Genomic DNA, 1,153,433 nt, shown 5'->3' on the forward strand with positions numbered 1-1,153,433 from the left:
ACGGTGTAACTTTTTTCTGAGTTTTTAATTAGTACAAACATTAAGAACACAACCACAAAGAAAAAATTAGAAATTTATTCCACCAAAAAAGTATGGATTTGATTTTAATTTTTCTATGAAGTGGTTACGCTTCAGTAAACATTGTTGTTATTTATCAGTTAAAACATTTAAATGTCTCATTTTTTCTTAAATAACATAATTATATATCAAAAACATCATAAACAAGTTTTGAAAAGAAAAATGTTAATTTATTTAGGTGGTGCGTTAGCAATTTTGTCTAGTGTACATGTTTATTACACATATATTCAAGTAAATATTTTAATAAGAATTCATTAAAAATATTTGAATCCATTGAAGTTGATTGCAGTAGATATAATGTGAATTATGAGCCTAAGACACAACAAGCAAATTTAAAGAATAGTGGTCTCATTCTGTCATTTGTCAACTGAAAAAGTTTGATGATAATAGGCCTGAAACTGTTCAAAATATGCCTCTAAATCATTTTGAAAAAGAATGGCTGCAAAATTTAAAAAGTAGGTTACCATGAACTACTTTTGAGTCAACATGATACGAGGTCCTTAGATGCATCAACTGACAAGATTTGATGATCCTAGTCCTTATAGTAAGCAAAATATCAACATTTTAATAAATGTAATTTTTGGTCAACTTTGAAGTGACCTTGAGACCAAGCCCTTTGTCCCAGAGCAATTCCCTGTGCAAATTTTAATCTACAATATATCCTCATCCTTTTGTGAAAGTTTGGTGATAATCTGCCCAGTGGTTCTTGAGAAGACGATTTTTTAGCAACCAGTACTTTTGGTTTTATTTACCTAATTATCTCCCCTTGTTAAAGGGTCACAACCCTAAGTTTACTATAAACGGGAGCCCTTGAGCCATGGATACACTGTGACAAATTTGACAATAATTGGCCAAGGGGTTCTTGAGTTATGGCCCATATTCTAACAAGAGGCCCATGGGCCACAATGCTCACCTGAGTTACTTTGGCCCTGCTGTTCTTCACTAGACCCTCCCTCCCTTATTATACTTATTGCGGCCCCACCCTACCCCCGGGGGCCATGATTTGAAAAATTAGAATCTACACTATACCAGGATGATTCCACATATGTTTCATTTTTTCTGGCCCAGTGGTTCTTGAGAAGATTTTTGAAGATTTTGCCTATATATTTTAAACTTTGATTCCCTATTGTGGCCCCGCCCTACCCCCGGGGGCCATGATTTGAAGAATTTAGAATCTACACTATGCCAGGATGCTTCCAGATAAGATTCAGCTTTTCTGGCCCAGTGGTTCTTGAGAAGAAGATTTTTAAAGATTTTGCCAAAATATTTCAATGTAAAACTTTGATTCCCTATTGTGGCCCCGCCCTACCCCTGGGGGCCATGATTTGAAGAATTTAGAATCTACACTACCCCAGGATGCTTCCACATAACTTTCAGCTTTTCTGGCCCTGTGGTTCTTGAGAAGATTTTTTAATGACCCCACCCTATTTTTGTCTTCTCTTGATTATCTCCCCTTGTAAAGGGGGTTGGTCCTTCATTTTAACAAACTCCCCTTCACCCAAGGATGCTGTGTACCAACTTTGCTTAAATTTGGCTCAGTGGTTCTTGAGAAGAAGATGAAAATATGAAAAAATTACAGACGGACGGACAGACAGCTAGACAGACGACGGACAACTGGTGAAAAGCTCACTTAAGCTTTCAGCTCAGGTGAGCTAAAAAGTTTACGTACACCACACAAATGGCCATAGCATTAGCTCTTTGAGCCTTTGGCTCACAAGAGCTAAAAAGATAAAAAGAATTATGTATCTAAGAGTTGTCTATTTGTAATCAAAGCTATATTAAAATCAGACCAATTTCTTGAAATAACAAATTGCACTGTTGTAGTGCAAAAAAATTAATGATATTTTACATGTTGCTACAATATTCAAAGAGGGCATGTTGCAAAATTTTGTATTAAATTAGAAGGGTTATGACTGTTTCATCGCTAATTATAGATGATCAATGGGAAAACACAAAGTTGAGAATTGCAATGTCATTGAAAGTCTTGGAGAGCACCGAGCTTTTAAAAAATTATTTCTTCAGACAGGTCATTTTTCAAAGTGCACAGTAAATTTTCCTTAAATCAATGTGTCCGCAACCTTTTCTAACAATCCTCGTTCATGTACATGCCCTTAGCACTGAAGTCATTTGAAATATGCACATATGTTAACATTTGTTGTTGTATATGCCAAAATAGCAGTTCTCTCTAAATTTTTTTGTAAAAATATATATATTACAAGTTCTTAATGTATTAAGGCCTGATGTATCCATAATCCTAGATGGAAGGACTTTTATCCTTGTGAGACTGTTTAAATTTCACTATGCTGCTTATTCTTCGTCATCTCCAAACAGATGCTCTTCTGGCAAATATGGTCATGCTTGGTATCAAATTTCAGTTATCAGATGGCAGTCACACCTATCCAAAAGAAATTGAAATTTCTCATTTAAAATTAAAAAAAAACTTTACAACTTATAAATGATAAATAGCAATGTTAATTTCACTTGGACAGCTAAGTCGCACAGTCAGAGGCTTTAGTCAAATGAAAGTCGAGTACTCGTTGAAATTTAAATTAATTTTTCATGTCATTTTCCTTTTTGTCTTTAAGAGACTGCTAGCCTGTACAATATTTAAGCTACGTTATAACCATTATACAACAAATTATTGAATCATTAACATTTTCATAGTAATAAATATATGTATCAAATGTATTTGATTTCAAATATAATATTTACTGCCAGTGTTTTTTTTCAGTACTTTGGGACTGGGGGCTGGGGCCCTCAGAATTGGGAATTTCAGCATCAATTAGGCTAAATGGGGAATCTCCCAGAAAGCCCAATCAATTAAAAAGCATTGTCAAAAAGCTTTGTTTTTGTCTTTGTATTACTTTAACAAACAATTGTTATAACTAATCAAGACTATTCTTGGTATGGATTATCTAATTACTTGCATCAAGAACAATAGTGGTATGAATTATCTAATTATGAAGAAATCCAACTTGGCTGAGGTGGCAGAGGATAGTTTTTTTTAATGCCAAACATGTGCCGAGGGGGTACACATATACATGCGATCCATAAAAACATGTACATGGGGACAGTTTTCCAGGGCTAATTAATTACACTTCATATGCCCATGGCTCACAAATTATGTCAACAAATTACATGTAATCTGCCTAGTAGAGTGCACATGTACCAAAAATGCACCTGGGGTCTCCCCAAATTTTGGCTTGTTTTTCCAAGATTTGGGCCTCAGTCGCACCCATACAACCCATCCCCAGGCCCGAGCGAGCAGGATAAAACACCCAGTAGTCTGTAAATCAATGCATGCCCTAATGAAAATTCACCAATTGATATGGGGCCATTCATCTTCCCTCTGAGATACACACCTTCTTCTATGGCCTACAGCTTTTCAGCTGAATTTCCTCTGCAACTGACCACGTGTCTTAGGTTCGCATTTACAACTCTGTATATGGTAAGCGTCATAGTGACACCTACAAGTTGCACATCATTTTTTTCAGCAAGCACTTTGCGACACTGCAAATGTGTCCCATAATTATTCTAATCATTTTTCTACATAAAATATCACATCAAACAGGGGATATCTCAATTTTTTTAAGAAATTTGACCGGGTCTTTAGTACGAAACTATCCCCTGCCACCTTTAACTTTCCAAGTTTGCTTTTTAATTAAAATAACTTTCCATAATTAGAAAGTGCAATCAATTCTGAGTAAAAATATACTAAATATGTCTTATTTCAATGAAAAATAAAAAAGTTAGAGGCAAATAAGTGACCCCACCAATTGTCAGTCAACCACCTTAACCCCATATTCTTTGTGTTACTTCAAAAATGACCAACTCCTACAATCCAAAAGAATCTATTTCTTATCAAAACAGTGTTTAATGGTAACTTTGATCAATTTCAAATGCAGCTACATATAAAAAATTCAATAAGAATTGCATGCCTTCATGAAATGTACTCACATGAAACACATACTCTCCTATTTTTGATGTTTTGAGAAATCCCATTTTACCTCTTAACTGCTTGAATTTATACATCTATAGCTTGTTTGCAAAAAGAAAACCTAATCTATTTTTCAGGATATTTATTGTAATATACAAAAACCCCTCTTGCATCAAAGGTTCAAGAAGTGTCCTGAAAATTGCAGTTATCTACCCTACCCCTCCAACCATTACCTGATTCTATAGAAAATATACTGTGGAAATCTGATTTTACTGACTGTCCTTTTTCTGAGTATATTTCCATTCAATTTCCATGTATCTGAGTGATCAAATACATGCATTTGATTCCCCTGAATAATTAAAGTGATCATCCTGTCCTTACTTGGCATTTGTGAGTAAATTTCAGGTGTTTAGTAGAATCCAATAATTACATGAAAATGTACATATTTCTCATATTTTGTTCATTAAATATGCAAAAAGACCATCTGTTTTGTTATAATTTAAAGAAAAATATATAATCCAGGGCTAGACAAATAGCATTGCCCGACGCCCGAGACAATCAATTTTGTTTGGCGGGCAAGTTATTTGATAAGTGGTACCTGCCCGCGGACAAGTGCTTCTCCAGTTAACAAAAAATCAAATGTTGTTTGTTTTATCGCTGTTGAAATGTAATGAATCACAGTAGAGCACCTGTTTTTCGCTGCTGTTCATCACTACATCGAATACTCAGTCGGAACTCCTCTAGATTTTACCCATTTATGTGTAGTTAAAATACACACAGGACGTAAAACATCGCAGCTATCGATTCCATGTCAAAAAAGTTGAAGAGGATTTTAGACCTTTTTAGGTATTGCAAAAAATAATGTAAAAATTCATGCCGTGAGTACAAACGTGTTATACTGATATTAAAATTGGAGCTGTTGACTGGCGATCACTGAAAGTCACAATCGACATGCAGTGGTGGTTTTCATAATCAAATACTTTATAATATTCAAAAAAAAATTTTTTTTCTCTTTCAGTATTTTTGGGATGTTAAAGTAATACAGAGAAAAGTTTAAATTATGCACACTGCACAAGCTAAGAAATCTCCCTGGAACAAGACTTACCCCTAAATTTTTCCGTGCAAAAAATTAAGCTATTTTATTTCTAGTTTCGTCCCCATGTAGTGTACGTATCAGTTGAGAAATAATTTAATGTTTAACGATAATGCTTTAATTTTATGTTAATTAAGAAAAAAGTGGGACAAGCATATTTTTTGGTAGGACAAGTAATTTTACGATGGTAACCTGTCCGAGGGCAAGTACTGAAAAATTCTATTTGTCTACCCCTGTATAATCTATATGAAAATAATGAAAAGTTTAAGTTCTATCACATTATAGAAGACAAATGAGGGGGAAAATGATGGGGAGGGGGGTATTTTTTTTTTATGTAATTATCAATAGTAAGATGGGTCTAATTTGAAAAAAAAATAAAGCACAGCAATTCTTTGAATAAATGTGGTTCTGTGAACTGATATTTTTGCATACTGACTCATTCTTTTCTCAAAATAATGATATTTAGTGAAAATACATGTAAAAAAGAGTAAGTTTATAATTTGTAATTTCAGCGATATCGCAATAACTGAGCCCCTTTAATTTTAATTAATACTAAGTGATTGCATCAAAATTTGATAAAATATATGTGACAGTGCCCAAACTATTATTTTCAAACAAATAAATTTTTCTCAGACAAAAATTGCCTTACTCTGTTAAGGTTTGTTATGCTGATGCTTCAAACTCTTTGAAAATGTGTACTGGGAAAGGTTTACCCCCCTTGTGTTTAGGTCTCTCTACCTAAATGAATAAGAGTCAAATAAAAGAAATATGGTGAGTTTTGAAAATGGCATACATCAATAAATTTATTTAGAGAAGAATTAGACTAAATTACATATTTCTGAAAATTGGTGTTTTCTTGAAGGTGGCAGAGGATAGTTTTTTTAAATGCCAAACATGTGCTGAGGGGGTACACATATACATGCGATCCATAAAACATGTACATGGGGACAGTTTTCCAGGGGCTAATTAATTACACTTCATATGCCCATGGCTCACAAATTATGTCAACAAATTAGATGTAATTTGCCTAGTAGAGTGCACATGTACCAAAAATACACCTGGGGTCTCCCCAAATTTTGGCTTGTTTTTCCAAGATTTGGGCCTCAGTCGTACCCATACAACCCACCCCCAGGCCCGAGCGAGCAGGATAAAACACCCAGTAGTCTGTAAATCAATGCATGCCCTAATGAAAATTCACCAATTGATAGGGGGCCATTCACCTTCCCTCTGAGATACACACCTTCCTCTAAGGCCTACTGCTTTTCAGTGAATTTCCTCTGCAACTGACCATGTGTCTTAGGTTCGCATTTACAACTCTGTATATAAGCGTCATAGTGACACCTATATGTTGCACATCATTTATTTCAACAAGCAGTTAGCACTCTGCTACACTGCAAATGTGTCCCATAATTATTCTAATCATTTTTCTACATAAAATATCACATCAAACGGGATATCTCAATTCTTTAAGAAATTTGACCGGGTCTTTAGTACGAAACTATCCCCTGCCACCTGAACAACAAAACCTGCTTGAAAAACATGCAATAAACAAGTTAAATTTGATCACATATTTTGTAAGTTTTTCTTTGGGAAAACTTCCATTACATTTTGGGAAAATACAGGCATATTTTCAATTGGGACTGGGGCCGAAATTCGGCCCCAAGTCGGCTCTAAAAAAATCACTGACTGCACATTTTATCTATATACAGAACATCAAATGCTCGTATTTATCCTTTCTTTTCCTGCTGCTGTACATGTACCCGTTATAGATTTCTTACCTGAAGCCATTTGAATGTGCCTTGTCAGTGACCCGTGATTGTTAAACAATTAAAGTGTAACTCTTATAAAAACAAAATTTTAATTATGAGATTTTTTGCATTCAATCAATACAATTTAAAAATGATTGATATTAATATCAGAGAGAAACACCTTTGAATTATGCTCATAACCATTCCCCAATTTACATGTATTTATAAAGTTTTATTAATTCTTCATTAATTGGTAGTTGCATTATATGAGATCTAAGATCTTACGAAATTGCAGGTTGAAACGTTACAATTTGGATCCGACATCTTTTAAAGTATGCCAATGCATGTTTGTCGAACAACAAAATTCCTTTGAACAATTAACAAAGACTGGTTAAGCCTTTCCGAGTTTGAACACTGATACTTTAATAAATGAACTGAGCAGATCCAATTTTTTTTTTACATTGAATTTAAGAGTAGCAAATTTTAAACGAACAACCGACTTAACAAATTTTAGTTGATAGTCAATATGATTGAATGATAGTCGAGTACTCGAATATTCATTGACACCCCTAATGAAACCATCAAACAGAGTTCAAAGATACCGTCACATTTTCCGTGTATTATTTGTAAAAAGTACTCTATTAAATAGATGTTTACATGCAGTCAATTTTGAGGATGTAATTACAAAATATAATATAAATAGGGATTAATTAGGAGGTTTTTTTTCATGATTTCACAAAGGAAATGCACATAACTTATACATGTAAAAAATTTATTAGGGATGGCAATGGTCAACTGGGTAACCATCTAATCAGTCAGAAATATAGTAACCGGTTTAGTATGGGATGACGAGTTATGATTTTCATAACCGGTTAGTCGGTATTTTTTGTATAATATGTACTTTTTAAATAATATACCAGTATACATATTTTTTTTTTAAAAATTACCACTTAGATCATGTAGATAGCATGTGTAAAACTAGTCTCATTCAAGCAGATGCTCGACTGTCTCCATAAACTCCTGCTCATTGGAGTTTATGGAGACAGACAAGCATCTGCTTGAACGAGATTAGTTTAAAACTGAAAAGTTGCTATCGACGTATTAAATTATTCACAATATACAGCCACTGTGAAAACAAATCCCCATTATTTTGTCATTACAGTAAAACATGCTTATAAGTGCCAGGGACAAATAATTTTGATTCATTATAAATGTATTCATTTTTCAGTTTAGTTTTCAGTATGTTTTAAAACCACAGGGAATGAAAATCACTTCACTATACGCTTCAATTCCTTATTTAAGTCTGTTCGCAGTAAGCGTGTTTTACTGTATAACCCAAATACCACTCTAAGTTTACATACCCCAATCATAAAAAAATCTATTTTCTAATTTCAAGAACTAATTTTTTACTAAGGCCAAACAAAAAAATATGTGTGGTTCCGGTTACACTTCCAAAAAAATTAGGGTAAGTAGGTAGGGAATTTTTTTTTTTTTTTAACAAAATGATTTTCTTAATTTTTTCTAAATAATACCTATCACTGCTTTGCAAATTGCATTTAGATGTGGTGTGATAATATACTAGTCAATATTGGTAGGGGACACCTAAATGCCAGCTTGCTTTGGATTTAACACTATTAAACACTTGCACTACGTTTTGCAAGGAGGCCATCATTGCTGAAGCTAAAACTTAAACTGGAGCCATTGATGGAAATCGGGGAAAATTGCAGAAAAAATATGAAAATTGCCAAAAAAAGTTTAGGGTCGGGGGTATAAAATAGGGAAGGTCGGGTAACCGGAACCACACATATTTTTTTATTTGGCCTAAGCAATGTTTTACATGGTAATTAATCTAGTTCATTATCTGTAATGGTAGCCTAGTTGTAGGGCATTCATTTTGTAATCAGGAGGCCTGGGCTTGATTCTCATTTGCTGTGTCAAACCTAAGACATAAACATACAGGTAATGAAGGTTCCTTCACCAAGCGCCAAGCATTAGAATGAAAGTCAAAGGTTTTTCAGATGAGACCTTAAAAACCTCTCAGTAGATGTTGGGACAATAAAGAACCCTCACTGCTCAATGGGCCTTAGTGCCAAGTATTAAGGTCTATGTTTGAAGCCCTTCACCAGTATGTGGTAATGTCTCTATACAAGAGAAAAATTCTCAAGTAAGATGTAAAACAACATACAATCAATCAAAGTGTCAGTAAGAAGCTGATCCTTACATCGCAGGTTCGAATCCCACAGCTGGATGTGGAGATAGGTTCCTCGGATGAAACCGTATGAACCGAGGTTCTGTGTCACAGAAGGTGCTGGCACGAAAAAGATCCCTCACTTCCCAAAGGCCATAAGTGTCAAGTACAGGACTATATTTGCAGGCCTCCACCAGCAAGTGGTGGCATAATAATATGACTAAAAAAAATTTGAAGGGGCAATAAACAAAACACAAATCAATCCTGCCGTCTTATAACAGAAATAATTCAAACTTTTATGTATAAATATATTTCCAAATTTCTTTTGCAATTTAACTGAGTGACATTTTTGAGATTTTCCAATAATAATACACATTTACTTACTGGGTTCGAGGGCAACATGTGTTTTGTCGGACCCGAGAACCAAACTGTTTGCCTGAGGCCATTAGGCCGAAGGGAAACAGTTTGGTTCAAGGGGTCAGCAAATTGCATTTTACCCCGAGAACACGGTCAATAAATGTTTTGTTATATCTTTTACTTTCTTATTTTGTTTGACATACATGTATTTTGTAGTGGCTTCCGTGATGTAAATTTCCTTTACCAGCACTGAGGTAAAACTCTGTCAATTCCGTAACTTTCGAACACCAACAAATGCAAATGGGATTTAACTAATCCTGCGCATACTGTAATATGTAAGCAGTCCAATGATCTCATCGACAGGTTCAATATCTCACTTTGCAGTTCAACATAGATTTTTTTATGTTTGTTCATAAAACCTTGGAAATGTTAGACATTTTGAGTGTACACTGGTATAGATTTATATAAGAACAAATTTTTAAAGGTATAACAAATTATAATATTAATTAAGGCCCTAGTTATAACAGCTATTCATACTTGTTGAAGAATATATAACAATAATTATCATTTTTATACATGTAGTATGTTAGATAGTGCATTGTTGAATTTTTGCATTTTTTTGTTTCAATAAAAAAATAAGTCTTGGTGAAATTACATGCTCTCATGCATTTAAGGTAAAGCAATGGGGATTTGACAATGTCATGTCAGGGCTAACAGACAGAGACTGAACCATAAAATAGATAACATACATCAGTGTTTGTGCGTTCATTTCTACATTTGCTGGCATATACATGTAAACATCAGTGCTGTAAGCAGCTGTTAAATTTTAGATAAGAAAAATTCTAACCTTCACTTCTATGGTCCACACCAATCATATATTACAATGTCACCGTGAACTCTTTCATCACTCGCTACATTTATCACAGAAAACTCCGACACAAGACTGTTCATCGCTGTTAATGTGATCGTCAGAATTTCCTCGTAAACAATTTGCGCAAGAATATATATATCCCTTTAAAACTAATGCTCCCTGTACGCAACCAAGGATTTTATGTGCTTCGTAGATGTGGATTAAACGTGCATGTCTACATACGGCCGTACGTTAAGAAAATGTACAACTGTCAACTTCACATATTTTCTTCTCATTTTCTGTCTGTAATTCCGACTTGCATGGCTACTTCCGGGGACGTACTAAAGACTTGATATACTAAAGAACCTGATATTCGACCTGATGATTTTTCAAAAAATAAAATAATCAGATTGAGTGTTATACATGATTTATTTTTAAAAATTATTGATTATGAAGCATTATGCTATACTAAACTACACTTTTTTTAAAAATATTTGCCAACAAAGCATCAGATCAAATCACGTTTTTCGTATATCGGGTCTTTAGTGTCTTCTTCCCACAATGCCGCTCGTGATTGTTTACATCCAGGTTACAAACAAGAGGCCCCGATTAAGACTCTTTCTATACGGATGCATTTGTAAATGTTGATTTACCTTTACTTGTGTAAATAACTTGCATTTATAAACGATTTAAATAACAGAAAACAGAGAAATCGAATCAAAACAATTTATTTAAAACACAACAACTATCTAAAACCGTACAAGCATGTGTTACGATGCCCTAAAAGGCGTGGATGGTTTGTAGACAACTTGTTCCTGTACGATTCTCGAATAATTATTATATAAAATAGAATAAAATATAGCACGGAGCTTGTTTCTCTTTATACCACATGACAAGATTTAATATGTTAGAAATTATGTCATTCAAACTTTTTCATAATATTTTAATATTTTTAGCTATCCAAAAAATACTTTTATGACCTGCTGTCCCCTGAATATAGGGGCCAGCCCCTTTTTCTTGATGTTATCTGAAAGCTCTCGTAATTACACACAACTTTTATTCTATACGTCTTACCAAATTTTTATCAGTTTAAAAGGTATTAAACAAAAAGCAGCAAAATTTCATGGAAAAATAATCCTTAAAACTTGCCGTCACATAGCTTTCGAACTTAAAAAAATTAGCCTACAATTTTAATGTTCTGCGCATCTGCAATGTATTAGTTACAAGTTCTCCAGTTTTCATGCAAATATCTTGTGTCGTTATTGAGAATTCTACTGGACAAGAGACCCTCCAAATATCGATTAAAGGGCAATAACTCATGAACGGGGGTATATATCAAAAAATTGAAAAAACCGTTTTTAGGCAATAATACATTGTATCTACCCTGAAAGTTTCATAGCAATCGGACAAAAGGTCTCCGAGAAATCGCCTGCTGAAAATCGGCGGGAAAAAAAAAATAAAATAATAATAAGAAACAGTAGAATAACAGTAGGGTCTTCCGAAGGAAGCTCGGAAGACCCTAACTAGATGCGTTTCTTGTTGCTAGGGCAACAAGTGGTCTTCCGACCGAACTTTTCTCCAGATCGCTGTGCTACCTCACTTCATTTAATACTTTATTGAAGGTATTTTTTGTTTGCGTTTATGTAACACAGTCTTTCAACATAGATCATGATTATTAAAGGATTTCTGTAGAATCTCTGTTAAAAAAGCTTTAAAAAATAAGCAAAAACTATCTTACATGTCTTCACAGAGAAAAATATCATTTACAACTGAAAAAAGAGAGAAACAATCTCCCGCCCCAGCAGGATTCGAACCCGCAACAATACAAGAAAGTTTGGATCGGTCATATCTTAGCAATAAATGCGGTCATATGAAAGATATGGAGATAACGAACAGTATTCAAGCTCAAAAGTCCATTAAACAATACAAAATAGGAGCAGAGCAAACACGGACCTCCAAACATCAGAGGTGGGATCAGGTGCCATGGAGGAGTGAGCATCCGCCGTGTGCTCCTTGTCATGATCGGGAAATCACGGAAAAATCCGTCGACAATTCAGTGTGTAAATAATGGCCTAACAATTAGTATGAAAAACATCAGTCAGCATTTGACTCAATGATAAATTGTATTTGCTGACAAGGTCATTGTATCGACCATAGAACTTACGAAATGATGACTTTAAAACGAGACAGCTGATATTCTTGTTTCATCAACTTATTTGTCAATAATTTACCTTGTTTTAGAAATTGTACATACGTAGAGCATGCTCTTGCGTATCGAATCAACTGAGAGATAAATAACCCGTATGCAGGTGATGAAGGTATATTGCTGCATAAGTAAGGGAAGTTGACGATTGAAAAGTTAAAGTCATCACGTTTATCATAAAGCTTGGTTGTTAGATTACCATTAACATCTTTTTCAAGTAAAATATCCAAATATGAAACAGAGATGTCAGACTCTGTGGTATCTTTTATCTCAAGTTCACCAGGATATATCGTATCGACATAAGAATGGAAATAGTCATTGTTAATTGACAATGCGTCGTCGATATATCTAAATGTCGAGTTGAAGACCACAGCAAGTGTTTTCTTCTTTTCATGTACAAGATTTTGGACAAATTCTACTTCATATGAATACAAAAAAAGGTCTGCTAATAACGGGGCGCAATTGGTACCCATGGGAATTCCAATAGATTTTTGGAAGACCTGGTCTCCAAAAACCACATAGATATTGTCAATCAGAAACTCAAGCATCTTTTTAATGTCAACTTCAGAGTACTTGTGTGTACAATCAGAATGTTTTTTAACAAAATAATTTTGCAAATGACCAATGACAAGGTAAGTATATTTACGAGTTCCATTTTTAATGAAAAAGCAGCTGTCAATGATATCAAAAAGCCTGGACTTTAATTTATCGTGGGGAATGGTTGTGTATAAAGTTGAAAAGTCGTTAAGTAAGTTTTAAAGCTGATTTTGGTAAAATCTTGTGATTTCAAATTTTCCAAAAGTTCCTTGGAATTTTTAAGTATCCACATCTGATTTACACCACTTCTCGAATATATTGTTGCACAGTACTCTTGAAGTTTCTCCTTCACCACTGTTAATATCTTAGTTAGGAGTAAAGATAGAGGCTTGGTTGAACATATACTGGAACCCGCTATGTATCTTTGTTTGTAAGGATTTTTATGAAGTTTCGGAATCCAATATAAATATGGTAATTCGAATTCATTTTGGTTGTTTGGAATATTAAAAATATTCAAAACTGACATATGATTTTGAAGAAGTTCTTCCTTAGAAAGGGAACTATGAGTATAAGTTGGATTACCACTTGTAGAATTAAATTCAAGTTCCTCTAAAATACATTTAATATAATGAGTCTTACAAACAAAGACAATGTTGTTACCTGCTTTGTCAGCAGGGACCAGTACGTACTGATCATGTAATCTATCTTTGTATTACATATCTTTGCAACAAATGCATCAATCAAAATGATAAAAACATACATGTACTTAGAACTCTTAGAAGACTCTCTATTAACCCTGTAAATCCCAGAGAAAAATATTGAAAAACAAAAAAGTTACAAATTTAACATTTTTTAATTCACTTCCGCTTGCGACCGGAAGTACGAACGACGGAAAATAATGGTCGATCAACATATCTACATTTGATGCTCTATCACCTCAGCAAGTTTCATATTCATATCTTATCATATATATCGAAAGACCTTAATAATAACAAGTAAACTAATTGTTCAGAGAACAATTAGAGACCTTTCCACCTTTTTAAGTGTTTTTGTGTCGTTTAGGCCGAAAAAAAAGAAAAATGCCAAAAAAGCAAAAAAAAAAAAAAAAAAAAAAAATCCTCCTCCAGCTGGGATCGAACTCAAAACCTTTGGTTTGAAAGGCAGGTGCTCTAACCACTGCTCTACACATTCCGATAAAATTGAGTAAGTTAATTGTTTAAGACTATAGAATAAATACAAGGGTATTTTTAGAATCGGTAGGGGAAGAAAGAAGTTCCGTAAAAGGAAATAGTTCCTGTACTTGCAAGCAGTATATAAAATAACAAGGGACGGGTGTGCGTGAGAAAACGTTAACACTGTTCCCTAATGAAAATGTATTAATGGACTGTAGCCCAATTCATCGATATTGTGAGCATGCTGAATTTTTTGAAAATAGCTTAGTTGTAAGCTTAAAAGATCGGGTTCGGATTTTAACATTTCTAACTGAATATCCTGAAATAAATATGAAACATTTAAATAAGCATTTCTTTGGGTTAAATTAAATATGTGTAGCACAAATTAAACTCCCAACATGCATTTTTAGAAGGGAAACACGACAATGAAAGCGAGAACTGTTTTTAATATACCGAAAATCGCTATTTCTGGAAACTGATTAATTCTAAATAAAAATCAAATAAATTCCAAATGTAAAAGAAAGAGAGAATGCTTGGTATTAAAATGTCGTATCATATCAGGAAAATCGAATGCTACTAACGACATCTGAGGAAATAGCCGATGAAAGGTTTAGATCATTTCTTCGTTTACCTGCACTTTAATTTCAAACACAACAGAACTTGTAGTTCTTGCCGTGAAACTTCATGACTTCTATAAACTTATAAGACTCACCGTAAAACTCTCAAGAAAGTTTCTCTGAGGTCTATACTACATATGTACCAAATATGTTGTCGATCCGAGGTCTGGTTTGAATTTTACAGAAATATTCTACGTTGTTGTTGATGTGATTTTTTTTTAAGAAGGGGGGGGGGGAATGAATTATTTATTTTATGCCTCTTTTAAACTAAGAATTGTAACTACTTTCACATCTTTAAGCCTGATTGTGACCTTTGGGTCAAGATCAAAGGTCAAGGTCATTTAAAAAAAAAAACAAAACAAAAAACAAAACAAAACAAAACAAGGAAATCTTTACTTTCTATGTTTTTACCTGATACTGGAGCTGGATGCATGTCCTTACTTTTCATTTGACCCAATGTCAAGGCCAAAGGTCAAGGTCAAAGTTCAAGGTCATTTGGTGAATTGCTATATTTTACACATATATAAGGAATTTCTTATGTTTTTAAATGACTTTGACCTTGACGTATATTTCAAGGTCAAAGTCAAACATGCCGATGCAGTTGGTCCCATGTCTCTAGGATACACCGTTTTAAAAAAAAGTTCATTAAATGTAAGCAGCATAAACTTTTAGGGGTAGTAACTCATACAAGGGACCAAAGAATGCTTTTGCAATGATAGAATGAAGAGAGTATTAAATGAGTCGAAGACACTGCTGCTGAAGGCTTGGAATCTCTACGTTTTACGGTTTCGGAGGAGTAGCGATAACAAGGTTTTATTGCAAAAGGGGTGACAACTTTTGAATGGGTCAAGCTTTGGGAACAAGAATGAAATCCTTAAAATAGTTTTAGAAGGGCATATTATAGATGCAAAGATATTCAGTATATGTCGAAAGGTTTTCTACAGAATCTCTGACAAAAAAAGCTTTTAAAAATCAGCAAAAACTACCATACATGTTTTTAAAGAGAGAGAAGTCATTAGCAACTGAAAAAAAGAGAAAAACAAAGAAAAAAAAATTAACTACCTCCAGCAGGATTCGAACCCCAGACAGTGGGACAAAGTTTAGATCGGTCATATCTTTGCAATAAATGCACGCATCAAAATATTGAATACATATTTAGAATTCTTGTAAAACACTCTATAAACCTTGTAAATCCTAAAGAAAAATATTGAAAAACAAAAAAGTTGAAAAATTGAACTTTTTGAATTCACTTCCGTTTGCGACCGGAAGTGCCGACGACGAAAAATAAAGGTCGTTCCCCATATTGGAATTTGATGTTCTATTTATTCATTGAGTTTCAATTTCATATCTTTAGCCGTTGTCGAGAAAAATTCTGGACAAAATGCCATTTGAAAAATACAAATTTCCCCAAAAATCGCGAACAGAAGTGAATTTTGAAAAAATGAAAAACACGTCTGGAGATATTTACATGATGCATCTTCCGCGAAAAAATCTCTGAAATCTGCTCACTCACAGCTGAGATATCGCCATAACTATGAAAAAAAGAATAATAATAATAATAATAATAGAAAACAGACGGAAAACAATAAGGTCTTCCGAAGGAAGTCGGAAGACCTTAATAATAATAATAATAATAATAAGAAACAGAGTAAAAACAATATGTTCCCAAACTTCGTTTGGGGAACATAATTAAGAGTTTGTAAGAGAAAACCAAATTAATCTTTGATGAAATTTTGTGTATGCTATCTTTGGAGTTGATACAGGGTGTCCCAAAATATGTGATACCATTTGAAATACCTGCAACAAACGCATCCATTGGCCAAATTCCTTGATATATTTCTCAAAAAATATTTGAGTAAGTACAATTTTTTAGCAACAAAATATTCCCCAAAAAATCTCACGCTTATGAAATTGCAATGTAACAAATTTATATCAAACTTTTGCTAAAAACTGCAATTTCAAACAAAATGGATTATCAAAAGAGCCAGCTACACTCATTTTTAAACTGTAATCATTAATCCTAGTCTTAGGTTACTGTTGCTAAACCTAAACCAGAATCCTTAACATATATAAAAGGTTTACCTCTGATGAAAATCCAGAAGTTAACACCGAGACAGGCAGTGTTGTCTCAAGTTAAGGAATTTTGTGGAATGTCTAGACATTATCATTACACAGATAGAACGTCATTTAGAGGACATCACTTAAAAACCATAGCATTTTTCAAAGTGAACTCATTTTGTTGTTTTCTTTTTAATGGCTGTCAAATTATGTGAATAAAATTGGACAGTATATGCAATGCTTACAATGCATTTGTTGTAATTCAATATTCATTACATAAGGTTTTACAGAATCTTGAAATGGTATCATATATTCTGAGACACCCTGCCATGACCTTTGACCTATAAATTAGTTGTTGATGCCATTTAATCATGTAATGAGTTTGGTGATATAATGATTGTGAAATTTTGCAATTCTTTCATATTTTATTATATATTTTCATATTTATACCACTAAGTTATAATGTAGTGTTTTAGTTTGTAGAATTGATTTTATATAAAGGCTATAAAAGCATTGTCTGTGAATATACACATATTATTCCAGGTTGTCTGTGGACAAGATCACTCTTTTTTCTTGACCAGCAGTGGACAGGTGTACAGCTGTGGTCTGGGAGCTGATGGTCAAACAGGTATATATGGTAACATTTACCTATACATCTGGAGTTAGTCAGGGTCTGCAGTTTCCTCCTTGTTTGTCTTGTTTAAATGTTTTTTTCATCATGATATCCACACCAACTGCTATAAATTAATGTTCATGAATTAGGACACTTAAAATTTAATTACCACATTCTTCTGTGTCAATTGATTAGCATGATCATAATTTTTTGCATATATAACTAAGTTTCTTAATATATTTATTTTAAACATACAATTTATTTAGCATTTTCTTTAATTATGAGTGTTGAGATGCTAAAATATGATTATTAGTTTATTACCATTATATTAAGTCTTTTTACTGTAGTTTTACTTGTAGTTAAAAATTAAGGCTTAATTTTGAAAAAAATACATGTAGTTTTTGTATAAGTATACAAAATGCAGGAAACTGAGTTTATTATCATTTATTTGCATATTAGCATGCTGTGAGTGAGTTTTTACTCTGCCTAACTCATGCCGCCATACTTAAATTGGGGACAAAAATATTGTAAATGACTTTCTCTGACAGGTTTAGAACATTACCACTGTGAATGGAGACCATCTTTGGTTGGTGGAGACATAGATGGAGAGAAGATAGTACAGTTGTCTAGTAAGGCGGACTGTGTGCTGGCGGTGTCTGAACGAGGCGATCTGTTTGGGTGGGGGAACTCGGAGTACGGACAGTTGTCAATGATTACCGAGGAGACACAGGTGTCTGTGCCCAGACATATCCCCCTCCACCATTCTGTCACCAAGGCAGCAGCAGCGGGGTCAAAGTGTGCCGTGTTAACAGGTAAATCTACACATACCCTGAATCATGCTAAATTTTTAAAGAGTTTTTTAAAAGAAATAAATCGTTAAAAATTTCCTTTTCAAGAAGAATAGCACAAAAATACAGTATCAGGGCAATTTTTGCATAATTGTGTACGTTGTCATGTCAGCTAATCAAAAATTTTGTTCCTTTTTGGACATCCAAGTGACTCAGGACCTGATATTACCTTAATTATTTGTCCTTTGTGAGTTAATTGTGCCTCATTCAGCAGTTCTAAACTTCAGAACATTTTCAGGACCCCTAAAATAGTTTTGATAATTAAATTTTGCAAAAAAGAATTTCACTGGGAAAAGGAACAAAAATTATAAATTTCGTATGTCTATGCCCTTTGCCTAAGAAGTGAGGGGCCAAAACCAACAAATTTAATATATTCTTTGAAAATCTTTGTAAACTTTTTTGTAGATAGTTTGCTTTTATTTGCTCTTGCTTATTTGCCTTTCTCTTTAGAGTTACATATTTATACATATTCATCGTATATTGCAGATAAGAATGAAGTACTTGTATGGGGTTTTGGATCATTAGGACTGGGACCTAATGTCCAGTCAGCCAGCACTCCTCAGACCATACCCCCCACATTGTTTGGTCAGAATGAATTAGCACCTGACAAACTTGTCAGTGACATTGCTTGTGGCATCAACCACTTTGCAGCCAGAACAAGTGTGTATACATTTAATCTACATAGATCTTCTAGATCTGCATTCTTTGGAATCATTATTGTTCATGGGGGATCAATGTTTGTGGATTTTGTGGGTCAACCTTACCCACAATTTTACATCCCTATGAATGATTTTTTTTTTATCAACGTAACACCTCAATAAATTTTTTGCATAAAAATGTTACCCATGAAATTACATCCAACAAACAGGAAAAATTTTGGTAACCCATGAACATTGATCCCCATGAATTAAAGGGGTCTGGACACAGATTTGAAGTTAATATTTTCTCAAATTTTCTGTATAATATGATGGCATATATGTTGCTATAGATTTCACATGGAAATATAACAAAAGTGTGTTCAGAAACTTCTTTAATTTGGAAATTATTGAAACTATGAATTTCGGGATGTATGTATTCCTTTGTAAAACTTTGCTTAATATAGCCCCAACCAAGACTCAAGAGTCATGATTTGAACAAACTTGAATCTGTACTACCTGAGGATGCTAAGCCATGATTGGTCGTATTTATTTGGGGGGAGGGGGGGGAGGTAGGGAGGGACCACAATTGGTTATCAAAATTTTACTAAGGAATAAAAGGAAAAATCTTTCAAAAGCTTCTTCTCAAGAACAGCAAAGCCATGATTGGTCATATTAATTCAGAAGCATCCTTAGGTAGTGTAGATTCAAGTTTGTTCAATTCACCCCCCCTTTTATATTTAAACTTTTCAATACTGTACTTCCTTTTCCTAGCCAAAGTGCTCAGGAGAGCGATGTGGCCCATGGGCCTCTTGTATAGTAAAAATGCATTAATTCTTTGAAAATTTTCTTCTTTGCTCCTGGGTGTTAAACAAACTAACTAAGTACATAGTTATGAAGAGCAAGGGTGTCTCTTCCAAAATTGTGAATTTCATGGTCCCTGGGTCAGGGGCTATGGTGTTAGGGCGGGGCTCTATGGATTATATAGTGAGTGTTCTTCTCTGCTCCTGGGTTTTATTTAAACAAACTAAGTGCATGGTTATGTTAAGCAAGTATGCTTCTTCCAAAATTATGAAATTCATGGGCCCAGGGTTGGGGTTCTGGTGAAAGGGGGTGCTCTATAGACTATATAGTGAAAATATTCTTTTCTGCTCCTGGCTATAAAACATAACTAGGTGCATAGTTAGGGTGAGCAAGAGTGCTTCTTCCGGAATTGTGAGTTTCATGGCCCCGGGTCAGACGTTCTGGTGTAAGGGTGGGGCTCTATTGATAATGTAGTGAAAATGCATGGATTCTATCTAATTATTCTGTCTGCCCCTTAGTGTTGAACAGATAAAAAAAGTGCATGCATTTGATAAACAAGTTGTTACTGAATACTAGATTAATTATTTTGTTGATCCTGATCATCCTATATTTCTATTGCTTTAGGCAACAAAGTTTCATCTTTCAGTTTATTTTATACTCTATAGATCCTCTAAATTGTTGTATTATACTCAGGTGACCGTTAAGGCCTTTGGGCTTCTTGTTGTAATAAAGACTTAGATTTAAGATACATGTATAACAATATAGAAATGTTAGCATTTCTATCTATGAAACAGTTAAATGCCTGAAATAATAATTCAACAATTATAATTGCAATTGTTTGAAATTTAATTTACTAGATGAAATCCCGCGCAAGCGCGGGGAATTGAATTTATACCACTACCGACAGAATATATATTGTAGTTAATTTCTACTGACAGCCTACAGGGTTATAGCAGGAAGAAATACTTTGTTCAAAATCCCGCATGTGCTCCCCCCCCCCTTTCGTAAAAGCTTGAAAAAAATAACAATTTCATTAATTGATGTTTATTTTGAAACCTGTTATACTATGTTCATGATGTTATGGATATTGTACTTCAGATGCTCTTATATCATTTCCGTCAAGGATAAAAGCAGTGAATATTCACATTTTACTGATAAATTGATTTGGGGGGGGGGGGGGGGAGATTCACAGGTACTTGGGTCTTGGGTTATGTATATGTATGTACCTTATTGATATGTAAAAAATGTACTTTACTTTTTTTTTTTTTTTACATATCAATAAGGTACATACATATATATAATCCAAGACGCAAGTACCTGTGTAAAAATTAGCTTTTAACGCCCTATGAATAGGCTGAGTATTTGATACAAAAGACTGTATTCAGAAAAAAAAACTGAAATGTATTGATTAAAGCACAAAATTTTACAGCTTTGATTGTATTTGAACAATGTCTTATTCATTAATTTTCTCTTTTCATGTAAGCAAGTTTATTACGAAGTAGAAATTGTACTTCGGGTTCGTCGCCACGATGCTCTCGGTGAGGCATTTTACTGATAAATTTATTAGGAAAACCTACTACATATATGTAACAGTCTTTCGATATATAAATTTATTCACAACTTATAGTGTTATCAACGATTTACCATTATTTCAATGACCATTCACACATAAGCTTTTTTTATGTTCGTCTCGTTTTTCTTTTTAACATCGGGCTCGATGCTATATGATGTTCTAGAAGCTTCCGTCAATATTAAGATCGGTGAATGACAAAAATAATTTGCACATTTCCCTTTTTTATCGGTTATCACAACTTATTTCTTTTATGTCTTTTAAATCAAGTTTTGATTGAATAATTCAGTGTTGACGTTTTATGAAATAAATAAACGATTGCTTGTTGTCAGTTTAATTGAAAATTGCCAGAAACTTAGATCCGCCAACCGGAAACGCCACCATACTCACGTTTTTGCTATTTCATGGCTCTTTATAGAAAATAAAAGTAGACTTTTAATTTAATGTACGATACTTACAATGCGAGTGAAATCTAAATATAGTTTACGGACACCATATTGTATCTAGTGTATTCTTAAAGGAGTAAGTAAAAACTCTGGTGCATCCGTTTCGGAGTTTATTTGCAAAATTTATTAATTTATAAGTATAGATATTCATTATAAACTGTTCCTTTGTTATTAATCTATTTTCACCCAACAATTGATCACTATGATGCCATGCTTTAATATGATGATGTCACATTACATTTTACTGAGACAGGAAATGTGCAACTATATATATATATAATATATATATATATATATATATATATATATATATATATATATATATATATATATATATATATATATATATGAAAATTAAAAATAACAAGGCAACAATGTTAGTAAAACGTAAGCGCTTTCATTACTTCTTCAGACTTTTTACAATTCAAAACAATTCAAACATGTGACGTTATAACGCTACCTGATGATAACGTCAACAACAATGCAATTCAAAACAATTCAAACATGTGTATATATATATATATATATTTATATACTGTAAACCAACTATCATTCGTGTGCAAAAAATATCCACGAGTTTTGGCCATACTTTAACTTGGGAATATTAATGGCCGGGAACCATTTATTTTGCTTTATATTGGTAGAGAATGTGCCCTCAGTCGCAAAATTAAACGTCGTGGACTGATTTCAAACTGACGAATCGTGAATAAAAGATGACACGAATAATAGTTGGTTTGCAGTATTCAAGACATTGAGATATTAATGCATATATAGTCCTTGATGTTTGAAAGTAGAAGAAAATGCCATTTTCATTGTATTTTTAACTTTCAGATGATTTTGAAATGTTTGTATGGGGGAAGAATCAAAAAGGCTGCTTGGGGATTTATATCGCTGAGAGAATGGACCAGACGTACCCATTCAGGGTAGGGAACAGCTCCTACCACTCATCTCTCAAATAAGAACATGTTTTAATTAAGGAAGTCTTAAGCTATTTTATATATGCTTCCTGTGGGTATTACATGATCTAAGTCTCGTTTACTTAAAAGATCATGACTATGCAATCTGGTGTAAAAGTATTTTTCCATAGTTTTTAACTTAGATATTTTATGTGTTTTTAAGATGAAGGTCATGAATGCACAAGTCAATTGTAAAAAATATGTTGTTTTGATTTCAGGTGTCTGTTCCAGCTGAGGTCCTGCGAGTATTTTGTGGGGTGGATCACACGGTGGTGATGTGCAGATCATTTTCTTGATGAAGAGTACTGAAGTAACCACATGTTATTGATTGTTGACTTTTTATTTTGCATGTTTTTACCTGGCATCCTAAATGAAGAGTATAAACTTTGCTTTGACATTTTTTTGATTTCAAAACAACAATGTTAACATTAACTTTGGTAGCAAATTGGTGAGGGTTTCCCAGTTACTTCACTTCAATTAAAAAGAAATGCCAAGTGTGATTTTAGTGTATTCAAAATTTCACATTTTAATTAAAATTAGCAGATTTTATGTAAAGTTTTGCTCCACATTTGTGACGTCACAATGTGAAAATGACGTCAATATGTAGATGACTTGTGACAAAAAATGGTTGACTCAGTCGTACTAGAGCAACAAACAGCTGTGAAGTTTAATGTATATCTTGGAAATTCCTTTGCAGTAGCACATAATAATTTGTACAAGGTTTATGAAGACAAAAGACTTGCCAGAAGTTCAATCATTAATTAGATTGATTGTTTTAGTGAAGGAAGGGAGATGGAAAAAAATTATGTGTGTTCTGGTGCCCAGTGAAAGTAAGCTGGGGAAGAGATGTGTCCTTAGTTGAGCAGTTTAATTGTTATGAAAGATCGCCAAGTTACAGTTAGAAAAATAGTTGAATATCTTAACAATAATATAATTATTAAATCCCTAAAATATTGTTTACTTTAGACTTTAAACAGATATGATAAAAAGAAAGCGCCCATACTTTATTCACATTGGATAAACGACACTTCTAAGTCAAAGAAGTCAGGTTGTTATGGTCACCATGCTCATTCTGGGGAAGGACATCCTTATCCATCCATCCTATTGCCGAGATTTTGCCATTTCTGACATATGGACTGTTCTTGTTATAAAAAATAACTTGCATGGTAAGAAATATAAGACTTGAAAAAATCTTTAGCTTTCGTGAACAGAACGCTATGGAGCATGTCACTTGACCGCCTGGATCATGTAATTCGCGCATAGGCAGAACGGTGGCAGATGTGCATTAAAATCAGAGAAGACTTCTTTTGAAAATAATGAACACTGAAACCTAATTTTATTTATTATATGGAAGTAATTCAATTAATTTGCGAACTTTTTAATCACCTCTCATATATTGAATGGAAATGCTAGGCATTGAATACAAAAAATGGTTAACCCCTCTCCCCCAACTCCATTTTTATAAGAGTTTCAGAGGATTTGCACTGTCATACTTTTTCAGTAGCATTTTGGTCAAACGCTTAAGTTAAAAGGGGGCATATCTCCCAGAAAAAAATTGAATCAGAATTTCAGGGGAGATGTCCATGATCTCCATTTATGCCAGATTTTGAGTACACTATAGTAAGAACAAATTGTGAATTTTAAAGAAGTTGAGCATGCACAATAATCACACACATATTAATTAGTTTTTATGGAAATTACAGGCATATTTCATTTTCTCAAATTTTGAAAAATTTTATTATGCCCCCGGATCGAAAGATCCCAGGGGTATATTGTTTTTGGCCTGTCTGTCTGTTTGTCTGTTTATCTGTTTGTCTGTTTAGCTGTTTTTCTGTTTGTCTGTTTGTCTGTCTGTCTGTTGTCAACTTTAACCTTGCCCATAACTTTTGATTGGTTGGAGCTATGACTTTCATATTTCACATGTGTATTCCTTGTGACAAGACCTTTCTTTGGATACCATCATATTTGACCTTTTGACCTTGACCTTGGAGTTTGACCCACTGCAAAATTTTATGAGACTTTAACCTTGGCCATAACTTCTGAACAATTGGTGCTTGGGGTTTCAAACTTCACATATGTATTCTTTGTGACAAGGCCTTCCTTTGGATACCAACAACTTTAACCTTTTGACCTTTGACCTTGGAGTTTGACCTACTTTTGAAAAACTTTAACCTTGGCCATAACTTTTGAATGGTTGATGCTAGGGCTTTCATACTTCACATATGTTATTCTTGTGACAAGGCCTTCCTTTGGATACCAACCATTTTGACCCTTTGACCTTGACATAGGAGTTTGACCTACTTTTGAAAAACTTTAACCTTGGCCATAACTTTTGAATGGTTGGTGCTAGGGCTTTCATTCTTCACATTTGTAATCCTTGTGACAAGACTTTTCTTTGGATACCAACCACTTTGACCCTTTGACCTTGACATAGGAGTTTGACTTACTTTTGAAAAACTTTAACCTTGGTCATAACTTTGGAATGGTTGGTGCTGGGGCTTTCATACTTCACATATGTAATCCTTGTGACAAGATCTTCCTTTGGATACCAACCACTTTGACCTTGACCTTGACGTTTGACTATTATTTAAAAAACTTTAACCTTCGCCATAACTTTTGAACAGTTGCATCTAGGTATTTCAAATTTCACAGGTATATTCCTCGGGACAAGACCTTTCTTTGAGTATCAACATTTTTTATCTTTTGGCCTGGATTTTGACTTGCATTTGAGAAACTTTAACCTTCGCCATAAGCTGCCATACGGGGGCATCAGTGTTTCACAAACACATCTTGTTTTTAGCTCTACTGGTCAGAGACCAGAAGAGCTTATGCGATAGTAAGGTGTCCGTCGTCCGTCCGTCTGTCTGTCTGTCTGTCTGTCTGTCCGTCTGTAAACAATTTTTCAAAATGCTACTCCTCCTACAGTTTTGGTCTGATTTCAGTATAACTTGGCACACAAGTAGACTATACTAAGATACATAATTCTGTGTATCGGTTTTTGATTTCGATGAACGGTGTTGCCATGGTTACTAAAAATAGAAATTTCTGTGAAAAATATTCAAAATGCTACTCCTCCTACAGTTTTGATCTGATTTCAATATAACTTGGCATACAAGTAGACTATACTAAGATACATAATTCTGTGTATCGGTTTTTGATTTCGATGAACGGTGTTGCCATGGTTACAAAAAATAGAAATTTCTGTGAAATACTTTCAAAATGCTACTCCTCCTACAGTTTTGATCTGATTTCAATATAACTTGGCACACAAGTAGACTATACTAAGATACATAATTCTGTGTATCGGTTTTTGATTTCGATGAACGGTGTTGCCATGGTTACTAAAAATAGAAATTTCTGTGAAAAACATTCAAAATGCTACTCCTCCTACATTTTTGATCTGATTTCAATATAACTTGGCACACAAGTAGACTATACTAAGATACATAATTCTGTGTATTGGTTTTTGATTTCGATGAACGGTGTTGCCATGGTTACTAAAAATAGAAATTTCTGTGAAATACTTTCAAAATGCTACTCCTCCTACATTTTTGATCTGATTTCAATATAACTTGGCACACAAGTAGACTATACTAAGATGCATAATTCTGTGTATCGGTTTTTAATTTCGATGAACGGTGTTGCTATGGTTACTAAAAATAGAAATTTCTGTGAAATACTTTCAAAATGCTACTCCTCCTACAGTTTTGATCTGATTTCAGTATAACTTGGCAAACAAGTAGACTACACTAAGATACATAATTCTTTATATTGATTTTCTGATTTCGATGAACATTGTTGCCATGGTTACTAAAAATAGAAATTTCCTTGAAATACCTTCAAAATGCTACCCCTACAGTTCTGGTCTGATTTTAGTATTACTCAGCACACAAGTAAACTACACTGAGATACATAATTCTCTGTACCAGTTTCGGATTTCGATGAACAGTGTTGCCATGGTTACTAGAAATAGAAATTTTCTTTAAATACTTTCAAAACGCTACTCCTCCTACACTTTTTGTCTGATTTCAGTATAATGTGGCATACAAGTAGACTACAGAGATACATAATTGGTGTTATTGTTTTTTGATTTTGTTGAATGATGTTGCCATGGTAACTTAAATCAAAATTTCTGTAAAATTGTTTTAAAAGGCTACTCCTCCTACAGTTTTAGTCTGATATTATAATAAATCTTGCCACAAAAGAGACTAAACCAAGGATCATTATTCTGTTTATTGCTGTTGCAATTAGTTTCAAGTCCAAGTGCTACTTTTATCTTCCTTTATAAATACAACCAGTAGAGCTACAGTCTCGTCAGAGACTTCTGGTTATTTTTACATTTCTGCAAAAAATTTTGTCCTGTTTCAACAAAATGATATATATCTATTATTGTATCTGTATAATCACTGCATTTCTGCAAATAACCTGACAGCATCAGTACCTTATACATAAGTATTATGCAAGAAAGGCAAAGACAAACTTGACCTGAATATCTAAGAGACTGTGTAGAACAAATTAGGTGTCTGAACAGACATGTAAGATGTTCTGGCACCGAATTTATATGCAATTATGGCTTTGATTTTAACATAGAACATTTTTAAGTTACATGTATGTATTGTGGCAACTAAAGTGTCATTTTGAGAAATAAAATCTATCATAGTAACTTTTTATATCAATTTGTGGAAATGTGTTGCACTGTAAATTATCAGTCCACCACTCTTTAAGACAGTTCAAATTCTTGGACACTTTTGAGAAAGTGGAATTTTTTTATTTATTGGTCATCATGTGGCCTCAGTTTGTAAAGTTTCACTATAAACATGGTCAGAGTATTTTTTAATTTTATGACTTGGCAATTTGATTTTTCTAGAATTCATTACCTATGACTTTATCTCCTATGTGTGTTGTAATAATGTTCAAAGTATAACTTAGCAAAGAGAGGTTGAAAAGATTTTCCCAGGGTTACCATTTGACAGATCAATATGCTAGCTATATCATCCTCATGTAGATTTGAATTGTTCCGTCCTTGACCTCTGAATGGCTACAATATTTATCTTGTCCTACTACAGTATGTAATAAATTAAAGTTTAAATGTCAACATTTTTAAGTAGAACAGCAAAGTGGAAAGGCATTCAGCTAAAGAATCAAGGATCAAGCATTTGAATCCTCTCATAAATCTTTTTTTTTTTTTGGATGAATTGAAAAACCTTCCTGTGAAAGAAGTAGGTATAATAAGCATTGGTGTTTGTCCAAAAATTTCAATATTTTACTAAGATGAGCTTAAGCAATGGTTAAACGGCTCTGCCTGTCATTCCACCTGTCTGTCTGTAAGCAATTTTTCAATTTACAAAATTCTATGTATGTACTTATTTTGATGGACAAGTCGTCATGGTTGCTTAAAATAGAAAACTTTTCAAGACATAATATAAATTCTAAATTGTTCTAAATCATGTCCCCTGGGGAGTAGAGTAGGGTAGGGACAAACTGAGGATCAGTTTTACATTAGAATAAACAGGACATTTTTTTAGTATCTTCTTGAGAACAACTGGACATGAAAAGATGAAAGCTTCCCAGACATATAATTTAGATTATAAATTGAAGCAAATCATGGCTCTCAGGGGCCACAATAGGGGGATCTACCAGTTTTACATGGGAAGATATTGGAACAAGAACAACTGGATCTGGAAAGATGACAACTTATGTTGAAGCTTCATGACATAATGCAAATTCTGAATTCTTTAAATCATAACACAACCCCCTCCCACCCCACAGGTGGGTTGGGGGGGAGGGCTTAGATTTTGTGGGGTTACAAAAGTGGATCAAAGTTTAACATTGAACTAAATTAAAAAAAATAATCTTCTCAAGAACTATAATGGAACCATAATTTTCAAACATTCCCAATTTAATGTGTAGATTCAATTTTTCTGTTTTACAAATTATGGACCCTGGGTTAGAGTTGGCTTAAATTAGGATGGAACTTTACATAATCTATGTATATAGGAAAAGAATATTTTCTCCATAACTGCAAGTCTATGTTATACATGTAGTCATATTGATATTGACCCCTTGTGAAGATTCAGAAATCCCATAGTCTAAGAGTTGTGATGGAGCCACAGTTTTTATGGGAATTTATTAAAGGGGAAACTTTTGTAAAAAATCTTATAAAAGAACTTAAGGGCTTTATTAGTTACTCAGGTGAAGATTGTGGTCCATGGGGCTGTTGTCATAGCAAACTGAAAATAGAAATTTCTCTGTTCCTCGTTAATAATGCTATTTCTCCCAAATTTCTTGTTTGATTTCAAATAAAACTTGGTATAAAAATAGACTACACCACTATAGAGAATACCTTAGATCAGGTTTAGATTTCCTGGGACTTTGTTTTGTTGCCATGCTTACTTAAAATAACAGAAAGTATGAAATTCTTTCAAAATGCTTCTCTTACAGTTTTGGCCCGATTTTATTGAAACTTTGGAACAGAAGCAGATTATATAGAGCTTTGTTAATCAATTTTTAATTTCTATGAGTAATGTTGCAACATGATCAATAAATATATGTGAAATTCTCTTAAAATACTGCCTCCTTCTGGCTTCAATTTTGGTTTGATTTAGTAGAACTTGGTTCAAGTTTAGAAAGTGTGAAGATATATAATTTTGTTAATTTAAATGATTAAAGTGTACATGTAGCTTTTTTCTTCCACTATTATAAGTCCAAACCAATAAAGCTACATTCTCATCAGAGATTTCTGGTTTAAGAAAACAGATTAATAAGATAATTCTTCGATCTATGTAGAGTAGTCTTATTGATTAAACAACTACTGTTCTCCATGTCCTGGATAAGAATTTTCTGTGTGGATTAATAAGAACACACTGAGGGTGATTTGCATATTTTTATTACACCATTTAATACACGTAATCACTGACAATTAATGATAAGAAGTATAGACTAACCCTATAATAAACATCAAATAACTTATACAAGATGATCTTAAAAGTAGATTGGCAGTTCAAGTACTACTGTCATTTTAAACTATCACCTGTTATTGGAAAACAAAGAAAAAAAATCAAATATTCATTTCTTACAGTTACATTAAACTATTACAAATCATTGGTAAATATTGGAATAATTGAAATAAAAAATATCTTTTTTTTTACATGCTCTCTTTCTGAGCAAAATGATGTTTAATATATCCCTGCCGATAAAGGAGTCCCAATTGAGTGATGGCAAGAAGTCTTGGAATGTGGATATCATTCAGTCTCTGAGCAATTCCTTAAAATAATGGTGGGAGGGTAAAATATATTTTTGAGGAGATAAAATTATGATTTAATTATGGAATATTATAGCATGATTTCTAAATAATGATCTGGTGTTGGTTATGACCTGTCTCTATATACATGCTTCTCTCTCTCTGGGCAGGCATGTAATGATGCTGAACAATTGTGAATTAAAATGTATAATTAAAGATTAAATGAACAGAATAAATAAATGACACAATGAAAATGTTTGGATGAGTAAAATAAATAACACTTAAGACTCTGCATAAAACACTATATATTTTTCATGGTAAAAGGTGCGATTAAAAAATAAAAATATTTATAATTTTATTCCTTTTTAAAAATATTTAATTTTGAAATTCTAGACATAAACTGCAAAATTTGTCTGCACAGCTGTCATAAAGAACAGCTGAGTTTGTGAAAATTATACACTTCAAAAATCTCTTGTTAGGTGGACTTTAAAATGTTCCTCAATTTAAAATATCATTGAAGTTTCAATAAAATGCATGTCAAATATGAATTGTCTCTGGCAATGATCTGCTAAAAGAGGTAGCCATTATAAAGAAGAGTCAGTCTTAAGGGAGATAACTCTATTTGCTATAATACATTTATTAACCTCTGCTTAAGTCATGTAATTGAAGATGTACATCTGTACATGTAATTATATCAAGGTGATTGAAAAACGCTACTGATAATTAACTACTGAGGTAGACATTGGCTAATATAGTATAAAATGTGATTGACTATCAATGCCCACATACTGTAACTTATATGTACACAGTTATTGCTGTATTACACAAAAATTCCTCCACTGAAGATCATGATGAAATACATATACACACACTATAGGACTATAAATAACACACAACTGGATTTCAAAAAATACTTTACACATTTAATAACTAGTAGTATTGCTGGATTACATAGAAAAATTATATTTACAATAAAAATTACAGAAATAGAATTTACAGTGGACATTGTATAAATAAATATGTAAATCTGAATCGACATTAAAACTACACTGATTTAAAACATTTACAGAAAAAAGTGGATACACTTGCAAACATGGAAAATTCTCAATTACAGATACAGTACACTATACGTAGACAATAAAGGGGTGGGGGTGGGGTGTGGGGTGTGGAAGGTAGGGTGAATGTTTAGGATACCTCACGGAATACTGTGGACAATAAAGGGTAGGTTGGGGTAGGGGAAGGGGGCATGTGTAGGATACCTCATGGCAAGAGCATCTTAAATCAAAGCACAAAATATTTATCCCTGAGTTTGGTTTATGAAACTTTAATTACAAAAGGTTACATGATCATTATTGCACAGTGAAGTGGCGATTCCAGTATGAAGTTATGGTGATGTTGTAAAAAAAAAAAAGTCCATCAGAACTAGGCAGAAATATCAAAGGTTTTAACAGACAACATATAGATTAAAAATTCAATAAGACCTAGTAATATTACCTGTATATACTAAAAACATATAACAATAAACAAGAAAGAGCACAGTTTGTGCAGATTTATATTAAGCACATTTTTTATTGAGCACCTTCCTGTTAAAATATAAAAAAGATAAAACTTGCAAACAATTTATTTTAACAGGCTTGTAAACTTTAATGAACAATGGTGATGTAAAGCTATCAATTAGCAATGCTCTTGTCTTTTATTTTAAAAAGGAATGTATTTAAAAAAGTTTTTATATGAAAAAAATTATTTGTAAAAATACTGACCTAAACATGAATATGACCCATGCATTGTTCTAAAGGCGAAAAGTATACAGGTGTGATCTTTTTTTGTTTCTTTTCGTCAGAAGATTCTCCTTTTAAGTGGTAGTTAATAAAATGACTAGCTTTTCTTATGGAAAACCGGGATCGATATCTCTCTTTATAAAAAATAGCAATTTTAGACAAACATCATGCAAAGCACTAGAAGTCAGCAGCACCTGCTGAACAGAATAGTACTACCAAGGTGCATCTGGTCCCTAAACCAAGGTCAAATAATGGTAAAAAAGCATCATTAACAAATTCATGAAAATGAAAAAAAAAAACATTTGCAGAAATAGCACTAATGATTATAGTCCATATGCTGTTTCTACTTAACTCGTCCTTGAGTCAGTCCATTATTATTGCTTTGATAAGGTGGAGAATATTTCAGTTATGTGCTTCCCTGGCGATGTGGAGAAAAAATTCCACCTTATCATGTCCATGGTAACCACACATGTTACATTTGAATGGATTCTTGTAACCATGGTAACCCATGTGCATTGTGTACATGACACAATCTCTAAATGCAATCTCACAGTAAGGACATTCGTACTTGGCACTTTTGTGTCCATTCTTGTCCCTTGGTGTACTGGTTGTAAAGAGATGCATATCTTGTGAGACAGGGAATTGTTTATTGTCTTCACTCCTGTAGTGACCATTAGAGGTCCCTGTGGTGATGGGTGGGGGAACAGGTGCCCCGGTGGTGTCTTGGATGATCTTCCAGGCCAGCTCTGTCCCTCTTCTGACAGCTTGAGGAACATTTTCAGACAAATTACTCATCTCCTCAATGAACTCTTTTGGATCGATTTGTTCTTCACTTGCATCCATTCTATCTTTTGACTCGTTGGCAAAAGTTGGTTCATTAAGTGGAGCAGAAGAGCTTCTCTCATGCTGATCAGTGGGACTCGCAGCAGTGGCAAGTTTCCTCATCTGTTCAAACCTCTGAAGGTCTGTCATTGACTCCATCTCTCCAAGTCTTGGTTCTTTGCTTTTCGGTTCTTCATCATCTCCCTCTTCATTGGTTTCCATATTGTCATACTCATTCATTTCATCAATCTGCAGTTCATCTTCCATATCTTCCATTCCTGAGTTACTTTCTTCCTCCTCCTCTGCATTGTCTGTCTGTTTCTCTTGCAGTTTCAGACAGAGCGTGTCCAGTTTGAAAGCTTTTCCTTTGCGAGATCTTTTTCTGTTCACCACATTTTCAGCAGTGTTCGAGTTTTCACCACTAGACAGGTTTCCACCATCATTAGTTGGATCATCCAAGTCATCTGAAGGTGATCTGGATGATTTTGTGAGGTCAAGTGGACTTTCACGGAATGGCCTTTCTAGATGCAGTCTTGGAGCAGATTGGGACTTTTCAATAGGAACACCTGATCCAAACTTGTTCATCATTTGTTTGATGATGTCTTCACCTTCTGGTGCGTCTGCTTCTTTGGGACTAGCTTTGCCATTTAGGTAGGAACTGTAGTTCATTTCTGGCATGCTGTAATGACTAGTTGGTCTGCTTTCAGGGTTAGGCTTATTGTTTGGTGGTGAATGATGAGGCCATGAGTGGGGACTTGTTTTGGAACTCTCTAGAGTAGGTTGTTCTGTTTTGATATGAAGAGCTGCAGAGGTTGGAATGGATTTCTCAGGTGTAGTTAATTCTCTAAGTGGAGTTACCTGCTGTTGGGAAAGGAAATTCATCTTTCTGTTTTGTTCCTCAAGCAAAGCTTCTGATGAAATACCAAAAATGGAAAATAAGTCTGAGTTTTCTGATGCATGTACTTTCATGACATGACGAAGCAAGTCTTGCTGAATATCTGTGGCAAATGAGCAGAGACTGCACTTAAAAGGTGCACCCATGTTTCCTGGCATGAGGGGTCTGAAACCAAATGGTGAGGATGGCATCATTTTGTTTTGACCAAGATGTGAAGGCAACTTAGCACTGAGTGGTGTTGGTATCATTGGGTGATGGGGTGGAGGCAAACCATTTGGTACCTGGTTGAGCAAAGGCCAAAATGGGGACATCATTCCAGGACTCATTGTTGGAGCCATTCCTGGCAGTGAGTGAGGCATCATAAACTGTCCTACAAATGGGTCAAATTTATCTTTTCTTGGACCCCTTGGTCCCCGTGGTGGTCCTCTCTTCTGTAATAGAGACAATCCTGATGACTCTGCATCAATTCCCTGTGGCAGGCTTCCATCTGTATTCAGAACTGTTGCTGGCTTGTGGTTGTATTTACGCAGATGCAGCTTAAGACTGTGGCAGTACTTAGTGGCATACGTGCAGTCTGCACAGCGATATTGGTACACATTGGTGTGGGATTTCATGTGTGAATTAAGCATGGATTTGTTTACACAGGAGTAATTGCACTTGTTGCACTTGAAAGGTTTGGATCCAAAATGATTTCGGAGATGGTACTCTAGGTGATGTTTGTACTCGGTGACAAACTCACAGCGAGGACATTGCAAGAGTTTTTCCTCCTTGATATGAGATCTAGCATGCTGCCAAAAGTCATTCTACAAAAGGAAATGAAATTTTTGTTAATCATTTTGCTGATAAGGATTATGAATTGTTTTTCATTTTTTTCTCTTCAAGTACACCTCTCACTTCTAAAAGGCTCTTTTTTTTTCTAAAATCCCTTTTCTCAACAAGAAGTTAAAGGAATTTATCCTTTATGAAGAACTTGGCAAGTATATGTATACGACTCTTTTCATTTACCTTATCAGTGGCAACAAAGTCACACTGCTTGCAGCGGAAAATTTTGGGTCTTCCCATGTTGCGTTTGGAACCAAAACCGTCAGGTGACTCCTCCGTGTGAAAGTCCTTGATGTGTCGCTTTAGTCGGCCTTCAGTCCTAGACTTATAATCACAATGGGGACAGATGTGTTCAAAGTGGCATGTCATATGATCCTCAAACTCGGAACGAGTAGTTCCTAAAAAAGAAATTTGGTGAAAATGCATTTTAAGTTATTGATCAACATTGCCTCACCCTAAGGCCTGAATGCTGGACAAATAAACATGAATTTTACAACTTTGCTAGTGGGCACTCGTGTTATCATGAATATATACAGTTTGTCTCTACAATAAGAGGTCAAAGTTATGTGGCACATTTGGTACATATAAATTTGTTCTAATCATAGTTTCTGCAGCTAGGCTGGAGCCACATTGAGAATTCCGAAAGCCAAGAACTCAATTTAAGGTTCATTTATTAAACAGATTTAGAGTAAGGTACATTTAAACATCCATGTATTGTAGATTGGAGTTTCTTTTTTGAATAACCTCCATGTGGACAAAGGTTTCAACCACAATAAGGTTACAAAGTTTACATAAGGTTTTATAGATCTCCTGAACACAAGACTATAATATGTAAATTTGGTATAAAGCAACAATAAAACTGGTGAAATAACAACAGTATCAGAGATTTGTTTGTCAGCAAGAAAAATTAATTCAGGTATGCTTTGTAGCCCATAGGCCTCTCATAATTAAAACTTAGTTTTTTTTGTATCAAACTTTTCTTTTCCTTTTTATAACTGATTCATTGTAAAGTTGATCATATGCAGAGAAATTTTTTTAAATATAAACTGCTCAAACACTTGATAATTTGCTCCATGTGCTGATAATATAATCTTTTTGGAGAACTAACATTGAACCTTTGATCTTAGTTTATCTACCTACATCAGGTAGACTATAAATATATACACAAGTGTTCAATTTGTCTTTTACAAGAAGAAAATTAAGCAGAAAATGAACTCCTTTGACACTTAAATGATCTTTTTCAAGGATTGGTCAGATAATTCTTAAATCATATTATTTTGAAATAAAATACACATTTTTTAAATAAAAAATCCACATAATGTATATTAAATGTCAAATTACTATTCATGTTTTTCCAATTTGACATTTAGAATTGTACTATTAAATAATGTACAATAGTAAAACAAAAAACTCTTTGCCTTACATTAATATACACATAATATCTTGTACATGCATAATATTTACTGCAAGAAAATAGATCATTTATAATTACATATTTGATAAAATATCGGTCAGCCCTGGGCACCACTTATCTTCAATATTTGATTTTAGATAAACTGTGTCTTAAGTCAACATGAGTGAAGTTTTGTACAGGCAGGTTTTTACAGTAACAAAACACTTGATAATGGATGTGGTCACAAAACAACAGGGCCATAAAAGGTTACTACAGCATATATACACCCCTTTTTTGTGTCAACAAAAGACAAGGGGTCAACACAGATATGTAGCACTCTGCTAACCATTTTTAACCTCGCTCAAACACTAAACCTGTAAATCATGCCATCATTAGAAAAAGTTTAAACTCAATAAAAATGAAATCCATTTATCTGGGGACGCTTAAAAACTATTTTATAAACCTGCTTGAAATTCTTGTTAATGGATTTTTTTTCCTCGGTGCTTCAAGATAGTTGTTTATCACTTTCAGAATATCTTGATATCTGTGGAACTGGACAAAGGATTACATATTAGAAACATGGACCTTTTTTATTTAAGCTTTACAAAGAGCAAACATTTTATAATCATTTGTTTATTTTTGTCTCAGTTGAAAAATTTGATCAGCACAGACAAGTATCCTGGAATCATCAAGTTATTTCCATCAAATGTCATACTTCTGTGTTGTCAAAAAATCTATGTTAAATAATTATTTTATATGGCTAACATATCACTGCTGAAAGTGAATTGATCCATTGATACTTTTAAGTTTTTAATGGGGAAAAAAAAAAAAAAAAGCCTAAGTACAGTGTACAAGTACTAATTAAGATAATAGGTTTTTCAGTTTAAATTGGAAAAGTCGGGGAAAAAAAATGCACCCATTTTTAATAATAAGTTTGTAAAAAAAAATGTAAATGTGGGACAGTTTCTGGTTCAAAGGTTGGGCCATTAATTAAGACCATGTTTATTTAAGAATATTGAATACCAACCAGAAAAGCTGCAGAGGTGACAGAAGAAGATGCCCTCCTTGTTTGGCTGGTAGGTGATCTGTCCAGTATTGGGATCCCGTGTGTAATTAGGCTGACCAGTGTTTGGATTTAGGAAGGATGACTCCGATGAATTTGAGTTATCGTCATGGAAACTGTCTGATAGACTGAAGCTCCTCTGCAGGGAGAGATGACCTCGAGGGTTGTCTCCGTCCTGACTTGTTGGGGTTTTGGGAAATCCCACACCAGGGCTAGGATAGCTCCCTCCAAAAGACGACTTAAATTCCTGAAGGTTTGGAGTTGAGTAGCTAGAATAAAATGGCTGTTTAAGATCCGAGGGACTTGGATTTCTGTTAGGATGGTTCTCGTGCCCCTGGGGTGGAGTGGATCTGTCCAATTTCTCAGGAGTGTGAGGTTGCGATTTTAGGGAAGAGTCATGTGATTTAGGAAGGAAATTGTCGGAGCTGATTGTTCCCGGGCTGCTACTTGGTATTTTTTCACCTGTGTCTGCAGCCTGTGGAGACACAATGTCTTTCCTGTAAAGAAAGAATGGAAAGGCTTTTTTATATCAGCTTTTTCTTTATTCATTAAGAACTTCCTACACAACCTTTCTGTAAAATGTTCATCAGAATTTCTATTGGATGATGAATTCAGGAGTCTGTACATTTTTATAAGTGCTAATAAATTACGGGTAAACAAGTTGTAATATATAAAAATCATGAATGAACAATATGTTAGGAAAGTTGTGACATTTTATATGATTTAATTCCTAACTGAAAATACAGAAATATTGTAGCAAGATTCTCACACTCATTACAAGTAAATGTTTAACCTTATCATATTAATACTAGTGTAAATGTAGTAGAGCTATAAAAATTACTGCAAGAGCTACATTAGGACATTTCTCTCGCAGCATTTTCATGCTACAGTAAAACATGCTTTAGCAAAGTGCCTGGAACCTATAATTATGATTTGTTTTTAAGTGTAATTTATAATGTATAACAAGTTCTTAATTCATTTTAAATTTATAGGGAAAGAAAATCACTTTGCTGTAAGTGTGAATTCATTATATGCATATTCCCCATAACCCTAATTTACTGTACTTTCAACTTACCCCACTTTTAAAATTGCACACACTATTTAAAGTGGCATAAAAAGAACTGTCTCTTTAAATAGCAGCATTTTGACCTCAGGACAGATATATCCCTCAAATAAAACTGTCCAAAAGTGCTATTTACAAAGATTATATATAGTTCAAATAAATTGAAAAAAATCATCTAGTGAAATGACTAAAAACATAGGAAGAGTTATGTCCCCTACCTGACCACATCCATCATTGATTATTGGACATTAATTATATTAACTCAGCCCCTAAACTCATCTTGGAGACAGCCTGCATTGTCTCACACACTAACAAAGATATAGATAATACACCAATAATGTCATATATTGTTAACTTTGAACCTGTGGCAGGCATTTTTGCCCTTATGACCATTTTTATCAGGCATTATCATGTTTTTTTCGTGCAGAGAGGACACTCCTCCATCAAAATATGGCGTTTTTCACAGGAGGTCCCGAGTTTCACCATTGTTTTTATCTGATGTGTTATTATCTCTCAAGTATTCAGTGTATACACATTGATAGTGTATCTTATAGTACATCTTTAAATTGAAGAGAAAAAAATCAGACTGTTGAAAATGTGACAAGAGAGGGAGGGGTTATAAAGAGAATCGGTCTGTTGCTAGTTAGACTGGCTGCTGTGTTTCTGGCATGATGCAGACTTTTTTCATCCTTTCAATTTTTTAGTGTTACATAATGCTGAAAATTCAATTCGTTGGAATTTCAATAACTTGACATAAAGGTTAATGTAAATATATATAACTAGATGTTATTAACATAACAAAAATAGATCCTGTTCTCAATTCCTCCTCTGTAACCCCACGACCTGGCATAATTTCATGATCTCATTGCCTATAGTGACCTTGACCTTTGAGACTTGATCTTGAGTCTTGTAAGTCACAGGCAACAATACAGTTTGAATTCCATTCAATCGATGACCTATGCGTTATGGCCTGGTCAGGATTTTGTGTCACCAGATATCTAGACAGACAGACAGACAGACAATCATAGTAAAACCAATATGGCTACTCCCATTGGGAGATACATGAGCTGAATGATACTTGTTTATTGAATTCTTTGTGTGGTAAAGCTGTTTATGGTGTATTTTAATTGTTAACAATCTTAATTGAAAAAGTTCTCAGCAAATCAATTTATATCCACTCTAATCTTTTACTATTATATTATACATTTTATGTACAAACTGTAAACTACAGTAGTTTGTTAGTTTTCCAGTCATGATATCAAAGAGATAAACATTTTGCAAATAAAACCAAACAATTTTAAATTTATTGCTGAAGTGATTTTCATTTCTACTGATGATGTTTATAGCACCCAGGAGGTCAGGTTTGTCTGTCTGCAAGATTTATAAAAAAAAAAAATAAAATAAAAAAATAAATAAATAAAAAAAAAATTTAATTTAAAAAAAAAAAGAGGACAAATTTTAAACAAATCTGGGGAAAGATAAACTCTGATGCAAAGAGAAAATTAAGGATTAAGAAGGTGTGGATGCTAGGCTAGCTGATTTTATTTTTGCATCTTTTGCATAAGGGTACCAATATCTTTCTTCGGAACAGGAAAAAAAAAAGGTTTTATGATATGGAAGTTTGGACCCATGCAAGTCAATATTACCTTAAGTTAGTGACCAGGGTCAATTCTGGTTGCAGAATGGTATTTCTTAAATTTTGTTTTGGTGTAAAATAAATCACCTCATTAAAGTTGGGTTAACAGGGCAGTGAGGTGTTGGGGTCCCCCTAGTTTTTAGTCCCCCCCTTTCTGCTTTGTTTTTATAAAATCAGAATATAATTTCCCAATTTTTCCCTTGCCTATGGTAGCAGATGATAAAGTTGCCATAATTTTAAATGTAGAATCAGGTGTTAATGTTTACCCCCTAAAAGATCACATTAATGATCGACCAGATTAAAATTCAGAATCATTCATAAGTGGTCAACCGGAATTCTTCATATATACACAGTTTTTCTTTAATTTTGTTTATATACAGTATGTATGCAGACAAATAGAAGATGTGTGGAGGTGGGTATTTCCGGAATTCATTATTTTTCAACCAACTGTGATGATTGTCTCCAATAAAATTATTAAATTCTCCAGGAGAGAATCCTCCCAAACAAAACACTGTCAAAACACCAAGTGTTAATCATCTGTTATTTTCTCATTAGATAAGGATTACAAAAAGAAGGAAAAAAGGAATATTAAATTTTAAAATGTCATTGCGTAATGGAGATTGGAAAAAAAAACCTCCCCAACTTACCTTTTTTTCTGTATACAGCTTGCAATTTTTCATACAAGTATTATTTTTTAAAGCCTTTCCAAACAGGAATTAAACAATTCATCTCAAAGGTTGCACGCGTATGTCAAATCCCACACTATGTAACTCCTTAGGAAGGTCACATTGTTTTTAAAAAAAAAAAGTGCAATTTTTTTTCCTCACTCTCGATTTTTATCACTACGATTGTACACCACAGGTGAATTGTTTTAAAGAGTTTTATAGCACAGGTCAGAGCAAAAAGTCAGGTGTCCAAAGTGCTTGTCACAACGTGAAACTTATCTTCCGAGAGCCTCACCTTTTTTTATGACATTTTACCTCTCTCTTACAAAACATTTTATTTGGGTTCACCCAACCCCAGATAAAAAAAATCCTTTTCTATTTTTCTCCATGTCAATATGTTATTGAAACTGTTTTTTCAATTGACAAATCTTTTTTTCAATATTTGTGGAAAAGATTTCAGTGGGGACATTCAAAAATTAATGATGTATTTATATTCAATCAGGTTTTTTAATCAATGTACAACAACTGAAAAGCAACTTCACAAAAAATCCAATATAACACACTTTTGTTATAAAAACATTTGGATTTGGTAAATTGAATAAACTCTTTTGTCACTGCGCTACTTTTTAGGGTTTTGCAAGAGTTGGAATGTAACGTAAACTAACAGGCAATTTCTTTTATAATTGAATTTGAGATCTAAAATAAATTACATTGATGTTCATATTGAACAGAGTTTGAATGAAGGCTCACACTTTCAATGTATGCCATTAACTCAGGTTTTTTTTTTCTGTTGACCTTTTGGATACAATGCATGAAAAAGACAGTTTACATTCACACTCTACATGTGTGGATTTAGTGATTTAAGGTCCTATGATTTATGACTGACAATATAGAGTTAAAGTACTTTAAACTGAACTCCAGCCTTAAAATATAGATACCAACAAAAAAAATGCAACAAGGGAGATAACTCCATCTGTCTCAGTGCCCTACCAACCCTGAGGTTTTCTGTAAAAAAGCTTCACTCTTAAGTTTGATGGCTACAAGTTATTTTTGTAGTGTATATTACTATCATGTTTTAAAATTTGAATTAACAGGGTGGAGGTAAATGCTACAATTACAACATGATAAATAAACTTTGCATTTACTACTACCCAGTAAATTCAAAACTTACAATATTATAATATATTCTATTTTTTTTTTTTGTTGTTATTTTTTTTTTACTTTGGGAGCTACACACTTAAATATGTGGTTTAATCTTAAAAGAAAAAGTACAAATAAACTTTCCTAAAAACCACAAGCCCTGGTACACTGCTCTAAATTTACTCTTTATTATGAACACAAGTGGACAGCTCAGAGCCGAGTTTTTCATTCCCCAAAAATTTCCGCTCCAGGGTTCCTTTACCGGAAAGCAACAACTAAGACACACACTATTTTTCTCTTCATCACACATTCAATTTTTTTTTTCATTGGTACGTAATAAAATAAGGATGAGATGTAGAAAAATTCACCCTCTTCCTGTCCGGAGCCAAAACACTTCAGGGGAACATCCTACTTGTATGAAAGAAACATTGTTACAGTTTTATATTTCACATGAAATAATTTGTTGGGCTTGCGGGATTGTCTGTTAAATACAGAATAACTATGTTCAGTTGTTAGCATTTATAGGTACATGTATGCACACTGCTTTAATTGTCAAATTAAATTTTTTGTATAAGTCTACTTAATGAATTTGAAGATAAAAAAAAATGCTGACAGCAGTTTCACAGAAACTTTTTTTGATTGAAATATAAAAAGAATCTTTCCTCCTTTTAAAGAAGACTGACATTAAGACTCTCTCTCATGAAACAAAAAGATTAATTCAATTTTTAAGGAGACAATCTTGTCTTTTTTTACACTCATTTAATTTTGCTGTGGAAGAAAACAGGGCAGCAAAAAAAATTCACTTACTTAAGAAGAGAGAAATGATTGCAATCCAAACCCAAAAATAAAGGGGGAGTTTCGATAAGGCCGCTTATCGGCCCACTTATTTCCATAAAAATAAATTTCTTTTTATTTTTTCAAAATTGGTTTAGAATTCAAGATATATATGTTAATTTTTGTTATTTATATTTCAAGAGTTTATATGAGATGAATTCACGCCGTAGTTGGCACATTCTTAGATGTACCCTCAAATGCTTTAACATTAGGCTAATGGGAAAATATAAGAGGGTGACATTTATAAATCGATGGTTAGAATATGAAGTGCATGAGGGACACTCACCTAGTTTTCTTCAGTAATTAGATATACTCTGCACACTAATGTCTTAAAATACAATGAGTGTCGCGTGTGCACTTCATATCTAAAAATTGAAAATTGTCTAAAATTTGCATATCTAAAATTAGAAGCTCCTGGTTACTTGATCTGACGCCGTGTTAAATACAAAGCCAAAAGTAGCATATTTTTTCTAAACCAAAGAGAACTCTCGAAAATATTAACATAAGAAAACATAATCGTATCCTATCGTTATTTCCATACTTATTTCGTCGCCCGCGTATAACTATAACGTCACATATTTAGCTCACCTACACGAAGCTGGGGGAGCTTTTGTAATATCATCGTTATAGGCGTTCCAGGTTATTAAAAGTATTTAGACATTTTCTTCATATCATCAGAGTCGCCTGATCTAGTGTGTTTTCTTGTCATCTGTCGGGTTTCAGATGTTGCATTTTCAGTTAAAGAATGTCCAGGTTAATGTTCTTAAAGCAGGTTAATCTTTATGAAGCAGTGCAGCTATAAGCACTTGTTGAGAAGACGTGCTTTATGATGCATCTTCGGATGCACACTGTCAGACTTGCTTCAGATGCTAGATCTGACTTACATTTTCTTGATGAATGCTCAGGGTATATATTTTGGAGCATGTCTCATTTTCATGTAACTATAATCCCTATCTTGAAGAAATATGCACCGATGATGCTACAGATGCCGGATCTTACATTTTCCGAATGACTGACTGAACTAGAGAAGTTTGAGGATTAGTCCATTCATTAACCTTCTTTATCAAGGATATGTTTATAGGCATTCCTTTGAATAGAAACTCTCCTCGCTTCAATCTGTTAGAGAAGGTTCACATATAATTCCATGTGGTCTACATGTAGGGAACGTAGATTACTTTTAAGACTGGATGTTGATTTGTACGTTTCTGAAGGATATGATTTAACACATACATCTGGTATTTACAAAAAATATTTTAAATTGCAGCTATGGTCTAAAAAATCAAATAGTGACTAGAGTTGGTGAAACAACATAAGCATCAAAAAGAAGTTGGGAAGCGCGAGGAATTACATGTTGGTCCTCGCTTGCCTGAATTGTCTCATTTTTGCTGAAAACATAATGCACCTCTTTATGTGCGTGAATACTCTGAAGTTTAAGAATGAATAGAATTCGAAGACATGCACTCAATGTATTTTAGTTTTTTTTATCATTTGGCTATTTATTCACGCATTCTGTAAGCATTAGCAATAATAGTCCACTATCGGCACACCAAGTATAACCTGGTTTCCATTAAAAATTGAAAATGCCCTATTTGAAAAATCATTGAAGCGGAAGAAAATGCAAACTTGATCTATAACTCAAGTTTAACACATATACCAAAACAAAAATCAGCTCAATATATGCGATTTTTTTTTTAGAAAAAACAAAACAAAACAAAAAACGCCGAACCCCTCCCCCCTTTTTTTTTTAAAATCTGTAATATTCCGTCAAAAATCAATGAAGCAGAATTTCAAACTCGAATTCTCTGTTTCTCATCAGGATACACTATAAATACCAAAGCCAGCTCAATATCTGCAAGCGTTTAGAGAAAAGTGCGAAAAACTAAGTGGAACAGACTGACAGATAGACAGAGGGACGGACGGACAAACAGGTGGACAGACGATGAGGAAACCTATAGAATCCTCTGGCTTCACAGGTATGGCACTAATAATAAGTGTCTTGATAAAATATTTTGACTGGTAGTACATGTAGTACGCTTGGTATTATTAAATACAATGTACATTGCAGACTATGATTCTTTTAAATATACTTTAAAAATATAAATAGCTGCATTTTTTAATCGTACCGAATTCCTAAATCTTTTAATTTCAAGAATTTTTTCAAAATTCAATTTAATGATATTACGGTACATTTTTAATACTTTATTTAGCACAATAACTTTAGTTGACAAAAATGTGTTGCAAACAGTGTCAAACACCTGTCAATGACAGTTTAAGATTATCTATCTCTTGTCTATATATCTTTACATTTGCTTTTCTACGTACGGGAAAATGTTATATATTGATTATTAAGTCTAAGTATAAACTGTCGATTAATTCATTTTTTGAAAATTCCTGTCTTTATTATTCATATACGTTTTATATGTTACATTCATCCTCTTTGAAAGAAGAGTTACAATTAAAACACGAGAAAAATCTTGCACCTTAAAACGCACTCAAATAAAATAAATATCATCAATTTTCTGTAAAGAAAAATATTGAAATTGGTTATTTGATGCCTTTATTCACATTTGTAATATTTCATTTATGATTTTGAAGTTAAAAAAACTCCATTACCCCCTTTAAATATGACCCCTCCAAATATATAGGGAAGAGGGTATACTTAAATTTTTAATTATCACGTGACCAAAAAATGTGCAGTATAAATTTTTTTCATATTTTTAGGAAAATAACACTTTTATCTACAACATATCACAATATCATTGCATTTCTTGAGGGGCCGAAAAACAGCCTTATCGAAACTCCCCCTTTGGTCAAAGCTTTAAATTCACTCATGAACTAATAATGCTTATTTATAATTATTATTTTTTTTCTTTTCTTTTTTTTCCTTTTTTTTTTTTTGTAATACTCCCTACAAGGACCTATTCTTTAAAATTTGCTGTGACAGAGAGATCAAAGGCAAAAAAAAAAAAAAAAAATTAGAGGATCATTATTCATTGATATTTGTTTTAACTATAATGTACCAAAATAATTATACATAAAAAAAATTCTTAAACAGAAGTAAAATATTTTTTTAACTCACCAAAAAGTTGAAGTAGAAACCTTATCATATGGTGAATCATAAAAAATTCTGGTTGGAATCAATTTTTTTTTTTTTTGAAATTTCAATGAAAAAATCCTAAAATAACACTTGTTTAGGTCAAAGATCAAAGTTCTAACATTTGTTAATTTTTTCGTCTTTCTCACGCTTATATCAGGAACAATAATACATGTACCATGTAAAGTCCTGGTAGTTAATACCTTCAAAATTTTATTTTTTTAATGGGAAGAAATTAAAAATAATTTTGACTATATTTCAGGACCCACCCATTTTTTGAGTGTGAGACAGACATAATTCTATTGACTCTGATAGTTCCATTTCCTGTTACTTATATCAAGTGTATGATTGAATCTGTGTGAAAAAAAACAATCTTTTGATGCTTCAATGTTTGCTGTCGAGAAACAGGAAACAGAAGATAGAGAGAACTCAAATTAATTTTTGTAATATTTGTACCTTCCTGGTGTTGAACCCTTACACAGGGACAAAACAGCAATGGTTTTATTCCCTTCCCTGAAAAATTGGATAAATAATCTTGCTCTTTGTTACTTTGGACTCTGATAAAGAACCCAGCAATTGTGAGAGAAAAAAATAGAAATGGTACCAGCCTCGAGAGATCTCCTAGAGTTACTTCCCTTAGATCATTGGCTTTATTATCAGCTGTGCGTGCAAAATATATATACAGACATCTCTACTGTTTTAGAAACTCTCCACCAAATTTCAGTTGTTTAATCAGTGTTTTAAAATCAAAATCTCTCTCTCTCTCTCTCTGTAAATGTCTGATCTCAGTACTGAGTTTTTGTTCAGTTAAGCTTTGAATGTCATATAAGTGTGCAAGTAATAAATTAAATTATGCACATTTGAGTTAGCACATTTATTATTTATAGAACTTTTTTTCTAAAGCACAGTGAAGTACGTGTGCTAAATGGTCATTTATTGCTTGTATTTATATTTTTCTAAAATGTTTTTCCTCTCAATGTGTCACATTGAAGGGGGGTTGAAACAGTTTTCTATGAAATAATAAGAAAACCAAGAGTTGTTAGTCCAATTTATGAGTTCAGATTTTGATGATACAGTTCCTCAGCAATCACCTCAATGTCAGAGCTTACACTGTCATCTCTTAAGGGGGTTGACCCTCTGATAAGAGAAATAACTTCCCAAGTATGAATAATCCTGAAATGTCCAATAGTTTGTGTAATGGAGACCTTAATTATAGTCAGTTCAATCAAAGCCAACATAAGACACAAACACTGACTTTTATTTTCCTTTGCCAATATTTTTGATTAGTTATTGGTAACATTTGACCTAAAACATTTTTATCTCAAACAAATTGATTAGTTCTACCCTTTTATAAACAATTTTAAAACAGCAATAATGTATCTAGTCTCATATTTAGAATTTTTAGCACTAGTACATTATTTTTCTTTAAAAAAATATTTTTTAAAGAAAGATAACTCTTGCTGATAGGTGCATTTTTTTTTTTTACAAGAACAGGTAACAGTGTGATATTTTGAGTTAAAAAGCAGCACTTTATCATGTACAAATTTAAATATGTATGGCATTAAATAATACTTTCATATATACCTCATATTTTTATTTTTATGTTATTATTTTATGATGATACATTATTTTGCTCTTCTTATATTCATATCATAGTCAGACATAAAATTCATTTCTGAAAAACTAAGTACTGCTTCATACTTCATACTATTTGCCATTTGAAAATTTGAATCTAATGCTATATTGCAAATCAGTTTAGGGAAGTTTAAAAAAAAATGTTTGAGAAATTTAAGAGGGTCATTACTCCCTTCCATAGTTGTCTCCCTTTTAAACTACTTGCATTTTATGTGGCAATGAATGCAACACTATGATATCACATGCCATAATAATTAGCTGTGAAAACAATTTAAAAAAAAAAAGCTTATAAAAAGCAAAGAGGTCAGAGAACACAAATACAATCCCTAATGTCTTAATAAATTTCTACTCAATAAAAATTCCTTATCCTTTAAAGTCAGAACTAGCTTTGAACATTTATGAAGAGGGAGAAAAAAAACTTACATATTTTTTCTTCCTTTTTGGTGAGTTGTGTGGGCAGTGGTGTGTGGGTCAGTTAGAGGATTTTTTTTATGGTTGTGTATTGTAGCATGTGTCACAGTGACTGTATTATTTTATCAAACAGAGGAAATGGTCATTTAGCAGGAAGACAGAAATGACGTATTGAGAGCTAATCCATAAAACCCATAACAAGTACCTGTAAAAATTTAACTCCACTTTGTTTTGAGCTACTCTGCATACCTTCAAATGTTTTTACTGGACTTCATTGAAATTTCTCTTTTTATATATCAGTAACTTTATATCTTAATGCAAAAGAAAAGTGTGACAACTCTTGAAAGCTTATCTATATGTACATTACAAGTCAACCGCTATATTTTATATCAAGTGGAAAAAAGGGGGCGGGGTCTGTTACATGAAATCCTGAGGTTTTACAAACTTGGAAAAAAATTGGCAAACGATGTAATTTGAAAATTAAAGAAAGGGAAAAGCAATTTAAACTTTTTATGGAATGGCAGCATTGAGGATTTAAGCATAATGATTCATTTAAGGTATTGACGAAGCAGGCTACAGCTGATATCTGGGGAAATAAACATTTTTTTTTAAAAAAGGGGTGGGGTGGGTGGGGGTGGGGGTTAGAGGAGTGTTTCAGATATCTAGGATCCTAATACTTTTCCTACCTAAATCAGGGGTAGGCAGATTAACTTGAATAAATCTTATGCAGTTTTGTGCAGAGTTCTTTTCGGTTATGTTTTCTGTTTGCAATACAATATAATAAAAATCTCCAGGTTTTGTCATATTAGGGAACATTGAGGTATAAAGACCCAATCATGGTCACTTAACACAGAAATCATTAGAAACAGGAAACAGCATTTGTTCAATATAGGATGCTGTGGTTAAAAATCAGCAGATCCTGTTTTCTAATGGATTTCATCTCTTAATCAGCTGTCTTGTTTTAGAGTGAAAAATTCAAGGTTCTTAGGAACACTGTCTTCCATTGCATGCATCAATGCATACATTCTACATTTACTGAAAATTAAAACTTGACTGATTCAGGACTAGTGATAAATTAATGTCTGATTTTTTCCCAATGAAATTAAGGTATTTTCTTTAAAGCATATCATGTCAGCTACATTGGAACATGCTGCATGGTAACAAACACATTAATGTCATGTGATTCTTTTTTCTTTGAAAAAAAAAATGATAGAATGATTTTCACTTTTAAGAAAATAATCATTTTTGAAGTTAAATATCATTCTTTAAAATTAGAATCAAAATTAAGAATTCAAACCTGTATGAATTGAAGAGAAATTCACTGGGGCCATTCATGTTTATAAAGAAAACTAGGATATTTCTACATCTAAATCTGGTGTACGGAGAGCCTGTTAAAAACATCCATTGGTTCTCATTGAGAAAAACACATTCGGTAAACAATCTAACGGGTCACTCTCTGTACTTTATAACTCAGTTTTATCTTATCTCAAAACTGACCAGAGGGAATATACTACAGCTCGGATCTTTGAGAAAAAACCATCATGTTGTTTCAGTCATTCTAGCTGACCCATAGCTCCAGAATTTTATGTCATTTTCCTCAAAGACGCGAACAGAATGATCGTCTTCTGTGAGAAATTAATGGTACATGTATTTAGAAATTCAAAGAAACTTTTAAATTCATTATATCCAAACAAGCAGAAAAATGAAATTAACTCCTAGAAAAAATGGAATTAATATTCATTTACAATGTAAATAACTTATTATTTTGCAATAACTTTACTAATTTTTATTTTTTAAAAAAATTAATATGAGCTAAACTTGAATTTTATGCTTAATTTCTGCTGGTGATTTTTTCATTTTTTTTTTTTAAAGAAGATCGTCACTTCAGTATCTTTTTGTAATACCTAAAATTGAGAAAAAAAATTAAAGGAAACCAATTCTCTTCTCAATTTACTTTGTTGCTTTACTCAAGAGTACATTGTACTATAATAAGTTTCCAGGTACTAATAGCTTTATGAAGGGAGAGCAAAAGCTAGAGATTAAATCTTATCTGCTTTATTGTTTCGGAATATCAAATAAATGTTATTTAAGAATTGTTGACTTAAATGGGTCCTTCTATCTTGTGTAAATTGTTTTATGACACAATGCTTGTTGTTTAGGCTTAATCTGGTTTACAGCTTTTGACCAAATACTTTTGGTCCATCATTAACACACTATTTACTTGGACTGAGTTAATTCAATCTAACAAGATCCAGCACCCCTGTAAATTCAATCATAATACTAATATATACAAAGTTTTAATTTTGACACACAAATATATATATGTATTTTTTTTTTTTTGCTGTATCTAGGGGGTCAAAAAAAAAATGTAATTTACATTCTTAATTTCTTACCAAACTTTAAATGAAAAGTTGATTTGTAATTAAACAGGTGAAAAAATAAAAAAAAAAACCTTTTTTTTTTTAAAAAAAAAATCTGTTTCAGAAATATGCTAAAGAAGAACTTCACTTTTTAAGATGGTCCTTTTTATTTTTATTAATTATTAAAAGACTATTTCCATAAATCTACATAAATATTAGTAAAATTCATTAAATGTACAGAAATGTATAGATGCTTTTGTAATTAAGGTACCTGCCCTACTTTTTGGAACCAGGTTTGTATTTTGACTCACGGGCTGGTCATTGACCTTGAAGAACCAAAACTGACCAGTGGTAGGGCATTGGCTAGAGTTCTATTTACATAGAGAGATCTATGCTCAGGCTATTACCTGAACATCTGAGAAATAAAAAGAGTACCAAAGATAAACGGTCAGTGTGTAGGATCCCACACACACACAGAGGGTTTGGCCATTTACAGGAAGTGGTCAAATCTAATACACCTCAAATAAGTTTTTATCCCTTTATTGTTTTTTAACTGTTTGAATAAGTTTTTTTCCTTGATTTGTAAACTTAAATAAAGTATGATGTTCTCAAGTGGTCACATTTCATTAACAAGTGGTATTTTAAAATGAAGAAAAAATGTTAATATGTGCAAATGATTTCCTTAATTGTTTTTTCTTTCCCTTTAAAGATCAAGTAAAATTTACGTTTCTTGGATTTACCCCGACTAAATTGTAGATTGTAGATAGATAGAGAAGAATATTTAAAGAAATAATGTGAAGTTGTAATTGCAGGGTAAATTACTAAACAGCACTACATTTAAGTTTCTTCATGGACATTTTATTTCCTATTTTAGGCAAGAAAAGCCAGTTTATTTTAAATTCCTCCCTCATAAAACATTTGTTTGGTCAGTGAGAGATCTTAGACTGAAAGGGTCAAATTAACTTTTGATAGAGATTACAACATGGCCGAGTGTTTGACTGTGTGACTCAGATTGTCCACTCCTCCTCTTAGTGGACAAGTTAAAACAGCTTACTCTGGGGAAGATAAGACAGGTACTAAAATATTACAGCCCCCTCTCTTACGCAACTTCACAGATAGCACACTGAAAAATTTACTAATTAAACAAATCCTTTGAAAACCTTCTGAAATCATTAATCAGTTCTTCTAATCTCCCAAGGATTTTTGCCCCGTAATCATGGCTCTAGTTATGTAATGAAAGAAATTAATTTTCCAAAATGTTAGATTTACAGGGAATAAAATGTTATAACATTTTGTTAATTAGAAAATTTAATCTAAGAGATTAAGTATATAGAGGGGTATTTTTATCTCTTTTGCAGTCACTCTGGGACTTTTGGATTCCCAAAGAAGGATAAAATCAAATTTGCCAATTATATAAAATTTAATTGGGGTTACCAAAAGAAATTATACTTTAAAATGATTGTCATATTTGCTTGTACATTTGTTAATTTGAACATACACCAGTAATTGTCACATTTTAATTTAGAACATCAGGAAAAAAAAATAAGAATGGTGGAGAGAAATTGAGATAAATTTGTGAAATACAATCAAATCTCTGATGTGCTTGTTAAATAAGAGTACTTACATATCAATTGTATAGTGAGGTAGCTGAACCTTTTCTACAACCATCTTTAGATTTCAGACTTACCTAAAACAAATGGAAAAACAGAGATAATGGCCTGCTTTGTACAAATAGGAAAACAGACAGAGATAGATGAAACATATGATTTATATTAATTACTTATAAATGTGCAACAGCTGAAAAATGACCTACAACACCCAGTATAATTGATGCCATTAAAACCAAATATTTCCTAAATGTTCCCTTCTTAAGGAAATGATAAATTAATGTTTTTAAGGGAATTGATTCCAAAAGTGACATGCATTTTGATCTTCATATGCATGTTTGAACCCACAAATAAAAACAGATGCCTATAGATACTATTTCTTGTTGTTGAACGGTGTCATTGAAAACAAAGATCAAATTTTAACCACAGAAAATCAACTTTTACCATCCTTACATTTTTACAACCTAAAAAAGGAGTTTATTTTAAGCAAAACAGTAAATACAAAATTCATTGGATGATTAGTTTATATGCTGTATATATCAGTCATCTCATTCAAACAATAGGAAACAAACAATTAATACTTATATCTAAATCATTATGTCTGTTATCTAAGGCCAAAGTTTTTTTTTCAATTGGTTTACGATTCCGCCGACCCTAATTTTCACCAATCATGAAAATAAAAATAATGTCTTTTTCCGAAATATTTTTCCGGATTTTTCTCAGCTGAACTGGTGGGTTTTAAACTTTAGAATGCATCTTAGTCAAATAAGCGCTTATAAATATATGAGCCCTTTACAAACATTTAGGTGACCGTAAATAAACACATGTGCAAACCAAAAATGGCGGTTCTGTCATGTAACAAGGTAATTCCTCACTGAAAGCAATGACACACACTTAAAGAACTTTTTCTGCATGGAAAAGTGAATAAAATCTTGGATGCATGATCCCTTTCTCTAATTGCGATGTCTCAATTGGCTAAATTCATACCGTAATATTGGAGAGTGTATGCCCAACCCTGATCGACCTAGCAGACACGGATACACCTATAGATAACAGGGATTTATCAGTGCCTTCTCATGGGCCGAAATTCGGCCTCATTCCCAATTGAAAATGAGTTCAGTTTTTCCAATTTGGCAGTATTTTTTCCCAATTGGTGAACAATGCTTTTATTTTTAATTATCTTTGGAAAAAAGTAAAATTGTCAGATTGTCTGTAATTTTCATCTATTTGACTCATTTAGCAAAGCTACAGTCATAACACATGTTTAAAAACACTGAAAAAACATCGCCAACTTTTAATCCGAATTTCCTCCGTTTTTCTAAAAATGATGATATTGTGTAATTATATAGATTTATTAAGTTATTTCCACCTACTCTATTGATCTGCAGGTGAAGAGGACTTTTAGAAAATGTGTACTTAGTATAATTTTTACAGGAGGTTTATAATCTCCAGAAACAGATACTATAATGACCTAAATTGAAATCTCATACACACATGTACATGTACTACCCTAATTTGTAAAAATACTTTATACTCATTGAAGTCCATTTTACCTTTATTAGTCTATTATTCATAATTGATCTTGTATCATTGTATGATGAAGATGGATCATATTTAATTGTCGTTTGGTTGCCCAAATTAGAGTTCATGCTGAAATGTTAAATGAATTACCCCTGAATACATGATTTAAGCAACATTTTAAAAAATTTTCCAATTTCATCAAATAGCCGATAATTTTTTCCCAATTCCCCAAAAATGGTGTTTCCCAAAATCATAGGCTGATAAATCCATGGATAATAGTGAAGCCAATTTAGTGTTGAGAGATACATCTTAGTTGAAGTAAAGCTGACTGGTATTTCACTGGATAAATTCAAATGTGTATAAAACATTTTGTTAATTTATAGAAGAAATTTTAATATACAAATCTTTGAGATCAGAGCCCTCTGAATTACTATAAAGTAAATAATGAGCATTGCCTACTGTGCAGGTACATGACAAAATTTAAAGAAGGACTTGATTGAGAAATTATTGGAACATTAAATTTGATAGCTGCATTATCAAATTATTATAACTTTTATTTCAACGTTAATTACTTTGAATATTGTTAAACAATTAAATTGTATTTTTCTTCAATCTAAATTTAACTTAAATTTGGATCCTTATTTTTAGTTTGTGGGGATACTGAGGTTTATAACACATCACATATCACTGAAGAGCACAAAAAGAATTTGAACATCATGAACCAAGCACTGATTGATAAACAAAAATCAGAACTAAATGAAAATGACATTCAGTCTAAAGTTAGAAATGAATTAAAATTAAATAAAAAGAGTTATGTGATCTAGACAATAAAACTTAAAAGTACTATTGACGTGTATTATTTTCATTAAAATAAACATTGCTGGTATTTTAAAATGAAATTGTTGAATCCTAAATTATTTTTATTTTTATTTTTCGACCACCCAATGCATTTTTTGGAGACAGAAAATCGTAAACCAAAAAAAATAAAAACTTTGGCCTAAAAGCCAATGTTTATCAGCTTACTGAGTGACCCTGTCAATTACACGTCCCTCAAAGAACTAGAACAAAGTTTCATCTGTCGTGATATGATAATAAGCTAACTGTTTCTCAAAACAAGAAAGAAAAAAGGATAATAATTAAAATACAGGAATTTAAAGAAATACCATCAGTGCAAGAAAAAATTATAAAACTTTTTCAGCATCCCGAAACAACTTTTCTCAAAATTCAGAATGTCTTGAAGCTTAAATTATTTCTTTACCTTATATTAGAAAAAACACTGACGATGACGTCCTGTGATTTCATGTTGACACCCTCTCATGTAATGTCCACAAACAAACGGACATGTTTTATTTTAATAGAGATGCCTCTACATGCTCTGACTGTGCATATATTGGCCGAGAGTAAATGAAGGGTCATCTTGTGGACAAAAGTACCACGGAAAAACAGTTTGCATCTCATTTCTGTCAAACCCTTTCAGTTTTACACTAAATCATCATAATTTATTGAAAGTTATGCGACCAGATTTTCTTATTTTAAATCCCTCTTGACCAAACATAGATAACAACACAAAAAGTTGGAGTGACCACGAATATTGATCAATTGCTTGTTGAATACAAATTAGAACCATATCATTTAAAAAAAAAAAAAACTTTTTTAAACAAATCCATAAAGACTTAAAAATGAATATAAATTCAATTTTACCTGAGAGTATGTAAATTGAAACTTACATGTATCCCACGAAACCATCAGAAATGTTATGACCATTTACATTTTTTATCAGCCAAGAACCTATTGATCTTTTGGACACTAAACAACAACTCGTATTGTTTGCTTAGTTTTTCGATGGGGAGCGGTCAAAACATCCCATGAAGTGCAAATCATTTTTATTGATAACCCCGTAGATAAAAACAAGCCTAAACCCTACCTCATTTGAAATCTACGTACCCACTAAAGGATTTCTGAGTATGTGATTCATTGTGATCTACAGAATTTCTTAATTAACCAATGGCAAAAACATATCCTAATTAACAGCTGGTCCAGTCAGAGGTTCCACTAGCAAAAACTTATCTTATATATGAATATTCAGGAGGACCCTAATAAAATGGCTTTTAATCTCCATAATTTATCAGCTTGGTTTTGGTATCAGGCCCCATCTTTTTATCTGGGATGTCCATTTTTGTATTAAATGACCATGGAACACGGAAATCAATATCCCGGTCAAACTGACCCATGGCCACAAAAATGCATATCACATACTATTTTACCCAATATATTGACCAGAGCAAGAAATCCATTTCATGTCAAATTACTGTACCGCTTTTGCCTTTGGCCATTTAATGAAGCTGATAAAAAAAGGTATTTATTCTTTTTAGTGAAAGCTAGTAAAAAGCCCAACTCAAGGACAAATAAGCCTGAAAAAGAGTATTTTTTCTGCCATTGAAGGACATATTTTTGTACTATAATGACCAAGTTGCCTGTGTTTGAACTCTCTACTTCCTATTTCAACACTTTTCAGATTTGTCATCTCTCAAAACACATTTCCTCCCCACATCAATAAAACAGTCACAAAAATCTATTGGATTAGATGACCCACCCACTGCTTTTATTTTGCAATAAACAGCTTTAGAGTTTTTTTTATCACTTTGCTTTCTTGGGTCCTTAGTAATTTTTGCATCATGCAACGGTTCCTAGTTAAGTCTCAAACCGCTACAAGATGGAATGTAAGCAAAAACACATTACTCATTTAATCACCTGTCAAAGCTTCATATTGAGGTCCCATTGCTTACTCTGGCACATGACTTGTGTATGTCCAATCCAAATGACAGGTTTTAATTTCTAGCTGTGGAATTTGAACCCAGGACCCATTTATCAGCTGTTTACATTATTTTCAGTGAATCTGGACATGTTGCACAATTAAGCCCTGAATAATTTATGTTTTGTTATGTTTTTTTTTTAATTTATCTTCTTTTTTTTGTTTTTGTAGATAGCCCAAAAATGAATTACTTATGCATAAAATAATATAAGACTGCTATACTTACTTTCTCCTTTTAAAATTGTTTTTGAATGAAACAATTTCAATGTGACTGAGAGATTTTATATATATATCTTGAGAATAAATTATTTCATAAATCTCAGCAAATCATCTCATTATCACATCTTAATTAAAGCAATGCTTTTTTGTTTAATTCCGAGGACGTGTTCTGTTGCAGAGCATCTCTATCACCCACACTTTCTGTATTTGACTGAGAACCGTGTAGTTTTCAGTACAAAACAACAGTTTCAGGAACTGGTCATCCTAAGTGACCATTGTCTTGCCCTGCATCTGAACCGCAAGGTCAGAAAAAATTATCCTCCACATTTGTTTGTGTGACAGTCAATCAATAACTGTTTTGACAGATTTTCCTTCAGATACATTTTTATCCCAATAACGAAGAAAGACTGACCACTTATAAGAGAGCTCTTTGGTCATTAGAAGGGCAGGGCTTCAGTAGTCACTCTTACAAAAGGGATGTTGTCATCTATCATGAATCAATTCAAGCTTTTTTCCATTCTAGATAGCCATGTCTCGATGAAAAATCTCTATTTTATAAGCTTATTAAATAAAGAGTTCACACTTTCTAGTTTGGTAAGGTTCTTTCTTCACTTTCCTATATTTCTGTTTCAATGTGATATCAAATGTATTCTGTAAACAAAAGCATAATTTCTTATGCAATCAACATCCACTTTGGGATAATTTTTCTATCATATATGATAATATCTTTGATTAAGCGATAAAACGATCATGTAATGATACACTCAGCTCTCCATTCCACACTAAAAACAGAATTAGCAGGTCCCCATTGTGCTTTTGAACTAATGTAACCAGTCCGACTGCCTTTTTGATTTATCATGATCTTGTCTGCTCTTCTACTTCATTGGTGATTTTGGATTCACTGAACATTTTTCCACTTCCTAATGAAATATATTTTTCCATCATGAGACTACATTTGACAATCAACTTATGAACTCTCATAACAGACTGTGACTTGGGAACACTTTTCACTTTCAACAAAATAAAGTAAGGAAATTCCCTGATCCACTGGGAAATAAAAACTTCAAACTGACCAGGTCAAAGGGCAAATGAAATCCCAGGCCAAATTTTTACTCATAACTCCCAATTTCTCAATAAGACAAAAAAATTAAGTAATCTTTATTCTCTAAGAATTTAAATGACCTCTTTTTCTCTCTCTCTTTCTCTCTCTCCTTTTAGATTTGCAATATATGTATATTAATTGTATTCATAAAAAAATAAAATAAAGCATATTTTGAAGTACATGTATAAATTTTGAAAAAAAAAAAAATATATACATGTATATATAATTGACTTGCATCATATAAGGTAGATTTATTTTTTTAAAAGCACTCAGATCTTGAGGTCTCCTTGCCTGACTTCCATCTTTGTTGAGTAAATATAAACCATTTATTTTTGTTAGAATCAATAAAAAATAAAGATCCTATAACCTATACCCATACTATTAAAAACATCAAAGTGTTATAACTATATCAATGACAGTGTAGTACCATCCCACACACACCATTTTTCATTGGTCATCTGGATTGGAAAACCCCCCAAGGCCTGGCCTCAGTTTTGTTATTTGCCATTTTCTCGTTATCATTTTACCAGATAAGAAAAATATATCATTACTTCATTTTCTGTTTGGTTTAGGGTCAATATGACCTGTTGTGGCATTTCTGGGGGTTGCTGACCAGTGTATTGGATAACCATTGCTTCTGTGGAAATTTTAATATTAACCAAATGTGCTTCCATTCTTGTCAGCCAGCTTAGATCTGATCAAATTATTGTAGTCATTTTATCCGTGGTCCTGAGAAATTTGCAATCCTTATTTTAGTTTGCATTTTTTTTTTTCCAAAAAAGAAATTATTATCATGATTAAGAATTCCAGTACAGTTGAATCTGAATATTATTTTTGTTTAGAAGATAACTTTAATAGTCACCTTGAAGGCTTAGTCATAATGCTTGGAAAAGTAAACCTGTGTCCATGGCAGGAATTTTAATGGTCAGTGTTTTTTATCATGGTCAAACAAGAACATATGTCGGTGTTTTAGAATCGATTTCCACTTGTTTGCATTTCAGGCAGTAAAAAGAACAAAAAACATCACTCAAGGCTGAACAAACCAAACACGTGTCCATGACAATGAAAAAAGCCCCCGGAACAATTACGGCAATTTCATACAGCATGTAAAGATAGAGACTAACTTGTTAATGCACTTCAAATTGTCATATCAGTATTACTAATTGGTTTGCAATGAGCTCTTTCAAGTAGTTATCAATCAAATCAATGTGCTTCTTTTTTAATTTTTGTAAATTTATTCTCAAAACTGACAGCTTATAATTTATTTGTAATAAAATTCCTCTTGTACCTTTTTCTAGTCTTGCAGGAACAAACACCACTATAAGAAATAATTTCAGAAGGATTGATTGTCAGTATCAATTATTTTTTTTTTCTTTTTACCAATTGTTTTACTTTTTTAATTTTTAAAAATTGATTTCTGCAGAAATCTATAAAAACTCTTCATGATAAAAAAAAAATCAAAAAAAAAAAATTCAAATATTTATTTAGAAATTTCAAAAATTGGTTGAGGACCATAACCTTCCTAGGTATATTTCAAAACTTGTTTATATAATTAAAAGTTTTTAAAGCTTTTGTCAAGATAAGAAAAAGAGCACCTTTAGCATATTACATACTTACTCACACTGACCACAACAAAATGAAGGGGAATAAAGTGTATCCTACTATAGATCCAAACAATCTACATGTTGTGAAATGCCTTGTTTAATGTTCTTTAATGTTAGGTCAAGAGTTTAACAAACAAAATATTTATAATTGTGATGGTACAACCATACAAAGTGGTCGCTATTACGGCCTTCAACTGATTGACATCATCTCTAATGTTGACACCAAGTGATTTTTTCCTGCGAGGCATAAAGGACAAAAACCACTAATCCAAGTGTCCAGAACTTGGTCAAATTTGGAGCCGATTTGAGCCACGAAACAAGGATACAGAAGGGTAGAGGGGCACTTGATACCAAACAAGATGTTTATAGTGGTGGTTTCAGGGGGAAAAAGTTTGGTCCGGGTGTGCAGGAAATTGGCATTACCTGCTGCCTTAGCAATTGTTACTCTGTTCCCTAATGCATGATTTAGGGTTGCACATTTACAAGTTCTATAAACAATAACTTCCTAGGTCCTGGTAGAAATCCTGCTCTTCTTATTTAATATCTGACTGCAAGGATCAGCAAGCAAAGTCTTAAATTTTTTTCATGAAATTAAAATTAAAAAGAAATTTCAAATCAAATTAGTGCACTATTTTTTCTTAGTCTTTTACTGATCTTTTTAAGGACAGGACATTCTAAAATATTATTATTATATTTTTTTAATAGACTTTTAAAATGAATTTCACCCCAAAATAAGGATAATTGTTTTTCATGGATTAAAGTAAGTTGTATAAAGATACACAAATTTACATTGTACTAAAATTAGAAATCAAAGTCTTTGATTAACATTGTAATACCTGGGGAGTGAAAATTTATTTATTTATTTTTTCTGCATGCTTTCTAGATCAAGATTATTTTGTTAGTATAGTAGGATGTTTAGATTAAACTGAATCCAAAATATTTTATTTGGAAAGATAAATTGAGATCGAAATGTTGGTCTTGGAATTTCACTCCCACACCCCATCCCCCCCCCCCCCCACATACACCCCCCCCCCCCACATCCATCCATCAAAGAATAAGAAAAAAAAAATCATTCATCAAGATTCACAAGGAAAGTCTTCAACTTGCAAGGGAATTAATTGGAAGGTTTTAAAGAACACTTCATTATCTTAAGTTGGTCCTTACATTTCAAATTTGTTCAAAAATTAACTTTTTTTGGTACTTAAGTAAATATATTCTCTTTCAAACAAATGTTTTTGTATGTCCCATTGATGTTCCAAGACCTCCTCAATTACTCAACTCTTTTTTTTTTTTTTGTAAATATTTTTTTATTCCAGTCAGGTATGACTACACGTTATCACCTATTTATCACCTGTACATACCTGGATTCTGTGTACAAACCAGGAACTTGTTCCACTTCAGCATGCATCGTCTAATCTTTGGGTCCAAAGATCAGGGATTTTTTTCTTAGTTATCAAAGAACAGAAATGTTGTTTTGGACAACGATTGACCTTGCTGCCTGGCCAGATGATAATAAAATGTGTTATAGGAATGAAAGTGCGAGTGTCCACCTCTCCTAGTGCTTAGTTCCTGTTGCACATATTTGCCACTCCAATGTAGTAACTTACATGTCAGTTTGTATATTTCCTAGAATGTCAGTACAAATGACACACTTTTTTTTCCAAATGTCCAGACTAATCTGATATGATCCTTATACTCTTGATTTCAATCAAAGATGCATTTTCCCATGACAATTTTTAGACATATATCCAGCAATTATCTATCTCTGAACTGTATGTTATGAAAAAAAAATCCCTCCTTATTAGTTCTTCGTAAGCTCCTGCTGAAGCACTGAGCTCACCACTGTGCAGTGGTCAACAAGAAAAAAAATCTGCAAGGGATGACCAGAACTGACCAGTGCACGAGTGGTCATTTTTACAACAAAAGATATGGGGAAAGGTTGACCCAGGGGCTATTCAATCTACTTTTATTTTTATTTCATCAATGTTGAGCCACCTGCCCTTTAACCTGGTCTGTTCAAACCATCTGACCCTTGGTGACATGAGCCTTTGTCCAGCCTGACATATGTTACAAAAATTAAATGGTCAGTTTCACTAATACTAACAACCAGCCCTGCACTATCTGTCATTTCATCCAATTACCCAACATTTTTCCAACCTGATTCATGCAGAATTTCACTTCATTAGTTTCATAGGAAGTGTAAAGATTTTTTTCTAATGTGTCAATTTTTAAAGATTTTTATGTATTGAAATTTCATGAATCATGCATTCTAAATTGAAATAATATAACTTCCAAAATCCAAGCATCTTATCTTCACAATGATGAATTGATTTTTTTTTTTTTAACTCAGGGCAGAGAAAACAAGATTTTCTCCTTCAGGAAAATATCTCCCTCTGCATAAAAAAACCCTCCCTACAACCAATGAAACAGATATTGAATTGCATTTTCAATGCAAAGAACAATCCATTTCTTTTATGAGGCCACACATTGGCGGACAATTACCACTCCTTCAACCAATCAAATGCAGCACTAATACCTTTTTATGATGGGCATCATGGGGCTTCTGTGACTGACAGCATCATTTAAATGTTTTTGATGGTGGTCATCTTCTCTTTGTGCTGGGTGACTCTTGCCCTCAAAAAAAGCTCTGTCTTGCACCTGATTATCTTGTCCTGGGTCAGCACGACCCATGGAGGTCAATGCATCCTCTGAAAATAAAAATGATGTGCTACAATTAGAAGATGTAGCTTTTAAGATTTGAGGTTCTCCAAAGGGTTTTTTTTGAAATCAGTAGTTTCACTTTGTAAAGAGGGAAAATAATTCCACAGAAGTTTGTTTGCACAGCCCAGCTAAATTTACCTTCAATTCTGCTGTATATTTCTTTTTAAATATACTTTGTTTTGATTTTGTTTTATATTTCTTTTTTTGCTTTAAAATGCCTTTTTACAATAATATAAACTCTTGATTAAATTAATTGTTTATATCAAAAGTAAAAATTTCAAGTGTCCTTTCATATTCTACTCGTACACAAATAAATATCGCTTGATTCCAAAAATTCACTCGCATAACATTTCAATGGCCACTTTCTATAAATAATTTGAAAAAAGAAATTGACCTGTGTGCCAAAGTACTTTAAACAGGGAAATAAGTCTGAAGTATCTTTTTTTTCTCAGGAAAAAAAATTGTTTAAAAGAGACACATTGACCAGAGAAATGTTTAGGTGGTTGTTATAAATAGGCCTTGGGGGAAGAATCATTTCCGGACATTGATTTTGTCGATTATATTGATGAGGCATCTGATCAGGGCCTCACACTTTAATGGTCTAGGTCTCCTTTGTGTTTCAGCTAGTATTTTATTTCCATTATCTATGCTTAAAAATCCCATTTGGGCCTAATGAAGGTTGACAGTGTCCCTCTGCCACACATGTTTTTGTATCATTAAACGAACATCAGGGGAATGATGTAACACAAATACCACCCTCAGGGACCACAAACAAAAACTCACAGGCCACTGAGTGATAAAAATCAAATCTTTATTGAAAAAGGAAACAGCAAATGGGCAGAAGTGGACAAAAAGACTGGAACAATGGCCAGACGCATTGTGTCACAATAAGCAACACATTAACTGGCTTAGTCTTGTGCTCTTAGGCTTTTCACACTCACTTATTTAAAAAGAACTTTTCAATACACTTAATGAACTTTAAAAGGCAAATGGCTGTCTTTTTTTATGATGAAGCTTAATTCAGGAAATTAAGCAGCAATCAAGACTTTTTTTCCATGTAAATTAAATTTGCTGGAAATGTTGATTTCTATTTATATATATATTGAACTGAAGATATGAAAATTTTATGATTTTTGCTTTAATTGTGCTGATCTAGAGAATCTGTCTTTTTGTAAAAGAATATTTTGAATCATTTCACAACTCTTTCCCTTGGGGTGAGTGTCATTACACTCCAGAGAGAAGACCAAGAACAAAATTCCCCAATCATCACTGCTTTCTGGCCTTGATATCAAATTGAATGATTAAAATAGCAGATCTCCCCCTAAATAAGAAAACAGTGAGAAAAGCAATATTTCTGCCGGGTCCCCAGAGGACAGGAGAAGTTGATTAAAACTGACCACTGGATCACAACTTTAGCCCTGTCATACTGGCATCATTTTATTGATGGTCAGCCTGCCACAGTTCTGACAATATGTACACTAATGTTTTCAATGAATCCAATTATACATCCATTTATCCCATTCTCACTTCCTCTATACTCTTGTGTACTCCTGATAGTTCCCACACTAACACATTTAAAAAGTGGCAAAATATTTGACATTCCTTTATTTTTTATTGATTTTTTTTTAACATTTAAAAAAAAATTTAAAGGGTCCTCCCCCCCCCCCCCCCCAATATACTTTTGTAAAATATGAATGTATATATTTAAGTTATTAGCATATGCTAAAATTTGGACCTTTTTCAAGGCAACGTAAAAGAGATATACTGGTATTTCAAATTGTCTCTTACTCTCGTTTGATTATAAAGTAATTTTACAAATTACTTTATACATTTTATCCTGTAATTTAACATTCTTCATCAAATATGACCTTGGATCTATACAAAGCAACGAAGCAAGAAAATTGCAAAATAGCCATTCATTTGATTCAATCAGTGTCATTATTTTATATTAGAAGTAATTTTCTATTTTTCCATGTGGGCTAGTGAAAGGTCACTTGAAAGCTGGTCATTAATAATAAAATAGCCATTTTATTCCACTGACCATTTCATTTCAAGAACTGTTCCATGTACTCTATTAATTATGCAAGATATTTTCATCCAAATGTTAAGGTCAATATTGCATTGAAAATGAAATATAAAGATAAATTTGCCCATTACAGTAGAGTGTTGGGCCGGGGCAATCAATGATGGGAGTAATTAGGAGGAGAAATGAATGAGATGTTGTGTAACACTGCACAGATGGGGGATTTACCATACTGACCACTTTCACCAGTGAACATTTTATAATACCTACGTATACAACACATAAAGTTTTCCAGAGTTTGTTATTGACACTAGTTTAAAAGAACTTTTAAAAAAAATGAATTTAAAAAAAATAAATTACAAACAACTAACAAAAAAAAAAAATGAAACAAAACAACACATAGCAAAATAGATTAAAAAAAAATGCAAAAAAAAAAGCAAAACAAAAAACTAAACATAAGAAAGAAAAAGGGGGTGTATAAAAATGATAAGTAATTTGAAAAAAAAATTAAATGCAATTTTTTTTTTAAAATATTCCCTATCAATCCAACATATTTTGACAAGTATATGATATCAACACTGGTAAAAGTTTTTTTTCTTTATAAAGTATTCTGTTGTTGGTTTAATTTCTCTTATTCTCTTCTCAATATCTCTGAATTTTTTAATAAAGATATCTTTTAAACAGTCTTGTGAGAAAATTCCTTTTAGTATAATATATTTCAATTATTTATATCCTGTTTGATTTTCATAACAAAGTAGTACAAGTTGATGGAGTACCAAAAAACAGGTGCTTTCACTCAGAAAAAGAAGGCAGTTCCCAGATCCCACGAGTGCTTGTTGGATAAGAAAATACTTGGGTAACTGGCATACATCTTTCCAATATGTCAAAAATTGCATAAGACGGCACTGGTGGCCATTAGCTGGCCAGTTCTTTTAACCCAGCCTGGTCACTTTTATCTGGCAGTTATGTAACATGGTTTTCTGTTGATTATATTTTTCCTCTTGGTGGAGATCAACATTTTTGTATTGCTATCAGGGGTTTCCAATATAGTAAATGAGGGGGCTCACCATGGGAGGTTATTATCACTTCCATAGATATTTAAACTTATTTTTTTTTAGTTCCTTTTATCCCCCCCCCCTAAAATTGTCACTTAGAATGTTGTTTTAAAGAACTTTTGATATATGATAAAAGAATACCCCCCCCCCCTTGTCAAATTTTGAAAATCTCTTTAAATTTGCACAATTGTATGTATTGTTCAAAAAATCTTATTTATCAAAATACGTTATGGATTGGAAACAAACAGTTGGCATTTATTGTTTTTGTGATGTCAAATTTTGTTTAAATTGTTAAATTTTGACTATAATATTTACAGAGTGGCAAACTATATCATACATACATACATTGTATTTATTGATATTTATACTGGTATTTATCATCCAACACATTATATATTATCAATTAAGATAAACTCTGAGCAGTCCAGGGCTCTATGTCTTCTATTTTACATTGATGAAAATATCAATGCAAAAATGACAATATTTCTTTCAAAACCATTAACATTTTTAATTTTCATCATTTTCTTGATGTCATGTCTAACTTTTGACTCATGGTTGATGAAAATATTTTATACTTTGAAGTCTGTAAATTTCTTTCTTTTTTAGAAATATAATTAAAGATTTCTCCATCAAAATTTTATTTTTGGGACAGATATTGACCATTACAGAATATAGTCCTTTAAAAGGTGCAGTGTAACACCTATCTCCTTAAAATGCAATACACAGAAAATATTTAGATGTCTTTTGAAAATGCATCCGTTCAAATTTCAAGAAATTTATCTTTTTAATTGAAAAGAAAACAAATGAAAATTCTTTAATTTGCAACTGTATTTAATATTACTTTTTATTATAAACATTAAAAAGGTAACCATTATAAATCTACCTAGGTAGTAATTGATTTGTAAACTTCGATGCTTAATTGTTAATCTATAAGATAAAACATATATTATAGTTAATAAGACCTTACAGGTTGTTTTTTTTTTTTGCCTTCATCATATTAGCATAATTGATTTATTTTATTTTTCAAGATTTCTATTTTATGATTAAAAAAAGTTCCAGTTTATGTCAAGAAATTCAAACGTACTCTTTGACTCTCTTTATTGTAGTATAGGAATGTGGGAATAGAATCATAATAATTGTACAAATAAGATGTAGAGTATTCGTACAAAACTGATTGAAAAAAGGGGGAATGGATACACTATTGACTGGGGGTAGATGACAAATTATGTAGCTGGTGTTGGGTGTAAGACCAGTTGGTTTGATTGGATTACAATGCCAACCACCTGATCTCCTAACACCTTGTTGAATATGTTTTTTCTTGGAGCAGATAATCAGATCAGCACCCAGCTGTGTCCAATAATAAGTATCCCAGAGGCAAATTCTGACCATTACCCCATAATCCCCCCTCCTGGCCTCATCCTATACCGAACATTGACTTTTGTACTGGCTTGCTTGACCACTGATAAATTTTCGGGCGTATTTTATTCTTTTTTTTTTTAAGTTTTTTTTTTCATTTATATGTTTAAAAAGTAAAAAAAAAAATATCATTCCTTTAAAACAGAATTCAATTTCAACGAATTTTAAATTACTTTCATGAATTAAAAAAAAAAAAAAAAGAAAAAAAGGAAAAGAAAAAGAAAAAGAGAAAAACAGAGAAAAAAATCATCATACTTCGGTACAATTTTAAAATATAGAAAGATAATCTGGAAATGTATTTTTAATTTTTTTTATTGTAAGTTTGATATTTATTTAGGGGAAAAAAAATCACCTACCGATCATCATTGCACGTCTCCAGATCTGTTCATTCATTCTTCAGTGCCATGGCAAATGTCCATCATGTTTGCTTTTTAGAAAAAAAAATTGTATGCAAAAAAGTTCGACTTAAAATTCACCGTGTCCTAGTTTAGAAAACGGCTAATTGACTAAGGAACTGGTCAATCACTGAGGAAAACTTCTTCCCTCTCCATAAAATTATGCAATTGGTCACTTCACTTCGTGTGCTTAAGAGCTCATTTTTTATGACTAGGGCAAGTTGGCGATAAAACTTCAAAACGATTACGGCATAGTTGTTTACACTTTGGCCGAAATAAACTGAGTAAACATTGAGCCAGAGTGCAGGGCAGCAAAAATTAGATGACCAGTGAGATTACGTAATGGCTAGGAGGCAAGTCCATTTTTATCCAATAAGAGGGAGGCGCCTAAGTGAATTAGTTGTAGTAGGTTATCAGAGAGGCGCACGGTGAAAAAGAGAGTTTTTCTAAATTAGATTAAGCTTGACCAATATAGTTTTACGATCTGATGTGTAAAATCACATTGCATATATATTGTTAGTGTTATAATATTTATTGTAATTGACCCAAGCAATTGCGTTGTCTTGTGTTGCAATCAAGTTACGCAATAATGTGAAATGGAAAGTGATTGTGATTTTTAACGTAACCGAAACGAGATACTGACCACTGTATATTTTTCTGTTAATGCATAAATAAACTCGGTGAAAAGAAATCACGATGTTGGTCAGGATACACATTTACTAAAAGAACTAGAGCAAATCAATATCGCCAAAGGAAAACTGTACTTAACTACTACAAAAGTGAAAGCATTGTTTTTTTTTAGATAAACATTTTTCTTCTTATCCATTTCTTTTTTAACGTGAATTGAAAAAAAAAACGCATACTTTTTAGCAAAGAAATGATTTTTTTTTTAAATTTGCAATTGCCATTAAAACGGAAAAATATAAAGTCTTTTTCTGTCACATGTAATTTTCTAATAACGCAAACACACACGCAAAAAAGTCCAGCTCTTTTTAGGTTAAGGTGGTTAAAACATTTCGGACAGATTGATCAATAGATTATGTCAAAAACGATGTGGACTTTCTCTACGAAAGCAAACACCAGGACTGAATGACCATACTTGTTTTTTCCTCTAATGACACGGGTCCGAGAATTGAATAGCTTCGTCAATTACTAGGTAAACACAAACGCCATTGATTACAAACCACCTAAGTTGCGTCATTTTATTTTTCAATACATTTTGATTGTATTTTACTAAAAACAACCCCAGATTTCAAAAGACTAGTCGACCCAGATTGACAAATATTTGATGATTGATTGGCTCGCTTTGTCCGAGTATGTAGTGTTGTTAAACAACACGTTAAAGATTATATAGACTTACGACACCACCTATATATTTTAGGTGAAAAATACAAATATATATACTGAAGGGGGACGTGTATGGCCTGACCAACTTCTCGTACTGGACTAGAAAATAAAATGACATTTAAAAAGTTCTTTTAGGTCTTCGCTTTTAAGAGAAAAAAGAATTTTTAAAAGTTCAGAAATCGGAATGTTTTCTGCATAACTTTCTTTTTTGAAGAAATTTTAAATATTTTTTCGGACAGTCATACCAAGAAAAAAATCAAATAATAAAATTTTTAGAAGCAAAATTTGATTTTTATTTTAAATTTAAAACAAACAACAATGAAGTGCCTAAAATGCAAGAAAATTTACAGTTCTATCCTGCAAGTAAACCTATTTCGAGCCCCTTGAATAAAATGATTTTCGAGTTACACTTCGGCCTTTGATGTTATTACCCATGGCCAATATTTTCTATCTAGGTTATTTAGATAAAAACTGACCAAGTCCTGATATCGGACCATTATGTAATGCTAAGCACTTCCCCACACAACACTGGACTCAAGTACACTTAAAATGCCAAAATTGAGTTTTATTACCGGGGAAATATATTTATGATTGGCTTTCTTTCGTTTTATGGGTTTATTCTGGATGACGTAACCCCACATAGCATTTGGTACTACAAAGACGACAAAAGTCCAATAGGAATTTCATCGGAAATCTGTCCTCTTATGCACTTATATCTTTAAAAGCAACACGAAAGTGCGTGTATTAAACACAAAAACTGGGTATATTTTTTCCTTTAGCTTTTTTATGACAAAAGAAAATCATGTTTAAGAGGGGGAAAAAAAACAACCAACAAACAAAAAAGTAGGGCAGATTTTTTTTAAAACTCAATGTTTTTTTTTTAATTTAAGTGTTCACTCATATTTTCAATTTTTTAAAGAAACTTTATATATATATATATATATATATATATATATATATATATATATATATATATATATATATATATATATATATATATATATATATATATATATATTTTATTATGTTTTCTACATGGGTCATCACATTCTGTGTGATGGTCAGCGCCATTTTGACCTACATACGGAGTGCTCATCTCTGAATAATTTATCAGTAAAATACAACAGCTGGCCGATGACCAGTGACTTCGTGATCATTATAATAATCCCCTCAGCGGGCTTCCCTCCAAAACAACTCTTCATCAATAAAATGCACTGTTTTATAGACACCAGCGTCCAGGCGAACTTGTTATGTCACAGTGTGATAAGACCAGAGGCACCCGAAGGGATTCTCCTGATTCCCGAGCTCAGTTTCAGAATCGACAGAAATTACCACCATATAACTTTTTGAAAAATTATACAAATGTAGAAACAACACATATTATATATCAACCTATTTTCAGGTTATGAACTAGATCAATTTTGCTTTTTTGTAAGGGTTACTTGGCGTTGTAAGTTAAAATAAAGCAATGGTGTTGCGCAACAATTTACAATTAAGTATGATGAATATGTTCTTAAGGACACGGTCTTAATCTATAAAAACACATCCGGTCACTTACTTAAACCCCTACTTGAATTTAAGAAACATTTGTCTTCGTTTCACGTTTAAGGACGTTCTATGCACTGATGAAAAATGTTTTTTGGACTATGAGAAAATTATATAGCGTAAAGGAGGATATTTTGAAATTAACTGATTCATTTTTAATATAGGGAGCATGCCTTTTTTTATCCATGAAAAATCGAAATAATGAAAAAAAAAATTGCTTTTGCTTACTCAAATGGAGGAAACACATGCAAATAATGTTTTCAACTACTCTATCTTGGTCTAATATAATATTTAAATTACTTGGATTTATTTTAAATTATGTCATACAGTGCAGATTACAATTTATTCTATTTTATGTCAAATGGTGGGTCATTCTAACTACACAAAAGTACCCTGAAATAAGGTTGCAGTGTAGAGAGGGTCCTTAATGCAGTGTTTAGTGGAAAACTATTCACACTACCGTGGTTTAAAATGTGAACTTTTAATATTGATTGTCGCAACAGCAAGATGATGTAATTTTAAAACAGATTTTCACACACATAAGGATGTTTTTTTTTACTTAAATTGTTATTGACATCAATACTTCTATCATTACGTCAAAGTTTTTTTGTTTTTGTTTTTTTTCTTTATTCCAGCGAATCAATGTAAATGATGTACAATTAATAGGGTAAATGAAATGTTATCATAATATAGATATAGATAACAAACACCATTTGTTGCCTTTAGGTTGCTGACGATTGCTTGTTTTTATATATATACTGTGTTATTGGTGTTGTCATCGGTTCCGTTCAGCTGTTACTAGTGGTCACTTATTCCCTCGGGATCTCTCTGTCGCTTACCCATTTTCATAAAATGATTAAGGCATCACTTTTCAAACCTATTCATCACATTTGATCCCTCATTTAATAATTGATATTTTTGTCCAGAAAATTGCCTGTAGCAAACATTCGTCCAATGTAGGAATTCTCAGCGGCCGTTGATTAGGAGGTAGATAGGAACAGTTTAAAGGGAGATTTTCCTATGAACTATACAATATGCATGATTTTTGCTTCAGATACGACATTGAAAAGCTTTACCAATAAAATAATGACCAATGGTTTGCAGGGATCAGATGACACAACTCCATAATTAATGAGAATCCAAAGTAGTTTACCATGTTTTATGGCAGTTTCATTGATTTTTCAAATCTATCGCTACCCGTTGTTGTTTTTATAGATAAGTGGACATCGCATAGATACGAATAGTCGGTCTAACATTTTGAAAAATCATGTTTATTTTCACCTCGCAAAATGTTAACAAATTTTTATTACTTATTTAAATGTGAAAAAAAAGTGCGTTCCAAAATGCTGTGTAGGTTAAGCTAGGACTCCTAATTTGAATTCATAATAGTTTCTGTAGATTTATATGATTACTGATTAAAACGTCACAATGTGCATCTCCGCACAGACTCTGCAATGTTGTTATTATTTACCTGAGTGAAAACAAGCGAGTTTAATTCTTGAAAAAGAAGTAAGACATTGGTCAGCAGGTTGTGTAAGCTATGGGAAAGGCCTACTTTTCACTTCTTCAAAGACTAGGGTGCCTGCAATCAACACATTAACGCAATATCGGTAATGACTGGACTGTAATATCTTTTCTGGACGCAGGATATTATTTGGCAGTTGGACCATTAGTGTCCATTATTTATTTGTAATGACACATGATACATTTTCCTGAACCATTTATTACCCGAGTCAGGAGTTCATACGTATAGTAATTCAGAAATTATTTATACCGATTGTCAATCAACAATAAATTACACCACCACATTGTTTTATATGAAAACTTGTAGAATTTCGTTACCCGCAAAGAAGTGTTTGAAAAATCTTATTTGAAAGCTACTCACCCTTCTGATAAACCTTGAAGCATTTCGTAGGTTGATGAGAGAACACAACCCTTGGAATCTTTAAAAAATAAAGAATCTTATAATTTTTTGGCTTTTTACTATTATATAGTTGGTTCATACTAAAGTAGTATCTAATTGTAAAAAAAAAAAATGATAATGTTTTCCGTTTCCATAGTTAAATCCAGTATCGGAATTAATGAAGGAATAATTATAAACACAAAATCATGTTTTTCTGTAGGATAAGAAGATTACATACCAGATGGTCAGCTCTTCACAAAATATTAATGCACTGAAATATAACATTAATTATATATAAAGATATATATCAGATTCCAGTGTTAGAAGGAGAGGTATATAGAAGCTTGTTTTTTTTCCCGGTCATTTATTGCAATAGACATCTGATTTAGAGAGAAATACATGTACACCAAATTCTTAAAATTCCTGTTGGTCGTCACACACCACCATTTAAGATGAAAATAAAAACGGTAAATTACACATGTATTGTTTGTGTAAATGTCTTTATTTTGAATTGTAATTAAGAGGACAAAAAGGAAATATATTTTCCGAATAATGGTCCTTACGTGCTATTCGAATCATCATTCACCACATTATTTGCAAAACATTTTCAATATGATCTGGATGTTTAAGAAATACTCTGCAACAAATCACATATGACTGGATTGACATATAAGAAATTATTTCTTTTTGGATTTGTGGGCGGGAATCGTTTGTCTTTCACACATACATTAATTAATACAGTTTTAATTTAATAAAATGACAAATTAAATGTCCGTTATGATGCGTGTTTATTTTCGTGAATCTATTTAAGCTCACATTAATCACTAAACATTACAACAAGATCATATCTGGAAATGACCTCATATATATACCTTATATTGTTTTCAACATAGAACTTGCATGAAATATGGAGACAAGCTCACCATTGAAACAATACAAATCGGGAGAAGAGCTAACAGACCTCTAAAATATCAGAGGTGGCGCCAGCATCTCCACATTACATGTTTAAGTTAGGGTAGTAGCCAACTTTTTAAAATCAGGACTTTATAAAGTGTAAATAAGTACTTAATCAGTACTAAACAAGCTTCATAGTATAACACTTTATTCCGAATTGATGGCATTTTTAAGTGTATTAAAATTTAATTTAAAAAGGTTTATAGCAAACAATGATTGAATGTTAAATCAATAATATATTTGATGCAAGAGTTTATATTAGTAATGCTCGTGTGTTTCACATGTAAGTTTCATGCTTGAAAATAGTAAAATGGAGGAAACTTTGCTAAAAGCCGGAATATTCCAGCTAAATTTTATTTGAGGAGGATTTGTCACATTAAATATCTTGAATTATAAGAAATGTGGGAGATTTTGTTGTGTGTAAAAAAAAATTCTCGTTATAATTGTGTAATACATGTACATGTATATGAAGGGAGAAAGTGACAGGCAATTTGGATGAAAAATCAAATGCAATAAACTTATCCTATCTCCAATGATTAAGATTTTTACCTATAATTTTTTTTCTGTAAAAAAAAAATTAGAAGGGGTCAATAGTATTCCTCTTTACTGTTAATCGAGGCACTAAACGGAAGTCGGGCGTATAGCACCTCACTCGAATCTACGAGTATATACGCGAGAGAAAAGAGTGCAGAAAATACACACACACTTTATTAAACAAAAAAAAAAGGAATAGGAAGATTTTCTTCACAAATAAAAATATCAATGAAGCATTTTGAAACTTTCTTTGGAATATCATAGATTTATAAAATACTACATAATATGTAGCTAGGATGCGTAATGTTTGACTTCGTCAGTGTTTGTTTATTTTGAACAACAAAGTGTCACATTAATTCGGACCTTGTTAAATTCGGACATTGTTAAATACAGAGTGAATCTAATTACTTTTGATAATTCTTATTTTTAATTTATTTTTAAATTTTTTAAAGTTAGTATCACAACCCTATGAAAATCTTCAATAGTTGTGAAGTTCATAAAAATCATGAACTTTATTAATTTGACCCCGTATTGCATTGTATTATATAACCATCTTCACATATATATCTCCAAAATGATCTACAGTCACATCTCTTTATCTCGAACTCGATGGGACCGAGAAAATCTTCAAGATATACGAGTATTCGAGATATCAAGGGTTAAGTACTTAAAGAATAAGTGGTTGGGAATTCCAGTTGACTTCGACATATCCATGGTATTTGAGATATCTGTGTTCAAGATACCGAAATTCAACTGTATTTGATATTGTGTGAATTTAAAAACTTGGTAATAATTAAACAAATACGATTTTGTGTGTGTGTGTGAAAACTCTCGTGAAAACAGTATTGATGGATAAATTCATATTTATATTCATATTACTTCTCCAGACAATAAAATGTAATTCAAGAGCCAGTGGGATTTTTTCGGAAAAGAATTTCATCAATATGATTCCTTGAGACCCGCTACTCTTTGTCCTATTGGTCAGCTGAGGACTGGGCGTTACGTAATTGGTCCTCGCAGATCTTATCCGGTGCCAATATTGACCAAATACAACTCACTCATTTTTCATCCCCATTTTAATAATAGCTTTGGTAATTTGATAGAAGAAATGATTACGGCAAAGTCCATTTAAAAGGATATAATACATTATTGATGAGAGATGTTTAGCCTTTAGTCAATGCCACGAGTGAAAAGTTTATTAGGGCTTGTTTTAATCAGACTGATACTTATACTATTATATATACATTTGTTGTTGAAGCGATCACAAAATACCGTTTTTTAAGTACCTTATAGTTTTTCAATAAAAGTATGTTTAGAAAATTTTGTAACAATTTTGCATTAAAACATCTTAATATTATCAAAACATTTTACATATGATAAAGTAGGTACTTTTCAGCGATAATATGTATATTTAAATAAGTAATATTGGAGTCACACCTGCAAAAATATAAATAAGATTTTTTTCCCAACAAATGGTATATAGAGCCTCCGTCTAAAGCATGGATCTATGAGGATTAAAAAAAATATGACCATCATAATTGAATGGTGATGGTTTCTGAATTCAAACACAATTTGTAAAATTTGCATGCTGTTTAAAAAATGTTTTGTTTTGTTTGTTGTTTTGTTTTTATTTCATTGTATTATTCTTTAAAAAAATCTCTTTGTAGAAGTATTATCGTTTCTTTAAATTAGGATCATTAATGACAGACCGATAATGAAAAATTACCATCAAATAATAATCAGACTATAACCGTGCTGAAAATGAGATTCCGGATATAAAATATTAATTGATCGTCGTGATGCAAGGACCCGCGGGCAGCGAAACAAACACAAGGCTGACAGGAACAGAATTCTTGACACCTGTTGATGTCCTGGGCGGCAGTACAGGTGTGTTATGATGTTAAAGAACAAGAAAAAAGCTGTAGATCATATTTTTATTGTACAAGGACGAATACTTTTTTAATGTCTGTCATTTCTAGCCTTTTTGATTTCATTTCATTTTTGAAAAAGATAAATAATGAGAAATAATGCGCCATTTACATAGAAAATTAATTTGACTTGTATGGTACATGAGAATTTTTATTCCATATAATGGCAGGCAATGGTTACCGAAGATTGATTGATTGATTGTATGTTGTTTTACGTCCCGTTCAAGAATTTTCACTCATATAGAGAGGTCACCATAAACCGGTGAAGGGCTTCAAATTTAGACCTTTACTCGGCACATAGGGCTATTGAGCAGTGAGGGTTCTTTATCGTGCCAACGCCTACCGTGCTACAGGGCCTCGGTCGGTTTTTTAAGGTCTCATCCGAAAGACCCGCAACTTTAACTTCAAAGTGCCGAGCGCTTGAGGTAGGAACAACTGCTACCTATTTTTTTTATCGACTTAGGCCAGTCGCGGCCGTGATTCGAACACAGGACCTTCCGATCACGGAGTGAGAGCTGTACCGACTGCGCGGTTGCCGAAGAATTTCTGCGGTTAAGCAGTTCAACGTCAGAAGTTGTAAGGGTTCTATATAATTAACATTTAAAGGAATTTATTGCTAATAGATGTATTTTGGACCCTTTTTATTCCTTGAATGATGATTAAAATACCAAATGAATATATTCTTACTATAAATTCTGATGTAAGTAATGTAATTTCATTTGCTAATTTTGCTCTTATGACGTCATAAAGATGCCATTGTTTTTCATTCACCAATTTTTCTCTAAAATGGCAAATATTTCAAATTGGTTAGAATGTTCATCAACTCATATCTGTAATTAAATTGATGAGTGTTCTGGCATTAAAATTCTTTGTGGAAGACCCCCCCCCCCCCAATCCCACCTCCATCAGATCCTAAACACCTTTACAATTTCAGGATCCCAGCTCTCTCAGATCTGATCTCGAGAGTAAAAATCCTATGTAGGTTGTATAAGACTGAAGCTAGGTTAAAAACTGAGAATAGAAATTAACGATAAGTTAATGTGTAAATGAAAAATATGGACTTTATTTTTTTCCCCCCAAATTGAACTTTCTTCTTCATATCGCTTGCTGTGTTTTGACAAAAAGCTATGACTACATTTGTGGGTTCTTGGAAAGTACGTACTATGGCACAAGGATTGTTTTGAAATACCGTGGTTGTTATGTAGAATCGGCATGTGTTTTATATAGATGACACTAGTTATGCATTCGTGATTAAGATAATACTTCATTTATAGGTCAGAAGCATCAATCACTCAAGAAAAATAAATTGTAGAATCGTAAAACCTAGATCAGATGACCGTATCCCAAGGGTAGTCATTCAGTAATCGGCTCTCAATGAATACACAACCATGTCGTAAAAGATCTGCTGCTGTTGTAAGCTTATGTTTGGGGTATTACTAAAGAGATGTAATATTATAAATGTACATCAATCACAAAGAAGGTCAAGTGCCAAATAGCAAAATATAAAGGAAAACAGTTTGACCTATTACAGAGAATGGGAACAGTGTCCGGTACAGAGTATGTACTTCTTAAGGAGGCTGGGGGGTCAACAAATTAACCATCAAATATAACTTAATTTTTTAGATATGATATCTTAATAATGAAATGGATTTCTCATGAACATTGTTTGATGTCCGACAATGACTTTCAGCGGCTTAGCTACAATTTTTCAGTTGACACCCATTCCTCAGTTGTTTATATTGAATATTTATTAATAAAAGCTCAGTGTATAACTGTTTGATGATTGACACTTGCTTCACACATTAATTAACAATAACTACGTGTTGCAGTACACGGGATGACACATGTTTCCTTTTCCCCACGTCCATTACGGGGGTCATCCTTATTTATGTTCTTCTGAAATTCTGACAAAGTATATGACATAATGGACAGAATTTTCCTCGTTAAGAAATAATTTACCTTTGTATTAGCCAGGTAAATGAAACTTACATGAGAGAAGCTTTCTCGCCTACTTCCGGTCATGTATTCTTTGACACCCAACTTCCCATTTTCCTGTATTGGGAATTAATGGTTAATTTGTGAAGATAAACAGATGGAAACAGTATTGAAAAGAAAGACAAAAACAATAACTCTATATTATATTATATTATATTATATTATTATATTATCTTATATTATATTATATTATATTATATTATATTATATTATATTATATTATATTATATTATATTATATTATATTATATTATATTATATTATATTAAACAATGTATTATGATAATATTATATTATACTATTTTATTATATGACTTGTTACATATATAAGTTAAAGTGATTTTGCATTAGAGAATTTTAGACAAAAGAGTTGTTTTGTTAGGGATTTGTCTATTGCCCGAAATGTCCCAGTCTGTTTTTATTTGAACATATTCTATTGAGTTAATCAAAATGATTGGAAAAAAAGTTCTCGCAACTTTCTGGTTCCTCTTCGTAAATATTACAAAATGCCATGCAAAATAATCAATAGAAATATGAAATTTTATAAGTGATGTAAGTGAAAAATCTGTTCAATAACAGCTATTTAAAATCTATAGGTTTCATCAATAAATTATTTATGGACAGCAGCAAAAATATGCTTATTAATTTGTAAAGGCAATTTTACCTCACCCTATAATAACACCCCCCCCCCCCATTTTTTCAACATAAACATGCGTTTAAAAAGATCATTACTAGTATGTGGATAATTTCTACTAGCAAAAAAGACAAATGATATACATTTACCACCTGAACAAAAAAGGATTACATAGATATAGATATTCTCATTGCTATAGACATAGTCTTTCTATGCATGTTCTTTACATGGGGAACTCAAAGCATTCAACCAAACATTAACTTTCTTTTTTATTAAAATTTCTAGTGGGCCGGTAGATTTTTTACTCATAATTTGAAGAGAATTAGGTATACAGTTTTGGCTTTGTTAATATTGTGCCTTGAAAATTTTGTGTTTTCAAAAAGTTTTGAAATTGGCTTAAATATGAGTTGAATATATGTGATGAAATCATTAAGGAATATGGCATAAAGGCGGACTATTCTTGAAATTTGGCATCATAAATTAAATTTGTTACGTTACTAAGTTTCGAATAGAAAAAGCATCGAAATGACTCATTTCAGGGATTATTTTCCTTAAAAAATAGTGTCCACAGCCATCACCTACTTCAAGTTGCGGATATGTTTTGTAAAATTCTTTGAAAAAATCACATTTCTTAAAATCTTTGTCACAATTAGCATTTAGGAGGTCATATTAAAAAAAATTGTATTATCTTACTGTATGGAATTTGAACAATCTAGAAAGCATGAGTTCAAATTTCTTAAATAATTTTCATTTTTTAGAAAAGTACATGGCACCTTGTCCTTTATCAGCGCATTGGTCATCTTTCATTTCTAGTATTTTTTTAAATCATGAAAACGATATTTTTGATTATCTATTTCAAGAGATGTAGTGAATCCATCAGTTTTTTCCAAAGATAAACCTTTCATTATACAAACATGAAAATAAAAATAATATATTAAATATTGGTTGTTAATTTAAACTTAAAATTATTTAAGCACACACACATACAAAAGAATGACAAAAACGATACAAAAACAAAATTTTAAAAACACAAACGCACAAAAAATCGAACACAACAAGCCACAGACAGAGAAAACGAGCATTACCTTGAAGTTAATCTTTCAGTCTGGATTTTGAATTTCATGACATTGTTGGGGGTACAGCAGTTTACAAGTATGTGAGTATAAATTTTCCCAGACCATTACAAGCCCGTTCTGAGTAAGAACGGCGCCCATGCACCCACGACATCGTACTTAATTTGCGAAATAAAAGAAATTATCGAATTCATCAAAATTTTCATACTTTTTTCCTCGTTTTACAAATATCAAACTTGTTTGGGCTAATTGTTGGTATTTTACCGTAATTTGGCTTTGTACTGCAAGTTCATTTTTTGTGATCAACGAGCATTTCGAAATGCTGCCAAATTGATATACAAAATTAGTCACAAATGTACAAACAAATATTAGTAGTCCTACATATTGTCCTTCCTGACAAAAATCTATTTTAAGAAACATAAATCTGTACATGGTACGAACTAAGGCCGTGAGAAGGGGAGGGGGCGGTAGAGTTTTCGATACGATTGCACGCCTTTAAAAAAGAAAATCAATAATATCATTTTTAAAACAAAGTAAATTCATTATTCATCTGTTTTTTAAGTAATGCTGCTAGATTTTGTTTATTCAAAATTTGAAAAAAGTGACTTCTAAAATGCATAACAACCCAACAAAATTGTTCCCATTTATAATTTTTTTTTTCTTAGGGGAAAGGGTACCTCTCATAGACCTCCTCTGCATCCCGTTTCTAGATACCTGGAAACACAATATCTGACCAATTCATGATGCCCCGATATATCTACAATTGTACCTACATGCATTTTGTTGTTAGATGGAGAAGCAAAGGCAGGAAAGAAGTCATATTCTCGACGGCTCTTTTTTTTTTTTTCAATTTCAAAACTTTGAGTGCAAATTATGAAAAGAAAACAAGTTGGCAATTTATGTGCAGCCTAAGGGGCTGAAATTGAATTTTCAGTTTTTTAGATTAATTTTTTTAATAATCAAAGTTCATTTCACTTTTGTTGTTTTTTTTAACTATAAATAACATTTTGGACTTCCTCTGTTTGATCTTTCAAAATCTCTTTGTTCTTTTGAGTTTTGACGTCATAATGTGCTCACTTTTCACTTATCAAACACAGAAGAGCACTCTTTCACTATTTCTCGTGTTAAAGACAAGGACAAAACCACATATTCTTTGATTAAAAACTAGGGGATAAAATACCTCATAAATACTCTGCGCCAAGAACACATTAAGCGCGGGGACGTGCAAGTTTTCGGCCACCCCCTGGGTCGGCTGACACGCGCGACGCTCTGCGCCTGACATGATACATGTAATGTTTTGTTGAGTTTCGTTATTCTGTCACTGTTTCTGACAACTACAAAATTTATTTTACACCTGTAAAACACAGCAACTGAACTCGGCTTCATCTTTTCACATAAATCTCTTCTTTCTCTTCTAATAGGACATATTTTCTTGACACAGCGCCACTAACAAAGTTGACAGCTAGTCAGGTTGTGTACGAGTTATTGTTCTTTGAAAAAAAAATAATGACTACATTAACGATAAAGACCCAACTTAAAGAAAAGCTCCATTTATTCGAAGTTTGGAGAATTGTAAATCCTGCAAAAGGATAAACATTAATTCTTAAGAGAAATTTCGTTCGCTTTGACAATAATTTAAAACAATTGTAAACGAGGATTACCATATTAGATAGAAATCATTTTAAAGAACGCATTCTTATTTATGTCCGTCTATAAATTACTAATGCCATTTTTCAATTTGTCTATGTACCATGTGAATCAATACAGCAGCTGTCGAATAGCCAATGGTCATTTTATAATTTATAGCATTAATTCCTGTTTTATGTGAAACATATTTTATATACCAGACTATGTCCTAGGTCGGAAGTTCATAAACAGATTAAATGAATTTGTCATTTTTGGCTTTGTCTGTTTTTGAGATAGCCCATGAATTATGAACATTATCTACGATTTTCAGGTCCTTTTGAATATTTAAAATCTGGATCATTATAACCGCGTACTCTTTTGAATATTTAAAATCTGGATCATTAAAACTCCGTACTTGTTTCGTGTTTATTTCTTTCATTACGGTGTATCTATATTCACATCTTTTATGTACAAGTACGATTTTATTTCTTTGCTCATGTTTTAAAACAATCAACAAAGAATAGTTGAATCCTCTCGAACATTTGTCATGACAGCAGTATTATGATTATACTAAATTGTCCATAAAAAGCACATAGCCAGATCAGAAATGAGAAAATATTTATATTACATATAATGCACGGAGAATTCAAATTCTCTCATACTTTTTGTCAGTTTAAACTTACACAGGCAGAGTAAAAAAAATACGAATATCATTATGGGTAATTCTTATTTATAAATGTTTGGAATGTGCCATGCAGTTAACAAAGAACCAATGTTACATGTAGTATACAGTCGACAGTATTTGAATTGTCTTAGTACCAACTTATCGATCTAATTGCAAAGGTGGTGTCTAAATTGAGTAACAGGAAGATAAAGAAATTAAATTAAAATATAAATAAAGGGATAAAAACATAGAAACCAGAAAAAAGTTTGTGAACTAAGACATCCGTGTGTTGTCTGAAGGAAACAGATGTGGATTTATTCAGTCCAGCTGTTGTGGATAAAGTGAAAAATACCATCCTATTGTTTACTTAAAGAAGATGAGTCTCCGGGCTTATAAATCTAACTTTACTTTTGTTAAAAATGTCTAAAAAGGTCAAAACACAATCCTTTCACGGCTTAGCAGCGGACGCAAAGAAGCGGGCCCGGGTCAAAACGGCAGGTCAGATGTCAACTGACCAATCGCCAAAGAGAAGTTTCATCTTGTCTGTCCATTGTTCACAAAATATCGACGGGCTTTTCAAATCTTTTGTGATGTGTTATAAATTAGTGTTTAATTTTTCTCTCTCTTGTCAATGGCCACACTTGCGATAAAAATAGCCCTGTCCGGAGAGAGGGATGACCAAAATGACCAGTGTCCAGTGCTAGCTAATTTCATTTCCTCCAATATCTCTTTTCTTTCAATGGGGACTAAAAGCTGGTGTAAAACAGATGCATATTCAGAGAGAGTAATGAAATTAGAGGTGTTTTTAATGAAAATGGACAAGAATGCCAGGCCGTGTTCGCCCCTTTTGTTATCCATACCAATTCGTACACATGTCATTATGACTTCGAATGACAATTAAACCCTGACATTTTCACCTTTTATTGCATTTTTGAAAAGGACTGATTGCGACAGCTGATTCTTGTAAATTTTTGAAACACATAAGTGTTTATGGAACGCCAAATTAACATATATTCCATATTTGAAACTATCTTCTATTAATAATACCTATCTTCAAATCAATTGTACCTATCTCCAAATGATTTAAAGATGGGTTTAATTCATTTATACCTATCTTTAATTGATTTGAAGATAGGCACAATTGATTTGAAGATAGGTACAAATGCCATGAATTAAAGATAGGTATAATTGATTTAAAGATAGGTGCAATTGAATTGAACCTATCTTTAATTATAAAGACTACTGACAATAACAACTACTCCCCATAAAAATGCTTTGTCACTGTCTGTGCGGTTCCCTCCATGTTCAAGTTGCTGTTAGAGGGAGCTTTCATTTTTTTTCCATAACACAAAACGAATTGAACCGAGGTATAATTGAATTGTACCTATCTTCAAATTCTTTGTGGATATGTTTCAATTGTACCTATCTTCAAATCATTTGCATCTACTTTAAATCATTTGTACCTATATATCTTCAAATGAATTGAAGATAGGTATAATTCAGTTGAACCTATCTTTAATTGAATTGGAGATAGGTGTAATTCCATTAAAGATAGATGTAATTTATTTAGAGATAGGTTTAATTATTTACACCTATCTTTAATTCATTTAGACCTATCTTTAATTCAATTGTACCTATCTTTAATTCAATTGTACCTATTTTCAATTCATTTGGAGAAAGGTTCAATTATTTGAAGATAGGTACAATTATTTGAAGATAGGTTCAAACATTTGAATATATGTCAATTTGGCGTTCCATAACTGTTAGCCTTATTTCTTTTTATACGACGTTAAAGAAGTTTAACCAATTAAGCCAGAAACTGAAATAATAATAAAAAAAACTGTGCTTTTGAAGACTTTATGAAGATACATGTAGCATTGTTTTTTTTAGTTTAAAACCAAAGAGAAAAGTAAATTAAAACATGCTTGGAACTCATAGTCAATTTTGATAAGTAGATTAAACAATAAAATTAGCATTTAATTCTGTGTTTGGAGAGTTAATAAGTCAGTTTTGCTTGGAATAACCAATCTCCCATGCAGAGTTGTCGTTCATTACTCTTTCAGACACCTCTGCAAAGGGCTGGCGTCAAGATTTTGACATAAAGTAAAAAAAAAATGATATTCCAAGGATTTTTTTTTCAAATTCAACTAACAGTTTTAAATCCATTGAGTGTATATTAACCTCAAAGGACAAACATTAGCGTACGAATTTAATTATAATGAATTAAAATAAACGCATTATTGTAGTGCTTTATATCACTGATATACACGATCCAACGACACAGAGGTGAATGTATGAGCCGTTGGTCGAGAGTATTTTTAAGGCCCCGTATCGAAGATTCGGGGGTATATAGTTTTTGCCCTGTCTGTCCGTCTGTCTAGCTGTCTGTCTGTCCGCAAAAACTTTAACATTGCTCATAACTTTTGATTGGTTTGAGCTTTGGAATTCATATTTCACATGTGTATTTCGGCAAGGCCTTTCTTTGGTTACCATCATATTTGACCTTGACCTTGGAGTTTGACCCAGTTTTACAAAAAAATTTTCCAACTTTAACCTTGGCCATAACTTTTGAACGGTTGGTGCTAGGGCTTTCATACTTCACATGTGTAATCCTTGTGACAAGACCTTCTTTTGGATACCAACAACTTTGACCCTTTGACCTTGGAGTTTGACCTACTTTTGAAAATTTTTTAACATTGGCTATAACTTTTGAACGGTTGATGCTAGGGCTTTCATACTTCACATGTGTAATCCTTGTGACAAGACCTTCATTCGGATACCAACAACTTTGACCCTTTGACCATGATCCACGAGTTTGACCTACTTTTGAAAAACTTTTATTATTGGCCATATCTTTTGAATGGTTCGTGCTAGAGCTTTCATTCTTCAGAAAAGCCATTCTTGTGACAAGACCTTCCTTTGGATACAAACAACTTTGACCTTGACCTTGGAGTTTGACCTACTTTTGGAAAACTTTAACCTTGGCCATAACTTTTGAAGTCAGAATTGATGTTTAGTTCTGGGTGTAGAAGATTGAGACACCCGGAATCTTATCTATCAATAGGAACCTAGGGGAGAACGCGGTGCAAGAAGTACCTTACCCAGTCCCCGTCTCTAGATAAGTGATGTGTTATTTACCCTCAGACAGAGCTGTCTTAATAATCATTTCAATCATTAACTCAGACAGAGTAAAAGGAAAACCTATATATCCCTTATAAGAACCTGATCACACGTTACAAAGGAAATACTTGTATCTTTAAAATCTTCTTCTCAAGAACAACTAAGCCATTACTAGTCATATTAATACAGAAGCAACCTTAGGTATTGTAGAATCAAGTTTGTTCAAATTACGACCCCCAGGGATTTGGGGGCACAACAGAGGGTCAAAGTTTTGAATAAGAATATCTAGGAATCATCTTGAAACAAGAGGCCCAGGGGCCACATCACTCACCTGAACACTCTGGCTAGGAAAAAGCAGAAATCAGTTTATTCTTGAAACGTTTAACTATAAAATGTGGTTCAAGGGGATTTGAACTAACTTGAATCTATACTTCATAGTGAAGCCTTTGTATTCCTTTGTATAACTATGATCCCCTGTAATGACCCCTCTATTTTCCTGTGGGGGGGGGGTCATGATTTGAACAAACTTGAATCTGCACTACCTGAGGATGCTTCCATTTGAATATGACTAATCATGGCTTAACTTTGATCGCTCATTGTGGCCCCACCCTACCCCTGGGGGTCATGATTTGAACGAACTTGAATCTACACCTCCTGAGGATGCTTCCATATAAATACGACAAATCATGGCTTTGCTGTTCTTGAGAAGAATATTTTTAAATATTTTTCCTGTTTATTCCTATGTAAAACTTTGATCGGCCATTTTGGCCCCACCCTGCCCCTGGGGGTCATGATTTGAATAAATTTGAATCTACACTACCTGATTATGCTTCCATATAAGTTTCATATTTTCAAGCACAGTGGCTCTTGAGAAGAAGATTTTTAAATGATGCCATTAATTTTTCACGAATTCATAATTTTTTCCCCTTGGAAGAAGGCGTGGCCCTTCATTTGAAAAAACTTGAATCCCCTTTACCCAAGAATACTTTGTGGCAAATTTGGTTGAAATTTGCCCAGTTGTTCTTGAGAAGGAGATGAAAATATTAAAAGTTAACGACGACAACCAAGACAGACAACGGACAAATTTCCGTTCGCCTTCGGCTCAGGTGAGCTTAAAATCTGCTCAAAAATAGCAAAGCCCCGATTAGTCATATTATTATGGAAGCATCCTCAGTGTAGATTCAAATTCGTACAAATTTAGGGTGGTGCCACAACGAGGCATGAGAGTTTTACATATAAATACATAGGGGAAAAATCGTTAAAATTCTTCTGTTTAAGAACAGCAAAGCCATGATTTAGTAATGTTGATATGGAAGCATAGTGTCATTTTAAGCACCCTCCCCCTCCCTGTAAATTCAATGCTGAATTGATTTCCGCTTCTTCCGAGCCAATGTGCTCAGGTGAGCGATGTGGCACATGGGCATCTTGCTTTCTAAGATGTTGAGATACAAAAGCAATAGAAGCAAAATATTATTTGTGTATTGTATCACCTCTTCCAGCAATCCGCCCCTGAGCCAAAATAATTAACACTTTTTAAACAACGTTTAATTTTGGAAAGTAGAAAGAAAAGAAATTTTAAAAAAAAGATAGTGGAATTCAACGGAAAATTTTAGTAATGTAGTAATTTTTCTCTTCCCTTCTGAAGTCTGCTGTGGTTTCGGCTCCAATACTTTAAAGAAATGGATTGTCACACACACCCGTCACACCATCACTACAAGTGTAAGACCTCGATATACTTATGACAGAAAACGGCACGAAGCAGAACTACGAGGGGTTATCAAAAAGTTCGTGGACTGACGCGATAAAATTAATAATATGTAGTCTTTGCTTACAAAATTTATGCGGAACATAAAACAACAAAAGTTTAAGAAATGTTGAAAATTTTAGCTTGATAAGTTGATAATTTGCCAAATTATTCTAAAATTAAAAAGACTTTATGTGATCACCCGGCGCTGTCGCCGTTTAGTGTCATGACGTCCGCTTAACGTCATTGTTTCTTAATGTCCGCTCTCTCTACCTCATACACTTATCTTGATGAGATTACCTGGAGTTAAGTTAGGACTTAAACCCGTCTTATTTATATGAATTTACAATGTCATGAGCAGCTGTTTTCAATGCATATAATATTGTAAATGGATCTTTATATAGGGAAAGATCCTCACTTGATTATGCCAGAATACTTAGCTTGTTGGAGTTCAATTTCTACCACACATGATCAACGTCACTTTTCGACGTGACTGACTTTTGACACCCTGACTACAAATCGACACTAGCTGTGCATATTTCATCTCTCTGAATCTTTTTAGGCATTAAAAAACAAGTACTCTGGATGCATTTTATTTTTCTGTAGCCAGTTTAAACATTCCTTAGGTCAATACCAGTTTTTCCAGGACCGAAACTCTATAGAGTGTTTGAAAAAGAAACCCCTCCCCCCTTTTGACGTTATTTTCAAGCCCATAATTGTTTGGACACTCCATATAAAATTTACGATAAAATTTCATAGAAATTACAGAATGGGGTAAAAATTCCAAATTTTACTGAACAAATGTGTCATACCACATGCCTGAATTAACGAGATTTTCTGATGACAAATACTCATATCTAAAGAGTTTTTCTCAGTTACACTCAGGTAGGAAAAAACGTCATATTAGAGGTTGCGCCGCCTGGACATACCTTTGCTTACAAAAACACTAACATTTTATTAAAAAAATAAAAATTATGATTTATGGTTTATTCTATAGATAGAAAGGATGATGCTAACTAAATGTGTAAAAATTCATTGATGTACCTAAAGCGGTTTTAATTTTATCACGCTAGTCCACGAACTTTTTGATAACCCCTCGTATACTGATAGTCGAATAAGAACTGAATACTAGTACCGGGTATATTATTGGGGTAACAGAAAAGATATTCTTTAATATGACAATTACATTGTACTTACTAAAAGTATACAGTGAAAAAACTAAATGTTCCCTTATAAATTCACTATTAAGCAGTTAAACAAACAATGCAACATGTATTACGTGTGTTAACAGTACAATAATGAGAACCATTATTTAAGATGCTTATCGGAAAAACCCATACTTTACCTTTGACTATATTTCAGCTGGGAATCGTTTGCATGTGGATTATTTTCTTTCAAATAGATTCACAGAGCTTATAAAATTACGTATAATTCGTCAGAATTAGTTTAAAAAACAACACAAATTCTGTGTTCTAATGTTTGATAAACATATAATAAATAGATAAATGACCAAATCTGCATAGATTCCTGCCTCGAAGGATATACATGTATAATATAATGACTTTAACCTACAATCAGACACAGGAATCTGCATGGTGTCTACAATGGCCTCGCTCTATAGTCAAACAGCGGAATTACTGCTATCCTAGCATCCATGGGTAGTTTCTAGTTAGAAAAGGGACAAAATTCATATACAGTGATGTCACTGTTACTTAAAAAGAGAGATATAATTCATATACAGTGATGTCACTGTTACTTAAAAAGAGAGATATAATTCATATACAGTGATGTCACTGTTATTTAAAAAGAGAGATATAATTCATATACAGTGATGTCACTGTTACTTAAAAAGAGAGATATAATTCATATACAGTGATGTCACTGTTATTTAAAAAGAGAGATATAATTCATATACAGTGATGTCACTGTTATTTAAAATCATGATATTTCTTGCTATTGCACTAGTATACGTAATGGGAAAAAAATCTTAACTTTTCAAAGAAAGTTCAGTAGAAAATTTAATACATATTACTTGCACCGATTTTCTTTATACTTTTTTTGAAAGTCTGAACCGATTTATGTGTAGTCAAGATCTCAACAGTGACTTTTGTTTCGAAAAGCTTTTCTGTTGTTTCTTGTTGAGGGTGAATTAAAAAAATAATGACCAGAAAATTTGAAATGTTTGGAAAAAAAAATCAGAAATTTTATTTGTAGAACATCATTTAAAAAAAAGAAAATATGACTACATTCTAAAAGACTTTCTCAAATACATAATCAAAAGAAATTACTGGATTTTTTATCACTCTGGCTTGTTTTAGGGATATGAATAGATCTAAACCTATTTTATCTTTTTTTGTTGCACACCTGACATCTGGTATTTTTTTTATCAAACATTTTTTTAAAATTAACACAAAATTTCTCATTCTAATTTTGTAAAGCAGTTCTTTGTTGATTATTTGCAGATAGTTTTTATTTTTTTTGTACTTCAAATATCCTTATTTGCTTATGTAATATGTATTTTTAAAAAAAAATATGAGTTTGATGATGAAAACTTTACTGTCAATTTGCCTTAAATGTCCAAAAATGTCTGTGATTTGTTGATATACATAATGATTTTAACTACAAAAAATATCAAGCATTTTCTATAATTTATTTAGTAGTGAAGAGAGATGAACTCAACTGTAATTATAAAAAAGTTTTGATGCACTCCTCACTGCAGTAAGATTTAGAATTAAAACCACAAAACACAAAATTTCATAAATTTTTGGCAACATCAAGTTGTGATAAAACTGTGCAATATCTATAGTCCATGACTTCATGATTAAAAAACAAAATTGTTTAATTATTCCCTATTTATGTCGTAAAACTAACGTAAAATATATTAGAAAGGTAAAGGTATATTTTATAGGGCATTTTACTTCATAGAACAAACACTGTTAGCAACTGTCAACCAGAAACATTCTACTCATCAATTTTTGTCTATATACTCGTATATATTTATTCAAATGTAATCATTTTTGTTGCACTTCTGACCAAGAATACGTAAGATTTTAATTAAAGTAGAATTGTGAAGCATGAATTACATCAAACATGGTTCCTTTGTTTTAGTAAAGCCGTAGTTCAATTATCTGAATTTTATCACATTTTTTCAGTATTATTTAAAAATTTCTTTAAAAATTCAAAGAAAAGATAAAAACACATCTGCATTGATGAAATTGAAAAAAAGGACAGATTTCTATAATAAACTGTAATTAATTTAGTACTTAATTATTCAAATAGATACTTATTGATCAAATAATACTTAATAGTATAAATAGGAGCCCGTTCATCTTGAACGTGTTAATATGATATGGATCTAAAACACAGACAGATCCTGTAAATAATAGATTTATTTGATAAAAATTGTACTCTGTCTTTATTTTCCAAAAAAAGGAAAGCAAAACATTGTATACTGATTTAAGTTTTTTTTTCAAGTTGGAGAGCAAAACCTCAAATGTTGCACCCCTGACATAAATGGATATCCACAGATATTTGACTTTAATTAATGCTTGTGATTCATATAACATTTTAAGCCTTTAAATGGTATATCGGTTATTGTTATACACTTTTAAAATTCCCTTTTTGACTTTGTCATACAGATTTTTAAATTCAGTATTCTTTGGCATAATTACATTTTATCTGCTGCACTCCTGAAATAACATTTTTTCAGCATCATCCATGACCATAACTAGGTCAAGCAAAAGTAACTACAGTCTAAATTTAAAGAATTTACTTAGAAAAATTTCCAACTTAAGCCATTATTATTTATTTAACAGTTATTAAAAAAATACAGAATTTTCAAAATGTCACAAAAAGGTGTTGCACTCCTGACATTTTAGCATCATTTTTGGACCTAACGTTTTTGCCACTTAAGGTAAAAATGAGATATTTGGCGGGGATTTAGCCAGTATCAATAGACAAATACTGAGCTAAAGATATTTATTCACATTGTCTGTATTTTGAGTGCAGGTTAATAATTATATGTCAGGACATTTTTTTAAAAAAAAAAAATCACCTTTATGCTTTATTTTATATCAATTCTACAGGGGTGTAAATGGTATAATTCATTTATGTCCCCTTCCAACAGGGAGGGGTTACCATGCACATTGTTTATTCCACATAAATTTTCCCCAGTAGTTTTCCCCTCGTTTATTCCAGGTTTCTTCCTCGTTTATTCCAGATTTCGTCCTATTTTAGTCCAGCTTTCCTATTCTCGTGTATTTGAGTGAATCCACACTATTGTAGGACTAAGAGGTATTAGATCTTGTGTCAAGGTCATATTAAATGGTTAAGGTCACTGAGCAACTCAAATGATAATTTTTGGGATCATTACTTTGGAACTCTTAAAACACGTCAAGCTTGTACATTTTTGACAATTTCTAATTATAGCTTTCAAAAAAAAAATGTGACTCTTGACAATAAAGGGTAAAAATAGTGTCTCTTTTAACCTTCAAAATTTCTTGTAGAATTTCATGACTTACACATATTGCAAGATGTTTCAGATCGATATATTACGAAAACCTGTTTAATTTTTTTTTTAGATGATAATAATGAAAACTACAAATTTTTAGCACGTCTGACTGTCATACATCTTTGATGGTCCAAAATTTTATATTAATAATGAATATTTTACGAAAGCGGGAAATCCGAGGTTACAAACACAGGCGTTTGGTGTAAGGTTATGACGAATGCCATTGTCATTATAAAGAATTTTCATGAAAAATTAAGCTATTTTTCAAATGAAAATTGTAAAGATGTAAAGAAACAGCAATGCAAATACATACATACATACATACATACATACATACATATATATATATATATATATATATATATATATATATATATATATATATATATATATATATATATATATATATACATATATATATATATATATATATATATATATATATATATATATATATATATATATATATATATATATATATATATTAGGGTTGTGTATTGATCAAAATATTTCGATTCGATACGATATTTTATAAAACGATATGCGATACATTGGATTCTTTAACAATTCTATCAAAAAGGTCGTGTAAATCATTTAATGCAAAAATTTGATATAAACTGGATGTTTTATTACCAAATTGGAAGTTCATGTCTGACTGTCTTTACAAAGTACACTTCAGTTTCAAACTTTTAATGACTGTAAAACTAACATGTTAAAATATAGTTGTCTATGTATTTTGCAATAGTTATTTAAGATGTGCTATCTCCTTAATGTTCATTTCATTATTGACCAGTTTTAATTAAAAAAAAAGTTAAAAATCATCTATATAGGGAGAGAGATTCTATTCAGAAGTTAATTTGTGTTGTTTCTTTCCAAGATATTCAATAACATTTTTTTTACGAGTTACAGTTCTTTCCTTATGGTTGTTTTCAAAAACGGTGCATTATATTCCAAGTTCGAATTTATACCTTGGACTTAAACAAGATCTTTTAAAAAAAAAATTAACATAATGAAAAAAACCCCAAGTTTTATACATGTAATATGAAACAAAGGTACAACTTGTAGAAAGTAACAAACAGAATTGAACGAAATAGGAAATACTAGTACATCATGTAAACTTGCTTGTATAATATTTTGACCTAAAATCCTAGCATAAAAGTATTAACAGACACAATAGAGAAGTCGGAAAATCAGAAACTGGTTAATGTTCATAAAATGCTTGCTCAATTTCTTTAGAAAGTATTCATATAAATTTACAGAGGCAAAATAAATGGTGTCTTTATGAGTTATTAATAGACTGACAAGGTTGCCGATGTTACCGTGATTTCTATTTCTCGGGTTTCTTTACTGAGTTTATTATGAGTAAGATGGTTGTAATAACATCAAGGATTAGGGCAGCCATACACAGGCCAAACGCCCACCCAGGATTTATCGTTTCCTTGGACAAACTGGAACTGAATAATTTTCTTGCCCAATTGGCTGCAAGAGACCCTTCTTTGACTAAACCAAAATTCATTTTTGGAGAAGATGGCCTTCTGGTATTATTTTGATGATAACCGTAAATTGCGATGGCAACCAACACTGCCACACCTAAAAAATAATATCAATCTGTAAGTGAGAAATTGACTACCTCATAACAATAGTGATCAAACTACAGACTGTATGGTGAATTTTTCAGATTTGGGAAAAGGGGCTCATGTGCCAAATTTACCTGTTTCACAGTGCTCTCTCTTAAACATAAAAAAGAATCTGAATAGAAATTAATTGTGTGTTAATTTTATTTCAAAAGACGTCAATTTCATAGGAAATCGCTCGCCTTACTTTTAAGTTGATATTCTTCTATTCCGATGTTCATTTTGATCGAGGTACACAAACAGAAGGGTACATGCATGCATGGATGTTTTATTCTAAACAAGCAGAGTAGATTTCAACGCTGAGAATATGGAATTAATTTTCCTTTTCAAATTTTGAAATTAATAATATCCAAAACACATACCCGTTCCTGCAGCAATTACAGTTGTCAATATATGAAGAAGTCGCTTCTGAGACAATGACGTCACAAGCAGACATACGAACACTCCTATGGTGATCAGCAGAAACCCAACCAGACCAATCGCTGCTAAGACTCTTGTCAACTGGAACCAATCTGTTACGAGAGAGGGAACTGCATAATATGGCGACGCTTACGCAAAAACATACTATATTAGAACACTAGTGTTCATATTGTTTCAGCTTATTTTCTTAGCTTACATTTATTGCAAATCTCTTTATTATATAATGCTTTGGAAAAGGGACAAATCCATTTTATTTTATCGAATACTTTCATTTCAAGACAAAATAAAATGTATATTTTGATAAAACAAATGAACATGATATTATTGAGAAGATGTCGATCTCAATTTTTCAGTTGGGCATTTAGATGGAAGAGACTTATAAAAGACTGTATTTGGATTGTAACCATGGCCTTCTAATACTTTTACCCATGGACAATCTTTGAGTGATGTATGAGCCAGCTTTGTCCGAAGGACATTAAAGTATGTGCATGATAAGGAATTCACACAGAGATCAACTTTGTTCCTAACTTCAGACCTAGAAATTATGTTCAAGGTCATTGCACATCCTTAACCCACGAGCATTCTACAGCCAAATACATGTAGAACAAAGGGAAGGAAAAAAATTTGCTACGAACATGAATTTAAAAAGATTTTTAACTCTGATCTTTGGTCAAGAAAGTTGGTTCAATTTAACAGCACTTTGTCTACCAACAGACACTGAGAGCGAGGCGTGCGTGTAACTAGGCCACAGGGAAAGAATGTATGCCCCGGACAAGGATTGCACACAGAGATCGGATTTGATCATGACCTTTGAGCTAGAAAATTGGTTCAGGGTCAATGACCACATTTTATCCACAGAAGCCAGAGGGAGGAAAAATATACATGTGCTCTGAAAAAAGATTCTAGGCAGAGATGTTTACCTTGACTTTTTATTAAGGAAAGTAGATCAAGGTCACGCACTCCCTCTATTGACAAGCACTCAATGTGTTAAGTATAAACCAAATAAGGCCAGGGAAAAGTAAAATATGCTCATTACAAAGATTTCACACAAAGATCTGTTTTGACCTTGACTTCTAACCTAGAAACTTCAAGCTCAAGGTAATTGCACGCGCTCTACTAACAAGCACTCAATGGTTAAGATTTAAGCCAGCATCGAGCCAAGGGAAAAGAAAATATACTCGAAAAAGAATTTCACATATGCATTAACCTTGATCTCTAATGTAGAAACTTGGAAAAAGGTTACTGCAAACTGGTTGTTTGAGCAGAATAGAGGCAAAGGGAGGGAAAATATGCTCGCTCTGGACAAGGATGTTACAAATATTTGCATTGTCTTTGACCTTTTTTCTAGAAAATTGGCCCAAAGTCACTGCACTTCCTTTATCCACAAACATTCTATGGGTGAAGATTGAACAAGGGGTCAATAGGATATCAAATATGCTCCCGACAAAGAATTTTACACGGTAGTGTTTTTGTAGAGTAGGCTTTCCCTTCTAATTTTTTCTAAATATATATACATATGTTTAAAAAAAAATCAATGAAATTCAGTGTTTTCCTCGCAGTCCGCTTAATATTGCGTCGTTAATTGACCTGTGTAAAATGTAAATGTGTACTGGACAAGCATGTTTTGTCATCCATTCATCAGATGAGGACGTTTGGTCTACGTAAGCACCTCTGTGAATAATAAAAACAATAGACAGTTAAGGTCGATTTCTGGGACAGGTATATATCACGTTTTTGTACGTCTTTATTCATAAAATAACAAAGGTTTACAAACCAGGACGAATTTTGTTGTTATGGGGTCTAGAAAATCAACAATATATGCGGTATTTTCTATAAGTATGCACGATCCGAACTATTTTTCATACTATTTGTCAGGAGTTTTTTAACTCCTTTTTGAAATTTATCATAATGTCTGTAAATTTATTATAATTCATCGAGGAAAAGGAGTCGCTGACAATGGAACAAAGGGATTCAAAAGAAACCTCAACTGACTTTACCGAGCTATTTTTCCCTCTCTTAAAATTGGTAAATTCAAAATCCCTATAAGTATGGTTCTGCAAAGTTTTGAGATACATTGGATATTATAAAATTACAAACTGGTCACATAATTGCTTTAGTTCCCACTGAAAAACTTTATAGTCTTTTCGAGGAAGGATTTTTCACTTATTTTAGGAAGGACTTCCTATACTACTGATATCAATTTTTCATTTTCGTTTGAAAAATCTAGCATGAATTTTATGTTATCTAGAGCATACAGTGTTTATTTTGTAAATCCTTGTACTGTTGATATATTTATTGTTCCAATACCTTTTGATTTTTTTCCAATTTTTTTTTTTTAAAAATGAATTTCATGATCTAGTATACATACATGTATATTCATATGGTGTAATACTAGAATCGTGTGTTTACATCTTCTCGGACAGTTACTTACAACATTAACGGATAGACCCAGGACTTTATAGGGAGAGTTCATTAGAATTCACTGCTGTTTGGTTGTGTCCGATATTTCTGAAGATGCTTGTTGGGGATTTCATTCGATGACATGTACAATAACTATATTTCTCGTAAGAAGTAGTACACATAATAGTTAATTACAAAGCCATCTGATAGATAGTTACAAAGTTCTCTGACACAGAAAAGTCAAAAAAGTCAGAAAAAGTTATTTTCAGAACCATTTTAAGTTCACTTGAAACGAAAACTGCATCATAAATTCACTTGTCTATTTACCCTGTTTACTGAATTATTTAGTTCAGTATACTTGTATATGTATAAAGTAATGAAACACGTACAGAAGCTTATATTCTATGACAACGTAGAAATTTTGACTTTTCTCAATAGATTTTGTTCAGTTTCTTTTCTCCAGCTTCACCAACTACAACCTTTATCCTTTACATTGTGACATCTTGGTGTACACGATATCTGCTAGGCCAATATTAGACGTCTCAGATTTGTTTCTGTACCATTTGGTTCCTTCTGCATCTTCTTATGAGTTATAATTTAATTTCTTACCTGGCACTGAATCCAATTCTTCGGTCTTACAGAATTTCAAAAAGCAGACTGACTTTTCCCATAATCCTGCGTTTGCTTTAATTTCGTTTCCTAAGAATTGTCGCTTTCAGTAATGTACACTATAGTCTGCAAAGGAGCCAGCACCATGCAGATCTTCAGAAAGATTGTCGACGAAGAAAAAGTCTCTGCGACAAACATTTTTGCTACAATAAACTGGCAACTATCTTTTTTGTGTTCTTTCGTAAATTCTCCGAGGTAGGCGATTCATCGCATCTTTTTATGATGGTTCCCTGACAGGCCACGTGATGAGACACGGTATATATATATATCAATCCATCCAATAAAAAAAATAGTGAATAAAAGAGAGATTGTAAAATAGCTCGGCCAAAAAGGAATTTATTTTTTATATCTTTTTTATCGTTATATATTATTTGGTGTTAGATTTATGCACTTACATGCTGTGGTTTCAACACTCCTCAGCAATGTTCCAATTTTTTCCATATTAATTATGCATTTATCAATTGAAATTATGATACATTATGATAATTCTTTACAATGCATATATTGATGCAGCAACATTAGAAATCTTTTCAATATTGTGTTCATATCTTCAGTATAATGAAATATGGAGGTAACGAACAGTAATCAAACTCAAAAGTCCATTGCAACAATACAAATTTGGAGCAGAGCAAAGACAGACCTCTTAAAACAGCAGAGGTGGGATCAGGTTCCATGGAGGAGTATGCGTCCCCCGTTGACCGGTCACACCTGTCGTGTGCTCCTTGTCACGATCGGGGAGACAGAAAATTTAGTGTAAATAATGGCCAAACAATTAGTATGAAAAACGTCAGTCAGCATTTGACTTAATGATAGATTGTATTTGCTAACAAGGTGATTGTGTCGACCATAGAACTGGCGAAATATTGACAATTCTGAAAATTATGTAATTTTCAAACAGAAACTGTAAATGAAGTGGTTAGAGATTAGAATTTAAATTTTAAAAATGAATAAAAAAAATAATGATGATGGGAGGGGGTAAAGATAAAGACAATCCTGTCGAATAGAATCTGTGACATTTGTATGCTGAATCCCATGCCCGACATAAAGGTGTTGACGTCCTGATAGTCAAGGTAACTAGGCAATAAGGTTACGTTGCAAAATTATGACCTTCGATCGAAGTACATTAAAAAAACAACGAAAAAAAAACTATAACTTGGATAACTAGATTATTCCTCTTTTATTAAAAGATTTATAACATGTTTTGAATATTAACATATTAGATATACTTTTCAAAATCTTGCGTTTTGAAATTTGCATTCTTTAAAAAAAATACAAGATATAACATTTAGAAGCAATACTTTTAACGTTTCAAGATATAAATTTTAATGATATTTTAACGAGATTAAGAATGTACATCTTTTGAAAACAAAATGATTCGAAATACAACATTAATGAGACAGTGCAGGTTCGGAGTAATAAGTTGAAATTTTTCAAGACAAACAGAAAACTAGCAATTAGCAAGTGGAGTAAAGCCAAAATCATAACAATGCAAGCAACAAGAGATACAAAGAAGTCAAAGGGCTAGGAACTGGTTACAAGTACACAATATCTTTGCACAGGGTCTTAAAAAAGATACATGCAATTTAGAGAGGCTGCATTACATGTCTATATTATCTACAAGTCAGACAAAAGACGTGGGGTCTATTAACAGACCGATTGTTTTTAGCTATTTATAGACTGACAAGGTTGTCCTGGTCATTGGTCGAAGTTATCGTTATTTGTGTTTATGGGTACTGATAAACAGTACAGTACAGTACCGATTCCGATTATGTCTAGATCTTTGGTTTTTTTACTGAGTTTATTATGAGTAAGATGGTTGTAATGACGTCAAGGATTAGGGCAGCCACACAGAGGCCATAGGCCCACCCAGGGTCCATGGTTTCCTTGCCGGAATCAAGTAATTTTCCAGCCCAATTGGTTGCAGCAGATCCCCTACGAGAAAGACCGAGGTCCGTATTTCTTGTGGAGGAACCAAGATTCATATTTTGAGAAGAAAAGCTTCTAGGGTTATTGTAATGAGAACCATATAATGCTATGGCCACCAACACTGCCACACCTGAAAAATAATGTTTATGTTAGAGCGAGAAATTGACAAAGGATTAAAATTCTAATACTTTAAATTATTTAAGTATAATGTTTAAAGAAATTCAGACTATACAAAAATTAAGAACTGCATGTACTTCTGTGGTGTCATAGCGCATTGATAAAGTTTTCCGTCCAATTTTTTTTATGATACCTCGATCAACTTGATAAAAAATTACAAGATTTGTTTTTAAATAAAACTGTGCTCCCTAATTTTATGTTGATAGTCGTCTATTCCGTGTACATTTTGAACGGAGTGAACATAAAGAGGCACATGCACACTGTGTATTTTTCTTAATACTTAGTTTGCAAAGTAGATTTCAGTTGGTGCATGGTTTATGGAATTTAGCAATTTATTTATTTATTTTTTAAAATCTTAATTGAAATTACTAATATCTATAATTCATACCAGTTCCTGCAGCAATTACAGTTGTCAAAATGTGAAGTATTCGCCTCTGAGACAATGGCGTCACAAGCAGACAGACGAACACCCCTACGGTGATCAACAGAAACCCAATCACACCAATCGCTGCAAAGAACCTTGTCACGTGGAGCCAGTCTGTTAATAGAGAGATTATTGCATAGAGTGGATGACAATGTTACCCGATTGTACATGTATACTACTATTATATATAATTATATAAACGTAGATTACCTTTGCTTACATTAATTGTAATTTCATATCTCTTTATGCAATGATACAAAAAAGTTGACATATTCCGATATGCACATGTTGAATAAAGTTGAAGACAGAAATACTAGTAAATAAAAACATAAATATATTGTTTATACAAAAATATTCATACATGCATTCATATGCACTGCTAATGATGCCAGACTTATAAAGGGGGAGTTTCGATAAGACCGCTTAGCGGCCCACTTTTTTTCATAAAAATAAATTTCAATTTATTTTTTCAAAACTAGTTTAGAATTCAAGATAAATATGTTAACTTTTGTTATTTATATTTCAAAAGTTAATATGAGATGAATTCACACCGTAGCTGATACATACTTAGATGTACCCTCAAATCCGTTAACATTAGGCTTATGGGAAAATATAAGAGGGTGGCATTTAGAAATCAATGTTTAGAATATGAAGTGCATGAGGGACACTCACCTAAATTTGTTCAGTAATTAAATATACAGTGCACACTAATTTCTTGAAATATGATGAGTGTCGCGTGTGCACTTCATATCTAAAAATTGAAAATTGCATAAAATTTGCATATCTAAAATTAGAAGCTCCTGGTTTCTTGATCTGACTCTGTGTTAAAATACTAAGCCAAAAGTAGCATATTGTTTTAAATCAAAGAAGACTATCGATCATATTAACAGTAGAAAACATTATCGTATCCTATCTTCATTTCGATACTTTTTTGTCGCCAACGTATAACGTTAACGTCACATTTTAGCTCACCTCCTCGAAGCTGGGGGAGCTTTTGTAATACCGTAGGCACTGGTGTTCCAGGAAAAAAGTTTTTGAAGCAGATTTTTTTTTTCAAGTATACCTATGCCCTATATTAATAAAAGTCACCTGATCTAGCATGTTTACTTGCCATCAGTCAGGTTTCAGATGCTGGATTTTTAGCCAAAGAATGTCCAGGTAAATGTTTTAAGAGAAGGTTTAAGTTTTTGGAGCAGAGCAGCTGTAAGCACTTGTTGACCAGACTTGATTCATAATACATCCACGGATGCACACTACTAGAATGCTTCAGATGCTGGATATGACCCACATTTCCTTAATGAGTGAGCAGATTAAAGATTTTGAAGCGGGTCTCATTCTTATGTAACTATAAGCCTTATCGTGACCAAACTTACACTGATGTTGCATATAGGATTGCACACTACCAGGCATGGTTCAGATGCTGGATCTTTCTTACATTTTCCGACTGACTGAACAAAAAATGTTTTAGAGCAAGTCCATTCCTTAACGTTTTTTATCATGCATAGTTACAAAAAGTCAAAATATAAATATTTTTGACTTTCTTGTATAGAAATCCACGCTCCAACATGCTAGAGAAGCGCCCATATATTTCCGTGTGGTTGACATAGGGAACGTGGATTGTTTTAAGTCTGGATGTCTAGGCGCATATTATGTTTGCCTGATTAAGGATTAAACACACATCTTTGGCGTTTACACATATATTTCGAACTGCACTCTGGTCTAGCAAATCATATATAATGAATTCTAAAACTCTCTAAATGAGAAGTGACTAGAGTTGGTGAAGCAACTTAAGCATCTGTGGAGAGTTGGGAAGTGAGATGAACTTAGTCCTGGCTGGGATTCTCTCAGTTATGCTAAAAACATAATGCAGATCTATGTGGGCAAATATACTTCTAAGTTTCATAATGAAAAGGAAACACTCAATGTATTATAGATTTTTCCATCATTTGGCTATTCACATATTATGTATCATGATAAAATATTTTTGAGTGTAATTAATATTATTCATATTATCAAATTCATTGCAATATACTGAAGCCGGTAGGTGCTAAGTTAAAAAAAAATATTTTATCTGGCGGCTACCAGATAAGTTTCTAGCGCCTGCCATTGAAATATCTGGCGGCCTCCAGATAAAGTTGTAGTGTTTTTGCCAATCAAGTTGTAGCACCCAATGATGTACATGTACGTTAATGCACTTGACTGACAGAGGTACACAGATTAGGTATTTTTGAAGGCGGTGCTTATAATCTCTGCCTTTAAGGACATCTACAACTTCTGTTTGTAGTCAAATCTGGGAGTTCCATGCCTTATTAGCAAAGATCTAATCTACACTTTATACAAAAATTCACTTCATATGGTCTTCACCTCATAACTTTAAATTTATGTTTTATTAGATTACATGTCTACACCGCAAGAAACTTATTTTTCGGCTTCTAGTTATTTATGTGGCGGCCGCCAGATAAGTTTCTGGTCGCCGCCAGTTATTTATGTGGTGACCACAGGAAAACTATTTGGCAGCCGCCAGATATATTTTTCTAGCGGCCGCCGAATAATTATGTGGCGGCCGGCAGATAAAATATTTTTCTTACCTTGCATCTACAATGTACTGGCTTACGTAGCAATATGATGCTTTTAAATAATTTTTTTTATTTATGTATGTATATAAAGTTGCATTTATTTTTTAGTCATTTTTATTTCAAAACATTTTATTTAGTTTCAATTTTATGATATTAAGGTATATTTTTATAAAACATGTAGTTGTATAACCTCATTGATGAAAATATATTGCATATATACCTGTATATGACGTTTTTACGTTTACCTATCTCATGTCTACATATCTTTTCATTTGCATTTTTCGTATGGGAAAATGATAAACATTGATTATAATGTTTATGTATAAACTGTTGATTAATTATGATGTTAAACTTTCTATATATGTTCACGTTTAATAAGTTCAATTCATCCTCTTTTAAAGAAAAGTAACATTTAACACACCAGAAAAATATCGCACTTTAATAAAACGTTCGCATAAGATAAATACCATTTTCCGTAAAAAAAATTGCTGAAATTGGTTAATTTATGTCTTTATTCATATCTATCCTATTTCATTTCCGATTCTGACGGTTAAAAAAATCCACTTTCCCCTATCAAAATGTCTACTCCAAAAATATACGAAAGGGGGTATACTTAAATATTCAATTATCAAGTGACCGGAAAATGCGTAACATAAATTATTTTCATATTTTTAGGAAGATAAGGAGTTTTTCTACAAAATATCAAAATTTCATAAAATTTCGTGAGGGGTCGAAAAACTGTCTTATCGAAACTCCCCCTTTAGAAAGCCTGCATTATATTAAAGAGAGGATCTTTTTTATTTTTAAATAAACATCAATGCTTCAACAAATATCATACAACAAAAAGTTTTCCTTAAAATTACGATTGAAAAAAAAAAAAACAGGCCTGACAATTAATACATGAAAAGCGTCAGTCAGCATTCGACTATATGATAGATTGTATTTGCTGACAAGGTCATTGTATCGACCTTAGAATTTGCAAATAGTTTGTCTATTAGGTTTTTACAAGTTAAGAAGCATTTTATACAATGCATTTTTAAAATACATGTAATATTAATATTTATTCATCAACTTATTCACACCTGGGGGACCTAAATCGTATTAAGAAACACAATTTCGATAACGAGTCCATTGCTCATTATACATGTAAGAGGAATTATCAAGACGTTCAGTGCTGCAATTAAAGTTTTTTTAATTAATGGTTACTCGTATTACAGGTGTGGGTTCCAACCCTAAGACTCTATAAAACAAGGACCTCCCAATTCTACTTTTGTCTTCAATCACCATAATTCCATAACTCAGTTCCATTTTTGGTCAAGTTCATAGAAAACTAATTAAATTATTCCAAATAAAAAATAGTAGGAATTACACGCTGAATAATCAGATTTATCCCTAAAAGATAAATACAGTTATTGAGAATGACGCTTATTGCTTTCTATTTTGAAATTACGTATTGCTTACAAAGAGCAACCCGTTTTCCGGAATTATATGGTCCTATCATGACGATTCTATGGTTAATAATACATCAGCATTAATGAGCATGCGCTAGGTCTTTTCAACTCCCCATCTTGTTCAGAGCAGACGAAATCTAATATACTATATATTATGGCTAATATACCATTGACAACACAGGAAAAAATTTGGAATAATGAGTATATAGATCTTGCTAGGTTATTGCATTTAGATCCAGCTGCTGAAATTCAGCAACTGCTTGTGTTTGAAGATGGAGAAATTAAAATAAAAAATAAATCTAAGGATAGAAAAATTGCAAACATTTCGGAATGGACTGATTCCTTTTTGATTTATGCTGCCATCTACTTAAAAAAGTTTCCACAGCACATTCAGGGCATAATAAAGTATATCAGTTCAATAAGGCTAGGGGCTTCTCGGTCTACTACACTAGGGTGGAGGGATTATGACATTCAGTTTAGACTTAGGCGCTCAAAAAATAGTATGATCAGTTGGGAAAACATTGATGCAGAATTATGGTTGATTTACATGGGTCAGGCAGCAGTCGCTGAACGCAAGCCTACTTCTAATTTGCACCAGCACAAGCGTTGTTATGATTTCAACTTGAAGGGTTCATGTCTTAAAAAAGATTGTAGATTTTCACACTCTTGTCTTAAGTGCGGCAAAAACCATCCCTCCATCAACTGTTACAGTAATCAAACCAGCCATAGTACATCAAAAGGGGCTACTCACAATGTCGGTCGTCAAAACATCAATCCCAATGTGACCCAATCAAGATTTTCAAGGCCATTTCGGCAATAAAGATCCATGCCTTTGGGATCTAGGTTTTACACCAATCAATGTTACCACTTTAAACATTTTGTTACAAGATTATCCAGAAAAAACTGAGGCAAATCAACTTTTACATGGGTTTACATTTGGTTTCTCATTGAACTATGAGGGTCCGCGGGATCCAGTATCTTGTAAAAATATGGTTTCAGCATTAGAGCATAAAGATGAATTGTTAGCTAAACTGAACAAAGAAATTGACCTAGGTCGCATAATGGGTCCATTTGATGCCCCCCCATTTCAAAATTTTCATTGCAACCCAATAGGAGTTTTACCTAAAAAACAGGGTGGTTGGAGGTTAATCACCAATTTATCTGCTCCACATGGAAAGAGTATTAACGAATTCATTAATCCTGAAATTTGTTCAGTTAATTATTCATCTTTTGATCAAGCTGTTAGCATGGTACAAAAACTGGGGACAAATGCACAATTAGGGAAAATGGATATTTCAAATGCATTTAGGTTGTTACCAATTAGACCCGAAGATTTTAGTCTGCTTGGTTTTAAGTTTCTTGATAAATATTATGTAGACAAATGTTTACCTATGGGTTGTGCCATATCGTGTGCTTTGTTTGAAAAATTTTCCAGTTTTTTACAATGGGTGGTAGAGTATAACACCAACTTGAAAAATATTGTTCATTACTTAGATGATTTTTTATTTGCTGGAGCTCATGGTACAAACAATTGTAAATATATGATGGATTCTTTTCAAAATATCTGTAAAAGATTAGGTGTTCCTCTTTCAGAGGAAAAAACTGAAGGTCCAACAACATATATAGTGTTCTTAGGTTTAGGTATAGACTCAGTTAATCAGTCAATTTTCATTCCAAAGGATAAAGTAGAATCTTTACAAAAAGAAATACTTGAAATTCAAGGGAAATCTAAGATTACATTAAGGCAGCTTCAGTCTTTAGCTGGCTCATTAGCTTTTATTACAAAGGCCTTGCCAGCAGGTAGAGCATTTACATGCCGCTTATATGGTTTAATGTCTGGTGTTTCTAAGCCACATCACTTTGTACGACTTTCCAAAGAAATACATAGTGACCTCCAAATGTGGTTAACATTTCTTGATGAATTTAATGGAACAACAAAATTTCCAGAATTGGAATGGGAATCTGACAAAAATGTACAATTTTATTCAGATAGCTCAGGTTCAGTGGGTTGTGGTGTGGTTTTTGGTACTTCCTGGTCTTATCTCTGTTGGCCACAGGAGTGGAATGTTGATATAAGAAAAGACATCACTTTTTTAGAGTTTGTTCCTATAGTTTTAGGATTTTACTTGTGGTCAGACAAATTACAAAATAAGAAATTAATTTTGCATGTTGACAATATAGCTTTGGTTGAAATCTTGAATCGGAAAACATCTAAGAATAAACGGGTAATGATTTTGATGAGAGAATTAGTATTGCTTTCTTTGAAGTTTAATATTCAGTTTAAAGCAGTTCATGTAAGAGGTTGTATAAATGAGATAGCAGATTCAATTTCTCGATTGCAGTGGAACAGATTCAGGCAGTTAGCACCATGGGCAGATTGCCATCCTTATCAAGTACCTATTCAATTTTGGAACCTTTTGAAGGGCATGTCAATCATTTAATAGAAGCTAGCCTCTCCAACAACACAAAAATTGCATATGACAAAGCCATGGTTGTATTTAATGACTTCAGATTACAATTTAATTTGCCTCTATCTTGGCCACCTCCAGTAGATCATGTAATCAATTTTGAGGCTTTTCTAGCATCAAAAAATCTTTCTCATTCTACAGCTAATGTATATTTATCAGCCCTGAGTCACAGTTTGCAAGTGCACGGATTGGACAATCCAGTCAAATCTTTCATTGTGCAAAAAATGTTAACAGGTTTAAGAAGATCTAAGCCTACAAAGGACATCAGAAGTCCTGTAACATATCAGCTTTTACTAAAAATTTTGGATGTTTTACCTATGGTTACACATTCAAAATATGAGCACTTCTTATTTGGGTCTACATTTGCAACTGCATTTTTTGGTCTTCTTAGAATAAGTGAAATGGCAGTAGCATTAAATAAGAGTCGAAGAAATGTACTTCACCTTTCAGATTTACAGTTAAGTAATGAAAATATCAAATTAAAGTTGCGTTTTTCTAAAACAGATCAGAGTGGAAAAGGTTTAGTCATTACTATCAGCAAATCAGTAGAGTCAACAGTGTGTTTTAATTTGTTAGAAACTTTCTTGCAATTCAGATCTCTGGTGGATGGCCCTCTATTTTGTCATATCAATGGTACACCATTATCGGCATACCAGTTTTCAAGTGTATTACACAAAGCATTGAGATTTTTAGGTATTGAAACAAAAACTTTCAAAACGCACTCTTTTAGAATAGGAGCTGCTACTCACATGTATTTGTCGGGCATATCTGAACAAGAAATTCAAAGAAAGGGAAGATGGGTGTCAGATGCATATAAGCATTATCTCAGACCTGAGTTGATTACATTTTAGATGCAAATAATGCTATTATGATGGTTACATCATTGTCATATTGTTGTTAACCTGATATCAAAATTATAATTGGAGTTGGATTCATTTGATTGCTGTTTTCAAGTGCATAATTATGTAGATTGTAATCATTGCTTATGTATTGTTCATAAATCTTGTAGATTCAATCTGGATTGTGGGATCATCCCTTATTAAAAGAGCAGAACAATTTTCTTTGAGTTCTCCGGAATTTGGCACAGACCTTTCTTTACCAGGGGTAAAAGTGTTATGGAAGGGAATACCAGGGTTGAGTTTTGCCAAATTCTCTGAGGTCATTTCTGACCTGTCCTCTACAAAGCCACATCCGAGGTTTCTTGTTATCCATGTAGGTGGTAATGACATTGCCAAACTTAATAACCCATTACGAAGACAACAAAAATTTATGAAAACTGTTATCAACAAGTTGAGTTTGGTTATGCCTTTGACATGCATTGTCTGGTCACATATTTTGCCCAGGGTATATTGGCGTCATTCAATTTCAAATGTTGCTGCAGAGAAATCAAGATCTAGGATTAAAAGTTCTATTGCTAGCTTTGTTTTAAAGTCAGGTGGTGCTTCAATTAAGTACCCTGACATCAGTATTGTTCAAAGTAAACTCTTTCTTAATGATGGAGTTCACTTATCTCCCTTAGGTAATTATGTCTTTTTGTCAACAATGCAGGCTGCTCTTAGGCAATTTTGCTCTGGTAATGGTTTTGTTTATCCATCAAAGTGAACAGTGCATAATTTTGGAATTGGAACTGTTGTGGCTTTATGAAGATGTTATGAAATAATTTGTGTGTAATTTGTGAATGGTATATTTTACCTGTGGTCAAAATTCAGCCGCTTTGATGGCGGTTGGATTTCATTATGCTTGAAATCCAATTGGCGCAATTTTGACAAGTAACCATTTGCTGAGGGATACTGTTGTCTCCAGGTCCCCCAGCTCTGATATGGTTTGTTTAATATTTGTGAATGCTATGCTGCCAAAAGCTTACAAGTGGTAAGATCGGCGCATAGGGCATGAACATGCGAGTGGCATGTTAACTGTGAATGTAATTTGTAATAAAAAGCCATGACAGTTCCGCCAATATGAGTTGTATTATTCTTCCAAATTCTACAAGGTACATTTATGAAGTGTCTTGCATAAGAAAAATTCAAAAGCTGAGGTTATCAACCTTTAATAAAGTGTTCTTATTAGTGTTAGGAATTTCGAAATAATCAGATTTATCCCTAAAAGATAAATACAGTTATTGAGAATGACGCTTATTGCTTTCTATTTTGAAATTACGTATTGCTTACAAAGAGCAACCCGTTTTCCGGAATTATATGGTCCTATCATGACGATTCTATGGTTAATAATACATCAGCATTAATGAGCATGCGCTAGGTCTTTTCAACTCCCCATCTTGTTCAGAGCAGACGAAATCCCCTCCCTTCCCTCCCTTAAATATTATGGTTGGTTTGAGTTTTTAAATTTATTAAATAAATGTTTTTGGTTCCTTTTCTGCTGTGTGCTTTCTTTCAATTTCAGAAATCGTCTTGGCTTATATACTGATGAAGAATACTGTGGACTTCGCTGTGAATGTGATAATCCTGACTGTTTTGTGTTAGCGCAATTTTGACAAGTAACCATTTGCTGAGGGATACTGTTGTCTCCAGGTCCCCCAGCTCTGATATGGTTTGTTTAATATTTGTGAATGCTATGCTGCCAAAAGCTTACAAGTGGTAAGATCGGCGCATAGGGCATGAACATGCGAGTGGCATGTTAACTGTGAATGTAATTTGTAATAAAAAGCCATGACAGTTCCGCCAATATGAGTTGTATTATTCTTCCAAATTCTACAAGGTACATTTATGAAGTGTCTTGCATAAGAAAAATTCAAAAGCTGAGGTTATCAACCTTTAATAAAGTGTTCTTATTAGTGTTAGGAATTTCGAAATAATAAAGTATAGTTTTTTCATACAATTTATTTTAGCCGAATACGATTCATTCGTTTATACATGTAATTTGTAACCTTTAACGCTAATGTTAACTTGACAGTCATCCCAAAGAACGTACGTAGAATAAAACCTGTCTTTGTATGGTGCCAGAATTCGGTCTTTGTACATGTAACACTACTTTCGCTGGCCTCTGATTCACATGATTCAGGTATACATATTGAAACTATCAGAAGCAGGAGTTCTCGACTTTCAATTTTTTAATCTATGAATGAAAACGTTGTTTAAGAAATGATGCAAAACACTATTGAGCAACTGAAAGCAAGTGTACAGTACTCGCAAGAGGTTTTAATGTTGCTCAAAGCACCATTTCTCGCCAGAAAACAAACACCACCAGCATGGTACAACAATTAATGAGCAAAAATCTGGCAGACCACCCGTGACATCATGCGCAGCAGCACAGGGTTGCGTCATCTTCATCAACGTTCCTCGTCTACAGTATTATCAGTTCATGTTCAAATGCCTACAGACATTACACGACTCATAATAACAGACAAGAATAATGAAGCGAGTGACTCAGATGACCTAAAATGGTTGATTTGTATAATTTTGCGTTGGTGTCCTCATTTATTCAGGACACACAGACAAGGCAGTTACAATATGCCATAAATAATTGCACTACTATACCGAAAGCGAGAAACCGCAATTGTTTTGATTTTGCTAAAAATGGTCTTTTTTAGTTTTTACATTCATTTTCATTTCTTTTAAACTTAATATGTATTTTTTTAATTTTAATTTTTTAATTTTTAATTTCAAATAATTAATAGGGATCCTGGGGGCTGAAACTTCTTGAGTAACATTCTATTTTAGCAGAAGTGTAAGCTCTCCAGGATTTTGGTTTCTTTTAATTAATATATTTTTGTTTTATTTATGTTGCCCTCACCCAATAACAATTACAATACAATTTCAATAACAATTCTGTAACAACACAGATCTTTCAATGTAAGTAGGGACTGGCGCAATCACATGCAAGGCTTTTCTTAAACTTCCATTATTACTACAATAAGTGCTTTTTAATAAGACTTCTTTGGTTGAAAGTAGTGCTTAATCTTTTTTTCAAATATTTTTTTTTTCTTTTTTCAAAGCAAAAACTTTTTGTTGCAAATTTTCCTTTTCTTTATTAATCATTGGACTTTTTATATGTTTTTTTTTATTTACTATGTTTGTGTTATATATGTGTATGTGTGTTTATCATGCTGGACATTTGTAATATATTTGTTTCCTGTGATCTTTTATCCGTGATCGGTTTAAGAACTTTACAGAGCCCACGATATTTGTTACTGTATTTATGTACAAAATGCCGACTTTAGATAAAATTTACTTTCTTGCTTACTGACTTACTTATGGTAACTCTACACATATTTTGAATATAACAGAAAAATGAAGGAAATTTGGATTCAGAACGAAGACGATCGTTTTAAGGCATTATGATGATGAAAAAGGTGGTGATAATGAACAGTGATCGATCTTTAAAAAAAAATAAAAACCTACAAACAATAAAATCTGTCAACAGGGCATTAAACAACGACCCCCAGAAATTCTAGAGGTGGGATCAGGTGTCTAGGAGGAGTAAGCATCCACTGTCGACAGGTCACATCCGTCGTGAGTCCTAGGTATTGATCAGGTAGACGGAATATTCCGTAGTCAAATATGGTATAAAACAAAGACCCAACATTTGGTATGAAATATGTAAGTCAAAATACGATCCAATGATAGATTGTATATGCTATTATAGTCATTATAACGACCATAGAATTTACTAAACGCTTATTTAAACAAAGTTATTGAAATCCCTGTAACTTGTTTATCAGAAGTTTAAAAATTGATAGAACTCAGTGTATGTTCTTGAGCATCAAATAAACACCATATGCAGGTGACAGCAGAATTTTATTGCACAAATTCTGAAAGTTGACGATGGAAAAGCTGGTCATCTCGTTTGTCAAACAATTTACAGTATGTAGTTGTTAGTAGGCCCTTATCGTCTATAGTCAGTAAAACGTCCAAATATGAAGAAGATGTAACATACTAAATCATGCAGTACTGCCAAATGGACTAGATGAAGGAAATTTACAAATAAAAACATCTGCTTTTTTCATTTGTTGGGATTATTAAGGATACCGGGTATCCGATCCTCAGATAGGAACGATAACTCTTAAATCTATTATTTAGTTTAAAAAGTCTTCAAATGTTCGTTGAAGTCTTAGAAATGATATTATAAAAAGTTGACATTGTATCCCACAAAAGTACAAAAATAATTTATTTTCAGAGAAATCAAATTTCCTCTAATCTAGCCTTAGATCCCAAGTCTTATAAAAATGATATGAAATTAGAAGCGATCTGGGATGTCTTGCAATGATAACACAAAATTTTTACACTATGTATTTTTTAACAATTGAAGTAAACAGAAGAACTTAAATACTGTATAAGTGTGCAAAACATGCAATTTTTTCCAAATGCCCTGATACCTATAATTTTGAATCCAAAAATATATTTGTTGATCAGTTTTCAATAAGAAAATCCATAGCTGGTGGTTTAATTCACATTTACTGAAAATATATTTGAGATTTGATAATTTTTCCTATATAATATGATTAACTTTACTGAGGAAATTTGAAGAAATACCATGGATAAATACACGTTATTCTGTGAAATTCCAGACATTTTTGTGAGCTTTTTCAATTACTGAAAAGCTGATTTTCAGAACTTAAGGATCGGACTACCTTAAAGCAAAAACTTGGGGAAAATACCTGCTTTTTAGCATTGGGAATGGGGTATGTAAAAAATTCACTGCAGGCCTCTCGGCCTCTTTTGATTTACCTTACTGGTCACCCCCAAATTTTACTGGCCTTGGGCCTCGGATCTGTGGCTTATGGTAAAGTATTTATTTATTTATTCAAAATTTACATTCCACTGTAATAATACTTCAAGCCCCAGGTTATTCCAAGTTTTGAAATTAATGCAACGGATATTTTCAAAAATCTTCTTCCTTACTTCTGAATATTTATCAGATAAACTCTGGTCGAATGATTACCATAGTTTCCCACTGAAAAATGATCAATCGTAAAGAGACGGGGCTTTTCCCTGGAAGAATTTTTACATCCGTTTTTTTAAAACTGTTATTGAGCTCATCATTTAGGACATTCTACTTGCAAATTAAGATTTTTTAGTCTTTAAGGTATTTATTTTGTACGTATATACATGTACTTAGAATATTTGTTGTTCCAGTACTTTTTTTCTTTTTTCAGGAGTGGCATCTTCTTTGCTTGAACTTTTTTTTATACTCAGGTGTCAAATTTTCATTATCAAGGACACAGGGTGTTAATCAATACGTCTTTCTTGGACAGAAATTTCCAACAATAAAGGATAAATATTCGATCAGGAATTTATAGGGGATCCATTGGGAACTAAAATCGCAAGGCTGAGTCCAATATTTCTGTCAATATAAATGCCTGTGGGTGTTTTAGCATTAATTTATTTCAATGTAGTTAGTTTTAGCAGTAGTAAATAATTATGTAAATTATTTTAAAATCTCTGATACAGAAAAGTAAATTTTCAAATCCCCTTTACACAAATGTTTATCACTTGCCTGCATGTTTACCGAGAGTTGAGACACAATCAATACCTTATGTTCTAAGACAATTCAAAATAATTGTTACTTTTCAAATACGTTCGTACTCTATTCAGTTTAATTCATACAACCTGACAAACTTTTTTTTTCACATTGTAACATTATGAACATCTTTTTGTATATATAATTGACGTCCCAAGGTCACTTGTCCATACGCCAGTATTTGTGCATCATTTTATAAATTGTAATTACATTTTCTTACCTGGCACTGAATTCATTTCTCCAGTCTGACAGAATTTCAACAAACAATATGACATCTCCCATAATCCTGCGTTTGATTTTATTTCGTTATTTAGAAATTGCTGCTTCTGAGTAACCCAGTAATTACTGGAGAACCCAATGATATACAGTAAAGTCTGCAGAGGGACCAGCACCATGCAGATCTTCAGAAAGATGGTCGACGAGGAAAAAGTCTCTGCGACAGACATTTTTGCTACAAGCAATCGGCAACTACCTTTGTTGTGTGCTTTCGTTAATTCGCCTAGGCAATTCATCACAATTTTTTATATAGAATTATGCAAATGTTCCCTAGAAAGCACACACATGATGAATTGTATTAATCAATCCCATAAAATAAATAAGCGATAAACAACAGATTGCAAAACAGCAAATTAAGAATTAAGGAATTTATATTTCGTTATACATGTATATAATTAATGTTCGTTGTTAGTTTTACGCGCTTGCATGTTATGGTTTCAGCACTCCTTATCGATGCATAGTTTTCTTCATATTAAGAATGCATCTATGTTGAAATTATGATAATTCTTTGCAACACCCACAGTGATGTAATACTGATTTTTTTTAAAAATACTTCTTTATGAAATACCAGAAATATATCTGAACGCACCTATAAGAAAACTGAGGAAAAAATTGAAGATAACGAACAGCAACAATGCCCAAAAATCCATTTAAACAATACAAATTTTGAGCGGAGTCAACACGGATATGAGGTGGGATCAGGTGCCATGGAGGAGTAAGCAACCCCTGACTACCTGCCCATGCACCTGCCGTGTGTCCTTGTCATGATCCGGTTAATGGAAAATTCCGTAGATAATTTAGTTTGAAAATAATGACCTAACAATGTATGAAATACATCAGTCAATATTCAACCTAATCAAATGGTATTTGCAGTAAACTTGATGATTATCGCTTCTATAAAGTTTCAAAGATTGTGAAAGACATCTGCAAGAACTCTTGAGGACAGAATTACGTGGAAGAAAAAGAAATAAAGCGCTGAACAATGACATTGTATTCATTCAACTTCGTTCTGGGTGACATAAAACAGCCATTCTATAAAAACATGCCCAATTAAGAATTTTTTTATGTCGCTTACAAATTTACCTTTGTAATATCTTGACTATAATTTTAAAGATCGATTTCAACTTAAAGACTTCACATACACACATGATGTTGTAAATATTTACCGATACATGTATATATGCAGTTAAAGTTTTGATATGAACACAATGTAATGCTGAAAAACGTATTCCACTGTAAATCTAAATGTCGCTCCATTCATTTACAAATTTCAAGATGAAATTTTCAGCTGTATAAGCGTTTCGAATAGATTGCAATGAATTTTGAAAAACTTTTTTTTTCCTACATAAAAAGAAAACAAACCACTTCTTGCAAAGAAATGCATGGATCTTATTTCATACGAAATCATGACGTCGCTGAAAATCATTTAACTTCCGTAACGATTTTGTTTTAAATTGCACGCCTAGAATGCAGATTTCAAAAAGAACTGAAACTTATCTAAAAGTGACCGTGGGACTTACTATTATCGATTCTAGTTGCGAGTCAGTAGCCTTTTTCACAAAAATTCTTACGAGTAAGATTAAAATTTTACAACTCTGTAATTTCTTTGTTTAATAAAGAAAATTATTTTTTCAGAAGAATAATTCTCAATATACTGTAATGTAATAGAAATATAAGATTTTTTGTAACATACTTCAATTTAGGTACATGCAGAAGAATTGGAAAATTTTAATCTTAGTCCTAAGATTTTTTGTGAAAAGGGCTACAGCTATTTTAGACCATTACATTTTCAACATAACAAATAAATTAGACAAAAACAGTTGTCTCTCTTAAAAATTTAACTTCCGTAACGGTAATTCAGGAATTTTAATGCAGGTATAATTTTTTTTATTATTTTGGAAGCGAAATGCTTCATACTTTTGATTAACATCTTAAAACAAACGTTAATTTTAAATATTGCCGAGAATTTTAACTTTCATTGCTGGAAATTAACTTCTGTAACGATATAATTTCCCGAAATTTTAATTTAATTTCGGATTCATGCAAGACTTCATGAATCAAACTTTAGTGTTCTATACTGAACATCAGAAAATAAAAAATTGGTCGAATTAACTTTATTTTAAAAAAAATAATAAGACTTGTTCAAGCATGTACTTCCGTAACATTACCTTAAAATCAATGGTATATTGAAATTGTTGTAAAAAGTTAATGATTGCAGTTTTGTGGACAATTTTTTTTAAGTTCACTGATATGTCCTTTAGAGAATTATAATGTTGATTTTGCTACTTGAAACAACTATATTTTTTTTATGTTTTATACCCTGAATTGGTCCTTTTATCGTAGAATGACTGAAAAGCAATTTGAAATCAAATCAGGTTTGGCAGTCATCCCGGATGCTATATACGACTATTCCCGATAGGTATTAGATTGATGATCTTTGACATTGTAAATGTGATGCATGTAAATTAAAGGTGGGTTTGATTTCTCTAGGAAGAATAATCTGTGCCTCGGGAGAGGCCCTCACCGGATCCGTAGGACATTTATCTTTTTCACGAACATTCCATCTATTTCTGTACAAGGAAAAATGGATCTCGTAGATTTACGTACCTTTCCATTGGTCATCTGCAAAATTATTTTGTTAAAAACATTCTGATTGTACACACAAATACTCAGAAGTTGAATGATATTACAAAAATGCTTGAGTTTCTCGTTGACAATATCTATGTGTGTGTGTGTGTGTGTGTGTGTGTGTGTGTGTGTGTGTGTGGATCAAGCCTTCTAACAATCTGATGGAATTCCCATAGGTTCTAATTGCACCCGTTATAAGTAGACATACGAAGCAGAATTTATTATTATTTTTTTTAACTTTAACATAAAAAGAAGTCTCTTGCTTGTGGCCTTCAATTCGACATTTAGATATATCGACGACGTTTTATCAATTAATTAACAATACATGCATTCATCTTCATTCATATTTTGATTCGAAATATCCCTTTGAACTCGAAATAAAAGACACCACAGAGTCTGACACATCTGTTTTATATCTGGATGTTTTACTAGAAAAAGACATTAATTGCAAACTAACAACTAAACTTTATGATAAAAGTGATGACCTCAACCTCAACTTTTCTATCATGAACAATTTCTAAAACGAGGCAGGCTACTGATAAATAAGTGTGGTATAAGGATATCAACAGTCTCGTTTAAAGTCAACATTTTGCATATTCTATGATCGATATATACAATGACCTTGTTAACAAATTACAATCTGCCGTTAAACTGCCGTTTTTTATACAAATTGTTGGGTCATTATATTCACACTGATTTATCTAAAGATTTTTCCGTTTGCCCTGTAATGACAATGAGCACACGGCGTGTGTGACGTACCGGTCGACAGGGGATGCTTTTTCCTTTATGGCACCTGATTCCACCTCTGATGTCTTTAGAGGTCCGTGATTGCTCTGCTGCCTATCTGTTTTTGTTCCAACGGACTTTTGAGCTTGATTACTGTTCGTTATCTTCATATTTATTGGAAAAAATTTGAAATATTTTTTCTGTATCTGACACACACACACAAAAAATGTATTTTTAAAACGATGATAAAAATTTTACAATTTATAGAGAGAAACAGGGCTGCGTAACACTTCCACATGTTTCTGTAATAAATTTTTGACCCATATTATACTATGGGTCAAAAATTTATTACAGAAACAAGTGCCTGTGTTGCGTAATAATAAAATTTCAATTGTATCCTATTATCCTTTTTTTCTCTACATCAATGATTTTGCTTCTTCTTTTTTTTGTGCAGATAAACATGATAAAGTTTAAAAAATACATTTATTAAATAAATAAATAAATAAATAAAATAAGATAAAATCAAATAAATAAATAAAGAAAGAAAGAAAAGAAAGAAATGTTTTTTTCCGGATTGGATTAGATCTGTACCGTAGTGCAGTTTGTGTATTACAAATTCAATATGGTGGCGTTTGGGGTGTAAACAAAAACTGAAAATAGGAAACGACAACATCAGATGATTTCCATGAATGTTAGTTATCCATATATGCAGAGTATGACAGTAAAAAGAGTTCATATAAAGCACTGATTGATCATGAGTTCATTGAAATCCATTTATGTTTAAAAAAAAAAAAAGAAGCCCTATACATCCTTGGTGAAACAGGACTTGTAATAGATTTTTTGTTTGGAAAATAATTACAAATAATTTACTTCCTGCGATCAGAGGGTTACGTAAATAAAGCTGAATAATTGTGTATTTTTACTCAATATTTGCAATCACTTTTTAAATGCGTATAAATCGGATATTTTACCGTGAAACAGTTAAAATATTGCAATTAATTAGCATATTTTTATTTGTAATTCTATCGTGTCTATTAAACAATATTTTTACAGTATATTCATAAATTGTCCCTCTAATCATGCAAATGATTGTCCAATGTGCATTAAATATGTTCACATACAAAAGTAAATTGAAGTGCATAAATGTTTTGCAAATCCTAAGGTTGTAAATTAAACATGGTAAAGAACAAAGATCTAAAGAAAAACTCTGAACCAATCCATAGCTTTTTTTCTTCATGTTCAGTATATCAAAGATAGAAATTGCAACTCTGTCATTAGCATATATATGAACCAGATCCAGCATTATTCTTAAAACTACTCTTTATTCAATACTTTATACTTCAATCTCATTTGATATTTACATACGGTCCTACTAAACAGAGTACGCTAGAGTACGATAGAGTACGCTGGTAAAATTTTATAATTCAATGCAAATAAACTGCTTTTTGTATGTGTTTCTACTTTAAATTAGTTTAATATATTAAATATATATCTTGAATAATATGTGTATGTTTTCATTATTTTAGTAGTTATTTCGATTTATCATTTCAGTTTGATCCCGATCTAATAATAGAACATTTTACTTCTATGTGCACCAAAATAATGGCTCATTCTCTTGTCTTTTTTAAGTTTAAATTTGTTTGAGGGTACACTTTACATAGGTATTTTTCATTGAAGTAACTTACATGTACATTATTATTTATTTGATATTGAAATTAAATTCATTTATAAATTATTAGTAAAACTATTTTTTGAGTTAACTTGTATTATTATTATTTTTTTGTGATACTGATTTCGAGAATATTTATGTAAAAAACAAGTAAATCTCTGAATAAATTGAATTATATTCAGAGAAAGTAGTCATCGATGTAATATGTCGCTCAATATTTTATCGAAAACAAATAATAATTGGGATCAGGATGCCATCTTCAATTTTTTGGTGAAAATATCACTAAAAAACAAAATTTTGAGACAAATATTGCAATATTATTTTATAGTAATGTTTAGTTAAGCTGTATGCATGTATATAAATAAACAATCTAATTGCATTAAATTATTAAATTTTACCAGCGTACTCTAAAGTACTCTGTTGTACTCTACCGTACTCTGTTTAGTAGTACCCATTTACTTATGTTAAAGTTCAATTTTAGGTTTAATTTAAATCAATTCTTTTACATATGAATGCTAGATTCATATTATTCATAAACAAAAGCAAAATAGGCAAACTAATCAAAACCTGGCAAATTCTTGGGCTAAAAATGGCTGCCCTGATGGGTCTACTGTTGCCTTTAACACCTCCTTTGCTATTGTAAATGAAGACTATGAAAATATAACAATCTAAATAATTTATTGATCTAAGGCTTTTAAAGGTTTTATTTTGTTGATCTTGATATTTTTTTGATGTACATGATTTAAACTTTTCAAAAATACTAAACGGTAAACAATAGGGCCCACAAGATACGGCAACATTTTGAGCAGTTGAAAATCTTTTTTTTATATACATGTATATATGTACTACATGTTGTTTTATATACATAATTGTAAACATTTAATTTAAAATATAGTTTGAAATTAATATTTTTATATAATCAATCATGATAAAGCTCTGATTCTTTTTTTAGTTTTAAATCATATATACTGCTGAGCTGTTTGATAATCAGAATGGACTCTGGTGGAATAGTAATGGCAGGGGCAAATAAGCCATACCAGTGTAATGTTTGTTTCAAGAGATTTACCCAGAAAGCTCATTTGACAACGCACCGACGTACCCATACAGGGGAGAAACCTTACGCCTGTCACATCTGCCAGAAAAGGTTAGTGCACCAATTCTTTTGTACACAACAATCATGTTTTCACCTGTCATTTTTAAAAATATATAAGTATCTTTGTTAAAATCATTTATAATTTTGAATTTAATATAGTAAGTTTAAGCACAAGAAATATGTAACATCTCTGATTTGATCTCTGTGGATGATGGATGATTTTTGTAAAAAATATATATTATCATTATCAATACAGTTTATTTTTTGAGTCATAAGCTTTCATTATTATTTATTATTTTTTTGCTGTCCTTTTAGATTTGCACAGTCCTCCCATCTGAACTCGCACAAACGAACACACACAGGAGAAAAACCGTATTACTGTGTCATATGTAGCCTGGGATTCTGTCGAAAACAACGCCTCGAACAACATCTCCGGGAAGTTCACAACGAACAACAGAACTCCCTCCCAGATCTGTCAGCCGCTGAGTTCCATGAAGGTTTCTCTGGACTGAATTTTACTGAGTATAAAACAGATATAAGCAACCAGGCAAATCTGGTGACTTCCAGCCACAGGAGAAAACCAAATATCGTAAACCACTTCAGCATTGAAGACTTTAGTTCAGTGGGATCCTCCGACAATGCTGAAGATGGCACAGATAAAGTGGGCAAAAGTTGTCACGTGAAGCTAGAGGACGCTGGATCACTGGACATGGATGGGATCAGTCTACCACCAGACAGTGCATCATTTCCCGAACCCAGCAGCTCCACTGAACCAAAACCAAAAAGACCAAGGAAAAAGACATTAAAACAAGAGAAGATCAATGTCAAAGACCTTAATTTCACTGAGGCACAAAGAGATTCAGGAGATGAGGCAGATATGGGGGATGGAGCCAGTGTTACAAGTGAGAGCAACATGTCAGGCTCAGAAATCAGTCTGTCTTCATCTCCACAAAAATGTCAGCTGTTCCCTACCATGAGTAAGAATTCTAAATCAATAGCCCGCTATAACAGCCTGAGTAGTAAACCTTCACCTAGTCTTTATAACTCTTCCATTGGCACCAACTCCAGAGTCTGCCTTGTTAATTTCACCAATGAGGATCTGTTTACACATATGATGTCTAGGGATGATGTGTACAAATGTGAATATTGTTGTGTTATATTCCAAGATGCAGCCATGTATCACCTTCATCGCAGTATGCATGATAAAATGGACATCCGTTGTTGTAACATGTGTGGGAAATTAGCCAGTGACAAGTACGACTTTATAGCACACTATCTCAGTGAGCATAAATAAAATTATCTCATATAAAACTTAGTATACTATGTACATGCTCTATCTCAGTGAGCATGGATATAGCATTATCTCAAACAAAACAGTATTCTTATAGAATAATATTTTAAGCTTTTTAAGGTCTGTTGAAACAAAGCTTTGTTAGAGTATGCTTGACCATAGTAAAGTGTATCTGAAGACTTTCCTTGTATTAAGATAAATATCTTAATATTAAGATAAATTTGTGTTCTAAATGAAGGACATATTATAGTATTGGTATAAGACATTCCACACTTCTGTTTGTGTTCATATTCCGCCATGATTGTCAATTTTTTTTAAAGACATTTGTGTTCATTAATAGGTATGGACTATCAATTCCATCCCTTTTAGTCAATCTTTATTTTGAAAAGGCAAAGCATTTCATCTCTGTAACATTTACCAGTTTAATTGAGTCATTTTGAAATATACAATGACAATCATGTAGAAATGTAAATGTTTAAGGTTCATTGATACTCTGATAAGAGAGATAACTCTTAATGACATAAATGTCTATTATTCCTTTGTAAATTTTTCCAGTTGAAATGTCTTTATTGCCCAAATTTGCCCTGCAAGCTATGCTATAATTGTTTGTATTTTACTTAACAAATACATTTCTTTTGGAAAATCATAAGCGTTAAAGCAATATTTTATATGAGTGAGCAGAGGGTTTATGAACCTTAAAATGTTTACATGTAAATGTAAATGTCTGATTATCCCACAAATTTTTGCGTTGTAAATGTCTTTATTTCAATAAAGTATTATATACTCGATAGGGAATGGAGATTGTTTATTTGATACATACATAATACATAGACATTTGTTTCATTGATTTTAAAACATATTTACCTGAATTATTACCATCAGCTTAAACAATATGCAGTGTATTCCTTTCCTGCTAATTATACATGTAACACTGATTTAACTGGATCTATGATGTTGAGATGCCCAGCTTTGTTGACATGCATCATACGTGTAACATGTAATGAACTGTTGAAGTTGCTTAGAGAATTAAAATATATGTATATAATTATCTAATGAATGAATTTTGAGTGGATCATTATAATGTATGGGAAAGACTGTATTAGTTTTCTGATATTCTTAATTAACAGTAATTAATTAATTGTAACAGTCAATGAGGATGAAGAATAGATTGAGCACAAATTCCTCTCAGCCCCCCACCTCCCCTTCCATTTTTGTCGTAGGCAAGGTTAAAATTGTTGAAAATACAAAATTTTAAGAGTCCCTCCCCTCTATTCTTGAGAATCTTTCTGTTGTAAAGATGGTATCGTTTAATTCACTCATATGGAGAAATGGTGTAGTTTTTCATGAGATTGATACCATCTGATTTATTTCTCATTAAAATTCAAAGGATTCTAGTTAAGTCAAAACTATTTTTTAAATTTTAAATTCTGAAATTAAAAGGTGAACTCCGTTCATTTTATACTTTCTTTAAACCTTTGTCAGAGTTATACAAGAGTCATTTTCTATGAACATTTGCAAATTTTTGTAGTTTTTTTCTCCAAAACCCATTACAGTTCCAGCAGGTGGCGTGGCAATGCGAATGAGCAAAATGGGCACCATTTAAATTTTTTTCAATATGTTGAACTACGATTGAAATGCTTTTAACACCGAGATATACTGTATATATCTGCACTGTAAACTTGTCTCCTTTTCCTTGTACCCAGCATGTGTCAGTACGAAATGGCAGTCTGAGACATCTCTGATCAGTACACAATTTAATGGAAGAAGAAGATATATATTACAATAAGTCATATAATGGACTTCTATATGATAGGTTTATGGGTAATCCAAAGGCAAAATTGGGAAATCTGAGGCTAAAATCGAAGGAACTTTCTTATTCAAGATTTACAAAAAATATAATTGTTTGATTTGAATATTTTTGGCAAAATTTTATGCACACAGGTATATACCGGTAATACTTATGATACTAGTAATATACAGCTTAGCCTCGGGAAATGGACTTGCTTTTGGGGAACTGGAATCTTTCTGACTCCCTCAGTGATATACTGTAACTGATTTATTATATCTATACAAAACTCTTAACTGCAATTCTATTTTATACGCGTAAATATTAGAGCAATGACTTGACTTCGGCAAAAAGTTGTATCGACTTATAAACGGGTTAATGGCAAAACTTAAAAAATATAACCGACTTAACAGGCGGACCGACGCTCGATAGAAGTATTAAAACTTCGAGTGCTTATTGGACTTTTGCGAGAAGCACTGACTTTTACACTCGACGACTTACTTTGACATTAAAACATGTGTCATGTACGGAGGTACGAAATTGATATTAGATTAGAAAACCTTAATAGTGGTCATAGGTATGGTGTGAGATATAGTATTTCTATTTAATCTCATTTTATGAAGGAATCAAATAAGGAAGAAAAAAAAACATTCCAGAATGAAAACTTGGCAGTAGTTGGTGAAATGGGAAAGGAGGGAGGTAAGTACAGGGTGTTTATCCTTCCCCTCTCTAGAAAACGTAATATGTGCTTTGAAATGCCCAATTAATATCATTTAATTAACTGTTAAGCTAAATATTTATATCGCAAGAAAGCTGCCGTATATTGTCCCAGTGTAAAAGTAAGCCGTCGATTGTAAAAGTCAGCGCTTCTCGCAAAAGTCCACTACTTTCTCGAAAGACTGGTAAATTTTTAACATCCTGCATACTGTAGAAGACCAATTAAAATTTTGAATTTTATTCAAGAAATTCCAAGTCCTTAACGTTACTGAAAAAAAAGATATAAAAAAAGATATACTTAGTTAAATAAATAAAACTCCGTCGTTCTTCAGAGGGCGCTAATACAATTGGAATATATTCAGCGTTCATCTATGGCTGATCATAACATAGGTGAGTATTGACGGCAACATATATACAGATATATGGTATAAATATATATATGTCTGGTATTGATGACTCTCTGATATATATAACTAGGCGTCGGATTGAAAGTGGGTGGGGACTAAACCAACAAAAACAAGAGGCCAGTGGGTCACATCGCTCACCTAAGCACACATTGGCTAGGAAAAAGAGCACAAATCAGTTCAGTTTTGAAAAGTTTACATGGGTGGGGTGGGGTGGGGGTGGGGGGGGGGGCTTGAATTTAAAACTATCTGAGGATCGATGCTTCCATATCAATATAACAAATGACTTTGCTGTTCTTGAGCAGAAAATTTTAAGGACTTTTTTCATATACATTCCTTTGTAAAACATTGATCCCCCATTGTGGTCCCACCCCATGGCTCATCATTTGAACAAACTTGAATCTACACTATGTAAAGGTTTCCTACAAGTTTCGACCTTTTGGCCCAGTGAATTTTCAAAAACATGTCACCAAATTTTCACTATTTCTGAATTATCTCCCCTTGAAGGAGAAGGTTGAAATTGAAGTAGTTCTGGAGAAGAAGATGAAATTGTGAAAAGTTTACAACGACAACGACAGACAACGGACATATTTTGATCAGAAAAGCTCACTTGAGCCTTCGGCTCATGTGAGCTAAAAATGTCTGGGGACTATATCAGCCCCGATTTTTTTAAGCCCCCCATTCAAGTTCAGGCAAGTGGTAAATCTAGTACTCCCGATTCCCGACTCTCTTGGATTAGATTTTTGGTTGATATTCTCCACATCGCTGAAAAGATTCGGTTAAAATTTTTTAGGCTTATTAACTATGTTGAACTTAATTCGCATAAACATAAAAATATAAAAAAAAATTATGAATGGTGGTATTTATGAACCAAATTGAGCAGTTTAATGAATCGGTATCCGTTTTTTGGTTTCAACTTCTATAACTTAGTACTAGACTTTACCGTTTTGGACAGATGTCACCACCATACAATATATTGTTGATATATCTATGTATGTGGAACTAACTTTAACGTAGCAATTATGTTCAAGTAGCTGGAAACGAATTTTTGGTGAAATTAAGAATATTAATAAAAAAATCGTAATCAGGAACAATCAGGAGTCGGAAATCAAATTAGAATATTATACGTAACATTGTTGACATATTTATGTATGCGTCAGTGTATTCCAAAGCAGAAGTATGAAGCGATTCTGCACAGAAGAATGAAGAATATCAGAAGAAAACCGAGAGAGTACGGCGTTAAGTAGATTTATATACCGCTTTCCGCTAGTTCATGCGAAAAATATCTGTACGTCCTAATGTTAACATAATATGCTGATTCTATTTCCGGTTTTACTTTCGTTTTTTAAAGATCTTCATCATTCTGTCTAAAACCTGTGTAAAAAGATGAACTGGTTTAATGGAAGTATACCTGAAGCCATACAGAGATCTAAGCAACAGAAAGTTCTGTTTATTGTTTACATTTATGGTTAGTTCATTATTTTTTATTGAGCCTAACGCTATCAGTATAGGGGGATTCTGAGTATGCTTTTTATTGCATTTTCAGAAAGTGACAGTTACATCATGTATCATTGTATGTTGTCAGTTATCCAATATCTCATTCTGCAATCAGAAATTTAATTAAAAAAAAAATGAAACAAGTAAAAATATTTTACAAGACCCTTCTAAGACAGATCACAGGGGCTTGCTCCCGGCGTGTAATAATTATTTATTTAAAAAAAATCATATACGTTAATACTAAAACTACACAAGGGAGGATGCCATTTTGGACCCCTTCCTCGCTTCAACCTCTGTTTTCGTTATATTTTCCTGTATTTTACTGAATCACCGCCTCAGATCTGTCAAGTAATGATTCTTCTAGGACATAATGCTTAAATTTTCCCCTTGGAGCTCTTTAGGACAGTTGATAGGGACAGAAAACGAAAACACATTCGAAAATTTCGGGGTTTTTCTACTAGTTAGCACAGCTGCTAATTATAAATTTGAAAAAAAAAAACGCGTTCTAATTCCGTATTCGAATGTAAAACACCGAGGTTACTTTCGTTTTCTGTCCCTATCAACTGTCCTAAAGAGCGAGTTTGGATTATTATTAGTCTGAAATGTGTATTGTAGAGGCTCCAAGGGGAAAATTTAAGCATTATGTCCTAGAAGAATCATTACTTGACAGACCCGAGGCGGTGATTCAGTAAAATACAGGAAAATATAACGAAAACAGAGGTTGAAGCGAGGAAGGGGTCCAAAGTGGCGTCCTCCCTTGTGTAGTTTTAGTATTAACGTATATGATTTTTTTTTAAATAAATAATTATTACACGCCGGGAGCAAGCCCCTGTGGACAGACCGTTCTATCGTTGAAATATGTCCCGAGACACAGATTATTCTAACTAGACCATGTAGACCCTCTTATCTACTTCAAAAAATTGAATTTCTGACATGGTAATAATCTTTTAATGTTCCTTTTATAATTTAAAGCAAATGAATAAGAAATTATTTTACAGGACAAAATGACATGTCAACAGAGATGGATAAAGTGTGGAATGATCCAGAAGTTCTGACATTGTGCAATAGTAGTGGAAGTGTTGCTATAAAACTGGCAGCAAACAGGTGAAAGAAAATTTAGTACAGAAAGGGAATCTTTGTCTTTTTATGTATAGAGACTAATCTGAGAAAATTAAAATAGATTGTGATTGTATGTACTGAAGTTACATCACAATTTAATGGTCTGAAATATAAAGTTCATTGATTATTCATGTTATTTATGCTTATTATGATAAGCAAAATTGGCAAATCAAATAAATTTGAATAAGATGATAAAGTTCTAAAGGCATGAAATTCTTCTTATGAGTTAAAATATATCACTAACTAGTGCATGTACAGCAAAATTCCAGAGGACTATTACATAACTGTCTTCTATTTCAGTGAGGCTTGTGGACATTTTTCACAGATCTGTATCTTTTTTGATTTTTATATTAAGTTATTTTTCTGTATGATATAATATAGTAGACACCGGAGCACAGGCAAAGTAAAGGCCCTCAAACTTTAAACAGGTTATTTTATGTCCTTTAACTCCACCAGTAATTAAGTGAATGCCCCAATGAACAAACAAACAGCCCTCCTGATTTAATTTGTCACACATAAAATTCAGTTTATTTAACATGAAGAAGGTAGATTATTGTTTTAATGGAATCAAAATCCCAATTTAAATATATATTTTTATGTTCTTAAATGTGAAAATGATCATTTTATGCAAATCAGAATAACTTAGAATTAGATATTGAATTATTTTCCACATGCCTAAATTCTGTTTCCCTAGAAGTCAGAAAAACCACACTTCCTATAAATAAGAAGGGGGAAATATTTCTTTCGGCATATAGACATACATATAAATATAGTTCCTGTCACTGGCATTAATTATATTGCTAGTTAAAATTTCAAGCCTTAACTAAACAAGTTCCTGTTGTGGTTGTGCCCTCTACATATTTCATTGGGGTCAATGGGGCTCCTATTGAGGTGGCCGCAGGACACAAAGAGAAGGGGGAGTTCATTCAAGTCATTCAGAATGTGATCAAGGTATGTCGAGTTGTAAGGGAACACCATGAATTGTCTTGATCAATTTCATTGAACAAAAAATGTGTAAAATAATTTACTGTAAAATCACTTAATTTTGTGTTGTCAAATTTTTGTGGTTTGGGGAAAAAATATGGGTTCGTAGGGATTTGATTTCATGGCTGAAAACATGAAAAGGATAGTCTTCTTCAAAATTCAAAATTCTACGGAGGTAATAAATTCTTGGGTTATTATACCACAAAAGCAAGGAAAATTAAACCCTGTTGAAAATAAGTGATTTTACAGTAATCTCTATCCATTAAAATTTGACTAAATATGTGTCTACAAACATGTTGAAGAAAGATGCCATTTATCTTTTGTAGTTACACAATGATCAGTTGGCTGAAACCCAGCCTGGCCCCCCAACTGCAGTGGTACAGCCCAACACATCTGCAGCACAAAGCACAGCACCAAACACAGCACCAAGCACAGCACCAAACACATCAACACAGTCAGCACAGATAGAAAAACCACCTCTGGAGGAAAGAGTGCAAAAGTAAGATTAATGTTATGTTATGTAATGTAATTCTGTTTTCAAAAGCATGTAAACATACTTATTATAGACACATAGGAGAAAAACTTGCCAATAAAGAATTGGAATAGATGAAAGAATGTGTCAGTGTGAACACATGTGATTAGTGAGCAATCAGTAATCATTAGGACATTTATTACTGTAGAGACTGGAGATGAAATAAGTTTCAGTGAAAGAAATAAGTTATAATTATAAAATTGAAAGATATTTATTTAAACCAGGGCTCCCCAACCTTGGCACCATTTCATGTTTCTGGGACAATTTAAAAAATAGTGGAAGAAAACAAAAATGTTCAATTAAAAAAATTTTTTTTTTGAAAGTTCATCAGAACAAAAAGGTTGTAGAAGTACATACAAATATAAAAAGAACTGAACAGCTATTATAATATGTATTAAATTAAACCTATAGTAGAGGAAAAGACCCTGTGAACACTAATTAATCAAGCTCTGTCTCCTCTCAAGTCAAATTAAATAGCGTCTATATGTACATTTCAAAAATATCTAACATTGCAACTGCTTAAATCAACACATCGCTATAAATTCATGTTACCTACCTATTTTATGAATACCAATGAGAAAAATGATACAGTTAAACTTGTCTAATCCAGACCTCACTGATTCCATAGAAATTGGCTGGATAAGACACCATTCCGGATTATACAAGATACAGATTAGACAGGTTCCACTGTAACTAGATTGGGGCTATTACACAGATGATTATTCATGATGATACATGTATATTGCAGAGCTAAAGAGAAGATGGAAATGAAGAGAGAGGAAAAAGAGAAACTTGAAAAAGAGGTAGAGAAAATCTACAGGTGTAACAGTACATATAATATTTATGTGTATCAGTAATATGTATATGTATCAGTGATATACATGTCTATGTTTCAGTAATACTTATATATATCAGTAATATTTATGTAACAGAAAATTGAATTTGATGTCAAAAGATTAGGAAAGCTGTATATTATTATGATATGTATAAATTATTAACTGGACAAGAGGAAGTATTGTTTGATCACCTGTGAGAGTTTATTTTAACATGTATACATGTAATATGATTGATATCAGAAAGAGAAAGAAGAGGAAAAAGAAAGACGGAAGCTTGGAAAAGATTTACAGAAACTAAAGGAATTTCAGAAGGAGAGGGAATTGAAGGATTCTGTGGAGCAGATGAGGAAAGAAAAAGCTGAAGAGAAGCGTCAAAGAGACAAAATCAGGGAGCAGATAGCTAGAGACAGGTACGGAATTGCGGAACGGGCAACTGAGGATAGGTTCAAATAACAGAATAAGTAGAGATAGGTAGGGAATAAAAAAAGTTAAACAAGGATAGGGTAAAATGAAAGTTAGAGACAGGTACGGAATTAAGGAACAGGCAACTGATGATAGGTTAAAATAACAGAATGGGTAGCTTGAGAATAAAAAAACAGTTAACCATGGATAGGGAAAATTAAAAAAAAAAAAACAGATAGCTAGAGGTAGGTAGAGAATCACTGAAAAGATAACCAAGGATGGGTTATAATAAAAGAACAGGTACTTGTCTGTTCTGGGCTCTCAATTAGAAATAAAATGTTCTGTTCTGGTACTAGGGATAGGTAGAGAATCATTGAAAAGATAGCCAAGGATGGATTATAATAAAAGAACAAGTAGCTAGAGATAAGTAGAAAATCACAGAACTAGTAAACAGGGAACAAAGCTTGGAATAGGTAGGGAATCAAAGAACAGAAAGTTGATAATAAATATAGACTCAATTAACAAATAGCTAGGAATAGGTAGTGATAAGAGAAAAAGATGGCAAGGAACAGAGAAACAAATAGCTTGTAATATGTTGGTAATCAAGGAACATACAGCTAGGAATAGCTTGGGGATCAAGGAAAAGGTAGCTAAAAGAATTAGGGAATTAGGGAACATGTGCTTTACCCAAATAGGTAGCTAAGAGAATTTGGGAAATAAGGAACAGGTACCTGTTGTTGAGGATTGTAGGTATCGGGTAACAAATGTACTAAATCTTATTTTGGCATCAATAGAATTGTAAATTCAATCTGAATTGTCATTACATGTTTTTGTGAGGCTATTTATTTCATAAGAATTAGTCCAGGGTTATAAGGATTGTAGTAAATGACTTTTATTGGATCCCAGTGTACATGTACTTAATTATTGTCAAGACTATTTTAAATATCTGCTATGTTGAACAGCCTCTAAGAGCTTGTAGCATAGCAAAATAAATTCATGACTTCAGAAAAGGATATTATTCTTTATTTGAAAAAAAAAATTGTTTATCACAATTCCTATGTTTACAGATCCTTTTATGTCTTTGCAATAACTGTAAATCACTTTTTATTCAGAGAACTTTATTTCTATGTAATTACTTGAGATGGTCTGCTTGCAAAAATTTCATTCTCACTTCTATTTTCAATAACAGTATATATACAGCAATAACAAGCATTCACAAAAATTTTTTCTCGCTTATAAATACCAAATACGTACCTTGTGAAAATAAGGTGTTGCGAAAATTTGGGGATCTACAGTATTTTATGAGTGTAGAATTTCTTGTTTTCTCAGGGAGGAGAGGGCAGCTCGCTTCAGAAAGGAGACACAGGAACAGAAACTGGCGGCAGAAGAGAAAAAACAGGCACAAATATCGGCCCGACAAAAACTCACACAGGAAGAGGAGGCCAAGAAAATGTGAGCTCCAAAGGATTAATTAAAAAATAGAAACAAAAATCCCTGAGTGAAAGTTTACATTTACTAACATAATGTTGTAAGATCATATAAACATTTTGAAGAAAGAAGTTTTCTATTAATTTGTTGATATATTTGTTTCCTTGTAGGGAGACAGCTCGGATCCAGGTGCGGCTTCCTGATGGAACATCTTTATCCAACACATTCCCGTCCTCTGATATACTGCAGAGTGTTTATTCTGTAGTCTCAGGAGTAAGTTCACTGGTACAGGATTTAAAGAAGACATGTCATAGATTGAAGAAAAAAGAGAGCTGTGTTTTGTCAGTGGACATATTTGTGTAGTTGTGTTATATTTTGTGATTTCTGTTTTGCAGCATATTGGTGCTGATGTTACCCTTTCTACTGTCTATCCAAAGAGAATCTTTACACAAGATGACATGTCACAGACACTGCTCTCTCTTAATCTGGTTCCCTCCTCAGTGTTAATAGCTGTGCCGGTAAGTATATTTCACAGACACTGTTCTCTCTTAACCTGGTTCTCTCCTCAGTGTTAATAGCTTTGCTGGTAAGTATATTTCACAGACATTGCTCTCTTTTAATCTGGTTCCCTCCTCAGTGTTAATAGCTGTGCCGGTAAGTATTTTTCACAGACACTGCTTTCTCTTAATCTGGTTCCCTCCTCAGTGTTAATAGCTGTGCCAGTAAGTATATTTCACAGACACTGTTCTCTCTTAACCTGGTTCCCTCCTCAGTGTTAATAGCTGTGCCGGTAAGTATATTTCACAGACACTGCTCTCTCTTAACCTGGTTCCCTCCTCAGTGTTAATAGCTGTGCCAGTAAGTACATTGCCAGTAAGTACATGTCACAGACACTGCTCTCTCTTAATTTGGTTCTTTCTGTGAGTTAATAGCCATGCCAGAAAGTATTCTCAAGCCATTTCAATTCCCATGACTCTTACATATGTGCAGGCAATGCATTAATTGTTACACTCTTGGGTATCAAAGTTAATTTTTTTTGCAAAATCCAGTATTTACAAATAACTATTCAAAGCATCTTTGAAATATCTTTATAGCGAAAATCCAATGTGATATCCAGTCCAGGCAACCCAGGTGGTGGAATTCTGGCTCTTATTTTGGCTCCATTTTTATTTTTGTGGAACATGATTCGAGTTTTTCTGTTTGGTGGACCATCACAAGCAAAATCAGAGGATGCTCCTCCAGCCACAGAGGAATCTCAGCCCTCATCTCAAAGAAGGCCCAGACCACAGACGTAAGTAATTCAAAATATACTACCCTTCCCACTGAGTATCTCAGCCCTCATCTTAAAGAAGCGCCAGACCACAAACATAAATAAGAGATACTACCCCCCTCCCCCAAGGGAATCTCATTTCTAATCTAAAAGAAGGACCAGATCACAAATACATGTATACATTAGTATGAATTGGGTCAAATGCATCTTTCCTAAATTTTTAAGAATGTTTTCTCAGACCATAGGAAGTTTAGAATGCGAATGGAAGTCAAATAAAGCCCTCTAAAAAGTGATAAGGAGTTTATGTTAATGTCTGAAAAAATTTGCCCCAATTTTATTAAACCACGTATGTAATGTTGAATCAATTCAGGCCTGTGTACATGTAATGTGATAACCCTCTCTTGTAGGGCCTACCAGAGGAGACCAATCCGTGCAGATGGAAATGTCCGAAGGTTGACAGACATGAGAGATGATGATGATGAAAATGCCACATGGAATGGGAACTCAACCCAACAAATGTAGGAACCAATCAGAAAAATTCTTAACAGCTCTAACAACCAATCAGAAAGAAAAACAAAAACTATTATGTTCATTTGAATCAGCCAGGTGTTGGTGTTGTAGACCAGAATCTTATACTGATGTGTAATAATGACCAAGCCAAGTATATAGTGTTTAAAATAGTATTTCTATCACAGAACACTTTAGATTCTAGTACTTTGTACGTTTTGAAATGTCTTCTTTTAAAACAAAAAAAAATGAAATCAGAGAGATTCCGTTGCATGAGGATGTCCTGGAAGGACCTCATTATGTTTATGTATAAATCATGTCTGTCAGTTAATTTATTATGGTGCATCTTCCTTATCCAAGGGAATCCAGTTCGCTCTGCTCCCTACAAAGTTAATGTCAGCAGAGCAGATCGTAAATCCTTGGATAGCGAAGATTATTGTGGTGTTAGAAGAGGAAATGTAGTAATTGTTTTTTGGTATTTTTTGTTTTCTTTCAAATAAACTTTTGAAAACAATTAGTTTTTGTCCTAAATAATTTACCGTAATAAATTTGTTTTCCAGACATTAAAAAGCCTAACAATATAATTATGTCGTCACTGTATGCAAGTGGGATAAGTTATATTTGATTTTTCTTAAAAGAAAGCACAGTGAAAAATGGTTTTTTTGATATTTAGTGTAAACTAATTACTGTAACGGTAAACATAAAATAGGATCATGTTAGTGGTATTACCATAGTAATGAAACAATTAACCCATGGTAACCTGATGGAAAGTTTATAAGTGACACAAAGAATTGCCCAGCCATAGAGATAAAACACATAATGGATATCATAATTAAGATGTATCTGACTTTTCGTGTACATTTGGAGTACCAAGAAAGGAGATGGGTGAACAAGGCGTGCAGAATGCCTATATAAAATCATATTCAGTTTGTGAATTTTAGTATTTAGAGTAAAGTTCTCATTACTGAAAATTATGAAATTATGATAAGTTTTCTGGGGAAAATTTTCTAGGCAAAAATTCTGGTATTAAAAAAATAATGTGGTATTCATGGTATTTGTGAGGTTCAAACCCTAGCAATAAAAATCCTGAGTATCATTTTTCCTTTGAGACTAACACGCTTACCACTACGCTACACAGCTCTTGATGAATTGTGGCATTTGAATCATGTTTGTGATATGACCCTGGACCAGGGACCTATATACTCACTTCAAGTATATTTAAAGGGTTTTTATCACGTATCTAAATATTTAAAAAATGAAACACTATTATATTCTTGAAACATATAATTATCGTTTAAATATGAAATAACTTTGAAAACAGTCATAATTAGGCGATAAAACGCCCGTAATATGGAGTTCTTGAAGTAAAAATCTCCACTAATTAGATAGGGGTCACGTGGTACTGAAACGTCATAGGTGTCAATGGTCAATTAGAACTCGTAAAGCTTATCGTAAGAAAAATGTATCAAATAGATTTTGACGTTAAATAATATACACTACACAATAAGGTCGGTGGAAATTTTGACATCGACGATATTCTTTCAGTTATAGACGGTCAATCTTTTATGATTGAACGTCTAGCAGAGAGAAATAACCAAGAAAATATGCTGACTATAGGAGAGAACATCAAAGACGAAGCCGTTGACACCTCAGGACTTCCGACTAAATAGAGCGAGTAACTAAAGTTGGACTTCTTAAATATTTATTAATATTAGAATTTTAAATTCAACTTTTTCATTATTTTAATAAACTGTATATAAATATTCTATCTGTTCCAGTGAATCTCATGTACAAGAAATGACATTTCTTCAACACTGTTCGGTGGCGCCGTACGCCATTACGAAGTTCACAACATTCCTACTAAGCATGTACTAGATTGCGTGTTGTGTATTTTTTTTTCCATTTTAAAAAGGTACCATGTCCTTAAGATATTTTATAGTACAGAAAAAAAATCGTGATCGGGCATATATGATTGTTCTGAATGGAGACAAAGCCCTCGCGTTTGCAGAAAAAAGGGCCCCTTTCACCATACTTGCCAACCTCCAACATGTAAAAATCTGGTCATTACGCGTAACGACATATCTAACATGATTAAATAATATATATATATATATATATATATATATATATATATATATATATATATATATATATATATATATATATATATATATATATATATATATATATATATATATATATATATATATAAGTATTTGTGTATTGAGAATTCTTTTATTAAACAGAGGCTTTAACTTACAATGACAAAAAATTAATATATATTGATTAAATTTACATGTTAAAAAAGAGCATTGAAGGTTTCATTATTCAGTATTGACCTGGATTAAGTGTGCATTTTTCTTAAAATGAAAGCTTTTTCAGAATCTGCATTGTTATTTTGAAGCACATGTTTGTGCTAAATTTGAAAGTATTCCAATTTTGGTCTTGAAGTTATTTTTCCTCTCCCGAATTAATTAACAAGTGCAATATGTATTAAATGTACAGTTAGACCTACCCTATCTTCGATCACAAACATGTTTTAAATGCCACAATTCATCAAGAGCTGTGTAGCGTAGTGGTTAGCATGTTAGTTTCAAAGGAAAATGATACTCAGGATTTTTATTGCTGATTAAGATGATTCCTTAGGGTTTCAAATACAGTTAAAGAACCATCCTACAACAAGAAGAGGCATACTTTCTGTGACAAGTTCCATTTATGACCCACTCGGCATTGTAGCGCCATTTGTTTTGACAGCTAAATCCATACTCCAACAGTTGTGTAAAGATGGTGTAAGATGGGATGATGAAATTGATGGAACCATGTTAAAGAAATGGAACAGCTGGCTCATGCAAGTGAAACATCTGGAAGATGTAAAAATTGAAAGATGTTACAAGCCAGGGAATATTGGACATTCTGTGTTATACCAGTTACATTGTTTTGCGGACGCAAGCACACTTGGCATGGGAGTTGTCATATATTTGCGCATGTCTGATGATCATGGAAATGTACATTGTTCCTGCGTCATGGGCAAATCAAGAGTGGCACCATTGAAAACAATGACAATACCTAGGATGGAACTCACCGCTGCAACATTAGCCGTCAAGTTAAGTAAACTGGTGGACGAGCAATTAGACTTTCCTAAGAGAAAATACATTTCTGGACAGACAGTACAACAGTACTTCGCTACATCGCTAACACCAAGACTAGATTCCAAACCTTTGTCACCAATCGACTTGCCATCATCAACGCCCATACAACTTTTGATCAATGGCATTATGTGAACACAAAAGAAAATCCTGCTGACTGTGCATCTAGAGGAATATCTGTGATTCATAAATTCATAGATCATCAGTTGTGGTTTCATGGACCTGAATTCCTCCTGAAATCAGAATCTACTTGGCTTTTGAACTGTGACACTGATACTACTATTGGGGTTAACGACGTGGAAGTGAAAAAATGCATCAACACTACCCTTATACAGTCTTCCTTCAATGGTGTTGAAAAAATTCTTCAGCATTTCTCAGATTGGAAAAGACTTAAAGTCACGGTTGGATGGTTCTTGAAAGCCAAGGATAACTTGAGAAAAATAGTCAAGCAGAAAATAGAAAGAAGAGAAAAAATGATAGACTCTGGAGCTTCAAAGGAGAGAATCATGCAGATTGAAAGAGTGGAAAGTGAAACAAGAGTAAAGGAGTCCAAGAAGGCAAAAGCGATTCCTTTTCTCAGTACTGATATCCTCGACAGAGCTGAAAGAGAACTTGTGGCATATGAGCAAAGGCAGTATTATGCAAATGAATTGAAAATTCTTGGAGACAAACATGGATATGTCAAAAAATCGTCACAGCTTTCTAGATTAGATCCTACCGGTATTTTACATAAAGGAGTCATCAAAGTCGGGGGCAGACTAGAAAAGCTAAACGCATCTTTTACCACTAAGCATCAGATGATCATTCCAAAAAATTCCACACTGACTAGGATGATTGCTATAGATGCCCACAGATCTGCAGGACACATGGGCAAGAATGCTACTTTAGCAGTCATTCGAGAGAAGTTTTGGATACCCGGTATTTCATCTGTATTAAAATCGCTTATCTCAAAATGTGTTATATGCAGACGATACCAGTCTCCTCCAATGCACCAAAAAATGGCCAATCTACCTTCTGAAAGATTGGAAACAGATGATCCCCCATTCACCCGTGTAGATATGGACTACTTTGGACCATTTGAATTGAAGAGAGGAAGGAGTATGGTGAAACGATATGGTGTAATATTTACCTGTCTTAATACACGAGCAGTCCATCTTGAAGTGTCATTCTCTTTGGATACAGATTCATGTATTGATGCTATTCGCAGATTCATCGCAAGGAGAGGAAAACCTAAATTTATCCGATCAGACAATGGTACAAATTTAGTGGGTGCAGAAAAGGAATTAAGAGAAGCTATCAAGACATGGAACGTTAACCAAATTCATTCTCATTTGTTGCAGTCAGGGATAGATTGGATGTTTAACCCACCATCAGCATCACATTTCGGAGGTGTCTGGGAACGACTTATCAGATCCGTAAGAAATGTGATATTTTCCGTTTTACATGAACAAACTATTTATCTGAACGATGAAGGACTCACAACTTTGTTCTGTGAAGTTGAAGCAATTCTCAATGGAAGACCTTTGACGCCCACATCAGATAACCCTAGTGATCTAAGCGCTTTGACACCAAACCATTTGCTACTTCTTAGATCTGGAGAAACTTGCCCACCTGGAACTTTTTCACAGATGGACAACTACGTTCGACGTAGATGGCGCCAGATCCAATATCTCGCAGACATCTTCTGGAGAAGATGGATTAAAGAGTATCTACCCCTTCTTCAGAGCAGGCAGATGTGGTTAAAGGAGGGACGCAATGTTAAAGAAGGTGATTTGGTTCTTATTCTTATTTTGACCTCTTCACTTAAAATTAGATAAATTGAAAGAAAAATTTACCTCGAGGCGCTCGAAAAGTCCGCCATTGAAAACTTAAGCGATAACCCTATATGACGTAGTTTCTCCGCCCTGTTATTGTTGAAAATGGCCCAAGGAATTATTGGAATCTTGGACGATTTCTGGAGGTTCAAAAAGACAGACATAATATTGTGCGTGTTATGAAAGTGAAAACTGTGTCCAATATTCTTACACGTCCAATAACGAAACTGTGTCTTGTGTTGGAGTCGGATGACAGAGACTAAATTGTTTCACATGTTTAAAGATGTTAATTGCTCATTGGAAAATTGTAAAATATGTTCTGTGTAGGACCATATTTTAGGGGCCGGTGTAAGATTGATATTATATTATTGTCCAAATTTATCCGGATCAATTTATTTATCCAATTTTGTCAGAATATGAATTTTCAATCTTGACGTGTGAACCCGCCATTTTTGCACGATTTTTCGATGTTTACCCAAAGCTGTAGTGAGTTTGAGCTGTTTTACCTTAGATTTTTGGATGAGTTGGAAAATAATCACGGTAATTACCTTTTTTATGGTTGTATAAATGCAGTGTTAACTTCATATCTTTTTGCATACTGTATTTTTGGAGTAAACAAGGTTAATATTCAGTTTGAGTATATGATGTAAATTAGCGTTCTCACACGTTAGATGTTAACGTCATTTATACATTTCTATTCACTTAAATTATTCAACACCATCATGCATTACTAGTTTATTACATAAAGTATTCATATTTATTGTATTCAGTATTATCAGTCAGTCGTATGGTGCATCATTTCGGTCATATTTATATAATGTACAGCATTGTAAGTTCTGTTTATTTTTTTTTGCTGTAGTCAATCTTTTCCCTTTCCTTTACCATTTCCTTTACCTATGTTGATGGAAATAAATGATGGAAATAAATGATGGGAAATGAATGTGACAGTTTGAGAAATATGAAAGGAAAACAGTGTCATAGCACTACATATGTTAAAATCTCGCATTAAGCGATTGAGGGCCAAAAATGACAACCAACTATCCTTCTGTGTTCAATAATTCAGAAGTGAAAAAAGAATAAGATAGATTACACGATCAGTATATACTGGTCCCTGCTGACAAAGCAGGTAACAACATTGTCTTTGTTTGTAAGGCTCATTATTTAAATTGAATTTTAGAGGAACTGGGATTTAATTCTACAAGTGGTAATCCAACTTATACCCATATATCCCTTTCTAAGGAAGAAATTCTTCAAAATCATATGTCAGTTTTGAATATTTTCAATATTCCCAACAACCAAAATGAATTTGAATTACCATATTTATACTGGACTCCGAAACTTCATAAAAATCCTTACAGAGATACATGGCGGGTCCCTGTAAATGGTCTACCAAGCCTCTTTCTTTACTCCTCGCTGAAATATTAACAGTAGTGAAGGAGAAACTTCAGGAGTACTGTGCAACAATATATTCGAGAATTGGTGTAAATCAGATATGGATACTTAAAAATTCCAAGGAACTTTTGGAAAATTTGAAAACACAAAATTTTACCAAAATCAACAACATAAAAACTTACAATTTTTCAACTTTATATACAATTATTAACTAAAGTACAAGCTTTTTGACATCATTGACAGCTGCTTTTTCACTAAAAATGAAACTCGTAAATTTGCTTACCTTGTCATTGATTATTTGCAAAATGATTTTGTTAAAAAACATTCTGATTGTACACACAAGTACTCTGAAGTTGATATTAAAAAGATGCTTGGTTGAGTTTCTGATTGACAATATCTATGTGGTTTTTGGAGACCAGGTGTTTCAACAATCTATTGGAATTCCCATGGGTATCAATTGCACCCCGTTATAAGCAGACTTATTTTTGTATCATATGAAGCAGAATTTGTTCAAAATCTTAAGCGTGAAAAGAAGAAAACACTTGCTGTGGCCTTTAACTCGACATGTAGATATATCAACGACGTATGTCAATTAACAATGGTTATTTCCATTCTTATGTCGATATGATATATCCCGGTGAGCTAGAAATAAAAAAATACCACAGAGTCTGACACATCTGTTTCATATTTGGAAATTTTACTAGAAAAAGACGTTAATGGTGATTAAAAAAACAAAGCTTTATGAAAAACGTGATGACTTTAACTTTTCAATCGTCAACTTCCCTTACTTATGCAGCAATATACCTTTATCACCTGCATACTGGGTTTATATCTCTCAGTTGATTCGATACGCAAGAGCATGCTCTAGGTATGACCAATTTCTAAAACGAGGTAGGTTATTGACAAACAAGTTGATGAAACAAGAATATCAGCAGTCTCGTTTAAAGTCATCATTTGGTAAGTTCTATGGTCGATACAATGACCTTGTTAGCACAATACAATCTATCATTAAGGCAAATGTTAGGCCATTATTTACACACTGAATTGTCGGCGAATTTTTTCGTTATTTCCCCATCATTACAAGGAGCACACGGCGTATGTGACCGGTCGGCACGGGATGCTCACTCCTCCATGGCACCTAATCCCACCTCTCTGATGTTTTAGAGGTCCGTGTTTACTCTGCTCCTGATTTGTATTGTTTAATGGACTTTTGAGCTTGAATACTGTTCGTTATTTCCATATATTTCCATAAGCTCAAAAGCTTATCAAGCTACTGTGAATATTTTAACTGATTTGTGAAAAGAAAAGGACTGACTTGAAAAAAAAGTCATGAGAAAAAAGAGACCTTTTGTAGCTTACCACTCCTGAGGCTTTACATTTTGCTATACTTCTCGACATATTATCACACTGTTGCAGAACGTTCAAAGACATTGAATATTTCATATGTGCCCATAAAAAAAACCCCGACCCTCATTTTGATGTACTGAAACATAGTCCTCACTGGAAGAGGGATGAACTTTATACATTCATGATTTCCCCCGTTTTTCACCAGCCAAGTGTCCGATTCGTGTCCCCTCATAATACAAATCGGACTCTTGGCTAGCGAAGATGGAATTCCAACTTCTCATCAATTGATTCGTCTTTTAATTTATTAGTTTTATTTTTTGTTTCCTTTTTGATCGTCAGAATGAGTCTCCACCTTTAGGCTTTACTGTCCATTCCGGAGATAGTTTTTGATTTTATGTCGAAATATTTAAGTAAGAAATCTCAATCATTGAACTGTACCCTTAGAGCTCAATATGAGCAAACAATGTGCCTGGCGTTGGTCATTATGGAATCGTCCGGACATTAGAAGAAATCATACAGTAGAAACATGGTGAGTCTCCAGAGCACTTATTCCAAAGTGTATAAACTACGTAATCTTAAACTCTTGTCAGTATTTTTCAGATCCTCCTCGTCATTAACCTTTCTGAAACCAAGTAGATTAAGCACATCTTTACACTCGTCTTCAATCAGTCGAACATCCCTTAATTTCAATCTTTTTCTCCATGATTGAGATGTTAGAGTGGAGTTCGAGCGAATTGTTCCGTAAAAAGAATCGTTTGGGTTTCCGGCGGAAGTGTGATTAAAAATCCATTCATCAAAGCTATCACTGAACTCTAAATTCAAATTTCTGTATAATTTATTTGACATATCTATTGGATTCTCAGCTAATTCCTCATACAGCACTGTAATGATGCGGTTAGGAAACCGTCTTTGCAGAACTTTTGAATATTCTACGTCTGTCTGGATTCGTTCACACAACCATTTAGCACTCGAACTAATTTTTATTTTTCGTAAATATCCGCCCCGTTTCCTGGAGTCCATGGTTCCACGAGGATCTCTCAGTAAGTGAATAATACGAAGATCCGGGAACTTCAACAAAAGGCGAGGAACAAATTCCATAGACAACCGGATAGTTTTGACAATTATTGCATTAGAATGGTGACAAATTGCCTGTACCATCTTCATACACGTGTCGAAACCTGGTCTTGACTTGCAGTAAGGAATCGCACTCATTACCGCCAAACTGTGCTTTCGCGGACCAAGAATATTTCGCTTATGTTCTTGCAGACGACAGCGGAAGAGATCGCCAAAAACCTCTAAAATTTCACTGGTGTTAAATTGCCTGCAATAAGCATTATATTTTATTACTTTTAATTTTATTCGATTTGTTTTAAAATGTAAAGGTTTCAACATAGTTGTGTTCCAAATCAATTACTCAGAGCCTTTTGGTTGGACATTGAATTCAATACTTGTAGTTGATTTTATCATAAATACCTACGAACAGTTCATCACGGCTGTTTCGCAAGCTTGGCCATCCAGGAATATTTTGGACTTATACAATTTCAAGGGCTCGTACAAGTAAAAAGCTTGCGGAGATTGCTGAAGAATATCGCCGGTCAAGGTAGATCCACTGCGAAGGTAGGTTAGCACCAGAACCAGCCGTTTCCCTGGGCGACGACGAAAAACAGGATACGCTAACAAAAAAGTTACCCCACTTAATGTAAACCGATTTTCATTTGCAAACTTACAAGGATAAGCTAAATTCCCAATTATCAAGACTCAATTCAGACATACTGTAAATGACAAGACGATCGAGACTCGGGTAATTTTGCTTGAACAAGCTTATCTTGTATTGAAAAGATAGGTGAGCTAGTGTTGTAGCCATCGTAAAACACAGAAGTAGATATCTGAAACATTGATTTAATTTTCTATATTGATTAATTACTAACAGGAAGACACAGTGGTGTACTGGGGGTTGTGTTGGGGGACTGGGGATCTCAATTTAGAATGGATTGGGCTTTAAGTCGGCAATGACATAAGTCATTAACTGTGTTTTAAGCATTCTGTAGTTACTATAATTTCAATTTAAGGTGAAAAATAAATTTATTCAAGAGATCAGTAGAACTAATGAGCGAACTGTACTGCATTCTGAGGCATGTGCAATCTTAGTTTCCCCCATAGCATCCAGTTTATCATCCTCGCTTAACATGTTTTCTTCGTGGACCTCAGGGTCCAGACAATCAAGAATTTCAAATGATCGAGGCTTGAGCAAATCAAAATGAGAGTCACCTGAACACAAGTATATCGTCTATCATCAAAATAATCATCAACTTGTCATGTAATTATTATGCTGCCGTATTTAAAATTTTAGTAAAAGAAAAAATAATTAACCGATAAACTTTCTTTGGGAATTCAGCGAAACATTTCAAACATCTATTTAGAAAGTTATGGGACGCTAGCTTACCAAAGCATAATAAAATACTAGCACAAACTTGTTATTTTTCTGTCTTGTATTTATTCCTTCTAGAGCGTCTATTGAATTTGTACCCTGTAATATACATGAAAATATATTTTATACTGTTAAAAAATAGTATAAAAAGTATAGAGAGTGAATCATAGCTATAAGAAGTCATTGTTGTGCGCTGCACATAGAATGAGGAGGGGGAGAGGTCGTTGGCTAGTCAACCTCTTTCTCTTTGCTTAAAAACAAACAAACAAACAAAACGACTTGCCTTAGTTACCTTATTATGATGAATTTAAGTATGTTTCTTAAAATAAATGAGATTCAGATTTTAAAAAATAAGAGAAAGTTGTTTATAAAAGATGCGGATATATCTTATTAAAAAAAAGCTTTATACGTGTTCAGGTTCAGGTGGATTTTGGGTAAACGATTTAAGCAAAAACATACAATATACCGTATACTCTGGTTTTGTGACCTCGATTAAGACGCACACTGTACTGGTAGAAGGACAATACATACTGAAAACGTTATCTTACAGGTGTTAATGGTGCACAAAACAACGACAAAGCATTGATAAATCCACACAGTCAAAACACTTACGGTCAAAAGGCAGTTGTAGAAGTACTTCCAGAAATAGAAGAACTACCAATATTACTGTACAGAGTGGGAGAAGGAATCTCTTTGACCTCTGAAAGTAAAAAAAACAAACATTTCTTGTCATTTCCAGATGGTGTCATGTACAAATTTTGAAATGAAAATTCTGATCTAAATGCAATATCGTTGACTCGTAATGATTTCCCTAGAAATCAACTGGGGGAGTTTTGAAATATTAAACCGAATCTACATATCCTTAATATCCGTAATGTGACGAAAAAAAGTCAAAATTCTGAAATCAATTTTAATTACTCGAAATCAATAATAAATATTCTTTTTATTCTTTTGAATTTTATATAAAAGACAAATTCATACTATAGTAAAATATTAAGTACTTACCAACATGGTGCACAGTACAGTACGATAAGGACTTTGTAGTCAATACAGACAGGGCAGCATGTTACAGAAACTACCTTCCTAAGCCGATTTCACGAGCAGCGTACCTTTGTCATCGTTGAAAATCAATTTATCCGATTTTGCAGATTGTATGAGCATGCGCATATCTATATGCAATATGCTTTAATTTCTACCAAGATAATCCAAAACAAAATTTATCTCTTCCCTTTGAGACAAATATACTAGTATGAGAGTGGATATCAAAAATAGGGAGTTTCTTTGTAACACGTGGTTCTGTGGATCTGAAGCGTTATTGTCGATAAACCTTCGTATTTTATGGATTTAGAAAATGTTATTGGGATTATTAAAATGAACGATTTTATACATGGTGTTCTCCTTATCAGTGGAATAATTCAAATATCACAAAGACACAGGGATAAAAAATGTCACGTCACTCTGGAATATTCAAAATTGTGGAGACAATTAAATATAAAGATATCGTTGCCTCAAATTTTACTGAAAATGTTCCAATGAAGCAAATTTACTGAAGTTTTCATAGGAAAGTTGGTTGCGTTAATTTGGTGCGTCTCTTGTGTTAAGGTCATGCATGTCTTTCTCTCTTTTGCCGTGACATACCCATTTTGAGGAGATTGGATATCAACTGAGACAAAACTCTTTATGTTGGATATCAAAATAACTGTTGATATCTATATCAACTGAAATCAGACTCCTTCCATTTGCCACTTTGTCAGAATGGATTAAATGTACTAGTATCAGGTGATTGTTGAAATGGCGCATTGAGCGATTAAGGGGCAATATGAAAGCGATCTATCCCTCTGTCTTTGACAATGAAAAAGTGAAATAAGATCTAGAATTAGATAGATTACACGATCAGTATGTACTGGTCCCCGCTGACAAAGCAGGTAACAACATTGTCTTTGCTTGTAAGGCTCATTATTTGAATTTTATTTTAGAGGAACTAGGATTTAACTCTTCAAGTGGCAATCCAGTTTTTGGAGACCAGGTCTTCCAACAAACTGTACCAATTGCGCCCCCCCCCCCCCAGCCATTAGCAGACCTATTTTTTGTATTCATATGAATCAAAATTTATTCTACATGAGAAGAAAACACTTGCTGTGCTCTTCAACTCGACATTTAGATGTATCGACGACGTAGCAATTAACAATAGTTACTTCCATTCATATGTCTACTCGATATATCACAGTGAGCTTGAAATAAAAGATTCCACAGTCAGACATATCTGTTTCATATTTGGATATTTTACTAGAAAAAGACTTTAATGGTAACCTAACAACCACGCTTTATGATAGATGTGATGTCTTCAATTTTTCTATCGTCAACATCCCTTACTTATTATGTAGAAATATACCTTTGTCTCCCAGTTGATTCGATACGCAGGAGCGTGCTTTACGTATGAACAATTTCTAAAATGGAACAAGCTATTGACAAACAAGTTGATGAAACAAGGATATCAACAGTCTCGTTTGAAGTCATCATCTCGTAAGTTCTATGATCGATACAATGACCTTGCCAGCAAATACAATCTATCATTAAGTCAAATGCTGACTGACATTTTTCCAACTAATTGTTAGGCCATTATTACACACTGAATTATTTACAGATTTTTCCCGATTATGACAAGGAGCACACGACGGGTGTGACCGGTCCGCAGGTTATGCTCACTCCCCTATGGCACCGCCTCTGAGGTTTTTAGAGATCCGTGTTTGCTCTGCTCTCGATTTGTATTGTTTTAATGGACTTTGAGCTTGGATACTGTTCGTTATCTCCATAATTCTATTTAGTATTGATTGTAGTATATACTAGTAATCAAAAAGAACCAGTCCCCTTATTTGAAGTATTAACTGTTGATATCAGCTAGAACTAGACTCCTCTCTATAGTAATAGCTGGATGTCAAGAAGAACAAGATTTCTTATCCCTAGTATTAATTGTAGATATCAACTAGAACGAGCCCTTTTATCTTTAGGATTAAATGTTGATATCAACTAAGACGAAGTTCATAATCCCTTGCATTAACTTGGGATATCAACCAAAAAGAGTTTCTTTTCGTTAGTATTATTTATATTAAAAAAGAACTACACGTGGAACTAGTCAACTTGTAAGAAATTTCATACATTTAAAAATCTCTTGAATCAAATTTCATGATAAATATGCAGTGTTTGATTTACAACTCAGTTGAAAATAATATAGTTCCGGAGAAAGACGAATACATATAACCATGGAGAAAGGATGCTCTTTGGAGTATGCGCAGCCAGACTTGTTGTCCTCGGCGCAGTCTCAAGATGGCGGTGTTGGTTGCTGTTGACCACAGTGGTAGACTCTCCGCCCAAACTCTCATAACCATTTGTTCGTGGGGAGGTTCTATCGAGTCTTTCCCTAGTTTCAACACTTGTGGCACTGGCTGTGTTCTGTTTAGTTGTAATAATAGAGGATGTGACGTCATCAGATCCACAGCTGCCTATAAGATTTTAAAAAAATTTCCTTTGTAAAATGTTAACCAGTTTGTAAACAAAAAAACCAATAACATAATAATTTTTATATAAAATAATTAGTTTTATTTCAAAAAGTTTTAAAAGATTAATAACGCATTAATTATGAATGAGAATGGAGAAGTGGTACCCTTTCCCTCTCATCATCTCTTCTTCCTCTTAGTATACCACCAATCCTTCTACATTTGTATCTCCCTTACTCCCTCTCTCTCTTTCACCTTTTCGCCCAGCCTCTTCAACCTCCGAATTACCTGTCCCTCCACCAAGTATTTCATGAGCATGAATCAAGTAAACTGAACAGACAAATTATATAACATTCCAAATAATAGGATGTAAAGCCCTTTCCTTTCCGTTCTGATACAGGCATTACCTTGTGTTTTCCCTGCGCTGCTACTGCGATATTAAACTGGTACGCTCCGTCAACTGGTGCCCGGAATCGACCAGTTTCTGAGTTATAGCAACCACCAATGTTTGTAATGACATTTTCAAACTTGGCATCTTCGTCTGCTTGTAGCCCATTTATATTATCATTAAGACCGGTATAAAATGCCACCCTCTCCAAACGTTCTCTCGTTTCCAACATGACATTACCTGAAATTGAAATAGCTGTAAGCAACATGTCAGAATTCTCCAGTTCTTTTAAAAGACAAAAATGATTACATTGAACTAAATAGAATAGATTAACGTAACATTGTCATATAAATGGAAGTGATATAGTGTATATCAAGTATATTAAGATCTCCGTGAAATAAGTTTTGTTTTCAATGTCTGTTTCCTTTTTTAATGTCTGTTAATCTGCCTCCAGAATGCAGTTTTAGACAGGTCAAAATTTACGTCATTCATTTAATGAATATTCATTATAAACTGACATTTCAAAGTGAATTTAACAACATTAAAGGAAAGCAATTGTGAATAACGTTTCAAATTTTTTGTTTTTTTATTGTAAAACTTCGACGACAATGTACAAATTCTGACTTTTAAAGTGTAAAGCTCCTTTTGAAATTTTTTCAAATTTGTCAACTTTTGGCCACACCAGTGAGATTAATTAAGGAACACATTTTCGGAGAGATCTTGAGTCGATAAGGGGCTTGGGAATTTAGATGGACTGCGAATTAACATAGAATAATGTTAATGATAAACAATAAAATAAGTCTGAAAGGATGTACTAAGTGTCCATCATGACTCGACCGCTGTAGATGCTTCTTTGAAAGAATACATTTACCAAACACAATGAAGAAATAAGAACACGTTTTGTTAAGGAAAGGGAACCCTTAATTTGAGAATTAATTCTCCCAGCCATTTGGCAATATCGGAAAATCAAACGGAAAGTCAGAATTTATATCCTTGTATAAAAAAACCTACCGAGAATGTTAGTACAAATTTTGAAATATCTGATCGGATATACCTCTAAATCAAAGTCATGAACAGTTTGCATTACATGAACTAATAAATTTATTATTATTTTACCTGACTCACCGGGCACCCCTGGTTCACCCCTTTCTCCTTTCTCGCCCCTGTCCCCTTTTACTCCTGGGGAACCAGGGGGGCCACGGGGGCCTCTCAGTGGAAGTCGAAGTGGAAGAGACACGCCCCCATCACAAGTAACCTCCAACTGACATGAACCTTGATTTCTTAAACGTGATTTTTGTCCATTTCTAATTTTTGCTTCAGCAAAGATAGCATACACAAGTCCAAAAAGGAGTATTCGAAATTCCTCCCTCATCACTGAAACCTAAAATAAAAAGGAAATGATGTGTTTAACGAAAATTATTACAAAAGATGTTGAAAGGATTGATTAAAATTGTAGCAAATAACTTGTGTTCTTGTTGATGTACCGTTGACGGAACCATTGGAGAGTGATTGTACATAAGACTTATAAATCTTTACGTGATGACGGCTGTGTTTTTTCTCTGATTTGGTCCTAATGGAGAAAACCAAATTGTCGCATCATAGAAGATAAAGTACACCATCGAGTTTATTTAATGTAACCCAAATTTATTTACCATTCCTTTCAATTACTTGTGAGAAATACTTGTTCTCAAGAAAGGCTTGATATGACAATTAACTCTCAGAAATAAATCCAAAGGATGGAGTGAAGATTAAAATGGATTGGAACGGATAATATAGATTTTGATATATACAGAAAAATAAAACTAAAAAGATAATCAATCAAAGTATCTAACTCTCAATAGACTTTCAGGGGAATTTATTTAAAATAAATAAATAAATAAATAAAAATAAATTGCGCTTACAAATTTTTTTAAAAGGGTATATAAATATTCTTACCTGTTCCCAAACTCCCAGGGCTTTTTGCAAACTTTGCTGCTCTGATAAAAGTCAATTAGACAAACTCAAAATGATTATTTATTGCCTCAAACACTTACAGAAAAATCTATGTAACATCGTTAACTCACTAACTATCGACAAAATTTTCTGACGTTTATTCAGAAATTGCAGAGAACCACTTTATCGTGGGATCGATCCGCATCATTCCATTTCAGAGCTTGAAAGCAGATCAAAGTTAGCTAAATAGCCATATTAAGTTTAACAAGTTGACACTATAAATCAGTTCCCTCAGAAATGTGGTAAAATCGGAGAAAATACCCTGGTCATTAAAGGATTCGAGACTTTATGTTCTTCGATTAAATGATTTCATACAAACTTGCCTATAAACGTCTAAATTGGCTATGAATACTAAACCTTTTGATAAAACAGCAAACTAAAGGCAAAAAAAAAATATTCCAGCAGTTCACTTATTGTAATATAAATTGATGTTTATTGAATAATAATTATTCGTATGATCAAGATATTCTCGCTCACATATAGTGTATAGAGAACTTGTTTTTCTACACAGCATTATATAATCACAAATACAAAAGTCGGTTGTGTTATGTGTTATACATTAATACATCTAGTAACATTTGCGAAAAACTTGGAAAATTAAACTATGATCGACTGCACTCAATCACACAATATATCAATCATAAAAATAGAAAAACTTTTGAAGAAGGACTTTGTGACATGGACTAAATTTTGAAGTGCACGTGAATGAGTATACTATATATTTGAATTTCCTGGAATAGTAAAACGAACAGTAAAAGGGTTCACTTACACACTCATTTGTAAGGAGAAATGAGACTTAGCTGAGTCAGGCAATCATTGTCTTTCACATTACCAATATTATTGCATTTGCATCATATTCTTGATAAATAAAACTTCTGCATCTAATTAAACAAAAAAGTCTGTCCTTATCAGATTCTCAGGTTTCTATTTAGATATACATGTATGTAATATTGCTATCGTCATGCATTGCATGATCGACTTTTCTTTAAAGAACATATATCACCAATTTTCTTTGAAATAAAAAAATAAGAATTTAACAATTCATCACATCTTTAGTTTGCTTAATGGGGTGGTGTTAAATCCATTAAATGAATCACATTATAATGTCAACAACAAAAAACTTCCATATTTCCCATATCTTTGCACAGTACCAGCACTCAATTATGGTCTATTCCTGTAACATGGCTCTAAGAGAGTTCCAAAATTCTGCTTTATTCCCCTCATCATTCGGATATTCAATATAAGCATTCTTTTCCACCAATGACATAAAGCGTATGGATGATCTGATTTTGGAGTTCTCAGTTGGCAGCCCCCCGTACATTATGAGGAGCACTGACTGTTTATCACGTGAATACCTGTTGTCTGTTAATGCCATTTCTAGTTCATACATACACCAATGCGAGGACAAAAAATTTTCTGTCACAACACACAGAATATATCTGCTGTTACAGATTGACTTAGTTATATTTTCACCGATTGATTTCCCCGGAGTGAAATCCCTCTCATGAAGACATAAAACCAGTTGTGACGTAATTTCTAACTCTGATATCATTTCCTGTGTGACGAAGTCCCTTTCTTCGTCAGCATGAGAAACGAAAGCATCGTAATCGTATTTTTTATCCTCAGTTTTTCGTGACGCGGGAAGACTCCATTTTGACATGTAGTAGATGTATCGAAGTTTCCAACGATAACGATAAAGAATTCCCCCAACTATGAATATCGTAAAGACGACATAGAAAGCAGAGAGAACGCCGATTAGCTCCTCGTAATTATCACAATTTTTCACAAGCGTCTTGACGATTAATTCTAGGTCGCTTAAATTCTTATGAGGGCAGGTGTATGAATCTCTGTCCACAAATCTTATTTTCGATTTCAATATCCACTTGAGTAGATCCAGAGAATCACAGGAACATCGGAGATCATTACCTTTCAAGCTGATGTTCACAGGATGATTTATCTGCATTGATTCCAGCGCCATTTTTGCCGTGTCGGAAAATGATGACAATTCATTGTTGGACAGATCTAAGACTTTTAGAGAGCCAAGTTGGCCTTCATTGAGAGAAAATTCTCTCAATAAGTTAGAACTTAGATTCAATATTTCCAGAGAAATGAGTCCATCAAAAGTCTGCGTGGGCAGGTGCCTTATCATATTTTGGGAAAGATCCAATTGTTTTAGATTCGTTGAATTTCGAAAATAAGCTGAGTTGTTAGTATTTATACACTTCCCAAGTAAGTTTTTTCTTAGAGTAAGTGATTTCAAATTAGGGAATTTTTCAAAGAAGTAAGTGGACAATGTTGATATGAAATTATAAGAGAAATCAATCTTTTCAACTTTGTCTAGTCCAAAGATCGGTCCTGTAAGATTCTCAAAAAAATTCCTGTTTAAGGAGATCTCTTTCACCGAGTTATTTCTGTTGACTACAATTTTACCAATCGCCCAATGCAGAGAGGCCCTACTATAATCCACACTTTCTAACTGTGGAGGGAGAGACCATTCCCCTGACTGAGACTTCCAATAACTTATTCTGGGAATGGAGTAAGGACATAATGGCTTGTTTTTGCATTCCTGAAAATCAGTCGGCGCTCCGGTAAAATGTGTGGCATGCTGTTTACTCAAATCAATTCTCTGCACGTTTTTCATGGCTTTCATTTGATAAACATACTTTCCAAATGTTAGTTTGTTATCGGAGAGATTTAAGAACTCGAGATTTGGTGGCAGATAGAGGGGAGTGTTGTACTCTGCCATCTCCAACCTATTGCTTGCTATGGCGAGATTTTTAATCGAGCTATTAGCTAAGTTTTTTACGATGTCTACAGTTAAATATGTTCCCATCCCGAAAGTGCAATGTATTTTGTCTAATTTTAATGTCTTTAAATGACGCATGTTTATGAAATGTTCAGAGATGTTTGGGAGTGAATGGAAGGACAGTTTGTCGTTGTAGGATAGGTCCAGATAGTTTAAGTTTACCAAAGTAGAAAACGTTTTTTTGCTGACTGACCTTATGGAACATCCAGAGAGGTCTATGTATTCAAGGCTAGGAAAACTTTCGAAGAAGTCATCAGTCAGGTGCTCGATGAGACAGTATTTAGCATTTTCTCTCCCAGAGACAATTAATCTCGTGATACTTACATTTATTTTTTTCAATTTACCACCTTTACATATTTGGGGGTTTTCAAATTCAAATTCCTTGCAAACTTTGAAACTGAAGTTTCCTTCTTTAACACCATCAATTGCCAACGTTTTAAGAGATGGACTATGTCGAAAAAGTTCTGCGTTATAGTTTTTTGCTGTATCAAAATTGTTGTGTGAAAGATTTAATTCCTGAAGATTCCACAGATATTGAAACACGTTTCTTGGAAGGCTCTTCTTGTCAAAACTCAATCTGTTGTTGGATAAATCCAACGTCTCCAAGTAAGGAATTGACTTGAACGATTGATTCCCAAGCTCGCTTATGTTATTGTAAGATAAATTGAGATGTTTTAAAGTAATAGAATAGTATTCAGGTATCGAGACATTTTGTAATTGGTTTTGTGATAAATCAATGCTGTACAGCGTACCGTTGTTTATAAGGTTAGAAGGTAACTCTGTTAACCCTTTATTCGAACAGTCTACGTCAAAGAGTATCTTGTTTAACGATTTATAAGTGCAGTTATCTTTATTCTCGCAGGGGTTCTGAGGCAGCAACTCGACAATGGATAGGAGAATTATAAAATACAAAACCTCAATCATTCTTTACTTTTGTTGGTTACCCAGTAACCTGAGATGAGGTATTGCTGAATTGGGCTTGTATCTAAATGTTATGACTCGGGCCTCTGATCCAAAGTAAAGTCCTAATTCAATTCAGTTGATCTGGAAAGAACAATAAGAGTATTTATACTTAGGAAATTTCTTGATAAATGTTTTCGTGAGGATAAAAGCTGTATATTTTTAAATGGTTATTGTATGTGACCACGATTTCAGTTTCAACATGGTAAAAACGCATGCGTTCCTATGATACACACACATATATATTAAACATTTATTTCAGAATCGTGAGGGGAAAATATGATTTATTCTGCATGAACTATCTTGCTAGAAGTAAATAAATAGCTAACTACACTTAGATTTATTTACATCTTTAATGAAGATACAAAGCAGGCGACACATGCGTTCTTTGGAACATTCTAGTGTAAAATTATGTGCGGCATAGTTATATGTAGTGTGTTCGAAAAGTTCTTTTGCAAAGTCACGTGGTTTGATGGTTATACGGTATAAATAGTAAGGCCATGCGGTAGCACGGCACTCTAAGCTCGCTCGCTAGGATTTATAGAGACTAATTATGGCTGATAGTGATGCAATGAATTTGGGCAAAACAGTTGTATTATATATAAATGGTTATGTGTACTAGTATATAATTGAATAAAAGCACTAGCGAGCAGCGTTCCTATTAACAATGTGTGTTGACATTTATTCATTTAGCATTTTATCGATTTATATTCGGACGAACAAAGTGAGGGAAAATATAACTCTTTTTATCTCTACGACGGAGGAAGGGATACTTTCATCATAAACTAGGTTATATATTAATGTATCGACCGTCTTCGTGGTTATTCATCAAAAAGCATCGGTCCTCACAACGTCAAGGGTCCTGTGTCTCCTCGTGGTCGTGGGATTCCTGACAAACTTCATTTGACTTTTTGCGGGCTTGCTTCCCTCTTTGAGAAGCACCAATCAAGTTGGGCCTTTCATAATTGGACAGAAAACGTTAACAGAAAGTAAGCAGTTTGACACCTCAGTGCACGTGTTAAATGTTAGTTGTCATCAAGAGGCTTAATGTGATTGGTCGAGCGATAAGAAAAACAATCAGTATTTGTAATTTTCTCCGAGAGACGTCGCTCCAGTCAGCCCGTTAAAAATCGAATGAAGTTTGCCAGCTTTTCCACTACCACGAGTAGGCTCAGGACCCCTGACGTTGTGAGAATGACATTGGTCAAGAATAATCTCTCTTGCCTCTATAAGAATAATTTCATTTTTAAATATGTGAGGTATCTTCCTGTATGTTATGTGTCATCTGTAAACTTTTCATATTCCCACTTTCATCTTTTGAACCGCTGGCTCAATATCAACTCAAAACCAAGAAACATCAATGGGTGGTCAAGTTTGTTCAAATGAAGAGCAACATCCTCTTTCGAGGGGAAAAATCGTTGACTCGATTGGTGTCCTTAGAAAGATTTAAAATAATAAAGTAATAATCATAAGTGGATCCATCAAAAGGGAGTTCAATGGGTAGTTATCATAAAACTAAGAAGACGAAGAAAAGTAAGTCCTGAAAATATTTTACTCTTTATAATCAAAGAAAGCGGATGGGCAGTAAACGGAATATGGGTTTCTTTGGATTGATTAACAAGACTGCTACAGAAGAATCTATTCACTTGCATGTATACTATCTGTCGCATTGAAACTGTCACAATTATTGACAAACAAGTTGATGAAACAAGAATATATACATTCTCGTTTGAAGTCATCATTTCATAAGTTCTATGGTCGATACAATGACCTTTTCAGCAAAAAAATCTGTCATTAAGTCATAGGCTGACTATTGATTTTCATACTAATTGTTAGGCGATTATTTACACACGGATTTTTCTGTTATTTACAGATCATAACAGGGCGCACACGGCGGATGTGACTGGTCGGCAGGGGATGCTCACTCCTCCATGGCACTTGATCCCACTTCTGATGTTTTTGGAGGTCCGTGTGTGCTTTGCTCCCGATTTGTATTGTTTGAATGGACTTTGAGCTTGAATACTGTTCGTTATCTCAATATTTCATTTATCCTCAGACCTCTTAATCTTTTTAAATACGTGGTACTCGTGTGCATTTTGGGATTATAAAGGGTAAGGTGTTGGTAAGGGCCAATCTGGGCGGTCTTAAACAGATATGCATCAATAAGGATATTGTGCTATTACTAGTATGTTGATATGTTATGTATAATAATATCGTTTTTTTTAAATGCACGATACTGCCTGTTCTTTATAACGGTTTAAAGGAAGAATTCTGTTACATATAAGTATGCGAGGCGAAATGGGATGGCCAAAGTTTATGATATTGAGGCATTATTTGTTTTTTAAAAAATATCTCCAATTGATTATTTTCGGGAAATAAACTTGTTTTTAATAATTAAATTGCAGAAATCTCCAACATCGCTTGTCATGTGTGCTTGACTCTTGTGCCAGAGCGACCCGGTGTAGTTGAAAATGCGGAACATATGAAATTGTTTCCTGTTTATTATTGTTGATTGGCTGTATTGTTTACGTTGAGATGGTATACGGAAGTATTAGGCAGTGACATAGTTTGATGACATTTTCAACTATAAGCAATTATTACGGATCATGATGAGGGAAATAAAAATAAGGGGCTTCATAAAACATCAAACGATTTTTTTTGTAGAGAACTTTGTACGAATTCATACAGATTTAGTAATAAAACATAAATTTTGAAATTGGAGTTTAAAAATAAAGCTATACATGTACATGTATATGTTTCAATCAATGGGTAAATCAGATTCAAAATACAAGGTTCAAGCCCACATGAAGTCAAAAACCGTATATATATCAAAGATAGGGCGAATCTTACAAGTAATCCAAAAGAAAGAAATTTAACGTCTTCAAAACCGTATAAGGTATGAAAATTGTTATCCAATGAAATTGAATATATGCAATGAAAAAAGTTGAAATGTTATATTACAACTGCAAAAAGAAGTGCCCTCTGATATAGACTTTTGCCGATAGATATACATTAGTATATTAGTATTAGTATATATTAGTAAAAAAAAAAAATCAGGATTGGAATTTCTTACCTGGAACAAAAGCACATAACTGAAAATATTCAAAGTTTATGGGATCGAACTCAGGTTGCCATGTAATAAACTAGCACGTTGTACTAAGACGAGCTAACTTCCGTTTGGTAAAGTTTCGATATTTTTATCAATCACCTATAATTATCTAGCCAAACCAGGAAACCTAGGTAATAAACACAAATAATAGCTCACCTGGGAGGTACCTCATCTTGTTTTACAAAAGAAGCTCATCTTGGAGATACCTCGCAGCGTGTTTACAGTAAAAAATGGAACTAATCATGATAAATTTGATTTCAATGAAAAAAGTAAAGATAAGGAACAACTAACCTTGTAATTTCCGGGTACTCTTTTATACTCCGCCAACAAAAGAGCTATTGCAGTTACATAATTGAAGTCCTTATAAAAATTACCAACATTGCATGGATAAGGAAGTGTGGGAACGTGATGCTTTTGTTTCATTGTGTAAATCATATATAATGGGCAGTAATTCATGTAATGCAACCATTATTTGTTATAATCATTATTATTAATAGACTAAGATTACTACTAAATAGAAGGAAACACAGTGTGTATTTCAGAAATTTCACGTGACGATCTCGAGGATTCAACTTGTATTGTCATATACATGTATCTTTAAATTCTATTGAGTTTGCGAAGTTTAAGTTTATTTGAGACTTTCCTACTTTTAGTTTAAGAACTGCAAATGGTAATAGTTTTAAATATTTTTTTTAATATTCCAAACGATCAAAATGAATGTGAATTACCATACCTATACTGGATTCCACAATTTCATAAAAATCCTTACAAACAAAGATACATAGCAGGTTCATGTAAATGTTCTACCAAGCCTCAGCAGTGAAGGAGAAAGTTCAGGAGTACGGTACAACAGTATGTTCGAGAAGTAACTCCAAGAAACTTCTAAGTAAATTTGAAATCACAAAATTTTACGAAATCAGTTACATCAAAACGTTTTCAACACTTTATACAACCATTCCCCAGGATAAATTAAACTCCAGACTTTTTGATATCACAGGCAGCTGCTTTTTAAATAAAAATGGAACTCGTGAATATACTTACCTTGCCAATGGTCATTTGCAAAATCATTTTATTAAAAACATTCGAATTCAGACCTATTTTAGGATTCATATGAAGCAGAATTCATTCAAAAACGTCTACATGAGAAGAAGAAAACACTTGCTGTGGCCTTAACTCGACATTTAGATATAACGACCACGTATTATCAATTGACAATAGTTAATTCCATTCATATGTCGACGCAATATATTCCAGTGATCTTGAAATAAAAGATACTACAGAGTCTGACACATCTGTTTCATATCTGGATATTTTACTAGAAAAAAACTTTATAATAGTAACCTAACAACAAAGCTTTATGGTAAATATGATGACTTCAATTTTTCAATCGTCAACTCCCCTTACTTATGTAGCAATATATTAGTATCACCTGCTTATGGGGTTTTTGTCTCCCAGTTGATTGGATACGAAAGAGCGTGCTCTACGTATAAACAATTTCCAAATCGAGGCAAGCTATCAACAAACAAGTTGATGAAACAAAGATATCAATAGTCTCGTTTGAATTGACCATTTCGCAAGATTTATGGTCGATACAACGACCTTGTCAGCAAATACAACCTATCATTAAGTCATATGCTGACTGACGTTTTTCATACTAATTGTTAGGCGATTATTTACACACTGAATTGTCGACGGATTTTTCCTTTTTTCCCAATCATGACAAGGAGCACACGGCGGGTATGACCGGTCGGCAGGGGATTCTTACTCCTCCATGGCACCTGATCCAACCTCTGATGTTTTTGGAGATCCGGTTTGCTCTGCTAAATATTGGTATTATTTAAATGGAGCTTGAATACTGTTCGTTATCTCCATATTTCATCTAAAAGCATCGTAGAACGTAAAAAATTGCCTAGATTAGAAGATAGATTAATGAATTAATTTCTGTTGAGCTGGCAAAGTTTAAGATTTATTTGAAACTGTGCTATTTCTAGATTTCATTAATTGAATTTATCTTTATTTTGAGCCGACAAAGCTTAAGATTTATGTGAAACTTTCCTACTTCTAGATAATTAGTTAATAAATTAATGAATTCATTACTATTGAGCTGGCAAAGTTTAAAATATAATTGAAACTTCCCTACTTCTAGTAAGGTAATAAACTAATGAATTCATTATACTCCCCTGCTTGAAAAACAGCATCTCCCACCAATATCACTGAGTTCAATTTTATGAGACAATCATAGAGTGTTCATTGAGCACCTCCTATTTTACCTTTTAATCAAACAGATATTTGGGGTTTAGAAAAACATGAACACAGACATTTTTTCTATAATGTTTGGGGGTAACTCCTCCTATACTCATCCTTTAACGACACTTTCACAGATTCTTCATTACATAGTGCCATTGTGCATATTCTATTTTATATTCTGACTGGACAAATATTTGGGATTTTTCATCACAAAACACGGACACTGCTAATATTTCTATGATAATGGGTGTACCAATCTCTTATCTATCCACAACTCCTCCTATACCAGTGAATAAAGTTTAATGAAACTTTCCCAGAATTTTTATTACATACATGTAGTGTCATTATGCAGATCCTACAAGTATTTTTGTTTTGATCGGACAGTTAATGGAATAATGGACTTTGTCATTATACTCATATGGGATCCCAAGATATCATTTTGTCTACGTCTTACCCTGAGGACATAGAGGGGATTTTTAAGAACTGTAGAGTTGAAATAATAAAGTAAACCACATAATTTCCTGTCTGAAAACAGCATGAAAATTGAAACAAAGAGCATTCGCTGAGACTAAAATTTCCGTCTCAGTGATATCTACACAAAAGTCTTGAAACGAACAACATTACCAATAGGGATGTCTAATCGATCAAAGAATCTGGGGGGATAAGACGAGCCATGGGCCCATGCCCATTTTTCGGCTATGCAAGAACATTTATTGGAAAAAATCTCTCAATTGTTCGAATTTACTTAAGCATTTTAATGTTTACCGTAGTTTTCAAAATGATAGTTATATTCTAAACAAGCTAAACAGTTGACTCTCATTTACTGTCACAAATGTCTAACATGGGTAAGGACTTTTATCAATTAATCTGCATATTGAGTGTTAACACTTATTGTGGGGATATTATAAAAATGTTAACATCGTGTATAATAATAATGGTGATCTAGAAGCGCTTTTATTTAAAATAAATAAAAACGGGAATAAAAGTATTCAAATATCTATTATAATTTTTATCCGGCATTTTAAATAATTTACTGTAAATAAGTTCATTACTACATGTATATATTTTTTTTCCAGTGAAAAATATGTTATTCCTATAGACATTTTTTATAAAGTAAAACAAAATTAAAACCAAAAAAAAAAAAAAAATTATAAAATCAAAAAATCAGAGCATGACTCGAACACTTTCCTCAATAGAGCTCCTCGCTAACCACTAGACCACGTAGTCACATTTACATGTCTATTTAAAGAGCATACAGTTCTCTATATTTAGCAAGCGTTTTTGGACTTAAAATTTTTTAAGACCACGGTGAAAATTTAAGTAAGTTAACTTAATTTTTTTATGTAGAGTGGGTCTTCATACCAAATTTTTGCAAGTGTAAAAAGCAACATCTTTCCATTGCCTTTCATTAATCGTTCTCAAAAAAATGGTACGATGACCCCTCTATTTAAAAAATGTAGTTATATCATCCAATTTATGTCAGTTTCTGTGAAAATTGAGCGTGATGCCATTTTGTTGTGTTAATCAGAATCATTTTCGCTGTTACAGTATTCAGGTTTTGTCAAATTTGTATGCAAATGGTAATAAGCATTACATTCATTCAACAAAAAGTGAAATTTTTGTAAAATGAATTTAATGATTTTTTTATCGATCGTTATGTAGGCATATGGCTCGGCTTATCCCCCCAGTTTCTTTAGCAACCGGTTACTCGCCTGACTTTCCGATCGAATACTCGGTCATTATTCAAGAAAAAAAAAAAGAAAATCTCCACGGTCATATATCTTTCTCATTGATAGAATGTACTTTAAGTACCTAAATGCCGACGACTATTCGGCAATAGATGGAAAACTGAAAAGAAGCAAACGTTCTAACCACTGCGCCACACAAGCGAATGGGTCCTTGGTATAAACAAGGAAATTCACTGTCACTGACAGAAGTGCTGTTACTTTAATTGTAACAGTTGATAAAACATGTTAGAGTGTTAAATCTACGCTGGGTATGTGACATAACGGTACATGTACAATGATCTCTGAAATAGGAATGGGCTTGACAAATAATGATAACAACGCAGAAGATTTGCTTGTTGTTTTTTTCATTTCTTTCCAAGTAATCGAATATACTGAGTTGAGTATTCGATATTAGAACCTACAGACGAGTACTCGGTTGCTCGTTGACAACCCTACTTACACGTACCACAAAGAAAACCAGAATCTCCATTATCGGAGGTAAAATGAGGAAATAACATCAGTTTACTAAATGAAAGGGGGTAATTAACAACATGTATCAAAACAAACACTGATCGATAAAATTAAGATATGAATGATAAACATATATTTAATAAATACGTATTCTAGATTTATAGTATTACTTTTTACATTATCCAAAAAATTCCTTCATGCTACTCACCTACAAATATATAAATCACTCATGGGAAAGTTTAATACGTAACATCGACATCACTATTTTTAAACTTTTGAGTTTTAATCAAGTATAAACGTTTTGTCCATTGTCGGTAATAGGGAAGTTTTAATTAATAAGCTAAAGTACTTCAGGTTCCTGTTCCAATTATGCTGTTAAAACATGGTAAAAAGGCAACAACATTAAAACAAGAGTTGGTGACGTGGCTGATTCCCCCCCCCCCCTTTCGGAGCAAAAATCACAGTATTCGTCTCTTAAAGTGTACCCTTTGAGATAAACTGGGAAGAGATTTGTCCTATACAAAGGCATGATAAAACTTTAAATATGCACAAACATATTAGCATATACATTGCAAACACGAATAAACTACTAGAAAAACAAGATGTGCTTGTGAAACACTGATACCCCCGTATGGCAGCTTATGACGTTTCAAAAATGCAATTCAAACTCAAGGTCAAGAGATCACAAATGTTGTACCAAAGTAAGGACCTGTGTCAATGGATATACCTGGTAAATATGAAAGCCAATGCAATATCCATTCAAAAGTTATGGTCAAGGTTAATATTTACTAAAAGTGGGTCAAACTCCAAGGTCAAGATCAAGGGTCAAAATCAATGGTATGCAGGTGAAGACCTCGTCATTAGAGATATACTTGCAAAATATTAATGCCCTAGCACCAACTGTTCAAAAGTTATGGCCAAGGTTAGAGTTTTTCTAAAGCAGGCCAAACTCCAAGGTCAAAGGGTCAAAATTGTTGGTATTCCAAGGAAGGTCGTTTCACAAGAAATATATCTGTGAAATTAGAAAATCCTAGTACTAACTGTTCAAAAATTATGGCCAAGGTTAAAGTTTTTTAAAAGGGAGTCAAACTCTAAGGTCAAGGTCAAAAGGTAAAAAATATTTACACCCATGGAAAGGTCTTGTCACACTGAATACACTTGTGAAATATGTGAGCCAAAGCACCAAATATTCAAAAGTTATGGCCAAGGTTAAAGTTGGATAAATGTTTGTAAAAGTGTTAAACTCCAAGGTCAAGGTCAGGAAGTCAATATAATATGGTGAAACCAAAAGGAAGGCCTTGTCACAAGGAATACACATGTGAAATATGAAAGCCATTGCTCCAACCAATCAAAAGTTATGGGCAATGTTAAAGTTTTTGCGGACAAACAGAAAAAAAACCCAAACAGACAGGCGGATAGGGCAAAAACTATACACCCCCGAATCTTGGATTAAGGAGGTATAAAAATGAAAATTGTTTAAATATAATTTACGTGAAGTTCAAAATAGTTTATATAATAATATATATGATAATATACATAGCAACAAGAGGCCCAAGAACTTTAACGGTCACCTGAGTATAATACGCCATGTCAATTATTGTAGATGAATAATCAAAGGGAAATAACTTCTCTCAAAGTATAATGAAAATTTCCCTACACCTTCAAAAGAGCCCTGCCTTAACATCAGAATCCCTAACCCAGTGATCATAATTTCACAAAACACCTTTGGTACTTAAAACTAGTGGTACACAAGCGAGCTCACCAAATAACACCCCTAATGCAATTTGCAATTTTGTAAATGTGATCTTGAATTTGCTGAGATTGCCTTGGTAAAAAATATCCTCTTGTCATAGGTAATTTTTTGAGTGAAATATAGACATCAATGTTTCTCCATTAGGAAACTATAGACCTGTCATGAATTTCACGGTTTTTCTGCCAGTGACCCTGAAGTGTTCGTAATGACCTTGAGTGAAGGCCATGGCACATTCTTATGTCATAAACAATCTTTGTATTAAGTTTGAGCTTCCAATGATTCTCCATTAAAAAAATTTAGACTGGGCAATAATTTTATACTTTTTTCAGTGACCTTGAACATGCCGGAATGACATTGGGTCGAGGTCAATCCAAACCCGCAGGTCATAGACAAATCTTTGTACCATTTCTTAGCTTCCAATATTATGATTCTCCATTACATAGTTATAGCCCGTACAATGTTTTTATACTTTTTTCTGCCAGTGACTTTGAACATTCCGGAATGAGCTTGGATAAATGTCAGGACAAAACTTCAGGTCATACACAATCTTTGTCCTAATAATGAGCTTTCAATGATTTCCCATTACAAAGTTATGGCCAGGACAAGACTGCATGGACAGGCGGTCTGCTAGACAGACAGAAATATGGACAAGGTGATTCCTGTATACCCCTCCCCCCCACACAAACTTCGTTTGTGGCGGTATAGCTATGTACCTGATTAGCCAACTATTTTTTTCTTTGAGATATGCATTTTCACAATATCATAAATAGAGCCCTGCCCTAACAAAAAATCCATTTCCCAGGGGTCATTTTCATTTAGGTAAAGGCATCCTTGCTCAACATAACCAAACACTTAGTTTGTCTACTAAATATGCAGAAGCCGAGAAAAAGATTTTTAAAGAATTGATGCATTTTCATTACATGATCAATAGAGCCCCGCCCTAGCATCAGAACCCATGACCTCGGGGCCATGAAATTCATAATTCAAGTAGAGGCACTCATGCTCATAATATCCATCCACTTCATCTGTCTTATTATTCAGGGGGACAGAAGAAGAATTTTGTAAAGAATTAATGCATTTTCATTACATCGTCAACCAGACACCAGAACCCCTGACACCATGGGGCCTTGAATTTCACAATTAAGGTAGAGGCACCTTTGCTCATCATGAAAATACACTTGGTTTGTCTACAAAATACTCAGGAGCAGAGAAGATTTTCAAAGAATTAATGCATTTTCAATATATGATCAGTAGACCCCCGCCCTATCACCGGAACCCCTGATCCAGGGTCCATGGTTTTCACACTTTTTGGCGGAGGGCACGATGCTCATTATAATCATGATGCCAATTAGTCTGCTTAATTTCCAGGAGTAAGGAAGAAGATTTTTGAAGATTGCATTAATTTGGATGGTTTTAGCCCCGTCCTTCAGGCCTCAGGGGAGCAGTGACCATGAAATTCGCAGTTTTTGCACCCCCCCCCCGTTTGCCCAAAGATGCTACATACTAAAATTTGAAATTGGTTCAGCGGTTTCAGAGATTAAACAATGTTAACAAACGTCTGTCGACGTACGATGGCGGACAAAAACAGATAGCAATGGGTCACCTGACCCGGATGACCCTAATTTTTTTAAATAGAGAGGATTAGATCAACATCTCATATCAATAGGACACGTTATGCTATATTAACTTTTGTACCGAGACCTTATCCGCAAATATAACGATTTCATTCACACACCACATTTTTTAAACTTAGAAGTCAGAATATTCTTGTACTAGTTAAGTTTATACTGTCGAGTAGCTTAGAAATATGAAGCCTGCATGTAGAGTTATTACAGCTGGAATTTAATTCGAGGAAGGAAATCATAAAGAACGTTCTACACCTCTCATCCGTACCACATAAAAACTCCTTCTGACTTTTATCTTTGTTTAATTCTTCTTGTTAAACGCGATAGCTTCTCATCCCGGAGGACGATATAGATACTAGAGGGTATTAATGCGAGTTAACTCGGAGGATACATGTCATATACCAGGTGATACATATATCTTTAAACAAGGAGCTTTATACGTTGGGTTCAATCTGGTTTTCAAAAATCTCAAAAGATAGTTTTAAGTTCGATCCGTAAGTGAGGACACTTTAATCAAACAAGGAAATTCATTAATTAACATGTTACTGTTTTCATAATAAAAATTAGAAATGCTTCGAATTTTGTTGAGCAAATTTAAAAAAAGAAAGGAGAAATTGTTCACACAGCTATTAAAAATACATATAAAAATACATATGAACATGGCAAATCAAGCGAATTTTAATTATTTCTGTGTGAAAAAAACAATGTAAATAGAAATAAAACACCACTTATAAGACAGCGAACGAACGAACAAAAAATAATAAAAATAATAGAAACAAAAATGGTAAAAAAAAACAAAAACAAAAACAACTGATACAAATCTAAAACCAACTTAAGGACATACGCAACGTACCTTACCTACTGATAATTTTTCGAGATATTCTTAATTTAAGATTATAGTGCCATCAGATGTTTGTAGACAAAAAATCAGCATGGGTTACCAGGGGTTTTGAAAAGATATCAATTGATGGAAATTCTTGTATAATTCAAAGAAAAATATACAAAAATTACTAAACATATATTCTAGATATTTTGTTTATCCAAACTTGTTTTAGAAGAAGTGTACAATATCATATATAGACATTAAAATGTAGCACACAGTTCCTTTAAGTATTGGAACTCTTCAACTCCAGGGAAAAAGACAATAAAGTTCAAACTACGTTGCGTATGTCCTTAAACCGGAATAATTCTGCAAAGGTGTTTCTACATAAATATCAACCCTCAAACTTTATTACTGTAAACGTATGTGTCAATCAAAAATTAACTAAGCGCAATCGCTCTTTTCAACTGACTAGCGCAATCATAAATAAGCGCACTTGAGGTTTAACAATTTTACGGCATGTATTAGTTATAACCATACTTTAGCTTTATATGGAAGCGGTGCCAAAATAGGATTACCGCTAAAATCGAAACGTTTTCAGTGTTTGATTTTTTTTAGCCGATGTATACATCACAGTATAACAAAACAAGGGATACAGTGTACCTGCATGATTTGGGACAACTGACAATTGCTTACATAGCCTTTAAACGCGCCTTTTGTGCAAGCTGTCTTTAAAAAGCGTACGTTTAGTAACATATAGCTGCTTAGCTTAAAAACATTTTAGCTTTACTGTATGTGTACTTTAAAAAGCAGACTTTATATTTTAGCGGCTTTGGCGCAAACAACAATGCACTAATTCATGAATACCGTTAATAAATCATTTATGAATACAATACACTGCGCAGTCGCGCCAACCGCTCAATTCCAAGTGATTGCGCTAAATTCTGAATACGCCAATTTATTTACACGTATAGTATCTCAGGCTTTCCCTCCTTGAATCAAATCATAATGTTTTTTCAATGATTCCCAAAAATGTTTCATTGGAAGTCTTCAAGACATTTTTTAAAGGTAACTTAATTTTTTTTTCAAATTTAAATTGATAGGACTTTACAACTTGTCAGATTGTGTTTGCAGTTTTCTTGTATTATCATTCTAATTAGAACAAATTATACAACTATGATTATTCAACAACAAACAAGAGTTAAGAAAGATAGATTTAACAAATTCTTTTCATCTTAACATTCTTTGTTTGAATAGTACATTAAAGGTGCTTAGACACAGATTTGAAGTTAATATTTTCTCAAATTTTCTGTATAATATTTCGACTTATATATTGCAATAGCATTTCACACGAAAATGTAATTAAAAACTTATTTTATCTGGAAATTATTTGAACTACGAATTCCTGGACGCGTTTGATTAACACATCCTTGCACTTTCACAAATTTTATCTTTATCCTTAATATTTAAGAAAAGAAGCGATTTTGTTGTGTATTAATGAAAAACATTACATCTATAATCCAGAAAATTCAGAGTAGAAATGTGCGAAAGCAAACCCCCTCACTAATATCGTCAGCCCGTGCTCAGTGTTGTGTACAGAGTTTAACAAATTGAATACACCCGTGAAACGTAAACTGTTTTTGTAAACAGGGCACGAGCTCTGTTATTGTTAAGTTTACGATTCACCAGGTGTGTTCAATTGTTAAAGTCTGCACACACCACTGAGCAGGGACTGACAATACTGTGAGTGGGGTTTGCTTTCGAACATTTCTACTCTGAATTTTCTGGATTATAGTTTTAATATTTTTCATTAATACACAACAAAATTGCCACTTTTCTTAAGTATTAAGAATAAAATTAAAATTTGTGAAAGTGCAAGGATGTGTCAATCAAACGCGTCCAGAAATTTGAAGTTTCAATAACTTCGAGATGAAATAAGATTTTTATTATATTTTAGTATGAAATGCTATAGCAACATATAAGTCATGAAATTATACAGAAAATTTGAGAAAATATTAACATCAAATCTGTGTCCAAGCACCTTTAAGTATTTTAGATGTTACTCCATGATAGTATCAACAAGCTTCTGCCAGAACGCGGAATGATCTGTCTCGTTCTGGGGATAGAGTGCGTAGGAATTCTTCTCAATGAACGGCATCACTAACAAAGATTGCTGAATTCCTCCGAGATCCTCAAAAGAGGGTCCTTTAAGAAGGACGAAGATGATGCAGTCTTCATCTTGTCTGTAAACTCTATCCTCCAGAGCCATCTGTAGCTGATACATACACCAGGAATCCCTCAGGAAATCACCTGTCACTATACAGAGGATCTTTTTGCTGTTGTGAATAGCGTAAGTTACACTGGCATATGTTTTCAAATTTGGACTAAAATCTCGATTTGGTAGACAAAGTTTCAACCCCCCTATTTCTTCTAAATGATGAACCAAATCCCGTTCGACGAAGGAATCTTTTTCAGTATAAGCCACAAAAGCTGAATATTTGTAATCTCTTTTATATTGATTTGTAGGGTTGACAATATCTTGAATTTTCCACTTCGTGAGATAGTAGAAGTAACGGACCGTCCACCGAAATTTGAATAGCGTACCCACAATTCCAACTGTTAAGATGGCGACTACAAAAACTGTTATACCAATTGTTCTTGGGATATTAGAACGACACTCCTGTTTGAGATCCTTTAATATATTATCTAGCTCATTAAAATTCCGTACTCTGGAGTGAGATGTTTTACATTTGTACTGGTATTTCTTGATAAAATGGATTTTCGAATCCTTAATCCATTGTAAAAAGTTTAGTGCTTCACATGTGCAATCGAACAAATTTCCTAAAAGAGAAACATTTAAGTTATTACGTTCATGAATGCTTTGCAAATGCTGCATTGTTTCACGAGACAGTATATGCAATCGATTTGCTGCTAAGTCGAGATATTTTAACGGAGTACTGTCGTTTAATGTGATAGTGAAATTTGTAATAAGATTATGACTCAAATCAATTCTCTGAAGAGACCAAGCACTTGCGAGGAAATTCGATGGTAAGGATGCAATTTCATTGTAGGACAACTTAATTTCTTTTAGCTTTTTTAGTGCTTGAAAGTGGTCAAACCCAACATTTTCATGGATGCAGCTCCCTAATATATTTTTCGATAAGTCCAAGTAAGTAATGTTCGGAAATGTTTCAAAGAAAAATTGAGATATATTGTGCATAAGGTTTCCGGAGAAATCTAAATATTCTGCATATTCCATACCATACATTGGTCCGGTCAAACTATTGAAAATACTGTTCTGTAGATGATACTCTTTGCAATGATTGTTCCGCAAATGGATTTTACGTATGGTAAATATAAAATTTGTGTCATGAAAAAAAAGTTTTTCAAGACTAGGTGGTACATTAAAAGTTATATTACGGTTTGACGAACCCAAAACTGACTGAGAGGGGAATGGGGTACTAATATCACTCCAGAGACCACTTTGAATGTCCAAATTTCTGTCATTTATATAAGTACAATCAATAGAATTTTCACAAATCCACCAAGGAAGATTCTCGGATTTGTCCGAATTTTGCTTACTGAAATCTGCAACTTTAAGATGTGTGAGGAATTGATATGTTAGCATGTACATTCCCCATGTAAGGTGATTGTCGGAGATATTCAGGAAGGTCATGTTCGGAGGAAAATACTTGGGAACATCTGTGTCCATCATCTCCATACGATTACTTGATAAGTCAAGATGTTTGATTGATGTGTTTTGAAAGTGAAAAATCTGCTTAACGGATAGGTACGTTCCAAGCCCAAACCTGCAGTGTATTTTCTTAGCGTGTAAGTTTTGAACATTTGTAAATTGTAGATCGTATGATACATTTTCTAGTACAGCAAATGTCATGAATTCATTGTTTGACAGATCAAGGGTGTGTAGCCAATGAAGAGAACTAAACACACCCCTGTCTATTGTACGAATCGGACATCCGGTTACAACTAAATATTTTAAGTTTGGTAAACCTCCAAAGAAACCTTCTTCAAGTTTTTCGAAATAACATTTTCCTATTTTCCCTGAGACGGAGAGTCTTGTCAAACTGGTTAAGTTCCATTCTCTTTGCTTAAAATCTCCCTGTAAAAGACCATCTATCTTTAAAGACTCTAGTTTCTCCAGGTTTTTAAATGATTGGAAAGGATATGATACATTACTTTTGGAGTAAGTATTGCTTAGAATATTCAGACTTCTCAGGTTTGACAAGTTATTAATAAATGACAGTTTTGGTGAATCGTCCCACCACAAGTTATTCTCAGCTAAATTCAGATCTTCCATGTAGGTGAGATTCTGGAAAACGGTGGCGGATATTGATGTCAGATTATTTTTGTATATATTCAATTCCTTAAGAAGCAAAGGCAATGGGGGAGTAATACCAACTTCCTCTAAATTGTTGTGGCTTAGGTCTATTTTTGAAACATTCATCTGAAATATTGGCATGGAATTTAAATTTCTTTTGGAGCAGTCTGCAGCCCACGTTCCATCTCCAATATCGGTACAATAACAATCAACAGAGGAACAGTTGTTGGAAGCTGAGGTGCTAACGACTGTCAGCAATAAAACACAAGCAATGAAAAATGGAAATCCCATTCTTCGTTAACAATATGAATATTTTTCCTCAGAGGAACTTACACCTGTCGATGAAGATGGAATACTTTACCAAGATAAGCAGATTCTATAAATGAAGATAAAGGGTTATATTTTAGAATGCTATATCAGATGCCAGAATCAAAATGAACAATTTTAACTAAATATTTACCTCAGTAATATCCCAGGGTAAGGTGATATTTCCGATTGAAATACTAGTGTTATCCAAATATCAGATTATGGTTGCAGAGAAGGAAGTTTCTCCAATTCATTTAAAACGGCATGAAAAGGAAACTACTCAACCTCAACGAAAAAAAAACACAAAGCCGTAACTTAAACAAATTAACATGTTTCTATTCCGAGTATGGTTAGGTAAGCATTTGAAAAACCCATGAAAAATTTGATATACAATTAAGATTTATTTCCTTGCAAAGGCATATAAAAGAACACAGTGAATAAAGTTAATTTTCTTTTATTGCTAAAAATAGAAACAATGATACATTTCCGGAAGTTGTTTGGAATCTAATTACGAATACTTGCACCATTGCTCACAATGAAAGAGTGATGCATGGCACTCAACACACACTTATTTTAACAACATGCATAAATTTATAAACCATTCTTTTAACTAGCAGGTTTAGGGTAAAAGAATTTTTTTTTAAATTCTTCCGGAAATACAAAAATTATTTTCCAGATCTCTTTCTCTCTTTCGCTTCTCCACAAGATGTCAAAATTTATTTTTAAAAAAAAAAAAAAAAAAAAAAAAAAAAAAAAAAAAGAATTTTCAACCTCATTTGAAAATGTATTTGATTGCAGCCTATGTGTTGACAGCTAATATGAAAGCTATAATAGAGTATTAAAATTAGTGTTTCAGGCCAGAAAAAATAATAACTTTTTATTATGTAGCTCTTGAAGCAATTCTTAACTATTCAACAGAAAAATTGTTTATTTTACCAATAAAGGGGATACGTCGATAAAATTAAATATTACGTTGCACCTTCCTTGAAAGACAAATGTTAAGGTATAAAAATAAGTTCAGTAAAATTATTTGATGTAAGTATTTGAATCATCTTTGTTGGGTTAATGCAGATAAAACAATATTAATAATAAGAATGAAATTATAGTCATTTTGTGAACGATGATGTTTTGAATTTCCAATTATGAAATCATTTAGTATTTTGTAATCAAAATGAAATCATTTTCTTCTATGGCGGGACTTGACGGACGTGTTTGAAGTCAAAATCGGTGAGTGATATTTGAGATGGAAGGAATTTCTTTGTAGCCGATTCCTTGCTTATCAATTGATTGCAAATTAAAAAAAATGTTTAAACTTTCCAGATCTACGCATTATTACAAAGAATATTGTTAGTTACTAGTCGCAGTAGCCTAGTGGAAGAAAGGGCGCTTCGTGACAGGTCGGTACCGGGTTCGATTCTCATTATGGGCGTCGCCTCAAACGTAAGACGTGAACTTTTTTAGTGACTGTTTCTTCGCCAAGCGCTCGGTACTAGAGGTCTTTCGGATAAAAGCTAAAAAAATCGAGGTCCCGTGTCATGGTGGGCGTTGGCACGATAAAGTACCTATACTCCTAAATGACCCTGAGTGCCAAGTATAGCCCTTCACCGCTATATGGCGACTTTCCATATAAGTGAAAAAATCTCGCAATGGACATAAAACAATCAAACAAACAATACTCTAAAGGCATATTTTGTAAATGGACATCCATAAAGTCTAACAAATATTTGACATGATAAGGAGTTTGTTAATTTATGACTTCTATATGTTTGTTTTCCTCATATCACGATTATCTGAATTCTAATAACAGAGGGACATCTTTTTGTTGGTATGTCCATCTGTTTTCAACTGTAACAGCAAATAACCGTAAACTTGTGTGTAACAGTCAGGATCGAAGTCATATGAACAAGGTCAGGGCGATTGTAAAGTTCATAATCTTTAACTTTATTGTATAAACATAGGTAATCAGAGATTACAGAGCTCACCTCAACGAATGTTGTCTTTAAGTAAGGCAAAGTCCCACACTAAACTAATAATCTAGTAGTGTGCATCCCTAGATGCAACACTTTATTGTATAAACATAGGTAATCAGAGATTACAGAGCTCACCTCAACGAATGTTGTCTTTAAGTAAGGCAAAATCCCACACTAAACTAATAATCTAGTAGTGTGCATCCCTAGATGCAACATTTATGCAATTTTGGTCTGATAGGGCTTGCACATACTTGGGAATGGACTTATCTAAAAAACTTTAAACTAGTCACTCATCCAGAAAATGTAAGTCAAATCCAGCGTTTGAGAGCGTTCGTCCCTTGATGCATCATCCATGCAAGTTTGGTTCAGATAGGCCATATAGTTACTTGGAAATGAGATATGCTCCAAAAACATTAACCTGGTCACTCATCCGGTAAATGTAGGTCAAATCAAGCATCCGAAGCAAGTCCAGTAGTGTGTATCCTTAGATGTATCATCCATGCATGTTTGGTCAATATAGGGTTTATAGTTACTTGGAAATGACTTCTGCTCCAAACACTTTAACCTGGTCACTCATCCGGAAAATGTAGGTCAGATCCAGCATTCGAAGCAAGTCTAGTAGTGTGCATCCTTAGATGCATCATCCATGCAAGTTTGGTCAATATAGGACCTATAGTCACTTGGAAATGAGACCTGCTCCAAAAACTTTAACCTGCTCCAAAAACATTAACCTGGTCATTCTTTAGCTGAAATTGCAGCATCTGAAACCTGGGACGCCGACGCCGAGGGTATTACATAAGCTCCCCCAACTTCGTAGAGGTGAGCTAAAAACTCAGTCAGTAAGCTTGTATCTGACACTAAGTCTTCTTCCCGATTACCTTCCTGTGACATAGTTCTGAGTCATCGACTTGTGATTTTGTGGGGCGAATGTGTTTTCTATTTCTGTGGAATTTTCTTCCACTGTTGCATGACGGTATTCGACTTTTCGTCCTGGGATAAGTCCCTGAGTGGTGTTTTCTAACATACATGTACTTGTGAAGTTGATTTACCCCTGCCATTTCCGGGTTTTGAGTCTCATTCTTTGTATATTGGCAATGAGCGGAAATATTTCCGCTGTTAGTTTGTCTGTCAATGCTTTATATGAGTCCTTACACTTTTAGGAAGATTATTTTACATTTTAAACGCTGCTTTCTCCTTCTCCATTATTCTGTGCTAATTGTAGACTGCTGGTCTTGTGAAGAAATCTATCTAGTTTCTTGCAAAGTTGATGAATCCTTTACTTCTTAACTGTGGTCAGCGTTTGTACTGTTACAATTTTATAAATAATAGTTTGTTTTATCGAAAATGGTACAGAAATCAGAGGATTTGGCATTTAAATCTTAGTTTGTAGAGAATAAACATCTTTTAAAATAAAAGCATAAATCGGGACTTGTATGGAAAAACCATATTTGATGAATTGGCTCTGTGTGTGAGTTATAGGGTCGGCTCTGGAAGTATTTTCGAGTCTATCTTCAGGCATTCAGAGTACTGATAAATAATGATGACATGGTATCCTTTTCTGTATTCAAACAGGTTTCTAGATACAATGGACCATGGTCTCCCTGGTGTATCTGAGACAATTATGGATTTCTTCAGATTCTGCTTGCTGTTCAAATCACAGATACTAAGTCTTAAAATAAAATATGGAGATAACGAACAGTGTTCAAACTCGTGTTTGCTCTGCTCCAAATGTTATCGTTTCATTGGACTTTGGAGATTGAATACTGTTTGTTATCTTCATATTTCATGAATATTCTAAGAATTCAATGACAGCGGCATTCTTCATAACATCACGTCAAACCCCTGTGTTTGTAAACAGGGCACGAGCTCTGTTGTTGTTAGTGTTTACGTTATATCGGGTGTGTTCAATTTGTTTAGTTTGCACACATCACTGACCACGGACTGACAATACTGGTGAGTTGGTTTTGCTTTCTCGCAATTCTACTCTGAACTTGGATTACAGTTTTCATATATATCTTTCATCAATATACAACAAAATTTCTACTTTTCTCAATTATTATGGATAAAGTTTACTTTGTGAAAGTGCAAGGATATGTGTCAATCAAACGGGTCCCGAAAATCGTGGTTTAAATAATTTCCAGATAAAAGAATTTTTTAACACACTTTGAATATATTTCGGTGTAAAATGCTCTAGCACATATAAGTAATGATATTGTTTAGAAAAATTAAGAAAATATGAGCTTCAAATCTGTGTCCCAGCCCCTTTATATGTTATAAATAAGTTTGTATAGGCAAAGAGAAACAGTTGAAATCTATTAAAAACATTAACTTTATTTGAAACATGTCTAAAGCCTTTGTACTAATTTGATTTGTACTTCGCACTAAGATTTGTAGATCCCTCCAATTCTTTAAATTACATGATGGTCAAATATTTTCAAACGACGCTGATCATATTTTGAAGAGTAATAATTACGTACAATAGTCCAACCATTACCGGTGTTGAAGAGTAGGATTTCCCCAATACCTCGGAATCTGTACTCTAGAGTAGGATTTCCCTCCGAGGGAAAATCTCACTCTAAAGCCAGATTTCCCCCTCTTTCTTTCTTTCTCAGAGTACGATTTCCCCTTTTTTTATCAATGAGCCGTCACGGTAGCTCAATCAGTAGAGAGCTCGCTCCATGATCGGAAGATCGTGTGTTCGAATCACGGCCGCGACTGACCTAAGTCGATAAAAAAAATTAAATAGCAAGAGTTTTAAAATTTTCTCACACATCTTTGTAAAAAGGATCGATCCATAGACGAAATACCGGGCCTTTAGAGGGCAAACAAATTATCAAATCACTAAAGGTGTCCTGATATACATTTTAAAATTCGTGAATTAAAACAGGTACCACTGCGCTAAGAAGGATAGTCGAAACATCGAGTTTTACTGTTTTTTGAGTGACTAATTTGACAGCTTCCTATGAGTTAAAAGATTGGGTTGAGACTCGATGATTTGAATTATGTAAATCATACGGTACCAATCTTGATGCACCCAGATGCGCATTGCGACAAATTATGTCTCTTCAGTGATGCTCAAGCCGAAACATTGGAAATTCAAAATATTTAAATTAAAAAAAATCGGAAGAACTGAAAAAAGGTACCAAAGACTGGAGCAAAATACGTTAAAGGATCAGAGCTATGCATGAGGGAGATAATCCATAATTTTGAAATAATTTCTAAATTTTACCGCAGCAATTTAATATATATCCGTATTTTCAAACTAGTGCCGACGTAATAGATTACTCGGCTGTAGAGACCCTCAGGGACTAACAGTCCACCAGCAGAGGCCTCGACCCAGGGGTCATAATGTAAATCATATACGGTACCAATTTTGATGCACCAGATGCGCATTTCGACAAATTATGTCTCTTCAGTGACGCTCAAGCCGAAACGTTGGAAGAGCTGGAAAAAAGGGAGTTTTAAGATTTTATATAAAATTCCTAAAGAAAAACTCATATTTCCAATATTAAATAAGTTGACTTTCATACAAATTTTTAGCCATACTATTGTCGATATGATTAAAGCATTGATAAAAGATTGATTGATTGTATGTTACTCTACACCCAGTATTTTTCATTCATATAAATACGTCATCATATACCGGTGAAGGGCTTCAAATTTAGATTTTTCTTGGCACTCAGTGCCATTGAGCAGTAAGGGTTCTATATCGTGCCAACGCTTACCGTGACACGGGACCTCGGTTTTTAAGGTCTCATCCGAAGGACCTGAGACTTTCACTTCAAAGTTCCGAGCGCTTGGTAAAGGAACAGTTGCTACTTATTTTTTATCGACTTAGGTCAGTTGCGGTCGTGATTCAAACACACGACCTTCCATCACGGACCGAGCGCTCTACCGACTGAGCTACCGCTCTCATTGAAGATATTTCCTAATAAATTATTTGATAGTGGGAATGTGTTGAAGAAAGAAGGAGATAACATATTGACGAAATTTCCCTATAAATCTATGTACTCTGCATATTCCATGTCATACAGCGGTCCTATGATATCAATTCTGGATAATATTGTGTTGTAAATGATAAGCTTTGAAGCGATTTTCAGAGAATGAAATTCGCCTACGACGGCATTGATCTGACAATCATTGAAAAAGACTTTTTAAACATGACGTGGTTCAAAAACTAGATAATATTACGTTAAGAAAAGAGCCAAAAGCCGTCGAAGAAGAAACGGGAAGACCATATCAGTACTTTACCAACAATCTGTGTTATCAATGCGTTCCTCTTTGCAGTCTACAGGATTACATTCTGACGACGGAAATCCTCGGAATGGTTGCGATACTGTTGACTGCGATCAATGACATGACTAAGTTTTGTGAGAAATTGATATACAAACGTGTACATTCTCTATGTTAAAGGACTTATCGCATGTGTCCAAACTACTCAAAATTATGCACAAATTACCTTCCTTATGTATACATTAATTAATTCCAGTAGTTAGTCTGCAAAAAAATTAGCGATAATTAGCTATATTATCGATAAAAAATTATGCCCCGATTTCAAAATTGTCCAGTTAATTAGATAGGGAGTCACGTGGTACTGTGACGTCATATACGACCTTCTTCGATCAGCTGATTGTAAAGACAGTGTGATTGTCAGAGATATCAAGGGAGGTCATATTTGTTTTTATTTTTGTTGTTGTTGTTGTTGTTTAACGTCCCTCTCGAGAATTTTTTACTCATATGGAGACGCCACCACTTGCCGGTGGAGAGCTGCAAATTTTGACCTTTACTCGACACTTGAGCAGTAAGGGATCTTTTTCGTGCCAGCACCTACTGCGACACGGGACCTCGCTTTATAGGGTCTCATCCGAAGGACCGGTCTCCTCGTCCCACAGTGGGATTCGAACCCGCGACGTAAGGATCAACTCATTACTCGGTGACTCTGGAGCAAACGCTCTAACCACTGCGCCACGCGGGCGACGAAGATCATATTTGGAGGGAAATACTTGGAAACATCTGTGCCCATCATCTCCATACGATTACTCGGTAAGTCAAGGTGTTTGATTGATTTGTTTTGAAAGTGAAAAATTTCCTTAACGGATAGGTACGTCTCAAGCCCAAATCTGCAGTGCATTTTTAGCGTGTAAGTTTTGAACATTTGTAAATTGAAGATCGTACAATACGTTTGCTAGTGCAACAAACTTTAAGATTTGATTGTGTGATAAACCAAGGGTGTATATATAGGAATTGTAGAGAGCTCTGCAGCAGCCGCTAATGATGAAACGCCGCTTAATGATAGAAATATCATTAAGTGTTGCAATTGCAACGCTTAATGTCATAACTTATTGCATTAATCGTTGACATTCATAACCGCTAATGCAAAATCGCCGCTTAATGAAAGAATTATATCATTAAGGGGTTGAGAATGTCAACTATTAATGCAATAATTTATTACATCATGACAAGCAGCACACGGCGGGTGTGACCGGTCGGCAGGGGATGCTCACTCCTCCATGGCACCTGATCCCACCTCTGATGTTTAGAGGTCCGTGTTTGCTCTGCTCCTATTTTGTATTGTTTAATGGACTTTTGAGCTTGAATACTGTTCGTTATCTCCATATATTTCATTAAGTGTTGCATTGCAACGCTTAATGATATCTCCATCATTAAGCGGCGTTTTATCATTAGCGGTTGCTACAGAGCTAAATACTCCCTTGTCTATAGAACGAATTGGAAACCATGTCAGGTCTAGAATCTTTAAGTTTGGTAAACCTCCAAAGAAACCCTTGTAAAGTTTTTTGAAGTAATATTTTCCTGTTTTTTGCCGAAACGATGAGATTAGTCAAACTGGTCAAAAGACCATCTATTTTCAATGACTCTAGCTTCCTCAGATCTCTGTATATACCGATGGGATAAGATGCGTTACGTTTAAAGTCAACATAACTTAAAATGTCCAATCCTTTAGGTTTGTGGGGTATTTAGTGAATTTAGCTTTGGTGAATAGTCCCACCTCAACTCATTTTTAGCCAAATTCAGAAACTCTACTTGGGTGAGATTATGAAAAGCATGCATAGAAACTGATTTAATCGTATTTTTATATAAGTTTAGTTCCTTAAGAACTGTTGGCAACGGGGGAGAAATTTAAGTTGTTGTGGCTAAGGTCTACTCTGGAATCATTTAAATTCGTGGGGGTCAATGTTCGTGGGCAAGCAAAATTTTATTGGTTTGTAGGGATGTAATTTCGTGGGCAGCTCGTTTATTTGGTAGATTTAATTAATCAGTTGACAAAAAAATTGTTCGTGGGGATGTAAATTCGTGGGTAAGGGTGACCCACGAACATTGATCCCCCACGAACAATGATGATTCCACAGTATCTTTGAAACATTCTCCTGAAATATTGGCATGGAATTTATATTTCGTTTAGAGCAGTTTGCAGCCCACGTTTGATCTCCAAGATCAGTACAGTTACAAAGTACCGATGAATAATTGTTGATGGATAAAGTACTAGAGACCAAAAAATAAAAAAAAAATATAAATTTATAAGCATTTGTCTCTCTTATTCGTGAAAAAGATTTTCTCTGTAAATGTATATGTGCAAAGGATTGACGCAGCTCCTTTTGAAGCCCACTTTATCTTTGGAAATGAAGAGGTAATTGGAAAACATGGCGTAAAAAGGAATAAGACTGAATTGAGGCTGACAGAAGAGTGAACCTGTAGCAAAAACATGGCATAAAAAGGAATAAGACTGAGTTGGGACTGACAGAAGAGTGAGCCTGTAACAAAATGTTATATGTGGTATGATGTTTCCACACAGACATAAACAAAGCAACATGGGTAAGACCATAAATCAGAAAATAAAATAGACCGTGTGTGCATAGCTAAAATTCATACCTCGAGTAAGGAGAGGGGCATACACAGCTTCTAATCACCATCTAGTCGCAGCCCTGTGGGAACTAAAATTTACAAAAAAAATGGTTAGGTTCAAACAAGTGGAGTATAAGATCACAGTTAAGAACATACCTCAAATTCTCCAGCATCAAGAAGAAGAGGAAACACGGCTGACAACACCTGAAAGAGAGTGAAACAGATCATCCTTTCAATATATCAGGAAGTGATTGGTCTCAAGAAATACCATATCACGGATTGGGTATCAAAAGATACACTTCACACAATAATCAAATAAAAGGAAATAAAGCATCTGGGAATTCCAGCAGATCAAGAGTTGAAAAATTGAAAACTAAAGAGAAATACTCTAATAGGCTAAGTGGGGGTCTGTGAGAATTATTCGTGTAGTTAGAAGGGAGTATGTAGATTCACCTGGCAGAAGAAGGAGAAGATCACAAAGAGCAGGGCACATCGAAGTAGACTCTAGAAAGGAAAGTGGTGACACACCACTCAATATTTTCATTTGCAAATACAGCATATGTCTCATTGGCCCGAGTAAATCTAAATTGCCTACTACAGTCGAATTTACTGATGTCTTCATTTCAACACAACACTTACAAATGGCCTTCTTGCAGGCAAACTTATTTTTTGAAGCCGATTATGGGATTTTGTGCGCTGATAGGTTACCGCTGGTGGTCAAAGAAGTTGCAACAGCGATAGTGACCCCTCTCAAGTAATATCAAGCAATATGTCTGACATGTCGCCAAGTACTCATCTAGTGTTTTTGCATCCGTACGTTGTCCAGCACACTTCCGGTTGCCACAATTTTACGTTACAATCTTGCAAAAGTCGCGTGGTGTCCATTGTCATGTTTATCCACATATGCCAGTTTAACATTCCATAATCCAGTTGAAGTTCTTTACAATCAATAGAAACAAATTTTAATCTTTTTTTATATTTGAAAAAAAACTCTCCAAAGGGAATCGCTGAAGAACTATACGCTCTTTTATGGTCCAACGCTGCATGCTCAATCTCGTTTTTTCTGAGTGTTTAATGAATGCAAACCTTAACAACACATTTTAAAAAAGAAAATGGAAATTCATTCCTCTAAAACGTGTGGGCACGATTTTTATGAATTTCTATAAAATAGTTAACCTTCACTTAACATTATTAAAGCATCTATTACTTGCTCGAATTTTCTTCATCAAAACTGGTTCTGACTTACAATATTTTAACGGTTCAAGCGAGACTACGTGCACTGAACTAAATTATAATTATATTGCAGGGTTGTCCTTCATGCCTCATTTCTTGATTGGTATAGTGTTACAAATTTGAAAATCAAAATCACCGAAGATTAGCAACTCTATGAATGTTAAAATTGTAGCCAGGTAGCACACCTTCCTCAGTGAGAAATGCATTTGCATTGAATACATTTGATGGAAACGGTGGTGTCTGTAGCATTGAGTCCTTTTGATGGAGACGGTGGTGTCTGTAGCATTGAGGCCATTTGATGGAGACGGTGGTGTCTGTAGCATTGAGGCCATTTGAAGCAGCCGGTGGTGTCTGTCTGTAGCATTGAGGCCATTAAATGGAGATGGTGGTGTCTGTAGCATTGAGTCCATTTGATGGAGACGGTGGTGTCTGTAGCATTGAGCCCATTTGATGGAGAGGTGGTGTCTGCAGCAGTGAGGCCACTTCATGGAGACGGTGGTGTCTGTAGCATTGAGGCCCTTTGATGGAGACGGTGGTGTCTGTAGCATTTAGGCCATTTAATGGAGACGGTGTTGCCTGTAGCATCGAGCCCATTTAATGGAGACAGTGGTTTCTGTAGCATTGAGGCCACTTCATGGAGACGGTGGTGTCTGTAGCATTTAGGCCATTTGATGGAGACGGTAGTGTCTGTAATATTGAGGCTATTTGATGGAGACGGTGGTGTCTGAAGTATTGAGGCTATTTGATGGAGCTGGTGGAGCTGCTGCAGCAGTGAGGCCACTTCATGGAGACGGTGGTGTCTGTAGCATTGAGGCCATTTGAGGGAGACGGTGGTGTCTGTAGCATTGAGTCCATTTAATGGAGACGGTGGTGTCTGTAGCACTGAGTCCATTTGATGGAGACGTTGGCGTCTGTAACATTGAGGCCATTTGAAGGAGACGGTGGTGTCTGTAGCATTGAGGTTATTTGATGGAGATAGTGGTGTCTGTAGCATTTAGGCCGTTTGATGGAGACGGTGGTGTCTGTAACATTGATGCCATTTGATGGAGACGGTGATGTCTGTAGCATTGATGCCATTTGATGGAGACGATGGTGTCTGTAGCATTGAGCCCATTTGATGGAGAAGGTGGTGTCTGTAGCATTGAGGCCATTTAAGTTCAAAACGGGCATAAAATCTTAATTGGAATTTCCTGCCAATATGCACAGCTAGACACATCAAGTCCCTTCGAAAAATTCTGTCAGGCGGTTTCAGAGATGTTGCAATGACAAGAACAGGACTGACGGATGGGTGAAAAATATTCCCTGCGCAACTTGTTGCATGGGGTTGATACCCTCCGCAACTTGTTGTGTGGGGTATAATAAAGCTGCAAGATGAGCACTTGGATAGTGTTGTGGACCGACAAAATAAGCGTGTCATCTTTATCAACACTTTTTGATAGAATCCGCAAAATACCCCGGCTGAAAACCACCAGCTGCACAAGACAAAACAGCAAAATGTAGAGGTTGAAATTGCTGAGACTTCGGTGATAGCTGGAACAGCCCTCAATCAACATCACGAACCAGGCACTTACCTAGAAGCCCCAAGGCAAAAGGGAGGCTGACAAAAGATCACCTGGATGAGGGAATTGGAGACAGTTAACAACTGGAGTTCACTTGGAAAGCGCTCAGTAAGAAAGCCAAGGATGACTAGGAAAATATTGTCTTTCTTCATGCTTGATAACATAAACCTGCTCTTCTTAATTACCTTCTCGGTCCTTTCCGACAAGCTGGGGATGTGTTACACTAGCATCCGTGACAACAACCTTTTCACAAACACTGAAATAAATGTAGAAGGGGGTGGAGGGGGGGGGGTGGGGGTCTTATATGTATCTGTTTAGAGACCCAAGCTAAACTTCATTGAATGCAATATAGATGTATGATATAAACTTTTATAACAGGAGAGACAACTCTGTCTAGCCATTACTGAAATTGATGGGAAGCTACTCCCATTCTGTACAAAATTTTAACATCCAGTTGCTACAAACAGTACCACACATTTAAATCTAGGTTTCCATTCTAAATGCACACCCCCTCTCCCAATGGCTGAGTGCAGCATTGTCTTCCTCAAAACCAGAATTGATTCAGCAAAATATACAATCCACTTCAGTGTTTTATAGTGGCTTAAGTGCTAGCTCAACTAATTTTTTTTATTGAATTTGTTGAACTTGTGAACATTATGAACAAAAGTTCCCCTTTTTAACCCTCTTGTCCTAGAGAACGTTTTTTAAAAGTGAGAGAAATATCAAGAGGTCAAAACAAACAGTAGCCTTATGATAAATACAAAAAAAAATCATTTTCTGAAGTTTTTAATTATTTTTAACATAAAACACATTTTAAAAATAGACTCTAACAGATCACTTTAGACAAAATGAAGGCTGATAAAAATAAAATTTGTCTCCTTTTAATCTCTTACTCACCAAACTAATAATGGTATGCAGAGATTTCTTGTATGTTATGAATACTAGCTAAAAAATATTTATATATGATTTGGTGATGGATACAGAAACTTACTTTTTTCTACAGTTAAATATAATTCTAAGAAAATTTTTCAAAATATCAAACATCTAGGATGAGATCATATGAAAGACTGTTTTAATAAAACTATGCACCATCTGAAATACTTTTACCCTGCCCCACATGGCAAACAACTGATTGGTTAAAATAGACAAACAAGTATATTCTACGTAATATAACTATGGTAACCAACTATTATTCACGATTCGTCAGTTTGAAATCAATCCCCGCTGATTAATTTTCGCGACTTAGGAAACATTCTCTATAAATACAAAGCAAAAAAAATGGTTCGGGACAATTAATATTCGCGAGTTGAAGTAGGTTGCGAAACAAGCGGATATTTCTCGCAAGCGAATACAAGTTGGTTTACAGTATAGGAATTTGATATTCATTATCACATATACACAAATCACACCAACATAGACAGAAAATACTGTAGATGTACTTTTTTCCACAGGGTCATAATTACACGGAGTTCTTGGATTGCCTTTGTTTCACAGGCGCTTGACGTTTTTAACCTTTCTTTTCATAAATAAAAAATCCCCCATACTATAATAATAACAAGGTTCGTCACGGTCGCCATCTTGAATTTTTCAGTTCAGCTACTTCGCCTCGATTTTTAGTCTACAATGTGTTTGAAATTAACGGATACAATCATTTCCCTCAAGTACTTACTTTAACTATGCCTCCACTTTCGGGCAATTCAACTCAAATCATATTAAATCCTCTCTAATTCTTAAAATGTCGCTTCAATCCCAGTCTACTGCTACCGATTCCGTAAAACTTGGAAAAGGGAGGCCGGAAGTTGATGTTAGAACGTCACAATTCGGGAAAGCCCTTTTCTGATTGGTGGATATCTTGAGAGTTATATTAATATTAAGATCTGTTTAAATATGGAGCTTGAGCAGTTCTAGATTTTATAAATAACTTAGTAATATATATTAATACATCTATAGTCCCCAACTGTTTGCAAATAAATATATATTTAGCCTAAAACTGTGTACTTTTTTTCAACTACTATTTAAGAAACACTGAAATATTTAGGCTGAATAGTATACACTGTTACAGTATTTTACATACAGAGGCGTAGTTACACATCTGAAAGTAAAGGGGGGCTTAAATCCAAAAAAATAAAAAATCAATTATATTGTCAAAACATAAAAGCGTTAACAATTTAATTCTGAATTTTTTTTTTTTGGGGGGGGGGGGGGGTCTGGCAGATTTTGAAAATCAATTTAATTGTCCTTCACCGACATGGAAATAAAGCTGGGGAAAAATTGCCAGCCCAGCCCCCCCCCCCCCCCCCAGCTTTCCAGAATCAATTGGTCCTCCCTTAAAAATAAATGAATGGCAATATAATCTGTGAGGCCATCCATAGGTTTTAGGCGAAGCCTTGATTGGGGCGGGGGGGGGGGGGGGAGCTCATGGCTTGTACAAATATTTCAATCACATTCCTGCAGGGAATAGCATGGTATTTGGCTTTTCTTATGAAAGACAAGACAGTAATATTGTTTTTAACACGAAGTTTAACTTTCTCGGTAACTTATTGTAAATGTACTTGAGGCATGCAGAATCTTTTACCACTACATTTGTATCGTCTGCTCTCTGTTATGATAATGTATTAATAATGTTCAGCAGCAAGTATTTTAAATGTTGGTAGCAAAAATAATTTTAAAATCATATACTACAGTGGCGGATCCAGGAATCTTGAAAAAAGGAGGGGGGGGGGCGACCAGTTTGGGGTCAGGGTAGGGGCTCACAGCCACACACAAAAAAAATTGCTTTATTAAATCTTATGCATATTTTGGACACAAAGGGGGGGGGGGGCGGGTTCCCCTGCCCCCCTCTAAATCCGCCAGTATACTATTTGATCAAGCCATTTGACGATAATTAATTTCTCAAAGGTCTTATAGAATTATTAATGTGTTATAGAACACTTACTATAGATTAATGATTTATTTGGATTTGGCAATGATTCAATAAAAGATTTCAAATAGACGTAATGATATAAAATTTGATTCGAAATAATTACAATTAATAATTTGAAACAAAAATATTTGCCGGATGATGCTAATATTTTTTTTCTCAACAATCTCTCTCTCTCTCTCTCTCAGACCTAGTTTTTTTTTTTTTAAACGATGTGTAGTAACGCACTTGCGTACTTGCAAATACAGCTTCGCGCCTGTAGAAAGAGGGGACATGGAGGTTCAGTGATCTGGGCCAGCTCACCACTGTGATGAAAAATAAAACATACACATATCTATCCTTCTTTTTTATAATTTTCATCGCTTCCAAACACTGAAAATAGTACCATTATAGGGAAGAAATATTTATGCTAGAATGCAAGGGGTCTGGTTTACACGAGAAATTAGTAACCAGAATTCCAGGACCAAGCATAATTTTTATTTCCTCATGATTTTTTCTTCAACAAAATAAAAGAAAAAAATATTTCACATATTATTTCTGATCAGATGATTATGGAAAGCATCGGCCTGCTCAGCATTCAACATGTCGAAAAAGTTTGTTACTGTCTTTGCATGATTTTTCCCGCGAAACGTCATATTTCTTTTAACCAATGAAATTTAAGTAGGGGGAATTCCTATTTACATAACAACATCAACTTCCGGCCTCCCTTTTCTAAGTTTTACGGAATCGGTAGCAGTAGACTGAGTTTGAAGCGACATTTTAAGAATGAGAGAGGATTTAATGTGATTTGAGTTGAATTGCCCGAAAGTGGAGGCATAGTTAAAGTAAGTACTTGAGGGAAACGGTTGTATCCGTTAATTTCAAACACATTGTAGACTAAAAATCGAGGCAAAGTAGCTGAACTGAAAAATTCAAGATGGCGACCGTGACGAACCTTGTTATTATTATAGAATGGGGGATTTTTTATTTATGGAAAGAAAGGTTAAAAACGTCAAGCGCCTGTGCTTTGTTTGTATTAAATGCACTTTAAGTATGCTGTGACAGATGTCCGCAGGAAAATTGTGACCATGTACATATCGTAAATTAATCTCACATGGAAGAAAGTACATCTGCAGTATATGAACATTGGATTATCAAAAAATCTGTCTATTACATGTACTATTAATAACTTAAACATTTATAAATATCTGATACAGAAAATACACCAGTACTTCTGGACAAGGAACAGTAGGTTATAAGGTACACATTCCTGTACCTACAACTCTTGACATTATAAGCTTTCAGCAATACACACATCATATTTTGTCCAAGACTCTAAAACAACATAAAATATTTGCGTGGATTTTAAACTACTTATTTTGATTTAAGAACCATGTACATTCTTTCCTATACTAGTTATATTCGCTAGGAATAATTTGCCTTGGACTATATCAATTGTTTAACATAAATGGAAAAATGACACAAAAATTGACTTGTTTTTTAAGTGATTGTCTTCAACATTACCTATCAGACTGGCTGGCAAGACAAGTTAAAGAGACATTTAATAAAATATTGCTTTAAATGAAAAGCAAATCTCTTTTGACAGAAAAAACAAGAAAATTCTCAAGTCTTACATTTCAAACATATAAATGGAAAGTGATGCAATGATTCACAACATAAAAGTTACAGTCTCACAGACAACAACATTGATTAACAAAAAGACTCCGTTCTAAATTAACACAAGGTTGTAGGAGGGATTAATCTGCAGAAGCTTTGGACAGACTTTTTACTGTTTTCTGATACATCTGGTGGCTTTCTTACAAATGTGCAGTAAGTCCTCATTGATTGGCTCCAGTTTGTATTGCTGGACCAATCAGACACAACCTTTTCTGCTTCATACATTCTAGAGGTAGTTGTGTTGTAAATGGGTAAACACTCATTGGCCTCTGAAGAATTCACCTGTCAAAATATATATTATTATATGATTGAATGTTGTGAAGCTAATTGAATGACAGATATATTCTATCCCAGGCATTTTCAATATATCTTCTAAACAGAGACATGGAAAGTAAAAAAATTTGACTTTATTGAAGCATTTACCTATGTCATCAGACTAAGCACATTTAACAAACCCTGCACCTAACAGGCATTTTAAAACAAGTTTGAATTCAATGCATTGGAACCATGCATCCATTTAACAACCATGATTATTGCAAAAAGCAACTTTCACATATTAATTCCTTTTATATCTCCAGTTTTGTAATTACCTTCCCATAAGACAAATATCATGTGCTATAAATGCAACCTCCCTTTCTCTTTTCCTATAATTTTTGTTTTCTAACTTGCTCTTTTTCAATGTCTTACCTTAAGGTATAGGTAGACGTCCGTACCATACCCCTCCATGGAGTTGACCACCAAGTCACCTTGGAAATACCTGGCATAGAGCCGAGACAACGGGAGCCCATAACCATATCCAGCCTTCAATGAAAGAGGTCAAGGTCAGAAAACTAGACATTAATGCATCATTAGTTTTAAGGAGTACATGTATTAAAATGATTGTATATACATAAACTCATATACCAGTAAAGTATAAAAACTTCTCTCTATTCCTCATTTAGGCTTAAGTTTATCTTAGTAATTATTTACTACTAAATTATACTTGATCTCTAGATTAATAATGAACAAGAGGCCAATAGGCCACATTGCTCACCTTAGGACATTGGTTAGAAAAAAAGCAGAAATCAGTTCAGTATTGATAACTGATCCCTCAACCCCCCCCCCCCCCTCCTTGCAGGGGCAGAGGAGAGTGCATACATGTAATTTGAACAAACTTGAATCTACACTAAATGAAGATGCTTTCATATATATTAATGTGATTAATCATGGCTTTAAAAGATTTTTAAAGATTTTTCCTATGTATTCCTATGTAAAAGTTTGATCTTCTAATGTGGCCCCATCCTACCCCAGTAGTCATAATATTAACAAGCTTGAATCTACACTAACTGAGGATGCTTCCATATCAATATGATTGATCATGGCTTTGCTGCTCTTGAGGAGATTTTTAAAGACTCTTCCTATATATTCCTAAGTAACCTTTGAATTGAATTGCCAAATGTGGCCCTAACCTCCCCCGCCCCCAGGTCATTATTTGAAAAAAACTTGAAAATACACTACATGAGGATGTTTTCAATTTAAATATATATGAATGATCATGGCTTTGCTGTTCATGATTTGAACAAACTTGAATCTACACTACCTGAGAATGCTTCTGTATTAATAAGACTAATCCTGGCTTTACCGGTCCTGAGAAGATCATTTTTAAAGATATTTCCTATATATTCCTATGTATAACTTTAATCCCCTGTTGTGGCCTGCCCTACACCTACGGGTCATGATTTGAACTTGAACCTACACTATGTAATGAAGCTTTTATATTAGGTTCATTTTTTTCTGGCCCAGTGGTTCTTGAGATTTTTAAAAGATGCCATAAATTTACACCAATTAATCATCTCCCCTTTAAAGAGGGTGTGACCCTTCATGTAAACAAACTTGAATCCATTTCACTCAAGGATGCTTTGTGGCAAGTTTGGTTGAAATTGGCATAGTGGTTCTGGAGAAGAGTATGAAATTGTGAAAAAAGTTAACACTGCCACCGACAATGACAGATAATGGACAAATTTTGATCAGAAAAGCACACTCAAGTCTTTGGCTCAGGTGAGCTAAAAAAAAGGTCTCCAACTTCCCATGCCCTCATTGTGCTAGTCATATTAATGCATGTTAAGTAAAATTTCAATGATGGCAAAAGAAAATTTGATATCCGACCTTTAAGCATTGACCTTGAACGAACATGAATTCTTGGCCTTATCTAGACAAAACATGGTACTACGTCATTATCTCCCATATATTCTAATCAAGGTTTAAGTTCAATTGATAGATACTCAAAATATATACACTGTAGACCAAAATTGATTTCTAAATCATAATAATCTAAATGGCACAAGGTTTCAAAATTGGTGATTAGGGCCTAATTTGACTGATTTGCTCCAAAAATGATGCATTACAATGAGAAGATTTTCAAGTTGAATTCTGCATACAATATATCATATAAAATGAGTTATCAAAGCCAATAAATCAAAATTCACATCTAAATTGGTTAATACTTGATTACAAGACAATAGTGCAATGATGTTTAAAATATATTGGACAAAATGTTTGTTTTTTGTTAGAAATAAACAAGATACTAGAGAGAAAACATTCTTTGTCAAGTTCAAGTTTCTTTGCCAATATATACATGTAGGAAGCTGATGATCAGATAGGTGGAAAATAAAATCCTCAATTAAAAAAAAAGCAAAAACAAGTGGTCAATTTGCAACTAAATAATTATCTACACAAGTTTAGACTCTGCACCAAATCCACCCTCACAATGTCAAGGCTTTGTGATTACACGCCCTCACAAAACCCCTGACAAAACTCTATAAGTTGGGCTTAAATAGTGAGAAAATGTCAATTAAAAACAAGGGGTATTCAGGCTAGTATTTTGGGGGGTCTGATAATGTTAACTCATTTACAGCTGATTAAGGCAGGCCATAAAAAAAGTAAGATTTAGTTTCTCAGGCACTGCAAAATGATTGAATTGGGAAAAATTACTAACACACTGATCAATTCTATTGACATATTGAAATGGAGAGTATCAATTTTAGGATTGACTTCGTTTATACAGGTAAATGAACTCACACTTTATGTAAGTCAGACACATTATCATTATCAAATGTCGTGACAAGATAAATTATCTTTTTGTTACAAAAACCCTGCTTGTTGCATTATTTTTCAAAATTTTTGGCTTGAAGAACTTTTTTTTTTATTTCTAATTAAACCTTGAGGTTTTGTATAGAGATGATTCCATCTTTGACAGCTTGACAGATTATCAAACCGAGTTCAATGTTCAAAATAGTTTTAGATAACTGCATGAGTCATTTTGTTTTCACTAAATCTAGACTGCACTGCCAGTGCAATTCTTTGAAGATAAATAAATCATAGCCAGCACAACTCTTCTAAATGCTAAATTTTATCAGAGATAAGAATGAAATATAGTCACAGAGCCTTGATATAGTGAATATACAACAAAGCATGTGTGTTTACCACTACGTCAATTGGTCCTTTATCATGCGAAACTCTGTCTATATCCACATAACCTGCCTATATCAACACAGACAAAAAAAAAATCTCATCAGATCAGTAAAATTATGACAAAGGTCTACTGAAATGGTAGAATATTATTTAACTTGATTCCAGTAAGCAATATTAGTGAGATTTTTTAAACATGCCCATTAAAAAAATTCTTTTGTCTTGAAATTTCGAGTTAACATGCAAATGATATTATGAGCTTGACATAAAAAAAATTATATATTGTAATCATATCAAGCAGAAGTTAATATGCAAAATAACATTCAACAAAATTATGTCTCCAGATCATAATTCTATGTCTTTGAGCCAAAAAATCTACTGTAGTATTTTTGTAATTTGCTTTCAAATTGAAGTGTGAAAATAACATTCCCCCATACACTCCTGTAGTAAATAAAACTGTATTCTGAGATGGTCCCTAAAAATAACCAAAATAGATTTTCCTGAATCTTTGCATGTTGGTACTTTGAAGTCAGTGTAGGATACACATGGTATAAAAGTAAAGAGCAGGGTTAGAAACTCCCTAAAATTACAACTCGCAAATAATTGCGAGTACCAAGAAAGTGAACTCGCAATTTATAAGACTACTCGCAATATTCATAGAAAGTTAAATTTATATAAATTAAATACATGTAACTTAAGGAAAAAGTAACTACTGTACAATACACAAAATACAGCTTCAGGGTGACTTTTATTTAAATTACTGATTTAAATCAAAAGCATTGTGTTCTGTCATATTATATAATTTTGCTACAGTTTCAATGCAAAAAAATCAACTCGCAAGTTTTTGCGAGTTACCTAATTTTTAACTCGCAATTTTGAAATTCTAACTCGCGTTTTGCGAGTTGTATATAGTGAATTTCGAACCCTGAAAGAGTTTCTATATTGTAGGTTTTACACAATAAAACCTCAGTAGGCTCCTTTTAATGCTTTTCATTATTGTTTTTCTATATATGATACAGGCATATTTCAAATGAATAATTCTAAAATTTAAATAATTTGTCCTGGTAGCATAGTGTAGAGAGCAACCGGCCTGAATGATGAAGGAACCGGGTTCGATTCCCATTACTGCCATACTTTTTCAAATGAAATATTTCTCTATCTTTAACATTTTTGTAAGTCACTACAAACTTAGCACCAACAGATATGGGAAGGAGATCTTGTACATATAAATACAAAAAAATATGTTCTTCATTTGATTTACAAATCTCCATTCCTGAAAAATAATGGAGCACTCAAACAAAAGAGTGACATCACAAGTGGATTTTAATCTAGTTTATTGACCTAGTTTTGCCTTACTAGTCAGGACCCTTTGTCTTTGTACTGAATTATTTTTGTTTATGGGCCTAGTTTTGTCTTACCAGTCGAGTCGTTGTTTGTATGATGGGGATCTGTAAAATAGATGAACCTAATATGGGAAACACTTTGACAAAGTTTTGAATCATCACTGGGGAGGCCTTGTAACCTGCTTATATATAGAATGACGGAGTTACTTATGACCTAGTTTTTAACCCATCAGTGGGGATTCCTGGTGTTCATATATAAGGGCATAATTCTTCCTTATTGACCTAACTATGACTCACCAATGAGCATTCTTTAAACATGTCTATAGTGAAGGATACATGTATATATTTGTTTACTGAACCAGTTTTAACCCACAGGTGGGGATTCTTGGCCTATGTATATAGCAAGAGAATTGACCTATTTTTAACTCACCAGTGGGGATTCCTGGCCTGTGTACTGAGGGCGAGGAGCTGTAGAATACATGTACTGGAACAGTTTATCTGTGTCTTTATGCGGGACTCCACCACCCTGATCTGACAACTACCAAAAAAAAAATATATACACTTGCTTATTACAGAGTATGTCATTTACCATTTATCTCTTACTGAATTTCTATCTTTTTCAAAAATTTCTTTTAAAAATATTAACATACATTTGTTGTCTATTACATGCCATGGAGCTGTTATTATGACAAGATAATAAGGCTATGTGGGTACATCATTTGTAAACCACTTAAAATTTTCAAAGCACATTGTACACGAAAAGTCTTCCTTGTTCGTGTCCTTATATGTAACAGAAATTTTCTGAAAATTTTCCTCTAATGTCACATTTTCATTGTTCCTTGTTTGGTTTTTCCTATTAAAGCACTATTACCAGTTATATATAATAGAAATAATTTTCCATGCCTTACCTTTATCGTCATATCTGACTTCCCTTTAGACACAATAATTTTTAATTTTGGCAAATCAATTTTGTCTGGATGGAACTCCACAACAGCTCTCATGGCATTCTGCAAATATTATGTTAAATCAGATGTGCACAATTCAAAATGTTCCCATAAAAGTCAGAAAAAGTTACTGTTAGTATGAACATCCTGGTTATGAATATATGCATCAATATAGACCTACCTTAAAAATCTCAAATAATATATGCTCTATATGTCCTGGTACATACACAAAATGAACTGCATTTGAACCTAAAATTGAACAAGATTTTGAGATTATTGAATGTTTTCTTTTACCAATACATGTATTTCAAGCTGTTTATGAAATATTTATGGAATACAAAGAAAAAAATGTAGAAAAATGATTAAGAGCTGACCATCTGCAGTGATAATCTCCAGATCTGGGGACTGCATGTGATAATGTTCACAAATATGTCTGGCAGATAAGAAAGCATCTAGAAAAAAAAAAAAATCATTAATTTATAATACATGTATCTAACGACTCACATAGATTACAGATTCTGTAGTTTTATTAATTTGTTAACACATATGAGTTATATATTTCTCTATTGTTTCATTAGATTTTATAAAGTAAAACACCATTTCTTTTTAATTCTTTTTATTCTACAAATTTTGGAGGATGAATCATGATTGAGCCTGAAAGGCAGTTTGCACTATAAATTTGTCTTCATTTATGACAAGATTAAACTTACTTTTAACACATTCTATAACATCACAGTTGGGGTCTATATGTCCAATACGTCTGGGATGGTTTGTTATATTTCCAAACAGTGCGGCTAAAATAGAATAAATGGTACACAATACACACTCGATTCAACGAAAATCATTTTACTTCAGTACAACTAAAACCCACAGGCATTACCTGAAAACTGCCTACATACAAAATCTCACCAAATGTCTTTATGATTTACAGATTTAAAAAAGGAAACCCATTCAAGATATGAATCTGGATTAATTAGGCCAACTTTAAAATAATGTTTGATTGCCCTCTCCTGACTCAGGATGAAAAAAATTTGGTCGGTAGGTAGGTGTGAAAATTTTTTTTCCAGAAAATTTCAACATCAATGCTGAATTTTCAAAATCTATTTTCCATATGCATAAAAAAAATTATTGTTTTCTGCAGGTTATAAAAGTTTTGAGTCAGGCCATTTGTAGCCAGTCAGTCAGGAAAGGGCAACCAAACAATATTTTAAAGTTGGCATTACTGTAAATTGAAAAAAAGAGAAAAAGACAAATGCAATGATACTGTAATTAAATTATTGTTAAACTGATCGATACAATGTATACATAACACACCATGTTGAGTCAGAAGCATGCGTATACTGATGCGATTCATGTAAAATCTGTCGAGGAAATACTGAATTCTTTCGTTGATTCTGCCATCCAATCCATATGTGTCCTCCATTTCTATAACACCCTAAGAACAAAGGCAAGCTTATAGAGCATTCTCATTCTTAATGGGTAGTCAATACCTTTACCCCACGATCAGTATATCTAATTAAAAATTTTAATTTTTCAGAACAGTTAACATTATAAAGTTTCAATAAAGTATTCAAAAACTCTAATAGTAATCCCTAAAAAAAAATCCCTGTTAACTTCCCCAAGATGACAGACTGATAGCATGTCATCATCCATGTCAGTTTGCTTAATGGAAGAATTATAAATACTTGGCAACCAGATTTTTTTCTGGATTTGGGGATACATACAACTTATCATGTTTTGGATGTTGTAATGATTTACACAAAATACCTGCATATGACTTAACCTGTATTTTCTGGTAAAATAACTGCATATGACTTAACCTGTATTTTCTGGTAAAATAACTGCATATGCAATTTCAACCTTATACATACATTTTACAGTGGGGGCATAAAAATGGCCTTAATCCTAAGACTCAAACAGCGGAGTGAAGATATTAAGTCATTTGAACTTCTAGTTCATAAGTGCAGTCATGATTTAAATTGCAAATTTGAAATTTTATACCCTTCTATATGTATAAATAAAAAAAAAATTATCGGTTAGTTGAAAAAAAAATGTGATGGCAAAAAATGAAATGCATTTACAGTAAAGTACATGTATTAAAATCCAATCTGATGAGAAATACATATGTCTAGAACGAGATAAAATGTAAAATGAAAAGTTGTATCCTGTAACTTAAATAAAATACATCTGAGGAAGTTAATTTTTTCAAAATTATTTTTCGTTGTATATGCACTGGTACTAAATTAGTTGTGTAATTTTATGATCAAAGTGCTTCCTTCCCGCTACCACCCTATGTGTCATGTTTTACGAGTTGAACAAAGGGAAATTTAACTTAAATCTATATTGCTCTGTTTTCATAAACTATGAGTACTACATATTAATGGTTCTGCTTTTTTTAGTTGACGTCAACATACATGTATGGATGACAAGTATACCTACATGTACACAAAAGGCAATGCATCACATATATGGGCCTGTACTACACAGAAATGAACAAGCAGGATATTAGTCACACCCTGTATAAGTACTGATATCAATGGGCTCTTGCACAGTTTTTACACCTTTTTTCCCCTTCTGGTTTGAGAATGAAGATATATTTATTGCTCAGACACCTTATTCAAAGTTCAAACCCAAATCAGGCAAAATGTTTTCTCAGAAATATGAACTAGGAAGGATACAGGGCATTCCATAAAACAAATATCATAGACATAGTATGCTATCTTTAGCAATCATAGCATTCTTTGTAGCCAATAGTAAAACTTTTGAAATTTTAATGCAACATCATATTCATTCTGCAGAAATTTTGTTTTATAAACATATTAAAACTCATTCATGTAATCTCGAAGTTGAGTCTATTGTCTGACAACAGGGTCTGTCAGAGAGTTGGTCTTTATAGCCAGTATTGTGAAGGCCTACACTGTTAAGCTATGTTATTGACATAAGGGACCGCCTGACCTTCACTGTTCTGTTTATGTCCTACTTTGATATCAATCTTACCTGTGCCATTGTTTATGTCGTACATTGATTTCAATCTTACCTGTGCCATTGTTTATGTCGTACTTTGATTTCAATCTTACACTGTGCCATTGTTTATATCCTACGTTGATTTCAATCTTACCTGTGCCATTGTTTATGTCCTACTTTGATTTCAATCTTACCTGTGCCATCGTTTCCACTACATAAGAATGACGATTGAGTATATTCTGTATTGCTGTTGAGAACCTGAAAGACAATGTCCATTAGTTTTAATCTTCTCTTCATCAGTGTACCATGAATTTTTACTTCAGAGGTATATTCTACTGATAATATTAAATTAACAACATTAAATTGTTGCACTTTTATGTAATACTATGCAGATACACATTAGCAATGAGGATACAAGATAATGGTATCTTTAAATATCTGTCTTACTCCTGTAAAACCTTTTCATCATCCGGATCTCTGTCTCTGAATGCTTGCACTTCCTGGAAACTTATGTCATACCTGTAAAACAAAAAAAAAAAAAAAAGAACTTATTAAATAATCCCAAAACCAATGGTAAACAAAAACTGGAATTTGACTATAGCCTTGAACTTTGACCTAGCGTAGCATAAAGATCTTCACTATCACCATGACCAAACACGAAATTTCTCAGTAGAAAAGGCAAAAATTGAAGTTCTGAATAATGAAAGGGCAATACTAACTGACATGTTTCACACCGAAAAAAAAAATGTTCTGGTAGTGTGCTTAGGTAGTTGTTTGGTAGAATTTATATTTACTTGGGAATGGACCTGCTCCAAAAACATCAACTTTAATCACCCAGAAAATGTAGGGCAAACCCAGCAACTGTACATAGCATATCTGGTAGTGTGCATCCTTAAATGAATCATCAACTGAAGCAAGTTCCTTAACAGTGAGATAGTAACTTTGGAATGGACCCTCTGTAAAATATTTAACCTGTTCGATCAATCTGATCCAACATCCAAAGCAAGTCTGTTAGTGTACATCCCTAGATGCATCATCCATGCAAGTTTGGTCACCATAAGGCTTATAGTTACATGAGAATAAACCTCCTCCAAAACCACAAACATGGTCATTCATTAAAAAAAAATGTTGGTAAGATTCAGCATCTGAAGACACACTGGTGGTGTGCATCCCTAGATGCATAATCAATTAAGTTTAATCAGCACAGGGCTTATATTTATACTTGGGAATAAACCATCTCCAAAATCTTCAACCTGTTCAATTATCCAGAATATATAGGTCAGATCCAGCATCCAATGTTAGTGTGCACCCTAGTGGCATCACCCATGCAAAATTGGTCACCATAAAGCTAAAGTTACTTGCAAATCATGAAATGGACCTGCTCCAAAAATGCTAATGCGGGGGTATACTGTAAACTCATCGCGACTGTGTAGAGGTGACCTAAAAATGTTCACAGTCATACAGAAATCTTGACCTATAGTCCTCTCCTTTGGTTGAGTGACCTCATAATCTACAGGTGTCCACCTCAACCTGTGCTTGTTAGCTACAAACATGATATATGCTGAAAGGAATTTGGGTACCTCACATCACATAAACTGAAGATGGATGAAAAGTGACAATGTGAGATAACTTAGAAGCACAAGAATTTCCATGTCAGCCTCAGACACTGAACAAGAGAACTGCCAAGTGCAATGTATACTGTTGATGGATTGTTAAGAGATAAAGCTAAATTTTCTTCCAAAGTAAAACAGAAAACAGAATGTATAATTCAGTGTTGTGTTAATCTGCCAGAACATGTCTAAAAGATAAGAATAGCTTGTTCTCAGGTCATTGCTGCTAGGAAAAATTTATATCTCCATGAGTTACAAGTACACAGATTAAACCACAGGTACATTCTAGGAATTAGCTGTCAACAACAATAAACAGGGAAGTCTTGTACTCCAAAAAACATTTCTAAAATTCTCAGATGTGTGTGAGTTGTATTTACTATTTTTGACATTTTGAGATATTATAAATAAACTCTTATTGGAACAATTCATGCATCAGAGATTATTAAGCATCGCATATATTCCTTCACATCAAGGGTTATCATATATTACATATCACAGTTTGTATTATACATTGTACTCCAAAAAATGAAATCACACACAAGTCTGTTACATGCAAGTGCACCAAATTCTTTTTTTTCTCCATATCATATTCTGAACTGAGGTGTCAGATACAAACTAAACTACTGAAAACTGTCAAAAAACTACCCCTGAAAAACTGTCAAAAATTATATAGGGTCCTCCATTTTGTGTAATACTAAATCTTTGCACAGGTTATATCCTCAATTTAATTAAGAAACATGTTTATTTAAATCTTTCACTTATGCATGTAAAAAAAGTAAAATATAGCTGAGCTCCTGCATCACTTAAAAATATGTTCATTGGAGATAAATATTATTACTATATAGTTATTAACAGTCCTATACAATCTATACAAATGCTTAATAACACTAAATATTCACTGGATTTGATGCTGTATTCACCGTAGGGTCAGTGCCCGTGAAGCGACCATTGGGACATCACAAACAACACCTCAGATATTCTTGTACATGTAAACATAGGTGGCAAAAGCTGGGCTCGCCTGTGTATCTAAGCAGGAAAAATTCAGGCAAGCCTATTGCTGGATTATTATTCAAATATATCGTTGTGAAATGATGTCTTTCACACTATGAACATGATGAAAGGAAATCACAGAAGTTAATTATAACTCGTAATCTGGACATTTTTTAATCTCTCCAATACAGTTCGTTTATGAAAATGGAGAGGTCATTTTGGATGGGTATCGATTTCGTATTGCGATATATCATGATTTTCCCCTAAAATATCATGATATTTCTATAAGCAGCTTTTACTATGATTTTAAATAAATATTCATAATTTTTCCTAAAAATATGCTGGAAAAACATATTTTCACTTTTTTCATTTTTTTTTAATTACATTGTAAAGCATGTCTGGATGCTAGGATGCCATTCTTTTACAGTTTTCAATATTTTTTACACATCTTGTAATTGTAATTTAAATATTTGAACAAATAAATGAATAATTTCTGGAATTCACTATTATGTTCCTAAATACCAGTATGTTAGTTTCTATATCACGATACGTATCATGCAATCAAAATCACGATATACAGATAAAATCGCACATCCCTTAGTCGTCATGCAGCCTCAGCGTCTTATTCATTCAAGTCCAGACTAGACAATAAAACAATTATGGACTCCTTTGATATTAAATATGGTAATTATGGACTCTTGGTGGTGAATATGGTTTGGTATTCACCAGAAAAATATCAGTATTGACCTTGGCTTTGCCTCCGTCAATAATGAGATTTTTTTCTGGTGAATAACAAACCACATTCAACACCAAAAGAGTATAATACCATTTGTAAATTTAAGATATAAATCGGGATTGACCTCAAATTTCAAAATGCCAACCACATTGGAGGGAAGATGTAAATGTTTACATACTTAGTTACCACTTAGCATCACATGTAATTATGCTAGCTTAATATTTACATAATCTGATGGTGTTTTCTCCATACCTGGAAATTACTTGTAGTATTTACATACACATTTTTTGTATGATTTTGCCCTTGTGACTATTTTAGTGGAACTCTCAAAGAGCTGGATACACAACTAACATTATAAGGAATACACTACCAAGCATCTCTTGTTGTTTTTTTGTTGTTGTATTTTCCTCCCTACCAATAATGAATATTTTCATGTGCATGTGGTTATCATTTACTTCAAATCATATTCTGTAAATCTAGATTTTTTCTTATGCATTAAATAGTGGCTGTTGCGAGATAAACCTGTAAATATTTATTTCTAGACAGCTATCTGATAATGCTATATATGTCCTATTATCTGAACCTAGTTCAACCTACAGACATAAAAAGTAAATACCCTCAGGGTATACAAACACTACAAATGTGGCCCACTTTATTCAAGATCATTGATGACACATTAATCAACATTCTTTTGACCAAATTCTCACTCACCAACTGCGTACAAGTTTCACCGATTTCATGGTCAGTAGTTCTTTGGGAAGGTCTTCAAACTCCCGCATGATGTGGGCAAGACGAATAGGGATTTCATCGTTAAGAAACTGGAAAGATTTCTTCTCACACTTCTTTTGACCTTAAAAAATACAACATAATGTCTTTATATTACAAGATATTTTGCTGCCTTTGTGTCACCTTTCTTCAATCTTTTGAGTACACATGTGGGCACATATGGAAACAGTTCATGCAATGCTAGAATTAATTCATGTTCTAAATAAACAAAAGATAACATGACTGTTGATATTCTCTTTTGTGAGAGAGATTATTTAGGACAGCTTGACCATGACCTGAAAAAAATCATGTCAACTCACCAAACTTCAGCAGTTCTGCTAAGGACATAGGGGAGGGTCTGTACAGATGCTTTGGTGACACTACATGGCCCAACCTCTTGGAATGCCCCAATATATTTGAAATAAGTCCTATTCTTAACATCTTGTTTTTTGTCTTAGAAACATTGAATCATAAAACTGTGTAAGACTACAACAACCAGCCAAACTGACAGACTCTCCGCTCGAGGGAGAATCAAAACAAATGTGGTGGAGGCTAATGACAGGCAAGGCGGGAACTGTACGCTTCATTTGACTGTTGAAGCGAAATACACATTTTCTACAACTACTTATACAATATTACCATCTCGCTTCTCTTCTATGATTCGATTATACTATTGATTTCAACCATTTTGTATTTTCTCCAGTTTTTAACATTTCGAACTGATATTAAATTATAATAAATTTTCCGAGAATAGAAATATAACGTAAGACGTCTTCAGGGTACAACAAGGGATACTCTACATAAATTGTTTCATACATATAATTATAATCTTTAAACTCCACAATATTGATCTGTGGTGATAATATAAACATTCAGTAATAACACACCAGCAATATTCTACGGTTTTCTTATACAGATCTTTTTTCCTCGATAATCATAAGATTGTGGAGACTAGTATTTCAAGTCGGCTGTGATAAAATTTATAACATATGAGCCCTAATAAAAAAATAATAATAAATAAAATAGAAAAGAGACCCATGAGCTTTACCCCTCTGACGTCATGGAGAAAATATACGTCTAATTTAAATATGTACATGTATAACGATTGGTTGTTTACACCACACCTCTTCACGTGTAAACAAAGCCAATTTAATGAATTTATAGCAATTATTTGTCCTTAATCAAAACTTAATTTTCCTTCACATAAAAATCTCCCCCCGTTATATTTCAAGTAAATGTTCATTCATAAATCTCTTCGAATTTACAACTGAACAAACGAAGAAACAGCTGTGAATTTATAATGAGCCATATTTCATCATCGATGTGCACTTACCAAATTCCAAATATTGTTGCATTGATAACGGAACAGGAACATATTTAGAATGAAGACGCCGTGCATTGAACACACATTGAAAAGTCCACTTGCGTAGCTTCATCATCCTCACAATTTCTCTTGCTTCCCCCTGCAAGCTGAAAACACCGACTCGATCCCAACAAAAAACGTGACCCGATATCGAGTAGTCATGTGACCAAACATTCTTTACTCAATCGAGGCCTCAATCTCGAGAAGTGGAAAATTCCAGTTTACAACTGCAAAAAACCGGAGTTGAAGCGTCATTCCAACAATAGACAAATAATTTTAAAGAGCGTTAACCGAAGATTATTAAAGACCATAAGAACTAAGGGTATGCATGTAGGCTAATTACCTTCACCATGTTCTGAACTTCACCCCGAATTCTTCCAAAATCTGAGCTGGAGAAAATATTAATTAAGGTCCACACTAAAGAGGTTATATGTTAGTAATTTACCGAGAGGAAAAAAAAATAACAAAAAGAAGAAGCAAAAATAACACTAATAATAAAAAAAAAAAATAAATAATAAAAAATAAAACCAAGCACAGCATTATGATATAAATATAATATTAATGAAACAAATACATATTAAACATAAATATATAATAATGTAATACAATGTATTTTTTTTCCTCTTATTAAAATATATGGAGGATATTCAATGTTTTGTAGTTGGATATGGAATTTATTTCACTAGTGGGACAGGATGTTTATTTTCACGAGTGCTTCCCAAGTACGAGTGAAATAAATTCCATATCCAACTTGTTCAAAACGTTAAATTTTCTGTTTATGACCTTTCTTTGATTGACCTCATAGTAGAACGGCTGAGACGTCATAACTTACGAGATCATGGATTTTAGCAACATAATTATTTGAGAAGAAATTGACAATTTATCAAGACGGTTTAGTTACTTATCTCTATCTTATGACAGGCCAGACATTAATTTTACTTACTTTGATATCTTTTCACACTGTGAGAGAATATCACTTTGGTATCCTTTCACACTGTGACAGAATATCACTTTTATTCAATAGATAAATCACAGTATTTTACTGTTGAAAATGTAATACTGTGATCTATCTATTGAATAAAAGTGATATTCTGTCACAGTGTGAAATGATAAGTGAAAACAAATTTAAATTACTGAATTGTCGTAACAAAAAAAGTATCACAAATGCAAATGTTTTATTTATTTTTTTTTACTTCAATTGCCTCATCGAAACAATTCAAAAATACACATGATTATAATAAGTAAATTAAGTTTAAGTACACATAGAACAGAAGTAGTAAAAAAACCCATTAACATTAACAGGATGCATGTTCATGGACCACAACGCTAATCTGATTCCAGTAAAATGTGGATAATTGAAATCCCTTATTGTAGCCATCAACATGATTTAGATAATTATAATTCACAGTACAATGAGGTAATACCGGTTGTAACAGTGTTGCTCTTGCAGAAGTTATATACAGTGTTGTATATTTCTGTGTAAAACTTTAAATCCTCATTAGGACCTAAAGAAACTGGTTTCTGAATTGACGACAAATTGAAATGAATTATTATGTCTCTTATGTTCTTAAAAAGAAATTCTGAAAAAAATTCTACTGTAACCTCTGATCCCTATTCTCACACTGGAGACCAGTATTCAATGAAATTTAAATAAACTATACGTTGAATGACCTAGATAGTTTTGCTGTTCTTAAGGTTATAAAAAATCCTAGACATTTATATGAGAAACCTTTATCGATCCCCTACTTTTGCCCCTGCTAAAACAGAGAGATGCTGTAAACTTTGAATTTGCAATAAATGGGTATGCATGATTATCTTGCTATTCAATAGAACTAAATTTGTTCCTGCTGTCCTTTAGAAGAATTTTTTTTAAAGGGATAGTCTCTAAGGTTTATTTAAACAAAATAATATACTTTTTTCTGCATTTGGTTTAACAGACCTTGTCAAATAATGCTGATCTGCCAAGCTTTGCACTCAACAGAGTGCCTCACCTATCACTTATTTAATAAACAAACTGCCGGATTGAATTTTTATCATCCACACAAAAATTCGGCTTTTATCTTTGGTCCATTCACGAAGACCCCTGCTGACCCTGCTCGTAAAACAAACTGCGCATCCCTGACCGAGGTCAGAGTAGCCGAAGATGTCGGAGGAGAAGAGATCAACACGTGGGAGAAAACGATCTTTAACAGATTCAGCAAGAAAACGAAACAGAAGTTTGGTTGTGTCAAAATATAATCAAGGAAGAATAGCTATAGGTGGTCAGTATGATCGTTGGATGGAATTAAAAGAGACGCTGCAGCTTAAAACTCATGCTGATGTAGCAGAGTACCTGCTTGATCGGTAAGTAATGTTCATTTCCACAAAAACTGCTAAATAGATCTTGATTTCAGTACAAGTATTTAGTAAAAGAAATGAGTTTTATCTGTTATTTTTATCTAAAACTGCAATATTTTAGAGAGAAAATGGGGATTAAGCTGATTAACAAATGTAAACAATATGTAAACAAATTGGGAAAGCTGATAGGGGCCCTCAGGGGGTACACTTTCATTGTGAAGCAAATGCGATGGGGTAAATAAAAGACAGATAAAACTTGCTGCTTTATTAATTTTGTTTGTGTAATATAATGCTATATATGCAGGATTTTAGATAATAGTACTGATATTTTATTGAAATTAAAATAAGTAAATCAATATTTCAAATGAACTAATGTTACAATGTATATGAACATACATTTTGTTTATATAGGAATGAAACCTTGACATTTGAAAGTTCTCCCAAGAAGGTGAAAACTGCATTAAGTGCAGTAACACCAACACCGGGACATGCAGCTACAATTTTCCCACCCAAATTTTCAGATGTTTCTGAAATATCTTCAGATCTGGACAAGGGGGACAGGTACAGAAACAAGATTGGCAATTAAATTAAAATGTTCTTTAAAATCTGAGTTATATCTCATCATCATTCTTGAAAGATATATTAATATACATGTATAGGTGTTTTGTTTCTACTTTTAGAAATTCAAATTTATCTGGTATAGAGCAGTTTGTAAAAACTGATATGAAAACAAAAACTCCAAGCAGTTTCTTGAATCCTTCAGAGTAAGTACAATTATTTAACTCATAGATATCATATAAAAATTGGTTCCTTGGTTATAAGATTTGATATGCATCAAAATACCTTTAAATAATATTTGTTATTACTGATATATGTCATTGTATTCATATTGGAATAATTATCATAATCCATGTTCATCTTAATATGTAAATTTTATTTTGTAGTCTCTCAATCTGCTTATCAGAAAACTACACCAACGAGGACTCGGAGGATTCATCAGATGAAGATTATGAGCCTAGTTACATAATGACGATTAGGTATGTTTTGCAAGGGCACCTTGTCATTAAGCCAGTATAATTTGTAATTTATCTTCATATTTCAATACTTTCAATATACTGCCTAACATTACAATTATTAAAAAAAAATTTTAATCACTGTCATAAGAGAGGACACTCAGACTGAAGCCATGGTTGAGGACTCAGAGAACGAGGATAGCTGTGATGAGGAATCAAATGATAATCTACGCCCGGGGATTGCCAAAATTTTAACTCAAGAGGAAATTGAGGGCTGTAAGGAAGATCATCCTTTCATTGTTTACCTCTCTCAGTTACTAACATTAGCTGAATTATGTGTCCTGCCAAACTGTCAGCTTAAAGGATGCAAAAAACCAGTGCATTTGGAGAAAGCTGTTGTTGGGTCAGCACTCTATTTAAAATGGGTATGTAAAAAAAAAATTACCTTGTAATCTCATGTTTTAATTAAGCATCATTAATTGGAAACAAATTATTATCATATGGTTTATTTGTAGAATTGTTCTGATGGACATCAAGCACAGCAGTGGTGCTCACAGCCTATCTTAAACAGAGGAATGCATTTAGGGGATTTGACACTCTCCTCTTCCATCTTACTCTCTGGAAGCAATTTTCAGAAAGTGTCAATGATGGCCAAATTTATGAAATTACCGATTGTGAGCAAAAACTCATTTTATAAAATGCAAAGAACGTACTTGATTCCAGCAGTGGATGAATTTTGGACAGAACATCAGGAAACTGTGTTTAACCAGTTTCAAGGAAGAGATATAACAATACTTGGTAGATATCTTTTAAGTTACACCAAAGAAATTATGGGCAAAAAGTTCATGAAAAAATGCCAATAGCATTAATGTTTTAATTTATCACATAGATGTATTCATCATTATTTTTTTCATACATGTTTAATTTTTTTAATAAAAGGAGATGGCAGAATGGATAGCCCCGGTCACACTGCTCAATATTGCTCCTATACATTCATGGAGTATGACACCAAGACCATTTTGCACATAATTACTATGGACAAGCGAGTGACAGAGAAAAAAAGCACAAATCTTGAGAAAGCTTGTTAGTGAAGTTGTTACAGATGCTCATGTTCAAGTTGCCTCAGTAATGAGTAAGTTTAAACAAAACAACCAATATATACTACTACATGTTTAAGTAAATCATCTGTTTAAAAATTTAACAGAGGCATACATGTACATATAGATTTTTGTGGTAAATGAAAATGGTCAAGGGACTTCATATTAGTGAAGTTGTTACAGATGTTCATGTGTAAGTTGCCTCAGTAATGAGTAAGTTTAAACAAAACAACCAATATATACTACTACATGTATAAGTAAATCATCTGTTTAAAAATTTAACAGAGGCATACATGTACATGTAGATTAATGAGGTAAATGAAAATGGTCTTTATTTGTTAATTTTGCAGAAAAAGACTTCCCAGACATAAGACATTCTTTTGATATTTGGCATGGGACGAAAAACTTAGGCAAGAAAATCATCAAGGTAACTTTTAATCAAGCATATTTGTATACTGTTATTTATATTTAAATATTAAATCTTCAAACAACATAATTGAAAATCTTTTGAAATACATGTATTTTTGTGCAGTGCGTTTATTCATATCTTTTAGGCAGGTCAGCAGAAAAACCAAAAAGATATCCTATCATGGACAAAAGATGTTGTCAACCATTACTGGTACACAGCTACCATCTCAAACACAAAGGAGGAGTTTATTGTAAGTTTCCAAATGATATATATATATATATATATATATATATATATATATATATATATATATATATATATATATATATATATATACACCTTGCAAAAGCATTGCATATAATTATGAAAATTGGTCTAAAATAGATTTTACTTTTCAAGGGGAATTGGATAGGAATCCTCCATCACACAGTTAATGTTCACACATGGGTTTTGCCCTATAGTGACATTAACGAATGCAACCATGGACCACTGACTGAAGAACGAACAAAAGGGTGGTTAGAAAAGGATTCTCCAGCTCATGTGGCTCTTCGGGAAATTGTGTTAGACAAACGTCTCCAGAACAATGTGACCTACTATCTTAACTGCAGGTCAGTTTTATACAGGAAATAATTAAGGCCAAAATAAAAAATACTTTTGTTTCCCCTAACGACCTAATTAAATCCCGCCGACTGAAAAGTGTTTTAAAGAAGATTATTCAAATATTTTTTTTAATGTTTATCAACTTTTATAAAATACAATTTCATGAAAACCCGTTCTTATCAGAAATTCAGAATGTATTTTCAAAGCTGCTGTCAGAAAAAAATTATTTACCTACCTACCTATCCAACTTCAAATTTTAGGGTCGGGTTAGGGGAAACAAAGATATTTTTAATGATGGCCTAATGTAAGTTCTTTTTATTATATTGCTAAAGAACTATGTTAAAAAAATTATTAACACATTCTTGTCTTTTATAGGAGCACAGCAGAACTTGAGAATTTCCAGAACGTAGTGAATGCATATGCATCCAAGCGTCACTCCTACAACCCACCTTCATATAGGTGCAGGAATCGACTTGCTGCCTTGGACCATAACCACCATATAAATAGAAACGTTCTTGTCAAGAAAGATGGAGCAACACAGTAAGCAATATATGAACACTGGCCCGTATTTATTGTTGACTGTAACAGTTAAACAAAAACAACATGAACAATAAGACAAAATTTACAAAATACACTCATTTCAGATATCAGAGGAGCTATAACAAAAAAAGTGGAAGATGGGCAGTTCATCCTGTGAAAGAGAAGAAAGCATTTTCATATATCCCATCTCTGCAAGAGAAGATTCTATTGTCAAGAGTGTCGGATGAAGTAGGGATGAACCAACCCGTGGTGCTGGAGGCAGATGATCCAAGAAGGTTGTCATCCCATCTGGATCCACTCCCACCCCCTCCAACTGAACAGCTTGTTGTAGAGCAGAAGTCAAGGTTTCTAAAACAAGAAAGAGACAATTGACGTTTTTATTAACAATTACTTCTACATGTAAAATAAAACTATTTAAGATTTAAAATTTGTTGAGTCATTTTATACTGATTACATATAGTTAGGATAATGTTGTTAACTCACTTTATCCTAGTCGCCCTCCAATGAAACCTCTATACTGGCCAAACGCATCCGGGAACTTGTCCCTTATTCTCCAGACACAACAACTAGGTATCACCCTTCGGTTTCTTGCACCTAGGTGACCATGATGCCAAAGGATAAATTGTCTGTAAGCTGCATGCCTGTTCCCTCTGTTAATATCTGCATCAGGGGCAGCAGCAAATATGTCCTCGCGGTAACGCCTTGCAACAATTAGTACAAGGTCATCAAGGACAACCCTTTGGAAAGCCTGGAAAGATAATTAATACTAGATGAGTTAATCTATACACTTAAATTTGTAAAATTTAAACTTCATTCATCTGTATATCAGTAAATTGAATTTCTTACTGGAACAATTGAAAAGCAATTTGTTGGAGTTTGTCCACAATAGAGTTTCTCAATTTCGGATGGCATCTCTCTGCAGTGGTCACAAGTGCACCAGCTAGGAATGCCATCTGATGGTTGTGGGTGGTACCCTTGTCTTCTTTCATTTTGAGATGCCTCATTCAAAATATCAAAAACAAATGTTGGGTCCCTGTTGCATATTGTTTGAACAAGGTTCCTCAAGTTTTGCTCCTCAAGGTTAGATATGGTTTCCTAGAATAATTATACTTTTCTGATAAATTACATATATATAATTATATATATATATATATATATATATATATATATATATATATATATATATATATATATATCTTAACAAGCTATAAATGAGTTGTATACATTGTATGTATGAATGAAGGTTATTTTGACTTATCAACTTATCAAAATTTACCCTAAGATGAGCATCTCTCTGCTCCCTTTCAGCTGCAAGTCTTTCAGCAACAGTTTCTTGGGTGATTCTTCTGCGGGCACCTACACCTCTTCCACCTCTCCCACCTCTTGTCCTTACTCCCCTTGGGCGTCTTCCTCTCCCACGTCCTCTGCCACGTCCCCTTCCCCTTACCGAATCTGAAGAGGATGAGGATTCTGGGGAGGAAGACCTCTGTCTCGATAGATTGAAATTCTAAAATAAACATAATATTATTCATAAAAATAAAATACATGTTGATTAAAGTAATATCATTCATAAACATAAAATACATATTGATATATATATATCCTCAATTGCTCAATATTTCAAATGTGAAAAAAATTATAATGGCAAAATCTCAACAATTTTAATTAAATTAATTTACATTTAAATTGGCATTTGTTAAAATCTATATATTAAATTCCATTATTTTAATCGTTTTGTTAGCATTATAGGTATACAGTTAATTAGGAGCAGGCTAGTTTTTTTTAATAGATATATAAATGCATGTCTGTAGTTGTTCACATGTTTTGTAAAATGTACATAAATTAACATTTTAAATTCAAGACTTAAAAGCTCAACTTCTATTTCAAATTTGAGATTTGGAAGTCTTTGAAATTTTAATTCAAGAATTACTTATGGTGTGTAATTCCAATTATTAAGTGTTAATTATTATACCCCCCGCAAACGAAGTTTAGGGGGGGGTATATTGGAATCACCATGTCCGTCTGTCTGTCCGTCTGTCTGTCCGTCTGTCTGTAGACAAGATTTTGTCCTGAGCGTTTCTCGGATACTATTGCATAGATTTGTCTGAAAATTTGTACACTTATTATTCACCATATGAAGGTGTGCACCTGGTATTTTCATCATGATTGAATAATTTTTCTGCATTTTACAGGTGTTTTTTTTCATTTTTATTATGTGGTTTTGTCCTGACCTTTACTCAAAGACTATTTCATAGAATTGTATGAAAATTTGTACACTCATTATTTACCATATGAAGATGTGCACCTGGTATTTTCAAAATTATTTGATAATTTTTCTGCATTTTACAGATTTTTTTTTTTTTCATTTTGATTGACTTAGTCATTTTGGGTTTATTTCTAAGGTTTGAGACACAGAATCTAGAACATCTGTACAAAAATGTGAACTACAGCTTAAAACTATTCATTAAAACAAAAACAAAAAAAAAATCACCAAGTATTAAAAACAATTTTTACATTACACAGCAGATAGTGTAAATCCATTTGTCCCTTGGGACTAATGAGTGGACATCATCCAGTTAGAGATAAATTAATGAGTTCAGTGTGGGAAGTTGTTAGGGAATCTCTGATCAAGCGTGTGTTATCTATATCTCCTGGGAATTTAAAGATCTCTGTTCTTTAATTCTCTTAATTGTAATTTATTGTCTGTCATATACTGGATGCCCAGCCTTTCATTTTTAAAATAAATTTGATATAAAGTTATCAAGATTAATTTGATTTTGTAATTAATTGATTTTTTTTTCAACAATCAATGCAGAATATCATGTCTAAAAAAGATGACAGATAGTTGCAATTTATTTTTTCAATGTATTAAAAAACAATGTAACTACAATGTATTGGTATTGATGTTTTATTAGGTTGTTCCTTGGTTTCATTCATTAAAAAAAATATAATGAGCAATTATTTTTTCCCTCTAAATGTAAATAAGAAAACACTTCTTAGATCCATAAAATATTAGTGATTTGGCACCTCTGAAAAACCCAGCGGGGGGTATTTGTCCGTTTTGGACAGTTCTAGTTTAAAATTTTCCACTCTTATTATTTTATTTTTGTAAATTTATGATAGAAAGGGGGATTTTGTTAGTTTAACATGATTTTCTATGTCTTTTTTCAATCAGAAACAGAAAACCATCAACATAACTATACTAACTTTAGTGTTGTTCATTGATTAGTAAACCCTTATTAGGCCCCTCACATATTATAACCTGCTGGAGGTCACTGTTCAAATGAGGTGTGTTTATTAAGAGAAATATAAATGTAAATAAAACTTTTTCAGTATAATTTTAAGATTCTTCAAGCTTTAAATGTAAAAACTTACCTCTTCTGTCTCCATTCTCTGCTACTTTAAGCATCCAAAGTGAAAATGATAAGATGGTCAGCATCTTCCTGCTGAGTCGGCTATCTTCGGAAATCATGCCGAGCAATAATGAGGGCAGTAAACAGACTTCACAGATGGGTGATAATATTTATTGATTCTGTTAATCAGCACACTTCTTTTAAGCTTGCAATTATGAGGGATTGTCCTAATAATGTATTTCACACATGTGCATGCTAATTTATTGCTTATAAAAATAGTGTTCAGACCTTAGAGACTATTCCTTTAAAAAGTCATAAATATATGCGATATTTGGCCAATCCTGGAACCATGAGCTATGCTTTCACATGAGATTCGTCTCTTTTGACTCAGTGGTTCCTGATTGAGATGAAAAATTTTATTTAATGATCCCAGTTACTATTTCTTAATGACAACTTTGTTCCTGTAGTTCCTGAGATGACATCAACAAAGAATCCTACACTGTATAGAAAAGCTTAGTTTACTAGTGCCGAAAATTCCGCTTACCCAGTAATGAAATACTTTACTATTGTGAATTAAGTCTATGGAACTTTGATTTACTATAGTAATAACTTGTATGCTTTGTTTTTAATAGCTGGAGTAAAATCTTTTGTTAATTTCGTTGATAAAAAATAAAAATAATAAACAGTAATCATGCTCAAATGTCCAAATAAACAATACAGATCACGGACTCCTGAAAACTTCACTGACCAGTAGGATGTCACTGAGGAGTAAGCAATCCACATCTGCCGTGAGCCCTCCGTCATGATCGGGTAAACAGTTAAATTCATTAAATCCATAGTCAATTCGGTATCGAAATAATGGCTTAACAATTTGTCTCAAAAACGTCAGCCAACATTAGACCTGACGACGTGTTGTATTTGCACAAGGTAATTGCAAACAAAGTTAGTTATTGTATCGACCATGGAATTTGCGAAATGTTGACTTTCAACGAAATTGTTGATACCCCTTATTTATTTCTGGTTATAACGCGATATTTGATTGGATAAAAAATTACTTTATATCGTATAAATTGGGTTGCCTACGTCACAATGACTTGCGTCAAAAACGTATCGATCCGCCTGACGTTACATTTAAATGTCACAGGTGGTGAAAAATCAAGTCTCAACCGGGACTCGAACCCAGGGCCTCTGGCGTACGTGCCAGCGCTCTAACCACTGAGCTATTGAGACCCGATATATTGACTGACTTTCACGCACCTGTGAACCCGGTGACATATTCCTCCTCTTTGTAGAAATTCGTCCTCGAATTCTAGGAGTTAAGGAAATGCTTACTCCTACAAGTAGTAAGGCATGTTCCAAGGGAATAGTGGGTATTTGTACGTTGGGCGCCAAATGTCACAGGTGGTGAATAATCAAGTCTCAACCGGGACTCGAACCCAGGGCCTCTGGCGTACCGTGCCAGCGCTCTAACCACTGAGCTATTGAGACCCGATATATTGACTGACTTTCACGCACCTGTGAACCCGGTGACATAAATTTTGTACAATTTTAAGTCATTTTTTGAGGACTATCATCTTTTTTCTTACACTAAATGAATGAAAATTAAATTATAAGGAATGAAATTAATAGCTACCCAGTTTATACGGTATAAGGTGGGTTGGAACAGTTTACACTTTTTTATAAACCGCTTCGGGCTTCACAGGATTTGATCACGTGACCAACCAAGTTCATTTCCCAGAGAACTTTTTAACATTGTTGTTTATTACTTTTATTTACATTTGAGACGAAAATTCTGAAAAGAACTGCATTTATTACACGAACGGCCCGCCGTATTGCTATGTTGTGACGCGCACATCCGGAACACCTCGGCCTTTCACAGAAAAACAGTGTTTTTCTGTGAAAGGCCCGAGGTGTTCCGGATGGTGACGCGCAATGACCTAGAAGCTGTTTGGTCGTTAGAGTTCGCCTCGCTCCAAGATTTGAATACTTACATTGATGTTCAGCAGTCCAGTTCAGGAAATATCTGTTCATAATGAAAAAAACCATGATCGCTACTGAGAATGATCTTATTTTTATTGTATGAGTTCTAAATATATGAAGTCAAAAGCGGTGGTATCGTCTATAGTTTACATACCTTCAAAGGAATTTCGGGTTAAAAAGGTAAGTGTGATTTTAGGCTAATTAAACACATTCTTCACACCGAAGAAAGAACTAATGATCATTTGTTGAACGAAAAAAACATATAATAATATGTTTCAATAATTATATCTTTTTCATCGCTTTAACGGCTTAGAAGTTCCGAAACCAGTGTCACCGTGACAGAAATATGTAAACAAGATATCATCTCGCTGTGTGATTCGGTCACGCCATGACCTCTGACCCCCTAATAAGTTCATACAGAATTGTACATATTTTCTTTTCAATAGGTTCATCTAAGAAAAATATTTGCAAATGTAAATAATCCTTAATTAACACCAAAGCAGAAGTGGGATCACATGCGTAGGAGGAATAAGCATCCCTGTCGATCAGTCACACCCGCCGTGAGCCTTACGTATTGATCAAATAGACAAAATAATCCGAAGGCAAATTTAGTATAAAAACAAAGGACTAACAATAGGTATGAATTATGTCATTCAAATACGACCCAAAGATAGATTGTATAATTGCTAACAAGGCCATTATAAAGGACATGGAATTTACGACATACTGACTATTTACGAGGTTATTGGAATCCCTGTAACATCAAATTATTTGTCAGAGGCCTGTCTAGGTTAAGAAATTGATGCTCTTGCGTAACGAATCAACTGGGAGACATAAAACCAGTATGCAGGTGATAATGGTATATTGCTACACAAGTAAGGGAAGTTGACGATAGGAAAGTTGAAGTCTTAACGTTTATCATAAAGATTAGTTGTTAGTTTGCCATCAATTTTTCTATATAAAACATCCAAGTATGCGGCAGATGTATCAGACTCTGTGGTGTCATATATGGATATATCAGACGTATGAAGGAAAATGAATATTAATTGATGAAACGTTTTCAATATATCTAAATGTCAAATTGAAGGTCAGAGCAAGAGACTTCTTTTTTTTTTTATAGAAGTTTCTGAATAAATACTGCTTCATTAGAATACAGAAACAGGTCTGTTAATAAACGGCACAATTAGCACCCATGGGATTTTCAGCAGATTGTTGGAAGCCTAAGGCTCCAAAATTACATAGATATTGTCAAAGAGAAACGCCAGCATCCTTTTGATATCAGCATAAGAGTGCTTCTCTGTAGAATCAGAATGGTTTTTGATAGAGTATTTTTGTAGATGACCAATTACAAAATATGAAAGTTACGAGTTCCGCCTTCATTGAAAAAGCAAGTTGTCTTAAAGTCTGCTTAACTGTCCTACACTCTGTCTGCCTTCACTTCTGTCCATCCTACCCTCTGACTCACTGTCCTTCATTCTCCCTGCACTACTCTTTGACTACCATACCCTATCCCTGCCGTACTCTCTGACTATCAAACCCCCTCTTGCACTATTCTTTGACTGTCATACCCTATCCATGTGGTACTCTCTGACTGTCAAACCCCCTCTTGCCCTATTCGCTGACTGCCATACACTTTACCTGCCCTACTTTCTGACTGCCTTTCAATCTCCCTGCAGTATTCTTTGATTGCCATACCCTCTCCCTGCCCTACTCTCTGACTGCCCTTCAATCTCCCTGCACTATTCTTTGACTGCCATACCTTATCCCTGCCGTACTCTCTGACTGCCCTTCAATCTCCCTGCGCTATTCTTTGACTGCCATATCCTCTCCCTGCCCTACTCTCTGACTGCCCTTCAATCTCCCTGCACTATTCTTTGACTGCCATACTCTCTCCCTGCCCTACTTCCTGACTGCCTCACTATTTCCCTGCTTTACCTCTGTCATACTTTGTTCATACCCTACTCCCTTACATACCTTTACCTGCCTTTATCTCTGATAATCCTTCACTTTTCCTGTCCTACACACTTCCTGCTCTATACTCTGTCCAACTTTGTGACTTCCAGACTTTTACCTTGTTCTACTCTCTGACTGCCAAAAGAATATCTCCATCACTTATTCTACGAATGCCCTGTACTCTCCCCACTCTTTTCTCTTACTGCCAAACTTTCACCTTCCTACTTTCTAATTGACCTACACTCTCCCGACCATACTCTCCTTCTGACATACCTTCTCTCTGTCCTACTCTCTGCCATGCTCTCAAAATTCCCTATACTTCCCATCCTCTACTCTCTGATTGCTATAATATCTTCCTTAATTGTTCTAATATCTGTCCCACACCATCGATATCCTTACTATATTCTTTGAATGTTTTACACTTCCACTGACAAACGCTCTGGTTGCCCTTCACTCTCTCTCCCCTCCTACACTCTCCCTACCCCACTATATGACTGTGCTACACTCCCTCCCCTAATCTGTTTGTCCTTTACTCTCTCTTCCATACCCTTTAACTGTCATACTCTTTTCCTGGTCTTCTCTCTGACTGACCGCCCTACATTCTTCCTTTCCTACTCTCTAACGGGCATAATCTCTCCCCGCCCTACTCTCCTACTGCCATACCTTTTCTGTGAAATATGAAGATAACGAACAGTATTCAATCTCGAAAGTCCAATGAAACGATATAAATTTGGAACAGAGCAAAAACGGACCTCAAAATATACAGGTGGGATCAGGTGCCATGGAGGAGTGAGCATCCCCTGCCGACCGGTCACACCCGCCGTGTGCTCCCTGTCATGATCGGAAAAAAGCGGAAAATTCCGTAGACAGTTCAGTGTATAAATAATGGCCTAACAATTGGTATGAAAATCATCAATCAGCATTTCACTCAATGATAGGTTGTATGTTGTATGTGCTAACAAGATCATTGTATCGAAATTGGTACCGTATATGATTTGTATTATGACCCCTGGGTCGAGGCCTCTGCTGGTGGACTGTTAGTCCCCGAGGGTCTCTACAGCCCAGTAACCTAGTACTTCGGTACTAGATTGAAAATACGGATATATATTTAATTGCTGTGGTAAAATTTAGAAATTTATTTCAAAATTAAGGATTATCTCCCTCAAGCATAGCTCTGATCCTTCGACGTATTTGGCTCCAATCTTTGGCATCTTTTTTCAGCTCTTCCAAGTCTTCTTTATATAAATATTTTGGATTTCCAACGTTTCGGCTTGAGCATCACTTAAGAGACATAACTTTTCGAAATGCGCATCTGGTGCATCAAAATTGGTACCGTATATGATTTATATTAATTCATAAATCTGATTAAAGAACAGATTATAGTTTTAACTGTTGACTATAGATCTGCGCTATAAACTATACATTTTAAAAACCGTATTCTATGAAAAAAGATGAAGATAACAGACAGAGATTGATCTCATAAATCCTTTAAACAATATTGTGAACAGGGCCAAACAGGGCCCCTGGAAACATTAGAGGTGGGATCAGGTGCCTTAGAGGAGTAGGTATCCCCTGTCGATCGATCACACTCGCCGTGAGTCCTCTGCATTTGTTAGATAAGTAATCCGTAATCAAAATTAGTATAAACCAATTCAGTGGCCTAACAATAGGTATGAAAGAATTGTCAAAATACAATGTTACTATGAGTTGTATTTGCAAATAAGGTTATCATATCGACCATGAATTTGCTGATTGCTGACTTTACACAAGATGGTTGAGAGCCTTATAACATCAACTTATTTGTAAGTAACCTGCTTGATTTGAAAATTGAACTTGTTAGGATAAAATATATGGAGATAACGAACAGTATTCAAACTCAAAAATCCATTAAACAATACATATTTTGGAGCAGAGCAAAGACGGGCCTCTAAAACATCATAGGTGGGATCAGGTGCCATGAACGAGTAAGCATGATCTTGCGTACTAAGTCGGCTGAAACACCATATGCAAGTGATAGTGAAAAAATTACAAATACTAGTAAATAGGGAATTCAAAGCTGACGATGGAAAGGTCTCGTTTGTCATATACTATGTACTTTAGATGTTAATTGGCCATTAACGACTATAGTCACTAAAAATATCCACATATAAAAGATATGGTAGAGTCTGTGGTGTTTTTTTTTTATTTTAAATTCACCAAGATATATCGGGTCGACGTAGGATTTTTTAAAAAATAAATTCTGCTTCATATGGATATAAACGCAGGTTCACGGTGTAGTACCTAAACGGTTGCTATCAGAAAAAATGCGCGTACATTACTGCTATCTGAAAATTGTGCGGTTGCTATTGGAAAAAAAATGGACGAAATGGTAAGTATTTTTCTTTGCTGGCTCAATAAAATGGTCAATAATTCAATTATCAAAGTTTAGCTGCTTATTATTTCAACCTTACGGAACGTAAGATACCTTTTAAAACTAACATGTATCTCTAATTTTTTTTATAAATAAAAGGATTGTTGATGTATTGAACGAAAACTGTCGTAAGTCTCGGACACTCTTACATGCACATAAGACATATATTTAATAAGCGTCAAAATGTTTAGATATTTGATAAAAATGAATCGATAAATCGGTGTATTTTTGTAAAACGTATTGATTATTTCATAGAATTACCCATTTCAAACGGTTTCTTAAAAACAAAAGCGTTTCATGCACTGACCCTCCGGTGAATACGACCTCAAATCCAGTGAATATGTAGTGTTATGAACCGTTTGCGTTTGTATAGATTATATAGGAACTATTTATAGACTATATAATAAAAACTTTTATCCGATGAGTTGTGGTTTCTTTAGAATGGACTTGTCCTAAACACTTTTCAAAAATTGAAGGCCAGATCAGCAGCATCGGATCCTATGTGTAAGCAAGGCAACCATAGATACACCATCCTTACAAGTTTCATCCAAGTGAGCGGCTCGCTCGAATAACAGACCTTATTATAGATGCTACTATATTATACATCCAGTTCAATAAACTACCTTTTTTAAATTCAATTTTTGATGTACGAGTACAGTATGGTCAAACACTCCTAATGTCCAAAAAATATGTACATGTATTGAAAATACGAAAGTGGAATTGCACACAATAACCCCCCCCCCCCCTATCTGTTTTGAAAAGACTACATTTGTCTGTAAATAATTGGAATGCCCTCTCCTTTAAATATACATAATTATATATTACTTACTTGATAGAATATTAGCCTTTTTCATGTTCGGATCTCCACCTTTTTTAAGGGGGGGGGGGGTCAAAGCCCACGCAAAAGAGACAGAGAGAGAAATAGAAGTAAATATAAGAAAATTGAAAAGCAAACAAGTAGCTCAGTCTTCTCCATCTGAAAGATCTTCTTCTTTCGAGCCCCCCGGGGGGGGGGGGGGGGGTGATTGTCTCTTCTATCTGCACAAATTTAATAATCCAGAAAAATCATCCAAAAGGGGGAATCGGACATCCTCTCCATTCAAGATCCGATGGTTTGAATAATGCGTGTTAATTGTATTTTCTGATGCAACAGCGTACCAAAGCACTACCGTCAAAGGTTATACTGAAAATTTACTAGATATTATTTAGGTCTAAGTATACATATAGGCTACAAAAATTTAAAAAGAAATAGTTTTCGAAAGCTTTCCAAAGCTTTTGAAGTACTGATGGAAAAGTTCTTTCATTTAATTTAAACTTACGTTTCCTTCGTATAGCTTTCTTTTTGATTTTGTATAGTGATGTTTTTCGAAGATCAGCTCTACTTGGCAGAACACAACAAATTCGAGCTAAGTTGATAAATGTCAATTGTGCATGTAGACATTGTGTTCCATATGCTCTTTGGATGTTTTAAATATATTTACTATGCCTGTGCAGCCATAAGAGTTTAAATTTGCTCTTTCTTGATTGAAAAACAAATTATATTTCAAATAGCAGCCGGTGCATTGTATTCAGTTTATAGACGGTGCCTACATACCAACATTTCTGATAGTAACCGTAACTTAAGAAGATCGTGTTTTGTCAAAAAATCTCTTTCAAAATACTCTTTTTTATAAAAAATTATGATATCTACGAATCATTATAGATTGACACATCTTTACATACCAAAATAAACTCAAACTAACCTATAAATGATGAAAAAAGGCATGGAAACTTTGAATATATTGACTTGCGAATGGGTACATGCTTCGGAAATTTTACTATATTTAAATTTTTAGAAGGTTGTTCTACAAAATACATCTAGCATCATTTAAAGAAATCCCTTACTTGTTCCGTGCACAAGGATTTTTCTGAGACTAAATCGATTTGGGGTCACTTTCTGACAATTTTACCTCTTGTTCCAAGTTTTTCCGACATATTTATTTCAGCTAGTAGCCGTAAAATTTACGAATAGAAACATTGAACGCTTTTTTGTTCTGATAGCAACCGTTTAGGTACTACACCGTGAGGTTGGCTAATCAATTAATGCAGATCGAAATTCAAACAGATCACTGTTCGTTTTCTTCATCTTTTTCATCATTGGAAAACGTGGTCTTTAAAATAATACATAGTATTGTCAATGAGGAATGTATTATACGTATACATATGAATATGAACAAGGGCTTTCAATGTCTGCAATATTTTCGTCCTGCATTCTATATAAAACTATTCATAGAAGGCTCTTTTCTGCATCCCATCCCTCCATTCAGAGTCGGGACAGTCTACTATCACTATCTTTCAAATTTTCTGACCCTGACCATATACTAGTAGGCCATTATTTTCACACTGAATTGTCTAGGGATTTTTCCGTTTGTCTGATCATGACAAGGAGCACACTGCGGATTTACTCCTTTATTAGCTGACCTGCTTTTATATTTTCTTATGACGCAGAATTTATTCAAAATCTTCTTCTTGAGAAGAAAAAAAAAACATTTGCTGTGGTCTTCAACTCGAAATTCAGATATATCGACGTTTTATCAATTAATAATAGTTACTTCCATTCAGTTGTCGACTCGATATATCCTAAAGAACTCGAAATTAAAGACATCTCAGGGTCTACCACATTTTCATATTTGAATTATTTACTGACCATAGATGATAAGGACCAACTAGCAACTGAATTTAATGACAAACTAGATGACTTCAACTTTTCCATCCTCAACTTTATTTCTGTAGTAATATTCCGCTATCAACTGTATATGGTGATTTTCGATACTCAAGAGCTTGCTCTGAACAAGTTAAATTTCTAAGGACAGATGATACAAACAAACTCTATCAAAAATCTTAAAAAATAACAACTTTATTCATGTTTATATTTATAAAATGAGTGAATTTAGTATAGTTTTTTTTAAATTTTTCATTCAAAGTTTCACAATAACGGGATTTAAAGTAACAAAAAATTGCATAGATTAATAAGGATGGTTGCAGAAAGGCAGAATATTGAACATTATAGAAAGTTTACAATTTCTTAATATTTTAGAAATTTATTACTAGTATTTGCATCATTAATAACTAAAATAGGTCCAAAATATATATATAAACAATCTAGACATCCACTTTTGTTTGTAATATCTGTCCTTAAAGGCAGGCAACACAGATAAATTGATGTTACAAGGATTACAACAACTTCGTTAACAGACAGCATTTCTTAATTAATTCTATGATCGTTATATATTGACTTTGTCGGCAAATATAAGTTATCATTGAGTCGTATTTTGACATATTTCATACCAATTGTTAGGCCTATGTTTTTACACTTAGTTTGACTACAGAAAATTCCGTCTACCTGATCAATATATAGGGCTCACGGCGGTTTTGACCTGTCGAAAGGGGATACTTAACTACACCTCCTAGGCACCTCATCCCACCTCTGGAATTTCCAGTAGGCTGTTTTTTATGCCCTGTTCACAAATTTTATTGTTTGTAGGTAGGATTTTTGGAATCAATACCTGTTCGCTATCTTCACCTTTTTTCATTTAATTTCTGCCTTGAATGACAGTTTGTGTCTCAATGTTACTCGTACATCATTTTTGGCCCGTGTTCTTTGCAGGGCTATGAGCACGATACTAGATCCTATCACAAAGTCAATATGTTAGCTACATGTATCTATTCATTTTTATTTCTTTATTATCAATTTTTCTGATGAGGGTACAGCAGTGTACTAAGGTTTTAAAAAGAAATGACAGCTAAACAGGATGATATTTATAAATACCAGGACTTGGGCTCGTTTTACAAAAAAAGAACTTACGACTAAGACCAAAATTTAATTCTGCTTATTACTTTTTGTTTTATATTGATTTGAAAATGGTTTTTAAAATATTTTCAAAAAGAATCGAATAAGATATTTATATGCTAGCAATTTAAAAAAAGAAAAATTAATATTACAAAATTTTATAATCAATTACTTGTTAATCAACTTGTTTTTGGCCTTAGTCGTAAGTCCTTTTGTAAAACGAGCACCTGTTCTCTTCTTTATTCTCTCTCTCCCATCTAGAATAGAAGAATAGAGCGTCTCTAACTCGGTGTTTTTCTTCCATTTTCTTCAATTTTTTTTTATCCGAAAGGGTCATTAACCGTGATTTTCGGCTGGCTGCATGATTCCAGTTCTTGTCGTCCTTGGCAACAAATCTCAATAATTTTCATGTGATAAAGCCAACACTGGGCTTCTGGTATAAATTTCCCTTCCTATCAATTCCTCTACCCCTCTCTTTCGAGTCATTAAGGTCATAACCAGCCTATGTATGTTTTCGCCATTGTGTAATGTGACCTCGGTTTATATGGTTTCATCCGAAAGACCGATCTCCAAGTCTGCAGTGGAATTCGAACCCGCGACGTATGGATCAACTCTAAACCACACGTTCTAACCACTGATCCGCGCGGGCGATGATATAGATTGATTGATTGTATGTTGTTTTACGTCCCGTTAGAGAATTTTTCATTCATTTAGAGACGTCACCATATACAATGTACCGGTGAAGGGCTTCAAATTTAGACCTTTATTCGGCACTCAGGGCCATTGAGCAGTGAGGGTTTTTTATTGTGCCAACGCCTACCATGACACGGGGCCTCGGTTTTTAAGGTCTCATTCGAAGGACCCGCAACTTTCACTCCAAAGTGCCGAGCGCTTGGCGATGGAACAGTTGCTACCTATTTTCTATCAACTTAGGTCAGTCGCGGCCGTTATTCGAACACACGACCTTCTGATCACGGAGCGAGCGCTCTACCGACTGAGCTACCGTGACGGCTGATAGAGTTGAGGAAGATTGTAGAGGATTGTAACACTGTGTCATCTCATTATTAGATTGATCACTAGAGCTAGTGGCGGATCCAGGAATTTTATAACGGGGGGGGGGGCGCAATAGAAGACAGGGGGTCTGGGGGCTGCATCGAAGCCCCTAGCGGTTCCAGGGCAAAGCCCTGGTGGGGGGCCCCCGGAAACTGACGAATTCTAACAAATAAGAGGTGTTTTTTCCCCTTGATTTTAGGATAATACAAACAAAATATCAAAAAAAGGGGGGGTGCACGCCCGGCGCTGGATCCGCCTTTGAGAGCTGCACTTAAGACAAAGGTCTTGCATATCGGACGGTTCATCGCCGAGACTTCCAAAAATGCTTTGCAAATTCAAACAGGTGCCAGCGACTTCTGAAGGAATAGGTGAATTTTATACCAAGATGACCCAAGTGTAAATTGACTAATTAAAGTATAGTATTAAATAAGGTGGAGTTATCTGCGATTTACTGTAACGTGAATAAGAAATGTTATTTCTTCAAAAGAGGATAATGAAATGCTTTGGGAAGTGGATTGCTGACTTACTCAAAACATCAATGTAAAACACGTGCAGGTAGAAATCCAACACTAATTAACAATGGGAGAAAGGAAAACCTAAAACGTGCAAGAACACATAATGCTGCTAGGATTTACTTAACTTCTAAAATAAAGTGACGGCGTCAGTTGGAAAAAAAGATTGTAGAGTTTCAATTTGGTGAGTTTACTTCTATCAGTCTCTATAGCAACGTCAGGAGAACTGCAACTCATGTTTTCAGCATCAAAATAATTCAGAAGTACGTAGTGCCGGTTTGTGATGCAACTTCTATGAAATGTAGCGCAGCTAGAACTGCCTGGAAGAAATGAATTCCTATAAATGGAGTTTCTTACGAAAATATTTGCACTCTGAGACTAGAGAACTAGCCATATGGGACAGAATTCTACTCGACAAAAATGTCTTATTCACAGTTAAATATCAATATATTGACATTTTTACATTAAAAAGTGTAAAGGTAAAAATAATGCACCATTTTGAACTTCATTTGTTATTGACTTTATTTACGAGTGTGAACGGTTAACAAATATATGACGCCACAGGTGTACCTGTGACAATGGAAATGAAAAAGGAGACCAGCTTCAGACACAGAATTTCAAACATAAGAAAAAAATGCGACTATACTGGTATCTGTTGTTTCAGAATGTCAAAAAATAAATTCTACCTAACAAGACGATCGATTTTCTGAAGTATTTAATACTAATATAAGCTTCGTAAAAACAACTAATAAAATCTCTACCCTGAGTTATCGATCTTGCACGTCAACGCGAAACAGAAAACGAAAAAAAGTTCTGTATGTATCTTGGATAACTTGATCTAACTTATAAAAAAAATCAAAACATATGTTGGACCACTTTTCATGAAAAATATTTGAAAAATGACAACGGCGAAAAGCAAGGGAAAAAATAACGACGAAGCCAATCATCTCATAGTAGACACGTGAATGCCAGGCACAAAATTGTTAATTATATCACAGATAATCTGTTCATAATAAGTTCTCTTCAATTTTCAGGATGTCAATCTTCTAAATTCTGATGTTGAACACACTATATAATAAATATGTCTTCAGTTGATGCAAATATTGAGATTTATCTTCTAAACGTTTCGGGGGAAATGAAATAACTTTTACTCAACACACGACTTAAAAATGTGACAGAAATATCAATATTTTTCTCATGTAAGTTATTTAACATAAGCACTGTTTTAATATGAACACGCCGATCTCTCAGTTAGCCTTCTGAGCCTGGTCATTATTCAGTCCCTTGACACATTCATTGATTGCTTTCTTAGAACCAGGTGTATTTTGAAGGTATGCAAAATAGGCTTTGCGCATGTGCGGCCGGTTGATGGGATGGACTTCATCAAGTCGATCCAGATCCATTCGATAAAAATCGTCCCTTGTTCGGCTGTAATCTGAATTCAACTTTTTGGGTGCATCATGTTTGTAGCGCCCCATTACCTCTTGTCTGAAATAGAAACAGAAAAAAAACGATCAAAACTATTTTGATTAATTTCCTGCCTTTTATTTTAGTGATTTAATTTCCATGAAATGCATGAACTAATACATTTTGATAGTGAGAGTAACAGTTACGCACAAGAAGCTTTTTTCCCGCTCATGACAAGGAGCACATGGCGGATGTGACCGGTCGGCAGGGGATGCTTACTCCTCCATGGCACCTGATCCCACCTCTAAATTTTGAGGTCTGTGTTTGCTTTGCTCCAAATTTGTATCGTTTCATTGGACTTTCGAGAATGAATACTTTTCGTTATCTCCATATTTCAAGCTTAAATCAGAGTTAACTCTGATTTATTTGAAATTAGATTACCTTTGCTTTGCTTACCTGAACTTTGGCACTTCACTGTATGGGAAGCGTTTGGTCGCATTCTCTTTGCTGGAAGAGAAATCCACCACCGGAAATTTTGGCAGTCTGGTACTACCTTGTTTGGGGGGTTTTTCTTTCTTTTTCGGTTTTTGTCTAACAAAGAAGTCGTTTAAATTTAATATTTGAACAAGTGACAAAAAGTAACTTTATAAATAAAATCAATCAATCAATCAGTCTGCTTATATATTAAACATTTTTCTAATCCAATATTTAGAAACATTTTTAAGATCCATTTTATAAAACTTTTTATAATTTCGACGCTCTATAATACTTGAAATAATGTTAAAATGAACTTCTTTTTTATACTGACTCTTTCTGCATTGCTCTTGTCCTGGACTTTTTGGTGGGGGTCTCTAGCCTGGGTAAGAGTTCACGGTCCATTCTGAGGTCGGTCCATGGGTCACACAGTCCAATGGCTGTGTTTCTACTGACGTACCCGGGCGTAGGATCCTCAGCCTGGAATTGTATCAATTAATATTACTCTGTATTATAATACCGTATTAACCGATATGTTTGACGTCTCACATATCTGTCGATTCAAGTATTCTGGTTACACTGTAGAAAACCTGTAAATTTACAAGGTATTCCAGAACACGGGACATTAACTTAAGATATCTCTTTCATTTATCTTATAAAATTAATTATACTTATATGACAGGTAATATTTATTACAAGAACAAGGTTTTTAAAATAATCAAATTATGCAGAGAAACTAACTATTTGATAAAAACTATATCTATAGCCCAGTTACTCCTAACACACAACAAAACAAGGTAAAGGATATGTTATTCCTTTGAATGGTTCTTGGAAAGACAGTTACATTATGGTAATACTGACTTTTAATGGAAAGGCGTGCTTTAAAAGTGAGTATTTAATGACATGTGACTAAATGTACAAAACAAAGAAAATGTATCCAGATTAAAAAAAAAAGCTTAGTAAATTAAAACAAAAGTGCCAAAATCTTTATTTTTATATCCTTTGAAATTTAAAGAACATATTATAACAAATAAAGACGAAGAAGACCCCAAAAAGATCCCCATGGGTTTTTCCCAGTATTATAGTTCATGGTGTGACATCTTGATAATTGCAAAATCTTATCTTGATGCTGCACCAATGACCTAATTATAAATTTCTGATTAATTAATAAAAGGAATATATTGTATATGAGTATATATGTTAATTCAGTTGTGTAATTTTTTGGTTACAGATACATATATATTAACTTTTAGCAATATATTACTATAAAATTCTTGTTTAATTCAGTAGGCAATGAATTTCTTCCATATACACTTGTATGCTTAAGTAAAGAGAATTAAAAATGTCCCTTCGTCCAAACTATGGTATAAACCATATCCATCTATGTGATATCACCTTCAACAATTATTTAAACGATTACGTGCTACAATGTGTCAAAACTGTTAAGGATAAAAAAACTAAATATGGCAGGTGCTTTGATTTGTGGGTAAGAAATCTTACATAGAGTTTCCCGCGACTGACCGGACGACCACGTGTTTGTGGTCGCTCTGTCTCAGGCTGTAAAAGCAAAGAAAACGTCACACTAAGTACTAAAACGAAAATAGTTTTTTTCAATTCTCTATGAGATCTATACCCTGCTAGAAAAAAGGAATGGTCATCAAAGACCAAATCAAGACAGTAAATATAACCAGAAAATCAATCTAAGGTGCCCCACACCGACTGCTGATCATACCATTTCACGCCATGTTTTCTATGTACAGTGTTGAGCTAGTTCACACTCCTATAGGATATAACATTATTGTCAACAAAGAGTCAAGGGACAGAAGAATGGGTATATGAGAAGAAGCGCCCTACAGCATCGTCCCGTGGGACGCAGGTACATGAAATAAAATCAAGCCTCTATATATTTGCTTACAAAGCTCCTCCTTGCTTTGGGATGGAAAATGGCTTCTTCTTGCTAAAATGTACAAGTTCAAGTATGCTACAAACTGGAATAAGTGCAAACTCTGAAAAGCTATAAAGTTTACATTAGAAATAAAAATCTATAGATTCTATAGAAACTAAACTAATTCAAAGTTTATTGCTATTCTAAAAAAATAAAATGAAAACAAGATACGGAAAGATGATTTTTGCTTTTAATACAAAGAATGCCAAATGTAGATGAACCGATTGTTAAGCTAGAGAGATTGTAGATCCGGATGTAGTTGTGTTTTCCTTGATGCGACCGAATGATATGTTACTGTATGTAAGCTACGTGACCGAGATATGTATACTTACGGCGTCAATGAGGAATCGTGCCACGTATGTATTATAGTAAGGTTCCAGACTAGTCCATACAAATGGGTAGTGTTCTCTTCTGCAAAATGTAAACGGCATATTAACTTATAAGATCAACGAAAAAATCCTCACAGGGTACTCTTACAAAGCACCAATAACATGCAAAGCTCACCACTAAGTTTTTTTTTGGATTGAACAAATCAGTTTGTATAGTGTAAGTGACGTCATTTTCAAAGAATTTGACCAGACTTTTACAGATTTTTACTGAAATAATTACAATGTACTTCTATTCGACATCCAAATTAGAACTATTGTTAATTAAGAACTCACTGTTTGGGTTTGTGGATTTTGGACGATTCGTCTTTTAGACTCTTCTGTAGCCTAGACAACTCTGCGCGGAAGAATTCCTTCTGTCTTTTTTGACCGTCTTCTGACGCTATTAATAGGAAAATATTGTGATATATTAACTGCATAGGTGCAGTCTCTGCCTATTGTAAAAGGACAAGAAATGGTGTTATTATTAAAATGACTGTTATTATGGTCAATATAAAAGTGAAGAAAACTCATTTCAGGTTCCATTAATGTGAACTCGAGAAAAAGAAATCAAATCTCAATTGACATGATGGACAATTTGAAAATGTGCCTTTTAATGGTGTGCATTCCACATGCAAGTTAGACAACTCCGACTAGCTAGGGTCATGCTTTGATAGAGGATTACGTAAAGGAAGGGTGGATACATGTAACTCGAGATTTTCCAGATGTGTGAACATTTCTGCTTTCCTCTGAGTGTTCTTAACGGACAATTTATTAGTATAATTAGGTCACACATACAGCATTAAAACTAATTCCAATTAGTTTCACAATATAATTATACTATAGAAATTTACTAGTATTGTGAAAATAGTGATAGACTGTGTTACTATATACGTTAAACTGAATAGCCTGTTTATACAAGAAGCAAAGTACATAAAAACATAAAACAGTACATGAATACATTCAGCTTTGCATAATACGACCTTTCAATAACGAGCGAGCATGACGCATGCGTAGCTTTTCACACAATATAATGAACCTACCTGTTTTCTTTCCCGTCTTAAATTTTACTTTCTTTTTTGTAAAATTGATTCCTAAATTTGGGGGAAGGGACAACGTATTAGTTTTAACTTATAATATTAATGAAAAATTCGCCATGCAACCTGAAAAATAAACAACTCATAACTTAAGAACAGAAGATGAGTTTAGACATGCAAAAGGGACTAGTCCGACAAAAGTAAATAACGATAATTAAGAAAAGGAAGGAAGCTGTTTTAAGACAGTTAAAATTATGTGAAAAAAAGTGAATACGAACAAATGAGACACCTAAGGCTACAAGGCAACAGAAGCAAATTAGCTGTTTCTATTGTTTTACTTACATAACCATCAATCGTGACGTCACTGACAACGCGTAGAAAGAATTGTATATCGACAATGGTGAGTAAACGCCAAAAAATTAAGTATTAAAATATGTTTGAAATGTGAGCACAGTTAGTCGGAAGGTGTTCGAGTGGGTATTTTTGGTCTACCAGAAATGCATCACACACCTGTTGTACTGAATTCAGATACGTCACTGTTGCTTTCTATGCCTCTAGATGGTACTTTTACCCTTGAATTGCTAGCTAATTTAGCAAGAACATTGAGCTAGCTATACGCTACATGTAAGATCTGAGAGCGAGTAAAGTCTGGCTGTCTAAATTGCATGCATGAATGGTTATGGTTTGCTTTGTCACCTATTCTGGATTGCCGCCGAGGTGCTCCTGGTGTTGTCTGAGGCCTTTGTTTTGACCTTGGAGTATTTGTCTGCGATCTCGGAGTCCTCATCTGAGCGGGAGACAAAGCTCGTCGACCATCGGAAGGTCGACTTGTTACTTGAGCACTTTTAGCGACCGGTCTCTGTAGATTCCTGTTTGGTTGCGAAGAAGGTCTGGGCGAGGGAGACGGTTGGGGTCTTTTCTTTGGTTGCTCTTTTGTTTTCTTTGCTGGTCCTCCTTTGGACTGCTTTGCTGGTTCTTTCTTTGATTCACTCTTTGGTTCTTCTTTGGGTTCTTCCTTGTAGGGTGTTGTGTCTTCCACTGATATATTATCATCGGATTCAGATTCAAACTTTTCTTCTTCATAATCGTCCTCTTTGTCAGCTTTTGGTATTGTTATTTCTTCTTCATTTCTGTTATCATCATGTTTTATATGTTCGTCGTCAGATCGTGCTTCCTCTGATCCCCCATCTGAAGATTTTCTGTCATCGAATCGCCAGTCGTCTTGATCATCTTCCTCCTTTTCAAATTTCGGTTCATCTTTACGTTCTAAGTCTTCTTCTTTTTGCGATGATTTTGTTGACTCTGATTGAATCTCTTGTTTTGGAGATGGTTCTGTTTGATACTCACCGTGCACAGGCTTCCTAGATTCATCAGATGTCTTCTTTGGACTTTCATTATCACTTTTCACAATTTCTTCTTTAATTTCATTTTTATCACTTGCGTTGAGCGATTCCGTTGTAGAATCACTTTTATCTTTGTCACTAATGTACTTATCACTAGAATCAGTTGGGGAATCCTTATTGTTACTAATCTGTATTGAATCAACCTTATTTTCTGTTTGACCTCCCTCTACATCTGTTTTTGCTTTGTCGGATTCACTTCCTTTTACATCTGTTTTCAGTTTGTCGGATTCACTCTTTTTTTCTGATTGGTCTTCTTCTTCTTGTTTCTGTGCAGTGTAAGAGGAAGTTGATGTTGATCTTCTGTATTCAAAACTATATTCACGCTGTACACCTTTAAATTCTCTTTTTGGACTTGACCATAATTTGTCTAAGGGGACATAACCACTGTCCCTCGTTTCTGACTTCTCAGCTTCCTCCGACTTTTCACTTGTGACTTTATCTCCAGATGTAGGTTCTAACTTTTCATCTTTTTGACTTGGTTCTGAATCGTTCCTAGTTTTCTTTTCTTGTTCTACACTAACATTTGAGTCTAGTGCGTTATCCTCAGGAGTACCGGATTCTAGCTTCCCCTTATTTTGATCGGGTTCTAAACCATTTGTACTTGATTTTTGTGCGACCTCAGGATTTGTATTCGAGTCTAACTTATCTTTGTCAGTCGTCTGCTTTTCTGAATCTGAATCACTGTATACATCCTCCAAGTTCATAGTGTCATTTTTTTCAGGTGTAGTTTGTTCTGGAAGATTTTTACGATTTGTTTCTGTTTCTGTATCGTCGTCGTTCCTAGCACCATTTTCTGCACCATTTGCGTCACTTCCGATATGTGTGTCTTTGGCAGAGTTTATGTCACGAGAATCGAAAGTTACTTTACGCGTACCTGTTTTCAATCAAATTTTTTGAATAAAAAACAATGACTGAATGTGCACAAAGCTATGAAAGTGTTAGCGACAAATTCATGAACATCTTAACCATGTACTAGTATTTTAAATGAGTCAGTATACATATTTCTCTATAAACTTTATTAGCTGTGATATGAAATGAAAGGATGTATAATTGCGATATTTATAAAATTGTGATATTTATCTTAATTGCTTAAGTATCATACAATGAAAGCCAAGAAAATATATAATTACCTTGCCACATGTCATATATTTATCTGAAAGTATTGCTAGAAATCAAGTGACCAGTACGCATGCGTGATGCATTTCTCTTAGACATGATAGCAAATACTTTTTTCATATCACAAGAAAGACGGCCATGAATTTCACCGAATTAATACAGTTATATTTCACCAGTCATGGTTGTACTACATGTATTTGTATTTGCAATGACAAAAGGAGTGTTAATAATTATGGACAGACCAGGGTTGTTCATTAGGTGTCGAAATGAGTATTTTTCGTACATTATTCATTACTGATTACTTACTTAATTGAAAGTCAATATAAAGGTCAGTCTTTACCACCTATTTTTCAATACAAGAAAAAAGTCCCGGGATTTAAAAGTACATATATGAATTTTCTCTCAATGATCTGTTAGTATGAAGCCGACTATATACACGGGCTGTCCCTATACAGATTTGTATTTTACTTTCGTTATAAGTTAGAGTCACTCTTATGTTACGGATTATTGACGACATCCCTTTTAGTAAAGAGATAGTAAGCGTGGAATCACAATTACAAATTAATTATGCAGAGACAGTTTTGGTCCACTGATGTCACGTGACATATTTACCCGTGTCGTCATCTTTTTTGTCGTCGTCATTCTCTTGTTTCTGTTCCTCTACTGGCTCTTCTTTTGACTTCTGTTGCTCCCGCTTCTCGTCTTTCTCTTTCTATTAAAAAATCCAAATTTTTTACGTGCAATATTTTTTAAAGATCTGAATGTTCGTCTTCTTTGTTCTCCTGGTAGCATGGCGTTATGGCGTGAATATGTGTACTGAGCATTTCTTCAATAACAGGACAAAATTAATAATTAGTGATAAATAATTCATCAAAATGCATGTATCTTAACAAATTCGAGGTTATTTGTGAATTAAATCAGTCATGTTTCTTTGCTTCTATAAACTCTTTAAGCCGATTGAATACAAGCACGGAGAATTAAATACGTGTACATGTACGAGGAAATAAAGCGAGCATTGAATATCGGGTATTTAACAGGCGTTAGAGTTTTGAAGTCTTTATCAAATATTTTTTTCATAGATTTGACAGCTGCTACCATTTTATCAATTACCAATTTTGCAAAACTTCAATGACTTTGACGTCGAAATAAATAATTAAAGAGAGAGAGAGAGAGAGAGCAAATTTTTCTACATTTTAATAAAGTTAAAATTTTTTGTTGACAAAGTATCTATTTTTTCTCGATTCTTTTAAATAGAAATAAAAAATGTAATGCCCATTTGAAAAAAAAAATATCAAACATTCCAAAAATATGATTTTATTTGATTCATTCTTCAAGAAATTCATTTATTGAAACTTACAATTTACTTTGAAAAACAATTAATTCTTTTTTCATTGTGAACTGAAGCAACCAGCTTTAGGATTTTTCGTTACATTTACAAATATGTACGTTTATAGTTAATAGTTTCTCTTTGTCATATTGCTTGGGGATAAACATAAGATTTCATCTTCAGATGTTGTGCATAGCAAGAGATTTTTGGAACTATTTCGGACAATTAATATGCCACAAGGTTTACATAATGCTTTTTTTAAACACGTAAGTTAAAAACGTCCTATAATTTGCCTGGAAATCCATGGACGGTGCTAATTAAATAGTAATAACAACAACAATCAAAAAATCATATACACTGTATAACCAATTAGAATGATTTCTCTTTTGCTTTTACCGAAACCTATAAAAACAGAGTCTCTCTTCAGGTTAGGATATTGTAGAGTGGGGCACATTTTACCTAAAACTATAAAAACAAAGTCTCTCTTCAGGTTAGGATGTTGTAGAGTGGGGCAGACATTTTCATGCAATTTGCTTTTTGTTGTGATTGGAAATAGAATTTCTCGTTGAGAATTTTGATAGAGATCTAGTAACTAATTTCTCGTTCTCTAGTTCCCAGTATAAATGAGCTGGTAATTGTAAGAATGTAATCTTCTCGGCAAACGTTTTTCGTCCATTCTTTTTCTTTTTAAAGATCAATATAAAGAATACAAGTTATTTCATCTGGATAATTAAAAGCAAATTAGTAAGTCTGCATGAGGTACTGAGATTAGGAATGACTTGCAGCTTTTCAAGAATCGAAAGAAACTCGGATCGATTTGAAAACAAGAGACCCATGGGCCACAACGCTCACCTGAATTACTAAGCCCTGCTTTCTTCATTAGCAGTTTTCCCCCTATCTATTCCCATTAAAACTTTGATCGCATATTGTGGCGACATCCAATTATTTTTTAACCAATGGGGGTTTTGATTTGAGCAAACTTGAATCTACACTTTCTAATAAAGCTTTCACTTAAGTTTCATCTATTTTGGACAAGTGGTTCTTGAGAAGGAGATTTTTAAAAGATGTCACCAAATTTTCACGAATTTTTAATTATCTCCCTTTAAAAGAGAGCATGGCTCTGAAGTTAAACAAACATCCAAAGATACTTTGTGGCAAGAGAGTGGCTGAAATTGGTCCAGTGGTTCTGGAGAAATTTACAAACAACACACAACGCATGACAGACGGACAGCCCGACGCTGGATACTATTCAATCAGAAAAGCTGACTTGAGCTTACAGCTCAGGTGAGATGATAAAAATGAGAGATTAAATGTGCCGCACACGAAGTTTTATGAAATCAATTATTCAGTAGTGTTCATCATTACATGCACTCAACTGTACATGTAGATATAACAAAAATTATTTGGACATACATTTACTGCCATAGTGAATTACAAAAAAACACATGTATCACAATAAAGATTCTAAAACCGTTGGTAACGAAAATAAATTGTGACAAAAATTAACTGTGATCGATGCACATTATTTAATCATTAGTAGTCTTCAACCTCTTAAATTATTGACTAAACCTGTGCGACAGATAAATATTTACACGGCTAACCATTCTTCATCACTTGTTAAAACAGAGAAAACACTTCTGCTTTGTAATTCTGTCAAACATTTCAAACGTGACTGTGCTCAAAATATTCTAATTAACATAAAACAGTTTACTTACGTTTAAAGAACCTTTAGTGCTATGTAAACTAGCTGCTTCAACGAATTTATCCACAAAGAGTAATTGTTTGAAATTGAGGGACACGTACCTTTTTGGATTTTTTTTTCGATTTCTTCCCGGTGTTTTTCCGTAGCAAAACAAAAATTTTAATGCACCAAATATTTACTCAAAGAATCAATTATGTTACATGCTGTGCATGAAACTTTTGGTTAAATACATTAACAGTCCAATAATTGACACCTTTATTCAAGGTAAATTCAATGTACGATTGGTTAAAGGTAATACAGTCCCGACAATATTTTAACAACAGTCATTTCTTGTCATTAACTGCTGAAAATATTAGTGCTAATTAGTCGATAATGCTTATGTTAATATTAGAATGCAAGCTGAATGCGATTTTATTGGAAAATATTTTCCCTGTCCTTGTCTGAAATGTGATGCAAATGATACGCCGAGTGCCCCACCACGTGATATTAAGATGTTTATTACTTTCAAACTTTTACATGTATATACCGTTTTCTCTGGTTTCACTGCGGGTGCTTCCGTTACAGACTTTCGAGGAGTTGTCTCCTCTTTTTTAGGAGGACTCTCTTCATTTTTTATGTCTGATTCATTTTTAGAATCAGTTGTCTCCTCTTGGGGAATTTTCTCCTCCTTATCCATCTTTAAAGTAAAATGACAGGTAACTCGAATTTGTCAGATATAACCGCGTGGAAATTGGTTCATAGATAATAAATATGAACGATACCTTTTAGTACAGACAGAAAATGAAAGAGACAAGATAAGATTGACATACAGATGTGTGCAAAAGTGAAGATAATTTTATTTTTTCTTTATATATTTCATTGAAAACAACATTTTGTAAAATAACTGGAATGACAACATTTCTTGACAGATTTTACCACAAATTTCTCGATAATCCAAGAAATTGTCATATTTGATAAAAAGAATAGTTTTTATCTGATCAGCATCTGAGCACCGATATTTAAAAATATTATAATTTAAGTGCGACATGAAAATTTAAAGTCATATACGTACAATGAATTATATAGTCAACATTGATCTTGAATTTTAGAACTGATGTAAATGAACTTTTTCTATAAACTAAATAGGTAATGATCTTTTAGAAAAAGATAACTACACATTTTCTGGTTTAAGTACTGAAATAAATAATGAAATTAGACAAAAATTAATCATTTCCCAGCGATTTAACTACATGTAGTTTTCAATAAAATATATAGAGAAAAAATAAAATTATCTTCACTTTTGGCACAGATCCGTAGCATAGATAAAAAATAAAAGATTAGAAAGAGAAGATTTCAAAATTTAACCACCAAACACAACTTCACAAAAGACTGTTATTTATAATTATTCTTTCTAGAGAACACATTCTTTTTAAATATCTCGTAAATCTTATTCGAGTTAATAACAACCTTACCAAACGATTTAAATGTCTTTATTCTTGTTCCAATAAAACTACGAATCCATGATATAATTGCCCACTTTGATTGATACAAGTGTTAAAATACATTTATTGCACTTTTCAAAAATAGAAATCCTGAAGAGGAAAATATTGTACTTTAATCATTGATGCTGAAGCTTACCTTTCTTCATTATCTATCTTACCTGTCGAAGATTTTAATAAATCAATCATCAGGATATTTGAAAGTAACTTTACTAAAGATAACAAGATCTCAACATTAAGAACCACTATCACGCTCCAAGTTCAGGAGAATCTCTAAGGTGGTCAGTTTTTAATGAATCTGGGTCGTTGAAGTAAATGCAGTGTCGCTTTCCTGAGTTTTACCCTTTTGTTTAATTAAGAGCAAACGTAGATAAGCAAATGTCTAACTGCCTTGTTTTATTGCATGAACTTTGTTTATCTGAGTAAGTACTATGTTTATTAGAAACACTTACCTCGGTGTCCGACATGATGGCAGTTTCACAGTTTTTCTTATATCCTCTTCAAAGTTCTTTTATTTTTTTACTTCTTAGTGTGTCACAAATACCATGATCGAGCAGGTAGCGTCACGTCGCCTTGGTGACATCGGGAACGGAACACTCAAGAAACAGTACAGTTGATTGGTTTAGATTTATATTTAAAAGCCACCACTGTTTGATTTTTATTTTTAACCGTGTAGAATCTATATGGCCATTTGAATGTATTTAAATATTACAGGACTTTTAAATGAACAAAGACCGTCAAGTTCAGATTGGTGTAATTAGAGATTTAATAGTTAACGTAAAATAAATTTGATCGAGCACACTGATCAGTTGTTCCATGTACAGGACCTGCTTTTATGCATATAACTTTTTTTAAATTCAATACGTAATTTTTTATTCGATTGAAGTGAATGAATCTCTGAGGAAAACATAAGAATGTGTTGTAGAAATCAATATTTAACTTGATCTCCTGTGAATTTGATCGCATATTCTTTGATATTTCATTGATTTTACCTTGTTCACTAAACCACAACACTTCTAGCTGTTTGTTCCTTTCAAGCTGTCTTTGTACCAATAAGATTTAACTGTATACATTCAATATATAATATACAATTTTTTAACTGTCTGGAGTCAATCCCTTTTCATTGAAAATACTTTGTCATGTACGTTGTTGTTTTACAAAGATGTATTGGTTTAGATAGACTCTCGGATCTCAGAGGCTGATGACATTGGTAAATAAATCTGGAAGCATTTTGATTTAATAATTTATCATTTAAATTGCTCTATTAACTGGCACGAATCCGATTAAATTTTATAACCCTACATAACATTAGTGTACAGATTTACTCTTAATGTTCCAGCTTTTAACATGATATTGAAAACTGTTATCAATATCTAGAAGCAGATAATGAATGTTAAAATTCTATTTGCATCTTTATTAAGCTTTCCTCAGAGACGTGGAACATTATGAGAAATTTATACAATTTATGTAATTACATTTCACCCCGCAATATACCTCACATTTAGACCTTTGTACCTGTATTTCCAGTGTTACTACACAATCCTATTGTATGAATATTTAAATTTTTTAAAATCTGATGACGACTTCATGTTTTAAGCATCCTGTCTGGATAGTATCGATATTAAAAAAACAAATGATTAAAAATTAGTTCTTCAAGACATTAAATATATATCAACTACAGTGCTCTGTTAGCAGAAGAAATGGAGATACATATGTATTGGATGAAAGTCGATTTTCGCTATTAGTACAGCTAAATGTTTCATCACTCTCCCAGAGTGACTCTTTTACTCTCTTTATTGTGTTATGGAAACTCTACAAAGCATTTGTTGAAAATGTTTGGAGCTAACTACAACTTTATATTTTTATGAAATATGAAGATAACGAAACGTGATCTGAAGTCCATTTAAACAATACAAATTTTGAGCAGAGCCAACACGGATATCCGAAAACAGAGGCCATTTGGGAGTAAGGATCCATTTCGACCGGTCACACCCTCCGTGTGCTCCTTGTCATGATCGGGTGAACGGAAAAATCCATAGACAATTTAGAGTGAAATTATGGCTAACAATTTGAATGAATTAAAGACGTCATCGACCTAACCAGATTATATTTGCAAACAAGGTCATTGTATCGACCATAGCTAGAATTTGCGAAATGTTGACTATAAATGAGATTGTTGATATCCTTGTATCATCAAATTGTTTGTCAATAGCCTGCCTCGTTTTAGAAACCATTCGTATGTAGAACACGCCATTGCGTGTCGAAACATAAACTCTATCTAATAGAAACAACATTGTTTCGAAAGTTTATATAGATCAGTGTCTCATTCTAACTTATATTGGATATAAATATATTACTGTCCACTCGTCAGTCGGGCTGTTGGTCAGTCGATCCGTAGAACAATGTATTCCGACCTGTATCTTTAGAATCTTTTCTTGGCGGTCATCAAACATTATACACAATTTGGTAATAAAGAGCAGATATATGATCTCTTTAATTTTCCTGCTTATATTCATAGATTTCCATCATCTTTAAGTTGTTAAAACCCAGGTTTCGGGAACTCTCCCCTCCTCCGAGAATCCCGATCAGGACACTACCCTGGATCCGCCTGGGACTCAGGTGGCCCCCAGATCCCTTGCCTCACTAAAAATTTAGCCTAGTTACGGCCTTGGTTTCCATTTATTATTCTATCATTACACTGGAAACCAATTGCTTTGTACACGGATATACAATTATCAAACGTCATAAAGCGGATAACCGTGGTGACAAGTAGATATTGAATCCTTACATAAGGGATGGCTAAAGGAGGCAACCTGTTGGAGAAACATTCCTTGTTAATTTGAATGTTTGGTTTCAGAGGTGGTAGTATATATCATAGAGAAGACTTTAATAGGAGGGAACTTTCACAGATAAGGCAAACTATAGTAACATAGCGGTGTTACAAGTCAGAGCCGTTCAATGTTTTGGCTAAATCAACCAATTATTAATGTAGATCTGAATACTTCCCTATAAAATGAAACGGAAAGCTCTCTTTTACAACTTTCATGGACTAAAAACAACTGTTTGTCTACTTTTCAAGATATTTCTAGAAAATATTTATCTACATGAACTTGAACTACCCCTGGTTACAAGCAAATAGGTTTCTCTTCACAATCAATGGCAGAATGATTGACACTTGAGAGTAAAGTTTAAACGTATTTTTTATTTCACCAATCAATGGGTTAAACATTTTCAATATAACAACTGCAGGCTAAAATTAGCTGACAGTGACCTGAAAGAGAGTTTTTAGCAAGTATGTATTCACTGAATAATATTTACAGTGTTTATTGCAATAAATCTCCAGAAAAGGCCACTGTTTGCTAAAACGAAAATTAGTTAGGTAGGAAACTAGAAACCAAATTAAATACTATTGTGTTTATTCATCAAAGCAGAAATCATTGAACATTACAACGTATTTAAAATGAAAATTTATCAAATCTAAATATTTACAAACTTTAAATGGTTCAATTAAAAATGCAGCTCTTCATTATATCATTTTCTCCTTACTTCCTAAAGTGCAAAATTGGTTCCTATTTGTTTTTTTTTTTTAAATATTATATACCTGATATTTTTAAAAGGTATTTTCAGATTTAGTGCATACTTGGAGTAGTGAATGGATCTTTGTTAATGTGGTATAATTTAGCGTTCTCTATCATATATATCTAATATATATCAATGGGGACCATTCTTTCTGAATTTTTTTCTGTCAGCAGTCAAATGTAATCGTACATAGATTTTATTTTTTTCTGTATTGCTGATACCTCACATCGTCAGTGTCTGTGTATTTGATCTTTGTTGGTACCTCACATCATCAGTGTCTGTGTATTTGATCTTTGTTGGTGCCTCGCATCGTCAGTGTCTGTGTATTTGATCTTTGCTGTTTCCTCACATCGTCAGTGTCTGTGTATTTGATCTTTGCTGTTTCCTCACATCGTCAGTGTTTGTGTATTTGATCTTTGCTGTTTCCTCACATCGTCAGTGTCTGTGTATTTGATCTTTGCTACTACCTCACATCGTCAGCGTTTGTGTATTTGATCTTTGCTGCTACCTCACATCGTCAGTGTCTGTGTATTTGATCTTTGCTACTACCTCACATCGTCAGCGTTTGTGTATTTGATCTTTGCTGCTACCTCACATCGTCAGTGTCTGTGTATTTGATCTTCACTGCTATCCACATCATCAGTGTCTGTGTATTTGATCTTTGCGGTTTCCTCACATCGTCAGTGTCTGAGTATTTGATCTTTGCTGCTACCTCGCATCGTCAGTGTCTGTATATTTGATCTTTGCTGTTTCCTCACATTGTCAATGTCTGTGTAATCGAACGAAAGAATAGCTCACTTTTTCTGTCTCGTCCCTTATTGGTCATGGACCTCCAGGACATGTCGCTTTCCTCATTATATTCTGGTATTGCTCAGAACATATTTTGTTTCTCATTTTTAGATTTTACTTTTACGATGTTTCATAGGATACACAACGTTTACTATTGTTTATTCTAATGATACTTCACAAGTTGCTAAAACTGCTGGCCCAATTGCTACCAATAGTTTGACAGTTTTCCCTTTTCCCCTTCTTCCTGGAGTGTCATTTAACATTTATTAATTTTCTGATTGGAGTTTTCGAAAGGTGTGAACAATGTGCACTGCTTACCATTAATATTGATTAGTACTGAATTACAATCCTAATCTGTTGTTAAATTTAAGTTTCTCTGCAAGACACATTTTGTATTCCCCCGGTTCTCTTAAACAAGCAAAACCGGACATCTGTTTTCGTCAGGAGGTACCAAAATAACAAGAAACCTCGTCTTCTGTGGGAAAATGCTTCCATCAATGAGGATTGTGGCTAGAATTATTTAATTTTACAACTTTTTTCATTCTGGTCCATTTCTGTCTAACTTAGGCGAACAAGTCTACATGCCCATAGCTTCAAATGTATAAAGTCATATTCGTGAATTTAGTATTTAGAGTATAGTTCCTATCATTGAATGGTATGGAATTATGATAAATAAAACATTTCTGCGGAAATTTCTTTCAAAAAAAATCTTTCTGTGATTTAAAAAAAATATGGCAATAAAAATCCTGAAAATCAATTTTCCCTTCCAGATTTACACGGTAATCATTACGCTATACCGCTCATAACAATTATCGACATTTAAGTCAGTTTATGATTTGACCCTTAAACAAATGAACTTAAATATTCTCTGAAAGATACAAATGTTGTGTCATAAAAGTGTATTTTTAAGGTATAGTGGGTCTTTGCTTCATGTTTTTCCTAACCGAAAAATGTATATTTTTAAGCATACTCTGGATAAAATCTTTCAGAAAAATAGAGCGAAGACCCATTTATATGAAAAATTGTGTTTTTGCATTAAGAATTGATCTTTTTTTGCCGTCTTTGGTGTATGTTATTCCATAGACGAATAATTTCAATCTTTGTAAGATTGTTGCGATTTGTGAACATTTTACATGAAATACATGTATACGTTAATGTTAAATGAAATATCAAAGAAAATTTTTCCACAATTGAGATTTAATTTTTCACTTTGTTATTTGTTTGTTTGGTCATCTTCTTGGCATTCATATTTTCCTTTAAGAATTGAAAAAAATTTAAGATAAGGAATGATTAATTTCACAAACCCTACAGACAAGAGAGATGGGATCAGGTGCCTAGGAGGAAAAAGTATCCTATGTCGACTGGTCACACTCGCCTTGAGCCCTCTATATTGATCGGGTAAAAAAGTAACCCTATTTAAAATGATCATAAAAATGGCATAACAAGGGTATGAAAGAGAGTAGTGAAACCTAAAAATTAGTTAAAGATAGGTTTGCTTTGCAAACAAAGTAATTTTGAAGACCATTGAATTTTCAAAATGCTGAATTTAAACGAAATTGTAAAAAAAAAAAACTTTTGTAACATCAACTTATTTGTTATTAGCCTGTCTCAGTTTAAAAATTTGATTGCACTCTGAAAATGCTCTTGGGTACCGAATTAGTTGAGAGCATTAACATCATATGCAGGAGATAGTGGGATATTACTATATTAATAGGGGTTGACGACAGAAAAGCTTAAGTCATCCCTTTTGTCAAATAGTTAAGTTGTTAGTTTCCATTAGTGTGTATAGTCAGTCAATCATCCAAATATGAAACAAATCTGACAGACTCTGTGATATTCTTTTTTTTTATTTCGAGTCACTGTAATATGTTGAGTTGACATATGAAAGAAAGTTACTATTGTTAACTGATCTTTCTTATGTTTCTAAAGTCGAATTAAAGGTCACGGTAAGAGCTTCCTTCTTTTTGTTAATTTTTTCTCCATATGAATATAAAAAATAGGTTAATAAAAGATCATAATTAGTACCAATCGGAAATCCAGAGGATTTTGGGAAGCACTGTTTCCAAAGATTACATACATATATATTAACAATAAGTAACTCCATCAACTTTTTAATATCAACTTCAGAGTACATAGTGTAGAATCAGAATGACTTTTAATAAAGTATCTATATGGCGTCTAATCATAAGATATGAACATTTCCGAGTTCCATTTTTATCGAGAAAGGAGTTGTCTATGATTTCCAAAACCTTCATCTTTAATTTATCATTAGGAGAAGTTGTATAAAATGTTGAAAAGTACATAATACATTTTGATGTTACTGATTTGGTTTAAAAAAATATTATTTCGTTTTCTAAAAATTCTTTGGAGATTTTGTCAATCCACATTTGATTTGCACCACTTCTTGATTAAGTATGTTGAATATATAGCAAAGTGCACCTGCTCCTTCACAGCATTTTACTATTAGATAAGGGCTTGGTAGAGCATTTACTTGACTCCCAGTGTTTCTATGTTTTCAGGATTTTTTTAAAAAAGTTTTCATATGCATTAAAGGTAGTGTAAATCAAATTCACTTCGGTAGACTGGAATGTTGAAAGTATTTAAAATTGAAAGATTTTCAGTTTAAAATACTAAATTTGAAAGTTTTTTCAGTTAACTAAATTACCCATTGCTTATTAAAGTTAACAATAGTAGGGTCATTCTCAAATTTTGTCCAGATTCCATCAACAGAATTTAGAGAAAATAAATTCTGAGAACTAAATATTTTAAAGTTTTATGTTAGTAATGAAACATCAGAGATGCGTAAATAATGTTGAAACACTAAGAATTCTATCAACATTTATTATAAAATCTATTATAAGTACATGCATTCAACAATAAATGTCCATGGTGTTACTTACTTAGAAGTTCGCAATAAAATAATAATTTACAAAAATTTAAGGTTTCTAGAATCATAATCTAAACATCATAATAAAAAATATTCTATCAAAACAAATTGAGGGTTCTTAAGAGAGAAATTTCAGATGACATAAAGCTGAAAGTTGTTAAAATTATAAAATTTGATTATTCTAACAAATATACCTTAAGCATATGTCATTTTACCTCAGCATGAACTACTGGCTTTGCGGATATACTTTGTATTAGAAGACAACAGGATTGTGTAGCAAGTTTTGATAAAATTGTGGAAAGATTTAGAGTATAAATTTAGGAAAAATGGTTTAGTAACACCAATGATATTTTCATAACACAAAGGACATAAAAGTAACACAAAAGACATTTTGTTGAAACCTTAAGAAGAAATAATAAATTTGCCCCCCTTCCCCCGCAAAAAGCACAACAATGGCATTATCTTATAGATGTTAATGAAAATATATTGTTTTAAGAAAAAATATTTCTTGGGATTTCATTTCTTTTTACATTTGGAGTCTGACAAGTAACACCAATGATAAAAAAGTAACAACATAGACATAATTGTCTAATTATAAAGATACGTGAACATCAACAAAATATAAAAATAAGTTATGCATGAATAATGAAGGATTACTATCATAGGACCTAGAATCACTGATCAGTACATGTACAAGTATTTGTATATCCAAAAAGAAGTTGTAACACCAAAGACAAAAGATAACACAAAGGACATCTCATTTTGTTTGTTGTTTTACATACAGCCTCCTTCCACACTGGGCTATCTATCTGATACTTTCTTCCTACAGGATGTGGAGGACGAATTATAACCAAAACATCACCTATGTTGTACTAATATTCATCTTTTACAGTTTTTGGTTGTATTTAGTTTTTTATTTTCATTACTGCTTTGATCACACATGTATGTATTCTGAAGTTCAGATGTCTCTGTGTTTCAGCATTTTTATCTAAGTTTCTTTTCTGGGGTCTCAGTTTTTCAGTATTTTTATTCGAATTTTTCTCCATTCTGGAACTCTGGTTGCTCTGGTTTCTCTTAATATGAACTCTTTTGTCCACTAAAACCCTGACTATCTGCCTTTCCTATTCATAAATTAATATTATTTGATTTTATGTTATAGGTGTTGATCAGCTGTATGTATACTCACCAGAATAAAAAGAATATACCTTTGCCCAATGCCTATTTGTTGTTTGATATAAATTTCAAGATATGCTTGGTTCAAAAGATAGAGATCCATATAAAGTACTGCCTCTACTGTAATGTCCACTCTTACTTCAGCTGCTCTAACTTCATTTCCAAAAGCTTTAATATACTTCTATAGTGCAAGGTTTACAAACAATTTTCAACCTTTATGGGGAAAATTAATTAGACAAATCTGCATGAAGAGTATCTTCATCTACATTCAAACATAAATTCATGATTGGTGACTGATGCATTGTTCCTCGGAAAGATAATCTTTTGATATCGCTTTTGATATAGTGAAGAAAAATCCGAAACTATTTCATTGTCGGACATTGTCACATTAAAATCTACATGTTCCTATTCGAACACGCAAGCAATTTATATTTACCTGTGGGGAGCCTCCATTTTTCACCGGGTTTATGTTACCCTGTTTTATACCTCAAATCACCGGGCCTTTAAAATATTTATAAGCCCGTGCTTCAGTTTGGACACGGCAGTCCTGGGAGAAGGACGTTTTCAAAACTTCTCAAGATCTGTTTGATTTATCTTATACACATGGCAGACCACTGAGGGTTTTACTTGTTTAGAATTTAGTTGTATGGTCCTGCTTCTCTGAGGTAAGCCTTATTTGTGTTTGTTTTTAATATTTTATAAAGTTGTAAATATCTTAAAACACCCAGATACGGAATTTCTAAAATATGCAACTTTAAGCTATTCTATTTGATATTTTTAAGTTGTGTTATTTATAGTTACTCGAAAATGTTTGAGTCTTAATTGTACGGTGGATTGTTTGTGTCTTTATTTGTCGGTTCTACGTTCTGTAATAACTATTGTATAGTAAAGCATTTATTGCGTTGTACATATTGTACTCACGGAGTAAGTTGTATGTCTATATTATTCTGTGTATGATAGTTAACAGGTCTCATTCCTGTATAGTAGTGTAGAGATGGCGGCCGGTACCAGTCACATCTCATAGTCTTGAACGCAAGACGGATGTGTAACCTCCTCGGCACTGGAGAGGGGGAAGTGTAAACCTTTCTCGGCACTGGAGAGGGGTGTCTGAGCCTCATTAGCGGCAAGAGACTGTAGTGTAGCCTAAACACCGTGTGGAACAAAACCATAGACGTAGTAGACATTCTAGGGACACGGACGACCACACACCAAACCAGTTTATTTTGTTGTATAATATTATTTTGTTAATTAAAATGTAAAGTTAAAATGTAGAAAAGATTTTCTGTTATTTATTTAGGGGAGTTTGGATCACTATTCTCTACGCAAGGTCATTATTCGACAGACATACACATTCCAAAAAAGTCAAATGTTCTCTATCTGACGTTACTTTGAAGGTTCCTTGGATCTAGATTTCACTTGTCTGGCCCTCTTTTTTACAACTTTTGAAATGTTTCGTCCTTCCAATATTTTCATCGAGAGAACATGACATAGAATCAACAGGCTTCAGAGTAAAAAACATGTCATCTGTCATAAAATCGTGGTTTCTTACTTCACATTCCCTTGTGTTCCTAACCTTCCCTGGAGTTACCACTTTTATCATCTCATTTTTAAGGCCTTCATTATTTTTAATGTAACTTAAATTGTACCATCTCTCCACAATTATTTTCTTTTATACATTGAACACAATTACGACTTCATATGTGATATTTTTATTTCATTTTTCTATCTTAAATGCTTGCCGTGTCCCTTGAGTAACTGAATTTGTCTATAATGTTACCACAGCTAAGTATTGCAAGGTTAAAAGGGCGTAAAGATGTATTTCATAAGACATTTTGATGTTTCATTTTACTCGAAATAAATAAAGACTCTCTACTCTACTGCTGAAACAAGTGTAAATACAAGAGTATATTTATAATGTAAATGTTTCATCACTTTGATGTCCATGGAGTTACCAAATTTGTCCTTTGTGTTACTTGTATCGATTATTGAATTAATTTATAGCATGTATGAAACATTATATGTAAAACATATGATCAGATGATACAAATATTATTGATATATTATTTTTGATAAACTTGACACATTATATTTTATTTTCAAAATGTAAATTTCAAAGTTAGTTTAAATAAGTCATTGGTGTTACCCAATTTTGTCCCGTGCATTACCAAGACTGCACAATCATCGAATTGTCAAATTGTAAAAAGCATTTAGGAAATAATTTGGTATTTAAGTCAATTACACTACAAGTCAGTATTTAAAAATAGGAGGGAGATAAAACAGATGAATCGAAATTGCATTCTTTTTAATTAAATTCTGTATAGATTGTCCATAGAGTAATTAAAAACGTCCTTGGAGTAACTTTTCCTAAAGTAACAAAATGGACAGTAACGCCAGGGAATTACTACATCAAAAGTTACAAGTATAAAAGCTATAGCTGACTTAAAAAGATAGAGCACAGCTCCTACATCATGTGTATTTCACTACAAAGTTACTCAATGCATCACAAACATTATAGATTAATTTATCTTCACATTATTTAAGTAACTCCAAGGACTTAAAAATAAATTACTCTTTCAACCAAACTCAACTGAAACTAGATATTGTGTCTACGGGGTGAAACACACGTATTTTGTGTCTTTTTATATTTTGGCGGGTAGAAGATGTTTAGAAGGCAGCTGATGCTGAAGAGTTCCTTCAGGAAAAATAACTGTTACAGATAACTTTTATGTCTTGGTTACTCCAAGGACACGGCGAAAATCACAAAGTTTTTTTTAACGTTTATTGTTTAAAAAATTATATTCTTACTTTTTTCAGTCACCTTTTAGCATGTTTTTAAACAATGTTAAGTATTTACAATACATTAAAGGTATTTTATACACCCAAATTATATTTACTGTCTCAATAAGGAGGGTTGAAAATACACCATCGGCGAAATCACAAGCAATTTTCTTAAATTTAACTCATATGTTGAAGGATTTTTTTCAGTGTTTATATCAATTTTTAATCCTACTTATATTTGTCCTCCCAATTTTAGACCATTGTTAAGTTCATGAGCACAAAAAAGTTTTTATTATTATTTATTTATTATTTATTATTATTTTATTAAAATATTTACCAGAAAACTTGTTTCACTGAAATCTGGACATTTTTTGAGAATGACCCAGTAACAATCCTTAAATATGAGGGTGGATCCAGAAGAAATAACACAATTGCTATAACATCTTTAATAATCAAAAGTTTTAACTTTATATACCAATACCTCTAACTATTTCAATGTTTGCCATAAATTTTCATTCAGATGTATACAATACTTCATAAAATATTTTTAATAATCAAAAGTTTTAACTTTATATACCAATACCTCTAACTATTTCAATTTTTGCCCTAAAATTTCATTCAGATGTATACAATACTTCATAAAATATTAAAATAAACACAACCTTGGGTCTCGTCTATGCACCGACGTCGTTATGACGTTTATCTGCGACACTTATTTTGAATCTGATGAAACATAAGATTTCCGAATTTAGAAATAACATTTGGACAAAGTTCAAATACTCTTTACACTACAACTCAAAGCAAGACAGTTCATAGAAAAATTATTTTAAAAAAAATCACATAAGAGGTTAAAGATATGATGATTATCATTATAATGATAACTTTGCTGCAGAGGAGTTGTCTTTCTTTATTTGATTATAGTTTTCACAATCGTCTATATTCGGTGATTTTATTTTACTATTTAACTCTCGACCGGGAGTTTCATTGAAAATATTTAAATTGCCATTAGAAAAATACAATGATTTTTTATGTAGTAATTTCTTTTTTAGAAGACCTAACAAGGCACGATAACTTGGTTCTTTGTTAATCTTATCCAAATTGGATGTAAACACTGAATGTAAATAGAACTTATAAAACTGGATTCAATCCTTATTAGAGTGTAAAAATTATTGTATTATAATGTAAACCTTATTGCACATCTACAGGACGCCCCTATCTTATTAAAAATTAATTGGTTACTGCTTAAATTGTAAGAGGAATTACAGGAAGAAAGTTTGATGGACAGACAGACGGACCAGGATGGCACAATATACTAGAACTTTCTTTAGAAAGTGTGGGTATAAAAACGTCATTTTTCGACCCCGAATTGACTCCAAGGTGAAAATGTCCATTCTGAAACCTTATGGCAAATCTGCAGACACCCTAATGATCTCTCAAAAGATGAATTGGGTAAAATGTGAGAGGAGTTTTTGGGAAGTATGTTTTTGCAAAATAAGAAAAACATCGTTTTTCGAACTCCATTTGGCCCCCAGGTGAAAATGAAAATTCCGAAACCTTACTGCTTATTTTCAAGGCACCACCAAAAGCCTTCCAAAAGATAAATGGCTACTGCGTAAAATATATGAGGGGTTCTGGGAACCAAGTTTCTATTTAAAAAAAAAAAAAAAACGTTTTTCGACCCCGATTTAGCCCCCCAAAATTAAAATGAAAACTCTGAAACCTTATTGCGTATCTACAGAACACCACCTTGTTCTACCTACACTCCACCCAACCCAATTTCCAGACACAGGTGTTTCGTGTTGGGACTAGTTTTTTTTTTTTTTTTTTGACTTGTCAACAAACATGGACTCACACCGAACAGAATTAAAATAAGAATGATCAAGCAGTAGATGTATGATTGATCATTATAAGAATGTGGCTAGACCTGAAATAGATGTATGTGACTTCCAAGTAGTCATTTAAATTACATAATTGATAAATCAATTTTAAAAATGAGAAAAAGGAGTAAGGTTTATTTTTGCAAAATCAATCATGAAATAGCAGTTTTTCGAAGACTCTTTTAGTGGTATACCTCACCATTGTCAGATGTGAACAAGACAGTATTCATTTTACTTCGATGTTTATCTTAAGAAAACCACTGATGGCAAACAAAGGACTGAACTTTATGATAATCGTGATGACCAAGTTTTCTGTCGTCAAATTGCCATATTTATATAGCAAAATACCCTTATATGGTGTTTATTCCTCCCAGTTGGTTCGATGGAAAAGAGCATCTTCTGCATACGATCAATCCGGACCCAAAACGTTGATGTTACTAGGTTTTAAAAATTCTCTCTTAGAGACATTAACTCTATGATCGATTTAATAGCGTTGTATGCCAATACGATGTTTTTGGTCAAATGGTGACCGGCAATGTTTTTCAAATTCACACTATCTTGACTGCAAATTACTCCGTGTATCCAATCAAAACAGAAGGCTCACTGCAAGTAATCGCCTGAGAATTACAATGTTCTCTCTGAATTTTGCCAAATTTGGGGATACTGATATTACAGTTCAGTGATCATCTATCTTGCGTTTTGGACATAGAGGAAAGGCATAAATACGTATAATATTTGCTAATCATTGGCAAAATAAAGTTAACTTTTTGTAAAGTTGAGCAGATACATGAAAACATTGACACTGAAAATGGAGACAGAACATTCTTTCTCATATTTTTGTGCATTTTATTTAGAATTAAAATGTTACTGAAGAAAGAACTTATTTATGCATGGAAATAAACTTCTGACATGTTTCTCTTGGTGAACTTAGCATCTATGTGGAAATAGTAAAAAAAGAGGGGGACGTCCCTGTATCCTCTTTAAAACCTATTAATTATTTTAAAACTAATATGTTGTCTCTATGTTCAATGGAAAAAACCTCATCTTAATCTCTCAGGTGCGTCGTACTTTTTCCATTGTTCCTCAAACATAAATTGTTTAAAAAATTTTAAGGTTCTTATCGAGAACAGCTATACCAATTTCAACTCCTTTTGGCATCTTAGTACGTCATCAATGGATAAGAAGAAACCTAAATTGCCAATTTTCATGGTCTCTCCCTCCCTGTGGCCTGATGGGAGCTGTCTAACATAACTGAGTAAAGAAGTTTTTGTTTTTTTAAAAGAAGAATTTTAAAAACTTTTCTTTTTTCACTCATGAACATCTACCAGACAAAGGATTTGCTTAATTTAGTAAGAACTAAATCTTTCGTCAAAACTGAAAAACATGTCCCTGGGTCCATGTTTTGGGGTCTTATGGAAGGCATAGTAGGTCTTAACTTTATTTTTGCGTAATTAAGCGAGACCATATGTTCGTGAAAATTTCATCATAAAGATGATATACGAAAATAACCAAATTTCATAGTCAATAAAACATCAAAATGTGAAACCGATGTGGCAGACTCTTTGGTGTCTTTTATTTCGAGTACATTGGTATATATTGAGACGACATAAGAGTGTAACAATTGTTAATTGATCAAACTTCGTCGATGCCACAGTAGTGTTTTTTTCTTCTCATGTAGAAGTTTTAATAAATTCTGCTTCATAGGAATATAACAAGAGGCCTATGGGTAACATCGCTAATCTGAGCACTTTGACTAGGAAAAAGTTTTAATATATATATGGTCGGAACCTAACATCCCCCCGGGGGCATAATTTAAACAAACTTACATCTACACTGAGGATGTTTCCGTATTTCTTTGACTAATCATGGCATTAGTAGATTTTTAAGGTTGTTTTCCTATGTTTGATCTTCTATTGTGCCCCCCCCCCCCCCGAGAAAATGATTTAGACAAATTTAAATCTACATTACTCAAGGATGCTTCTATATAAATGTGTCAAATCATAGCTTTGTTGTTCCTGAGAAAAAAATTCTTAAATATTTTTCCTATATATTTCCATATATAACTTTGATCCCCTGTTGTGGCCTACCCTCGGGGAACATGATTTGAACAAGCTTGAACAAACTTGAATCTACACTATCTGAGAATGCTTTTGTTTTAATATGACTAACCATGGCTTTGCAGTTCTTGAGAAGTGAGTTTTGTAGCCTAAAGTTTGATCGCCTACAATGACCCAACCCTAATCCCGGGGGGGTCATGATTTGAAGAAATTTGAATTTTCACTACATCAGGAGGCCGAGTGGTTCTTAAGAAGGTTTTTAAATGACCCAACCCAATTTCACTATATCTTAATTATATCTCTTTGGAAGAGGGTCTGGAGCTTCATTTGAACAATCCTGAATGCCCCTTTGCCAAGGATATTCTGTGCTAAGTTTGGTTGAAATTGGTCCAGAGGTGAAGAAGGTGATGAAATTGTAAAAAAATGTTTTAGGACAACAACGACATTGACGACCTCAGAATACTTGTGTTTAGAATCAGATTGAATTTTTACAGAGTATTAATGTGGTGACCAGTCACAAGATATGAACATTTCCGAGTTCCATTTTTATTGTACAAGCAGTTGTCATTGATATAAAAAAAACTCGTTTTTAATTTATCGCGAAGAATGGTTGTATAATGTGTTGAACAGTCACATGTTTTGATGTTACTGACGTTTGAAAACTTTGCTGGTGATTTTAAATTTTCGAAATGTTCTTTTTGAGTTTTTGAGAACGAACCCACATCTGATTTAATCCACTTCTCGAATATGCTGTAGTACAATGCGTCTGAAGTTTCTCCTTTACAGTAGTTAATGTTTTTTTTTATGAGGAGTAAAGATAGGGGCATGGTAGAGCATTTGCTGAACCCAGGAATGTTTCTTTGTTGTTAAGGATGTTTATGAAGTTCAGGAATGCAATATAGGTAGGGTAACTAGAAGATACCCTCGAAGACTAAATGTTAAGAGCATTAAAGACTTAAATGTGATTTTGAAGAATTTGTTTCCCAACAAGGCACATAATCCCATCTCTGGTCCATGACTTTTGCCACGATTCATTTCCTTTACTGGATATATGAAAGTGATCAATGTTCAATGTGTTCACCTTTTACAGCAAATAAACAGGAAGTGGTGATAAGAAAATGCACTTTCCAAGATAAAATATCTTACAAACCAAGGAAGTGTGTTCTAGCTCCTAGTCTATATTAAGTACACGTGTACTGGATAATAGTCGTCAGTCTTTGGTATTGTCTCTCAAGCAGAAATGAAAAGTGAAATAATTAATCAAGTAATGTATGGAAAGTAGATTTAACAATACTGAAAGAGAACGTGATATTCAATTTTTCCTTTTTTTAAATGTAGAAGAGACATTTGACCTTGTACAGCACAACTGTTCTTCCGCGTTCCCTGTTCGTATGACACTGATGAGCAATCATGTCTTATTCAGCTATTAATTATGGGTTAGTTTGGTTTCATGAGACACACGAGTTAGGAAAAAAAATCTCCAGATCTTTTGTTAATTTTGTAAAGAACCAGTATTACCTAGGATTGTTCTACCGAACAATCTCTCAGTTATCAGGAATTTGGTCAATTTGTGGTCAGTGACTAGGCTAAGTAAGTGATTACAAGCATGTTAACGTGATCACGGTAAACTTGGGTTTGTTATCAATTAAAATGATGATTAATCGAAAGTCTTGAAAATACGGTTCTAAATTTATTTCTTTTTTGGAAAACTTTGCTTATTTCTAATTGTTTACTACCATTATATAAGTTTAATATATGAATATTAGAATTCATGCAAAATTATGCACTTCTTAGATATATATTTAGAACAATCTAGGCTTATATTGAAACTGGTCGACAGAAAAGATGTCATACAGACCGACAATATGGAAATTATAACCTGTTTTGCTCCTCCAGACAGCTTGTCTTATTTTAACATCTGAATGAGTCTATGCATTTTCTTCATCATAATTCTGAATTTAATTTATAATAAAGGTCATTCTTTACCGGCGAGGAATAAAACTATATGTGTTTTAGCAAAACACGTGATATTGTTTGTTGTGATAATCTTTTTAAAAAATTCATAGAATCCCATTGTATTAATTAACATACATGCTTATATGCATGCTCTATGACTTGTTGGTAGAAATATCTTTATATTTGTATATATATTTTCCACAAATTTGTATAGTCGATCACTGTTCGTTCCTCACCTTTTCATTTCTTGTATATGTAGATAAGTGACTAGGTTATATTGTTTGTAAAACAATTGTGACACTTTAGAACATTTTCCCTAGCCCTTACTTTTCTTGCTTGATGCATGAATTTTCAAATTTGTTTCATTTATGCACTCTTACCATTATAAACGGTTTAAACAGTTTGAGCAATGGTTTACACCAGAATACAAGGTGAATGGTGTGGCATGAGTCTTAATCAAACATAGAGTCTTAATCAGACATAGATTTATCTTAAAGTTAAAGAATTGACCAAGAACATGTGTACTAGCTGCACCAACATGCTACTGATAAGCCATACTTAATTGTAAGACATTTATTTTTACATTAATATCATGAAAATAATTAAATGATACAAACTTTAATAAGTAAAGGTAAATTAATAACAAATCATATGGTTTTGACATTGTCAATGAATTTATTATATCTTTGTTATATTTATAATATATATGAAATAATACATATTTCTGAGATTGAGCACTGTTCATTTTTTTCATTTTACATGCATGAGTGTTGTGATTGAGAAAAGTTACTCATATTGAAAATCAAAGGAAAATATAGTTAAGTGAAGTTATATATCACTGGGACTCTGCAACATGTACTAATTAAGATAGAGTTTTTGAATTTTTAAGAAGAGCAGTTTATTTTAACACAGTTATTTGGTATACAGTGTGAATTCTCCACAATATAAGGAATTAGTTTTGTCTGTGCAATAAAATTATACGGCAGGCTTAATTAACTTATAAAATCTAAGCTCGACATCTATTTTGGTAATTATACCTTCAGCATTTAATTTTATTGTTCTGCATCTAGTAACAAGTTTTTGAACAATAAAACCAGGGAAACGAGCAAAAAATATATAAGGTAACGTATTTAACTAGTAATAAATGTTAATAAAACTGCCCTTCAAGCATTTATTATATAATATACGTAAAGTACAAAAAACAACTTTCAAATCTTGATGTTCACTTGAACAATATCCGCTTCCCATGAGTCGGACAGGTCAAGTCTTAACCTTTTTAATTAGAAAAGGGCTATAGCAGAGGCAGAATTTAGGGGGCACACCCAGCGTGCGCCCGCCCGATAGGTCTCACCTCAAACTAAATCTCTTAGTCAGGAGAAATGAATTTAATGACAAAATGAGGATTCTTTCTTAATTTTCACCTACAGATGATTAAGGGAGAAAAAAAATTTCTTAAATATATAATGAACTCGGTCACACTCTGGGACTTCGGCGTTTTGGGCTCAAATTTCACAATTTGATAAAGGGGTGTATATAGCTTACTGCAATCATGTTAACTTTTCATGCCAAAAGTTTAAAAAAAGAAAAAGAAAAAAAGGTTTCTATGCGTGCACTTGTAATATCCATTCACTTGGACTTGATTCTCTTCTAGCTGTCTATGAAATAAAATATGAAGATAACGGACAATAATCAATCCCAAAAGTCCTTTAAAACAATACAAAGTTAGAGCAGAGCAAAAAAAAAAAAAAAAAAAAAAAAAAAAAAAAAAAAAAAAAGATCAGAGGTGGGATCAGGAATTATGGAGGAGTAAGCATCTCCTGTCGACCGGTTACAACCACCGTGTGCTCCTTGTCATGATCGGGAAAACGGAAAAATCTGAAGACAATTCAGTTTGAAAATAATGGCCTATATTACAATTTGTATGAAAAACGTCATTCAACATTCCACTTAATGATCAAATTATCGAATCAACTGGGAGGCATAAACTCCATATGCAGGTGATAATGGTATATTGCTATATAAATAAGGGAAGATGACGATAGAAAAGTAGATTTCATCACATTTATCATAAAGTTTTGTTGTTAGTTTACCATTAACGCCTTTCTAGTAATATATCCAAATATGAATAGATGTACAGTGGTATATATGATATTTCATTTGATTTACATGTTTATATGTGAGGAGAAACAGATATGAGTGAGGTGTATTTTCAATATATGCACCCTAGCAGAAGGAATTTTGAAGGTTGCATTGATTTGATGGTTCTATTCCCAATCTACAGACACCAACCATGGAATTCATATTTTTGTGCTCCGTTCATAGATATCAACATGAAATTGATTGAGCTATTTCAAAAAGCTGAAAATGTTTTGAAATTTACGGACGACGGACAACGACGGAAGGGAACTGATAGCAATAGGTCATCAAAGCGACTCAGGTGACACAAAAATGGTCGTTAAACTAAATGATGAAGCCACGTGTCAAATAATATGACGATGAATTTTTAATTTTTCTTGCCATCAGGTAGATTTGTTCTAAATTATATCATTATTAACAGCTGCTCAAGTTCATGTTCCCCTATGTACAGAACTGTAATATCATTAATTTGCTGGTGAAATTTATTGTATACATGTACGTAAATCAAGTTTATTCATCTGTCAATATTTGATACCATTCAACAGTGCACTAAGACCAGCTGTTGTGATTGACTCGCTATGTGAACTGACTAAAAAGACCTTACAGGAATATATAACTAGACCAGCTTCATTAGAAAAACAATAACAAAAATCAAATACAACATGACAAAATAAAGTGTTAAATGGTACTGGTATATATGATATTTGATTTAAATACAAATGAACTGGTAAGTAGATAATGCATAAATAAGTCTCCTTTCTATAAAGAAGACGAGGCACTGTGGATCTTTTTACAAAACATCTCAGAGAAAGAATTCCATTCAAAAGTATATAATGTAGTAGGTTACAAAAAATCCTATATTTGTATTACATTAGAAAATATTGTGATTAATACTGTAAATGAAAGTAACTATTTTTATATCTTTGTAATGCAAAGAAATAACAGAGCTGTCTTTTTTCGTAGTAGTAAATTTTTTTTGAGAAAAGGGGCTATAGTTGACACTTAAAAATCTCATGTTTATAATGTATATGAAAAAATACAAATAAGAAATTCAATTTTTTATGTTTACTGGTTTAAACCATACATAGAAGATCCGTATATCGTTTTATGAATACTCAAGCCCTTATCTACCTTTTGTTATCTAAAATGATGCTAGGTCATCATATTACTTGATTCTTGAAAACGAAACAATATTTAATGCGTAAATAATGAGATATGTAGAAAGAAATATGTAGTTTATTTTGAATATGTCCGTATATTCAAATACTGTCTTATGACGAAACAACAATGATCTTCACAACGACTGGCGTATAAACATTTCGTAGTCTCCCCATGAAAATAAGACATTGTCAATTGTTACGTCAATCGGCTTCATAAAGGAACAGTGGTCATATTTAGAATTATTTTCTTTTTAAATAATTTTCTAATTACACGACATCTTTAAAAAAAAAAATTAAAGATTTTTTTTTTTATTTCTAATGCAATGTTTAAGTATTTGCACCTCTATATTTTTAACGACACAAATCAATTTTCCATTTTTGTTTTGTTTTTGTTTGTTTGTTTTTGTTTTGTTGTTGTTGTTGTTTTTTACTTTTGTTTTTGTCGTTTTTTGCTACATTGGTGACCTTTGATTTCTTTAAACTACTTTAGTGTAGAGAGTGTAGGAAACGAAATGTGATTAATCTCAATAAATCCAATAAACAATATGAAATGCAAACACGGCAAAACCACAGACCTCTACAACAGGATCGGGTGCCTAGGATGAGTAAGCATCCTCTGTTGACTGGTCTCTACCTCCGTGAGCACTCTGTACCTCTGTAAGGTAAACGTAGTAATGTGTAGTCAACAATGGCTTAATAATTAAAACGAAACATGTCAGCCAAATTATGATCCAAGGATAGATTGTATTTGCAAATAATGCCATTATAAGGACCATAGATTTTGCGAAATGCTGACTTTAACCGAAATAGTAGAAAACCCTGCAACATTCAACTTATTTGATAGTAGCCTGAACCGGTTTAAAAATTGATCGTACACAGAATATGCTCTTGTGTACCGAATTTGTTGAGAGATATAAACACCATAATATGCAGGTGATCGTGTAATATTATTACATTAAAAGGGAAAGTTAACGATGGAAAAGTTGCAGTCATCAGGTTTGATATATAGTTTAGTAGTTAGTTTGGCTTTAACGTCTATAGTCAATCAAACATCCAGATATGAAACAGATGTGGCAGACTTTGGTGTCGTTCATTTAAATTTTATCGTTCACGGTAGCTCAGTCGGTAGAACACTCGCTCCGTGATCGGGAGGTCGTGAGTTCGAATCTCGGCTGCGACTGACCTAAGTCGATAAAAAATGGGTAGCAACTGTTCTTTCGCCATGCGCTGGGCACTTTGAAGTGAAAGTTGCGGGTCCTTCGGATGAGACCTTAAAAACCGAGGCCCCGTGTCACTGCAGGCGTCGGCACGATAAAGATCCCTCACTGCTCAATTACCCTGAGTGCCGAGTAAAGGTCAAAATTTGAAACCCTTCACCGGTATATACTGACTCTATATGAGTGGAAGATTCTCGAATAGGACGTAAAACAGCATACATCAATCAATCATTTAAATTTTCGGGTTAACGTTTTGGTTTTTCATGATCTAGAACAAAAAGTTCACATACAACATTTCTCTAAACAAATATTTCCACACATCAAGCTTTATAGAAGCTGGTTAAATACATGGAGCTTACAATCCTATGGCCACTATGTTTCATATTTCTAGACATGCTTTGTCGGTATTAATTATCATAAGAAGATAATATCTAGTATTCATTGCTTTAGTAATAGTAGTAGTGTAATTACATTAATGATGAATGATATATTCTTTAGTTAATCTAACACAAGTAGGAAACTGCAAGATAAGGGTACTTAAAATTGTCAGTTTATCAGCATTTTATATTTTAATTCAAGGTGTTGCAACACAATAGTGTAAATCTGTCAACGTAAATTTGTTATGACAGTTCTCTGTCGATTTTCTACAGCTTTAATATCCATACAAATTCTAAATTTGCTTCATGATCTTGAGGTCAGGAAGACCTGAAAACCAAAATAACCGTTCATTTGTCTGTCATAATCGCCGAAAAACACAAATCTCAGAAAATATAACAACAATATGCTAATTGACTGACAAAAGTAGTATTCGCATAAAATGTGCTAAAAGTTTTAGATGCTCTAAATAAAAATGTAAAGATATACATTTTGAAAAACTATTTTATATTCCATAGGTGACATTCCCATTGAAATGTTAGTATATTAATGTAATTATTACGCATTCTTGTGAAGATATTTTGATAATGAATTTCTCAACATATAAATTTATAATTTTATTTCTGAAAAAAAATCAACACATCATGATTAATCGAAATATTTTTTTTTTTTAAATTTTAAATGTCATCTACTTTCATTCATTTATTATATTGCAGATATATTTAGATGGAAAAAAAGTTTGCTTAAGACATGGTTTAATAAATATAAAAAAATTTCTTGCACTATGTATAATGTATAGCTTAAGGATATTTTAAAAAGATACAAATACTAGGAAATACATGTTCTTCATGCATATGACAGTGACAGAGTACTTTTGAAACTTTTAGATTTTTTTCTCTCTTGATGAATTGCTGTTGATACTAGATAAACTTATTTTTCATATGTTGATAATTCATTATTATTCTACAAAAATATCTCCTTTTTTAAACATTGACAAGATAATGTATTCTTCATACTATTATAATATTATCATTCTGGATTTTCCTTCTTAGTGAAAAAAAAAACACTAACTATTTGCATGTATTCATCACTCACCGTACTTAAATTCAAAAAATGTATACAATTATCGATATACATGACAACATGCTCAAATACATAATACATAATTCTTTACTTACAATTTCTAAGAAATTCTTTTTTCATTACCCCCCCCCCCCCCCATCTGTCGAAGTATTCTGCAATTTCGACAAGTCCGAATCAATGGAAGTGTTGGAGGAACACTGACCCATCTTACCTGTGAATTACATGAAATAAAAACTAATATTTACAAAGTTCGGAAATATGTCAATCACTTTGTAAATGCTTCTTTTCAAAATACTTGAAATTATTATATAACATCCAAGGATAAGACCTTAGAACAAATTAAGCAATAAACTTGCCCGTATTTTTATACTTTGAACAAAAAACTCGTTCAACATGCTGTGAAAAAAATCAGAAATCAAAATTACAACACTAACTTAAATATTAAACAATATTAACATTATTTACAATACACGCCTGTCACTGTAGCCTAGTGGTAGGGCGTTCGCTTCGTGATCGGTAGGCCCAAGTTTGATTCCAGTTTGCCGCGCCGCGTCAAACCTAAGAGGTAAACATAGGTAGTGATCGTTCCTTCACCAAGCGCCCGGCATTAAATGTGAAAGACAGGGTCTTTCGGATGAGACCTTAAAAACCGAGATCCCGTGTCACGGTAGGCGTTGGCACGATAAAGAACCTCACTGCTCAATAGCCATGAGTGCCGAGTAAAGGTCTAAATTTGAAGCTCTTCACCGGTATATGGTGACGTCTCTATATGAGTGGAAAATTCTCGAATAGGACATAAAAAACATGCCTTTAATTTTTCAATCGTCAACTTCCCTTATTTATGCAGCAATATGCACTTATCACCTGCATACGGGGTTTATATATCTCAGTTGATTCGATACGCCAAAGCATGCTCCACGTATGAACAATTTCTAAAACAAGGTAAGGTATTGACAAACAAGTTGATGAAACAAGAATATCAGCTGTCTCGTTTAAAGTCATCATTTCCTATGGTCGATATAATGACCTTGTCAGCAAATACAATGTTCCATTAAGTCAAATGCTGACTGACTTTTTTCATACTAGTTGTTAGGCCATTATTTACAAACAGAATTGTCGACGGAATTTTCCGTTATTTCTTAATCATGACAAGGAGCACACGGCGGGTGTGACCGGCGGCAGGGATGCTCACTCCTTCATGGTACCTGATCCCACCTCTGATGTCGAAGAGGTCCGTGTTTGCTCTGCTCCTATTTTGTAATGTTTAATGGACTTCTGAGCTCGAATACTGTTCGTTATCTCCACATATTCTTTGCAACAAATCAGACAATCATATTTACGATACAGAAAATCAGAATCAAATAGTCATAGTGTAGAAGTTGAGGGAAATCTAAATGCAAAGCAAACTATTGTTAACGTGTCATGTTTTCTTCAAACCACAATATTTATCTTGGAATAAGTTGGTTAAATTCCAGAAAATAATATATTTACGATAGATTACGAGGGTCCTTCAATAAATAATGCAACAAACAGTATATCATAGTAAATGTAGATCTATATAATTTTATTTTTTCATAGTTGAAACGTTAAATTAACACATCACAGAAAACCCCATAATTTTTCCAGAGAAATTCACTTTTAAAGTATGCACGGTCACTACACTGATCTGAAAACTGTTTAAAATGATCTCTGCCAAGAAGTTGAAAATGAGAGCGTATGTGAAAACTGTGCTTCTTTACATAAATCGTCGAAGAACTCTTTAACGTTGTATAGTTTTCAGATTGATTCAGAAATTGAAAAGTAAAAAAGGAGAGAGTTAAAATATAAAAGTCAAACTGGTCGATTAAAATTTGTAGGGACACCATAAATTATCGATTGAATGTGCAACATGATCTCTGAAAATGTCAGATTTATATACAAGGACATTGCTAGAACACTAAACATTTCATCGTAATAACATTTTATAGAATTCTGACAACGGAAATGAATATGATAACATTTCTATCAGATATGTGCCTTATTTTCTTAAAATTACCTAAGAGAAAAATACGCATTAAATGTGCCAACGGTCTACTTTAAAAAATATTTTAACAAAATAGAAGATTTGTTGAATTTGCGTGATGGATGACGAAGCATGGGTGCACTTTTTATAGCCAAAGATGAAGAGCAATATAAAATGTGGAATCAAAGAAAAAACTGTCATTCTTATCATTGTAAAGAGAAACAAGGGCTCCAAGCATGTTTTATTAGTTGTCGTTATTTTCAAGAGGTCCAGTTAAACATGTAGATACACCCAATGGAAGGACCATCAATGGTAACTTATATGTTCAAATTGCACTAAGGAAAGATAAACAGATTTCCTGCAAAGGAAGTCCAAATACCACCCCAAGGGTAATTTTTTTGCACCCAGCAACGCTGCTGCAACTAAGCACTCAGAAATAAAAGACATTCTGAAGAAAAGAAAGTTTACAGAGGTTTGCCATCCCCCATATTCGCTAGATATCAGCCATTGTGAGATCTTTGTATTCTAAAAATGCATGAAAATAATCAAAGGAAGATTGTACAATATTAGATATGTCATGGGAAGTGATATTCATCAGTGTCTTTGGGACATTCCGGAAGATGGATATGCTGAGGTTTTCTGATCATGGTTACAAAGACTTGAGACATGTGTAAATGATAACAGGGAATGCTTTGAGGGATTATAAATGTTTAGAATATGTATTACGTACTTTTCTTACTTTTAGATGCCCTATGGCATTATTTATTGAACGACCCTCGTACCTCAAATTTCTCTGTTTCAGATAGATATGAAATGAATTCCTCTCTTTCAAACAATAAACTTTTTCATACCTATTACCAGAAGACATATATTATTATTGTATCAAACATTAGGGATTTTGAAGAGATTATTAACTTTTGTCTCTGATTTATATTTCAGATAAAGTACTAATTAATTAAGCAACGATTTTCTTTTTTTATAAAAAAAATATGCTTTTACTTAACTTTTTAGAAAAAATATTGAAGTTCACGAACAGTTATCAATCTAATAAATTCTATAGTTAGGATCAGGTACCTAAGAGGAGTACACATCCCCTTCTGATCAGTCGCACGCGCCGTGCGCGCTCCTTGTCATGATCGCGTAGACGGGAAAATCCGTAGGTAATATAATTCAGTGTGAAAATAACGCCCTAACAATTTATATGAAAGACGTCAGTCAACATTCGACCTAACGACTGATTGTATTTGTAATTAAAGTCATTATGATCACATGATCATAGAATTTGCGAATTTTTTTTCTTTAAACGTGGTTGTTGATCCCCTTGATTACATAATCAACTTATTTGTCAACGATAGGTTTCTTCTACTTGATCAATACATTGGGCTCACGGCGGGTGTGACCTCTCGACAGGGGATGCTTACTCCTAAGAATCTGATCCCACCTCTGGAATTTCCGGGGGTCAGTGATTTATCACAATGGAAAATTCACTGTGCCAGAAAAAAAACTTTATTTTGGACTTTAATTTTCAATTTCTAATTTTTGTCATATTTTATTTCTCTTACGATATTTTTCGAATCCAATTGTTTAATTGACCATTGACACTTTTTGGACTTTTGATCTGTTATAACAAAGAGACAGAGTGCTATGTCTCAAGAACTGCTAATCTCTTATAACAACATTGTGTAATTATCTGTTATTCATTTCCAAACATCAAAGAGTCATTATGTATATCCATACCCGAGAATCTTTTACTCATTTCACTTAATGGCAACACCTGTCATCTATTTACTCATTATGTACATTCTTATAAATAGTCATGTATAATTTCAATCTTTAGTCTGGAATATACGAAGGCCAGTCTCGGCCACGTCCGACTCGTCAGGACTCTGAGTCCGGGGCCACTTCGGCCAGATCCGACTCGATCATTTATAATATGTCTGTTTGTTGATTCATGTAAACTGTTGCCATCGTTGAGACTCATCTAATAAATACGGAATCCTTCATCATTTGTTTTATCTCTGGAATTGCATATTGGTGGACCTTCGGGAATACGGCACACCTATACTTTGTTTTACCTCACGGCCACACAGCGCCTCTACCTATACCTCGTACCCCCTTACGCCAACGTTCCCTCACCCCGTTCGTTCTGCAAACAACGGATGCTGTTCCAGACGAATTCCTAAGTACCGTCCAAATCTACACGGTCACAGATTTATGCCCTGTCCACGGATTTGTATTGCTTGTAGATTTTTTGAGATCGATCACTGTTTCGTTATCGTCACCTTTTTTATTGTATTTGCAAACAAGGTACATAAGTATAATCATAGAAATTGCGAAATGCTGCGTACTAAATCAGTTGGGTGACATAGACACCATATATATTCAACAATAGAAATACTATTATATAAATACATGTAAGAAAAAGTTGAAGATGGAAATACATGTAGGAAAAAGTTGAAGATGGAGAAGCTAAAGTCAACCCGTTTGCTATACATTTTAGTTGTTAATTTGCCATTAACATCTACGTATATCTACGTTAATTTGCTATTAACATCTCGTATATACACCAAAACATCTAGATATGAAACAGGTGTGGCAGACTCCGCAGTGTCTTTTATTCCGCTTTCATATATCGAGTTAACATGTGAATAAAAAGGAATATTGTTAATGTATATAATTAAATGTCGAATTAAAGACCATAGCACCTATGTACATGTAATTTTTTTTTGAAAACATTCTGCTTCATAAGAATACAAACCAGGTTTGGCTAATAAAGGATCACAGGGAGAGGGCTTAATAAGATTTTAGAACTTGTGCCCAATCCCTTTGTAATTAAAAACTACAATAAAATATGTTCAAACCAAAGGATCACAATTTTTGTCATGGGAATTTAAATATATTGTTGGAAGACCTAGATATTTGGCAACTGGTGATTTAATGTCAACTTGATAATTCTTATGTAGAGAATGATTTTAACAAAATAATTTTGTAAATGACTTATCACAAGATGTATAAATTTCTGAGTTCCATTTTTATTGAAGAAGCTGTTTTCTTTCTTGTGAGAAAGCCAGATCTATAATTTTTTCGTGAGGAATGATTGTATAAAGAAATTGAAATTTCATGTTTTTATGCCTCAATTTTAGGTCGGAAATTGTTTTTTTCAAATTTTTAAAAAGTTTTTGGAGGTTTTGAGAATCAATATTTACACCACATTTTGGACGTGTAGTAGGACAATACATCTTAAGTTTCTCTTTGATAGTAGTTAATATTTTTGTTAGAATAAAGATAGGGTTTTAAATACACTGAAACTTGGTGGAACATTTACTAAATCCTCAATGTAGATTTTGATGAAGTTTGAATCCAGCATTCAAATCCAGTCTTATTGTCTAGAATATTAAAAGCATAATTAAAACGTGATTTGACAAATTTCATTTTTTTTGAAAAGGAACTTTATGAAGTGGGTGATCGTTTTTTGTAGACAAAAATTCTTAATGCAATTTTGCTTCATTGTTAATTTGTGTGCGTGTGTTCTTTCAAATCACAGGTAACAATATTTGATTATTGGTACATCATGTTTCAAGACAGATTTTGTTATTCAAACCAATTTTAAAACAAAATAAAAAAAAAATATATTGTAATCAGATATTCACATTCATTTTAAATTGATCTTAAAATTATCGATAGAAAGAGAACAGGGAATGACTCCCTGTTAGAAGATAGGACTGGAGTGGGAGGGAGATGGTTTGTTCTTTTTAGACACCTGCAATTCCATTTACATAGGTCATGACACTTACATGACAACATGGAAATGAATTTCAGAATATTCTCAAAATCATTCAAGACGTTAATCAAAAAAATAAAATTGCTTGACACATTTCATATTTTTGTTTTCAAAAATGTCCAATCAAATCCCTACTTTTCCATATTTCGCTAGAAGATAAGATTCGAAGTACAAATATGGTAATAGACTTGACACTTTTTCTGCCCTGTAACGTTTATAGAAAATGATAATTCATTAAAATTGGTCCGACCTCATACGTCATGTGTGAAATGAAATGAAGTCTGTTTTGAATACATCACTGTAAAGCCGGAGGAACGCCCTTCAAAATTTGCGTGGCGGCACTGGTATATATATAAAAGTCTACTGCACAGCGAGTTCAGACAATTGTCAACATACATTAATTAACGTTAATCAGCGGTACGATTTCCATTAAAAGACATTTCTATTTTGTGCGGGGATAATTATAACATGGCGTACTACAAAATAACATGCATCGTCCTTGTGGTCATTTTCACCTTTTCTCAAACAGGTAAGCGACTTGTTTCTTATTCTATCTTAAACGATTTACTTGTACTTATTCTATCCTAAACAATTTACTTGTACAGATAAAACATATCATTGTAACTTTTCTTTCATGCATTCAGGGAAACTGCTATACACACTGAAGTGTAATTAATGTTTTGCCTGCAGCTAAATGTCTATTTGAATTAGCACAAATATGTCCACTATTGCCAACATCTAAATTAACTCAATTTAGACACACGTACATCAGATGATACAAACAAAAAGAAAAAAATATATATCACTGATTATGTCAAAATGATTTTATATTTTTAATGTAGTTGTTACATGTGATCATAATTAATATTTTCAGGTAAAACCTCACCACTTCGAAGAATAAGGAGCGATTATATATCACCTATGCAAAATTTCTTGTTGATGACCGATAAATACAGAGTTCATAACACAGAAGTTAAATCAGCCGATAACTCGACAACGGACCAGACAGGAAACCCCGAAATACCTGTTTCCGGAAATATTACTCTCCAAAGTCTCGAGGCGAACAACACGAAAAGTGATGACATCACAAATACCCAAGCAAAAAGTAGTTCCACAACAGCGCCATCTGCAGGTCTCTCTACAACTATCAATGCAAACCAGAGTTCTACTAATCTGAAAACAGATCAACTGTCTGGAGTTACGTCGTGATTTGTAGAGCAAATTTACAAAATTAATTAGAGTATGGGGAAATCTAAAGAATTCCGGAATACAAAGCACCCAAGTATCCTTTGAATTCTACTCCGGTACCAGTATAGGAGCAAAGGGGAATGGTGTCATGTTAAATTCCAAACTGAAGAACACGAAATCCATACATCATTGTATTTATCATTTACCCTCATTAGCTATGTTTGCTGGCGAACAATAACTAATGATTGATGTCAAGTTTGACAATGCAGCTTTTCTTTATTCTTTTTTTTATCATACATTTATATTCATACGATTTCATCATTAAATTATTTATTTCTTTTTTGTGTGTCTTGATGGTTTTTTTTTTTTTGTCATAAATTTTGAGAATTCATATGCTAGACATTTAAATTGAAATATTTAAAACAAACACTCATACCCAGCAATAGAATTGAACTTTGTGATCATTATGAAATTTCACCAATTTTCACACTGCACTGCATGAAAAAAAGTATGTTTGACCTTGAAGTAGTTCTCGGTCAAAATTAGGTCCCGATTTAAACTATTTAAAAAAAACTGAAAACAAAACGGGATATGAGATTTTCCGCATGTAACAGAAATTTAATCAGGATGTGAGCTATGCTGATTGTGTCAATTATTAAAAAAACAAGTTGAAAAGTATGCATAACTATGTGTTACTGTTAAATGCATCTTAAAAGTGTGTCATCCTACTCATTGATATCAGCATTCATATCAAGCCTTGTAGATTTTAAATCCATAGAACTGGTTAATGTTAATTAATTGGGGGAGGAGAAGGCATAAATAAAATGAAAATCTGATTAACCTTGTTGTCTAGCAGGGCATTATGATATGCCTGTGAAACAAGGCAGGTCAACCATCTTTGAATTCCATTGTCCAAAGAATTGTCAATTTTTTATAATCCATCATATTTTTATATTCCATATTTGTCTTGAAATAACTATGCACAGGGTAATTGTCTGTATGAGTAAACTATGGATAAATCTGTCCATCAAAGGTTAGAGTTGTTAACTTTGAGTTATCTCACCATAGCATCATTCTAGGGCTGTGGAAATATTTCAATCGAATGTAATGAAGAAGTCGAAGTATAGACGAAAAAGAATAGGGAAAGTTGACGCCGAACGAGGACAGGGAGCAAAAAATGAATGTCCAGCAGTACATCCATTTACACTGATCAGAAAAATGTCAATCTATGCATTCAAACAATTAAATAAGATAATTGAAATTGAAGGATTTTACATCCATAAAACATATAGGGATTAGGAGGGAAAAAACTTGCATGAATCTAATCATAAAAACATAAAGCCCATAACTTTATCAGTACTCAGTATAATTCAAAACAAATCGTTTAGTCCAGAAGTGCAATGTGTTTTTCTTTTCATTAAAAACAAGCCTACAAGAGGGAATAAATAAACTACATTATAAATTCGTGTACTTATAAACACAAGGCGTTAACTTTGTAACAAATTTTGACAGATTTAATCTTAATGTTTATGTATTAATTATCCAATATTTTGATCAAAGGTTAATAACATACAAACCCTCTCTCACGCTTCTGTCGATAAAGTCAACATGTTTAATGGTCTCTCTGAAGAGAGGCATTCGTGGCCATGTTCCGTGTAGGAGAAGAAATTACAATTACATGTATTAGTCATTCGTCATATTTACGTGACTAAAGGTAGGAATGCTAAAAAAAAATTCTTGATCTGTTTCTAATTGATCATAGTGTCATGTACTAATTGAATACCCAATCATATAAAATTAACTTGTAATTTCTTTGTTTGGTGACGCCCAGTAAGGACAAGGTCTGGTTAAGGCCAAGCTTGGCCCCCTATTTTGAAATATATGGAGATAAAGAGCAGTATTCAAGCTGAAAAGTCCATTTAACAATACAAATCATGGAGCAGAGCAAACACGGACCTCCAAACATCAGAGGTGGGCTCAGGTGCCATGGAGGAGTGAGCATCCCTGCCGACCGGTCACACACCCCGTGTGCTCCTTGTCATGATCGGGAAATAACGGGAAAATCCGTCGACAATTCAGTGTGTAAATAATGGCCTAACAATGAGTATGAAAAACGTCAGCGTCAGTAAAATATTACATTGTTTTGAATATGGGACAAAAAGGGCACTTAAACTACCCAACTAATAAAAAAACTAAAAAAAAAAAACTAAAAAAAAAAAAAAAACAAAAAAACAAAAAAACTAAAAAAAAAAAAAAAAGAAAAAGAAAGAAAAAAGAAAGAAACAACACACCTAAACAATCTTTAAAAACCAAAAACAAAGTAAAAACGACAAAGGAAAATGGAAAAAAGGATTTAGAGGTCAAAAACAAACGAGACAAAAATATTTCAAAGTTTAAGAAAAGAGAATTTGAAATGTTGGTTGTCTTGTCTTTTTTATTAGAATTTGCCTTTTCTGATACGCTAGGTATCCAGAATGAGAGTGTTACAAATTAAAAAAAAAAACTTATTAGATATTATTAGTCTTCACGTTTATAAATGTACAGTGTAATTGATTTTTTCTTCTTTTTTAAGCAATCTGATATTTTATATTTTGCCGTTTTCAACATCACTGAAGTATTTTTCTTGATGGATAAATACCGGTACATAAAGTTGCTGCATCGCTTTTTAAAAACTTCAATATCTAGAGGGTACAACAGTGTGTAAATTAGAAAAAAGGAATCTTCTTTGGTGCTTTTGGATAAATTGTCACTTTTTCTTTCTTCTTTAAAGCCCATTTTGTGTTTTTGTTGCTGCATCTACACAGCATTTGAGAAAAAGCTAAGATTAAAAAGTTCAAGTTTGATTCAGTCATTACTAATGAAGACGTAAATATAGTATAAACAAAAAATGTAGTATTTTCTGTGCATACTTTAGCTATGTGCATTCAAAAGATTATTGTTTGCAAGGGTGTTTAAAATGGATTTATTGGTTAGGTTCAACATCAGATTAAATTTATTCACCAAAATCAAAAATTACTACATGGGTACATTAACATTTATTGGTGCATGGATACATTAATAACATATATACATTTAATATATTCTGGTCAGAGGTACACATAAAAAACATAACAGAAAATGAATAAAATTAAAAAAAAAAAAAAAAAAAAAAAAAAAAAAAAGAGGAGGTGGAAGAGCTATATTAAGGAGGACAGACAGCATCATAAATTTTTAGGATAAACATACATAACTTTTTCAGGATTTTGTCATTTTGAGTTGATATTAATTCTAAAAATCTAATAGCATTCGGTCTGTGAGAATATTTATTGCCCAGATAAGAAGAAGGGCGAACAAGGCGAGCAAAAATAGTGCGAAAAACATGAAATCTCAGTTATAATAAAATTTTCTTTGATATTTCATCTAATATTAAAGTATACGTACTTATGTAAAATCTCCACAATTTGCAAAAATTTCACAAAGATTGAAATATTTGGCTATGAAATAGCATACACGCAATAAGGGGGGCAAAAAGGATCATTTTCTTATACTATGACACAATTTTTCGTTATGAGATGGTCTTTGCTCCATTTTTTTTTTCAAAATATATCCTCAAAGTTTGCGTGAAATATATGAAGATAACGAACAGTATTCAAGCTCAAAAGCCTATTCAAACAATATGTGTTTGTGAAACACTGATGTCACCGTATAGCAGCTTAAGGTTTAAGTTTCTTAAATGCATGTCAAACTCCAGGTCAAGAAATTAAAAATGTTGGTACCCAAAGAAGGTCTTGTCTCGAGGAATATACCTGTGAAATATGAAAGCCCTAGTACAAACCGTTGAAAAGTTATGGCGAAGATTAAAGTTTTTTTCAATGTGAGTAAAACGGCAAGGTCAAGGTCAAATGGTGCCAAGGGAAGTTCTTGTCACAAGTGTTACACATCATCGTGAAATGTGAAAGCCCTAGAACCAAACGTTCAAATGTTATGACCAATGTTAAATTTTTTTAAAAGTAAGTCAAACCTCAAGGTCAAGGTCAATGCCAAAACTGTTGAAATCCAAAGGAAGGTCTTGTCACAGGGAATATACATGTGAAGTATGAAAGCCATAACACCAACTGTTCAAAACTTATGGCCAAGGTTAAAGTTTTTCAAAAGTAGGTCAAACTTCAAGGTCAAAGGGTCAGGGTTGTTGGTATCTTAAGGAAGGTATGCATATGTGAAGTATGAAAGCCCTAACACCAACTGTTCAAAAATTATGACCAAGGTTAAAGTTTTTCAAAAGTAGGTAAAACTCCAAGGTCAAAGGGTCAAAGTTGTTGGTATCTAAAGAAAAGTCTTCTCACAAGGAATGCATATGTGAAGTATGAAAACCCTAGTACTAACTGTTCAAAAGTTATGGATGGCCAAGGTTATATTTTTCAAAATTGAAGTAGGTCAAACTCCAAGGTCAAGGTCAAAAGGTCAAAGCTGTTGGTATGTAAAGAAAGGTCTTGTCACAAGGAATACACATGCGAAGTATGAAAGACCTAGCTCAAATTGTTCAAAAGTTATGGCCAAGGTTAACGTTTTTTCAACAGTAGGTCCAACTCCAAGTTTAAGGTGAAAGGGTCAAAGATGTTGGTATCCAAAGGAAGGACTTGTCACAAGAAATACACATGTGAAGTTTAAAAGCCCAAGCTATAAGTTTTCAAAAGTTATGGCCAAGGTTAAAGTCTCAAAATTTTCTGCAAAAGTGGGTCAAACTCCAAGGTCAAGGTCAAAAGATCAAATATGATGGTATCCAAAGAAAGGTCTTGTCACAAGGAATACACATGTGAAATATGAAAGCCATAGCTCCAACCAATCAAAAGTTATGGGCAAGGTTAAAGTTTTTGCGGACAAGCAGACAGACAGACAGACGGATGGACAGGGCAAAAACTATATACCCTGAATCTTCGATTACGGGGGCTTAACAATACAAATCAAGAGCAGAGCAAACACGGACCTCTAAAACATCAGACGTGGGATCAGGTGCATGGAGGAGTGAGCATCTCCTGTCGACCAGTCACACTCGCCGTGTGCTCTTTATTAAATTTGTCATGATCGGAAAATAACGGAAGAATCCGTAGACAATTTATTGTGTAAATAATAGCATAACAAATAGTATGAAAGACGTCAATCAGTATTTGACTTAATGATAGATTGTTTTTGTCATTGTATTGACCATAGAACTTACGGAATAATGATTTTAAACAAGACTGTTGATATTATTTTGATATCATAAACAAATGAAGCAATTTTAATTTCAGACCTTGTTGTCAAATCGAGAAACTCTCTTAAATTATGTGGGTTTTTTTTCTACATGTGGGAGAAAATACAACAGCAGATATCTTCAATCATTTTAATCATTTGCATCATATGTGATCTACGCAAGGTATTTCGTTACTTATGTATATGCAAATGCGTAAACAAAACGTGTAACGTATACAAAAATTTATGTATAAAGGTGTTTTTTAAAAGGCATTTGTAATGTTCTGCGCAGAAATCGCAGTTTTGTTTCGCTTACAGACATTTATAATGTTATGGGCAGGGATTGCAGTCTTGTGGTGGTTAAGGACATTAATTTATAATGTTCCGCGCAGGAATTGCAGTTTTGAGTCAATTTTAGACATTTCTAATGTTAATATGTAAAGGAATTATTGTCTTGTTTTGTTAGTAGACTACAGAAACCAAACCAACGTAAAATATAAGTAAACGCAAATTTAGTGGGTCTCCTGTAACCCAATCTCCAACCCTACCGCACCCCGGAAATCCCAAGATGACGTGTTGCAATACATAATAAATTCTTACTAGATTTGTGATCGTAGAAACGGTTAGGAACATTATAAAACATTTCATCTCTGTTATTTTGTTCAAATGTTATTTATTGAAAAATTAATCTCTATGTAACTTTATATTTACTGGGGATAGCACGTGTCATACCATTCCATTTAACAACATGCTAGTACATTAGAAATGCTACATGTACTTCCTTTAATACTACGGTTTAATGGCCTGGTTAAATACACTGACTTCGTTTTGCGTGTACTTAGATTCAAAGGTTTGCAATTATAAGAATCAGGAAGTAAAAGATAAAAAAATCCGTTTTTTCCAGGTAAAGTATGGATAGTTAATATTTATCGTTTCTCACATTTACCAGCTCTGACAGATATCAGTATCTGTGTAAGAAGTGACTATTTCTGTAATTCTGTTTTCACTTTCTTAACGTTGAAACAGATACACTGCATTTTAGCAGATGATTTGAACTTTGGTATCTTTTTTTCTTGTAGAAAACGCTTTATCACATCATAAGCCCTGTTTCCAATGGACGTCACTCAATGTTTTTTTTTAATTTCACACGTCTGTCATACAAGGGCTCATGCAACAAACTAAGACTAAACGGTATACATGTACAATGCACTGGAGATTGAAATGGAATACGTTGGCATTAAAAACAAGATGTATTTGTGAAACACCGATGTCCCCGTATGGCAACTTATAGCAAAGATTAAACTTTCTCAATAGCAAATCAAATATGTTGGTACCCAAAGTAAGGTCTTGTCTCGAGGAATATATCTGTGAAATATGAAAGCCCTAGCAGCAGCCATTGAATACATATGGAAAAGGTTAATTTTTTTTTCGAAAGTATTTCAAACATCAAGGTCATATGGTCCAAATTAATGGTGGCCAAGAAAAGGCCTTCTCAAAAAAAAAAAAAAAAAAAAAAAAAAACCACACATACACAGGTGAAATATGAAAGCCGAAACACCAGTCGTTCAAAAGTTATGACCAAGGTTAAAGTTTTTCAAAAGTAGGTCAAACTCCAAAGTCAAAGTCAATGGATTACAATTGTAGGTATCCAAAGTAAGGTCTTGTCACAAGGATTACATATGTCAAGTATGAAAGCCCTAGCACCAACCGTTGAAATGTTATGGCCAAAGTCAAAGTTTTCCAAAAAGTAAATCAAACTCCAAGGTCAAGGTCAAAGGGTCAAAGTTGTTGGTATCCAAAAAAAGGTCTTGTCACAAGGATAACAAATGTATAGTATGAAAGCCCTAGCACCAACCGTTCAAAAATTATGGCCAAGGTTAAAGTTTTCCAAAAGTAGGTAAAACTCTAAGGTCAATTCAAAGGAACAAAGTTGTTGGTATCCAAACAAAGGGCTTGTCACAAGAATTACACATGTGAAGCATGAAAGCCCTAGCACAAACCGGTCTTATACCAAGGATTACACATGTGAAGTATGAAAGCCCTAGCTCCAATTGTTCAAAAATTATGGCCAAGGTTAAAGTTCGGTAAAATTTTGCAAAACTGGGTCAAATATGATGGTACCTGAAGAAAGGTCTTGTCACAAGGAATACACATGTGAAATATGAAAATCGTAGCTCCAACCAAGTAAAAGTTATGGGCAAGGTTAAAGTTTTGAAGACAGACAGACAGACAGCTAGAAAGACAGACGGACGGACAGGGCAAAAACTATATACCCCCGAATCTTCGATACGGGGGCATAAAACAATCTTTAAACGTCGCATTACTCTGCCAAAACGAATATGAATACAGGCCGAGGACAAGTAAGTTATGTGCCGCCATGTTCATTGTCACCTGACGAGCTGTGTGTAGACGAGAAAGGGGAAAAGATAAAAATCATCAAAATGGGGAACTAGGTTAGAACATGTTACCAAAAAGAGTCTGCCAACTCCCAACTCCCCCCCCCCCCCCAAAAAAAAAAAAACCCAAGTTTTTAAAAACTGCTTCACAAAAATAAGCAAGACATATATGTTGATTTCACCTGCATTATTTTAATCAAAAAAATTGTAAAAGCAAACACTGTCCTTAGTGTAACGGTTACTGAGCTCCAGTTAAAATCATTTCCTTGTTTACAGTGTAAATTTTATTTAAACATATCCTTTTTCGGCCCTTGATAAAGTACATCACATCTATAGATAATTCAAATCTCCTACTTATGGATGACGTTTACTCAGGGTTTTAGTTGACAGAAACGGATTGCTTCATTGCTCAAATATTATGTTTGTTTAAGCTCATGCATTACTTCATATAATCGGAAGCATACAAGGAAGAAAATATGAAATATGAACAAAAGCTATATTTCCAGACAAAATATTTTGAATGGTCATTGACCTCATACTATAATCATACTAGCAGAATAGGGAAAAAACAAGTGAAATGTAGCTTTAAATAGTTCAGAGTTCTCAATGTTCATTTTTTGTAATATTAGATTAAATAGAAAATTGATGGAGAATTTAGCTTGCCCAAACTCTAAATGTTTAAATAATTGTACAGCGTTATACTTATTTTCATTATATTTCATTAACAAAAGAATTTTAATACTTGTTAAATTTTAGGACTTGAGTTGGAGGAACTGCATGTCTGCATGCAAGACAGAAGACAGTGTCAGATCGTTGTAGCTCGAGTTGTAGGAACTGCATGTCAGCATGCAAGACAGAAGACGGTGTCAGACCGCTAGCTCGAGTAAGCTCGAAATAATTGAAGCAAGACCTTAGAGGAATCAAAGTACCCATAGTATTCCTGGGGGTTAAAGTGCTTCCAGGTCAAAAACACATGGTAAAAGTTTTCATTTTTTTTCCAAAGGACTTTGGCTCTACTGATATGAAAACTTACCCTTGGACCTGTAACGTTTCCTTTTTGAGCTTCAACGTCAACCCAATTCTGCATATTGATGTTTTCTACACTTGAACCAAGTTATGTAGGAATCGTGGACAAAAACTGTAGTGTGGCATTTCGTTTTATTTTTGACAATCAGGACAAAACCGTATATCGAAATGAAAACCATAAGGGAAATTCATTATCTTAATGTAATCTAGTTGTTTACCAAATCATATTGAAAGCAAAAATACTGTAAGAGTAGTTAGTGTTTTTAAAAAAATGTTTAAAGACAGATCTGTGTGGATTCGTCCAATATACCGTCACTCGTCGCCAGACCCCAATCATCAAATATTTCATCGTACAAGAGATGAGAAATATGCATGTAATATACATAATATTCAACATAAATTTGTATGTTGACTTGTTTGATGAAAAGAGCAAACAATGTTCACTAATTTTTACTTGCATATGTTGAAATATCGGAAGTAATTGGGTCCAAATCCAAGTCCCAAAATCAATAAAATACTTTTATAAGAGTTCAGAAGGGTGGTTTTAGAAAAAGAAAGGTTCAACAGAATGGGGAAATGTAAGACATAACTGGAAGTCCAGATGAGAGCTGTGATAGAGAGGGTTGATGTTGCGTGAACTCTTACTGGAAAATTACAATAATTTCCTTCTTTACCCCGAAGTGTGTAAAACGAAACAGGAATTTCTGCATCACAATAGGTCTATCTTTTTCTATCTAAGATTTCCGAGAAAACAAATGCAAATTATTAAAGAAAGGGACTTTTTGAACGAAGCGAAATAATATTTTGAACTAAAATTTATTCATGTACCTTTGCCTTTTGCTTTCTTGTCAGCTAAGAATTTTGTCAAAAAAGTAGTAGTATTAAGATTTTATTGCCTCGATACTGTATCTGAGTGGTATGTTATTTTTTATTAATATCAAAATACCGTGTCTTAATGGTATGGGTTTTTTTTAATTCTAATAATCCCTGATCATAGTGTCTAGTTCTAATTTGAATGAAAAAAAAGATGAAGATAACGAACAATGATCGATCTCAAAAAATCTACAAACAATACAAATATGTGAACAGGGCATAAAACACGGACCCCTGGAAATTCCAGAGGTGGAAACAGGTACTAAGGAGGAGTAAGCATCCCTTGTTGACCGGTCACACCCGCCGTGAGCCCTATGTATTGATCAGGTAGACGGAACATTCCGTAGCCAAATTTAATATAAAAACAAAGACTTAGCAACTGGTAATACGACCCAATGATAGGTTGTGTTTGCTTACAAGGTAATTATAATAACCATAGAATTGATAAAATCTGACTTTAAACAGGTTGTTGAATTCCCTGTAACATTAACTTACCTGCCAGGAGCCTGTCTTGATTAAAATTTGATCGTACTCTTGAGTATCGAATAAGTTGGAAGACGTAAACACCATATGCAGGTGAGAGGAATATTACTATATAAATAAGGTAAATTGACGATGAAAAAGCTGAAGTCATCTCTTTTGTCATACAATTTAGTTTTTAGTTGATCCATACCGTGTATAGTCAGTAAAAAATCAGTATATGAAACAGATGCAGCAGACTATAGTGTCTTTTATTTCGAGTTCACTGAGATATATCGAGTCGAATATTAATGGAAGTAACTATTTTTAATTGATAAAACGTCGTCGATGTATCTGAATATCGAGTTGAAAGCCACATTAAATTCTGCTTCATAGGAATATGAAAAAGTCGGCTAATAAAGGAGCACAATTAGTGCCCATCAATATTCCAATAGTTTGTTGGAAAACCTGGTCTCCGAAAACTACATAAATATTGTCAATGAGGAATTCTAGCATCCTTTTAATATCAACTTCTGAGTACTTGTGTTTAGAATTAGGGTGATTTATAATAAAGTAATTTCAATCACAAGATACGAAATTTCCGAGTTCCATTTTTATTGAAGAAGCAGTTCGATGTCTATGATATCAAATAGCCTAGTTTTTAATTTATCGTGAGGAATGGTTGTACATGTATAAATTGTCGAAAAGTCGTGCGTTTAGAGGTTATTGACTTTTGAAAACTAGGCCAATTTAAATTTTCTAAATGTTCCTTGGAGTTTTCTGATTTATACCACTTCTAGAATATGCTGTAACACACTACGCCTGAAGTTTCTCTTTACACTTATTTATATTTTTGTAAGGAGTAAAGAAATTGGCTTGGTATTTGAGCAGTACTCGAAATTTACATTTACACCGGTAGATTCAAAAGGGGGCATGAAATTGAACTGGACAACGATTCAGTGGGTTTTGACAAAAAGACAACTGACTATACAGACAAGATTCAGATACTGATTTAATTGAGTTGGCAGACAATTTAATCATTCACACTATTGTCATCAGTATTGGAGAGGGGGATATGAAGCTATGTACAAATCCAGGTTTATCTAAGAAAAATGGATAAAATTCAATAGAGATATTTCTTCTATACATGTACTTACTTTGATAAGACATTTTGATGATTTCCATTAAACATTCTCGGTGATTCAAACTATGCAACATTCTAAATAAGGTATCTTTATTCTATTCTTCTTAAAAATGTATAAATATATACTTTTATTCAATGCAAGACGTTTACGATTCAACACATTTGGGACTACGCATTTCATCTATTTCGCATTTTCAAGTGCAGGCCCCAATAAATTTCACTACATGTTGTGGTACAGAGATTTATAGTATCTCAACTCTTCAGGAAGTGCAAAATTACGTAAATCAGATGCAAACATGATTTGTTAAATGCAGGGTATTGAAGAGATATATCCTGAGAAACAACTGTTCAGCTGTTTGTTAAATCCTTTATCACAGTATACTAGTCACTGGCGAAAACGGATGCCGGTTCAATTTATTTTTTGGTTTTTCGACAGAAACTTTATTGTAGTAGTCGAGATTTCAAGATAAGAAGGTTTGATGTTACATGTGCTCTTACTGGAAAATCACATTAATTTCCTTATTAACCCTGAAGTATGTAGAACGAAACAGAGAAAACGAAGACTTTCTGATCCCCACTAGATGCATCTTTTTTTCTATCTACTTAAAATTTCCGAGAAAATCAGATACAAACTATAATAGAAAGGGACTTTCTGAACGAAGCGGAAAAAAAATAATTTGAACTACAATGTATTCATACATCTTTGCCGTTTTCTTTATAGCCTGTTCAGAATTTTGTCGAATATTTACATTTCCAATGTCTTTGCCCGAGATAAAATTTCAAATAGTAAATATACTTTATTTCTACATAAATCTACTGGTTCATCGATAGGCGTGGTGAAAAAAAAATCACGGGCGGGGCGGGACAAATAGAGACAGAAGCGAGGCTTGAAGCACGTGAATTTGCAGAATAAAAAGCATGTGAATATAAGGAATAACTGTCAGATTTTTTTGGTTTCATGACGCCTTCGGCGTTTATGCAAATTATCACGCAAGCCAATCGATTAATCACATCATGAAACCAAAAAATTAGACAGTTATACCTTTAAAAAAGTCGTAGTGTTCAGATTTGATCGCATCGATTTTATAATACTGTTTGTTTTTATTACTATCTACTCTGATCAAACTGTTCATTTCTATTCAAAATTGCCTGGGCGGAAGGTCATGTGTTCGAATCACATCCGCGACTGACCTAAAAAAAAAAGGTAGCAATTATTCCTTCGCCAAGCGCTCGGCAGTTTAGAGTGAAAGTCTGGGGTCTTTCGGAAGAGACCTTAAAAACCGAGGCCCCGTGTCACGGTAGGTGTTGGCACAATAAAGAACCCTCACTGCTCAATGGCCCTGAAGTGTTGCATGAGCAAAGGTCTAAATTTGAAGCTCTTCACCAATATATGGTGACGTCTCTATATCAGTGAAAAATTCTCGAACGGAGACAACACACAACCAATCAATCTCGTATAATTGAAATTTATATAGGTTTAAGGGAGGAGCACGAAAATTAGACAACTCAGCAAGTTTGATTACAAGACAGCTGCCTATACAAGCAAGATTCAGCTACTTATGAACTTTATTTTAATTGAGTTGACAGACAATTTAATCATCACACACTGTGTTTGTTTGTTTATTGTTTAACGTCCCTCTCGAGAATTTTTCTTCATATGGAGACGCCACCACTTGCCAGTGGAGAGCTGCAAATTTTGACCTATGCTCGGCACTTAGGGCCATTGAGCAGTGAGGGATCTTTTTCGTGCCAGCACCTAATGCGACACGGGACCTCGGTTTATACGGTTTCCACGTCTACCAATTACCGTCCATCGTTTTTACCGATCTCCATGTCTCACAGTGGGATTCGAACCCGCGACGTAAGGATCTTCTCCTTACTCCGCGACTCTAGAACAAACGCTCCAAACCACTGCGCCACGCGGGCTACTCACACACTGTGTATTGTCATCAGTATTGGAGAGGGGATATGAAGTTATGTATACATCCAGGCTTATTTAAGAAAAATTGATAAAATTCAATTCAATAGAGATATTTCTTCGATATTTATTTTGATAAGACATTTTGATGTCTTCAACTTAACATTCTCGGTGTTCAAACTCATGCAACATTCTTAATAAAGTATCTTTATTCAATTCTTTTTAAAAAATGAATGCATACAATTTTATTTCAATGTAAGACGTTTACATTGCAACACATTTGGGTCAACGCATTTCATATATTTCGCATTTTTAAGTGCAGGCCAAGTAAATTTCACTAATTGTGGTGGTGATTACAGAGATCCATAGTGTCTAACCTCTTCAGGAAGTGCAAAATTACGTCAGTCAGATGCAAACCTGATTTGTTAAATGTAGGGTATTAAACAAGTCAAAAAAAGAGATATATCCGGAGTTAACTTTGTCAAATCCTTATCATCACAAAATACTAGTCACTGACAAAAACGGATACTGGTCCAATTTAATTTTGGTTTATCTACAGAAACCTTTTTGTCGAAGTCGAGATTCTAAGATCTCATTCCATACAAACACGCTTTGGTAAAAATAATTGATATCTTATTACATCTTGTGTAAATGTTGTCATAAAAAACAAAAAAAACAAAAAAAAAAAAACAAAGGAAAGCCATCGGTCAGAACAAGTGCTTTATGCAGTTATATCCGATAATACTTCAAATCTACTAATGTTACTCAAATTTGTCATTACTTGAAGACGATAATGGATTGTTCTGTTAGTAATTATGGTACCATGTGTATATAATGAGTATAATAAAAAAAACAATAAAATCTTAATGAGTGAAATGATCTAGTTCTCAAAAAGGGAGCCATGTAGAATAGAAATTTTGTTACATATATCTCCATATTTTATTACAATTGGGGGGATAAGTTAAAAAGTATATCTATTTTTTCTCTCTCTCTCTCCTCTCTTTGTCTCGTCATGATCTGAGTCAAGTGATATTTTTAGTTGAAGATGATCATGACTAATTAATGGCTTCCTCCTCTGGCCATTGCCCCCCACTGTATCATCACTACCACTAAAATATAACACTACCGAGAGGCTGTAAAACTGTACCAGTCTCCAAAGCAAACCTTAACTTTTTCAAATGTCTTGCCATTACTTTCAGTTGCTTCCACTACCATTCATTATATACTGTTGAGAACGGTTTTCACAGATAGCCATTTTAAGTTGTTTACGGAATGTTTTATCCATTAATCCGTATATAACCGGGTTAGTGATGTGACTGAGTATATACAGATAGCGCAGTATCAGTAGACGCTGATTCAGCTCCGTCCATGGAGATTTATCGTTACTTTTCACAATGACTAGAATCCACGGGATCACGTACGACAGAATGGCTTTGATGGTAATGATCATAAAGATATAGGAGTACCTGTAGAGAGAGAAGTGTCCCTTCCGTTTATGACAGCTCTTCCGCCGGAGTTGTAAAGTGTCGTACGTGTCCGTGATGTTTGGCGCCTTTATCAGCTGCTGTACCTGTTGTTCCTTTGACATGGCTTCGCCGCCATTTGTTTTCGCACATCCGTCCATTCGAACTATCACGGTGCTGTTGAGTGTTTGGGAACTATGGATTTCTTTCCGCTTTCTAGAGGCTTTTATTCTCACCCGCAAAGTCTTAGCCACATAGAAATACATGATAGCCATAGAAATTATTGATATTAAATAAATACAAATCAGAATACCTTGAAAGACAAACATAGCTTGTTTTGACGTCCCCTTGGATGGCGCAGAGCATGTGAAATAGGTAATATTTGTCTCTGGGTTTTGGATTTCTTTAATCCCATAAACGTAGAAAACAGGCGTGAATAGTATGTATGATATGGTTCCAACAATGAGAATGGTGTATTGTTTAACTCGGAGACTCATTTGGTATCCAAAAGGTCGAACGATCTTCTGGAATCTATGATACGCTATGATGGCTAGCATAAATAAAGCCATCGAAGACGTAGAAAATCCAAAATATGTCAAGGTGCTGCATGCATAATGGTCCTGAAACTTAACAGGATAAAAAGATTTAGCTAGCATTACACTGGACACCATCACGCATGCTAAGAGATCAAGGAAGGCCAATATAGGAATAAAGAACCGTTCTTCTATCTGGGACTTTAACTTGGTATGGTACACAAGGATCACTATCGAATTCCCGATAATCCCAAAAATTAGACATAGTAAACAAAAGGCTATGTTCCACCAGAACCTCTTGACCAAAGTAAAGTTTACGTCATCAATGGTCAGGTGGTCAAGAGATGACGTCAAATTCCAAGACATGTTCAAAAATCAAACTCACGAACGAACATTCCTGTATTTCCTTCCCATTATAAGAAACACTCTCGAGTTCTAGATCATTTTACTGCGAGATGTGCCTCGCGTGTCAGTGTTGAATACTTATACAAAATACTGAATCAGACCGGAAGTGGTCCAAGTGACGCTCACTTTACCAACATCCTGCCCTCACAATCAGCTCTGGAAATATTGGTAGGTTCTATATAAAAAAAAATATAAAATATTATAAATATGGCTTTCGTACTCCACGATTTTTTAAGGAAGTTCACTTTTTCTTATCTCGACCTTTAAAACGATTCTTTATCAGAACGCCATACTTCAGTGTAACAGCACGTACACCACACTGATTAAATCGACTTTCAAGCTTTAAAAAAACAAATGAGGAATCTATTACTTAAATATCCAAAATTATATACAAAAACACTTAACACATCCAATTATATCAATTTTTAATTGTTTCTCACTATGAGAAAAATGTCAAGTTTCTATACCATTATTAAATCTTCATAAACAGAAAAAACAGTGAGCAATAGTATCCGACATAAGCACTGTAGGAATGTAGACAGTATCACTGGAATATACAGAAAACTCTAAATAATTAACTATATAATCATATCACACTCTGGTCCTCAGCGTATATCAAAACCCTTAAAAATTAGAAAACCGGAAACAGCACACAAATATCAAACATCTAATTATACTCACAGAGTCTATTTTACGCATACATGAAAAACACAAATGTACAAAATGCCTAAAAAAGGTAAAAATTAGAGATCTACATATATTTAAAGTATCAACTTCACTAAAGCTCTTTTTTAAAACGAATTTAAGTTTGGTCTTTATCATCGGGGGCGTGGTCAGGTGTCGTCTGCCTCTCTACTACCGACTCGGCGACAGAGGCTCGAGCTAACAACAATAATCTGTCCGATTCCTGACCCGCCTCCTCGACAGAAGGTCGTCTGACTCTATCCCTGTATTGGTCAATAATGTCTGCTTCTTCCGAAAACTCGGTTGATAAGTCTTCCGATTTCTCGATAAAGCTTGGTATATTGTAAGGTACTTCTTGTCGTTCTGACGAGAATAGTTTTGCGTCACTACCAGACGGTGCGTCATAAATAGGGTCACGTGACCCAAGTTCTAAAGGTTTGCCACCAAAACGATGTTTATCTGAGAACATTCCTGACACAACACGTTCACGATCAACAGACTTTCTGCTGGTTTTCTGATACAGTTTTTGGGGTTTGTTTTCACTCGTTCTCCTCAAAAAACCGCTGGATTTCTCTTGGATAGACTCGTTGGTTCGTTTCTCTGTAGATCTTCGTTTACTTTCGGTCTTTGGCTTAAGGACAAGGTTCAGGGGGCTCTCCATGTTTGGAAACGGTAACCAATGATGAGCCTTCGGTCCAAACTTAAAGCAAAGTTTCTTTGGATAACCCGCTCCTTTTGGCAGCTCTGCGAAATAACCCATCGTCTTGCTGTATCTGTAGGAAAAATTAAAAATTCAGATAATACAATTCAAATCTGAAACAATATGATATATAAAATGAGAACTGTCAAAAAGAAGAAATTGTAAGGTAAGTTTTAATTCTTACAACAAAAATGTCTATAATTATGTTTTACCTAAACGCTCTTCCCATGTGGTCATATGTCATTTTAGTAAATTTCTTGGTTTTGCCCCACAGTCTGGCGACCTCTGCTGAGTCCACTATCCGGAATACTCCGTCCAGAATATTCTCCCATTGGATAATAGAGGGGTTATACTTAGGGTCATGAAGAAGGTCCCGGATGAACTCCCACAGCTGGTATTTATCATGCGAAAACTGGGCTACAAAGAGAAAGACCATTTGAAATTATTTTAAACCACGACAGGGTAGGCATAAAGAACTGCGAACGATACCATTGCTCTGCAGTCTACTTTCAAGACAGTTTTTGAAAGTTAACATACATGTATTTGAATGATTTTTTCATATTTATATAAAAAATTAACGAATTCATACCACAGCTTTTGTTGTTTCACGGGGGGGGGGGGGGGGGTTACAATAATACAGCAAAAATGTTCATTTTATTATCAATTTCAAATTTAAATGAGATTACAACTAAAAATATGTACTTTATCAATCTTATATGTTAAATTTACATAAGTCACCCACACGGAAAGAATCCATATCCAGGAGTATTTTGAAATTAATTTGACAATGGTAATAAAGTTACGAATGAAATTTGCTTTGCATTAAAAGTTTGAATGGCCAAATTGCCATTAATGTTGAATTAAATGTGTATTAAATGTAGGCAGGAATCTAGAGTTAGCGTGCGTAGTTCTTAAAACAGAGGAGAAAGCTCTGCCTTCGGGGGCCATAAAACTTAGACGAAAAAAGTTATAAATAGTGGAAAAGTGAGACCGAGATCAAAATGAGCTCGTCAGTTTAAGTTTTATGGTCCCGGGGGCCTGATCAAAGATGCTTATTACATGTATTATATGACGTCATCAACAAACATTGAGACCTGTAATTTACTACGCTAGGGGATTTTTTTGAGGAAAGTTCACCAAGCGGAAACATCTCTCCACCATGGGGGGATGTTGACTAGATTAAAGATTTTTCCAGAGATAGTGATGTGATGTTTCTGTCATTAGTTCCGATGTGTTCAAAGACACCATTTTTTGGTACCATTCTACGATTACAGAAACACAATACAAACATTAATTAATTACAAAAACTATGACATAATTTAAGGAAACAACTTTCGTTTCCTGTATGAAATATCCTCGTTTTTAACCCGGTCATTGTAAAACGAAGGCCATATTTTGTACTTCAATTAGCCGATTATATCAATAAATAGAAACGGAACTCTTCCAATTCATTCTACACAGATCAATTGTTTTTGATGAAACAACACTCATGAATTTGTAATTATATTACTTTCAGTGACCTGGTCAGACAGCATTGCCTGTACATCAGTTTGAAATAGTGAAGACGGTGAGGCCCCATTTCTAGCAAGAAGGAAAACAAATAAATGAAATGGGTTGGCCTTTTGATTACATCTACAAAAATTTTCAATCATTCTATATGCGAATTAAAAGGGGGGATATAAAAGCAGAAAGCCCTACCATGTACTTTTGATGTTCATAATTATAAAATATTTTGGGTATTCCCCTACTTGTATGTCTTTTCTATCAATCAAGCAATTCTTTCCCTCTTATGTATATGTATATTGTATTTCGTGTGTATGATCATAATCATTATATACAATTTAACAATGTACTTTATTTTTGCCCCATGAGAGCCCTTAATTGGTCAATAAACGAATTGAATATATAATGTAATGATTTGATGTGAGCAATTTTTTACCTTGGTAGCATAAGATATTCAGAGTTGTACTCTACTGGTATGTAAGTATTATAGTGGAAGAAAAAAAACTGCATTTTGACTTCATTTTTTGTAGTTTGGCATTTATACAAAATTACGTACGTGTATATTAATTTTTTTCTCTGAAATTGTACCAATTTTTATTGAATCTTTAGGATTAGTGTTTGGGAGGAATTTCACGGATGTTTCCATTTTGGGTGACCCTGAAGTGGCATTAAGCATTTCACATATATACATGTATCAATTTTTGATGATCTCGAATACACCATTGGTCGAAACCAGGAAAAAAATTCCACAGAATTTGCATCTTTGTGTATTCTTCTTGTGTGTTTAGTTTTACTGAAAGAGTTTTGAAAATATTTTATAGAAATTTCTGTTTCGAGTACTTTCGAGTAAACTTAGATTCAACAGTCTGAAATTGTTTTTTTAAAAAAAAAAATAAATAAAATATAGTTAATCAGATCTAAGGGCTCAATGCATCCTGAAACGCAAAATTTCACTGTTTACAGTCGATCATCTGTCCTGGGCCTAGGGCCATAAAACTTAGATGAGCTCACTTCTGATCTCAGTCTTACTTTTCACAATAAATTCCTTTTGTAAAAGTGAGACTTAGATTTTAAAATAAAGTGAGCTTGTCTAGGTCTTATGGTCCCCGAGCCAGTGCTTTATTTCTTATATAGTCTCTATATTAGGTGAGACAGTAAGTTTTACAGCAGAATTATCTCAGTCCTTCTTCCGACATCAAACATGACCTTGTTCTTAAAAATAGACTTTATTTGTAATCAAGCACTAGATAAAATCACATAAACAAATTATTATAAGATATTTAGTGTACCATCCATCCAAATAAATGAAACAGTTATAAAACAGGAACCTGTAAATAGGTCCCAATACAAAACAACAAACTCTGTTATCAAAAACTACACTTTGTTATCAACATCACTTTGATATTACATTGTATTATTATTATTAAAAGCAGGTCAAGAATTAAAGATTTTAAACAGGCGTTAGATATTTGTTATTAATATTCTATGTGAAAAACACCTCTTTCCTATAAGAAATGGAAAAATTTATAGTATCCAAGATAAAACAAACAAACAAATTCTATTTTGAAATTCATTCTGACAAGACTTCAGAAATACATAAAAAATGTAAAATGTGTCCAACATTTTACAATTCAAACATTACGAATAAAGTAATGCCCATTACATCAATAAATCTCTGTATACTATATCTATACAATAAATAGAGGCAGCATCTGGTTAGTCAAAAAATGCCCCTTTTTTAAAAAATACATAATTAAAAAACAAACATGCAAAAAAAAAATGCAGGTGGGAAACTGAGAGTGAAATCCTTCTTATTTTTCTAATATACTACCAGTAGCATATTTCTTCAAGGTACATTCCTTTTAATAAATTGATATTTAAGAGGGGGTGCAATTACTCTACAAACCACAAGACTTTTCCTTGCATCTTTAAAATTCAATAATTAGGTCAATTTAATGGATTACACTTTCACCACACAAACAAAATTATTAAAATCTGTTCTAGGAGTCCCAAAAATAAAGGGTAAGAATAAAGGAAAATATAAAATGGTGTACGAAAGCAAGTTAAAGATGCAATTAAATGATATTTTTTTTCTTTGAGATTAAATTTCAATCTGATCAATCTATGGAATGTTATTTATAAATCTTATATATTGTTATTCACAACAATCTTTAAAGTACCTTCATGTTCATGTAAAATACAACTTTAGGAATAATTCTATGAATATATATTTAAAAACAACAACTAAGTTCAGTAAAGCGTTTACAATATATGTACATATGTAATACATTTCCTTTTTTTTTTACCCTAACTAACAATGCACAGTTTTGACATTTAAAGCTTTAAGAAAATGGCAAATAAATTCTCATTGTTGTTTTTATTTGGTGATCTCAAGAAAAGCTGTAAGACCTTAAATCAGACATGATTCTTCAATGATTTTTACAAGAACAACCATACACATGATTTTGCTATATATTACACAATAGGATAGAAACATGTACAAAGGTAGATAATTCAATTTTCCCAAAAATCTGTAAAGTGATATGGTCCACTTTTGACTTGATTGAAAACTAAAATATGATAGATGTTTGTTAAAAAAAAATTTTTTTTTTTTTTTTAAAAATTCATTTTAATTTGGAGACATACACTGAGATATCATTTTATAAACATGTTTATAAACAAAAATTCTATGAATATCTATCATTGAAGGATTTCAAAAGACCATGTGACATCCACCACCTGATGAAGTGAAGCTTGCTGTGTGACTATACTTTCGTATCACATGAAACCTGTTATAAATTCTATTCATACACAAATTCATTTTCTCTAAATGGCGTTCTGCTGATGCCATCATTTTGCTCCAATAAATAGCTAGAGTTGTCAGCTTCACCAAACTCCAGCTATTCTAATAAACTTATTTTCAATTTTTTATGAGTTCTTCAAAAGGTTCTGAATTTGAATCTCTATAACTTAAACTCATTAGAAAAAATATGCAGATGCTTTAAGTGTTTTCCTATTGAAATCTATGCAAAGTCCCATATCACATATATGTATAAAAAAAGAATAGAAATATTGGAATGCTTTCAGCTGCAAAATTGTATAACATATTACAACCACACCACAACAAAATTCAATTTGTGAATTGTTAAATGTACCAACAAAATGACTAAACAAAGAATATGGCTTCTTTAAGCTCAGCAACAACCTTAAAGTTACCCCAATAAGTGTGTGTATTATACTTTAAATGTGTAAAATTATAACACTTTGGCATAAGGAAATTTCTTTGAAACGTGGCTTTCAGATACTGTTAAATTTAATATATGCATAAACAAAATTAACATTCAAGTAAATACTTTTTTGGTCAGCAAAAATATGTCCCTGAACTTTATAAAATATGTAAAAGCAAGATGAGCTGCAATTTTAATGCATGAATTTTTTTTCTCAAAAAAAAAAAAAAAAGGAATTCACTATTTCATTGACAAAAAATATGAACATTATTGTCTTCCTGTACAAAAATTAAACTCTTACATGAAATTGTACTCTACTTTAAAAGCAGAAATTTGTGTACAGATAAAATTTTCTTGATTTGTGATCTAATTAATTTCATGGGGACTTATTTCTGACATTCTAGATATTATATAAACTAATTAAAATTTTGTCATGGATTTAATTTCACTGATAGAAATAAATAAAATTTAATCCCCAATGACTATTTCCACTTTAACAGAACCTGTCATAGTACAAAAATCTTTCCTCTGCTAAAATTTGCTGCTTAAGGATTTTAATTACATACAGAATTATCAATATAGCAAATTTTTACAACAAATTAAAATAGAGCTCATATTGCCTTAAAATAAAGGTTCATATAACTTAATCATGAATACACATTCACACATGATGTCAAATAAATACAATATAAACAACATTTATATTGACTCTCTCTAAGACCTTTACTACTATAAAACCTATAAACCTGTTCTAATAGAACTTCATTTAATGAATGATATATTAAAGGAATACTTGTTAAAGATATATATCTGATGAGGTATTAAATAAGTGTATAATAAAATATAGTATAATTGTTTTTGCTTTTCAATTTTGCTAGTAATTAGGAGCTTTAAATATATATGTACACAAGTATGTGTATTTAAATTAGAAATTTAAGCAACACACTTTTGTAAAACATAAGTACATTCATTAATTAGAGCTTACCTTAACTTCTGTGTGTTGTCTAATTTTTTACCCAATACTGTGCTATTCGTGGCATATTCTGATATACTTGTCCATAAGAGACCAATATATGAAACAGGGTGATAAATATCTGATATAAATATACAATGAATAAGTTCTGGATCCTCCCCACGTCTCTAGCCAGGATCAAGTTTGACTGGGATCTGAATCGTCTGAAGACTTTTGCTGTTCTTTCATTCTCTGTTCTATAGAGGCTGCTGCAGCAGCAAAATGTTCCCCCACAATCCTGGAATGTTCACTTACTGTGTGGGAATATATATTCTCACCAGACGTAGATCTGCTCATAGACTCACTCTGATCACTAGCTTTACGCGTGACAAGGTTCATTGGTTCATCATCCTTTTGGGAAGTTTTCATGGTGATCCAGCTAGGTGGTGCTGGTGGCTCAACTTCCTGTTCCTTATGCTCTGTCTTGGGGTGCCATCCATGGGCTTTCGGGCCGAATTTGAAGCACAGTTTCTTGGGATAGCCTGCATTTTTTGGCAGATCAGCGAAATAGCCCAAAGTCCTACAGTACCTAGAGATTTAATTGTTTCTATTAAAGATACATAAAACCCATACAAAAACTCTCTGATTGCATATTCTATCATAAACAAGAATGTCCAGAGAGTGGGATTAATTACAAAACTACATAATTCAAAAGTTTAATATGAAAAAGTATTTATAAAAGTACTTCTTTATGATAAGTCTGGCCTTGTTCTTACCTAAGTGAACGACTCATATATTCATAAGTCATTTTGGTCGATTTCTTCGTTTTGCCCCAGAGACTCGCTACCTCTGCTGAGTCGACGACTCGGAACACTCCATCATCAGCATTCTCCCAGCGAATTAGCCGAGGGCAGTACTTAGGGTCGTGTAAAAGGTCCCGAATGAACTCCCAGAGATGATACACATCGTGAACAGCATGGGCTGAAAACCACGGCAGAGGATTATTTGTAATGGCATGCAGGGGATCAGTTTGTCTGTTCACTACATGTATCTATACAAAATAAACTCGGCTCTTCTAAATTTATGATGCTCTATACTGCATTTGATGTTAAAAAAAAGAAGAGTGTTCTTTTCATACATCGTAGCTAGAACCATGAACCCCAGAAAACATTACACCTCATTGTATGTACGGTAACCTGTGTATTCTTACACACACACACAAATGTACTGTGTATTGAATAGAGATTGAGGCTGTGGCATTAATCAACATATTACGTGTAAAACCATAAGTATTAAGAATGTAATTTTTAATCACTGGCTTTAATCACTGTACTAAATTGTAGCCTTTCCAAAGACTTTACAAAGTTATATTTATAGACTAAGAGGGTGTAAAGTTACAACATTTCATCATATTCACTGAAATCAAACAAAACGAAAAATAAAACACACACTTTATAGTAAATGATATATTCTCTTGTAAAATCCAGCAAGTAAATGCCAAGTATATACGTAATTTGACAGATTCTCAAATGTTTATTCAAATGAAGAAAGAAACTGACAGAGTACTATAATTAAAGATTTCAACCAAAATAATAATTTTATTGACTACTGGCTTTATACATGTATATTTTTTCTGATCTTAAAAAAAACTTGGAATGGCTTAATTCCGAAATGAATAAAGTTTAACATACATTTTCATAAATCATGAACAAGACGTGAAGTTTAGACTAGGTAAAGTAATATCCTTTGACAAAAAAGCCTTGAATTTATTTAAATCAATGAGAATAGCCAATGGGATGCTCTGTGTTTGATAACACATGCAGCCAGATGTCCCACTATGATAGAATTGAATTGCATGAATTAACATTGATAACCTGAAATAACATTTAAATAAAACTGACAGATCAAATTCTGTTTACATCTCCAGGAAAAAAATAAACAAATAAATTAAAGATATTAACCTATTTTGAATAGGATTCTTTTACAAAGATTTTAAATTGATCCAACAGGATACAGTAGACTGATACAGAGTGCTGACAAAATGGCTAATTATGACTAATGTTCTGCAGAGGGCCTATATGTACAGGACAACTACCTGCCCAGCTAGAGATTTCTCTGCATGCCAAAAAAATACTAAGAAACACTCCCTATACACTCCTGCACCTTAAAAAATTGCTAGATTTCCTCTTGAAGTAAACAATTCAGTTCTGAATTGAAAAGCTTATGCTGGTTGACGTGAACCGTGTCCTTTAAATGCCACTTTCCTTGATGAGTCTTCTCCTTTACTTCCCTTAATAGTTTCCTGGTTGTTTACAGCGAGTTAAAACCCAACAAGAGTTACTGACCTAGAAACTCACCAAGACAACTGAACTAGTTATTCATTAGTCTTGACTTTAGAGAATGCAAATCAGGCATATTTTAACAGTATTCTGACAGTGCCTAAATATTTTCATGCATTAAATGTTTTCTTTTAATTATAATGTTATGATACACAGAATATTGTACAGTACCGGTATATCTGGTACATAGATGTAAATCTGACATACGATAAAGAAATGTTCTCTGTGTTCTTCTCATTTAAATCTTGCAACATTAATATAACACTTAGAGCTGTTCAGACTGTGTATGAATTATAAATCATGTATAAAAGTCCTGATTTCATCGTTTGGACATTAACACCACCTGACAAGTTAACATATGTCTCTTGAGATGGTACTGGTTTTTGAAGCCCTTTCTACACTTGTAACAGTGGAAGGGTCGCACTGCAGAGTGTGTCCGTCGATGTGCAATAAGATTACTAAGAGCAGGAAATCGTTTTCCACAAATGTCACAAGACGGGCAGTCGGCAGCGTCAGTGTGCTGCATTTTCTGGTGGTTTCGGTAACCTTTGCTAGATTTGAATCCTTTGTAGCACTGGGGACAGATTTTACAGAATTCATGATTTTTGACAGAAGAGAAATGTGCCATGATGGCGGAATGGTCTGGGAATTGGACATTACAGTAACGACAAGCTAACTCGCTCGAGTCCACTCCACAGAGGTCAACTACGCCCACTGACTCATCATCATCTAAAACAAAAACAAAACGGCCTTAAGACACCTGCAGGCACAAATCAACTATTCCAAGAAACTGCATGCAGGGATTTTTATTTTTACCTCCTAGATTAAATGTCAGATTAGGAAAAAGACAGACACAACTACATTTTAGTTACAATCATTAGCTCTTGTCTCCAGAATCAGAATGGAATATGTGACACTGGAATTTAATTCTCAAAAGACAGCTCTGTGGAGTGGTCGACATGCCATGACCTTGAACATCAGAAATGTTATACAATCTAAAAACTGGTTATAACAAATGTATGACAAGGAAAACGTGGCACACTTTTCTGTTACCAAGCATGCATGAATGAAACTATTCTACCAGCATTACTAACTTGGGTATTTATATTTTATAATACACAGGTATTGCATACTAGTTACTGTGCATTTTCATAACTGATATTTTTTGAAGTCATCTAATATGGGCGTAGTCTCGATTCACTGTATAAAAATATTCTACAGCACTCATTGTAAGGGGCATAAGATTTCTGAAATTTAAAGATTAAATTGCGGATCTTGGTATAATGAACACACGGAAGGTGCGTGGGCAGGACTAACAAAAGAACTTTAAAGCACTTTACAAATACAGCCACGATATTTATATAACTCTTTCTTATGTTGTATCATTCAAGATCACTGAGTTCAACCTGTGTCTCAAAACACACCATGTATAGTACAACCAGCACACAATTACGAAATATAGTCCACTCATCTTCTAGAGTCTTTCAATAGATTTCTTTTTCAAGTTTGTTAAATAACACTTTTTAACTTCTTCTGTTTGGTTGATTTCCATACTAAATCTATTAAATTTATCCATGTTAAGTCAATATTTTTTGTTGTAATCTCAGTGTTTACTTATATAAAACTAACATCTTGAAACACACTGATGAAGAATTTACTACACATATGTAATTTAAATGAGTTAAAATGACATCTTTGTATTCAATGTACATGCAAACTCAAAGTCCAAGGGTATAGCATGAATGTTGCTTAGAAAATTACAAAATTACTAGTTTACAGAAGATTTTCACATAGATAAATGTCTTTCTGAAAAATAAGCATTAAAATATCATGTAAATTCTATCCAGTATATCTGCATTAGAATAGTAAGGCCAAAAAAAAATAATAGTCTTGTTTCCTGCTACCCGACCTACCCTATTTTTTTTGCACCCAACCCTAAAGTTTTTTTTTAGTTTTGGAAAAAAAAAATCAGGAATTTCATGTTCCAAAACTGAAAAAAATGTATATTCAAGTGGTATTTCATGAAATTCTTTGTTTTAAATATGGACTTTCATAAAATACCACTTGAGTTGTGCATCGAAAGACATGAAATTTAATTTTAAAAGATAATATTGACCTGACATATTTAATTTGGTTTTGTATTAGTTCATATCCAAAAAATACTGTTGGAAAAAAATAAAATAAAATAAAAAAATAAAATAATTTTCCTACCTACCTACCTTATTTTTTTCAGGCTGGTAGCAGGAAACAAGACTATTATTTCTTTTGGCCTAAGAAAAACTCTCTGATTAAAAAGATAATTCTTGCAGCTATGCTAAGGACAATGGAAGAATGCATTCAAAGAATTTAAGTTTTTTCCTCTTTGCTTTTCAGATAATGCTCAAACACTATCTATAATAATTACATATGTTGTTCTCTAGATTGTACAAGATATAGATCCCATAGCAAGAACAATGCTTTTAATTCTCCATGCACGTGTGTGCAATTGTTTTCTTTTCACATACACACAATGACATATCATTTATATACAGATATAGGTGCCTTGCAACTTCAAAATTTCTCACTTGTACGACCCAGTGTCTATCAAGTCACATAAAAAATACATGTTTAGAGGAAGACCAGATATTCTTTCAATTGTGTCTGCATGTTATATTTCTTACAATCTTCAACACATTCTAGATGTCATTTCCCCTTGGTTTCTGATGAAAGTTAGAATTGAAGGGGGGGGGGGTCCATAATGCCGACAAAAAATTGATTACACGTTGCAGAGAAAAGGTATGTTATGGCTATAAAATAAACACATCTAAGAGGAATAAATAATGTTGCTAAAACAAATACTTTTTTTAATGAGAATAAAAGTCTCAAATTCTAGGAAGGAAAATAGCATACATGCGTGTAAATTATAAGGCAGTTTAAGTGAAGGAAATGTTTACCTTTGACAGAGTTGTCTTGCCAGAGTGATCCCCCTTCACTCCCTGCATTACTGCTGTCATCACCAGGGGGCTCTTCTTCAGTATTATTATAAGGAGTTGTGGTTCCTGATGTGCTCTCCTCTGGAATGTCTATATGTAGTTCCTCATTTTCCTGTGGTTCTTCACTTTTAATTACAGAAAGATCAGGGGCACTAACAAACAAAAAAAAAAATTACACAACTTTTGAAATTTCATCTGGCATTTAATCTCAAAATCTGTTAGAGTACGTACTCTGAATTCATTTTTGAGCTTGAAATATTTTCAGATTGAGTTCTATAAGCAGCATTCTGCCTACCTTGAGGTACAAGGAGAACTGGGTACAGATGAGGTACTACCAAGGTCCTTGCTGGGGTCCTCTGTATGGTATGACATATGAAGAGGAGGGCCTAGAGAAGTGGGCAGCATCCCTCCCGTCATTTGACGTAAAGGAATTGGAATGCCTGCAAATGGTCGCCCATCAAAAAGACCCGGCCTGAAAATGGGTTGCATGAAAGATTTTTGCATTTGGGCTGCAGTGGGCTGTCGATGGGGAATCGGTGGTCTGTATGAGGATGAAGGCTGAGGGGAGGATAACGATGGTGAGGATACCGACTTGGAGCTCAGGTCATGTAAACTCGTCCCTAGTATCTCGCTGGAGGGTAGATTAGATGGGTAGGAATCCTGTTTTCTATGAGGCATCTCATGGGAATTCTGTCGATGATGATGATGATATCTGGAATGTGTCTCCCCTGTCAGAAGGTGTCGTCGATCGTGAGTTTTGTGAGTTTCTGGGGTCCTGGGTGCAGAGTCCATGGAATGAGCTGCCTCTTGTTTACGTGAGGAGGAATGCGGTGAGCCTACATTATGAAAATTTTGTGAGGAGGATGCCCTGGAATGAGGTAGAATATTTGTCATATTAACAACTTGTGTATCATGATCACTTGAAATTCTACTGGCCACTGAAAGAGCCATTGTCTGTTGTATGGGAGGCTCTGATTGGTTGATATTATTAGGATCGGGAGGTTCACGATGCACAATTTCAATACTATCCTTCATGATTTCTACTTCACTTGTAGATGACCTGGGGGTTTGAATAGCCTGAGGAGAATATTGAGCCTCCATTACTCCTAATGACCTGTCTGTCTCCAAATTCCTGGCCATATCCATTGCATGAGACAGCCTCTCGTTGCTTGCTATGTTTTGCATCGGTAGGAGCAGAGGAGGTGGAGGTGTTGGTCTGTTCATCTTCTGTCGTTTACTTTCTCCCTCAGGTGACACTGTTTCGCCTTCTGAATGCCGTTTCACAGTTTCCTGTACTTTTAAAAGATCTGATGACCGAACATAAACAGATTCTGGACTCTCTTTTATTCTAAACCTTTTCTCACAGGGTAAACCTGTTTTTTCACCAAGGCACTTGCTAAAATCGGCACAGCAGCGTACAACACTTTCTACCTGTAGAATTTTTGCTATTTTTTCTATATCTTTGTAATTGTCTCCTGTCAGCATCATAAAACCTTCGTACAAATATTTCAGAAAAGTTTGGACTGACTCCTGTTTGATGTCTGCTGATAGTCTGACTTCCAGATGGGAACCAATAGCAGCATTCTCCATTGTTTGTAACATGGGACAAGCAGCAACCAACACTAATCTATGGGCCTAGAAAATTAGAATTAGATGTTATAATGATATACAGTCCAATCAAATACTGTAGATTCCTTATTTCACATGAGTATTTAAAATCGTGAAAAGGCTCTCAAACGTCAAATCACAAGAACAATAATTCACAAGTGGACTATTGATCTAGAGCTTTTAAGTGGATTTCGGTACCAAAAAAATGAAAACGAGTAATTTTATTTCACAAGTGCTGCTTCTTGCGAATTTTTGTGATATTAAATTCCTCATGTATATTTAGGAATCTACAGTATTCTGGATTTATATGCAACATAAATAGCTGTTAGCCAGTGTTTATTGATCCATCTCATTCTTCACTGATAAGATTCTGGTTTAATTCTGACTTCCTTCAGAAAACAAACTGTCTGAAATCTCATTGGATCCTTATCAAAAGCTTCCCATGTGTCCATTTAAATCTGACGGACATATACGACAAGACTACCTGGCAAACAACTTTATTGATCAGACATATATATATGTTTCTAAAGCATATGAAAGTCAATTTGGGGAACAAGATTTTCAAAGATAAATTTTCAGTTTTTTTTCAAGCAGACTTCCCTTTTCTTTTATCAAATCAAGATTTCAAATACTTTAATACACCTAGTCAATCAATGCATATACATGTACATATACATAAAGAAATTATCAAACATCTATCTATTAGTCCTAGTATTGTAAATAATTTTTCAATGCATTTTCAGGGTATGACATTACGGTACCATAATTTTAACAAGTACAAGACCAGTCAAGCTACTTCCCATAATTTTTACTAGCCCTGCATGACCATAAAACTACTAGCCCTGACCTAATTAAGTAATCATGGTAATTAGTTGCAAATGAGCTTCTTACATCCTGCTAATTTACTTCTTATAATCTGCTGATTTGAATGAGATAACTTTTGTTCTTTTATAATATTTATATTAAATCAATTATAATATTCACATTCATGTGTCAACATCAACTACCATGGCTCTTGACCATTCATTAAGTCGCTGCAGGGTTGATCTGGACATGCGAATATATTATATTTTTAAAGAACATTCCAACAAACTCTAGTAAAATTAAATTATTGAAATTCTAAATATTATTGAACTTATCAAAGAATACATTATTCCTTTACTATTTATACAAATTAATGCTGAACGAAGATAGTTTCAACATCACCTCTTTCTACCACAACTTGTCTATTACAACCCTGGCTAAAATTAGCAACAGTGACCGTGTCATGCTGGGAAAGCAATGGCAGGTGTTTAGAATTGAAAAATAAGAAAATTTTGAATATTTGAAGTGAAATTGGGGTTTACATTTATTTTACAAATCTGTCTTACATTTTACACGACTGGACCACTCATTTACTAGATTGGGTCAGTCGACATGATTTCAAATTGGTGTCAAACCCTGTTTTTCACAAGGCAACTGACCATACAGCTGGACATATTATCAAATTAACAAGCCTTATCTTAATATGCCCAATGGATTGTCTTGAGCACTAACTCGTCCACTAATCCTCGTTGATGATTGTTACTGTACCTTGGTGTCTTTACTCCCTGTTTTAATGATGGCATCACACAGGAGTTGGCTCCTCCACATTTCAGCCACCTGCCCCATTAAGGAGCTGGAGAAGATTTGGTTCATATAAGCTTTCTGGTAGTTCATGGCTATGGTCAATTTACAAAAGGTCAAGGTCAGCAAAGCTGCAAAAGGAGTGATTGTCTTTACATCTAATTCTGCACAGGTATTTCATCTGATTATTTCAATTCAGAATTAAAGATATGATCATTCAAAAATTTATTTATTTTGTTATAAAAAACAAGGGACAATCAATGCTTTGAGTACTTACATAAAACACACTTTTACCAGAATGCTATTTCGGCTAACTTTCATTTAAACAAACTTTTACATCTTATCGTGATTTTTTTATTCAGTTTTTTTAATAGTTCAACAAAGGACATACTCAAAATGATTTTTTGGAATTTAAAAACGTTTTTCTCCTTGTCACATTGCATTTGTTTGTACGTATCCTGCAATGTGTTTATCTACATAACTTTGAGCTGAATGTTAGCCATACTGGACTACCATTATAAAAATTAATAAGTTTTGACGACTTCAAACACAGAGCGCTATTGAAGGTTAACACAGTTAACAAATCTACTTGCAACACAAAATAAGAGGAATAAGAGGGTTAGGATTTTTCACTTTGCGCTATATAATGATATAGTAAGTAAACAATTATACAAAATACGCAGGCAAAAATCAGTTAATTAAATTAACAATCAAGCAACGGTTAAATGCTGACGTATTCCAACTCAGGTTGTACAACAGTCATGCACCAATACACGAAAACTGGACCATGAAAAAAAAACATGGTGCCTGTTCTTGATATGAATGAATAACTTAGCTACAAAATGCTCCGTCGAACAATTAAGATTGATCTTACGATTTTTACACATAAAATAAAACAGATTTAGAATAAACAAAATAGACGAGCTTACGTTTTCTTTATCTTGTTTTCTTGACATATTTCCGAAGTGGGGCAAACATGTTTTGTTGTGACGCGTTTTTTTTTCGATCAACTATTATCTGAACCGAGACGATATGGGTAATTCCGGTTGCATACGAGGAAGGTGACATTCCATTGCCGCAGAGTGGACCCAGCTAAAAGCAGATACTTCCTGCATGTACAACTCTATATACTTAGGCACCGTAAAACAAACACTTGATTTTACCGCTTTGATTTCATCTTCTGAGGATGTTTTACAATTACTGTGCCTTCATTTTGAATAATTTAGAGGGCAGCTCGTTAGGGACAGATGTACAAGTTCTTGTAAATAGGTTCTTGGTGACATGAATATGAATTACAAATCATGATTCATCAACACAAAAATTTAGAATGAGTAATCCATCAAACATTTAAAAAAAAAAGGAAAGTCTACATTATCACTTAACTAGAAAAGTGGCGGATCCAGAATTTTTTTTTTTTTAAAAAGGAGAGGCTATAAAAATGTTAATATAAACCTAAAATAATTATATCCCGATAGAGAGCATATACATCCCTCTTTTCTTCTGCTCATACTCTGCATATTTTGACATACAAACAACTGGAATGCTAAAAAATGAAATGAATCAACTACAGGGTCGTCACCAATGTGGGTTTGTGGGAGAAGCTCTGGCAGGTATCCACCAAGCCATTTTTTTATGAATGGGTTCCACTTTGATAGGTTCTGGGTTTTTTTGTTTTTGTTTTATTGAACAAAATCTTGCAGCATTATATTTAAACGAGGAACGGATTTGATGGATAGTTAACTTATTATTTAAAAAAAAATGAAAAATGGGTTGCGATCAAACTAAAGACCCCCCCCCCCCTTTCCAACAACTTTGAAAAAAAAAATTGCCATCCGAGAATGCCTTATTATGACTGGATAATTCAATTCTATATAGTTATATATATTAGTTTCACCAAAAAAAGTTCAGTTTTTTTTAGAAGTAATTTCATATAATCCTAATGTAAGGTCTCACACACATCGCACAAATGATTTCGGCTGGCCCCGCTCCGTCTTGTAGATCGTAAATTGGGAGATGGCGGGGTTATGATCGACTGATTATTTTTCCTATTTCAATAACTCCAAGTCAATTTAAGTTAAAATATTTTTAATGTTTTTTTTTATATCAATATAAAATTAAATGATTTTTCACAGAACATGACTAATTTGGGGAAGCGAAGAGAAGTAACTCTATATAATATACATGTAGGTAAAACTTGTTTTTCACAATAGAAAAAAAATCTCTTTAAATGTTGAATTTAATGGATGTTAAAATGTAGGAGGGAATAGAGAGTTAGCGTGCGTAGTTCATATTTTTGTGTGTGTGTGTATATATATATATATATATATATATATATATATATATATATATATATATATATATATATATATATATATATATATATATATATATATATATTAAACAAATATAAAAAGAAAACACAAGAATCCTCCGTAAAGCTTTAGCGCTTTCATTAAAAATCTTCAGAAGCTTTACATTACAAAAATGTATACAACGGTAACATAGTAACAATGATTATGACGTTAAACTAAGCGGAACGTTTAATGTCTATATTGTGACGTCATAGATAAAATACTGCAATGATGATGAAAAAGTTCGGGAAAATCATAGGTAGTTTATAAGAGACTATTAAGTTTTGGCTTTAGAATACAAATAAAATGTTTTTCTTTTTCCCGTCTCTGGATATCACTGGCACATCTGAGTTTATAAAAAGGGAAAATGTTATATATATATATATATATATATATATATATATATATATATATATATATATATATATATATATATATATATATATATATATATATATATAAAATATAAAATATAAAAAACAAAGGGAAATTTGGATTATGGATACGTGAAAATGCTTAGAGATAGGAAACAATAAAAATCAAACAGTTATAAACATTGCATTCTTTAAATATAATTTTACAAACATAAACTGTTTATTTTATAAGTGATGTAAATAACATAATGTATCCGCAGATATGTCTTAGGGTTTTTGATGAATGAGTGTACACCTGTATAAGCAAACTAATTTTGGAATTATTGTTATCAAATACGGCATTGTTGTCAATTTTTGTTCCCCACAAATAACTGCAAAGAGTTAAAGATTGTAGAAAGTTTTACAGATATATCAAACATGCAGTAGAAAACATAAAACAGTAACAAGTTCTCGTCCAAATACATGTATACGTGTGTACGAGCCGGATTCCATTTTATTTTTCGACGGACCTTGCTGAACTTAATTTCTTTTTTTTTCCTTTGGAATTATAATTCCGCCCCCAACATGTACCCCTGCAAGCATCCTGTAGGCCAAATTATATTAAATCAAACTAAAACTGTAGGAGGAGTAGCATTTTGAAAGAATTCCACAAAATTTTCTATTTTTAGTAATCATGGCAATACTGTTCATTGAAATCAAACTGATACACAGAATTATTTATTTTAGTGTAGTCTACTTGTGTATCAACTTATATAGAAAATTGGACCAAAACTGTAGGAGAAGTAGCATTTAGAAAAATTGTTTACAGACAGACGGACATCTTACAGATCAGTAGAGCTAAAAAAAGAAAAACAACAAAAGAAACAGGAAAACATTGAAAATGTTGTGATGCCCCTCTGACAAAACAAGACGGTATAATTGTGTGTTTCTTACAAGTAATGCACAATATAGTATTACTCATAACATATTATAATTTGAGTAAAAAGTGTTTTGTTCTGTTCTTATAATTTGCTTTGAAGTGAAAAAAAAAAATAAAAAATAAAAAATAAAAAAAATAAACCAGAAGTCTCTGACGAGACTGTAGCTCTACTGGTTGTATTTACAAAGGAAGATATAAGTAGCACTTGGACTTGAAACTTTGCAACAGCAATAAATAGAATAATGATCCTTGGTTTAGTCTCTTTTGTGGCAAGATTTATTATTATATCAGACTAAAACTGTGGAGTAGCCTTTTAAAACAATTTTACAGAAATTTTGATTTAAGTAACCATGGCAACATCATTCAACAAAATCAAAAAACAATAACACCAATTATGTATCTCTGTAGTCTAATTGTATGCCACATTATACTGAAATCAGACAAAAAAGTGTAGGCGGAGTAGCGTTTTGAAAGTATTTCAAGAAAATTTCTATTTTTAGTTACCATAGCAACACTGTTCATCGAAATCCGAAACTGGTACAGAGAATTATGTATCTAGGTGTAGTTTACTTGTGTGCTAAGTAATACTAAAATCAGACCAAAACTGTAGGGGTAGCATTTTAAAGGTATTTCAAGGAAATTTCTATTTTTAGTAACCATGGCAACAATGTTCATGGAAATCAGAAAATCAATATTAAGAATTATGTATCTTACTAGTTAGTGTAGTCTACTTGTTTGCCAAGTAATACTGAAATCAGACCAAAACTGTAAGAGGAGTAGCATTTTGAAAGTATTTCACAGAAATTTCTATTTTTAGTAACCATGGCAACACCGTTCATTGAAATCAAAAACCGATAAACAGAATTATGTATCTTATTATAGTCTACTTGTGTGCCAAGTTATATTGAAATCAGATAAAAACTGTAGGAGGAGTAGCATTTTGAAAGTATTTCACAGAAATTTCTATTTTTAGTAACCATGGCAACACCGTTCATTGAAATCAAAAACCGATATACAGAATTATGTATCTTAGTGTAATCTACTTGTGTGCCAAGTAATATTGAAACAGACCAAAACTGTACGAGGAGTAGCATTTTGAAAGTATTTCACAGAAATTTCTATTTTTAGTAACCATGGCAACACCATTCATCGAAATCAAAAACCGATAAATAGAATTATGTATCTTAGTATAGTCTACTTGTGTGCCAAGTTATATTGAAATCAGATCAAAACTATAGGAGGAGTAGCATTTTGAATGTTTTTCACAGAAATTTCTATTTTTAGTAGCCATGGCAACACCGTTCATTGAAATCAAAAACCGATAAACAGAATTATGTATCTTAGTGTAGTCTACCTGTGTGCCAAGTTATATTGAAACAGACCAAAACTGTACGAGGAGTAGCATTTTGAAAGTATTTCACAGAAATTTCTATTTTTAGTAACCATGGCAACACCGTTCATCGAAATCAAAAACCGATATACAGAATTATGCATCATAGTATAGTCTACTTGTATGCCAAGTTATATTGAAATCAGATCAAAACTGTAGGAGGAGTAGCATTTTGAATGTTTTTCACAGAAATTTCTATTTTTAGTAACCATGGCAACACTGTTCATTGAAATCAAAAACCGATATACAGAATTATGTATCTTAGTGTAGTCTACTTGTGTGCGAAGTAATATTGAAATCAGACCAAAACTGTAGGAAGAGTAGCATTTTGAAAAATTGTTTACAGATGGACGGACGAGGGACACCTTACTATCGCATAAGCTCTTCTGGTCTCTGACCAGTAGAGCTAAAAATCCCCCTATATTTGTACATGTATAGTATAAACACTATTATGAGATGGTCCCAAAAAACTGTGCATGTACACTGAATTCAGTGTAAGCAACACATGATATAAAAGTAAAGAGTTTGACTTTCAACCCTGTCCCTTAATTGAACTTGAATCCACACAGTCAATGACTAAGGTGACCTAAAATTAGAATTGTGGAGAGACAAACAGTGTAAGAGCACGGCACCAGTAAATCCTATTGGAGTCTTACATTTTTACCAAATAAGAACTGCAGTAGTACTTGTAATGTTCTCTTTGAAAGTGTATTCTTCCCTCAAGCTCCTTAAGTCAGACATCTTGAGCATGTTTGACTGCATACATATTAACATTGAATTGTTCTTAGCATTCTCTTTGGATACACGAAAACATGTTTAAAACAAGAATGTTAATTTATGGACCCCCCCCCCCCCCCAAATATTTTGCATAAATATTTCATTCAATTTTAGTGGGCATGAAAGTATATTTTGTATTGCTTTTTAAAGGGTATCTATAAAATTTAAAGATGAAATAATTTCTATTCTTTCACTGATATTAACAAACTAAAATCCAATTCATAATTTTATTGTCTTTAACTACATGATTTGACATTTTTATGACTTATGAAGCACTTAATTTACAGGTTTTGAGTTCTAGTCTTGAGTCTCACTGCTCTTGTCTTCAGATTTTAGCTTATTTCTAGGCCTGGGCCTGAGACTGGGCCATCATATCAAGTGACTGTAGACTGTTCTGAACTCTTGTGAGATTTTCGCGCCACTGGGTAAGTGTCTGTCTTAGGATCTGCCATTGCTGTCGTCCGAATGTCCGGTGGATAGTGGACATTATAATGACCTTCTTTTGAAGCTGGTCTATCTTGGCTCTTACAGATTTAGTCCTGAGCACTGAAAAAAAGAGAAGCTTACCATTAACACTGAATCTCTGGTAAAGAGCATGTCACCCAGGGAGATAACTTGTGACATCTCCCTCTCATGCAGGGTGACAACTGTGTTGTTTTTCTTTTAATAAAAATAAAATATTGCAAGGGAGGTAACTCTGAAATCTAAAATATTATTTAATGATCCTACTTATTATTAAATATAAATTCTAATGGTGATGTCAAAATTTTCAGAGTATTAAATTAGAGCAGTGGACAGGGAAACACAAAATGTTTGTCTGAAATTTATTCACTCTATTTGATCAAATTTGGATTTTCAAGGAAAAAAAATGGACTGTTAGTAGCGAGACATCAGACATTATTGGTTTGAGAAGAGTTGTTGCATGAGAGTAGGGGTGTCACACTCGAGCACAAATTCCCTTGGGTGAAAATCTACTCAAACCTGAAAAATTGTGATATTTACATGCTGTTTTCTTCCTCTATTCTCAGCAACGACAATCATATCACTATAAACGCAACTGCTCTCAGTATGAAAGCAGTTCATAATTTCTCACACGTGCATGGATGAAACTTCTACATAAATGTACATAATACATGCTAAAGAACATACATATAGGAAAGATTGTTTGAAAAAATAAATGTAGGTTTTCATGCAAATCTCCACTACAAGAAATGAAAACTAGTACTGTTCAAAATGGACAAATACCCCCACTGGTTTTTTTTTTTTTTTTTAGAAAAGGTACCTAAGTCATTAAAGGTATTTTATGGATCTAACAGGTATTCACAGTTTGTTTAAACGTTGGGCATGAAAATTTAATAGCTCATTGTATTTTTTAATGACTGATGAACTCAGCTGCAGCCTACTAAAACATCAAACTACTAATAATTATATTGTTTTTTTTTATTAGACTAAAAAATTCAATTACAAGTATCTGTCATCTTTGTGAGACTAGACACTCTGCAATTTGTTTGCCAAGATTTAAAAAAAAAAAAATAAAATAAAAATATCACATACAATATCAAATTAGTCTTGATAACTTTATACAAAATTAATTTTGAAAATAAAAGACTGGCCAGCCAGTGACTATGCATTTTAATTTGACAGTCTATCAATTGCAATTAAGAGAGTTAAAGAGCTCATCTTTAATTCTTGTGCCCAATATCCAGAAGATATAGATAACATCTGTTTAGGCCTTAGGCATTCACTATCCTATCTCAATACGATAATTTAATGAATTTTGTACGTTTTGATACATAGTACCTTATGTAGGAATTTCTATAAAACGGTAAATAAGGTCTCGTCCAATCTTCAAATACACCCTATCTGAAGAATATTTTTTTTTAAATTTGGGATAAAAATGTGCCTTTCATCCATTTTAGAGCATCTGTATACTGTAAATTATGGTATACTGTAATAGAAACAAGGTTGATTAATAAGGTATGCTGATTTTATTGTCATTATTTTTTTTAATGATGACAAAGACCCATTCAAATATCCCAGTACACATTCCTTCTTATATTCTTACAACATCATGGCATGCAAATATAAGTAATAAACAATGTTATTCGGTGAACATGGTTTTATGAAAAACATTTGCTCTGTGGACATATTTACCATGAAGCCCTAACAGGCATCATGGAACATGTCTGCAGACAATTTTTCATAACACCATGTTAACTGAAAACATTAATTATTTCTCAAATGTCTCCCTACTAAACAGTCCATAATTGCATATCATTATATCCATGTAGCTTGTCTCCTCAATGTTCAGGAGTACAAAAGATAGGTACATTGATCATTAATTTTAATGAACAACTCGCTCAACTGAGACCTAATTCTTGGAGCTCTGGGACATGAATAAGCTAGCTGCTTATTATAATCATGCAAACAATTTGCCTGCTAGATACTCATGATTAATGACAGGAGCCATTAATTCAATTTTGGTAAAGGATTCATTGCTTATAATATACAGTCAAACCTCGTTATCTTGAACTCGATGGGACCAAGAAAAAATTTTGAGATATCTGAGGATTCGAGATATCGAGGGTAAAATACATATTAAAGAAATACATGGTTAGGACTTCCACATCCCTCAGACCAAAGGGAGGTAGAGATCCTGAAATTGAATGAAATTGAAAACTTTTTGTTCCCCTCAACCCATAGATGCTATTGTTTGAAATTGGTTGAAATTGTTTCAGCAGTTCCATAGAAGAAGCCGAAAATATTCAGGACCGCAAGACACACAAAAGATGAAAACAGATAGTACTAAGTAACCCGAGTGGCTCATGTGACCTAACTGGCTATAAAATAATTAGAATTCTATTGTACCATCAATGATGAAGTCTTCAATGTCCACTTCCTCCAGCTGCATCTCCTTCTGAATGACGGCAAACTCGATCTCCTTCTTGTCTTCCGCTAGCTGCACAAATGACAGATACCGCATCTTCCGTAAATTCTGTTCATGGGACAATCCTGTAGTGTGAATCAGATAGAAGTCAAATAGGCAACAACATTACCTAAATTTAAGACTGAAAACACATCCTTTCTTTCTTTTTATACGAGACTGAAGTAAATTTTGGAAAAGAGCTGCAATATTTTCATTAATAAGTGATGCGATACTGTCTGCATCTTTTAATACTACGTGTATAGTATAAAAAAAAAAGGAACACACCTAGAGACTTGACAAAGTCCATGTTAGTCTTGTAGTACTGCTGATATTGTGAAATCTTTCCTGACACAAAAATTGTCAGTAGCTGAAAATGAATATGAAGGAGTGTAGCTCAATTTAAATACTCAAACATGTCAGAAGAGAAATTCAAAGATTTTCTTGTACATGGGGTGAAATGATGGACTGCCATTAAAAACAGTACATCTTGGAATCCATGATTTTCTATAGCATCACTGATTTTTCACATGGCTCTGAAACAGCAATATGAAATTTCCACAATGCATAATGGTTGAAGGTTTACTACAAATTTGTTGCACATTTTGCATTTCTATTTTCTAGAATATCTAAATAAGTTCCGATTGCACACATTTTCAGTAATGAATTTTATTTTTAAAGAAACACTGCTATCTTACGTAGACTTCCGTCTGCTGTTTCATTCCAAACAACTTCAAAATTTAGAAATATATGAGATGTTCATTATTTTTGTATCCCCCACCCTTCAATTCAACTTGTTTTCTTGTTAAAACAGTTAAGATATCAATAGGTATACCAATTCACATGCTTTTTTTTCTTTTTCATTTCATAAAGCTGCAAAACTGAGGTACGAAAGAAAGATTTAAAAACCCAATTTTTTTACCGTACGGTTACCTGCAGAAGGGGGGTTTGGGGGGTTGGGGTTGGTAGTACTTCTGCTATTTACCTGGAGACCACCAATACTCAAAGTGTCAAAATCCCTATACACGTTGCATTACATAGGAAGTCTGTCTTTGGTAATCAAAGTCAACGTTACGCATTTTGTCTCTAATTTTGAGCAAAAAAAAAAAACTTTAATAAATATAAAATTTATTAAATAGGTATGAACATTGAAATTAAAAAATCCCACTTATCAAAATTATCCGGTGTGTGGATTTTTACCACAATTGGAATGTATTCGGTGCCAACAATGTTGTCCAAAATATTCAGCATTTCCAAAGATCCATGTTCACAGATTTGTATTGTTTGTAAGATTTTAATTAAGATCGATCACTATTCGTATTCATATATATGCAAAGATAAAGCATGTGATAATGGAATCTTTCGTTATTCATGCTGTCAATGCTAAATATTTTTCTTATACATTCTATTTTATTTTGTCATGATTTTAATTGGCGGGCTTTGCATTGAGTTTCTGTGCACCCAAATGCAGGATTGACAGGGGCATTACGGTGATTACTAAAATCTAGGCAAAGGCTGAAGAAGGGGCTCAGAAGAATTATTGGTCTTAGCTGCTACCATGGCTATGGGAACTTCGTTCCTCTCCGGATCCAAGTCCCAGGCAGTAATTGAAAAAGATCGAGCCGCTAGATTTTCTTCAAAAAAAGAGTTATATTTATTTTGGACATGGACATCATATCGCTTTAAAATAGTACCAAACAGCAGTGGAGACTGAAAAACAAAATGTCACGAAGTCAAGGTTTAATTTCCTACTCTTAAATATATCAATAAAATGACCAACCAGTATAACAGTGACTTGATTTTTGTTTTAAACCTGAGTCTATATACAAAGCGACTTTTCACATGGTACATGAAAGTATTTGACACGTGACCAGACAATCATTTTCAAAACCTGCAAATTCTGATTATCAGGTAGCACGGGTAGCTGGCCTGTCAATCAAATCAGTAGCTATTGTATTTTCTATGACTGACAAGCGGTATATTATTGATCTTGAATCAGGTAGATTTTAAGGGCGTTAACGTAAAATTGGATGTTTAATTTACAGTATTTGTTCTTGGGGTGAAATGATAACCTCTCATAGATGAAAGGTCATCTTGGAATCCAAGGTTTTTATAGCACCATGATTTTTCAGAAAACCTCATCAAAGTATACTGAAATTTTCTGGGTGCTTAAAAAACAACAAAACATCACTCACATCATGAATGAGTTCCCCCTCCAAGAATTTGACAGGCTTAAGTGAAAGAAGATGATCCATCAGAAATGTGTTGGGGTCACCTAAATGAGTAACGATGCATCTGCAACAAAACAGCATAATAGTAAGTCTCTAGTGTTTATAAAGGCTACAAGAAAAACTCATTGAACAATTCATCACTGATGTATCATCAATTAGCTGTGTGTGTACATACATAACAGGTGTATCATTACTTACCTTTGTGAAGGTACAAAACAGGTGTATCATCACTTACCTGTGTGCATCATCCCTGGCCTGAGATGCATTGTCTTCTGTATAGGTACCTAACAGGTCTATCATCACTTTCGTGGCTTTATCACTGTTATAAAGAGTAAAACATGTTTAATGGTACTTAAATCCCCTAAACTCTATTAACCTCATATATCAATCACATTTTGATTGGATGTTTCTGACATTTTGTATAATGTGCACTAAATGATTATTCAGTAAACATTGATGATTCTGTGAATTGGCCAAAATATCTGAAATAGTTAGGGAGTCGAGGGGCTGACGAAATAAGGGCTTTAGCAAGCCTGAAGTAAGTTTAAATGAACGACGAAAATTGAAGCGCGACAGTTTGTTCAGCAACTTTTACATCCTGACCTGGCTGAATGAACTGCTGCGCCATTGAAAGGAAGTCTGAATCATCCCTACGTTTGTGTTTACCTTACTTGGAGATAAACGCAAACGTTTGGATGATGCAGACTACATGAAACACGGACGAAACAATTTGAATTTTTTACCGAACAAAAATGGAAACCGATGGCTGCAAAAATAGGAAGTACTGAAATATCGGAAAACGCTCATAAATATCGAATTCTTGGATTCAAATTAGCGGAATTCCATTTAATATCAGAACAGAATCATCACTGAGTAAATCATATGATTTACTGAATGATAACGATAAAAAAATACATATGTAAATCTATTTGCTATCCCTTATCATTCAGTAAATCTTATGTATTTGCCTTATCCTACCAACCTCATTCCCGCTTCTATCAAGGCATCATGAACAGATCGCAGCAGGTTCTGTAGCTTTGTGGTGCTTATGTCCCACTGTGACACCCATTTCTTTATCTATGAAAAAATATTAATTTTCTAATCTTCTTTATTTCATAAATTTGACCAAAGTACAAGCAATGATGCAGAATTTCTGTGCTTTTAAATGTAGAATTTACATATAAATACAATCATACTTGCAGTAAATATATAACTCAATACAAAACCACAGTAGGTTGAAACACGTCTATTTCTTTAACAATTACCTGTTCTAAGTCAATAGCTAGTTGTTGTGTCAGATCTGCTTGCTGTGCTAATTTTACCATGGAAACATACAGATCAGCTCTCAACGGAGACCTCTCATCGAGTCCATAAAATAAGTTAGACAACCTGTAATGTGACAAAATACTTATTATTTCATATTTGCATATTTCTCTTAGCTCAGCAAAATGTTCCACAAACGTATAATAGTACTTTATTTATAGAAGGTGACCCGATTAGTGCAAGCACAAGTTTTCCTTGGGGCCTTCTTTATAACACATATACAATGAATACATATACATATATATATATATATATATATATATATATATACAATATATATCACAGCATGAGTCAAGGAAATATAAACACTATAATACAACAAAATAAATAAAATATCAGCTTGTTTTAAAGGCCCATAATCTGTGTGAGAATTGCTATGAAGTATTTAGTTGTTTATTCTTTTAATTACTTTAGACACAGATAATTAAAAATATTTTTTTCTCAAAACCAGTTATCGCATTCTGCTAGAATAACTGTATTTACAATTTTAATCGTAGAGCACCCCTTCTGTCTCCTTGTGGACATTTGACGACTTTCTCACAGAAATGTGTCACAGGTTCAAGCATTTCCTCTGGCGGCAGAACAAGGATCAGCGATATTACACTGTTGAACACCATTTCAATATCTGCAATGAAAATGCTTCATTGTCAATACAAACAACTAGAAATGTATATCATTCCATTTTATATATATAAAGGTATACATATATACAGTTTTACCAAGTTGCATTTATAATACAGTTTCTTTTTTCAATGGTTCAACAGCATAAAGTATCAAGCATGCACATTACTCTTATTGTAAGAAATGATGGGATTTTTAAACTACTACGTGCTATACCAGCATCTGATACATCTTTGGAATTCCAGCATATGTTGCTTGCTTCAATGATGTGTCTTAAATCTGTAAGAATGCCTGCTTCTGCTTTTTCTTCTGAGATGTCAGCACTCAATGATTTGAGGTAGCTTCTTAATTCCTGGGCCTTAAATAATAATTTCACAAATCAAATTATCATAAAATAATCACTCTTACAAGTCTGCTCAAAGATTATTCAATAATAACATTTTTACTAAATTCAAAATAGTTAAATCATGAATGGATTTCAAATTCCATTCTTCACACAAAACAAATGCCTTCAATACTCGTCTATATCATAGGCGCTTGGTTTCAGGATGGTGTATTTTGTGTATTCTAGGCATGTCTGAACACCCTCATTAAAATAAAAATAAAAAATTGCTGAAATTAGCATGTTTTAAAAATATTACATCTATTGAATATAAAAAGAGCCAAGGTACAACAGTTGCCATCTTCGATTTCAGGGGGGTCTTGGTTCACAGATTTTAATCAATATCTACACTTTTCCTACAGGCGACAGGTGAGATCTAGCTTGAAAAATTATTGAAAAATGCTTCAAATGTCTGCCTATTTGAACTTGCTGTATAAGACATGCAGTAAACCAAAAACTTCCTCGATACCTGGCACTGAAACTTAAAGCAACAGAAGAGGTGATTTCTACGTATGTAATACATGTATGTATAGGCATCCCAAAATTAAACAGAAAATCTAGAGAGAACAAGTTTGGTGCAATTTCTGACCTGGTCTATATTACTCCACTCGCTTGTTTTGAATTTTCTGCCATCGGACAAAAATTCAAAACAAGTGACTTTATTAGTCACTCATCTGGGAAATAGGTCAGATCCAGCATCCGAAGTGGCCATCCCTAGGTGCATCATCGATAAAGTTTGGTCAAGGTAGGGCTTATGTTTACTTGGGAATGGACTTGCTCCAAAAACTTTAATCGAGACGCCGACCCTGGGGGTATAGCATAAGCTCATTTCGACTTTGTAGACAAGTCTAGCAAAATTCTAAGACACTTGGAGGTGTAAAAACGTCTATTTCTTCAAGTAAAATGCATTGGATTGGAACGAAACAAGATATTTGTAAGTAAAGTATATACAAATGATTTATCACGTCAGGCTGTTTTAAAAACATCCACAATACCCCAAACCCGAATTTGCCTCAAAAAGATTATCCTACCCTTCCTTTTTTATACATGCACACACTCAATATTTAGGCAGTGTCTATATGCATGACCGTCGTACACTTACTTTTTCATCGGCTATTCGCATGACCGTTGTGTATATAATTTTTCAATGACTATTTGCACAACCATCGTGTATATAATTTTTCATTGACTATTTGCACAACCGTCGTGTATTGTATAAATTTATTAATCAGCTTTTCAGACGACCATTATCTTTTACATAACACCAACTTATTATGTCACACGTTGTTTCGTCCCCAGTTAAGTTCGGCACGCAGTGATTTAACTGATTTAAGCCTCAAGGCATTTTAGTAAGAAAACATTAGAAAAACTTTTTCATAATGTTAATTTATATACTAAAGTGATTATAGATCCAATGGGCCGATTGGTGTAATGTAAGTCTGTTTCTATTAGAACTACCCTTGTATTTGTATATATACTCGTCACTATCATATAAATAGTGCACATTTTTGAGGGTAACAGTTGAAATTGACACCCCAAGGAAAACCATTGTCAACCCACGCGTAAGCGGAGGTTGACAATAGTTTTCAGAGGGGTGTCGATTTCAACTGTTACCCTCAAAAATGTGCACTATTTATTTTATTATACTGAATGTCTTATTGATTTCGGATGTCATAAGAAAAATTCGGAGATCGTCGTTAAGTTCACGCTTAGAAAGCTTTCAAACTCGCTGCTTCTATTTTTCTCAATAAGAAAGCTTCGGAAAAGATTTACCAACCTCTTTATTGTTTGTTTACTACTCAAAAAGTCCTTTATCATCTAAAGTTTGCACTCGCAAGGATGTTTCGTCTGTCGTTTGTTGTTTTCAAGTAAGCTACATCGGACGCAAGCTTTTATTGACGTCGTTTATTCGGCTTCTTTCAAACGCACAACTGATGTTTAGAGAATTCTACGGTGAACCGTACGCGCATGATTTGAACGCATGTGACATTTTCGCAATGTTACCCGTTGTCAAGTGTGTTGCTAATGCTGAGGGTAACATTATGGATTGTTAAATGCGTCTAAACCAATCAGATTTTAGTATTTAACATGAAAGTATAATAAAGCAAAATGTTTACCTACTATTTTGGTAGGCTTGTGGTTTACCCCCTCCACCTCAATCTAGTCCGAAATATCTGACATTTTCCAGGCTCTTTTTTTTTTTTTAAAGCGATTTTGATATTTGATGTTCCTGGAAAAGCACGTCAAACTAAATCCCACCAATTAAAAAGAGCCATAGAACATTGGATAAGGATTTTTCCTACTCTAGTAGTGATTTCTTAAATACACTTTTTAACCAAAATTTTGTCATACAACCTTAGTTATTACACACGCGTGTAATCACAAATTAAACAATAATGATATTCATATGTTAATACATATTGTAGTTCCCTTATATAATAATTATAAAAATCATCAAGTTTGTATGGAGTATGTAGTAAATATTGAGGTATATCTACCTAAATGATGACAAACTGTTGACAAAGACCACTCCTAACCAGAAAAACAACATTTGAATAATTTTGTGTATGACGGCACTTTATTTTGGTTAAGGTGAACATCTTCTCACATTATTTTAAGATTTGGCAATCTGTCTTAAATTTATCATTCATTATCAATGACTTCGTGGTGCAGTGGTATGATTGCTGAAATGTAAATTTTATGTGGTGATTTGAGTTCGACCTCAAGATTTTTCCAGTTGTGCTCTTTTAATTTTTTTTCTTTCATGTGTATTTTTTTTAATACGTTTTATTTAATACTTTTATAATAAACATAGTTTCAGAGAGTCATAATATACACATTACACTTTGAAAGTTTCTTGGGAAAAGACAGTTCTAAACTATTTCATTAAATTTTGCATAACTTGTTTTATTTTTATTTGAGTTCCTAAATCTTTTGTCCCAAAATTAGAGTAATTTGAACATGTAAAATGACTGTTATATGACATACTTGCAACTATGAAAATATAACACTCGTCCGCAAATGACACTACAAATTGGTTGAAAGTACTGATCACGTTCAATTATTTATGTCATCAATTTGGTCATCAATATATCATCGAAATTCCATGGCAGACACTGTGTGGTTAAGGGCCGAAAGGGTATATAGGAGGATATAACCCAGTAACCCCCCCCCCCCCCCCATCATTGCTAGCCATGTGTGAAAGTTAGTTTCTACCCCAGGTGATCTGCACATCTTCCCTTTCCAATTTTATTTTCGTTTCTAATCTTCATTATTATTTTTTTTATAGATTTGTTTTCTTTTTGTAGCTAATACATTGCTTCATCTACATTTTTATGGAACTGATAGAAATTATATTACGATTCGGTTGCATTCTTCGGCACACTTGAATAGCTCATAATATACCCATCCTCTAGCTGGTGCGTCCATATATTTTATACAGTCATGTATGTAAAATAATCAAAATTATCCACAAAATCTGTACCGTAAAAAGAGAGGGGTGTGAAAGGAAATGGTTGTGGGCCTTAATATTTAATTCAGTTTCAAATAGAACTATGTAAATGAAGTAGTTTGTAAATTTCAAGTATGAAAAGAATAGAAATAGAAAGACTTTAAAGAAATGAGAGAGAACCATAAAGGGGGCAACAGGTTTGAACTTAACTAAAATTTCCACTAGCCATGTGGGCTCCTAAAGAAGATGGGTGAACAAGGCGTGCAGAATGCCTATAGGTTCAGATATTAATAAAATCATATTCAATTTGTGAATTAAGTATTTAAAATAAAGTTCTCATTATTGAAATTTATGAAATTATGATCAACAAAACTTTTCTGAGAAAAAAGATCTCGGAAAAAATTATTCTTTTATTAAAAAAATAAAATGGTATTTGTGGGATTCGAACCCCTATCAATAAAAATCCGGAGTATCATATTGTTTTGAGACTAACACTCTAACCACTATGCCACGCAGCTCCTGACAAATAGTGGCATTTAAATTATGTTTGTGATATTGACCCTTGACTTAATGAACTTCAAGTATTTCTCGGAAAGATGCGAATGCTTTGTCATAAAAGTGTACTTTTAAGGTATAGTGGGTCTTTGCTCTATGTTTTTGTAAACCAAAAAATGTATATTTTTATGCAAACTTTTAGGATCAACTTTCAAAAAATGGAGTGAAGACCCACTCATATCGAAAAATTTTGTTAAAGTGTGAGAAAATGATCCTTTTTGTCCTCTTTAGTGTGTGTATGCTATTTCGTAGGCAAATAATTTCAGTCTTTGTGAGATTTTTGTAAATTGTAGAGATTTAGCATAAAATATACTTTAATGTTAGATGAAATATTAAAGAAAATTTTTATATAATTGAGATTTTATTTTTCACTTCATGTTTGTCGCACTATAGGCACTTCGCCCGCCTTGTTCACCCATCTTCTTTCAAATTTAGGAGCCCACAGCTAAATTTGTTAGCCCACAAACTTTGTAATTATTTTTTAACCCTCTGAATACACTTGGACAAAAGTAGATACTAATTGAATATAAATACCTTTGTATAAAATGAAAATTGAAGTTCTTACTTTTTAAAATCAAATATCATATAAATATTTAATCATAGGAAATGAAATTGAATTCAATAAACTATTTTACTACCCATGTTTACAAGGTAATATACGTAGTCCCCTTTTCTGGTCATTGGACTATATAGCCTACTGATGAAGTGACACTGACACATGAATAAAATTTTTTTTCTTACTTTAAATATTTTTGAAACGTATCTGAAATAAGTAGGCACCTAATAACACTTCCTATTCATATGATTGAGTAATTGGAAATAATTTAATTGGATATCTACCACGTATCAACCATACACAGAGGAATGGAGGAAATTCAGATTACCCCCCCCCCCCCCAAAAAAAACAATTGTTTTAGGGATTTAACAAATTATGTATTGCTGGTAAATGGATTAGATGAAGGATATGTACAAACAATTGGACCATGCTACTTTGATTTATTTAATTGATTGGGCGTTTTAAAGCAAAAACCTGAGAAAAACGTCTGTTTTTCGGCAAGGGGACTGCATGGGAATGAATTCTGGTCCTGCAGTTTTTTAATTCGCCACTTGGGCGAACAAGTTATAAATTTTATGAGCCCACACCAAATTTTACTCGCAATTAGCGAGTGGGCAAGTGCTAATTTAAGACCCTGGGCAAGATCATGTGTCCCAGTCTATAGCCAGACTAAAACTGATGCAGTGTGGTATTTATGTCCCCATCCTGTTTCTGAACTTTTGTATTTTACAATTCAGATAGGGGATTGCCTACAAAAGTTTTCTTTTTTTTTTTCATCTGAAGTTGGAGTATGGATCTTACACAGGTGTCAATCCCTCATATATTTTACATTTTTTTTAACATGAGATAAAATTGAAAAAAAAGTTGAGGTAATTAACTATCAACATAAATGTAATACATGTATTTACTATCGTGTGAAACAATCAATTACTTGCATTTCTATTAAAAAAAACTCAATGAAAAAAAAAAAGATTAAAAGATTAAATGTACACATAAAGCCAGAAACGGACTCATCTCATTCTCACAATGTCAAAGTTTAGTGATTTTGGAACTCCACACAAATCTGATCGGGATCGGATCTCTTTAAATTATCAATTAGTTTTATTTTTATTTTACCAAATTCTTGCTAATTTAATGTGTGTAAAAGAAAAGAAATGTCCGTTCACAAAAACATTCATTTAGTAATAGTATTTAAATGTCAAAAAAATGTTGACATGAATGTTCATACTGGGGTCAAATTCTATAACAAACAACGTCATGTCTTCGAGCACAGGTCGGTCGTGTATATATGCATAATAGTCCAATCCACACTTTGCAAAAGTTGTGTCCCTTTGCAGGGTCAACCAAAAGGTCAAAAGGGAAAGAAATGACATTTCTCCTCTTTATGCTACCAAACATTTGGGCGTGCTCCGATAAATCCACTGTGTTTAAATTTTTTTCTTTCGATATGGGTAGCCCCATCTTGGGGCAATCAATATACAAGATGCACACATTTTTTTTCCAGTCAAATGACAAAGTTACAAACTAGAAAACTACAAAGGCTACTGTGAGGATTCTATAGGTTTTCCCCCAAAGATGGTGGCCAAGGGACATAACTTGAAAAGTGTGGATTCAACTATAGCTATTACCGTCGTGTGCATATCTCTGGCAATGTGCAATTGCTATTTGCACGACCGTCGTGTAAATAGATTTTTTTCTTACCTATGTGCATGACGGTCGTTAGTTAGAATAATCTAACTGTGTCTCGGGACAAGCCCTCACCACAGTTAGAATACGTTCCATATACTTGCAATGTAGCAAATCGGAGTGGATCCACTCCGAAATGATTTTGAAGAATACAAAAGGAATTGCATTGAAAATAACTACAGTGCGGACTCGTTATTACGGTGACGGTTTTATAAGATAGAACGCTTATTACGTTGTAAATTCAAAGCACAAAACCATTTCTTAGCAAATCTATACAAAATAGAACCGTTTATTACGATGTCCTAAAATGCCGGGACTCGGTATTACGATGTAAAAATTCTGTCCAAATTTTTTTTTCACTCCGTGTTTATTCAGTGTTGATCGACGGTAGCCACTTAAGGAGAGGCTAAATAAACATTGAAACACCTGTGCTCTGACAGAGTGTTAACTTGCAGCGCCGTTAGGTGATTAGTGACGCTTGACTGCACACACCTTGACTGTTCTAGCGAGGTCAGCAGAACTGGAGACATCGTGTCAAAGCCATTGTTAAACAATTAAATTTAAACTGTTTATTTATAAACGTAGTCTCTAGTTTATCTATGTCTGTAAAGTTTATTTTATCTTTTATACTTTGGTTAATGAATAAAATTAATTTATTAAATAAAAGGTTACATTCAATCTTGTGCATGTATGTTAAACACGTATTGTGTAATTTCGTTTGCAATTAAATTGCGGTAATGGACAGCTTGGGTATCAAACATAATTTTGGCCAAATTTGAACTTCACTTACGTTTTAACAGCTTTGATTGTGGCTTGGACTACCTCACAGGTGTCAGCAGAAATACAAATCGATAATTGCTGAACTGCTAATTGAGCTCTGTTCAGTAATTTAAGAAATTAAATTTATTTTGACATATAGCTTGTACGTCAAATTCCATCCTTAAATATTCCAGTCACACTCTTTCATCAGTTGTTCACTGCTGCTCTAAGCTCATTGAACACCCAAAAGCTCACTAAAAATTGTTGTTGCTATGTAGTAAACGACTATAAATTGAATACGAAGAAGGCTTGTTGAATTTTTTACGAACGCATTATCTACAGAGTCAGAAACGAAAGTAAAAGTAAGGAAATGGCGGTAGATAAATGAAGATCTGATAGATCGCGGAAGTTTTTATAAGAAATATACGTATTTCTTTTAAAATGAAAGAAATAGAAGAAATATCACCATGAAGATATCTATTCAAGATAAGTTGTTAATAAATTATATATGTATTAGTGTTTTGATTAGGAATTAGAACAGAAGAAGGGAACAAAAGGGCAAAAATACACCTTCCACAAAAATAACAAACTTTCAAAACGATGTTTTAATGGATTTTATTGGGAACTTTTATTACGTTGCCCTCGGTATATTTTCCCGTGACAAAATGAACATCGTAATAACGAGACCGCACTGTACCAAATTAATAATAACAAACCTTTTTGAGATAATCTTTGTCTTTTAACCTAAAAAATAAGCCATATAAATATGAAAATTCAACTAATTTTCTCAACGTTTTTTCCTCGCTTCAAATTTAACGCCATGTTGACATTCGAAACTCTCTGGATTCTTCATAGAAAATGCACAGAGTACGAGTTATCGCCCGTGTTTATTTTGCAACATTGCCAATACATGGAACGAATTCTATTGTTAAACCGGGTCCATAGGACAATATCATTTTAACGATAGAACGTTCCATCTAGATGGTCGTATATATATCTCAGCAATTTGCAATAGCTATTCACACGACGGTCGTGTAAATAGACTTTCTTTTCTATGCGCACGACGGTCGTGTATATATCATCGGCCCAATATTTACATTAACTTCCAGTGCCAGTGTCTATTGGCAAGCAAAATAAAAAGATAATGTGCAATTTACAATAAAGTCAGATTAAATTTTAAAAATAATAGTTGAAACAACTCTTAGTGCAGCTTAACAAAGACAAATAATTCATAAATGAAACTGTTATGCAGTTTGTATAATAAAGCTTAATTAGAGGACCACATAAATATTCAAGACCGAGGAAATTCGAGTTCCGTACAGCCAGCTGTTTTTGATTTTAAGTTATGTTCATAGGGAAATACTGTAAAATCTTGGCGTAAAAAAAATTATCCATATGTGCCACGAACATAAAAAATAGAACAGTATGGTGAAAATCCTTTGATACCTGTTCAGGAATAGGCAAATCTATGAACACCGGCGTACTCATGCCTTCTCGTGGTTCCAGCGAGACTCAAAACGAGGGTTGTCTACTTCCGCCAACAACCTTGTCAGTGTTCTGAATAAAAACAACTAAAACTTCATCATCTTATTAAATGTTTTTAAATCAAATTATATACTACAATTAAAAATATGACTAGTATGTTGTATGAAGAGACGTGATAATTAAAAAGAATCGGAACATAGCTTAATACACGCGTCAAACAAACCGGAAGTCGTTGGTCCATGTGTTTTATCACATTTTCTTGCATCACCATACCAAATCAAATACATGAAGCGGTAAGGCTTTTGTCCCAAACACGATCTTCAATCACACTTATGTTCGTTTCAGTTGAAGGGTTGATTGTTTTGTCAAATTATGAAGTCTGTTTATGTCTAAATATAGGTCCTTTTTGAGTGAAGACATTAGCAGAATAGTTTCACTTTCTGTTCCCACAAAGACTCACTTATTAGTGATTTTCTTTCAGAATATTTAATAGTGTATAATATTTATAATGTCGGTCATCTCAAGGAAAAGTTGTTAAAGTCCATCTCTTACTTGGTGACATATTAGTGTTGTTAAAACACTTGATTGAATAGTTTATGTCTGAAATATGGCAAGTGTTAAAGTAACAGTGTCTATGCATTAATTTATAGTCCAAGTTCTTAATATAGGATGTTTAATAAATGCACATATTGAATGTATTGTAAGGTATGGTATAAGTTGTCCTTTTTAAAAGCTTTAGTCTAATGGTTATAACTTTTAAACTTGCTAATTAATTGAAGGAATACAGACTATATCATAAAATAACATATATTTTGTAAAGCCATGTAGATTAAGATATATATTTAGGACAGCAGCATTTATATTTGTGAAAAATTATTTATTTCTTATTAGTATATTTTTTCACTCAAAAGAAAAAGAATCCTGAAGATATATATTTGGTGAACTTATTATATATAGTCCATAGATCTCCAGTACTGGGGTTAAAACAAAACAACATTAGACACTTGATCCTTAATTTAAATGCCCTTGTTTTTAAGTACAACTAATTAAATGCACTTTACTTTCTGTTTACCATATCTAGCATTGGTTATGGAATTAAAGCCAAATCAGCTCCTTTTCCCATGACTTGTGTGTTTTCCATGTTTTACTTTCATTTTCTATGTACGTGTATTATGATACATTGTTGCATCATGTCTACAGTCTTCCTAGAAATATATTGATGTCAGTCACAATTATATTCTTTAAGTATAAATTGGAACTCCCTAAGCCATTTAAATCAGTAGTTCTCTTAACAGATCTTGGTGGGTTTTACTTGGAAAGGGAAACATTATTGTAGAATTTTTTCTGTATACTGCTGTTTTAAGTGCTGGAGGAAATTTTTAATATATTCAGGTAGATTATAATTCTTTTATTTATTTTAAACAAGATTTTTTTCTGTACACTACTCTTTCTTGAGAAAATTTTAATATTCATGTAGGTTGTGATTCTTTATATTTATTTTAAACAAGAAAGAGCTGCAAATTTAAGTGATTGTATCAATTTATACACTAAATGTATATAGTATTTCAGGAATAAAGAAATTAAAAAAAAAAAGATGTATATAATATTTAGCAATATATATGGTCAATCAACAAAAGGATGTTAAGTTTTACAAGTACCATTAAAATATTTTTTTATAAATACATTCTGATTGAAATCAAATGTCATTCATATGCCTTGCTAATTCACTTAGAAATTGTGATAAATTTAATTTAATATTCAATACAGATTGTTAAAAAAATTCTTTTTAAATAATGTGCTAGCTGACATTGACATAATTTATGATTGCAGAGTGCATGGTTATGTATTTTCATTCAATTTTGACTGGAGGTAATGCTTCCATTTTAATGTGCCAAAGAGCTGATGCTTCAGGTGTCCATTAGTCCCCTCCCCCTCCCCAATAAACAAATTAAAAGTAGAGACTTCAGATGTATATGTACTGTAGTTCTGAGAGTAGGTAGAATTTGATTATCACAGAGTTAAGGTCATAGAATACTCTATTCCTGTATATAATATGTTTTGGTATACTGTAAAGAAGATATATAGATGATTGTACATATAATCATTGTTTTTCTTTCCAGAATGGCACTGAATGGCCATTATTAGATCATTGTTTGGTGTATTATTAAGAACATCAGTTGTTACTGAGGACGTCCTGACTTATTCGCGATTGACCCACCATACAGTTTCTTACTTTACTTCAACCAATCGGAGAGGAAAACAGAATAATATGACTTGTGAGTATACATGATTCAAAAGATGGAACAAAAACTGCAGTTTGGAAATTTTATCAATCAGAAATGATAGGGAAAAAAGATAAAAATATCAGTCTTTGTTATTTTTCTTTGTCAAAATCTGTACTAGTTTTATTAAACACTGTATTTACCGGGGGTATATTATATGTACTTTAATCACCTGAAGATTTGTTAATCTTGTGGTAATTTCAAGTGTTTTTTTTTCTCCATATTTTTAAGCTTTTTTCAGCAAATGTAATACATGTATTATGCACAGTTCTATATGCAATATCCTTAAAAATGCTTCAATCTATTTTTTCAGCCAAATCTAAGAAAGTTCAGCCCCCATGGAAGGTACCTGAGGGAACTGAGGTCCCCAGACTGAAGCTTTATAACAGTCTGACAAGACAGAAGGTTTGTACGCTATACCAACACTAAAGACAATCTTAACATTGATCAACAGCAGGGTCACACATGGGCTGAACCAGACTTCTGACTGAAGATATGTTTATTTATTTTTTTCTAGCATGAATTCATGCTTTAGTTAATAAGTCTCAAAAAAGGAAAAAAAGAAAAAGGGTTGAGACATGTTGTTGAGCCATTTCTGTCGTGGCACACAGAACTGGACAACCAACATGTTGAGACTGAGGAAATTAAAAGTGTATACGCCCATGCTGTGACAGTTTACTCTGTACTTTTTATTTTCTGTACCTGTACATGTATAACTAGATCCAGGTTAATAAGCAGGTGGAGACAGGTAAGTAATTTGTGTTTAGATTCCCTGAAGACATCAGACTTTGAGGAAGCTGTACATGTATTCTGGTTCTAAAGGAGTTGCTTGGATCCCTCCATTATGTCAGCAATACCAAAAGGAAATTATGACTATTGTATCAAGACAAAGAAAAGATTCCAAGCCATTGAGGAGTATCCAAGTTTTCCATCAGCCAGGTATGAAATTATTACTGTGTAATGTGTACACCTAGGAGTTTGTTAACATGCTATTTATGAAACAAGCTTTACCACAAAAAAGGTACATGTATCTTTTAACTATATAAGATTATTTTCACTCTGATCAACTCTTTTATAAATCAGGATTGACCATATTTAAACTACTGAAGTGAAAAAGTTTAGTTTTTAACTACATGAATAATGATGTTTTGCATGTACATTGTATTCAACTGCTGTATGGGGTTTGAGGAATTTGTTTTACAACTTAGTATTTACATGTACATTTAACTATTTTAACATCAAGTGAAATTTAGCTCACCTAGACAAAGTGCAAATGAGCTTATGCTATAGCCCCCACTATGGTGTTCCAGTTACAATTTTGGCAGAAAGTCCTTCCCAAGTAACTCAAGCCTTAACTGAACCAAACTTTCATGGATAATGCATCCAGGGATGCACTCTACCAGACATGCTTCAGATGCTGCATCTGACGTACTTTTTTTTTTATGGATGATTGACAGGTACAAGTTTTTGTTGCAGTCCATTCCAAAGTAATTATAAGCCTACCTGGACAAAGCTTGCTTAGGTGTTGCATCTGGGTGCATACTAGGGGTGTAACAATACCAATATACTGATATACTGTGCAAAGCACAAAAAAATTATACTGTATCACGGAACAAAAACTGCATACCTATGTATCAGGATAAATAACATTTTAAGATAATAAATTTAACATTTTAATTTATGCTATTTCTTTTTAGTTTTACTTAATAAAAGTGATTTTCCTTATTTATTTATTTTACGCTGTTTTTATTGTGGTCAGAGCTTATTAAACATTATATAATGTTTTTAATGTGAACTAAAGAAATAATCTACAATTTTTATCCTTTCACATTGTGTTAAAGAATTTCTCATTTCAGAATAAAGACACACAAATTAAAAATTTTATTAAGTGGTATTGTTACACTCCTACTACACTCCTCTAACTATTTTTAGAATTGGTAATGAAAGAAAGAAGTGCAATAAAACAAAATAGTTCCTAGACTTGCAAGCACCAACTTGCTATCAGTATATAAAATAAGTAGGCCAGCTTACATATAGAAGCTTGATATTTATGAAAGAAGAGAAAATTCCATTTTGAAAACCATTTTTGGTTTTGAGATCGCTTTGAAAGGAAAGGAATGGAGTTGGTTGAGGTGTACCCAAATTCCCTACTTTTACTTTCATTTTCAGATGTTTTTGCAAACATGTTTTGCCGGAAAACAGATCTGATGTGCCCTCAAGATTTTAACCATGCAATGAGAGGAAATTGATGAGCTTTCATTTGAGGGATGCCTCATTGTTCAACGAAATTTAGGGATGAAGTTATATGAGAAAATGTTAACACTCTTGCCTATGTTGCCTATAATTAGTGGACTGTATCCATGGATCTAGGTATGCTACCAGAACATTCATTTGGTCAGACTTTGATTTTCTACTCTGCTTGTGCTAGGGTTCATTGTCTATCTGTTAAAGCATCCATGTGGCTTTAATTGGTTCCTGCTACCTCTGCATGTATATTTTTTGATGAGATATATTTGTATAAATTTTATAATGTAGTTCAAGGGGTAAATTTTTGCAGAAAATACTGGTAAATAGCATAAATGTATATCATTACACTGGTTTCCCACATTTTGAAGTTTGTGTGACCCCTTACCTTTGTTCCTTATCAATATTTAGGTTTCTTCACTCAGTTATTTTTTCACTCCTTTGACTGAAAAAGTTCTAGTTTCAACTAAAACCAACCAGCCACGCAGCAATAAGTATACAGTAAAGCATCTTGAGAGAGTTTATCTTGAATTAGCTTTTAAACCAATGTCGATATGGTAAGAGTCAACTAACATCATTCAAGTAGTCAATGTGTGTCTTTATATATGACGTTGAACTCCTCTAAGCTGAGCAGTTAATCAGTACAACCTTCCCTTTTTTGCTTACTTCCACCCACCAAATTCTTGATCCACCATAGATTTTCCCCCAAATTAATCTCGAGGTCCATCAGAGTTTACCTTATTCTTGTTTACATTTAGAGAGATGAACAACAGCAACAAAAATAGATTTCACCTTTTTCCTCTCAGATTGAAGCCAAGAACACAACATCTTGTTAGCGTAAATTTTTTTAATGTTTTTTTTAAGTTAAAATGAACAAAATCTTACATACTTGTAGGATTTCATGTAAGCTTTACTCGTTGAAACACCCATTCAAGTTCAAAATTAATTTACAGGTGATTAAAAAAAGAGGCAATCATTGACGTATCTGATCACATCAGTTTATATCAACAATGTTTGTCTATAATCTCTTGCAATTCAGTAGAAACTCAAAGCACAAGTCACACACACCAATGTTTTTCACCATCTGAATGTCACACACATTTACACGTTATGAGATTCAATAATGTTATCACAAAACATATAAACATTTAGTCTGAGTGGTATATGAGCATATAATGACCTCCTCACTATGTTCAAATGAAGACACACGTGTACTCACTGTAAAGTATTTAACATCTCAACAAATCTCACACACACACACACAAAAACAGACAATATGTACAGGTACATATATAAGGCTTAAGTCTGGGTCTAGGAATTTGCAGAAAGGTGCATTTAAAAGTGAAAGTAAGCACATCAAGATCGTATTTGCATTTACAAATTACATGTAAACAAAAAAATATATATATTACTAAAGTTTGAAAATGAAGTATATGGAATGAAGTTAAAGATAGGAGACAGGGAATTTAAACAAAGGGAATGAAATTTAAAGTAGAGACTAATGATTTTGTTATAGAATCATGATGATTGTTTAAGAATGCACCAAATTAAATTCCCTCTTATCAAAGAAATCGTACTTTGAATTAAATCTTCATATTTTTACAACTGTACAGGAACATTATAGAAAAGAACAACAGACATTAAAGGAGAATCAGACATTTGAGATAAACTTTATATGTGCTGCAAGGCAGAACATCACTAATGGTAAGTAAAAATGTACTCATATATTGAGGATATTGTCTGGGCACCTGCTTCTATTAAGTTTCCCTAGAAAAAATAAAATACATGCAGTAGGAAAGAATGACCCCAGAAAATATATCTAAAGTTATATTTTCTAAATTAAAAAATTAAAAAAAGAAAATGAAAAAAGCTTGTACAAAATTTGCTGTGAAGTTTTTGCAGAGCTTGCAGTGCTGTTTGTGGAGGTAAGGGTTATTCCCCTTAGCTCAGTAAAGTTCTATGAAAATCTACAAACTAATATCACAGTATTATCATTCATGATATTCTCATGTCATCATTTACATAAAGATGTTACACAGGTTTACAAAAAATTAGAAAAAAACCTCTCACAAATGTAGTAAACATAGAGTAAAATGTACAGCTATGTATGATTTTCTGCCAGTATCGACACCTAAGTTGACCATCCCTATAATAGAAGATTAGTTATCTCATAAATTTTAGTTTCAAGTCAGACACCACTTTTATGGAGATTTAACATTGTCTTAGATTATATTATAATTTAATATATTAGTCAATGTTAGACACTAAACAGCCAAGTGAAAAATTGTGTAAAACTCAAGTTTAAATGAAACAACATAGCTGACAAGTTCCAAGTAAGATTTTCTTCCCGAAAGTTAACGATTTTGAATTATACAAAAGAGCTATATTTAATAGAAAGTCTTTTTTTCTCTAATGTTCAGATAAACTGCCAGTACTTGATCCTTAGTGCATACTTATCAGCCAATAAAGCATTTTACTGTTTATTTTTTAACTTCAGAATCTATATCAGTGATTTAATTGTTCATATTATTAGTCTAAGTTAAATAATATATATTCCTAATGTGTTAAACTGTACTGCTTATTTTTAATTGATTTTGAATGCAAACCTCTGGTTTGGTAAGAATATAAATACAGCTGTAATTAATACCCGGTACACATGAAAATAAGTGAAAAACAATGAATTCAGTTGCTTTATATTCTACCCAGGTTATTCCAAATAGAAATTACAACCTTATAAATATACAAGGGAAATATATTAAGTTCTTCAATAAGAAATCAGATTTGACCCCCAGCAGGTATTTAGCAAATTCTGTGTAACACATTTATATTGAGCAGATTTTATTTTGTGTTTTAAAAATTGGATTGAAAAATAAAATATAAACTCAGATTAAATGTAAATACTTATGCTATACATTTAATACAATAAAATTTGATAAAACTGTCCATAAAATACAAACAAATAAAAACAAGCACACGCTACATGTGTCTTTAGTTGCAGAGTTTATCCCCGAATTCTTTTTGGGCTGAGGAGGTTGAATAATATTGGAGCCTGGATTTTTGCCAAAGTTGACTTTATTGTCAGGATTATCACCACCATTTCTTCTCCTTTCCTCGTATGTTACTGTGGTGGTTTTTTGTGGCACTGGTGTGGCTGACGGGGTACACCGCATGGTAGTCTTGTTGTGGCTCTGAAGCCAAATGTGGATTCCAAACACTCGGAAATTTGGGTTGAGCATGCAAGGTGGTAGTTGATTCACATCAAATATAAACTGTAATAAAACACACATGTATATTCAGTTTGTAGATATTAACATTTACAAAGTGACAATAAAATACTTGATTTGAATCAGTTTGCATTACAATACACTTTTATTTGTTGACTTACATAAAAAGTTTTAGGTTGGAGCTGATACCAGTCCAATATAGAATTAGGGCCTTCATATGGCTGACCCTGGAACGTCCATCCAAACGCTCCCAATTTCCCCTCACTATCGTACATCAGAAATACGGGGTATAGTCTCTCACACTGCATGTCTCGTGAAATATTAAAAAAATAATGGGTACCTGGGGAAAAAAAATATCAACATGAAATAGAATCTCTGTTGCGAATGGTTACATTATTGAATGAGACAAGAGTAGCTTCTGATTAAAGGAATGAGGACACTTTGATTACAGTTTATAGCTGCTGAAAATCTTTTAGACATTGCGTTATCTATTGAAATTTTTAAAAAGAAATTCCTGTTGGATCATTACTAGACGGACATTTCAAATTCCATGAGTAGATGTGATACATCGTATTCTAGGAAGTCTGCTTATAGTAATAAATTTGATGTCAATCTTAATTAATATTAAATTTTTAATTTGATTACAGGTAAAAATGCAGAAAGGAATGATCAAAGCTAAATCTCCTTCTGAAAAAGAGACAAGGTAATTCTCATGCATATTAATTAACCCTCTTCCTTTGATCAGAGTTTTATGCAGGTAGCATGGCATACAAATCTGGAGATAAATGGAATCCCAGAAATTCCAAGGTTCTCCTTCAATAGATACTTTACACTGACAAGATTAGTAGGTAGATAAAACTGATGAGCTTGTGTATCTCATTTGATATATTCATCTACAGAATAGTCTTGTTAAAACTTTAATTTGAGACCTTTTGAAGTTACGAGAATGGATTTGGAATAACACGTATTTAACATGTTTTCCTTTTATGTTGATTTGCATTTACATAAAAAATAAAATCTACACTTGTATCCTTAAACAGACCCGAGTTATTCTCTTTCATTTAATGACAGCAGTCTCCATAAAAATTTCATTTACTGTTACATTAAGCACTAAAACAAAATAAAAGTGCTCTGTAATGTGAATATTAAAAATTAATTGTGCATTTGTTTGAGCCTGCACATGTTACTGGTGGATATCAATATTATTACGAATGTGTCATTATGAGTCAAATCTAAGGTCATTAGTGTATCATGATGGAGAAACAAGGTGAAATCTCCTCTCCTTTGTCATCAGATCTGATCTCTAATCGAGTGGAGACCCTGATCTGCTGGTCCTAACAACTTGTAAACTATAGCGTAAACTCAATCATCATTACTACCGTTTGCTTTGGTTTTATTAAAAGATAATCATCAATAGAAGAATGGGGAATCAATAGCAGACTCCATTGTGAGTTCACTCTAATGAACCCCTGACATTGGATAACTCAGGATTTCTATCAATTAAAATTATCTGCAGTGTGGCTCAAGTATTTCTCTTGAAAATTTAAAAATCAATTTAAAGCTTCTTTAAAAAGTTACCTGCAATTTACTGAGTTACAGAAGTGTGCTTTGGATTTATTATAATCCAATATTATAAAATAAATAAAGCTATAATTTATATTCATTCTCAAAATTTAGTTGAAAAAATTGAATTAATGGGAAGTCTTATTTTTTTACTTGCAGCTTCTTTGATTTCTATCCGAGTCATCGAGAGAGAAGATGACAATTGTCATAGCAACGGTTTCATCTCTCAGAAAGAATACGGTTGATAGCGTTGATGTCATATCTCGGCGTTGATGTCATATCTCGGAAGAAGAAGGATGATTAGAAGATGATCTCAGGTAGCTGCTCACATATTTACCCAAATTATTAATGAGATATACTAATTACTGTAGCACCTCCAGAGACAAAAACAAAAATATTATTCCATACCACCTTAAGCTTACAGTACTTATCTTCTTGGTTTCATTTTTTTTTTTCACTGCATGTTCTACCCAATACTCATAAAATGTTCACAAGCACACATAAAGTTAGATTTATGATGATATGTTGTCGTGCCTGTATTACATACATCGTGCGAGGTGGAAATTATGGGGGATATACGCTGATTATAGCAAGGAGTTGTCTGACAATTAAAAGGGTGACTGTTGATAATGCTCCGAAGAAGGAAAGCTCTGTTACAAGACATCAGCTGGAGTTCAGTAAATAATAAATGAAAAGAAAAACATAAAAATAACCTTGTTTTTTTTTTTGTTTTAAGAATAAGAACCCCCATGCTAGCCTATTTTCGTGACTGGTGAAAGTTCTTTTTTTTCTCATGCTTTACTTAGCAGTTTCTTCTGAGTCCTTTTGAGGAAAGAAAGGAACGCTATTCTTTATTTAGAAGTTGATGATATAGCATTAGGCTATGAGAATTCATAAAATTCTCAAAAGAAAGCAGGTTTATCAGAATGGGAGAATAATTACCCATTGTTGGCAAACAAATGGCTTTCTTCCATAATGAAGAAAGGTTCTTTGCTTCCATCGGAATTTGTTCGTAGTTGCGGATTGGGTCATATCCTGTCTGTAGATACAGTCCCTTTCCTGCAGGCACGTTGCTATGGTGAATGGGACTGCAGAGATGTTGGGGATGCTTGAAGTAAGCTAAAAACAAAGATACAAAATAATGAATATCAAAGAATGGCCTTTGAGAAAAACTTTTGATTGTGTAGGTTTGAATGTTGATTTTCAATTCGTGTACTTGTGATATTATAGGTTTGGTAGATTGTTTACCTGTGATAAAAGGTTTAGTAGATTGTTTACCTGTGATATTGAAGGTTTAGATATCAGGTTGTTTACCTGTGATATTGAAGGTTTAGATATCAGGTTGTTTACCTGTGATATTGAAGGTTTAGATATCAGATTGCTTACCTGTGATATTGAAGGTTTAGATATCATTGTTTACCTATGATATTGATGGTTTAGATATCAGGTTGTTTACCTGTGATAATGAAGGTTTAGATATCAGGTTGTTTACCTGTGATATTGAAGGTTTAGATATCAGATTGTTCACCTGTGATTTTGATGGTTTAGACATCAGGTTGTTTACCTGTGATAATGAAGGTTTAGATATCAGATTGCTTACATGTGATATTGAAGGTTTAGATATCAGATTGTGTACCTTTGATGATGTAATTGTTTACGAGTGTTAGTTTAAGTTTCACAGTATATCCAAATGTAAGTTTGGATGTTAGATTGTGTACCTTTGATGGTGTGATTTTGGATGTTGGATTGTTTACCTGTGATAGTGTAGGTTTGGATGTTGGATTATTTACCTATGATAGTGTAGGTTTGGATGTTGATTGTTTACCTGGAATCGTGTAGGTTTAAATGTTGGATTGTTTACCTGTAATTGTGTAGGTTTGGATGTTGGATTGTTTACCTATGATAGTGTAGGTTTGGATGTTGGATAGTGTAGGTTTGGGTGTTGGTTTGTTTACCTGTAATCGTGTAGGTTTGGATGATGGATTGTTTACCTGTAATCGTGTAGGTTTGGATGTCAGATTTTCCCACTAAAACTGGAGGCATGATTTCGTGAGGTGGTAAATCAATGGTTTTATTCAGGGAGTCGTAGCCTTTCATGTCTGATTGAATCTGTAACAAATTATATCACATTATTGTCAGATTTACCAAGGAGAAATCAAATATTTTATGTCAGTCATCAAATTACACAGCATGCTGAGAAGGCTGTAGGATTTTCAAATTATTTTCTGAAATCATTATTCTGTAGATAAATGTTTTTTTTAGTGGAATTTGATTTGAAGCAAACTGAAAATTAGCTTTGTTATTTTCTACTGAATGAATATAATGTTATTACAACATTTTTATGAGAGCAATAAAAAGAAATGAAGTTATCATAAAATTCTGATAAGCTTTACTCATTTTTTTAAACTTGGAGAGATTCTTTTATGAAAAAAAGTTCTGTATTTAGAGAATGTTTCTTGCATTCTAGGACGGGGGGAGCAAGAATCTTTTCGCCCCAAGAAATTATAAATCTTTGTGGCAGGATTCTATTATATAAATTCATGTTGGTTAAAAAAAAAAAAAAAAAAAGAAACACAATTGTTTAATTTAGTTATGAAAATTCAATCCTAATTATGCTACCACTCAATAATTTGACCTGAAAAAAAAAATCCTGTCTAGATTGAGTTGCCTGGAAGAAAGTTTTTACCTGTCACCTAAGTCTTTGATTTTTCTATAAGTGAAGTTAAAATGACAGATTTTGCATTCTCAGGAGATTTTTTTGTCATCCTCTATGACTGTCATCACATTTATTTGTTTCTGCTTGATATAGATGTGGAGATTAACTTATTTCTATTATACTATGGGGATACAATCTGTGAAGAAGTGATGACAAAACACAGCAGGGCCTAAATCTAAGATAAGACTGGGGACAAAACTTTTTTTCCAACAGAAGAGGTGTTTCATTATCACCTTAAAATATAGGAGAATGAAAAATAGATGAAGTGTCCTTTTGCTGAGATTTTTTGCCAATCATTGTAAGTGGTTTCTAGGTTAATTAGATTGTAAAACTGTTCCTCAGGAATAACAGTAGTACAAACATTTTTCTGAAAATGAAAAAAAGAAACCAGCAAATTTCTCTGAAGACACCAATAGCATCTAAGATGATAGAGGCCATTACTGATAACTGAGTGGAATGCTGCAGTGTCCCTGATTTGTAGCTGGTTGGTGATATATGGAGTACGGCATGTCTCTGGGTCCACACATTACTTACCAGTCCTTGGGTGGTAGAAAAGATAAATGATCATATCAATATAGATGTGTGAGATTTCCAAGCACCTGCTGCCTCAGTGCGTATGCACACAGAAATCTGAACTTTTTTGTTAATAAATAGGCCTTCAATGTCAAGAGATGGTCAAGTGCTATATGCTTCTGGGTAAAACTGATACAGTTATTATGGGTTTATCACAAGCATTCTCCATATCAAATTTACCATTAAAAATCTGCCTAATTCCAGCAACAATAATGAAAGAAGGATTGGTTTTCTTTGTTTTTTCCTCCTGGGTATCAGTGGAAGAATGAGAAATGGTATGACAGAATATTTGTTGGAGATAAAAAATAAAACCTGATGGATGAACTTTGAAATATGGCTGGAGTAAAGGGAGATAATTATGATGTGATAATGGGTGGATTATGAGCTTTCTGGCCCCTTATGTCCATTAGTAGCATTAACCTAGCATTGAGAATTGCCAAATTTGGTGCATATCCACAACTTAAATGAGGCATTCACAGAGCTGATCCATTTTAAGAAGTGTTAATTTGCCATTAAGACGTGTTAATTTTACCCAAGTGTGAGCTTCTTAAAGAGTAAGACGTTTGCTCAGGGTCTCCGAGTAAGACAGAAATGAGAGGAAACAGCAGCTCGACAAATGGCTAATGGTATATTGTAATGGAGACCTTCTCACTAGGCTCCAATAAAAAGTGCCCAGGAGCTGTATAATATCAGGCCATACTGGGAAGTCATCTTTCTAATTAGGGTAATGGATTTGGTAATCATATAGATGATTAGAAGTTCTGCTCCATGTATTTCTATTGTCTGATCACAGGGTGATAGTGTGAGGTCATGTTTGGTCTAAAGACAGGCTGAGGCACAAATTGTGAAAGTGTTTGTTATATATATATATATATATTGTAGTTTTAATTTAAGTATTGGGCAGTGACATAGGAGGTAAACTGAAACTCTGCTGTAGAGAAGTCATTGCTTGAAGTAAATTGCTCAATTTTTTTTATTTATTTATGCAATATTACTAATTAATCCATTTCCAAAGTATATCCAAAATTTACTTCTTTAATAAGGTTAGCATATTTAAATATGCGACAACGAGGTGGAAATACTTCTTGTAAGGAAAAGTGATGATTCTCAAGCCTAAGTTACTTGACACTTAAAAACTAGAATACAGGGTGTTTCTGAAAACATGCAACCATTTACTTTTCTTACTTTGTTGATATGCAAACAGAAACATACAAAAGTTTCATACCAAATTATACTAAAAAGGCATAAGATTTTATTGATAACAAAAATATGGGGAATAAACATCAATTAAATTAGTTATGATGTCATATCTGACATCATTAAAAACAAACAATTACCTAAGAATTTACAAGAAACAATTAGCAGATGTCGAAACTGTTGTATCAAAGCACATCTCAGGTTCTTGCGATTGTGAAGAAAAGGAATGCAGAACTCAAATATACTAATAAATGGGAGTTATAAAGAATTAAACAAAAATGGAATCTAATGGAATGAAAGACTTAGGTTAAGGACTAACATCAAAGGTGGTTCCTAGCACAATGAGAATTATTGGCCCGGCCCATTTTTCTTTCAAAACTCGAAATGGAATGTGTAAATTCCGAAATATACCTGAAATTGTTACACAAGAAATTTCTACCCTTTGCAGAAGAAAACCAATAATGTAGAAATTTCAGCAAAATGAGGCACCCAACATACCTCATAATGTGTTCTGGACTGGATGCCAGTGGATGGCACAAAACTTTTCAAATCCAAAATGTTTGCCTTGACACTCACTTAATGACTTTAACCCCTTAACTTTTATTTCCGAGGAGATTTGGAGCATACAGTTTATAAAATAGGACTACCTCAAAATGGGCATAAATTAAAGGCTGATTATACAGAAATAGTGTGGTATAGTTTTGAGATATTTCTTGCATCAGATAATTAGATTTAATTATACATCAGAAGGAACACCATTTAAAGTATAGTTAGTAACTAAATATTTTACAACTTCTCTTAATTCTTTTGTATCTCATTATTTATTTGAGGGATTCTTTTCATTTTCTTAAAAATAAATCTTGAAGTTATACTTTCAAAATGATAGGCTGTTGGCTGGTATTGATTGAAATCATAGAGAAATACAATAGTTTGAAATGGTTGCATGTTTTCTGAAACACCCTGTACATGAAGATGTTATAACTCCTGACTTTGTAGATTTATAATTGTTCACTTCAGTATACTTAAAGAGACATTGAACAACAACCAGTTTAGCAGTTCCAGTTAGTGTATTCTTCTGACTTTAACTCAGTGGAAACAGCTAGCCCTAAACCCAAAATATTTGTCTCATCAGTTCTTCACCCAGACTTCGTAAATAATCATCTCTGTCTACGAAACGTGTTCATAAATCAGACTAAACTGGTCCTCTAATAATATGCTGTGGTGGCTTAGTTATGGTTAATTACTGATTGCATGTCTGCTGATCATTTAAGGGTCACATTAGAAATATCTGTTAATATAATTAAATTATGACCAGTGTTACATAAAGCTTCTGGAGATATTGCTAAGCTCGGATGTGACATCATTGCCATTGCATGTTTGCGATGTGCCCCTGCTTTTTCCTTTTTCCATTAACTGACTATTCCTTACCATTGATGTATCATTAAGAGACGATCAATGGAAATCTAATCGAACGTGCAGCCATTGTCAACTAATGATCAGAAAAAAAGTTTTTTGGCGTGGTTCTTGAATGTGTGAGAAGTTTATTTTTGGAATCTCTCAGAAGTATAAATGTGCATTATTTCTTTGTAATGTTATGCCTTCTGAAAGGGAAAGGTGTGAACGCAGCATGTAGAAGTACTTACGATTGCTTGTATTCCTGCCAGATAACCATTTAAATCGTAAATAGGTAACAACTTGGAGTCGTCTTCTAGTCTATACAGAAAGCCATGATAATTATCAGCTGAAAAGGAAAATATAATCAGCATTAAAACCTGTAATGTAATGTCACTTCTAAAATATTACCATCCCATTCAGTGCATTAGCCTTCTGAGCAATGCATAAAGGACATCTTGGTTATCAATAAGCATTATCATCTCTTCTTCTAGCATTGCATAATACTGGCACATGTATTTCTGTTCACTGCGGCCCAATACTTTTACACAATTAAGTCTAGTTTCTCAACATGGTTCATTTTTATGCTAAATCTAAGAAAACAATTTACCCCCTTTCCATTTTCACCCATTTTTGTCCTCTCCTAGATCATTGGTCGATTTTTTGAAACTGGTTTTCAAACAGTTCATCTAGGATGTGTCAAATTTATTATTTTTGAGGGGGGGGGGGGGGGCAGGGATAATCTGAGGAATAGAATTAAGAAATAGTGTTAAAGACATTTGGTTCTTCAACATTAATTCTGTACATTTACATATTTTTGTACACTCTTTCTCTTTGGTACCCTTTTGTAATTTCATTGAATGAAATTGATGATTTTCTGTTATATTATTGCAAAAGCTAGAGGTCAAATGAGAGATTAAATTGAGAGAAGTTGTAACAATGTTGCCCCCCCCCCCCCAATTCAGAGTTAAGGTTCAATTGAGGTGTGAAACGATGAATTGAAGAGCCCATGTACAATTTAATTAACAGGAAATTCAGAGGAAAAATATCAATAGTGGGAGCGATTTGGTCTTGAAGAGTTTTAACTAGGAGAAATTGTGCTTCACAAGTTTAATTTGAATATGAATGCAAATAGTATGTAAATATCAATTGGCCTAATTCAGGTGGGAAAATTTTCTATTATTTATGGTGAAGGTTGCCAGCTTACATATAATCTTAGCTTCTGATTCATTTAGATACTTTACAAAAATGGATGAGATAGAGTTAGCAATATTGATTAATTTGGATAAGTTTGTCCACCACTCTTTATTAGGGAGATGTACATAGGAAGATGATAAGAAGATGTCTCTGGTCATATTTCCATTCTTTGACGTATTGAGGATGTAGATATATTCATACTTCAGACAATGAATTGCCACTTCTCTGGAGCGTCATCTCAGCTCTGATATGTATAGACAAATTGATCTCTGAGGAAATTAGAGTTTTTGTTACTTGTCAGTATTTGATGCAGAATTTGTCTGGTTGAATGCTAATATTTGTTGTGCAAACCTCACAAATGCAATACACATTCCTGGTTTTACTCATTAAGTTTGCAGTATGATATATGACTTAGAAGGTCTGCTTTGAAAGATGATTCTTTAATTATGAAAAACTGCATCATATGAATAGTAAAGAGATTTGTTTCTTCCCATAAACTACAGTTAGTTGTGGAAAATTTAAATAAAATGGATGGAACTCTTACAAAAAATAAAAGTTCTATGGAAATTTCTGCTTTGAAGAGCTGCAATTCATTTCCCAGATATTACAGTAGCAGTCCCTAATACATTTAATTAAAAAGGATATTTTTTCAAACACACTTTTTCTGCAATTTATTTTTGAGATATTGCAGTAACATTCCCTGATACATCTAATCAAAAAAGGATATCTTTTGAAACACATTTCTTTGCACTTTATATACTCATCTGTTTTTAGAAAAAAATATTAGTGAAATGATATACTGAGTAAATTATAATATTATACTTTCATGTAAATTAGTTGAATCTGATTCGTCGAGAAACATTTGTTAAAAAACACTATTACCCCCTGAATGATGAAGCCACGCCCTCCAGGGTAGCAACAGTCAACATTGCTTGACGACGAGTGATATTCCAAAATATAGTGACTGCACAGAATTTATGCGCGCAAGGTTCACTTTTATATGTATTTGTATAAAACATTCAGCATAATAAATTAAATATTGCATGTAGTTGAGTGTAACGTTGAAAATTTTCACCCCTCGAAAACCACTGTCAACCTCGGCTGCGCCTCGGTTGACAATGGTTTTCTTGGGGTGAAAATTTTCAATGTTACACTCAACTACATGCAATATTTATATAATAATTTTATTTTGTTTGTATTCTAGCCTCTGATTGGTTAATATCCAAAAAGGAACAAATTATTTCTGTATAACCTGGTTTGGTATGGGGACACATCCCCCTGACAACCAGCTGAATCATCCGTATCCATACAATCCTCTCATTTCCAATCCTCGGGATTCATGGAAAATTCCAGATTTAATAAATGTACCTTTAATTTCAAACAATAATTCGATCTCACCACATGTAACCAAACAACATGGCTGCTAGGCCTATGTATCAGTTTTTACCTCCCCTCGATTCCCATCACTTCCGTTACTTCCGTTACTATGGTTGTATTATTGAGCGGCAAATTTGAACTAATAAAAAGTAACAAAATTTTACACCCATAGTTATTTAATGATTTTAAAATTAAATTATAAGGAATGACTCTAATTCTTGGCCAAATTATTCGAGTATAACCTGGTTTGGGTCAGTTTACGCTGTTTTATAATCCGCTTCGCGGATTATAAAGCGTAAACTGACCCAAACCAGGTTATACACGAATAATTTGGCCAAGAATTAGAGTCATTCCTAAAATAGAGCACTTTGAATACTCCATATTGAGTTTTGTAGATGTTTAATATTAATTGGCTACCAGTATTCCTAGAATCTCAGTAACAATTTCTTCCCTCATTTTCTGTAAAATGACCTGGAAAAAACATGCACAGATGAACAGACAGACAGTTGTCATTGGTAACATATAGGATCATCTGATCTAAATTTGATTGGCTGGAATCCATTACTGTGAGGCAGGATTGGTTCTTCAATCCATCATCTACAAACACAACGTCCCTTATTTGTATCTTCCTCTGTCTCCTTCAGACATCTTCAGGAGCTTCGACATCAATAAGTCCTTCACGTTCATCCTCAGCAAACCCAGGACATTTGGACTGATTCCATATATCTTATGATCTGAAGTGCTCAGATAAAATTGATATGGAAAAATATGATCAAAGAAATTCTAATGCTTACTTTGTCCAAAGCCAAAGATCAAATTGTTGCTATTTCAGTGTAATTATGTCAAACAGTTTCATGATCATGGATAAATGGGACTTGGGGAAGAAAAAAAAAAGAATTCTTCTGGTGATCATAGACATCAGAGATTGAAGAATGGTTTCTATTTTATTTCACACAAAAAGATGTATATAGATTGGCTAATTAACACAATGTTAACCCCTTCAGTTGTCCTATTCTGATCTAAGTTATCCTCTTGATGTGGCCTAATAGACAGACAGAACATCATCAGTCACACGAATAATTGTCACAGCTAGGGAAGAGGGAAGGAGATTTTCTTGTAAGCAGTGTCATCATTATACTGTAACTATAACAAATGGGAACCAATAAATTACATATTGAGAAAATGTCAACAAAACAACAATTAGTGGAACTCTCTTATGTGAGGAGGAAGAGAGAGACTGGTCAATAAGACTGGGATGGAACATGATTTTTACATGAAATTTATTTGTCTTTTGAAATGAAAATCGAGTTTTTTGATGAGATTTTTGTTTGTATACACTTACTAACAGTTTTAAATCTGAGACTGAGTAGGCTCAGCCTCTACTGTTTCTAATTAGCAAATGTTTAATTGATAGGAAGGAACAAATTCTATTTTGTGAAAAAAATCAAATTCTCCTTCAAAGTGTAGGCTTTGAAGATAAAAGAGCAAATAGATTGCATGAGCATCAAATTAATTAATCCAATAGTTCACGTTCACTTGGTAAATGAACTAGACTGAAAATAAAGAATAAAGAAATTAGTTCAAGACAAAAGTGGAAAATCAGAAAAGAAATTAAGCAACCAGGATATGGCAGATAATGTGCGACATTCCAATCAGAGATGAATCCTTTGTCATTATGAGGCAGAAATTCGATTAGAGGTGATCACTTGTCCAGAGTGTGTGAAGCACCATCAATTAAAAACATGATCTGGTTTGATGGAGAGTGAAAGAACAAAAGATGTTGCCTTCTAAAGATTAGTAATTGATAAATTATGTCCCCAGCATCTCAAGCCAACTCTAGTGATGGCTACAAAGAGAGATTGACCTCTGTGAACTCTGTCATCTGGAGAAAGGTTAAACTGGAAAAAAATAACGGAAAGAAGGAGGGGTTGTTGTCAAATGGAGGAGCTGTGATCATTTTTGAGGTTTCTATTGTGTCTAGTGCCTGGAAGCAGAGATGGGTTGAATCTCGGAGGCATGATGTCATGAACAGGAATTGTAAGGATATCAAATGTCAGAAACATGGAAAAATATCAGACTAGGAAAAAAAAGTGTAACAAGTTTAAATAGTTTTCTCTGAACTAGATTACATAAACTTTTATATTTCTAAGCATCTTATAAAAATTTTAAAAAAGTGTTGAACTTCAGAGAACATATGCACTATTGTGAATGACAATGTTAATTAAAGACTTCAGAGAAGAATAACAATAGCTGATTTTTTGTATTCTGAAATGGTACAGTTGCCTAGCAGAAGCACGTCTCAAAGTGTAATTTCTAATTCATATTCTGACACTTCGCTTTCAAGTTATTTTTCAAAATGAGAATATAAATGACTTGTTAAGACAAGTGGATGAAGCAGCAGCCGGGGTATTGATTTCTTCTTGTTGAGTGAAATTATTGTGAACTACCCCTGCAGCACCACTGCACCTTTTAATGCTTTTGACAGATGCAGCTAAACACCCTAACAACTCTGCTGAGACCAGAAACAAATTATAGGTCAATATAATTTCTTATCATTTCTACATTCTTCATAAACATTTCACATTAAAGTGATTAATTCTAAGCTGATCAGTAGATTATACTCTTTATCTTAAAGCAGGTTCGGAACAGAATGGCCTGCTTAATATCAACTACCACCATTGATGATGGATTACCTCCCTTTGCCAGGGCTAAAGTGACTTGTGATGAATTATCTCCCTTTGCTGTTTCAAATGACCAGGGATGTTCTTATCAGATTTTACTTCTGTTTAAGTTGAAACAGGTTCTCTTACTAGGAGTTATATGGCTATGAATGCTAACTTCATAGAGAATTGAGCAACATGCTATACAGAGTTTATGAACTGTTGGTCATCAAAATAAAGTGGTAGCTTGGGTTGGGGAGATTTAATGAGCAAATTAAGCTGCCATGATACTTATTTGATAATGCTGCTTGTGTGTGCAAGTGCCAGAAATATGAAATGATGGATGGGTTATTGATGGTCAGTAGCTTACACTGTAAATTCTGTGTGGGAAATGTGATGTATCCATAACATGACTGATGTGGGGGACCATTATCATTGTGTACATAACAAGATGGGGGGTTAATGAGGGGGAGCTCTTAACATCAGAAGGGGGTGATAAAAGAAGAAAAGGGGCATAACCGAGTCAGTCTGACACACAATACATGTGCAGGAACATTATCAGGGAAACTAATATAGTATTGCTACAAGTGACCTGAAGAATCGGCATCAGCTGTTTCTCTCATCAGCTGGAGATGTATATATCAGCTTGTATTCAGACATTCCCTCACTCTATTAAGATCCTGGGTACAGATATTTTATAAAGGACAGTCACTTATTTTTTATTAATAGCAGCTGATAAAGTGATAAGAATTGCTGAAGGCAAATGTAAGGGGTTGAGTGGGGGGTCAAGGGTCACTAGGGGTCAGGATATCCAGATAAAATGTAGATATTTGGGGTAATTTATATTCTGTGGAATCTTATGGAATAACTAGTAAAATAAGCTTCTGAATCAATAATTTTGTTTCAAATTTTATTGAAACTGTCAAATATGTTTCAATCTGTATCTACACTGAATGACAACAAGAACATATTTTTAAACTAGTACCTATAGAAATTGACCTTTTACAATATTGTTTTTACAAACTGCCATGAAGTCCTTTGTATACCTATTTCTTTGGTTTTAGACCGTTGAACTTTTATTAATTTGATACTTTAATCTGTCCCCTATGTCATTATGCTAAGTGAATTGAATTACTGCTAACTGAAAGGTTCTGTCTACAGTTTACATATAATGAGGATACATGGTAGTGATAATTTGATATTTCATGACTTGATTAAGATGATCAAGCAACTGGGAGTTTATATAACTGTAATCATGACCACTGAAAATTACAAAAAAATTTACAATCCTGTGGAAAAGCTATACAATGTTGCATGTCATTAGGAAATTCAGATAATTAATTCTCTTGATCAAAAGCATTAGATATATTTTTCCCCGGAGAACTATTGATCCAATATTTTCTGGATGGAACATAGATATACATAAAATCGGATTCCTCTCCTAGGTTAATTGGTGCTGTCATAATTCACTTGATCGCAAAATTTTTTTCATGCAGAAAATTGGAGAAAGGTCTTGGATGAATGAGAAGTATATATTCCATTTATCTAATGCTATCTTTGTTCGGATAGTTTACAAGATAAAGTCCAATAAGGCAAACCTGATTGCTGCAGATGAAGTGAAGTTTAGAGAGATTTGGTATCTTAGACAGGAAATCATTTGGAATATGGCATATCATTCCAGCAGAATGGACATGATATAGGCTTGTATACATCGTACTACCCTGTATTTCACTAATAACTCTTTCTTTTTCTTGTGACATCCTCTCGTGACAAAGGAACATCAGACAGTCTCATTCTAAGTCAAGTTGTATCTCACTCTTCAGTTATGGAGGTGAATTTACTCAATGTGAATTAATGGATGAAACACCATCCATAAGAAAATGGACAAAATATGCCCAGAGCTACATGCATAATGACCTCTTTTAAGTTTCCAAATCATTCATTTCATTTCTGAGCTGCTAATTCACATTTCCAGATCAAACAAAGCAGCTTTTACCATTAAATATTTTCTGTTTTCTATGTATTTCCAGCAGCCATTGTTTTGAGGGTATTTTGTTCTGAAGTCTGAGATCTTTAGATAAGACTTTTGATACATTATCTGAGAATATCAAAGATGCACAAGAAAATCAGATAATCATCTCATTTTCCTTTAGTTTCAAGGAAGACTAAAGAACAAAATTAGATAGAAATACATAGTTAGTGTGTATAATTTATAAGGTTCTGATGAGTTTCAATGACAAATGACATAGAAACATTTAAATGTGACAGGAGTTTCTTATTTCAAAGGATATCTGGGGGAAGATGGTCATGAAAAATTAATGAATTGATAATAAAGTCAATATAGTTGATGGAGTATTTTTTATTACATGGTTTAATTCTGCTGCTTGATTTCTGGCAAGAATATTTTAATTAAAACAAAGATTAGTTTTCACACATAACTGATATAATTTTGATACTTTCGAAAAGATGAAAAAATTAAAAAAAAAAAAAAAATTCTACATCCCTCTTATTTTTTGTTGTTGTCAGATCTGCATAGTTATATGAATAAAGTAGCTGTTATGTTTAAAATACTGTATTGTTATTCATGTTCTTGTGTGCAATAGAATATGTAGAATTTAATTCATTTAGATATTTTATTTATAAAAAAAAAAAAAAATGTGAAATTGAAGATTTTAAGAAATTTGTCACTTATTGCTTTTCAGTATTTGATATGAAATTAATAGCCATAGAAGGTTAACTTTTTTCCTGGCAATCCATCATCTTTGTTCATGGTTTAAAATTTCTGAGAATCTTTTGAGAGAAGTTATTTTATCAGTGTTGATGCTATTAAAATGGCTGTGACTATCCTAAAAGCTTCATTTGGTCAGGAAGCCTTATTTACATAATCAGGTATTAGTATTCTAACAATCCTGACAGCCAAAGATTCAGTCTTACAACACAAACTGTTTTATGATCCTATCATCTGTCCCAGACAAAGGAGTTTTTTCTTCGGAACTTGCTTATGATGGCATCTTTACGAGTCCCTTGAATATTTACAAATACATCCGTGAAAAATGAGATTTCATTAGATGACATGATTTTTTTCCCTCACAGATTAAAGCCTGTTATGCACTATAGGATTGAGGGTTTGGAGTGAAGACACAGATGCTTGAGATTATTATTTTATTGACCTTACACATGGACCCAAACTGTCTGGGGACAATTTCACCCCATTTTTCATATCTGTGGTCTTTTATCATAGTTTTTATTCTATGTGGAATCCTCCATATTTAGTTGCTCTGCCTCATTAGCATTTCTGTGTAATCCTTTGTTTGATAGATTAATCCATTGTGGGAAAAATAAAACAAGAGGCCCATGGGAGATAATGCTCACCTGAGTTACTTTAGCCCTACTGTTCTTTGAAGATTTTAAATTAAAAAGATTTTTATATTCCCATGAAAATTGTGATCCCATACTATGGCCCCACTCAAAGGGCTCTCCACACAACGTTGGGATGCTTCAGTAGCAATACATGTATCGCTAACATGGATTGCAGTTTTGGAGACGAAAAATTCTTTTTATGTATGCATGCATCATTGCATTCACACAACTGGGGAATTTTTGAAAATTAATAGATTATTGTGGTTCTTGAAAAGATTTTTATCATGTTTTCTTAGATAGTCCAAAGTAAAACTTTGATCCCCTATTGTGGACCCAGCCTACCCCTGGGGCCATGATTAACAATCTCCATTATATTATGAAGCTTTCACGTAAGTTTCATCTTTTCTGGCTCAGTTGTTCTTGAGCAGAAAGTTTTTAAATGACCCCACTCCAATTTGCCTTTTCTTATTTATCTCCCCTTGGAAGGGGACTAATATTGCTTTTCATTTGAAGTATTTAGAATCTCCGTTAACCAAAGATGCTTTGTGCCAGCTTTGGTTTAAACTGGCCCAGTGATTCTTGAGAAGATGTAAAAAATATTAAAAGTTTACAGAAAGAGGGACGGCGGACAATGGTCGATGAGAAAAACTCACTTCAGCTTTTAGCTTAGGTGAGCTTAAACTTATTAAATGTACGTGTAATAGGAAAACTCAAAAATATTATGTAAAAAAAAAAACACTCAAAAATTTTCGTCCTTTTTTTTTCAAGGAGCAAGAATTTTTTTCTCAAATTTTTCCAACAAGAACAACAACAATAAAAAAGAAGTGTCCTTTGTTTCTAAAAAATATGTATTTTTTTTTTCAAAAAAAAAAGAAGAAGAAATTTGGTCAGTACAACAACTCATTATATACCTTTTTTTTTTCAAATACTAGACAATCCCTTTGATAATACTGTTCTCTTTTTGGCTTCAGGGCTTTAGAGAAGATTGATTTTATGTGTTTACTGGTAAAACTGACACATAAAAAAGACACCTCAGTAGAAACGTGGACAAAGAAAAAAGATAAAAAACTTTACATATAGCTTGGTTTCTTAGGGCCAGATCAATATAAAATGGATGAAATATTCATGGAAGAAGGATTCCTCACTCATCTAATACCGGTTATATGTATGGAAGAAAGTGGTGAACTACCTACTAGTATTATGGGATGGTTTAAATAGGAAATTAGATTTTGGTTTGGCATTGAGGATTGTAAAAGACTGCATGGGATCTGAGACTGGTGGCCTAGCAGGACTGCAGAGAAAACCAGTAAATAAAACACTGTGCTGGTTTTGATTAATTTTAGTTTAGAAGCTGTCCTGTCAAACACAAGATTAGACCTCACAAACTTTGTCCTCACAGACAGACAGACATACACACTCCTGTAGGCTTTCAAAGTCTGATAGTTGTTTTACTTGTTAGTAAATGAGATGAGGATATGTGCATTTTTACTACGTTTCCTATTCATTAAATTTTCACAGCTGATACTGAAGCATTGTAAGAATTATAAATAGTTCATACTTACTTTTACATATATCATTTTGCCTTTTATAATTTTCTCTTTCTGCCTCCTCTCTCCGTCTTGGTAACGGTTTGTGTGTTCCAAATTTCACTAAAATAAAAAAAAAAGACAGATATTTCACGATTTACTTGGTAACGGTTCGTGTGTTCCAAATTTCACTAAAATACAAAAAAAGGATATAGATGTCTCAATATATGCTTAGTTTTATTAAATGTTATCGATTCCCAGATTATTTTCATACAAGGAAAAGGACATCTAGACTAAATTGAATTACACAGAAATATAACCGATTGTATGTTGATTATCTTATAGATCTAAAATAGGGCTTATATGCATCACTTTGTGAATGATAAACAATTGAATTGGTGATTACGGTTTCTCTTGATGTATTTCCATATTTATGATCAGGCCTGATAGCTATTGACACTTTCTATTCACTCAGCTTAAGCCAAGGAAAAACACTTTCCCCGCATCGCAATACATTCCTGTGTCGGAACTGCCATCGGAGTTATTATTTTAAGACTTGGTGGGAACATGAATCATTATTTTTCATGGATTTTAACAGGTCTAATTTATATTTTATTGATTGCCAATCTTTATTGTGGCACGAAACACTTTGTAATGAAGCATCAAGTCATATTAACCATTGTAGAACCAGAGAAAACATGCTGTAACAATCTTCCTGAGAATGGCATGATCATAATTGTTACACTTTACATGCCAAAATACTTGTACATTAATTTACTGAAAAATAATTAATAAAAAGATTGTATGCACTTCTAGATGATATACGAGTCTTTACATGTCTGCTGTCGTTTGGCAGCATTTTTGTCATGATTAAAGCATACCAAAGTGAGCAATAAACCAAGATGTGCATTAATGATAAAAGTGGGATTTTGTCAGCAGATGGTTTTATTTTCATCTCCAATTTGCCATAACCTAAGTATTCCACACCTTTAATCCAGACTTGCTGGTGCGTTCAGTTTGGAACACCTGTGTGTGTGCACATGGGGAGCATATGTAAGATCTGATACGAATCTGACATTCTACATCAATACTTTCTTTCTGATACAAATAGAAAAGTTTCCTCTCTCATATTGAAATGCATTGATTTAATTCTGATAAAGGTATAATACAGAATTTGTGTGCCATGTGAATGGGGGGAGAACTTTTCAAGGGTTGGTATCAGAAAAAAAACCTTTGACCTTGTAAAAATTGATCCCAGATTTTCTGCAATGTGCATATGCTTCTAGTTTCTCCATATTTTCTCTTTATCATATAGTGCGGTCTAATATTACCCTGTAATCATAGGGCTCTCTCAGACCAGGCAGCTGGTCGCTTTTTTCCCACTCTAATTTTGTGATTGTAATCTAGAAGTCCTCATTTGTAAATGTCCATTTGTGTTTTATCTGGACCATTTTAGACCGTCCACCCTTGATTATCTGACCACCTGTCCACATTCATCAGTGGACCATAGCCAGACAGAATTCATTAATGTGAGAATGATAAACTAGGAAAATTTCCAACAGAACATACAGTGCTATGGTCCATTAACATTAAATCTTTAAAAATAACATTTAATGAATGCACTTTTCTTTTAGTTTGAGCTGTGTTTGCAAACTGATGAGCACTTTGCATGGTATTTCACAGAACCCTGGTTTCTGCTCCTACATTTATTATGCTGTTTACTGCTCTTTAGAGATGGTGTCTGTCTGAAGAGAAAATTCCAAGGATCAAAGAGCTGGACATTACAAAGGGAACATTGTGCGCGTCATTTCTAATCGGCCATTTGTTCTCAGGTTTGAGGATGTAATGTTGATTGTAATGGCTGGAACCGCTTTCTGTTTTATATTTTTTCCAATAGTCTGAAGCTGTAAAAATCACATTCACATACAAGGAGGTTGTCTGATAGAACTCGCTGTTGTCTGATGTGTGACCACTCAAACCCCCTACACTATTGGTTAGGATCACAGCATTTATTCCTTCTACAGTTTTGGAATATGTAGCGATGTGGTAAACTTTGACATAAAACAACATTTAAAATGGTCATCTATACTAATTAGTTGGTGTAGAAAAGCCTGTAACTTCCGTGCAATGACCTTTCTCTTAATGATTAAGATATAAACTGTGTTTGTATAGCAGATAAGATGTGAAATTATATTAGTAAGTTAAATAACAGTTCACAATGGCCTTAGCCCTGAAACTCTCCAACCCACCCGCTGTTCTATAACTAATGTCGGCTGATGAAGCATATTCCCAGTAAATTATTTGTCTGTAATGTCTGCCCACCTGCGCCGTGTCCTTCCTTCCTACTGTAATGACGACAGGGTTTTGTTTTGTAATTGTTCTATATTACCTGTATACTGTTATTATCTTTTGAAGCTGCTGTTTGAAATGTAAACTCTGCGTCCTTGGTTTTCCCTGCAGTTGACTGTAATTCCATTGCTCTTTGCCAGTTCCGTCTTTCCTATTGACAACCTGTGTATGGTTACAAAGCTAGACATAATCGGGGACTGTCAATTCCTGCTGCCCCGAGATGTAATTATGGAAATATCTCAAGTATTCGGCCATTTTAAGAAGTGATCACTAAACATCTAGATGGGTATTCTGTGAACAAAATCAATTAGAAATTCCCTCAAGTTGAGTTAAACTCTGATTTTTCTTCTTCATCTGATGCATAATTCATGTGATCTCTATGCGAACTGTTAATGCATGTCTCCAAGATGATGGAACATCTAACTGTCAGCTCTCGAAGGAATGACTTCATCATAAAATCTGCCCCCCTGAATCAGGAATGACCGTGTTGGGAGCAGCACCAACAAGTGTGATCATCATTTTCTGAGTGGCATGAGGCTTTTTTTTGTATAAATGGCACCAAGTCCTCTCTGTTTTGTCTGGTTCATTCTTCAAGAGACTTAAGTATACGAGAAAAAGGGGTTTGCCAATTCTGACTGTGATGATTTCTTAACAGACACTGAATTCTAGTAAATACATTTGTCAAAAAAAAGTTTTTGCCATAGATGAACCTATGTGATTTGTACATTGTATATGTGTTCATATATGCTTATACTGTACTATGCATATCTCATATTATTTGTTTATTTATTCTCTGTGATCACAAGTTTTGACCATTTTCACTTTATATGCATGTCAGTTGAGTCCAGCTGTCCACTATGTAAAGATTTTGTGATTGTCAGTTGAGTCCAGTTGACTGCTATGTGAAGACTTTGTGAGAGTCAGTTGAGTCCAGCAATATGCCCCCCCCCCCCCCCCCCCCCCCCCGTGAATGTCTCAGACCTTTGGTCAGAATAACCTGTCCACACAAAATGACTTTGACTCAGCAGGTGCCCTTTAGTCTGCAGATGCTGCTCACCACTAGAAATAATCAGTTTCCGTAAATGTCATTTCCCTTTTTTTGTGAGTGTTAATGTCTAACTATAAAGTGCTTTGTAGAGATATTACCAGTTTAGCCTTTGGGTGTTCCAAGAACTAATTCATGGCCTAATTAAGTTCTGATGGTAGGAGGTTTCACACACCGTAAAAGGAAATGCCTCCAATATGGCTTTCTTTGAATTCTTGCAGCTATTGAAACCACTTAAGTTTATTTGTATGTGGAACCTTACACCACATAAATGTTAAATTATAGAAGAAAAAAACCCACTTACGGGGGTTGTTTTAACTCGGTGTAAATGTATATTTAGTCATAAATTACACATCCAACTTGAAGATTGTTTTTGACAGGCATTAGGGACTGTTGCTAGAGATTTTCATGACAGAAGGTGTTACCGTGTTTTTAAGAAAAGTTTTAAATAGAGAAAACATAGCTAGCTAGACAATTTGGAGACCCATCTAGAATCAAACTCTTTTATCTTTTTGTTAAGTTTTCGAAAGAATTTTGTAAACATGTTCTAAATGTGCATTATAAGCCATTTTGATCTGTTTATTACATCAGATCCATTACACAGTTGGATAAAACAAAATGAGTTAGATGTTAGGGGTGTTGTACAAAAAAAATGAAAATGTCAGGTGAGCTTTGGGGACTGGAACCCTTCCATTGACCATGTATGCAATCTATACTTATAGATCTAAAGTAACGGATAAATTATGATCCAATCTATGCATTTGACAATGTAAAATTGACCATATAGTACCCTTGCAGTTCAATGGATGCCCTGAGTAGGGACATGGTGTGTCAGTTTTTGTATTTCAGTTTTTGCAACTAAAGATTAAGATCTGCCTAGTAATCAAGAAATGCTTATCCTTTAAGATAAAATACATCGCACATTGGTCACAACTTGAAGCGGACATATAAATCTTGATTATCAGATGTTTTTAAGGATGTGTGTGGACTTGACAGTGATACATGTACTGAAATAGCCCGGGATAAGGGTGATCTATATATTCTGTCAGACTTAAACTACATAGCCAATATTGCTTTTATCAATTTCACAAATAGCCTACAGTAAATTTTTTTGAGCGATCTTTCTAGACTAATCATTATACGATTCATCATGGTATAGGCTTTCCTAGGAATCCCCAGGTGATGGAAACCAATATCTTATCTTTTTACATCATTTGGAAGACAGCGAAAGGCAAATACCCGGGTATAAATCAGTGGATTTTTAATAACTAGAACAGGTATTAATCCTCAAGGGCTCGGAAGAGAAAGTCGCAAATAAATTACGGGAAAAAAAGCAACAATGATGCTCAGTTATTGAGTGTTTGAAATGATCAAAACCAGAATCAAATTTGTGACACGAGATTGTTTTAGGAATAGTCTACAGTACCACAGGGAAATCAGCTTCAAAGACAAAAGTAAAATACAAAGATGAAAATTGTATGTTTTATGAAAAAAAAAAAAAAGATTGATGTTGGTAATATATATGAAGTATATTGGATGAAAAAACATTTTTTTACTCAATTTTCCAATGTATTTCCAAATGTAAAAGTTTTCTCAAGTGGTAAGAAAACTTGGGTAACTATTATTATAATTATATACAGTTGAACTTCGATATCTCGAACACTGATATCTCAAATACCATGGATATATTAAAGTGATTTGGAAATCCCAACCCCTTATTCTTTAAGTATTTTACCCCTGATATCTCGAATCCTCGGATATCTTGAAGTTTTCCCTCCATCCCATCGAGTTCGAGATAACAAGGTTTGACTGTAATTTATATTATATTAGTTATATTATAATTAGACTAACAGAAGAGCCTTATAAAACCTTCCATCAAGTGAATTTCTATAATTACACCCCCTTGGTTGGTGTGAGTGAATATGCCATTTAAGCCATTTTGCTCTCCTAAAAGAAACTTACCCTATACCTTTTTTTAATCCCAATATTGTATGCTTCTGTAAGTGGGTATACAGAGTGTATATTTAAGTAGGAAAGTCTGATTGGGAATAATGAATTTATTGGAAATGGTTGTAATTACTTAGTGTTCCACTTTGGAGGTACAAAATCAATACTGGAGAAGTTGTGAGATATTGGAGGGGAGCGAGATGTAACTTCTGACAGATCGTGGAGAAGAACAGTCAGGCATAAGGACATCTATCAGTGCCCCTTCAGGATCCGGGGAGATCAAGCTATATGTCCTGATACTTAATGAGGGGCCTGGTAAATTTACAGAGGGAGGTTTCTGATTAATACAGATGACAGGGGTAATTAGGAGTATAGGTACAATCTGTTAGGCCTCATACAGACTGGTCAGTGAATCATGGCTAAAACTAGAGTGTCCGAAACTTATCAGGGAAGAGTTGTGGGTAATTTGAAACATACCAAATGACTAAGATTACCCTGCCCATTTTGTGCTTTTATACTAGTGTATCACAGCTGATCTGATTTCAGTATGCCACAGCTCCAAATATAAGGCATCACTTTGTCCATCTGTCTCCTAAAGCTTCATTTAACATTTTTTTTTTCCCTTGAATAATAACTACAGATTACTTTGCAGTGAAGAACAGTATTAACAAAATACAGTCAAACCTCGAACTTGATGGGACCAAAAAAAACTTCAAGATATCTGAGGATTCGAGATATCAAAGGTAAAATACTTAAGCAATAAGTAGTAGGGACCTCCAAGTCCATGGTATTCAAGATATCATTGTTCGAGATACCGAAGTTTAATTATATAATGATGTACCCAGTAACGAAAAATGTTTATTTTTTCCTCCCCTATATGTAGAGTTCTACTAATGGCATAATGGCATAAATTCCTACTGTATGTACTATACAGAAAGTTTGTTTAGATATTACATACTACATACTATCTTGAAAATAAGCTACATTGCATTGACTGAGAGACATGCTGGGCTGACACATTTCTGGTATACACTGGAGAAGTTCCAGACCCTTCAGCCAGATTTACAGATGGAGGCATTTTTTTTTCAGAGGTTTATGGACCTCATTTCAATTTTCTTGAATGGCTCTAGTACAAATGATTGTTTTATTATTTGAGTTTTATTACACTTTCAGCACTGTAAAACAAATGTCAAAAAGCTAAAACCAAGCAACTGCGACTCTAAACGTCAGAGAATAGGCCATCAAAATTGTTTTGCAGAAAAGGAGAAAAATTAACTTTTCATTATTTTGTATCGGAGAGAGTTTCCGTGGGCTGTTTAATAATGGGTACAGACATTGAATTGTAATTTTATCAGCAACACCTTATGATGTAACTTTGTTATAAACAATTTAAGAAAATAATCTTGGCTGCAAGGATTACCTAAATGCTCAAAATAAAAAAAACCCTTGAAATCTTAAGATAAGTGCTGTAACCATAGGCTTTAAGGAAGGCAATAAGGAATAACTCTGATTGTTGTATTTTTTTCATCAACATTGAAAGTTATTAAGTAAAATAGACAAACTGGTGATGTTAACGGCACTGAATGCATCAGCTTTTGCATGTAGGAAAGCATCTCTACAACACATGATCTCCGTACTGTATTGATAAGTGGCAGAAAACTAAAGAGCAGGAGACAGCAGCAGACTTGTAAAAGATGTGATCTCTCTTCCATTTCACCCTGACAAGCTGGAGACATGAAATATTTATATGCCTCGTATAACATCAAAGCTCTAATGATTATGTTTACGCTTTCAATGGAGAAGAGAAAACACAAGTTTTAATCTGACGGCATTAGTTTTGGTTGGTTACTTGCTAACTAGACAGAACACAAACATTTACTGTCCCTGAAACCATACTGGGTTTCAAAATAGGTATGATGTAATATCGTAATGGTCCAGTCCCAACAACTCTATCAAACAGAAACAGGAAAGGGGGCAGGAAGGTTGGAACCAATTTATTAAGGCCACCAAGTCAATAATCCTCCATTTTAACTCATACATTGTGAACCAGTACATTTTATTGTTATTTAACTGCATCATTTTCATGCTTCAGCTAATCTGCTAATTTCATAGCTAAAAAAGTGTTGACCCAATCTAACAAGCGTAAATTATGTAACAGAATGCTTTCAGGTCTGCAGCACACAATATTTTTGAAGTGCTCTATCATAAATAGTGTTAATGATGAGGTACTTGTGAAAATTTTATGAAGTGGAATAATGTTTTCCCAAGAGGAAACAGCCAGTGAAGCATGTGTTTGGCGACTTCCCCCATCTTGTCAGAAATTGTCAGAAAAGTGAGACAGAAATTGTTGACTGTGACAGCCGCATCTCTCTGACGTCTGGTCTTTTTCTGATGTCTGATGGTACTCGGCAATCTGCTATCCATGCAGCACCAAAGGATACCAAGTCTGTGTGTATTCTGTATTGTATGCTCCAGAAGTAGGTTTACAGGAATCACCTGGGTTCATAATCCCTATAATGACAGCTCCTGTTATTTGACATTCTTGAGACCTCTCTGTTTCTCTCTGTCTCTGTAGATACTGGTGTATCTTTTAACCTGGGTTATTTAGTGCCATGTTTTCTCTGACAGCTTCAGATGTTATTCCTTCATGTTATAACCACATCTGGCTCTGCTGTTCAGAGATAAAGTATCGGAACAGATCACCTAGTTCTTTCTTTTGTCACCAGATGATGTAACACACATGGTGCTGCCCCCTTGTGCAATTCCGCGATACAGATAATGACATTGACATATATTATGTGTATTTTTATGTCTTTTTGTTTTTTTTTTTTATCTACCTCACAGATGTTTTTTTAGTCCAAAATGCCATTTAGTCAGCAATAATTTCACTTCATCTCTAGCATATTTTGATGTAATTTTCTTTGTCTTTGCCAAAAATTATTTTATGCTGACAATTTTACATATGTGTGTAACAATTCTTAGTTTCTGGAAGAAGGGAAACATTTGTGAATAGTTTTTTTCTGCCTGAAATTCTGAAATTTCCAAGCTGTTGTGAAGATTTAGAGTGCACTTATAAGAGGCATGTGGATGATATGACTGGGTTTATACCTAGTACATCTAATCTATGATTAAATCATTAAGAATCAATAATCTATGACTGACAGGATATTTTATATGTAATAAATATTTCATGGAATACCTGTCCCAGCTGTCACATTTCATGCACATAGCCTTCTATGATTGCAGCAATTGATTTTGAGATTATGACATTGACTAGAAATCCCACACATTACCATCACTTCTGGGGAGTTCTTCAGACGTGTCACACAACGACATGGTTCTGCTGTGACAGAGTCATTGACCAGGGAGATACTCAGCAGGTCCCTGTTATTACTAGTCTGTCTCCATTGTCAGGAACCAGACAGTTTACAGGCAATGAGCCATGTAATGTTGCCAATTTGTAGCCCTTTCTATTCACAACAGCTTTTTCTCACCTGTCTCAGTGTAACTGGAGAATTTCAGGGCTACATTGAACAAATATTTTTCAAATCTTGCCAAGAGCAGGTCTTCCCATCACATTCCATTCGTGTCCTTTTTGTCTTTAAGAATTAACATTTCTCTATTGTTTCCATCTTATTAGATATTATTCATAGGCAAGAGCCCATCTTTACAGTATTTGGTTTTTCTTGTCCACAGGGTTTCGTGCTGTTTCTGTTACAGAGAAACGAAATGCCATGTGTTTTTTCAAGTACGGCATTGACAGATGATTTTGACATTCTGTATCTTGAGAAACAAAGAACACTGCAGGTTTCTCCTTTTTTACGCTATTGTATTTCTCATTAAAGGTGGCTTAAAACATATTTTGTAATATTGTTTATGGGAGTTTTTATAACCTGGCAGACCATGTGATTGATATTGCAGGCCATTGTTTCTTACATGAAGTGCTGTATGACTCTGTTTCTGGTGTTTGAATCTATCATATGGAAGCCCCCGTTCTGCATTCTGTTTTTAGAAACATAGATTGTCCTTGGTAAAAGCTAAGACAAGAATTTGTAATGTCAGGAATGGACTCTCGAAAAGTTAGAATTGGAACAAAACTCAAAGGCAAGGTTTGCTTTGAGAGTGTTCTAATTTAGAATTAGGTTTACATCTCTTGATTATTACCCCTTTTTTCGTAATTTGTTGGTTTGGAGATTATAGTAATGGAGGAATGTAGGAAGGACATCAAAAAGTGGTAAGGCACCAGATCACAGTTGCCAGAGCAACCAAAAACAAGAATGCCTCAGATGTAATTTCAGCAAATTGAAATCTAGATAAATAATTCTGTTCTCAGATAAAATAAAGAAATATGATTACAGAGCCTTGCATAACCTCAAAGCCTTGACAGAAATAACTGCTAATCACACATAACACTCACATCTGCTTCATATTCACTCATAAACTTCATTTACATTTATCTATTTACCAGTCATATCCTGGCAATTTTCTGCAGATTTTAAAGATTTCTGTAGATCATTTCATTGGTTAAAATTTTACCTGCTCATTCACAAAAAGAAAAAAAAACTTGAGCAAATGATGTCCTATTTTTCTTCATTTAAAACATCTTTTAAAAAAACCCACCTATTCTTTTGTTTAAGAATAATTTATTTTTCTAATTTGTTTATGTGTAAGCTAGGATTCTTATTAAGATGCAACCCGTTAGAGTGGGATTGACATTTCATTTATAATAAAAGGATGAACAGTGAATCCGAGTTGTTTCAGTTTTCAAGACCCATTGTCAGATGATAAACCCTTTGCTGTGCTTAATTGGATAACGTTGTATTAAAAACATACATTACCGGGTTAAATTGAGCTACAAATCACTTTGAACAAGGAATAGATATATTATAATTGGTATAATTTGTCAAGATTCATCCACGCACATTGAAAAATATCAAATTTAAAATGGATGAGTTATATAATAGGAGCATTGCCGTATTGACTTACATAATAATTGTGCAGGCTGAGCCAGGCTCACAAAGTCTGAGCTTCTCTGATTACATCCTAAAGCAATTTACTGATTTAAAATCTAATTTCCAATATTTTTCTTGTAATTTAAAGCACTTTAGTGAAGAGCAAATTCTCTTTTTTGGGTAACTGGAATAGAAAAGTAGATTTTTTTGCAATTTGTTTTGTTTTGTTTTTTTTGGAGGGATAAAACTGTGAATATTTGATCACTTTCATTATAGCATTATAAGAAGAAGTTTTACCAAGTTTTGTGGAAGAGCTTTTGTGTGTGACAGTAGAAATATTAAGTTATTTAACATTAGTCATTTGCTGCATCTGGTAAATCTTAAGCAAATGACAAGAAACAATGTATTCTTTGATTAAGTTATGTAACAATATGCAGTCGTACCTAAAACTTGCCTCTTTAGCTGATTTGAAAATTGGTTCTAGACATGAAGTGGAACATGATGTAAAAATAGTCTTCTGTATATACTCTTAAAACACTGGCCCGTGTAACAGTAATATTACAATATAATTGAGAAAGCTGTGCTTTGTATAGAGTGGCACCTACTTCACCTAATAATATAAATGTAGAAAATATTATCAATTTATTGTGTAACTGAGTGGGAAGTTCTTTTCGAGGCAAATCGTAAATGAATTGATAAATAAAATGGCAAGGGATATTAGTAGCATATAAAGGGATTAAGTCAAATTGTATTTTTCATTATTTCTTCAATAATGTTTGACATTGCTGGTTTTTTCCTGAATTGAGGAATGTTGTTCATATCATCCCAGACCCTTTGTGATAAGCTCTACAATTCAAAATTCTTTCTTTTTTAATAGATACATCCTCAAATTAGATTCTGTAATGGACTGGCAGTTTTCTACTTTTCTGCTGAAGCTCTGAGCAGCATCGGCTGTAATTGGTGATGACATTTATATGAGTAAGTGAAGATCTTAACTGACTTATACTGATTAGTTCAACCACAATTTAATTGTATCTACTTTGTTTGATCTATGGCATCATTTGTTTTTCATGAAAACTTAATTTCTTCAATAATCTCCAACATAAACGTCTTCAATCTCTTACAAAAAATGATGACAGATACATTGGAATGCACTCAGCGACTGAGACACAGAGCAGAATTCCATCAGAAATTGTTATATATTAATCAATATTTCCGGCTCTACATGTAATCTGCTTTTCATGAAATCCTGATAATAAAGTTCTTACAAAGATGAAATGAGGTCCTACATGTTTATAGGCAAAATTATATCATTTAGAACAATTGAATGTTCCTATAGAAACCAGACATGGTTTAGAAGAATTTGTGTTACAAACAGTCAGACATGGTTTAGAAGAATTTGTGTTACAGTCAGAGGAAAACAGTTTTTTAATTTTATTTAAATCATTTGCAAGTAATCAGGTTTAAAATGAGAATCTTGTGTCTAGGTTTTTACAGAAGTTTGTCGGTGTATTTAGCATGCACATCAAAGTGTTCAGCTTTAACATATAAGACAGCAACCCTTTCAATCTGTGGCTGTTTTAGTTGATATTATCGTAACCATTGCAGGATTTTTTAAGTTATTTGTTCATAGAGTTTTTATGTAAAGTAATGTCAAACCTGTAAAAGCTCTTGGTACGCCATTGTAATGCAAAGTTAGGTTAGATATGTAAGTTAGATAATGTTTTTTTTAATCATATTAATCTGATGAGAATTTCATTAATGATTCTTTTGATTTGACATTGGAGGTGTCTGTTTTTTACATTCAGTATTGATCCCCCCTCAATATTACTGTCAATTAGATTAATCCTTCCCATTTTTTATCACTGCATGTTAAATTTACTATTGCCGTTAGCTGATTAAGTTGGTGGCTGTGAGTAAGAATCAAGCCAAATTAAGCATAGCATGACTATTTTATTGAAAACATGATCAACATTATATGGTTTTTGTGTCCTGGTAGGCTAGGTATGGAAGCTATAGAAAATAGCAACCACTGCTGCCCCAAACTGCTTAATCAGCTTTCATTGTGTAGGGAGTTATGACACAATAAAATGTAATGACTGTAAATCTAAAAGATGGATGTATAAACAGGCATGCAAGGTTCTCATTTATAAGCAGACCACTGCAAGATTTCATATGCCAGAATTTTTACTAACTGAAGACTTTGCATGAACTGGGTTTACAAATTGATTTTTCTCTCTTTTGAACATTTAAGCATATTTCAAATACCATCCCGTATAAGTGGAATTTTTAGCAAGACGCAAATTTAGCGATTTATCCAAAAAATTGGTATATATTATTAGCAAGAAGTAATTTTAGCAATTCTATAATGGCAACAAAGATAACTTTAACAACTGCTGCGGAGTAAAATTGTTAGTGATATTTAATTTTATCAATCTCAGAACCCTTGCTAATAATGCCAAAATTAAATTCTCGCTAAAAATTCTGCTTATACAGTATTAATTAAAATCTTAAGGCAAACTCATTTAGCTGTCAATGCTGTACCATTTGACACATTCCAAATCAAGTTCTTGTCAAATAATCATTATTGTAGCAAGTCTGTTAGATGACCAATGCACCCCTATAAACTTGACTGATTCCTTCAAGTACTTAGACATTGAAGATCTCTCTGGGTGTTCCACAGTTGTCTGTCCCTCATCACTAACCAAGTGTCACTCCCTTCATTGAATTTATCTCCTACCCTCATCTTTATTTGTCCCCTAATGTTACTTAGCCATCATTACAAACTCATCAGTTTAGATTTTCTAAAGAGGTCTATACACCCATATGCTGAGATGGCCAATTCATACAATGGGATTCTGTTAATCAGGCCCACTCTGCTGATGGTGTGTCTTGTGGTCTTTTTGTTATTAGAAATAAAAAATCTGTGATTTCTCTCCCTCTTGGCATGACTGTCTGGTAAAAGCACAAGATGAAACACTTCCTTTAAGTTTGGCTTAATGGTGGCTTATATGTCCTTAATGATGGTTTAATGGTTGTCTTTAAGTCACCATTAAGCACCTTTAAGCTACATTTAAGTAATAAATACACCACCATTAAGTTACCATTAAGCCATCTCAAAGTCCTTAATGGATGCTTAAAGGTAGCTTAATGGTGGCTTATAGGTGCTTAATGGTAGCTTCTAGACAATCATTAAGTCACCATTAAGCCCCCATTAAGCGAGACTTATAGGTGCTTAATGTCCAAACTCCATTAAGTTACCATTAAACCACCTTTAAGTCACCATTACGCAGTCGATAAAACTGCTTTTACGGGTTAAATATTATTTTCATAATGATTTTTTCACAAAAATTATAAATGTCAAGTTTATACATTTGTAAATTCGGTGAAAATAATGTAAAGGAAAGAAAAATTAAAAAAAAATGACTAAAAGAAACATTTCTAACAGGATTCGATCCCACGACCTTTAGATTGGAGGGCGAACGCTTTATCCACTGAGCTATCGAGGCTGTTGAAATTGAAGCGAAATATAAAACCTTTATTTTTAACAAAACTTGTTTGGAATGGTTACAGGTACTTGTACATGTATTTTTTTTTCCTGATGTTTATATTTATTAATCAATAATACGAATAATTATATTTATATATATATATACATATATTTAAAAAAAAGAAATTTTGATAAAGTTTTATATTACGTTAATATTTCTTAACCGTGGACCGGAGTTCGGTGTGATGGTGTGAAACAACTTTTTGATTTTAAGTAACTGAATTCCTCGTTCTGTTATTCGCAGATTTATAAGCATAAAAAGATTGAAATTCAACAGATATAAGAAAATTTTGTTATTAAAAAGGAATATATCATCGAAAGAGAACGAATGGGAAAAAACAGATTATAGTTCTTATAAATATGCTGCGGATATTTACGATTTTTGACAATCTTTGCGTAACAATTAAATTAAAATATTTTTGTAACATATCATCTTCAGTTTTAATTCTTTTTATATCATTATGGGTATCAAAGTAATTGTCTTTTTGTGTACAATCATAATTTCTAATTTGTTATATGCTTGCGTAAATTTTAAGTTTAATTTGTAAAAAAATAGATCATCAAAATCTGTCACTGTACGTTCCCGTGTATAGTTTCCTGTTAATTGACCGGGGACTGGTGGGGACACCTAATTAAGGTCTATTGTCTAACTAGGCGATATACTGTACACTGATTATTTACCCCGCTTCTCAATGTGTATAAATCTGGCCGGATACCCTGTTTAATCTGATCGGCTGTTCTTCTGAAAATTGATTTTGAAATAACAATCATTGAAGACCGACTATATTTTGATCAGTTCTTACTTCTGCATTATTTTAAATAAATACTTACTTCTGCATTATTTTAAATAAATTCTTACTTCTGCATTATTTTAAATAAATTCTTACTTCTGCAGTATTTTAAAAAAAAGGAAAAAATAATGGCACTTAACCACGAATTAATTCAAATTATTCATGAATTAATTCAATGATTGGCAATATAATCTATACCTATATATTTTTTTTATATCTTAAACATTTCTCTACCCAAAGAAAAATTAAGAGACTAAGAGATATTCCAGAAGAAAATGACACCAATTACATTTCCTATGAATTCGGCAGTGGAATGTGGCTCTCCAAACACGAAAGAAAAATATGTGATTATTTTAAGATATATATTATGTATTTATGGATAAAAATAATTTTAAAACAAGTAATCAAACAAACTGATTTTAGGGAGCGAAAATTTTAAGGCATTTGGTGAAGCTGTTCTCAGTTCTCGAGATTATACACATTGACAAAGATGTTAGAAATAGCGAGAAAAAAATTATGAATTGGATTATGAATTGAATAAGTATTTGCGTAAATGATACTGAAACAACTTCAAACTTAACAAGTTAGTTTAAAGACTTGATACTGGATGCGGTAAGGTGGTTTAATTAAGTTTGGACATTAAGTCACCATTAAGCTGCAGCTTAAAGGTGGCTTAATGGTAGCTTAATGAAGTTTGGACATTAAGCACCTAGAAGCTGCAGCTTAATGGTGGCTTAAAGGAATTAACTTCTATAAGCCACCATTAAGCTACCATTAAGCCACCATTAAGCGATTGCTTAAAGATGGTCTTTCGTCCTGTGAAGGTTACATTTAGTAACAGCACCCCTTTCAGCATCCAGACTTGACTGCAGACTACATTAGAAGATCTCTAGGGAAATCCCAACAGCTGAGGATCTTGTAGCCTGACAACATTGCTTTATCAATTTTTTTGCAAATTTGGATTATTTCTTGACAGTTCATTTCTCATAATTGAGATTAAACTTATGAGGGGATCCCTTAAGGATGGCTGAAATATGAAAATTAGAAATTGTTTCTCATAAATTCACTTCTACTACAGTTCCAATAGCTTCACAAAGGTTTTGTTTTTAAAACCCATAGTTTATATATTTATGACTTTCAGATAAAATCTTTTTCATTTTGTAGAAACTGCAGCATATATGTATAAAGTGTAATTTCATTTCAAAAGTTAATATATATAGCCATCAAGAACATGAATACGTCTCAAGGGTATGTTTTCTGTTAAAAGATATCAATTCCAGACAAGAAATTATCAGAAAGCTGCTGTTTTCATGATTTCAGACTCTTAAATCAATCTAAATTGAATGTGCATTCAAATCCTTGTATTGTTACAAGTAGACGAGCTCGTCCCTTGATGTTTAGAGGATTCCGGGAATGTTATTGAACTTCCTGTCACTTCACATCACAATAGGTATTCACCCGGGGAGAAATTGTATGTAAACCTCGGCCCCAGACATGTATTAGATATATCCCATACTTGTGACATATATTGTTCTGAACAGAAGCTGGCTTAGACAAAAAAAAAAAAAAGCACTGTTTGTGTATCCTCTGAATAAGTAAACAAAGTCTGGGGAGATTAAGGTTGTGATTAGATAGATTACTGCATACAACTTGTGACGTTCAATCTTCCAAATGTATGTAAAGTTCATCTTTGTCTTTTCCAGAAGAATAAAAATTTTGCATTTCTATGTACATGTAAGCTTCTTTTCTAGAAGGGTAAAATCAATTTTTGTAGAGCACGCGGAGAGCTGAATTCTCTCTCATTCCTTTGTATTTGAACCAATGGACTTTGTTTACTGTCTCAGGCAAAAACATGGGCTAGAAAGTCTCTTGTCTGGGGGCATTGAATTGGTTTCCAATGGGAAACAGAATTATGAGGAGATTTTCTCAATGTCTAATTTTGTCTCTTTTTAGATGGTCACGTTTTTAATAATAGTGCAGAATTCTTTCTTTTGTCTGGGGTATTCAGAACCATTCCCTGTATTTGACTTGCATCATGCACTGATGTGATTGCCATAAAGGAACCTTTAAACTGTGTCAACACAATGAGAGATTCACAAATTTACATTATTTTCTCAGTAGGACAGTTTTGAATTTACAGGGGTGAGAAGTTGAATAGGAAATGCAGTTTGAATAAGAAGAGAACAAATATTGGTCAAGTTGATTTTCTCTCAATCAGAAACCTGGTATTTTAAAAACTGAGTGAAACTGATTGCTCTTCCATTGACTTTCGAAGGCTGTGAAATATTACCCTGTGGGAACAGATGGTCAATATTTAGATGGAGTTACTTTTTTCTGGATGGCATTATATCATCTGTGTTTTTATGATAGAGTTGTTGAAATTTGATGAAGTATAAATCTGTAATTTACAAACAGAAACAGAAGTGAAAGGAGTGTTTGATTAAGTTTTCTGCAGGTCCTCAAATGACCTCACACAAATCAGTAAATTAGTGTCTCGTTCCTGCTGGGTCTCTGCGCAGACAGCAGGAGCTCTTTGACATTCTGTGCATGGCTCCTTGTACTGTTAGAACATAAGACTGAAGTCATCCGAAGCCTCTTTGTTGTCTGTTTACAGAAGGTTGACATTCACACAGCCTTGAATGACCTCATCTGACTCTGAAATTGCTTCTCTATACATTTCCTGCTGTTACTGAAGAACAACATTGGTTTTCTTTTGTTGTTATGTAAACAGAAGTCTAAGATTTTTTAATGAAACTCAAGTTTCTTGTATATTTTAGTAAGGATTTATTGGCTATACATTAACGGTGTTGACTTGAGGCAACAAACAGATGCCATTGGAAACTGAACAGAAGTGTGTTGGCTAAGGTTTTCTATAAAGTCTAGTGTTTTGATCTTGCTGCAATGCTTAGAAAATAATCTAAAGAAGTATGTAAGATGCAGCATATTGTTAATTGACTTATCACAAAAAGATTTCTTATGCTGCTGTTTTGTATTGAAAGCTTGATAATTTTTGACCTGCAGGGAGAAATGTCTGTATGTGCTGGCATCCTGCAATAAACACTCCCTGACAGAGAAACAGCATCCTGCAATAACCACTCCCTGACAGTGTAACAAGAGGAGACCTTTAATTCCTACAGTACATCACAGGGTCAATCTCCCTCTCATATATTTAGGCTGATATTTACCAAATTGTTAGCCTCAAAATAATGTAGACATGTATGTGATCTTTATAGCTATTTATGTTAGAATGCAGCTTTTGTAAATTAAGCTAATTTTCTCCTTATCAAAGCCCTGATAAGGTATCTTATTCAATAGCAAATTTTTAACTGCTTGGGGGGTAATTTAATTTAAGAAAAATTTTTAAGCTAATTCTATTGCATTGTAGTACACAGTAACTATATGACCTATTTTCTTTATTTTATTTGCGTGTACTAGAGTTAAAGTTAGTTCAAATTCAGTGAACTATATAAATTTTTTGACATTTTAATTGAAATGATGAAAAATGTTTTGTCTTTGTTGAAAAGGTCTGAGAAGGGACAGGTTTGGTGCAGTATCCTCTAGGGTTTTAAGTAACTTGTGTAGAATTCTTATTGAAGTGATAAAATTTAGTTAACAAAGGCATTAAAGAGTTGCAAAAGAGGGTTCAAGACCTCTGTTACTTTCCAATTATAGAAATATAGTATTCTCAAGATTTCTTAATGGATTTTTTTTCTTTTGGATGCCATGGAAAAAGAAACATATCTGAGGCCAAAGTTTTTTTTTCAATTGGTTTACGATTCCGCCGACCCTAATTTTCACCAATCATGAAAATAAAAATAATGTCTTTTTCCGAAATATTTTTCCAGATTTTTCTCAGCTGAACTGGTGGGTTTTAAATTTTAGAATACATCTTAGTCAAATAGATGTATATAAATATATGAACCCTTTACAAACATTTAGGTGACCGTAAATAAACACATGTGCAAACCAAAAATGGCGGTTCTGTCATGTAACAAGGTAATTCCTCACTGAAAGCAATGAAGGTAATTCCTCACTGAAAGCAATGACACACACTTAAAAGAACTGCATGGAAAAGTGAATAAAATCTTGGATGCAGGATCCCTTTCTCTAATTGCGATGTCTCAATTGGCTAAATTCATACCGTAATATTGGAGAGTGTATGCCCAACCCTGATCGACCTAGCAGACACGGATACACCTATAGATAACAGGGATTTATCAGTGCCTTCTCATGGGCCGAAATTCGGCCTCATTCCCAATTGAAAATGAGTTCAGTTTTTCCAATTTGGCAGTATTTTTTCCCAATTGGTGAACAATGCTTTTATTTTTAATTATCTTTGGAAAAAAGTAAAATTGTCAGATTGTCTGTAATTTTCATCTATTTAACTCATTTAGCAAAGCTACAGTCATAACACATGTTTAAAAACACTGAAAAAACATCGCCAACTTTTAATCCGAATTTCCTCCGTTTTTCTAAAAATGATGATATTGTGTAATTATATAGATTTATTAAGTTATTTCCACCTACTCTATTGATCTGCAAGTGAATAGGACTTTTAGAAAATGTGTACTTAGTATAATTTTTGCAGGAGGTTTATAATCTCCAGAAACAGATACTTTAATGACCTAAATTGAAATCTCATACACACATGTACATGTACTACCCTAAGTTGTAAAAATACTTTATACTCATTGAAGTCCATTTTACCTTTATTAGTCTATTATTCATAATTGATCTTGTATCATTGTATGATGAAGATGGATCATATTTAATTGTCGTTTGGTTGCCCAAATTAGAGTTCATGCTGAAATGTTAAATGAATTACCCCTGAATACGTGATTTAACCAACATTTTAAAAAAAATTTCCAATTTCATCAAATAGCCGATAATTTTTTCCCAATTCCCCAAAAATGGTGTTTCCCAAAATCATAGACTGATAAATCCATGGATAATAGTGAAGCCAATTTAGTGTTGAGAGATACATCTTAGTTGAAGTAAAGCTGACTGGTATTTCACTGGATAAATTCAAATGTGTATAAAACATTTTGTTAATTTATAGAAGTAATTTTAATATACAAATCTTTGCAAATTTGATACTCAATTGAGATCAGAGCCCTCTGAATTACTATAATAAAAGTAAATAATGAGCATTGCCTACTGTGCAGGTACATAACAAAATTTAAAGAAGGACTTGATTGAGAAATTATTGGAACATTAAATTTGATAGCTGCATGATCAAATTATTATAACTTTTATTTCAACGTTAATTACTTTCAATATTGTTAAACAATTAAATTGTATTTTTCTTCAATCTAAATTTAACTTAAATTTGGATCCTTATTTTTAGTTTGTGGGAATACTGAGGTTTATAACACATCACATATCACTGAAGAGCACAAAAAGAAGTTGAACATCATGAACCAAGCACTGACTGATAAACAAAAATCAGAACTAAATGAAAATGACATTCAGTCTAAAGTTAGAAATGAATTAAAATTAAATAAAAAGAGTTATGTGATCTAGACAATAAAACTTAAAAGTACTATTGACGTGTATTATTTTCATTAAAATAAACATTGCTGGTATTTTAAAATGAAATTGTTGAATCCTAAATTATTTTTATTTTTATTTTTCGACCACCCAATGCATTTTTTGGAGACAGAAAATCGTAAACCAAAAAAAATAAAAACTTTGGCCTGAGGGACTGTATATTCTTCAAAATACACATCTATCAAAGTTTTTGCTTTATGAAGTAAAAATGACAACAATAAATTGAATGCAGAGAGATAGCCTACTGTCAATTACATTGACCGAAACTGGGAGAAAGAAAAAAAACAGCTTCACTGAAAGACTCCTCCATATCTCCCTCAGAACTTAGTATTTTGATCAAGGTGATGAAATTTCACTGAAATCCATGGGTCAAGTAAAAGTTGTATCTGGTAAACAATCAAACAGACATGATTGAACACATGATCACCTCTCCTCCTCGTTAGCAGAAACAATCATTCACCTGTTTTTAAACAAATGGTTTTACAGCATCTCACTATCCCCCTCAGGTACCTGGATTGTGCATTATGGAAGTTTAACCTCATTTTTGTTGCTCATAAGGTATTGAACCAGTTTAGAATTCTGGGTAAGTTTAGCATGTATGAACTACTGGAAATACTGCTAAATGATTTTAAGAGTTGTGTATGTACTAGCTATATGTCTAGCCAGCAAGCATGGAATGACAGTGCTGTTTATCTTGCTAGATTTATAGGAAATCCCAGAAGGATTCATCGAAGAAAACCTTTATTAATGGACTGAGAAATAAATTACTGATTGTGTTATTGTCAGATCATTATTTCTTTTCAGTGTTTATTCACAAGATTCCAAGATGGATGACTATTTTAATTTCCAAATACTGCTGCATGCATGCACAGCATCAAGAAAAACAAATATTTTGCGCTAACTTAATATTAAGACATAATGTTGGTTTGAATTTACCCATTTTTAGCTGTATTAACTTTCACATACCTTTGTACGTTGAAATAGCATTAAATAGCATTTTCTTGAGATGAGTGATGGGGAGTGTTTAGCAAGTGAGAGGTGTACATAATGGTAATTTGTTTGGTCAAGTCAATAGAAAGGAGATGAAGTGATGAAGAAAGTGTAATGCTCTCTTGCTTCAATGGCCAGCGTAATCTCTCCCCATTTAAAAATCAATTTATTCAGCATGAGAAGACTGCTAAATGTACAAACTTGTGTAAAATGAATTGTTTGGGGATGGGATTAAGGGTATAAGAAATGAATTAGATGGGAATCACAGAGGGATTATTTACCTTCTTTAAATCAATTACTGTATCAAAAATTAGCATTGACTTCTTAAAAGGGTTTTGAAATGCCTTTGCCTTTGGGTTATATATTTTTATGGAAAATAGTCCACTTTTCAAAGGCAATATCTTTTTCCCATGGGTTGAACATTTATCCATGGCTTTTAATTCTTGTTAAAAGAGAACATTTAAGTCTTACAAAATGTCATGATTTGTGTAAGATTATATGATTTTCATGTTGTAGGTAAAGATTAAAACAAAGACCCTTTGTAGGAGGGCAGGTCCAGCCTTTAAAGGTACATGTTCTTAGGAGAGAAGGGACAAATGATATCCTTCCAATTACAAAAATTAAACCCCCCACCCTCCTTCAAATTTTTAAGTTTCAACTGAGAGTAAAGTGAGTCCAGATGTGGTATTAAAGCATGCTCATTAATCTTCACTGTGGAAGCTGTGCTGACAGATTTTGCCAACCCATACTCTTTGAAAATTTGACATTGTAAATAAACCACGGGGCTTTTTTGTCTGGGGTCCCACCAGAAGCTCTCAATCACGCATGCAGATTTAATACTTTTTTGCAAATTAAGAGCAGGGGTTAAGTTACACCTGTCACTTAAATAAAATGTCAATTGCTACCACATTTTTGTTATGCAATCTACAGGTTCTGTGCCAATAGCTAACATATATTGATTGCACACCTTTGTTAGAGTTCTGTTACCTAGTATTTTATAGAACCCCTAGTGAATTGATACTTAGCATGAAAGTTTATATATACTCAGATAAGGAGGGATTTATAATCTCTTACATTTAACTATAATTAAAATTCTTAAGATTTCTGACTTTATTAAGTCACATCTCAATCTGTACAGTGCATAATCAGTTGGAATGATTGAAGGAGGAGTTGGTCCAGAACTTGGCCTGAGATGACTTGTGTATAAGGAGTTTTGTGTTGTGTCGGAACTACTCTTGAGTCTTATCAGTTAACGAGAAAAACAAACTCCTTGTCTTGTTAACTTCACAACTCCAACAAACAATCAATAAACTAGTGAAATTGATCTTGATCATCAGCTAAAATAAGGTTATTTAATCAGCACTATATCTAGTGATACACTCAGACAGATGTAGATTAATATGTATAGCCACCACTGCAGTAGTTAATAGAATAACATTAAGTATCAGCTAGTATTATAATAACTTAAAAATCCTTGAGCTTAATTTTAGTATCTAGTGTTGTGAATATAGCTTGTAGAGAATAGCGGTGTGTAAATAGCCTGGTAAATAAATGATAAACTGTCAAAAAGCTATAAATAGCTATAGTGCAGCTCACGAGTATCTGCCGAAAAACACCAACCTTAGTGGACCCCCGGTCCATGCTTTTGAGTGGACTTTGAAAAATGTCGGTGTCTTTGATGTTTTGTTTTCAGCACTAAGCTGGCACATTGTGTGATACGATGTGTACACACTGGGAGACAGTGAGTTTGCTTATATATCAGTGGATAGCATTACACTGTAGCTAGAAGTGATAAACAAAATTGCTGATACATGTATAAACAGCTTCAAATTGCTGATACATGTATATTAGTTGCCCTGATAGGATAGCAATGCAATAAAGTTACATACTAGTGACAGAGAGCTTTAAATTACTAATTATAGCAGGATTAGCAGAGGATTATAATACATAATTGCTAAAGATAATACACATAATACACTGTCAAACAACTATAGATACTACCAACTAGAGCAGCATTAAGCACAAGTTATAGAAGTTTTCCTTGTGTCAGTAATGACTACCAAAAGACAATTTCAGTGGTAAAGAAAACAAAATTGCACATGTCCAGTTGGTAAAATTGATGAAATGTTCATAAGCTACAGAATGCTAGATAATCTAGTAGCAGTTGCTACAGCAGTAATTGCTAGAGTTAGCAGTTTTTTTTCAGCATAGTGTTGCTCTGTGAAATTCTAAGTATTAACTGTAATACTATTGGAAATTAGAATGAAAAACATTGAAGACACAATAGTTTTAGGTTGAAAATCTGCTGTAAAACGAAAAAGTAATTCGTCCAGAAAGCCATTATTATATAATCTTTCACTGATAACAGACTGGGTATCATTTTGTTTTTTTTAAGGATACATCATTTGATACAGCTAAAAAGTCTGTATGCTTGCTTGCATAGTTAGGGAAGGATGAACAACTGATGAATGCAGAGATTTCTCGTATTCAGAATAAATGACAAACATGCTTTGATACACACATTAGTTGCTGGTTTCGATTTTAGTCAATGCTGGAATGCATTACTCCATCAGATGAGCAGAATTGATAAGGAGGATTCAGTTATAAATCACCTCATATTGTAATTCTTTTGTCATCGTACAACTAGTAGAATGCTCATGCATGTGCAGCAGTTAAACAATGCATTCTATCTTTATAAACCTCCACATCTAAGGGCTGCGTAATTATGGTATACCAGCAGGGTGTACCGCTGAGCACACTACGAATGTAAGCAATTCTGATGTTTAACTTTGGGCGTAGTTTGACATATTTTCTGTCATAACCATTCTTTGTGTTTACAAAATGGCAATTTATTGTAAGAACAAATCTGTTTTCAGAGTTATTACATGGCTCTCTGAGCCGCAGGTGAAGAAATCAGAAATCATTTATCCCCAAAATACCCAATCTGGACTCATCCATATTTTATATCGGCTTTGTAATCGGGATGTTGTTTGATTTCGATTAAATGCTTGGTGAATCCCCAAATGATGGGTCTCCTTTGAGCCCTGTGGGGCTGATCTGTTTTTATCGGGCCACTATAATACCTGTACAATTTAATGTCTCCATTAGTCATACATGACTGGTAGAACATGACACAGTCCCCCAATGTGGCAACTGTTTTTTTTTTCATGCAAACACCAAGTGAATCAGCTAGGCAGTCTATTGCACCAGCTGCAGTGATGAAAATGACTTAGAAAATTTCTAATTAAGCCCTGTGGAGATGTGGCCAGGAATTATATAGCTTTGATCAAATAATTATACAAAAGAAATGTATTGATCTCTACCAAAAAATTCTTAGGCTCCGGGGCATGATCAGGTGTAGTGCATCATATAAAAGGCGGAACATTCATTATGGCTGATTGTAGGGTAGAGAAAGTAAAAATTCCCAAGGACTACAATTATCTGTAAAGGCCCTAAATATTCAGAAAACTGTCTCCACTGAGAGATGACCCATTAACGTGAATTATCTCCCTTTGAAATTCTTTATCTGCCTTTCAGTTTAATCAATGTTGACCTATGACTAATTGATGTAACCTTGCAATTTGGAGGAAATAAGAAGGGTGAGATGATGATTAGAATGATGATGATTATGATGATGATGATATTGATGATGATCATAGTGATGATGAAGATGATAATAATGAAGGGAAAAGAGAACAATTAAAGAGATTAAATGGGTGGAGGCAATGGCCACTAAGTTGCTGTTGTTGTTGACATTGCCAAAAAAGGAAAGAAGAGTTCAAACTTGACAGTAAAATAAAATGTCCAAGAAGTGCTGAGCTGTGACCAAGGTTTGAACCTTCATCATTTGATCTGAGACATGATTATTCAGATCAAAGATGAAATAGTTATTGCAGCTATCTTCTGAGAGATGTAAGCTGCATATAAACTGGCTGGCCCCATCAAATATAGATAGAGAGTCCTGAATAAAGACCAGGGTTTTATGTCTGTCTGTCAAGAAGTCTTACAGTAATTTGTGTTTTATGTCTCTGTTAGCTTGCCTTTTTGATACATCAGAGAATTGTTTTAATGTCCTATCTTCATTTAACATGCAAGGCATATTGGGCAAACTTTCTTCCATTGGTAATGAAGTATGTGCCTGTTAGATGTTTGTGCTTACACGTCCAATAATTGAATGTGTAAGACATGAAGTATTTGTGGTCATTTTGTGATAATCTCTCCCAGTAAGAACCATTCATTTAATTGGCTACTATTTTCTTTTTTCTGATGATGCACTGCAAGAATTACGCTTTGTATAAAAATTGTGTTATTGTTCTATCAGATATGTTTTCATTGGATAACTGCTATTTCTGGTCTTTGTTTTTGCTGGAAATTGCACAGAATTGACTTAATCAAAGTATGGTGTACTCTAGCTGCTTTGATATCCTGGAATTCCTAGACATTGCTTTATGGTGGCCATTTCCTGATGCCTATAAATATTTAATTTTCACTTTTTGTAGGGTGCCCTGGAGAGCGGGCAGTGATTGACACTTAGTGGTCAGATCTGTGTATTGATTCCTCCAGTTGTTCCCTCTAATATTCTATTGCTCTTTGTAGATAATCACAGTAGCTATTCTGTAGTTATACAGTTGTATTATCCATCTTCAAAGTCCCTCACAAGGACTAATTAGACAATTGTAATTACCCACAATCCATTGTAGGTAAAGGTCATTGTCAGTTCATTGCAGGACACTGGCAGGCAGTTATAGGTAATAAGCTTATAGATATCTGTATGTATGCTATAAAATAAGGATATTGTTTTACTCAGATTTCCTTCTTCATTTTCAGTTAATTAGCTTCTCTACCTGTATCAAAAAATGGTAATACAATCATAGTTCTAATCATACTAAAATTTTTCTTTGGTATATGTCTAATTAAGCTGATAGCCATTCTCAGATTTTCTTGTCTTCCTGTTACCTGAGCATGTTTGTCAAAACTCTATAATTTTCTCTTCATTTTAAGCCAGTTGTCATAGAAACCCTTTTGTTCATGCATCTTTGATAGTAGTGGACAGATTGACCCTGGTCTAGGTGATAGCCCTGTGTCATGTCTAGTGTCATGTGTCCAGCAGCTAGCCAGGAACTCATTTCCATATTGACTTTCCATCTGTTGTGGAAGATTTTCCTCTACAACTTCTGCTACTTTGAGCCTGGTTTATGTACTGCTGGCAGTGATAACCCACTACTGATGTTGACCTGAGATGACCCTCCTGTCTGTCATAGTCTTGGAGGCCCGCTTCCTGTAGAGCTTCTCCAGGGAATGGTGCTCTAATGGACAGTGCTTGTCCATCAATGGGAGTGTTGTACAATACTGCTGTCTGTCCAGGTCACCATGGGGAGGGATAATTGACAGACAGGAAAGGGAGATTTGGGGAATTCACACAGATGGTATGTCTGTGTGTATTTAGAGGGAGATTTGGGGAGTTCACACAGATGGTATGTCTGTGTGTATTTAAAGTGAGAGATGGGGGATCCACACAGATGGTATGTCTGTCTGTATTTAGAAGGAGATGGGGGGATCCACACAGATGGTATGTCTCTCTGTATTTAGAGGAAGATAGGGGGAATTCACACAGATGGTATGTCTGTGTGTATTTAGAGGGAGATAGGGGGGATCCACACAGATGGTATGTCTGTGTGTATTTCTGCCTTCAAGGACATTAATTAACCAGATAAAGGAAGGCTTTCCTTGATACATAGTTCAGTTTTCATGAATGATTTTTTTTTCTTTCATGATTTTCAGACGCAATTAGGATATACATGTATTCATGTATTTGAGAGATTTAAGAGCTCTACAAAATTTGTATTAAAGCTGAGAGAATTGGGACACATTTATGTAACTGTGGTTACCCAATAGTCCATAAGGTACTGCTTCATTCTTTAAAGGAAAAAATAAATACAGTATATTTGATAACCACTTAGGGGCACTCTGGTTTAAAATGTGTGAAACCAACCACTTAAGGGATTAATGAGGGAGTTATGGGTGTACTTAAGATCTTAGAATAACAAAATTTTGGAAGGTTTATCTAGTATTATTGTTCCCTATGCTTGCAAATTGACGTCAAAATAAAACATGGCTGGTAATTTTTATTGTCAACTTCTCTTCTTTATTTAGTCCTCACTTACTTGTCAAAAGTTAAAGAAAGGGTTCATTTTTTATTCTCCCGTATCACAATAATGTAAAATTACATGTGTGTATTTATTTTTTTTACACCTATTTTTAAAAACGTATTACATAGCTGTAATGATAAGGATTAAAGGTTTTTTATAAAGTGATCCTATTATGTCAACATTGTTACACATCTGAGAGACTTCCAGTTCTCATAGTCCGTGGATTGATCTGGATTAGAAGACAAGTATGGATACACAGGAAGTGCTTCAATAATTGGCACTTTTCTTTCAAGCTGAGATAGAAGGGATTATCTAGAAAAAGTGCTGTTCGCTTGGTGTGCGGCTTCACATCACAGATCAATTGAACTGCCATTGTTTTTTCTGTTATCTGCCCAATCAGCCAGCAAATAAAAACTCTTCTTGCTCTCTCTTGTGAAAACTGAAACTAAGGCTCAATACTAAATACAACTGCGAAAAATAATGCTCCATTAATTTTTACGAGTCAGTTTGGTGACATTACAAAGTCATGAAAAATTCTATCTCCAACTTTATGTTCAACTGTTCCTCACTTAACCCAAATATTGCCCCAGAATTATTTTTTTTTTTTTGGTATTCCATGAGAGGGAACTATCAATATTTCTCAAGTGGTCCACACATACATTAGGAGAGGGAATCTGTAGCAACCAGAAAGTCTGATTCAACTCTGAAGAGCACCCTGGGAAGAAATCAAGATGAAGGAATATTTAGCTACAAACGTACATGTACTTCAAAATTAATTATACTAGAGACAGTTGCATCATGAACTGAGACATGCTTCATAACTAAGTGATGAGGTTTTCACATTATACCGCCAGGTATCTGAGAATGCTGATGATATCCAGGTAGTCCTTTGAATACATGTAAAATTTATAGCCAAGTGGTAAAATTTCTCAACCAAATAAACAGAATGATTTTGATAGAGCCTATTATCTCCCCTGACTTGACTTGTGTAGAAAACATACAAAGATAAATTCAGACAATGATTATATGCCCCGAGTTGGATTTAGCTCACTGCAGTCATGTAAGAAACATCTGTGCCTTGCATTATGACTAATGTCTTCCTCTTCAATATCTAATAAATAGTATACAGATTAGTATTATTTGAAGCCTCTTCTTCAAATAGAAACATAATTGAGAAATTTTATAGTAGCTGTTCAGTGACCAGTTATTAATATTTTTGTTAATCTGCACAATTTTTTTTGTTATGGGTTCTCCAGCCCAATTAATGTGCACGCGGGGCTAGTTCATGGTGTGTTATGAGTATGCGAGCAAGCTCATATCTGGGGATATCATGATTTACAATTTTGAATGGCAGGGTTCATCTTGATACAGTCTACCTGTACAATTCTAACAAAGCTCGATCTGTCATCCTACTGCACGGGGACAAATTATATAATGACATCGTCACGAGAATGAATTAATAGAGAAGACAGGTATATAAAAGATACAATCAAATGATGTTTTAGTCCTATCATTTTTTTTTTTGAATGTTTAAACTCTAGGTTGATCTGGTAACATTATGAATACTTCCGTGACTTGAGAGCTGTAATTGACTAGGTTTTGGCGCCTGTAGATGTTCGACATATACAATGAACCATAGAATGTTTGGAGCATAAAAACCTAAGATTTATATAATGACCAAATCTGTATGTCTACTTAATTAATGTCCTTATTTTACAATCATTAATTGTAGGTGCGGTTACACTTCCAATCAGTATTTTCAAAATTGCTTTTTAAAATCCTGTAGATCGATCTTAAACTTTTTTTTTCATGATAAATTATTTTAGCAGTTGCATGGATAGTAAACATATTTTGAAATCCTCGCATTGAATAAAAAAAAACTGATAAGAAAAAATGTAACAAAGCGGCACACAGGTGTTTGATTTAGGCAATTTTACACCTGTATCTGCTGCGTCAGTATTGTTTCACCTGCCAGACCCAGAACAAACTTTCTTGAGCCATTTTTTTCAGGTAATTAATGCAGTCAGAGAGAATTTTGATTAGAGACTGTAGTTTCATTAAATACTGCCTGCAGGCATCTGGAAATTTGTCTATGAACACAGAGAAAATTGGTCTATGTTGAAATTTTTTAGCAATTGATAGTGTTTATCTCTTAACAATTAGCCTCCCCGACACCTTCTTGGCTTATTGTCTTGGTCTGTTAACGGGATTCTGTGTAATCGATTTTCAAACCTCCAGATTCAATATCACACAAAAGAACAGGCCTTTTAATTTCATTTTCTAATGGGGTTTATGTCTTGGGGACATTGAAAGTTTTGATGAAAAAACTTGTATTAATTGGATTGTGGAACATGTTTGGATTAAGGTATTATTTTAATTTCTGAAGTTAATGTCTGTTTGTACACAACTGAAATGGGAGGTGGAATTTTTATCAATGATTTCAATTGATCATTTAATTGTCATCAGATTTCTCTTTAGGTTTACATGTATATACAAAAAATTTATGTATGTATATTCTATATATGGAAGATACAAAATATATTGTCAGCCCTCATTTCTCTTTATCAAAGTATTGCTTTCCTTGAAAAGTCTGTTTTCATGTTTGACCTTAAAAGTCAATATTTTTTAAATTCTGATAATTTATGAAGATAGTTTTTATGCTATTTTGAGATAAAACAATAGAGTACAAGCAAATGATGAAGATATTTAATTATAGATAAGTATACTTTTAATGACATTTCCTTGGGGAATTGGAGGTAAACTGAACCTCGCTCTGTTTGTCTTTGACCAGGTGACTGTCTTTGATCTTGAAGCTTTTTTTAATTGGATTGGTTTGTGTATTGATTTCCAGTAGCTGCTGTCTTTGACTGACAGAGAAGACACTAAATAATTAACGACCTTTACTTTCGCATATTGTCCCTCAAATCCAGCATCTTTCTTTGTGTTCTTAAAGATTTTCTCCAAGTCTTGTCCTTAGAAAAGGGTCACGGCCCCGAGAAAACTCGGATCATTACCTAGCAGATAAATGCAGTTAAATTATTGCTCATTTACCTGGGTATTTATCGCGTGGAGTAATGATTCGTTATTCTCCAGAGGAGATTAATTTTCTCTTAAGTAAATGTACAGCCAGATTCATGTTTAATGAAAAATGTATTAAAAACTTGATAATATTAAGTGCATATTTAGATAGCATTTTTGTGGAGTGGAGGTCCCTCAGTTGGTATCCCAGTGACTGTTTACAGATAACATTTGAGTGGGAACCCTCCGAGGACCACGTTGATAGCTTTAGGGTAATTCCTCACTGATTAGGAACCCAGCAGTCCTTTTATATTAATGGCAAAAAACATTGTTCAAATGTATGACTAAGAAATTTGAAAGTGGCCTGAGCCTTTGTGAGTTGTGATCTATGTTTATGTTTTCTGTTAGTAATAAAATGGGCAAACACCATCCATTATGTATAGGGACATTACAAAAATCGACAGGAAAGAAAAGCGTTGTAAAGCCTCTCTAAGGTTTACGTGTAAAACTGATGGTGGCGATTTCCATGTGATTTCCTGTCAAGTTCTCTGTGCGTTTGAGAGATCACAATTTCCCACACTTGGTCTCGAAGACTGAAAATTCCAGAGGGAAATTCGGAATCCAGCATTTTAGAGTTCGGCAGTTTTATTTGAATTTATTGATCTCTTAGCTGACCATTTTTTCCTCATTTCTCATGATCTTTGTCTCCCCAGTATTGAAGGGAAAAAATATAAAAAGTTCTATTTTACAGATAATTCCAGTAATGAAGAATCTATAACCACTTTGTAATACAATCACTGATTTCTATCTTAAGTCATTTCTTTGTGTTTTTCACTCAAAAGACTTCAGTTTGAATTATCAGTATTGTTAACATTTTTTTTTCTCTCAAATTGTTATGCGTCTGTTTTATGCATTCTTATGAAAGGGAGATCTTGTCATGCCTTAGTCTTTTAATTACCAAAAATGCTTTGAAGTTGTTAAGTTTCAAAAGGGCTTAAAGATTACGAAAGAATGAAGGTTCATTTAAGAAAATTGTCAGATTAAACCACCTTTTAAATTGCTTAATCTTCATAGTATTATTGAAACTGAATAAGATTATCATGCTGAAATAACCTAGTGGAGACTTCTGAGAGGACATTGTTTTTTTAATAAACCAGGTGAAAATTTAAAAAAAGAGCTTAATGTGAAAAAAATGTACTCACAATTAAGGCCATCCCACATGTCATCTGGCCCACCATTAACCAGTGAAGTCCAAAATTGTAACAAAAACAGAAATACTGGGGCCATGCTTAGATCCATTGACAAAGTGATATAACTTAGAATTTAATCCACAAACATTGTCAAATCAAGCAAGGTGTGTCTAATGGGACAGTTATAAATGTTCACATGCTTTACTCCATGTTAAAATGACTGTCTGGTCCTAATCTTATAGATGTTTGTATCTACTGATTTACAGCAGTCCATTGTAAGCACATGTGTTCAGTGTTGTGTTTATAATAGCTACTGTCATTTTTTCTTCCAGCCATTTCATCAACCAATGGAATCGCAGAAAAGAATGGGGTGGTCTTAGACCGTGCCAGAGTTATCTTCCTTTTGGAGAGTGGAGTAGAACTGAGAGATTAAACATAGATTCACTCTCTGTTGTACAAGGAGTGGACATTATAATTGTTACAGGTAAGTTGTTAAGACTGGACATAATAATTGTCACAGGTAAGTTGTTAAGACTGGACATGATAATCATGACAGGTAAACTGTTAATCTGATTAATTTGTGTCAAGGAGAACTCTCAGTACTCCGTTGTCAGTAATTTAATTATTTGAGTCTAGTCAATGAACAAATAATTTTAATGACTGAGCATACATTAAATAATGAATGATGATAAAAAAGTAAATATGATTTTTTCAAAGCACTGCATTGTTCTGAATCATAGTGATATCTTCATTTTTTTTTTTTTTTGGAAAGCAATCTGTCAAGCAAAAATTTTAAATATGTTTCACAGAAAAATTGTTCATAAACTTTACTTTTTTTTAAATTCGCTAGCACGCTTCATGAAATATGCCCACGTGACAAGTCTGTGTGATTTACACACCAATAACTCACACAAAACTTAAAAACATTCCCTAATTATGAAAAAAGGAATGGGCAATACTGAAGACATCACTGTGCAGTATTGCTTGTTCACTATGAAATGAAGTGTTAAGAACTAAGGAGTTCTCTCCCTTATTATTGGTTCTGAATGCTAGCTATATATAAGCCTACAGTAATAAATACCCTCTAAGGCATTGTATACTTTCTGTATGTATTTCATCATTTTAATTTTCACTTTCATTTTCAGAACTACTTGTGTTCTCCAAATTGAAATACACATCACACAAAAGGAGTGAAACTGAAAAACATGGGTAGGCCTATAGTCACCAGGTTTTTCTACATTTCCAGGAATCAGAGATATAGATCAGATCAGAATGAGCATGGCCATTGTCTTTATATTCTGTAAAACAGCAGGACATATTTCTGTTCTAACAGTAAGTTTATGAAATAGCTTAAAATGATATTTTTTTTCTTCAAAGTTTATTTACAAAGTCTTATAAATTCAAAAAAATGTACTATACGTAATCTATAATGTTACACTATTTGCTGTGTTTGAAAGAGAAAAAGAAATCTGAATACACATGCACGGTAGGGTTTTAAAGTTATGAAGGAACTGAAATAGTTTTATTTTTATGATATATGTTAATGTAATATTTTGAAATGTAAGACTTTATTTTGTCTTTTTTATAAATGCCTTGTCCACCTGTTTTTTTGTGACTCTCAAGAAGAATCGAGAATCTGTTTCATTATCAAGTTGTAATCGCTGTTAAAAAAATAAGTGTTTTCACTTGAAAAGAAAACTAAGTAAATAACACATCCTATAGTTTAGAACTTCCAGATACAAATCCTTCAAATATACAGCACCACTTAAGTGTTCTCTGAAATATCTCATCCTTTCCTTTGCCCTATAAAATGTTTGTAAGTACATTGTACCAATGTTCTTCAGAATTATTCTTTGTATCCATCCTGTAGGACTCTATTTTACAGACATTATTGTCATACTGGTGTTTCTTGTTGAGTTGAGGTAGAATTAGGATCTTCCAGGGTTGGATTTGGAGCGGTTTCCTGTGTTGGAGAGGTGTCACTTGGATTTGTAGTGGATTTCTGTGTTTGAGAAGTGTGACTTGGATTTGGAGTGGATTCCTGTGTTGGAGAGGTGTGAGTCCTCCTGTCCATGGATTGGCCATCAGGAGGGGGCCCTGATGGTAATAAGCCTGTCTTGGTAAGAGACTCTAGAGCCAGAGATACACCACGAGTAAGATCAGAGGGGGGTCCTGAGGGTAAGCCAGTCTGGGTAAGAGACTCTAGATCCAGAGGCACAATAGAAGTAAGATCAGGTATTTTCTTTAGATCTGAAACTGATTCCTCTAGCGAAGAAACTGGGGAACCTTTCATAATTCCAAACATGCCTGATCCTTTAGGATTTTCTCCAGTCTCTAAAGCATCAGAGAAGGCTGGATTGTCTTGTCCTTCAATACTTGGTTCTTTGTGCTTGTCTAGTGTTTCATCGCTAGGTTCTTTGACCTGTCCCTTGCCACTCTCTTCTCTATGATCATCTTGCAGTAGTGGATGTGTGTCTGTAGGGTGTGTCGCTACCCAGGAATGATCTACTTCTCCTTCAGATGATCCTTCCCATGAGGGTTGGTCATCTCTCTGGGAGCACAGCAGACATTTTCTCCCCATCTCATTGAAACAATCTTCACAATAATCAGCATAACAACTTGTTCTTGAACAAGTGTAAAAATGCTGAACATCTTTGTCGGAGATTCCACAGTGCAAACAGGAACGTTCAGGGCTGTTACCTCCAAAAATTCCACCAATCAGAGGAAGCTTTGCCAGTGCGTGCTGAGCATCTCTTGCCTGGTTGGAATCTTTTAAGCGTGATCGCATTTGTTGAAGTTTGAATTTTCTCTGATGCAGAATCTTGTTATGTAAATAAACAATCCTCTCTTCCTCTCGTTTCTGGTAGAAGAAGCCACACAAGGCCCGTTTGATTCGATAACAGTAACTCTGTAATATTATAGTCACCAGTACCCCTCCATTGAGGCCCAGGAGTAAGTAGAGGTTGTTGTTATCTGGATAGGAAGGGTAGGGCAGGCACTCAGTGACGTTATACGTAGTGTAATAGCTATCCTGTAATGTTATTCCTTGTACCATGCTTCTGAGAAACCGGGCCAACATACCATCTCCGGTTATTTGAAAGTTGATGTACATTGAACCTGAATAATCGATCTGGATATTTGCATAGGTGTGAACCAGGTAAACAGCATAGTATAGAGCGTAATCAATAAAAACAACCACAGCATAAAATATAATGTTCAGCAACAACTGAAGTATGGCCAGAATACTTTTCTTGATCTCAGAACCACTCAGTGCAAGAGAACTTGTTAATATATACTGAGTAGCCTCATTCTTTTTGAAAGGCAGGACAGATGGTTTTCCAAGTTGTCGACAGTCTCGATCATACCTTCTGAAGTTAAGGGAGATGTAGTTGTTGTCGTAGTCTATCTGGGTGAGGTAATGTTGGAGGTACAGGGCACTCTGTAGAAGCATGAGTAAGAGGAGGAGAGAAGTCCACTGGGTGAGAATAGACAGGCTGGTGTGGATAATGTAGGCATGGAAACTGAACCAGGAAGCAATCTCCACCACCAGCGCTGCCGCTGTCTTGCTTACATCACTGAGTCCTATGAGTTGCCACTCTTTAATGATGTTAAAGTAAAAAGCATTTTTTATAATTTCATAAAGGGCATAAACTCCCTTTCCTATGAATTCTAAGGCATCAGAGACAGTTTCTAAGGGAGTACAGATACCGGAGGTGATTTTCAGTGGTGCGCATAATGCCCCTCCTATGTTTACAACTTCACATATTCCAGAAACAATACCTCGTCGAAATCTGTGAAAAGATGAACAACATGAACCCTTATATTTTTTTTACACTACTGTTAAAGTGGAAATGTTGATGACATGGAAAAATTGATGAAATTAACAATTGCCTGATTATTGTCAAAGTTTCCACTTTTCAACTTTCACTTTTTTGTTTAAAAGCACTGTTAAAAACTAGTAGACTGTCAAAGTTTCCACTCGCCATATTTCTAATGTACAGAAATCATCAAACTTTGACCCCTTCAATGTAACCACTATTACAGTATTTAAAAACATTATTTCATATTGACACATCATATAGTCACAGTAAATGAAACATGTACATTGTACAAGAACATTATAAAAACTGACAGGGTATTTGACAAAAGAAATTCTCACCTACGAATTGTCAAATTGTAATATTTCTCTTTTATAACAGCATGGTCAAATAATCTGTGTTTTGGATGCAAGTTGGCCTCTTGTAAGGTTTCCTCCAGGATTTCCTCTGCTCTAGTTTCCCAAAATTTTCTGTGTTTTTCCTCGTCTTTGTCATTCCACTGAACAAAAACTTCCTCTGTTATAACCTCCCCTGAAACACAGTCATCTCCTCAAAACTATATTACACGAGACAATCTAACGGAATGAAGGTCTAGACCTATAAGAGCGTGTTAGCTGGTACCCTTACCCTGTGCACCTCTCTTTCTTCTTAGACTCCCAATAACTGGAATCTTGTCAATAGTAGATTTACACTTTTTGTAGGCATTATTGAAAAACTTAGTGCAGGAGCTATAGGCACTATTGAACATGGACTTGCATTCCTGAAATCAATAAGAATTGACACTGTTCTTTTTAATACAATTCACATTTCATATTGCCAAGAAAGCACATCAAATGATGTATAAAATGTAATTGGTCCATTTTTGTTTGCTCTTTTTGGTTTTTTCCTTAATTTGTTTCATGTAGTTAAATAAGAATGGTAGAATATAAAATTACAGAATGTCCAAAGTGCCATGCTTTAATTAATTAATAAAAAAGGAAAAGACTGACATCTGCTGCCTTTTTGAGGTAGTTGGCAGCCGAGGACAATCCGGAGGCGGTGGCCTTGATTGCATCGGTGATGGGCTTCATTGCCACCTCAATGTAACCAGCATATTGTCTGACCTTTTCTTCAATCTGAACCATTTGATTCTGAAATCAATGTAGGAAGAATCAGAGTATTCCAGATCTAGTTTACAGACCAATTGAATATGAACGATGCCTTACCAAGAGGAAACAATTTACACAAATTAAGTGACTAAGTGTCCTAGGGTGTCTTAGCAGACATAACCAGCAAATAAAAAAAATATGGCCTTTCGCAGTTTATAAATCTTGGATCATAAGCTTCTTTAACATGCCTAACTTCATTAAGTTTTACCTTAATGCTATTAAAAGGATCTAGGAACTGTTGTTTTAGGTCCCTGGTCTGGTTTTTGATCATCTCTGCACTGCAGCCCATGCTGTTAGACATGCGTTCCATATTGGTGGAGATGTTAGCTACTGGACCACTGACCAATACAGCCAGCAGGAGAGTGTACAGGACCCACCGGCCGTACTTTCCCAGGATCTCCGGCACAAGGATACAGACAATGCATCGACAGGCCACAGAGAGACTCATCGCAATCAACAATACAACAGTGATCGGCCCAGCAATGTACACGGACAGGAAGAAGGCGATGCCATAAAAATACCAGAGAATTCCAAGCAAGGCACCTCCAGCTAGGATACCCCCCACTGCTCCATACACACCACTCAGGTAGGGGTTCTCGTAGAACTGGAATGTGTGCCAATCTGATCTTACCTTTGGTTCCTCAGGGGGAGGGAGGCCCTCAAGGGGTAGAATTGGCTCCTGGGAGGGGGATCGCTTATGGACTATGAAAATTGATTATTTTAAAGAGTTTTTGTAAAATTTTGTTTAAATCAAAACAGGATAAACTTTTAAGTAAAAATAAAGGATTAGCATTCAGTGATGAAATATATACTTTTAAAAAGGACTACACGTATAAAATATGTAAATACATATTTACCCATTGTGATGCACTAGAGGTTGTAGGCTTATCCAGTGTGCTATAAACTTTTGTTTACATGTTTCTTGTTTTTTCAGTTTCCTGCCGAGGGAAGTAAGAGGATGAAGATGTATTACAATAGGATATGTCTGTCTTGTTAATATGGGAATGTTTTAATTTTAACCTTTTTTTGTAGGAAGATCACATGACATTGACATTTCATTATAACTTTGTAATATTGTATTAATTACATGTAGTTAATTAAGATTTGATCATTGTTGACTTTGATTGTTAACATTTTACTGGTCATTACTGTGCCACTTTGATCAGTGAAATGATAATAGTCAGCATGTATCTCTGTTTTATATATTGAGATGTGAATGATGCATTAATCTACAAGTAAATTTATAATTATAGTACTGAGTATATTTTCCAATTCAGTATTCAAAGTGATTTGCCTTCGTTAGTATTTATACTTTTATATATTTTCATTACAAAAATGCCATTTGATATGAATGAGAATTTTCATATGGTATGCAAATATTTTAATTTATATAAAAGATGATGTACAGCTGTATGTCATATTTGTAGGAGGAGTTTGTCCCTCAGAAAGGTCGACGTGTCCTCTGGTACAGCTGCGGCCCCACAGTGTACGATTACTCCCACATGGGGCACGCCCGGTCATATATTTCTATAGACATTCTCAGGAGAGTCCTCCAGAATTACTTCAAGTACGATGTCTTCTACTGCATGAACATCACAGATATTGATGACAAGGTAGGTATTGTGTAAACATCACAGATATTGATGACAAGAACATCACAGATGTTGATGACAAGGTAGGTATCATGTGAACATCACAGATATTGATGACAAGAACATCTCAGAATTGATGACCAGGTAGGTACCCTGTGAACATCACAGATATTGATGACAAAACATCACAGATATTGATGACAAGGTAGGTATCCAGTGAACATCACAGATATTGATGACAAAACATCACAGATATTGATGACAAGGTAGGTATCATGTAAACAGCACAGATATTCATGACAAGGTAGGTATCATGTAAACATCACAGATATTGATGACAAGGTATCTCATGAACATCACAGATATTGATGACAAGATATTGATGACAAGGTATCTCATGAACATCACAGATATTGATGACAAGGTAGGTGTCATGTGAGCATCGCAGATATTGATGACAAGGTAGGTATCGTGTAAACATCACAGATATTGATGACAAGGCAGATATCAATGGTCATTATTATTTATGGCATTAACATCACAGTTAAGTATCAATTGTTAATATGGTGTAAACATCACAGAAACAATCTTAATATGGTGAATTTAAATTAATCATGAATGGAAAGAATAAAGGAGAGCATTTTTTTAAAAGGTTAAAATCTTAAATATTTGATCACTTAAGTGGAATAAAAGGACACAAGTTGATGAGAGCTGTATTGTCGTTCTCAGATCATTAAGAGAGCTCGACAGAACTACTTGTATGAGGAATACCAGAAGAAGGACATGGCTGTGTCTAAGATACTGGAAGATGTGGATGCTGCAATGAAGGTAGAGTTACTGACCATAGATTGTTTTACTTTATTCATGTATACATTTCTGCTTGATTATTTTGATATGAACTTATATATTTAAGTAATAGTTATTTTTTGATAGGTGTGAGCTTTCTACTTTTTTACAGCCCTTCTTGGTCAAACTAGAACAAGAACTTGTATATTTTAGTAATAGTTATGATAGGTGTGAGCTTTCTACTTTTTTACAGCCCTTCTTGGTCAAACTAGAACAAGAACTTGTATATTTTAGTAATAGTTATGATAGGTGTGAGCTATCTACTTTTTTACAGCCCTTCTTGGTCAAACTAGAACAAGAACTTGTATATTTTATTAATAGTTATGATAGGTGTGAGCTTTCTACTTTTTTACAGCCCTTCTTAGTCAAACTAGAACAAGAACAGGACCCAGATAAGAAAGCCATGTATGTCAGGATAAAGACCAAGGTCGAAACAGCTGTGTCAGAGGTCAAGGCCAGTCAAGATGGAGTCAAGGCCAAAGAGGTTGTTGACAATATACAATTTCTCTGTAAGAACTAATACTTGTTCATAGCTACATGTACATTCAAAAATTCTTGTAAATTTGACATGTAGAGATACAAGTACCAATAAATTGAATTAGAAAGATTATGATTTTTGTAAGTTGTACATTTAATTTTTACATCTGGTGTGCCAAAATAGAAATTACACAACTTAGAATACTTAATGTTTTAAAAATATGCACCAGAAAATTATATAAAAAAAAAATCAAGAGTGAATACATATCCTTAATGAATCATCATTATCATTTTTTTTTGGTATACAGAGGCTATATGTAGATGGCAGAGACATCCTTTGTGATTGGCTGGATAAGTTACATGGGTCAGAGGTTACAGACAACTCCATATTTGCCAATTTGCCACGGTTTTTTGAAGAAGACTACCATAAAGACATGGAATCTTTAAATGTGAGTGGAAGAAAAGTCATTAATGTAGCTGATATACTTTCAGTTAAAAACAGTACTAGTTTAAATGTCAGAAGTGTTGCTTGGCTGTGTCCAAGATTGGATCGGCTAGCCTAGCTGCTAGATACAGTGTGGTATCTGGGTCTATTGAACACACTTAATGAATGAAGCTGCTACGCATTGAGTCCTTATTGTTTACAAATTTTGATGAATGTTTAATGAAGCCTTTGATTTCTTATGAACAGGTTCTGCCTGCTGATGTCCTCACTCGAGTCAGTGACTACGTCCCAGAAATTGTTGACTACATCAAGAAAATCATTACAAATGGCTTTGGGTAAGAAATGTGCTATTGGAAAAATATCACATTTGATTCTAAAAATCTGAGTTTAAATTGTTCAAACTGAGGATGTACTTATGCTAGGTAATTCTCATTTTTTCCTCAGGTTGACAAGAACACATTTTTTTTCCTTTAATTTATCATGTATTGATTTGCTCATTTTTGTGGTATTTGTGTTTTTAGTACTTCTGAACTATATGTTTTTTCTCTCTACAGTTACGAGTCCAATGGCTCCGTGTACTTTGACACTGCGGCCTTTGATGCTGCTGAAGGTCACACTTACGCCAAGATTGTCCCAGAGGCTTACGGAGACAAGGCAGCCCTCAATGAAGGAGAAGGTCAGTACCTTACTCAGGTCTCAACCTTAATAAGTGCCCCGCTCTGCGGGCACCATATAGTGATCAGTCTGTCTGTCCGTCCGAGATCTCTTGTCCGGAACATATCTTCTCTCTCTTTGACCCAATCTGGCTCATACTTCACCCGCAGAGTGTCTTTTGGTAAAGGGTGTGCAGTGACCTTGAACCATGTTTCTAGGTCTAAGGTTAAGGTCATAGCAGAATTATGTGAAAAATCCTTGTCTGGAGCATATCTTCTCTCCCTTTGGTCCAGTGTGGCTCATACTTCACTCACAGAGTGCCACTGGTCAATGGATGTACAGTGACCTTGAACAAAGTTTCTAGGTCAAGGTCAAAAATAGACTCTCTGTTTAAATTCTTGTCCGGAGCATATTTTCTCTCTCCTTGGCCCAATCTGGCTCATACTTCACCCACAGAGTGCCTTTGGGTAAAGGGTGTGCAGTGACCTGGAAATTAAAGATTTCTCTCATTTTGTATTATTTATTTTTGTTGATTTAAGGTGAACTTAGTTTGTCGGTAATTAAAGATTTCTCTTGTTTTATATTATTTATTTTCATTGATTTAAGGTGAACTGAGTGTGTCGGTAGAGAGACAGGAAGAAAAAAAGAACTCTACAGACTTTGCCCTGTGGAAGGCCTCCAAACCGGGAGAGCCCTCCTGGGACTCCCCCTGGGGAAAGGTACCAGAGATTACTGTTTTATTTCCTGACAATTTACAAAAACCTTTACTGAAAGACATTAATACTTAAGGTCCCCCTTTACTGAACACTGTGAAAATATAAGGCTTCATTCAGAATTTTAGGATTTTTTTGGGTAATTTTTTTTCATAAACATACTTCACAGTTGACAGCTGGGTGTTAATCATATAATGGAATTTCAAACTTTGATTTCCTTTTGTAGGGACGTCCAGGTTGGCACATTGAGTGCTCAGTGATGGCCAGCAGCATACAGGGAGAATCTCTAGACATACACACAGGAGGGTTTGATCTCAGATTTCCACATCACGACAATGAGCTTGCTCAAGCAGAGGTAAGTCAAAGCTCACAACAGCAAGTGAGATAGATATCCATGCAGGAGGACTCAATCTTAGATTTCAACACCAATGACTCACTCAATTAGAGGTAAGTCAAAGCTCAAAGAAGGTGAGATAGATATCCACACAATAGGGTTCAAACTCAGATTTCTCAATCCTGACAGTGAGCTCCTTATTCAGAGGTAAATAGAACCTCAAGATAGACACAGACACAGGGGGGGCTGGTACTCAGTTTACCTCCTCAAGGCATCTTTAATAGATAGTCAGTTATAGTTCAATGTTTCTTAAATGACAATACAGTCAAACCTCGTTATCTCGAACTCCAATGGGACAGAGAAAAAACCTCAAGATATCCGAGGATTGGAGATATCCGGGGTAAAACACTTAAGGAATAAGGGGTTGGGACTTCAAAATCACTTTGACATATCCATGGTATTCGAGGTATCTGTGTTCGAGATACCGAAGTTCAACTGTATATTATTATTGAAAAATAAGAGGGAACTTTAGCATGGAGCAATGCAGTCCTGACAATTTGTTGTAATTTGTGTTGTCATATTTTTTAAGGCATATTTCAACAATGATCACTGGGTGCGGTACTTCCTCCATGCTGGTCACCTGACCATTGAAGGCTGCAAGATGTCTAAATCCTTAAAGAACTTCATCTCCATCAAGGAGGCCCTGAAAAAGCACACAGCACGACAGTTACGTCTGCTCTTCTTACTTCATCAATGGAAGGATACGCTGGACTACGGGGAAAACAGTATGGAGATAGCCATCAGATACGAGAAGATGGTCAATGTAAGTTTTCTGCATTAAACATTTGTAAATAGCCATTATATATAGAAATGATACATTTTCCCATACATTAATGATATCATTATAGATCAGGTAGAATAATTCTACCTTGTAAAAGCTTGGTTGAGCTTTTTATGTTGGGTCTGTATGGATTTCTTACAGGGAGAATGTTGTATATGTTTTGTTTTGCATTTGCAATAGGAATTTTTCCTGAATGTGAAGAACTTGTTAAGGACCACTCCTGGCACAGGTATAGAAGCATTTGAAAAGTGGTCCTCAGAAGAAATGGAGCTTAACAACAGGTAAATTTGATCAAAGACATGTATATCAGGACTTTAAATATAGATTTGTTGTCTTTAAATACGTAGTAATTCATAAAACTCCACATACTAACTAGTAATTTCCAGACTTTTCATATTTATCCATGGTTATGTTTTTATCAGGTACTTTGCTACAAGAGATTCTGTGCATGAAGCACTCTGTGGTAAGTTAGAGTCATTAAGTAAATACTTTAAACAATATTTATTAAGAAATGGATTGGATAAAAGGCAAGGCCTATAAGTACAGTAACACTTGGTTATAAAGAACTCGCTTATAACGAAATCTGGGTTATAAGAAACTTTTTACGAATCACTTAGATGAATTTTCTCAGTGTATGATCCTGATACAGATATAAAGAAATCTGTTATAAGGAAGCAAAATTCATGGTCCCAGTTACTGCCTTAAAACCTAGTTTTACTGTACCCTCTCCATAATCATTTATTTCATATTACATCATTTTTCCAATGCCATCTTGAACAAAAAATTCTGATGTGACTTTGTTTTCAGATAATGTCAACACAAGGGCCGCCTTGGACCAGCTGAGAGAGTTGATTGGAATAGCCAATGTCTACATGGCCAACTCCAGGGCTGTTAACAAGACACCCAACAGAATGATCCTCAAAAACATAGCAGCCTACATCACCGAACTTTTCAAGGTGAGTTTTCCTCAGGAGCAACTCAGCTACATCAGTCACTTGTTTGATATTCACTTTCATGGGAAAAGAAAAGCTATAGATTCTATCACCTAAGCAACCAAATATATTAAGTTTTTTTAAAAATTGTTTTTGCAGAAAAGATTGCCATTTAAGTAAATTATTTAAATTTTTAAGGGTGATGTTTTATTTACAAGAAATAATTAAAATTGCATTTTTTTTCTTCAGATATTTGGAGCCATTGAAACAGATGAAGAGATAGGGTTCCCTCAGTCCAGCACACAAAATGTCAATGTAAGATACATAATAAACAGTATAAACAAAATAAAGCAATTACAGTACATAGAATAACATCACTGAAAGTAAATGGCCTTTGAGATGTTTATACATGAATACTTATTGCTTGTTTTTGTCTAAGGTCGAAGAAACGGTGATGCCTTTCCTAACAGCCTTCGCTCAGTTCAGAGAGGATGTAAGGACCATATCCAGAGAGCAGAAAGGTTGGACTCCTATACTTGCCATGGAGTTATGTCCCTTTATTCAAAATTTATGATAAATGTTTCCCTTGTATGCATATACATTTTTGTCTTTATGCTTGTCATGGAGTTATATCCCTTTTTCATGTTTCTCTTGTTCTGCTATGTGACAGCCACAGAAATCCTGAAGCTGTGTGACAATCTGAGAGATGATGTCTTACCAAACCTCGGGGTAAGGCTGGAGGATGGAATATCCCCTCCCACCATCAAACTGGTAGACCGGGAAACCCTGATGAAAGAAAGGGAGGAGAAACTTAAGGTAGTATTTAACATCATTCTTTTGGAGTTAAGTAAAGTCTGATTATAAAATTCAGATGGAAAATATACTTGATTATAACAACCTAGACAGTCAAAATGGCTTCATTTTCTGAATTCATTAAGTCCAGATATTTCTTTCTCCAAATAATTGGTACCAGTATACGACTTTGTTACAGGCAGGCATTCACCATAAGCTTTTTTGTTACTGTGTATGGTTTTATTTAATCAGAGAAGATGTTTTTATTCATAATTATCTGTAACAACTAATATTTTGAGACATTTCAATAAAATATTTATTACCTTTATGTGTTAAATATTTGCTTCATTCTTTTGATCAGCAAGAGGAGTTGAAGAGACAAGAAAAAGAGAAAAGGAAACAAGAAATGGTTTGTTCTGTCTCTCTTAACATTAATGTTAGATGTGTGTGTGTGTTTAGACGAAAGTTGAAATTTTATCTTTGATTTCAAATCTTGTTTTTTTTTGGAAGGAGGCAAAGCTTGCCCAAGAGAAGATACCTCCTTGGGAGCTGTTCAAGAAAGAGACTGATAAATATTCACAGTTTGATGACAAGGTTTGTACCACTAATTTATTCTAGGCTTAGACATTCTGAGGGAAATGATCAATACTATTTTTAAACTTACAAAAAAATTGTATTTAAACTTTGTTTTGATTAAAAATGAGAAAATAAAGAGGAAAAGATCTTAGTTTATTTACATGTACTACATACAAAGTATATATATATAATGTTTTGTGGCCATCTATTTCAAAGTTTGAATGATGCTTGGTAAAAGATTTCAATTGCATCATTATCTTCCTGCGATTTGTAGGGAATTCCTACACATGATGCAGAGGGAAAAGAATTATCCAAGGGACAGATTAAGAAGTTAGCCAAACTGTATGAAAAGCAAGAAAAGACGTACAATAAACACATGGCTAATGCAGAAAATAAAAGTGGATCTTAACCAGTACTACACTCATCTAGACTTTGGCTGTTGACTTTAATTTATTGTTTTCTACCTTCAAAACACAACATAGACTTGACTTTTGAGAATTTTTTAGCAGAACTAGAGCACCAATTGTTAGTATCTCTTAAGTGACTCTCTATAGTGTAATTTTAACAGTAAATGCATGTCATATTTTGCATTAATGGTATATTTTAAAGATTAAAATGCAAAGTGATATACAGTTATCTTTCCAATAGCCATGTTGTTTTGAATCAGAGCTCATCGTTAACTGTTGTGAAATAAACACACTGCTATAATATACACATATTTGTATGGTCAAAGTGATAAAAACTGCCAACCTAAATACTATGTCAGGTATACAGAGTTGTATTTTATTTCTGCAGTTTGATCTAGTTTATATTTATGTGGTATTTTTGTGAAGTTTACATTTTTTATTTGTCATGCTTTTCTGTGCTTTACATATAATTGATGTTCAAAATGATATGAATAATAAGTTAACTTAATTCATTTTCAATGTGCTGTCAGAAGCTGTTTTCATATGTGATAAATATTTAAGATCATCTAATAAAAGGGATGAGGTATAAATTTTGTACTTCTTAATATCTAGGTAATTTAAGGACAAATGATACAAACAAACTTTTATGAAAAATCTTGAAAAAACAACTTAAATCATGTTTATTTAAGTAAAATAAATAAGTTTAACCGCATAGATTTTTATTTTTCATTCAAAGTTTCACAATAACTGGATTTTAAGTGACTAAAAGTTGTATAGATTAATAAGGGTGGTTGCAAAAAGGTGGAATTTTAAGCATCGTAGAAAGTTTACAATTTCGTGATGTTTTAAAAATTTATTATTCCAATCATTGACAACCAAAATAAGTCAAAAAATATATACCTATCCAGACATCCATTTTTGTTTGTATCATCTGTCCTTAATATTGTTGACAACATTTAACATTCTGTGTCAGGTAATGAAAGGTAGGTGTGTGTCACATTTCTTAAGTACTAGTAATGGAAATTTTAGCACATGGATAATTTCCGCTAGTTTTAAATGGGTATACATAGGAAAAATCTTTAAAAATCTTCTTCTCAAGAACAGCAAAGCAATAATTGGTCATATCCTCAGGTAATGTTCAACTTCTGATACTCAGAGGTAGGATGGGGCCAAATTGAGCTGTCAAAGCTTAACATAGGAATACGTACATAGGGAAAATCTTTAAAAAAATTCTCAAGATCAGCAAAGCAATGATTAGTCATATCCTAACTGTAGTCGTCTCTACAGACCAATAAACTCTCGTTTTGAATTTTTTTGTCGGATGGCAGAAAATTCAGAACAAGCGAGTTTATTGGTCTGTAGAGACAACTGTGAAGGGTTAGGAGGTGGATGAAACATGCAGGTTGGTAATACAATATGGCTAGAATTAGGGAATGAAAGGTAGTTGATTGACCAATGCTGGAAAGTGGCGAAATACATCCCCAACCGTGCACAGAAAATCTTGCTCCGTAAATTGTACCATATTTGCATTACGGGATCTGTAGCGTTATAACATATAAAATATAAATATAGACTATAAAACTTCTGCAGCTAGACATGAATAATAAGTTAACGCAATACATTTCTAATGTACGCTCAGAAGCTGTCTAGCTGTTTTCCGTGTGTGATAAAAGGTGTGAAAATCAAGGTTAAAAACTTCATGGAGGTTTTGTTTGTTTGTTTATTGTTGAACGTCCCTCTCGAGAATTTTTCACTCATATGGAGACCACAGGCACCAAACTCGCTTGAATTTTTGACCCCCTAGTATATTATATTATCTTTATTATATACTAAGGGGTCAAAAATTCAAGCGAGTTTGGTGCCTGTGGTTAGCTTGCACTTATTTATCAATTCAAGGAAACTCTTACAATCTTGTATTCTTCCGGGGTAATTTACCCAGTATTAGTTATTTCACAAGTTTGGCTTTCCAGAAAGCCTGAAATGTCATCTCTTTGGCTTCATCTCTTTGGTCACAGAATAAACAGTGGAATGTAACATTTTTTCCTCAGCGATTACAAGCAGAAGAACTTTTTTTCAAAAAGGGGGGGGGGGAGGGCACAGAATAAACAGTGGAATGTAACATTTTTTCCTCAGCGATTACAAGCAGAAGAACTTTTTTCAAAAGGGGGAGGGGGTGAAAGAATAAACAGTGGAATGTAACATTTTTTCCTCAGCTATTACAGACAGAAGAACTTTTTTTTTTCAAAAAAAAGGGGGGGTCAGTCAGAAAAAAAAATACAACTTACTTGAATAATCTTTCAATAGGAAAAAAAGGGGGTGTTAAAACTCGAAATTCTTATTTCGTGGATGGGAGGGAAGATTTAAACTTTTTGACTCTCTCGAAAACACATTGGGGGGGGGGGGGGGTTATGAATATGCTGCAACAAAAAAATGTGGGGAAGGTAGAGGCAAGCTGCCTTTCAGTAAACATTTGCAACAGTTATTTCAAATATTTTTTGTATTTGTGTTTAAAAAATGTAACCACTGAGCAGTATTCGTAAAATTTGTAAACAATTGTTATGTGACCGTGTAGATTTAGACGGCACTTGGGAATTCGTCTGGAACAGCATCCGTTGTTTGCAGAACGAACGAGGTGAGGGAACGTTGGCGTAGGGGGGTACGAGGTATATGTAGAGGCGCTGTGTAGCCGTGAGGCAAAAACAAAGTATAGGTGTGCCGTATTCCCGAAGGTCCACCAATATGCAATTCCAGAGATAAAACAAATGATGAAGGATTCCGTATTTATTAGATGAGTCTCAACGATGGCAACAGTTTACATGAATCAACAAACAGACATATTATAAATGATCGAGTCGGATCTGGCCGAAGTGGCCCCGGACTCAGAGTCCTGACGAGTCGGACGTGGCCGAGACTGGCCTTCGTATATTCCAGACTAATGATTGAAATTATACATGACTATTTATAAGAATGTACATAATGAATAAATAAATGACAGGTGTTGACATTTAGTAAAATGAGTGAAAGATTCACAGGTATGGATTAATTAAATAAACTCAATGACGCTTTGATGTTTGGACATAAAAAAAAAAAAAAACAGATAATTACACAGTGTTGTTTTTAGAGATTAACGGTTCTTGAGACATAGCACTCTGTCTCTTTTTAACAATAGATCAAGAGTCCGAAAAGTGTCACTGGTCAATTAAACAATTAGATTCGCAAAACATATCGCGGGAAATAAAATATGACACAACTTAAAAATTGAAAAGTAAAGTTCAAAATAAAGTTCTTTCTTAAACAGTGAATTTTTCACTGTGATAGTTATACAAGAGGATGGGTAAAACCTTAACGTCCCTATTGACTTTACATCACAGCAGCTTACTCGGACAACAGCCAAGAAGTTTAAAGCGCTAGCTTGAATTAGTCCAGTGTCATATAGTGAGACTCCCACCCCCATAGTGAGACTTCCCCCCGGAAATATGGCTATATATAGCGGTAAGACTCCCCGGTGGGGGGGGGGGAATTACTATATAGTGAGTCTTCCCCCCTAAACGACCATAGTGAGGCTTCCCCCTTCCATGTTCAGTAGTATTTTATTTACATCGACGATGTATATATATTTGCATTTTGATAATGATCTTATAAAATAGATACATGTATGAATAAATATAGAAGTGCGCATTAAAAATTTATCGTGCATAGTAAATAATTGAATTGTTCCAAAATGATTCTTGTCAAAAGAAATACATTTAACATTTAATAGATCATTACTCGTGGACTCTTGGAATTTGCTTATGTTAACCTTCTTTGGGGATGCAATAAATACAATATAATAAAGAAAGATGTAACTTGTAACAATAACATACATTTTTCATTCAGCTATCTCACATCAATATACATGTACATGTCATCCTATAATTATTTTTGGCTACAAACTGTTAAAAGGCTATTAAGATGTTTTAATTATTAATTAACGGAGAACTTTTATTCATATACTGAAAAATATTGTTTTACAATGAAATAAAATATTCCGGAAACTACATTTGAGGGGAAGTCTCACTATGAAAGGGGGGAGAGACTGGCTATATAGTGAGACTTCCCCGGGAGAAGTCTCACTCTATTGCCAGTCGATCTTCCGGGGGGAAGTCTCACTATACATCCAGTCTTCCCGGGGTACATGTATATCTCACTATATAGCCAGTCTTCCGGGGAAATCTCACTATGGGGAAGTCTCACTATACGACACTGACCCTCAATTGATTTCGAAAGATTTTCCACTTTTATATATATGGTTTATTCAAAGAAATAACCCTCACATGCATTTAAATATAGGTCAGTAATAAAATTTACACGGTGTAAGCTAAAATTAGGCATTTACAAATTATCTGAAAGAGTACCAATTTACCAACCCTGATATTTAGGCTGTTCAAGGAAACAATCATTTTATATAATAATATTTCAAGAATAAGAGAAGTGATTTGATAGCTTTTTTGCCACTAACCAATAATGCAATTTAAAATTACACAAAGAAAATGATTGCAGATGCTTTAATTATAAATTCTCAAAATACGAGTCGGGTAAAGAAATTGCGTCTTTTATACAAAGGTAACAATATTGTATTTCTGACATTTATTGTTTACAGAACAAAAAACAAAGAATAGTGCAGACATGCGTAAAAATTCACAATGATTATATAATCTTTCTTCCAATGCCTGTAGTTTTAACATTAACTATTTGTTTAAAAAAAAAATTTCAAAAATGGCATCAAGTTATTGAATGACTAAGATACACATAAAGGTAAAATTTTCGACATCAATTCACATCAGTCGTATTTAAACTTTTAATGCGAGCATTTACTTTGATTTTGTTTTTCTGTAAATTCTTAGATCCACGCCTTGGCTGATCTAATCGATGCCATGTAAAGCACACGCACTGGTCATCATTTACGTAACAGCCTAGATAACTGCATGTTATTTGAAGACCCGCCACTTTGTTTTTCTGTAAATACTTTGATACACGCCTTGGCCGTTAATCGATGCCATGTTTAGTGCATTCTGATACACACGCGCTGACCATGATTAGATAAATGCATGTATTTTGAAGACCCACCACTACCCAAGCGATATTGTCTCTGTGTCCCTCTATGATTTATGTGTAGTTTTTCTTTTTTAAGATGGCCTGTTTGACAGATCGCCCATTCTTTGTCATTGAGCAGTTTTGTTTACATCTCTATATTTAGAAATCGTGTCATTTGCCAGACCACCAGCTTATCAATGGCAGCTTACACTGGGGCTTCATATCCGGGGTTACAAACTTAATGTGTCATCTCTCTCGAGAGATGACAATTAGGACAAAGTCTTTTCTTCGGTATTTCACAATAATGTTCTCCGTGAGCAAGGTTTGTTTTTTTTTTTTTAGTTTGTTAAACAAATCATTGGTTGAATGTTTTCTTTCTTTAATCAAAAAAAAAAAACAAAAAAAAAAAAAACAACAACAACAACAAACAAACAAACAAACAAAAAACAAAAAACAAAACAAAACAAAACAAAAACAAAGAAAAATTACGGAATCGGCTATTTTGCGTCCAATGACTTGTGCATAGAGAACCTAACACACATAACACAGTACACACCTCGACATATGATGTTCATTATCATGAATAAATAACAGTCAGTGTCATGTAACCCTGTAACTTTCTACCATCTGCTTGTCTAGGAGAGTACACATATTGCATGCTTCAGCTAGGAAGACCTGTAGATGTGAGGTGTAGTAATTCGCAATGCATTTAAAATAGTTTTTCTAGGTTATAAATCTTGTACGCAATGGAAAGAAATTTGGAGACATATATCAAGGAAACTAAGAATTTGGTGGAAACGCAAAATTTTCAAAAAGCATACGAGGTTTTTACGGAGGCTCTTAAAATATACCCATCTTGTTCAGAGTTAAAAGATGGGCTCCGTAAAATGCAGGAAGGTGTTCTTGAACGAATTACTCGAAAGCCTGTCTCTCCTTTGTCAACAAATTTAAAACCTTTACCAGGAGATGATATTCTTCTTCGTCACGAGGAGGAATTTGTGAAACTTTGGATAGAAGACACGGATATTGAGACCATTGACAGTTCTCTGGAATTAAAGGACAACCTAGCCACCACTACAGAAATTGTAGATCTTTTCACAAACGGAGAAACACAGAAAGGAATGCACAAACTGAGATCTTGGTTTGCTTCCTCCGAGTGTGATGTTGCCGTTTTGATGAAATCTGTATATGATGCGGATTTGTACAAGGAGTGTGTATACATATGTACAAAGGTTCAACCTCAGCTAAAATCATCGTCTATCTGGATTCTAGGAGGTACAGGAACGTAGTATTTCTTTACCATAAAGTTTTACTATTAGTTTACTATGAAAATCCCCCTATTTTGTAGTGCAGTAAGATCCAGTCATGTTAATATTTTTGTCTGGTGAAAAAAGTCTGAATCTACATCCCTCTCCCTTGTCACTTTGGGAAATTTTCCTCTTTTTTTAATTTTTAATTTTTTTTTATTTTTGCTTGTTAAACATTTTCAGGTGAATTGAAATTTTTGCCCCCCCGTCAAAAAGGACACTTTGTGCCTTGGTATGCCTATATTTTTAAAACTTATTGATAAAAAAGATTTGTAAAAATATTAATATGATTTATTTTTTTGATTTAAAATGAAATGCATTATAAGTAATAGTGAACTGCATTGCAACCAAATTAATCAAATTCAATTTTTAGTCAATGTTTCGAGTTCAGATTAATCTTGTACCTCATGAAACACTGAAATTTTCTCCGTTCTTCACAGCAAAAGCAGCACAAAAGCTAGGCCTCCCCGTCACAGCGGAACACTGGTTGAGGACGATTTTCGAATCTGATGATAATGAAAGTGAGTCATGTCAAGAAGCGATACAGTTATTCCTGGATATCCGGACAACAAGACTCTTCCATAACCGGAACACAGACATTGCAATGAATCTCACAGGGAGAGGTCGAGCCGTGACGGCAAGATCAGACAAAGACGATCAGTCCATTGTTTTTGTAGAAAGACCAGTTCTCTGTGCCCCAGTTATTGATTCCAGTTATGGGGACATTCCAGCCTGTAGTCTTTGTGCAAAGTGTATTGCATCTCCAGAACAATTTTTTGGTTTAAAAATTCTAAAAAAGAATAAATCATTAAAGGAAGCCGTGGACCAATTCTGGACAATTCGGAAACCAGTAAAGTGTGAACACTGTTCACTTGAAGTCTACTGTTCTGACGAATGCAGATGTCAATCATGGGAGAAGTACCACAAAGTTATATGTCCATCTCAGAACGAGCACTCAGCCAAACTGTACAAAATTTGTACAGAGTACAAGAATGCTTTACTCCAAGGTTTAGAGAATCTTGAGGGCTGGTGGTATGAGAGCTTCAGTCCCCTCCTGCTGGCTAGACTATGGGCAACAATCCTCTGTGATGCTTTCACTGAAGCCGAAAAAAGCGATAGAACTCAAATCACTGATGTGGACATCATCACAGCTAAAAGAAAGTTTGACAGGTATGAGGAAGCTAAAATACGTTTCTCAAAATAACCTTATCGGTTGATTATCTCATTTAATAATGTAGTCCTATATATGCAGAATGTTCATACATGTATGTAGATTTGATAAAATATAAATGGTATCCCATAAATCACATTAAAAAAAGACAATGTTTATAACAAAATGTATTTACATTGCTAGTTTCCAAGTCCAAGGACGAGGAGGGATAACGAAAAGGATTCCAAAAATGTATGACCTTATGGTCAAGATTTTCTCGAACAAAGATAAAAACAGTCATTACAATATAACGCCAGAGGAATTCAACTTTCGCTATGGCCAGATCTATAGAAACGTCCAGGCGTTTTCCGATGCCAATCATCCCTATTTCGAGTTCCGGAAGTACGTGGATACGATTCCTGAAATGCAGAGTTTGAAGATTTTACAGAACAGTATCAGAGAGGCTGTATTCGCAGGACTGTTTACTTTACAATCAAGTTTAAACCATTCTTGTTCTGGTAACGTGGAAATCATTTCAGGAATCGTAAACGAGACTCCTGGTATACATGTGATCTCCAGAAAACCAATCAGAGAAGGAGAAGAGTTGTTTGTGTCGTATGTGGATACGTCATTTACCCGACAACAGAGACGAGGTTTTCTGTATCGTCTGTATCATTTCTGGTGCGAGTGCCCTCGCTGTATGTTTGAGGGTGACGATTCGGATGTCTGTACTCAGTGTGGGAAAGAAGCAGATGACGAGAAAGGTTTTCCGTCGTGTGGAAGATGCCACAAAGCTTGGTACTGCTCCAAAACGTGTCAGAAAACGGCATGGAAAAAAGGGCATAAAGAGATATGCGTCTATAGATAGTAATTATTAAAGGTCTAAAAAGAACAGACCTTCGGTTATTAATTAGTTCTGTTACGTAACAAGATTTCTGCCAATGTAGCAGAACATCTTTATTCCATCTGTTGTTTTATTGAAAGCTTGAACACACTTACTCAGGACTCTAAATCTAGCTATGCAACTTTGAATTTATTTATTTATCCACTCTTAACTGCTACAGAACCAAATGTTACCCCTTGACAGTGTGTGGTGGTATTATAAAATTGTACGATACGTAACTGCGTACCAGGATTTGAATTCACTATGTGGTAAAGTAATTAATTAAGTAAAATTTGCTGACTTTGGGCAGCTTTAATATGATAGCCTAATAAATACCTTAATAAAAGTATATGTTCAAGATATCAATTCATGAACATGTTGGTATACAAAGATTTCATGAATATTTATTATAATGGACCGCACTTGCCATTGAACTGTTGAATACACGAAACATGCTAGACTTTATATAAGTTTATATTTCTATTAATACCCATATCTATTTCAGCATTCCTTATATAGTTATGTCCATATGTCTTTTTGTGGTGGCAAACTGCTCTCTAACCGTATTCCCCATTGACACATCGGAGTTGAGACTTTTGCAATTAACTGATTGAGAAGAAAAGAGAATTCTCATGACACAGTGTGTTATAGCAAATTTAAAGAAATATCGAAGAAGTTATTTTTTTTAAAGGTTCATTTTTTGCAACTAATTAAAACCAAGATTTTTAAGAGATAGCTAATCTATAAACCAACAAGTGTGAATAAGGCATTCCTCAAAGAGAACTGCTGCAAATTTGGAAAATATCTGAAAAGCAGTCAAAAAATTGTTTAAAATAGAACAGAAAAATGGACGAAGACAATTCGGAATGGGCCGGGCTTTCATTGGGGGGTGTTGGGTTATCAAAATGAGAAGAATACATGTGGATTATTCTATAAACCTAGCAATATCAATTCTTTGAAACTACAAATAATGTACGTGTATAATTAATATTGACAGTGAATTGAAGAAGTCTTACTTTTATTAGTGACTCTGTTTGTTTTTCAGATTTGTTTGTTTGTATCACAATCATGTAATTTTTGTGCAGGTTGAACATTCCAAAAGTAACAATAGTTGTTATAGCCATAATATCTGAATGTTTTGGCAAACAATCTACGCAAGACTTCCTCAACAGGTACAACAAATACAACACCGTCTGTAGAGGAATGGGGTATGAAACGGAAAACTGTAAGGAAGGTAAAAAACGAGAAAAAGTTAACAATTAGAGCAAAATGTGTAGAGGGAATAGTGTATGAAAAGGTAAACTACAAAGAACGGGGAAAAGTTAACAATTAGAGCAAAATGTGTAGAGAGAATAGTGTATGAAAAGGTAAACTACAAAGAACGGGAAAAAGTTAACAATTAGAGCAAAATGTGTAGGGGAATAGTGTATGAAAAGGTAAACTAGAAAGAACGAGAAAAAGTTAACAATTAGAGAAAAATGTGTAGAGAGAATAGTGTATGAAAAGGTAAACTACAAAGAACTGGAAAAAGATAACAGAGTAAAATGTGTAGAGGGAATAGTGTATGAAAAGGTAAACTACAAAGAACGGGAAAAAGATAACAATTAGAGTAAAATGTGGAGAGGGAATAGTGTATGAAAAGGTAAACTACAAAGAACGGGGAAAAGTTAACAATTAGAGCAAAATGTGTAGAGAGAATAGTGTATGAAAAGGTAAACTAGAAAGAACAAGAAAAAGATAACTATTAGAGCAAAATGTGTAGAGAGAATAGTGTATGAAAAGGTAAACTACAAAGAACAAGAAAACGTTAACAATTAGAGCAAAATATGTAGAGAGAATAGTGTATGAAAAGGTAAACTACAAAGAACAGGAAAAAGTTAACAATTAGAGAAAAATGTGTAGAGAGAATAGTGTATGAAAAGGTAAACTACAAAGAACGGGAAAAAGTTAACAATTAGAGTAAAATGTGTAGGGGAATAGTGTATGAAAAGGTAAACTACAAAGAACAGGAAAAAGTTAACAATTAGAGCAAAATGTGTAGAGAGAATAGTGTATGAAAAGGTAAACTACAAAGAACAGGAAAAAGTTAACAATTAGAGAAAAATGTGTAGAGAGAATAGTGTATGAAAAGGTAAACTAGAAAGAACAAGAAAAAGTTAACAATTAGAGCAAAATGTGTAGAGAGAATAGTGTATGAAAAGGTAAACTAGAAAGAACGAACTGAAAAAAGGTAACAATTAGAGCAAAATGTGTAGAGGGAATAGCGTATGAAAAGGTAAACTACAAAGAACGGGAAAAAGTTAACAATTAGAGCAAATTGTGTAGGGGAATAGCGTATGAAAAGGTAAACTACAAAGAACGGGAAAAAGTTAACAATTAGAGCAAAATGTGTAGAGAGAATAGTGTATGAAAAGGTAAACTACAAAGAACAGGAAAAAGTTAACAATTAGAGCAAAATGTGGAGAGGGAATAGTGTATGAAAAGGTAAACTAGAAAGAACAAGAAAAAGATACCAATTAGAGTAAAATGTGTAGAGAGAATAGTGTATGAAAAGGTAAACTACAAAGAACAGGAAAAAGTTAACAATTAGAGCAAAATGTGTAGAGGGAATAGTGTATGAAAAGGTAAACTACAAAGAACAGGAAAAAGTTAACAATTTGAGCAAAATGTGGAGAGGGAATAGTGTATGAAAAGGTAAACTACAAAGAACAAGAAAAAGTTAACAATTTGAGCAAAATGTGTAGAGAGAATAGTGTATGAAAAGGTAAACTACAAAGAACGGGAAAAAGTTAACAATTAGAGCAAATTGTGTAGAGGGAATAGTGTATGAAAAGGTAAACTAGAAAGAAAGGGAAAAAGTAATAATTATTGCATCGTCTCTAGAGGAATGGGGTTCTATAAGGGAAACTTTAAAGAACGGGGAAAAGGTAACAATTAATCTGTAGAGGAAAGGGGTGTAAAAAAGAAAACTTTAAAGAACGATAATGGCAAATGCGTATTATAGTATGTTGATGTAACAACGGTTTCAACAATCTTGTTTAAAGTCAAGATTTCGCAAATTATTGGTCGGTACACAGAGATTGTTTGAAAATACAAGCTGTCGTTACGTCAAGTGTTGACTGATGTTTTTAATACAAATTGTTAAGCCATTATTTCCATACTAAACTCAATAGGGATTTATCTGTTAACCAAACGGTTCATGGCGGGTGTGATCGGTCGACAGAGAATGCTTACTCCTCCATGGCATCTGATCCCACCTCTGAAGTTTTCAGGGATCATTGATTTCATTGCTTTTGTATACATGTAGTTTATTTGGACTTTTGAGCATGATCACTGTTCGTTGTCATCCTATTTCACTTGCTCTACATGCTTTTTATTTGTTGTTAGACGTACGTGTACTTATTCATGTTAGCTGTTCATACTTTAATATTTTAGAATGATGATTTAAATCTTTTAAGCAAAATTATTGGTTATTTAACTTTGGCATTTCATCAACAAATTTGAGTGAAAGTTTTTTTAAAGTATTGTCGTTCTTGAAGCTAAAATGTTTTGAAAGGCTATAAAAGGCAAGATAGGGCAAATCCCTCAATGGCCCCTAGTTTGGAATGTTTCTAAAAAAAACTTCGCATTATAAAAAGTATGTTGCCATGCCTGTTACAAAATGAGTACATTTAATTTGATATATAGAGGTCACAGTAAGGTCACAAAATGTCACTTTCTAAATTTTCTCATTTTTATTCCCATCAATTTAAAGCACATTTTGTTTTGGAAAACATAGAGCACAATCTTGCATATCTTTCAAATTTATATGTTTGACTTTCGTGCACCAGTATTAGATATGAACTATGATTGGGTCATATTTGGCTGACGAGTTTCGTACCAACTGGTTAGGCTTTTTAAAAAAAACAACAACAAAATTTGACTACGGAATGTTCTGTCTTCCTAATCAATATACTATAGTATAGGGCTCACGACTGGTGTAACCTGTCTTCAGGGGATGCTTACTCCTCTTGGGCACTAGATCCCAATCTGGAATTTCCGGAGGTACGGAATTTTTATGCTGAATGGTTTAAGTCCTGTTCACAGATTTGTATTGCATGCAGTTTTTTTTTAAAAAATCGATCACTGTTCGTTATCTTCAGCATTTTCTTCTGTATGGAAATCTCAAATAAGTAGACTTGTGCGATATGTTTTCTGAGGTAAAAGGTATCAACAATTTTAAAATTTAGGAAATTCGATGAAATGTTGTAGTTTGTCACATTGCTGTGGCCTCCCTTAATGATTTAAATCAAAGTCAATGTTGGTTATAAAAACGAGTATCATTTCAAGTTTTTAATTGCAAATTATCATAATTTTAACTGTGTTTTGAATTTTTAGATCATTCGGCCGTTACCATGCCTTTTCCTTTATATTGAAATATATACATACCAAGGATTGTATTGTATCTATAGTCCAGATTAGTTCCTTATTTTGCTCCTTCCTAAAAATACGAAATCTCTTTTTTATATGGAATTTCTTTATCGTGATGTAAGGAGAAACTTCCTCGATAAAACATGAAAATAAGCTCATTAAATGCAATGTAAACCCTGACTTCAGAGTGTTAAATTGATTAAGGGATTGACAGAATGACCTTACACCAAAATGTAGGTAGTTTGTATCCACATCTTTTGTCATTTGTGATACAGTGCAAAATATGATCATACTTAAACGTAGATATAACAGAAAAAAGATCTTCTTTAGATTTAGCAATAAAATTGCCATTGCTTAATGTACCATTAAGCCTTGAATTCTAATTTTGTTCCTGATTATTTTTTCTACATCAAGGTATCATCGCTTTTCACGCACAGTTATCGGCTACTCAGCAGAACCTAGGCAAGTTTGCCACAGTTGTGTTTGGAAAAGTTACCCTGAACTCTGGGAATGCCTATGACCCTACCACTGGTAAATTTACAGCACCTAAAGATGGAATCTATTTCTTCTCGTGGACTGTTCTGACATCGCAAAAGAAAGTATTTCATTCAGAGATTGTCTTAAACGGTATTATTTATGGTTACAATCACGCCGACGGCAAAAGTGGCAGCTCTACCTACGAGTCTGCATCCTCATCGGCTATAATAAAAATGACGAAGAGAGACAAGGTCTGGATAAGAGCACACGGCGTATACGGAGAATATGCGTTTGCCAGCTGGTCGGCTTTCTCAGGATTTAAACTTACATGAACTTGCATGAAAAGGAAAAGAATTTTTCTCATAATTTTATTTGTGATTTTGATCGGATAAAAAAAGAGTTGAAGGGATTATAGTTCGGTAATTTAAGCCAGTTGCTTTTTTGAAATTAAAGAAATCTCAACTGTATAAGCCTTTTTGAAAAGCAAGGATTCTAGAACGCTTGTGTAATCAACTAGCGTGTTCCAAGGAACGCATGTGTTGCATGCTATAGCATCACTAAAGATGTAACTAATTCTTTGAATGGTCTATGAATGGTTAGTTGGATATTACGACTGCGATAGAATTGCATTTATAAAAAGTATTGGAATTAAATAGAAATATGATTTCTCAACCTAAAATGAATAATGAAATAGAAATTATTTATATATTTCATTCAAGCATAGATAGGTCTATGATTCAAGCAATTTAAGCAAAGACCTTATGCTTTAGGTCTATGATTTAAGTATGTCTTTACAAGCCATTTGTTTATAGTAATCCCGATATATTTTTAGAGTTTGTATGGTAACTGTATCACCGTATACAACGGGTAACACGGGGGAGTCACTAAAAAGTATGGGGTAGACGTTTTGGGGGAGTATACAGTGCTTCGGAGACAGAAGGAATGTAGGCCACGTCTTTTTTCGGTATTTGTAACATGTTTTTACAAATATTAATATCGTACAGAAGACAGCGATAGTTAAGCTTTGTCCAAGTCTTTGATCCGGATACATGTTACATATACACATATACGTTTAGTATTCTCAAACACTTCGAAACTATTTGACAGATTTCATATTCACGGCGATCGAGTAGTCAAAACATGAATGTTTTGCACAATCTACGTCTTTCACCGGGGTTCAGAAAGTTGAAACAAAGAAAGAAAACGTTAATCTTTTAAATGCAGCAATTAAAACTTTACCAGTCTTTGGGGAAATTAATAATCGGATCCGTGGCTTGTATTTGTCTTCGCTATATATGTGTCCGCAAAAACGTCTTCTCGATAAAATTGAAATTAAGATGGTGACTTGTGTTAATGAATTGATTTTGAAAATGACTTTGCAAAGAGGTGATGCGATTACAAGATGCCAAATACTGTAGTACTTAGTAAACTGAGACATAACTTTAAAAGAACAGGTTTATGTCGATGACCCAAGGGTTCACTAAATAAAAAAAAATCTAAATATAGATTTCAAATTAACAACAGAAATCAGCAGCTTCTTTACAAGCATTTTAATTCTCGATTTTGTCAATGAAAGTTGGAATTCTAAGAAAAGTATATTATCATACTAATAGCCCATAGTTAAGTACTGGATTAGGAAACTGGGCACTGCTTTTCCATATGGTGGCAAATAAAACGTTGTGAGTGTGGGAAATCTTTTAAGTCCACAGTGTATCAACGTGAATGACGTTTACAAAAGCGTAGTCATGGAGAGTGGTCTTACAGTAAATCTAATATACATGATATCTCTTTTTGAATAACTTCTGTCCTCAGCACGTAGCATAGTATTTTAATGTTAGGGGGAAGGGTAGGAAAATCTTTTAAAAAACTTACCTGATACATCTTTTACAAGCAAAAAAGGGCTTAATTGTCCGAAGCTCGATAAGCCCATTTCAGGGGGGGGGGGTGCCCGAATTTATTGACATACAACTTTATTAATACTATACTGCAACAAAAAGTAAAAAGTGGGGGAGGAGGGGGCAACCACCGCCTTTTCAATGAACATCTTCAACAGGGCATTGAGTTTCTGATTGACAATATCTATGTAGTTTTTGGAGATCAGGTCTTCCAACAATCTTTTGGAATTCTCATGGGCACCAATTGCGTTCCCTTATTAGTAAACCTATTTTTGTAATCATATTCAAAAACTTTTACATGAGAAAAAAAAAACAAACACTTGGCTTGACATTTAGATATATCAACGACGTATTATCAATTAACAATAGTTACTTCCATTCATATGTCGACTCGATATATCTCAGTAAGCTTGAAATAAAAGATACCACAGAGTCTGACCATCTGTTTCATATTTGGATATTTTACTAGAAAAAGACGTTAATGGTAATCTCACGTGCATATGGGGTTTTTGTCTCCCTGTTCCCTAACAAAAATGCAAAAGTAAACTATAGTTAACTTATAATATACAATTAGTTACCCTTTATGAGGTCAACATGGTGAAATAAGGACCCGAGACCTGGCCCACGAGGTGACCTGACCTGACCAAGGCCGCGTAGCGGCCTTGGTCAGGTCAGGTCACCTCGTGGGCCAGGTCTCGGGTCCTTATTTCACCATGTTGATCTCATAAGGGGTAATCAATTGTTTTATTATACCGATATAAGTTAAGACAATTTTTGTAGGCTTAATTACTAAAAGAATCAATATTGTGTATTAGACCTTCATGTACGAACTGTTATTATCAGTGTTCCATCGGGATCGGGATTCGCTAGTGAAGTTGTTTCCTTTTCGCCTGCAAGTCTTGTAAGTTTTTGCACCGCCGATTTATTAAAACACTCTGTGATTGTCAGTAACATGCATTTTTATAAATTCATAAATACCACTCCCAAGTACAATGACAATCTGGTGCAGACTTTTACTGTACAAAAGAGCCGGGTCTGCATTCGTTGAATTTGACCATAGACATATAAGAGATATGTCTATGATGAAAACGATAAATTTTTATAACGCATCTAAAGGTCATTCGTATTCCTTATCATAAAAAAAGATTACACATATTTTTAAAACGGCATTTTTTGTAATGAACAATCATTACTGTATGCATGAATTTTCAATCTAGATTAACAGGGCATCTTTAGCGGTCATTATTTATCCTCGAGGAACCTATTTCGGTGGTATTAGCAAACTACGTGATAAAATAATCTTAACGAGATCGATTAAAATAAAATAAATGTGACTTACCTCTGAAGGACTCTTTATTTGATCAAATTATATCCATATTATCTAATTAAAAAAATGATTTTTTTTCTCGAGATTTCTTTATTCGTTTACGTAAGCACAAATGTTGAGGTACCTAAATCGGTGGTATGGTACTTGTCAAAAGTTTTTACCCTAATAACACCAACCACAGGCATAAATTTATGTATAACGAATATTAATTTGTATAAATGAACAAAGGGATAAATTACAATTTGTAAAGTTTTATTTATTATTATGGCAGGGACAGATAAATTCGTCACCCCGTCTAATTACTTTAGTTGCGCAGCAAAACTGCAAGTGGGTCCAGTGGTCGCATTTTTCAACGCTACACTGAGCCCACTTTACAAAAACAACTAAGTCGCAGTCCTTAATCTCCTCTGGCCAAAAGTGTTTACAAACACAGCATTTCTCTTTTTCATCTTCTGTGTCATCGGCATCAGAGGATTCAGGCTGTTCAGACACACCGTGTTTTCTTTTCTTCCTGCATAATTCCTTACATGTAGAAGTCGTTTTTTCTTTTCTTTTTGATGTTTGTTTTGTTGTAGAATAATTTTTTATTTCTTGCAAACACTGTCCTCTGTAATTGGTTTGCCACTTACAATTTTGCTAATATTTCTTTTTTCAGTTAGAACAGATTTTGTTTTGTTGAAAATTGGGTTTGTATGTAGTTTAAAGAAGGATTTGGGATCAGAGGTGCTTGGAATTGCTTGAGTTGAAGAAATTGCATCTTGGTCTGGACATTGTTCTGCTGCGGAAAAAACTATAGAAGGAGCAAAATTCAAAGGGTCCACTGCATTTTTATCGAATGGGAAAATTCCAGCGCGTCGAAATGAGGATTGCAAATTTCCTTGTGAAAGAGCATGTGCATACGCTTTACAAGCTAATGAGCAAATATTATATCTTGTAAATTTTTGAAGATGGATTTTCACGTAAAAATTTATGGCACTCAGCATTATAGATTTTTTGAAATGTGCCAAAACATCCAAGGTCTAGAGGTTGAAGAACATGGCTTGTATGGGCAGGCAGAACAAATAAAACAATATTATGTTGCTTTGCCCAGTCAACAAGCGTGAGGTTAATGTGTGATTTGTGTCCGTCGTAAAGAATTATGATAGGTTGGTTTTCATTCGGTCTTTGGACATATTTAAGAAAATGTTCAGATAAATAAGTCTGAAAGACTTCAGAGTTCGACCAACCACTGTCTGTTACTGTGCGTTGAGCACCCTCCGATGCACCTTCCATCAATTCCTGTCTCATTCGAGCCCCTTGGAAAACGAAATACGGAGGCATCTGTGTACCTAACCCATTGCCACAACCTATGACAGTTACTGTAGAAGATCTCGCAGATGTTATAGCAGGTGTTGTTGACATCTTAGAATCCACAATGCAGGGTGGTCTGTGTTCTGTTTGTAGCCCCTTTTCATCAATGTTGTATATGCACTGAGGTTTATCGACTAGGTCGTACTTCTTAAGAATGGTGTCTAATTCTCGATAGTAATTTGACACTACTTCTTCAGAGGTTGACTTTGCCCTGGCAGCTGATAAGGCGCGAGGCTTTGAAACATTCAGTTCTGGCCACCGCATCATAAAGCCTTTGAACCACTTCATTGAAAATGGATGATTTCTGTCACGTTTCTGCAAACTGCAGGCATATTCTGAGGCCATGGTAACTACTTCTGATCTAGTGTAGCCGTAGCCACAACTAGCCATAACCTTTAAATGGTCAACAAATGCAGCTTCTTCCTCTAGCGAAAGAACAGGAGAAACTCCAGACGTTAGTTTCTCAGGGTCAACTCTCCCCAATGCTCTTTGTCGAAGTGTGGTTTCCGGAACACAGTAAGCCCTAGCTGCTTTCCATACAGACATCCGATGCTCCTTAATAGCATGATAAGCATTTGTCATAGACGTAGGGGAGTATGGTCTGTACTTTTTTGTTATTTTATCTGATGCAATCTATAAAAAAGAATTATTAGGGTCTTCCGTCTTCTGCGGAAGACCCTTCTATTATTCTATTGTTGATTTTTCACTTTTCTTATTATTATTAAGGTCTTCCGACTTCAGCGGAAGACCTTACTGTTATTCTTAGGTTTCTTTTCCACTATTTTTATTATTGTTTTTTTTTCCTACCGATTTTGTGCACGCGAATTCTCGGAAACGGCTCGCCCGATTTTCATGAAACTTTCAGGTCTGATAGAGAATTAAAAAATCTAGATATATATTTTTTTATTCGGATGACGTCACTTCCGGTCCGGAGATTTTCGAGATTTGGTGATTTTCGAGGGTTAGTTTGTCCGGGCATTTTCAAGAAAAGCACTTAACACAGGAACGTGAGATTTTCAGTGATGATAGAGCAACGTATGTAGATTTGTACTTGGATGTTCATTTTTACCCAAAATACCAAACATCAACGTCCGCTACAGCCCAAATTTTTAGCTTCTTTTTCCTACTTGTTAACTTTGATGCCTCATATCTTGCTTATTTCTCAAGGGATTTTAATCAAAATTTCAGAGTTTATAGACGTTACAAAACTCTATCAGAATAATATAATATTTTTCCAAAATCCACTTCCGCTTTCGAGTTATTTCCCTTTATGTGAAAATTTGGGGTCTTTAATTTCCAGACAAATATTCAGAGACTACAAAAGTTGGAACATAAATACTACTGAATATAAGAAACAGAAGCAATGAGGTTGTGAACATTGCTTTTTGTTTTTTGATTTCTGCGTTCAAACTGCCGCTAGATAGGGGTAAAAAATTAGGACGTATGAAAGAGCAAAAATTGACACATGTTTTCCTTTGTATCTTTTAAATAAGAAATATTTTATTAAAACATGTAGAATAAAAGTTGCGTACAATTTAATTACCTTTTATTTGACACCACTAAAAAGGAGCTGGCCCCTAAAATTAGGGATCTAGGGCCCTTGAAAGTTTTTGCTTTTTATCTCAAAAACGAGAAATTATTTCGATATGGCTGTCGATAAAAAGTTGTTCCTTTATACCTTCTTTGTCTCATGAAAATATTATTTTGTTCGAGTCTTGTGTATGGTAGGGAAAAAAGCTAGACCCGTAAACAAGGACCCGTTTTCATTTGGCTAGTGAAGAAGAACTCTTTATGCGTATAACTGAAATAAACTTGCCATAAATAATATATCTTTCAACGCTGTATCCTAATTTTTTTAAATTGGGTTTTAAACGTGCTCTTTGGTTCCTATTCAGATTATTCGGTGACAACTTTCTCTTTTTATTGTGTTTTAAAATAAAGAACCTTCCAAGAGAGAAAGAGAGAGAAACAGAAAAAAGTACAAGTATCTTTTCTTTGTTTAAATATGAAAGCAAACATTATAAACGCGAAAAAACTTTTAAGAGTCAAATAATTCACAGTCATTAACTGCGTGATTCTTACATTCACCTGAACCCCAAATTCTATTCTGTTTACCGTTACGTAACCCATCCCTCGATCACGCGCGGTCGAGAAGATCTAAAGCGATCCACCGCGTGTGAACCATTGACCCACAGTCGTAAACAAAATAAAAATCAGCGTATTAAGTCTATTTTGTAAACACGACAATTAATGGACAATTATTAATATCGAATATTTGAGATTATGTTGGTTTATCTTTGTTTTAAATTTGATTATGATACATGTAGCCTTAATCCAAAACGTCTAGCCAGGTTTTGTGTTTGTTTATAATTACGCAACCATTAACCATTCCTTCGATCACTTGTGGTCAAAGCAGTCCATCGTGTGCATGTTTACCAGTGCGCAGTCATCAAACATTGTTGTTCTAAATCTAATTAACAAACACAATGACTTACGGGAAAATATTATTTTCTTTAAGTAAATCGAATCTTTCAAATAAATTATCTTAATATCTTAGATTTGATTTAAGTACAAAACGCTAAGCATTTATAATCAGTCTTAAAAAATTTTAAATGTTCGTTATCTCCATATTTAAATTGTTTTAATGTTACCAACAATTTATTTCCCAACCGTGTGTAATTTTACTTTTAAATTGGTGAGTGATTGCGTATGGACTAGCGATCTGCGGTTACTTTAATTTAACCATTAAACGCACAAGCTTTGCGCTTTCTCTACGTTTTGAAACAGTAAATTAATCCGTTTTCAACACAAATATTTCCAGTCATATTTTTTTCATCACAGGCTATTATCATGATTATACCAACTTTAAACTTTTAAAGAGAATCTTCCGAATCATAAGGGTGACCAGTCTTACTTTAAAAATGATTCGTTATTTTATTGAAAAGTAAACAATGAAATGGATCAGAGACATATAAATATGTCTCTGAATGGATTAAACATTGATAGGTAACTCCGTCACGTGGCAAAGGTCTGAACTTCATAAGCGACTTCTGTGTTGCACTATGCCTATTTATATTACAGGGTTGATATTAAAGTTTTAATAAAATTCCTCAAGATTTTAAAGCAATGAATTTTGTTTTTATAATTAATTCAAAACCCGTAAATGATCTTTTTTAAGTATAGTATGCTAACATCATAATTTTGTTGTGGGATTAAATATCGGTAGCGGGTTATAAATGTAGATAACAACAAACCTATATCGTATGTCCAGAACTGTAAATTTCAGAATGCATATAACATATATTTTTAAAATATCAATTGGGACGGAAAAGGTACACACTGGGAAAATTTTAGTATCACTTGAATATCTAACTGCAGAACTGTACATGTAGCTTTCCGAAAAAAAAAATAATTTATTGACGGGCCGGAGTCTCTGGTAATCCATCCCATTTTTTTTCAGACCAGTGAACTTCAGTGCAGCTATTGAATATCACACATTTATCATTCTTAATTAATACACTTTGACAAATTTATTTCAATTATCAAAATCATAATCGGCAGCCTTTGTATCATAAACTATTAAACTATTTGTTTCGTTTACCGTATAGAATTGAGTATTTTCTTTCAAATAATTGATTTGTAACTCACGTACATTACTTTTCTGGGTAAGTTTTAAGAAATACGAGAGAGAGAGAGAGAGAGATTTGCTCATGTACATATATACCAGGTAGTTCCTGTATCAAATATTGTTCAATTTTCGTAATTTAATTTACAATATCAATCATAATCTCTCTATTCTGTAAATCTATTTGTTGATTATCTTCAACTTCAATCACAATATGTAATACACGTACTTAAATTAAAGCCATGCACGGGTGCTTTTGTACACATGGAAATATTTTTTATTTAATCTTTCGTCCATGCTTTCCTCCTTCACAGAAAAAAAGATTAGTTAATAAATTAACCGAACGAGGTTGAAAAAATGCGGGACTATTTTTTTTTCTCAAATTAACTGGATGGAATATACTTTTTTCATTTCACTGTACACGTGTCCTGAATAACTGAATAAAACTGCGTGGTTTGGGTTTGTCAAAGTGTTTTTAGACCACGATAAGTCAGTCGCAACTTCTCGGGCCTTTCCAACTAACTGAAAAAAACTTCGAATGTATTACGTAGACCCCCCCCCCCTTCCCAAACTTTGAAATAAATGACTATAAAAGATCTTCCCTCAATGAGGGAAGACATTTCATCTGTTGAGTATTGAGTTTAAGTTTATTGAATGTAAAGATATTACCTAAAATATACTAATTAGCTAGAAGGGACTTTCAACTCCCTCTATCCTTAATAAATAGGAAGCTACTCCATCTTGTATAAAATTTTAACATCCGGTAATGTTAAAACATTCGGGGTTGTTTTTCCGACCTCTGACGGAAACGCCCGAGATGATGCGATTGCGGAATCAGGATTTTTAAACATCTTCATTGGCCAGTTTCGCTTATTTTGCACTCTGGGGTTTTTGAAAAAATGTGTTGATCGACATCCAAATAAAATGATAATTAAATAGAGTGCCAAATATATCATGGGCGAAAATTTGTTTTATAAAAAGTGGTTCTTACAAATAGATCTATATATGTAGATAACCCTAAATAGCTAAATATTTATTGGTTTTGTCTATAGCAGATGTTAATTTAGTTCTTAGCCGACATTAACTTACGTGTATAAATAAATATAAAAGCCATGTAATTGTAACCAAATATTCCGAAGCAATCATTCATATTTATTGGACTGATAGTTGATTAAATTTCCTCTCATCAGTAAACGTATATCCCCCCCCCCCCCCGAAAATAGATAAAATGCTTCCCTTCAGAGGCGAAGTTTTCAATCATTTTTTTTTTTTGGGGGGGGGGGGGGGGGAGTCAAAACGTCGATCATAAAAAAAATTGACTATATAAAAATAATTTCAATTTTTAATCAGTACCCCATCTCTCATGCCAAAGGCTAGGTAAGGTTTTCTGCTCACAATTTGTTTGTTCTCTGACTTCGATGTTGGCTTTCTCGGTGTAAGCGTAATCGACGTTGTCGCTGTAAACCTGGTACTTGTAATTTTTTTTCTCATTCTTATCTTTTCAATAATCACTGGGTCAGTATCAACCAAACGTTGTTGATCAAATGAATGACCACATTCTCTTCCAACAGAAGATAATTAAGAAATACAAGTAGTAAAAATTGGAAAGGTCATTTGAAAAAATTATTCTCTAGAAACCTGTGGGCCGGAATGAGAAAACATACTTATGATATCTCCCTGAAATAGTAAAGATTTATTTTTTTTTTTTCAAATCAGAATGGGTGTTCAAAATTTAACATGGGAATTTATATCCCCCGCAAACGAAGTGTCTGGGCCGGGGGGGGGGGATTAGGAATCATATTGTCCGTCTGTCTGTCCGCTTGTCTAGCTGCCCGTCTGTCCCTCCAAGTTTGCCCAGGCTATGACTTTTTGGATTAACTGGAAGCTCATACTTGGTACAAAGATAGCCAATGATCCTAGGGTGTGTCATTCTCTTGATCCAAGGTCATTCCAGCAAATTCAAGGTCAGTGGAGAAAGAATAAATCTTTTGTCCGAGCCATTTATTTGTAATATTGAGAATCACTGGAAGCTCATACTTGATACAGAGATTGCTTGTGACAAAAAGGTTTGCTTCGACTTTGACAAAGAAAATTGTATTATTACGATCTAGGCTGTAATTTTTTATGTTCGCACTTGGTACAAAGATTGCTTATGGTCCGCCGGATTTAGATGACTTAAAATAAGGTTATTTCAGCAAATTCAGGGTCACTGGCAGAAAAAGTTGTAAAATGCCTATCTGGGATATGAATTTCTAAGGGGGAATCACTAGAACCTCTTTCTTAAAACAGAGGTGGTTTGAGGTTGAGGGTTTGTCTTGACACCGACCCAAGGTTATTCCGTCAAGTTCAAGGATACTGACAGAAAAAAATTAATTTCTATTTCATGCTATGATTTAGTAATAGAAAATCACTGGAAGCTCTTACTTGAAACAGAGATTGCTTATGAACGGAGGCTGTTTAATGACCTTGATCAAAGGTCTTTCTGGCAAGTTCAAGGTCACTTGCAGAGAAATAAAAAAAAACATGTCCAGGCATAATTCTATTATTGTTTTTTTCCTACCGATTTTGTGCACGCGAGTTCTCGGAAACGGGTTGTTTGATTTTCAGGAAACTTTCAGGTCTGGTAGAAAATAAAAAAAATCTAGATATCTTTTTTTTTTATTTTGATGACCTCACTTCCGGTCCGGAGATTTCTGCGATTAGGTGATTTTTAGAGGGTCACTTTGTCCGCTCGTTTTCTAAAAAAAACCGCTTAACACAGGAACTTGATATTTTCAACAATGATAGAGCAATGTTCATAAATATGTACTAGGTTCATTTTTCCCGGAAGTGCCGCACTTTGACGCTTGGTATGCTCCGAAAATACTCTTATTGAGAATATCAAAATTTTTAGCATTTATTCAAGAATATCTCTTTAATTGTAAATATTTTGTAAAAACATACATAACAAAAGTTGTGCAGAATGGCAAGCTCTTTCATTTGATATCAACAATTAGGGGCTGACCCATAAAATAAGGGATCTACAGGGGCTGAAAGTGTTTTCTCAATATCTCCAAAACTATTGAGAATTTGTGATACATCAAAGAAGCAAAATTGTTTAAAATGACAAGTAGAAGTGAATAAGATTGTCGAAAGTCGTCAAATAACGTCACTTCCGGCCAAAACGGAGGTAATCAGAAATGCATATTTTTGCCGTTTTCGACATGTTATTAGTAAATCTATGTAACCAGAAGCGTCCAACCACAAATTTATCATCCCTCAACATCACTTCCGGTCAAACCGGAAGTGCCAGAAATAGCTTATTTTGCAGGTTTTGATGCAAAATTGTAATTTTAAAGTCACTGGAGACGTCTAAACTCATTCCTTTCTCTTGTTGACGTCACTTCCGGTCAAAACAGGTCGGAAGACCTACTCGTTGCTTTGCAACGAGCTTTGCTCTAGTTATTATTATTATTCTTTTTTTTTTTCCTTACCGATTTTGTGCAGAAGATTTCTCGGAGATCGCTCGATCGATTTGCTTCAAATTTTCAGGGTTAATGCGTTGGTATCTGAAGTTTATAACGCCCTGTCAGTTTTTGAAAAATCACTTCCGGTCAGAAGTTATCGCCCTTTGATCGATTTTTAGATAGACCTTGTGTCTGCACAAAAACTCAGGAACGACAAATGCTAGAGTGTTGAAACTTTCAGTGGTGATAGAGGACATGTTCTAGATGTGCACCTTGGTTTTCATATTTTCCGGAAGTGCAAAGTATGGAAGCTCGGTAGGGGTCAAAATTTAGGACGTGATTTATGAGTGAATTTTAGAGACATTTCTGATAATAACATTTTAAATAGAAGTATTTTGTTAAAACATATTGAACAAAAAGTCTTCAAAATCACAAGACGTTTCATTTGATATCAAGAAAAAGGGGCTGGCCCCTCAACTTAGGGGCTCAGAAGGGCCAAAAGTCTTTCATCTATAACTTTTTAATGATCAATATTATGTTATAAATTACTGAAGCAAAAATGTTTATCTTAACATTCTGTAGCTATATATTATAAAATTTTGATCATATGTTGCGTAATAAGGGGCCATAAGGGGCCAGAATGCTAAATCTTTGACACTTTGTATCTCGAAAAGGAGAAATATTTTGATAAGCAATATTGAACAAAAGATGTTCAGAATAATGTTCTAAACAATATGCACCCTTTTAATTTTTTGCAAGACATCCCCATTAAGGACTTGGAGGGCTGGCCCCTAAATATTGCTATTCTAGATATCTCTTAAACGAAAGGAAATTTCTGAATAGTTGTTGAACAAAAAGTCTTCAAAATCACAAGACCTTTTATTTGATATCAAGAAAAAGGGGCTGACCCCTCAAACTAGGGGCTCAGAAGGGCCAAAAGTCTTTTATCTATAACTCTTTAATGATCAATATTTTGTTATAAATTACTGAGGCAAAAATGTTCATCTTAACATTCTACAACTATATATTATAAAGTTTGATCATATGTTACGTAATAAGGGGCCATAAGGGCCAGAATAATAAATCTTTGACACTTTGTATCTCGAAAAGGAGAAATATTTTGATAAGCAATATTGAACAAAAGATGTTCAGAATAATGTTCTAAACAATATACACCCTTTTAATTTTTGCAAGACATCCCCATTAAGGACTTGGAGGGCTGGCCCCTAAATATTGCTATTCTAGATATCTCTTAAACGAAAGGAAATTTCTGAATAGTTGTTGAACAAAAAGTCCTCAAAATCACAAGACCTTTCATTTGATATCAAGAAAAAGGGGCTGACCCCTCAAACTAGGGGTTCAGAAGGGCCAAAATCTTTAATCTATAACTCTTTAATGATCAATATTTTGTTATAAATTACTGAAGCAAAAATGTTCATCTTAACATTCTGCAACTATATATTATAAAATTTTGATCATATGTTACGTAATAAGGGGCCCTAAGGGGCCAGAATGCTAAATCTTTGACACTTTGTATCTCAAAAAGGAGAAATATTTTGATAAGCAATATTGAACAAAAGATGTTCAGAATAATGTTCTAAACAATATACACCCTTTTAATTTTTGCAAGACATCCCCATTAAGGACTTGGAGGGCTGGCCCCTAAATATTGTTATTCTATATATCTCTTAAACGAAAGGAAATTTCTGAATAGTTGTTGAACAAAAAGTCTTCAAAATCACAAGACCTTTCATTTGATATCAAGAAATAGGGGCTGACCCCTCAAATTAGGGGCTCAGAAGGGCCAAAAGTCTTTTATCTATAACTCTTTAATGATCAATATTTTGTTATAAATTACTGAAGCAAAAATGTTCATCTTAATATTCTGCAACTATATATTACAAAATTTTGATCATATGTTACGTAATAAGGGGCCATAAGGGGCCAGAATGCTAAATCTCTGACACCTCAAAAAAGGGGAAATATTTTGATAAGCAATAATGAACAAAAGAAGCTCAGAATAATGTTTTAAACAATATGCATCCTTTCACTTTTTACAGACAAATATCTCAGTCAAGATCTTGACTAATCTTATCCAAAATCAGACGGAAGACCCACTCGTTGCTCGCAACGAGAACCATCTAGTTTATTTACTGTTCTTTTTTTTTATTATTATTTATTTATTTACTAGTATTTATTTATTTTATTTTATTTTTTTATCTACGTGATACTATATACTTTTAATAGTTTTCTTTAGATTTCAGAACTAATTTCTATGTAATTGTTTAATTACTAACTATTTACCAACAACATAATATAAACCATATCTTTGTCAAAACACTCAAAAATATATAACAGACACTGACTTTTGGACGTCCCCTGTATTTCTACATAATTATGATAACCACATGACAGTCACGTGACTTGAAAGTGCAGACGGTAAGCTGCGTCTAGAGTTCGTATTTCAATAAAATATTTCTTAAAAGTCTATATTTAGAAGGCAATTACATTTGGATATTTTTAGCATTAAGAAAATATGGTATTTTATGTAGATATGACAATAACAGCTCTTTACTTACACTTTTCTCTGACATTTCGAGTTTTTTTCACTGAGTCATACGCTTCCGTGTTTACAAACACTACGCAAAAATCGATGACGTCAGATCTCGCACTATAAGAAAACGCGCGTGCCCAACGGGAAATACCACCGATTTAGGAACCCCACCGATTTAGGACCCTCGACGATATAATGACCGGGTCATTATACCCCACGTGCAATGATTCCTAGGTCATAATTGCTGTAAACAGTACCTTTTGGAGTCATTATTGAGTTTAAAAGTCTTCTAACAAGCCAATCAAATTTGAGTATTCTAATAGAGGTATAATATAATAGTGTTAACTTTGAAAACTTTGATTTACTACAGTGATCTCTATGACGCTATAGTGATTACTATGAAAACTTTAAAAACTATAGTGATCACAATGAAAACTTTGATTAACTATGATGATTACTTTGAAAATTTTGATTTACTATAGTGATAACTTTGAAAACTTTAATTTAATACTATAGTGGTCACTATGACACTATGTTGATAACGTTGAACTTTTGATTTACTATATTTACCTATAATTAGCTATAGTTTACTGTAGTATATTTTGTTTGGGTTCATTCGATATGCAAGAACATTCTCTCTGTGTGAACAATTTCTAAAATGAGGCAAGCTATTGGCAAACAAGTTTACGAAACAAGGATATCAAAAGTCTCGTTTGAAGTCATCATTTTGGCAAGTTTTGTGGTCGATACAATGGCGCTGCCAGCAAATACAATCTTTCATTAAGTCATGCTGACTGACGTTTTTCATAATACATGTAATTGTTAGGCCATTATTTACACACTGAATTGTCTGGATTTTTTCCCCACTTTTCCCATTTCCCACTTTTTTGAATTCCCATGACAAGGAGCACACGGCAGGTATGACCGGTCGGCAGGGGATGTTCACTTCTCCATGACACCTGATCCTACCTCTGATGTTTTTGGAAGTTCCTGTTTGCTCTGCTTCTGATTTGTATTGTTTTAATGGCCTATGAGCTTGAGTACTATTCGTTATCTCCATATTTCATGGAGAAAAAGACTGATGGCAAACTAACAATTAAACTTAGTGTATCACAGTTGATTCGATACGCAAGAGCAAACAATTTCTAAAACGAGGCAGAGTATTGAGAATTAAGTTGATGATGCAACGATATAAACAAACTCGTTTAAAGTCAACATTTTGCAAATTCTATGGTCGAAACAATGACCTTGTATGCAAATACAATCTATCGCTAAGTCAAATGTTGACTGACATCTTTCATACAAATTGATAGGCTATTATTTTCACACTGAATAATCTAAGGATTTTTTTTTCCGTTCACTCCATCATAACAATTACACACACATGGCCAGTGTGACCTCATTCCTCCATGGCACCTGATCCCTCTTTTGAAGATTTTAGGGGACCTTGGTAGTTCTGCTCTCTTGTATTGTTTATAAATGGACTTTTGAGAATGATCACTTTTCTTTTCCTTTACATTTCATTTTCAGCATAAAAAATCAAACTTTTACAACGCGTGCTTTGAAGACCTAATTTTGAATATCTTTTGAGTTGATGATTTTCACATTTATATAAACAATGTTGTTTTTGAAATTCTAGGATGAGGGTAAACTTTTGGCCATATTGAAAAATGTATTACATCTTTACTCGTGGACATTAAGCGACCTGTCGAATTCAGGGTATGTTTTTATAATTATATTTTTTCTGATTTTAAAAAATAACAGATGTCCATATTATCTCTGTCGATTATATCAATTTCATGTATTGCAATGTAATCCCATTCCAGAAAACTAATCATTCCTGGACTGTGTTCGACAAAATATTCCGTATAAATCTGACGGTTCCTTGATAAGTGGTGTTTATAGCAAACGGCAACTTGACAAAATTGACAATTTATAGAAATTTGTATTGATCGAACATATACTAAAAAAGATTTATTTAAAAATACAATCTTAGAAAACACGCTTTCACTTTTGAAAAAAAGTTTGAATAAAAGTTTAGCGAATTTATAATTCAGTTGCAAAAGCATATGGGTCTAACAGGTTTGGCACAATCTCTTGATCAGCTACATAGCTTGAACCAGCTGTATAGCTTGATTTAGCTACTTCATCATACTTTTTTCTTAAATGTATTATTTTTTCAGCAAGTAAATAAGTTGCACTTCGTTGCAGAGAACGTTTTCAACCTAAAACTCTTCTGAAAGCTATGTATATTAAATAATTTATCAAATTGCGTCTTCTTGAGAGACTTTGTCATCAAAGTTCTAAAAGTTTCGGGGCTAAAGAAAGCAATTGATTCGTGGTCACAGTTACTTCTTGAAAGGAATTATAAAGGATGTCAATTCTGGTCAACAAGAAAATTGAACTGTAAGAATTCAGAAATCATACTTAACCACGCCTCGCAACACACAAGAGGTGATGAACAGTTACCCAAACAGTGGAAAAAATCTTTTCCTTAAAAGTGTTCAAAAAGAGAATGTTTAAACGATGTTTGATTAAGATTTGCTTTTTATAATAGACCATGGTACAAATACGAGTGGTCACATACTGGCGACTTTTTGTCCATTTCTTATTTAAAACCAATTACCCCGGTATGAAAGACTGTATTGAAATAGCTTTATCAAGCTATTTTGAATAGCGTTATAAAGCTATGTAGGTAATTCAAGCTATATAGCTAATTCAAGCTATATAGCTAATTCAAGAGATTGTACTGTTTAATTAATTATTTCTAGATTGAATGTGTTAAAAATATCGACCTTCGGATACTCTAAAATCAAGTAGCCACTTAATACAGGATAAAAAGTAAATAAGTAATCTACAAGATTATGTGCGCAGAAAATTGATTTTAGATCATTTTCTACAGGCGTGTTGAGAAAACGAATAACGGATTGTACAATAAGAGTTTATTTTTGTATAAAGTATTTCAGTGGTAAAAATGAAGACTTTGGAAATTGAAAGAAGAGGTACTCCAATGCATGATGTACAATGTCTATTTATTCATACTAACATTATTTTGTTACTTCGAAAACTAATCCATGCCCTGATCTATTCCATGAATTAATTTCGGTTCACTATTTTTTAATTAAACAACGTAGAAAATCCCATTTACGTTCACTGTTGGATTGAATTTGATTTTCTTCCAACTTTACGGTACATTTCATGTTTTGATGGTGAACGTTGACCATTGCATTCAGTAACTGATGGCAAAGTTTGTTATCCACAGACCTACATTGATCGCCTAACATCACGTGGAAAAGAACATCCGGGTCGGCTGAATGTCTCCACTAAAAATATCGTCGTCTAAAGTAAAAGAAAAGTAACGAAAAAAACTAATCAAATGTGTCTCTTTAATTTAATCTAGGGATGTCAAAATATTTATTTTCTTTAGTCGAATATTCGATTGCATTATTCGAACGATAGTCGAATATATTCGAAACTTTTACGGAAACTAAAATTTTATTTTAAACTTCACTGGTACATGACATATTTAACCCCAGATCCCCTTTTCTTAAATTTTACAAGTATTAAAAAGTAACATCAAATGTTACACACAGATGTTCACTTGGACTTAAAATGTGGATATCGTGTTTATATTTATCAAATATAGACCGCTAATTTCTCCAAAATGTATGATTTCCCCGTCAATCATGTTCATAAATGGTCTGTAAAGTCGGTTTTTAGGAAGCATAAAAAATGACAATACGATATATTTTTTAAAGCTTATTAAAATGATTTGGGAAGGGGGAGGGGGGAGCACACGATGTCTGTGATAATGTTAAATATTTGAATATACTTTTTGTACCAACATCAAAATGTCTTTGAAATATGTAAAAGAATATTAATTTTATAATAATTATGGTAGTGTCCAAAGATGTCACGGCTATAATGGGTACAAGGTATGAGATAAGTTCAATTAATGATTTTACAAAGAAAGCGCAGTATAGCGAGATAAATCTATTACAAAAACAACACCTTAATTGACAAATGATTCTCGCGGAAGTGAAGCATTTCTAATTACTGTATTTTCTACATGTAAAGTCAGCAGTTTTTAATGAGGAAAATTATCCTATCGACTGTGTCTGAGGAAAGACGGTTTCTCAATTTTAGAATGAGAATTCCATCTCTTTAACACTCTTGTATTGAATTTATTTATTCGAATGTCGTTTCGTTATTCGATCGTCGGTCCATTCGACTGATAGTCGAATAGTCGACTATTCGTTTACATCCCTAATATTTTAATCTTAATTAAATTATTGGATAATTTGCGAATTTGTGTAACACTGCTTACTTTAACAGTAGAATTTTGTCAAATAAGATGAATATAGGGTTGTAAAAACGGGAGGGGGCACGAAGGTCCATACTATGGCATTGATTTTGTCGTCTACACTTTTCAATAGAAAACAAAGCTAATTCATGGTAGGGCCCCCCTAAAAAAGCGTCTGATGAAACCCACCTTTTTATGCTTTTCAATAATTTTTGTTAACCCCCCCCCCCCACTCCCCTCAACTGAAATTGCTTCTTAAGAGCATGGAAAATAATGCATTTTCAGATACTAAAATAAAACTCGGTATGTTACTAAACATGTTAGGATGTAAATCAGTATTCTATACTTCTGGGGGTGGGGGACACTGAAATTACAATAATAAAACGGTTTATCGAGGTTACTTATTTTTAATTAATTAAATATATTCTCAAAATAATATTTCTTCTAAATACAAAGAACACGATCCTAAAGCCTGCTTCAGAACATTTTAGTGTGAAAATGCGACATATGCCATAAATGCGACCAAATCGTGATACAGCTTAAGCTTAAGTCAAAATCTATATATTGCACTGAAAAGTTCAAATGAAATAGATGAAGATAGTGAACAGTGATTGATCTCCAAACAAACCTACAAATACAAATCTGTGAACAGAGCATAAAAAGAAACCCTGGAAATTCCAGAGATGGGATCAGGTGCCTAGGAGGAGTAAGCATCCCCCAGTCGATCTGTCACAGCCACTGTCAGCCCCATGTGTTGGTCAGGTAGACGGAACCCGTAGTCAAGTTCAGCATGAAAACAAATGCCTAAAAATTGGTTTGAAATATGTTATGAAATGCTGACTTTAAAAGAGGTTGTTGAAATCCCTGTAACATCAACCTATTCATCAAAAGCATGCCTCGCTTTAAAAATTGATCGTACTGAGAGCATGCTTTTAAGTATCGAATTAATTTGGAGACATTAACACCATATGCATGTGATAATGGAATATTACTACATAAATAACGAAAGTTGATGATGGAAAAGCTGAAGTTATCTCGTTTGTCGTACAGTTTAGTTGTTAATTAGTCCGTAGTCAGTAAAACATCCAAATAGGAAATAAATGTTGCACGCACATTGTGTAGAGTCTTTTATTTCGAGTTAACTGTGATAACGAGATGTTAATTTTCTCTCAATGTGAACTTTAATTCATGTTATTTTTTTTTCAAAGTCTTAATTTCGAAAATTGAACTAATACGTTTCCCCCCAAATATTTCAATTTTGGAAGTTTTTATTGTAATTTAATGGCAATACGTAAGAGCAGTCTTAAAAGGAAAGGTCCAAATATAATTGTTCGGGTAGTTTTCCAGTTTAAAATTTTTCTCTTCTTTTCCTTTGGATTAGTTAAATTGTACAGAGGAAAGTTGAATTATTCATCAACATCATTACATTTTACGGCTTACATTTTATGAACATGTCAACATTTAGGTACACAAGGGTTTCAGGTATTATAATCAGACTTATCCATTGATATTCAATGTCACAGCAAGATTAATCAAATTTCAGAAAAGTGCATGATAACGGTAGAGAACCGCTGGAAGACTTATTCCATAAGCCTTAGTAGGCCATAGCTTAGACATGATAAATCAGTAGCGAGTTCAATTTCTACATGTTTAACCTATAGAGAAGAAATGTTATTTAGCTGAGAATGCGGATTTTAATTGACGAGTCTCAGAGTCCACTTTTTGTCCACGTACGTTTGATGACACTGCACGTTCTGTCTTGTATATTGGATGCTCTCTCCAGTTGTAAATTTCACATGCTGATCTGAAATGTTGACCAATAGCATGCAGTAAATGTGGCAAAGTTTCTTTTCAAGAAATTGGACATTGATCGAACACAGCAGACATCATGCTGAACAGGCTTTCCGCCGGAAAGGCAAATTGCCTCCTCATGAAGACAATCTGGTGCATGAAATTAACAATAATTTTTTAAACACCATGTAAAACATGTGCGTATCTTCCCCGACGGAAGTAAATGAGGTATTTGCATAACAGTGTACTTAATGTAAATATCATTTCTTTTTCTTATGTTTGGTAAACTTACCGGGGTAGATACAAACATTAATATTTTCTAATATTTGTTTATTTAAAATACATACCCGTTTAAAATCCGGGGTCATATATCTTCATAACCGCGTCGCATCTAGAGTGAACTCTGCAGTAGATGTATTACTTTGTTTTCTTACATATCACCTCATACACAAAAAAAAATAATCAAGATAATGATGGAAAATCAACAAAATTTAAAAAAAAAATACATATAAAACAAAAACACGTTTTCCTGAAATATTTCCTGGATCTTACAACAGAAAGTTAATACGAAAATAACATTCATTGAATATTTTTTTATATTGAACATTGTAATTAATTACTGGTGCCTTTGAAACGCGGTTAAAGATCACGATTCTAAACTAAAAAATATTGCCAACGAGACATGTGACCCATTTACAAAATCATAGCCCTTTTGACTATGCCATCTTGAATCTATATATTTTTTTTTCAAAGTTCTTATATTCAAACAAGAAGCTGTTCTGTTTTAAGTTTTGAGGGAAAAAGAAAGAAAGAACACGCACACACACTCAGAAAAATAATACATTGACTTAATTTATAGATAATAAGCAACAGTTGATGTGAGTACGTTTTCTGAAAAGACAAAATAATAGAAAAGACGAAATAACATACCAGAATAAATAATACATTTAAGACCGAGAAATTACTATGCAAGAAAACAAAAATTCAATTCAAGCTCATGCTTAACTTTCTTTTAAATCCGAGCCATAGCTTCCGTCTTTTTGTTGTCTCCAAACCAATATTTCTAAATCGGAAATAATTGGAAACGATCCTCCAGTGTAAAGAACTCTTATCTGTTGGAGACCAGTTTGTAGAATGAATGTCTATTTGTTGAATATTTATGTTGTAGCAGAAAATCTCAATCGACTTTTTTTTTTATATAGGTGTTTTCTTCTGGGAGTTTTTAAGAACGGGCTGGATGTCATAAACGATTCAAAACAAGTCACCGAAATTAATAAAACAGAATGAGAGGGAGGTCGCACAGCGTCGTTTTTAACGATTGTCAGAAAATTAGCTTTTTATGTATTAAAAAAAAAACTAACTCTACTTCATTATTTTTTGAAATTAAATTAAATGATATAATATTGGAAAATACGTCAAATGATTTAATATTTGTTTCTCATTTGATTCATACTTTCCTCTAAATGTTATTAATCGAAAAAGGCGGACAACTGAATTCTATACATTTAATACATATAAACACAATTTTTCGACATGCTTCTATTTCAAAATGCAAGTTGAAAATGAACACTTTGGATTCTTTGTTTTTCCTTAAACCACATGGCATGCTCTTGCAAATTATTATTTTTTTTCTTCAATTTTCTCGTATGAACATTGGTGAAAATACCACATTTCCCCTGCACAGGACAACCCACTTAAAGGCATTTTTAACACTCTCAATAATATTTTATATTACTGAAATTCTTTTCATTGGAATTACCGGTATCTAAGCATTGATGTCACTTTCAGATTTTTGGCAAGATATGCTACGAATATTCAAATCGTATATCTCCAACGGGACTCTGTCTAAGCAAATTGGTCTTTAAGAAATAACCATTATAATACTCTGTGGATCATATTGTTACTTGTCTTAGATTCCGTTTTCAGGCTTGCATAGAAAAGACATTACACATTAAGCGTCACAGCCATTAGACTTTGTGTATAATTATGGTACCAGTCTTCCATCTGTCAATTTCCTCCGACCAGTTGTTAAAATTCTAGGTTATGGTGACGTCAAAATTCACGATTTATTCCTGTACTATAGATATAAACTATAAAAAAGAGAGAGGGGTTATTCAATTTTTAGGTGAAATTCAATTTATTTCTAGAATACGACAAATTGAATCATTTACGTGCTCAATCAGAGTTTTGATTGACGTATATTAAATTATAAAAGAGAAAAAAAGTGGAATAAATATTTCTAAAGGTTTATTGGTGACTGGAAATGTGTGGTCATTTAAAGCTAGATGGAACCATTTTTAAAGAACAATTATATGAGGAAGTTTGTGGCGATGTTGTAAAATCTTTATTTATTTATCAATTTTCCTGAATTTTGACATAATGTCTCCACATTGTCTTTAGCATGAAGTAGTATGTAAAAAGTTCCGAAATTCAGAAAACATTTGTTTTTCATATTGGTTTCCCTCCTCCAATTACTATTAGAATCTGAAGGGGAAAATTTAGTGGTCAACTTAAATAAAATAGTTCCAAACATACTAGCAGTATATAAAATAACACTGTAGTGGGCTACTTTAACTTAAGATACTTAATATATATGAAAGGAGAGAAATTTCCACTTTGAAAGCTGTTTTCAGTTTTGAGATAGGAATTGAATTGTTTCATGTATGCATATGCCAAAATTAGGAAACTCCCTTATTTGACAAAAACATGTTTTTTTGCATTTTGCCGAAAATCGAATCGACCTGCCACCTCGAGATTTTAACCAGTGAGAGAAAATTTGACGAGCTTTCACTTAAGGAGTGCTTCATGTATTAACAATACAGTGAGTTCGCTAATAATGATTTGGTAGATATTTTGGAAGATACATGTATATTAAAAAAAAAAAAATAAAATCAGAGTTATCTGTCTCGATAGCTATATCATCATCATATACTTTTGGTTTGAAATTGCACAGAAAATTTCAAACAAAAAAGTTTAGTATTGATTGATTGTAGTTTTACGACCCTTGAGCTTTTTTTTACCCATATAGAGACGTCACCATATATGTCGGTGAACAGCTCCAAATTCAGACCTTTACTCGGCACTTATAATTACGGCCATTGAGGAGTGAGGGTTCTTTATCGTGCCAACACCTACCGTGACACGGGACCACCGTTTTAAGGTCTCATCCGAAGGAGCTGCAAGGTTCACTTCAAAGTGCCAAGCACTTGGAAGAAATATTCTATGGTAAGTTCTATGGTCGATACAATGACCTTGTCAGCAAATGCAATCTTTCATTAAGTCAAATGCTGACTGACTTTTTTCATACTAATTGTTCTAGGTCATTATTTACACACTGAATTGTCGACGGATTTTTCCGTTATTTCCCGATCATGACAAGGAACACACGGCGGGTGTGACCGGTCGGCAGGGGATGCTCACTCCTCCTTGGCACCTGATCCCATCTCTGATGTCTTAGAGGTCCGTGTTTGCTCTGCTCCTATTTTGTAATCTTTAATGGACTTTTGAGCTCGAATACTGTTCATTATACCACATATTTCGTTGCTACCCTATTTTTTTTTTTTATCTAAGTTTGGCACACACACACAACCTTCCGATCACGAAGCAAGAGTTCTTCCGACTGAGCTACCGCGACGATCACAAAGACAGATGGACATCAAACTAACTTTCAGGAAGAAAACACAGCTACGTGTGAAGCTTAACATCCTTAGCTCACTTGAATAATTAAATAAAAGTTTGTCAATTCAACCATCACTTCCAGCTTGAATCGAGAAACTTAATTCAGAAAATGTAAATGGCTTCATGTATTACATAGATGAAACTAAATCGTTACAACATTATAAAAATAATTTTGGAAGAAATATAATATTGTAAAATGTTAAAATAATGAAAAGTAATCAATGTCAAAAATGTAGTAAATAATACAAATCGTAAACAGGACAAAAACACTGACCTCTGAAAACACTACAGGTGGGATCAGGTGTCAAGGAGAAATAAGCATCCCCAGTCGACCATTCACCTCTGCATTGATCAGGTAAACGGATTAATCCGTAGTAAAAATGGTATAAAAGCAATGGCCGAATAATTGGTGAGAAACACGTCAGTTAAAATAGGACCAAGCGATAGGTTGTATTTGCAAACAAGTTCATTATAACAACCAAAGAATTTGCGAAATGCTAACTTTAAACACGACAGTTAAAATCCCTGTAGCATCAATTTATTTGTCAGTCTGTCACAGTTTAAAAAAAGATGGTTCTCAGAAGATGCTCTTGAGTATTGAATCACTTTGGAGACATAGACACCATAGCTATTGATTGTAGAATATTCTACATTAGTAGGAAAATTTGACGATGGAAAAAAGGCTGAAGTCATCTAGTTTGTCGTATAATTTAGTTAAAGAAAGCAAAAAGCGTGTCAAAGACTTAATATCATAATAAGCCTGATGAAAAACGTACGTTTTTTTTCTGTGAAACCACAGGCACTTGACGTTAAAAATATATAATCCTTTACCCATTAAATCACCGTGATTAAATCGGTAGGGAGTTATTATTCTTTGTGATAAGAAAAATATATAACACCAAATGCGTGTGTTTGAGTAGCTAAGAAGAAACGAAAGGTTTTGCATCATTTATGCAAGTCGCGGTATACTTGAATTCTTTTTAAGCTATTTTATTCATTGTAACACTACTAAGATTGAAAAACCTATCATCTTTCCCTCCGCAGATGAAGGTACATTTAAAGTATTAATACCAGAAATTAAAAAAAATCACGAGAGAGAGAGAGAGAGAGAGAGAGAGAGAGAGAGAGGGGGGGATGTATGTAGATTCACGTATGGGAAAATTCATTTACATATAGTATTACTAAAGATAAAATAGCATTCTTCCAATATTAAACGAATTTTTCTCCTTGAAAATGTCATCGAGTTTCTTATAAAGGTATGTGCATGATATAAAAAAAATGTCATCCAGATATAGTGATTCCATACATTACCTATCTTTATTATTATTGTTTGCAAGCCTATAATAGGGTCAAATTATAGAAATATGTCAGAAAACAAAGTTTTTGCAAGATATAAAAGTCATTTTAACGACTTAGGAAACTCTTTATTTTTATTTTATATACCTTTAACTATATTTTTTTTTAAAGGGAAGCTTCAGAATCCATTTCAACATATGTCAAGATCGATCATTGATAAGCAGGGCAAATGTTCAGAAATCAGCTGTTTTTTATTACCATTGATTTAGAGATTCAGAATTAATTAAACCACCTAAGGAATTTTGTGTCTCAACTGAGTAATTTATTTCGAAAGAAGTAAATGTACTTAAAACAGAAGTCTTCGCAATTATCATTAAAATTAATTAAATCAAAATTTCTCAAAATAAGATTAAGATAAAAGTGTGAAGCTATTAGTAAGTTTTAAAACATTTGAATTTTAAACATTTTATTGCAGGCACAGCGTTGATGATAATAATAGAAAGAATTTGAACCCAATGCACTGATGCAGATAATTTTATCGATAGCAAACATAACACCAATAGCGGTTACTCTCTTTATCCCATTATTATTATTACCTGGAATTTCCCTTCATTTCATTCATACAAAACTGCTAGTGCTATTTGTGAGAAAATTATTCTAGTAAAATTTTAAGTATTTTTTTTTTCATAATGATAAAAAAGTATGCATTTTTGACAACATCAGGGTGAATTATATTGTGAAAGGAGAAGACTATTCCATACACTGCTACAAGTTTTGATTTTTTTTTTGTTTTGTTTTTTGTTTTTTTGATTTTCTAGAGTAGTTTTATGATTGTTATACGTGGTTTCATAATATTTATAATTTACTGATAATCAACGGTTGGTGGTCACTTAAAACATCTAATTTGTTATGTGTTTTATATACAATGTATTAAATGTTTCCTCATATCGCCAGTAACGTAAATTAGTAAGTAAAATTTTGAATACATATATTCTAATTTATCAGTATTTCAAAACTATTACGTGTATTCGTTCTGAATTTATAGTTAATTGGTATTTAAATGAAAGAAAAATTCAAAATCAAAATATAATTAAAAAGATATACATCTTTTTTCAAGAACAGGAAATTTTAAACCCTTACTTACATATATGTCCATGTCCATGTAATAATTTGAGTAAGTGTCTTATAAAATTAAAAAAAATGAGGATATGTTATCCTCACGAGCCCAAACCAACTTCTCAGTTTCACTGAATACAATTTGGGATGAAAAATTACATACGATCATAAATATTTTGAAATGCTTTCAATATTTTGAACATGCATTTCAAACATGAAATATATGCCAGTAACTCTCCGTTCCCTTACTTGTTGTTTGTTACAGATCAGTTCTGGCAGATTTATGAATTCCAGTCCGGTGATTGGGAACAGAGGTAATTTCTTTTCATTATTTTTCTCTGGGTGGTAAAATCAGTCTCAAAAATGCCTGTTCCGCATGCACAGACGGTTAATTAAATACTTAGAGCCCCAGTCACACTGTCCCGATTTAGCATCGCGACCAGTAACGTACTTCATCGTGGGAAAACGTAAAAGTGAAACCTGATGAATCGAAGGCTTACCCTGACTGATCGGCAAAAGCCGATCAAATTCGGCAACCTTCAAGATTGTGTTGATGCTGCTCAACAACATAGAAAAAACTCGTAGTTCTACCGTAGTTTATTCATTGCTAAATCGTGCTTTGTCGTAATATGTAATACCGTTGTGTTAGAAGTAGGTGAACGTCAGTGAACGTGCTTTCAAGTTTCAAGAAGTCTTTTCACAGTATCTTTATGTATCTTTATAATCCCTTGATCCTAAAGGAAAGGCGATACTTCACCAATCCGCCTTGTCTTTTATTTTTGTTCTTTATACAATCAGCAATATAACTCTCAATATTTTTTAGGTTACTTCATTGCACAGCTGAAGACGTAATAGATAGTATTCAGATCTTCTTCTGATGAGGAACAGAAATGGAAAAATAAGACCTAAATATTATCTACTACGTCTTCATCCCCGTGGTTTTCATTGAGATTCATTTTGCTTTGACTCTCCTTGGGCCGGGATGATGGGGTTCGGTGAGATCTTTTCTTGGCATGTCTGCAACTTTGTAATGAAATCTGGATATAACGAACAGTATTCAAGCTCAACGTCCATTAAAACAATACAAATCGGGAGCAGAGCAAACACGGACCTCCAAAAACAGAGGTGGGATCAGGTGCCATGGAGGAGTGAGCATCCCCTACCGACCGGTCACACCCGCCGTGTGCTCCTTGTCATGATCGGTAAATAACGGAAAAATCCATCGATAATTCAGTATGTAAATAATCGCCTAACAATTAGTATAAAAAACGTAAAACATGTGTGAACTCGGCGAGCAAGGATCAGTTAACTGATTCCTTTGCCGTCTTCGATTGGTGAACAAATATATTAAAGTCTAAATAAACTTTGTAAGATTGTCATAGTCCGTAGTACAATCTCCCTAAATCATAAATGAACTTTAATAATTGTACTCTGTCCCATGAAGAACGTCATGTTACCGAATAAGTTTGTACGGAAGTCGATATGAAACGTGATATTACACGATTCCGTCAAACCGCAACGGTGCCTAGGACGTTTGTAGCGTCACCGTAAGAAAAGTTTGCCATGCACGACTTTTACCGTGAACTTACCCAAATTATTTGACGGCACTTAGCCGTGGATGATCTTGGCTTGAATCGGAATGTGTGACTGGGGCTTAATCAAGATGTTATGCCACCAAAACTTTCGTTTTATTAGGCCATCTATTTATACAATCTGAGATACCCGCAATCTAAAATCGCGGATTTTCTACATTATAATCCACGCACTTACTCGCTATGCATCTTTTTATAATACCAGTCACATTGGTTTTTAGCATTATTAACTCTCTCTCTCCCTCTTTCCCTTTCTTTCCGTGCATGTCATGGATCAGCAAAACGCGATAGAAAATTCGCATATATATACTGTCATGTTCTAAATTTTGAATTTACCGGGTGTCATGTTCTTAATTTTGTACGTATTTACTCCCACCCGGTAAATTCAAAATTTAGAACATGACAATACCAAACAATTTAGAAAAGCATGTAGTCAGTGTAGTTTGTTGTCCAAATTTCGTGTTAATCACTGCTTTAGACAAATTTGATATGATTCTTCACAATTATAAGCCGATAAAGAGGTGCTGAAATCACAGTAGAGGTTCTCACATATAAGAGTCATTTTCTACCAAGTCCCAATAAAGCGGTTAGCAGGTGCACTTGTCTTCGCGGATTATAGCTTTATCACGACCCTGCTGACGACAGTTAAATTCTACATTTGTTTTAATATGCTTATATTTTTAAGAACTGATGCCTTTTGGTGTAAGGAATAAATCATGCGGTAGTAAACGAGGATATATTAATGTTATGTTAAGGACACTTACTACAGACATGGATTGATTTATTTTTGGACTTAACTGTTTGTAAATGATGCAGATGTCAAATTCCTAAAATAATAATAAAAAAAATTGTGGATTTTCTATGATGTTCAAAATTCTCAATTTTTATTGTTCCCCTCATATATATGTACATGTATCTATATATATACATATTTTAAAAATCACTTTTAAAGGGCAAAAAAATCTTGAAAAAATAAAATGAAATTTTATGTGGTCGGTTAGTCTTATTGACTCTATTTAAATGAAAATATATTAAGTATATATTTTCAGATTTCATGGCCGTAGGAACGGGGGGGGGGGGCACCCCCAATAATTTTGCCGATATATAGATTACTATAGTAAACATAGTTACTATAAGCATGTGCCCCCTCAATAAAACCGCCTGATGACCTTTTTTTTTTTTTTTTTTTTTTTTTTTTTTTTTTTTGCTTGTCAAGGAATATTTGGTAGTTGACGACCTTTTTTTTTTTTTTTTTTTTTTTTTTTGCTTGTCAGAAAATTTTTGGTAGTGCCCCCTCAACTGTCAACTGAAAAATGTTTGGCTGTGCCCCCCCCCCCCCCCCCCCAAAGTGAAATTGCTTTCTACGGGCCTGGATTTTGAAGAAAATTAATGTTTTCATTTTGTAGCAAGTGAAAAAATAAATCCCAAAATGTTTAAGATTATCATCTTATGTTTAAATATATTTTTAAAAAGTACTACAAATAAGAAAACATTTACAATGTACAATAAACGAGTGAATAATAATCTTTACCTACTTTTGAACACAGAGTTATGAAAAACACAAGTGAAATCGGCTCCAGTGTCTATTCTGAGGTTTGGACATTAAGAAATAAATGACTGGGTTGATACTGTTTCCGACACTGAGCATGAGATGGACGATCAAGTCCGTGACGTCAGAGGTGTCTGGTGCGAATCCTTTAAACAACAAAACTATCACTTTAACGGTGACGGGAACCATAGTGATGATTTGGACTAATATAACAATCCCTGATATTAGTGTCATCCTTTTAGTAATCAGCGTGCACTCGTGTGTCCGTGATTTCTTCAAGCGATAAATCTTGAGTAAATGTAGAATAGCAATGGGAATCATCGTTGCTGCTATTAAATACGAAATGTAAACGATTTCGAGGACGAGTATGTCGAATTCTTCAGTGATGTAAAGTCCAAACAAGCCATAGAGAACTCCCAAAAAGAAACTTAATGCCCAGACAGCTAAGGAGGCATACACCACTCGCACAGAGGTAATGGCAAAGCGACTCCATAATGGATGTACCAAAAGAGCATACCGCACATACGCGAATAATACTACGTGTAAACATGAACTTTGGACCACCACCATACCAACTGCAGCGGAAATCAACGAAAACTCGACCGGATTCGGCAGCACATCCGGTAAGAAAACGTTCCAAGTCAAAATGATGAAGCGTACAATGATGGCGCTGAGATCAGATACTGCCATACAGGCGATTAAAATATAAGTAGGTGTTTTCAAATTTTTGTCCCTAAATATAGAGAAAATTGTAAGTATATTACCTATACAGCCAGTGACCAAAATTATAGAGGATATTAATTTCCAGGTAAAGGGTACCCCAGCGGGAGGGACACGAGGGCTGGCAAAATTTCGTGTCACATTTAAAGATAAATTCAGAGCCGCTCTTCCTAATGTGTAGTTCTCCATTACCGCTCTGTTTATGAATAGGTCTCGACGAATTCAGATATCATCAGAGGGTATTATTGCTCTGTAAAGAAATAAGAATAAAGTCCATTTGGATTTTCCATCAAGAAAAAGTGATGCACATGTCAAGTAAATTAATAGGGCCATCTTAAATGTTTCCCATCAACTCCGTAATTGGATTTTTCTCGCTGCAGCAGTTTGATGAAGATGTTCTATTGAGAATGAATCTGTCACGTGGTTGGACTTCTAATGACGTACATGTTTTGCTTTATCCTGTGGTACCGATCAAATGACTTCCGAGTGAGTGAACACTTTTTCTGTGGATGGTATTTTATGATGAGACATAATTGATAGTCATCTTTTTGCAATTACCCGGCTATTGATTCCTATTGATTTCAGAATTTCCCTTCCGAAGGAGAGTTATCAAAGTCTATGAAGTAGACATAACTTAAGATCTTCACCGTATGTTGAAGGATCATTTATTCATGTAAAGTAACAAATATTATCCTACTTGGCGTAATAGAATTAACAAATGTCGGAAGTAATGCATAAATTTCCCTTACCTGATTAAACTGAGAAAATTCACAGATACATGTAATGCCATACATAGTTTGCACAATGTGTTTCCTATCCCATGTTGATTTCCGAAAATGTAGAAAAGTTCCCTGATATTCCGCTTCCAAAATGGAAATTGTTAATTCTTATCGGTTTAAAATTTTGCTTTTTTTAAAAGTTATTACTCGATAGTCAATATCTCGGTATTGGAACTGAAGCCTCTCGTTGGCAGTTCTCTACTGAAGTGGTGTGGCCTCTAATCGTTGACGGTTTAATAAGTCTGTCAGACGCACAGGAAGGTAAAACTCTCACCAATGGATGCTTCAAATATAAAAAAAATAAGTATAGAAAAGCCTTATGATAAATACTTAAAAGAGAAGATCGAACGCTTCTACTGCGCATAAGGTAAAAGCATGACTATATACTAGAATATGACGAACAGTTTATTCTATACTAAAATTGTCTTTCTGGACTCTATTTTAATTGGATATTCTTAATTAAAGAGAATTAACTTTTTTCAGTGAAGAGAAATTGGTTTTAGTGCTAAAATTTATAAAGAGCAATTACAAACTTAAACAAATAAGTCGGAATACCCCAGGACTAAATCACGTGGTTCAGGAGAGGTTCTACACTATCGTCATTCTGTCCTGGTTACGATTTTGTTGTTTGACAAACAGCTTTTCTAGAAAATAATAAGCATGATTAATTTATATTCATATAAAAGTATTTTAAAATTCTGGCATATTTGGCATGTATGAAGTTATAATTTTAAATGTAAAGTATAGATGCAATCATTTTCCGGATCGTTGATTATTGTTTACCATATCGATATTTTTTTAATTCACAAGAACACAGACTTTTATTTTGCAATCATAGAAAAATCGTCACAATCCCACGTAAACCGCAACCGTAATTTCATGAAAACACGTGTTTAGACCTCCTTGTCCAATAAGTAGGATTAAGGGTTGAAGCAATTGATGGACCCGGCCAAGATTACTTGCGCCTAATCTTCATTGTCACTATCCATCTCTGTCATCTGTCGCCAAGGCCCTGTTGTCTGTTCATTCGGAGTGTTATGTAAAACGGATATAGTTAGGAGAACGCTATTAATGACGAACAGAAGAGTGCAAAAACAAGGTCTGGTGAAAGGATTGTTTGAACCGTCATAAATATTGCCGGACATTCGCTGTTTGATATATCGACTCCAGGCTAGTTGTAATCGCGGATTGTTGATTTTCGCTTTTTTAATCGGCATCGAAGCGGTTTATGAAAAATGATGAAAAGAAGGACTTCTGGGTGATAACATTTCCACGACTAGCATTCAGACATCGTATCATTTAAATAAAATGCCCTGAAATATGGATTCTTATTTTTCACCCTCTTTGACTTTCCATGAAAGATCCATTAGTTTGCCAAGAACCTCTACCAATACGATATCTTTCAAAGGATTAGGTATGATTTTTTCCAAAATTTTATTTAATGTTTTAATAGTTACAGGTATATACCTTCCATTCATCATCTAGTTTCTTCTTCTGACCATACATTTTCTTGATTGCAGTGAAAAAACATGCATTCACTATGTTGTCTGTAAACATTTTTTTACTTACTGCTAAAACTCACCTTTGTGCGTTCAGTAACCTTTTTCCACCCATGTACTACGCTACTTCAGCAGAAACATGTGTAAATGATAAATACATGTACAACCCCGACTTTATGTACCCCAAACCTGTCAGGTTTGTCGATTTTTCATGACGATATGTTCCAATTTTCCTTGCAAGTAAAAAAAAAAAATAAAATAAAAACACAGTCTGTCCATTTCTAAAGAGGTTTGGAGTTTGGCATTAAATTAATACCCTCTTTCTTAAAATTCAAAGAACATTACCTTCATAATGAGTTAATTTAAAATTATATAAAACTATTTAAGGAGAATCATTTTACTGCAGTTAGCAGTATTTGAAATGGACGAAATCAGTTTGTGTAAAACACATGGAACTAGTATTAATTGTAACGGGGACCGTTACAGATGTTCCCCAAACGCTCCCCAATTCCCTTTTGGTGTCTTATTTCCTGTAAGCTTCATTAAATAAGGCAATGAAGTATATTGGTCATTTCACGCGCGCGCACGTGTATGCATGTGCAGTATGACCATATCATCCCATCTATACTATAAATGCATCTTTATATTCTCAGTATCAAAACATTTCATAAAAAATATATAAGTTCCGGCTATATCAAGTATATTGGTCATCTTAGCATTGCGCGCACGCGCACCTGTATGCATGTTCATAATGACCATGCCATTTTGTCTACACTTATAATATGTCTGTTTATTCTTAGTATCAAAGCTTTTCATCAAAAATATAAAAGTTACGGCTATATTAAGTATATTGGTCATTAAACGCATTGCACGCGCGCGCATGTGCATGATGGCCATATCATCTTGTCTACACTTTTAATATATCTGTATATTCTTAATATCAAAGCTTTTCATCAAAAAATATAAAAATTACGGCTATATTAAGTGAATTGGTCATTTAACACATTGCACGCGCGCGCACGTGCATGCATATGCATGCATGTGCATGATGATCATGTCGTCTTGTCTACACTTTAAATACATATAAATATTTTGAGTATCAAAGGATTTCATCAAAAAGTTTCAAAGTTACGACTATATCAAGTAAATTGGTCATTTTACGCTTTGCGCGTGCGCGCACGTGCATGCATGTGCATGTTGACCATGTCATCTTGTTCACACTTTTAATATATCCTTATATTCTGAGCATCAAAGCATTTTATCAAAAAATATAAAAGTTACAGCTATATCAAGTATATTGGTCATTTTACGCATTGCACGCGCACGCACGTGCATGTGCGTGCGCGCAAAATGACCTTCGTTCCGCAAATCTACATAACATGCCTAGTAACCCTAAAAAGGTTTCACCTCAATCGGATGTGTAGTTTCGGATATCACTCACGGACAAAAAAGTACCCAGGAAGAAAAATAATAATAACTAGAGCAAAGCTCGTTGCAAAGCAACGAGTGGGTCTTCCTTCTTAGCTTGTAAGTTGACGTCGTAATAAAAGGATAAATATTTGTTTAATTTCCACCTAAAGGTTACATGTTTCTGTTTAGATTGTCAACTTTGCTAACATTCTCTTTCTTCTTTGACCCAAATATCAAGAGACCTCATCTCCGGAACTCTGAATCTGGAGTGTACTCTCTCCAACAGTACTCCTGAAATTGTATCCAAAACACTAATACTCCCAGACCCTCATTTCTTGAACTTTGACTTTTGATTTTTAATTTCTAGACTTTTCTATTCACCTAACATCTTTGATGCAATCATGTTAGTAACACGTGTCATACTACAGAATCATCAGTGTTTTGCTACATCACTGTCATAATAATTGCTTGACAAAACATTTACACAGCATAACTACATAGTAAGTAATCCAAATGTGTTACTGATTGAGGATATCCATTCTTTGACAATCAGTAAGTAGAAAAATACTCTTACAAGAAATGCACAGGGATGATTTCAGTAAGACACGGTGTCACTTGTGGAAAATTTTAACATAACATCTTTTTTAGCCTTTAACTTAAAAGTTAAACTTCATTATCTCAAAAACCGATATCTAAATACATGTACCATTTATATGGTGAAGTGAGTTGGTACTCCCAACCCCTTATTCTTTAAGTTTTTTACCCTGCATGGTTATCTGGAGTCATTGGATATCTTGATGTTTAATCTTGGTCCAGTTGAAATTGAGAAAAAATGGTTTTACTGTACTTCTTGGGTTCATTTATTCAAATGTTTTACAAGGGGGGAAAAAGACACATATATTTAAATTTTTGAACATGTTAAAATAATCTTTTACATGTACATGTATATTACACATATATTCAAGTAATTTTTTTAATAAGAATTCATTAAAAATATTTGAATCCATTGAAGTTGATTGCAGTAGATATAATGTGAATTATGAGCCTAAGACACAACAAGCAAATTTAAAGAATAGTGGTCTCATTCTGTCATTTGTCAACTGAAAAAGTTTGATGATAATAGGCCTGAAACTGTTCAAAATATGCTTCTGAATCATTTTGAAAAAGAATAGCTGCAAAATTTAAAAAGTAGGTAACCATGAACTACTTTTGAGTCAACATGATACGAGGTCCTTAGATGCATCAACTGACAAGATTTGATGATCCTAGTCCTTATAGTAAGCAAAATATCAACATTTTAATAAATGTAATTTTTGGTCAAATTTGAAGTGACTTTGAGACCAAGCCCTTTGTCCCAGAGCGATTCCCTGTGCAAATTTCAATCTACAATATATCCTCATCCTTTTGTGAAAGTTTGGTGATAATCTGCCCAGTGGTTCTCGAGAAGATGATTTTTTAGCAACCAGTACTTTTGGTTTTATTTACCTAATTATCTCCCCTTGTTTAAGGGTCACAACCCTAAGTTTACTATAAACGGGAGCCCTTGGGCCATGGATACACTGTGACAAATTTGACAATAATTGGCCAAGGGGTTCTTGAGTTATGGCCCATATTCTAACAAGAGGCCCATGGGCCACAACGCTCACCTGAGTTACTTTGGCCCTGCTGTTCTTCACCAGACCCTCCCTCCCTTGTAATACTTATTGCGGCCCCACCCTACCCCTGGGGGCCACGATTTGAAAAATTAGAATCCACACTACCCCAGGATGATTCCACATATGTTTCAGTTTTTCTGGCCCAGTGGTTCTTGAGAAGAAGATTTTTAAAGATTTTGCCTATATATTTCAATGTAAAACTTTGATTCCCTATTGTGGCCCCGCCCTACCCCTGGGGGCCATGATTTGAAGAATTTAGAATCTACACTACCCCAGGATGCTTCCACATAACTTTCAGCTTTTCTGGCCCTGTGGTTCTTGAGAAGATTTTTTAATGACCCCACCCTATTTTTTTCTTCTCTTGATTATCTCCCCTTGTAAAGGGGGTTGGTCCTTCATTTTAACAAACTCCCCTTCACCCAAGGATGCTGTGTACCAACTTTGGTTAAATTTGGCTCAGTGGTTCTTGAGAAGAAGACAAAAATATGAAAAGTTTACAGACGGACAGACGACGGACAACTGGTGATCAGAAAAGCTCACTTAAGCTTTCAGCTCAGGTGAGCTAAAAAGTTTACGTACACCGCACAAATGGCCATAGCATTAGCTCTTTGAGCCTTTGGCTCACAAGAGCTAAAAAGATAAAAAGAATTATGTATCTTAGAGTTGTCTATTTGTAATCAAAGCTATATTGAAATCAGACCAATTTCTTGAAATAAAAAATTGCACTGTTGTAGTGCAAAAAAATTAATGATATTTTACATGTCGCTACAATATTCAAAGAGGGTGTGTTGCAAAATTTTGAATTAAATTAGAGGGGTTATGACTGTTTCATCGCTAATTATAGATGATAAATGCGAAAACACAAAGTTGAGAATTGCAATGTCATTGAAAGTCTTGGAGAGCACCGAGCTATTAAAAAATTATTTCTTCAGACAGGTCATTTTTTCAAAGTGCACAGTAAATTTTCCTTAAATCAATGTGTCCGCAAACTTTTCTAACAATCCTCGTTCATGTACATGCCCTTAGCACTGAAGTCATTTGAAATATGCACATATGTTAACATTTGTTGCTGTATATGCCAAAATAGCAGTTCTCTCTAAATTTTTTTGTAAAAATACATATATTACAAGTTCTTAATGTATTAAGGCCTGATGTGTCCATAATCCTAGATGGAAGGACTTTTATCCTTGTGTGACTGTTTAAATTTCACTATGCTGCTTATTCTTCGTCATCTCCAAACAGATGCTCTTCTGGCAAATATGGTCATGCTTGGTATCAAATTTCAGTTATCAGATGGCAGTCACACCTATCCAAAAGAAATTGAAATTTCTCATTTAAAATAAAAAAAAAAAACTGTACAACTTATAAATGATAAATAGCGATGTTAATTTTACTCGAACAGCTAAGTCACACAGTCAGAGGCTTTAGTCAAATGAAAGTCGAGTACTCGTTGAAATTTAAATTAATTTTTCATGTCATTTTCCTTTTTGCCTTTAAGAGACTGCTAGCCTGTACAATATTTAAACTACATTATAACCATTATACAACAAATTATTGAATCATTAACATTTTCGTAGTAATAAATATATGTATCAAATGTATTTGATTTCAAATATAATATTTACTGCCAGTGTTTTTTTTTTCAGTACTTTGGGGCTGGGGGCTGGGGCCCTCAGAATTGGGAATTTCAGCATCAAGTAGGCTAAATTGGAAATCTCCCAGAAAGCCCAATCACTTAAAAAGCATTGTCAAAAAGCTTTGTTTTTGTCTTTGTATTACTTTAACAAACAATTGTTATAACTAATCAAGACTATTCTTGGTATGGATTATCTAATTACTTGCATCAAGCACAACAGTGGTATGAATTATCTAATTATGAAGAAATCGAACTTGGCTGAGGTGGCAGAGGATAGTTTTTTTTAATGCCAAACATGTGCCGAGGGGGTACACATATACATGCGATCCATAAAAACATGTAGATGGGGACAGTTTTCCACGGGCTAATTAATTACACTTCATATGCCCATGGCTCACAAATTATGTCAACAAATTACATGTAATCTGCCTAGTAGAGTGCACATGTACCAAAAATACACATGGGGTCTCCCCAAATTTTGGCTTGTTTTTCCAAGATTTGGGCCTCAGTCGCACCCATACAACCCATCCCCAGGCCCGAGCGAGCAGGATAAAACACCCAGTAGTCTGTAAATCAATGCATGCCCTAATGAAAATTCACCAACTGATATGGGGCCATTCATCTTCCCTCTGAGATACACACCTTCTTCTAAGGCCTACTGCTTTTCAGCTGAATTTCCTAGATGCAACTGACCACGTGTCTTAGGTTCGCATTTACAACTCTGTATATGATAAGCGTCATAGTGACACCTACAAGTTGCACATCATTTTTTTCAGCAAGCACTTTGCTACACTGCAAATGTGTCCCATAATTATTCTAATCATTTTTCTACATAAAATATCACATCAAACAGGGGATATCTCAATTTTTTAAGAAATTTGACCGGGTCTTTAGTACGAAACTATCCCCTGCCACCTTTAACTTTCAAAGTTTGCTTTTTAATTAAAATAACTTTCCATATTTAGAAAGTGCAATCAATTCTGAGTAAAAATATACTAAATATGTCTTATTTCAATGAAAAATAAAAAAGTTAGAGGCAAATAAGTGACCCCACCAATTGTCGGTCAACCACCTTAACCCCATATTCTTTGTGTTACTTCAAAAATGACCAACTCCTACAATCCAAAAGAATCTATTTCTTATCAAAACAGTGTTTAATGGTAACTTTGATCAATTTCAAATGCAGCTACATATAAAAAATTCAATAAGAATTGCATGCCTTCATGAAATGTACTCACATGAAACACATACTCTCCTATTTTTAATGTTTTGAGAAATCCCATTTTACCTCTTAATTGCTTGAATTTATACATCTATAGCTTGTTTGCAAAAAGAAAACCTAATCTATTTTTCAGGATATTTATTGTAATATACAAAAACCCCTCTTGCATCAAAGGTTCAAGAAGAAGTGTCCTGAAAATTGCAGTTATCTACCCTACCCCTCCAACCATTACCTGATTCTATAGAAAATATACTGTGGAAATCTGATTTTACTGACTGTCCTTTTTCTGAGTATATTTCCATTCAATTTCAATGTATCTGAGTGATCAAATACATGGATTTGATTCCCCTGAATAATTAAAGTGATCATCCTGTCCTTACTTGGCATTTGTGAGTAAATTTCAGGTGTTTAGTAGAATCCAATAATTACATGAAAATGTACATATTTCTGATATTTTGTTCATTAAATATGCAAAAAGACCATCTGTTTTGTTATAATTTAAAGAAAAATATATAATCTATATGAAAATATCTATCACATTATAGAAGACAAATGAGGGGGAATATGGAAGCATCCTCAGGTAGTGTAGATTCAAGTTTGTTCAAATCATGACCCCTGGGGGTAGGGTGGGGCCACAATGGGGGATCCAAGTTTTACATAAAAATATATAGGAAAATATCTTTAAAAATCTTCTTCTTAAGAACAGCAAAGCCATGATTGGTCATATTTATATGGAAGCATCCTCAGGTAGTGAAGATTCAGGTTTGTTCAAATCATGACCCCCGGGGGTAGGGTGGGGCCACAATGGGGGATCAAAGTTTTATATAGATATATATATATAGGAAAATATCTTTAAAAATCTTTTTCTTAAGAACAGCAAAGGCATGATTGGTCATATTTATATGGAAGCATCCTCAGGTAGTGTAGATTCAAGTTTGTTCAAATCATGACCCCCGGGGGTAGGGTGGGGCCACAATGGAGGATCCAAGTTTTACATAGAAATATATAGGAAAATATCTTTAAAAATCTTCTTCTTAAGATCAGCAAAGCCATGTTTGGTCATATTTATATGGAAGCATCCTCAGATAGTGAAGATTCAAGTTTGTTCAAATCATGACCCCCGGGGGTAGGGTGGGGCCACAATGGGGGATCCAAGTTTTACATAGAAATATATAGGAAAATATCTCTAAAAATTTTCTTCTTAAAAACAGTAAAGCCATGATTGGTCATATTTATATGGAAGCATCCTCAGGTAGTGAAGATTCAAATTTGTTCAAATCATAACCCCCGGGGGTAGGGTGGGGCCACAAAGAGGGATCAAAGTTTTACATAGAAATATATAGGAAAATATCTCTAAAATCTTCTTCTTAAAAACAGTAAAGCCATGATTGGTCATATTTATATGGAAGCATCCTCAGGTAGTGAAGATTCAAATTTGTTCAAATAATAACCCCCGGAGGTAGGGTGGGGCCACAATTGGGGATCCAAGTTTTACATAGAAATATATAGGAAAATATCGTTAAAAATCTTCTTCTTAAGAACAGTAAAGCCATGATTGGTCATATTTATATGGAAGCATCCTCAGATAGTGAAGATTCAAGTTTGTTCAAATCATTACCCCAGGGATAGGTTGGGGCCACAATGGGTGATCAAAGTTTACAGAGGAATATATAAGTCTTTTTCTCAAGAACAGAAAAGCCATGATTAGTCAAATTGATATGGAGGCATCTTTGGGTAGTGTAGAATGAAATTTGTTCAAATGAGGGCCCCCGGGGGTAGGGTGGGGCCACAATGGGGGATCAAATTTTTACAAATGAATATATGGGAAAAAAATCTGCTGCTCAAGAACAACAAAGCCATTTGTTATATTGATATGAAAGCATCATCAAGTAGTTTAAAATTCAACACCCCCCTCCTTGTAAACTTTTAAATACTGTACTGATTTTTGCTTTTTTTTCCTAGCCAATGTGCTCAGGTGAGCGATGTGGCCCATGGGCCTCTTGTTTTACATTGAATTTAAGAGTAGCAAATTTTAAACGAACAACCAACTTAACAAATTTTAGTCGATAGTCAATATGATTGAATGATAGTCGAGTACTCGAATATTCATTGACACCCCTAATGAAACCATCAAACAGAGTTCAAAGATACTGTCACATTTTCCGTGTATTATTTGTAAAAAGTACTCTATTAAATAGATGTTTACATGCAGTCAATTTTGAGGATGAAATTACAAAATATAATATAAATAGGGATTAATTAGGAGTTTTTTTTTCATGATTTCACAAAGGAAATGCACATAACTTATACATGTAAAAAATTTATTAGGGATGGCAATGGTCAACTGGGTAACCATCTAATCAGTCAGAAATATAGTAACCGGTTTAGTATGGGATGACGGGTTATGATTTTCATAACTGGTTAGTCGGTATTTTTTGTATAATATGTACTTTTTAAATAATATACCAGTATACATATTTTTTTTTAAAAATTACCACTTAGATCATGTAGATAGCATGTGTAAAACTAGTCTCATTCAAGCAGATGCTCGACTGTCTCCATAAACTCCTGCTCGTTGGAGTTTACGGAGACAGACAAGCATCTGCTTGAACGAGATTAGTTTAAAACTGAAAAGTTGCTATCGACTTATTAAATTATTCACAATATACAGCCACTGTGAAAACAAATCCCCATTATTTTGTCATTACAGTAAAACATGCTTGTAAGTGCCAGGGACAAATAATTTTGATTCATTATAAATGTATTCATTTTTCAGTTTAGTTTTCAGTATGTTTTAAAACCACAGGGAATGAAAATCACTTCACTATATGCTTCAATTCCTTATTTAAGTCTGTTCGCAGTAAGCGTGTTTTACTGTATAACCCATATACCACTCTAAGTTTACATACCCAAATCATAAATAATTCTATATTCTAATTTCAAGAACTAATTTTTTACTAAACAATGTTTTACGTGGTAATTAATCTAGTTCATTATCTGTAGTGGTAGCCTAGTTGTAGGGCATTCATTTTGTAATCAGGAGGCCTGGGCTTGATTCTCATTTGCTGTGTCAAACCTAAGACATAAACATACAGGTAATGAAGGTTCCTTCACCAAGCGCCAAGCATTAGAATGAAAGTCAAAGGTTTTTCAGATGAGACCTTAAAAACCTCACAGTAGATGTTGGGACAATAAAGAACCCTCACTGCTCAATGGGCCTTAGTGCCAAGTATTAACGTCTATGTTTGAAGCCCTTCACCAGTATTTGGCAATGTCTCTATACAAGAGAAAAATTCTCAAGTAAGATGTAAAACAACATACAATCAATCAAAGTGTCAGTAAGAAGCTGATCCTTACGTCGCAGGTTCAAATCCCACAGCTGGATGTGGAGATAGGGTCCTTGGATGAAACCTTATGAACCGAGGTTCTGTGTCATAGAAGGTGCTGGCACGAAAAAGATCCCTCACTTCCCAAAGGCCATAAGTGTCAAGTACAGGTCTATATTTGCAGGCCTCCACCAGCAAGTGGTGGCATAATAATATGACTAAAAAAAATTTGAAGGGGCAATAAACAAAACACAAATCAATCCTGCAGTCTTATCACAGAAATAATTCAAACTTTTATGTATAAATATATTTCCAAATTTCTTTTGCAATTTAACTGAGTGACATTTTTGAGATTTTCCAATAATAATACACATCTACTAACTGGGTTTGAGGGCAACATGTGTTTTGTCAGACCCAAGAACCAAACTGTTGCCTGAGGCCATTAGGCCGAAGGGAAACAGTTTGGTTCAAGGGGTCAGCAAATTGCATTTTACCCCGAGAACACGGTCAATAAATGTTTTGTTATATCTTTTACTTTCTTTTTTTGTTTGACATACAAGTATTTTGTAGTGGCTTCCGTGATGTAAATTTCCTTTACCAGCACTGAGGTAAAACTCTGTCAATTCCGTAACTTTCGAACACCAACGAATGCAAATGAGATTTAACTAATCCCGCGCATACTGTAATATGTAAGCAGTCCAATTATCTCATCGACAGGTTCAATATCTCACTTTGCGGTTCAACATAGATTTTTTTATGATTGCTCATAAAACCTTGGAAATGTTAGACATTTTGTCAATGAGTGTACACTAGTATAGATTTATATAAGAACAAATTTTTAAAGGTATAACAAATTATAATATTAATTAAGGCCCTAGTTATAACAGCTATTCATACTTGTTGAAGAATATATAACAATAATTATCATGTTTATACATGTAGTATGTTAGATAGTGTGTTGTTGAATTTTTGCAGTTTTTTTGTTTCAATAAAAAAAAATAAGTCTTGGTGAAATTACATGCTCTCATGCATTTAAATATAAGGTAAAGCAATGGGGATTTGACAATGTCATGTCAGGGCTAACAGACAGAGACTGAACCATAAAATAGATAACATACATCAGTGTTTGTGCGTACATTTATACATTTGCTGGCATATACATGTAAACATCAGTGCTGTAAGCAGCTGTTAAATTTTAGATAAGAAAAATTCTAACCTTCATTTCCATGGTCCACGCCAATCATATATTAAAATGTCACCGTGAACTCTTTCATCACTCGCTACATTTATCACAGAAAACTCCGACACAAGACTGTTCATCGCTGTTAATGTGATCGTCAGAATTTCCTCGTAAACAATTTGCGCAAGAATATATATATCCCTTTAAAACTAATGCTCCCTGTACGCAACCAAGGATTTTATGTGCTTCGTAGATGTGGATTAAACGTGCATGTCTACATACGGCTCGTATGTTAAGAAAATGTACAACTGTCAACTTCACATATTTTCTTCTCATTTTCTGTCTGTAATTCCGACTTGCATGGCTACTTCCGGGGACGTACTAAAGACTTGATATACTAAAGACCTAATATTCGACCTGATGATTTTTTCAAAAAATAAAATAATCAGATTGAGTGTTATACATGATTTATTTTAAAAAAATTATTGATTATGAAGCATTATGCTATACTAAACTACACTTTTTTTTTTAAATATTTGCCAACAAAGCATCAGATCAAATCACGTTTTTCGTATATCGGGTCTTTAGTGTCTTCTTCCCACAATGTCGCTCGTGATTGTTTACATCCAGGTTACAAACAAGACTCTTTATATACGGATGCATTTGTAAATGTTGATTTACCTTTACTTCTGTACATAACTTGCATTTATAAACGATTTAAATAACAGAAAACAGAGAAATCGAATCAAAACAATTTATTTAAAACACAACAACTATCTAAAACCGTACAAGCATGTGTTACGATGCCCTAAAAGGCGTGGCTGGTTTGTAGACAACTTGTTCCTGTACGATTCTCGAATAATTATTATATAAAATAGAATAAAATATAGCACGGAGCTTGTTTCTCTTTATACCACATGACAAGATTTAATATGTTAGAAATTATGTCATTCAAACTTTTTCATAATATTTTAATATTTTTAGCTATCCAAAAAATACTTTTATGACCTGCTGTCCCCTGAATATAGGGGCCAGCCCCTTTTTCTTGATGTTATCTGAAAGCTCTCGTAATTACACACAACTTTTATTCTATATGTCTTACCAAATTTTTATCAATTTAAAAGTTATTAAACAAAAAGCAGTAAAATTTCATGGAAAAATAATTCTTAAAACTTGCCGTCACATATCTTCTGAACTTAAAAAAAATTAGCCTACAATTTTTATGTTCTGCGCATCTGCAATGTATTAGTTAAAAGTTCTCCAGTTTTCATGCAAATATCATGTGTCGTTATTGAGAATTCTACTGGACAAGAGACCCTCCAAATATCGATTAAAGGGCAATAACTCATGAACGGGGGTATATATAAAAAATTTGAAGAAACCGTTTTTAGGCAATAATACATTGTATCTACCCTGAAAGTTTCATAGCAATCGGACAAAAGGTCTTCGAGAAATCGCCTGCTGAAAATCGGCGGGAAAAAAAAAATAATAATAAGAAACAGTAGAATAACAGTAGGGTCTTCCGAAGGAAGCTCGGAAGACCCTAACTAGATACTTATTGCCTAGGCAATAACAGGTCTTCCGTTTTCTTGACTTCTTCCAAAAAAAAAAACAAAAACAAAAAAAACAACAAAAAAAAAAAAACAAACACAATCTTGCCAATAAGATTACTCTAAATAATTAACAAAAGTCATCTCAAGGCTTCCAAAGATATATAAATACAAATAAAAACAAACGGAATTACTTTCCTGTTTTCTTTATGTACTTCGTCATGTAAGAAAGTGCTCCAAACGAATAAAATGTTCATTCTACACCTTAATTATTCACAACTGATCCTCCCTAAAAGTTTCCATGAAAAACTACTCATGTTTGAGACAACTTCCGGTTTTTCGGTTTGCACTTCCGGTGATAATAAATTGCATGGTTATGGTTTATCTAACATGCGCATAAGCCAAACATTTTTGTAAAAAGAAAAAAACTGTAACAATTCACTTTTCTGCATCGCTTCCTGTCACGACCGGAAGTGACGGCAACGTACGATTTTTACATGATGTAGATAAACTGAGGACTGACTATCAGTTCTGAAAGTTTTAGACTTCAGCAATGTACTGTTTCTGAGCAATTTGGTAAACAAAATCTCAATTTGAGGACGGAAAAACACGCGACCGGAAGTGCATTTTCCTAAGATGATTAACGTCACACTAGACAATTGCAATCTCAATAACATATATAAAAATCTTTTCAAAAAACTTTATCTATAAGCGATACTTTTGGGAAAGATAAAAATCCCAATTACATAGTTTTCTCTTATAACCGGAAGTTGTCGTTTTTTGTTTCCAATGAGACCAACACATATAGAAACTGTGAAAGAGATTCAATTATATGATGCAAGTTTTATTTCAAAAGAGAAAAGTTGAAATTTTTTATTTCTTTGATCACTTCCTGTGACGACCGGAAGTGACGGCTGACGCTATTTACCCAAATGGTTTTGCCTACTCCTTAAGTTCTATTACTCCTATAAGTTTGGTGTCTTAATCTCTTCCTGTTTTTGAGATCTCACCTGCACAAATTCTTATTTTGCGGACAGTAAAACACGCGACCGGAAGTGAATTTTACCAAGATATTTGACGTTACTCTAGACATTTGCAGTCTAAATAATATATTAAAAAACCATTTCAAACACTTAATCTATAAGAGATATTTATGGGAAAGTAAAATGCTCAAATTATGTAGTTTTTCGCTTATAACCGGAAGTTGACGTTTTTGTTTCCGGTGGGACCAACATATTTCAAAACTGCGAAACAGATACAATAATGCCATGCAAGATTAAATCCAAAAAAGAAAAGTTGAAATTTTTGATTTCTTTGATCACTTCCTGTGACGACCAGAAGTGACGGCTGACAAATTTAAACATATTCTGCAAACATACTTGTTATGATCTATAATCCCTGAAAGTTTGAGGTCTTAATCTTTTACCGTTTCTGAGATATCGTCCGGACATGATCTCTTTTGAAAAAACGAAAATTGGACATATCTGACGACCGGAAGTGAATTTTGCAAAATCCTTAAAAATGTTTTTAGTTTATTTTATTTATCATAACTCCTGAAAGTTTCAAGAAAATCCATCGAGCCATCTCTGAGAAATCGCTTGGACAAAAAACGGGAAAAAAATAATAATAATAATAAACAGTAGAATCACTATAAGGTCTTCCGTCTGAAACGGAAGACCTTAATAATAATAATAATAACTAGAAACTCATTGCGAGCAATGAGAGGTCTTCCGTCCGATTCTGAAAAAAAAAAAAAGAAAACTCAAGCTGAAAAGCGATAAAAGAAATTCAAACACTCATGAGATTTAACCCTGGTCGTCAGCCTGAAAATCCAACGTGCTAACCATTAACCATTCCCTTTTTTGCATCACTTCCTGTCACGATCGGAAGTAACGGCGATACAAGATTTTGTCACGATTTAAATAAACTGATGACTGACTATCAGTCCTGAAAGTTTTAGACTTCAGTCGTTTACTGTTGCCGAGCAATAGATCGGAAGTTGACGATTATTTCCGGTGGAATCTAACATATTTTAAAACAGCGAAAGAGATGCAATAAAGTGATGCAAGTTTTAGTTTAAAAAAAGGTAAAAAAAAAAAAAATAAAACAGGTTTTGTAATCCTCAGAAATAGTTCTATCATTTAATTGTTGCATATTTAAGATCAGAGGTTACGTCCTAAATTAAATATTGAAAAATAGCTTTAAAAATTGGCTGTTTTGTAGAAATTTTCAGGATACGAGGAAAATGATGCATTTCATGACGTCTAAATGCATAGACTAGCCAGAAAATTACGTCATTTTTGATAGATACGCAGTCATCAAAGGTCTAAATGATATTTAATGCTTTGTCAACTAAAAACAAGTAGTTTCAGTTTTTCTGAAATTCACAGGGCCAAAAAAGGTCCTTAGTGAACCTTGTTCTTTAATATTGAAACCACTACACTAGCGCAATGTACCAGCCATCATCGATGTTTACCTTGCACTCATTCCCTGAAGTAACGAGTGTCAGGCAGGTTAATTTTTTTTTCTTATAGTGCCGAATTATAGGATGAAAACTAGCCAGCTAAATTTTGTGCAAGTGCTAGTAGATTTACATCGGATTTGTTACTTGATTTTTAACAATAACTGATAGCAGAGAAAATAATCTGTTACTGATAAAAACTAAAAAAAAAAAAAACTATTGTGTTTACTTCCTTTATTCTTTATGCATTCAGTTTTCTATTCTATGCAATTCCAAATACAGACATGTCCGTGTAATCTTTTTCTGTACTTCTACACTACTGCATCAGACCATTTGTGAAAGGCGGGTCAAGATACATTATTTCGCGCCAAACGTCACGAGTAAATCTTCGCGCCTTTTCTTTGAAATGTGTCTTCAATTGAATAAGTGTACGTGATAGATTCAATGAAATTTTAAAAAAGATATGTTGCTATAGCCTGATTTTCGAGCCTAAGAATGTTTATTTATCACACTGTACATAAACATATCGTATAAGGGCAAGTAACATAAAGGCAGCGCTAAGTTTTCTTACACATTTCATATTCCTCTTAACCCTCAAAGTGGACTATTCCATTTAGTAACACATTAATGAAAAGTCTTGAATGTTTTGCAACAAAACACGTCTCGCCATATGACGCTCAAGGAATCTGATACCTATTATGTTCGGTAACTTGCATCTGTAAAGGAATATAACCCTACTAAGATCAAAGAAAAATATTGAAAAACGTAAAAGTTGAAAAAATGGACTTTTTTAATTCGCTTCCGGTAGCGACCGGAAGTACTCACGACGCACGAAAAGGCAAACCCGCATATCTAGAAGTCATGTTCTATGCTCTCCAACAATTCTCCAAATCATATCTTTAGCCGTTCTTTAGATCTCGCGCGGATAAAATTTCATTTCAAAATCAGAAAATGTCCATAACTTGGAACCGGAAACGAATTTTTACAAAATTCTTTCAAATGTAACAATGGCATTTCATAGCGCATTATCCCTGAAAGTTTGATGGAAAACCATTGAATACTTCTCGAGATATTGCGTGCACAAGATTTGTCTAAAAAATCTATTTTTAAAATGTATTCTGGTAGACAATTTTAAAAACAAATTATATATTAAGCATTACAATAAAAGTCTCTATTAACCCTATTAAAATCAAAGAAAAATATTGAAAAACGTAAAAGTTGAAAAAATGGACTTTTTTAATTCGCTTCCGGTAGCGACCGGAAGTACTCACGACGCACGAAAAGGCAAACCCGCATATCTAGAAGTCATGTTCTATGCTCTCCAACAAGTCTCCAGTTCATATCTTTAGCCGTTCTTTAGATCTCGCGCGGATAAAATGTCATTTCAAAATCAGAAAAATGTCCATAACTTGGAACCGGAAACAAATTTCTCCAAAATTCTTTCAAATGTAACAATGGCATTTCATAGCGCATTATCCCTGAAAGTTTGATGAAAAACCACTGAATAGTTCTCGAGATAATGCGTGCACAAAATTTGTCTAAAAAATAAGAATAATAATAATAATAATAACTAGATGAGATCTCGTTGCGAGCAACGAGTGGGTCTTCCGTCCAATTTTTGATAAGATGAGATACGAATTTAACTCAGATTTTTGTTCATAAATATATAAATAGTGAAAACGCACAATTTGCTTCAGTTATGTTTAACAAAATTTTGATCATTATGGCACCAAAAAACGCAATATTTGATGAAGATTTTAACATATTTATAGCAGCAGATCGTGATGATGAACATTACTGTAAAAGGGTTATAGATGAAAGACTTTTAGCCCCTTTGAGCCCCTAATTCGAGGGGTCTTGATATCACATGAAAAGTCTTGTAATTCTGAAGACTTTTTGTTCAACAACTATTCAGTTTTCGAGATATGCAGACTTGAAATATTTAGGGGCCGTCCCTTTAAGTCCTTATAGGGGCTGTTTAGGAAAAAACCAAAGGATGCACATTGTTCAGATCATCATTCTAAACAACTTTTGTTCAATATTGCTTTTCAAAATGTTTCCCCTTTTCGAGATATAAAGCGTCAAAGATTAAGCATTCTGGCCCCTTATGGCCCCTAATGACGTAATATTTGAAGAAAATTTTAAGATATATAGTTGCAGATTGTGAAGATGAACATTTTTACTTCAGTAATTAATATCAAAATATTTAACGTTAAGGAGTTATAGATGAAAGAATTTTGGCCCCTCTGAGCCCCTAATTTCAGGGGTCAGCCCCTTTTTCGTGATATCACTTGAAAGGTCTTATAATTCTGAAGACTTTTTGTTTAACAACTATTCAGAAGTTTCGTTTCGTTTTCGAGATATGTAGACTTGAAATATTTAGGGGCCGTCCCTTAAAGTCCTTATAGGGGCTGTTTAGGAAAAAATCAAAGGATGCACATTGTTCAGATCATCATTCTAAACAACTTTTGTTCAATATTGCTTTTCAAAATGTTTCCCCTTTTCGAGATATAAAGCGTCAAAGATTAAGTTTTCTGGCCCCTTATGGCCCCTAATGACGTAATATTTGAAGAAAATTTTAAGATATATAGTTGCAGATTGTGAAGATGAACATGTTTGCTTCAATAATCAATATCAAAATATTTAACGTTAAGGAGTTATAGATGAAAGAATTTTGGCCCCTCTGAGCCCCTAATTTCAGGGGTCAGCCCCTTTTTCTTGATATCACTTGAAAGGTCTTATAATTCTGAAGACTTTTTGTTTAACAACTATTCAGAAGTTTCGTTTCGTTTTCGAGATATGTAGACTTGAAATATTTAGGGGCCGTCCCTTTAAGTCCTTATAGGGGCTGTTTAGGAAAAATTCAAAGGATGCACATTGTTCAGATCATCATTCTAAACAACTTTTGTTCAATATTGCTTTTCAAAATGTTTCCCCTTTTCGAGATATAAAGCGTCAAAGATTAAGCATTCTGGCCCCTTATGGCCCCTAATGACGTAATATTTGAAGAAAATTTTAAGATATATAGTTGCAGATTGTGAAGATGAACATGTTTGCTTCAATAATCAATATCAAAATATTTAACGTTAAGGAGTTATAGATGAAAGACTTTTGGCCCCTCTGAGCCCCTAATTTCAGGGGTCAGCCCCTTTTTCTTGATATCACTTGATAGGTCTTATAATTCTGAAGACTTTTTGTTCAACAACTATTCAGAAGTTTCGTTTCGTGTTCGAGATATGTAGACTTGAAATATTTAGGGGCCGTCCCTTTAAGTCCTTATAGGGGCTGTTTAGGAAAAATTCAAAGGATGCACATTGTTCAGATGATCATTCTAAACAACTTTTGTTCAATATTGATTTTCAAAATGTTTCCCCTTTTCGAGATATAAAGCTTCAAAGATTAAGCATTCTGGCCCCTTGTGGCCCTTATTTATGTAACATATGACGTAAAAATCATAATATATAGTTGTAGTTTATTAAGATAAATAATTTTGTCTCAGTAATGTATACAAAGATATTGCTTGTTTAAGAGTTATCGATTTAAGACTTTCGGCCCCTATCAGCCCCTAATGTGATAAGTCAGCCCTTTTTTCTTGATATCATGTTACAGATCTTGCCATTCTGCACAAATATTGTTCAATATGTTTTAACAAAATAATTTTAATTTAAAAGATATGATACAAAATGTCTCAAAAATTCACTCATGATTCGTGTCCTAAATTTCGACCCCTACCGAGCTTCCATACTAGGCACTTCCGGAAAATATCTAAACCCAGGTGCAATGTGGCAACATGTCCTCTATCATCACTGAAAATTTCAGCGCTCTAGCTCAAGCCGTTTTTGAGTTCCATCGCAGACAAGGAGGTCCTCTGAATTTTAATAAAAGGGCGATAACTTCCGACCGGAAGTGATTTTTCAAATTTTGAAATGCCGGTACAAACTTCAGATGATAAGACATAAACTCTGAAAATTTGAAGTAAATCGATCAATTCATCTCCGAGAAATCTTCTGCACAAAATCGGTAAGGAGAAAAAAAAGAAGAATAATAATAAAAGTGAAAAAGAAACATAAGAATAATAGAAGGGTCTTCCGCTGAAGACGGAAGACCCTAATAATAATAATAATAATAAGAAACAGTAGAATCACTATAAGGTCTTCCGTGAAGACGGAAGACCTTAATAAGAAACAGAGTAAAAACAATATGTTCCCAAACTTCGTTTGGGGAACATAATAAGTCTATTTAAATGACAAAGAGCAATATATGATAAGTGTCTCAAAATGGCCCCTTAAAATGAATATCTTAATTTTACTTTATATATAGCTTTACTTTGCACAGCTATACACGTGATCTTTATTCGTAATTCTTAATTTTATTAAAATGCCATTAATTTAGAAATATGACATCATAAAGTTAACCTTTTCCCACCATTTAAACATATTTTGTATAAAACTGCTTATTTTCAATCAGTTTTTCTTCCAGAAAATATTGAGCGTAGACTTGAACAAACTTTATATTTTTTGCGAAAGATGTATCTATACAAGACTAATTACTGACAGAAAAATTTGCATGTTCAAAGCTGTGCTCTATGTTTCCATAAGAAAAAACATCAAGAAAAAGGCACATTTGTGTCTTATTTTGATTAGATTGCAAAATTAGCATCATTTCTGACGTCATTTACAGACTGTGAGTGCATTTAAATGTAAAAATGTATTGGAAATATCTCTATTATAATCTCTTCTACAAAATAATAAAAAAAAACAATTTTACATATCTGAATCACATTCTAAAATATTGATTTTGGAGGGCCAAAATTGACTCTTATCATATATAGTCCTTTCAAACTAAATTTTAGACATAAAACTCTCTTAAAACTGTGTTGACGTTTCCAATAATTGATTACTAAAATCAATAGCGTCAAAACGTGTGATTTAGCTTAGCTTAATACAACTATTTTCACCATAAACTAAAGACCAGACTTTTTGTCATCATAGACAACAACTTCTTCACTAATAATGGAAGTCGGAAATTGTCATACATTGTGAATTGGTCATTTACAAAGTAACTGTTAAAAGAAATCGGATTCTACATACAAGTACTCTGAAATTGATCTAAAAAATGCCGTTCCTCATCGACAATATCTAGACAAAGTCCAACAATCTGTTTGAATTCCGATGGACAACAATGGTATTCCTTTGTTAGCCTATCTGTTTTTATATTTCATGAAGCAGGATTTATTCAAAAACTACTATAAGAAAACTCTTGCTGTGGCCTTCATTATCAACGATGTTTTATGAATTAACAATAGTTACTTCCATGCAGATGTCGATACAAAACATCCCTGTGAACTTGAAATAAAAGACACCACAGAGCGTGCCACTCTGTTTCATATTAGGATGTTTTACTGGCTATAGATGGCCAACTAACAACTATACAATATGATAAACGTGATTACTCCAGCTTTTCCATCGTCAACTCCCCCTATTTATGCGGTATTAAGACCGTCACGGTAGCTCAGTCGGTAGAGCGCTCGCACCGTGATCGGAAGGTCGTATGTTCGAATCACGGCCGCGACTGACCTAAGTCGATAAAAAATAGGTAGCAACTGTTCCTTCGCCAAGCGCTCAGCACTTTGAAGTGGAAGTTGCGGGTCTTTCGGATGAGACCTCAAAAACCGAGGCACCGTGTCACGGTAGGCGTTGGCACGATAAAGAACCCCCACTGGTCAAAGGCCCTGACTTCCGAGTAAAGGTCTAAATTTGAAGCCCTTCACCGGTACATGGTGACGTCTATATACGAGTGAAAAATTCTCGAACGGGACGTAAAACAACACACAATCAATCAATTATGCCGTTATGGTGTTTGAACAATTTTTAAACCGATACAGGTTAATGACAAATATATTAATGTTTAAGGGTTTTCCGCAATCTCATCTAAATTCAATTGTCGATGTTATGACCATGTCATGTTTACGAATACAACCCCCTTCACACCAGTTATTTGGCCATTGTTTTACAGCTAATTTGGATTACGGGTTCCTCCGTTTACCTGATCAGAACTCACGGTGGTTGTGAACCGTCGACAGGGGATGCTGATTCCTCCTAGGTACCTGATCTTACCTCTGGTATTATCAGGGGTCCGTCTTGTTTGCCCCGCTCATGATTCGTACTGTTGACAGGATCCATGAGACCAACGTATGTCATGTTCACCCTTCTCATTATACACAGAAAGTTAAAAATTACAACACATGAAAGCGAAAGCACAAATTCTACAAAAGTACTTTGTATTTAACATTATTTATTGCTTTAATAAAGATTTATTTACATATTTTATGTTTAGTAACCTGTTGAATGAGATATATTCTAATATCTAAATAAATAGTCGTAGAGTGAAGTCATAGTGGAATTTTAAAAGATGAATCTTTTGACAACAAGTAGGAACAGAAAGTTATGTAATTGCTATAATAGCCCGCTAAGTGGCAACCCATTCTCTATCACGAATACTATTAAACTTGCAAGCAAAGATGCCCATATAGTAGAATATATGTAACCTACCAACATGTGGCATTCATACACCCAATAAAGTTGAATAGCACCGTAATGGAACATATCGCCAGTAAAATTGTACTCACATCGTCAAGATGATGTGAATACCCTCATTTGTTACTCTATTGATTACATGCAGTCTCCTAATGTTTTACCTTTCGTATGGAGATTGCTTGACCTGTTCATCGGTGGATATGAGGTACATCTATAGAGATAACATATTAAATATTACTGTTACATCTAGTATGAAGTTGATGGCAAGTTTATGGCCCCCTGAAAGATTATCTGATCCACTGCCGATCCAGAGATTCAGAATCTAGGTATAAGTTGGCATAAACTAGCTAATGCCCATATTATCAAGTAAAATATTTTGTGCATCTTTTCATATAACAGGAAATGAAATACATATCTGCTGTAAAATTATTAAACAAATTAATTTTTCATGTTGCTTGTATTGTCTCTTTATGTTATGATGAATTGCTACTCTCTGGTCCAATGAAAATCTCCGTAATATTATTTATCATTGATGTTCAAATTAGCGTAAACCTAAGATACAAGTTTTTATCTTAGATCTATGACTTTCTTGGAGTAAAATAATTAGATTATTTGACTGAATTCTTGTCGGACCAGCAAGCGTATGTTCAGCGTGTCCACTATCGTTTTGTCATCTTGTAAATATCGTATATACCGCTAAGCAGTAAACAGAAAAGAAAAGAGAGAAAAAATTGTGAGTATATATGGGCGAAACACAAATTTGCATTTGATTAATTGATAAATTCAGAATGGAATGCAATATTTTGTTTTGATTTTTTTTACTTCGTGCCATACCTACCCACCAATAAAATATTTGACATAGTTTTAGCATACTCCTTTGTCTACACAAGCAAAAAATCAGAAACAGACCTTTTTTTTTAAATTTTGAATTTTGACTTGCATAGAGAAAATATCATAGATACAAAGACTTAACATATTTGTCAAGGCGCTGTCAATTCTTTCTTATAAAGTTAATAACATCATAGTGTCAATGTTTTTTTTTTTTTTTTTTTTTTGTTTTGTTTTGTTTTGTTTTGTTTTGTTTTTTTTTTTGGTCAGAAGTTTAGAAATATTTAGAATATTGCTCAAAATTGAATTCAACTAATTAAAGTAAATTGACGTATGACGTAGTAAGGAATACCTTTCCTTTTAGGTTTGTTTTGCAGGTTAGAAGAATTTAATCGTGACTTCTTAAATACATAAGAAAAAAGCTTATCCAAATCAATTTTGTACATAACAAAAAAAATCTCAAGCTTATCTGACAACCATTAAGGCAGATATATTTCAATTATATTTTTTATGCAAAGCATACGCTTTAATGTTTTTAGCGATATTTTGGTGAATGTCGAGGCATGAAATTCTACGAACTATAACAGAACGCTTTATTAACGACATTCGTGATAGCATTATAAGCGATGTATTTGTAAATTACAGTAATGGTAGACAGTTTTTATTCTCATGTACATGCTGTTTATTGGGATGACCATTGTCCTCACGAGATGCCATTTTTATCGACTAAATGGACTGTTTACCATAGACAGAATCCTATCAAGTGGTCGACCCTTGGAAATGATGACGGTATTAGTCAATGGCTGACATATTCAAAACAATCCAAAAGGACAAAAAATGTGATTTATATTTCTCTCTAGCATGACAGCAGAAAAGTGGTTCTAACTTTTGGAATAAAAATTAAATATTCTGATGACATTTAAACAAGTTCCACTACGCGGCCATAAAGAGAAACAAAATAATAATTTAATAATCACCACCATGAGAAAACTAATCAAATAAAAAAATCATAAGGCATTTCTGTTGTTTTCTCAACAGTTGTAGAATATCTGAAACCCCACGTGGTAGCCTAAACCCTTGAAGACATTTCTTGAGAAGAGTAATTTTGGATAATCAGTAAAGTTTCTATGAAAGACTTGTCCTAGAGGCATTCATTAGTCAGTAGATGTGGACGTAACTAGTGGCTTTCATCTTTTGAACAGCTGGTGGATCACTCTGCTTTGATGAAAAATGATTTCATTCCATTTTACAAATTGGATAGGTGAATTGATTTTAATCTATATTTTTCAAATGCCTATGTTAAGCAAACAGCATGGTAATTACACATATAAACTATTCAAAGGCAAATATCCTTCCTTGACATTAAAAATAACAAATTTCAATTAGATTTCAATTAAAATAAAACTATTGTCTTACTTTGCTTTATCGTATATTTTTTTTAATTTCTATTGAACACATACCAAATGTTTTATAAACAGGTAAAATTGCGGCATATATTTGAAAATTTGAAATCCAAAAAAATTCAAGAAATCAATAACATAAAAACTTACGACTTTTCAACTCTGTATACAACCATTTCCCACGATAAATTAAAGTCCAGGCATTTTGACATCATAGACAGCTGCTTTTTCAATAAAAAATGGAACTCGTTAATTTACTCACCTTGTCAATGGTCATTTTCTAATTACAAAATTACTTTGTTAAGAACATTCTGATTGTACACACAAGTACTCTGAAGTTGATATTGAAAAGGTGCTTTAGTTTCTGATTGACAATATCTTAGTGTTTTTGGAGACCAGGTCTTCCAACAATTTGTTGGAATTCCCATGGTACCAATTGCGCTCCGTTGTTAGCAGACCTATTTTTGTATTCATATGAAGCAGACTTTATTCAAAATCTTATACATGAGAAAAAGAAATCTCTTGTTGTGGCCTTCAACTCGACGTTTAGATATATCGACGACGTATTATCAGTAGTTATTTCCATTCATATGTCGACGCGATATATCCCAGTGAGCTTGAAATAAAAGATACCGCAGAGTTTGACACATCTGTTTCATATTTGGATATTTTACTAGCAAAAGACTTATGATAATCTAACAACAAAGCTTTATGAATAACGTGATGACTTTAACTTTTCAATCGTCAACTTCCCTTACTTATGCAGCAATATACCCTTATCACCTGCATATGGGGTGTATATCTCTCAGTTGATTCGATACGCAAGAGCATGCTATACGTAAGAACAATGTCTAAAACGAGGTAAGTTATTGACAAACAAGTTGATGAAACAAGACTATCAGCAGTCTCGTTTAAAGTCATCATTTCGTAAGTTCTATGGTCGATACAATGACCTTGTCAGCAAATAAATCTATCATTAAGTCATACACTGACTGATGTTTTTCATACTAATTGTTAGGCCATTATTTACACACTGAATACTCGACGGATTTTTCCGTTATTACCCGATCAAGACAAGGAGTACATGGCGGGTGTGACCGGTCGACAGGGGGTGCTCACTCCTCCATGGCACCTGACATCACCTCTGATGTTTTGGAGGTCCGTGTTTGCTCTGCTCCTGATTTGTATTCTTTTATTAAACTTTGAGCTTGAATAATGTTCGTTATCTCCATATTTCATATTCAACATATGTCTTAAACTAAAATCAAGCGTGTATAATGTATGTGTCACAGGGTGAATTATAATTAATTAATTAATATTACTAATTATCATTCATATCATATTCATACATTTGTCTAAGGCATTATATTATTATAGTAACTAGTGAATTCCGTTCTCACTACGGAATTTACTATGTTCATTCATTGCCTTATTCATTCATTCATTCATTTATACGAGTGAGTGGTCAGTGAGAGTACGGGTGTGTGAGTGGTCAAACTGGTTTTATTCTGTCCCCTGCGCAATTGCGCCAATACTAATTCTCAAGCACTCCAACCTAAGACTTTGGGGAGAGAAGACGCTCTCCTAGATTAAAGCGTAAATTATTTCTAAGGATTTAATTATTATTCAATATCTCTTTGATCATTTTATTCAAATCGAGTATTTTCTAAATTATCCAAATTTATAAAATTTAAATTATGATCCGCGTAAAAATGTGAGTGAGGCGAAAGATATTTAATACCTGTTGTTATATTTCAGGTCACCCTTCCTTCTATGTTATAAATTCCATAATCGTAGAATATATATTATATATAAACATCGAACCCAGCAGCCGCGTTGTGTTGTATTTTACCACATTTATAAGGCTGTGACATATGTTTAAGCATAGATGTGTTCAACATGTGAAATTTGACATAAATTCAACATGTTTCAACCATATGATGAACATATGCTTTACACATATAGCAAGCATGGCACAAATTTAATATCCGACATAATTATGATTACCCTACTTTTATCGTACGTTGTTCCATGAATATAATAAACATTTGCTACTTCTTTGTATAATGCAGTATCTCAGAACATAGAACTGAAATGAAATTCCTAAAGCAGTACAAGATGAGGTCAACGTACGGCGTGAAGGAGAGCAAAAATACAGAATTTTCTTATTCATTGAATCTGGTCGAAGAATTCAATACCATTATTCAGCACTGGTGCTTAAGTTTGTTAAATGACAGATAATTGAAATCTCGGTGTATTTTTCCCTCCTTTACTTGAAATATAAGGCTTCATATGATGTTGTCAGCTGTAAATTAGTCGTGTTGTTAAATATACATACAGAACGACAGAATCTTGTTCAAACATCACAATTTCATGATATGAGTATATGAATTCGGCTTAAGGATATCCGCTTCTCAGCCAGGAAGGATAACTCTTAAATTTATTATTTAATTTAAAAGTGTCAAAATGAAGCTTGAAATTGAAATCTTTTAGTGCAAGTTTTATTTTATGCATCTCAATATGATTCAAGGTTCTTTGAAGTCTTAGAAACTCTATTGTAAAATGTTGACATTATATTTTACCACATAAAAGAAAAAAAAATATTTTTAGAGAAATCGCATTTCCATTAATCTAGCATTAGATACCAATGGTTATTAGCATGGTATGATATTAGACGTGATATGTGATGTCTAGCAATGATAACACAAGCTTTTTTAAACTATGCATTTTACAACAATTGAAGTAAATAGAAGAACTACAATACTGTATAAGCTTAAAAAAGATGCAATTTTCTCCGAATGCCTGGATACCTTTATTTTTTATCCTATAACATATTTATTGCATGATCAATTTTCAACTAGAAAATGCATAGCTGGTGCTTTTATTTGTGTTTCCTGAAAATATATTTGAGATTTGATAATTTTCCCTGTATAATATGATTAACTATAATGATGAACTTTGAAGAAATACCATAGGTAAATTCACGTTACTCCGTGAAATCAGAGACATTTTTGTAAGCATTTTTAATTACTTAAACGCTGATTTTCAGAGCCTGAGGATCGAACTACCTTAAGCGTTTTGTCAGTTTGCAAACCTAACTGCACAGGCGACCTATAAGCCCATAACCACTAAAGTGGCAACATGGTTTTTTCCTACGTCACCAACGCCAGCAGCAGGTCTAGTTATCATACAACTCCGTCAGTCAGTCCGTCACACTAGAAGAAGTACTTTATTGTGTAATCTATTCTCCAATAGATTTAATTCAAAATTTTTAAAACTTTGGACATTTACTGTACACAAATTGAGGATGTGCTTTTTCTACTTTGGTTTGATTGAAAAAAATTAAAGAAAATGAGAATGCTGTTTTATTTTTGAAATTGTAACTTTTTCTACCTTTTTTATTATGAATAGATTAGTTTGTGAAATTGAATTCTGTAACTTCATCAGCTTTCTATTGTTGTTATTAAAATTTGATACATATTAAAGTTGTTTACGTCCTATTTTTGAACTAATATAGTAGACAAAAGGGTTTTTCTGTTGTTGAACTTCGTCAGTTTTCATTCTATTATAGTTTTTTAATTTTTTTCAAACTGCTACATTAACTCCTTTTTTGGTATGATTTCAATAAGACTTTAACTTGAAAGACAAAAAATATTTAACCAAGAAATATTGTTCCATACGTTAGTATTCCAACTTATTCGATACTCAAGAATCTTGATTCTGAAGACGATCAATTTTTAAATAAGCCGGCTACTGAGAAATAAGTACTCGTTTAAAGTCATCATTTCGTAAGTTCTATGGTCGATACAATGACCTTGTCAGCAAATACAATCTTTCATTAAAGCAAATGCTGACTGACTTTTATCATACTAATTGTTAGGCCAAATGAATTGTCGACGGATTTTTCCGTTATTTCCTGATCATGACAAGGAGCACACGGCGGGTGTGACCGATCGGCAGGGGATGCTCACTCTTCCATGGCACCTGATTCCACCTCTGATGTCTTAGAGGTCCGTGTTTTCTCTGCTCCTATTTTGTAATGTTTAATGGACATTTGAGCTCGAACACTGTTCATTATTTCCACATATTTGATGTTACAGGGATTTCAACAACCTCGTATAAAGTCAGCTAGCGTTTCGTAAGTAATAATGACTTTGTTTGCAAACACAACCTGTGATTGGGTCGTATTTTGACTGATATGATTCATAGCAATCTTTAGCCTTTGTTTTTATACTTAGTTTCACTACTGATTATTGTGTCTACCTGATCAATACATAAGGCTCAAGGCAGGCATGACCGGTCGACATGGGATGATTTCAACACCTCTGGAATTAAGTGGTCCGTGTTTTATGCCCTGTTCACAGGTTTTTATTTTTGGTATGTTTTTGTTTAGACCGATCACTGTTCGTTTTCTTCGCCTTTTTCATTTTTGACTTCTACAATGGTGTTTCCTTTTAATAAAAATAGAAAATTAATCAGAAATGCCTTCAGAACACTTCTCCTTCTACACATTTGTTCTAATTTCAATAAATGGTCTTTTAATCACCACAACACATATCCGTCACTTTGTTCTGTTCTTCTACATCAAAAGAATTTCAAAATATTTCCCCTCCTTATTATGAAAAATTAAAACCCCATATTGAGAGCCAGCCCAGCCCCAAGGGGTCATAATGTACCCGAACCTGAATACATACAACATCTGAGCGCTCGCTTCGTGATCGGAAGTCCTGTGTTCGAATCCGAGGCTGCGACTGACCTAAGTCGATAAAAAATAGGTAGCAACTGTTCCTTCGCCAAGCGTTCGGCACTTTGAAGTGAAAGTTGCGGGTCATTCGGATGAGACCTAAAAAACCGAGGCCCTGTGTCACGGTAGGCGTTGTCACGATAAAGAACTCTCACTGCTCAATGACCGTGAGTGCCGAGTAAAGGTCTAAATTTGAAGCCCTTCACCGGCATATGCTGACGTCTCTATATGAGTGAAAAATTCTCGAACGGGACTTTTTTGTTTGTTTGTATGTTGTTTAATGTCCCTCTCGAAAATTTTTCACTCATATGGAGACGCCACCACTTGCCGGTGGAGAGCTGCAAATTTTGTCCTATGCTCGGCATTTACGGCCATTGAGCAGTGGGGGATCTTTATCGTGCCAGCACCTACTGCGACACGGGACCTCGGTTTATACGGTCTCATCCGAAGGACCGGTCTCCACGTCCCACAGTAGGATTCGAACCCGCGACGTAAGAATCAACTCCTTACTTCGCGACTCTAGAGCAGACGCTCTAACCACTGCGACACGCGGGCGTTTCGAACGGGACCTAAAACAACATACAATCAATCAAACAATCAATAATTCAACATCGGGAAGCTTAGATATCGATAGGACCATTTATTATATCCTTGCCATTCTTGAGAAGAAAATATTTTGAGGATATTTTTCTTGTTTACATGCATTATGCAAAATTTGAACCCCGTTTTAAAGCCCCATCTTAACCATAATTTGAAATCTGCACAACTTTGAAATGTTTGTATTGATATGAATAAGTGTGGTCCTTTGTGAAACTTTTAAACTCGTATTTATCCCCACCCTAGCCCCAGGGGTCCTGATTTGAACAAATTTGAACCGCACTATTTAGGAATACATGTGTTACATATTAATATGACTAAATGTAATCAATACCTTATGGAATCAAATTTCTTTTCCTCTTAAAAAATGATTTTTCAACAATTTTTTAACAATAAAATTTGGTTCAAATGAAAATGCCAGGACGCATTATTCTGTAATGTGTTAAACTATAGATAATTAAAATGAATAATAAGCGAAATTATACACACACAACAATTATGTTCCCAAAGCCCAATTATACACATACAATATGTTCATCAAGCCAAAGTCTCAAAATTATCAAGGGACATGACACAATTTGTTTCGTGTATACGAAAACACATTTTGAAACTAGACATCAACATGGGAAACACCGCTCAAACAATTACTGAAATAAACGTTCACCTGCCATGTCAGGAATTTCCGATATGATGAAGCCCCCCTGGCGAAAGATATCACTTTTGACAAGTTTTAGATATGAAGAGAGATCGTTCCTTTTTTTTTTTTTTTTTTAGAATATACCATGTCTTTTTCACAATGTGAATTTAAAATTTAGGTAAAATAAAGTTGTTCCGAATAAGAAATAAATGAAGAATAATTATGCACGGATCACATTCGTTAAATTGAGTTCTTCATAGTATTTTGTTAACAGAACAAGTCGAAGTTTGAAGATCGTACTTGAGACAAATGTATCAGGTTTGTTTACTGTATTATAATGGGTTGTAGTTATTTCAGCGATGAAATGAATCAAAAAGGATCGTATGATTCAGACACAAAAACAAATGCTTAAGAAAACGCATTTCGCCTGGGATTTCTATTTAATTCAGTGTCTACCTTCAGAACTTGGAAACTGACTTTGAAAGAATAGAATAAAGTATCACATGACCCTGACAAAGGAGCATCGCTGATCTGATTTACACCACCAGGGGGCGATGGAATCAATATCTCGTTTTCATTAATGGCGGATATAAATCACTTTTGTGAATGAATCCGAGAATGATTTCCTATGCGTTGTTTCGGTGCCAATGATTCTGTTTTTAACCTTTATTATATGCTATGTTAAATGTCAGGGCACTATAAGCCAATGAGTAATTTTTTTTTCAATTATAAATATGTGCCGTAAATTTACTTACCTTGTTATTGGTCATTTGCAAAATTATTTTGTTAAAAAATATTCTGATTGTACACACAAGTACTCTAAAATTGATATGCAAAGGATGCCTGAGTTTTTGATTGACAATATCTATGTGGTTTTTTTGGAGACCAGGTTTTCAAGCAATCTGTTGGAAATCCCATTGGTACAAATTGCGCCCCCTTATTAGCAGACCTATTTTTGTATTCATATGCAGCAGATTTATTCAAAAATTTCCACATCAGAAGAGTCGCCCGCGTGGCGCAGTGTTAGAGCGTCTGGTCTAGATTCGCGGAGTAAGGAGTTGATTCTTACGTCGGGGGTTCAAATCCCACTGTGGGACGTGGAGACCGGTCCTTCGGATGAGACCGTATAAAGCGAGGTCCTGTGTCACAGTAGGTGCTGGCACGAAAAAGATCCCTCACTGCTCAATGGCCGTAAGTGCCGAGAATAGGTCAAAAATTTGCAGCTCACCACCGGCAAGTGGTGGCGTCTCCATATTAGTGAAAAATTCTCGAGAGGGACGTTAAACAACAAACAAAACAAACATGAAAAGAAAAAAAACACTAGCTGTGGCCTTCAACTCGACATTTAGATATATCAACGACGTATTATCAATAAACAATAGTTATTTCCATTCATATGTCTGAATTGTCGACGGATTTTCCCGTTATTTACCGATCATGACAAGGAGCATACGGTGGGTGTGAGCGGTCGGCAGAGGATGCTCACTCCACCATGGCACCTGATCCCACCTCTGATGTTTTTGGAGGTCCGTGTTTGCTTTGTTATGCTATATCCTCATTCGTATCTATTACAGCTTATGAAAATGATTTTCATATTGAAAAAAGAAAACAATTACTTAACATCAACAGCATCAAAACGAACATTTTCAAGCTTTAAACAATAATTTCTCACGATGAATTAAAGACCAGGCTTTTTACCGTGATAGACAAATACTTCTTCATTAAAACTTTCATATCTTGAGATAATCGTGTCTATACATGTAATTACTTTGTTAAAAATTATTCGGATTCCTCACACAATTACTCTAAAGTTGATATTAAAAAGATGTTTGAGTTTCTCATTGACAATATATATGAACTATGAAGATAATGAACAGTATTCAAGCTCAAAGTACATTTAAACAATACAAATCGGGAGCGGAGCAAACACGAACCTCCACAAACATAAGAGGCGGGATCAGGTGCCAAGGTGGAGTGAGCATCTCCCTCCGATCGGTCACACCCCCCGTGTTAAAATTTTGTGATTTCAAATTTTCTAAAAGTTCTAAGGAGTTTTTAGGTATCCACATCTGATTTGGACCACTTCTCGAATATACTGTTCTACAGTACTCCTGAAGTTTCTCCTTCAGTACTGTAAATATTTTAGCGAGGAGTAAAGAAAGAGGCTTGGTAGAACACTTACTGGAACCGCTATGGATCTTTGTTTGTAATGATTTTTATGAAGTTTTGAATTCCAGTTTAGATATGGTAATTCAAATTAATTTTGATTTATGGAAATACTAAAAATATTTTAAACTGACATATAGTTTTGAAGAATTTCCTCCTTAGAGAGGGAGATATGGGTATAAGTTCGATTACCATTTGCAGAATTAAATCCTAGTTCCTCTAAAAAACAATTCAAATAGCCTTACAAGCAAGGACAATGTTGTTACCTGCTGCTTTGTCAGTGGGACAAGTACATACTGATCGTGTAATCTATCTAATTTTTGTTTCAGCTCAGCATTGTCGAAGACAGAAGGATATATGGTTTTCATATTACCCCTCAATCGATTAATGCAAGATTTTAACACACGACTGATACATTTAATCCATTCTGACAAAGTGTCAAGGTCTTCTCTTACATGTATGGCCCTTCGCTTGGCATAATCTTCCACAGAATTCATAATATTTATAAAATTATGAGGCCAGTTGAAAGATCGGGGTTCCGTAAACTTTGGCCCTCATAAAACAAGTGATTTAAGGTCTTCATTATTAATTACATTTACATCACCAATAATGACGTGTCCAGCAGGATTATAGTTATAAGGTGAAGAACATGAACACGTTGGAAGATTATGTTATACAGTTTTTGTAGACTACAGCCCTGGATAATAAAACATCTTAAGCTTCAGTAAAAATCTATATGTTGTGCTGAATTGTGGTCGAATTCAAAGGCTTGAAAATAAATACTGCCCTTACAAAAAGTAAATACTGCCCTTACAAAAAGTACTATATCAAACTATAGTAAAATAAAGGTAACCATAGTGATAACTTTGACACTATGAAAACGTGATTTAATATGGCGATAACTATGAAAACTTTGATTTACTATAGTAATAACTTTGGAAACTTTGATTTACTATGGTAATCAAAATGACAAAATATTGATAACTATGAATTATTATGGAGATAACTCTGAAAACTTTTATTTACTATAGTAATCAATATGACACTATAGTGATAACTATGAAAACTTTGATTTACTATAATGATAACTATGGAAACTTTGATTTGTTATAGTAATCAATATGACACTATAGTGATCACTTTGAATACTGTTCGTTATCTCCATATTTGATTAGAAACCTTTGACTTACTATAATGATAACTTTGAAAACTTTGATTTAATATAGTGATAACTATGAAACTTTGATTTATCACAATTACAGATAATAAACTATAGTAATATAGTTTACTTAAGCATTTTTGTTACAGTTTATTCAACATTGCGTCATCAAACTGCTGTTGTATTCCTGTTGACAGTTTCAGTTCACAAGCAACAACTAGAAAAACTATTGATTGAAAATTTGACTTATGTCTAAGCCAGTTTCCCAATCCAAAGGCAAGTTCCTCTAACAATCTGTTGTAATTCCAATGGACATAAATTAAGCTCCTTTATTAGCAAACATGTTTTTGCATTCTCTGTGAAGCAAAATTTATTTGAAAACTTTTACATGAAAAGAGAGTCTTCCAGATGAGGCCTTGGCACGTTAATGAACCCTCACTGCTTAATGAACATGAGTGCCGAGTAAAGATCTACATTCTACATTTGAAACTCTTCACTGGCCATAATAATGTCTCATATGATTAAAATAATCTTGCAAGAGTATTGTAAAATATAGCAAATATCAGAAGAAAACCGTGGACTTTAATTCGACATTGAAATACGTTTTTCAGCGTGGAAATAACTAACGTTATGTACGTGGTCAACAACTTTCTGCGGAACTTTGTCACAGCGTACATAAAGTGCATTTAAGACATGCAATGGCAATTCAAGAAAACTACGTAATATTTTTACCCGCGGATCGAATATAAATTGTGATTCTTCGAAATCATTACTCCGTTGTACGTTTATAGTATGTCAACAAAATTAACAATATTCATTTTCTTCATATGTGGACTCTATATCCAAGTGAACTCAAAATATAAGTCACAACAGAGTTAACCACTTCAGTTTCATACTGGATACCCTATAGTGAAAAAAGATGGTAATGACGAATTCACATCTGAATTATTTGACGAACGGGATGACAAACTTTTCCATCGTGAACTTCCCATATTTATGTAGCAATATACCATTATATCCTTTATATGGTTTTTATGTGTCCAAACTGATTAGGTATACAAAAGCGTCTCCTGTAACCTAACAATTTTTATCCAAGGCAAGCTACTAACGAATAAGTTAATGTTACAGAGGTTTCACCAACTTAGTTTAAAGTCAGCATTTCCTGAATTTTATGGTCATTAAAATGACATTGCAGATGCTGAGCATTGTTGAGTCGAATTTCCACTGACATGTTTCGTACCATTAGTTAAGCCATAGTTTTCATACTTATTTTGACCACGGATTATTTTGTTTACTTTACCGCACAGAACGCTCACACGGAAGGTGTGATAGTCTTCATTGTATGTTTATTCTCATAGACACCAAATTCCACTCTGGTTTTCCAGAAGTTTGATTTTTGACCCTGTTCACATTTGCATTGTAGTCGTCCGCGTGGTGCAATGATTAGAGCGTTTGCTCTAGAGTCGCGTAGTAAGGAGTTTAATCCTGACGTTGCGGGTTCGAATCCCAATGCGGGACTTGGAGACCGGTCCTTCGGATGAGACCGTATAAACTGGGATCCCGTGTAGGTGCATGCACGAAAAATATCCCTCAATGCTCAATGGCCCTGAGTGCCGAGTTTCGGTCTAAAATTTGCAGCCCTCCACTGGCAATTGGTGGCGTCTCCACATGAGTGAAAAATTCTCGAGAGGGACGTTAAGCAAAAACAAGCATTTGTATTGTATAGAGGAATTGTGAGATTGATTACTGTTTATTCCAATCAAAAATTAACTTTAAAAAATTCTAATGGACAATCATAGCAGAGTTTCACATTTAAAAATTAAAACCTTATTCTTAGTAAACCACGATTTTAGGAATACAGACACTTTTGTATCGATTTAGTTCTACTCTGAAAATCCGATTTCTGAAATGACAGTGACACTGAAATATGAATATTTGCATTGTTGAGGATTCTGCCCATCCTAGATTCCAATTAGGATCGGAATGGAGAACTCACAATTAATGAACAATGAACATATGTCTACTCACTGCGACGTACATTTCTGTTTACCAACTTTCTTGTTTACAAATATTGTCACATCAACAACCTTAATGCATATGGTATCTGTTAGCTGAGCTTTATGAAATATCCGGCTTTACATTCCTCAAGCAAATCCCCAAAATAACTTTTTTCAAAGTTCCTTCAAGATTTAGAATGCAATTTATTTCTTAAATGACCTTTATTTTGTAAAAACTAGAACTTTAAAGGATGTCTTTGGTAAGCAATAAGCTACATGTAAGACCTAGAAAAAAAATGACAGCATAGACCCCCTAAAATCAAATTAATCCTCTCTTAAAATGTTAAAGAATATCAAAATTTGTGATTATTTCTTTTTTAAAATCTTATTTCTATATCATATATTACTTACATTGTAACACATTAGGACCATTAGATTTTGTTTAATTAAAGCTCACTCTCTGAAGTGTTTTTTCTTGTCAAAAAGTTATCATGGGTAAGTATGCTCTAGAAAAGATTGGTACCTTCTTTATTCTATGATTTGAGAGTGTAAATCATGTTTTATCATGACTTTAAAAAACTTTAAAAAAAAATATTTATACTCTTTTATGAAAGGGCAAATATATTTTTTTCTTAATAATGTTAAGATGCAATTATTCTACATAACACTACTACATTGTTACACAAGTGAATGGGAAATTGCTACAAACTGTATGCAAGTATAAAATTCTCTAATTCAATACTAGAAAAAGAAGCACTCTTTTGGCAAATCACACTGAGTATTGTGTAATCAGTGTAAAGATTTTCAGATTTCTGTAGTATTTTGACGAAGAAAATTGTTCACATCACTTAAATATATAATGATAATTATCAATGATCAATATATCTTCTTTATTATTCATTTTCTTTTTTTTTTATTTCTTGAATCAATGTTTTTCATCACAAAAGTATTTTAAATTACCATTGTATCTCATTTATATGAAATATTAGATCTCCACATCCTGCTCTACAAGAGCTGAACGTCAAGACGAAGCCTTTCGAAAGTGTCCTCATGCTGTATAACGTGACCCATAAGACAGCCTGGTGTATATTGCTATAGTTAAAGTATTTTAGTGGAAACAATAATAGACTCCGTTATAGGTTCATTATGGGGCTCCAAAGACACAAGTCAAGTGATATCGATCAGATATACATTGTAGCACCAACGGAGAAAAAAAACGAGTGTATAATCTTGGATATTTGTGTCTTGAATTAGACATAGGGTTAACGTCAAGTACTAAAATGTAAATCTCTGTTCCCTAATTGACCCTTGTGTTTAGTCTTGATCGAATGTAAAACACATAGAGTCAATGATCCATCACACGAAACAGTGTCACTATAATAGTACGGGAAATTCTTTCTCTTTTTCTCTTTATATAAATGTACAATTTTTACTTGTTTAATTTGGATGTTAAAAACCAGTTGATATGAAATCATTCCTGACCTGAAATACGCCCGGTCTGTCCAAAGGTATATTGTACTCAAGGTAAAATCTAAAGGCGTATTGTACTCAGGTAAAGTTTAAAGTTACGAGGGTTATTGGAAAAGTTCACAGACACATTGATTTAAGAAAAATTTAAAATATGTTGTACTCAGCTATAATCTAAAGGTATGTTATATTCAGATAAAGTCTTAAGGTATGTTGTACTCAGATAACGTCTAAAGGTATGTTTTATTCAGATAAAGTCTAAAGGTATGTTGTACTCAGATAAAGTCTAAAACTATGTTGTACTCAGGTAAAGTCTAAAACTATGTTGTTCTCAGGTAAAGTCTATAAGTATGTACTCAGATAAAGTCTTAAGGTATGTTGTTTTCAGGTAATTTCTAATGGTATGTTGTACTCAAATAAAGTCTAAAGGTATGTTTTATTCAGATAAAATCTAAAACTATGTTGTACTCAGGTAAAGTCTAAAACTATGTTGCACTTAGGCAAAGTCTAATGGTATGTTGTACTCAGATAAAGTTTTAAAGTATGTTGTATTCCGGTAAAGTATAAAGGTATGTTTTATTCAGATAAAGTCTAAAGGTATGTTGTACTTAGATAAAATCTAAAGGTATGTTGTACTCAGGAAAGTCTAAAGGTATGTTGTACTCAGATAAAATCTAAAACTATGTACTAAGGTAAAGTCTAAAGGTATGTTGTACTTAAGCAAAGTTTAAAGGTATGTTGTACTCAGGTATAAACGTGAAGACTTTACCTGAGTTCACCAGACAGACTGAACATTTCAATTTTTTTTTAATTTATCACAGAAGCAAAATGCTTTACAATTCTTCACCACTGATATGTATCCAATTCATGTATAAAATTATTCACACTTAAAAGCTATAAGATTGTAAAGTTTTTGTTAACGTGAATTACTCAGAAATATTTATGAAGGGAACCACCTTTTCAAAAAAAAAAAAAAAAAAAAAAAAAAAAAGACATGTAAGATAAATGTATGTATCTAGCAAGCTGGTGTCAATTTATTAATGTGTTTAATCTCATAAAATGAAACTTTTATCAAAGATAGATAAATTAGGTTCTACAGAATGAACTGTTTAGATTTACATGAACCCGAGAAAAAGTGAGAGCACTTTTTTTTTTTTTCTTAAAGTCATTACGTTGGCAAGCATCTTTCAAGCACCTGCCTCCTCCTTTCCTTTTGTTAGAGGGGAAGTGTTCACGAAACATTCATTACCACGCATAATAAAATTTTGCTCTTGCGTGATATCGAAAATAAATGTTTGCATGTGTTTTATATGAAATATTTCAATAATTTGATGGTTAAATTAGAAAAACAATACGGGTGCATTTGCTAAACATATTGTTTCTGAAAGAGTCGCAAATCTGGTTTTCAAATATACAAGATATGATTAGCGTCCATAAATCTTAACAGGCGTATTTGGCAACGGAATAAATGGTTTCGAATGCTTTGGGATTTAAGACAATCTACAGCTTTTTAAGACGTTATAATTTTTATTTCTAGTATTCGAATGAAAGATGCAGGGAATATAATTAATACAAAATATAACCATGTGTAAATTACCTTAAACCAGTCCTTGATATAACATGTTGATTATCAATATAATAGCTTTTTAAATGCAAAATGTGACCTTTAGTTACTTAACCTGTCTTTCATTATGCCAAGGCGAAATATATAACAAAATAAGGCGAAACTTAAATCCTTTTTGTAACACAAAATTGAGGCAAAATGCTAAACACTTATTCAATTTTAACAAAAAATGTCTTAGGTATTAAATATTTCTGGTTTCAATTTAAGAAATCAAAGTTTTATTAATGATTCACAGAAACCCTTTTGTACTGCATTATTTAGAATTATACTTGCCATGTTGTCCAAGTATATTCCATTAATTGGTTATACTTGTGTTATTTCTGTCGATATAATATTTTCTACATTCCTCTTTTTAACACCATAGACAAATGCTTCTTGAATATAAATGGAAGTCGGTTTTCATACTCTGTGATTAGTCACTTCAAATCATTTTGATTCTCTACATCTTCAGCTTTATCATCGTCAATTTTCCCTGTTTTTGTAGTATTATTGCACAATCACAGTTTATGATTCGATAATTAAGAAAACATTGGAGTACCACCAATTTTTGAACCGAGACAGGCTTTTAACAAATAAGCTTACGTCCATGGCTTTCAACAATCTTTTTTAGTCGGCATTTCGCTAATTCTGGTAAGAAGGCATTGGGTGCTCATCCCAAGAAATTTTGGTGATGTGTAAAAATTTTGGAAGTTATAACTTACTTAAACAATGACTTTTTACAATTCATTTTACAATATTGGAAAATAAATTTATTTATTTCAATTAAATGGACGACATTTATAACAGACTAGGGTTTATCACAGCATTATAGATAAAATATATTTCATTTTTCTTTTTTATATCTCTATATAAAATGTCAGAACAAAATATAAATCGTGTAATTAATCGTCATAGGAATTTACCTTGTTCACAGCTCTCAGTTGTTACAGTCTCACTGGTATGCATGTTTTATTTCGTTTAAATTAACAGAGGTAAACTATGGATTGGTAATAATGCTATTTTAAATCAAAAAGAAAAACCCAACAAAACCAACTTTTCATATCAATATCCAAAACATCAATTATTGCAGATGTGGGTATTACCAAGCACATAATGCTTGGGGTTATTTCGGCTACATACATGTAAGAATTATGCATTGATTAAACTGAATAAAACATAAATAAACTGGGATGCATTTAGTCTAAATAACCCCCACGCGTTATCACACGTTGTAAATCTCACATTTACAATGTAACTGAAATAGGTTGACAGATTATTTGTGAAGACAAAAATTCAAACAGATCACGGGTCAAACAGTTCTCTGGGAGAAGATTAATCTCTAAAAATAAATAAGTAAATAAATAAATGAATGAATAAATAAATAAATAATAAAGCATAATCAGTAGTTCTAGTCAGACCTTAAAAAGAGCATTTTTGTCAATTTGTGTTAAATTACAAATTTCTTTTCACATTTTAAGAGGTCGTTAAAAATTAAATGATAGATGATAAATTATAATGATTTTAAAAATCAAAACTAAGGATTACCTCCCTCATGCATTCAAGACCAAAAACTTTAGTTGATTGTAAAATTCTGCACAACAAATGATTCTATTGCAAATTGCCAGCATAAATAAATATTTCTAAACCCATTTTTATATTAAGAAAAAAAGGAAAGTTATTAGAAAATTACATTTTGGTCTAAGTCGTAAGTTTTGTTTTGTTTTGTTTTTTGTTTTTTTTTTTTGGTAAAACGGGGCACTGATCCTTCGACGTATATGGCTCGTCTTTGGCACCTTTTTCAGCTCTTCAAAGGTTTTTTTTATTTAAATATTTTGGATTTCAAACGTTTTGGCGTGAGCATCACTGAAGAGACACAATTTGTCGAAATGCACATCTTGTGCATCAAAATTGGTACCGTATATGATTTAACTTGTAATGCAGTTATATTTTAGTCTTCATGAAATATGAAAATATGGAACAGCAATCAAGCTAAAAGGTCCATTGCAACAATTCAGATTTGGAGCACAGGAAAGACGAACCTCTAAAAACATCAGAAGTTGGATCAGGTGCCATGGAAGAGTAAGAAACACCTGTCTACAAGTAACACCCGCGGTGTGCTCATTGTCATGATCGGGTATACAGAAAAAAAAAATCTGTAGAAAATTCATTGTGAAATAATGGTCTAACACTTTGTATGAAAAAGTCAGTCAACATTTGACATAATGATAGATTGTATTTGCTGACAAGGTCATTATATATTGTAATGACCTTAGAATTTGCTAAATGTTGACTTTAAACAAAAGTGTTGATATTCTTGTTTCATCGACTTACTTGTCAATAGCATGTCTCGTTTTAGAAATTGTTCGTAAGTAGATCATGCTCTTGCTTATCGAACCAACTGGGAAACAAACTCCACATGCAGGTAATCTTTCCTTCATGATTTGTTTCTGACCAACAGAAATTGAAGTTTTCTTGAATTTATGTACTTTGAACATTGATGTTTTATTCTAATTCAGTACAATACAATAATAATTTAGATCAAAAATTTATTTGCTATAAAATCATTGTTAAAATAATAAAATGAACAACGCGAAGCAGTAAAAAGCACCCCAAATTAGCTGAAAATTTTTCCGCTTCGGAACTCACAGAACGTTTGCCTTTCGGACCTCCAACACTCGTTGTAAAACCTAGCGATGTTGCAGCCCTAGTAGTGGATTTCGTTGTCGTAAAAACGGATATGTCGTCATCGGGATGACGTATATGACACGTGAAGTCTGCGTCTCTGAATGACAATGATATTGATTGGTTAAGAATATTAAAGTACGCATCTGCAGCCTCCATAGAACACTGTAAAGCTGTAACAAGGTAAACACACTTCATATATTGGTTAGTTATTCTGAAAAAGAAAACAAGATTAATTTCACTTTGCATACAAAAATACAAAATACATATGGGAAAGAAGAAAGCTGTTATTGCGAGCCGAATTGAAATATTTCTTGAAACTGTTCAATGGTAAAAAAAACATTGCTAAGGTAACGTATGTAAAGGGGATGATATTGACATAGTATGTGTGCATCCTCTAAAAGATAATAAAATCTTATTGACACTATAATATGGTAATTTTTTTTTTTAAAAAGTGTCATTTAAAAGCTGTAATAATATTGTTCATATTTTACTGGCATATCTGTAAATTGTAATGTTCCTCCCGTCGTATTTGGTGAATTTCGTCTTGTCTTCTCTGATGACATGACTTGTACATAAACATTTGTCGACTATAACAGTCACGGTGGTATACGTAATCTGTCAATTAAAACATATCATAACAATAAACAATAAGTTATATTTTCATAAACCGAACCTTAATACTGAGTAAAAGTTAGACAATCGTGAAATACTCCTATACGAATTATGATGATGGTTATCTTTCTTGAACCTGAAGAAATATTGTCTATTCTTGTGTATAGCAATGCTAATTTATAACTGTGCAATAAATACCTTGTTTATATTTTCCACAAAGAGGAAGAAAGGCACGATATAACAGATGCATATTTTGGGTAGTGATTCTATCACAACCTTTTGTGATTGTCTGAGAACAAGTCGGATATTCACCAACCAATCTAAAATCCAATACTTTATATGTAGAACTAGCTTCTTTTTTTTACAAATATTTTATGATTGTTTTCTTATGCCCGTTAAAGTCAAGAATACGATATAAAAATTGAAGAATTAATGATGAAGATATTTTTTAAAGAGTTTATATTAAATATTAAGTCTGAATTTAATTTCTGTGGCTTCGCTTCAACAAATTAAGATCCTTATTCATTTTTGTTTCCTTTCTGCTATTTTTCTCCTTGTTTGGTAACTGTTGATCTATTCGTACTATTTACAGATAATTAGATGAATTGCATACCTGCATATGTCTACTAGTACTGTTTTGTTGTATGTCGTGTAAAATCCACCCAATGGGAGTATGTCGCTGACGTAATGTTGTAGACGGGAGACGGGAATGAGACAGGTCCCAGAGGAGGATACCGGGCAATCACTCAGTACACACTTCATCATATAAACTGAAAAAAGAGAAAGAGAATCAAAGGTATTTAATAAAACCAAACAATCAAACGAAACAAAATTAAAAAAAAAACATAGGAAAGAAACTCTCCTTAGTACCTTGTTATCTAGAGAAGAAGCCACAAAGTTATTCTTTAATTTACAAAAATATACTTGCATAAAATTGAGATTTAAAAAGCTCTGATAAGCAGATAATGTGACATAAACTAAACAAGCTGCTTGAGTGTTGTTTTATGTCCCATTCGAGAATTTTTCAAATATTTGAAATATTTTTTATGCTAACCTCCCCCCCACCACCACCACCACCCCTCGAAAATGAATCAGGGTGTAAAAGTAACTGCATTATTATATCTTTATTAAATATGTATGACATCCCTACAGTTCATTAGGGGGGTTTAGCAAAATAAAAAAAAAAAAATTCCAAATATTGAAGCACCTGTAATTTTTTTTTATGTTCGCCTTATATATATATATATATATATATATATATATATATATATATATATATATATATATATATATATATATATATATATATATATATTAGGGATGGCAATTTGTAACCGGTTAACCGGTTACTCGGTCGGAACGATGGTAATCGGTTAGAAAATCTGTAATCGGTTAGTCGGAAAAAAAAATTAAAATGGGTTTAAATTTCCTTAAAACACGATTTACAATGTTAAAAAACCCTGAATATTGATTAGTTATAACGTTTCCGCATTTAATTCGGCGGATTTGGAGGTAAATAATTTAATTAAGACTCTATTGAATTTGTTTGGGGTAATTGGTCACTTTGCGAAGTGTTAATTGCTGTTTAAATACCATGTTGTTACCCTGCCTGTCCTAATTATGATATTAATTAAATCTTTGTTGAGTTCTTTTTAATGATTGAAATGATTGCAATGTGTATCTTACCCCGTCTATCCTTCGCAGTTATCTATCAAATTATATTTTCAAACATTGTAAATTATTTCAGACTCGGTTTCTGTTTATGGTGACAATGCACAATGACCTTGTGTTGTAACAATATCAATTTCTGCGATATTTAAGAAATGTTTTATGGTCTCCTTTTTTTCTTGCCATTCGAAATTGAAATAATGTATAATATATAGCGTACTAATAAACATTAACGCCCTTTTCAGTTTTCCTGTGTATACAACTAAGAGTTTACTTGAAAAATAAAATATATGGAAAATGTGTATTTTGATACGATTAACCGATTAATAGGTCGGAACGTGTTTCGGTTAACCGATTAGCAATTCTGTATTCGATTGCCATCCCTAATACACACACACACACACCCTCACACACACACACACACACACACACACACACACACATATATATATATATATATATATATATATATATATATATATATATATATATATATATATATATATATATATATATATATATATATATATATATACACATGTGTATATATATGTAAGAAATGACAGGTTCTTCCACATATCGACCTTCCGTTCTGTCCTTTTGTCAGTATATATATTAATTAATGTCAGAGTAAGAAATGTAATTCGTATTATCCTACTTGCAGAAATGAAATTTTGTAAGGAGTACCTTAAGGGTGTTTGTATTAAGTTCATGTCGATTTAACTTGAGAGTAACATACTAGTTTTTTTTTGCTACTAAAACACTTAACAACGATCATCCTTTTAATGACAGATAACTTGTTTGTGAATAAATTAGACAAGCACAATGAATATGTTGTTTTATTTTTGACATTTATGCTAAGATAGACATTTACTATCAAATGACAAAAAAAAGTTTAACTTTGTGGCTGAGAGATGGCAACCCACAGAAAAATTACACATTATAATACTAAACTCAAATTTAAGCAACATCAGCATTGTTTAAAGGAGATTTTTTTGTCTTTCTAAGTCACACATCAAGCATACAATATAACATAAATTTCTGAGGAGCTGAGAAGAAAACAAGTTAACAATAAACTCAATAGTCGAAATCTATCCTTTCCAAAGAAGAAAGTGTCAATCACAGAAATTGAAAGGTTTGTATTCTGTGATATTTTAATGCCAAAGGACAGGAATAAAAAATCTTCTGTTTTAAGAATTTATGAGCTCTTTAATTATGGTGTCGACATGAGTGCAATTTTGATAGAGCAAAATAATTTATCACAGTGCATGTCTTATAACTAGTGCTATGAGAAAATCTTATCAAAATATTTAAATCTGCCCAATTTTACAGTACTGAATTATAATTTTTTTAAAGCTTTCAAAGAGAGGCAAATAAAAAGATGCTTATCTAAAACATTAAAAGGTATTTTCATTTTTCAACATTCAAGAACTTAATAATTTTTTTAATGGAAAAAATATATGAAATTGCCATTTATTATATATATATATATATATATATATATATATATATATATATATATATATATATATATATATATATATATACATATGATATTCAGATACATGTATATATTGTAATTGAACAAATCTGTTGATGTTTTCTCACAGATCCTATTTCCCGAATTGCCAACCCCTAGCAAAAGAGAAGTTGTCTATAACTTTGAAGCTTTTTACTTTTCAAAATTCTGTCATGAAAGACTGCAAGTTTAAAGATAATTTTATACAATGACCTTTTTGGCAAATATAGTCTATCGTAAGTCGAATGTTCAAACATATTGTTAGGCCATTATTTACACACTGAATTGTCGACGGATTTTTCCATTATTACCCGATCATGACAAGGAGCACACGACGGGTGTGACCGGCCGGCAGGGAATGCTCACTCCTCCATGGCACCTGATCCCACCTCTGGTGTTTTAGAGGTCCGAGTTTGCTCTGCTCCAAAATTTACATTGTTTAATGGACTTTTTGAGCTTGAATACTATTCGTTATCTCCATACATTCCGTTTTAGAGATCTCTGTTTGCTCCGCTCCGAATTTGCTTTGTTCCAGTGGACTTTTGAGCTTGTTTTCTGTGCGTTATCTTCATGTTTCATAGATCAGATATGATTCAGATGGAGCATATACATACAGTTATAAAACGAGGGGGTGTAAAAGACTTACAATCAATACATGCATGAGAATATTTATTTTTACTTGCATTTCTAGTATCTTATTGGATATAGAATTATACAGCCAATGCCTACAGTTTTTATCCAGATAACACTAATGACAAGAAAGTCGGGACAAATTAGTATGTAGAAAAATGTGAAGTGTGAAATAGCTATTGATTCATAAGAAATAACAGTATGTTCGCTGCTCGCTGAAATGACCTCTGAGAAATGAGAAGAAAGCATAAGTGAACCTGGACTGTTTTGTTTCATGTCAGTTTAAACACAAAGTGACGTCTGACTGTATTCATTTCTGTAATTATCCAATATCACGTTTCCTTTATAACATATTGGTATTGAGTTCTGTCTACTGAAATTATACCAAAGAAAAGAGTGTAAGAAAAGGTGAAGACCCAAACTAGTATAATACATGTACAATAAAGGAGCAAATAAGTATAGTACATGTATAGTGAAGGGGCAAATAAGTATAGTACATGTATAGTGAAGGGGTAAATAAATATACAAACTACTATACAAAAGAGGAAAAGAAAAATTGAGAAGAGAAATCCAGATAAAAATTTAAGGAGTCAATGGGGTTCTTAATTGCATTTAATTATCAATACAAAAAAAAAATTACATTATATGATTCTCAAAGCAAAAAATCATGTTTAGCCGTGAATGTCATTTGAAGTAAAAGAACGGGGGGTTGATTGGAATGAAATAGGTAAAGATAATGATCATTGATCGATCTCTAAAATCTTAGTACAAAGCGAAACAAATCTGTGAACAGGGCATAAAACATGGACTCCTGGAAATTCCAGAGGTGGGATCAGGTGCGTAGTAGGAGTAAGAATCCCTGTAGTACAATGGTATGTTATATTAGACTACATTGTCCGGAAATAAGACATCGGAAGTAGCAGTCCTTAGGCTATCTAAAATCCGATGAAATTAGATAATATATTAGAGTTAATGGAGGTAATTTTAAAAATAAGAACACATATGTTGAGTATGAAGAGTTTATGTAAGTATACTTTACAGTTCTTTGTGTCTTATACTGAGGCTCTTACCTGGGTTATGTTCAGAAAACATGATATACGTAGCAGTCAGCATCTAATTAAATATGCATCATATAAGTTAAGAAAATGTGCAATAAAACATTAAAAAAATCTTATACATTCATAGTGACAACTACACGGGGGGGGGGGGGGGGATCAAAAAGTTCGCGAACTATCTCTATGAAACATATGGAGATAACGAACAGTATACAAGCTCAAAAGTCCATTAAACAATACAAAATAGGAGCAGAGCAAACACGGACCTCTAAACATCAGAGGTGGGATCAGGTGCCATGGAGGAGTGAGCATCCCCTGCCGACCGGTCACACCCGCCGTGTGCTATATATACAATACCACAATTCTGATCAGAATGAAATTTGGCACACATACAGTCATACACATGTTCTATAAATAACAGATGTTATGTAATGTTTTTCACCATGTGTGACGTTGCAATGTGAAAATGACGTCAATATGTAGGTGACCTGTCACAAAAATGATTGACTCAGTCGTACTCGAGCAACGAACGACTGTAAAGTTTAACTTGTATGTTGGAGATTCCTTTGCAGTAGCATATAATAATTTGTACAAGGTTTATGAAGACAAAAGACTTACCAGAAGTTCAATCATTAATTGGATTGATTGTTTGAAGGAGGGGAGATGGTTAAAAATGATGTTTGTTCTGTTGCCCAGTGAAAGCAAGCTGGGGAAGAGATGTGTCCTTAGTTGAGCAATTTGCAAATGAAAGATCGCCAAGTTACAGTTAGAAAAATAGTTGAATAACATAATTATTAAATCCTTACAATATCGTTTACTTTAGACTTTAAACATATCAGATATGATAAAAAGAAGGCGCCCATACTTTATCCACATTGGATAAACGACGCTCACAAGACAGAGGACTCGAGTTGTGATGGTCATCATGCTCATTCTGGGAAAGGATAGCCTTATCCACCCATCCTATTGCCGAGATTTGACCATTTCTGAAAAATGGGCTGTTCTTGTTATAAAAAATAACTTGCTTGGTAAGATATAAAAAAAACTCAGATCTGTGAACAGCAGGCTACGGAGCATTTCACGTGACTGCCTGTATCATATGATTCGCGCATGGGCAGAACGGTGGCAGGTGTGCATTTTAATCGGAGAGGACTAATTTAAAAATGAACCCTGAAACCTTATTTCATTTCTGTTATGGAAGTAATTCAATTAGTTGGCGAACTTTTTGATCACCCCTCGTGAATACATGGTGAAAACTACATAATTTTACCACTCTCATTCCTTTGATTGTATTGCGCCAAATTCTACATGTGGGCTTATACCTCTAATAACATTGTTTTAAAATACAGTGTATAATAAAGATTTAAATATATTTTTAATCAATTACTACTTGTTAAATAAGCAACAGCATAAAATAAAACGTTCAATATATATTTTGGATTTTTTTAAAGATATAAAATTGATTTTAATCTGAGATTTGAGGTTACAACTTTTCAAAAAATTATTACGTTAAGCCTGTCTGAATGTCAAAAAAGAAATCCACAAACCGCAGAATTTCTCATTTACACCATTGTAAACTGAAAATTGTAAAACCGTGGTAATTACTCTAAAGAAAAACCACAAACCGTCACCTTCATAATCACTCCTAAAACCCCCAAAAATGTAAATAATAAGATTTTCTGTCGTAAAAGCACTTAGATTTCTATGTTATTTTATTTTGATCGTTGTTCCGTTTTACAGACAACATTTAGAATTCACACTTCATTGAGGACCAGGTTGTTTTTGACATCACTATGATCTTTTTTGTTCATTTCTTTAGATATTCGGGGATCCCTGGAATATTGGCTGGTTCTCACAAATGATATACTCCAGATTGCTATTTGGAAGCAATAAATAGGAAAATGTGTGAAAAATGAGGGTTTATTTCTTCCAGGCGCCTTCTATTGATAATTCTGGTGTTTCTTTTGTATAAAACAATGAGGTAAATTAACAGATCGAACGCACTGAATGCAAATACTCCAACGCTCCGCTCATCTCCATCTCGCGTGCAAATCACCGCACTTCATGGGATTGAATGATAAATTGAATTGAAAAGGCGAACAATTTTATTAGCATGCAGTGGACCAGATATAATCTTTAATTTGGTACCGCCTTGTGTTGTCTTTCTGATTTACTGAAGAAAACTCATGAAAGATTAAGATTACATGAAGAAATATAAAAAAATCTATAATAGTTAATATTTCCTAAAAAAAAAAGAACATTATGTAACACGAACGCCACATTACTGAAGTAGAAACGTCCTTGCCTATTTACTCTGTGATCACTATAAATTAAGTATATTTGCTTCAAATTAATAATTTGCTTTGATCTTATACGATGATTTAGCTATCATCAAAGTACAAGATATTCACCCCGACCTTCGGGATCGGTGAATATTGCAATCATTATGTATTTAAATCACCATATTAACATTAAAAAGACCGTTAATATTATTTGATATATCATAGATCACAAACAATGTTTCATAGCTGCTTTCAGCATAATGGTACACACTTACTAGTACTTCTTTTTCAAATAACATGTATACATATTTGTAAGATTCATAGCCCAGTCAATACATATACATGAATTTGTATGGAAATTTTTATTTGGAACTGATTTTTTAAATAGTTCTCATAACCATCTCTTGGACTTTTTCAAACCAATATTTAGAGTCGCCCGCGTGACGCAGTGATTGGAGAGTCTGCTCTAGAGTCGCGAGGTAAGGAGCCGATCACTTACGTCGCGGGTTCGAATCCACTGCGGGACGTGGAGACCGGCCCTTCAGATGAGACCGTATAAACCGAGGTCCCTTGTCGCAGTAGGTGTTGGCACGAAAAAGACCCCTCACTGCTCAATGGCCCAAAGTGCTGTGTAAAGGTATAAATTTGCAGCCCTCCACCGGAAAGTGGTGGTGTTTCCGTATGAGTGAAAAATTCTCGAGAGGGACGTTAAACAATAAACAACAACAAAATCAAACCAATATTTGACTATGATTGAACCAATTCCTATAAATCATTGAACCTTTAATTTGTTTTCCAAGTATGCCTTCAAACATTTGCCATAAAAGGAACAAGAGTCTCGTGAACCTTGACAATAACCTGGGTATCTTGAGTTTCTTAGACACACTTTGTCCCACCTGGGACTCTTTGAGTATTTTAATAGTTTACTCTATGTTCACGATCACATTGTATACGTTTTAAACATATGATCAGTTTAGACCCAACCTGTTGCCTGAACCAAGGAAACATGGATATGAATTTATTCTAGAAGGATGTCTGCTCAATTTCCTTACGCAAATGATCTGCCTGATAGGCATCTATGATTAAAGAGGTACAATTTTAAAAAGAATGACGTTTTCAAGAACCACTTGGCCTAACGATGCAGGGACCAGAATCATTCACCCGGGGGCATGAAATTCATAATTTTGGATGAGGAATAACTGAACATCATAATCATAATAAGATATATCAGTTTTGCCACTACTTGTCCGTGAGTAAAGACAAAGTGAATCAAAGATACAAAATACATGTACCAGGAGCATTTTGGAAACCAACTTTGACTTGAACCTGAGTCCAGGTAACGTAAAGTTTTCAATTTCATCATAATTACGCAAACAGTTTGCCTACTATGTTTGTCCATGTTCCATGATTTAATAAGGATGTTTTAAAAAGATGTAATGTGTTTAAAATATGTGGCCAACTGAACCCGATGGTTTTGAATTTCAATCTTGTCAGACGATTAACTGTTTATTATAATCATACAAACAGTTTGTCTGCAAAATATCCGGATGTACATGTATAAAAGACTTTTGAAGTTGACATGAATTGGTCCAGTCACTACATGCTACTATTATAGTTCTATAGAAATCAACATCGAAAAATTATAGATGAAGAACAAGTAAATGATTTTTTGGCATTACAATTTGCTAGATTTTTATATACTCGCTTAGACAAACTGAAATATTAACAACAGTTTACAGTTTTATTTATTCATATATCTCAATTCTCGGATAGGATAGGAATTTTACATTTTGACATATATTCCTTCTAGTAACAAATAGATGCTGACACATTCTACCATCTTGTCTATGAAGGACATCCACATTTCAGACTTGCTTGTAATCATTCTGGTTTTATTTGATCAAATTATCCACACTCCTTTTCTATCAATGACAAATCTTAAGATGATTTTCGATCGTAAATTCACACCACGTATTTCTGGCAGCTGATGCTTGTCTTACTGTTCTGTTATACATTCAGCGAATGTTGTCTTTCTGGAATTTTTTCCCGATAAAAGACTGAAGATACATTTTGATACTTATTTAAATGATATAATGTTTCATCTTTCACAGTGAAAAAAACTTTGGAGGCTCCATTCTTTCACACGACAACTATATAAAAGATTCACGATAAATGACTGAAAATTACTATATATCTGGGTTTACCTGTCTTTTTTGTCACTTAAGAAAGTAGTAAGGAAAAGACTAAAAAAAAAAAAAAAAAATTGAAGAAACTAGAAAGCATGTCAAGGAATGTGGCCATCTAATTAGCGAAACCATCTTATAGATTTTTTTCATTTAAATCAAAAAAAAACTTTAAAAAAAAAAATAAATAGCATTTATAATTCTTCATGCATAGATGGTGACCTGGACCATGATCTTTCAAAAATTAAGTCTTGCAACAATTGAACTTCCAAAAGACTCGATTCAGAACAAGATATTATTCTCATTGAAGCTGTACACTATAATCAATACAACGTACACAGTAATGATATCAAGCTTTTAGACTATCCTGTACGTGCAGTTACCTAGTTAGAATGACTAACATCGATTGTAAATGGTAGGTAAGAAATCATTAATAAAAATTTACTTAATGCTGTGATGTCACATGCCTTTTTCCCCAATATGCGAGATTCTCTTACGCATTGATTTGAATGTGCTTGATAATCAATCGGTATATTACGGCACATTGGTACTTATTTGATGTCAAAAGATTTAATGGACAATACAGAGGACATGTTTCTTTGCCATTTTTGTCAACCTGAATGCCATCATTCATAACAGCCATTATTTTCAAACTGAATTTACTAAGGATTTTTCGGTTTACCCGATCATACATATGACAAAGAGCACTTGACGGGTGTGACCTGTCGACTGGGGAAGATTGCCCTCAATGGCACCCGATCCCACTTCTGTTTTCAGAGGTACTTGTTAGCTCTGCTCATCATTTGTATTGTCAAAATGGACTTTAAATAATGCATGATTATTGTTCGTCATATTCACATTTCTTTCTGTCTTTAGATATCCAAACTTTATGTTATTATGTATTTTAAGCAAGTGTCTTACTGAGTGGTTCTGTGTGCCATTTTTATGAATCGTAAGTACGAGATCCCTTATTGTAGTTAGGTATCGCCCACATTTGAGTTTTCATTTATTCACATCCATAAAGGGGGTTCACAATAATGCTAGAATTCACAAATCAAATATGCTATTGCTGTAATGTTGTGACATTGTGATAGACTTTTTTCTAAAATATTTCATGAGCTTTTCATTTATTATCCCTTCGAATATTACAATAATTTTTATAGGACCATTTTTTTTTTAAATTCATGTAATAAACACCAAAATTAAAATTTTGCATCGACTCATATTAAGATGATGATATGTTAGAAATGTCTCAAATATTTTCTTTGTGCAAATGGATAGACTTTAACATATATGAAATCATAAGAAGTACATGTTTATGTGAGTAATCAATGAAATGCCTCAAGTTTGGTAATTTGTTTCATTATAAACCATAGCGTATTTTTTTTAAAATCTTGTTTGTAATATTGTACAAAATATTTATCCAAATAAAAAGAAAAGAAAGCATTGATTAAAATCCCAAAATAGACTCATTTTACGTTATTGCACCCTTAGCTGATATTTTTATTTATAAGAAAATAATTTATATTGATTCCGAGTAAGGAATACATATATATCTATAGAAAATTCAGACAAAGGAATATTCTGTTAGGGTTGATCGTGCTTATATAAAATGAACTGTTCTCTGAAGACTTCGCTACACGCATAAAAGAACCCCCTTCTTTGTTCACTTTATATATAGAAGGTGTAACATCAATTGAATCTAAATACCTTATCAGCTCCAACTCGTTTTCAATCACACATAAAATAATACTGTATATTTGATTATCAGTAATATCATTAAAACCTCATATTTCACTAAAATTGTCTTCACAGAGAAAAAGAAAACAATGCGTGGGATCCTCAAAACACAACGCTTACATGTAAATTAATAATATTCCATATTTTAGGATTTCTAATTACCTACATTGAAGCTAGAGAACAAACTTGCAAATAATAAGCTTGCTCTTGTTGCAGAAGCGTCTACAATTTTGTGAAAAATTTGCCATTTTTTGGGCACCATCTCTAGCTTAGAAACCATGATTTGAACAAATTCAGATTTAACTAAATGGAGACATCTGAAGTTTAATACCTGTAATACTTTGTGTTGCCCTACTTTTCTACACAGGAAAGTTCTAAAAGATTTTTAAATTTCCGAATATATAACATGTATTGTTATTATTACTACATCTACTTCCTTTCTCTTTCTATTATGGCCCCAACCTTCTTATCCTGGAGACCATGATTCTGAATTGTTTATAGAAATGGTTTCTGTACACTTCATATTTCTATATTTCATTCCATTCAAGGGGATCCAAATTATACAGTTTAGCACGAACATGAATTAAATATTCAAACTTGTGTATTTTTGTATTATCTTTTTAAAACTTTATATACATACACAGACTCTGTAAAAATATGATTATCAAGAAGCTTTGACAAAACGTGACTATTACAATGTACTTCTCACTTATTATCAAATGGATTCTAAAAGAATCAGAAAAATCTATTTTGTCCAAGCTTCTTGTATGAAAGAACTGATAAGCTGCATGAAAAAGTGCCAAACATCACATTTTTTATGCAGATATCTGCAGCTGATGCATTTTCTTTACAAAGTAGAAACTGGTGCAAAATTATGAACATTTTAGGCAATTATTTAAAATAAAACTTATCAAAAGAAGAATATGAATAGTTTGCCGAATACCTAATTACTTCACCAGGGGTATTTCATTAATTCATTCAATTACTACCAAGCAGAAGGTCCATCAAAGCAATGAGAAGGAGATAAAAAGTTGAAGGGACACTGTTCAAATAATGGCGACCAAATGTGTCCTGATGATCACGGATCAATTACCAGATCCATCTCCCAAACATTAAAAATTGATTCCATTATAAGCTCTCAAAGATCAGCGCCCTGTGTGTTAACTAACTCTATGTAACCTAATAAAACTCTATATTAGGCACCAATGGTCGGATTTTTTCCTGCAATAACTGTCTTCTACTCATTTTGTCTAAATTAGATAAAGATTAGCAACAGATTGATTTACATCAAGCTATAATTCCCGACTTTGTAATTGTCAGTGCCCATCGATTGGGACCCAGTAGATCCCTAAATCTTCATTTGTAGACAGCGTGAGTCCAGTTCGACACCCAGAAATCTGAAAAATAATTAGGACTCACAAAGAAATCACGGTTGAATTTTCTTACCGCTGTCCAACGTGCGTGGTTATCAATTATAAGTAAGGCACAGATTATTTTCGGTAGTTACTAGACTTATTTTTCTTTCTTTATTTGCTATGCTAGGTAAAATATGAAAGATAAGTTATGTAACTCAACGCCAATTGATATTCTATCCATGTCGTTATAAAGTAAATAATCCATGTAATAAACAGATAAACCTTTTGAATTTCAGAATGACCATTATTAGACGTTACAGCTGCGCTTTGGTGCTTCGGAAGCATATGATTTTTATAGCATTATGATTTTGCTATTGTTCATCAATTCATTGTAAATAAAGAGATGTCAGTGTTGAGTTATTTCAAAAGTGCGTCTAGAAACAAGCAAAATAAAAACTATTCTCGGTACCCCTTAGCTTATTTGTTTTTCTTGATTTCTGAATTTCTAATGTGCAAGCTTTAAAATGAATTCATTGTTCCAAATTAATCTTCAATTTTTATCTGCGTAAGTATAAGCGCATAAATGTCCAAGTTGTACCTACAAAGACAAGAATTCTAACAAAATTTCTTCTCACTCATCCAAAAATAGCAAATACAGAATTAAACTCTCATTATTGTGTTCCATTTGCCCTGTACAAAAATTCAATGAACAATCTTTAGATGTGATTACTGTTTCTAATGTGCAAAAATGCAAACTTTCAAATCCCCTCTCTCCCCCCCCCCCCCCCACCCAATTCAGGTCAACACACTCTTTTGTCTACTGAAGTCCAAAACCCTCAATTATATATTTTAAGTATATTCTTCAAAAAAACATCAATACAAAATTAATCACATTAGAGAATATAGAGAAAGCTTTATTGATTTTTAATCGACGTGTGAAATCTTTGTGAATCTTCACATAAATCCTTAAGCTAATTTGGAAGCATAAACCTTATCACAGTTTCCAGTCAGGTTCCGTTTGTGACTCGAATTTCAGACAAACTTGGATTATTGGAGGGTTGCAAAAAGCTGAAACCGCCTTGTTAAAGTTGTCATAAGATTATGAAATACCTACAGACCTACGTGATACATAATTAGAGTGTATCAATTTGTGTATATTATTAGTTTGTTGATCTTTTTGTTGCTCTGGTCAGCACATTTTTTTACCTTGACAGTGGATCTCTTCTTAAAAATTTGATAGACACCTTCAAACTCCTTTTTCAAACAATATTAGAAGACACATCCAAATTTTTTTAGTCTCTCAAGGTAATAAATCGAAGCATTAAGACATAAAAGCTATTAGATATTACGTACTTTGGCAATTCACAGCTTTAACCATCATGGTTATCATAATTTAATAAGTTGATTTAATAACGCTTGAAATGTGCATTTATGTCTAGGAAATCTTGAAAAGTGCGCGAAAAATTAAATTTAAAAAATAATTAAAAAAAGAAATACGGCCAAAAATTTTCATCTTAAATAAAGAGAAAATATGTATATATATATATACATACACACACATATAAATTTATATATATAGATACTTACCCGACAGAGAGAGTAAAACGGTGTAGAGAACGGAGGACCAATGTCCCTCCATCAGCCCAGCGTCCCCCCACAGGAATTTACCGCACCAGAAATCAGATAGCGAATCTCCAGACAGTCCAACAACCAGCAAATTATTGCTGGGCGAGATATTAACAGGGCCCGTCGACTGAGCTCATGCCATGTTAAATGAAAATATGATCTACCATTCAATTCCCAAACAGCTTATATCAATAGATTTTTTTTGTTTCGAACTTGTTCTCTAAAATGATGAAGGCAAGTGTTCAAACATTGAATATCATTCTATTTACGGCATACAGGAACCAAAAACCTGTGAAAATGGATCAAGATTCACGAACTTTTATAATGGAAATAATGCACTGAATTAATTATCCACGCACGAAAATTTAAGTATTCACCGAACTTCTAAAGTAGAATTGACATGACGGCCCAAGACTGCCATTATAACAGTTTATGAACGTTACAACATTCACACATAACGAACCTCCAAAGTGTCGAATCGCAGAGCAATAAAGGCTTCAGATCCTTGCACTTATAATACATCACATCTCCAGTGTAGCGTCCACTCCGCTCTTCATCCATTTACCGGACCGCGGGCAGGGAGTAGGTATCATTTATTGGATTCTCAGACATCTGGCTTGTCGGGAAAGTCCCTAGGAAATAGTTTGTATGTTTAACTTGTCAATAGCTATTATTAGAAAAGTACCCAACCAAACAAATTAAACTACGGCTATGTCTTTGTAGGATCGAAAGTATAACAGCAAGATGTAGAATTTATTGACTTAAATAATGGGAAAGTTAAGAGGTTTTCTTTTTTCTCTTGAAGACATAAGGCATTAATTCAATACATTTTGTATAATATAAGAACAGTATGAGCAAAGGATATTTTTATGTTTGAGGGCATCTACTTTCCTTGGAAAAAAAACAAAGCAATTTATCATTTTTATTTTACAGTCTTTTTTGAAATGTTGGATGTATTTCTCGCTAGAAAGAGAGTGCCTTGAAAATGCGAATTGAAGTATGATTCAGAGATTTATTATATTTTCATAAAATGCACGTACTTTAGAGGGATAACGTCAACACGCCTGGCAATGGTATAATTGAAGAAGATTTTATTGGCCCAAAGCTTTTAAAACTATTTCAATGTGGACATTTAAGTAAAAAATATGCAAAATTATTCTAACAGAGGCAAAAGTAAGAATATTGAACACTGCACACCCAATGTGTTTAGCTTTCAAACGTCATCTCTTAGCAAATGCTTTAGCATTATCTTTCTTATGGACGACAAGATGTCTGTAGCTTGGATTCCTAATTAAGAAAAAAATATGTACCTCCCAGTTTAGTAGTTTTCTTCTTAAAGTGCCGACGAATAATAATTCTTAAAATCTTCTTGCTGTCAAGTTTTTTCCACAACAATATAGTTTGATCTGTTAGAATTATCAGGTTTATTTTTAACCAATAATTAACTGTGTACTTTAACAAGATGACGCTAACAAGTACATTAAGAGACAGTTCTGAGATTAATACACGTAAATAAGAATTCGAACAAGCTAAGCTTGGACGATAATATATTTTAATTTTTTTTTATTTCTGTGTGTGTGTGTGATAATGTTTCAATCTTCTATTTTTCCTCTTTGAAGAAAGTTGATGAAACAAGGATATCAACAGTCTCGTTTGAAGTCATTTAGAGTCGAAACAATGACCTTGTCAGCAACTACAACCTATCATTAAGTCAAAATCTGACTGACATTTTCATACTAATTGTTAGGCCATTACATGTATTTACACACTGAAGTGTCTGCAGATCCCCCCCCCCCCCCCCCGTGACAAGGAGCACACGGTGGGTGTGACTAAGTCAAATTCTGACTGATTGTTAGGCCATTATTTACACACGGAAGTGTCTGCAGATGTTTTTCACCCACCCCCCACCCCCAGTGACAAGGAGCACACGATGGGTGTGACTGGTCGGCAGGGTATGCTCACTCCTCCATGGCATCTGATTCCACCTCTGATGTTTTTATAGGTCCGTGTTTGCTCTGCTCCCGATTTGTATTGTTTTCATGGACTTTGAGCTTGAATACTATTGTTATCTCCATATTTCATTTAAACATATTTGTAAGGCATATAATATACTGAGGTAGAATGAATCAAGATTGATTGGGATTTGTACTTTTTATTAATCGTCTGTTGACAGTTAGCATGAAAACCAGTTTTACGCAGTTTTACGCATGCTTTGTTTGCTTCAAATTCTATTTTTCATTTCGTTTAATATGAATAATATTTTTCTGTATTTTTTTTTCAATATGCCATTTTTGTGATGTATTTACTCTAGTATGAGTTCCATATTTCTTTTTAAATTTTGTACCCGTCAGAAAGGGGGGGGGATAGATATAGGATCTCCCATGATTTGTAGTTGGATATGATTTTTATCCAACGAGTTGTATATTTTTATCCCCGAGCCTTGGTAGGGGTCAGAGATAGTGGAGGCAATGAAAATAAAGTGTTTCAATATAGTTTACGTGAAGCATGCATACCTATATATATATGAATCAGACCAGAGGTGGACCAGAGGTAGAGCAATAGTAATTACATAATGAGAAAACATGAACCTAAGTAATAACTGACTATTGACTATTCTTCGGAGTCTATTATATTGTAAGGGGTGTTAAGAAATTTCATATCCATAATGAAATATTTTTGAAAATTTTCAAAGTAGTGTTTAACTGAAGGAATTAATTTCCAGTCTGACAAAATCATAGGATTGTACTTTCGATTTATAGCAATTAATTTCTAACAGGAAGTTATACGATTTCTTGCCATATGAAAAAATATATAAACATCTTTAATACTCCCAAATGACAGAACTACTGGCAATTTTGTGTGAAAATGTAGGATTATTTACTTTTGTTTCTTCACAGCTAATCTTGCATCATATAAAAATTATGAGCTTTGGTAAAAGAAAGATCAGTCACTTTTCAAATGAATAGGTTTGTCATATTGGAATTCTATTCTGACTTAATTTTGCATAGGTATTTGAAAGGATATATTGACTTGTGTGCTTAAGATATTTCACAAATACGCTGCATGTAACATGAAAGTCGAATAACGACCAGACAATAGGTTGTATTTGCAAACAAGGTCATTATTACGACAGAAAATTTTGCAAAAAAGCTAATATATTTAACAAAACATATCAACTGAACTGCAAAAACAATATCCCTGAGGAATGTCATTTATCTACGTAATGTCTACGTAACTAAGGAGAGGTATATGAGTTTAAGGTTAGTGTAGATTTTATGATTTCAGTACAAGGGTTATAAAGTGTATAGATTTTAGATTTCAGTATTAGGGTGAATGTAGATTCATGATTTCAGTATAAGGGTTAGTGTAGATTAATGATTTCAGTATTAGGGTTAGTGTAGATCTAGAACTTTGGTTTCAGTGGTAGGGTAAGGGGTAGATCTTTAATATTGACATAAGGGTAAAGGTTAGTGTAAGTATTAGTGTTAGTGTAGATCTATGATATCATATTTAGGGTTAGGACTTTTAGGGTTAGTGCAGATCTAAGAGATCAGTATTATATTTAGGATTAGTGTAGATCTATGATATCAGTATTAGGGTAAGGGTTAGTGTAGATCTATGATATCAATTTTATGGTTAAGGCTAGAGTAGATTCATGATATCAGTATTAGGGTTAGGATAAGTGTAAATCTATGATATGAGTATTAGGGTTAGGGTTAGTGTAGATCTATGATATCAGTATTATATTTAGGATTAGTGTAGATCTATGATACCAGTTTTAGAGTTAGGATTAGTGTAGATCTATGCATGCTATCAGTATTATGGTAGGGGTTAGTGTAGATCTATGATATCAGTATTATATTTAGGATTAGTGTAGATCTATGATACCAGTTTTAGAGTTAGGATTAGTGTAGATCTGTGCATGCTATCAGTATTATGGTAGGGGTTAGTGTAGATCTATGATATCAGTATTATATTTAGGATTAGTGTAGATCTATGATATCAGTTTTAGAGTTAGGATTAATGTGTAGATCTATGATATCAGTATTAGGGTTACACTTAGTGTAGATCTATGATATCAGTATTAGGTTCAGGGCTAATGTAGATTTATGAGATCAGTATTAGGGTTAGGGTTAGTGTAGATAAAACATAATACTTCAAGAGTTAAGGTACATTTTTAATATCAATACATTTATAAGGGTAAAAGTTAAGATAGAGCTGTTATATTAGTATAAGTGTTAATGTATATTTATAATATCAGTACATGTATTAGGGTTAAAATGAAGGTCGATCTATGAAATTAGTATAAGGGTTAGTGTAGATCTATGATATCAGTACAAGGATTAAGATACATTTAATTTATCGTGGGGAATGGTTGTATATAAAGTTGAAAAGGTGTAAGTTTTTATGTTGTTGATTTTGGAAAAAAATTTGCGATTTCAAGTTTTCCAAAGTTCTTTGGAATTTTTAAGTATCCACATTTGATTTACACCACTGCTCGAATATATTGTTGCACAGTATTCCTGAAGACTTTCCTTCACCATTGTTATAATATCTTAATGAGGAGTAAAAAATGAGGCTTGGTAGAACATTTATTGGAACCCGCTATGTATCTTTGTTTTGTTTTTTTTTTTAAAGATTTTTACGGAGTTTTGGAATCCGATATGGTAATTCAAATTCATGTTGGTTGTTGGGAATATCAAAAATATTCAAAATTGACATATGATTTTGAAGAATTTCTTCATTAGAAAGGAGCTATGGGTATACGTTGGATTAAAACTTGTTGAATTAAATCCCAGTTCCTCTAAAATACAATTTAAATAATGAGCCTTACAAACAAAGACAATGTTGTTACCTGCTTTGTCAGTGGAGACTAGTACATACTGATCGTGTAATCTATCTTATTCTTTTTTCACTTCTGAATTATTGAACACAGAAGAATAGCTGATCTATGATATTAGCATAAGGGTTAAGATACATTTATAATATCAGTATATGTATAAGGGTTAAAGTTAGGGTATATCTATGATATCAGTATAAGGGTTAAGGTACATTTATAATATCAGTACATGTATTAGGGTTAAAGTTAGGGTATATCTATGATATCAGTATAAGGGTTAAGGTACATTTATAATATCAGTACATGTATTAGGGTTAAAGTTAGGGTATATCCATGATATCAGTATAAGGGTTAAGGTACATTTATAATATCAGTACATGTATTAGGGTTAAAGTTAAGGTAGATTAATGATATTAGTATAAGGGTTAAGGTACATTTATAATATCTGTACATATTAGGGTTAACGTTAAGGTAGATCCATGATATCAGTATTAAGATTAGAAATCAATTTTCAGGTTGAAGTTTTATCTCACCATGCTTACTTTTACAAATTGTTTTAAGTGCTGATGCGGATGAAGAAGTTGTTATACTTGCATATACATGCATATTTTTATTATGGTTGATATTTTCTTTAATCACTGCATGCCTTTAAGACGGAGATACATTAAAACTCAATGAATCTACATTTCCAATTTACTAGACCTGCGTTGTAAGAGAGAGACGTCTCTTTTATCACAGTTTATTTTGAAGTCTTGTCTATTATGCTTGATAAATCATTGTTAAATTCAGAATTAGACCCCCTTATGGCCACCTTTTGACTTCTCATAGATTCAGCACATTAAAACTTGACCCTTGTCACTTTCTCTACAGATTGGGGATGGTGAGGGTGAAGTTTTAATTTCAGAACGAATATTATAAAGCTGATGTTCAAAGGAGCTACAAGTTCTTTAACAGATGTTTCCATAGCCTTTTCATTTGATATGAAATTGATATCTATGTAGGGTAAAATAAAAATTGCACACTCATTATGTAATTCAATTATTGAAGGCAAGTGATTGTCCCGAGTCGATAAACCGAGTATAAGTTGTAATAAAGAACTACAAATGCACGACATGCAATCTGCACGAATAAGAACACGCGTAACAGTTGGTCATATCCCTACACCTATCGTGTGTTCGTGATTGGTGGTTTAAACATAGTCGAACAAATACAAAACACCATCATCATAAAAAAATATCAAACATAAAGAGAGAGAGAGAGAGAGAGAGAGAGAGAGAGAGAGAGATTATTCCATCATTGATAAATGTAAATTTTGTCCCTGGATTACCAACATAGATATACGTTAATGATTATTATTTTTTTTAAATATCCAAAACTATGCATATAAAGCAATGCACTGTGAATTATAAACAATTTATTTTCATATTGAATTAAAGATGATTTTTTTTTCATGCAGTATTAATCTTAAATAAACAAGATTTTTTTTTTCTGTAAAAAGGTTAATTAACAGTATCAAACACAAAGCGACATTTATATACGCTCTTTATTGCTCATTTTACGTTGTAGTCATAAGAAATCATCAGAAAGTAAGCCCTCTACAAGAAAGCCAATCAGATGTGTATATTCAAAATAAGTGAATTCAAAACTAGATGTTACAATACGACGGTAATACCTGCATGTAATTGCACTTTCCTTCACACCTGGGTAACTAGCGAAGAAGCCACAATATATAGTCATTCTATAATTTACATAAATATAAATGAATCGAATTGAGAATAAAATATTCAGATGAACATGTTGCAAATGGGTCTCATGTTAGTATTTCATATAATATATTCATCAATTACCAGATTGAAATTAAAGAATATATTGAAGCCCCAAATTACCTTCCTGGATGATTATAATTTATAAAAGATCAGTTTATTGTATATGAAAAGGATGCCACCATCATATATCAGGTGATTTTGTTATACTGCGTAAAATGTAAGAAGCGTTCTGGGAATATTGATTTTCATTTTCATCCTGTGGAAGCCGAAAACAAAATCTAAAGAATTTTGTTTTCGGCTTCCACAGGATGAAAATGAAAAATCCGAAACCATACTGCATATCTACAGGACACCACCAATCATATTCCAAAAGCTGATACATGGCTACTGCATAAAATGTAGGAGAAGATCAGGAAACCAGACTTTTGTAGAAAAAAGTTGTTTTCGACCCAAATTAATGAATTTGCTAATGTTTAAAGCCCCAAGTTTATGTTAACTCCACTATTACCTACCTAAATCAAGATCAATGGTTTACCGCCCTTTTCAGTCTTATAGAAATAATGACTACTGATTTGATCGACAGACAAGCTACCTGTGCTTCCTGATAGTTTTGATAACAATTATCTGACTATTCGTCAGGCTCTTCATTTGCATCTGTCTCTTACTCTGTCTTGTCATGGACAGTATGGACATTTTTCTAGAATATTGGAGCTATATTATTTTTTTTTTCAAATTCTCACTGTGGTACAGTATAGACTGAAACGAAAATTGTCTTTGGTATACAGGGTTGAGATCTTTGTTTGAAATTGTACATTTTTGTTCCATTTTAGCATGGCAAAGAAACCTCAAGATCATAGTTCGAATTTCCTCTATAGTTTTTATTCGTAAATGAACATCATAGCCTCCCCCCCCCCCCCCATGGGAAATAAATAATTTTCGGATTGTAAATGTCCTCAAGAAAAATAGAACTTTTTCTCAAGACTACACCTTATACATGTAATTATGTTTCTTGATAACAGCAATATATATTACACAATACTCCAACTTTGTTTAGAAAGTGCGGGTATAACAATTTGATATGACTTTGTATGATATTTATTGACGGACATAATTATTTTTTGCCCTCATTTGAAGTCTGGTCATGACACAATGACTGCGGTCTCAGGAGGGAGCCTAAGTGATTTATTATCCATTATTTCGTGGTCGCCAAATGTCGAATTATGGCAAGCTTGTGTTTGATATTTCAGAAGCAATGAAAACAATGGTTGACAAATAAAACGTGTCTTTTTACAGGTAACGTTTTCAATTCTTGAAGGAAAGAAGTATCCTTTTTTAAAAAAGAAATTTGCATATTAATTCATAATTCTAAAATGTATCGCAGTACAACAGGAAACGGATTTATTTTTTTCTTTATACTTTTTCCAGGAACACATTTCTTCAAAAATTGTAGATGTTATATATTATTTTATTATTCTCGTCACGTTTAGAGTAAAGTTGTGTCTTTTTGTATGGAAATCTTGCTAGATCTACTGTGACCTTTGACACGGTCCTACTTTCCTTCTTTTCCTTTCCGATAAAATATCTTGAAACATTAATTCGTTGTTTAATAGGGCTTTGTAGTTGTGGCCCTTTGTAGTTTAGACTATTCAAAACTCTTAGAAAAGAAGACATGGCCATTTCTACTTTTTCTTTCCATAAGAAACCTAACACAATTTCAGACTATCCCGTTTTAAACTCGAATTTTATTCATTTATTAATCGTTAATTACTTTAACAATACATAGCTCGCTTTGAGATACTTTTTTCTTTTCTAACGAATCGCTCCAGACGTCCTTCGTCGAGCCTCTTTGTTGTCAACTACTCATTTTTTCCCTCGAACATTGTATCAACACATTTTAAGACTTTACAAGGGATACATCTTCCGTTAGGCTTATAGTGTAGGATAAAACCAGATATCTAGTTTTGTTTTGCAAGAGGTTTGGAAGTCACTGATATTTGTTTGGTGTATAAAGCTTTATATTTTCCCTTGATATCATGGGAATTCCAAGATCGATTAGACTGTCATGCTCAGAAAACCAGGGCTATATTCAAACTTTTGATACTTTTGTAATTTATTCCCCAATTACCATGTTTATGGTCAAGTGTAAAAAAGATAATCGTAACCTTGTGTATATTTCCTCACCACCCCCCAAAACACTTCCTGTACTGGAGAAAACATATGTTCTTCGAAAAATAAATTTATTTTTAACTCTCCGTCCATATGTGGTACATGTTTGTCATTCAGGTTTAGCTTACCTTTGTACATGTGTACATATTTTTCTAAAAGTTGTTTTTAAATTGATTATGTTCGAATTATTGCACTGGAACACACATCTTAAAATGCTGTTGAAACCTATTTGATCATTGTAATTTCAACAGCAAGTAAAAAATGTTGTATTGTACCTTAATTGCATTTTGTTTGTTTATAAATTGCACCTCCCTAGCTAACTTCTTCCTAGAATCCAACAAAGTCCAGATTTAGTACGACAAAAAAAAAAAAATAAATTCCATATTGATAATGCAACGTCGTATTTCACAGCTGTGCTATAGGAGAAAGTATAATTCTTAAAATTATTATCTTTTTGTCTATATTACTATATTTCATAAACCCTGTCATATTGCAGACACCGGCTGACACATATAAAAGCGATCATTTTAAATGTTACAAATGACTTCTTATCCGCATTGAAAATAAAGATGGTATCTCACAAATGACCTCATATCAGCATTGAAAATAAAGATTGTATCTCAACCTTGCTTTTCTCTCATTGCCTATTTTCTGCTTAATACTGAAGTGATACAGGTTGAGTGCATTTAAATAAGCAAACTGCACGGCGTTCATTGTAAGAGGAAAATAAGGTATCTTTCGGTTCTTAATTGGGCTTACTTACAACGGAATTTATCACTTGCAATTTCATTGACATAACTTTTCATGAATCGAAGTGAGATAAGTCCTGAATATGATTTCAGTCAAATCAGTGTTCAAATTTAGAATTATTTTCATTCAAATGAGGTTCAGGGGTGGCTTGCTCTGAAAAAAAAAAACTTAGTACAATTTGAAATGGAAAAGAGTGTCATAGGCTCTTTAAACTCCAAATGTAAAGTTTAGTAACGTAAAGCTAAAAGCCTAAAGATAGTTTAGTTGATAACATGCTGGGATTTTTTTTCGGGGGGGGGGGGGGGGCTGAGTAAAGATTAGAAATTATGTTTTCCAGTAAACAATTCATCAGCAATTAACAAATTACCTAGAACTTAGAAGACAACCAATTTTTGCCTTAGATTTTGGGTGCAGGCATTGTCATCTACATGACTAAGCTAAAAGTGACAGCTGTATAAACAAATGAGGTTTTATTCTAGACAGTTGTTCCAACAGCACCAAATAGAAACTGGGGTTTATAGTGAGTTTGGACTATAATTATAATCGCTATCCATATTCCTTGAAACAATGAGTCATAATCAATTACATTTATTCACAAAATAACAAAATAAACAAAAGTAAATGATTGAAAAAAAGGTTGAGAATCTCCCATGGTATGCAATTTTACCGTGCTTTTTGAAGCACTGAAAGCAAAGTCCTTAGAGAAAAGTTATATATATATATATATAACTGGGTGCCTGCTTATAACCAGGTACTCAATTTATCTGCAAAATGTACAAGAGTGAGCAGATTTTTAAAGAATTTATCCATTTTTACTATATGATCATTAGAGTCCCGCCCTAACCCTAGAACCCCCGACCCTTTGCCATGAATTTCAAAATTTTGGTAGAGGACTCAATGCCTATTATTTGTCTATTGATTGATTGTATATTGTTTAACGTCCCATTCGAGAATTTTTCACTCATATGGAGACGTCACCGTATGCGGGTGAAGTGCTTCAAATTTAGACCTATACTCAGCACTCAGGGCCATTGAGCAGTGAGGGTTCTTTATCGTGCTAACTCCTACCGTGACACAGGACCTCGGTTTTTAAGGTCTCATCCGAAAGACTCGTGACTTTTTCTTCTAGAAAACCAATCATTAGATAGATGTTATTTCTATCGTTTCTGAAAAGCTTTTAATTTATATGAACATGAAGCATCAGTATCATTATAGATTCTTTCATGAAATATGCCTATGTAAGAAGGCTAAGTTAATACCTCATAATTTTTTTTTATCCGAAATGAGATCTTAGCTTTTGAGTAATACTTCGAATTCTGCAGATGACATTGTGAGGTAATCATGAACACCACTCGAAACACAGAATTCTTTCCTGACAAGATTTTTGGACAGACATGGCCACCAAGAAAAAAAACAATATTCCTCTCTTTTTGTCTTCTCTATTTCTTTGAAATCAAAGAATATCATTAACAGGGGGATGTTTTCTCCTCCTACGCACCTAATCCATCTCTGGAATTTCCGGGGGTCCGTGTTTTATGCCCTGTTTACAGATTTGTATGATTTTTTAAAAGATCGATCACTTTTCGTTTTCTTCACTTTTTTTTTTTTTTTACATCAGTTACATTATCCTTATTTTACAAATCAATATTTTATGGTATTTTTAATAACAAAATACCTTTAAAATATTAAAATGACTCTTTGCTTTATTTTATTTTTGTCATTCTAACATTCAAGGTTGACAATTAAGAAAAGACAATGCAATCGTGTCATTAGATTGAAAAGTATTCGTGAAAGAGTGTGTCTAAATTAGCTTTGTGTCATATCTATGTTACTTTGAATAAAAAGATCATTTTACTAAATAACATTCTCAATATTATTACAGTGTATATATATTCAATTTTTATGGTGCTTGGAGAAACACAATTCAAGATATAACCAAATTTTCTTTTTTATTGTAGCATTCAAGGTTAATACGTGAGAATAGGTTGTGTAATCAGGTCTTCAAATGGTATTTATTTTTGGTGTGGAAATATCTCTCCAAAATTTGGCTTTATTTACCCAGAATTGAAACAACATTAAAATGAAGGTTTTTTGTGAAATTTTGACACCATCAAACATTTGGTATTCAGAAATTACTAGCTTGTGACTGCAATTTTATTTCAACTTTTGCAAGGTTACCTTGCTGAGTTCAGATAACGTCAGCCAAGTGTGATGTTCTTTCAGGAACATTTATTTTTTCAAAAAAAATAATTGAATTTATACTACATGTACATAACATGTGTATCGTTATTTATATACAGAACAATTACACAAACAAAGAAAAGGTAAAATCGGTAATAAGCACTTGAGATATGTGTTCATAAGATGCAATAAATTAGAACTTAACGACTTTATATAATCAGGTTTCTCTAATTATCCAATGGATAATTACATGATATCTTCCGCACACAGCATGTGCAGGCATGTGATAACTGGTGCCCTTTCCCTTCACATCTGAAATTTCATACTTTTATCAATTATACATCATCATAAGATAATCTTCCATAATCAATTCCTATTAAAAAGATTCCAGGAAAAATATTTTTGAATACGTTTTCAGTTGAAACATTGTTAAACAAATACTAGCATTACCTAACTTGTAAATAAGTAGTGAATTGTGATAGAGTGTATCTTTATCAGAATACGTTATTTCTATACGTCCGGCACACAGAGAAGCAGTCGGATCTAATTTCACTACTTTTGTTCATACACCTGTTGTTTAACTGTATAAATATAAAAAAAATAAATAAAATTCTTCCAATGGAATTCTTATGAAAATAGATTGTTAATATGAATGAACAATATTGCAGAACAGAGCCACACACAGGGATCACTTTACCCGGCGTCTGTCTCTCTGTATGTCTATCACACCTTATATCGTGAGAACTGTCGATATGGATTAGTTATGGCACTATGGCTTTTGGAAATTATCATGGTTACCAACCTCGTGACTCTTGAACTTGACCTTTGATCTACTTTTCAAAATAGTTAATAGCGCCAATAAAGAGCGTATTTTTGTAATTTTTGGGGTATTTTTATGCTATTTAGCATGTGCCACAGTTTGTCATAAAATACTATGAAAGAATAACAGCGTCACACTTGACCTTCTTTGCAAAATACTCCGGACGGTTAATATAATGAAATCTGAAGATAACGAACAGTATTCAAGCTCAAAGTCCATTTAAGCAATACAAATAGGGAGCAGAGCAAACACGGACCTCCAAACATCAGAGGAATATGGGTTCATGCAAAATACTCCGGACGGTTAATATAATGAAATCTGAAGATAACGAACAGTATTCAAGCTCAAAGTCCATTTAAGCAATACAAAATAGGAGCAGAGCAAACACGGACATCCAAAAACATCAGAGATGGGATCAGGTACATAAAGGAGTGAGCATCCTCTTCCGACTGGTCACACCCGCCTTGTGCTCCTTGTCATGATCAGAAAAAACGGGAAAATCCACAGACAATTCAGTTGTAAATAACAGCCTAACAATAAGGATGAAAAAGTCAGTCAGCATATGACTTAATGATAAGTTGTATTTGCTGACAAGTTATTGTGTCGACCATAAAACTTGCAAAATGATGACTTCAAACAAGACTGTTGATATCCTTGTTTCGACAACTTGTTTGTCAACAGCTTGCCTTGTTTTACAAAGTGTTCATATGTAGAGCATGCTCTTGCGTATTGAGTCAACCTTTTATTTCAAGCTCACTGGGATATATCGAGTCGACATATGAATGGAAGTAACTATTGTTAATTGATAATACGTCGTCGATATATCTAAATGTCGAGTTGAAGGCAACAACAAGTGTTTTTTCTTCTCGTGTAGAAGATCTGCAATTAATGTTGAATAAATGCTGCTTCATATGGATACAAAGATAGGTATGCTTATAAGAGGGCGCAATTGGCACCCATGGGAACTTCAACATATTATTGGAAAACCTGATCTCCAAAAACTACATACACATGTAGATATTATCAATCAGAAACTCAAACATCTTTTTACACCTTCAGAGTACTTATGTGTACAATCGGAATGATTTTTAGCAAAATTATTTTGCAAATAACCAATGGCAAGGTAAGTATATTTACGAGTTCCATTTTTATTTTTAAAAAAGAAGCTGTCTATAATGTCAAAAAGTCTGAATATTAATTTATCTGGGAAATGGTTGTATAAAGTGATGAAAAGTCGTACGTTTTGGTGTTATTGATTTTGTTAACATTATGTGATTTCAAATTTTCTAAAAGTTCCTTAGAGTTTTTAAGTATCCAAATCTGATTTACACCACTTCTCGAATATACTATTGTACAGTACTCCTGAAGTTTCTCCTTCACTGCTGTAAATACTTTAGTGATGAGTAAAGAACATTCACTGGAACTTGCTATGTATTTTTGTTTGTAAGGATTTTTATGAAGTTTTGGAATCTAATATAAATATGGTAATTCAGATTCATTTTGATAGTTGGGGATATTAAAAATATTTAAAACTGATAAATGGTTTTGAAGAATTTCCTCATTAGAAAGGGAGGTATGGGTATAAGTTGGAATACCACTTGCAGAATTAAATCCTAGTTCCGCTAAAATACAATTCAAATAATGAGCCTTACAAACAAAGACAATGTTGTTACCTGCTTTGTCAGCGGGGACAAGTACATACTGATCGTGTAATCTATCTAATTCTTGTTTCACTTCTGCATTGTCAAAGACAGAAGAATAGATGGTGTTCATATTGCCCTCAATCGCTTAATGTGCGATTTCAATATCCATTTGATACATTTAATCCATTCTGACAAAGTGTCAAAGTCTTCTTCTTTATATTTGGCCCATATAATCTGTCGTAATCTTCTACCGAATTCATAATATTGATGAAATTATGATGCCAGTTTAAAGGAAGGGGTTCCCTAGACTATGGCCCTCTTATAATAAATGATTTAAGGTCCTCATTTTTTTACTATATTTATGTCACCAATAATGACGTGTCCAGCAGTGCTATAGTTGTAGAAAATAAAGAACATGAACACGTTGCAGGATTATGATTCAGATGCTCAATATCTAGGCTCTGTAGAGTTTTTTTTTTTTTTACAATTAAGAAGTTTGGAAGCAATTGTCAAAGATATATATTTGTTAGAAATACAAGGTGTGGACTTCAACTTGAAATATGGTGGAATACAAGACTGGACCTTTTTGTGATTAAGAATATTACTTAAATTAGCAGCGTCAATTTCTTTGTTGGTATATCGAAGTTTAAGGAACAAACGGGTTGCTTGAGCGGTTTTTTCTTCCGCGAAACGTGGCGGTTTAAACTTTAAAGAGCCTATGATTTGCAATATCCATAATCACAGATCCGAGCATGTATTCTGGTGTCGAAGAATCAAAATATAGACTTTTCTTGACCTTTCCTTGACTTTTACAAATAGACTATTCAAAACTTTCAAAGGGACAAAGTAACGTTTGATGCGAATGTGATGAAGGCCTAACTGTTTATTTACCTAAGGTAATAGTGAATCAAAGGAGACATCGTATATAATAGATTTATTGTAAGACCGATGTCCATGATTACGCTTACGTCTTTGTGTACTGTTAAAAAGTCTCATCACATTCACATTGCTACACTGTTGGCTTGAAAGATTCCCAACACTAGCGACATTCTTATTGCTACCATACGGCAAGGCGGTGCCTAGTTTTCTAATCAGCATTCGTCTCGTTGTCTACGGAAAGGTGTACTCAATGATGGACTGCTAGTATGATGGTAAATCTTTTCTAGAATTCTAACTTTCATTGACAAAATAGAAAGATCAGGTAAATTAAAATGCTTGTATAGAAGCTGCTGGCCCCAGTTGTGATTTTGAAATTTATGTCCCGAATTTTTTTTTATTAAGTGAACCCTTGGTTTCACTAACATAAATAACCCAATAATGGGTACATTCTATTCCGTAGACAACATTAGAAGGTTTGCAATTAAGATTTTCCCGAGTTTTGGTATAGAAGCTCTGTCCAGTAAGATTACTAGTAAACGAAGAGTTAATAATCAAATTATCACAGGTTTTTTTTAGTTTTTGACAGAACATTTTGAAATATAACACATGGGATCGGAAAAGGAATCGTCAAAATATATCTCTAATAGAAACTTTACATTCCTTCAATTTTTTTTATGAACTGTTGGTTCTATACCAAAACTGGGAATCTGAAGACAGCACATACAACATATGTTTAATATCCTTGATGATATTCCGAGGGGCACTGATTGAACTCTTAGCTTCTGTGTCCCTTAAAGAGTCAAAAGAGTTACACCTTTGTAACTTACGAGTTTTGTATTGTTCTGATAATAAACATTTATATCACATGTACGCGCTTACGACACTATACTTTGAAACTGTATGATATACAGTTACCACACAAATTGAAATTTAAATATTTTTGAAAAATAAATCGTGATCGGTATACCAAAATGGATTGTTGGAGACTGACAATTGCAGTAAAGACAGTCTGAAATCTCTTTTGTGATTGTGGGATTAAACACATAGTAAATTTATAATAATAATAATAAATTTAATCATTTTAAAATGATAAATAGTTAATTCTAATTATTTTAATTTCATTATTTATTTTAGCTTTGAGGGTGGGGGAATTTCTGATTTCTCTTACCATCCGTGATTTTTTTAGGCAAATACATGAACTATAATGCTAGTAAGAAATAGCTGACCACTAGAAGACCTCTTTGCATCTTTGATGATGCTATAAAGCAGGCGACACAAGCGTTCCTTGGAACACTCTAGTTTCTATATTTTTTTCTTATACAAGCCTCAGAAAAATCCTAAAGATATACGTGGTAGTGAAAGGCAGGGTTCGTCACCATGAAATATGCGAAGATAACGAATGGTTATTGACCTCAAAACCCTACAAACAATACAACTCTGTGATCAGGGCATAAAACACAGACTCTTGGCAATTCCTGAGGTGGGATTAGCTATAGGTGCCTAGGAGAAGTAAGCATACCCTGTTGACCGGTCACAAACGCCCTAAACCCTATGTATTGATCAGATACACGGAGTAATCCATAGCCTTTAAGATAAAAACAAAGGCCTTACAACATTAAAATGAAGGCTTTTTAGTATGAAATATATCACGCAAAATGCGACCTTGCTAGTATAAAATATATCATGCAAAATACGACCTTGCTAGTATGAAATATATCATGCAAAATGCGACCTTGCTAGTATGAAATATATCATGCAAAATACGACCTTGCTAGTATGAAATATATCATGCAAAATGCGACCTTGCTAGTTTGAAATATATCATGCAAAATACGACCTTGCTAGTATGAAATATATCATGCAAAATACGACCTTGCTAGTATGAAATATATCATGCAAAATGCGACCTTGCTAGTTTGAATTATTATACTTTCATGTTAAATACTAAAATCTGATTGGTTTAGACGCATTTAACAATCCGTAATGTTACCCTCAGCGTTAGCAACACACTTGACAACGGGTAACATTACGAAAATATCACATGCGTTCAAATCATGCGCGTACGGTTCACCGTAGAATTCTCAAAACGTCGGTTGTGTGTTTGAAAGAAGCCGAATAAACGACGTCAATAAAAGCTTGCGTCCGATGTAGCTTACTTGAAAACAACAAACGACAGACGAAACATCCTTGCGAGTGCAAACTTTAGATGATAAAGGACTTTTTGAGTAGCAAACAAACAATAGAGAGGTTGGTAAATCTTTCCCGAAGTTTTCTTATTGAGAAAAATAGAAGCGGGGAGTTTGAAAGCTTTCTAAGCGTGAACTTAACGACGATCTCCGAATTTTTTTCATGACATCCGAAATCAATAAGACATTCAGTATAATAAAATAAATAGTGCACGTTTTTGAGGATAACAGTTGAAATTGACACCCCTCGGAAAACCATTGTTAACCTCCGCTGACGCGTCGGTTGACAATGGTTTTCCTTGGGTGTCAATTTCAACTGTTACCCTCAAAAACGTGCACTATTTATATAATATATCATGCAAAATACGACCTTGCTAGTATGAAATATATCATGCAAAATACGACCTTGCTAGTATGAAATATATCATGCAAAATACGGCCTTGTTAACAAGGTCATTATAACGACCGAAGAATTCATGAAATGCTGACTTAAAACGAGGTTGTTGAAATCCCAGTAACATCAACTTATATTATCTGTCAATAGCTTGAATCGGTTTGAAAAATTGATCGCACTCGGAACATGCTCTTAAGTATCTAATTAGTCATGTAATTTGTACAGGTTGATCAATTCAAGTGATTTAATTGTTTGTGGTTTTTGTTTACGCAGAAAAAAAATATTTTTTCTGTAAATTGCTAAATGTTATAACAAAGTTTTATATGTAGAAATAGCCAGATAAACTTGAACTGAAATTGAATTGTTAGACTGACACTTTGAATAGGAAACAAAAGATTATTTTTTATTAAAGTGTTGATATGAATCGTTATTAAATACATCTTCTAATACCTTTATTGGATAAACAAATCAGAACAAAAATGAGTTATGAAAAAAAAAAACACGAAAGAAGACCTCTGTTGTTGTTGTTTTTTTTTTTTTTAAAAAGAAGAAGAAGAAGAAATATCTAGAAGAAATTACACGTTTATTGTCTGTTGCTTTCTCTGAACGTCAGGAAGTGGTATTTCCGGGAAAATAACTTGAAACAATAGTGTTAGATATTGAGCGTAAAAGAAATACATGTCTTACAGATAATACTCGTAGGAAAGACTAAAATATTAATAAGAATTGTTGGCAGTGCCATCATGGACAACAAAAAATGTACACAGAATAGAATAAGAGGTTATTATTATTGCAATGGTCATTCACGGAAAAGACAGTAAAACTGGAAAGAATAATGTAGAACAATAAAATAAAAAAATGAAGACTTGATTATTTTCAAAATCAAATTATAGTTGAAACTTAAAGGATTTGAACAATGATGTTAATTTAGTTGAATTGTTTTTAGAGATTTGATACTGAATTTCTCTTGCTTTAAGTCGGATTTTAAGCTGAAAATGTGCCAGCAACCTTTCCTTTTTGTAAAGGCCTATGAAACATGGATTTCACAATAAAGTCATTTGACTAGAATTTAATGAGGAAATTTGTTGCATATAATTATATTTGTTGAAATCTTTGAAAAATCTTAAAAAGCTATTGGTATTTGTCTTACTTTTCATATATTATTCCTCCGAAAATACGTTTAGGGGATTATTTAGAAGTTATTAACTTTTTATATAAATTAAAAATACAAGAAATGCAATTTTAGATTAAGGTTGTAATTTAAGATGATGCTTACAGTACATGACGGATGCTTGGCTCTCACATCTGTTCAGAGAGATAAAGAGATGGAATTTTATGATTTGAACATATTTTATTGCAATAAATATATACAATGGGATTGGGCACAAGTTCTAAAAACTTAATTCGCCCTCTCCCTACATGTTATATCACAAAAATTCAATCAGACGTGTCCAACAGCATGTACAAAGTAAGTTAACTCACAACATAGAAACATATACTGCTAAATTATTATCTATACACATTTTTAGAAAAATCAATTAAATCTGCCTGAATGCTGAATATAAGATTGAACAATAGAGAAGAGATATTCATTTTCAGCAATACTGAGTGAGGTATCCCCCCAGAGTAAAGTATGAGTGTCAACAATATGAACTTTATTAAATCTCAAAAACTTATCGAAGAAATCTTTCCTGGCCTCAGTGTAATTAGGACATGAGAAAAAATAATGATGTGTGTCTTCTATCTTACCACAAGAGCATAATGGACTAGATATTATGTTACACCTATAAAGATCAATGTTTAGCACACAATTGTGTCGGAGTCTAGTGTGCAGTATATTGTAGCGTCTTTTTCCAAAACTGAAATAAGGCGGGGCTATTGTTATTTTTTGTGTGATTTTACTTTTAAAAGCAGATAAGGAGCTCGAGAGTCTGGTGTCTAGCGATAAAGAATTCCACTCGTTTACTACAGTTGGTACAAATGATGATTTGTATATTTGCAGTCTACAGACGGGTATATTATAATTTTGAGTTTCTTGTTGTATACGCGGAAGCATTACATCGCATTTCAGGTATAATTTCACGTAGATAATCAGGAATTAAATTATTATGAATTTTATACATGGTATTCAATCTCTGAATCTTGCGTCTATCAATGAGCGGTTCCCAGCCTGTTTCAAAGTACAAAGAGTCTCTAGATGCAATTAAGGTCAAGCCAGTAACAATCCGTGCTGCGTGTAGTTGCAATTTCTCTAATTTTTCAGAGTCGATAGCTAGACAACCACCCCATACAACTGAAGCGTATTCGAGCTGAGGGCGGATAAATGAAGTATACATGAGTGAAAGAGTCTTTCGATTTATTTTAAATTTAAGTTTTTTTAATAGACCAATTTTTTTGTATGCATTAGACAGTAAGATTTCAATGTGAGTTGACCAACTTAAGTTATATGAAAAAGTTACCCCTAAATGTTTATGAGTTTGAACATATTCTAATTGGCTATCTTGGAATAGGAGTTTGGGAGGTTCTATGTTTTTTCTTGTGCTAAAAAATACAACCTTAGTTTTGGATGGATTAAATTTTAGTAACCATTTGTTTGACCACTCTTCAAGAGATAAAAGATCATTATTCAGATTACTTTCTATAGATTTAACACATTTAGATGCGTACTGCAAACTGTTATCATCAGCGAATAATCTACAAAAGCTTGACATTTGAATTTTATATAGAAATAATGTCAAGAGTTGTTTCTCTTGGAACAAGGTACACCTTTGTCGGATTGCACTTTAGCTGTAATTCTTTTTTAATCATTACACAAACTTTTCCAGTTTCGAATATTATCTTTAAAGCTCTTTTAAAGCTCTTTTTAAGCCCTTTTAAAGATGATTTGCCATTTTTATACAGTTTGAAGATATGAATCTCGCAAGTCAACCATCTGTCAAGTGTTAAAAAGTGACGGTATAAGAATAGATTTCTATTTATTGTATTTTTCACTGGTTTATGTGAAACTATATGTATATCAACAAAAAGAAAAAAATCAGATGAAGAATATTTTTTTTAATATTATTTCACTTATTGCATTCGTTATACATAAAATAACATTCTATTCATTCATCAACATTATAAAAACTTTTGACTAAATACAAATATGTACGTACGTAAGCATATGAGAGAGAGAGAGAGAGAGAGAGAGAGAGAGAGAGAGAGAGAGAGAGATTGGTATACTTTTAAACAATACATTTTTGACATGTATCATATTATGTTTGGCACAAAAAATCATAATTAAAATATCTGAGTCAGTCAGTTTTAGAAAACATAAATGTTAGGTGTACGAGTACTCACACGTTCGTATAGCAAGGGTAACCATTAGAAGCCGAAGACTTGTTTCCAGTGGGGTCCTTATAGTTATGGACTAGAGGTTAGTAAAATATATATTCTTAAAGAACTGGGATCAAGTTTACAAAACAGTGTTTATAAAAATTTAATTGCTGTATGTATATACCAAGTCTTTTCATGAATAATAATACTAGTAACTTAGAGCAAAGTTAAGACTAATAAAGCTTGACTTGTAAGCTGGACAATTCCCATGTCTAAAAAGAATTTATTGACATATCTTTGAAAATCAAACTTATTTCCATTATTAAGATAGCTTTAATTTCTCGTGATATCAGTCTTTGACTCCGTCATAATAAAATCTTTCAGACTCTTTTTGCTTAACGGCTGGTACAACGAAATATGCATTTTAGACTGGCCTAGTTTGATAACTTCAAATTAAGAAGACATATAATACAAGTACAGTAGCAAAAGTATTAGAATAAAAAAAAAAATTGAAGAAGAAGTGTTTCAATTTAAAGATTGTCTTTTTTAAAAATACCGAGTGTGGAGCTGTGATGGCTTCTTCCAGACCTCGTGTGACTCTTGACGATGCATAGTCTCCCAGGAAAGACCATTGTAATTGGAATTCCTTTGTCATTTTCATTTATATAATTGATAATTAACCACTACTTTTTATGCGTTATTGTTATTTACGGTTGTATTATCATGCATGCTCAGAATCTCACATTCATGTTTATGCAAGGGAAAAAAAATTGTCAAATTCATTATGCTTTCATACGTCAAAAAGGAGGACATTTTCAGGCATTAATTTTCTTTCCTATGTAACACTTTCCTGAAGAACTTCCATTTTTAACATTTGTACCTCCTATAAAACTGACAATGTCACATTTATTCGTACGTGTATCTATGTGACACGTTCTTTCATCGCCTCCAAACAAGCCAAAATTGTTAAAGCTTGCATAACTTGTCTTGTATTTGGCTCAAAACTGTTGAAGATCCTTACTAAAAGTCAGAGGTAAAGAGGTTGAATTTGGGCTGGTTATACAAGCCTTGTTTACTAATGGCCTTGGAAGCGTGTTTTCCCTGCCTCTGTGATGCTCTATATAATTATTTGTACCTTCTTTGCTCAGTTTACTTAATAATGATTCTAATCTTATGACTAAACAGAATTTTATAGTTTTTGTTTTAATCTTTTAATTAAATTAATTTTATTTTGAGTGAAAAAGAAAATAAGAGAAAGCGTTTCAAAGTTTATTTTACAAGAAATAAATACTAACAAGCATGTCCTGCTGCAACCGCCGCTGTGTTATTTTACAGAAGCGGAAATTGACTATCATATATATATAAATAACGTACAAAAATAATTTACAACAACAAAAAGCACAGCTATGAGATTCAATAGAGACATATAAAAATACTTTATCTTGTACACATAAATATTGCTGCAAAAGGACACTTCTTTGTACAAAGGAATGTTGGTTTTTATATACATAAATAATTGTTTGAATTCAATGAAATCCATTACCAGTATCAAGGATAATATTTCCTTTTGAAAATGTATAACTTTGTCAACATATAAATTTTCATATTCTTTTCTTTTCCTAATTTTTGATCGTATTAGGTTTTATAATTAGCATTCGTTATCTTTAGCCGTGAGCTTAGAGCTACTGCACTATGTACAGCGTTTTGTAAAGTTGTACCAATAATAAGGACATGATTAGAATTCATTTATATACATCCGTAAATTAACAAAACATGGTCCTTCATTTCTTTAAAAAAAAAAAAAGGTTATGAAACATGGCATTATAAAACAAGTAGAAAAAAATCATAGGTAATGTATGTTTCCGTCCTAACAGTTTATGGAATGAAAAATTACATATATAAATTAAATTTATTTAGCACACTATTGCATAATGTACAAAAATATTAAAACGTTGCAAACTTTCTCTCCATTACATGGACATTAAATACAATAAATAAACATACCACTCGTATCAATAAAACATTTTCATTCGGTCATAAAAAGGAAAAAAATTTCCTTAGCCATATTTATGCTGTTATTCTGGTTTTAAAACATATCATGACAATTCATACGTTATGGGTTGCTTGACGCTTTGATAACGCATGCGCATTTGAACCCGAACATACTTCATGGGACTAGAGCACAAACGAATGACTAGAAATGGCTAGCCAAGTGTGGTCATTCGGTAGAATCTGCTCACCAGTGGAAACTTGGTGGAATTATCCACATAAGCCTCTCTATGGCTTGTTTGTTAGTGAAAAAGTTCACAGATATTTGCAAACATTAACGCGATACTCAATTGAGGTCAATCAGATGGAGTGTCGCTTCTCCCTCACTCTCTCCATCGCTACCCTAGAGAATTTGTACACCAGTCTCCGTCCTTCTACTCTTTCCAGAATTCCCCTTTTGTAATAATGTCTACAACATAAAAAATAAGATCATTATTTAAACGATTACAACATGGATTTGGTATTGATTCGACTCATTATACATGTACTATTATCTTGAGCTCTTCTTATAATGACCAAAGGCTTTTCAGGCATAACGATTGTTCGCCCAATAAATCCAGGACTGATTCTGTTTTTCTGTACGTCATTCTTCCAAATCAGCAAATGTCATTGGTTGGATTGTTAGAATTTATAACAAACAAAAATCAAGTGTTTCTCTGTTAAAACCGGACCTCGTGACGGAGAAGCGGTGTTTATACGACAAACAGTCTTCTACGTCAAACAGTTCACCTGATTTTATATTGACCATCTTGAGCTCAATTTCTGACCTAGACCTTATTTTCTAAATGGAGAAAAACTATGAATTTATTTGTGCATTGGGAGGACGACTGAGATTTTTTGATAAAAATGCGTGGGGGGACGAGCAAGATATTGACATAAATGTGAGTCACCTGAACGCCCATTCATAGATGATAATCGTTCAATGGATTGATTTTATAATCTTTTTTATATCGAAATAACAATCTATCCTGCGACAGACAGAGAAACCAGGAAATGGTCAACGAGGCTTGTGATGAATCAGGTCTAATCAAGCATGTCTAGTAAACTTGTGAATGGGCAAAATAACCGCATGTCTAAAAATAAGTCTCTTGCTTGATTAGTAATAGTGGGGGCATGAACAATCAACTCACCTCATGGCTCGGCTAAGTTTTTCGTAGGTCATATTTTCGTTGTTTTTTAGCCCTCCCCATAGTTGGGCAACGGCTTCTGATTGGACAAACCGGAACACGCCCTCTCTCTGATTTTCCCATCTCAGGAACTGAGGGTTATACATTGGGTTCATCAGAATTTCGTAGATGAATTCCCATAGATGTTGATTCTTAGCTGAAAATCATAATTTTAATCGTTTCAATACTTTTTGAAAGCCAATAAACTGTATCATGAAGCATATGTGTCGTGCTGGTTGTTCTACTATATACACACACACATGAAAATTAAAAGAAAAAAAAACCCATTTGATTGCAGCTACCTTTCTTTTCTCTGGCGTTCTCGTCATCAGTGGGTTGGCTTTTGATCCTGGGTCGGCCTGGTCGGCGTCGGATGGGTTGGTGAAGATGATCCTCGGGCAGACCGTATGGAAGGCGCCTGGCCATGCCGAAGTTTGAGTACATGATCTGTGAAGGAATGTGTCCGTAGGGGGGCAAGGGATGGTGCTTCAAATGTGACGCTGTGAAAAAAGATTGCTAATCAGATTTTGTCTTTGATAATTCAGGGGCAAAATATGAAAAGAACCATCGCCAATTTACGATTATTTTGATTTTTTAACATTTAGAGATTGACTTTCATTACTCCCCATTTTTTAAGTGTCTTACCTTGAAATGGATTTGGCATCGTTGGCATGTTTTGGCATTTATACGGGGTCATTCCCGGAATTTCATACATGTATTGTGATGGGGCTGTCTCCATTTTTGCCATGTCTGTTAATAAAACATATTACCAAATTTATTGAATGAACAATAACCAATAGTTTTACCATACTTGACAATAAATTGAACTAGAATTGTGTAGAGAAAAATAAAATATTTTACATATAAATTCAGCATAAAATATTGACCTTGGACGGTATAATATGACGGTGCCAGGGGAGTAGATTCGGAATTCATGACTATATGTTCCCTGGCTTTGTTTGGGGGGTAACTCAGATCTCCTGCCTTGGGACTGTGGTGAGCGGGGGTGTCGTTCCTGGGTTGAAAGTACACTGAAATCATAATCAAACTCTATAATGGAAGTAGTTATAAAGGTTATATTTTTAATTTCATAATGAAACAAGAATTTAAATGTTAAATTGCGAAGAGGGTATACTTAATCTGCCACCCAGCTATCATATAAAATACTCACTTCCGTCACACAGTTCCCGGAACATTTTGAAAAACAGTCGGCCATAGTTAGGCTCGAGCCTCAAAAAGCCGTCAAGGCCTATCTTGCAAAGCTCGATCCCGGCAATATTTCGGAAGTTCTCGGCGTACAAATGTTCACAGTCGATTCCATTTTTCTCAGCGGCATAGAAGACCCAGTCCAGAACTTCCTGTGGGGACCAGTTTTCTGGATGCTTGTTTGACCAACGACCACCAAATTCATTGGAATCTGTAGAAAAAGCATGAATAAAATTCAATAGTGGTCATTAAGTACAATCTTTTATCTTTCTTTTCAATCCAATCAAATTAAATGATGACTGTTTATGAAAATAAAATCTAATCTTTTATGGATAAAATCTCGGATAAAACAAGCTACGATCGGACTAAAATGAAGACAGAATATTTCGTTCAACGCGTTTTGGTCTTGTTGGACATGGCTAGAAGCCGTGTTTACAACCCCCCGACACGCTATTGTTCTTCAGTGAACTTTTTGATCCTTTATTTTAGTGCCACGGTTCTCCATGGGGTGAAGGCGGTACATTTGAGATCTAAAGCAAACTAGAGTCAGGTCGTATCAATCTAATCATTGATCAAATATTTGCAATTAAAATTTGTTTTCTATGTATTCATAAATCGGAAGGATTTTTTTTCTATTTTTTTTTCTCCCATATGAATTAATATTGGAGAAAAAAGTGAAATTATTTATAATTTAATAATCACTATTTAAAGTTCAGGGATGTTGTGAATGTCGTTGAGTATTGGAAGGCATCCTCACCAAAGTTAATTCCGCTTTTAGTTGTTTTTAAAGTTGTAAGTTTATTTACGGGACACATCACAGTATTTCAATGTCTCTAAATGTAATATATACTCTAATAACCATTCGGTATAAAAATGCTGATGTTCTACATGAAGAATTTTTTTTCTTTACTCCCAGGTGATTATTTGTTATATGAAATTTACACGGAGAGGTCTCTTTTTCAACCAATCTTCAAAAAATTAGTAGTATTGTGTTTTAAAATACGAATATGATACTAAAAGCTGTGATTCGTCAACCATTCATTAAAAGTCATTCATAATTAAATATTTCAGTGAAATGATACTTAAATTCAAAAGACTTTAATTTTGAGCATTTTTACTTTGGTTCCGTGTCAGGAAACATTTCTATTGTTGCAGTTGAAATAAAAGACAGAAAATGAGCTTATTTAGTCAGATTCATAGAAAAATGATAAAGAATTCATGATAATTTCAGATCATCGATCCCGCAATTATTTGTTATACATCGTCAATTATTTGTTATTTCTCCATAAGTTGTTATGACATACTTATAAATATTTGGTAAAAGCAATCAAAAGAATCAATTGAAATATAATAAACCAACTCTACCTGGAAACTTGGTTCTTTTACTTTGTGGATATTGTCTGTCGTATACAGAGGGGGTTCTTTCCTCACACACAGGGTTATTGTCAATCATTTTTGCACAATAAGGTACTTCATAATTTCCCTGGTGAGATAGCCTTTCCTGGGACTCGGGGTATTCCGTGGGGTAAGATTGAGCTTGGTACCCCTGGTAAAAGTCCGCAGAATCTGTAACTTTACAGGCTGTGTCTGGGGATTCCCCTCTCATTTTAGCCGAGTCTGTCGTATTGTAATTATTATTATTGTTAGAACAAAATAAAGGATCCACAATATTTTCAAAATGATTCTGTTGTTGTTGGCCAGTGTATTCGGTTCCTTCTATAAGTGGCTCCTCGAGAAATGGATCAAGCATATCGCAAATCTGCAAATGCAAAATGATAAGAAAAAATTATTTTCCTAGTATTTAATATATTTTCACAAAAGCGCTTAATTTTTGGAAAATAATATTCCAGTTTTAACTAATGCAAAAGACAAATGCACTTCCGTATCACCTTTACACATTGTGGTGCAGAAATAATCATTTTGATTCAGCAAAGAAAAAAATGTGTGCATCTAGTTTCTTGGATACATACATATTGAGATGGGCTAACAGACGGCATTGTCAAATTGGTAGTCACATGGCCAACAGGGAAAACTACGTCACTTCCTGTAGAAAAGAACAATACAATTGGATAATCATACACGTGTAGCTAGATATAAATAAACACCTAGCTGTGCCAATGAAGTCAGCCAGGTAATTTGATTGGCTGCCTGCATAGCCACCGAACTATTTCATTCACAAATGTATGTCACAACTACGCTCTTTTAGCTTTGACAATACAGGTAAAAAGCGAACAGCCAATGAAAACCCCGAGACAGCTGTAGAACACTTGACCTGTTTAATGCAATAAATGTAAATACACACAGACAGGTGACAAGTCATGCAGGGGGAACAGGTATACTAAAATTAATACAAACGTTTACGGAAAACGAGCATGATCGTAGCAAATGTTTCAAAGTTACAAAGTCGATCGATTTTTTAACGTAGCTTAACAGGTGCTCCCAACGAATTAGATTATCAGGTATAATAAATAATGTTGATGCACAATCAATTACTGTGTTGATTTAGATACATTGCGTTCTCCTCCGCAACATATGAACAGCGACAGTAGATACCGAGGTATGGTAATGATGTTTAAATAAGCCAGGGCGTTTTAGCGGTCTTTATGAATATTGATAAACAGTTTTGCAATTAACAACGCATCATTTGTATAGTTATTATATTTACAACAGTCACACTTTTATATGATGCTTCTGTGCTCATCTGTGATTAAATAAACTTAATCTTCAAATCAATTAGAGAAACTTCTGATATTTAACAAATTTATTTCAAAATTAGTATTTACAGTGATTAATGTTTTAAATGCCCTTTTTAATTCCATGAAATGCTAGAGTCGTCATGACTCTAAACTAAATTAATTGAAGCTTCATACCTATCAAATGTTCTCTTTTTATGATTTAGAAGGAAAAGTCATATGTGTTGCGAAAATGTGTCGTTTTCTTTCGCTTAGCAACTTGGTCACATGACAATGCGGATATACATATCTAGATTGATGAACTTTTGCTGTCAAGGTTTTACGTGCACATGTCGGAAGACTTTTGATTTCGAAATAATTATTGATGTCATGTAATTACTTTAGATTAACAATGCAATTTTCTACTTAAATACACAGAGTGAATGAATGAATTTTATTCTCGTAACTGAAAACAGTATAGAGAAAATACAAACATATAAGGTGTTCACAATATAGTAAAGAACGAATAAGAAGAATATTTCAGAATTAATTTCTGTGTCTACGCTATGCACTTTGTTTCCACCAGTATCTAGGTATATAATATACCAAGTAGTGTATGTGTGTTCTGGACTTTCTGAGACAGCCACATGCATGCAAGGCTGTCTCGCCTTCAGGGCTTAGATTTTTTGTCTAGGCCTGAAATTTATTGTTCTTAAGTTAACGTTTAGATGTATCCGCGTTATCTAGTTTTCTCCGATGTAGTTTTAAAATTCTTAAACAAAAATTTATCATTTTAATACCCTTCTAAAAAAAAATCTAGTATTTATGTCTGTCAATTATTAAATGGTTATTTCTAGTGGTGAAATATTTAAAAATATAAGCCAATAAGACACGAGGACCGATTAACCATAACAACACTGAGTGCACAATATATATTTAGAAAAGAGTTTGGTCTAACATCACAGTCAAACTCAGTCAACTGTTACAAAAAAAAAAAAAAAAAAAATAATTTAGAAAATCGTTTATATCTGTTATTTGCAGATGATAAACGGCGTTAGACATCTAAAGGTAGCCTCGTTGCCACATCCTGTGTACATTCTGAATTGCCTCCCACACTATGTGGAATATCAGAAATAATAGATATACCCAGAATTTCATTGTCACACAAAAATAAACTCCGGATCGTCTTCATCAAGTAAGTTACACTTGGCTCCTGGAAGCTAGTTCGTCCTTCAGGTGTCTTTTTAGCGGGGGAGGTTGAAGGCACCGACATCAAAAGTAATTATAAACATGGCCCTAGCTCTCTCTGCGGGGAGCTTTCTGACATTTATTCTTTATTGACTTTGATGTTCTGAGTTATAGTGTTATTAATATTTGATATTCTTAATGGTTAGATTTGCCTTCCTGTTAATTTTTTTTTGTTTTAAAGTTGTTTCAGATATTTGTTGCATGCTCCTAATAACACACTTGAGTTGTTTGCTGAGACTTATCAAGTAATTCACAGTGTTTGGGGGGGGGGGGGATTATTCCACCCAGTATAAATCGTCCTGATTCATTACCAACCGCCGCACACTCTAGGGTGGAAATATCCCCCAACTGTACACAATCTTGCGAGCATACCGGCCGAGGTATTCAAAATGGAAAATCTGCCCGGTATTTCTCCTTTCACATTCAACACAGTGGATCTCACGTTGCTGACATTGAAAAATGATTAGGAATTTTGTTTTATGCAAATTATTCCTTAAAGTTAATTTGAAAATGGGTGGTAGTGAATTTTTATTCAAGCAAGTTTTAAAACCTTTAAAATGATTGCAAGAATGAATAAGCTTTAAAGCTGTCAAATTGCTGCGTCATTCCATTAATGTGTAGGTTTATGTGAACGTGAATTCCTGACCAGTGTTAACTGAATAAGCAGATTGGTGTTTGGTTGTGGTTTCATTTAAGATTTTTATTTTTAACGATTATACCGATTTCCATGCTATTAAGTCGTCAATTTGTTTCTAGACCAACCTCCTCCCTGCCACCCCGAAACTTGAAATATTTCATTTTTTGACAATTAATGCAACAACACCTTTTTTCATAGATAAAAGTCAGTCAATGTCAACCGTGTATTGATTGTACAATAGTTTCAATATCTGACCTAAAGCAAATATTTCTTTATCATTTCATCACACTGACGATAGCATCTATTTAAACCTTATACGTTTATAAAAGGGTCTGTGAAGTCGACATTTTACAAAACAGATCAAAAATCACTTAAAGAAGAAACATTTGTTATGAGTTTATTACTCCGTAGTGCACCTGTAATTTTTCAATTGAACTTTTTGTAATAACATATTATTAACAATATATTGATGTAGGCAAATATGATAATAACTGGTTTACCTTGAGGATTCTGTGGTTCGGCGGGAGTAAAGGCATCTGAAAGAAGAGGAAGGTATTTATAATTTGTTCAAATGATAAATAGCCTTAAACAAGTAATTAACCTTACACGAAGATAATAAACTGTCATATCAAGGTACGACTCTGTTTTTCTGGTAAAGAACATACGGGAAATAAAGAAGAGAGTAGAAAGATAGATATATGAGAACCTTTCCAAGAAAACAAAGTTCTGGCAAACTTGCAAATCTAACTCGAATAAGACAAAACCGAAAATAAGTATCGTAAAACTGTCCTTTCAAAAGACACCTTCCTATTTAAAAGATATTTTTGAGTTCAAACTAATTGATTTCTTTGTTTAAGAAGGAAGAAAATAATGATGTTCCGACATTTCAAGAAAGCCGTACTCGACAGAACCTCACTCTACTCCCAGGATAGAGATTCCGTGTTCTCTAGCTTACTTTGCTGCATTTATGCAGTTTTCAAAGTAATAAAAATGTGAAAGTTTTAAGGTTCGGGCAAATTGTCAGATAACATAACAAGTGTTATCCTAAATTGAATATCAATACCTTTACCCTCTTTTGCATTTTATATAAATGTGTTTTAAAATTTGTTTTAGTGGATAAAAGTTTAAATAGATAATGGAGCGAAATCCTGTTTTTATAGGAGAAAATTCCATTATTGTGAAAACTGGTTTTCATGCTGAATGTGCATTCTTTTTTTTTCTTTGAATGTATAATTATGTTATATTGAACAAAGAAATATTCTTTTTAATTGTAATCTAGTATGGATCGGCAACAACCAGTATTTTTAAATCTTCTATTATTTGGTGACATTAATAATACTTGTACAAAAAAATATTGCCTTGTTTGATTGTTTTCATGAATATATTTCACAAACTTTCATAGATGACGTGAACTCGTGTAATAGAATGAATCAAAAACACATACATCGTATTTTATTATTTATCCCACTTATTACTTTTATCTGTTTTTTTCCCCTCATGAAACCGGTAATTATTCAAAGTCTTTTTTCCTGTTGAATTCATTTTTGTGTTAATTAAATACAACTCATTGATGATTTGTACCTGTAAAACATATGTAGTATTATACATACTTCAAATAGACCTTGTACCTTTGCAGAGGGCTTATATTAGCAAAGCCTGCTGCCCAATCCATTTATGTTATATTACATGTATATGATGAAATATGTTCAAATCAAATCCTGGGAGCTAAGGGTGCAGCCCATTGTTACTCATATACTATTTTCAAATATTTTTATATAATCATATAATTTATATATTATATATATCCGTACTCTGCTCACCGACTGGAAATTTCATCTCGCACCATGGATTTGTATACATGTAAATGTATACTATTCTCGAGCAAAGAACAAAATTTTAAAATTCTAGATTTAGCGGGTTTAAAAATTCAATTCAAATGTTTAATTATTGCAATGAATAAATACAATTTGATTAATTTTTATTTTCCATAAAAACTTTACGATATTTTTTCGATGTAATTTTAGAAACAGTTTTATTGAATAATGAAATATGAAGATAACGAACAGTATTCAATCTCGAAAGTCCAATGAAACGATACAAATTTGTAGCAGAGCAAACACGGACCTCAAAATTTAGAGGTGAGATTAGGTGCCATGGAGGAGTGAGCATCTCCTGCCGACCGGTCACACCCGCCGTGTGCTCTTTTTCATGATCGAAAAAAAAACCCCGGAAAAAAATCCGTAGACATGTCAGTGTATAAGTAATGACCTAACAATTAGTATGAAAAACATCAGTCAGCATTTGACTTAATGATAGGTTGAATGTGCTGACAAGGTCATCGTATCGACCGTAAAACTTGCGAAATAATGACTTCAAATGGGACTGTTGATATCCTTGTTTCATCAACTTGTTTGTCAATAGTTTGCCTCGTTTTAGAAATTGTTAATACGTAGAGCATGCTCTTGCGTATCGAATCAACTGGGAGACATAAACCCCATATGTATGTTTGTATGTTGTTTAACGTCCCTCTCGAGAATTTTTCACTCATATGGAGACGCCACCACTTGCCGGTGGAGAGCTACAAATTTTGACCTATACTCGGCACTTACGGCCATTGAGCAGTGAGGGATCTTTTTCGTGCCAACACCTACTGCGACACGGGACCTTGGTTTATACGGTCTCATCCGAAGGACCGGTCTCCACGTCCCACAGTGGGATTCGAACCCGCGACGTAAGGATCAACTCCTTACTTCGCGACTCTAGAGCAGACGCTCTAACCACTGAGCCACGCGGGCGACCCCATATGTATGTGATAAGGGTATATTGCTACATAAATAAAGTTGCAGATTGAAAAGTTGAAGTCATCACATTTATCACAAAGCTTTGTTGTTAGGTTGCCATTAACGTCTTTTTCTAGTAAAATATCTATATATGAATCAGATGTGTCAGAATCTGTGGTATCTTTTATTTCAAGCTCACTGGGATATATCGAGTCGACATATGAATGAAAGAAACTATTGTTAATTGATAATACGTCGTCGATATAACGAAATGTCGAGTTGAAGGTGTTTTTTTCTTCTCTTGTAGAAGTTTTTGAATAAATTCTGCTTCATATGAAAACAAAAATGGGTCTGCTTATATGGGGGCGTAATTGGTACCCATGGGAATTCCAACATATAGTTGGAAGACCTGATCTCCAAAGACTACATACATGTAGATATTTTCAATCAGAAACTCAAGCATCTTTTTAATATCAACTTCAGAGTACTTGTGTGTACAATCAGAATGCTTTTTAAAAAAAAATAATTTTGCAAATGACCAATGACAAGGTAAGTTATGTTTACGAGTTCCATTTTTATTGAAAAAGCAGCTGTCAATGATGTCAAATAGCCTGGACTTCAATTTATATTGAATTTATTTTATTTAAGAACATAGTCTTCCAGAGGTTACAAAGTGGTTAATGTTAGAGGAATTTTCCAGTCGGCGAGCAGAGTTTTGACGCTATTTATGGGGATAAAAGAAAATAAAGACAAGCTGGCAAAATATGGTTGTGTAGATAAATTCTCGTAGAAGAGAATGGTAATAAGCAGCTTGCCAGTGCATTTTCTGTGAAAGCGTAAATGACTGCGAGGGGAATTATTATACTTATGGGTTAAAAATTTATGAAAGAAACACGTGTCTGTGGTACAACTCCGGTTGTATGTCGGTGGGTAAAAGAACAAGTAAAATGTATGGTAACAGACAATTTTTGTCCTTCTTAAAAGCTGAGTTTGTATTAGCACATGCAGTACATACTGGATAAAAGATTAATATCTAATATGTACCCTATCTAAGTTTGTATACCGAGCAAGACTGCGAATACCCAATGTATATGGTATACTTAGTAATCAAATCGCTCCTTTTTTTTTGGCTTTCAACAAACCGAATGTTTACCTCACACAGGTAAGACAATCAATCTTATCGTAAACCTAATCGTAATGTCAACAATTTATGTGTCGATTTTGTATCAGTATTTTCATGCAAAACATAAAAGTGAAAGGGCATAAACATGTTATCTAAAAATTGAGGATTTGGGGATAAACGTTTAACATGTGAAGTTGGAGCTTTTTTTTGTTCGAACAAAATGTATTTCCTTTTAAATAATTGCAAAGGGATTGGGCACAAGTTCTGAAAACTTATTACGCCCTCTCCCTACATGTACATTACGAATTTTTAAAATTGTCACAGTTAAACGTGTATCTTTAAAGTATACAGTATCTATAAAATTTACAAATCAATGCATTTTGTAGATAGATACATGTTATTTTCTATACATACGTACTTATACTGGTTTATTTATTAATAAGAACAAGGAAATTTACCAGAATGTTAAATATATGTTGAACTTAAGAGAAGAGAGATTCATTCTCTGCAGCACTCAATGGAGCCTTTACTGCAGATTAGAATTTATTAATTTTTTTATTGCTTATTTAGTAATACATGTACTTACTTGCAAATTGTAAAATGATGGAAAAACGGTTTGCTTTTATAAATTTTATCTTTTATAAAAGATATGAATTTTAATATAATTTTATTAAAGAAACATTCTATGAAAAGTGTGGAAAATTGCTGGAAACCATTTTTATGAGGATTGTAAATAGTGGTGATCATTTAGCAGTTAGAATGACACCAGCTTGCCTACACTGTATAACGGGACGAGCTTTGAATGTAATATTACCAGGTCAAGGCACAGCTCATGTAATGGCGTAAATATATGTATAAAAACAAATTATGAAAACCTGTACTCATTTTCCAGGAAAAGATAATTATTCAGTGACAAGATTTAAAATTAATTGAGAATTTAAAACAGAGAATGAGCGTTTGTGGTGCTCTAAAGGTTAGTAGACAATTCTAAACTTTATTCAATTTCAAATTTAAGAAAAAAATCGTGTTTAAAGATTTGGTAGATAAATAGATTAACCAGATGGTGATGTAAAATATAAATGTTTTTTTTTATCTCGGGAATGCGTCAGTTTCAGAAGTTGAAATTGACAGTTTTTTGATAAAATGACCTAAAATAGATATGATAGATCATGCTTAACGATTAACAAAAGACAGCGCTACAATGGGGATTTTAGGAAATGTTTTTGATGGTTGATATTTACAAAAGGGGGGGGGGGCTTAAAGCGAGAAATTTGTACAATTTTAAGTGACCAAATATTTAAATTGCTTTCGTGGAGCAGTTTTCCTAGGAACAATAGTAGATTAGAAATGCTACAATGGAGATTTTATGATAATGTACAATTGTAAGTGACCAAATATATATACTTCAATTGCTTTCATGGAGCAGTTTCTTAGGATTATTGTAGATGAAAAAATTCTTACACTTACAGTTGCATAAAAGTTAACATTATTTGATTACAGATAGAAAAAAAAATAAAGATAGTTTTATTTATTATTGCATTGCACTATAAAATCAGAGTCGATAAAATTACACACATGCATTGCAAATTCAAATTCAGAAAAAAAGTTCTATAAGTTTTACCTAAGTTTTAAAGAAAAAAAAATTACTTAGAAATAAGTGAAAGTTCTACTTCAGAATATGAACAAACTTGCAATTAGTTATAGTAATAATGAATAAGTCTTAGACATAACCAAAAAAAAAAATGCATTTACAAAGAAAAACCTTTACTAAAATTAATATCAAACAGTTAATATAGACAAAATAATCTTACCAGACGTTAACGGGTAGAGAATTTATGTCTACACAACAGCAGAAGAGAGTGTGATGTAAGACAGGTTATGTAGAAGTATTAATATACTATGATTGATTACTCTGAAGATTTCACCCCAGGGCCCAGAGAGCTTTCATGGGTAGGTTTCCTAATGACGAGAGATACACCATAACGAATGAACATACCATCGCGTCTACCGGAGCAGAAACTGATTTCAATTCATATACCAAGATCAATTAAACAAATGGTGAAACGGATTTATTAACTTTAAATAAATAAAAATAAATGAATTAGATTCTATTCGCCTGCATTAAAATTTCAATGTGCTGATCGATTATATAATTTCCACTAATTGTTCTTCCAAAATAATCAAAGATTTAATGAGATATCAAGATAACGAACAGTAAAAAAAAAGTTTCCAAATAGTAAGATTTATGCTGTTCAGAAAAAAATGAAATACTATATTTAAAATAGAAACAAATACAAGATCTTCGAAATTTTGTTAGAAAATAATTTTATTTGATCACGGTGACGTTGTCTAAAACAAACTCTCAATTCTTTGAATGTTCTCATATTGCCTACTGATAAGTCATGATATATTATACAAATATTGACTGGGGTTGAGGGCAACATTGAATTATGCTACCAACTGAACTGAGCTGAACATGTGATGTACTGTTTTCTATATTGTTTGATCTGATTAATTGTTTAATTTGAAGACCAAGTTCTTCAAATTGGTACAATTGCTTAGTACACAGAATGTGAAAGAATTATGTAATCATTGAATTTTTTTTGCAATTAGAGAGTGCAACTACAACAGTGTCTTTAACTAATTTATAAATTACTGAAATATCATTATATTATATATTGTACATGTTGGATGATAATCTCATCATCATATATACTAAAATGTATGATTGTAAATATTGTTTATGAGATGTATGTCTCTTGACTTTAATAAACTGAACTAATTATGTTAGTTATGAAATATTGCCTGACGCGGAGCGGAGGGTAATGTTTTCGTCCCGAAGGGGCTAACATAATCAATGTTGCCCGGAAATTTTTTGACAAAATCTTTTATATATACCCGATAGTACAAAAAAGAAATGGAATTTATATGATTTAAATATCAGGAGCGTATAACACAGCTAGCAGCCGGTATTTAGAAAATTGAAACACACAATTCATAATCATTGTTTGCTATGCTAAAAATGTTTCTCAATTAGTGTCTTTTATAATTTATCTTTCTTTCAAAAAAAATACAAAAATGCATACATATGTGCACAAAAAGCCTCTGTGTTAAACAAAAGTCTGACTTGACAAAAAGTAGTTAAGATTATCTCGTAAAAACGAGTAAAGTTTCTTTTTTTTTGTAAGTTGTTTTTAAACGAAAAGACTTCGTTATAACTAGAAAAGTCTTTTTAACCCCCCCCCCCCCAAAAAAAAAACAAAAACAAAAACAAAACAAAACAAAAAACAAAACAAAACAAAACAACAACAACAAAAAACAAAACAAAACAAAAAACAAAGCAAAACGAAATAAAAGAGGAAGGATCTCGTGATTACGAGAGAATTATTTCGCTATGGCGATAAAATATCTCATGTAATAACAAATAAAATATCTCATGTAATAACAAATAAAATATCTCATGTAATAACAAATAAAATATCTCATGTAATAACAAATAAAATATCTCATGTAATAACAAATAAAATATCTCTTTAATACAAAAAAAAAAAATCTCGTGATAATACTGCATATTTGAGTTCGTCTCACAATATGCGTCGTTGTCAAAGCTCTATTCTGTTATTAATGTCTTCATTCGCCTCTTATTTTGTGAGAAACTGATGATTGAGTAAAGTCGGAATTTAGTTATCCACCCATACAGTGTCGGTACTTAGTCACTATGTTTCCGGGTTATCTCCCATTTTCTATGCACCAATAAAAGTGAAAGGTGGGTGATGAAGGTATGTGATTTAATTTTTTTTTTTGAAATAGTCTATCATAATTTATGTTTATTAAAGTTAACTTTCAGTCGAAATAAGTGGCATTGATTATTTTGTTGACATTTATATTGCTCAATGGCGAATATTTGATTGGATTGAAACAGATCTATTTGCCACCCCGTCCTTCCAAGAGATATTCGTAAAACGAGAAAAGATCTGCTTTAAATGAAATAATCTTGTCGTCATAAGGAGGAGTTTTCTCGTTATTATGAAATTGTCTCTTTATAACGATATCTTTTCTCCCAATAAAGAGACAATTTTCTCGTAATTTTGAGATAATTTAATCTTTTTTACTTTTATAAGTAAGAGTCCTATGCTTTATAGTCTCTAATTACAAATAAGCTAAACTACAAAAAAGTTTAAAATTTCAAAATGATACTACAAAACATTCACAATATGTTACCAGCTGATTGAGGGCCTATACATACATTAATACTGTGAATTCAGGAAGAGATTCCCCCTCCTCGTCATCACAAACAGCATGAGGTGAGAAACAGGTTTGTTTTGACCCACTTCCGTTATCCCCTCAAACACAAATCAAATTATATTACATAAATTGATGTTCAAATCTGATTGTATCTCATTTATGCATACATATACATAGCAGATTTTTTTTCTAAAACTTGATTTTAAAAAGGAATTCTCTTTATTTTAAGAATTAGAAGACCAATTAAATGCTCCGTCTTTTTTTCATTAGAACTTTGAACCTGATTAAAAGCACACCAAAGACCACTCAAAAATAATGCTTGATTATCATAGGGATCTCAAAATCCATGAGACTACAACCCATGACCTACCCCCAATCTGTAAGGACCTAATCCCCCCCCCCCCTTACCATGATTGAAAAACACTCAAGAAGAAACTTTAAAAAATGACATCCTGGACTGAAGCCAATTTGGACCACGATTTGTAAGAGTATGCATTATGTAAAGGCCATCAGTGAGTTCATTAACATTTAAGAACAGCTATCATGACACTGGGGTTAAGGCACAGTTTTTTTTTACAGTTAATCTTAAAACATAATTCTTATGAACTGCCATTTGACAGATAACATTTCATTGAATCATACATGTACATTAGGACTTTATTACGTTTGTTAAAACATGTATTTAATTAATTTCAAGGACAAATTTAAAGTTTCCAGGTGTAATAAACATTTTTATGACGTTGCAGGTAACATGGTTAATTAATATATTCTTAGCAGTTTATTTAGTTTCCAGATTATGAAAATTGTCTTTTATTTGACATCTGTGGTAAAAATTTATTGAACTGGTACTATCCAGAGACGAATTTTAAAATGTATTGATTTTTTAAAATGAAAAAAAAAAAACAACTGTTCATCGTCTTGGATTTTACATGTACAACGATGTAAACGATCAAGACGACATGCGCAACTTCAAAGTTCATTTGACTTTAGACGACTAGTTACGTTGTAGCTGGGAAACTACCGCGTCATTTAAAGTTATACGACATTAAACTGAAAAGGATATATGGGTTTACAATATTTTTTGAAAATTATTTTATGTAAACTAAAGGATGTTTTTATTTTAAAAATATTAACTTAGCTACAGGAGAATGGAAAATTCATTCAGGTGTCACAGACTGAAGTAAAATTTATGAAAGTTGAATTTGAAAGAAAAAAAATGATTTTGTTGACCAGATATGTATTGCCTGTCAGTAAGCCAAGCTACGAGAACAGGATAAAACTCCACCTTTCAGTCAATTGAATGGTCACTGAAAGGTCCGAAAAGTGACTGAATGGCAGAGCTATGTCATTCAGTCACCTTTCAATCAAATGAATGGTAGTTTCATACTGTGAAGATTAATTCTTAATTAAGTTCATAGCTTAGGCATCTAAAAAGATTCTTTTTCACTTTTTCTTCGAATACTTAATGAATAGATTTTTATTGTTGGCAATTAATTCTCATATTCTTTTTCTCTTTGCTTTGAGTATGTGACAGACAAATATGAGGGTAACAACTTTTCTGATAAATAATGATTTATTTGTGGCAAATGTTATTAAACATGGATTTTTTTCTGTCATTGTTTTCAAGGTAACGATTTTCTTTCAATGGGCACTCATCATATTTAGACGTACCTAAATATTCTAGTAAATTAACATAGCATATCTGACAGTTTCAAGACCTTGATCATGCGGTAAAAGTCAAATGGTTAATTAATTGTCATGGTAATTTTCATACACATTACGGGTATAGTACTATAATTCTCCAACACTCTGAACTGCTTCTTAATTTTCAGATGATATATACAGTTTTCAGCAATATTTAATTCAATTTGTTCATTTAAATTGAAAAGAGCGATACAAAGAAATATTTTCCGGAACATTTCTATTAATACTTGATTGCGGTTGATTGACACATGGCATAACATGACATAAATTGCTTTCGTAAGCTTTAAAATTATCTGTAAGCATTTCAGAGCTATTATGTACTGAAAATTGCTGAAACTTACTTTGGTTCTTGAATATGTACTTGAAATATTCGCAAAAAAAGAAACTGTATTGAAGATTTGCAAAGACTAATGTCTGATCGAGAATTAGTCGCCAGCCAGAAGATGCAACTGAGTGATTATACATGAAATTTTTAGATATTTTAATTTTTTTTTATCAACTGACTGACGATGATATTTTAATGAGGATGTTAAAGTTACTGATATACATTATATTCGCAACCTGAAATTATCGAAACCATTTATCTCTTTTTAAATTTTTATAATTTTTAGATTAAAAGTACAAATTTTAAAGTATCAATGTAAACAAGAAAAGAATTAAGTTGCTGAGAAGACATAAAAAGATGGAAACATACCAGTATACCGAAAAATCCTTTTCGTATTTTTTGAAATGCAATGTTTGATAGCTACATGTAAGTATTTGTGACTACAACAAAGTAAGTTATTGTAGATAGATCGTTGATAATATTCAAATGTACTGGTCAGTTGCCGCCCACACAAAGTTATGTTATAGTTCTAATGTTTATCAATAAAATCGTCATCAGCATAACCTTTTCCTTATCAATTATCAGAAAATTTTCACTTCATTTTGGTTGGTCTTTGCTCGTGAAATCAGTTATTTGTAATTAACATGTAAATTTTATTAAATATATATTATTGGTTAAAGGGGATGGGTTACCTGGTAATTGATACTTCTTGGATTAGGTGATAATCAAATATTATTTATTTTCTGTAAATTATTGGATTTGATATCCCGATTTTTATTTCTAAAAATCTTTTAAGGTTCCAAACAAATTTATTTCAAAACAGACCACATTTTGAGACAAATATTTTATACTTTTTAAGTTTAAACATTCTCATTGAAATATTTCAAAATTTTACAAGATGTACCTCTCTGATTTTTTTTATATTGTTCTTTTAATGATAGAGATGGCAACTTTGTCCAAAACAGACAGTGTATAGGTTATTTTAAGACCAATTTTATTAATCATATTCCATATGCAAGACAATTGAGAAATCGATACATAGAAGTAAGAGTATGGATATGATTTGCTGGTGTTCGAATATTAATTAAAATCAACAAATCTCTAATAGGAGTACTTTTTTTTTAAAGAGAATACCAGAGATTATTTTATTTTTATGTTTTTGCCATTGGATTTGAATTTCTAAGCCTTAAGCCATACTTTTTTAAAAGAAAATTTATTTTCCCCATAGGATGTTGTAATGTTGTAAGGTAAGCAAGTAAAATGACGTTCCGAATAGCACATTAAACTATTTTAGCTTTTAAGTGTGTATCATTCGACCAACCGATATTTGATGAACATTTAACAAGAACCACTCAAGAATTGTTGGTTGTTAAAATCATACACAGACAGCAGAACCATGTAAAAAAGTATTTTAACACGCAGAGACTGGGTTTGCTATGCATTGTCATGGTGAAGATGAAAATTTACATTTGTGAGACAGACGTATATTTTAAAACAAATACGAAGCTGTCACTTTGTGCGTTGCTCTGAGTAAAATATGGTAGTGTAATTATTTAATGCTGATGAAATATGACTCACTTTTTCTGAACAAAAGATTGCTAATATGCTAAGGGAAAAAAATGAAGACATACCCAGTAAATGGAGGGTTGGGTCGAAATACCTTTGGAGTGATACCGTATGGACAGTATAAGGGATCTCTCGTTTTTTTTAATATTACAGTCATAATTCATACCCTTAATAAATTATAAAACAAGTTCGTCCTTAGGATATCCACGGAACAATGCAACACGTGGGTTTGTTTGCTAAAGACGGCTAATGAAGTTATCTATAGTAAACATGTGTTACAAACCGTAACGTAACATCTTTTTAAAGCTTCTCGAATACAGAAAAATGGTTATCCAGGTATGGCTTTTGCTTATCATTCCATTAGCTCTTACGGAAGTGTTTTCAGAGCTCATGCGCATGCGCGTTTTGTAGCACTCACATTTATAACACGATAAGTCCCGTATGAATCTTATCAGCGCTGTCATATCAAAAGAGAATTTAAAATATGAAATGAATAGAAAGCCTTAGTTACAGAATAAAGTTAAAAAATCCAATTGAAATCCTATTTTCTTTTTCTAAAAATGTACATACTCCCTCTCACTCCCTAGATTGAAAACAGTAGAGCTAGAGCAAGGAGTCACATTGTCATTAGCACGTGACACATTTGGTCAATTTTTGAATTAATATTATCAAACAATAATTTATTCTCATGTTTTATGCAAGTTTGAAAGGAGTTTTATATTTGTCCATTACAGCAGATGTTTCAAGAGAATCTAACGTCCACTCAACACCATGATACTTAGTACAGCATAACAATTTATATGTATTACATTTTATTTGAACTTGCATGATATTTTAATTGTACTCGGAAAACGGATTGCATCAAAAAGTATCATAAAAGCGAGAGAGTAATCACTAGAACTTGAATACACTTTATTATAATTGTAAGTATTACGTCACTGACACTTTTTGTAATGGTTTGTATTACGACACTAATACCTTTTTGTAATGCTAAGTATTACGACACTGACGCTTTTTGTAATGGTTAGTATTACGACACTAATACTTTTTGTAATGCTAAGTTTTACGACATTGATAGGTCTTTGTAATAGTAAGTATTACAATACTGCCATTTTGTGCCTTAAAACTTTTACTCTCCTCTGATTTAACAAACAACGAAATATACGTACTTACCACTCTTCGGTCTTCTAGGTCTAAATTTTGCTATGAGTTTTTCAGTACGGTTGTCAATTAATAATGAAATACTAAGAGACATAAATTCTAGATAAAAGACCTAAAAGTTTATTGAATTAAAAAAAAGTGCATGGAAAAAGAACCCAGCGACACAGTGGATCAATATCTCTGTTGTGACACACGGATCTGGCCTCTTACTTCCCTCTCTGTTGATTGGCAGAAACTGACCAATCAGACGGTAGTCCTGAATACCCATGTACAGCATCAATAAGTTAGAAGTAAGTAAGCCTTGATATATAGACTAGCTTATATGTTTGTATCATCGATTGAAATTCCAATGAAAGGAGTTTTATCATATATCAGAGAATGCGTGGATAAAGAAATTTAAGAATGTTGTTCAAATTGCTAGAAAATGTTTATGATGTTTAATCTTCTCCAAAAGGTATTAATGGATAAAATAAACTCTGTATAAAGTTTAATGATTTCACATTCCATGGCCCATTAAATCCATTGCACTTTGAAGATGTTCATGAAAATAACAACAATCACCCAAAGGATACTATAAATAATAAGTGTTTCTCCTTACATACTGAAAGCTTGATTCCAAATAATTTTGCTAAATAAAGTACACAAAAAGGATATGGGCTCAAGGGACAAATAATTCTTACTTTGATTAATATTTAATGCGGTTTTATACAGGAATTTAATATACATTTCCTTATTAATATCCATGACATTGCACAAAGCTGTAAGTTTATTACATCAAACGTATCAATTCAATAACAGAAATGCACTATGATGTCATTTTCATGGTCTAAATTTCAAAGGGAACTTTACTCGAAAACGACATAGCAATACGGAAATGAAAAATTATCTTACAAAAATTCAGAGAAGAACACCCGAGGTATTAAATATAAGCATGTCATAAAAATATAATAATGAAAAATCATTTATATGGCGATATCTTCTGTTGATTCACCGCATCAATGCTTTTCATGTTCCGAAAACATTAATCGATTACAATGTGTACTTGAAGATTTATAAACCATTATGCTTCTAAAGATAGTAAAACAGATAACTTCTTTTATATCAAGTCGGGGAAATGGGTCTGTAAGATGAATGAAAGTTGACGCTCATAAGAGCACTTGTCTATAAAATTGTTCTGAGGGGAATACTAAGATGAGACAATTCAGTTAAGGACTTGGTGTCTACCGCTACTACTTGTGACACTGAAAGTTCGATTCACACAAAAAGACCCTCTTTCACTCATTATCTTCCTATTTAGATACTACATGTAAATTCAGACGTATATCTACATCACATCTTAAATCGGTCATTTTTTTTTCATTCAGTAAAATGTACTAAAGACTGCGTGTCTTGCATGACCGAATTATTAAGGATGTGTGAGAATTTACTCAGATTTGTTTAGCGTTTATACAAAAAGGATTCTCGGGACCATTAAAACGCAGAAAGAGGCTTTGTTCATAATCACAAACTTAACATTATGCTTCCAAATCAAAGACATGCATTTTTTTTTATTTTAATTGCACAATATAAACCAAAGATGAGCTTTTGAGTAATTACTTGTATTACTTAACAGAATTTTCTGCAAAGAAATGTTCCAAATTTCACCCTCTTTTAACTATATGCAACCATGCGAAGGTACTGTCATCAAAAAATATACGGAGAACATGCTCTGAGTACAATCAATTTTAAAACCCACCGAGACAGGCTACTGACAAATAAGTTGATATTTCAGGGCTTTAATCAATCAATCAAATCATACGGTCGTTATAATGATCTTGCCAAATAATGAATACAACCAATGCAACGAAGAATCTCTCTCTGAAATGCAAATGTCTGTAGCACACATTGTCACAGACGTCAATATGTGTCGAAATACGTGTACATTTTATATATTCCCAATCTGAAGGAAGACAAAAAAGTCTCTCTCGACACATACTGTGGCCGATGTCAATAAGTACAGATGGACCACAGTATATGCAGTGAGGTTAAATACCTTTTGTTGAGAGTATGTATATGTATATAGGGCGACAAAAAGCACCGTCACAAACCCTGTATCTGGTTTAATTAACTATTTTAGTTCTTTCTTGGGAGAAGGTTCCTTCCCAGAAGAAATGTTTGATTTAGAAAGTTATAATCCCAGCACATTCATCTACTCAAGGTTGTCTGATAACCTTTCGCCCATCACCTTGAATTCTTCTTGAATTAGATACTGATAACTTTACAAATGGAAAACGGCAGTAAGTTCCTGTTCTCTTAATCTGGATCTAGGTTGAAAAATTCATAATTAGAACAAGGAACAAATACTAACTTTACCTATGCTATAAAATATCCCGTGTGATATAAGGGGAAAAAAGTTCGAAAATCCAATGTTCCGAAATGGTTATGAAATAATTGACTGTACATGAATTAAATACTTAGTGTCATGTAGTAACTTCCTATGATGAAAAAATAACTAAAAAATTTTCATTTTAAAAAATGATTAAGGAATGAATCTCAAAACTGATATGTTCGGGCCTTAGATTTGGCTATGATTTATTTTCAACGTATCTCTTTCAAATATGAGAAATTGCGATCGATCCTCATAAGGTAAAGTACTAAATTGGATTGTGAAATACTATAGATAGAAATGTTATCAATTATCTAACCGCCCTCACTTTTATTCTCTACTTCCTTGATTATTTTCATATTATCATTATCTAAGTTTACAGCGGTCGTTATTTGTAATTGGGTCGCTTCCTGGAGGATGGACTTAAAAAAATGCACAAAAACAAAATCAAAGGCTTTCTTTAATGTAACTAACATTTTGATCAATTTGTAAGAACAAAAACTTTTACTATAAAATTATCCTTAAATTGATTCAATCAAAAAGAAAACACGTAGGGTTCACAGCAGATGTGACCGGTCAACAGGGGATGCTTACTTCTCCTAGGCTCCAGATCCCATCTCTGGAATGTCCAGGGACCCTTGTTTTATGTACTGTTTACAGATTTGTATTTTATATATATATATATTTTTTTTTTAGATCGATCACTGGTCATTAACTTTACCTTTTTATGCAGAAAATTGATTCATCCTCAAAAATAAATAACCAAACAAACTTTTTTTTCAGAAATCAGCAATATAGTACATAAATTTATATTCATATATGTAACTTGAATAATGTTTTCAAGGGTAAGTAGGAAATTTGTAAGATTTTGTAATAATGTTAAAAGATGTATGTAAATGTTTGGATAGATAAACATAGAAAAAGTTGCATATTTAAGCACCAAATGAAATTTCCGATTTCTTTATATTAAAGGGATTTATTATTTATGTCATTTCAATTCAAAATCAGTCAATTTATAAATCAATCCATGCATAAATTTTTTGTCTTATGTATCCTTAAGTTATTTATGCCGACATAACAGAATATACGTATATGAAATATGAAGATAATTAACAATCTCGAAAGTCCAATGAAATGATACAAATTTGGAGCAGAGCAAACACGGACCTCAAAAATTAGAGGTGGGATCAGGTGCCATGGAGGAGTGAGCATCCCCTGCCGACCGGTCACACCCGCTGTGTGCTCTTTGTCATATTCGGAAAAAAAAAACCCGAAAAAATCCGTCGACAGTTCAGTGTATAAATAATGGCCTAACAATTAGTATGAAAAACGTCAGTCGTATTTTGCTTTTACTTTCTCTAAAACACAAAAAATATTACCACCTTTTTTCATACTTGTTTTGACTACGGATTACACAATTTACCTGTTTAATCAGCGGGTACACGACGGACGTGACCGGAAGACAGGGAATGCTTACTCCCATCAGACACATGATCCCACCTCATGTGTTTCAAGGGTCTGTGTGTTTTGCCTGGTCGCAAATTGCATCGATTATTAATTGTATGTTGTTTAACGTCCCATTCTAGAATTTTTCACTCATATAGAGACGTTATTTATTGAAGTAAAGGGATTGGTCACTTCTCGTTATCTTCAACTTTTTTCATTCAGATAAATTGAAAACACATTTGATGTATATCATTAATTTTTTGGTATTCTTTTATATTCCTTTAACAAACGAAATCTTGAATATCAATTGATACATTAATAATGAGAGCATACAGTCCATGTTATTTTAGATAATACTATTATCAACATACTAGTACTACTAGTGAATATATTTCCGGTTACAACATAAAACTCATTGATCCACACGAATGAGAAAAATTATGCTTACTTTTTAAAGGCTGAAAAATAAGAAAACTTGAAAATAAAAAGGTAAAATACTGGATCAAACCCATCAACCAGACCCTTTCTAGTTCAATCTATTTCAAATCTTGTAGTTATCAATATAATACAGGTCTCTTTCATAATGCCGAATGAATGTTCCTACTCGTGGAATATGAAGATAGCAAACTGTAATGATGCTCAAAAGACTAAATAAACAATACAAATTGAGAGGAGAGCAATCGCAGAACCTTAAAAACTGCAGAGATGGAATCGGGTGCCATTAAAGAGAAAGCATCCCCTGACGACCTATGGCACGCGCTGTGAACTCTTTGTCTTGACTGAGTTAACGGTTAAATCCGTAGTCAGTTCAATATGAAAGTAATGACCTTAAAATTCGTATTAAACACGTTATTCAACATTCGATCTAGCGACAAGTTGTAATTGCAAACAAGGTTATTATATCGACCATAAATTTGCGAAATGTTACTTTAAACAAAATTATTAGTACCCTTGTAACTCAATTTTTAGTCAGTAGTCTTCGATATTTTCGAGGAAGAAAAAGAACTATCTCAGTCAGAGTATATATTTAATTACAAATCAATTGTATTCAGTAAATGATATTAAATCGCTTATCTCAGTAATTTTTAGTGCTATGTCTACATGAGTATACGTCATTAGTTCATCTACACTCAAGTCTCGTTAGTCATTGCTCAAGAACTTTACTATTATCAACGTTTCTTACGAATAGTATCTTCTTGAATTATCTCTTAAACCAGTCAGGTATAAAACAGACTTAAAAAGTGCTTTTCCTCTTAGTATTTTGTTTGAATTATCTCTTAAACCAGTCAGGTATAAAACAGACTTAAAAAGTGCTTTCAATTATCGATCTTTTGCCCTGTTAAATTGCAAATGATAAAGTCCAAACTGGTTTTAGTGACCAGTTCAAAATATTAACCTCTTTATACACTAAAAGGAACTTAAAATGCATCTCAGTCTGCAATTGTTTTGAAAAGTTATATCATTTATTTAAAGGTAAAAATTAAGTTTACACCTTTGATAGATAACTCTTGCAGTTTATTACACCAAGATAGGTGAACTAAGAGGTATGGTCAAAAGACAACAGCGATCCTAAGATCTATATGTTTCTATATTCAAATACGCAAAAAGAAATCTAGCCAAGCATTCCATGATAAATTATCATGAAACGACTAGACTTCTTTTAAAAAGATTTCACTGTTATATACATGCAGTATGTTTCAATAGCGTTACAATTTGTCGAACACACATTCTCTAGGGCAAACAATTAAAGCGTCGAAATGTTAACAAATGCACACGTGTACCACTAAACCGAGAAGTGATACGTGCACTTGCACATTTCCTGCTTTAAATACCGTGCTCCCTATAATGAGGCTTTTTTTTTTATTTTCGACTAAATCAAAAATTAGCAAAAAAGACGAAAATATCCCAGTTTCTTTGAAGTAGAATTTTAGTCGAGGTGCCATTCTGTACCACTCGCTGTAACCGGGGAATATGACCAGACAAGACCACCTGTTTACATGGCCAGCATAAAAGAGCTATCTTTAAAACACAAGTTAAACCGTTCAGAACACCATGTTAACGTGTCGAAAGTATTTATAAAATATCTATAAAATGTCTTTTATTCATAGTTTCACCATGTACTTTCTCCACAAATATTTGCAAAATTCATTACGTAATTTATGACGATTTTAAACTGGTTTAGAAGAAAGGAAAATTCTCTCCTTTAATTTATATAGTTTGAGAATCGCATCTTCACGAAAAGATGAGGATGTCTTAATCAATGAATTGTTTTTAGGAATTATTTTGCAGGTTCTCCAGAATTTCTGAAATCATTTCTGGAAACATGAAATTTCAAGATTTAAAATAAATGAAATAAAACCTACCGAATGATGAGTCCAACAAAACCATCTTTAGTCGGTTTATGAGATAGGTGGACTTTGTATATCTATATAAGATAGCCCCGTGTTCTTTTTAGTTTGAGAGGACGAACTCTGTATTCTCTTCCGTATTCAGGGTTTTTGTGTGTAAAGTGTCTGTATTGCCCCTAGTTAACCCACATCTTAAACATTTACAGGGGGATTTTGCTCAACGAGACAAAAATTTGTTTTTATCTAGAAGTTTTTCTTCCTTTCTCCTTCTTAATGCTATCATGACGTCATTATTTGTTACAAACAGGCCCACGATTCTTCAGCAAAACTGGAAGAGAAATTCAAAATTCTAATACAAGAAGACAATATTGATTGATATTCAGGAGTAAGGATTAAAGTGTGTCATTTTCAAGCAAACAAATACAAAATAAAACATTTTTAAAAAAATATTAGAAATTCATTATTTCGTGCATATGATTTTACGCTTTCTTTTGAAACTTTGATCTCTTTTAGATATTTCACCATAGAAATATAACGGCAAGAGGGGTTTAGCGTAATTCGCATACACTGAAGTAAAGGAAACTCCTATGTAATGCGTTTTCTTCTATTCCTTCCTTGTACGATGGTTTGATAAACATAGGCTTTAATCTTCAAACCGAAGCAAACCTATTTGTATTCTTTAATCATTACTTACTTTCAAAGGGCAAACAATCCAGTTGAAAGATTCGAGCTGACTCAAAATATGACTGATAAAAAAACCAAGAAAGCAGTGGAGCCCAATTTGCACCCATCCTTTTTCACTGGAGCATCATATCTTTATACCTTGCTACCCTTTTCTCAGGCATAAATAATATGAGTAAAGTAAAGATTCAAATGACCAAACAAAATGCTCTCTTTCCGAAAAAAGTAATTAACAAAAAGAGCTTACCATCCATTTATCTCATATCTTTTGATGTTTTCTCAATTTATGGTTGAGAAATTTTATCAATATTTCATCAAATGTTTGATTTTGAGTTTCTTGATACACAAGAATTCTTTTTTAAAAATATGCATGTCCAACAAGCATTCATAGAAATTACAAAACGAAAGGACGTCTTAAGTGAATAAAAAGAAACCTCCCTGTACACGAAAATACATATAATGCATCTGTAGTACCTGGGGATAAACGTGCTTATCTATGCACTGTCAATTAGACAACAATTACCCAATCCAAACTTAAGTAGACACTCATCAATCGATGAGGAAGCATCTTAACAATGAAATGGCAAGCTCGTCATTACGGAAGATTAGTATGTAAGTGTATTCACCAAATTAACAAATTATGTTTAATTTAGATTGTAATACTGATTTCAAGTACATTGCATAATTTGTCAAAGTTACCAGTTTTGTAGGAGAGAATTACACAGGGGTAATTCAAATTCTTTTTAAGATATTATTCAAATTCAACATGGTTAGCAAACACATCATACCTAAACCATGTATGTTTAACTTTTCGACCAATATTAGTCTTTATAAACGCAATGTTATATATTCTGAGATACAAATAAATATTAATAATATATACCTTATATACCCTTGACTCACTGAGTAAAGGTTCTAGTCTGTTCAAACATTAAAGAGTTTTCATTAATTAAATGGACATTTTTGGAGCAAAAAAAAAAAATAATAATAAAAACTTCAGAAACTGAATCAAGATTGAATTATTTGATAACGCCTAGGGAGACCTACGGGAAAATGAAAACAGAAACCAGTAATAGGCGTAAACTTATCACATAAACGACTTATAAATACACGACGACGATCAGCTGAAATCATAGCCTATTATTTCAGATTAGTACTCAGATTTTGTCAAAAAAAAGTTCTACATCAATATCTTAGCTTATTATTTTAGGTAATTAGTACAAAAAAAATTAGCCTGTTATTTTAGATTAGTACAAAAATATCTTAGACTATTATCTTAGGTTAGTACAAAAATATCTCAGACTATTATCTTAGTTTAGTACAAAAATATCTTAGACTATTATCTTAGTTTAGTACATAAATATCTTAGACTATTATTTTTGGTTTATACTAAGATTTCGTTAGGTAACTAGTTCTCAATATTTAAGCAAGTTTATTCAAATTCAATTTCTACTTTGATATTTATGAACGTAGAAGATGAGTATACACACAGAAATGATCAGTGGTAAAACCCAATTTGTATATCCACCCATTTAATTACAAATATGAATATGAACTTAGCTTTTCCCACGTTTTGCTAATTAAGATTCAATATTCTTAATCGTGACCCTTTGTCCTTTGTTTAGACATATTTAACTACTTAAATGGAATTGATGAAGTTTGTTCAAAGTGCGTATGATTTCTACTTCCTAGAGTTCCCCGTGATATTGGAACTTATCAAAGATTTGTATAATTTTCATTTCCCCTTTTCCGTGAAATATTTACCATTTTTCCGCCAAGGTGTTGTCACCCCATAGTTTTTTCTCCATATTTCCTTCATATAGTTAATATATATAACTGTTTGGATGGCTTTTTTGTAAATACTTTCAGAGCTATTACTTCAATTTTTAAAATTTCTATAGTTTCATAATTTCGATACTTGAATTAAAAAAACTTTTTCGAGTGTCTGAAATTCCAAATTTATTTCTATGCATTGCCAGACCATTTTGAATTCACAAATAATAAAAAAAAAATCATAAATATATGCAAACAAAACTTAAATTTTCTATTAAGATTACATCAAAATTAAGTTATTGAGGTAAATAAAAAAAAAAAAAACGTTACCACAGAGATAGTATTTGGAAATAGGAATTTAATAAAAAAGAAAACACCACACACTTCAAATATATTTAATAGAAAATTCACTTCATTTTGATTGGTTGGTAATCAATATAATTGTTATTGTATCTTCTATGATATTTAATTAAATTTTTATATCTCTTTCGTATTTCAAAACCAGATTTCTCTTAAAATAAAATTTCTTACGAATTCAAAGCTGAAAGTGCACTTTTATCGGTAAAAATGCCTAAGTAATGTGATACATTCATCTCAAAAAAAAAAAAAAAAAAAAAAAAAATTAAATTTAATCGCACATCAAGACACTAATTTTGTAGATCACAGTTCTTACAGAATATTGCTGATATATCATTTGTTAATAAAGTAATAAAATAGTTTACAACTGTTTTTAAGAATGGTTTGAAAACTATCAGCATAACGCTGTTCATGAAACAAGTACAGAACACGAATAGGTGATAAAGATGTCAATTAAGGCATATTTTACCGACTATCATTAAGTCTTCAACTGCATACGTAATTTAAGGAAGCGACTGGTATTTCACTGAAATGAGCAAGTGATTCATTGCCAAAACGATTCGTTCAATTTTTTTTCATATACATGCATCATTTTTTTAAAAAGATGATTCTCAGATACGTCACATTTAAATGAATAATTTTATAATATTTAAAAAATCAAGCTGTTTTAATTAAACATCCGTTCATTTTCAAATTGCGAATAAAACATTATATGCTGTTTTAACTAAGAGGTAAATATTCAAAACTCAATTGCACAGCAAATTTAAGAAGTTAAATTAGGATTATGCACAATATATTCAAGAAATCATTGATTCGTTGGCAAAATAGAGAGGGTTTCCGATAAAGGAAAAGAACAGAAAAATATTTCTGTTTAATTTTTTTTCTTTTAAAATTGCATTTTTAATTGAATTAACAACATTTCCTAATTGCGATAGTATTATGACATTCTATTAATTGCATTCAAACTTAAACAAACAGCAACAAAAAACTTGTCTAAACAAAAAAAAATGTAATTTGAATGTATTAAGAGAAAGCACAATTGTACACTTCCATTCATAAAAAAGTAGTCCTTAAGGGAGGTCACTTAATTTGGCAGGTGTTGTAATATTATAGGCGCCCTTAGTCTGAGTAGTCACATGTTAGAATGAAGTGGACGTAAAAAAATCATTCAAGATGAAAAAACGAAATTACAGGTTTTAGGGTACAAATGACGATAAGTCGACTGGGAATTTATTTATTCTTTTTATCAAATATGTTGATAAAATTAAACTTTGAAATCACGGATACAGATTCATAATCTCTTCTTGTGTAGCATGATAAAACATAAATTGAAAATAACATGTTCGTTATTTCAGTTATTTCTTGTCATTTCTCATTAGATCAGATATGCTTTATTTAAAAATAAACGCTATTCGGATATCCAAAAAGATCAAGGAAGGTACATAAATGCTTGTTAACGAAAAAACGAAGGTCAATGTAAATGTATTGCTTGAGAAGTACATTCAAAACGTGACATTTATTCTAATTCTGATAATTAAGAATCATCAAAACTTGACTTCAATTAAATAAATCAAAATGACAAATCGATACATTTACTTACATTTAATTTTGGGTCACATAAAGTGTACTTCTATAACTATTCATCATTCAATGTGCATATTGCAGGCATTACCTACTGACTTCATTTCAGCATATTCATACAAATTAAAGCACTAAACTTTTTATAAAAGAATTATTTCCCGATATTCTATACATTACTGTAAGAATGTAACAGGTAAAGATAACGAACAGTGATCGATCTCAAAAAATCCTCAAACAATACAAATATGTGAAGAGGGCATAAAACGCGGACCCCTGGAAATTCTAGAGGTGGGATCAGGTGCCTAGGAGGAGTAAGCATCCCCTATTGACCGGTCACACCCCCAAAAATCCTACGTATTGATCAGACTACAACTTTACACTGAAATATTACAGCTTCCAAAACCTTTTATAACTAAAGATGGATGAAACTTATTAGGAAATAAATAACACATTCAAACCGCTGTAAATTCATTCTAAATGTTTAATTCTATTTTCATAAATCGTAATTTTGAATGTAATATGCCCCAGAAAATCAATGATCGGGGAGCGTTATGTTTTCTCCTGTCTGTATTTCAACAGGCAGGGGAAATTTCTAAGTGTTAACATGTTTTCTCACTGTACACGGCATGAGACAGTAAACAACATCGGTGTTTAAAATTTGTGCTAAAATTTGGAAGTTTTGGCTAAAATTAGGATTGACTGTGTAAAAGCACCGGACAATTTATTAAATCACAGGGAAACTACAGCGATGATACAACTTTAAAAAAAAAACTTCCCACCCACTTTTATCAAAATTTTTTTTTAAAAAAAATTGGTGTTATGACTTCTTATTAAATAGTCATGTCACCAAACTTTATATTCTAATACAAATTTGTGGGAAGATAATACCATCAATGATTAGTATTCATCATATTGAAGTTGCAATGAATTTTAAGTTCATTTTTGTCATTATTGTCAATATTATCATCTTCCAAATAATAATTGCAGAACAAAATAGAATCTAAAGAGTAAAATTATAGAGGTCACAGGGAAATGGGTTTGACTAAACATTTCAAGACCATTTTTAATTTAATTTAAAACCTCATCTCCCAGACACACTTATTGTTGATCATATAATACATGTCAGATGATTTTTTCCCCTTCCATTTAGATACTGTTAATGTTTATCAGTGAGTTAATGTTAAAAGAGAAAATGAAACTGAGTCATACAGATGTTGTCAAATAGTAAGTTTTAGTTAACGTAAGATAATGGTATATAAAGTAGTTTAAAAAACAAAACACCTTAAGATAAATGGTTGAGTAGTGTCTTTATTTGAACACTTGTTAAAGTGTTACTGGCCTGGACAAAGTTACATTAATTGTAGGCTAGCAAATTTAAACAATGTATGACTTTAGCTCACGAAAACAACTATGCTTCATTTATTATTATTCTTTATAATTTGAAGTTAATAATTTCATCGTTTTAACTGACAAATTTATGCCAAAGTTTTTACGCCCTTTAATTTATGCTTATCTTTATTAAAGTTACTCGTCAGGAATTGACTTCACTTTCTCCATCACAAATTAGATCGCTTTAATTCATTTTTATATGCTGTATCAAAAGTAAGCAATTAAGCATAGCTTGGGTTGGCTTACCGTTAGCCTCGGAGGCTGATGTTACTCCACGATAAGGGTAGGAATAATGCATCGTGCTACACACTTAGACTGGTATCCCAAACAAATAAAGAATAAAGCTTTTGTTTCATTTTATTTACTATTAAGTATCAAAACAATTAATCGGCATTTCTTTTTCTTTAACCCAAAATTTCCCCTGATTAAACGTATTCTAAACTATTTTTAGCACCATTCACTTTTAGTATTTTGGGCAAGGGCAAGATCATTGTTACGTCACAGATCACTCATGAATACACATTTTTAATCAGCTTCCTTCACGTAGAAAACTTTGCAATTCCATTAAGTGCAATATATATTACTTTGACAGGCTAGGTAATTAAGATTTTAAAATCATTAAAATTTCTGATTTCAAGCTGATGACATTTGCAGTGTAATATTAATAGTTATCAGCAAAAAGTCTGATGCACTTCTTATATAAATATATCATTAGTTAATAAATCAAGACTATATGTGAAATTGAACATATCTAAATTAACATAGCGACCTTTACCGCTGAAGGAAATATACAAAGCACTATTACTACAACAAGGAATTCATCTAGATAAATGTCATGCTACAAGGCCAGAAAAATGTTTGATTTTATAAATCCATAATTCCAAGACGAAAAGTATTAAGATTAAATTAAGCCAGTACGTCTTTACAATTTTACATGAAAGTGTTTTGAATGATTTGTTTCGAATGAAATTTTATCAAAAGATTAATAAACATTTTAATTCATTTTTTATTTAGATTTTGTTTTTGATTATATTTTTGCTTAAAAGCTTTTCACTCTAATAGAAGTAAGATCATCAAATAATAAACGTTAATTTTCATGAAAATTTCTCATAATAACTCTTTAAAAAATAAAACCCACTCACGTCCAGCTTTGTCTGTGCAGGCCATTTTAACCCGAGTGCCCTCAGATAAATAACCGAGAAGTATTACAGAAACAATAGATAAAACGCAAGTTTTAAGGAAATCCGGCGAGCTCCAATGATATTTGATCTCGCCAAATTGGCTTCAATCAAATCAGTTTTAAAATAGTTATGAAATAACTGTTTGTCATAACGATTTGGGAAATATGAATTTGATTCACTGTCTTTCAAAAAGAAAAATAAAAAAATAAATATATAAATTAATTAATTAATTAAAAGCTTACCTAAAAAAAAGTTATCTGTTACTTTTTAATTTTCATTGTTATTATATTATTTTTCATAACTGCGGATAATGTATATGTAAGCTAGGCTTTCCAAACCCTGTAATTGTTTGACGTGAACTTGCGGAGGAAAACGCTAAAATGCACTTTCTTTAGTTATGGATTAAATGTTTATTCGTCGAATAAATGTAAACCAAAGAAGAAAACAACCATGGATTCGTGCAAGAAACATTACTTTTGCAAATTAATATTCTATATGCTATAAGTAAGGCTTTGGAGTGATATGAAAAAAGGTGAAGGTAATGTAATGAACAGTGATCAATCTTAAGAAAAACTACAAACAGTATTAATCTGTGAACAGGGCATAAAGCACGAACCTCCGGTAATTCTAGATGTGGAATCTTTACCTACGAGGATAAAGCATTCCCTGTCGACCAGATGCACCCTCTGTGAGCCCTATGTATTAATTATGTAGATGGAATATTCCATTGTCAAAACTATAAAATCAAAGGCCTAACAATTGGTATGAAACAGGTCCTCCAAAATATGATCCAGTAATGGGATATATATAATAACAAGGTCATTAAACGACCATAAAATTTAGGAAATGCTGACTTTAAACAAGGTTGTTGAAATCCCTGTAACATTAACATTTCTGTCAGTAGCCTGTCTCGGTTTAAAATTTAGCGTACTCAGAGCATGCTCTTTAGTTTCGAATAAGTTATGTGATGTAAACACCATATGTAGATGATGATAAAATATTACTATATATATATAAGGAAAAAAAAACTGAAGTCATCTTGTTTGTCACAGAATTTAGTTGTTAGTTGGCTTTTATCTTATATAATCAGTAAAACATCCAAATATGAAATAGATGTGTCAAACTCTGTGGTAACTTTCATTTCAAGTCAACATATGAATGGAAATATCTATTGTTAATTGATTAAATGTCGTTTATATATCTGAATGTCGAGTTAAAGACCACAGAAAGTAAGTATGTTCTTCTTCTAGTGTAGAGTTTTTTTGTGTGTAAATTCTGCTTCATTGGAATATAAAGATAGGTCGGCTAATTAAGGAGCACACTTAGTGCTAATCGTAATTCCAACAATTGTTAGAAGACATGATCTCCAAAGCCTACATAAATGTTGTCAATGAGGATATTCAGCATCATTTTAATATCAACTTTAGAGTACTTGTTTGTAGAATCAGAGTAATTTAAGTAATTTTGTTGATGACCAATTTCAAGATATGAAAATTTCCAAGTTCCAATTTTATTGAAGAAACAGTTGTCTATGATATCAAAAAAAAATTTAATTTATCATGAGGAATGCTTGTTTAAAGTGTAGGAAAGTTTTACGTTTTGAAGTAACTGAATTTTATTAACGTCACATTTTAACAATTTGAAAGTATTATCAAACAAAATCAATAAGTCATTAAAAGAATGGCATAGAGAGGGGAGAAAGAAAAGAATATATATATAATTAATAATCTACAGAAAACAAATCAATTAAGTTTTGAAATGAATTCTAAAAAGCTGATTCTTCTTTAATCTGTGTCCAAAGCATTCCAGATTTTACACCCCCCCCCATCTATAAAAATATTTTACAATGCAGTGAATTTAATCTTTGCACATTTAGTGTAAAAGTATTAACATATCCTTCGAAAAATGTTCAATTATTTTCGAGATGACCATAATAAAAAAAAAAAAAAAAAAAAACATTTCTTCAATTTCTGAACATACACCAAAGAATATTTTCTTTAATGCAAACACAGTAAATTGACACAATATCAATTTCTAAAGTAAAAGACAACGGAAATCAATTTGTATGGAAATTTCTCTGTCGAGGAATATTTAAGAATAGTTTTTTTTTTCTGATAAAGCATATGTCAAATCTAGAGTACTTAGGAATGGCACCAAATCAACCGGGAAACCAAATCCCCAAAGACAACACTGTTTTGTTATACATGTATATGCTTCAAGAAATCACTTGAATTTACAAACACTAACAAACGTTCTACTATCCAATCAAAAATAATTTAGGAAAACAGTGGTACCTTTCATAAAAAAAAATTATCTTTGTTCAGAAATTGCAGTTGTGAATTCATAATCATTTATGTGTGAACTTGTGTACTAGATAAATAGTTTTATCAATGATTCTCGAACTGCAGTCACACGCTTACTCTTTTTTGACCCACTTTATATTATATGTAACCGAGAAAAGGTGAACATTTTTTGTTGTAGAACAAAGAAGTGATGGAAACCATATCCATTAATTCGTTTGAAATTGAACGTTCAACCAGTTGAAAATAGAACAGTAATTCATTTTAGTACTTAAAGACTCGTGGTGATGTCCCGGGTACCTGATGTATGATGACAAACAAAGCTTTGTCTTGTTATGGGTTAATTGGTTAATTGTTTTCATAGGAAGTTATTAACTGTTTTTGAGAGTTTATAACAGTCACCCAAAATTCTGAATTTCCATTTTTTGCGCATTTACTACGTCATCAATAATTCTTCCAAGGAATGAAATGTAAGGAGATAACGAACAGTATTCAAGCTCAAAAGGCCTTTAAACAGTACAAATTTTGGAGCAGTGCAAACATCAGAGGTGGGATCAGGTGCCATGGAGGAGTGAGCATCCCCTGCCGACCGGTTCATACGCCGTGTTCTCCTTGTCATGATCAGAAAATAACGGGAAAATCCGTCGACAATTCAGTGTGTAAATATTCCATTTGCAAATAAATTCCATCTAATGCAAAAATTGAGAATTGTTAATTGTAGAGACGAGGGGTAGGTGAAAATACTGCATGTTATGCCAGTTGAAATGAAAAAGTTGAAGAAAATCAACAATCATCCATCTCATAACCTTATCAACCAAGCAAAATCGATAGCTGGCAAAAACATCCCTGGAAAGATCAGAGGTGGAATAAGGTAACTTGGAGGAGTAAGCACCCACTGTTGTTTGACAACATCAGCCGTGACCCTTTAGGGTACTCAAAAGTACTATGAAATGAAATATGCAGATATAGAACAGTATTCAAGCTCAAAAGTCTATTAAACAATACAAATCAGGAGCAGAGGAAACACAGACCTCTAAAACATCAGCTGTGAAATCAGGTGCCAAGGAGGAGTGAGAATCTCCTGCCAACCGGTCACACCCGCCGTGTGCTCCTTGTCATGGTCGGGAAAAACGGGAAAATCTGTAGACAATTCAGTGTCTAAATAATGTCCTAACAATAAGTATGAAAAAACGTCAGTCAGTGATAGATTGTATTTGCTGACAAGGCCATTGTATCGACCATAGAACTTGCGAAATGATGACTTAAAAGGACACTCTTGATATTCTTGTTTCATCAACTTGTTTTTCAATAGCTTGTCCCGGTTTAGAAATGTTCTTGCGTGTCGAATCATTTGAGATATAAAATAAAATGAAAAAAAATGCGAAAAAGGGTGAAGATAACGAAAAGTGATCGATTTCATAAAAACTACAAAAATTACAAATATGTGAGCAGGGCATAAACACGGACCTCCGGAAATTTCAGAGGTGGGATTAGGTGCCTAGGAGGAGTAAGCATCCCCTGTTGACCGGTCACACCCGCCTTTAGTCCTATGTATTGATCAAGTATACGGAACATTACGTAGTCAAATTTAGTACAGAAACATAGGCCTAACAATTGGTATGAAACAAGTCAGCCAAAATACGACTCAGTGATATGTTATATTTGTTTATGGGTCATTATAACGACCATAGCATTTACGGAATGCAGACATTAAACGAGGTTGTTGAAATCCCTCCAACATCTACATATGGATCAGCAGCTTGTCTGGGTTTAAAAATTGACCGTACTCAGAGCATGCTATTGAGTAGCGAATAAGTTTGTAGACACAAAAACCATATGCAGGTGATAGCGGAATATTACTACATAGATAAGGAATGTTGAAGATGAAAAAGCTGAAGTAATCTCGTTTGTAATACAATTTACTTGTTAGTTGGCCTTCGTTGTCCATAGTCAGTAAAAAATCCAAATATGAAACAGATGAAGCAGACTCTGTAATGTCTTTTTTCAGGTTCACTGGGATATATCGAGTCGACATATGAGTGTAAATTGATGAAATGTCGTCGATGTATTTGAATATCGAATTGATTGATTGATTGATTGATTGTTGTTTTAACGTCCCTCTCGAGAATTTTTCACTCATATGGAGACGCCACCACTTGCCGGTGGAGAGCTGCAAATTTTGTCCTATACTCGGCACTTAGGGCCATTGAGCAGTGAGGGATCTTTTTCATGCCAGCACCTACTGCGAAACGGGACCTCGGTTTATACGGTCTCATCCGAAGGACCGGTCTCCACGTCGCACAGTGGGATTCGAACCCGCGACGTAAGGATCAACTCCTTACTTCGCGACTCTAGAGCAGACGCTCTAACCACTGCGCCACGCGGGCGACAATATCGAATTGAAGGCCACGGCCTAATTATTGAAATGAATATGCCAGTCAGGATAAGTGAACAATATCGTAATAATGTCAATAGAATTTTCAAAAGTATAGACATTCAACGAGATTATTGAAGGGCCTGTAAAATCAACTTATTCACCTTTAGTCTGCCTCGGTTTAAAAATTGATTAGAATAAATATACTAAAATTATTTTACATACTAAATGAGAACAGCAAATGTGCATATATTCGGAAGACTAATTAAAAACTATGATTAGGTTCATTTCGTTTGATCACTTCATTTATAACTGAATCTTGATAAATTTGTACATTAGAAACTCATATCTTATACTTTAAATGTCTACAGAAATTCGGTCTGAGAAAAACAGAACAAAAGAATAAAGGTGTCAATCACAGTCAATAACCCTTATAACCGGCATTAGTATCGATGCATGTTTCAGTATAACGTCTCATTCATGGATTCAGATTGTTCATTAAAGCTTTTGGAAAGTTGTTCGAATTCTCAGACAGTTCTGACCCAGTTCAGTCCACTTCGGCAGTTGATTTGGTCGGTAAGGTAGATGGGGTTCCGTTCCAATCCAATAGGTCTAAAAAATGGAAGATTAGGGGAAAGAGAACGCAAGAGGTATTTCATTCACATTTTTAATTTTAAGAAAGGCAATCACAACTCTTGCATAATGAATGTTTTATATGTTATGAACGATCCCAACCAATATTACTCTCAGTTCCGAAATTACACTGATATTAAGGACTAGAAGATAACTAACAGTGATCAATGTCATAAATCCAGTAAAGATACAAATCGTGAACAGGGCAAAAACACGGACCTATGGAAACAACAGAGGCGCCGTCTAGTCTATTTCTAATTTGATTGTAGCGCCACAAGAATGATTGTACAGAGTGCTTTTCAATTATTGCATGGACAATTTCAGCCTTGAAAACAAAGCTGAGTAGCTTCATCAAAGCAAAGCATTATGATAATGTAAAAGGTGACGATAACGAACAATTATCAATCTCATAAGTCGAGTAAAGCATTCGAATCTTGAACAGGAAAAAAGAACTCGAACCTCTGGAAACACCAGAGGTGGAATCAGGTGCTTAGGAGGAGTAAGTATCCCCCTGTCGGCCGGTCACATTCACCATCAGCCCTCTGTGATGATACGGTAAACGGAATACTCTGTAGTCAAAATCGACGAAAAACAATGTCCTAACAATAAGTGGGGGAAATGTCAGTCAGAATTCGACCCAATGATATGTGAAACATTTAAGAGTTTAGAAATGTCTGTTTTACTGAAGGACGATAACACAGATAAATTTTGAATTGCTTGATATTTTTGATATTGTTTATATTATTAATCGATATATCAAGATATCTCAAAGTATTAGCTATTGTTAATCATTCATGTTCCATTTGATCTTCTGGTAATTTTCTCTCAAGAAAAGTGGAAATTTACTTATCCGCATGAGTATATATACAAAAAGTCGAAGGAGCTATTTTAGTGGTATTTTTAATCTGGAATTATTCTGTGTGTGTAGTTCTTTGTCCAAGAATGACTCTTTTAAAAAAAATATCCAAAAGGCTCTATTTGCAAAATCTCCAGCAAAACACTACAGAAGAACGATAAGGTGAATATTATTTTATCTGGTCTTTTCGTTGCTTTCAATAATAGCAATGCTAATATCCATATTGGTTTCTTTGTTAAATTGCATTTCTTGATATTAGAGGCCATTTTGAAAAAAAGATGCTAGGATGTCCTAAAAACGATGGTCTGTGTAGGGACCTTTTAACAGCAAAAATAAAAAAAAAACCTCCAAGGATCGATCTCCTTTAAAGCTTATTTGGTGACCTTAAACATTTATATCATGTTAGGATCTTCAAAAAATGTACCAGTTTGCAAGACAATCTACCGCAGAACCCTTTAAGGGGTTAAAAGGTTTAATTGTTGAAAAATGCAAATTGTTTATTCAGGTTAGTGTATACTTACATACTTCATTTGTAAATATCTAAAAGTAATTTTCATCTCGGATACATTTGTTTTTACTATAAGCATTTGTTCTCTTAAACATACAAAATTAATATCTAATTTATATCATAATTAATATCTGTTACAATACTGAATGATTTATCATGATAAGGCATATTGTTAAAACATGCACTCTGCAATTATTCATTAAAGTTTTAATCTTTAAAATCACTTAATAGTTCCCATCTTATGAACTACATTGTTTGAAAAATAAAGCTCTTGGTTGTGTGATAATAGCATTACGCTTTAAAAAAAACCCCAAAAAACTTTGATATAAAAAAAAATAATCGTGTCAAGATAAGATTCTTTAAGTACATTACGTAGTATTTTTTCTTATTTTCATGTAATCTTTATTCAAATTCTCACACAATACAAGCCGTGTTGAAAAATCAACACTAATGTTCATTACCCAGATAAGACTGGGTCTGAGTGTTTCTGGTAGAACAATTTCCAATGTGCTAATTATCAATGGGAAGCATCTCATTCAGGAAGATGTCACTCATGTCCCAATTTATCTTTAGGAAACGATATCTCAATGTTATCTAAATATGAAACTACTAAAATAAAATCAGGACAAACGGATAGGGTAAATAATTACAAAGTACTTGTGTAGAACAATAGGAACTCTTTTTTTCAATTAAATACTAGAATATGGTGCATTCGTTATGCCATATAATGATAAATCGCACAAAAATATTATTTCTCAAATTTTGATGAAAATGCTTCAAAGCATTGCAGAGTGCATGGTATTAAAAATAATTTACCTTTCTATTAAACCTAAAAACCGAGCACGTGTAGACCTCTGAACAAGTGCTCGCTACGTTTACTTCAAGGAAAGTTGTTCTTTTCCCGCTTTCCCTTTCCTCTATTTTACAATCTTATATCACCCTGTACTTTATTGGACACTATATAAACATGCTACAAAAACTAATGGGCAAATCTAATTACTGAACTTAAGATAAACTTTTTTTCAGTATTTTTACTTTAAGAAGGGAGCTGCTTATTCATGTCAACATTGGTTTTAAATATGTTCGAGCCAGATCTCACATGTTTGAAGAAATTTACAAAGACGAGTTTCTTTTTAATAGAGGATTTTATACATTTTTTACATTTCATATATTCAGAGGGAGTTGAAACAAGATTAAGCATGCAACTGGATATTATTTAATCAAAGACAAATGTGAGTAGTTTTCTTTCGAATTATAAAACGAAGTCATTCGGTAGGTGTTAGTTTTGCAGCTCTGAAATCAAAAGGAATTGTTAAGGACAAATTCCTCTTAAGCTTTTGCACTTCATGTATGGAAAAATACATTTTTACGTTAAAAAAATTCTCCGTGATGTTTGTATTACACTCTTTTTTTGTCTTCCTATTACCTAATTAGATCAAAACAGGAAATTTAAACAGAAATTTGCAATGAGATGAGAATAAAGTATTGCAGATTTTCATTCTTGCATGTTTCTACTTTACTATATGTATTTATTTTGAGTAGTGTTCTTTGGCAATTAAATAAAACTTGTTTTAAATTAATTTTCATCAAGTGAAAAATAACTTTAATCTGCAATAAATACGTTTGCTTGGATAGCTCTGATTATTGTAAAGTTGTTAAGGTTTTTTATCATGCAGTTTTAAGTCCATTTTATGATATTGATTTTTATCCAACTGTACGAAGGCACTTTTGGATATCATGTCATCTAATTCATTATTCTATAAAAGTAGTAAAGAACATTGCCAGTGTTAATTCTATCTATGCTGTTCTTGGTAAAATGTTTACAAAAAGACATAATTGCAAAATTAGAAAAGTAAACATTTCGAAAATTTACAAAACACCTTATTTTACCTTAATTATTTTTTTCTACAAACTAAGGGGAAAAAATCATTTTTTTTATTCAGCAATATTATTGTGAATAGCAAAATCTTTCAAAACATATGTCAATACAAAATAATAAAAAATACCAGCCTATTTCAATTCAAAAAAATTATAATCATATTTCTGTACAACTGCAGACCAAACGAGTAATATCTTTACATGGAATTCACAAGTAGGGTATTTGTATTATAACTCTTTTAATTACAATGAAATTTGGCCGGTATATCTTTGATATTTCCTCTTTGAATGTGTTGAATATTATTTTAATTGATTGACTTATTGATTGCTTGTCTTTGCTTTACGTCTCTTACAAGAATTTTTTTACTCAGTTGAGACAACACCTGTGAAGGGCTAACATTTAGACCTATGCTCGGCACTCAGGGCCATTGATCAGTGAGGGTTCTTTATCGTGTCAATGCCTACCGTAACACGTGACATCAGTTTTTAAGGTCTCATCCAAAAGACCCATGACTTTCACTTCTAATGTCGGGTGCTTGATGAAGGAACAGTGACTACCTATGTTTACGTCTTAGGTTTGTTGCGGCGCCAAGAACGAGAATCAAACTTGATACCTCCCAATCACAAAGCGAGCGCCTTACCACTAGGCTGCCTCGACCGGATATAAAATTTTAAAGAGAGGAGAAAGTGGAGTTTTATTTTGAACGTTATTGACAAATTTCTTAAAGATAATTATTTCAAAATTAGGAATCGATATATTTTGCACAATGCTCATTTTAAAGCCACTTCTGAGTAAAACAGTAAAACATGAAGTCGTGTTTATATCAATGCATGTATATTTTTAATCCTTGCTATGTCACAAAATTAAAGCATTTTTTCAATATATATTTTCTATAATAAAAACTTCTTTGACACTTTGTTTTTCTAATATTAGGATTGATAAGTATTTTCAAAAGCAACATTACTTATATAATAAGAGTGAAAGAGTGAAAGAATTTCAATTTTCTTTTAAAGGTGTATGTGGTCGGTTTATTGTTTTTTTCTTTATTTTGTTTTGTTTTTTTCTTCTTTATTTTGTTTTGTTTTGTTTGTTTGTTTTGCTTGGCATAAATAATGGCTTGATTATCTCTAGTATCTGTAAATGGTGCCTGTGCTCCAGGCACACTTCAAGACTGATTCAACAGTTTTAAAGTTAATAATTTTAAGCTAAATGCAGTTATACAATTATTTACTCTCTAGAATCCCTTTTGCAAATATTTGAATATTCGTATGTTCTTAATATTTATCTTCGATTGTGTGAAATAAAACTGTACATTGCCAATTAAAAATGAAATAGAATGTATACTATTTTATAACTTGGAGAATCTAGAGGTTTAAAAAATGATTATTTTAAAATCATATGAGGTGATAATGAACAGTACCCATGCTCAAAATTCCTATAAAACAATGCAAATTGAGAGAAGAGCAGACGGGCATCCTAAAAACATAAGATATGGAATCAGGTGCCACAGAAGAGTTAACATCTCCTGTCGATAGGTCACCCCTGCAGTGAATTTTTTTCTTGATCTAGAATAATCTATAGACAATAAGATATTAAAATAAAAACAATTTCTTTATAAAAAAAAAAAACATTTCACATTCGACCTAACTACAGGTTGTATTTGTTTGCTGAAAAGTCATTGTATTGACCAAAGAATTTACGAAATATTGACTTTAAATGAAATTGTTGATACATGTTATCTTGACGTCGGTTTATTTCCCAGTAGCCTTTCTCAGTTTAGAATTGTTTGTATGCAGAACATACTCTTTTGTATAGAATCAGCTGGGCGATTTAAACACGATATGCAGGTTAAAATGGTTTATTAATATATTGCTTCAGAAGGAAAAAAACAGTGCATATTTATGTTAAGCTGCAAGGATATATTAAATTATGTACATACCCATCTCATCAGTGAGTTGTTTCATTTTACAATCCTTCTGGAAGGTGAAGCAAGCACATCTTAGCAAAGTAAATTACCAAACCTCCAATACAGGCGTTAGATATAACCATATGATTTTAAGCAAAATTTAGCAAAATAAGATAATGTTTATTCATAGAATATTGTATAAATACTGTCTTTGTTTTCTGAATTTAGGTTTTACAATTCATTACAAATTTCAATTATTATGAAGAAAAAGTAATCAATAGGAATTTTACTGTTGTTCCATTTTAAACTTTATTTTCAAAAATGCTATGTTATTTTCAAATGCTGTGCTATTTCCTATATTGAAGCGTTTCCGAGTACACCAAACCGAAAATGATTATTTCCTTTTAAGGATAGCCAAGGACTGTTGAGATTTAGTGTCACTTCCCCTTCTTAGACCCAGGAGACATATTACGTAAAGAAACCATTGATGTCAGTCACTACAAGACTTGTTTTTAATATATATGTACAATGTATTTGGGATTTCGAAATGCAGTGTATATAATAATTCAAGACTGACATTTTTGAAGACTTACAAATTCTATTGTATATGAAATTATTTCTGAGGAAATGTACTCTGTTAAGTATATCCTTCCATATGATAGCTGTACCTCCAATGAGCAAATCATGAATTACTTAATGAATTCCTTGATTATAAATAGACACAATAAAAAATGGCATGTAATTCTAATACATATTCTGTCATATTTTAACTTACTTTTGATTTTTTTTAAATGCATTGGCATTTGGTTTAAGCAGCGATAATTTTTAAAAAGTCCTTTTGGTGAATTAGAAAGACTTAGAATAACAATTGCGCTGGTCAAACAGTAGTTTTAATCCTCTCTGTTAGTAATTTTATAATTTTGAATGGGTATGGCAGGTTGGAAAAACTAAATATATGACAGATTTAAAAAAAAACAATACAAAATCTCTCAACAAAATATACAGATTTTAAGAAACAAAATAGGAAACTTTTCTTTATTAATATTCTTAAGAAAATTGTAATAAATAAAACTCATTATTTAATATAATACATTGTACAGTTTACAAACTATTGAAATATATCGTTTATTACATGTAGGTACCCTGTTAACCTGAACAAATATTATTTTATTTAAAATTGTCCAGTAACGACGTACTTCCATTCGAAAAAAAAGTTACTACATTATATTCTTTGGGCCCATTATCGTACAGCTGTTTGTACAAACTCCTATGTACATACTTTTGCACCGGTACTAAGATGCCATATTATAAATATCTATATTCCAGACCTCAGGCCCTTAATTTTCAAATGAAACTAATTCGTGGGTTTGAAATTAGATGTATGCTTTCTCGTGAGAAAATCATAGAGTGTTTCCAAATTTGTCTTTGTCTTTGCGGATTTTCGAGAGTGTAGCTCAAAGTTTTATAAAAGTCTCCCTGTCTTATGTTCAACTTCTGTAAAACCGAAGATCTGATATCGACCATCAAAAGACATATTATATTCTTTATAGATCTTTTGCAAATAAAAATCTTTAATTAATCGATCTTAGTTTACTTATTTGTATCACAATCTTGAAAGCACTGGTCTGACAAATAAAATTTTCTACATAAATTTTAATATCAGAGTGAAAGGCATATTGGTTAGTTAGTGAGTAGTGAAAATTTAAACATCTATAACTTACCAGAAATGCGTTTGTGAGTCAGTACCATTTTCTTCAAGTTCAAAACGGACATGAAATGCCTTCTTACAGTGAAAAGATAGGGGTGTTGAACCGTAAATTATTATGAAAAATGGGATGACAACCACTCTACAACACATTCTTGTGATTTACATCGTATTAAAAGAAAATTTTGATATAAAAGAGAGGGTATTTGCATATGGATTTTCTGAAACAGTTTAACGGTTGCTTCATGCAATGTACATATCGAGTGGCATTTTGATTGCATGTTATATATTTATCAATGCTTAAAGGCAAAATGAGCTGTTATTTTCGTGAAAAACTTTTTGTTGTAAAACTATAACTTACTATTTTGTTGACAACAAAACGAAAGCTCAAAAACTTTTTTTTATTCATATACCACTGTGGATTTATTTAAATTCGTGGGGGTCAATGTTCGTGGGCAAGCAAAATTATACTTGTTCGTGGAGGCGTAACTTCGTGAGTTACTCGTTTATATACTGTAGATTCAATAAATCAATGTTTTTACAAAATAAGCGTTCTTAGGGATGTAAATTTATGGGCAAGGGTGATCCACGAAATTCACGAACATTGATCTCCAATGAAAAATGATTATTTCACGTCGTTTAGTTGCTTTGGTTTTAGCAAAATAATCTTACAATTGTCCTTTAAACAATAATTTCATATATGATACTATACATGCCAAAATATAGAACTCTTTATTCTAATAAAATTTAAAGCTTTTTTTTTTAGTCTAATTGACAAAGATGGTTTTAATTATATGCAGAATTTTCATAATAGCGCATTCGTACTGCAAATGAATTTGAATGAAATGAAATTGAAGATACATGTTACTTTCTATAAACAATGGTTTTTCTGTATTTTACTCAAGTTATGAAAACCTTTGCGCCAAAAATTAAAAGCATTCTCGTTTTTGTAAAGATGTATTCATTATTTGATGTTAACTTCAGGATCATTTCAATTAAAGCTTCTTTTTTTGAAAAGTAATATCGGAAGAAATGGTAAAAGAAATGGAAGAAATCTTATAATTCTAGTAAACACAAAATTCTTGAACAGCGCAAAACACGGACCCCTGGAAACCCCAGAAGTGGAATCAGGTGCCTAGGAGGACTAAGCATCATCCGTCTGCCGGTCACACCTGCCGTGAGCCCTATGTATTGATCAGATAGACGGAGCAATCTGTGGTCTAAAAATAAGTATAAAAGCAGAGACCTAACAAATGGTATGAAACATATCAGACAAAACCTAGAAGCTAAATAAAATAGATCTAACGACCCTGTTTTTGTTTTCAAAACATGTATTTCAAAAATAATGTTCAGATGAAATTCTAATCAAGTCGGATATCAGATCAGATAATTGAAAATTATTTATTACAATGTATTATTATTAAAAATATATTGATAATGCAGTGTATCAATAACATTATATGATCAATCCCAGAGCTACTCTTTTTTATATATAATTTTAGTAGATTTATATAATGTCGAAAATCTATAATAATTACGTTCAAATTAAATAATATTCACTTGAAGTGCGACACTATTTCATTTACAACTTGATAAAACATAAAGTGGTTTGATGAAAAGAGTTTTCGATATTTAAACGATCGAAAGTGTTCCCTTTGGAGTTACTAGAATAGAAATATTGCCAAAAATATTTTTCAAAATCATTTACTCATAAATGAAAGAAATCTTTTTTTGCAAAATGGAAAAAATAATTTTAGAGACCAAATATATGCGTTGAATACAGTTGGAGCAAGGGTCTAATTCTTGGTATAATATTGTTTTTTCTCACTATCTCGACATATCAACCAGAAAAAAATTGAAAGGAAGGCTACATGGAACATTAAGTGTTAAAAGTATAAGTGTCATATCCGACGACATCCGGTCTGCCAAGATTCTCCCAACGATCATTTCCCTGTTTCATTGAGCAAATAATGGTAATGTGTTTGTAGAGATCTTTCTGGAAATACGTGTATATTTACATGTTAATGTAGAAGGTTCATAAACCCAATACTTTTATAACATTCAGGATATATTGCAGAAGAGTAACATATGGATAATATATAGAGTAATATATTGCACAATCTCTTGTGAAAAGCTTAGAAAGGGTTGAGTTTAAATGTATTTGTTTTTGTTCTACGATATATATATATATATATATATATATATATATATATATATATATATATATATATATATATATATATATATATATATATATATATATATATATATATATATATATATATATAATTTTTAATAAATGCATTTAAGTTTGTCTAGTTGAGTAAATTATTATTTGTGCATATAGTAAATGCAGGGATTTAAAGTTTATGTTGTGTACCTCACAAGTACAATTGCAATGATACTACGACCAACAAGAATGCAACAATTGATATTTATGTAAACTTTTCAATAAATTTTGAACCGATGTTTGGAGATACGTAAATTTATCAAATGTGTATTTGATCAAATGGAAAAAAAAACTGATTTATTTTTTTTTTATATAAAAAAGTAAATGCAAATGTTTCAGAAAGTTTTTACTTTTTTATATTTCATTATACCATTATACTGCTTGTAGTAAAAAAATTCTACTCCATTATAAGGTTTTTTTCCAAATGTCTGACACAATCATATGTTGAATTTTTAACTTGAACCAATTCCACTGAACATTGTAACAATTTTTCGTTAATTTTTTTTTATGTTGGTTGGTATGGTTTTCCTTTTTAATTTCTATTTTTAAATTAAATTTTTTGCTTTTTTTGAGAAGTGAGAAAATTTCTACAGTCCTATAAATCTGTCCCCTAATACCATTCAATTATTAGTGTGACAATTAGAAAAGCTGAATATTATTTATTTGCATTGAATAGATAGAAAATATAACAACTTGAGAAGATTACTTCTCTCCAAATCTTTTTACCAATTCTACACATATTTGATAGTGTAGACTAGGGTTATGCAAGATCTGTTTTGCATTTGTCCGTTAGATCGATATTTTATTTCCTACTTGGAACTGAATTCTTTATTGTCAGTGGTAGAATGACAGCTTGAGTAACGACGATTTCGCGTTATGTACTCTTAATGACCACCCACAATCTGCACTGGATTAACCTCATATATTTCAGCAAAATACTTAGGCCCCAGTTTTGTTTGTAATTGTAATGTATACACTTTGTAATTCTTCAAAATGCTCTCTTTATCAGGGATAATAATTTTATTAATATTAATGATTAAAAATTAATTAGTAAAAAAAAGCTTCTTCAATTTCTATCATTATATAATAGCAATGTTAAATTAACCCCAGGGGATTGTTTATCGTTACCAGGGCATTAAACCTGGAGATCATTACGCATATGCCTAAACTGTAATGAGTTCAATTGCCATGAATTATACATCACTTTTGTATTCATGTCTAGAATAGAATCTGTCCAGTAAAAAGGCAGGTGCGATTTCATTAGTCACTGCGCTATCAGCCAATCAAATTAAAGAATTCAGGTTCAAATTGTTAGTTTTAGAAAAAAAAAGAAGTCGCAAAATATCTGTTACTTATTTTTAGAAGGAGATTAATTAGTACATCAGGAAAGGAACCATTTTATTAAAGTACTTCTGTTGCGACCTTCTTGCCATAAATAATATTTTTATCAACTTTTTTGTTTTGTTTTACAAAAAGTAATAGCAATAAAGAGCATGACTACTCTATTAATAAATTATGAATGGTTATAGGGAATTTTACTTTCCTAATAATGCGAACAGATGCTGGCACAATTTTTATTGAAATGCTAACGGAGAAGAATAAAAAGTAATATTGTATTAACTTTTAACATAAAATAGATAAAGAGATTAAAAATGGTTTATAACTCCTCAAATAAGATCAAAAGATATCCCGATCAACATAAATTGTTACTACAGAATAACATTAATTTGAACCAAATAAATTTGCCTTTGATCAATCCCATTATTCTTTTCATGCACAGGAGTTTTTACCGGTATGTTGTAATTTTTTTTCTAGTGTACAGGGATAATATATCATTCTATCAGCACAAGTTTATCCCTAAATATCTCCCTTGCTACTTGTGTACTGTATTGCCAGCTATTTTGTATCCTGTCCGTAAATATCTCCCTTGCTACTTTTGTACTGTATTGCCAGCCATTTTGTATCCTGTTGGTAATGTTTATCTGTATTTCTTTATTATGTTAGCATTTTATTTTTCTACTTTTGCCCATTATATTTTCTATAAATTTATGAATTTCTATGAATTTACTCTGAATTAATTCTTTCGCTTTGCATGTTGTTAGCTTTATTATGAAAGTGGTCATATGTTGAAGAGTTGAAAGTTTGATGATTTCGGTGTATAAGAATAATGGCGAGTGGAAACCTCGACGATCTACGAGTATTTTACAATGCCTTTTCACAGGGATGTCAATGTTGACTAGTGAAAACTTTGAAGATTATTACTTAGTCGTCAATTTTGTCAAAGTTTCCAAATCTTCAATGTTTGTTATTTTTATTTCACTTATATCTGTATTTTATCGGTTGGTCTAGATTCCTAACTTTCTGTTGTAGGTACTAGTAGATCCATATTCTCAGTTGTTTGTAAATCCCTATCCTCTGGTTTTGGTAGATCCCTATCCTGTGCCGTTTGTAGTATCCATATCCAATGTTACTGATTGATCCCTCTGTTGTTGGCAGTATCTAATGTTGTTGGTAAATCAATCTGTTGCAGATAAATCTCTATCCTCTGTTGTTAGTAGATGCCTATCGTCTGTTAATGCATTGTGAATGATATCCTCTTTTATTGCAGGGTATATCCCTATCCTTCATTGAAGGTAGATCTCACTATTTTTTGTAGATCCCTATTATGTTTTGTTATTCCTATCCCATGTTGCTGGTAGATCTCTTTCCTCTGTTATTGGTAGATCCCTCTCCTATGTTATTGGTAGATCCCTCTCCTATGTTGTTGGTAGATCCCTATCCTATGTTGTTGGTAGATCCCTATCCGATGTCAATCTTATGTTGTTGGTAGATTCCTATCCTATGTTGTTGGTAGATCCCTTTATCCAGCATTTCATATTTTCATAAATTTCATTATTCAATCATAAATAATTTGACATTCATTAAAGAGCAATTAGTATTCCAATACTTATGTTCCTTGTATTTTATTTCTCATTCTAGATTGATATCATTTTTTTAAATGGGTACATTTTACATAAATTACAAGATATATTTTTTTTTTCAAAGGTACTCGTAAGAAAGCATTTACATATAAATTATGTACTGCGCATCCAAAATATAGATTTTTCACATATACGCATGATATTAAATTTTTGCGTAAGAACACATTGAGGAATGAGTAAACCCTCAAAAATTGGCATAAATCCAGAGCTGAGAATTAAAAAAAAATCATTCGTATCTTGAATTTTGTAAAACTACTGAAAAAATGAAAAAGACATATAGATTAAATACAATTAATATAATACATATTTTATTTAACTAGCGATAATTCGTTCGATCGTTTAGGTAAATCACAAATCGCCACAGGAGACCAGATTGACCGGACGTGCCTCACTATTGTCCGAATTCATTTCAAATTAATTAGATATCAACTTCAAAATGTAAAACTGTAAATAAATAGGGTTTAGTGCTAGGTTTTTTGTTTTCATCTGTTTTGCTGCAAAATAATATCACAGGAAAACAGACTCAGATACGTAGATAAAGAAAGTTGTGTGGAGAAAGAAAATAGGCTTAGAAAAATTTAGTATCTATTCAAGTGTTTGGTTAACAACGGATTTTGCAACCTAGGTATCTTTTTTTAATTTAGATCAATCATTGTTAATGAACACAGTACGAATTAAATTTAAAATTTGACAAGCGAAATATTCTAAATGAATTCGTGTCCTATCTATCAAAGAGGTTTGGGAGATTTCCTTGGCACTGTCTGCAGATATTATTTTTAGGAAACACCGATTTAACATGCTAGACCTACATTGCAGTGTGATGAATCTGTTAGCTGTAATAAATAAGATTAACATAAGATATCCTTCAGCATATTTAAATATTTCTCACGGTAGTGTCGTCTGATTGGTTGAACCTCTTCGCCACCGAAAAGCATGTCTGCGCTCGCTCTAGAAGTCCCCAGACGACCTGTGTTTACTCATGCGTAAAAATGTCTGTCTCTGGTGGTGTTTTATTACACACACCATAAATCATTTCTCATGTTTCATGTCTATGTAAGGCAACGCAATTATTTCCAAAGCGGATTAATGCTTTTATTATTTAAATGCTCGCTGAGACTTTTTTCTTTGCATTCTATCATATTTAACTTCGCACTAAAACCTTGATATTCCTTGAAAATAAATTGTTACTTTAAGATTTATTATTTCCTTTTACTTGTTTGCAGGATTGAAATGCAAAAATAAAAAGGACAAGGTCAAATATGACCCTATTTTGTTCCCCTCTCCCCACATACAGAAAAGATGAGAGTAAACATTTTCATAAATTTAAATTAATTACATAAGGATAATAACATAATAACTAGTGTCCAATTTATACCCAACCCTTTTTTTGCATAGTGTGCAAACGATTTATCTATGATAAGCATACCATGGCGAAACCGTGCATGAATATCTTTTTCTACGGAAAATATTTCAGCATCCACTCTTGGGATCGTATTCACCGAGACCATCAGTCAAACACTCTACCGATTACTCCACAGAAACCGTTATTTTCATAAAAGATAAAAAAAAAAATATAAATATGACTTCCATAAAACCATTGAAAAAGTTCATAAAAATCTCTTACAAATATTCAGATTAATCTAATAAAAAAAAGTTACATGAATTGATACTTTGGAGTCATTAAAACGATTTTTGATATAACGCTTAAAAAAGGAATGTTCAAAAATATTTTTTATTTAGATTAAGCGTCTGCAAAACAGGTTTGTTGTAAATTTAATTGAATTGTTGAACACATACAATTGTCAGCCTCCAGCTCGTGCACAATGTGTAAATTAAAATATGGAGATAACGAACAGTATTCAAGCTCAAAGTCCATTAAAACTATACAAATCGAGAGCAAAGCAAACACGGACCTCCAAAAACATCAAAGGTGGGATCAGGTGCCATGGAGGAGTGAGCATCCCCTGCCGACCGGTCACACCATGTGTGCTCCTTGTCATGATCGGGAAATAACGGAAATATCCATCGATAATTCAGTGTGTAAATAATGGCCTAACAATTAATATGAAAAAAGTCAGGCAGCATATGACTTAATGATAGATTATATTTGCTGACAAGGTTATTACATCGACCATAGAACTTATGAAATGATTACTTCAAACTAGACTGTTGATATTCTTGTTTCATCAACTTGTTTGTCAATAACTTACCTCGTTTTAGAAATTGTTCGTACCTAGAGCATCCTCATGTGTATTGAATCAACTGAGGGATACACACCCCATATGCAGGTGATATGGGTATATTGCTGCATAAGTAAGAGAGGTTGACGACTATAAAGTTAAAGTCATCACGTTTATCATAAAGCTTTGTTGTAATATTACCATTAGCGTCTTTTTCTAGTTATATATCCAAATATGAAACAGATGTGTCAGACTCTATGGTATCTTTTATTTCAAGCTCACTGGCATATATCGTGTCAAAATATGAATGGAAATAAGTATTGTTAATTGACAACACGTCGTCGATACATCTAAATATCGAGTTGAAGGCCACAGCAAGAGATTTCTTTTTCTCATGTAAATTCTGCTTCATATGAATACAAAAATAGGTTTGCTAATCCTGTTTATTATTTTGACGTAGTACATAGAAATTATGTTTTACGGTGCAACCATTGGAGCGAGCGCAGTAACTTTTGCATACGCCATTTTCACAGTACTGGTGATTTTTCATACTCACTTATGTTATAATGCACTCTGCATCAAGATATATGATTAAACCCTCTGCAATTATGACCAAATTATGACCAAATGGTACCCTTAACAAGTTAATCTATATATAATACTCCCATTTTCTCTATGATAAAAATATTAAAGATTTTCTACTGAAAAAATTGGAGTATAGCGTTTTGCTGTTGCAGCTGACAAATTGCTTTATTATTCAATTATTGACCCGGGAGATTTACGATAGAAAATCTTTGTAATAGATGTTAAATCATTGTGAAATTATCCTTTTATATGCAATTTACTGAAATGTATAATCAAGAAAATGACACATTATCGTCTTACTGGCCAAAAAATGTCCCAAAATTCTGTGGTGTCCGCAACATGTGCTTTATGGTATGAATTATAAATTATATTTCTTTTATTTTACATGTAGGTAGCAATACAGCCTACTAATCTATCTACAAAAAAAAAAATATCTGACTTTAGCTCAGTGTTGCTTGGATATTGTGTTTTGTAGAGTCTGCAACCCTGTAGAAACCACAACAGTTTTTTTTTTTTAATTTACATTTTTTTTTTCAAGGAAATGTAATATGATTTCAACTGATCATTTTTATAATTATCCAAATATTTATTTCAAACTTGCAAGGCTACAAAACTTAGTGAAACTTATAACTTCAGAATTAGAATAACACCCATAACGACTAGTTTATACATATTATTCAAAATCTTTTAATTTTCAGTGTTATATTATATATTGTACGTCAATGTTTATTTGGTATTTAAAACTGAATAAGCGGATACTTAAGAATATATCAAGATGTTAATTGTCAGTTAACAAGTCTAGTTCTAACTAATGCAGTTGTTTGCGGATACTACATTAATAACTACATACCACATTCATTTATTATTTTCACTTTTTATTTCATTAAATATTTCTGAAATGTGGAATACTTCTCTGATATTTAGCTCATTTGATAATAAAGTTGGTTAACTGAATTAAGATAACAAACTATGATTTTAATTTTATACAAGATAACACTTCAAACTTACTGGTTATTCTATGGGTTTTATTTTCCTGGAATGCCATTCTTTTTTGATTTCCCTTTAATATAATACCATTCACTGTACATAGAGAACTAGATTGATTAGGATGATCAGTTTACACCATTTTAACCAAATATTGTGTCACTTATCAATATTTTGATATATTGTAGTATCAATCTAAATACTGAAAAAATGATAGATTCTTCAGTAATTTTTTTTATTTTGTGAAATTTATCTATAAACCTATTTCTTTTAACTTTTTTAATTTCTGTATTAGCACCTGTGAAACCATACATATTTATTTAACTGCATAGCAACTAAACATCGAGAAATAACTAATGGTTCTTGTTATGTGGTTATTTTCACCTCAATAAACCACATTCTACATCTTTTAATATAATCCATTTTCAAGATTTGATCCTGTGGTATATAATCCAGCCTAGAAATGAACATTTATTAACAATTATGTTTAATAAAAATGACTAAAGATTATACTTATGGTTACTTGTAGTAACCGCAACAAAAATCCTAGGCATTTTCAAAGCTAGATAAGATGCAAACGAAGATATCCAGGATATTATGACAAATGTATTTTAAATGTAGAAGAATTCAATTTAAATTTCAGATGATTATTTTATAGGTCTTGTATGTAATTGTAAAGGTAGAGATATGGATGGGAGATAAATTAGGCAAAAAATTATCAAGTCATTAATGTGTTCAAAATTTTTGTTTTCAAAGAGAACCATAACATTTTTCCTTTAATTCACTGCAATCAGTACATTGTCGAAACCTGCAAGAAGTTTAGAATTAATAAATATCTTTTAATATACTGTTAGATAATAACAGGTGTAATTTAGTGTCCGCAACACAAAATCTCACCCAAAATTTGACTAAGTATAACTTTTTTTTTATAAGTGATTAGGAATGCTTATATAAAAAAAAATTGGGACTGGTATGCAGGGGTATTGTACTTTCTAGAAAACATGTCAATAACGTATTGTATGACTGTTTACTTTTGGTCCAAGTGTAACACAATTAGCACAAATAATGTGAAAATGAGGATAACTTTCACTTTTAACTTTGATAATGATCCGCCTCTTTGAACTTCAAACCGCATGGGACACAGTCTAGACTGTGGCGTCACATGACGTTGTATGCTAGCTGTGCTTCCATAACGGAATCCAAAAAGTGCAGCTTTTTAAAGAAAGGAATATTGGAGAAGATGGCTTTATTTTTATTTCTTTTGAGCTCTCTGAACTAAATTTTCACGGTGAAAGTGAACCTGCTTTATTCACAATTATCGCATGGAATTGTGTGAGCGAAAGGACTCTAGGAAGGTTTCACTCATGTAACAGAATGAAGTTCGAATTTCCTCTGTTCTTACACTTTAGTCTATAGAGCTCGCTGCACTCGCTATATTTGAGAGGATTGTTTTCTTATACAATATACCTTATAGGAAAGGGTCTTTGCTTTACAATATATCAATACTACTCTTTTCAGGAGCTTTTTGGATCGTTTAAGAAAGATGAATAAGTACCTTTTCATGTAGGCTTTTTTGTCAGTAAAACATTTGAAATTAAATAGGATCAAGACCGCCCCTAGTTTCTGATACCCTTTCAACTGTTGATTGTAGATTACTTTTCAATTTTTCCAAAGTATTTCTTGTGTACATTTGCCTTTCTGAGTCAGGTTTTCACTTAGGAACATGAAGAGTCACCATCTGATTCGATGGTTCTAAGCCATTGATAATTTATAGTGATTAAAAATTCAAAAACATTCATGATGTTCGCCCACTTTGAAATGTCGTAAATATCATTTAGTGTTCTAATACCTTGTTTGATTTTTCGAAGAATTCCCATGATTGAAAGTAAAACATATCAATTTATTAACAGTCTGTGTAATATGATTCAAATGATTTCACAAACGGCACGTTTGAGAGCTAAAAAAAAAAAAAAAAAAAAAAAAAAATACAGATACAGATACAGTAAAACTTTGTACTGTAGAGCTAGATTATTTGTTTAAAACTTTGTGGTTAAAGAAATTATTCTTTTTTGCATTTAGTCACCACCAATCGTGAAAGAACATTAATTAGAAAACGCCCAAATGTTTAAAAATCAGTATCAGAAACACATAAAAAGTATATTCTTTCTTGTCTGTAGTTGAAGTGTTTCTAGTATGTCAGATTGATTAGAAATTCACGCCCATAGACTCTAATTATCAGATCTATGCTGATATTTATGCTGTTGTTTAAATTTGTATTTGAAAAAGAAAACAACAAAAATATGTTTTCGAAAAGGAAAATTCTAAAAGCAAGCCCTAAACAAATCGCAGAACAACATTTTACTGAAATTGGCCTATAAGATATCATGGGCAGGTATGATATATATGACACTATTTTATGCCATCTTCCGTCGAGAAATATGACAAAACTTAGAACTTATTTTAATATGTATTTACTATGATTTACAGGTCCTCTACAAATGATGAAATTAATTGTTATCAATGTAGCAGTGTAAATAAATTTTTACGTTTTAAATACAAAGTAAATGATCTTCAAATTATTATACGGCAAAGTACTGCACTAATGAACGTGACAAAATATTCGGAAAAAAATATTCTTCGGAAATGCAAATAGCTGGGTACTGTAATGTAATTATTTTTCAAGTTGCCTTTTAAATAGTCTATTTTCATCAAAAAGAAACTTCTAATCGAACTTCAGTGAGCTGACTGCTAGACTCATTCAAATTCCTAAGGAGAAATGTTGAACTATTATATTTCAGGGCGATCAGAAGAATAAAATTTAATTTTAAAAAAGATACTCTGAGTTTTTATGTTAAACCAAAGTTCAATATTTTGTTAAGGGAATGAAATTCATCTTTTTAAAAACTTGTTTTAAAGCAGTTTTTGGTAAAAGATAGGACAATGTTGTTTCTATCAATAAAAAATATAAGATATAATTTTATTAAATTGAAAATATGAATTTTTTCATTAATCTGCTAGATTGAGAATCAAGAATTCAAGGACAATATACTTAATACATGTAAATGCATGGGCGCTAATAACACACACACACACACACACACACACACACACACACACACACATCAATTTAGTTAATTAGCGGATACTTCTGTTTCAATTGCTTTCCTGTAAATTGACATTAACTTTAATTTATAAGCACATAATTTATACATGGTGAAAAAAATAAAGAAATTCGTTATAAGTGTTTGTGCACTTCTCTGTGATGTAAATACACTCTATATGGAAGGAAAATTTTATTATGTAACATTTTGTATACCAATTCTAGTGATAAAGGGTAATAAACATCAGTTATAAAAATAGAAGCTGCAAGCATGACCCAACACTATCTGTTTGCTGGGTTTTTTGATGTGTGGGTATGTTTAAAGGAAGGTATGTGGGTGTGTGTTTTACAATATTCAATTATTTTCAAAAATGTTTTTCCCTAGAGGAACCATTTTTTTCTCTCAAATTCTATTTTATTTTATTTATTCAGGAGAATCAATAGCCAGAAACATCTTGGTCGGCAGAAAAAGTCCTACTTCATCATTGAACACAACAGGATTTTTTTTTTCAAAAGTTAATACCTGAACTAATAACACGAAACATGAGGACCTCTTATGGAACATGTTATAGACAATGAAAATGAATCAGTACCCTTATTCTTTTTTTTATCTGACTAAGCTGATAGAAAAATATGAATCAAGCAGAACAAGCAAATTCAGGGTATTACTGGAGCTTAATAGTTGACAATGATTTTTGGACTATCGTAACTACCTCGCCTGTCCAGTCTTGTTTGTCTATCATACTTAAAATTTCCGAGGAACTTTTGGAAAATTTGAAATCACGAAATTTTACCAAAATCAACAACATTAAAACTTTTCAACCATTCCCCGCGATAAATTAAAGTCCAGGCTTTTTGATATCATTGACAGCTGCTTTTTCAATAAAAATGGAACTCGTTAATTTACTTACCTTGTTCATAGTCATTTGCAAAATTATTTTGTTAAAAAAACATTCTGATTGTACACACAGGTACTCTGAAGTTGATATTAAAAAGATGCTTTAGATTCTTATTGACATATATATGTGGTTTTTGGAGACCAGGTCTTTCAACAACCTTTTGCAATTCCCATTGGTACCAATTGCTCCCCGTTATTAGCAGACCTATTTTTGTATTCATATGAAGCAGAATTTGTTCAAATTCTTATGCGTGAAAAGAAGGAAACACTTGCTGTGGCCTTCAACTCGAAATTTAGATATATCGACGACGTATTGTCAATTTACAATGGTTATTTCTATTCTTACCTGTATGTCAATTGGATCTATCTTAGTGAGCTTAAAATAAAAGATACCATAGAGTCTTACACATCTGTTTCGTATTTGGATATTTTACTAGAAAAAGACGTTAATGGTAATCTAACAACCAAGCTTTATGATAATTAAACGTGATGACTTTAACTTTCCCATCGTTAACTTCCCTTACTTATGCAGCAATATACCTTCATCACCTGCATACGGGGTTTATATTTCTTAGTTGATTCGATACGCAAGAGCATGATCTAAGTATGAACAATTTCTAAAACGAGGTAAGTTATTGACAAACAAGTTGATGAAACAAGAATATCAGCAGTCTCGTTTAAAGTCGTCATTTCGTAAGTTCTATGGTCGATAGAATAACCCTGTCAGCAATCCATCATTAAGTCAAATGCTGACTGACGTTTTTCATACTGAAATTGTTCATACGTAGAGCATGCTCATGCGTATCAAATCAACTGAGACATATAAACCCCGTATGCAGGTGATGAGGGTATATTGCTGCATAAGTAAGGGAAGTTAACGATTGAAAAGTTATAGTCATCATTTTATCATAAAGCTTTGTTGTTAGGTTACCATTAAAGTCTTTTTCTAGTTAAATATCCAAATATGAAACGGATGTGTCAGACTCTGTGGTATCTTTTATTTCAAGCTTACTGGGGTTTATCGAGTCGACATACAGGTGACTCTCGATCTCTCGAAGTTCAAGGGACCGTAACAAAAGTTCGAGAGATCTAGTCGTTCGAGAGAAAGAAAGTGAATAAAATCCGGAATTTTCAGTTCCAATCATCGTCGTTCGACTATTATAGATACCGGAAGTATATGTTGATAATGTCATTGCACGTTTTCATTCGCATTTTACAATAACTCTATTTTTTTTTAAATTACTTTGGAAATCTTTTTGATCTTTTTAAAGAGAAGTTTGGAAGATATTTTTTTGAATACAATTTTAAAACAGAATTATTTATTTTATAGAGGTATATTATAAGATTTTACAAACAAATAAAGTTGTTGGTCTTAGTCGTAAGTTCTTATGTAAAAAGGGCCCCAGGTCTTCATTGTATACATAGATATTATCAATAAGGAACTCCAGCATCTTCTTTATTTTTAACCCAAAAGTATGTAGAATCTAAGTGTTGTTTTGTAGATGACCAATCAGAAAATACGAAAATTTCCGTGTTCCAGGTTAAGCAAAGATGTCTATGATATCAAAATGCTAACTCTTTAACTTATCTTATCCTGAGCAATAGTTGTATAAAGGGTTAAAAAGTCATACGATTTCAAGCTCCGAGTTTGGAAAAAAATGTGATTTAAAATTTTCTTAAGGATCTTTGGATTTTTGAGAATACTCAATTAATTTACAACACTTCTTGGATATAAAGTAGCACATCATGTCTGAAGTTTTACCTTCACAGCAGTTAATATTTATCGAAGGTAGGAAAATTGGGACTTGGTAGACTATTTGCTGGAACCTATGATGTATATTTCTTTGAAAGGATTTGTATGCCGTTTAGTAATCCTGTATAGATAGAGTATATCGAATTCACTTTCTTTGACCTGAATTTTAAAAGTATTAAAAAAGACTGAAACGTGATTTTATATATATATATATCCAATATCTAGACAGTGTAAGGCTTGATTTTAACTGAAAAGTTTGGAAGCAACAGCTGGTTATATCTGAAGGAAATGCAGGGTGTTCACTTCAACTTAAAATGGAATGCATTTCTGAACTGTTTTATGAAACTAAACACAATAAGAGGAATTGTTGTCAGGTTATGCAGAGGGACAAGGTAAGAAAATTGTTTACATGGTTGAATTGCCTTCATCAATATTTATCAAAAGAATATTTTTTACATTTTATATACATAGGTGATTTCATTGTACAGATTTATCAATTTATGAAGTTTAAAGAAAATATTTTAAACAATTTCTTTGAATTAAAGCTTATGGGAAAAGTGAAGAACAGTTATGTTAGTTTAACGAGTTGTTTGTAAAATGTTTATTTGTTTGTTTGTTTGATTGATTGTTGTTTAACGTCCCTCTCGAGAATTTTTCACTCATATGGAGACACCACTTGCCGGTGGAGATCTGCAAATTTTGTCCTATACTCGGCACTTTTGGCCATTGAGCAGTGAGGGATCTTTTTCGTGCCAGCACCTACTGCGACACGGGACCTCGGTTTATAGGTCTCATCCGAAGGACCGGTCTCCATGTCCCACAGTGGGATTCTAACCCGCGACGTAAGGATCAACTCCTTACTTCGCGACTCTAGAGCAGACGCTCTAACCACTGCGCCACGCGGGCGACGTTTGTAAAATGTGCTTTATAAATAAAATTAATTTCATTACAATGTGTATCGGTAACCATCCTCTAATAAAACTTATGTCCAAATAACTGTAACTCTAACTTCCATTCTCAATGACCGTGTAGTGTAGGGCGGCGCCGCGATAATTCCAGCGGCTATCAGACGGAAGAAGAAAATAAAAACTGTATTTCTTGGGTGTAAATATACATGTATATTACTGGTAAAGATAGATAAGTCTAATGCATTCGATATAAATTTCAAGTGTCATTTAATAAAGTAAAACAATCTTCGACAATTTAAGATAAATTGTATTAAAATCTGAAGAAACAAAATACTTTACCATTATTTTTTGAGGGCATGAATAAAATATTACCTTGAAATATTGTACTTTAATAGAAAAGCACGTTTATCGTATGATAATTAAATCATATGCAGAAATAAGGTCACACATTTATCTGAAAGTTTATTTACAACAATTAGAAAAGTGACATCCACATTAAACTAAAAGTCTACATGAAGTGTCACATTCATGCGATAAGCAAGCAGCAGAGATAACCAATCATGAACAAGGATTTCAAAAAATAAAGTACATAAGTGTGTTGAATGTGAAGATAACAAACAGTGACCATTTTCAAAAGTCCACTTAAAAAATATGAATTATGACCAGAACCAAAAGGGACCTCTGAAAAACTGAGGTTGGATCAAGTGCCATGGAGGAGTATGCATCCTATGTCGATCGGTAACATCCGCCATGTGTTCCTTATCATGATCGAGTAAACAGAAAAAAATTGTAGAAGATTAAATGTGAAGATAATGGCCTTACAGTTTGTGTATACATAGAACATGCTCTTGCATATCAAATCAACCGGGAGACATAAACTCCGTCTGCAGGTGATAACAGTTTATTGTTACATATGTAAGGGAAGTTGACGATAAAAAAGTTGAATTCATAAACTTTCTCGTAACGATAAGTTGTCAGTTTGCCATCAATGTCTTTCTCTGGAAAAATATTCAAATATAGAATAGATGTATCGAGTTCAGTGGGATATATCCTATCAACATATAAATGAAACTGAATATTGTTAATTGATAAAAATCGTTGATAGGTCTAAATGTAGAACTGAAGCCACATCAAGAGACATCTTTTATGAAGTTTTGTATAAATTCTGCTTCATATGAATACATTAAAGACTGCTAATCACGGGCAAAATTACTACCCATGGGAATTCCAATAAATTGTAGGAAGACCTGGTCTCTAAACACTACATAGGTATTGTCAATCAGACACTCAAGCATCTTTTTAATATCAACTTCAGAGCACTTGTGTGTACAATCAGAATTTTCTTTTCTTTTTCTAAAATTAATCCGAATTTAAATTTGTTTTTAACGTGTTAATTTAAAAGGAAAGAGGTTTTCATGTAAAATTATTAATCGAATTTAACAATGGAATTTTTATAACTAATTAGTCATATCTTATTTCCTTAAGTGGAGATATATCTACTTAGAAATGCAATGCAATCCATCCTTTTCTATGATTTAAAGAATGTACCATTTTTCATCCTGCGTCACCTAACCCAGTGACCTCAATATCATGGAAACTATCATGTTGAATGTCAACATTGTTCAAGGCTGCTCATGTGGTTTATTTTTTTTATTATTATATAACAAATAGTTAACTGTTTGATAAGACCAACCTTTGTGGCAGTTGACACAAATTATGTAATAATTCTATTACCTTTTGCATTTAAAATATCACTTTTTAGAGCTTAACTTAAGTCCGACATTTCGTAAGAATACCCAAGAATTTTCTTTGCGTTTGTTTTCTGAAATTACTAGAACAAATTTTATTCATTAAATTGTTGTGTATTATGATTAATAAAACTTCTCTATTTCTATAAATGACAAGTCATTCGTAATGAAATCTTCAAGGAGAGCAAGGCTTATTGAAAAAAAATGTAAAGAAATCCATCCGAACACACACTAGATGCAACCGTCCACTGCCAGCTAGACATTGATGTTACTATGTAAGATATAAATATATACACTGGATCTGCATTCTTAAAACAAACATAAGGATATGATTAATTTCTATACATTTCGAATTTACTGTAAATTCCTATGTTCTTATTGGTGTTAACGGAATAAATAATTCAGTGATGCTAAAAGGCTGCTCGGCAGAGAGAGAACATGCTTCCTTATTTGTGTGTCACTGGTAATTCTATCATGAATAATGCTTTTTTCTGTATAATAAATTTCTATGTATAGTGAGCAATCAAATATCAAATAAAACCATTAATAGAACTGTCAAATCAATTTTTGGGTAAAAAAAAGTAAATATGTCATGCCATTCTGTTAATATTTTATGATAAAATTACACCATTGGAAAGAAATTCAGTTTCAAGGCCAAAAAATATCTGATTAATTACTTTACTCCGAATAGCATTTAAAACGTGCTATCAGATGCAATTTTTGATTATTCATTAATAAAATAGTGGCATGTAGTGCGAGGTATTTCGCTTTTTTTTTTTAATTGTTGTTTGTTTTTGCTTTTATTTAATTTGATATTTATTTTTTATATCTTAATTAAAAGAAATATTATTAACATTTCTATAACTTTGATTATCGGTTGCAAAACATTTTAGATAAATTATAAAATGTTAAACATAACTATTAAAATATTTTATTCTTCGGACAAACTCCAAATATGTTATTAGAAAAAATTTTAAAAGAATGATTTTTTTTTTAAGAAATAATTTTTTTTTCTTCAAAATTAAAGAGAAAAAAACATACAATTAAAAAGCAACAACAATTCTAAACAAAAAAAAGTGCAAAATGCTTTGGACTGCACGTCAGTATTTAAATCGAAATAACGATGATAAAAAACCGATATAGATATATATATATATATATATATATATATATATATATATATATATATATATATATATATATATATATATATATATATATATATATATATATATATATATATATATATACGACAGTATTTTTCAGTGAAGAATTGGTGGTAATGGATACAGTATTTTTCATACTTGAAAAATCTCTTTAAAAATCGTAACGTAATAATTATCCAAAGATTCTGACAGGAATGAATTAAGGGGAATTTACTGAAATTTGGTAAAATGTTAAATCGAGCATCCATAACGACAAAAGTATTTTAGTAATATGTGATTTATTTATTTCATTGCAATATGTGGACTATCGACAACCATTAACACCCTCTCAATGAACAACCAAATACTATTTTTGAAATTAATGATATAAGAAAACATTTTTATGTAACTTGTGTAAGTATTTATACTAATTTGTTCAAATTATGCCCTTACCAAAACTAACAACTGTCAGACGTTTTTCAACGGAATATGTAATACAGATACAAGGGGAAAATCTGAAGAAGAACATTCAAGCTATGATCTGTCAAAGTATTTAATAAGGATGCTTGCAATTTAGATGCACTTTTTCATACTTTCATACTTTCTAGAAACGTTAAGGCAGTTAAAGCTCAGTTTATAAAACGCCTTTCTCTGCTTCAATGAGGACAGGATTCAGTTTTTTTCCTATTTATTTGTTATTATTTTTTGTAGTTGTTTTTGTTAGATATGAATATGTCCAAAACGTAGGACATGCTTAATTTGTAAAATTCTTGTAAAGGATTTTGTTCATGTATCAAATATTACATCCCTGTAGAGAGAATATGTCATATGTCATGTATCAAATATGACATCCCCTTAGACTAAATATTCAGATGGAATCTAGACTAAAATTAAAGAGAAAAGAATTCACACACGGTCTATTTGTGTTGATTAAGTGTTTAAATAATTAAAAGCAGACATCGTGCGTTTGGCATAAGTCAGTGTGTGTGTGTGTGTGTGTGGGGGGGGGGGGGGTGAATTTCATAGGCTTATCTAAAGTATGTTAAATATAAAAGTCATATAAAAATTTAAGTAGAAAGCAAAATGCACCTTAAATTTTACGGGATTGTTTTGTGAATTTTTTTGCAGCGCGAATAACAAATTGTACTTCTATCATTTTGTACTAGATCCCATCTCTGATGTTTATAGAGTTCCGTGTTTGCCTTGCTCCCGATTTGTATTGCTCAAATGGACTTTTGAACTTGATTTCTGTTCGTTATCTCCATATTTCATGTTTAAAAATACAGGAAATTCTCTTTTTTTCAAATATACTATACGCAGATGAAATAGAAATAATAGGTATTAAGACGATCAAATTTTCGTTAAGTACATTTTCCCACTTTTAGTTTAAACATATTTTATTGTAATTTATGAATACAATGGGATTGGGCACAAGTTCTGAAAACTTATTACGCCCTCTCCCTACATGTAAATTACATATTTAAATCGTCACAGTTAAACATGAAGTTTTAAAGTATACAATATTTGCAAAAGCTTACAAATTTTCCCACTTTTAAAAATTCTAAACTAAAAAACTAATATACACATGTATTATAAGTCATGACTTTTAAACACTTTTATCATTTTCTTTTCTTAACTAACATTAAAACTGTGATGAGCAATTCTGAAAAAAATATTTATTTATCCAGGCAGATATGTATCATGTATTCCTGGCTTCGAGGTATTCTTTATACATTATATGCACCTAAAATAAATAATGGCAGCCGAACCTTGCTTTGTTTCGTAGCGGTTTTTAACACGCCTGATATTTCTTTAACAATGTTTTCATTATCTTGATTTCTATCCTTAAAAATTAAAAGCATTTTATATGTAGTTGTGAATAGTTAGCATTGATAAATTGGTTAAATTTGGTATATTGCTGCATAGGTAAGGGAAGATGACTATCGAAAAGTTAAAGTCATTACGTTTATCATAAAGCTTAGTTGTTAGGTTAAAATTAACGTCTTAACGTAAATCTTAAAGAATCAGACAGATTACATATATGACAGAAAATGGGAATCAAGAAATCAAAGACTTTTCTCAAGGAAAAAAGGAACACCCTTAAATGAAAAGCACTCTATTTATTAACAAGTCATCAGCACCATGCATAACGGAATAGTGATCTTCAAACATTTTCCTAACCAGACAGGATTTCATATTGTCAGTTTCTTTCTAAGACACTCTCATCTCAAGCTCAAGGTGAATTAACCTTTTTAGCTGTATGTAGAATAATGCAGTAGAATATGGAGGACCGATAGAAACAAGTTGTTTTCAAATTTATGAATTCCTTTCAGACATTTAATTCTGCCAGCTTGTTTTTGAAATGACCTCTGTCATCGAGAGGGCAAAGCAATAGCACACAGTATGAAAATGTCATTTAAGGGATTTTTTTTAAAGAATGATATATTCATGTTTTTGTTTTTAATATTTTTAGCAGTGTTCAAAAATTAAATACGTGAAAATTTTAATATTTAAAATATGATACCCAGCACTGAAAATAATACATTTCATTAAATGCATATTTTTACGTCCAAAGGGAGCTAAATCCTATATATATTTTTGTTTACATTTACTTTATGAATACTTCTCTTTGGAACTTACATTATCAAATTTGATAGACACTGTTGTTGCTCTTAAGTACTTTTACATTTGAATAAGTTATTACTTATACATAATGAGAGTATTGCTTTTAAACTTATTTTTTTTATTTGAATTATTTCTTGGCTGTAGAAAATAACAATTATTTCGATTCTCCATACCCTTTTCATGAAGCTTTAAAATCAAGGTGAAGGACGAAATAATTAACCTTATATAATTAACAAGTTATGATGTATTATTTGGAATTAATGCAGACTGAATGTAAATGAGTAAAAGTAAATGCTTGGTGTTTCTGCTTTAAGAAAAAGAATATTGTTTTACTTACTCTGGACTTTAATTAGTTTAACCGGTTAAGGAAAAATATTAACATAGTTTCAGGAATTTAGTTAAGCTACATGTATAAAGTCTTGCTTGTTAATAAAGATTAAATTAATAATGAATTTGAAAAGATAATAAAGAAAAATTACAAATTAGAATCAGGATCATTCATTAAATGATATGGAAATAACGAACAGTATTCAAGCTCAAAGACCTTTTAACAATACAAATCGGGAGCAAAGCAAACACGGACCTTTAAAACATCAGAGGTAGGAGCGGGTGCCATGGAAACGTGAGCATCCACTGCCGACCGGTCACACCCGCCGTGTGCTCCTTGTCATGATCGGGAAAAACGTAAAAAAATCCGTAGACAATTAAAAAAATTCTACATAATTCCTTTAAGAGAAGCTGATATTTACAAGTTTTTACAAGAAATTTCTTTGTTCATCACTTTTAAAGCGGATTCTCTGTAATTTTTTTCATCTGAAGTGCTGATCAATCAATAATGTTAATCTCGAAAGGTCATCCTTTCACAGGAACCTAGAAATAGCTTCAGGAGACCCGACAGTCATATTTAGATTAAATATTGACTTAACGTCATTGTTGAATATTTGTTTTATTTTGTCTCTTTGTTTTGTTTAGAAAGTGATACAGGTAGAAAATCAATCATGGAATACATTTTTACATATTGTGGAACAATGTACAGATCCAACAGAGACTTTAAGAATAAGAATGGTATCGTGTCACTACTATATAATTATTATATGTCAAGAAGCTTAGGAGGACACAAATGCATTTTTGTTTGTTGTTTTAATAAGTATCGATAATCATACATTATAGGAGTATGTTTTTCTTTTACATATTCGAGTGTAATAATGACATTGGAAATGACAATGTGAATAAAATATGGACACTATTATAATATTTTTCCTTTGATTGATTACGTAAAAAAATATAACATTTTTAACTACAAAAGTATTAATTTTTATCTTGTATGATTTCTTTAGTCAGCGACTGCTATGTTAGAAATAGAAAGTTCATGTAACGACCACGTGCTTTTTACATGTTCATTTCTATTATTTTTCCGTCGGCCATTTAGATGCCCTATCCTTCTACTAGTTTATGATGAAAAATTGCGTAATTTGTGATAAATTTCTTAAATGCCTGATTACGCCTACTTAATTATATGACAAAATTTATCTAAAGACAGAAACTTAAATTGTTAGAATTGTGATGTATTTGGCTATAAACTAGTACAACATTTTATTGTTCAAAAAAATTATTTAAATTTTTCGGAAAAAGTTCAAGCGGAATATTGCAAACGTAAATTTTACTTATTTGTAAAAATCAAATATTTTTAATACAAATGATAAATGAATAAATCTTTTAAAAAATTTCTTTTTTTAAGAAAAAAATAAATTTATTTTTTAACCAGATACAATCAATTCACGTGAAATACATCAAAATTGCAGTGACGAAGATAAGTAAAATTTAGTAACCTTGAAGTGACCTTGAAAACTAATCGAGGCTGGTGACATTCATGATACTGAAGAAGATAAAAATTGTTGAAAATTACGGACTTTACTAAAGTAATGGTCACTACAGCAGTTTCATTTATTTACATAAATGTCCAAGGATTCATAAACTTATGGGAAAAAATTATACTGTAACACAAATTTTGGATATATTTAAGTAGTAGAGAACAAATTGATAAATATTACTCGAATTATATTTTATAATAAGAAATAGCCATGCAGATCTACCAATCAAGACAAAACCTTTTTATAAACACACAGATAAAATTAAAGTAAAACATTAGTCAATACTCGGTGTTTCAGGAGGAGGTTCTTGTGGCATGAATTCACAAAAGAGTTTTCCAACAAGAAAAGAGATTAGTATGTTCACATTCTGTATATCAAAATAATTTGTAAATTAAAATTAAACAGTTACAACCTCTGCTTATTTTGACAATTTCAATTTGATAAATACAATGCATTTTATGCCTTTTTTCATGCAAATTCATCCAAATTAGCACATGCCATGCTTAGTGAAGAAACATAATAACAGGCAGGTATTTCATTTAGGAATAAATAAAAGACAAATTTGAAAACATTTTTAACAACAGCAAGATTATAAATGAACAAATATTATGCACGATATACTAACAGATCTGAAGCAATTTATTAAATTATTGCTCTTTAAAATTAAGTTCAACTCACTATGAGGAAATAAAAGTTTATCAAGCCTCTACTGAGTGAGGTGAAGACTTTTTTCAACATTTTTTTTTGTTAATTTGTAGTTGCTGCCAAATGCGATTAAATGAAAAGTGAAAATACCAAAAAAGTCCCCATCCAGGACTCAATTAGTAAAACTGTTGTAAATGTCTTTTTCATGTATCAAATATGACATCCCGGAAAAATTAATATTCAGTTGGATTCTAGAAGAAAATTAAAGAGAGAAGATATTCTCACTTACTGCTATGATTAAGTATCTAAATAAATTAAAACAGGCTTTAGGAGTGAGGGATCTATCTTGTATTTCATTTCAAAGACATACAATTAAGAATCCAAAGAACGAAAGGCATGGTAAAGTATACAAGATGTTCTTTGAGTTTATTTAACGCAACACATGCAACAACCATGAGTCGATCTTTTTAATATTGATTTAAATTATTAAAGATTACTTGTTCAGATTAGACAATATGAAAACAATGGTGATCCTGAGTTTAGTATTAATAATGGTACATATGTGTATATAGTAAAATATTCGTAGCGCTTCAAAATAAGAACAAAAAAATCAAGTGCTGAAATTGGAGTAGAAAATCAATACCTTTAATTTTTTTTTACAAACATAGAAAAAAGTAATAATGTACCTTCCAAACTTACATTTGCCATAATTATCGATCTAAGAAAAGTCACTCTAGTACAATTAATAAAATTCTGAGCCGATCCTACCTTTGTTTTATAGAAACGGATTTTAACACGTCTGCTTTATTTTCTAACAGTGTGTTCATTATCCTGCTTTCCATCCCTCCAAATGATTAAAAGATCGGATGTTTAATTATGATTCATTTATGAGTTTCATCATTAGGCCATCTTTAAAAAAATGTTTGGTTGCCCTCTCCCTACCAACTTGCTAAAAATGACCCAACTCAAAACTTTTTTTCTAACCTCCAGGAAACAATTATTTTATTCAATGCATTCCGGAAAATAAATTTTGAAAATTAAGCATCGATCTTGAAATTTTCTGAGAAAAAAAATCCCTACTAAACTACCGACCCAATTTGTTTCATTTCGAGTTGGGAGAGGGAAAACAAACATAATTTTAAAGTTGGCCTTATGCACACTTGTCTTTAATGTATCTATTTCATTGAATTAAGGTTTGATTGTGCATTTTAGACATTATCTTTATGCCATGAAGCTTCATGAAGTAACCCAAATATAAAACTGGTGGAGAAGAGAAAGAAACACAGGATGAACTTGTCATCGACATCGTCTATAGACAATTCCTTGCAAACGTACAGTTCCTGAAACCTTCTAAGTTCCCATTATTTTAGTTCACTCACTGCTTGTTCACCATGCGATGAATGCGAGTTCAATGTGCGCTCATTTTGCCTTCACCGTTCACAGTTTACAGTTCTGCGTTCAACAGATTAACAAAGTAAGACTTTTGCTGTAAAGAAAATTTAATGGATGATGAATTCCTGGTTATGTTTCTGAAAGATTTATTCGGTTTAGAAAAAAATTAAAATTGATAAACTCTAATATTTATGTAAATTATATCAAGCACTTATTTCTTCGTTATGACTTAAACATTCTCATTAGTTTCATATTTTGATATTCGAAAGGAGATAATTTCTTTTTATCAAATGCGAATGTTTTACTTACTAACGGTTCGAGATTTTACTCTTGTGATACTTCCATACCTGTGCATGTATACGTGTTAATTATATATATTTTTATTATATTGCAATTTTTTCCTTAATAACCCATTTTAAAATCTGTAAATTTTAGATGCCAAATAACAATATCCATTCAAAATATTTTAATTCAAAACACGCTTGTTTAGAATTACGGCGTGGATGAGCATAATCGCATCATTTATTTTTTATGCTCACAGACAATTTGTCATTGTTATGGATATGGCAAACATCAAGGTCTATTTCTGAACATTGAAAAGGGCGAATCATATGGAAAAAGTTGTAGTTGAAATAATTCAAGATGAATACAATAACACAAATTTAAATTTATATTTTTTTTTTACTTTATTTAATTAGGTTTATTAAAACGGAAAGAAAAGAGATAAAGTATTTTGGAACAGTGGTATTATAGTAACTGTGATTGTGATGAGTCACACAAAGAAGAAACTATATACTGTACTCTCAGAAATTCATACCGCCACGGTAGCTCAGTCGGTAGAGAGCTCGCTCCGTGATAGGAAGGTGTTCGAATCAAGGCCTCGACTGGCCTAAATCGATAAAAAAAAAATATAGGGAGCAACTGTTCCTTATCAAAGCAATCGGCACTTTGAAACAAAAGTTGCGGGTCCTTCGGATGAGACCTTAAAAATCGAGGCACGATAAACAACCCTCACTGCTCCAAGGCCCTGAGTGCCGAGTAAAGGTGTGAATTTGAAGTCTTTCAACGGTATATGGTGACGTCTGTATATGAGTGAAAAAATCTCGAACGGAAATATATATATATATATATATATATATATATATATATATATATATATATATATATATATATATATATATATATATATATATATATATATATATATATATATATATATATATTAATTTTATTATTTGTATGTTATGTTTCATATTCATGTTTGCTCGAGTTTACTGTTATTTAATAATATATGTTATTTTTTACTTATTCTTTCTTACACAAACTAAAACTTAGAATTTACCACAGAAATGATACAAAAAAGAATAATTTTGCAGAATTTTGAGAAATATCCCAGGGGTGGGGTGGTATTTTCATTTCACCTTCTTCATGACATTGCTTCTACTTTATAAGTGATAAGGGATTAGTGTATTTTACTGCTGTAAATTTTAAGAATGAATAGAATATTAAACATACAATAAAAAATCTTTGATTTTAATGCGTGAAAATAATATAATTGTTTAAATTGCTTAAAACGAAAAATACATGTTAGAGATTTTTTTAATTCATTGCTTTTATTGAAGCTTTCGTATACACGCATTTGATAAATTAACTGTCTTATAAAAAAAATTTTACATTGTAGATTTTCCCTTTATAGATATTTATTGCTTTTGATACAAAGAATGCATCCTAGCATTGTTATGACTACCCTGCTGTGAAAGTTGTATTAATTTACTGGAATTATAATGGGGTATAAAAGGGTATGGAGTACGGAAACCGTATTTATTTAATGCTTAAACACGTGTTTTCTGACATGCTATTTTTTAAAGCTTTATATTATTCATTGAAACCTATCAAAAAAGTGTTTGCCAAAGGCCTTTCAAATTTTAAAATATAAATGTACTTTTATTATAATATTAATTTTTCAATTATTTTAAAAATCTTTAATAGTTTTCTTGCAAAAATAGTTACTTTTTGAACATTTTTTTTAAATTTACTAGCAAAATCAAAATTGTTTTACTGTAAGAATAAATATGTTTTGTAGGCTTTAAATGTTTAATTTGTTCAATTTCCATAGGAACAAAAACTTATATTAAAGACTAAATATTATATTAAAGGTATCTTAATATTGACATCTTAATTTTTTTTAATATGGACTGTAATTGGCGTCTTCTGTTCACAGAATATTTTGTACTATAATTACCTCAAATTTTTTTCTATACTATATTTTTTTTTTATTTTACATCACCAATAGTTTAATATGGATTATGCATATAGTTTCCTTGTTTTGTGTGATAAATCAAAAAATCAAGAAAACACTTACAGGTTAACATATGAATGTTGGTTCATGCTGTATTTCTATTTCTGGAAACAACACCTTTCGTTGCTTTTTTCCCATAAGTATCAAACACCAACACACTTTAAAGCATTTTGTTCGTGTAAATGTATATATAATAATGATGCTAGTTAACAAATTTTTTTAAATTTTATTGTTCAACTTTTTAGTGCCTTGCATATCAGGCATGCTCTTTACTCCTTTTCAATATGGAAACCAGTGATCATGTTAAAATTTGATTTCTCCTCATTAAGTGATATGTGTAGTGGTAATGCATTCGACGATAAAAAAAAAGGAAGAAAGAAATCTAAATTTCCGAATTTCAAATTTGTTAATTTATACGCTTTAAATCATTCTATTTTTCTAACATATTTTTAAAACTTCATTATCTATCATTGAAACCTTTTAGACGTATGTGTACCGTGTGGATTGACTTAAGCAGGACTCAAAACCTGCCCTAAAAGCTTTAACTATAATTGCATTTTTTTTAAAAAAAGATGACTAAGGTTATATGATAGAGTGCATGTTTGAGTGCTTTTAACAATCATCGTATACATTAACAATTCTAAGCATTTTCATATCAAAACTATATCATACGAAATTACGATAGTATAATAGTTTTGTAGTTTTATTTGAGAAAGGATTCAAGGCTGAGGCATTCAACATGTTCTGATAATTCTGATACTTAAATCAGCATTAGTATAGGCAAATTAGCATCAATATCAAGCTAGCATCAGCATATAAAACATTGTATTGAGCATAAAATAGCAAGGTATCAATATGTATGCCTCAGACAATATTTATTTATCCCCAAGAATCACTTAGGAAGTGGCAAAGATAAAAATTGAATTTATGAGCAAAATATACCTACCTTAGGAGATGGACTATCTGATATAGACTCCAAGTAATTCTCGTTGTGGTAACTACATATGACACATGAAGTAATTCAGAAAACACGTTATAATATCCCATTATTGAACAAATTAAATTATTCTCTGAAAGTCTGTCGCAGGAAATTATTGTTTTTCCATCACAATATAAGTCATAATCTTCAAGCCTTATTCATTTCTAGTGTTGGGTTAAAGTAAAGGTATAATTGATGTTTGTGGTTTTGAAGTTTGTTTTCAGTCTTACGAATGAGATATATAAGACTATCATATGGAGAAATGGTGTTCATTCTGCTGATTTGCATATCGGCCATTTTGGAACTATAATGGCGGCCGAATTTATAAAGGTTTATATAGAGAAAATACAAATAATCGCGAATTCTTATATCCTAACTATTTCGGATAAAGTTCTTCCGCCGATGGTTTAATTCTTAATATCTTCTACAGGAAATGACAAGATTGTTAATACCAAAGTGAAAGTTGCGACCGCCTTTCTGATTTGAAAATTCGAAGCGAGAGTATATTGTTTTAATGAAGGAAAGAGCACAGAATTGGTGTTTTATCATTTTTTATGAGGAAATGTAAGCGTTTGTTACAAGTTGACAGAGTTCTTCCGCTGATTAAGAGGTGCAGGAGAGAGCCTATTTTTATAAAATACATTAGTTAGAATAATCTAACTGTGGCTCGGGACAGGCCCTCACCACAGTTAGAATGCCTCCCATATACCCGTAATGTAGCAGAAAATTGCAGAATTGCTCCGAAACGATTTTGGAGAAAATTAATGAAGTTGCATTGAAAATAACAGTCAAATTAATTATAACAAACCTTTTTGAGACTGTAAATACCTTTCATCTAAAAATTTAATCCATAATGGAAGAATTCAATACTTTTTCACCAAAGTTTTTTACTCGTTTCAAATTTACACGCCATGTTGACATTCGAAACTCTCGGGATTTTTCATCGTAAATGCACTGAGTTGGAGTTATCTCCCGTATTTTCTTTGCTACATTGACAATACACGGAACGCATTCTATCGTTGAACCGGGTCCGTAGGACATTTCTCATTTTAACGATAGAACATTCTATCTAAAAATACATATGTTTTACCATTCCATGAGGAGTTACGACCGACTTTTTAATTTGAAAACGGCAATTTTTTGCATCAGTGTAACCTACTTTATATCGGAAAGACGGTGTCCTGAGTCGTCAACTGTTATTCACACAAATTTCTACCCATATAACTATAACGGGGCCTTGAAGAAAAAACAAAACGAAACAGGCTTGCTGATTTTAACATAAAAATTTAAAGAAATGGAATTTAGAGTTTATTCAGTATCTTACGAATATTAATGAGAAATAAATCACGTGGATTCAATCTCATGAATAAATTGCACACAATTTCTCCATATGTTCTGGGAAGTAAGTAGATTTTATCTAAATTATCTGAATTACAAAGTTCATGTTTCTTTGGCCCCACAAACAATACATTGTTGCAGATAATTAACTGAAGTTTTGTAGCTTTGTCTTTTTTCATGTTTTAAACATTGCATTGCGTATGAAATAATTCACATTTGAATTTAAGACACAAATTACGAAAGAAAGTAAGACTCACTAAGTGTTACATATATTTATTAACAACTTGATTAAGCACATACCATAATTCTGGTATCTATATTGGAGAATATGAGAATATGCTTTGAAAACCTCCTTTTACAAAAACTAACAAATGTTTTTTTTGTAATTCAGTGGAAGCAATGAAAAGACGACTTACCCCCTAAATATACAACCTTTGGAGAAGGTCTAACGGTCTTTTAGAACAAACTTCTTCAGAAAATGCTTATTTTATACAGACTGTGGACAAAAGTATCGGAACGATTTACGTTACTTTAGATATGAATGCAAATGATCGCGTTATTTATAGCTGGCATTTTCGGTGCAGAGACGATTAAATGCTACACCTCGGATATTTTTAGAATGATGACTGCTTCCTGTTACACTAACGACGTCGTTATTTGTCGTCTGCAATCTAAAAGTAAGTAAATCCATCCCAAACATCATGGCTCCAAATCGCCATATGCATCAGATGGTCTTAAAAAATCAGTTGTTACGTAAGTTCACAATGAAAATTCTTTTCAGAAAGTTGCATATATGTTGACAATGTCTAAAACAAGTGTGCACCGAATCTATAGAAATATTTGTGAACGAGGAACTGTAAAAACTGCCCCGAAAACAGGTCAAAAGAAAAGTCTGAGCGATCATGACGGACGAAAAATTTTGCGCCACGCGAAAACTAACAGAAAAACTCCTCTGGCTGATTTGACGAATAGTTTCAACACCAATGAAAACAGAAATGTGTCCAAAAAGACAGTGTGGCGTTTTCTGAAGAATCCGAAATATCATCGCTGTGTCTGTAAGAAAAAAATAAGGATATCCCCTGTTAACGGACCGAGGAGAGTAGTATGGTGTCGAGCAAAATCAACATGGACTGACGATGACTGGAAAAGGGTTTTTTTTTTTTCAGACGAGAGTCTAGTTGTTATTGGCAGTGACAATAAAGTGTATGTCTGGAGAAAAAGTGTTGAAGCATTTAGACCAGAATGCATTTCACCAATTAAAAACGTAAATTCAGATAAATATATTCGAATTATAGACGACAATCTATGGCCAGTTACTGCAAGACACTTTCCAGACAATAATTATATATTTCGAGATGATAATGCGCCAGTCCATCGTTCTAGGGCAACGAAAGCTTTTGTAGAAAACAACCATATCAATGTAATGGAGTGGCCGGCACAGAGCCTTCATATAAAAACTGTAGAAAATTTATGGTTAAAGAATTAAAGAAGAATAGAAAAATCAGTGTATGAAATTACTTCTTTGGATCAATTATGTAATAAAATATTTTCAATTTGGACTCGTTTTGATTGTGTAACAATTCAGAATTTATATCGATCCCTTCCTTCAAGAATCGCTGCGGTACGCAGAACCAAAGGATATATCACAAAATATTAAGGTAAGTTTTAAAATATAAGCTTTGTTTTAGCCAGAGAGATGTAAAATTGTTTTTTCGTCAGATAATGTAATTTATTTTTAGTAGCGTTTACGTAATGTGGCTATTTTAAGCGTCGAATCAAATTCAATTTTTTTCCAAAAATAGAACGACGTCGTAAATTGTTCCGATACTTTCGTCCACAGTCTGTACTTCTAAAGAATTTTTCAGAAGTATTAAAATCATTAAGCTGTTCAAAACACCAATCAAATTAAAATATATATAAAAATTCTGGAAAGCAATGAATTGCAGCCTTGAAAAATATATTAAACTGTAAACTTTTAAAACATTTTTACGCTTAAATACTGTAATTTATTAATAGAATGAATATGAATTTTTTCGATCTGTAAAAAATATCAATTGTGAGATTTATCTTCCCTTCGCTAAGAGTGAAAATACCCCCTAGCTTGTTATACAATGGCGAGATTAAGCCATCCCGACAGAAACTAAAACTGCCCAAGTTTCTCCTAATTGTTGTTAATTAAAGTCCATGTGTACAAATTTCAATCTCACAATTCCGTAGCTATGATGTCAAAGCATACGATGCTGCGTTACGAATAGACAGAGGCAAATCAAAGAAAATGTAATAAACAGAAGATTCAATGTCTTTTGTTGGGTATGGAATTATTTCACTCGTGAGACGGGCTTTTTACTATTTTTAAGAGAGCCATGCTCGAGTAAAAGTATTGAAATATCCCATCTCAGTCGTAAAATAAATTCTTTATCCACATAAAGAATTGATATCCACTTTATATCATCTTATTGTTGTAGCTCAGCCGGTAGAGCGTTCGCTCCGTGATCGGAAGGCTCCAGTAGCAAGTGTTCTTCTTCAAGAGTTCGGAACTTTAAAGTGAAGGTTTTTTTTCGGATGAGATCTCAAAAATCTAGGCCCCTGTCAAGGCAGGCGTTGGCACGATAAAGATTCCTCACTGCTCAATGCCCAGATTGACGAGTAAATATCTAAATTTGAAGCCCTTCACCGCGGTATATGGTGAAGTCTCTGTCTAAGTGAAAAGTCTCGAATGGGACGTAAAACAATAAACAATCAATCAATCCAACTCATTGTATGTTTTCTATCCCCTGGCTAAGGCTAGGGCATAGAAAATTTACATGTCGTTGGATAAAAATTACATCCAACATCAAACCATGGGGGATACTATAATTATATATCAATGATTATTTCCCTTTAAAAAAGATTGGATTCTATATTCGGAGGAAGGGGAGATCTGCTCTCACGCATATATGCCACGATTTTCTTGGATTGGTTTAGTAAATATATACCTTAGAAAATAATTCAAGGAAATTCTTTCTATTGTATGGGATGCATTGAATATATCCATGTACATTTCTCTCTCTCATTGAATATATCCATGTAAATCTCTCTCTTTCTCTCTCTCTATCTCTTTCCAATATTTAAATATCAATCAAATCAATAAAATACTTTGCTCTATAGAATATTCTAACCAGTGCTCAAAACAGGCTTGGGGCGAATTACTTTGTACAATAATGCATTATACATTACCATATCTTCTAAAATTTAGGCATTTCATTACCATTACCATTACTCTAATTTCTGAAAGTAATGCATTTCATTACCATTACTTTAGTAAAGTAATGCATTACCATTACCATGTTACTTTTTATGGGGTTTTAAAACTAGAAATACCAAATTTGTGCAACTATTTTCATAAACACCTATCTCTTCAAAATTTAACATGATGTATTTTTAATTGATATAAATTTCATTATCCAGTATTTGTATTTATTATACTGTAAATAACCTAAACAACTTTTGTTATTCAGAAGAAAAAATTCTCAATTACCAAGAAGATAAAATCATGTACAAAATACGCTTAAATTTCTGTGTAACTATGGATGTTCATCAGACAACAAAAACTTTTGGCGCACTTAACCCCCTCTCATAAACTTCTGAATTCATCAGACAGTCTGAGATTGTTTTGATTTAGTTACTTTTAAAAAAGGAAACATACTTTAAAGTAAACAGGGGTTGGACAGTATATGCATTTTAGTCAAAAAATAAAAATAAATAGAATGCCAGTTTTGTATTTACTTTTGGTCCAGTAGATTTGTCATGGTCAGCCCCACCTAGATCAGCTCAATTCATGTTCATAAACACAACCGGGAGAAAGAGGCTGGTTTTTGGAGCACCTGACTTATCAAAACAATACACTGTTTGAATTGTTACATAATTCTACAGACACTGTGTGTTTTGTTGACACTCAATTATTCATAAGGTAGCAATTAGCAGTTTATATTGTACCTTAATTGGTGTACCTCTTACTGAAATTAATTTTTAAAGGAATTCTAAACTCAGTTGAATATTCTTTGACATATAAGATGATTATCTAAATTAATTTAGTAAGAATATTTAAATGTGTAGTAACTGAATTTTAGACAGAATATCATTAAAGGTAAAGTAAATTTATCAGAAAGTTTATTTCAATAGCTTAAATTGTTCAATTCATTTTCATGTTTGAAATTTATTTAATCTAAATAATAATTTTCATGTCCATTAGTAATTTAAATAATGGGTATACACAAAATAATGCATGGTAAAGCTATGTAATACCAGAATTACTCTAGATTTGAGGAAGGTTTCCAAAAATAAAAACACAAAACTTTGCAACTATTTTCTTAAACATATGCATCCCACCCCTTGAAATCTAAACATGATGAATGATAATTCAATTGTATTTCAAGTACTTGTATTCATTACAATAAAGTGTATTTAAATAAATACGGAGAGTTTATTTAAATACGGTAGGTTAATTTTTTTCGTTCATTTCCATTATTCAAAACAAAATATTTAAACAATAATGTCCCTGTCAATTTTTAATTTAAAAAAAGGTATATACATAATAATGCTTTGTAATGCTATGTAATGCCAGCAGTACTCTGGATTTGAGAAAGTAATGCATTACATTACCATTACATGTAAGACAGATTTGTTGGCATTACACATTACTAGCATTACTCCGAGTTCAAGTAATGCATTGCAATGCATTACCATTACATTTAGCATTACCCCAAGCCTGGTTCAAACAGCAATTGCAGGAAAGATTAAGTTAGTTAGTTTGAGTAAATACTTCGATTTGATTATACAGAAGCTTTCATTAATCTTTAATAAATGCAGCATTAAATTAATGATCACCTAAAATAATAAACGCAAAATGAGATGATGTTCTTAAGAACTGTACCTATTTAAGTAATACATACAATATACAGATACTGAAATGGATGTGTTTACCTCCCTAACATAAAATTTCTGTGTTGTTCTGTTATACATGTACTGAAATTTTTCCACAGCATCCAATGTCATATAATCTAATTGAAGGGACGAACTTGATTTGAACAAACTTGAATGTACACTGTCCTGCAATGCTTGCATGTTTTATGACATTATGGTATTATGAGGTCCTAGGATGATTTTTAAAAAAATATTATAATATGTTACCACATCAAACATTAATTCTATATTGCGGCCTTATTGCAACGAGGGCTATAATATGAACAAACTAGAAGCTAATGTACATTGAGATGTTCTATATTTTTATGTGAATCTTTTTCCACTATTGTTTTCCTACTCCTACACCAAAATCGTTGATTAATGTAACATAGCACCGGACTTTTAAAAAAATGAAATCAGCATGGACAAAATAAGCTTCAGTAATGCCACTAAAAATGTATCAGTATCAGCATCAACATTGTCAGCACCATAAAATTAAACTACAGTCGGATTTCGTTATCTCAAAAAAGATGGGACCAAGATTAAAATTTTGAGAGATCCGAGGATTCAAGATGACGCATTATTAGGTCCTGACATGATTTTAAAACTGCTATAATATATATTAGCACCAGGCCCGTAGAAAGGAATTTCAGTTCGGGGGCTCATACATGTACCATACATTTTCAGTTTGGGGGCACTATAAACTACCAAGAATTCCTTGACAAGCCAAAAAAAAGGTCATCAGACGTTATTATTGAGGGGGCACAAGCATATGGTAGCTTTGTTTTTTATAGTATTCTATATAGGGTGAATTCACCATGCATCGGACACCCTTGCACTTCAACAAGTTCTAGGGATATCGCTACCGACCGAATATTATCAAAATGGAACTTAACATGTAGTATGTGGTTAAAATATAAATTTTTGACACAATCATGTCCTATTTATTGAGGAAATATAATTAAAAACCGATTTTTTCGAAATAATTCAGAATTCACCATGGATCGGACAATATTCACCATGCATCACACATACGATATTTAAACCAGAAAAACATCATACCTTGATCTCGGTGATTTAAAATTAGTGATATCGAAACATTTTTATCTTTCATTTAAAAATTAACCTTCTAATTAAATTTGAATGACTATTTCGATCCACAAATATGAAGACATTTTAGTTGCATCACATCGCCTTAGAAAGGCTTTACAATGCTAGTAATATGGCAACTCGCGCCTTTGTCTCGTGGGTTATAATCATCTAGTTTAAAGAAATAATTTGGGTCCACTTCTAGTCGTCATATATCGATAATTTGTATTTTCACTGAAAATTTAGAGTTTCTATTTTCTATTTCCGTAAAAAAAAAAAAAAAAAAATGTTGTCATTTGGGTTTTATATGAAAATGGAAGTGATTACCCATGCATCGGAAAGTGTCCGATGCATGGTTAATTTGTGTCCGATGAACGGTGAAATAAACATACTAGTTAAAAACAACTCTAAAATATATTATACAAACATTGAAGAAAAAATTTTGAAAAATTTCTGTAATATTATCAATCATTGGCAAATTTTACCAAGGTCCGACCCGTTCCTTTGACGTATATTTAAAAGAACGACAACTCTAAAAATTGCAAAATCGTAAAATTCTGGTTACTCCCCTTTGATGATGCAAAATATGACGTAATTTCAAGGCCATTCTTGTGGTATTTTTAACACAACATGAAAATAAAAATCGACATCATTAAAAATTTTAATTCTTCATCTTTAAGACAGAAACAAGTAAAAACACGGGGAGACTCAGGTTCAATGAAAGTTTATTGGTTGTCCGAGCAAAGGTATGTGTCCGACGCATGGTTAACTCACCCTTTCGGTAAATTATTTGGGGGGGGGGCACGGCCCCCGTGCTCCCCCGGTTCCTATGGCCATGACCACGTAAAGAATGAATCCTTTATTGCAACCTAATTGCAACAAGGGTCATAAACTTAACATACTTGAATCTCCTGTACATTAAATATCTATCTTTTTTGAGTTAATGTCAATATTAATTAGTAGAACGTTGACCCACTTAAAAACAGCATTATCCAGTGTAGCATCTGATTCAAAAAATTCCCGAGTTAAGTTACAGCAAAACAAAAAATGAAAATTCTCAAAAAAGAAAAGTTTATCGATGCAATAAACAAATCATTTTATATCAAATAATAATCGTGAACTTTAATAACTATGAAATCACAAATTTTCGTCGGGGTTCAATTTTTCTTGTTTTCAAGGTATAAAGAGATACATGAATTTTTGTCCACCACAGAATGTAAAATATCATAGACATAACTACCCAACAATTCATCATCCACGAAATCAAATCCCCACAAAATAATAGTTTTCCTCAAGCCACAGGAAAATATGTGAATTTGCAGTATTTATTTCCGATATATACAATGTATACATGTAATTGACCTACTTGGTAACATCTGAATAAATAAGGATATTTAACATTACTAGCATTACAGAAGCAGACAACTGATTAAATAAACTCAGCATCAATGTTGTAACATAGTTACTAGTAGTTCCCTTCACTGTAGCCATGAACCCGCTTCAGAGAATACTTATTATCTTGTTTTCCTAGAATCACTCAGAAAGCTGCATAAACAGAAATTCAATTTGAGGAAAAAACTGTACTTGCCCGTGGAGATACACATTCCGATAAAGACTCCGAGTAATTAAATTTTGTTATGATTATTTCCCATGAAGTGATGCAGATAACAAAAATCTTATTATTTGTCTAATTGACTTATCCTCTGAGAATCCAATAGCAGTGAAGTTTTACTTTTGCTTTTAGTGAATGTATAATTGATGTAAATGGTTTGTTTTCAGTTCTACAATGTGTTGTTTTTAGACTTTTCTGGGAAGTGAGTAAATTTTTTTAATTTTCTAAATTGGAAGGTTTATTTTTCATGAGCCGCACAAACAGTACACTGCCACAAATAAATATTTAATGTCTCGTAACTTTGTGTAATTTTTTTTTTTTCATTTTTCAAACATGACATCCCGGATGAAATAATATGCAATGGGATTTGAGACACACATTACAAAGAACTTAAAATGCACTCACTGTTATATATGATTATAATGCCATTTTTAATACAAAAAATATCCAAAAAGCATCTTCTTTTAAAAACACCATACAGATTCTTTAAGTAATTCAACGGAAACAATGAGGAATTGACTATTTACCCAAATTCGAAACCATTTTTTAAAAAGTCTAAAACGATCTCTCTGAAAAACATAAATAATAATGATATTTATTATATAGCTAATAAATATTCTATAATAAATATAAACTACTTAAAGTCAAGAGAATAATGGATGTTATTAATAAAGTCAAGAGAATAATGGATGTTATTAATTAATGATTTAATACGCATTAATCTCAATTAAATCTCAATAAGTATATTATAACACTTGGTAGGGTCATTGGAATGAAGCGATATTGAACACTTACAGGACAGACGTTTGTTTACATACCGATACTAAAAATTCCTATTCATCTAGGTAACTTAGTCTTTTTCACAAGATAAGACACCGAGGTGATAAGACGTGTTTAAAATTGGCTCCTGATTTTACCTGAGCTAACAGCTTAGCTAATGTGTAATTGCTTTTGTTTTGGATTACAAATTAAGTCCTGTTTTCAACAATCACTATGTAGTAGATCAAATGATGGATGTCAGCTCAAGTTCCAGCCTATTTAGATCAATTTTGGATTCTTTTACTGGATTCACAAATCCATTAAATGACAGTCATGATAACCTGCATATTGATGTGGACTTACCAAGCTTCCTAAAAGTTATCACCAATAAGAGGAGCATTACTGTGAATTTTGACCAGGAAAAATATGACAGCATTTTTTCATATCTGCAACAGGAGTTGTTATGTGAGAAAACTACTAAAGGAGATGGCCATATTTTTAAGACTAGTTGTAGATCTGTTACGGCTACAATTTACAGAAACACCTCGGTACTCCATATTCAGGGGAGTTCAGCATCATCATGGTGTGAGAAATTCATTGAGGAAATAAGTGTATACGCATGTGAGCTTAATGAATCAAATATTATTTCCCAACCACCGCCACAAATGGCATCCACACCCAGGAGGGACCCATCAAGATTTGTTCCATGTGATGAATCTAAAGAATGCAGCAGGTGCGGTGATTCTGCTTTACGTGTGGAGGAACTTTCATTAATAGTTCATCGCCTAACACAGGAGATCGAGTTGTTAAAAAAGAAACTGGATGAAAATGTAAATAAAAGTTTAACCAGTTCAGGTACTCAGACAACTTCTACAGTCCTCAAACATAAGGGCAATTGTACAACTGATCTACCTAAGGTATTTAACAACGTCAATTCCAGACATGTACAGTGTAACTATGTTCCCTCTGATATATCTAAGAAAGAATGTTCTACAAACACAGAACCACAACCTGTGCATCGAGAACTAGGAAACAATTCCTTTCAGAAACGTAATGCCCCTTCTAAAAACCTGCAGAAATCTACACTCCTGATCGGCAGTTCAATTCTGCAACGAATTAAAACCCGTGGGTTACATTCAAATGTTAGTGTAAGTACAAACAGAGGAGCCAGTATTTCCTATATTCGTAAGAAACTACAGCAATACGATGTGTCTTCTCTGGAAAACATCATCATTCAGGCTGGAGGAAATGATGTTTCAAACCAACGCGATATGGAAGCAATAGAAAATGACTTTTCTGAAATAATAACGGACCTAAAGAAGAGGAATTCAAATATTCATGTTTTCATTTGTGAAGTCATGCCAAGAAAAGACGCATTGATCACTGATGTGAATGAAACTATCCGTTTTGTGTGCGAGGAGTATGGTGCAACAGTGATTAAATCAAGTCATATCTTCAAAGACTGGAATTCCCCTTTATACTGGAAGGACGGTATACATTTATCCGACCTAGGAACTGCTTCCCTGCTTAAACTTTACAATAAACATGTCCAAATTCTGAAGCAACATCAAGTGCAGGCTCCCTCCACGTTCATGAAATATACGTGTTGTTACTACTGTGGAGAACAAGGCCATTCATCCCGAAATTGTAGACATGGAAGCAAAGTAGACTGTTGGTATTGTGGGGAACCTGGACATAAACAAAAGTTCTGTCCATACTAGAATGAGGGCAATGAATGTCATGCCGAATATACAGAGAGTATTTCCTTAAGTCTACAAAACAATTTTTTACCTCTCCAAACTCTATGTTCAGAATGTAACAAATATTTATGTATATGTATCATAAAAAATTCTCAGATAGATTATTCATATGCCAAAAATACACATTCTCTAAAAACTAAGCAAATATCTAGTTCTAAACAGAAGATAAACAAAAGTCCTAGTTCTGGAAGTCGCAATTCAAACAAAGCAGTAAACATATCAAATAAATGTGCCCCGGTTAATTCTGGTTTTGGCCTAGTTAAAAAAGGTTTGCGTTTTGGAAATTTTAATGTGTGTCATCTTCTACCAAAATTAGACGAACTGAAACTAATTTTACAAAATGAACGAACTATGGATGTGTTGGGACTTTGTGAGTCTTTCTTAAATGATCAAATTAGTGATTCAGATTTGAATATAGATGGTTATGTATTTGAAAGAAAAGATCGACAAAATAAGACAGGCGGTGGAGTAGTTATTTATGTCTCAAATAATCTATCCTATAAACGTCGAAAGGATTTAGAAATTAGTAACATTGAGACAGTATGGTTAGAAATCAATTTAAAAAATACAAAGCCTATTTTTTATTGTTCTGCATATCGCCCACCATCTGCACCCACCTGCTGGGTGGAGGACCTAGCTAGGGAGATACACCGTGCCTCCTGCTGTGATGACCAAGAAATCATACTTACAGGTGACTTTAATGTTGATCTGCTAAAAGACCCCCCTCTATCCTGGACAACTGCACTAGAAGAATTTGGACTAACTCAATTAATTACCACACCTACTAGAATTACTAACACCTCATGTACCCTTATTGATCATTTCTACACTACCCAACCTGACCTTATCTGTGAAATCCAAGTACCACCCATAGCTATGTCTGACCATTATCCTGTTTGCGCAACACGCAGATCTAACAGCATGCAGCGTAAGGGAAAACATACTGAAATTCAATACCGCGACTTTAAGAATTTTATTGAAGAAGACTTTCTCTCTGATTTACGAAGTGTCAATTTTGATGTCCTTATGAATTTGCACAATCCTGATGATATATTAGAAAACTTTTACAATATGTTTAATACTATTCTAAAGAGGCATGCTAAGGTAAAAACTAAACGTGTGAAAACTGAGTCTCGTCCAAAATGGTTAACACAAGAGATTAATGATGCTAGACAATTACGCGATTACTATCATCAACACAAAGACTTTGAAAATTTTCGACATTGGAGGAATAAAGTTACGCTTTTGATTAATAATGCCAAGTGTACTTACTACAAATCAGCAATTGAGGAGAGCTCTAACCCTAAAGAAATGTGGAGCTATCTCAACCATTTAGCCTCAAAGCCAAAGTATTTTTTCCCCACTCATATTAAGGACAATGGATCGGAAATTGACGATATACAAGGCATTGTAAACGTTTTTAATGAGCACTTCACAAAAATTTCTAGCAATTTATTAAATAAATTACCAAAACACAGCTTTAAACCAGAAAAATTAAAAGAATTCACAAAGTCAAAACTTGGTGATGAAAATGTATTTAGCTTACTTCCTATAAGCCGAGACGAGGTCTTATCAATGCTACGCGCACTTGACATTAATAAATCGGCAGGTATAGATTTCATTGGTCCGCGTCTCTTAAGACTTTCTGCGGATATAATTTCTAAGCCTGTAACTCATTTAATTAATACTAGCATTACTAATGGCATCTTTCCTTTACATCTGAAACAAGCTAAAGTCACCCCTATATATAAGAAGGGCGATAAAAATGATCCAAGTAACTACAGACCAATATCTATCTTACCGACTCTGTCAAAAATTTTTGAAAAGCATATTGCTAAACAAGTACGTGAATTCACCAGAGCTTTTGACCTCATTATGAGCTCACAGTCTGGTTTTAGGGAATTCCATTCTTGCCAAACGGCACTAACCAAACTTACTGACAACTGGTTGCATGCAATGGACCAAGGAAATTTCATTGGAATAGCATTTCTAGATTTCAGTAAAGCATTTGATTTAGTCAGCCATGATATCTTAATTGAGAAATTAAGACACTATAACTTTGATCCACTTGCAATTAAGTGGTTTCAGTCTTATTTAGATGAAAGGACGCAGGGTGTTAAAATTGGCGCATGTTCTTCCGATATTTTACCTATCACAGCAGGGGTGCCCCAGGGATCTATTTTAGGTCCATTACTATTTTTATTGTATATAAATGACCTTCCTTTATGTGTTAATCACTGTAATATTGATATGTTTGCAGATGATGCAACTCTGCATTTATCTGACAGCAATGTACATAATATTGAAACATATTTAAATTATGATTTATGCGAAATTGAAAATTGGTGTATACAGAACCAAATGACTTTGAACACGAACAAATCAAAATCTATGCTTATGTGTACACAACAAAAGAGGTCAAAATTAGATATTCCAGAACTTCATACAGAAATTTCTGGAGAAAAACTGGAAAATGTTAAAGTTGAAAAACTCTTAGGTTTTCAGATAGATCAAACTCTTCAGTATAATTATCATGTAGATACAGTTTGTAAATCCTTATCATACAAGTTATTTACACTTCGTAAAATTAAGAAATTTCTTCCATTAAGTACCAGAAAACTTTTCTATAATGCATACATTTTGCCTTCAATAAACTATTGTCTTACGGTTTGGGGTAATGCATCTAAAACTAACATTGAAAGAGTCCTTAAACTTCAGAAACAGGCTGCTAGAATTATTCTTGATGCAGCACCTGACGAACCATCAAAACCATTGTTTGAAAAACTGGGATGGCTAAATGTGTTTGAATTAGTCACGTTACATAAGTGTATTTTATTGTACAAAACTTTTTATGGTATGAGCCCTGAATACCTCCAGGACCTTTTTGTTTTTCATAGCCATGACTCATATTCCCTGCGTTCAGAATTAAATTATAATCTTCGTTTACCAAAACATCGAACAATTCTATTTACAAATTCGATTCAATATTCAGGTGTACATTTATGGAATAACCTACCATTAAATGTAAAATTGTCACCATCTTTACATATTTTTAGAAGAAATGTGGAAAAAATTATTATTAGCCAACGTCTGTAAATATATGTTTGTATATTTCCTTTGTACATATTGTATGATTATTACTATTGTTTTTAAACTATGTCTCCTGAACTATAAATATTGACTTATCTATTTTGAGCCTATATTTCATTAAGTTGAATATTACATTTAATTATTCATGAATTAATGAACTTATCATTACATGTTTTATCTTTGATTGTATCATTTTATGTAATATATTGTTTGTTATTTAGAAGGCCCCGGGGAAGAATAGTACCTTGTACTAATCGGGTTACCTTCTCTAAATAAAGCATTATTATTATTATTATTATTAGTTGAAAAAAATTAATATCAATCAATGGGAGATGTTTTAGTAATATAATAAAAGAGTTCCTGAACTTAAATTGGTTAATATTGGCACTCGCAAGCTCGTGCATTTGTACAGCCAACTCGTGCCAATATCCACAAATACATGTATGAGTTTATAGCCCTATATCTGTATATTATAATCTTTTACAATCCGTTATAGACGAATTGACGCGTATTATCAATTAACTCTAGTTACTTCCATGCATATGTAATTTCCGGTCATGACAAGGAGCAAACGGTGGGTGTGATCGGTCGGCAGGGGGTGCTTACTCCTCCATGCCACCTGATCTCACCTCTCTTTATGGAGGTCCGTGTTTGCTCTGCTCCAGATTTGTATTGCTTTAATGGACTTTGAGCTTGAATACTGTTCGTTATCTTCATATTTCATGTCGACTTGATATATCCCAGTGAACTTGAAATAAAAGATACCAGATTCTGAAACATCTGTTTAATATCTGGATATTTTACTAGAAAAAAGACGTTATGACAAAAGTGGTGACTTCAACTTTTCAATCGTCAACCTCCCTTACTTATGTAGCAACATACACTTATCACCTGCATATGGAATTTATGTCTATCAGTTGATTCGATGCGAAAGGGCAGATTCTAAAAGGAAACAAGCTATTGACAAACAAGTTGATTAAACAAGGATATCAACAGTTTCGTTTAAAGTCATCATTTCGCAAGTTCTATGGTCGATACAATTACTATGTCAGCAAATGCAATCTATTATTAAGTCAAATGCTGACTGACTTTTTTCATACTAATTGTTAGGCCATTATTAACACACTGAATTGTCTATGGATCTTCCCATTTTTCCCGATCAAGACTAGGAGCACAGGGCGGATATGACCGGTCAGCAGGGAATGCTCTCTCCTTCTTGGCACCTGATCCCGCATTTTATATTTTAGTGGTCCGTGTTTGCTCTGCTCCTGATTTGTATTGCTTGATGGGACTTTCGAGCTTGAATACTGTTCGTTATCTCCAAATTTCATTTAAAGAATAGAGTTGTTCAAAAACACTAACAAATTAAAATACATGTTATAATTTTAAGTCACGATTTGCATCTTTTAAATATTTTTAACAAAATGATTAAATAGATAAATATTTATTTTTCCTCCAAATCGCAGGGGGTCAATAAATGGAAGAAGGGAGGAGGAACCTGACCTCTGGCGGAATGGTTCTAATAAAAGTACCACAGAATTTGGAATGAAATGTATAATTCGAGAACATTTATTTCATTATATGGGATATTTGGAATATTAACCTGCAAAACTCCCATCTCTCTCTCTCTCTCTCTCTCTCTCTCTCTCTCTCTCTCTTTATGGGGAAGACAAGCATAACATATTTATAAAATATAAATTAGTAATTATGAATGTCTTACTGATTTCTGCAAAAAAGGACGTACAGACTTTTCACGTGCTGATACCCTGGATTATGAGATACTGCGGAAGTTTTCCTTGTGAAAGACAGGTATCAACATAAATGCAAAATGCAGGCAAAACATCATCATGTCATTTGCAACTGCAGTGTATTCAAAATAAAATTAACTTCTAAAAATTATTCAATATTTACAAATCATTTTGGCTCTGCATTTAATATCCGGAAACTTATTTCGTTTTTGAGTTACTATCTTACACACTCCCGTGTTAGGGGGCAGTTCATGTAACAACGTTTTATAAAATTATAAATTAATAAACATCTGATAAGAAATGAAAAACAAATTGAAACTTAATTACAACCATTTAGACTCAGTATAAACAAATTTTAGAAACAATTATTAATTTTTATGCAAGTTATCAAAAAGAAATTATTCCATCAAACTAATGAAAACATAACGTCTCATTTCCCCATGTGCACATTCTAACACAACCACAAATAGATCGGCCGCTCCTGCAGCCGATAATTATCGGTAAATACTTCGATTTTAATATACAGAAGGGTTTATAAATCCTTAATCAATTCGGCATTTATTTAGTGATTACCTAAAACTTGAAAGTACCTTACCCTATAATGCATGCATATTATATGTCGGTTTTAAATATTTATAAGATTCCCAGTAACAAAATGAATTTGAATTGCTTTCTGTATACTCGATTTTTAAACTACAGAAAATCCCTACGATCTAAGATACATAGGGGTTCTTATAAATGTTCTTCCAAGTCTCTTTCTTTAGTCCTCGTAAAAATACAGCAGTGGAGAAATATGGTGTACAACATATTTGAGAAGTGTTGTTTATCAAATTTGGATACTTAAAATCTCCAAGGAATATTTAAAATCACATTTTTTTTTCCAAAATCAATAGCATCAAAACGTAAGACTTTTCAATATATTACAGTCGCCCGCGTGGCGCCAGTGGTTAGAGCGTGTGCTCTAGTCATGAAGTAACAAGTTGATCCTTACGTCGCGGGTTCGAATCCCACTGAGGGACTGGGGGGACTGGTCCATCGGCTGAGACTATATTAACTGAGGTCCCGTGTCGCGGTAGATGCTGGCACAAAAAAAAGATCCCTCGCTGCTCAAAGTTCGTAAGTGCCGAGTACAGGTCTAAATTTGCAGCTTTTCACCGGCAATTTGTGGCGTCTCAATATGAGGGAAAAATTCTCGAAGTAAAGTTAAACAAACAAACAATATTTATACCATACATTATACAACCATTCTCCACTAAAAATTAAAGACCAAACTTTCTGATCTCATGGACAACTGCTTTTTCAATAAAAATGGTATTCGTAAATACATACCTTGCCATCGGTCATCTATACACTTATTTAAAAATAAATCTATTTCACACACAGGTACATAGAAGTTTATATTAAAAAGATGCTTGAGTTTCTGATTGACAATATTTTTGTAGATTTTGGAGACAAGGCCCCAGGATCATGAAACAGACTTAGACTTAAGTCAAATTTTTTATCGCCTGTAAAATAGTTATTAAGTATTGAATTAATATCAAAATTTGCAAATAACAACACTTTTGTGAATCAATATTAAAACATATTTTAATTTTGATTTGCTTGTCTTCTACAACATTTAAGTATAATATAAATTTGTTGACTTAAGATTACGATATTTCATGATTTAGGGGCCAGGTCTTCCAAAAATCTGTTGGAATTCCCATGAGTACTAATTGAGCCCATTTATTAGCAGACCTGTTCTGTATTTATATGAAGAGATTTTCTTTTCGAAATATCCTACATAAAAAAGAGGTCTTTTGCTTTAGCTGCGTCCTTTAATTCGACATTAAGATATATCGAAGGTGTTTTATCAATTAACAATAATTCATTTTTATTCCTACGTTGTTGCCCTCGTGGCGCATGAATTAAAGCGTTTTGCTCTAGAGTCTCAGAGTGAGTAGTTGATCCTTATGTCGCGGGTTCGAATCCTACTGCGAGAAGTAGGCGCTGGTACGAAAAAAATCCCTCACTTATCAATGGCCCTAAGTGCCGAGTATTGGTCTAAAATTTGTAGCATTCCACCGGTAAGTGGTGGCAACTCCATATAAGTGAAAAGTTTTCAAGGGGGACTTAAACAAAAAACAAACATTCCAAAGTTGATTCGTAAAATTTCTTTGAGCTCGAAATGAAAGACACCATAGAATCTTACTCCTCTGTTTCATCTTTGGATTTTTACAAGGAAAAGGCATTAATGGGAAACTAAAAATTAAACTTTATGATACCGTTATGATATTTTTTTTCTATGGTCAACTTCCCTTGTTTATGTAGCAATATACCATTATCACATTCAGATGGAATTTCGGTTGGTTCGATATGCAAGAGCATGTTCTACGAACGTCAATTTAAAAAAAATGAGACAGGCTATGGGCAAAAATGTTTAAGATACCTGAAAATAAAAAAATGTCGATTAAAGTCAACATTTCTATGGTCGATATAGAAGGAATCACGGTCTAGTTTGTTGGGTATGCCAACGCATTAACGACAGTTAGAAACGTTGGATAATTATTCCACATTTTCAACTGTCGTTAATATTTCTGGCATACCGAACAAACTATACAGTTATCCCTTATATTTACATTTATTTGTGAAATAAAAATATAGCTATAAATTAAAAAAATGCCGTTTAATTAAATTGAAATACATGGAACATTCTATATTAATTTCCATAGTCCTCGCCTATTGATTTCAGACACAGCATTGGAAATTAGCATGCATATTAGGGGCTTGACCTTCACTTAGCGAAATTTACATTCAGTTGTAAATATCGAAAAATTAACACACTTAGCTTTCAAAGAGTTATCACAGAGAAAACGGTTGGAAATGTAAATATAATGACCTTATTTGCAAATAAAAACCTTCTTTTGGTGGAATCTTGACTGGTGTCTATCATACAATTTGTTAGGCCATTATATATAATTATTTTCACACTGAATTGTCTGCAGATTTTTTTCCGTTTACCCTATTATGATGAGGAGCACAGGCAGGTTTGACTGATCGTCGGGGATGCTTTTTCCTCCATGTCACCTGATCCATGTCTCTGTTTTCTGTGTTGGCTTTGCTCTTAATTTGTATTGTTTAAATGAACTTTTGCGCATCGGCACCGTTCGCTATCTTCAAATTTCATTGATAGAAATTGTCATCCTGAAAAAATAAACAACCCTTTCAATATAATATACCCCACTTTGTTTTTGAAAGATTAGTAAAAAAGAGAATAAAAAGTAGTTTTCAAGTCTAATTGATCACTTTTTTTCTGCAAAAAAAGAAAATCTGCAATGATCTTTAAGTCAATAATTATACAGAGCAATAGCTTTATGAGTTGAAACGAACTGTTCAAATTCATGAAGAGGTTAATTTTTTAAGGGGGAGCCCTCTCCATGTGTTTTAATAATATTTAATTCATTTTTTTTTTTGAGTAGCGTTCCTCGCTAATAGAGTTCTAATATACAAAGAAAGATAAATCTTTTTCATTATACACTTATATTCTCATTACACAATTCATTTTAAAAATGCCATGAGGCTGTTTTATGGATGAATTTCTTGTCTTTTGTTTATCTCTTTACGTCTGTACTGAAAAGGAACGTAGGGACCAGGACTAAGGGAAACGGGGCATGACCCCAATAGTTTTTTCTCATGTATGATATTAAAAAAACCAATGCTGACTTACAGTTGCGTCTACTTAATAAATTTGTTTTATATTTTCCCTCATCCCTTTTTTCTGTCTTCATTTTTGTGCTTGTCAGATACTGTAAGATTTATATTTTTAAGGGCGTGTTGAAAATGGATGGAACAATTGTTACAGGTGAATAAAATAAATTTTTTCAGATAAAGTATAGGCCTACAGGTAAATGGATTGAGAATCGCAACAATGACAATTATTTGTACAAATACCTTTTTGTATTGATGGATTAAAAGAAAAACTAAAAAGGCCAAAGGCAGAAAAAGGCACATTTGGGAATGTTGCGACTGATGATCTTTCTGTAGAATCATAATTACCACATTTACGATCTTTTGTTTTTTCAAAAATAAATTAAATATATATTACATTCACAATTCTGTGTACTGTTTGCTGAAAAAACAGTAAATTCGCAGTAAGATGAAAATTAAAATGGAAAGAAAAATTCCCTTCAAATAAATATTTATTTTTGCTTTAACTCAAGAACAGTCTTATTCATCTTTGTTTCAGTTAAAATTACGTATATTCCTCTAAGGGCACATGTAGTTACACTGAGGTTAATCAGTGTGTTTACTCTTTATAAATACTGACTTCGATAGATACAGGGATGGAATGGTCTTGTTTGTTCTGTACATAGACGATAGAAGTTACATCAAATGACTGAGCATACAAGTATCATTGTTGGGGTGGTTCAAGGCAATTTTTACGTATTACATCATATTGATTCCTTTGTCTTTTCGATATGAGTGAAAATTCTCCCTGTGTCGAAAAACTTTATACTATTGATCAATCACTCATATGGAAAGACAAGGCCGGTATCTATCTACAAGAAATTACAAGAACAATATTTAAATATTCCTCATAATTACATATGTACATAGACAGCATATTATTTGTTTGTTGAAAGCAATTGTACCATCGCAGATTCAGACATCGATAATTATAGATAAACTCATATTACCCGTTCGCTCAAGTCAAAACAAAGCTTTGTCACCCTAGCAAACTGGCGACCACAGGATACTCCGCTATGAAGGCGTTGATAACTACTAGAATTATTGGTATTTTCCTGGGAATTTTTACTTACTTTACTGCCATCGAAGGTATAGTAAGTTAATCTTTAACTTATTAGCATGCATAAATTGTCATAAGAACAAAGTCATTCCATCAGGGGAGATCGGGATGTTTTATTTCCATTTAAACATTCTTTCTTATTTATAAGAATCAGGTAAATGAACAATTTATACAAATGGAATGTTTCAATTTTCAATACATGTATCTAAAACTGAAGACTTCCATCGTGATCTGAAACTTACCATTTGGAAGAACTATACATGTTTACATATTTTAAGTTTACGTGGGAAAGGTGATTTTTGTATAGAATATTAACTTTTAACGATTTTTAAGATTTCTGATTGCCACTCCAGGAAGGCAGATCTATACACTAAACGACAGACAAATTTGATCATAAAGTCAATCAACTTTTATTTTTTCAGAATGTTCTTCCCAATTAACTCTTGTTCAATTCAGTAAAAAATAAGTTTTATTCTTTCTTGATCAGAAGAGAAATTCTCCAATAAGGCTACATTGAAGAGCTGTTTTGTTAGATAAAAAAAAATACACCAGCATATATCTGCTATTTTTTATGTTTGAATTTGAATTTTCTTTCTTTCAGAAAACATATTGTAATTTCTATCGATATTCTATCGATATAGGTGATTAAAGATTTGTTTTGTAGAGAATGAAATATGGCGATAACGAACAGTAATAAAGCTCAAAAGTCCACTGAAACAATACAAATCGGGAGCAAAGCAAACAGGACATCTAAAGCACCAGAGGTGGGATCAGGTGCCATGGAAGAGCAAGCATCCCCTGTCGACCGCTCACACCCGCTAACAGAATGATCCGAAGACAGTGTGTAAAAAATCGTCTTACGATTAGTATGAAATACTTCAATCAGGAAAATAATCATCCCTTTCTTTTACATGATGTTTAACCTAAATGGTGAGATTAAATTATAAATACAGATGAACGTATTTTGATAGCAGTTGTAAGATGTAAAGTTTAGGAGGAATATTAATTGTTATTGTAATTTTTTTCATTTTCATATCTTTTATTGCTAAAGACATACATCTTATAGTATTGAATTAATATAACAAACATACAAAAGAGAAATTAACAATATATCTTAAATTGAATAAACTACTAACCAAAGCTTTAAAAAATAAAATTTAAACTATAAAGAGCTGAAAAAATATGGGAACAATAATTAGATAAATTCCATTACTACAGTGTACCGTGATCATTCACGATTGATTTTTATCCATATCTCTGCACTGAGGAAAATATATTTCCAGAAGTAAATGTATTTTTTTGTTTGTTTCAAAATACATGTAAACAACAAATATCATGTGAAAGTACTAGTGTATCATAAAATAAATAGATGTAAACACAGTTTCATGCGGCATTTGAGATAAAATTTTACTAGGGAATGAAACTTTTGAGGAATATTATTCAGGGCACTACAAAGTCGACATCCGATTTTCTCCTATAGACCGTTACCAATTGCCGTCACGGGGTGTGATATTAGCCTATAGAAATGTGATAGCTTGTTTATCAAACTAAACTTCAAAGCAAAAATGAATGCTTTCATTAGTACGAGTGGTGTTCTGGTTTTGTCATACTATACTCTCATTTGAGCGAATATCGTTTCAATATCAGCATGTAATCCCTTGATACATTTTATGAATTCAAGGTAAAGGCGAGATATTTCCTTATATTAGGGATGTCAACGAGTACCCGGTTCACCGGGTACTCAGTCGAACATCCGAGTTACGAATACTAAAAATGGTACTCAGTTACTTGGATGTGCATTTTTTCTTATTTCAAAGTACATATTTTTATCAAAAACTTGTCAAAAAATAACATAATATTGAATATGCATATTGTAGTTAGCGTGTCATCATCTACACCTGTAAAACACCCATTATCTATGTGTATATACAGTAATTAATGACCAAACACTTGGTACACAGATGTTATCATCTATTGTGACCCTTAATTTTTGGATGGCTTCAATAATTGTTTTCACTGAACATCGATGGTCTATAGTCTTCAAATCATTTTTTAAATTATTTAGTTAATATACGGCAGCGATATCGGACATACATAAAATGCCGCTACCCACTTCAAAAGTGAAGAAATATTCAGAAATAATTAAAGTCACTAAAACTGAATGTCAGTTTGTATAGTAAGTTTAGTGAATACGGGGGAAACAATCAACATATGAAATAATATAAGACTAGCGATCCCAACAACGTCCGTTCCTTCTCTTTCGCTAGTCTAATCATCCCAAACCTGCGTAACAGATTGTCCTCCTTTTGATGAAATAGATCCTAAACAAGAAGTGTAAACAATTTGTAATTTTTGATTATTAATTGTGTCTTGTGTGTTTATTTGATAAATAAATATAGTACCAAAAATCACTGTAATCGTTGTTTATATACTTTTATAAACGTGATAATAAAAAGCTTTGGGGTTTAACATAGCTTAACGGGCTCAAGAAAATTAACACGCTTGTATTTACATTTGTTTTTTACCGAGTACCCATGTTGAAAAAATTGACCGATTTGCCATCCTTATATATATATATATTAGGGATGTAAGATCGGTCAATTTTTGATAATCGGTTACTCGGACGTTTTTCCGATCGAGTACCCGGGTACTCGGTAAAAATGTAAATACAAGTTTGTTATTTTTTAATTATTAATTTGTTTAACCCCAAAGCTGTTTTTATCACATTTTATGAATGTATATAAACATGGAGTCCAACGGAAATGATTTTTGGTATCAAATTTATTTATTAAATAAACACAAATGACGCAATTAATACGTCAAAATTTACAAATGGTTTACAATTCTTGTTTAGGATCTATTTCATTAAATGCAAAAGGAGGACAATCTGTTACGCAGGTTTTCGATGATTAGACTAGCGAAAGAGAAGGAACGGACGTTGTCTGGATCGCTTGTCTAAATTAAATATTTTTTCATATGTTGGTTGTTTCCCCCGTATACACTAAACTTACTATGGAAACTGACTTTAAACATTTTTTTAGAATCTTTACTTATTTTGAAATGGGTAGCGGCATTTCTATGCAAGTCCGATTTAGCTGCCGTATATTAACTATATAATGTAAAAATGGACCATATTAAACGGTGTTCACTGAAAAACAATCATTGAAGCCATCAAAAAATTAAGGACCGCAATAGGTGAGAGAACAGCTGTGTACCAGGTGATTGGTCACTAATTACTGAATATACACAGCCATAGGCGATAACGGGTGTTTACATATGTAGATGGCGACAGGCTAATTACCCGTATGCATATTTAAGTTATTTTTGATAAGTTTTTGATAAAAATATGTACTATGAAATAAGAAAAAATACACATCCGAGTAACCGAGTACCATTTTTAGTATTCGATACTCGGACGTTCGATCGAGTACCCGGTTAACCGGGTACTCGTTGACATCCCTAATATATATATAGAACACCGTATATATATATATATATATATATATATATATATATATATATATATATATATATATATATATATATATATATATATATATATATATATATAGGAAGGAGCATAAATACATTATACATACAATTCCGAATATAAACAATATTCACTTCATGCTTGAATCAGTCAAAAGAGAAAAAATAAAATAAAAAAATATTTTTCCAGAAAACGCTCAATAATGGAAAAAAAACACTATTACGACCATCCGTTACTTTCAACAATATTAATGAGAATGGTGAGAACACGTTACTTTTCACGTTGCACTAAATTTTCTAATGAGCCGGGCAGAATTCCTTATAAGGATAAAATACTGGGGTAAAATGTAGAGGAAGTCTTTCAAAAGAATTTACCCGAATTGAATGTATTTACATTTTATTGTTTTTAGTAAGCAAGGTTATGGCCTTGCACCTGCATTTTGTAACCTTGACTTGTGTATATCGTGTTATTACGGAATATAAATGCAAAAAAGAGTAGCATTTTAGAGGAACTTCATATTTAGGTGTACATGTATAATTCCTTTTAAGAACCATGACAAATTTATCAAAATAAAGTGATATTCAGAATTATGCAGTTTGGTATTAACTGGGTTTTTTTTCAAGTTTCATAGAATTAATATTTCTTTTTAAAAAATACAAAAAAGAATTGCTATTTTAAATTTTTTTTTTACAGGGAAACAAACAAAAAAGCAGTACTTCGTGAACAAAAAATTAACAACATATGCATTGTTTTGTTGATACCTCCTTTTAAATTCCAGGTAACTTTTGTAATGGCATCTTTGCCAGTAAGCTGCACGTTTTTTTAAATTCCAGGTAACTTATGTGATGGCATCTTTGCCAGTAAGCTGCACGTCTTTTTAAATTCCAGGTAACTTATGCGATGGCATCTTTGCCAGTAAGCTGCACGTCTTTTTAAATTCCAGGTAACTTATGCGATGGCATATTTGCCAGTAAGCTGCACGTCTTTTTAAATTCCAGGTAACTTATGCGATGGCATATTTGCCAGTAAGCTGCACGTCTTTTTAAATTCCAGGTAACTTATGCGATGGCATCTTTGCCAGTAAGCTGCACGTCTTTTTAAATTCCAGGTAACTTATGTGATGGCATATTTGCCAGTAAGCTGCACGTCTTTCCGGACAATTCTACAGCCTGCTATTGGTTAAACTTAATGGCGATGAATTTAACAGACAATGAAGCACAATGCCAGAAAGATCAGGGATATTTGGCATATGTTCCAGATGCTTCCGTGTATTACACTGTGCAATATATAATACAGGAATACGGGTAGGTGTATATATATCTACGTTATTGCTCGTGTTTCAATAAATTGTAGAATTTGCTACTTGCAACTACTGCTACTATAGTGAGTACCTTATAGTTTTATCTGCTTATAAGCTGGAAGTCTTCATACAATGTTAACAGACCTATCCCGGCTTGATGGATGTTTTGCTGCATTATACGAAGGTCTTTTGGGGATGTTCATTAACATTTTGGGACTGATATATGTTGGGAAATTACAGATCAAAATCATAGGGTGTGTACAGAGCTATTTCTTTTTCTAAAGAAATGTATGATGGGACAAATGTAATTGATTCTTGCTAAACACTCCGTTAGTACGCATTGGGAGGGGGGGGGTGTTACTTTTTCAGAAAAGTCTTTTGTTGTAGTTTTATTACTGTAATTTTTGATTCGTATGATGCTTGCCCACGCCCTTTCCCCTCCCCCACTTTTTTTGCTGGTCAGTTAAACATTCGCAAATTCCAGCATTTGAGAGAAAAAATGTACCAAAAAGAAAGGTCCATACACCCCATACCCCTACCCCATCCCCGTTATGTAGGATTTTTAGAGTTTTGACCTTTTATTAGCTGTCAACTTTTCTGAAAGGTGCCCCCCAATACTTTTAAAACCGTTGCTATGGGCCTGACAAAATCGAAATTTACTAATGGAGAGTTTTCTCTAAATAAAAAAAAGTGACAGGAATCCCCTTGGCAGAATAAAAGCGTTCCAGTCAATGAAAACTTTTTAAGTCTTTAAAAATCTCTAACTTCATATTATACATATTAATGGTGTGGGAATCTGATTTCCTTCTGGTATTCTAAATAAAATGTGTTTGTAATAAAGTTTCTAATTTTGTCAAATAATTTTTCCCACAATATAAGGTGCACCATGAATGTAATAAGTTCTGGTGAAAACCACTGCACACATAGACGGTTCATACATGATTCGTAGCTTACTAGAAGTTCAAAGTATGTCAATCTCACTTACATGCAGATAAGTGTATGTTCCACCGAAATCTTGTTGATTTTTGTTCAGAAATCTTGATGGCCAGCATTAAAATAAAAAAGCACTTTCTACTGTTTGTCATTAGAAATCATACAATTGAAATTGGGACACGAAAATCACAGGTTCATAAGAATATTTAACTAAATTTGAAAATGAAGGCTACAAAGTTGATCACAGCATAACAGCATACAGTAAATAAATCATAAAAACATAATTTTACGACTGAATGGAACTTTCCTTGAATCTGTACTTGGAAGTCTAGTGGAAAATTTTATTATTATAGAAAATGTTTATTTAGAAGGACCATTTAGAAAAGAAACGCGTTTACATTCAGGTTAATTGTGATGTCAAACCTTTGATTTATTTCAATATTCGTGTAATAGAAATATGGTCTTTCAGGACTATATTGAATAAATTAATATAGAATTTATTGTAGACTTAATTCAATGGAGTATATAGTGTGTAACTGTTTTCGTACATTTTCAGAGATACCAGTACGACGGCATATTATTTTCTAGGATATACGGAATGGGTTGGATACTTGTACACATTGTCTGGCAATTTAATTCAATACAGTAATTTTCCGACTGCAGAACCTAACAAAGAATCGGAGACTTGCATTGTAGTGTCTGGATCTACCAGCTATTACTATGACGTACTTTGCAGCGTCAAATACTATGGCGTTTGTTCTTCACTCTTCAACTCTGAAAATAGCCCAGGAACAACCGCAGGAGGTATCTTCTTCTTCATACAAAGGGATAATTGCAAATTAAAATTGGAGGGGGGGGCATAGGGATCATTAAATTGTGAGCCAAAGATAATTAAGCAGTTTTAATGACTTTTTTTTACAAAGAAAACCTAACATTTATTTCGCGTACAAAATTTATATATTTTAGCTGTAATAACCACAGAGTTCTCAACGTCATTATCCCTCAGTCAAGATTGTCTTTGTTCCTGTTCTGTGACCTATGACCTTAACCCAACTGTCAATCTGACTGCTGAGCAGGAAGCTGAGATTTTGGAAATAAAGCAAAATCTTACTGTCGAGAAGTCCGTTTTATCGAGTTCAGTGCGCAGGCGCACCAGTGCTCCAGATGATCGGAAATCGTCACAAGCTATGGGATTTTTAGGAGTCTGCGTTTTGACATTCACTTTTGGTTTAGTCGTTTTGGCTGATTGCTCTCGAATTATAAATTTGATGAAATGTGAGCGGAAATAGCATACCATTCATTATGTTAAATACCTTGCAGAAAAAAGCATTAGAAAAATTTCAATCACATAATATTATTCAAATTTGATTAATACACGGCTTTTTCCATTTCAGTATAATGAAAGGATCTAATTAAAATTGAATAATCTGCTTTTTGTTTATCTTAATCTCTACTCATATTATAACTATAAATCAACACAACTGTTTTCTCCTTAATTGCCTATCTTAAGATTCACATTTTAGCGATTTTGATACAACCTATCATTGAGTCAAATGCTGACTGACATTTTTCATACTATTTGTTAGGCCATTATTTATACACGGAACTGTCTACGGATTTTTCCAGGGTTTTTTCGATCATGACAAAGAGCACACGTCGGGTGTGACTTGTCGGCAGGGGATGCTCATTCCTTCATGGCACCTGATCCCACCTCTAAATTTTGAGGACCGCGTTTTTTCTGCTCCAAATTTGTATCATTTCATAGGACTTTGAAGATTGAATACTGTTCATTATTTTGATATTTCATGCAATCTGCTTACTCGTGGCTACCGCCAAAATATGACTTTTATTAGTTTTAGTACAAAATACTGACGTATTAAATTAATTAATATTGTGCCATATCGACCCTGATGAAAGACAAGTACGGCAAACAGAGATCAAACTACAACAAATCCAATAAATCATAAGAAATAAGAAAAGAGCAAACACAGAACCCAAGCTGGAACAGTAGAGGTGGGATCAGGTACGATTGAGGAGTAACCATTCCCTGTCAATCGATCACATTGATGTGATTATTTTGTCTTAATCTTGTAAACGAAGTATTCCGTAGAAAAAAATAGTAGACAAAGTGAAAATAATGGCCTATCAATTTGTAGAAAAATCGTCTCTCAACATCCGACCTAATTTCAGTTTTTTTCGGAAACAAAGTCATTGTATCGACTACAAATTTTGTTCAATGTTGATTTTAAACGAATGTGTTGATACCTAAGTAACTATCATGCATAGCTCTGATCCTTCCACGTATTTGGCACCCCGTTTATTCAGCTTTTCAAAGTGTTTTTTTTTTATAAATATATTTTAGATTTCCAACGTTTCGGTTTGAGCATCACTGAAGAGACATAATATGGTTCATCACAATTAGTACCGTATAATATTTACATTATGACCCCTGGGTCGAGGCCTCTGCTGGTGGACTGTTAGTCCCCGAGGGTCTCTTCAGCCCGGTAATTAAGTACTAGCTTGAAAGTTCGGATGTATATTTAATTGTCGTGGTAACATTTAGAAATTTATTTCAAAATTAAGGATTATCTTCTTCATGCATCACTCTGATCCTTCGACGTATTTGGCTCCAATCCTTGGCATCCCCTTTATTCAGCTCTTTAAAGTTTTTTTAAATTTAAATATTTCGGATTTCCAACGTTTTGGCTTCATCTCTTCATCACTGAAGAGTCATACTAGTAATCTGTCGAAATGCGCATCTGGCGCATCAAAAATGCACCTCAGTAAATAACTAATAATCATACAGCATTTGAAATTTTCCTATCATATTATTTAAAGACAAATGTTTAATGACAAATGTTTAGTGACAGAATACTTTAAAATAGCAATGAAGGATAAAAAGTAGTAATTTAGCCTCCTATGTTTATAAAAACATACATCTATTCTAACATTATTATGAGATCACATTAGAGAGTAACATGCAACCTAATAGACTTCACAAATCTATATTTTATATTTGAAGCATTACTCAATCAGTTTTAACGTAGAACCTACGTCGTATGACATCATATCGAGTAAATGAGTTATTGGTGCTAGATCCATTATGACGTCATAATCATGTTAATTTAATATTACTTTTTCCCGTACTTTACGGCTTTAATCCAAGACTGCCTCATGTAATGAAGTTGCACAATTGTGATAATTTGAATGGCATGCAACTATTTTGAAGGAATGCAAAAATACTAAGAAATCTAAATAGTACAACATCTTGATGAAATGAGTATGAGTTAAAGATCTGTTAAAGATTGTGTGTAAATTTTGTAATGTCTATCATGAAAAATACGTGCATTCCTTTTCATAATTATTTGTTAATTATTCATAATGGTTGATGTATAATAATAATGTTTCCCTTAAATATTATCTTTTTAAATAAAAAAAATTACATTTTTTGATAAATATTCACATTGTAAATCTGAACGTAACCCCAAAACAGTCATTTAATAATTAAATCATGTTTACCGGTAAGTGCAAAAAGGTCAACAAAAGAAGTATTGATAAATAAAGTGTCTCTCATTAGTTTGAGGGGAAAGGTGTATATTTTAATCACTTTTTCTAATTATTTGGGTATGTTCTTCATCATATCATAGATTGAAAACATTCTGACAAAGACTTTTGATAAATGTTTACAAATTTAGGTTGTAAATTGACACAAAAAATATTGAGCACATTTCCCTATATTCGTAGAAATGTGGACTTAATCTTGTATGTCAATTGAATAAAAAAGAATTTATTCTTGAATAATATTGCTTAATACGGTTCAGTTAATAAAGTCTATAAATGACGACGTTTGAAGAAGTATTTTTGTGATTTTCTATATTCTCTTTATGACCAGTACCCCTAAAAATGGCTGAAAATATGTAGTCGCAGTGTAAAATTATCATTCCAAGTTGCACAGGCTGCACTACATTTGATAACAAGGAAACATACCAAATATTTTTACTGACTGCTAAGCCAGTGTTAATTTATCATTTTGAAAAGTTTGAAAATCTTGTGACAAAGACTTTTCCGACATAGGTTCTACCTTAATAGATGTACCCAAATCATCACAGATCAGTAATTACATTCGGATATTCAAAAGATTAGCATTCATTTAAAGAACAGTAAAAGGTTTTGTTTACAAACCAGAAATACTTCTCTCAGTGTATTTGATTTTAATCAAAGCTTTTATAACATATCAGATTCATTGTCATTTTATTTTCCAATAATTGAACTTTTAAAGTTTAATGTTTAATCACCTTTCGAAAGAATGTGATATCAGAATACGTGACATCAAATAGAACTAGAGATCTAGATTAAATCATTGCTTTTTATAAAAAAAAAAAAAAGATTGAAAGAAAGAAAAAACAATCTTTTTAAAATACATTTTAGTGGACTAAATGCAATCTGTTGGAATTTGATTCTAACATAAAAGAAAATTTAAACATCTTGGTTTCGGGTATCATAATATTTATCGACATTTTCAGCTGTATAAAGTTATGGCAAAGAGAAATTAAAGTATTTGCCCTAACTGATTGAAATTCACTGATAAATACGGCAAAAGGGTTATCTGGAATTCAGACTTTTTCCTCAATTGAACTCTTTTGCTCTTTGTACGATCAACATATAAACCAGGTGGGCTACTAACAAATATGTTTATGTTACAGTGGAGTCAATAGTCTTTAAAGCAAAACAATATCTATGGTCTTAATGATGAAAATTATTTCCAAATGTAACTTATCGATGGGGAAAAGGTTTACTGACAACTCTCATATCAACTTTAAGACCATTGTGTTAATTTTACCACTGTTTATTGCCTATCAATACAGAGGGTTGATGTGACTGGTCATTATTTGATATTTATATTTCCTAACTATAAGCAATTGATCCCATTTCTGGTATTTCCAGGGGTCCATGATTTGCCTTGCTTTCAATATGCATGTAAGCAATTATTTTAGTTTTATGATTGTAATTGGTGTGTAAATCACAGACTTTTCAAGTAGGAATATTTTCCGAAGTGCACTACTGCTTCTCAAGAAAAACTGCTTACGTGTTTTTACACACCAATAAAGTTCACAAACTAAAAAGTATTCCATATTTTAACATGTTTCAACCAACCTAAAATGCACTCAGAATGCATTCCCTCCTGCCCTTTATCATTCTATCTTCGTAACCATCTCAATAACCTCATTAATATTTACGTCGCGGGTTTGAATCCACTTCGGGACGTGGAGACCAGTCCTTCGGATGAGACTGTATAAACCGAGGTCCCATGTCGCAGTAGGTGTTGGCACGCAAAAGATCCCTCGCTGCTCAATGGCACTGAGTGCCGAGCATAGGTTAAAATTTGCAGCCCTCCAAATAATTTTCCAGTGCTTTTTATCTTCTGAAAATTTGAATTTCTTAATAGTATAGCTTTTTCTGTTAATATTTTATCTACAATGTTTTTTCTAGCATTGATATGCTTAGGTTAGGCACCTTTTTAAACCTACCAGCAAAAATAAATTTTTTTAACTGTAAGTATTAATATATTCTGTAGTCTAAACATGTTTTTATTGTTGAATTTGCCAAAAAGTATATCTTTTCTATCAAAATTCATGGGGAAATGATATTAATTAATAAACCGCTCCTCAAGGTAGCACCATAATTTTTTTTTAATAGAAACATTCGAAAAATAAATGGTCAATTGTTCCTACATGAAATATGTGGAGATAACGAACAGTATTCGAGCGCGAGCTCAAATGTCCATTAAACATTACAAAATAGGAGCAGAGCAAACACGGACCTCTAAGACATCAGAGGTGGGATCAGGTGCCATGGAGGAGTGAGCATCTTGTTTGCAAAAGGAACATGGAACATGACTCAATTACACATGAGTTTGAGTTTATAGAGGTATTAATTTGTTGAAATAATCCTATGCAAAATCTGAAACTGTAACCAGTGAATCTTTGCCTCTTTAGTGATTTTAAAAGAAAGATCAAATATTTTGTTCCATTCTAAATCCTGAAAAAATATTCTATTATTTTCCCATTTTTCCATTGCATTAGTTGTTTCTTTTTTCCTAATGAGAATGCTGTACATATATAAAGCCTTTTGTGCTTTTGTAAAAATACAGAGAGAATTAGGGATAAATGGTACATTTATTTCTCTTTTTTTCAATTTCTATACTCTTCAATATTTTTAAAACAACTACTTTTAAATCTGTATGTTCTACAAAATTTGTTTTTACATTTAGCTTACAAATTTTCCATCAGAGTCAAGCAAATCTCTTATTAAAACAAAGCCTGCATCAAAATAACTTTTCAGGAATATAAATCAGTTGTTCATTTTAATTCCTGGATTATCTCATATGTTCATTAAGAATTTGCATATTATTTTGGCTACCAGAATCAATGATTCTGACCCAATCAAGTAAAACCTCTTTCCAAAATCTGTTACTTATTTTATTACACCAGTGAACAAGTCTAAACCCCTTACCCATAGAGATTTTATTTTCTTTCCTAATTCTAATTCAAGGAGTTTTAGCCAATTTTTGTCTGAAGGAATCAATTTTTGGATCCATGTTGATTTTAATGCACATAAAAAAGCCATATTTTCAATCATTTTCAACTGGGCAATCTTAATAAAACTTCAAAGAAATGATGATCACTAACTCTAGTAGTATTTACCACATTTTAAAGTGGCCTCCTTTGCCATGTAAACAGACAATAGATGCAAATTTTTCAATTTCTTTTTTCTTGATAATAGCCCAACATATCTATTTGAAACTTTAAATTAATGTTCATCGTATCATATATGTCAAAGTGGATTCTACAAAAAAAAAAAAAATAAATAAATAAAAAATAAAAAAAAATTAAAAAAATTAAAAAAAAAAAAATAGAATCGTTCACATATTTTTTTCACTCTACTATTTAAAAGAATAAAGAATTTAAGAAAAGTTATTGTTCACGTGACTATTGTTTACTGACATTGTTCAAGTACATGGTCTGATGAAATATTGTGCTCATTTTATGCATATTTGCTCACCCTGCTTTCAACTCCAGGGATTAGGTGGGGGATATATCTTAGTAGTGGGGGCAAGGAAAAAATCAGATGTAAATTAACAACTAATTTTACATGTGGCATGCCACGCAAAATCATAAACCAACAACACATAAAAAGAGAGACAACTCTGTTGTATAGATTGATTCCCATGGATATGATCTCCGAGCTCTGGTATCCATTTTACAATCATTACATATTACTTTTTCCTTCAAATTGAACGTTAAATCGCTCTGTACAGTACAATTCGTGACAGAAAAAAATCCATTCTCACTCATAATGTTAGATATTATCGACAGAATGCTTTTTAAGTTTCTATAAGCACAAGTCACACACAATTCTGTAACTATTCCTTGCCTGCTCTGTCGGTGTCTCTGCTGTGAAGGATTTTTCACAGCTTTAATCGGTACAAACAAGGTCGGGTTATCATTACGTTATCTCGATATTTGTCAGAAACATCGGAAGTGCAAACTTTAGGTAAGAGTGAGGTAAGAGTGACCGTACGTCCTCCTTTTTGGAAAAAAATTTAATTAAATTCCATGTACTCAACCATAAAGTGTTCCTTAATAGAGTTCATGAATTTTATTTACATGAATACACAAAAGTTATGGTTTAAATCTGAGAGCAAAGGCCAGAATCGCTAACATTTTATTGATCTTTTAAAACCTAACGTTATTGGAACCGAAAGATAATACGTATGGAACCTCAGTTATTTTAAGGGTAGAGATAAACCTAGCAAGTAAATTATCTGTTACTTTTGTTAACCTAATAATAATTTACTTATTTGTCATGATCAGTAGCCTGTCTCGATTCAGATAAGGATACATGTATATTGGTACATAAATACGGGAAGTTGAAGATAGAAAATTTGAAGTCTTCACGTTCATCATGAAGTTTAGTTTGTAGTTTGCTATCAATGTCTTTTTCTAGTAAAATATCGAAATATGAAACAGATGTGTATCTGAGAAAATAATGGAAGCAACAATTTTAATTACATTACTATACTAGTGTATATCAAATAAGGCTCTCAAAAGTGATGTTCAACATTTTTGCTTCACGTTCAGCATTTAAAAACACAGAAGGAACTTAACTCATCGCCGACTTTTGTTTTTCATTTCAGATAAATGTATCCCGTTTTTAACGATACCATTACCTCATCTATTTACTTGGACTGGATTAATTTCTTATATAAAAAGATCCAAGATTGAGAGCAACTAAAAGTTATAATACGTAGAACAGCCATTTATTGATGTTCTTATATGTAGTCCTTGCATCAATAACATGCATCCGTTTTTGAACAAATCAATTTCCAACTTTACAAATATAAATATTGGCTTTACTAAGTGATAATTGATTAAAAGATTACATCAAATTGATATGTCCAGTTTTTAGATCTTTGCGTTAAGAACTTTAACAGTTAAGATTGATACTTAGGATTCAGGGCACATCATCATGATATTAACAAGAAGATTTCTTGGATTTATTCTAGGAATTTTTCAGTGTGCCTATCTCATAAGTGGTATATTTTTTCTTACATTACTCCTGATAATTTATAAGATAAAAAGTAATTGAATAATGTGTAAATTTAATTATTTCCCATTAAGAGTTCAATGAATAGAATTGTTTTACAGAGATGAAGGATATTTCACAGTATAACTAACAAAACTTTGTACATACGTTGCCCTGAGTTTTATTAAAATAAGTATATGTTTTATGTATATTTTGTGTGTATTTTTGAATTTTGAACTGTGTTTAAAACGTCAAGTTTTCATGGGGAAAAAATCTTGCTTATGTCGACGTGTATGACGAGATGTGTTCAATGCACAAGCAAATGGTGAACATAGACTGATTTTTAATGGACGAAAATCTCAAATATCCACATGTATGTAGCAACATTAAGAAAAATAGCTGAATCATACTGTCTGCGACCACGCTTGTTAAATCCGTTCTTAATCTGATTCATACCTGACTGAAGTTTTATCAACGGTGTAGTCTTAGTTCTTACGCATTTTATCGCCTCCATTTATGGCTAGGCCCAATTCGGGTCTAAAAATTTTTATTCTAAATAAACTTTGTTTCCATTTTTTCTTTGAGATTTGAAGTTTTAAATTATTTTATTTTCATAAAATTCATTCAGTTACGTAATAACTCTAGCTGAGAAGGAAAATTCACTTGTTTCAGACAAACTTTGTCAAGTGTTTTTCTTTGTTGAAATATATGAAAATCTACTACGCGTTTCATTTTAAGATAAAAATTTACGTATATATATATATATATATATATATATATATATATATATATATATATATATATATATATATATATATATATATATATATATATATATATATATATATATAAAGATGTTATGTCTTTAGCACACTTTTCTTAATCACTGACCATAGGTCCTACAATATGCAATGACAACTCGCCCAGTAAAGCACATGTCTTTCCTGACGATTCTACAGCCTGCTTTTGGCTGAACTCTAGAGCAATGAACTTCACTGAAAATGAGAAATTTTGTCAATCCACAAATGGATTCTTGGCAATTATTCCAGATAACGACGTATTCGATACAGTACAATCTTTGAGAACATCATACGGGTTGGTGATTGTTTACGTCTACTTTTCATATTATGATTAAAAAGTGAAGTAAAGACACAAATTTTAACACAAAAGAATCAAAAGTGTAAAATTAGATCTGATCCTTTGTTTTCAGGACCACGATGGCAGATTATTATTTAGGATTAACAGAATTTGACGGAGACCTATACACATTGGACGGAAATCTCGTTACCTTCAGTCATTTCGCCAGCTCACAACCTGACAGTGATTCTGAAAATTGTGTTACAATCTACGGGTCGAGTGGGATTTACTATGACGTGTCGTGTAGCGAAAAACACTTCGGAGTTTGTTCTTCAATAGCCAACTCTGCAAAAACTCAACAAGCAACAACAGATGGTATTTATTATCTAGTTATCTAATAAACGCCTTTCATTTTTCAAAATTTCAAGAGGAGAGGAAATTTCAGTCTTCACTAAAATATGTCTTTCTGAGAAGTATCTATGAATTTTGCAACAACAAAAAAATAAAAACAAATAAAACATTACATATACTTAAAGTTTTAAATCTTTTATTTACATTTCCTGAAAAAAAAATAAGAAAATATGTTTGAGATTTGGTAATGTTGATTACTGACTGACGTTTTTTCATACTTATTTTTAGGCCATTATTTAAATACTGAATTGTCTACGGACTTTTCCGTTTACCCGATCATAACAATGAGCACACGGGGGTGTTATTTATCGACAAAGAATGATTACTCCTCCATGGCACCTGATCCCACCACTGAAAGTTTTTTAGAGGTCCGTGATTGCTATGCTCACGATCTGTATTGTTTTAATTGAGTTTTGAGCTTAATTATATTTTTCGATAACTCCATATTTCATGAGTAAATACTAGGGATGTCAAATCGGTCAATTTTTGATAATCGGTTACTCGGACGTTTTTCCGATCGAGTACCCGGGTACTCGGTAAAAATGTAAATACAAGAATGTTAATTTTCTTCAACCCCGTTAAATTCCGTTAAACCACAAAGCTGTTTTTATCACGTTTATAAATGTATATAAACATCGATTTCAGCATAAATGATTTTTGGTACTAAATTTATTTATCAAATAAACACAAAAGACACAATTAATACATCAAAAATTACAAATGGTTTACAGTTCTTGTTTAGGATCTCTTTCATCAAAAGGAGGACAATCTGTTACGCAGGTTTGTTATTATTAGACTAGCCAAAGAGAAGTAACGGACGTTGTTGGGATTGCTAGTCTAATTTTATAGTAAGTTTAGTGTATTTCATATGTTGATTGTTTCCCCCGTAGACACTGAACTTACAACGCAAACAGACTTTCAACATTTATTTTGAATCTTTAGTTATTTCTAAATATTTCTTCACTTCTTTTGAAGTGGGTAGGGCATTTCTATGCATGTGCAATATCGCTGCCGTATATTAACTAAATAATTTAAAACCGATTTAAAGATAATAGATCATCGATGTTCACTGAAAACAATCATTGAAGCCATCCAAAAATTAAGGACCACAATAGGTGAGAACAGCTGGGTGATTGGTCACTAATTACTGTATATACACAGCCACAGGCGATAATGGGTGTTTTACAGGTATAGAAAACTACACGCTGTAATTACCGTATGCATATTTAAGTTAGTTTTTGATAAGTTTTTGATAAAAATGAGTACTTTGAAAAAAGAAAAAAATACGTAGCCGAGTACCATTTTTAGTATTCGATACTCGGATGTTCGATCGAGTACCCCGGAGAGGGCTACAACTCCTTAGGATCTCCGTAATGCTGCAAGTGCGGGAGTGATTCACTACCGCACAGATTTCGGCTCAAATTATCAGTAAGTGAGTATTTTATTAACATATCTTACCTGAACTCATAAAATGTAGTTATGCAAGAAATGAATAGATCCAAAAATATACAGAACAATCCGTAAATCGGTTATTTTTCGTGTTTGTCAACATCACAACTTAAATTTATCCGCCATGTTAACTGACCTTGATCGATTTTATTTTGGGACAACCAATGAAAATTCGGGATCTAGGGGAGCGGATCATTTAGGATTTCCTTTATTTTAAGCATAAATATCACTGTTTATGAAAAAATATCCCATGGAATGCTTTTATTTATCGATGTTTAGTGATATCATACAACACAAACATTTATCAACACCGACACTTACTTTATCAAGTGATTCTAAATTTCAAGCGCAAGTCTCAGTACATCACGCGAGAACTGTCATGGCTGCTATAGAGAACGACTGGTAAACACGCAGATTTATTTTATTTGGTTTTCGCGTATTAAGGGCCATGATGTTGATAGGGAATAAAAATTCCGTTTTATTGGAAGTAAGTTGAATGCAAAAACAATTTATTTTGCCTGCCGTCGCCCGTATCTAAAAAATATATTTGCACCATTACGGAGATGCAGTGGAATTGTAGCCCTCTCCTGAAAATATCAGATTAAAAAAATCGGAGAGGGCTACATTATTGCATCTAGGAGATTTATTGTTGCTGCTTTTCTTACTGATTAATTTCTTGACCAAGTTTGAATTGAAGAGACAGACCTTAACAAGATAAACATAATAGATATTGACTAATAAGATAACAATACACAAATCTTCTTAAACTGCATATTGATCATATGAATGATCCCATTAATGCATACGAATTTGTAGGAAGAAAGAAAAACTTAACTTTTGTTTTCCACAGGTTCACTTTCAGAATCAACAGTTTAAAGACATTGAGAAAATTTGATAATCAGGGAAGAATAACCTCACAGAATACATAAAATTTAAACTCTTCCCGATGCATAAAAAATGATTTATTTTTTAATCTCAATTTCAAACTTTAAAAGTGATTCTTTTTATCCCTTTGAATACTCCTACAGAAGTTCCAATTCTCTGAAAAGTGACTGAGGAAAAAATTTATATAAATCATTAGATAAAAAAATAGACCAACATTAACTACGAAAGGACAAAGGCCTCCTGATAACTATAACAGTCTACAACAACCTCTGTTTTCTAAGCACTCATATATTGTTTAGAGATCTTCTTACGAACAATTCTACAAACATGGAACAACTGAATCAGACGTCTATTCTCATATTAATGCTACATTTTCAAGAATACTCATAGATGAACTCGATATTAAAATAACAGACAATAATAATCTCTATATAACTTATTATATCCTACCTTTGAGATATTTTGCCATTATTTATCAAAAGAAATCAATTTACATTTTTTCTGATCAAAGAGTTCGGCGTCTGTCAGTCCTCTGTAAACTTTTCACCTTTTCGACTTCTTCTCAAGAACCACTGGGCCGATTTCAACCAAATTTGCCACAAAACATCCTTGGTTGAAGGGGATTTAAGTTTGTTCACAGTAAGTGCTGCGTCCTCTTTCAAGGGGAGATAATTAAGAATTCTTGAAAATTTGGTTGGATTTATAACAAACCTTCTTTTCAAGAACCAATGGGCAAGAAAAGATGAAACTTATGTGAAAGCTTCATAACATACCGTAGATTCAAGTTTGTTCATATCATGACCCCCTGGGGTAGGGCAGGGTCACAACAGGGGAATCGAGATTTTATAAAGGAATATATAGGAAATGTCTTTAAAAATCTTCTTCTCGAGAACAGCCAAGCCATGATTAGTCATATTATAATAGAAGAATCCTCGGGTAGTGTTGTTCAAGTTTGTTTCAATCCTGACCTCCGGGGCTAGGGCGGGGCCAAAACAGTGGGTCAAAGTGTTTACATAGGAATATATAGGTGTAATGGTTAAGGGGCATTTGAGTAAAACGCATTGAAGACTTCAAAATAGTGGAATGACCTGACAGCCCTTGGAATTGACTGGCGAAACCAAAGGGTATACTGTGTATGTAAGGCAAAGCTTTGGAAAAGACAGAGTAAAAGGAAAACCTATATATCCCTTGTAAGAACCTGGTCATACACGTTACTTAGGAAATATCTTTAAAATCTTCTTCTCGAGAACAACTAAGCCATTATTAGTCATCTTCACACAGAAGCAACCTTAGGTATTTTAGAATCAAGTTTTTGTTCAAATTATGACCCCCAGGTATTGGGGGAACACAACAGAGGGTCAAAGTTTTGCATAAGAATATATTTTATCTGAAAAAATTTTCTGCTCAAAAACATCAAAGCCATGAATAGTCATTTTATCACAGAAGCATCCTCAGGTAGTATAACGTAGATTCAAATTTGTTCAAATTTAGGGTGGGTAAGGTGGGACCACAATGAAAGATAAGATTTTTACTTAGAAAAAAATAGGGAAAAATCTTCAAAATTCTTCTGTTTAAGAACAGAAAAGCCATGATTAGTAATACTGATATAAAAGCATCCTGAGGTAGTGTAAATTAAAATTTGCCTCCCCCATCCCCTTTCAATATTGAACTGTTTCTGCTTCTTCCTAGCCAATGTGCTCAGGTGAGTGATGTGGTCCATGGGCTTCTTGTCTTATATACAGTCATCATTTAATAGTTTCTGTCCACCAGTGAATGACCATTGAAGAGTTTAATGCTGTATGAACATTACTTACCTCTATCCTTTCAAAACATATATCATGGCTTTTCTAGAGTATAATTAAACTTTTTATTCATTCTGACGATGGTTACTGCATTTTCGTATTCTACTTATTGTCCATCTTGAACTGTTCCTCGAGGCTCTGTCTACTGATATTTGAGCTGGAATACTGTTTGTTATCTTCATATTTCATTGTACAAAATGATATTCCATGGTCTAGATCGAATGAATGATTTAAAGAAATCAAAGATGAAATTAAATCTTATTGCATTTTATACTGGTGCCTTCCATATTTATAATAAACAGTGGTCAATCTCATAAATCCAGTAAACAAAACAAATCGTGAACAGGGAAAAACACGGACCCCTGGAAACACCAGCTATGGGATCAGGTACCTAGGAGGAGTAAGCATCCCCTGTCGACAGGTTACACCCTCCAAGAGCCCTATGTATTGATCAGATAGATGGAGTACTTTGTAGTCAAATTTAATATAAAAGCAATGACCTAACCAATGGTATGCAATTTTGCGGATCTCATTGATAGACATCCTTTGTGTATTAATTTAGCATTTTAAATAAAAAAATTGCATGGTGAAAAAGTACATATATCATATGTTTGTTTGTATTCTTTTACATATTGTTTTTGTAGCAATAACAACAACAGATTTCCCTTCAACAGCCATCTTCGAGAGATATTGTATTTGTTCTTGTTCTATGACGTATGATCTGAACCCAAAGGTTAACCTCACTGCTGAGCAAGAAGCTGAAATCTTAGAAATAAAACAAAACCTTACAGTCGAGAAGTCCACGCTATCGAGGTCAGTGCGCAGGCGCACTAGTGCTCCAGATGATCGCAGATCCTCAAGAACTATTGGGATATTTGGCATTTGCTTTCTAACCATCACTTTCGGCTTTGTCATAATGGCCGATTGCATCCGGGTAATAGACTTTTTGAACTGTCAGAGGAAATAGTGCTATTCCATCTTTACTTTCTTGTAACATTTTATTCATTGATCAGTACAGTATCAGTCCAAGTGTATTTCTTGCCGTTTCGTGTCTATACCTGTACTTTTCTTTATAAACTTTACAGATTCGTGAAGTTTAAGTCCAAAGATATTGATATAGATAATATGATGCTTTATTGACATGTAAATTAATGCATAATTAGAATTTGTTTTGTTTTTGTATCTCTATTCATCAATAATTTTACAAATTACAAGCTTAAATGAAAATTGCATATATATACATTATTATAACAGTAACTTGATCCGAAGAGTCGTATCAAGTCGAGTTGACAGGCGCGGATCATCAGATCAAACGAGACGCGAAGCGTCGAGTTTGATCTGATGATCCGCGCCTGTCAACGAGACGTGATACGGCTCTTCGGATCAAGTTACTGTTATAATGATAAATTTATTATATACCCCCTTACAACTAGCAAAATATAGTTTTAAAAAACTTTTGAGATCAATTATATAAGATTTTTCCATTAAACAAAGCATTTTGTCTAGGAACTTTTTGATACGCATGAAAAATAACGTCATGTTTCTGTGTACTACGTCATCAATTTCAGAGAGGGGTGATATGGATTCAGAAAACCACAGTGTGGTGATCCGGAAAGTCGGATCACACCGTCACGTGATTGTACGAAATCTACAGTAAAATTGAGTGATACACTCTTGGGTATATAATAAAACTATATATCTGTTTCAAATGAAGCTTATTTGTCTAATCCAATCTTTCCAAATTTAGATCAACTCCGTTGAACATTTCTTGTCTGACATAAATTGTAGATGGGCAATTATTGGCCATTCCTGTTTTGAAAATGAGTCAAGATTACAAAAAGGGACTACAGCGACAATGTTCGAATTTGTTTTCATAAACTAGTCGGTAAAAGAAATTTGAAGCTCATGTTTCCATAAAATTAATATAGTCCGGCTATAAACAGTGTTTGAAACTCACGATAGAATTAGCTAGACGCTGACTACTAGTGAAAGTTGTCAGCCCTGCAAAAAATTAACTAGCCGGAGTCTTTTATAAATATGTTTTATCGATAATGTGAATGGGGCACGATCACCATAACTTCCATCCCGAATCCATAGGCTTGTGAATTCTACCCCTTTGCTTGTTACACTTTGCTACCGATACTATCAGTTGATTTGAGAGATATTTATCAAATATATGGATTTTAATTCATTGCAAATTTAGCACGTCCAGACGGGCGTCGATACATGTAAATCTGTTCGTCCGCGGCAAAATTTGTGCGTCTCGGGCGGTCGGGCGCACGGTAATTTCAAACACTGCTATAAATAAAATTTACTTACCCTCATCCACAATGTGATAATGCACCACATGCATATGATTGTTTGCTAACCGTCTATAATCAAATGTGTGAAGCATAGTCTTTAAAATACATGTATGTCTCTTTCAATTAAAGATTTCTGGAAATACTAAGTTTAAACCTGGTAGTACATCAGACAGTATCACACATTTTATACATGCTATTGCAGCTAAAATATTTATTTACACATTTTATACATGCTCTGACAGCTAAGATATTTTATTATATTTTCAACAGTGAAATACTGAATTTATTCACTGAATAAAAATATATAAAAAGTGATATTCTGACACAGTGTGAAAGGGTATCGAACTGGTATTCTCACAGTGTGAGAATATCATAAGTGCAGCAAAACTTACGATTTTGCTATTACAGCTAAGATATTTAATTAATAAATAAAATCAAAAATATAAAGTTTAACAGTAATGTAAAAGTTTACGTTTATGATACATGTTTCAAAGTTAGTATAATTATAATGACTGTAAAGGTTCGACATTAAGAGGAAGACATGTTCTGGTATTTAGTTTGCTAAAATTCAAAATGTTTTCAACATCGAGTGGTATCGAAATTGGGCGATATTTATAGTCCAATACTTCATAATTAAAACGCATGAAAGTATTCAAACCTGGCTTTATATCTTGAACTATTCCCTATTTATGTAAAAAAAAAAAAAAAAGCTAAAATACTTAGAAGATAAAATATATTTTATAGTATATTTTCCTTTACATGGCAAACACTGTAAGCAACTGAAGTCAGCCAGAAACATTCTACTCACTAATTGTTTCTTTATATTTATTCATATTTGATCAGCAATACTTCTAACATATTTGTTGCAATCCTGACCAAGAGCATGGGAGTCTCTAAAGAAGAATTGAGAAGCGAAAATCACATCAGAATTTGTTCTGTTGTTTCAGTGAGGTTGAGGTGGAATTTCTTGAATTTTATAACACTTTTTCAGTGTGTTTATTTTGTACATTCATTAAAAAAGTCAAAGAAAAGATAAAAACACATTTAATTGATAAAATTGAAAAAGAGAGGGGTTTTAATAATAAAACTGTCAATAATTTAGAACTAAATTATTCAAATAGATCATTATTAATTAAAGAATATCCCTTAGCATTACATTTTATTCTGTTCCACTCCTGACATGGTATAATTTTTTTTTTTTCAACATCAGCCATGACCACAACTTGGTCAAACAAAAGTTGCTACAGTCTACATTTAAAGCTAAATACTTTGAGTATTATCAGGAAAGTCTTTAATTCCAACATAAACCATTATTACTTATTTCATAGATCTTCAAAAAATATTGAATTTTCAAAATGTCACAAAAAAGTGTTGCACTCGTGACATTTTTAGCATAATTTTTGGGATTACCATTTTTGTGAAATGAGATATCAATGAGATACTTGGGAGGTATTGAGACAATATCTAAAGACATATGCTGAGATGACATATGCTGAGATATGGAGATTTATCCTCATTGCCTGTATTTGTAGTGCAGGTTGATAAATATATTTGGTATTTTTTTTAATTCACCCATTTATGAGTTGTGTTTGAATGCATAACAGTTGTTTAATCATAGATAAAGTTTTGCAGACATTATTTTCCACAGAGAAGAGTTGATTGTCATAATTCCATACCCATCTATTAATGATCAGAACTTTTGTTTGCAAATTAAATTTGATTGGCTTCAATTCGTTTAATCATAGGATTAGTTTTGCAGAGAACATTTTCCACAGAGAAGAGTTACTTGTCATAATTCTATACCCGTCTTTGAATGATGGGGATCTCATTCGCAAATTAAATTTGATTGGCCTCTATAAGGTATTTCTCAAGCTTATCCTCAAATTTCGTTATCTATTATTACAAAAGGATATCTTGTAGCTTTGTTCACCATTGGACATCTGGCAGAAAACCTTTGTATGAACATGTATGCAAACAACATATGTATATAAGTTTCAAATCTGTTGAGAATTAGTTGAGAAAAATTATACGTGACCTTCGAGACCCATGGGCCTCTTGTTAGTAGATGGTATATATGAAGGAAAATAAGATTTATCATTAATCATTTATTTCAATGTACAATATCTAAATTAGTTCAGTGGATACTTATAGCTATTTAAGTCTTTGGAGACCAGGTTTTCTATTAATTTGTTGGAATTCCCATCATACTAAAGGTATCCCTTCATTACCAGTCCTGCTTTTATATTCTTATGAAGCAGAATTTTTCAAAAACTTCTACATGAAAAGAAGTATCTTGCTGTGACCTTCAATTCGACATTCGACATTTTATCAGTTAACAATACACATTTTCATTTATGCGTTGATTCGTTATAACCCAACTGAACTCGAAATGAAAGTCACCACAGAGTCTGACACATCTGCTTCATATTTGCATGTTTTACTAGAGAAAAACATAAACGACAAACTAACATGTAAACTTTGTGGTAAGCGTGGTAATTAATTTTGCTATCGTCAACGTCCTATGAATGTATACACTAGACAAAATTGCTAACGCACCAGTTGTTATTCTTTTTTGTGAATTGAACATTTACCTAATCGGTATTAGTATATTAATTACACCATCTTTTCCAATTTTGAAAAATGTCTTGGTGTCATGACGAAACCCTTAAATGACCTTCTTGCCCGAAAACCAATTTCCCAACTTGCATTGGGCATCCTTTTTGCCCAGATATGAAGTTGGTGATTACGATATTGGTCCTTGAGGTTACACCAGAAGCAGTCTCCCAGTTAAAAAATCAAATAATATGCAGCAATTGACTATCATATCGCCTGCTAGTCATCCAGTGCCTTGGTATCCATACCCAGTCCATCCAACTTCCGACTGCCCCAACTTTGTGGAACAATCATTGTGGTGTGGTGTTTACTTAATGGCTTAGCTATCTATAGCAAACATTTTTATGTTTGTTAATCTATTTGCAACAATTTTTCACCAGAAGAATAAATAATTTTTTCATTGTTTTATTTTTTTATAAATTCTTTTAAAGGAACCTCCTGCAGACACCATATTGACTGTTTAAGCACGGTCTTCTAGGATCAAATGCCGCATGCAGTGTAAATTTTTTCTGATTTTTTAATTAGTACAAACATAAAGAACACTAACACAAAGAAAAAAAAATAGAAATTTATTCCTCCAAAAAAGTATGGATACAATTTTTATTTTTTCTATGAAATTGTCATGTTTCAGTTAATATTGTAGTTATTTATCAGTTAAGACATTTAAATGCTTCATTTATCGCTAACGTAACATTATTATTTATCAAATACATCATTAACAAATTTTGAAAAGTAAAATATTATTTTCATTTGGTGGTGCGTTGGCAATTTTGTCTAGTGTATATGTAGCAATATATCATTATCACCTGCATAGCAGTATATGTTTCCAATTTGATTTGATCAATAAGAGTATGTTCTTGGTACAAAAATTTCTAAGCAGAGGAAGGCTACTGACAAAAACTTTGATAAAACAAGGGTATCAACAATCTCGTTTAAAGTCAATATTCATCATTTAATGGTCGATACAATAACTTTTTTGCAAAAACTACCTGTCGTTAGGTTGAATTTTGAAGTTTTACAACCAAATTGTGAAGCTATTATTTTTATACTGAATTGTCTTGATCAAGACGAAGAGATCACGCTGGGTGTGACCGGTGAATAGAGGACGATTACTCCTGTACATGTTTCTACCTCTTCTTTTTTTAAGGGTCCATGTTTGCTCTACTCTCAATTTTTATTGTTGAATCTTTCTTAGCATGATAACTGTTTGTTATATTCAAATCTCATTATTGAATATGCACCTTCAAGCTCAAAGTAGAGAATTTATTACGGCAATCAAAATTTAACGTTTCAGAAAAGATAAAACATAAGGCAAAAGATGATGATTTTAACAGGAATCAAAAGAGACGAAAGCTCTTGCCCAGAGGTGTACGCAATATTGCGTCAAACTGAGGAATTTTCCTTTATTGTTACGAAGCACTAAATGTATCTATGCTGAAAGAGGGGCAGGACGTCTTATTCATATTTATGTCTATCACTAGCTGATATTAATTGTATTTCAACGAGTACCCGTCAACCAGTTAACTGTCATTAGTTGCGAGTAACGGTTAGTAAAACTGTTACTTGGTTAATCGGGTTTTTATATACCGGTATATTAGAGAAAAATAATAATATAGACTTATTGTTTTCTTTATTACGGACCTCTGTAATTGTCCCTGGTTTTGTTTATCGTTAGACAGGATCTACCATTTCACGGATACAGTTGAATTAATTTGATTAGTTTTCATTGTTTACATAATTGTTGGTTTTGATTGACAAGCACTTGCAATACGAACATGGAAGATTACCTCAGTTATTGTTAAAGCAATACCTATACAAGTACAGTCAACTCTGCAAGATGAAACAAAATGCCGCCTGGGGACATCCAAAGAGTGCATTTTCAAAGCGTTATTTTTAACAACAAAAATTGTTAGTGAGAATAAAAGAACGAAAGAATATGGAACGCCGGGTCTGTCTTATATGAGGATTAAACATTATATGCAGTGTTCTCTTCATTATATGTGGTAATATTTTAATTATATAAAGTAGTTTTTACATAATATCATGCGCAACTTCTATTATATACAGTACCTCTTTCATTATATGATGTAGTTATGTCATTATATTACACACATCTATCATTATATGAGGTGTTTTTTTTTCATTATATGAAGTGCTTTTAACATTATATGCAGTGAACACAACAATATGTAATGTACTTCTCACATTACATACAGTATATTCATCATTATATATAGTATTTCTGTTATTATGATGATGCTGATCGTTAAATATTATGTCCGGTCCTGTTAGCATTCCGTGCGGTAGATTTTGCATTTCGTTATGATGTAGACACAGTGTTATATGCGATGCTTTCTTCTTTATGTGTATGACCTTTCGGAAGCTACCTTTCGGAACACCCCTTGTTAAATTTAGAAAGTTCTACCCCTTTTCGTTCTTATATATGAAAATGCTTTTAAATGATTTTGGGTTATCTTTAATAATTGGTAAAAAACCACACGTCGGATCGCGGAAAAATCACATACCACACAATATTCAGCCTTAAAGGAATTTCGAAGTCATAACAGGCGCGGATCCAGGAATTTTTTCTAGGGGTCCACCCCCGTCAAAAAAATTTCCAACCAAAAGATTTCTTGATAAGCAAAAAAAAAAAAATCCTTTCCCAAATGTTGAGGCCACTTCAGAGACAGAAATTTTTTTTAATTGTGTTTAAACGTAAAATTGCGTTGTGACCGCAACGGGATAGTTTTTTAATCATTTTTTCTTCTTTGGTCTTTTATTTAACCCTTTAACTACCAGAGATTTTTGTATTTTTTCTGCAAAACTGCCTAAAAATTTCAAATTGAAATTTAAACGTTTTATAGTCACATTTACATAAAGCAACCTATACATTTTCTGAAAGGTAAAATGACGTTGTGGTTGCCATGGCAACGAATGAGACCCATAATTGCCAAAATATGTGCCCCCCCCCCCCTTTTATCTCAGAAATACAAACAAATTTACAAATAATGTTTCCATAAACAGAGGATTTAGTGATACTATTAAAACAAAGCATGCAAACAATTAGTTTTTAGTTATACTTGTCAATTTTATTTGATGGAAAGAGTTTATACAATTACACAATGTCCGTGTATTAGACTTTGGCTTTATACAGCTATCTGATTGTCGTAATTATAAGCAATTTACAAATCGCTTTCCCTCCTACAGTTTTTTACCTGACTTCAATAAAATTTGGTACATTTTTAGAGTGTACTAAGATACACAATTCTTTATTTTAGTTTTTTTTTTATTTCAATGAACAGTGTTGCCATGGTTACAAAATAGCAATTTTGAGAACGGGACTTCCTAACAAAACACGGGTATACTATATTCAGCAATTTTCAAATCGCTTTCCCTCCTTCAGTTTTTGCCTGACTTCAATAACATTTTATAGACATGTAAAGAACACTAAGATACAAAATTCAATATTTTAGTATTTTTATTTCAATGAACAGTGTTGCCATGGTTACAAAAATAGCAATTTTGAGAAGGGAACTTTCTGACAAAACATGGGTATACTATATTCAACGCCATCGTACACATTAAAATTACAAAAATTGACATGTATTATACGTTGGTCGAAGGGAGATGAGGAGGGATATTGCTGAACATTGTCTCTAGTTTGTTTGTTAAATGTTGATTTGATTTCCGCGGAATCATGCGAGAAATGATCTAGCCTTAAATATCCAATTTTTTTTTCTTCTTGGAAAACCGATGTATTCTAGAGGGATCAATATTAATGCCCAGTCGTTTTTGATATCAAATGGTACTCTATTTACTTTAAGTAGAATTTTATCACTGAATAAAATTACTTGCCTAGTTCCAGAGACCTGTATCTGAGAATTCACAATACCCTGATATGTACTCGAACATACAATATTACTAGTTCATCATTAAGTTTTAAAAGAAGGTCATGGGGAGAGTATGGCAAAGAACTACGCACACTAACTCTTGATTCCAGCCTATATTTTACACCCCTTTATTCAATAAAAATGACAATTTTGCCATTATTTTTTTTATATTGCAAAAAAGAGTTCACTGGTGATTGAATTATATTACTGTCATATTGTAATTTTTGAATTTACCGGATGGAAGTAAATACAAAATTAGAATATTACAACTTTTCATATTGTAATTTTTAGCTCACCTGAGCTGAAGGCTCAAGTGAGCTTTTCTAATCAAAGAGTGTCCGGAGTCCGTCTGTCTCTGTAGTCCGTAAACTTTTCACCTTTTCGACTTCTTCTCAAGAACCACTGGGTCAATTTCAACCAAACTTGCCATAAAACATCCTTGGGTGCATTTAAGTTTGTTCACAGGAAGTGTCGTGCCCTCTTTCAAGGGGAGATAATTAACAATTCGTTAAAATTTGGTGGCTTCTTTTAAATATCTTCTTCTCAAGAACAACTGGGCAAGAAAAGATGTAACTTGTGTGAAAGCTTCATGACATACTGTAGATTCAAATTTGTTCATATCATGACCCCCGGGGGTAGGGCAGGGCCGCGAGAGGGGCTCGAAGTTTTACATAGGAATAAATAGGAAATGTCTTTAAAAATCTTTTTCTTTAGAACAGCAAAGCCATGATTGGTCATGTTATAATAGAAGTATCCTCAGGTAGTGTAGATTCAAGTTTGTTCCAATCATGACCCCTGGGAGTAGGGCAGGGCCACAACAGGGGGTCAAAGTTCACCATAGGAATATATTGGAAATATATTTAAAAATCTTCTTCTCAAGAACAGCTAAGCCATTATTAGTTATATTAATATAGAAGTATCCTCAAGTAGTGTAGATTCAAGTTTGTACAAGTCAAGATCCCCACGGATAGGGCAGGGCCACAACAGTGGGTCAGAGTTTTACATAGAAATATATAGGTGTAATGGTTAAGGGGCATTCAAGTAAAATGCATTGAAGACCTGAAATAATGGAATGACCTGGCAACCCTTGGAATGGACTAGCCAAACCAAAGGGTATATAAGCCAAAGCTTTGGGAAAGTCAGGCATTCAGAAGCTAGCAGAAGTTGGATGCTGAATCAGCAATAAAGAAGTTAAGGTATTCCATCCCTAATATCAACAGATTCAATGAAATGTAATACATGACAGATATGTAGGTGTTTAATACTCAGTATATTTAGACATAATTTCCATTTATTACTATTAGCATGTAAGGGTGGGGTGTGTCCTATTTATGACCTTGAATTTTTGTAAGGGTTATCTCCATCTGTTTTTATTTGAAAAATTCAATCATAAAAAAAAAAAACTTATCTGGTAAAAAAATCGTTTTCATTTGTCATTCTATTTCTAATGTTTTATGCATCTTTCCACCACAGTATTTATTAATATTCTTTTTATTTGAATAATTATTTTTAAAAGAAAAATCGCTTGTCCCCTTAGATTTCAATGCAATCTTTGTTAATTAATTACTGCTTAGTTAATTACATTTTTGAAACTTTCTCTTGATAAATCCTTTTCTACTATAAAAGCTTTTACATAAAAAATATCTTTAAAATCTTCCTCTCAAGAACACTTAGCTATTATTAGACATATTTATATAGAAGCAACCTTAGGTATTGTAGAATCAAGTTTGTTCAAATCATGGGGGTACAACAGAGGGTCAATTAAGTTTTGCATAAGAAAAAATATAGGAATCATCTTGAAAAAATCTGCTCAAGAACAGCAAAGCCATGATTAGTCATATTATTATAGAAGCATCCTTTGGTAGTGTAGATTCAAATTTGTTCACATTTGGGGTGGGAAGTGTGGGGCCACAATGAGAGATCAGAGTTTTACATAAGAAAACATAGGATTGATTGATTGTATGTTGTTTTACGTTCCGTACAAGAATTTTTCACTCATGTAGAGACTTCACCATACACCGGTGAAGGGCTTCAAATTTAGACCTTCACTCGACACTCAGGGCCATTGAGCAGTGGGGGATCTTTATCGTGGGCCTCTGTCATTAAGGTCTCATCTAAAGAACCCACAACTGTCACTTCAAAGTGCCGAGCGCTTGGCGAAGGAACAGTTGCTACCTATTTTTCATCGAATTAGGTCAGTCGCAGCCGGGGCTCGAACCCCTTACCTTCCGATCACGGAGCGAGAGCTCTACAGAATGAGCTACCATGACAGTGGAAAACATAGGAAAAAATCTTTAAAATTCTTCTGTTTAAGAACAGCAAAGCCATGATAAATGATATTAATATATCAGCTGTCTCGTTTAAAGTCATCATTTCGTAAGTTCTATGGTCGATACAATGACCTTGTCAATTCATCATTGAGTCAAATGCTGACTGACGTTTTTCACACTAATTGTTAGGCCATTATTTACACACTGAATTGTCGACGGATTTTTCCGTTATTTCCCGAACATGACAAGGAGCACACGGCGGGTGTGACCGGTCGGCAGGGGATGCTCACTCCTCCATGGCACCTGATCCTACCTCTGATGTTTGGAGGTCCGTGTTTGCTCTGCTCCTATTTTGTATTGATAATGGACTTTTGAGCTTGAATACTGTTCGTTATCTCCATATATTTCATGGACGCATCCTGAGGTAGTTTAAATTAAAGTTTGTCCCCCTCCCCCTTCAATACTGAACTGCTTACTGCTTCTTCCTAGCCAATGAGTTCAGGTGAGCGATGTGGCCCAGCCTCTTGTTGTTACACGCGGTAATTTCAAAAATTACAATATGACATTATTAGTACAAGTTTTAAATTGTTCATTGCTCTTAATCACAACTCTTTTATAAGGGGTCTAGAAGATGTATATCCATTGAAATCAGGCTTTAAAACATCAAGAGATTTTCAAATAATACTCAGATTTTAAAGTACTCATAGACATGGATAAAAGATCCTTCATTTTTTTCCATATGTTTAACTCATGTAATTTATCTGTAAACATACCCCCACCCCCATCCTCAGGAAAAACAAGAGCTTTGGTATGAATTTCTTAAATAATAATTCAAAATTGCTGTAAAAAGGAAAGGGATATGGTTTGAAAATATTTTCGTTGAAGTGAAAAACACAAGTTTTTCCAAAATTATAGAGCGTAGGCATAGTTTCCGAATACTTCTGATTGTACTTTCATTAACATTTCTCCACAGCTTTTAGAAAATAGTAAAATGGCTGTTTTTATATTCAAAAGCACATTTTGCTATTTTCGCGCGATGTTTTGGCAAATATTTTACATATTCGCTCCGCTTAATTTTTGTTGTAGCAGTAGATTCAAGTTTTCAGTTTCTTCAATGCACATACTTGTAATCCCGGCTAATCTGTAAAGGATTAGGCAATGAGGGAGAATTTGTTAGTTTATCCCAAGTTTTCCATTTTTATCCAGTTTGATATAGACATATAGACTTGTTCTTAACTCTGTGAAGACTGAAAAAAGAATTTAACACGAACAAAGAAACCTTAGTTTCCTGTGTGTTTATTCAGAAATTAAATTATTTCTATATATATATAACAATCTGATTAAAATCAACTGTTTGTTTGGCTATGTTTACAATGTACATCATAGTACTTTTGATATATTTTTTGTGACAGTTTTTTTCATCTATTAATCATTAAAAAGGATAACTGCGTTATCTATCCTGTCGCTTTAATAAAAATGCACCTCTCCTTTCAAAGTACACCAAGTACTAAAAAAAGATTTTTTTTTTTTCATTTTTCAATAATAAATCTGAAGATTACAAAAATAGTAAGGATCATATTTAATTATTTGATTATCGGTAATTATTCCTACTACATGGATGACTGACACAAAATTCGACAGGGATTTCTGATACAATGGGTGCACGCAATCGGGGCGTTGGGTGAAATATCTCCCAAAGCTATGGAAAATTCCTTTTATTACATGTTTATGGCTCAAAACATGTCGTACACTTACTCTTCTTTTCAAGTAATTCATTTTTTGAAAAAATAAATCTGTTCCATATATCAAAAGAGCCAGTTTGTTTTGCACTGAGCTCATGAACGATTTCATTGTGCATGTAAAACGTCAAATGACGTCATAGGCCTAGTGCATTTTCAATTTTTGTGTATTTTACTCGTAAAAGTTCCAATATTCAAAAACAAATATCTCTGTAACGGGTGCATGTACCTTATAATGTCCAGAATAAAAAATGTAGGGCATATTCCTAGCTTTCAAGTTATGGCATTTCATTTTTTATTTTATTGTGTTTGTAATTAGATAAAGCCAACAGAAGATAGCACAAAATCAGTCATTTATGCGTAGTTTTATCAACTTCCTGCAATGATATGCAATATTCAATTCAAGTTTATGATAATTTCTCAACATCGCACAGAAAATTTTTAACTAGCAAAAATGTTAAGTTTCTTCTCTAGTTTCAGAAAATATCAATTGTTTTGTTGTAACCCGAATATTTAGAAAGCGCCAACAGTTAAATATCAGTGATGCTGAAAATGCGTCCAAACCCATTCTAATTGTTTGCAGAAATTGTTTCAAAGTAGAAAAAAATAAGAAAATAGAAAAGTGATTTGTGATTGTACTTAATTTACCAAATCTTCATTAAGAATAAAGCGATCTAATAAGTTAAAGACATGTCTCGTTCTTAGGTTGCCTTTGTTTTTACAATCCGACATATTTTTTTTCTCCTTTATAAATTCACATCAGTGATTTATCCTTTCAGAGAGCGTTTGCTCGGAGGAATCTGATTCTATAAAGCTAGACAAAAGTATTGTCTTTTTCTTGTTTTACTTATTACACAATTTCCTAGTAAGTAAAAAAGAGAAAAAATATGATATATCAGTTTGCGTGGGTCTGTTGTATTCTGCAAGGTTTGATACAAATGATTGCCTTTAATCACATTATTGCGTTTAAACGCAAAATTATCGCGTTTTAACGCAAAATTATCGCGTTTAAACGCAAAAATTATTGTATATAATCGCAAAAGTATTGCGTTTAATCGCAATATTATTGCGGTTAAACGCAAAAAATATTGCGTTTAAACGCAAAAATTATTGCGTTTAAACGCAAAAATATTATTGCGTTTAAACGCAAAAAGTTTTGCGTTTAATCGCAAAAGTATTGCGTTTAAACTCAAAAGATTGCGTTTAATCGCAATATTTTGCGTTTAAACGCAAAGTGTTTTGCGTTTAAACGCAATATGCATTGCGATTAATCGCAATGATTATTGCGATTAAACGCAATGATTATTGCGATTAAACGCAATGTTTTGCGCTTAAACGCAATAATTATTGCGTTTAAACGCAATAAAAAATATTTCTTTCTCTGAACTAGCCTCAACTGGCTTCCATAGGCATTATTGTAGCAAAAAATATCTTCTTAAAAATATTAATTATATTTCCAAGACTAATTATTATCTTATAAGGACTGTTAAATATATGGTAAACGAACGTTGTTCAACAATATTCTTTTATTATGGGCTAAATGACGTTCAGGCAAGTCTGTGCAAGTGGCATGGGCTATTTAGAATTCCATTTATTCTAATATGGCTAATATGCGGGTTATTTCTGAAGTGTTCAGTTAAAAGCTTATCTTTAAATTAACCTTTATTCTTCCTTTTCCAATTACTACAGCAGAATTGAATTCCCCCATGGGTTCATAATTATCAGAAAATTGTCGGGGTCATTGCGGTGTCATTAGTGAATTCTCATTTTATAGCTTTAAAATTAATTTTTCTCAAGTGTCTGGGATTATTGAAAATAAATTTTCTAGAAATGCAGAAAAATCAATAACAAGGATACAAATTGAATAGAGACAATTTCCATAGAAGTGAGTTGCTTCTTCAATATGACATGGGTGAAGTACTGTAAATCTGAAACATCACTATTGACAGACTATTGATCTAATGGAACATCATTACCTATTTATAGAGACCCACATCTAAACTATAGCTGCTTCAGGTATATCTTGTGAGATATAGTTTAGGAAAATCGTATATGTTTTAAAAGGATTTGAAATGACGTTGGTACTCTTCTTTTTTTTCATTGCAAGGAGTGTTGAAGGTGTGATTTGACTGCACCTTATGTTGAAGTATTAACACAGTCTGGATATAAAAATCAAAACCAACCGAGAACCAGGAACGTATCAATCAAACCATTAGAAATATGAATAATTCGACAGTTGAGCTGATTCCGAGGTCAGGAGATACATGTCAGGAATGTAACTTTGATTTGTCAAAAGCCGAGCTCCCAATAGTCCTATTACTGACTCTCGTTCTCAACGGTGCTGCCATATATATCTTAATCAAAATCCGCCCCACGTGTACTAGTGTGGACCATACTTGTGTGTTAGTCCTAGCTTGCAATGACTTTGTGACTGCGGCCCTGTACTCTGTAATGTGGATCGGGGGGTGGATCAAATGTGGATGTCTGATGGGGCGTCACCTATGTAACATTCTGGGTTGGTTCGCTACTGCTATGGTGATTTGGTCTGCTTGGGTTGTGATTATCATGGCAGGTTGTAGGTACCTCGCTACTGTCAAACCTTTGTATTACAGAACCCATGTTTCTGTATCAACAGTTCATGTTTCCATGGCCTCCACTCTTTGCTTAATCTTGCTGCAACTGATTTTCCCATTCTTTGGCGTCGCTGCCCAGTACAAGTTCTACCCAGGGAACAGAATTTGTGCTTATGAATTCTCACCAGGGGCCGGTGGAGTGGGTCACAGATTGTTGCTGGGGATTTTGTCCGCGGAGGGACTGGTGGCTTCCATTGTGGTGCTGTATTTTAATATTTGTATTATCTGGAAGGTAAGGTACCTTTCTTCAAGATTAAAATCAAGTTACTGTGTAATTACTTGAGACTTAACCATTTGTTGTGAAGTTCCTGTATTTTCGTCTTCATCTGGCTACTGCCCACCCACCCTTGTCTTTTTGTTGCCTTACGGTAGAACACTGGGAAATTCCACATTTAAAAAGTTATTTATTTATTTATTTGTTTGAATAGATATATTTTATTTGATATTATTTTTGCTTGTTAAATATTTCGGACGTTGCCCCACCTAGCCACTTGGAAAAACATTGCTACGGGCCTGCTAATGTGGAGGTTTAAGATGATAAAATGGCACTTCTTTCATCTTGAGACGAGAAATAATATTAATCTAGACGTCACGTTATTTTTAACTATCATTGCAGGATAGCTTTTCCAATTTAGGAAATGAGAAATAAATGAAGCAAATATTACACCTTTTATGTTAAGAAAAACATGATAAAAAAAAATATCAATGTAAATGCAAAGAACTGAAACATTAGGAATATTTCCGTTTTTCATGGGTACTAAAGCAGACCACCATTCTGCTGAGGAATATATATTTTCTTCATAATAGAAATAATTTACATTACAATAATTCTCATACGTTACAGAGTCTCCTTTTACAAAAGAGATATTTCCCTCATCATTCATAAAAAAGCCCGTGATTTATAGTATAATATTGGGAAGTGTATTTATCAAATATAATGAATACGGAGCGTACAGTTTTTATAGATTGTTTGAATTTCAGAGTCTGACCTTGTTATTGTTGCTTTGATATGTAAACTATTGAATGTTTTCATACGTTTGACTTGGGACTAATGAAAAACACAAACCAAAAAGTTAATGTATTATGAATTTTAACTTAATTTAACTAATTTTCAAAGTCGACTACAGAGGCACTTTAAAATATAATAGTATAACCTTGTAATGATGAAATATCGACAATCCCGTTGTATTAAGATTGACTTCCTGAGGCTTAATGAGCCAGCTTCCGGTATGCACTCTATAAATCTTTGACCAAAATCCTTTATAGGACTAATTGTATCAAACCTAACATACAACAAAATTTAAAAGAACCTACTTAATACCATTAGTGTTCTGTCACAATGGAACATAATCAATATGACCTGCCCCTCTCCACTATAAAGAAACCTCTCTCATCGATTTTGTACAAATCTATGTAACATTTATGTTCAGTAATTCTAGGTACATATACATTTATTCATTAATTAATAAAATTGGTAGCTGCATATAATAGTTCAAATTTTATTTGGTCTGGGAAGAACAATTCATTCAGTGTATGTGTATGTAACAAAGTATGGAGTAAAATATGGGAAATATTAAAACGTACACAGTCATAAAAGTAACATTTTCCAACTTTTTCGGTGTTTCATATTTGAGACAAACTTTCCCTATATCTATCAATATCTTGATTTATTTTGTACCTTTAAAGCAATTTTTTCTTTCCATTTCTGAGTTAAAAGTTTATTTTCAAAACTCGTTTCATTGTTTATTACATACTGAGCATACTCTAAACAGTTACCAATTACGCCCCCTTATAAGAAGACCTATTTTTGTATCCATATATAAAGCACAATTTATTCAAAAACTTCTGCATGAGAAGAAAACACTTGCTGTGGCCTTCAACTCGACATTTCGATATATAGAAGACGTATTATCAATTAACAATAATTCCTTCGAATTCCATTCATATATGCCGACTCAATATATCCCAGTGAGATTGAAATAAAAGATAACACAGAGTCTGGCATATTTGGATATTTTACTAGGGAAAAAAACGTTAACCTAACAACCAAGCTTTATGATAAACATGATGACTTCAACTTTTCAATCGTCAACTTTTCTCACTTATTTAGCAATATACCCTTATCACCTGCATATGGGGTTTATTTCTCTCGGTTAATTCGATACGCAAGAGGATGCTCTACAATCAATTGACAAACAAGTTGATGAATCAAGGATATCAACAGTCTCACTGAAGACATCATTTTGCAAGTTCTATGGTCGATCACCATGTCAGCAAATACAATCTATCAATACGTCAAATACTGACTGACATTTTTCATATTCATTGTTAGGCCGCTATTTACACACTGAATTTTTCGTTTTTCTCGATCATGACAAGGAGCACACGGCGGCTGTGATCGGTTGGTAGGAGATCCTCACTCTTCCATGGCACCCTATCCCACCTCTGATGTTTTAGAGTTCCGTGTTTGCTCTGCTTCCGATTTGTATTGTTTAAATGGACTTTGAGCTTGAATACTGAAATTATCTCGATATGTCATCAAAGAACATCGCCATTGTACTTGAAGAATGAAGGAAATATATCGAGTTTTTGATATCGAAACAAGGTAGATGATATAATTTTATCAAAATAATCGTTCAAACCTGGCAAAGAATAACATAAAATTATATTAAAAGAATATATGCGATATTCTTTTGCATGTAGATTTTTTTCGATATCTATAGGATACAGTGTAGAAGTATTTAAATATTTCTTAGTCAGGGGTTACTAAGCGTTAGAAAGAGTTCGGCAAACAAAAATTATTCCTGAAGGACTCACCGATGTATACATGTACCTGGTAGAAAGAACTGAAACTAGAATCTTTGCTTTTGCAAACAATAGCGTGAAATATATGGAGATAACGAACAGTATTCAAGCTCAAAAGTTCATTAAACAATACAAAATAGGAGCAGAGCAAACACGGACCTCCAAAACATCAGAGGTGGGATCAGGTGCCATGGAGGAGTGAGCATCTTCTGCCAACCGGTCACACCCGCCGTGTGCTCCTTGTCATGATCGTATGTTACCAAGAATTGACACCAACCGTTGCAATATTATTGCCTCAAGTTTTATGAATAACATGGCATTGTATACGCATAAAGTTACCGTAGCATAGTATTTTACAAAAACAGTAAGCGGAGTGTCAATACACAAGGATCATGTGACCTCGACTTACTCCTGAACGAAAAAGCGGTGTCTTACTTAAACTAATTCGTTATATTCATGGCATAAGCAACAAACTCTGTGTAACTAACTCCATCTTTTGTGACAGAAACCACTATGACATGATGCAAAAAGAAAACCTTTAAAGTTTTAGAAAGCTTGGTTATGCAGATATTGTGAATAATAAAATGAGAATTGTGTATATTGTCTGCTTCCATGGTAACTTTGATCATTTGGAAAATTTAAAATGTGGAAAGCACTACTACTGTTGGTGATTATAAGTTCTGTGAAGTTTCATTAAGATTGTCAAAGCCATCTGAAAGAACATTCGCATACAAAGTTATAGGTCTAGCAATAACAATATGTCGCCCGATTTCGTTCGAGTGACATAAATAATTAGTGTACAGTTCAAACATAGGTCATCTTTATTGAAGCAGACTTTGGTTATATTTTTAGAAATAACCCATTCATATTAATGTATTGTTCGTTCCTCGTCTCGGTTAAAAAAGGTTACATTGAACTTCCACGTATAATACTGTGACCAACTTGTGATCACGAAGTCTCTCTAACGAGTGCTGCATTTATTCTTAGTATCCTTATTAAAAGTGGTATACAGAAGTACACTGTATACATGTATATGAGCAGGCTTAAAAGTGATTGAAATCACGTAATATCTATAATTACGGTAAATTTACGTGCACAAATTGATGAGCAAGCGACAACAAATCAATTCTCGGACATTTTTGGAAAAGCAGAAATATTTCTTATTAGTTGGTTAGTACTTGGTTATTTCTCTGTTTTATATGAATGAAAATGAAATGATTTAAAGATAATATGCCAGTATAAAATTTTCCGGACATTCTAAACCGAATTATATTATGTTCAAGCCCAGCACCAAAAAAAAAAATCATTGACCTAAGTTGGTATCTATTCAGTATGAGCATTTTCTCCCCTAATAAGGCAAAATTAACTGTGAAAAAACAACTACGAAGTCTTGTTTCGATATATTCTTTTTGCAGAATGAAAATATTTCTGAAAACTATGGCATACTTCGTTTCCTGTCCTATAATTGGTTTGTAATTCCCAAACCAGTGTAATTTGTTTTTCTGTATTTATAATAATGTAAAAATAATCAATCGAACATCAGCAACAAGAACACTTTAAAAAACACGGTTTCCTTACCCTACAGAATTCTGACTTATTTAATTTACTGGGTGGGTGTAAATACAAATACTAGATTGTGAGATCTAAAGCAGAACATAATTCATCATCAACACTGTAATTAAAGTCGGGCAAACCATTAATCAGTGACCTTTAATATTCATTAAGAGTAAATGATAATTTGTATTGGAAATATCCTTAATGAATTGGTTTCGTATTTGTCATCGACTTTAATTATTGTCTTTTTAATCAACAAAAGTAAAAAAAAAATCAGATTTCAACAAAGCTTAATTAAAAATAGGAATTCGGTCCTCCTGTTTGATTAAGATTGCTACAAACATTTATTTTTTTTTTCATTTCGAGGTAATTATTGGGGGAAACACTATTACAAATAACGTCACACTGATGAACACAAAGCAAAACAGTTACAACTTTTTAACACGAAGATACGTCATGGGAAAATTAAGACTACATTTCAGACTAATCATTTTATTTTTGTATCATTTTGACAAAAAAATAATTCTCAGAAGCAAAGTATACTGTAATTCAAAACAATGAATCGCTTCAAAGCATCACGGGAAATACATCAGTACTCTATGTACATATGTATATTTATTTATTTTATTGATTGATTGTTCATGTATAAGAGATATGTACAGGTCTCAGACTGATATTGTAATGAAGATTTACAACGAAGAATACCGTACGTGTACATAAACTGGCGTTTTCAAAATTTAGCGCAGTCACTGGGTATGGAGTTGTTGGCGAAATCATGAATTGGCCATATACATGTCTGTGCTGTATATTGTATTTATAAATGATTTCTTAGCGGTATTCATGAGTTAGCGCATCCTTGTCTGCGCCAAAGCCGCTAAAATATGAAGCTCACTTTTTTAAGTACATATACAGTACATTCCTAAGTCTATTCTTATCTCATCTTTTGTCTTGTCATCTTCGGGCTTTTTATTTTTCATACTGATATGACCTCTATCTTGGTAGCATGAAGAAATGATTAAAATAAAAACATTCCAAATATCCACGTTGTGTTGTTAATCAGGGAATGTGTCCAGTTTTTGTTGTGTATAAGGTAAATCATCCTCATACACTCAAAAATTAAACATTCATTCATAGTACTTTTATCTACATTTTTATTCACATGAAAATTTAATGGTACACCTACTTGGTCATACTTTATACATATGTAGATTTATCACACTTTCAACAATGAAATACTGTAATTTATTTATTGAATAAAAGTGGTATTCTGTCACAGTTTGAAAGGATACCAAAGTGATTTTCTGTCACAGTGTGAAAGGCGATCAAAGTAAACAAGCATTCTGAGAGTATTGCATTAGCAATACTAGTCCCCTACCGGCAAGTGTAATCTGGTTCCCGTTAAGAATTGAAAATGTCATAATTCTGTCAAAAATTAATGAAACGGGACGAAATGCAAACTTGTTCTATAACTAATCAAGGTAAAGCCACATACCAAAAATCAGCTCAATATCTACAAGCGTTTAGAAGAAAATTGCGGAAAACCCGTAAAAATTGAAAAGACCGTAATTCCGTCAAAAATCAATGAAGCGGAACAAAATGCAAACTTGGTATGTAACTCATCAAGATACACTCACATACCAAAAATCAGCTCAATATCTGCAAGCGTTTAGGAAAAAAGTGCGGAAAACCAAGTGGGACAGACTGACAGACAGACAGAGGGACAGACAGACGGACAGACGGACGGACAGACTCAGAGGAAACCTATAGTCCCCTCCGGTAGGGGACTAATAAGTTATACCTTCTGGTATAGATGAGATAGTAACAAAACCAACTTGATAGAGACTAAATTAGTTGGGTTTTCTTATTTTTTATTGTCTACTGAAATTGAAAGAAAATGTATAAATATACATTGGTTTTTCCTAATCAGGGTATACAGAATATTTGTAACTTCATTCTAACGTCTGTTTTAGTCTCTTTGACAATGCGTTTACATGTATAACACTACTTGAAAAAATATGTCTAGAAAATGTGTATTTTGATACGATTAACCGGTTAATCGGTCGGAACGTCTTGCGATTAACCGATTAGCAATTCTGTATTGAATTGCCAACCCTAATATATATATATATATATATATATATATATATATATATATATATATATATATATATATATATATATATATATATATATATATATATATATATATATATATATATTTCCAATTGTCTTCTCTTTGATAAACACTTTGAAAGCCAAGCTTGTTGATTTCTTGATCATTCTAAAGGAATGTAAATTTCTCTTAAGTGAAAGGTCAAATGTCAATTTGCATGTATATGAAAGGTGTATGAATACACCCAAGAAAAATAGTTATTTTGTTAAATTGTTTACAAAGTAAGTAGATGTGCTTTATCTTTTTACAAACAAAATAAACAAAGATTTATACAATAAAATTCATGAATTTTAATAAGATTACTGGTTTCATTCAAATACATTAAGTAACTCTGTTGAACGTCTGCTAAAATCTGAAAATCTTCTGCAACTCCCCATCATTACCAAATACACTCTCAATAGGCATGGAGTTTGACAGTTCTTATGGGAATTTTAGTGTTTATCCCCCAATCACTGATCACCCAGAACTGAATGAAGTTACTGATGATGATGCTAAATTACTGCTTGCATTAATTATTGGTAATAAATCCGAAGTAATTCCAACTGAACCTAAACAGGAGCCCGCAGATCCTAGTTTGCCTGGTTTTGATCCTTTTCTTGATGATGACGTTGACTTTCTCCTTGCATCCATGAATGCCTCGGACCTTGTTCCACATAGATCTCAATCTTCACTTCAAATGGATCTTCAGCAGCTAGCAGATCCAGGTTTGCCTCCCCCTGAAATGCCATGTGCAAGTTCTCGATTTAGAAAAGTTACTGAGAAGCAGATACAAACATATCAGGAAATGACTCAATCCAAGAACACCAAAAAACACACCAAATGGGGCATTAAAATATTACATGGTAAGTTATTTATACTGCAAACAAAATTTTATACATGTAACAAATGATACATGTCCAGGTTATAGTATACATGTAAAAATGATTACAGATAAAACATGAATTTAATTTTAAAGCATTAAAATTAAACAATAATACGCCAATAAAGCAATAATATACAAAAAATAGAATAACAATAATATAGAAAAATAAAACAAAAGCTAAAAAGTAAGTAACATAACACATGTATTGTAGATTGGCATTTGGAAACTTTTCATCACAACATTGAACTGTCATCAGTAAGTGCTGAAGAATTAGCTTCCAAACTTCAACAATTCTACTGCGAAGCTAGACCGTCCAAAACACATGAAGAGTACCATAAAAATACTTTGAAAGGCATACGTGCTGCAATCAACCGACGGTTGTCAGACCTTGGAAGAGATATTGATATTGTCAATGATAAAACATTCAAAATGGCAAACAAATGCCTGACAGGTATCCTAAAACAAAGGATGACAGAAGGAACATCTCGCCCCACAAAACACAAGGAAATAATTTCAAAACCTGATCTTCAAAAAATTTCATCCTTTCTAGAAACTGCATATTCCTCACCAATCAATCTGCGTTTGGCAGTGTGGTATACCATAGCAATTCACTTTGTATCGCGAGGACTTGAGTTTCACTACCAACTTAAAACAGACTCGTTCGAATTCAAAACTGACAAAAATGGCACATGACCTACGCCTGTCTCACTCACGAAACTAAGCAAAAAAACTACCAAGGTGGACTCGACAAAAACGAGGCGATGGCCGACAAACGAATGTACGCAACACATTTAAAAATTTGCCCAGTTAAAATGCTGAAGTTCTTCCTATCAAAAACCCCCAATAGTGCTACAAATCTGTTTAACAAATGTGTGCCAGAGGCAATCTCAAATCAAGATGAAGAACTTTGGTATACAACTAAATCACTGGCCAAGAAAACATTGGTAAATTTCTTACCTGATATTTGCAAAATGGCAGGATGTCAACGCTACATAGCACACAGTCTCAGAGCAACAGCAATCCAAACTATGAATGACGCTGGGTTCGAAGCGCGTCATATTATGTATTTGTCCGGACATAGGAATGAGGCATCCATCCGAAGTTACAGCAGAGAGTTATCTTCAAATCAAAAGAAGGTCGGAAGCGCGACTTTGTCCTCCATCACCAAGAGTGAAAACTCCTCTCCCGTCAACAAAAGCCAATCTGAATCACGCCGAGAAATCGCCACATACACTCCACTGTCATCATCTGACACAGACATCGTCCCATGTACTCAACCATTACCATCCGATTTCGTAAACAACGAATACCCAACTTCCTCTGCTGTTTTGTCATCTATACAAACAGGTTTCTTGACCAACTCTCGATTCATCAATTGCAAGCTTACTTTCAATATGGCGGCGGAGAAGTGAACCGTATCAGTGTTTGTACTTCCGACAACCTAAATCTAGGTCACATATATCATTAAAGATATTGAAATTACTTTGATCACATTTTCAAATATTTTTGTTGTTTATTTTATAAATGTTGAAAATTAACCACAGTAATAAACAATCATTAAATTTGTTTCCATGTTTTTTATGGGACTATTTTTTATAAAATTTGACGTCAGAGGGCGGGGCTATTGAAATTAACATGGAATGCCTCGTGTATTTCAATTAGACTATTAAATTAAACGGATTTTCGATTTATATTTAGACTTTAATTCATAAATAAATGAAAATATAAGGAATCACTGTCTAGTTGGAAGGGATGCCAGGGACATCAACGATCGATGGAAACGTGGGATAATTTATGCAAAACGGGCTTCGCCCGTTATGCAAATTACCCCACGTTTCCAACGATCGTTGATGCCCTGGCATACCCTTCCAACTAGACAGTGATTCCTTAAAAAAAAAAATTAAAAAAAATAAAAAAAAAAATTATATATATATATATATATATATATATATATATATATATATATATATATATATATATATATATATATATATATATATATATATATATATATATATATATATATATATATATAATTTAAAATAAAACAATGCAACTGTGTCCAGGACCCTTTAAAAAGGCCAACATCAGAATTTATGAAGCAAATGCAAATAAATGCACAAAGTGGTATGACGAGAACATTTTGTATCTACATTGCATAGGGATACTTTTCCTTTTGATTTGCCTTGTTCTTGTGAGGAATTGTGCTTCAAATTTTTTTATACTATATACTGCTATATCAATGGAGACCAAGAATTGAACAAAACTGATTCTTTTATCATTTCTGATGCTATAGCAAACTATTGACTTGTTGATATTGAAGATTTTTAAATTCTAATCCCTTACATTCCAACTAAAAACTTTTAAAATCTAACGTTACCTCATTTAGCCTTGAGAACCATGATTTACTATGATTAAACATACAATACTTGGAGATGCAGGCATATTAAATTGACAGATTGTGATACTGTTCTTCCTAAAACTGATAATCACTAATATTTCAATGTTTTTTATTTTTTTTTTTTAGCTCAAACGTAGTTATAGAAATGTGTTGTTTTTTTTTAATATCACGAAACTTTTTCATCATTATTTCTTACTTTTGTCACTCGATAAAGGACGTGTCCATTAATGAGAACGAAGATGAATTACATCAACTCAAGGTTGCATTTAGGAAAGTTTCATGTTTACATTGGAATACTCCGAAAATAGAGTAGAATAGTGAAATATTAACAGACAGACGACATACAAAAGTTTAATAAACTTTTAGCAGAAACATTTGCTTCAACACAGAGTTTAGTTTATTTTTAAAAAGAACAAAACTTTGACCAAAACAAATATTTGTGATACTCAGTATTTGTGACGTCAGACTTTACCTTATATATTCGTTTATTTCAGATTTTTGATTGAGACTTTCCTATTTATGTACCCCGAATATCTAAAAAAAGAAATAACACGGCCTAACGTACACCAAGGACAAACTATAACTCCTGTTCTAGATTTTTATATCATAATAGTTTGAGGACATTTTTATTTCGACATGGTATGTTTTTCTTTGATCTTCGAATCAATTGCCCTACAGTGAAAAATACAAATGTTTGCCTGTAAAATAAAACCTTCAACAACTATAATAAAGTATAATTGCATAAATCAATTAATGAATTTTATTATGAAGTGAAGAAGAAACTGTAAGCATTGAACGTTACCCGTGATTCCAATCATAGAGGATAAAAGCTGACAGTCTCATCTGTTTCAAGAATATAAACCAAGACATCCTTTCCTCACGATAAATTAAAAACTAGGATTTTTGATATCATAGACAACTGGGGTTTTTTTTCAATCAAAATGGAAGTCGAAAATTTTCGTATCTTGTGACTGGTCATCAACAAAATTACTTTGTTAAAAATCACTCTGCTTCTAAACACAAGCAATTTTAAGTTGATATTAATAGGATGCTGGACTTTTTCTTTGACAACATTCATAGGATGAAGCTTTGCCTTTCAGTCAACTGAATGGTCACTAAAAGATCAGGAAAGGTCTGAACGACAGAGCTTAGTCATTCAGTCAATTTTCAGCAAACTTTCAGTCACATTTCAGTTAGCTGATTGGCAGAGTTTCATCCGGTGATTTAAGTAGTCTTCGGATACCAGGTCTTCCAATAAACTGTTGGAATTCCAATGGGCTTTAGCTGTGCTCCTTTATTAACAGACCTGTTTTTCTAATCCTACGAAGCAGAATTTAACCAAATCTTCTACAAGAGAAGGAAAACACTTGATGTGGCCTTCCACTCGACATTCAGATATATCGACGACGTATTATCAATTAATAAGTTACTTCCATTCATATGTCGAAGCGATATATCCCACTTCTGTTTCATATTTGGATGTTTTATGTCCTCTTCACATACTTGTACTGTTTATAATTTTTGTTTGATCGATCTCTGTTTGTTATGTTCCTTTTTCATTACTTATTGCTTTGGATTCATATTTTTCAGATGCGACAAAAGAACACAATTCACACCGAGTGTTCGACTGCAAATTCTGATCATCACCGGAATAAGAAAACTGCATTGGCAAATGTTACTAAGGTTGTTTCTGCCGTGTTCATACTTTGTTACACCCCTTTTTTGGTAAGTCAACAATATTTAAGTTTTATCATATCGAGTTCACAGATTTGAATTGTTTGTAGGTTTTTTTGAGATCGATCACTGTTCGTTGTCTTCACCATTTTCATTGCATGCTTAAAAGGTCATATCACTGTAGAAAGATATTTCTCATTTTGTAAAATATTTTTTAGAGCAGTAATTACTTGACTCGGTATAAATGTCTTTTTCAATCTTTAAAGATAGTGTGCCATTGCAAAAGTTATACATGATACTTCTGTGATCTTTAGAATTTACAGACTTAATAAAATTAATGGTACACAAATTTATATTGCCTAGTGTTCTTCTTAACGTATTACTTTTTGGCTTAATTCTATCATTTAAGAGCTTTTCAAATGTTTAAATAGGTATAGTCTCTGTACAGCACAGCGTTATTTAGTGCTTCAGTTCTATTGGCAATTGCTACATGGGGCTTGATAGATCATGAGTTGACAGTAGGATAGTCTAAGTCATTCGTTTTTCCAGTATCAACCCGTCGACTAAAAGATAAAGAAGATTGTCTAAGCTTTGTATACCGATATGAAATCCAACCGGATCAAATTCTAACTCTACAAATTATTATCCAATTATAACATTCTAGCATTTGCAGGGACTCTTTCTTAGGGGAAGAGGGTGGTCCATACCCGCTAAAAATCATTTAAATATGAAATACATATTAATTATATGGAAGAGGGGGGGGGGTGTTCGACATTTCCGTTGATAAGCTGTTTTCTTTCAAATTTACATCGCACTTTTTACTTCCGAGGGGTCCATATTTCCTAAGGAGAGAGGCACAACTGTCATAATTTCTTCGTTATTTTAAATTTCATAACAGAAAAAACGTATAACATAACTAATCATAAACCATGCTTATTAACGAATTGAAATATGGAATCGCTGATTTCATGAACCATTTTTACTGTCTTATTCTAGCGCTATGCAAATGTTCTGTAAAAAATCTTTTTAAAGAAGCTTTTTATAACCCCTTTCCAATGCTTTCATGTGAACAAGATATGAAACATTCCAATATTATAAACACACCGAATTCCGACGTCATTTTTTTTTAAATTATTACGTTAAAAAAAAAATAACGCCATAAGATGTGCAATTTTGCTGCTCTTCTGTTAAACTTTTCTAAATCTTTTTCACAAGTACAAAATTGTGACAACTTATAATTTACAATTTTACAAATTAAAGTTTACATGTATATATTTAAATTTAGAATTATTTAATATTTTAGAATTACGTAGTTGAAATTGTGAATCATTTAGCGTTCCATGTTGAATTTTTTTCACGTTTTGTTCATAACATCGTCAACCGTTAACCTATCTATATTTAAAATGTGCGTAAGTCAATAAGGATACTGAGCTGAAGACTTTTGACCTGTTAATCATTGAGTTGATCAAAGAGGGTTTGGCCATAAGACGGAAATTTTCCCTAAGGAGAATTCCAGTTGTTTCATTTTACCGTAAATATCTATAATTAGTGGTAGTTTTTCCTTTACTTCCTCCTCATGTAGAGTTCTACACGGGAAAAAAAATCTATTGTGTTTTAAAGCTCTTAGAGTCAAGGACCGTAAGTCCAAATAACAAAATTAAATAAATATAAATAAAATTAGGTTTCAGTGTTCATTATTTTTTAAAGTAGTCCTCTCCGATTTTAATGCGTATCTGCTATCGTTCTGCCCATGCGCAAATCACATGATCCAGGCGGTCACGTGACATGCTCCGTAGCGTTCTGTTCAGAGAAGCTTAAAGATTTTCCGTGTCTTATATTTCTTTCCATAAAAATTATTTTTATAACAAGAACTGTCTGTCAGAAATGGCTAAATCTCGGCAATAGGATGGGTGGATAAGGATATTCTTTCCCAGAATGAGCATGGTGACCATCAAAACCCGAGCCCTCTGTCTTGGGAGCGTCGTTTATCCAATGCGGATAAAGCTTGGGCGCCTTCTTTTTATCATATCTAATACGTTTAAAGTCTAAAGTAAACAATATTTTAGGGATTTGATAATATGATTGTTAAGATATTCAACTATTTTTCTAACTGTAACTTGGCGATCTTTCATTACAAATTGCTCAACTAAGGACACATCTCTTCCCCAGCTTGCTTTCAGTGGGCAATAGAACAAACATCATATTTTTAAGCATCTCCCTTCCTTCACTAAAACAAGCAATCCAATTAATTATTGAATTACTTGCAAGTTTTTGTCTTCATGAACCTTGTAAAAATTATTATATGTTACTGCAAAGGAATTTCCAAGATATACGAAAAACTTTACAGCCGTTCGTTGCACCAGTACGACTAAGTCAACCATTTTTTGTCACAAGTCATCTACATTTAGACGTCATTTTCACATTGTGACGTCACAAACATCGAGCAAAACATCACATAACAGCTGCTATTTATAGAACATTTGTATGACTATATGTGTGCCAAATTTCATTCTGATCTGAGCTGTGGTTTTGTAAATATAGAGATAGTTCGCGAACTTTAGAGTCTGACACATCTGTTTCATATTTGGATATTTTAATAGAAAAAAAAATTAATGGTAACTGATAAGCTTTCTGATAAACTTGAGGACTTTAATTTTTCAATCTTCAACTTCCCTTATTTATGAAGCAATATACCCTTATCACCTGCATATGGAGTTTTTGACTCCCATTTGATTCGATACGCAAATATATGCTCTACGTATGAACAATCTTTAAAACGAGACAAGCTATTGACAAACACGTTGATGAAACAAGGATATCAACACTCTCGTTTGAAGTCTTCATTTTGCAAGTTTTATGGTCGATACAATGACCATGTCAGCAAATAAAACCTATCATTAAGTTAAATGCTGACTGACGTTTTCCATACTAATTGTTAGGCCATTAATTATTTACACACTGAATTGTCTAGGGATTTTTTCCGTTTTTCCCGATCATGACAAGGAGCACACGGTGGTTGTGACTGGTTGACATGGGCTGTTCACTATTCCATGGCACCTAACCCCACCTTTGATGTTTTTGGAGGTCCGTATTTGCTCTGCTCCCGATTTGTATAGTTAAAAGGACTTTGAATACTGTTCGTTATCTCCATATTTCATGTTTTTGATATTGGCGAAACTAGAGAGTGTATATATGCACCATCAGCTGTGTATGGACATACAATAAATATTTTTTTTAAATTTATTATAACCTTTCCTAAAGGTTATAATTATAATCTTTCCTCAAACTTTAAGGTTTATGTTAAGTCCAATTAGAACCTAGAAATGATTCTTCAAGATACAATATTATGGAATTGAAAATGAAATGTTAAGATAACGAACACTGGCCGTTCTCAAAAGTCAATTTAAACAATACACGTTATGAGCAGAGCCAACACGGACCTCCATGGAGGAGTAAGCATTCCCTGTCGTGTGCTCATTGTCATGATCAGGTGAACGGACTAATCCGTAGACAATTTAGTGTGAAAACAATAGCCTTACAATTTGTATGAACGACGTCAGTCAAGATTCGACATAAGGTCAGATTGTTTTAGCAAGCAAGGTCATTGTACGTATCTATAATAGCATTTACAAAATGTTGACTTTAAAGGAGATTGATGATATCCTTGTATCATCAACGTTTTTGTAAATAGTCTGACTCGTTTAATAAATTGTTCGTACGTAGAACATGCTCTTGTGTATCGAATCAAATTGGAGAAATAAACTTCATATAGTATAAACTTCATATACAGCTGACAATTGTAAGACAAGACGTCTATCATAAAGTTTAATAGTCAGTATGCCATTAATGTATCTCTACAAAACATCTAAATATGAAACCGAAGTGTCAGACTCTGTGATGTCTTTTTTTTCGAGTTTGACGAGATGAACGAATCAACGTACGAATGAAACTGAATGATTCTAATTGCTAAAATATCGTTAATGTATCTAAATGTCGAATGGAAGGCCACAGCAAGAGACTTCTTTCCATATAGAAGTTTTTTAATAAATTCTACTTAATCTACAATACAAAAAGAAGTCCGCTTCACTGTAATAACGGGACGCAGTAAGAAATTTATGCAATAACATAAGATATCTTATTCATCATTTGAGTTAAATAAAGTATTTAGCACAAATGAAAAAAAAAAAAAAGAATAATTGAAAAGTGTTTTATTGTGAAAGTAGAATATATATCAGAAAGAAAATAAAATGTGTACTAAATTACAAAAAACGTCAATTCAGCCTATTTAAAAACAAGGAAGAACAGAATTACACTAATAAGGAGAAGGCGATGAGAGTCACCGCAGAATACCCGGGGTAACCTGAAAAAATCCGTTCAAAATTCGACAACAAAAGTCAAGTTGGATATTTTTTCAAATACTTTTTCTGAGCTTAATATGATGTGTTTTTACACCATTTGTCATGAATATCCTGATTTATAATCACCTATTCCTTGAAAAGTGTCTTGAAAGTATTTTTACAATTTTTTTTTTCAGATGCGTGTGATGTATGACGTCAGTATAAATTCCCCGGATCAGAACGAAACCTATCACTTCATTACCATGGTGTTGCTGTTCCTTAGTCCCTTACTGAATCCTCTAATTTATGTAGGCTGTAACAGACGCTACAGAGAATATCTTCTGGGAAGCTTTCGAAAATTTTTGTCGAAGATTAAACCACAGTTACCTAATGACTACTCTGTAGAGGGAGACACCGTGGTAACTGTCGAAAACAGTTTACCAGTGGGGCAATCCAATAGGAACACTTCAAGTGTTTGACAATTCAACGAATGCCAAATTATTTGCCCACAACAACCAATATTACAGTTTGCTCTTGTTCTATTTTGAAATGATTTACAATTAAATGTGTTATTTATAAATGATTAATCCTTTCTTTAAATTCTCGGTGTTAAACAAAATGTTTTAAGTGAAATTCAGCAACATCTAAACAGGGTTCAAAGCAAATTAGGGAACAACTGTACGTCCAAATTTGGAAGATCGTGACTCCCTGTATTAAGGTCCTTTTACAACGAGTCTCTTGCTGTAGCTTCAATTCGACATTCGGATATATCGATATATAAACATTTTATCAACTAACAATATTTTTTTCATTGAATTCGTTAATTCAGTATATTTACCTTTGAACTTGAAATTAAAGACACCACAGAGTTTAACACATCTTTTTCATATCTGGATATTTCACTAATGGCAAACTAAGAAAACGTGTATGTAAACGTGTTAACTTCCCTTATTTATGTAGCAATGTACCATAATCACCTGCATATGGAGATACTGCGTCTTAGTTGATTCGATACGCAAGAGCATATTCTGCATACAAAGAATATCAACAGTCTTGTTTTAAGTCAACATTTCGCAAATTCTATGATCCATACAATGACCTTGTTTGCAAATACAATCTATCGTTAAGTCGAACGTTGACTGACGTTTTTCATTCAAATTGTAAAGCCATTATTTTTACACTGAATTATCTACAATTTTTCAATTTGCCGATCATGACAAGGAGCACATGTCGGGTGTGACTGGTCGACAGGGAATGCTTAGTCCTCCGTGGCACCCGATCCCACTTCTTATGTTTTAGAAGTCCAGTTTGTTTTGTTCCCATGGACTTTTGAGCTTGAGTACTGTTCGTTGCCTTCAAATTTCCTTTTAAGGTCGTCATTTTCAACTACTGTAGATCACTATATTTTCGCAACACCTTATTTTCGAGAGATATCTATTTGGTAATTATCAACAATTCCTTAACAATACCAATATACGAGAGAATGAAATTTTCGCTTGCAAACAGTTTCCTTTAATTATACGAAAATAGTTATCGCGAATAAAAATTATTTACAGTATATTAACATTATCAGTAATGACGTGTCCGTTGAAAAAGAGGAAGAGCAAGAACGTAAGAGTATTTTGATTTTGATGTTCAATATCAAGACACTGTAAGGTTTGTTAATACCCAGGTAACTGAAAATTTTAGAGGCAACAGTTTGAGAATATCTGTAGAAAATGCAGGTGTAGACTTCAATTCGAAATATGGTGCAAGATTAAACTTTTTTATGATTAAGAATGTTACAAATGTTCACAGGATTAATTCATTGTATAACATCAACTTATTTGTCAATGGGCTGACACAGAAGTTTAGAAATTGGTCGTTCAAGGAACCAAATCAGTTGGGAGACATGGACACATACACCAGTTAAAATGGTAAGTTTACGATGGACATCCCGTTCGTTTAAAGTTTAGTTGTTGGTTTTCTATATTTAGTAAAACATCTAGGTGTGAAAAAATGGCAGATTCTGTGGTGACCATGTCTTTTATTTTAAGTTAACTAGGATAAATTCGAGTCGACATGTGATTGGAAGTAATAATTGGTTAAACGCCGTCGATATATTTTTATGCAAATTGAAAGTCAAAGCAGAATTAATTTTTTTATATTTGTAGAATTTGGTAATATATTCGCTTTCATAAGAATACTAAAACGTGTTGACTTAAACAGATCTAGACTGATAAATAAAAAAAAAGATATCGTATGTAGACTTGGTCTTCAAAGTCTACATAGATATAATCAATGGAAATATCCAGGATCTTTTTAATATCAACTTCACAGTACTTGGTTTTTATTATCAGAATAATTTTTACCTAGTAATTTTGTAGGTGACAATTCATAAGATATACATACTAGTTTCCGAGAATAATTTTTATTAAAGAAACAGTTGTCTATGATGTGAAAATCCTGCTCCTTGAATGGAATGGTTGTACATATATCCTGCCTTTTATTTATGTTTGTTTGGGGGAAAATGTTATTTCAATTTTTTTAAAGTTTTTGAGAATCCACTTTTGATTTATACCACTTTTTGAATATTTTAAACGAACATAAATTAGCGCACTCAAAGTTTAGTGTAATCTTTTTATCTACAGATTAGCATATTCATAATTAAGTGCGTTTGAACCAAGATTCTATATGTATATTCAATTATATATTACCGTTCACGGTAGCTCAGTCGGTAGAGCGCTCGCTGCGTGATCGGGAGGTCGTGAGTTCGAATCTCGGCCAGGACTGACCTAAGTCGATAAAAAATGGGTAGCAACTGTTCCTTCGCCATGCGCTCGGCACTTTGAAGTGAAAGTTGCGGGTCCTTCGGATAAGACCTTAAAAACCGAGGCCCCGTGTCACGGGAGGCGTTGGCACGATAAAGATCCCTCACTGCTCAATTGCCCTGAGTGCCGAATAAAGGTCAAAATTTGAAGCCCTTCACCGGTATATGGTGACGTCTCTATATGAGTGAAAATTCTCGAATGGGCCGTTAAACAACATATATACAATCAATCAATCAATTATATATTAGTCGCCCGCGTGGCGCAGTGGTTGGAGCGTTTGCTCTAGAGTCGCGGAGTAAGGAGTTGATCCTTACATCGCGGGTTCGATTCCCACTGTGGGAAGTGGAGACCGGTCCTTCGGATGAGACCGTATAAACCGAGGTCCCGTGTCGCAGTAGGTGCTGGCACGAAAAAGATCTCTCACTGCTCATGATCAATGGCCCTGAGTGCCGAGTATAGGTCAAAATTTGCAACTCTCCACCGGCAAGTGCGTCTCCAAATGAGTGAAAAATACGTTAAACAATAAACAAACAAACTAAACAATCATATATTAGTATGTACTTGAATAACCAGACAAGAGGTGGTGCTTAAATGCGCTAAAATATGATAACCGCCAAATTACAGTTGTAATAATGAGCCATATATAGCAAAACTATGTTGATGTAAGTCTTTTTGAAAAAACTATTACATATTCATATATTCTATCCAAATCTAATTCTTCTAGACCGTCACGGTAGTTCAGTCGGTAGATCTGTAGCTCCGTGATCAAAAGTTTGTGGATTCAAGCCCCAGTCGCGATAGATCTGAGTCAATAAAAATAGGTAGTAACTGTTCCTTCGCCAAGCGATAGACGCTTTGAAGTAAAAGTTGCGATTCTTTCAGATGAGACCTTAAAAACCAAAGCTCCGTGTCACGGTAGGCGTTGGCACAATAAAGATCCCTCATTGCTCAATGGTCCTGAGCGCCGAGTAAAGGTATAAATTTGAAGCCCTTCATCGGTATATGGTGACGTTTCTATATGAGTAAAAATTCTCAATTGGGACGTAAAGCAACAATTAATCAATCAAATTCTTTTGTTACTTCCAATCTACTGAAGACAGTACGATAGGCAGTACATGTACACATTTTCTACTGAAGACAGTAGGATAGGTGGTAAACATGTTCTACTGAAAACAGTAGGATACGTGGTAAACATTTTCTGCTGAAGAAAGTAGGATAGGTGGTACACATTTTCCTCAATTGCACTAGTAATTTGAGACCCTCATATGCATTTATTACTCTTTTTCCATTCTGACAACTGTTGAGGTCTTCCTCTTCATACTAGTATTTAGCCTATCGTCCAGCATACTCTTCACTGGAAGCCGTTATAGAAATGTTCTGTCGCTAATTTTGTAAGATAGGGGCAATCTGAAGTTTGGATCTTTCAAAGAGTGCTTTCAAGCCGTCTTTTCAGCTATATTTACATCACCAGTAATGATGTGTCCGGCAGGACTAATGTAAAGAAGAAATTTCGTTTAAAATGGTCGTCAATGTCTAGGCACAACAGGGTTTCCTTAAAATTCAAAGGTTCGAATGAAACAGCTGGGAATATTTCTAGGAGATAAATGATGTAGACTTCAACTTAAATTATGGTTGAATGCAAGACTGAACTTTTTAAAGATTAAAATTTTTCTATAGTTTACAGCATCTTTACCTTTGTTGGAAGATTTCAGCTTCGGCAACCGACGAAATGATTCGAATTATTATTTACCTTAACATGTAGCGAATTAATAAATCTGTAATGGGCAACATCCATAATCACAAAAACTAGAATGTATTTCTTTGTATTTGATTAATTGTATGATCGATGCACATGGCATTAGCATAAAAAATCTTTTATTTCCCTAAGAATTATCCGAAGGGCCGAGGAACACCAACCGTTCTGTTGAGTCTGTGCCCATTTCAGACTCAACAGAATGAACACTTTTTAAATGCTGCACTACATGCCAGCCATTTTAGAATTGTTCTTCCTGTGAATAGCAGAATATATTACTAGCAACAAGTATGCTCAGTGACATACTATCCACCAGCAGATATGCTTGCTCGGTGGTTAAAATGAAAAAGATGAAGCTAACGAACCATGATCAATCTCATGAAATATATGGAGATAACGAACAATATTCAAGCTCAAAAGTCCATTAAACAATACAAAATAGGAGCAGAGCAAACACGGACCTCCAAAACATCAGAGGTGGGATCAGGTGCCATGGAGGATTGAGCATCCCCTGCCGACCGGTCACACCCGCCGTGTGCTCCTTGTCATGATCGGGATAAAACGGAAAAATCCGTCGACAATTCAGTGTGTATAATGGCCTAATAATTAGTATGAAAAACGTCAGTCAGCATATAACTCAATGATAAATTGTATTTGCTGACAAGGTCATTGTATCGATCATAGAACTTACGAAATGATGACTTTAAACGAGACAGCTGATATTCTTGTTTCATCAACTTGTTTGTCAATAATTTACCTCGTTTTAGAAATTGTGCATACGTAGAGCATACGTAGAGCATGCTCTTGCGTATCGAATCAACTGAGAGATATAAACCCCGTATACAGGTGATGAAGGTATATTGCTGCATAAGTAAGGGAAGTTGACGCTTGAAAAGTTAAAGTCATTACGTTTATCATAAAGCTTGGTTGTTAGATTATCATTAACGTTTTTTTTTCAAGTAAAATATCCAAATATGAAACAGATGTGTCAGACTCTGTGGTATCTTTTATCTCAAGCTCGCCGAAATATATCGTATCGACATAAGAATAGAAATAAACATTGTTAATTGACAATACGTCGTCGATATATCTAAATGTCGAGTTGAAGGCCACAGCAAGTGTTTTCTTCATAAATCTTATAAAGAACAGGACAATTACACTAGAGGTGGGATCTGGTGTTTGGGAGGAGAAACACCTTCTGCCGAAATGTCCCATCCCACGGTGAGGCCTCTCTATTGATCAGGTAAACGAAGTATTCTGTAGTCAAAATCAGTATGAAAACAAGACAAAATGGATTCACATGTTTCGGGAAATCTGATCCAAGCAGTAAAAGACACAGAAAGAGAACATAGCCACAATAGCATATCTGGATCCGAAGATCGGACAACTTGATATCATTCAAATGCTCTGATCAAGAAAATGTAGGATGAACCGTCTTCTTACTGTGACCAAAGCTATATTAACAGATCGCACCCCGACCCATGACTTCCTGCAGAGATATACATGTCATTGTCCTGGCAAAGGAACAACCGTATTAGCGGCCAACACAAAAAAATAACATTTATATGCTGCTGAATATTTCAATTCAAGATCATGGAAGATCTAGGTCGAGATTTCATAACAATTACAATGGAGGACGCTGTAGTGGATACAATAACAAACTATGACATGTTTAATGGTAATTTGCATAACATTGTGTAGCATTGTACACTGACAATACTTGTATCTATGAAGTCATTAGAGACCAGGATTTCTTACAATTGTTGGTTCCCATGGACCATTTGTGTCCCATTATATGTAGACCTGTTTTTGTATTCTTATGAAGAAGATTTTATTCAAAAACCTGTACATGAAAAGAAGTTTCTTTCTGTCACCTTCAATTACGGTAGACATTTAGATATATTGATGACATTTTATCAATTAACAATTATATTCATTTTCATTCAAACGTTGATTTGATATATCCCACTGAACTCGCAATAAAAAACACCACAGCGTCTGACACATCTACTTTATATTTAGATGTTTAACTAATATTTAACTGTTTTACTAGGGAAGACATTGATGGCAAACTAAGTTTGTGATTAACGTGATTCATGTGGCTTCAACTTTTCTATCGTCAACTTCCCTTACTTATGTATCAATGTTCCATTATCAACTGCATATGGAGTATATGTCTCCCATTTAATTCGAACGCAAGGAAATGTTCCACGTAGGAACAATATCTATAACGAGGCAAGCTACTGACAAATAATTTGATGATCAATAACCTGGTTAAAAGTCAACATTTTGCAAATTCTTTGTAAGATACAATGACTTTGTTTGCAAATACAGTCTGTCGTTGGCTAACGTCTTTCATCCAAATTGTTGGCTGTTGTTTTCATTCTAAATTATCCACGGATTACTCCGATCATGACAAGGTCACACTGTGGGCGTGACCGGTCGATCTTACTCCTCCATGGCACCTGATCCCACCTCTTTTTATAGCTCCGTGTTTGCTCTGTTTAATTGTACTTTTGGGCCTGAATACTGTTTGTTATCTTCCTATTTCATTGTTTAAACCCGACTTTAAATAAAGATCTTATCTTATACAGCTCTTGGTTGAAGCATTCAACGTGAAAAGAAAACAAACAATCTCAGATAAGAGATGGTCAAATTTTTAGTTTATTTTTACTGTCAGTGCATTTTGAGTTTAAAGCTATCATGTGTGTAATGTGAACTGTTTTTAATTGTCCATACCATAGTTATCAACGTCTGCATTTTTTGTTTTAGCACACGCCATCTATTGTTACGTATATAAAGCAAAGCAAAACTTTTTTTTTAGTATTTCATTCATTAATTAAAATGAGCTCTTAGAATATAGGTGGTAAAAGACCCCATTATCCTTTGAGTACGTCGCACGATAAATTGAATGATTCAATTTTCCTCAAACAAACTGTAAAGTTTGATACTATTTTTGCAAAAAAAAAAAAAAAAAAAAAAAAAAAAAACATGTAGGTCATGATAATTATTTTTCGTAAGACATGAAACTACTACATGTACCGTCATTTTATTTGTGGATCTGCATCAAATATAATGATAGAACATTGGCTGGTTAAGTCATGCTATGCAGAAGTAAATTCAAACAAAAATTCTAGAGAACACAAAACCTGGCTTTCAGTGGATATAGGTAACGACAGAATCTTTGTCAATTTAGATAATTAAGATACATTCGTCTGTGTGATGTATAATCTTCCAGAAATTCATCTTATATCGAAATTAGTGACTATGATATTCTTGATTGAATTGAAAAAAGATACAGCTTGTTACAAATTACAAGGAAACATTATAGGGAGATTGCAATACTAGTCTCTATTATTACGACAATTCCATTCCTATTCATCCAATATACATTACAAATTAGCGGTCAGCATTATTGAACTCTAAATAAGATGTTTATTAAACCTCTGTATATTAAATCAATTGAGAATACTAAGTAATACTACCTTTGGAGATATGATTAGTAACTATAGGTTTTACGATACATATCAATATAAAAATTCCGAAGACTCCGTAGTCAAAAATTACCATAACAAACTACACAGAAAATATCGAATAACGAGAAAATGATGCGGTGATGGAGGTGTCCGTCCGTACTTTCGAATCACTTGGGTATAGCCATCGCTTATCTGCAACCCCTCCTATACCACTGAATAAAATGTAATGAGACATGTACAGAATCTTTACTACACGATGCTTTTGTAAACCTCCTATTTTATGTACTGATAGGACAGATATTTAGGATTTTCCATTGCAAAACAATGACTTTGTCATAATACTTATATAAGAGCAGAGGTATCAGTTTGTGAGCTCAGTGCTCACAGTACCTCTAGATTTTTCTCATATTTCGTAGAACAAAGAGTTAAATGGCTAAATTCCATCATTTGAAGGTTTTTATATCAGGTGAGTCCTACCACGAATGATGAGAAGTGTTCTTATATTCATGAAATACAGATTGAAATATAGAGTGTTATCAGTGATTCAAGGGCGGATCCAAGATTCTTTCAGAAGGGAAAATGGGGTCCATACCAATGAAAATAAAATACGTATTACGTTAGGGAAGGGATATGGGGTTCGGCACAGCCTTATATATATATATATATATATATATATATATATATATATATATATATATATATATATATATATATATATATATATATATGACTCCTCCAATCAACTTAGAAAGGGCCATTCTTTCACAAGTTACAAAAGTGTAAAGTGTACTTTAATAAACAAGTTTAATACAACTGAAAACCCTTGATGGGGAGGGGGTCCGGGTCCCCTGACCGCCCTTCCCCCCTGAACCCGTTGTGCTACAATTTACTAGTATTTTTATCATTATTGATTACATTTTCTTTAATGCTAAACTCATCACATTTCTACTTCTGCAAAAATTCATTTTGCTCGTCTGCGATTTAATTGGTAAATTTTCAATATTTTCACAACAGTATGTCAATATTTCGAAACATTCATAAAAGCCTACAATTCCCCTGGTTAATACCCTCGGTCACAGCAGACACTCGACATATAACATAGTCAGAATTTTTTGTCCTTTTTCTTATGTAATACTGGGAGTCTGCATGCATCTCCACTAAATGCAGTAGGAACATTCTTCCAAAGGCTTGAAAGGAATGTTTGTTAGAAAGTGTATTTACAACAGGTCATTTATTAAAGAACAATGTCAATAATCGAACGATGGATATATCATTTAAGGACTAATTACCCTCTGCTCTATTTCAATTTTTTTAACTTCCAAACATTGATTTTCATCAAGAGCTCTAGCATTATATTCAAATGAAAAATCGTATGAGGTATTAAGCGCTGCTTATTTTTTTTTTTTTTTTTTTTTTTTTTTCAGAAGTGATTTTTATATCATACCATGATATGAAGAAATTTTAACTCAGAGAATAGGATGAGTAATAATTTATTTTCACAACCTAAAAATATGAGGTGTGTATGAAAATAATATTTAGTGTAATACCTATTAAATTCATACTAAAAAGAACATAATAAAGGGCTGCTTCCTTAGAATACCACAATGTTTTATGCGCTTGTAAAAAAAAAAAAAGGAATTACGCCCATTAGCAAGAGTTTAAAAAAAATTTCAATAGACAAAATAAAAAATACTAATAAACATTCTACATATGATACTTGATACATTAAAGCATTTTTAAAATGGTCCATTAAAACGTAGAACTTATCCAAATTGTATATAAGGCTTTTAAAACAGGATTTAAATGTTTTTTGTCAAATATAAAAAAAAACAGTTTGAAAAGTATAGGCAAAAGAAAATAGATGGGTTTTTTTCATCTGAATACAAACATATACAGTATCAAGAACAAATGTTTTTTTTTTTCTTTCTTTTTTACATATAAAGAATCTTATAAGAACGCTTACTCCTCTGATAAGAGAGATAACTCTCTGGGATAAATTAACACGATTGTAGATCTATCAAATGCTCCACAAGGTATGCTGAAATCATATAAATAATAAATACTTTTTTTTGGAAAAATCATTATCATTCAAGTAATGAGTAAAATAGTTCTTTCTATTTATACTAAAACCTACTCCACATTTCCAGTCCATGGATTACATGGTGCCTTTTTATACGTCTGAACAAAGCATGATTCTCGAATGTTGAATGAAAACAAATCATCTGATTTTGCTTGAAGGTTTTTAACGTGTCCTTTTCTCAGAGCTAGTTTCCAAAGGAGAGTTACCTGAATTACACACCTTCTTTCTCCGGATTTAAACAAAGGATCTATAGTTATTGGGAATTTAAGCCACCAGTGCAGGTGTGTTGCATGCTTGCTTGCTTGCTTATTTTATATTTAGATTAAGCAGCTGTTGAGGTCATTGTCCAGTGGCATATGGCTATTGTAAAAAAAATTATTTTAAGATTTTAGGGTTTGTATTCAAAGTCACTCAATGGAATAACTCTTCTGCTCTTACATACCTGCATGTAAAAGAATATCAGTCTTTAAATCTTTGTCGTTATACAAAACATTTTAATGGATTCCTTCTTAAATAGTGTCTTTAATTGCTTTATTTAATATTCACCTTGGAGTTAAATACAATTTATTTTTCGGCATAATATAATTATTATGGAAAGGAAATACCTAGATTTGTTGCGTTTATTGATTTTTATCCAACCCCAGACCTTCGACCATACACCCTTTTTGCTTGTTTGTCTTATAATTGAAAGGCCCTCCAAAAATAAAACATACCACTGACCCAATTTTGCTTCATCTACTTTGTATTTGGTTTTCTTTTTTCTAAATCCTTGAGTACCATTCCAGAAAGAATGTATAGGCAACTCGAGTTCAAATTTGAGTAAACAAACCTTTGAAACTTAATGCAAAATAAAGATACGTTTGGTCAGACTAAAGGTCTCCAACTTAAGGACAGGTGGACTTCACTAACTCGAACAGGGGTATCTGTATAAGTAATAGTATTAAAAATTCACTTCCAGGTTTTCACATTATAAACACAAAATAGGTCAAAGTTACAAGGTAAACATTAAAAATCATGCAGAAGAACGTACTGCTCTATAGCTCATACACAAATGAATTATTGTCATGTTTGCATGATTTTCAAACAGTGATCTGCGGTCAACAAGCTTGCTACAAAGATTGGGGGTGTAGGGCTAAAATCTTGTGATTGGTTGTTTTTAATTTGACTTCAGTGGATGACCAGACACTCTGGAATTTTGTTTAGCTAAGCAGACACCACGTGGACTAAATTAGAATTGTTGCTGGTAAAATTAGCACCGAGAAAATACTGGTGTCGGACACTCGCTTTACTGACACCTGTGTGAGGTCTGGGGGGTTTTTTAAGTTACATATTTCGAAATAACAAAATAAAAATCAATTTTCGTAGAGCAAATTGACCAAAAAATTAAAGTTGAATAGGCATACGCCATATTAGTTTCCCTATCTCCTATATCAGCACTTGGGAATATAAACCCTTCGCATTCGTTACACCTGTTTGCTTTTAGCTGGCCGCTGCGGCGTGTACTATATTATATCTCACCTTGTCCTTTTTGTTTAAGTTTTATTTCATTAAAGGTGCATTTGTGTTTATTTCACTTTTTGATGCATTGATCCTTGCAGTTGATATCTATCATGTCCGGATAGGTCCATTTGCAAAAGTTCAACAGCGCGTTCAGAAAAACACGCCGTCGCGCTAACACACAACACGCCGTAGCGTTAACACACAACTCGTTGTGTTAGCGAGTTGTGTGTCAGCGCGACAGCGTGTTGTGTAAAGTTGAGTTAGCGCGACGGCGTATTGTGTGACAGCGCGACGGCGTGTTGTGTAAAGTTGTGTTAGCGCGAGTGTTGTGTATAAGCGCGATGACGTGTTTTGTATAATTGTGTTAGCATGATGGCGCGTTGTGTGTTAGCTCGATGACGTGTTGTTGAGCTTTTGCAAATGGCCCTATCCGGACACCATATATCGAATATCTTATTATTTTTTCCTGGCGTGACAGAGGCATACAGAAATCATTTTTATCGCGCCAAGTATATCACAATGACATTGACGGAGACGATCCTTGAATCAAAATAAACTGAACCGTAAACAAAGCTTAGGCTCATACATTGTATAGCGGTTGGAAAACAACATGCCTTGAGAAAAAAATTTAAAATGGCGGAAAAAATAAAAAATAACTCTTCATTTTACGAATCGTGTTCAGCTTTAAGCGAGTGAATTGCTTTCATAATCAAAAGGTGCTCCACATCGAAACATTGCTTGTAAATAGTTGTTTACATCGCGTTTTTCATTTCTCGCATTTCAACATCGCTGGTCAAAGGTTTCTGATTCGCTACTCTCTTCATTGTGAAGAAGTAAGTAAGCAAATTTTAAATAAAGTCGGCATTTTGTACACAGTATAACAATAAACATGAGCTCTGAAGACCTCTTAAATCGCCTAGAAGAAAGTAGTGAATCAGAAACCCTTGGCTAGCGAAGATGGTATTTGAATGACTATTTATCATGTTGTAAAGAAGACGGGCGAACAAGGCTAGCGCAATGCCTATAGTGCATGCGACAAACATGAAGGTGAAAAATTAAATCTCAATCATAACAAAATTTCATTTGATATTTCATCTAAAATTAAAGAATACTTTATGTAAAATCCCCACAATTTGCAAAAATTTCACAAAGATGGAAATTATTTGCCCATGAAAAAGCATACACACACTAAAGAGGGCAAACGTGATCATTTTCTCATACTGTAACACAATTTTTCGATATGAGTGGGTCTTTACTCAAAGTTTGCGTAAATACATGTATATACATTTTTTGGCTAACAAAAACATGGAGCAAAGACCCACTATACCTTGAAAATACGTACATTTAATTATCATTTGAAGGTACGTTGGGGAACCATATTTTCTGTGAATGTCATATTCTATTGCAGTCTTATACCATCAATGGATGCTCTTTTTCCTTTACAGGCAAATGCATGAACTATCATACTAATAGTAAACAAGCATTCTGAGAGTATTGCATTAGCAATACTAGTCCCCTACCGGCAAGTATAATCTGGTTCCGTTCCCGTTAAGAATTGAAAATGCCATAATTCCGTCAAAAATTAATGAAGCGGGACGAAATTCAAACTTAATCTATAACTAATCAAGGTAAAGCCACATACCAAAAATCAGCTCAATATCTACAAGCGTTTAGAAGAAAATTGCGGAAAACCCGTAAAAATTGAAAAGGCCGTAATTCTGTCAAAAATCAATGAAGCGGAATGAAATGCAAACTTGATCTGTAACTCATCAAGATACACTCACATACCAAAAATCAGCTCAATATCTGCAAGCGTTTAGGAAAAAAGTGCGGAAAACCAAGTGGGACAGACTGACAGACAGACAGAGTGACAGACAGACAGACAGACAGACGGACAGACAGACAGCTAGACAGACAGACGGACGGACAGACTCAGAGGAAACCTATAGTCCCCTCCGGTTTCACCGGTAGGGGACTAATAAAAAGCTGACCACTCGTATTTATTAGTCCCCTACCGGTGAAACCGGAGGGGACTATAGGTTTCCTCTGAGTCTGTCCGTCCGTCTGTTCGTTCCGCTTCATTGATTTTTGACGAAATTACGGCCTTTTCAATTTTTACGGGTTTTCCGCAATTTTCTTCTAAACGCTTGTAGATATTGAGCTGATTTTTGGTATTTGGCTTTACCTTGATTAGTTATAGATCAAGTTCGCATTTCGTCCCGCTTCATTAATTTTTGACAGAATTATGGCATTTTCAATTCTTAACGGGAACCAGATTACATGCACTTGCCGGTAGGGGTCTAGTATTGCTAATGCAATACTCTCAGAATGCTTGTTTAATTTGTAATAAAGCTACAAAGCAGGCGACACATGCGTTCCTTGGAACACTCTTGTTACTATTGCTTTATGTATTCTTGCATAATGCACATACTGGGAAATTTTCGCCCTCATCGCAAGTGGGCGAATTTAAAATTTAAAAAAATGTACATTTAGTTCTATTCCGATACATATGACTACCTCCGTGAGAAAAGGCTACTCTTGACATTACCGTAGTTTACAAACTGAAATTTTTGTAAATTTGGATAGCAGACAAGTTAGGTCTAAATATTAATGTTTTTTTTTTTATTTTGAGAAAATTATATATCAAATAAAGGTGTACATACTGAGTTTTTCTAACTCGTTTTCAACATAAGTAATCTAGCTGCCATATTTTTCCAGGAATATTTACTAATATAATGTCAAGAATACTCTGATATAATTCAAATTGTGTTATATTCTGTAGATTTCCTTACATCAAAGGGCAGATCAATTTCACTGCATAAAAACTAACATCAGAATTAGAACTCTTCAGTAAGCATGTCTAGAGCTCTCCGAATATTCTGAGTTATTGTCGGCCGCAGCAGTGGCCGATCTATTTGTGGTTGTGTTAGAAAGTGCACATGGAGAAATGAGACGTTATTTCTTTATTATTTCAGTAAAATAAATCTTTAATGATAGCATGTAGAAAATCATGAGTAAATTATTTCAAAAAAACTTGCTTTAAACTAAGTCTTAATTGTTGTTATTATGTTTCAATTTCAATTTCATTTTTCATAAGATAATTATTAATTTATGATTACATTAAAAGAGTTTACAATAGGTACTTCCCAACCTGAAAGTGTGTAAGATATGAACGCAAATCGTTAAGATTTTCCGGATATTAATTAAGTGGTAAAAGGGTAAAAGTGCATGATGAATAAAAATTGAAAAAGTTGTTCAACTAGTAAAAGTTTTTTTTGAATATGCCACAGCTGCGAATGACACAAGGATAATTTTTCTACATTTTACATCGCGCCACGTGCAGCATAGCCCCATTCTCTATCCAGAGTTGTCTTCCGCTGCGCTCCCAACACTCTGTCAACACTCGTTGTACAAGATTCTTGTACAAATTTTAAATAGTGAAAAATTATAGTTAAAATCGTACTGAATTAATGTAATTATCAATAAAAATGATATTTTATCAATAATTTTAAAACCATCATCCCTTAAAATGATTTATTTTCTCGATTATTAAGGAACTGTTTTGCGTGGTAAAAATTTAAAACTTGGATAAAAAATTCTTTAAGGGTATGCCAGATTAAAAATAAGTCCTTTTTACCGATAAATAAAAAGATTAAAGATAATTTTTAAGATAATTTTTACCATATACATTTTTTTTTCAAGAATCTTGTATAACAAGCGTTGACAGAGGAGTATGTGGGAGCGCAGCGGGAACGACAACTCTTGATAGAGAATGGCATAGCCCGTGGTTCATCTTGACACCTGAACATCTTCATTTTGATGACAATAAATTTTTATCATTTATCACTGACTTTATAACATCGATGAATCGATTTAATTAACAAATGCACTAAAATTTCTATTTATTTATTTATTTATTTATTTTATTTATTTTTTTTTTTTTTGCCTTGAAGACAGTCTGAAATAAAAATGATAATTCTTCCAGCTTTGACTAGCTTGTGCTTTCCTTGGAAGCTTAAATTCTTTTTAAATTTTGTTTGCTGCCGATTTGATGCTTTGCATCAATTTTACTTGTATTTTATGCATTTAGCCTGGTTCCCTGTTTCTGTTATGCTTCGTATACTCCGCAACACTAGCATTGCCTTGGCAAGGATGAACCAGGAAACCGGGCTATTTATGCATTTAATAATACACGTGTGTTATCAGTGCATGACGGCAATTACCTACACGTAAAAATTTAGTAAATTCTGTAAAGTGTACAAAGTTTTCTTATATTCAGTACACTAAGATCAATTTTTCCAAGATACAGTAATCCATATATACTTTACAGATATGCCATTTGAGGATTTGGTTCATGTTGATGACTGCTGTTTCCCGCCTTTTCCGCCTCTAGCAAAAGATGCTAGGAAACACTTGGAGGCTCTACGAGACATGAAAACACGCGAAGATGATGTAGTTATGATAACGTTTCCCAAGTGTGGTACGTCATCTAGCAGTTACTGGACTATATAAATTACAGGGGCGTAGCTTGACTTTAAATTCTAGTGAGGCAAAACCATACATGTAGCAGCAAGAGGTCTGAGGCGCCTTAAGCCCCCAGCAGGTTCCGGGTGGTGTCATGGGGAGGGGGGCACTCCGACACAAAATGGAGTTGGGGGTTTTAAAATGCAATAAAATTTCTTTTGCTGTACTGGTTTCTTTATTTAAGACTTCAGCATGATACTACATGTTGTAAAATATGTTTACTAAAACTTTTGAAACATTTAAAGGTGAAAGCGCATCTTATTAAACTTTGCTTTTATTATGCTCCCGGATCGAAAGATCCCGGGGGTATATTTTTTTTGTCCTGTCTATCTGTCTGTCTGTTGTCAACTTTAACCTTGCCCATAACTTTTGATTGGTTGGAGCTATGACTTTCGTATTTCACATGTGTATTCCTTTTGACAAGACCTTTTTTTTGTACCATCATATTTGACCTTTTGACCTTGACCTTGGAGTTTGACCCACTACTTTAACAAAATTTTATCAGACTTTATAACCTTGGCCATAACTTCTGAACAGTTGGTGCTTGGGGTTTCAAACTTCACATGTGTATTCTTTTAGGCAAGGCCTTCCTTTGGATACCAACAACTTTGACCTTTTGACCTTGACCTTGGAGTTTGACCTACTTTTGAAGAACTATAACCTTGGCCATAACTTTTGAACAGTTGGTGCCTGGGGTTTCAAACTTCACATTTGTATTCCTTATGACAAGACCTTCCGCTGGATATCAACCTCTTTGACCCTTTGACTTTGACCTAGGAGTTTGACCTACTTTTGAAAAACTTTAACTTTGGCCATAACTTTTGAACGGTTGGAGCTAGAGCTTTCATTCTTCACAGATGTAATCCTTGTGACAAGACCTTCCTTTGGATACCATCCACTTTGACCTTTTGACCTTGACCTAGGAGTTTGACCTACTTTTGAAAAACTTTAACCTTGGCCGTAACGTTTTAACAGTTGCAGCTAGGGCTTTCAAATTTCACAGGTATATTCCTCGAGACAAGACCTTTCTTTGGGTACCAACATTTTTCATCTTTTAGCATCGATTTTGACTTGCAATTGAGAAACTTTACATTAATCTTCGCCATAAGCTGCCATACGGGGGCATCAGTGTTTCACAAACACATCTTGTTTCTTTAAAACTTCAATTCAACATTATAGAACTGCCTAAAATGTTAAAAGAAATGCTATTAATTTTACGTATTATCTGCAATGTATTGTTGATTATGGGAAAGGGTGGTGGTGGTGAAAAATCTAGTGAGGCAGTTGCCTCATTGCCACAATGGAAGCTACGCCCCTTAATATAATAACTTAATTTCTTTATGTGTGTGTATTGAGGGGGGGGGGGTATTAAAATAATCAAATATGTAAAGAACTTCGCTATACTTATAAATATTAAAATTTTACTCAATCCTGGCTTATGTTTTAATATACATGTATCTAAAAATAAAGCTAAATTGTAGGTTAACGCTTATTTACTTTGTAACCAGTAGTAAATGAAAAATTACGAGAAAGTTATAATTCCGTAATTTCGAGATAATGTATACATAACGGTAACATGGTATTTCTCTACCTAAAAGTTTTTCTCCGTTCTTTTTAATGCTGTTTTAAATTATATATGTATTTTCACTCAGCAAAACGAACTTTCTCGTAATTTTTCTGAAAGTTTATCCTCAGAGTATACCTGTGGAAGTCATATTTAGAAAAATTATTCTAGCAATTTTTCTAATATGACTTCCACTGGCGTGTATATTATAATTAATTGAGTTGATTGATTGATTGATTTTTAGTCAAAATTTATATCGACCACTTTGACATTAATCCTTTTAATGGAAATAATATAATCAAGACGTTAGCTATGTTTCAACAGGAACACACTGGGTATGGGAGATTATCGTCATGCTTCTCCAAGGAAAAGCAGAGTATCACCCTCTCACCAGAGAACACGTCTTCCTTGATTTGATAAGTGACCTGTCTGCTTTGGACAAGCTGCCCTCCCCCAGGGTATTTAATTCTCACATGCCGGTACGGTGGTTACCACAGGAGCACTTCCGGTCAGGACGAAAAGTTGTTAACGTCATCAGAAATCCCAAAGATGTAGCAGTGTCGTGGTACTGCCATTGGCATTCGTCCAACGAACTTGGGTGTGGATCTGTCTCTTGGCCCGAATTTTTCGAAGAAGTAGTGGTAGGACAATGTAAGATATAGCCAAGGTGTTTGAGGACACCTTCGACTCCATTTAAAAACCCCAGGCTTTTCAACTTTTTTTTTTACAAGTTATCTTTTTCATATACTACAGTATTTAGTCTATATACATATGTATCCTGTTAATTAAAATGTCCAAGAAAAATAACCATGAAAAGTAATAAGGACCCTGTCCTTAAGCATGAATTAAAGCTTTCATTTGTCACTCTATATATTTTTATCCCATTTAATTTTAGACAAGAATGCATTTGGTGGATATTTCAATTTCCAAAAAGAACTGTACCGAGCTGTAAAGGCCAACAAAGAATACTCACTCCACACACTCTATTACGAAAAATTGAAAAAAGTAAGACCCGCCTCACGGTTATTCAGTCTTACAACGTTGTTTGATGGGTGTGTTTAGTTGTTTCGTTAATCGTAGATGGAAAGGGACTTTATCTCTCTTCCGTCTAGAGGTGGAGAGAAATATTGAATTTACCATTTAATTATCTGTCGCAAAACGAATGCAATTAGAAAATAAAATCATGCTTGAAACATAACTTTGGCATCTTGGAGTGGAATGAATGCAAACTCGAACTACAGGTAAATATGTATATGTCTTTCCCATCCCTTGCTATCAGTGTACTAGATGATATTACGTTGATCCTTGAGGTACGACTTTTCATCAAGTGCACGACCCACCTTTTGCCCATCAGCTGCAATATATATACTCCCGTTTTAATTTTTTTTTTTCAATCAAGGGTTATAAATTGGTGAAGGCTTCTAAGATAAGATTTCACTATTTTATTATCCAGCGACTTTAGAATTTAAAGAATCGGTTGTGTACACGTTGATTTCTACATCCACAATTATCCACCAAAGGATAAAAAGCACGGGTAATTGAGGACAGGAACCCCCTCCCCCCTCCATGTAGACTTCCGAGCCGTTTGGACTTTTTTCTTATTTATCCATCAGTGTCATATGCGTGATAAAATTCATACCGTCAATTCAAAAAATTACCTTAAAGAAACATTTTATGAAATTTTCTATATCTAGAGTGGATAATTTTTTAACAATTATTTTAGGTAATTTTTTCGAATTCATTGATCACAAATATGACATGGAAACTAAGATAATTCATGATACAAAAAAAATTCGAAACGGCCCGGGGGTCTTTATCGGGGGGGGCTCTCCTCAAGCACTTGACAGGTACATGTAATAAATTGAGGACATCTCTCATCTGGAAAAAGGAAGGAACAACCTTTTATATTGTTTGATGTGTGTTTTCAGGATCCTGTGTCGGAGATTCTAAAATTAGCTGGCTATCTGGGAGTCGCTTGTTCTGGTGAATTAGCAAGTAATATAGCTGACAAGTGCAGTTTTCGAAACCTAAAGGACGCCTCCGATAACACGAAGGACCACGGGGAAATAGCCAAAGCAATGAAGGAAATGGGCAGAGAACTCCCGAAGTTTTACCGCAAAGGTAAATTTTGTTTAACCAGGCAGATTTTCTTCACATTCACGAACAGTATGTTGATTATTACTTTTAGAAAAAAAAATGGAATGAAAAGTGCAGAAGTTGATTGGGTTGTCTAATCTGGCATACGTGACGTATGCATTTCTACAGTGCGTTGTTACATGATTTCCTATGTTTACATTGAATTTTCTTCAATCATCTAATTAAAAAACATCCCCCTGTCTCCTTCGTTACGGTGATAATTACACACCAAGCCCTTGTCAGCTATTTTGCAGTTGTTGATGGAGCCCAAGGTTGCACTGCATGCAATTTCTAATTGCAGTTGCCTAATCTGAAGTGCATTAATACATGTAACGGGGACTTGAAGCAGCGTATGTATTTTCAAGGCTATAAGAATGCCATTTTTGATCAGACCCAAACTATCACTTTGAAACAAAGTTAGCCGATGATACATGCACATGATAAATGATACATGAACATGTATATTCCTTCTTCATCAAGGCATTTTAAACAATAAAATGCTTTCTTTTGTTGTTAGTACGGGAATTAATGTCGCAGCTGTTGCAGAAAAAATACATAACCCGCGTAAGCGGGTTATGTAAAATTTTTTCTGCAATAGCTGCGACATTAATTCCCGTACTAACAAACAAAGAAAGTCATTTTATTGTTTATATTTATATCTGTATAAAAAAAACATTCAAAGTATTATTAAACATGATAAATATTGTATTATAGAAGAGTATGTCATTGTATGCATAATTGATGGAACAGCCGTTGCTGAAGAAACTTATGCAGGTGGCTTGCCTAGTGTTGTTTACTCAATGATAAACGGCAATGAGTTTCTTAAGAAATAAAGGAAATAATATTCAGTGGATGTAAATATTTCAGTGACATTGTTTATCTTGTATGTATTTGGCTTTACCAAAAAAAAAAAAGAATATCAAATGTACCATTTAAAAAAAATAAAAAAACTAGAAATTACAGTATCATCAATAGTTTGTAGTCGTTATTTATTTCTCAATATATGTTGGGTTTATTTTATTAGGAGAGGTCGGCGACTGGAAAAACTGGTACACGATTTCACAAAATGACCGACACGACGCCATGATTAAACAAGGAATGGAGGATATTGACTTTGATCTACAACTTATCTACGAGATTTAACATCATGCCTGTTTATGTTTGACGTAACATTCTTTGATGATTTAAAGAACACATGTATATCAACTTAGTATCATAATACTGCTACAATTCACAGAAGCAAAAGACACTGTTCTGTGTGTGTGTGTGTGTTTCACAGGAGTTCGCGTACCTATATATAAATTTTATCGAAATTTTCAATAAATACGAAAGAAAAACGTTATTATTATAGGTACTACATGTGTACGTATTTTTTTATTTACTAGAAATTTCAGTAAAATTGATAGGCAAGCGAACTCCTGTGGGTTTTTTTACTGTGAGATATAAGTATTGAGTATATATATATATATATATATATATATATATATATATATATATATATATATATTAGGGATGTCAATTTTACTCGGACAACTTAGTCGAATTGTCGGAGGCTTTAGTCGAACGATTGTCGAGTACTCGTTGAAATTTAATTTTTCATGTCATTTTTCCTATTTATCTTTAACAGACTGCTAGCCTGTATAATATTTAATCTATACGCTATTACCATTATACAACCATTAACCATTATACAACGAATTATTGAATCGTTAACATTTACGTATATCCAATGTATTGGATTTCAAATATAATATTTACTGCAAGTTTTATCTATATACAGAATGTCAAACGCTCGCATTTATCCTTTCTTTTCATGCTGCTAGTACATGTACCCGTTAATATTTGCATTTCCAATGTCTTTGTCCGAGATAAAATTACAAATTGTAAAAATACTTTATTTCTACATAAATCTACTGGTTCATCGATAGGCGCGGTTAAAAAAAAATCACGTGCGGGGCGGGACAAATAGAGACAGAAGCGGGGCTGTTAGCACGGGAATTTGCAGAATCAGGAGCATGTAAATATAAGGAATAACTGTCTTATTTTTTGGATTCATGACGATGATCAATCGATTGGCTTGCGTGATAATTTTATGCATAAACGCCGAAGGCGTTTATGCAAATTATCACGCAAGCCACTCGATTGATCACATCATGAATCCAAAAAATTAGACAGTTATTCCTTAATTGATTTCTTATCTGAAGCCATTTGAATGTGTCTTAATTGTCAGTGACCCGTGATATTAAAGCGTAACGCTTATAAAAACAACGACAGCATGTGATAAATTTTAATTATGAGATTTTTGCAAACAATCAATACAATTTTAAAATGATTGATATGAATATCAGAAAGAAACATCTTTAAATTATGCTCATAACTGTCCCCCAATTCACAAATACGTATTTAACAGTTGTTTAATTATTATTCATTAATTGATAGTTGCATTATACGAGATCTTACGGAATTGCAGGTTGAAACTTTACAATCTGGATCTTTTAGAGTATGTCAATGCATGTTTGCCGAACAAAAAAAAAATCCTTTTCTGTTCCTTAGTTCTCCTGCTAAACGACTGAGCTTGTTTTTTGTTAAAAGCAGGCAAAAACAAATAACATCATGTAGAATTGAATTATGTCATTTATTGAGTAAATGACGAAAAGAAGTAAAAACCAGTTAACAAAATAGGGGACAGAGAGGGGGACTCAAAAATAGAGTATCTTAGGCAAAATATTGCACAATCTGACCCCCAGCACCATAACGACAATGTAACATGGGGTACATAGGCAAAAGGGGGGTAAATTCCTTTGAACAATAAACGAACACCGGTTCAGCCTTTCCCTGAGTTTTACTCACGAGAACACTGATACGTTAATAAATGAACTGAGCAGATCCAATTTTTTAACCTTGAATTTAAGAAAACTATTAAGTGGAAAATTTTTAACGCATAACCGACTAAAAAAATTTTAGTCGATAGTCGGTATGATCGAACGATAGTCGAGTACTCGAATATTCGTTGACATCCCAAATATATATATATATATATATATATATATATATATATATATATATATATATATATATATATATATATATATATATATATATATATATATACTAGTAGTATACCTGTATATACAAATTAATAATTTTGTTGGAAATGTACAAATTTAAGTATATATATATAATGTGTTGTACCATGTATGTCATTACAAGAACGTATTGTTTTTTTATTGAAAAATTTGAATCTTTTCTAATTTTCAGTACATTTAGTAAAAGTAATACTTGTAATTAATTACATTTTATGTTGTTTTATCAGTAACAATTCCTACAAAGGTTCCCATCTTGCCTTACTGAGTTAAGTGTAATTAAGCGCTAAGCGCAGCGCAAAGCGCTTACTGTCATCTTAATACTACTTCCGTTCGCGATCCAGCGCCACTAAGCAAGTTAGATAACTCCACCGAGTCTTCTGAAAATATGCAACTGGAAATCCCCGGCTATTTTGATCTAATACTGCGTTACGTGCAGTTCTAATTATAGGTGTCAATTAGTAAGGTAGAGGAGATTACGAAATTCCGCTGTTAGTGGATATGGGCGGTTCTTATCCCTATACATTATAGTTCATTTAAAAATCATGTCGGTACACACTACTTGTGTAACATACAGCTTACAGTTGCTGCAGTGGTAATTCGAAGAAGTAAAAAAAAAACATCTATGGTGCAAATACCTTTAAAGGGTGCATTATATATTATGTAATTTAGTGATTGAATATGTACATATTTTTAAAACTCAGATGAGATTTCAATATTTTTTTTTTTTAAAAAAAAAGCTCAAACTGGAATTAAAAAATTTTTATTCACTTTTTAATACTGTACTAGACAAACATGCAAAAATAAAAACAAAAAGAGTGAAGTATGATGCAAGACCAAAATGGTTAACCCAAGAAATTCTCGAAGCACAGCCGCGGTTAAGAAGAATTTACTTGGCTTTGGATTGTGTCTTATATAGTCAAATATCTGGATTTCAAATCTGCGTTCGCATGGATAATGCTTACAAGTGAAATGGCAAGCTGTTAAATAAGGAGCTCTCCGTTTTTCACGAATTTCACTCAATCCGAAACATAGGAGAAAATATGCATATTTTTAAAAATCAATTCAAGAAAAAAAACTGAAAAAGGGGGGGGGGGGCTTTTCGATCTTGTTACTGACATGCACAATAACTTCCATAAAAATAAAGACTTTGAAAACTATAGAATATGGCGAAATAAGGTAACATCACTTATCGAAATTGCAAAAATAAAATATTATAAATCAACTATAGAGCAAAACAAAAATCCACGCCAGATGTGGGACGCATTAAATAAATTAGCTTCTACTCCACAAAATTATATTCCGACCGCACTGGCACAAAATAATAATGTTACAGAGGATACACAAGAAATTGTAGAGATGTTTAATTCTCATTTTTCAAATATCTCTACTAAACTCATTGAAGGTGTAAATAAAGAGGAGTGTGACATTAACGGCCTTTTGAATTTTGTACAATCTAAAATGGGTACAGAAATAGTTGGTATTCCGCTTATAAGTCCCGATGTAGTGCTTTACTCACTTAATAAGCTAGACGTTAGTAAATCATCAGGTGTAGATACCATTGGTCCACGTCTATTAAAACTTACTGCACAAATAATACATAAACCTGTGACCCATATAATAAATACTAGTATTACAACTGGTATTTTTCCTAAGAGTTTTAAACTTGCCAAAGTTACACCAGTTTTTAAGAAGGGAAACAAACTAGATCCAAATAACTACAGACCCATTTCTATTTTACCGACACTATCAAAAATTATAGAAAAACATGTGGCAAAATATATCCGATCTCTATTTTCAAACTTTGATCTTTTAATAGAATCTCAATCAGGTTTCAGAGAACTGCACTCATGTCAAACAGCCCTAACAAAAATTACAGATGAATGGTTATATGAAATGGATCAAGGCAAGCTTGTTGGTACTGTCTTTCTTGACTTCAGTAAGGCATTTGACCTAGTAAATCATGAAATTCTTCTTAAAAAGCTACAGTGTTATAATTTTAATGAAATAACTTTACAGTGGTTTCGATCATATTTAAGTGACAGACTTCAAAGTGTCCATCTGTCTAACAAACAATCATCTTATCAGCAAGTCACAGCGGGAGTTCCACAGGGATCTATACTAGGGCCTCTTCTGTTTTTACTTTACATTAACGATCTTTCACTTAATATTAAAAATTCAAACATAGATTTGTTTGCAGATGATGCCACACTACATGTCCCCGGCAAAGATTCCCAATCTATTGTAAATGCATTATCAATGGACATTGCTTGTATAGAAAAATGGTGCTCTCAGAATCAAATGGTACTTAATGCTTCAAAAACTAAATGCATGTTAATAGGAACACATCAGAAGAGATCAAAATTCTCAGAGCATGATTTTTCTTTATACATATCAAATCAGAAGCTAGACAACGTAACACATGAGAAGATTCTTGGAGTATATTTAGATAACTCTCTACAGTACAATGTACATATCGACCATGTGTGTAAGTCCCTGTCACATAGAATTTCTACCCTCCGAAAAATTAAAAAATATCTTCCCACTCAAACACGCAAGCTGTTTTATAATGCATATATCATGCCTACTATTGATTACTGCCTTACAATTTGGGGCAATACATCCCGATCAAATCTTGACAGAGTCCATAAGCTTCAAAAACGTGCTGCAAGGTTTATTTTAGATGCTCCCCCTGATGCACCCTCACGACCTCTTTTTGATGAACTTGATTGGCTAACTGTCTATGAACAACTTACTGTAAATAAATATGTATTACTATATAAATCCCTCTTTAATTCTTGCCCTACTTATTTTAATGACATGTTCCAATTTCAAAGTAATAACCAATACAATCTCCGATCTGAATTTAATGTTGACTTGTGTGTGCCAATTCAAAATGTAAACTTTTTGAAAATTCCTTCCAGTACTCTGGTGCCATGTTATGGAATGATTTACCTGTACATATAAAAATGTCACCAACTCTCAATGCTTTCAAGAAAAAAGTAAAACATTATGTAAAACAATGTCAGAATAATTTGTGATTCATATTTGTCTTTGTATATTTATGTATATATTTATTATATGTTTGTATGTGTATAACTATGTTAACTTTATAATGTTTATTGACAGAAGGCCCTGGGGAAGAAAAGTGCTTGCACTAATCAGGTTACCTTCTTTAAATAAAGTATTATTATTATTATTATTATTTAAGTTATTTAGTAGAAAATTTCTCATAAAATTGATTTGCAATGTACTAACGTTCTATATAATTTATATACATTAGATTATATTTCTTCCTCTAGCCCCTTACTTCAGACAATATAACTAAAAAGAAATCTTTCTATTGTCACCCTTGCACCATGCAGAGAGCTATCAATGATGTTGATTTTCGCATCTCAGTATCAATTAGTAACTGGAATGCATTCATGGACTTCTATACTGGTGTTGTAATCTATACTTGTAACATGGATAAAAAAATATTATGTAAATAATTCGCAAGGAAAGTCAGATTGCGGCTGTACATACGTGTAGGGAACGTAGTGACTGTGTTTTCAACTAATCCACTTAGAGAGGAAAACTAATTTCTCGAAAATATTGATGACAAATATAGTGCTTTGTGTGTGCAGTGCGCAAGATATGGCCAAAATGCAAAACCTTAATTAAACGCTCTAGATCAGCAAAAGGACAGGAATAGTTATACATACTTGTGTCAGGAACCTAGGAAGAAATAGTTCATGTAAAGTTGTGCGTGCATTACCGATTTGTCTGCTTAGCAACTTTCAGATGACTGAATAAATACAGAATGAAACAATGTTGTATATACCTTCATGAAGATTAGAAGATGGAGTTTCATTTGTTCATATATCATCTTTTCTTTTATTTATGGATTGTTGAATTATTTATCATGCATGAAACTAGCAGAAAAATTACGGGTCAATTATTTTCAGTATTCCTTTTCACCGAACATACCGGTGCTTTAGATATTTTATTCCTATCGGACTCAATCCATTGAATGTACTTCTTATAAAATCCTTTCTATAAAATCGTATGTTTATAAATCGCTTATGAATACGAAAAAATTGAAATATACTAAAAACAATTAAGACCAAATATTTAGTTATTTTTAAGATCTTTTATTCATAACTGAAATAAATACGTTATCAAAAAGGAATTATTTATAGAAGCAATAAAAAATAACGTCTTATTTTTTTCGAGTGTACTTTAATTTTTAACTAATAAAATCATAGTCAACAACAGCCAATCTTCAATCTGAAACACTCGTGAACACGTAATGAATTTATTGATAAAAATTATCACCAGAACAGTTTTAGCTGTCAATGTTGCACATTAAGGATATCAGCGACATTTTCAAGTGTTCAAAATTGAACAAAATATACATTTTCAAGCAAACGTCCATTTGCTTGCAATTTATACGCAAAGCTACCTCTTATAGACTCCTAATGCGATGGAGAAGTGTAGATATTGAATAAAATCAAGTGTAAACCGAGGCATCAAAGGAATCCAAGATGACGAGTGTCGAACCTTTGGTCTTTTTATATACAGAAATATTATATATAATTTTAAAAGTCCTAATTTCAGCGATTTTTTATTAATAAATGTATTCAGACATACTTAGAAAAACACATAACACTCAATCCTGAAATTAAACACCTATGGTTGAATACACCGCGACATCCATCACCGTGGGCTTTTTAAAGGCTTCTTATAGGCTTTTTAAAGACACAAGAGAAAGAAGTGCTGGTAAAATATTTTGTCTAACATTTGGTGAACCACGTTAACAAAATTTAAGAGAAACTATATGTTATTGTCTTATTATATTTTTATTGATACTTTACTGATACGAAGTATTGTGACTAAGCCATTTTAATTTGAAGTTTAGCAAATTAGGATTTCCACTTGAATTTTTTATACATGTAAACATACATAATTGTTTTTATGTCTGTGAGGGGGTGTGTGTAACGTTTTTTCGAGAATTTTGACTCATATTCAGATACCACCACTTGACTGAAGAGGGCTGCAAATTAAGATTTGTGCTCGGCTCTTATGGTCTTTGAGCAGCGAGGGATCTTTTTTGTACCAGCACCTAGTGCGACACGGAACCTCGGTTTAAACGATCTTATCCAAAGGACCGGCCTCTACGTCCCACAGTGGGATAAATTAGCATAATTGTAATGATGTTAAAGAAAACTAGAAGCGAGTGCTGCTTATAACTGCAAACTAATTCTTAAAGGAACGCCGGAGCGAAGAGTAAATTCGGATTGTGCACATTGCTCCAAATGAACGTTTTTCCATAATAACTTCCGGAAATGCAATTTAACACAAACAGACTGTTTTTCCCATAACCGCAGTATTGCTCTTTCGTACGATAAACAAAGTAATCTTCAAAACTAAAAAAGTAACTGGCTTGCTTTAATGAAATTGTTGAGAGATAATACATTTGACGCTTTTTGTTCAACAACGACGTCATGTGATGTCACAGACTCGAACCTTCAAATGTATCCTCGTGCAGTTTGAAGAGGCGGATGCAAGTTTTATTTTAAAGTGAATATTTATCAAACAGCTGTGCTCGCCCCAGTGGTCGCAGTGTCAACATATTACTTATTCCAATGCAACAGGCAATTTAAATTCAAAATAAATTTGATGAGTTTCAAATTGCAAACATGCTTAGCGCTTCCCAGTACTTTCAGTACTTTGATTTTTAAGCTGTATTCAACCAGAATGTCCAAGTGAAAGCAAAATAAGAACACCGTAAAACAAAATGTGTTTGTGAAACACTGATGCTCTTTCATTGGCAACTCATTGCTAAGCTTTAAAGTCAAAGTCTTTCAAAAGAAGGTCAGGCTCAAAGGTTATGAGGTCAAAAATTAATGTTGGTATCCAAAGAAAGGTCTTGCCACAAGGAATGCACGCGTGAAATATGAAAGCCCTAGCACCAACCGATCAGAAGTTACGGCCAAAGTTAATGTTTGGTAAAAGTTTTTTTAAAAGATAGATAAAACTAAGGTCCAAGTCATGAAGTCAAAAATTGTGGTAACCAGAGAAAGGTCTTGTCACAAGGAATACGTATGCGAAATATTCGCACCAACCGTTCAAAAGTTATGGCCAAGGTTAAAGTTTTTGCGGACAGACAAACATGCAAACAACTATACCCCCCCCCCCCCAATCTCCAATTACGGGGACATAACAATAGGCAAGTCCTGAACATATTTTGATGTTAAATATTTTTTTTTTTTTTAAAAAAGCGAAATACTATTAGAATGCATGTTTAGCAAATTGACACTATCTACGGATACTATATAACTGACTAAATTTCTTGAAAATGGAGAACCCGATATGTAAATGAATCTATACCTTCAGTGAAAATATTTCAAATTCAATATTTATATGGTCATTAAGTTTATATGCTAGACTTTGTTGTAATATATGTGCTTACATTTTAAGTACGTCGATTTCGCAAAGATGTATAAATAAATTCTACGGTTATTAATGCATCACATGAACTTGGCTGGACATAAAAGAAGTAATTGCTATGGTGGCTCAATTCGGCCCATTACAAAGAAACTATAGTCCTTTTGTTTAAATTCTAGGTCGGATCAATATATCGATACGTATCGATATTCAAGAATGGTTTGTATCGAAAAATTACATGATCTTCCATACCATCGGTTAGGCAGTTTTTCTTGTAATTCTTTGAAAAAAATTGGGAATTTCAATTACAAAGATTGTGCTTAGCTGTTTTGAATTAAAACTGATCAATAATGAATTAAACATTATAAGGAGATGGCACATCCCAAATAATAATAATATATATATAACATATAGACAATCTAATTGAAGATGAAGAACATTTCCTTATTCACTGTAGCAAATTCACAAAGGAAAGAGAAGACCTATTTAACCTGATCTCATCTAAAGTAAAACATTTTACAAAATTGCCTGATAAACAAAAATTATTCTGGATTCTAAATTGTGAGGAATTAGATATATTAAATTCACTCGGAAGATTTTTACAAAAAGCATTAAGTCAAGTCTCAGGCATGTGAACTGTTTTGTGATAAATTATGCAAAAGTATGTACTTTCATATGTGTATGATATAAATATATTTGCATATATATGATATATATAAAAAACAAAATATTTTATAAATTTGCGCAGAATTTATGTACATGTACTTGAATAAAAACTATCTGGTTTATTCCTCCTTTTTTATGTCCTTCTCCTATCAATCATGCAACTCGTTCTCTCTTGTGTGTATGTATATTGTATTGCATGCAAGTGTTTACAATGTACTTTCTTTTTGGGCCGTGAGGACCCTTAATTGATAAATAAAAATTGAATTATAGACAACTGTACTACAAATAACACATTGGATTTACAGATGTTAAAAGTATGAATTTGAAGTGTAATGAAAGTGGGACAAGAACTACGAAATAGGTTCTAAAACACCCAGTTCTTATAAAATTTATGCAATAGAAAGAATTGTTAAGGACCGTATCGTAAGAAAACGCAGCCCTACTAAATCGGGATCGAGATTCAACATTCTTTGTAAACAAATAAACAAAGCAGTGAAAGCTTGGACTTGGAGAAAGCTTAGAAGAATTTTTAAATCAGATGTAACACAAGATTAGCAATCAAAATGAACGGTATTTTCATTAAATGTATTACATGTAGTAATTTTTCATATCTATACATTGTTTCTTTGGATCTTTGCAAATATTTATGGGTCGCGTGACCAGGTGACAGGAAGTATCTGGCGGTTTTCCAGCTTTTCGATATACTTTTGTTTTGTTTTGGTTTTTTTTCCACATGATTTTAATTTAAAAATTGTAAATGTAAATTGAAGAATATCAGTATTCAGTACAAGTCGTGTATTCCAGAAATATAGCGTGGTTGTCTTTGAAAATCTTGCTACATTTTCAATTCTGTTGCAGCCTCTGAGTCTTGCCATGGAAAAATCCACTGAAACATCGACAGTAAGAAGAGCCTCAGATCTCCCAGTAAGTCCCAAAAGTACGGTCTCTGGTGGCCTTGTACATCATATAGAGTCAAGTACAGCTAGTGTTAAGTTAACAGGACATAATGTAAGGAAACTCTCAGACACTGATTCAGATTTCACCTCATCAGAAGACGAAGAGAAAGATTACACAATTACAGAGATTGACCTGAATAAGAAAGTAGGACCTCCATCAGGGCTTGAAGACACTGAACCACTCAGTGAAGAAGATAGTGTGACAGTAAACGTGAAAAGTACAAGTAACAGGGAACTGTTAGATTCACTGCAGACATTAGAACCCAAAGTCAAAGTCGTTGTAGAAGAGTCCCAACAAAAGTCAGAGCTGAAGAAAATATTCTCTGTTGACAGATTCAATCCTTTTGACAGAGATTTACACATGGAGGAAGACCACTTTACAGAAGAAATCATACCAGCTGTTAGTGAACAGGAATTCAGATTCAAATCCAGTAACGGTGTGTGTAAATTCTGGAGAATTATTTTTTTTTAAATATTGCTATATAATTGTTTATTTTTTGAATCACAGTTAATTAAAATGTAAAGTGCAGATAAAGGAACATTCCTTTATAAATTGGGTCACTATAAATATGTAATTAATGTGGGAGATGATCTGATGCTTGTACCTTTCTTTAAGTCAGGTTCTAATGGCAGCTCTTGGACAGACATTTCTGATGACAATCCAGATGTCACAAATGCTGATCTGGGACTCGCAGAGGATCACTTCTCTCATCCTGAGGTGTCAAACATTTTATTAATTTTTTCACATTTTCTAGAAAAATTCTTACAATAGGTAGATATTTTTACCTCTGAATGACAGTTGATAAAACTTTTTTTGGGGAGGTAGCTGATCCAAGTCATAAGCTAAATGAACAAAAGTACAAGGTCTAGCATGGATACAAAATTCTTTTGATGTTCATAAAAAATGTATGTGAAATTATGTGAATTATTTTGTATCTGACAACCTTGTATTGATATTCACACGCAGGGACATTTTGGACTGAGTAGCACAGAAGAGATGGAGATGGCTATAGAGAATTGTAAAGATTTGATTGGTCGAGCTCAGCCTCATTCTGATCGTCACAAAAATCTTGTCCAAAAACTGGTTCAGCTGAGACTGAAGCTCCAGGAGTTAAAGGTAAACATACCAAATGCATAATGAAAAGGCATCAAGGGCCAAAGATAGTTGTACCCTTAAATAAAACCGAACAGGTGAGAGATCTGATTCAAGTATTTTACCGAGATTAAGACTGAGTGATGTATGTACCTAGACAGATATTTTACATCAACAGGATGGTCCAGAACCTGTCCCTCAGGATGTAAAACTGGTGGTGGGACACAAATTCCAGATTCAGGAGAGTCGAAGTACCAAGTACTATTGTGAAAAGTGTAATGCTATGATTCTGGGTGTCATACAAAAATGGTTCAGGTGTTCAGGTATTTATGTAACTTGATAAAGCATTTTGTTTAGTAATTACAGTGTGAATGTTTTCATGGGCTTTAAAACATTGCATTTTTTTCAGAATGTGGATATAGTTGTCATGAAAAGTGTCTTAATACAATTACTAGGATGTGTGCAAGTCAGAAGGTAAGAAATTAGACAATAAATTGTCATAAGTAATTTGACATTTTTTCTGTCATTATATTTAAAATGAATCCTTTTGTAGGTGCTTGAGTTCCCTGAATTCTGTCTTTCAATTTGTCCAAACAGAGGTTTATCTGCCCAGAATTACAGGTGTGCTGAATGCAGGAAAGCCATTTCATTCCGTAAGATATTCTTTATACTTGATACATTTACCTTACACATTCAATTCAATAACATCAGTAAAATAAGCAGATTTGTGCTCCCTGTGCACATTTTTTTGTTTGTGTATATTAAATTTTTCATACATGTACATCTTTTCTCCTTCAGTGTGAATTTCTTGTACATTTAATGGTTGAGACTTTTTTTTCAGAGTCTGGTTTCAGTGAGCCTCGACTTTGTGATTACTCTGGAAATTATTTTTGTGAACTTTGTCACTGGAACAATATCATGGTCATCCCTGCAAGAGTTCTGCATAATTGGGATTTTGAACCTAGAAAGGTCAGTGTTCTTTCTTATTTATCAATATTATATTAGAAAGCTCTCTCTTGCTACATATTGAACAGTTTAACTGATTATAGAATAAATATTTCCATTTGCATACAAAATTCATATGCATACACTTGTAAAATTAACTTGCATTTCTAGAACTAAGAAAAGTGTCAATTAAATATTAGATTTCTTAAGATATGTGAAGAAAAAAAATCAGAGCAAAATTTTATTTTATCACTGAAGATTTGTAGAATATATATTGTTTTTTTTTATGCCTCCACCATAAAATGGCTGGGGCATATAGCATGACCCTGTTCTGTCATTCTTTTACATTCAGTTTCCGTTCATTATCTCTGCAACAGTTGCACACATTCAACTCAAATTTGACTTATGGATAAGTCATAGGAATACGCAGGTTTAGTTCGAATTTGGTCATGGTCCGATGATTTTTGACAGAGATTTCCCTCTTGAAGTTTGAAAAAAAAAAGATATTTTCAGTTTCCACTCTCTAACTTTTGTAGGGATCTATGTATAAGGTTGAAATTGCATATGCAGGTATTTTACTAGAAAATACAGGTCAAGTTCAAATACAAATTTAAAACTAAATATGGCATTTGAAATTTTGCCTACCTGCAGGGGTATTCTTGGCGTTACGACAAATCTAGTTACTATTGAAACTTTTAATTAAAAAAATGACAAATTTGATACAGGTAAGCCGAGCCTCTAAGCAGTTCCTGAAGCTGATGACCTCTAAGGCTGTGATGAGAATCCAGGATGTCAATCCAATGTTGTTCAACTTCGTAGAGGAGCTCAATGATGTCAAGGTCAGTTTGTAAATCAGGACTGTATTTTACAAAATATCTTACAACAGACCCAAAACTCTAACTGGTTGTTGGATCTTGCATGATTAATTATACTATTAAAAATTGCTTCCATAAAAATGTCTTTCAATTTTCATTTTAAAATAGATTAATATTATTTTCAAATTAATGTTAAAATAACATAATGAGTCAAAATCATATGGTATTTATAAAAAAAAAATAAAATATGAGGAAAGGGAAGTTTTGACAAACTCAAGTGCACTGAACAGCAAGAAAGATTGTGAATACATGTCAATGTCAAGGTCACACAACTTTTATTTTTAGCATAAAACTTGTAAACAGCATTGCATTGGAGCATGCAAAGGTGAGGAATATGTTCTGAAAATCTTTTTTAAAGATTGTATCAAAATCCTTGGTCTATGGACGTTCATTTCTAGGGACTGGAGACCATAATAACTTCTACTTTGTGCAGATGTACAATAAGGAGTAAGATTTGAAGCAAAATTTTTGTCTTGGGGCAAACAATTTTTTTTCCACAAAAGTAAAGGGTTTAGGTTCAGAAACCTGTAATTTTCTGAAACCTAATACTTTCAAGAATTGAAAAAAAAATTTACATGTCTCTTATAATTTTGGGTAATGGTACATTTTATCATTAGAAACTGAGAGAGGAGTTATTGATAATGAAGAAGTACCTGTTGGTGTGCAGTGAGGCAATGGAAAAGAAGTTCTTGCTTTTACTGAAGGAAAGACAACACTTTGTAGAGACTTCAGATAAATACTCCATGCAGGATCTACTAGACATAACATCTGATACACTACTCCCAGAGCTGGCTAGTATACACACAACATGGGCCCAACATATCAAAACGGATTGTCAGGTATATAGTGAAGAAACGTGTCTATGCTTAATCCTCTATGGAGAAATTTTTTAAAAGTTGTTTACTATAAGAATGTAACTAGCATGAGTTACTTAATTTAAAACGTTGCTAAAAATAAATATATGTTGGTAAAACATTCTAGCTATTGTGTACCTGTATATAATACAGACATTTTCCTCTAATTACAGAAGTGTCAGGCCAAAGGTTTTATCTGTGAGCTGTGTGATGATGATGAGACATTATTTCCATTTGACAGCATTGCTGTGGTGTGCTCCCAGTGCTCCTATGTACTACACAGGTAACATGTGTCTGTACTACACAGATAACACACATCTGTACTACTAACACACATCTGTACTACACAGGTAACACATGCTGTACTACAAAGGAAACACATATCTGTACTACACAGGTAACACATATCTGTTCTACACAGGTAACACACATCTGTACAATACAGGTAACACACGTCTGTACTACACAGGTAACACATGTCTGTGTGACTGTGTCACTGATTTGTTCCTTGATATTTATGCAAAAGCAAATATAATTTTGAACTTAAACTTGTTTCAAAATGTAATTTACTTGAAATCAAGGTAAGTTGCTTTTAATTACAAACATACCGGTATATTTTTTTTATATGCAGACATTGTTTTGCCAAGAGAGGAGCTCAGTGTCCCCGATGTGAGAGAAGAAACAGAAGAAATGTCAACTGAAGAAGATATTATCTTCAACTCTGTGCAATAAACAATGGCATTTATCATTGAAAATTATTTATTTATGCATGTTCTTGTTTCCGGCCTGTTTGAATATTAAACATTCCAATGAAACCTGAGAAGTTTATTTAACATTTGAACAAAATCATTTTTGAGAATTTTAAATGTTAAAGCTAATACATGCCATAAGGGTAGGATCTTAGTATTTTCAAAGAAAATACTTTTTCCAAGTTGTTGAAAAAAAATCTGCATAATCTTTAACTTTAAAAAAGTGTGTTTATATTTCTTTCTGTAATTTTTATCTCCAGCAGCTATATTTCACATTATTGAGAGTGCGTAGTAATTATACACTCAGTGAAGAAATTTGCATCTCTTATTTTGACTTCAACAGCTTTCTATTGATAACTTTAAACTTTGCACAGTGATTTAAAACACATCTCCTATTCTGGATTAAAATTAAAAAAGTATTATCCAGATGTTTCAAGTGTTGAACTTTTTCATTTATTAATTATGACCCCCGCAAATGAAGTTTGGGGGTATATTGGAATAAGCATGTATGTCTGTCAGTCCCACTGTCTGTAGATGGGATTTTGTCCGAACCTGATCTCAGAGACTATTGCATGGATTTGTTTTTAAATTTGTACACTCATTATTCACCATATGAAGGTGTGCACCTGGTATTTTCATAATGATTGGATAATTTTTCTGCATTTTACAGGTGTTTTTTTTTTCATTTTTATTGACTTTGTCATTTCTGGTTCACTATGTTTGATACATAGTATCTAGATACTGCCAGTTGGTACATCTTGTAACAGATGCGAATTGCAGCTCAAAACTACTCATTAAAATTCAAAAAAATCACCAAGTATTAAAAAAAGTTTTTAGGTAAATTGTCTCTATAAATCTAAGAGTCATGCAGCAACCTTATTAAAAAAATGTTGCATCAAGATTACACAGTTCTTTATTTATCATTATATAAAGCTTTGTAACAAAATTTTTTTTAAAAAAAATCTTTGTTTTTAACAGAATGACATAGATAACTAGTGCTAATTGTAACGGGAACCGTTACAGATGTTCCCCAAACGGCTCCCCAATCCCTTATGATGCCCCATTCCCTACAAGCTTCAATAAATTAGACAATACTTTTGTAATACAGAGGGACACTTTATTTTTAAAGGTATTTCATTGGAAAACTACTCCGATATAGCCATATGGGTATTAGCCAATCAAATTTCAGCGCATGTGGTTGCACATGTTTTCTATATTTTTCACAATAATTTTCTTATAGTGTGTCACAATACATACATTTGTGTTAAATATTAAAGAATTTCATTGAAAAATAAGAGAGATGTAACCCTTTAAGTATTAGCCAATCAGAATTCAGCATACGCACATGCATGGCCTTGCATTCAATTTTGATAGTATCATAATGTAGGAGCTCTATGTGCCTATCCATGTCGTAAATTTCATCTTGTTTTGTTGAAAACCAAGGGAGTTATGGACATTGAAAGTTTCAACCAATCAGATTGCAGCACACCTGCATGCGCGTGTTTTCAAGAAATTTCCTATATAACATGTTGTAGCACCTTATAATATATACTTATATTCTAAATTTCAAAGTATTTTGTCAAAAAAACAAGGAAATTATTGAGATTTTTGTATCAGCCAATCAGAGAAGAGCGCACGTGCATGCGCGTGAGTTCACGCTAATTTGACCGTGTTATCTTGTCTAGACTACTAATATATCTTTATATTTTGAGTTTCAAAGCAATTTGTCAAGAAATATAAAAGTTACGGCTTCATGAAGTATATCAGTCATTTCACTCATTGCACGCGCGCACACGTGCATGCATGTGCGCGCAAAATGACCTTCGTTCCGAACACCTACACAACATGCCTATTAACCCTAAAAAGGTTTCATGTCAATCGGATGAGTGGTTCTATGAGAACACTCCCGGACAAAAAAGTACCGGAGAAGAAAGTAGAAAAAAAGAATAATAACTAGAAACTCATTGCGAGCAATGAGAGGTCTTCCGTCCAATTTTGAAAATAAAAACGTAAATTCAAGCTGAAAAGTTGATAAAAGAAATTCAGACACTCTGGAAATTTAACCCTGGTTGTCAGCGTGAAAATCCAACGTGCTAACCATTAACCATTCACTTTTTTGCATCACTTCCTGTCACGACCGGAAGTAACGGCGATACAAGATTTCCTCGCGATTCAAATAAACTGATGTCTGACTATCAGTTCTGAAAGTTTTAGACTTCAGTCATTTACTGTTGCAGAGCAATATTGTGAGAACAAATTCTAATTCTGAGGACAGGTAAACACGTGACTGGAAGTGAATTTTATTAAAAAAAAAAAAAAAAAAATCTCTGACGTTTCGCTATACATTTGCAGTATCTACAAAATGCATAAAAACATTTCAAGTACTTTATCGATAAGCATAATTTATGAGAAAGTTAAATATCGAAAAAACGTAGTTTATCACCTAAAACCGGAAGTTGCCGTTTTTGTTTCCGGTGGAATCTAACATATTTCAAAACAGCGAAAGAGATGCAATAAAGTGATGCAAACTTTAATTTAAAAAAGAAAAGTTAAATTTTTTGGTTTCTTTGATCACTTCCTGTGACGACCGGAAGTTACGATGGACGCGTTTCACCAAAATGGTTTTGCGTACTCCTCAAGGTCTGCTACTCATAAAAATTTGGTGTTTTAATCTTTTACCTGTTTTGGAGATCTCGCTCAGACAATTTTTCATTTTGAGGACAGAAAAACACGTGACCGGAAGTGAATTTTTGAAAGATATTTGAAGTTACTCTAGACCTTTGCAGTCTGAATAACATATTTAAAATTCATTTCAAATACATTATCTATGAAGAATATTTATAAAGTAAAATACTCAAATTTTGTAGTTTTTCCTCTTATAACCGGATGTTGTCGTTTTCGTTTCCGGTGGGACCAACATCTTCCGAATCTGCGAAAAAGATGCAATAAAGTGATGCATATTTTAATTAAAAAAAGAAAAGTTGAAATTTTCAATTTCTTTGATCACTTCCTGTGACGACCGGAAGTGACGGCTGACGCTCTGAACCCAAGTGGTTTTGCCTACATCTTAAGGTTTGTTGCTCATATAAGTCTGGTGTCTGAATCTCTTATCGTTTCCGAGATCTTGCTTAGACAACTTCTCATTTTTAGGACAGAAAAACACGCGACCGGAAGTGAATTTTTGAAAGATATTTGAAGTTACTCTAGACCTTTGCAGTCTGAATAACATATTTAAAATTCATTTCAAATACGTTATCTATGAAGAATATTTATAAAGTAAAATACTCAAATTATGTAGTTTTTCTCTTATAACCGGAAGTTGTCGTTTTCGTTTCCGGTGGGACCAACATCTTTCGAATCTGCGAAAAAGATGCAATAAAGTGATGCATATTTTAATTCAAAAAAGAAAAGTTGAAATTTAATGATTTCTTTGATCACTTCCTGTGACGACCGGAAGTGACGGCTGACGCTCTGAACCCAAGTGGTTTTGCCTACATCTTAAGGTCTGTTGCTCATATAAGTTTGATGTCTTAATCTCTTATCGTTTCCGAGATCTTGCTTAGACAACTTCTCATTTTTAGGACAGAAAAACACGCGACCGGAAGTGAATTTTTGAAAGATATTTGAAGTTACTCTAGACCTTTGCAGTCTGAATAACATATTTAAAATTCATTCCAAATACTTTATCTACAAAAGATATTAATGGGAAAGAAAAATACTCAAATTATGTAGTTTTTCTCTTATAACCGGAAGTTGACGTTTTTGTTTCCGGTGGGACCAACATATTTCAAAACTACAAAAGAGATGCAATATTGTGATGTAAGAATTGATTTAAAAAAAGAAAGTTGAAATTTAATGATTTCTTTGATCACTTCTGTAAGCGACCGGAAGTGCCGACGACGAACGAAAAGGTGCCCTCTCCAATCTAGAAATCATGTTCTATCATCTCTAACAAGTCTCCAGTTAATATCTTAAGCCATTCTTGAGAACACTCAAGGACAAAATTGCATTTTAAAATCAGAAAATTGTCCATAACTTGGCACTGGAACCGAATTTACCAAAAAACGGAATTTTATATAAAATTCATATAAAGACCTTTTATCCCTGAAAATTTCAAGGAAATTCATTGAATAGTTTTCGAGAAATCGCGTGCACAAAATTTTGTCTAAAAAAAAAGAATAATAATAATAATAACTAGACTCTTGTTGCCATGGCAACAAAAAGGTCTTCCGTTCATATATGATACCGTTTACATTGTTTTGTTTTGTTTGTTTGTTTTTGTTTTTTTTTTTTCGTAGAGAAACGTGTACAGTCTGTAATAATTAAGTTGTAAAGAATCTAAAATTTGTCCTTTCGGTACTTGCAGTCCATTGATTTTTACTGCAAAAATGAATGTATCTGTTGTCCTTATATATGATATTGTATGCATGGTTTTTTTTTTCATTAGTAGAAGCATATCTAAACTATTTTTAAATTTAAAAGTTAAATGGGGGGATATCGAGAAAACAACCTGTCACTTCTTATAGTACTTTGATTTTCACTACAAAAATGATAGTATCCACCGTCCTTATATATAAACATGACAAATTATAATACATGCAGTGTTTGAACTGAATTTTGCTTTTAGAGAAACATCTATATATAAGTCAAAGTAAATAAGAATAGTAAATATATTTCAGTAATTACGGTACTTTGATTTTTTTTGGCTAATGAAAATAGCTTCCATAGGTAGCTTATTGTACGCATTGATTTTTATGTACAGAAAACACGCCTGTAGTTAGAAAAAGGTGGGTATCTAAAACAGTCCTCTCAGTACTTCAGGTACTTTGATTTTTATTGCAATTAAATGTAGTCTTCATTCTTTATAAATGATACTATATGCATTGGTTTTTGCATGCAGAGAAACGTAAACATAACCTTCATGTAAGTTTAAGTAAGAAATGCCCTTTCAGTACTTTCAGTACTTTGATTTTTTTAAGCAAAACGAAAGTAGCTGAAATCTACAAAACGGGTGATCTGATTTCAAAACAAATTATATATTTGGCACTTATGGACCTATCTCTGTTATGTCTAACAATATCTTGAAAAAATATTAAAAAACAAAAAAGTCAAAAATTGACCGAAACACAAATTCACTTCCGGTTTGGACAGGAAGTGCCGGAAACAAACAAAAAACACGTAGAAACAAAGAGAATGTCATGATCTAATATTCCTGTGAATTTCACATCTTTACATCAAACCGCTTCTGAGAAAAACACCGGACAAAAGTGCATTTTAAAATTTGAAATACGGCCGTAACTTCGGACCGGAAGTGAATTTTTCAAAAAACGGAATTTTATATAAACTTCACATATCAACCTATTATCCAGTGAAAAATTGTTAAAATCTATTGAAAAAATCTCTGAGTAATCGCGCTCACAAAATTTGGGAGGAATAATAATAATAATAACTAGACTCTTGTTGCCATGGCAACAAAAAAGTCTACTAAATCTGTAAGAATTTGCTTTTTTCTGTGTAAAAAACATACATATCATATTTACTGTGAAAGAAATAAATAACTGGAGGAAAGTCCTTTCAGTACTTAAGGTACTTTGATTTTCATGATCAATCTTGTATAATGCATTTGGCACCTATGAGATATTTACGTATATCATAGAGCAAGGATAATTAGCATTTAAAAAAAAAATGTTTGCAATCAATTCTAAGACAAACAAACAGACGAATGAACACCGTACTATCATAAACTTTACTGTGTATATGTTCTGGCATAATTGTGATGGTGTTATAAAAAAAATTATAATGAATTAAGTTAGTATCAAATTAAACGTAAAGTCACTGAGTTTTGAATATAATATAATATTAAGATTTGACAGCATACCTATAAGAAAGATTATTCAATTACAGTAATTATTCAGCAATCAATTGATTGATTGATTGATTGATTGACTATTCATCTTCTTCTCTTAGAATCATTTGGCCCATTTATCACACTGGTCAAATCCTCACATTATATGACAAGAAAAACATTTAGCGTATTAGATAATCAAACTCTCTCGTGTTATGATCAATCCATTCTATTCATGTAAATGATATGTAGAATTCAAACGTATGCTGGAGATGCCCGTTTTCATACTTGTATTAAATGTTTAGTCAGTAACACGTCTTCCCGATGATGGCAAATTCACAGCTAATTAATTACCTTTTTAAAATTCTAATATAAGCCTCGTATTGCACCACCGAAACACTAAATCTGTGTCAGAGTCAAGTGATTTTAGTGCGTTACTGTTGGGACCCACTTTATTTGAAACAGGTCAAAGTATTAACAATGAGTAGGTTGTTTGCTTAGTTCATTAAAATTTCTAATTAAATTTTTCTTGGTCATCCTTCCAAAGTTTAAATAAAAGTGATGCACCAACTACGGGTGTATATATGATAAATTCTCAAAGAAGAAGGTATGGTTTTAGCTTTATTGTGCCCTAAAAAATTAATGTTTTCAAAAAGTTTTGAAACTGGCTTAAATATTACTTGAGTATATGACTGTAATAAATCAGGAAAGAATATAGCATGATGGAGTACCATTCTGCATATATGACGTCATTAATTTGATGCATTTCTTTATTTTAAACAGAAAAAGCCTCAAAATGACCCATTTCAAGGGTTATTTTCCTTAAGAAAATAGTGTCCACAGCCGTCGCCCACGTTAAGTTTTATATATGTTGTGTAAAATTCTTCGAAAAATCACATATCTCAAAATCTTTGTGGGCGATGCCTGTGGACAATATTATCTGAAAGAAAATTCCATTGAAAATTGATGTCTTCTGCAACTTTTTAAGAAAATACGGGAAAATGCACAAGTTTATGACGTCACAATTAGCATTTGGAAGGTCATGTGAGAAATAAGATTTGTATGATCTTTCTGCATGGAATTTCAATAATTCAAAAAGCATGAGTTTTAATTTTTTTACATCACTTTTATTTTTAAGAAAAACACAGGGCAAGATTTGTATTGAAACCGTACCTTGTTCTTTGCTTTGTTTGTTTGTTTGTTTGTTCTTTAACGTCCCTCTCGAGAATTTATCACTCACATGGAGACGCCAGCACTCGCCGGTGGAGACTGCAAATTTTTGTCCTATACTTTGGCACTTATCGCCATTGATCAGTGAGGAATCTTTTTTGTGCCAGCACCTTCTGCGACACGGGACCTCGATTTATACGATCTCATCCAAAGGACCGGTCTCCACGTCCCACAATCGAAGTTTATAATACCGAGATATTTTATTTTTTTATTTTATTTTATTTTTTCACAAGTTTGTTGCATTGGATTTACTTAAAGATCATACTTCAAGATCATTTCGAACTCAGGCTATTTTATTACAGTGCATACAGCGTCGGGTGATTTTGATTGACAGATCAACACACGTGCACTTCGTGTGATACTTTTTAAGCAGAAAAATATACAGGATGTGACCATGACTGACTATAAATCAGAAACATTTAATAAAGAATGGGTGTGACTGATATAGAACTAATTTTTGGTCTATGTAAATGGATAGGAGGATCGGGATTAAGAGGGAATCTCTCTCTCTCTCTCTCTCTCTCTCTCTCTCTCTCTCTCTCTCTCTCTCTCTCAGGCATGTAAATTGAACATTTCAGTATCTTAATGACAAATCTACTCTTATAGAATATGAAATTCTGTATACATGTAAATGGTAATTATAACCACAGGTTCCAGATTTAAATCTAAAACGAATACATAATTCAAATGCCTAGCTGCACGAACGTCTCCAAATATTAATCAAGACGGGGGGGGGGGGGCTTCAAAGGAATTAGATAGTTGCATTATAAATTTATGAATTATAAGGGAAAGTACGGACGTCAGTTGCATGTACATAATTATATATCATTACATAAAATTGTGTTCATTCAGGTACATGTATATACTTATCCCACATATCAACAGGACCTGTGCAATGTTTTTATCATGTTTTTTTTTTTCTCAGAAGAAACATACAGAGTAGCATTATTTCACACAGAATCGCATTTTCACATATTTTTTTTTTTTAACTCTGGAATATTTGACAAGAATCCAAGAATCGCCTTTTCACATCTTTTATAACTCCTTGGGTATATAGAATATAGATCATGTGACATAAATAATTTAACTTTTTATCAAAAATACATGTAATAACCAAATCTAATCTATATACTGATTTTCTTTCTTTTAAGTGACAGATATCAATTTATTTACAAAGGCTTTAATACAGTCTGTATTACAAATTTCTATCGCTCAGATCCTTTTTGAGTGTACGTAATATTTTTCAATATCGAAAATAAAACTTGGAAATCGGGATAATTTCGCATTCAAATCATAGAGAATAATAAATCGTCTGCATTATAGAAGGCTTAGTAACTATCTTATTCCAAACTTACTATACGAGATAGATAAATTGCATGCCTGTCCATCACTATAAATTTATATTCAGTGCTTATAATATATTTACTTGAATTAGATACCTAGCAGATATAGTAATTTTCTTGTTTACATATATTCATGTGTAAATCAATTAACTGTCAATACAGACTTACACTACACTGGCAACTTCAAACTTCACATGCACTGGAAGCGGTAACCAACGTACTCTTAAATTTTGAAGAGTGAATATAGAACGTCTAAATATTTTGATATGGAAAGTGTATATGTCCCTGACGTCATCGATACTATTTTCGCCTTTATCTCGAAAGTTCTATTCTCACTTACAAGTCAGAGTTATCTTTCTTTGCCCATTGTATACACACTAGGTAAATGGGGAAAATGACGGTACCTAAAATCTAGAAGATGCGCAATCCAATTTTAAAACAAATTATATATTAAGTATTTGTAGAAGAACCTCTGTTATACATAATAATATCTTGAAAAAATATTAAAAAACAAAAAAGTTGAAAATTGACCAAACAGAAGTTCACTTCCGGTTCGGACAGGAAGTACCGGAAACACACGAAAATAACTTCGAAACAAAGAGAATGTCATGATCTAATACCCCTGTAAATTTCACATCTTTACCTCAAACCGTTTCCGAGAAAAATTCCGGACAAAAGTCCATTTAAAAATTGGAAACTCGGCCGTAACTTCGGACCGGAAGTGAATTTTTCAAAAAACGGAATTTTATATAAACTTCATATATCTGCCTACTATCATGTGAAAAATTGTGAAAATCTATCCAACCATCTCTGAGTAATCGCGCTCACAAAATTTGGGAGGAATAATAATAATAACTAGACTCTTGTTGCCATGGCAACAAAAAAGTCTTCCGTTCTTCTAAATCTGTAAGAATTTGCTTTTTTCTGTGTAAAAAACATACATATCATATTTACTATGAAAGAAAAAAATAACTGGAAAAAAGTCCTTTCAGTACTTAAGGTACTTTGATTTTCATTATCAATCTTGTATAATACATTTGGCACCTATAAGAGATATACGTATATCATTAGCAATTTAAAAAAAAATGTTTGCAATCATTTCTAAGACAAACAAACAGACGAACGAACACCGTACTATCATAAACTTCACTGTGTGTATCTTTTGGCATAATTGTGATGGTGTTATAAAAAAATATAATGAATTAAGTTAGTATCACATTAAACGTAAAGTCACTGAGTATTGTAAAGTTATAATATCAAGATTTGACAACATACCTATAAGACAAATTATTCAATTACAGTAATTCTTTAGCAATCGATTGATTGATTGATTGATTGATTGATTGATTATACGTATGTTGTTTAACGTCCCTCTCCAGAATTTTTCACTCACATGGAGACGCCACCACTCGCCGGTGGAGACTGTAAATTTTTGTCCTATACTTTGGCATTTATCGCAATTGAGCAGTGGGGAATCTTTTTTATGCCAGCATCTTCTGCGACAAGGGACCTCGATTTATACGATCTCATCCAAAGGACCGGTCTCCACGTCCCACAGTCGAAGTTCATAATACCGAGATATTTTATTTTTTATTTTATTCTATTTTTTTCACAAGTTTGTTGCAGCAGATTTACTTAAAGATCATACTTCAAGATCATTTCGAACTCAGGCTACTTAATTGCAGTGCATGCAGCGTCAAGTGATTTTGATTGACAGGTCAACACACGTGCACTTCGTGTGATACTTTTTAAGCTGAAAAATATACAGGATGTGACCATGACTGACTATGAAATCAGAAAACATCTAATAAAGAATGGGTGTGACCGATAAAGAACTAATTTTTGGTCTGGATCGGGATTAAGAGGGAATCTCTCCTCTCTCTCTCTCTCTTTCTCTCAGACATGTAAATTGAACATTTCATAATTATAAAATATGAAATTCTGTATACATGTAAATGGTAATGTTATTCACATGTTCCAGATTTAAATCTAAAACGAATATATAATTCAAATTCAAGACGGGGGGGGGGGGGCTTCAAAGGAATTAGATAATTTTATGAATTACAAGGAAAAGTACGGACGTCAGTTGCATGTACATGATTATATATCATTGCATAAAATTGTGTTCATTCAGATATACTTATCCCACATATCAACAGACTTGTACAATTTTTTTATCATGTTTTTTTTTTTTCAAAAGAAACATATAGCGTATCATTATTTCACACACTCTTTAACTCTTTGAGTATTTCACAAGAATCCAAGAATCGCCTTTTCACATCTTTTATAATTCCTTGGGTATATAGAGTATAGATCATGTGTCATAAATAATTTAACCTTTTATCAAATATATATGTAATAACCAAATCTAATCTATAGATTGATTTTCTTTAAGTGGCAGATATCAATTTATTTATAAAGGCTTTAAAACAGTACTGTATTACAATTTTCTATCGCTTAATTCCTTTTTTGAGTGTATGTAATATTTTTTAATATCGAAAGTAAAACTCGGAAATCGGGATAATTTCGCATTCAGATCATAGAGAATAATAAATCGTCTGCATTATAGAAGGCTTATAACTATCGTATTCTGAACTTAATATACGAAATAGATAAAACTGCATGCCTGTCCATCACTATAAATGTATATTCAGTGCTTATAATATATTTACTTGAATTAGCTACCTAGCAGATATATATTAATTTTTTTTTTTAGATATATTCATGTGTAAATTAACTAACTGTCAATACAGACTTACACTACACTGGCAACTTCAAACTTTACATGCACTGGAAGCAGTAACCAACATCCTCTTAAATTTTGAAGAGTGAATATAGAACGTCTAAATATTTTGATATGGAGAGTGTATATGTCTCTAACGTCATCGATACTATTTCCGCCTTTATCTCGAAAGTTCTATTCTCACTTACAAGTCAGAGTTATCTTTCTTTGCCCATTGTCTACACACTAGGTAAATAGGGAAAATGAGGGTACCGAAAATCTGCAAAATGTGGAATCTGATTTCAAAAGAAATTATATATTTAGTATTTGTAGAGTAACCTCTGTTATACATAATAATATCTTGAAAAAATATTAAAAAACAAAAAAGTTGAAAATTGACCAAACACAAATTCACTTCCGGTTCGGACAGGAAGTACCGAAAACACACGAAAACAACTTCGAAACAAAGAGAATGTCATGATCTAATACCCCTGTAAATTTCACATCTTTACCTCAAACCGTTTCCGAGAAAAATTCCGGACAAAAGTCCATTTAAAAATTGGAAAGTCGGCCGTAACTTCGGACCGGAAGTGAATTTTTCAAAAAACGGAATTTTATATAAACTTCATATATTAGCCTACTATCATGTGAAAAATTGTGAAAATCTATCCAACCATCTCTGAGTAATCGCGCTCACAAAATTTGGGAGGAATAATAATAATAATAATAATAACTAGACTCTTGTTGCCATGGCAACAAAAAAGTCTTCCGTTCTTCTAAATCTGTAAGAATTTGCCTTTTTCTGTGTAAAAAACATACATATCATATTTACTGTGAAAGAAAAAAATAACTGGAAAAAAGTCCTTTCATTACTTAAGGTACTTTGATTTTCATTATCAATCTTGTATAATACATTTTGCACCTATAAGAGATATACGTATATCATTTGCAATTTTTGAAAAAAATTGTTTGCAATCATTTCTAAGACAAACAAACAGACGAACGAACACCGTACTATCATAAACTTCACTATGTATATGTTTTGGCATAATTGTGATGATGTTATAAAAAAAATATAATGAATTAAGTTAGTATCACATTAAACGTAAAGTCACTGAGTTTTGTAAAGTTATAATATCAAGATTTGACAGCATACTTATAAGACAGATTATTCAATTACAGTAATTCTTCAGTAATCGACTGATTGATTGATTATACGTATGTTGTTTAACGTCTCTCTCCAGAATTTTTCACTCACATGGAGATGCCACCACTCGCCGGTGGAGACTGCAAATTTTTGTCCTATACTTTGGCACTTATCGCAATTGAGCAGTGAGGAATCTTTTTTAGGCCAGCACCTTCTGCAAAAAGGGACCTCGATTTATACGATCTCATCCAAAGGACCGGTCTCCACGTCCCACAATCGAAGTTCATAATACCGAGATATTTTATTTTTTTATTTTATTCTATTCTTTCACAAGTTTATTGCATCAAATTTACTTAAAGATCATACTTCAAGATCATTTCGAACTCAGGCTACTTAATTGCAGTGCATACAGCGTCAAATGATTTTGATTGACAGGTCAACACACGTGCACTTCGTGTGATACTTTTTAAGCTGAAAAATATACAGAATGTGACCATGACTGACTATGAAATCAGAAAACATCTAATAAAGAATGGGTGTGACCGATATAGAACTACTTTTGGGTCTGGATCGGGATTAAGAGGGAATCTCTCCTCTCTCTCTCTCAGACATGTAAATTGAACATTCCATAATTATAGAATATGAAATTCTGTATACATGTAAATGGTAATGTTATTCACATGTTCCAGATTTAAATCTAAAACGAATATATAATTCAAATGCCTAGCTGCACGAACGTCTCCAAATATTAATCAAGACGGGGGGGGGGGGGGGGGCTTCAAAGGAATTAGATAATTTTATGTTTTATGAATTATAAGGAAAAGTACGGACGTCAGTTGCATGTACATGATTATATATCATTGCATAAAATTGTGTTCATTCAGATATACTTATCCCACATATCAACAGACCTGTACAATTTTTTTTATCATGTTTTTTTTTTCAAAAGAAACATATAGCGTACCATTATTTCACACACTCTTTAACTCTTTGAGTATTTCACAAGAATCCAAGAATCGCCTTTTCACATCTTTTATAATTCCTTGGGTATATAGAGTATAGATCATGTGTCATAAATAATTTAACCTTTTATCAAATATACATGTAATAACCAAATCTAATCTATAGATTGATTTTCTTTCTTTTCAGTGGCAGATATCAATTTATTTATAAAGGCTTTAAAACAGTACTGTATTACAATTTTCTATCGCTTAATTCCTTTTTTGAGTGTACGTAATATTTTTTAATATCGAAAGTAAAACTCGGAAATCGGGATAATTTCGCATTCAAATCATAGAGAATAATAAATCGTCTGCATTATAGAAGGCTTAAAACTATCGTATTCTGAACTTAATATACGAAATAGATAAAACTGCATGCCTGTCCATCACTATAAATGTATATTCAGTGCTTATAATATATTTACTTGAATTAGCTACCTAGCATATATATTAATTTTTTTAGATATATTCATGTGTAAATCAATTAACTGTCAATACAGACTTACACTACACTGGCAACTTCAAACTTTACATGCACTGGAAGCGGTAACCAACTTACTCTTAAATTTTGAAGATTGAATATAGAACGTCTAAATATTTTGATATGGAGAGTGTATATGTCTCTGACGTCATCGATACTATTTCCGCCTTTATCTCGAAAGTTCTATTCTCACTTACAAGTCAGAGTTATCTTTCTTTGCCCATTGTCTACACACTAGGTAAATAGGGAAAATGAGGGTACCGAAAATCTACAAAATGTGGAATCTGATTTCAAAACAAATTATATATTTAGTATTTGTAGAAGAACCTCTGTTATACATAATAATATCTTGAAAAAATATTAAAAAACAAAAAAGTTGAAAATTGACCAAACACAAGTTCACTTCCGGTTCGGACAGGAAGTACCGGAAACACACGAAAACAACTTCGAAACAAAGAGAATGTCATGATCTTATACCCCTGTAAATTTCACATTTTTACCTCAAACCGTTTCCGAGGAAAATTCCGGACAAAAGTCCATTTAAAAATTGGAAATTCGGCCGTAACTTCGGACCGGAAGTGAATTTTTCAAAAAACGGAATTTTATATAAACTTCATATATCAGCCTACTATCATGTGAAAAATTGTGAAAATCTATCCAACCATCTCTGAGTAATCGCGCTCACAAAATTTGGGAGGAATAATAATAATAATAATAATAATAATAAAAAGAAACAATACAATCACTATAAGTCTTCCGTTGTGAACGGAAGACTTAATAATAAAAAGAAACAATACAATCACTATAAGTCTTCCGTTGTGAACGGAAGACTTAATAATAAAAAGAAACAATACAATCACTATAAGTCTTCCGTTGTGAACGGAAGACTTAACTAGAAACTCATTACTAGTAATGAGAAAGTCTTCCGTTATACTACTTCCTCTTTGCATCAACATGTCTTTTCCAACGTCGGTATTAGCCTAAAACTTATGTAGAAACAAAATAACTCAAAAAATTACTTTTTTGCTTCGTTTCCTGTCACGACCGGAAGTAATGACGACACACGATTTTTACACGATGCAAATGAACTGATGACTGACTATAAGTCCAGAAAGATTTAGACTTCAGTCTATTATTGTTGCCGAACAATTGTGAGAACAAATTCTAATTTTGAGTACAGGAAAACACACGACCGGAAGTGAAATGAATAAAAATCTCTGAATTTTCTCTTGACTTTTGCAATATCTACAACATATGTAAAAAACATTTCAAATACTGATATATAAGTGATATTTATGAGAAAGTTAAACCACGAAATAACGTAGTTTATCTCTTAAAACCGGAATGTTAAAGTTTTTGTTTCCAGTAGAATCTAACATATTTCAAAACAGCGAAAGAGAAACAATAAAGTGATGCAAGTTTTAATTTTAAGAATAAAAGTTAAATTTTTGATTTCTTTGATCGCTTCCTGTGACGACCGGAAGTGACGGCTTACGTGTTTAACCCTATATGTTTTGCCTACTCACCAAGGTTTATTACTCCTATAAGTTTAGTGTCTTAATCTCATGCTGTTTCCGAGATCTCTCTGAAATAAGTTTTCATTTTGAGGACAAGAAAACACGCGACCGGAAGTGAATTTTACTAAGATATTTCACGTCACTCTAGACATCTGCAGTCTCAATAACATATATTAAAATCATTTAAACACCTCTATGTATAGGCGATATGTATGGGAAAATTTAAAACTCTATTATGTAGTTTTCTCTTATAACCGGAAGTTGTCGTTTTTTGGTTCTGGTGAGACCAACACATATCGTAACTGTGAAAAAGATACAATTATATGATGCAAGTCTTATTCCAAAAGAGAAAAGTTGAAATTTTTGATTTCTTTGATCACTTCCTGTGACGACCGGAAGTGACGGCTGACGCTCTTAACCCAAATGGTTTTGTCTACTCCTCAACGTCTATTACTCCTACAAGTTTGGTGTCTAAATCTCTTACCGTTTCTGAAATATCACTGGGACAAGTTCTCAATTTGCGGACATTTAAACGCGCGACCGGAAGTGAATTTTACAAAGATATTTGACGTTACTCTAGACATTTGCAGTCTTGATAACATATTTAAAAATCAGTTCAAATACTTTATCTATAAAAAATATTTATGGGAAAGTAAAATACTCAAATTATGCAGTTTTTCGCTTATAGCCGGAAGTTGACGTTTTTGTTTCCGGTGGGACCAACATATTTCGAATCTACAAATAAGATGCAACAATGTGATGAAAGAAAAAAATCAAAAAAGAAAAGTTGAAAATTTCGATTTCTTTAATCACTTCCGGTGACGACCGGAAGTGACGGCTGACGTTCTTAACTCAAATGGATTTGCCTACTCCTCAAGATCTATTATTCATATAAGTTTGGTGTCTAAATCTCTTAAAGTTTCTGAGATATGACTCGGACAAAATATTTCTGAAAAAAACGGAAATCGGACATATCTGACGACCGGAAGTGAATCTTGATAAAAATGAAAGATACTTTTGTAGGTATTTTCATTTTCTATTATCCCTGAAAATTTCAAGAAAATCCGTCCAGCCATCTCTGAGAAATCGTGAAAACAAGAAAGGGAACAAAAATAATAATAATAAAAAGAACTAGATGCGATCTCGTTGCGAGCAACGAGTAGGTCTTCCGTCTGATTTTTGATAAGATGAGATACGAATTTGACTGAGATTTTCGTTCATAAATATATAAATAGTGAAAACGTACAATTTGCTTCAGTTATGTTTAACAAAATTTTCATCATTATGACACCTAAAAACGCAATGTTTGATGTAGACTTTAAAATATTTACAGTAGCAGATCGTGAAGATGAACATTACTGTAAAAGGGTTATAGATAAAAGACTTTTGGCCCCTCTGAGCCCCTAATTCGAGGGGTCAGCTCCTTTCTTTTAAAATTACATGAAAGGTCTAGTAATTCTCAAGACTTTTTGTTCAACAACTATTCAGAAGTTTCGTTTCGTTTTCGAGATATGTGGACTTGAAACATTTAGGGGCCGTCCCTTAAAGTCCTTATAGGGGCTGTTTAGGAAAAATTCAAAGGATGCACATTGTTGAGAACATCATTCTAAACAACTTTTGTTCAATATTGCTTTTAAAAATGTTTCCCCTTTTCGAGATATAAAGCTTCAAAGATTAAGCATTCTGGCCCCTTATGGTCCCTAATTACGTAATATTTGAAGAAAACTTTCAGATATATAGTTGCAGATTGTGAAGATGAACACTTTTGCTTCAATAATTAATATCAAAATATTTAACGTTAAAGAGTTAAAAATGAAAGACTTTCGGCCCCTTTGAGCCCCTAATTTGAGGGGTCAGCCCCTTTTTCTTGATATCACATGAAAGGTCTTGTAATTCTGAAGACTTTTTGTTCAACAGCTATTCAGAAGTTTCATTTCGTTTTCGAGATATGTGGACTTGAAATATTTAGGGGCCGTCCCTTTAAGTCCTTATAGGGAAAATTCAGAGATTTTTATTCAGTTCACTTCCGGTCGTGTGTTTTCCTGTCCTCAAAATTAGAATTTGTTCTTACAATTGTTCGGCAACAGTAATAGACTGAAGTCTAAAACTTTCAGGACTTATAGTCAGTCATCAGTTCATTTGCATCGTGTAAAAATCGTGTGTCGTCATTACTTCCGGTCGTGACAGGAAACGAAGCAAAAAAGTAATTTTTAAGTTACTTTGTTTCTACACAAGTTTTAGACTAATACCGACGTTGGAGAAGACATGTTTATGCAAACAGGAAGTAGTATAACGGAAGACCTTCTCATTACTAGTAATGAGTTTCTAGTATTCTTAATATTATTGCATAGACGAAATTTTGTAAAGGACCTTTGTCCGCTCCATTTCTCCAGAACAGCTTAAGATATGAAAGTTAACGCTGTCAGATATCATAGATATTGACTTGTAGATGTCACCATGAATATTCTTTCCGTCGTCAATACTTCCGGTCGTCACAGAAAGTGGATTTAAAAGTCGACTTTTTCAATTTCTTCGTCTTTCTAACTTCTTTTTTCTGTAATATTCACAGGGTATGTAAAGGCCCCTCTTTGAAGATTTTACGTATTGCCAGTTTCTTGATTTGATTAAGAAGAAATTAAATATCTTTAAATATCTTAGAATTTCTGAAAACGTAGGACCAACGTTCCTTAAACACTACAAAATATTGATTTTTTTGTCGTATATATAGTTTACGGGGACTGCTCAGGCCTCATTCGCTTAGGATGAAGTGTAGAGGTAACACTTCTCTGGTGATTGAGTTAGGCCAGAAAAATCTTCCTGTTGCCATGGAAACAAGTTTATATTAAATAAAAATGATTGACTATGATATATATCATGTGTGCGCATTTTATTCACCCCTCTTTTATTTTGTCAACTGTAGAAGACATTGTCATCTTTACAGACCCCCCCCCCCTCTTTTATTGTAATGAATGCAAATGTCGCTTTTATGTTTTGGATTATAAATAAAATGACCTTGACCTTCATATCACAAGCAACTCTTCTCGAAGTTTTGCAAAATAATAAGGCTTAATTCTTTCTACAAAATAATGGTAATTTACATGTTCATGTTCAAGCCCCCCCCCCCCCCCTCGAAGCAGCCAGGTGGTATAAGCAGATATAAAATATACAACTGTTAAGGAACTTCTTAAGAGTGTCATTAATAAAATTTAGTTCCCCTGATGTGATTTGATATTTTGCTACCATTCAATCTTCTTCTGTTTCGTCTAAAGAATTTATAATTATTTTATTTAGAATTAATTTATCTTTAGAAAGTAGCGATTGTCAGCTGCATTCCTTAGCATTTTCTTGTATATCTATTACTTGCATATTAATAATTTCATTAAATAATATATATAAGTATTAGAAGTTCATTTTCATTGTTTTTATTAAATTCGTAAATCCTTGGATCCGCTCCTGCAGGTGCGCGAAAGCCTCATCACTACTGTAAACAAATTATTCATCACGCCGAAAATGTTCATGATTCCGCTAAACTAAGAAAGCTTACACATAGTTTATCATCTCATAAACAAACACCACCCTATCCAATACAGAAATGCTCGAATTGAAGGGGAAAATTCAGGAATTGTTTTGCGTCAGCCATGTTTTGACGTGAACCTTACACGCCATTCTCTTATTAGGGTCTTCCGTCTCCAACGGAAGACCCTTCTATTATTCTATTGTTTCCTTTTCACTTTTATTATTAGGGTCTTCCGTCTTCAACGGAAGACCCTTCTATTATTCTTCGGTTTCTTTTTTACCTTTATTAGGGTCTTCCGTCTTCAGCGGAAGACCCTTCTATTATTCTTATGTTTCTTTTTCAAGCTTCTTATTAGGGTCTTCCGTCTTCAGCGGAAGACCCTTCTATTATTCTTCGGTTTCTTTTTTACCTTTATTAGGGTCTTCCGTCTTCAGCGGAAGACCCTTCTATTATTCTTCGGTTTCTTTTTTACCTTTATTAGGGTCTTCCGTCTTCTGCGGAAGACCCTTCTATTATTCTATTGTTGATTTTTCACTTTTCTTTTTATTATTAGGGTCTTCCGTCTTCAGCGGAAGACCCTTCTATTATTCTTCGGTTTCTTTTTTACCTTTATTATTAGGGTCTTCCGTCTCCAACGGAAGACCCTTCTATTATTCTATTCTTTCTTTTTCACTTTTATTATTATTATTATTATTCTTTTTTTTTCTTTACAATTTTTGTGCAGAAGATTTCTCGGAGTTGGCTGGATCGATTTACTTGAAAATTTCAGGGAAGATGTATCTTTGTCTGAACCTTATACATTTTTCTCATTTTTTTGAAATTCACTTCCGGTCGGAAGTTATCGCCCTTTAGTCAAAATTCAGAGGACCTCCTTGTCTGCAATGGAACTCAAAAACGATTAAAGCTAGAGTGCTGAAATTTTCAGCAATGATAGAGGACATGTTGCCGTTGATCACCTGGGTTTTCAAATTTTCCGGAAGTGCTTAGTATGGAAGCTCGGTAGGGGTCGAAATTTAGGACACGAATCATGAGTGAATTTTAGAGACATTTCTTACGATAACTTTTTAACTATGAGTATTTTGTTAAAACATATTGAACAGAAATTGTGTAGAATTACAAGATCTTTTATATGATATCAAAGAAAAAGGGCTGACTCATCACATTAGGGGCCGAGAAGGGCCGAAAGTCTTTAATCAATAACTCTTTAACGATCAATATTTTGTAATGCATTACTGAAGCAAAAATGTTCACCTCAACAATTTACAACTATATATTATGATATTCACATCATATGTTACATAATTAGGGGCCATAAGGGGCCAGAATGCTAAATCTTTGACGCTTTATATCTCAAAAGCGGGAAATATTTCGATAAGCAATATTGAATAAAAGATGTTCAAAATAATGTTCTAAACAATATGCAACCTTTCATTTTTTTCTAAACGTCCCCATTAAGGAGTTGAAGGGCCGGCCCCTAAATACTTCCTTTGCAAATATCTCAGAAACGAAAAATAATTTCTGAGTAGTTGTTGAACAAAAGGTGTTCAAAATCATGAGAGCTTTAAAGTGATATGAAGAAAAAAGGGCTGGACCCTCCAAATAGGGGCTGAGAGGGGCCGAAAGTCTTTGAACAATAACTCTTTAACGATCAATATTTTGTAATGCATTACTAAAGCAAAGATGTTCATCTCAACAATTTACAACTATATATTATGATATTCACATCATATGTTACATAATTAGGGGCCATAAGGGGCCAGAATGCTAAATCTTTGACGCTTTATATCTCAAAAGTGGGAAATAATTTGATAAGCAATATTGAACAAAAGATGTTCAAAATAATGTTCTTAACAATATGCAACCTTTCATTTTTTGCTTAACGTCCCCCTTAAGGAGTTGAAGGGCTGGCCCCTAAATACTTCTTTTGCAAGTATATCAGAAACGAAAAAGAATTTCTGACTAGTTGTTGAACAAAAAGTGTTCAAAATCATGAGAGCTTTAAAGTGATGTGAAGAAAAAGGGGCTGGCCCCTGAAAATAGGGGTTGAGAGGGGCCGAAAGTCTTTGAACAATAACTCTTTAACGATCAATATTTTGTAATGCATTACTGAAGCAAAAATGTTTATCTCAACAATTTACAACTATATATTATGATACTCACATCATATGTTATATAATTAGGGGCTATAAGGGGCCAGAATGCTCAATCTTTGACGCTTTATATCTCAAAAGTGGGAAATATTTTGATAAGCAATATTGAACAAAAGATGTTCAAAATAATGTTCTAAACAATATGCAACCTTTCATTTTTTGCTGAACGTCCCCTTTAAGGAGTTGAAGGGCCGGCCCCTAAATACTTCTTTTGCAAATATCTCAGAAACGAAAAAGAATTTCTGACTAGTTGTTGAACAAAAAGTGTTCAAAATTATGAAAGCTTTAAAGTGATATGAAGAAAAAGGGCTTGGCCCCTCAAAATAGGGACTGAGAGGGGCCGAAAGTCTTTGATCAATAACTCTTTAACGATCAATATTTTGTAATGCATTACTAAAGCAAAAATGTTTATCTCAACAATTTACAACTATATATTATGATATTCACATCATATGTTACATAATTAGGGGCCATAAGGGGCCAGAATGCTAAATCTTTGACGCTTTATATCTCGAAAAGGGGGAATATTTTGATAAGCAATACTGAACAAAAGATGGTCAGAATAATGTCTTTAACAATATGCACCCTTTCAATTTTTGTCAAACGCCCCCATTAAGGACTTGAAGGGTTGGCCCCTAAATATTTCTATTCTACATATCTCGAAAACGAAAAGAAATCTCTGAGTAGTTGTTGAACAAAATGTGTTCAAAATCACAAGACCTTTCATTTGATACCAAGAAATAGCGCTGACCCCTCAAATTAGGGGCTCAGAGGGGCCAAAAGTCTTTCATCTATAACTCTTTAAATGTCAATATTTTGTTATCAGTTACTGAAGCAAAAATGTTCATCTTAATGATTTGTAACTATATATTATAATATAAAGATTATATGTTGCATAATAAGGGGCCAAAAGGGGCCAGAATGCTAAATATTTGACGCTTTATATCTCAACAAGGGGAAATATTTTGATATGCAATATTGAACAACAGATGTTCAGAATAATGTTCTAAACAATATACACCCTTTTAATTGTTGCAAGACATCCCCATTAAGGAGTTGAAGGGCTGGCCCCTAAATATTGTTATTCTATATATCTCTTAAACGAAAGGAAATTTCATTTGATATCAAGAAAAAGGGGCTGACCCCTCAAATTAGGGGCTGAAAAGGGTCAAAGGTCTTTCATTTATAACTCTTTAATGATGAATATTTTGTTATAAGTTATTGAAGCAAAAATGTTCATCTTAACATTCTGCAACTATATATTATAAAATTTTGATCATATGTTATGCAATAAGGGGCCATAAGGGGCCAGAATGCTAAATCTTTGACACATTATATCTCGAAAAGGGGAAATATTTTGATAAGCAATATTGAAGAAAAGATGTTCAGAATAATGCTCTAAACAATATACACCCTTTTAATTTTTACAAGACATCCCCATTAAGGAGTTGGAGGGCTGGCCCCTAAATATTGTTATTCTATATATCTCTTAAACGAAAGGAAATTTCTGGATAGTTGTTGAACAAAAAGTCTTCAAAATCACAAAACCTTTCATTTGATATCAAGAAAAAGGGGCTGACCCCTCAAATTAGGAGCTCAGAAGGGCCAAAAGACTTTCGTCTATAACTCTTTAATGATGAATATTTCGTTATAAATTACTGAAGCAAAAATGTTTTTCTTAAAGTTCTGCACTATATATTACAGAATTTTGATCATATGTTACGTAATAAGGGGCCATAAGGGGCCAGAATGCTAAATCTTTGACACCTCGAACAAGGGGAAATGTTTTGATAAGCAATAATGAACAAAAGAAGCTCAGAATAATGTTTGAAACAATATGCATCCTTTCACATTTTACAGACGAATATCTCAGTCAAGATCTTGACTTGTCTTATCCAAAATCAGACGGAAGACCCACTCGTTGCTCGCAACGAGAACCATCTAGTTATTATTATTATTCTTTTTTTTCTTTACAAAATTTGTGCAGAAGATTTCTCAGAGATGGCTCGTTCGATTTTCTTCAAATTTTCATGGTAGATGCCTTGACATCTGAAGTTAATTCCGGCAATTTCGTTAAGGGATATTTACTTCCGGTCAGAAGTTATCGCCCTTTTTTCAAAATTTAGAGGACCTCCTTGTCTGCGATGGAACTCAAAAACGGCTTAAGCTAGAGCGCTGAAATTTTCAGTGATGATAGAGGACATGTTGCCATTTTGCACCTGGGTTTGGATATTTTCCGGAAGTGCGTAGTATGGAAGCTCGGTAGGGGTCGAAATTTAGGACACGAATCATGAGTGAATTTTTGAGACATTTTGTATCATATCTTTTAAAGTATAATTATTTTGTTAAAACATACTGAACAATATTTGTGCAGAATGACAAGATCTTTAATATGATATCAAGAAAAAAGGGCTGACTCATCATATTAGGGGCCAAGAGGGGCCAAAAGTATTAAATCAATAACTCTTTAACGATCAATATTTTGGTATACATTACTGAAGCAAAAATGTTTATCTTAACAATTTACAACCATATATTATGATATTTACATCATATGTTACATAATTAGGGGCCATAAGGGGCCAGAATGCTAAATCTTTGACACTTTATATCTCGAAGAGGGGAAATATTTTGATAAGCAATATTGAACAAAAGATGTTCAGAATAATGTTCTTAACAGTGTACACCCTTTTAATTTTTGCTAAACTTCCCCATTTAGGAGTTTAAGGGCTGGCCCCTAAATATATCTTTTGTATATAGCTCGGAAACGAAAAAGAATTTCTGAATAGTTGTTGAACAAAAAGTGTTCAAAATCATGAGAGCTTTAAAGTGATATGAAGAAAAAGGGGCTGGCCCTTCAAAATAGGGGCTGAGATGGGCCGACGGTCTTTGAACAATAACTCTTTAACGATCAATATTTTGTAATGCATTACTGAAGCAAAAATGTTCATCTCAACAATTTACAACTATATATTATGATATTCACATCATATGTTACATAATTAGGGGCCATAAGGGGCCAGAATGCTAAATCTTTGACGCTTTATATCTCAAAAATGATAAATATTTTGATAAGCAATATTGAACAAAAGATGTTCAGAATAATGTTCTAAACAATATGCAACCTTTGATATTCTGTTAAACGCCCCCATTAAGGAGTTGAAGGGCCGGCCCCTAAATACTTCCTTTGTAAATATCTTAGAAACGAAGAAAAATTTCTGAGTAGTTGTTGAACAAAAAGTGTTCAAAATCATGAGAGCGTTAAAGTGATATGAAGAAAAAGGGGCTGACCCCTCAAAATAGGGGCCGAGAGGGGCCGAAAGTCTTTGAACAATAGCTCTTTAACGATTAATATTTTGTAATGCATTACTGAAGCAAAAATGTTCATCTCAACAATTTACAACTATATATTATGATATTCACATCATATGTTACATAATTAGGGGCCATAAGGGGCCAGAATGCTAAATCTTTGAAGCTTTATATCTCAAAAGTGGGAAATATTTTGATAAGCAATATTGAACAAAAGATGTTCAAAATAATGTTCTAAACAATATGCAACCTTTGATATTCTCTTAAACGCCCCCATTAAGGAGTTAAAGGGCTGGCCCCTAAATACTTCCTTTGCAAATATCTCAGAAACGAAAAAGAATTTCTGAGTAGTTGTTGAACAGAAGTGTTCAAAATCATGAGAAATCTTTGACGCTTTATATCTCAAAAGTGGGAAATATTTTGAAAAGCAATATTGAACAAAAGTTATTCAAAATAATGTTCTAAACAATATGCAACCTTTTGATTTTTGCTAAACGTCCCCATTAAGGAGTTGAATGGCCGGCCCCTAAATATATCCTTCGGATATATCTCGGAAACGAAAAAGAATTTTTGAATAATTCTTGAACAAAAAGTGTTCAAAATCATGAGAACTTTAAGGTGATATCAAGGAAAAGGGTCTGACCCATTAAATAAGGAGCTGAGAGGGGCCGAAAGTATACAATCAATAACTCTTTAATAATCAATATTTTGTAATATATAACTGAAGCGAAATAGTACATCTTCACACACTTTATCTAAATAACATGATGTTGATATCATATATTACGCAGTAAGGGGTCTTTAGGGGGCCAGATTGCACAATCTATGGCGCAATATATCTCGAAAAGGAAGAATATTTTGATAAACAGTATTGAACAAAAGACGATCAAAATAATATTCTGAACAATATGCACTCTTTCAATTTTTGCTAGACGTCCCCATTTAGGACTTGAAGGGCCGGCCTTTAATATTTCTTTAGCATATATCCCGAAAACAAAAAAGAATTTCTGACTAGTTGTTGAACAAAAAGTGTTCAAAATCATGAGAGCTTTAAAATGATATCAAGAAAAAGGGGCTGACCTCTCACATTAGGGGCCAAGAAGGGGCGAAAGTCTTTAATCTATATTCCTTTAATGATCAATATTTTGTAAAACATTATTTAAGCAAAATTGTTCGTCTTAACAATTTATTTATATCATTATATTTGAACGAAAATCTCAATCAAATTCTTATCTCATCTTATCAAAACTCGGACGGAAGACCCACTCGTTGCTCGCAACGAGATCTCATCTAGTTATTATTCTTTTTTTTTTCCTTACCGATTTTGTGCAGAAGATTTCTCGGAGATCGCTCGATCGATTTGCTTCAAATTTTCAGGGTTAATGCGTTGCTATCTGAAGTTTATAACGACATTTCAGTTTTTGAAAAATCACTTCTGGTCAGAAGTTATCGCCCTTTGATCGATTTTTAGATAGACCTTGTGTCTGCACAAAAACTCAAGAACGACAAATGCTAGAGTGTTGAAAGTTTCAGTGGTGATAGAGGACATGTTCTAGATGTGCACCTTGGTTTTCAAATTTTCCGGAAGTGCGAAGTATGGAGGCTCGGTAGGGGTCGAAATTAAGGACGAAATTTTTGAGTGAATTTTAAAGACATTTCTTATAATAACATTTTAAATAAAAGTATTTTGTTAAAATATATTGAACAAAAAGTCTTCAAAATCAAAAGACCTTTCATTTGATATCAAGAAAAAGGGGCTGACCCCTCAAATTAGGGGCTCAGAAGGGCCAAAAGTCTTTTATCTATAACTCTTTAATGATCAATATTTTGTTATAAATTACTGAAGCAAAAATGTTCATCTTAACATTCTGCAACTATATATTATAAAATTTTGATCATATGTTACGTAACAAGGGGCCATAAGGGGCCAGAATGCTAAATCTTTGACACTTTGTATCTCGAAAAGGAGAAATATTTTGATAAGCAATATTGAACAAAAGATGTTCAGAATAATGTTCTAAACAATATACACCCTTTTAATTTTTGCAAGACATCCCCATTAAGGACTTGGAGGGCTGGCCCCTAAATATTGTTATTCTATATATCTCTTAAATGAAAGGAAATTTCTGAATAGTTGTTGAACAAAAAGTCTTCAAAATCACAAGACCTTTCATTTGGTATCAAGAAAAAGGGGCTGACCCCTCAAATAAGGGGCTCAGAAGGGCCAAAAGTCTTTTATCTATAACTCATTAATGTTCAATATTTTGTTATAAATTACTGAAGCAAAAATGTTCATCTTAACATTCTGCAACTATATATTATAAAATTTTGATCATATGTTACGTAACAAGGGGCCATAAGGGGCCAGAATGCTAAATCTTTGACACTTTGTATCTCGAAAAGGAGAAATATTTTGATAAGCAATATTGAACAAAAGATGTTCAGAATAATGTTCTAAACAATATACACCCTTTTAATTTTTGCAAGACATCCCCATTAAGGACTTGGAGGGCTGGCCCCTAAATATTGTTATTCTATATATCTCTTAAACGAAAGGAAATTTCTGAATAGTTGTTGAACAAAAAGTCTTCAAAATTACAAGACCTTTCATTTGATATCAAGAAAAAGGGGCCGACCCTCAAATTAGGGGCTCAGAAGGGCCGAAAGTCTTTTATCTATAACTTTTTTATGATCAATATTTTGCTATAAATTACTGAAGCAAAAATGTTCATATTAATATTTTGCAGCTATATATTGTAAAGTTTTGATCATATGTTGCGTAATAAGGGACCGTAATTGGCCAGAATGCTAAATCTTTGACACTTTATATCTCGAAAAGGGGAAATATTTTGATAAGCAATATTGAACAAAAGATGATCAGAATAATGTTTAAAACAATATGCATCCTTTCACTTTTATAGACAAATATCTCAGTCAAGATCTTGATTAATCTCATCCAAAATCAGACGGAAGACCCACTCGTTGCTCGCAACGAGAACCATCTAGTTATTATTTTTATTTTTATTCTTTTTTCTTCTTACAAAATTTGTGCAGACGATTTCTTGGAGATGGCTCGTTCGATTTTATTCAAATTTTCGTGGTAGATGCATTGATATCTGAAGTTAATTCCGGCAATTCCGTTAAGGGATATTTACTTCCGGTCGGAAGTTATCGCCCTTTTATCAAAATTTAGAGGACCTCCTTGTCTGCGATGGAACTCAAAAACGGCTTAAGCTAGAGCGCTGAAATTTTCAGTGATGATAGTGGACATGTTGCCATTATGCACCTGGGTTTAGATATTTTCCGGAAGTGCCTAGTATGGAAGCTCGGTAGGGGTCAAAATTTAGGACACGAATCATGAGTGAATTTTGAGACATTTTGTATCGTATCTTTTAAAGAATAATTATTTTGTTAAAACATATTGAACAATATTTGTGCGGAATGACAAGATCTTTAATATGATATCAAGGAAAAAGGGCTGACTCATCATATTAGGGGCCGAGAGGGGCCAAGAGTATTAAATCAATAACTCTTTAACGATCAATATTTTGGTATACATTACTGAAGCAAAAATGTTTATCGTAACAATTTACAACCACATATTATGATATATACATCATATGTTACATAATTAAGGGCCATAAAGGGCCAGAATGCCAAATCTTTGGCACTCTATATTTCGAAAGTGGGAAATATTTTGATAAGCAATATTGAATAAAAGATGTTCAAAATGATGTTCTAAACAATATTTAAACTTTCAATTTTTGCTAAACTTCCCCATTAAGGAGTTGAAGGGCTGGCCCCTAAATATATCTTTTGCATATAGCTTGGAAACGAAAAAGAATTTCTGAATAGTTGTTGAACAAAAAGTGTTCAAAATCATGAGAGCTTTAAAGTGATATGAAGAAAAAGGGGCTGGCCCTTCAAAATAGGGGCTGAGAAGGGCCGAAAGTCTTTGAACAATAACTCTTTAACGATCAATATTTTGTAATGCATTACTGAAGCAAAAATGTTCATCTCAACAATTTACAACTATATATTATGATGTTCACATCATATGTTGCATAATTAGGGGCCATAAGGGGCCAGAATGCTAAATCTTTGACGCTTTATATCTCAAAAGTGGGAAATATTTTGATAAGCAATATTGAACAAAAGTTATTCAAAATTATGTTCTAAACAATATGCAACCTTTTGATTTTTGCTAAACGTCCCCATTAAGGAGTTGAAGGGCCGGTCCCTAAATACTTCCTTTGCAAATATCTCAGAAACGAAGAAAAATTTCTTAGTAGTTGTTGAACAAATAGTGTTCAAAATCATGAGAGCTTTAAGGTGATATCAAGGAAAAGGGTCTGACCCATTAAATAAGGGGCTGAGAGGGGCCGAAAGTATACAATCAATAACTCTTTAATGATCAATATTTTGTAATATATTACTGAAGCGAAATAGTACATCTTCACACACTTTATCTAAATAACATGATGTTGATATCATATATTACGCAGTAAGAGGTCTTTAAGGGGCCAGATTGCATAATCTTTGGCGCAATATATCTCGAAAAGGAAGAATATTTTGATAAACAGTATTGAACAAAAGACGATCTAAATAATATTCTGAACAATATGCACTCTTTCAATTTTTGCTGCATAATGGCAACATGTCCACTATCATCACTGAAAATTTCAGCGCTCTAGCTTAAGCCGTTTTTGAGTTCCATCGCAGACAAGGAGGTCCTCTAAATTTTGATAAAAGGGCGATAACTTCCGACCGGAAGTAAATATCCCTTAACGGAATTGCCGGAATTAACTTCAGATATCAATGCATCTACCACGAAAATTTGAATAAAATCGAACGAGCCATCTCCAAGAAATCGTCTGCACAAATTTTGTAAGAAGAAAAAAGAATAAAAATAAAAATAATAATAAAGGTAAAAAAGAAACCGAAGAATAATAGAAGGGTCTTCCGCTGAAGACGGAAGACCCTAATAAAGGTAAAAAAGAAACCGAAGAATAATAGAAGGGTCTTCCGCTGAAGACGGAAGACCCTAATAAGAAGCTTGAAAAAGAAACATAAGAATAATAGAAGGGTCTTCCGCTGAAGACGGAAGACCCTAATAAAGGTAAAAAAGAAACCGAAGAATAATAGAAGGGTCTTCCGCTGAAGACGGAAGACCCTAATAATAAAAGTGAAAAGGAAACAATAGAATAATAGAAGGGTCTTCCGTTGGAGACGGAAGACCCTAATAAGAGAATGGCGTGTAAGGTTCACGTCAAAACATGGCTGACGCAAAACAATTCCTGAATTTTCCCCTTCAATTCGAGCATTTCTGTATTGGATAGGGTGGTGTTTGTTTATGAGATGATAAACTATGTGTAAGCTTTCTTAGTTTAGCGGAATCATGAACATTTTCGGCGTGATGAATAATTTGTTTACAGTAGTGATGAGGCTTTCGCGCACCTGCAGGAGCGGATCCAAGGATTTACGAATTTAATAAAAACAATGAAAATGAACTTCTAATACTTATATATATTATTTAATGAAATTATTAATATGCAAGTAATAGATATACAAGAAAATGCAAAGGAATGCAGCTGACAATCGCTACTTTCTAAAGATGAATTAATTCTAAATAAAATAATTATAAATTCTTTAGACGAAACAGAAGAAGATTGAATGGTAGCAAAATATCAAATCACATCAGGGGAACTGAATTTTATTAATGACACTCTTAAGAAGTTCCTTAATAGTTGTATATTTTATATCTGCTTATACCACCTGGCTGCTTCGAGGGGGGGGGGGGGGCTTGAACATGAACATGTAAATTACCATTATTTTGTAGAAAGAATTAAGCCTTATTATTTTGCAAAACTTCGAGAAGAGTTGCTTGTGATATGAAGGTCAAGGTCATTTTATTTATAATCCAAAACATAAAAGCGACATTTGCATTCATTACAATAAAAGAGGGGGGGGGGGGTCTGTAAAGATGACAATGTCTTCTACAGTTGACAAAATAAAAGAGGGGTGAATAAAATGCGCACACATGATATATATCATAGTCAATCATTTTTATTTAATATAAACTTGTTTCCATGGCAACAGGAAGATTTTTTCTGGCCTAACTCAATCACCAGAGAAGTGTTACCTCTACACTTCATCCTAAGCGAATGAGGCCTGAGCAGTCCCCGTAAACTATATATACGACAAAAAAATCAATATTTTGTAGTGTTTAAGAAACGTTGGTCCTACGTTTTCAGAAATTCTAAGATATTTAAAGATATTTAATTTCTTCTTAATCAAATCAAGAAACTGGCAATACGTAAAATCTTCAAAGAGGGGCCTTTACATACCCTGTGAATATTACAGAAAAAAGAAGTTAGAAAGACGAAGAAATTGAAAAAGTCGACTTTTAAATCCACTTTCTGTGACGACCGGAAGTATTGACGACGGAAAAAATATTCATGGTGACATCTACAAGTCAATATCTATGATATCTGACAGAGTTAACTTTCATATCTTAAGCTGTTCTGGAGAAATGGAGCGGACAAAGGTCCTTTACAAAATTTCGTCTATGCAATAATATTAAGAATACTAGAAACTCATTACTAGTAATGAGAAGGTCTTCCGTTATACTACTTCCTGTTTGCATAAACATGTCTTCTCCAACGTCGGTATTAGTCTAAAACTTGTATAGAAACAAAGTAACTTAAAAATTACTTTTTTGCTTCGTTTCCTGTCACGACCGGAAGTAATGACGACACACGATTTTTACACGATGCAAATGAACTGATGACTGACTATAAGTCCTGAAAGTTTTAGACTTCAGTCTATTACTGTTGCCGAACAATTGTAAGAACAAATTCTAATTTTGAGGACAGGAAAACACACGACCGGAAGTGAACTGAATAAAAATCTCTGAATTTTCTCTTGACTTTTGCAGTATCTACAGCATATGTAAAAAACATTTCAAATACTTAAATATAAGTGATATTTATGAGAAAGTTAAACATCGAAATAACGTAGTTTATCTCTTAAAACCGGAAGTTTAAAGTTTTTCTTTCCAGTGAAATCTAACATATTTAAAAACAACAAAAGAGAAGCAATAAAGTGATGCAAGTTTTTATTCTAAAAAGAAAAATTGAAATTTTCGATTTCTTTGATCACTTACTGTTACGACCGGAAGTGACGGCTGACGCTTTTAACCCTATGTTTTTTGCCTTCTCACCGAGTTTTATTACTCCTATAAGTTTGGTGTCTTACTCTCATGCCGTTTCCGAGATCTCGCTGAAATAACTTCTCATTTTGAGGACAAGAAAACAAGCGACCGGAAGTGAATTTTAGTAGGATATTTCACGTCACTCTAGACATCTGCAGTCTCAATAACATATATAAAAATCATTTAAAGAACTCTTTCTATAAGCGATATGTTGGGGAAAATCCAAAACCCCTATTATGTAGTTTTTCTCTTATAACCGGAAGTTGTTGCTTTTTGTTTCCGGTGGGACCAACACATATCGTAACTGTGAAAAAGATACAATTATGTGATGCAAGTCTTATTCCAAAAGAGAAAAGTTGAAATTTTTGATTTATTTGATCACTTCCTGTGACGACCGGAAGTGACGACTGACGATCTTAACCCAAATGGTTTTGTCTACTCCTCAAGGTCTAATACTCCTATCAGTTTGGTGTCTAAATCTCTTACAGTTTCTGAGATCTCACTCGGACAAGTTCTCATTTTGCGGACATTTATACACGCGACCGGAAGTGAATTTTACAAAGATATTTGACGTTACTCTAGACATTTGCAGTTTTGATAACATATTCAAAAATCAGTTCATATACGTTATCTATAAAAAATATTTATGGGAAAGTAAAATACTCAAATTATGCAGTATTTCGCTTATAGCCGGAAGTCGACGTTTTTGTTTCCGGTGGGACCAACATATTTCGAATCTACAAATAAGATGCAACAATGTGATGAAAGAAAAAATCAAAAAAGAAAAGTTTAAAATTTCGACTTCTTTGATCACTTCCTGTGACGAGCGGAAGTGACGGCTGACGCTCTTAACCCAAATGGTTTTGCCTACTCCTCAAGATCTATTAACCGTATAATTTTGGTGTCTTAATCTCTTACCGTTTTTGAGATATGACTGGGACAAAATATTTTTGAAAAAAACGGAAATCGGACATATCTGACGACCGGAAGTGAATTTTGAAAAAATGAAAAAAAAAAAGCCTGGGGATATTTTCATTCTCGATCATCCCTGAAAATTTCAAGAAAATCCGTTCAGCCATCTCTGAGAAATCGCCCGGAAAAGAAAAGGGGGAAAAAAATAATAATAATAAAAAGAAACAGTAGAATCACTATAAGGTCTTCCGTCTGAAACGGAAGACCTTAATAAGAAACAATAGAATCACTATAAGGTCTTCCGTGGAGACGGAAGACCTTAACTAGAAACTCATTGCGAGCAATGAGAGGTCTTCCGTCCGATTCTGAAAATAAAACGAAAATTCAAGCTGAAAAAGTGATAAAAGAAATTCAGACACTCTGGAGATTTAACCCTAGTCGTCAGAGTGAAAATCCAACGTGTTAACCATTAACCATTCACTATTTTACTTCACTTCCTGTCACGACCGGAAGTAACGGCGATACAAGATTTTCTCACGATTCAAATAAACTGATGACTGACTATCAGTCCTGAAAGTTTTAGACTTCAGTCGTTTACTGTTGCCGAGCAATATTGTGGAAACAAATTCTAATTTTGAGGACAGGTAAACACGCGACCGGAAGTGAATTTTATAAAAATCTCTGACTTTTCTCTAGACATTTGCATTATCTACAAAATGCATAAAAACATTTCAAGTACTTTATCGTTTAGCAATATTTATGAAAAAGTTAAATATCGAAATAAAGTAGTTTATCACCTAAAACCGGAAGTTGACGTTTTTGTTTCTGGTGGGATCTAACATATTTCAAAACAGCGAGAGAGATGCAATGAAGTGATGCAAACTTTGCTTTAAAAAAGAAAATTTATTTTTTAAAATTTCTTTGATCACTTCCTGTGACAACCGGAAGTTACGACTGACGCGTTTCACCAAAATGTTTTTGTCTACTCCTCAAGGTCTGTTACTTATAAAAGTTTGGTGTCTTAATCTCTTACCTGTTTTTGAGATCTGGCTCAGACAATTTCTCATTTTGAGGACAGAAAAACACGTGACCGGAAGTTAATTTTTGAAAGATACTTGAGGTTTCTCTAGACATTTGCAATCTGAATAACATATTTCAAATTCATTTCAAATACTTTATCTTCAAAAGATATTAATGGGAAAGAAAAATACTCAAATAATGTAGTTTTTCTCTTATAACCGGAAGTTGTCGTTTTTGTTTCCGGTAGGACCAAATCTTTCGAATCTACGAAGAAAATGCAATAAAGTGATGCAATTTTTGATTAAAAAAAGAAAAGTTGAATTTTTTTATTTATTTTATCACTTCCTGTGACGACCGGAAATGACGACTGACGCTCTGAACCCAAATGTTTTTGCCTAGATCTTAAGGTATGTTGCTCATATAAGTTTGGTGTCTTAGTCTCTAACCGTTTCCGAGATCTTGCTCAGACAACTTCTCATTTTGAGGACAGAAAAACACGCGACCGGAAGTGAATTTTACAAAGATATTTGACCTTACTCTAGACATTTGCAGTCTGAATAACATATTTAAAATTCATTTCAAATACTTTATCAACAAAAGACATTAATGGGAAAGAAAAAGTACTCAAATTATGTAGTTTTTCTCTTATAACCGGAAGTTGACGTTTTTGTTTCCGGTGGGACCAACATATTTCGAAACTACACAAAAGATGCAATAATGTGATATAGGAATTAATTCAAAAAAGGAAAGTTGAAATTTTACGATTTCTTTGATTACTTCCGTACACGACCGGAAGTGCCGACGACGAACGAAAAGGCGATTTCACAAATTAAAATGTCACGTTCTATGCTCTCCAATAAGTCTCCAGTTCATATCTTTAACCGTTCTTGAGAACATTCGCGGACAACATTCCATTTAAAAATCAGGAAATTGCCCGTAACTTGGAACCAGAATGGAATTTTCCAAATTTTCCTTGTGATGAACAAACTTCATACAATGACTAATTTTTCCTGAAAGTTTCACGTAAAACCACTGAATAGTTTTCGAGAAAACGCCTGCACAAAATTTGGTCAAAAAAATAATAATAATAACTAGAAACTCATTGCGAGCAATGAGAGGTCTTCCGTCCGATTCTGAAAATAAAAACGAAAATTCAAGATGAAAAAGTGATAAAAGAAATTCAGACACTCTGAAGATTTAACACTGGTCGTCAGCGTGAAAATCCAACGTGCTAAACATTAACCATTCACTTTTTGCATCACCTCCTGTTACCACCGGAAGTAACGGTGACACACGATTTTCATACGATGCAAATAAACTGATGAAGGACTATCATTCCTGAAAGTTTCACACTTCAGTCGTATATTGTTGCCGAGCAATTGTGAGAACAAATTCTAATTTTGAGGACAGGAAAACACGCGACCGGAAGTGAATTTTATAAACAATCTCTAACGTGTCTCTAGACATTTGCAGTATCTACAACATGTATTAAAACATTTCAATTCTTTTTCTATAAGCGATATTTATAAGAAATATCAAAATAACGTATTTTTTCTCCTAAAACCGGAAGTTGACGTTTTTGTTTCCGGAGGAGTCTAACATATTTCAAAACAGCGAAAGAGATGCAATAAGGTGATGCAAGTTTTAATTTAAACAAAAAAAGTTGATTTTTTTTATTTCTTTGATTACTTCCTGTGACGACCGGAAGTGACGACTGACAGTTTAACCCAAAGGATTTTGCCTACTCTTCAAGGTCTATTGTTCATATAAGTTTGTTGTCTTAATCTCTTACCATTTCTGAGATCTCGCTCAGATATTTTCTCATTTTGAGGAGAGAAAAACACGCGACCGGAAGTGAATTTTGCAAAGGTATTTGACGTTACTCTGGACATTTGCAATCTGAATAACACATCTAAAAATCATTTCAAATACTTTACCTATAAAAGATATTTATGGGAAAGTAAAATACTTAAATTATGTAGTTTTTCTCTTATAACCGGAAGTTGTCGTTTTTGTTTCCGGTGGGACCAACATATTTCGAAACTGCGAAAGAGTTGCAACGATGTGATGCAAGATTTGATTTAAAAAAAGAAAAGTTGAAATTTTCGATTTCTTTGAACACTTCCGGTGACGACCGGAAGTACTGACGACGAAAACCAAGGTAATTTCGAACATCTAGAAGTCATGGTCTATCATCTCTAACAAGTCTCCAGTTCATATCTTTAGCCGTTTCTTAGATCCTTCGAGGACAAAATTTCATTTTAAAATCAGGAAATTGTCCATAACTTGGCACTGGAACCGAATTTACCAAAAAACGGAATTTTTATAAAATTCATATAAAGACCTTTTATCCCTGAAAATTTCAAAGAAATTCATTGAATAGTTTTCGAGAAATCGCGTGCACAAAATTTTGTCTAAAAAAAAAAAAAGAATAATAATAATAATAATAATAAGAAACAATAGAATCACTATAAGGTCTTCCGTGGAGACGGAAGACCTTAATAATAACTAGACTCTTGTTGCCATGGCAACAAAAAAGTCTTCCGTTCTTCTAAATCTGTGAGAATTTGCTTTTTTTTCTGTGTAAAAAACATACATATCATATTTACTGTGAAAGAAAAAAAAACTGGAAAAAATGTCCTTTCAGTACTTAAGGTACTTTGATTTTCATTATCAATCTTGTATAATACATTTGGCACCTATAAGAAATATACGTATATCATTACCAATTTAAAAAAAAAATTGTTTGCAATCATTTCCAAGACAAACAAACAGACGAACGAACACCGTACTATCATTAATTTCACTGTGTATATGTTTTGGCATAATTGTGATGGTGTTATAAAAAAATATAATGAATTAAGTTAGTATCACATTAAACGTAAAGTCACTGAGTTTTGTAAAGTTATAATATCAAGATTTGACAGCATACCTATAAGACAGATTATTCTTTAGCAATCGATTGATTGATTGATTATACGTATGTTGTTTAACATCCCTCTCCAGAATTTTTCATTCACATGGAGATGCCACCACTCGCCGGTGGAGACTGCAAATTTTTGTCCTATACTTTGGCACTTATATTATCGCCATTGAGCAGTGAGGAATCTTTTTTATGCCAGCACCTTCTGCGACAAGGGACCTCGATTTATACGATCTCATCCAAAGGACCGGTCTCCACGTCCCACAATCGAAGTCCATAATACCGAGATATTTTATTTTTTATTTTATTCTATTCTTTCACAAGTTTGTTGCATCAAATTTATGCAAAGATCATACTTCAAGATCATTTCGAACTCAGGCTACTTAATTGCAGTGCATACAGCGTCAAGTGATTTTGATTGACAGGTCAACACACGTGCACTTCGTGTGACACTTTTTAAGCTGAAAAATATACAGGATGTGACCATGACTGACTATGAAATCAGAAAACATCTAATAAAGAATGGGTGTGACCGATATAGAACTAATTTTTGGTCTATGTAAATGGATAGGAGGATCGGGATTAAGAGGGAATCTCTCTCTCTCCCTCTCTCTCTCTTTCTCTCTCTCAGACGAAAATTGAACATTTCATAATGACAAATCTACCATTATAGAATATGAAATTCTGTATACATGTAAATGGTAATTATATTCACATGTTCCAGATTTAAATCTACAACGAATATATAATTCAAATGCCTAGCTGCACGAACGTCTCCAAATATTAATCAAGACGGGGGGGGGGGGGGAGGCTTCAAAGAAATTAGATAGTTTTTATGTTTTATGAATTATAAGGAAAAGGACGGACGTCAGTTGCATGTACATAATTATATATTGTGTTCATTCAGGTATACTTATCCCACATATCAAGAGACCTGTGCAATTTTTTTATCATGGTTTTTTTTCAAAAGAAAAATATAGCGTACTATTATTTCACACAGAATCGCGTTTTCACATATTTTTTTTTAACTCTTTGAGTATTTCACAAGAATCCAAGAATCGTCTTTTCACATCTTTTATAATTCCTTGGGTATATAGAGTATAGATCATGTGTCATAAATAATTTAACTTTTTATCAAATATACATGTAATAACCAAATCTAATCTATAGATTGATTTTCTTTCTTTTAAGTGGCAGATATCAATTTATTTATAAAGGCTTTAAAACAGTACTGTATTACAATTTTCTATCGCTCAATTCCTTTTTGAGTGTATGTAATATTTTTTTAATATCGAAAATAAAACTCGGAAATCGGGATAATTTCGCATTCAAATCATAGAGAATACTAGAAACTCATTGCGAGCAATGAGAGGTCTTCCGTCCGATTCTGAAAATAAAAACGAAAATTCAAGCTGAAAAAGAGATAAAAGAAATTCAGACACTCTGTAAATTTAACCCTTGTCGTCAGCGTGAAAATCCAACTTGCTAACGTTAACCATTCATTTTTTATATCACTATCGGTCACGACCGGAAGTACCAGAAGTAACGGCTATACAAGATTTTCTCACGATTCATATAACTGATGACTGACCATCAGTCTTGAAAGTTTTAGACTTCAGTCGTTTACTGTTGCCGAGCAATATTGTGAGATCAAATTCTAATTTTGAGGACAGGTAAACAAGAGACCGGAAGTGAATTTTATAAAAATCTTTGACTTTTCTCTAGACATTTGCAATATATACAACATACATAAAGTCATTTCAAGTACTTTATCGATGAGCAATATTTATGAGAAAGTTAAATATCAAAGTAAAGTAGTTTATCTCCTAAAACCGGAAGTTGACGTTTTTGTTTCCGGTGGAATCTAACATATTTCTAAACAGCGAAAGAGATGCAATAAAGTGATGCAAGCATTAATTTAAAAAAGAAAAGTTAATTTTTTTTTAGATTTCTTTGATCACTTACTGTGACAAGCGGAAGTGACGACTGACGCGTTTAACCCAAATGGTTTTGCCTACTCCTCAAGGTCTATTACTTATAAAAGTTTGGTGTTTTAATCTTTTACCTAGTTTTGAGATCTCGCTCAGACAACTTCACATTTTGAGGACAGGAAAACATGCGACCGGAAGTGAATTTTTGAAAGATATTTACGATTACTCTAGACATTTGCAGTCTGAATAACATATTTAAAATTCATTTCAAATACTTTTTCTAGAAAAAAATATTGATGGAAAAGTAAAATACTCAAATTATGTAGTTTTTCTCTTATAACCGGAAGTTGTCGCTTTTGTTTCCGGTGAGACCAAGATCTTTCGAATCTGCAAAAAAGATGCAATAAAGTGATGCAATTTTTAATTAAAAAAAGAAAAGTTGAAATTTTCGATTTCTTTGATCACTTCCTGTGACGACCGGAAGTGACGGCTGACGCTCTGAACCCAAATGGTTTCGCCTACATCTTAAGGTCTGTTGCTCATATAAGTTTGGTGTCTTAATCTCTCACCGTTTCCGAGATCTTGCTCAGACAACTTCTCATTTTGAGGACAGAAAAACACGCGACCGGAAGTGAATTTTACAAAGATATTTGATGTTACTCTAGATATCTGCAGTTTGAATAACATATTTAAAATTCATTTCAAAAACTTTATCTACAAAGGATGTTAATGGGAAAGAAAAATACTAAAATTATGTAGTTTTTCTCTTATAACCGGAAGTTGTCGTTTTTGTTTCCGGTGGGACCAACATATTTCGAAACTACAAAAGAGATGCAATAATGTGATGTAAGTATTGATTTAAAAAAAGAAAGTTGAAATTTTATGATTTCTTTGATCACTTCCGTAAACGACCGGAAGTGCCGACGACGAACGAAAATGTGATTCCACAAATTTAGAAGTCACGTTCTATGCTCTCCAATAAGTCTCCAGTTCATATCTTTAGTCATTCTTGAGAACATTCGAGGACAAAATTTCGTTTTAAAATCAGGAAATTGCCCGTAACTTGGAACCAAAATGGAATTTTCCAAATTTTCCTTGTGATGAAACAAGTTCATACAATGACTAATTTTTCCTGAAAGTTTCACGAAAAACCACTGAATAGTTTTCGAGAAAACGCCTGCACAAAATTTGGTCAAAAAAAAAATAATAATAATAATAATAATAATAATAATAATAAGAAACAGTAGAATCACTATAAGGTCTTCCGTGAAAACGAAAGACCTTAATAATAAGAAACAGTAGAATCACTATAAGGTCTTCCGTGAAAACGGAAGACCTTAATAATTATAAGAAGAAGACTAGAAACCTTGTTGCCATGGCAACAAGAAGGTCTTCCGTCCCTTCTCTGTCTTCAAAGAAGTTGATTCCTCTTTAAACAACATGTTATGTTGTGCATTCCCTGTCACACCTTCATACAAAAAATAGTTCCTTCGCCATGCGCTCAGCACTTTGAAGTGAAAGTTGAGGATATTTTGGATGAGACCTTAAAAACCGAGGCCCCGTGTCACGGCAGGTGTTGGCACGATAAAGATCCCTCACTGCTCAATGGCCCTAAGTGCCGAGTAAAAGTCTAAAGGACAAGATAGGCTACCCCTTTTTGGCCCATGGTTTGGGGTGTCTTTTAGAATTATACAACAGGTTATCAATGAAAACCTCTTGTCACCCTTGCCATAAAATGAGTATTTGTTCTAAGTTATGGGTTACACAGAGGTCACAGGAAGGTCAGAAAATACGTTAATTTCCGAATTTTCTCATTTTTGTGCAAATTTTCATCGATTTTACAGCACATTTTGTTTCAGAAAACATAGAGCACAAGCTTGCCTATCTACCAAATTGATATATTTCATACACTAGTATCAGATGCATCTTATGTATAAAAATCTCAGATAGGCAAGCTTGTGCTCTATGTTTCCCGAAGTGAAAAGTATCTCAAATTTGACGAAATTTAACCAGAATTGAGGAAATTCAGGAAAATGTCCTACTTCTGCAACCTCTTGTGGCCTCCGTGTAAGCTTTGAATCAAAATTAGTGCTGGTTTTAAAACAAGCATCATTTTAAGTTCTTAACTACAAACTATCACAATTTTAACTGTGTTCTGATTTTTACACCAAATAAGGGGCTAGAATGGGCCTTTACCATACCTTGTCCTTTGATGCCCTTCACCGGTGGTCACGTCTCTATATAAGTGAAAAATTCTCGAATGGGACTTAAACAACATACAATCAATCAATCAATCATACATAAAATATGATTAAACGTTTATATTTTGAAAATATTGCAAGACTGGAACGAAAAAAATACGAGATATCATTTTAAGGAGGGGGAGGACCTATGTTCCAAAACATCTTTGTGTGAATTTTTTTAAACTTTGAGATTCTCACACTTAATTGTACAAAATATAAAATTATTTTAAATATTTTTTTTTTAATTTAAGACCTACATGTATCTACACTATTTTGTTTTATTTTACCCGATTTCATGCATTTCAGGTTACCCCCCCCCCCCCTCCCTGAGTCAGCACCACACACGCATAACAAAATGATTGAACACTTTACGTGAAAACATATTTTTTCACATACTGTTTCAAGTATACAGATTTTTATGTGTTTCATTGTGTTAATACACTGTATACCATTAATTAACCATACCTTTATCCTCTAAGTCGCTTTGAGCTCTTAATTATGGCGGATCTTGCTCTAAACTAAATGTCATTGAAGTTCCCTCTCATTTGAAATTGCTATTTTTATTCAATCAAGATGAGAAAATAATAAATTCTACTTTCAAAATATAATTTGACAAATCTCCGATTTGTGATTCAATTGCATAGGTACCTAGCTACATTAACATTTTTACCTTATTTTGTCATATCACACACATATGCACATTAATTAGTGCAAAATTCAACTGCAAACTCTTTATGAAGGAGGAAAAAGACACAGTACCATTGTGAAGTCAAACACCATTGCTCTGACGTTGAACGACATACCCCCCCCCCCCTTAAAGATAAAATATTTCATTTGAGCCCAAACAACAGTGTAAAAAAAATCGGACATTCTGGGGATTGAATAGTGCAAAATTTAACTGCAAACTCTTTATGAAGGAGTAAAAAGACACAGTGCCATTGTGAAGTCAAACACCATTGATCTGACGTTGAACGACATAGCACCCCCCCCCCTTTAAATATAAATAAAGTATTACATTTGAGCCCAAACAATAGTGTGAAAAAATTTGGACATTCTGGGGATTGAATACGAGTTGTCCGCGTGAAAATTCAACATGCTTACCATTATGCTATCAAAGACCATCGTATCAAAGTAGCAAGCAATAAATATCTAGAGTACGGGTTAATCCATTTTTGAATAAATTACATATTTAGCATTCTGATAAAATTCTCTATTTAACCTATAAATATCATAAAAAAATAATGAAAAACAAAAAAGTTTTAAAAATTACCCTTTTTAAATCACTTCCTGTGACGACCGGAAGTGGCGACGACACACGAAATGTTTCCATCACACATCTACAAATCACCTTCTATCATACCTGAAAGTTTCAGACTCCTACCTTTAACAGTTACCGAGAACATTCACGGACTAGATTTTTAGTGGAAAAAGTGAAAAATCGTAATAATTCCTGACCGGAAGTGAATTTTTCCAAACTTTTTCAATATTTCAAAATGGCATGAGATAACACATCACTCCTGAAAATTTGGCTGAAAATGATTGAGTAGTTTTTGAGATATCGCGATTTGAAAAGGTCAGAAAAATAAAAATGAAAAATAATAAGAATAATAAGAATAATAACTAGAGCAAAGCTCGTTGCAAAGCAACGAGTAGGTCTTCCGTCCGATTTTCAGAAGCACTGCTTGTAAGATGGATAAATGAAAGTAAAGTATTCGTTAAAAAGAAGGCCTCCAGACCAAAAATTATGTTGATCTGTATTTAGTTTTTTTATGATTTTTATGCTGATTTTTGTTAAATAAGGCAAATCAAGACTACTTCCGGTTTGACCGGAAGTGACCCCAATCGACAGAAAATTGGGTCAAAAGTCTTGTTTGAATTCCATCATTTGATTTTATGTTGATATCTGCAGAAATACGTCATTTATAGTTACTTCCGGTTTAGCCGAAGTTGACAAAAGAGACGATACTCGACAGGAAATACAATCAGACGTCCTCTGTGACATGCATAATTCAAATCAATACAGTGCTGCTATCCAATAAGATGACAATCTCATCCTATCCTATCGTGAATCCTGCATCCACAATCCTATCCTGTGATTTCAGTCTAATCCTATCCTATCCTATTGCTCTCAGTTTTTTTTTTTAAATATTAAAGAGTTAATTTGACAAAATGAAAAAAAAATATAAAATGACCATCAAATAAAAATCAGTTATAGCTATGTAATTAATTTAAATGTAATAAATTTTAATGGAGAAAAAATAATCGAGATCGACATCCATTAATTTCCGACACCTCTCACGAATTAATTTGCGAGTAACCAGTTAAAATGTAAACAAAAGGATTGTAATAAAACGTAAGCAAGTATTGATCTAGCAATGAAGAAATTGGAACTTCGGAAGAATTAAAGAAAAAAATATAGTTAAACTTTATTTGTGTTTAATTTTACATACTAACAATGATTGGGAGACGTCAAGGTATTTGTGATTTCTTTTTGAATTTGTTCTCTACGAAAAGTAAATGGAGTTAAAATTAGAGAGAGAAAAAGGGGGAAACAATAAAGATTGCAGATACTTTTCTAATGTTATGATAAAGTAGACAAAAGGAACAAAATTTAAACTCTTTATAAGAATCAGACCACGAATACCAAATCTTTCATGCGGGGCAGGTACACTGAATTATAACCATACCCATTGAAGAAACAATTTCTCTATCATGTCTATACATACTAAATAATGACAAAAGTATGATTTGTTTTATGTTTTAACAAGTGTATGTTTCATCTGTTCATGTAAAATTTATGCAAAACTTTATTTTTCCCTTAACTGGGCATCACAAAAATAACATATAGATCTAACTGCACCTATATCAGCTGTATATTAGATTTTACTTTAGACGTAAATCTTTATAAGAACTTCAAGATATGACAAGACCATAAACCGAAAACAGACAAGTCAAAATTTAGATCTAGAATATGTTGACTTTCATTTATTAAATAAGTTAAAATTGTCTTATTATATTCAATTTTAAATGTATGATAAAAATTTGTTTTATATTTATTATTAAAGTTATTTTTGTTTGAAATGTTCAGTTCATCATTTGTTTGTATGTGAATATTTTACAAACATGCAACATTTTCATCATGTTTGCTATTAAATAAAATCAAGATATTCAAAATGTTAAAATTTCTTATTTCACTTCAGTTTGTTCTCAATTTATGGTCAGTTCAGTGCCATACAAGTGTATCTTAATTAAAAAAAAATATTTATGTGTGACAATTTAATCAATTTATGTTTAACAGAAAACATTTTCCTAAATCTTCATAGTCAGACAGGTTGACAGCAATAATTTTTGTAGTCAGCTCACACATATTCCTTAGATCTTATAAAACATGCATAAGAGTCCACAGTTGTTACAGTATTTATAACCCAAATTTAAGTAAATCTTGTTTTTGACCTTGACATTTGATCTTGAATGTTATTCAGTGTCTAAATGAGGAATAAAAATAATTGACCAAGTTCACAATATTTATTCAGGGTAATTCCTTTTTTTCAGTGAATATAAATATAATTATATATATTGGACCAAATACATATTATCTACAATTTATATTTACAATGTATAACAACTGAATGTTCATTATCATGAGACAAATTCATTAAAAGTGTCCATGTAAAGTATACATGTATTTCAATGCCAAGCTCAAAGATACATGTACATCTAGTTTGTTTAAATTGAAGTTTATCAATGACTTATTACAATTGTATAATGTTTTACATGCATATTATTTGGTCTGCTTTTCCGTCGCTCAAATTGAATTTCAAATGTCAAAGTAGTTGTCAGAGAGATGGTCATAAAGTAACCGAACAGTTTCACAAATGTCATCAATGCACAGAAAACAAATACATCACATACTGATCTCCTTAATAAAGAACACCTTCATTTCAGACTCTAGGGGGCTCTTGGACACTGATTTGAAAATCTTTCATTATTTATTCCAGCAGCAGATGAGATGAAGTGCAATTTGTACAGCTGCAAATTTGCAGGATTGTCCTGAAGAAAAAAACACACACCATTATATGCATGTAGATTGTAAATTTTGTCATATACATTAAAACTGTATTTGATTGTGATTATCTTTCTCATTTCATGTACAATTGTCTTAATTTCACCTTTTTCTCTCCCAGAGTATTATAAATGCATTAATTTTAAAGAAATCAAGCAAAATCAAATCTTATACTGCAACTTCATAGTCATAACTCATATCTTAATTAAACAATCATAATTTACATAATTTACTTGTAGATTATAATTCATTTCATCTTGTCGACTTGCTAACTAACTAGTATGAGTACATGTTTGGATGTTTTTTTCTCTCTATTTTCTGCTTTTATTAATCTATTTAATATGTTTGTTAATTTCTTTTCATTTATTGCTCGAAATTTGAATATAAAAAAAATGAAGATACATATAACATGACCATGATGACCAGAACAATTATATATTAATTTCAGTTTTACTGTCAACATTTTAAAAAGAAGAAAAATCACTTATTCATAAAATCTGCAGACACTTCATCTCAACTTAGATAATGATTTTTACGTATTTTAATGATACATGTAAACAAAAAAAAAATCTAATCATACCTACTTCTAAAGGTTAAATCCTTTATATTGTGATGACTGATGAGGGCAGGCAAAATTGGGTACCATTCTCTAGAATGAAGAAGAATAATAAATGATTAATTTATTTACATGTTTTATGTTTAACTCACAATAGGTCATACATACAATGTACATGCAAGTGCTGAGTGAGCTTATTATACGCAGTCAGTACATTTAGCTACGTAGCTAAAATTACCTACCATAGCTTTATTTACTTACCTCAGGCAGCTTTATTTAGCTATTTCAAGGCGACTTTTCACAATTTTGCTTTTTATTTTAAAAAGACAAAAAGTCGCCATAAAATATCTACTAATATTTATTCTAGGTATCATTTAAAAAGCAATCCGAGGCAGAGATAGTTTTAACATTGCTGCGTTTGATCACTTTTAAAATATGTATTCCCATTGTTTGAGTAACTGTACACACCTTGTGTGCGATGAGGCTGGATAAGTATGATTACTTCACATTGTGCTCATGTTAACCAAAACTGGTTTTCTTTGTTATTACACTCAAGAAGTAACTGTTAGGTCACAAATTAACTGTTGTATATAGCCCCAAAACTTTTAGAACTTTGATTGCAATTGCGCAAAAAAAAAAAGACACATCTCCAAGATTGATTTTTTCATGAATTGTTTTCAGATGATTTCAAAGTTGAAAATTATCACTGCATCAAAGTGCAGTTTTCTGCACTTTCTGGGAAAAATTCTTATTTAAGAAATAAGTTTGATTTTGTAGCTAAATAAAGCTACTTCAGGTAGGTAAATAAAGCTATGTAGGTAATTCAAGCTATGTAGCTAAATCTAGTGATTGTACCAGACCTGACAGTAGCATAAGAAATGATCATGAGGATTCTGCATTTAATTATTTTAAATTGCAATTAGATAAGAAAAAATATTATTTAACCACAGTAGGGAAATGATTATATAGCAATAACAAAGTGAAAAAGGTGTAATACATCTGATCATGTGACAAAGTATTTAACCCCCCTACCCGTCTCCTTTCTACACAACCTCTTTTTTCCGCATCCGATTTCTGTGTATATTACAATAGAATAAAATTTTAATAGTTCAAGTCATTAAAACATTGCTTAAAGGGAGAGATATGTATAAACATGCACACATTTACAGTGTGTAGTATACTTACATGGTCTTGCACCTAACAACTGCGATTATGATCTGTTATAGTCCGCCGCTGACGGTTCAAGTGGAATTATCAAGACATACAGAGCACATTTAACAGAGAAACATGTTACTGAACTGTAACACAAGTAGGAATCGAGTTAATCATCCAAACATGCTGAAGAAATACGATCTTTTGATGTCCGATCTCTTCTTTGTTTACATGCGAAACTTCTTCCGGTGATCGTTCACGGTTAGATCGTACGCCATATTACTCGAAGGTAACAGAATAAATGTGTGTTAAGAAAAAAAAAATGTTTATTTTCTTTTGTGATTTTATAAATATTTCTTTTGTAAACGTTCTATGTCCTTTTGCGTTTCTGTAATTTATTTTGAAATATGAATTAACCTTTACTCCAATCTGAAGGCTGTAGGATACAGGATAGGATAGGGTTGGATTAACTACTATATGTTTCTATCGTGAATCCTCAATCCTGAATCCTATCCAATCCAATCCCATGTCAACTTGTGGGATAGCAGCACTGTACCAATATCTGTGAAAATAAGCTATTCTCTACTACTTCCTGTTTGGCCGGAAGTGACGTCATTTGACGCATTTTGATGATCTCGCAAGCTGCTACTTGTCATGTTGAACAACTTTGCTTCTTTGAAGTATTACAAATTCTAAATACTTTTTGAGATATCAGGAAAAATATTTTGGCCCCTTTAGATTCCTTATTTTAGGGGCCAGCCCTTTTTTCGAGATATCATTTAAAAGATCTTATAATTCTGCACAAATTTTGTTATATATGTTTTAACAAAATATTTCCGAGTAAAAAGATATAGTACAGAAAGTGTTCGAAATTTTGAAACTTTCGATACTACTTTTTTCAGGCCATAGCGAGCGTCGACGTGTGGCACTTCCGGTGAAAGTTAACTACGTATTACAGATCTACAAATATTGCTCTGTCTTCCCTAAAAGTTTCACGTTCCTGTGATGAGCGGTTTCTTAGAAAACCTGCGGACAAACTGACCCTCCAAAAATCACTAAATCGCAAAAATCTTGGGACCGGAAGTGACGTCATCAAAATAAAAAAATATGTATCAAGATTTTTTAATGTTCTATCAGACCTGAGAGTTTCATGAAAATCGAGCGAACCGTTTTCGAGAAATTGCGTGCACAAAATCGGTAAGAAAAAAAATAATAAGAAAAACAGTGGAAAAGAAACCGAAGAATAACAAGAAGGTCTTCCGCTGAAGACGGAAGACCTTAATAATAATAAGAAACAGTAGAATCACTATAAGGTCTTCCGTGAAGACGGAAGACCTTAAAGAAGAAGAAACAGAGTAAAAACAATATGTTCCCAAACTTCGTTTGGGGAACATAAATATCATTTTCTATTGTACTCAAGGTGCATTACACAGCAGACTATGTAAATCCATTTGTCCCTTTAGAGTAATGAGTAGACATGCATCGAGTTAAAGATTAATTGATGAGTTCAGTGTGGGAAGCTGTTAGAGCATCTCTGATCTAGCAGGTGTTATTATATACTAGAATCTCCTAAGAATTGGGCAGAAGAATTAAATATCTCTGTTCTCTAACTCTCTTAATTGTAATTTATTAATTATAGTCTTCATATTAAAATACATAGTTACTGGATGACCAGCCTTTTATCTTTAAAATGAATTAAATGTAAAGTAATCAAGATTAATTTGATATAGTATAAATAATAATATTATGTTTTTTTTTTTCAACAAAAAATTGCAGAGTGTCATGTATCACAAAGATGACAAAGTGTTGCAGTTTATTTTTTCAATCTAATAAAATACAATATAATTATTAGTATTGATGTTTTATTAGGCTGCACCTTGGTATAATGAGCAAATAAATTTTCATTCTAAAAGTTAAAAAAAAATGTGAACACCTCTTAGATCCATAAAATATGTTTAATGACTTGGCACCTATTCTGAAAAACCCAGCAGGGGGTATTTGTCCATTTTGGACAGTTCTAGTTATATTTTGTACAGACAGTTCAAGTTTGTTCAGAACAATTCCTGTGATTAAACCTTTAAAAGTTTTTGACCCTACAAAAGATATACAGTCTTTAAGGGTATTGATAGAGAAATAGATCACAATACTCCTATCAACTGATTCAACTTGCTTGACAGGATGTGTATAAAATCAGTTTTAAGTGCGTTTTTATGCCCCCGTAATCGAAGATTCGGGGGCATATAGTTTTTGCCCTGTCCGTCTGTCTATCTGTCTGTCTCTCCGTAAAAACTTTAACCTTGCCCATAACTTTTGATTAATTGGAGCTATGGCTTTCATATTTCACATGTATATTCTTTGTGACAAGACCTTTCTCTAGGTACCATAAAATATTACCTTTTGACCTTGACCTTGGAGTTTGACCCACTTTTGCAATATTTTTTCAGGCTTTAATCTTGGCCATAACTTTTGAATAGTTGGTGCTAGGGCATTCAAACTTCACAGGTGTATACCTTGTGACGAGACCTTCCCTCGGATATCAGCAACTTTGACCTTGGAGTTTGGCGTACTTTTGGAAACGTTTACCTTGGCCATAACTTTTAAACCGTTGATGCCATGGCTTTCATATTTCACCTGTGTATACATGTACCTTGTGACAAGACCTTTCTTTGGATACCAAAAACTTTGACACTTTGCCCTTGACTTTGGAGTTTGACCCTGTTATGAAAATATTTTACCTTGGCCATAACTTTTGAACGGTTAGTACTAGGGCTTTCATTTTTCATATATGTAATTCTTGTGACAAGGTCTTCCTTTGGATACCAACAACTTTGACCCTTTGACCTTGGAGTTTGACCTACTTTTGCAAAACTTTAACCTTGGCCATAACTTTTGAACAGTTGATGCTTGGGCTTGCATACTTCACATATGTAATCTTTGTGACAAGACCTTCCTTTGAATACCAACAACTTTGACCTTGGAGTTTGACCTACTTTTACAAAACTTTAACCTTGGCCATAACTTTTGAACGGTTGGTGCTAGGGCTTTCTTACTTAACATATGTAATCGTTGTGACAAGACCTTCCTTGCATACAAACAACTTAACCCCTTTCACCTTGGAGTTTGACCTACTTTTGAAAGACTCGTACTTTGTTCATAACTTTTGAACAGTTGGTGTCAGGGCTTTCATATTTCACGTGTATTTCTTGTTAGAAGGCCTTTCCTTGGGCACCATTAATTTTGACCATTTGAACTTGATGTTTGACTTACTCTTGAAAAACTTTAACCTTTTTCATATCTATTCAATGGTTGCTGGTAGGGTTTTCGTATTTCAAAGGTATATTCCTCGAGACAAGACCTTACTTTGGGTACCAACATATTTGATTTGCATTTGAGAAAGTTTAGCCTTTGATATGAGTTGCCATACGGGGGCATCAGTGTTTTACAAACACATCTTGTTTATCGATATAAAATGATTTATTACATTTTCTCAATGAAATATTGTGATTTATTTATTGAATAAAAGCGATATTCTCTCACAGTGTGAAAGGATACCGAAGTGATATTCTCTCACAGTTTGAAAGGATATCAAAGTAAGTAAAAAATAATTTCTGGCCTGTAATAAGATAGAGATTGTAACTAAACCATCTTGATAGAGACTTAAACTGCCAAATATGTTGCTAAAATCCATGTTATGTTAGAACTACTAAGCAATGACGTCTCAGCTGCTCAACTATGATGTCACAGCCTATGACACTGTGTTAAGAAAAGACAGAGGCAAAGGGAAAACCAAAGAAAATGTGATAAACAGAAAATTCAATGTTTTGTAGTTGGATATGGAATTTATTTCACTCGTGAGACAGGATTTTTTGATATTTTCACTCGTGTTTCGCACTCGTGAAAATATCAAAAAATCCTGTCCCACTCGTGAAATAAATTCCATATCCAACTACAAAACATTGAATATCCTCTATATCTTATATTCCATGACTGCTTTATTGATTTTCCTTAATTTCACAACTTCCTCTTTTATTTGAAATGTTTAAATTTAAAACTGCAAGAATTAAGTACCTTATTTATACGAAGAAGAGTTGTTACTTTAAAGCATACTGTTTGATTTAAGGGTACTGTGTCATGACGATCGCACCTGGTTAATAACAGGACGACTGGCTCTAAAGTCAAGATAAATCTTTTACATGAAAATAGAATTATCAGTGCATAATCTAAGAATCCTTTGACATTATGAATTCAAATTTGGAGAATGGATAGAAGACACTGACACATGATTTGCTGCATCAATTTTTTTTTACCCTGACTCTTTCTTCATTCAAGGTCAAATTCAGAAAAAAGACAACCAGACCATAACTCATGAAATCTTTGACATTAAGACTTTAAACGCCATTGTTTGCCCCCCCCCTCCCATTTGACCCCCAGGGTGAAAATGAAAATTCCGAAACCCTATTGTCCATCTACAGGACACCACTAACCATCTTCCAAAAGATAATTAGGCTACTGCATAAAATGCAAGAGGAGTTCCGGGAAGCAGGGTCTTTTTGTTCAAAAAATGTCATTTTTCGACCCCTATATGACCCTTACGGTGAAATGAAAATCCCGAAATCTTATTACACATCTACATGACACCATCAACCATCTCCCAAAAGATGATTAGGTTACTGCATAAAATGTAAGAGGAGTTCTGGGAACCAGGGCATTTTTGTGTTAAAAAAAAAAAAAAAAAAAAAAAAAAAAAAAAAAAAAAAAAAAAAAACGTCATTTTTCAACCCACATTTGCATGACCCCCAGGGTGAAAATGAAAATTCCAAAACCTTATTGCACATCTACAGGACACCACCAATCATCTTCCAAAAGATGATTAGGCCACTGCGTAAAATGTAGGAGGAGTTCTTGGACTTTTGTAGAAAAAACGTCATTTTTTGACCCCTGTTTTGCCCCCAGGGTTAAATTGAAAATTCTAAAATTTTATTTCATATCTATAGGACACCACTTATCATATTCCAAAAGATTAATTGAATTCTGCTTAAAATGTAAGATTAGTAAGATTAAGAAAAAAGTGTGACAGACGGACGGACGGACACGCGTAGCAACAATATACCCGAACTTTCTTTAGGAAGTGCGGGTATATCATGATATGAAGACCACTTAACAAAACTTAGAACTCTTAACTTATTCTTGTAGTATGCTTAGAAAATATGGAAACTTCCTTACTGAATAATCCAAATACAAACAATACGTTTAATTTCCTACTAGCCAAAAATATTTCCAGTTATCAATTACATTTCCTGCACTAATCATGACCTCCTGTTGCTGTCGATGGTTTTGAACTTGTCTAATACAGACTTAATATAACACTTGAATTTCGGCTTTAAAAAATTCCAGCTATAGGAATAGTTTTGCCATTAAATATGTAGAGGATATTCAATGTTTTGTAGATGAATAAGGAATTTATTTCACGAGTGGGACAGGATTTTTTTATATTTTCACGAGAGCCAAGCACGAGTGAAAGTATCAAAAAATCCTGACCCACGAGAGAAATAAATTCCATATTCATCTACAAAACATTGAATTTTCTGTTTATTACATTTTCTTTGGTTTTCCCTTTGCCTCTGTCTTTTCTTAACACAGTGTCATAGGCTTGACGTCATAGTTGAGCGGTTGAGACGTCATAGTTTAGCAGTTGTGAGATTGAAAACATTACATAGCATGAATTTTAGCAACATATTTGGGGAGAAATTTGCAGTTTTAGCTTTATCAAGATGGTTAGTTACTATCTCTATCTTATGACAGGCCAGAAATTATATTTTATTTACTTTGATATTCTTTCACACTGTGAGAGAATACCATTTTGGTATCCTTTAACACTGTGAGAGAATATCACTTTTATTCAATAAATAAATCACAGTATTTCACACTCGGCACACCTCGGCCGATTAGTACCTCATCAAGGTGACGGAATCAGCCGAGGTTTGCCGAATGAGTATTTCACTGTTGAAAATGTAATAAAAAGCGAAACTGTAAACATTGGATAGGTATAAATGAGTGGATTGCTAAGAATGCTTTCTTTTGGCATTTGCAACCAAAAAAAATTAATAGATAAGAATTATCATCATCTTTACTCCCCTTTTTTCAACCAAATTTTTATCCCTGAGAAAATGATGGGTGGGCCACAGCCTTTTTTTTGCCTTTATGGAATATACGCCACTGGGCCAGATATCAATATAGTAAATGCAAAACAAGTACTAAATACACATAGGTATGCACGCAAAATCAAGTACAGGGCCCTGGGAGGGGAGATGCATACCCACCAAATTAATTAACCCTCTCCCTAACGTTTTTGTCTTCATTCTTTGCTTGCTTTTCCTTCTGTAAGACTATTACCCTGTATCTTAGTTTCACTCGTTTAATTAAATATAGTCCCGTAGGCAGACTTGCAAATTCTAAACACAGAGTTAGACAAATGATCGTTACAGAAGGATACTAGTATAGGAATCGAACACAATCTTAAGGAAGCTTTAATCACTGCACACTGAAGAGTTCTAATTGTAGAGTGGTTTTATGCAGTTAGAGGATCTACCCTTAGATGTAAGATAGAATAAATGGGAAATAACAGTTGACCCAATTTGTAACATATTTAAGTATTCTAAGCATTATATTAGACGAAGCTAAAGTAATTAAATGTATAAATATATAATGTATATATGTATTTTACCAATGTTAGGAAACAACAGTGATTTCTGTTTACTAATACTTCACTGTCTTTTGCGATTTCCTGGGGAAATATATTGCATGCAAGTATTCAATGTTAAAAATCAACTAGACAGACTCAATATTTACACCTTTATAATTATGATATAATTTTCTCAAAGTAAAAAAAAAAATATATTAGTGTTAAGATCTTCTTAAAACAATCTTTCCATTGTTAGCATTCAAACTTGTCTAAGCCGTCAATACAAGCTAATTCATGATGTAACATGAAGGAAGTATTTTCATTGCTAATTTTGTTCACAGTCATAAAGAGTACATATGAGTGTGGTAAGTATTTTCAACGTACTTTGGATTTATAACTGTCTGGGTTTAGTAAGTTGACTTTTTTTTTTGTAGATACGTATTAGTAAACATTCTTGTAAATTAGTCTGACTGGCAAATAGGAAAAATGCGTAAAAACAACTCGGAATCCTTGTCATGTTAATTTTGTTAAATCTAGTTACTGTGTTTTATTGAAAATTTCATAAGGTTGTATCTTAACCTGATTAATATCAAACAGTTAAAGGAGATTGGTCTCTACTGATGATGAGAGAGAAAAATATAAGAGAAAACACCAAATTGTGTATATTTTTTTTAAGGTTCAATGTAATGTATTGTTTGTTCTCAAGAATGACAATTTCTAGAATTTGAATAATATTTACAATATAGATGTGCATTTGATGTTAAGGGGGGAGGCATTCTCAGATCAACAAAATGTAGAACTTACTAAAAAACATTCTATATCACACCCTTCAGATTGCCCTGGATGATTTTTAAATTTTATTGCAGTTATCATTCCTAAAACGCTTGATTCATCCAAATCATTGACAGGTCATTGATTGCCTTGTTTGCTTTTTAGGTCACCTGAGTTTACTCAGGTGGCCTATTGCTATCTGTTTCCGTCCGTTGTCGTTAACATTTAAACATTTTCAGCTTCTTGTCTGAAACCACTGAACCAATTTCAACCAATTTTGGCATATATATGTAGCATCTGTGGGTGAAGGGTAGTAAAAATTGTGAAATTCAGGGCCCCTGCCCCCTTTGGCTTGAGGAATGGGGCTAAAACCATCAAAATAAATCCAATCTTTAAAATCTTCTTTATTCCTGGACATAATGCAGCCAAACTGCTGGCATGATTGTAATGAGCATTGAGCCCTCTATCAAATTTGTGAAATTTGTGGTCCCAGGGTCATGGATTCAGGTGCTAGGATGGGGCTCTGTTGAATATATAGTGAAAATGCATTATTTCTTGAAAAATCTCCTCTTCCCCTCTGCTATGTACATAGTTATGACGAGGAAGGGTGCCACTTCCAAAATTGTGAATTTCATGGCCCCTGTGTTAGGAGTTCTGATGTTGGGGGGGGGGGGGGGCTCTATTGATTAAATAGTGAAAAATGCATTGATTCTTTGAGAATCTTCTCCTCTGCTCCTGGGTATTAAACAAATGAACTTTGTACATAGTTATGATGAGGTAGGGTGTCACTTCTAATGATTATATACTGAAAATGAATTAATGCTCTGAAATCTGCTCTTTGGTATTAATCAAACATATATGATGAGCAAGGGTGCCTTATTGAAATGTGTGGTCCCAGGGTCAGGGGTTCCTGTGGGGTGGGGGCACTACTGATTATGTATTTTTATCATCATAATGATAATGCATTTTTTCTTTGTTCCTCTGCTGGGTATTAAGTAGTCAAAGTGAGCATGCTAAATGTATAGTAATGATGAGCAAAATTATGAATTTTATGGCCTCTGGTTCAAAACACTAACCAAATTGAATTGTGGGAATGTTGTTACATGATACTCAGGTGACCTATAAGGCCCGTGGGCATCTTGTTTTATCTTTCTTTCTTTTATAATTTTAAAACGAAACAGGTAAAATGGTTAATGTTGTCTAAAATAAATTCTATCTATTACATGTAAGTGTAAACATGGATTTTATTTTTATGACAAATGGCCACAGCCACATTAATAAGTGTACATTCCCTCGAATATTTTATATTTCATTTGAAAGTATGATATACCTTAATGTCTAAAAGAACATACAAATGTATCTTTCCACATACATTTGAAACAAATGAACATCTTAACCTCCCCCCCCCCCCTTACAAAAAATTATTGCATAAATTTTTACAACATTTTAAATGATTTGGGTACGATCAAGCAATTTTTGACGGAGTTATGCCCCTTGGACTTAAGAAAAATTCCAGTTAATGGGGGGAGGCATATAAGTGTTTCATAAACATCTCTTGTTAAGAAAAATTTGTAAAGCAGTATTTTATGTCCTAGAGTTAGAACACTTTTCATTCAATGCTTGTGAAGGTGCATATTCTACAAAAAGAAAGAAGGGTTTGATCTATAAAAGAATATACTATAAAATCAATAGACAGTCACAAAAACACATTCAACTAGGATAGCCTTCAATTTTATGCAAATATCAAATGGACAAGGCCAGGTCAGAATGGTGAATATGACAGATCAAAATATTCCTCCTGTCAATGCTATAGCATTTGTTGATTTGTTTATTAATCAAACATCAAATACAAGTGTATAGAAAATTGTGAAGCACCTGTCAATTTTAATATGTAGTGTATAACGATTTTATTTTATATATTGATTTTTTTATTTAATTACAACGCTGAGGAAATGAAATCAAAGTACTGAAAGTACTGATACGAGTTGATGGTTGTCAAAGCTTAGCTAATGTATTGCTTTAGTGATGAAAAATTGAAATTTCTATTTAGAAACAGAAATTTAAATTTTCATTTGATATCTTATGTTAATTTCATGACATGATGCAATGTATTTTAAAAACCAATTAACAAATAATAAGAAATAATACTTTGTGATATCATAAGAAATATTTCTTTCTTTTTACAGTTTAATTATACAAGTTATACATTTATTGAGCATTGCCGCCTTATTTTGACAAATGAAATGCACTTGCACAACTATCATAAAAGTATACTAAAACCACACTTTTTGACATTCCTTAGTGTGTATGCAGCGAGTATTCCTTTCAAAATTTTATGATCAATTGCTAGTATTATACCTTGTATAAAAATGTCAATTTTTAAAACATTATTCTGGTCTTCCAGTTTGAAGTGTAGTAAGCCAATAAACAGTACAAGAGAATGAATTTTTAGCCAGACAATGTCAAATTTTTTGGTCCGTAAATATTTCATAATTGACACAACCATTTCAAATATAGAAAGCAAAAACAAAAACCAGAAGTTTTATACAGCATCAAGGTTTCAGATTTACAAATAAAATGCTACACTAATGAAAGTAATGATACAATCATGAAACACAGGGTCAAACTAATATAATCAACACAACTGTTGCAGATTTTAAAGTCCTGTGACATAGACACATTAAGAGAGTTATTTTCTTCAAAAGAAAATATCAAATATTTTTTTACCGAAGAATATAAGGGAAAAGTCCTTATTATAAAGATGGACATTCTTCACTTCACATTTGAAATCAAGGGGTGGTTGTCCTCCAACATACAAAAAATTGACAGCTGAATTCTTCAATACTTCTATTTTCCTAAACACTTGCAGATATTGAGCTGATTTTTGGTATGTGAGTGTATCTTGATGAGTTACAGATCAAGTTTGCATTTCATTCCGCTTCATTGATTTTTGACGGAATTACGGCCTTTTCAATTTTTAGGGGTTTTCCGCAATTTTCTTCTAAAAGCTTGTAGATATTGAGCTGATTTTTGGTATGTGGCTTTACCTTGATTAGTTACAGATCAAGTTTGCATTTCGTCCCGCTTCATTAATTTTTGACGGAATTATGGCATTTTCAATTCTTAACGGGAACGGAACCAGATTACACTTGCCAGTAGGGGACTAGTATTGCTAATGCAATACTTTCAGAATGCTTGTGTAACCTGTAATGTATAATGTGATAATAATGACACCAGCTCTAATGCTCTGGTTTGTTTGGGTGTAAAGCATGTTTCTTTTACTCCTCATGCTCTTCAGTTGATAGTTAAGATAGTATGAAGTTTCCGTGATCAAGCTATCAGAAAAATTCTATTGAACGACTTGACCAACAAGCTTTGGCTAAATCTAGTACTGTCTGACGCCATGACGTCAGACAATAACATTTAATACTGTGGTATAGACCATGTGGCAGTGTCTCTGTGTGTGTAAGTGATAAGATTAATTAATGTTGCTATTTAGAAAATAAATAAATAAAATGTTTCTTTTTCAGTATATACTTTGTTGTATTAAATTATATTTTTAACAATGTTCTCCAAAGTAAAAGTGTTAAGACGATAATATAAAACTGCAAGTATCTTTTTATGAGATTTACATTAATGATTTTTTTATGTTTGAGAATCTTGTCTTGTGATTAATGTACATGTGTATATACAGCAGATCGAATTGTTTCAAAATTAAATGATCAATTAATGATATAGATTCAAAGAGTGCGCAAGTTTCAGTTGTATAATATGTTTATTTAATGACGTACAAAACAAATGCAAAATGGATTGGAATATTACTATGGGTAATTTAATTTAATTGTAAACAGAGCTGACTTTGCTCAGTGCAGTAACTGTTCTTATCAGCTACACTGACAGTGATGGAGATAAGATTCGCCTATTTTAACCCCAGCCTTAATACATGTAGTAAGAGTCGTGCTCTTTAAATAAACAAATAGCTTTTTGAATTAATAGACTCTGTATCGTCTTGAAGAGAAAATTTTGTACAAAGCCGAGCCATTATCAGTGAGGAGAAGATGGCGCTATTATTAACATGCACTCGATCAGTATGACTATCGATAAACTCACAGACTTAGCTTAATTATCTATTAGAATTACATATAACTATGCATAAATGTAATTACCTTGATGTGTCTCCTTTACCTCTCCAAGTATGCTTCAATTTAATTCTTTTTCTTTTGAAGTATCGCTGTCGATTGCTTTCATTGTTGTTTATAAACAAAACAGCATGGTGCGTAGGAAAATGAAAAGTAGTTCAGTCTGTTTGTAGTCTGGTTCCCGCCCCCGCCACTCCGTTTTCACTTCGTTAAACGAAGTGAAAACGGAGTGGCGGGGGCGGGAACCAGACTAGTCTGTTTGCAGATTTTAATCTCAAACCTTTTTCTTCAGCATTTTTTAAAGTGATTCATTTAATAAATCATATGTTTGGAAAAAATGAAATTAAGAGAAAAAAAAATTGACTCCGCACATATGCATATACAGGAATATCGAAGTGATGAGATACACTTTTGTTTCTTCAGCGGTTTAAAGTGCACTATATTTTTGTCTGACCGATACAATAAAGAAATTTGATAAAAATGATATTGTTTATAACTAATATGAATTTGCTTTTTTGAAAAGAAACGGTATAATGTAGAAAGTTATATGTTCGTTTTCATTCATGTTGAATTTTTCAAATTCAAAGATAAATTATTCTAGAAGGAACTAAATAAATGAGCTGTGTTCTTTGGTTGTAATGCAGGAAAACCTGAGTAAGAGCGTAATTAACTGAGTTGATGTTCCATCAACTCTTAAAAATGAAACATTTAATAGTTGGTGATTTGGTCATAAATGATACGGTATAATCTGCTCTTACTTAACGACGGATATCCAATCTTAGGTAAAACCTTTCAAAAATTTAAAACATTTTGTCCCGATGGTGTTATCCTCGTATAAGTAAACTGTTTAAAATATTTTTTTTCAAGTCAACTTTTTTTTTAGCATACCAGCCCTTAAAAGGATCAAAAGGATCTTTATAACTGAAAATTTTGTCTACATTGTAAGTTTATTTTTTTCCCACGGTATATACTGGAACGTTTTATTTAAATTGACCTCTTCCTGTTTAAATTGTAACGTGACGTGTAAGGAAAAATACAAACATTACATGACTCTGTTTACTAAATTTAAGGGAGAATACAATAAAACTTTTTGATAATTCTATCTGTATGTCATTCTGTGCAATTGGTTTATACGTTTGTTAAAGTTTAAAAGTTTAATAAAAATACAGTAAAGTAAGAAACAGAAAATTTTAACAAACGGGGGGTTCCCAGCTTCGAGGCTAATTTCCAAGGTAGCCTTGCAGGAGGTATGATATGTTACGCTTTACCTGATTGGTCGATGGATCACAGTTTAGATCATTGCCTGTGGTGTGTCCGGTCGACAGGGGATTTTTATACATCCATTGCACCGGATTCCACCTCTGATGTTTTTAGGTCTGTGTTTGCGCTGCTCCCAATCTGCATTGTTCCAATGGACTTTTGAGCTTGATTACTGTTCGTTATCATATTTCATTAGTATAGACAGAATATGCCCCAACGATAGATTGTATTTGCAAATAAGGTCATTAATTATGTTCCCCAAACGGAGTTTGGGAACATACTGTTTTTACTCTGTTTCTTATTATTATTATTATTAGGTCTTCCGTTCACAACGGAAGACCTATAGTGATTGTATTGTTTCTTTTTATTATTAGGTCTTCCGTTTTCAACGGAAGACCTATAGTGATTCTACTGTTTCTTATTAAGGTCTACCGTTTCAGACGGAAGACCTTATAGTGATTCTACTGTTTCTTCTTTTTAAGGTCTTCCGTTTCAGACGGAAGACCTTATAGTGATTCTACTGTTTCTTCTTTATTATTATTTTTTTTTTCCCCTTTTCTTTTCCGGGCGATTTCTCAGAGATGGCTGGACGGATTTTCTTGAAATTTTCAGGGATGATAGAAAATAAAAATACGCCCAGGCGTTTTTTTCATTTTTTCAACATTCACTTCCGGTCGTCAGATATGTCCAATTTCCGTTTTTTTCAAAAATATTTTGTCCCAGTCATATCTCAGAAACGGTAAGAGATTAAGACACCAAACTTATGTGGTTAATAGATCTTGAGGAGTAAGCAAAACCATTTGGGTTAAGAGCGTCAGCCGTCACTTCCGGTCGTCACAGGAAGTGATAATAGAAATCGAAAATTTCAACTTTTCTTTTTTGAATCTTTTTTTGCATCACATTATTAAATCTCATTTGTAGTTTCGAAATATGTCAGTCCCACCGGAAACAAAAACGTCAACTTCCGGCTATAAGCAAAAAACTGCATAATTTTAGTATTTTACTTTCCCATAAATATTTTTTATAGGTAATGTATTTGAACTGATTTTTGAATATGTTATCAAGACTGCAAATGTCTAGAGTAACGTCAAATATCTTTGTAAAATTAACTTCCGGTCGCACGTTTAAATGTCCCCAAATTGAAAACTTGTCCGAGTAAGATCTCAGAAACTGTAAGAGATTTAGACACCAAACTTATAGAGATATTAGACCTTGAGGAGTGGACAAAACCATTTGGGTTAAGAGCGTCAGTCGTCACTTCCGGTCGTCACAGGAAGTGATCAAAGAAATCAAAAATTTCAACTTTTCTCTTTTGGAATAAGACTTACATCATATAATTGTATCCTTTTCACAGTTACGATATGTGTTGGTCCCACCGGAAACAAAAAACGACAACTTCCGGTTATAAGAGAAAAACTACATAATAGGGGTTTTTAATTTTCCCATACATTTCCCCTATAGATAGAGTTCTTGAAATGATTTATATATATGTTATTGAGACTTCACATGTCTAGAGTGACGTGAAAAATCTTAGTAAAATTCACTTCCGGTCGCGTGTTTTCTTGTCCTCAATATGAAAAATTATTTCAGCGAGATCTCGGAAACAGCATGAGATTAAGACACCAAACTTATAGGAGTAAAAAACCTGGGTAAGAAGGCAAAATACATAGGGTTAAACGCGTCAGCTGTCACTTCCGGTCGTAACAGGAAGTGATCGAAGAAATCGAAAATTTCAACTTTTCTTTTTAAAATTAAAACTTTCATCACTTTATTGCTTCTCTTCCGCTGTTTTGAAATATGTAAGATTGCACTGGAAACAGAAACTTTAAACTTCCGGTTTTAAGAGATAAACGACGTTATTTCGTGGTTTAACTTTCTCATAAGTATCACTTATAGATAAGTATTTGAAATATTTTTTACATATGCCGTAGATACTGCAAAAGTCAAGAGAAAATTCAGAGATTTTTATTCAGTTCACTTCCGGTCGTGTGTTTTCCTGTCCTCAAAATTAGAATTTGTTCTCACAATTGTTCGGCAACAGTAAAAGACTGTAGTCTTAAACTTTCAGGACTTATAGTCAGTAATCAGTTCATTTGTATCGTGTAGATATCGTGTGTCGTCATTACTTCCGGTCGTGACAGGAATCGAAGCAAAAAAGTAATTTATTTTAAGTTATTTTGTTTCTACATAAGTTTTAGGCTAATTCCGACGCTGGAAAAGACCTGTTCATGCAAACAGGAAGTCGTATAACGGAAGACCTTCTCATTACTAGTAATGAGTTTCTAGTTCTTTTTATTATTATTTTTGTTCCCTTTCTTGTTTTCACGATTTCTCAGAGATGGCTGGACGGATTTTCTTGAAATTTTCAGGGATAATAGAGAATGAAAATACCTACAAATGTATCTTTCATTTTTATCAAGATTCACTTCCGGTCGTCAGATATGTCCGATTTCCTTTTTTTTCAGAAATATTTTGTCCGAGTCATATCTCAGAAACGGTAAGAGATTTAGACACCAAACTTATATGAATAATAGATCTTGAGGAGTAGGCAAATCCATTTGGGTTAAGAGCGTCAGCCGTCACTTCCGGTCGTCACAGGAAGTGATAATAGAAATCGAAATTTTCAACTTTTCTTTTTTGATTTTTTTCTTTCATCACATTGTTGCATCTTATTTGTAGATTCGAAATATGTTGGTCCCACCGGAAACAAAAACGTCAACTTCCGGCTATAAGCGAAAAACTGCATAATTTGAGTATTTTACTTTCCCATAAATATTTTTTATAGATAAAGTATTTGAACTGATTTTTAAATATGTTATCAAGACTGCAAATGTCTAGAGTAACGTCAAATATCTTTGTAAAATTCACTTCCGGTCGCGCGTTTAAATGTCCGCAAATTGAGAACTTGTCCCAGTGATATTTCAGAAACGGTAAGAGATTTAGACACCAAACTTGTAGGAGTAATAGACGTTGAGGAGTAGACAAAACCATTTGGGTTAAGAGCGTCAGCCGTCACTTCCGGTCGTCACAGGAAGTGATCAAAGAAATCAAAAATTTCAACTTTTCTCTTTTGGAATAAGACTTGCATCATATAATTGTATCTTTTTCACAGTTACGATATGTGTTGGTCTCACCAGAACCAAAAAACGACAACTTCCGGTTATAAGAGAAAACTACATAATAGGGTTTTTAATTTTCCCATACATATCGCCTATACATAGAGGTGTTTAAATGATTTTAATATATGTTATTGAGACTGCAGATGTCTAGAGTGACGTGAAATATCTTAGTAAAATTCACTTCCGGTCGCGTGTTTTCTTGTCCTCAAAATGAAAACTTATTTCAGAGAGATCTCGGAAACAGCATGAGATTAAGACACTAAACTTATAGGAGTAATAAACCTTGGTGAGTAGGTAAAACATATAGGGTTAAGAGCGTAAGCCGTCACTTCCGGTCGTCACAGGAAGTGATCAAAGAAATCAAAAATTTAACTTTTATTCTTAAAATTAAAACTTGCATCACTTTATTGTTTCTCTTTTGCTGTTTTGAAATATGTTAGATTCTACTGGAAACAAAAACTTTAACATTCCAGTTTTAAGAGATAAACTACGTTATTTCGTGGTTTAACTTTCTCATAAATATCACTTATATATCAGTATTTGAAATGTTTTTTACATATGTTGTAGATATTGCAAAAGTCAAGAGAAAATTCAGAGATTTTTATTCATTTCACTTCCGGTCGTGTGTTTTCCTGTACTCAAAATTAGAATTTGTTCTCACAATTGTTCGGCAACAATAATAGACTGAAGTCTAAATCTTTCTGGACTTATAGTCAGTCATCAGTTCATTTGCATCGTGTAAAAATCGTGTGTCGTCATTACTTCCGGTCGTGACAGGAAACGAAGCAAAAAAGTAATTTTTTGAGTTATTTTGTTTCTACATAAGTTTTAGGCTAATACCGACGTTGGAAAAGACATGTTGATGCAAAGAGGAAGTAGTATAATGGAAGACCTTCTCATTACTAGTAATGAGTTTCTAGTTATTATTATTTTTGTTCCCTTTCTTGTTTTCACGATTTCTCAGAGATGGCTGGACGGATTTTCTTGAAATTTTCAGGGATAATAGAGAATGAAAATACCTACAAATGTATCTTTCATTTTTATCAAGATTCACTTCCGGTCGTCAGATATGTCCGATTTCCGTTTTTTTCAGAAATATTTTGTCCGAGTCATATCTCAGAAACGGTAAGAGATTTAGACACCAAACTTATATGAATAATAGATCTTGAGTAGGCAAATCCATTTGGGTTAAGAGCGTCAGCCGTCACTTCCGGTCGTTACAGGAAGTGATTAAAGAAATCGAAATTTTCAACTTTTCTTTTTTGATTTTTTTCTTTCATCACATTGTTGCATCTTATTTGTAGATTCGAAATATGTTGGTCCCACCGGAAACAAAAACGTCAACTTCCGGCTATAAGCGAAAAACTGCATAATTTGAGTATTTTACTTTCCCATAAATATTTTTTATAGATAAAGTATTTGAACTGATTTTTAAATATGTTATCAAGACTGCAAATGTCTAGAGTAACGTCAAATATCTTTGTAAAATTCACTTCCGGTCGCGCGTTTAAATGTCCGCAAATTGAGAACTTGTCCCAGTGATATTTCAGAAACGGTAAGAGATTTAGACACCAAACTTGTAGGAGTAATAGACGTTGAGGAGTAGACAAAACCATTTGGGTTAAGAGCGTCAGCCGTCACTTCCGGTCGTCACAGGAAGTGATCAAAGAAATCAAAAATTTCAACTTTTCTCTTTTGGAATAAGACTTGCATCATATAATTGTATCTTTTTCACAGTTACGATATGTGTTGGTCTCACCAGAACCAAAAAACGACAACTTCCGGTTATAAGAGAAAACTACATAATAGGGTTTTTAATTTTCCCATACATATCGCCTATACATAGAGGTGTTTAAATGATTTTAATATATGTTATTGAGACTGCAGATGTCTAGAGTGACGTGAAATATCTTAGTAAAATTCACTTCCGGTCGCGTGTTTTCTTGTCCTCAAAATGAAAACTTATTTCAGAGAGATCTCGGAAACAGCATGAGATTAAGACACTAAACTTATAGGAGTAATAAACCTTGGTGAGTAGGCAAAACATATAGGGTTAAACGCGTAAGCCGTCACTTCCGGTCGTCACAGGAAGTGATCAAAGAAATCAAAAATTTAACTTTTCTTAAAATTAAAACTTGCATCACTTTATTGTTTCTCTTTCGCTGTTTTGAAATATGTTAGATTCTACTGGAAACAAAAACTTTAACATTCCGGTTTTAAGAGATAAACTACGTTATTTCGTGGTTTAACTTTCTCATAAATATCACTTATATATCAGTATTTGAAATGTTTTTTACATATGTTGTAGATATTGCAAAAGTCAAGAGAAAATTCAGAGATTTTTATTCATTTCACTTCCGGTCGTGTGTTTTCCTGTACTCAAAATTAGAATTTGTTCTCACAATTGTTCGGCAACAATAATAGACTGAAGTCTAAATCTTTCTGGGCTTATAGTCAGTCATCAGTTCATTTGCATCGTGTAAAAATCGTGTGTCGTCATTACTTCCGGTCGTGACAGGAAACGAAGCAAAAAAGTAATTTTTTGAGTTATTTTGTTTCTACATAATTTTTAGGCTAATACCGACGTTGGAAAAGACATGTTGATGCAAAGAGGAAGTAGTATAACGGAAGACCTTCTCATTACTAGTAATGAGTTTCTAGTTCTTTTTATTATTATTATTATTATTATTATTATTTTCCCTTTCTTGTTTTCACGATTTCTCAGAGATGACTGGACGGATTTTCTTGAATTTTTCAGGGATAATAGAGATTAAAAATACCTACAAAACTGTATTTCATTTTTTTCAAAATTCACTTCCGGTCGTCAGATATGTCCGATTTCCGTTTTTTTCAGAAATATTTTGTCCGAGTCATATCTCAAAAACGGTAAGATATTAAGACACTAAACTTATATGAGTAATAGATCTTGAGGAGTAGGCAAATTCGTTTGGGTTAAGAGCGTCAGCCGTCACTTCCGGTCGTCACAGGAAGTGATCAAAGAAATCAAAATTTTCAACTTTTCTTTTTTGAATCTTTTTTTGCATCACGTTATTGCATCTCATTTGTAGTTTCGAAATATGTCAGTCCCACCGGAAACAAAAAGGACAACTTCCGGTTATAAGAGAAAAACTACATAATTTGGGTATTTTTCTTTCCCATAAATATCTTTTATAGATAAAGTATTTGAAATGATTTTTAGATATGTTATTCAAACTGCAAATATTTAGAGTAACGTCAAACATCTTAGTAAAATTCACTTCCGGTCGCGTGTTTTAATGTCCGCAAAATGAAAACTTGTCTTAGTGATATCTCAGAAACAGTAAGAGATTAAGACACCAAACTTATATGAGTAATAGACCTTCAGTAGTATGTGAAACCATTTGGGTTAATCGCGTCAGTCGTCACTTCCGGTCGTCACAGGAAGTGATCAAAGAAATCAAAAATTTCAACTTTTCTCTTTTGAAATGACACTTGCATCATATAATTGTACCTTTTACACAGTTTCGATATGTGTTGATCCAACCCGAAACAAAAAAATGACAACTTCCGGTTATAAGAGAAAAACTACGTAATAGAGGTTTTTAATTCCCCATAAATATTGCTTATAGATAAAGTTCTTTAAATGATTTATAGATATGTTATTGAGATTGCAGATGTCTAGAGTGACGTCAAACATCTCAGTAAAATTCACTTCCGGTCGCGTATTTTCTTGCCCTCAAAATGAAATTTTATTCACCTAATTGCTCAGCACCAGTACACTACTGAAGTCTAAAACTTTCAGGACTGATAGTCAGTCACCAGTTTTTCTACATCATGTGAAAATCCTACCTTGCTGTCACTTTCGGTCGTGACAGGAAGCGATGCAAAAATGTGAATTTTCCAAGTTTTTCATTTTCCAGAAATCTTTGGCTAATGCAGATGTTAGATAGACTATAACTATGCAAATTATTTTCACTGGAAGTGCCGGCCGAAATACCGGAAGTTGTCTCAAACATGAGTAGTTTTTCATGGAAACATTTAGGGATGATCAGTTGTGAATAATTTAGGTGTACAATGAACATTTTATTGATTTGGAGTAATTTCGATCATGATAAAAAGAAAAAAAACATATGAAGTAAGGAGTTATTTCCAGATTTCCCCATGATCTTGACCTTTGACCTTGACCTTTGACATTGACCTTTGATGACCTTGATCTTTGATCAAAAGGTTTACTGCTTTACTCAAACTAGTTTACTCCTTTTTTCAAAAAAAAAAAAAATCAAACCAGTAGCAACCTAAAATATTACTCTACAACTTATTTGACACCTCGGATCGACATAAGATTTCGGTTAACTGTAGAAGAGACCTAAAAGAATGTTTCCTGAAAGTTTAACGGCGAATCTCCTAAGTATGTAGAAATGATGAATGTTAACGGCAAACAATACATTTTTTTTTCGTATCTGAAATTTAGGTGCGATGAACATAAAAATTAATTAAAGCTTTTCTCGGTTATTTCTTCAGTTGTTATGAATAGCAGTCGATTCTCTTGATATGATATGATATTTTAATACCAAGTATTCTTGCTTTCTCTAGTATGTGGAATTTATTTCAATTTTAGGTAGAATTAATATTAATGGAATGAATGTCGAAAACAGCGATTTCTCCTAGCAAATAAATTTTCACGCTCTCATTGACACCTTTTTCTTCCTAAAATATGTTATCTGAAATTTTAATTTATGCTACTTACATTTAATTCCATCCACACAGAGATGCTTATTTTAATCTTACCTATTATTTCAGGATATTCGGTCACATCCGAACCCGATCCGAATTTTCATATATTTGTAAACAAAGTCTCGACACTGCAGTTCTAATGCATCAAAGGCTCTGAATGATTAACTCAATGCATTCCAAATATAGACCAGCTCAAATATTTTTTTTAGACCGAAAATCTGAATTTGCGTTATACACCAATCGGGTTTCTCAATCTATTCAATACTGATTACTACATTCCATAACAAACAAAAGAACACGTGCTTTTATTCCTATTTATTCCTAAACAATTAATTTACTACCTCCATTTTCATCGGTATACTTGGTCTAGTGGTTAGCGCGCCTGCCTTACAAACCAAAGGTTTTGATTTCGATCCCTGCTGGGAGAACATTTTGTTTTTGGCATTTTCAGCTTTTTTTTCAAACCAATTGATAAAAGAATCAAGAAAACGGAAGACCTGTTATTGCCTGGGCAATAAGTATCTAGTTATCATTATTATTCTTATTTTTTTGATTTTCTAATTTTGTGCACGCGATTTCTCGAAGACTATTGGATGGATTTACATGAAATTTTCAGGAAAAGTTTGTTGTTACATGAACTTGATCTATCTGAGAGATTTTTTGGAAATTCCCTTCCGGTGCCAAGTTACAGACCATTTTCTGATTTCAAAATGACATTTTGTCCGCGGATAATCTCAAGAACGACAAGAGATATGAATGTCAAACTTTCATGGATTATAGTTCGTGATAGGTACTAGCCGGGTCGCCACTTTTCGTTCGTCGTCGGCACTTCCGGTCGCTTACGGAAGTGATCAAAGAAATCGTAAAATTTCAACTTTCCTTTTTTAAATTAATACTTACATCACATTATTGCATCTCTTTTGTAGTTTCGAAATATGTTAGTCCCACCGGAAACAAAAACGTCAACTTCCGGTTATAAGAGAAAAACTACATAATTTGAATATTTTTCTTTCCCATTAATATCTTTTGTAGATAAAGTATTTGAAATGAATTTTAAATATGTTATTCAGACTAAAAATGTCTAGAGTATTGTCAAATATCTTTGTAAAATTCACTTCCGGTCGCGTGTTTTCCTGTCCTCAAAATGAGAAGTTGTCTGAGCGAGATCTCAAAAGAAGGCAAAATATTAAAACACCAAACTATTATGAGTGGAATAGACCTTGAGGAGTAGGCGAAACCATTTGGGTTAAACACGTCAGTCATCACTTCCGCTTGTCACAGAAAGTGATGAAATAAATAAAAAAAATTTAACTTTTCTTTTTTAAATTTAAACTTGCATCACTTTATTGAATCTCTTTCGCTGTTTTGAAATAAGATAGATTCCACAAGAAATAAAAACTTCAACTTCCGGTTTTAGGAGATATATATGTAACTTTCTCATAAATATTGCTTATCAATAAAGTACTTGAAATAATTCTATGTATGTTGTAGATACTGCAAATGTCTAGAGAACAGTCAGAGATTTTTTTTTATAAAATTCACTTCCGGTCGCGTGTTTTCCTGTCTTCAAAATTAGAATTTGTTCTCACAATATTGCTCGGCAACAGTAAACGACTGAAGTCAAAAACTTTCAGGACTGATAGTTATTCATCAGTTTATTGGAATCATGAGAAAATCTTGTATCGCCGTTACTTCCGGCCGTGACAGGAAGTGATGCATAAAAGTGAATGGTTAATGGTAAGCACGTTGGATTTTCACGCTGATGAGCAGGTTTATATCTCCAGAGTGTCTGAATTTCTTTTATCACTTTTTCAGCTTGATTTTTTTTTTTCAGAATCGGACGGAAGACCTCTCATTGCTCGCAATGAGTTTCTAGTATTATTATTCTTATTTTTTAGACAAATTTTGTCCAATCAATATCTCGAGAACTATTCAGTGGTTTTTCATTATTCTTTCAGGTATAACGCGCCAGTTAATGGCATTGTTACATTTAAAAGGATTTTGGAAAAATTCGCTTCCGGTTCCAAGTTATGGACATTTTTCTGATTTTAAAATGAAATAGTTTCCGCGGGATATCTAAAGAACAACTAAAGATATGAACTGGAGACTTGTTAGAGATTATAGAACATGACTTCTAGATGTGCAAATCGACCTTGATTTTCGTCATCAGTACTTCCGGTCGCTACAGGAAGCGAATTAAAAAAGTCGAATTTTTCAACTTTTCTGCTTTTAAATATTTTTCTATGATATTTATAGGGTTAATAGAGACTCTTTTAAGAATGATAAATATATAACTTGTTTTAAAATTGATAAATCCAAACTCTAGAAAATTTTTATTATTCTCTTCTGTACGCAAATTCTCGAGAACTATTCAATGAATTTCTTTGAAATTTTCAGAGATAAAAGATCTTTATATGAGTTTTATATGAAATTCCGTTTTTTGGTAAATTCGGTTCCAGTGCCGAGTTATGGACATTTTTTTGATTTTAAAATGAAACTTTGTCTGTGAGTGTTCTCAAGAATGGCTAAAGATATGAACTGGAGACTTGTTAGAGATGACAGAACATGATGTCTAGATCGGAGTGGGGACCTTTTCATGCGTCGTCGTTACTTCCGGTCGGTACCGGGAGCGAATTTAAAAAATCGATTTTTTCTACTTCAATATTTTTCCGTAATATTTGTAGGGTTAAGAAAGCCTCTTTTCAAAATACTAAATATATAATTTGTTTTCGAAATGATAAATCCAAACTCTAGATATTCGTCATTTCCACTTTGATGCGGGAGTCCAAATGGCGTAATGGTTAGCGCATTGGATTTTCATGCTGACGACCAGGATTAAATCTCCAGAGTGTCTGATTTTTTTTTATCACTTTTTCAGCTTGAATTTACATTTTTATTTTCAAAATCGGACGGAAGACCTCTCATTGCTCGCAATGAGTTTCTAGTTATTATTATTATTATTATTCCTCCCAAATTTTGTGAGCGCGATTACTCAGAGATGTTTCGATAGATTTCCACAATATTTCACTGGATAATAGGTTGATATATGAAGTTTATATAAAATTCCGTTTTTTGAAAAATTCACTTCCGGTCCGAAGTTATGGCCGTATTTCAAATTTTAAATTGCATTTTTGTCCGGTGTTTTTCTCAGAAAGGGTTTGAGGTAAAGATGTGAAATTTACAGGAATGATAGACCATGACATTCTTTTTGTTTCTACGTGATTTTCGTTTGTGTCTGGAACTTCCTGTCTAAACCGGAAGTGAATTTGTGTTTTGGTCAATTTTCGACTTTTTTGTTTTTAAACATATTTTCAAGATATTTTTAGGCGTAATAGAGATAGGTCTATAAGTGCCAAATATATAATTTGTTTTGAAATCAGGTCACCCGTTTTATAGATTTCAGCTACTTTCTTTTTCCTTTCAAAAATCAAAGTACTAAAAGTACTGATAGCGCATTTCTTACTTTAACTTACATGAAGGTTATGTTTACATGTTTCTCTGCATACAAAAATCAATACATACAGTATCATATATAAGAATGAAGACTACATTTAATTGCAGTAAATATCAAAGTACCTGAAGTACTGAGATGACTGTTTTAGATACCCAATTTTTTCAAACTACAGTGTAGTATAAACAGGCATGTTTTTCTATACATAAAAATCAATGCATAGAATAAGTTACCTATGGAAGGTATTTTCATTAGCCAATAAAAATCAATGTACCGCAAGGACTGAAAGGATATTTACTATTCTTTTTTACTTGGACTTATATATAGATGTTTCTCTAAATGCAAAATTCAATTCATACACTACATGTATTAAATTTGTCATGTTTATATATAAGGACGGTGGATAATTTCATTTTTGTAGTGAAATCAAAGTATTGTAAGAACTGACAAGTTGTTTTCTAGATAAAACCCCCTCCCCCATTTTAACTTTTAAATTTAAAATAGTTTAAATATACTTCTACTAATGAAAAAAAAACATGCATACAATATCTTATATAAGGACAACAGATACATTCATTTTTGCAGTAAAAATCAATGGACTGCAAGTACCGAAGGGACAAATTTTAGATTCTCTACAACTTAATTATTACATACTGTACACGTTTCTCTACAAAAAAAAAAAATCAATGCAAACGGTATCATATAGGAACGGAAGACCTTTTTGTTGCCATAGCAACAAGAGTCTAGTTATGTTCCCCAAACGAAGTTTGGGAACATATTGTTTTTACTCTGTTTCTTATTATTATTATTATTATTATTATTATTTTTCTTCCTGGGTACTTTTTTGTCCGTGAGTGATCTCCGAAACTATACATCCGATTGAGTTGAAACCTTTTTAGGGTTAATAGGAATGTTATGTAGATTTGCGGAACGAAGGTCATTTTGCGCGCACGTGCATGCACGTGCGTGCGCGTGCAATGAGTAAAATGACAAATATACTTGATATAGCTGTAATTTTTATATTTTTTGGTGAAATGCTTTGATACTCAGAATATAAGGATATATTAAAAGTGTGAACAAGATGACATGGTCAACATGCACATGCATGCGCGTGCGCGCACGCGCAAAGCGTAAAATGACCAATTTACTTGATAATATCGTAACTTTTATACTTTTTGATGAAATGCTTTGATACTCAAAATATTTATATATATAGAAAGAGTAGACAAGATGACATGGTCATCATGCACATGCATGCATATGCATGCACGTGCGCGCGCGTGCAATGTGTTAAATGACTTATATAATTAATATAGCCGTAATTTTTATATTTTTTGATGAAAAGCTTTGATATTAAGAATATATATATATATATATATTAAAAGTGTAGACAAGATGATTTGGCCATGATGCACATGCATGCACATGCGCGCGCGTGCAATGTGTTAAATGACCAATATACTTAATATAGCCGCAACTTTTATATTTTTTGATGAAAAGCTTTGATACTATGAATTAACAGACATATTATAAGTGTACACAAAATGGCATGGTCATTATGAACATGCATGCATGTGCGCGTGCGCGCAATGCTAAGATGACCAATATGCTTGATTTAGCCGGAACTTATATATTTTTTGATGAAATGTTTTGATACTGAGAATATAAAGATGCATATATAGTATAGACGGGATGACTTGGTCATCCTGCACATGCATGCACGTGCGCGCGCGTGAAATGCAAAAAATGACCAATATACTTCATTGCCTTATTTAATGAAGCTTACAGTAAAAAAAATCACCAAAAGGGAGTTGGGGAGCGTTTGGGGAACATCTGTAACGGTCCCCGTTACAATTATAACTAGTTATAACGATGGTGGAATTTACCAAAATCCGACTTTACTAAGCGAGGTTGTTAAAATCTTTTTATACCATCAACTTGTTTTTCAGTAGTTGCATTGGTTTTAAAATTGATCGTACTTTGAGTGTGGATTTATTTTGAATTCCATATTAACTATCCTATATCCTGGTATTCCTCATTTCAACCCCAAGAGAAAGCTAGTAAAAACATCTCATACATACGAATTAACATTTTTGTCATTTTCTGATCATTTTAGATACTTTATAAAACCATTGGAATCTTTTTAGTCTTATTAGGTAAGCTGATGTTTTCATACAGATTGAAGAACAACAAGAATATGAACCTATACGAGTATTTTATCCTTCTTTTTCTTTTCTGCGTAATTAGAGGTAAGGAATTTTTTTTTCATTAAATATTGATGATGATTCTTAAAGAAAGTTAAGTTCCTTTTTTAAAGTAATAAAGTAATAAATGTTCCTGTAACATGAAGTTTTGACTGATATTCAAGGCTTGATTTTCTTTACATATATACCAGTTACTTCAAAGAATTTGACATCAACCGATTCAATGAAATGGATAGATGCTCAATTTTTTTGTCGTGATAAAGAAATGGTTTCAAGGGATGGGAAGCTTTCCCTTGATGAAGAGGAATCAAGAAGATACTGGACAAGGCATTATACAAAAAGAAGTGACTGGATTCATTTTCTTGGTGTGTTTTTTAAGCTATAAATAGAAGAAAGAAATCTGAGTTTTCTGACTTCAGATTGATCGACATGCATGTACATTACACAACCATTTATTATGTTCATAACGCAAATATGCATCATCAAATGTTGAAGAGTTATTAATAGCTCTGTATCGAAACAGATTGTCCAGACTTAAATTGTTAAACTATTTAAAATAGTTATTTTAAAACTATTTAAAGATGAGAGGTGTATTACTTAATTCTCTATTTTCTTTGCCGTATTGTATACCTATACTCGGAGTATCTTTACTCGGACACATTCAGCTTTCTAATTCCAGGATGTTATGACCACGACAAAGTCCTTCGGCATCAGAAAATCGTCCAAACAATTCTAGATATAACAGTATGTAAATGTCAGGAATTCTGTTTGACTGCTTCAGAGATATTCGGAATGCGGGTTTGTCCTCTGGTGTTCTTATCTTAAATATAATTTTTACTTTAAAGTTACCTTTTTTCTATTTTTATCATAAAAATGTAGGCATTGCTAGCATTTTTTTTAGTTTATTCTTGTTTATCAATTGATTTTTACGAGGGGTGTTCGGAAAGTTCGCGGACTACTCTCATAACTTTTTAACGTCATATTATATCTAAATTTGGTAGAAGTTTTTTAACAATAAATTCGAAAGATGTGTATTAAAAATTTGTAAGATATCTTAATTTATTTAAAACTAATTCAGATTTAAAAACTGCGAAAATCGGCCCGCGGAGCAGGTCAAATCTTAGTAATTTACAAACAATACACTATATAATGTCTGTAGTCATATCCTCTGTAAAATGGCGCAAAAACGAAAAAAAAAATCATAGATGTCCAAAATATGACCAAATATTTTGCTTCGTTGAAAAGAAATAAAATGTTGGAGGAAGCAGGAAATGTTAAAAGCGAGTCGTGCATGTGTGTGTAAATGGGAAATGCAGATACGGAAATGGAATGAAAAGGTTCTGTATTAGACCAGGACAATCTGTGGAGAAGTGAATTATTTTTAAAAGTCTGATCAAAATCTTTAAAAAGTCAGTAAGGTCATGGAAAGAGATGAGCGTTTCACAGTTGCTGATCTTGTGAAAGCAGTTACGCGTTTAAAGAAATGAAAACAATCTGCTACTGGAACAATTGTTATTAAGACAAATTCTTTCAAGTAATACAGAAAATTTTTAAATGAGTGGGTATTTTTTTCGGGGGTGATTTTCCAAGTACCAAGTTTTATTTGTTTGGGGAAACAGTTGTGTCTGTTTGTCCGAACATCAATTCCAGGTTGAACGGTTACACATTAGTAAGTGTAACTGGTTTGTCGAAGGTATCCTTCAAGGTGGAAAGAACTCCAACGCTTACCGCACTACTGGTGATGAAACCTCATTCGCTTGGAAATAACACAGGCTTTCCTGGGGTAATGTGTAATGGTAATGCATTGTAATCATTACCGATCTACTCTCTTTGTCAACTGTAGATTGGTTAACCACAAGAACATGATAATGAATTCATAATCCAAATACCACTCTGATCGACTTAAAAACCTGCATGAGGGAAAGCATATTAACTGAGCACTAAATGTGAAAAAGTTAATTTATAGATAAAATTGTGTTGTCATAAAATTTTTGTTTTTCTCTTATAAAATGTAATGTGTAATTTAATTCATTACTTTAACAGAGTAATTGTAATTAAATTAATTACTTTTCTGAATTAGAGTAATGGTAATTGTAATGGTAAAAATTCCAAAGTAATTGTAATTTAATGCATTACATTTCAAAGTAATTAACCCCAGGTCTGAACACAGCTGACCAGGGATCATCGCAGCACCTAACGAATGCAGATAACTGATATTTAATCTCTTTTTAGGCCTGTAGAAAGCAAGACGTCAGACGTTATTATTGAGGGGGCACAAACATATACATTGTAGTACATGTAGCTCTATAATTTCTATAGTATTCTATATATTGGCAAAATTATTGGGAACACGTCTCCGTGCCCCCCCCCCCCTCCCGATGTTATATTGCAGAAAAATGAACAAGCACTTGACGTTACATATTTTTCTTCCAATAAAAAAATTATATATATATATACCCCCTATACCTTATAATGGACTCACAAGGGTGAATAAAGTAACGTTAGGTGCCTGTGGAAATAAAAGTGCAAAATTTACAGATTAAAGTGTAAAATTTACAGTGTAAAATTTACACATTAAAGTGTAAATTTTACACATTAAAGTGTAAATCTTACACATTAAAGTGTAGAAATCAAAAAATAAAAAGTGTCAAAATGGCACTAATACGCTTCCGTATGGAAAAATGTTTTAGGAAAATTTATTTTATGTATTGTTTTATAAGTTCACAACAGGATCAGAACTGTCACAGGTGAAAACGTATATAATTCTTATTTTTATATATGATAATTTGATCATTTTAAATTTCCTGAAAATAGTACATGTATATAATAACGACGATTGACATGGTCCGCGCACTTTCGGAACAACCCTCGTAGTTCTAAGATTTTTCAAGTACCAAGTTTTATTTGTTTAGGGAAACAGTTGTGTCTGTTTGTCCGAACATCAATTCCAGATTGAACGGTTACACATTAGTAAGTGTAACTGGTTTGTCGAAGGTATCCTTCAAGGTGGAAATAACTCCTTCAACGTTTACCGGACTACTGGTGATGAACCTCTTTAGCTTTATAAAAATTTTCTTGCAATTAAAGTAAATCTATATTTTTTTTTTTAAATTTTGCATAAAAGTGACTTTTTTATAATCACAGACTTCAGCAAAGTGCATTCAAGTAAGTATAAGTATTTTTAATTTGAACATTTACTCACGATGTAGTATCCTGTTCAGAATAAACAATGAACGTAGCAACTGATTAGAACCCTTATATGATTATTCCTGCAGATATTGCGAAAAGCCAGAAATTGTGTGTACAACTACACTGTGACAAAAACAAACGAGGGAAATTTATATCGGCTGGCTGTGATTCTTTTGGATTTGCATTTTGCACAAACGGAGGTAATATCAATATTTTTTTTATGAAGTAAGTTCCTGTACCCATAAACCCAAAATACTTTTGTACAACAAAAATTACAGGTTGCAGAGGGATGAACAGAAAGACTGAAATTATATTATATTATATGAGATATCACTTCCCCCTCCCACTCCCCCGGTTTCAATGATAGATAGAAAATATATATTTTTATGCCCCCGCCATGAAATGGGCGGGGCACATTGTGTTACCCTGTTCCGTCATTCTGTCATTCCGTCATCATTCACTGTCCGTTCATTATCTCTGCAACATTTGCACACATTCAACTCAAATTTTACATATTGATACGTCATGCAGGTCAAGTTCGAATTTGGTCATGGTTCGATGATGTTTGACAGAGCTTTCCTTCTTGAACTTAAAAGAAAATCAGTAATTTTCAGTTTCCGCTTTCCAACATTTGTAGGGATGATTGAAATTGCATGTGCAGGTATTTAACCCGAAAATATGAATACAAAAGTATGAATACAAATTTAAAACTAAATATTGCATTTGAAATTTTGGCTGCTTGCGGGGGCATTCGTGGCGTTAACAACACATCTAGTTTATATAACAATGAGAAAAACAAAATTATAGAAAAAAAATAGTTGCAAATGTTTCTTTTAAATCAACTTATCGATATTTAGTTATTAATATTCATTCAGGTCAGTGGTAGCCAGTAACCTTTAAATTCTATTCTATTTTTACAAAGTTCTCGAAGATAACTTCACATGGGAACAAGCTTTGCAGAACTGTGTTCAACAATCAAATGAAACACATCCCGACGCTGAGTACTTACTGGCTGATATAAACCTAAATTCAGATTCTTCAAATCTTTGCTCCAAGTATAGCATCTTAAATGATAGCCCTCTGTGGCTTGGAATTCAGTCTTTTCCGTGTGATGCTGAATACAATGGTGATTATGACTGATTAAAATACCTTTTTCTGATTTTGTCGACTTTGTGCATCATCGAAACGGCAATATGTTACACATGTACATTTACAAAATTATTCTTTGAATTCAGATGCAAAAGATATTGAAAGGGCAATAAGATGTCGAAGTTGTGAAGTAGATTGCAAATATGAACATTGCAATGAATCAAGACTAGCATTCTGTGAGCCAGTATGTCTTCTAAATTACTGTGAAATGTCAAAACGTTACAGTTGAAAAGTTGTAAATCCTATTTACTATTTTATTTTTCTACTGAGCTGATAACAGAATTTAAAAAATCCTATATTTTCAATATACTTTAGCCTTTTTTGTTTTTTTTCTTTATTAAAGCTACCAGAACCAGTGACAAAACATAAACTTACCAGCCAATCATACACTGGTACAGTGACAAGTATTCAAAAGGATTATTCAAACGCATCAAACATGACCATAGCATACTGGAAAATTAGCGCTGTGTCCACTGATGCATTCGTCTGTAACTCGGAAGGATATACAGGTATATATTTTCCATCCATACTCAAGTCTAGAATTCTCTAGAATGATTTCTATCTTAAGGACATACGCAACTTACCTTACCTACAGATAATTTTTCAAGATATTCTTAATTTAAGATTATAGTGCCATCAGATGTTCGTAGACAAAATATCAGCATGCATTACCAGGGGTTTTGAAAAGATATCAATTGATGAAAATCCTTGTATAATTTAAAGAAAAATATATAAAAATTACTAAACATATATTCTAGATGTTTCTTTATCAAAACTTGGTTTAGAAGAAGTGTACAACAGCATATATAGACATTAAAATGTAGCACACAGTTCCTTAAAGTATTGGAACTCTTCAACTCCAGGGGAAAAGACAATAAAGTTCAAACTATGTTGCGTATGTCCTTAAACTAATTTAGCTTCTACAGTCTGACGTTTCGTTGTGAGACAGGCTATAATAGAAAAAATGATTTCCCTGTCCACACAGAATAAAGTTATCGGTGGAAATTACTCCCCTAGAATCCTCCACTTGTATTAGTAGGCTATTGAACTATGTGCACTTATTTCTTGTAGTTTGCTTTGGCAATAGCACAATAGATGATTAATTATTTACATATCTCTGTTACAATTGATCAAAATTTTAGTTAAAGGCCAAGTCTGGTTGGAAATTGCGATAACGGACCGGCAAATAGTTTTGATTTTAAATATGTATTTGTATGTACCATGCTTAGAAAAATGAGATTAAAATTTTGTTACCGTGCGTAGATTGTAGTGGAATGGGGGCAATTTCAAAATTTGGACAATTTTTTGTGATTTTAAACATAATTAAATGCTAAAACTACCTTATAAACAATGGAATTGACAAATTTAAAAAAAAACACTAAATGTTGAAAATTTTGGCTTTTTCATACATAGTATGCAATATCTATTCCTCATTTTAATAAATGAAAAGAAAATAGGGGGTAGTCTTAACTGTAGAGAAAAGGGGGCATATCAAAACACAAAAATAGGACTTAAAATAATATCTAAGATACTTTGTAAGTCGCAGTAGCTTTACATAATATCAACAAATGATTGTTGTATTGTATATGTTTCTCAAAACTAAATACCTCATACATTATGAAAGCATTTTCTCTCCTTTCTTTATCTTGTTTAACACAAAATGTTGTTTTGTGGGAAAAGAAGAAAGGGGGGGGGGGGGTAAAAAGGCAACAAAACTACAAAGTTTATTAATATGCAGGAAACTAAAATATTTCTTCTTGGCTGCATTTAAATGACACATAGAATTTTTTAGTCATTCTACTGCATGCATATTTAAGTTATCAACAAAATTGGAAAATAAACATTTTCAAGGAGAAAGACTAAATGTCTTTACTTTGGTTACAGTAGTTTTCAAGCTCAACATTAAAATAAAATTGGACAAAACTTATAACTTAGAAATTGAGAATATCTAAAAAAAAATAATTGATGTTACAAAGTTGCTGATTAATTAAAACATTTTTATTAGAAACATTTTTATTAAAACACAAAAATAAATAGAAATGCTAGAATTCGATCCAGCTTTCAACATGCACAATCAGAGAGTTTTGAAAGTTTTTGACCAATTTCCTGTCAGTATTTTGTAATTTCCTCCAATTTACAATTTTTTACAAAACGAACTTTTCAATTCTTATTCTATCAGTAATTACATGTTTTAAAACCTCAACTCTTAATTTTCTGACATTTTTTTAACAAAGTACGCTGATTTGTCAATCTATTATTAATGATTACAAAACTGTGTTTTTACCATGAATATACCATTACCTAATTGTAGTGGGCTCAAACAAAAGTGTACATACAGCGGTCGTTTACAGTGTTCCTTTAGCAGTGGTAATCATTATACTAGTCGTTTGCTTATTATACTGCAGGTAAGACTTTTTTCTCTTACGTGCTAACCTTTATTGTATTGCTAAAATATGGCCTTGCAAATAAGTGTAATTTATATCACTATTGAATAAAAACAGAAAGAAACATAATAAAAAACAAAAGATGGAGGTTGAATCAACAGCTGGAATCAGACAGTCTTCCTTTCAACTTGTTGCCAAGACTGATTTTTATGAACTGGTCGACAATTCAAATGTTAGTAAGCTGAATCCTGAAACAGAAGCACTAGACACAGTAAACACATCAGAGACTGGCATATCCGAGAAAGGGATAGAGACTAGCATACCCGAGAAGGGGATATACGATAAGGCCAAAAATTTAAATGTATCAGAATTAACGGAGAGTGTATACAATCATCTTAGAGAGGGAGATACTTCTGTTGAACAAAAAGAAAATATTTATGATCGTTCAACTATGTTACATGATGGAAGAAATTCCTTATATGACTTTACAACAAACAAAACAAATCAAAAAGTATCATGGGACCCGACATACGACCATGCTGTTCCGTTAGATAGATTGAAAAACTGAAAAAACCAATCGGAACTTTGAAATTAAATGATGAGACCTTTAGGCTGTGAAATGCCTGAAACTGAGTTGAACTGTTGAAAGTTTAAACACAATTAATCTACAACTGTTTTGTTATGTAGCAATTGACTCATAGTCTACTTACATTTACATAATTTGACACATGGAATCGTTTCTATACAAAGATATATTCATTAATATTTTATTATATTGTTTGATTGCATTGTTTTTTAATTCTTTGTTTGAATTTGAAACTTTTCCTTGAAAATAGTTCAATGACTGAGAATCTTAGCATCTGAAAAAGCAATGGTTTTGAATATCAAAAGGATATATTTCAATTCAAACTTAAACTATATTTCCGTATCATGCATTCATAATTATCCTAAATTAATATTAATGTTAGATATATTTATTATATAAATATTGCATGTAGTTGAGTGTAACATTGAAAATTTTCACCCCAAGAAAACCATTGTCAACCGAGGCGCAGCCGAGGTTGACAATGGTTTTCGAGGGGTGAAAATTTTCAATGTTACACTCAACATCATGCAGTATTTATTATATTATACTGAATGTTTTATACAAATACATGTAACAGTGAACCTTGCGCGCATAAATTCTGCGCAGTCACTAGTTTTTGGAATATCACCCGTCGTCAAGCAGTGTTGAATGTTGCTACGCTGGAGGGCGTGGCTTCATTATTCAGCGGGTAATAGTGTTTTTAACAAATGTTTCTCGACGAATCAGTTTCAACTAATTTACATGAAAGTGTAATATAATAAAATATTAAAGGATGACTGCACTTTACGCCTGTTTCTGGGTCTTTTTCGGTTGCTTCTGTTGCTTTTATATCTAAACCTTATCTCACTTTTGTATGTTTCTGAAAGAATACTGTCAATTTGAAACCAAATTTAAATCTTAAAATGATTTCAGACTGTGATACAATAAAATGATTCAATGTTTTTTGTCCTTACTGCTTTCCAAATATTGTGAATTTACACTTACCTGCCCTTGACTGAACATTAGATACATATGTATGCATGAGAGGTGGAGCTAACATTGTAAGAATGGGTCTAAAATTAGACTTGATAAATAACAATAACATGTTTGGAAAAGCGAACGAAATCACTCTTTCCAATCTCCCTCTCCATTCTGTATGGCACAAATACACTTCTGACGAAGGTTTCAAAACAAAATTAACAATATGAGCACGTCAATGTAATTAAAGGAGATTTTATATCAATACCAGATGACATAACGTGTTCGAACATAGTGTCCTAGTTAGAACAAAACATGCTAACTTACAAGTCACGTGACGGAATTTAGTATTCACAAAGTTACCTGAGGTAGGAAATCACGTGGTGAATTATAATATTCAACATGTCGCAATCCTTGGTTACAACACAGAGAGCAAATGTAAGAAGAAGCAGTTTTTTTCTCTTTTTAACCACGAGCGCATGTTTGTCTATTAATCTCCTTTTGACACATTATTATTTATGCAAATATACAACTAATGTTAAACGTAGAACAATAGACAAACATGCGCTGACTATATATAAAGTCAGTAAAAAAGTGGGCGTGCCAATATCGAACGGAGATTCAAGAAATTGTGATGACACCTGCCTTTGAAAACAGATTCGAACTTCGTAAATAAACACTTTTATTAAACGTAATTACATAAAGTTGTAGATTGGATGTTGACCATTCTTCCAATGAAAAGAAAAATGCTTGTTTTGAAAGTTTATTTTGTCGCAAATTCCGCATGTCCTTAAGTGCAGTCATCCTTTTGACCTGATACCATGGGAACAAAACTATCTTAATATAGAAAACATCGTCCAAAAAAACCCAATACAGAAACAAAGATTCGTTCTGTAACGGCTTAAACGTATAATGTTACTTGGTGGTTTCACAATCACTTTGAAATATCGTCTACTAGGTTAAGGCTCTGGAATATAAGCAACTGAATTAATTTTACCTCAAGGTTCTGTTTTAGGTCCACTTTTATTTCTGATATATGTAAATGATGTTGCTGTAAATAAGTTATCATTGTGTAGACTTTTTGCTGATCATAATTCGCTTCAACAATCTTCATACAATATATTTGACATTGAATATACTTTAAATCATGATTTACATATTCTGGAACTTTGGTCAAATCAGTGGCTTCTAAAATTCAACCCTTCCAAAACAAAAATTATTTTTTCAACAAGAAAAATATATCTGTTATGCCTAAATTATTTTTTAAAGACTGAAGTGTGTCCCAGTTCATCTTCACTTAGGTCTATTGTTGTCACAAAACCTTAGCTGGTCAGAATACATTGATAGTACTGTAAACAATGATTATAAGAAACTTGGGCTTTTGAAAAAAAACTTAAGTTTAAAATTGGTAGGACACACCTTTCAGAATTGTATGTCACATTTATCAGACCTTCGCTCGAATACGCTTCTATTGTTTGGGATGGCTGCTCTAGCCAAGATGCCGAAAAGCTTGAAAAAATTCAACTATCTGCAGCTAGGATTATTAGAGGACTTCCAATTTTTGTGTCAAGAGAAATACTTTACTCTGAAACTGGCTGGGAAACGTTGAAAATTAGACGCTATGTCGCAAAAATGACTACCATGTACAAAATTCATAATGGCTATGTACCTGAATACTTGAAAGATATTGTTTCATACAAATGTGAAAAAATATCAAAATATAATACCCGTAATAAAGAACAATTCACTGCTCCAAGATGCAGATTAGAATTATATTAAAGGTCTTTTATACCCGACGCTGTGATACAGTGGAATTTATTAAAGATAGAAACGAGAGAAGCCATCTCACTCAATGCATTTCGTAAAAACTTAACTACAGAAGTAAAAAATTCCCCAATCTATTTTTCATTTGGCAAACGTTATACAAACATAATCCATACTAAACTCAGACACAACTGTATATTTAACTATGATCTACACAAACTAAATATTATTAATAGTCCTTTATGTTCATGTGGAAAGTATGAGGACGTTTATCATTTCTTTTTTGCCTTTAGTAATTATCCAAACGCTAGGAATAATCTTTTTAACCGCCTATTTTTACTCGACGAATTGGTCACTATTGACACACATTTGTTAGTATAGGATGATCTAAATTTGCCTTTACAAACTAATACAAATATTTTTGCTGCTGTGCATAAATTTATCGATGAAACCTGTAGATTTCAAATTGCTATATTATTGAACAGAGTTTTCACTTGTATCACTTTTTAAATTTATATTTCTGTACTATTTCAATTGCATGACATATAGTTATATTTAAGGAGAGGAACTAAAAAGTTGTAAGAACTTGTTTCCAATCCTTTTGATTTATTCAATAAAATATGTTCAAAACGATTGCTCTCAGTTTCTGCAAATAAAAAAAAATCAGTTAAATTGGTAAAACTTCATGATAATTTAAAAAAAGCTATGATTTGTGAAGCACTTTTCCTTACATTTCATGGACAATTTGAATTCTATAAGTGGTAATCCAACTTATACTCATAGGTCCCTTTCAATGAATGAAATTCTTCAAAACCATATAGCAGTTTTGAATATTTTAATATTCCCAACAACCAAATTGAATTTAAATTTTCATACCTATTCTGGATTCCAAAACTTCATAAAAATCCTTACAAAGATACATTGCAGGTTCTAGTAAATGCAATACCAATCCTCAGGAAAATATTTACACAGTAAGGAGAAAATTCAAGAGTACTCTACAACAACATATTCGAGAATTGCATGGTGTTAATCAGATGTGGATACTTTAAAACCCAAAGGAACTTTTAGAAAATTACAAAGAAAGAGAGCGTACAAGGTGTGGACAATCCCCAGGTCTGGGACAATATATTTCTCAATTCCAAAGTTCACGGAAAAGTATATTTTTCTATAATGTTTCCTGTAATGTCATCTTCAACAAATTTGATTCAATTATTTTATTGAATGACTTTTTAATTGATAATTTGTTTTTAAAGTTGACAGTAAAGCATATTTAGTGGAAAATAGGTTTACTAGAGCCATAAAAAATGATTTTTGAATATGAATGGGTCAAGTCTCCATTCTTCATTAACGTTTAAACGACGGAAAAGTAAATGTAAAATCTATTTCATATTTCAAAAAAATGGAATCTGAACCCATCCTATATGAAAATCTAACATTTCTCAAAAAAAATTTATGCTTCAACAAACTCGTTTATTAAAATCACACTGACACACAAAAATACAAGCAGACTTCGTAGCGCAGTGATTAACGCCTTCAGTCTTACGCCTAACCGTGAGCTTTTGAGAGTTTTCGAATCTTATGTGAAGCTTTTTTTTCTTTTTCACATACCTTAAAAACATTAGTGAAAAATAAATTATTTGACAATAATTTTTAAACAAAATATAGGAAGCAAATGTAAAAGGTTATATTAACAATATAATTTTTGAAAAATATAATTTTTCGTTAACTCTTAGAATTGAAAAATGACTTCTCTCAGAGCGGGGATAGTCCGCGTCTTGCACGCCTTCATTCTTTTTCTAAAATCAATAGCATTAAAAGGTACAACTTTTTATACAACCATTCCCCACGACAAATGAAAGACTAGACTTTTTGACATCAAAGACATCTGCTTTTTCAATAAAAATAGAACACGAATTTGCATTGTCATTGGTCATTTGCAAACAGCAGAATTCATTCAGAACCTTCTACATGAAAAGAAGTCTCTCAATGTGGCCATCAATTCGATATTTAAATATCGACTACGTTTTATCATTAAGCAATACTCATCATTCCTACTTTGTTTGATTCAATATAATCCACAGAACTCGAAATAAAAAAAATATATAAAACACATCTGTTTTATATTTGGATGTTTTTATTGGAAAAAAAATGCTTTTAAAATAAGCAAAGATGATGACTTTATTTTATTTGATTTTAAAATGAGACAGGCTATTGAAAATTAAGTTGACAATACAAGGATATAAACAATCTCGATAAAAGTGAATATCACGCAAATTCTATGGTCGATACGATGACATTGTTTGCAAATACAACCCGTCGATAGGTCGAATATTGATTGACAACTTTCATACAAATTGTTAGGCCATTTTTCACACTGAAATTATTTTTTTTCTGTTTCCCAAATCATGACAAGGGGCACGTTGCGGGACTGACCGGACAACAGATCTCAGCTCTGTTTTCAGAGGTATATGTTTGCTTTGTTCACAATTTATATTGTTTAATTGGATTTGGAGCATGCTTAGTGTTCCTTATCCTCACATTTTATTAACTTTGTTGTTGCATTTGTCATTTTCTCTGGTTTGGTAATTTGATGAAATATATTATGATGATCTAAAGTGTTACTTTATGTGAAATAGTAAGATGTGTATGATCAAAGTATTGTAAAAACTGGTGAAACAAGAGAAATAGGATGATCAGGGATCAACGAAATATTAGTCTAGTACTCTATAACAACTGTATTAATGGATGCGAGCGACAAAAAGCGGCGGCTTAAATCGAAGGTTTTTACAATGCTTGGATCTGTAGCTCTCTGGTTTATCTGTCCGAATTTTCTCAACCAGAGAGCTACGTACAGTTCTGTAGCTAGTCGAAAGGAGGAGGGCGTTATTGTTCTTTAATGAAAATTTAACTTGATATATTTTATATTTATGCAATTTTTTTAAATTACATATTCAAAAAATTCTTAACAATTTCTGGAAACATTGTATATACTGTACCTTATATTAAAAAAGGAATCGGATTGGGGTTTTTTTAATTTTTTTTTTTTTTTTTTTTTTTTTTTTAATACTTTTTTATTTGGATGTTGGCTTTCTGTAGTTCTATATTTTGCATCTTGCCTATATATACTGATATAAATAAGCTAGGGATATAATATTATACATATACTATTGATCATCAACAGGACGTATATTTCCAGGATTTTAATTTTTAAACTTCAGACATCCCTTGCAAATTGAACCTTACATTGGTTAAAGTTGGGATATGAGATTGAATTTTCGTATACTTTCTGAATAAAAATGTTGCAGATTCAGTTAATGTTTCAAGGACTATTTTCTTTTAAATTGCATCACTATATATTTTCGTTTTCCAAGTCCTTCTGGGTAACTACACATGGAATGAAGCTGTGCAAAAATGTGTGCAACAATCAAAGACTGCCGACTATCTAAAAGCTGACATAGACTTAGATTCTTTGCACTAATTATAGCATTTCACCTGGTGGATCTTTGTGGCTTGGAATTTGGTCTTATACATCTGATTTAGAATACCAAGATGATAAAGGTTATTAAGTATACTTAATTTTTATCAATTTATATGAAGCTGGTCTTTTTTATCTGTCTTATGTAGTAGTTGCAATTTTACAAGGTACAATACACAATACAAAATAGTGATCTGAATTGATTTTCAGATTTAACAAATCTTACAATGGATATGAAATGTCAAAGTTGTGCTGATGCTTCCAAATTAGAAGATTGCAGTGAATTAAGACTGGCATTTTGTGAGCCGTATGTTTTCATCCTGCTCTCTACGACTTAATGTGCCATTGTGCTTTTAAAATCTACATTAAAATATTTAAATCATTTTAAACTAAGAAGCCTATACGGAAAATTATAACACAACATATCTATTTTCTGAATATTCATTATATATATTATTTCAATAATTATTCCATTATAAATTAGCCCTCCTGCATTATTATTCTATCATTGTAGGTATATATATCAGAACGAGGGAAAATTGGTAAACATGACCTTACCAGCCGATATAACACAGATTCAATGACAAGTGATTAAAAGATTTATTCCTACACATCGACCATAGCATATGAGAGAAGTAGCAGTGTACCCACTGATGACTTCTATTCGTCTGTATCACACAAGGATAAATATGCTTCAAGATATACTCCAAGTACATGTAAGCTCTGTAATTTATTTCTTAACTCAATACTTAAAGAGATTTTAAGTTACGTGAAACGATGCTAGATCATGGATTGAATTAATCATATCGTCTTTTGGAAATCCCTATATAAGATTCACCTTCTAACAGAATAAAATAATTTGTATATCCTTTCAAAAAAGACGTATCGATGAAATTTACAACGCAAGGATTATCCACGATTCAGGAAATATCAAACGGTAAAGAAAACATTTGCAGCTTTTCTTGTAATTTGCTTTAGTACATGTAAATGATTATTCATTGACAAAATTCTTTGACTAAAATAAGAAGGATCACATAAAAATTATTTTCTGTACAATTTTTTCTGACAATTTTAATAATTTTACTTCACATAAGTATCTATTACGTTTTGTAAGCCTATTCCTGTTGATTACAAGACTGTAATTACAATGATTGTATGTTTCATCAGTATTGCAATCATCCGTTACATAATTAAAGGCTCAGACAATATACCACATACAGCCGTCGTTTACTGTGTGTTCAATTAGCCTTGGTAATCATTATACAATTACTTGTTTTGTTGTTTTGAACATATTTTTTGTATACCAAATACAAAGGAATTGGTCACAAGTTCTAACAACTTAGAAAAACCTTTTTTCTGTAATATATCCAATGATTATAATGATTGTCGAACGAATTAATTACAGATGTACATAATGAGAAGTGAAGTTATACGTGTTATATACATAATATTTCAAAGAGACTTATTATAAATTCAGAATCAACAAGTCTCTAAAGTAAATTACATGTAAATAATTATACCATCACAACAGTGCTTTCCAAATAAACGTCAACATCATCATATGAAATAAATAAATAAACTTCACATGTAAAAAATTTAAAGTTATATCTAAGATAAATATAGAGAAAAAATGGGTATCCATGTTGTAGATCAAAATCTACCCAAATCTCGAATAAATTTTTGCATACTACAAAATATATGAGTATTTACATCAGTAGACAAGGAATTATTTCCCATAATAAAAGATGAGTATTTTTGACTATTATCAAATGGTTATATTGAAGAATATTGTTTCCTATGTCATTTCTTGGCCGTTCATATTTCTTACATGCAAAGGAGAAATGATTTACAATTTCAGTTTGATCGCATGAATCTATTATATTCATCCGATATTAATCATAATTAAGTAAACAACTTTGAATTATATTCAAATAACGTTTCCCGTATGAAAAGAACTACGGCGGTTTAGAGGGAGGTGAACGTATTCTTTTAAAATGATTCATAGAAGTTGCTTCTCTTGCCTCCTGTGTGAAGAAGTTCCATTATACATGTCGTTTTTCTTACTGCAGGTGAGAGAAATGTTGTTTTTTTTCTGAAGTAGGCTCACTGTTATTTATGATTTAAAAAAAAATAAATTACTCATTAGCATAATTTATATTGCTTTTAACAAAACAGGAGGAAACATTCAAAAAAAAAAAAAAAAGAAAGAAAAGAAAGAAAGGATGAGCGCGCATTTGTTTGGCGATCGACAGGAATCTGGGCGCACTTCAAAAGTGAAAATTTCATTGATCTTTCATATGAAATTTTAGCATTCCTTCATGTATTTAGTTCCTGTGAAATTGGAAAGGGAAAAGTTTTTCCTGATATTGTGTTTAGATTGGAAAATTGGGTAGATGAGTCATTTGGTAAAAAATGTTACATTTTTAAACACACAAAACATTTTCTATCTCTGGGTCATCCCTCCATGATTTTGAAACGTTATTTGTGTGCATTTTAATTCTAAGAAACGAGCAAACATTTATAAACAATGGAGAGAAAACCCAGAGACCATAAAAACGAACTTTTTCCAACAATTCCAATTGTGTGAATTTCATTATCGTTTTAAAATTCATATTGTGTGTTAAGCGATGATAGTTCAGTAGTGTTCGTTACCCGTCCAGTGCGCTGGAATCGAAAAGGTTTTGGTTTAATCCTCGCATGGAGCGTTAATTATTTTTCCGCAAAGATCAATTCTTTTGTCAGTTTAATTCCATGTACTATTTTATTGAAATTTTGGAATAGATAGGCCATTATTTACACACTGAATTGTCAACGGATTTTCCCCCTTATTTCCCGATCATGACAAGGAGCAGACGGCGGGTGTGACCGGTAGGCAGAGAATGCTCACTCCTCCATGGCACCTGATCCCACCTCTGATGTTTTTGAGGTCCGTGTTTGCTTTGATCCAAAATTTGTATTGTTTAATGGTCTTTTTAGCTTGAATACTGTTCGTTATTTCAATATATTTCATTCTCCATTTATAACACACCCAATACCTATTTAAAATAGCTATCTGATTTTAAATTGTACGCAGTTCATATAAGGCGATTTTGACAACAAAGTGAGACGAAAACTGTTTGTTTCCTGCTGTTGATACAATATCCAAAGAAGATGGGCGAACTTGCCATGTGATCTGCAGGAATCATGTGTACGACACATTTTTAGTTTAAATGTCCACGATTTCGTCGGTTGACCACAGCTGGACAGACTTTACAAGGTTACGCACGTAGGAAAATGTTACATTTAGTTTGACATTGCTTGTCAAATTGTAATGCTTAAGTCCGCTTATCTTAAAGTTACGTTAACAAAGTAACGCTACATGATTAATTACATAGAAAAAATGCCAGCCTGTAAGATCTTTTGATTTATTTTATCATTTGGTCATTGCTTGTTTTCCTTTTGTTATTTAATTTAAATATACAAAATAGCTGCAACATTTACGACATCCATTCCTCTAAGCAGGTCCTGAAGCTGATGACCTCTAAGGCTGTGATGAGAATACAGGATGTCAATCCGATGTTGTTCAACTTTGTAGAGGAGCTTAATGATGTCACGGTCAGTTTGTAAATTAGGACTGTATTTTACAAAATATATTACAACAGACCAAAAACACTATAATCAACTTTTTTCCTTCGTCAATTTGTCATGCTTGGAGTTTATTTTTCTTTCAGTAATTTTTATCTCCAACACCTTTATTTCACCTCATTGAGAGTGCTTAGTAATTATACACCCATTGAAGACTGGTAATCTAACAACAAAGCTTTAAGATAAACGTGATGACTTTAACTTTCCAATCGTCAACTTCCAGTATACCTTTATAACCTGCATTTGGAGTTTTTATCTCTCAGTTGATTCGATACGCAAGAACATGCTCCACGTATGATCTTTTTCTAAAGCGAGGTAGGCTATTGAAAAACAAGTTCCTTGGTCGATAACATGACCTTGTCAGCAAATGCAATCTATCATCAAGTCAAATGCTGACTGACGTTTTTCATACTAATTGTTTGGCCATTATTTACACACTGAAATGTCGACGGAATTTTCCATTATTTCCCGATCATGACAAGGAGCACAGGGCGGGTGTGACAGGTCTGCTCACTTCTTCACGACACCTGATCTCACCCATGATTTTTAGAGGTCCGTGTTTGCTCTTCTCCTGATTTGTATTGTTTAATGGAATTTTGAGCTTGAATACTGTTCGTTATTTCCATATATTCCATTGCACCTCTTATTTTGACTTAACAGCTTTCTATTGATAACTTTAAACTTTGCACAGTGATTTAAAACACATCTTCTATTCTGGATTAAAATTAAAAGAGCATTATCTAGATTTTTCAGTTGTTGAATTTTGTCATTTATTAAATATTTACATTTCCAAATATTTTTCTCTTAAGATTCTTTGCAAATTAGAAGGCTGTTCATTTAAGAAATAAATAACAAGTTTAAAAACTTCTCTGGGAAATGAAGTGGGTCGGTCACGTGATCAAATCTTGTGAAGGCCGAAGGCCTTCTCAGAAGATTTGATCACGTACCGACCCACTTCATTTCCCAGTGAAGTTTTTAAACTTGTTATTTATTACTTATATATACATTTGAGACGGACAATCGAATATAATCGAATATAAATATTGCACTAACTGTTCGTCGTAGATTTTGACAAATTGCGCAAGGTGTAAATCGGCTTGAAAAGCGGCTACGCTTCAAATTCATCCGGCAAAGGATTCTGTTTTGAAGGGAATATTCTGTGAAAGGCTACTTGTGATCAATTATAGTGAGCATATTGGTGTCTCGGAATTTTTGTATTCGTGAGAACCCATATTCGATGTTAAAAAAACACAAGAAACACGTCCGATGTTTGATAATAAAAAGTTGGAGGAATTTCGGTCGGAAAGGAATGGATGGAGACACTTGTCCGGACCAGTTAACTTGGAATCAAGTTTAAAATTTGATCAGAAACATAAAATCTACGATTTCAATTAGGCATATTTATTATGATGTTGACACGGAGACACAGGCGACAGCTTACAATGTTAAGACAACGATCTCGATGATGGAGGTGTACCTACCGAACTTCCGAAGTGCAGTGTTTGTCAGCTGTTTGTAGCGTGATTGCATTACATTTATATTTTCCATCAGATTTTCAAATTTATTGTGAGTAAAGTTTAATGAAAAAAAATATAGCATTCAGAGGTCTACAAGAAAAATAAGGGTAAACGTTGAGACTATGCAGCTCAGACATGCAATTTATAACACGTAGTTTTCTACTCTCTATGTAAAATCGATCAAGAACTGTATTAATTACTCGTTTACATTGTAAATAAAATGATTATTATTTAACTTGGGTATTTTGTATATTTTTATGCATGAAAAACATGCTATATTGCTAAGTAGAGCAAGTCTTTTTATGTAGTTATTACTGCGCTGTGTGATTAGGTCACGTAATGACCTATGACCTTCGAAAAACTTCATACAGGTATGAAGATATTTGCCCTCTGTATGTTTATATAATAGAGAGATACCACAAATGTATATATTTTCTCATGAACTACCATGGATGAGCATGAATATATCCATTGTTACGTCATAATACCGTACATAACGTCAAAACTATAGTGCAAACTGTTTTGCTTCAAAAATGACAGTTGAATGGTAAAACGTCAGAAAATAATGTAAATATAAGAAATGAATTTAATTTTTGAAAATTCATGAGGTACATGAACTACAACGCTTCACGCCGGCATAATTATCATGAAGCGCTAACGCGCTTTATGAAATATGCCGGCGTGAAGCGTCGTAGTTCATGTCCTCATGAATCTTCAAAAATTAAATTCATTTCTTAATTATATTTTGTATAGACAGTTCAATTTTGTTCACAACAATTTCTGTTATTAAACCCTCAAAAGTTTCTGATCCTACAAAAGATATTCGGTCTTGTTAATGATTTTCCTGCTTTAGGATACATAACACAGAACAAACTTTTTTTCAGAAATCAGCAATATTTCATTTAGATTAATATTCAAATAGGTAACCTGAATGATATTTTCAAGGTAAAGTGGGGGAAATTTGTAAGATTTTGTCAGAATGTCAAAAATATGTGAAAAATTTTGTATGAACTACATAGAAAACAAAACAAAGTCGCATATCTAAGTACGAAAGAAAACTTACGATTTCTTTATATTATAGGGATTGATTATTTAAGTCATTTCCATTCAATATCAGTCAAAAAATATATTTCAATCCATGCATCAATTGTTTGTTTGTGTTATGTATCCTAAAGAGGATTGATAGACAGATAAAGTACAATACTCCTAATAACTGATTCAACATGCTTGACAGGATGTGTATAAAACCAGTTTTAAGTGCGTTTTTATCGATATAAAATGATTTCGTACATTCCATGACTGCTTTATTGATTTTCTTTCATTTCACAACTTCTTTATTTATTTGAAATGTTTAAATTTAAAACTGCAAGAATTCGTTTGTACCTTATTTGTATTCTTTAGTGCAAAGAAAAATTGTTACTCAAAGCAGACTGTTTGATTTAAGGAGGCTGCGTCATGACGATCGCACCTGGTTAATAACAGGATGACTGGCTCTAAATATATATACATATATTATACTTTTATGTAATTTACTTGACATTTGATTCTTCTCAAAACATTTGTTAAAAATCACTGCAAATTACCCTCTTAATGATGAAACCACGCCCTCCAGCGCGATAGAACATAGAGTCATTTAGGGTATTCTGAATCACCTTTTACATTTTAACTGCAAACGATTTTATTAACAAGTTTGTAAATGGTTGTTTGGTATTAAAGGAAAGCCAATTCTATCAAAAATCAGACCTACATTACACGGCGAGTCTATCTTCGATACAGTGGCCTTGACACGGGTTATATTTACATCACCTTTTTAGTGTATTGAGGGTCACTTCCGCGTATTTCGAATTAACAGGGACGTCTCTATATGAGTGAAAAATTCTAGAATGGGACATAAAACACCATACAATCAATCAATCAGTCCATCGAATCACCAGGTAAATGGCTGTAATTAAACGGCCAGATAACAACATCATAATTAATGAATTAGTTGGTATTGTTTACCAGAAGCCTGAAAAAAAAAAATTAAAAAAATTATTTTCTTGTTGATTGTTCTTGTTTATTTATTGTTATGAAAGCCCCCCTCTTTAGATGCACTATAAAACAGCGTTCTCAGGGGCGGATCCTGCAGAAAACCAAATACCAACAAAATATAATACTTTCAGAAATTACTTGACTGTAAATTGTTGTCCTGTAGACATAATTATGTCATATGTTTTTTTACCCATGTGATTTTTTTTCAATGCAAACCAATTAACATTGAACATGTTATGTAATACTCATAAATAAGTTAGTCATCATTCTAAGAGTAGGCTACGAAAAAAATGATATAATAATGATTAAAAAATTATAAAAAGGAATTAAGATATCAAGATTATCAAGTATCACGTATATCACTGCATAACTTGCACGTACTCGTACATATATGTGTACACATGCATATGTCCGTAAGGATCAACACTGATCAAGTGTATACCGGGACCCGGAATAGTCTTATTAGCTCTTGCTTTGTCAAATCATTACTTTTATACCCCTTGCATTTAAGAAAAACAATGTTATAAAAATATCTGACATATAACGAGTGTGTAACGTGTGCAATATATTCGGCTGCGGTCATGTACACATGTGGTTCGAAATACCCCAAACTGTAGGGGGCTACAAATGCGGCCATAAGTAATATATTTCTGAGGTATTATCAAAAACAATTAATGCTCACAGAAGCTTATAAAACTGCAGTTCTATCAATACCTAATATGCCATGTTTCATCCACCAACAAAGCCACGATGTCCATGAGAAATATCATGTAACGCTTCTACACGGGCATTTTCTTTCGAAAGGATATCAAGTTAATGAATTAAATTATTAATTTTTTAATTAACGCATTATGTTTAACGTTTTATTTTTTGTTTGTAATAAGTATAGACCTTACTAATAATGATTGTCACACGTATGCATGTGTCCTGCGAGGTACAGCGGTAAGGTAAATTACCGAGAGTCGCGATATGCCTGGTGATTCGGAATACCCTAAATGGCTGTAGCAACGGTCATCATTGCTTGACGACGGATGCAATTCGAATAACAATAGGCTACTGCGCCTCGGTTGACAATTTTTTTTTTGGGGGGGGGGGGTGAAATTTTTCAATGTTACCCTCAGCTACATGCAGCATTTATATATATGACCCCCTTACACTTAAAAGATTGAGGGGCAATATGAGAACCATCTATCCTTCTGTATTCAATAATCCAGAAGTGAAAAAAGAATTCAATAGATTACAGGATCAGTACGTACTGGTCCCTGCTGACAAAGCAGGTAACAACATTGTCTTTGTTTGTAAGGCTAATTATATTAAATGTACTTTAGAGGAACTTGGATTTAATTTTACAAGTGGTAATCCAACTTATACTCATAGTTCTCTTTCTAAGGTAGAAATTCTTCAAATTCATATGTCAGTTTTGAATATTTTTAATATTCCAAACAACAAAAATGAATTTGAATTAACATATCTTTATTGCATTCCGAATCTTCATAAAAATCCTTACAAACAAAGATACATAGCGGGTTCCAGTAAATATTCAACCAAGCCTCTTTCTGTACTCCTCACTAAGATATTAACAGTAGTGAAGGGGAAAGTTCAAGAATACTGTGCAACAATATATTCGAGAAGTGGTGTAAATCAGATGTGGATACTTAAAAATTCCAAGGAACTTTTGGAAAATTTGAATTCACAAGATTTTACCAAAATCAACAGCTTAAAAACTTACGACTTTTCAACTTTATACACAACCATTCCCCACAATAAATTAAAATCCAGGCTTTTTGATATCATTGACAGGTGTTTTTTCAATAAAAATGGAACTCGTAAATTTACTTACCTTGTCATTGGTCATTTGCCAAATTATTTTGTTAAAAAACATTCTGATTGTACACACAAGTACTCTGAAGTCAACATTAAAAAGATGCTTGAGTTTCTGATTGACAATATCTATGTGGTTCTTGGAGACCAGGTCTTCCAACAATCTATTGGAATTCCCATGGGAACCAATTACGCTCCGTTATTAGCAGACCTTTTTTTGTATTCATATGAAGCAGAATGTGTCCAAAATCTTATACGTGAAGAGAAGAAAACACTTGCTGTGGCGTTCAACTCGACATTTAGATACTAGTATATCGATAAAGTATTGTCAATTAACAATGGTTATTTCCATTCTTATGTCGATACGATATATCACGGTGAGCTTGAGATAAAAGGTACCACAGAGACTGACACATCTGTTTCATATTTGGATATTTTACTTGAAAAAGACGTTAATGGTAATCTAACAACCAAGCTTTATGATAAACGCGATGACTTTAACTTTTCAATTGTCAACTTCCCTTACTTATGTAGCAATATACCTTCATCAGCTGCATACGGGGTTTATATCTCTCAGTGATTCGATACGCAAGAGCATGCTCTATGTATGTATAATTTCTAAAACGATGTAAATTATTGACAAACAAGTTGATGAAACAAGAACATGGTCGATACAACAACCTTGTCAGCAAATACAATTTATCATTGAGTCAAATGCTGACTGGCGTTTTTCATACTAATTGTTAGGCCATTATTTACACACTGAATTGTCGACGGATTTTCCTGTTATTTCCCGATCATGACAAGGAGCACACGGCGGATGTGACCGGTCGGAAGGGGATGCTTACTCCTCCATGGCACCTGATCCCACCTCTGATGTTTTGGAGGTCCGTGTTTGCTCTGCACCTATTTTGTAATGTTTAATAGACTTTTGAGCTTGATTACTGTTCGTTATCTCCATATATTTCACTTAAGAAAAAATCACAAATGAGAGTCGGCCTTACATTCACAAAGAAATTGTAAATGGTTCACAAATGTCACCAAACAGACACTATTTTAGGCCTTATTCAGGTGTGTTGGCAAGCCCTGACTTCCCGGTGGTCAGCCTCTAACAACAGTAGATACTATGTTGTCCTAGCAACGATTATTCATTCACTGCTACCAATGCTCACACCTTGTCCTTGAAGGTAAAACAAAGCAATCCTCTGATAGGTAGAACGGTTTTACCATCAGATTTGTAATACTAATAATGCAATACATTTTATTCGCAATGCAGAGCCCGTAGCAACGGTTTCAAAAGTGGGGGAGGGGGAGGGGGGCAACTTCATCAGACAAGCAAAAAAACCTAAACTGACCAAAGGGGTGGGGGGAGGCAAATTCCCAAAATTTTCTGACACGGAAAACTTATTTACTGTCCAAATCCCAGAATTTGCCAGTGCTCGACCTTACACAACAAAAAGTGTGTGTTGGGGGGGGGGGGGTCATCTGAAAGAAAATATTCTACAGAAAATACTATACTCAGAAAAAAGTGGGGGCGGGCCTCCTGCCCCCCCCCCCCGCGTTTTACGGGCCTGCAATAACAGTGTCGGCCGATCCACCTAGTATGTCTAAATCTGACGTGGTAAGCCACCCACCCAGTTACCCCCTCATACAGAAGTTCCCTTCCTCTTTCCTCGTTTTCTGTAAGACCATATACACTGTATCTTAGCCGCGATCGTCTATACGCCCTATAGTCTAGATTTCCATGAACCGGCATGTGCATGTTATAAGGGCAGATGAAGGAAGTATTTTTATTACTAAAGTCAAAAGTCCATGTAAGTATGGTAAGTAATAATGTTTTTAAAAGTGTTTAGAATTTTTAGTTGTCTAAGTTTAGTAAATTGATATTTTTGTTGCTATACATTGTACATACATCCATCATTTTGTTTGGCAAATAGGAAGAATGCAAAAATGACATAAAACAACTGGAATGTCAAGCAGATCTTGTTAAATTTAGTTACTGTACCGAATTGAAAACTTCATAAGGTAGTATCTTTACCTGGTGAATGTCCTTGAATAGCTAATGGTTATTGAAGGTTTTTGCCAATGATGATGGAAGAGGAATATATATATATATATGTGGACTGATGCGATAAAATTAAGACTATGTAGTCTATGCTTATAAAATTTTTAATGAACATAAAACAACAAAAGTTAAAGAAATATTGAAAATTTAAGCTTGATACCTTGAATATTTACCAAATCATCATAAAATAAAAAAGACTTATATGATCACCCGGCGCTGTCGCCATTTAGTTTCATGACGTCATTGTTTTTCAATGTCCGCATTCTCTACCTCATACACTTATCTTGATGAGCTTCCTTGGAGTTAAATAAAGGTTTAAACCCGTCTTGTTTATATGATTTTACAATGTCATAAACAACTAATTTCAATGCATATAATATTGTAAATAGATCTAAAAGATCCTCACTTGATTATAACAGCATATTTGCTTGTCGGAGTTTAACATCTATCACACATGATCAACATCACTTTTCGACGTGACAAACTTTGAACACTCTTACTAAAACTCGACGTTAACTTTTACATCTCTCGTCTCTTATCTTTTTCTTCGTTTAAAAACAAGTACTCTAAATGCATTTTATTTTTCAGTAGCCCATTTAAGTATTTCCTAGGTCTATGCCAGTTTTTCCAGAGAGTGAAACTTTATAGAATGTTGGAAAAAGGAACCCACCCCCCTTTCTGACGTCATTACAACCCCATAATTGTTCGGACATTTCATATAAAATTTACGATAAAATTTCATAGAACTTACAGAATGGGGTAAAAATTGTAAATTTTACGGTACAATTGTGTCATACCACATGAGTGAATTAACGGGATTTTTGAATGACAAATGCTCATATCAAAAAAAGTTTTTTTCTCAGTTACACTTAGGTAGAAAAAACGTAATTTCGAGGTTGCGCCGCCTGGACATACCATTGCTTTCAAAAACATCAACAATTTATTAAAAAATAAAACTAATGATGTATAATTTATTATATAAATCAAAAAGATTATGCTAATTAAACATTAAAAAATTCACCGGTGTATCTTAAGCAGTTTTAATTTTATGGCGCTAGTCCACGAACTTTCCGAACAACCCTCGTATATATATATATATATATATATATATATATATATATATATATATATATATATATATATATATATATATATATATATATATATATATATATATATATATATATATATATATATATATATAGCTCACCTGAGGTAAATTGAAAATATAGCGATGATCTGTTGTTCTCATTAAATCTTTCAAATGTATTTTATGATGAATTTACAATTTTAATTGACATAAATATATGCATGTATTGGAAAGCACATTTGAAAACACACATATCAAAAACAGATGGTTTGACGATTTAATATGAAATGATCATTCTTAAAAGGTTTTCTTTCAAGCCATTATAAGAGGGGCTTGACTCATCTTAATCAATCATAGGTCATTTAAATCAATCATAGGTCATCTAAATCAGTCATAGGTCATCTAAGTCAATCAAAGGTCATCTAATTCAATCATATGTCATCTAAATCAATCAAAGATCATAAAAATCAATCATAGGTCATCTAAATCAATCATAGGTCATTAAAATCAATCATAAGTCATCTAAATCAATCTTAGGTCATCGATAGCCTTGTGCACGAAACAAGTGAAATTTTAGAAAGCAAATTCAGGATTTTGTATCGTAAATAACATTTGAATTAATTATTTTTGTGAATAACAAGCAAATAGTTTTGTATCAAATCCATATTGATAAGGTTATATGTATGAATATCCCGTAAATATATACAATGTGGTAATATTCCACAATCACCTGCAAATGTCGCCTATGTTTCCTAACTGATTCGATACTCGGGAGCAAGTTTTGAATATGACAATTATTAAACAGAAGCAAACAACTAATACACAAGTTGATTTTACAGTGATGTTTTCAACTACCGTTATCTTGTTTAAAGTCAACATTTGCAAATTCTATGGACTACCTTTTTACCTATCGTTTGGTCGTATATTGAAGTAAACAATTTCGTCGACATGTTCATGTAGTTGTTTTTGTACCATTTTGACTACAGGTTATTTTGTTTACCTGATCAATACAGAGGGCTCACGGCGTGTGTGATCAGTAAACAGAGGTTGTTTACTCTTCCTCGGCTTCGGATCCTCACGCTGGTGTTTCCAGATTTCGTGATTTGCCCTCTTCAGGATACTTATTCGTCACGGGATTTATAAGTTCGGAAACTGAAAGTTATTTTCACCTTTTTCATTAATTAAGAAATAAGACATGCCAAATCGATGGTCTTTCTCCAGAGAAGACCAATGATCACTGTTAGAATTTTTTCTTTCATACTATTTAGTATTTAACTAAATATTTCTGTTGAAAATAGTATAAACTTGTTGTTTTTTTTAAAGAATCTATGAATTTGTCATTTGAAACCCACTAGATTTCACAAGGTCAATTCATTGACATATCGACTTCACAGAAAAGCATACCGACCTCGCACTTCTTGCTCTTTGTGATTGTAAAATTTTGGACGTACAATATGTTATAAATATATACGTTATATCCATAAAGAATGGAGAAAAAGAAATTCAGTACTTGATGGAACAATCTGAAGAAAAAAACCCATTTCAAATGAATTACGTATTGCCTGATTTAGAAAAAACGCTGGCTATATGCCACAAAACTCTCGTTATGTCATTCCTTATTTTTGTGAAATAATTTTTTTTGAGTTAAGAAGGAGTACAAGTAGGATATCAAACAATCTTTCAAGTGTGGGCATTCGAGTGTTTGAGCCGTTGATAAATATGTAACAGCAACACACTTGTATAAAAGTAGATGAAGTATTTTCATCGTCAAATTTTCCCAGTCAATAGTATATAAGGTTATTGTAAGTAATAAAATATGCAAACGTCTCGGGGTCTACGATCAAATTTAAACAAAAACAAAGCAGCAACTGTGTTGGTACAATAGTTTGAAAATTTGAAGCCACACATTATACATTATTTTATAAATGTCATTTGGATTGATAAAAAGGGGAAAAAAACGATATCATAAAAACAAATCCTTGTCATCTTTATTTCTTTTAATTGAATTAACAAAATTAAATATGTTAAAGATTTGTTATTATGATATATCTTAATTTAATTAGTGAGTATTATTGAAAATTTCATGATTTGATATTCTTAACTGATGTACGTGACGAAATCCTTACCTGATATCCTTAATGTACAACTGTCAAGGGTGATTGATATTGTTTTTAAATTATGATGGTGAAGAGAGAGTTTGAATCATGATATTTATATCATATCATTTATATCATATCTATTTATATGGTCGATACAATAACCTTGTCAGCAAATACAATCTTTTTTCATACTAAATGTTAAGCCATTATTTACACACTGAATTATTGACGGATTTTCCCGTTATTTCCCACAGCGCAAGGCAGGTGTGACCGGTTAGCAAGGGATGCTCACTCCTCCATTGCACCTGATTCCACCTCTGATGTTTTTTGAGGTCCGTGTTTGCTCTTCTCCCGATTTGTATTGTTTTAATGGACTTTGAACTTGAATGTTGTTCGTTATCCCCATACTTCATCCATATTAGATACTTTATAAGTCAGCAGACGACAATCCTCATTCTGTCTTTTCACTTAAAAGACAAATGTGAACATGAACAATTTTAAAATATTTTGTTTTCTAGAATGAAAATGTCTAGAATAGAACAGATGTGTTTAACTATTCAGATACAAAGAGAATTGCTGCAGTTGTTATTAGGTACACCACCCAAAAGCTTCGCTTAGAAATACATTTGGAAGAACGCTTGAAAACATATGTGTTAAAGCTATATCATTTGACGATTAATATACATGTATCATTCCTATAAGCTTAATTTCATTGAAACTCGTATAAGTGGTGCTTGAGACATAAAAAATACCAAATGTTAGTTCATCGATTGCCTTGGTTTATTTCAATTAATATAAATGAATATTAAAAATAAACTTGGATTTTTTACTTCCATGACAAAAGAATACACTGTGATGAACTGCAGTTGCTTTGATTGGTATACATGTATGAATATTCCGAAGTGTATGTGTATTTGAGACATCCCTCGTCTTTCTTCGGTAAAGGGGAGTGATCAGAGTAAGGTTGTACAGGTAATTTTTTTGATCATCAAATTTTATAGCCTCAAATATTTTATCAAATATTTCTGATATATATCTAAAAGTAGTCAAATATTTTTTTTTCACTCTACAGTCATTAGAGACATAAATGAATTTCATATATAATATTTTTTGTACAACTTTTAATGTTACACTTTGGTTGTATGAAATATGGGGGTGGAATATTTCATTTAAAAAAAAAAGATAATTGAATTGTAACTTTTTTAGTACAAGTGATTTTTTCCTGCTGTGAATACTGAGTACTACTGAGTACATGGTTTAGATCACTATGTAAATAGCTTGTGTTGTACTGTAGTGTGCAGACAAGGAAGCAGCCATTTTTGTAGATAAATATGTACACAGGAAAAGATGTGTTCACGTCTAAAAATTGTGAAATTGAGTCCCTTTACAGCCAAATAAATCAGCAGTTTGCCGCGTGATTTTTAATCATTTATTTTCTGTACCTTCTCAAGCATAAATTAATTTAAATGTACTCAATCTTACGTTATTCTAGATACATATAAAATCATGGATGTCAATTTCACTCGGATAGTTTAGTCGAGTAGTAAGTAAATGATTTATTATAGTGACATGTGTAATGTACAATCACAACAGTAGATATACATGGGAATTTAAGGAGTTTCGATCCTGGGCTTTTGAGCAGATTTTTGTCTGGATGTTTATTTCTAAAATTTGCATCATTTTTAAGTTCTTACTTTACATTTTCATTCTACAAAGCAAATTAAACTTATTCAATTAAAAACCCACAATTAAATTCCATTCAAAAAGCATTAAGTGCGGAACTATATTTTGTGGCAGAAGTTTTTTTTTAAAGAAAATGATCAATTTTTCTCTTTCGAAGTATTGCAGTACTGTTCAGTTTAGATTCCTATTTTTCCATGCAGGCTACACAGTTATTTTGAGCAGTGAAATGTTTTATGTTAGTCCTGAAATATTTAGTAAATTAACTTTTATTAATTCTATTATCAAATTTTGACAAATATAGCAAATATATTCTGAAAGTCCAGGAAAAAAGAGCCCAATTTAACTTAAAATTAACACTTTTTAGTAATATCTAAAACTTATCATAAACACCACTTTTGATTGTCTTTTCTGAATATATATGATAACTTTGATCATTTTGCCTAAATTAAACAAAAGTTTAAGACTTGAAGATAATTTTGTTGCTTGTTAAATTTTTTATGCCAGGAATATGACATGTTGTGAGTGCAGAGAGGCCAAATAATTGATTATGCGAAGTGATTTGAAGCTTTTTCTTTTTCACAATTTTAATTTTTTTTAAAGATAGAATAAGAGTATATGTGGGGGGGGGGGGGGTTATTTGGATAAAAAATATTGGAGGAAAGCTTCGAAGACGTGATTTTATGTTTTAGGCACAATTTCAGTGCAAAAAGGTTATATTAAATCTACCGAAGGGATAAAAGAAGCATATTAACCCCCATGTTTTGTTTGGATTTTTAATTAAGCTATGTGTGTACATACTAAAAATATACTTGACAAAAAATTCTTAAGACTTTTGAAATCAGGATCCAACCTCTTTATGCACCCTGGCCAAACGGGCCTATATTTCACTTTTAACAATATAGCATTCAATAAAAATACAGTGGTATTAAGTGTTGAGTTTACTATATATAATACACTGCCTGTTAATACATGCTGAGTACAAGAATTTTGCGGTTTGTCTGGGTGAGTTTATTTTAAGAAATTTGGGGCTTTAGTCGAAAACTCGTTAATATAATTTTTCTCACTAAAATAATATTAAAATCAAGCTAACGCCGGATAAAACGAATTTTTCATTACAGGTATTAATATCTTTTACAGCGTATTTTATCAAAACACACTTTCTAAAATACTTTGTTTATCCAGATTCTAATACATGTAGTTGGTCATTTGAAGGTGTCTCGTTTGCATTTAATTACTTACCCGTGACGAGTTAACAGCTAAAGTGTTATAGTTATCAAAATATAGAAAGGCTTGCGATTAATCTTAATTATGCAATTTTAAACCAAAAAAACCTAATTAAATCGATTTATGAAATTAATTGATTTTAAACATCAAAAGAAATATCAAAGTGCGGACACATCTTTCTCCCCAATTCCATGAAGACAACGAACTGTGATCATTCTTAAAAGTCCATATAAACAATACAATTTATGAGCAGAGTCAACACGGATCTCTAAAAACAAATATGGGATCAGGGGCCATGGAGAAGAAAGAATCCCCTGCCGACCGGTCACACCCGCCTTGTCCGTAGATAATTCATTTGTATCATCAACTTATCTGTCATTAACTTACCTCATTTTAGTATGTAATTATTCTTGTTTTAAAAACATTAAAAAAATGATCCTATCAGAGTTCGGTCTAATCTTTTACACCACTAGACCAACTGAAGAAAAATTCTATCAATTTTTTACTTTGAATTTAGAATTACTATTAAAAAGCACTTAAGTAATCAAGTAAAAATTATTTGGTCAATAATCAGTATCACCAAGCGATTGTGAAGCAGTCGAATACTGGTCTTTTCAGAAAGAAAATTTCAATTTTTTCAAATTTTTTCCAAGTATTCTTCTCTTCAGATCAGGCCATCCATGTATCATCTCTAAAATAAACACATTGTCTGTTTAACCTGTTTCAACAGTATTCAAAAGTTTGAATCGTGAAGATATATTTTCTGAATTTTTTACTGAATTTTGTTGACTGTTTAAATTGTACTGAAAATGAGGGTACAATCGACGACGGATGTGTATTTCATTCGCTTTGATAATTTATAATGTTTTAAGCTGATAACCCCAAAAAAAGAAAAGATTTTTATGATTTTTACATGAAGTCGCTGTATTCAAAGTAAAATCTTAATTAATTTTAATTAATAATTTCAAAAAAGCTCTCTATATAGGCAAAAGCAACTAAAATCTCAAAACGGTTTGGTCATTTCAAAACTTCTGTATAAATCAATGATTACGCTACATCTTTGAAATTCTGATGTTTTTCCACTTAAATTACTGTTTACCTTTCTTTGAAAACAACATCGACATTTGATACTCTAAAAAATTGAAATTATATCATTTTGAGTGGTTAATGAATTGTTCATTTCGACTCGATACCGGTATATCCCAGTGAGTTTGAAATAAAAGATACCATAGAGTCTGACACATCTGTTTCATATTTGGATATTTTACTAGAACGTTAATGGTAATCTAACAACAAATCTTTATGATAAACGTGATGACTTCAACTTTTCAATCGTCAACTTCCCTTACTTATGTAGCAATATACCGTTATCAAATGCATATGGGGTTTATGTCTCTCAGTTGATTCAATATATAGTAAGAGCATGCTTTACGTGTGAACAATTTGTAAAACGGGGTAAGCTATTGACAAACAAGTTGATGAAACAAGAAAATAAACAGTCTCGTTTAAAGTCATCATTTTGCAAGTTTTATTGTCGATACAATGACCTTGTCAGCAAATACAATCTATTATTAAGACAAATGCTGAATGATGTTTTTCATACTAATTGTTGGGCCCTTATTTACACAGTGAATTGTCTACGGATTTTTCCGTTTTCCCCATCATGACGAGGAGCACACGGCGGGTATGACCGGTCGGAAGGGGATGCTCACTCCTCCATGGCACCTGATTCCACCTCTGATGTTTCAGAGGTCATTGTTTCCTTTGCTCCTGATTTGTGTTGTTTTAATGGACTTATGAGCTTTAATACTGTTCGTTATCTCCTTTTTGCATTCTATTTATTATAAACAAACTTTTTAATTGTTATTATCATTTCAACTTGCGGGAAAAGCTACTAAAATCAAATCGCTTTTTTATGTTACTCTCTTTTAATATGTGCACCTTTTTTAAAACAATTTACATCATTTTGACTTAATTTCAGTTGTTGGTGTTCCTCTTGACAGATAGAGAGAAGAGATTAATTTAAAAAATGAACATATCCTTTATCGTCCTTTTTCTTTTCTTTGTAAATAAAGGTAGGTAAAGTTTAAAATATTGTGATATATTTAATATGTTTTTTCAGGAAAGATTTTTTAAAAAGTTTTTAAGTATTAAATACATATTATTTCTTCATAATTTAGCTTTGTCCAATAACTAAGCTTATTTTAAGGATTAAGTACAAGTTCAAAACTTAGCTTTGGCCAATATCTAAGCTTACCCTTATTGTTCTTATACTAGTTACTTCAGAGAAATCAAAATATAATTTGACATGGTTAGCTGCTCAAAACTATTGTCGAACACGTGGAATGGTTTCAAGATTTGGGAAAAGTTCACTTGCTGAACAGTCCTCAGAAAGATACTGGACACGTCGTTATACAAAGAGAAGTGACTGGATTCATATTCTTGGTTTGTTTGCTATTTTTAAATGAATTTCTGTTTGGTAACTCCTCATAGAAACAACTTTGAAGTCTCTGAAATCTTACTGATCAAGTATTACACGAGCAATTATTACGTTTATAAAGCAAATTATGAAGCATAAAATGTTGAATTATGAACTGTGTATCGAAAGATAATAACTAGACATTCTGTAAGCTAATAGTTTCTATTTTTTTTTTAAATCTAGGTTTTTTACTTGCGTATATCTTGACTTTACTACTTTGTATCCATACTCAGTCATATACACCTGTTCAATTTCTAGGATGTTACGATCAAGACACAGTTCTTCATTATGTTAAGTCAAATTTAACAATTCTAGATACAACAATTGTTAAATGTCATGGTTTCTGCTTGAAGGATTGGGAGATATTTGGAATACAGGCATGTTTACATCTTTTTTGTAATTGTCTAATTAACCAAACAAACATAAACATAATTAGGCTTCTGTCTTTGTATCAAATATTATTTGTTTAGGGGAACAGTTGCTTCTGTTTGTCTAAACTGGATGCCAAAATTCAACGGTTACACAAAAATAAGTGTAACTGGCCTGGCGATAAATTTAGAGGTGACAGTAACTCCCTTGCTATTTTCCGGACTACTGGTAAAGAGCCTATTTTGTTATAAATTACCTTCCATTGAAATACATTCATCAAATGACTTTTTATGCTCCTTAATCAAAGTTTCAGGGGCATATAGTTTTGGGTTTGTCCGTCTGTCTGTCTGTTAATCTGTTTCTCCCCAAAAACATGTCCATAACTTTTGAATTATTGATACCAGAGCTTTCATATTTTACATGTATATTTCTTGTGACAAGACCTGTCTTTGGGTACCAATATATTTGATCTCTTGATCTTGGCTTTGGAGTTTGACCTACCTATGCAAAAATTTACCGAACTTTAACCTTGGCCATAACTTTGAACGGTTGCTGCTATGGCTTTCATATTTCACTTATGTATTCCTTGTGACAAGACCTTTCCTTTGGTGCTATTATCTTTTTTTACCTCATGACACTGACCTTGGAAGATGGCCTACTCTTGGGAAACTTTAAACTTGGCCATATTTCCTTCATTCCTTTTGACAAGGCCTTTTTATGGTATCAACATTTGTAAACTCTTGTCCTTGACTTTGTAGTTTGACCTACATTTGAATAGCTTGAACCTTGATCTTAAGCTGCCATACGAAAGCATTAGTGTTTCACAAACGTATCTTGTTATTTATTGAAATCAAATTTTAACCTTAACATACCAATTCTTTGATACAATTTACAGACTTCAACGCTATTCAGCCTCGTAAAAGTAAGTTGTGTTTTTTTTTTTAATTTCAAGTTTGAACGTTTACTTTGTTGTCTATCCTTCTGTGTACCGCTGGTGGCAAACTATAATATGGTTATTCTTACTGAATAAAGTATTACAATATTCAAACAGATGATGCAACAAATCATGAAAATCTGTGTGTGCAAATTATTTGTGACAACCAAGAGAAATTTACAATGACTGGGTGCAAGTCTTTTGGGAATGCATTATGTTCAAAAACAGGTAATATGAAGAAATAACTGACACGTTGAGCGATCATATTATAGGCTTACTTCTCAATGGGAATCATTCAATTTAATAGAAACACGATAGACTTTACTAAAGGTTATGAAATCACAAAACAGACTATGAAAATTTCTTTTCTGTTAATATTTATCAAAATCCAGCAAAAAGGGTCAAAATGAAAATCAAACTATTTGTAAATCTTATCTGTTAATCTTAAATTTAAATCTCTGTTAAATATGAGTTTCGAGTATTCAATCTATCAGATATTTTAAAGTATTATCTTTAAAATTTCGGAAAACATAGTTTTTATCTATTAAAATTTTAATGTGAATAAAAATTCATGATTCCGACAAAAATGTTCGAAATTCCACGAAACAACTGAATCCTAAACATTTTCATTCATAAAGCATACGAAAATTCAGTCTAATATCCCAACTTTAACCCAACAGACTGTTTAAAATAAAATCCAAAAACTCTTTTTTCGTGGTTTCTTCCTGAGACTAAAAAATATGGAACATTATTCTCATCAATTCTTTCTTTAATACCGTAATTTGACAAATGATAGACAGAAAATAAGCGGTAGACGCATTTCATTTAACCAAACAATATATTAAAACAACAATTTATATTTCATTCAGAGCAGATTTATTCTCATTAGGGTCGGTAAAATGTGATTTAGCATTATTGTTTGATACAAACACTGGTAAAAGAGTATTTGTTTTAAATTCTTTCACTATGTATTTTCGTTTTCCAAGTTCTTGAGGGTAACTACACATGGGAAAAAGCTATGCAAGAATGTGTGCAACAATCAACGTCTGCCGACTATCTAAAAGCTGACATAGACTTAGATTCAACGTCTTCAAATATTTGCACTAATTATAGCATTTCACCTGGTGGATCTTTGTGGCTTGGAATTTGGTCTTTTTCATCTGAATTAGAATACCAGGATGATAACGGTTATTAAGTATACTTAATTTATCAATTTTTATAAATTTTGTCGTTTCTTTTTTTATCTGTCTTAAATCGTAGCTGCAGTTTTACACAGGTACAATACACAATACAAAATAATGATAGATCTGAATTGATTTTCAGATTTAACAAATCTTACAATGGATATGAAATGTCAAAGTTGTGTTGATGTTTGCATATTAGAAGATTGCAATGAATTAAGACTCGCATTTTGTGAGCCCGTAAGTCGTTTTTCATCCTGCTCTCTACGATTTAAATGTGCCAATGTACTTTTAAAATCTACATTAAACTATTTAAATTATATTAAACTAAGAAGCCTATACGAAGAATTATGATACAAAATATTTATTTTCTGAATATTCATTATAATTATTGTTTCGATAATTATTCCATTATAAATAAGCACCATTGCATTATTCCTATTATTGTAGGTATCAGAACTGGAGACAACTGGTAAACATGACCGTACCAGCCAATATAACACAGATTCAATGACAAGTGATCAAAAGATTTATTCATACATATCGACCATAGCCTACGAGAGAAGTAGCAGTATGTCCACTAATGCCTTCTATTCGTCTGTATCACATAAGGATAAATACGCTTCAAGATATACTCCAAGTACATGTAAGCTCTGTAATTTATTTCTTTATTACATTTTCAACAGTGAAATACTGTGATTTATTTATTGCATAAAAGTGATATTCTCTCACAGTGTGAAAGGATACCAAAGTGATATTCTCTAACAGTGTGAGAGGATATGAAAGTAAGTAAAAAATACTTTCTGGCCGGTCATAAGATGGAGATAGTAATTAAGTAAACCGCCTTGATAAAGACTAAAATTGCCAATTTCATCCCAAAAATGTTGCTAGAATCTATGTACAATGTTTTCAATCCCACAATTGCTAAGCTTTGACGTCTCAACCGCTCAACTATGACGTCACAGCCTATGACATTGTGTTAAGAAAAGACAAAAGCAATGGGAAAATCAAAGAAAATGTAATAAACAAAAAATTCAATGTTTTGTAGTTGGATATGTAATTTATTTCACTCGTGAGAAAGGATTTTTTGATATTTTCACTCGTGCTTCGCACTCGTGAAAATATAAAAAAAAATTCCAGTCCCACTTGTGAAATAAATTCCATATTCAACTACAAAACATTGAATATCCTCTATTTACTCAATACTTAAAGAGGCTTTAAGTTACGTGAAACGATGCTAGATCATGGATTGAATTAATCATATCGTCTTTTGGAAATCCCTATATAAGATTCACCTTCTAACAGAATAAAATAATTTGTATGTCCTTTCAAAATAGACGTATCGATGAAAATTACAACGCAAGGATTTTCCACGATCCAGGAAATATCAAACGGTAAAGAAAACATTTGCAGTAATTTGCTTTAGTACATGTAAATGATTATTCATTGACAATTTCTTTAATTTAAATAAGAAGGATCACTTAAAAATTATTTTCTGTACAATATTTCTGACAATTTTAATAATTTTACTTAACATAACATATCTATTACGTTTTACGTTTTTTTTTTTAAAGTCTATTCCTATTGATTACAAGACTGTAATTACAATGAATATATATTTTATCAGTATTGCAATCATCCTTTACATAATTTTAGGTTCAGACAATATAACACACACAGCCGTCGTTTACGGTGTTCCATTAGCATTGGCAATCATTATACTTGTCGTTTGTTTATTATACTGCAGGTGAGAGAAATGTTTTTCTTATGTGTGTACTTTATTTATGATTTTTTAAAATAATAAATTACACATTAGTATAATTTATATTGCTTTCGGACAAAAAACAGGAGAAAACATCATAAGAAAAGAAATTTGGATGCTGTATCACCAGCGGAATGCAAACAGTCATCGTCTCATGCTCAAGTCAAAATCACCTTATATGAGCTGGCGGACAATTCAAAATTAGAAAAGCCCACTTCTGACTCAGATACACCGGAAACAGAAAACCAACCAAACACTGGCGAAAGCGAAATGTATGAAAAAGTGAACAGTATAAATGTATCGGAAACAGAGGATGTATACAATCATCTCAGAGAGAGGAGTGATTCGACTGAACAGAGTGAAAACATTTATGATCGTTCAACCAAAACATACGATATAGAAAATCCCTTATATGACATTACAACAAATAGTGCACATCAAAAAGCCTCGCTAGATCCAAAATACGACCATGCTGTTTCGTTAGATAAGCTGAAAGAGTGAGAAACTTTCTACATTTTGATATGCTAAAGTGACTGTAAGGAAAGCTTTAGGCCGTGAAATGCATGAACTTTAATTCTTAGTCCGAAAATAACTTCATGTATAATGTACAGTATTATTTATTCTTCTTGGATTACATTTGACTTATGATTATTAAATTGTCATAAAGGATTGTTTCTGTACAATACATGTTTTTACTTGAGAATGATTGTATTTATTTTTTTCTCTTCCTTGTTTTGGCTTTGACTCAACTGAGTAAAAACAGAAAAAGAAATTACATTTTAGTTAATTATTTTAATCACCTTGATGTTATCTTTATCTATGATTTATCTTATGTGTTTGATATAAAATATTAGAATTTGAGCCGAAAAATATATAAAGTTTTGGAGGGAATTACACAGGAATACAAGTTATGCTGAGCTGTGTGGAACAATAAATTAAAACATATGCCGAATATCTTAAGTCTAACATTACTATTTTCAAATCTTTGCATCGACTATAGCATTTCTTCAAGTGGCAGTCCTATGTGGCTTGTAATTCCATCTATTTTACTGTTTATGATGCTGAATACATGGCTTATACAGAAAATTCAGCAAACTTTATATATTGAGAATGTACTTTTTTTTCATCTAAGGGATAATTGTACACTAGTTACAAAATAATATATAAAGATTTGAGATCATTTTAGATCTTATAAGAAAGGTGGGGATAAATAACATTAAACAGTCTCGTAAACCCTATTAACAATTTGAATCATAAACAAAGTAAAAACTGGAACCCCTGGAAACTCCACGGGTGGGTTCTAGTAGGAGTAAGCATCCCCTGTCAACTGGTCATCCCCGCTGTGAGCCCTTTGTATTAACCAGGAAAACAGAGTAACCAGGTAAACAGAGTAACCAAGTAAATAGAGTAAGCAGGTAAACAGAGTAACCAGGTATACAGAGTAACCAGGTAAACAGAGTAACCAAGTAAATACAGTAACCAAGTAAACAGAGTAACCAGGTAAACAGAGTAACCAAGTAAATAGAGTAACAAGGTAAACAGAGTAACCAAGAAATAGAGTAACCAAGTATACAGAGTAACCAAGTAAACAGAGTAACCAGGTAAACAGAGTAACCAGGTATACAGAGTAACCAAGTAAACAGAGTAACCAAGTAAATAGAGTAATCAGGTAAACAGAGAAACCAAGTAAATAGAGTAATCAGGTAAACAGAGAAACCAAGTAAACAGAGTAACCAGGTATACAGAGTAACCAAGTAAATAGAGTAATCAGGTAAACAGAGAAACCAAGTAAATAGAGTAACCAGGTAAACAGAGTAACCAAGTAAATAGAGTAATCAGGTAAACAGAGAAACCAAGTAAACAGAGTAACCAGGTAAACAGAGTAACCAAGTAAATGGAGTAATCAGGTAAACAGAGAAACCAAGTAAACAGAGTAACCAGGTAAACAGAGTAACCAAGTAAATAGAGTAATCAGGTATACAGAGTAACCAAGTAAATAGAGTAATCAGGTAAACAGAGAAACCAAGTAAATAGAGTAACCAGGTAAACAGAGTAACCAAGTAAATAGAGTAATCAGGTAAACAGAGAAACCAAGTAAACAGAGTAACCAGGTAAACAGAGTAACCAAGTAAATAGAGTAATCAGGTAAACAGAGAAACCAAGTAAACAGAGTAACCAGGTAAACAGAGTAACCAAGTAAATAGAGTAATCAGGTAAACAGAGAAACCAAGTAAACAGAGTAACCAGGTAAACAGAGTAACCAAGTAAAAAGAGTAATCAGGTAAACAGAGTAACCAAGTAAATAGAGTAACCAAGTATACAGAGTAACCAGGTAAACAGAGTAACCAGGTAAACAGAGTAACCAGGTATACAGAGTAACCAGGTATACAGAGTAACCAAGTAAATAGAGTAACCAAGTAAATAGAGTAACCAGGTAAACAGAGTAACCAAGTAAATAGAGTAACCAGGTAAACAGAGTAACCAAGTAAACAGAGTAACCAGGTAAACAGAGTAACCAAGTAAATAGAGTAACCAAGTAAATAGAGTAACCAGGTAAACAGAGTAACCAAGTAAATAGAGTAATCAGGTAAACAGAGTAATCTGTAGTCAGAATTAGCATAGAGATACTGGTTTATCACTCGGTATCAATTAAAACCAAACGATTGGTTGTATTTTATTTAACGTCCCTCTCGAGAATTTCTCAATCATATGGAGACCCCACCATTTGCCGTTGGAGGTCTGCAAATTTTGTCCTGTACTCGGCACTCAGTGCCATTGAGCAGTGAGGGATCTTTTTCGTGCCAGCACCTACTGCTACACAGAACCTCGGTTTATACGGTCTCATCCGAAGGACAGGTCTCCACGTCCCGTAGTGGATTCGAACCCGTAAGGATCAACTCCTTACACCGCAAATCTAGAGCAAACGCTCTAACCACTGCGCCACGCGGACGACGGTTGTATTTGAAAAGAAAGTCATTATAACGACCATAAAGGTTGCTAAATGCTGACTTTAAACGAGAATGTCGAAAACTCTGTAACGTCAACTTATTTGTTAGTAGCCTGTTTCGTTTTAGCGTTTTAAAAATTTATGGCGTACTCTGAACATTCTCTTGCGTACTAAATCAGTATCAAGACATTAACACCATATGCTGGTGATAATGGAACATTACTGCAAAAATAGAGGAAATTTACGATGGAAAAAGTGAAGTCGTGTGTCATGTAGTTTAGTTGTTAGTTCCCTCTAAACGTTAATTAGTCTGTTAAACATCTTTAAATTTAAATTAGATGTGGTAGAATTTGTAGTTCTTATTTCGATTCGATAAATATCGTTTATCGTCATCAATATACCTAAATGTCAAAATGAAGGTCACAGCAAGAGTTTTTTTCTTTGCATGTAGAAGTTTTTGAATATAAAATATCGGCTAATGGTGTACAATTTATGTCCATCGAAATTAATTCCAACCGATTGTTAGAATGCTTGGGGGTGGGGGTCTACTTTTGAATGTTGAAGATATGTCTTGGTTGCTAACTCGATTGATTTATAGAATTGAAATAGACATACAGCGGAAATCGGTTCATAATGATTAAAGTGGTTGAATAAAATATTTTAATTACAATTTATTTACTTTCACATACAGCTGTGATTTCAGAGAGACTGAACGATATCTTGAAGAAGACATTATTCACAAACCTTAGCAGGGGATTCCGGTTCAGCACTAGTATCATCTGCATTGGTTTTGAAGGCATTAGGTGCTTATTTGGAATGGTTCATTGACCAATGTGTAGTTCCAGCTAACAGTTTTGCCACTTTCATTTAATTCCAACATAAAGGTTGTTTGCATGTACCTGATTGTTTGTATGCAAGATATATACAACAATTGTAATATGGTTTCAGTTTTAATAAATTTTTGTGTCAGGTGAAAAAAAAATTGTTCAGATTTTTACGAGAGCCAAACAAGGTTAAAAAAATTTAATTCGTTATAACGAGTTTAAAAAAAAAAAAAAAAAAAAACACAACTCGTTATAATGTGTTAGTATATCTCTCTATAACGAGATAATGATCTCATTGAAACAAGTAAATTATCTCGTTTTAATGAGTAGTTATCTCGTTTTAACGAGAAGTTGTCTCGTTTGAATGAGTAGTTATCTCGTTACAAAGAATTAGTACTTTGTTATTTTGGTGAAAGTTATCTCGTAAATTTCAATACTAGAATATTCAATCATTTTCTGTTTTCAACTGGAAAGATGTATACCACACACTTCACACTTCAATATAGCCTCTAGACTGAAACTAGATTGACCAGGAAGGATAACTCTTGTATGCTATAAAGTTTAGGTTTAGCGGAGGTATACTCTCCTAAATGCCCTCTTGTTATACTCCTACAAACGAAGTCTGTCTGTTTTTCCGGAGATTATGTCAAACTTTCTAATTTTCTTCAAGCTTTGAAGAAATAATACACACCATTTGGACAAATACTCGTGGTATTTTCATATCAATTTGTAAAAATACGCATAATTTTTTTATGCCAGGATATAGAAGAGTATAATTCTTGTCTGAATATTACTTTGAAAACTGAAAAACTTTATAGGATTATATTTGATTCTTGACCCCACAAAAAGTCATTTTGGACAAAGTCACAGTTTACAAATGTCCCAACCACAAAATATTCGATATGGCGTGTAAAACGCTGCATTATTATACATTTTTGTTATTCCTACTCAAAAAAATTTGTTATTCTTATTCTAAATCACGTCATTCCTATTCGATAAAATTGATTCCTATTCGATAATTTGTTATTCTTATGCGAAAAAAATGTTATTCTGATTCGATAATTTATCATTCCTATTTGTTATGTTGTTTTTCCTATTCTAAAACGTGATCCCTATTCGATAATTTGTTATTCCTATTCGAAAACATGCGATTCTTATTTGATAATTTTGTCATTCCTATTTGATAAATTTGTCATTCTCATTTGAATAGGGATGACAAAATTATCAAATAGGAATAACATGCTTTCGAACATGAATGACATGTTATCGAATAGGAAACACATCTTTTCAAATATAAATGATAAACATGTATTCTGGAATAGGAATCATATTCCTTCCAATAGGAATAACAGTTTATCGAATAGAAATGAAAATAATCGAATAGGAATCACATTTTTTCACATAGGAATAACAACTTATCAAATAGGAATCACATTTTATCGAATAGGAATGATATGTTTTAGAATAAGAATAATAAATTCTTTGAATAAGAATAACCAAAAAAATATAATAATGCAACGCTTCACACGCTATAATTCGAAACAGGTACACGGAGTAATGCGTAGTCAAAATTAGTATAAAAACAATGACCTCACAATTAATTGATATAATACATGTGAGTCTAAATACGACCCAACGATTGTTTGTATTTTTTAAACAAGGTTCAATATAACTATCATGATAGCATTTACAAAATGCTGACTTGAAACCAGATTGTAGAAAGCCTGTAACATCAATTTATTTGTCGGTAGCATACCTAGGTTTTAAAATTTATCTTAATCAGAACATGTTCTTTTGTTTCTTAAAAAAGTCATTTTAAAGACATAACCACCACATGCAGAAGATACTGGAATATCACTACATAAATAGGAAGTTGGCGATGAAAAAACTTAAAGGCCGAGGTTTTCAACCGGTCGGTTTTCCTCAGGTAAGTTTGGTGTGGGGTGGAGCTTAGTCGAAGCGGATGAAAAGCCCCGAGAGAACGACGCTGGCTTGTGTATACCTTCCTTTATACACAGGATGTTACCTGAATGTATTACCTGTATACGTTTTCCTACGACATGCTAAAACGAATTAATTGTTTTTCTTGTGTAGGTCAATTGAAATGTTGGCCGTAACATTCTGAAATAAAGCATGCGAAATGTTTTTGTTGCGGACAGAATCCTACTCAAATTCTTTCTTTTAAAATTAATCTTTTGTAATGATTTGTCAATTTCAATTATTACTGTGTGTTTGTTAATTAATTTCACATGTTATAACGAATATTATAGGACCAAAATTTGTCGTTGTAAGTTGGCGACACAAAGGGAAGTAATTCAAATTGCACGTCGTGTACGCAATACAAAAGAAGAAAGTGGGTCATAAATAAGTCTCTCCGTAATAATAATAAAACTCAGAAACGCTGTTTGGAGGCTAAATTGTGTAGAAATATAATAAACTAAATAAATACTTATAGAAGATAATTCCTATGTGATTTTTCCATGACGCATTGTCTGTAAAAATGGCCAGGGCTTTGGACCGAGGGTGATTCCCCCGACAGCTATAAGTGAAACGGGGATTGAATCACCTGCATTGTACTTTTTTCCTTCGGGATTCATAATTTCAAATATTACATGCAAAGCAAGATGTTATAATCCGAATAATTTCTCTTCTAAATCTGGTTAATATTATACTGTAACTTCGTCACCATGTCTTGAAGAAAAGCGACACGTATTTGTCTTAATTATAAAGTTTCACTTTAGCAATATTACAATGTTGTCATACTTGTTTTAAAAAAAAATAATTTTATTTAATTCCATGATATTTCAAACGCGGGTCGGTATATTTTGTTAAGGTAGAACAAATGTACGTTAGTTAAATTATGTTTTGACAAATTATAATTATCGATTGTAATCGTGAAATGAAATCACCCTTTTTAAATTACAATTTTAGTATATAAGCATGATTTTTCTTATCATTTATTTAATTGTTTGACAAAATGATTATATTTATGGCATATTCTTATGAATTAAAAGAAAATGCCTTGATTGCTTCTTGGCATTTGCGGTTGGCATCAAAAGCCTGAATGTAAATTCGATGGTCGGTACAAGCTCCAGACAAGGTACACAAGATATACACAACGGCAGAAAACTAAATGTCAATCAAATCCAAGTATCCAATCCCAGGCTTAATTTCAGATGATTGACAGGGGTTCAAAGACCAGGTAAATTTGAAGGAGGTGCTTATTTCCTCCCCCTTTAAGTCATCTACTTTATCATATAGTTTAGTACTTATATTGTCATTAATTTCTATAGTAAGTAAAATATCCAAATCTGAAACAGATGTGTTATCGCTAGACACTTGACTTTCGTGCTCCTTGTCTGCTTTTTAAAAGTAAAATCACGCAAAAAATAACAGTAGCCCCGCCTTATTACAGTTTTGGAGAAGGACGCTACAATATACTGCACACTAGACTATGACACAATTGTGTGTTAAACGTTGATCTTTATAGGTGTAACATAATATCTAGTCCATTATGCTCTTGTGGTAAGGTAGAAGACACATTACTTTTTCTCATGTCCTAATTACACTGAGGCCAGGAAAGATTTATTCGATAAGTTCTTGAGATTTTAATAATTAAGTTTATATTGTTGACACACATACTTTACTGTGGGGGTATACTACACTCAGTATTGCTGAAAATGAATATCTCTTTTCTATTGTACATTCTTATTGTCATCATTCTGGTAGATTTAATTGATTGTTCTTATACTTAAAAATGTGTATAGACAATAATTTAGCAGTATATATTTATATGTTGTGAGTTAATTTATTCTGTACAAACTGATGGACACGTCTAATTCATTTTTTGTGATATTACATGGAGGGAGAGGCAGAATTAAGTTTTTAGAATTTGTGCCTAATCCCATTGCATATATTTATTGCAATAAAATAAGTTCAAACCATATGTCAGTTTTGAATAATTTTAATATTCCCAACAACCAAAATGAATTTTAATTACCATATATATATTGGATTCAGAAACTTCATAAAAATCCTTACAAACAAAGGTACATAGCGAGTTCCAGTAAATGTTCTTCCAAGCCTCTTTCTTTACTCCTCACTAAAATGTTAACAGTAGTGAAGGAGAAAATTCAGGAGTATTGTGCAACAATATATTCGAGAGGTGGTGTAAATTAGATGTGGATACTTAAAAATTACAAGGAACCTTTGAAAAATTTGAACTCACAAAATTTTACCAAAATCAATAGCATAAAAACTTACGACTTTTCAACTATATACAACTATTACCCACGATAAATTAAAGTCCAGGCGTTTTTGACATCGATCACAGCTGCTATTTTAATAAAAATGAAACTCGTAAATTTACTTACCCTCTCATTAGTCATTTGCAAAATGATTTTATTAAAAAAAACAATCTGATTGTACAAACAAGTACTCTGAAGTTGATATTAAAAAGATGCTTGTGTTTCTGATTGACAATATCTATGTGTTTTTTGGAGATCAGGTCTTCCAACAATCTGTTGGAATTCCCATGGGTACCAATTGCGCCCCGTTATTAGCGGACCTATTTTTGTACTCATATGAAGCAGAATTTATTCAATATCTTATACATGAGAAAAAGAAATCTCTTGCTATGGCCTTCAATTCGACATATAGATATATCGATGACGTATTGTCAACAATAGATATTTCCATTCATATGTCGACACGATATATCTCAGTGAGTTTGAAATAAAAGATACCACAGAGTCGGACACATCTGTTTCATATTTGGATATTTTCCTAGAAAAAGACGATAATGGTAATCTAACAACCAAGCTTTATGATAAACGTGATGACTTTAACTTTTCAATCGTCAACTTCCCTTACTTTGTTGCTAATTAATTATTTGACAGCAATATACCCTTATCACCTACATACAGGGTGTGTATCTCTCAGTTGATTCGATATGCAAGAGCATGCTCTACGTATGAACAATTTCTAAAACGAGTTAAGTTATTGACAAACAAGTTGATGAAACAAGAATATCAACAATCTCGGTTTAAGTCATCATTTCGTAAGTTCTATGGTCAATACAATGACCTTGTCAGCAAATGCAATTTATCCTTGAGTCGTATGTTGACTAAGGTTTATTTTACACTAATTGTTAGGCTATTATGTATACCTGAATTATCGACGGATTTTTCCGTTATTTCCCGATCATGACAAGGAGCACACGGCGGGTGTGACCGGTCGGTAGGGGATACTCACTCCTTCATGGCACCTGATCCCGATATTTTTGTAGGTCCGTGTTTGCTCTGAACCCGATTTGTATTGTTTTAATTGACCTTGAACTTGAATACTGTTCGTTATCTCCATATTTCACGAAACCAAAGGTTCTTGACTCAGAAGTTAAATGTTCCTTGGGTCTTGACTCTTTTAAGGTCATATATAGATTTTATACTCAAAATAAAGTTGTTCACGACCAGAAGTATTACAACCTTCATCCACTAACATCTCTACAAGAAACAGCCCATGGGATTTGGCAGCACAAGTTTTTAGCAAGATGGCTGAGAGAAAATCGTCCCCTTTCTTTGTCAGGAGGGGAGGGGTCCTATTATTCTGTCTTCTGGCTGGTTGTTTGGAAAATATTTTCTATGTAGCAAACTAAGTAAATTCTTTATTTCTTACCTACTTCACAGAAGATGGAAGCTCAAGTAAACTTTTCAGATAAAATTTTAATTATGCGTCGTCCGTTGTCTTTCAAGTTTACATTTTCCACAAAGCACTTTAGGTAACCGGGTATTCATTTTTGTTTCAAATATTTAGTTCCATCCCATCAGAGGGGAGATGAGTCATTATATACACTGGAAAAGAAATGGTTATGATGTGTACATATATATGAATTCTGTCCGTCCATCTGTCCGTGATTAGTCATAACTTTCTAAAAGAAAAACACTTTGAGAGCTTAAACTTGGTTAGTTATGATCGGAGGATGTGATTTTAATCGGGTCATTTAGCAAGTTCAGAGTCACTGAGAAAATTATCTTTATAAAATATTGCGACGTTATTTGTGGATCTTTGTATGGATGTAGCATCATAAAATACAGATTTTATGTGTAAACGTAGCGATATCCCGTCAAATTGAAATAGAAATTTTACAGAACAAATTTGTCAAGAATTTATCAGAATCTGCTCAAGGTTTAATATTTTATTTGCCTTGATTATTTTATAAATTATCCTCAATGATCTGGATAGCACAATTTGCTTTGCATCTTAGGAAAAGAAAGCTGAACAATTCTACATAATTAATTAAGTGATTTTGTTTTTTTAATACACTATGTTTTTATAAAAATAATTGGTTTTTCAATGAAATATACAGTGAAAAAATAAAATGATGACTCACTTATGGCCGTATATACCTGATATGCGGTGCAGATTCAGATCTATTCAAACTAAGCTTCGGTACTGGGATCACATGAATAGCAGCAAACCTTATAAATCTTCTACTCAATATCAGCAAAGTTGAAATTAAATCGTCACGTGAAAAATCCACCATGGATTTAGATTCAAGATTTTAGTTTCTGAATGGAAGCTTCATGAGTAGATGATGTTATTACAGTTGGGAGCATTCTTACTTTGGCGTGCAAATTTCTTTCTTTCTTTTTTTTTTTAAAGGGGGGGGGGGTACGGATATTGTTTATTAAAGTACCATTCTAGTGTTGAGAAAAAATACATATTTCAGTGTACTTTCAGTGAATATTTATCATTTCCTAGAACCAATGATTTTTTTAAAAAAATTAGTCTTGGTGTTATTAAATACATGCACTTGTGTAAGTTCTTCTCAAGATTGGTCGTGGACTTCCGCAGAAGTTGTTAGCAATGCCGTAGAAAGTGGTACATGTAAGGTGATATTGGGTGTGCTTGCACCCCTTATTTAAAAGAACCAACAAAATAATTTTGAATCGTATTAAATTCAATATTCATTTGTTTAAATTGATACTGCTATAATTTGTTTATTCCACGAGGATGAATTATTATCGCAGGTTTCTGACAACCTAAAATATTCAAAGAACATTTGCATAAATGTCCTTTATATTGAAATGTTTTATAAGAATTGAACAAGATATTTTTTTTTTCTTTCCTTTATATAATTCAACAACTTGACTTAGAAATACACGTGGTATTTAAACTGGGTTTTAAATCGGCAAGATGTGATTGAGTAACCTAGCGATGTAAAAAAAAATGTCACTTGATTTGCTTTTCAAATTTACAACCAAAAATAAATTAATTAAGTTAACATTTTTAAACAATCAGTCTTAAAAGATTTTCTGTACTAAATTAACTTTTAAAAAAAATAGGGACTTGAGATTTAGAATATATTAATTGATATTATTTCCCTATCAAATTAAAATCTTGTCAGTAATTGTATTTAGTTTTAAACTACATGGATAAGTATATTCATATTTTAAAAAATCAGTTTTAAAATTCTTGTTTATCATTTTGTACTTTATCCTCATTATATGTAAATAGGAGAAAAATATCAATTATTTCAGTTATGTGATTATCTTTGTATGTGAAAAGGAAAACATTTATTTTTAAAATAGAAATACATGTACTTGAATCAAGAAATAGAATAGGCTAACTAAAAAGCTTTATTTGAAATTTTCGTATAATCCTCCAACTCAACCCCAATCTCTCTTGTATCGGGTTCACTTTTATTAACACGGGCTCGATGTTCAAAATATTAAACTTTCATTGAACTCTCTGACGATGACTTGATCGTTGATGTTGACACAAGATTTAAGATTATTTATGTTTGGGGCTTTTTGTGGATTTATTAGGATTTGATAATTGGTAAGTATATTGATGGTTTGCGCCCCCTTTCTCTCGTTTTGCTATTTATACTTTACAAATGCGAAACGGTAGGCAAGTGAATTTATGAATCTGAGCTACGCTCGTTTTTTCACCGACATGAATAGAAAGAAAACGTTTCTTCAGACCCAGTCCTTATATAAGAGGATAGAGAAATTTGAGACTTTCATGCAGGCAAGTATATGGTATATCCTTATAATTAACATCTATTGTTCTTTACATTTTTCAGTATTTGAAATATCAATCATTCAATGTCTTCTAGTAGATCATTTAGCAGAAATGATAATCAGAAATTATACTAGAATAAAAGTTATTTCAACACAAATTTTGAAAGTGACCTTTTCCTTTCTATGTGAAAAATTAAAATACATAGTCATAGTAAATTGATGGGGGAAAAAATTAAAATGTAGGAAACAGTCCATACATTTCAGGCTTTAAAAATGGGAGGTGTTATACCAATTTAGAAATTGAAATTTGGTTTGACTGTTTTGATATACATATATATTATTTAGTAGCAACTGTAGAAAAGGATTGATTGAGCAGAGATGTGTATTCACCGGTATAAAGGTTTACCTAACAGAAGTCATTGAGCACTTCCCTGTAATCCCTTGTTGTGACCTGTTTTTATACCAGTCCCCTTCTCTGCAGATCTGACGTAACAGTTCATTGACATGTTTTCCTCTTTAAAATCTTCATTGTTTGTTGGGGGGTTCATAGTGCACAGTAAACTGCAGGCTATCTCAGGGTCAACGTTGGTATTCCTCTGAAATGACTCGGCATTTTAGATAATTGATCCACAAGAAAAAATAAGATTGTTTGGTCGAGGGCTGGTGCAGGACTTTGATCCTAGTTACAATTTTTGTTTTACAGAGAGATTGGCTGCACTTAAAATAAATACATACAATGTGTTATGTTATCTTGCACCCTGGTGCAGTGAAGGGTATCATTTGATGAGAACTTTAATGTTGGACGCCACCTTTGTGGCGGACTGGGGCTCTCACACCGTGTATATCAATATTTGTCTAGCACTTTTCCTGTAGTGTTGTCAGCGGAATCAAAAGATCGCTTGCTTTCCTGTTGTATTTTGTTACAAAGATCAAAAATTTAATGAATAGATAAAGCAAACAACAGATGACCCTTTTATTTGCCAATAATGTTATAATCATATAATATTATCATAGAGACTGATACTGTGTTTAACTATTATATACTCATAGTGTACTGATCAGATATATCTTCATACAGCTATGAAGTATATTTATCAGGTTGATATAACAATCTGTTAATCATTAAAAAAAATTCTGAATCTGCACATCCAGGTTAGTAATCCATGTCATGTGTAGTTTCATGCAGGAAAGTGTTTGCATAATTTGGATTTAAAGTGATTTAACAATATAGAAGAATACATAGAAAATTCTAATGGAAAAGAGTGAAATTCATGTGCATGTAAAATTTTTGGCTTTGACATGACAAATATTTCTTTCAAGATGTCAGTGCATATGGTATTCATATTGTAGCTTTAATACGTGAGAGCAAAGCAGCGTATCGGTTAAATATTGTATTGTAATTATTCAGGTAAAAAGAAATTTTTGGCATTAATGCTCAGTGGGTGATTTTTTAAGAAGTGTCACACTAGTACATATATCTGAAGTATGTGGGTGTATATAGAAAACATACAGAAAATCAGAGGGTAGGAATGTGGTCAGAAATTATTTACCGTAAACAGAGTTTTTTTTTTCTGATTGAGTTATCAGATGCCCTTATCATGCTTGTCATGCACTTTTGCCTCAGCTGTATTTTGGGTCATACCACATTTTGTACTTGCAACAAATGTTCAGAGCAGTGTGACATTCCGTTCCTTTGTGTGTTGACTTGTAGCAGACAGATAGAAGCCTATAGACAGACGGTGGAAACAAAGTCAAGTTTATGATATATATCTACTGTCCACACTTAAAGCAGATCAAATTTACAGTTTTTTCTTAATGTACAATGTCATGGAAGCATGCTACATGAGAATGATGCAGATCAAATGTACCCTGGTATCACAACAGATATGGGGGTAGGTCTGCTATTTGGCAGAGCATTATGTTCATATACACATTAAATTAAAATTTTAAGGATACATATTATAAACTACAGTACTGTACGGTATCTGGATCAGGTCAGGTTTCTATGGTTAACCTGATTTTCTGCTTTAGTGTTTTTTTTTTTATTTTTTTTTTTTTTAAGAAAAAAAGGCTAAATGGTGTTTTTGTAGGCATTGTTAAGAACAAATAAAAATTAAGGCACCACGCAGTGGTTTTTTTTTTTTTTTTTTTGCTGAGAAATTTAAGGTATTTATAAAGAGGTTAAGTTTATTTTAGGGTTTTGGATAAATTTTTGAAAGAATGTACTGCTTTTGTGTGAACTTTTGTTTTGATTATGAAATGTTACTTTTATGTTATAGTTTAGTTTCAGTACTTTTCTCCTAGTTATCAGGGAAGGATTTCTCCTATACACATGATATATATTGGCGTTTTTATGACTGATACTCAATGTGATGAAGATGGTTTGGAGTGAGTGAACCATACAAAAGTGCATTTAATTTTCCCAGTGTGTGATCAATTAATTATACATCAAGGATTGTGCCTTATTTATTTCATCAAGTGGGATAGATACCTGAAATAATTTCCAATCAAAATTTAATATTTATAGCCTCCCAGTTTGTACTCCTTGACCGAAGACATTCCTGTAGGAAATCATCACGAATCTTAAAGTATATATACGCTGATACCTGAGTGAAACACCCAATGAAAGAAAAAAGAATGTTGGTGTCCTATGCGGCGATGTCACACCCAGGGTAGAATTACTCTGAAATGACTGATCGACAGCTAGATTTTCCTCAGCTTTAATCTGCTTTTCTTCAGTTGATCTATTCTTAATGTAGAAGTGGTTGGTGATTAGGCGTTAATGAGGGGGATTAATTACACCTCCCTTAAATGTTAATGAGGGGGATTAATTACACCTCCCTGATAGAATGGAGACAGTAGAGACACTATAACTGTTGTCTATAGTCGGGGTAACCTACATACATAATAGGACCATGCGGAACTGGGCCACTTCTGCATAAATTGTGAAATGTCATGCATGTACCCGCACATAATGACAGGCAGATGTATTTTGATAATGACATGCCTTTGATGTAACGGCAGTCCAATAATTCTGCTTGATGCCTTGGTGAGTTTATTTTTCTATTGCTGCAGATTACATTCCCTGTGCACAGACAGCAGTATGTTATGAAGATTGATGGATATCAAGAGAAATTGCTGATTAATCAAATATTTCACAATCAAGGTAAGCGGTCCTGTTTAGACATCACTTTACATTAGACATCACTTTGTTAGTTTAAAGAAGCAAAAAATATTTTTTCAAACATTACAATTTAGGACTTATATAGAATTTCAAGAAGAAAATCATGATTTGCCCTTGAGATGCAAATTTATTCTTAATCTAAAACTAAATTTGACTTCACATTTTAATTTGGTGCTAGAAATTTTCCAGATTTCTTGGTTGGCTAGTTTCATTATTTCAAGATGTGAAAAATTTATTTCATTTTAAAATGATGTAACACAGTATTTGTTTATGTGTGTTTTTAATGATGAAGCACTCTTTGTGCTTATAAATGTTTGTATAAGTAGAATAAAAAGCAGGCCTTTAACACATTTGCCCTTAATTACTTTAAGATTTTGATGAATGATAGGTATAAAAACACAGATGTTAATGTAGAGGATATCAATAAATCTGGCAAAGAAACAGTTTGAAATACTTTGAAGACATTGTGTGTCAAGTAGACCCAGAGAACTGCATTCACAAAATGCAGTCTGATGTCGGAGAATCATCAATCAGAATTTTGTGATTAAACTACTACAATTTGTATTCAGTCAATACATCGTTAATTTTGATGGGTGTCTCCTGTCCTGTTCTTTTTTTTCATTATGATAAATGTTTATGCAACTTTTTCAAAGAGAAAATTGCAAATTGATGTAAATATATTTAGAAAGTGCAGATTCAATGATGTTGTTTGGGGTGTAGTCACTATTGTATGCAGTGTTTGGAAAACCACATCTTTTCAAGTGTTCAATTGACAAAGACACACTTGTACTTAACATGCTTAAACGACACAAATAACTTATTGTTATCATCGTACTCTTCCATATTATATATTGGAAAAAAAAAGATAAATTGAAAAGTGCTGTTTTTAATGGCTCAGATGACCCTTTTTAGTGTGTTTTTCTTATATTTAGGGCTTAGTAATGTGTACTGACAAAATAAATATAATTTTCTTGCTCAATTTACTTTTTTTTTCAATGAGATAGTCTTTTGACAGATTTTCTCTGTCATATTTTAAAATGCTGTTAACAACACTTTTGTATGTCTGTCTACTACGTGTACACACTGTAACTTAAATATTTCTCAATCTACAAACTTTTTTACATTGTTGGTAGTGAGGGATTTAAGGTTATAGATTCTAAGATCAAAAAGTAAAGATAAATAGGTAAGAATTAATATTATGATTGACTGTTCTTGAGCCATAGGATGATATAAGTACTGTAGATGTATTTTTCTTCCAACCAAACTTTGTGATCACTTACAGAGGTGTAGGATTGGAGAGAGAGAGAGAAAGAGAAAAGTTGAGGACTGGTCAAGGACAGAGATACAGTCCCTGAAACGTTCTACTTTCCCATTTTTCCGTTCGCTCACCGTTCGTTCACCGTTCGTTCAGCGTGCGTTCACCGTTCGCTCACCGTGCGTTCACCGTTCGCTCTCCGTTCACAGTTTTGCGTTCACCGTTCACTGTGCGCTCGCGTTCACCGTTCACAAAGCGTTCAGCGTTCGCTCTTCGTTCCGTTCACTTTGCGTTCACCTTGCGTTCAGCGTTCACCTATCGTTCAGTTGTCATTGCCATTCGGAACTCCCAAGTGAAAGGACTTATCTTTTTGTAGGTAAGGAGTTACAGATTGTTTAATTTAATACTAACATATCGTGTTTGAAGAATCATTATTTCATGGGGGAAAATATCTAAGATATATATTTTTATTATTCTAACTTAGCTATTAGGTTATTTATTAAATTACTCTGGAAAAAAATGTTGTTATAAGCACATCCTGTACCTATGTAGAACGATGCTGAAATATTAAATTTAACTAAGGCCAATGTGCAAATACTTCAAGCACTGCAACATTTTGATGTTTTGTTAAAGACGACAAATCGTTAATGGAAATATAATTATCCAAGTCAAATAATTACGCAGCAAAATTACGAAAATATTTATTTCTAACGTGTTTTTTTATTCAATTACTACAGAAAATATGATAGAACTAGTTCTGAGAGTTATACATAGTACTGCGGATATCCTGTTAATTTATTATCTTTGAAGCGAATTAAATTGATAGTGTGTTTAAAGGAAATATTTATTTAAAATGTAATGCACTACAGAATATTCGCTACTATAATACATGTATGTAAAGTCTATAGTTATAGAGAAAAAAATCTTTCTTCACCGTAACTTTATATGTTTGCTATTCGATATGATTAATACCCCCCCCCCCTTTTCCCCTAAATCGGTTACTTAGTCAGTACTGTATTTCCAGAAAATTTTAATTAACCTGTAAAAAAAAAGTTAAGGTCTTTTTTAGAACAAAAATTTCAGTCTCAAAACAAACATGCATCTAAAAAAAAGTCACAAAACAATAGTAGTTCAAAATGTACACGTGTTGGCGGTGGTATTTGAAATTGGCAGAGAGTATGTTTCAAATTCAAGTGTTAATGCCCAATATATTTTATTCACTAATTATTCAAATGTTGGTATCAAATCTAGAAATTATAAAAATAAATGTTATAACTTGTTGGAAATACTCGCACTTCGTCTTCGATGTGACGAAACTTTCACCTGCACAGTGTCGAATGATTTTGATTGACAGGACAAGCACGTGGACTTCGTGTGAACTTGAAGCAGGAAAATAAAAACGAGTAATACTGTCAAACAGATGGATATGATTTGTTGATAATAAAAAAAAAAGTTACTTTCACTGTCTAATATATTTAGAAAAAAATATCAGAGTTATTGTTTGATATAGGTGCAAACATTTAGTGAAGCCTGAAAGGAAGGGGGGGCTAAAACGGAATCTCTCTCTCTTTTCTCTCTCTCTCTCTCTCTCTCTCTCTCTCTCTCTCTCTCTCTCATTTGTCTGTTTGATAAAAATTATAACAGCATATTACTTAAATATCAAGTTCGGAAAATAGAATTTATAACAAATAATATGAATATGTATCTTTGTATTATCTTGTCTGAGTATAATCACGGCCATCTACAGATACATGTAGAAGTCTGCTCAATAAATCATCATAAAAAATAGAAATGACACATAATACATTTTTGTATTAAAAATTTAAAATACGAGCGTATAAATGCAAAACGTCCACTGACCTTTGTAATTAATTTTTTTATTACTTTACATGAAATCGCCTTGACACGGAGATACATATATGAATGGATGTTACAATCGCTTTAATTCATTCTATAAGTCAGAAGTTTTCTCTGATTTGTTATCAAATAAGAATAAACATTTTTATTTTCCAACTAAAAAAATATCTTTTACACTTTAGCGTTCGGCAACAATTGCAATGTTTTAATGCGTTAAAAATCGTGTGATTAAAAACTTATGTGCATGAATCGTCTTTCTTAGGACAATTTTGGAGAATTTATTTTATTTACTTATTTATTCATTCATTTATTGGTTTACTTGTTTTTATATTATTTTTTTTTTTTTGGCACCTGACATTATAATACAATAAAATAGTTTCAATGCAAGGAAAAGATCAGAGGCATTCCGAATATATCGTTCATCTTGCGTTCACCGTTCGTTCACCGTTCACTTTGCGTTCGCGTTTGCGCTCCGTTCGCGTTCTGCGTTCGCTCACCGTTCACCGTTCACACATCGTTCACCAAGTTGCGTTCAGCGTTCACACATCGTTCACTCACCGTTCGCTCTGCGTTCGTTCAGCGTTCGTTCACCGTTCGTTCAGCGTTCGCTCACCGTTCAAGTGGGAAAGTAGAACGTTTCAGGGACTGTATGTCCAGTAAGTATATCTCAACTTAAAACACAGATGGAGGGTGCATGGTTAAAAATTGTTTAATCAAAACTGGAGATTTGAGTCCTTCAAGGAAAGATCAAGATTAAAAGGTGCAGATTATTGAAATGAACATTTAGATAGATTTTTTTCTGATACAGTTTAATATGAAATTAAATTTTATGTATTTGTCTGGGTACTTATTCTGCCCAGTCAATGGTTTTGTTACAGTCTGACGTGAGGGTATAACCTTCTAACAGAAACCTGTATCAGACTCATGAAGCTACAATAGAAAGGAATGTGTCAGAACTCTGTAGCCATCATAGTCAAATAATCCAAGAAAAATAGACATGGCATTAAAAGAGTTAATAACCTCCAGTAAGATGCCAGGTAGTGCACAGGCTGTTCTATAGTGTGGTCTGCCATAGCTAGGATCAAAGCTGTGTTTTATGTAACCACAGTTTTAATGCCAAACACATTGTTAAATCAAGCTATGTGAATTTTTTGTTGATGTTGGAGATTTCCTTAAACAGTGTAGATGTTAGACAGCTTCAATATAACTTGAGAGTACTGGGGATAATTCAGAATTTGGCAGTTCAGTTGTGTTCAGTAATTTTCGTTGTGTGTGAGACTGTACCGTATGAGAGGATGTTCATAAGATATTGATCATCATTCTGAACAGATGATATCATCGTCTTCTTGTGAAACAAGGAAGTCTACACTTTAAAACTTGACATGTAAAATGCCTGAGATATACCAGTAATTTGTAATTTAACTGTGACATTATTACCAGGTGTTTGGTTGAAGGAGTTTGAATATACTTACTGGTAGGTACATGTATATATCAGTTTCACAATTTTTGATGGTATATTTGCTTGGAAGCTTCAGTGTCAATTATTGTGATATCAAAACCAAAAAAAGACAGAAACCTACTTTTATACTTTTATTACTGTGATGGATGCACAAATATAATCCAAGGATAACATATGTAATTTTTATTTTAATTTGATACATGATCCAGTGTTTTTCTAGAACCTGATATTTTGATGTAAGACATCGTGCCATGATCTACCATCACAAAGTAACATTACAAACATCTGTATGATTGTAATATATGATTTTTGCTCTCATTCAAGCAAAGCATAAATATTTTTGGATTACACATTTTTTTATGTAAAGATCTTTGGGAAACCACCTGAAAAAGTGAGCAAATTTAAGAAGTAGTTTATGAATGCTTGAACTGTAATTTTCTGTGGGGTCTGGTGTGGTGTGTTGCCTTAGATCTGATCAGGAGTAATGCCATATCTTTTCTCTTTTTTGCAACTGTTAGAACAATTGAATTTTTTTCTGGTTCAAAGCCACTCAAATGTATCGCATTACAAAGAAAATGTGTGATGCTTTTGCCACTGTGACATAGGCTTTAAATAATAATGCAGCGTTTTGCTAAAACTGGATTTACAGGATTAACTTGAGTGTTTGTTTTTCACAAATCAATGTAAAGCGTAAACCTCTTGAAATATTTCAGAATCTATTTGAATTCAGTGTTTCTCTTTTTGTAGAGGCCATTCACCAGTTCGTTAAAAAGAAGAAAAATAAAAAAGTCTGCTCTTGTCAAAAGAAAATGAAATCTCGAACCTAAGTGGGGGGAAAACTTCAAATATTTGGTTATAATTCACACAATGAAGGCTTTTTTGCATCAATTATCTGTGGAGTTCAGCAATCTCATAACCCAGGCCAAAAATAACAATCTGAAGCCTCTCCTAGTAAGTGCCATGGTTTATTTGAGGTCAAGGGTCAAATAAGGTCATTAGGTGTATGTAATGTGGTTACCATTATAATGTGGAGTTTGATACCATCCTGTGTGGTTTTACCTTGGTCTAATTAGTGATGTAATGTCTTCTATACCTGCGCTTCATATTGTTTTGGATGACATTTAAATTAATTACCAGGCATTGCATAATGAAGTTTTCTTGTTTAATTATCATTTTAAGCAGCAAGGTAAGGTCAGTGATGTGGCTTTTGGATTATTTAAAACAAGAATTTTTATTTTCAATATGTAGTAGGAATTTAGAAATTTGTATTTTGAATTACAGATTTATATACCCCGGTACATGTGAGATATACACATATTTAGTCAATTGTTCAATTCTTAATAGAGTGAGATAATTTCGTTTTAATGATGTTAACATATGTTTTTTTTCTCCTCTGGTAAATATGAAATAATTTTTGCGATTTCATTAATAGACAGCGAGAGAAAAAGACCAAGTCATACATTCAATATTGATTTAGTAGAAATATGAAAATTATTTTATGGACATGTTCAACTCTTCTTTTGACGATCTGACTTTAATAGATGAGGAAATACATACATGCAAAGGTTTCATTAATTATACACCTTTATTTCCAATAAATGCACCTCTGACTTGATACAGTATTGATGAATAATTTCCCAGTGACTTTAATAGGTTTCTGTCAATACAGACAAATGCTAAATTAGCTTTATTATATTTGATGAAAATGACTATTATATGATAATTTGGTCTTATAAATATTCCAGTAGGGAAAAAAACCTATTTCTGTATTAGTGCCAGCTAATGAATACAGACCTCTGGTGATTGTCTCCAGTAAACCAGACAGAAATTAATGTGGGCCGCTGTCATTGATGGAGGTTTTTTGTCAGTGGGTAATAGGTTTGTTATGTAAGACTTAATCTCCCTGGTTGTTAAACATGATGAAGGGAGAACTCTACTGCTCCAGCTATCCCCCGTAACAAGTGTGTTCTCTGTGTTTGTTTATCATGTTTATTATCTTAAAATGTTTTCTTTAATTTATTGAGATGGGTATCTTTTAGTTCAGTCTGATATTCCCCGGTGCAATCAAAGTAAAGCAATCTTAGAGCAAAAATCACATGTAATTGTTATCATATATTTTATCTTATTGCTAATAATTACATATGTATTAGTTATTTGTGTACTATTAAAAGCAATTCATTTATTTATAATGTGCGGTCTTAGTTTTCAGTGTATATATTATATAAAGAGCTTTTATAAACAATGATAATTAGACTTAGTATACACCTCACCCATTGCCCAATTACTTTTATTTTTATAAGAATTTTTTGCAGGAGATTTTAAGAAAAAAAAGATGTTTTATCAATGCTCACCTATAAATTAAATCTGTTTGAAGGAGAAATATTTTTCTTACATATTAAGGGATGCACACTGTTTGATTGATCATCATCTTTTGCAATAGAATTCATGGTTTTGTTGTACTTCTTATACTGTACATGTATATCATTTGATAATTGATTCTGTTATTTGTGCTATATGTTACACTATAATATCCCGATCTGTAATCAACAGGGTTCCCTAATGATGTCTACCAGCCCAGTAGCCACCCACAAATATTTACATGAGAGCTAGACAGGACACCTCATCTAATAAACCCACCCCACACACAGAATGAGGAGTCTACTTATTTTCACTGTGTGGCTGATCCTGGGATGGACCTTTGCATCATGGTCTAGTTCTCATAACCATGGACAGGGAACCAACCTGCGTTATGGCAGCCGTCGGGCTAAAAGTCAGAAACCAAACATTGTACTGATTCTTACAGATGACCAGGATGAATTGCTGGGTAAGTGTGATGTGTTTTAATGTGTTTAATTAATATTACCAGAGACATTTGTTATGATCTTTCAATATTTAGTTTCTTATAAATTGCAGGGAAAGGTCTACTAGAGTGCTTTTCATTGTTAGCTCACCTGAGCCGAAGGCTCAAGTGAGCTTTTCTGATCACATTTTGTCCGGCGTCCGTCTGTCTGTCTGTCTGTCTGTCCGTCTGTCTTTCTGTAAACTTTTCACATTTTCGACTTCTTCTCCAGAACTGCTGGGCCAATTTCAACCAAACTTGCCACAAAGCATCCTTGGGTGAAGGGGATTCAAGTTTGTTCAAATGAAGGGCCATGCCCTCATTCAAGGGGAGATAATTAAGAATTAAGGAAAATTTGGTGGGATGTTTTAAAAATCTTCTTCTCAAGAACCACTGTGCCAGGAAAGATGAAACTTATGGGAAAACATCCTCAGGTAGTGTAGATTCAAGTTTGTTCAAATCATGACCTCCGGGGGTAGGGCGGGGCCAAAATGGCCGACCAAAGTTTTACATAGAAATATAGAGGAAAATTCTTTAAAAATCTTCTTCTCAAGAATGACCAAGCCATAATTCATCATATTTATATGGAAGCATCCTCAGGTAGTGTAAATTCAAGTTTGTTCAAATCATGACCCCCGGGGGTAGGGCGGGGCCAAAATGGGCGACCAAAGTTTTACATAGAAATATATTGGAAAATTCTTTAAAAATCTTCTTCTCAAGAATGACAAAGCCATAATTCATCATATTTATATGGAAGCATCCTCAGGTAGTGTAGATTCAAATTTGTTCAAATCATGACCCCTGGGGGTAGGGAGGGGCCACAATGGCCGACCAAAGTTTTACATAGAAATATATTGGAAAATTCTTTAAAAATCTTCTTCTCAAGAATGACAAAGCCATAATTCATCATATTTATATGGAAGCATCCTCAGGGTGTGTAGATTCAAGTTTGTTCAAATCATGACCTCCAGGGGTAGGGCGGGGCCAAAATGGCCGACCAAAGTTTTACATAGAAATATAGAGGAAAATTCTTTAAAAATCTTCTTCTCAAGAATAGCAAAGCCATAATTGATCATATTCATATGGAAGCATCCTCAGATTGTGTAGATTCAAGTTTGTTCAAATCATGACCCCCGGGGATAGGGCAGAGCCACAATGGCCGACCAAAGTTTTACATAGAATTATATAGTAAAATTCTTTAAAAATCTTCTCAAGAATAGCAAAGCCATGATTGGTCATGGGACTATACTTTTGGGTTTAAACTTTTCAATAATTAACCAATTTCTACTTTTTCCTAGCCACAGTGCTCAGGTGAGCGATGTGGCCCATCGGCCTCTTGTTAATAAATACATGAATTGATCTAGCATGCCTATTTGTACATCTGTCCCATATTTAAAATTGCAAGGTGGGGGTTCTTAGTGACAGGAGGTGCATTTTGACCTAATGTCATGATAAAAGGTTTAGATAATATTGCTTTATAAAAGAACATCACTGTAAATTATTTATAAAGTAGGAAACTCCTTCTGACACGAAACAATTTGATATGTGTAAGATGTTCAAAAGCTTAATAATCGGTAATGATAATTGATTAATCTGATCCTTGTTAATATCATTTAAGTAGTTTTTGAATGGAATCTTTGGTCCAATTCTATAGCCTTAAATCATTCAAGTATGGGCCATGAAATTTAAAACCATCCACATTTTTGTTGTTTATGAATAACCAAGCACTTTTGAAAAGGTTGTAAATCAATTTTACCAAATCAATTCCAACAATAACTTCACTTATATAACTGGGAAAGTCACGAAAACTTCAAATGAATGTAAATCTTATATTGTAGGGTCTATGGAGGTGATGCCAAAAACATTACGCATTATGAGAGACCAGGGTGTTCATTTCAACAACTCGTTTGTTTCCACGCCCATGTGCTGTCCATCACGCAGCTCAATCCTGACTGGACTGTACACACACAATCATAACGTACACACAAATAATGACAATTGTTCTTCTCCATTTTGGCAGAGGACTCATGAAACTCGAACTTTTGCTACCTACCTCAATAACGCTGGCTACAGAACAGGGTACTTTGGAAAGTACCTAAACGAGTATAACGGGACGTATATTCCTCCGGGGTGGAGGGAGTGGGTGGGGCTTATCAAAAATGCCCGATTCTACAACTACACTGTGAATTTTAATGGCAATAAAATGAAGCACGAGGATAATTATTACAATGACTACTTTACTGACCTAATTGCCAATGATAGTGTTACTTTTCTAAAGAACAGTAAACAGTATTTTCCTAAAAGGTAATTCTGCCTTAGTTTGTACTGGTAATGTAGCTGTAGGCTATTCTGAAGCATTGCATTTTGTATTATAATCTTTTATGACCATGCAGTGTATTGTGTATATGGTGATTTCTATAATTATCCAATACAGGCCAGTACTAATGGTGCTGAGAGTCCCCGCCCCTCATGGTCCTGTATTATAAACTTTTATGACCATGCAGTGTATTGTGTTTGTGATGATTTCTATAATTATCCAATACAGGCCAGTATTAATGGTGCTGAGCGTCCCCGCCCCTCATGGCCCTGAGGATGCAGCTCCGCAGTACCAGCATCTCTTCTTTAATAACACACTACACAGGTATTGGTAATTAAAAAATCATAGTTGTATCATCAATAAATAAAAATCCCAAATATTTCATAATTAATTAAAAATCATAGTTATTGCATCATTATTTTCAAATCAAAGATATCTCTTCATTAATGAAAAAAAGTCACAATCTTTTATCAAACCTTTGTCTTTATATTTTGTTACAGTAACTGTTTTTTTTTCACACAGAACTCCTACCTGGAATGTGGCCCCTAACCCAGACAAACAGCATTTGTTAAAAATGACGGGAAAGATGGAGCCAATTGAACAGAGATTTACCGACATCCTTCAACAGAAAAGACTCCAGACTTTGCAGTCAGTGGATGAACTTGTAGAGAAGGTAAGATCTCAAACAGAAAATATGAACAAGTGGAAAAGGTAAGATCTCAAACAGAAAACATGAACAAGTGGAAAAGGTAAGATCTAAAACAGAAAACATGAACAAGTGGAGAAGGTAAGATCTCAAACAGAAAACATGAACAAGTGGAGAAGGTAAGATCTCAAACAGAAAACATGAACTGATGGAAAAGGTAAGATCTCAAACAGAATACATGAACAAGTGGAGAAGGTAAGATCTCAAACAGAAAACATGAACAAGTGGAGAAGGTAAGATCTCAAACAGAAAGCATGAACAAGTGGAAAAGGTAAGATCTCAAACAGAAAACATGAACAAGTGGAGAAGGTAAGATCTCAAACAGAAAACATGAACAAGTGGAGAAGGTAAGATCTCAAACAGAATACATGAACTGATGGAAAAGGTAAGATCTCAAACAGAATACATGAACTGATGGAAAAGGTAAAATCTCAAACAGAAAACATGAACAAGTGGAGAAGGTAAGATCTCAAACAGAAAACATGAACAAGTGGAAAAGGTAAGATCTCAAACAGAAAACATGAACAAGAGGAGAAGGTAAGATCTCAAACAGAAAACATGAACAAGTGGAGAAGGTAAGATCTCAAACAGAAAACATGAACAAGTGGAGAAGGTAAGATCTCAAACAGAAAACATGAACAAGTGGAGAAGGTAAGATCTCAAACAGAATACATGAACTGATGGAAAAGGTAAGATCTCAAACAGAATACATGAACTGATGGAAAAGGTAAAATCTCAAACAGAAAACATGAACAAGTGGAGAAGGTAAGATCTCAAACAGAAAACATGAACAAGTGGAGAAGGTAAGATCTTAAACAAAAAGCATGAACAAGTGGAGAAGGTAAGATCTCAAACAGAAAGCATGAACAAGTGGAAAAGGTAAGATCTCAAACAGAAAACATGAATAAGTGGAGAAGGTAAGATCTCAAACAGAAAACATGAACAAGTGGAGAAGGTAAGATCTCAAACAGAAAACATGAACAAGTGGAGAAGGTAAGATCTCAAACAGAATACATGAACAAGTGAAGAAGGTAAGATCTCAAACAGAAAACATGAACAAGTGGAGAAGGTAAGATCTCAAACAAAAAGCATGAACAAGTGGAGAAAGTAAGATCTCAAACAAAAAGCATGAACAAGTGGAAAAGGTAAGATCTCAAACAGAAAGCATGAACAAGTGGAGAAAGTAAGATCTCAAACAGTAAACATGAACAAGTGGAGAAGGTAAGATCTCAAACAGAAAACATGAACAAGTGGAGAAGGTAAGATCTCAAACAGAAAACATGAACAAGTGGAGAAGGTAAGATCTCAAACAGAATACATGAACAAGTGGAGAAGGTAAGATCTCAAACAGAATACATGAACAAGTGGAGAAGGTAAGATCTCATGAACTTGTGGAAAAGGTAAGACCATAAACAGAAGAGATTTTATACAATAGATTGACTAACTAATGGAGAACAAAGTTCACCCCAACAGAATAAACTGGTGAAGTGGTGGAGAGCATACTTTCATACATGTTACTTTAGTTACCAATTTCATTTTACACCATTTTTATTTAATTTTCATTGATAGATTGAGTCCTTTTGTATTGATAGATTTAGCTGTGCAAGCAATTGATTTCATTTAAGTCAAATTAAGAAATCAGAGAACAAAGATAAGTGTTTTAGCTTTCTTTTATTACATGATAGGCAACTGAATACTGTAAGGTTGGTGTAGATGTATTTCATCGTATTGTTAATAAGTTAAATAGGCCTGCCAAAAAGGCTTTTGAAACTCTGAAATGAAAAATTCATTTGACATAAAGAGACACTTCTCTTATTTAGAATTAAGAGAGCTTCTTTTAGAAATAAGAGGGTTTTTTTTTTCAAAGAAATGTTCACTATACTCAGATGTAGCAGGCTTATTTTTAGGTATATAATGAGTTGTGGTATTTGGATGAGCTGGAGAATACATACATTATTTACACCTCAGACCATGGCTACCACTTGGGACAGTATGGAGTTGTGAAGGGCAAGTCTTTGCCATATGACTTTGATGTACGCGTCCCACTGTATATCCGAGGACCTGGAATCAAACCAAGATCCAAGTAAAAAAAATTTGTTTCAATTTTCAATCATACAACTTTTTACATGTATATGCTATTGAGTTCTGAAGATTTCTGACACTGTGATGAATTTTAACCTCATATTGAAGGATTTCTAACATTGCAATGAATTTAAACCCCATATTGTAGAAATTTTAACATACCTTTAACCTCATGTTGTAGAATTTCTAACATTGTGGTGACCTTGACCTCCTTTTGTAGGCTTTCTAACATTGTGGTGACCTTTGACTAATTGTAGGATTTCTAACATTGTTGTAACCTTTGACCTATTGTAGGATTTCTGACATTATTGTGACCTTTGATCTATTTTAGGATTTCTAATATTGTGGTGAACATTGATTTGGCTCCCACTATCCTTGATATGGCAGGTGTAGAGATTCCTAGTCACATGGATGGACGGTCCATGATGAAATTGATCAAGTCCAAGAATTACAGAGAGCAAGCTCATGGGTATAACATAAGCATTGTATGTCATTTTAATTTAATAGATAAATACTTCATAGTTAAATTCTGCATAAGTGGATTGAGTAAAATGGAATTAATATATTTTCCAAAGTCATTTAAAAAGACTTTCAATGAGAGGCCATGTTAATTTTTCACTATTTGTTTACAATCTTTAATTTTTTTTCTTAGATTTATTGTAATAGCACAAAAATCTGTGCACATTATGTAATAGTTATCTATCATTGACATTTCTTGAAAAATAAAGAAAAGAGTGTGTTTTTCTTTATTGAAGTGGTGTTGATTCTGATACCTTTGTGACTACACGGAGACCTTGGAGAGACACAGTCCTATTGGAGAGGGGGTAAATATTACACATTTATTTTACTGTTACTCTGCATTTTATACCAGAGAACTAATTCTGTAGTAAGATATTGATCTCTGAATTGTGGTTCTAGAGTTTTTTTTCTATTACTCAGTCATAAAGATTTTGAAATTGAAAATGGACAAAGTGAAAAATCTAATTTTTCAGACATCTGTTGTATAATTTTATTATTTAGGAAAGTAACCAAGAAGATTAGGAAAGAGATGATGAGACAACAAAAGAAAAATTTCCTAGAAACAGTAAACAGTTTACCCACCATTAGTGAGTCCTACCTGAAATATGCCACTCCAAAACAGAAAAGGATTTTCAAGGAGTGCTCCAAACCAGAAAACCAAAGCCCTTGTAAAAAGGGACAGGTTAGTAATATCTCCCATAAACAGGGACAGACCAGTTACCTCTCCTATAAACTGGGGGGTGGGGGGGGGGGGGGCAGTCCTCTCTCCTGTAAACAGGGACAGACCAGGCCAGTTATGTTTCCTTTAAACAGGGACAGGCCAGTTATCTCTCCTGTAAACAGGAACGGGTCAAATTTTTCTGGTAAACAGGGACAGGTAAGTTATCTTTCCTGTAAGCAGGGATAGGTGAGTTATTTCTCCTGTAAACAGGGACAGGTCAGTTATCTCTCCTGTAAACAGGAACAGGTCAGTTTTCTCTGGTAAATCGGGACAGGTCAGTTATTTCTCTTGTAAACATGGAGTCATCAGTTATCTCTCCTGTAAACAGGAATAGGTCAGTTATCTCTCCTGTAGGGACAGATCAGTTAGCCTTTTTTAGACAGTGACAGGTCAGTTATCTCTCCTGTAAACAGACAGAGAAGGGTCAGTCATCTCTCCTGTAAATAGTAAATAGATCAGTTGGCCTTTTCTAGACAGATACAGGTCAGTTAGCCTTTTATATAAACAGGGACAGGGAAAGGAATAGACTACCTAGCTCCTGTGTAAACAGAGACAAGTGAGTCAGTCCTCCTCTGTACAGAGATTGGTCAGTTAGATCCCTGTCACCTATGACAACTGAGTAAGCCTTGCCAAAAGACCAGTCATTTAAATTCTTTGTAATGAGGAAGAGATTAAGTAAGACTCTATAAACATAGATAGTTCAGAGAGATCCTCCAATATGTTGTATGAACAATTCAAAGATTTAATAATGGATTTTTGGTCATTATATTTATGATATATGTACCACATTGTAGTGTTATGACATAATAGATGTTGGGCTCTGTTGATTAATGTCACTATTAGCCATTTATAATTTTTGAATTCAGTAGGTGCATATTTTCAATAAGAAGAGTCACTGTTATATTTTCCTTGCACCAGACATTTAATTTCTTTATTTGACTTGCTGTAGAATCGTCATTGTTTGATGATATGGACCAATACCGGTATTCATGGATTTCCTGAGTTACCCTTAACCTTGAATTTACATCCCCAAGAACTATTAATTATACCCACTCCGAAGGAGAGGGGGGTATACTGTTTTACCCTTGTGTGTCTGTCTATATGTCCGTCTGTGTGTCTGTCTGTAACAAATTTTGGTCACAGTTTTCTCAGCAATTACTCAATGCAGATGCTTGAAATTTTAGCACACTCTTTGTTCAGGCATGCCATATGATGGGATTTAGTTTTGTACGAATCTGATGTCAACTTCAAACTTCCTGTTTATCTGTGCATCTGTCTGTACCATACATGTACGTAACAAATTTTGGTCGCAGCTTTCTAAGCAACTATTCATAGCAGATGCTTCAAATTTTAGCACACTCTTTGTTTAGGCAAGCCATATGGTGGGATTTATTTTTGTACGAATCTGATATCAACTTCCTGTTTATCTGTGCGTTTGTCCATACCATCCATAAAAAATTTAGGTCACAGTTTTCTCAGCAAATACTCATCGCAGATGCTTGAAAGTTTAGCACACTCTTTGTTTAGGTATACCATATGGTGGGAGTTATTAGGGCCCCGCAAGGATTTGCGGGTGCCCTATAGTAATCACTCTGTCTGTCGGTCTGTCTGTCTGTCATTCTTCCGTCTACAAATTTTCTGTTTTTTCTAATAACTTTTTTGTAGTTGGCCAATTAAGTTCAAATTTGATATGTTGGTTGAAGAGGCAGTAAGACATATTTTGATGCTAAGTTTGGTTCTCTATGTCATCCAGTTTGGAGCTGGGGTGGTGGGGTAGATTCCATAATGTCACAGCCGAAATTTATTTTGCTACTCCTTTTTAATAATAACAATGAAAACAGCTGTTGGGTTCGATTTATATATTTTCCAATTTCATGGTAAGACTAAAAAGGTGACCTGTAACAATAACAGTAATGAAAATAAATGAATACACTCTCATACCTATACATTCACACATTAAATTACTTTAATATATTTTAGCTTTTCTGTTCTAATTATCTTCAAGTGGATAATTACTTTATATTTAATTTATCTAGAGCAACGGTGGTAAAATTTCTTACCGAATAGACAGTTGATTTGTCCACATTATAAAATGATAGACTTAGTGGAGTAGGAGAGGAATTCTTCCTTACTCCTGGCTGTCCTAGGGTGGAGTGAATTAGTTGGGGTATTTGGCGCCAAGCATGCGCACCTAATACCAAACTAGTAAAACCACTCACACACTTCTCACTCTAAAATATCAACCAATCATACAACTCCAAGCCTCACCCATTCTGACACAAACACCTTTGACCTTTCACACTCCTAAATCCACCAATGAGCATTTAACCCCATGAATATGAATGAGATATTTTATGAATGAACACATAGTAAATTCCAAAGGACTGTAATTCACTATGCTTTATAGATGAAAATGATGATGAAGATAATGAAATGATGATTAGTGATTAGGTCATTAAATATTTAATCATACATATAATATTTATCAGAATAATAATTTATTCACCCTGTGACATTAACTTTACATAATTAGAATGAATGCCAGGGCAAAGAGAGATAACTGCTGTGAATGTTCCTATTGTAAAGTATGAAAGCTGCAACTAGTCCTATGGGATTAATTAACTTTCCTCTAGAAGAAAATCCAAAGCATTATCTGTTTCTGTCAAATTGAGATTAATTAACACAACTGTCTGAAAATGAATTTTGTTTTGAAGTTAAGACCAATTCTGAATGATGTTTACATTCTATGAAATGTGGATTTAAATTATGTTCATGCTTTATTTTGGTAAAATACACAATGAGTTGTGATTTTATTGAATTCTAAAAACAAGATATACATCAAGACATGTTTTTTTATTATTCATTTATTCATTTTTTTTTTTTTTTTTTTTTTTTTTTTTTTTTTTTGCTGCCTTAATTATGTTAATTTAAGAATACTATTAATTTTAACAGGTAGTCCGATAATAAACTCATTCTATCATTACTGAAAAAGTCTTTGTTGTGAACTTATAAGAAAAGGATGAGAGAGCAGTACAATTAATCCCCTGGGATTAATTATCTTGTCTGGGACAGAAAATTTTCCAGACTTATCTTTATTTGTCACTTTAAAATAAATTAGCCTTTGTCTGCAACTGATGTTTATTTTGAAGTTAAGGTCAAGCCTGGGTGATATTTACATTCACTGAAGGCTGGCATTTTATAAAACACATGCTTAATTCTTGTTTAAATATACATTTAATTGAGTTATTATAGATATGATGTTTTTTACTGCCTTATGTAAATACAGGGATGCTCTTTACAGGTTGTTGGATATTTAGGAATTACATGTATCTTGAAATTTTATAAGTACAGTTGTTATTGCATATTCTTCTTCATATATTTTTAATTTTTGTAATCAATTAAAATTCTCATTCTGTAAGCTGCACCCTTATATTTCTACCCCTCGGCGGGACCCTTGCTGACTGGTCAGTTTTCTAGTTTTTGTGAGAATCCGATGTCAACTTCCTGTTTATCCATGCCTCTGTCCGTAACATACATAACAAAATATATAACAATTTTTTGTTGCAGTTTCCTCAGCAACTACTTATTGCAGATGCTTGAATGTGTAGGCATACTCTTTGTTTAGGCATCTTATATGGTGGGATTCATTTTTGTACGAATCTGATGTCAACTTCTTGTTTATCTCTATGTCTGTCCATAAATGAACTTGTGTATTCACATCAGAGCGGGTTTATTATTAGTGAGCACTGGCTCACAGACTTCTTGTTTGCCAACTATTGAGTCATTGAATCTTGTGTATAAACAAGTTATTACAAGAATAAGGTCTCCATGGATGAGTAAAATTTTGATTGTCCACAAACATTGACTCACACAAATGAAAATGATCCCACAGTGCATGCACTACGAACTTGACATTTATGGTGTTAAAATTGTAGTTATCTGTTTAAATTTCCAAAATAATAAATCTGTGTCAAAGTTTTAAAGACACATATGTGCAGTGGAACAAAAATTTATGCATCCTTTTTTTTTTTGATCAGAAATACCAATGTGTTCAAGAATTTGGTCGAGATTTGCCGAGGCTGATGAAGTGTCGGTTGAAGGATAAGGGTAGGAGAAAAATGCAGAGGGATGGATATATTAAGTCAAGGAAACATTGCCCCTGTGGTCGTAGGAAGAAGAGAATGAATCGAAGAGAAAAACAGAGTCAAACCGAGTTCTTGATGAAGCATGCTAGCAAAGGTAAATCATTTATGCTCTAGAACAGTGATCGGGTTGTTTGGAATGAATTGAACTTAAAAGTAATATTCAGATATCTCAAGCCAGAGGCTTGAGTGAGTCTTTTTAGACATCAATTTATCTAGCTAGGCACCATAATGTTAAAAATAGGACTAAATATAGAAAATACTTGACTCAACTTCAGAATACAATTTGGCAAGTATTTATTCCTGAGATTATTTTCAGATTTTACACCCAGATTTATCAGAACCAAGAGATCCTACCTCCAAATGATTGGTAATGCAAGCTACTCACTACAGAATTCTATACCAGGTAAATAGAAACTTGTCCATTAAAAGCAGAAAAAAAAATTACATTTTTATGCTTTTGAATGGAATTATTTTAAACAATTTTCCCTTTGTGATCTTTATTACTCTGTAAATGATGACCCTTTGACTTCAACAGTTCAGCCATTTGACCGTCGCTGTAGAGTTTTACCCAATGACACCGTGACTTGTGATAATATTCTGTATCAGGACCCAGTAGAATGGAAAAATCATAAAGAGAAACTTGATGAAATGATTGAAGAGTACAGAAAAATGCTTGAAGATCTAAGGGTATGTAGCAATCACCCCAGCAAAGCTGAGATGTGTTTATGCTTTACCCGTCTGTATTGACACCATTATTAGTTTTAAATGCAGATTAAAGTATTTGAATTATCCGGACCAAACTGGAATGGATAAGTCATCTAGGAATGTTTATCATACAGTTGTTAAATCCAGATGTAGGCCAAATTAAAGATTTGCAGCGGGTTCATTATGCCCTACAAGCACTGGTATATGGGGGGAAAAAAATTGCATGTAAGATGCATCCAGGATTGCTTATCCTTACAGTCTTGCTTTAGTTGTATTTTTTTCAGATCTGTAGCTTAAAACAATGTAAAGAATTTTAAACAATTTTAAGTACATGTAATGCATTTTCATTGAACAATCATTTGATATGAGGCTTCCTCAACATATAAACTTTATGCTGCAGATCTACAGAAAACATCTGAAGACCTCTAAACCCAAGGAGTCATTCCTCAATGAGTTTGGTAATGAGATGAATGGCAGAGGTTATTTAGATTCAGACTGTGAACCCTGTAGCCAAAGTAACAGCAGACAATATGAAAGGTATGTGTATAAGCCACATATTAAAGTATCGAAGTTAAGTTAGAAAAATGAAAGGCTGAACCCCCACAGAAGTCCATTTTTATATTGAGAGAAGTTTGAAATATTGAGATTTTGGAGTATTTAAATACAGCTTCCATGACGAGAAGGTGCAAATACGTTGTTTAGCTCACCTGAGCCAAAGGATCAAGTGAATTTTTCCAATCGAAGGGTGTTGGGCGTCTCTGTGTTGTGTGTCTTTGTAAACTTTTCACATTTTCAACTTCTTCTTAAGAACCACGGGCGAATTTCAACCAAACTTGCCACAAAGCATCCTTGGGTGAAGGAGATTCAAGTTTGTTCAAATGAAGGGCCACTTCCTTTTTCTAGGGGATATAATTAAGGATTAGTGAAAATTTAATGTCATGTTTTATAAATCTTCTTCTAAATAACCACTAGGCCAGAAAAGGTGAAACTTATGTGAGAGCTTTCAAATTTATTCAAATCATGACCTCTGGGGTTGGGGTGGGGCCACAAAGGGCAATCAAAGATTTGCATAGTAATTAAAGAACGGATCCTAAAAAATCCCCCTCTCAAAAACAGCAAAGCCATATTGGACATGCTTATTTGGAAACATCCTCAGGTAGTGTAGATTCAATTTTGTTCAATCATGACTCCCTCTCTGCCCATCAAGGAGGGGATTGTGTGAGTGGGGGGGGGGGGGCATTTATATATTTAAACTTTTCAATTCTGAACTGATTTCTGATTTTCTCTAGCCAAAGTGCTCAGGTGACTGATGCAGCCCATGGACCTATTGTTTATTAAATTTATCTAAATTTTTATCTAGGAAAAAGGAAATAGAACAAAGACGTCGTCGCAGACGAAATAGGAAGAGGAGAAGAAAGCAGCACACAGTGGATTCACCCTTGTGGAATTGTAAGTGTATTACATCACCCCTGTGGAATTGTAAGTGTATTACATCACCCCTGTGGAATGTAAGTAACTGTATTACATGACCCCTGTGGAATTGTAAACAACTGTATTACATAATCCCTGTGGAATTGTAAGTAACTGTATTACATAATCCCTGTGGAATTGTGAGTAATTGTATGACATAATCCCTGTGAAATTGTAAGTAACTGTGTTACATAATCCCTGTTGAATTGTAATTGACTCTATTGCATAATCCCTGTTGAATTGTAAGTGACTTTATTACAACACTCCTGTAATTTTGTGGTGCAGACCTCAAAATAAGTTACTGAAAAAAAAAATATTGTTAAATCATTACTCACACAACAAATTCAATTTATCTCAAAGAAATTGAAATATTCCATCAAAATTGCCAAAGTCAATCCATTCTTATATCCAGTATGTCAGATAACCACAAGATGTGTTCTTTGGAGACATGCAATTTTTTTATGACAAATACCAGCAATGGGAATAAACTTAACTAAAGGAGGGCACCCTTTAGTTTGAATACTTTTCAGAACCTTATATAACCTTTATTGTTTTATTAAAAAAATCACAATTGTCATCTACATGTATATCTTATAAAATTAGAGCATTGATTTCTGAGAACTTGAATTTGTAATGCTTTTATTTCTCTTAAACAGCTACGTACTGGAACTTGCCACCTAATGAGAAAGTAACACGTCGTGATCACCCAGCCTGTAGGAGGGCGGCGATGGACTGTTCCCTGATGGACAACAGTCACTGGAAAACACCCCCCTACTGGACCAGTAAGTACACTGTACATCATAATATGTACATCCCCCCCCTCCCACTGGTCTAATAAGTACACTGTACATCATAATATGTACATACCCCCCCACTGGTCTAGTAAGTACACTGTACATCATAATATGTACATACCCCCCCCTCCCCACTGATCTAGTAAGTACACTGTACATCATAATATGTACATACCCCCCCACTGGTCTAGTAAGTACACTGTACATCATAATATGTACATACCCCCCCCCCCCCACTGGTCTAGTAAGTAAACTGTACATCATAATATGTACATACCCCCCCCCCCCCACTGATCTAGTAAGTACATTGTACATTATAATATGTACATAACCCCCCCCCCCCACTGATCTAGTAAGTACACTGTACATCATAATATGTACATAACCCCCCCCCCCCACTGGTCTAGTAAGTACACTGTACATCATAATATGTACATACCCCCCCCCCCCCACTGGTCTAGTAAGTACACTGTACATCATAATATGTACATACCCCCCCCCCCACTGGTCTAGTAAGTACACTGTACATCATAATATGTACATACCCCCCCCCACTGGTCTAGTAAGTACACTGTACATCATAATATGTACATACCCCCCCCCACTGGTCTAGTAAGTACACTGTACATCATAATATGTACATACCCCCCCCCCCCACTGGTCTAGTAAGTACACTGTACATCATAATATGTACATAACCCCCCCCCCCACTGGTCTAGTAAGTACACTGTACATCATAATATGTACATACCCCCCCCCCCACTGATCTAGTAAGTACACTGTACATCATAATATGTACATACCCCCCCCACTGGTCTAGTAAGTACACTGTACATCATAATATGTACATCCCCCCCCCCCCACTGGTCTAGTAAGTACACTGTACATCATAATATGTACATAAAACACCCCTAGTGGTACAGTACAGTACCTCATACATCATTGCTGGTAAAGCTGTCAGTCTGAAAGAATGAAGTGTTTTTAGCTGGGGATTTTTTGTTTTTGTTTTTTTTTTTTTTTTTGTAGGAAGAATATCTTATCAAAATTCATAGTACTTGTATTTTACCTGTTTGATGTGGACACAGTTGAATGCCCTTGTTAATTTTAATTCATGTTCAGTATATTTGTTTTGATATTGTAGATTAATGTGATATTTAATTACTTTACATCATTAATTTCCAGATGGACCATTTTGCTTCTGTACAAACTCGCACAATAACAAGTACTGGTGTATCCGTACACTCAACACTACACATGATCTACTGTACTGTGAATTTATTAACAACTTTATCAGCTACTATGACCTCAAAAAAGACCCATTTCAGGTAAGAAAACAGTATGTCTGAAAATCTTTGTGATTTTGATTATTTTTTGTGGTCTCTCTATTAATGGCCTATAAAAACAATCATAAAGTTTGTTTTCATATAGATTGTATGTAATTTTGTTGACTTGTTCTTCAGCTCTATAATTTTAAAATTTTGAGATGCAGTTTTTAATATACTTTTCAGAACTTACATTTTGTTTGTGCCATCATTTGTTTTCACATTGAAAAGAGAGGGACTTATTTATTAGCTAGTATATTCAAGTGCAATGTCAGTCCAGCTATTAACAAAGATAAATTTTATGTTTTGCAGACAAGGAATGCTATACATGATGTTAATTATGGTATTCTACAACAGCTGCATGAGCAGCTGAATGCAATGAGGGCTTGTGAAGGATCAAAAGAATGTAATAAAGCTGGGCTCTGTAAGTTCCCTACTAAAGTCTGTAACACAAATGACAAATAATATTTCCGCACAAAAATTACCGTGAAATCTCAAGAGTGTTAAATACATGTACTTAAAAAGTGATATCTTTTTCTAAAATTGTCAGGGTTATGTGTCTAGATATAAAGTTACAAATTTTACTTTTGTATGAGAAAGCTTATCATAGTGAATGTTTCTTTGGAAAGTTTCGGTTAGAATGACCGGCAGATATGGCAAGCCTAAGTTTGAAAGTTTAATCACAAACACGGCAGTGGGGTCCATTGTGTGCCCATCTTTACAGAGAAGATGGTACTTAATGTTAATTTGTGTGGAGTTGTATTTGATACACAGATTTTCAAAAGATTACAGTATCTAAAAAGCAGCTAGTCGCTATTATCAGTAAGTCTCAAGAAAAAGACTATTAGTATACATTTCAACCTCTTGGAATGCTGGCTGAAAATTACACTGGTATACAAGTAGCAAAATGTTTCCTGGCATTCTTCTTTTTCCCCCTTTTATGTCACCATGACATATGCATTGTAGTTTTCTCTTTGCAACCTCTTGCATTCCATGATAGTCATTCTCTTTAATTCTTAGAACAAGTATCAAAAGTTCTTTTGCAAGACACTGTATTAAAGGAAAACTTGATATGTGTCCTTTCTTTGTTTTTAATTATAACTGTACTTGTGAGGACTTTTGATAGGCATTCACAAAAGTGATTTCTTGACAAGCTCAGAATCATCCAATTAATGATTGTTTTTCTTGATTTTTGAGCTTCCCTGTGCAACATTGATGTGTACATATAACCCATTCTTTTTGCCTCCATTGTACCTATTCTCTAAATGCTTGTGAATTTTGTTAAATTATTTAACTTCTGTTCTTTGCATGTCAAGTGAAGCCAGAAATTTATATACCCCTTCTCCCTTATATGTATAAATATGCCTTTGAAATAGAGAATATGATAAATTCTTTACAATTTTGAAATTTAAAGAAAGGGAGGGATTTAAATTTAATGTATTTTTTATGCTTATGGTTTACTATTGTTTAATTCAGGGTACAGAGATGAAATCAAATCCAATAATGGCATTGCTGATAAGGCAGTACCAGGTCTATGATAGAACATTTCAGAAGGGGGGGTACTGGACTACCCCCCTAGAGAGACATGGCCTAGCAGGGCTAGGAAAGTGCCGGACAGATTGTGTTCATTCATAACTTTTACTATCACCCATCATACTGTGAAATCTTCATTGCGTTGGCAATTTATGATAGTCCGAATAATGTGATATTTTTTGTGAACATCAAGGAAAGACTTGAAATGTTCTCTTCATTTTTTTTTATTGTAACCTTTAACTATGAACATGTATTTATGAAGAGGTTGTTAATTTTACCTCACATGGAAATTATGTACTTAATTACAGTTACAATTTGCCATTGACACCTAGAAGGCAGTAAGAATGTTCATTGTTTTTTAACGTTGGACAGTCCGTGTCATTTCTATATAAATATGTAGTTCATTGGTCAGTATTAGAGTAGTGATTGATTTCATTTTAGACTGTAGTTTATGTTGTCTGATAGTAGTCTAAATAGGAAGCTGTGTGTGTTCATTTCATTCATATCTTATTGTAGGGTCTGTATTTTTAACTGCGAGAGGGATGTAAAGGTGTTTTTTTGTTCCACGGGTGTTTTCTAAACAATTCTATGAACTTCCATTTCATATTCTATGTCCAAGATGCACTAGAATTTGGAAATCATTCAATTCTGATCTTGATTTTTTTTAACAGCTTGATCTTCTCAGCTTGTTAAATCAGGGTTGATTTACATGTGTCATATAAAACTACAATCCAGTAGAAGAATCTCAGATCAGGTTAGGCTAGCTAGATATGAATACAGTTGTGTTTACATGATAGGAAAGAGAGCTTTAATAGTTTTCCTTTTAATTACCATTGTTTTATACATGTATTTACATAATGTATTGGTCATCATTGTTTATAGTGCTGCATTATTATTTTGTGATACAGTGTTTTTTGTGAAGTCTTTATTTGTTCACTTTACTCTGTGGATAATGTATGGTGGTCTCTGCATTCCTTTATCACTTCTAAATGTTTCTTGAATACATTTTATACCAATGTCCTGTATCTTTTATATTTTGAATTTCTTCTGAATGGTTGGTGAAAATTTTCTAATGATAACAAAGAAAAAAATTAAATTGTTTTCATTCATATTTCATATTGTACGATTCTGGAGCAAATGACCAATGTAGATTGAATTATATCACAATACAATGTATATTCTTGTAAGTCTGCTACAAACATTGAAAAGGGATTCTGTACATCAATTTGATAAATATGATCTATTGAAAAAGTAAAGGTGGCAGTTGAATTGATGTTGTTTTTTTTTTATATAGAGTTGTCTGTATTTTCAGGGTATTCTTTAGTTTTGTACCATTGCATTGTAAAATATTTGTAAATATATATATATATTTTTTTTTAGCTTTATTTCTTGGATACAATCTATTTCTAACAGTAAATGAAAGAGCGATTCCTCTTGTTAAAGTTTAATATATCCTTACATAAATGGTGAAAAAATATAAAAAAGGAAGCTCCAAACACTGCTCACTGAAGAGTTCTAATTCTATGGTAGTTTTATCTGCCCTTTGACGTAAAATGGAATATTAAATGGAAATGCACAGCAAATGTATTCTTAACATTATATATGACCAAGATAAAGTAATTAAAAACATTATTTGCATGTTTTTTTCCTAATGTAAGTAACAGTTCACTATTCTGTTCACTAATACTTCATTTTCTGAATACTTTTCCTGTAGAAATATGACACCTATGTCAAAAATGAATTAAATAAACTTAAAATATACATCTTTATATAATTTTCCTAAGTCCCAAAAAAATTCTATTAGTGTTCAGGGCCTCCTTATCTTTTGTGACGATCGGGCTCGGGATTCAATTATAGACGGGCTTTATCATTAGGGGTATGATGGAATCCGAGGTTAGTCCGGGTGTCGCTGGTGTATATATAAGAGCGCATCCGAGGTAGAATTGTCATTCTGTGTTTGGCTGTCGAAGGAGAAGGTTGTTTACAGGTACGGTGGTTAGAGTTAATAAAAAGAATTATAGTGTTAAATACAACTGCCCAGTGTTGTATTGTGTTTTCTAGCTTGTTACGGAAAATACAGTGGCATTTAACTGTATATACGAGCGGTAGATATATATCTAGTACCTGGCTGCAGCCTGTGTAAGATCAAAAGGACACAGCCGTCTTGGGACACAGCCTACAGGACACATCCCTGAGACACGTCCCACGGACAGATACCCAGGACAGAGCCCTGTCCTTAAGAAATTACCTGTTATTAGTTTTTATATTAAAGGGATAGATAACCCTAGATATATGTATATGTATATATTGACTCGTTCTTATATTAGCTTTTGTACATAATTCTTGTAATTTTGATCATTTTTATACATCCTCCCAGACTGGTCCAAATCATCGGACCCAAAACACGTTACAAAAATTGGCGGCAGCGTCGGGATTTGGATCGGTCGTTGTTTTAAGTTAATTTCATTGATAGCATTTTATTACATTCATAAGAATGACAGATTTACAAGCTGATGTTGATTTTTTGGAAAGGGAAATAATTCGTTTAAATAGAGAGATACATGACTCTGTCATGGGTAGGAATTCCCCTGGTACACGGACTCCAGGCGTCCTGAGACACAGACCAGGCATGAGTACCAGTACTCCGCATGAGAGACGGAGAGATAGTGTTAGTGGATATGTCAGTGATGATGTTTGTGCATGTACTGATGATGATGAAAGTTCTGTACCTAATGTTCGAGCTCCCATGCGTGCTCCCAAGCCAAGGAAGGATACAAACCCAGGACAAGCCCGATCCAGAAATTTTATAAAGCCAGCTACATATGATGGGTCAGGTTTGTGGAACGATTATCTGTCGCATTTCGAATCAGTCTGTCTTTTAAATGAGTGGACAGAGACTGAGAAGGGATTGTACTTGGCTGCATCCCTTAGAGGCCAAGCACAAGGAGTATTAGGAAATCAGCCTAGAGAGGGACGACAGAACTACGGTAAACTAGTCAAAGCCCTACAGGATAGGTTTGCGCCTTTAAACCAGACAGAGCTATACAGAGCACAGCTCAGAGACAGAAGACAAAAGGCATCTGAAAGTTTGCCGGAGATGGGTCAAGACATAAGAAGACTCATAAATTTAGCCTACCCAACTGCTCCTGATGACGTCCGGGAAATACTCGCGACAGAACAATTCTTAGATGGGTTGCACAACTCAGAAATGCGTCTCAAGATTAAGCAGGCGAGACCTATGAACTTAAATGATGCAATACAGAGAGCTGTTGAACTAGAAGCATACAACAGAGCAGAGAGCCGTCGCATAGATGCAGTCAGGGTGATGAGTGAGAATACAGAGGACTCGTCTAAGGCCTCGAAACTCGATCATTTCATAGAAACAGTTGAAAAGAACATGCGTTCCTTACAGCGTGATATGAGAGAATTGAAACAGTGGAAGTTTCAGTCACAAAGTCAGAGACGTATGCCTCGTCCAGCGACACACACAGATGATAAAATTCGAGCTAGGAAATGCTACAAGTGTGGATCTGATAAACATCTGAGAAGAGATTGCCCACAGCTTAAGAAAGAGCATGAACACAAGTTTAAGGACAACACTGATACTAAGAGGGAGGAGCAAAATAAACCTGAAGCAGGTTTAAAGAAAGATCATACTGTAAATGATGAGTACTCTAGGGCTGTAAACTCTATTAACGGGAAAGGGGTTTATGTTACTGCCCGTATCCATGGAATGGATGCATACTTGTTGATTGATACAGGTGCTACAGTATCTTTGCTTTCTACAATATGTTATGAGAATATTGCAAGGACAGGAAGTTATGCATTGACTGAGGTAACGAGAGACGTATTATCAGCTAGCGGAACTACACTAAAGGTGTTGGGGAAAGTTCCAGTAGATTTTAAGCTGGATGACGTTGAGCTGCAACATGAGATGATTATAGCTGACATAACTGTAGACGGAATACTAGGTCTAGATTTCCTGGTAAAGCATGAGGCAATAATTAACATGCGTAGGCATCAGATATCAATCTCAGGCATAGAGCACCCTATTCAGCTGGAAGGGTCGGCGAGTTCATATAAGGTAGCCATTGTACATAGGATCACTGTACCAGCTAGATCAGAAGTCATGGTAGAGGGACAAATATGTGCAAGTTCGGATGGAACACTTCCGACTAAAGTTGGTTTGATAGAGCCAGCTGAGAAACTTCTTAAGTCAGACTTTTGCTTGCTGGCTAAAGCACTTGTCCGGAGACAGGAAATGGTCCCCATCCGTATCATGAATATTTCAGATGATAGTAGAACCATGTACCCTGGAACTGTTGTAGGAAAATTAACCTCAGTTGATGAGGTTGTGTCATTGATACCGGGGAGAAACTGTCATCTTGATGAGAACAGTAATATTCCATTACATTTGCGAGAGCTTTATAGAAGCAATACTGGTCATTTAGATAAGGAAGATAGACAAAAAGCCAAACATCTTTTACTGAAGTATGCATCACTGTTTTCCAAGACTGATGAGGACGTAGGACGAACTGCCAAAGTCAGACACAAGATAGAAACAGGTAACAATGCACCTATTAAACAGGCACCAAAGCGTCTCCCATTCCACATGCAAGAAGAGGTTCAAGAACACGTTTCTGACATGCTACGTAGAGGTATTATTGAACCATCACAAAGCCCTTGGTCTTCTGCAATTGTACTAGTAAAGAAGAAAGACGGATCTACAAGATTCTGTGTAGACTACAGGCGCTTAAATAGTGTTACAACAAAGGACGCTTACCCACTACCTCGTATTGACGAGTCTCTAAACCAGCTGCGTGGTGCCAAGTGGTTTAGTACTTTGGACTTAAATGCTGGTTACTGGCAAGTTGAGCTAGAGCCACAGGATAAGGCTAAGACAGCATTTGTTACTCGCCAAGGTCTGTACGAGTTTAATGTCATGCCATTCGGGCTTTGTAATGCCCCAGCTACGTTTGAACGCTTGATGGAGTCGGTACTAGCTGGCTTGCAATGGCAGATCTGTCTTATATACTTAGATGATGTCATCGTATACGGAAAGACATTTGACGAAATGCTAAAAAATCTAGAATTGGTCTTTGAAAAGCTTCTAGCAGCCGGACTGAAGCTGAAGGCTAGGAAGTGTGCTTTGTTTGCCCAAAAGGTTAAGTACTTGGGACATATAATCTCTGAACAGGGGATCCAGACAGATCCGGAAAAGATTGAGATTGTAAAGCAGTGGCCTGTACCAGTGAACAAGACCCAAGTCCGATCTTTTATTGGTCTTTCTAGCTACTATAGAAAGTTTATAACCAATTATGCTCAAATTGCCCAACCGTTACATAAACTCACAGAGGCATGTGTTCCATTTAAATGGACTGATGAGTGCCAAACTTCGTTTGATCTCATTAAAAGTCGATTGACTTCTGCCCCCATTCTTACGCACCCAGACTTTACTAAGCCTTTTATACTAGACACGGACGCAAGTCAGTATGCCATGGGCGCTGCTCTATCACAGATTCAAAATGGTCAAGAGAGGGTTGTGGCATACGCAAGTAAAGTACTCAGTAAGTCGGAAAGGAAATATTGCGTTACTCGGAAAGAGCTTCTGGCTGTTGTTACCTTCATTAAGCATTTTCGACCATTCTTGTATGGACATAAGTTCTTAGTAAGGACTGATCACAGCTCGCTCAAGTGGTTGCTTAGATTTAAAGACCCAGAGGGTCAGTTGGCTCGTTGGCTCGAGGTCATATCAACTTATGACATGGAGATAGAGCATCGGGCTGGTAAACTGCATGGAAATGCAGATGGACTCAGTAGAGTACCTTGTAGCCAGTGTGGATACTTTGATAGCTGGGACAAGACGGATATGTCTGCAGATCATACAAGAGTGATAGAGGACGAGGCTCAAGCAAATAATGAATCATCTGACTGGATTACTTTGCAAGATGTTTGCAAGGATATAAGACTTGTAAAGTCTTGGTTACAAAACGAGAAGCGTCCAGAGTTTAGTGATATATCCTCGGAAAGCTATTTTGTGAAGTCACTTTGGGCTCAGTGGAGTAGACTCACAGTAAAAGATAATCTGCTTTGTCGGATGTGGGAGATTGAAGACAGTAATATGACCACATATCAGATAGTGGTTCCCCTATCCCACAGAAGACTTATTTTAGAGCAGATGCATGATGCAAAGACTTCAGCTCACTTAGGGGTCACGAAGACACTCAATAGAATAAGGCAAAATTATCATTGGCCAGGTCTACAGAGTGATGTGAGAAGCTACGTGTCAGGTTGCGACATATGTTCCAGAAGAAAAGCTCCTCAGAAAACGAAAAAAGCCCCTATGCAACATTTACAGGTTGGATTTCCATTTGAAAGGATAGCTACAGATATCCTAGGTGAGTTTCCCGAGACAGAAAACGGAAACAGATACATCTTAGTCATCTCGGATTACTTCACCAAATGGACCGAGGCCTTTCCTATGCAGAATATGGAAGCAAAAACAGTTGCTAAGATTATCACCAACGAAGTAATCTGTAGATTTGGATGCCCAAATATCATACATTCCGATCAGGGAAGACAGTATGAGAGTCTCCTTTTTACCGAGGTATGTGGCCTTCTCCAGATCCGGAAGACAAGAACCACACCATACCATCCGCAATCTGATGGTATGGTGGAACGTTTCAACAAAACGCTAGCCATAATGCTAAGTGCCTATGTGGATGAAAACCACCGGGACTGGGATGAAAGCATTCCCTATGTGATGATGGCATATAGATCATCTCAGCATGAATCCACGGGCTACAGCCCTAACATGCTCATGCTAGGTAGAGAGGTGACGACACCTCTAGATATTATGTATGAGATGCCTGCATCTTGGAAAGAGGTTCCTAGAAATGAATGGGTATGGATCATGAAAGACCGGATGGAGAGAGCACATACTTTGGTCAGACGTTATGCAGAAGGTGCAATGTTTAGACAGAAACATTACTATGACATGAAAATGTCATATGAAAAGTTCAAAGAAGGGGATTTAGTTTATGTATACTTCCCTCAACGAAAAGCTGGATGCTCGCCAAAACTCACATCTTACTGGCGAGGACCGTTCAAGATATTGGCTAAAATATCAGAAGTTCTGTATAAAGCTGACTGTGGTCGCAACGGAAAAGAGCAAATTGTACATTGTGATCGCCTCAAAGCGTGCAAAACGCAGGTCTTGAGAGGTGAGGACGACGAACGGATTCGTCCTGAGCCTGATACAGAAGTCAGTACAGAACTGCCACCAGATGGTCAGTTTGAGACCGAGATTATCGATGACAGTCAGTCAAAAATAGAGATCACGGATGAGTTGGCTGAAAATATTAAGCCAAAACGAGATAGACGTGCTCCAGCATGGATGAAGGACTATGTCCCAGAATAATTTGCTAAATAAAGCAGTGAAAATAAATCATATGTATATAACTGTTTGATTTACTGATAGGCACCAAACCCAATGCTTTATATAGTAGTTGTTTCTATATAGTAGTAGTTTAATGTTAGAGTCTTATATATTTGTTGGAAAAGCTATACATGTATATACCTTGTTCTAAAATAGAATATTTAATTTTACAGAAGAAAGATGGTAAACACCAAGCTAACACCTAGAAAGGCAAAGGAGATATGCCCAGTATGTTTTTTAGAATTGGACAGTAAAGAAGCTTGGACAGAGCACGTGGTTAGTTGTGCAAGCAGCATGTTAGTATGTAAAGCATGCCAGGTATCCTTTAAGAAAAAGGAGTACTTGCAGAAGCATATGCGGACAAAACATCCCGATGCTCCCTCCCAATCATCAAAGGAAGTAGCAGAAAGCGAGGATAGTGACTGGGATGTGGATCCCGAAGTACAGATTGGGGAGGATAGGATCGAAACCGTAGAGAAGGAAACGGGGGCTGGACCATCTTCTGTCCATAGTGAGGAGTTAATCACAGGTCGCATTGTCCGCAAGAGAACAGCTCCAAGTCCAGTCCAAACTTCCAGAAAAGTTACCCATCAAGAGAAGGAATTGGTACAGAGGAAGTGTGTAGAAGTAGGTGTCCAGACACTTTCTACCATGCCTGACCCAGTAATAAGGCAGATCGAACTTGTAGATCAGAGTACTCAGACAGAGGGATATCATCGACGGGTGAAAGAGGTGACTGTAACTAAGTACAATGAGAACGGACAGAGAATCAAGCGTATTAGAGAAAGTGAAGAACTTTTTGATATGTAAATGGTGAATAGTCATCAGAGAACATTTGTAGACATTCTGTATAATTTCATGTTTGCTAGATAATGATACATAATCACCAGGAAGGTGATAAATACTCATCACTCATCATACATCTCATGTTTGATCATTCATCTGTTATATGAAAAAAAAAAAGAGAGAAAAAAAATGTTTATGTTATTATTTTGTCATGTGGGGACACATGAAACATTGAGGCGTGGGTAATGTGACGATCGGGCTCGGGATTCAATTATAGACGGGCTTTATCATTAGGGGTATGATGGAATCCGAGGTTAGTCCGGGTGTCGCTGGTGTATATATAAGAGCGCATCCGAGGTAGAATTGTCATTCTGTGTTTGGCTGTCGAAGGAGAAGGTTGTTTACAGGTACGGTGGTTAGAGTTAATAAAAAGAATTATAGTGTTAAATACAACTGCCCAGTGTTGTATTGTGTTTTCTAGCTTGTTACGGAAAATACAGTGGCATTTAACTGTATATACGAGCGGTAGATATATATCTAGTACCTGGCTGCAGCCTGTGTAAGATCAAAAGGACACAGCCGTCTTGGGACACAGCCTACAGGACACATCCCTGAGACACGTCCCACGGACAGATACCCAGGACAGAGCCCTGTCCTTAAGAAATTACCTGTTATTAGTTTTTATATTAAAGGGATAGATAACCCTAGATATATGTATATGTATATATTGACTCGTTCTTATATTAGCTTTTGTACATAATTCTTGTAATTTTGATCATTTTTATACATCCTCCCAGACTGGTCCAAATCATCGGACCCAAAACACGTTACACTTTCATTTTTATGTAGTGAAAAATCAAAAGAAAAATGATTAGTTTTATTCTTCTTCAAGTCCATCCATATCAAAGTTAAATATCTTTAATTCTAAATAATGTAGTGTTCACTAAAATTTACGTTTGTTGTGGTAATTTTACAAGATTGCATGATGTTTATTTCAATGCTATAACAGCTGGTAAGCAGTTTGATTGCTATACCAGCTTCAATCATTCATGATGTCTTTTAAGTGTAATCATGAATTTCAGGAATAGATTACAATGGCAAAAGTATAACATTATGACATTGTTTTCATCATTTCCATTAGTTGTATCAAAAGTTGTATACTGTGTGCTGTAATTATTGAGATCCTATTTTGTATGTTGATTTTATTAATTAAATACATGTAATATATCAGGGTTTTTTTTCCCCAAGTCTTTGTTCATTTAGAAGTAGAATAGCATTACCAGCAACCTCTGTACAGATTGGGCTACTCCTTCTACATGTAGATCACCAAAATAACACAACATCTTATTTTCGCAAGATAGTTAAATGTAAGTGATAAAAAAAAATCACAAGTTTTTGGGTTTTGTTGTTTATTATCTAAATTATACATATATGGACTAGAATGGTTTTTTATGAGCAGATGGTCGTGCCTAATTATAAAGTTCAAAATAATGAAGATAATGTTACAGTGTATGATATGTGTGATTCAAACAATCAACAGAAATACCCTGCTCTCTTAAGGATCCTGGATACTCTGAAATAAGAGAGAACTCTTATTATGGGACAAATGTCTGCTATTTCTATATGTCAAGTTAAAATGTCTTTTTTGTCCAATTTTGCCCTGCAAGCTACTAGTATGCTAAGTTTGTTTTCATTTTACTTGATTAGCACATTTCTTCTAGAAAATCGTAGGCGTAAAAGCAACATTTGATATGAGTGACAAACGCAGATCCAGGATTTTTTTCCAGAAGGGGGAGGGAGGAGGGGGTCCACCCCAGGGAAAAACCTTCCAATACAGAAATTCTTTACAAGCAAAAATAAAATTGAAATTTCTTGACAAGCACGGAACATCCAACCATTCGTGATTGAAAAAACCTTAATGGCTTTCAACCTATTTCTAAACGGGGGGGGGGGGGGGGGGGGGTTCCAAAGTCACTTTTTTAACCCATAGTATAATGATAAAACTATGACCATGGGTAAACAAATATATTACAGAAACAAGTGTCTGTGTCTCCACCCTATCCCCAAGGATTCATAACTTGAATCCAGAGAATACAGAGATGCTTCAATATTAGTGTGACGAAGAAATTGAATGAATTACAATGTATTTTTTTAATCGCAGGCCCGTAGCAGCGGTTTCAGAAAGGAGGGGGGGGGGCAACTTCCCGGAAAAAATCTGACAAGCAAGAAAAAAGAGCTAATTTACTGTCCAAATCTGGAATTTGCAAGTGCTCGACCATACAACATCAAAAGTGTGTCCAAAGTGTGTGTGTGTTTGGGGGGGGGGGGGGAACCAACATCTATAAAGGAAAATTACCATAGCAAATACTACACTCAGAAAAAAGTGGGAAGTGGGGGAGGGGGGCTGCCCCCTCCCCGTTCTACGGGCCTGAAACGACGGTGATCTATTGTTCACAGCCCAGGTTGGATCCACAGTGAGGATTCAGAAGAATACATCAAACATAAAAAGTAGGCCTTTTGCTCTTGTGTATGTATATATATGCTATGCTGCTTTCAGATGTTTCATAGATGCAAATGTCGACAAAGCACTCCGGAGAAAATCTGTTTTCCTGTCAGCAATTCTCTTAAGAAAATCATTAAAAATAGTTTATATACGTTTCAAATGCACTCCCCTTTTCGATTCGAAAGGGAAAATACTATTATCATCAAGGCTTTTATTTTTCTCCAAAATAAAATAATTTATTCGATCATTTCCTTTCACTTCAGCTTTGTATTCCATCTTAGAGAACCCACTTGAAACCCCTCCCCTATACACTCTCACTATTACCATGTTACAAGTCAACACGCCTAGTCTAACATTAAAAAGGACGGACGCATGTTAAATAGAATAAATACTATGAAGTAAGTCATTTTTATATGGTGCATGTACGTGTCTCTTGTGTTAACAGCACCCCCTCCCCCCGATTTGATTCAAACATTTTCTTTATTTAAAGTCAAGAAAGTATATTTATCTCCTGGCATCAAACCAATATGGAAAACAGTAGTAGTATGCAACAATTAAGTGATATATAGCATTCATCTATAAGCTTGTTCTGGTGTTAATGAGAGCAAACCCCTTCCTTCCCCATTTTCGATTTTATATTAAAGTTGAATATATCTTCCGGCATCAAAACCTTTTCATCACTGATTCAGCGGCACAATTGTTGCTTTTTCTTAATTATCGCAAACAGCATTCTTGTTTGATTTTGGAAGACAGGAGACGGTGTACTATGCTTCTTTGAAAACATCATCTTTCAGTGATTCAGCAGATGCTGGATTTCCTACTTTTTTGACTCACCCTGTATAGAATTCCTGATGCTGATTGTGCACGTGCATTAGCTACAGCAGTGCTTTCTTACAGCTGTTGATGTTTTTTGTCGGAAGCTGTATACCAGCTGTCGGATAAAGAAGTCGGACATTTTATTCCCCTGTATCTTAAAGGTATCAATTTATTTAATTTGCTTAAACGTGATGAATTTCTTTCGTTCCAAATTCACTTGAACGTAACTTCAATGTATTCAAGTGAATACTGGAATCCAGGCAAAGTTAGTCATCTTGCCACACCTTCCCACAGAAGTTATTTCCATCAGACCTGTATCAAATCCATGTCTGAGGATCAGCGAACAGTATTGATATCGTAATTCCTTTGTCTAATCAGTCTTGTTTCAGATATTCGAAGATGTCCAGTACCAAGTCAAAAAAGAAGCACCGGGCTCGGACCCAACGGGCCACGTCCAATATTTTTGCTATGTTTAATCAGGCACAGATTCAGGAATTCAAGGTAATAGTTCATGTCTTTGATATCCTCATCCCGCAATCATTAATTAGGCTGTGTTGGATTTTATAGACATACAGGATAATTTGATTTTTTTTTTAACCCCAAGTTTAACTATGATTCGAGATGCCTATTTTCTTCTACATTTGTGTTTAAAAATCAAGCTCTGGAGAAAATCCTGCAATATATCGTGGTGCTCTCCCGTCTCCATCGCACAGCTATTCTAGAAAACCCGCACAGATACTCAAGTGTCTGTAATAAGTTTTTTAACCAATAATATACTGATAACACGTGTTATTACTCCCTTAACAACGGTTTCAAAAGGGGGGACTTCCCAGAAAAATCTGAAAAAAACCTAATTTACTATCCAAATCCCGGCATTTGCCAGTGCTCGACCTTACAACAAAAAAAAAGGGGGGGGGGGGGGCAAACAGCATCTAAAGGAAAATGTACTACAGCAAAATCCTATACTTAGAAAAAAGTGGAGGGGGCAGGCCCCCTGCCCCCCTCCCCTTCCTCCAGCGTTCTACGAGTCTGGTAGGCTAAAAAATTCACAAACAAGTGCCTGTGATAGCCCTCCCTCTCTTTCTCTCACTTTAAATGTGAGTCGGTTCTTTTTCTTTTTTCTGTTTTGGTCTGATGGCCGTGATTGTATTTTTTCTCTGATACCCCCCCCCCCCTTTCCAAGAAAAAGGGTCGCACTTGCGAACTGCGCAAATGATTTACCAAGCTGGTCAGAGATTGTTAAAATTTATGACACGAAATTACTATTATTTTCTGCATTCTGATTAGTTTACTAAATGCATTCAAACGCAGAGAAAACAGTGTTTCTCATCGTTTCCATGAAATGTGAAGATATGATTTGTTTCCATGTCTTTAATCTCGGCTGGATATTTGGACCAAGTCTTCACTGGTGAAGGCGTCAGTCCAGATATCTAGCCGAGCCAAATCTTAGCCTACACTGTAGATTACCAAGTCTTAGGTTTTGATCTGTTAAGGAAGCCTTTAACATGATCGACCAGAACCGTGATGGCTACATCGACAAGGAAGACCTACTGGAAATGATGACGTCACTGGGAAAAGACCCGTCTAACGAGTATCTGGAGAAGATGATCACAGAAGCACCGGGACCAATCAACTTCACCATGTTTCTTACTCTGTTCGGGGAGAAACTCACAGGAACTGACCCAGAGGACGTCATACAGAACGCCTTTGCTTGCTTTGACATCAACGATTCAGGTAACATTCAATCTTATTAAAATATCAGATGTTTGATTTGCCCACGTATCTTTCTACGTATGTAGCAAGACTAACAGGTTAGACTTCTAATTTTAATTAAGACTGGCTACCATAGTAAATACTTGAAATAGAGTACCAATAGAGCAGTAAGATGGATGATTTCGATATTGAAGAAAAAAGCCATCTTCGCTTGCCAAGGGCTTTGACCCACTTTCCTTCTCTTTCCTGAAAGAAGAGAGGAGCGGATCATTATCTTTGGTTGGCAAAGAAATAATAATCCAGCATTTATCCAACATTCATTTTTTTTACTAAAAATTTCATTTTGCAGCTTTTGCTTCTTAGACCAAATTCATGTATGCTTTCAGTATCAATTTGATCTGGTATATTGTAATGAGTGGTAAAATCGTTTTTTCTTGAGTCTTTTCATAATCTGGTTTAGGTTTGATACAAGAAGATTATCTGAAGGAATGTCTAATGACAATGGGTGAACGCTGGACAGATGATATGGTGGAAGATTTATTTCATGGAGCTCCCATACAAAAAGGCCTCTTTGACTACAAAGAATTTACACGCATGCTCAAACATGGATCACGTGATAAAGAAGATGACCAGGTGCCTTCTCTACCCCCAGAGGAGTTAGCATTCAATCCTAATGCTCCAAAATAGTGTCGATCAGGGATTTTTCAACTCATCTCACCCACAGGCTTTGGACAGAATTAATTACACTGAGAGCTGGTTATACCTCTTGAAAAGAGAACAAAGACACAATGTTTCATTGAAATGTGCCAATCTATTTGCATTCAATTAAAAATTTTACATCATGTAAACATTCTCAGTTCTTCAAATACATGTACTAGTATATGACACATCAGAAGTTTCAAATTATTCACATAATTCCAGAAAAAAATTTTAATATGGGGGCAGTGCCAACTATCTCCCAAGCTAATATTTACTGCCCCCTTCATTAAAGATAAGATTTATATGTTTTGTATGAAATATGTAATGATAAAACTTTTTTTAAATATAGAAATTTTCAATTTTTTCTAATTGCCTCTTTAAATGTTGATTTGTGGAGATAATGTTTTTCTAGAATATGGTCTAAATACATGCATGTAACATGACACTGCTAAAATGAACATGACAAAGTTGGCAATAATCGTCACTCCCCAGTCTTATTTTATGAAGAGAGAATACACTGATATCCATTGGAACAAAATGAAATGAGGAGCTAACGTTTGCAATTAGAGTTCATCTGTGTGTAAATATCCCAATATCGGGGCAGTATCTGTATGGCTTGCTTCTGCTGGGACCTCTATAAAACATATATATCAACAATATTTATTACATGTTAAACAAGAATTGATACAGAATTTTTTTTATTGTATACCTAGTTGGCAAACTTTAACTGTAAAGAGCAATTAAATTATCAATGCAGTCATCCAATGTCTCAAAGAATACGGTAAAAACAACTACAGATTAAAAGTGCATTAAATTCAACACAGCTGACTCATTTCTGGGACATTTAATTAAATACAGCTGACTCAAGTCATATCTGGGACAAGGCAATAATAAATAAATTTCTTGCTACAGAAATTAATCAAAGGATATGATATTTGCAGTGACATAACATGTATCTGTTAACTAAATTTAGTGAGTCAGTGTAAATCACTTAACTCATGAGAACTTTATTTTTGTGTAATTCCATAAGACCAACAGCTCCTGAAAATTTTTTTGTGTACAGTAAAACTTGGTTTATAGTGAAGTCCTATGGACCTGTGAATTTACTTTGCTATGTATGTAATTCATTATATCCATTTAAATTCATTATAACTGTAAAGTTTTATAAGGAATTGCTAAGAATTTTGCCAGGGATCTGAAAAAACTGCTAAATCTATGAATTCCTTATATCCATGTTCATACGAAACAAGTTTTACTGTATATTTGTAATATTAAAGATTTTCCATGTACAATGATAACCATAATTCTTAACAATTTTTTTTTCTTGCTTACATGTAAAATACCAAGTAACTATCTTGCAAAAATAAGTAATCTTGAAAATTTGACAATCATAGGTAAATGTATTTATTCCTTCAAAATTATTTTTATCAACCCCGTTTATTTGCTCTGCATGACAAACCTGAGCATCCTATTGTATATCTTTTCCTTGGAGATTTCCCTGGGGCCTTCCTCCTCAGACCCTGAAGCTTCTGTCTCCAAATAGATGTCAAAACACATCAACAGTCGCTGCATCTGATTGGACAGAATTGTGTCACATGACTTTGACTTCATCAGCTCTTCATGGTGAACATTCACCTCTTCTTCCATTTCCTGTTTAAAGGTGAAAGGTCAACATTTTTTCTCTTTAAACTAAAACATAATACAGTCAAACCTGGTTATCTTGAACTCTAGTGGATCAAGAAAATACTTCGAGATAACCAAGGATTCGAGATATCCAGGGTAAAACACTTAAATAATAAGCAGTTCAGACTTAAAAATCACTTCAACATATCCATGGTATTCGAGATAACCATGTTTGAGATACTGAAGTTCAACTGTACATACAAGCTTCTGAAATTTCTTCCCTTAAGCTAAAAAATAAAACTGTCAATAAAGCTCTCAATAGTCTGACATCTCTTTTAAGGCCTAAAATGATGAAATAATTAAATGCGCAAAATTTAGGAATATTCTGAAATTTTGCACTCTTAACTCTCTCTAGTGAGAGTTTACATTCAAAACTCACTGGGGACTCACACCACATCCCTGCCTAGAAAATCTCTCTGATCAAGTTATACATGTTACATGTAGGAAATACATGTACTTTATAAAACCTTGATGAGATCAATTTTGTTCTAACTTTAATAAGTTCTTGTTCTAACTTTAATGTGTTCTTGTTCTTTCTTAACTGTGTCCTTGTTCTTACTTTAATGTGTTCATCATTCATAGCTGTTCTCTCATGCTGCCATAACACTGACACAGTAAACAATGGGGCCACCTTAGGGTAGTCGTGGGTCATCACCACCTGAGCAGTCATCTTAGCTGTCAATTGTAAATACGAACGTCAATTGTAAAAAAAAAATCAAATACTTGTACATAAAATTCTATATAATTTACTTACCAGTACATTTCAATCAAACTTCATGCATTGTATACATCTTATTGTCATTCTGATTCAAGTAAATGTACCATAGTAAGTTTTTTGAATATAAACTTGAATTCAAAGAACTCAACTTTAATCTTATGTGTACAAATGTGAAACATCAAAATTTACAAAACTGTAACTAAATAGCTTCAAATAACATCAATCAAATACATGTTTATAAGGATAAAATTAAAACAAAATGAGGTACCAGATCCCCTGTCAATGATGGCTGTAAAGAAAATGTCTGACTCCTCCACTACCCCATCTGTCACCAGGGCCTCAGTGTAAGGCAGCGCTGCAAAGTCCTCGTATGTCGCTCTCTTCCAGGAAGTCAAACGAGACACAATCTTACTGGGAAACAAACCCTGATATTCTGGATCCACCACCACATTGCCAGTTTCTGTTAGGGATGAGATAAACTTTAAATTTTTTTTATTGGTACATGTGCACGTACTTCCTTATATATTTGCATTTGTTGAGAAACTGCATTGTAAATAATCCAGAAAAATTTTACATTGAAAACATTTTTAACAACATGACTGTTTGCAATGCACATGCATATATAATCTGCATGTCAAATTTTATGTTATTTGCATTTGCATGTGTGGTTTTGTAATACACTCACCAAACGCTGCTGTTTGCTTCATCAGACAGAGCCTGGATCTGACTCTCCGTTTCAGACGTCGAATCGTCTCCTGCATGTGAGTAAAGCTGATGTCTTCCTCTGGAGTATTGACAGCATTGTTCTCCAGAAACTGCAGACCTCCTAACCACTGAGCCCACAAATAGGGCCGACCTACCTCAGAGATGTAGCTTGTGAAATCCTTCAGTCTGAAATCAGAAAGATGGGCGATAGAGTACTGATACCGTTAATCAGACAAGGAAAATAGCATTAATACTGTAAAATACTGTTAAATACAAGCATTTACGTTTTCATCAAAGCAGATTTTCATTGATGTTTTAAGACAATGCCTTACTGGAATTAATCTTCTGCTGAATCTTACCCTAACTTGCGTAGCTCATACTGATTGGCTGGGTTAGGGGAAGTGTTGCCATGGTCACCAGGATAAAGATCGGTAAGAATGGATTTTGGTGCCAAAAGATCACTGTTAAGCAAAATAATTCCAATTCATATTGAAATCTTTCAAATAAAGTACATGTATTTATACTCTTGTTCACACAATAAAATCAAGGACAGCACATGTATGATGTAATATTGGATATAACTCGTACATAAGTGTTTGAGAACAAAGCTAATAATTTTATTCTGCATGGCATTTTAATGGAACAAGTATCATTAAATGCTGAACAAGGCATATTAATAACAGTAAAACATTACAAAATTAGTTATCGAAGAAAGGAATGAAGGTTAAGCTCTAAACCAACTTCCTTCTGCAAAAAAAGTTTTCTGAATAGATGCTTAAAATCTGTTCACAATTATTAAATATGGTTCATTTGCCAAAGGTACACATATATACTGCTTCTTAAAAACAAACTTTCAACAAAATCTATGACATTTTGCAGAAGGAAAATTTGGTTATTCACTTAAGATAGCAAAAATTATTGAACATTAAAAATAACTATGGTGCAAAAAAACAGAGCTACAGTACCTTGAAGAAAAGACATATGCTACTGTAACACTGAATAAAAAATACTGCAAAAGTCATCACTTGTTCCTAATACAGTATCTCATGATTATACGGAAAAGTTCCATAAATGTTATATCTACAAGAAATTGTGACCAAACTTGGCAACCTTACCTTCCCGAGACAGAAGAAGCATTATTCTCCGCCAGAGTTAGATTTATGTCAACAGTGATGATCCCCATGGTCAACATAAAGTGAAAGGTCAAGTGTAAACTGTTCCCATCTGGTCAATAACAAAACAATATTAGTGGGATGGTTTTTGTATTTTGTCTTATATTTAGCTATAGGTATTTTCCCTATATTTAGGTATTGTATGTTTTATTATTTATAGTTATCACCCTTGGTTATGCACATCCGCGCTCTGGACCTGTCCGGGTTTTGCGCATCCACACTTCGGACCCATCTGGGTTTCTCTGTTCATATATAGTTACGTCAATTAGACTTTTATACAGTCCAGATTACATCAAGTTTATTTTTAAGATGTATTTTAGGGGCAGGGGCTAAAATGTACGGTAATTACTGTAAACCACACTCTCCTTCAATATTTCTATGATTGTTTGTCAAATTACTTGTACTATTTGTGCTTTTTACCAGAATATAATTATTGAAAACACTGGAAATCTCTCATCCTTCTTGAACTCAGTGTTTGGAAAGTACAATGTATACGGGAACTGAACCCTAAACAGTCCCGTTACATTAGTCAAATGGAAGCACATTTTGTATGCAGGCTTCTAGTCTAACAATAACTGAAGATGGCTGATACCTTTACAGTTGATATCCAGTTTTACCGCCAGAGGATGCTTCCTCAAAGCTTGTTGTTTACGTTCCTCCACACGACCATCCTGTGTCTTCCTTCTTCTTTTCTGTTTTATTTTTAAGAAAACGTTAAAACACTGTGATATACGAACTACATAATTGTATTTGCCACTTTTGTTAATGCTATATAAAACCCTCACTGATTTCTTGGCATGTATTTGCTATTAATGCTTTATAAAACACTCACTGATTTCTTGGCATGTATTTGCTATTAATGCTTTATAAAACACTCACTGATTTCTTGGCATGTATTTGCTATTAATGCTTTATAAAACACTCACTGATTTCTTGGAATGCTCTTGTTCTTCCTGGTCACTGTCACTGTCTTCCTCTGAAAAATCGAAACAACAGCCATATAGTCTACCTACATATACAACACATAAGATGTTGTCAGGACAAAAAAAATTAGATGCTGCTTACCTACAACCTGGGATCTTGACTTGATGGCTTTAGCTGCCTCTAAATCACCAATGATGCTGACCTGAAGGTTTTTGTCTGTAAAAAACATAGATCATAATAAGAATTAATATAGATGTACATGACATCAGTGTGACTCTAAACATGGACAGGTAAATTGAATGCAGAAGTAGTCTTGAAGTCTTAAGAAGAAGTCTTGAAGTGTCACTTCTGCTTTACATGGCAGAATACACTATCGTCAAACACATTGCTGTCTCCGTGCTTTTCGTAAATTATTTATTACACCTGCGCAAAGAAAAGTCAAAACAGTAACCCTAAATTTATTTCACTAAAGAAGCTATTGGTTAGTTATGAAATTGCTAGAGACAAATTTACCACAAGCTTGTCTGTATGCTGAAGTTTGCATGTACAAGACATAAAGAGGGGGAGGGAGATGTCGAGCCGTTTCCTGTTCCTCTCGGATCTGGTCAAACGGCATGTCCAAGTACTCCTGCACTGGCTTGGTAGCCTGGTAAAAAACAAAACTCCTGCTCAATATTTCAGAACTGACTAGTGATTTCATTGGCTACAAAATCAAGGTGGAAGGCATTCTTTATCACTTGTAACTAAAACTGTTATATAAACACACACTCTTACCTCTAAAACTGTTTTTAGTTTTGGTTGTAAATTTTCTAGATACTCCTGTTTGCTCTTTATTTCATGAGCTAGACCTTCTTTACTTTGTTTTGAATCTTTTAATTTCTTTGCAAGTCTACAAAATCATGTTTATTTTAATCAATGGAACACACAGCAAGGACCATATTAGTTCTCCATTTATGTAAAAGTAAAACTATGATCCAAGTGCTTATATGTAATATATACATGTATGTACTTAATGAATGTATTAAAATTCAGGAAAAGTGGAATACGTAATAAATTGAGGGGAAAAATCCAGATGATTCCATTTGTCTAGTTAAATTTCACAGGTATGTTTCTTACTGTTTTCTCTGCTCTAGCTCCCAGTCAAGTCTGGCCAATCTCTGTTGATGCTGATCAGTTTTAGTTGTCTCCTGCAATAATACAAAATCAAATTTAATTGACAAAATCATATATTTACTTCATAATCTTTATTCAGTAGTGCATAAATATGTATCTTTTAACTTGTACAAACAAAATACAGATACAGTGAACCAGTTATTTATTATATCCAGTCAATTAGTCATTGCTCTGGTGAACCTAAAGACCAAAAAATGACTTTAAAATTATAAAGGTATCTCTGCCAGTGTTTTCCCTAAGAAATGGCTACCGGCCAAATTAACCACTTCAGTTGATAAAAATGCCCTTTAGAAATCAAAAATTTACAAAATAATTGATGTAAGGTCAACAGAGATTTTGTTTATAAACCTCAACCCCTAGCCTGTTACTACTGATCTTCAACCCTTTACTTTGAATTGAAGTAAAGGGAAAACACTGTCTGCTATCTTTGTTTTTTGTTATAAATACATGGGTATGCAAACATTAAATACAAACTCACAGGATGTGAGATGTCAGCTGGAGCAGTCTTATAAAATTCTTCTAAAGATACCAGTTCTATTTCCTCATCTTTTGACCTAAATAAGAAAACATATTAAGCATATCTAACATGTTAAAAAATATCAATGTCTTACACTACTACAAAATAAAAATTACAGAAACTTTTTATTTATCAAGCATTTATCATGCACATGCAGCTGAAATAACAATTGTAACAGTATGAATTCTCCATATTATAAAAAAAAAAAGAAAAAGAAAACAAATCAAAACTCACTTGAACTCTAAACATTTATTAATCTCTTTTTCTAAGTGCATAATTTCATACAAGAGGTTCTGCAACTGTAGATGGTACTGGTCAATTCTCTGTTTGGCCTACAATACACAAGACATTGGTCAGTCACATATGTGATGGTCAGTCACACCTATGTTGGTTAGTCACACTTGTGAGGGTCAGTTATACCTGTGTTGGTCAGTCACACCTGTAAATCAAAGCATAATTACTGTCCACAAAGTTCACTGAGCTTACCTCATTACTGTCCACAAAGTTCACTGAGCTTACCTCATTACTGTCCACAAAGTTCACTGAGCTTACCTCATTACTGTCCACAAAGTTCACTGAGCTTACCTCATTACTGTCCACAAAGTTCACTGAGCTTACCTCATTACTGTCCACAAAGTTCACTGAGCTTACCTCATTGGTATTTTCCCTCACTTTTTTACAGCGGACGTGAGCTAGTCGATTTAGCTTCTTCAGATTTATAAAGTCTAACGTTACACTGACTCTTTTGTCATCTATTTCATCATGAGGCTGAAATAAGAGGGAACAAACAATTAGTATAGTTGATGTTCTTCTGTTACCTGAAACATGGTTGTAATACATACTCTACAATGGTTATCGCAAAGATCAAAGAGATGCTGCGGCCATAAATTATCAATAAATTTTTTGATTGTGACATAAATTCCTGGGAATAAAATTACTAAACTGGGTTCAGATTACATTGCACCTTTTCTAATGGTTGAGATACACATGAACTAGGAGTAGCATTCAATTGTGACTTCATGAGACACATCTGATGACGTCCAAACTAGCTTCTGCATTTCTCTATAGAGAAGTTTAAATACTTACTGTAGCAGAATAGAAAGAATTCCCTCATCATCGGAATTGTTGGAGAATACCGTAATTTTGGGGGTATAGGTCGATGGGGTATATAGGTCGAAAGGCTCATTTTCAGCCGTAATTTTTAAAAAATCCTTAGATAGGACGAATCCGGAAGATAGGACGAAGCTTTGTTTACCGATTTTCTAGAGATTCTTACGTATATACTACGTATCAGAACATGTAAACCTCTTTAATTTAACCCGTGATATGAACGTATTGAGAAAATAAACTGGTATTTTTATGAGTACAGCATTTTAATAGTGTTTTATACAAACATAGTTAAAATTTCCTTGAATTGTGATATAACGTATTTTCTCCAACTTGCCTATTCAATGCCGTCGTAGTTTGACTCTGTCCTTAAACACATAAATACGGTAGTATACAACAGCTATTATTAGGGAAATACCCGAAATCAACCAATAGCCATTTCAATTTTAGAACATCTTGGACACATTCTTTTATTCTGACGTTGTTTACCGGGGTACAATATTAACTTCGATGACCGCCATTTTTATATTTCTTGTCCAGGGATTTGCTAAAACACGCAAATGACTATTACCAGTACATGTAACAGTGAGCAATTGAAATTAGTTATATTAACATGCTATAATTTTGCTTGAGATATTGCTGAAAAAATAAAATTAATTGAGAGTACATTCGCAATTTAACAGTCATTATGAATTTCACAGTTTTGTTTGTTCAATGATGTATAGCACTAATACCCCTGTAACGGCACGTGGATCTTTTAATCATGCCCCGCAGGTGTTTTAACCAACACAGGTGTTAACACCTTTGTGTACACAGTGTATATCCCTTTATCTGTCAGACAATTAAAATTCTCTTAGAAGCCAATCTTTGTATAATTCAGTGTACCCCTTGGGATATAAAACAAAATAGTTATTACTAGCGGTATATTTGGTAAATAATTTTAGGAATTTACTGGCAACAATTTATTTCACGTATTTTACATTTAAATAAATATCACAAGACAATGAAAAAATATTTAGGTATACTATTTCAATTAATTGTTACAAATAAATGGAAAAAAAAGATTACAACTGCGATTGTGAAAACGCTTCCATATTTTAAACTTTGATACGGTTGCGGTTCTATTTTTAGTAAGCGATTGCGACTTCCAACTTCACAAGATGGACACAGCATGTTGTAAATATACGTTGAGACATTATTTACTAGATGATATAATGTTTTTTTGTACATCGACGGATATTTAATGGAACTTATTTTGTAAGAAATCAATGGAAGATATTTATTTTTTTTATTGTTTAGTACTTTTTTCTCGGTAAAATAATTAAAAAAGTTACGAAAATGGCACAGATTTGTTTTGAAATTGACGTAAATTTCACTAATTTGGGGGGCATTTTTCATAAACTTGAGCCTTAGAAAGGTCGATTCGTTAAATTGGGCGACCCCAACGGTTCTGAGAAAAAAAGTATCGACCTATACCCCAAAACTTACGGTATACCCCTCAGTCTCAAGATTTTTTAGCAAAAAAAACCTTGCCCTTCGGATGGTTATAGGGGTATATTCTCTAAGAATTCTTCCAATGCAGGAATTATTTCTTAAATATCCAAACATTTAAATGTAATTATTAAATCTACCAAAATAAATTTAATTTATTTAATACAGTTTATACTTATTTTGTCTGTATGTAATATTCTATATTCTTAAACAAACTCACTGCTTTTTTATCTTTAAGTGATCTTATATCAAGCATGGCTTGTCGAATGTCTGCACAAGTAGACTTAAAAATCTCCACATCCTTTTCTGGAGACCGAGTATCAACCTCTGCTTCCTCTGCGTAAAACAGACTGGCACTCAACTTCGACTCCTGAACAAAACATAAACACACCAGTTAACAGTTGTGCATTGTAAATATCACAGAAAAAAAGAAATATAAAAAAAACTCTGTCTCCTTTTCTTTAAAAAAAAAAAAACTGAGGAAATTCGAGTGTAACAAAACTCGGAAAGCACGTGCTGCACTACAGCACCAAACGGCCATAATTCTAACCTTCATAATCGCATCTTGCTTTATTCTTTTCTGTTCACTTGCTTCCTTCCTTATAGCCCTCTTTGATCTTTTTTCCGTTTTTTCCTCTTTCGACATTTTTTTTTCAGTTTTCTTTACAAAAGAGCACTTAGTAGATTACCGTACCCGATCACAATTTGTCTCTTCTTTCGAAAGTCCAGTGCAAATAATATTGTTCGAACACGATCCATATTAAATTATTTTCATGTATTTTTTCAGCCAAGTGAAAAAGACAACAAATTTTGCAAATTCTTGGAAAGATTCGGAATAGTCCAGTATATTTCCATAAATTAATTTAATTCAATTCATGCAGAAGAGAACAATTATAATTCATTTATTAAATATTTAACAGTTCAATTTAAAATATAGTAATGATTTCTTCAATTGAAACGTTGCTTTCTTAAAAAGATTTTATGCATACAATATTTACTCTGAAAAAATCATCCTTATTATGAAAAGATCAACTGAGTTACGAAGATCAACAAATCATTTACACTGTCTATATAATTAAATTTTTGAGTTACACATTGTTGAGCTCAACGTCTGAATTGAAGAGAGCAATGATTGAAATAATGTGCACATCAAATCATTCATTGCTCTCATTAATTCCATTACAATGAGGACATAAATATTAATTTGGGCTAACAATATATATCTTAGAGGAATTTCGATATGTCTGAATGGATATTTTTAGCAGAAGAAAAAACAACTTCTTATTCAATCAATGGACAATTTAGCAGATTTTTTTCATAAATAATTTTACTTCTTTAAAAATAACCAGTGTAAAGTCAGGAATGACCTATGGTCAGTAGATTAGTTTCCAACTCTATTGGAGGTTTAGATAGCTATAAAAGATCAGCAATCTTCACTTGAAGAAAGCACACTATATATAACAGATACAGTATTACATGACTTTAACTTTTCAATCGGCAACTTTCCTTACTCATGCAGCAATATACCCTTATCACCTGCATATGGGGTGTATATCTCTCTGTTGATTCGATACGCAAGAGCGTGATCTACGTATATAAACAATTTCTAAAACGAGATAATTAAGTTATTGACAAACAAATTGATGAAACAAGAATATCAACAGTCTCGCTTAAAGTCATCATTTCGTAAGTTCTATGGTCGATACAACAACCTTGTCAGCAAATACAAATTAAGTCGTATGCTGACTAGCTGACATTTTTTCAAACTAATTGTTAGGCCTTTATTTACACATTGAATTGTCGACGGATTTTTCCGTTATTTACCGATCATGACAAGGGGCACACGGCGGGTGTGACCGGTCGGCAGGGGATGCTCACTCCTCCATGGCACCTGATCCCACCTCTGATGTTTTTGGAGGTCCGTGTTTGTTTTGCTCCCAATTTGTATTGTTTTAATAGACTGTGAGCTTGAATACTGTTCGTTATTTCTATGTTTCATGTACACATTTTTAAGGATAAATACTTGTGTATATTTTCATATGCAATGAAAACACTGAACAGTATGGAATTGGTGGACGTAAAAACGAATCGAGATATCATGTGAAGGGTTTAAGTACAGAGTTAATAGATTTATTCTGTTCTTAGGGGTGTCCTGTAAAACATGCTAAAGCTTATATACAAAATGATAGCTTTAGGCTTAAATTGTATTTAAATTAGCTATATCATTCTGAAAATCCCAATTTCCATATCCCCCATTGGTGAGCATGGGGTACCGTTACGCGTAGCAGACTTAAGTATGACCAACTGAAAATATACATTATATGAATATTTGTCTTAATTATCCCGCTTAAATGAACGTATTTAAATTTCCGCTAAAATGTTCACAAATTTTCGAGTAAAAAGTCCATTTTTTCGCTAAAAAGTTCCTGTCAATCGGCTAAAGTGTCAAATGCCAATTCAATTGATGAGAGCAAGAACTGATTTGATATGTGCATCAGTTCATTAATTACAGTAAAACTTGTCTAAATCTGGACACAATTGGTCGGATTAGATAACATTCCGAATTAGACATTTCAACTGAATAAATGTACTGAAAGGGACTACAAGTTTATATGTAATAGGTAAGATTTCGAAATACACAACTTTGAGTTTATGTTAATTTGGAACTCCATATATAAAGCAGGATTCTTGTTTTTTGTAATTTTAATGTCTAGAATTTTCATTCAAACTAATACTTCCATGTATAGAATGGCATTTGTTCAAAAATTAGATTATTGACTGAAAAGAGCAATATATGATAAGTGTCTCAAATGGCCCCTTAAAATGAATATCTTAATTTTACTTTATATATGGTTTTACTTTGCACAGCTATACACCTGACCTTTATTTGTAATTTTCAATTTGATCAAAATGCCATTAGAAATATGACATCATGAAGTTCATCTTTTCCCGCAATTTTAAGATATTTGTATAAAACTACTTATTTTCAAGCAGTTTTTCTTCCAGAAAATGTTGAGCACAGGCTTGAACAAACTTTATATTTTTACCGAAGATGTATCTATCCAAGACTAATTACCGACAGAAAATTTTTGCTGTTTTACTGTTCCAAGCTGCGCTCTGTTTCCCATAAGAAAAACGGCAAGAAAGGCACATTTTTGTCTCATTTTGATTGGATTGCAAAAAATAGCATCATTTCTGACGTCATTTACAGCCGGTGAGTGCAACTAATGTTAGAAGTATATTGGAAATATCTCTAATATAATCTCTTCTACAAAATGAAAAACAATTGTATATATCTGAATCACATTCTAAAATGTTGATTTTTGGGGGCCAAATTTGACTCTTTTCATATATAGTCCTTTGCACATTAATTCATGGATTACAGAAATCCAACAGAAATCAATAACATGTCAAGACTGTAAGTCTTATTAGCTTTATTTTCACTTAAATACAACACCATGTTTGCAATTACGTATTGCACACAGCTGAATTATTCAAATTAAAAACAATGGAATTGAGCAGTTGCCTAACAATAAAAAAGTACAGTCACACTCTCTACTCTTATATTTACCAGTCTTGGCAAAAGATAAATTTAAAATTCATTACATTTTCTTACTCTCTCAGGAAAAAAAAACTAGCTAAATATACAAGCAGCTTTCAAGGCATCATAATCTATTTCATTAAATTACTTACACAGCATATTTCGTTACCAAACAGACTTTAAAAATCTGTATGTCTGCTTTAATGAGATGCTCCTAAAACAAATGACTTATGGACCTGATTCTTTGTGCTAATATAGTTTAACTTTCTGTGAAATACAAGTATCTCTGCCTCTCTTCTCCATTACCTATCAATTATAGAATTTTTTCTACATTTTATTTGATGTATTTACAAGTAATACTTTAAGTGAAAATATAAATTTTTGTTTGGGTTATTTCTTTTTTTTCATGGCATGAAGAGAGCTATAATAAAGTCATGTCTGTAATGAAGTCATGTCCTCCACATAATGTTAAAATTTCAAAAAATAGTATCAATTTTCTGTATGTAGGTGAAAAAAGTCGTTATCATTATTTTGAAAACTATTTATATTTAAATTTCCAAGTGTCAAGTTAAGTACACTGTGACTTTTTATTTTCAATTTGAAAAAAATATACACAAAAGAGCAAACAACACAGACTTACAATTACAGTCATGCCTCATTAAACTGGACATTCGTGTTCCCAAGCAAATAGTGTGGATTAATGAAGCATCCAGACAACTGAATCCTTGGTTTATCTATTAAAAATTGTTCTCCATAAATTTCAGCCGGAAGTTGAACGGTATGTAATATTGCTGTCCAGATTAATGAGGCCCTACTGTACATTGGACATTCTTCCATTACCACATAAAACAAAATCTTACTGCAATACAGAACATCATATTTTAAGTAATTCAGCTACCACTCCATAAGTAATGTACGATGGCCGATAGCGGCCGTCACTTTACACTAACGTAATGTGTGTAACACGTTCAACATTTTCACTGAAAACTCACTGACATGTTACACCTGAAAGTAAAAGTGTACAAAGTGTACAGTGTTGTTGCAAAATTCCATGTACACTCTACACCAACGTTCTGTGTGTAGAGTGTCAGGAAAAGTTTCATGTACACTCTACATCTAAAAGTGGTATCAAGTATCAAAACAGAACCAGCGTTTTTTTAGTGATGCTCCTGCAAGGTGCCTCTTGGAGTTCACGTAGACCTGGGAAATGCTGACAAATTTCATTGGTATTTAATTAATAAAAAAAGGACAAAATTAGTGTTTTATAAAAGGTAAAACATGGTGATCACTTACATTAAATATACTTAAGGAAATCTTGACAATTTTTGTATAATTACTATCGAAAATTTAGGACACAGCTTGAAAAACGAGTTAGTCTGCCGGTAGGAGAAATGCATCAGCATTCAAGTTTCCCAGTCAAGAAAAATGGAAAGTGATAATTATCACACATCAAAAACATTTCTTGTTTTCATTTCACATTGTATGTAAATGCCGGTAATTATTGCTACCAAGTTAAAAAAAGTTTCACTTTATAACTTTTTTTTTTATAACTTTTGAAATGCGTTATAAACTTTCATCCATATATACTAAAAACAAGATTTTTCACTTCCGGAACTGAAATTTATAATGCTTTATTAGCATTCATTGAATTACCAAAGAACCTTGTAAGCATCCCCCGGATCTATGTGAACTCCAAGAGGCACCTTGCAAGGGTAACACGAAGAAACTCTGGTTCTGTTTTGATACTTGATACCACTTTTAGATGTAGAGTGTACATGAAACTTTTCCTGACACTCTACACACAGAACGTTGGTGTAGAGTGTACACAGAATTTGGAACAACACTGTACACTTTGTACACTTTTACTTTCAGGTGTAACATGTCAGTGAGTTTTCAGTGAAAATGCTGTACATGTTACACACATAAGGTAAGTGTAAAGTGACGGCCGCTATCGGCCATCGTAGTAATGTGAATAACTTTTAACATATCACTCTAAAAATCTATGAACATGTATGAAATATGGTCCCACCATTTTGGTAAAATAAAGCAAACAATACAAAAATAACCCAACATTATGCAAGACTTATTGTTCTTCAATGTAAATGATAAAACAAAATGAGAACTTGTATTTCATACAAGTGTGTGAAAATGGCAAGCTTCACAAACAAAAAGCACTGTTGAAATGTCTGTTCATATGCAGAAAGTGATCATTTTCTAATGTGCACTCACATGTAATAAACATTACCCCCCCCCCCCCCCCCTTTAAAAATTACTTTGTTCACATAACCCATAGCACTGTTGTGTATTACTGTATTAAAAAAAAAAAAAAAAAAAAAAAAAAAAAAAAAAAAACAGGGATGTTGGTGAACAACACTCAATCACCAATGTACTTTATAATGCACGTTTCATCACCCAAGTATACACACACTCAACAAAAATCAAGACAAATACTTAATACATATTTGTAGACAAAAATAAAATATTTGTGTGGTTACTTTGGAAAAAGATACAAAATTAAATATACATTAGAAAAAAAAGTTACATAAATGAGTATTTTGCATTGCTAAGGCATACATATTAAGATACATATTCTATGATACTTTACATAAACATGTACAATCAAAATGTGTATGTTTTTCTGGTGTGAATGAAAGAATTGATAAGAATATTGCTTTTAATTAATAAACAAAAACTTGCATCAAGCAGTTGAGGGATTCATTCAATATTACTTAATTACTTGCAAAGACATTTGAAAACTTAAGTCATAAAATTTGTGCCCGAATTAAACTGAATCCAAATTGAATGAATGTTTGAACCCAAACAGACAAATAATTTACATTCATACATCATGAAAGGAAAAAAAAAAAAAAAAAAAAAACAAAGCAAAAATCCTCTGGTTAATGCTGCACAGTGTACAAACTAGTTGACTAGCTGTGTAAGTTATTGGTGGCAAAAATTTTAATACAAAAAATGGATTTCAAAAACACCTGCATTAATACATTTACTATGTTCTAACAAAGTATTACAAAATAGCTAGAGGCTCACATCACAAGCACAACTAAAAATCTTGTACATGTGTATGTGTTTTTATTTGTACATCTACACATTAATTCTATATCTAACTTTATTTTGTATCTTCATCACATTCATATGAATACACTCATTTTACCAAAAGAAACAAGGATGAACAAACTTAAATTTGTGGTCATTTTTGAGCTTATTCTAGTTTTTTTGTGGGATAATTCTTTTTGTAGTGAAAATAAAGATTTTTTTTTTTACTGGACCCCCCCCCCCCCAAGGAAAGTGGGGGGGGGGGGGGGGAGGGTCCCTGGTCCTTAGACTCAGTATGGAAACTCAATTTTTTTTTAATCCTCAATATTTCACCATTCCATGAGCAATTATCAGTATGCATATCTGAAATGAAATGTTGAACAGAACCACAAAAATTGGGAAATAAAATAATAGAAATAATATTTACAGGTATATATCTTTCAAAAGGCATAAATAAAACAGATGACTGTTGATTCCCTACACAGACAAGAATTTTATATATCAGCTTTTTCTGTGAAAGTGTATCAGAAGAGAATCATTCCTAGGTGTAATACATTCCTTTTTACTTTTAAATTAACATACTAAATTTTGAAAAGAGAAAATTTGAAATATTTTTTTTCTGTAAGAAACAGATTGGTGGTGTAAGTTAGATAAAGTACATATATACATGTACCTAGCACATGTATTAAGAAATCGACTTCAATACACACTTATCACACCTAGATTCAAAGCTTACACATTTTTCCAAGTATCACAGTTTATGTATTGGACAATTGCTTCTACACTAACTTTTCCATCGTTACCACTGATAACCATAGTTTCCCAAGTCCCCTAATCCTCCTTTGAGCTGATATCCCCATTGGTTATAAAAGAGTGCGTGCGACCCGGTGTTCCTTGATCCCTGATGAAGAATTCCTTCATCCTATCGTAGATCTCCGTCCGCACAGCTTTGGTGAATTTGGTGACTAAGCACAGTGTAGTCAGACCAGCAAAGACAATGTTACACAACATGATGATGTAAAAGTTCCCCAACCAATCCATGCTTCCAAAGTTACCAATCAAATCAAAATTGGTTAAACCTGAAAAACAATTTTAAAATCTTTTTTGTTCTATAACAATCAGATTTGTTTACATCTGATACAACAGTTGTGTAAAATTTAAGTACACACTGCATATCCATTTAAGTGGATTTTACACATTGAAGTTACTGATACTTTCTTCATAAAATCACAATGTTTTTAAAAAATGAAAATTAAGACTGCTGCAAATCTGACCTAGTGTCCTTGACATCACAGGTAGTGCAGAACTAAGGATGAGCAGAACGATGCAGTTTCCAATGACCTTGACCATCGGCGTGTCATGTGGAACTGGACGAAGATTTCGAAAAACTGGTAAACTGTACAAACCTAATACTGATGCTAACATAACATATCTAAATTGTGTTAAGGAATTGTCAATAAGCTATGAATAAAATGAGCCACGAATTTAAGAATATAGTTTTGCCCTCTTAAACTTTGTTTCAGTTTAATAACAGTGATGCACATTACCAAAGTTAAGTATCATATATAATGAATATAATGAAGGATACAAAATAAAAACTATTTCTAAAGCCGCTCCAAAAGACCCCAAAGCAGAAAGAGAAGCCATTCCTAGGACAGTTTCCTGAAAGAAAAAAACAAAATACATATGAATGTCATTAATGGTAATTCCACAAATCAAGGGCAATGTACAGTGCAGAGGCCCACAGGCCACAATGTTCACCTGAGTCACATTGGCCCTGCTGTTCTGCAAGTTTTTAAAAAAAAAATAATCTTTCTTTATTCCCTGACCCCTACATGCTTCAATATCAATTTGATTAAAACAGCCTTTTGTTCTGGATAAAAGATTTTTTTTTGAGGATTTTACTCCTCTATATACATGCATTATGTAAAATTTGATACTGAATGTTTGCCTCACCCTAACCCCATGATCCATTAGTTAATTGATAAAAAAAAATAAAACCTTGAATCCACATATTTTTGGAATATTTGTATATCAATATGATATAGTGTAACCCTGCTCCTCCTGAAAAGAATATTTAATTTCTTACATATTCACATGTACCCCTAATGTGACCCTACCCTACCTCAGGTACCATGATTTCAATAAATTTGAATCTGCACTACGGAGGATATTTGCATTTTTAATACTATGTATGACTAACCATGATCTAGTTGCAGAACTATAGCTCTCTGGTTGAGAAAATTCGAACAGACAAACCAAAGAGCCACATCCAAGCACTGTAAGAACATTTGATTCATGGTGCCGTGTTTTTATCACAAGCTTCAGGTATTATATCTTGTATTAGATGCGTTCCACTGCCAAAAAGCATGGTATCCATTAATTAACCATATATTTTACACCTAAACTTGTTACCTTATTTACTTTTCAATGGCTCCAAACAGCCCTATGTGCCAGGCCCAAAAAATTCACATTCTGACACCCGTGTTGAGGACATGCTAAAATACGCCAAGAATATTTAAATTCCTGTTTTATTTATCTTATTTCTATATCATTTCCTTTTATAAATGATACAGATGATACTTGATCCCCCAAATTTTTTAGTACTTAAGATTTTTAATGTGTACTAGTATTTTCTTCAACAGGTATATTTTAGCATAACCCCAACAGGGATGTCAGAAAGAGATTTTTTTTAAAATTGACATGGATTTGTAACTCTCTGGTTTGTCTGTCTGAATTTTTCTCAAGCCCTGCTGGTCTTATGAAGACGAATTTTTTTCAATATTTAATCCCATGTAAAACTTTGATCCCTTTTTGTGACCCCACCTTATCTCTGGTGGCCTTGATTTGAACAAAATTGAATCTCCACTACCTGAGAATGCTTACATAGTAATATCGCTAATATGGTCCTGTTGTTCTTGAGTAAAGATTTTTTTAACATTTTCTTTTCTATTTACTTTCATGCAAAGCTTTGATATCCTATTGTGGCCCAATCCTGTCCCAGGGTCAATAATTTGAACAATTTTGAATCTGCACTACTTGAAAATGCTTGCATATTATTACATGTATCACTAATCATGGTCCTGCTGTTCTTGAGAAGATTTTTAAAGTTCTTTCTTATTTATTCCCATGTAAAACTTGATCCCCTATTGTCACACCCTGTCCTAGACGGTCTTGATTTGAATAAACTGAATGTACATTATTCAGGAAGCTTTCACATAAGTGTCATCTTTCTGGCCCAGTGGTCTTTAGAAGGAGATATTTTAAGGCACCCACCCTATTTTTGCATTTTCTTGATCATTTTTCCCTTCCAAGAGGGTATGATCCTTTGTTTGAGCAACCTTAAATTCCCTTAATCCAAAGATGCTTTGTGCCAATTTTTCATGAAATTGGTGCAGTGCTTTTGGAGAAGTTGAAAATGTGAAAAGTTTATGATGACAACAACAATGACAGAAAACAGACAATGACTCTCCTTTGGCCCAGGTGAGCTAAAATGGAGGAATGAATTGTATGCATAAAATTCAATTCCACAATATCTGATTATACTAAGTATTTAGCACATTGACCTGGAAAGCAGATACTGCCTTTTTAAGGACCTTTCCATTTATGACTTCTTACCTTGGCTCCCACCGGTAAAGCTTTGATACCAACAAGTAACAAAAGAAAGTTATGAACCACCATCAACACACACAATACCTGAAAAACAACAAAACTCCACATCATATCAATCAAGTAATCAAAACTTATAAAACGAACAAATGCCTTGCTTAACATGTTTAAGATTAGGTTAATGTACTTACTGTCAAAGCCAACAAAAATAACATAACAAGGGGATAACACAAATTCCTCCAAAATATCGACGTCTTACTCCTCTTCTCTGAAAGAAAACGAGCGAGATCACCAGCTGTCAGTACATGTATTTCAAAAGATTTACTTTAAGATCTAGTATTATAAAAATATCTGAACCTGAAGATGTTATGAAAATATCTGAACCTGTATTTATTGTGATTGATTGTACTTCTAACACATTGGAATTAAGTTCCACAGAAAAGTGTTACACAGCTTCTGCATTAGTTTACCTAGTTCTTTCAATGTCTCTTGATTGTTCTCTAATTGTTCTATCAGTTCTTCTGTTGACAGATGTCCATTAGCCAGTCTATCAGGAACTGCTTTGTCTGTGAGTACAAAATTCATATCTGAACATCCTAATTCTTATGGCAGTGCACAAACATGTACTTCTGGTTCTGTTTTCATAAATTGTAAACCAAATTTTATTCGCATGCTAGAAATATCCGCAAGTTTTGCAACCTACTTTAACTCGCGAATATAAATCACTGCGAACCAATTATTTTGCTTTCTAATTGTAGAGAATGTTTCCTCAGTCACAAAAATTCGCAGATTGATTTCAACCTGATGATTCGCGAATAAAAGTTGAAGCAAATAATAGTTGGTTTACAGTTTCAGTAAAGCATGTACAGTACATGGATTGTGGCTATATCTGAATTTTTTTCTTCTGTATTAAGGTTGCACACTTAGAAAGAAAGCAACTCATTCCATTACAAGAAAACAAGTAAAACTGCATTTAGACACGAAAGAAATAAGATAACGAACAGTAATCAAGCTCAAAAGTCCATTGAAACAATATAAATTTGGAGCAAACATGGACCTCTAAAAACATCAGAGGTGGGATCAGGTGCCAAGGAGGAGTAAACATCCCGTCAACTGGTCACAACAACCGTGTGCTCCATGTCATGATCAGGCAAATGGAAAAATCTGTAGACAATTCAGTGTGAAAATAAAACTACATGAATCTTCAATTCCTTACATTTATTACTTTTGGTAAACATCAGTCTGCGTCTTAAATCAGTCTCTGTTAAACGGACCAGGACCAGCTCCTTCTCCACATCTTGAAAGAACTGTAATTCAGAACACAAACGGGTTACTATCAAACACAAATTTTATTTTTTCATTTCATTCCTGAATATTAAATTTCTTCACAACATAGTTTCAGTGACTTGCTTTACCTTTGGTTTGACAATGAGTTCCCCCATTACTGTAAACATTCTAGCAAATCCTACTGGGGCACACACTAAAAAAAAAGACAGTTACAGGAAACAGAACAGGGACATTGGAGGGGAAAGACTGTCAAGCAGTAAAGACTTAACATATGAAATCACAGTTATTAATGTTAACTAGTGTAACACTTACACAAAAGGATGACTCCTCCAAGGAAGGAGACACAGGAATACAGGTACGGAAGATAATACGACCAGATATCTGTAATAAAGGTAGATATCAATATGGGTTTATGTCAATCCTGTTCTAAAAGTAGTAAAAGTATGGAAGATAATACGACCAGAAACATTAACTGTAACAAAGGTAGTCAGGAAGATATCAATACAGTTATGGCCAATTTTCTCCTTAAAGTTTATTGAATAAAGATAAGGAAGGTAATATGATCAGATATATTAGTTTAACAAAGATAACTAAACACAGTTATATATGTAAGTTAATCATTGACTACTTATAAACACACCACATATGTAGACAATGAAAAAAATTATACTCTATGACATACATGTACATCAAGTTAGTGTTCAAAAGATGTGTCACCTGCTATGATAGAGAAACTGAACCCATTAAGGTTTTTTCTTTGTCTCATTGTAATAAATATTCCACTGTAAGTCATAATGACATGAAAAAGATAGCTTGTATCAAAGTGTGACTCCATTTCGATGGACAATTGACTTCCCAATCCATCATACAGGCCACACAAAATTAAGTGATAACCTACTGATACTTATGTAATCATTATAATCTTAGAGTAAATGCACAATTACCAAAGAGTGTTTCTTGACTGTGTTTGTTGCCATCAAATATTGCGGAGGCTACCCAGGCCAGCCCGATCACGAGGATGCTGACTAGTATCAGCAAAATAACGGCCTCGTACACACGCGACCAGATACCCTATCATCAGAAAAAAAAACAGTAAACACAAAAATTTAACATTTCACAAAAAAACGCTATCCAAAAAAAAAAAAAAAAAAAAAAAAAAAAAACAAAACAAAAAACCAAGCAATTTTTAAAATTTCATGTGTCTGAAACTATAGTTGTTAAAATCCTTATTTTCAATTTCTTCTATTACCTTTTTGACCCCTACAAATCCTTCAGACTCAGTGAAGAAGTAGGCAAATGGCATAAAAAAGAATAACGACAGATTGGAGATCAGAAATATGTTGTTCCAGAAACCTAAAATATATAATATACATAATATGTATCAAAGTTAAAACATACCATTACTGTCACTAGTGACATATAGCAGGAATTACACGATTTCAGCTGTTACGTTCAATACACATTTATGTTAAAACAGGACTTATTTTACATTTGCAGCATAGTATCAGTATGTTTTAATCTTTTATGACAATGTCTCAAACATCACATCTGTTTACCGATGATGAGAGAAGAGTTGAGCCATTGAACGTAGTAACTTTTGGGGTAGGATAGAAGAACTTCATTGGACACAATGGACACAGGGAGGAGGAGGATCGCCCCCACGGACACCGAGAGGGTGAATGTACACATCCATAGTCTGTTATAAAACAGGAATAAAAATTAGGTCAGAATAAAAAAATCACCGATTGTAGTCATATACTCTAAGAATCAGAGATACTTCTAAGTAAAGCTCTGAATAAGCATATATTACTTATTGACATTCGCAGTATTGATGTACAGTGTATATTCTTTTCATGCATTGATGACATAAAGACCAGGTGAGGTTTTCAACATCTGCTATTGTTTACTTCTAGAGTATTATTGATCCTTGCCAAATGAGCTTAAGAGAAGTAGACATGCAAATCTTTGTACATAAAACATTGTACAACTTTTAAAGATTTAAAACATCTTACGCAATTCTGTATACCACTGCATCCTCCTCACCTAAAAAGAAACATCATTATTAAGTTAATTAATTCATCATTGTATCCATATTTACAATATCTAATTAAAATTTAATGATCAATAAGTATCCAGATAATAATCTCATTAAATAGTTTCATGCTGGTAGAACGATAGAGCAAGTTGTCAGTGATGATCACATTTCCAGAATTCTTCTTGTGCTACCAATTTTAAAACTACAAATTTTAGTGATTAAAAACCAAATGTGAAGAAGATTTTGTCAGACCATCAGAAATTTAAAAGCAAGAAAGGGGAACTTGATCGCAGTGTGTTTTTAAAAAAATCCTGGAGAATTTTCTCAAATTTGTGAGAAATTCAAAGTGACAAAAAATAATCAGAAATCAAGAAAATGTGCAGAGATCTTAGCAATAATAAACAAAATTTTATAAATTAACCTACAAACTGTCTTACGACTTGTCTATGAGCAGTGCAATACAGACAAACATATACAGGAAGAATGTGTGATAACGTTTACCGTTTCCTGGATTTCTGACAAACTTCCTTCTATTGGTTGCTAAAGAAATGTTAGTATCCCATCAATATCAGTATTCATATTTTATCATTACATCATCTCTCCCTGTTAGGTTTGAGTCAATGCAAGGAATTGTAATATATTGTGTTCACCAAAATAATACTACATATATAAACTATCTGCTACATATAATTAACATTGTCAAAATGTTGGAGCTACGGTAAATTACATATTAATTATTGCCAGAACTGGTAGCACTCATCTTGGATGAACTACATACTGAAGAAAATGTGATTGCCCTTAATTAATGGGTAAACAGTTCGTGATGACTAAGATAATTAACACACCTGCAGACGAGATATCTTCTGAGTCCGCAGTTTTGAAATGCCTCACTGTCACATAGGAACTCACGTATAGGAAAATAAACAACAGCAGGCAAATCTGAAAAATTATTAAAAAGTTCATTATCACAACACTACTATACTGATTTTAAAAACTCCTGAAATTACAGGTAATAATCAATAATAGTTGAACATCTTTACCTTTATTATATATATGTAATATACTGTCATATTTGTATTTGCAGTAGTAGAATTGATGTTAATTATTAAAGTTATTAAAGTTGCATAGTCCCCACACTGGGGGGGGGGGAGGCTTCAAGAAATAGGTTGTCTGCTGAGCCAGGGCCAGTAAACCAACTTGCTTTAACGTATACAAATTGATTCACTAAACCAGCAATTACTGTTTTAGCAGTAAATCTTCACCACTCAAAAACACTGAAACAAAGTACATGTACATGTATTTGTCCAGCAATGCTACATTTTGATGGCCCAACTGATCAATGAAATTTATAAACCATTCCTTACTCTGCTAAGATCTACTCCAACCTGAACACTGATGCCAATGTCAGAAGTATATGACTAGCTCATCACTCCCCTTTTCCTAATCTATGCATAAATACCACTCTCACTTTTTTAATTAAAATTAATTCTGATATGCCTTATCGTTACCAAATTAAAGTATATGTTGCATTATTTTTAAACAATTATAATTTCATGGCTGTGAAATCAAATCTCATAGTCAAAAAGAAAACAAATATTAAATCCCCTTTCCTCCTTCAAAATCAGAATCACTTAAGATGTGACATCAACTGAACATAATTATGAAAAGCTATAGGGAAAATCCAGGTTACCTTTCTTCATTTGATAAAAAATGCTACTCAGTGTATGTAGTGAAATGATTCACAGGTGAAATTCCACTTTATCCTACAGGACAGGTATTTTCATTCATGAACATTTATTTAACTTATCTCTGTAACTAAAACTTAAATGTGTCACATGGTTTGATATGTGCTATCTAATGTAGGCCAAAAACCAAAATGAGCACTTGACCAAATTATTTGCATCTGTCAAACTGCATGTCAAACAAATTACACACTGGGTTCGACCTCTTGTAAACACTGTCAACATGTTATTGTCTAAGTACACTGACCTTTTCCACTTCAATCAAGACAGTTATTCATGCTAGGGAAAGTTTAAAGTACAAGAAAGTGTATAAGACGGGTTCCACAGGTCTAAAACAAGCATCTTAAGCTGTTTTACCAACAACATCATAACTGAGTTTTAAAAATCACATCCCAGACTAAAAAAAATACAGACAGATAGAACAAAAATAGATCAAATATTTCAATAAAATTTTTAATTTCCTTGAATTCAACTATCTATTCAACATTTAAATGGTTATTATTATACCTATGTAAATTTATTTTAAACATAAAAATGAAGTTTTCTTTACTTACTTGGACATATATCTAGTCTTACTTTTTCTCACAGACATTTAAACTAAAAAAAAAAAAAACTGATACTTTTAAATGTATGACCTTCTTTAGGTCTTCTTTGCTACTAAACTTACAAGTTACAAGATACCAAGCAACTGTACAATCACAAACCAAAGGCCAAAATACTACATGTAGGATAAAATGTTTACAAACCATTTTTGACAAGGCTACTTTTAACACATTTAAAACACATTTTACTGTCAGTTCCCAGGATACAGCCTCAATAATCAGACCTAAATTCATAGCCTAGTGCACCATATTAAATTAAATATATGACCTATGCTACATAATGATGCAGGATCACTATGTAATGGTATTAACATTCAATGGACATTCTGGAAGACCAGTTATTGTTACAAGAAACCAATATTTAGAACAGACATCCTGTCACCTAGAACCTCAATTTTCACCTAAAATCTACAAAATTTAATATTCCTACAATGACAGTAAAACAAATTATACGAAAAGACAACAGAAGACCAATTATAATCTAAATCCATTATTCCATCAGCCTAGGAATATGGTCTTCAAGATGGCAAAGTACACAACAAACTCCGGAAAGTGCTAGACAAACAATTCAATCGTTTGAAGAGGTATACATACTGCTTCGGACTGGGAAAGGCAGAGTAAAAGAAAGATAGAAGGCAAAAACAAAAATATTTCTTTATGATGAAGAGAACACAAATATTATAAAATGTAACATACTGGGTATCGAGGGATAGATTTACAGCTACTCTAATATTTTGATGTTAATAATGTAATTATGATGTTTGTTTTTTTTTTAGATATGGTAATGCATGAACTTAATGTTACATCTTAACCATAGTAAGATGCAATCATGTAAGTGCGTTACATCTTTTATTTATCATGTAACTGCATTACATCTTATTTATCATGTATTGATGTAACTGCATTACAATTTATCAAATCATAATTCAAATTGGGGATAACTTTGAGCATGTGATAGAACAATCTTCTATCATAAATGTCTGTAAGTTAATTAAGAAAGCAGACAATTGAGAAATCAGGACAACATTAGTTTGAGATTTTATGTATTATAATGTCCAGGGAATATAGCATGTGACACATCTTAAATCAAATATACATCACGATTCACGAAAGTTAATTTACACTACAGTGATAATTTCATGACCAGGTTATCAACCAGTAAGTGACAAATACAGGTGTTCAACTCAGTCAGCCTTTTTTTCAGATATGTAGCGGTAATTCAATAAACCCTGTATCACTGTGTAATTATGGCATGGGCATGGAGGTAGTCGTTGGAGGTAGTCCAGAATTTTTAAACGTCAACCTAGAAATCTATACATTTCCAAAACCACTGACCATTTAGGATAGTCTTAAATATGATACACCTATGACACTATTACTGAATGCCTGACATACTTTAAATTTCTACCACGCTCTAAAAACTACAGAAAACAAGACTATAGCATATATAGCATAAAGTATTTAACAGGTAAAGCAAACGATAATGCCCGAGTTGTGTGTTTACAGATCAACAATCTTACTTACGATATATTCCCGAACAGCGTTGTGGAAAACTTGTTCCCTAATATCAACATCTACATCTTCCGACATATTTTCCATCAAACAATTTTAAAGAAAAAGAAGAATTCATTCATGAACAGATTCTTCAACATGACGCCAGGAATTGTTGTCATTCTGCCATTCAGATGTAAAATCTCGATAAGTTCCGAGTGCAATCAATGTATATTTGCGATTACAGATAACATCGTTTAACCGAAACGAATATAACGGTTATATTTGCACGTAAATGCAACGTGTCCTACGAAATATTGCATCAGCGGACCATTATATGTATTTCTAGCTTGTTTTGGAGAAAGAGGTGAGCATGGCACTGGCCGTCCCTGTATTCGACACTTTGAAAAGAAGCGAAAAAAAAAAAAAAGATTAAGAGGGCTGGCCCAGTTTTAGACTATTTAAATAAACCTTCTGGAAATGGAGAGCTGTGTTTAAAAATATATATTTAAGGAAATTGTAATTAAAATATTATAGCTAGAATATTGTGGGTCTTTTTGCGTTTTAGGTGGATCTGTTGGATTATATTTTGACCACCCAGCCTCCTTAACATCAGGGACCTATATAGTATATAGGTCCCTGTTAACATTTATGAAAAACAAGTCGGGGGTTGTTTTGAACATTAACCTACAGTTGAACTTCAGTATCTCGAACACTGATATCTTGCATACCATGGATATGTCGAAGTGTCTCAATCATTTATTTTTTAAGTATTTACCCTCGATATCTTGAATTCTCGGATATCTCGAAGTTTTTTCACGGCCCCTTCGAGTTCGAGTTAACGAGGTTTGGCTGTATTCTGTTGAATAAATCAAAAGGATTGGATAAAGTTTTCACAACATACTGTTCCTTTCCTTAAATATTATACAATTATGGACTTTTTCGGTGGTGAATATGGTTTGTTTTTCACCAGAAAAATATTAATATTGACCGAGACGAAATTTATGGACAGCAGCAAAAAATTTAGAGATAATTTAATGTTTGAGAATTCCTGAGGACATGAACCACATATTATTGCATATTTCATGAAGCGCGTTGGCATTTTTGTCATTCAACGATCATTTTTGAATAAAAAGTTTGCAATATTTTTTTACTTCAATTACATCGCAATGGAAAGATAAAAGTTAGACAAAAAATAAAAACAGAAATTGTCCAAAGTCGAAAATTCTTTCCAACTTCTCTCACAACCATATTTATTCATAAATACGACATTACGCTTTTTATACTTATACGTGAAAAGAAGAAAACACTTGCCGTGGCCTTCGACATTTAGATATATCGACGACGTATTGTCAATTTACAATAGTTATTTCCATTCTATGTCGATACAATATATCCCAGTGAGCTTGAGATAAAAGATACCACAGAGTCTGACACATCTGTTTCATATTTGGATATTTTACTTGAAAAAGACGTTAATGGTAATCTAGCAACCAAGCTTTATGATAAACGTGATAACTTTACCTTTTCGAATTCAATAGGCAACTTCCCTTACTTATGCAGCAATATACCTTCACCTGCATACGGGGTTTATATATCTCCAGGCGCGTAGCCAGAATAGAAATGATGTGTACGCAGAGAACGGCAGGGGGTTGGGTGGGGGGGGGGGGGGTCTTGAGCCCCCACCCACCCAGTGTTTAAGGGCTCTGGTCAGGCACGTAATATAGTTTTTGCCAGCCAGGAAAAAATTACGACTTTAAAAATTTTTCAAGCAAAGACGAAAAAGGAAGATTGTCAAAATTCGAAGTCCTATTTCTTGTGTGTGTGTGTGTGTTTGTTGAAGGGGTGGGGTGGGTGGGTATCCATCTTTCACAAACCAAATCTTTATTGATACATTACCAAATTACCATGATTTAACAATGGTGCAAAAACAGGGGGGGGGGGGGGTCCAACCCTTTCAATGTACAATTTCAATAGTAAAAGGTTAGGTTTTGGGAATAAGTAGGGGGGAGGTTCCCCTGATACTACGTGCCTGCTGGTGAGGGCCCAGAAGCTCCGGAGTTTTACCAAATATTTCATGCATTTTCTTTAGTTTTAGTTTTTTGTTTAGGAAATAAAAGACATATAGTAATATTTTTTTTTTAACGAAAATTAATATTCCATAGAAACCTATTGCACATATAATTGAGGATAAAAAATTTAACCGATATATTAATTGGTATCAAATAACCATTCTTAACTTTTTAAAACACGTATACAAAATTTTAATTATGAACAAAAAAATATCGTATTGTAAATCATACTAGTAGATCATAGCATTCAACGATGTGGCTGAAATTGAATTTTTCAAAGATCTTTAAAAAAAAAAATCAATGTATAATAGAACAATGACAAAATAATGAATGATTTATTTGGATTTGGCAATTATTAAATAAAAGATTTTAAATTTTATCATACAGCCATGATAATTTAAGATTTAAATCGACACAGTATGACAGAGAATAATTTGAAACACGAAAATTTGTTGGATGGTACTGAGATTTTTTTTCTCCGAATAATTCTCTCTTTTTTCTTATCTTTTTTTTTTCTTTTTTTTCTGAAAATGATGTGTACGCACTTGCGTATTTGCGTATAGGCAGCTACGCGCCTGATCTCTCAGTTAATTCGATACGCAAGTGCATGCTCTACGTATGTACAATTTCTAATACGAGGTAAATTGTTGACAAACAAGTTGATGAAACAAGAATATCAGCAGTCTCGTTTAAAGTCATCATTTCGTAAGTTCTATGGTCGATAATTGTCAGCAAATATACAATTTATCATTGAGTCAAATGCTGACTGACGTTTTTCACACTAATTGTTAGGCCATTATTTACACACTGAATTGTCGACGGATTTTTCTGTTATTGACCAATCATGACAAGAAGCACACGGCGGGTGTGACCGGTCGGCAGGGGATGCTCACTCCTCCATGGCACCTGATCCCACCTCTGATGTTTTGGAGGTCCGTGTTTGCTCTGCTCCTATTTTGTATTGTTTAATGGACTTTTGAGCTTGAATACTGTTCGTTATCTCCATATATTTTATACTATACAGCAAACAAAAATTAGGAGGGGAAAACCTTTCAATGAACAGTAAAAGTTTATTTTTATAATGAATTTGACTACGGAATGTTTCGTGTACCCGATCAATGCATAGGGTTCACTGCGGGTGTGACAGGTCAACAGGAGATGCTTACTCCTCCTAGGCACCTGATCACAGAATAGTATTGTTTTTGAGATCGATAACGATTCGTTATCTTCACCCTTTTCATTACGTGCCTATTATGAATGAATTATTGTGGAATTTGCAATAACAAAAAGTCGTAAGTACCAAGAATTTACCATAATTCTCCAGACAAATCGTATGTCCGCTGTTCTCTAATTGATTCAGTAGCATTCATTGTTGACTGTCATATTAAAAAAAAAATGTTTATAACACCTACTTGTGTATAAGCGGAATTAATATATCATGGAAATACTTGAATGAAAATGTTTCTTGTTTGTCCTGAAAAGCGTCAACATTTGACCTCAGTAATTTGGAAGCGCAACACTTCTTACTGGTGCTGCATTTGTGGATATTGAGCACTACGGTCGGTCATTTTTGCATGAGCTGAAATTTTCATTAAAGTTTGACAAATATTTACCGTAAGTGTCAGACGTGAACTTTTGGGGGGGGGGGATTCTCGTTTCCTCTAAACCAGAGAAGTAAAATTCAAGACAATTTTACACAAAGTACTTTTTAACAAGAATAGATATGGGTTACCCCATATCCAAGATATTCGACTTTTAATTTATTCGAATTTTCATTGTGCTCAGATGATTTCTAATAAAAAAACAAGTATTTACTGACAAAACGTCAGAGATACTCAAGCTGTAGAAAGTCATAAAAAAAGTGCCATAAATATCCTAAAACGACAAAATATTTAGGCTACTGAGTTTCAACATCTTTTGTTGAATAAAATATGCATGTACTAGGAAACAAACTGCATGTTCATATATAACGTTAGATGTAGATGCATGTAGTGACTATCACAAAGTCGCTAAAAATAGTTTTAATTTCACATAGAACATAGACTAAATATAATTAATCGTATAATTTTAAAAATGTATTTAACACCTCGTTCATTTTCAGGAATATTTAAACCAAATAGCATGTTACAGGCCTGTAGCAACGTTTTCAAAGTGAAGGGGGGGGGGGCTCCGAAAAAAATCCCGCGTACTATATGGGCCTGTGCTACATGTGTACCATATAACTTTCCAATGATAGAATCTTCTGTAAAAAAAAAAAAAAATCAAATCAAGTTCAAGCCGTTATGGATTATCAAAGATAGCCCATTTTTTTTAAATAGCAAAGCTATAGATCTATCAAGGATAGATTTTAATTTATTTTTTTAATTTTGTGCTATTAAATTACTATCACCCATAGTATAGGCAGATGTTAAAGATGGTCAACATGTCACCTTTTAGAACGAATGAACTTGTAATCAATGAACTTGTCCAGAGATGCATTGACGGCCGTTGTTAAACGCAAAGGAAAGCGCGAGATCGGTTGCGGCTATGGAGCATCACTGAATATTCCTTCGTCATAGGATAGAATCCGACATTTAACACTTAATATAGATTTTGAATATACAGATGTTTTGAAGATAAACTTAGTATATTTTCGTGTTTTTAAACTGAGTAGATCGATGACCTAGTCTCGTTTTAGATAACTCAGCCCCTCTAGCCCAATTTAGGGCTTGAGTAAAAATCCTGCACTTCTTATGAAACTGGTGTATAGTTCTAAACTTCTTCATTTCCGTAGCAAATACTGATACCCAGTCTACGTGATCTAAGCGTCTCTAGCAAACGGTGCACACACCTGTGCTTGCAAGACCAAATAGCCTAGGTCTACACACGTGCGAAGATCCTTTCAGACGAGCTCGGAACATTACGTTGCTTTGCCGAGAGGTTACGATTGCAGGTGTTTAACCATAATAACCATTCCGTTATTCATTAAAAGAGAGAAAAAAAAACACACAGTTAATGATTAACATATCCATTCAAAAGAAATTATAAGGCAATGAACGAACAATAATAATGACAGTAATATAACTGGTGAAAAGATTTATCATTATCAATCGAAGTATGACCTATATATTTTCGGGAAAAAGACTGAGGAGGCAGCGAGCGTAGGAATAGGAAAACTTTTTATTTGCTTTTCCGGGGAAAAGATGATTTTCTTAAAATCTTTTTACGTTAATTTTGTTTTCTTTAACGTATTAAATATACATCATTATTCTTAACATTTGTTGTAATCTTGTATCTACTGATCATGAATGGAACTATTTTCGTCGGAGCAATTGTGTGAAGAGTACCTGACTTTAGTAATATATCTTGAATAGATAATATGCACTGATCGAATATATTAAAAAGTGCGTGTGTTTATAGATTGTAAAGGGGGGGGGGGGGCAATTTAGTAACAAGGAAAATTAGGTCTACCAAGATATAAAAATGAAAGATTCCAAAAAATTTTGAGATAGCTGTCTCTTTTGTTTAAAATTTGCAAGATTGATATTTTTGAAAGTATTGATTTACTGCTGGAAAAGCTTATGTTCCATTAACAAGAGGCCCAAGGGCCTTAACGGTCACCTGAGTGTAATACAACACTAAAGGATCCATGGAAGTATAAAACAAAATTAACTGATAGACGAAGCAATGTTGCCCAAGAATTTCAAACATAGGTAATCAAAGATTACGAAGCTCACCTCGACAAATGTTATCTATAAGTAAGGCTAATCTCACATAATATTTTTTTCTAGTTAGTGTACATCCCAAGATCAATATCCATGCAAGTTTGGTTTAAGTAGGACTTATAGTTACTTGGAAAAAGACCTGCTCCAAAAACTTTCACCTGGTCACTCATCTGGAAAATCTAGGTCAGATCCACCATCCGAAGCAAGTGTGGTAGTGTCCATCCCTAGATGCATCATCCATGCAAGTTTGGTTCAGGTAGGGCTTATAGTTACTTGGGAGTGGACTTGCTCCTAAAACTTTAACCGGGATGCCGACGTCGGGGGTATAGCATAAGCTCATCTCGACTTCGTCGAAGTGAGCTAAAAATCTGGTAAAAATACCCTTGCTTATTGTAACGTGCTAGACCCGATTGATCTCCTTTGGATCATACTTGGTTTCCCAAGTCTTACAGGGATGATAATGAATGCAAAATATACAAATACAAAGAACACTTGCCTATTGTGTAAGGTATTCAATATATACAGATATGTTTTTGTCACTTGCCTAGTGCTACAATTCAGTACACACAGACTTGGGTATATACAACGTGGTTCTTTGCCACTTGTCATTAATTACAATAAGTCACTCTGGCTCTCTGTGATTCTTTGTTCACTTTGATAAAGTATAAAACAACATCCAGTCTCATGTCAACCACAACTCCTCTACAAGTGACACTAACTTAGATCACCACAGAGTATACCTACTGTGTATAATTACAACTTCTGCTAAATATATAAATAATCTTTATGTCAATCTTTTATTCCAGGCAAGAATCTGACTTTGAGCATACTTTCTCATTTAAACCAAACATTCATTTTTATTTGTTTCTATATATATATATATATATATATATATATATATATATATATATATATATAAAACATTCTTTCTTGTATTCTCATTCAATCAAATAACCTGTTAATTAAATTATATACAAGGATTTCTTAATTAACAATATTTAGCAAAGGGGAGTAACTCTCATTTGCTTCACATCACAATTGTGTACTCTGCCTCCTACATACCCACAAGCAAAGAAAAGGCACATTTACTTATAATTAAATTTAATACAAGTATTTATATTGATATTATTGCATTTAGCTTGTTTGCTTAGTACTCAGGGGCAGAGGAGAAGTTTTTCAAAGCATTAATGCATTTTGCTAATTAATCAATAGAACCCCACCCAAGCTCAAGAACCCCTGACCCAGGGGCCATGAAATGCAAAATTTTGGAAGAGGCATCCTTTCTCATCATAACTATGTATTTAGTTTGTTTAATTTATACCAAGGGACAGAGGAGAAGACTTTCAAAGCATTAATTTATTTTCAGAATATAATAAATAAGCCCCCCCCCCCCCCAACATGGAACCCCTCACAAAGAGGGGCCATGAAATTCACAATATCGGAAGAGACACTCTTGCTTATCATAACTACATGTATGTACTTAATTCATCGGCTTAATACCCAGGAGCAGAGGAGAAGATTTTCAAAGAATTAATGCATTTTCACTATATATGCAATAGAGCCCCGCCCTAACACCAGAACCCCTGACCCAGGGGCCATGAAATTCACGATTTTGGAAGAGGCACTCTTGCTCATCATAACTATGTACTTAATTCATCGGCTTAATACCCAGGAGCAGAGGAGAAGATTTTCAAAGAATTAATGCATTTTCACTATATAATCAATAGAGCCCCGCCCTAACACCAGAACCCCTGACCCAGGGGCCATGAAATTCACAATTTTGAAAGAGGCACTCTTGCTCATCATAACTATGTACTTAATTCATCAGCTTAATACCCAGGAGCAGAGGAGAAGATTTTTAAAGAATTAATGCATTTTCACTATATACTCAATAGAGCCCCGCCCTAACACCAGAACCCCTGACTCAGGGGCCATGAAATTCACAATTTTGGAAGAGGCACTCTTGCTCATCATAACTATGTACTTAATTCATCAGCTTAATACCCAGGAGCAGAGGAGAAGATTTTTAAAGAATTAATGCATTTTCACTATATAATCATTAGAGCCCCGCCCTAGCACCAGAACCCCTGACCCTGGGGCCATGAATTTCATAATTTTGGTAGAGGGCTCAATGCTTATTACAATCATGCCAACAGTTTGACTGCTTGATGTCCAGGAGTAAAAAAGAAGATTTTTCAAGATTGCATTAATTTTGATGGCTTAAGCCCCACCCCTCAGGCCCCAGGGGGGCAGGGGCCATGAATTTCACAATTTTTACTCCCCTTCACCCATAGATGCTATATGCCAAAATTGGTTGAAATTGGTTCAGTGGTTCCAGAGAAGAAGCTAAAAATGTTCAAAAGTTTACGACCAAATGACGACGAACGACGTACAACGACAGACAAAAACAGATAGCAATAGGTCACCTGAGTGACTCAGGTGACCTAAAAATTAAATCACTGCATGTACAATATCAATTTCATTCAACTGTCATGCCTCAACATCGATAAGCATGACAAAGTACATATCAGAGATGCTTAGATTTAGAAAGAAGTTTGAAGAACTTAATTTCAGACGTTACGTTCCTCGAATATCTGTTTTGTATCTCTTCATAATATATGGAAAAATATTCATTATCGCTTGTGATTTTTAAACTAATTTCAAAATATCTCAAGAACAAGACAAAAAAAATGAAGAAAAAAAAACACACCAAAAATTGTGATATTGACAATTCAAGTGATTTCCAAAAGGATTATATAGAAACATCATCCTCTGGTATCTTGCACAAATATCTGGTAAGGTACCTCAATTATTTGTGAGGAAACTTGTTAAAGTAGCAGTGCTTCAGTGACAAATTCTTGGGAAAATTATATTTATTGAGAATGTGTCGTCTGACCTTAACTGAACTTGTAGTCACACCAGAATAAAAATTGAAAAAAAAAATTATATTTAAATTCTTTATTTTACTGTATTTAACATGAAAATATTTAACACAAACAAATAGTAAAACCATTCTGTCTTTGAAACATTACACCATATTGACTACAACATTTCTCCCATAACTCCAACATCTAACCACAACTCCATCACAATAATAAAGAGATCTCTTAATAAGTCATTGAAGAAGCCATTAAACAACATCAATAAAGCATTGGACAAATCCATCCTTTAGTTAAAAAATAATTGCTATTTATATATCTTGACTTTAGTTGAGAAATTCTTCCTCTTTATTTTCCATGGGGATATAACATGACAGGTTTCAAATTGCACTTGCCATTCTAATAACACATAAATAATACACAAGAGAATATTGCAAATTCAGATGCTATTTACGGCATGGTCTTAAAACAAGAGGATTGAGCTGTGTATAACAGTATTAAACATTATTTTATCAACACAATAAATATTAATAGACTTCAGTTTTAAATTTAAAATTAAAATCTTACATAAGGAAATCACTTATTGATGAGTGTATTTCATGAGCTTTTAACAACTCAAAGTTCTACTAGTACATCTGCACTTCTATTAATTATATTAATTATATTAATTCCTACACATAAAATCAAATGCCTCAATGCATATTATATATACATGTACATGTCTTGTTATAAATAAAATATGGCAGCTGTTTGCAACATAAAATTTATACAGCATTGATTTTACTCTGTTTGAGGATTTTACAGACAATCCATTTTGCCTCATTTCATTCCCGTATTTTTGTTCTTTCTTTCACATATATTTATTCCCCCTTTTGTTCTACAGCAAAAAATAATACTGCTACAAAATTATAGCTGTATACAGTTGTCAAGGATATAAATACATTCTGTCTGAATGTCAGAAACATAATAAAATAAATATACAACTTACATACAACCTACATGTATGAGATTCATCAATGGAGATCACTAAATACACTATAAATAGAAATGCAGAAAAGACAAGACAGCCTGATTAATAAGAATCCAATCACAAAATTAATGGTAAATATTCATAATTAAGGTTCACTGAACCTCTGATAAGGGAGACAACTATCAATGTGGTAAATGACTGTTATTCCTTTATATAAACTTGTCAAGTTAAAAGTCTATTTCTGTCAAATTTTGCTGGTATGCTAATATTGTGTGCATTTTAATTATAAATTAGATTTCATGTGGAGGAACATTAGCATTAAAGCAAAATTTTATGTCACTGAACAAAAGGATGGTAAACCTTAAAACTCTTACTATCATTATTATGAGTAATCAGAAACCCTTGGCTGATTAAGCTGTATTCCCATCCACTTTACCCATGAGACAATTTATACTTATTATTTCCTGGTTCTCATTAATGTTATATATCAAGATTAATCTTATCACTCCACAAAAGTCTAAAATTTGGTCATTCTGAAGGTCTCTTTCATAGTATTTCTGCCTAAGAAAAATAAATATTGTAAAATCTAGCATCCAAACTTAAATAAAACTTAAAATACATGTAAATGTCTATAAGATGAAGTTTCAAAAAAGAGATTTTGAGTAAACTGTTTACAAAATTGTAAGAAAGAAGATATATGTATATTTATTTAATGATGTTTGTGACCTATTTGTAATTAACATCAGGGATACAGTAATTACCTCCAAAACAAAAGAGTTCAAACCTATGTTGTGCTACTTGGATTTGTCTGCATACTTAGGTGAATTAATACTTAGAAATTAATGTAGAAATACGTACCAACTGACTCATGGCTGAAGAGTAGAGGAATTACAGCACAATTAAACATGAGTTTCCAACAAATGTCTGATTATTCAAATTAAATGATAGATCTGCAATTTCAAAATACCTTGTCATAAAACAGTCATTTAATAAGTAATTCATAGTAAGACAGTAAAATAATTTTAAAAAAGTATTATGTATTCTGTAAACAATATCACAAAGCTATTACCGGTAAACACAACAATAAAATAAATATAAGGGATTTCTTCTCAATAATAAAGGGACAACTGCATAAACGACTGAAATAATCAAAAGTATGGATAATTAAGGTCCATATTTTACAAAAGAACTTATGACCAAGACCAAAATGTTATTATGCAAATGACTTAAATAACTAGATATTTTTAAGCAAGAAATTTTTAACAAGAATATTAGTTTTGTAAGATTTTACAATCAACTAAAGTTTTTGATCTTAGTCGTTTGTTCTTTGGTAAAAGAGGCCCCTGGACTTTATCTTCAAACAAGAGGCCCATGGGCCACATCGATCACCTGAGCACATTGGCTAGACTAAGGCACAAATCAGTTCAGTAATGAATGGGGGGGGGGGGGGGGGGGGATTGAATTTTAAACTACCTGATGATGCTTCCATGTCAATATAACAAATGAATTTGTTGTACTTGAGAAGATTTTAAAAGAATTTTCCCATTTATTTCTTTGTAAAAATTTGATCCCCCATTGTAGCTCCTCCCTATCTCAGGGGTCATCATTTGAACAAACTTGAATCTACATTACCTGAGGATGCTTCCATATCAATAAGACTAACATAGCTTTTCTGTTCTTGAGAAGAATTTTTTTTTCTATATGTTCTTATGTAAAACTTTCGATCCGCCATTGGGCCCCACTCTACCCCGGGGGGTCATCATTTGATCAAAATTGAATCTACACTACCTGAGGATGCTTCCATATAAATTTGACTCATAATGGCTTTGCTGTTCTTGAGAAGAAGATTTTTCCTATATATTTCTATGTAAAACTTTGATCCTCCATTGTGGCCCCGCCCTACCCCCAGGGGTCATGATTTGAACAAACTTGAATCTACACTACCTGAAGATGCTTCCATATAAGTATGACTCTTCATGGCTTTACTGTTCTTGAAAAGAAGATTTTTAAAGATTCTTCCTATGTATTTCTATGTAAAACTTTGATCCTCCATTGTGGCCATGCCCTAACCCCGGGGGTCATGATTTGAACAAACTTGAATCTACACTACCTGGGGATGCTTCCATTTAAATATGACTCATCATGGCTTTACTGTTCTTGAGAAGAAGATTTTTAAAGATTTTTCCTATATATTTCTATGTAAAACTTTGATCCTCCATTGTGGCCACGCCCTAACCCCGGGGGTCATGATTTGAACAAATTTAAATCTACACTACCTGGGGATGCTTCCATTTAAATATGACTCATCATGGCTTTACTGTTCTTGAGAAGAAGATTTTTAAAGATTTTTCTTATATATTTCTATGTAAAAATTTGATCCTCCATTGTGGCCCCGCCCTACCCCCAGGGGTCATGATTTGAGCAAACTTGAATCTACACTACCTGGGGATGCTTCCATATGAGTTTCATCTTTCCTGGTCATGTGGTTCTTGAGAAGAAGATTTTTAAAAGATGCTATTCATTTTTCACTAATTCTTAATTATCTCCCCTTGAAAGAGGGCGTGGCCCTTCATTTGAACAAACTTGAATCCCCTTCACCCAAGGATGATTTGTGGCAAGTTTGCTTAAAATTGGCCCAGTGGTTCTTGAGAAGAAGTCGAAAATGTGAAAAGTTTACAGACAGACGGACAGACGGACTACAGACAAAATGTGATCAGAAAAGCTCACTTGAGCTTTCAGCTCAGGTGAGCTAATAAATTATAGCTAAATGTACATCCAAAGTTGACTTTAAAAAAAGTCAATGAATTTCCTCTTCAAAACACTAATAATTTTGGTATTAGCACTATATTAACTATATTAAAAGGAAAACAAAAACAAGATATACATTTTAAATTCAATTGTACACAGAGGAATGTAATCTGAAATATAAACAAGAGGCCCATGGGCCACATCGCTCACCTGAGCACATTGGCTAGGCAAAAGCACAAAAGCACAAATCAGTTCAGTATTGAAAGGGTTACCGGGGGGGGGGGGGGGGGGGGGGGGAGGGGGGGGGATACCTGATGATGCTTCCATGTCAATATAACAAATGGCTTTGTTGTACTTGAGTAAATTTTGAAAAATTTTTCCCATATAATCCTTTGTAAAAATTTGATCCCCCATTGTGGCTCCTCCCTATCCCAGAGGTCAATATTTGAAAATTTGAATCTACACTACCTGAGGATGCTTCCATTTCAATATGACTAAACATAGCTTTTCTGTTCTTGAGAAGAAATATTTTTTCTGCATGTTCTTATGTAAAACTTTCAATCCCCCATTGGGCCCCACCCTACCCCAGGGGTCATCATTTGAACGAATTTGAATTTACACTATCTGAGGATGCTTCCATATCAAAATGACTAAACATGATTTTCAGTTCTTGAGAAGAGGATATTTTCCTATATGTTCCTATGTAAAATTTTCGACCCCCCATTGTGGCCCATCCCTATCCCCGGGGGGTCATCATTTTAACAAACTTGAATTTACACTACCTGAGGATGCTTCCATATCAAAATGACTAATCATGGCTTTACAGTTCTTCATCAGAAGATATTTACCTATATATTTCTATTTAAGACTTTGATCCTCCATTGTGGCCCCGCCCTACCCCAGGGGGTCATGATTTGAACAATCTTGAATTTACACAACCTGAAGATACTTCCAAATAAATATGATCAATCAGGGCTTTGCTGTTCCTGAGAAGAAGATTTTTAAAATTTTTCCTATATATTTCTATGTAAAACTTTGATCCTCCATTGTGGCCCCGCCCTACACCAAGGGGTCATGATTTGAACAAATTTGAATTTTTACAACCTGAGGATGCTTCCACATAAATATGACCAATCAAGGCTTTGCTGTTCCTGAGAAGAAGATTTTTTAAAGATTTTTCCTATATATTTCTATGTAAAACTTTGATCCTCCATTGTGGCCCCGCCCTACCCTCGGGGGTCATGATTTGAACAAATTTGAATTTTTACTACCTGAGGATGCTTCCATATAAATATGACTAATCAGGGCTTTGCTGTTCTTGAGAAGAAGATTTTTTAAAGATTTTTCCTATACATTTCTATGTAAAACTTTGATCCTCCATTGTGGCCCTGCCCTACCCTCGGGGGTCATGATTTGAACAAACTTGAATCTTCACTACTTGAGGATGCTTCCATATAAATATGACTCATCATGGCTTTGCTGTTCTTGAGAAGAAGATTTTTAAAGGTTTTTCCTATTTATTTCTATGTAAAACTTTGATCCTCAATTGTGGCCCCGCCCTACCCCCGGGTGTCATGATTTGAACAAACTTGAATCTACACTACCTGAGGATGCTTTCATATAAATATGACCAATTAGGGCTTTGCTGTTCTTGAGAAGAAGATTTTTAAAGATTTTTCCTATATATTTCTATGTAAAACTTTGATCCTCCATTGTGGCCCCGCCCTACCCCCGGGGGTCATGATTTGAACAAATTTGAATTTTTACTACCTGAGCATGCTTCTATATAAATATGACTCATCATGGCTTTGCTGTTCTTGAGAAGAAGATTTTTAAAGGTTTTTCCTATATATTTCTATGTAAAACTTTGATCCTCCATTGTGGCCCCACCCTACCCCCGGGGGTCATGATTTGAACAAACTTGAATCTACACTACCTGAGAATGCTTCCACATGAGTTTCATCTTCCCTGGCTCTGTTGTTCTTGACAAGAAGATTTTTAAAAGATGCTATTAATTTTTCACTAATTCTTTATTATCTCCCCTTGAAAGAGGGCATGGCCCTTCATTTGAACAAACCTGAATCCCCTTCACCCAAGGATACTTTGTGGCAAGTTTGGTTGAAATCGGCTCAGTGGTTCTTGAGAAGAAGATGAAAATGTGAAAAGTTTACGACAACAACGACGCCGACGCCGACAGACAACGGACAAATTTTGATCAGAAAAGCTCACTTGAGCCTTTGGCTCAGGTGAGCTAAAAAGAAAAAAAAATCCAATCATTTATTTATATCTAATATATCAAGATAAATCTGGCAAGAAAAAGAAATGTTCAGAAGCAAGGAAGCACAAATAAAATTTATGGAAAACTCTGGAATGTTTTAAAATCGACTTTTTTTTGTATGGATCCTCCCAAATCTATACTACAATCTTTTGAGCACAACGGCTGCAGCTACATAATGATCTTTTCATAAAAACATGGTACTGAACCCTGAAAGATAAAATCAACTAGTGCTTAATGAATATTAACATCTCCATGTATAACTATTAAAATATCAATTGGTCATAAATAACATGGTCAATGTGGCATTTAACAGTAAATAAAGCCTTATTATGTCTCAGATTCCAATAAAGGATAAAAAAGTGCACCAAAATCTCCTCCTCAATTAATTAGAAAGATGAATAACCTGTGTTTCTCTCTTGAAGAGAATGATTAAACATAGAAAAATGCAAAACTTCATTTACTAGAAAGGTTAAAGTCCCTTGAAAGTGTTAATACTTAAGGAACCAGAATGCAGTCTAAATTCCTATTAGTAGAAACATATCTGGAGTCTTCAGGAGAATGGAAGATGGAATATTTATAATTTTCTGTGAAGATACTCTAAACTGCTAAGGGCTGATACAAAAACTGAACTGGATTTTCATTTGTTGATCACTCAGTCACTGTTATAATCATCAAAGTTCTCTCCCCTGACAATCTCTGATTGATGATAGCGCCCTCTGTTGGCAAAGTCCTCATTGTCATCAGTTAACTGGGCAGCCATTAGGTTCATTGCTGGTGTAGCTGGTGCTACAATGATCTCCTCCTGTACATTCTTCCCACCTCTGCCAATGGAGAAATATTAATTGGTAATTCAGCTAGAAAAACTAATATATTGTTTAAAAAAATAAAAAAACAAAAGGAAAGGAACATTAAGTCTTCAGTTGATAATTCAAGGAACATACATTTACCTGTTTATTTAGGAAGAGGTTGAATTAAGTTTTTAGAACTTGTGCCCAATCCCACTGTATATATTTACATGTATTGTGATAAAATATGTTTAAACCACCATATATTTACCTGCAACAACGTTTAATGCCTCCTTTTATCCACTCATACATGTTAAAATCAGCAATACCTGCAGGGAAAAAAAAATGAGAATGAACATCTTTCATTTACTTTACACAGACATGTACATATACTTGTATATAAAAATCTTTTATGAGAAAGAAATGTATTCTATGTACCAAGTTGTACTGAAATCAAGTCAGAACCTTAATGAAGTAGATCTTTCATCAAATTTAAAAGATTAATCTATTCTAAGTATCCATGGCAATATATGTATTGTTCATTAAAAAAAAACAAAAAAAAAACAACAAAAAAACAAAAAAAAAAAAAAACTAGAACTGTGAGTACTGAGCTCAATACCCCCCGCCTCCCATGTTTATAATGGCAAAGTCCATATTTTGCTATGGAGGCCCAAAATATGCTTCCGATCAAAAAATAAAATAGGAAGTGCACAATGGCACTATGTAATAAAGATTCAGTGAAAGTATCATTAAATTTTATTCAGTGGTATAAGAGGAGTTGCGGATAAGAGATGTATACCCCAAAGCATAACGGATGGACGTACAGCTAGATAGACGGACGGACAAGGTGATTCCTATATACCCCCCAAACTTTGTTTGCAGGAGGTATGAAGATGTGAGAAGTTTACAGAGAGACTACAGATCAATGCCAGAGTCTAAACTGAGCTGATGGTACAGGTGAACCAAACAAAGTAGTGAGGCTGAGGTCAGAGCATACCTGGAAAGTAGCCGGGGCTGGCCTGTCCTATATAGATGTATATAATTAGTACAACAGTCATTTCCCCCAAGGCGTAGGCCCACTGTACGGAGAACATGATGATGATACACACTATGCTCTGTAAACACGTCATTAAAATTATTACATGTAGTTTATCAGTCATCTCAAATATAATTTTATCCTCAACTTGATATGTTTCATCATTATTTCACAATTACTGGTATGTAGCTTTATTGTAAAATTTTTTTGTTCATTCTTTTAAACACAACGGAGGAGACCTGTAAGTACACACATACCCCGAACAATGAGAGCCATCTGTTACACAGAAAGGAATACCAGGAGGTTGGTTGTTTGATGATTTCATCACTCAAGGGTTTCTTCTCTCCTTCTGTAAACAATTACATTGTTGATAATTACAGATTAAAAGAGAACTTCAAAAAATGTCATAAATAGGTTAGGCTGATACATAGAAAAAAATCATGGCTTAGTTCAAACCATACATGTTAACTCTACCACTTTAGGTGGAAGTCTACCGCTTTATTACTCCATCTACCGCCTACCAATTTTATTCATTTGAACTTCAAACACTGTGTTTACACATTAGACATGGTTTTATGTTCATTATTTTTAATAACATAATCTCATGCTCAATGTCAGCAGCCAAATTATATCTTAATATCTTACTTAACCAATTTTACAATCTACTGTAGGTGTACTTTTTTCAGTGGGGGATTAGTTAACACTATGTACAAATTTTCCGCAGAATTTTGTAACAGCATACTTAATGTGCATTTAATAAGACATAAAAAGGCAATCCAAGAAATCTGCATAACTCTCAACCCGTGGACTGAAGAGAAATTGTGGGCCCACGGCATTATGACCCAGTGGAAAAAATTATGTTTAGAGTATTTGACAAGAAATTTTTACCTGTACCTCCTAAGGTTTTCTCCGGTAGAAGATTGGTCTTGTCACTCTGGTCAGTGGTGTTCTCCACTGAGATGCGCCGCTTGGTGGCATCAAAGTCTGCCTCTGGTGTGGTGGCACCACTCTGACCACTTCCCTGTCTCACCAGGTGGTGCTGTCCCCGCTGTGTCATTCTCTCTGGAAACAAACTGTCTAAATCACTAGCCAGCTTCTCAAACGAATCTTTAGGTCTTGGGGCAGTGTAAGTTCCATAACTAACATTTCCGTTTCCTAGATCCCCAGCTGACAGCTTCTTTTTATTCACTGGTCCGTATTTAAGTTCATTTTCCTGATGTTTATCATAAGACATGGCAAGTGCGAAATAGGCATAATCAATAGCTGCGTATGTCATCATAAATGCTGTGGTGACGATCGGGGCTAGTGAGTTCACATCCCCCACAAAGATGAAAAGAAGTGTGACTAGAGTTATAAGGATTAAAGCATAAATGGGAACTTTGTTGGGTCCTCTCTGACAAAAAAAAACAACAGAAACTAGATTTAGATGAATTAAAGTATAAACTTTGGTCCTCTCTGCAAAAAAGATGTTTCAAACAAGTACATAGACATTAGGTAATTCTTTTCCAAGAAAGGTCGCTGGAGATAAATAATACTTATAAATATGTTTAACTTCATGTATGTATTTTAAATTTTTCAATTTGCATTTTTAAAAGAAACTAATCTTTGATAATTCACTACCGGTATATTATCCAAAATACAATGCAGAAAGAAACTCATTTTATATTCTCAAAGAGATCAATATCATACAAGTGTAAATATAACTTTACATAATTAAACCTCAGTTTTTCAAGTAATACTGACCCCTTGACCTAATAAACGAATTATCGGCATGACGTTCTCATTTGCAATGGACTGGAGAATTCTGGGAGGCCCATACAGACTGCCCATACATGAGGACACTGAAGATATATATAGACCGGCTAACCATAGGAATCCTGCTATAGACACCTGCAAAACAAACAAAGCATATAAAATATCAGCTGACCATAGGAACCCTGTTATAGTCATCTGGGAAACAAAGGAAATGGACAATCAAAATATCAGAATGAACTAAAATTTAACTTTTAAATTTTCCCTTATCCACCTTGTAGCCATAAACTGACCTTTTCTGCTATCATGACATCATCGATGAGGTAGAAGCGTACACAAGTGGCACCAAGGACTAACGTGAATGATACATATAGGAGAGTGCTGAAAAGATTGACAAAAACTCAGCCACAGAATAGTAAAATATGGTAAACACATTTTATTGTGGCATGTATGATATCTGGCGGAAATTGATATTTCAACAAGTTAGCATAGATTTGATTTAGTGCTTTTTGAATCTGCTTTAAATGAATCCATATACACAAGACAAGTAGCGATGTACTTGATTTAGTGGAAGCTGCTTTCTGCATGTGAAAAGCACTAAATAGAATACACAGCCAAATGGAATACAGTATATCAAAGGATTAAAATCTAAAATTATTCATTCATCAAAGTTAGTGAACAAACAAAAAGATCAACCAAGACAAAATACACTATAAGATCTCTAATCTCATGGACAGAAAAATCAAATTAAAATCCATAATTACTGAAGACTTAATTAATTACTCACGAGACACCGAGAGCAGCCAGGGTTCCCTGTGGAATGTTGTTAAATGGGTCTTTAAGATCCCCACTCATGTTGATTCCTGCTAAGATTCCTGTTACCGTGGAGAAAAACAATCCCATCATGCTAAAAAAGCTCTCCCCTTCCAGGAAGTCCGGGTTAGAGTTATTACGTAGATTAACTTCCATATAACCGGTTACTCCATGTTCTGTAATGGAAAACAAAAGGTTTCCTGCTCACATGTGCTTGATACCCTGAATTAAGTTTTACCTGGTATTCATTAAATCAAAATAATCAATTAATACATAAAGATCTGGAAACTGTCCACCATATACCTGGTACTGTGAAATCAGTGATTTTTAAGGGTGTAACTTTGAAACTCATTGCTATCATATGGTATGAAGAGACCCACAAATTTATGTCCTCCAAACAAGAATCTTAAAACTACAGTATCATGTTTCTTCCTCAACCATCAAATCAAATCCATTATTTCCAGTATTATTTCCTCTGACCACAAAAAACTTACCTAAAAAAATACTGTACGAGTGGAAATTTTAGCGAGATGCAAATTTAGCGATTTGTCCTGAAAAATCGGTATATAATTTTAGTGAGAAGTAATTTTAGCAATTTTATGTTGCCTAGAAATATAATGGTTATCTCCTATACAGAAGGAATTGTTAGCGATTTTCATTTTAGCGATCTCAACATCCTCGCTAAAAATGCCAAAATCGAACCCTCGCTAAAATTTCTGCTTATACATTAATTGATTACACATTGAGGAATATTTTTTTTGAATTCCAAAACAGTTTTAATGAGTTGATAAGACTGCTCCATCAACAAGAGAATCTGAAAATGGCCCACCTGGATCTGTGTGAACAAAAGATCCCACAATGAGGTCCATGGCAGAAAAGAACAAGGCAAACAACAGAATGAGCTGTAGTCGGATCACCCACTTCACTCCAGCTATGTTTATACCTGAAAAACAAGACAAAATCTTTAGATATAAGTATCTGTAGATATAAGATAAAGGAGCTACAACCATTATCTTATACAGAAGAATGTATTTCAGGGTTAAATGTGGCATTTTAAATGAAATTGTTCATCTTGAAGCTCGTATTTATGATGTCATATTTTTGTATAATTATAAAACTCAAACAAAAGGCCCATGGGCCACAATACTCACCTAAGTAACTTTGGCCTTGCTATTCTTCACCAGATTTCCCCCTTGTAATATCTATTGTGGCCCCACCCGACCCCCGGGGGTCATGATTTGTACAATTTAGAATCTACACTACCTCAGAAAGCTTCCACATAATTTCAGCTATTCTGGCCCAGTGGTTCTGGAGAAGAAAATTTTTAAAGATTTTTCCTATATATTTCATTGTAAAACTTGGATTCCCTAATATGGCCCCACCCTACCCCCAGGGGTCATGATTTGAAAAATTTAGAATCTACACTATCCCAGGATGCTTCCACTTAGTTTTCAGCTTTTCTGGCCTAGTGATTCTTGAGAAGAAGATTGTTAAAGATTTTTTTCTATAATCTACACTACCCCAGGATGCTTTCATATAAGTTTCAGCTTTTCTGGCCCAGTGGTTCTTGAGAAGAAAATTTTTTAATGACCCCACCCTATTTTTGTCTTTTCTTGATTATCTCCCCTTATAAGGGGGCTAGGCCCTTCATTTTAATAATTTAAATTCCCCTTTACCCAAGGATGCTTTGTACCAACTTTTGTTAAAATTGGCCCAGTGGTTTTTGAGAAGAAGTTGAAATGTGAAAAGTTTACACACAGACGGATGATGGACAACTGGTGATCAGAAAAGCTCACTTGAGCTTCCGCTCAGGTGAGCTAAAATTGTAACATACAATATACTTTAAAAAAAAAGGCTTGAGATAGAAGCAATGATAGTTACCCAGTAGAAGCAACACTAAGGCTATGGCTACACCCCTGGCAATCCATGGATTCTCCTCTCCCATCAGCCGCATGATAGACTCTCCAAACCCCATCACTGACAGCGAACAACTCACAGACTGTAAAAACATAGAGTTAATGATACAGCTATATTTAAATTCAACATTTATTATTTTCTTGATGGATCTTAATTCTGTGTAGAAATTAAAATAACATTATGATAGAAGGTGAATGGGAAGAATTTAAACAGCTTGCATTTATTTATCAGAATTCATAATTGGCTGTCTATGGAGAAATCTTTTGTGCATTGATTCATGAACATTGCAAAAACAAAAACAAAAACAAAAAAAAAACAACAAACAAACAAAAAACAAAACAAACATGATTTCACATATACATATGAGCACTTGAAGTATTAATTTATGATTGATCAAAGGGGTTCATGACATGCATTTACACTTTACTTTGAATATTTAAGTATACTAGATAGCATGATATATGATTTCCATATTTACATGTAGGGTATCGAGAAATTAATCAACTCAATCAATTTTCTATAATATTGTTTTACTTCAATGCATAAATTCCTATTGTAGACTCTTACTTGTGCAAAGCAGTAGAGAATTCCTATACACCCCCCAATTCTGCCTCCTAGGACATGAGACACCAGGAAATAAACACCCCCTCCCTCCATCTTGCATCTCTCGCAGACCCCTATTGCACTCAGGGCAACAATCAGCACTATGAACACAGTGACAAAAATCATGAGGATGGTCAACAGGATACCAGCATTCCCCTACAATACATCAGTTCTCTCTGTCAATTCATGAAATTTAAGGATTCAATGCCTAGCTACAGTAAAACACTCTTATAACAAACACTCTTATAATGAATTGATGCTTATAGTGAAGTTATTTTCAATCTCAGTGACTTTAAAATATTATTGTACATGTATTCTTAATGGATATAACAATTGTACTTAATATAATGAAGAAAAATAATCCATCCCTGGCACTTCGTTATAAATGTGTTTTACTTTATTGTGCTGAGAAAATTGTACATAATAATTTGAATTCTTTACTACAAGTCACATTTAATTGAATTGAATAGAGTGATTCTTACAACAATCCAGCCCATCCTGAGGAAGATAACAACACCGAGGATGTTGATGAGACAGGAAGTAAATACCCCGTCCCACGTCCCAAATAGGACCGGCTCCGAAATAAAGAAGTTGGCTTTATACCATGGCTTCTGGGAGGACAGATGCTGAAAGGTTATATATACAAATGCAATATATTAAAATGATTTTCCTTTGCTCATATTTTGTTGCCCAATTAGGACATTATCACCATGAGTTTGGATTTTCATGTATTGCTGACAAGTGACATGATGACATAAGCCTAACATATTTATCCTAGAAAAGGCTATATGTCTAACTAAAGTCTCTGAAAATTATCCAAATAACACTTTGATCCTATATGAAAAGTACAGCATATTTCAATGTTTGACAGTTCTGTGTGCATATACATATAAGCATGTCAGTGAAAAATTCATACTCACTATAGATTTGTAATTAAGATGTAGAACATCATGCATAAAAGTGAACCAGAAGTCTCTGATGAGACTGTAGCTCTACTGGTCTGTACGTATAACAAAGGAAAAGGAACACTTGAATTTTGAAACTTTGCAACATGCAACAATAAATAGAATTATGAATCTTAATGTAGTCTACTTCTGTGCCAAGTTATATTAAAATCAAACGAAAACTGTAGGAGGAGTAGCGTTTTGAAAGTATTTCCCAGGAATTTCTATTTTCAGTAACCATGACAACACCATTCACTGAAATCAAAAACCAAAATACATATTATGTATCATAGTGTATTCTAATTGTGTGCCAAATTAGATTGAAATCAGACCAAAACTGTAAGAGGAGTAACATTTTAAAGGAATTTCACAGAAATTTCTATTTTAAGTAACCATGGCAACACTGTTCATCGAAATCAAAAATTGATGCACTAAATTATGTATCTTAGTATAGTTTACTTATATGCCAAATTATATTAACAGCAGTCTAAAACTGTAGGAGGAGTAGCGTTTTAAAGAATTTCACAGAAATTTCTATTTTTAGAAATCATGGTAACACCGTTTATTGAAATCAAAAACCGATGCACTAAATTATGTATCTTAGTGTAGTCTACTTGTGTGCCAAGTTATATTGAAATCAGACCAAAACTGTAGGAGGAGTAGCATTTTAAAGGAATTTCACAGAGATTTCTATTTTTAGTAACCATGGCAACACCGTTCATTGAAATCAAAAACCGATGCACTAAATTATGTATCTTAGTGTAGTCTACTTGTGTGCAAAGTTATTTTGAAATCAGACCAAAACTGTAGGAGGAGTAGAGTTTTAAAAAATTGTTTACAGACAGACAGACAGCTAAACAGACAGCTAGACAGACGGGCGGACGGACAGCGGACACCTTACTATTGCATAAACTCTTCTGGTCTCTGACCAGTAGAGCTAAAAATGACCTAAATGTTTTTGTGTTTTTGATATTGTAAACTCTGTTATTGATACTGAAATTATCTATAGCTCACATCAATTTTAATGTCAATCAGTCCACCTAATCTCATCCACATTAAATTTAAATTCCCTATCATTGCCTTTGTACCTGGTCTTCCCTGAAGAGTTCATTATGCTTGCCTTCCTCTAGTGACTGATAGCTGCCATCTTGGATTTCTGAAGGTGACCGGGTCACACCAGATTCTCCTTTTACTGGTTCCCGACTCAGACCAAACCGGCTCCAGTCTGGCTGTTTCTTCTTCCCCTTGGCCTGATCTGCCATCAGTGATGTGTTCTCGTTGTCTGAGGAACCCGACATTGTTGACCTTTGACCTTCTGGCTCCACTGCATCTTCATCTCATGCTGAGACTATCTATGAAAACAAAACAGTAGGAATTAATTCTATAAAACATGTATAACACTTTTTTTTTCATTTTGACTGGGATATCAAATCATACAGATCTCTTAAAGCATTAAGTGATCATATTGCATTGTGTATACTGTGTTTCATAAATCACACAAGCTGTGCACACATATGACTATTGCTTTTTTTTTTGCGCATTATAAAACTGCATAGATTACATCTTGTCATTTATGATGCAGTGTACTCAATACGATCAATTAACACTTACCATGTTTTACCACTTTCTATTTCAATCTAATTTCTCAATCCCTATTTTCTTAATCAATGTGATGTCACTATTCTATCATAGAGCACTCATGTTTGTATTGACCAATAGAATGCAATTTTTTTATTTGGAGTTTCTGGTAATAAAAACTACTAATTAATAAAATTACAGTTTATGTATAGCTAATTGAAAACCAACAAGCACAAAATTTTTAATCACTACAATCTGAAGTGATTTGTTTACTCAAGTCAGTCAAACTCCGAAATAAAGTCCGAAATAAAAAAAAAAACTCCACAAAACACTCGTAAATAGTAAATTGTAGTCAGACTCTATTTTACTAATTCAACTTCACGTTATTTCAAAGGTATGACACAAGCATTTGCGAACTGAAGAAAGATATATTTCCACTTGCACTTTTTGGGTGAATAATCCACTCATCAGTTTCTCATTATATTCAATTCAGGAAACAGAATTTCTCTTCAGCTAAACATCAACACTTTATCACCACATTTACGACTAATTAGAGATTCCCTGATGATCACAAAACAAATCTTCTTAGAACATTGTAACCATCCTGTCTTCCTTTCACACCCTATCAGCTATCGGTTGACATTTCCCCATACAATAATTTCTCCTGACAACTCCAATATTTCTGCAGCTCTGATTCACAGAGGACTATTCATGAAGATTTTGATTACAGAGGAAAATCTGAAATCCAGTTCTAATGACTGGCATAGACACAGAGATGCATGTATTCTGTTAACAGTAGAGGTTTAACATTACCAATACAACTGAAAATGTCATCTAACTGCATGTTACACAAGGATGACAATCAAATTATGTATTATGCAGATATCCACAAAAGCATGCAGTTGATTCCTCCTTCCTCCAATTCAAAAACACAGAACATTAAAAAAAAAATTAATTACTAATGTACGTAATTATTTCAAAATATGCTGTCATATATGGTTGAACTTCAGTATCCCGAACACCATGGATATGTCGAAAAGATTTTGAAGTCCCAAGCACTTATTTTTTAAGTATTTTACTCTGGATATTTTGAAAACCCAAATTTCTCAAGTATATTCTCGATCCCATCAAGTTTGAGAGAACGAGGTTTGACTGTACAAGTAAAGTCCTGAGAGGTTGATTACCAAGTTACAATAAAGACACCGGGAAAACTCTGTAATGGAAACACTACGGAGCCTTAAAATCTATAGTGGCCATCTTTTCACTTATGGCAGCTATATATATATCAGGACTTCTCAACATCTATCACAATCTTTAATAGCTAGACTATTAAGATATACATTACTGATTCAGATGTAATTTCTGTGGCATTATCCAACCTTAGACTGATACAAAAGCTAATAGATTGTAAATATTATACTTGTTAAATGTAAATCAGCTTACATACAGTAATACATTTACAAAAACTTTATGCACTATGTGAATGGTACATCCATTTTCATATTCCAGTAGCTTCAAAAGTACATACAATAAACCTGCCCCTTTTCTTTATCTTCAGAACTGGAAAATGGAAAGCCTGACTTCCTGTGAGCACAGGTATGCTATAAATGTACTAGGGTGGACATTTTTTTTTTTACCTTACCATATTTACAATTTACCTGTTTAAAGACGTCCATGTAGATAAACCCTTATTTCTTTTTTTAAGAACTTTAAATTCACCTGACACTACAAGAAGTTACAATTCTACAAATAACTGTGTAGTAGTCATGAAATGCTATTATTGTAAAATAACATTATTAGACTTTTGGAACAAGTGGTCAGGTTTTTAAAGAAATCAGGTCTATAAATAAGAAAATGTTGACTTTATCTATTAGTTATAACAGCTGAAGACATGGCTTTGAACTGGATTAGATCTTCATTCAATTCTGTGTGAAATAGAATTTCAGCTCTTATATGTAGGCAAATCAATCATGTACAACTAGGATTAAACTTAAAAAGATAAAACAACATAAAAAGACTTTAAAATCGGAAACTGTTGCTTTCATTTAACTGAGGCTCTACATTAGTATTATTATAATAGACAATTCCTGCAATTCCAAAAGATTTTTTTCTCAATCTACAATAGCTAGTCCATATTTTACACAGAGAGTGATCAAATTTAACAAGTATACCGGTATATGCAAATACTATCCTATCAATTCTACACAAGAGATGTATCTGAAAAAATATAGTGCTGGGTGATACTGCTACTGTAAAATTCCAACATTCCAGACATGGTCATTATATACATACCGACCAAGATCCTACCAGAAATTTAGACTGTGGCAAATTTATTGCAGATCCACTCACAAAATATTTATACTTTGACAAAATTGTGGTATAGCCCTAGACAATCCATGAACGGTGCAACATTTCCTCAGCTATCACCTACTTTAACAATGTCACAGCCACATGGTGTCTGCAGGACCTTAATTAGTTAGTATCCCACAAAAACTGTGTCACAAGGCACTAGCTTAATAATTAAAGTCACAACAGATCAATATGCCACATTTTCTTCTTATAAGTGATCAATACAGTACTCAGCACCACGGCTACAATAAGGTATAACATAGAGTACAAATCTTCTATGGTCACCTGAATCAGGACTGCTGGCTACATACAAATTCTCCTTTTACCCCTTATTCTAAGGATTCATGTTTATAAAATAAACAAATAACTATTCAAGAGTACCGGTAGATCAGCCAAGGATGCTCCACCATTCTTTACGTGAGAGCTTAAAAGCCATGTGACTGAAAGACAAATTTTTAAGGTCAGTGTCCTCACTGGTCATGTACAATTGTAGCTAGCTCAAGTCAGTGGTGTATAGCTAGGCACTAAATGAAGTGTACAAGTACATGTATGTCCATTAAGTTTGTTTATCTATCATTAGTCAAAAGAATAATTATCTTTAGAGAAATGGATAAGCATGGTCTATGTGGGCTAAAGCCTGTCCACTCTCCTAAAAGGAAAATCAATAGAATCATTACAAGAATCAATCAATGCAACAATAAGACATGTCAGTTAACAACTGACCTACAAAATGGCAATACCAACCACTCCAGGACAATCTTAACTTATCAAGGGTTTACAATGAGTCCCGCTCCCCATAAATGTATTTTTCAAAACTTTGACACAATAGGCCTTAATTTTACACTCATTTCTTAAATAATTTTCATGTCTAAACTATATCATTAGGTTAGTAATACACATCATAAAGTTAGTAACACATCTCCAGTAGAATTAACAACATTAACATGCACAAAAAATAGAATCATTATGGAAACTGGTCCATGGCTTACAGCTGATTAATTCCCTTTTCCCATGAGAACAGCTAGAAATTCCTCCTATAAACTTGCAATCATCAAATCCAGGTAAATGTCAACAGGATTATGTAAAACATGTAGCCATCTTTAAAAGCCTTTATGCATGTAAAAATAATAACAGCAAGGCTCTGAAACATAATACAGATAGAGAAAATGTTGGTATTGATTGAGCCACGCAGCCCACTGAATCTTACACTATAGCTATTAATACGACATGCTATATATATACAGAGCCACAATAATAAACACAAAGTTTCAATCATTCGCACTTTTCTCTCAACTGCCTGATCAGATGTAGCTACTAAAAGGATATGAAAATAATACGTGGATAAGCAGTCTAAATAGGCTTTAATTTTTACATGCATAAAAACTTTACAATGAGCTGTGTACACAATATATTTGTGTAACAGGAAAGGAGAAAATGTATGGCTGGACCGGGAACCGAACCCAAGACCCACTGCATTACTATATCCACGGCCCAAACCATTACATTCCTCCCTCCTTGTACTGTCTTTGCCCTTGAAGACACAACCCAAGTTCTTATTTGCCCCTGGCAGGACTTTCACCTACAAGTCCAGGGGTGGCCAATGGCACCAAATTTGTAACAGGAAAGGAGAAAATGTATTGCTGGAACCCCAACCCTGCATCACTAGGCAGGTGCTCTACCGACTGAGCTACCCAGGCTGACATCCACGACCCAAACCATTACACTTGTATGCACACATCACTGTGCTGTATGCATCAAAGAATCGGCAAAGCTCATAACAAGCAATGCTTATTATATGTAAATACATGCATTATCAATGATGCTGGGCTTGAGTGACCTGGAAGCATAAATATTCAATGGGATATAAAAATCTGAGTGAATCAATCATTTAATAACCCTGCCTTGCCCTCTAACCATTTCCTTAAAATGTATGCATGCAATCCTAATGAACTCAAAAGACTTTCCATTACAAAATCAATCAGACCCTCCCCCTTTTCCCTCCTCTTCTGCATTCCTTTTCTCTGGTTTCCCTTTTTTTCGTTCTGATGCTGCTTTTTTGTCTTTTGTGGTCTTTGCTTTTCTGCCCAATTGTTTTATTGATTAATAAAAATTTTATTGTACAGTATTTATTGTAAAAATGCAGAGAATCCATTTCCCTTCTTACATTATGGTTATTTTATTGAATTCCAAAACAGAGAATTTTTTTTTGTTCATTGACCACGTAGAATCTTAAGACAGAAAAACTCCCATAAGTACAATCAATAGAAGGCATACTAGGGTCTCCACTCAGGAAAACACACATCCTGAAAATGTCAGAAAATCCATATTGATAACGCGGTCACCATTAGCTACACGATACTGATCACTGCAATGGATTTTCAATTACACCCAATAAAGAAATACATTCCATAATCACAGACAAATCAATCCGCTGTAATATTTCATGTGAATATTCATTGAATTTTTACTGTGTGGGCAAGAAAACCACAGTGGTTACCAAATGGAGTGGCAATGTTTTAATAAAAACTAATTTAGATGTTTTATTAATTCAGATTAAAGAACAAGGACATATTCTAATGTCAAGGAGGTAACGAAGGATCATAGTTACAAAGACAAGGTTGTATGGAGGGGAGGTATGTTGCATCCCCCCCCCCCCCCCCCAAGTAAAAGAGAAGAAACTCAAAAATATCCTTTTGAAACAAAAGAAATTTACTACTCATCTGTATAAAGCAAAACTGCTAGATTTTGTTATTTAATTTTTAAAAACTGCTCCTAAAATGCATCAAATGGTTAGTTCTCTTTCATAAATTTCTGGGCTATAACTACTCATTATATATTTACATAACCCTCACGTGCAACCACATTCCAGAAATCGGGTTACAGTCCTGAAAGCATCTGGTTTTAAAACACTCTTCACTAAACCAAACCAAAGCAAATTAACAATCTTATTCCTTATAGAAAATCCTACTTATGTTTGGTTCCCCTGTAATCTATAAAACAGTTTGTCACAAATGCAACTCTCTTCCTACTGCTTCCATATCACAAAGAACATCACTTCTGCAACATGTGCAAAGCTGTGTACAGCATCTCATCAAAGTTTATAAGAAAAGAAATAAGATTAGAAATAAAAGAACAATGAAGAACAAGTGTATACCTTTGTCTAATAATATCTATATAATAGTGATTATAGCAATGTTGATGGAACAAATCAATCATTGTCACCTTTGAATTCAAGTTAAATTAAGTTGAATTTAAAAAAAACCCAAACAAACAAACAAAGAATATAATTCATATGAAACTCAACCCCCCCCCCCCCCCCCCAAAAGAAAAAGAATGGATCATATTGTTTCCAAATAACTCACCAATAAATAATGATAATAAAGATTCTAGTATACTCCCTGTCACAGCAAGGACAAATCTGTCAGGCTACAGAGAATTGATGAATGCGATGTCTCCTTTGTAACATGTGTGTGTGTGGTGTTCAATGAATCTATACAGCCTATATCACACAGATTCTCAACAATGTAATGGAGAGAGCTGTTAGAGGTTTTTTTATGATATGTGAACTTTGTAAATAATGCCATCAGTTCCTACATATATAGAGTATTGGAGGCAGGAAAATACATTATCACTGCTTCTTATGATAAAATGGAACACATGCAGGGATATATAAAAAGAATCTAATGTACCTTAAAGTTTTCAGAGTAATTGTTTGATAGACTGAAGAAATTACAGCCTGATGGACATCCAGTTTAATGTATACAGGTACTAGACCACTCTAATGAGGGAGAATTTAATGAGCCATTATCCATCATGTTTAATGGACAGAACTGTCTAAATGACAAAAGTTGGTGTTAAAATCCATTTTACACCAGCCTTTTGGAAATTTTGCTTCTAATGCCCATAAAATATTCATCTCCAGTAAGCTGATGAAAATAAAGAAAACACCTCTTTCAAATATTGATCAAAGTCACCAAACAGTCCCATCTTCTTCAGAGTCAGTACATATAAAAATTTTAGGGATGGCAACGAATATTCGAATATTCATTCGATGAGTTGATATTCGAATATGAATTTAAGATTCGAATATTCGGTGTTTTTCAGATTTCATAAAAAGAAGTACTGTGATTATTAAACTTTGATCAGAGCAGTGCTGGAATTATCCCTCTTTAATTTACTAGCGATCAATTTCGATCGCCTGATTTCTTTCTTATAGAATTACTAAATTTCATGAATTTTGTTTTGAGTAAGGTGTTAAAGAATTGTACAATAATGCTTTATGTATAATACAAAACGTGCTTTCATAGTTTTTATTACTTAAATACGATCGGGTTTAGAATCGAGGACAACAAAATGAAAACCGTCTTAGAATGTCTAAAAGACGTGAAGAGTATACTTATCTAAACAAATTTAATTGATCATTCAAATGAATGTCCACTGTAATTAATTTTGTAAGGGGCTCAATTTCAGATTAAATGATTATATCTTGGGTTCTATATAATCCTGAATTTTAATTTATATTCATTATCGGGAAATTAATTAATTACCTAGGAAAATTGTCTATGGATATTTGTTTATATTTTAAAAGCATTGTATCAAAGATTATAATCGTATCTCTTATTAGGCAGATAATTGTAATTTATTACACGTACTGAAATCTGAACAGTATACCGTTACTACTATATCTTGCCTTTGGCAAGACTACTGATTCCTCAGTTGGAGCTACTATAAATACATATGTTTCATTTGTTAAAATTATAAAATTATATATCAAATGGAATTTCTTATACAACTACAAAAGTCTTCATACAATTTACTTCCAATATAAGTATACCTACCCTAAACTTTTCGTGAGAGTAGTATGATGCATATTTAAAATAAAACAGATTTTATTTATTTTATCGAATATTCGAATATATTCGAATACTTTCATTGAATATTCGAATATGAATTATTGACAAAATTGACATCCCTAAAAAATTTAAAGTAATAGTGGATGTGCACTTCTTTATCCCTAATTTAAAGAAAATTAAATAGGTGATAGTTTTAATATCAGTATTCAACTGTTTGATTTAGCTAATAGGATAAGTTCATTTTTAAAAAATCCTTTTCTAGAAACAAATACTAAAATTGATTTTTTATGCAGTGCAAATTTGAATTTGGATCATTTAGGATTTGCTGAATATTACAAGAGCTGACAGAGAGATTATTATCATTTATCCTGATACTTCAGCTGTAAAGATAATGATTGGATCTAAGCATGGAAAAAATGCTAATAATGAACATAGCTATTGCTGCTAATTTACACTTAATACTGCTATGTGGCAACTATTTCCTTGACCAGGAATCAAACCTGGGACCCCTGCATCACTAATCAGGTGCTCTACCCACTGAGCTATCTAGGCCAACATCCATGGACCAAACCTCCCTTCTTAAATTGTTTTCACCTTCAAAGACACAACCCAAGTTCTTGTTGCCCTTGCAGGGCAGAGTTTAAAATTCAATATATAAGACTAGCAAAATGCAAGATGGAATGTCTGAATTGCAAGCTCAAAATTTAGCTCGCATAATTTTGCCAGTCAATTTTTGGTAACTTTTTTCCCCAGAAAAACTGTTCTGTCCCAGTTTTCTTCAGTAGTTTATAACTTTCCCCTTTTCCAGTCACCATTTTTAAATAGCTTGATGGTGAATGTTTAGAAAAACGACCTCTGGTACATGGGGATGAGAAATTGCATTAAGATAAGAGCAATGATGATGTCCCTGCCAAAGAATTTAACAGTCCCACTCACTTCTACAAAACAAGTATAGAAATGGGAGTAACGTTTCTAGAAGATTGTTATTAAAACATGATATATTTGTTGTCTTCATCTTTTGCAAAGCTTGGAAGGAAATATGAAAACAGTGGCCTAGGCCTTGATTCTTAACATTTTCTTTGATTATAAACTACCAAAACAGATAAGCATGTGTTAAAGTGCCCAACATGGTGCCATGCAAGCACATTATTGAAAAGAGAAAAAGAAAAAAGGAAAGTATATATAATTTCAAAGAAAATATTGATATGAAATAGTCTACGGTAATATTTTAATAAAAACTGAGCTACAAATGCACAAAGTCACATTTTGTATTAAACAGCTGTAATTTTAACTTATGTTATATGTTAATGGTAAAAAATTACATTTCAAAATTGCAAGTAGTCTTCGGAAATTGCGAGTTCATTTTTTTGGTAGTACATGTATAGCAATTAAATGACTTTCACCTGCAAGTCCAGAGGTGGTCAATGTGACCAAATTATGAAAGGCCATCATTAGAATTTTTTTGGTTGATCTACTCCAACCCACATTTTGAAGGTAAGTAGATACATGGTATGTAGGGTTTTTTTTGGTGGAATTATATGACATATTGATATTTGTCATAAAAATCACAGTCTTAGATATTTATGGATCCGATGTTTTTATGCTACACCTCACAGCAAGACAGCTTAAATGTTTATTGATGTAAAAACTTTCAATAATAAAAAAAAAGAATGCTTTATTTTAAAAATGATATTGACAATCTGTGACTGCATGAAAGAAAGGTGAATAAATTTAAAATACTGCAAAAATGATCAGGTGGGGGGATTTTGATGGGTCGGTCGGTGTATATCAGACAAATTTCTTATCATTGGCCTAATAGGAAGGGAGAAAATGTATGGCTGGACCTGGAATCGAACTCAGGACCCTGCATCACTAATCAGGTGGTTTACCTACAGCTACTGATGATGCTGGGGTCCCGTGTTCGATTCCCGTCTACCCATACATTTTCTCCTTTCCTGTTACACAAGTTTGGTCACTGTACAATTTAATATCGACCCAATAGTATGCCCTATCCTTTCTAGAATTAAATCTGCTCTTCTAAATGTTGGAATGTCTGAACTATTGGGATGACCAGTCTCCCGCAAGACTGCCTCTCTCTCTTTCTCCCCTGCTTAAGGAATTAATCTGTCAGATAAGTCATCGGCATAGATATTAATCATTACTTTTAATAGCATCTAACTACTGAAAAACGCACAATAAAAATGCATAAAGCTTACCCTTTGATGTCTCACTAGCTTTTGAGATCAAGAGCAACACTTTTATTCATTTTATTAGTCTGTATCATCCAGACGTTTGCATTTACCTCTACAAACGTCTGGACGCTTTCTATGAAAAAAAATTTGAACTCAGAGCGAGGCTTATCAGAAATCTGATAAGACAGCTGATTGGCTGTTGAAAAGTGTCATGGCTGCGCCCATGGAAAAAACATTGAAAGCAACTCTTGACTCATTACAGATAGATTTTGCGTTGAAAGAAAAACAGATTTACGGTTTAGAGCATTTATCCGTTGGTAAAGATGTTTTTGCCGTGCTACCAACAGGGTATGACAAGTCCATTATTTACAGCGTTCTGCCAAAAATGTGGCGAGTTATAGAAAGTGCTGCAAACCAGGCCGATATTCAAAGTTGTGTCAGTTGTAGCTCTGTTGATAGACAGTCATGTATTGTATTAGTTGTGTCTCCGCTAGTATCTCTTATGAAAGATCAGGTACAGAATATCACGAAACTTGGAGTAGATTCCATTTATCTTGGAGAACCCCACACCGAAGGTTTGTCTGTTAATATATTCATATACTGATTTATCGTGATTTCTTAATTTCTTCTTTTTTTATCTGTACATCACTCCTGCATTATGGAAATGTGAGCTCTTACATAAAACTGAATAGCTTAGCGGTGAAAGCGCTATTGCTTTATGCAATGGAGACAGTGGTTCGAATCCACTTTCAGTTTGTTACTACATGTAGTTCACTTCCTCATTCAAACTTTCAATCAATGTAACTTAATTATGATATCTGTATCAACTGTCAACTTCTAGCTTACATTTAAAAAATAAAATTGAAGTCAATACAAAATATTTCTTTCCAATCATAGGACAAACAAAAAGTTTTATTTCATGTTATTGGTTACAATGACTGCTCAAATCAAATTAACAACTGCCACATTGATGCCATTATTAAGGTTATGTTATGTACAACAAATTGCCATATAACACATATAGTAAATGAACGATATGAGAATACAATTGATATACAATGATGTATTGTGGTACAAGCACTAATCAGTTATGAAATAAGGTATCATTTTGAAACATCTATCAGGATATAAATACGGGTTGGTCATGAGATCAAATTCCATAAAGCCCGAAGGGCTTTATGGTAAATTTGATCTCGTACCAACCGGTTTTATTTTTCAAACTCAGCAGCACAAGTTTGATCTATTGATTGCGCGTTGACCCTTTATGACGTCACTGAGAAAAAATGTTGAACATTTATGACATGAGGAACCTGTGTTTATATGGATATAGATACGCATTGCTTTCAACAGTGTTATATAAAAGAAAACATTTGCAAATGTAAATATTATATAATATACCCCTCCATAATTAGCTAAATATACTGAAAGAGGACCTTGGGAATAAATTATACAACTTTTCCCATTAATCATAACATTTTTTCACAGGACTTCATGTATACTGTGTGCTATATCATCAGTTTCGGACAGGGGTGATATGCAATCAGAAAAACACTGTGTGGTGATTACACCATCACATGATTGCATAATTGAGTGATACACAGTTGGGTATATAATAAAAACATATCTACTCTTACACTGTATAGATGCATCATCTTTTCAATATCTTTTAAACAATCAATATACATGTATTACACAGAACGCATGCGCTTGATTAAAGATGGACAGATTCCTTTGATAATGTTGAGTCCTGAAAGTCTTTTCTCTGGCACCTGGAGAGAGCTCATCCTCACAGATCCATATCAACAGCACCTACACACAATTGTCATAGACGAATGCCACTGTGTTGAACAATGGTACATAAAATAATACAATGTATATATAAGTGAGGTACATTTTTAGACCTATAAAAGATATAATATTTTGCTATTTTCTACCTACAACTAAAACTGCCTAGTACTGATATAATGTTTTCAGTAAAACTTTTTAGAAAATGAAAATAATGGAAATTCTAGATATAATAATAAATTAATATAAAGATCATTTTATAGCTTTCTACTTTCTTACAGAAAAAGATCTATAATATGACTTGTATTTGGCACAACTTTTTTTCTAGGGGTACAGAGTTCCGAACAGATTACTCTAGATTAGCAGAATTGAGAAGTTTGCTTCCTAATGCTAATATGTTAGCCTTAACTGCTACAGCCACACAGTCTGATAGAAAAAAAATTTCAGAAATGTTGTGCATGAAGAATTTTCTTGAAGTAATCTTGAGTTGTGACAGGCCAAACATAAAGCATGTCTGTATAAAAGCTCCAGCAAGCATAAATGAATGTTTTTCATGGTTGTGTAATGACCTTAATGTAATGAAAGAGAATACCCCAAAATGTATCATTTACTGCAGAAACATTAAATCTTGTGGACTCATTTATCAATATCTAATGAGCCAGCTTGGTTCCCAAAACTCCTATATTGGGACATGTTCAGCAAAAAACTGTCTTTTTGCCATGTTTCATCATTCGACTGCTCAGAAAAACAAAACGATCATAATGGACACGTTTTGTAACACTGATAGCAAGTTGCGAGTTGTTATAGCAACAACTGCATTTGGTATGGGGGTGAATGTACCCGACGTACGTGTTATTGTCCACTGGGGGGCTCCTCACAGTATTCAAGGATACATGCAACAAAGTGGACGTGCTGGAAGGGATGGAAATCGATCCGTGTCTGTTATATACTATCACCCAGCTGATATAAGTACTGTTGCAACCGATAGTCACACGAGAGAATTTTGTCTGTTAAAATCATGTAGACGTCAATTTTTACTGGAACATTTTACACCAGAAGATACCACAATCACAAATGTTTCCAGCCTGTGTTTGTGCTGTGATAACTGCAAGCACAACTGTGAATTTGGTAATTGTCCTTCTGACACTGCTGCAGTTCTGGACTTAGATGAGGAATCCCTCGTAAAGGCTGTGGATATGGTTGAGGAGCCTCCAGTGCGCACTGTACATGACCTGCAAAGAAAGAAAATTAAAGAAAAACTGTATGACTTACGTGCAAAATTGTTAGGTGATACATGTACTTCTTTGCTAAATATTGGACTCATAACAGGTCTTAGCAACAAAGTTATAAGTGATATTGTTGCAAATGTACATTACATTTTTTCTTTTGAGGACATTCTTTCCCAGTTTGTTTTTCAAAGAGCCTGTGCTGAGGAAGTTTTTGAAATTATTGAGAATGTTATGTCTGACTAGAGATAAAAATTTTAAATTAGGGACAGATGATACAAACAAAACAAATGGATGCCTGGATTGGTATATATTTTTGGACTGGTTGTAAATGATGCATGTAATAAATTTCTAAAATATTAAGAAATTGTAAACTTTCTATGATCATGATGATGGTAAAAATTCTACATTTCTGCAACCATCCTTATTAATGTGCACAACATTTTGTCACTTTAAATCCCATCCTTTGAAAAATTGGATATACATTTTATTTTATACGCATGACTTAAGTTGTAATTTTCAAGATTTTTGATAAAAGTTTGTTTGTATCATCTGTTCTTAAAATGAGAAAAAATCATTTTCCAAAATAGTCAGGACAAACAATTACACAATAATGTATATACATGTACCGGCATCTTGTCTGATGTGCTTTTATTTCAGTGCATGTATGGGTTATTTCCTTGCTTGATTGATAAATCCCACTCATTTTGTGGAAATGAAAACACAAAAGAATTAAGTTTAGGCCATCTTTTAAAAATTGTTTGGTTGCCCTCTTCCTCCAGAAAATAATTACTTTAATGCATTCTGGAAAAATAAATTTTGATAATTCAGCATTGATACTGAAATTTTCTTAGAAAGAAAAATCCAAACTCTCTACTGACCCAGTTTATTCATTCTGATTTGGAAGAGGGCAAACAAACATTATTTTAAAGTTGGCCCTACTATATAAATACCATTCAAGATACACAAAACTCAATTAAAAACCAACTTACATGTATTTAAAAGGCTTGTTTATTTCCAGCATATTGCTTCTTCTTTGCATTCATCCACTTGTGGAATTCAATAACATTAAATTGTGTAAAAATATCAGATGGTTCATTTTGAAATGAATTGTGGGCCCTTCCAGGTATACAGGTAAAAACATTCGCTCTTTGTAATTCTCTTACAAGTTTTGTCAGGTCTCCGGTGGTATCCTGGGCTTTGTGATCCCTAGATATAGGAGCAGCTCCCACCTGACATTCCAGGTTTCTAGAAATGTCATGGCAAAACATCATGGTTTTGCCTATTCTTAGTACGGTTTCTGGGGAATGGTTTGGTCCTATTAGTTTTACTCTTGCCTTGGCATATTTATTTAAAAGTTCCATTACATAATCCCCATCTAAATTTTTTCCCCTTCCACCACTTAAATTGACAAATCTGTTCCATATAACTTGATGTTGTTGTCTTGGAGTGAAGAGAGCAATGGTGCAGGCAATTAGCAGGAAGGCTTCCAGTCTGTACTTTGTCTTATGCGCAATATGATAGAGCAGCATAGCATATTTCCAGTGACGTAAAATGCGCATCCCATCTCCACTTCTTGTGGCCACTATGCTTATTTTTCGTAGAAGCCAGAATTTCAAAAAATTTGTTGCATAGTTATAAATTCTGTCATTATTTTCATCTTCACAAAGTTGTTCTCTATTCAGGGTCTGAGATAGTATGTTCATTATATGGCTGTCAACTAGCTCGCCAACAAGGTTTCGAAGAATCCTCTTCTTATGATCAATGTCTGCTAGATGAATACCATGTGGGAAAACTTTACACGGTGCATTAAGATCTGCCATTCCAAAATGTGTTAAGGCAAGGGAAATGATGTGACTTTCTCCAACTAAGTCTATAAAAGCACTGTCAGCATGATAGTCTTTCGTCACAGTACTACTGACATTCCTTCTGTTAATCACACTCTTTAAGTGATATAAAGTTCCAGGTTCCCTTGCACTTCCACTGTTGTAAAATCTGTCCATTATCATCTGCAATTTTAAAATTAAAAATATGATAAATTAAAAGTGTGATTCTGGCATATCTTATTTCTAATGTACAAGTACACAGTGCTTTTATTTTAGTAATTAAATATGCCTGAACTATTAGCACTATAATTACAGTAAAACACGCTTATAATGAAGTACCAGGGGCATCTGTTTTTGCTTTGTTACAAATGTAATTCATTATATCTGTTAAGTTTACAATACATTTTGAAGTCACAAGGATTGAAAATCACTTCACTACAAGCGTCATTATATTATAAGCATTTTCACTATAAGCATTTTTTACAGTATCTTTTTTTTTTTTAAATCATGCATAAATGTTTGTAGTATCAACAGTTATGCTGGTGGAGACTCACCCCTCTTACATAAATAAGTTGCTTTGCATAGTTTAAACATATCTGCAGATCATGATGGTACTGTAGAAATGAGATACTGATGGAACATAAACCAATAGTCAAAAGAAATTCTTTAGTTGTACTTGTTTATCTAACCTGTAAAAAATTCATCTTCTCATGGAAATCTTCCATCATGGACATACAGCCTTCCAGCCTCTCCTCTGGACTATCTGCATCAAACCGTGCCATATGAGCCCCCCTAATACGTTCACAGGTTAACTGGTCACCTCCCAAAGGTATGACTCGCATAGGCCCCCTGTCCTCCCTAGAAACCAAGATATACAAATAATTATAAAGAACTTCCTTTTGTACACAGTACAATTCAACAAGAGGTACGTTTTTTTTCTTCAAAATTTAAATAATGGACTTTTAAGCTTGTTTCCATATGAAATGTAAACAAAATTACAATCAGTGGCAAATGTAGGTGGAGGAAGGTCTAAAGTGTGCATCTCCATGAACCCCCTCTTCCCCTTTTTAATCTTTGTGGGACTAACTCAGTGCCAGTCAGTGGGCTATTTTTTTTTTTCATAATATAAAGGATAATAATACCTTTTTTAACAACCTTACACACACTTTAACTGTAAATCCTCAATTTACATATATAACTGCAATGTTTACTTAAATATGTTTTGGTTGAGTTTAAGTATTTTCTCTTGTCTTTCAACACATCAGACAGCTGATTTTTTTTTAAAAATTATAATATACACACCTCTCTGTTAGATTTTCTATTTCATCAGCATTTCTTGCATTTGGCACAAACTTGTGAAGGTATTCCAGAATTTCTATCATGTCGTTCATCTTGTTTTCACTTTTGTCAAGAATTCCTAAAGGCACCTTAAAATTTGAAAAAAAAAATGGTGATCACATTGAAACAGTTAAAAATTAAGAAAATGCCAATGTCTAAAAATTCAAAAAAGTATTTGTTTCAACGAATACAATGATCCTAACACAAATATTTGACAAAAACTTATTTTTCGAATAAAAACTTGTTGAGAAAGGAAATTTGTGTTTTTCATAAAGTTAACATTATCTTTCATCATATGCCAACACAAATAATTTGAATTTCCTGTCCATAATAAACAAAAAATTGCCAACAAAAAAATGAATGAAGAGCATACCAAGTTCAAAAAGAAGATACCATAATTCTAAATTGTCTGCAATTTTTCTTACAAATGTTAAACCTTTCTACAATCTAACCTTAGTTTCTTCTTTATGTCCTTAACTTTTGTGGTCGATGAAATTCCAATTCCAATTAACTTCAAATCAACAAGAACAAAATCATCTGAAACAAATTTAAATTGTAAAATATCCATGCACATTCCCTGTAAAGCCATATGTAAGATGAAATGAAAAAAAAAAAATTATATATAAATTCTTCATAAATAAACCTTATAAAACACATTAAGATGAAAGAATTCAAATTAAGCTTAGATAAGAAATAATCTATATATGACTATTTCATATGGCTTTACAGAAAAAAAAAAAAAAAAAAAAAAAAAAAAACAAGTCCCATAGGCCACAATCTCATCTAATTTAAGTTAAGAGAAATAAGTTATTCTTTTGGTCAAAAATGAATTTCATTTCTGTACAGAAAGGCTATATTTTGCACCATATGTGCTTAAAAACCTGATCATATTTGAATCTAATCACACTAGAAAGGCTTTCGCATTCATTTGACACTGTGCTGATACTAGTTGGATGTGGCTTACTTTTGAAGAATTCAAAATTGTGAAAAGTTTCATCAAGGACAGACAGACAACTGGACAAACTTTACACAGAAAAGCTTTTTTAGATCTCTGCTTCAGTTGAGAATGGGATAGAAGTCTATAATATCATCTGTTACTAAAACTTCAATAGAATAGCATTCCTTATACATATGTTAGAAGTTGTGAAACTGGTAACAGTAAAACATTTATACTTGAACATGCTGTGACATTTTACTTTAGTATTAGTCTTTCTACAAAATAAGGATTGTAGTATTTGAATTAAAGTACTGGTGATATGTTCTGTAATTTTTCCTATTTGCCAAGTCAGCAGACAGATATCAAGTTCTTAAAAAGATATTTAAATAACATTATTAAATAATAATAATTTCATCAAGACATAGTACACAGGAAATCAGATTTTAAATTTAAATTTTTGATTTGGACAAAGTGATAAATTACAAAAATTAATAAAGCTGATAATGTAGTTTATCACATGACAAAGAATTTCACACTTCATGTGCTTTTTGCAAGGTAATGACTTTTGAAATATCTAACCCTTAGCATTTACTATTCCATAGAAATGATAAGATTAACATTTATTTTTAACACTATTCCTATGCATTAGTAAAATAAATGTACTTTTGTACTAACTTCACAGTAGATATTTAAAGTAATCATGTTCAAGTATAGAAATTAAAATCATGTATTGCAATTCAAATGTACCTAAAAACCCTGGAAATGTAAAAGAAACCAAAAGTGATCTCAATGTACAAAAAATTTGTACCACTTTGTCCCAGATATGGAATTTTTTTTTTGAATTCCATGGATACTAAACATACAATAATCTAAGAATGGCCTTGAATTGCAATAACATACACTTCATCAACATAGAAATGAATAAAATACATGAATACATATTATTATACTTAATGTCAACATACCACAACTGACTTCTTATCCATGATGTCTGAATAAGGGTGTTGAAAATAATCTGGATACACATCTTTAAAAATACTGAATGCCTGTAGATGCTGGATTAGAGTCAGTGATAAGATGTGGATCATATCCTCTCTTAAGTCATTATTGTCTTCAGCTGATGGCATGAGTTGTTGGTTTTCCACCTGATTCAGGTCACCCACAGGATTTTCATCAGGAAGATGCTCGCAATTTACTCGGTCTTTCACAGCCATGATTTGAACATAGTGTTTACTCATATTCTGGTGTGTTTCAGTCATGTCTCTGACATGTAAATAGAAATCTAAATTGTCTAAGTTAAATCTATATCCTGGCTCAAAGTTAGCATCAATTACAGCCCTATCATCTGCTGCATAGTTGTGATCCTTTTTTTTATCATTATTCACTCTCAATTCAACATGCATAAGTTTATTTTGCTCTACCCGGGATTTAAGACTGTGCATTGTTTCATCTGATGAAACAGCTGCATTGCTTAGAGTTCGTTGTAGGGTTGAATGTCCAACAGTTATTCCCAATTTATGCAGAATATCAAAACCTTCCTTTTGAAGATGATTGTTATAAAGAGTTACAGCAACATTATGCTGCAGCTTACTCATGAATTTTGATCTGGAATTTAACAGCAAACATGCAGCAGTCGTAACTTTTGTGGTGTCACTAATTTTATTCTTATTTTCACCTACAGTGTTAAGAACACACCAAGTAATTGGCATCATCCTAATAGAGTCTGTTGTTTGATTCATACTGAATTCAAATGAATCTTTCGATTTTCGGAATACATCTTTCTGCAGAAGTAACATCCCGCATTCTTGACGTATTACATCTGTTACACCTATTATTTGAAAAAAAGATAACAAAATTTTACCTTGGAATATTAATATGAAAACATTTTGTTTGTGTTATTATTGAATTTCAGAATGCAAAGAAACAAATGTGTTTGAGAAATATAGTCCATAACAGTACAAAGTTCAACTTCACTTTTGATGTTTGACTTTGATCATGAAGCTTTCTTATAATTCAAAATGTCCTGATTTATAGCTATAAATGCAAGAAATCATATAAAGTCATTATGAAGTCTACCTGCAACTACTTTTTCTTTCACTGTAGAATCAGCATTTGACAGCAGAAGACGCACACCCTTTCTGATACTGCCAGATGTCAGGCATCTGACAGCAGGTTGGAGATTTTTCTTACGGCTAATACTGCAATATTGGTGCATTTCTTTCTTCTGTGACACACGAAGTACACCACCAAGTTCACACTGCACAGCAGTGTCTTTTACAAGAATCTCTTTTACTTTAGACTGACAACCACTGAAATCTACTCCTCGCTTACTTTTACTGGAGGAAGCACCTACAAATTTTATAGGTGAAGAAAAGATAAAAAAGATTACAGGTAAAGAAAATGTAAAAAGAATGTACAGATTACTCCTAGACAGTAGACACTGCAAAGAAAATTCCCCTAAAGTGTCTATATGAACACTCCATAAGAGTAAATACAATTGTGAGAACATATATCTATGTTGAACAAGTCTGCAATATAACTATGGTCCAGCACAATCTCTTCATTAAAGCTGAACATGATTCGTAAAAGAAATTTGTCTACCATATTTGACCGCTCCCTATATCTGAGGGCCCCTATATAAAGCCGCTGACTTGATCACTGTTCAGTGTAATCAATCGTCACCGGCATGGATGGACGTATGCTATACAGCACTTGTTGGCGACAAAATATAACTGTGTACTTCTTCTAATGCAGGAGAGTATGAATATCAAAGAAACCTACAAAAGTTGCACAGGTCAGTGCAGTATACAAACAAACACAAATACTCGTAACCACAATAAAATGTAAACAAAGGTAATGTAACATGTGTCACCATTCCTCACTGATACCCATGACAATAAAGGGAACGGTATATCCCCGTATCATAACTAGTAGTATAATAATTGGTGTATACCTCTTTATGAGTTGTGTTCAGCTTTAAGCTATATAGCTTGAAATAGCTATATAGTTTTATTAAGCTATTCAAAATAGCTTGATAACGCAGTTTATATGCAGTTTTTCACAATTTTTTTTGGTAAGAAATACACAAAAAGTCGCAAGTACATGTATTTCATTACTCATATATATACTATGGACTATCTAAAAGCATTCCAAATCAAAGATAGTTCTAACATTGCAGCTTTTGAATAAATTCAAGCAAAAGATGATTTTCCATTGTTTGAGTAACTGTTCACTTCCGTGTGTGTGTTGAGGCATGGATAAGTATGATTGCTTCTCATTGTGCTGAATTATTACCAATCAGTTATCTTGTTGTCAATAACTGACCTTTTTATAATTTCAATCAAGAAATAACAGTATCGTCACTAATCAATAGCCCCAAAACTTTTAGAACTTTGAGTACTAAGTCTCTCAAGGTGATGTAATTTGGTGAGTGATTTTTACATGCATTGGATTCAGAAGAGTTCAAAGACAATCAAAGTTGAATATTATCACTGAACCAAAGTGCAACTTTTTGTATATATGCTGAAAAATTAACACATTTGAGAAAAAAGTGTAATAAAATAGCTAAACCAAGCTATTCGGAATAGCTTAATAAAGCTATATAGCTAAATGAAGCTATATAGCTTAATCAAGATATTGTGCCGGACCTGATAACATGAGCATTATGGTGCCTCTGCCATTTTAACTCAGTTTAACACATGTTCACAGATGTTATTGTTCCAATTTTTTTTTTTATATCTATAATATATGATGCCATTTTTAAGATACTTACCGCTAAACGATTTCATACTATATGGTGATTTCAGCTGTGGTGTTCTTATCCGACAACGTTTTTCCGAAATGCCAGGTGTATCTACTCTCGTTCTCTTTGAAACGTGCATAGACTGAAACTTTTGAGAAGCCTTCACCACAGAGAAGCTTAATTCCTCCGATTTCGACACCATGTCTTGGATTCTTTCAATCAGTCTCTTGCAGCCAAAACAACATTTTATTACACTTTTTTCTCAAATGTGTTCTTTGCATTGTTTGGAATCTTTAGTACAGGCAACACAAACACTTTTATCAGGCACGATGAAGTACACACTTGTTTTCATGGGCGTCGCCATTTTGGAATTCACGCCACCTTGCGGAATTTTTTTTTTTTCATAGAAAGCGTCCAGACGTTTGTAGAGGTAAATGCAAACGTCTGGATGATACAGACTATTCATTTTATTGGAAATCGATTCCAACACCGGAAGTGTGTGGTAAACAATGCCGCTAAAACTTGCAGTGACGCAATTTAGAAAATATGCCATTGGCCGCAATAAGCAGCGCAAATATGAACTAATCGTCAATTCACTTAATTTGTGCAACAATCCAATTAAAGATCTCTTTGAATAACTAATGACATCTTCAATTCTGAATTAATTCACTTGATGCGCACATGAACTGATCAATGCAATTGAGAAGAGCAATAATTGATTTGATGCACGTAATAATTGTGCGCAATAATGAAGTATCTCCAAATAATTAAGATATCTTCAATTATTTAAGTGTATGTTAATTTGGTTCTTCATACACTTAAGCATCTATTTCCCTGCTGTTCTTCAGAAGATTTTAAAAGATTTTTTCCCTGTCTACCCCAATAGAACAGGATCATGTGCTACACTGCCCCGGCCGCTAAATTGCTCAATTGATCAGCTGTTGATAACAAACTATCTTAATTTTACACTAGTTTTTGCACTTATATAATTTTGATAAGTGTTCCCACATGGAATACCATTTTTACCATAGGCTCTCTCCATGGAAGTTTGTAGGTCATGTAGATGATGAAATGATAAGTATATATAGGTCTACTCTATACTATAAAATCAACTGTAAAGAGAAGTAGACATATATGTAGACTTAATAGGTGTTAATACTTTGTTAATACTTTGTATATGAAAGCCGCACGGCCCAGTCTGACGTAACGCTAATTTCACGATAACGCCAAGAATATGGATTTTGAATTTTTATCACATCTTCTTCTTCTTCTTCCATACGAGACAAACTCTAAGTAGAGCGTTATACTCGGGTACTGCCACGCGTCGGACAAGGCTAAAAACCCAATCGGGGCACTATGTACAATAAAAAGGTAAAAACGACTGGCGAGATGTTGGTAGACAGCTGGCACCTCGTGTATGAGTCCAGCTGTGACTTGAAGGACTCTAACGTTGGTGCTGAGGCAACTTCAGATGGTAAGTGGTTCCAGTCTAGTATTGTTCTCGGAAAGAAGGAGTAACGATGTGCATCTATCCGAGTGTGTGGTAGACGGAAAGTGTGGTTGCCTCTGGTCCTGCTGTCACTGGATGTTAGGTACAGATCTGCAGGAATTGCCACTAATGCATGTTTGATTTTATAAAACAACACAAGCCTGATTTTCATTCTTCTTATCTGTAGTGGTTCCCAGTGGAGATCTTGAATCATCTGGGTAACACTGCCAGGATGGCGATCATGATAGTTCTTGGTGGCGAATCGTGCTGCTCTTCTTTGCACTTTCTCAAGCTGATGGATTTGCTTGGAGTTCCAGGGATCCCATGCTGCGCAAGCATATTCAAGGATTGGTCGAACTAGTCCCTGGTATGCTGCAGATCTTGCAGATGTCCGGCATCCCCTCATATTCCGCCTGATAAACCCCAGTGTCTTGTTGGCTTTGGATGCAATGTTATTGATGTGGTTGTCCCATCGTAGATCTTTACTGATGGTGACTCCAAGGTATTTGCTGGAATCAACCACGTCTAGGAGGTGCCTGTGTATAGTGTAGTTAGCAGTGATGGGATTCCGCTTGTTGGTAATTTGTATAACTACGCATTTTTCTGGGTGGAATGCCATTTGCCAGTCCTCCTCCCATCTAGTCAGAGAATCCAGATCCTTCTGAAAGGTATCTGCATCAGCCTTGTTTGTAATTGATCTGCATAGGAGACAGTCGTCTGCAAAAAGGCGAGCATCTGACAATGTCCTTTCAGGTAGGTCGTTGATATAGAGGAGGAACAGTAAAGGTCCTAAGACTGTCCCTTGTGGCACTCCTGATACCACTGGTGCAGTTTTGGAAGTGTGGCCTTCTAGAAGCACTTGCTGTGTCCTATCTGTTAGGAAGTCTGTAACCCACTGTAGAGTGGTGCCTCGTACCCCATAGTAGTTTAGCTTATGAGCTAGCCGCTGGTGGGGGACTTTATCAAAGGCTTTTGAAAAGTCAAGCAGAATAATATCTACTTGACCTTTCTCTCCTAGATTCTGAGCCAGTCCGTTGATGGTGGACACCAACTGAGTTTCACAGGAACGCTTTGTACGGAAACCATGTTGACTGTCTGAGAGGATGGAATTCTCATCTAGATGGTCAATTACTTGGCTATGTATAATATGTTCCAGAAGTTTACAAGGAATAGATGTTAGTGATACCGGTCGATAATTTGAAGCTAAATGTTTGTCCCCTTTCTTGAAAATTGGGACAATACTTGCCCGACGCCAGTCATCTGGAATCTTTCCTGTGTCCACATGTTCAAGGACACGCGTTAATTTTCTTTATTATGCCAAACTGCCAAGTGTGTGCAATATTATTTATGTATAGACCATAATTGATTTAATTTTTAAAATTCAAAACAATACACGATAATTTCATAGGCGCTTGGGTCAAGGATAATGTATATTTTCTATATAATGTATTGTCGAGAAAATTCGAACTATATTCGTAACATTTTTTTTAAGCGCACAGTGGTAATTTTTAGTTTTTTGTAAATCTTTCTGCTTGATATACACTAGACTGTCACAGAAATTTGATATTATGCACGTTTTAAGAATGACATATCCCAACTGTATACTAAAAAGAAACAAGGTCAAGGCTTGCAACTGCATTCGCTCCTTTCCGTGCCCCCGACACGAATTTTTCCTTTTAAAAGTTATATGCAATGCTTACCAGCTGAATTGAGAACCCTCTTCTCTCCAGATAATTCTTATATAATGATAAAAATCCTCCGGTAACAACTTTTCATCCATTTCATATTTTTAAATAATTATTTTCTTTCAAATTTCGCTCGTTTAATTCTCTAATCACGGAAGTTCCCGAATACTAGCACCCAAAACCCAAAACGGGCGACCAGTAAATTATTTGACAGTTCTTGAAAGGCGCAAGGCTTAAAGTATATGACGATTGAAACTGTCTAAAACTTCATTCCTTATCACTGACTATATTATTTTCTTATTTGCATCCTTAATCAAAGGAGTTATAGTTTTAATTTAGTGACGGGGGGATGGGGTGGGGGGGGGGGGTTCGATGGTTATGTAAGTCCAAATCTTTTCATTTGTTTTAAAGTGAATTTGCCCCCAATAATTTTTCCGATATATAGATTACTATAGTAAACTTAAACACTATATGCTTGTGCCCCCCTTTTTTTTTTGCTTGTCAAGGAATTTTTGGTAGTTGATAACCTTTTTTTTTTGCTTGTCGGAAAATTTTTGGTAGTGCCCCCTCAACTGAAAATGTATGGCTGTGCCCGCCAAACTGAAATTGTTTACTACGGGCCTGCCGTGGTGGTGATGGTGGGGTCCACGTTTTCTAAGGAGGGGGGGTCCAAAGTCATTTTTATTTGCTTCAGTATATACTTTTTATAATTCTGCAAATTCCAGGGGGGGGGGGGGGGTCCGGACCCCCCCCCCCCCCCCCGATCCCCCTCCCTCTAGATCCGTGCATGCATTATAGAGAATATATTAAACAATGTGGCAAGTTTATATGAACAAGATCGAAGAACTGTTTTCCTTTTTACTACATGTAACATGATTCACATACCAGATCCAGAAGATCCGAAGGCTGTATATACGCCAACGAACATAGCGATTGAAACTCCTTTAAAAAGAATCTTGATCTGACACGTAATTAGTTAAAATATATTATTTTTACTCGTATAATATTCTACTAATAATAGCAGATCAACAAAAAAAAGTAGTAGCACCAGAATTCACTCTTTGATCAATGATATTTTTTGGAAGGAGGACTGAACCAGGTTCGTGGCACCCAAGTGTACCCCTAAAGTAGTATGGAATTTTCATTGAAACGCCGGTTAAGCGCCCCTCCTCATCCCTCTTACACACACGCACGCAGACACATTTTGCTGCCAAATTCATTGTATCCTTATTTTTTTTTACTGTTAAGGAGAGAGAATGCACCCACACCATTCTCACGAAATACATATTTTTTTACGTTGAGACAGTTTTCCATTTTTATATTTTTTGCATGACAGAGTTTTTCACGCAGTTTTGTTTTCAAAATGTTTTACATGTATTTTGTTTGCTTGTTAATCATTTTGTGGCTGCCCCACTTTCAAAAGCGAGACTTCTTGTTTGTAATATATAAAATTCACGGTACATATTATATAGCAATGCATGTACAAGTTAGTGTAGAATGAGATTTGAAATGCAATGTTACCCCTCCCCCTTGAAATGAAATTTCATTAATGCATATATTAATGCATATATGATTTCTTCAATGTTCTCTAGCTCGAAATTTTAATTTCCATTCTTATTAAATTTACCTGTGATTTAAACTTCTAACCAAGTTGTGTACAAACGATTTTAAAAAAAAAAAAAAAAAAAAAATTGCTTTTTAACCTCTTTGCGATTATTGACCTAGGGTCCGTTTTACAGAAGAACTTACGATTAAGACCAACAATTTCAGCTGTTTCTTACATCGCGCTAAACCAATATTTTAGAGGAAAAATTTGTTTTCTAAATACGTTTTTTTAAAAGATTCACGTTATTTTGCAAAAACATATTTTCATTTTAGTCGTAAATTCCTTTGATATGCACATCAGCATTGCTATTTTCTTTAAATTGCATGCCCGTGTAAAAAAAAAAAAATGCTTGCACTTTATTTTTCAATGTTAAGTCTAAATGTTATTCAATTGCCACAATGTTTAATTTATTCTTAATAAAGATTGCTATCGTAATTCACTTTAAAACAAATGAAAAGATTTGGACTTACATAACCATCGACCCCCCCCCCCCCCGTCACTAAATTAAAACTATAACTCCTTTGATTAAGGATGCAAATAAGAAAATAATATAGTCAGTGATAAGGAATGAAGTTTTAGACAGTTTCAATCGTCATATACTTTAAGCCTTTCGTCTTTCAAGAACTGTCAAATAATTTACTGGTCGCCCGTTTTGGGTTTTGGGTGCTAGTATTCGGGAACTTCCGTGATTAGAGAATTAAACGAGCGAAATTTGAAAGAAAATAATTATTTAAAAATATGAAATGGATGAAAAGTTGTTACCGGAGGATTTTTATCATTATATAAGAATTATCTGGAGAGAAGAGGGTTCTCAATTCAGCTGGTAAGCATTGCATATAACTTTTAAAAGGAAAAATTCGTGTCGGGGGCACGGAAAGGAGCGAATGCAGTTGCAAGCCTTGTTTCTTTTTAGTATACAGTCGGGATATGTCATTCTTAAAACGTGCATAATATCAAATTTCTGTGACAGTCTAGTGTATATCAAGCAGAAAGATTTACAAAAAAAACTAAAAATTACCACTGTGCGCTTAAAAAAAAATGTTACGAATACAGTTCGAATTTCCTCGACAATACATTATATAGAAAATATACATTATCCTTGACCCAAGCGCCTATGGGGATGACCCAAAGATGCTTAAGTGGTTTGCCTGCACAGAGGATTTAAATTGAACAAAGTCAGGATCGGCAAGCATTCGGTTATGTCTAGAGGCAGAGTGAAACGAGATGACGGAGGATTTCACTGATGTCTTCCACTGAGACTTGTCGGGAAAGAATCCACTTTCGAGATAATCAGTTAACACGTGGTATAAGTTGTATTTTAACAGTATGGGAATGATGTCTTGAATAAACCCATAATGCTTAGTACTGACATTGAACAAGTAGGAGAAAAGACGGATGATGAATATACGCTTAGTAAGGTAAGTTCTGTTGAGTTCACAGAGACGGCCAAAGAATTGCAGTTTCTTAATGTCGATCGCTGCTGTAATTGGTAGGAGACCTAGAAGGCTTTCGCACATGTCTGATCTGGTATGATGGGGCAGTCCCATAACATGTTTAACGACAAAATGTTGGAATGCGTTGAGTGATCTAATGTCCTTTGTCCGAAGATCACCATAATTCGCTCCCATAAAGAACTGATGGTAAGACAACTTTTTTATACATTCTGGCCACTGTTATGGGGTTGAGCTGTTCGGACGTTTTAAGAGCGAAATATGCTTGTCGTCCTTTCCTGCAAGCATTAGATGTTCTTTCGCCAGGGTCAAAATTGGAGCTTAAGAGAATTCCAAGATGATTGTATGAGTTGGAAAATTCAATACGTTCTTAACCGAGACGCCAGTTTAAAGTGTCAGCAGGAATGGGATCTTTTTGATGGAAGTAAAGAACATTGGATTTTGCAGCATTAAAAGTAAACCGCCAGCGTGTTGAGTATTGGAATACATGTATGTTGTCCAGAACTTTTTGGAGCTCACGTGGAGTGAGAGCAATGACGCAGATGTCATCTGCTAAGGTTGGGTTTGAACTTTGAACGTTGAAGACTCCGATGTTCAAACTAAGGTTTTGAATTTCTAATAGTAGACCATCAATGAATACGAGATACAGGAAAGTCGAAAGTACCCCTCCCTGTCGGACGCCTTGTGATACTTGAAACCGCTGGGAGCTGGTCTGGTTAACTACAACGGAGAAGTATGTGTTGGAGTGGCAGTCATTTATCAAAGACCACATTGTGCCCTATATTCCGAGTTCGTGAAGTTTGCACATGAGGCCGTGCCTCCATACAGTGTCAAAGGCTTTTGTGTGTCTAAAAAGGCAACATAAACAGAGCTATTGTGTTCAACGTTGTGAAAAATAGTCTCTTGCAAATTAAAGGACGCTGTTAGACATCCAAGTTTTTGCTGGAAACCTTGTTGTTGAGAACAAGGAAAATGAGATTGAGGGCAGTAAGTTTGACTGTATCCTAGTGAGAATAAACTTTTCAAACACTTTAAACGTGCAAGGGAGGAGAGCAATTGGTCTGTAACTATCGGGAGATTTCCGAGATTTGTTATTGCCCTTATAGATGGGCACAATCAAGTCTTTTTTCCAACAGGATGGGACATACCCGACTTCCAGAATTGCGTTGAAAAGGTGAGTAATGCATCTAGCTAATTGTATACCACCATGAATAAAATGTTCGTTTTGAATGAGATCTGCGCTTGAGATTTCGAATGATGTTTTGTATTTCGTTGACTGTCGCAGGACCTCCTGGGAAACTATCATTTGATGAACGGGAAACGCGTTCAAGTTCACTATAACGGTTTTCAATTGAAATGAGGAATTCTGAATGATAATTTGCATTTTCTTTGGCATTATAAATATCTGAGAAATGCTTTGCAAATGCAAAAGAGACGCATGTGCCACACATAACTGCTTGTATGTAATTGGGCCCCTATTCAAATAACTTTGTGTACATTGGTGCTTTACGTGTTATTCACCACTAATTCTCATTGACCTTTTTCTAAATATTTTTTTTGTGTGACAAAATAATACTTGTGCTTTGTCTGAAAATATCACAGATTACCACAGTCCTTACAAGTCTTATAACGTTCCAATATTTCATTCTTGACACGTTCGATATTGTCAAAATTTTTACACAACACATAGTAGCCTTTACTAAACAGTTATAATAGATTTACCATGTAAAGTCCACTGATAACCTGTATTATATGTAATACCTGTGCAAAAAATAGTGCCACGCGACATTTATTACAAATGGGGAGTAAGTCTAAAATTTTACCGAGATCAATGCCAAAATCATTAGGGGTCTTTTTTAGGTCACTGAGAGTTTCACTGCAAAAGTTCAAGGGTTTCTCGAGATATAGCCCGGAAACGAAAGTGTTACGCACAGACAAAAGTACAGCTAGACAGCTACACAGACAGACAGACATCTAGACAGACAGACAGCTAGACGGAAGGACGAACGGACAGACTGACCCAAATTAATATCCCCTACTTTCAGTAAAAGCGGGGGACAAAAACATGCATCCAGATAGCTTTCCCCATTACAACGGTTGTTGTTTACCTGCTGTGAACTCGCTTGACCTTTCATCATCTTACCTATTTTGGTGAATGCGCTTATTCTTTTTTTTTTTTTTTTTTTTTTTTTTTTTTTGCACGCGTTTATCACGTAATTTATCTTCTCATTTACTTACTGGACGTGTTCGACTCTACATATGTACTTGTCAGCTCCTTACATCGCATTTTTACATTCGTTATATCAAGTAGTTACGATATATATCTACAGTTTTGTGTATTGCAGTGATTTGTTACAAAACTTTTTTCGTAGGAGTTTCCTTTACGTAAGCATACTATTGAATTGCATTTATATAGCCTTCGTGCATTGTTTGTTTTTGGTAAAAATAATTGGCACTAAGTTGACCTACGTGTATCTTGAGTCGATAAAAACTTATTTGTCAAAGTAGTTTATTTACATACATGTATGAGTTTGTTCAGTCTAGTCGTTTGGCAAACACCGCGCTTTTTTTTTATTCATAGTGAATTTGTATCCGATGTATCCTGACATTCAAACATACATCCGACTGAATAATAACGTAGAGAATTTTTCGCTTTCCCAAACTATGTAGAAAATACATGTAGAAAAAGGGATTGAAACATGAAAGTTATCCGAGAAAGAGGACCTTTTAAAGCGGTCTTGTTAACTTTGATCATGTATTTTATTTTATCTATATATTAAGCACTCTAGAATTATATTATTTTTTATTATGTAAATCCACAAAAATAGCATGTGAAAGAAAAACAAATACATGAAAAAAATAATTGTGTAACATCGTTTGCAGCACAATTTTGAAGAATTTTATTAGAGTTTATTAGAATTAGTTTATAAAGCAACAACTATCACTCACTTTCTCTCTCTCTCTCTCTCTCTCTCCCCCCCCCCGTCTCTAAAATAACTACAGCTTCATCTCACGATCTAAATTCAAGTGGTTTTCCTTTATTACAGTTCTCCTATGAGATTCCCCTAGTCTGCCTGCAGGTCTCCATTTGTCCTTCCGGCAGTCATTTTAAGGCCTTTCTGGAATTGCCATCTGCTCTCAGTCTTAGCACGTGCCATATTTATTTCCATTTCTTTGTTTATAATGTAACTATAATCATGCCATGTTTACTAGCTGTCAAACTCTTTCATCTGTGATATTTACTGGTCAGAATATTCTCATTATCTTCCTGAGACATTTGAAGTATTTGTCTAGTAGTTGTCTAGTATTTGTCTAGTAGTTGTCTAGTAGTTTTTCATCTCCTTTGTGAAGCTTACACGTTTCCGCACTTTATAGCAAATATATAGACCCGGTATTACATTTGAGTTAAAGAACTTCTGTTAAGTCTTTCTTGAAAGTTTTGTGGTCCATATCTTGAAGAGTCTATTGTATGCTAGCTAGTATGACCCATTTATAAAAGTGTCTTTTTCTTCATTGCACTCCCTTCTTCCAGCTCTCGCCACTAACCATTCCTTATGTTCTCTCTGGTCGCCAATGTGGCGCAGTGGTTAGAGCGCTTACTCTAGAGTAGCGATTTATGGAGCTCAATGGCCCTGAGTGCCGAGTAGGTCTAAATTTACTCATTACATTATTCCCTTATTGTTTGTTGATTGTTCCTCAAGGATGATAAATCCATTTCTTAACTTTATTCTGAAATATTCTATTTTTTTTTTTATTTCACTTGCTTCGTATTTCGTGCAGTTCGATGATTTCTTTTCTGTTTTTGTAACTTTTGTTTGGCTCTGATGACCACCACGCTGAAATCACTTCAAACGTCCCCACCTCTAAATGACCGAGCATCTAGGATTGACCTTTTATACTTTCCATTTACCGCTCATTTTTTAAAGTGTCCACATACAGTGTTCCAAATTTGACCTTGCCAAATACGACCTTGTTAAAATGACACATACTATGGTCACAAGTTATCTTTGACTGAGTTATGGACCTTCAATGTCTCTCCATCAGAAAATTATGAGCCTGACAATTTGCACTTTTTCCCCAGTGACCTTGAAGTTGTCACAACGGCCTTGGGTCAAGGTTATGACATACCTTTAGCTTACAAATAATCTTTGTATTTTTAACCTTTCAATACTTTCTATTAGATGAAATATATGGAGATAACGAACAGTATTCAAGCTCAAAAGTCCATTAAACATTACAAAATAGGTGCAGAGCAAACACGGACCTCCAAAACATCAGAGGTGGGATCAGGTGCCATGGAGGAGTGAGCATCCCCTGGCGACCGGTCACACCCGCCGTGTGCTCCTTGTCATGATGGGAAAATAATTTGAAAAATCCGTCGAAAATTCATGCAGTGTGTAATGAAATATATGGAGATAACGAACAGTATTCAAGCTCAAAAGTCCATTATACAATACAAAACAGGAGCAGAGCAAACACGGACCTCCAAACATCAGAGGTGGGATCAGGTGCCATGGAGGAGTGAGCATCCCCTGGCGACCGGTCACACCCGCCGTGTGCTCCTTGTCATGATCGGGAAATAACGGAAAAATCCGTCGACAATTCAGTGTGTAAATAATGGCCTAACAATTGGTATGAAAAACGTCTGTCAGCATTTGACTCAATGATAAATTGTATTTGCTGACAAGGTCATTGTATCGACCATAGAACTTACGAAATGATGACTTTAAACGAGACTGCTGATATTCTTGTTTCATCAACTTGTTTGTCAATAATTTACCTCGTTTTAGAAATTGTACATACGTAGAGCATGCTCTTGCGTATCGAATCAACTGAGAGATATAAACCCCATATGCAGGTGATGAAGGTATATTGCTGCATAAGTAAGGGAAGTTGACGATTGAAAAGTTAAAGTCATCACGTTTATCATAAAGCTTGGTTGTTAGATTACCATTAACGTCTTTTTCAAGTAAAATATCCAAATATGAAACAGATGTGTCAGACTCTGAAGTATCTTTTATCTCAAGCTCACCGGGATATATTGTATCGACATAAGAATGGACATAACAATTGTTGATTGACAATACGTCGTCGATATATCTAAATGTCGAGTTGAAGGCCACAGCAAGTGTTTTCTTCTTATCACGTATAAGATTTTGGACAAATTTTCTTTCATATGAATACAAAAAAGGTCTGCTAATAACGGGGCGCAATTGGTACTCATGGGAATTCCAATAGATTGTTGGAAGACCTGGTCTCCAAAAACCACATAGATATTGTCAATCAGAACCTCAAGCATCTTTTTAATGTCAACTTCAGAGTATTTGTGTGTACAATCAAATTTTTTTTTTAAGAAAATAATTTTGCAAATGACCAATGACAAGGTAAGTAAATCTACGAGTTCAATTTTTTTTGAAAAAGCAGCTGTCAATGATATCAAAAAGCCTGGACTTTAATTTATCGTGGGGAATGGTTGTGTATAAAGTTGAAAAGTCGTAAGTTTTTAAGCTGTTGATTTTGGTAAAATCTTGTGATTTCAAATTTTCCAAAAGTTCCTTGGAATTTTTAAGTATCCACATCTGATTTACACCACTTTTCGAATATATTGTTGCATAGTACTCTTGAAGTTCCCCCTTCACTACTGTTAATATCTTAGTGAGGAGTAAAGAAAGAGGCTTGGTTGAACATTTACTGGAACCCGCTATGTATCTTTGTTTGCAAGGATTTTTATGAAGTTTCGGAATCCAATATAGATATGGTATTTCAAATTCATTTTGGTTGTTTGGAATATTAAAAATATTCAAAACGGACATATGATTTTGAAGAATTTCTTCCTTAGAAAGAAAACTATGAGTATAAGTTGGATTACCACTTGTAGAATTAATTATAAATCCAAGTTCCTCTAAAATACATTTAATATAATGAGCCTTATAAACAAAGACAACGTTGTTACCTGCTTTGTCAGCAGGGACCAGTAGGTACTGATCATGTAATCAATCTCATTCTTTTTTCACTTCTGGATTATTGAATACAGAAGGATAGATGGTTCTCATATTGCCCCTCAATCTTTTAATGCGTGATTTTAACATACATCTGATACATTTAATCCATTCTGACAAAGTATCAAGGTCTTCTTTTTCATGTCTTGCCCATAGCCTGGCGTAATCCTCTACAGAATCCATAATATTTATGAAATTCCGACGCCAGTTGAAGGATCGGGGTTCCCTATATTTAGGACCTTTTACAATTAGTGATCTAAGGTCCTCATTATTAACTATATTTACGTCACCAGTAATAACGTGTCCAGCTGGACTATATAGTTATAGGGTGAAGAAGAACATGAACACGATGGAGGATTATATTTCAGATATTCGATATCCAGGCACTGTAAAGTTTTCTTGTAATTAAAAAAGTTTGGAAGCAGCAGTCGATCTATATTTGTAGGAAATACAAGTTGTAGTCTTTAACCCTTTCGACGCCGATTAAAGTTACGTCTATAACGTCATGGATGCCGCACCATGACGTCAATTGAGACGTAAAATAATTGCTTCAGGAAAAATCGTCAAATTGATAATGAAACAAGCACCTGTTTAGTTAAGGTAATAGGATGTTTATAGTTTTCAAGGAAAATGCGTAAAATAATATTCATCATTATTATTTTTAATCGTCATACATGTCCGTAGGAACCGGGGGGCACGGGGGGGGGGATATATAAATAACTATAGAAAAAATAGATACTATATGCTTGTGAACCCTCAATAAAAACGTTTTTTTTTTTTTTTTTTTTTTTTTTTTTTTTTTTTTTTTTTGCTTGTCAATTCATTTTTGTGTATACTCACGAGTAGAAATATACACGGTGAAACTCGCGGTAAAGTGACGTCACAATGAGGCTACAGAGACGTTAATAAAAATGTAACGATATAGGGCAGCAAGAAATTCAAATATTGAGCATAATATTGTTGCTTTAAATCACACAGACTTGCACGTAGGCATACTTTTCATGAAGCGCTAGCGCGCTTCATGAAATATGCCTACGTGACAAGTGTGTGTGATTTACACACCAATAACTCACACAAAACTGAAAAACATTCCTTAAATAACTTCTTTTTTTTAAAATCTGATTTTTTTCAGTATTTTATGAACATGTTGTAATAGAAAGGCACTTCAAAACTACGTTGACGTTACTCACTTAAACGCAATAACGTCGCGTGCGTCAAATTCAGTTTCAAAACATTCTTAAAATTATTTACATAATTTTAATCATTTTGACACATAAAAACTTGAGAAAATATTTGTTTTTTTCTTCTAAGCTACTAGTATGTCCTAAGAAAAGACGCCTTAGTTCATACTTCTAGAGGCAGATCCAGTTATTTCGTAAGGGAGAAGGGGAGGGGGGGGGGGTGTCTAGAAATCTATGTTCTGAAAACGGTTTATATTCAGTCGAAAAAATAATAGAATTCCACACAAGTTTTTTTTATATTTAATACTCTAGCTCAATTGACAAGTATATTAAGCACTTGTAACATTAACCCACCCACCCACCCTTAAAAAAATACACGGATTTCCCTTAGAGAAATAAGAAATCCAACCCAAACAAGGGCACCGTGCATAAAGCGGACCATCCCCTCGCAAAAAAGCAAATCGATTCATATATATAAAACTTTACCAATTTCAGTTATAAGCACGCATTCCCCCCTCCCCCAAGCATGTTACCTTTTCCCCTCTAGCTTTGTTAAAAGAAGATAATAACACCCAAGTATTTTCTGTATCACCGATGGTTTCTAACGGAAAATTAATTCAGCTGAATTTATGATGTGTGGAATTGTTTTTTTTTTTTTTTTAAAGTTTATTCTGTTCATAAAAAGTCATAAATAAAAAAAAAATCTTTTTCTACTTCAAAGCGGATTTTTTTTTTTAAATACGTAGATAAAATATTTTAAATAAGTTTCCATTGTTCATACAATTCAGTTTCTTCGTCTGTCTTAGATACGGAATAAAAATGTAAAAAGAGAAACATAATAATGTTAAAAGATTGTTTTGTGAAAGGTTATTCCATTCATGAAATTGAAACTATTAGACAGTTTCTTAGTTGTTTTTTTCCCAAGTAAATCGAACTGTATCAAAAGTGGTCTTCTTCTAAACACTGCACACTAAAGAGTTCTACTTGTAGGGTAGTTTTATGCAATTAGAATGATCTGCTCTTAGAAGTAAGATAGAAAAAAAATGGTTGTTTGCAGTAAATGTAACAAACTGTAGTAGATTAAAATATTCTTAGCATTATATTAGACCAAAAAAAGTAGATTAATTCATTATTTCCATTAATTTTCCCCATGTAATTAAGCAACAGTGATTTCTGTTCATGAATAGTCCATTGTCTTTGAACATTTTTCCTGCGGAAATAAGGCAGGTATCCTATGTTGAAAATGAATTAAATTAATAATTCACACTAAACTGAAAAAAATCCTTATATTTACATTTTACAAGTTCAAAAGCAACAATATTATGCTCAATATTTGAATTTCTTGCTGCCCTATATCGTTACATTTTTATTAACGTCTCTGTAGCCTCATTGTGACGTCACTTTACCGCGAGTTTCACCGTGTATATTTCTACTCGTGAGTATACACAAAAATGAACTTCAAATCAATTGCACAGTTGGCTTAGTAGAAAAACATAGCAAATGTAAATATATTTTTCATGAAGCGCTAGCGCGCTTCATGAAATATGCCTACGTGACAAGTCTGTGTGATTTACACACTAATAACTCACATAAAACTGAAAAACATTCCTGAATTAAATATCACCTGAACCTGAACCCTTGGTGAGAAATATCTAATAGAAATGACTTAATTTTCTCGCTAGTCGATGTATTTTGACGTCATACAGTGCGTCATTATTCCACATAGTGAAAATTGCTTTAAAAAAATGTGGCCTTAAGTTTAAGGTTTTTTCAATATTTCAAATAGAGTACAACCGGTGATCCAAATTCTGCTATTGTATTATAGAACTGTTTCTGAAGATTATAGAACGTGTTTGATATTTTGGATCGCGGAGTGGGCTCATAATTTAATTCTTTGCACAATCTATTCCAATACACCTGGTTTCTTCAGATTTCAAGAACATCGCAATACCTTGGCTTTCAGAGGAATCTTTTTCCGTAGGAAAGTAGGAAATGAAAGCACTAAGTCTCTACTTGATATTGATGCTTGAAAATGTGACACAGAGTGTTAGTCATTCAATTGGTATATTTACAGAACAATTTTATGCATACAATTAACCTAGCCCTTTTATACTTTTTCTGCAAATGACCTTGAACTTGTCGGAATGATCTTGGTTCAAGGTTATGGCGCACCTCAGGTCATAAACAATCTTTGAAGCAAGTATGAACCTCCATTGATTGTCCATAACAAAGTTATAACCCAGGCAAGATTGCACGACGAGACAGTCAAACGGACAAGGTAATTCCTGTACTCCCGTAAACTTGGTTTGCAAGGGGGAAGGGGGTATAAAAATGATTGATTTTATATACCATTAGTTTTAACTGACCTAATATTATTTTGTTATCATGGATATTATCTTCCCTTGAAATGATTGGTCGATACCACCATTTTAATTGGTAAAGCAGGGAACAAAAAAAAAAAAAAAAGGAGATGATAAAACTTAACACAATAAAGTACTTTATTTGTATTGTTAATTAGAATCTAACCTTTTACTCCTGAATGGAATCGATTGATAGCATGTCAGTCATTTTTGTCAACTTTGTGAAAAATATCGATTGTAGAGTTACATTGTGATATTATCACATCAAAAGCAAAGCAAACTATTTGTTGGAGGTCCAGGTATTGAGATTACATTGTGTATTTCAAATAAATATTAATATATATGTATTCTATAGGAACAAAATTATTTAAGTACAGATAGAAATTTAGATATCATTAAACAAAAGACAAAAGTGTGACTGTACCACCGACTACATTTCACAGTATAATCATCGTGGGCCACGGACTAGGTAATTCATAATCATCCTAGACATTTAAAAGATGATAAAACCCACTATTTTATTATTCTGTAGGTAAATATACATGTAAACCTGTATAACAAGTCTTGAAATTTGACAGAAATTGTATCCTTGATGGATAACACGCAAAAGAGAGCCAGGGATTTATTAGACATCTTAGTGTTCCTCTTTAGTCTTATCTCAGGGTCTCAAACATACAATCTTAACAATGAACTGGACCTCCACGCCGCCATATTCAACTCTACGTACGACAGAAACGTCCGACCAGGGTTTAACAGGGACATCCCATTACAAATTGATTGCGGCTTCATCTTAAAAAGCGTCAAGGAGTTGGATGAATCCCTCGGTAAATTCTCAGTTACGGGAGCTCTAGGTCTCTATTGGACTGACGATCGTTTGATTTGGAATCCACAGCACTACGGTGGGAATCTAGACTCCATTATTGTCCCCCAAAAGAAGATATGGGTACCATTTTTGATGAATATGCATGATTATGGTGAAGTAAAATATACTGGACACGAGGAATTGAGTCTGAGGATAAATAGTAGCGGATCTGTATCGTGGAGTATTCCAAACCTTTACGAAAGTACGTGTCACTTCGATTTCTCCAATTACCCTTTTGATTCTCAGACCTGTACGTTACCGTTCTATGTAACCTTATACAGACCACCGGAGGTGTTATTTTTTATCTCAAATAAAACCGCAAACATGTTGATATACAGTCCGAATGGTCTGTGGAATGTAACAAAAACACAGATTTACACCACAACCAACGCACTTGGGTTTCAAGAGGTACGAGTATCCGTTAGTCTGAAGAGACGATCAGCGTACTATATATCTAGTCTAATCCTCCCGATTTTTTCCCTCTCTTTCCTCCAGTTATTTGTATTTCTAATGCCGCCTGAATCTGGTGAACGTGTTGGATTTTCTGTCACCGTCCTGTTGGCTGTCGCTGTCTATCTGACGTTGATACAAGACAAATTACCAGAAGCTTCAGAGCCCAGCGTGGCCTACCTCAGCTACAAACTCTTGGTAGACTTCATCATAGGAATATTCATCGTGGTCGGAGTCATCATGGGATTGCGCTTTTATCACCGTGAGGAGGAAAAACCTATTTCAAAATTTTTTCAGATGTTTCACAGAATAATGCTTTCCAATGCTTGCTGGAGCTCTCAGTTCAGGAGGAAAGTCACAGACGCCAAGATTGTATCTGTTGAAGATGATACTGTAAAAAAGGTATTTGCTGAAGATGTTACTGTAAATACCACCATTAATGCCTTGACCTGGAAGGATATCGGAATGGCCATGGACCGCTTCTGTTTAATTTTAACTGGTCTTTCTATGACAACGTGTAACTTTGTTTATTTCCTAGTTATTGCTTTATGATATTAGTTATAGGTTATACACGTGCGAAGGATTAGTTATTGTTATTAACCCACGGTCAAATAAATCTTAATTTGAACTTTGTCTCATTCAAGTTCTGCATTTATCATTTTTTTAACCTTGAACTAGAACCTACTTCTTGTATTGTACAAGTTATATATTCTGTACGATGATTTTAAATCCATTATCTACCAAGAAATGGAAAGAGATTCATTTATGGAAGTATTGCATTTATGTCAAAGTGATACTATACGGTAAGTCTCAAATTAAACATATTTCTTCCACTGTTCAGATGAAAAATATGTAGAGAGAACGAATAGTATTCAAGCTCAAAAATCCATTAAAGAATACAAATTTTGGAACAGAGCAAACACGGGCCTCTAAACCATCAGAGGTGGGATCAGGTACCATGGAGGAGTAAGCATCCCCTGCCGACCGGTCACACCCGCCGTGTGCTCCTTGTCATGACCGGGAAATTTCGGAAAAATCCGTCGATAATTCAGTTTGTAATGGTCTAACAATTAGTTTGAAAAACGTCAGTCAGCATTTGACTTAATGATAATTTGTATTTGCTGACAAGGTCAATGTATCGACCATAGAACTTACGATCTCACCTCAAGCTCATTTTTGCAATAACATTTATCTTCAATCTTTTATTCAACGCAGAGTTGTTTTTCCGAATGTCCGAACCCCTATCCCAGGATAGAAATAACGAGATGCATATGCACAATAGTGTTACGATCATAGGTATATTGAAGGAAAAAGGATGAAACAGTGTGCACACTGAGATAAAGAAACTCTTTAATTTTTTTTGTAACTTTTCTAGTACAAGATTCAGAAATTAAGGGAGGGAGGGGGGGTGGCATTTCGCTGTACAATATAAGTCCTTGTCATGATCGGGAAATAAAGGAAAAATCCGTCAACAATTCAGTAAGTAAATAATGGCCCAACAATTAGAATGAAAAAAGTTAGTCAGCATTTGACTTAACGAGGCCGAATCTAATTATTTCTACCCTAGATATTTTGATAAATTCTTGAATGAATTTTTACTATGATTTTAATTATTTTAAGATAAAAATATCAAATGCTTACCATCCCGATTTCTTAGGGGGACATCTCAAAAGTTGTCAAATTTTACTATTGGACTCTATGGGAAAAGCGCCAAATTATCACATTTCCCCCATATTTTTTGTATTTCTGCCCTAGAGATTTCCTTTTCAGTCAAATACATGAAAGATATTGTAAAAAGTCACCAAATTGTGAAATTCCAAAAAAGTTGACCATCTGGTTTGGTCTAGGAATTATTATTAAGTTTTTTCCCAATGCCCAATACCTCTAAATTTGCCATATTGCGGCATGTATTTTGTATATATCGGCACAGATGAATTATTTTGGTAAATTTTTTTTTTACAATTCTTAGATTGCTGGTATGTTTCTTTTGATGTTCTATCAACAGTTTTTTTTTTATAAAATGTCCAAGGACGTCTTGAAAACTCAAGCGAGTAATGCGTCATTCTTCCGCGTCATGCATTGCTAACAGAACCGAAAACAGTGACGTCGTGAAAGCCATTTCAGTGTTTATTCCTAATTATTGTCTTAAAAGCACATTTTAAAACCCATAAACGTCACAGATAATGTAATTTAATGTTAATTTTGTATCAAAATTACAAAACTTAGGATAGGTATTATGTTGCACCTACGACTGCATGAAACTAAAAAGCTGCGCAAAGTCATGCGCACTCTAATTAGACTTGGCTTCGTTAATGATAGATTGTATTTGCTGACAAGGTCATTGTATCGACCATAGAACTTACGAAATAATGACTTTAAACGAGACTGCTGATATTCTTGTTTCATCAGTTTGTTTGTCAATAACTTACCTCGTTTTAGAAATTGTTCATACGTAGAGCATGCTCTTGCTTATCGAATCAACTGAGAGATATAAACCCCGTATTCAGGTGATAAGGGTATATTGCTGCATAGGTAAGGGGTGTTGACGATTGAAAAGTTATAGTTATCACGTTTATCATAAAGCTTTGTTGTTAGATTACCATTAACGTTATTAACGTCTTTTTCTAATAAAATATCCAAATATGAAACTGATGTGTCAGACTCTCTGGTATCTTTTATCTCCAGCTCACCGGGATATATCGTGTCGACATAAGGATGGAAATAACCATTGTTAATTGACAATACGTCGTCGATATATCTAAATGTCGAGTTGAAGGCCACAGCAAGTGTTTTCTTCTTTTCACGTAAAAGATTTTGAACAAATTCTGCTTCTACAAAAAATAGGTCTGCTAATAACGGGGCGCAATTGGTACCCATGGGAATTCCAATAGATTGTTGGAAGACCTGGTCTCCAAAAACCACATAAAAACCAGAAACAAAGACCACATATGATACATCTAAATGTCAAATTGAAGGCCACAGCAAGAGACATTCATGTGGAAGTTTTTGTATGAATTTTGCTTTATATGAATATAAAAATAGGTCTGCTAATAAAGGGGCACAATTTTATATGATGAATAAAACACTGATCAAACAAAAATGATGAGTGTTGTGGAATTGTCTTAAAACGCAATCTCCTCAGCGACTATAGAAAACCTGAAGGCTGCCCAGAGTTATCAAGTATAAGAATTTCAGTTCATGGTGATGTACTGGGACAGAACGAGGCGTTTAGGCATTCATTTCTCAGCATGAGCAAAAAGACGCATAAATTTATTGTCAAAATCATAGAGAAAATATCACAGAAATTTTTGTAAATCTGCTTAATGGAATTAATTTGATTGATTCGGCAAACCTGTATAATTTTATATTATACATATAATTTAATTTCAAGTTTAATTTGATAAACAATTATAGGAAACACTATATGAAAACAATTTATAGTAAAACACGATTTGCTTATTCACATCAGCTTACTACCACCACAGTTAACCATAATTAAGTCTGAAAGAAGCTGCATTTCATATTTTTTAAAAAATTGTTTGAACATTTATTACTAAAGCTGATAGTGTACAGAGATATATATGATATTATTGCCATTTGTTCTGTGAAAAAGACATCTAAGTTCCATGTTACAGAAATATGATTTTTACATGTATATCTGGATTTCTTACAACAGCATCCAGACGAGAAACATCTTTGGACACATTCATTTATGTAGAAGGTTTTCACCACTCCCGGTGAGGCATCACTCTTTTGACCTTGACCTGATATCAGAGGTCTGGATATGCTGCTCCCAGTTCTGTCCGTCAAAGTCTTCCTCTGTGACGTGTTCTACTGTTCCAGGATCCAGACAATGTGGAGCCACACCATACCCATCTGGATTAGATCTAAAACGATCATGTTAAAATATCAAAACAGTATAATTGTACATGTTTATTAATTGATAGTGTGCGATCGTGGGGGAAAATTGTTATGCTCATACCCGTGCTTCAAGGAATTATTTATATGTAAGTCATAAAACTTAACTATAATTTGTTAATGAAACAATCAAGGAGAACTCTCGGTAAATGCTGAGAACTTCTCGTTTAATACTGTGAACTAAACTTGCCTTGGTGTTTAACAGATATGGACCCCAAAAGTTTTACAAAATTATTTATGTTTCGCTTGTTGTGTATTTTTATACATATATATATATTTCTAGGGTTTCCTAGATTTTCAAACCGAAAATAAATATCATGTCCTGGTTTCTGACTCCTGCAAAGGCATTTGAAAATATTCTTTGATAATCGTAGCATTCATGGTTAGACTTTCATACAAAAATTATTTATGGGCTATATAAAAGGTGAAGATAACGAACAGTGATTAATTATAAAACACCTACAAACAATACAAATCTGTAAACAGGGCATAAAACACGGACCCTGCAAAATTCCAAAGGTAAGTTCAGGTGCCTAGGAGGAGTAAGCATCCCTTGTCGATCGGGCACACCCTCCAATGAGCTCGATGTATCGAACAGGTGGATGGAACATACCGTAGTCAAATGTAGTATGAAAACAAAGGCCTAAGAACATGTCAGTCAACTCAACATACTACCCAATGATAAGATGTACTTTCAAACAAGGTCATAAAGTATTATAATGACCATAGAATGTATGTTGACTTTATACGAGGTTGTTGAAATCCTTGTAACATCAACTCATTCGAAAATAGCATGCCTCGGTTTAACCGATCTTATTAAGAGCATGCTTTTGAGTATCGAATAAGTTGGGAAACATAAACACCACATGCAGGTGATTGAGGAATATCACTAAATAAATAAGGAAAGTTGACGATGGTAAAGTTGAAGTCATCTCATTAGTCATACAGTTGAATTGTTAGTTGGCCCTTTTCGTCTATAGTCAGTCAAACATCCAAAAATTAAATAGATTTGGCTGACTGTGGTGTCTTTTATTAGTTCACTGCGATATATCGAGTCGACATATGAATATAAGTAACTACTGTTAAATGATCAAACTCGTCTATATATCTGAATGTCGAGTCGTTGGCTACAAGAAGTGTTTTCTTCTTCTCAGTTAGAAGTTTTTTTGAATAAATTCTGCTTCATAGGAATATAAAAACCGATCTGCTAATAAAGGAGCACAATAAGTATCCATCAACAGTTTGTTGGAAGACCTTGTCTCCAAAGGCTACATAGATGTTGTGAATGAGGAACTCCAGCATCTTTTTAATATTATCCTTAGAGTACTCATGTGCACAATCAAATCGATTTTTACAAAGTCATGACCGATCACAAGATATGAAAGTTTCCGAATTCCCTTTTATTGAAGAAGCAGTAGTTTGTGATATCAAAAAGCCTAGTTTTTAATTTATCGTGAGGAATGGTCGTATAAAGTGTTGAAAAGTCATATGTTTTGATGTTACTGACTCTTGAAATGTTTTTTGACATTTTTGAGAATCTACGTTCGGTTTACACCACTTTTTGTAGCACACTCCTTTACATCAGTGAATTTTTTTGTGAGGAGTAAAAAAAAAAAGATTTATGTAACCAAAACGCATATCTTTCATAGTCCAAGAAAAGGAAACTGCAGTTTTGAATGACAAAGCTTGCGCTATGAAATAATTTTATTTGCTGTGTAAATGAGAATTGAGCCTACTTACTAATTGCGGCTTGTAGTTACATATTAAAATGTGTCAGTCATTTTTCTCATCTTTTGTGAAAAATATCCACTCAGGAGTAAACCATTATTCTGACATTATCGTCAAAGACAAAGCAAAGTATTTGTTAGAAGTCCTTACTTATTGTATTTGCATGATGTCTTTGAAAAAATAATATTAAGAGCTGGAACCGTTACATAATTCCTATGAATGTATTAAGGTCGACATTTAAATATCCACAAACAAAAGAGGATCGTGTAGAATACTGTGTGTGTGTCATCGACAGTGTAATTCATAATTGTTCATCAACAGCACATTTGACAAACCCATTATTTCATTCAATGTAAAATACTTCACCCCATTTACGAAGCAAGTTTTGAAAAACAAAAAAGAAACATAATTGTGACTTGATATGTGAAATTCAATGTGTTGTGCCGACAAACAACTTAATTTCTGTGCTCTGATTAACCATTTTTCGTACATATGTATATATAAAAGTTAAATAAGACACGCTATTGCTTGACTAGTGTCCTTGTGAAAATATTGCATCTTAATGGAGGACAGGCAAAAGAGCGCGGACATCTTAATATTCCTCTTTTGTCTTGTCCCTCTTTCGCTGACGTACAATATTTACAATGAAATGGACCTAAACACCGCTATATTCAACTCTACGTACGACAGAAACATCCGACCAGGGCTTAATAGGAACATCCCATTACAAATTGATTGCACCTTCGTTTTAAAAAGCCTGAAGGAGTTGGATGGTTCTCTCAGTAAATTTTCAATTACGGGAGCTTTGGGTGTCTTTTGGATTGATGATCGTTTGACTTGGAATCCACAACACTACGGTGGGAATCTATACTCCATTATTGTCCCCCAAAAGAAGATATGGGTACCATTTCTTCTGAATATGCATGATTATGGTGAAGTAAAATATACTGGTCATAAGGAATTGACCCTGAGAGTAGATAGTAATGGACTTGTATCTTGGTTTATTCCAAACCTTTATGAAAGTACATGTGACTTTGATTTGTCCAAATATCCCTTTGATTCTCAGACCTGTTTTTTACCGTTCTATGTAACAGGATTCAGTCCATCGGAACTATTATTTAATATCTCAGAAACCAACAAAAAAGCAAACATGTCAATATACAGTGAGAATGGCCTGTGGGCTGTGACTGAAACACATATTTACACCACAACCAACGCACTTGAGTTTCAAGAGGTACAAATATCCGTTAGTATGAAGAGACGATCTGCTTACTATATATCTAGCTTAATCCTCCCGATCTGTTTCCTCTCTTTCCTCCAGTTATTTGTTTTTCTAATGCCGCCTGAATCTGGGGAACGTGTTGGATTTGCTGTCACCGTCCTGTTGGCTGTCGCTGTCTATCTGACATTAATACAAGACAAATTACCAGAAGCTTCAGAGCCCAGCGTGGCCTACCTTAGCTACAAACTCTTGATAGACTTCATCATAGGAATGTTCATCGTGGTTGGAGTTATAATGGGATTGCGTTTTCATCACCGTGAGGAGGAAAAAGTTATTCCTAGGGGTTTGCAACTGTTTCACAGATTAATGTTTCCCCAAACTTGCTGGAGCTCCCTATTCGGGCGGAAGTGGAGCGTGGCGGACGATAAGAAAGCATCTGGGGAGGATGTAAGCGTTAATACCGATAATAGCACCATGACGTGGAAGGACATAGGAAAAGCTACCGATCGCTTCTGTTTAATTTTATCTGGTCTTTCTTTTGTGCTATGTAACTTTTTATATTTCATTGTCGTTGCTACATGATACTACTTAAAAATAAAACAATACCTAAATTATTTTATCATTATCTGCCCATTAACATGTAAGTATAAAATTCAAATCTTAATTCACATTTATGTTAAAAAGATATTGAAATTCATCACACATCTCAAAGGGTCCATATTTCATAACTCGTTCACAGATTTGCATTGTTTGTATAATTTTCTTGAGATTGATCACTCTTCGTCATTTTTGCTTTTTCATAATACGACTGATTCTAAATAAATTGTAAAAATAGAGTGCTCAGGCGACCGTTTCACTCAACAAATCGTAGATCGTAAACGTACGATTACGGATACTGTTGTCGGACGTGCACGTAAACGAGCGTTCCACAAAACATATTGTAGTCGTAGCACTTACGATTAACTTATTGGAGATCTCTTCGCTAGGAAAGATGTATTTAGTAAAAATGTGTGTGTGTGTGTGTGTGTGTGTGTGTGTGTGTGTGTGTGTGTGAGAGAGAGAGAGTGTGTGTGTGTGTAAGACAGATAGATAGAGAGAGATAATGAAATAATAAATTGATAGGCCATTTTTTTTCCGTCTTCAAAAAGAAATAAAAGGACAATGAATAATTGGGAAATATATAACTAAAAATGAAAGCAGAAATTAATATAAGTGTTAACGTTATACATGTATATTAATATTTATAAAAATTCCACATAATTGGGATGAAACTAATGCATCAGTTATCTAAATCTGTTCTTGCATCCTACATCTTAACAACTATATATATATATATATATATATATATATATATATATATATATATATATATATATATATATATATATATATATATATATATATATATATATATATATATATATATATATATATATTCCATGATAATGTATAATGTTCCATTTTACTTCCAACTAATATTTCAAATTTATGACACACTCGTATAACGAAAGATTTCAGAACAAAGATTATTTCCGAATGTATTAAAGTTTCTGTAAAAAATTTAATATTAATAAAACTGGATTGTATGTTTTTTCGAATATTGACGATATTTTTTCAATACAATTCCCATCCAGGTTTGTTAGAGTATTTTTAAAAATAAATTTTTCATATTAATGCAAATCATATACGGTACCAATTTTGATGCACCAGATGCGCATTTCGACAAATTATGTCTCTTCAGTGATGCTCGTGCCGAAACTTTGGAAATTAGGAGTTAGGGTTAATAAATTTTGTTTAGATTTACGTATTGGGGCAAAATAAAATCAAATCGACAAATACACCGACAATATTTAGTATTATTTTGATTTTTTTCCCTCTGTTTTATCAACTTCTTAGAGGACAATAGCCTTATATTCCTTACACTGTATACTTTGCGCACATCACAAATCTCTACTTAAAGGTATAAAACCAAACCCATATATTGCTCGAACGCGATATCCCGTGCAATTCTCAACACTAAAAAAATACCGTGGGAAAATATATTATTGTCATAAGTTCCAAGTTATCAAAGTAGATTATTAAATTCAAATCGACAGTATTTAGCAGGCGCAGATCCATCAACCAGCTATACGCGTCCAAGTATACATGCATCCATTTCGACAAAGAGGTTGATTTGATTTGATTTTGCCCCAAAACGTAAATCTAAACAAAATTTATTAACCCTATCCCTAGTAATAGCTCGCATGTAGCTCGGAACTTTTTCACACAGATCTTTTAAGAGAATATCTATAAAATTACTCAGTCTATGAATGCAAAAGAAGGGCCAGCCACAATCGTCGATCAATTAATTTCAGATCTTTTGGTTCTTTGGTAGAAATATATGTTTCATAATTGACTAATCCTCTTGTCTGAATTTCTTTTTGCAAGACCAATATTGACACAAAATGTGATAGACTTACCCATCATCGTTTAGAAATCATGTTTGTCCAGTGTCAATATTGCCCCCTTTTCTACTAAAGTCATTTTAGAATTTATTGGATCTTTAACAGATTCTTTCTCTTTATCCTTTTTGATACACATCAGGGTGGTAAAAAGATTCTATCTTGTTTTATTTTCTATTTCAGCTAGCGAATATCTAGCCTATTGTCATTGCTACTTCATAAATATGATCGTCCAGCCACCATTAATATACGGACCTTAATATACAGGACTATGTCCTAATGTGTCTATCTTGCATGTAATACAATTTCAAAGAATTATATAAGTGCATACATGTATATGAAGATTTCATTTGAATTCGGATACAATTTAAAAAGTGCAAAATGCATTTCTTAAAATTTTGCATTTGAGTCTGTTGTGAAACTGACATTGGTAAAATACATGTTTCAATGATGGATAACAAACAACACTGATCAAACATAAACGATTGTTGCAGGGTTCTCCATCAGTTCAAATTTAACTGTGGCGCAAGACTTACGGAAGTACGTCATTTCGTGATTGATTTCACGAAGAAACCACAAAATAAATTGAAAATCACACAACTCTTCTGTATTCTAATGGATCTATCTTTATTTTTTTAACATTACATCAAAAGTGATCAATACATGATTAGTATTTACGATACACGTACGTTGTTTGATTTGAAGTGCTAAAGCAATTTTAGAGAAGTGGTTATCTTTAGTATTTTCACCTTAGTATTTAATTTGTATTAAATCTTTTCATCTGGAATTACCGGAAGTGTGAAAAAATGGCTTGTCTCTTTTCATTCATGCGTAAAAATCCAGCGAGGTCTAGAAGATAATTGATTTTGCAAGGCAAACAATGGGCAATCTAATTACAGCATATTAACGGTTTAAAATTAGAAACTGAAAACGGTACATTATTTAGAGGTTCATTCTGAGATTTATAAATTTATACAATTACGATGATCATACTGTGGCAATTATATTTTAGCTGTGGCGAAACTATGGCGCTGATTTTTTTTAAATGTGGCGCTTAGGAATTTAACTGTGGCGGGGCCGCCACGTAAAATGGTCCATGGAGAACCCTGATTGGGAATCGCCTTAAAACCATCTTCCCTATAACAATAGACAACTCACGGTTGTCAAGATTCAGCAGGTATAGGACCCTGGTCAGTGGAGATTTTTGATTTTCAAGTGAAAATTGGACAAAGAATAAAGTGTTAAGGCATTCATTTCTCAATTATGAGCAAAGAGACGCATAAGAGCGATGTGGTCCTGTATTGTCCAGATCATCGAGAAATTGTTAAATCTGCTTGAATAAATTGTTTCATATTTGGATATTTTACTGAAAAAGACGTTGATGGTAACCTAACGACAAAACTTTATGAAAAACGTGATAACTTTTCTATCATCAACTTCCCTTATTTATGTAGCAATATACCTTAATCACCTGCATATGGGTTTTTTTCTCCTAGTTGATTCGATACGCAAGAGCAAGCTCTACTTCCGATTAATTTTTAAAACGAGGCAAGCTATTAACCAACAAGTTGATGAAACAAGGATATCAACAGCTCGTTCGAAGTCATCAAGAACAAGGTACGCTTTCAATACAAATCCTGCCCAGTATTTTTCAAAAATATGAAAGTGATGTAAGAAATTAAAATTCATGCTTTCTGAGTCGTTGAAATTCCATGCAGTAAAAACATACAAATCGTTTTTCTCACATGACTTCCTAAAGGCTAATTGTGACGTCATAAACTTGTGCATTTTCCCGTATATTCTTAAAATGTTGCAGAAGACATCAATTTTCAGTGAAATTTTCTCTTAGATAATATAGAGCACATGCATCGCCCAGATTTTCAGAAATATAATTTTTCAGAGGATTTTACACAACATATCCGAAATTTGCAGTGGGCGACGGCTGTGGACACTATTTTCTTAAGGAAAATAACCCCAGAATTCAGTCATTTTGATGCTTTTCTGTTAAAAACTTAGAAATGTACCAAATTAATGACCTCATATTTCCAGAGTGGTCCTCTTTCATGCCGTATTCTTTCATTATTTATCACATTCATATACTCAACTAATATTTAAGCCAATACCATTACTTTTTGAAAAAAATGAATTTTTAGGGCACAATAAAGCCCAAACCATACCTTCTTCTTTGCAAGTTCTATGGTCAATGCTATTACCTTATCAGCAAATACAATCTATCATTTGGTCTTATGCTGACTGGCGTCTTTCAGACTAATTGTTAAGCCATTATTTACAAATCGATATTTCTACGGATTTTTCCGTTTACCCGATCATGACAAGGAGCACACGACAGGTGTGACCGGTTGATAGGGGATACTTACTCCTCCATAGCACCTAATCCGGCTCTGATGTTTTTGGAGGTCCGAGTTTGCTCTGCTCCCGATTTGTGCTGTTTAAATGGACAATGAGCTTGAATACTGTTCGTTATCTCCATATTTCATTGATTTATCAAACTTGTTCAATGGATATTTTCATATCACACATAAAAGTAAGAGAAAATGCCATAGTTTATTTTAATAAAACCTAGTAGGAAATGCTATACAGACAATTCATTTCAAAACATAGATCTCTTGTTTACACCAGCTTTCCACCACAATAACTTACCAAAAATAAATTCTGGAAAAAGGTGCAGATTTTTAAAATCTTTTTAAACATACTATAGAAGAACTGGATTGTTAAAGAGAAATCTCAGTCTCTCTTTAGTATGCTACAGCATGCCGAAGACGTGGTGTAAATCAAAGGTGGATTCTCAAAAAATCCAAAGGATTTTTTGAATCTTAAAATCATAGAACTTTTCAAAAGTCAGTGATATCGAAACATATGATTTTACGACACTTTATATAACATTCCTCACTATTAATAAAACATAAATAAGCTTTTTAAAAAAATTATAAACAACTGCTTCTTTCATTAAAATGGAACTCGGATATTTTCATATCTTGTGATATGTCATCTACAAAATTACGTTGTAAAATAGCTCTGACTATACTCTGAAGTTGATATTAAAATGATGCTATAGTTCTTCCTTGACACCATCAATGTAGTGTTTGGACCAAGTCTTCTGACAATCTGTTGGAATTACGATGGGCGCTTTTTTCATCCTTATTATTCTACCTGTTTTATATTCATTTGAAGCAGAATTTATTCAAAAACTTCTACATGCGCATAAGAAAACACTTGCAGTGGTCTTCCGCGTGACATTCAGATCTGTCGACGACGTTTTATCAATTAACAATAGTTACTTCCATTCATATGTCGACGAGATATATCCAAGTGAATTCAAAAATACGACACCACAGAGTCTTCCAAATCTATTTCATATTTGAATGTTTAACTGACTGTAGACGATAAGGGCCAACTAACAACTTACCTGTAAGATAAACGAGATGACTTTAGGTTTTCCATCGAGAATTTTCCTTATTTATGTAGTGATATTCCACTATCACCCTCATATGGTGTTAATGTTTCCCAACTTATTCAATATTTAAGAGCATGCTCTGAGTGCCATTAATTTTTAAACAGAGGCAGGCTAGCAGGCTACTAACAAATAAGAAGACTTTACACGGATTTCAACAACCTCGTTTATAGTCGGCACTTCGTAAATTCGATGGTCCTTATAATGACCTACTTAGCATATACCTATCAATGAGTCGTATTTTGACTGACATTTTTCATACCAATTTTTAGGCCTTTGCTTTTATACAAAATACGGAGTATTCCGTTTAACTGATCAATGCATAGGGCTCAATACAGGTGTGACCGGTCGAAAGTGGATGCTTACTCCTTCTAGGCACCTGATCCCACCTCTTGAATTTCCACGGAATCCGTACTTTATGCCCTGTTGATTTATATTGTTTGTAAGTTTTTTGGGGTCGATCACTGTCGTTATTTTCCTATTTCATTGTAATTATGTATCCTTGGGCAGTTGTTGTATTCAGTGGTGATATGAACAGGATACATCTTTTTTAAAAAAGTCAAAAGGCTCGAGTGCCTATACAAAGAAAACTGGTGGGGGTTTCATGTCCTCAAGCACCTTTGTATGATGCAAACTAAATGAGCAAAACCTATTCTTGGCAGGCACTTACATATCAACAACTTGATTAAAATTTAATGCATACTTTAAAGGTTTATGACTTTATTTTGAAAATTAACATCAAATATCTGTCCACATTCCTCTTGTTAAGAAGAGATTTTAATTGCAAAAATTTAAAAATCCCTTTTGTTTTATCATGAAGACTATATCTCTGATAATATAGAATATTATCGCAAACAGGATTTCATATTATTGCCGTTTGGAGGACATGCTGATTATGGGGGAAAAAATCAAAGTACACGTGTACGTACATGATTAGTATGCCTCTTATTGAATATTAATATTCACACACACACACACACACACACACACACACAAATGCACACACACGCTCGCACGTACATTTAATAGTTGCTCGTCTTTCGTTCGACTAAAGCATCTGACTATTTGACTAAGCTGTTCGAATTAATTTTTATTCCTGGTTTCCAATATTTTTGATATTACCAATTGAATTTGAATTAACTTACCTACACTGGATTCCTAAAATACATAAAAATCCTTACAAACAAAAATACATACAGGGTTCTAGGAAATGATATGAATAATGTATTATCAAAATAATATAAAATTATATGTACACATATAGTAGGAATATGTCAGATTTTTCATTTTGAAGAGAAAAGATGTATTTCATTGTAGCAAGCTTTAGAACAGAAGTAGATTGTAGATACGAAATCAAGGGTTTCCTGATATAAAGGAAAGATTTCCTTCTATATAACGATTTGATAATTCAACAGTCCAATGGAGGTGAATGTAATCCACTGTAACTGGATAATTGGTCAATTAAAAAAGGCAGCGGGGCACTATACCAATTATTTTTTGTCATTTATTAGGGTTAAAATTGAGATTTCTCTTCGACAGTAATAATTGCCCACTCTGAAAAAAGAATCTTTTAACCTTTTTTCAGAGTTTTTTTTTTTTTTTTTTTTTTTTTTTGGCACGATCGATATTATCTTTAATTAGTCTTTTAACAACAATCCTATTTTTTAGACGACATTTATATCTCAAGATATATTTCAGTTCACATATAATAAAAGCAATAAAATTTAAAAAAAAAAAGCTCTTGAACATCAATTTCTTCTTTGCACGCATTCTCTGAAAATCGATTTTAATTGGAAGTTAGGAATGTTTAGCAAATATGAGGGCTGTTCAGAAATTATTCAGACATTTACGTTGACTAATAGAAGAAAGCATTCAATTCATGAAATTGTGCAGTCGTAGACAAATTTCTATTTCTAGATTTAATTTTTTTAATGATCTCATATCTCCTATCTACCAAACTGGCAGAAAAAGGCATCAAATAACGTCAAACATGAAAAAAGAAGATTGATTGATTGATTGTATATTGTTTTACGTCCCATTCGAGAATTTTTCACTCATATAGAGACGTCACCATATGAAGGGCTTCAAATTTTGACCTTTACTCGGCACTCAGGGCCATTGAGCAGTGAGGGATCTTTATCGTGCCAACGCCTGCCGTGACACGGGGCCTCGGTTTTTAAGGTCTCATCCGAAGGACCCGCAACTTTCACTTCAAAGTGCCGAGCGCATGGCGAAGGAACAATTGCTACCTATTTTTTATCGACTTAGGTCTGTCGCGGCCGAGATTCGAACTCACGACCTCCCGATCACGGAGCGAGCGCTCTACCGACTGAGCTACCGTGAACGGTGAAAAAAGAAGACATTGACACTTTGTCAGAATGGATTAGAAGTGTCAGATGGATGTTGAAATCTAGCATTAATCTGTTAACGGACTATGTGATCCATCTATCCTTCCGTTTTCAGTAAACAAATTGGATAAAATACACGATCAATATGTACTTGTCTTATTTGTCAGAGCCGGTAACAACACTGTCTTTGTTTATAAGGCTCTTCCTTATAATTGTATTGTAGAGGAACCTGAATTTAATTCTGCAAGTTTTAATCCAACTTGCGCTCATAGTTCCCTTTCTAAAGAGGATTTTTTTCAAAATCATATATCAATTTTAAATGTTTTTAAAAGTATTTTCAACAATCAAATTGAATTTGAATTACCAAAGTCTTATTGGATTCCTAAACTACATAAATCCTTACAAAATGTTTTAGCAAGCCTCTGCTTCAACTCCTGACCAAAATGTTAACTGCAGTAAAGGAAAACCTCAGGGATACCGTACAATTACATATTTGAGAGGAGGTTTTAAACAGATATGGATACTTAAACACTCCAAGGAACTTTTGGAAAATTAGCCAAAGAATTTACCAAAATCCATTGCATCAACACTGAAGACTTCTCTATGTTGTATATAACCATTCTTCCCAATCAAATAAAATCCAGGCTATTTGACATCATAGACAATAGCTTTTTCAATAAAAATGGAACTCGTTAATTTACACCTTTGTCATTGGTCATCTACAAAATTATTTTTTTAAAAACATTCTGAGTGTACACACAGGTACTACAAAGTTGATATTCAAAAGATTCTCGAGTTTCTGATTGACAATATCTATATTGGTTTTGGAGATAACGTCTACCAATAATCTGTTGGAATGTCTATGGGTACTTATTGCGCCCCGTTATTAGCAAACCTATTTTGGTATTCATGTGAACAATTTATTCAAAACTTTTATATGAAGTCTTTTGCTGTGGCCTTCATTTCCACATTTCGATATATCGACGATGTTTTATCAATTTATAATATTCATTTTTATTTCATATCCCATTGAACTCGAATTAAGACACCACAGAGTCTGACACACCTATTTCATATTTAGACATTTTACTAGAGAAAGACATCAGTGGTAAACTATCAACAAAACTTCATGACCAACGTAATGACCTCAACTTTTCTATCGTCAACCTCTCTTATTCATTATCACTTGCATATGAAGTTTTTGTCTCCTAGTTAATTCGATAGGCAATAACACGTTCTACATACAAACAATTTCTAAAACGAGGTAAGCTTTTTCCAAATAATTTTATGATACAAAGATAATCAACAGTATCGTTTAAAGTCAATATTTCTCAATATTTATGGTCGATACAATGACCTTAATAGGAAATATAATTCATTGTAAAGTTGAATGTTGACTGAATTTTTTCATACAAATTGTCAGTTCATTTTTGCACTGAATTGTCTACGGATGTTTTTGCTTTTCCCGATCATGACGATCATGACAGGGCGGGTGTGACCGGTCGGCAGTAGATGCTTACTCCTCCATGGCACCTGATCCCACCTCTGATGTATTAGAGGTCTGTGTTTGCCCTGTTCCCAGTTTATATTGTTTCAATGGATTTTTAGCTTGATTACTTTTCGTTATCTTCGTATTTCATGTATCAAAAACCGGTATATAGGTACATAAATATGAATTCATGTCTATATTTAAATACTCACAAACAAAAGAAGATGAGTTTCTCGTTCGTGCCATCGACTAAGTCATCCATAATCATTCTCTGCAAAACACCAGACAATTCCCATTTAATCCATTTAGTATAAAATATTCACTCTGTGCATCACGCAAGTCTTGTAAAACAAAAAGAATAAATTGTATTTTGTTAAGTGAAATTCAGTGTTTTATGCAAACACGAAACTTTCAATATATGTGCTCTGATTCGCCACCTCTTGTATACATTTATTAAAATGTATATATATAAGGCACGCCATTGCCTGGCTAGTGGTTATGTTAAAACCTGCGTTCTTAATGGAGGACATACAAGAGAGCCCGAAAGGTGTCTTAGGCATCTTAATGTTTTTTCTTTCCCTGCACTCTTACAATCTTAACAATGAACTGAACCTCCACACCGCTATATTCAACACTACGTATGACAGGAACATCCGACCAGGGCTTAACAGGGACATCCCATTACAAATTGATTGCACCTTCGTTCTAAAAAGCCTCAAGAAGTTGGATGGATCTCTCAGTAAATTTTCAATTACGGGAGCTTTAGGTGTCTTTTGGATTGATGATCGTTTGACTTGGAATCCACAACACTACGGTGGGAATCTATACTCCATTATTGTCCCCCAAAAGAAGATATGGGTACCATTTCTTCTGAATATGCATGATTATGGTGAAGTAAAATATACTGGTCATAAGGAATTGACTCTGAGAGTAGATAGTAATGGACTTGTATCTTGGTTTATTCCAAACCTTTATGAAAGTACATGTGACTTTGATTTGTCCAAATATCCCTTTGATTCTCAGACCTGTTTTTTTACCGAGCTATGTAACAGGAACCTCCACACCGCTAAATTCAACACTACTAATGGCAGAAACATCCTACCAGGGCTTACCAGGGACGTCCGATTAGAAACTGACTGCGGCTTCATCTTAAAATGTGTCAAAGAATTGGATAATTCACTCGGTAAATTCTCAATTACGGGGGCTCTGTGTGTTTATTGGACAGACCATCGTTTGACTTGTTATCCGCAACACTCCGGTGGAAATTTAGAGTCCATTATTGTCTCCCAAATGAATATATGGGTACCATTTCTTCTTAATATGCATGATTATGGTGAGCTGAAATATATAGGACACAACGAATTGACTCTAAGAATAGAGAGTAACGGGTATATATCTATTCATTGTGGTCGAGTTTATCATAGGATTGCTCTTTTATCATCGTGAGGAGGAAAAGATTATTTCTATGTTACAGAATTATGATGTTTCAAACTTGCTTCTGTTCACTGTTCAGGCGGAAGCGGAAAGTGACGGACGACGACAAGTCATCTGCTGAAGATGTTACCGTAAGCAAAGTCACTAATGCTATGACATGGAAGGATATAGGAATGGCAAATGATCGCTTCTTTTTAATTTTATCTACTTTTTCTTTAGTATTATGTAATGTTTTTTAATTTCGTGGTAGATTCTTCATGATACTTACCATAGGTTATTGTTATCTACCCTAGAGTTAAATAATACCACTTATACGAGCCTGGTCTCGGATAAGTGAGTTTATTTCAGTAACCCTAGTAATATTTATCTATTCCGGATAAGTTACGTACATTCGGATAAATATAAATTTTCACCCTTAGTCACAAGCTATCATTCCGGATAATTGAGGTCCATTCGTATATAGTCTAATAATAAGTTCTCTTCTACCTCCTTTCTCCAAGAATCGATTAAACGGTAAGGTCATGGAAAATTTTTGGGAGTTAAATTGTGGCAATGTTTTAAATTTTACCCACCCACCCTCCTCTTGTTTTTAGAACAAATACTGCTGCTTTTTGTTATGTCATTGTAGCTGAAGACTGCCTGCTTCGTCCAGCTTCCACAACAGCCTATGTCGCGATGGTAGATTATGTGTATTTGCATATTCCGTAAGGACAGCTTGCTTGGTCCAGCACCTACATCAGCCAATGTGGCGATGGTGAATTTTGTGTGTTTGCGTATTCCGTAAATACAGCCTGATTGATTCAGCGTCCACATTAGCCTATGTGAAGGTGGTGAATTCTGTGAGTTTGCGTATTCCGTGATGACTGCCTGCTGGGTACAGCGTCCACTTCAACCGATGTCGCGGTGGTAATTCTGTGTGTTTGCGTATTCCGTCGCACCTCAACGCAACTGGAGGAGTTCAACACATATTCTTACGCTCATTCCATTGTTTATCCTATTGCACATGTAAATTGAAATTCAGGATTTGAATTTGTGCATTGGCTTGTAATTGACAAGCAGTTGACTTGATTGATATTGAATTGATTGATTGATTGATGATTGATTGATTGAATTTGATTGATTGATTGATTGAACTTGATTGATAATTGAATTGGTGACGTTCATGCACTTGTGACCTACCCAGTGCATGATCCGCCCGATTTGGGTCGTCACATTTGTTGTATTGATTGTTGATTGTGGGGCAGCCTTGTGGTAGCCCCAGCAAATTGATCACCGCGGCCAGAAGCGCCAAATTAAACAAGCAAAATAATATCTGTTGTTTGTTTGATTAATAGTGAATCTGCAATAAATCCTAATTCCGAGATACACTGTATGTCTCATTCATTTTTTTAGTCCGGAGAAAACAAGAAAAGTATTGTCAATTTCTGCATTTCACAACATTGATATCTCAGACTAGGACTAATTTCTAGCATTGTGCATTCAGGTGCGCTTTCATATACTGTATTTTATTTTTGAATCCAATATTTATCAAGATAGAAACGAACTCATGTATTGAAGTATTATGTCAAAGTTACACTAAAAATAAAGTCTCAAGTTCAGCATATTTCTTCCACTGAACTGATTTCACCTCATGCTCAAAGTTGCAATAAGATTTTTAGATTCAATCTATCGTACCACGTTGCAATGTTCTGCCCAGTGCGTGATCCCCTTTCAAAGGATCCAAAGAGTGAAAGACAATAACTAAAAAAAATGCAGGTATGGAATAATATGTCCAAACAATATTGTACACGTATACAACAGGTACCTACACAAAATACAGGCCTAAAACATATGTAATGATAATCGCAATACTTTACGTAAACCGACCCCTGTTAGACATAAATGACTCGAATATATTGATACATTAAAAATTATTCAAATTGCATGAAAAAACATGAACTGAATCCAGGTCTGTTGTGAACAACTTTTAAAGCAGCGTATATTATATAAACGAATTCAGGTTTGAATGAAATGAATCAAATAGGTGTATGGGTAACCACAATCCTTGATAAATGGTCATACAGCCCTAAGAGTTAAGTGGCACTAACAGGGGAAATAATTATCATACAAATCTTAATTTCCACGTTGATTATATAATGATCAAGAAACATTAAAGTTTCTGGGGATTTGGGTGATCTTGAATTAGACAAAACACGGACCTCTGGAAATGTAACGACAAGATGTGGGATGCTGTGAGCACTCTGTATTAACCAGGTTAATGCAGTAATTCTTTTGTCGAAATAAGTATATAAAAGCAATAGCCTAACAATTGGTCTGAAACATATCTAGCAAAATACGACCCGAGGAGAGGTTGTATTTGCATATAATAACAGCCATAGATTTGGTAAAATGCAAGGTAGAAGGCCTTGTTATATTAACTTATTTGTCAATTTGTCAATAGCCTGCCTCAGTTTAAAAACTGATCGTAGCCAGAACATGCTCTTGCGTACGAATCAGTCATGGGACATAGATACCTTTTGTAGTTGATAATGGCATAAAATTACATATATAGGGGTAGTTGGCGATGAAAAAATTAACTCGTCCTGATTGTCATATAGTTTAGTTGTTAGTTTGCCATTCAAGTCTATTGTCAATAAAACATTCAAATAAAAAACCGATGTGGCAAACTCCGTGGTGCCTTTATTTCGAGTTCGTTTAGGATATTTATATCGAGTCGGCGTGTGAACGGAAGAAGATATAGCTAATTGATAATATGTCGTCGGTTTATCGAAATGTCGATTTGACGGCACCATCTACATCAAATTTATTTTCTTCTCGTGTAGACATTTTTAAAATAAATTTTGCTCCATAAGAATATCAAGGCAGGTAAGCTAATGAAGGAGTACATAGGATTTTCCAACATACTGTTGGAAGAACAAGGTCTCCTAGGACTACAAAGGCATTGTCAATCAGGAACCAAGCATATTTTTAATGATAACTTCAAAGTACTTATGTATAGAATAAGAATGATTTTTTGAAAGTATTCTTGAGGATAACTGTCGCAAGCAGGCCGGGTGAACCCCACAAAAGGAAAAATGGCTTACGTCTTTAATTTTAAATGCTACATTTATTTACGTTAGTTCAAATTTTAATCTTGATAGGGTTGCTGTTGGTAGGTAGCTGGTTTCAGGAGGCCCAAATGTAAACTATAATATAAAAACAAATTAATTACGTTACAATATTTGCATTTAAATATTATACTTTTCGTACTTATGCTATAAAACCTCTGCATTTTCAGTATTGCATAGGCAATACTAGTCCCCTACCGAAAAGTGTTATTGGTTCTCCTTAAAAATTGAAAAGGCCTTAATTCCATAAAAAAAATATTGAAGCAGAACAAAATGCAAACTTGATCTTTAACTCATTAAGATGGACTAGCATACCAAAAAATCAGCCCAATATCTGCAAACATTTAATGAAAAAGTGCGGAATATCTGTAGAAGAAGCTTGGTTCCCCTTAGAAATTTAAAAGGACAGAAACTCAGTCAAAAATCAGTGTAGCGAAATTCGAAAATTCAAATTCAAAACTTGATCTGGTACTCATTAAGATTCACTCACGTGATATAAATCAGCTCAATATCTGCAAGCGTTTAGAAAAAAGTGCTGAAAACTAAGTGGGACAGACTAACAGACAGACAGAAGGAAAGGCAGACGGACAGACAGACAAGGAGGTAACCTATAGTTCCCTCCGGTTTTACTGCTAAGAGGCCAATAAGGATGAGGAATTCCAAATACTGGCTTCATTGTGAGACTCTGAGTCAGATTAAATATCTTTCTTAAAATAAATAGTTAAAAACAATGGTAATTACAATTTAAATCAATGCTAAGAATCTGGATTTTATCGTATTCTTTTAGACGCATACAGAGGCAGTTACTCACAATTAACAAACGTCAGAAATATTTCTAAATGATAAATGTATATTAATGTGTAGGGGTTTCTGTGGCAGTCGCGAAATCAGCTAACCGACATCTACCTACTAAGTGCAGGTGGGCCCAGAGTTAGCTGGAAAAATCGATAAATCAAATACATATGTACGTCATTTTGACGTTATTGTGACAACATTTTGCGCATTTTGATAGATAGGAGTTGGAGATTATAAAAAAATCTAGAAATAGACTACGGCGACAAAATTTCATGAACTGAATGCTTTCTTCTACAAGTTTAGGTAATTATTTGAATAATTTCATAATTGCCTTATTTCCAAAGTGGGATTAGATGCCTTGGGGGAGTAAGAATCCTCTATTGACCGGTCACATCCACCATGAACCCTGTGTATTGATCAGGAAGACGGAATATTCCATAGTCAAACTTAGTATAAAATCAAAGGCCTAACTATTGGCATAATGAATATGATGTTCAAAATACGACCCAATGATGAATTATATTTGCAAACATGGTCATTATAACTACCATAGAATTTGCAAAATGCTGACTTTAAACAAGTCAGCAAGTTGTTAAAATCCCTGTAGCATCAACTTATCTGTCAATAGCCTGTCTGTATCTAATCCCAGGCTTAACTTCAGCTGATTGACAGGGGTTCACAGACCTGGTAAATTTGGAGCGGTGCTTTTCTCATTCCCTTTTTAAGTCTGTCGTGATATACTCAGTAAAAAACATACAATGCTATTGTCGAAATTGTATTTGTTAAAAAGTACGTAGATTTGAACTTTTTAGATTTAAATAATATATGCTTGATTAAATTTGCTTTGTAATGGATCCTTTGTAATGATTGGGTGTTTGGTTATGTAAAAGGTAAAACTCGATTTTAACCATAATCAATTAAAGAAATATTTGGTTACACACCCGCTTACATTAAATTGACCAATTATCCATTTAAAACGGATATTAACTTTTCTTAAACTGATTATTTTTAAGTTGGGAAGATACCGGTGTGTTAATCTAACTAAAAACAAGAAGAAAAACCTTTATATTCAATGTACCACGAAAACTCATACCTTTCATAGGAAAAAAAAAAGAGAGAGAGAGAGAGAGAGAGAGAGAGAGAGAGAGAGAGAGAGAGAGAAAGCAATTTTGAATGACAAAGCTTGTACTATGAAATAATTTAGTTGGACTGCAAATGAGAATTGAGCCCAGTCGTACAAAATGCGACAATGCAATTACATATTAACATGTGTCAATCATTTCTATCATCTTTTGTGAAAAATATCGACTCTAGAGTAAACCGTCATTTTGACATCATCCTCAAAGGCAAAGCAAAGTATTTTTAGAAGTCCTTTCTTATTTTATTTGCATGATGTCTTTGAAAAAGTATGAAGAGCTTTAATTAATACATAAGTACATTTGAATGTATTAAGGTAGAAATTTAAATATCCACAAACAAAAGAGGATATGGTAGGATACTGTTTGTGTCATCGACAATGTAATTCATAATTGTTCATCATCAACAGAACATGTGGCAAACCCCTTATTCCATTTAATGTAAAATATTTACCCTATATATCAAGCAAGTCTTGAAAAACAAAAAAAGAGACAAAATTGTAACTTGATTTTTAAAATTCAATGTGTTGAACCATTTAATTTTTACGCTCTGATTAGCCAATTCTCTTCAATATGTATAAAAAGATAAATAATCACGCTATTGCTTTACTAGTATTCTTGTTTTCTTAATGGAGAACAGGCAAAAGAGCTCGAAGGGTTTATTAGACATCTTAATATTCCTCTTTTGTTTTGTCCCTTTTTCGCTGACTTACACTCTGAACAATGAATTGGACCTCCACGCCGCTATTTTCAACTCTACGTACGACAGAAACATCCGACCAGGGCTTAACAGGGACGTTCCATTACAAATTGATAGCACCTTTATCTTAAAAAGCGTAAAGGAGTTGGGTGAATCTCTTGGTAAATTCTCAATTACGGGAGCTTTGGGTGTCTATTGGATTGATGATCGTTTGACCTGGAATCCACAACACTACGGCGGGAATCTATATTCCATCATTGTCCCCCAAAAGAAGATATGGGTACCATTTCTTTTGAATATGCAGGATTACGGTGAAGTTAAGTATACTGGACATAACGAATTGACTCTGGGAGTAGAGAGTAATGGACATATATCTTGGACTATTCCTAACCTTTACGAAAGTACGTGTGACTTTGATTTGTCCAAATATCCCTTTGATTCTCAGACTTGTATGTTACCGTTCTATGTCACAGGATACGGTCCATCGGAACTATTATTTAATATCTCAGAAACCAACAAAAAAGCAAACATGTCAATATACAGTGAGAATGGCCTTTGGCAAGTGATTAAAGCACATATTTACACCACAACCAACGCACTTGGGTTTCAAGAGGTACGAGTATCCGTTAGTATGAAGAGACGATCTGCCTACTATATATCTAGTTTAATCCTCCCGATCTGTTTCCTCTCTTTCCTCCAGTTATTTGTTTTTCTAATGCCGCCTGAATCTGGTGAACGTGTTGGATTTGCTGTCACCGTCCTGTTGGCTGTCGCTGTCTATTTGACGTTAATACAAGACAAATTACCAGAAGCTTCAGAGCCCAGCGTGGCCTACCTTAGCTACAAACTCTTGGTAGAATTCATCATAGGAATTGTCATCGTGGTCGGAGTTATCATGGGATTGCGCTATTATCATCGTGAGGAGATGAAAGTTATTCCTAGGGTTTTGCAGCTGTTTCACAGAATGATGTTTCCCCAAACTTGCTGGAGCTCCCTGTTTAGGCGAAAGCGGAAGGTGACAGACGACGAGAAGTCATCTGCTGAAGATATATCCGTAAACAAAGCCACTAATTCTATGACGTGGAAAGATATAGGAATGGCCACTGATCGCTTTTGTTTGATTTTTTCTGTTTTTTCGCTTGTTCTATGTAACTTTGTTTATTTCTTTGCCGTTGCTTCATATTAGTAAGTAAAGATAAATCATAGCGTAATTAAATTCCATTATTATTATGTGTCTTAAAGCATGGCACGTAAGTATATGATTCAAAATCTTTAATGTTCATATTGTTAGAAGAATGCTGAAATTAATCAAAAAGTTTATTCTAAATCAATTTTAAAAACAGAGTGCCGAGGTATCCTAAAGAACCACTTTTTTGTAAATTAGATTTGATAATGGAGAGCTAAACTATTTCCAAATCATTATTATAATAATGTACAAAAATCTGGTATTGTATTCAATAAATGAAAATTCAACGAGGTCACATTCCAAACTTTAGTTTAAAAAAAAGAGAAAGAAAAAAGAAACAAAAGAAAAGAGTCAAAAGAAGCAACTTCTGTATTTCTAAAAAAAAAATTAATTAAAACAACGGAATGACTTCACATATTCAGATATATTGCTGCGTGTATAAAGAAAAGAACTCTCGGTATATATATATATATATATTTCTGACTTCCCCACCTTTCCTTTGAAAAACAATGCTACGTGCCTTCATAATCTGAAATGTCAGGGGAAAAAAGAAGCCCTTCTAGAAACAAGAAAATATGAATACCTGCACTTATGCACTTTTGGCGTGAGTATTTTGAAATGGCTTTTCAGATTACAAGCATATTCTAAAGATCCCAAGAAGTTTTTGTGTTTTCAATCTTATTATTGAATATATATAGGTTTTTTAAAAGTGTCAGGAATATAAAATTAATAAACCAGGTCATTTGTGAAAATAGGCGTACTCAGCTTTAACCCATTGTGGTTACTGTAGGACGAACTCAAACCTAACATAATTAAAACCTAACATAACCTAACATAATTAAAACCTAACATAACCTAACATAATTAAAACCTAACATAACCTAACATAATTAAAACCTAACATAACCTAACATAATTAAAACCTAACATAACCTAACATAATTAAAACCTAACATAACCTAACATAATTAAAACCTAACATAACCTAACATAATTAAAACCTAACCTAACCTAACATAATTAAAAATAATCGGTTTGCAACATAATTGATTCTTTTCTGAATATTTTATATATAAATATGGATGACAAAATTTCCTTGCATATTATACGCTTGGAGATTTATATATAAGTTACAGAGAAAAAAATATACCTTCAGTAGCTTCAAGTAACCATTTATATTTGTGGTTTCGTATCTGTCTTAGTATGTATGCTTCTCGCTAATTGTAAGTCTGCGAAGGATGCGGAAGTTTAAGTTCTTACAACATCAAATAGTAAGAACTGTGTCATTGTTGAAAGATTGGTTTGTGTTTTTCTTTTTGATTGTACCAGATTCTTTTTTAGTTTTTTTGAAAACTTTTAAACTTCTTTACGACCATTGTCACCTAGAAGTCATGTTCTACTTTCTATGAATTTACCAAATTGAGTGTGAATTAAAAAATCAACTACATTCAATTTCATTTCTTCTATAATAATCTCTTGTTATAGATAATTTTGTATCCATTGAATTGCGTAACATAAATGTGTAAAAAAAAATTCACCCTTTTCCAAATAAAGATATTGTCATCCTAGTAGCCTAAAAGATTTTATAGATTGAAGCCTATACCGATCCTCGCTTTCTTCCATGTCTTTAAAAAAGATTTTTAATGGATAAATATAGTATATATGTCTAATGCTTTTCAAACTTTTCTTTTATTAAAATTTTCTTGCACATCGTATTTTCAAAGTCTAAACTTGTAATGTTTCATTAATAAAGGAGGTTCGATTCTCAGCTTTTGTGTCGATTTTTGCCTGAACCTCAAGTCTAAAATTCTGTGTCATATCTTTGTTTTATCAATATATTGGGATTTTACAATTTTAAATAAACCACATCAATGAAAAAAAAACTTACTCTTAAATTTCATTAACAAAGACTTACATAAGGAAGATTTTTTTTTAAAGAAAATGATAAATTTTCTATTATAAAGTCTTAACAGTATTTTTAAATTTGACTTCCTAGAAATCAATGCAAACTACTTTTACAGTAATTTTGTACAGAGACACATCATTTGTTGATCTCAAATTTCATGTAAGATTAAATACTGTCGTCAATCTTTGACAAACATTGCAAATATATTGGAAAAGTAAAAGAGAAAAATATCTCAAATTTTATACTAAAATTAACATATTTTGGCAATATCTCAAACTTAAGAAAACTAACCCCCAACATTTATTTTTCAGAAAAATTAATATATTATTTACCGGTGTCAATTTACTTAAAATCTGAAGACTTTCAAATATATAGCTTCATTGCTTGTTAAATTTTTAATGCCAGAAAAATGGCATTGTATGAGTGCAAAAATGTCACATACTTGATGATGCGCATTTGAATACTTTGGATTTGGGGGAGGGACAAAATTTTCAGTGTATCTATTCTACATGAAAGAAGAATGTATTTGTTGCCTCGAGTCATTCAGATAAAAAAAGATAGGGAAAAAAGGCTAAAAAAGTAATTAAGTAATTTAGTGCAAGTTTCAATTGTAATTTGCAAAAAGGCCATATCAAATATGACAAACAAGTTGATGAAACAAGAATACCATGAGTCTCCTTTAAAGTCGTCTTTTCTAGTTTTATGGTCGATACAATGACCTTGTCAGCAAACACAATTTATCATAAAGTCAAATGCTGACTGCCGCTTTTCATACTAATTGTTAGGCCATTATTTATACACTGAATTGTCGACAGATTTTTCCGTTATTTCCCGATCATGACAAGGAGCACACGGCGGGTGTGACCGGTCGGCAGGATTGTTCACCCCTCCATGGTACCTGATCCGACCTCTGATGTTTTAGAGGTCCGTGTTGCTCTGTTCCAAAATTTGTATTGTTTAATGGACTTTTCAGCTTGAATATATTGTTCATTATCTCCATACATTTCATTTCATGTAAAGTAAGCGATGAATGCTGTGGAATTACCTTAAAACAATCTCCTCTGCAACTAGAGTATAGACAACTAAAGGTTGCTCAGAGTCTTCAAAAGTAGGAATTTCAGTGCATGATGCTGGGACAAAACACGAGGCATTAAGGCATTCATTTGAAAGTATGAGCAACGAGATGCATAAAGTTATTGTAAAGTCATCCGGAAAATGTCATAGAAACTTTTGTTAGTCTGCTTGAAGGGATTAATTGAATAGATTCATCAAGCCTGTAATAATGGATAATTTTACATCATGCATAAAATCAAGAGAAAATGTTATATGTTTACTTAAATAAAACAGTAAAAAAACTATACCTAAAATTATAGTAAAACATGATTTGCTTATTCACAACACTTTACCATCAGAACAGTTTATCAAAATAAGTCTGAACGAAGTTGCATTTCATATTTATAAACTTAATGTGACTAAAGCTGATAGTGTACAGAGATACGTGATGTCCTTGCCATTTTTTTGGGGGGGAAAAGAAATACCTCAGTACTATCGTACAGATGATTTATATATGAGTTCTTTAAAACAGCATCCAGTTGAGAAATGCCTTTGAACACATTCATCATGTAGAAAGTTTTCACCACTCCCGGTGAGGCATCACTCTTTTGACCTTGACCTGATATCAGAGGTCTGTATATGCTGCTCCCAGTTCTGTCCGTCAAAGTCTTCCTCTGTGACGTGTTCTACTGTTCCCTGATCCAGACAATGTGGAGCCACACCATACCCATCTGGATTAGATCTAAATACGATCACATTAATATATCAAAACAGTATAAAACAATATAAACCTGTACATGTTTATCAATTGATAGTGAACAATAATGGGGGGATATTTCTGTTTGGACCTGTGCTTCAAACTTTAGGTAGGATTTGGTCATGGAGTTGCAGTTTGACTTGATAATGATGCAGTCAAGGAGTCCACTCTTTTAGGCTGTGAACTTCTAGTTCACTGATGTGAACTATCCCTCAAGGCTGTGAAATGAACTTACCTTGGTGTGTAAAAGCTTTGGACCCCACAAGTTTTACAAAAAGTGTGTTTAGCTTGTCGCGTGTTGAAGGTGTATGTGGTCAAATTGTCCTCGCCTTTCAGAAGAGTAAACTTTGACTTCGGTACTATAAAGTGCTTATTTTGTTTCTTGTAGCAGATAGAACAGTTGCAGTTATACACATGAAGATGTATTGGAGCCAAAACTTGAAATCTAACGGCGCCACAGTGACAGCCGCCGGTGTGAATGGTTTCATTGGAGCAGGTGCTTGTTGATGACATGTTACACTAACACTGACAAGGAAAGAAAGATAACTTAAGTTCAGATCTCTACTTCTTCTAAAAACATTCAAAGAAACAGCTATGTACTCAACTTATAAAAACCATTGTGTTCATTTGTACATAAACAACATTCTATATCTTCACAACATCAGAAACAATTACAAAAAATACAACATTTAATGGTCTAAAACATGCAGTGCACTTATAAAACAACGGTCAGATCGAATTCAACAATGTACAGAAACATTAAATCGAATCAATACAATGTACAAAAACAACAAATCGTATCTATATACTATTCAGAAAGAACAAATGGAATCGTTTGCATGTCTAAGTCAACTTATTCACTGTAATGTGCATGTCGTGATGAAAAAAGGTTATATTTTTCGAAAAAATGAACATTTTTATTCAACTATAGAAAACGAATATTTTGATTTAAAACAGATCGTAAATGGTTATTTAATGGAGAACTTCAATAAAACAAGAGGCCCAGGGGCCACATCGCTCACCTGAGCACTATGGCTAGGAAAAAGCAGAAATCATTTCAATCTTGAAAGGTTGAAAAGTTTAAATATAAAAGTGGTTGGGGGGGGGGTGTCAGGAATTGAACAAATTTGAATCTACATTATCTGGGGATGCTTCCATTTAAATATGACCAATCATGGCTTTGCTGTTCTCGAGTAGAAGATTTTTAAAGATTTAACCTATGTATTCCTATGTAAAACTTTGATCACCCATTGTGGCCCCACCCGATCCCCAGGGGTCATGTTTGAACAAACTTGAATGTACACTATCTAAGAATGCTTCCATATAAATATGACCAATCATGGCTTTGCTATTCTTAACAAATTGTTTTTTTTAAAGATTTTTACTATGTGTTCCAATGTAAAACTTTGATCGCCCATTGTGGCCCCACCCTACCCCCGGGGGTCATGATTCGAACAAATTTGTATGTACACTATCTGAGGATGCTACCATATAAATATGACCAATCATGGCTTTGCTATTCTTAACAAATTATTTTTTTTTTTTTTTTAGAATTTTTACTATGTGTTCCTATGTAAAACTTTGATCGCCCATTGTGGCCCCACCCGACCCCCGGGGGTCATGATTTGAACAAATTTGAATGTACACTATCTGAGGATGCTACCATATAAATATGACCAATCATGGCTTTGCTGTTCTTGAGAAGAAGATTTTTACTATGTGTTCCTATGTAAAACTTTGATCGCCCATTGTGGCCCCATCCGATCCCCGGGGGTCATGATTTGAACAAATTTGAATGTACACTATCTGAGGATGCTACCATATAAATATGACCAATCATGGCTTTGCTGTTCTTGAGAAGAAGATTTTTAAATATTTTTCCTATATATTCCTATGTAAAACTTTGATCGCCCATTGTGGTCCCACCCGACCCCCGGGGGTCATGATTTGAAGAAATTTGAATCTACACTACCTGAGGATGCTTCCATGTAAATATGACCAATTATGGCTTTGTTGTTCTTGAGAAGAAGATTTTTAAATATTTTTCCTATATATTCCTATGTAAAACTTTGATCGCCCATTGTGGTCCCACCCGACCCCCGGGGGTCATGATTTGAAGAAATTTGAATCTACACTACCTGAGGATGCTTCCATGTAAATATGACCAATTATGGCTTTGTTGTTCTTGAGAAGAAGATTTTTAAAGATTTTTCCTATATATTCCTATGTAAAACTTTGATCGCCCATTGTGGCCCCACCCTACCCCCGGGGGTCATGATTTGAACAAACTTGAATCTACACTACCTGAGGATGCTTCCAAGTAAATATGACCAATCATGGCTTTGCTGTTCTTGAGAAGAAGATTTTTGAAGATTTTTCCTATATATTCCTATGTAAAACTTTGATCTCCCATTGTGGCCCCACCCGACCCCCGGGGGTCATGATTTGAACAAACTTGAATGTACACTATCTGAGGATGCTACCATATAAATATGACCAATTATGGCTTTGCTGTTCTTGAGAAGAAGACTTTTAAAGATTTTTCCTGTATATTTCCTATGTAAAACTTCGATCGCCCATTGCGGCCCCACCCTAGCCCCGGGGGTCATGATTTGAACAAACTTGAATCTACACTACCTGAGGATGCTTCCACATAAGTTTCATGTTTTCAAGCACAGTGGTTCTTGAGAAGAAGATTTTTTAATGATGCCATTAATTTTTCACGAATTCTTAATTATCTCCCCTTGGAAGAGGGCGTGGCCCTTCATTTGAACAAACTTGAATCCCCTTTACCCAAGGATACTTTGTGGCAAGTTTGGTTGAAATTGGCCCAGTGGTTCTTGAGAAGAAGTCGAAAATGTGAAAAGTTTACAGACGGACAGACGGACAGACAGACGGACAGACGGACAGACGGACTACAGACAAAATGTGATCAGAAAAGCTCACTTGAGCCTTCGGCTCAGGTGAGCTAAAAAGTTTAAAACAGAATGAAAATATATAGAAATTTAAAACAGAATAACGATTGTATATATAAAAAGTGTACCTATGTTACCATGTAGGAGATTTTAGAGCACATATAAAGGTAGTATAGACACTGAAACATTTTAATGACAGGTTGACTGTTGTAAAATAAACGCAGTCTGAAAGCAAATACGAGGAAAAAATCTCTGTTGTTGATACAGGTTTACAAAATAGATTTTAGGACAGGATTTTATTAATTTTATTTTGATAGTAAAGGAGAAACTGCAGATGGAATGTGCTACAACATACTGATGAAGAAGTGGTGTAAATCGAATGCCGATTTTCAAAAATTTCAAAGAAATTTTAAAAAATTTAAAATCACAAAACATTTCTCAAGTCAGTAATATCAAAACGTATGAGTTTTCGACACTTTATACAACCATTCCTCACGATTGATAAAAAAAAAAAAAACTAAGGTTTATTAAATTATAGACAACTGCTTCTTTAATTTTCGTATCTTTGATAGGCCATTTACAAAATTATTTTGTAAAAAAAAAAAAAAAATCACTCTGACTCTACACATAAGTACGCCGAGGTTGATATCAAAATGATGCTGGAGTTCCTCACTGACAGCATCTAAGCAGTCTTTGGAGACCAGGTCTTCCGACAATCTGTTGGAATAGCAATGGGCACTATTTTGTGCCCCTTATTATTCGACCTGTTTTATATTCCTTTATTTAAAAACTTCTACATGAGAAGATTGATTGATTATTGTTTAACGCCGAGTCGGCAATATTTCGGCCATATTTCGGCGGATCTACATGAAAAGAAGAAAACACTTGCTGTGGCCTTCAGCTCGACATTCCGATATAACAAGGACATTTTATCAATTAACAATAATAACTTTCATTCATACGTCAACTCGATATATCCCAGTGAACTTGAAATATACGACACCACAGAGTCTGTCACATCTGTTTCATATTTGGATGTTTTACTGACTATAGACGATAAGGACCAGCTAACAACTAAACAGTATGACAAACATGATGACTTCAGCTTTTCCATCGTCAGTCAACTTTCCTTATTTATGTAGTAACATTCCACTATCACCTGTATACGGTGTTTATGTCACCCAACTTATTCGACCTTGTTAGCAAATACGACCTATCATTAGGCAGTATTTTGACTGACATTTTGCATACCGATTGTTAGGCCTTTGTTTTTATAAAAGAAATGACTACGGAATATTTCGTCTACGTGAACAATAAATAAGGCTCGCGGAGGGTGTGAGAGGTTAACATGGTATGCTAACTTCTCCTAGACATCTGATCCCACCTCTGCATTTCCAGGGATCCGTTTTATGCCCTTTCACAGGTTTGTATTGTTTGTAGATATTTTTTTTTAGATCGACATAGGCGTCCGAACCGGGGGGGCTAGGGGGAGGGGCTTAGCCCCCATCTTTTTGCAAAGACAGACATAACATAGACTTTGAAAATTGGTGATTGCCCCACCCAAACGTTTTTTGTTGGTTCCCCTCTTTCAATTTGCTTCCGACGCCTTTGATCGATCACTGCTGTTTATATCTACCATTTCATTATAATTATGTTTCCATGGGCAGTAGTTGTATTCAGTGGTGATATCGGCAGGATATATCCTCCTAAAAAGCCAAAATGCTCGAGTGCCTAGACAGAGAAAAAGGGGTGGGTGGGGTCGGTCATGTCCTTAAGCACCTATGCTTGATGCATACTGAATAAGCAAAACCTATCCTTAGTGGGCACTTACAAAGGAAGATCATGATAAAAACTTAAGGACAGATGATACAAACAAACTTTTATCCTTTTATCAATATATCTAAATATTTATATATAATGTATTTATTTTAAAAATAACCACTTCAGTCGTGATTATATGGGTAAAATGAATAAGTTTAGCCACATAGATTATAATTTTTTATTCAAAGTTTCACAAAAATGTGATTTTAAGCGACAAAAAAATTGTATAGATTAATAAAGAAGGTTGCAGAAAGGTAGAATTTTGAACATCATAGAAAGTTTACACATTCTTAATTTTTAAGAAATTTATTACGTGCATCATTCACAATCAAAATAGGTCCAAAAATACATACCTATCCAGACATCCAATTTTTTGTATCATCTGTCCTTAATGCATGCTTAAACGGTTTATGACCTGGTTTTGAAAAATAGGCATCAAATATCTGTTTACATTCCTTTTAATTATAAAAATTTAAAAACCCCTGTTGTCTTATCATGAAGATTGTATCTCATAATACAGAATATTGTCACCAACAAGATTTCATAAAAATTTATAAAAAATGTAATTTATTTCAGTAAGAAAATTAACATTTCATTATCAGAATGTAAAAATACAAAAACCCATTTAAAAAAAAAAGTTTAAAAACATTTGAAAAAACATTTTCTACAATATTGGACAATGGAACGTGAAGAAGTACTTAACTCGGGAAAACTTACTACTTATGTTTAAAGAAAATTTCACAATGGAAAACTATATGTATATCAAATCTCATGAAATAAAAAAATCTGTATGTAGATTGAGAATAAATGCTCATGATCTAAGAATTGAAAAAAGTAGAAATGAATCTGTGAAAAATAATACTGGTCAAAAGAAACAAAAAACATGTTAAGTATGTAACCAAAATTGTATAGGAGATGAATATCACTTTCTTATTGAATGTCCATTATATAATGAGGAGAGAAATATATTTTTCATGATATCTCATTGCTTAACAAAAATTTCAGTTATTAATAAAAAAAAAAAAAAGAAGAAAATTTATGTGGTTAATGTCTAATGAAGACAAACTAATCATAAAGTTTTGTGAATGTTATTATCAAAGGTTTCAAAAAAGGCATAATGCCATGACTTTAGACAAATGAATAATTTTGAATATTTATACGTACAAACTGTATGATATAAATTTTACTTAGCTCTATGTATTGTTATCATAAAATGTTCTATATACATATTTGTATACTAGTATATATTGTTAATACAGGTTTATGATCACATGTCAATTACAATTTGATAACCCCAACTGCTGCACCTACAGTTACTTGAATGGATTATATCATATATATGCATATATATATAGATGTGTGTGTGTGTGTCTGTGTATGTAACCTTTCATTCAGAACTTTCTATTATATTGTTGTAAAAAGCTTGAATGCCCTCTAGATCTGGACCCAAAGTTGGAAAATAAAATTATCTTATCTTATTATTGCCCTTAGGAGGCTTTGCTGATTATGGCAACTAAATAAAAGTACACGTGTACGTGCATGATTAGTATGCTTCTTACTGAATTTTAATATTCACACACACACACACACCCTCCCTCACACACACACACACACAAACAAATTCACAGAGTCCACGAACGTAGGTCTTTATCTCTGACGTATATAAATTATTCAGCATGTTTTCAAATCATATATATATATTGATTTATTTACTTAGCAAAATTATAATTAAATTAAAAATATAGTTGATTGAAGTAATTGGAAATTATTTATAACCGATTAAGGTTGTATAGTATAGCTGGCAGAATTCCCATCAGTACACCGACCTCTTAAGGTGACAAACTATAACGATTTATAAATAGATCACCAACCACTGCTACATTAATGTAAGATCTGTTGACACGTGGGGCAAAGTCTGGGACTTACACAATCGTTAAGGTGTTGTCTTTTACATAGAAAAAAAAACAATATAGATGAGTAATCGTCATTTGCTCAGAGTACTATGCACATCCGCTTTTGAAATACTAAATAAATATTGCAGAAGATGATTGTTGAGTCGGTAATTTTCGAATCGGACATTGGCTTTATCGGCAGGGAGGGGAGGATGGAGAATTCTTTATCTGGGGATTCCACTGAATTCGCCCAAAATGATAGCGACGACTTCATGGTCAGTGACCCTCCCTGTTTTGGCCTCGATCTTGAAATGGGCGTTGCTGAGTTTGGAATAAGCGAACCGCACGGAAGCGAGCTGATAGGTCTTGAGATGGGACTGAGCGAGTTCGCCATCAGTGGCCATCAATTTTCGGAAGAAATCGGACCAGATCCCCTTTCTGGTGCATACTTTGGAGAAAACCTCAGCGCGATGGTCGGACAGAGTTTAAAATCGAGTGAAGGTTTTTCTCAGCAGCTACATGAGGATGTACAAATGCAAAGTGAGCTTAATATTATAGGAGCCCAGGTTAAAGTGAACGAGGACTCTGTTCATGTAAACAAAGGGCTGGGTCTGGACCTTCCAGACTGTCTGGAATCGGAAACTGATGAGGAAACCAGACCAACAGAAAACAAGGTAAACAAACATTAGTCAACGTTTGCTTGTGTGTTCTTTTCCATCGAAGAGAGGTTATTTCCCTCTTATTCAAATGATGACATTGGTATTGGACACATGTTGTTACGAATTTAAATAAAAATACAGGTATATAAATTTTTATTGTCCTGATAATTAAAGTTTTAAGTCAATAATTAACAATCTAAAATGGGATTTCCTTTTTTTTTAATTGTAAATTTGAATCACTATTAAACAGCCAACAATTTGATTCGCCTCGAGTAATTTTAAAAATTCATGAGGATTGTCTCGGATATACATGTGTATATATAGGTACATGTCCACAATGCGTTCCACATCGTATTTAATATATATCTGGTCACCTTGACTAGCCTAGTATAATCTATATAGACTCTCGACATATTATATCCAGTAACATCAGTAAGACTTACCATGTGTCCTATCTATTTGTCTGTAAACGACTTCAGTTCAAGTGTCTCATATGGCTAAGTACTCATGAAAGTGGGTTCGTTTCCAAAAACTAGGTCAATGTAAATACGACTTGACGGGCAGTGATACGTGTACAGCACAAATACGGAGATAATTCCCTTGTTTATCGTTAGAAAATGGAGACTAAAACACCAAATAATGGTAAGTTGTATGAGTGTAACACTTCTGGTGACGAATTTATTAGAATAGAGAACTTTTGATTTGTTTAAAGTGCTAATTATTAGCTTCTAAGACAAGCGCAGGATAGATTATTAAAACGTCCTAGAAACTGACATTCATATGAGGCGCCGTTTTGGTATTTACTGCCAAAAAGTGATATCACCTATTCGAATAGGTGATATCACCTATTCGAATAGGTGATATCACCTATTCGAATAAGTGATATCACCTATTCAAATTGAATAGGTGATATCACCTATTCGAATAGGTGATATCACTTATTCGAATTGGTGATATCACTTATTCGAATAGGTGATATCACTTATTCGAATAGGTGATATCACCTATTCGAAATGAATAGGTGATATCACCTATTCAAATAGGTGATATCACCTATTCGTGCTGAATAGGTGATATCACCTATTCGAATAAGTGATATCACCTATTCGAATAAGTGATATCACCTATTCAATTTGAATAGGTGATATCACCAATTCGAATAGGTGATATCACCTATTTGCATTTCTTACAACAATAAATAATGAATGCTCCCTTCCTCAAGATTATCTACATTTTCATTGGAACCAAGCAAATTCGGGCTGCATTAGGGTCTGTAAGTCTCGTCACGTGCCTCGCGAGATTTTTCGATAATATTAACTTCCGGGTACCTCACACATGGAGATGCAAGATGTGTATTGCGTTATGCATGTTTATGGTTTACACAAAGCGTATAAGGAAAGTTAAGCAGTTGTACAAAGCCGAAGGGTTCTCCGACTTACGATGGATAAATTGAGGGTCGTAAAAGCTTGGGTGCGAGCAAGTAGGAGGAGAATTTCAATCGAAGTACAGGTAAACAAGTCAGAGAATGTCACCTGTTTCTTGGGTATTCTTGGGTGAAATAGAAGTCTTATATTATACATTTATATCTGATTAGAATATTTTTGTTATCATCATTACAACTAATTTATTAACAGATTTTTCTTGAAATCGAGGATAATGATGTTATTACCAGCTGATTAAGGAGGAGTAGTGTAAGTGTCAGATGGGTACGAACGTCATCTTGTGACAGCATCACCTTTGTTTGGGTAAATAATTTGTTCAGAATACGCTTCATTTATCAACAGAAATTAAGCTGTTGCATGTCAGTGGGTCTAGTTTTATAAGTATTCAATGTTTGAAAGCACTTATCAGGTGCAGGTCCAGTACAATCTTTTGATTTAGCTATATAGCTTTATTAAGCTATTCAGAATAGATAGAACGTTCTATCGTTAAAATGATATTGTCCTACGGACCCGGTTTAACGATAGAATTTGTTCCGTGTATTCGCAATGTAGCAAAATAAACACGGGCGATAACTCGAATTCTCTGCATTTTGTATGAAGAATCCAGAGAGTTCCGAATGTCAACATGGCGTTAAATTTGAAGCGAGGAAAAAACGTTGAGAAAATGAGTTGAATTTTCGTATATATATGGATTAATTTGTAGGTTAAAAGGCATATACAATCTCAAAAATGTTTGTTATGATTAATTTGGTAGTTATTTTCAATGCAACTCCTTTTGTATTCTTCAAAATCATTTCGGAGTGGATCCACTCCGATTTGCTACGTTGCAAGTATATGGGACATATTCTAACTGTGGTGAGGGCTTGTCCCGAGACACAGTTAGATTATTCTAACTATATTCAGAATAGCTTAATTTAGCTATTTTATATCAGTTTTTCTTAAATGTGTACTTTTCTCAGCATGCACAAAAAGTCGCACCTTGGTGCAGTGATGATACTCAACCTTGAACTCATCTGAAATTGATGCATTATAAAACTCACTCATTAAAATCTCCTTGCATTCATGTAATAATTTTTAGGCCCAAATACTGTACAGCAGTCCTCAAAATACTGGAATTTGGGTGAAAATACTGTACATTGTTCATAAAAAAACTGTAAAAAATATCAACCAAAAATCAATGTAAGAGGTTCATTTTTAGCTCTTCTGAGCCAAAGGCCCAAAGAGCTAATGCTATGGCCATTTGTGCGGTGTGCGTAAACTTTTTAGAATATGGGCCATAACTCAAGAACCCTTTGGCCAATTATTGTCAAATTTGTCACAGGGTATCCTTGGGCCAAGGGCTTCCGTTTATACTAAAACTAGGGTTGTGACCCTTAAACAAGGGGAGATAATTAGGAAAATAGAAACAAATTAAAGAGACTTTGTACTCAAAGTTCTAAAAGTTTTTAGGCTACATGCGCAATTGATACAGTTACTTCTTCAATGAAATTATAAAGGAGGCCAATTATGGTCAAGAAGATAATTGATTGGTAATAATTCAGTACAATGAGAAGCAATCATACTTATCCATGCCTCAATGCACACAAGGTAGTGGACAGTTACTCAAATAATAGAAATTTATCTTTTGCTTAAAAGTATTCAAAAGTTGCAAAGTTGGAGATATCTTTGATTTTGCTTGTTGTTTCGATAGCCCATAGCACATATATGAATGGTCAAATACATGCGACTTTTTGTCTATTTCTTACCAAAATAATTTTTGTGAAAAACTGCATATAAATAGCTAAATTAAGCTATTTTGAATAGCTTAATAAAGCTATATAGCTATTTCAAGCTATATAGCTAAATTAAGAGATTGTACTTGACCTGCTTATTTCCCAACGATAAGACTTTCTTTATATATTCTGCAAATTCTCTCTGCATTTATCATTGAAAAAAATTCATATGACTGCAATTATATGACCATACTCTTCAGTTTAGAGAGCATGTTAAAGAGGATATTTTGGTTAAAGTTTTGGTCTGTTAAGGTTTCAGTCTGTTTCAGTGTTTGAAATATTCTTTCATCTTACACAATTGTATACATTAAAATTTATTTTATAGCTAAAGTACAAGAGAACTGCAGCATGTAAGACTACATGTACATCGACTTTGAATAATCTACCTGGTATATCCTCAAAAAGGCAACTCAAATACAGGTATGAAATTGATGTCACAAAATAAGTTTTTGGACTTGCATTTACTCTTATAATTCATATACATATAAAGCATATAAAAAATAGAAAAGAATTAAAGGTTCATCAGGTGACAGCTCAATCATGTATGGAATATTATTAGGCCAAATAAAAAAATATGTGTGGTTCCCGTTACCCGACCGTCGCTATTTTAGATCCCCAACCCTTAACTTTTTTCTGGCAATTTTCATATTTATTTTCCGGAATTTTCCGTGATTTCCGTCATCCACTTCGGTATTAGTTTTAGTTCCAGCAATGGCGACCTCCATGCAAAAATCGTTTCAACACGTAGTGCAAGTGTTTGATGGTGTTAAATCTAAAGCAAGCTAGCATGGCGCAGCAGTATACCTTTTTCCAGCGCCATGTTTTTTGTTTGTTTGTTTTTTGGTTGCCAAAATTAAATAAATATGCCCAAGAGTGGCGAGATTCAATTAGTTGCTCTGTTTACAGCTGGTTTATAACAAGTGCATGCTGATTAGTCCCTTTATTATTAATGCACGCAAAGGTGTGAAGTCAGGATAGGAAATCACTTCTCGCTTGAAAGCACACAGACAGCTGGCCAGGTAACGTTTTTTGGAGTTAGAGGGAAGATAACATGAGAAAACATTTATTTGATTGCATTGATTATGCAAGAATTAGCCCAATGTGTAAGATAGATTAACTTGTAAATTATTAAATAATTTATATCAGGATCGTTTCTTTTAAACCGAAAGTAGAAAAAAAAAACAGTTCATGAGGAAACGTGAAAAAGAAGACTGCTGATTTCACCTGAATAAAGTCAACTTGCAAAACACCAATATATATGAGAAATGAGCTTGGAAGTATGAAGTCTTCAATGAGGCAAAAAGGTTTCATGAAAGGATTTAAAATTTTAATAATATTAAATATTTGTAATTCTGACGAATTTGAATCATTCTATGTCATCTTGCTTAGGTGATTTATTTTGTTTTAAACATTACTGTACAAAGTATAGGTGTCACATTCTTTTCCTCTGACAGCTCTTAAAAGTTTATCGTTCAAAATTTATTATTAAGTAAAATAAGAATTATTCTGGATAAAAGTAATTAATTTCATTTATAAACACTGATTTTAAACAAAAGGATGTTCACCTTGGACTTTATTTTTTACAAAAAGAAAAGATTGTGTTTTCATTATTTTTATGCCCCTGGATCGAAAGATCCCGAGGGTATATTGTTTTTGTCCTGTCTGTCTGTTTGTCTGTTTATCTGTTTGTCTGTTTATCTGTTTGTCTATCTGTCTGTTGTCAATTTTAACCTTGCCCATAACTTTTGATTGGTTGGAGCTATGACTTTCATATTTCACATGTGTATTCTTTGTGACAAGACCTTTCTTTGGGTACCATCATATTTGACCTTTTGACCTTGACGTTGGAGTTTGACCCACTTTTGCAAAATTTTATGAGACTTTAACCTTGACCATAACTTCTGAACAGTTGGTGCTTGGGGTTTCGAACTTCACATGTGTATTCTTTGTGACAAGGCCTTTCTTTGAATACCAACAACTATGACCTTTTGACCTTGACCTTAGAGTTTGACCTACTTTTGAAAAACTTTAACCTTGGCCATAACTTTTGAACGGTTGGAGCTAGGGCTTTCATACTTCACATATGTAATCCTTGAAACAAGACCTTTCTTTGGATACCAACAACTTTGACCTTGACCGTGATGTTTTACTTACTTTTAAAAAACTTTAACCTTTGCCATAACTTTTGAACAGTTGCAGCTAGGGCTTTCAAATTTAACATTTTTTATCTTTTGGCCTGGATTTTGACTTGCATTTGAGAAACTTTAACCTTCGCCATAAGATGCCATATGGGGGCATCAGTGTTTCACAAACACATCTTGTTGATTTAAAAATATTTGTTTCATATTCATAACTAGGGTGCCCCCTACCAATGTTGACTAGTATATTTCACGCCACATCGAAATGCCACTTATTTTCTCCTTCACTCTGTTCATCCACAAATAAAACATTTCTTTTCTGAACCATAGTTGGAAAAGACTGAATTCAAAATAAACAAAACATTTATTAGTTATGATTTACATACTCAGCTCTTCACAAAATATTTCTGTTTTTTCGCATTCTATAATATACAATTTTAGATTTTATATACCTGTATAAAGTTTAAGACTTCCGCAGCAGATTCCGATGGAGAAATCATGATCTATATTTAAGATTTAATGTATAATGCTTAAGATATCCATTAATTTTACTTATAATATACAATTCTGAAATTAATATCATCCTTTAAAAACAAGGACAGCACTTATCATCTTCGTAAAAACTTAACATTCTAAAAAAAGAAAATATAATATCCAAATAACAGTTAAATAATTCAATTTGCTCATGCTGATTTTCTTCAAACATTGTATTTTCTGGATGAGTATGAACTCGAATGAATAGAATCAGCAAACAACTGTTTAAATACCCAAGACATTTTATTCACACATTAAAGCACATATCTAATCCATATGCTTAAGAGAAAACATATCTAACACTCTACACATAAAATAGTTCACTTATGCTAACGAAAAGAAATAGGTATTATTTGGAAAAATTTAGAAAATCATTTTGTTAAAAAAAAAAAAATAAATAAAAAATCCCTACCCATCTTCCCTATTTTTTTTGGAGGTGTAACCAGAACCACACATATTTTTTGTTTGGCCTTAACGCTGGGTTTCCAAATGTCAAAATTAAGGGTATTCGATATATTCCATACAAGTTGTCAATCATTTATAAGTGATTTGTACAGAGGTTCATTTGCATATAAATGTTGTTAACATTGTTTTACTGTCTTTATTAACTTGTAATACTAAATTTTATAAATTGACAAATTCATTCTTTTTAGAAAGTGCATATAATTTGGAAAAGAGACCATCAATCCACTGGGGGGTATCGCATGAAAGCAATGATTATAGAATATTGTAAGGTTGGAGGATCGAGTTATAGTACAACAGGCAGGCAAGTAATGGTACTTTGTTCTGGAAATTTTTCGCCCCAGTTAAGTTTTATTTTTCTCATTCTGCCCTCCTTACAAGTAGGTGAATTTAAAACGGGACAAATTCGAAGAAGGCAGCATATATCTTTTAAACACAAATGTGTCTGATCAAATTTTAAAAGGGCAAAATTGTTTTCAAGGGTGAAAGAGTGAATATTTTAAAAATTAGAATGGGGTGAAAATATCCAATAATACAGGTTATATGTATTAAAACAGTACATATGCATTTCTCTTTTCTTTAAAATGAAAATAATTTGTTCTGTAAAAGGACAAATTTTGTTCTGATTTGTATCAAATAAATAAATATGTGCCAGATTTATTATTTTGCAGGCACCTAAGATACCATCAGTTGTGCGTCAAGCTGTGCAAAAATTCTATGTCATGTTACAGAATCTTTCTTAAATACAGGTATATGTCTGCTCATCTGGCAATCTTAGGACATCACTGGATGGTTTTGTTTAAAAAGATTACAGAGTTAACACACACTTCCAGCATGAAGACCAGCCAGTTGCCTCACCTGTCCTGACATTGTTAAAGGTAAATGGCCCTTTCAGAAAAGGATCTGACAATGCAAAGGCTTGCTAATCAATTAAAGATTTCTATTTACTAATAGGTAATTAATTTGAATTTCTGTAGCTTAAAAATTTAATGATGTGAATTAAAAGAAATATTTTAATCAAAATTATTTTTATTTCAGTACTTTGTGACAGTGAAAAGACATGGCTTTAAATTACTGCATCAGAGATCAATCCAGGTTATAAATCTGAGGAAAACAATAAAGCATCACTTCGAGCTACTTATATCACTGCCTTAATAAGTTGTCTGCATGTGTAACTAACAAAGGACAGTGACCAGTTGTACCTATGATATCAGAGGGCATCCTGAAAAACACTCATCACTAAGAATAGAAAACTTCAAATGACTTTTGTATCAATCCTTTTGAATTTCATCTGGCTTGGAATTTCAGTAGCCTTTAGCATCCTTCAAGCATTTCATGAAGTACATGTACCAATTTGCAGGTATAAAATGTTTGAAACAGATTGCTTGTCCCAAATAAAAAAAAGTAAATTCTCTGCCAATTAATAGTGTCATAAGCAGTTGATTGATATCACAGTTCCACTGGCATAGTATTTGTAGTTGAATGGTGCCATTTTTAAGAAAACTTTTCACAAAAACCTGGAAAACATCAGATGGAAAGGAGCATCTACAAGAAAAACAGTGAACACTTTCTTGAATATTAACAATGATATGTCATGTCCATTTACATCCTTTATATAAACTAATTAACCAAATCATAGAGAATTATGTACAAATTTGTCCTTTTGTGTATTCATAGTGTATTAAATTGATTTTACTAATTTATAAATATTTATGTTTTTCACAGTCATTAACATTTACAAATAGAAGTACATATAACATGAAAATATTACATGTTTAGTAGGATAACGTGAAATTGTTATACCACAAAAACCATCGCTGACCTCGCCTCGGTCAGCAATGGTTTTTAAGGGGTAAGAATTTCACATCACCCAAAATAAACAGGTAATATTTTTCTTGTTATAGAATGCATTTTAAAGAAAACAACAAGGTGAAACGAACGTGCAAACATTCTGCACAGTTAACATTTTTTATTACTATATATACTGTTACCCGTAGTCATGCATTTTCAACCATTGGGATGTAATGTCTGGCATGCAGTATGGTAATAGTACTTGTTAACAAATGTTTTTTAAACCAATCAAATTTGACTATTTAACATGAAAGTGTATAACAAATTTATCTAGCATAATGGTGTTGTAAGTAACCATGGAATGTGAGCTTGTGTGAACTTGATCCTGAATTATTAAGTTTTGAATATTGTAATAAAGAATTGTGCAGCCTAAACTTTAACTTGTACCTGATTTAAATGGAGTTCCGTCATTAACAAGTTGGAAGTTGTTACACTCTCCATGAGTATAATAACTGGGGGATCTGCTTCATTTGCAGATACATGGATAACACATTCACTCAAAGCGCTGTCCCTTTTTCAGTACCTTGTGCAGCCCTGTAATATGTTATGACAAATGGAGAAAAATGCCTATTTCAAGAAAAAAAAAGTCTGTCTCATAATTGTAGAAGTATTGGAAAAGGGGGGGGGGGGGTGGTGGTGGTCATGAAACTTGGCAGTTAATACAGTTTGTATGTGTAAATGAAAAAAATGCTTTCTTCTTTGTAGAATAAAAAATAATTATTTTTTGAGTGTATGTGACCATTTTTATTTCTGAATAGACAGGGTAGCCTACAGAATGACCAATTTTGAGCTGACCATTTTTATTTATTGTAATTAAATTAAAAAAAAATGTGTTTTCTACAAAGATCATATGTTATCGACGTGGTATTCAACTTTGTATTCCCATGGTCGATGCATTTGGGTACATCTATTTTTTTATTTGCTTTCAATGACATCGCATTCAATATCCCAATCTCATGTATACCTGTCCAATACTCCAAATTATACCATATTGTAAGCTAAATTAATGCTTTAAATTTATGAAACCAATCTGTAGATAAGCGTGCCTTTTGAATACAGACGATTTTAGAATAAAAACGATTTAATTTTCCCTTTATGCTTAAGTATGTTGGCTAATCTTGGCCCCCTCGGAATAGCTTGTGTTTACGTTATGTAATGAAAAAATAAAGCAATTAAACGCTATTTACCTGCATCTATCAATCCATTTTCTCCTCTTCTTTGCAACAATCGGGAATCAAAACAAACTACAAGTTTAATAATTCCACTGCGATGCTTACAACTTAAGTAATCCATTGTCTCCAAGAACGCTCAGGTACCCGGGAGTTATAAAACGAAAGTGAAAGTCAACGAGACTTACAGACCCTTTGAATTTTCCTATAGTATACATGATAGATAAGTGTAATAAATATAATTTGTGAGCAAAACAAACTACAAATTCTACTGGGCTGCTTAAAACTAAATGCGAAGCTGTAATCCATTGTCTGCAAGAATGGTAAGTTATAAAACGAAAGTGAAAGTAAATGAGAATTAAAGGCTATAGTCTTGGGAGCAGTTGTTATTTCATAAATAATTTGAATAGGTGATATCACCTATTCGAATAAGTGATATCACCTATTCAAAATGATTAAGTGATATCACCTATTCGAATAAGTGATATCACCTATTCGAATAGGTGATATCACCTATTTGATTTGAATAGGTGATATCACCTATTCGAATAAGTGATATCACCTATTCAAAAGGAATAAGTGATATCACCTATTCGAATAAGTGATATCACCTATTCGAATAGGTGATATCACCTATTCGAATAGGTGATATCACCTATTCGAATAGGTGATATCACTCATTCAAATTGAATAGGTGATATCACCTATTCGAATAGGTGATATCACTTATTCGAATAGGTGATATCACCTATTCGAATAGGTGATATCACCTATTCAGAAGCTGAATAGGTGATATCACTTATTCGAATAGGTGATATCACCAATTGAATAGGTGATATCACCTATTCGAATAGGTGATATCACTTTTTGGCAGTAAATACCAAAACGGCGCCTCATACATTCACGCTTGACGACATCTGTTTTTCTGCGCCGCTTGTAAATAGGACATTTTCTCAATCTAAGGAATTTTTACAAAAATATGTAGTAAAATGTGATACATAAAATGTATACAGGGATGCCATGATAAACTGAACTTGTTTAACAGCCGACTCCATCAAACCTTATAGATGTTTTAAAAAATGTCAAATACTTTGTTCTAAATATAGATACTATGAATTTAAAGGCCATTCAGAGTGTCTCTACATGAAGAGACTCTAACAAAATACTTATTGAAAAAGCAAAATGTTTATTTTTGTTTGTTGTTTTTGTTGTTGTCAGGATCATTAATCCTCTTCAAAACAAATGAACACTATGTTAAGAATATTAAAACTTGTGTGTTTAATAACTTAATTAGTAAAAAAAAAATTAAAGGTATAACGAACAGTTTTGAAAGGTGAAAGGTGACGAAAACATCAAGATTTACATACCGGTACATGTTGAAAAAGTTCATTGGAATTTGTGTTAACAACAGGAGTCCTGTAATAAAACTCCATAGAAGTGATTTATTCAGTATGATTATTGTTTATTTATAATTTATATGATGGAAAGGGGTGAGGGTGGGGGGTATTCAGGAAATCTTTGAAAGTTTTGGTGAATAGCCTGGTTTGCCCTTGTTTTTCGTTTTAAAATATGTTGTTAAATGTACATTTTAAGAGTTATTTTGGTACCTTTTTTATCCCATTAGTAGCATGACACGACATGAAACAAGTATAGAATATATATTTCTTTTAAAATATGTTGCTTGAGACATTATATTTGTTGAAATTTTGGATCCACCCCTGAAGTTTTTTTTTTGCACCTCATCAATTAGAATAATTTGTTGACAAGCAGTCATGAAAACTGGATTTCAAGGGCTTAGTCTTTGTGTTAAAACCCCCTCCCTAAATATCCACCACTGATTTATTTTAGCATAACTATTCGGAATATTTGCATTCGGATCTAATCATTAATTCCAGCTAGGGATAATTGAACAATCAAGGAAACATGATAATTCCGAGAAGTATGAAACCCAGTGTTGTCTGTCCATGATCCTTGTCCGTATGACTTTATTTTATGTATTGAATTTAATTTTTCACTCTCTGATATACAGAGACAAAGGGTGTAGAAAGGTAAATAAGTTAGGAGCGTAAATCTGAAAAATTGCCCTCCTCTTTTGACAAGAGTTTCCAGGATGGAGCTTCATTTCTGTTGGCTGAAAACTGCTCACAAAATTATAACTTAAAGATTATACCTGCAAGAATAAATTCACAAACACAATTGAAATGGGTAAAAGGAATCACACACTCTTTAATAGTTGCTAAAATTTGACCAGAGGGCGTCATAGATATAAAGGTTGCGTAATGAAAATTATCTGAATGACAAGTTTAAAATTCTTTATGAAATTATAATCCATTGAGATAAGTGTGTGGGGGTTTTAACTTTACATAAAGGTTTTTGATGACAGTGCCGCGATTGTGACTTTGTCAAGGTCTATAGACCTTTTGATAAGAGAGAGGTAACTCTCCTTGGGATTAATGACTATAACATCCCCCACTCCCAGAAAAATATACATATCAAGTAATAAGGAAAATTTGTTTGGTATTTTTGACCTTGCTGGTTGTACAATACAGGAAAATAGCCTGTAATCGAAGTAGTAATATGCTTCTAGAGTGTCATCCAAGGCCATTTAATCGAATTTTGAGTTTCACTAGGACAGAAGATGACACTTTTTGTTGGAGCAATAAGTCCAAGTTTTCAAAGTTTTCCAGAAGCTCACACTTACCACATTTTTAAAAAAAAAATGCTTTGTCACCAGTCTGATTCCTTTTCATATGGATTCGGTATATTTCACTGAAAAAGGAACCCTAGCTACAATATCTGCTGGATGTATGTCCTAGTATTATCAAGTATCAAGAAATCATCGTGAACGCAGTCTGCATAGAAATGTGTTTTCTAAATGGTACTCACCGTTACCTCTGTGGCTGTTAAGGAACTTGGATACCTACTTACTGAGTACCCCTCGTTCTTTGAGGGTCTTTCAGCTGAGACCTTAAAAACCGAGGTCCCGTGTCACGGTAGGCGTCGGCACGATAAAGAACCCTCACTTCTCAATATAAAGCCCTGAGTGCCGAGTAAAGGTCTAAATTTGAAGCCCTTCACCGGTGTAATGTGACGTCTCTATACGAGTGAAAAATTCTCGAACGGGACGTAAAACAACATACAATCAATGAATCATCGTTTCTTGAGCACATATAAGGCCTGTATCTACGACTACCATCTGTGCCTATCAGCTGACATCTGCTTCTGCTGAATGATTCCCTGAATCTTTCATCTCTTTTTTTTTCAATGATCGCCGCCTTGTCTTAATCCTCCATTCAGAGTTTTTGTGATGCGATTTAAGGTTCCCATATCTTGTATTGTGGCAGCCTCTTCTGCATCTTGTGATAGCTTATGGCACGGTAAAGAACCCTCACTGCTCAATGGTCCGGAGTGCCGAGTGAAGGTCTAAATTTGAAGCCCTTCACCGGTATATGTTGACGTCTCTATAAGAGTGAAAAATTCTCGGATGGGACGTAAAACAGCATACCATCAATCAGTCGTTGTTTCTATCTGAGTAAAGTATTTGATGACCAGTGGCAAGTTTTCGAGTTCCACATACTTCTTTAGGACTGGATGTCACTTTCCTGCTGGGTTTGACTGCCATTCATCATGTGTTAAGTTTCCTGAGTAGTTTCCATCCTTTCCTTGTTACTATTATCCTCGGCTTTGATTTCTGTAGCAATTAATTTTTTACACGTTAGGGTTGCTAACCTTAAGCAAAACCCCCCGTACTCGCAAGACCAGTGGTTTTCTTTCGGGGTTTTCTTCCTTTAGTCACAGATTCCGATTATTTAAAGGTGCTGCCTTTTGTCTTTGACCACTTTGACTCAGCTGCCGTAGCATTTCCAGGGTCATCGAGACTAGGAGGCGTGACAAGTAATTTGCTGGCAGAACTTACTTGAGACGATGGGTATTAACTCGAAGTTTTGTTGGTGAATCTAAGTGACCAAAGAAGCACCCCTCGAAATCCTCATCAGCATTTGACCTCACTTGGATATGGAGGTGGGGATAAAATAACACAGAGAGGAATGAAAATTACTGTGGAATCAGATAAGGCATTTAAGCCAAAAGTCTGCGTAACACTTAGCTTCTTGATGTTTTCATTATTATAGTAAAAATATAAATGAGTTCCAGTTGTAAAATTTTATTTTTAGTACACATACAATAATTAACTGTCACGGTCATACATAATAAAAGACGAACCAATGAACAATTTTGTAGTTCAAAGTAATAATCTCGATGCACATTGTCTTTTGCTTGTTCATTAACTCAAATGGGCAGTACATGTCATCATTGTTTCATCCACAATAGCACGCCCGTAGGAACCGGAGAGGGAAGATGCCCCCTAATTTTGCCAATTTACATATACTTTACTGTAGAAAACAAAGTTAATTTACAGTTGTGTTCCTTCAATAATATTAAGCAAGTATATTCTGTACATAAGAAATAAATCTAATTTACACCTGTGCCCCTCAAAAATAAGACATTAAAAATAATAAAAATATACAAAAAGATAAAAATAACGTAAGATGTTTATTAGACAGTTTGTGATTTCATTACTGTTTCCGGTGGGCCTATAGATTCGGTCACAGTAGATATGTTTGGTTCATTGTGCAGGTTCCCTCATATTTATGAATAATTAGTCAAACACATTTAACACCTAAATCTCTCTTAAATCAGATTTAATTTGCTGAAGATCAAACCTTTAAAAATCTATGGGACCTTCTACCATAATTTTTCTGTCACCCATAGCTTCCACAGTAATTATATATATTCTGCATGCACCTGCCTAATTGGAATTTCGAAATCACACTTATACAAAAAAGCAATGATAATGAAGACAAGGAAAAAGTGCTTACCGTCGTTTCATCAACAAACCAAATAATTTGTCATTATTAAAATTTGAAATTCAAACTTTATTGTATGACGTTATTCCGTTTGTCAACACCTCCGCTTTTTAAAATAGAACAAGCAATGTCAAGTAAATAGGTAATCAATCACTATTGTAAAAAGCACCAGGTAACCCTTTTACGAGGGATTTTTGAAGGTTTACATTAGATTGACAAGTATTTTTTCTCTAATATAAAAGTGTCGCCCGCGTGGGGCAGTGGTTAGAGCGTTCGCTCTAGAGTCGCGGAGTAAGTTGCTGACCCTTACGTCGCGGGTTCGAATCCCATTGGGGGATGTGGAGACCGGTCCTTCGGAAGAAACCGTATAAACGGTCGCAGTAGGTGCTGGCACGAAAAAAATACCTCACTGCTCAATGGCCCTTAGTACCGAGTATAGTTCAAAATTTGCAGCTCTCCACCGGCAAATGGTGGCGTCTCCATATGAGCGAAAAATTGTCGAGAGAGACGTTAAATAATAAACAAACAAACAAACTGATATAAAAGTCTTCACCCCCCCTCCAACAACAATACATATACAGAAATTAAACAAACATAATTTTGAATTTAACGCTGGTAAAAGCTGGAAACTTTTATCAAACGCCAAAGCAAATATATCAACTGATATCCATACATATGACCAAAATATTTTAAATCAAAAATATAAATAAATTCAACACAAATTGTGCTACATGTTTGTCCGCTTCGTTCACTAGAACTGGAAGATGTTTTAAAATGCTTTAGAGAAATGGACAGATGAATCCTACTTGCCTGACGTATTAATTAAAGGAGAGTTCTCTCTTCTCTTTCGATCAGTAAGTAAAAATGTTCCCCTTACCATCCTTCTAGCAGATAACGTAGACCTATTCGTTGCCAGCAAAAGATCTCCCCCCTCTGCTTCTCTACTTGATCAGTTATAGAATTGAAGACGTGTCGGGATGAGAATGTGATGCTGATTACATACAATTCTGAAGTGGAGTTTCCAGCAAACAAATTTGTAATTTCAAGTCACGATTTTCAATAATTTGCATTAGTAAGATTTAAACAACAAAATAACAAAAATAAAAGTATCCTATTTTCATGATTGCATTAATATATTCAGATTGTCAAAATCAGCACTTTCTTTATGGTTATTTGACATTGGGAGGTCTACGGAAGTTTTCAAAGGAGTAAATATTTACAAATATCGTGACTTTTGTGCTTTTAATGCTTCCAAATATATCTCAAACACGTAAAATAGAAAGATGAAATAGTGTAAAAAGAATAAACACCTTGGCACTTTCATTCACAAATTCTCACGGTTCACGGATCAGGGGCTGCATAATAGGTTGTTTTTCTACCGTGAAGTTTTGTGAATGAAATCTAGTAACCTAGATTCACCTCGCGTAATGTATTACTACACGCGTAAAAGAACAATGTAAGCCGGAACGACTTGATGCTTTTTAGATAAAATTAAAAATAGTTTAATAGATTATCGAAAATGCATAAATAGGATTGACTTCTCACTCTCTTTAAGCATTTGCAAAGTTTAAAAGATACAAAACATCTTTCAGACCCCCCTTCCAAAAATGATGGAGTTTGTGGAATTTCTGGTAGACATGGAAGGGATTAAGGATTTTAGTACAGCTTCAACAATGACAGATATAATCATGGAAGAAATCGTAGACAATGCTGTAGCAGTGAGTGATTCGTCTTGTTCCCTATCAGCAAGTAGTCCGTCCACAGGAGAAAGGATACACTGCCCTGATACGCCGTGTGGACAAGACTCGAACTATTCTGCCAAAAACAGTTCCATCAAAGCTGTTGTATCCAAAGCCAAAGACCCCGGTCCTAAATCAACATTCCTTCCTCCCTGTCGTGTGTGCGGGGACAATGCTTCTGGATTTCACTATGGGGCTAATACATGTGAAGCTTGCAAGGTTAGTATTGAAAAGAAACATAAAACAATGAGTTATTTGGACTTAACTATGTTGTCATAATTATATTACTATGAACTTTGCTACCCAAGTTTTCCTTTTTCTTCTTTTTTTATTGTGATACGTTGGGCATTTGCAGACAACTTTATTCTTAAAAGGAAGCCAGAAAGAAGAACATTTCGGATACTTTTACTTTTACCACCTACATCTAATTCAATACGCTTCTTGTAGGGTTTCTTCAGAAGAAGTATCGTAAAGGTTCAACAGAATAAAGAGTCGTATAAATGCGCAGGGAAGGGAGGCGGTTGTAATCTGGGGCCAGGAAAAAGAAATCCGTGTGCGGCATGTAGATACGCAAGATGTCTGGAAGTGGGCATGTCAATTAACGGTAAGTGTTTTAGTCAAAGGTGTTACTATATGAATGAACAAAAGCGATGAAGACGGAAATTTATATCGAATTAAACTATCAAAATTTATTGTACAAGGCACAAATATTTGATTTAAAATTTTGACAGTATTGTTTTTAATGTCGACATTTTAATTTTACTGTCAGTATCTTATGCGAATTGGAAAGGAATAAAATACATGTATCTGCTTTTGGAAACTTGAGAAAAAATATTTAATCGATCATATTACTTTTATTTGTATCAAAAAAGAAGAACAAAAATTTTATTTTAAGCAAAATTATTCAAGTTTTGATTTTAGTGCAATATTATTATTACTATGCTACTCTTTCTTTTATAATTTTTACTCGTAGTAGAAACGAGAAATTTGTCTAAATTACGACATCTCTGTTTTTCCAGCAATTAAAACAGGCAGATACACATACGAAAAGAGAACGAAGGACACAGTTGAAGTAAGAAACATGAAGGCAGTAGAGAGTCCCTCCCATCTGGAGACATACATCAGTGATTCTGAGGTCGACCAGATAATCCAGGCCCTGAAGGATGTCCTTCTGAAGAATTGCCCACAGGCCTACAAAATCTTCGACAGGGAAACCAACCTCCACAGACAATGGCAGATCTATGTAAGTCGGCTGGTTTTAATTACAGAACACAGGAAAATTTCCGCCTTCGTTTTATTTTCGCATCTTTCGCCCTTGTTGTCAGTGGACGAATTGCAAATGGGGAACAGAAACATATTAGTTTATTTTCAAAAACTTTTATAACCGGTCAAAAGTGTTGGGAAGTGTTAAATAGGGTGAAAACACTCTAACTTGTATAAAGTTTATACCAGGTAATTAATTAGCTGTGTACATTTTATCAGAACATTATGTGTTCTCTCAGTTCACCCAGACAAATCAATGTTTTAGAAGAAATCTTGGATAACTGAAAATATAAAGCAGTTCAATCTTATAAATAGTATATTTACATGTAAACTTTTAATTTAGAACGACTACAAGGCCAAAGTAGAAATTTTTGGTTCAATGTCAGTGATTCCAAAAGATGTTTGGGACGAATTTTACAAAGAAACGGGAATAGACTTGGACAACAGACAAGAATTGATGAAGGAAATGGCTTGTAGGATGGAGTATGGTCTTACTGTGATGGTCGACTTTGTCCGCGCTATTCCGGGATTCGCTGATCTATCTGTGTCTGATCAGACGGAACTTATAAAAGGTATTATATTTGGAGAATTAAAAAGAAAAATAACATTATTTGCAAAGAAAATTTATCATTGTTATATTAATAGCCGTATTATTTATATTTGTTCAACGAAAAAGATCGTAATTAACCGTGTTAGTTGATGGCTTTTAAGACTTTTCTAAGTTCTTTTTCTTAAAAAAACATTTTGAGATGTAAGAGAGTACTTCATTTTTCTTCAGCATTAAAAATAAAGTGTATGTGTTGGGAGCTATTGCATCATGGGAAATATAATGCATACTAAAAAATGTTATTTAATTTTTAATCAATGCTGGTATTAGCATTGTCGTTATGATGTTGGTAGCCTTAAGCTTTGTCTGTACCTACCACAAAACGTCATCCTGAACAACTGGACATATTTCAGCAAAATTCAGACTTGCCTTACAAAAGCAAACATAAAGTATGACAGTCTTAATTTTTATGAAATGCTATTCTTTTAATGAATACTTTGTAGCATTAAGAGACAAGAAAATGAAGATTTGCAGAACAGTGAAAATACACTAAGTCATTGAATAATGTTGTAAAACTGCTTGACATAACAAACTTTTACATTTAAAAAATTTAAAAATAATAGAGGCTTCACGCAGTCATATTGGAGTACATGCATCCTTTTCTTCAGCAACTTATAATTTGTTCCTCTCCCCCTCTTCTCATGAAATTCGTGTGTCATTCATTTGAATTCAGGTTTGCATGACACGCGAGTGTATTGAGGGCCCATCACCACCTATTTCGATAAGTAATATTAGTAAGATCCCAATATCTTGTAAAATTGAAAAACGAATTGACTTTGAAACTAAATGTTTAAGATTTTACTCTCATAACTAATCAAAATCTCTAACACTTGCTGTTAAAGATAAAGACAATTGTAATTTGCCAATAATCAAGAAAAAGAGTATCATTGAATAATTCTTCTTTTACTCATAATGCTTACCTTGCAGCATCACATTTCGAATTTTTCTTCTTGATGAACCATAAAACTATAAATCCAGAATTACGGGTGATATCGGGGATGTTAAATATGCATCAGAGCGAAATGGAAAAAATTGCAGAAAAAGAGATGGTGGACTCTTTATTTCAATTCAGTACCTCCTTTAGTAACCTTAACCTGTGTTTAGATGAGGTGTTACTTCTACGGGGGATAAGTGTTACCTCTGCAGGTAAATTTAAACAGAAGGGTCTTCTTTCAGCACTACCATTTCTTTCCTTTGTAGCCTCTCATTTTGAATTTATGTTCATTGGTCATTGTCACTGCTTTAACCCTCACCTGAAAGTTGTTACGGGGTTAATCGATGCACAGCTGCAAGATGTTTATAAGCTATTTGGGATTGATGAGTCAATCACCAGCCAATTTAATCAGATGGCTGCAACCTTACAAAAGATAAAACTAGATTGGGAGGAGAGTTTTCTGATGCGTAGCATAGCTGTTACGTCAGCAGGTAAGGCGAGTATGTACCATAAGAGGCATCCTTTGTTATTGCTAGGGACATTATCTGCTTTGCATTCATTATATTTGTCCTCGTACGTGTGTATCTTTCTTTCTACTTTTCCTGCACATATCTATATTATTCAGTTTTTCTTGTTGTAAATCGGAGATAATATATGTCCTGATTTGTTGGGTCAATTTTGCTTGATATGTTTTGGAAAGACATTAAAACACATCTATTATTATAATTATTCTTAAATATACCCAGATGACTTGGAGTTGGAAATATCAACATTTCTAAAGTCTTTGTATCTTGTATCATGTTCTCAGTCTGTGTTTGGTGTTGGTTCTTCACATTTGAAATCAGAGACCAATTTGTCTCAAGTTGAGTCCGTATCCATTTTTGTTGAGTTTTTTTAATATAGGCCTTTAGTATAACTTTGAGTATTGTCCTGTTTTTTATGAAATTGATTTGGTAAGTTTAAACAGTAATCTGACACGTAGAGCAGCAGTAGTTTATTAGTCCCCTACCGGTGAAACCGGAGGGGACTATAGGTTTCCTCTGAGTCTGTCCGTCCGTCTGTCCGTCCGTCTGTCTGTCTGTCTGTCCGTCTGTCTGTCTGTCTGTCCCTCTGTCTGTCTGTCAGTCTGTCCCACTTGGTTTTCCGCACTTTTTTCCTAAACGCTTGCAGATATTGAGCTGATTTTTGGTATGTGAGTGTATCTTGATGAGTTACAGATCAAGTTTGCATTTCGTTCCGCTTCAATGATATTTGACGGAATTACGGCCTTTTCAATTTTTACGGGTTTTCCGCAACTTTCTTCTTAACGCTTGTAGATATTGAGCTGATTTTTGGTATGTGGCTTTACCTTGATTAGTTATAGATCAAGTTTGCATTTCGTCCCGCTTCATTAATTTTTGACGGAATTATAGCATTTTCAATTCTTAACGGGAACCAGATTACACTTGCCGGTAGGGGACTAGTATTGCTAATGCAATACTCTCAGAATGCTTGTTACTAATAAATTGTCAATGATATATTATTTTTATTCTGTTAATGTTAAAAGTATATCCATGATTTTTAGTTGTTTTTTAAATAAACATGGTCATGATTGAATTGCCAGGTTTTTGATTTTCTTTAAAATTGGATTTTAAATTACGATCATCCGAGGAAGTTTAATAATTAACAACATAAGGATTTCACAATGACAGATAAATTTTGAAATCAAATTCAAATTTTTAAAGACTAATAAGTTTTTTAATCGTTGCTATTTGCAAACAACGTCAATCCATTTTTTTTTTCAGACTTATATGAAGTAAAATAGGATGAATAGCAGTTAATGTAAATATTAATGGTCTAGGTAGTGTTTCTGAATCCTAAAATTGATGATTGTCTGTTCTAATAAACTTGTAGGAAAACTACAATTATGTATTTCCTTTTTCTTGTTTGGCCACAGATCGTTGTCAGTTGGAGGAACCAAAAGCTGTAGAACGAATACAGTGGAGATTGATTAATGCTTTTAGAGTGTTAGCAAAACGTAAAAACTTCAAGCCAGAACAAAGGCTCTGGCACATAATAGACCGCTTAACAGCTCTCAGGACTATGACGGAGATCAGTAAGGAACTGGACAAACAAAAATGTTCATGGCCTGTCATGAAAGACCACCCTCTGGTTTTGGATATTCTGCAGAGCTGATAAATGTTCTCAATAATTTTGCCAATTCTATTGTGATAATATGGTTTAAAGTACCTTCAGCTTCAGGTAAAAATGAAGAGCTCTTTAAACATCTAGGATTTGCTGATGTTTCTTCGTGCTGCTGATTTTTGAAATAATATTGCAAGTATAACCAATTCATCTAATGACTAGAATATAAGACATTTACTTGTTGCTCTATCTTGATGACTGTGATTGAAAACAGGGACTACAAGATTCAATCAGTCCAGTGTGTGTGTTTGTACCAAGGAAGGAAACGTATCTTTATTTTCAGGTGATCTCACGTACATGACAACCAGTGATAATTATTAATGCAGCAAAAACTATGTCGATATGTCCTTGTCTCTTTCTTGATTTAGATTTGTGTATACATGTAGCTCCTCCATTGTCTAAATACATGTATTAGGCAAATAGCAAGATTTTGTGCTTGAAATATGTTATTTTTATTGATCATCAGGGGCTATTTCAAGATTTATTATCTTTAAAACCTATATCTCTTTTTTTTCTCCTGTCTTTGTCAATTAGTAAATATAAGCAGTGAAAATTCAAAATAAACATGTTGACGTATGTAATTATCAGAAAACGACATATAACCATGGCTTATGATGATATATATTGGTATGCATCTCATTGATTGAAGACAAAATCCAACTAATTGTATGCAAGAATCATTCCGAAGTTTCTATGATTTCATTATGAAAAAAAGCAATGAAAATGTAACAATGTAAGACTAATTATCATCAGGAGTACATGCATATCTGTTTGATCTTAAATATGCCATCAAAAAAAGTCATAGCCACAAAATTTATATGGGAGTTTTTCCTCCTTAGATACAAAATTTCAATTATTTTTTACTGTTTTTTAATGAAAAATTACAAGACATATACGTAATCCAAATCGTAACCCCAGCCTTTGATGCAAAGTCTTGTCATTTGTATAATATTTTTTGAAGTTTTCATCATCGAGACTTTGACTTCACATGGACCTGAAAATTTCACAGGCACGTGAGTTACATGTTCTTTCTTATTAAAAAAAATAACCCCATACTTAATGAACTATTAAGTATGGGGTAATATATTTTAAAATAAGAAAAACACATAATGTCATGTGCCTGTGGAAGTTTATATTTCATAACAGTTGTCTGTTAATTATGATAAGTATACTTCAGTATGCATCTGTAAATTTTAATATGAATTATATTTGCAACATTTTACATAAAAATGTTTTTCCCAATTTGAATGTACAGGCACATGTTTTTTATTCTTTTGGATGTAAACTTTGAAAATATTTCTAATATAGAAGACAAATATAGTATAGTTTTTGCCTTCCAGTACATTCCAAGAATTTTACTTTTATGTTGATTTATTTTTTTTAATTACAATTTGTTTTTCTTCAAATTTCGAAGAAACTTGAAATAATTTGATTTATATCAGAAATATATGATAGAAACACTTTTTTGTTTTTGTGTTTTTTTTTAATTGGTCATTTAAATAATCCAGAATCAAAGAATCTCTGCCTCACCCTACATCCCTGAAAGAGGAATTAGATTTTTAAAACTATAAATAATACATTTTAGGATGAGTTTTAGATACATTTCTATCGGAAAGCGGCTGCAAAGTAAGGTTTTCCGATTGTAGAAAATGATGGCGGCATCGAGTTTGCATATATATCTTCTTGGAAGAACATGGCAGAGTCTTGGCGTGGCGGATATTGTGATTGCGGCTGCGCAATATCCATATAGGGACCATTTAAACCTCCAATCGAAAGGTGGCTTCCTACTGTAAAATACAGATTGTGTTAGGAAAATTGTTTCTAGGAAATGGAATCGTGCTTAACAAAGCAAAAAATTTGTAATGTATGCAATGTTTTTTTTATGATATAGTCAAAACATGTACCTTGGAAGTTGTCGTGGGAGCTTCTGTAATAATTTCTAGAATTTTCAAAAGCAGACCTGTTGATCGTATCTTGGTAGGTGGAACCTCTTAAAAATGAACTTTTATTATAGGTATCGTATGAAGGATGAAATTTATTGTAACTGTATGGGTTATAGGTCTCATGAAATGTAGGATGGGTTCTACTGTCTGCCCAATAAGACGTGGTTGCCTGTGGAACACTTCCGGTAAAAGGCACTGTGGGAAAAGAGTTAATATGTGTTTCGCCATAAGGCTGAACTCTAGGCGTAGTAAAAGTGTTATTGGTGTTCATAATATCGCCATACGAATTTAACCCATACTGAGAAATGTAAGTCGGACGTTCATAAGCACTTCCATTAAGTGACGAATAGTGTTTCAATGGGGATAATGGCAAGGAAGAATGATTTATCCCTGGTCGACAGGATTCGTCAGGAAAGGTCAGTGTACATGGTTCCCTGTGGATGGAGGGAGGAGGACGACTAAAAGCCGTGCCGTTCATTGAGGAGTAGGAATCGGAAGCACCATGTCGATTCTCGTCCATACCTCCAACATTGTCACCTTCGTCTGTAGATAAAAAATATTGTACTTAACTTGAAGAAACAGTTCCATTACTGTTTTGGCTTCTGTTCTCCTTTAAAGATGATAAGATAATTTAAACTGGTGATCATGATTCAAGGGAGAACATGGTTTGAAAGCTAAAAAAGGCCAGTAATACATTTTATTAGCATTTTTTATTTTCAGGAGTCTCTGACACTCTGTGTAGGAATTGAAGTATTGGACTTTTTAATGAAATTAGTTTAAAATATAAAATTTTGATCAAGGATGAAACTGATTGGTTGTTTACCATTACTGTCGAAGGATCCTTCATCAATTTTTCTTTTTCGGCATTTAGGAGAAACCAGATGTTTGGATGATGGTGTCCGTACCTTGGCTTGCGTTTTTATCTCCTCTGAATTTATTCACAAAGTATTTTACTTGAATACATTTGCAAATAAGAAGGAAAACAAACACATTGAAAAAATGAGGGAAGCAAGTGACATTTACTGAAGTCTTCACAATATCAATATATTCTTTTTTGTAATTTTGTAAAACATTGACGATTTTTAGAGACAGAAACGAGAACTCTTGCTCAATTAATATAAAAAAAGAATAACGATTTTTACCCCTTATTTTTAACAAAGTATAATGAAAAACAAGCTTTACCTGCGCACTTCATATATTTCTGGACAGCTTTCTGTAGCGTTTTATCTGTGACCTGATCATGTTGTGTTTCCATGACGAGAAAAACGTACTCATCAAACATCATATGAATCAGATGGAAGGCACCTTGGAATAAGAGAGAGGAATAAGTGAGGGGAATAATAAGTAAGGGGAATAAATAAGTGGAACAAGTAAGAGATATATGTGATAGGAATAAGTGAGACGGAAAAGTAAGAAAAATGAGTAACATATGTAAGTGAGAGGAATAAATGAGGGTAAAACGTTACACATCAAATGGTATTTAAAATAGTACTTAAGTGATTGCAATCATATTTTTCATTTCAAGAAGCAAATTATTGATGTCACAAAAACTGTTGCTCTGATACTTTGGTTCATATAAAAATAAAGTTTAAATTTTGAGGTATGCTGCTTTTCTATTTATAAAATAAATATAGGTATATATCATTTTAAAATTAAATACGCACCAAAACTTGTTGCATTGTGTAATGTTAAATCCCTCATCAACAGAGAACCAATGATTTCCCAGTGTAGAAGGAACTTTGAGGCAGTTTCTTTAAATGATTTATCTTTGTCTTTTAAAGGCTACGAAAATAATCATCTTATAAAGTTAGCATAGTTAGGAATTTTTTTTTCTAATAACATAAGATATATTAACTAAAAACGTCTTGGATAAGTTGACAAAGAATATTCAATTATATATATTACTTTATGTGAATGAAATCAAGCTTACTGTTTATCAATATTTGCATAATAGACTGCGGTACGTTGCCTCGAATCGATTGGTAATGAAATAAAGGAGACAAACTATGTAGTGAACCCATACACTAAGTATATTACATGGATTTCGAAATAATTCTCTCAAACTAATTTGAATAATTACCTGTAAAACACATTTATCAATGATGTTATCGAGCCATTCTGTGTAACCCTCAATCGGTGCTTGCTTGGTCAGCAAATTCTGAAATTCGTCGAAACCTAAAATTGGAAGTGTATCATTAGTAGTAAAAACTACATGTATTTGTTTTTATCTAAAAGTGCAAAACAAATTCAGCAATTATAAAGTACATCGTGTTATTTGCTGAATTCTACTCTACTTCCTTCAGCAGTCTAATTCCAAAAATGAATGATGGTACGTACAATCATAAATAACTTCTTTAAGACTATTGGTAGATTTAGGGGTTGTGAACCCAGCCTGACAGCAAATCTCTGTCAGATCTATACTTGACACATCCTCCAGCATACCATTCAAACACTCTTGATTATGAAGGACACTTCTGGCCGTCTGCAAATGATTTCATAAAGATATTTTTTTCTTGGAACCAATGGCATTATAACCAAAAACAAAACAAAAGAAAAGAACCAAAAAATAATTAAGGTAACATCTTGGTTTTTACCGGTATCAGTTCTTTTATTGTCATTAAATAAATATGGAAAAAATGGTATTGCATAATAAATTTTGAATTTTATTTAAAATATATTTGAAGTGGATTTAAGCAAGGGGATTTCAAAGTCAGAAATATTGAACTGTTGCAATAGAAACTATTATGCATTTTTTTTCATTATAGATTAATAATAAGGCAAGAAGTTTTGTGGGGTGTTTTCAATGTGCATATTTGGCATAATATAAATAGATAAAGGGAAAGTTTGTTAAAACTGAGATCAATCGAAAGTGGATTCATATAATCACATGTATTTATATACAAATACCAAATTATTGACAGTGATTAGATCTAAAGATCTTCATTAATGAACATGATTCACTTACTTGCGCTAAGTGCACAAAAGACATTTGGCGTTTAATACTGTGAATAAAATGTTTGGCCACTGGAAGAAAAATTCATAGAATTTATTTTAGTATATACTTAAGGTCAAGATCTAGTAAATGAGTTTAGATTATTACCTAACCTACTATATAAATTGTAATTAGGCATTTTGAACTGTTTCCTGATTCTTTTTAATGTTTTTGCAAATCATGAAACAGTCAAACTGTTTATCCGGTCACAGAATGAACTGTTGCATGGCTGCACTGTTCCATTATGACGTCATAATTAATTCCCCGTATACTTTACAGCTATAATATTGAATTATGTATAAATTGAAGCATTTTCATTCAATTTGAAATTATCATCTGAAAAGTAATCCTGATACCAATATAAATATATATTTAATTTAATATCATTTCAAATAAGAGGCCAAGATCACCTTTTCTGAGGGTATTTTGGGGAAAATGTAGGCCCCTTTCACTCAGTATTGATCTTTGCAATAAACGTCTAATATTCAAATCTTCAAGACATCATTATGTTGTTTACTACATGTTTTCTTTTCAATTTATTAGTGCATGATAATATCACAAACATTAATTTTTCTGATTTTACACCAATCAGTGCGAGAATTTGATTAATATTCATTTTGTTAAGTTTGGTTAAAAAAAAAAAACAAACTTTTGTCGATGTATTTTAAAAGCCATTGATTATTATGTCAATATCATTACTTTAAGAAATTATATAGTAGGTTAGGTAATAAAACACTTATTTCATGACAACTCGGGAAACAGTCAAACTGTTGTCCCTCGATAATGGGGAAGACCTGGGAAACTGTTGCCCTTGGCCTTCGGCCTCGGGCAACAGTTTCCCAGGTCTTCCCCATTACCTCGGGACAACAGTTTGACTGTTTCCCTCGTAGTCATGAAATAAGTGTATACTGTCTTTTAAATGCTAGCTCCATTATGACGTCATAATTGATTTAAACTTAATTTTTCCCATACTTTACAGCAGTAATAGAATTATGTAGAAAATGAAGCATTTTCCTGGTATTCAATTCAAAATTATGTCAGAAGTAACCCCGCTACCTATGTTCATGTTAATATCACTTTAAAGAAGAGGTCAAAAAGATGTGAAAAACCATTTTCTGAGAGATTGTAGGCAATGCTGATACATTTACTTCATCTGAGATTGAAAAAACTCCTATATTTATGCAAGACCCTTCTTTTTTAATTGAGAATTGCAGTTTGAAATATGTATTTTCATCGAGTTTCTCTAAAAATTAAGTCCCGATACATCTTATTTTACCAAGCTACATTTGTAGAAGATCATTAGAAGAATTTGTTTCTCAATATTGAGAAATCAGTAGGCACCTTTCATTTACTAGATCTTGACCTTAATTAACTATCAAACTAAGAAACATTAATAAGACACCAAAATGAAATTCAAATGTTGTTTACATAAACCTTTATATTCTGTAAACATGATACTATTTTATAACTAATCATTATACAATATCTAAAAAGAAATAAAGGCATTTATTTTTTTTTAATCCGTACATTGTGGATATGTCCAATCCATCATTTTGCAATATTTATGTAACATATGATACACAGAAATATCTACAAGCAGTGTATATTGAATTAAAATTTGAAAATTAATGTTAATTTCTACAGAAAAAACTCTTAAATATTATTCTTTTAATATACGTATAATATTCTTCAGACTACCTTCTATTTTCTTGTCTCTTAGCTTCTTTGGTACATCTTCAAGGGAACTATACAACCAATGCACTAATTTTCGATTAAAAACTTTGATTTCAGACCCCAGGCTGTAATTAAAAATAAAATTTTGATAAATATGACAAAAATTGCAAAGATGGAACAGTTGAACAATAACGTTATCCAAATCTAAATTCTTTTCATTGTACTAAAGGAAAAAGTACCTGTAAGGCAGGTCTTGGATAGTTGAAGGAATTAATACATCTATCATAACCTGTAAAGATAAAATTCTTTCAAAATTCTAGGAACTTTCATTTCTGATACCTTAAGGTGTCTAACGATAGATGAATAACATTACCTCTCTGAGTATTTATGAACTTGTTTAATTTGTTTTCTTCAAATATTCATGCATTTTCGAAGTATGGCCAATTTGCCTCAAGCTTGAATTTTCAATACTGGATCTTGGGAGAGGATTTTTACAATGTATAATGCTCAAACTAATCAGATAAATTCATGAACTTTATTTGCTAAATGATAAGGAATAAAAAAGATACCAAAGAATTACAAATGGTAGATTTTAGATATGTTTCACATTCCTCAGAAAAATCAAATAAAGTTTTGAATTACTAGTCGTTGTTTAGGGGAAGTTAAGACTTTTGCTGATTTTACTTGATGGTCAGGAGTAGAAATATGTGACAGAGTGCATTAACTTTCTAGGTTTTTATTCATCCCTCGGCCCCCAGTGGATTAGCATCATGAAGTGGACAATTTTATTTTCTTTCACAGAAAATACCTTAAACTACCAAATTTGGCAATCATTTGATCAGCAGATTTTGAGAAGCTAAATATTCCAAAGTTTTACACCAGACGAACGATTGACAACTTACAAAACCGATATACATGCACTAATGATGAATATGCCACGAGTCGTATTGTATACATGTATACACGGGTTGCTGTCTACATTAGATTTGTAGCCTACCTTATATAGTATTGAGTCACAGAGCCCCACGATGTCGGCCACCATGTCCAGATTCAGCAGCCCCAGCAGGTGCTCCGGCATACCCTGCCAGAAGTGTAGTAAAAAGTTTCGCACCTACAATCGTATGAAGAAAGTTTGATTGATATTTTAAGGAAAATTTTGTAAACCACGTTATTCAATGTCTGTGAAAGCTTTGTCCATTTTTATGGTTGAGAACAATAAAATTAAGAAGAATATATTAAATAACCTCGTCAAAATTAGCACTTATAATTGTGTCCAGTATCCTTTGACAGTGAGTTCGATACATCATGATAAATGTCTGCATCTGAAATTGTACAAGGATCGTTATGAAAGCTCAACCTCTAAAATTTACACTTCACTGTGCTAAGTAAATGTTAAACAAAAAGATAAGACCTTCTCTCTGTCAACATTTTCTGGCAAAATTAAGTTTTCAGCATTTGGAAATTCTGGTAGTAAAGTTCCGGTCTTTGAGCTAAGGGAAAATTTTCTGTTGGAACCCTAAAAGCAAATTAAAATATAATCATGAGTTCTCTTCATCATAGTAATGAAAACAAATATAAACAATTAACTCAATTATTTAATTAAAGTTAATAATTTAGTAGAAAGAAGTGGTTATTTTTCATTTGGACATCAAGCCTTCTAACATCCTCACAAAATCTTTAAGAACAACAGGGTACAAATTTAAAAGAAAATGTCTGTAATTCCTAAGTTAGGTGTAATTGTTGCAGTTTTTGATAACATGATCATGATCAAATAGTTTCCATAAGGGTAAAATGAGCTATTATTTACAATTTGTTTAGCTGTTACATAAACACTTGGGATAGGATTAGAAGTCCTTTGCTGATGCATTCTACTGCGAGGCGCCATTACCCAGGTCTCAATCACGCGAAGTCCACTTGCAGTGCTGTGTCACCAACCTAACTGGGTCGTTCGTGTTTCTCCAGGAGAACTGTTTCTAAGGTCTCTTAAACCACCATTATCTTAAATACCGTATACTTTTCATAATCTTCTTACAATTTTTGCTTTTTGGTAGTGTTTAGAGATTGAATGATGAAACTTATTTTCTGATATATAGAATTTTTGTTGTAAAAATGCCTTAGTATCCATGGGTATCGTTCAGAAACATATCGGAGATCAGAGTCGTGTTTGTCCAGTGGTTCACTAATTGTCGCTTTCCATCGTCAACAAGAGCCTTGTCAAGCTAAAGCAGGCTAATCTGTGGAGACTTTATCTTATTTAAACAAAGCCGAGTGAATCAGCATTAACACACAGGCTTTGCTAACATTTCCGGAATAGTTCTTTTATCGTAATGAATGCCTGGAATAAATTGATATTTGCGGTAGGAAGACACATCGCGAGAGAAAATAAATGTTGCCGTGTGATGTTTAGCAGCCGAGGTATTAAGCATCCTGTACAATTTGGAGACTTAATCTGAAAAGGAAACCCTTCTCCCTCTAGACTTTACACTATAGGCTGAAACATCTCTTATTCCTAAACAAGCAGGGGATACATCACAATGTATACTGCGTATGAAAACATAGAATTTTATATGATTTTATTTTACCATTCCATTTTGTATATCTAGATATTTGCCAAAAATTCGTAAATGTAATTAGAATACCAGAAAGAACTAACGAAATATAAATATTGATTTTCTTGAAACTGTCCAAATATTTTGTCAATTTATATAATCTTCTCACAGGTCACGCCATGATAAATGAAGAGGGCGTGCAATGCATTTCCAGAATTAAATCACCCTTCTACATCAAAAGTAACCCCAGAAATATCCATATATTTGATTTAGTTAGCCCCTAAACCTAAACAATAAAGCAAGCGGTTGAGAGGTCCCCATCAAAAGATAAGACCCACGTTTGAACAGGGCTGCATCCGAGGACCAAATCGATGCCTTCGCTATAGTTCCCGAAAAATGCTTACACTTGCTTCAATCTAACGTGCGATTTGTTTACTTGGAGTCCATATCGGTTCCTTCCATTTATCAAAACAAACGACACACAGGATGAATTTCAAACACTAACATTTCTGACAATCCAAGGTGTTATAGGGTAGGAAATCTAATATAGACCCAAGATAAACCGGCATTACCAGACACCGATAATCTGAATTTAAAAACAAAAGAATCGATACCTCAGTCTTTATCTTGATTCCGGAAAATCTGAAAAACGGGAGAAAATTGTCATAAGTAAATTAATCTAAACCGTGCGATATTCACATTCTCTCCTGGGTAGATATTGCACAGACGGATGACATCTGCTTGTGCTGCCGGCCCGCAGGACTGAATTATAATTCTACGGGGCGCAGCCAGGAGGTTACATTGAAAATATTTCTGTTGGATGTCAATCTCTTTGTTCAAAGTCTATTTACCTTTCATAATATCTAGATAATTTAAATTGAATTCACTTAATGTATTAAATAATTCTTTGAAATAAAAAGGTATATGTTAGTCTAGGACATTGCAATGAAGGGTAGGACATTGCAATGAATTAGAAAATTCCACTGGAAGATGAATCCAGGTCGGTTTATTATCAACTATATATTTGAAGAGCTATATCTCTAACAAATTAGCAATGAATACATAGGGTATCCATAAACTGAATTCCGTGTTGACCTGGATTCATCCTGGAGCGCTGTTTGTGGCTCCCCTTAACACGTTTATATTGATTTAGTCTTAATTAAGAAATTTATTTTCAAGTTTTAAACTTGTTTGGGACAATCTGTCATTCGTCTTGTGCTGGTAGAAAGCTTCGTTTTCAATTTAAGCACTCAATTTGTCCAGAAAAGTGTGGAAAGCTTTTAACATGACAAACTCTACGAATTCCGAATACGACTAAAATTCCACCTTCGACGAGGTTTGGAACACAGGTGCAAAATTTAAGAAAATCGTCCTAACTTGAGTGACTAATACAGGTCTAATCTTACACAACTTGAACGTGACTTGCAAATTTCAAACCTACCTATTTTTAATATAAATGACTGATAAGACACTTGGACAATTTTTATTGTTTTATACATTGCTTCTTACTCCACACATAATTAGGGGACTTGTTACCTTGTTAATCCCTTTCCTGAGTACACGGAATGATAGTAGATCGAGGTCTCCTTGATGCCGATGCCATAGTAATGGTACCTACATAGAAAAAGCTGAATTTTACCTGAAGTCAATCACAAACCATATTGCAATACCGATCTGCGAGCACTGCGTCCCACCAACCATGGGGAAGAACGCAATCACCACACTTCAGTCCCATATACACAACTAAACAACCCCGCAAACTCCTTAGATCGGTTTTGCTAAACTGTGCGAATGGTATTCGAATTACGTTGAATTCTGTTGTAATCACATTTTAAAAGCATCGAACATAGATATATGACAGACAATGGTGAAAGCAATAATGCTACTCTGTCATTATAGATTTATCAAAAAGAGGATAAAATTTGTAAAGGTTTTTTTAAAACTTACTTTGATTGTCCTCTAGTCCCCAATCGCCTGGTAGTTATCTTAGAAAACTTCTGACGAATGATCTAGGAAAATTAATTACATTTATGTTAGTAAATAGTCTAGTGTATTTATTCGTAGATTATTACATATGCTTGCATTGTACATGATTAAAATTTTGTTTGTTTCTCTTTTGCAACATACAATGGGTGGATTGATGAAAAATTACTTTTTATATTCTTGTCTAACTAAATTATTCTTGCTCAAAAAAGCACTTAAATATGCCTCGAACGAGAGGTTAGCAAAATCTATTTTATGCTCTGTGTAATTTTTTGTAATACAATTTTCAGAGTGTATAGTACTTTTATAAGTGAGATACCAGTATGTGTGTAATCAACAATTCAACTGAATTTGTTTATAAAACTTGCAATATCAATTAAACATTTTTGTTACGCAGAATAAACTATTTCTAAACAATTATGTGAGACGTACAATTATTTTGAATGAAGTACAATATTTTTTAAAAAGTTAGTCAAGGTAACCGTTACCTAAACAAATTGGATTTTTAATAGATTATTTTACAAAGAAAATGTTTCATAATTTCTTTTTTTTTTATCTCTGCGTTAATGAACTGAAAGCATTTACTCATGCATTTAATAAAAAGAAAATGCTGCCTCCAAAATACACAAACCACAAAAACTTATGGACCATATCACTTTCAGAATATTCTATTATTATACTATTTTGGAAATATTCATGTAAGATATTCTGGATTTAATTGCCACATATAATGATTCACCTATCAAATAAATTGTTGCTTTATTATTTTCATCATAATTAGCAGTTTGTTACAATCATGTGCTACTTTAAGCTCAGCAGCGTTATGTTATATTTATTGTCTAATTTCTTCCTAATTTTCCTACCTTTCCAAAGGTGGCGGCCCCGGCAGGTGTGTATTTCATCTTCTTACAGAAGTCCAGGTAGTGTGTGTATAGAACACACCTGGGAAGACAAACTCCCTCTGCCCTCTCATAGTTCTCCGACAACCTAAATACGATATAAAATTTCAAAAATTAAAAATAAGTTTTGCTTTTTTTAATATCATGTTTATCAATACTTGATCATGGATACAGTTTTCTATTACCAGTGATTTCTTCTTCTTTTTTTCTTTCCTTTTTTGTTTTGTTTGTTTGTTTGTTTGTTTGTTTTTTGTTTGTTTTTTGTTTTTTTGTTTTTTTGTTTTGTATTTGTTTTTGTTTTATTTGGTTTTGTTTCTCTTGAGATATCAATGCTCTTGATGTTTAATGAGGAGAGTTGGAAATTTATAGCAAAATAATAAAAATATACATTTAGACTTCCCCAAAATTTAGCAGCTTCTCTTTTCAAGCATTCTATGTAACGTGTCTAAACATTTCGTTATTTTTGACGGAAATGAACAACAGCAGAATGATTAGAGTCGTTTACGAGACGAAAAGCTCGTACTTTGTTAGAAGTAAAATTCAGCAGAAATTTTGCTTTTTAAAAGAACTACAATGTAAAAGCATTACGATTATCTTTTACAAACAACGATCTTCTCTTAATGATATTAAGATTTCGACCAGTGCTGACAAAAATTTGTCTAATTGAAATACCTGGACAAGCTTTCTTATTGGTGTAAAGAATAACTAGAAAAAATCACCTTAAACAACAAGTGGACGATATAAATCAATAACAAAAGAATCTGTGATATCAACTTCGGTTGATAAGAAAATACATCTTGAAGATTTAGAACGTTTTGACACCGATGGCTATTTGTAAACATATCAGTTTTTATAAGTAAATCATCTCAGAAATTACATAAAACACAAAGCTTAAAAAATATCAAAATTCCTCTTCTGATATTGAAAAAGATCAATTGCAACATTGCTTGAATTCTAGACGACAATAAGACTTGATATTTTTGAGGACAGGTATGATGACATTCCTTTCAGGTACGCCAAAACTTATTTATTTTTGGAGCCTACTCCGATTGGTTTACCAGCTGGTGAGCTTCTGTGTGTGACAATATTCCCACACCTCAGCGGGGTATACGTGACCCCGAGGTCATTCAAATAGTTCTTTGAAGAATGACGTTTATTTCAAAGATAACTCTCTTCGATTTCAAAAGAGAACCATTCATTAGAGAATATTTTAGATAATTTATTTCAAAACATTTGCTTGTAAATATAGTGAAATGTATCCTTTTTTCTCAATTAAATATTGGGTTTCTCATTTAAATACAAGCAAATAAACTTAATTTGTTTTGTTTCTTCTGAATGCAGTCTGATCTGTAATTATTGATATATTCTTTACTTACACCCAACTAATACCAATAGCTTCCTTTCTAAGGAGGAAATTCTTCAAAATCATACGTCAGTTTTGAATATTTTAAATATTCCCAACAACCAACATGAATTTGAATTACCATATCTATATTGGATTCCGATACTTCATAAAAATTCTTACAAAGATACATAGCGGGTTCCAGTAAATGTTCTACAAAGCCTCTCTCTTTACTTTCACTAAAATATTAAAAGTAGTGAAGGAGAAACTTCAGGAGTACTGTGCAACAATAAATTCGAGAAGTGGTGTAAATTAGATGTGGATACTTAAAAATTCCAAGGAACTTTTGGAAAATTTGAAATCCCAAAATTTTACCAAAATCAACAACATAAAAACTTACGACTTTTCAACTTTGTATACAACCATTCCCAACAATGAATTAAAGTCCAGGCTTTTTGATATCATTGACAGCTGCTTTTCCAATAAAAATGGAACTCGTAAATCTTGTCATTGGTCATTTGCAAAATTATTTTGTGAAAAAACATTCTGATTGTACACACAAGTACTCTGAAGTTGATATGGAAAAGATGCATGAGTTTCTGATTGACAATATCTATGTGGTTTTTGGAGACCAGGTCTTCCAACAATCTGTTGGAATTACCATGGGTACCAATTGCGCCCCGTTATTAGCAGATCTATTTTTGTATTTATATGAAGCATAATTTGTTCAGAATCTTGTACGTGAAAGGAACAAAACACCTGCTGTGTTCTTCAGCTCGACATTTAGATATATCGACGACGTATTGTTAATTAACAATGGTTATTTCCATTCGTATGTCGATACGATATATTCCAGTGAGCTTGAAATTAAAAATTCCCACAGAATCTGACACATCAGTTTCATATTTGGATATTTTACTAGAAAAAGACGTTAATGGTAATCTAACAACCAAGCTTTATGATAAACGTGATGACTTTAACTTTTCAATCGTCAACTTAGCTTACTTATGCAGCAATATACCTCCATCACCTGCATACGGGGTTTATATCTCTCAGTTGATTCGATACGCAAGAGCATGCTCTACGTATGAACAATTTCTAAAACGAGGTAAATTATTGACAAGCAAGTTGATGAAACAGGGACATCAACAGTCTCGTTTAAAGTCGTCATTTCGTAAGTTCTATGGTCGATACAATGACATTGTCAGCAAATACAATTTATCACTGAGTCAAATGCTGACTGACGTTTTTCATACTAATTGTTAGGCCGTTATTTACACACTGAATTGTCGACGGATTTTTCCGTTATTTCCCGATCATGACAAGGAGCACACGGCGGGTGTGACCGGTCGGCAGGGGATGCTCACTCCTCCATGGCACCTGATCCCACTTCTAATGCTTTGGAGATCCGTGTTTGCTCTTCACCTGTTTTGTAATTTGAGCTTGAAAACTGTTCGTTATCTCCATATATTTCATTCTATGGTCGATACAACGACCTTGTTAGCAAATACAATTTATCATTAAGTCAAATGCTGACTGACGTTTTTCATACTAATTGTTAGGCCGTTATTTACACACTGAATTGTCGACGGATTTTTCCGTTATTTCCCGATCATGACAAGGAGCACACGGCGGGTGTGACCGGTCGGCAGGGGATGCTCACTCCTCCATGGCACCTGATCCCACTTCTAATGCTTTGGAGATCCGTGTTTGCTCTTCACCTGTTTTGTAATTTGAGCTTGAAAACTGTTCGTTATCTCCATATATTTCATTCTATGGTCGATACAACGACCTTGTTAGCAAATACAATTTATCATTAAGTCAAATGCTGACTGACGTTTTTCATACTAATTATTAGGCCATTATTTACACACTGAATTGTCGACGGATTTTTTCCCCGTTATTACCCGGTCATGAAAAGCAGCACACGGCGGATGTGACCGGTCGGCAGGGGATGCCCACTCCTCCATGGCACCTGATCCTACCTCTGATGTTTAAGAGGTCCGTGTTTGCTCTGCTCCAAAATTTGTATTTTTAATGGACTTTTGAGCTTGAATACTGTTCGTTATCTCCATATATTTCATAATACCATATTATCAGGTAAATAACGGTACAATCAAAACAAAGATGAACTAGTTTCAAACTGTTTAAATTTAAATTTCTAGCAAAAAAATTAAGTTATCAAAACCAAAACATGAAGAAAATAACCTCATTAAATCTCTATAGAGGGATTTCAGGCGAAAACATTGATGAAGTACATTTAAAAATATGTAATTACATCGGAAGTTTATTTAAATTCAGCATCGAAAAAATTCAAGCTTGGACACTCTAGTCAGACACGTTTTAATAAAACATGATGCGCTCTGTTGTATAGCTATCAGCACTCTCTATAGTGTTCACACGAACTCCTCAATATGAGCACCACATCATGAGCGTCTGTGACAGCTCTACAATATAGGACCCCAACACTACGTCAATTACCCCACCAACTCGTGGACCATCTGTCAGATTTAATAAGTGTTCACACCTGTGCGAGAATTTACCTGACAGAAAGCAGAATTGATGAAATATAGATATCAGAAATCAAGCCGATGTATATTTACCTTTAAATAAATTTTATTCGTTATTATGTGTTAGTTTATAAATATGTTTTTTTGCGTAGCTGTATGGATAAACCTTATACAATTTATCATGAACTTAAAGATGAGAGACAGAGAAGTAAAAATAACAAAATTCTTGAAGATTTGAAAGAATTAAAATACTTAGTACGATAAATACTATTTATTTATCATCAAAAACACTGACAATTGTTTGAGGTGCAAAGAATATGCATAAACTAATTAATAAATTTAATTAAAACGAGTCACTTGAAATTGATCCTGGATAATTCTTTACATAATTTAAACATTCGTTAAAACAGAATTAGACACACACACAATCCTGCCATTCAAGTATACGATAATTTATTTTATCACCATCACTTTATGTGAATGAAATTTCATAATCAAAAGCAATTTCACTTTGTACATTTTTTGTAATATTTATTGTTTATTTATTGATTTGACAATTATAAAACACGTTCCCTATTTTCTATAAATCTTAAACAATTACAGTTTTTCACTCAAGAATAGAATTCAAATTTGTTCACTAAATTTTTAAATATACAAAGACCCAGACCAGTTTTATAAGCGTCAAGTAGAGAAGAGATACTGTTCATACAATCTTAGATAAAATACTAGAAACCCCGTCAGCCTAATTCTCCTGTCTGACTTCTACTTAAAAAATAAATAAAAAACAATATTTCATAAATTTCAAATAACTGGAAAAGAGGACTGAATTATAAAATTTCGAGATTTTAATATTATATGTGATGATTAGCTGATGCCTATGTCTTGTTTACGGTCAGTTTTTTGGTACTGTATAAATTTACTAAATAAATATTTTACTGAATAAAACATAACAACAAATAAATATATTAGAAATATAATGCATAATTTGCATTTCCATTTGGATCATTGAAAAAAAAGATACATTAACAGTGTCAATTTAGATTACTACCTGGGAGCATATTGTATCTTTAGTATAGACATGTCAAAATGGTCATTTGCACGGTATTGAGTTACCATGATAAAGGATCTTAACAATAAATGTTAGAAGCTAATTACTGGAAGGAGTACTTATTACTGCCAGAATTAGTCATATTTACTTCATTTAAAGGTGATATAAGTTATTACTTTGATGTGTAGTAATATCTATACCTTTGTTTATTTGAATATATATATATTTTTTTGAGAGATCATCCTTCACTCGTAGAATAATTGATATTTTTAATTTAAAAAATCATGAAAAAAATTAACAAGAAAATTGAGTTCATCATAGATAGGAAATATTACAAACACGTCATCTGTTGTTGTGTTACATACGTATATAATCTACCTATCTATTCTACATTGGTTTAGTTTTTTGTTTATGCTAAATGAATGCTATTATTTTGCAGGATCTCATATTCTCTATTCATTTACATAGGTTTGAATAAAATGAATTAAAACAAGCAAATACTGTCATACGTTAAAGCAATATCATTTAAATGATAAATCTAATAAATGTTGTTGATTTAAATCATGCTTTTGTTCTTCCATTTTCATTTTTAGTATTCGTACCTATATTTATCTTTATAGATCAAGTTGTACTCACCACTTGAGTGTACACGCCACTTGTGACTGTTTCTGTGTACTGTCAGATTTAGTATTCTCCGTTTGTTCTTTCTTCACTTCCTGTGGCCATTCTATAATTAAAATAACCATGTAATATGAAATGAAAACTTTCTCAAGCATGTATAGACTGGGATAGACTTTTTTTTTGGTAAAATAGGATTCAAAAATTTATCTATTTTGTCTTTAGATGATACATTTTTTTCTCATATTTTTTTGTAAAATTCCTAGACAATCATGTTAATTTTATATTCGATGCTTTTAAAACTCGTCAAAACTTCACAAAAGGAACATTCTAATATCATTCTATCTTTATTATGTACCTATATACATGTATATTATCAAAATATTTACAGTGACATAGGTTCTTTGGGCCGGGTGTAGGAAACGAAGTTTATTGTTGTAAAATACATTGCATAATCGAATCAAGACACATGTCACTATAATAAATAATTTACTTACTTACTTACTATATTTCTGAATACGAGGGCTGATCATAATGTAACGTCATTATAAAATCTTCAATAAAAGGAAATCATCAGTAAAATTTTACACACATGGCTTTTTCTCTATTTTTACTTTTGTTCAAATATTTCATTCAGATATATTGAATACTTTTAAGAAAATAAAAACTCTCACAAATCTAGCTTACGTCTATTATCGCAAGACAAAAATGTTACCGACATCTAAATGGTGTTTCTTTTCGGAACTCATTTTCAGTTCATCCATGAATCTGTTAAACCACTCAAATGCGCTTCAATTTGCTTGCGTTTTAATAATTTTCACCGCCAATTTGCGCTATATTAAAATTTTTTGAAATGTCCTAAAGTTCATTTCCATATTTATTTTTCTGTGTGTAGCATTGAATGCAAGAGATAGTGATGTTAAAGGTTGACTGATCTTCCACATTATTTCTTTTTCTGTGCCTCTGTTCATCTTTTGACTTCCTTTTTACAAAGGCATTTTACGTCTCTTTTAATTTTTACTAAGTTTATCATTCCAATAATTTTATTTGTAGTAAAAATGTCTGACTCCAAGTAGTGACGTTTTATCAGGCATCAACCTCAGAGGAAAAGACGAGGAATGAGCGTGAAGGAACAGTCAATCTTTAACGTCATTTACTCTTCAAACCCATGCTACATGGATGATTACGGAAATAAACCTTAAAACGTTCAAATAATGTTAATAAAACATCTTAAAGCGAGACACTCTATCGCAATTTGGAAGTGAAGATTCTTGCAAAACTTAAGTGAGAGATTAATATATGTAGATTTGTGATTAAAGTGAAACAAGTTTCGAAATGTGACGTCATATAGACATCGGTAATGTTGTTGTCAAAAGACTTATCATAGCTTTGTGTTTTCATTGATATTTTTAAAAGTATTATATGTATCTAAATGATTTATTTATGTAGCAGTCCAAAAAAAGATAAAGGTACATATATTAGTATGCAACATTTTGTTGATGACTTCCTGTTATTAAAGATTTATTAGCATGTAAAACGTGAAGATAACGAACAGTGATCAATCTCATAAATCCATTAAACAAAGCAAATCGTGAACAGAGCTAAACACAGACCCCTGGAAACACCAGGGTTGGGATCAGGTGCCAAGGAGGAGTAAGCATCTCCGGTCGACCGGTCACAACCGCCTCGAGCCGTGTTATTGATCAGGTATACGGAGTACTCCGTTTTCAAATTTAGTATAAAAGTATTGATGATAATAATAATAATAATAATAATAATAATAATAATAATAATAAAAATAATAATAAAGATAATAATAATAAGTAATTAAAAATAATAATAAATGGAAACATGTCAGACTAAATAAGACCTCTTGCAAACAAGGTCATTATTATGAACCTAGAATTTGTGGAAAGCTGACTTTAAATGGAATTTTGATATTCCTGTGACATCAACTTATTTGTCAGCAGCTTGCCTCGGTTTAAAATCTGATCTTATACAGAGCATGCATATCAAATCAGTTGAGAGACATAAACGCAATATGTAGGTGATTTTGGAATATTACTACATAGATAAGGGAAGTTGACGATGGAAAAGTTGAAGTTATCCGGTTTGTCATTCAGTTTAGTTCTTAGTTTGCCATTGTCTTCTATTGTCAGTAAAACATTACTTTTGATTCAACCCTCGTTTGTATATTTTCATTTCAAATACAATCTTTCATCAAGTCAAATGCTTACTGACTTTTTTCATACTAATTGTTAGGCAATTATTTACACACTGAATTGTCGACGTTATTTCCCGATCATGACAAGGAGTACACGGCGGGTGTGACCGGTCGGCAGGGGATGCTCACACCTCCATGGCACCTTATCCCACCTCTGATGTCTTAGAGGTCCGTGTTTGCTCTGCTCCTATATTGTAATGTTTAATGGACTTTTGAGCTCGAATACTGTTCGTTAACTTATCTTCACATATTTCATTCAAGTAATTTAGAATTTGAAGAAAGATTTTATGAATATTATTTCAATAAACATATAATTTTCTTCTTTTGCATGAAAGTTTCTTTTTAATATGAATCATGTATAGTCACAAATTTCACTGAGTGTAAAATTCCCTGTTCAATACTGCATATCAAGCTCGGGGGAAAGCACATACTTATTAATATAAATTAAACATGTATATGTAATTGGGGGGGGGGGGGGCATAGAGGCAGCTATAAAATTTTTGTCCATGTAATTAATAAGTTACATGTAAGAATATCGCTTCTGATGAGTCAAGCACTTAAGTACAATATGACGACCATAGTCATTGATCCGCGTAGACATTGTCTTCTTTTTGTCATTATGAAAAGATTAAACACACTTAACGAATAATACAGTATCCACGGAATTTGTCTTGCTGATGAAGTGAAACGTCAATCCTCGCTTAATACTGAGTATAAAAAAAACATGCCGCCATATTGATTTACCCCGACTACGGCGAATGGGCTGATGTATCTTATATTTGTCCACAAGATTCTCAGCAATATTGTCGATCACAAACCAAACAGATAAACTTAATAAAATATCCATATGGAGAACTAAATATATTGATTCAAAACGGGTTTCCAAGATAAATTGACGCCATAGTTATTTACGTGGAATTTTCTTAATCCGTTGCCAGAGTTACCCGTTAGCTCTGATTGCTGGACATGGCTGAAGTAGTCTTAAATCATTGTTTTAACATTAAAGGGTGGGTCTTTGTTCTTAACATTTCTTCATTCATGAAATAGAGATCTTATTTCATAATGAGTAATGTTCATTGATAATTTTTATTTCCTATGTTTAGAAGACTAATCTATTTTTATTTTTGAACAAGCATCATACATTTAGAGTTTTTTTTTTTAATTTTGTTTATTTATCAAATCATTTTTATTACAATCCTCATTTCACATTTTTAATGTAAAAGAAAATAACAACAGAGCCTTAACACTCAGACAAATTGCTGTGTCCATTTATTTTCATGTATTTTCACATATTTTTTGCATTCCTAACATGTCTCTTGTGGAATACATGTTGCTGTTATCAAGGTGTCAAAAGATATTAAAATTATTTTGACAGTATTTTCTTTCTTATTTTTTTTAAAATATGCATTAGATAAAACATATTGAATACAATTAAAAAACGCCATAGAGTAATACAACGAACAACCTAAATTTCTGTATTTATTTTTTTAATTTTCAAAAGAGGAAAGTTTTTCTAACATAATAAAGAATATTTTCATCTGTGTTAAAAAATAGAATGAAAATTAATGTTTATTTTCTATTGCTGATGTACATAACAGATGATTTGAAATTTTAAAATTATCTACCTTTTTAAATAAACATTGAAATACATATGAAAGAAGGAGGAAAATGTTTTGAGAAAAAATCGCCATATTACAAATTTTATATTTGCAACATTTAAGTGATTTTAAAACCTTCAATAGGACAAATCAACAATCAAATGACATTGTAATTATTTAATTTAACTACTCAAACTAGCTACTTCTGGCTTTTATTCAATTTATCCTATCATTAAAAAAATTATAATACATTTAACCATATATGTTTTCCTATTAAAGAAACAAATACATATGAGAAGCCATAATAAATTCTTATTTACTTCCTACCTGTATTTTCAGTGGCGGATCCAGAATTATCTGGGGGTAGTTTCTTGTTTTCTGTCCGTGTGGAGTTTTCACTTCGATTGGAGGAGGTCTCAGTCTGATGACTGCTAAATGTTCTCTCCTCCCTATGTCCCCACAGAGAAGGTGTATAGTTGTATCCCCCATGTAGATCATAAAGACTATCATGCATCAAGGGAGCTAACTGTACGTTAACTGGTTCCATTAGGCACGAAGTAACAGATCATAGACAGTGTTCATATCAATTTCAATTCTGGTCACTAAATATTTGCACTCCGAATCATAAAAAAGCAAAAATCTAAAAATCAAACAAAGATTTACGACGTGCTAACGTCTAACTAAACAGTGACACTTTAAAATGTCAAGAATATATTCACAGCTATATCACGGAATGAGTGTGTAATGGACGCAGGACAGAGTAAAGCAAACATGGGATATAAGCCTCGATAAGGAATGACCCACCCCTTTCTATTCAGATAACCAATTAGAATTGTCTTTATCATCCTGCAGTGATCTCGCACCCTCGATAACCCGGCAATTCTTGGTATTGTTCTTGTTAAAATACAGTACTTGTTATTCTGAAAGAAAGTTATGGCTGATAAGGTTAAGACCAAGAAACTCACTGTCTGATTTATGGCAACAGGGAAACGGTTCCCCTCCCTGTAAAATAAGTATTTATAAACAAAAAAATATTTAAAATAAAGAAAACAATATTTTGAGTAATTTAATATGATCTATACAGATAAGCAGTTTAAAACAATTTTAAATGACAGGTGCGCTGATTCTTTAATTTGCTGCAATTCTTGAAAAATTCGTGTAGGCGATATGTTTAAACTTTGAAAAAGTCTTTCCCTCTAATCTCTCCCTCTTGAAATGTAGCGGGCGAATGCAAATGTATTTATAAAAAAATAAAAGAGATTTTGTTTACTCAGATACAGTAATTGAATCAAATAAATTTGCCACACCTTTGATAAAAAAAAAAAAATCCCTGTGATAATTTAAAGAGAATATGGAATCAAATACTACTACCCTTCCTTGTAAACTATTAATTGTGTCTTTTAAATTATATACAAATATTTGATTTTCTTGTTGCTTTGTTTATTTTAAATAATATGTTATTCTGATTGTACGAAGCATATTTATTATCGTCAAATCTCAAAGTCCATTCCTGGATGGGAAGAATCACGTAAACGTGGAATGAAAACTTGGCAAAGGTGATGTTATAAAGTTATTATACAGTTTATTGGAGAGCAAAGAAAGATTACATTTCAAGGATATACATGTACTTAATAAATTTTGAACAAGAAAAAAGAAGACAATTCTCTTTTGTCTTTATTGGTTTTTGACAAATAAATTTATTTATAGATAAAATAAATGAATCTTTCAAAAAGTGTAATTAACTAAAAATGGTCAGCACAGCCTAAGGAAAGTGGCCAACGCAGCACAAAGTAATAAACCTTATATTGACAGATTCGAGGCATGGATTTGATATAGATTCAATAAATGAATATATGTGGGAATTATGAAAAGACCAATACCTCTATCTTTAACAACTTTCCTCATAATTTTATTGTTTACTTACTTCTTCTTTTCGATCTCATCCAAAACATTAAGTATGTTGCATTCTTTTGAAACTCTGCATGCTAGCTTGCTTGCTGTGACTATAAATGTTTGCCAGGTCAGCCTAGGTCATTCTTTTTCCCACTAGGTGTCCATCTTAATGCGACTTCTACCATGTTTTCATTTTCCCTCTGTTGGACATACACGAATAAAATTTTTTAAACCAATGAAATCTGAAATTGATCGTCATGGCAAGTATGCTAAAAAACTGTGCCAATCCGAAATAGTTTAATTTCCACATTAAGAAAACATACATATTGTGAACATGTGAGAAAAGCGAAAGTTGTGCTAGTTTAGTATGAAATGATTTCTAGTAGTCAATTTCAGTACTTCTTAATATTCCATACAGCTTACTATTATAATACTCTAGAAAAAGATTCATACTAGATTAAATTATTATTATATGAAATTTAAAGTTTGTTAATGTATAAAATTCTGTTATTTTCACAATATTTTACAAAATTCTACCAATTTATTGTTGTTGAAAAAATATATTTTAAAAAAATAGAAGTAAAAAAAATAAAGATAATAAAAACAAGAAGGAAAAAAGAAGAAGACATACACGCGAATTCATGTCTTTTTAATCAGTCTGATTTTTGCAGAATTAATTTTCCTTTGCTATAATCAAAGTATATGCATAATACTTTATAAATTAAAATTTAATATTTTTCTATACAACAAACATTTTATCTCAAAATAAAAATTAAAGGCAAAGCCTCTCTGTGTATTCAGGAAAAATCTTAATTTTGCTTCTCAACATATTATATATCAGATATATTCAGTATGTGTTTATTGAAAATGCATTTAGTGAAACAGGGTTTTCCGCTTCTGTTTAAGGAATGAATTTAATAGCTACCCATTTTATACCGTATAAAGTAAATTTTTTATCCAATCAAATGGCGTGTTACAATTAGAATTAAATTATTTAAGAATGAAACAAAAAAAAAAAAAAAAAAAAAAAAAAAAAAAAAAAAAACAGGAGAAAACAAATTAATAACAAATTAACAAACAATCAAATCAAATCAGAAGCATAATAAACCGAACAATTAATACTCACACAAATAAAATCAAATTAATAGAACAAAAGTTAATAAATGAATAAAAACCATTAAAAATCAAACAAAATAATAAGCAAAAAACAAAAATAATAAAAAAAAAAACAATCAAAAACAAAAACAATTGTCCCAAAAATAAACAAAAAAGAAGACAAACTAAATAAACCCAGTCGCAGACACATGATTTCAATCAGGTATAAAATCAAAACAAACAACACATTACGAACAAAAAATGTTTGAATTGAGATATAATAATAATGTCATATAATTTTTAGAATTTCATTATATCATTCTTCTACAATTTTTATGAGGAAAAATAAATTCTTAATCAATACTGGCTTAGATATGCCAGTAAGCGATGAACTTGTTTACTAAAACATTCCAGTATGTTCCATTATCAGCATCTAAATCTATTGAAAGTATACGCTATCTGTTAAAAAAAGTATAGGAAAAAAAATACTGTTAAAATAAATTGAAGAATAAAAAATCAGAAGTAACTGGAATAAAATAATACCTCGGTCCTTACAAAAAAGAAGTAATTTTTGCATAGTTTTAGTTAAAATATCTTTATTAATTTGTACTGGAAATTTTGAATATGCTTTCTATAAAACAGAAACAGAAAGTGACCAGAAAGATAAGGAGAATGTAGTGACGTTGATATGACCTTGAGAAAAAATAGAATGACATATTTACATCTTTTTCCACATACATCATGCGCTTAGTAATAGATGAAATATGACAGACTAACTTTAAATGAACTATTTAAGGACATTTTAACGATTAAATATTTTTACTGAATGTTAAAAGTTATTTATACTTTTAATAACCACATTTAGGGTTTATAATTTTCCATGTTCAATAACCCGGTATAATTTTTTTCCAATATTTACTAAACACGATAAAAAAGATCAAGAAAATAAAAAAAATCATGACCCCTCGTCCCCTCTCCACCCCCTCGCCATTTTTTTTTAATTTCATGTACTTAAGACACCGTAGTACTGTCATCGTTGTAAACACTTTCAGCTTGTATTTACGTCACATACTGGCGTCAATAGATACCCATTGATGGACATGGTACCCTGACTACAAATATTCTTAATAAGATACATTTTTTCTATGCATAAGGGCTATAAAAATCACGATTTTGCTGGTCTATGCGGTGCTGTAAAACAAAATTCTTTCTTTCATATACATGCATAATGCGAATTAATATTTGCTTTCTCCAACAAACATTTTTTCAAGTAATTGTTTCTTCTACCAAAAAAAAAATCAGTTTTATCAAAGTTGATGCTAAATGAGGGAAAAATTAAAAGAAAAATTCTTATGAGAGTAATACATCATTTTGTCTTTTCGCACTCTCACAAGAGGTCCCGTATGTTTTAATGGAAAATACAGCTTAGATAATCTTTAATGTTTAGCTCCGAACCTCTGGGAAATGTCGGCCTAGATGACAAATGCTACAGGTATAGTGGAAAAAGCTAACGAGACTTTGAAGTCTGCGAGGTCTGTAAAGAGAATTTAAACCATTTATATTTCCTTTTTGGACAGAGGATTATAAACACTACTAATATCTTTAAAGGAAATATCTATAAGTTTATCATTGTTTTTAATGATACACTTTATTTGTCATTTACATATAACTTAAAAGAAAATGGAGAGTCTTGGTAAGGAAAGGAATGGAATTTTGATACTTTTGTTTCCCCGCAAAGCTTTAAAGAATCTGATCAAACTGTTTAAGAAAAGTTACCAAAATTCGAAATATCATTTAAGAGTGCCTTGGTGTTTTGTGAAATAGGTCAAATAGGTCACGTTTCTTGTATAAATAAGTTCCTTAAATTCACAGAACTCCCAAGGACATAATATTTGTGTAACATGAAAATTAAAAAGTGTACATCAGCATTGAGTTTTTGTTAAGTTAACTTCAAACTCATCATATTTTAAGTAACTGTCGTCACGATATACTAGTAGCTGTGAGTATTGGTATAGAAGAACTTTATCGCCCGTATCCTATCTGTTTCAAAGAAAAAAGTCCCTTTTTCTAAAAAGGAACAGAATTTTTTGAAAGAATTTTTAATCAAGAAAATAGCCCCTATCTTAAAAATTGAAAATATTATTTTGATTTATACTTAACCTGAATTTCTTTTAAATATTTTGTAATATTTTTATTTTTTTTTTTCATCACTAAGCTAATGATAAAATTTTCATACTACGTTACCAAATACCAAATGTGACTAAATACCTTATATTTAATTTCTGACAATTTGAACTACTGTCTGGAGGAATATTTTGACATAAACTAGGAGTAGTCGGGCATTCTAGAAGGTAACATCATACTACGGTTTTCCATTTAGAAATGAATTTGATTTTTGAGAATTCATGAGGACATGCGACATCGCTTCATGATAAATATGCAGACATGAAGCGTTGTAGTTCATGTACCTCATGAATGATCAAATTACATTCATATATTATACATGTATTTACATTATTTTTCTGATGATTTGCCACATATTTTTGTCATTCAACGATCAATTTGAAAAAAAAATTGCACTTTTTTTTTTTTACTTCAATTATGTCACAATGGAAATATTCTTACTCATCCTACAGTTGCTCATGAGAACGTGAACTTTTTCTTATTTGCAAAGAATCTTTAGGAAAATGGAATGAAATATGGAGATAACGAACAAACCGTGAGCAGAGCAAACACAGACTTCCAAACCAGAGGTGGGATCAGGTACCATGGAGGAGTGAGCATCCCCTGCCAACCGGTCACACCCGCCGTGTGCTCCTTGTCATGATCGAAAAAAAAAAAACGAAAAAATCCGTAGACAATTCAGTGTGTAAATAATGGTCTAACAATTAGTATGAAAAACGTCAGTCAGCATTTGACTCAATGATTGGTTGTATGTGCTGACAAGGTCATTGTATCGACCATAAAACTTGCGAAATGATGACTTTAAACGAGACTGTTGATATCTTTGTTTCATCAACATGTTTGTCAGAAGCTTGCCTCGTTTTAAAAATTGTTCATACATAGAGCATGCTCTTGCGTATCGAATCAACCGAGAGATATACACCCCAAATGTAAATATAAAAAAAATTAAAATTATACAAGATAAAAATTGTTATTGTTTTATACATAAATGGTGAAGATCTTACGATATCTTCGATTTATATATATATATATATATATATATATATATATATATATATATATATATATATATATATATATATATATATATATATATATATATATTCTGACATTTTTGGAATGTTTTATCTTATTCTTTACATGGCGATAGTCGTTGATAAATTAATGGTACTCATGAAATTTTGAAGTATTTATCTATTATGACTTCGTTCTTGCAAAATTGTGACACTTTCTATTTGGTTCTTAATTTCAAACAATTCTGAAAAAATTCTACAATTTATTTTCCACTTTCCCCAATAAAGAAATCCTCTTTGCTTATTTGGTATCTACAACTTGTTTGACTAGCCAATGTAATTTTTAATCCCTGACAGTTTGACCCAGGCTATACACTGTTATCAGCGTGTTTGTGATCCAGATTTACCCGTATCTCGCACAATGTCTACATAAATACCGCGGTGGTAGGGAGATGTATGTATTAAGCAGACAATTAGCAGCTGACAGAAGCATATGACAGATAAACGTACCGTTTATAGCGGTTTTGGCGTGTTACAGTTGGTACAATATAACTATAGACGAGCAGACATTCCAGGAATCAGGCAGGGTCACTGGGGAGTGTTCATTTGAGAAAGTTCTGTTTTTTCATCATTAGGAATCGAGGGATATAAGATCAAAAGTGGCTAGGATGGTATAATGTGTCGGAATAGACAAATGATGGAGGAACTGCTCATCTGTGAGGTTTACACAAGTGTGGGGTTTTTGTAAGAATTGTATCGTAGGTAATGCGTTATCCATGCGCAGGCCGAGAAAGAGTATTAACTTCAAATAAAAGAGGAAAAAGAAGGATTAGCAAAACCCTGTATGTGTCCATTTCTACTTTTTATAGATTATAATTAATATTCACACATTGCGAAAGACAGCTATGTTAATTAAATAATAGGATATACCAATGATATCGTTTGTCCCTCCCTCAATAAACATACAAAAAAAATATATTTCTTCTTTAACACTCAGAGCGCATTGGTTTAAAAGATTTATCAAATTATTGAGGAAATCGCATCACAAATAAAACACACATGCAAGCTTAAAAATGGAATGCAAGGAAAAAAAATTAAATGCAATGCCTTGAGCAGTAGGTCTATATAATTAAAACATATTTTCAAATAGAATAGTAATTTTTAATCTAATGAAAGATATTTTACGACTCAAGCTCATATATTAATCAAGCATGATGCAACAGAATGAATTATGAAGTACATACTAGTAAATTTATTTAATAAAATATGTTCATTCTACTCTGAAGAATATATCACTTTAATTATCCTTTCATTCCACTTGCCTTTATCTATTCAACTTCTCTTTCGACTTTAATAGTCGTCCTCTGCCAAACAAGATGAAAACATACGTTGGGAAGAATACACGACGAAGAGGAACTTGCACTATAGTGCGAAAAAGGTCAAATAGGAATTTTAACACGATTATGATTTAACATTTTTTATACATTCATATCAATAGTCACGGAGGAACATACAGGGCCATGAGGCGTTCTTTAGGGGAATAAACAGGAATATGTAGTTAGTTTTGATTTCACGAAAAAAAATCTAAGTACTAGTAAAATTCATATGGAGTTAAAGAGAGATGAAAGAAACATTTTCTCCCCAAAAAACATGAAAATAACAACTTTAGCCATGTTTATACAAGTAAAATGAATTAGTTTTTCATTTTTCATTAAAATTTTCACAAAATTAAGTGATAAAGAATTGTATTTTTTTTAAGGATGATTGCAGAAAGGTAGAATTTTGAACACATCAACCATATATAGAACGTGTACAATTTCTTAATATTTGTAAATTTATTTTCATCATTTACAACCAAGGTCTGTCCAACAATACCAATCCATGCATGTTTCTTTTGTATCGTCTGTCCTTAAGAGTTTATCAAAGTGCGAAAGAAGCATAATGAAAATCGTGTAAAATTTTATTCATGAATTTTATATTAAATTCTTTTCATACTAGTAAAGTGAGGCTAATTTGGCCCGGGTCAAAAGCATCAGCAGGTCATATCAATAAAAATTTCAATCCACACCATGAACTGTTAAAACTGAAATACATGAAATATATGGAGATAACGAACAGTATTCAAGCTCAAAAGTCCATTAAACAATACAAAATAGGAGCAGAGCAAACACGGACCTCCAAAACATCAGAGGTGAGATCAGGTTCCATGGAGGAGTGAGCATCCCCTGCCGACCGGTCACACCCGCCGTGTGCTCCTTGTCATGATCGGGAAATAACGACAATTCAGTGTGTAAATAATGGCCTAACAATTAGTATGAAAAACGTCAGTCAGCATTTGATTCAATGATAAATTGTATTTGCTGACAAGGCCATTGTATCGACCATAAAACTTACGAAATGATGACTTTAAACGAGACTGCTGATATTCTTGTTTCATCAACTTGTTTGTCAATAATTTACCTCGTTTTAGAAATTGTACATAAACATCCCATGTTTACATTTTTTACTAGGATATCCTGAAATTGACAAACTATCTAAGTGTAGATTTCCTCAAGTTAACTTAAAGAAATAATTTCTGACTATACATAGTTCATGAGATGTAAACTAAGGTTATTTTTCCGAAGGAATCTGTTTTAAAAAGGAGAAATCACGTGTTTTAAAAATCTTAAACTAATATTTTTTATACATAATTTCGAATTTTATTAATCAGTTGAACTGAACAAAAATTAAGTTTACTTTTGTTTTCAATCTGACTGATTTTAAAAATGCAGTGTTTGTTACATAATTTTACTTTCAATTATTTTTTTGTCCTATCGATGTTTATGTTACATGTAATAATGCCATGCTAGAGGCTTTTTTCAGCATAAAGTAAACAAGATAACATAACACTAATCGTACGGCATGGTAAAGAAATAATATACATCAGTTTCCAATACATAAATCAAGGATTATTTTGACAAAGAAGCGAAATCATGACATTTCTTTAATTTAAACATTTGAATGATATAATTATACAACAATTACAATATCACTTCTAATCAAACTAAAGTGATCTTGTGGTTTCTTTAAAAAAAAAAAAAAAAAAAAAAAGACAAAGCCAGAGTGTTGAAATTTTAATTGCGATTTTCAAAACACATTCATTTTTTAGCAAATGCAGCAAATATAAGTGATTTTTATTCGTTTGTTTTCGGTGTTTTTTTTTTTTTGTATTGCTCGTTTGTTTTTGTTTGTTTGTTTGTTTGTTGTTGTTGGTTTTTTTTTCAATATCAGAATCGAGAAATTTATATTTTAATATCTCGAAACTTTTATTCTTTTTATTTTACTCAAGGCCTTTTCAGAGGCACCGAAGTACAGACATAATAAAATTTTGAACAGGAATATCAGATAAAAATTCTGATGTATATATTCACGAGTTTACAAGTGTTGGAAGATAGTATAAAGGTTGTATATCATTGTTTAAAACTGACATAATTATTGCAGAATTTACTTAACCCAATAAGAAAGTAGAAGGTGAAAATAACGAATAGCGATCAATCTCATAAATCCGGTAAACAAAACAAATCGTGAACACGGCATTAACACGGACCCCTGGTAACACCAGGGGTCGGATCAGCTGCCGAGGAGGAGTTAGCATCCCCTGCTGAACGGTCACTTCTGTCGCAACCCATTTGTATTGACCAGGTATAGGAGTACTCCGTAGTCAAATTTAGTATATAAACAATGATCTAACAAATAGAATGAAACCTGTCTGACAAAATACGATCAAACGATAGGTTGTACTTACAAACAAGGCCATTCTACTGACCTTAGAATTTGCGAAAAGCTGACTCTAACCAGTTTTATTGAAATCCTTGAAACATCAATTTATTTTCAGTAGTTTGCCTCGGTTTAAAAATTGATCATATTCAGAGGCTGTTCTTACGCATAGAATCAGTTGGGAAGACATAAAGACCACATGCAGGTGATATTGTAATATTACTACATAATAAAGGAAGTTGGCGATGGAAAAGCTGAAGTCAACCCGTTCGTTAAACAGTTTAGTTATTAGTTGGCCATTATCTTCAATCGTTAGTGAAACATCGAAATATGAAATAAATGTTGCAGATCATGTAGTGTCTTTTATTTCCATTTCCCTGGGATATATCGAGTCGACATATCAGTGAAGGTAACTATTGTTAAGTGATAAAACATCGTCGATATATCTAAATGTCGAGTTGAAGGCCACAAGAGTTTTCTTCTCCTTTAGAAGTTTTCGAATAAATTTTGCTTCATAAAAATATAAAAACAGGTTGGCTAATAAAAGATCGCAATTTGTGCCAATCGAAATTTCAACAAATTGGAAGACCTGCTCTCCAAAGCCTACAAAGATCTTGTCATTGAGGAAGTCCAGCACCTTTTAAAGATCAACTTCAGAATATTTGTATGCAGAATAAGAACTATTTTTGACAAAGTAGATGCCCATTTACAAGATATAAAATTTCTCGGTTCCGTTTTTAATGAGGAAGCAGTTGTCTATGATGTCAAAAAGACTGTTCTTCAATTTATCGTGAGGAATGATTGCATAAAGCGTAGAAAAGAAGAAAAGTCATGTTTTTGATGCTACTGATGCTTGAAAACAGGAGATTTTAAGTTTCCTGAAAGTTCTTTGGATTTTTATTTAACCCTATTTCATTGGTTTCTCCAAGATATTTTTTTTTTGATAATTACTCTTAATTAAAATATCTAACACAATATAATGTTATAATGCCCCCCCCCCCCCCTTAAAAGAAAAACATTTACACCTTCATAGAGATTGTATTAGATTTCATATTTTAATGAAGTAAGAAGCCTACGACTAATAAGCAAACGCAACTATACATATATCATGTTGTAAATTTTGAATTTACCTCCCCCTAGTAAATTCAAAATTTACAACATGATACATACATGTACTTATATACAATTTATGAATCACAAGTTACAACATATAAAGTAATATACTAATAAGTAAGGAAGATAAATCATGATATTTATGAATTAGACAATATATTTGCAAAATAATATATTTTTTTCTAAAATTTCCCAGTTCTTCAGTGTTGGGATGGTCTACAACTGGGTTAATCTAGAAATACTAGAGCGAAGAAGAGTAGTTTTTAATATATTTTTCTCTCAAAGTTTCTTATTTTGGGCATTTAAGTATAAATAGAAATTCGTCTTCTAAATCATCGATATAAACCTTTAGTACCATTTTAAAGAGCATTTATTACTCGAATTAGTTTATGTACTGATGATTTGAAAACTACATTTGTGTCTGACTGTGTGCAGACTCCAAACTTTCAAACCGATTAAGTATACATTTAACAATAGAATTTAATTTTTCTGACAGAACAGAATTAACATCTGAATTACCATTATTATCCATAATCCACTTTACAGATCTACAAATTGCTTTTCTTGTTTGATTGTGACCCTGGTTTACTTGGTCCTTCTTAAAAAAAAAACTTGATATTTTCTAAACAAAAATTGCCGTGAAAGTGATCTGAAAAGATACCCTTTGATCTTGGAGTTTGACCTACTTTTGAAAAACTTTAACCATGGCCATTTGAACGGTTGATGCGAGAGCTTTCATATTTCACATTTGTATTCCTTGTGACAAGATCTTTCCTTGGGTACCAATATTTTTTATCTCTTGACCTTCGCCTTAGAGTTTGTCTTACATTTGAAAAACTTTAACCTTTCCCATGAGCTGCCATGGGGGACATTAATGTTTTACAAACACATCTTGTTTTGTTTTGCTTTAGTATTTCAGCCTTCCTCGTGTGGTCCATATTTCTCGACATGCTTCTAATCATATGCATACCCGAATGTCTTCATTTCGGTTGATGAATTACTAATTCCTGGCTTACTATATATAGGTACTCTCCCATGTTCTTCATATAAAATACAATTTTCACTTTCATAATATATTTAAAAATTCTAAATGAAATGATTCAATAATATCGTAATTCCCATAACCCCATACTTCAGATGGGTAATACCATGTGATATCATATCATATCACATCATATCATATATCATAACATAGCATCAAACAATTGTAAGAGAATATCAAAAGGTATATACAAAATTTTCTTAATCCACACAATACATAAAACACGGCTTTTCTAGCTTGCTGAAGAAGACGGGATTTAGAGGCTTTATAAATGAACCTTTTCTAGAGAGACTCATTATTGTACAAAAATTAAATATTTTCATCTCTTCTGTTATTAATAGATAAGGCAACATTACTTTTAGCAGTAATTATAGTGAATAAAATCATTTTGCAAACATGGGTTATCGCGCTTTGAAAAGGTAGGTATTCAGTTTTGGCAAAGTGGCTAAATATTTCTGCAAGGAAAACTGAGGTAATTTAAATATTTCAATTTTTTGGCATGAAGTAGTGATGCCTACTACTAACTTCGTTAAAGGCACTACATTTGAAAAGTGACTTAAATATAATGACAGTAAATTTTATAAGTATAATCGATCTAATGATTTAATGTGTTTACAAATGTATGAATACTCATGCAACCGAGATAGGTTATAGATGTGTCACATTCTCTCTCTCTCTCTCTCTCTCTCTCTCTATATATATATATATATATATATGATATATTCAGATCAAATACATAAAAACATTTAAGTGCAACTGTCCCTGACATCATGACGTAAACAGCAGCTCTATTTTTATTAACTATATAATAATGCTGTATCTGCATGATAAAATAATCTTAAATAAGAATATCTATAGTAGCGAAACTTTTGAAACATATATGATCACGTAAACAATATAAGACATTTCTTAAATTATTATTTCCATTTATGGAAATTTGTTACTTGTCATATAACAAATCGATGAAATTATCACATGAAAGTCACATATGGGTTTGTTTTTTTTTTTTTTAGAAGTTCAGACTAACTAAAATTAAAAAGATCTTTCTATTTGTTTTTTTACTTTATATAAAGATAGGGCTTTCCTATAAATTACACATTTTAAATCATTAAGGTTTCAAAGATATTAGAAATTTAAAACAATAACCAAATTATTAACCGACTCAGCATTTAAAGTGTAAAGTCAATTTAACTATGGAAACATGAGGTTATTCAAGTTCAAAATCGGTGAAAATTTTTGTTTGAACTTAAATAACATTATAAGATTATCTACACTCAATCTCGTATTTCTATTTCTTTAGCTCAGATACGCCAGATATAGCTTTAAACACAACTACTACTTGTAATATATCAAATTATCACATTCGATCATTAATTATAGATCAGACCTTTATATGGCGTTACATTTGACGAAGATCATTTGTATTTGTGCAAGTGTGCCTTGAGCATAAGCTCGGAAATTCAGGCACAGAATTGGTTAAAAAGTATCTAGACGGAATGGAAACTTTTCTTTTGTTATTAAATTTAAATTATCACAATTATCGGCAATTATCAGTCACAATAAAATTTAATTGTACCACTAATTCACTTCTATGCTATTTTTTGTTTTTAAGCACAAGCGATAATTTAAAAATTAGAAGAGATTTATAATTAAAAGAGGTGAATTTCATATTAGCTTTCTTTATCAATACAGGTGCTAGAGTATTTTTTTTTTAAATACAATATATATGCAAAATTCGTTTGTAACAAAAACAAGACATTTCTATGTAAGACTTTATTTTCGAAATAGACTGATACTTGAATAAATACCCAAGTAAAAACGTCCCCAATTTTGTCGTTTACTGCGCTTATTATTAGGAAACTCATTCTTCGCAAAATGGAAACTTTATTTTCTACCTAGAATTTGGTATACAAATGTACACAATTTCCTAAATAGGTTTTTGCCAAACATAATATTGTTCCTCGCATTTTCCCTTTAAAAAAAAATATGCTGATTGATCAGTCCATAATATAACTCATGTTTACCTCATTTTTTTTCACTTGCTCCCTTGAACAAAGAAGGAGGTCCCCCTTTACTAACTTAATGCCATGTACTGAACAGATGCAAATTTCTTTATAAAGTTCCATGCACTTCTTTCCCACAAAAGAACTACGACAGAACCCAACCCCCTCCAAATCACAGGTACTAGTGGATAGTAATCCCCCACCCCGATATTCAACCCCTTGGCTACTTCAGTTAAATTTTCTTCTATGGATTATATCAAGGACATTTATTCTAAGTAGCATATACAGCTTCTGAATAGGTGATATCACCTATTCGAATAGGTGATATCACCTATTCGAATAAGTGATATCACCTATTCGAATAGGTGATATCACCTATTCGATTTGAATTGGTGATATCACCTATTAGAATAGGTGATATCACTTATTCGAATAGGTGATATCACTTATTCGAATAGGTGATATCACTTATTCCTTTTGAATAGGTGATATCACTTATTCGAATAGGTGATATCACCTATTCAAATCAAATAGGTGATATCACCTATTCGAATAGGTGATATCACCTATTCGAATAGGTGATATCACTTAATCATTTTGAATAGGTGATATCACTTATTCGAATAGGTGATATCACCTATTCAAATTATTTATGAAATAACAACTGCTCCCAAGACTATAGCTTTAATTCTCATTTACTTTCACTTTCGTTTTATAACTTACCATTCTTGCAGACAATGGATTACAGCTTCGCATTTAGTTTTAAGCACCCCAGTAGAATTTGTTGTTTGTTTTTGCTCACAAATTATATTTATTACACTTATCTATCATGTATACTATAGGAAAATTCAAAGGGTCTGTAAGTCTCGTTGACTTTCACTTTCGTTTTATAACTCCCGGGTACCTGAGCGTTCTTGGAGACAATGGATTACTTAAGTTGTAAGCATCGCAGTGGAATTATTAAACTTGTAGTTTGTTTTGATCCCCGATTGTTGCAAAGAAGAGGAGAAAGTGGATTGATAGATGCAGGTAAATAGCGTTTAATTGCTTTATTTTTTCATTACATAACGTAAACACAAGCTACTCCGAGGGGGCCAAGATTAGCCAACATACTTAAGCAAAAAGGGAAAATTAAATCGTTTTTATGCTAAAATCGTCTGTATTCAAAAGGTACGCTTATCTACAGATTGGTTTCATAAATTTAAAGCATTGACTTAGCTTACAGTGGTATAATTTGGAGTATTGGACAGGTATACATGAGTTTGGGATATTGAATGCGATGTCATTGAAAGCAAATAAAAAAAATAGATGTACCCAAATGCATCGACCATGGGAATACAAAGTTGAATACCACGTCTATAACATATGATCTTTGTAGAAAACACATTCTTTTTTTTTTTAATTACAACAATAAATAAAAATGGTCAGCTCATTCTGTAGGCTATAAGCTACCCTGTCTATTCGGAAATAAAAATGGTAAGAAACACTAAAAAAATAATCATTTTTTTATTCTACAAAGAAGAAGGCATTTTTCATTTACACATACAAACTGGATTAACCGCCAAGTTTCATGACCCCCCCCCCCCCCCCTTGCCAATACTCCTACAATTATGAGACAGACTTTTTTTCTTGAAATAGGCAATTTTCTCCATTTGTCATTATATATTACAGGGCTGCACAAGGTACTGAAAAAGGGACAGTGCTTTGAGTGAATGTGTTATCCATGTATCTGCAAATGAAGCAGATCCCCCAGTTATTATACTCATGATGAGTGTGACAACTTCCAACTTCCAAGTTGTTAATGACGGAACTCCATTTAAATCAGGTACAAGTTAAAGTTTAGGCTGCACAGGTCTTTTTTACAATATCAAAACTTAATAATTCAGGATCAAGTTCACACAAGCTCACATTCCATGGTTACTTACAGCACCATTATGCTAGATAAATTTGTTATGATACACTTTCATGTTAAATAGTCAAATTTGATTGGTTTAAAAAACATTTGTTAACAAGTACTATTACCATACTGTATGCCAAACATTACATCCCAATGGTTGAAAATGCATGACTACGGGTAACAGTATATACAGTAATAAAAAATGTTAACTGTGCAGAATGTTTGCACATTCGTTTCACCTTGATGTTTTCTTTAAAATGCATTTTATGACAAGAAAAATATTACCTGTTTATTTTGGGTGATGTAAAATTCTTACCCCTTAAAAACCATTGCTGACCGAGGCGAGGTCAGCGATGGTTTTTGTGGTATAACAATTTCACGTTATCCTACTAAACATGTAATATTTTTATGTTATGTGTACTTCTATTTGTAAATGTTAATGACTGTGAAAAACATAAATATTTATAAATTAGTAAAATCAATTTAATACACTATAAATACACAAAAGGACAAATTTGTACATAATTCTCTATGATTAGGTTAATTAGTTTATATAAAGGATGTAAATGGGCATGATATATCATTGTTAATATTCAAGAAAGTGTTAACTGTTTTTCTTGTAGATGCTCCTTTCCATCTGATGTTTTCCAGGTTTTTGTGAAAAGTTTTCTTAAAAATGGCACCATTCAACCACAAATACTATGCCAGTGGAACTGTAATATCAATCAACTGCTTATGACACTGTTAACTGGCAGAGAAATTATTTTTTTTTATTTCAAACATTTTATGCCTGCAAATTGGTACATGTACTTCATGAAATGCTTGAAAGATGCTAAAGGCTACTGAAATTCCAAGCCAAAGGATTGATACAAAAGTCATTTGAAGTTTTCTATTCTTAGTGATGAGTGTTTTTCAGGATGCCCTCTGATATCATAGCTATACAACTGGTCACTGTCCTTTGTTAGTTACACATGCAGACATCTTATTAAGGCAGTGATATAAGTAGCTCGAAGTGGATGCTTTATTGTTTTCCTCAGATTTATAACCTGGATTGATCTCTGATACAGTAATTTAAAGCCATGTCTTTTCACTGTCACAAAGTACTGAAATAAAAATAAATTTGATTAAAATATTTTTTTTAATTCATATCATTAAATTTTTAAGCTACAGAAATTCAAATTAATTACCTATTAGTAAATAGAAATCTTTAATTGATTAGCAAGCCTTTGCATTGTCAGATCCTTTTCTGAAAGGACCATTTACCTTTAACAATGTCAGGACAGGTGAGGCAACTGGCTGGTCTTCATGCTGGAAGTGCGTGTTAACTCTGTAATCTTTTTAAACAAAACCATCCAGTGATGTCCTAAGATTGCCAGATGCGCAGACATATACCTGTATATAAGAAAGATTCTGTAACATGACATAGAATTTTTGCACAGCTTGACACACAACTGATGGTAACTTAGGTGCCTGCAAAATAATAAATCTGGCACATATTTATTTATTTGATACAAATCAGAACAAAATTTGTCCTTTTACAGAACAAATTATTTTCATTATAAAGAAAAGAGAAATGCATATGTACTGTGTTAATATATATAACCTGTATTATTGGATATTTTTACCCCATTCTAATTTTTAAAATATTCACTCTTTCACCCTTGAAAACAATTTTGCCCTTTTCAAATTTGATCAGACACATTTGTGTTTAAAAGATATATGCTGCCTTCTTCGAATTTGTCCTGTTTTAAATTCACCTACTTGTAAGGAGGGCAGAATGAGAAAAATAAAACTGGGGCGAAAAATTTCCAGAACAAAGTACCATTACTTGCCTGCCTGTTGTACTATAACTCCTCCAGCCTTACAATATTCTATAATCATTGCTTTCATGCGATACCCCCCAGTGGATTGATGGTCTCTTTTCCAAATTATATGCACTTTCTAAAAAGAATGAATTTGTCAATTTATAAAATTTAGTATTACAAGTTAATAAAGACAGTAAAACAATGTTATCAACATTTATATGCAAATGAACCTCTGTATAAATCACTAATAAATGATTGACAACTTGTATGGAATATATCGAATACCCTTAATTTTGCATTTGGAAACTCAGCATTAAGGCCAAACAAAAAAATATGTGTGGTTCCGGTTACACCTCCAAAAAAAAAAAGGGTAGGTAGGGTTTTTTTTGTTTTTTTTTGTACAAAATGATTTTCTAAATTTTTCTAAATAATACCTATTTCTTTTCGTTAGCATAAGTGAACTATTTTATGTGTAGAGTGTTAGATATGTTTTCTCTTAAGCATATGGATTAGATATGTGCTTTAATGTGTGAATAAAATGACTTGGGTATTTAACAGTTGTTTGCTGATTCTATTCATTCGAGTTCATACTCATCTAGAAAATACAATGTTTGAAGAAAATCAGCATGAGCAAATTGAATTATTTAACTGTTATTTGGATATTATATTTTCTTTTTTTAGAATGTTAAGTGTTTACGAAGATGATATGTGCTATCCTTGTTTTTAAAGGATGATATTAATTTCAGAATTGTATATTATAAGTAAAATTAATGGATATCTTAAGCATTATACATTAAATCTTAAATATAGATCATGATTTCTCTATCGGAATCTGCTGCGGAAGTCTTTATACAGGTATATAAAATCTAAAATTGTACATTATAGAATGCGAAAAAACAGAAATATTTTGTGAAGAGCTGAGTATATAACTCATAACTAATAAATGTTTTGTTTATTTTGAATTCAGTCTTTTCCAACTATGGTTCAGAAAAGAAATGTTTTATTTGTGGATGAACAGAGTGAAGGAGAAAATAAGTGGCATTTCGATGTGGCGTTAAATATACTAGTCAACATTGGCAGGGGGCACCCTAGTTATGAATATGAAACAAATATTTTTAAATCAAAAATAATGAAAACACAATCTTTTCTTTTTGTAATAAATAAAGTCCAAGGTGAACATCCTTTTTTTAAAATCAGTGTTTATAAATGATATTAATTAATTACTTTTATCCAGAACAGTTCTTATTTTACTTAATAATAAATTCTGAACTATAAACTAGAAAACGGACATGAGAGTTCTGCTAAGAGCTGTCAGAGGAAAAGAATGTGACACCTACACTTTGTACAGTAATGTTTAAAACAAAATAAATCACCTAAGCAAGATGACATAGAATCATTCAAATTTGTCAGAATTACAAATATTTAATATTATTAAAATTTTAAATCCTTTCATGAAACCTTTTTGCCTCATTGAAGACTTCATACTTCCAAGCTCAGTTCTCATATATATTGGTGTTTTGCAAGTTGACTTTATTCATGTAAAATCAGCAGTCTTCTTTTTCACTTTTCCTCATGAACTGTTTTTTTTTTTTCTACCTTCGGTTTAAAAGAAATGATCCTGATATAAAATATTTAATAGTTTACAAGTTAATCTATCTTACACATTGGGCTAATTCTTGCGTAATCAATGCAATCAAATAAATGTTTTCTCATGTTATCTTCCCCCTAACTCCAAAAAATGTTACCTGGCCAGCTGTCTGTGTGCTTTCAAGCGAGAAGTGATTTCCTATCCTGACTTCACACCTTTGCGTGCATTTATAATAAAGGGGCTAATCAGCATGCACTTGTTATAAACCAGCTGTAAACAGAGCAACTAACTGAATCTCGCCACTCTTGGGCATATTTATTTAATTTGGCAACCAAAAAACAAACAAAAAAACATGGCGCTGGAAAAAAGGTATACTGCCACGCCATGCTAGCTTGCTTTAGATTTAACACCATCAAACACTTGCACTACGTGTTGAAACGATTTTTGCATGGAGGCCGCCATTGCTGGAACTAAAACTAATACCGAAGTGGATGACAGAAATCGCGGAAAATTCCGGAAAATAAATATGAATATTGCCGAAAAAAAGTTTAGGGTCGGGGATCTAAAATAGGGACGGTCAGGTAATGGGAACCACACATATTTTTTTATTTGGCCTAATAATATTCCATACATGATTGAGCTGTCACCTGATGAACCTTTAATTTTCTATTTTTATTTTTTATATGCTTTATATGTATATGAATTATAAGAGTAAATGTAAGTCCAAAAACTTATTTTGTGACATCAATTTCATACCTGTATTTGAGTTGCCTTTTTGAGGATATACCGGGTAGATTATTCAAAGTTGATGTACATGTAGTCTTAGATGCTGCAGTTCTCTTGTACTTTAGCTATAAAATAAATCTTAATGTATACAATTGTGTAAGATGAAAGAATATTTCAAACACTGCATGAAACAGACCAAAACTTTAACCAAAATATCCTCTATAACATGCTCTCTAAACTGAAGAATATGGTCATATAATTGCAGTAATATGAATTTTGTTCAATGATAAATGCAGAGAGAATTTGCAGAATATATAAAGAAAGTTTTATCGTTGGGATTGGGAAATAAGCAGGTCTAGTACAATCTCTTAATTTAGCTATATAGCTTGAAATAGCTATTTAGCTTTATTAAGCTATTCAAAATAGCTTGATTTAGCTATTTATATGCAGTTTTTCACAAAAATTATTTTGGTAAGAAATAGACAAAAAGTTGCATGTATTTGACTATTCATATATGTGCTATGGGCTATCGAAACAACAAGCAAAATCAAAGATAGCTCCAACTTTGCAACTTTTGATTACTTTTCAGCAAAAGATAAATTTCTATTATTTGAGTAACTGTCCACTACCTTGTGTGCATTGAGGCATGGATAAGTATGATTGCTTCTCATTGAATGTACTGAATTAATCAATTATCTTGTTGACCATAATTGGCCTCCTTTATAAATTCATTGAAGAAGTAACTGTATCAATTGCATATGTAGCCCAAAAACTTTTAGAACTTTGAGTACAAAAGTCTCTTTTGTTTCTATTTTCCTAATTATCTCCCCTTGTTTAAGGGTCACAACCCTAGTTTTAGTATAAACGGAAGCCCTTGGCCCAAGGATACCCTGTGACAAATTTGACAATAATTGGCCAAAGGGTTCTTGAGTTATGGCCCATATTCTAAAAAGTTTATGCACACCGCACAAATGGCCATAGCATTAGCTCTTTGGGCCTTTGGCTCAGAAGAGCTTAAAAAATGAACCTCTTACATTGATTTTTGGTCAATATTTTGTACAGTTTTTTGTATAGTTTTTTGATGAACAATGTACAGTATTTTCACCCAAATTCCTGTATTTTGAGGACTGCTGTACAGTATTTGGGCCTAAAAATTATTACATGTATGCAAGGAGATTTTAATGAGTGAGTTTTAAATGCATCAATTTCAGATGAGTTCAAGGTTGAGTATCATCACTGCACCAAGGTGCGACTTTTTGTGCATGCTGAGAAAAGTATACATTTAAGAAAAAGTGTTATAAAATAGCAAAATTAAGCTTTTCTGAACAGCTTAATAAAGCTATACTGTATATATAGCTAAATCAAAAGATTGTACTGGACCTGATAAGTGCTTTCAAACATTGAATACTTAAAAAACTAGACCTACTGACATGCAACAGCTAAATTTTTGTTGATAAATGAAGCGTATTCTGAACAAATTATTTACCCAAACAAAGGTGATGCTGTCACAAGATGACGTTCGTACCCATCTGACACTTACACTGTACACTACTCCAGGGTTAGAAACTCCCTAAAATTCCAACTCGCAAATAATTGCGAGTACCAAGCAAGTGAACTCGCAATTTTATAAGACTACTCGCAATTTTCATATAAAGTTAAATTTATATAAATTAAATACATGTAACTTAAGGGAAAAGTAACTACTGTACAATACACAAAATACAACTACAGTGTGACTTTTATTTAAATTACTGATTTAAATCAAAGGCATTGTGTTCTGTCATATTATATAATTTTGCTACAGTTTCAATGCAAAAAAAATTCAACTCGCAAGTTTTTGCGAGTTACCCAAGTTTTAACTCGCAATTTGGGAATTCTAACTCGCGTTTTGCGAGTTGTATATATAGTGAATTTCGAACCCTGCTACTCCTCCTTAATCAGCTGGTAATAACATCATTATCCTCGAATTCAAGAAAAATCTGTTAATAAATTAGTTGGAATGATGATAACAAAACTATTCTAATCAGATACAAATGTATAATATAAGACTTCTATTTCACCCAAGAATACCCAAGAAGCAGGTGACATTCTCTGACCTGTTTACCTGTACTTCGATCGTAATTCTCCTTCTACTTGCTCGCACCCAAGCTTTTACGACCCTCAATTTATCCATCGTAAGTCGGAGAACCCTTCGGCTTTGTACAACTGCTTAAACTTTCCTTATACGCTTTGTGTAAACCATAAACATGCATAACCCAATACACATCTCCATGTGTGAGGTACCTGGAAGTTAATATTATCGAAAAATCTCGCGAGTCACGTGACGAGACTTACAGACCCTAACGCAGCCCGAATTTGCTTGGTTCCAATGAAAATCTAGATAATCTTGAGGAAGGGAGCATTCATTATTTGTTGTTGTAAGAAATGCGAATAGGTGATATCACCTATTCGAATAGGTGATATCACTCATTCAAATTGAATAGGTGATATCACTTATTCGAATAGGTGATATCACTTATTCGAATAGGTGATATCACCTATTCAGCACGAATAGGTGATATCACCTATTCGAATAGGTGATATCACCTATTCATTTCGAATAGGTGATATCACTTATTCGAATAAGTGATATCACCTATTCGAATAAGTGATATCACCTATTCGAATAAGTGATATCACCTATTCGAATAGGTGATATCACCTATTCAATTTGAATGAGTGATATCACCTATTCGAATAGGTGATATCACTTATTCGAATAGGTGATATCACTTTTTGGCAGTAAATACCAAAACGGCGCCTCATAAATTTGAACTAATAAAAAGTAACGAAATTTTACACCCATAGTTATTTAATGATTTTAAAATTAAATTATAAGGAATGACTCTAATCCTTGGCCAAATTATTCGAGTATAACCAGATTTGGGTCAGTTTACGCTGTTTTATAATCCGCTTCACGGATTATAAAGCGTAAACTGACCCAAACCAGGTTATACTCGAATAATTTGGCCAAGAATTAGAGTCATTCCTAAAATAATGTAACCTTGGATGTCATGCCAATAAGAATAATGTGTATATCAATATATATTATTATACGTTCATGTAAAATACTAAAATCTGATTGGTTTGGCCGCAATTAACAATTTGTAATGTTACATTTAGGACGAGATCAAAAGCTCTCAAAGAGTTGTCATCAAAACCTCCTTAAAAACTAAATGTGACAAATGTTGGTTCACATTTGATAATGAAATACTAGTATTAATTAAAATGTAACTTGTACTCCTTTTGTTTATTCTTAAAAAAGAATATTTCAAATACCAATTACATAAAGTATCATATACAATATGCTCTAATTTGTGCATTTATTTACCCTCTCCTCCCCCCCCCCCCCCCCCCCGGCTATTTTTTTTAACTTAATCATTCATCAAACACCTTTCTTTTGATCTCGCCTCTAAATCACGTTGAATACATGCTGTGTGAATAATAAACAAAATGAACACCATGTACTACATGTATTTTTTTTCATAGTATTTCGATCCTTCTACATGGTACAGACCATACAGAACTGTAGCTCTACTGGTAGTGGAAGGGAAACAGCTCCACCTAGATTTCAAATACTGTTTCAATGTATATACACTAGGTGACATTCTTCCTAGCTAAATTAAAATCAAATGAAAATGTATGATGCGTAACATTTTGAAAAAAAAAAATCACCGATTATTTTGAGTAACATGGCAACGCTGTTATAAACTGACAAAGAGAATTAAGTATCTCGATGTAAACTACATGTCTACTGAGTTTTATTTAACTCAGACCAAAGTGTAGCAGAAATACTTTTCACAGATCATTATTCCATTTTTAGTAACTAAGGCAACGCTGTTCAATAAAACTGAAAACTAATCTATAGGATTATGTATCATGATTATGTAAATCATACAGAAACTTTAGGAAAGGATTCTCAAATATTTTTGACACTCAGAGAGACAAAGAACACTTTACCATGGCATAATCCATTTTGGTCTCTGATCAATAGAACCAAACATTGAATGAATCCCCTTGAAATTATTTTGTATTTATAATTATAAGCACTACACATTTCAAAATGAATGAACACTACCGGCATATTTTGTACTCTTTAATAACCAGACCACAGTTTTACAATGGATAAAATCTGAATTCAGTTTTACTTAACTATTAAATCTGTAAATGTTCACCGATAATGAAATCATGATCAGATGTTTATCTATATAATCAAGAGAACTGTTAACATTGTTGGTCAGTACTCAGTAGCCCAGTTATATAAGCTACAAGTATTCTGTGTATCAAGATGTGATACACCCCAGTATTATTCTGCATTGTGTTCTGAGAGGGGGGAGATAAAATACATATCCACAATGACACACAAGATGATATTTAAGTGAAAAGTGACAACAAAATTCTCTCATCATCCATTAATAACATTATCACAGCAGGCTTACTATTGTAACAATTTCTTGTTAACCATCAAATACTAGTATGAGCTCTATACATACATGTATATCATACAGTACTTTTATTTTAGTCCAAATTCTGACCACCTTGTGGTATCTTCTTTTAATTACGATATCATCTGAACATTGAATATCCATATAAATCTGTCTTCTCACTGGGCAAGGACCAATATCATTGGTTATATACGATATTTAAACAAAGCTCAGTAAAAACTTGATTATAACTTGAATAAAAATGGAATTAAAATTCAAACTGAAACTTGAATGCAAAATAGTGGGCTTGCAAGAGGTGTTAGGGGGTGGGGAGGGGAGGTCTATTAAACAATTTTGACATCCTACTGGAAAAAAATGTCCAGCATTTCACTTCCACCACACACCCATCAAAGAACACAATAGATGTATACAGTTGCTTCATATAATTCAGGTAGCTCTTTAAAATATCTATAGCATAATAGCACATAAATCTTATCTCTGATAGCACAAAAGCACATATATTATACCATATCTCTGATAATAACTACCCCTTAATATAACAGCATGCTCTTAAATTGAGATGACTTCCCCAATCACAGTTTTTGAAGTGAAAGGTTACTCATAGATACACGTAATTCAAAATTTCTTGAACATACACTATTTCAACTAACCAGTTTCATGGTCAGTCAATCTGTAAGGGAAAAAAAACCCAGAAATATTCCTTGAGAATACATGTATATCTATTAATAAGGCCCAATAAAATCTGCATCTAAGAATAAAATTTACACATATTCTGCAAACAAGTATGATTTAAAGCTAATGCACTTTTCAAAGCAATCACAACTACAACAAAGTTGATTAAAATCATGCTTAAGGACCCTCTGTATACTGCACATTGAAGAGTTCCAATTTTACAGTAATATAAAGCAGTTAAGGTGATCTACCCTTTGATTCTGAAATCAGACTGTTAATCAATTCAAGTATTCTTAATACAGGTGTATGTTAGACTAAGATGAATTTATAAGTAAACAAAAACTATTTCTGTTCATTGATACTTTGTTTCTCCTAGAGAAAATGAAATACACTATGTTGAAAATGAAATGCATCAACTCAGTAATTTGTATGTTTTTCTCAAAGTTTATTAAAAAATTTCATTTGTGTAAAGAGGGTCCATAAGAACTGCTATCACAGTTTGCAACTTCTAAAACTGGTGAAACAATAATATATTTATGTACACAATGTATGTAACAATAGAGAAACAGTTACCCTGTCTGTACAATACTAAGGGAATCCTTCACAGAATATCTTTATACATGATAAAGGGATAGAGTATTCTGAGAAAATGACAACAAATTTTAAATGTTGACCTGTAAGTAGTGATAAACTTCAGAATAACTTAAAACGTAAACAACATGTCACATTACACATTGACTTATACACAACTATGGGTTGAACTGTCGGTTTACGTAAGGAAACTTCCAAACTAAATATCAAGTAATAACTCTTTTATAAATGGAATGAAAATGAGGCTAAGGATATTTGAAATGGATGAAAAACAAATGAACAGAGAGAAGAACACAGTAGCACAAACTTCCATTATTTACACAGCCTTCAGTGTCTTATGAATTCCTAGAGGTCACTGTATGACTGTTCTATCATGGGTCACATAGACATCATCTCCAGAAGTAAGGGGTGTTTCTGTAGAATTGGCCAATCAAGTTTGACTTCCTGTGCAATCTTCTGGCTCCAGTCTGTCAGATTTCGGACGGCCGCTAGCCTGTCCAGTATTCGAGACAGGAAATGTTCTGAATTTGCATGATTTTTTTCCACCACATACTTAAGGCACATGATCATTTTCAACTGGATTTCTTCCACCTTTTCTGGACTTTTCAATTCACATCGATCTACAAAATAATTTCATATTCTGAGTATCTGAAAATTATACTGTAATATCTATACTGCTCTTGAAGGAGATAAATAACATAAGTACACAGTTGAACCTATCATGTCTTTTGCAATTAATTTCAAGTCTAGAACTTTATAAAACAATAAATCTTCTTAAAGTAGGCACCTCATATAAATGCTAAAAGAATTAAAAAGAAAATGTGATATAAAATCTACTGAGTGAAAAAATACAGGTATATAAATGCATCGACTTATAAAAATGCTAAATCTCTTACAATTTGTTTTAGAATCAGGAAAAGGAACCTACTTTACCAAGTATAATGTGAAGAGCAACAAGCAATTTGTTTTCTTGAAAATGTATGAAGCAGAGCTACATACACAAACAGAAATATTCTGTAGCTATATATTATAAAGATGATCATAAACTTAATACCTAGTAGACAAATGATATCTATCTAATAGTCATGCTATTTATTTCAAGCTATCTTTTAAGCTTCATTGACCTTTAATAAGAGGGATGTCTCTCAGATCGATATTATGCATAAATCTTTATAAAAGGGCCAAGTTAAAAGGCTATTTCGGACAAATTTTGCCCAGCAAATGCAAGCTATCATGAAATTGTGTAAATTTGAATCTTGAGTTGAAGCAAACTTTTTCAGAGTGAATGAACAGATGATGACATTTAAGATAATAACAAGCTTTCTAATAAACAAAAGATGATTGAAGATGAAAAAATGCAAAAAGGAAAACTTTATTTTTTACCAAATTCTGTCAAAATTTTGTCATACAACTAAAGGAAATAACTGATGTTAAATATGCATAACTCGTTCCTAAATGTTTACCTGTATAAGTTAAACAGATACAGCGCACTAAGGAAATCTCCATGTCCGTCATCTGTAGAGCATGTAGAGTCTGGGCAAAATTAAAAAGGGCTGCCACAAAGTCTTTATCCCAGACATTACACAGCTCACTGGAATGGTAACACCTCATAGCTGGTCCTGTTAACACACTGCGCTCCACATCAATGAACTTCCAAAAGCCAAATATCCAAAACTCAAACCTCGAAGCTGTTGGAAAGAAATAACAATATACAATGTCTTTTTCCATATAGTCATGTTGAAAAATATCCCTCTACCTTGAAATAGAAGTAACATATTTATATTTGACAATTTGATTACTGTACATATTAAAACAATTCACTTGATTATCCCTTGCAATTCACTTGATTATCCCTTGGTGCTTATTTAGGCATATACAGTAATATCACCAGCATGATGGTAAAGCTTGTGATTCAGAAAAAAGAATTTTCCTGTCAAATTTTCAGATAGCGTGCAGTCTATGTGAAAGTCTAAAATTTTTACAGGACATAATGTCTGGTAAAAATATATATTTTACCAGACCAAGCATTTACTTACCAGACCAACCTTTTTTCTTTTAATTTAATCATACATCATTATGATACAGAGATTGAAAAAAGGAGGGGGAGGAATTCTCACTGTTAAATTGAACCTCAAATATATCCAGATTTGAGATTATAAAAATATTATTTTATTGAAATGAACAAGCTTACTATTAATAATTTTCCTTTTTAAAAGGTAATATACAATTCCATACAATTTCCTCTTTTTCTGGTTATTTGACACAAACAAACGAAATGCACATTGTCAAAGATATTTTTTAAAACTTAAAATGCACTTTATAATATATTTATTTCTTTCCTGAAGTACCTCATTGCGGTTAATCTTTTTTAATAATGAAAATAATTTTGCTCAACTGAATCTACGTATGAGCTATTTATGGATCTATATTCCATGACAGAAGAAATACGAGTTAGAAATAAACGATCATAACATGATTCTTAAAGATTAAAATTAAACATGTATTACTGCTAAATGGATCAAATAAAGGATATGTGTGGATAATAAGACCATATGTACATGTAAATTCAGATTTTTAGGCCTTAATTTTTCATCAGACAATTGGTCCTGTATCCTGAATTTTTTTACCGACCCGAACCAAATTTTACAGGTAAAAACCGACGGTCCATTTGACTTTCGCATAGACTGAGCATGACTGATTCATAATTCATCCCCAAGCCAACTGATAGACTTAAATGACTGATTCATAATTCATTCCCCAGCCTAGTGATAGACTTGGTTTGAATCATTCCCCAGCCTAGTGATAGACTTAATTTGAGTCATTCCCCAGCCTAATGATAGACTTAATTTGAGTCATTCCACAGCCTCGTGAAAGACTTACATTTGAGTCATTCCACAGCCTAGTGATAGACTTAATTTGAGTCATTCCCCAGCCTAGTGATAGACTTACATTTGAGTCATTCCCCAGCCTAGTGATACTTACATTTGAGCCATTCCCCAGCCTAGTGATACTTACATTTGAGCCATTCCCCAGCCTAGTGATAGACTTACATTTGAGTCATTCCCCAGCCTAGTGATAGACTTAATTTGAGTCATTCCCCAGCCTAGTGATAGACTTACATTTGAGTCATTCCCCAGCCTAGTGATAGACTTAATTTGAGTCATTCCCCAGCCTAGTGATAGACTTACATTTGCATCATTCACCAGCCTCGTGAAAGACTTACATTTGAGTCATTCCCCAGTCTAGTGATAGACTTAATTTGAGACATTCCCCAGCCTAGTGATAGACTTACATTTGAGTCATTCCCCAGCCTACTGATAAACTTACATTTGAGTCATTCCCCAGCCTACTGATAGACTTACATTTGAGTCATTCCCCAGCCTATTGATAGACTTACATTTGACCAGACTTGCTTGATCCTCTAGAGGTAGTGCATTAAATCCTGGGATCATTTTTGTGAAGGCCACAAACTTGGTGATGTTTCTCTCCATGGTGTTGGCAAAATTGGACACCAGTGACATGCGGTTGTCCACATCAATCCCTGTTTGCTGATAGAAGTTGAGGTATTCCTCCTTAGATAGATTGTTCATACCTCCAAACATCTCGGATTTCAATTTAAATGCCTCCTATTAATAAAATAAATCACAAAATGTTTGCAGGTATCTTTTCCACACACAACTTTTTCTCTTAGTACAAAAAGCTTAACTTTTAATCTCATGATATCAAAGGAAAAATCATATCAAAGTGTGGCCTACATATAACTTATTTTTTCACAGCTGCCTAAATCTTTTTCAAATAATGCTATAGCTAACACAGAAACACATAATGCATATTGCTCTATTCTTTGCATTTCTGTCTTGCATACTATAACCATAAGGAAATATAAGTGTTTATTTTGACTACATGATGGCTTTGCCTATAAATGTTGGATATGTGTGTATATTATATAATCTTAATTACATGTACAGTTACACAGATTTTGTGTTGTGTACATGTGCATACCGCATAATCAGAGGTCACTTTTAAAATGGCCTTAGAATTGGTCCAAAAGGCCAGAGCTGGTCCGTACATGGTCTTTTGAGCATCATGGATGTAGTCTGCAAGTTTTTCAAACTCCTCATTCACCACCGGTGGTGGCGGGGTTTTCTCCACGGGAATCGCCACCTCCTGTTTTATCTCTACCTGATTCTGTAATCGCTTGATTTCTCGAATATCCTGTGTCCTCTTTTGATGAGTGTATCTTCCAGTCTTTATGGCTGTTAATAGGTTATTTAACAGGTATTAGCATGTGAATGATTAAAACACACCATGACAATGACACTGTACACAGTTAATCCTCGTTATCTCGAACTCAATGGGACCGAGAAAAATCTTCGAGATATCCAAAGATTCAAGATATACAGGGTAAAATACTTCAAGAATAAGGGGTTGGGACTTCTAAATCACTTCGACATATCCATGGTATTCAAGATATCAGTATTCAAGATACCAAAGTTCAACTGTACTACAACCTTTGCTGGTATATATCATTGAATATACTTGATTTAAAAATTCATCCTTTCATTTCCTTTTTTTGTCAGAAAATGACAAAGATCCATTGATTTTTATTTCTAGCAATTAAATAAAAAATATACTTTATAAAGCAATATTTTTGTCCCTTTCATCAATCCCTATTGCAAACGGGCCAATTTAAACAGGGTGAAATCAAAGAAGACAGTATCATATCTCTTTAACACAGCTATATAATTTAATTTTAGTTGTTAAACGTCATTTGATTGGATAAAAGATTTCGTTTAAATCGTATAACATAAGTTGCCTACGTCACAATGAGTTACATCAAAAACGTATTACTCCGCTTGACTTACTTTTAAAATATGCTCAACTTGAAGCCATTTTTGGAGGAAAAATTGTCTTATTGTCAACATTGAAATTAAATTATAAGGAATGTAGCTTATTTTAAGCTATGTTATACGATATAACATAACTTGGGGCAATTTACGCTTTTTTATAAACCGCTTCGCGGTTTATAAAGCTTAAACTGCCCCAAGTTATGTTATATCGTATAACATAGGTTAAAATAAGCTACATTCCTTAAATGTCTACGAAATTTAAAATGGGGCAAAATTGTTTTGCAAGTGTGAAAAAGGTGAAAAATAACAAGTGGTGAAAATACCCCTATATACAGTGTTCTTCTTCATGCAAAAGAAAAATAACTCTAGAATGAAGTACTGATTTACCTTCCTTGGACATTCCCACAGATAGACATTTATTATATCGACATAATGGACAGCCATTTCTCTTCCCTGGGGCTATCACACAGCTCTTGTCACTCTTCACACATTTATATTCAGTCTGTCTTCTTAAACTTCTCCGAAAAAATCCCTGTTAATAAAATTATAGGTCATTAAATTCTAGTAACAAAGATACTTAAAAAGGATTTCCGTTTTCTTGTTTGAAACTTGAATATTTTTGCTCTCTTTCTAAAAAAAAGTGTAAGGGAGGGAGAAAATATATTCCCCAAATAGACATGTATTATTAGATTACTAAAGCACTGTGATGAAATTTCTATCCCCCTTGACCCCATCTCAAAAATTACTAAAAGCTCTGCATGGATCCACCACTAAAAGTGTTCAATTCATCTCAAATTGGTAGTTTATTTTTGGTGTCTTTGCAATGAGATTGATATTTCCCACTCTCTACATTCATAAAGACAGACATTGAAAGATTCTCAAGCAAATAACGAGGTGACTGTAAAATTAACATTCTGACAACTAACCAAATTACAACTTACTTTTAAGGTATGTCACATATTCATCAGCTTTTATAAAAAGTTCAGTCAGAACCTCTATAAGTTCAAAACTATTTATTAAAATTAATTTTTTTTTAAACATATTTGATTTAAACAATGCAAATTACACAATATTCAGTTTAAAAACTGCCCATAAAATCATAAAAAAACAAGATTTATGAGGGATTTTTTCTTTTATTTCAATCGAAGGGGTCAATTTGGCTGGAAGCTGGTTAGGGAAAATACTGAACAGTAAATATTATTCAAACTATTTTATGTAAAATAAGATTATATTTATTGCTATGATTACATCTGATAAAATATTACAAAGTGATTAACCTAAGAGCTACAATTTAAGTGCAAAAAGGTCAAGTTAATTGTACCGTTACTCGGTAAGATGCACACTGACTCACAATTTTATTTACGATTTTGAGTCATGCTATATGAGTACTTATCTTAAATATATTTCTCAAAAAATTCTTGATAATTATAACTATTTTCACGAGTGACATACCGTAAGACTAAGGAAACATCAAAACTACACTTGGGATCATTAATACATGATGACCTTCAATATTTGTCCTGTAAGATGTCATGATAAAGTTCACAGTTCTTTATGAGACTTTGTAGGTAACACAATATGTAGGTCAATTGTTACACAAATTAGCCGACAAAAAGCTACTACAGAACTCCAGAAAGAATTCATTAATGCCAAAACTTTTCATTGAAAACAATTCCTCCATTTAACCTTCTTACAAAAGCCCTATATAAACATTTCAATATATAAGTGTGTGTAACCTGGTTGTTTATTAATGAAAAAAAGCATCAATTGGGTACAGACTTGTATGTTCATTGTGATAGAAATTTTTTTGGTACATTCTTCCAAAATGCTTAGGAGTACAAGAAAATTAATTTATAGTCAATAGCCACAGAAACCACAGAACTGTATTGTACTTGTCTTAGCCAGACTCACACTCAAACCCAGAATCTACCAAAAACCCAGTCAAGCGTTTGTTTTACTGTAAATCCCCATCAGAGGATTCTATACTTACCATTAAGTCAATAAAAAACACAAATTACAAGGTTATACATGGATCAACCTTCATTATATTTTCTCATTTCTGTGCATTAATGACATTTTCTGAACTTTAATAAATCAATAAATGATGATTTTTTTTTTATGAAATGATGCATTAACTAACATATCTGTAGACATTAATATCTTATGCAATCTCTTTTGGCCTAGTTTTATGGAAATCGAACTAATACTGTAGGAGTAGTATTTTGAAAGAATTTCACACATTGGTCTATTTTTACAAATGCATGTATACAATTGTAAGCCATATGATACTTGACCAGTAGAGTTGAAAACCTGTACAGTTTATTTCATCCTAACTGGCAGGTCTGCCAAACATCAAGAATTTTTATTCCATTTGAACATCTTATTTCATATTTCTTGAACATAAATTACCTTCATTTAACTATAAATTCAAAAGAGAGCAAATTCACCTTGCATATGTTATATGTATGTGTTATCTCTACTTCCTATTCTTATTCACCTCATGTTTCGGAGCAGCTAGCATACAGTGCAGTCAATTTTTAAGCATGTTTATTTGTACCTCAGGCAATACTATTAAGTTGAAGATCTATAATAACCAGGATATAGATAAAGAACCACATATATTCTTTGCTAATGATAAGAGGCCCATGGGCCACAACGCTCACCTGAGTAACTTTGGCCCTGCTATTCTTCACCTGATTTCCCCCCTTGTAATACCCCGCCCTACCCCCAGGGTCATGGTTCAAATAATTTAGAGTCTACACTTTCCCAGGATGCTTCCACTTAAGTTTCAGCTTTTCTGGCCCAGTGGTTCTTGAGAAGAAGATTTTCAAAGACTTTTCCTATATATTTTAATGTAAAACTTGGATTCCCTTATGTGGCCCCACCCTACCCCAGGGGTCATGATTTGAACAATTTAGAATCTACACTACCCCAGGATGCTTCCACATAAGTTTCAGCTTTTCTGGCCCAGTGGTTCTTGAGAAGAAGATTTTTTAATGACCTCACCTTTTTTTGTCTTTTCTTGATTATCTCCCCTTGGAAGGGATCTTGGCCCTTTATTTTTATAATTTAAACTCCCCTTTACCCAAGGATACTTTGTACCAATTTTGGTTAAAATTGGCCCCGTGGTTCTTGAGAAGTCAAAAATGTGAAAAGTTTACAGACAGAAGGACAGACGGACAGACGATGGACAACGGGTGCTCAGAAAAGCTCACTTGAGCTTTCAGCTCAGGTGAGCTTAAAAAGTAACATAACTGGTGCTGAAACATTCAGCCAAATTCACAAAAAAGCAAAATGAAGCAAGAAGACTTACTTTACAGGCTTCACAGGTGTTGACCCCATAATGGAACCCTGATGCCCTCTCCCCACAGACTCTACAGGGCGGGAGGAGGGGCACAGAGGAGGAGGGAGATCTCTGCATGGCAGAGTCAGGGCTGGCCTGACACGAGTCCATACTACTCGAGTTTGGGCTTGTTGCTATGACAACATCAGTACTGCTACTACACGGTCCAATCATACGATCCTGGTCACCGAGGAAATTTTTAGGGGAGGGGTCAACTTTTAGGGAACTCTGCGAAACAAAGTCCATGTTTTCCTCAGGTTCTGAACACGATGGAAAATGAGATGGCTTAAAATTTCCATATTCAAAACTGTACATGACCTCCTCTACAAAAGAAAACAAAAAAACAGTGAACACATTTGACGATTTGGAACTCCCTTATGGTTTAACTACAATGTATCTGGTCTCACCATAGAAAATTTCTTGTAGTGAAATCCTCCAGTTATACTGTGCTATAATAAGACTAAGAATGACACATTGATGGAAGGCCCAAGAAGAGGAAACAAGGGAAAGGGAAGTATTTTATTAAGTGCAATGTGTTACTTTTTTGTATTTAATAAACATCTTTTTCTTCGTAACAGATCATGTGACATATAATGTATCATTCATCTAGCTTTTATTTTTTAATGAATGTTAAAATCACAAACACTGATCAATCAAATCAGTTAAAGCTACAAATCATTTTTCTTCATTTGATATTCCTAGTGCATTACCATATGGCACTTATCCCTTTATTTGTTAGGGTTTTTTTTAATCAGGACAATTTTATCTCCAAACTTTGGAAACATGCATTTTTATCACTTTTATTTTTGTGTCAGTTGATTTCCCCAAAACAATGAAAAATGTTGATAACATCTATATTTTCCTCATTCAATGAAGGTATGCTTTGCTCTTTTTGGGTGGCAGACTTATTTAAAAGTAAAAATCAAAAGAATTATAAATAAACGTCAGTTGTTCCTTTTTTTTAATGACTACATTTTTGCTCATTTCCTGGTACCAGATTGCATCATTTCATCAGATTTTTAGATTTGATTATAAATAATCTAACCTATAAATTAAATTCTTATTATCTCTAATTTATTAGAGATCAGTTCTATATTCTATTTTATTTAATTTGGCCCAACATGGACCATCTTCATCTATATTACATGTATAAATAATAAACACAATCATCAATTTTGTCTTATCACTTCAATCTGTTTACAATAACATATATTGACTGGGTCCTAGGGCAACATACATTCTGTCTGACCCAAGAGCCAACATGTTTGTCTGAGGCCATTAGGCAAACAGTTTGGTTTAAGGGGTCGACAAAACGCAATTTGTCACAGTCAATAAATGTTTTATTATATCTTTTATTTTGAATATTCCATGTTTATGATAACTGATGTAAATTTTGTTTATCACAGTGGATTTAACTAGGTCAATTCTGTAACTGTCCAACACCAATGAATGCAATTAAGATAAAGCTGCAGAGTGACATTAAAAAAATGTCAAAGCAGTCCAATATCTCACTGACAAGTCCAACATCTCATTGACAGGTCTAATATCTCATTGACCGGTCTAATATCTCATTGACAGGTCTAATATCTCATTGACAGGTCCAATATCTCACTGACAGGACCAATACCTCATCGACAGGTCCAATATCTCAATCAGCAATCCAACATCAATTTTTCTTGGACCATTCAGTAAAATATTGGAAATTTAAGACTTTTTAGTATAGATTTATTTAGGAAACAGTTTTGTAGGGTATAACAATAGCTGTTGTTGTCTTTTATTTTAACCAACTCACCTTTGATGTCCTGTATTTTGGATGCCTGTGGACTTGCTTCATTAGACATTGTGGCATCCGAGGGACTAGAAAGGGCCGAACCTCCGCTTTCAGCATCCATCTTGATCTACGTTGAGGTAGAAATCCTAGCTGAAATGAAATAAAATATAAATAAGCCTGACAAAAAAAGGGTGCATTCATTTTAAACATGCATACATTTTTTCATAAATACAAGGATGAAAAAGAAACACAGAATGTATCCTTCATGATCTACAAGCATGCAAGATGTCAGCTATGCCATATCAACATAAAGATGAATTGAGGAATGAAGTAAAACAAAAATAAAAGATAACATTTCAAAACAATATATGTCTGTGCAATGTTCTCATTTCCATCTCCCACTCCCAACTGTTCAGGGGTTATTAAATTTACAATCCTTGACCAAGAAAACCTAGCCCAAACACATTATCAGTCTGAGAAAAGAGGTACTTCAAGTGAGAAATGGTTACCACAGAATACTGCACTACACACCCAGGTCTAGAGTGCAAATATATAGCTTTGATGAATCATTAAATTGGCCCCCCTTGAATGGCACAAACATTTCACAGTGTCAGAAGTCATTATGAAAAGTACAAAGTATATGTCTCCAATACATCAGAATTAGGGCTCACACTGAGAAGCAATGGATCACTGTTATAACAATTGCTCTGTCAGGTCCCTGTCACCTCATTTGTGTATCTTTGTGTACTTAGTACATGTAACTGAATATATTTTGGTTTACCCAAACCAATGAATTTATATTTAGTTTACCAAAAACATGCAAAAAATAGGACAATCTCTGTAAACCATGTTGCAGTGCCTTCACTGTAACAACATGGACAATGTGCGGTTTACAGTTATACTATGTTTCAGTTCCTAATTTTCAGTACTATACCTAACAATTTCTATAGTTTTACAGTTATTTTACTAATACCATGCCTAACAATCCCTGGTATAGTACCACAGTATCACTATTTTACGGTACACTTGATAACTCCATGCTTATTAATAATATAATGTTCTGGTTTACAGTTAAATTATCAATGTTGTCTACCAATCCTTAGTTTCCTAGGTCGAACGTTGACAGATATCTCTCATACAAATTGTTAGGCCATTATTTTCTTAAGAGCACACGGTGGCTGTGACCGGTCGACTGGGGATGCTTACTCCTCCATGGCACCTGATCCCATTTCTGATGTTTTTAGAGGTCCGTGTTTGCTCTCCTCACAATTTGTATTGTTTTAATGGACTTCTGAGCTTGATTACTGTTCGTTATCTTCATATTTCATTTCAATTTGGCCTGATAATTCTTGTTTTATAACATTTATAATTTGAAAATGACATTAATTCTATTTTGTAGAATTTTTCAAGCATACAATTCCTGGTTCAAATTAATTCTTTTTATATTATACCTTACTATGTCTGATGTACAGCAATTCTATAAATGGACTACATGTATTAGAAAAGATATTCAATGAATTTTTGGAATATGACACTAGAACATGTAGACATTATCACTTTTCTATTTGCCATTTTGTTCAAAAACAGATTTATATATACAAAGGATGCAGGAGAAATTACAAAAAATATGAATGTTCCCTGTTGATCATGCTGAGAGCCTTAATTTTACAGCAAAGTATTGAATCAAGTCTACTAAGGGCTCTGAGGACCATCAGTTTCAAGTTTACAATATACATTTATTTACCGAGTTCGAGGGCAACATGTTACCTTGGGCCTAAGAATCAAACTGTTTGCTTGAGGCCGTTAGGCCAAAGGCAAACAGTTTGGTTCGAGGGGTTGACAAAACACATTTTGCCCAAGAACACTTTCAATAAATGTTTTGTTATACCTTTACTTTTTATTTGACATATCTTGTGCTGGCTTTCATGATGTAATTTTCCTTTACCCGCACTGCGGTTTAAACTCAGTCAAGTTCTGTCTAATTCCAGCAAATGCAAATAAGATACATGTATAGCTGATCCTGCCCACAGTGTGATGTAAGCGGTCCAGTATCTCATCAACAGGTTCAATATCCCACTCAATGAAACATTGGAAATGTTTATAGACTTTTTTTAAGTATAGATTTATATAGGAAACAATTTCTAAATGTATAACCATGATAACAATTGAAAATTTTTCATTTTTTGTTGAGGTTTAAATTTATTGTTTTACATAGATTTCCTAGTTTACATCATGTACATTGCAAATATTTAATTCTATGTAGAAGCAAATGCTTACTTTCAAAGCTATGTGTAATTCTTATTTGTTACATGTATTTTTCTTTCATGCAATCATAATCATTATAAATCCATCTATTCTTAAGTGATTTTTCCGATTAACTTCAGTGTGTTTTAATGGTGCTAGTCAACAGTGCTAGTACCCACCAAGTACCAAAAAAAAAAATTATATCAAAACACTGAAAATACACTCTACTTATAAAAATGTGTCACTCAAATCAATGCCATATAAATATCGTTTCACAGCTGCATTCATATTATCAAGCGTTATCAAATATGTCCTACATTTCAGGAAACTCACTTTACATCATCTCTCTCTTACCATTGCGTCTACAGTCATTTAAATCATTAGTCACAACCACAAAAGTGCATCATTTAGCCTAAAACAGGTTTCTCTAGTACCTCAAGATGTCATTAAGTTGAGTGAAGAATAATTGTGCTCTGTTTTTTTCCCCCCCAATATGGGTACAAGCTTTTTTGCTCTCGCCTATGCTAGACACGTGTTAAGTTACTCACCCTAAGTGAATGATCAAGCACTTTTTCCTTCAAATCGCACTACATGCAGTATAAAAACACTTCAAATTAATAGCTAATTAATCATGTATTCCTTTATATGGAAATACTTCCTTTCCTTTAATGAAGTTTGTTCCTTACTCACAAATTATACACTGGTACGACTTACTCTGCTAATCTCGCTATACATAAGTGCTAAATCTAAGTATCATTTAGATTTAGTTTGAGACAATATACGTGAATGGGATTTGAACCACCAACTTTTCAACCTGTCTGGCCATACAGCATATATTTCATACCCATGTACCACTGACTGTCGAACTGTACAGTATTTAAGCACATAATTCACTTGATGTTGATGTTCACTGATAGAAATACTACGTAAAGCCTAGCTAAAGTGCTTCATTTTTTTGGTATTTCTGTTCTGTACTGTTTTAACCATGCAATCATGGTAATGAGTACAATTCAAGTGAAAATAAACAGCTGTGAGTGTACAGTACATGCTGACCTTCTGTGCTGCTTTTGAAAAGGAAGAAAAAAATGAAAATGCGTACATGTACAAGCTGATACTGACTAATACAAACATTTTAAAAAGCCATTCCCTGACAATTTAAGACCCATAAATAACTTTACTTTTTTAATGCAGGGATGTACAGATAGCAATGCACTTATAAAGTTAACCAACAATATTGTGCATTTTACCATGTTTACTGCAAGTAAATTAAAAAAATAATCTGCAGTTTTAAAAAAAAGATGTTGAAAGTGACTCTTATTTTCCAAAATGATCGGGTACATCCCTATTGCAGGTTAATTCAAATTATTCCTGTATCAATCAAATTTGCATTATGACCTCTCTTTTCCGACTGAATACTCATACAAAGAAGCAAACATACATGAACATTCTCTATATGTGAGCTCTCTTTTCCGACTGATTGATTGTACAAAGAAGCATATATGTACATACATGAATGTTCATGAAGATATTTTACTGGAGGTCCATTCCCAAGAAATCATTAGATGATTACCATTTAGGTTTTTGGAGTATGTCCATTAATTCTAATTAAAAGTGGTTTCAGTCCTCCAATAATTGCATCCAGGGTTGCATACTCTCAGTCCTACTTGGAATGCTGCATGTGATCTATATTAATTTTTACAGGTGACTGTGACCTGATTAAAGCTTTTGAGCATTTACGTACTTATCAGATGTCAAGACAAGTCATGTACATTACCTTTATTTGAATATCCTCTACGTTTGCAATCCTTCACCAATTTCACCAATTTAAAAGCAAAATAGGATAGTTCTATATTAATTTAATATGTCAAAATTGAAATGCATCAAACACCTTAAAAGTAGAATTCTTTACAAAGAATGAAGGATCCGATTTTGGTTAGGTACAATATAAAAGTGTTAAGGTTCCTAACATATTTCCAACATATATGAAGAGATAAAAGTAATCTTCTTGATTACCACTTGCAAGTATAGATTTGATTAATATACATGCACATATAACCTTTGTCTTTCCTATCAACTATTATATAGTGGACTATAGACACTCAGTATATTGGATCAGCATGATGAGTGAAATAATTTAACATGTTTAACTATAGCATTATTCAAAGTTTTCAAAGCCTGCTTGAGCACTAGATACTCACTGTAAAGAGTTTTAAAAGTTATACTCTGTCAAAACAGGGGGTCAGGAGGGAGTGGGGAGCTAAAATTTCACTAAAAATTTACATCCAATTTTAAACTTATCACTATATACTAGTTAATGAGCTAAGATTGTTAAACCCATGCTTCATGTATTATATGCTCCCACTGTGTATAACAATTATGGGTAATTAAAATCAATTAATGTTCACTCAGTGTGGAGCATAGCAATGTAAAAGACTTTTAAAATATACATGTACTACATATAATGTACATGTAATGTACAAACCTATACATCATGTAGTATTTCACAAATGTATAATGCTTATCTTATAATTATACCTATATTGTAAATCTTTTACGAATATGTTTTTAAAGTCATAATTAAAATCTTCTAAGAAATAATTTTAAGAGAAACTTACAGTTAAAAGTCTGGGAAATCTCAATCCAAGACAATGACGAGTGTATTTTGACCTACTTATTTAGACCTACATGTATATATCGCAGATACCAATGATCAACTGGTTTAGGTACATAGGCACTTAATATTCAAGAAAAATACCATAAATCTGGATATGACGACTTTTCCTTTATTTCATTTCATCAACTTTTTTATTGATTTATTGCCTTTTTTGTCGCAAAATGTGTTTAAATACCAGGGAATGGCAAGATAGGAAATGGTTGAATGAATCATCAAGTACGTGTATAAACAACACATGAACGTAAACAGTGTATCAAAAGGAGAGTAAAAACAAGTCAATCAGATTTAAACAACATAGAAAACAGTATATGTGACAACACATCTGACATGCCTCCTCATTGATTTTTAATATTTTAACAACATAAACTGTCAGTTCAATATCTAGTATACAAGACACAATCCAGATTAGGGCAAAATTTTAATCTCCAATATAATTTGACGCAAATTCTTTATCAATGTACGTATAAGTATTAACAAAGTCATTCTAGGTACTAGTATCTGACAAAAAAACCTCAATGCTGTTGGGAAAACACATTGATAATGAATCACTTACCTTAAAGTTTGTCAAACATTGAGAAATTGCTGAAATGTAAACACGATCTACTTTTTTATGACACTGAAGAGTGTCAATAAGGGACGTAACTCCAGGATAGGTTAATCAGCTGTTTAAAATGTCATCATGGTCATTTCTCTGTTGAGTTGCAATATTCTTGCATTTCATTTAATTATTAAGTTGAGAAACATATTTTTTTTCAGGATTTTAAAAACATATATTAAACTTCTATGAAAAACATTGTTTTTCACACATGTCACAAACAAAATTAAATACATGTAGATCAATAGTGAAAAACAGAATTTTCTTTTGATTAAGCATTCCAGATGGATTTACAGAATTATGCCCCTTTTCTATAGTAATTCCAGAGCTAATTAATTAAATCAAGTCAATGTTATGCTTTACGCTCATTAGATTTTCTTAGATTTTTTTTTACTGCATATATTTTGTAAATGTTAGATTATGTTTATTATGTTGCAATTAGTTTGACGTTTGGCATATATTTTATACTAAACTGACAGGACTACTAAGAATTGTTAGAAGAAAAAAATGGTTTAAATTTATAGTTGCGATTTTATGCCAAGATATTTTACAATCGTTGATTTTCGGTTATCATCCACGAAAGTGGGTGTAAAACAAAACAGAAAATGATTTAAAACAAAGATTCTTAAATTATGAATAAACTAGAATTAAAAAATATAAAGAGTATTACCAAACAAATTCTCCAGATATGCACTTTAATGTTAGTTTCTGAGTATGCAGAGGCTCATGCACTTTTTCACCAATCAAATTCAAGTTTCCACGCATATATAAATAGTCAAATTCGTTGATTTCTGTACTCATATCTATAAAAAGATGTCAATTGTAAACCCTGATAATCGATAAATATTCGTATTTGTATGTAATCTACAACTACATTTTTAGATTTAAAAAAAATCCTACATGCAATTTAGTGATGCCTCTTTATCAATCGCATCTTGTCGGTCCTTTCTGGCAACCTTGGAAAAACACCCCGAGGTTGCTTTTCCGCTCGTCAGAAAAGACCAAGAAGTTGCGATTGACCTCGTAGAAAATTAATCCTTTCCACGTAATTTGGAAATTTACAATACCAACTTATCTTCAACTCGAAATTTAGATATATCGACGACGTATATTATCAATTAGCAATAGTTACTTCCATTCATACGTCGATTCGACATATCCCAGTGAACTTGTATGAAATATATGGAGATAACGAACAGTATTGAAGCTCAAAAGTGCATTAAACAATACATAAAGGAGCACCTCCAAAACATCAGAGGTGGGATCAGGTGCCATGGAGGAGTGAGCATCCCCTGCCGACCGGTCACACCCGCCGTGGGCTCCTTGTCATGATCGGGAAATAACTGAAAAATCCGTCGACAATTCAGTGTGTAAATAATGGCTAACAATTATTATGAAAAACGTCAGTCAGCATTTGACTCAATAATAAATTGTATTTGCTGACAAGGTCATTGTTTCGACCATAGAACTTATGAAATGATGACTTTAAACGAGACTGCTGATATTCTTGTTTCATCAACTGAGACACCACAGAGTCTGATATATCTGTTTCATTTTGGGATATTTTACTACAAAAAGATGTTGATGGTAACCCGTCAACAAAACTTTATGATAAACGTGATGACTTCAATTGTTCTATAGTCAACCCCCCTTACTCATGTAGCAATATACCTTTATCATCTGTATATGGGGTTTATGCCACCCAGTTGATTCGATACGCAAGAGCATGCTCTACGTACGATCAATTTTTAAAACAAGGCAAGTGATAAACCAACAAGAATATGAAGCAAGTCTCGTTTAAAGATATCATTTCGTAAGTTCTATGGTTGATACAATGACCTTATCAGCAAATACAATCTATATCATTAGGTCAAATGCTGACTGACGTTTTTCGTAGTAATTGTTAGGCCATTACTTACACTGACATTTCTATTTTTGCGTTTACCCGATCATGACAATAGGGAGCACACGGCGTGTGACCGGTCGACAGGGATGCTTACTCATCCATGGCACCTAATTACACCTCTGATGTTTTTTGAGGTCCGTGTTTACTCTAGATCTGCTCCCGATTCATATTGTTGAAATGGACTACGAGCTTGAATACTGTTCGTAATCTCCATATTTCATTTACACCACTTTTCGTTAAGAATCCAGAATAGGTAGGGTAGATCGAACTCTCTTTTGTTGATTGGAATGTTTAAAGTTTTTAAGACGGGAATGCGGTTTTGTAGAATTTCATCCTTAGAAAGTGAACTGTGGGTATAAGTAGGATTACCAGACGTAGAATTATAACCATGTTCTTCTAAAATAAAGTTGCAATATGAGCCTCATAGACAAAGATGATATTGGTACAAGCCTTGTCTGCTGGAACCATAACATACTGTTCATGTAGTCTTTTTAATTCTTTTATCACTTCTGATTTAGTGAAAACGGAAGGATTTATTGTACGCATATTGCCTTTAAACTTTTAATTAAGATTCTTAAATATGTTTCTAAACACTTAACCCATTCTGACAAAGTGTCCATGTCTCCTACTTCATATATCGCCGATCATCTGGCATAATCCTCGACAGAATACATAATAGTTATGAATTTCTGTCGCCAGTTGAAAGATGGAGGCTCCTTGTATTTAGGATATTTTAAAATTGCATTTAGGTCAACATTTCAAACTATATTTACATTACCAGCGGGACTATAGTTGAAAAGAGAGAGAGAAATATATTGATACTAGTATATTTCTCAATGAATTATATAGAGAAAACCCGGGCTTATACAGAAGTATATCAGCCCGCTCGTGCTTTTGCATTTGCAATTGTGACGTCACAATATATTTTTCCGTCTCTCCATTCTTTAAAGAATGTATATTCATTTCTCAAATATGCTATATACTACAATGTTGCAAGGATGTTTAAAACCAAAATACAAATCCATTCATTTGAGTAGGAATAACGATTTTCAGTGTTCTGTAATTGACGACAATGAGACCACAGCCCCTTTCCCTGTGATGACCTGCGTCAAACAAGGATGCTGTATGTCAGGTTTCTTGTTCCTCCTGGTGATAGACTGGGTGATGCAACAGACAATCAGAGAAGAGAGAACGGGAATTCGATGGGTCTTCCTCACTATTCTTGAAGACCTTGATTTTGCGGACGACATTGTCCTTCTGTAACCAACAATGAACCATCTTCAGTCCAAAACTGGAAGACAACTCAGCAAAAGTTGGGATGAAGCTGAATGCCAAGAAATGCAAAGTGATGAAGATAAACAGCAAGAGTGAATCCAGCCTAATAGTCGGAAACAGTGAAGCCGAAGAGGTGGACAGCTTCACTTACCTTGGCGCCAATTTCACCAAAGACGTTGGAGGTACTGCTGACATCAGGAAGAGAATAGCATTGGCCGGCACATCCTTCAGGAGGCTAGCCAACATCTGGAAGGCCACAGACATCAGTTGTAAGATATCAAAGTCTCCCTCTTCAAGAGCCTGGTCCTCTCCGTATTGTTATATGGATGTGAGACTTGGAAGCTTGCCAAGACAGAGGAAAAGAGGATTGACATCTTTCAGACCAAGTGCTTTAAAAGGATTCTCAAGGTCAGATGACAGCAGCATATCCCAAACAAGACAGTCCTGGAGATGACAGGAGCAGAAAACATCAGTGGAGAGGTGAGAAGGAGGAGATAGAATTGGACCGGCCATGTGCCGAGGAAGGATCCAGCAGATGACTGTGTTGTGGCCCTTGGGTGGACGCCTGAGGGGAGAAGGAAGCGAGGCCGCCCCAAGACAACACAGCGGCGGATAGTGGAGGTGGAGCGAAATGATGCGGACTGGAAGTCTTGGAACACAGCACGCTGTGCAACCTCGGACCGGCCCCAGGGGAAGAGCAAAGTTCAGGCCTTTTGTGCATTCTGGCAAGAAGAGAATTAAGGTTAAGGTAAGGAGTAGGAATAAATTGCATTTGCTCTAAATTATGTAATAAAAAGGTTATTAACTGAATATCGAGAAATATGACAGTCCTAGGTCTTTGCAGTGACTTTCCATGCATATGAAATTAACAAATGTTGGTTTTAGCCTAAAAACATAAACACCCTGCAAGTAACCCGCAAGCTCGGTCCGCTTTACCGCGCAAAGACCTCGGCGGGCATGTATTCCTGATATTCAGTCAATAACCTATAATTAACATTCACTAGACTTCTCGTTCATATACAGTACTTTTGAAGAATCTATCTGACTAATTTTCAATGTCAGAATATCTCAAAAGGCAGGAAACAGGAAAAAACTTAACAACCATTTCCAAAATATGTTAAAAAATGTTCCTAAGTTATTTCCTTGTCTATATAAAAACTTCAGGAAAAACAATATTGGCCAGAGCTAATTGATATTGTGTTCAAACCCGAGTTATACTGGTATTGCAAATGCCTTAGACTGTCCTCAAAATGAAAAGTAAATCGAAAAAAATTGACCAAAAATATCTATGACACTTTAATAAATTTTTTTCTATAAAAAAAAATACTAGTACCCCTCTCCTAAGATAAAGAATTTCTGTATTACAATCCCAATAAAAACAATATGTGTTTGTGTAACATTGATGTCCCTGTCAAGGTCAAGCGTTCAAAAATGTTGATACCCAAAGAAAGGTCTTCTCACAAAGAATACACGTGTGCAATATTATACCCCTAGTACTAACCATTCAGAAAACATAGCCAAGGTTAATGTTTTTCAAAAAATAGGTCATACTCGAAGGTCAATGCCATAAGGCCAAAAAATAATGGCATCAAAAAAAGGTCTTGTCACGAGGAATGCACAAATGAAATATGAAAGCCCGAGCTGCAACCGTTCAAAAGTTATAGGCAAAGTTAACATATTTTTCAAATGAAGGTCAAACTCAAGAGTCAAGGTCATGAGGTCAAAAATGTTGGTACTCAAGGAAAGGCCTTCTCACAAGGAATACACATGTGATATGTGAAAGTTCTATCACCCACCGTTCAAAAGTTATGGCCAAGATTAAAGCTTTTCAAAAGTAGGTCAAACTCAAAGTTCAAGGCTGAAAGGTAAAAAAAATATTGGTGCCCAAAGAAAGTTCTGAACACATTGAATAAACATATCAAATATAAAGCATTAGTCCCAACCGTTCAAAAGTTATGGCCGAGGTTAAAGTATGATAAGATTTTGCAAAAATAGGTCAAAACCCAAGAGCAATAGGATTAATATGTTGTTCTCAAAAGAGAGGTCATGTAACAAGGAATACGCATGTGAAATATGATAACCCTAGCACCAACCATTCAAAAGTAATGGGCAATGTTGAAGTTTTTGCGGACAAACATATAAATGGACAGTCGGACAGACCAAGAAACTATATGCCCTCGAATCTTCGATTTCGGGGAGGGGGTGATTTTGAAACTGATTCAGTATTAACCTGTATTGTTTGAAAACTTTTCCTCCAATAGTTATAAATTAAGCAAAATTTATATGTCAAAAACTACTATTATAGCAAAGCGTCTACGTTTGATTTGGTATTTTCCCAATTATTGAACAGATACATGTACATTGTTAATTTTATTACATTGGGTTTTTTCTAGTTTAGTTTAAATTTTTTTAAATTATCGCCAACGAGTAAATTTAAAAAAAAAGAGAGACTATGCACAAAAGTGCATGTGTTTAAAAGGTTTGTAGTTCGATCTCTTTTAGCAAAAGTTAATGTGAATAAAAACTGTGAATCTCTCTCTGGCAACTTAATGCACATTTTCAAGAATTCTACAATCTAAAGCATATTATTTAAAACAAAATAACAAATTATGGCCTCACTGAAACTCTATGCATATCTACCTACTTATTGAAAAAGTGTTCCATTGACCATTTTGTATTTTGTGAGATAAATTAAGGGACAGGACCCCACCTCATACCAAAGAAATATGAAGATAACGATATATATATATATATATATATATATATATATATATATATATATATATATATATATATATATATATATATATATATATATATATATATATATATATATATATATATTAAGGCCATTAAGGATTCATATTACAAACAAATGGAAAGAAAACAAGATAACAAAAAATAACTAGCACTACTGAAGCCTATATATTTACAATTTACAAGTTTAATTTGAATTTTAAAAAACCAATTGATATGAAACAAAAGAGAGAATTGTATTATGAACTCATGATCACAATACGTGCAACATATTTAAATCAGCATATAATCTTAGAAAACATGCCATAAAAATAGCTCAACACAAACATAACGGAAAAAGTGCTCGATAAACTGGTGTCTTCAACAATGAAAAAGGCCTTTCCTAACATCCGATGCTATTTCAACAAATGAAGTTGAAGAGATTATACTACATGTATTTATGTAATGTTCCGCATTATATAGGTATTATGCAATAAAGGAAAAATACAATACAACACATCCACAATGAAATAAACATTAAATCAAAATCTCCAAAGACCCCCCTATACCCACTCATTGAAATGATTTTAAGATAAATAGGGAAGAAGTATTTCTAGAAAGCTGCCTTCGTATTACCGATAGAAAAAAAACACACTGTCTCAAAGTAGAGCCTTTTATAAAATGCAGGGCTTAAACTGCACCTAGTAAACTGCACCACACCAGGACAGGGACAAGGTACACTAAAAAATTAACACAATCATCCTCAGCATCACTGTTAAGGCTGCATAAAGGAGGCGGGGTCTAATTTATACGGGAAATTCTTGCGCAAAAATAACAATTCTTCATAATATCAGAAAATAATAATTTGTGTATCAGGTTTTTCCTGTTGCCTGTTTAAGTGTATACGTGTCTAGCTCTGACTTGATTGGCTTGTCACCAGTCAGCTAAGATTTGCAATATATATTCTTACAAAAATAAATAATCATTCATCTTTTTTTCTCCATACGCGTTACTGAAATAAAAGCACGAGTTTATTTCCTCATTTTATCTCATTTTATCTCTTTCAGAAAAACTGTAAGACATAAAATAGAATTTATGTAATTTGATTATTTTCCACTTTAATTGAATATTTAAGGAAACATTTCCAAACACCAGAGACGTAAATAGAATGACTTCTGTAATAAGAAATATTAATTATTCCCAACCTTATGATATACCGTAAAAGTTTATATAAGATGTAAAACATAAAGCATGCTTAATTAATATTAATGGAACAAGCAAACACTACATTTTACTCTGGTTTCTTCGGTTGTAGCAGAAATCCATCTAATCTTATGAGGACTCAGGACGAACTTACAAGATGTAATTGAAACATCAAGATGTAGATTTTCAAATGTAGGAAAGATAAAGAATTACTCAAACATCCTTTTAGGGCTTACAGTTTTTTAAAAAAAATTGTTTTGCCCTCCCGACTGACCGGCTAAAAATAGCCCGACTCAACACTTTTTTAAACCACCAGGAAACGATGACTTATTTTTAATCCTGAATTTTCCCATCCTGTCAATATGTATGTTGAAATTTTTTAGGAAAAAAATTCCCACCTACCTACCGAAAAACATTATTTTAAAGATGGCTTAGTATAATATATGTCTACTCTTCCATCTGATTCAAAATGATTTTTATTATGAAAGCGTGACAGGGATCACATTGAGTTTTGAAACTTCAGAGAGGAATAAATTTAGCTTGAAACGATTTCAATTTGCTTGAGATGTTCTGCTCAATGACTTCATGAAATCCATACTTTATTAACAAACACAAAGAATTCAATTTAAAAAATAAATACATGTACAAGTAAATAAAAATAATTGTCCTTTATTTTTATAACAAAAGTTTTACGTTTTAGAAGTTAAAAATACTTCAATACTAGATGTTCTAAGCGGAAATATGTTTTGAAATAAAAGAATTTAACAAAATGACAGAAAATTGGTTTTCATAATATCAAAACAGAGAATTGAAATGATACTACTCAAGGAATTAATGCCCTAGATTAAATACATCATTTTTTGCTGAAAGCGACAGAGACCTCAATTTGGCAAATTGTTGACTATGTGATTTAATAAATAAAACATAGGTAATTAAAGCGCACCTCAACAAATGTTATCCTTCACCCTATAACTATAGTCCTGTTGGACACGTTATTACTTGTGACGTAAATATACTAGTAGTTAATAATGATTAACTAGATCACTAATTTTAAAAGGTCCTAAATATAGGGAACCCCGATCCTTTAACTGGCGTCGTAATTTCATACATATTATGGATTCTGTAGAGGATTACGCCAGGCGTTGGGTCATACATGAAAAAGAAGACCTTGACACTTTGTCAGAATGGATTAAATGTATCAGATATATGTTAAAATCGCGCATTAAACGATTGACGGGCCGTGTGAAAACCATCTATCCTTCTGTATTCAATAATTTAGAAGTGAAAAAAAGAATTAGATAGATTACACGATCAGTACGTACTGATCCCTGCTGACAAAGCAGGTAACAACAATGTCTTTGTTTGTAAGGCTCATTATATAAATTGTATTTTAGAGGAACTAGGATTTAATTCTACAAGTGGTAATCCAACTTATACCCATAGCTCCCTTTCTAAGGAGGAAATTCTTCAAAATCATATGTCAGTTTTGAATATTTTTAATATTCCAAACAACAAAAATGAATTTGAATTACCATATCTATGTTGGATTCCGAAACTTCATAAAAATCCTTACAAACAAAGATACATAGCGGGTTCCAGTAAATGTTCTACCAAGCCTCTTTCTTTACTCCTCAATAAGATATTAAGAGTAGTGAAGGAAAAACTTCAAGAGTACTGTGCAACAATATATTCGAGAAGTGGTGTAAATCAGATGTGGATACTAAAAAATTCTAATGAACTTTTGGAACATTTGAAATCACAAAATTTACCAAAATCAACAACATAAAAACTTACGACTTATCAACTTTATATACAACTATTCCTCACGATACATTAAAGTCCAGACTTTCTGACATCGTGGACAGCTGCTTTTTCAATAAAAATGGAACTCGTAAATTTACTTACCTTGTCGTTGGTCATTTGCAAAATTACTTTGTTAAAAAACAATCTGATTGTACACACAAGTACTCTGAAGTTGACATTAAAAAGATGCTTGAGTTTCTGATTGACAATAACAATGTGGTTTTTGAAGACCAAGTGTCTCTCTTGGTTACTTTAATTGTTGATGTCTTGAAATGTATTAGAAATGTACATCCATGTACACCAGATTATTACATTCAACTACAAAGCAAGGGGAGGACACTTTCGATTTGCATATATTTTACAAGACGTCGGAGGTTTTATCTTTTTTTCTTTAAATATTTTGTTGCCTGTCACCAGAAAATGTATATTTTTGTAATTGTACACTTAAAATTAGCAAAACCCTGAAGTGAAACTGACATTTTCTAAAATAATAGCAGGAAAACAAGGTCCATTTGGCATGGTATGGTTTAATCAATAAAAACCAGACTAAGTCCACGACATAAACATATATAGCTTATTTTGTCTCGATATGAATCAAAAAGCATCTTCCCCGGGATATAATGCAACATAAATTAGCAAAGTTTCTAAGGTACATTTTATTCATCCGATTCAAATACAAAGAAGGACAACTTTGAAACTCCTCTGTAAATTTCTTACCGAGTGTTTATAGGTTTACTATTCACTGTTTAATAATTGTCTACAAGTGAAGGTTCCAATACAAGTGTTCGTTTAATAGTGATAAGTTTTGTTTTGTTTAACAATCCAAAAACACCTGGTAATGTAAATCAGGTAATTTGCATTTTAAAAAGCCCTTTTATGGCGGTTTAAATCTTTCAACTGTTAAATCTTTATCAAGAAGATATACATGTATATGTACTTGAAATAAAAAAAAATACTCTCTCTATTAAATTCCGATTTTTTTTTTCATGAGAAATTTACTAGTATCTATCAATTTGTTCTATTCGAACAAGAAGAAGAAATATAGAGTTGAATTTTCTGTATCCATGATAGTAAACTTAATACATGTACGTTGATAGGGTGTGAACTGTTTATATTGTACATGGTTTTAAGTTGGTTTGTTATTTCAGCTTTACAGCAGAATGTAAAAATATACTTATGGAATGATGTATAAAAAAGTAAATTCAAGGTATTTGTTTCCTACTATTCATCATCAATAACAAGTAAGAACAACAATGGAGGAAAACGATCCACTGTTCCCGAATAGCCTTCAACTTACATGACTTAAGACATGGAAAAATGTTCTAATTCAATTCAATTCACTTTATTGACAATTACCATGTCGGCATACATTCATGACATAAAACGAATTAACAAGAATAATACATACATATACAAAATGACAAATGTGAGTTGAACAAAATAATGTAGAGTATATTCACATATTTCTAAGTATTCATTGCTGACTTTCTTTTCTGGTGTCAAAGCACTTTTTCAAAAAACAACATATCCTTCTAGCAGTTGTAATATTTGTAGGATTGACAATTTTTCTAATGGGATTATCACTAGTTTATGTGTTTACATTAAATATATCAGTATAATTGCATCTAAATTGGTCATACTTTGAACAGTATAGAACAAAATGTTTTTCATCTTCAATAAATAATTTACATGAATAGCATAAACGTTTTTCTCTAGGAATAGGGGGTTTACAGTATCTGCCCGTTTCAATATACAATGGATGGGCACTGATCCTTAATTTTGTTAATACAGATCTAAAACTTTTCTTTAAAGGCAGCTTTAAATAACTTTGCAATTTGTATTCATTTTGAATTACAATTTTACTATAAAAAGCTAACTTTCCAGAGTTTGATTTGCTTATATTTTTCAGTTGTTCATGTATCTTGTTTTGGTAATGCTCTTGTAATTTGTTTTTCAAGGTTGTGTGAGAAATATCCAAAGAAGTGATATTTAATTTTTGTAGTAATGAAGACAGTTTTCTTTGCCAAGATATTCTAGATACAAGTTTTTTGTCTTCTTTAAATGCAGAAATCACTAAATAATTATTATAATCATGTTTGTTTTCCATTTCCTTAAGTCTCTTAAAATATTTAAACACATATTCATAACATAAATAGTACAAAGGAAAACGACCCAATTCACATAAAACAGCAAGATTTGATGCCTTTCTATGTACCCCTAGTATGTCTTTAAATATTAAGTGTTGTGTTTTTTCAAAAGGAAATTGGTCTGAAGACATTAAATCACATTTGAAGTCAGTTATCCATACTTCAGATCCATATGTAATAATTGGTATTATCATTGACTGGTATAATTTTAACATAATTTCAGCTGAAAAATTAATGTTTGCAGGAAAATTTGATTTAATAGCATAATATGCTTTCCTAGCACGTTCTGGTAGTTGTTCAGCTGCAAATTTCATTTTTCCATCAGATCTGAACACAACACCCAAATATTTATATTCATTCGTTATGTTAATCATTTGGTGATTGTAATAAAATCTAAATGATGTTTCATCATCTGTTTTTCTTGAAATAATTATAACATCTGTTTTATCCATATTAACACACAATTTCCAGTCTGAACAATATTTTCCTAAAACATCTATACAGTTTTGTAGACCAACTTCTGATTCTGATACAAGGACCAGATCATCAGCAAAAAACATATGTATTATTGGCATAGTATCTAGATATGCAGGATTTGTGCTTACATTTTTAAGATAATTCACAAAATCATCAACAAAGATATTGAAAAGTGTTGGACTTAAATTATCACCTTGTTTGACTCCTCTATTAGCTTTAAATTTTTCACTCATTTGATTGTCCTTTTTACAAGAATAGTATGTATTTGTATACATGTCTGTCAAAAGTTTGAGAAAGTTACCACCAATACCCTTTTTATTCAATTTGTATAAAAGTGCAGATCTCCACACAGTATCAAATGCTTTTGAAAAATCTACAAAGCACACATATAAATTCTGTTTCTTTGTATAAAGATATTTGTTTACAAGTGTTTTTAGTACAAATATATTGTCAGTGGTCCTATGACCTTTTCTAAATCCAGATTGATATTGACTTAGTAGGTTATTTGACTCAAGATAATTATCTAAGCGTTTAGGGTTAGACTTCTATGTCATAACAAAATGAAATGAATGGGTTTCCAAAAAAAATATCTTATTTTAACAATTCTCTGCGATATATACAATATCGTAATATTAATTATTAAAGTACATATATTTTTTACATTTAAAAACCCACGTAAAAATTTGACCTTAAAGTTAGTTTGAAAAATAAATCCTTTTTTTCGATAGACTAAAAGAAAGATTTGATTTTCAAAATACCTTTAAATGAAATGTAATGAAACTCAATGTGCTCCAATGTAAATGCATCATACAAAGAAAGACAACTTGCAAATTTTATATTTGTATTATATATGACGAGGTGGCCGAGTGGTTAAGGCGATGGACTGCTAATCCATTGGGGTCTCCCCGCGTGGGTTCGAATCCCATCCTCGTCGGATATTTCTTTTGTAAAAGGGGATTGGGACATTTGTGGTGAAACCAAAGTGTATATTACAGCCATCCACAAATACAGTGGTATTTTATATTCTCTTTGCAAAAATCACTTTTTTCAAAAGCTAAAAATATAAAAATGCTACTTAAGAGATAGTTCGTTCATTTTACGTCCCTTCGAGAAATCTTCAGTTATAACACTATCAATTGTCTCTGGAAAGTTGCAATTTTAGTGAGTCCAGCTTCAACTGCGACACAGGGCCTCAAAGTTCAGATATACCGACGACGTTTCATCAACAATATATATTTTTGTTCATATTTCGACTTCAATTATTCATGTGAACTTGAAATAAAAGATAATACATAGTCTGCTACTGTGTGTTTTGTTGGATGTTTTATTGACTGTGTAATTAAAGTAAATGACCAATTTATAAGTAAAGTCAGTAAACTATATGACAAACAGGAGGATTTCAGCTAATCCATCGTTAACCTTCCCTACTTATATGGTATTATTCCATTATTACTGCATGAGGTGTATTAGTCTCCCTAAACTGATTATGTACACAAGAGCATGATTTGAGTAAAATTAATCTTTAAAACGAGACATCCTCCTGACAAATTAGCTTATGTTACAGGGTTCCTGCAGACTTGCTTAAAGTACATTTTACAAATATTTGATTCGTTTATTTCATGGCCGTAGGAATTTGGGCACGGGGGGGGGGGGGGCGTGTCCCCCTATAATTTTGCCGATATATATAATACTATAGAAAACATAGCTAGTTTATGCTTGTGCTCCATCATTAATAACGTCTTAGGATTTTTTTCCTTGTCAATGAATTTTTGGTAGTTGATAGTGCTCCCCAACTGAAAATGTATGATTGTGCCCCCTCCCTAAACTGAAATTGCTTCCCACGGGCCTGTATATGATCTTGTTTATAAAATCAACCTGGCGTCGAGTTGTATTTTTAGACTGGCATCTTTCAAACCAATTGATAAGCCATTGTATTTATACTAATTTTGACTACACATTACTCCTTTTACCCGATCAAAACAGAAGGTTTACGGAGGGAGTGTCTGGTCGACAGGAGATGCTTACTGTTCCCACGCCCTGATCCCATATTGGTGATTCCAGGGGTCCGCGCATGTATTTACCCTGTTTACTATTCGTATTGTTATAAGGATTTTTTGAGACTGATCACTGTTTTTCACCATAATACTTAACAGTTTCACTTAAAGGACCTTAGCATAACGTATAAATAATTTGCAACAGAGAACATGAGTTTCCATTAATATTGTAGCCAAGTAAGAGATAACGATTTCACTTCTTCAAGGAAGAATACATAAACACTTTTTATTTACACGATCTACTCATTTTCCCGTTTGTCCGATCATGACATGGAGCACACGGCGAATATTGACCCATATGTTTCGTTCAGTTGTTCAATTTTTTTTTTACTAACTTTGACCACAGATTTCCGGTTTATTCCGTTTACCCGATCAATACACATGGCTCACGGCAGGTGTAACCAATTGACAGGGTATCATTACTCCTTCCAGGTACCCGATCCGCCTCTAGTGTCTTCAAGGATCTGTGTTTGGCCCAGTTTTCAGTTTGTTGAGTTTATAGGATTCCATGTTATCGACATCTTTTCAAGATATGAAGGTTTTTCATTAGACGAATTCTTTCTGTTGACACATTGGGTGTTAATTTTAAGTTTTTGAATTCCAAAATGTATCTTTCTATTCTTTTTGAAATTTTATTTTGTTTTGTTCAATTTTGTTTTTGTTTTTGTGGTAATGCTTTCTATCCAATATTTTTTTTATTCTCATATTTGTAAATACACTGATTTTATAGAAATATTCGAGAGATCATCTTTCCCCATAAGATTGGATGAATGAATAGACTGGAAGGCTGTGGTTTGCATAGAAAAATGAATGCATTGGTATATATATCATTCATTGATTTTTTTGGCAAAAAATTTTCTCCGACGAGGATGGGATTCGAACCCACGCGGGGAGACCCCAATGGATTAGCAGTCCATCGCCTTAACCACTCGGCCACCTCGTCTTACAATAACAAGAGTAGTCTTTCTTTGCTCTAAACAGGTATTTAATGCAATCATGTTACGTCCACAGATAGATTTTTTGAATGCATTAAGTCTTCACCTCGGAATTTTGTTCATCAATTTATATTCAAAACAAAATGAATAGATATACATATATTTTACAAATCTAACTCCTTCGTTTTATTCTTATCTGATACAAAAAGTTCTTTCTGTAAAAAACAAATTCTTGAAATGGTTGTTAGATTTATATAATCTTTTCGTCACAATGAATCAAACAGTGTAATTTTAATTCATATTTTAAATTTTTACTAAGTATTAAGAAAGTTATTTGTTGCAGTGCATTCAAAGTAGGACGCATATTAACAAGAAAACAGTAAACCAATAGCGTAAATGGGATTTATAAAATCTACATACAATCAATACTTTAATGGTGTCCTTGAAGTAGCGAATGGAAATAGCACGAAAATCACCTAATATAGATTATAAGATTGAATTTATGATCAGAACATTAAAGTAATGAACTAATGACTTTATTCTATTCTAAGGTCTCGCTAAAATTTGCTGATCTACATTTTACTAAAATAGGCGATATTATGAGGCCAAGGATGGCTATAAACAACTGTTATGGGGAATGATTTGTGGAAGCAAAAGTAAGTGTTAGGAACATCCGATTAGTAATATTTTGAGACCGCAGCTTAAATATTTGGAGAAATAAATCGAGAAATGTGTGCACTTTTTTGCATGCGATATTTAAATATATGTGTACTTTTTTTTATGGGTGGCATTATAGCTCACTGGTCATCAATCCCAATTTTCCAGACAGTGAGCTACATATCTACAGCTTACAGTTATTTAGTATCATAAACTTAAAGGGTTTGAAGGAGAAAATTGTCTCAAATGATTTTTAACAATTTAGTGTCTTTTTCCAAAAAAGATGACTGTGACATCAATGCTAGAAACAGAAAAAATATAAATTTTCATGCACTTTTCTCAAATTTCGCAATTTTCTATCTTAAGACCAAATGTACGGATAAGTGTACATAAAAGTTTGACCATATTTGTACTGGAATGGTAATGTCATGTATATGAATGGGCACGACAATTCCCATATTATTATTGACAGTGAGAAACAATGTTCTTTACACTGAGTTCCTTATTGTTTAGTTCATGGTCGTGCTGTAATTTATGAATTGCTCAATACCTTTATCCATGCGAAAATATATAGCAGTGAACTTTGATCTTATGGAGCTCAAATATTTGGTTTTCAAATGCTGGCTTAAACCTTGTTCCTCTTTTTAACTTTTAAACAGAAGTTTTACTTGTTCAAGTTTAAATACGATGCTCCACCAATTGTGTCGCTCTCTACAGAGGTTCAAGTGTCTGGACATCAAAAAACCTTCACCTTATTAATGTGATACGTGTAACTAGCTTTGTGTGAAGTTTTATTGCTGTTCTATCCTTTTGAACGTTCTTTCTCAGTGTAGAATTCTAAACATTTTCCTTATTTCAAATCATTAAAATATGTTAAATTCGTCAGAAAACCAATGTTGTTTACCAAGTATGTGTAATTCCCTTTGTAAGACAACTAGAGGTCTAACCCACAGGAAAGGAAAAGTATATATGGTGTCTTGATCACGTGACGCTTTTCATTAAAGAAATGTTTTGGTAGTCTACAAGGAAACCTTGATTATAATTAAACATCATGTTAACTTGTTCTGGCACGGATGTTGTAGTTAAGGCAATCCACAGGTGCTCGGCACTTCTCATTTTTTTGAACTGGGATTTCAATTTCCAAACAATCATAAAAAGTAATCTGAAAGAACTTTTTTCAGGTGCTTTATGCACATACCAGCAATAAATGTTATTGTTTGTGGTCAGAAATTGAAAGTAATTTGACACATTTCAAAGCAGACATATGAGGTCAACATTTGTCATTTTGACAACCTTTCAGGTCAAATATGAAGAGGTTACGTCATAACTGCTATTTTTATGCACGCTTCTTGTGTTTTGAAACCACAAGTATAACCTATATTGACATGTGCTTCTCTGTTGATACAGATTAATCATTGTCTTTCTTTTTTTCTTGTTAAGCTAAAACAACACTCACTTTATACAAAATTGTTCGAAGTTTTTTTTTTATGTTTTGTAATGTTATCTTTGAGTTTAATAAAAGATTAAATGGCATATTTAAAAGGAAAAACCACCATAATCTCCGAAGAAATGATTTAAAAACAAATAATTGTATACCGCTATAAGAAATGATTGTACATCTATCTTAATTGTGGAAATAATAATTTTTGAAGTTTTATCAATCTTACAAAAAACTTTTATGTATATAAGCAACTTTTCATGATTTAGGTATCAGATAATAAGCTTTCTTTCATTTGGTGCTTTGGAAATAGGAGGATACCAAAGATATTGACAAAAGCAACTGCACATCAATGACATAGAAAGTTTAAATGATATTGTTGAAAATAACTTATATTTGTACTTTTGTAGAAAAAAAAACCCGTCAGATTTCTTTTTTTTCACACTGACAAAATGGTGAAAATAACAAAATAACACAATAACAATTTAAAAAAAAAACAACTACAAACAATACAAATCTGTGAACAAGGCATAAAACACGGACTCCCGAAATTTCAGAGTTGAGATCAGGTGCTTAGGAGGAGTAAGTATTCCCTGTTGACAGCGGACAAACCCATCGTGAGCCCCTTATTGATCAGGTAGGCGCAATATTCCGTAGTATTGAATTTTCAGTCAAAATACGACCCAGTGATAGGTTATATTTGCTCACAATGTCATCAAGATATTTAAAGACCTTAGAATTTACGAAAAGCTGAATTTAAACGAGGTTGTTAAAATCTCTGTAACATCAACTTAATTGTAAGTAGCCTGTCTCGAACTGAGACCATGTTTGTGACCTCCAGAGCCTCTCCCAAAGAAACATATCTGGTTTGTCTTCCTATCTCGAGTTCATCGCTTTAAAAAAGCATACACTTTTGTATCAAATAAACTCTATATGCAGGCGATAGCAGAATATTCTATATAAATAAGGAAAGTTGACGATGGAAAACTGAAGTCGTCTCATTTATCGTAAAATTTAGCTGTTAATTGGCCCTTATAGTCTATAGTCATTTAAACATCCATATATGAAACAGATGTGGCAAACTCTGTGGTGTCTTTTATTTAGAGTTCACTGGGATATATCGAGTCGACATATGAATAAAAGTAACTATTGCTAATTGATAAAATGTCATCGATATATCTGAATGTCCAGTTGAAGGCTACAGAAGGTGTTTTGTTTTCTTCTTATTTAGAAGTTTTTGAATAAATTTTGCCTCATGTGAGTAAAAAAAAAACAGGCAGTAACTTTGATTTAATATACTTTATCTTGTTCGACGTATATACATATATGGTGCACGTGTTTTGCAATTTATATAATTAAAAAGGTAAATCTACTGTCAAAAATTAATTAATCTTAAAAGTTTTGTGTAGGCAGCATATCTGAATGTCAAATCACAAATATTTTTTATATGAAAAAAAAAATAAATGAATAAGAAACGTGTATTTTTTTTTTCAAAATAATTTCCTTTGATACAGAACGGTATAAACTAATTAATTGCGTCTCATACACTGCATACGAGATATGGAGATAAAGAACAGTAATCAAGCTCGAAAGCTCAAAAGAAACAATACAAATCAGAAGGAGAGCAAACACGGACCTCTAAAACATCAGATGTGGGATCAGGTGCTATGGAGGAGTAAGCATCGCTTGTCGGCCGGTCACACCCGCCGTGTGCTTATTTTTTTGCTCAAGCAAACGGACAAATCTGTAGACAATTCAGTGTTTAAATAATTGCCTAACAATTAATATGAAAACGACAGTCAGCACACGACTTAAATTCACTTAATTCACAAGGACCATGCTGACAAGGTCCGTGTATCAACCATAGCACTTGCGAATTGATGACAAAACAAGACTGTTGATAGCCTTGTTTCATCAAATTGTTTGTCAATAGCTTGGCACGATCTAAAACGTGTTCGAAAGTGAAGCATGCTCATGCGTGTCGAATTAACTGAGAGATAAAAAAAACCCACATGCAGGTGACAAGGGTATATTGCTACATAAGTAAATGAAGTTGGCGGTAGAAAAGTTGAGGTCATCACATTTATCAAAAAGCTTTGTTGTTAGGTTACCATTAACGTCTTTTTCAAGTAGAATATCCAAATATGATACAGATGTGTCAGACTCTGTGGTATCTTTTATTTCATGCTCACCGGGATATAGCATATCGACATATGAATGGAAATAACCATTGTAAATTGAGGATACGTCGTCGATATATCTAAATTTTGAATTGAAGGCCACAGCAAGTGTTTTCTTCTTTTCACGTATAAGATTTTGAACAAATTCTGCTTCATATGAATACAAAAATAGGTCTGTTAATAACAGGGCGCAATTGGTACCCATGGGAATTGCGATAGATTGTTGAAAGATCTGGCCTCCAAAAACTACATAGATATTGTCAATCAGAAACTCAAGCATCTTTTTAATATCAACTTCAGAGTACTTGTTTGTTCAAATGACCAATGACAAGGTAAGTAAATTTACGAGTTCCATTTTTATTGAAAAAGCAGCTGTCAATGATATCAAAAAGAAAGGGCTCTAATTTATATATAACTATATATAAAGTTGAAAAGTCGTAAGTTTTTATGTTGTTGATTTTGGTAAAATTTTGTGATTTCAAATTTTCCAAAAGTGCCTTGGAATTTTTAAGTATCCACATCTGATTTACACCACTTCTCGAAGATATTGTTGCACAGTACTCCTGGCCTCGAGACCATAAACTGAGAACAGACTTAAGTTAAAATTTTGATTTTGAATATCTTTAGTTAAAATTAACTAATGTGCATATAAATTTGCAGGTTTGTATAATACCCAAGTTCATACTCAAGTTGAAAATTTTGTTCCATTATCATAATTATTTCAAAAATTATATTGATTTGAAATTTTGACTTAAGTCTGTTTTCAGTTTATGGTCATGGAGCCTGAAGTTTTTTCCTTCACCACTGTTAAAATTTTAATGACGAGTAAAGAAGGCGGCTTGATAGAACATTTATTGGAACCCGCTATGTATCTTTGTTTGTAAGGATTTTTATGAAGTTTCGGAATCCAATATAAATATGGTAAATAAATATGGTAATTCAAATTCCAATTAGTTGTTGGGAATTTTTTCTAGTTCATAATATACATGTAATGCATACTGAATAGGTTAGACCATATCGTATAATCATATAATCGTATAATAATTGTATAACAAGCGCGGATCCAGGAATTTTTTCCGGGGGGGGGGGGGGTTCCACCCCGGTCGAAAAAAATTCCAACCCAGAAAATTTCCTGACAAGCCGAAAAAGGTAAAATCTCTTTCCCACACGTTAAAAAAAAAACAATTTTGTGATGGTGGTGGTGGGGTCCACGTTTTGCAGGGGGGTCCAAAGTCATTTTTGATTTGCTTCAGTATAAAGTTTAAATAACTCTGCAAAAATGGGGGTGGGGGGTCCGGACCCCCCCCCCCTTCTAGATCCGCGCATGTATAGGTACAAAGTTTATACATAATTTCAGGAAAAAAAGTTTTTTATGTATATTTTTTCATTCCGTTTCAAGTGAAGACTCTAGCATACTTCTAATGGAAACTACTTCTTTCAATTAATATTTGAATGGTGAAAATTTAAGAAATGCTAAAAAATATTAGCCTCAAGTGAAAGATAAAAGAAAATAAACCAAAAAAGAAAGATAGAGTAGCTATGGCATCTTCTGATGTGTACACACTCATTGACATTGGTAATTATTTCAAAGTCTTATTTAGCATAATCTAAGCATTATTCTGTTAATTATCATACTGAAAACCTTAAAGAGAATTAGATTCGAATGGATACTTTAGTGTGAGTATTGCTTGTCAAGCAATTCAGTATTTCATTTTTTTTTAAACATCGTAAGGTACAAAAATTAGACCTATTTACTATAGAATAAAATGCGAGGAACATTAACCACGTTCAATGTCTAATGAAATAAATTGTAAGCAGAACGAAACGGTCCTCTGAAAACATCAAATCTCTATTTTAAAAAAAGTCACTGCTGGATCTTGCATGTTTTTAGTTTAAAGATATTAATGATTGATCTAAGTAGCATATCCTTTTTTTCATTTTTGCCAGACTGCGTCGAATTGAACGAAAGAGATTCTTGTCGATAAAAAGAAGTCAAAAATGTATCTTTGAACATTTAATGTATACATGAACCGTGAATATTGTGTGTAACTGATGTCTACATACTGTATAGACTTATGATTAATATTCAAATTTTTATTTCAAAAGTTTCCAAAAAAATATTTTCCTTTTAAGATACAATATTTTTCTTCACAAAAATCATATACCTTTCCCCCAATTAATAATTTATGACATGCAAACACTTTAGGAAGACAAAAATTATGATAAATTTTCTAGTGGAAACATTCTAAATTTTATTATCCAGTTCAAAGAAATTCTGTGGAACTAATATAATTTTTTAAAACGCAAATATACGTATTGAAAATAACAAACATATAAATGTTGTTTTCATACGAAAAAAATTTCAATAAAAAGATAGTTAAACCACTCAGGAATATTTTGTGCCTTTATATTATAAAAATTGTTCTAGATCTGAAATAGATCGTTTAACCAAATCAGTTCTACAGATTGTAACACGGTCGGGTAGGTTTTATTTCACATGTTACAGATTCCAATAGTGCAAATACAACTAACATTTATAAATTCACCTACGTTAAAATATTGCTATGTGTTTATAATATATTTAAACTCTGTTTTTTTTAACCGAAAAGGGAAAAAACTTTCTATATGTTCAAGCTAATTGCCACTTCAGCATATTTTACGACTGATTAAACGTCAATGCTTATATATATGAGACATAGCAGAAGGAAATTCAATTACAAATTTAACGTTTGATAAATCTACACTCATTGACATTGCTAAAAAGCATAATAGTCCAATTCATTATAGGTGAGTTGTTATCTATTGTGTTACCACATGTGAAGCAGCATGTCAAATCCTGTAAAGATATTGACGACATCAGTTTCTAAATTGAATTTCTTGCTTACTTTAGTATGATTTATTTCCGTCAGTTCATATGTTCTTCATTACTTTTATACCAAAATTATCAAGAGTTTAATTTCTTTATCTTACTAGGATGTAAATCTAGAAAGAAATTAATTTTGATTTAAAACATTCGATTATTTTTTTTATAGATTAATGAATGATCCAATTAACAATTTGGGATCAAATTAATGACCTTAATATTCTAATTTTGGACTATGAAAAAAACCACGAATTAAATAAGATAATACTTTGAATTTATATCTTAATGAATGAAACTATTAAATGACTAGAAGTGGTTAGATAATAAAACTTTTATTTTGAAACTATTAAATGACTAGAAGTGGTTAGATAATAAAAATGGTAAAATAAGACTTCTTAAGGAAGAAAACTACTGATAAAGGTAGAAAAATAGCTTTCATTTGTGCTATGTACTTAGGAAAGTTAGGAATGGTATTCCAAACTGTTGTCGTAGGATGTCAGGACAATTCTATTTAGAAAAGTGTTTTAGCTATGTTTTCTTTAAAAAAATAATTTCGATGCAGGATTAATGATGCATTTGTCTTACCTTTGTATTGTTTTTGATGTAAAGGTAGAGAATATCCCTGTCTATCTTTATATTGCATAATTCTACCTCACATGAATAAAATATTTATTTAGTCAAAAATTTTTGAAATGTGTCAGTATTTAAATTGTTATTAAATTTTTCTGTGAGCCTAATACAAAATCAACATTTTTCAAATGATGCAAATCTCAAACATGAGGCTAGATTTTGCATAGTAAATGTGCATTATGTTTGTGTTAACTGTTTTGATAAAGGCCAACTAATAAAAATTGCATGACAAACGAGATTACTTCAGCATCCCGTCATCAGTTTTCCTTATTATATGTAGTAGTATTCAGATATCATCTGCATATGGTGTTGAGGCTATCTTTGAAATAATGTTAGCTTGCCTAATCCACACTCAGAATAATTTTTTTTTTTTTTAGATTGGATCGGTTGATAGGTGGAACATTTTTTACCAGTAAGTTTTCAACATCAATGCTGAATTTTCTGGAATTCTCTAATCCCGTCAACAACTATTTGAATTGTATAAAAACCTTCAATTTTAACAGATTGTGAAAATTCAGGATTGATGTAAAACATTTCTAAAGGAAAAAAATTCCCATCTTCCTACCGACGCAATTTTTCATCAAGAGTCGGAAGAAGGCAAGTAAACATTATTTTAAAGATGGCCTAAACAAATATTACATAATATTGTACTGTATTGTGACTGACATATTTTATACCAATTGTTAGGCCTTTGTTTTTATACTGAATTTGACTACAGAATGTTCCGTCTACCAATCAATACATAGGACTAAGCACTGATGTTAAAAATTTTGGGGGAAAAATCCTCACCCTCTTACCGACTCATTTTTTAAATTTTGAGTCAGGAGAGGACTGACAAGGGATATTAACTTCTACTAGGCACATGACCCCACGTCTAGAATATCTGGTGGGTTTGTGTTTTTTTGCACTGTTCACAGATGTGTATTATGTGTAGGTTTTTTAAATCGATCACTGTTCGTTATCTTCACCTTTTTCATTTTACAAGATTATACTGCTTTCCTACAATTTATTTATTTACAAAGTCGTAATTATTTATTAATATGGTCTTATAAAATGCTCTCAGTTTAAACGAGGTCACTATCTCCTCTTTTCAAGACAATACAGAACAACAGATAAAGTTTATACAGTTTTGTTAATGAAGAATAATAGTGGTGATTATGCTGAAAATTAAACAAATACAAATTGAGAGCAAAGCAAACAATATCCCTGAAAATGACAGAAGCGAATTCAAGTACCAGCAGAGTAAACATTCCCTGTCAACCGGTCACACCCACGCTTATCCCTTTATCTTGTTAGGATCAGCGAATGTAAAAACAATTTAAACAAGGATACTCTCACCAAAAAGATAGATATAAAAAAAAAAAAACAGTGACAGATCAATCTCAGAAATCTTATGAACAATACAAATGGAGAATATGGCGAAGGCACGGACTTCTGGATACACTAAGATCATGGGACCAGGAGCTACGTTTTCCCTATTGCTGATCACACCCGCCGTGACACCTCTGTATTAAGATGATTGTTGACTTACGTTTTTCATACAAATTCATAGGCCATTATTTTAACACTGAATTGTCTAAGGAATTTCCCGTTTACCAGATCATGTCAGGGAGCACACAGCGGATGTTAGATGTCGAGAGGGGATGCTTAATCCTCTATGGCATCTGATCCCATTTTCAAAGGTCCATGTTGCCTCTGCTTATAATTTGTATTGTTTAAATAGACGTTTGGGAGTGATCCCTTTCCATTTTCTTTACATTTAACCAATTGACAGCGGATGTTTACTCCTCCTAGACATCTATCCCATCTATGGAATTTCCGGGGGTCGTAATTTATTACCCTTTTCACAGATTATTATTATTTATAGGTTTTTTGGAGATCGATCACTGTTCGTTTTTTTTTTCACCTTTTTCATTGATCAGGTAAAAGAAGTAAACAAGACTGTTGAAACTTTTGTATATCATAATTTATTTCACATTTTAATTCAGCAACACTTACCGTTTCCTTTATAGTTAATTAATGCAATATTGACATTCTTCTGCATACATTTATCTACAATGATATTCAAAATTATGATAAAGCAAAAAAGTATCATGTTTTTATGTAAAACGTTTGTAAGTTTTTATGTAAAATGTTTGTAAACCCCTGGCAAGAGTCAAGTTAAAGACGTCTTATTATAAACATTCCTTAAATACAAATTTATCTACATCTTTAAGTCTAGATTCATTTGGAAAGAAAAGAAGATTTAAAAACAAACCATATGGTGTTATACTCTAGTAAATGTATAATATTCAAAATAATGGAAATGAGAATGTAATCAAAACAAATTTGGCAATTTTTATATCCCTATCAGGTTCAAAAATCATAAATATATAGTGCAATACAATAAACAGTATGCCTAATTATTATTTATCAGAAATGTAAAGTACTAAGAATTATTTCACTGATTTATTGTGTTGAAGCTTCTAACCACACAAACAAACGTTATACTGTTTCCATGTCAGTGAGTAAAACATAACATTGATCTAACTTTATATACTTACCATAATTTAAACACACAATAAACAAAGAATATTGTGTTAATTCTCACGATGTATAAGTCATGTGACCAAAATTCTCAGAAGTAATTAATTGACCACAAACACTCATTATGACGGACACGTGAAAAGATAGCTGAATGTTATGAAACAAAAAACTGTATCATCCTCATAGACTTTCATAATACAAATGAACCAAGAAAATAAAATGTTTCGTTAGTTATAAACCAACAAGAATATATCTATTACGACCAACCGTTTAATTAAAACAAAATTTGTAAAATAGTTCAAATTTTTCCATGTGTAAGGTTATGAGTACTTTTCACACCCTAAAAATTTTTTTTGAAAAATTAGAAGGCTGGAAAAGCTGAGCAAGAGGAATTTAAACATTCTCTTTTTCAATTTACTGAACAAAATACAATAATTTATCAAAAAGTGTATTAAACATACGTAAGGTTTTAATCTCTATTCATTTGCATTTGTCTCATAATTTCTGTATTTTATGGCTTATTGATATAATACATTTATGAATGTACGTTCCACAAGGCACGCCACACGGCTAAGGACATAAACGTCAATGACTAATCATTAAACATTGACCGCGGATCAAGAGAAACGCACAAAGTATGAGGAAATCACAAGACGTATGCAACGACCTAAATTTAAATCTTAGGATAATTAATGTGAGTGTTAATTATAGAAGACCTTAATATCCCTTCTTGAGGGCACAATACGTCAAAAGTGAAAATATAATAAACAAACGATATGATGAGTTTATGATGCAAGTTTTTTAGAGTCATAATTTGATGCATAAATAAAGTAATACTTAATCTAAATAAGAGAGAAGATCCACATATTGCATTAATTTTCATAACTGACCATAAACACAGTTAATCTGTTGAAAAATGGAATAATGAGTTAGAAATTATGGCTAATTTCTACATAAATAAGCATGTTAGAGTTTATAATGTTTATAATTGGAAGATAAATACTGTCTTAAGAGAACGCAAAGTACATAGACCATTGTTGTACAGAATATATTTTCGCAACTCAAATCACATGTAAATGGCAGAACTAGACCTTTATAGAAAATTCATGGAATGTTGTTTTTATTCAAGTTAGAATAAATATAACTTCATGCATGTATAAAACATACATGTATTTCTGATTAAACACCTCGAAACTCTTTTATCCTCACCATATACTGTAAAAATGGCTATATAGGCGAGAAAGAAAGTTTGACTATTTACTAATCTTAAAAATTTTGCGAGTGGAAACTTTGAAGATTTTTTTCATTGTGCCACCTAAACCAAATGGCGTTACGCTATCTTTTTTTTTTTTTTGTTTGTTTGTTTGTTTGTTTGTTTTTGTTTTTGTTTTTTTTTTTTTGTTTTTGTTTCCTTACACGTACAAAATAATTATCTCTCTCTTGGCTACAAATGAACTTTCGTCAAATATTTTTTACAAAGTAATAATTCAAGCTCATATCTAACCGTTAGTTAGCATGCTGCAATGGTTATAAAAGGCTGCTTACTGGATGAGAACATACGGAAAGCGAGTTTATTTAATGAGCATATTCGACGCCGCCAGTACTCAAGGACTCGCTAGCTTGTCACTGACAATGTTCCCGTGTATACACAAGTTTCAGTTGCCACCAATAATTAAAGTGAAAAAAAACTTGAAGTTTTTGTTTTGTTTGTTTATTCACTGTATTTTATAAATGACTAGGCAATGCTCCCCGAGGCAGGAAACCCGCCGATCAAACGGGACTTGGTAGTAATTATATGTCAGTGATAACGATAAAGGTGTTTCATGATATCATTTAAACATTCGATTCTACAGCGAATAAATAACAGTGTCTCCTTGAATACTCAAAATTTATTTTTGAGGGTTTGTCCTATATATGTATCATAATAATTTTTTGTTCGGGATAGAGATCAGCTACACTTGTATTTTTCGATGAATGTAAGAGATGAACGATAATGAAAAAAAATGGCGAGATGAACTTTTGACAAATTATAGCTTTTCTTCAAATGCGTTAATGTTTCTTCCTCGTCAAACTTTCCACTTTTAAAATAATCTCGTGATGTTTCTCACACTCTATGTAAAATATTCTGTGTCATATCAGCTGATGTTGTTTCCTACAATATATGTAAAACACTCGATGTTCAATCAACTGATAACCTTTCCACAATCTAATTAAAACACTTCAATTTTCATCAACTGCTGAATCCTCCTTCAATCTATATAAACGCTCTATTTTCCATCAGATGATGATTCTTCTAACGTACAACATATAATAAATACTCTTTATACTCTATATTCTACTTGATGTTGATGTTTTCTACAATCTATAAAAAAATCAGCTTATGATGCTTCCTACAATCAATATAAAACACTCCATATTCTATCAGTTGATGATACTTCCTACAATCAATATAAAACACTCCGTGTTCTATCAGTTGATGATACTTCCTACAATCAATATAAAACACTCCATATTCTATCAGTTGATGATACTTCCTACAATCAATATAAAACACTCCATGTTCTATCAGTTGATGATGCTTCCTACAATCAATATAAAACACTCCATGTTCTATCAGCTTGAACTGAGTTTCATTTATATGGATTTAAAATTAAATGACAGACGTATGACAATTCGGTTTTATTTTTACATTTACAATTTGGATTCGGAATTTCGAAAATGAAATTACATTGCTCTTGAAGCAGGTACTTGTAATTTTATCATTTAGTTATGCTATTAGAAATCGGACGTGTTTACACTTCAGAATGATTATTGACGGGGATGTAAAATTGAATTATTAATTTTTGAATAGTTAACGTCATAGCCCATTAGTATTCAAACTGATAGATAATTTCTTGAAGAGTTCAAAATCAAGCATGCTAGGCATTTGTAGAATTTGCACTTTTATTGCATAGAATAGAATTTATCTTATTTTCCCCTTAGAAGTGTACCTGATGCACTTTAGCCCTGTTTATTTGATTTGTTATAAACCATCAAGTTTTCATATATTTCAAAAGTAAAAGAAAACCTATTTTAGGATCAATTTCTTAACCATATGCTGATTCTTCATATAAGTTTGTAGAAGAGTCTTTTGACGTACTGCTTCCTTTTGGAAAAAGCCTATGAATTTTAAAACTTGAATTAAGAGTCAAATAAAAAGCTCAGAGGGATCTGGATGTCCTAAGATTTTTACTAGTTTAGTTATATTCTGAAAAAACATCAATAATTGAATAATAATGTTAAAATGCACCACAATGTTTGTAGTAAGATTCTTTTATTTTGTTTCTGAAGATTGAAAGTTGAAATCATCTTCTTCTTGGTATGAATAAGATATCTTTTTCCCAATGACATAATTATTGATTATCTTAACATAGGTTTTTGAAACTTCTATTTATAAGTTATTAATAAGCATTTTGCAGGCAATTACTCAAGAAAATGACTTTCACCTTAACATAGCATTTAAGTATTACAGACTCGTCATAAAGGATAAAGCAAATGTAAATACAAGTACTCTGAAGGTGATATTAAAAAGATGCTTGAGTTTCTGATTGACAATATTTATGTTGTTTTGGGAGATCAGGTCTTCCAACAATCTGTTGGAATTCCTATGGGTTCCAATTGCGCCCTGTTATTAGCAGACCTATTTTTGTATTAATATGAAGCAAAATTTATTCAAAATCTTATTCATAAGAAAAAAAAAACTCTTGCTGTGGCCTTCCACTCGACATTTCGATATCTCGACGACGAATTATCAATTAACTATAGTTATTTCTATTCATATGTCGACACGACATATCCCGGTGAGCTTGAAATAAAAGCTACCACAGAGTCTGACACATCTGTTTCATATTTGGATATTTCACTAGAAAATGGTAATCTAAAAACCAAGCTTTATGATAAACAGGATGACTTTTACTTTTCAATCTTCAACTTCCCTTACTTACGCTGCAATATACCTTTATCACCTGCATATGGAGTTTATGTCTCTCAGTTGATTCGATACGCAAGAGCATGCTCTACATATGAACAATTTCTAAAAAACGAGGTACGTTACTGACCAACAAGTTGGAATTGATGAAACAAGAATATCAACAGTCTCGTTTAAAGTCGATACCTTGTCAGCAAATACAATCTATCATTAAGTCAAATGCTGACTGACGTTTTTTACTAATTCTTAGACCATTATTTACCCACTGAATTGTCGTCGGATTTTTCCGTTATTTTCGGATCATGACAAGGAGCACACGGCGGATGTGATCGGTCGGTAAGGGATGCTCACTCCTCCATGGCACCTGATACCATCTCTGATGTGTAAAAGGTCCTTATTTGCTCTGCTCCAAATTTGTATCGTTTGAATGGCCTTTGAGCTTGAATACTGTTCGTTATTTCCATATATTTCATTGACTCATTTTAAACTCCACTTGTCAAAGATCATAAGAGCCTATGAGATAGTAAGGTGTCCGTCGTTCGTCCGTCTGTCTGTGCAAAAGATAACAGTAAGGGGTTACTTTCGGTAGTTAAGTCCGTTGTGGGGTACACGTGTCCATATGATTGTTTGTACATTCTTTCATACTTTAGTTTTATGTTCAAAATTTTAATAACAGAATGGGGAGAATTTTAGTACGGGGTTCTACCTACCATAGACAAGTCCTTAACATGTCTGAAAATCCTTTCGGGGTGAAGTCTATATTTAATTTTTTTTTAACCTCGCACAGTCACATCAAGCATGAATAAACCCTGTCATTGTAAGGTTAACCCAATAACCCAAAATGAAATTAACCCTACAAACCTGGAAAATACGCACAATTTACCCCACAATGTACCTCTGGTAAAACCTCTGGTAAGACCAATGTATATGTATGTCTGTCTGTCCATCTGAAAACAATTTTTCAAAATGCTACTCCTCCTACGTTTTTGGTCTGATTTCAATATAACTTGTCACACAGGTAGACTACACTAGAATACATAATTCTGTGTACCGTTTTTTGATTTCGATGAACGGTGTTGTCATGGTCACTAAAATAGAAATTTCTTTGAAATAGTTTCAAACACTACTCCTCCTACTGTTTAGTTTGATTTCAATATAACTTAGCACACAAAAAATACATAATTCTGTGTATCGGTTTTTGATTTCGACGAACGGTGTTGTGATGCTTACTAAAAATAGAAATTTCTCTGAAATACTTTCAAAACGCTTCTCCTCCTACAGTTTTTGTCTCAGTTCAATATAACTTGGCACACAAGTAGATTTCATTAGGATACATAATTCTTTTTATCGGTTTTTTTTATTTTGATGAACGGTGTTTTCATGGTTACTAAAAACAGAATGTTTTATAAAATATCGTCAAAATGCTACTTGTAGACTACACTAAGATGGGATTTTGTTTTCTTAAACAGTGTTGGTTATTAAAAAAACATTCTGTGAAATACTTTCAAGAAGCTAATCCTCCTACAGTTTTGCCTGATTTAATATAACTTGGCATGCAAGTAAGAGTACTTTGAGATACATAACTGTCTTTATCTTTTTTTTATTTTAATGAATTATGTTGCCATGGTTACTAAAATCGAAATTTCTGTTCAATTCTTTTAAAAGGCTTTCAAAAGGCTACACCTCCTACAGTTTTAGTCTGACTGCTATCAATCTTGCCACAAAAAGAGATAAAACCAAGAATCATTATCCTATTTATTGCTGTTGCAAAGTTTCAAGTCAAAATACCACTTTTCTCTTCCTATGTTATAAGTACACACTAGTAGAGCTACAGTCTCGTCAGAAACTTCTGGTCATTCATAAGTCGAATGGAAATAGGAAAAGAACGGAGTCAAAAATGTATGGCATTGCTTCTATGTATGTTCAAGTTTTTCTTTGTCTCATATAAGACAATCTATAAGACAATTGTAATCTAGGTCATTTTTATCATTTAAAAAGAATACTTTTTATGAAATAAACATCTACCTTAGTATGAAAACACATTTTTTAAAGAATGAAATTTTATTTCAAAAAGCACACACATAAATATTAAAAGAAGATTGTTATTTTCCTCAGGTGTCTAGGTGGGGTTGGTATTTTGACTATCAATCATAAACCCCTAATCATTATGGCGAATCGAATGCAAAAATATTCAAACGTAATTTGTCTAATTATTTCTTGGTTAGTAAATCTATTTAAGCAAATCAATCAATTAATCTGTTGATAAACTCTGTATGATGCATATCATTAGAACATCAGTAGTTTTTGTTGTCCTAATTTCTTATATTGATTTACTTTCTTCATTTGTTTGATTTGAGAATCACAAAAATACAAACCCTTACACTTGAAGCATTTCTGAGATGGTAGTCACTGAAAATGATAAATATAATAATGCAGATCAAGTATTTTACTCTTTGATTTCATTCATACAAATTTATGATATCGAAATGCTTATGTGATAATGTTTGCATGGAACTATAACTTATCTGAATGGTTATACACACATAAACATTTTACTTAAGAAAATATTTTTTTTCAAAACTGTATGTGGTAAGTATTGACAATTCTGGAGGTAATATGCAAATTGTCCTGCTTGTTATTTATTATTTATTGTTTGATTTGAACAATAACAACTCTATAAATTTTCATTAAAATAGGGCATAATTTGACATCATGTTTTCTGATTGATTCATGACTTAACATTAAGAAATTAAGAAGGTTACCTCAATCCTTCAGGAAAATTTCCCTTATATCATTATTTGACAATGATTTTCAACTATCGACTGCGAGACTGTAAAGAAAATATAATATAGGTATGATACTTCTTTACAGCTGAAATATCACCTTTTGGGTTATCTCAAAACATGTAATGTAAACGCTTGCCGCCAGCAAAATTTCTTCTTCTTAATCTTCTTAATCATTGTGACCGTCACGGTACTCATTTGGTAGAGAGCTCTCTCCGTAATCGGGAGGTCATGGGTTCGAGCCCCAGCCGCGACTGACCTAAGTCGATAAAAAAAAAAAATAGGTAGCAACTGTTCCTTCGCCAAGCACCCGGCACTTTGAAGTGAAAGTTGCGGGTCCTTCGGATGAGACCTTAAAAACCGAGGCCCCGTGTCACTCATGCACGATAATGATCCCTCACTGATCAATGGCTTTGAGTGCCGAGTATAGGTCTAAATTTGAATCCGTTCACCGGTATATGGTGAGGTCTCTATATGAGTGAAAAATTCTCGAATGGGACGTAAAACAACATACAATCAATTAATCAATTTTAATCATTGTGAATCATCTTTTGCAAATTAAATCAGTCACTAATAAATTATATATTTTCAAGTGCAAAACTCTTTTTTATTGGTTTGTTTGTTTGTATGTTGTTTAACGTCCCCCTCGAGAATTTTTCACTCATATGAAGACGCCACCTTGCCGGTGGAGAGCTATAAATTTTGACCTATACTCGGCACTTAGGACCATTGAGCAGTGAGGGATCTTTTTCGTGCCAACACCTACTGCGACACGGGACCTCGGTTTATACGGTCTCATCCGAAGGACCGGTCTCCACGTCCCACAGTGGGTTTCGAACCCGCGACGTAAGGATCAACTCCTTACTCCGCGACTCTAGAGCAGACGCACTAACCACTGCGCTACGCGGGTTTTTTATTGGTAAATAAAATTTTAAACAAGCCCTATCCCTCCTGCACATGTGATATTATGAATCAACAGACAACAGGTAACAGATAACATTAAATATCAGCGCGTAACATAATAAGTATGATATTTAGGGGGGGGGGCAGATTTCAAAATGATAGCTTACCTACAGATCATCTAATTCAAAGAAAAAGGATTGACGAATACGGTTTTGGAGCTCTTTTTTGATGATATTCAAAGTCAATTGCATAAAGTGTTTCTGTCTCCAAACTAATTCAACACTCAAGAGCATGTTTTGAGTACATGTATGATCAATTTTTAAACTTATGTTACTGACAAATAACTTGATGTTACAGAGCTTTCAACAAGGTCGTTTAAAGTGCAAGTAAGTATTTTGCAAACTCTAGGGTCGATAACGTTATTTACAAGTTCAACCTATTTGGTCAAAATTCTGACAACATATTTCATAGCAATTACTTGGCCATTGCTTTCCATTAATTTTGACTACAGAAATTCCGTCTACCTTATTAATACAGAGGGCTCACGGCGGATGTGACCCTCGTCAACGTAACTCTACCCCATTTCTAGTGTCTTCAAGAGTCCTGTTCTCGGTTTGTAATGTTTTTAGGATTATGAGATTGATCACTGTTCATTATATTCATCTTTTTCATACTCAGATTTAAAAAAAAAAAGATGAATAGCATTTATGAAAGTGAGTATTCGCAGTAAGAGTTCTAATAGGGACTGCTACTTTCATTTAAGTTCGTACTTGTATTATTATATATCAAATTCATATGGTGTAATTCTTCTCTTCTTCTTCTTTGTATTATCATAATCATCATAATCATCGATAAATATTATTATAATTGATCTTGGTACATTGAACTTTCAAATCGTTAAATTTCACAATTATATGTATAATATTCCTTTCTATCACTTAATGATTTTTAAGTGGTTGATATATTGTAGAATGACTGTTGACGTCAGCTTTGATGCATGTGATTTATTTAATATTTTATCTATATGAAAATTAAGAAAATTGAATCAGTGTGGGTTTTTTTACAATATTAAAAACCGGGAATCATTTAACATTTTGTATACTAACAAATGAACACTTGTTTGTATATTTTAAAATTGATTGATAAATTCATTATAAAATCTGAGGCATTTATCTATCGTATGAATGGTTGATGCCTTTGTTATTTTAGAGTCACTTAAGTATAAGCTTTGGCAAGCATACATCATAATATCATTTTATCAAAGAATTTAATAAATATTCATATGTCATTTATTTTTTTTTAAGTAATAATCCTAAAAATCAAATAACTCTGTTAGGGTCTCTATTACAGACGCCAAATTTTTCTAGAGCTGTTCGTATCTGGTCTTTTTCCTTTGTTCAACGAAATGATGTGTCAACATATCCTATTCTAAATAATTTCGTGCGACACGTTGACTCCCTCCATCTTTAGATTGTCACATCAAGAGCCCCACCACAGAGTCTGAACGGCCCCGGGTTTTCTGACCTTGCAGTAAATTGTTAAGTGTTACGGACAAGTTAAATAATTTATGGTTTAAAATGCACTGACCTACATCCGTGTTTATAACACGGAAGTCCAAGAAATAACTTTTATAGCGACATTTAACAAATATTAGTAATTTTGTTCCAAAAGGAGCTTAGAAAATACATGATGCAAGGGAGAGTTTTATAGAAAATGATTGTGTCAGAAGTTCAAAGCAAATGAATGATATCAAACAATTATATAACGCTGGTTGAATGTTCTTTGTACTTAACTTCATTCAGAAACACCAAAGGTATCCCTCCGCCTTTGAACTTCTTTTCACGGAGGAGACATACATCTATACAGACATTAAGTATTAGGTTATTGTATACGAATACAAAAAGTTTATTTTTGTTCAATATGAACTTATTACAACATACAGTATTATCTAAAACAATAATAGAACACATTAAAGAGTATGTTACCTTACTTTGCGTTTGTCATATAATCTTTGCTGAAAAAAATAGCCAGCTAAGAAAGGTTTAAAGATTGTTTCTACCTACATAAAGACAAGCATTTTAACAAAGGAGGTGTACAGGAAACATAAATATAAAAGATGAAGATAACGAACAGTGATCAATCTCATAGATCCAGTAAAGAAAACGAATCATAAACAGGGCAAAAATAGGGTTCCTTGGACAGGGCCAAAATACTGTTCCTTGGACAGTGCCAAAATACGGTTCCTTGGACAGGGCCAAAATACGGTTCCTTGGATAGGGCCAAAATACAGTTCCTTGGACAGGGCCAAAATACGGTTCCTTGGACAGGGCCAAAATACTGTTCCTTGGACAGGGCCAAAATACGGTTCCTTGGACAGTGCCAAAATACGGTTCCTTGGACAGGGCCAAAATACGGTTCCTTGGACAGGGCCAAAATACAGTTCCTTGGACAGGGCCAAAATACGGTTCCTTGGACAGGGCCAAAATACTGTTCCCTGGAAACACCAGAGTTGAGATGACGTGCCTATTAGAAGTAAGTATCCCCTATTGACCGTCAAATCCGCCTGATCCCTCTGTACTGATGAGGTAAACATAGTAATCTGTAGTTAAAATGGTATAAAACCAAAGGTCACCAATTGGTGGGAAACAAGTCAGTCAAAATACTAGTCAACGAAAGTGTGTATTTACAAACGATATCATTATAACGACCATAGAATTTTCCACATGTGCTCCTTGTCATGATCGGGTAAACGGAAAAATCTGAAGAAATTTCAGTGTGTAAATAATGGCCTAACAAAATCTTCTGTCAGCATTTGACCTAATGATAGATTGTATTTGCTGATAAGGTCATTGTATCATCCACAGAACTTGCAAAATGATAACTTTAAACGAAAATGTTGATATCCCTGTTTCATCAACGTGTTTGTTTATAGCTTGTTTTGTTTTAAAAATTGATTGTACTTAGAGCATATTCTTGCGCATCGAATCAACTGTGAGACATAATTCCCATATGCAGGTGATAAGGGTACATTGCTACATAAGTAAGGAAAGTTGACGATGGAAAAATTGAACTTTAGACAATAAGGGCCGATTAACAACTAAATTCTATGACAAACGCGATGAATTCAAGTTTTCCGTCGTCGACATTCCCAATCTATGCAATAAAATCACCTGCATTTGGTGTTTATGTTTCCCAAATTATTCGATACTCAAGAACATGTTCTGAGTAAGATCAATTTTTAAACAGAGGCAGATTACTGACAGATAATTTGATGTTACAGGGATTTCAACAACCTCGTTTCAAGCCAGCATTTCTTAAATTACTGTATATGACCGTTATCATAACCGTGTTAGCAAACACTGGGTCGTATTTTAACTGATACATTGCATACCAATTATTAGATCTTTGTTTTTATACTAACTTTTACTAGGATTTTTCCGTCTGTCTGATCAATACATATGGCTCACTGTGGGTGTAGCTAGTCAGCAGGGGATGCTTACTCCACCTAGGCATCTAATCACTCTCAATTTCAAGGGGTCCTTGTTTTATGCCCTGTTACAGATTTTTCATCCTATCTGCTTCATACAAAAGAAACTTCAGTTGTGACATCACAAAGTTTTATCTATGAAATATATAGAGATAACGAACAGTATTCAAGCTCAAAAGTCCATTAAACAATGCAAAGTAGGAGCAGAGCAAACACGGACCTCCAAACATCAGAGGTGGGAGCAGGTGCCATGGAGGAGTGAGGATCGCCTTCCGACCGGTCACACCCGCCGTGTGCTCCTTGTCATGATCGGGAAATAACGGAAAAATCCGTCGACAATTCAATGTGTAAATAATGGCCTAACAATTAGTATGAAAAACGTCAGTCAGCATTTGACTCAATGATAAATTGTATTTGCTGACAAGGTCATTGTATCGACCGGAGAACTTACGAAATGATGACTTTAAACGAGACAGCTGATATTCTTGTTTCATCAACTTGTTTGTCAATAATTTACCTCGTTTTAGAAATTGTACATACGTAGAGCATGCTCTTGCGTATCGAATCAACTGAGAGATATGTACCCCGTATGCAGGTGATGAAGGTATATTGCTGCATAAGTAAGGGAAGTTGACGATTGAAAAGTTAAAGTCATCACGTTTATCATAAAGCTTGGCTGTTAGATTACCATTAACGTCTTTTTCAAGTAAAATATCCAAATATGAAACAGATGTGTCAGACTCTGTGGTATCTTTTATCTCAAGTTCACCAGGATATATCGTATCGACATAAGAATGAAAATAGCCATTGTTAATTGACAATACGTCGTCGATATATCTAAATGTCGAGTTGAAGGCCACAGAAAGTGTTTTCTTCCTTTCACGTACAAGATTTTGGACAAATTCTGCTTCATATGAATACAAAAAAGGTCTGCTAATAACGGGGCGCAATTGGTACCCATAGGAATTCCAATAGATTGTTGGAAGACCTGGTCTCCAAAAACCACATAGATATTGTCAATCAGAAACTCAAGCATCATTCTTCAGAGTACTTGTGTGTACAATCAGAATGTTTTTTAACAAAATAATTTTGCAAATGACCAATGACAAGGTAAGTATATTTACTAGTGATGGCAATCGAATACAAAATTGCTAATCGGTTAACCGCAAGACGTTTCGACCGATTAACCGGTTAATCGTATCAAATACACATTTTTCTGACCTCTTTTTTCAAGTAAACTCTATTCATATACGCAAGAAAACTTTTTTTAAAAGCTTAGCAATATTTTGTATATGCTTGATCACTACACTTTATATGCTATATTTCAATTTCGATAGAAAAAATACGAAAACCATGAAATATCCATCTGATATTTAAGACTGATGATTTTTCAGACCAGATGTTACGAAAGATCATTTTGCATTATCACCATAAACAGAAAATGAGACCGAACTAACACTTAATTTGCAATGTTAGTTTTAAAATATAATTTGGCAGACAACTCCAGAAGATAGACGGGTAAGATACAAATTGTAATCAGTTAACAGTACTCAAAAGTAATTTTAATCAATTTGTATCATTAAAGAGATACGGGACATGTAGTTTTAAAACAGCTTGGTGTTAAAACAGCATTCAACACTTCACAAACTGACCAATTACCCCAACGACCTCAATTTGGAGAGTCTAAATTAATTAATTACCTCCATGTCGGCTGAAATAAATGTGGGAAACCTATCAACATTCAGAGATTTTTTACGTTGAAATTGATTTCTAATGAAGATTACACACACACACACACACACACACACACACACACACACACACACACACACACACACACACATATATATATATATATATATATATATATATATATATATATATATATATATATATATATATATTTTTTTTTTTTTTTTTTTTTTTTTTTTTTTCCCGACTAACCGATTACAGATTTGCCAACCGATTACCATCGTTCCGACCGAGTAATCGGTTAACCGCTTACGAATTGCCATCCCTAATATTTACGAGTTCCATTTTTATTGAAAAAGCAGCTGTCAATGATATCAAAAAGCCTGGACATTAATTTATCGTGGGGAATGGTTGTGTATAAAGTTGAAAAGTCGTAAGTTTTTAAGCTGTTGATTTTGGTAAAATCTTGTGATTTCAAATTTTCCAAAAGTTCATTGGAATTTTTAAGTATCCACATCTGATTTACACCACTTCTCGAATATATTGTTGCACAGTACTCTTGAAGTTTCTCCTTCACCACTGTTAATATCTTAGTGAGGAGTAAAGATAGAGGCTTGGTTGAACATTTACTGGAACCCGCTATGTATCTTTGTTTGTAAGGATTTTTATGAAGTTTCGGAATCCAATATAAATATGGTAATTCGAATTCATTTTGGTTGTTTGGAAAATTAAAAATATTCAAAACTGACATATGATTTTGAAGAATTTCTTCCTTAGGGAACTATGAGTATAAGTTGGATTACCACTTGTAGAATTAAATCCCACTTCCTCTAAAATACATTTAATATAATGAGCCTTACAAACAAAGACAATGTTGTTACCTGCTTTGTCAGCAGGGACCAGTACGTACTGATCATGTAATCTATCTAATTCTTTTTTCACTTCTGGATTATTGAATACAGAAGGATAGATGGTTTTCATATTACCTCTCAATCTTTTAATGCGCGATTTTAACATACATCTGATACATTTAATCCGTTCTGACAAAGTGTCAAGGTCTTCGTTTTCATGTCTGGCCCATCGCCTGGCGTAGTCCTCTACAGAATCCATAATATTTATGAAATTCTTACGCCAGTTGAAGGATCTGGGTTCCCTAAATTTAGGACCTTTTAAAATTAGTGATCTAAGGTCCTCATTATTAACTATATTTACGTCACCAGTAATAACGTGTCCAGCAGGACTATAGTTATAGGGCGAAGAAGAACATAAAAACGATGGAGGATTATGTTTCAGATATTCGATATCCAGGTCCTGTAAAGTTTTCTTGTAATTAAAAAGTTTGGAAGCAATAGTCGATGTATATTTGTAGGAAATACAAGGTGTAGTCTTTAACTTGAAATATGGTGGAATACAAGACTGGACCCTTTTGTGATTGAGAATATTACTTATATTAACCGCGTCAATTCCTTTGTTGGCATATTGAAGTTTAAGGAAAAAACGGATTGTTTTAGCTGCATTTTCTTCAGTAAAACGCGGGGGTTTAAAAAGCCTATGATTGGCAATATCCATAACTACAGATCCGAGCCTATATTCTGGTGTTGAGGAATCAAAAAATGGACTTTCCTTGACCTTTTCAAGAAGACTATTTAAAAGTTTCAAAGGGACAGAGTAAAGTTTGGTGCGAATATGATGTAGACCTAACTGTTGATTTACGTAAGGTAGTAATGAATCAAAAGAGACATCGTGTATTAAAGGTTTATTGTAAGACCGATGCCCATGACTACGCTTACGTCTCTGTGTATGGTTAAAAAGTCTATCAAACTTTCAGTAACGATCTGATTGGGGACCCGTTATACAATATATAATAAAGTAAAATATGAAGTAAGATTCTTGAAGTACCATAAGATTAGTAAAATTTCTGAGATGAAACCCACCATCAATTAAATCTTAGATCAATCGACATTTTTATAACATTGATACTGCTATTAGAAACCCTTCCCTTGTTAGCTTGGGTATTAACTTTATTTAATTCAAACCTATGTGAATTGGTAAACCATATACATAAAAATCATATTAAATTAAATCAAATTTTACCATCTTCAACATACAAATTAAAAGAAAAACTATCTACGCATTAAAACCTTTATCATAGTTAATATTTTTTTATAATATCTAATTGATAGCGTAGGTGTGGAATAAATTTTGTTTTACATATGACTCTCTCCGATGTTTTACATCCGTTAATATAGTGTATATTTTAGGGTATGTTAATGTAGATATCTTGTGACATAAACATAATAACATATATATATTAAGCATGACATTTAATTCCAACGATTTATAGTTTTGTCTCATAACATTCATGATTGATAGTGTTGTCTAACTCGCTTTTCGTTTAAATATGTTGTCATGTTTAATTAGATTGGAAAGGAGGCAGGAAAAAGTTAATTAATGCATCAAAACGACAACTGGAATGCACTACCTTCTCTAATTAACATTATTTTTCATAAAAGATCTTTTTAAAGAAGAAAATGGAGAAAAAATTTAATTATTCGAATTTATAATTCATTCATTGATATATGCATATCTTAAACATTATAAGCAGTTAAATAATATCATTTCTAATATTTGGTGAAAGAAAAGTGATTTTGATGTATATGAATATCTAGAATTTTGGACAGTTATATGTTATTCAGGAAACTGACGATGTTTTGTTTCCTAATTTAACATTCAATTATCAAAAAGATATTGAACATACACTTTAAAATTACAGAAAAATGCGTCAGGTTTCAAGATCTGTACTTTTCCTGGTGACTTTTATTAATGTTAACCTAGATATTGTTTTTGTAGTTGCCTGAAAACTCCACTAAGTTTCGTTACGTAAACAACAGTTTCAAAAATAGCTTTAAATCTAAGCATTATATATCAATTAAAATTAAAATTTTAAATATTATAATGAATGAGTCCATATGACAATTTGACTTGATTTAATACATCAGTAATATTTAATTAATATAGATATAAGACTGATACTTTATTTTAAAGACATTAACAATTTATACTAATAGTCAAACTATGTAGATTTCACGTAAAACATTTTTTCACGTGTTACTGTGCAATTATAATATTATTATTTATTATCAAAGTTGAGGTTTGGAATGAAAGAGGTTTCAAATATCATTAGTATTTTTATCGTTAAATCAAGATATATATATATATTTTAAATTTTATTAGAAGGGATATAATCATATATTACCAAATCTATAAAAAAAGATTGATATCAAGGTAATTTATATTTATAATATATTAAGCTTTCACTTAATCTGAGTAGATAAAAGAGTTACATGTAGAAAGACTACATGAACAATATGCTATGGTTCCTGTAGACAGGGCTTGTAACAATACCGTCTTTGTTTGTAAGGCTCATTATGATAACTGTATTTTAGAGAAAAAAAGATTTAAATTCTACGTCTGGAAATCAATCTCAAACTCACAGCTCACTTTCTAAGAATGAAATTCTTCAAAATCACATTTCAGTGTTTATTACTTTGAACATTCCAGTCAACCAAGACGAGTTTGATCTACCCAACCTATACTGGATTCCTAAACTTTATAAAAATTCTTATAAACAAAGATACATTACCAGGTCTAGCAGTACTCTACCAACTACCAAGCCTCAATCTTTACGTCTCACAAATATATTAATTGTTGTAAAGGAAAATCTTCAGACTACTGTGCTAAAGCATATTCTAGAAGTTTGGTAAATCAGTTGAAGACTCTCAGAAACTTAAAAGAACTTTTAGAGAATTTAAAATCTTCAAAATTTTCCAAAGTCAATAACATCAAAAGGTACGACCTTTTTCTACAATTTATAAAACCATTCCTCATGATAAATTAAAAACAAGGTTTTTGGATATCATAGAAAACTGCTTTGTCAATAAAAATGAACCTCGGAATTTCTTCGTATCTTGTGATTGATCATCAACAGAATATCTTTGTAAAAATCATTCTGATTCAAAACACAAGTTCCCTGAAGTTGATAGTAAAAAGATGCTGAAATTTCTCATTGACATCACCTATGTAGTCTTTGAAGACTAGGACTGCCAATGCAACAATTTGTATAATAATGTTATATAACGTATCCAATATACAAGTAATAAAAGAATTTCTTTATTGTAGTATATAGATATATATTAATAAATTCAGAGTAAAAAACAAATCCTCTATACTGAGCATGTCTATTTGTCCAATTTGGAGCCAAACATTTTTTTTAAATTTACTTAAAAAGTGTATGGGACAATGTAGTTTCTACTGGTATTTCTTAATTTTAAAAAAAAGTTTAATAAGAAAAATCATACCTGAGATTTTTATCTTCGCAGTCATTTTTGTAAAAAATTCTACTTACAATATATATCCTATATCAACTAAAAGTCCGAGTACGTTTCACAAAAGTGCTTTACATGTAATTTTTCAATTTTTTGAAAAAAGGGGATTCTATTAAAGTACGTATAAATGAAATATGTGGAGACAACGAACAGCATTCGAGCTGAAAAGTCCATTAAACAATACAAAATAGGAACAGAGCAAACACGGACCTCTAAGATATCAGAGGTGGGATCAGGTGCCATGGAGGAGTGAACATCCCCTGCCGACCGGTCACACCCGCCGTATTCTCCTTGTCATGATCGGAAAATAATGGAAAAATCCGTCGACAATTCAGTGTGTAAATAATGGCCTAACAATTAGTATGAAAAACGTCAGTCAGCATTTGACTCAATGATAAATTGTATTTGCTGACAAGATCATTGTATCGACCATAGAACTTACGAAATTATGACTTTATACGAGACTGTTGATATTCTTGTTTCATCAACTTGTTTGTCAATAATTTACCTCGTTTTAGAAATTGTACATACATAGAGCATGCTCTTGCGTATCGAATTAACTGAGAGATATAAACCCCGTACAGGTGATAAGGGTATATTGCTGCCATTACCATTAACGTCTTTTTCTAATAAAACATCCAAATATGAAATAGATGTGTCAGACTCTATGGTATCTTTTATCACAAGCTCATCGGGATATATTGTGTCGACATAAGAATGGAAATAAGCATTGTTAATTGACAATACGTCGTCGATATATCTAAATGTCGAGTTGAAGGCCAAAGCAAGTGTTTACTTCTTTTCACTTCTTTTTCATACCTATTTTCTTCAAAAATAGGTCTGCTAATAACGGGGCGTAATTGGTACCCATGGGAATTCCAATAGATTGTTGGAAGACTTGGTCTCCAAAAACCACATAGATATTGTCAATAAGAAACTCGAGCATCTTTTTAATGTCGACTTCAGAGTACTTGTGTGTACAATCAGATTGTTTTTACTAAAGTAATTTTGCAAATGACCAATGACAAGGTTAGTAAATTTACGAGTTCCATTTTTATTGAAAAAGCAGCTGTCAACGATGTCAGAAAGTCTTGACTTTAATTTATCGTGGGAAATTTTTGTATATAAAGTTGAAAAGTCGTAAGTTTTTATGTTGTTGATTTTGGTAAAATTTTGTGATTTCAAATGTACCAAAAGTTCCTTGGAATCTTTTAGTATCCACATCTGATTTATACCACTTTTCGAATATATTGTTACACAATACACAGTACATAATGCAAGTTTTTTCCTTCACTACTGTTAACATCATAGTGCGGAGTAAAGAAAGAGGCTTGGTAGAACATTTACTGGAACCCACTATATATATATATATATATATATATATATATATATATATATATATATATATATATATAGATATAGATATATAGATAGATATATATATATATATATATATATATATATATATATATATATATATATATATATATATATATATATATATATATATATATATATATATATATATATATATATATATATATATATATATATATATATATATATATATATATATATATATATATATATATCTTTGTAAGGATTTTTAATGAAATTTCGGAATCCAATATAGATATGGTAATTCAAATTCATTTTGGTTGTTGGGAATACTGATATGAATAATATCCCAAAAATAAATCCCAAGAATTGTTGTCTTATGCAAAAAAAAAAGTTATTCGAAATAAGTGATTTACAATTCAAGAGATTTACATGCATTTGGAAAGTCCTTGCATTTTCTGTCGATTTAAATTAGAACGTTTAACTTACAGATTACCATAACTAAACGGAAAGAACCTTTTCTAGGAAAAGTGAGGACCAGGAAGAAATGCTAAATATTTAAATGACCAATATCAATTAAAAAGCTGTCAGCCATTCAGTTACAAATTTATGATATGCAAAATCTTACAATTTTTTTCAACCTGTTATTCCAGACTTTGAAGGAAGTATCTTCATTTTTGGTTTGACTCTTAAGACTAAGACAAAAACATAAGTTGATTGTAAATTTTTGCAATATTAATTATTCATTTCAATATTGCTAGAATATAAATATTTTATTCAATTCTTTTTAAAAATATTAAAATCATTTTCAAATCAATGCTAAAGAGAAAGTAATAGGCAGAATTAAATTTTGGTCGTAGAAGCAAAAGGGACATATTTTGTTAAAATGTGCTGAAAAATATAAAGATATTTTCTCAAACAAAAGAGCATATTCTTGTAATTCTATTTATAAAATGTAGGTCGAGTGGTCGACGTGCTGAAGACTTTTATGAATTAATTTGTAAAATGATAGCATGTTCAACATGAAATTCTGACCTACGGTAGATGACATACTGAAGAGAGCGGATACACATGTCTTGTTAGTGCCGGTAATGTGTCAGCACTGCTGAATTGCCTAATGACTTCAACTTGAATTTTTAAAATGACCTGTCAACATTTCTTTGTCCTTAAAAATAATATTTAGAGAAATTTCCTGGAGTAGCGATAATTTTATTAAATTTTGGCGCATTTGCCTTGTTCTAATAAGTTTCACAAAGGATATAAAATCAGAAGATTTGATGCAAAATAATAATTAATAATCATATTTATTACTTTTAAAGAAAATCACAAATGGTAGATACATGTGCATCTACTTGGTTTTTTTTTTTTTTTAAAAAAGAAGACTGAATTTAATGCGTTTGTATGTACTTGATCTTAACAAACAAAAGAAATAAAGTGATTAACCATTTTATTAATAAAGAAGAGGAAAAAATAGATAAATTTCTGTCGATGAACATTCCGTTAACATGACACCATAACATGGTAAACAAGAATAAAAGAAGACATATTCATTCAGAGGTGAATGATTTAATAGAGAAAAACAAGTTTTATGGGTTAATAATCTCAAATTTTCCTTCAGTGTTATATAAAATTTAAAAAGCACAAAGCTATGTATAGAATTATTCCATCATATCTTTGCAAAAAGCTGGAAGGAATGCTCTGGGGAAGCAGTCCTTGGTAGCAAATAATGTGTTGAACCCGCATGATATGCCACTCCATGATGTTTTCGATTTCCAAGGAATTTCAAACATTAGTGTGAAAGCGCTAAGATTTATTAAATTTCTTCAGTCTACACGTTTAATAAGAAAAAAAATATTAGTCTCGTTAATATTTTAATTATGCCCTTAAATCTAGAAGTCGCACCGTGCAAATCTCGTTACCAATTATGATGTTTTTTGAGTGGTAATAAAATTATTTTACGCAGCTGAAAAAGATATTGCTATCTAACTGATTTTACTGGAAGATTTCACAATTTTTGTTCTGCATACAAATGCATACTAAATAAAACTTTCTATTAACAAACGACAAAAACTTATTTGATTCTTTAATACATATATATGTCTTTGAGAGAGAGAGAGAGAGGGGTGATCAAATTCCAAATAATTGGTTTCCATGTTAAGTCCTTGACCTGTGCATGCAATTTTATATAAAGACTTTAAAACATAATTCAATTAGTACTTTATGTTATGAACATAATTTCTACGAAATCATTGCACGTTTCCTCAAGGATATATTACATTATGCTGGATATTTGAATTTAATTAAATCTCGTAAACTTGGTCTCATTATGATCTAATTTTCTATCGGTCATTAGGCGTTATTCCTACAATTTTTTTTTTGTTTTGGGACTTTTTTTTTAATAAAAGTAAATATGTAGATTTTGAAATGTTTTGGTCAAACAAATAAAAATTTGACAACTGACTTTCTCATGGCAGGGTCAATAACTTTGTATAAAGACTAATGATCTCTGAAGAGAGGCTTTTTGGACTGCTTAATTTCGTGGTGACTTTCCTTGAATTTCGAATCAATTAAAGCATTTTATTAAAAGAAACTTTAAGAATGAAAAATAAGTAAAACATATTATTTAAAAATAATTGTAATAAAAGCTAAACTTTTGAGGTCCGTGTTTGCTCTGCTCCATAATTTATATCGTTCAATGGACTTTTGAGCTTGAATACTGTTCGTTATCTCCATATTTTTCATTAAAAAAAATTGCAACAAATTCTAAACTTTTGTTGTCTTTTAAATTATTGTAAGTTATTGTTGATACCTGATAGTGATATCAATACTAAACAGCAGCAAGGATTCAACTTCCAGTCCTGACTCATTTTTTAATATACTTTTCGATACATTAATTGTATTCATTCATTATCAGTGAATTCAATTTTACTCTCTTACATCTTATTTTAACCTTTATCAAGATTTTAGAGTCAACAAGACTGTTTTAATTCATATAAATAAGGAAGAGAAACATATCGGCCATGATGTAGTTCGTTTAAATAACAAAATTATTTGAATGAATTAGGAATGAGCAAAGGTGACGCAGTCATAACCATTTATTTATATTAATACGTAGTTATCAGTATTTATCATTCTCTTTGAAGAGAGTGGCATAAAAAATGGGACTTAAATGAGCCGGTGAAGAGGAAACCTTGAACTTGTAGTAAAGTTCAAAGATTAACAATTATCCTAATGACGTCATCAGATGATTTTAAAGGAATGCTATACGAATGGCAAAAATGTCATACAAAAAAATATAGTGACATTCTGTCCTGCAACCTTAAGTAAATATGCATATGAATGTATAAATTGTTGAAATGTCTTAAAAATGTTCAAAATATATAAATCATTCAATATATCTAACTAAACATTTTGAGCTATAGTTTTCTTTGTGTGGTATCACAATTTTTATCACAAATTGTCGAGCAATTTGTATATAAATGATAGTCAACATTCGACCAAACGATAGATTGTATTTGCAAACATTGTCATTGTATCGATCAAAGAATTTGCAAAATGTAACTTTAAGCGAGATTGAAGATATCCTTGTATCATCAACTTGTTTGTCAGTAGCCTGTTTCGTTTATGAAATTGCTTGTACTGACGTTTTTCATTGCTAGGCCATTATTTATACACTGAACTGTCTATGGATTTTTCCGGGGTTTTTTTCCGATCAGGACAAGGGGCACACTGCGGGTGTGACCGGTCGGTAGTGGATGCTTACTCCTCCATGGCACCTGATCTCACCTCTGATGTTTTTGGAGGTCTGTGTTTAATTGCTCTGCTCCCGATTTGTAATGTTTTAATGGACTTGAATACTGTTCGTTATCTCCATATTTCATAATATTAATGCAACTTTTTGCAACGTTTAAAATGGTCAAAAATGGAGAGAAAAAGCCCCTGCACCCAAAGTGGAATGAAACATAAAGTACGATGCATGAGACTGACTTAAATCAATAAATATACCATACAAGTGTCAAATTGATTCCCATGCTAGTCACAGAAATATTCTTTAAAAGTTTTTTCTATCAATTTTCAGAAGCGTTAACTATACCAAATGTAAAGAAGTATTAAAGTTAAGTCAATGACCGAATGCGAGATAATAGACGAGGACAATAGGTTTCAACCTTGGGAATGCACAGCAAAATTCCTGCAAATTTGTTTTAAAATAAATATATAGTATTTCAGTTATACATAAAATTCCTCGTTATGTTGCCAATGTTATTTTTGGAGCATGAAAAATGAAACCCATTAAAATTTAAGAAAAGTAAAAACTAAAATGTCTGCGAAGTGCGAAACAATTTCTTTGTTGGCACCAATGTCTGGGATTGTCTCATAAAGGACAAATTTAAGACCGCTGTACCAAGAAGAAGACACTGAGGAAATACTTAATATGTCAGCCCAGCACCGAGATCTGCCAGCAGGTTGCATAAAATTTGTCAGATTTTACAAGTTGAAAAATTCTACAGTGGTACAAATGGAACACAAGCGAATAAAAGTATGATGTTGTCATTTTTGCCTTTAATCAAAAGTCAGACTTCCACTTTAACTACTGAGTTTTATTTTTATTATAGGTGTTATTTACTGGTACATTATGTTTCATGTCTGTTTTAACAATTAAATTTTTAATGTAAGATTTATAATTTAGTCTTATATTCTGTAGATGGTTAAGTCGTATTACATATATTTATCAAGCATTATTTTGCATTTTAAGTTATTTTTATTTGTTATTTAAAGATGATTGTATTCTATATTTTGTCACATTTTTATGTTATTTAATATACCACCTATACTACAGAGTCTGATAGATCTGTTTCATATTTGGATATTTTACTTGAAAAAGACATTAATGGTAATCTAACAACCAAGCTTTATGATAAACCTGATGACTTTAACTTTTCAATCGTCAACTTCCCTTACTTATGCAGTAATATACCTTCATCACCTGCATACGGGGTTTATATCTCTCAGTTAATTCGATACGCAAGAGCATGCTCTACGTATGTACAATTTCTAAAACGGGGTAAATTATTGACAAACAAGTTGATGGAACAAGAATATCAACAGTCTCGTATAAAGTCATAATTTCGTAAGTTCTATGGTCGATACAATGATCTTGTCAGCAAATACAATTTATCATTGAGTCAAATGCTGACTGACGTTTTTCATACTAATTGTTAGGCCATTATATACACTCTGAATTGTCCACGGATTTTTCCGTTATTCCTGATCATGACAAGGAGCACACGGCGGGTGTGACCGGTCGGCAGGGGATGCTCACTCCTCCATGGCACCTGATCCCACCTCTCATGTTTTGGAGGTCCGTGTTTGCTCTGCACCTATTTTGTAATGTTTAATGGACTTCTGACTTTGAATACTGTACGTTATCTCCATATATTTCACTCCTAATGTTTCCTTAACAATAAACACATATTTTAAAATTTGATTCATATATGAAATCCATATTAGCATCAATGTTGTGCTTGTTCCTATTTACTAAGCTTTTACCAAGACATTCCCATACTCTTTCATTGGATAATTAGTATTTCCTTTTAATTCCTTCACATATGTTATTGCTATGTTTATAAAAATGCCATTTGACAAGGTGTTTATTTCTTTGATTTCTTGGTTTTTCATTAGAAGAATAGAGAAGATCAAAGTATTAAAAATCATATGTCATAAGCGATTGCAACATTGATTTATACTAGTTTTGACATTGGATAACTCCGCTTACCTAATTAATACACATGGTTCAAGGCGGATGTGACCTTTCTACAAGGGATGCTTACTCTTCTAAGACACCTGGTCCCATCTTTGGTGTTTTCAGACGTTTGTATTCAAAATCGCTATGTTAATAGTATTTATTTTTCATTTACAATATATACAGCTTACATGAGGTTTGATTCGGTTTTACCGCTGTGCTTCAGTAAAACAAAAAATCACTATCTTGGAATTTATGCCTAATATTAAGCTTACATATAAGCACCCCAGATGTAAATTATTTTTGACTATATATCAAAGATCAATGTCAAGGGAACGAGGTCATTTACCCTGGTTGTAAAAAAATGTTAGGACCCAAACAGTTTTTTTTCCTAGAAGCTTCAAATTAATAAAGGGATCTTTGTCTTTGCAAATTTTCTGATTGTTACAATGATTTTGTTTTAAAATACAACCTGTATTTGAGTCGAATCTTCATACAAATTGTTAGTTCATCGCTTTCATACTGTACAGATTTCTCTGTTTACCCGATTAAGACAAAGGATTCTTGGAGGTTATGAACGGTCGACAGGAGTTGCTTGCCCTAGACTCAACACTCAAAAAAAAAAAAAAAAAAAAAAGAAACGTTAGAATAGTAAAATACTTTTAGGGGATGCCTTTAAATTCTTTAACAATATATTTACATCAATGAAATGATTACGGTACGATGTTTGACTCACAGTGCCAACATAATTCTGGAGACGTGGTTCTGAAAAAGACATATTTATAATAAATTTTTATTTTAAATAATATTTAAATATACAACTAGCAATTGAATGGTTACATGGAAGTGTGAAAAACAAAATATTTGTCTTTGTTCCTTCATGCGTAAAGTCCAGCGAGGGTCTAGGAAATAACTGATTATGCAAGGTGAAGCAAAACAAAGTGTCCTAATTAAAAGATAATTAAGTGTTCTGCCATACAAATTGAAAGACGGTAGATTTGTTTGATTAAAGTTTCATTTAGAGAGAATTTATGTTCTGATTTTCTGATTATCACAGATCTTGGTACTGTGTTGCAAAATTTTTACTGTGTCGCATGCATAAAATTTGAATCGTTACTGTGTCGAGGAAAATTTTACTGTGTCGGGGCCGACACAGTAAAACGGCTCATGGAGAACCCTGACTCAATTTTTGTATGTTTAAATGGATTTTGAATTTGCTCACTGTTTGTTATCTGCACATTTTCATCCTACTGTTCAAAAGATATATAATGAAAAGACGGACAAAGAGATGCCGAGCATTGTGATTCAGGGGTGCAGATTTCATTTGCAGGCAAGACCAAGGATGAGAATATTTTCATTTGATATCTGATACTATTTTTAATGTATCATGTGACACCTTATTCCACCTCTGCTTTTTAAAGAGGTCCTTGTTTCTTCTGCTTCAAATTTATATTGTTTCAATGGTCTCTTGAGCTTGTAAACTGTTCGCTATCATCATATTTCATCGCTTTGTGGATCTTTCTTCTTTTTCATTTATACATTTCAATTTCAATTTTTATAGTAAAACTTGTCAAGAAGAACATAAAAAGGAAATGAAGATAAGAGTAATTGTAGTCACTATTAACATAATGTATTTACAGGGTCCCTGTTATTTTGATCAGAGACGGATGCATTTGAAGTTGATTTAAAAGGTTACATAAAATTGAGATATATTTTTATATATGTAGATTAAAACTTATCTGCAAAAATTAAGAAATGAATCATCTTTCGGTGATTGATACTTTTGAAGATTTCTATTTAAATATATTTTTAGAAAGCTACCTCTTCAACAAGTCTTGTCAAGTGCTTTATTAAAATGCCTTTCATAACCAAATCCAATAGAATCACTTGTCAGGAAGTAGTGCACATTCGACATAGAGGGTCTAAAAACGAGGAAAATTTCAGTTATGTTAATATGATAATATATGGACAAAATGATTTTACAAACGACGGAAACAAACATTCTCTAAAGAAATTAACACATATCAATGGCGTCATCCCGAGTGAGATTTCTAATTCCATAGAAGTTTTTGAAATAATTTTCAATCCTATCGCACTGGCATAACTTTTTGGCAAAAAAAAAATAATTTAGAGCAAAACAATCAAATATCACAATTATTTTTTTTTACCATTTTATTAAAAAAGGTTAACCATGAGAAAAGGTCACAGTGAACATTGTTTAAGAATATGTTAACAATCTGTGGCTTAACCTTAAGGTGTTGAACGTCATATCAAAGTGTTTCGGTTAAAAAGGGGGAAGCCTATGCATAAAAATGAATCGAAATTTCTTATTCCTTTGTATTAATTTTAAGTGCAACTGCAAACTTCCTACTTAAAAACGCAAGCGGAAATTATATCGAAAATACTTAGTACATGAAAATTAGTACTTTATAAAGTAATATGCATGATACGTTAACACTAAAGGATTTTTTTTGTTCTTGAAAGAACTTTATAAGAGCATATTTTTGCCCCCATAAAATCTTATTTTTGAAAATATCTAGAAATATACACAACTGTACTTATTGTATGAGAAATTGTATTCTGAATAAACAAATAATATTATTGTTTGGAAGTAGAATATCGGCAATTCTTTGTTTCTGTGACGTCACAGACTATTTGGATTTTCCGTTATGTACAAGAAAGAACATAAAATTGACAGAATTTGTTCAATTTTGCGTATAGAATTTAATTGATTTTACAATACTACATATTGCATCTAAAGATCGAGTTGGAGCAGACCTATGTTCGATCACCTTTAATCATAATATTGACGTAAAATGAACTCCTTTTCTTTGAAAATTATTGAAATTTTGAATTCACATCACCTTCTTGACATCATGTCTAACATTTGACGTCTTGGCTGAAGAAAATAGGTAATACTTTCAAGTGTGCGTATATCCCCTAGTCAGCTAGAGAATTTTCCTACAAAGTTGGATTTGGGGAGCAGATATTGGTCATTAAATAATACAATCCTTTGAATGCTTAAGACTATGCAACGAAGAATGAAATTTATTAGTTAAAACACAAATAAATTTTGAATATTGTGGCCATTTACAGTAATATTATTTATTTTCAATTCAAAATTTTGATAATATTTTTTCAGTATTTAAAGCACAAAGAAATAACACTTGCTTTTATTTCATGTTCTGATTTTCATATTAGCTTATTAGTGCAACCATGGCGAAGGACTGCTTTATATAGGACCGAAGTTTCCTGCCAATATTTCATGGTATGTTTTGTACTTAAAAATAACTTCTGAAACAGAAGTCCTCTTATAAGAGATCTTTCTCCTCATTTACGACCTAGCTTACTCCAAATCACGACTGAAGGCATTGGTTTTATTCTTCAAATAAATTCAAAATTCGACAGTTACTGAGTAGATCACAGGGTTTGTTGTTGCTGTTTCTCCTGACACTGACGATAAGTTCCTTTATTCATGTAATGTTACCAAAACAGTGGGGAAAAAACAAAACAATTGTCCCGATACACTGAACTTTCGTTGAACTATTAGGAAACATTTACTTGATGTATGCTATAAATCTGGTGTCGTCATTTGGAGCTGTTAAAAATATTTGTTCAATGCTTTTGTGATGTTGGAATATGTTGACTTTTTATTCATCCGTTGTATTCAATTAGAATTTTAATTCCGTGATTGATAATTAAATCATCATCTGTGATTTGATCATTGATTAGGTCGATCTTTCAGTTTGTTGCACTTCATTATTTTAATGTTTGAACTTCCACAAAGCACAAATTTCCTTTCGAAATATCATTTCAGATTAAAAACAACAAAACCACAGTTCACACTATATTTGTATTCATATGAAACAGAATTTGTTCAACATCCTATACGTGAAAGGAAGAAAACACTTGCAGTGGCCTTCAAATCGACATTCAGATATATCGACGACGTATTGTCAATAGACAATGGTTATTTCCACTGATACGATATATCTCAGAGAACTTGAAATAAAAGATACCATACAGTCTGATAGATCTGTTTCATATTTGGATATTTTACTTGAAAAAGACGTTAATGGTAATCTAACAACCAAGCTTTATGATAAACCTGATGACTTTTAACTTTTCAATCGTCAACTTCCCTTACTTATGCAGCAATATACCTTCATCACCTGCATACGGGGTTTATATCTCTCAGTTAATTCGATACGCAAGAGCATGCTCTACGTATGAACAATTTCTTAAACGAGGCAAGTTATTGACAAACAAGTTGATGAAACAAGAATATCAGCAGTCTCGTTTAAAGTTTCGTAAGTTCTATGGTCGATACAATTACCTAGTCAGCAAATACAATCTATCATTAAGTCAAATGCTGACTGACATTTTTCATATTAATTGTTAGGCCATTATTTTCACACTGAACTGTCGACGGATTTTTCCGTTATTTCCCAATCATGACAAGAAGCACACGGCGGGTGTGACCGGTCCGCAGGGGATGCTCACTCCTCCATGGCAACTCCTCCCACCTCTGATGTTTTAAAGGTCCGTGTTTGCTCTGTTCCAAAATTTGTATTGTTTAATGGACTTTTGAGCTTGAATTCTGTTCGTTATCTCAATACATTTCATTCAGAGATTTTTGGTTTGTGGTTAGTAATAACTAACATACCATTTTTACATAACCACGTTCCGGCCTTGAAGCTTAGCAGCCGCGTGGATGAACTTAGATAACTTTGTTAAATTTCTTTGGATTTTATAGGTTTTTATAAATTTTTGATACTTAATATTTAAAAACTCATATAAATCTTTGCCTTCTAAAAATGTATGAATCATCATAGTTATAAATATGCATTTATGATTTGTTTAAAAATTCAGCTGAAGATATTCTCTGCTGTAAAATATGTCAGATTAATTTCACTCTGTCGACAGCGACATGACGAACTGCACCTAAATATTTGAAGTTGCTTTATATAATTTCAGCAAACGAGACAGAAAACAGATGACATATATTTTCATAAATAGTAAAGAGGTCAGACCTGAGTGCCTAAAAGCAGAAAATGAGATTTTTCAGGAGAAAGAATGCCCAAGTCTGACAGTTTTAAGTTAATGAAGAGGAAACTTTGACATTCTGGAAATTATCCATTTATATGTATTAAAATATAGAATAACAAACCAAGATTTTTTTAAGTATTTTTTTTTATAAAAACGTGAATAAGACTGTGAATCTAGAAGGCATGCTGTCTTCAGCATGTCAGTGTATATTTGTAGCGAAGAGTTCATGGGCCAAAAACAATTCTTCTTTTTCTTTGTTTTGATTGTTTGATTTTGTGGTTGAACTTCTAAATCTGTAGTTTAAAATCTACTGTTTTGAATTTTATTGACTTTAATTATGGCATTTTATATTGGTAAGAAAATAAAAAATATTTTATCCAAATAATTCTCACAAATAAGAACCAATCTAAAGAAAGAATGCAGTTTAAAGTTTTTTTTTCTCTTCCATTTACCTCTCCACAAATCAGAATCATCTACCCAATAACGATATAAATAAGACAGAATTATTAAATAATGGATAATATATTTACACAATGTATGGTATAGGTAGCTGCACCAGATTTGGTGTTTTTTATCTATGCATCCTTATTTACCAGATCCTTCAGTAAGTACAAGGCCCCGGGATGAGGAAACAGAGAAAGACTTAGGCCAAAGTCGCAAAGTATTATAAATAAAATGCATGTTTACTGGGAACTGAAACTCAAAATTTATAGATAAAAGAAAACGGATAACGGTTACACCAGTATCTTTTAAAAACACTTTGAAGGTGGACGTCTTAAGCTTTACACCATTTTGAGGCAAAGTACAGATATTGACTTATGTCAGAATTGTTATCTGAGCAGTTCCTTTACCCTATTTATTAAATTAAACCGAATTATGAAAAAATGTACGCAAGTGAAAAGATCCTTAAAAAACTCCTATATAAGGAGGATCAAAATCAGTCTCTGGGCATTGTATCCCTGCTTTCGCATCACATCGTTCGCATTGTTCTGTTCTAGAGAGTCACGAAATGGTGAATTGATAGTTTTTATCGCCATTGCTGTAGAATATATCTGTAAACTATCCAAGTTATAAAATAGCATTTGCTATTTCATCAAAATTCAATATTTTCTTCTATATCAGTAGATTTATACGTATATTTTTTTTTTTACATAAAACTTCATTACGTAGATGTGGCTTTGAAAATTTTAAACTTTTAAATATATAATTTAGAATGGGATTTTTGTTTGCTGTATCACGTGGCATGGTAAATTATGATTTTTTTTAAATTATTTTCTAGAATTTGACATTTTACTGGCAACATGCACATTCTTAGAAATAGGAGAACTCAGCATCGGTTTAGGTAACTAAAGGCCCTTTAAAGTCTGAACCGAAATAAGTTTACATATTTGAATTCATAGTTACGTACTTATTAGTGAACCATTCCTTTTCCAAAGTTCATTTTCCAGTACTTGCCAAGTTTCTATAAAGGACATTTCATCAAGAATATGAAATTATTCAACTGATATTACAAAAATATCTTATAGATGATGTAGCAGATTTACACAGTTGAGCTTTCTTATGTATTCAAAATAATTCAAAACCAGGTGCAGTAATAATTTCTTCAGATCTTGACTATTTTTTATGGATGCTCAATCATAGGAAAGGTTTTGCGTTTGTATAATTATGTTTTGCAAGGATGTAAATATTGCTCGGTAATCATGTCGGATCTTTTATAACTTTATTTCTAGGATAAATCAATGTAGTTTGCTATAAAATTCGTCCTTGAATTCATAATTTTGTGGGATTATACCTCTTAGATCTTACAGTTTTTAAACGCCTTATCATGATTAGCAAATAATGAAAAATAAAAAGATGTTGATTTTCTCCAACATTTAAGTTTGTAAAATACATCTTAATTTTCACCATGTCATGTTTATGATGACTATTCAAAGAAATATTTTGATTTCTGGAGATTATACTCATATTGATTTTCTCATTATAATCATCTATAGATTTATTATTTACTGTATATATCTTATTCATTGACATTACATACTAACAAACACAAATTTAGAAAAAGCTAGGTTCACTTTATGCATAAAATGGCCCTGTCCTTATATCAGTTAATCGACTATCAACCTATATCCCATTTCATATATCAAAATAAAGTAGAGACTTAGTGCTTTCATTTCCTATCACAAAATTTCTTTTTGAGAATCCAGGTATTGGAAAACAAGCTTTGGGAAAATGCAATGTTCTTGAATTTTGCAGAAAACATGCGTATTTGACTACCTTCAGCAAAGAATTAAAATATGAGCACAGCCCACGATCCAAAAATTAAAACATGTTTTGTGATCTTCAGAAACAGATCTTTCATTATGAAATTGCATATTTTGGATCAGAGGTTGTGCTCGATATGTAATATTGAAAAAATACCTCAACTTTTGGCAATTTTTAAGAGAATTTACAGGATATGGGGAAAATGACGCATTTTATGACGTCATAATGTATTGACTAGAGAGAAGATTACGTCATGTTCAATAGATACACTGTCACCAGGGGTGCAAGTTATAAATACTGCATTTTCAACTAAAACTGAGTAGTTTCGATTTTTCAGAAATTCTCAGGGCCAAAAAAGGCCTTAAGTGGCTCTTGCTCTTTGTTCATAAAAATTGTCAGTTTTTAAAACAAGTTAAAATCATACAGGGTCATCAACATTTTTTTCTACTCATCAATCAGATTGTGATTTTTTTTTTATCTTTCTATATTTCATTTATCTTTGATTGAAAAACTTATAGTATACTTTAATGAAGGGTAATATTCTCATGATTAAATGACATTCAGTTGAAAATTGCCAGCCTTTTCCCACTAATTTCCTTCTTAAATTTCTTGCTACAAAGAAAGCTTACTAATCTTACGTCTCAACATTAATAAACGTTGAAATGAATCATATAAGACTAAACTGATATTACTTCTAATATAAAATAGGGATGTCATCGAGTATTTTAGTACTCGACTATCGCTCGGTCATACGGTTAATCGACTGAATATTTTTACTCAGTTACTCGTTTAAAATGTGCTGTTTCATAGTAATTCAACGCTGATGTTGTGGATCATATTAATTTTTTGTTTTAGCTAGAATGATTACATGCATAAGCATACATGTACCTGTGAATGGGGAGATAGTTGTGTACGTAATACATTGATATGTCTTTTGACGTCTTATACAAATTAATATCATGAATGGATTTGTATGCCAAAAAAGTGCATAATTAAAATATATTGCAAGTTCTTTTTGTAATTTTATATTTTGACTGAGTACAATTTAGCTGTTAACTAATATCGCTGTTACCTTTTAGTTTCATGACTTCCGACAACGTCATTATTATTTGGTGTCCGCTCTCTCTACCTCGTACATTTATATTGATGAGATTCCCTGGAGTTAAGTAAAGACTTAAAACCGTCTTGTTTATATGATTTTACAACTTCAGGCTGATTTTAATGCATATAATATTGTAAATGTATTTATGCATAGGGAATAATCCTCACTTGATTATACCAGCATCCCTTGCTTGTCGGAGTTTAATATCTACAACACATCATCAACGTCACATTTCGACGTGACTGACTTTGGACAATCTAATTACAAATCAACATAAACTGTGCATCTCTCATATCTCTGATTTTTTTTTTTCGACATTTAAAAGCAAGTACTCTGGATGCATTATATTTCTCTGTAGCCCGTTTAGACATTTCCTAGGTCTATACCAGTTTTTCCAAGGGCGAAACTTTACAGAATGTTGAAAAAGACCCCCCCCCCCCTTACTGACATCACTTTTATAAAATTTACGATAAAATTTCATAGAACATTCAAAATGGGGTAAAAATTGCATACGGAATAACTATGTCATACCACATGCCTGAATCGAGGTCAAGGACAGAAAGTCATTGTATATTGACTTATAATTGACTAAGATTTCTAGAGATTTAAATGTAGGATCTACGGGCTAATGTACATGATCATCAAGATTGAAATAAAGATATTTCATGCAAAGATATATAGAAAGTTGGCTTGTGATTTAGCAGATTTGATGCTAATTAAGTTAATGAGACACAATTCATTTTTCGTGGAGACCTGTGCACGGATGAGACGGTATAAATCGAGGTCCCGTTCTGCAGTAGATGCTGGCACGTAGAAGATACCAACTACTCCATGTTAATTAATAAGAACCGAGTACAAAAGTCTGAATCTGCAGCCTTCTATCGGCAATTGGTGTCGTCCAACATGAGTAAAAAGGGACGTAAAGCAAACGAAGAACAAAACGAACCAAAACCACTTTTACAATAATTTTAGATAAATATCAACATGATCAAGGACAAGTTCTTTATTTCTTTGTCATCCGACACATCAGCAAATATAGAAAAATTACTAAACAAAGTGTCACATGGTAAAATAATATGAGAGTGAGAATAAAAAAATAATTACATTGGTGACAAGTACATTGAACATGATTTTCAGGTAATTTTAATTCTTAAAATATACAGTGTCCAAAAATTTATTCTCCTTATGGCGGCTTGACAAGGTAATTCTCGAGATTAAAATGTTAATTCCTTCTCATTTTGTAGGCTTAGAAGTAAAATAATTTTCCAAACACTTGGGTTTTTTAAGTATTTTTTTTTTCAAATATTTCAATCAAAGATAATAATAAAAAGGAAATGGTATTTTGAAATTAAATTTATATTCAATTACATTCAATCAACACATTTTACAAAATCTATTTTTATTAAGCTCATTTACATACATGTTTATCTACACAGTTTCATCAAAATCGGCAATAAACCAGAACATGGAATGTGACCGTCTCACTCAATGAACTTAATGAATCAGATGCCAAATTATCGCTTAAAACAAAGCCATCATTATTATGCCAATGTATTATACGAATTATCTTAACAAACTGTGACACCACTGCGACACCTGTCCATAGAAATGACAGTTTGGGTTTTCTCCAATCGACGCCGCATTATAGTAATGATCTCATGTCCAGCAACATGTTTGTTCTCGCGTAAGGTGTTTGACAAGGATGTCCATTTGTTCCCTTACATTTTATGACTTGTAGATTATGTAAGGAATCTATAATTGTTGTATATAAGATTTCTGGAAAAAAGTTGTCACAGGGAGACCCACTTTATATAATCTGTGGTAAAACAGGTTCAGCAAAATGACGTTTATTATCGAGAATGCGTTAGGACATACATGGTATTTAAATGCTTAACCTGATGATAATCTTATACGACAGACTTAATATAATAAGATATCTCTAAATATATTAATGAGATATAAAGTATCTATATCTCTGTAAAGATTTTATAAGATTTTATTGAATTATGCTGCGTGCGACAGAAATTAATACTTCTTAAAACCTTAAACTCTCCTCTTTCTTTCTAATACCCAGATAATCAATCTAAACTTATTAAAATCTGAAAAACAGGTATTCTATCCATTCATTAAGAAGGACTTCTGAGCTTAGATTTTTTTATTTTCAAAATAATTATATGTTGAATTATAAAATGCAACTGAATCTTTCGAAACCTAGTGTAGTTTTAAATGGGTTTTTTTTTTTACATCGCGCAAAATTTCCAAGAGACTTTCTTGAAAATCGTCAGATCTTATTATTAAAATTAATATACCTGATTATGATCTTTTTAAAAATTTTATCACGTTGTCACCAGTAAACCGAAATTAAAGTCACCTATTTTAAAAAGTTTTCAAAATAGCTTTTTCATTTCAAAATATTTTCATAACAATGATGTATTGCAGTGTCCAAAACAAATATGATAACCACATGGTATACATTTCAAATAACATTAAAATGTTAGAAGTCTGAATGAATAAACCAAAAAAAAAACAAACAAACAAACAAACAAACAACTAACAAAGTCAAGGATACTACAATTATTGTATTACATTAGATATTATTCTATTTTGATCTGTTATGTATCATTATCATTAAATATTTGACTGCGGATTACTCCATGTACCTGATCAATACAGAGGACTCAGGGTGGGTGTGATTCGTGAACAGGGAATGCTTACTCCTCCTAGGCACCTGATCCCACCTTTCGTGTTTCCAGTGGTCCGTGTTTATGCCCTGTTCACGATTTGTATTGTTTACAGAATAATTGAATTTATGAGATTTATCATTGTTCGTTAACTTCACCTTTTTTCATGAACATGGTAAAACGGTAAACGTGTTTCCTTACAACTGCTAAAAAATCAGATGTAATAGCAAATATATTCAGATTAGGGATACATATTTAAAAACGCATTAAAGGATATACATAATGATTTGAAGAGGTGGGCGAAACAAAATATCATAGATGTTTACCTACACAATTAATTTCATAACCTATTAACATGCCTAGGAATGCTGCATTTGACAGTAAGTTCATGTCGTTAGGTGTTAATGATGAAGGCATTGGCCATAAGGCATGATTGTAACATGCTTTACAAATGCGTTGTGTACTTCGATATATGTGTCACTGAGAGATGTGTGTATTGATAACAATGCAATGTCTGGATAATTAATTAGGTTTTGTTCCAAATTTACCTTTTTTCTCAGCAATGTCATTTGTTTCTTTTATTGTACATGGTACATTGCAATCCATTTTGAGAATAAAGTGCTTAAGCCTTTCAATATTTTTTTCGGTTTTTAGTCTTAAACAATTATTTATTGTTATATTTATTTTATTTATTATTTGGTATCATCCAATTAATTTTTCCCCTTATCTTCTCATAATGTAATGAAGTGGCTAATCCATAGGGATATAGGCTTGTATTTTTCTAGATGTACACAAAAGTAATTTTCAATTGTAAAACTCGTGAAGATTGGCTTATCTTTTTTTACACACAATTTTATAACACTGGAATTAAATATGTCATAAGCATATAAAAAATTATGTTTCATGAATTTGTGAAATTAAGGAAATGTGGTGATTTTGAAAAAGTTTTGAAATGAAAATTAATTAATCTATGGAAAATTTAAAAGTAATTGGAAAGTATATAATTATATTTAAATATACATTTAAATATTTAATTTAAAATGTTTTTGCTCTTCCATAAATTCTTTAAAAGTGTTACAAATGTCTAATTAATTCCCTTTCAATCTCCATGAAAATTAACAAAATGTCATCTATGACTGCTGTAATCGGTGATATAAATATACACACTAATGAAAGAACCATGTTGTCATATATTTCATGCATATGTCTCCCTATAGCGAGTCACAAATGGTAGATTTCTCTCTATGACCCACTGATCCACATACTATCTTGATTACAGCACTAATTAAACCCTACAATCATTAATACATATATATTGCTGACTTATTTCCATTAATTTCCATTGTGATAAGACGAAGCGAGATATAATTATCACAAGTAATGGTTACATTTTGCATTTTTATATAAAGTATAATATTTTGATTGAAATATATATTGCATAGGATATAAAATGATTTTTAAATTTTAAAAGTGAAAATCAATATGTCAATATAATATTTTGAACTTTTTTCATGTTCGGAGTTATCGTTTCTAAATTTTGAAAAAGCGTTTATCTATGAAAAACTTGTGTTTATCACAACCTACCAGTTAGAATTTAATCTGTTAAAGTATTTCGTTCACTTCCAGGTGATTATTTATTTTCCCATGGTGATTCTTGAAAACATGAATATTTTTTTAACATTTGTTTATCAAATTCGAATAATTCGTTAATATTTGTTTATTGTTGTTCTATATATTCTGTGATCCCACACTTTGAATGAAAAAGGTGAAGATAACAAACAGTGATCGATCATAAATATTTTGCGAACAGACCCCTGGAAACACCAGAGACGGGATCGGGTGTCTAGGAGGATAAGCATACCCTATTCACCGGTTAAACTGGCCAGGAGTCCTCTGTGCTGATCAGATCAACGGAAAAAAATTTGTAGTCTAATTGAGTATAAAAGAATGGCCTAACGATTGAAACATGTCGTGCAGAAAAAAAAAAACCCCAGCTATAGGTTGTATTTGCAGATAAGCTCATTACAACAACCATATCATTTTCGAAATGCTAACTTTATGAGGTTGTTGAAATCCCTGTTATATAAACTTCTTTGTCGTAGCTTGTATCAGTTTAAAATATCATCGTACTCAGGGAATGCTCTGATATTGATTTGAAAATAATAATATAACAATAATATATTTAATGAAAATTTAAATCAGTAGATCATATTCTGCTATACATGTCATATGTTTTTCACCATCTGTATTCTGTAGATGGCAGACATCATGTGCTATGTATTGTGCAGAAAGTATTACACGTGTTTTGTTTGTTGGCAAAACCTGGAATCCTTTCTAAACACACACAGGTGCGTTCCTGTGGTGACAAAAAGAATAACTGTAGGAGAAGCGACACCGGACTGCCGATGTGTTGTAATGGTTATATCGACAGGTCGGAGATGTGTTTTATTGTGGTCCGAAACATCGTGGATGATAACATTTGATTGACCAAGTCTCAGCACAGTTTTTTGCCATCTTTGGTTAACCACATTGCAGCAAATGATCGGTATTGTCACGTCTATGTTTCAAAGAATTCCGTAATTAACATTTTTCTACGCACAAGATATATGTTCAACACTATTACTCATAATTACTGAAATAGAATAGTTATGTATCTTATGAGGAAAATCCCGATAGACAACAATGGGATTAATGATAAATATTCAAAACATCGAATTTAAAAGTAAATAGTTTACCTAACCTTAAATAAGTCAGTAAAGAAAAAATTGAAATGAAATTTTATTTCAATAAAAATGTGTGTTTCTTTATATTGACAATTATATATGATGTTATTCTAAATTGCAAAAATTATTGATATGTGAAACCAACAGGACTTCGAATACCTGCATACATCACTTACATGAATTTTTGTAGCAAAAGCAGAAAAATGGTGCCTGTTTTGTACTTAATCTATTAGGTAAGGTAGGTTTAATAATGTGCATCAAAATTCAAGAATTTTAAACCAAAATTAATCACGCATAAAAACACCTTTTAATTATTTTTAAAAGACGTAAGATGTCTATCACCTGGGCTGCAGAATCACAAGTTAAGAGGAACGGTCAACACCCAAGGCAGCGCTATACGTCAGGTGTTAACCTTGAGAAGAAACAAAAAGACACAATGGTACATTAGTTTGTGCTGAACGTGCATAATGCAGTTTCAGACAAAAAATGCAATTCAGATGAGCAATAATTCTGTGTTTTAGTGAGAGGTCTGAAACAAAAACAAATATCAATGCTAGGTTTTATACCTTAGTGAAAAGGGTAAGGATAAAGAGCAGTGATCGATCTCGAAAAAATCTACAGACAATAGAAATCTGTGAACAGGACATAAAAAGGGCCCCTAGAAATTCCAGGTGGGAGAGGTGCCTATAGCTAGGAGGAGTAAGCATCCTCTTTTGACCGGTCACACCCGCCGTGAGCCCGATGTATCGATGTAGACGTAACATTCTGTAGTCAAATTAAGTAAAAAATGAAGATAACGAACAGTAATCGAGTTCAAAGTTCATTGAAACAATACAAATTGTGAGCAACGCAAACACGGACTTCCATAAACATCAGAGATATAAAAACAAAGATCTAACAATTGGTATGTAATATTCAGCCAAGTAGACTAGCTACAATGTTCAAACAACCTTTTAAAAACGATGAAGTTATACATATAGATTTGAAAATTAGATAATAAAAAAAAGATAGCAAATAAACACAAAATTCCCTGTTTCATTTGAAAATAATGAAACTGTTGATATAATATTTATATTTTTGTATTCATATGAAGCAGAATTTGTTCAAAATCTTGTACGTGAAAAAAAACAATTGCTGTGTCTTTCAAATCGAAATTTAGATATATCGACGACGTATTGTCAATTAACAATGGTTATTTCCTTTCGTATGTCGATACAATATATCCCGGTGAGCTTGAAATCAAAGATACCACAGAGTCTGACACATCTGTTTCATATTTGGATATTTTACTAGAACAAGACGTTAAAGATAATCTAACAACCAAGCTTTATAACAAACGTGATTTCTTTAACTTTTCAATCGTCAACTTCCCTTACTTATGCAGCAATATACCTTCATCACCTGCATACGGGGTTTATATCTCTCAGTTGATTCGATACGCAAGAGCATGCTCTACGTATGTACAATTTCTAAAACGAGGTAAATTATTGACAAAAAAGTTAATGAAACAAGAATATCAGCAGTCTCGTTTAAAGTCATCATTTCGTAAGTTCTCCGGTCGATATAATGACCTTGTCAGCAAATACAATTTATCATTGAGTCAAAAGCTGACTGACGTTTTTCATACTAATTGTTAGGCCATTATTTACACACTGAATTGTCGACGGATTTTTCCGTTATTTCCCGATCATGACAAGGAGGACACGGCGGGATGCTCACTCCTCCATGGCACCTGATCCCACCTCTGATGTTTTAGAGGTCCGTGTTTGCTCTGCTCCAAAATTTGTATTGTTTAATGGACTTTTGAGCTTGAATACTGTTCGTTATCTCCCTACATTTTATTCAGAGTTTGCAAAGGATTTTTTTTTAATAAATGATATTATGATTATTACATGTATTATCTCTTCAATTTACAAAATAAAATCAATATGGATGACCCAATCAAAGTATGGATTATGAAGTGAAACTTTTGCAATTTGATAAGCACTTCAAGCGGCTCTTTCTTAATTATCTTTTTTGTAAATAAAGCCTAAAACATTAAATCTAAATTGGTGAAGTTTTTAGCAAAATCACACCATATTAAATGATAGTCGGTGATTTATTTGAAAATATTGAAAGATCTGGTACGTCGACTTAAGCTATATGGATTTTTTTTATCGTTTAAGCTAACAGTGTTGCCTTGAACTTCTATCTTCTTTAGCCATCCTGATATTGACCAAATCCAAAGACGTCTAAAGAAGCCAAGAGGTCAATTCAATACCACTGATGATGCCAAAGATAAATATGTTCCAAAAAAGAATGAATCACGTTATATTCGGTAGACAATGAAGTCATTTTGCCGCAAATTTGCTGCTATTAATAAAGATTTTGAAACTGGCAACTATGCAGCTATTTGAAAGAGTGCAGTTATTCAAACAAAAGTATAAAATTCCAGTTTAAGGCAAAAAATTAGACATGCAACGGCATGTCCTTAAATGAGCAATCAGGTTCACAAAAAGGGCTGATATCATAAGTACATGAAGTTGCTCAATTATAAGCTTTATACGCCCTGATGTTACAGAATTCGTAAATAGTGTCCTATCTCTCAATTAGAGTTCATGAATTTAATGATTTATTCAAAATCAACGAGTGTGGAATTTAATTATACCGATCGAATTGAACCTTTAAAGACCGTGCACTCTATCGAATCTTTTAAGACCGTCTTATATGTGATAAGTAGTGTATGTTGTGACACTTTGTCCGCACGTTGCCTGTGGGTGTGAATATACATTGTCAATACAAGCACTCAATCACACGGTCCTCATAACGTTCATGTTTTAATGATTGTTAATTGGACCTTAACGTAGTGCATTTTCCTACGATAACATTTGGTAAAGCTGCAGATATATCATATTCCATAGTTAATTGATTGTAGATGGCGCTGTACCTTTATATCACTGTTTAAGTGCCAAGCAATTCTTCAATGTGTGTGTATAAAATACAAACAATGCCTTTTATAAAATGCATTTTTAAAAATCCTATTAACTGTTATTTTATTTATTTACTTATTGGTTTTCATGTATTTATTATTTTTTTATTGGAGAGAGATTTTATTTTTATCACTTTCTAAAGAGCAAAATTGTGATTATCTACCTTTAGGACAATATAGTCAAAAAACATTTTCAGTTTACAGTAAACTAATGCATTCTGTCTTTGTAAGGACATTTATAATTTCAACCTGCAATGATAAAACATTTCTATATATAGAGAGAGACACTCTCTAATGTCACTATAATGTCTTTGCAAGATATTTCACCGCTAACACACACCTTGCAGAAAATAAATATACCCCTCCAAGCACTCCTTGTTGCATCTTCGGTATTTAGATACTAGTACGTAGAATGAGACAAAAATTTAGATTCTACTTAACAATAATGGCCATTTACTCTTACGCTAACGCAGATTAAGTGAAGGAGTTTGCACATTGTGGAGTGAAAAATTGGACATTTAGATAGTCTTGAATCCACAAAGCATCAACTGCTGTACAATGTACATCAACGAAAAGTGAATATTTATAGTTCTTCTGATTCCTTACTATTTGACAACAGAAGCTCATCATCCAGACTGATGTTTTTAAACGCATTGTTTTATAACATTGTAAATTGCTCGTTCCATTTGTAAAGGTCCATCTCAGTTAACAATAGTAATACATTCAGGGGTTAAATTCAGGTGAAAAACAGGGAAGAAAGTCAACATACGACAGAATCAAATTAATCCCTTTAATATTTTTTCATTGATATCAAATTTATTTTGAATTGGTTTATATGCAATTCCTGCAAATGTCATTTGATTACTGTATACAGGCAGTAGTAATGGCTAAATTATCTTCAGGATAATGTGTGATAAAATCAGAAATAAATAAATTAATATGAATTCAAAAATATCCATATTATCTATCATATAATATTTGTGTGTGTTAATTTTACTCGAAACTAAAAACAAATAAAATTGCTTGTAAATGTCTGATTTTTTAAATTTAGTTCGTTGAAGAATAGACTAGAGCTGTTTGATTGTGCATGTATGTAAATTGTGGCCTTTCATGCATTGTAGCTTGAAATTTCAGTTTTCGTTTATATTCTTAAACAGACCGTTTCCAAATTAATTTTCTTGATTGTATTTCACGACCATGACAAGGAGCACACGGCGGGTGTGACCGGTCGGCAGGGGATGCTCAATCCTCCATGCCACCTGATCCCACCTCTGATGTTTTTGGAGGTCCGTGTTTGCTCTGCTCCCGATTTTTTTTTTTTTTTTTTTTTTTTTTTTTTTTTTTTTAATGAACTTTGAGCGTAAATTCTGTTCGTCATCTCCATATTTCATTGAGAAATTCAGAGTCATACGTTAACAACACAGATATGCCTTTAGAAATATTGATTCCTTATATAATTTTCTGAACATCAATCATAGAGGAGGGTGATTATATGCAAGCATATACCTTTACGTTACGTTAAAACTTTTGTTGCGTTTCTGAAAAAATCAAAATGTCGAAATTATGGTCCAAAAAAAGAGATAGAAATCAGAAAAGTGCCGTCAAAGGGACGTCGGCGCAGGTGAGCTAAGAGAGTTAAATAGATGCTTTAATATGTGCTTTATTTAACATTGAATGATGTCAAACGTATCTTATTTCTTGAAGTAATAGTGACTTGCACTTTGCTCTATTATGAAAATTGTATTTATGTCATCATGATACAGGCTGCTGATAAAAGGTCTAATGTCAAAAGTTTTCGTAACCTCTAAGAAGAAAAAAAATTAGGCAGAAAAAGAAAGTTCATACGTTACGTCAAACGCAACGCTCAGAAAGTCACATAACAAAAGAAAAACCTATCTAAATGTGAATTAAAAAAGAAACATATTATCGATTTCATTTACCATTTATGTTATATTTCAATTTGATTTTGTTGGGGGAATATGTAATAAGGACATATTTGGAAGGTTTTCTCTGAAAATAATCCTTTTTATTGACATCAAAATTGTATTTAAGTCTGTAGGTGTATGAATTTCTTTACGATAGTATATATTTTTTTTACAAGAACGAAATCAATTCAAAGAGAAAATATACATAAAATTCACCGTAAAGAGTCTTGGTCATATCGTGTTCATGAGCTTTACTTTTCATTCACCAACCTTATAAATAAAAGTTTGTTTTAGTGTAAAAATAAAAAATGTTAAACTTGTATTTTTGACATGCAGATCCAAAGGAGATGATGGAAAACAGAACCATGTGAAATTTGAACTATATGTTCTTGATTACAGTTCATTGTGTTCATATTTCATTCTAGGTAATTGTAATCATTAAAATGAAAAAGGAGAAAATAACGAATAGTGATCAATTTCATAAATCTTTCTAACAATACAGAATCAAGAACAGAACAAATCACGGACCCCTGGAAGCACTAGAGGTGTGATCAGTTGCTTACTGTATTGATCAGGTAACAGTATTATGTAGACATCTGTAGTCAAAATTAGTATATAAATAAGTGCAATAGAATACAAAAACAAGTCGGCCAAGAGAGAAGCACATTTTCTGCTCAGGGAAATCAAAATAGCTTGTTGGAGAACCTCGCCTCCAAAGATAACAAAGAGAAACTCCAGCATCTTTTCAATATCACTCCAGAATACTTGTTTGTAGAATCAGAATAATTTTGTTGATGAATAATCAAAATAATCAAATATAGGAAGAAGTTTACGTAATCTGTATTTCATTAATACAACCATCAGTAACTCTTTTTATTGAAGCAAAAGAAAGTTCCTTTTGGATAAAAAATGTCATATAATTTTGATAACTTTTTTTTATAAATCTGAAAACAAAGTGAAATTACTTTTTCTAAGAGAAAAAGATGCGTGCTTGCTAATTGCAAAGAAATATTTGGATTTTTTCATATTTCAAATAAATAAATATTCAAAGCATCATACTGCGACTCGCTTAAAATAATTGTTAATTATTTTTGAATTATATTTTTGGAACAAGGCACGATGATGAAAAAGCGTGTTGTATCAGATAATTTTATTGCGCAAATAGTGTAAAATTAATTTAACTTGTATCTTTTTTTCTGTTTACAAGGCAGTATTATGACGAGATGTCCCGGCAAAGATAAATATTAACAGTTATAACAATCTGTATGAATTACTAGTTATAATTTCTAAACATTTTTTTTTAAATTAAGCTTCATAAACCGGGTCCTTTTTAATTTAAAACAATTATAAACAACAACAAAAAAAATCCCCCATGTTAAGCTGAGATTTTTACATTATTTTTTCCTTGTTTCTTCCTTTTTTCAATAATAAAACATTTTTAATCGGTCAACGATCACTTATAAGTCATTTTAAGTTAACTGCATTCTTGAATTTGCCTTTTGGGCGAGGTAATTCATAAAGATGTGTCCTTGGTGTGGCATTATAAGCTATCGTGGTATCTCTCAAATTATGCATTTTGCAAGCTAAACTGTAAAACTGATTGACGTGAAAAGCAATTAAAGAAAATTATATGTTGAATGTTGGTTTTCATAATTATTCACTGCACTGAATTACACTAGAGTTTTGACATTTTTTTTTTTTATTTCAAAATTATATTTGCAAAATATGCGAAAAAAAAATTAGCTCTCGTTATATCATAATGTCTTTTGATAGAAGATTTTTTTTCAGACAAATTCATGTTTTATCTTAAACTTAAATGTATGACCTTGACCAGTCGTTTAGTCATAAATTTGGAGGACATGCTAATCCTTTTTAATGCTCTGTACATTTGAATGTATGACCAAGAATACAGTTGTGAAACTTTTGGAGAAACAATTCAATTTCGAGGTTTTAGAAATAATCAAGGTGAATTCCCTCCAACATTGAGTAAAGGAAAACTAATTTGATGTGACATTTTTAATTACTTCAGAAAAAATATCAATAAGGCGGATGGTATCTACATAATTTATTATCTATATTGACAATATACAATTGATCAAGCATATGCAAAATGCATTCCAAATTTCATAAATTGGTATTATTTGACAAGAAACCACACTCAATCGATATCCCACTCTTTTCATCTGTCAATCAACTTTCTGAAATTGACGTACTAAAATGGAAATTTTTAGTCATATATAAAATGTGAATGATTGTACTTAGAGATCTTGTTAACAACTCAAACTACAGCAGCTTAAACAGAAAAAAAACATTTGCGTATTGTTACCAAAATAAAACCATAAATTAAGAGAATGAAGAATTAGTTTTTTTTATTTCTCAAGTTGGAAAGGATAACTTGGCTTATAAGCTCTTGTAAAAGAATTGTTAATATAAAACCATAGAATTCAAAATAACAACATTTGTTGCACATATAACTAATGTACAGTACTTTTGTCTCTTTTTGTCTTAAAATGTAATTATAAATTATAGTTTCCCCCCTTAAAATCAAAATACAAGAATTAGAAAAACATAGTATTAAGTCTAGTAAAAATTAAAATGTAGATATTTTATATTTTGTTGTGACATTTTTCATTGACAAAATTGTAAGTGCAGACGGTTGCATGATAATGCAAGTTAAGAAATCGCCATTTCGTCAAATTTGTTGGATTACACTTTTGCCAAAAGATACAGTCTTAAAAGCCAACATATTTCAAACTGAAATCCACACTCAGTATTTCTTACAAATATTTCTTTACTATTGCTTCCAATTACAAAAAAAAAACTTTAGATTCCTAGATAATGACCATTTGAAACAAAATCATCCTGCGCATGTTCAAACCCTTCTCCTTTCAGCTATAGTCCTCCTGGACATGTCCTTACTGGAGATTTGAATATAAATAACAATGAGGGTCTTAAATCAGTCATTTTAAAGGTAAAAAGTTTAGAGAACTCCGATGAATAGAGATTTCTCTCTGTGGTCATCAATTCGATATTTAGATATATCGAAGACATTTTATCAATTATCAATATTCATTTTCATTCATACATTGATTCAATATATCCTAATATATACATTTTGCAAATCTTTCCCGTATATATCACTATTTGAGCAATGTGTATTTAACTTGTACAAAAACAGCTTCGTCACATGACCATAAATTCATTGTTAAGTCATAATTTAATTAACATTGATCATAAGTGGTCAATGGTTTAAACACGTTCAATTATTAAAGAACATATCATTTCAAGGGATTAAGACGAAAAATTGGTTTCAAATCGGTCAAGTGTAAATTAAACAAAAGATATCTTTTTTTTTGAATATTTATTCGGAGATAAATACGAGTTGGTACGTGATCAAATCTACCATAAAGAATTCGAGCTTTAAGGGATTTTATCAACCATATAACATATATAGAGGATATCTTATTTGTGTGATTTTATATTTTCTTTATCCAACGAGTTGAAATGGTGTATATTCGAGAGACATGCCGAGCAAATATACACCATTTCAAAGCTAATATAAAAACACACAGCTATACATGTTCTTTTTATCTCATACGATTTTAGTTTTTAATAAAACTTTGAGATTAACCCTGTAAAACTTTGGTTGAATGATTTCTGCACAAAATCCGATGACGTGTAAAATGATGACGTCGTCCTGTTGACGTTGATGTGCCGGAAAAAAGTTATCTGTCGATACATAATATAAGTATCTGGAATGATGTCTGGTTGGCTGCGTCTTTTAAATCATATGAGACAATATGTTGGATATTTATTTCATACAAATGTTTGATTGGAAGAGGTAACGCTACAAGAATTAGTCCTTTCACGATAACTGCAGTACTACAGGGCAAATTAATAACGTTTGGCGGATTTTTTGTTAGTAGATTATTAATTGACGTTTATTAAACAATTGCTGTTACGTCAAATTTCACCAAACTACGAGGGTTGTCCGGTAAAACCGTGGAAAAGTTGTCTAGATTGAAAAATAATCATCACTGCGTTCTAAAACTTTCACTACGTTTTAGTACATTTTTCATCAATATACATAGCAAATTTCAAATAGATATCAGCTCAAATAATCAAAATATGAGATTTTATGTTATGTGTGGTATCGCCTTACGGCGCACGGATGATAACGTCAAAGTGTCTAAAGCAGCGTCACGTTTCCTCTTTGCTAAATAAAAGTTGGATAAGCCCCACTTAAATTCGGGAATTATATTGATTCTTATACTTGATTTTCCCTTTTTTCCTCCATAAACAGTCGAGGAACCAATCTCGCACACACAAGGGATCTTCTGAAGATTTATTAGTAAGTTATGGACAGTACTTATACTATCATTCAACTAAATAGGCTTTTTTTTATACCGACGGTCTACAGTGACAGCGTCTTTTGCTATTGCCAGTAGCTGTTTGTACGTATGTTTGTTCTATCCGGGGACCAGATCGAAAACCTTCCGCTTAGAAAACTCCTATTTCACTTGTATACTAAAGATCTAGTGATATTTTTATATATTTTTTTTCTTCTGAAGTCATCTTAAGTTTCTTAGGGCGTCATTACTACATCTAAATCAAAGTGAACTGCTCTCCGGTGCGCCGTAACGTCACCAAACGTCGCCATTTTCATGTGTTGCGTTTAACATTTTCCAATTTCAAATGCACGGGAAACTGCCAAAAATTGAGTAAATGCCTTGATATTTTACAAAAGACGAAATTATAGATAGTAGAATAAAAATAGGATAATTTTTTCCCCAACATGATCTATTCTATACTTTTATTTCGAAATAAAACTCGTGTATTTGCTAATGAAACCCTGGATGCGCCTAAGAACCGTACTCTGTGCACATTCAAGCATAATAAAATCTTTTTCTCTATATTTTATCAAAAAAATCAAGATGCACTTAAATATGATGAATAAACAATTGCTGAAAATTTCAGCTTAGTGCGCCCATTATTTTTCGAGAAAAACGCTTTGTCCACGATTTTACCGGACAACCCTCGTATATCAACTTTGCCCTGCAAAAGAGCAGTATCGCAGTCAATAAGGACTGCGGAATCATAACCCTATTCATATTATGATTTTGTGTACGGCAATAGTGCTACTTATAGAGCAATGGTAAGTTATATGCTTATGGTAAAATGTTAGAAAGCATTGTAAAAAGTGACTAGATTTTCCTGCATAGCCAGATGAATTTAGACTAAACAACTTCACTGCATGGCAACGTTACCTGTGGGGACGATTTGGGGGAGGGGGATAACATCCGTCATCGCAGAAGCCACGGTACAGTCGAGGTATAACGAATCTTTTCTTATTTTTTAACAAACATTTATGCTCATCATTATTTATTCTTTCACAATAAGGTTCAAGAAATTTACATCTTGACGCGATGGATTGTGTCAAAAGCAGAAGTGCTTTTTATAAAGCATACCTGTGGATAGAGCATAGGCTTATCTAATAGGTAGTATCCACCAAATGTAAAGGATAAATATTTATATCCCTAAAAATGTTCAAAAAATCTTTATGTCTTAATTGAACTCAAAATAAAAGACGCCAAAAAGTCTGCCACATCTGTTTCATATTTACATGCTTTACTAGAGGAAGAAATTGATAACAATCGAACAACTAAACTTTATGAAAAATGTGATGAGTTCAACTTTTCTATGTTAAACTTCCCTCATTTTGTAGCAATATACCATTATTACCTTCATGTTTACGTCTCCCAATTGATTCGATACACAAAAGCATGTTCTTTGCAAGAACTATGTCTAAACTGAGACAGGCTAGTGACAAATACCTTTTTGATATAGTGACATAAAAAATCTTGTTTAATGTTAACATTTCGCTAATTCTATGGTCGATAAATTGATTGATTGTGTGTTGTTTTACGTCTCATTCGAGAATTTTTCACTCATATAGAGACTTCACCGTATGCCGTTGAAGGGCTTCAAATTTACTCAGCAGAAAGGGCCATTGAACAGTGAGGGATTTTTATAGTACCAACGCTTACTGTGACACAGGGTCTCGGTTTTTAAGGTCTCATCCGAGAGACCCGTGACTTTCACTTCTAGTGCCGGTGTTTGGCGAAGGAACAGTCACTACCTATGTTTACGTCCTAGGTTTGAAACGGCGCGGCGAACGAGAATCGAACCCGGGCCTCCAGATCACGAATGGATTCCTAATCTTCATGAAAATCCTTACAAACAAAGATAATTGCCGGGTCCTGCAATTGCTCTATCAAGCCCCTATCTTTACTCCTTTCAAAAATAATAACTGCTATAGGAGAGAAACTTCAAACGTACTGTGTCACAGTATATCATAGAAAGAAATATGGAGATAACGAACAGTATTCAATCTCAAAGTTCATTAAAACAATACAAATCGGGAGCAGTGCAAACACGGACCTCCAAAAACATCAGATGTGGGAGAAGTGATGGAAATCAGATGTGGATTTTCAAAACCTCCAAAGAACTAGAAAAGTTTATATCTCCATTTTTTTCAAAAGTCAGTAACATCAAAACGTACGACTTTTCTACACTTTGTACAACCATTCCTCATGATAAATTAAAAACTAGGTTCTTGAATATCATAGACAACTGCTTCTTCAATAAAAAAAAAAAAAAGGAGAACAGAAATTTTCGTAACTTATGATTAGTCAACAACAAAATTACTTTGTTAAAAATCACTCTGATTCTTGAAATAAAACACACCACAGACTCCCACATCTGTTTTATATTTGGATGTTTTACTGACTATAGACGATAAGGGCTGACTGACAACTTAACTGTATGACAAACGAGATGACTTTAGCTTTTCCATCTTCAACTCTATTTTATGTAGTAATATCCCGCTATCACCTGCATATGTTTACATCTCTTTACTTATTCGATACTCAAGAGCATGCTCCGAGTTTGATCAATGTTTAAACCGAGATAGGCTACAAACAGAAAAGTTTATATTTCAGGGATTTCAACAACCTCCTTTAAAGTCAGCATTTATTTAATTCTATGGTGGTTATAATTAGCTTGTTAGCGAATATTTCCTATCATTAGGTCGAAGTTTGGCTGACGTTTTTCATACCAATTGTAAGGCTTTTGTTTTTATACTTTATTTGACTACGGATTGTTCCTTCTACCTGATCAATACGAAGGGCTCAAGCGGGTGTGACCGGTCAAAAGAGGATGCTTACTCCTCCTAGGCACCTGGTCCCACCTCCGAAATTTCCAGGGACCCTTGTTTTATGTTCTATTTACAGATTTGTATTGTTTTTATATTTTTTAGGTCGATCACTGTTCGTTTAAAATTCATTTTTTTCATACTGTAGTTCTTTTCTGAAGACGAATTTAACGTACAGACGTCATCGTTGAAATGAAGAAGATTTAATCAAGACAGGCTTCAATTAGAAAAGCTTACATGCCCGTTCTTGTGATATGGATATTTTTACCGATTTGATTCGTTTGCATTAAAATTGTGTATTTTTGAAAAGAAAGTATGGCAGAAAATGCATGACGCATTGTCTTATATAAATTATCATTACCAAATGACGGTACAGCCTCTTGGTAGAGCTTATATGCTGGTACATGCGTATTCTTTGAAGAATGGAAACCTGAGGAGTGTGCACATGAAATAGTATAAACTGTTTTCACCTGTTGCACATTATTACTATGCCAATCGCATTTTATATTAAGATTTACCATATACCATATATTAAGATTTACCATATAAGCAAAAATGGGATGGTAGAATAGATAAACGTCACTCACTCACTTTTATATCTTTGGTTAAATATGTGACACACTGTCAACAAAACCCAAAATTTAAAAGCAATTTTTAAGACTAATTGCGAAATAATTGCCTGGAAATTATCATTGTTCAGATCTAAATTAAGGTGATGTAATGTAGATTTGTAGAGATTTTAAAAATCACTTCTGACTAACCACCATGATTGACGATGTCATTGAACTTTTCATCCACACAGTACATTTTAATAAATTGTCAAAGACATATAAGTTTATATTTTCTACAACTCTTGTGCTAAGAAAGGTCAAATCTCAAAAATGCTTAAATGAGTTTTTACATTTTTATCTTTGATTCTCCTAAATTTTTTTTTAATTTCTTATTTCCAAATTTACCATATGAAATTTCGTGTAACAATGTTTTAGACAAATAAAACTGAAGCATGAATTATAATATTGCTGCAATAATATTAAAGTTATCAATCTATTTCAATTATAAATAGTGTTGCAATAATATTAAAGTTATCAATCTATTTCACGTTTTTCTTACTCCTCCTAGGAACTAAATATAGTTTAAAAATAACTTTTTTGACACTATGCATTTGAGATGGGCATTCATGAAGATTAATTTAAAGGAGGCGCTAGTTATGCTGAAGTTGTTATCAGACATCATGAATAACACCCATCTTATATCTTCCTTTGTGGCTAAATAACCACAAAATACAAGCCAGGACGTGACATCATACAACAGGGGTCACGCTCCCGACTCTGCGAGCCGGAAGAAGAATTAGTAGGAAGCAGTTTCAGGGGCTTTTACTATAAATCCCCTTTAGTACTTTGCTCAACTAAATCATGAGTCAGTTGTGGGATTAAATTTATTATTAATCTTTGCAACATTTATAAAATTAAATATTTATGAATGAGTCAATGCCTTATTTGTTGTGAAATATGTTTTTGTTTCAGAAACACGCTTGTCTATTCTCATGCAAATTAGTTTTTGCAAGATTTCCTTCCCAAAAATTGTTTAAGTTGAAACATGAAGAAAACCAACAGTAACCAAGCTAAAAGTCCATTGAAGCAATACAGAGCAGAGCAAACACGAACCTCTAACAATATCAGAGGTGGGACCAGGGGCCATGGAGGAGTAAGCATCCCCTGTCGACCGATCACTTCCACCATGTGTTCTTGTATGATCGGGCAAACGGAAAAATCCGGAGATAACTAGTGTGAAAATAATGGTCTAAAAACAAATTGTATGAGCAATGTCAGTCAACATTCGACTTAATGATAGATTGTATTTGCTGACAAGGTCGTTATAAGGGTTCAATATTAAGCTTATCCAACGAAAAAAATCCAAAGTCTTGGCTACAATTATCATTTTTTCAATTTTTGAGCAAACCAAGTGAATCGCCACACAGAACATTCGCTATGACTGCAGATCTCAAAAAGACATGTGGACAATGGCTGTGTGCTCAAAATGCAATATTTTTTAAATATCTGATTGATATTTCTTTTCAATTTCAATTTCCTTCAAAGGCTTCAAATTTAAAGAAAACTAAAGGAGTGAATTGAAAATAATTTTTTTTTAAAAAAATTAAAAGTATCAATTTCAATCACATGTAATTTATTTTTTACAGCAATCTTTTTAACACAGATACCAGATAATGAAAAAATATTTGATTTTCTGCTTATTTTCTCTTCGAATTGTCATTCCTTTCTACGATTGATTGATTATCTTCAAAATTGTTAAAAAATATAGCTATAATGATCACCTGTTTGTGAAGTCTATATGTCGAACTAACTAATCCATCATCGTTTAATTGGATTTTTGACAGGAGAAAACGTTAAATTTGTTTAATTTGCGCTCACATATTAGATAAAACAATCATTTGTACACTATCATCGACTACTTTTTATATTATAAATCTGCTAAAGACTTCCTGATAAGGGTTTGGTAAAATTAGTGAATATAAATAGCCGCGTATTCCTCTGTTAAAAGAATTGAGGGCAATTACCAAAATATATACTACAAGAGGTGACTTGCCGTCAAATTTATAGCATTTTATTTTATAACATTGCCTACCATTGTCTTTTAAAAAAAATACAATTTAACTTAATTCTAATGAAAATAAAATATATGATTTCTTTTAAAAATACATTTTTTTCTTTTTATGATAGAGATTTATCTTGCCATATGAGTTTATTGCCTTTGTTGGACTTGGGGGTTACATACTGACAATGTGACATATTAGAGAGAAATAAAAAAAAATCTATTAGCAGTCGGAACACTTCATGATATATTTAAATGTACCTTTTGCCAGAATGATAATATAGGCTAGATAGAATGCTTCAAAAACCATAACGATTCTATAACATGTGCTAGGAATTGCTGTCTTAACGCTTTTGTCCCTAAAGAATAGACTAGTATTTTAGTTTATTTATAGGTATGATAAACAAAGGAAACGTCCGGAATTCATTATACTAAGAAGCATACACAAAGCTTAGTTCATATCGTTTTCTGGAGTTAATTTTGATGTAACAAAGATTCTTCTGCAGCAGCTCTTCCTTTTTACTCCCTCCCAAATTCAACGAAATATTAAGGCGAGTCTAGATGGTTATTTCTATTAACAAAAATACACCATTATTTAAGCAACTAAAGAATAAATGTAGTCCATTCTAGGTAATTCTGAATGTATGTTCACAAGAAAAGAACATTTCACATAAATCTTTTTATCTAATTACGATCATTCAGGAAGAGAGTGAGGGCCGCAGTGTTGAATGATGACTGCAAAACCGCCATGTCAGAGGGCTACATCTTATAACTTTGTTGATAGTAAAATATTTTAAATAAAAGAAATGGTGAGAAAATTTTTGATGATTGGATTTTTAATGAAAAAAAATGCCAGTTAAAGGTGAAATATTTGTAATTACTGTTTTTTTTTTTCTCCTAATAAATATTCAGATGACACAGAATCTTGGAAAGCATAAACAATACCAGTCAAAGACATCAAATTTGTTAACTAACATCAAGTTAACGTCCAGATAGTGGAAATATTTGAATACTTGTATCTGTCCGTAAAAAGCACTTCAAGCACAGTGAATGTCAAAATGTTGCGATATTTAACTAAAACTTTGTCAAACATTTTGACCTTTGAAGTCTCATATTGAAATTCATCAAATTACATACTAAATTATTTACAAATACATTTCATGGTTTTCGTTTGGTATAATTACAAGCCATTTACTGGTACGGGATTAGAGATGCATATTCATAGATACACCACAAAAAACCCGATTTGTGTTGTTTCATTTCTTCTATATTTAGTTGACAGCAAAGCAGAGGATGATATAGCTCTCTCGTCATCATACATAACCACATGTTGTCCCTCTAACAATTTTAATGTTTTATGAAAATGATGTATTCTTAGTTTTATCATTTTTTGTAATTAACCTTTCAATCAGAGATACATTTGCATAACAATTGTTTAATTTTACCGCCCAGATTTAGCCCTCCGTTCCCTATATGGATATGCAAATGAAAATTTCAACGTATGAGAAGGGGCTTTATTTCCTCATAGAACATATTTTTTTTGACCACGTGACCATGTGATACAGAGGTGAGATGGCAAAAAATGTCATTGTCAAATAAAATAAATAGTGCAAAAACAATTTTGATATTTGGAATAAGTTTCAGATTATTAATTATTAATAAATATAGTTTATTCAAATTATAAAGTTATGATTGCCTCGTGGAAAGTGCTGAAAAGGCACAGAGTTATCACATGGTATTGAACTTCAGTTGTTTTTAAAAGCATTGAAATGACTTACACTGAATGTAGAATTGATCTCAAATCTAATGATTTAAAAAAAAGAAGTCTTTTTTATATCTCCCATAATTTTACAATGCAAAAATTTATCGAATGATGAGGCAGGTCCTTTTTTTGTTCAAATCAATCATTGTTGTATGTTATGAAACAATTTACACAAAGCCTACATCTATTCTGGTACAATTTTTTGACATTCCTTTTGGATATTTTAGGAGAATATATTATACCATATCAATAAAATTTCTAGTAATTACATAAAAATACTGAACCATCTTAAATAGCCATATCGTTTTATTCTGTCAGAATTAACGTTTTACAACTACATATCAAATTAATGATCGCACTTTGTGACCGATTGCTATTGTGTTACTCTAGGAAATCGAACCGTCTTGCTGTGTTCTCTTAGGATTGAAAAAGATGTATTTCTCCTACAATTTACAATGTGTTTAATAATAACAAAATTTGTTAAAAGTAATACTTTTGATCAATATTAACGCTGCCATATCTCAACGGGTAGAATAAATGGTTCCAGTTACTCTCACCAGCCTCCCTGAATCTTATTTTGATGGAATTTACCATTATATCCTTTCCATTACGCATCTTTCTTGCCGGGATAGAGAACGTATATTTTAGAATTAACATTATTTTTACTATAAATGAAGTAAATATCATGCTACTAATAAGTTTCTTTGGTTTGCAAATCAAATGCCTAAGCATCTTAAGATCAAAGGTCTTGGAAGTGTTGCTGTGTCACCCCCACTACAAGACTTCCTGAAAGAGTACAATGACTTTTTGGTCGGTACCATTCCAAAAAAAACGCAATCAAGTGGAACAATAGCTTGCCAATGTGACAGGTAGAGGCTTTTATTCGTCAAGTCATCCTGGGATGACAGGCTAACGGGCGCTTACTATATAATATAGGTAACAGGTCGTCTATAGACATGTATTTTCTCTCGGTCTACCTTTCCGCGAGGACGTGCGGTAGTATCCGCTGACAGGTGTAAGCCGAGCTTTTACCATTGTACGGACCAGAAGTGAATGGTCCTACAAAGTGAACAACATTAACTTTTCAGTTTAACCCCGTAGTCGTACATTTGTAAAAGGGACTTTTCAACGAAAAGTTGTGTTTGCTTTTGGTACTTGTTTTTTTTCTTGGATTTTTTTATCATGATTATTGGAGGAAATACTATATCTAGAACTTGTCTCTAGAGGAAGTGAATGAAATTTAAATTGACTGTGTACGTGGTATGAAAGATATCATTTGGCAAATGAAATCAACAGAAGGGAATAACAATTGCCTCCCCGGCAGACGAAAACCGGGCCAGGGCTCCAGGTAAGTCAAGCAGGTGAAAAGGAATGGTTACGGAAGGAAAATATAGCTCCGGAAAGTAAAGCATATGAAAAATGGTTTTCTAGAATTTTCAGAATATATAATTATGATAATATATCAGGTGTAGAGCCAAAGCACAAATGTTATCTTGCGGTAAATGAAAAAATGCTGTTTTTTTTTTTAATTTTTAACATGTAGTTTAACATGTAATATTAATTCTATGACACAAAGCATAATGATTAAAATTACATTAACGAAAGCTTTAACTAACACGCAATAATTGATAAAACGGAGAGATTTACATTTTAATGATAAGAAAGAAAAATGGGCTGAAAAATGGAGAGTCTGAAAAAATACTTCACGTTTAAGTATGGAAATTTTCGCTATTAGATTAATAATGCTTATTGCAATTAATTGTTTGTAGCTATAAATTTAAACAAAACTTTAATCACATCGAAAGTCTTAACAAAGAACAACCAAGTTAACAATGGAATGAACTTGTTTTCTCTGAAAATAGTGATTAACAGAACAATTGTGGCCAGCTACGTCAACGGGAATATGTGTTAAAATGTTCATTTTCGTTCAAGACGTTACTCATTGACACCGAAAAACAGCCAGTTCTATTGAACTTCCTCAGGGAAATCCCTTTTTGGATGAGTCCTAGCATCGATTTGTAGAAGTATCTGCTTTCATGTACCATTGCAATAAACTTGTCGTCCCATGCTACAGTGTCGTCTGCGTTACATAAGACAAACTTGGAATAACTTTCACAACAAAAAATACATAATTATGTCAGTTCGTGTCACGTCAGGGACCGATTGTTCTAGCTTCTCGGACCGAGTAACTGTCCGTGGGTGTGTAACTAAATTAACAAATGCTCTGTAAATTCATTTAAGTGTAATTCTTACAAACCAGCCGCTTGCTGTCTTTTTTAAAATCAAATATATACGTGTAGATACAGAGTTCTTAGATTAGACCACAGAGTTCTTAGATTAGACCAACCAAAAGGTTACCGCTCTCACAAAGGATTAAAAGCATCACTTTTTCGCAAATGACCTAAAACGAAAACAAGACGTCATTTGTTGTTTCATACATGTAGTGTGAAAATCTTTTTGGTCGTTAAACTTAAAATTGCCGCAATCTACAAGTGAATATGGTGACTTTATGTCGAAATGAACATGAAATACTCTTGTAGTTTATCCAGTTCAATGTTGTTAACTTTGGTTATTTACCGCTTTGTATTTATCACCGGACACCTATCGGGAAGAGAAGTGATTGCAGGGCTTTTGGGTGGGATTTGATACATAAGAGAGGGATCACGTGACTGCATGCTGCATTGCAAGATACATTCATGGGAGTCCATTGTGCATCGCCTGCAGCCGACATACGATTAATATCAATGTCAGGGCAGAGTGTAATGAACTTTTGAATTCAAAGTTTACTTTTTACTTCTTTTTGCTTCTTTTTAACACCATTTACCTTGATGTAAAGGTCAGCTTCCGACAAGATTTGTTTAGTCTGAATATAGAAATAGATCTGTTTCTATATTAGATGGAAATAGTCCGTTTTGTGCCGCTTATCATAAATCTAGTAAAACTGTTTGCCTGAGCGGCCGATTTATCATCCGACTTGTTTATGCTTTTACACAACTATATCTTGGCTGTCAAAAGTGAACTGCACTAGAAAATTGCTGTGTTCCTTAAATAGCATCATAAGTAGTTCGAACATTGCTTTCTTCACACAACATAGCTACATATTTTCTACAAAGATGACAAAATCTGTTTCTTTTTCCTTCTCTCTTAAGCATTTTCGCACATTGTTAAAAGAAAAAAAATAACTATCATTAAAATTTTCATTAACCTGTTCACTTTTCTGTGTTTAGCTACGTAACCGTTTTAATGCGTTAATATTAAACCACTTATTGTTGTAGATTAATAATATTTGGTTTACAAGCAGAATGAACTTAAAATTGTAACGTGGTGGATTAACCACTGTACACTACTTCCATAAGAAAATTTACAGAAGGCGAAATTTTGATATAAAGAACACAACTAATAATAAACCTGTTTTGTTAACATGAACGACAGTCTAGAAATTTTTTTTTTTTTTCCATAAAAAACAAAAACATGTTACACATTTCACTAAAAAGAGTTTGCCAAGAACAGAAGAAAATAAGTTTTTTTTTACTTTAATTACCCAGAATAATTTTAAGTTTACCCGGGATTATTTATTTATTTACAGATTTAAGAAGCGTCTCTCTATTTTGCTGCACACACACGTGGCCCTGATAGGGATCTGTACTCTCAGCGTCTTAGATGCAGGATGTGTTATTGGTCAAATCATCAGCGATATTCTCATCATGAAAGGTATATTTTCGTTGCTGGTGTCTCAATTGATTTTTTTTTTACCTTTTTTTCTAGAGATAATTTATTATTTGAAGCATCAATTTTTGTCAAACAGTATTGAGAACTGAACATTAGAGTGTTAGTTATTGTTTCTGCATAGTGGAATCTATGCTAATATGTTTAACAATGATATTGCTAACCAAAGAAACAGTACAACTACTTTATTATTCATAAATGCATTAGAAGTTGGTCATAATTCCATCACAGACATCACAGATGACATGATAGGCTCTCAATTTGTCATCGCAATCGTCAGTCCATTGTGTTAAAAATCACTCGTCACGCATGATTGGTGGCGGTAAAGTTGAACCGTGACGAAAAAAGACGACCACTTACCTGTCCCGTGCCCGGCCTTGCATCGTAAAATGTGCATTAAAGAAGAATTGGTCCTCTCTCATTATGCAGCTGATCATATATCTATATAGATATTGGTGATTGGTCATAAATTATGATGACCATCCTAAACCGAATTCACGAGAATAAACGGGAATCAATTCCTCCCATATTCCTTGGCTCTGAGTGACATCTCTAGAAGTCTTATCTCTGCTTTTATGAAATTCATTTTAATCTCCTATTTTTACAGATTCTATTCTGATTGGGAAAAAACATATTCATATAGCCCAACTTTCAATTGATTCAGCTATTATAGCTTACATATCATTGCATTTTAAATTGTAGCGACCGTTAACTATTACGCATTCCTTGGTATGTATATAACAAGGGATTACTGGTTTAAATATAGTGTAGTTCAGTTTCAAAAATAAAAACAAATGCCATATTTTTTTTTATTCAATAAAAGGAATGCTCACACTAACAAGCGCACATTGCATAGTCTTTGCATTGGATAGTCGTCGGCAAATCGCATGCGCGCGCAGTCATACTTAGAAAATTCATCATATATAATTTTACAATCCATGAAGCAGATAATCTCGAGTGAAAATAATTTAGTACTTAAAATGATGCACGTGAAACATTATGAACCTTATGGAATATTTTTTTTCTTACAGACGAACTTCAAGAAAAGACCCTAATGGAATCCCATGCCAAAGAAACGCTAAAAGAACTCTTTCCTGCACGCTTTAACAAGAGTTCCTATGAAAAAGCTAGTCTTGAAGATATCATACTTATAATGAAAGAATGTTTCGACCAACTGCAACAGGACAATCCGCACATGAGTGGGGACAAGCTGGCCAAGGCTGTATCCCATCCCCATCCCCATAACGGTGACGAACACCATGTTCACGGCAAGAGGAAACGCCGCGCTGCTGGAGGAAATCATAAACATACCTTCCGTGACCATGACAAGTTCATCAGCCATCACATTCTTCATGAACTCACTCACGCCTTCCATTTAGGGAGTATGGTCATTTTGACAGTACTGCTGATAGAGGTGAGAAGATCTCTAACGAGGGAACAAGTATTCGAAAATCAAAGGGTTTTTATGTATACGTGAGCACCACGTAATTGCATGTTCACTTAAAATCTTCAACTGCATGAGAGAAAAAGTTCCTATATAAAACTTTTTTTTTTAATCTGTACTCTTAAAAATGCGTTTATGGCTGTCAAAATTTCCCTTTCCCGTATAGCTTATGTAAATGCGTACCATATGAACCAAACCTTACTATCAAAAAGAGCGTTTTATGCTTAGTCAAGGTACATGTGCTGCATAGAGAATGTCCATTTATTTACAAACAATGCTTCGTCAGCTGACCGTATTATAAATCATGTTTGCCTAAGGAGAATATTACACAACTAAATAAGGCCAGGCTGAGGTCACAACAATTTAAGTCCACCGTAGCTTGTCAACTTCAGCCCATTTGCAGCTTCGTTTTGGTCCAGTTAATTTGCAACCTTGTTTCGGTCCAATGAATTGCAGTGCAGTTGGAATGTTACCTTACACAGATATTTATCATAATGCAGATGTTACTGCATGGTTTGAATACTAAGCGAAGGGAAAACGCCATACACCCTCTTAATATCTGTCAGGGAAAATTAAATTTACATTCCGTACAATGAATATTGAAAACTGTGAAAATTTGTGTTTCAAATAATAATATCAATATATATTTTTTCCGTTTCGTTTATTATGAAAAGGTTTAACTTTTGTATTTTATTTGTATTTTTTAATTCTATTCCAAAGCTGAAGATTTAAAAAAAAAATCGTCGGAAAGACTTAAATTGTAGTTTGTATATCCGAAAAATCTTTAATTTTGAATAGTAAAAATAACTGCTTGAAACGTTTACTTTTCACGACTTTAAATAAATTACAGGTATGGAATTTTATACAAGTCTAAAGATTTGTGCGATTGTCTTTCGAACACTTGTATTTATGGGTTATCAAATTTCGTTCAAGTAATTTCATCAGAAATTGCTGGCTATGGTTTCATGGCACGGCCTATTTCAGTGACCTGCGAACGGCAAACTTCTTATAAATACACACACAAGCCGAACAATTAATTACTCCCCATATCTTGATTGATGTACCTGTGTTGCTATGTAATCTGTACAGAATTTTTCACTTACCTCGCACACTAAGAACACTAATGATTCATAAAATCATTTTTATGTTACAATCAGTTTTTATGAGCATTTTTTTGTTTTGTTTTATTTCACAGACGATGTTAAAAATTTTAGCAATGGGAAAGAAGTTTCTGAACCACAAGATTGAGGTAAAAATATGATTTCTGAACTCTATCATTTTCAAATGAATATAATAAAAAAAAAAAAGAAAGAAGACAAACATTTTATTTATAATAGAAATATTCTTGTGTATCAAACTAGTTCTACATTTTAAAATATGATTTTTTTTTTTAGTCTTATCATACATATGCTGTGATTTTTTCCAGGTTTTCGATGCCATTGTTATAACTGTTTCCTGGACTCTTGATATCGTTTTCTGGGAGGGTTTATGGGCACAACCCGAGCAGGAGGCAGCTAATATCATGATTTTTATCCTCCCTTGGAGAGTCATCAGGATTGTCAACAGTAAGTACACAAATTTAACTTTATAATTTTTTTTGCTCACGAGGTATTAACTTTTTACAATTAGAATTGTATTTTCTTGAATAGATGAAATACATGCTACATGTGCTCTATATTAAATATTATCAATTTACAGGTTTTGTAATGGTTATACAAGAAAAAGACCAAGTGCAATTGAAAATCGTTAAACAACAGTATCGGGGTTCCGTTAAGAGAGCCAGTGACATGAAAATGAAAGTAGAGTTATATAGGGTGAGTATTTTTTTTTTTTTTTTTTGAGTCAGTGAAAATGAAAATAGATATATATAGAGAGAAAGAATGTGTGTGTGTGTGTGTGTGTGTGTATAATTGTATTATATCAATGTTGCACTGTTTACACCTCGTAAATTTAAGGTTGACTCAGTGGTCCGGAAAAGAAATGAGTTCATTAAGGCCGTCAGAATGACATGACTAGCATTGCCAGCGGACATGACGTACATTAAATACAGTTAAAAAGCTTAAAATGTAAGGCGTCGTCTAGACAGTTTAAAAAGAAAATACTATTTTAATTAGTTTCAAAAGATCAATTTTTTTTCCTTTTTTCATCTTGTTCCTTTGCCGTTTTTTTGGACTCGATTAAAGATTAAAATATTAGTTGCATTTTATAATGCGTACTTGATTTTTAATGATTTCAGCTCAATATTTCATTTCTGTGAATCTATTCGTCGACAGCATTCTGATTGCAAAATAGCATTCTTATCAAAGTCTTTCCCACAAACTTCACTCAGAATGTATACAAATGATACATATTTGTTTCCGATATATGACACGAGGTTGCTCTTGTCTTCAAACGTCAAAATTTGCATGTAGACATGGAATAATTAATGCGTAAAAATGTCTTTTTTCCCTTACTCTCCAGATATTATAGGACTTATTTGAATAAATTACCTGTATAGACATAGAGATTCTCACCTGTAAACGTATCAAAAGATGGACAAAAACTCTCGTTTGTTTCAGAACGATGGTTAGAAGGGTCATTACTCATATATTTTTGCCGTTGATCACAGACCGCCGTCAATCATTCGTTTCCCGTGCTTTTCCCCCAACTGTTTTTGTCCTGTGTGCAAAAACATTCTTGCATTCCACAAACAGACAATGCACTTTTGATTAAAGAAATGACAATATTTGTGAGTAAAATTAATTTGATCCAACTAGAAACAATGATTCGATATTAAGGACATTTTTTTTTAATTTTCGATATAGATTGAGTTGCGTCATCTACAGAGTTTGTGCCGTAGACGAGGCGCAACGGAAAAAGAAATCCAAAGTTGTGCCCCAGAAGGTACACGTATATAATAAAATGTCTTACAATAGTATATAACACAAAATTTTTAAATAATCAAATACTGTGGTACCTTATATTTCTTTCAGTAAAAAAAAACCAGAATGTTAATGCATAATAAGAAACGTCTATTTATTTCCTTTTTTACAAAAGCAAATACAAATCGGGATAAATGACAGAAATGAAGGAATGCCTTAAATCATTTTCCAGATTTATATAGATCTTTTAGTCGAGAAAAAGAGCTTATTGTGAACTCATGCATTTTAGGGAAGAGGAGAAGAAGTAGTTTATTACCGGTGTTAACAAGACTGGCCTCAGTGGGTCTCCTTGGCTCAGTAAGCAGTAGTGCGGATCTCACCAAGGAGGCAGCATCTAACGACACCTCTGACGAGGAGGACTCTGCTGTCGAAATCACCAGCCGTCCAAATAGTAACTATAGCAATTACAGCAGTGACTGTCTAAGTCTGGCTAGGACTGTGTCGACCGGGAGCAGCGTGTCTGCCTTCCCTGCTAGCACCAGCATGGAAAATCTAGTACATGATAATCTCGCCTTTGTTGATGAAAAGCCTCCAAACTATAAGGAGGTCTCTGAGGATACAAAGAGCGAAGATGTAAGAAACACATTTCTGTTAGAATTTATGGTCTAAAAGTAGTATTTTATTATGAAAACCACGATGATATATATATTCAGATATATTTATATTTATCAAGCCATGACCCAGGGCTTTATATAATTTTATTAATATAACCTTATTCAACTCGTATAAAATATTTAGGTACATTCTAACATTCGCCATTATTGTAAATCCATTTCATGGAAAAAGGTTAACTTCTTTTCAATTAGCTTCACACATTTTCAAATTTATGCACATATAATTATACTCTCACAATATCATCATAAACTTATAGATGCATTTTCATACATTCATTTCATCTTTCAGGACTTTCATACCAAGCTGTGATTCACATATATATCTGAGGACTTTTGTTGTTAAACTAGTGTTCAAATGAAGGAACACTCGCCTCTCGCTCCCGCTGTCGGTGTCCTGCATACACGACAACTGCCACTGAGGGCAACATGTAATGTGATATATACCTGTACCTCCATGTATGTAGGCTGAGGGAGGAGCTATTCCAGTATTGTGCTGTTTTGTTACTCTACTTTATGGTCACTTCTGAATTTGCCATCTGAGATTGATTGGCAAAATTTAAAACATCGAATCTACGCAACAAAGATAGCCAAATCTTGTGCTCGGAGTTGGTTTAAATAAATTGTAGGCTTTTTTATGAGAATGGAATTAACAGTATTACTTTTTTGATTTTGTTTTCATTGGTTTGATTTGATTTTTATGCAATAGAGAATTTTGAGGTTGATGTAACAGATGGAGTAAAAATTTGAAAATTTGAAAGCATGGATTTTAATTTCGTTTGTTAGGATTTTTTGGGGAATGTTTACGAAAGGACCTGAATATGATAAGAAAATTTTGTGTTTTGTTGTAATCTAATCGACGTCAAGCTGTGATAATCTCTTACTGAACTAGATTCAGTTTTATTTTGTTTTTTACCCGTGATGCACTATTGACTTTTGGAGAACATTATTTGTCACATTGTCAAGAGAGGTGTTCGAATGGTTTCATTATCCTCCAGTGCACTGTAAATAAACTAATCACTGTCTCATTCTGTTTAATACCATAAACTTGCAATTCATCATATTTTCTCTTTTATCACTTTGCTTAGAGCTCTTTCTTTGTTTTAAGGTATTTTCAATTTTAATTGAAAATTCGTTTTGAACAAAAAGAAATTCCTTTTTTTTCTTATTAAAAATATACTGAGTGTTATTGTATTCACAGAAAAAATGTTAAATTCATTATTTCGTGATGTTTTCTGTTTGTTTTCAAAAACAGTGCTATCATACCGTGTGAGAGATTTTAAATGCATTGTAACGGAGAGTTATTTCATCATTGATTTCATTTTTATAATTTTGTGTTGAAAAATATTTATATTCAGACTCTGAATAAAAGTCAAACTTTGTAAAACTAAGCAATGTTTGTTGTTATATTTAACGAATTCTCCTTCTCTTTGAGGTAATTAATAATCTTTGTAGGAACGATAAAAATCCTTGTCTATCCCCGGGCCATATAGGCTTAAATTTGCTTGGTTCGGGAAGATTTTGAACACTATAGTGATGAATTATATGCAACAAGATAACAACGAGGCAAATAGTGTGCAGGTTGTAAATTACTAGGCATAGTCGTGCGTATTCGCCAGGGTAAAAAACAAAACTTTTATGAAGATACTTACAATACTAATGGACGACCATTATCAAATATTTTTTTCCCTACAATTTATGTGTGACGTTACAAGTATCCCTAGCTCAATAAAACAATACGATTCCTCAGATAAATAAATTCCAGGACAGGTTAAATACTATTTTATGAACGGATCAGCAGGTCGGTGTTGATTTAAGAACGACGGGCTCAATTATCATGCAGATGTTAAGACAATCAAGGGAATAGTAGTGATCCTTGCGATATACCTGTGATTGATGTTTTTCCATAACAAAACGAAGCATCATATAGTTGTACAAGATCAATAGGTCTTCTAACGAGGTTCAAAGGTGAAAATAATTGTTAATTTGGATGTTGTTTTTTTTCTTTATAAATACTAATATTTGAACATGCTAAAAGATTGAGATAGCTTATTTTTATGCAAACAAGGAAACCACTCTAACGATTTTGTTTAAAATCTTTGTCAAGAAGAATAAATAATATAAACTATAGTCCGAACTTTTTTGCACTTCAATAGTATTTTATCATCTAATACTATGATATGTTCATTTATAGTTTATTTTAATTTGATAATTTATTTACATAACTTGTCAGTCGTTTCAAGCACTTAATAACATTATATAGACATTCATTACAGTAAAAAGAATTAATTTCACAACTGTCTTCAACCCAGACAAAAGTATAATCAGCCTTATTATAAATGTATTTATACAAGTTCTTATTTCCTGCTTGCCTTTGATTGGTCACACAATTTACAACTTTGACATCAAGAAAAAAAACGTAATACAGAAACACTAATCTGCTGCAAGGAATAAAAAGATTTAACACTCGTGAGATGCATTCAGTGACCGGTTATTTTTAGAATTTAATTAATATTCATGAATCATGACAAATTTCCTAAATTTATTTTAAGTCAAGAAAGAAAGAAAGAAGATATCGAGTGATAAATATTTGAAATTGTTACTTTATCTATGTGTTTGTATTAAGTACTTTCATATTGCAGTTTACATCGTCAAAATATAAACACTTTTTAAACACAAACGATAGGTATGAATTTATACAGAAACCTCACGAACTGGTCTTCTTTATTTCTAGAGAAACAATAAAGCAGCATGCATATTTTCTGAAAGTTGGAACAATTATTCTTGGAATAATTAATATGTAAGTGTCAGAAGCCCTTAACAGTGATTTGTCACGTGATATTCAGGAGAAAAGAAAGATGAGTACATCGATGTTTTCTACCGCCCGACAATAAAAGAAGAATATTATCAGACGTGAACGCCTCCTAATGATATACTGCTTGTACAAGAAAAAGAAATCGTTTTATGGAAATTAAAACACTCTCCCTAAGCTGAATTTCATTCATAAAATTTAACCCAGATTTTTTTTTTATTAATTTAAAGTTGCAAAGAACCACAACCCCCGGGTGTTCTTTCAGTGTCTTTTTAAAATGTAGATTTTTTTCATTCCTTCCTTTTAGTTTTCTATCCCTAGATAATGAAGCATAACAATAAAGGATGTTAATGTGATTATCGGTACATATACAAAAGTTCGACAAAAAATCAGCAAGATTTTGAAAGTAAATTCTTGAGGTAGAATGTTTCTCTCCCTCTTTCTTCTTTTCCTCTCTCTCTCTCTCTCTAGGTCATTAAATACACATTAATTACATCTTTTCCGAAAAAAAATTATAGAGTACGGAGGGTCAATATTTGAATGCTTGAGTATATAAATATAATGTAGGTTCCTCAGTCTTTGACAGAATGCAAAAAGTCACGCTGTGTTCTGGTACTAAGTGCATTGCAAATTCTAGGCAAAGGTAAAAGTATCACTCTTATCATTCCTTCGTCAGAATACTATGTGTCGTATTAATTCCTATACAATTTAACTGCAGAACTGTAGCTCTCTGGTTCAGAAAATTTGGACAGATAAACTCTGGTTTATCTGTCCGAATTTTCTCAACCAGAGAGCTACAGTTCTTCAGCTATATACAACTATAAACAAGTATTCTTTTTAAAAAACACGATCGGATAAATCTTATATGTATATCTATATATGCATGTATTCATCTTCAACTCTTTAGCCAAAAAAATAGCACAGAACTGTGCACAAAAGTAAGAAACCATATGAATGAACCCGATTCCCCCCCCCCCCCCTCACCAACCCTACAAAAAAATAAATAAAAAAATTACACACCCACGTATTTTTCCCCAAATCAAAATATGAAAATAAGAGCTACTTTCTCTTCAGATTAAAAAAAAAACAACAAATAATTTTTTAAAGGAAATGATCCGGAAGTGTAATATTCAGATGTCAAACTCCTGGCGTAAGTAATGGCGCAGGCTGTACAAAACAGTCAACAACCTCATAAACGAACTAATGTTTCCCTTACATCTAAAGGTTTTTGAGTTTTACTCTAATATAAATGATTGAACCGAAAAAGAAACGATAGACTTCCATTTTGGAAGTGAGCGAAATTCTTCAGCTCATTGGGGAAAAATACATGTAAGTTAATGCACCATGTAACTGCACTGTTTGGTTCTCAAAGTAATTTTATTACGAAAATATACATGATGTGGCATGATGAATTACATAAAGCTGTCAGTGCATAGTAAACAAAGTAGTCCATCGAGTGATGTGTGCGCATATGGTTATAAAAATTAAGAATAAGCATGCATAAAAAAACTTCACAAAGTCAGGGATGTTGTCGCAGGAACCCTGAAAAATTTCATTTGATATTCTACGGACTGACTGCAGCGAATTCTTTCGGAGGAAATACAAATCTGCTCTCAACCAAACACATTAACCCTTTCGGTGACAAACACAAATGTATTGGGGTGTCAACTGCTTTCTGTTTACGTTTTATCAACTGACAAAAGACCAGATCTGATTGGTGCTTCTCAATAAGAAGAAAGCAAGTAGAATATCAAATGAAGTTTGTCAGGGGTCCAACGGCAAAGCTTTGAAAACTTGTGCACCTTTCAAAATTATGTATTGGAATTTTTAGTACAATATCAAAATTTAATAGTATATAAATATACAAGAATCTGCTTGTAAGAACAGGTCTTGAACCATAAAAAAATATCATTACCAACCCCCTCCCTCCAATTCAACTGCTAGCTTGTAACGAAATGCAGTTTCACTACATTCTATATTGACCAAATTGATGACAGGCGTCATTCAACATAGCTATTGTAAAACTCTCAGTGCAACAAAGTCTCCTTCTTCAACTGCAGAAGAGAAAGTTACCAAAGAAATATACATCGGCTGCACAGGTCAGTACAGTGCATAAAACATAAATACACGTGCACTGCAATAAAATGATAACAAAGGTAAACAAAGGTAATGTAAGATAACCAACAGGTGACGTCCATTCCACCCAGGTACCCGAGACAAGAAACCAGTCAGGTGTAACGAATGCGAAGGGTATACCCTAGTACTGATATCGAAGATAGGAAAACTAATATGGCATATGCCTATTTACGAGTCGTGTTCAGGTTTAATGTTTGAATATGAGCGAAAATATCAAATAATTGCATTTTCAATCATTTTAGAGCTCGATCTTATGCGAGACAAACATAACCCACACATTTCAAAATCAGGAGCACGTTAATTGACAACTTCAAAAGACATGAAAAAAAGAAAATTCCGTCAGTTTAAATTTTCTAAAAATTGGAAGTTTGTTTGTTTGTTTGTATGTTGTTTAACGTCCCTCTTGAGAATTTTTCACTCATATGGAGACGCCACCACTTGCCGGTGGAGAGCTGCAAATTTTGTCCTATGCTCGGCACTTACGGCCATTGGGCAGTGAGGGATCTTTATCGTGCCAGCACCTACTGTGACACGGGACCTCGGTTTATACGGTCTCATCCGAAGGACCGGTCTCCACGTCCCACAGTGGGATTCGAACCCGCGACGTAAGGATCAACTCCTTACTTCGCGACTCTAGAGCGAACGCTCTAACCACTGCGCCAAAAATTGGAAGTAAAAAAGTTCTGTGTAAAAAAAAAGAAAAAAAATGAAACTATCCTGATGAAGTAGTTATTAACCTGATTGGTAACCAAAGTAACTGACATGTAACCCTCCGAAATAGATTCCCATTCTTTGTGGGCGTCATCCAATGATTCTCTCTAACCATCAGAATCGTCAGCGTTTCATTATTCAAAGAAATTGTTCCTACGATCCACTTTGTTTTATGGCAATTCTATTGCCACCAAAATTTGAAATGTTCAGAATAATTCAAGTTTTTGAAAATATTTTTATTTTTTTTTTACGTTCGGATCTTTCCTTGCGACCATTGTAATTTCTCTTTGGATCACGAGAGTGACGGTGGAATTTGTAGCCTAATTTCACACCGTCTCTCTTTTTTTCAAGCTTGGACAGATGGACAGACCACTTCTACTCTTTCTGACCCAGTCACAAGGACAGATATATCAAAATAGTGGCCTGCAGCTTATTAAAGAGGATTTTGAACCTATTCAGATATAAATATATAAGGGAAAAAACGAAAATGTCAACGCTAACTTTAATGTCAATGACTTAAAAACAGACCAGAATGTCTTATGGCACAAAGTGCCCATCTCTGAACCTTGAGCGGATTACAGGGTGTTCCTATTGGATGTGTCGGTCGTGTCATTAGCCATTAATTTGTTAGATACTGTTTTCCTTATGCATTTCAACAACCTTTTTAAGCACTTTGGGTAATTCATTCTATACACCTGCGATTTATCAGAAACAAGCATTCTGAGAGTATTGCATTAGCAATACTAGTCCAATACCGGCAAGTGTAATCTGGTTCCCCTTAAAAATTGAAAATGCCACAATTCCGTCAGAAATCAATGAAGCGGAACGAAATGCAAACTTGATCTATAACTCATCAAGAAAAAGTCACATACCAAAAATCAGCTCAATATCTACAAGCGTTTAGAAAAAAATTCCGGAAAACCCTGAAAAATTGAAAAGGTCGTAATTCCGTCAAAAATCTTTGAATCGGAACGAAATGCAAACTATATCTGTAACTCATCAAGATACACTCACATACCAAAAATCAGCTCAATATCTGCAAGCGTTTAGGGAAAAAAGTGCGGAAAACCAAGTGGGACAGACTGACAGACAGACAGAGGGACAGACAGACAGACGGACGGACAGACTCAGAGGAAACCTACAGTCCCCTCCGGTTTCACCGGTAGGGGACCAAGAAAAGTCAGTGACGACACAAAATCTTGTGTTTTTCGGGTTTTCCTCTATTGTGTTATCCTTCTGATAAAACTTCATGTCTGTTGGGCATGATGGGACAACTTCCACTTAATTCGAGTGAAATATGAAGATAACGAACATTATTCAATCTCGAATGTCCAATGAAACGATACAAATTTGGAGCAGAACAAACACGGACCTCAAAATTTAGAGGTGGGGTCAGGTGCCGTGGAGGAGTGAGCATCCCCTGCCGATCGGTCTCACCCGCCGTGTGCTCCTTGTCATGATCGAAAAAAAAACCCGGAAAAATCCGTAGACAGTTCAGTGTATAAATAATGGCCTAACAATTAGTATGAAAAAAGTCAGTCAGCATTTGACAAGTTGTATGTGCTACTGTGCAAATGTATGA

At 33.2% G+C, this 1,153,433-nt stretch overlaps 46 protein-coding genes, 6 long non-coding RNA genes and 3 other non-coding genes across 68 annotated transcripts in view; 26 read left to right on the plus strand and 29 right to left on the minus strand.

Annotated features, from left to right (window-relative positions):
- The window catches only part of LOC133186867 (RCC1-like G exchanging factor-like protein), a 55,197-nt gene extending 31,987 nt beyond the window's left edge, over positions 1 to 23,210 (plus strand). The window contains exons 8-12 of the mRNA XM_061322239.1: positions 17,382 to 17,466; positions 18,000 to 18,263; positions 18,786 to 18,959; positions 22,586 to 22,677; positions 22,929 to 23,210. Of these exons, the coding sequence (XP_061178223.1) occupies positions 17,382 to 17,466; positions 18,000 to 18,263; positions 18,786 to 18,959; positions 22,586 to 22,677; positions 22,929 to 23,006 (693 nt within the window). The 3' untranslated portion in view covers positions 23,007 to 23,210. The remainder of the gene's footprint in view (positions 1 to 17,381; positions 17,467 to 17,999; positions 18,264 to 18,785; positions 18,960 to 22,585; positions 22,678 to 22,928) is intronic.
- Positions 23,211 to 31,934: 8,724 nt separating this feature from the next.
- LOC133186859 (protein hunchback-like) lies at positions 31,935 to 61,121 on the minus strand. The gene is made up of 4 exons (XM_061322225.1): positions 60,963 to 61,121; positions 36,688 to 37,220; positions 34,451 to 34,665; positions 31,935 to 34,248 (listed from the first exon to the last, which is right to left on the minus strand). Exons 1-4 carry the CDS (start codon positions 61,115 to 61,117, stop codon positions 32,131 to 32,133), a joined length of 3,021 nt encoding a protein of 1,006 aa, XP_061178209.1. The 5' UTR covers positions 61,118 to 61,121; the 3' UTR covers positions 31,935 to 32,130.
- Positions 61,122 to 95,895: 34,774 nt separating this feature from the next.
- LOC133186860 (uncharacterized) lies at positions 95,896 to 110,709 on the minus strand. Its single transcript, XM_061322226.1, has 3 exons — positions 110,455 to 110,709; positions 97,227 to 97,376; positions 95,896 to 96,791 (listed from the first exon to the last, which is right to left on the minus strand). The coding sequence occupies exons 1-3, from the start codon at positions 110,678 to 110,680 to the stop codon at positions 96,508 to 96,510; spliced, it is 660 nt and encodes a 219-aa protein (XP_061178210.1). The 5' UTR covers positions 110,681 to 110,709; the 3' UTR covers positions 95,896 to 96,507.
- Positions 110,710 to 114,489: 3,780 nt separating this feature from the next.
- Positions 114,490 to 118,936, plus strand: LOC133186870 (zinc finger protein 467-like). The gene is made up of 3 exons (XM_061322244.1): positions 114,490 to 114,555; positions 116,486 to 116,677; positions 116,942 to 118,936. The coding sequence occupies exons 2-3, from the start codon at positions 116,526 to 116,528 to the stop codon at positions 117,918 to 117,920; spliced, it is 1,131 nt and encodes a 376-aa protein (XP_061178228.1). The 5' UTR covers positions 114,490 to 114,555; positions 116,486 to 116,525; the 3' UTR covers positions 117,921 to 118,936.
- Positions 118,937 to 122,197: 3,261 nt separating this feature from the next.
- LOC133186868 (UBX domain-containing protein 4-like) lies at positions 122,198 to 129,916 on the plus strand. Its single transcript, XM_061322241.1, has 12 exons — positions 122,198 to 122,292; positions 123,320 to 123,425; positions 123,741 to 123,769; positions 124,273 to 124,391; positions 124,751 to 124,923; positions 125,705 to 125,759; positions 126,033 to 126,202; positions 127,524 to 127,646; positions 127,793 to 127,895; positions 128,018 to 128,140; positions 128,717 to 128,913; positions 129,300 to 129,916. The coding sequence occupies exons 1-12, from the start codon at positions 122,211 to 122,213 to the stop codon at positions 129,412 to 129,414; spliced, it is 1,395 nt and encodes a 464-aa protein (XP_061178225.1). The 5' UTR covers positions 122,198 to 122,210; the 3' UTR covers positions 129,415 to 129,916.
- Positions 129,917 to 132,218: 2,302 nt separating this feature from the next.
- LOC133186549 (uncharacterized) lies at positions 132,219 to 132,680 on the plus strand. The gene has a single exon (XM_061321780.1). It carries the CDS (start codon positions 132,219 to 132,221, stop codon positions 132,678 to 132,680), a length of 462 nt encoding a protein of 153 aa, XP_061177764.1.
- Positions 132,681 to 133,018: 338 nt separating this feature from the next.
- LOC133186550 (uncharacterized) lies at positions 133,019 to 134,362 on the plus strand. The gene has a single exon (XM_061321781.1). The coding sequence runs from the start codon at positions 133,019 to 133,021 to the stop codon at positions 134,360 to 134,362; it is 1,344 nt and encodes a 447-aa protein (XP_061177765.1).
- Positions 134,363 to 137,644: 3,282 nt separating this feature from the next.
- Positions 137,645 to 140,537, minus strand: LOC133186551 (carbohydrate sulfotransferase 4-like). The gene is made up of 5 exons (XM_061321782.1): positions 140,532 to 140,537; positions 140,139 to 140,226; positions 139,220 to 139,366; positions 138,576 to 138,771; positions 137,645 to 138,419 (listed from the first exon to the last, which is right to left on the minus strand). The coding sequence occupies exons 1-5, from the start codon at positions 140,535 to 140,537 to the stop codon at positions 137,645 to 137,647; spliced, it is 1,212 nt and encodes a 403-aa protein (XP_061177766.1).
- Positions 140,538 to 142,654: 2,117 nt separating this feature from the next.
- LOC133187313 (C1q-related factor-like) lies at positions 142,655 to 144,781 on the minus strand. Its single transcript, XM_061322675.1, has 3 exons — positions 144,525 to 144,781; positions 143,428 to 143,648; positions 142,655 to 143,026 (listed from the first exon to the last, which is right to left on the minus strand). The coding sequence occupies exons 1-3, from the start codon at positions 144,778 to 144,780 to the stop codon at positions 142,733 to 142,735; spliced, it is 771 nt and encodes a 256-aa protein (XP_061178659.1). The 5' UTR covers position 144,781; the 3' UTR covers positions 142,655 to 142,732.
- A 1,654-nt stretch (positions 144,782 to 146,435) lies between these two features.
- Positions 146,436 to 149,145, minus strand: LOC133187314 (toll-like receptor 4). Its single transcript, XM_061322676.1, has one exon. The coding sequence runs from the start codon at positions 149,128 to 149,130 to the stop codon at positions 146,569 to 146,571; it is 2,562 nt and encodes an 853-aa protein (XP_061178660.1). The 5' UTR covers positions 149,131 to 149,145; the 3' UTR covers positions 146,436 to 146,568.
- A 13,713-nt stretch (positions 149,146 to 162,858) lies between these two features.
- On the minus strand, positions 162,859 to 165,548 carry LOC133186552 (toll-like receptor 4). Its single transcript, XM_061321783.1, has one exon. The coding sequence runs from the start codon at positions 165,546 to 165,548 to the stop codon at positions 162,978 to 162,980; it is 2,571 nt and encodes an 856-aa protein (XP_061177767.1). The 3' UTR covers positions 162,859 to 162,977.
- A 12,408-nt stretch (positions 165,549 to 177,956) lies between these two features.
- On the minus strand, positions 177,957 to 196,050 carry LOC133186869 (pyruvate dehydrogenase (acetyl-transferring) kinase isozyme 2, mitochondrial-like). 2 transcript variants are annotated; one of them, XM_061322243.1, is made up of 12 exons: positions 195,895 to 196,050; positions 194,508 to 194,646; positions 190,908 to 190,979; positions 190,655 to 190,718; positions 188,811 to 188,931; positions 188,207 to 188,290; positions 187,871 to 187,948; positions 187,678 to 187,745; positions 187,461 to 187,559; positions 186,983 to 187,090; positions 182,450 to 182,563; positions 177,957 to 182,044 (listed from the first exon to the last, which is right to left on the minus strand). In XM_061322243.1, exons 1-12 carry the CDS (start codon positions 195,998 to 196,000, stop codon positions 181,820 to 181,822), a joined length of 1,278 nt encoding a protein of 425 aa, XP_061178227.1. In that variant the 5' UTR covers positions 196,001 to 196,050; the 3' UTR covers positions 177,957 to 181,819. The 2 variants fall into 2 exon arrangements, with proteins under 2 accessions (XP_061178227.1, XP_061178226.1); XM_061322242.1 differs by lacking the exon at positions 195,895 to 196,050 and adding an exon at positions 194,882 to 195,041.
- On the plus strand, positions 180,878 to 673,289 carry LOC133186872 (sulfotransferase 1B1-like). Of its 2 annotated transcripts, none has more exons than XM_061322249.1 (6): positions 180,878 to 180,930; positions 667,953 to 668,102; positions 670,035 to 670,361; positions 670,606 to 670,715; positions 671,639 to 671,831; positions 672,871 to 673,288. In XM_061322249.1, the coding sequence occupies exons 2-6, from the start codon at positions 667,955 to 667,957 to the stop codon at positions 672,987 to 672,989; spliced, it is 897 nt and encodes a 298-aa protein (XP_061178233.1). In that variant the 5' UTR covers positions 180,878 to 180,930; positions 667,953 to 667,954; the 3' UTR covers positions 672,990 to 673,288. The 2 variants fall into 2 exon arrangements, with proteins under 2 accessions (XP_061178233.1, XP_061178232.1); XM_061322248.1 differs by lacking the exon at positions 180,878 to 180,930 and adding an exon at positions 662,343 to 662,403 and having other exon boundaries at positions 672,871 to 673,289.
- LOC133186554 (uncharacterized) lies at positions 197,795 to 200,362 on the plus strand. Its single transcript, XM_061321784.1, has 7 exons — positions 197,795 to 198,267; positions 198,673 to 198,822; positions 198,942 to 199,025; positions 199,206 to 199,298; positions 199,426 to 199,699; positions 199,790 to 200,072; positions 200,214 to 200,362. Exons 1-7 carry the CDS (start codon positions 198,068 to 198,070, stop codon positions 200,360 to 200,362), a joined length of 1,233 nt encoding a protein of 410 aa, XP_061177768.1. The 5' UTR covers positions 197,795 to 198,067.
- On the plus strand, positions 200,403 to 202,292 carry LOC133186555 (uncharacterized). Its single transcript, XM_061321785.1, has 6 exons — positions 200,403 to 200,406; positions 200,722 to 200,798; positions 200,926 to 201,030; positions 201,180 to 201,388; positions 201,756 to 201,920; positions 202,025 to 202,292. Exons 1-6 carry the CDS (start codon positions 200,403 to 200,405, stop codon positions 202,290 to 202,292), a joined length of 828 nt encoding a protein of 275 aa, XP_061177769.1.
- LOC133186556 (uncharacterized) lies at positions 202,734 to 205,310 on the minus strand. Its single transcript, XM_061321786.1, has 3 exons — positions 205,296 to 205,310; positions 203,197 to 203,427; positions 202,734 to 203,015 (listed from the first exon to the last, which is right to left on the minus strand). Exons 1-3 carry the CDS (start codon positions 205,308 to 205,310, stop codon positions 202,746 to 202,748), a joined length of 516 nt encoding a protein of 171 aa, XP_061177770.1. The 3' UTR covers positions 202,734 to 202,745.
- Positions 206,689 to 206,761, minus strand: Trnat-ggu (transfer RNA threonine (anticodon GGU)). Its single transcript has one exon. It is a non-coding gene; the product is annotated as a tRNA-Thr (tRNA).
- LOC133186557 (DNA ligase 1-like) lies at positions 217,515 to 229,871 on the minus strand. Its single transcript, XM_061321788.1, has 11 exons — positions 229,717 to 229,871; positions 228,313 to 228,462; positions 225,370 to 225,469; positions 222,935 to 224,515; positions 221,499 to 221,604; positions 221,169 to 221,247; positions 220,807 to 220,848; positions 220,392 to 220,448; positions 219,226 to 219,371; positions 218,874 to 219,008; positions 217,515 to 218,498 (listed from the first exon to the last, which is right to left on the minus strand). The coding sequence occupies exons 1-11, from the start codon at positions 229,729 to 229,731 to the stop codon at positions 218,258 to 218,260; spliced, it is 2,652 nt and encodes an 883-aa protein (XP_061177772.1). The 5' UTR covers positions 229,732 to 229,871; the 3' UTR covers positions 217,515 to 218,257.
- Positions 258,463 to 259,644, plus strand: LOC133187315 (uncharacterized). The gene is made up of 2 exons (XM_061322677.1): positions 258,463 to 258,643; positions 258,989 to 259,644. The coding sequence occupies exons 1-2, from the start codon at positions 258,583 to 258,585 to the stop codon at positions 259,321 to 259,323; spliced, it is 396 nt and encodes a 131-aa protein (XP_061178661.1). The 5' UTR covers positions 258,463 to 258,582; the 3' UTR covers positions 259,324 to 259,644.
- On the minus strand, positions 272,518 to 291,478 carry LOC133186873 (uncharacterized). Its single transcript, XM_061322251.1, is given in 8 exon segments — positions 272,518 to 274,702; positions 282,003 to 282,382; positions 282,570 to 282,774; positions 284,592 to 284,861; positions 287,066 to 287,256; positions 287,400 to 288,739; positions 290,285 to 290,448; positions 291,247 to 291,478. Coding segments are annotated over 7 exon segments (3,693 nt in total). The 5' UTR covers positions 290,411 to 290,448; positions 291,247 to 291,478; the 3' UTR covers positions 272,518 to 273,521.
- Positions 296,342 to 312,181, minus strand: LOC133186863 (eukaryotic translation initiation factor 3 subunit M-like). Its single transcript, XM_061322231.1, has 10 exons — positions 312,062 to 312,181; positions 303,443 to 303,584; positions 303,089 to 303,230; positions 302,548 to 302,671; positions 302,265 to 302,359; positions 301,518 to 301,601; positions 301,247 to 301,346; positions 299,340 to 299,421; positions 298,997 to 299,140; positions 296,342 to 296,674 (listed from the first exon to the last, which is right to left on the minus strand). The coding sequence occupies exons 1-10, from the start codon at positions 312,101 to 312,103 to the stop codon at positions 296,472 to 296,474; spliced, it is 1,158 nt and encodes a 385-aa protein (XP_061178215.1). The 5' UTR covers positions 312,104 to 312,181; the 3' UTR covers positions 296,342 to 296,471.
- Positions 312,373 to 383,107, plus strand: LOC133186862 (cysteine--tRNA ligase, cytoplasmic-like). 3 transcript variants are annotated; one of them, XM_061322228.1, is made up of 21 exons: positions 312,373 to 312,393; positions 314,221 to 314,376; positions 314,696 to 314,787; positions 375,336 to 375,521; positions 376,230 to 376,328; positions 376,702 to 376,830; positions 377,132 to 377,272; positions 377,515 to 377,603; positions 377,823 to 377,944; positions 378,529 to 378,641; positions 378,862 to 378,990; positions 379,559 to 379,792; positions 379,991 to 380,091; positions 380,233 to 380,273; positions 380,618 to 380,766; positions 380,992 to 381,057; positions 381,182 to 381,263; positions 381,413 to 381,558; positions 381,896 to 381,943; positions 382,045 to 382,128; positions 382,385 to 383,107. In XM_061322228.1, exons 2-21 carry the CDS (start codon positions 314,232 to 314,234, stop codon positions 382,517 to 382,519), a joined length of 2,331 nt encoding a protein of 776 aa, XP_061178212.1. In that variant the 5' UTR covers positions 312,373 to 312,393; positions 314,221 to 314,231; the 3' UTR covers positions 382,520 to 383,107. The 3 variants fall into 3 exon arrangements, with proteins under 3 accessions (XP_061178212.1, XP_061178213.1, XP_061178214.1); XM_061322229.1 differs by lacking the exons at positions 312,373 to 312,393; positions 314,221 to 314,376; positions 314,696 to 314,787 and adding an exon at positions 374,361 to 374,494; XM_061322230.1 differs by lacking the exons at positions 312,373 to 312,393; positions 314,221 to 314,376; positions 314,696 to 314,787; positions 375,336 to 375,521 and adding an exon at positions 375,898 to 375,924.
- On the minus strand, positions 317,456 to 369,235 carry LOC133186864 (uncharacterized). Its single transcript, XM_061322233.1, has 7 exons — positions 368,955 to 369,235; positions 337,448 to 337,534; positions 327,543 to 327,640; positions 323,405 to 323,522; positions 322,356 to 322,532; positions 320,012 to 320,190; positions 317,456 to 319,895 (listed from the first exon to the last, which is right to left on the minus strand). Exons 1-7 carry the CDS (start codon positions 369,049 to 369,051, stop codon positions 319,533 to 319,535), a joined length of 1,119 nt encoding a protein of 372 aa, XP_061178217.1. The 5' UTR covers positions 369,052 to 369,235; the 3' UTR covers positions 317,456 to 319,532.
- Positions 373,093 to 374,839, minus strand: LOC133186865 (DC-STAMP domain-containing protein 2-like). Its single transcript, XM_061322234.1, has 5 exons — positions 374,766 to 374,839; positions 374,117 to 374,610; positions 373,750 to 373,890; positions 373,388 to 373,520; positions 373,093 to 373,291 (listed from the first exon to the last, which is right to left on the minus strand). The coding sequence occupies exons 1-5, from the start codon at positions 374,767 to 374,769 to the stop codon at positions 373,098 to 373,100; spliced, it is 966 nt and encodes a 321-aa protein (XP_061178218.1). The 5' UTR covers positions 374,770 to 374,839; the 3' UTR covers positions 373,093 to 373,097.
- Positions 388,263 to 391,279, plus strand: LOC133186861 (histone-lysine N-trimethyltransferase SMYD5-like). Its single transcript, XM_061322227.1, has 3 exons — positions 388,263 to 388,865; positions 389,338 to 390,067; positions 390,252 to 391,279. Exons 1-3 carry the CDS (start codon positions 388,337 to 388,339, stop codon positions 390,913 to 390,915), a joined length of 1,923 nt encoding a protein of 640 aa, XP_061178211.1. The 5' UTR covers positions 388,263 to 388,336; the 3' UTR covers positions 390,916 to 391,279.
- Positions 399,964 to 400,971, minus strand: LOC133186558 (uncharacterized). Its single transcript, XM_061321789.1, has one exon. It carries the CDS (start codon positions 400,969 to 400,971, stop codon positions 399,964 to 399,966), a length of 1,008 nt encoding a protein of 335 aa, XP_061177773.1.
- LOC133187317 (neuromedin-U receptor 2-like) lies at positions 425,273 to 427,481 on the minus strand. The gene is made up of 3 exons (XM_061322678.1): positions 427,394 to 427,481; positions 426,809 to 427,121; positions 425,273 to 426,309 (listed from the first exon to the last, which is right to left on the minus strand). Exon 3 carries the CDS (start codon positions 426,246 to 426,248, stop codon positions 425,340 to 425,342), a length of 909 nt encoding a protein of 302 aa, XP_061178662.1. The 5' UTR covers positions 426,249 to 426,309; positions 426,809 to 427,121; positions 427,394 to 427,481; the 3' UTR covers positions 425,273 to 425,339.
- Positions 468,465 to 483,498, minus strand: LOC133187318 (uncharacterized). Its single transcript, XM_061322679.1, has 5 exons — positions 483,228 to 483,498; positions 469,822 to 469,978; positions 469,407 to 469,528; positions 469,088 to 469,211; positions 468,465 to 468,807 (listed from the first exon to the last, which is right to left on the minus strand). Exons 1-5 carry the CDS (start codon positions 483,277 to 483,279, stop codon positions 468,465 to 468,467), a joined length of 798 nt encoding a protein of 265 aa, XP_061178663.1. The 5' UTR covers positions 483,280 to 483,498.
- LOC133186866 (ETS homologous factor-like) lies at positions 505,462 to 539,209 on the minus strand. 4 transcript variants are annotated; one of them, XM_061322237.1, is made up of 10 exons: positions 539,171 to 539,209; positions 513,685 to 513,720; positions 510,598 to 510,671; positions 509,993 to 510,386; positions 508,593 to 508,838; positions 508,309 to 508,452; positions 508,067 to 508,171; positions 507,724 to 507,921; positions 507,386 to 507,578; positions 505,462 to 506,664 (listed from the first exon to the last, which is right to left on the minus strand). In XM_061322237.1, the coding sequence occupies exons 1-10, from the start codon at positions 539,193 to 539,195 to the stop codon at positions 506,556 to 506,558; spliced, it is 1,524 nt and encodes a 507-aa protein (XP_061178221.1). In that variant the 5' UTR covers positions 539,196 to 539,209; the 3' UTR covers positions 505,462 to 506,555. The 4 variants fall into 4 exon arrangements, with proteins under 4 accessions (XP_061178221.1, XP_061178219.1, XP_061178220.1 ...); XM_061322235.1 differs by lacking the exon at positions 539,171 to 539,209 and adding an exon at positions 538,275 to 538,338; XM_061322236.1 differs by lacking the exon at positions 539,171 to 539,209 and adding an exon at positions 532,263 to 532,371.
- Positions 673,290 to 682,517: 9,228 nt separating the features above from the next.
- Positions 682,518 to 687,891, plus strand: LOC133186874 (differentially expressed in FDCP 8 homolog). The gene is made up of 12 exons (XM_061322252.1): positions 682,518 to 682,594; positions 682,883 to 683,417; positions 683,601 to 683,698; positions 683,948 to 684,097; positions 684,252 to 684,396; positions 684,483 to 684,547; positions 684,627 to 684,726; positions 684,915 to 685,042; positions 685,744 to 685,857; positions 686,511 to 686,732; positions 686,921 to 687,030; positions 687,379 to 687,891. The coding sequence occupies exons 2-12, from the start codon at positions 682,898 to 682,900 to the stop codon at positions 687,446 to 687,448; spliced, it is 1,722 nt and encodes a 573-aa protein (XP_061178236.1). The 5' UTR covers positions 682,518 to 682,594; positions 682,883 to 682,897; the 3' UTR covers positions 687,449 to 687,891.
- A 43,650-nt stretch (positions 687,892 to 731,541) lies between these two features.
- LOC133187319 (uncharacterized) lies at positions 731,542 to 733,989 on the minus strand. The gene is made up of 3 exons (XR_009721169.1): positions 733,808 to 733,989; positions 732,647 to 732,715; positions 731,542 to 732,053 (listed from the first exon to the last, which is right to left on the minus strand). It is a non-coding gene; the product is annotated as an uncharacterized LOC133187319 (long non-coding RNA).
- A 30,239-nt stretch (positions 733,990 to 764,228) lies between these two features.
- Positions 764,229 to 767,566, plus strand: LOC133187320 (uncharacterized). The gene is made up of 5 exons (XM_061322681.1): positions 764,229 to 764,428; positions 764,538 to 764,635; positions 764,795 to 764,960; positions 766,763 to 766,856; positions 766,953 to 767,566. The coding sequence occupies exons 3-5, from the start codon at positions 764,888 to 764,890 to the stop codon at positions 767,401 to 767,403; spliced, it is 618 nt and encodes a 205-aa protein (XP_061178665.1). The 5' UTR covers positions 764,229 to 764,428; positions 764,538 to 764,635; positions 764,795 to 764,887; the 3' UTR covers positions 767,404 to 767,566.
- Positions 767,567 to 788,736: 21,170 nt separating this feature from the next.
- On the plus strand, positions 788,737 to 798,191 carry LOC133187321 (uncharacterized). Its single transcript, XM_061322682.1, has 12 exons — positions 788,737 to 788,836; positions 792,753 to 792,846; positions 793,049 to 793,216; positions 793,509 to 793,847; positions 794,515 to 794,541; positions 794,671 to 794,781; positions 795,540 to 795,740; positions 795,877 to 795,974; positions 796,185 to 796,380; positions 797,072 to 797,128; positions 797,391 to 797,481; positions 797,583 to 798,191. Exons 6-12 carry the CDS (start codon positions 794,736 to 794,738, stop codon positions 797,995 to 797,997), a joined length of 1,104 nt encoding a protein of 367 aa, XP_061178666.1. The 5' UTR covers positions 788,737 to 788,836; positions 792,753 to 792,846; positions 793,049 to 793,216; positions 793,509 to 793,847; positions 794,515 to 794,541; positions 794,671 to 794,735; the 3' UTR covers positions 797,998 to 798,191.
- Positions 798,192 to 812,366: 14,175 nt separating this feature from the next.
- LOC133186875 (extracellular sulfatase Sulf-1-like) lies at positions 812,367 to 837,468 on the plus strand. Of its 3 annotated transcripts, none has more exons than XM_061322253.1 (19): positions 812,367 to 812,457; positions 819,597 to 819,870; positions 821,724 to 822,189; positions 822,431 to 822,526; positions 822,725 to 822,875; positions 824,816 to 824,991; positions 825,322 to 825,459; positions 825,746 to 825,814; positions 826,011 to 826,191; positions 830,268 to 830,469; positions 830,692 to 830,778; positions 830,911 to 831,062; positions 831,481 to 831,617; positions 832,441 to 832,529; positions 833,207 to 833,332; positions 834,527 to 834,669; positions 834,979 to 835,090; positions 835,296 to 835,488; positions 836,143 to 836,163. In XM_061322253.1, the coding sequence occupies exons 2-18, from the start codon at positions 819,696 to 819,698 to the stop codon at positions 835,463 to 835,465; spliced, it is 2,670 nt and encodes an 889-aa protein (XP_061178237.1). In that variant the 5' UTR covers positions 812,367 to 812,457; positions 819,597 to 819,695; the 3' UTR covers positions 835,466 to 835,488; positions 836,143 to 836,163. The 3 variants fall into 3 exon arrangements, with proteins under 3 accessions (XP_061178237.1, XP_061178239.1, XP_061178238.1); XM_061322254.1 differs by lacking the exon at positions 812,367 to 812,457 and adding an exon at positions 816,861 to 817,061; XM_061322255.1 differs by lacking the exon at positions 835,296 to 835,488 and having other exon boundaries at positions 812,368 to 812,457; positions 836,143 to 837,468.
- A 10,338-nt stretch (positions 837,469 to 847,806) lies between these two features.
- LOC133186878 (myosin regulatory light chain 12B-like) lies at positions 847,807 to 850,303 on the plus strand. The gene is made up of 4 exons (XM_061322260.1): positions 847,807 to 847,903; positions 848,132 to 848,243; positions 849,236 to 849,476; positions 849,916 to 850,303. Exons 2-4 carry the CDS (start codon positions 848,142 to 848,144, stop codon positions 850,140 to 850,142), a joined length of 570 nt encoding a protein of 189 aa, XP_061178244.1. The 5' UTR covers positions 847,807 to 847,903; positions 848,132 to 848,141; the 3' UTR covers positions 850,143 to 850,303.
- LOC133186876 (THO complex subunit 5 homolog) lies at positions 850,247 to 860,291 on the minus strand. Of its 2 annotated transcripts, XM_061322256.1 has the most exons (19): positions 860,195 to 860,291; positions 859,865 to 860,014; positions 857,698 to 857,814; positions 857,281 to 857,378; positions 857,008 to 857,083; positions 856,473 to 856,543; positions 856,131 to 856,245; positions 855,870 to 856,002; positions 855,498 to 855,572; positions 855,359 to 855,408; positions 855,025 to 855,124; positions 854,376 to 854,484; positions 854,226 to 854,255; positions 853,620 to 853,721; positions 853,241 to 853,446; positions 852,824 to 853,015; positions 852,397 to 852,512; positions 851,614 to 851,804; positions 850,247 to 850,788 (listed from the first exon to the last, which is right to left on the minus strand). In XM_061322256.1, the coding sequence occupies exons 1-19, from the start codon at positions 860,288 to 860,290 to the stop codon at positions 850,725 to 850,727; spliced, it is 2,091 nt and encodes a 696-aa protein (XP_061178240.1). In that variant the 5' UTR covers position 860,291; the 3' UTR covers positions 850,247 to 850,724. The 2 variants fall into 2 exon arrangements, with proteins under 2 accessions (XP_061178240.1, XP_061178241.1); XM_061322257.1 differs by lacking the exon at positions 854,226 to 854,255.
- A 6,751-nt stretch (positions 860,292 to 867,042) lies between these two features.
- LOC133186877 (protein LMBR1L-like) lies at positions 867,043 to 877,213 on the minus strand. Its single transcript, XM_061322258.1, has 15 exons — positions 877,036 to 877,213; positions 874,013 to 874,106; positions 873,145 to 873,175; positions 872,689 to 872,828; positions 872,382 to 872,485; positions 872,077 to 872,203; positions 871,445 to 871,513; positions 871,261 to 871,325; positions 871,062 to 871,152; positions 870,316 to 870,411; positions 870,037 to 870,113; positions 869,855 to 869,932; positions 867,825 to 867,898; positions 867,511 to 867,668; positions 867,043 to 867,315 (listed from the first exon to the last, which is right to left on the minus strand). Exons 1-15 carry the CDS (start codon positions 877,108 to 877,110, stop codon positions 867,068 to 867,070), a joined length of 1,527 nt encoding a protein of 508 aa, XP_061178242.1. The 5' UTR covers positions 877,111 to 877,213; the 3' UTR covers positions 867,043 to 867,067.
- A 14,421-nt stretch (positions 877,214 to 891,634) lies between these two features.
- Positions 891,635 to 910,555, minus strand: LOC133186879 (solute carrier family 12 member 8-like). 2 transcript variants are annotated; one of them, XM_061322262.1, is made up of 14 exons: positions 910,500 to 910,555; positions 900,592 to 900,855; positions 899,042 to 899,185; positions 898,524 to 898,715; positions 897,921 to 898,038; positions 896,869 to 896,982; positions 896,014 to 896,215; positions 895,520 to 895,607; positions 895,218 to 895,364; positions 894,369 to 894,867; positions 893,732 to 893,823; positions 893,436 to 893,553; positions 892,710 to 892,767; positions 891,635 to 892,474 (listed from the first exon to the last, which is right to left on the minus strand). In XM_061322262.1, exons 2-14 carry the CDS (start codon positions 900,799 to 900,801, stop codon positions 892,306 to 892,308), a joined length of 2,151 nt encoding a protein of 716 aa, XP_061178246.1. In that variant the 5' UTR covers positions 900,802 to 900,855; positions 910,500 to 910,555; the 3' UTR covers positions 891,635 to 892,305. The 2 variants fall into 2 exon arrangements, with proteins under 2 accessions (XP_061178246.1, XP_061178245.1); XM_061322261.1 differs by having other exon boundaries at positions 894,363 to 894,867.
- Positions 910,556 to 911,453: 898 nt separating this feature from the next.
- Positions 911,454 to 918,600, minus strand: LOC133186880 (uncharacterized). Its single transcript, XM_061322263.1, has 6 exons — positions 918,553 to 918,600; positions 917,103 to 917,187; positions 916,615 to 916,739; positions 916,002 to 916,170; positions 914,479 to 915,495; positions 911,454 to 913,492 (listed from the first exon to the last, which is right to left on the minus strand). Exons 3-5 carry the CDS (start codon positions 916,701 to 916,703, stop codon positions 914,485 to 914,487), a joined length of 1,269 nt encoding a protein of 422 aa, XP_061178247.1. The 5' UTR covers positions 916,704 to 916,739; positions 917,103 to 917,187; positions 918,553 to 918,600; the 3' UTR covers positions 911,454 to 913,492; positions 914,479 to 914,484.
- Positions 913,022 to 913,732, plus strand: LOC133186559 (putative ATP-dependent DNA helicase Q1). The gene has a single exon (XM_061321790.1). It carries the CDS (start codon positions 913,022 to 913,024, stop codon positions 913,730 to 913,732), a length of 711 nt encoding a protein of 236 aa, XP_061177774.1.
- Positions 918,601 to 937,692: 19,092 nt separating the features above from the next.
- Positions 937,693 to 938,964, plus strand: LOC133186560 (neuronal acetylcholine receptor subunit beta-3-like). The gene has a single exon (XM_061321791.1). The coding sequence runs from the start codon at positions 937,693 to 937,695 to the stop codon at positions 938,962 to 938,964; it is 1,272 nt and encodes a 423-aa protein (XP_061177775.1).
- A 3,004-nt stretch (positions 938,965 to 941,968) lies between these two features.
- LOC133186886 (centromere protein V-like) lies at positions 941,969 to 974,920 on the minus strand. Of its 2 annotated transcripts, none has more exons than XM_061322267.1 (3): positions 974,835 to 974,920; positions 967,340 to 967,629; positions 941,969 to 942,299 (listed from the first exon to the last, which is right to left on the minus strand). In XM_061322267.1, the coding sequence occupies exons 2-3, from the start codon at positions 967,615 to 967,617 to the stop codon at positions 942,158 to 942,160; spliced, it is 420 nt and encodes a 139-aa protein (XP_061178251.1). In that variant the 5' UTR covers positions 967,618 to 967,629; positions 974,835 to 974,920; the 3' UTR covers positions 941,969 to 942,157. The 2 variants fall into 2 exon arrangements, with proteins under 2 accessions (XP_061178251.1, XP_061178250.1); XM_061322266.1 differs by lacking the exon at positions 941,969 to 942,299 and adding an exon at positions 966,610 to 967,089 and having other exon boundaries at positions 974,835 to 974,917.
- LOC133186945 (acetylcholine receptor subunit beta-like) lies at positions 944,621 to 945,862 on the plus strand. Its single transcript, XM_061322329.1, has one exon. The coding sequence runs from the start codon at positions 944,621 to 944,623 to the stop codon at positions 945,860 to 945,862; it is 1,242 nt and encodes a 413-aa protein (XP_061178313.1).
- On the plus strand, positions 962,132 to 963,388 carry LOC133186946 (acetylcholine receptor subunit beta-like). The gene has a single exon (XM_061322330.1). It carries the CDS (start codon positions 962,132 to 962,134, stop codon positions 963,386 to 963,388), a length of 1,257 nt encoding a protein of 418 aa, XP_061178314.1.
- On the plus strand, positions 974,918 to 996,680 carry LOC133186884 (nuclear receptor subfamily 1 group D member 2-like). 2 transcript variants are annotated; one of them, XM_061322264.1, is made up of 7 exons: positions 974,918 to 975,033; positions 990,217 to 990,582; positions 990,811 to 990,967; positions 991,383 to 991,606; positions 991,970 to 992,198; positions 993,434 to 993,658; positions 995,104 to 996,680. In XM_061322264.1, exons 1-7 carry the CDS (start codon positions 975,031 to 975,033, stop codon positions 995,340 to 995,342), a joined length of 1,443 nt encoding a protein of 480 aa, XP_061178248.1. In that variant the 5' UTR covers positions 974,918 to 975,030; the 3' UTR covers positions 995,343 to 996,680. The 2 variants fall into 2 exon arrangements, with proteins under 2 accessions (XP_061178248.1, XP_061178249.1); XM_061322265.1 differs by lacking the exon at positions 993,434 to 993,658 and adding an exon at positions 993,161 to 993,379 and having other exon boundaries at positions 995,104 to 996,679.
- LOC133186882 (uncharacterized) lies at positions 975,725 to 981,043 on the plus strand. The gene is made up of 4 exons (XR_009721096.1): positions 975,725 to 975,900; positions 976,026 to 976,136; positions 977,931 to 978,025; positions 980,931 to 981,043. It is a non-coding gene; the product is annotated as an uncharacterized LOC133186882 (long non-coding RNA).
- LOC133186883 (uncharacterized) lies at positions 980,698 to 984,158 on the minus strand. The gene is made up of 3 exons (XR_009721097.1): positions 983,778 to 984,158; positions 982,978 to 983,124; positions 980,698 to 982,284 (listed from the first exon to the last, which is right to left on the minus strand). It is a non-coding gene; the product is annotated as an uncharacterized LOC133186883 (long non-coding RNA).
- LOC133186881 (uncharacterized) lies at positions 981,489 to 982,964 on the plus strand. Its single transcript, XR_009721095.1, has 2 exons — positions 981,489 to 981,617; positions 981,778 to 982,964. It is a non-coding gene; the product is annotated as an uncharacterized LOC133186881 (long non-coding RNA).
- Positions 996,681 to 996,948: 268 nt separating the features above from the next.
- On the minus strand, positions 996,949 to 1,017,368 carry LOC133187322 (transcription factor RFX4-like). Its single transcript, XM_061322683.1, has 19 exons — positions 1,017,059 to 1,017,368; positions 1,012,928 to 1,013,018; positions 1,007,356 to 1,007,479; positions 1,006,457 to 1,006,518; positions 1,006,046 to 1,006,123; positions 1,005,124 to 1,005,151; positions 1,003,372 to 1,003,476; positions 1,003,205 to 1,003,282; positions 1,002,958 to 1,003,071; positions 1,002,200 to 1,002,249; positions 1,001,985 to 1,002,085; positions 1,000,260 to 1,000,318; positions 999,632 to 999,776; positions 999,375 to 999,469; positions 998,959 to 999,076; positions 998,477 to 998,599; positions 998,118 to 998,222; positions 997,256 to 997,837; positions 996,949 to 997,138 (listed from the first exon to the last, which is right to left on the minus strand). The coding sequence occupies exons 1-19, from the start codon at positions 1,017,276 to 1,017,278 to the stop codon at positions 996,957 to 996,959; spliced, it is 2,460 nt and encodes an 819-aa protein (XP_061178667.1). The 5' UTR covers positions 1,017,279 to 1,017,368; the 3' UTR covers positions 996,949 to 996,956.
- A 14,267-nt stretch (positions 1,017,369 to 1,031,635) lies between these two features.
- LOC133187324 (uncharacterized) lies at positions 1,031,636 to 1,033,435 on the plus strand. The gene is made up of 3 exons (XR_009721171.1): positions 1,031,636 to 1,031,859; positions 1,032,502 to 1,032,655; positions 1,033,351 to 1,033,435. It is a non-coding gene; the product is annotated as an uncharacterized LOC133187324 (long non-coding RNA).
- Positions 1,033,436 to 1,034,528: 1,093 nt separating this feature from the next.
- On the minus strand, positions 1,034,529 to 1,038,405 carry LOC133187323 (uncharacterized). Its single transcript, XR_009721170.1, has 3 exons — positions 1,038,333 to 1,038,405; positions 1,036,877 to 1,036,971; positions 1,034,529 to 1,034,668 (listed from the first exon to the last, which is right to left on the minus strand). It is a non-coding gene; the product is annotated as an uncharacterized LOC133187323 (long non-coding RNA).
- A 2,561-nt stretch (positions 1,038,406 to 1,040,966) lies between these two features.
- LOC133186887 (nuclear receptor subfamily 1 group D member 2-like) lies at positions 1,040,967 to 1,052,704 on the minus strand. Its single transcript, XM_061322268.1, has 7 exons — positions 1,052,579 to 1,052,704; positions 1,050,757 to 1,051,109; positions 1,047,831 to 1,047,975; positions 1,046,596 to 1,046,849; positions 1,045,991 to 1,046,219; positions 1,044,057 to 1,044,281; positions 1,040,967 to 1,043,213 (listed from the first exon to the last, which is right to left on the minus strand). The coding sequence occupies exons 1-7, from the start codon at positions 1,052,676 to 1,052,678 to the stop codon at positions 1,042,972 to 1,042,974; spliced, it is 1,548 nt and encodes a 515-aa protein (XP_061178252.1). The 5' UTR covers positions 1,052,679 to 1,052,704; the 3' UTR covers positions 1,040,967 to 1,042,971.
- Positions 1,052,705 to 1,070,469: 17,765 nt separating this feature from the next.
- On the plus strand, positions 1,070,470 to 1,070,551 carry Trnas-gcu (transfer RNA serine (anticodon GCU)). The gene has a single exon. It is a non-coding gene; the product is annotated as a tRNA-Ser (tRNA).
- A 1,981-nt stretch (positions 1,070,552 to 1,072,532) lies between these two features.
- On the minus strand, positions 1,072,533 to 1,072,614 carry Trnas-gcu (transfer RNA serine (anticodon GCU)). The gene has a single exon. It is a non-coding gene; the product is annotated as a tRNA-Ser (tRNA).
- Positions 1,072,615 to 1,138,443: 65,829 nt separating this feature from the next.
- LOC133186888 (uncharacterized) lies at positions 1,138,444 to 1,147,583 on the plus strand. The gene is made up of 9 exons (XM_061322270.1): positions 1,138,444 to 1,138,838; positions 1,141,077 to 1,141,201; positions 1,142,248 to 1,142,630; positions 1,143,856 to 1,143,909; positions 1,144,087 to 1,144,225; positions 1,144,359 to 1,144,474; positions 1,145,465 to 1,145,543; positions 1,145,811 to 1,146,154; positions 1,146,485 to 1,147,583. Exons 1-9 carry the CDS (start codon positions 1,138,753 to 1,138,755, stop codon positions 1,146,503 to 1,146,505), a joined length of 1,347 nt encoding a protein of 448 aa, XP_061178254.1. The 5' UTR covers positions 1,138,444 to 1,138,752; the 3' UTR covers positions 1,146,506 to 1,147,583.
- The last annotated feature ends 5,850 nt before the right edge of the window (positions 1,147,584 to 1,153,433 follow it).

The sequence above is a fragment of the Saccostrea echinata genome, unplaced genomic scaffold (assembly GCF_033153115.1).
Source record: "Saccostrea echinata isolate AGI-Se365-2 ecotype Australia unplaced genomic scaffold, CSIRO_AGI_Sech_v1 ptg000014l, whole genome shotgun sequence".
Classification (NCBI taxonomy): domain Eukaryota; kingdom Metazoa; phylum Mollusca; class Bivalvia; order Ostreida; family Ostreidae; genus Saccostrea; species Saccostrea echinata.

Coding starts and splice junctions, on each gene's coding strand:
- LOC133186859 (XM_061322225.1), bottom strand. CDS start 61,117: ATGGGTCGTGCTGACCCAGGACAAGATAATCAGGTGCAAGACAGAGCT. Junction 37,221..60,962: donor ATGATGCCCATCATAAAAAG/GTATTAGTGCTG, acceptor CTTTCTTTACAG/GAAAGACATTGTGTCTCCAC. Junction 34,249..34,450: donor ACTTTGTTGCCACTGATAAG/GTAAATGAAAAG, acceptor TTCCTTTTGTAG/AATGACTTTTGGCAGCATGC.
- LOC133186860 (XM_061322226.1), bottom strand. CDS start 110,680: ATGTCTGTCGCAGAGACTTTTTCCTCGTCGACCATCTTTCTGAAGATC. Junction 97,377..110,454: donor AGAAATGAATTCAGTGCCAG/GTAAGAAAATGT, acceptor CTCTATTAACAG/ACTGGCTCCACGTGACAAGG. Junction 96,792..97,226: donor TGTAATTGCTGCAGGAACTG/GTATGAATTATA, acceptor ATTATTTTTCAG/GTGTGGCAGTGTTGGTGGCC.
- LOC133186870 (XM_061322244.1), top strand. CDS start 116,526: ATGGACTCTGGTGGAATAGTAATGGCAGGGGCAAATAAGCCATACCAG. Junction 116,678..116,941: donor TGTCACATCTGCCAGAAAAG/GTTAGTGCACCA, acceptor CTGTCCTTTTAG/ATTTGCACAGTCCTCCCATC.
- LOC133186868 (XM_061322241.1), top strand. CDS start 122,211: ATGAACTGGTTTAATGGAAGTATACCTGAAGCCATACAGAGATCTAAG. Junction 122,293..123,319: donor GTTTATTGTTTACATTTATG/GTTAGTTCATTA, acceptor ATTATTTTACAG/GACAAAATGACATGTCAACA. Junction 128,141..128,716: donor CAGTGTTAATAGCTGTGCCG/GTAAGTATATTT, acceptor ATATCTTTATAG/CGAAAATCCAATGTGATATC.
- LOC133186549 (XM_061321780.1), top strand. CDS start 132,219: ATGTTAAAGAAATGGAACAGCTGGCTCATGCAAGTGAAACATCTGGAA.
- LOC133186550 (XM_061321781.1), top strand. CDS start 133,019: ATGATAGACTCTGGAGCTTCAAAGGAGAGAATCATGCAGATTGAAAGA.
- LOC133186551 (XM_061321782.1), bottom strand. Junction 138,772..139,219: donor TGCACATGCCTCAGAATGCA/GTACAGTTCGCT, acceptor CTTTTTTGTTAG/CGTATCCTGTTTTTCGTCGT. Junction 138,420..138,575: donor ACAGCCGTGATGAACTGTTC/GTAGGTATTTAT, acceptor TGCTTATTGCAG/GCAATTTAACACCAGTGAAA.
- LOC133187313 (XM_061322675.1), bottom strand. CDS start 144,780: ATGAGGGAGGAATTTCGAATACTCCTTTTTGGACTTGTGTATGCTATC. Junction 143,649..144,524: donor AGGGGTGCCCGGTGAGTCAG/GTAAAATAATAA, acceptor TTTCAATTTCAG/GTAATGTCATGTTGGAAACG. Junction 143,027..143,427: donor CAGCGCAGGGAAAACACAAG/GTAATGCCTGTA, acceptor AAAATCTTATAG/GCAGCTGTGGATCTGATGAC.
- LOC133187314 (XM_061322676.1), bottom strand. CDS start 149,130: ATGATTGAGGTTTTGTATTTTATAATTCTCCTATCCATTGTCGAGTTG.
- LOC133186552 (XM_061321783.1), bottom strand. CDS start 165,548: ATGGGATTTCCATTTTTCATTGCTTGTGTTTTATTGCTGACAGTCGTT.
- LOC133186869 (XM_061322242.1), bottom strand. CDS start 195,002: ATGTTAAGAATAGGACTTATTTCAAATATATTGGGGCATTCCAAGAGG. Junction 194,647..194,881: donor AGCAGAACTGCTGAAGTTTG/GTGAGTTGACAT, acceptor GTATTTTTTAAG/GTCAAAAGAAGTGTGAGAAG. Junction 190,719..190,907: donor GATGAAAAGGTTTTACAGGA/GTAAGACAGATA, acceptor ATTGTCTTTCAG/GTTCTCAACAGCAATACAGA.
- LOC133186554 (XM_061321784.1), top strand. CDS start 198,068: ATGTCGGAGGAGAAGAGATCAACACGTGGGAGAAAACGATCTTTAACA. Junction 198,823..198,941: donor GATCTGGACAAGGGGGACAG/GTACAGAAACAA, acceptor TTCTACTTTTAG/AAATTCAAATTTATCTGGTA. Junction 199,299..199,425: donor AGTTACATAATGACGATTAG/GTATGTTTTGCA, acceptor CACTGTCATAAG/AGAGGACACTCAGACTGAAG.
- LOC133186555 (XM_061321785.1), top strand. Junction 200,799..200,925: donor TAGGCAAGAAAATCATCAAG/GTAACTTTTAAT, acceptor CATATCTTTTAG/GCAGGTCAGCAGAAAAACCA. Junction 201,031..201,179: donor ACACAAAGGAGGAGTTTATT/GTAAGTTTCCAA, acceptor TTACTTTTCAAG/GGGAATTGGATAGGAATCCT.
- LOC133186556 (XM_061321786.1), bottom strand. Junction 203,016..203,196: donor AGAGAGATGCTCATCTTAGG/GTAAATTTTGAT, acceptor TAATTATTCTAG/GAAACCATATCTAACCTTGA.
- LOC133186557 (XM_061321788.1), bottom strand. Junction 221,248..221,498: donor AAAATCCACAAACCCAAACA/GTGAGTTCTTAA, acceptor TACATTTTGCAG/AAGAGAACACTACCCATTTG. Junction 220,449..220,806: donor CCAAAGCAAGGAGGAGCTTT/GTAAGCAAATAT, acceptor TTGCTTTTACAG/CCTGAGACAGAGCGACCACA.
- LOC133187315 (XM_061322677.1), top strand. CDS start 258,583: ATGGCGTACTACAAAATAACATGCATCGTCCTTGTGGTCATTTTCACC. Junction 258,644..258,988: donor TTTCACCTTTTCTCAAACAG/GTAAGCGACTTG, acceptor TAATATTTTCAG/GTAAAACCTCACCACTTCGA.
- LOC133186863 (XM_061322231.1), bottom strand. CDS start 312,103: ATGAGTACGCCGGTGTTCATAGATTTGCCTATTCCTGAACAG. Junction 303,231..303,442: donor CAAAGATGTATCAGATGCTG/GTATAGCACGTA, acceptor TTTTCATTGCAG/ATATTGAAATGGTGTTCAAC. Junction 301,602..302,264: donor TTGATAGAAGCGGGAATGAG/GTTGGTAGGATA, acceptor TCTTTATAACAG/TGATAAAGCCACGAAAGTGA.
- LOC133186862 (XM_061322228.1), top strand. CDS start 314,232: ATGGCCATTATTAGATCATTGTTTGGTGTATTATTAAGAACATCAGTT. Junction 314,788..375,335: donor ACAGTCTGACAAGACAGAAG/GTTTGTACGCTA, acceptor TCATATTTGTAG/GAGGAGTTTGTCCCTCAGAA. Junction 377,945..378,528: donor AGCCCTCAATGAAGGAGAAG/GTCAGTACCTTA, acceptor CATTGATTTAAG/GTGAACTGAGTGTGTCGGTA.
- LOC133186864 (XM_061322233.1), bottom strand. CDS start 369,051: ATGGATCTAAGCATGGCCCCAGTATTTCTGTTTTTGTTACAATTTTGG. Junction 322,533..323,404: donor CCAAACCTACACGATTACAG/GTAAACAATCCA, acceptor CTTTGTTTTTAG/CTTACTTCAAGCATCCCCAA. Junction 320,191..322,355: donor CATTTGTTTGCCAACAATGG/GTAATTATTCTC, acceptor TTTTTTCCCCAG/GTACCCATTATTTTTTTAAT.
- LOC133186865 (XM_061322234.1), bottom strand. Junction 373,521..373,749: donor ACCTCAAAAAGGCAGCAGAT/GTCAGTCTTTTC, acceptor TATTGATTTCAG/GAATGCAAGTCCATGTTCAA. Junction 373,292..373,387: donor AAGAAAGAGAGGTGCACAGG/GTAAGGGTACCA, acceptor ACTGTGTTTCAG/GGGAGGTTATAACAGAGGAA.
- LOC133186861 (XM_061322227.1), top strand. CDS start 388,337: ATGGAAAGAAATTTGGAGACATATATCAAGGAAACTAAGAATTTGGTG. Junction 388,866..389,337: donor GTCTATCTGGATTCTAGGAG/GTACAGGAACGT, acceptor CGTTCTTCACAG/CAAAAGCAGCACAAAAGCTA. Junction 390,068..390,251: donor GCTAAAAGAAAGTTTGACAG/GTATGAGGAAGC, acceptor TTACATTGCTAG/TTTCCAAGTCCAAGGACGAG.
- LOC133186558 (XM_061321789.1), bottom strand. CDS start 400,971: ATGACAAATGCTTATCATGCTATTAAGGAGCATCGGATGTCTGTATGG.
- LOC133187317 (XM_061322678.1), bottom strand. CDS start 426,248: ATGGAGAACTACACATTAGGAAGAGCGGCTCTGAATTTATCTTTAAAT.
- LOC133187318 (XM_061322679.1), bottom strand. CDS start 483,279: ATGGAGGGACATTGGTCCTCCGTTCTCTACACCGTTTTACTCTCTCTG. Junction 469,212..469,406: donor TTGTGGAAAATATAAACAAG/GTATTTATTGCA, acceptor TTTAATTGACAG/ATTACGTATACCACCGTGAC. Junction 468,808..469,087: donor TACAATTTACAGATATGCCA/GTAAAATATGAA, acceptor TTTCTTTTTCAG/AATAACTAACCAATATATGA.
- LOC133186866 (XM_061322235.1), bottom strand. CDS start 538,326: ATGCATTATTCCTACCCTTATCGTGGAGTAACATCAGCCTCCGAGGCT. Junction 510,387..510,597: donor CTGTTAGCCCATCTCAATAT/GTATGTATCCAA, acceptor TTGCATTTGCAG/ATTTGCGATATGCTTGATCC. Junction 508,453..508,592: donor CCGGGAACTGTGTGACGGAA/GTGAGTATTTTA, acceptor TTATGATTTCAG/TGTACTTTCAACCCAGGAAC.
- LOC133186872 (XM_061322249.1), top strand. CDS start 667,955: ATGCCATTTGAGGATTTGGTTCATGTTGATGACTGCTGTTTCCCGCCT. Junction 668,103..670,034: donor GATAACGTTTCCCAAGTGTG/GTACGTCATCTA, acceptor ATGTTTCAACAG/GAACACACTGGGTATGGGAG. Junction 670,362..670,605: donor AGAAGTAGTGGTAGGACAAT/GTAAGATATAGC, acceptor ATTTAATTTTAG/ACAAGAATGCATTTGGTGGA.
- LOC133186874 (XM_061322252.1), top strand. CDS start 682,898: ATGGAAAAATCCACTGAAACATCGACAGTAAGAAGAGCCTCAGATCTC. Junction 684,548..684,626: donor GGATGTGTGCAAGTCAGAAG/GTAAGAAATTAG, acceptor ATCCTTTTGTAG/GTGCTTGAGTTCCCTGAATT. Junction 687,031..687,378: donor TGCTCCTATGTACTACACAG/GTAACATGTGTC, acceptor TTTTATATGCAG/ACATTGTTTTGCCAAGAGAG.
- LOC133187320 (XM_061322681.1), top strand. CDS start 764,888: ATGACCATAGCATACTGGAAAATTAGCGCTGTGTCCACTGATGCATTC. Junction 764,961..766,762: donor TAACTCGGAAGGATATACAG/GTATATATTTTC, acceptor ACCTAATTGTAG/TGGGCTCAAACAAAAGTGTA. Junction 766,857..766,952: donor GTTTGCTTATTATACTGCAG/GTAAGACTTTTT, acceptor GAATAAAAACAG/AAAGAAACATAATAAAAAAC.
- LOC133187321 (XM_061322682.1), top strand. CDS start 794,736: ATGACTGGGTGCAAGTCTTTTGGGAATGCATTATGTTCAAAAACAG. Junction 795,741..795,876: donor AGAATACCAGGATGATAACG/GTTATTAAGTAT, acceptor ATTGATTTTCAG/ATTTAACAAATCTTACAATG. Junction 796,381..797,071: donor AAGATATACTCCAAGTACAT/GTAAGCTCTGTA, acceptor CTTTCAAAATAG/ACGTATCGATGAAAATTACA.
- LOC133186875 (XM_061322253.1), top strand. CDS start 819,696: ATGAGGAGTCTACTTATTTTCACTGTGTGGCTGATCCTGGGATGGACC. Junction 822,190..822,430: donor AAACAGTATTTTCCTAAAAG/GTAATTCTGCCT, acceptor TATCCAATACAG/GCCAGTATTAATGGTGCTGA. Junction 822,527..822,724: donor TTTAATAACACACTACACAG/GTATTGGTAATT, acceptor TTTTTCACACAG/AACTCCTACCTGGAATGTGG.
- LOC133186878 (XM_061322260.1), top strand. CDS start 848,142: ATGTCCAGTACCAAGTCAAAAAAGAAGCACCGGGCTCGGACCCAACGG. Junction 848,244..849,235: donor CACAGATTCAGGAATTCAAG/GTAATAGTTCAT, acceptor TGATCTGTTAAG/GAAGCCTTTAACATGATCGA. Junction 849,477..849,915: donor CTTTGACATCAACGATTCAG/GTAACATTCAAT, acceptor AATCTGGTTTAG/GTTTGATACAAGAAGATTAT.
- LOC133186876 (XM_061322256.1), bottom strand. CDS start 860,290: ATGTCGAAAGAGGAAAAAACGGAAAAAAGATCAAAGAGGGCTATAAGG. Junction 857,084..857,280: donor AATAAATGTTTAGAGTTCAA/GTGAGTTTTGAT, acceptor TTTCTTATTTAG/GTCAAAAGATGAGGAAATAG. Junction 851,805..852,396: donor TGAATGATGAACACATTAAA/GTAAGAACAAGG, acceptor ACCTTTAAACAG/GAAATGGAAGAAGAGGTGAA.
- LOC133186877 (XM_061322258.1), bottom strand. CDS start 877,110: ATGGAAAATATGTCGGAAGATGTAGATGTTGATATTAGGGAACAAGTT. Junction 873,176..874,012: donor AGAAGATATCTCGTCTGCAG/GTGTGTTAATTA, acceptor GTTTCTTTTTAG/GTGAGGAGGATGCAGTGGTA. Junction 872,204..872,381: donor GATTTGTAGGGGTCAAAAAG/GTAATAGAAGAA, acceptor TTCTGATGATAG/GGTATCTGGTCGCGTGTGTA.
- LOC133186879 (XM_061322261.1), bottom strand. CDS start 900,801: ATGTCGGGTTCCTCAGACAACGAGAACACATCACTGATGGCAGATCAG. Junction 899,186..900,591: donor AACTCTTCAGGGAAGACCAG/GTACAAAGGCAA, acceptor ATAACCTTTCAG/CATCTGTCCTCCCAGAAGCC. Junction 895,608..896,013: donor CTGGCTGCTCTCGGTGTCTC/GTGAGTAATTAA, acceptor CAATCTTTTCAG/CACTCTCCTATATGTATCAT.
- LOC133186559 (XM_061321790.1), top strand. CDS start 913,022: ATGGACACGTTTTGTAACACTGATAGCAAGTTGCGAGTTGTTATAGCA.
- LOC133186880 (XM_061322263.1), bottom strand. CDS start 916,703: ATGAACGACATGATAGAAATTCTGGAATACCTTCACAAGTTTGTGCCA. Junction 916,171..916,614: donor ATAGAAAATCTAACAGAGAG/GTGTGTATATTA, acceptor CTTGGTTTCTAG/GGAGGACAGGGGGCCTATGC. Junction 915,496..916,001: donor AGAAGATGAATTTTTTACAG/GTTAGATAAACA, acceptor TTAAAATTGCAG/ATGATAATGGACAGATTTTA.
- LOC133186560 (XM_061321791.1), top strand. CDS start 937,693: ATGGATAACACGCAAAAGAGAGCCAGGGATTTATTAGACATCTTAGTG.
- LOC133186945 (XM_061322329.1), top strand. CDS start 944,621: ATGGAGGACAGGCAAAAGAGCGCGGACATCTTAATATTCCTCTTTTGT.
- LOC133186946 (XM_061322330.1), top strand. CDS start 962,132: ATGGAGAACAGGCAAAAGAGCTCGAAGGGTTTATTAGACATCTTAATA.
- LOC133186886 (XM_061322267.1), bottom strand. CDS start 967,617: ATGTCATCAACAAGCACCTGCTCCAATGAAACCATTCACACCGGCGGC. Junction 942,300..967,339: donor CAAAGCTTTTACACACCAAG/GTAAGTTCATTT, acceptor TGATCGTTTTAG/ATCTAATCCAGATGGGTATG.
- LOC133186884 (XM_061322264.1), top strand. Junction 990,968..991,382: donor AGTGGGCATGTCAATTAACG/GTAAGTGTTTTA, acceptor CTGTTTTTCCAG/CAATTAAAACAGGCAGATAC. Junction 992,199..993,433: donor TCAGACGGAACTTATAAAAG/GTATTATATTTG, acceptor TTTCCTTTGTAG/CCTCTCATTTTGAATTTATG.
- LOC133187322 (XM_061322683.1), bottom strand. CDS start 1,017,278: ATGGAACCAGTTAACGTACAGTTAGCTCCCTTGATGCATGATAGTCTT. Junction 1,003,283..1,003,371: donor AAAATGTTGACAGAGAGAAG/GTCTTATCTTTT, acceptor GTACAATTTCAG/ATGCAGACATTTATCATGAT. Junction 999,077..999,374: donor TTGATAAATGTGTTTTACAG/GTAATTATTCAA, acceptor TTATTTTCGTAG/CCTTTAAAAGACAAAGATAA.
- LOC133186887 (XM_061322268.1), bottom strand. CDS start 1,052,678: ATGGATGCTGAAAGCGGAGGTTCGGCCCTTTCTAGTCCCTCGGATGCC. Junction 1,051,110..1,052,578: donor CAAAATACAGGACATCAAAG/GTGAGTTGGTTA, acceptor TTTCTTTTGTAG/AGGAGGTCATGTACAGTTTT. Junction 1,043,214..1,044,056: donor TATCTGTTTAACTTATACAG/GTAAACATTTAG, acceptor ATTATTTTGTAG/ATCGATGTGAATTGAAAAGT.
- LOC133186888 (XM_061322270.1), top strand. CDS start 1,138,753: ATGAAAGATATCATTTGGCAAATGAAATCAACAGAAGGGAATAACAAT. Junction 1,143,910..1,144,086: donor TTCTGAACCACAAGATTGAG/GTAAAAATATGA, acceptor GATTTTTTCCAG/GTTTTCGATGCCATTGTTAT. Junction 1,146,155..1,146,484: donor AGGATACAAAGAGCGAAGAT/GTAAGAAACACA, acceptor TTCATCTTTCAG/GACTTTCATACCAAGCTGTG.